At 43.2% G+C, this 1,001,160-nt stretch overlaps 1 protein-coding gene, 1 non-coding gene and 1 pseudogene across 2 annotated transcripts; 2 read left to right on the forward strand and 1 right to left on the reverse strand.

Annotated features, from left to right (window-relative positions):
- The first annotated feature begins 26,183 nt into the window (after positions 1-26,183).
- LOC124552472 lies at positions 26,184-26,300 on the forward strand (annotated as a pseudogene).
- A 172,081-nt stretch (positions 26,301-198,381) lies between these two features.
- On the forward strand, positions 198,382-941,277 carry LOC124545826 (serine proteinase stubble). Its single transcript, XM_047124815.1, has 11 exons — positions 198,382-198,512; positions 247,228-247,331; positions 722,047-722,142; positions 825,082-825,334; positions 846,194-846,260; positions 846,354-846,630; positions 883,632-883,717; positions 891,252-891,358; positions 910,718-911,015; positions 935,584-935,709; positions 940,697-941,277. Exons 3-11 carry the CDS (start codon positions 722,049-722,051, stop codon positions 940,853-940,855), a joined length of 1,467 nt encoding a protein of 488 aa, XP_046980771.1. The 5' UTR covers positions 198,382-198,512; positions 247,228-247,331; positions 722,047-722,048; the 3' UTR covers positions 940,856-941,277.
- On the reverse strand, positions 748,206-748,287 carry Trnas-cga. The gene has a single exon. It is a non-coding gene; the product is annotated as a tRNA-Ser (tRNA).
- Positions 941,278-1,001,160: the final 59,883 nt, after the last annotated feature.

Here is a 1,001,160-nt window from a genome sequence, read left to right on the forward strand (position 1 = left end):
TTCAGTTCAGTCACCGATTCTTTCACCAGCTCAATGTATTTCCGCTAATGATAAAACGAACAAAATTTTTGAAAAAATCTTGTAGCGGAACTGTACTTCAGTTCATTCATTTGAAAAATTTTAGGAATTAGGAGGTATCAAAAAGGTGAGACCCGGAATCCTAGTGGCAAGGTAGAGTAGGAAAGAAACTGACAGGATCCTTCGATGAGAACAGACTGTGCTATAAAAGATGTCTTACAGGGAACATTGAGTATATAAAAGATCAAACGACAGAGAAAAGATCAGGTAATAAATAGCTTGAGAATAAATTAGACGCAATGCAAAAATAAAGGCATGGTGCAGAAGAAGAGAGAATGTAGTATGCTACGCTTGCGCTGATAGCTTTATGTCCAGTACAGAATTTACAATGTAGACGAGATAAGAAAGAATATTTTCATAAAAACTGACTACTGAGTTCTACGTACCATTTCCCAGTACGATGAAAGATCGTTCTATCTAGATAAACGATGAAATATTTGTCAGTTTTATCGAAAACTGCTCAAAAAATTATTTTCCTCACTCTAACTACATTCATAATTATTTTGTGATTCTTTTTTGTCAGAAACTACTTCCTCAGTACTGTCTTTACCTTAGGAAATTGCTAAGTACAGCTAGTTGTGGGATCGAGATAAACCAAAATTTCAATCCTCAGTGCAATTCAATACAACGAACCATCCCTACAATTGGTAACGAGACAATATGTCTTACTTACGCTACTGTTTAGTCTGTCAACGTGTCCTGACAGGACATTTCAAGTATAAACTGTACAAGCTTTGTCTCTTTACCGCTATAAAATTTGTTAGCATGGTAAAGTGCCTGCCAAATTGGAAATGTTATTAGAACATGTAGCCGACATCACGAGAAACAAAACATTTTAATTCTTTCACGCAGCGACGACCCACGGTCAAGAAGAACAGGTCATCACCGCTACTTACAAATTATGGCTCGTAGATACCCTGAGCGTAATGCATGATTCGACGCCGATGTGGATCCAGATAGTGTGCAACGGTCTCCACACGAACGAATTCGCGCATATGTATTGAAAGTTGCTTGTTAAATTGCTCCTTTCAGTGTTCAGCTATATTATTACTGCCTGTCTCGAACCACTTGTGTTGGTGTTGCTAAGTGCTGATGTGTTTCTCTATTCACATGATTTTTGAGTTAATTGTATGGCATGGAACACATGTAATATTTCTTAATTTAACTTCCCTGGTCATTGACATGGTACTCAAGTGCAGTCACCCCAGTACGTGATCGCGTGCAGCCTGTGGGTCTGATAGCTGATGCATTCGGTAATTCTTGACTAATATTTCATACCATAGACGGCATCCACTATTCTAAACGTTACGTACTCCCGTCCTACTGCATTTCACAGCAAATAAGGTAGGTTCCAGTTTGCTGCAACTTGGAAATACGTTGTACATGATCATGCAAGAGTGCATATGTTCAGGTTTTCTTATTTGGCTGTTAAAGTAACAGAGTGGAGTTTACATCTGAAATTCATTGCAACTGCCTGCAAATCGACATGATAAAACGCCTTTGCTGTAGTATTAGAAATGATTCACGTTGATTTGTGTTCAGTTTACTTATGGTATGCCTGCTATTTTACCATTGCATTGTTAACGCAAACTTATTCTATTCAATAAACTTTCATTGACCATGTTAAAGTCAGATTGCATTAATTAATTAATTAATTACGAGGGTTATTACTTTGTCTACTATAAGGTATACCTAGTTCAGATCAAAGCATGTTCGGCTTTAGTTGTCACTAGTAATCCAGATTTGAAACAGAGCAGATACATCTCAGCGTCCATGACGAACAACGGAACAAACTGTTTCCTGATGCACTAATAAGGTGATGAGAGAACATCTGGAATAGAAGTGGGGCAATGACGTCTAGTGTTCTCCACCGACGAGGTAGTTTTTGATAGACCAGGCACCTCGTAATCGACGTAGAAGAGTATCGAGGCAGTGATGTATCATTTGAGACACGCAGTCCGACGCATACGAGTACACCGCTGAGGTGGGTCACTCAAGTATGAGCTGGTACTGCTTTCATAAGTATCCGGACACACCCAAAAACATACGTTTTTCATATTAGATGTATTGTGCTGCCACCTACTGCCAGGTCCTCCATATCATTAGACATCGTGAAAGAGCAAAATGGGGCACTCCGCGGAACTCACGGACTTCGAACGTGGTCAGCTGACAGGGTGTCACTTGTGTCTGTATGCGAGATTTCCACACTCCTAAATATGCCTAGGTCCACTGTTTCCAATGTGATAGTGATGTTGAAACGTTAAGGGACACGCACAGCACAAAACCGTACTGGCCGGCCTCATTTGTTGACTGACAGAGACCGCCGACAGTTGAAGAGGGTCGTAATGTGTAATAAGCAGACATCTATGCAGACCATCACACAGGAATTGAAAACTGCATCAGGATCCACTCAAGTACTATGACAGTTGGGCGGGAGGTGAGAAGACTTGGATTTCATGGTCGGGTGGCTACTCATAAGCCACGCATCACGCCGGTAAATGCAAAACGATGCATCGCTTGGTGTAAGGAGCGTATACATTGGGCGATTGAACCGTGGAAAAACGTTATGTGGAGAGACGAATCACGGTACACAATGTGGCGGTTCGATGAGAGGGTGTGAGTATGGCGAATGCCTGGTGAACGTCATCTGTCAGCGTGTGTAGTGCCAACTGTAAAATTCATAGGCGGTGGTGTTATAGTTTGGTCGTGTTTTTGATGGAGGGGGCTGTCACCCTTTGTTGTTTTGCATGGTACTATCATAGCACAGGCCTACATTGATGTTTTAAGCACCTTCTTGCTTCCCACTGTTGAAGAGCAATTCGGGGATGGCGATTGCATCTTTCAAAACGATAGAGCACGTGTTCAATGCATGGCCTGTGGCGGAGTGGTTCCACGATAATAACATTCCTCTAATGTACGGGCTTGCACAGAGTGCTGACCTGATACCTATAGGACACCTGTGAGATGTTTTGGAACGCCTACTTCGTGCTAGGCCTCACCGACCGACCTCGATACCTCTCCTCAGTGCAGCACTTCATGAAGAATGGGCTGCCATTCTCCAAGAAACCTTGCAGCACCTGACTGAACGTATGCCTGCGAGAGTGGAAGCTTTCATCAAGGCTGAGGGTAGGCCAACAACATATTAAATTCCAGCATTAACAATGGAGGGCGCCACGAACTTGTAAGTCATTTTTAGCCGGGTAGGCAGGAGCTAACCGAGAGGAATGGTCTGAGACTCTGCTGACATAAGCCTCGTGGAGCATGCTTGTTACCAGCTGAATACTACGGTGCTCCTCCACAAGAACCCTCTTCACAAACAAGATGACGAAAGTGTACAAAACGCTCGATAAAAATTGGCTCGACCACCTCGTGGATAGTACATAATATTAATAACAATTTGTCTGAATTAGTTTGAAGTTAAATGAACGTTGTTTACAGTTTGGGCATTGAAATTATGTTCATTATCTTAATTGCAATTTCTCTTTTGAGTGGTTGGTATGTAGCGGTTGGTAGTGCAATGTTCGATTGACTGTGCAGGTAACGGTCGGCATGGATAAAATTTCGAAATGCCAAGTTGTTGTAACAGAACTATCTCGTCGCCGAAATACAGGCTCACTGCATCATTAACTTCCAACATATACCAACCACACAATTTAATTCCGAAAAAACACAGGTAGTAATTAAAATTAAGAATTATTACGTGGGCACTGTAACATTGGTTTAAGTCTCACTAGTAGCAGATGAAGACATTTATTATTGCTGTCTTCAACTTTTCTCCACAGATCTCGATAGTATATTTCAGTAATTAAGATAGCGAACTCCGTGTCCAAAATTACATACACGTCTAGCTGATAGCACGAATCGATACAGACTCCAATATATCATTCATTCATTAGATAATGAATAACGAACAAAAGACTGGCAGCAGAGAGAACAATAAGAGTTCAGTGCAAAAGATCGCTACCGCACAGACAATAGGAATTCTAGTGAATGGAAATTTCTTAACTTAGAAGATGGTATAGTATGACAACGTCTCAAGGATAAACCAAACAAGTTACAACGTACAGATTAAAACACGATACTGAACGTTACCAGGACCACAATCTGGTTTCACTGATGTGCGGAAATGTGTACTTCGAACATACTACCTCCATCTTTTATTTTATTTTTAATTTCACTGCCTCTTCTTCAGTTCCATAATACTCATTCTTTCATTCTCTGCTATCTTTAAGTCCACATATGTTTCCTGATACGAAGCTGATACCCAACGTTTCTGGGCAGTTTGTCAGAGAAATAATTCGATTACGACTAAGTTTTCTTCTTAAATTTTTCTGTTTAGTGCATGTAGCTATGTACAGGATATTCTAAGAGTGACAATACCTATCTAAACATTGTACAATAGGGAAAATACGTAACTGCTTCACTGTTACCGCTGCTTTAAAATTGACGGAAGGTGTTATGACCGGTTTTGTATTGTTTTGTTTTAGAATGCATCGTTCCGAGTTCGAAATCATGACTGATGTTATCAGACAGAATTACACTACTGCCGAGTGATTAGTGGCATGTTAGCGGGCAGACGAACGACCACAAAGAGGTCAAACAATATCTGAGACAGTAAGTGTGTTTATAGTCAGTTTCTAGGACGCACTGTCTGGTAAAGCAATCGTGCTTGATTGAAAGAACATTTTTTGTTTCATGCGGTGTCAAATACAGACCGTGTAGCAGACGTAAAAAAACGCGAGAGAAACTGAATGGTGCCATTGCTCAATCAAACGAGCAGCCTCTAATGAAATTTGTGAGGAAAAGAGCATTTGAATTTCATGTACTATGGTCAGAATGACCACGAATAAATAAATAAAAAATACAGTGATTTTTGACAACGAAGGTGCTATATCATCCTGTTCTACTTCGTTGGCACAAATGCCGTGTCTCGCTCAAGAGCGTTCATTATTGTTGATGAATCCCCTTATTGCAGTTCACGCAGGAAGAGTATTGTTATCTAGTAGAAGGAAAATCCCGTTGTAAACAGCAGCTGGAAGGGAACACGCCTCATGTTGCGTGCGGACATTTTTTTTTTTTTCCACGGTACATGAATCGAAATTCTACTTCGGACAAGTCGCAAACATGGGTATAATCAGAGCGAAAAGACTAGGAAATCACGAATCATTACACAAGAAAAGAAGTCCAGCAGCCTTTGCTATTCAAGTGCGTCAGTTCCTTAATAAACATTTTGCAATCTCTGGGTTAGGCGTGCTCCGGCAACATATTCAGCTCCATTAAAACAGCTACCTCGAAGCTCTGACCATAGCGTTCCATACTAGTCAACTCAGCGTGGGGAATATTTAAGTACCATTTGGTTCAACACATTGGTACAGGAGTTACGAAGAATAGCGCAAAAGTGTCAACAGCACCTACAAGGCTCCGCAACATGTCAAATAGAGAATAGCGCTGGAGGTATGATGTTCCATATGCTGGTCCGCTGGATACATACGTTTTATAAGTAACTATTCCCGTGTACACTGAAGTGACAAAAGTCATGAGAATCTCCTAATATCGCGATGGCTCTCATTTTGCCCGACTTAGTACAATAACTCGATTTGCAATGCACTCTAAAAGTCATTGGAAGTCATTGGAACACTGAGTTATGCTGCCTCTACTTCCGTCCATAATAGCGAAGGTGCTTCTGGTGCGGGATTTTGCGCACAACTGACCTCTCCATTATGTCTCATAAATGTTCGGTGAAATTTATGTCGTAGGTTGAAGGTGTTCAAATAATTCGCTCGAATTCACGATAATGTTTCCAGAATGAGATTTTCACTCTGCAGCGGAGTGTGCGCTGATATGAAACTTCCTGGCAGATTAAAACTGTGTGCCCGACCGAGACTCGAACTCGGGACCTTTGCCTTTCGCGGGCAAGTGCTCTACCAACTGAGCTACCGAAGCACGACTCACGACCGGTATTCACAGCTTTACTTCTGCCAGTACCTCGTCTCCTACCTTCCAAACTTTACAGAAGCTCTCCTGCGAACCTTGCAGAACTAGCACTCCTGAAAGAAAGGATATTGCGGAGACATGGCTTAGCCACAGCCTGGGGGATGTTTCCAGAATGAGATTTTCACTCTGCAGCGGAGTGTGCGCTGATATGAAACTTCCTGGCAGATTAAAACTGTGTGCCCGACCGAGACTCGAACTCGGGACCTTTGCCTTTCGCGGGCAAGTGCTCTACCAACTGAGCTACCGAAGCACGACTCACGACCGGTACTCACAGCTTTACTTCTGCCAGTACCTCGTCTCCTACCTTCCAAACTTTACAGAAGCTCTCCTGCGAACCTTGCAGAACTAGCACTCCTGAAAGAAAGGATATTGCGGAGACATGGCTTAGCCACAGCCTGGGGGATGTTTCCAGAATGAGATTTTCACTCTGCAGCGGAGTGTGCGCTGATATGAAACTTCCTGGCAGATTAAAACTGTGTGCCCGACCGAGACTCGAACTCGGGACCTTTGCCTTTCGCGGGCAAGTGCTCTACCAACTGTTGGTAGAGCACTTGCCCGCGAAAGGCAAAGGTCCCGAGTTCGAGTCTCGGTCGGGCACACAGTTTTAATCTGCCAGGAAGTTTCATATCAGCGCACACTCCGCTGCAGAGTGAAAATCTCATTCTGGAAACATCCCCCAGGCTGTGGCTAAGCCATGTCTCCGCAATATCCTTTCTTTCAGGAGTGCTAGTTCTGCAAGGTTCGCAGGAGAGCTTCTGTAAAGTTTGGAAGGTAGGAGACGAGGTACTGGCAGAAGTAAAGCTGTGAGTACCGGACGTGAGTCGTGCTTCGGTAGCTCAGATGGTAGAGCACTTGCCCGCGAAAGGCAAAGGTCCCGAGTTCGAGTCTCGGTCGGGCACACAGTTTTAATCTGCCAGGAAGTTTCACGATAATGTTGTTCAAACCAATAGTGAAGAATTTTTGCACGGTGATGTGGCGCATTGTCATCCATTAAAATTCCATTGTTTGGGAACATGAAATCCATGTATGTCTGCAAGTGGTCTCCCAAGTAGCGGAACATGACCGTTTACAGTCAATGATAGGATCAGTTGGGCCAGAAGGCCCAGTCCATGTACATTCCAGCTTGTTGACAACTTTGCCACACTCGAACCCTACCATCAGCTCCTATCAACTGAAATCGAGACTCATCTTAACAGGCCACGGTTTTCCAGTCGTCTGGGGACCGAATGATATGGTCACGAACCCAGTAGAGGCACTGCAGGCGACTTTGAACGGTTAGCAAAGGCATTCGCGTCCGTCATCTGCTGCCGCAGCTCATTAACACCAAATTTCATCGCCCTGTCCTAACGGATACGTTCGTAGTACGCCGCACATTGATTTCTGCGATTATTTTACGGAGTGTAGCTCGTCCGTTGGACACCTCTATGCAGAGGCGTCTCCTCTCAGTCGTTACGTGAAGGTCGTTGGCTACTGCATTGTCCGTGATGAGAGGTAATACATGAAATTTGGTATTCTCGGCACTATTATAGTGTCGTGTCCCTTTTGAAATATTCAAGGCGATGTATTTGAAGTAAGTAATAAAAGAACTCTGAATAATATTATATCGACATAAACGACAAATTGATTATGAAAATGTATTACATTAGCGTCAAAGAAAGACTATATCGATTGCAATGTAATAATAAGACATTATTTATATTAGATGAGATCGTAGTCCATAACGTTCTCGAAAATAGCATTATTATCTTTGTTATTATATATAAGAGAAAAAAGATATTTAAAATCACTTCGAGTCAGATCATTTCTTCTGCTGTATGTAAGGTACGCTTGCTATTGTAAAGCGGTAGCTTTTGTTCTATTTGTTCTCGTACGTAGCAAATAATACAAGTGTGTATTCTGTGCTTAGTGGAAATATATTTACAAAAAGTTACTGCATTGTGTTACTTAAAGAACCCATGCAAACAGTTATTCCTGAATTAATAATTGCAAGAAGTTATTTAGAATTTTTTCAGTCTTTGCGAAGCGAGCAGCGGTGATTTTGACTGGCAACAATTGGCCGCCATTACGCGGCGTATTTAATTTTTTTTTGTGTGTAATATATTACCACAGCCGGAGCAGAAAGAATCATTTCAAGTTATTCAATTAACTAAAGCGCAAAGCTTGACTAATTTTATTTCGTCAAAAAATGCATACTTTGAAAGATACGATTTATTCTAGGTCAGTGAAATTAGCCTGCATTACATTTCGCCGAAAGCATTAGAAACAATTTGTAGGGGGCCTGGCGCTCATTTGAAACATACTTCAATATATATCTTTGGCTACCTACAAAGCAATAGATATTTCTTATATTATCCCTTTCTTGTGTTTCACTTAATAATAATAATAATTTACAACCACAGAAAGGAAGGGCTAATGTACCCTCTTGACACTGTAGATCTCAGAATATAGATTTCTCTAACGATTTCCGAAATGGAATGTCCTATGCGTCTAACTTCAACAACCATTCACCGGTCAGTATGTTAGTTCCCATCGTCGGAAACTTTTTCACAAGAATCACCAGAGTACGAATGACACCTCTTCCAATGTATCGCCTTCTTATGCCTTGTGTAAATGATACTGCCGCCATCGGTATATATCGCTGAAGTATGACTTACAAGGGGAGTGCCAGGGTTGGGAAATGAAGTTCGGAGTGGGACGGCGCGTGTTTGCAGCACTACCCCATCGTGTAGTATCTATTTGCGTTTCTTTATTGAAAAAAAAATACAATACGAACGAATATTTGAAGCAAATAATTTGTTTGGAAAAGTTGAAAGAACAAATGTTTTCAATTTGAGCGTCATTGTATTTTTTGTAAAAGGAAAAGCAAATAGATACTTTGAAAATACGATGCACGAATTGTTACCAATATTGCATTGGCCACCGCGCCATTCGGTTCAGTGAGCGGAGGCATGGATAATATATACTATAGGACTGAAAGTTTCGGAGCGTTTATCTCGTGAATGGCTGGCCATCTGGCCGTATGGCTGGGGCATTGTAACTCTATGGGGTAGTGCTGCAAACATGCGCCATCCCACTCCGACCTTCATTTCCCAACCCTGGCACTCCCCTTGTTAGTCACCTCTTTGTACAATATATGGTGTGACCTAGGGATACGGGGAAACGCTATACAGGTACAACTTCGGTTTAGTGTGCAGCAGAAGCGCACCGTGTCTCCCTAGAGACAGTGCCGGCCTATCGAGGCGCGGACCCAGTTGCACAGACAGCTAGCGCACCGTGGCGTCCCCCATGGGCAGGCGGCGTGTCTACGTGGCGTTATCGCTTCCGCCGCAGCGCTGGAGAAAACGCCGCGCCGCTGCGAGCCAAGGTCGCGGACACGGAGTGGCTCGGCGCGGCTCAGCTCAACTCAGCTCCGCACGTCTCCTGACGCTATGGCCAGTACACAGCCGACGGTCGGCCATGCGCTCCAAGCTCCAAGCACCCAGCGGCTCGCACGTCCGCCACAGTACGAGGGATACTTATAAACTTTTTATTGTTACCGCGAAAGAAACCTAGTTATTCACCATTTCGATGTAACATACTTTCCCAACGGTGGACGACTTCGAAGAGACGTTGATTGTAGAAGTCTGTATTATGGCAACACCGGAAACGTTTCATCCCGAAAAGCACCTCCTCGTCATTCTGAAAAAGCGCTCCGCGCAATGATGTCTTCATCCCAGGTTGTTGGAATGTGTCGCCAACTCCCATGTGAGAATAGGGAACTGAGACAAAATGAGATAGCCCAAAGCAGCAGCGGACTTCACTGCGTCTTGCGCAGAAAAATGCGGGTGTTGTTGTGAAGCTACACTACTGGCCTTTAAATTGCTACACCAAGAAGAAATGCAGATGATAAACGGGTATTCATTCGACAAATATATTATACTAGAACTGACATTTGATTACATTTTCACGCAGTTTGGGTGCATAGATCCTGAGAAATCAGTACCCAGAACAACCACCTCTGGCCGTAATAACGGTCTTGATACTCCTGGGCATTGAGTCAATCAGAGCTTGGATGGCGTGTACAGGTACAGCTGCCCACGCAGCTTCAACACGATACCACAGTTCATCAAGAGTAGTGATTGGCGTATTGTGACGAACCAGTTGCTTGGTCACCATTGACTAGACGTTTTCAATTGGTGAGAGATCTGGAGAATGTGCTGGCCAGGGCAGCAGTCGAACATTTTCTGTATCCAGAAAGGCCTGTGCAGGACCTGCAACATGCGGTCGTGCATTATCCTCCTGAAATGTAGGGTTTCGCAGGGATCGAATGGAGGGTAGAACTACAGGTCGTAACACATCTGAAATGTAACATCCACTGTTCAAAGTGCCATCAATGCGAACAAGAGGTTGAAACGTCCCCTTATGAAAAATTTATATAATTATACACGACTGTCCTTAACCTGACACACAATAGTTTTAGCGCAACGCAATCTGACTTTTAAAAAATCCCTACGAAAGAATGGCCCTGACTAACATTAACCTATACCTTTCACAAATCACTTACCTCACAAAAATCTTGGTTACTCGAACTACTGCAATACAGCCAGCGCCACCGCTGCCAGCTAAATAAAAGATTCAAACTACGGAAGGCACTAACTACTGATAGGGATAGTTAGCAAATGAAAGATATTAATAGAGAACAAACAATGTATTTACCTTGATAGTCATAATATATATAGCAGTTCATGACAAATTACAAAACTCCGCCATCTCTCTCTCCACATCCACCACTGCTGGCGGCTCACCTCCAACTGCGCAACGCTACGTGCTGTTCACATCCAGCTGCCGCTGCCCAACACTACAATGGTAGACAACAATGCAAACCAGCCACAGACTGCACACAGCACAGCCAGTGATTCTCACACAGAGCGCTATGTAACGTTGCCAATAAGAAAACATAAACAGCCTACTTACATAGCCCCCAAGCTCCCCACAAAAAATTTTACAAATTGTTTTGGGCAGTGGCCAACAATGATTTGATAAAATTTTTCATAATTACAATAACAAAGATATCAAATGCACACACTTATTGATACATTGTTGGTCAAAAGCTAAAATTTTCTCACAGTCCACGAAGATAGTCCTGATCATTCATCATAATAGTAATTACAGTTTTTTTCACAAAGTCTCATTAGTAAAAGAAATTGCACACAGAAGTAGTGGATTTCCATGCAGTCTTGAAGAAGTAGTGTTGTCCTTAATACGGAAAGACAGTGCTGACTCTTGACTTGCAGACAAGTAATGGGCCACAACAGAGCAAACCCACAGCAGAGTCAATCGAAGTAGGTAGGTCATCACAGAGTAGACCCACTGTAGTCCTTGTAGAGATTACGGTACTGGTGGGCCATCAAAGATGCTGACCCACTGTAGTCCTTGTAGAAATAATGGTATTGGTGGGCCATCGAAGGTGCAGACCCACTGTAGCCCATGTAGAGACGGCCAGCAGCCATCTGTTGCGACTGTGCAGGTGCACAATCACCATCGAAGAGTCTTGCGGAGAATATAGCAAGTCCATAAACCACCACTTGTCCACTCACAAAAAATTTTTTTTTGAAATGTCCTTAGAACCAGCAATGCTGTTATCCAGTCCCTTGCTGCATTTTTTAACACACGTGCAAACACTAACAGTCCCAACTTCTCACATACTGTGCATATATTATGGCCAACAGAAACGTGTGCAGTGAAATGATACTTAATTTGAAGAACTGGTAACAATTACAATTTGATAACATAAAAATAAAATAACAAAGGTACAAAATACATCATTAAAAACATAATAATACAGATAACTCTGTAGTATTACAGGCTTTACAAAGGAATTGAAATAAACAGATACATCAGTGTTACAGGAACTATGACATAACTTCATACATAAAAGATCAGAATAATTATTGAAACATCAACTTCACATATGAGCATTAAAACAGAACAGAATTAATAATGTCTAACATCCTTACAAAGTAAATAACATATTATTAATGCAAATTATATTTGAGGATAACAGTATTCCTCATCATAGTTCATGAGTATTAGAAGAGAAAAAATTCTATGAAACAGTACACAGAGACAGGAAGAAAACAAATACACAAGGGTACACAAACACATAGTGGGATAACACAAGGAAAGGACAGGGTTTCTTTTACTGCAGTATTTTGCAAACAAAACTTTCTTTACTTCTCAGAGATCTCCCTTCGTTCTTCATTATTCCCAAAAGGTCCTATCTATACCTGCTTTCTGTACTTTTTTCGTATAACTTCTCAATGCATTTCTTCCAATTCATCGCAACTCATTCTCTTATATAGTCTACCCCCTCTTAAGCTAACTTAAATCTACTGAGCTCAGATGCTAAACTAAAGGACGAGGCAATTCAGCAGCACAAAACAATTAATACAAACAGCAATGAAAAAAAAATGGAAATTGTCAAAGCAAGCAGCAATATTACAACTAATATAAGGCAATGAGCAGCAAACAAGAAAAATAAATCAGTAGTAAAACTGGCTTAACAGAGTGATGTATAGTGAAATTTAGTAGCACTATGCCTGGCAGACAATAGCAGAAAATGAAATAACTTATACCTAAACATGACATAGCTCAAGCAGAAAAAATAGTACACTAAAGATAACAATGCAGATAAGGGAAATGTATAATCACATCTTAATGTCTAAGTAATTAAAGTGGTGCACCACAACTATTTCTACAAAAATAAATTACCAAGTACTTGAAAAGAAAATTACGAATGCAGTTCCTGTGAACGTAAATGTCTTTTTGTGCTCCCTCATTTTTTTAAAAAAATTATTGTTAATCGATCTGTAGACAGAAAATATTTATATTAGTACATCTATAAAATTTTATTTTAACCAATGCTGCAGTGCAGCTAGAAACTAGATATTAAACGAAATGAGCAAATATATACATAAAGCAAGCCATATGGCATTTCTCTCAGCTAGCAAGACAATAGATGTAAAAATGTTCCTCGTCATCTCATTAGGCAATTTAGTAAATATCATAAATTAAGAGCTCCACAGTGTAATCATATGTTATCAAGTTCGACCGTGTCGTTTTTCCGATGCTTTCTACAAAGTAACGTCAATAGCGAGGATAGTGGCCTCCCTTTTTTTTTCACCTGTGCCTCTGGAAGGCACATGATAATGGCTTTTTTCAAGGCGACTGTCGCCCAGCTGGGTGCCCACGACGCATTAGGTGCAGGTGGTCACTTAACTTTCTTACCGAAATATTTCCAACAGTTTCCGCTACAGTGGCAGTCTCATATATAAAAAAATCACAGGTTGAGAATTTGCGTTATAAATGTGTAGAAACAAAGTCTTATTGATGTAAGTGTCCAAAAAAATTTTCGTCGGCATTGTGATACATTCACGCATTTACACACATTTCATAACTCTTAAAGTATGATTCTTGGTTTCCAACATCCTTTTTCACAAATCAGAGTCCCTAACCACTACTCAGTATTCCTTACCTCATTATACAAATACATATTCGTCGACACTTCTTCAATATTTCATCATAACAGATATGTAGCATAATCAAATAACTCATATAGCATCAGCTTATTAATCATAAACATACCGCAACAGCATAATACACATCATCATCGTAATAATATCATAACACCTCAGTCAACTCTCAAAATCGTCGTAGCTTCCTCCAATAATTTCAAAACCTAAAAAAATTCTCTGCTCATGTCAAAAGTGTCATCTGCCTCAAACGCACTTCAAAAATCATGATCCCATACCAAATGCATCATTCAAAGCTCTCATAGTATCACAATGGTTCCGAAAAAATATGAACAGTTTACAAAGTACAGACAAAATACAATTTCGTAAGTGTGAAGTTATACAACGATGTAATTATGTAAACATCTGTCACTGATGTAGAAAAAAAATGTTTGTTTCTCTGTCAAATAATCAGATAGCTGTGTAATTCTGTGTTAGAGAAATATGGTACCGATGTGTAAAGTTGTATAAGCAAATATCATATTAGCTAGGGCTCCTTGTGCTTGACAAACACATGGTACACAAAGTAGGCGTGTACCCCCCTGAGGATTAATGAATAATACCCCCAGGTGTTACAGATTACAGCAATGGAATGAAATGTGTCACGGAAAACCTTTGTATCATTGTACTTCAAATATCTTTAAAAATAAATAATTTAAGTGCAAGACGAATCACTCAAATACGTGTCCTGTAGCGCTAAATGTGCGTCTTGCTGTAAGATAATCTCTGTGGAAGTGTCGTAGTTATTGTCCTCCGAAAGCTAAGTTCTGCAGAAGTCAATGTACTTACCTCATGACAAACAATAGTGAAATGCTTTGCGTATAGATATCTTAGTTATTACGCTTATTGCCATGATGAAGAAAGTACTGTGCTGTAACATATTGTTCTGCTACGGAAAAGGCTGTCTCATTGTAGCTATACCACAAAAGTTACTACTAAAACATGTCTTACTTTCCAGAATAAAACAGAAAACTGTGCAGATATAAAACAGAAACACTGCAAAAGCAACATTGTAAATTGTCACTCATTAGTAGCGTCGTGATAAAATCGTGTAGCTGTCACATAAACTAACCACTGTGTCATCTGGTATCTCACTGAAAGTACTTTGAATCCAGAATATATTTTCAAGTAAACTAAAATGTTGCATGAAAATCTCATTAGCAGTACTGGTAAATGTTCTAAGTATGTGAGCCTTATAGTCGTTACGTAATCGTTCAACTAACAAGCAAGAATGTACACACACAATAACACTGTGACGTCTGTTCACTATAACAATGCATTCGTAATTTCTGTTTAAAAATGTTCCCTAGGTTATAGACTGGATATTTAACTTCAAACATTGTTGCATGTTAACAGATTCTAAGTCTGACAAAGCATACTGGTAATGTAAAGTGAAAAGTTTTATGGCAAAGACAAAGTTAAAAAGCAGATTATCTTTCAATAAACGGTTTTACATGTGAAATGTGGTGTAAACCTTTACTCTTCCTAGTGCACAGAGTTTCAACTTCAAAGCAATTATCATGTTGTATACATCGGTAAAGAATGCTACAATTTTTCTCAAGCCTAGCGTCTTCTGTTATTTTTCTCGGAGCCAGCGGGCGCACGCGGCTGCCTGCTGTGCGAGTCATTGTCTGTCTCTTTGTTGGCGCGCGCCGTTATTGGGATTAGGAGACCTAACTTCTACAAATTCACTCTGACGAGAAGGCCCTGCCCTGTTTGAAGCTCGCCAGTTCTGATGGAATTCAGGTCTGTCGTTTTGTCGGTAGTGTACATAGTTTCTTGTTTGTCGGTCACGTGGTGGAGAATTTCTCCCTGAATCGTAACTGCACGCTGGACCGTTGCATCTAAAGTTATTCTGTCTCCCTTGATAATAATTATTTTGGTTCCCATATTGTCTGTTTCTCTGATTGTCTCTGTGATAGTCACTACTGCGGAGAGGTGATCTTTCCCTGTAATTATTACTACTCTGCCAACGGTTGTCATACGGGTGGTGTCTGTTTTGGTCACGATATGTGTTGTGAGAATAGCCTTGTCGTGTCCAGTTTTTATTTCTTTCATCGCGAAATTGTGACAGATGTGACCTGTAATTGTTGTGTTCCTGTTTCCGCGTTCCCCGATTGTCAGTGTCAATTTCCAGTTCTTGGAACAGTCCCTGAAAAGCCTCAATGTCTTCTTTGCAACGTCCTGCTAAAATAATATGTCGTAAATGTTCAGGTAATATGATTAAGCAAATGCGGATGAGTTCTGAGGGGCTGTATGGGTTTGACAGGTACTGATTCTTGTGCAACATGTCTTCAAAATATTGCACAAGACTGGAGAATTCAGATTGTTCGAAATGTTTCATCATTATGATGCCATGTTTTACTCGGTCTTGTGTGGCTTGAGACCAATATGCTGAGAGGAAGGCATGGTAAAATTCTCCTTCACTGTGGCAATCGTGAATGACCGATCGCATTCTTACAGCTGGTTCATTCTCTAAGTAGCCACACATAAATTCTAATCTGTGTTCTAACGACCAGTTGGGAGGAAAACAATGAGAGAATTGATGGAGCCATGCTTGTGGATGAATGTCGTTGGCAGAATTCTTAAACGTTTTGAATTTACGTGTAGTAATGAACAGCTTATAGTCAAAATCATCATGTCGGCGAGTCGCATATCGGTCATTGTTACGTCGTTTCGGCGGTTATATTTCAAAATTCGGTGCACCTTGCCAATTTCTTTCATAATTTCCGAAATGCGCTGTGTTATTATTTTGTGGCTGTTCCGTATTTCTATGTCCCTCTTCCCGTATTGGGGCGCGAGTGTCCTCTGAAATACGTAATTCTTGTACTACCTGTGTCAGCTGATCTTGTACTTCGCGGATTTCTCTTTGGTGTTGCGTATTAATTTGATTCTGATTTTGTTTGAATTTCCTAACTTGTTCGCACTCTTCTGTGTCATTAAAGACTACCGGTTTTGTGTCATTCAGATTATCATCTACCTTCGTAGATAAATTATTTAGCTGATCCGAAAGTTCAACTACTTTCTCTGATAAAGTACTAATTTCCTGCATGTGTCTTTCTACTGTGTCCTTTAAGTTTTCCTGAGTTTTTGCAAGTTGCGTAACCGAATCGGTAGACGCAACTGAGTCAATTTTAGCTTGCAAGGTCTCATGATTTTCATGAACAATAATTTGCAGTTCTGCTTCGTGATTCTGTAATGCATTTTCATGCCGCGAAAAAATTGGTTGAAAATGTTCACAAATTTGTGTTTTTACGTCATTACAGACTTTTTGACATTTCGATTCGATGTTATGTAACTCAGTAGTTAAATCTTCACGTGTTTGTTCAAGAGTTTGTTCCAATGAGTCTAAATTTTGAAGCTGTTGCTGTGTTTGTCTCTGATTTTGTTCCATCGTGTCTAACTTTTGAAGCTTTTGTTCCATTGTGTCTAACTTTTGAAGATTTTGTTCCATTGTGTCTAATTTTTTTAGCCTTTGTCCCATTTGTTGCATTAACTGTAATAACAATGCACTGGTGTCTGAAACATGTTCCTCAGTGCTTTTCGGCAGTGAATTTGCACCGGCAATATTCACATTTTGAGAAGCAGAAAATGTGTCTTGACTTATTTGAGAAAACGGTGAGGACGCAAAACCTGAATCTACAGTATTTGCAAAATTGTGTCCTGTCATTTCGGATTCCTGAGGCGAGCTGTTGCCGAGCGATCGATCGATAATGCTTCCCTGTTCACTAATTGTTTCACTGCCTACGCCATTGTTTGCCGCCCGCTCCATTTCCCTATGCGCTATTACCAAATTACTACTTTGAATGTCTGTTACTTCATTACACAGTGGTGCTGATAAGCTACGCTCGTCGTCACTATTATTTCTCAGCTTACTTTGGAGCCTAGTGTTACGTTTTTCACACGCCATTATTGTCACAATATTTCACACGATAACACAGAAAAGCACAATTTGAAGAGCAAAAATAAGAGAACACATTAACATAGCACTGAAAATAATATGTAGTTAATTGCAAGCGCAGCTGCGAAATACTTGGTGCAAATCTACATGCATGCCACAACTGTTTTACTGTACAACAATAAAAGTCTGCAACTATAAAGGAGATTTTCTCTACAATTACGCGCTAGCAATAAACAAAATCTACACTAATTACACAAACTACAAGGAAAAAATCAGAAGATTCCAGTGAGGTATCCTCGGCTAAGGGTCGACATATGAAACGTCCCCTTTTTAAATTGTACAAGACTGTGCTTATCCTGATATGAAACGTCCCCTTTGAACAATTATACAGGACTGTGCTTAACCTGACATACAATATTTTTAGCGCAACGCAATCTGACTTTCAAAAAATCCCTACGAAAGAATGGCCCTGACTAACATTAACCTATACCTTTCACAAATCACTTACCTCACAAAAATCTTGGTTACTCGAACTACTGCAATACAGCCAGCGCCACCACTGCCAGCTAAATAAAAGATTCAAACTACGGAAGGCACTAACTACTGGTAGGGATAGTTAGCAAATGAAAGATATTAATAGAGAACAAACAATGTATTTACCTTGATAGTCATAATATATATAGCAGTTCATGACAAATTACAAAACTCCGCCATCTCTCTCTCCACATCCACCACTGCTGGCGGCTCACCTCCAACTTCGCAACGCTACGCGCTGTTCACATCCAGCTGCCGCTGCCCAACACTACAATGGCAGACAACAATGCAAACCAGCCACAGACTGCACACAGCACAGCCAGTGATTCTCACACAGAGCGCTATGTAACGTTGCCAATAAGAAAACATAAACAGCCTACTTACAAGGTGACCGAGACGTGTAACCAGTGGCACCCCATACCATCACGCCGGTTGATACCCCAGTATGGCGATGACGACTGCACGCTTCCAATGTGCGTTCACCGCGATGACGCCAAACACGGATGCGACCATGATGAAGCTGTAAACAGAACCTGGATTCATCCGAAAAAGTGACGTTTTACCATTCGTGCACCCAGGTTCGTCGTTGAGTAGACCATCGCAGACGCTCCTGTCTTTGATGCAGCGACAAGGGTAACCGCAGCCACGGTCTCCGAGCTGACAGTCCATGCTGCTGCAAACGTCGTCGAACTGTTCGTGCAGATGGTTTCTGTCTTGCAAACGTTCCCATCTGTTGACTCAGGGATAGAGACGTGGCTGCACGACCCGTTACAGCCATGCGGATAAGATGCCTGTCATCTCGACTGCTAGTGATACGAGGCCGTTGGGATCCAGCACGGCGTTCCGTATTACCCTCCTGAACCCACCGATTCCATATTCTGCTAACAGTCATTGGATCACAACCTACGCGAGCAGCAATGTCGCGATACGATAAACCGCAATCGCGATAGGCTACAATCTGACCTTTATCAAAGTCCGAAACTTGATGGAACGCATTTCTGCTCGTTACACGAACATCACAAGCATCACAACAACGTTTCACCAGGCAACGCCGGTCAACTGCTGTTTGTGTATGAGAAATCGGTTGGAAACTTTCCTCATGTCAGCACATTGTATGTGTCACCACCGGCGCCAACCTTGTGTGAATGTTCTGAAAAGCTAATCATTTGCATCACAGCATCTTCTTCCTGTCGGTTAAATTTCGCGTCTGTAGCACGTCATCATGGTGGTGTAGCAATTTTAATGGCCAGTAGTATAAAACACCCTCTCCTACGGCTTGCTGTGACCATACTGACTCCCGTATCCTCGTCCGGATATTTCGGTAGTATGACCTTTCGGCTAATTTGATCTTTACGAATATAATCTGATCTGTTAAACTTTGTATTGTAAATGGCTCTCTGATTTTTTATCCGCGGTGGTAAAGTCATACATCGTCCGTCCCAAGAAAAAGAAAAAAAAAAAAGAATGCGAGACTCATTTTGTTGCTGGCGTACAAGTGATGTCAGCGCAGCAGCTACACTGGCAGCTTGAACTAACAACTTTAAGCAACAGATGTGCAATGGATCAGTCGGTTATGAGCAGGCAGTGTTTAGCGGCCATGCGGCCATAAAGCGTTAACGTTGTTATGTCACAAACCGCAATTGAGGCAATATTTCTAAATCAAGTGTTCATGATATTCTTCAGAATGTATCGAAGAAGACAAATGTGCAAAGTTCATCGCCCATACCTTGAATTCTGATCAATAACTACGACACGTGGACGCCTACAGCTACGTGCTTGACCTCAAAGATTGTAGACAGGTCTTTTCTGGAAAAAAAATCTCGCGGGTGACGAGACCTGTTGTTAGGAATACGAAGCTAACGCAAAACGACAAGGTCCAGAAATTCTCATTATCAACGATCTGACGGCATAACCATCATTCAAACCAAAGTGACGCTCGAGTTAATCGCAGAGAATAACTTTTCTGACAAGTTCTCACCTTGTATGTACTTTTCGTGCGTTGTGCTTAAGTGGGAGGAGGCTATATAGAACACCTGAAGCACTAAAACCACCACCTTCTCTATATTTTTTAATAATACGATTTCGAAACTTTATTGGATTGGCAGGAAATGTTTCCACTGCTTGCTGTCCTCCTTTGTCTCGTGGTCACAATGATGCTTCCAAATCTCGTCCACAGCGATTAGGTGGCTAAAGAAGTGACTTGGACTGGTACGACGCAACACAAGCATTTCGGTAGCTCTTTGGTTCTGCGGGCTCTTTGAGTGGGAGTAAGCAGTCACAGGAGCTGGCAAGCGACGACTTGTGTCAAGTTCAAAACGTCGTCCAATATGTTGAAAACTCAATCATGACTGATTTTCACCTTTTCCATTGTCGCTTCGATTGCAATTTGCTGTTCTGTGAACACGAGAACCTCCACTTCTCTTGCGATTACCGACCCTTCACATAGAGTTGGTTTCCCGCTCTTTGTTCTTCATTCGGACACCTTGCAAGCATCGCTTAAATTGTTTTAATACTCATGTAATGGTGAAGTCAGACGGTAAAGCATGCAAAGCTGAGGAACTGAAAAATGTTGACTGAAAATATCTGAACCTTATTTGAGGAGGAGGAGATTAGTGTTTAACATCCTGTCAACAATGAGGTCGTTAGAGACGGAGCAGAAACTCGGATCAGGGAAGGACGGAGAAGGAAACAGGCCGCCTCCGTTCAAAGGAACAGTCCCGGTATTTGCCTAAAGCAGTGTAGGGAAATCAAGGAAAACCTAAATCAGGATGGCCAGATGCGGGTTTGCACCGTCGTATTCTCGAAGGCGGGACCAGTGCGCTAACTACTGTGCGGCCTCGCTGTGTCTGAACCTAATATGATATGTAAATAAGTTATGTTAAATTCACGCTGCACGATGTGAAATCCAGCGTAACCGGTCGATCAAAGAAAACTATTGCGAGAAAGAAATCTGTTCTCAATAATGTTTAGGTAGCCGTCTGACGCTGCAACAAAATGACTTCGTGCTAAATGTTGGCCCTGAATGTTGCGAATCTTTGTTAGTTTAGAAAAAGATTCCTGTATCAGAACTAATATCGTTATTACACAACAAATGATGACTGAATAAAACACATCTGACGTTAACTACTAAATGTGTTTGAAAGCTTAATGTAGCACTATCATTAAATATTTCACTCGAATTAAACCTCGGAACATATAGTGACATTATTCTCGTTTGCTATGCAACCGTTATTTTTTTAATAAAATAATGGTTTGACTGTCAAAATTAAGTTTCACTTGCCATGCCCGCGATATGCAACGCGACATTGGATTTCGTCAACACTCAAAAATTTTACTGAGTACACAACTCGCAATCTGCAAAGCGGGAGTGCAGTCAAATAAAACCATGAATGCAAACCAAAAATCGGATACTAATCTCACCGACAAAAAAAGAATAATTGAATTGAAACTATAAATTTCATCTGAGCTTTATTAAGTCATAGCAACAATACAGCTTTCCACACTGCTCACACATGAACTAATTCTCAAAATGGCTCTTTAACATTTATCACTGAAGTAAAAGACAGGTTCAAATGGCTCTAAGCACTATGGGACTTAACATCTTAGGTCATCAGTCCCCTATACTTAGAACTACTTAAACATAACTAACCTAAGGACATCACACACATCCATGCCCGAGGCAGGATTCGAACCTGCGACCGTAGCAGCAGCGCGGTTCCGGACTGAAGCTCCTAGAACCGCTCGGCCACAGCGATCGGCTACAAAGCAGGAGCATAAAACTTCATTGCAAAAACTTACAGAAAATCTAAACCGTAAACACTGTTATAACAACCATCGTACCAAGTAATTCCAAATACAACAAACCATGTTACCTTTAAATGTTACTTTTTCTCATTCTTACAGTATTATAATCCTTCTGCTTAAAATCTCTCTTTAGATGTTGTATTAAAAAAATTGTTCCAAATAAATCTCCGCTCCATTTCAGACCAAGTTCATTACCATACAGTTATTATAAGCACACTGTGACACAGCTCTCTTACAAAGAAAAGCTAATTTCTGTGACCAGCATCTCTGGTGTCGAACAAAAGCGATATTACAAGACTTGAGATCATTCATCAAATCTACAAATCAACTCACATTTGTGGCCCATGACATACTCTGAATTATCGGAGCAAATAGGAGAGTCACCTTTCAAGCAAGAGTACCCTGGAAGCGTTGCGTCACCTGATAACTATGCCATGGGATGATGCATCGTCCCGCACTCTTCCATCATCTCGGCATGGACTGTGACAGCCTTGTTCGTTTCAAATGCAGAAAATGAATAACTACCCTATTTATGGTTTGCGACATTTTTCTTTGTTTCCTCTAGCGGCGTGCTATGGTACTGTGGCCAGGAGATTTCTTTGCGTTCCATGACTGCAAACGTGCACCAGCAAACAAACAAAAGACCAATGACATAAATTTATGTTTTCCAGGTCATTGTTAAACCATTACGACTGCCCCTCGTATCACTAAGCAAAGCAAACTGAGGACCTGATGAGGTTGACAACATCCTCGTTTTTACGCAGAGATGAGGTGGTAACAGCGTACACTGCGCTTTACTTGTTAACTTTTTCGTGAAAATGACGAATATTATATCCTTTTTTTGAAACTGCGTTTTACCTTTCGCGCATGATGTCTCGTTTATTGTGACACCATTTAGAACCAAATCTCATGCACAGAATGATTTCTGCTAGAGTTCCCTCGGTAGGTCAGTGTAACAAAAATTATGAAATTTTTGCAAATTTGTCATTTCGTTACACTGTTCCTAACATAGCAGAAACTGCTACCGTACCGTCAAAGGGATACTTGTTGTGAATACTTTATTTCTTCTTCTCACTCCGCTTTGCATCGTATCCTTGCAGCTGTAAGTTGCACAAATTTATCATTTTACATGTTCTTTGCGTCAGCTATCCCAGTCCTTTCTCCTTTTCCTCGTCAAGAGCCTTTCTCCTTGTCATCATCAACAAATTTATTGACGTTAGAAGCAAGTCATCGTGCCTACGCGTAGAGGCATTTTCTTTGCTTGCGCTGCGAGGTATCAACTGTAACGTAACATAGTTCCCTCTAGTGATTGGCCAACAGTCTGCTTTGTCGAGTAGTAACTTTAGTGGCCGCTGCTGGGAGACGACGTTTCGGCCAGAATGGAACACTGCCTGTGAAAGCTAATCCACACCACCAACGGCTCAAAGTCAACTTCATCACACATAGCGCAGGTGATATTGAACAGGTTCGCCAGGAACAATATTTAAACTCACAGAAACCATCGCATTGCTATTTCAAAAGATAATGTGATCTTATAATGGGTTGTCTTGCAGCGTTCTGATGCACTATTTTTTAATGAGAGAACAAATTTTGTTTAATTACGGAACAAGTACCACACAGTCAACTCTAGCCAACGTCACTACTGTATCTATAGTTTAACATGCTAAGCCGGCCGGAGTGGGCGAGCGGTTCTAGGCGCTACAGTCTGGAACGGCGCGACCGCTACGGTCGCAGGTTCGAATCCTGATTCGGGCATGTATGTGTCTGACGTCCTTATGTTAGTTAGGTTTAAGTAGTTCTACGTTCTAGGGGACTGATGACCTGAGCAGTTAAGTCCCATAGTGCTCAGAGCCATTTGAACCATTTTTTTTTAACGTGCTAAACTCAGTAAGACATCGTGAGTATTCCGTGTAACACTGAGGCAGACTGCGCTGTTGTAGCAGACGTGACGGAAAGTAGCTAGAAAATCACTGAGCTGTTTGTTAAGTAACCCGTACGATCTAGTGATCAATACTAGCGTATGTGTGTGAAAGGCGATAGTGAGAGTTAACTACATGCTAGTGTAGGATGTGTTCTAACACAACCACCGGATATCCGAAACTATATTGTCAGTGAACGAAACCAGTTATACTGTGAAAAAGTGAAAAACAATGAACTATGACAAAAACCTTTGTTGTTATACAATGACGTAAAAAAATCACAACACCAGGAAGGGATAATTAATCGAAACCCTCAGCTGCCAACAGGTGTTGTTGATACACCTCAACAGAGCTGAAAATGTGTGCTCCAACCGGGACACGAACCCGGGATCTCCTGCTTACATGGCAGACGCTCTATCCATCTGAGCCACCGAGGGTTCTAAATGGCTCTGAGTACTATGGGACCTAACATCTGAGGTCTACTTAAACCTAACTAACCTAAGGACATCACAAACATCCATGCCCGAGGCAGGATTCGAACCTGCGACCGTAGCAGTCGCGCGGTTCCGGTGCCACCGAGGGCACAGAGAACAGCACGACTGCAGGGACTTGTCCCTTGCACGCTTCCCAACATTCCCAACTGTCCACAACCTTCATTCGTAATGTTCCTAAAGGATATTTGCCCATTCACTCATTACTCGCGCCAAATAATGTAGGTTGTGGAGAGTTAGTAATGTGGGACTCACGGGAAGCGTGCAAGGGGTAAGTCACTGCAGTCGTGCTATCCTCCGTCCTGTCGGTGGCTCAGGTAGATAGAGCGTCCGCCATGTAAGCAGGAGATCCCGGGTTCGAGTCCCGGGCGAGGCACACATTTTCAGTTTTCCTTATTGAGGTATATCAGCAACACCTGTTGGCAGCTGAGGGTTTCAATTAATTATCATTTCTTTCTAGAAAAGCTGCATGGTCATCATTGGTATCTGTTCTTTCGTAACAGTTACTATCTTCATATACGCCAAGGTATTGTCCGACGTCAACGAAAGTTGGTAGGCGTATTTCTACATTTGAAAGGCGATCTCTGTTCAGATTTCGGGGCAGTCGCATAAGTTTGGCGCTAGTAGCACTCACATCAGGTTTGCTTTAAATACAAGCTGTGACGGTCGTGAGCTTTAGTTGCCCTTGGACGTGGTGAGCTGATGTTAATCAAGAATGCCCTTAAGGCGACAAAGACGACACTGTCAACACCTCAGTGAGTTTTAACGAGGTAGCGTAATAGGGTTGCGAAAAGCTGGATGTTCCTTCTGCGATATTGCAGGAAGAGCAGGGAGGAATGTAGCTACTATAAATGGTTGCTGGCAGCGGTGGTCACGAGAATGTATGGTCGCAAGAAGAGCGGTCTCCGGACGGCCGAGACGGAAGAGCTACGTGTTCGGCTTATGGTTGTGGCGCATCGTACTGCGTCTGCAGCAGCAATTTGAGCAGCAGTTCACACCACAGTCACACAAGGAACCGTTACAAATCCATCACTTCAAGAACAGCTCCGAGCTGGATGCCGTGTAGCGTCCATTCCACTGACCCCAAACCACCGTCATTCGCGACTAAGTGGTGTCAAGCGAAAGCTCATTCGAGAGCAGGGTGGAGGTCTCTTATGTTTTCTGATGAAAGCTGCTTCCGCATCGGTGTCAGCGATGGCCGTGTGTTGGTTAGAAGGAGGCCATTTGAGGGCCTGAAACCAACCCGTCTGCGTGTTAGACACGCTGGACGTACACTGGAGTTATGGTGTGGGGTACGATTTCGTGTGACAGCACGAGCAATCTCATATTTGCACGACAGATGCACATTAACCGTCCCTGTGTTGATCGACCAAGTGCAACAGACATGGATCTCTGCCTCACAAACTGGCATCCGGCACGTGTACGACTAAATGTATGCAGGTTTGTATGCTTGCTTTCAACATTCTGTCGGTTACACGTTTACTAGTGTATCAGCATTTCACATTTGGAGTGGCTTACCTCGCACTTACATTAACCTTTGATCTTGCAATGTCAGTCGGTTAAGTATATTACCTAAATAAAAGTATTCCTGAAATTTCATTACTCTACATGAATTATTTTTTGGTGCTGCGATTTTTTTCCGTCAGATACAGTACCACTCTTTCGACTTATTACCAATTACAGCCTTCCGCAGTGTCGGCAGCCGCTCAGACCTGATTGCCTGCAGCTCACTGACACACACACACCGGCCACGTACAGGAGTTGGGTCAAAATGTGGTAACACCGCGAGAAATGAATGCTCGAACATAAATGCAGGTGGCGCTTTTGTAACTGACCTCGCACGGCAGCTGCAGATGATAGTCGTGGTCAGAACGATGTTCTGTGCAATTTTAAGTACATTACGTCACAGCGAGGCAACGGCCTTGCCACAGTGGATACACCGGTTCCCGTGAGATCACCGAAGTTAAGCGCTGTTGGGCGTGACCGGCACTTGGATGGGTGACCATCCAGCCGCCATGCGCTGTTGCCATTTTTCGGGTGCAGTCAGCCTCGTGATGCCAATTGAGGAGCTACTCGACCGAATAGTAGCGACTTCGTTCAAGAATACCATCATCACGACCGGGAGAACGGTGTGCTGACCTCACGCCCCTCCTATCCGCATCCTCCTCTGAGGATGACACGGCGGTCGGATGGTCCCGGTAGGCCACTCGTGGAGTGCTTTTTATGTCACAGCGAAGTGAATTCGAATGAAGGAAAAATGTTGGTACTAATATGACGGTTTCTTCCGTAATCAAGGCAGATGAAGTACTTCAAGAGGATAAAGAGGGGTGGGGTGGGGAGTGGTCGAAGGCGGCGGAGGGGGGGGGGGGGGGAGGGGGGGGGGAGGGAAGGAGTGGGCCCTCGTCGCCCACCCGGTCATGATGGCCAACACAAAAGGTCTACTGATATCTCTGGATATTGGTTAGTTTTCACTAAGAGAGGTCTCGCAAGATGTGGGTACTGCGATGTTTGCATACGTCTCGTTATAATTTACCATTAACACTCGGTGATCTAGAGATAGATCGTGCCGAAAGTTAAAGGAAGGGTAGAGGTTTGAAGGGCAGAGGAAGAAAAATTTGTATGTGAACTCCTATCGGACCAAACTGCTGAGGTCATTGGTCCCTAAACTTACTATTTAACCTAACTTAAACTAACTTATGCTAAGTTCTCGTACAAGACAAACACCCATGCCTGAGAGAGGACTCGAACCTCCGACAGGGGGAGCACTATGAATGCATCGCGATCGTTCGCGTACCAGGTCGCTGCAGGTGCGCCTATCTACCCAACTCCTCTGGGCAGGAAGGCCTCATCTGTGTCGCGGGCTCCGTTTCCACTTGCTGGCTAGCTGGCTACAGTGCCAGTGCTAGGGCCAGAACACCCCGGCACTAGTCTGAACTGAGAGGACTCCCTACGGGCGGCGCCGCGGCGCTACGCGGGGCTCAGGTCCGCACTGTAGCAATCACATGATGCGACATATTTACATATTTATTGACCGGTATACTTCCATATAACGTTTTCAGAAGCGTAGTACAATGTAAAGCCACATAAATATTTTGTTACAGCAGCTTGTTCCATGGACAGACCAACTGCTTGAAAGCATCAATCCTTGGCTGTGTTGACGGTCCTGAGTCTTCTGGACGTTATAACCTCTGAGAGGTAAATATTAGTGAGGATGTAGATAATACAGACGTTATAAGTTTCATTTCATCTGCGTGAGATAAGACAATTAGATACCAACTTGAGAAATCGCTACAAGCAAAACTGCTTTCATGGACGGACCACCTGTTCCTAAAAAGGAATTGCAAAGAAAGAAAGAAAGCTACAGCAGAGTATCTTTATGATACGTTAATCGAGGCAATCAGTCCTCATTTTATGATGGTCAATAATTTTTACAGTTTCCCCTTTTATAACTTAATTGCCAACCGTGTCCCTATTCAGAAGCGCGCAAGTTGTGTATGGTTCTGCAGAATGGTGGATAATGTAGTCAGTTTCTACTATCCGTCAAAACGCAATGCTGTCTAATGTTTTCCCATTTTCAGCGCAGAATTGCAAACGTCCATTCTATTTCACACACACTCCCATGTTTAGCTGAACGTTTCACGCAGTTTTGAATGTACTGGTGTATCCCCATTTGTAATGGGCGACTTATGAAAAACACGCGACAGCTTTAATTTACCCTGTCAACGTATTCTAATTAAAGTGGGAAGCTGACTAGAACTATAAGAGGTAGTAATTAATCATTTAGTGATTCAACGAATAGAAATCAACGGTAACACAGTATAATTTCCCGTGGAGCGGATACAGACGCAAACAATTATACACCTAGTGCATGAAGAGAAATCTAATGTAGAATCGTTCCCAACAGAATCACTCTACAGTCCGAGTTTCAGTACCACAGTAAATAACCAGCAGCCAAATAGCAGTCCAAGAGAAAGCAAGTCCACTGCAACAGCCTGACAACTGATGCAGCCAGGAGTTATAGACGGTATTCTCGGGACAGTCAACACCGGTCGTAAGCTGCAGAACGAGCCGCTTTATGTGCGGAGCACAGCCGTTTAACGAGAGCGTCCCACCTGGCGGCGTGTGCAGTGCCGCACTGCCGGCGAACACAGCTCAGGAAACACCTGCCAGCTCTGTGCCACTGTCTGCCAGTAACACCACAAATGTATTTGACAGTGCTCGTAAAAAATCCATTAAATGAAATTCTACATAGTTATTTACACTACTGGCCATTAAATTTGCTACACCAAGAAGAAAACAGATGATAAACGGGTATTCATTCGACAAATATATTATACTAGAACTGACATGTGATCACATTTTCACGCAATTTGGGTGCATAGATCCTGAGAAATCAGTACCCAGAACAACCACCTATAGCCGTAACAACCGCCTTGATACGCCTGGGCACTGAGTCAAACAGAGCTTCGATGGCGTGTACAGGTACAGCTGCCAGTGCAGCTTCAACACGATACCACAGTTCATCAAGAGCAGTGACTGGCGTATTGTGACGATCCAGTTGCTCGGCCACCATTGACCAAACGTTTTCAATTGGTGAGAGATCTGGATAATGTGTTGGCCAGGGTAGCAGTCGAACATTTTCTGTATCCAGAAAGGCCCGTACAGGATCTGCAATATGCAGTCGTGCGCTATCCTGCTGAAATGTAGGATTTCGTAGGGATCGAAAGAAGGGTAGAGCCACGGGTCGTAACACATCTGAAATGTAACGTCCACTGTTTAAAGTGCCGTCAATGCGAACAAGAGGTGACCGAGACTTGTAACCAACGGCACCCCATACCGTCACGCCGGGTGATACGTCAGTATGACTATGACGAATACACGCTTTCAACGTGCGTTCACCGCGATGTCGCCAAACACGGATGCGACCATCATGATGCTGTAAACAGAACCTGGATTCATCCGAAAAAATGACGTTTTGCCAGTCGTGCACCCGGGTTCGTCGTCGAGTACACCATCGCAGGCGCTCCTATCTGTGACGCAGCATCAAGAGTAACCGCAGCCATGGTCTCCGAGCTGATAGTCCTTGCTACTGCAAACGCCGCCGAACTGTTCGTGCAGATGGTTGTTGTTTTGCAAACGTCCCCATCTGTTGACTCATGGATCGAGACGTGGCTGCACGATCCGTTATAGCCATGCGAATAAGATGCCTGTCATCACGACTGCTAGTGATACGAGGCCGTTGGGATCCAGCACGGCGTTCCGAATTATCCTCCTGAACCCACCGATTCCATATTCTGCTGACAGTCATTGGATCTCGACCAACGCGAGCAGCAATGTCGCGATACGATAAACCGCAACCGCGATAGGCTACAATCCGATCTTTATCAAAGTCGGAATCGTGATGGTACGCATTTCTCCTCCTTACACGAGGCATCGCAACAACATTTCACCAGGCAACGCCGGTCAACTGATGTTTGTGTATGAGAAATCGGTTGAAAACTTTCCTCATGTCAGCACGTTGTAGGTGTCGCCACCGGCGCCAGGCTTGTGTGAATGCTCTGAAAAGCTAATCATTTGTATATCACAGCGTCTTCCTCCTGTCGGTTAAATTTCCCGTCTGTAGCACGTCACCTTCGTGGTGTAGTAATTTTAATGGCCAGTAATGTAACTGAGATGTGAACGAACTGTAGCGTTTGTATCCCACTGACACTCGGGGCGTGTCCAGACACGTCCTCGCTGGTCGTCCGGACTCACTTCGTTGCTGGACTCATCACTGGGGACAATCGTACTTCAATCAGCGAGATTCCAGGCCCCAATAGCCACGGACAGCGGTGTAATATTGACTTGACTGTCGCCCGTCATCCAGACCGATAACCAGAAGCTATGACATGGGGCGGCATTTCATGTCATAGCACATAGAACTTCTGAACGCTGTTCCGTGTCTGTTACATAGTAACTTCCCTGTCTGAGTTTTAGTTATTTGGTTCATGTGTGGCCTCCAGCCGAGTTTTTATATATCCTTAATTATTGCCCTTTAGGCATAAGATTGTTATTCCTTATATGGGGCTTTTAGCCGAATTTTACATCAAATGTTTTAAGGCCTTAAGCCGTTAAATTATTGTGTTGATGTGTGGCCTTCAGCCGAGTTTTACTATGTCTTAAATTAAATTTCTTGTCTTGCCCTTAACGCATAAGATTGTGATGCTTTTGTACAGGCCTTTAGCCAAGTTTTGCATTCAGTGTTAAGGCCTTCTGCCTTTTGATTGAAATTCTTCTTATTGCTTAATATGCGACCTCCAGCCAAGTTCCATTAAAATGAAATTGCTAAGGCTGTCAGCCGATTATATTGAAGATTTAGAAATGTTCTTCGGTGAGAACTCCAGAAGAACCTTGTATTTCAATTTTTGCTGAGGTCTTGTGTCTTCCATTTTAAGTGTGGCATTCAGCCGATCTAAAGTTAATCACGAAGGTCGATTAAAGTTTTGAGTGTTCTGCATTTTTGTTATAATATTGTATGTTGAGTGCAAATGTCTGGAACTTAATTTTGGCCCCTTTCCACAACCTAATCCGCTCTGGCCTGCTAGCCCAGGCATTTCAAATCCATTGTAAAAGCTAATTATATAAGCATGTATATGGAAATTATTTTCACCCCTGGCATTGTTGTTGTGAACTAAACACTTACTCCTGAATTCATTCTAGTTATTAACGAAAAATACCATTAACGAATAAATGTACCGCCACGTGAGTGTAAGAATCCCAGAGTCCTTCAAGAGGCTTTTGCTAGACTGTATAATTTACCCAGTACCCCATCTCCCCTTTTGTGTAGTAAGTACTTTCTTGACCTAGCTAAGGATATTGTTACCTATGTCATCCCGTCTGAAAGACATAGCTGCCATACTTGTCTATAGTCGTAAACAGCTTTTCAGAATGATCGAAGTTATTATTGAAACTAAGTATTGTATATGATCAGACATATTACATAATGACTAAAGATATTTTTCTCTTGGGTCGATCGCCTCTCTCCGACTAGTCACGAGTGCTTAAATCATATACTAATGAAGGACTTTACCATCAGGTTATTCCAGTTCTAAAATCGTACCTGGGGAAATTGCGACAGTATCACCTATGAAATGTTTTACCGCCTTTGGACTGAACACAACCGTGGTTTCTTGTAAGTTCGAAGTGAGTTTTTTGAAACTCAAGGAAAAACAGATGCATGTTCAAATCTTATATTACGATTATTGAGAAACCTCGAAACACGAATGAATTGTCACTTGCATTTCCATTAAATATATTTTTATCAGACCTCTGGAGGACTTTCAGAAAGCCGATTATCACTGACCATACAGAAACATAGCATAAACACTGAAGAGCCAAAGAAACTAGTACACCTGCTTAATATCGTGTAGGATCCCCGCGAGCACGCAGAAGTGCCACAAAACGATGTGGCATAGACTCGACTAATGTGTGAAGTACTGGTGAAGGAAACTGACACCATGAATCCTGGGGACTGTCCATAAATCCGCAAGAGTACGAGAGGGTGGAGATCTCTTCTGAACAGCACGTTACAAGCCATCCCAGATAGGCTCAATAATGACCATGGCTGGGGAGTCTGGTGGCCAGCGGCAGTGTTTAAACCCAGACGAGTGTTCCTGCAACCACTCTGTAGCAATTCTAAACGAGTGGGGTGTCGCATTGTCCTGCTGGAATTGCCCAAGTCCATTGGAATGCACAATGCGCATGAATGGATGCAGGTTACCAGACAGGATACATTCTATGTGTCACCTGTCAGAGTCGTTTCTAGACGTGTCAGGAATGCCATATCACTCCAACTGCACACGTCCCACATCATTACAGAGCCTCCATCAGCTTGAACAGTCCCCTGCTGACAAACGGGTCCATGGATTTATAAGGTTGTCTTCATACCGGTACACGTCCATCCGCTCGATACGATTTAAAACGAGACATGTCCGATCAGGCAACATGTTTCCACTCATCAACAGTGCAATGTCGGTGTTGACGAGCCCAGGCGAGGTATAAAGCTCTGTGTCGTGCAGTCATCAAGGGTACACGAGTGGGCCTTTGGCTCCAAAAGCCCGTATCGATGATGTTTCGTTGAATGGTTCCCACGCTGATACTTGATGATGGCCCAGCATTGAAATCTGCAGCAATTTGTGGGGCGGTTGCAGTCATGTTGAACGATTCTCTTCACACGTCGTTGGTCACGTTCATGCAGGATGTTTTTCCAGTCGCAGTGATGTTGGAGATTAGATGTTCTACCGGATTCCTGACATTCACGGTACACGCGTGAAACTGTTGTTTTGGAAAATCCCCACTTCATCGCTACTGCGGAGATACTGTGCCCCATCGCTCGTGGGCAGACTATAACACCAAGTTCAAACTCACTTAAATCTTGATAACTTGCGATTGTAACAGCAGCAGTAACCGAAATAACAACTGTGCCAGACACCTGTTGTCTTATATAGGCGTTGCTGACCGCAGCGCCGCCTTCTGCCTGTTTACATGTCTCAGTATTTGAATACGCACGCCTATACCAGTTTCTTTAGTGCTTCAGTGTATTATCTCAGCTAGCTAAAGTGCTAACTAAACCGTTAACGTAAATCATTCTTGCTTAATGTGATGTTCCTATCGGTTGTAAATCAGTTGCAATCCTTATTGGGTAGCGATTTACTATCTCTGTTTTGGAAAGTTATGCTTGGTTCATGTTTGAGAGAGACGTCACTCAATGTTATCGAGCACACGTAGAGATTTTATTCACAGGCGATGAAGACAATTTTCTATTTAGCACAGTGGAAAAACACACTCTTTACTAAAAATAAAGCGTCATTTAACAATGAAAATAGCAGCAGATTCTTCAAATTCATAAAAAATAACACTACATCATTATCTATTGTAACCCCAGTGTAACAGAAGTCTTCATTGAAATTTAGTAATTGAAGGATTCTTGCTTAACATCCCAAGGGAACTCATTAAAAATGGTGCTCAAGCTGGGATCGGTCCAGACTGTGGTCAGTGCCCTTTCAGAGGGAACGTCGATGAATTTTTCTTATCTAATGTAGAGAACTCACGGAACTCTGGAAGCTGGGTGGCCGAAAGGGGAGCTGGACCGCCATCCTTGCAAAGTCGAGTTTTGTGGGCCACCTCATCCCGAAATTAATACCTGAACAGTGAAGATAAAAGTTTTTTGGGTGCAGATTCGAGTGATTTTGTAAAATAAAAGTCACTGGAAGAAAGAAATTGTTTTGACCACGACTATAGGGGTCTTTCTCTTGGTCTGGAGAAGTCCGCGTCAACTCTGGCCGTAACGTCGGTTTTAGTACGCCAGTAACAGTTATTTTACCATATATCGAGTCTTTATAACCAAAAAACTTTCATCGTAACTGACTCTGGCAGCGGACGCCTACGCAGTTGTAACATTTAAACAGTTCGCAACTGATTCGCATTCCCTATGTTTACGTTACCTCAAAGATACCAGGTCGTGTTAATCTGGAAAGAAGTACTCATATAACGGAATGAAGTGGCTAATTTCGGCCCCCGTCGAAAGCGGACCTTATGACACTTCCAGGTGTCCTATCTCAAAATCTCGAAGCTCTGAGCTTGCTGTTGTGTCTGTCACACAACGTATAATTCCTACAGCTAATTCGTAGTATGTATGAACGTGTTACAAAACGCAGATTAAAAAGTTGCAGAATAAGTTTCTAATATTATCGACTGTCTCTCAAATAAATAATGCTGAATGGCAATAAATTGATAGCAAATGTTGAAGTACATTTTATTCACTTTTCTTTTTATTCTTTCACTATTATGGCATATTACATAGGTGGACAAAATTATCAACTCATTCCAAAACGTTGTGCATTTGTGTATGAAAGTACTCCCTAGAATTATAAAATAGTACTTTCCAACAGCTAGTTATCCCTTTCCCCATAAGACAACCTACTACTTCTGTTGCCGATAATAATGATTGCTACTATGAACACTGTTGCTACAAGTGCAAAGCCCATAGCTTCGCTTATTCTACCTTAATTCACTCATTAACTCAAAAATTTGTTTGTGAAACTAATGTAGTTAACCTATCCAGGTTTCCTTTTCCAAAACGGGAGCCGCTCTAAAATTGCATCACGAAGAAAATAGAAAAATAAACCATTATGAGAACGAGTAGGTAATGTATGAACATCCGAACGGAGATTATTAAAGTGCTGTGCGGTGCAAGAATTTATATCACATTACAATATGGTGATGCTACTGGCATGTTAAATGTTACTTGCCACCAAATGAAGAGAATAAGTTGGTACTGTTGGAAATTCTCTGTAGACAACTGTATGAAAGTTTTCTTCCAAATATATAATGAAAAAAACAAGCGTATTTATAAAATCGGAATTTTTATTTGAAACGAAGTAAAAATACAAAAAAAAGAACATTCGTGTCACTGGAACCTGTTAAAATAATTGACTGCGTGACGAACATTGGGAAAGTATTAGACAGAATTACGTTTTGAAAAGAACTGAAACTGACTTCATTTCCCCATCAACATGCAGAAACATTTAAAACAGTCTGCTTCTGAGTGCGGCCGAGGATTACAATTAATACCAGCAAAACCAGATACGATATCAGCTAATTACACATCCCATTAACATTCATCACTGTCACAACTCTGACAAGCGAATAAAAATTTGGAGCCAGACTTTCGTTCTCATACAACGGTTTATGGGCCATATGGACGCAGGTACAGCATATTCAACGACTTAGGCTTATGAAGGCTTTTCTGAACGTGTGTTACAAAAGCCTGTCGACGTGACGTAACACTATAACGAAATGCTGTCTCATCATCTTCCCTCAAAAGTGTGGGTCCTGCTACAAGAGGCAAAAAGTTTCTTGACTGACATTAGCTGACGACGTATTCACAACGTGTCACCCGATTCAGATGGTCGACGAAATTTAACATTTCGACGAGTTTCTCATCACACAGTATGAAATTTTTCGTACTCACATGATGCGGCTGTCGGAAATGGGAGAAATGGATGTTTCTTTCGCACGGTTATAACAACATGATCTCCCTGAGACTATCTGCAGATTGTATACAGATCACTTTAAGAAAATCTGTATCGTTAATGTGCCGATATTAACTGACAGAGTCCACAGAAAGGAAACTGTCGATATCAGGCAGTAGTGAAAATAGCAAATTTCGATGAATTAGTATTCGATACCCTAATCTAAAGGTACTTATGGACATCTTTATACCACTATTAGCTACCAGAAGTCTAATAGGGCACCCACTCGTCCTAGGTCTACTAAACAATATCACTCGGAAATGAATCACCGCCGATAGAGACTTTGAGTATTAACATCTAAAACGCAAGCAAAGTGGAACAAAACTGACCGACAGATCAGCTCTTTCCATGGCAATTTATTTTCTGTTGTTTCAACACTACAGTTTGCGTGATAACAATACGATCAATTAAAGTCATCGCTACTGAACCTAATGTTACCGTTAACAACCGATAAGAGATTTCACCTATAATGTTGCAGCGTCAGACGATTGTTTCCATTTGAAACGCGTTGGCGTTAGGCTAGTTGTAAAAATCGTGGAGTACTTCTCCAATGCCTTTTCTGTTTTTAATTATTGTGTGTACTGATGATAATCCATTTATTTACAATGACGTGAAACGTTTTTTGGAAACACGAAGTTTCTGGCACGATGTATGTACAAGGTGTATCAAACTGATAGCAAAAACTTAGAAATAAACGATAACAGATGAAAGTAAACACCACTCCACAAGCGAGCCACCTGCAAAACAATAAGTTTGCGAGCAGCCACTGATATCACTATGATACACTTCACTTTTAGTGTAAATGTTTTTCAAATACAAATTTATCATTGAGGGATGCGGTATATGCATGAAGACACCTAAGGCGCCATTGCGATCAAAATGGGAAGGTTGTGAGATACCGCATTTATTTCTGCATTTAAAATTAAACGGAGAATGCTACAAATTAAATTTGAAACATCTGAAACCAACAGATAAAACATTACAGTTTATCTCAACAACGAGCCAGTGCTGTTTGTAAATGCAAGTTCATTTCGTGTGTGACCACGATGCAGGGAGATGCACAGTGTGTGCACCGTACTTTTTTTCTGCTTTCAAAATGTTTCAGTTTGAGGATCTAGGTTGTATCTGCGTAATATTAGTTTAGTAGTATACGGGGCACGTAATTGGGATAAAGTTCGTGTATCTCACTAGTGTGAAATAAAAGTGAAGTCTATGACGCGTCAATCAGTAGTTTAGTGATCCCCGTAAAAAAAAAAGCATACTAATGTTCTGAGTGAGTTCCGCTGCCACCAAGAAGATAGTGGGGAGCTTACAAATTCGAGGGGTCTCCCACATCGTGTGACCTCAAACTTCTGGATTTTTTTTTTTCTAGAGCCCACTTAAAAGGGAAACGTACAGCACTTCCTTTGATAGCTTGAAGATCTTGAGTAATGAATTGTAAAGTCTTACAAATATTTACGAGATGATTGGGGGGGGGGGGGGCGTGCTTCAAAGATCTCTTAACAAAAAGCGGGGCAATGTTACATCCAAATGAGCGGGCGACGCGTGGAAACACCTACCTTAAGAGGTACGAGTGTACAGAAAATTCTAACATATAACTTGCTGAAGTACAGTGTGTCTGAAAAAGAACTCCCTAGTTTTAATATGTTCTAGAATCTGTAAAAAGTGACATACACTATTCTAGTTTGTGGTGTTTGATACATCAACTCTCCAGGTTTGGCTCCTCTGCAGTTGGCAGGTCTGCTTGACCTTGAGACGGCACCAGTGCTGTTTTTTTCCGTCTGTTCCTTCAGTTCAGTTCAGTCCAGGCATGTGTGCAGTGCAGAGAAACTCAGCAGCAATGCGTATTCCGCAACAGAAAATGCAGTCTGTTATTTGGCTTGTGAAAACTGAGTCAGTTATAACAGTGCAACGTAATTTTAGATGGCAGTATGGTGGTGAAACACTTACAGCAAAAACTAGCCCCCAATGGCTAAAGTCTTTCAAGGAGACCGGTAGTGTTTTAAAACCAAAATCGCCAGGTGAACCGAGAACTTCTGAAGATGTTGTTGAAGAGATCCATGTTTCGTGTGTTAAGAGCCTTAAGAAGCCATTGGCAACATGCAGTCTACAATTATGAGTGCCTAAAGGTACTGTGTATGATGTTGTGCGTAAAAAAACTTAAGTTGCGCGCCCACAAATTGCAACTGTTACATAAAATAAAACCTACTGATAAGATCGAAAGGTATGTCTTTGCTGTTGACTTTCTACAAATAACTGATGATGTCAGTCTTTTAAGAAAGATTCTCTTTTCTGATGAGACTAAATTTCATGTCAGTGGAACAGTTAATCGTCATAACTGCAGAATTTGGGGGGCAGAGCACCCACCTGAAGTTATTCAGCGTCAACGTGACTCTCCTAAAGTTAATTCCTGGTATAGTTTGATGGAAGATCGTATGATTGGTCTTCTCATTTTTGTAGTAAAAACAATGAATGGGGACGTTTACTGTGTCATGTTGACACAGTACATCTTTCCCCAAATGGACGATATTGAGGCGAAAAAGGGGCTAGTATTTATCCAATAAGATGCCGCCCCACCTCATTACAATAACCATGTGCGTATGGCTCTTGACACTAGCTTTCCAAGAAGGTGGGTGGGCAGGGCTGGTCCAATACCTTGGCCATTACGAAACCCAGACTTAACCCCACTGGACTTTCTCTTTTGGGGCCACATAAAAATTCAAGGCAACAAATGGATCCCACGCTGAAGTCTACTAACGTTAAACAAAACCTAAAGGAATTCTCTTCCAAGATATGTACTCATTGATGTAATTTTTCGTTAATTTCTCAATTAAATTTACACCTAAAACTAGGGCGGTCTTTTTCAACCACGCTGTATTATTTTAGGGGAAAGTTTTGTACCCAGAGGATAGTGTAGTTAAGGTACAAGTGTACAGAAAATGGAACATATAGCGTGCTGAAATATTATTGTAAGGGAAAGTGTTCCAGCTAGAGAATAGCGTAGCTAGGAAGACATGGTGTCTTTTAGTCGGTACTTCGGTCCGTTGACTGATCTTAGAATCACATGAAGGAATGTTCGCTAGAGATCGCCATGACCAATTTCCGCCTTGTTGTTAGATATAAGACGTGTATTGCTCAGTTTTTGTGAATATTTCGCGTTCTACACATTTAAACGCTGTATAATATATTAAAGCTATTAAGAATATAATGTTGATTCTTCCGGCATGGAATTTTATGGGCAATAAAACGCTTTTTATTGTTAGAACTATTTATAAAACATGTGGACAGTTAGGCGATACTTAATCGGTTGTGCACCATCTAGTACCTTCAAACATGAGTACGTATTTTGCCAGGCAACGTGTGATATTCATAAGTGAACTGCGTTTTCTTAATGTCTTAACAGTTTTATCTGTCTTAGAAATGGAAATCTGTGTTAGTTCCAACAGCCTCTGTTTAAAAATTTATTTGACTTTTGACTAGTTTTGATAACACTTCTGCTTAATTTGAGTTCAGTTACTGGCGTATGGTAGACTAATAGCGTAACAGATAAGCTACTTAAGATTTTTTCGACTGCAACACTTTTAAATTTCAGTAAATATTTGTTCCTAGGTATGTGACAATGTTGTACCTTGGTACATTTCAGCTTTGAAAAAATCCTCAATTGTCCACAGTAATTTTTGTAATTTCAGAAAAAGGCTGCAGCAAATAAAAACTGAATGCAATCACTTAAATATGGAATAAGAACATATGTTAAACTAGAGGCAAAAATTGAAAAATATACCAAGGTATAACACTCTCCCCTATTTCTTGTATATAGTAAAAATACGAGCTTAGTTAGACAGAAAAGTTCACATTTTTCAACTCAATCATGAAGAAACATTTCCTCACTCACCATCTCAGATTTGAATGAAACATGGCTTATTTGTTGTTATGCTGACAAGTATCTATATCACATTTTGAAATTTTATTTCTTCTTCAATTTAATAACACTTCAAAACTGGGAATTATGGTCATTTTTAATATTGTGATGGAACAAAACAGTATTTGCTAACATTTAGGAAGTAAATTATCGTTTTTTATTTATCATCAGCACAGTGTAAAATTTGAAGGTTCATACCCTGCAGTATAAATTATTAAAAAAATCTCATACATTTAAATAAAGCAATAAAGACAGGAAACGTGTATTTATGTTTTTTAACCATATTTTTCAGAAAAAAAACATGTTTCACCATTACTTCAAATATCACATACAAAGGAAGGGATAATCTATAAATTTGTTTTTGCAAAATAATCCTCAAAGCATTGGATTGTTGTTTGTTGTTGTGGTCTTTAGTCCTGAGACTGGTTTGTTGCAGCTCTACATGCTGCTCTATCCTGTGCGAGTTTCTTCATCTCCCAGTACCTACTGCAACCCACATCCTTCTGAATCTGCTTAGTGTATTCATCTCTTGGTCTCCCTCTACGATTTTTACCCTCCACGCTGCCCCCCAATACTAAATTGGTGATCCCTTGATGCCTCAGAACATATTCTACCAACTGATCCCTTCTTCTGGTCAAGTTGTGCCACAATTTCCCAATTCTATTCAGTACCTCCTCAGTACTTATGTGATCTACCCATCTAATCTTCAGCATTCTTCTGCAGCACCACATTTCGAAAGCTTCTATTCTCTTCTTGTCCAAACTATTTATCATCCATGTTGCACTTCCATACATAGCTACACTCCATACAAATACTTTTAGAAATGACCTCCTGACACTTAAATCTATATTCGATGTTAACAAATTTCTCTTCCTCAGAACCGCTTTCCTTGCCATTGGCAGTCTACATTTTATATCCTCTCTACTTCGACCATCACCAGTTATTTTTCTCCCCAAATAGCAAAACTCCTTTACCACTTTAAGTGTCTCATTTCTTAATCTAGTTCCCTCAGCATCACCCGACTTAATTCGACTACATATCATTATCCTCGTTTTGCTTTTGTTGATGTTCTTCTTATATCCTCCTTTCAAGACCCTGTCCATTCCGTTCAGCTGGTCTTATATTTCCTTAGCTGTCTCTGACAGAATTACAATGTCATCAGTGAACCTCAAAGTTTTTATTTCTTCTCCATGGATTTTAATGCCTACTCCGAATTTTTCTTTTGTTTCCTTTACTACTTGCTCAATATACAGATTGAATAACATAGGGGAGAGGCTACAACCCTCTCACTTCCTTCCCAACCACTGCTTCTCTTTTATAAATCGAAACAGTCAAAACCACCAGTAATTAAAAAGAAAAGCTGTATTTAATTCAATTTTACACAACATTACATAAATTAGGCTTAAATTACAGCAATAACATTTTCTTTTGAATGGAGTGCATACATTTCCTCTGCAAAATTGATAAATTCTTCTAGTTAGTGTCTAAAGACATTCAACAGTAGCAAGAACATTTGGGATGGGAACTTGGCAAATATACTGCCATTTGGGCCAGTGGCACTGAAGGATGCATAAATTGTATGGTCACATCATCTTTGTTAGTATTTAGGTCAATTCCTTTCTAAATCAATACAACCTACATATCTTCATGGAAACAAATTTTCTTCTCTCAAAAAGGATGTCACTTTATTCCATAAATTATATTATAGGTGAGCCATACACCACTACTGATATTTCATGTTTCCAGGTTCCCTACACAGTCCAATGGATTAAAGTTATGTTAGCTTCTTGTTCCAGTAAGCATTTATTCTGCAAAACGTTCTGTAAGTCAGAACGTATCTGAGTTACAGATTGTTCAGAAATATAAGAAAACTTAAATTTTGCATTGTTAACAGTACAAAGCTGAAACAAAGGTATTTGATTGGCTAAGTGTATTTGTAAAACTTACTTTTGCGCATTTTCTTAACTGTTCGCCCTGTGCCATCACATCTAGTTTTTTGGTTGGCAATTACAAGGAATGAACACTTAGCACTGACATTAAAATCATTTTGATGATGATTTAAGTAATTAAATCAAATTTAGTTTTTTATTGGCCTGCACAGCCATCACTAAAATTGTTACCTTAAACACATCTGCAAGATCATAAACATGGCTGTGAAACATCAACTCTGTAATTCAGAATAGATTGAACCAGTTGCAAATAAGGATTTATTTTCCCTTGACCATGGTTTCATTATTTGTAAAAATATCTTCTTCAGAAGTATTGGCCTCACATATCACAACACATGATGCAATAGACGTCACAAGATAAAATATTTATACTAAAATTGTGGATTTTTAAGGCATTTGAGTATGTTCCTTTGATAAACTCAGTCACAGTTTCAGAATTTTGTCGTCAAATAGATATCACATTTCGTATCACCAGATGCAACACAATGATATTTGGCTAACATTCCCCTACAGTACTCTCTGATTAATTAGAATAGGATACACATTGCAAGAGTCACATGTCCAGTGGTATCACTGGGATATATTCTAGTTAGCAAAAGATCAGATTTTATTTAAGTACATTGTTACTGTGCCAGTCTTTATGTCAAGCGAAACTGTAAGTATCTTATAATGTATTGATTGAGATTTCGGAATGTAAAAATGTGGGACTAGTTTTAATTTAGATAAAAGATCCTCTATAAAGTCAGCAGTATTTGCAATACATATGATAGTTTGTGTTCTGTCACTTATACTCTATTGATGAAAATAAGTGGTTTTATTAACATCGAAGCTGAAAAAAAAATTCCTGGGAGCAGTTTTCTTTGGAGGAAATTCGTTACAGTGCCTTAGCATACATACGAAGCTTTCTTCAGATATTAGTGCCTTCATTAGTGATATTATATTCTGAAAAATATTGCAGAGATATAACAACAGGGTACTATTAGCACCTGCTAAAACACACCATTTAGGGTTAAGTGAACTCATTGTACAGAAACGTGGTCTAGTTTCTGGATATTCAATTTCACATTTTAATAAATTTCTTGTAAATTGCCGAAAATAAAATCATTTTCTTTCACAATTCTTTTTCTCTGTGCTTGCAACACCTCTAGACTGTTCATCACTTCAGTAAACACTTACTACTAAATCGTTTACTTCATGTTTCAGTTTCATCCTTTTTTTCAAGTTTTGTTCTCCTAAGAAATCTTCTGATTTAAGAGCATTCTGTGTTAGTCATGAAGAACGTCCAGAAGTATTAAAAGTATTTCCACAGTTTGGCCAGACCAGTCCAGTGAGGCGGGAATAGTCAGGAACTGAACGTTTCTTCCCCATATCTTGGTATAAATTGCTCCTTATCCTACGAACCAGCAAGCCCATATCCCATCCCAATATGCAGCTAATAATTATTCGAGTCTATGGTCCTTTGCTATACTCACTGAACTAAATACAAAAGAGCATGATGTTACCATATAATTAACACATCCTTCAGGACAATCGATGTCACTCCAGTGAGAGGTTATTTCCCCAGTTCCCATTCCTCATGTGCTTGCTGTTGAACATCCTAAGACATCAACTGGAAGAATCAATAAATTTTCAAAAGAGTGTATGTATTCTGTTCAGAAAAAATGTTACTATTATGGATTACAACAGCCATATATAACAGTCTTGTTTTTTTTAAAAAAAATGTATTAACTTGAACTTTTGTAAGTAATGTTGGCTGAGACTGTTTCTTTTATGATATTAATGACTTAGAGTTTCAGTTTGGTCAAGAGTATATTATCCAAGACTCTAGCAAAATTTCAAAGGTTTAATTTTAGTTTCTGAAAAAAATAATCAAAAGCTTCTATTTGTTACACAAACAAACATTATAAAAGGAACAAAACCTCCATTAATTTAATCTCCTAATCTTCAAAGTGATACTCCAACCTACGAGAAATAATTTGGAAAAAAACTGTGGGTATTGCTCCTTACCCTGTACTTTGTATTCGGTCTAATGGTGAACCACATTTTCTTTTTCAAAGAAAGTACAGAAATGTAAGTATACATTTTTCCTGTCTTGGTGGTTTTATTTAAAGATACTGTCTCACAAAAAGGGTAACTCCCAGAAGGAAGTGGAGGAGGAACCAACATGGAAGTTCACGGGTTGAAAGGTTATGTGAAAAGAGAGGGTATGTAACGTTATTTCAGTTACTACAGAACAGAGTCAAACTTACTAAGAATTTGGCAGTATGAGCCCACTTATCAGTATGACGTTAAACATCCTCTGGCCTGGGTGCATGTGCTAGGAAAGTTGAATCCTCTCTTGAGACAAACTGATCCACAACTGTTCTAACTGGTCCTTAACATTCTGCATATTAGCACTGGGACAGGTTGAGGCAGTCCAACACGTGTTCTATCAGTGACGGATTGTTGGAATGGTTTTCGTCATGGGAGTACTTCAACACCACGTAGACAGTTCATATAGAAATGCGCCATCTGTGGAAGACCATTGCCCCTTTGAAATATGCCACCCCTATACAATTGCGTGAGAGGTAATACGTTATGACAGAAGATGTCCGAGACGAACCGTTGTGGCGTTAGGGTTTCCTCAGTCACTACCAACTGTGACCTGAGATCATGCGCGATAGTTCCCCCAACCATGACGCCAGGAGTAACACTGCTGTGCCTCTCCAAAACAATGGAAGAATGGGACCTCTCACCAGATCCCAGCGATACTCGCTAACGATGGTCATCTCTCACTGTGCAAATCCACTATTCGTTGCTGAACGCAATGCAACACCATTAATCAGCAGTCCATGCTTCCCAGTCGCTGTAGCATACGCAGGGGGCGGCAATTCCCTTGTCCGGCTCCTGCTAGTCTCCGACCAGTCGTGCTGCATGACACACTACGTTGCTGTTTTCGGATGGCAGGCGTAGATGTGAAAGGGTACATGTGCTTAGCGCACAATACAGCAATAATTCCTTATGATGATCAGATGTGGTTGGCCAGAATCTTGATGACGAGTTGGCGAGTACACCTGCCCTCAAGTCCTCGTGCAGTCCAACACCGGGCCACGGTCAATCCAAATGGTCAATGAATATTGTACGATTTGGTCAACCAGCCAAATGCAGAGACACAATGCGACCTCTTTCAAACTCCGTTGGGTGCTGCTGCGACTGTTTTACTTGGGTCTGCGGGATCTCCATGTCTCTCACAGTGATCACTCAAATTACGCTGGTGACACAGCCTAGATCTCTTATCAGGACCGGTAACAGTACTAAACTAGAATAACACGAATCGAACAACACAAATGCATTCTGGTGCCCATTGTATCTGTCACATAGAACTGCAACTCTAATCTCGATCATGTTGAGCCCACACCTGACAATAATGTTAATGATTAATAAAAACCACCTCAGCTGTAGTTTTACACATTTCTTGTGTTCCGGCCGGTTTCATTTCTTCAAACATCTCCAGGTCGTCGAGTTGTGGTGAAGTCAAGACATAGATTGCCAGGTTGTGGTACGTAATGTTAATGACCACGTCCAAAATCCCTGACCATAAACATTTGCCAACCGCTTGGCGGAAGTTTGGCAAGCCGACGTGGCACTGTGCGCAGTGTGCCATATCTTTAACATTACGTACGAGAAATATACCATTTATGTCTTGACCTCTGCACTACTCGGCAGCCTGAAGATGTTCAAAGAAACGAAAACGGTCGTAACACAATAAATGTATAATAATACGGTTGAAGTGGTTCTCATTAGTCATTAGCAGCTCTGTCCGCCCCGATAGCTGAGTGGTCAGCGTGACGGATTGCCGTCCTACGGGCCCGGGTTCGATTCCCAGCTGGGTCGGAGATTTTCTCCTCTCAGGGACTGGGTGTTGTTCTGTCTTCATCATCATTTCATCCCCATCCGGCGCGCAGGTTGCCCAATGTGGCATCGAATTAATAAGACCTGCACCAAGGCGGCCGGACCTACTCCGAAGGGGGCCTCCCGGCCAATGACGCCAAACGCTCATTTCAATTAGCAACTCTAGTCATTTAAATACCCACCGATGGTGTATAGGTGTATGAAGTTACCTTGACATTTGACCGTATCTTCTGGGCGATCCACTTTTTTTGTCAGGCATATACTACAATCCTTACGTTGCAGGGTATACAACCGTGAAATTACACACAAAAAAGAAACGAAACCACACCCCACGATCAAGCCCTGAAGACCGCGCAATTGTCGACTGACCGCCATGTCATCCGAAGTTACTCTTCATCGACTGGATACAAGATAAAAATATGGTAAATACACTGACAGAAAAAATTACAAACCAAAAAAAAAAAATTAATGTACCGTAATGAAATTTCGGGAATATATTTGCCTAGGCAACATACACTGGTGTTCAAAATTAAAGCAGCAAAGCAAATTTTGCAAGGATGCTTTTATTTTGCCACAAAACAGTAGAAACAAGTGAGAGTAAAGTAGAAACAAGGTAAAAGTTACAACACGTAAGAACTGCGATTGCATAACGATAGACAAAAATGGTCTTAGGTTCATCCAACTTAACGGATTTGCCTACATATTCCAACGACTGGTTAACGTGCTCAGTACGGTGTGTGACCACCTCTGACAGCAAAACAGGCCTGACAACGACGGGGCATGCTGTAAACGATGTCATCAGTCTCATATTGAGGCAATAATGCCCATTCTTCTTGTAGAGCTGCTCACAAGTCTTTGACAGTGGTTGGTGGATGCTGACGTAATGGTATCCATCTGCCTAGTGCATCTCACATATGCTCTTTAGGGTTCCGATCGGAAGAATGAGCAGGCCACGCCATGCTTGCAATACCTTCCGTTTCCTAGAAAACAACAACCACCAGTGCTTTATGAAGTCGAGTATTATCGTCCGTCTATACGAAGCCTGGGCGCACAGCACCATGCAACAACCGCACATGAGTCCCCAAGATGTCATCATGATACCTGACAGCAGTTTAACATTGCCGATTGACCTTTACAGTTTCATGAAGAAGTTTCCGATTGGTCAACATAATCCCTTCCCACACCATTATGGATCCTCCCCGAAATCGGTCTCTTTCCACAGTGTTTGGATTCCGAAATCGTGCGAATACTTCGAAAACCACTCTCCACACCAAAACGGGACTCAAATGTGAAAAGAACATTGGCTCACTGTTAGACCGTCCAGGTGGCTTATTGACAACTCCACTCTAGAGTTTCTCTTCTGCGAAAACGCATCAGAGGTACACGTAACGAAGGTCTCCGACAACAAAGGCCACTCTGTCAAAGCCTTCTGTATACCGTTCGTGTCTATACAACACGTTCAGTGGACATGCGAGGTCAGATGCCAGTTTGTAAGGTGGCATCATCGTGCTCTTACAGCCAAATAACGGTCCTCTCTTTCTGAAGTCACACGTGGTCGTCCCTGCCCTTGTTTCGGGATGCAGTTCTGTCTATACAAACTGTCGCCACAGCCGAGAAACAACAGAACGATTCACATTAAGCCGTCAGGCTCCTTCAGTTTGCGACTGTCCCGCTTCCATTCTTCCTACGGCCCTCCCCGCAGAGAATCTGGTAGGCATCTCCTCTGTGCAATACTGTACCGTCTGTGATTGCGCACACAGCGAATGTGGATGACGGACTACCTGCCAAACACTACCCTGTTTGATAGGTGCCCTGGCATCATTGTTGGCGTCGTTGTCCATTGAACAAAATGCCGTCTTCCGTACAGAACAGGATCGTATGGACATCTGTTGACAGTCTGCATGATTATATCGTGAATTAAGTACAGGTCGGGAAAATAGCGCTTAGTTGCTTTAATTTTGGACACAAATGTATTTAAGGAATTAACAGCCCCCCCCCCCTCCCACTCACACCTGGAAATTGGCGGGAAATTAGAAAATGGCGATGCCCTTTCTGGGACTCGAACCCTGGTTCTCCTGGACAGAAAGAGTGAGATAAGTCATTGCAAACGTGAAATGCAGCTAAATTAAAAATCGGTGTAACCTCCAGAATGTTGAAAGTAGGCGTGCAGACGTGCATTCATTGTGGCACTGTGTTGTACAGACGCCAGATGTTGTATTGTGCGATGGATTTCCATGCCTGTTTCATTGGTCAATCGAAACTGGAGTGACACTGGAATTGTCGCTCGATGATGCCCCATACATGCGCTACTGGAGGCATACCTGGTGATCGAGCAGGCGGAGGAAACATGTCGATATGATGCAGAGCATGTTGGCTTCCAACTGAGATATGTGGACGAACGGTATCCTGTGGAAAACACCCCCTAAAATGCTGTTCGTGAATGGCAGTACAACAGGTCGAATCACCAAATTTCCATAGAAATTAGCAGTTATGGTGTGTGGGATCACCACGAGAGTGCTCCCGCTGTCATCCAAAATCGCACGCCAGACCATAACTTCAGATGTAGGTTCAGTGCGTCTATCATCCAAACGGGTTGGTTACAGGCCCTCAACTGGCCTTCTCGTAAACAACACTTGGCCATCACTACCACTGGGGCAGTACCCGTTTTTATCAAAAAACACTACACATCCCGCCGTACAATGAACTTTCGCTTGAAGCCACTCAAGTCAAAAATGGCGATCGTTTGGAATCAGTGGAATGCATGCTACAAGGCTTCTGGCTTGAACTGACCCGAAAGTAATCAATTTGTAAGAGTTCTTTGTGACACTGTGGTGACAACTTCTGCTAGGATTGCTGCAGAGATGCAGTATGATGTGCCAGAACCATACGCTGGACACGATCCTCTTCCCTCTCCATAGGGCCCTCTCCGTAGTGTCACACGGTCTCATGACCACCGCTGCCAGCAATCTTCTACAGTGGCTAAATTCCTACCAAGTTCTTCTGCAATATTCTAGAAGGAACACCCAGCTTCTCATACCCTTACTACACGACCTGGTTCAAACTCGATGAGGTGCCGATAATGGCGTCTTTGTCGCCTTAAAAGGGTTCTTCACTAACACCGACTCACATGGCAGGCAGTAGAAGGGAGATTGGGGGGGGGGGGGGCTGGCACAGTTATGATATCAAATTGGTATGAAAATTTATTAACTTAGCCAAGTAATTACCCCCCTCCACGATCATGGCCATCCCTACCACCACCCCCCCCCCTCCCCCGAGATGCCAATATGTATTTTTCTCAGCCTGCACAAGGGTCCCAGTCGCCTCTCCCTCCACCCCCCACCCCATTAGCAGAAATTTCGAATTTTGGCGGGAATTCGAATTCTAGTGTGAATTTCTTTTTCACACTACTATGCTGACGCTCCCTCCGCACCCCGCACCCCCCCCCCCCCCACCCCCGTCCCCCACCCTTCACACCCAGGAATTGGCGGGAAATTAGAAAATTGCGATGCGCTTTCTGGGACTCGAACCCTCGTCCTCCTGAACAGAAAGCCCAAGTCATCCTCCACCCCTCAGCACAATTATACCACCCGAGGCGCTTGGAATTGGCGAGAAATACAAAATGGCGATGCCCTTCCCTTCTCCTTCTGGATAGAAAGCCCAAGTGCACCCCCAACACATGGAAACGCTCTGATGCAGGATAGGAAAGTTGGTTTAGAGTACTCTATTTTTATTGAGAAACTGAAGTAAAGATTGATCATAAATACTTAATTAATCGTACAGATTGGGGCTAATTACACAACTATAATCACAGTGCTACACAAGGACTGCTCCTAAAATCTCAATACATCTCAAAAATTGACGACACCATACAAGAGGTGTTATCCTGCTGGGGAAAACATTACCACTCAAAACCAGTGACAGACGCACTCCAAGTCTATCGTTCATCTAGAAGCTGGTGGGAAAAAGTCTGGAGTGTAAGGTACTATATTTATTCTTTTTGGTGGGAAAAATGTTCAACTGACAAGAGGCTTGTGGTGGACAGAGAGGAGTTTAATAAGTGTATTACCTGTAAGCATACAGCTGAGGACTGTATCTATGCTGTTTGATGTCACAATTTGCTACAGACAGCTGCTTGAAGATCACTCTGCAGCCCAGGTAACTGAGTCCAATACACGTTACCACAGCTGATGGAAAAAATGCATTATTGTTCTAATTAATCTTCGCAATTGTTGTGAAAAAACCAGCACTTTTAATAAATGGTACATAATGCAGCACATGTTCTGGGGATTGGAAATAACACAACTACAGCAAAAACCGACCGCAGCAGATTGTAGAGAGGCAGCAGTTGCATCTGTGTCCTCCTCAATGTGCGCTCACGAACTAACCAACTTGGAGGTAGTCTTACCCCTCCCCCCTCCTCCCCTCACCCTCCCTCCATGGCTTCCTCCCTGGTGGTCCACAGAGGGATCGTTCTGGTGGCATTGTTATACTCCCTCCAGTCTGCGGAAATCGGTCGCAAATAGACAAAAGGCGAGAAGAAAACGCTTCTGGCAATCTGTTAAACGTATTTCTCGGAAAGACTGGACCGCTCTTGAACAACAACGAAATTCTGGAGAAGGTTCCACATCCCTTTTTCAAATGGCCAACTGCGCAGCCGAGCCCTGCTTTGCGCCCTACAGCCATCTCCCCTGGCGGACGAGCTCGCAATCACCTTGGGGTGATGGTCCAAGCATCGGCCCTTCGACAACCAAAAGGGAAATTTAGCATCAGCACGTCCAACCACAGACAGCGACCTGACCGAAGTGCAGCTGCTTTGACGACCCAATGCTTTCAGTAGGCCTGTCGTTCTGCGAAGGAGAACACTTTTATTTAACGTCATCAATTGCTTATAATTGAAGGGCTTATTTCAATAGTGGTACAAGTCCATTACCTCCAATTTTCTGCCTATAATGCTTCTGAAATTAATGATCCAAACAAACAGGAAGGTTCATCTCTAGCAAGAAGCCATATGATTGAATTTTTCTGGTATCTCAACTGTAGATTTTTCAGCGCTCATAACTTTAGGACTCTGTATCTCAAAATGAACAAAAATGGAGTTGTACCACTATTGAAATAAGCCCTTCAATTAAGAATGTATTAAAAAGGAAAACACAATCGCGACGACAATAAATGTTCGCTTTCTACGAAAATATGCGCAGTCTATTTTCTTTTAGTTTTATGAGCAAAGCAAGTAAATATAATAACGTAGGCTTCCGCGGACAGAGTCAGTTATGTCGAAAGCAGGTAAAGTTTTTACGTTCAACTGCAGAATACAGTTCACAGCTCATTATTTTGTGACATCCAACGAAGTGCACCATGACCATTTACAAATGAGTCCTATACCCATCAACCCTGCATAAAATTGGGAAAAATACTTCCACTATTTTGCTGCGAAAACTACCGATCAGTACAGAATGTCCTCATTATTTCGAAACTGTCATCGAAGTAAAGAAAAAGCGATAATTTAAAGTGCGAAGAAAAAACAGCTATGTTAAACAATTTCTTTCAGCTTGATGGACAAATTGCACGAACGTAGAGTCTCTCTCGTGTTCAAATATAAGGCAAGTCCCGTTTTACCAACATGAAGCTACGTCACACCTGCATTTACGAAACAAATCTTGAGAGTCTGTCTTGCAACAGAACGTCCTATAAGTTTTTAAAGCGTCTTTCTCTTCTGATACAGAAATAATCTTCCGTCCGCATGTCGACATCGAGCATATTACATATACCGTATCAGCCCATTGGACCACGTGGTCAGTGCTCGAAGTCTCTTACACATATCTGCGTAAAGTTTTGTCGACTGTACTGGAGAAAGACCATATCCAACAGACTATCAATCACAAGAGAGAGTTCCTGTATTGGTCTTTCATAAGCAGTTTAATACACAGTTTTCTCGGCTGTAACACACCAAAGTAGTGTACACCACAATACGCTTTGTTTTTCTAGCACGACTTCGAGGTCTGTGTCAACTGCTAAACCGACATCAACATCCTTAGTGTCTCACTGAGAGCTGAACGTCGCGTGGTACAAACTATGCAGCTGTCACAACACAAAGGTTAGTAAAAATAAAGCACAGAGGTCATGTTTCTGATTGCCAAAAATGTGGAACTCATCGCAACATATGGAACTGGAAGAGTTTGTGGGATTGTAGAGGATTTCCAACAGTTATCCGAAGGTGATGTCGCATACAGTTAACCTCATCTTCCACAGCGACGGTGTAGCGAATGTCTCTGTGTTCCATTTCAGCGAGCATTGTTTCCTCATTTTGCAGCCATATACATGACTACTGTTCCGGTACCATCGGCGGAAGGTGCCGTTCACAACACGTGGAAGATAGAAAAATGAAAAGAGATATTGTTACCTTATTAGTGAAAAAAGAAAAACATGTGGAGGATATCGCAGCACATAGAGAAAGGACGAGTCTTCAGTATTGAGGAACATTTCCAAACAATTGTCCGCTAGTGATAACCTCTACATTTAATCCCATGCTGCACAGTGACAAGTAGCAGATTTCCAGTGTTCCGAGAAAGCTCCCTCCATCTCAACCATGTGGTGTCAGTCAATCATTATGTGGTAACGAACAGTGTACCAATGGACAGAGGGGATGCGAAAGATAGTGTTGATACGGGGCGATGCGCGGTAATAGCGTGGTCAATTTTAGCAATTTTACCAGATGTTCCGAAATTTCGACGCCAGCCGGTGACACATCAGAATGTTTCCCAATTTCTGCATCATCGCTGAATCACCCCTCCACTAGTTTACAGCTACAATATACTAGATTGCGAGTGCAGCTAGATGACTGTGCAGTAAACACATAACACCAGACACAGTGACTGTTACGCAAGAAAGAGATTTTTACGACTAAGTCAGCTGCTGAAAAAATTTTAATTTACCATTGTATACATTTCGGAACTACAACGGATCAGACTGACTGCTGAACGGCTAGGGGTACCGCAAGTTCGATCGACTCTCAATGCAACTGAAGAGATCAAGGAACATTACTTCTTGAAGAGGAATGTGAAGCCTTCTGAGCTTCAACAGCTGCAGTTAGAAGCACTAAGCTAAGAAACATGGTTGCCTGAAGAAAACAGAAGGGATTTAGCTAGACTGATTTCATTTGTAAAACGGGAGAATAAGTGATTTTACGAGAAGCTTGGAAAATGTGTGAAAATGAGTATAATGATACTTCTATCATTACTTAGGTTAAAGTCATTGCATACAGAACATTTAATTTTCTTTATATTTTGTAATAAGTTGTTCTTAAATCTGTTGATGTACAATAAAAACAGGTACATGACGTTAAAACTGTGTGGTTCTCGTGACTGTGTAGCCATCCGCAACTTTTATACTGCTTTTGTGTAACTGCTACATCGTTTTGCTATCTCTAAATCAGATTTTTTGCGCTTGACGCGGTATTTAGGTACGTGCCATAGTTATCTCCTCCGCGATCTGCTGGCTATATCGCATATAGATAGCACTAAAACACCAACTGTCGCTGCACACGCAGAATAAATTGGAAGTTCAAATGGTTCAAATGGCTCTGAGCACTATGGGACTTAACATCTGAGGTCATCAGTCCCCTAGAACTTAGAACTAATTAAACCTAACTAACCTAAGGACATCACACACATCCATGCCCGAGGCAGGATTCGAACCTGCGACCGTAACGGTCGCGCGGTTCCAGACTGAAGCGCCTAGAACCGCTCGGCCACATCGGCTGGCCAAATTGGAAGTCCCAGACAGCAATTGCAGAAATAATCAAAGCAATACGTTTCATGCTTTGTCATCCTGCCGCCAAGTACAACTTGATGCGCTGCCAATACGATTAATTTAGAGACTCCGGTACTTCCACGAATACAAAATGCCTTGTAACAACACGCGTGTCACTGCAGAGGCGCATTTGCTGTGTACAGAGACGCTGGACGCGCCTGCTTCGCCTTTTTGCCAGCCGCTGCAGCAGCAGCAGCAGCAGTAGCAGCAACAGCAGCAGGTCCTGTGGCGAACATAACGAGACCCTCTGTGCCGCACCAAGCTGCGCAGCTAGCTCATTTGGTCCGCGCCACTTTCTCTCCGTTTAATAGCGAAAAAGGCAAAAGAATCGCCTCTATTGAGGACTGCGTTCCAGAAACCTACTTGATGGCACCAAGGCTCAGTTGTAAATACGAGCACCATGCAAATCATCGGCGTTTTCTCTAGAGCGAACAAGCGACAGCTGAGGTAGGCTGCAGATCAACAACAGCAAATAAGATGGACGTAAAGTGTTTCCGGAATAGTGTTCCTCTGACACGAGAAGCGACGGAAACCTATGTAGGTTGTGTAACCTAACGACATTCCTGTCATATATAGAGACAATTACTGTTGTGTATATTTAGTAAGAAACGTGGTTTTAAGTGTGCTTTTTCACTCGTCACTTCCCTTTGTCCTCCTTATATTTTGTTTGTACTACATCCGATATTTATCTTCATCATACTTTACTCGAAACTGCTATAATCAATATCGATTGATCGATACAAGCACTTAACCACCTCTTAACTTGGTTTACGCCTTTCCCAAGTCAGTTTGCTTTCGGCCAAGGGCCAAAATTTGCGTATTGCAAGTCATTTGGTCATTTCTGTCTGAAAGAGTATTCACCATCACTACTTCACATTCGAGTCTTGTGTGCTGTTTCCTTTGCTTGTCGTAAATCTAAATCACGAATTTGTAGGTTTGAATATCCCTGCAGGGCTGTAAACATGTATTATTGTACTTATTGCCAACATAACTGCTTATCAATCTGCTTCTTTCGGATTTTCTTCGAAATATACCATTTTTGACTTAAGTCACTAGAGCGTTCCATGATGCCTGACCATCGTCTTGTTGAAACCTGTGGCACTGCCTTACGATACACTACCACTCGAGCTGCATTGGAAATCAATCACTGACCTCTGATCTCATATGGCGCATGTCGTCAGTTTTCAGGATCTGATAAAGGTAGGTCGATGAGTGCAGTTTTGCTGACTGCTGAAAGTTTTTGGCAGATTAAAACTGTGTGCTGGACCGAGACTCGAAGTTGGGACCTTTGCCTATAGCAGGCAAGTGTGCTTGGAAGAAACGTGACAGGAAAGACTCAAATAACTACCGCCCAATACAAACGTAGGCTTCCGCGGCCATTGTCACATTCAATAAAATTCTTCTGAGGTTGTGTACGCATTGTCAATACATAAAAAACTACCGACGTTTCGGTCCCAGTTGCAAGTAACCTCCTTCATTGTGCAAACAAAAACACCCTGAAGAAGGTCACTTGCAACAGGGACCGAAACGTCGGTAGTTTTTTTATACATTCACAATGCTGTCACAAACTCAGAAGAACTTTGTTGAACGAAACAACCATCCAGTTTTCTTACTAACATCTTTTTCCAAAATATTCTAAAGAGTAATGCACTCAAAGATGTCCCACATTTAAGCACAAACACACAGTTTGGATTCCAGAACGGGTGCTCGACTAAGAATGCTGTTTATGCAGTCGTGCATCAGATATTACAAGCTTTAAATAAAAAATATCGCGGCTGCTATTTTTGTGCTCTTTCCAGTGAGTTATAGAACTGATGGCTTTAAACACAACTGGTTTGAAGAATACTTAAGAATACAAGAACTTGTGCTGAACACGGAAGGATGGAAAATGTTGGTGAATTGGGAGAAATCGTTATGGGTGACCCACAAGGTTCAATTTTGGGTCCACTCCCATTACTTCTACTTGTGAATGACCTTTCACTTAACATTCAGCAAGGAGAATCGGTACTTTTTGTAGACGATGCCAAAGTGCTAATAAATTCCATTATAGAGAAATCCACAGAAGAGATTGTTGATGATGTTTTTCAAAGAATTATTAAGCTGTTCCCTGCAAATTCGCTCTCTCTACATTTGGAAAAAGAAAGCCCATTATATTCATTTCTGTACAAGAAATAGAGTCGCACCAACAGTCGCTGTAGCTGTTGATGGAAATTTGAAATAGAAGAAGCGTGTAACCCACCACTTGGAAAGAAAGCACTGATTGCACAAAAGCGAGCAGCAAGAATAATAAGTGTTGACCTGCAGTTGTTATGTAAGTACCACTTCAGGGAGCTAGGCAGTTTGACTGCTCTGTTGCAGTACATATATTCGCTAATCAGATTCGTCATAAATAATGCATCGAAGTTTCAGAAGAACAGCGATGTCCATACCTGCAACATTACAGGACAAAATGGTCTTTATTATCCATTACTAAAGCTGTCAATGGTTCAGAAATTAGTTCAAAATACAGCAACAAAAGTTTTGGTCATTCGCCCAATAACATAACGTGTTTGACAGGGAAAAAAGCAAGTTTTAAATCTAACCTAAAGCTATTTCTTCTGGGCAACTCCTTTTATTCCAAGTACGAATTTCTGTTTTAAAACTGGTAACATGAAGGAGAAATAAATAAAAATAAAGGCAAGAAATTAAAAACCCTGTTTTTAAATGTCGTTGCATTAGCAAGAACTAAACAATAACGTATTCAGTAGTGTTAACGCTAATCACGCATACGATGTCTTCTCAAAAAATTCTTCTACTCTTTCTTCTTTTTGCTTTTAGTTGTAGTGCATGGTCTCCGTCGAAGTATTCTCCTCCACAATTCATACACCGCACACAACGCAATTTCCACTTCCGGAAGCGGTCTTGGTACGCCTCTTGCTGGATCGCGCGAAACGGTGTCTGAGAATTTTCTATTATCTCGTCTGTCGTTGCAAATCTTCGTCCTCTCAACGGCGTTTTCAACTTTGGAAATAAAAAAGGATCCACAGGAGCCGGGTCGGGAGACTGGGAAGGATGAGACAGCACAGTGATTTCGTTTGTTGTGCAATAGCCACACACCAAGTGAGACGAAAGTGCGGACGCGTTATCGTAATGCAAGAGCCTTGGATTGCCTCGCCATACTTCTGGACGCTTCCTTCTCACATTTCCTCGCAGGAGTCGCAACACGTCGCGATAGTATCATCGATTAACAGTTTGACCCTGTGGTACGAATTCATGATGAACTAATCCTTCAAGTCAAAAAAAGTTGTCAGCATGGCGCTGGCTTTTCACCTGACCTGTTGAGCTTTTTTTGGCCTTGAAGAACCTTTCCCGAACCCACTATGAAGACTGACATTGTTTCAATATCGTAACAGTAGACAAATGTCTCATGACCACTTATGATTCTCGGCCACCAATCTAACAATCTTTCAGTGCTGAAGTCGGACTTCCAATAACCTTGCAAGGAGTCTGCACAGTTCATAAGATTTCTGCCTGAGTACCATGGAGTGCGCCTGTTTTTATTGCAAGCTTTATGGGTTCTTCCAGAGAAGCAACGCACTTGTGTTTACACATAAAACTGTCAGTCCCTTGTATTCATTGGAGACGAAACAGCAGTGCACCTCATTTACATAAGCACGAGGTTGGAAATCGTCTGATACCAAATGAAATCACGGGAACCTAACTCTGAACTTCCACACTGGGTTTTTAAGCCCATTCCTCCCGATTGAGAGTCCGGAGCCTCAACACGTGTGGCCCATCTGCGATCCATGGTATTCTGACAGACTCCCAAACAAACTATTCAGTTCTGCAAACGTAACTCACTGCTTCCCGTCGACCGTAGCATCTGTATCCTGTCGTCTGTAAATCTTTGTCTTCTTTCCGTTTTGCTCTCTTCCGTTGCTTACTTTTTGTGAAAGTGAATTTTCATTGCACTTTGATTTCTCATTTACAAATAACAGTAGTTCTTTATTTATCTGTGGGACAATCTTTCAAGGATATTGCTCATGACGTCGTATTACAGTTTAAGAAAAAAACGTAATTCATAAAGCATTCATTTACCAGTTTACAGGTTTAAATTAAGAAAGATGGAGTGGGTAGTCGACCGTACTCTTATAGTAGAGACCATATCGGTATTGCCTGGATTAATTGAGGTAAACCACTAAACCCCGAAATCAGGATGGACAGACAGTGATAACAGCTTCCATCCTTCGAAAAACTAGGCCAGCCGCCTCTAAACAGTAAAATCTCACTCCGTTTATTGTTGTGTGCAATATAGTTTTCTTTGTACGTTGTTGCAATGAAGTTATTTGACAAAATAAAAATCCACTACTACACTGTTCGTTCCTTTCTCAGCATTTCTCGTCTGTACAAGCTACACTCACATATTTTCATAATTTAACGCCACAGAGGATGCAAAGGAAGACAAAAATACAAGGAGGCTAACTGCGAAGAAAGAATGGGTAACAGAAGAAATTGGTTGATCGACGAAAGAAGTACAAACATTTTTAGGGAAATTCAGGAATACAGAAATGTAACACTCATAGGAATGAAGTATATGGATGAGCAGAGAAGCTACGGTGAAATGGCTGCGTGAAAAATCCGAAGAAATCGAAAAAGAAATGACTGTTGGAAGGACTAACACAGCATATAGGAAAGTGAAAACAATCTTTGGTGACATTAAAAGCAAGGACGGTAACATTAAGAGTACAATGGGAATTCCATCGTTAAATGCAGAGGAGAGAGGGTATGGCTGCAAAGAGTACATTGAAGACCTCTGTGAGGGGGAGGAGTTGGCTGATGCCGTAATAGAAGAAGAAACGGGAGTCGACAGGAAACAGATAGACGATGCAGTATTAGAATCAGAGTTTAAAACAGCTTTGGAAGACCTAAGATCGAATAAGGCAGAGGAGATAGACAACATTCCATCGGAATTTCTAAAATCATGGAGGGAAGTGGCAATAAGGCAACTATTCACGCTGGTCTGTAGAATATATAAGTCTGGCCACATCCTATCTGACATTCGGAAAAACATCATCCACGCAGTTCCGAGGACTGCAAGAGCCGACAAGAGGGAGAATTTCTCTTAAGCAGCTTAACAGTTTATGCATCCAAGTTGCGAACAAGAATAATATACAGAAGAATGGAACAGAAAATTGAGGATTTATCAGACGACTATCAATTTGTTTTTGGAAAGATCAAGGCACAAACGAGGCAGTTCTGACGTTGCAGTTGATAACGGAAGCAAGACTGAAGAAAAATTAATAGAACTTGTTGACCGGAAAAAGTGTTGGACAATGTAAGATGGTACAGGATGTTCGAAATATTGAGAAAAGTGGGGGTACCCTATAGGGAAAAGAGAGTGATGTACAAAATGTACAAGAACCAAGAGAGAACAATAAAAGTGGACAACAAGAACGAAGTGCTCGGATGAAAAAGGGTTTAAGACAGTATGTAGATTTCGCCCCTGCTGTTCAATATATACATTGAAGAAGCAATGACGAAAATAAAGGAGAAGTTCAAGATACGGATTAAAACTCAAAATTCGCAGATGACATTGTATCGTGAGTGAAAGTGAAGAAGAACTGCAGGACCTGTTGAATTGAATGAACAGTCTAACGAATGCAGAATATAGACTGAGAGTAAATCGAAGAAAGAGGAAAGTAATGAGAAGTTACATAAATGAGAATAGTGAGAAACTTAACGTCAGAATTGGGAATCACGAAGCAGATAAAGTTAAGGAATTCTGCTACCAAGGCAGCAGAATAATCTATAATGAACGGAGCAAGAGGGACATAAAAAGCTAACTAACATCGCCTAAAAGTGCATTGTTGGCCCAGAGAAGTCTGCAACATAGACCATAATTTGAGGAAGAAAATTCTGAGAATGTGCGTTTGAAGAGCAGCATTGTATGGTAATTAAATATAGAGTGTGGGAAAACCAGAACAGAAGAGAATCGAAGCATTTGAGATGTGGTGCTAAAGATGAATGTTGAAAATTAGGTGGACTGATAAGGGAAGGAGTGAGGAGGTTCTTCGCAGAACTGTCGAGAAAAGGAATATGTGGAAAACGCTGACAAGGAGAAGGAACAGGACATAGGACATCTGTTAAGACGCCAGGGAATAACTTTCACGATACTACAGGGAGCTGTAGAGGGTAAAAACTGTAAAGGAAGAAAAAGATTGGGATAAGTCGAGGAAATAGTTGAGGACGCAGGTTGCAATTGCTACTCTGAGATGAAGAGGTTAGAACAGGAAAGGAATTCGTGGCGGGCCACATCAAACCAGTCGCAAGACTGATGATTAAAAAAAAATCAGTAAATAAATATAACATAAAACAAGATAAATTAAAATAAAATGAAAAAGAACTACGAAGTCTATCGCCCGACATCTGGATCGTGACTACAATCTTTGGTTTCCATTTTGTGCACCTCAGTTGCGCATTTGGTTGCCTGAAAATCTAAGTCACTAGTATCCCTTCGTAACGGGTAAAATGGATTCAAATTATAATGGGCACAAATGAGTTAAGGACGCTAGAGGCATATTTCCACCAATAACAATGTACATTACAAATTTACAGAGGTTCCTTCTCTTACATCACCTAAATGTAACGAATTTACTTTTATTTTCTTAACGTAGCAGAAACAAAAGCGAGCTGACTTTATTTTACTTTATTGACGGCAATTTTAGTCACTATAATGTAGTGACTTACTTTTCCAATCCCTTATCACAATCTATCTCTTGCAACTAGCATTTAATTTTGCCCGGATTTTAATATGGTATTACGGCAACGCAGCTAAAGATATTGGCAGCTAAATTCGTGTAAATACATATCTCAATTTGTGAACAGGCATCTACACTGTGCAGACAGTTTTAAGTTACGAAAGGTATAAGCGCACGCTCGAAAGCTTTTCACTGATGACAGCGAGCAATTTTCAGTGACTAAGTAAAATAAATTACTTTGCTTTCTTATTTACAGCAATTTTTACAATACCTTTCATTGGCACGCTACTCTCGGAAAATTGGCAGCTCTGTTGTTTCGATAACTGCAAAATGGAAACCTAACACGTAAGTATCGCTAAAAATGACAATTTAGTTTTTAGAATGCAGACCGAAGCTCCTGGACATCGAAAAGGTAGAAAATCTACAACGCTGGTGTGGTCAATTATTGTTAAACCCTTTTCACTAATTTTAAGCGTTACAGCAGTTCGTGATTCACGCGCATGTATTTAGTGAGCTTTATCTTTCGTTATTAAACATTGTTCTGTCTGGTTTTCGTAAGTTTCATTCCTCATAACACTCTGAAATTAATTAATACATTGACAACATAACTCGTCGCTTTGTTTGCATGATATCGATACCGCCCCTTGTAAGTTTTCACTGACGAGAAATTGTGCAGTATGTAGCGTTCATTATCGTTGAATGTTATAGTGAAACGTCCCCTTTGAAAAATTTATACAAGTGACTGTGCTTAAACTGACACACAATATTTTGTTAGCGCAACGCAATCTGACTTTCAAAATTCCCTACTAAAGAATGGCCCTGACTAACATTAAACTATACCTTTCACAAATCACTTACCTCACAAAAATCTTCGCTGCTCAAGCTACTGCAATACAGCGAGCGCCACTACTGCCAGCTAAATAAAAGATTCAAACTATGGAAGGCACTAACTACTGATAGGGATAGTTAGCAAATGAAAGATATTAATAGAGAACAAACAATGTATTTACCTTGATATCATCATATATAAATATAGCAGTTCATGACAAATTTCAAAACTCCGCCATCTCTCTCCCCACATCCACCACTGCTGGCGGCTCACCTCCAACTGCGCAACGCTACGCGCTGTTCACATCCAGCTGCCGCTGCCCAACACTACAATGACGAGTATTACAACAATGCAAAGCAGCCACAGACTGCACACAGCACAGCCAGTGATTTTCATACAGAGGTGGCGTTACCAATAAAAAAACCTAAACAGCCTACTTACATAGCCCCCATGCTCCCCACAAAAAATTTTACAAATTGGATTGGGCAGTGGCCAATACAGATTTGAAAATTTTTTTTCATAATTACAAGAACAAAGAAATCAAATGCACACACTTATTGATACAATGTTGGTCAAAAGCTAAAAATTTCTCACAGTCCATAAAGACAGTCCAGATTGTTCATCACAGTAAAAATGCAGAGTTTTTCTCAAAGTCTGAGCAGTAAAAGAAAATGCACACAGAAGTAGTGGATTTCCATGCAGTCTTGAAGAAGTAGTGTTGTCCTTCCAACGGAAAGACAGTGCTGACTCTTGACACGCTGACAGGTAATGGGCCACAACATAGCAAACCCACAGCAGAGTCATTCGACGTTTTGAAGAACATTGGTAGGTAGGTCATCACAGAGTAGACCCACTGTAGTCCTGGTAGAGAGTATGGTATTGGTGGGTCACCAGAGGTGCAGACCCACTTCAGTCCTTGTAGAAATAATGGTATTGGTGGGTCAGCAAAGGTGCAGACCCACTGTAGTCCTTGTAGAGACGGCTAGCAGCCATCTGTTGCGACTGTGCAGGTGCACAATCACCATCGAAGAGTCTTGCAGAGAATATAGCAAGTCCATAACCACCACTTGTGCACTCACAAAGTTTTTGGAACTGTCCTTAGAACCAGCAATGCTGTTATCCAGTGCCTTGCTGAATTATTAACACACGTGCAAACACTAACAGTCCCTACTTCTCACATATTGTCCATATACTATGACCAACAGAAACGTGTGCAGTGAAATGTAACTAACAAGTTAATAATATCATGAACTGGTGACAATTACAATTTTATAACATAAGAATACAATAACAAAGGTACAAAATACATCATTAAAGAACATAGCAATACAGATAACATGTGTAGTACAGGATTTACAACAGAATAGAAATAAAGATATACATCAGTGGAATTATGACATGAGTACATACATAAAAGATCACAATAACGTTTGAAACATCAACTTCACACATGAGCATTAAACAGAATTAATAATGTCTAACATCTTTACAAAGGAAATAACATATTATTAATGCCAATTGTATTTGAGGATAACAGTATTCCTCATCATAGTGAATGTAACTTAGTATTAGAAGAGAAAAAAGTTCTATGAAACAGTACACAGAGACAGGAAGAAAACAAATACACAAGGGTACACAAACATATAGTGGGATAACACAAAAGGGAAAGGACAGGGTTTGTTTTACTGCAGTATTTTGCATGGAGATCTCCCTTTGTTCATCATTATTTCCAAAAAGTCCTATCTAAGCCTGCTTTCTGTATTCTGTTCATATTTCTTTCAAAATAATTATTTCTGATTGTACAATACTCATTTGGGCCCAAATCTTTTTCATATAACTTCGCAATGCATTCTTTACCTATTCTCCATAGTCAGTTTCTTATATAGTCTACCCCCTCTTAAGCTAACTTAAATCTACTGAGCTCAGATGCTAAACTAAGGGACGAGGCAATGCAGCAGCACATAAAACAATTAATATAAACAGCAATAAAAAAAATGGAAAATCGCAAAGCAAGCTACAGTAAATCTAAATTACCAAGCAATTCAACATTACAACTAATATGAGGCAATGCACAGCAAACAAAAAAATAAATCTGGCTTAGCAGAGTAACACAAATTAAAGTTCAGTAGCACTATGCCTGGCAAACAGCAGCTTATATCTAAACATGACATAGCTCAAGCAGAAAAAATAGTACACTAAAGATAACAATGCAGATAAGGGAAATGTATAATCACATCTTAATGTCTAAGTAATTAAAGTGGTGCACCACAACAACTTATTGTAAAAGAAATATTACCATGTACTTGAAAAGAAAATTATGTGTCCAGTTACTGTTACTAGTCCCTTCTTATTGTTCTTTCCTTTCCAAGTGCTCCTTTTTTTTAAAGAATGTGGATTACAAAATTATCATTTAATAGATCTGTTGACAGAAAGTGTTCACATTAGCAAATGCATCTAAGTTTATTTTATAAAACTAATGCTGTAACACAGCTGGAAAACAGGTATCAAATGAGATAAGCAATTACGCAAACCAAAGCATAAAAATATCATTCAATAGTCATGTGACATTTCATAAGTTAGTAGAAATTCTCTCAACTCTCGTAGAAAGACACTTGTCGTAATCAGGTGTGCAGATGTAAAAATATTTCTCGTCATTTCATTAGGCATTTCAGTAAATATCATGAATTACAAGCTCCACAGTATGCTTTCAACAAGGAAATGTCAATAGCGAGGATAATGGCCTCCCCTTTTTTTTTTCTACCTGTGCTTCCGGAAAGGCTAATGGCTTTTTTTTCTGGCGGCTGTCGCCCAAGTGGGTGCCCGCGACGCATTACGTGCAGGTGGTCACTTAACTTTCTTACGGAAATATTTACGACAGCAGTTTCCGCTACAGTGATAGTCTCACATAAAAATATTTCACAGGTCAAGAATTAGCGTTGCAAATCTGTAGAAAGAAAATCCTATAAATATAAGTGTCCAAATAAAATATTCGTCAGCATTGTGATACAGTCACGCATTTACGCACATTTCATAACTCTTAAAGTACGATTCTTGGTTTCCAACATACTTCTTATTCCTCATATACGGTAGCATCATCTTATTGATCATAAACATATCTCAACAGCATAGTACACATCGTCGTCGTAATAATATCATAACATCTCAGTCAATTCTCAAAATTGTCGTAGCTTCCTCCAATAATTTCAAAACCTAAAAAGAATTCTCTGCTCATTTAAATAGTGTCATCTACTTCAAACGTACTTTAAAAATCATGATCTCATACCAAATACATCATTCAAAGCTCTCATAGTATCACAATGGGTCCGAAAAAATATGAACAGTTTACAAAGTACAGACAAAATACAGTTTCATAAGTGTGAAGTTACCCAACTGTGTATTGCGTAAACATGTGTCACTGATGTAGAAAAAAAATGTTTATCTCTCAGTTACATGATCAGATAGCTGTGTAATTTGTGTGTTAGAGAAATATGGTACCGATGTGTAAAGTTGTATAAGCAAATACCATATTAGTTAGGGTTCCTTGTGGTTGCCACACACATGGTACACAAAGTAAGCGTGCACCCCCCTGAGGATTAATGTAATTATACCCTCAGGTGTTACAGATTACAGCAATGGAATGAAATGTATCACGGAAAACTTTCTTTGTAATTCAAAAATCTTTGAAAATAAATGTTTTAAGTACAAAATTAATCACTCAAATACGTGTACTGTAGCGCTAAATGTGCGTCTTGTTGCAATATAATCTGTGTGGAACTGTCGTAGTTATCGTCCTCCGAAAGCTAAGTTCTGCAGAAGGCAATGTACTTACCTCATAATACACAAAAGTGAAATGCTTTGCGTATAAATGTCTTAGTTATTACGCTTATTGCCGTGATGAGGAAAGTACTGTGCTGTAACGTATTGTTGTGCTACGGAAAAGGCAGTCTCATTGTAGCTATACCACAAAAGTTACTACTAAAACCTGTTTTGCTTTCCAGAAGAATTCAGAAAAACTGTGCAGATACAAAGCAGATACACCGCAAAAGCAACAATGTAAATTATGTCACACATTAGTAGTGTCATAATATAACCGTGTAGCTGTCAAAGAAACCAAATACTAAGTCATCTTTAATCTCACAGAAAGTACTTTAAATCCCAAATGTATTTTCAAGTAAACCAAAATGTTGCATGAAAATCTCATTAGCAGTACCAGTATGTGTCCTAAGTATGTAAGCCTGATAGTCGTTACGTAATCGTGCAACTAACAAGCAAGAATGTACAAATACAACACTGTGTCGTCTGTTCACTATAACAATGCAATCGTAATTTCTGTTTAAAAATGTTCCCTAGGTTCTAGACTGGATATTTAACTTCAAACATTGTTGCATATTAACAGTTTCTTAAGTCTGACAAAGCATACTAGAAATGTGAAGTGAAAAGTTTTATGGCAATGACAAAGTTAAAAATCTGATTATCTTTCAATAAACGGTTTTACATGTGAAATCTGGTGTAAACCTTCACTCTTCATAGTACTCAGAGTTTGAACTTGAATGCAATTGTCATGCGGTATACGTCGGTAAAGAATACTGGAATTTTTCTCAAGACTAGCGTCTATGTTATTTTTCTCTGAGCCAGCCGGCGCACGTGGGTGCCTGTGGCGCGAGTCATTGTCTGTCTCTTTGTTGGCGCGCGTTGTTATTGGGATTAGGAGACCTAACTTCTACAAATTCACTTTGACGGGAAGGCCCTGCCCTGTTTGAAGCTCGCCAGTTCTGATGGAATTCAGGTCTATCGCTTTGTCGGTAGTTTACACAGTTTCTTTCTTGTCGGTCACGTAGTGGAGAATTTCTCCCTGAATCGTAACTGCGCGCTGAACTGTTTCATCTGAAATAATTCTGCCTCCCTTGACAATAATAGTTCTGGTTACCATATTGTCTATTTCTATGGTTATCTCTGTCATATTCATTACTACGGAAATGCGATCTTTCTCTATAACTATTATTCTGCCAGCGGTTGTCATAAGGGTGGTGTCTGTTTTGGTCACGATTTGTGTTGTGAGAATAGCCTTGTCGTGTCCATTTATTATTTCTGTCATCACGGAAATGTGGCGGATGTGACCTGTAATTGTTGTTTTCATGTTTTCGCGTTCCGCGATTGTCAGTGTCAATTTCTAATTCTTGTAAGAGTCCCTGAAATGCTTCAATGTCGTCTTTGCAACGTCCTTGCCAAAATAATATGTCGTAAATGTTCAGGCAGTTTGATTAAGCAAATGCGGATGAGTTCTGAGGGGCTGTATGGGTTTGAAAGATACTGATTCTTATGCAACATGTCTTCAAAATATTTCATAAGACTGGAAAATTCAGATTGTTCGAAACGTTTCATCATTATGATGCTATGTTTTACTCGGTCTTGTGTGGCTTGAGACCAATATGCTGAGAGGAAGGCATGGTAAAACTCTCCTTCACTGTGGCAATCGTGAATTACCGATCGCATTCTTACAGCTGGTTCATTCTCCAAGTAGCCACACATAAATTCTAATCTGTGTTCTAACGACCAGTTGGGAGGAAAACAATGCGAGAATTGATGGAGCCATGCTTGTGGATGAATGTTGTTGCCAGAATTCTTAAATGTTTTGAATTTACGTGTAGTAATGAACTGCTTATAGTCAAAATCATCATGTCGGCGAGTCGCATATCGGTCATTGTTAGGTCGTGTCGGCCGTTCCATCTCAAAATTCGGTGCACATTGCCAATTTCTTTCATAACTTCCGAAATGCCCTGTGTTATTATTTTGTGGCTGTTCCATATTTCTGTGTCCCTCTTCCCGTATGGGGGCGCGAGTATCCTCTGAAATACGTAATTCTTGTATTACCTGTGTCAGCTGATCTTGTAGTTCCCGGATTTCTCTTTTGTACTGTGTATTGATTTGATTTTGATTCTGTTTGAATTTTCTAATTTGTTCATACTCTTCTGTGTCAGTGAAGGCTACAGGTGTTGTGTTATTCAGATCATCATCTACCTTTGTAGATAAGTTAGTGAGCTGATCCGAAAGTTCGGCTACTTTCTCCGATAGTGAACACATTTCCTCAGTGTGTTTTTCTGAACCAAGTTTCAGAGTGTCCATTTGCGTTGAAATCGAATCTACTGCGTCCTTTAAGTTTTCCTGAGTTTTTGCAAGTTGCGTAACCGAATCGGTAGATGCAACTGAGTCAATTTTAGCCCACAAGGTCTCATGATTTTCATGAACAATGGTTTGCAGTTCTTTCATAGCTGCTTCGTGATTCTGTAATGCATTTTCATGCCGCGAAAAAATAGGTTGAAAATGCTCACAAATTTGTGTTTTTACGTCATTACAGACTTTTTGACATTTCGATTCAATGTTATGTAACTCACTAGTTAAATCTTCACGTGTTTGTTCATCTGTGGTGTCAAACTTTTGAAGATTTTGTCCCATTGCGGCTAACTGTTGCTGTGTTTGTCTCTGATTTTGTTCCATTGTGTCTAACTTTTCAAGCTTTTGTCCCATTTGTCTCTGATTTTGTTCCATTTGTTGTATTAATTGCAATAATAATGTATTAGTGTCTGGAATCTGTTTCTCTACGCTTTTCGGCAGTGCATTTGCATCGGCAACATTCACATTTTGACAAGCAGAAAATGTGTCTTGACTTATTTGAGAAAACGGTGATGACCCAAAACCTGAATCTACAGTATTTGCGAAATTGTGTCCTGTCATTTCGGATTCCTGAGGCGAGCTGTTGCCGACCGATCGATCGATAATGCTTCCCTGTTCACTACCTGTTTCAATGTCTACACCATTGTTTGCAGCCCGCTCCATTTCCCTATGCACAATTACCAAATTACTACTTTGAACATCAGTTAACTCATTACTCGGTTGCGCTAACACACTGCTTTCATTTTCACTGTCATTTCTCAGTTTACTTTGGAGCCTACTATTACGTTTTTCACACGCCATTATTGTCACAGTATTTCACACGACAACACAGAAAAACACAATTTGAAGATCAAAAATAAGAGAACACATTAACATAGCACTGAAAATAATATCTAGTTAATTGCAGCTGCGAAATACTTGGTGCAAATCTACATGCATGCCACAACTGTTTCACTGTACAACAATGAAAGACTGCAACTACAAAGGAGATTTTCTCTACAATTACGCACTAGCAATAAATAAAATCTACACTAATTACACAAACTACAAGAAAAAATCAGAAGATTCCAGGTTCGAATCCTGGCAGGGTCGCCATATGGAACGTCCCCTTTGAAAAATTTATACAAGTGACTGTGCTTAAACTGACACACAATATTTTGTTAGCGCAACGCAATCTGACTTTCAAAATTCCCTACAAAAGAATGGCCCTGACTAACATTAAACTATACCTTTCACAAATCACTTACCTCACAAAAATCTTCGCTGCTCAAGCTACTGCAATACAGCGAGCGCTACTACTGCCAGCTAAATAAAAGATTCAAACTATGGAAGGCACTAACTACTGATAGGGATAGTTAGCAAATGAAAGATATTAATAGAGAACAAACAATGTATTTACCTTGGTATCATCATATATAAATATAGCAGTTCATGACAAATTTCAAAACTCCGCCATCTCTCTCCCCACATCCACCACTGCTGGCGGCTCACCTCCAACTGCGCAACGCTACGCGCTGTTCACATCCAGCTGCCGCTGCCCAACACTACAATGGCGAGTATTACAACAATGCAAAGCAGCCACAGACTGCACACAGCACAGCCAGTGATTTTCATACAGAGGTGGCGTTACCAATAAAAAAAACCTAAACAGCCTACTTACAATAGTAATGTCAACATCATATAAGATGTTACCGAAGTTGGGTGTTATGTACAAATGCCGTTAAGATGGACACTAAAAGCTTGTTCATAAAAACTGACATGCCATATGATTGTCAGAGGTTGTGTAAAACATCAGTTAAACGGCTACGGGTTCCATAAAAGTGAGGCAAATGATATGTAAATTGAGTGTGTTCTACTAGAGTGATGTAATTCTGCACAAAATTATCACACGTAAATCAAGTTAAACGTAGTGTGCCTCGTTCGAATTCTGGATGGAAGCATGACGATGTTTCAAGATAGATATTAGATAAGCTGACATCGTGGCAGAGAATGTCTCACCTAAAATAATTTGTGAGGGAGTTTCCGTTTCCGGCATTTGGCTTACAACCATGGAATAGCTACCGAAAGCAAGACGGCGCTTGGTGCTGTGAGACAGACATAGCAAAGACTGTTAGGCTAGACAAGACACGAGGCAATGTGTCTCCCTCCCCCTCTCTTTGTGTATTTTATATTTGTGCGTGTGCGCGCGTGCGCGCGTTTGTGTGTGTGTGTGTGTGTGTGTGTGTGTGTGTGTGTGTGTGTGTGTGTGTAACTTGTTCTAATGTGATGGTTTGAAGATTAACTTATAGCTTGCATTACTACTGCCTGTGCTCCTTGTAGCGCGAAAGAACTTTTTTATTCTAGAAGAAATGGGAATAAATGAGAACATTTGATATTTGTAAATTTTTCATTTCTTATCACTTATCATTGTCATATGGTATTCTCCTGTATGCAGGACTTTTTCACCGCCTACACTAGAACTTTATTGATAGACATCTCAAGCATATAATTACTTTTTGAAGGTTAAAATCATGGTTGCACAGGGATTCTAACTTTTTTCAAAATTGAAAATTTAGGATAAGTGTGTTGGTGCACATACGCTAAAATGTCTGTTGGCACATAAATATCCCAAAGTGAAAACGTGGTCGGAGCAGAAGTGTTATGCGCATCTATACGCTAGTACCACTACCACAGACTTGAAAATCGAAACAGGCGTATTACGGATGTTAATGAATTTTTATTTTTGCAAGAAAGTGTTCATGCCTTTTGGAAACATGATAATAGCCTCCAATAAAGTCTTAGTGACTGTGGAACAAGAAGTGAAGAATATGTGTAATGTCATTCTTTCATCCATTATGTTTTATGTGAGCCATCCCTCTCCCCTGTGCAAAACGGCTTGTTTCGCCAATACTGCGAAAGAAACGGTAAGTGTAAGAAAAGTAACACACTTTGATATTCTTTAGAACGGCATAGACCTACATGGCCTGCTCACTGTGGTGGCTGCAGATTTTTTAACATTTGTTCTAGTACAGGTCTCGTAGTAGTGAGTTTCCAGCTCTCATAGGTTTCACTTGATGGAGCGCCTTCACACCCTAACACCTGCGTCACCCTTGATGCTCTGCGGCGACCTCCTTCCCTGACAAAACTTCCCGCTGAACTCATCTACATACAGTCACGCCGGATAGCTCTGGGGATGACACTGCCCTTGGAATATGACCTGCCAGTAGTGATTACTGTATTCAGATGCTCAGATGGGATGTCAGCAGGAATGAACGGAGAAAATTACTGTTCGTCTCAGCACGGCGTTAAGGTTGCTCTCACGAGGCGTCCTACAAGGTGTTCTGCTCGCAAGTCTTTTATTAAACGCCTCATTTGAAATGACGTTGTAGCTGCAGAGGCACATTCTGTACAAGGCTGTGGAGTAAGCACTGAACAGGTTAGCAGTTCTCATCTACAGAGACCACGTCAAGTACGAGTCGTAATATCATTTTCTCGATATTTGATTCTGAGTAAATTTATCAGCATTTATGTATCCATTTATCAACATGTTTAAAATATTTCGCACGCTGTCATCAAGTTTTTGCTTTTTGTAAACTTCGTACTTATGTGTACAATGGCATTACTGTATTGGAGAGTGTTACTTCTTGGGACACCTTTCAGACCTGTTCTGGAAGTTTAATAAATTTTCTTACTTCATTTTTAAGAGATGACATTCGCTTTTTATGTGCTGTACTGTAGCTTTTGAAAGTCCAAATGTTTTCCGGTAAAGTAAGGTTTTCCAAATGTAAAAAGATGTTTCAATGTAGGCCTCAATATGGTCTTGAACGTCAAAACAGTTATTCGATTGAAATTTAAAAGTAGTGCACCTGAGATACTCTTGTCAATTCTCCATTTAATAGAACATGTGTTACTTTATTACTCTGCTACACACCAGTAAGCAGTAAGTGAAATCAAACTAACCACAAGTATTATTACAACCAGTTGCAAGTTACATATATTTTGAAATTGAAGCTACTGAAAGGTAACAATTTCCGTTTCCAAGATAGGTAAAGTTGTTGACACACTGACGAAACAAAGTTAATTTGTAAATATCTCATGTTCCGCAGTGAAAGACACTCTTCTGTTTGAAGATACAAGACGGTGCACGACCGACGAGGTATGGCTTTACCTTCGACACGTTATTTAACTAATATTAAAAATATGTTAGTATTTTAACTGACATAAAATTCTGCAACTGAAGAATTAACAAAAATATTCAAAATAGTTGTAATGTATTATACAGTACTCAAATGTGTAGAACTACACACACTTAAAATGCTGCACAAAAAACAATCATATTTCTAGCAACAACAAAAACTGTGGAAAATGTTGGAAATTATCGCGGTCCCTAGTACCTAGTGCACATTCATTCACGCATTGTAAAATCAGTCACCAGACTGAAGTACTGACCAAACAACATGATATTTTCCTGGGTGTACTTTCCACTATGTAAAACTCTCTGCCACTGAAGTGGAACATAGTAAAGACAGTAATTATAATAATAGATTATTTAGATTTTACAATGATATTGCAGTAGTTTGTTGAATCTAATATTGTTAATGATAGTAAAATAACAATACTAACAACAATGAAGAAATCTTCAACAACCTAAGTGATATCACACATGTTGTGTTCTACTTTGAACACAACGTAAAGGAGAGGTGAGTTACATAGCAGAGCAGCAGCTGTCGTCATAGCGAAGCTGGACAGGTGCAGATATGATTACAGAACATGTAAATACCGCAAACTGACGTTTCACTTAGGTTGTAGCTTTCTCCAAGCCTTGTAATGAAACTGGAAACGAACACACAACTATTCAGTCAATCTATTACAAGAAGCAAACTAAAGAACGATGTGCAGTGTGATGCTCCCACTACTAATGCACGAGCGAACTGTTGAAGGTTGACTAGGACTGAAGACTGTCGAAGACTGCTACTGAGAGTGGGCCGTTTAGTTGCCGCCGGCCACCGTATATTGTGGCGGCAGACGGCGTTCGTAGTGGGAGTCGCTAAAGGCATAGATCAGCGGGCGTGCGTCACTGGATCCACCGGGTTTCCACGCGACCGCTGTCAGCATCTGTGGGAAACGCGCGTTTCCGTTGCCTATAGTGCGATGCCAGTGGGGGTGGTATCGATCCATGATACCACAAAACAGGTCTCAGAAACTAGCTCTCTACTGAAATACAAGTTGTTACACGTTCTGTGGGGTCCTGTCCACTCGTCATTTATAGGGTGACTAAAGGATGCTGCTTTCTCGGATAGCTATACAAGTAAATCACATTAATGATTTTTATTGCAATAAAATAGATTGACAATACTTAACATTCGTTTACAAGAACGTGTCGCAAGCGATTGGCGACATACAGTCAGTGTTCTTCTCTACATACAAGGACCATACAAGCTATTAACATAAGGCCCAAGTCTCAGTATAACAGTTAGGATGACGGTTCTGTGCTGTACGGGAAGGTGTCGTCGTTGAGTGACTGTAGGAGGATACAAGATGACTTGGACAGTATTTATGATTGGTGTACAGTATGGCAGCTATCTCTAAATATAGATATATGTAAATTACAGATGAATAGAAAAAAGAATCCCGTAATGTTTGAATACTCCATTAGTAGTGTAGCGCTTGAAACAGTGACGTCGATTAAATATTTGGGCGTAACATTGCAGAGCGATATGAAGTGGGACAAACAAGTAATGGCAGTTGTGGGGGAGGCAGATAGTCGTCATCGGTTCATTGGTAGAATTTTGGGAAGATGTGGTTCATCTGTAAAGGTGACCGCTTATAAAACACTAATACGACCTATTCTTGAGTACTACTCGAGTGTTTGGGATCCCTATCAGGTCGGATTGAGGGAGGACATAGATGTAATTCAGAGGCGGGCTGCTAGATTTGTTACTGGTAGGTTTGATCACCACGCGAGTATTACAGAAATGCTTCAGGAAATCGGGTGGGAGTCTCTGGAGGAAAGGAAGCGTTCTTTTCGTGAATCGCTACTGAGGAAATTTAGAGAACCAGCATTTGAGGCTGACTGCAGTACAATTTTACTGCCGCCAACTTATATTTCGCGGAAAGCCCACAAAGATAAGATAAGAGAGATTAGGGCTCGTACAGAGGCATATAGGCAGTCATTTTTCCCTCGTTCTGTTTGGGAGTGAAACAGGGAGAGAAGATGCTAGTTGTGGTACGAGGTACCCTCCGCCACGCACCGTATGGTGGATTGCGGAGTATGTATGTAGATGTACTAGTATGCGTCTACTACTGTCGGGGTCTGCTATTTCCGGTCTATTGTCCAGCCGAGCGTATTCTTTCCTTTTTCTTTTTTTATGTGGTCGTTTACTATTACACACCGTCACCAGTTCAGATTCGGTCCAACTGTCTCGGTGGACAAGTGAGAGGAGACTCAAAGCAACGGCCGAATAACAGCCGAGCATAGCACTTTGAAGGAGTGGCGGTGGAACTTAAAGTTCCGTGCCACCCTCCGACGGTGGAAGTACAGAGGAGGGGGTGCGGTAATGCTCCAATTCTACGGTGAAGGAAAAAAGTGGCTGGACGAGAACTAGCCACTGCTAGTGATTTTACGAAACGGACATAAAAACGTGGTCGTATGGGTCCGAGGATGGCAGGAGCGCCGCTTATATTTTCTTCTTGTAGAGGCCGCTCCGGTCGTGACATTGTCTCGCAGCCTTCTCTGCTCTTTCGTTCTACATCTTCGTTCTTGCGCTTGTCGTTATATTTTTCACGAGAAAGAATTTTAATTTAGTGTGAATTATTTTGCTTCATAAGTGTTTGTAGGTTGTTAAAAGGCATTTATATGTGGACTATGGTCTGTTTTTCTTCATTTAATTACACGTCTAAATTAATTGTGCTTACCACTAGTGTTGTAGTCATGAACGTCAGTTCAGTTACCTCCTACCTTTCGATTCTAGCCTTCAATCAAATAAAAGTAAAATGTGCTGTGTGGTCTGTCCAATACACCCTCACTTCCTTCATTACACAAAAAATTGCATCATCCACATTAATCATAATTTCAGAAAGCAAGTAGCATCCGACCCCGTCACCACTCACATGCGGTAGAGCGTTTACATAAAGCGAAAACCGATTGTGGACGTCGTCAAACCCGCGTTTTCAGAATCGAAATTGGAATATTTATGTGAACAGTCGGAGGCGTATGGGGAAATCGGTTACGGAAAATCGCATTTCCGATGTGGGGACGCGTGTAAACATAGCGGCAGAGAGCAAACTGTTCCACCACTCTCATTGCCTACATTTGTTTCTAGATTTTCTCGCACAGGATATAACCGCGACAGCTGTGAAGATGCGCTTTGTGTGGGCAGCCATAATTTATGTTAATTTACGACTCACTAGAAGAGCAGCGAGCATCGCGAATGGCCGTGAAGTTGAGCCCCGTGTCGGCAGTAATTGCGCTGTCGCCAGTGACCTGAGTTGTGCATCCCGTCTGCGCTAAGTCCGCCATCTGTCGACAGGCAACGCTCAGGTGCCATCGCGTGCAAAGTGCTAGGAGGGCGCCGTGACCGCTGGTCTCTGCTGCGTACAGCATTATACGACCCACCATGGGATTTCGCACCAGATTCGATTCTCAAAGATCTCAAGACTTACCATTTGTGTGTTGCCTTCTACTCAAGCTGTAGTTCGAGTGTCAGATTTTCTGATATTCGTCATCTCGCAGCTAGATGTGTGATATTGAGGAAGTGTTACGTAGCTGTAGATAATCATACATGTTTTAATACAGTCGATCAATCGATATTGCGAGCGAGAGAGATAAGAGATCAAAAGCGTGGCAACTGTTGTCGCCTGTTGAAGGGGGATGGGGATTTTGCACAATGGCCACTTCATGGCGCAGAAACTTGCGAGATTCTGTCTTATCAATTATAATCCAGACTTTAAAAAAAAGAGAATGTTAATGTTGTGTTGGCAGAAGAGCCAACACCGTGTTACTAGTGGAGGCCGAAATGCACGCGTTTTAGCTCATGCCTGGCGTGAGGAGGGTAGAACTATACTGACGTGAGGTCTGGAACATGACAAGAAATTAGAATTCAGAAAGCGGACGTACTTAGTTTGATACTTAACTTTAATCCATTAATGATGAACGTCGCTCTTGACGGTACATAATTCACAATATTGTCTGTTCAGAATTCATTCTAATTACTGAATATGGCGCCTTGCTAGGTCGTAGCAAATGACGTAGCTGAGGGCTAATGAGAGCGTATGTAGGCAGTGAACCATCGCTAGCAAAATCGGCCGTACAACTGGGGCGAGTGCAATCACTGATAGTGGCGACACGCGGGTCCGACGTATATTAACGGACCGCGTCCGATTTAAAGGCTACCACCTAGCAAGTGTGGTGTCTGGCGGTGACACCTCAGTTAATCAGAACACTGGGAGGAGTTGTGATCTAAATAACAATTGATTTATTCATTCTTAACATCACACGACAAAAGATGGCTAAAGAAACGCCACACAAACCTTTTTTTATTTGACAAACACTTTCAATAATATGCGGTCTGTGGTGAACAAAGTGATCAGCTGGGGATCAATATACGACTCTAACCAGAACTAATCGCTTTACCTGACTTCATACATGTGAATCTGTGGTATGGCCCAAAAACTACGCTACTATCAGGCATCTATACTCTACTATTCCATAAAGAAAAATATGATTCCAAAGAACAGGGCGCTGCGAAGAATATTTTGGAGCCCTACGCCTTAGCAGCGAGTACTTTAACTATCTTCTGGTCAGGGCAGCACACCACGATCCTCTCGGCGTCTGCAGTCGCGGACGACAGCAATCTGTTATTAATGGCACACGCCCAAAAAAATGAGTACACAGTCTGCTGTTCAGCTGATTCGGAACGCAGACACTTCTCTATGAGCCTCTGAAACCCCGGTGGATTCCAGTGTGCAGGTGGACCCATTTGCTGGTCCGCCAAACCAATTTGAGTCCGTGACATGACTATGCATGACAGAACATGTCAAACCTTTAGACGGCCGACTAAAACCAAATAAGTACACCCGTGCATCACTCGATTTGTGCATAATATCAGAAGCAGTATCTCTGATGGTTCAGGTGGTGACTGACTCAGGCTCTCAGTGGCACACTAGCAAAGGACACAAGTCTCATCGTTTAGGTAGAGACCTGCCGTTCTTTACTAGCGAAGTGCCAGTACCAGAGTGAGCTCTTCTCTTTCTGTCCACTTCCTCCTCAGCTTGGTAGCAAAGCACATTTACATCTTAGACTTCTCCCACTTTATCACAAGCCAATCATGAGCTGGAGCCTGGCATTCGAAGCTGGGAGAGCGACCTTTGCTCTTCATACACCAATTTGACCAATCAGCGACTTTAAAGTTAACTGCAAGAAAAGGAAAAAGATTCAGCTTCGCAACCTCTTCCCCACGCGTTGGTCATGTCTTTTGCTAACAACATGACCGGGATGGAAATACATCCCTCCATAAAAGCTTGTTATCTCCCCTGTTGCGTCCATTTCGAACTTTCCAAAGAGCGGCCATAAACTCGCTAAGAGCCTCGTGCCTTCACTAATATGTTTTGTAGCAGAGTCTGGATGTCTGGGCGCCACTGTCCTGTCCCACGGAAATTCGCAGAAACTCACAGCCATCTCATTGGCTTCCTACCTAACAAGGGCCCGCCCTCTGCTTTATTGCCTGTCATCAATGCTCTGCCCATAGCTCCAGCGACTCCTCGGCGCTAATCAGCCTACCTGGGCAGGGCCGATGACCGACCGGCGCCATCGAATGTCTCTGCACAATGATACCGAGGGACTGGGTAGTGTGCAAACGTTTTCACCTAGGTTCTGCAGAAAAATCGCTCTCCTCGGCCCTCAGCAGCCGTACGCTTTTACTGAAGTCAATTAACTCGGCACCCTCTTCCTTTGAATGCAGGCAAAGCTGATCACTATTCCTTCACTACAGCATACAAGCAAGAGCGTTAACTACTGCCAGCCATTGCATCATATGAATGAAGTCAGGTCGTATCCAGTACAGCAACCAAGTAATAAAGATCATCTTCCCTAAGAACATTAAGCAGCATGACACCGTATCAGAAGTGAGAGTGCCCTGCAATCTCTCAAACTAAAGGTGAGCCTGTTAAGTCCAAATTCAGCTAGGAACACAAAGGTAAAATCAGGGGTAAAGGCAACAGAGAGGCAGTTCGGTGCTGATATTGCGGTTGATAATGGAAGCACTTTTAATAAGAATCAAAAGACCTCAACACAAAGAGGGTATGACAATGTAAAATAAAGCAATATGACCGAAATTCTCAAAAAAAACAGATAAAAGCTGTAGAGAAAGGCAGTATGTACAGAAAGCAATAAAGGTGGAATACAAAGAGTACAATATACAGATTAAAAAGGCGTAAGGCAGAGATGAAGTCTTCCTCCCCTCTTGACCGAGCTGTACATCAAAGAAACAATGATGCAAATAAAAGAAAATTACAGGAGTAGGACTGAAATTTGGTGTCCAAGGATATAATTAATAGTTTTTGCTGATGATATTGTTATCCTCGAAGGAAGCGAGGAAGACGTACTAAATGGAGTGGACAGTCTCATAAGTACAGAATATGGATTGAGAGTAAACCGAAGAAAGACGAAAGTAAGGTGGTAACACAAATGAAATTAGCGGTGAACATAAAAGTTAATCAAAATTGGAGTCCAATAAGTAGATGAAGAGAAGGAATTCTGCTAAATTGGAAGGAAAATAATGCAACGTGCATAAAATAAGGGGAACCTAAAAAGCAGACTAGCACAATGAGGGCACTCCTATTTAAAAGTGCCAAACACAGTCCTTAATCTGAGGAAGAAATTTCTGAGAGTGTAAAACCGGAGCACAATGTCCATGGAATTCAATCAAGTATTGTGGAAAACTAAAAAGAATTGAAACGTTTGTGATGTGACATTATAGGATACCTAAAATTAAGTGGACAGTAAGATTAGAAAGGGGAGGTTCTCCATTGAATATGTGAGCAGAAAAAGATGGGGCATAATGATAGGATAAATGTTTAAACAGGAGGGAATAACTTCCATGTTACTAGAGGCAGATTAGAGAGCAAAATTTGTAAGGGGAAGCACACATTGAAATATATTCAACAATTAATTGAGGACTTCTAGCGTTACATGAGAGCGTTGGGTAAGATGCCCACTTCTCTTCCACAAAAATAAAAAACACTGAAACTTGATCTCTCTTTAACAATATCATTGTCAACTTATAATCTGTGCTACATAGTATTTCAGTGTGATTTGTTTCATGTTCTTATTTTGAATTAAGCTACTTTTTTGTTTCTATGTCACGTTAACGACTTACCTCGTTCTCACACATCTCTTTTTGTTCCCTTTTTAGTAATTAATGACTCTGAGGATGGCCTACATCGAGATGAAACCGAAATGAGAAAATGATCAAGATTGTATTTGTTTTTAACTTAGTGTGTTGTACATACACGCACACACACACACACACACACACACACACATACACACACATGCAGTGCATATAGATACAATGAAGAGACAAAGAATCTGATACACCTGCCTAATATTATGTAGGGCCCTCGGGAGCATGCACAAGTGACATGGAGTAGTCAGACTAGTGTTCCTGGAACCACTCTGTAGCACTTCTGGAGGTGAGGAGTGTCGCATTGTCCTGCTGGAATTGCCCAAGTTTATCGGAATGCACAATGGACATGAATGGATGCAGGCGATCAGACAGGATGCTGGCGTATGTGTCACCTGTCAGAGTCGTATCTAGATGTATCAAGGGTCCCATATCACTCCAACTGCACTCCCCCCCCCCCCCCCCCAACACATTATTAACATCCTCCAGCAGCTTCAAATGGTTCAAATGGCTCTGAGCACTATGGGACTTAATTGCTGAGGTCATCAGTCCCCCAGAACTTAGAACTTCTTAAACCTAACTAACCTAAGAACCGTAGCGGTCGCGCGGTTCCAGACTGTAGCGCCTATAACCGCTCGGCCACTCCGTCTGGCAGCAGCTTCAACAGTGCCCTGCTGACATGCAGGGTCTATGGATTCATGAGGTTATCTCCATACCCGTCCACGCCCATCCGCTCGATACAATTTGAAACTTGAAACGAGACTCTTCCCACCAGGCAACATCTTTCCAGTCATCAACAGTCCAATGTCGATGTTGACGGGCTGAGGCGAGGCGTAACGCTTTGTTTCCTGCGGTCATCAAGTGTATACGTGTGGGCCTTCGGCTCCGAAAACCCATATCGATGATGTTTCGTTGAATGGTTCGCACGCAGACACTCGTTGATGGCCCAACATTGAAATGTGCAGCAATATGAGGAAGGATTGCTTTTCTGCCACTTTGGACGATTCTCTTCAATCGTCGTTGTTCCTGTTCTTGACGATCGTTTACCGGCCAAAGCGATGTCCGAGATTTTGATTTTTTACCAGGTTCCTGTTACTCGTGGTACACTCGTGAAATGGTCGTAAGGGAAAATCCCCACTTCATCGCTACCTCAGAGATGCTGTGTCCCATCGCTCGAACGCTGAATATAACACCACGTTCAAACTCACTTAAATCTTGATAACTTGCCATTGTAGCAGCAGCAGCAGTAACCGATGTAACGACTGCGCCAGCCAATTTTTGTCTTATATAGGTGTTGCGTACCGCAGCGCCGTATATATATATATATATATATATATATATATATATATATATATATATATATAAGCAACTCAATCGATATTCTTACAATGTGTTTTTCGTACCAGAAATTAGTGGTCTTGGTTTATTGACCTGTTGAAGTGTTCGACTATTAGTCATCGAGATATGTGTCATCTAAGTGTATATTTCCCATCATAACTCTACAACGCCTGGAGCAATTTAAGCCAAAATTGGAAGAATTTAATTTTAAAAAAAAGTACATACTATTGAGGTTAAAACCTCCGTTTCGTTTTTGGATGAGTGGAGAAGGGCAACATGTAGAACAATTTCAGCAGAACCTAATAAACATATAGCTTGCTAACCAAGAAAAGAGGAAAATGGATTTAAAAGGGTCTCGAATGGGAATGGGATCTGCAACTACTTATTACATAAGGTACCTAATCAAAAGCAACAGTGATTAATCAACACCTCTTTCTGACTCTTCCACAGCGTCGCAAGATTTACAGCTGAAAGTGGCAATTTGAGGACAACTATACTAAGCGCTTGAATAAAATAACCCTTCGTTAACAGATTCTCGCACCGACCTGCAGGAAGTCTGTTAGGCTGTACAAATCCATGCACTGCTCGTGTCAAAAATATCTTTTTGTTCATTTTATTTATTTATTTGCTGACATATTGTCTGTTGTCTTCTGTCTCGGGTTCTTCGGCCAACGAGTGTTTGACGATTTTTGTGACTTTTCACCAGCACGAGTGGCTGGCATTGCCAAAGATCCGCACTCAATTACTTGCGGCGAAATAGAGTTGAGACCGCGGCCGAAGATCACAGTATATGAACCTGTCGCACCAACATCTCAGGACTTTTGCCTGGTTGTTACCGCTGTGGTTCTGCCCATGCTAGCTGCAATGGCCGTTCACTGCAGCACTGGAATCTAGGACCAGTTTAGCCTGAAGCTTTCCTCTTTCTTGTTCAGATGTGTGTGAATTCCTAAGGGACCAAACTGCTGAGGTCCTCGGTCCCTAGACTTACACACTACTTAAACTAACTTAAACTATCTTATGCTAAGAACAACACACACACCCATACCCGAGGGAGGTCTCGAACCTCCGGCGGGAGCGGCCACGCAATCCGTGCATGGCGCCTCAAACCGCGCGGCCACACCGCGCGGCTTTCCTCTTTCTTACTGAAGCTATTGTCATGTTGTAAGGTGTATCATTTTGATTTTTGGAAGTTATCAATGTGCATTTGAGAGATAGAGAGCAGGTTATGTTACTATTAAACAGTATTTGGTCTTGTTGTGGCACCGTCTTTGCCTCTGCGCAATCTGTTATGTTCTTAGTTGAACTGTGGAAGGTGATGAATGTTTTTAGTAGAGATTTGTTGACTTGTGACTGCATCTGTTAGATGAAGAAAGATTTGTTGTATGGGTCAGCAAGGATGAGTATGATGTGCACAAAGTGAAGGGCGAAACATTATTTACGTTTGAAGATAAGATCTCTGTGGTAAGACTGTAGTTCTGCTGAGCTAGTTTGTCGGAATGATTGTTGTCAGTTATTATCTTCGTTCACTTGCTCAGAGCTGAGAGAAACACCACCCCACTTCCCTGAGCCATGCATTTACATATCAACTGATTAAGTTCTTTGGTTTTTATAGAACTTCTCTGTTAACACTGTGCCATTTTTAGATCATTGTTCACTTTGTTAAGCATAATATTGTTCTGGTCAATGTTATGTGTGAAGATCACGAGAAGTTTTACTCTGTCTTCATTCTAAAATCGTTGCCGTGGAATATCATTTCTTAGGAATAGTTGCTCTCCCCATTCCACTGTTTAAAGAAGGTTTATCATTACGCATTACCACATTGCACCATGTGGTACAGAGCAGTTTTGATACTGTTTGGAAATTTTATTTAAAAAATAGAACTCTATCGTAGCCGCTGCTTGCTTGCTTGCTGTTTCCTCTTGTGCTTTCGAGAAATCTGCAACAATGTTGGCAAGACGCGAAGTAAATGCAAATTTTGATTAGGGCCAAACAACTGTTTTACTTCAGTTGTGCACTTAATATAGAGAGAAGTTGTATTCAGACCAGTTACAATTCATTTCAGATTATGTTTTGTTTAGTCAAAGGTTTGCATCCGAGTTTAAGTTGGATAACAAAAAAAAAGTGTGTGAAATCTTATGGGACTTAACTGCTAAGGTCATCAGTCCCTAAGCTTACACACAACTTAACCTAAATTATCCTAACGACAAACACACACACCCATGCCCGAGGGAGGACTCGAACCTCCGCCGGGACCAGCCGCACAGTCCATGACTGCAGCGCCTTAGACCGCTTTTTTTTAAATTCATTTTGTTCGATATAGTTCCTTGTGTTTGTTCTGGGCGGACGTCGGAAGACATCTGTTCAAGTAGATCGTTGATTGCTTGTCTCAGTTTTTTTATTACAGAGAGCGCACAGCCCTCTGACCGAACAAGCGTAACCGCTCGGCTAATCCGGCGCGGCAGTTGGCTAACAGTTTGTAGGTACATAATTCTGGTAATACGTAGACATTTTGTAGAGTGGGAGATAAATTTGGAACGAATTTCATATAGAAACACGTCTGTGTATTTTTATGGCTTCCCTAAAAAAGCGGGTTTGGTAGTCCTTCCGCTCAGAAAGAACTTCCGTGTTGGCGAATTTCATTATGTTGCCGGTCTTATACGGTGAGTGCTCCGCCAGTGCTTATTTCTCCACTTGTCCGTACCTCCAACAGTCAAACAATCCACAGCCAAAAATATTCGCCTTGCCTGACTATTTTATAGCTATATAAAGAATTTGTTATGTTCAGTATTCATCTATGTGGAGACACTGCAGCAGGTGTTTCAAGTCTTACATTTGGGAGCAGTCTGAAGAGAATATCCGCTTTGACCGGAAGAAGGAGCCACTTCCGTCGCAGGACTTGCAGCGTGGCACTTACACGCTTATACTCTCCAGTGTCCGCCACGCCAATCGCTGCCAGGGATAGACTTTTCGTTTGGGAAGACGATGGGGCTCTCTCTTTCTCTCCTCCATATTCCCGAGTGGTGCTCGTGAGGGCGTCTGCCCCTGCCTGCGTTCTTTGCAAGAAGCTCTCGCTGGGCCTCCGAAGTCTCGCAGCGGCTGAGTGGTGCGCTAGGCTCCTGGAATATGTTAAACAGGTTCTATTATTCCTGATCTTAGTCTATTGTTTGTATGCGTCATTCTTGCAATAATTCCTCCTTTAGGCACTATGCTTCATTATATTAGAACAAATAAGCCCTCGGTCACAAATATTAAGTCAAAATTGACCAGGTTTCGACGCTACTATGAGCGTCGTCTTCAGAATTAGACTAACTGTTCTAAATCATATTAAGTATATAATATATTAATAAAATTAAAGTTTGTACTGATGGAAAAAGATGCAGTACTTACAAGTCACATATTAAAAAATATCTAAGCTGGAAAGGCTTGTTCACTAAAGTACGAGCAGCCCTTAGCGGCTCGCCATCTTACTTACAACTATTCATGACGTCGCCTTTCCGGCTTAGATATTTTTTAATATGTTACTTGTAAGTACTGCATCTTTTTCCAGTCAGTACAAACTTTAATTTTATTAATGTATTATATACTTAATATGTTTTAGAACAGTTAGTCTAATTCTGAAGACGACGCTCATAGTAGCGTCGAAACCCGGTCAATTTTGACTTAATATTTGTGACCGACGGCTTATTTATTCTAATATAATTCGGACACGGTCACTGAACCTTAGCAGCTATGTTCAAAGTTTTACATTATGCTTAAATTGAGGTATTCTTTCTGTGGTGTGCGTACTTTAAGACCTTCAGTACACACACCATCAGATTATTTGACTTGTCGCTCTAACGAAGTAGGCGAGTGTCAGCAATATGTCTCGTGGTCTTATCGTGGCGTGTTTATCTTCTGCCGTTAGGTCAGACGATAGAAATGCCACTTGCACGTTTAGAGTAGCAGATTGACGGTGACCAACTTTAAACAGAACTTGATTAATTTTCACACACATTTATTAAAATAATAACAAGCATAAAAAATTACTTGACTTGGTTCTGGATGCTATTTACAATTGAAAATCTGAAGTTCCTTTGGTATTGGTACGTTCATCTTATTCTCACATATGTCTCTGATACTTGACAAAAGTTTCTATGCATTTATCTTCATGGCTATGTACAGGAATATGGTAATCTTATTAGGCGCAGACTGAAACTTGACTATAGACTGGTACAGACAAATGTAGAACTCGTACAGACTGGTACAGACTAATGCAGACTGGTACAGACTGGTGCAGACAAATGCAGACTGACTAATCGGAGGTCTGTACACTCGTTATAATACCTCGCGCGTTCATGTATCACTGCGCGAGTGTGATCCGCGAGGAGAAAAGGTTTTACATTAGCAGCAATCTCATTGGCTGCGTTACATATTAATACGCAGATCGGCGGAAGCAGAATTTGGTCCGTCCCTATGGCAGTGCCATCTCGTAGTGCGGAGACGGACGAGCGCTGCGCGTGCGCTGTTGTGCTTAGCGGGGCGCGCTCTAGTGGGAAAGTTGTGTACGCGCTGTCTACGCGGAACTATGTACACAACACTTTCTTTTATATATGTATTTGATTCCGTATCCCTAATTTCGTGTTTTGTAGGTGGGCAATGAACTTAAAAGGAAAGCTTAACTCAAACCGAGCTTTGCCGTTCTTTTGCCAGATGGGGCGATGTTGGGGGCGATATACACAAAGATCGACTCGCGGAGGAATGGTCTCGGGCGCTCCCGGACACATCTTCGCTGAACATCGGGGCTCAGTTCGAGGCGGGATTCATCACTGAGAAGAATTCTGCTTTAGTCAATGAGATTCCGAGCTGAAGACGTGTCTGGAAACGGCCTGGACAGCGGCTGGATGCCAATCTGACTGTCACCGCCACACAGCCCGACAACGGTGAGTGATGATGAGGAGTGCCACTTCATTTCATAGCAGGACCCCTTTGGTTGTTAACTCAGGCACTCTTACAACATAGGGGTACGTCGACGGTATTCTACTCCCCAGGCTGTGGCCCTTGATGGAAAGCCATCCTCGGCTTACATTGCAGCAAGATAATGTCCGCACACACACGGCGAGAGCTTCCACAGTTGTCTTCATTCTTACCAAACCCTTGCTTGGCCTGCAAGAGCGCCGGATCTCACTCCAATTGAGAACGTTCACAGCATTATGGGCAAGACCCTGCAACCAGCTCTGGATTTTGACGATCTGACGCGTCAGTTGGACAGAATTTGGCACGATATTTCTCAGGAGGACATTCTAAAACTCTATCAATCAATGCCAAGCTGGATAACAGCTTACATAAAGGCCCGAATAGGACCAACACGTTACTGACGTATTTAATTTGTGATGCTCTTTCTCTTGAATAAATCATCCAGATTTCCTGTAAATGGTATCATTTGTTTGTCCGTACATGTACATCATACCTACCGATTTACGTCCAATATTTTTAGTGTGTATGCCCTTCCTTTCCTCCAGCCTCTGAATAGATTTACTCAACCACTTGTCAGGAGACCTACAGTTTATCGTGGATTTCAAAGCGCGGAGCAACTCGGCATTTTTCACATCGAAAAATCTTTACGTGTTATCAGACGCTTACTAAGTAGCCACAGTCACACATATTCAGTTACAATAATTCAGAACACAATTAAATACAGGTGAAATTCGAGATTTTATTGCGTTCCTATAGGGTCAAACGATCCCGTCTGACGATTACTAACAGCGAATGGAATTAAAGAAGCCAATGATTTGGCGAAGAAAAGGAGTGTAAACATTTCAAAAAAGACTTTCCAATTAATGTGAACTACCATGTAGACTATTCACTTAGCACTAAGTAGAAACTAAAACGTGTGACCTCGCTAGCGATAATCATATTTGCCTTCATTGGAAAAACGTTATTGTTCGTCACCATCAATCGTTCTTTTTTTTTCGGCTTCTGCAAGCGATCCTTTGATAAGGCAATGGTGTTACCATCGTCTCAGATTTAATCTTCTCACCACCGTTCCTGGAAATCATCCCATTTTTGGAACAAATTTATGCTATGTTGGCAATAAACCAACCAATTTTCAATTAGAACCAGTTACGTGCAAGAATAGAATTGTTTATTTAAAATAATGTCTAATTGCATTGCTTTTCGCTTCTTCAAATTGTTTGTATTTTCTTGGAACTGCCATCTAACAGCTGTTTCTCCACTTTAAATTATCTCCTGAACAGGTCGAAACTGTAGTTACGCGCAATACTCCGTGCGCTCCCATCTGAGCGCCACGTAGGGAAGCAATTTGTGCCGTTAGCAGTACTTAAGGCATAAAACGTTCGCTGGAAACTTATTCAAACGTTTGAGCTGCAGTTTGCACATTCCGCAGACAACCTCTGAGCAATACCGTAAGAAGATTACCTCATTTCCTCGCGTGACTAATCACAATTCCGAGATCTTCTCCACTATAGCCGTTCACAAGCATGTCCATTGGAAGGATCAACTGACATTCATGTCGTTTATTGAACAGTGTAAACTAGAAACGCAAGCTGTTAATTTGAAATGCATTCGCTACGTGAAAATAAGAAAAAACGCATTCCTTCTGTATACCGTTAGCGGATCTGACTTGCAGTCAACAGCTTCACATTTTCCAGCAGGAGTTCATTCCTAGAGTGACCAACATACATTGGATTTCCCGGCCACCTGTTCGGGGGGATGCGATTATTGTGGAAAATACTTATTTTTGATATATTATTGTTGGCACATTGTTGTTGATTAAACAGTACGTAAATACAAATGTCTTCAGCATGTAATATACAACGGTAATGGGATCAGGTAATACTGAGGGATTTAGTTTACGAAATGATACGCTTAAAGCTGTAGTTGGGTAATGCTATTTGGGCAGAAAAATAACCAACGACTACTGAAGTAGAAAAGATATGAAATGCAGACTGGCAACAGCATGAAAAGCGTCGCGATAAACAGAAATTTGATAATATTCAATTAAAAATTAAGTGTTAAGAAGTGTTTTCCAAATGTATTGTCTTTTACGAAAGTGAAACGTCGATGATAAACAGTTCAGTCAAGAAGAAAGTAGATTTTGAAATTTTATGTTACAAAAGAATGTCGCAAATTATAGGACAACTGATGAGGAGGTACTAAATCGAATGGAGAGAAAGAAATTAAAGACACAAATTGGCTACAAAGGGATCGTTTCATAGGCCACATCCTGAGGCATCAAGGAATTGTCAGCTTGGTGAAGGGGGAATATAGGTGGGTAAAAATTGCAGAGGGATGGCAAGGCCTTATGGCAGAAAGTAAATTCAAATGGATTTGTATTGCACTAGTTATGTAGAGGTGAAGAGGCTTCACGGTATAAACTAGTGCGGAAAGTTATATGAAATCAGATTTAAACTGAAGAACATAACAACACAACAACAGCATAAACGCAATGAAATAATGATATTGCTTTCACAGGAGTGAAGAAAAATTAGAACGCACTCTTACAACTGTGTTTCTCTAAGGTAAGCTATACGATGATAAGGTGTTGGAAAACTCCAGTGTACTCGGCAATAAAGAAAATTCGCGCTCACTGACACTAACATTCGCTATCGTCTGATACTGCGTGACTGGCAGTTAGTGGACTTAGCTCCTGACGGCGGCGCAACACCGCCTTTTGTCCCTATATGTCTGGCAAGATTAAAGCCACTGGGCTCTGTCTGACATCTAACCAGGCACTCTAAATATTTTACAGTACATTCATTTTGACGAACATGTTATAAGTTATGTGTGATTACAAGGTGTTTCCGTGATAGTGTTACAAATTTTCAGTGATGATGGTAAAGGATAAATATGTGAATCTTAAGGTAACGGACCTTGGCCCGGAAACAACCTGGTCGGAATTTATAAGCGAAAATACCCTGACTCCTCTGACAATGGAATACATATACCGGCACTGTTCTTGCTACGATTCTGGAGTAGGCAACTTTCGGAGGGAAATGAGCCAAAACAAGAAAGAAAGGAAAGTAAATATGGGTTCCAAAATTCATGCCTTAAGAGTTATGGTGCCTTGTTCAGTAGAAGAGAAGTGTTTTACAGGATCAGGGACGAACAATTGCTCATAGCTCTTCAGGTATGCATTTTAGTGTCCATGATTATTAAACGTTTTTCCTTGTTTTGGTGCATACTACCATCTATGAAAGCTGCCTAACTTACAGTTTCAGTAACAACAGTATCGTTACAAGTACGAGTGGTATGACTGATTGAAAAATTAAAAGAGAAAGAAACATTCATGGATGAATACGGAAGTATTTGCTTTACTCTTTGACACAGGGAAACTAGCCATCTACGTTAACACTTTTAGGGGGAAAAGCTATGACACTGACAGAAAGAAGAGTTTCCGTTTTCCCTTCAATCCAACAGGACAGGTTGTAGTGGGACGTGAAATTGAAGCGTCACCCATCCACCAGTGTCAGCCCAGTTTGCAGGTGAATTTAAGTTTAATTTAGTTTTTGTTTATGCATTTTTGTAATATTTGTAATGGTTGTGAATTGTCTAAAGTTTATATTTATTTTTTATGTTTCATGTACGGAGAGGGAGGCGCAACGAACGGAGACAGCATCTTCGCTGCCGGGACCAGAGAGAAAATTGCTGGCCACTATACGTCGCGGGTCGACAGCCAAAGAGCAACAGAAGATCCTGAAACCGAGTTGTTGCGTCGTGCTTCTAAAAATCGAAAAAATAGGAATTTGTAATGTTTTGTACAACAATGACGTCATAGAAAGTTTAATCATGTTGTAAATGTTCAGTCCTATCTTGTCAAGGCTAAGGTTCACGTCTATCTGTAGGAAGATAATAAACTAGTGGATGCTACTGAAGTTTAAATACGTGTTCCGAGAATTTATTTAAGAAGAATTATGTTACGTAATTTATTTGACAAGATTATTAATTTTTGACAACGTTCATCGCGAGCTTGAATCTCAAAAGTTTATTCAATGTGGTTCTAATATTTATTAAAGCAGATCACTTGCATTAATATAATTTCTGAGGAGAAACAAACGACATCTAAATTGAAAAAGTGTACGCAAACCAATTGGACTGAGTGACGTAATTCTGCGCATACGACTCAAATGATGATATAATAGGTTTGTTTATAAATAAATAAATCTTCTGCTACCAGTCACGATTTTCTTTATTTTACTATTTGCACGACGCGTTTCGAGAAATAATTCCCATTTTCAAGTGCGTTTTTATGATGTGTGTTAAGCCATTTCTTTTGATGTTGTCAGTGTGTGTGTGAGTCTGCTTCATTTTTGACTTTTACTGTAATACATAAGAAACGCGATTTTTAGTTGGGTATCAATATTTTCTGTGAGGTTAGTGGCTAAAGTTTGAGAACAATTTGTACTTACAATTTTCTAATGGTCCATTTTGTGTAGAGAGTCACACACACTTAACATCACACACAACTTGTACATTTTACACATCGAAAATATCTTATATAAACAAAACAGTTACAAAGATCTTCTTATAGGTAGTTCACAGAGATAACATTATGGGTCTTCATAATCTGTGGAAGTTTGAGAACAATTTGTACTTACAATTTTCTAATGGTCCATTTGTGTAGAAAGTCACACACACTTAACATCACACACAACTTGTACATTTTACAGATCGAAAATATCTTATATAAACAAAACAGTTATAAAGATTTTCTTATAGGTAGTTCACAGAGATAACATTATAGGTCTTCCACAGATTATGAAGACCTATAATGTTATCTCTGTGAACTACCTATAAGAAAATCTTTGTAACTGTTTTGTTTATATAAGATATTTTCGATGTGTAAAATGTACAAGTTGTGTGTGATGTTAAGTGTGTGTGACTCTCTACACAAAATGGACCATTAGAAAATTGTAAGTACAAATTGTTCTCAAACTTTAGGCACTAACCTCACAGAAAATATTGATACCCAACTAAAAATCGCGTTTCTTATGTATTACAGTAAAAGTCAACAAAATGAAGCAGACTCACACACACTGACAACATCAAAAGAAATGGCTAACACACATCATAAAAACGCACTTGAAAATGGGAATTATTTCTCGAAACGCGTCGTGCAAATAGTAAAATAAAGAAAATCGTGACTGGTAGCAGAAGATTTATTTATTTATAAACAAACCTATTGTATCTACAGTCGCAGGCTTTCAAAAACCATTTATAATGGATCAAATCAGATCAAATGATGATGTTTTACAGTTTCGTTCAAGAACCATTCAGAGACAATTTAAAAAAAGAATTTAAATAATTTTGAAGTGTGTTGTAACCGACGTAGGTGACGAAGTCTGCACATGGTCGTATGGCAAAAGAAAATCATTTATCCAAAAACTTACGTCGTTACACTACAAGGTGTCAAGGTAGCCTCCTCCACAGGCGGACACTAGCAACAGAGAAGAACTTTGCGACGGTTTTCATGTTATGGATGGACATAAATGGGATAATAAATAGGAGAGACACGTGTCGCGATTATAATGAGATAACAAGTTCTTTATCCTTTGATGCTGGTACTGGAATGCCCGCATACCGCGGTGTCAATGAAGTGAACGTAACGTATGGTAGTCTCACAAACTGTCTGGCTGCAACTGTCTTCAATGAACATGACAAGTACTGACACGGTCAGGTAGACGGATGTTGCAGATGGAGCGCACACCATCATTCATTGTTAGTCCTAAGCGTCTAAAGTGACGACTACTCCCTGAATCACGTGACAGTAGTGGGTGCTCGTTAGGACGATGATTTGACATTTTTACGTTTCATCCCTGTGTAAATATGTTCTAAAACTGCTAGAGGGCATAGGCGCAAGCGGAAGTTTTCTCTCATGTGACTACAGTATTTTCTGTCCAGTTGAGTTGCGCCTTCAGAGTTACACCCACGTTCTTCATTGTTTCCTGCTACGGTTTTGGGATACCACTGAGAAATATACGAGGCATTTGTTAGCGAAATTCCAAATGTTCAAAAGCGTGTAACATATTCGAACTATTGATAGTTTAAAATTGTTGTAGACAAAAGTCGTTCGATTGGATCATATTAAAATTGAAAACAGAATCACTAATGGTGGAGAATTTCCAACGTACTTCATTTCCCGAAAACACATAAAACGATGCAGATTTTTTTATTTAGCATCCCTTTGACGATGAAATCATTAGACATGGAGATGAAGCTGGAAGTGGGGAATGATGGTGAACGAAGTCGGCCGAGTATTTTTCATTCTGGCATTTAACTTAGCTGATTTAGGAGACTACGGCAACAACTGTCTAGATGGTCAGATAAGGTTTTGAAACACGCCTTCCCGAATTAATGTGTTATAACTACACCACTTTGCTTACTACCTCATCTTCAAAAAGGCTAATATTTTACTTGGTTTTTTTCCAGGCAATTTATGACAGACACGTAAAAATGCATCCTGGCACATTCTGACAGAGGTAAAAAGCCCTATGAGCATAATGACTTTGCCTTCGACGGAAATAAAAAGTAACAAGGAAAAAGGGGTCAAAAATTAAGGCGCCCACAAAATTACCGTCCCGCATCATTGAATCCTATGTGTTGTAGACTCCAAGATTCTGAGCTCCAGCCCACGAGATTTCTCGAACAGGTTGACCTCCTACGCGACACCCTGCATGTTTTCCGGAAACATTGATCATGTGGAACACAAACTTTTGCACATAACATCCTGAAAGCAATCAAGCAGACTCAGTATTTGTTGGCTTCTGAAAAGCATTTCACTCCCTAACACACCAGCGTTTGTTAAAAGAGTTCTATTATATGGGTTATCAGATAAAATGTTTGACTGGATTGAGGATTTCTTGGTAGGGAGAAGCAGCATGTTATCTTAGACGCAGAGCCACCAGCAGAAACAGCAGTAACTTCAGATATGACCGGGGAAATGTGCTGGGATCCCTGCGATTCACATTGCGTATTAATGACCATGAACAGAACATCAGTAGTAAGCTCAGATTTTTCCAGATAATGAAGTAATCTATAACGAAACATTATTTGAAAAAATATACCCAAATATCCAGTCAGATCTTGATAAGACTTCAAAGATCTGCAACTTGTTTCAAATGTTGAAAGCTATCCATTAGAAAATGTCTTTAAGGTCATTATATTTACAAGAGTAATAAATTCCTGGCGAGGTATAAAGACAATCTATGCAAGAATTTCGTCTTTTACAGTCTTTGACTGCATAGAGGACTTATACCAATTTTCTACACTTCGGAGTTGTTGCCTGACCAATCTGGTGTTGGCACGGTATTGCTGGCTGTGCCTTGTCTGATGTTTCATTTTCATGGCCATTTCAATGGTGCAACATGGGGGAATCCGTGTGGAATCGATGCTTGCAAGAGTGCATTGGCGTAATATTCCAAAGTTTTCAGCTTTGTATATGTACCCACTTTGTGCGAAGAGATCAATACTCAGTCCATTGTTCAAAGCGAGAGGTTCGAGGATCAATATCGATATCTAATTTATTCTTATGTGAATGTAGGCATTACCACACGTTATTATCTTACTTTTTTTAACATTGATATGTGAATTGAAGATTGTATGGGATTACATTTAGCTCAGATTGAAATGCTTTAGCAGTTTAACTTCACGCTATCCTTTAGAGGACAGATATATTCTGGCTAATGCAATTCCTCACTTGTTTATCGAATAATTATATTAAGCTATTATAATTGTTTTTTAAATTGATCCCACAGTCATTTCTGAAAATTACTACGTTTTCCTGGGATGTTCACATATACTCAGGTTGTTGTTGTTGTGGTCTTCAGTCCTGAGACTGGTTTGACGCAGCTCTCCATGCTACTCTATCCTGTGCAAGCTTCTTCATCTCCCAGTACCTACTGCAACCTAAGTCTTTCTGAATCTGCTAAGTGTATTCATCTCTTGGTCTCCCTCTACGATTTTTACCCTCCACGCTGCCCTCCAATAGTAAATTGGTGATCCCTTGATGTCTCAGAACATGTCCTACCAACCGATCCCTTCTTCTAGTCAAGTTGTGCCACTAACTCCTCTTCTCCCCAATTCTATTCAATCCCTCCTCATTAGTTATATGATCTACCCATCTAATCTTCAGCATTCTTATGTAGCACCACATTTAGAAAGCTTCTATTCTCTTCTTGTATAAACTATTTATCGTCCACGTTTCACTTCCATACATGGCTACACTCCATACAAATACTTTCAGAAACGACTTCCTGACATTTAAATCTAAACTCGATGTTAACAAATTTTTCTTCTCTAGAAACGCTTTCCTTGCCATTGCCAGTCTACATTTTACACCCTCTCTACTTCGACCATCATCAGTTACTTTTCTCCTCAAATAGCAAAATTCCTTTACTACTTTAAGTGTCTCATTTACTAATCTAATTCCCTCAGCATCACCCGACTTAATTCGACTACATTCCATTATCCTCGTTTTCCTTTTGTTGATGTTCATCTTATACCCTCCTTTCAAGACACTGTCCATTCCGTTCAACTGCTCTTCCAAGTTCTTAGCTGCCTCTGACAGAATTACAATGTCATCGGCGAACCTCGAAGTTTTTATTTCTTCTCCATGGATTTTAATACCTACTCCGAATTTTTCTTTTGTTTCCTTCACTGCTTGTTCAATATACAGATTGAATAACATCGGGGAGAGGCTACAATCCTGTCTCACTCCCTTCCCAACCACTGCTTCCCTTTCATGGCCCTATTCTTATAACTGCCATCTGGTTTCTGTACAAATTGTAAATAGCCTTACGCTCCCTGTATTTTACCCCTGCCACCTTCATAATTTGAAAGAGAGTATTCCAGTCAACATTGTCAAAAGCTTTTTCTAAGTCTACAAATGCTAGAAACGTAGGTTTGCCTTTCCATAATCTTTCTTCTAAGATAAGTCGTAGGGTCAGTATTGCCTCACGTGTTTCAACATTTCTACGGAATCCAAACTGATCTTCCCCGAGGTTTGCTTCTATCAGTTTTTCCATTCGTCTGTAAAGAATTCGCGTTAGTATTTTGCAGCTGTGACTTATTAAACTGATAGTTCGGTAATTTTCACATCTGTCAACACCTGCTTCCTTTGGGATTGGAATTATTATACAGGGTGATTCAAAAAGAATACCACAACTTTAGGAATTTAAAACTCTGCAACGACAAAAGGCAGAGCTAAGCAGTATCTGTCGGCGAATTAAGGGAGCTATAAAGTTTCATTTAGTTGTACATTTGTTCGCTTGAGGTGCTGTTGACTAGGCGTCAGCGTCACCTTTCTTCGAAGGTGCTACTGTAACTGGACTACAGTATCTGGAGATGTTAGAGAATTGGCTGTTCCCTCAGCTCGAACAAGAAGCACAACAATTCATATTTCAGCAGGATGGAGCGCCACCACATTGGCACTTATCTGTCCTGAACGTCAACTACCCGAGGCGATGGATCGGCCGCCAGGCAGCCCGTGACAGAGCACTTCATCACTGGCCTCCAAGAAGCCCTGATCTTACCCCCTGCGATTTTTTCTTATGGGGGTATGTTAAGGATATGGTGTTTCGGCCACTTCTCCCAGCCACCATTGATGATTTGAAACGAGAAATAACAGCAGCTATCCAAACTGTTACGCCTGATATGCTACAGAGAGTGTGGAACGAGTTGGAGTATCGGGTTGATATTGCTCGAGTGTCTGGAGGGGGCCATATGGAACATCTCTGAACTTGTTTTTGAGTGAAAAAAAAACCTTTTTAAATACTCTTTGTAATGATGTATAACAAAAGGTTATATTATGTTTCTTTCATTAAATACACATTTTAAAAGTTGTGGTATTCTTTTTGAATCACCCTGTATTATTATTGAAGTCTGAGGGTATTTCGCCTGTCTCATACATCTTGCTCACCAGATGGTAGAGTTTTGTCAGGACTGGCTCTCCCAAGGCTGTCAGTAGTTCTAATGGAATGTTGTCAACTCCGGGGACCTTGTTTCGACTCAGGTGTTTCAGTGCTCTGTCAAACTCTTCACGCAGTATCATATCTCCCATTTCATCTTCATCTACATCCCCTTCCATTTCCATAATATTGTCCTCAAGAACATCGCCCCTGTATAGACCCTCTATATATTCCTTCCACCTTTCTGCTTCCCTTCTTTGCTTACAATTGGGTTTCCATCGAAGCTCTTGATATTCATGCAAGTGGTTCTCCTTTCTCCAAAGGTCTCTTTAATTTTCCTGTAGGCAGTATCTATCTTACCCCTAGGGAGCTAAGCCTCTATATTCTTACATTTGTCCTCTAGCCATACCTGCTTAGCCGTTTTGGACTGCCTGTCGATATCATTTTTTAGACGTTTGTGTTCCTTTTTGGCTGCTTCATTTACTGCAATTTTATATTTTCTCCTTTCATTAATTAAATTCAATATTTCTTCTGTTACCCAAGGGTTTCTACTAGTCCTCGTCCTTTTACCTATTTGATCCTCTGCTGCCTTCACTATTTCATCCCTCAAAGCTACCCATTGTTATTCTACTGTATTTCTTTCCCCCATTCCTCTCAGTTGTTCCCTTATGCTCTCCCTGAAACTCTGTACAACCTCTAGTTCTTTCAGTTTATCGAGGTCCCATCTCCTTAAATTTCCACCTTTTTGCAGTTTCTTCAGTTTTAATCTACAGTTCATAACGAATAGATTGTGGTCAGAGTCCACATCTTTCCCTGGAAATGTCTTACAATTTAAAACATGGTTCCTGAATCTCTGTCTCACCATTATATAATCTATTGATACCTTTTAGTATCTCCAGGGTTCTTCCATGTATACAACCTTCTTTCATGATTCTCAAACCAAGTGTTAGCTATGATTAAGTTATTCCCTGCGCAAAATTCTACCAGGCAGCTTTCTCTTTCATTTCTTAGCCCCAATCCATATTCACCTACTATGTTTCCTTCTCTCTGTTTCCCTACTCTTCAATTCCAGTCGCCCATGACTATCAAATTTTCGTCTCCCTTCACTACCTGAATAATTTCTGTTATCTCATCATACATTTCATCAATTTCTTCGTCATCTACAGAGCTAGTTGTCATATAACCTTGTACTACTGTAGTAGGCGTGGGCTTCGTGTCTATCTTGGTCACAATAATGCGTTCACTATGCTGTTTGTAGTAGCTTACCCGTACTCCTATTTTCTTTATTCATTATTAAACCTACTCCTGCATTACCCCTATTTGATTTTGTATTTATAACCCTGTATTCACCTGACCAAAAGTCTTGTTCCTCCTGCCACCGAGCTTCACTAATTCCCACCATATCTAACTTTAACCTATCCATTTCCCTTTATAAATTTTCTAACCTACCTGCCCGATTAAGGGATCTGACATTCGACGCTCCGATCCGCAGAATGCCAGTTTCCTTTCTCCTGATAACAACGTCCTCTTGAGTAGTCCCCGCCCGGAGATCCGAATGGGGGACTATTTTACCTCCGGAATATTTTACCCAAGAGGACGCCATCAATCATACAGTAAAGCTGCATGCCCTCGGGAAAAATTATGGCTGTAGTTCCCCTTGCTTTCAGCCGTTCGGAGTACCAGAACAGCAAGGCCATTTTGGTTAGTGTTACAAGGCCAGATCAGTCAATCATCCATACTGTTGCCCCTGCAACTACCGAAAAGGTTGCTGCCCCTCTTCACGAACCACACGTTTGTCTGGCCTCTCAACAGATACCCCTCCGTTGTGGTTGCACCTACGGTACGGCTATCTGTATCGTTGAGGCACGCAAGCCTCCCCACCAACGGCAAGGTCCATGGTTCATGGGGGGAGGTATTCCTACTTAATTTGGTAGCTGATACGACAACAATCTGCTAGACACGTTCTTCCTTTAACAGAATCGTTTTTGAGATAAGGTGTCAGCGGTAGAACTATTTTCAGTTCCTTGCATGCATTTTACAGAAAATGTAAAGTGGACTACAGTTCCTGAGAACTTTGACAATTCCTGCTGGTTCTATATATGTTCAGAGTGATCCTTCACTTGGTTCAAATGGCTCTGAGCACTATGGGACTTAACTTCTATGGTCATCAGTCCCCTAGAATTTAGAACTACTTAAACCTAACTAACCTAAGGACATCACACACATCCATACCCGAGGCAGGATTCGAACCTGCGACCGTAGCGGTCGCACGGTTCCAGACTGTAGCGCCTAGAACCGCATGGCCACCCCGGCCGGCCACACCTCTAGTACTCGTATCTAATATTATACCGTGTGTTTCTGATAACTTTTAGTAAGTTGTCAAATGGTTCAATTGATAACAGTTGATAGTAAAAACCATCAGGACGCGTCGAGAATAGTTAGCCCGAGAATACATTAGCGAGCGCGGCCTACCGATGCCCAATCAATATCGCAACAGTCCACTCACTACCGCAGTGCTACGCGCATTTCGACTGAAGTCACACCAGTTATGTTGTCAGCTTAGTTCAAACATAACCTGACAAGCCCGAGCAGTTCCGTACAAATATGTGTACATGGTGACAATTATTGAGCTGTCCGCCTGCTTAGCTGGGTGATAACGTGCTCGCCTCCCATGCAAGTGGGCTTGGGTTCGATTCCCCGTCGGGTTGCAGATTTTCTCCGCTCTTGGACTTGGTGTTGTGTTGTCCTCGTCATCATTTCATCCTCATCACCGGCGCCCAGGTCGCCCAATGTGGCGTCGAATGAAATAAGACTTGCATTTGGCGACCGAAGTTCCCCGAAGAGTGGCCTCTCGGCCAACGATGCTATACGCTCATTCCATTATTGAGCTATATGAAATAAAATCGGCATAACTTCTGAATGGTGGGCGTTAGCACGTTCAAACTGCACAGTTGGCCCCGGGGCATGATAGGCATTAATATGGTTAGGTTTACTAACGAAACCCACTTTCATTTGGATGGGTTTAATAACCAAAATTGGCGCATATTGGGGACTGAGAATCTCCATTTCGCGATCGAGAAGCCTCTACATCCTCAACGGGTGACTGTGTGGTGTTCAATGTCCAGTCACGGAATAACGAGTGCGTTTTTCCTTGCTAGTACGGTGACTACCGAAGGGTACGTGAAAGTTTTGAGTGATTTCATCCCCATTTTGAGTGATTTCATCCCCATTACCCAAAGTGCCCCTGATTTCGGCAAGTTGTGGTTCATGCAAGACCGATCTCGACCCCATCGAGGCATAAGAGTGTTGCATGTCTCTGGGAGTACTCAGAGGCCACTGACATCGACCTCGATTCGCCGCCGTATTCTGCGGTTCTGAACACATGCGTTTCCTTTTTGAGGGGCTACATGAAAGACAAGGTAAACAGTAATAACCGTAAAGCCATTGCCCAACTGTAAACAGCCATTCATGAGGTCATCGACTTTCTGACACATCAGCGGGTCATGCACAATTTCGGTATTCGTCTGCGCCACATCATCGCCAATGACGGCAAGCATATCGAACACGTCATAACCTAAATCCGGATATCTGTAGTGACGTTTACATGTTTAATGAAGTGTGTGAGCGCCCTAATTTGTGACTAACATACGTTTTTGTCATATAGTTCAATAATTTTCACCCTGTATGTAGATAGCTCGTCTATAGGATTTGATGAGTGAGTATCTTTTGACTGAACTGGCTTTGAAAGTTAAATTTCTTACACCGCCAAGGGACTGTAAATCTTAGTATTTGACACAAATTTCAACTTTATCTGTTCCTGAGAAAAATGGATCTTAACAGACGCATAGACAGACAGACAGACGGATGACAAAGGAAAAAAAAACTTTATGTGATGCAATTTGAAACCGCGCTTCTTAATAAATTTCATCATTCTAGGCCAACGAGAAGTACACTACTGATGTTGATGAGTGATTTTTCAAGCAGCAAAGTATGTGACGTAAATGGCCATATCTTTTGATTGCTATGAATGACAATCTTCATTTTTTTAATGCCGCCAAGGAACCGTTGACCTTAGTAACTCCTTAGGTACCTCTACCAGCTCCTGAGAAAACTAGGTTTTAACAGTGGGACAGACAGACAGACAACAAATTTATCCTATACAAGTTCCGTTTCTACGGATTGAGGTATTAAAAATGAATATGTGGCTTTCAGCGTTTGAAAATGTAAAATTATGCGCTTCACAAAATGCAGAAAAGTAGTATCCGGTGTCTCTGGCAATGACTCTGAATCGGAACCGGTCATGTCATAGAATGAACGGGTTGTAACAATTTGTGGGGATGTTGTTGTTGCTGTGGTCTTCAGTCCAGAGACTGGTTTGATGCAGCTTTCCATGCTACTCTATCGTATGCAAGCCTCTTCATCTCCCAGTACCTACTGCAACCTACATCCTTCTGAATCTGCTTAGTGTATTCATCTCTTGGTCTCCCTCTACGATTTTTACCCTCCACGGTGCCCTCCAATACTAAATTGGTGATCCCTTGATGCCTCAGAATATGTTCTACCAAGTGAACCCTTCTTCTAGTCAAGTTGTGCCACAAATCTCTCTTCTCGCCAATCCTATCCAATACCTCCTCATTAGTTCTGTGATCTACCCATCTAATCTTAAGAATTCTTCTGTAGCACCACATTTCTATTCTCTTCTTGTCTAAAGTAGTTATCGTCCACGTTTCAGTTCCATACATGGCTACACTCCATACAAATACTTTCAGAAATAACTTCCTGACACTTAAATCTATACTTGATGTTAACAACTTTCTCTTCTTCAGAAACGCTTTCCTTGCCATTGCCAGTCTACATTTTATATCCTCTCTACTTCGACCATCATCAGTTACTTTGCTCCCCAAATAGTAAAACTCATTTGCTACTTTAAGCGTCTCATTTACTAATCTAATTCCCTCAGCATCATCCGACTTAATTCGACTACATTCCATTATCCTCGTTTTGCTTTTGTTGAAGTTCATCTTGTATCCTCCTTTCAAGACACTGTCCATTCCGTTCAGCTGCTTTTCCAGGTCCTTTGCTGTCTCTGACAGAATTGCAATGTCGTCGGCAAACCTCAAAGTTTTTGTTTCTTCTCCATGGATTTTAATCCCTACTCCGAATTTTTCTTTTGTGGGGATATGAAATGAAATACTGACACATTGCTCACGTGTGTTGTATCTATACCAAATAGAAACTCCAGCATTGACTCAAAATCGGTTATGTCATAGATACACCAAGTTACAATAAATTGTGGAGATATGTAATGGAATAATCATACAGTGCTCACGTGTGTGAAACTTATACCAAATAGGACTAACACAGGCTATTAAAGGGCAGCAAGAATGTCAGGTTTGTTTGATTCATGGTAGAGCGTAATGGAAATGCTGAAAAAACCTGACATTTGCTTGAAATAGACTCCAGTTATCCAACTTACAAAGTTTCAAGAATCAGTATTAACTGAAGAAACTAGATATCTCCTTGATGACCTTACGTGTCGCTCCGCAGAGAGGTGTTTAACCAGCAATTGGAATGGAAGCAACCCTAACGTGTGATACTTACATTGCTAAGTACTTCCTGCCATGCCCTTCTCAGTGGTCTGTAGCGTAAGCATGTAGGGGAAATTAACGAGAATTTCTGTGGCAAAATGGTCCCGGAACTATCTTTCTCTAATCTTACAGGGTTTAATATACTTGCTTGCTCCGCTTCGTTGGTTAAGGAAAGGAGGCATGAGCGGTGATACACATTCGGATCGGTGCGGATTGAGGGCGCTTAATGTCTGCCGTCGCTTCGGAAGTAAGCCGGCGTTATTATGATTTAAGAGTTCCGGTCGGCCTGCCTTTCTCAGGCGCGTCACGTGGCAGCCGTGTTCATACAGATGAGCGGCGGCAGCCCCCGCGGCGGGGCGCGGACGTGAAACAAATGGAGGCAGGCGCGCGTCTGAAGAGCGGCAGCGGCCGACTGCTGCAGCCTTTGTGACGGAACCAGTTCCACGGCGCCACGTGCACCAAAACGGGAACAAACTCTTTGTCTTCCCGACGATGGAGCCTGCTCAAACGATGCCACCACCTTGGAGACCCACTTCTATACGAAGTAAAATTCTCAATTTTTCTTCTGCTGTTAATGGAACGAACCACGAATGTTGAGCAACAATAATAAATAATATCACTGCTAGCACGAGTTTAAAATAGCTATTAACAGTACAGCAGGTACATTAGGAAATAAAAGGGCTATGCCACGTAATCTGGACATACCAAATATTCCGAAAACGATTAAAAATCTAAAAACTAGACTTTTCAAAAGAAAAAGAAAACAAGCAAAGGACAGAATCTTCCGCTGTGTAGTTAACAACCGTAACAATTTTAATTTTCTTTTTTCTGCATCTACAATTGCTGTAACTTTAATAGTGGCAATTACTTATTTACAGCTCCTACAAAATTGATATAAGTGTCAGGAAGTCGTTTCTGAAAGTATTTGTATGGAGTGTAGCTGTTGTGTACATAGTTCCGCGTAGTCATCGCGTACACAACTTTCCCACTAGAGCGCGCCCCACTAAGCACAACAGCACAGACACAGCGCTCGTCTGTCTCCGCGCTACGAGATGGCGCTGCCTTAAAGACGGACCAAATTCTGCTTCCGCCGATCCGCGTGTTAATATGTAACGCAGCCAATGAGATTGCTGCTAACGTAAAACCTTTTCTCCTCGTGGATCACACTCGCGCAGTGATACCTGAACGCTCGAGGCATTATAACGAGTGTACAGAGCTCCGATTAGTCAGTCTGCATTTGTCTGCACCATTCTGTATCTGTCTGCACCAGTCTGTAGCCAAGTTTCAGTCTGCACCTAAGAAGATTATGATATTCCTGTACATAGCCATGAAGAGAAATGTATAGACACTTTGTCAAGTATCAGAGATATGTGAGAATAACAATAACGTACCAAGACCAAAGGAACTTCAGATTGTCAATTGTAAATAGCATCCACAACGCTTGTTGCTATGTGTGTGAAAATTAATCAAGTTCTGTTTAAAGTTGGTCACCGTCACTCTGCTACTCTAAGCATGCAAGTGGCATTTCTATCGTCTGACCTAGTGGCAGAAGATAAACACGCTACGATAAGACCACGAGATATATTGCTGACACTCGTCTACTGCGTTAGAGCGACAAGTCAAATAACCTGATGGTGAGTGTACCGAAGGTCTTACAGTACGCACACCACAGTAGCCATGCATGGAAGTGAAACATGGACGATAAATAGTTTAGACAAGAAGAGAACAGAATCTTTCAAAATGTGGTGCTACAGAAGAATGCTGAATATTAGATGGGTAGATCACATAACTAATGGTGAGGTATTGAATAGAATTGGGGAGAAGAGGAGTTTGTGGCACAACTTGACTAGAAGAAGGGATCGGTTGGTAGGACATGTTCTGCGGCATCAAGGGATCACCAATTTAGTACTGGAGGGCAGCGTGGAGGGTGAAAATCGTAGAGGGAGACCAAGAGATGAATACACTAAGCAGATTCAGAAGGATGTAGGCTGCAGTAGGTACTGGGAGATGAAGAAGCTTGCACAGGATAGAGTAGCAGTCTCAGGACTGAAGACCACAACAACAACAACAACAAAATAGGTACCTGTTTCAAACTTTTATTGGCCTTCAAAATAGTCACCAGCACTGTGAATAACTCGTTGCCAGCGAGGTTGAAGTCGTAGGATACTCTTAGCAGTGCCAGTTGTGTTGACAGTTCGAACAGCGCGGTCTATTGCCCGACGAATCTGTAGCAGTTTTGAATCGAACGCCGTGAAGTGTTTCCTTCTGTTTAGAAATCGAGTTGAACTTACGAGGGTTTAAGTCAGGGGAGTGCAGTAGGTGGTATAGCACTTAGCAGCCCCATCAGTCAAATCAGTAACAATGATTTTATCTTGGAACACTTCCATCTGGTCCGTGTTTGCCTAGAAAAAACAGTAATATCAGAAACTGAGTACGCCTTATTTTTTTAATATCCCAAATTAGTTTCGGCGACAAATATCAAAACCATCAGTGGGGTATTTTAATCTCATTTATTGTATGTTACAGCATATTTACGCAATTATTGGCGCTGATTGCGACATATTTTCTGTGCTCTTTTTTTCTGTTGCTGTTTTTTTTCTTAGCGAACATCATGTCATGTTCGTTGGATGGTATGTCCCTGCTTTTATACACAGAATAACGAAACTTTCGCACTTTGTTTCTGATTCAGAATATTACGCCATCTTGAACAGCGACTATTTATTTACAACTGTTGAACAGCAAGATGGCCTAATATTCTGAATCAGAAACAAATTGCGAAAGTTTTGTTTTTCTGTGTATAAAAGCACCAACGAACATGACATGATGTTCTCTAAGTAAAAAACGACAACAGGAAAAAAGAGCACACAAAATATGTCACAAACAGCGCCAATAATTGCTTAAAACATGCTGTAACATACAATAAATAAGATTTAAAAAAACCATTGATGATGGTGATATTTGTCGCCGAAATTAGTTTGGGATGATAAAGAAATAAACGAATAACAAGGTGTTTTGCATCAAGGCTGTCTCAATTTCTGATATTACTGTTTTTTAAATCAGTAACAGCTTGCACTGTACGTGCTTGAGCATTCTTCTGTAAAATGATGGTCAGGTCCTGCAGAAAGTGTCACCACTGCTGTCTCTAAACTGTTCATTTTTGGAACATAACCTACGACCAGCTTAGAGACAGAAGTGATGACACTTTCTGCAGGACCTGACCATCATTTCACAGGACAATGCTCAAGCACGTACAGTGCAAGCTGTCACTGATTTGTTTCACTGATGGAGCTGCTAAGTGCTATACCACCTACTGCACTCCGCTGACTTAAGTCCTCGTGAGTTCCACTTGATATCTGAGCTGAAGGAAACACCTCACGGCATTCGCTAAAGAACTCCTACAAATTCATCAGGCAATAGACCGCTCCGCTCGGATTGCCAACACAACTGGCACTGCTAAGATAATCCTACGGCTTCCACATCGGTAGCAACGGGTTATACACAATGCTGGTGACTACTTTGAAGCCGGCCGTGGTGACCGAGCGGTTCTAGGCGCTTCACTCCGGAACCGCGTGACTGCTACGGTCGCAAAAATGTTCAAATGTGTGTGATATCTTATGGAACTTAACTGCTAAGGTCATCAGTCCCTAAGCTTACCCACTACTTAACCTAAACCCATGCCAGAGGGAGGAACCGAACCTCCGCAGGGACCAGCCGCACAGTCCATGACTGCAGCGCTTTAGCTACGGTCGCAGGTTCGAATCCTGCCTCGGGCGTGGATGTGTGTGATGTCCTTAGGTTAGTTAGGTTTAAGTAGTTCTAAGTTCTAGGGGATTGATGATTCAGATGTTAAGTCGCATAGCGCTCAGAGCCATTTGAACCATTTGATTTGACACAAGGATGTTCCGATGGCACTTACGATTTCTTCAACAGATATTCTCTTCGGTGTAGTTGCGAAATTCAGACCTTCGCCTTACTTTGAAGGTCAGTGAAACTTTGAAACACGTATCTATTTTGTACGAGCTGTAAATAAATAGTTGCCACTATTAAAGATCCAACACTCGGTATATAGGACACATCAAGTTTCAAAGTGGAACTTTTTTCAAACACAGCCGGAAAATGTGCTGAATATGAGTCCGGAGCGCGCAGACGGTGCATAGTTACAAATGTACTATCATGGAACCATTATACAGGGTGTGACAAAAAGGTACGGCCAAACTTTCAGGAAACATTCCTCACACACAAAGAAAGAAAATATGATGTGTGGGCATGTGTCCGGAGACGCTTACTTTCCATGTTAGAGCTCATTTTATTATTTCTCTTCAAATCACATTAATCATGGACTGGAAACACATAGCAACAGAACGTACCAGCGTGACTTCAAACACTCTGTTGCAGGAAATGTTCAAAATGTCCTCCGTTAGCGAGGATACATGCATTCACCCTCCGTCGCATGGAATCCCTAATGCGCTGATGCAGCCCTGGAGAATGGCGTATTGTATCACAGCCGTCCACAATACGAACACGAAGAGTCTCTATCTACATTTGGTACCGGGGTTGCGTAGACAAGAGCTTTCAAATGCCCCCATAAATCAAAGTCAAGAGAGTTGAGGTCAGGAGAGCGTGGAGACCATGGAATTGGTCCGCCTCTACCAATCCATCGGTCACCGAATCTGTTTTTGAGAAGCGTACGAACACTTCGACTGAAATGTGCAGGAGCTCCATCGTGCATGAACCACATGTTGTGTCGTACTTGTAAAGGCACATGTTCTAGCAGCACAGGTAGAGTATCCCGTATGAAATCATGATAACGTGCTCCATTGAGCGTAGGTGGAAGAACATGGGGCCCAATCAAGACATCACCAACAATGCCTGGCCAAACGTTCACAGAAAATCTGTGTTGATGACGTGATTGCACAATTGCGTGCGGATTCTCGTCAGCCCACACATGTTGATTGTGAAAATTTACAATTTGATCACTTTGGAATGAAGCCTCATCCGTAAAGAGAACATTTGTACTGAAATGAGGATTGACACTTTGTTGGATGAACCATTCGCAGAAGTGTACCCGTGGAGGCCAATCAGCTGCTGATAGTGCCTGCACACGATGTACATGGCACGGAAACAACTAGTTCTCCCGTAGCACTCTCCATACAGTGGCGTGGTCAACGTTACCTTGAAGAGCAGCAACTTCTCTGACGCTGACATTAGGGTTATCGTCAACTGCACAAAGAATTGCCTCGTCCATTGCAGGTGTCCTCGTCGTTCTAGGTCTTCCCCAGTCGCAAGTCATAGGCTGGAATGTTCCGTGCTCCCTAACACGCCGATCAATTGCTTCGAACGTCTTCCTGTCGGGACACCTTCGTTCTGGAAATCTGTCTCGATACAAACGTACCGCGCCACGGCTATTGCCCCGTGCTAATCCATACATCAAATGGGCATCTGCCAACTCCGCATTTGTAAACATTGCACTGACTGCAAAACCACGTTCATGATGAACACTAACCTGTTGATGCTATGTACTGATGTGCTTGATGCTAGTACTGTAGAGCAATGAGTCGCATGTCAACACAAGCACCGAAGTCAACATTACCTTCCTTCAATTGGGCCAACTGGCGGTGAATCGAGGAAGTACAGTACATACTGACGAAACTAAAATGAGCTCTAACATGGAAATTAAGCGTTTCCGGACACATGTCCACATAACATCTTTTCTTTATTTGTGTGTGAGGAATGTTTCCTGAAAGTTTGGCCGTACCTTTTTGTAACACCCTGTATAGAGTGACTTGTACTGCGTTGTGCTGACAAATTTCGGCCTCACATGCAGCGTACACCGTCATCCATAAAAGTTTCGAAAATGCTTTTATTTCTGGCGAATAAGTGGCGTCAGCGCAGTAACTGCGGTGGCAGCTTGAACTAGCAACTGTAAACAACAGGTGTGCATTCGAGCTATGAGCTGTCCGCAGGCAGTCTTCACCAGTGGCCGTGCAGCCGTAGTGCGTCAACGTTGTTGTTTCACAAATCCTAATAGAGCAACACGTCTAAATCAAGGATTCGAAACGTTGTCCAAAATCTTTTTAAAAAGAGGAAAATGTGTGCAAAGGTTTCCTCGCACACCTTGACTTCGGAACAAAAACCATGATGCGTGAACGCCTGCTGCGACTTGATTGAAATCCAAATCGCTTACAGATCTTTTCTGGCTGGTGGTTCAAATGGCTCTGAGCACTATGGGACTTAACTGCTGTGGTCATCAGTCCCCTAGAACTTAGAACTACTTAAACCTAACTAACCTAAGGACATCACACACATCCATGCCCGAGGCAGGATTCTAACCTGCGACCGTAGCGGTCGTGCTGTTCCAGACTATAGCGCCTAGAAACGCTCGGCCACCCCGGCCGGCTGACGTGCTACTTCCATCTATTTTTATGAAATGATATTCCCGAACTTAGGAGGCGGTATCACTACACTGTTTTTTGACCGCCATATGCAGATCTTCAAGAAACCAGTGTCGTTCTATAATTTAACCCCACCATAAACTTCTCTCCTTTTTTGCAAACTTACAAACCACCACTTGCCGTAACCCCGAATTGTTTATAAAACATCAGAGAGAGCCCGCTTTACATGCAAAGCCCTGTACAATTGTCAATAATTAATTTACGTCTGCCATAGTTTCACCTCCACTCTCATGGAGATATGAAGCTTCACAAGTTACATGGAGATCAAATTTTCTCTTGTTGGCAAAAAAAAAAGCTTTCTAAAGCAAAGACTGCATAAATATTTCTAAGTTTTCAACAACCAGTTTCGACAGACTTTCCGGTCATCTTCAGGTCTTCAAAATTTTTGTTACAAAATTTGTTTATTGTGAGTTGGAACCTCATGCGAAGTAGCCACGTCAGTGGAAAAAATGTAGCACATTATACAAAGGTTTGTCAGAAATAAAACATTTGGAATCATAAAGCACCCTGTGCACATGGCCATGTCCGTACATATAACTCTCACGGATGATCGTTACGTCATAAAAAGCATAATATAGACTCAAATGCACAGTAGCATATCAGTTTCATTGACTTCACATCTTCCATTCATTAATGTTTCACCTTAGACGGCGTATGTGGTACAACAGCAGTGCTTGAAATCGTGGTTTGTGCCGAGGTGTCTTGGTGGGGCGCTCCCTCTGTCTGGATCGCCGGTGTTTACCTCGCGGCCAGCACCTTCGTCTCTGCGAGGTAACGCTCCATTCTGTCTATTTACAGCAAGTAAAAACGTTATTTAATTGTAATTTTCACTACTGGTGCGTTTATTTATTAATCTAAAAAATCAGCTTCATTGAATTTGAGTACTTTTCCTTTGGTTTAGCCCTTGCGGCCCAAAAAGGACTTTGTTGCACGTTCGCATATCACTGTTGTGTTTAAGGAGTCCGTGTTCAATTGGTCATTCGTTTGCTATGTAAATGTAATTTGTAATATGTACGTTCTAGAGTGTATTCTGAATCGAGTAAACTCCTCTGCTCATACAAGTAAACGGTTGTTCATAATTGAAAGGTTTAAGTTCTGTTTGACCATTGTGCTCCGTCCGCTTTATGAACATCCGAAATTAGTTTTTCTTTAAAATATTTTTATTAAAATCCTTGTCTGTCTGCATCACAGACACGTATAGTTTGTTTCTTTTTGGAACTTTTGATTGTATTACCTGTTGTTTTAGTATTGACAGACAATAATAATTTGTTGTTCTTTTCAAACAATGTGCTTTAATAATTTTATTCGTATGCTTTGATAAGTTGTGAATGTGCTGTTTGATCTGCTTCATAGAAAGTTACAATTTATTGCCCTTTAAAAATTATTTTGCATTTGTGAGTTCACTGTCTGTTTCACAGACGTGCATAGCGCTTTAAGTATCAGCTATCTGTTATATTTATTGCAAGAACTGTTCCTGAAATCTTTGTTAAATGCTTGTACATTTATCAAAATCTAAAGATTTGTTTTAAATTTGCTTGTCCTTGTAATCAAATGATTGCTCGTTGTGGCGAGTCAGTTTTATTTGTCTTCATAGTTGAAGAAAAGAACAGACACTACATACAAAATTCAAGTGAGGATGACCAATTGATCTCTTCAGGGTGGATGTACACCATGCTCGAACTCTTGCGGCAACCGGCGATATGGCGAGAAAAATGAGGATATTTACATTAGTAGTACGTGGACAAGCTGAGAATTTGGGTCTCATCGGAGGCGTGCTAGAGTAGTCCGTGGAATGGAGGTGACTACTGTGTCCGGATGGCTTACTGGTCAGAGCATCTGCCTAGTAAGTGGGAGGCCCTGGCTCTTATACCAGTGCGGCACAAATTTTCGACTATTCCTATTGATTTAAATCAATATCGACTGGTAACAAGTGTCATTAATTTCTTTTTGTGTCTATTAAATAAATAATTATTTTATTAAAAGTATTTTGTTTACGCTCAGCATGTTACTAGTCCCAATCCTAGCTCCCTACCAGAAACACTCTTTACAGCATGATTACCAAATTGCAGAACAATCACTGGAAAGAGTTACTTCCATAAAATATCTAAAACTATGCGTTTGAAGGACGTTGAATCAAGAATAAGGCAGATGTCGCACTGAGGCTCATTGGAAGACTCCTCAGCGAATCTAGTCAAACAACAAAGAGAGTATCTTACAAGCCTCTTTTTCGACCAGTTTTTGAATTCTGGGATTCGCACCAGCCTGGACTGACAGAGAAATTAGAGAAAATCCAAACTAAGCGTTTAGTAAGACCGAAATCGTTACTGAGGAGCTCAGCCCACTCCCAGGACAGATGGCACAAGAGAGGTGGTCTGCATGACAGTATGGTCTATTGTTAATGTTCCGAGAACGTATTTTCTTAGAAGAATCAACCAGTACATTGCATCCTCCTAGTCATATCTCGTGAGAAGACCATCAGTATGAAATTAAGAGATTCGAACCCTTCCAGAGGCTTATTGGCAATCGTTCGTCCCAAAAATCAGGTGTAACAGGAACTGGAAAAATAGGCAAGTGAGACTGGTACACAAAGTACCCTCCTCCACACACTTGCGGAGTGTAGATGTAAATACAGACTACATACTGTGAGAACTGTTCCCGTGTTGCCGTGTTTTAAAATCAGGCTGTGCCCTAGTCTGAACTGCTCATGGAACAGATGGTGCGCACCGTGCAAAACACAGCAGACACTAACGCGATCTACGTGCACTGCGTTGGCAATTGCATGTGTGCTTGTTATTGGATTGGCACCCACAGGTTCCATAAAGTTTCTTCCAAATTCAGGGGTTCGTTCCCTTTTCCTTGCACTTGCCTCACGCGTACCAGCTAGCTGACTCAGTTTCTCTCTCTTCCAGACGACGGTCAACATTGGTCAGTAACTGGATGCTATGTTAGGAAGTAATCTGTTTGGGTATCTTCCTGTGTATAACGATGAGATGCACTGGATTCCTGTGCGCTTCACCAAAACACAAATGCACATCAGCAAGTTCTGTAAAGGTGTAATTGCCTTTCGTAAAGTCGGAACTTAACTATAGTCCGAAAAGCAGGGTAAGTAGACAACTGCAAACTGACTCACATTGACTAGCTATGTGTCTGCAGCACAACGTCAGTAAATGGAAGGTATGAACTGAAGGAAGGCAGGCAGAAGTAAACTACTTTCTGTTCACAGGGTCAGGTAGATTACTGCAGCAATAACATAACATCAGTGGATGGAAGGGATAGCTACCCAAGTGATAGTAGATCAAACACCTGCTACTGCCTTAGAAACTTTATTTTACATTTCCGACTAGACGTTCCTTATTGCAAAACGCTCCAAATTTCATCCTCTACGATCTTCCACATTTTAAAATCTCGATCTATGCATTATCAGTAATGGAAATTTATTTTAGTGTAAACTGCTGTCTAATTCGCCCTTTCGACAACAGCTGTAATAAAACTTTACGTTATGAGAGTTTCAGACATTTTCAGGTATGTCTTGCATGAGTAAAAATTTATGTTAGGCGTAGGGTTACTGAAATACTTTTAGGAAAGAGCTTTAAGTTCATAGACACAAAAATTTTATGAAACGTATGCAGCGTATCCACGTCCAAGTATCTACAAACATGTTGCGCTTCACAATGAAGGGACTTTCCAGTAATTAATTCAAACATCGCAGAATTGCATATTCCTGATATGTTGTAGTTAGAACGGCGAAACAGCGATTAACATATTATTGAAAAAGAGCATGTTTTAGTCTGTAGTCCCAATTTATTTATTTTGGCTACTGGGGTTTCTGTACGCAGTATCTTGCGTGCTTCCCAAGTAGGTGTGTCAAATACATACGTGTATACTGACCCATGTTGACTAGCTGTTGAGTCAAATACACAGCTACTTGGGAGGCGACTGCGACGCTGCATGCTAGAGGAGGGCCTGAGAGTGTAAATGTGTACCGAAACCGTTGGCTAGTAGGCGAGACAAATAAATCGCGACTATAGACTAAAACATACACTTTTTTGTCATAGAATTAGACTGCAAAATGTTGGTAAGAGGAACTGAATGGGGCTGATACAGCTGAGTCATGCCTGCATTATCAATATTGCGTGTGATTACGCTCTTTGGCTGTCACCCAGCAACGTCTCCGCATGTGGCTCCGAGCATTTCTACTGGTATGCCGGGCCCGCGGAATGAAAACTTAAGGTGATCAAGAAAGAAACTTCCAGTTGCCAAAAGGAGAGCGGACTCCTTTCCGCGTGGACAAACTGAGTGGCCGAGTGCACATCACCGGCGCACTGCCTTTGCGAGTAGGGGACAGGAGGTAAAATCGGTGGATGTACATCGGGCGAAGGACTCGTCGGGTCGCGGTCCTTGACCACAGGAAGGCTGGCGACCGACACGCTGATCGTCCCTAAGGTGGACTTCTTGTCAGCGCGATGCCACTCTCTGCCGTCTTCGGACACGGAAGTTCGCTTGAGGAAACGACGATCTCCGAAACGTTGCAAGAGAAGGCTCCTAATCGTCTCCCACCAAGGAGAGACGTTGCAGGCCAAAGACGAGGCCGCCGTCGACCCGAACGACGCCCACGAAACCGCCACCGCCGAAGGATATGATGCGAGTTCGGTGACATCTAACGGTGTGCCTGCGCCCGTACTCCTACAGCACCGTGAGGATGCCGAACTATTTAATAGACAGTATAGCAAAAACTACATCACTAACCACTAATCCATCTTCGGAGGACAAAATAGACGATACAACGGTACCCGCGTCCAAGACATGGCGCGAATAGGAGCTCGAAGAGCAAGACCCGATACGGGGCTCTGCGTCGTCGGCGCCGTTCCACTAATTATACTTGCCCCTAAACCCACTGGGGGCGAACGGTATGACGTTCCACAGCGACGCCCACGTCCTCCTGCTCACTTCACAGTTTATCGGCCTCCAATGGTCCACCGTTCGTCACCCAGTCTATCGGTTAGCAACAATGAACACCAACAACATCTGTTCACGGGTGAAAGTCCACGTTGTGTGGGAGATCTTCTGGACTTCTAATATCTGTTTCGCCCTCCTGCAGGAAGATCACGTGGCCATTCTTCCACATGTTGTTGTGGTCTACGGTCCAGAGACTGGTTTGATTGAGCTCTCCATGCTACTCTATCCTGTGCAAGCTTCTTCATCTCCCAGTACCTACTGCAACCTACACCCTTCTGAATCTGTTTAGTGTATTCATCTCTTAGTCTCCCTCTACGATTTTTACTCTCCACGCTGCCCTCCAGTACTAAATTGGTGATCCCCTGATGCTTCAGAATATGTCCTACCATGCGATCCCATCTCCTAGTCCAGTTATGCCACAAATTTCTCTTCTCCCCAATTCTATTCAGTACCTCCTCATTAGTTATGTGATCTACCCATCTAATCTTCAGCATTGTTCTGTAGCACCACATTTCGAAAGCTTCTATACTCTTCTTGTCTAAACTATTTATCGTACACGTTTCACTTCCATACATGGCTACACCCCATACAAATACTTTCAGAAACGACTTCCTGACTTCCACATATCAATGGCGATACTCACCACGCCTCCGCAGACGATCCCATCGAGTGGCCGTTTTCGTTTTTGAAGGGATTCCTGTCACTGATTCACCATCACTGATGTCACATTCCTTCCATCAGCTTGTGGCATGACACTCACTGCCGTGGGAACACGCTTCATTGATGTCTCCGCCCCATCCGGCACTGATCAACGACATGAATGGCCCAGTTTTATTCTGAGGTATCGCCTCCCGCTCTTCCTCCCCCGCCACCGTTTTCTTAGGAAGATATGAACGCTGCCTGATGGGAGGTGGTTTTAGCTGCGTTCTGCACCCAGAGGTCTGGTTCTACACTGTACTACCTGCCAGGAGCTGCGTTTAGTGGTGCAGGACCTCCTGCTCCACGATACCCCCCGAGATCCGACATGGCGACCGTTCTGGCCCTTCGTTTCTTACTAATCATTCTGCAAGTCGTCTAGACAGGATATGAGTGTCACGGAATGTTAATCTACGATACTGGACCACGAACGCTCGCCACTGGCCTTTTCCGACCATTGTGCATATATGTGCCCAGTGGTCATTCCGCGCCAATCTTTATATCGCAGCCACGCGCTTTGGAAACTGATTACTTCTCATCTGTACTGTGACTTGGGCAGAGTATGAACAATGCCTTCCCAGCTACCGCTCGACGTTGACCTAGTGGGTGGACTGCGCCAAACTGGCGATTGGAAGGATATTGATGAGAGTTGGAAACGACCTGACCAAATGGTATTGCAACACGGTCAACTTCTACTATAAAATCATTCAAGATCTGGATGTCCAGCCGCCAACTACAGAATAGTTGTTTGGTTGCCACTTCCCCTCAATGACATTAGAAATTCCGAAGTAATGTTATTTGTTCCTTATCCCGTGTTTAATTTCAAGTGTCCCGAAATATTATTAAACTCTGACTTTAATACTGAGTTCCCAGTGTTTCTCATATTGACGCCTATTTCTTTCTCAACCATGTCATCAGGCAAGTCCTCCCTGTCATAGAACTCTCCAGTGTAGTCTTTCATCTTTCTGGTCTCTGATCTGCGATTAACGGTGGAATATCTATTGCACTCTTAATGTCGCCAGCCTTGCTTTTACATTCACCGAAGGTTGTTTCCACTGTTTTGTATACTGAATCACTCCTTTTGATCATAGTTTCTCTTTCGATTCTTCACATTTCTTCTACAATCATTTCGCCTTGGCTTTTTGCAGTTCCTATTTATTTCATTCCTAATTGATTTATATTACTGTATTCCTGTCCTTCCCTGAACATTTTCATACTTTCTTCTTTCGTCAACTTTAATAACTTACTCTGTTTGTTCTGTTTATCCACAGGTACTTTCCTTGCAGTTGTGTTGAGGGATATCCATCCCTTTTCAACTGAACTTCCTACTGTGGTATTCCTTACCTGAGTACCTAGAGTTTTAGAGAACATCAAATACGGCCCAGAATTCCACAGTACTTCAGTATTCGAAGTCTTTCTACATTGATTCTTCGGGACAACTCTCTTAAACTTCAGTCTTAGTCGTTATTAAATTTTGATATGAGCATATATCTGCTCCTGGGTATGCCTTACAATCCAGTATCTGATTTCGAAATCTCCCTTACCATTATTTAATCCATCTGTAATCTCCCCATCTCTCCATGACTTCTACAAGAGTTCCTCCTCTTCTTTCGAATTTTGAGCAGTCTATTTGCCATTACTGGCTGAAATTTACTGTGGAATTCAATTAGCCTTATTCTTCTCTCATTTCCAGCAGCAAAACCACATTCTTCCGTAAGTCTTATTACAAGGCAGTTTGTGCCCGAACTGTCATGTAACCTACTTCATAATGGAATATGCAGACCCTAATAGTTGGTAAAGTAAAATCATTTATTCTGCATAAATACCGCTAGCAACGTTCATTTCTACCTGTGGTTTCGTTACTAATTATTTATTTTTCCTTTCCTGTTGTTGCAGTAAGGGAATTTTGTTCTTTTGGCAGCCTTGTGGGGGCAGTTAGTTGGTTCGTGGAAGGGAAATGAACAGAAGAGTCGTAATGTTGTCTGGCACTGAAAGCCATTCTTCGCACAGGTATGGAACAGGGGAAAATATTCTGCTGCATCTGCGCACCTGCAGCGTCCATTAGGTCGGGCAGCTCACCATAAAAGAAAACATGAGCCTCTACAGTATGGGAACAGCTGTTGAGCTCTGGCATGCTTTACTGGAATTTTTGTAAAAATTTTCTGATCAGTTCGTAATATTTATTTCAGAAGGAGGGGCGAGTTCCCATGCATAATAATATGCAGGACTTTTTAGCTATGACTGAAAATCTGTCATGTAATGGGAGAGATTTTCTGTCTTCTTCCCCATGCTATAAACGTTGTTGGTTAACCATGACAAAATCCAGAAGAGTAGGAAATTGTTAATTTTATTTCTAAAATTGCCATTGTTCAGAGCTCGAGGTCTGCTGCAAATGCCTAATGAGATTCTGAGACTGGCAGAACCAGCTAAGTTTCACAGAGCAAAGTGAGAAGAGACTTAACTTAAGGACGCCGCAGACGACATTCGTTCTAAGGCCTGAAACAGAGCCACAGAAAGAAATGTCTCCAACATAGTACAGAGCAGACAGACCGATCTGAACTTAGGATTTTCATCCACTACCGCAGCTGCCGTCCACCCTTGGACGGCTTATGAGTGGTGTACACGAGCCAGCGTTGCAGCCACCGAGTCGATAGGACGCAAAGTTAGTTAATTTTCTCCAGGGTTCCATTTTGCAGATCTGACTTTCACAGACAACTAATTGCATCCATCATTTACTTTGGCGAAACTATTAGTGTTAGTTTAGAGGTTTCCAGGGTATTTTCATTAAATCACCAACCTTTTTTGCAATCATTGGCAGTATTTGCGACATAGTTTCATTTTGTTTATTTAAGTGTATACCCACCTGTGCCAAGACTACAGTTTATATTTGCACTCCCTTGTCCTGTAATTACATATTTATGTACTTGACTCAGTGGAAAAATCGTCTTGTTTGGTATCTTATGACAATAAACCGAATTGTTACGGTGATCACTAGTCTCCTTTCGTAGTTGGATGATTCGCTTCACTAATAATTCCATGTGAAGTGTGCTACCCATATTTTCATGCTGGCTTGGGCCACCCCTGGTAAACTCCACTTAGACGTTGTCCGGTTCGTGAACTTGTTTCTTTTAAGTCTGCGAAATCTTATGGAAAGCCTGCTTCCCTGTAGGCCATCGGGGATCGGATCAGTAATATCTTAGGGGTATGCTAAGCAGCTCAATCGCCACCTCACAGTCTGCCTTCTGTTTTTTCTCTTTCTACCGAATCTCAGTCGCAATGATTATTGGGTTATTATCTACCTCTGTGTAGTGATTTATGCGTTTAATATCCCAATTTATTTTTTCTATCATTTCATCTTCTGTGTTCGACGTCATCACACATATCTAAATTAGTACTGTTATCGTACTTCGTTTTCGATTCTGGTGAGAATAATCCTGCCACTGGACTGTTCCCAGTGACTTCTTCTCTGCTTACACTCCGATTCCTTTTTAAATACAGAGTGTCTGGATTAAACATGTAGTAATGTAATATATAATAAATTGAGAAGTCAAGGAGATATTTATTGATGATGTGTTCCTACGAATATAGTAGCTAAAATTGTTTTTCTTACACCTTTAATACTCCTCGACACGTGCACCATTGGTGGCGCGACAGACATCTAATCCGTATTCCGCTTCTCTCCAAGTGTTTTGCAGCACTGCAGGTGCAGCAATTGCGGTGGCTACACGAATGCGACACCGAGCAAGGTGGCACAGTGGTTGGGACACTGGACTCGCATTCGGGAGAACGACGGTTCTATCCCGCGTCCGGCAAACCTGATTTAGGTTTCCCGTGGTTTCCCTAAACCGCTCCAGGCAAATGCCGGGATGGCTCGTTTGAAAGGGCACGGCCGACTTCCTTCCCCGTCCTTTCCTAATCCGTTGAGACCGTTGACCTCGCTGTTTGGTCTCTTCCCCCAAACAACCCAACCCCACGAATGCGACGAAGCACATCTTGCAGATCGTGAACTGGTGTCTGGTACACTTTAATCTTCATAAAACCCAACAGCAAAAAATCAACTGGCATAATGTCTGGGCTTATAGAGGATCAAGCAATCGAAGGAGATCTGGGAACTTACGATTCAAAAAATCCCTCACAATGTTCGCAAAATGGAATGGTAAACCATTTTGTTGAAAGGTCGCGTCACAAAGAAGTTCTGGCACAGAATACAGTTCCAAAATATCTACGTAAGTTGTTGCATTAACTGCAGGCTCCGCTAAGAAGGATAGGCCTGTAGCCCTGTCCTTCAACAATCCACACCACACATTCACTTTCAGAGAGTCATGTTCACTCTCTATCACCGTATAGGGAGTTTAGTTCCGCGTATGCTGCAAGTGTGCTTGTTTATCCGTGGTGGGAGATTGGAACGTAGCCTCGTCCGGGGAAAAGACAAATTCGTGGAAGGCCTCATTTTGATCCAATTCCGGCCGCTGTGGCCGAGTGGTTCTAGGCTTTTCAGTCTGGAACCGCGCTGCTGCCACGGTCGCAGGTCGAATCCTGCCTTGGACATGGATGTATGTGATATCGTTAGGTTAGTTAGGTTTGAGTAGTTCTAAGTCTAGGGGACTGATGACCTCAGATGTTAAGTCCCATAGTGCTTAGAGCCATTTGAACCATTTTTTGATACATTTTTGCTAGAACTGTCCCCGACAACGCTTCCACAATGGCTTATATTCAGGCTTCATTTTGTGCCCGTAGACGCAACCCCTTGCGGACGACATCGTGTACTGTCAACTCCTTACTTGCTTGTCGGAATCCGTTACGAGGGCTCCGCTGCAAGGACGTATGGATTAATTCAACAGCAGCCTCTGGAACTGGGTGCTTGAAGTGGCAGCCCGACATCGAAAGCAAACTCCCACTTGCCCGTAGCCGCTTGTTCCATTTCTTGATTGTTACGTAATTGCTAACTTCGTTAGTTGGCCGCAGTCCATACTAACACCGAAAACGATGTTGTTCCAGTATAACAGACTTAGTCTCGAGGACACTTGCTCTGGAGTCCACATAGCTACTGACGTGCATTCACGTGAACAAAGCAGTTAACGCATTAACGCATGCACACGAGGTACCAACTGTCGCAGGGAAAAAAAGAAAGCGTATTGAGTTACTATCCTCGTAGAAGCATAATGTCAACAAATGTCTTAACTTACGTCTCAAGTTATCATATTTTGTTTTATTGTATGCTTAACAAAGACACCAAAGCTGTTAATTATTACTTGGCTGATGATCCGGGATTGGTCCATTTTCCATTTTCACAGGCCAATTCTTTTGTATCAGCTGTTATCCGGCATTGCCGAGGTATGTATTTCAACTCTACTAGTCAATCTCTTCCTTTCCCCTCTCTCTGTGCATCTCCTTTGCCCCCCCCCCTCCCTCCCCCTCTGTCCATTTCCTTCTCTTCCCTTTGTCCTCCGATTTCCTTACTGCGTCCATTTCTTCCCTCTCCCCCACCCCTTCTATCTGTCCATCTCCTCCTCTTCCCTTTGTCTGTCCATCTCCTCTTCCCCCCCCCCCCTCTCTATGGTGTACAATGATGTAATTTTGTAGATACATTCAGCCGCTATATTTAGATACTGTCTGCTAAATGTGCTGCGAATAGAGTTAGCATCAAAGAAGTAATAAACTCAAACGTCATGAACGATGAGGAAGTTTTTCATGCATCACTGTATTTATTGTTGTATCGTGCCTACTCGTCAAATATGGGGTGCCTAGGAAACCTGCTTCTCGCATCACTAGATAACAATACAAGCAAATTGGATTAATGAGCTTTATTTCAGAAAATTAAATGACAATACTTAACCTGAAGAAATTACAATGAAATGAAATGATCGTATGGCATTGTTGGCCGGGAGGCCCCATGTGGGGCAGTTCGGTCGCCGTACTGCAAGTCCTTTTAGTTGACGCCACTTCGGCTACTTGCGAGTCAATGATGATGGATGAAAGACACACAACACCCAGTCATCACGAGGTAGAGAAAATCCCTGACCCCGCCGGGAATCGAAGCCGGGACCCCGTGCTCAAGAAGCGAGAACGCTACCGCAAGACCACGAATTGGGAGTAATCAAATGGCGACAGACAAATAAGAAGTCTCTTCAGTATACACAATTCGTAATACAGTTCCTAAGTCGCTTCTATACAGGTGCCTATTCTTGATCTCGCTGTGGAAGCCGTATAACTGCTTGTCTTCAACTGGGCCGCTGCCAGGCGGTGCGGCGCTTATGCCCTCTTCGTGTGGAGGGCGCTGCGTCGGTCCGCGTACAACTGGTTGACGTCTTCTTCACAGCCCTCTCTGCGTAACGTTCCTGATTGGCGTTCCGGCGCTTCACTTTAAGCCGGAACTTTCCTCCCCCCCCCCCTCCCCCCCTCCTCCTCCTCCCCCCCCCCCAAGCTTTGAACCGTCGTCGTATAAGGAGCTCGACAACAGGGGGGAAGGCAGGATCGTAGACGCTGCACTGAACCGGAAACTGCTACTGCAGCGGAGGTCAGGCTTCGGGTCGTACTCCACCATCCGGTCTCGCAAAACGTCCCCCGGAAAACTACCTGAAGGGTACGCGTCCACCTCCTGAGGCCCATAGCCACATGTACAAGGCAACGGCTTCTGCGGTGTGGGCGGGTCCAGCTCCACTGGTTGGACGAGAGGCGGCGGAGAAGTCGAAGGCTTCGTCTTCAAGGGGTCGTCTCGCGGTGTCGTGATGACGCCCTCTGATTGTTGCTGTGGCCGCGCTGTCCTCGGGATTCGTGAATCTCGGGGAAGAGACACAGAAGGATCACCGTGCACAAGACACTGGCTAATTTGATTGTGATGTCGGCGCTGCATTCCTTCGGGGCCTGAATTGAGATACATGCATGCGCCAAGCCGACGAAAGATCTCGCCTCACCCCAACCGTCTGCAGCCGCTAAAAACCCTGTAAACCACAATATCATGCGGCGCGGGGCGATACTTGAGGCCTTCCTTCCGCGACGTATGCTGACGACGGGGGGAGCAGGTGGAGCAGTGTCCGATGGCGGTGGCCGTGAAGCAATTCCGCCGGTGATGGTCCATCTCGTGGACGCGAACGGTAGGAGGCGAGAAACAGTTGCAATGCTTGATCCCTGGTGTTTGCGGGGCGAAGTTTGTGCATCTGCTGCTTAAAGGTTCTGAAAAAACGTTCCGCTTCGCCGTTAGTTCAAATGGTTCAAATGGCTCTGAGCACTATGGGACTTAACATCTATGGTCATCAGTCCCCTAGAACTTAGAACTACTTAAACCTAACTAACCTATGGACATCACACAACACTCAGTCATCACGAGGCAGAGAAAATCCCTGACCCCGCCGGGAATCGAACCCGGGCGCGGGAAGCGAGAACGCTACCGCACGACCACGAGCTGCGGACTGCTTCGCCGTTAGTCTGTGGGTGGAACAGTGCACTAGTTAGCTGCTGTATGCCATTGCGTTTACAGAATGTTTCAAATTCATTTGACATGAACTGAGGGCAGTTGTCCGACACTTTGACTTCTGGCAAACCTTCGAGGCACAAAATAGAGGACTTTGACTTCTGGCAAACCTTCGAGGCACAAAATAGAGGACAACACCTGAACTGTGCTACGTGTCTTTGTCGAATTCTTTGGCACAGTAAAAGGAAACTTGCTGTAAGAGTCAACCACAATCAACCAACGAGTGTTCTAAAAAGGTACCGCAAAGTTTATGAGCACACGTTACCATGGTGATTGCGACTTAGGCCAAGCGGAGAACTTTTGTGGTGGACTGGAATGTTTTTCCTCACCTGCATGAGACCGTGACGTCATCTGTTCTATTTTGGCGCCCATACCCTGCCAAATACGGTGTCGACGCGCTAGCTGTTTCGTACGAGCAATCCCCCAGTGTCCTTGGTGAACTAATTGCAACATTTCTTTTTGCAAAGCATTGGGGTGCTACACGCTTGACTGTTCACTGTCATTCTGAACAAGAATCACACCGTGCTGTATAGCGAGACTATGCCGACGGGCAAAGTATCGGCGCATACCAGAGTTCTTTATGCTATGCAAGGGATGAGGCCAAGATGTGCGCATGTATTTTAACAAAATGTTCAAATCTGAATCAGTTTCTGTGGCATGTGTAATTTCCCTATGATTCAGAACAAAGGATTGAAGCTGTTCAGAATCCTGAGTGTCGATGTGAGAACAAGATGCAGCAGATGCGTCGAAGTCTGTATCAGGGTCAATCGGAAGATGTGAAAGTGCGTCCACATTACTATATTGAGCTGTCGGACGATACATAATCGCGTACTGATATTGAAACAACAAAGCCCATGTTTACAATTTTTAAGCAAATAGTACTGGAATCGGCTTCGTCGGATGAAACAAGGACTGCAGTGGCTAGCGATCCGTTCTAAGCAGAATTTTCTTTGGACACCGCTCTTGATGCAAAAGCAATAGGCCTGTGTTTATCACCTACTCTGTGCCAAAGCACGGCATCGATTCTGTAAGAAGAAGTGTCAACTTACAACACAACCGGTTTTTCAGGACCAAAGTGAATCAAGCGTCAATCACTGAGCAATGCATCAAAGCTTTTCGAAAGCTTGTTAGCACTCATCTGTCCAAACAAAGCGGACATTATTACGAAGCAAGCGATGCAATGGAGCTGCGATTTGTTAACGGTGTATAATAGTTCATTTTTCATAAAACTGACTGCAATTCTGTGACATTGCGAGGAACTGGCAGGTCTCGTATGGGTAAGAAATGCGACTAAAGAGGATTTACACCTTGGCTGTTTATGACATGATCAAAATGCTGCAACTCAGGTTCAAAAAATCACACTTGTCCAGCCTACACTTTAGTCCTGCGTCAGACAACACAGGACCTGCTACCACAATATCGTCCAAATAGTTTGAACAGGTTGGTACTTGAGCAGTCAACTGTTCCAAATACCGTTGGAAAATGGCGGTTGCGGAAGCACTGTCAAAAGACAAACGCAAATATTTAAACAAGCCCAAATAAATGTTCACAACACATACTTTTTGAGGTTCTTCATTGAGTGATAGTTGAAGATATGGGTCGCGCAAATCAATTTTTGACAAGTAGCGACCAGCACCTAATCTGTCGATGAGATTCTCTAGGCGTGGCAATGGATAAGTATCAATCAGAGTTTGTGGATTGACTGTAGACCTAAAGTCAACAAAGAGGTGAATGCGGTCTGATGGTTTGGGGAGCAAAACCAGTGGACTTGGTCATTAACTAGCGGATCTGGGCACAATATCTCTGCTATCTTGCAATGCTTGACATTTAGTAACGACTTTGTCCCGTAATTCAATGGAAACAATTCTGGCCCGACAAAATTTCGGCTGAGCATTGTCTTTCATACTAATATGTGCAACAAAATTATTAGCCTTGTCTAAATATTCAGGAAAAAGTTCCAGGAATTCTTTCAGCAACACAATTCTTCAGCAACACAGCATACACTGTCTTCTGCATTGAATGCAGACACTGATAACACATTGTCCTGAATTTGAAAACCAAACAAATCATTTGAATCAAGGCGGGGCATGTTTTCACAATCGCGTGATTGTAGCACAGTAAAAGTTACAGTGCGCTTATGCGCGCGATACATAGCAGGTAAAGTATATTTTCCAAGAACGGGAAAGTCTTGTCCATTGCAAGCCGTCAGGTGCGTGCTAGTCTTAAACAGGCGTGGGGAGCCTAACAGTGCATACGTGTTACGAGTTAGCAATGTAACAGAGGCATCGTGTCCAACTGAAATTACACATCTTTTCCACTAATATGCAAATCTACAAAAAGTTTGTTGGATTAGCGTAGCTCTGGCGAAACTGTCCACTTGCTCCATTTGCTAATGCCTGCGTTAGGCTTTGAATACACTGCATTTATTACATTGGCCTTGTGACTAGATTTTTGTGAGTGGGAAGAATTCTTATGTTTGTTCCGTTGCAAACATACGGGTTGTACGTGACCTTTTTTGCCACAAGCGTAACGCTGTGCTTTTCGGGATGGGCAGTCTTGGCGTTTATGAGGTGAATAGCACCGGGGTCATGACTTTAATTCAGTTTGCCTGTTTAGACAGCTACATGGAGAATTGTTTACACATCGTGGGGTGCACAAGCTACTGCTGCCTAATGGGCTGGTCGCTAGCAAAGGACTCAACTCGTCAAATTGCTGGCTGCTCAAACTTACCGGCCGAACACGACACCTGAATCGTACTGATCTAGTATTTGCACTGCGTGCTGGAACGATGGATCGGATTGTTTCAAAATCTGTTCTCTAAGTTTTATATCAGTTACATTGTACGCGATCACATCACGCAAAATAACATCTGAATACGAGGCGTGTTTTTTAAGCAAGTACCGCTTTGAAATTAAAAAAAAAAGACGTGCTAAGATATCTCAATAATTATATTTTTACATGAAAGCCTGTACCTTAATATACTTTTCTACGTAATTTCCGCCGCGCGGGATTAGCTGCAGTCATGGACTGTGCGGCTGGTCCAGGCGGAGGTTCGAGTCCTCCCTCGGCCATGGGTGTGCGTGTTTGTCCTTCGGATAATTTAGGTTAAGTAGTGTGTAAACTTAGGGACTGATGACCTGATGACCTTAGCAGTTAAGTACCATACAATAAAAAAAAGTAATTTCCGTCAATATTAACGCACGTCATAACGTTGTACCAGTTTTTGAATACCCTCCTCATAGAAGTCTGCCGCCTGACTTGTTAACCACTGCATCACCGTTGTTTTGACTTCGTCACGAAGACGCTGACCGCCCAGGTGTTTCTTCAAGTGCAGGAACAGATGGTAGTCGCTGGGCGCAAGATCGGGGCTGTACGGAGGATGATCTAGAGTTTCCCATCGAAAAGATGTGATGAGATCCTTGGTCTGCTTCGCCAGATGCGGACGGGTATTGTCTTGAAAAACGATGCCCTTGCTCAACTTGCCACGTCTTTTGTTCTGAATTGAACGTCGCAGATTGTGCGATGTCTTACAGTAAGCTGCTGCATTGATTGTCTCATTACGAGGCAGAAATTCCACAAGCAATACTCCTTTTCTGTCCCAAAAAACTGTGCACATGATTTTCGGGCAGAAATTGTTTGCTTTAACTTCACTTTTCTGGGTGAATCTGAATGCCGCCATTCCATGGACTGTTACTTTGATTCTGGTGTGACGTAGGCCACCCATGTTTCACCTTGAAGAAACACCTGGGCGGTCAGCGTCTTCAAGACGATGACGAAGTCAAAACAGTGTTGATGCAGTGGTTAACAAGTCAGGTGGCAGACTTCTATTAGGAGGGTATTCAAAAACTGGTACAAAGTTATGAAAAGTGCCTCAATATTGACGGAAATTGTGTAGAAAAATAGATTAAGGACAGGCTTTCATGTAAAAATAAAATTATTGAAATATCTTGGCACGTCTTTTTTTAATTTCAAAACGGTACTTACTTAAAAAACACGCCTCGTATAAAGCACCACAAGCACATCTGAATTTGCATTTCCTCGTCATACCTTGCAAATCAGTTACCCACTTGCGGTAAGTTTATTCTGACCGTTTCTTGCAATTAAAGAATTGATACCTAGTGCTACACATTCAGTTGTTGGTCATAACAGCTATAAGTGTTCAGATGTGTGTGAAATCTCATGGGACTTAACTGCTAAGGTCATCAGTCCCTAAGCTTACGCACTACTTAACCTAAATTATTCTAAGGACAAACACACACACACACCCATGCCCGGAGAGGACTCGAACCTCCGCTAGTGAGTGAATCTACAACCTGATCATAGGAAAGTTCACTCGGAGTGACGTTAGGGAACAACTTCTGTATGAATCTAAACACTGCACTTCCTATAATGAACAAAAATAAATGGGGTTTCACAGTACCTGGTACGTTGTGTGCAATTACGTGGGCTTCAAACTATTGCAACCACTCGAGCCATTTCTCTTCTCGTTCATGAAACTGGCGAAAGATAGCACAGCATTTGGCGCTGATGAAGGTGTCGTTTGTTGATCTATTGGGTGCGCAGCATTGGGCAGAAGCTGCTGCCCTGTGTTCAGAAGTGTAGATATTTGCTGGCTCTGAAACTGAAACATCTGCATTAGCTGCACTGCATGTATCGCTTGCAGCTGAGGCGCCTGTGCATTGGGTAGGTTAGGTGGGTTTTTCGTATTGGGAGAGAGAAATGTAGTGAACAGACAAGGCAAACAATAAAAATACGAGTAAGTACACAAGCAAAGAAAATTTCTGCAATACCCACCTGAAAACACTATAAGAGACACTATTAAAGCAAGTAAATAAACCCCTGAAACGAAAAAGACAAGGTAGAATGAAGACGGCCCTGACCTTGCTTGGGGGGGTGGGAGGACACTCCGTTGGTACTGAACGTGCGTATGGCCAAACCATGGATATGGGCATTGTCCATGGTGCCCCTGGATTTTGACGGCGTTGGCCTGGAGGGCCGCCGTTGCTGCTTCGAAGAGTGCTGGAATTTGGTGCATAAGCTGGTTGAGTGCTGTAAGAGCGTACTGAGTTCGCTGGCGTCCAGGAGGATGTTATTCCGATGAGCAGTTTGGTTTTTGTAGCGGTCATTCTACCTCTCACCAGCTTGTGAGACTGGTAGAGCCGACGATGAGAACGCTGGAAACAAGAGAATACCTTGGGGCAGTGTTCCTCGACATGCCCAGAGCGTTCGATTGCGCCGGTCTGCATACAAGCTCCCCGTACTCGGGGTACCAACGTAACACGCAATCCTTCTCAGCGGAGCGAATATTCCATCTCCGGGCAGACGATGGTACGTCCACAGACCGACAGGTACGTGCTGGGGCTCCACTGTACACTGCCGACATACCACGGGTGGAGGGCGTCGGATTGGCTCTCTACGCCGATGACTCAGCACTGTACACCCACAGCACGAACGCGCACAGGTTGCAACGCAATCTCCAACTCGGGTGCGGCTGCCTGGGTTCGTGGTTGGCGGTTGAAATTCAACGCAGCCAAGAGCCAGGCAGTGATCTTCACCCGAAGAATGTTGCCGCCAGACCTTTCGCCTGTCTAAATCCTGGGAGCATCCTTCTCATGAAGCGAGACGGCGAAGTATGTAGGTGCTACCATAGACCAAAGGCTCTCCTGGGACCCTCGTATCCGGCACGTCAAAAGCAGAGTCAAGGGGCGCCTTCGCGCTCTTTACCCGCTGCTGAACACGCAGTCGACGCTGCCGCCGCACCTCGACATCACGTCTTACCTAACACTGATCCGACCAGCGTGGGAATACGCAGTTGTGGTGTGGGGAAAGGCCTCAAATTCTCTCATCGCAGCGCTGCAAAGAATCCAACATTGACTTCTGAAGACCGCTCTTCGTTCCACTCGCCTGCTGCACTGGGACACAGGCATCCCGCTCCCTAAGGACAGATTTAGGATCATCGCGAGATGCGTCTACGAGAAGGCGGGGCTATCCCGTAACCGACTCATCCGTGATCTGTGCCACCAACCACACCACAGACTAACAACACTTTATCCTGACCTGCTGCGAGAATAATTTCTCGCAGCAGACACAGGATGTCATCACCACATCACTCAAAGATAATTTGTATAGGTCAGGTTCTTTTCTTTCCTTCCCGACAGGAACAGCAAGAACAGCATTTTATGGTTACACTGTTCCACATGCCGAGCAAGTAAAGCACACCAATGAAGCAATAGCAACAGAACCCGGCACTTTGCCTGAAAATGACAGCTAGGGAACTTGAAACGTTGCCGCAGAATGACCCAGGAAGACTTCAACAGCATCCTTCGAAAATAAACATGTTAGGTTTAAAAGCTGATTATGTTTCTGTAGGATAGTTTTGAACAATTTTGTGTATATGTGTGTGTGTTTAACATGCTATATTTTGCGCCTGTAAATACTCAGCATAGCACGCTGAAGTTTAATTCACACGTGTAAACCCTTTCACTTACGACACATTCATTACCATAATGTTTATTGCATTCATAAATCGAGAAACAAGCAACATAAAACTATTTTTGTTACTCACTTTCCTCTTTTAGTCATACGTCGTATTTCCGATTTAGCCAAATACACCACGTACGTCAAAGAGGTCATGTATATATCTGATTTCACTACTACCGCTGAACAGGTCAGGGCAGCCAAACCCACAACAATTACGCATACTATGAACAAGGACGATATTTATGTATTGTAAAAAAAAAAGTCCAGGGTTGCACAGAAGGCATTGTAGTGTTAAAAAGAAATATTATGTGATTAGTAGAACACGAAAACAAAGAAAGTTAAGTGTTAAATGCAAGAACATAAAATATTGTGTTTTTAGGAGCTAATGACTAATTTACAATCAGTGACAGAAACCTTAATCAGTGAGAGAACTGATGGCACATACGTTTACCACCACAATGGCTGCTGGGACGCTATTCAGTTTCACAGTAGACCACTTACGAGATAGTGAGGCCTTGGCCCATACTTACGTCTGACCAGATGAAGTGCCATGAACAGCTGAAAGTGACTGTCTCTGCCAGTACTACTATTTAAATTACAAAACTGCTAGAGGAATTGGTATCCATTGGTATGGTAGATCTTGGAGTGCATTGGAAACTTCGTCTAATGACCATAAAAGTATAAGAAAATCTAAAATTACTACTGGAAACAAACTGACGTTGTAAAGAATTTTTCCCTGTAATGAGGATATCATTGCCTCAGAAATAGTTGCTTAATATGTGTGTACACAATGGAATGCATAGACAAAACGCTCCTTTTAGGTTGGTGCACACGTTCGTTTTTCCATAAATTTAATAAACGCAGCTTATACACAAAACAGAGGCTTTAGTCATCAATAAGACAGGGCTGCGAAATTTAATTTTCGTTCAAAGCTTTTAATCTTGAAGGGTGATGTTTATTAACTGCTGGTCCCAGTTGGAGACTGCAAAGTTAGATTTTGGCTCTCACACATGAGAAAACTTTAATAATGCTATAAAGAATTGTCGTATTTATACAATATTAAAATATTTTAATATATTATTGAAGACACTTACAGCCTATGCTAGTAATCTGTAAACTGTTTACAAATGTATTCAGTAAACAAAATCAAACAGCACTCTTTTTTTACAGACCCAATCTCAATTTAATTTCAACATGTTCCTACTTTTACGGAGAATCTGCAATTTTTCAGTACCCTTCCTATTTATACTGAAATTTTATCTCCGAGATTTTCTCCTATGGTGTCGCTCCACATTATCTCTTTTTAGAGACCAACACTTGTCAACCATCATCCCTTCATCTCACCTGCCTTAATAATGTGATCCTATTTCTTCCATATCTCGAGGAGCTCTTTCTCCATGATCTTGGCTAACATCTGCAAGTTTTTCAGGGATAAAATCAAGATGGCTATGAAGAAAATTGATTTTAGGGCTCGTATTGCCTCTAAATTTCACAGAGCTATCAACATATTTTTCACCAAGGCTTTGAAATATGTCTGTTTCCTATTCCCTTTGAAATTATCAATCACATTTTTAAATCATGTCTAAGCAAGTCGCTCTTCATGTGTTAGTACGTTTTCAGATACTTCTTCTTTCATCACACTTCTCACGTCTGATCCAACAAATATTCCTTCTTTATACTTAGCCTCAGAAAGAAAAGAAAATTTGCAACTTACATACGTAAAACAACCACCATCTTCAGTCAATGCTTTGACTATCTGTTTCAACATTCCCTGTTTAATATGAAGAGGTGGCAGCATGATTTTCTCTCGTTTCACCAGAGACTCTCTCTTCACATTTTTCTCCCCGGGATTCATTGCTGTTCTGGTAGGCCATTGCATTCTACTCCATTGCGATTCACGGGCACGACTGTCACAGAGGCAAGGGAAACAAGGAAACTTCGAAAAGCCTGACTTTTATCCTAGCAGCTTTCCTATTACTTTCGTCCATATACAATCCATTGGTTTTTCGAGTAGTTTAATTGCTTCAGCAGAATCTCCATATTTTCATAGGTTTGTTGTAAGTGCACAGAACATACTACTGGTATGGCTCACCATATTTATTTCCATTGTGTAGAAGTACGGACTGGAGACTTCTTTTGTTAGTCTCTATAAATAGTCTCCATTCATTCGTGTTGTACGTAACATCATATCTTAATAACACTTCTTCAGTGTTCTTACGATAAACAAGAGAACCTTCAGTAGTGGAATACTCACAAAATTCCGATTCTCTTGATTGAAATCAGTAGTATTTTGTGCCCAGGGTAAATAAATCCTTTCATCGACGCCATCTTTTGAGATACCCGGATCTCTTACCAACTCATTCAGATCTTCTTTTGTAAACTGCTCTTGTTGTCCTTTTGTCAGTGTGGAGTCATAATCAGGATCTGGGTCCACTTGATGTGATGATGACGTTGGTGATTCTGAAGCAGTGGGTAGTTCAGGCACGGGGAATGTTAGTACCATGTGGTATGGGTCTTATGGCCGATTTTAGGTTTGGATAAACAAGTTCTTGCATACTGTTCTAGTTATGACCGCCAATTTTCACCTTACAAAATCAGCAATCATCTACATTGTTTTCTTGTTCTGTCCATACCATTGTAATACCCGATGGTAAAGATTTCTGCTTGAGTTGTGTCCATTTCCTCAACCCTGCAACGCATGTATGGCAAACAGAATGTGCCGCAAAAGTTTTGTTCTGGTCAACTAACTTTTGAGTATTGTGGCATAGCAGCCTGACTGATCACCGTGGAATACGACCAGAAGAAGCCATTATGGAACTCAATCTACAGGTACTGAATGTTTCTCACAACCCGCCAACCTACAAAGGGGTGATCGGAGCAATATCTAATCTTGACGTCACCCTAGAAAATACGGCCACGGCGTGCCGTGTGAAAAGTTAGAAGGTTGCGAGTGGAATGACATCGAATGATCACAATATCTTACACTACACCATCACTGGAAGGGAAATCCAGGACGCCACGGAAAACTTGCGCTTTGAAGTCCCAAATATAAGCTCAAGGATGCTAAATGGGAAGAACTAAGAAGATTGTTTTAGTGTCCAAGAATTCCACAGCTGGATGATAATACAGATGTTAAAGCGCAAGAACTGATAGTGGCTACACATGGGGCAATGGAGGAAACGACAGCACAGCTGTCAGCAGAGGTCATTGCATCTGGACCGAGGTGATACAGAAACTAAGATGCGAAACAAGGAGAGCCAGGTAGCTGTACCAGAGCAGTCTGACCCACGAAGGAAGTCCGAAGATCACGTAGATACCAGATATGACAAACAACGTTTTAAGAAAGAGTTGTGAAAAACATAAATGGAATGATGGAAACAATTCGTAGAGGCTAACTCAGAAACCGATCACTGAGTTGTACAATATAAAATAATCTGCGAGAAAATACTATCTCCAACGGTCTTATCTATGATCCAAAGGAGTAATGGGGCGGTAACAGAAAGTTGGGAGCAGTCAGCTGCCCTCATAATGGAAACACTGCTTCGTGACAGTGGAGAAGAAGGCAAGACGGATGATCAGCATTGGTTACGAGAAATGTTATGAAAAAGAATATAGGAACCATAAACTTCTGTACCCCTTCGCACAAGAAAAAAATAGGCAAACAATTTTAATACAGAAAAAGGAAAAATCTCCAGGAGCGAATTAAATAGTTATTTGTACGAACTGTGCAATTAGTTTCTCTTGCAAGGAAGAACGCTGAAGTGGTAATAATTAGTAAAGAGCAAAATAAGGATCTAGTGACATCCAAACCCTGCAGATCAATTTGTCTTTTGAACAGTCTCGGCAAGATATTTGAAAAACTACTTTGCAAAATATAACAAGATCGCAGAGTGTTACATGGGATGGTCTCTCACCACTACGGGTTTAGAAGAGGCAAGTCAACAACTGAGGACGCAATTAATAAGGCGATTTCGCTAGCGACAGATACTCATTTTACGTACACTCTAGCTTTCGATAACCTGTGGTGGTCGTCTTTCTTTGGGGCCTTAGGGATTTGGAGTGTACCGAAGCCCTGCATAATGACCTGAGAGATTATCACCACGGGCGACAGGCTTGTTTAACATGCTCAGGAAAGATAGTAACGAAATCAATAACTTAAGGCTGTCCGCAGGGATCAGTGAGCGGTCCGGAGTTTTGGGATGCAGCACTGAAGCCCATACAACAGGAAGTTACATGACAGGGGTAATATAAGCGGACTGGTGGCATTTGCAGATGACGTGTTGTTCGTTTTAAGTGGTGGCTCTAAAAGAATTATATAAGACAAACGTAATGTGCCTCTCCATGAACTTCAGAGGTGGTTTCGAAACGTTAAATTGCCACTAGCACCTCAGAAAACAGCGTACCTCCTGCTGAAAGCGAAACTAATAAGAAACCCTAAAATAAAATTAAATGATGTAACGATTAGCAGAAGCGCAGTGACGAGATATTTAGGGGTCTTTCTGGACGAACGGCGTAACCTTGCACATAATGTACAGTAAACAGGCAGAAAAGGTGCAAACGTGATGAATAAAATTATAACCATTGCAAAAAGGCAATTTCGGCTTCCTCTGAAGACAATCAGAGTATACGACCAATCTGCATTAGCACCAGTCGTATGATATGGTGTGAGCGTCTGTGCTCATAGAGTACAGCTAGTGAAGCCAGCCTCAATAGAGGCTCAATAGAGACGAGTTCAGTGAGGCTACTAAGATAACTGGTGCCTACCTCAAGGTGAGCCTTTTACTGGATAAAGAAAGAGAATCAGATGGAAGTACGAAGGGTGCTTGGAACTCAAGCCAATTCGAAAAAGGCAATAAAAGATCGCATATTACAACTGTGGTAAAATGAATGAACCACTTCAGGCAGTGGCAGGAGAACATACGATTTTCTCCCTAACATCAAGGAGAGATTAAAAATTAAATTCCTTAACCCATCAAGCGGAGAGATTCGTTATCTGACTGACCACGGCCCTTATGCCATGTATCTATACAAAATCAGAAGATAGATAAATGATTGCTACGCCAGCGGCAGTGTGGGCATACCAAAACACACATTTTGGGATCGCGCGCTCTGTGAAGATACAGCGCGTAATGGACGTCAGGTTTTAAGGATACTGGATCCCAAAGCAGCGCTAAGGAGCGAGTCGACCTGGAGCAACTTGGACAATACTGCAGCCACAGTATCCAGGAACGCTAAGGAAGACTTCACGAGGCATTCAACCATAAGTAACCATGCTGCCATCAAGGTTAGATAGCATACTCTGCAGATGTAACTGTTATTACTAAAATTCTTCTAAACCAAATGAGCGCAAAGCAGTCTCTTTACCGATACGATGTGTACAATAACTAGATATCGATCAATTCACAAGCATTACGTTTGCTGGCGAGCCTACGTTTACACTTTTCCCTACAACGAAGGTGTTTATTGACATCAGGGGAAGCACGTGCTTGGAAGCATGATGGATGTTCTGCAAACGTTTTGTTGGTCATGGCGTGGTTTCCATTGGTCACATTGAAAGATGGATAACTAGAATGTTTATGAAACCATTTTAGGTGATGTATTTAATGATGCAGATACTCTTTCCGTTGGAGTCTGCATAGTCCACGATGATAATGCCTCCATTCACAATGCTGAAATATTTCTACATTGGTTTTGTGAACAATAGACTTATACAACAATTACATCTTTTGCGACTAATACAAACGCAGTTTTCAAATATTCTGGAAGCATTTGGTTTATATTTGCAAAGCACTTACGTGCTCGGTACCGTTTTGCAAGAAATGGTAACAGTTTATGTGGAACGGAATGATAACCCTTCGATCATCATTGACTTGCAGAAATTTTCTGGATATTGTGGATATCAAAAGCAGCATCGCAGATTACTACATTCATTTCGTGCAACGCCAGTCTTGACATCAACTTCATAATTCTTCAGTATCTAATATTATAAAAAGAGTAAAAGACTATTTTGTTATAGATAATGATGTCATCTTCTAGAAGTCGAAACTCAAAGTGATACTACCCAAAACGCCATTACACGTAAGAGGAACTATAGCAACCCTATCACGTTGCTCTGAGGCCTTTTGTAATTACGTCTGGAAATGTCAAGATTTTAAACATGGCTGCAACAGCAACTGTTGAAATTCTTCACGATAAAGGATGACAGCCAAAAACAGTTGCTGGATAAAATTTTATCAAAATTCTTGACCAAGGTTTCGGTACATATAAATATACCTTCATCAGAAGTAAAAAATCCTGAACAGGAAGACACTTTCATTAGAAAAGCCTTAGCATCGGAAGTGAGAAACACAAAAGTTTAAGTAACAGTGAAATTACCAGAGTAATACAGGCATAAAATCTTTAGTTACTTACTAAAATTACATCATGCAATGGAGATTAATAAAACAATTGTGCCAAAGGCGTCGTCAATAATTAAGACATCTTCTCCATTTGTACAACATGACTATGGGCACAGGGTCAAAGCGAACAGTTTAGCACCATTACTTCGCCTATGAACTATCGAGACAAGAGTGTGAAAGCACTAGGGCAGACAATTTCGCCGAGAGAGGGCACTTGTATGTGCCAGACACTCGCGCATATTAAAATCCATGAATACATACATAAGCGCATCAAAAATTATTATAAGTTGTGTTAATTCATAGTTTCTGTCTTAATAAATAAAACATATCAGACCATTTAAAAACATTTATGTAAAATAGAAAATATAGAACCAATTTACCTGTGTCCTAGAGTCAAACAGATAAAGCTTGCGCTATGGAACATCTAACGAGAGAGGGCACTAGTGTAATGCGCGAGAATCTCGTGTAAAGTAGGCGGTGAAATACATACTAGCGAAAACAACCAAAATGTTATAATAAAACGAAACCATCTGTCGTTGTGAATAAAAACATACTAGTCAATTAACCACACATACACATCGAAAATCAAATTTTTTAGACAGTTTCAAACCCCTCCATGCCTTAATGTAATATAGTCTGGCTGACTAGAAGTTAGTTTTCTTGCTTGTTGATGCCGGTGAAATGCGCTTTTCCTGTCTTGTTGGGATTTTACGTATTTTTGATGTTTGTTGTTTGTGATTTTCGATGTGTATGTGTGGTTAATTGACTAGTATGTTTTTATTCACAACGACAGATGGTTTCGTTTTATTATAACATTTTGGTTGTTTTCGCTAGTATGTATTTCACCGCTTACTTTACACGAGATTCTCGCGCATTACACTAGTGCCCTCTCTCGTTAGATGTTCCATAGGGCAAGCTTTATCTGTTTGACTCTAGGACACAGGTAAATTGGTTCTATGTTTTCTGTTTTACATAAATGTTTTTAAATGGTCTGATATGTTTTATTTATTAAGACAGAAAGTTTGAATTAACACAACTTTTAATAATTTTTGATGCGCTTATGTATGTATTCATGGATTTTAATACGCGCGCGTGTCTGGCACATACAAGTGCCCTCTCTCGGCGAAATTGTCTGCCCTAGTGCTTTCACACTCTTGTCTCGATAGTTCATAGGCGAAGTAATGGTGCTAAATTGTTCGCTTTGACCCTGTGCCCATAGTCATGTTGTACAAATGGAGAAGATGTCTTAATTATTGACGACGCCTTTGGCACAATTGTTTTATTAATCTCCATTGCATGATGTAACTTTAGTAAGTAACTAAAGATTTTATGCCTGTATTACTCTGGTAATTTCACTGTTACTTAAGCTTTTGTGTTTCTCACTTCCGAGTCGTCCTCTCTACTGGCTTCTACCCTGACCTGTGGAAGACCTCCCGCGTCCTCTTATTCCTCAAACCCAACAAACCCCCTTATGCCGCCTCTTCCTATCGTCCCATCTGCCTCACCTCTGTCTTCAGTAAGGTCTTTGAATCCATCCTCTCCCACCGTATCCATCAGCACCTTGCTCAACACCACCTCCTCCCCCTTACCCAGTGTGGCTTCCGACCATCCTTCTCTGCTGATGACTAACTCCTCAACCTTGTTCACCTTCTGTCCCTCCAGCTCAACTCCCGTCGCTCCGCCATTTTTGTTTCCCTTAACCTCCAAAATGCCTATGACCGTGTATGGCATCCCGGTCTCCTCTTTAAACTCCAAACCTACGCCCTGCCTATCAATTTTGTCCGTCTGGTCGCTTCCTTCCTCTCGCACCGTCCTCCCTATTTCACCCTCCACAACACCAACTCCCATATCTTTTATCCCACGACTGGCGTCCCCAAGGGTTCTGTCCTCTCCCCTCTCCTTTATCTCTTGTATACAGCTGATATGCCCAAGCCACCCCCACCAGTCCACCTTCTCCAATATGCTGATGACACCGCCTTCCTGGCTCTCTATCCTACCCTTCAATGGTCTCAACGTACCCTCCAAACCCACCTTAACCAGTTCACCACTTGGTGTAACCAGTGGTTCCTCCATCTCAACCCCTCCAAAACCCAGGCAATCATCATAGGCCGCACCACTCGCTCCTTTTGCCTCCATGATTTCTACCTCACCCTTTATGGTCGTCCTATCCAACTCACACCCACCCTGAAATACCTTGGCCTCACCCTTGACCGACACCTCACCTGGACCCCTCATCTCCTGACCATCCAGCAGAAAGCCCATTCCCACCTCCGCCTGCTGAAACTCCTGTCTGGCCGGACATGGAGATTGCATCCTTCTACCATCCTCCACACCTACAAATCCCTCATCCGTCCTATCCTCTGTTATGCCAGAGTCGCCTGGATCTCCGTCCCCACCCACTTTTACAAGGCCCTCCAAATCCTTGAACGCCATGCACTCCACCTTGCCTTCCGTATCCGCCTTCCTTCCTCCACACTGCTCCTGTATGAACTGATCCCCTTCCCCCACCTCCTCCTGTACCTCCAACATCTCTGCATCCTTTACATTGTTCACAGGCTTGATCCCCCCACCCTCTGGTTTCCTCCTTCCTCTCCACCCCCCGCCCATTGCCGCACCTCTATCGCTGTATCCCTCCCTCTCTCCACCTCCACACCCTCCATCTCCTTCATCAGGGCAATTTCCAACGCCTCCCGGATGACGAACTTCGCCGTGACATCTACCCCTCCTTCCAACTATAACCTGGCCTTGTTCACCCCCCCCCCCCTCCCCAGGGCCCCCTTTTCCTCTTTCCTCCTTCTCCCAGAGCGGATTTTCCTCCGTCCCCCCCTCCCCTGAGACCCTGCACCCCATACTTGCCTCTCTCCTTCCCACATCCCTCCCTACCTGGCCCTCTTCCGCGCGCCCCCCACTCACCTCCCCCATCTCTTCCTCTCCCTCCCTTCTTCAGGTCTCCCTCATCTCCTAGCGCCTGGCAGATCCTCTGTATTGATCATCATCAGTGTGCCACATCAGTGTTGTGTTTAGTGCTGTTTCTCGTGTGCGTCTAGAGGTGTGATTTTAATTGTGTGCTGCCTTGAGGTTCGCCGTCAGTGTTACGTTATGTGCTATGCCATCCGTCGCTACCTTTATGCTCTTGTCGTACTGTACCTTGTGTTCTTTTAACCGTTGCAGTGTGTGGCTTTTTGTGTGTGCTACTTTTAAACAGTTTTTTATCTCCATTTTACAGTCACCCCGTTTTTTGTCTATTGCCTTCCATGATGTTCCCCCTGTTATATATCTATGTTCACCTTACTCTCTCCTTTGCTGTTTTTAAATGTCTTCTATTGTTTTGTTCTATGTCTTTCGGCTGAAGAGCAGCGCCTACGCTGCTGCCAGCCCGCCCCAATGGGGAATTGAAATACAATAAAGAAAAAAAAAAACACTTCCAATGCTAAGGCTTTTCTAATAAAAGTGTCTTCCTGTTCAGGATTTTTTACTTCTGATGAAGGTATATTTATATGTACCGAAACCTTGGTCATAAATTTTTATCCTGCAACTGTTTTTGGCTGTCATCCTTTATCGTGAAGTCTGGAGATGTCTCCCTCCAGTTTCGTTCATCCTGTCAATACTCTCTCGGTCCTAGTAATAATCCTGACTTTATATCCCTCTAAACAGAGGTTCCTTTAGCAGGTGGGGGTGCAGTACCGTACCAGTGGGTTTCATACCCTCTACAAACATCACAATCGTCTGCTTTCTTCGATCCTCGGCTCGTAGGTTGTCATGTGTCTCGAGCATGTTTCAAGTGACTGGTATATACAAAATCCATTCCGGTTGCCCTGAAAGAAGCTTTTTTTAGTATATTACGTTGCGTGATAACCCCTTATTTTAGCGATCAACAAGAAATTGTGTGATCACTGACTTGTGGGAGCGTCAGCACCCTACTGATCAATGTCACTGCTTATTAACTCGATAAGTTATCTTTTGCCTGCAGTAGGCTGAGTTGACCGTGTTTCGATCTTTCCGTTACTAGAGGTCTGCAAGAAAAGAGAATGAGATCAGCATGCGCAAGTCTTTTATCTGCATCCACATCTCCGGATATTAAAATTTTGTAAACCCTTTTTAATCTGTCTGTTGGGAGAGCTCTTGGTTCATGATTGGCCCTTCCTTAAGTTTTCGTCTGCTGAAGTTGGACGTCTCAATTAATTATCTATTGACTATGACCGCATGGCCGATCATGACCACAGTTCAATACAAAAAAATAGTTCAAATGGCTCTGAGCACTATGGGACTTAACAGCTATGGTCATCAGTCCCCTAGAACTTAGAACTACTTAAACCTAACTAACCTAAGGACATCACACAACACCCAGCACAGTTCAATACAACATACCATGTCAAATCCTTGATACGTTCCGTAACTTGGCCCTGAAGTTACTGTGACGGATTTCGTGAAATTTTCTGCGTAAGAATTGTAAGTCTGAGCCGAGCTAAAAGTTGTTGTCAGATACTGTTAAAAGCTGATCATATATTTGGTTTACTAAAAGTACATTGATTCACCGTAGCGTTAAATCACGTTAACTTGTTACGTTACTCCATATAAAAAGCGGTGCATTATGTACTTGTAAATATGTTTAAGAGAAACACTGATAAATCCAATTATAGTATGTATACAGCTACAAAACTGCTGAAATCTGTATTACGTCGCAAGTAGTTTCATCTGACAGACTTAAGAATTTAAAATGGTGTCCATTAATTTAAAATATTTTAAATTATAAACTGTACCAGATGATAATTTATTGTTGAAATTAGTTGCTATCTAAGAAGGATTTTAGCAGCACTGTGATGCGAACATAAGGAAATATTTTATAAGAGCTGTGGAGCACAAACTAAACAAGTTTTTATAATGGTGGATTCACCGATTATCTATCGGACACTATCTATGTTATATGTGACACAGAAACAAGAGACAGACTTCAGGTAAAGGTTCCAATGGATGGTGTCATGTCATGTTGCTTTGTGGCAGATCTGCTAATTATCCAAGCGGCTTCCATTACTGAAAATGAAACAAGACGATCCTTGGTCCTTAAAACATCTGTCCTGTGAAGGACATTGCACTGAAGCTAATAAAGTGGCACTCATCCAGGGTGGGTACCAACTGTGACTCTAAACAATAATAGTTCTTATTATCGCTCCCACATAACGCTGGTACGGTTCTTTAATTTTTAATCACAAATTAATTACTATTGCGAATCTCCATAGGTATAGCCGTTGATATTAGCATCGGTGCAGGACACACGGAGGACATGAAGAGGAAGCAGTAGTCGAGAATGGAGTGGTTGGGGTTGTGTTCTACGCTCAGTGTTACTCAGTGTCTACAGTGGACAAGCAGTCAAAGATAAATTTTGGAAAGAGCATAAAAGTTCAGGAAGAAGGAATTAAGATTCAGAGGTCTGTTAGGGACGGGTTTGACCAGGGAGATCACTTGAACACAACGGATAGTGTCTTGACAAGAAATTATAAGACGAAACCCTTAAAAGAACGCTAAGGTCGGGGTGATCCATAAACCATCCAAAACAACACTTTACTTCCGGCCTTTACATTTTTACATGCAGCATAATAATTCTTAAAAATTTTCGGATAACTTTCGGGGAATGAAGTACCATTAAATCTATAGAATCACGAAAACGGCAAGAAATTCTAGGAAATGAGATATGTTTAACGCAGAGTACTTTTCACGTGGATGGCTTTGGAGCCTGAGACGTTGCAAAGAGAACAATCCAACAAGTAAAGGCGCCCATTAAAAGCCTGACAATAAATGTTTGAGAATAAAATCGACAGACATGCGTTGACACTCGTAGTTGTAAGTGAAACATTGATAATGGTCACTACAAACATTGATTTCATATCGTGGAGTTATGAAGTCACTGTCTGAATCTTTATAGTTATTATCGCTGATAAACCAATTGTACGAGGATGAACTTCTCAAATTTGTTGGGCAAGTTCTTTCGAAATAATGTATTTCTTGAAACTGAAATTTGTTGCCAGTTATGCTAAAGCGACATACTGAGGACTGATATAAACATATTGTTGTAATTATTACATTAAAATATTTTATTGCTGTTATTAAAATTTTACGTATAAGTGGCTCGTTTAAAGTGGTGGAGATAGTAAGTTTATGTGTTTGGGGGTGCTGGACGAGATCGAATTAAACAAGGCGACGCTGAGAGGAAACGAGACACTAAAAGTAGACATGAGTTTTGTTATTTGTACAGAACAATACATTAACAGACAAAGTTTAGCTTCCTGAAGGGGAGGAGGAGACGAAAGGAAACTTCGTAGAGGGAAAGGACATATGATGTTATATCAGTGATTACAGAGCCAAGTCGCGTTCACAAAGTATGTGCCCACTTATGAGTATGATGTTCCACCCTTCCTGGCCTGGCTACAGGCATTGATTCGGTTGCGAGGACTGACATAGAGCCTCTGAATCTTTTCTTAAAGCAATCCGTCGTACAACAGTTGTGACTGGTTCTTGGTATCCTGCTACTGGGACGGAGCTGACGCCCGAGCTGGTCCAACACGTGTTCCATCGGGGATAGATCCGGGGACATCTACATCTACATCTACGTTATTACTCTGCTATTCACAGTAAAGTGCCTGGCAGAGTGTTCAATGAACCACCTTCATGCTGTCTCTCTACCGTTCCACTCTCGAACGGCACGAGGGAGAAACGAGCACTTAAATTTTTCCGTGCGAGCTCTGATTTCTCTTCTTTTATCGTGATGATCATTTCTCCCTACGTAGGTGGGTGCCAACAGAATGTTTACGCAATCGGAGGAGAAAACTGGTGATTGAAATTTCATGAGAAGATCCCGTCGCAACGAAAAACGTCTTTGTTTTAATGGTTGCCACTCCAATTCACGTATCATGTCTGTGACACTATCTCCCCTATTCCGCGATAATACAAAACGAGCTGTCCTCCTTTGTACTTTTTCGATGTCATCCGTTAGTCCCACCTGATACGGATCCCACACCGCACAGCAGTACTCCAGAATAGGGCGGACAAGCGTAGTGTAAGTAGTCTCTTTGGTAGACGTGTTGCACCTTCTAAGTGTTCTGCCAATGAATCGCAGTCTTTGGTTTGCTTTACCCACAATATTATCAATGCGATCGTTCCAATTTAGGTTATTTGTAATTGTAATCCCTAAATAGTTGAATTTACAGCTCTCAGATTTGTGTGAGTTACCACGTAATCGAAATTTAGCTGATTTCTTTTAGTACTCATGTGAATAACTTCGCACTTTTCTTTATTCAGGGTCAATTGCCACTTTTCGCACCGTACAGATATCTTATCTAAATTATTTTGTAAGTCGTTTTGATCATCTGATGACTCAACAAGACGGTAAATGACAGCATCATCTGCAAACAATCTAAGACGGCTACTCAGATTGTCTCCTATGTCTTTAATATAGGTCAGGAACAATAGAGGGCCTATAACACTTCCTTGTTACTCGATGACTTTCCGTCTATTACTACGAACTGTGGCTTTTCTGACAGGAAATCACGAATCCAGTCGCACAACTGAGGCGGTACTCTGTAGGCACGCAGTCTGATTAGAAGACGCTTGTCAGGAACGGTGTGGAAAGCCTTCTGGAAATCTAAAAATATAGAATCAATTTGACATCCCCTGTCGATAGCACTTATTACATCATGAGTATAAAGAGCTAGTTGTGTTTCGCAAGAACGATATTTTCTGAATCCGTGCTGACTATACGTCAATAAATCGTTTTCTTCGAGGTACTTCATAATGTTCGAATACAGCATATCTTCTAAAACCCTACTGCAGATCGACGTTAGTGATACAGGCCTGTAATTCAGCGGATTACTCCTACTTCTCTTTTTGGGTATTGGTGTGACTTGAGCAATTTTCCAGTCTGCTGCCCAGGGCGGTACCTCCCCATCAGTTTATAGACATGTGCCGTGTGTGTATGAGCACTGTCCTGCTGAAAAATGGCACGTCATTACTGCCGTGTGACAGCTGAAACACGAGGAATTAGGATGTCCGTGGTATACCTTTGCGCCATCTAAGTTCCCTCAGCTACAGCCGAATCTGGAGTCACACCTAACAGCTCCCCAGTAGCCTATTCATGAGACGGTAATTCCATAGTCCAACTGCTGATAGTCTCTGATGGATGGGTGGATTTAAGATTGTTGGGCGCTATAAGGCATCGTCATCAGCGCCCTTTCTCAAATCGTGGTACGGAGGTATGAGTACATGTTCTTGTTAAAACGAAAAACAAAGGCCATATAAGTACAGCTGCAGTCATAAAAAATTCATGTTCAGTGTTCATTATATCTATTCACGCCGATGTCATTCGTTAGTAGTATCAGTAAAACAGTGTATGGCATTAAGATAGCTGGTTGACACCGTAATAATATATTAAAACCGTCCATCCGGATAAACCGTGCAGGAGTCCTGTCGCCACACAAAATGTCAACAATTTCTTTAGTATTGTTTCGTCATCGCCAGAAATTGAGGGTAGGTTCCTAGGTAAGCTAAAGGCTTCCGTCTCATCTACGTACAAAACACGCGACATTAAAACCTAATGCACCGTGAGTGTGACGCCGTAAACACTGCATTCCGATGGATCTTCATGCCGCAAGAGATACACTTTCCGGTAGCGACACCGCTCCAGCGCAACCCTCTGTGTTGTTGTGTTAACAGCCGCCTACGTATGGAACGGTGATTCCCCGGTTCGACTGCTTTTGGTCTTCGACCAATGATGCGGGATGGCGTAGAATGTTGCAGAGATCCATTATCGTTCTAGAATGGCAGGCGCTGATGTGAAGGGATCACGATGTGTTTGGCTGCACAACAAAGTAATCAATCCTCCATTGTGTTGGCCAGGCGTAGTCGACTGGAAGTTCGGCGACGAGTACTGCACTTCTGTTCCCACGCAGTTCAACATCGGGCCACTGTCGAGTAGGTCCGGCCGCTGTGACCGAGCGGTTCTAGGCCTCGAATCCGGAACCGTGCTGCTGCTACGGTCGCAGGTTCGAATCCTGCCTCGGGCATGGATGTGTGTGATGTCTTACGTTAGTTAGGTTTAAGTAGTTGTAAGTGTAGGGGACTGACGACCTCAGATGTTAAGTCCCATAGTACTTAGAGCCATTTGAACCATTCGAGTAGGTATGACAGTTATCTCTGAGATGGCCGGTTAACAACCGATTCTAGTTTTTTTATTGCTGTTATTTCCATCAATAATCTGAGACATCAAACAAAGGTTCAAAAACTCGAAAACGCCCTGAAATTTTTGCATTAGATGTTTCTAGATTCTTAGAATCAACATATTAAATAAAGTAGGCAAATTAAAAAGAAAAAAACTTTGTCCGTCCACCTTTCTCTAATTATTTCGAAAAGTAATAATGGGTTCAAATCACCAATATTCTCGTATTGATTCTAATTCTTTTGAAACCTTGTTCAAAACTCATGATGTAATCGAAGATTATACCACTTTTTGGGCGTTACGAATAGACAGTGCTGAAGTGTGAAATCTTAAGTTGGAGAATGTTTTTAGTGTTATGTTGCCCGTTTGCAAGGGCTACAACGAGATAAATGTATATTATGTAGGCACAGCAGCTACTTTCTATTTTTTTAAAAGCTATGAATGAATGAATGAATGACTGTCTTAAGAAATGATAGACCAGGTGTGAACAATTCTTTGGCACTGCGCATGCACGGGGATTTTCTAACTCGCCACGCTGCACGGCAGCAGTTACATTTTTGCTCAGCGAGGCTATACTGAGTCTTACGTAATGTGTTAGTTGCTAGTTTCTGACTGCCGATGTTGTTGTAAAAACAGCAATGATTACTTTTTCCATTTTCGATGATAATTCAATATTTCAAATCACTGGAAATCTTAAGAGAAAATACAAATTATTCTTTTATTTTATTTATAAACCAAAAAATTTTGCACTCTTGCTATGGCAAACTGATACGCTGTTTTTTTATCCGGTTATTATTTAAAAAATACTTGTTATAACCGAATTGAACAAATACCTAAAAAGACAGGTTATTCCGAACTAAAATAACGGTATCGGTTGTAACCGGTCGTTTTTTTCCTATCCCTACATCTGAGCGCCACTCAAGTCTGGATATGAAACGGTTCGACCAGACAGATGGCCACATGGAGATCCACAGTGAGACCCATGTTAGTCCCTGTTAGGTGCTGATAACGCTGTCTCAAGTGAGTACTCGGAACCTCAGCGTCCTTCACGGCGATCACTCAGTACTTGAAGCTGTTCACGCTCCTTACGTATCCTACCAGGCCCGATAACAACATTAAACACGAACAACACTAACTCACTCTGGTACCATACTACCTCTCACATAGAACCCTGCAACTGTAATCGTCTACATATTCACCGATCTTGAGTACGTGTACCTATAATTTGATATCCGATAATGTCTTCTGGGTGCTTCACAAATTTTGGAAGGCAGTTAATATTCTCATCCGCGCAGACCACAACCAGTTGCATAGATCCAAAGCTGCTATCGGCATCGTACAGGGGAACTTCACGACGTTGACCAGTAGCATCTTCTCTGAGACAGGTAATACTGACATCGGGGATAAGGAGAGCCGTGAGGGGGCCAGGAGCACACGTCACTTTCGCTGCGACAACGGATGGCGGAGACGACTTTCGCAGCGGGATTCCGCCGAAGTGCTCGCGCGCAGTGCCGTTACACTGCGTAAGGAAAGGGCTCTCGTCTCCTCGTTTCGCGTCGTCCCGTCCCTTCCCTTCCCTTCCCTGCCCTTGCCTGTCCTGGTCGCACGCACTTTCCCGGCGGCGGGAGGCACGAGTAGCACGGGAGAAACCCCTGTGAGGCCGCTAGTTTCCGCCTGCCAGGTCACAAGCGCGTACACCGCCAGCGACAGTGTCCTTGTGCTACGAGTGTCATTCCTCCGGCTCAAGGCGTGGTCGAGAAAGTGTTCTGTCAAAGGTAGGCGAGGTGCGGATTGTGAACTGACTAGTGATTAAATTTTAGTTCCGTTTCCTTCTTGTCTATCACATTTTTAAACTTACGGAAATATATTTAAAGCACTGTACACATCATAAGTTAATTAATAGGACTACTATGTCGAGGTTCTTTCGGTTAAATGTCTAAATCAGTATTCCAACTAGGTTCCCTCTTTTTCTTTATTGCTGCGTATTTTCAAACACATGTTACATCTTTACGTTGTCCGTTTGTAGTCTCTGAGCGACAGTTTCATGTACGAAGAAGGATACGAAGTGTGCTAGTGTCATCCCCCCCTCCCCCCTCCCACCTCCTCCTCTTTACAATTCTATTCGCTAGAGAAGTCCCTGCTGTTATGCCTCCGTATTAGACGAATTCAGTCTAATTTTACCTTCATCGAAAATGTGTGTAATGCGGGTAAGGAGGAGTACTACCTTTCTTGACTATAATTTGAAATTATAAAAATTATGCGTTTCCCAGTAGCATAATGTCACAGCGTCTCCTTCTGGAGTTAGTTTGATAATTCTAGCGATGCTCTCGTGTGCTTGACAACTCCAATGGCGAATCGTGCAAGTCTTCTCAGAATCTTCTCTATCAGTTGTGTTAATACAATCAGTACGGCGAACATCACTCAAAAGTCTACAGTTTTTAACACGATGTCTTCGTTGATGAATTACGTTTCCCTACTATGCATCCAATGAATCGAAGTTCAGCATCGTTCCTCTCCAGAACAGAGTCGCCAGCCACATTTAACCTCTCTGAAGGGGCACTCAGAGTTGTTTTATGGATGCTAACTGACTCCATTGTGTTTTTTTACCTCTTTACTCACATTAGGTTTAGTTTGTTTACGCCGGTGACAAGTGCGAGTGTTTGCACCAAACAGTTCGAACCTACATGCCTTCCTCGGCTTCACAACAATTTCCTACTCCTATAAATTCCTCGCACACACAACTACAATCTCGGCGAATAGCCTCAGAGAGCAACCGACATCATCTGCCACATCATGTGTGATGTTGCTGTGTCCGCAGACTGGTTTGATGCAGCTCATCACGCAGTCCGTCCTGTGCAAATCTCCTCATCTCTGTACGACTTCTGCAATCCACATGCATTTGAATCTGCTTACTATAGTCAAGCCTTGGTCTCCCTCCACATTTCCCTACATTACCAAATCTACTTTTTCTTAATGCCTGTAGATATGTCCCAACAACCAATCTTTTCTTCTAGTCAAATGTGCCTTGACGTTATTTTCTTTCGACTCCGTTCAGTACCTCTTAATCGGTTTTCTGTCTTATTCAATCCTATCTTATCGTCAGCATCCTTCTGTAAGCCACATTTCAAAAACTTCTATCTTCTTATATATACTGGATATCGTCTACATTTCATTTCTATGTAATGTCACACCCCACATAAACACTTTTCAACACCATTTCCTAACATTTAAATTTGTATTCAATGCTAACTTACATTTCCGCTTTACTCGCTGTTGCCAGTCTGCATCTTTTACACTTCCGTCACTGTTAGTTACTTCGCTGCTGAGATGACGGAACTCATAAACTTTTTTAGTGCCTAATTTCCCATTGTAATTCCATCAGCACCGTCTAATTTAATTCGACCACACTCAATTTCGTCTGTTCCACTTTTGTTGATACTCAAAATCCCTTCTCAAGATACTATCTATTTTGTTCAACTGACCTTCCAAGTTATATTTCGTGTCTGTCACAATTGTACTCGTAATGTCACCGGATATCCAAAACGTTTTTATTTATTCGCGCTGAAATTTGACTTAGTTCCAGATTTCTTCTCGGTTTCTATTACTGCTTGCGCAGTAATAATATAATAACATAAATAACAATTTGTACACGTTACTGATGGTAACGGCTTTACTAGACATACTACTCTCGCTTTACTGTCCATTCAAACTGACATACTGAGTAGTGCATACTAGTTGCCTTCAGTCCAATAATTTTTCATGTTCTGTATTGCAGAAGCATATAAAAAGTTTAATGGGCGATAGGTGGAAAGGTGTGGAAAACATGTAGATCTCCTCCCATAAGCTGTACAGACCCATGCCGTTATATTAATCTTAGTATCCTTTTAAAGCCATATTGACCGTTGGCCAATCGAGACAGATTCAAAAACATGAAAAGGTTCCACAAGATTTCGGGATTGCAGCCGGATCTCATGGACTTCTTTCCACGATATTTCGGCTGACAACCTTACAGTCATCTTCAGGCGAGTGTTTGACACGGGAGATCGCTAGTGGAAGTCGCTCTATTTATACGTAAAAGTGCCGCAGGCGCGCATGCGCAAGTTACCATAGCATGCGCGCCACCTGTCGATTCCAAGGCCCTCTACAACATTACTGCATCTATAGAGCGCAATCGAATGCGTGAAAAAAGTAAAACATGCACGCAGACGTGTCCAAAACAATAAAATGCAAAATTTCAATATTAAAATTACTTGTCGCTCGACGTGTCAGAAGCCATAAAAAGTTTTCTTTTGGTTGAAATTAAAGAAATCAACGGGTCCCAGGCCTTATTCAATAAAAAGCCGCCATCACGATTAATGAGATTATCCGCTAAACGTATTTCCACGGATTCCTTCACAACTGAATCCCAGAAGGATCTCGATGGGGCCAAGATTTTCGTGGCCGAATAATCCATAGTATGTCCTGTGGAAATACAATGTTCGGCTATGGCCGACTTACTTGGCTGTAAAAGGCGAGTGTGGCGCTCATGTTCAACGCAGCGGTCGTGTACTGTGCGTGTGGTTTGACCAATGTAGGCTTTCCCACACTCGCAAGGTATTTTATAAATTCCAGCCTTCCGTAATCCCAGATCATCCTTGGCTGAGCCCAGAAGAGCACGAGTCTTTGTAGGTGGCCGGAAGATTGCTTTCACACGATGTTTCTTTAAAATTCTGCCTACTTTCGATGAAATGTTCCCGACATATGGGAGAAATGCTCTGGACTTAAATACCTCCTTATCCTCTTGATCTTGTTGGTGGTCACGTTTTTTCCTCCTAAAAGCAGTACTGACCTGATGTGCAGAATATCCATTATGTTGAAATACCGATTTCAAGTGCTCTAATTCGTCTGCAAGGCTGTCTTTATCAGACACGACATGTGTCCTATGCACCAACGTTCGAAGGACGCCCATAGTTTGTGACGGGTGATGACAGCTTGACGCCTGCAGGTACAGATCCGTATGCGTGGGTTTTCGATAGACCGAATGCCCCAATGACCCATCCACCCTGCGTTTAACCATGACGTCCAGAAATGGTAGGCAACCATCTTTTTCAACTTCCATCGTAAACTGAATGTTTGTGTGGATGGAATTCAGATGTTGTAAAAACCGTGAAAGCTCTTCTTCACCGTGAGGCCACACTACAAAGGTATCGTCCACGTACCGCCAGAAGACTGTTGGTTTCAACATCGCCGAATCGAGAGCCCTCTCCTCAAAGTCTTGCATATAAAAGTTTGCTACCAGAGGGGACAGAGGACTGCCCATGGCAACACCGTCAAGTTGCTCAAAATATTTATTATTAAATAGAAAGTAAGTAGAGGACAGGGCATGGTGAAACCGCGCCGTTATATCGGCCGTAAACTTATTGCCGATAAGTGACAATGAATCCAATGCTACGGTAACTTGCGCATGCGCGCCTGCGGCACTTTTACGTATAAATAGAGCGACTTGCACTAGCAATCTCCAGTGTCAAACACTCGCCTGAAGATGGCTGTAAGGTTGTCAGCCGAAATATCGTGACAAGAAGATCCGGCTGCAATCCCGAAGTCTTGTGGAATATTCGATACGCCGGGAAAACTTCAAGAGTCACATGAAAAGGTTTTTTGGAGACCGTTTCACTCACAAATTTTGGTGACTGTTCTAAATTATTTAATAAAGCAACATGTTTCGAGGTCCAAACCTCATCTTCAGGCAAAATGGTAGAAAAAAAAAAAAAACGTTTAACAGAAGTGCAGAAGGAGTAAAGTTTTTTTTTTTTTTTTTTTTTTTTTTTTTTTTTTTTTTTTTTTGCAATCTCGGCATGTGCTGTCACCATCCCGTCGAGAAACAGAAGCATAACCCGATGTTATGGAATATCACAATCTGCATCTACACCTCCATACATACTCCGCAAGCGAAGGGTATCTTTACCATCACTAGTCATTTCCTTTCCTGTACCACTCATAAAGAGAGTGACGAATAAATGTCTATATGCCTCGTTGTTGTTGTTGTGGTCTTCAATCCGAAGACTGGTTTTACATACCTCTCCATGCTATTCAATCCTGTGCGAGCCTTTTCATCTCCGAATAATTATGGTAACCTACAGCCCTCTGAATCTGCTTACTGAATATATCTTTTGGTCTCCCTTTATGACTTTTATCCCCCACAATTCTCTCCAATACGAAATTGATGATCCTCTGATGTCTCAGACTGCGTTGTATCAATCTTCATCACCCTTCCGTAGCACTACATTTCAAAAGCTTCTATATGAACTGTTAATTGTACATATTTCACTGATATACATAGCTATACCTTCAGAATATTTCTCCTAACGCTTAAATCTACACTGAAGAGTCAAAGAAACTGGTACACCCGCCTAATGTTGTGTAGGACCCCCGCGAGCACGCAAAAGTGCCGCAACACGACGTGGCATGTACTCAACTTATGTCTGAAATAGTGCTGGAGGGAAATGACATCATGAACCCTGTAGGGCTGTTCATAAATCCGTAAGAGTACGAGGGAGTGGAGATCTCTTCTGAAGAGCACGTTGCAAGGATTCCCATATATACTCAATAATATTTATGTCTGGGGAGCCTCTTTGCCAGCAGAAGTTTGATCTCGGAAGAGTGTTCCTGAAAGCTCTCTGTAGCAGTTATGGATGTGTGGAGTGTCACATTGTCCTGCTCGAATTGTCCTAGTCCGTCGGAATGCACAATGGACATGAATGGATGCAGTTGATCAGACAGAATGCTTACGTACGCGTCACCTGTCAGTGTCGCATCTAGAAGTATCATGGCTCGCATATCACTCCAACTGCACACGCCCCACACCATTATAGAGTCTCCACCATCTTGAACAGTCCCCTGTTGCCATGTAGGGTCCATGGATTCATGAGGTTATTCCATACCCGTACACGTCCATCCGCTCGATACAATTTGAAACGAGACTCGTCCGACCAGGCAACAGGTTTCCAGTTATCCGTAGTCCTATGTCGGTGTTGACGGCCCGAAGCGAGGAGTAAAGCTTTGTGTCGTGCAGTCATCAAGGATACACGAGTGGGCCTTTGGTTCCGAAAACCCATATCGATGGTGTTTCATCGAACTGTTCGCATGCTGACACTTGTTGATGGTCCAGCAGAAGTGTTCTGCAGTCAGCTTCAAATTCCGGTTCTCTAAATTTTCTCAATAGTGTTCCTCACAAATAACATCGTTTTTCCTCCAGTGGATTCCCATCTGAGTTCCCGAAGCGTCTGGGTAATACTTGCACTTTGTTCGAACCTGTCCGTGAAAAATCCAGCAGCCCGCCTCTAAACTACTTCGATGTCTTCGTTCAATCTGACCTGGTGCAGATTCCAAACATTCTATCACTACGTCATACAAGTATAGGCAAACTTGAGGACTACAGTTTCAGGATCTCGTATTATCTTCTCTGACTACAGTGTATTACTTCGAACAGAGGCGATCACAAGTATATCGGATGTCACCTTGAGCATGTATTCGTGTGTTTCCAGTAATAAATCAGAGGCTAGATCCATCCCATTATGTTCAACACTTGTTCACGTGTTGGTACGCGCGCTAGATGATATTCTGTATGTTCTTTGCGCTGTTCGGTATATTCTTATCACACACCTGAGGCATAAGGTTATGTGGAGTACTTCGAGTTCTAAACAGTTTCCCAGCTAGATCTACCGTTTTAGAAGAGTCGTTGGTTCATCAACATTTTTACCAGTGTGTTTTTAAACCGTATTTACGTACAAACCGCCATTTTTAGATTCTTTGCTTCAGATTAGAAACAATAAAGGCGATGAAATTGATTTCATTTGTCGTCCTTGCAGGAAGGAGCAATGTTTTATTTAGAGTTATGGTGACTGTATTTAGTCAATCGATGAACTTCTCCATAGCTAGGTAGTTGATTTGAAGGTGTACTCTTTGTTATTTCTCTCTTGCAACCACTCACCCACAAGCTCACTACATGCAGGGTGAAAGGTAGCGAGCCACGCGTTTTATCATGCAGGCAACCTCGGCAGGCGCATTCGCCTGTTATTCACTAGCAATTCCTAATCTTTTTAGCCTTCAGCAGGGCAACATTTTATTTTAACATATAGAAGCAACACAGAAACTCGCCCGTTATGACTAGGCCAAATGCAGCATTGTGAAGATTATTCATTCATTCATAATATGTTTCCCGAGTTTTTGAAAAGTTGTGGGTTTTATCGTTGTGGTACCTCGAATTGGATCATATTCTTCTTCATGCTTATTCGTCTCCTCTGGACAAATGGGTAGAACTTTATTCTGATTAACACATTAAGTGGAACCGCGCGACCGCTACGGTCACAGGTTCGAATCCTGCCTCGGGCATGGATGTGTGTGATGTCCTTAGGTTAGTTAGGTTTAAGTAGTTCTAAGTTCTAGGGGACTGATGACCTCAGAAGTTAAGTCCCAGAGCGCTCAGAGCCATTTGAACCATTTGAACACGTTAAATAACCCTTGTCATTATGGACTGAACTGCTGTTTCAAATATTTCCTAAAGTAAGTCATTCGTTAAGAATTAGCTTATCACTTTTAGAACCATCCTACAGCCGAGTAGCAAATGGTAAGCCACGATGTACAAAACATAGCCGACAGCTATCCTGGTGTCACGAACTTTCTAGCTAGTTTGTTGAACTTCAGAATGGCTGCTGTCACGGATAAATTAAATGTCTATCAAATGTTCGCTTCTCAAACACTGTGACCTAGGTCTGGAAATGAAACGTGCAGGTCGGGAGATACAACGACTGCTTTGCAGATGAGACATGGGCGTAACTGAAATGGAAAATCTGAGTATTACCGATGCTTCAGAAAACTACAATAGACAACTTGTGTTCAGTTCAGTTACCAGATTTGGGTTTTTTTTAATGCAAAGTAAAATTAGTGATTATAACACTTTTCTTCTTATTTAATTTCAAGTTTGCATCTTCCTTAATGTGTGACGAGAAATAACGAATGCAAGGGATGATTTGAAACCAAAACAAAAATTTTTTTACATCTGCACAAATACTGCGTGCAAGTTACCACCTGGGAAGCTGTCGATACTTCCTTCCTTGCGCAGAAATGATAAATGTGCTTTTCAGATTGTACTCATGTTACAGTCAACGCACGTTGTACTATTTATTTGGCTGCTTTCGCATTCCAACAATGTATAATGATTGCAGTTTCCGAGCACCCTGCGTGTTCATTGCAGCACTTCGACGGGACAGGCTGCGGAATCAACAGTCAATAGCCATCGATTGACTCATGAATGATATTTCTCGCGTGGTGTACATTCAGAGCGAAATGAAAGCGGTGTCGAAGAGTAAGGAAAATAATGAGATTACATGTTTGAAACACAATAAACATATAAATTGAGATGTGTATGTCGCCACAGATATAATTATATATTGCAATCGCTGGAAACAATTGACAACAGCATTTAGTTTCTCTCGAAGCACCAAACAATGTGGCAAAAAATATGCTCGGCTTTCTGCCGTTCGCCAGTTATGTTCAAATGTAATATAAGTAAAATACAGATACTGAGAAGACCAAAGCGGTTAAATATGACGATGCGCTATCGTATCACGAGGTCGCTGTAATAGATAGTGCTTAATTAATGACCTCGAATAGTACTATCGACGATATTTCCAAACCGAGCGATATGTCTACTGGATCGTCATAAACAAGCATCAGAGAGTCCGCGGTGAGTATTGGTTGTTAATTTCTTGCGAAAATTTTTAAATTATTTTTAAGTAAGAGAAAGTTTAAAATGGTCATTCACTTCATTTCCAGAAAACCCATGTTGTAAGTTGGTGCTATCATTAAAGAAATGTTGATTAAGTGATTATACTTCATCCATGGTCAACTTAGAGTTAATGTAAAAAGAGAAATCGCATTTATTGTATATGCTTGTACCTCCAACTGCTTTTGTATGTTTCCGTCTCGATGATTAAAACTCATTTGGAACAGATTCCTGCGTACGTTCCTCGTTTGTCGCTTATACGCTTCAGTAGATTTACTGATTCTTCGTTCTGCTGTTACAGACGTCTGTTTCGTTCATCATCGTGAAGTTATGGTCTCGTCTACCAACAAAGCTTCGATTCCCTGACTTCCTCTACGCTGTAATTTTCAGAATACATTCATAAAACTCAATTTTCGTATGATATCCTTGACTTAACATATCTTAAAAGTTATCTTGCCAATTTTGATATGTTAATGACTGCATAAACAATATCTCACACACGTGAAAAAGCTAATGTTTGATAACAATTTATGGCATTCCCAGGGATTTACAAAAAGTCAGTCTGCTTCTGCATGCTGTATAGGCCATAATTTTACATTTTTAAACGTATTTGCTGCAGTAAATTCATTGGTCAATGTAAAGATAAAAGCGAGAAATCGGGGGCTTTTATTAGCTATTTTTAAAGTTATTTGCTGGAGTACTTCCATTTAAATATATCTGACGTCGTCAGAAGCGAAGGAAGCGGTCGTTCGCAAACAATCACGCGTAAAAGTATAAAAAATTTTAAAAATTCCCATAAAACTTTGTAATACTTTCTGAATTTTCTATAAATTGTCTCAGTCGTATTTAACACTACAAATCTTTTTACAAAGTGATAACCAGTTTCAGTAGCTTTAACTACCATCTTCAGATCTGAGAACAGACAAACTAAAAGAAAAACTACATTATGTAACAAAGTTATATAAAAATTGCTACTGGTTCACTTTTAAAAAATTTACAGAGAATTAACGTACCGCAAGTAGTATTATAAATGCATTTGCATTGTACAACACAGTTGTTTCACCATAACATTCTTATATTAAATCTTCAGGTAACATGTGATATGTAAACCCTAAAGTGAATGTAAGGGAAAATGTATTATGTACTGGCAAATAAATAAAAATAAGAAATAATTGGTCAGAAAGGATTAGGTCGCTGAAAGCACCACGCTAGCTGTGACAGCAACTGAAACATAAAGCCTGCACAGCATCACAAAAATTTTTATACATTGAAACGTCCATATAATCTATACCGTTACAATCGTAACTACAAGCAGAGATTTGCATATGAAAAGGTAGAAGCAAGGCACAAATGTTTGCTTTTAGATAACAGAGCATAAAAGTAATATGATTATTGAAAATAGTAAAATGTTCATAATGAAACACAACATGTAAGCTGTACTTGTAATCGAAAGTAAAACATGAAATATTCATACAATATCGTTTCAATGGGTAACTTCTCCAAACAGTAAAGATATATGCACAATGGGTGACACATGACTTCCACATATTCGTAGTTACAGCAGTACTGACCGTTGTGTCTACATACAGATCGAGACTTAACAGTTACAGACACTATCAATAGTTAGCGTTTTGGTATATAAGCGATAGGCATGAGAAAAGATTTTTTTCTTTCTTCCCTTCTTTTTTTTCAAACAGAAAGTAAATAATTTAAAACTATGTTAATGCATTAATAAAGAGTATGAACCTACATTTAAAAGTTTGCAAGTTAACAAGATTATACGTTTCGAGTGAGTAAGATAGACGAAGCAAACAAATGCTGTAATTTACTGCACGACGTAATTCATCGTCATTCATTACCAAAGCAATATAAGTTAACTAATTTATTCGTCGGTACACAACGTAGAACAATTAATAACGTATATTTAACATTAAATGCAACAACTGAGCACGGCGCGCCATCTCATGGTCCGTGACAGCAGGAGGAATCGTCGTTGAGCTTGCAGGCGCCACTAGACGGAGATATGTTTCACTAAGAATACTTCACTATTTTGAATAATCGTATTACTTTGATGCGCTGTTAACTAAAAGCAAATATTTGTGACTTACTTTTTTGCCTTCATAGGCAAATCTCTGCTTGTTGTTACTGACTGTAATGGAAATAATGATATGAACGTTTAAATGCATAAAAGTGTTTACGACGCTGTACTGGCTTTTGTTTCAACCGGTGTCACAGACAGCATGGTACGTTCAACGAACTCGTCGTTTCTTTAAATAATTATTTCGTACTCTTGTTTGCCAGTACATACTATGTTTATTCTTACGTTCGTTTTAGGCTCCACGTAGTATATTTTACCTGAAGATTTAAAGGAATAATGTTATGGACGATGCGACGGTGTTGTACACTGCGAGTGCATTTATAATACTACATGTGGTATGTTAATTGCCTGTACATTTCTTAAAAGCAAGCCAACATCAATTTTTATATAACTTGATCACTTAAGCCAGGTTTTCTTTTGGTTTGTCTGTCCTCAGATCTGAAGATGGTAGCTAAGCTACCCAAACTGGTTATCACTATGTAAAAAAAATTATGAATGTTAAATGCGACTGACACAATACATAGGAGATTTTGAAAGCTTTAAAAAGTTATATAGAAAGTTTTAAATCATTTTATAACTTAACAGTTGATTATACACTTCCATTTGTTGACTTCTAGATAAATCGAGAATTCTGAAACCGCTATTATAGCATCCTAAATTAAAATCAGCATCTCAGTATCTACGACGTCTGACAAAAATGAAACAGGACTGCTTTCATTACTAAGGAACCACTGGCACAGCGTATCATTGCGCGTGTGTTTTTAAATCTTGAACTATGTATTCGCTTCGTGACCCTTCTATAATTTCAGAGGTAATCGATAAGGAAATTAATACACACTGGAGCTCTTTCCTTTTTATCTCACAGTGGAGCGGAAGACCACTTCTGTAGTAAACTACTCGTCCACTGCCACTTAAACTTGCCACAGCATCAGGACAGACAGGACAAAGCTCTTAAACCAGTCGTGTACTGATACGCTGTTTCAAATAGTTCCTCAGTGATTCCCACTTCAGTTTTCATCAGACCTTGTATTTCTCCGATGTGTTTCTAGGTCGCTGCAACAACGAAGCGAGTCACGTATCTGGAAATAGAAGTTCGTTCCAACCTATACGAAGCGCCTCAGAACAGATGAGTGGAACTCTGGGCATGTCTCACTAACGTGACTGCACATGGTTTGTTAGAGAAAATTCTGTATGTCTCGCACGATCAATCTCATCTCGACCTTTACGTCCTATTGCAAGTGATACTACTGATCTTTCGTCTGTAGGATCATTTCAAAAGGTCAGAAGGAACTGAAATCAGCTGATTGTGTGAAACCTGTAGACTTTTGTATAGTTATCACATCCACACAAATGAAAAACGTCTTCAAGTAATACTTTTATATAGGTTGTGGATTCAATTATCTGCCTCCGCTGAGTGCCCAGTGCGGGAGACTGCAATGCGGAGGATCCGGGTTCGATTCCCAGTGCTTCCAGGGATTTTTTTTCCTTGGTGGCAGCACAGTAACGGGGTGCTCTCTGCTTCATGTTGCCGATTGAGGAGGCACTTCACCAAGTAACAGCAGTTTCAGATCGCGAAATCTGACAACGATTGTGAGAGCAGTGTGCTGACCCCACGCCTCTCCATACCGCATCGAATACCGCCATTGCCGGAGGATGTCAGTCCGGTAGGTTGTTACCCATAGGCTCTCCAGGGCTGTGGATTGGGTTTACGTAGTTCCCTATTGGACTCAATTCGAAGACATTATTATCACTATCTTTTATAACAGTGTTATATGCACACATCTAAAAGAGTTTTGCATCACCCCGGTTCCCAGAACTCCTGAAGATAGATGTATCACTGTACAGTCGCTTTGACTGTTCAGAGACGTCACTAAACCCGCCCAAAGATGTAAACAACTATGCATGAGCAGCGCCTATTACACGGAGGGGGTCCGATAGCCGATCACTTCCAGTCACTCCACCAGTAAGGAGGCACGCGGCTCATGTTGTCTGTAGTTCAACCATGCCTAGACCATCAATACCGCGGTTCGTTCGCGTCCGCATTGTTACTTTGTTCCAGGAAGGGCTCTCAACAAGGAAACTGTCCAGGCGTCTCGCAGTGTACCAAAGCGTTTTTTTTCGGTCATGGAGGAGATACAAAGAGACAGGAAGTGTCGATGACAGCCTCGCTCAGGCCACCTGAAACGTCCCCTTAGAACAATTATACAAGACTGTGCTTAAACTGACACACAATATTTTGTTAGCGCAACGCAATCTGACTTTCAAAATTCCCTACAAAAGAATGGCCCTGACTAACATTAAACTATACCTTTCACAAATCACTTACCTCACAAAAATCTTCGCTGATCAAGCTACTGCAATACAGCGAGCGCCACTACTGCCAGCTAAATAAAAGATTCAAACTATGGAAGGCACTAACTACTGATAGGGATAGTTAGCAAATGAAAGATATTAATAGAGAACAAACAATGAATTTACCTTGATATCATCATATATAAATATAGCAGTTCATGACAAATTTCAAAACTCCGCCATCTCTCTCCCCACATCCACCACTGCTGGCGGCTCACCTCCAACTGCGCAACGCTACGCGCTGTTCACATCCAGCTGCCGCTGCCCAACACTACAATGGCAGACAACAATGCAAACTAGCCACAGACTGCACACAGCACAGCCAGTGATTTTCATATTGAGCGCTACGTAACGTTGCCAATAAGAAAACATAAACAGCCTACTTACATAGAGAAAACATAAACAGCCTACTTACATAGCCCCCATGCTCCCCACAAAAAATTTTACAAATTGTATTGGGCAGTGGCCAATACAGATTTGAAAAAAATTTTTCATAATTACAATAACAAAGAAATCAAATGCACACACTTATTGATACAATGTTGGTCAAAAGCTTAAATTTTCTCACAGTCCATAAAGATAGTCCTGATCATTCATCATAATAGTAGAATAGCAGTGTTTTTCTCAAAGTCTGAGCAGTAAAAGAAAATGCACACAGAAGTAGTGGATTTCCATGCAGTCTTGAAGAAGTAGCGTTGTCCCTCCAACGGAAAGACAGTGCTGACTCTTGACATGCTGACAGGTAATGGGCCACAATGGAGCAAACCCACAGCAGAGTCATTCGAAGTTTTGAAGAATATTGGTAGGTAGGTCATCACAGAGCAGACCCACTGGAGTCCTGGTAGAGATTGTGGTATTGGTGGGCCACCAGAGGTGCAGACCCACTGCAGTCCTTGTAGAAATAATGGCATGGTGGGTCATCATAGATGCAGACCCACTGTAGTCCTTGTAGAGATAATGGTACTGGTGGGTCATCATAGATGCAGACCCACTGTAGTCCTTGGAGAGATAGCCAGCAGCCATCTGTTGTGACTGTGCAGGTGCACAATCACCGTTGAAGAGTCTTGCGGATAATATAGCAAGTCCATAAACCACCACTTGTGCACTCACAAAGTTTTTGAAATTGTCCTTAGAACCAGCAATGCTGTTATCCAGTCCCTTGCTGAATCATTAACACACGTGCAAACACTATCAGTCCCTACTTCTCACATATTGTCCATATACTATGACCAACAGAAACGTGTGCAGTGAAATGTAACTTACAAATTACTTAATTTGATGAACTGGTGTCAATTACAATTTTATAACTTAAGAATACAATTACAAAGGTACAAAATACATCATTAAAGAACATAACAATACAGATAACATTTGTAGTAATATGGGCTTTACAAAAGAATCGAACTAACATATACGTCAGTGTTCCAGGAATTATGACATGAGTACATACATAAAAGATCAGAATAACTTTCGAAACACCAACTTCACACATGAACATTAAGACAGAACAGAATAAATAATGTTTAAACATCTTTACAAAGAAAATAACATAGTATTTGAAAAATTCTACAACATAAATCTTATTAGCTAAACACATAAAGACAGGACAAAGACAAATACACAAGGGTACACAAACACACAGTGGGATAACACAAAAGGAAAGGACAGGGTTTGTTTCATTGGAGTATTTTGCAAACAAAACTTTCTTTGCTTCTTGGAGATCTCCCTTCATTCATCATTATTCCCAAAAGTCCTATCTAAGCCTGCTTTCTGTATTCTGTTCATATTTCTTTCAAATTAATTATTTCTGATTGTACAATACTCATTTGGGCCCTAATCTTTTTCATATAACTTCGCAATGCATTCTTTACCTATTCTCCATAGTCAGTTTCTTATATAGTCTACCCCCTCTTAAGCTAACTTAAATCTACTGAGCTCAGATGCTAAACTATGGGACGAGGCAATGCAGCAGCACAAAACAATTAATACAAACAGCAATGATAAAAAACGCAGATTTGCGAAGCAAGCAGCATTAAGAAATTAGCAAAGCAATTGTAATATGACAATTAATCTAAGGCACTGTGCAGCAAACAGTAAAAATAAATCATTAGTAAAACTGGCTTAACAGAGTAATACAAAGTCAAATTCAACAACACTATGCCTGGCAAACAGCAGTAACTTACCCATATACCTAAACATGACATAGCTCAAGCAGAAAAAATATTACAGTAAAACAACAATGCAGATAAGGGAAATGTATATTCACATCTTAATGTCTAAGTAATTAAAGTGGTGCACCACAACAACTTATTGTAAAAGAAATATTACCATGTACTTGAAAAGAAAATTATGTGTTACTGTTACTAGTCCCTTCTTATTGTTCTTTCCTTTCCAAGTGCTCCTTTTTTTTTTAAAGAATGTGGATTACAAAATTATCATTTAGTAGATCTGTTGACAGAAAGTGTTCACATTAGCAAATGCATCTAAGTTTATTTTATAAAACTAATGCTGTAACACAGCTGGAAAACAGGTATCAAATGAAATAAGCAATTACGCAAATCAAAGCATACAAATATCATTCAATAGTCATGTGACATTTCATAAGTTAGTAGAAATTCTCTCAACTCTCGTAGAAAGACGCTTGTCGTAATCAAGTGTGCAGATGTAAAAATATTTCTCGTCATTTCATTAGGCATTTCAGTAAATATCATAAATTACGAGCTCCACAGTATGCTTTCAACAAGGAAATGTCAATAGCACGGACAATGGCCTCTCCCTTTTTTTTTCTACCTGTGCCGCTGAAAGGCTAATGGCTTTTTTTTTTTTTTTTTTTTTTTTCGGGCGGCTGTCGCCCAGGTGGGTGCCTGCGACGCATTACGTGCAGGTGCAGGTGGTCACTTAACTTTCTTACGGAAAGATTTACGACAGCAGTTTCCGCTACAGTGACAGTCTCACATAAAAATATTTCACAGGTCAAGAATTAGCGTTGCAAATCTGTAGAAACAAAATCCTATAAATATAAGTGTCCAAAAAAATTTTCGCCGGCGTTGTGATACATTCACGCATTTACACACATTTCATAACTCTTAAAGTACGATTCTTGGTTTCCAACATCCTGTTTCACAAGTCAAGAGTCCCTACCCACTATTCATTACTCCTTACCTTATTACACATATACGTATCCATCGACACTCGTCAATATTTCGTCATTATAAATATGAAGCATAATCAAATAACTCATATAGCCTCAGCCTATTAATCATAAACATACCTCAGCAGCATAATACACATCGTCGTCGTAAAAATAACATCATAACACCTCAGTCAAATCTCAGAATCGTCGTAGCTTCCTCCAATAATTAAAAAAATTCTCTGCTCATGTCAAAAGTGTCATCTGCCTCAAACGTACTTTAAAAATCATGAATCCATACCAAATACATCATTCAAAGCTCTCATAGCATCACAATGGTTCCGAAAAAATATGAGCATTTCACAAAGTACAGACAAAATACAATTTCATAAGTGTGAAGTTATCCAACTGTGTAATTGCGTAAACATCTGTCACTGATGTAATAAAAAAAGTTTATCTCTCAGTTACATGATCAAATAGCTGTGTAATTTGTGTGTTAGAGAAATATGGTACCGATGTGTAAAGTTGTATAAGCAAATACCATATTAGCTAGGGTTCCTTGTGGTTGCCAAACACATGGTACACAAAGTACGCGTATACCCCCCTGAGGATTAATTTAATTATACCCTCAGGTGTTACAGATTACAGCAATGGAATGAAATATATCACGGAAAACTTTCTTTGTAATTCAAACATCTTTAAAAATAAATGTTTTAAGTACAAAATTAATCACTCAAATACGTGTACTGTAGCGCTAAATGTGCGTCTTGTTGCAACATAATCTGTGTGGAAGTGTAGTAGTTATCGTCCTCCGAAAGCTAAGTTCTGCAGAAGTCAATGTACTTACCTCATAATACACAAAAGTGAAATGCTTTGCGTATAAATGTCTTAGTTATTACGCTTATTGCTGTGATGAGGAAAGTACTGTGCTGTAACGTATTGTTGTGCTACGGAAAAGACAATCTCATTGTTGCTGTACCACAAAAGTTACTACTAAAACATGTTTTACTTTCCAGAAGAATTCAGAAAAACTGTGCAGATATAAAACAGAAACACTGCAAAAGCAACATTGTAAATTGTCACTCATTAGTAGCGTCGTGATAAAATCGTGTAGCTGTCACATAAACTAACCACTGTGCCATCTGGTATCTCACTGAAAGTACTTTAAATCCAGAATATATTTTCAAGTAAACCAAAATGTTGCATTAAAATCTCATTAGCAGTACTGGTAAATGTTCTAAGTATGTAAGCCTTATAGTCGTTCCATAATCGTGCAACTAACAAGCAAGAATGTACACACACAATAACACTGACGTCTGTTCATTATAACAATGCATTCGTCATTTCTGTTTAAGTAAGTTCTCTTGGTTCTTGATTGGATATTTAACTTCAAACATTGTTGTATGTTAACAGATTCTAAGTCTGACAATGCATATTAGTAATGTGAAGCGAAAAATTTTATGGGAAAGACTAAGTTAAAAAGCAGATTATCTTTCAATAAATGGTTTTACATGTGAAATGTGGTGTAAACCTTTACTCTTCCTAGTACACAGAGTTTCAACTTTAACGCAATTATCATGTGGTATATGTCGGTGAGGAGTGCTAAAATTTTTCTCAAGGTTAGCGTCAATGTTATTTTTCTCTGAGCCAGCCGACGCACGCGGCTGCCTGCGGTGCGAGTCATTGTCTGTTCCTTTGTTGGCGCGCGTCGTTATTGGGATTAGGAGATCTAACTTCTACAAATTCACCGTGACGAGAGGGCCCTGCTCTGTTTGAATCCCGCCAGTTCTGATGCAATTCAGGTCTGTCGTTACGATCACATCGTCTGTCGTCATGTCGGTAGTTCCTGTAGTTTCTTTCTTGTCGGTTAAGTGGTGGAGAATTTCTCCCTGAATCGTAACTGCGCGCTGGACCGTTGCGTCTCAAGTTATTCTGTCTCCCGTAATAATAATTGTTTTGGTTCCCATATTGTCTGTTTCTCTGATTGTCTCTGTGATAGTCATTACCGCGGAGAGGTGATCTTTCCCTGTAATTATTACTACTCTGCCAACGGTTGTCATACGGGTGGTGTCTGTTTTGGTCACGATTTGTGTTGTGAGAATAGCCTTGTCGCGTCCAGTTATTATCGAGGAATTGTGACGGATGTGACCTGTAATTGTTCTGTTCCTGTTTCCGCATTCCGCGATTGTCAGTGTCAATTTCCAATTCTTGTAACAGTCCCTGAAAAGCTTCAATGTCGTCTTTGCAACGTCCTGCCAAAATAATGTGTCGTAAATGTTCAGGCAATTTGATTAAGCAAATGTGGATAAGTTCTGAGGGGCTGTATGGGTTTGACAGGTACTGATTCTTGTGCAACATGTCTTCAAAATATTTCATAAGACTGGAGAATTCAGATTGTTCGAAATGTTTCATCATTATAATGCCATGTTTTACGCGGTCTTGTGTGGCTTGAGACCAATATGCTGAGAGGAAGGCATGGTAAAACTCTCCTTCACTGTGGCAATCGTGAATGACCGACCGCATCCTTACAGCTGGTTCATTCTCTAAGTAGCCACACATAAATTCTAATCTGTGCTCTAATGACCAGTTGGGAGGAAAACAATGAGAGAATTGGTGGAGCCATGCTTGTGGATGAATGTCGTTGCCAGAATTCTTAAATGTTTTGAATTTACGTGTAGTAATGAACAGCTTATAGTCAAAATCATCATGTCGGCGAGTCGCATATCGGTCATTGTTACGTCGTTTTGGCGGTTCCATTTCAAAATTCAGTGCACATTGCCAATTTCTTTCATAACTTCCGAAATGCCCTGTGTTATTATTTTGTGGCTGTTCCGTATTTCTGTGTCCCTCTTCCCGTATTGGGGCGCGAGTATCCTCTGAAATACGTAATTCTTGTATTACCTGTGTCAGCTGATCTTGTACTTCTCGGATTTCTCTTTTGTACTGTGTATTGATTTGATTTTGATTCTGTTTGAATTTTCTAATTTGTTCATACTCTTCTGTGTCAGTGAAGGCTACAGGTCTTGTGTCATTCAGATCATCATCTACCTTTGTAGATAAGTTAGTAACCTGATCCGAAAGTTCGGCTACTTTCTCCGATAGTGAACACATTTCCTCAGTGTGTTTTTCTGAACCAAGTTTCAGAGTGTCCATTTGTGTTGAAATCGAGTCTACTGTGTCCTTTAAGTTTTCCTGAGTTTTTGCAAGTTGCTTAACCGAATCGGTAGATGCAACTGTGTCAATTTTAGCCCACAAGGTCTCATGATTTTCATGAACAATGGTTTGCAGTTCTTTTATGGCTGCATTGTGATTCTGTAATGCATTTTCATGCCGCGAAAAAATAGGTTGAAAATGCTCACAAATTTGTGTTTTTACGTCATTACAGACTTTTTGACATTTCGATTCAATGTTATGTAACTCAGTAGTTAAATCTTCACGTGTTTGTTCAAGTGTGGTGTCTAACTTTTGAAGATTTTGTTCCATTGTGTCTAACTGTTGCTGTGTTTGTCTCTGGTGTTGTTCCATTGTGTCTAACTTTTTAAGATTTTGTTCCACTGTGTCTAACTTTTGAAGCTTTTGCTGTGTTTGTCCCATTTGTTGTATTAATTGTAGTAACAATGCATTGGTGTCTGAAACATGTTCCTCAGTGCTTTTCGGCAGTGAATTTACACCGGAAACATTCACATTTTGACAAGCAGAAAATGTGTCTTGAGTTATTTGAGAAAACGGTGAGGATCCAAAACCTGAATCTACAGTATTTGCGAGATCGTGTCCTGTCATTTCGGCTTCCTGAGGCGAGCTATTGCCGACCGATCGATCGATGATGCTTCCCTCTTCACTAATTGTTTCACTGTCCACGCCATTGTTTGCCGCCCGGTCCATTTCCATATGCACAATTACCAAATTACTACTTTGAACATCAGTTAATTCATTACTCGGTGGCGCTAACACACTGCTTTCATTTTCACTGTCATTTCTCAGTTTACTTTGGAGCCTAGTATTACGTTTTTCACACGCCATTATTGTCACAGTATTTCACACGACAACACAGAAAAACACAATTTGAAGATCAAAAATAAGAGAACACATTAACATAGCACTGAAAATAATATCTAGTTAATTGCAAGCGCAGCTGCGAAATACTTGGTGCAAATCTACATGCATGCCACAACTGTTTTACTGTACAACAATGAAAGGCTACAACTACAAAGGAGATTCTCTCTACAATTACGCGCTAGCAATAAACAAAAGCTACACTAAATACACAAACTACAAGAAAAAATCAGAAGATTCCAGTGAGGTATCCTAGGCTAAGGGTCGACATATGAAACGTCCCCTTAGAACAATTATACAAGACTGTGCTTAAACTGACACACAATATTTTGTTAGCGCAACGCAATCTGACTTTCAAAATTCCCTACAAAAGAATGGCCCTGACTAACATTAAACTATACCTTTCACAAATCACTTACCTCACAAAAATCTTCGCTGATCAAGCTACTGCAATACAGCGAGCGCCACTACTGCCAGCTAAATAAAAGATTCAAACTATGGAAGGCACTAACTACTGATAGGGATAGTTAGCAAATGAAAGATATTAATAGAGAACAAACAATGTATTTACCTTGATATCATCATATATAAATATAGCAGTTCATGACAAATTTCAAAACTCCGCCATCTCTCTCCCCACATCCACCACTGCTGGCGGCTCACCTCCAACTGCGCAACGCTACGCGCTGTTCACATCCAGCTGCCGCTGCCCAACACTACAATGGCAGACAACAATGCAAACTAGCCACAGACTGCACACAGCACAGCCAGTGATTTTCATATTGAGCGCTACGTAACGTTGCCAATAAGAAAACATAAACAGCCTACTTACATAGAGAAAACATAAACAGCCTACTTACACACCCAAAGGCTACTACTGCAGTGGATGACCTCTACCTACGGATTATGGCTCGGAGGAACCCTGACAGCAATGTCAACATGTTGAATAATGCTTTCCGTGCAGCCACAGGACGTCGTGTTACTACTCAAACTGTGCGCAATAGGCTGCATGATGCGCAACTTCACTCCCGACGTCCATGGCGAGGTCAACCTTTACAACCACGATACCATGCAGCGTTGTACAGATGGGCCCAACAACATGCCGAAGGGGCCGCTCAGGATTGGCATCTCGTTCTCTTCACTGATGAGAGTCGCATATGTCTTCAACCAGGCAACCCGGTCAGGATGAACGCCTTAGACACACTGTCCAGCGAGTGCAGCAAGGTGGAGGTTCCCCGCCGTTTTGGGTGGCATTATGTGAGGCCGACGTACGCTGCTGGTGGTCATGGAAGGCGCCCTAACGGCTGTACGATACGTGTATGCCATCCTCCGACCGATAGTGCAACCATATCGGCAGCATATTGGCGAGGCATTCGTCTTCATGGACGACAATTCTCGCCCCCATCGTGCACATCTTGTAAATGACTTCCTTCAGGATAACGACATCGCTCGACTAGAGTAGCCAGCATGTTCTCCAGACATGAACCCTATCGAATATGCCTGGGATAGATTGAAAATGGCTGTTTATGGACGACGTGACCCACCAACCACTCTGAGGATCTACGCCTAATCGCCGTTGAGGAGTGGCACAATCTTGACCAATAGTGCATTGATGAACTTGTGGATAGTATCCCATGACGAATAAAGGCATGCATCATTGCAAGAGGACCTGCTACGGGGTATTAGAGGTACTGGTGTGTACAGTAATCTGGACCACCACGTCTGAAGGTCTCACTGAATGGTGGTACAATATGCAATGTGTGGTTTTCATGAGCAATAAAAAGGACGGAAATTATGTTTATGTTGATCTCTATTCCAATTTTTTGTACAGGTTCTGGAACTCTCGAAACCGAGGTGATGCAAAACTTTTTTGTGTGTATTTTGTGATAATTTATATAGACTTTTCTGGAGACCGAACAATTGCTCTGTACCATTCAATGTGATTTCCACAAGCACCGATGGTGTAAAAACCAATTGCTCTCTTAATGAAATCCAGAAAGCAGAGGGTAGTGACGTTTTGTTTATTGACTTACAAGAGCCTACAATAGAGTTCGATGCCATCCCCTTAAAAAATAAAAAAGCACACGTTCATACGGTATAGCCGAAGAGATATGCCATGCATTTAAAGACTTCTCTCATCATCATCATCAGCAGCAGCAGCAGCAAATCGACTATGCGGATCCTGTTGATCATGCACCAGCCTCACAGTGCTCCTCCGAAGATGGCGCTCTTGTGCAGTTGGGATCCAGTTGTCACGGACTCCTAGCTGGCGAAGATCTTTCTGTAGTCATTCTCCCATCGCTTTCTGCGTCTTCCGATTGGACGGGTACCATCAGGTCTTCCCATAAGTACGGCTTTTGCCCGAGAGGCGTCTGGTCTCCTAGCAATGTGGCCTGCCAAGCTTATTCTCCGCGCTTTCATTTGTTGAACGATGTTCGCTTGCCTCATCAGCTAGTACAATTCTCGTTTTTTTCTACGTCTCGAAGAGATCTCTTCTTGGACACGCCCAAAGAACTTTCTCATAATTTTCCTATCGGAGACCAACAAGTTTTCTTCATCCTTCTTTGTCGTGCTTAGTGTTTCTGTCTCATACAGCAATACTGGCATAATCACGGTATTTTATGCGTTAAGCTGTTCTTAATTGACAGATTTTCGGATGAAATTATCTGCTTTAGACTGAAATCAGTTTTAGACCCATTCACAATGCGTGTGTTTATTTCCTGTTTTAAATTATTTTGCCTGTTGAACCATGTATCAAGGTATTTAAAATCTTCCACTTTAACAAATTTCCATATCCCTACCTGTAATAATGGGATGTCATTATGGTCTTCTTTTGATACCTCCATTACCTTAGTCATTTCCGCATTAATCCGTAACCCGATCTTACCTGCATTTTGCAGTAGTTCCTCTATAGTTTCTGCCATTTCTTCCTCTGATTGAGCTAGAACTGCGATGTCGTCTGCATAACCCAATAAATCTGCCCTATCATTTAGCGTCACCCCTTTGTTTTCTCTTTTCATTTCTCGGATTACTTTCTCTTGGATCAGATTAAATAACAGTAGTGAAATTACATCACCTCGTCTCACCCCCCGTTCTGATATGGAATTCCTTGTACAGCTCCCCTTGGAATTTGACTTTGGATTTCGTCTTCGCTGTGCACACCTTGACCAGATTTATTAACTTCATTGGTATACCAAGCTCTCTCAGAATGTTGTACATACTTCATCTGTGGATACTCTCATAAGCCTTTGAAAAGTCCACGGACGCCAACAGAAACCGATGGTTGAATATCCAGCCCTTTCCCAGATTTGCCTTAAATGGTTCAAATGGCTCTGAGAACTATGGGACTTAACATCTATGGTCATCAGTCCCCTAGAACTTAGAACTATTTAAACCTAACTAACCTAAGGACATCACACAACACCCAGTCATCACGAGGCAGAGAAAATCCCTGACCCCGCCGGGAATCAAACCCGGGAACCCGGGCGCGGGAAGCGAGAACGCCACCGCACGACCACGAGCTTCAGACAGATTTGCCTCATGGTGAAAATTTGATCGATGGGCGATTGTCCTTTCTGTAAGCCTGCCTGGTACTCTCCTACAACATCTTCTACAAATGGCTTAACCGAGCGAGGTGGCGCAGTGGTTAAACACTGGACTCGCCTTCGGGAGGACGACGGTTCAATCCCGCGTCCGGCCGTCCTGATTTAGGTTTTCCGTGATTTCCCTAAATCGCTCCAGGCAAATGCCGGGATGGTTCCTTTCAAAGGGCACGGCCGACTTCCTTCCCCGTCCTTCCCTAATCGGATGAGACCGATGACCTCGCTGTCTGGTCTCCTTCCCGAAAACAAACCAAACCAAATGGCTTAAGTTTTTCAAGTATTATCAAAGGTCGAAGTTTATAAGGCACACTTAAGAGAGAATTGCCTCTGTAGTTTTTACAATTCCTTTTTTATGCACTTGGATGATGACGGCTGAATTCCACGCTTCTGGGATTTCCTCTTTTTTCCCATATTTACTTTATGAGACTGTATAGCTCTTTCTGAAGTGTTTCTCCTCCTGCCTTCAACATCTGTGTCTTTATCATATCTTCTCCTGGTGCCTTATTATTCTTTAGTTTCCTCATTGCTCTTTCTACGCCTTGTCGAGTCACTTCAACGTTTGCGGCTTAAGCAAACAAAATTCAATACAGCGCTCTTAATGGGAAGTCGTCGTGAGAAGCTCAAGCAGCGTCTGGCGTACCTCAAGGTAGTGTGACAGGACTGGTACGCTTCACGATATTATACATGACCTGACAGATAACCTGTCTGGCTTTCTGAAGCTGTTAGCAGACAGGTAGCTTGCATAGGTACACAAAAACCATCGTTTGACTACACGATTAGCCACTATTGTCAAGCTTCTAGGAGCGTGCATGTGGAAAGATGTAACGTGGGACGACGACACAAGTCTGGCAGTGGGGTGGATAGACGCTAGACTCAGGGCCAGCAAGTCCTCTCCGTGTCACCTTTTCCACCTTAGAGCAACACTTGTACCCAACGCTCTCAATTATATGTTGGTCATATTTCAGTCTCCGCCTTCCCCTACAGTTTTTACCCTCTACAGCACTGTCAGGTACCATGGAAGTAATTCCTTGACAACTTAATACGTGTTCTATTATCCTGTCTTTTCTTCTTTTCTGTTTCTTCCACATTTCTTTCCTCGCCGATTCTGTGGAGAGCCTCCTCAATTCTTATCAGTCCATCTAATATTCGACATCCTTCCATAGCACCACATATCAAAAACTTCGATTCTCTTTCTTTCCGGTTTATGCAATTCACTACCATAAAATTCTGTGCTCCTACTATAGCAAAACATATCAAAACTTCGAGTCTCTTCCTTTCCGGTTTTTACAGTTCATTACCATAAAATGCTGTGCTCCAAACGTACATTCTCAGAAATTTTTTCCTCAAATTAAGTCCGATGTTTAATATTAATAGACTTTTTCGACGTAGAATGTCCATGCAACCTGTGCTTGTCTGCTTTCTGTGTCCTCCTTGCCTCGCCTGTCATGTAACTTTCCTTTCAGAGAAGCAAAATTCCTTCAATTTGTCGCCCCACCATTTATGTTAAGTTGATCCCTAATTTCACTTTTTGCTACTCCGCTTCGGTTTACTCCCAGTCCATGTTCTGCGCTCATTAGGCTGTTCATACTAGTCAGTGGGTCCTGCAATTCTTCCTCACTTTCACTGAGGGTAGCACTGTCATCAATGAATCTTGTCGTTGATATCCTTTGACCTTGAATTTTAATCACACTGATGAACCTGTACTTAATTTCCTTCACTACTTCTTCGTCGTACCAACTGAACATTATGGAAAAAGACGGCATTCTTACCTTCGCCCTTTTAATCTGAGCAATTTATCATTGGTCTTCCGTCCTTATTGTTCCCTCTTGGTTCTCATGTACAATGTGTGTTACCCATCTTTCAGTGCAGTTACCCCTATTTTTGTGATAAATTCTAACATCTTGTACCATTTTACGTTGCCGAAGGCTTTCCCTAGTGCGGCAAACCGTCACTGTATATTGATTTTTCTTAAGTATTCCTTCCATTATCAAGCACAACATCAGAACTACCTCTCTTTATCTTTCCTAAAATCAGACTGATCGTCATCTAGGCGGTCCTTAGTTTTCTTTTCCATTCTTTTGTGTATTATTTTTGTCAGAAACATGGATGTTTGAGGTGTTAAGCTGATTCTGCTATATTTCTCTCACTTGACATCTTAGGGATTTCTTCTGGTAAACCGGAGGATAAACACCCCTCTGAAGATGTCCAGCGCAGCTCTGGACGAAACGTTAGAAGCTGAAGAGTTTCATGGACCATGACCTTACATCCCGGAAGGTTTACCAGAAGATATGTCATCCGGTCGTGAAAGCCTTCATACCATGATCTTAGGGATTGCCTCCAGACTCATAAACATACCACCTTTAACAGTCGTTTGGTTGCCATTGTCCCCAGTGATTCCAGAAATTCCAAGAAAATTTTTACGATGCCTCCTGCCTTAACTGACCGCAGATGCCAGACTCAGATTTACTGGAAGAATGCTGCCGAAGTATAATTCACTCAGCCCGCCCGGTAATTCGTGCGACCTAACGCACTGCTCTCCGGGCGGGAAGGCGTGCCGGTCTCCGGCACGAATCCGCCCGGCGGATTAGTGTCGAGGTCTGGCGTGCCGGCCAGTCTGTGGATGGTTTTTAAGGCGGTTTTCCATTTGCCTTTGCGAATGCGGGCTGGTTCCCCTTATTCCGTCTCAGTTACACTATGTCGGCGATTACTGTGCAAACACTTTCTCCACGTAAGCGTACATCATAATTACTCTACCACGCAAACATTGGAGCTACACTTGTCTAGTGTGAGACGTTCCAGGGGGAGGGGAGACGGGGAGTCCACTGGAGGCCGAACCGCCGCACAGTAACACTGGGTTCGGTGTGGGGCGGCGGTGGGGTGGGTGGACTGCTGTAGCCTGCTGTGGGCTTGTGAACTACTGAGGGCTACGGCGGGACGAAGCCTCTCCGTCGTTTCTAGATCCCCAGTTCCATACAATACAATACCAGTACAATAATTCACTTACGACAGATGGTATTCGCAATACCCTCATCAGATATGTTCTTAGGTCATCATGAATGTGTAACAGAAATCAAACGATTGTAGTGTGAGCTGCTGCAAGAAATCCTTTGTGCTTCGCGTAGAGCATTACTTACAAGAACCCATGTTGAAAACCGAGCGAGGTGGCGCAGTGGTTAGCACACTGGACTCGCATTCGGGAGGACGACGGTTCAATCCCGTCTCCAGCCATCCTGATTTAGGTTTTCCGTAATTTCCCTAAATCGTTTCAGGCAAATGCCGGGATGGTACCTTTGAAATGGCACGGCCGATTTCCTTCCCAATCCTTCCCTAACCCGAGCTTGCGCTCCGTCTCTAATGACCTCGTTGTCGACGGGACGTTAAACACTAACCATCACCACCACCCATGTTGAAAAATGAATCAAGAAACAAGTGACTTTATCCAACACACATCCCGCGTAATGTCAATGATGGTAAATTAGAGAAATTCGGTATTATGAAGGCCTGTGTCAATCGTCTTCCGTACCGCCTGCTAGCTTCGAATCTAAGAGGTAGACAGTAAACTGAAATTGTTTCAATACATCGACGCGTGATGTGCAGAGCACAAATGCATATGTGGATAAAGGCTGGAATTTAAAATAAACATAAACAGTCTCGACCGCAGGAAACCTTTATTTTTGTGGTTACCGGTTTCGATAAGTTACTGACCATCTTCAGACCTCCTACAATGTTGGTAGGCGGTTGTGGTGCACGTATCAGGCGTTACGAACTCCACGAACGTTAACTGCTTGAGTTCGTAACACCTGCTCCGTTCACCGCCACATCCTACAAACAGGTCTGAAGATGGTCAGTAACTTACCGAAACCGGTTACCACAAAAATAAAGGCTTCTTGCGGGCGAGACTGTTTACGACCATTTTAAAGTACTGTTCTCCATGAGAAATGCTGTCAAAAATTAAGAGCTGTAATGTCACGTAAAAAATTCGCAGTGTCACTTAAAATTTTGTCTTAGTTGTTTTTACTATTTCATACGAGTGCTCCCCGAAACTTTAGCATTTCAGCACTTTTGTTCGTTTTTTAACTTTGAGTATAGAATGCCAAACCTGAAGTAAATGTCATTACAAATTATAGCTGTTATTTCAGTAAATATTAATGTACTGAAATGAACAAAATAGCTATGTAGTAAGGGTTTCAAAGAACTTTTGACACATAATTAAAACTGCTAAGATGAGACCAAGATACTACCGCAGGGTACCTGTGTTTTACAGCTTTAATTTAAGACTTGTTATTCATAGTTTGCTGTAAATTTGTAACTTTATTTGTTTGTATTTTTTATTTTAGCGATGATTTGAAACATGGGTGCTGTAAATTACACGATCAATCAACGCATCTCAAAATCCGGATCTCACTGCGAGCAGCGAACTACTGATTTAACCATCCGAGCATACTCTACGGGCCGAATTAAAGCTAGAACCTACGACGATCCTCATTTCTCAGTGATAACTCAAATTTCTGCGTCGGTCAACGGGGAGTACAAATGATTACAGTTTAAGTTTGCAGCAGTACAGAGTGCATTTATTTCAACTTTAACCATTCATTAAAGTCGGCTCAACGTTTTCGAAGTAGCCAAACGTACTCTAAAATTGCCAGGATAAACAAAACTGCCCCACATTTTATCGATAAGAACAAGACTAGCGACAGCTCTTGATATTCAAAGGTATCCGGGCAAGAGAAATTCAAGTCAGTAGTAATTTCAAAGTGGGTCGGTTAAGAGAGCTCAGTGACTTCGAACGTGGAATAGTCATTGAATGTCACATAAATAACAAATCCTTCAGCGACATGTCAGCGCTTGTAAAGCTGCCAAATCGATTGCCGATTATGTGATTTTGTAATGTCAACGAGAAGGGCTCGTACAGAGGCATATAGGCAGTCATTTTTCCCTCGTTCTGTTTGGAAGTGGAACAGGGAGAGAAGATGCTAGTTGTGGTACGAGGTACCCTCCGCCACGCACCGTATGGTGGATTACGGAGTATGTATGTAGATGTAGATGTATTGCCAATAGTGAAGTTCAGAGGAAGTACTGTTAACATATGGTTGTATTTTCCGTGGTTAGGATGTGGTCCACTTGATGTCCTAAAGGAAACGCTAATTTGGAAAGATACGAACAAATTTCACACCACTGTGTACTGCGCAGACTCGAAGACGGTGACTGTGTGTATCAGCATGATAATGTAGCCTGCCACAAAATAGAAATTGTGAGGCAATGGCTTTTGGGGTATAATATCGCTGAAATAAACCGCCCAGAGTCGTTATTAACCCAGAGGAACACTTTTGGGATGAGTTACAAGACTTTGCTACAGACCCCAGGGTCCAACATCAATACATTCCCTGGTTTCGCCTCTTGAAAGCCTGAATTGGCTGCCATTCCCCCACAGACATGCAGTCCCTCATTGAAAGTGTCCCCAGCAGAGTTTAAGCTGTCATAAAGGTGAATCGCGGGCACAGCGTATATTAATGTCTACAAGTAGGTGTTCGGATACTTTTGATCAGATAGTGTATTTTCATATTGGTGGGTGCAATTCAGCAATAGAAGTAATCCGTACTTTACAATGTTCATGGGAAGAAATCACGAAGCCTTTGTACGAGGGTTGAATGAAAAGTAATGCCCCAACCTTCGTTAATTGGGTTTGGATGGAAATATTTTTATAAATCAAACGCAGAAATAATCCTTAGAATGTGATCTTTAATTAGCAATATTCACTTTTCCACATTATCACCAAGCAACTGGATACATTTCTGCCAACGAGGAACAAGTTTTCTGAACCCGTCGCGGAAGAACTCGACACTCTGTTTCCGCAACCACAGTCTCACAGTTCTCTCAACGTCTTCATCAGAAGCATAATGATGTCCCCGCAGATCGTCTTTCAATATCGGGAACAGATGGAAGTCAGACGGTGCTAAATCTGGGCTGTATGGAGGATGCCGTACGGTGGTGAGATTCAGTCCCTGAAGTTCTGCTGTGGTGGCACGTGCAGTGTGTGGTTTGGCACTGTCATGCTGCAGGAAAACATTTTCCTTTTCGTTTCGGACCCTTGTTAGCCGTCGTTTTAGAGTCCGCAGCGTTGTCATATAACGCTCTGAATGTATTGTTGTTCCACGATCACGGAAATCAACATGGGTAACACCACCTGCGTCCCAGAACGCTGTGGCCATGATTTTTCTAGCTGAGGGCTGCGTCTTGAATATCTTTTTCTGGGGCGAGTCTTTGTGTCGATATTCCATAGACTGATGTTTCGTCTCTGGGCCGTAATGGTGTACCCACATTTCATCTCGTGTCACAATTGAATGGAGAAAGGCGTCACTTTCGTTCTCGTAACGCGAGAGAAGCTCCTGGCAAATTTCAAATCTGCGCGCTTTCATTTCAGGAGTCAGCATCTGGGGTACCCATGGTGTACAGATATTCCGATGGATAAGAAAAGCAATAACGTATCCCACACGTTCTTGTGAAATGCCGGTTGTGCTTGCAATTTCTCTCTGAGTGATACGACGATCGTCCTGAATCAATTTGTCAACATTTTGCTTGTGAAACTCGGTGGTTGCTGTCACAGGACGTCCAACTACACGTTCTTGTGAAATGCCGGTTGTGCTTACAGTTCCTCTCTGAGTGGCACGACGATCGCCCTGACTCAATCTGTCAACAATTTTTCTTGTGAATCTCGGTAGTTGCTGTCATAGTACGCATCTTTGTTTGTTTGTCACGAATGTCAGGTGTTCCCGCCTCAACGTCTTTAAACATACTCGCCCAACGACGCACAGTACTCAAATCAACACAATCACCATAAACTGCTTTCATTCGCTGATGAATCTCCTTTGGGGTGACACCTTCTGCTGTCAAGAATTCAATGACTGCACGTTGCTTAAATCGCATTGACCGACTGTCTGCGTAGGGTTCCCTACTTTACACTGTAACAACACAACCGTTGAATGCTAAGGCTTCCTGCCAATTGGAGCTGTAGAGAAGAGGCTAAGGAATAAGCCAGTACCTGCCGCATACCAATGCTGCCAACTGTTCAAGAGCTACGAAGGTGGAGGCATTACTTTTCAGTCACCCCTCGCAAAAAACCGAGGTTTGCTAGTAAAATTTTCGGCTGTCACACTGATATCTGGTGGACTAGCCCTATTGCTCATTAATTTTTCAGGACGAGAAAACTACTTTGAGTGGGATTGTTTCGATGGGGTCACGAGTACCTGAATTCAACACCTGATAGCACGTCATCTCTCATCAACATGCACATGCACTTTAATGTTTGTTCAGATGATTGTGAGCATTTTGTTTCGCTTTTTGGGAGTAGGACGGCAGCTTGCTCGAGCCAGTTTATTTCAAATGGACGATCATGCAGCTGCTTCAGTAAGGAAGTAGTGGCTTTGATTGATTAGTTACCCTTGAAGCCGAAACTGCTATTCAAGACAAGACACTCTTATCACAACATATTCGTGTTTACCCCCTTTCCTTTACTTTATAAATCTTTATCACTATCCTTTATTTTATAAATCTTTATCACTAATTGGTAGAAGCCAACCTCGGGGAAGATCAGTTTGGATTCCGTAGAAATATTGGAACACGTGAGGCAATACTGACCCCACGGCTTATCTTAGAAGCTAGATTAAGAAAAGGCAAGCCTACATTTCTAGCATTTGTAGACTTAGAAAGCTTTTGACAATGTTGACTGGAAAACTCTCTTTCAAATACTGAAGGTGGCAGGGGTAAAATACAGGGAATGAAATGCTATTTACAATTTGTACAGAAACCAGATGGCAAATATAAGAGTCGAGGGACATGAAAGAGAAACAGTGGTTGGGAAGAGAGTGAGACAGGGTTGTAGCCTCTCCGCGATGTATATTGAGAAAGCAGTAAAGGAAACAAAAGATTTGTTTGGAGTAGGCATTAAAATCCATGGAAAAGAAATAAAAACTTTAAGGTTTGCCGATGACATTGTAATTCGGTCAGAGATAGCAAAGGACTTGGAAGAGCAATTGAACGGAATGGACAGTGTCTTGAAAGGAGGATATAAGATGAACATCAACAAAAGCAAAACGAGGATAATGGAATGTAGTCGAGTTAACTCGGGTGATGCTGAGGGAATTTGATTAGAAAATGACAATCTTAAAGTAATAAAGGAGATTTGCTATTTGGGGAGCAAAATAACTGATGATGGTCGAAGTAGAGAGGATATAAAATGTAAAATGGCAATGGCAAGGAAAGCGTTTCTGAGGAAGAGCAATTTGTTAACATCGAGTATAGATTTAAGAGTCAGGAAGTCGTTTCTGAAAGTATTTGTATGGAGTGTAGCCATGTATGGAAGTGAAACATGGACGATAAATAGTTTGGACAAGAAGAGAATAGAAGCTTTTGAAATGTGGTGCTACAGAAAAACGCTGAAGATTAGATGGGTAGATTACATAACCAACGAGGAGGTATTGAATAGAATTGGGGAGCAGAGGAGTTTGTGGCACAACTTGACTAGAAGAAGGGATCGGTTGGTAGGAGATGTTTTGAGGCATCAAGGGATCACAAATTTAGCATTGGAGGGCAGCGTGGAGGGTAAAAATCGTAGAGGGAGACCAAGAGATGAATACACTAAGCAGATTCAGAAGGATGTAGGTTACAGTAGGTACTGGGAGATGAAGAAGCTTGCACAGGATAGAGTAGCATGGAGAGCTGCATCAAACCAGTCTCAGGACTGAAGACCACAACAACAACAACATCACTAAAGAAAAATCAATCGCTTTCTGTACATTGCTTACTCTTCTGGTGCCACTGCAATGTGGCTGTGGCGGTCTACCAGGCACAGCAGTGGACTGGTATGACCCCGTGTCCATTCAACATGGTGCCACATTAATACTGGGGTCTTTCCCGGGGCGATGGGCCCGCCATCCACCCTCTCCTAGCGCCGCTGGGTACACAGTACTCTACCTATAGTCACGGTAGCAGCCTGGTCACAGGCTTGCACCACAGCCTTACCTTTACTACCACATTGTTCTTAGCGGTATGGCTAATTTAGAAGTATGAGGAGATTAGTAACGGCAGATAAATACAAATCGCTACAATTTCCTTCCTATGCAAGCGTGAGTTTCGTCTTATTACGTTTCTGAGAACGAAAATCCTCTGAAAGCTTATTATTCGGTCTTGTCTTCCTAGAGTCACATTATTCGTTCAGTATCAGTTTTCACTGCACCTGGGAGTGGGAACGCCAGAAGCATAAATCCTCGCAGTAGCCGGTCGTATCTCATTCCCCGCTGCTGTGAGTACACTGCTGACAGTATCGTATTAAATATGGTCGGTACTTGATTTCGAGAATAGCTAAGTCAGTGTCTGCTGCTTATTTTAGCAATGAATCAGATTCAAACAAAGCTTACAGTATGAATATATGAGGATTAATACAATGATGTCATCATAAATTATAGAGGTCACATTACAGCTGTTTATAGACTTTAATGTTACAATTAAGGTTTAAAAATCAACTCTGCAATAAATGTCTGTTATTCGGCAATACGAACATAAGCAAAGTAATTCACGAGAATGTATATATAACTCTGGTACGCTCAATACTCCGAGAACCTAACATCAGGCGCTAGTAATTTTTTTATCTTTTTTGAATAACTTCGCCACCATTGTTTGGTAAGAACAAGGAGGAGGGGATTAGTGTTCCAATTCCCGTCGATAACGAGGTCACTAGCTCGGGTTATGGAAGGATGGGGACGGAAATCGGCCGGCCCTTTTAAAGGAAACATTCCGACATTTGCCTGAAGCGGTTTAGGGAAATTACGGAAAACCTAAATCCGGTTGGCCGGACGCGGGTTTCAACCATCGTCCTCCAGAATGCGACTCCAGTGTGCTGCGCCATCTCGCTCGGTACCAGTAGCTAGTGATATGAAAAACGTAAGCAAAAAAAAAAAAGGAGAAAGGGAAACAGCCAAGGAACAATAAATAAAAGAAAATTCAAACATACAAAATCAGTGAAAATAAGAACATAGAGAAAGTGTTTCGTAGATTGTGAAAGAAGGTTGCCACAAAACAATACAGATGACTAGTGAAATCGGTCTGGAGGAGAAGTTCAAAATGGCTCAAATGGCTCTGAGCACTATGGGACTCAACTTCTGAGGTCATCAGTCCCCTAGAACTTAGAACTACCTAAACCTAACTAACCTAAGGACATCACACACATCCACACCCGAGGCAGAATTCGAACCTGCGACCGTAGCGGTCACATGGTTCCAGACTGTAGCGCATAGAACCGATCGGCCACCCCGACCGGCGGAAGAGAAGTAGATTATGTCGCACCTACAAGACTATTACTGAGATGCTGACCCTCTCAGCTCAGTCTTTTATGCGTCGCCCATTGGTGAGTTTTTGAATTTATGCTTGTTGAAGGCAATGACTAGATACACGGTGAAATAAATAAACAGAGGAGTAAAATATGGCCTGGAGTGTTAAATATGATCGGGAGTGTTTTGATCAACTAAACAGAGTTTACGAAACTAAGAACCCAATTTGACTGAAACCAAAACTTTACAGTCACTATTTGAGACGAGGATTGCCTTATGGCAGCTAGACACGGACTTATAACCGAGAGATCAATGAGTTCGGCGAGCATTTGGAGAGATGAATATTCGGAATTATGATGAGAGACAGGAAAACATGTAGTTGGAGTAGGAAACAGACTGGAGCGGAAGACGTAATTACTACTGCAATGAAAATGAAATGGAAACTGACGTGACATGGAAGTTGGACAAAGGAAGCTCGTTATTGGATTTTAACACATAAAATCGAAATTATGTACTTGTGAAAGGTGGGTAGATGGCTTCAGAGCATATGCAAGAGCAACATGAATGGTCTGGACATTCTGAAAAGTCCATATACAGATGTGGATATCAAACGGCTGATTTTGATATCAATGATTATGATACACATCGCGGAACTAATATAACTGAAAAGTGGAGAAAGCAATGCATGCAAAAAATGTATTGAAATCCAAGGGCCATCTTCATTTTTTTTTCACTCACCATTTCTCTATGGCAAAGGTAAGGTGCAGGTCAACATTTTCCCAGAAACAGTGCAACTACCGAAACACCTCAAACTCTAAAGGTTTTTAAAAAGTAGCCCATTATCCATTCTGTGAAACTAGCTGATTTCTTATAAGCAAATGTGAACAAGTTTCGATTTCCTGTCTACGAGCGAGATTAGCAACCATTTACTTATGACCTGGATTAGGATTCAGAGAGCACTGATTTACAGTGAAACAATTGAATGTATCTGCTATTGTTAGAATAGGAGAATGCGATCGTCAGCAGATAATCAAATACAAATTTACAAAAAAATTTAAAAAGTTTCTATGTTAAATTTTCAAGATTTTCAAAACTTTTTTATATTTGTCTCAATCACATTTTTTTGATGCCTCTGTGAAATTATTTTCGTTACTTACGTCTTTTAATATCTCCTGGTAAACTCTGTTATCTGTTATGTAATTATTTTCGTTACTTATCTGTTTTAATATCTTCTGATAAAATCATGAGAGAGAAAGAAAGCTCTATGTTTCAATTTCTGTTTCAGTTAGCGTAGCGAATGTTACGGACGATGCAGCAATTTGTACATTACTAGTTGCGTTTGGGATAAATGCCACATGTGATCTGAAGAAATACTCAACCTATCGAAACTGGTCATCACTTTGCAAATGTTTTTATGTTAAATGGGATAGAGAGAGTACATACAAAATTTTTGAAAGATTTAAAAAGTTTCATATAAAGTTGTTAAAAATTTTGTCATTTTATATTTGGATACAAATTAATTTGGTAGCTAACAAGCCTTGATTTTTTAATTTGAAGGCCTCTGTTAATGAAAAGCAGGTACCTAGCTTTCACATTGCATGCGGGACAAAACTTTAACTTCGCAAATTTTCATTGCAGTATATAGCCAAAAAAACATTTAAAAAGAAACACTGTAACTACTCTGTCTACAAATTGCGAATATCTATATCCAAATACTAATAATTTATATTAGCTACATACCAAGTAGCAGAGTTCTTTAAAATGAAGCGTTGTAAACAGGACTTTTTATTTGCAGATGTAGTTAAACAAGTAGATATTAAGGTACTAATAAGAGCCAAAGAGCAGCTATAGCTATTTATGTAATAGAGATTTAACAACTCGTTTCACAGCAGCAGCCTTGTTTGCTGTTTGCTTTGTTCAGTCTAACAGGCGTAAGAACGAATGGTAATTCGTAGCTGAAACATTGCGCAGATTAAGCTTCTATGATTATCTTGTCTTCTGTTATATATTACGTGACTCATACCAGATCCCTAAGTGTTCTGTTTATTGATGGAATTTGCGATGAATGACTGAGTGAATGAATCTACGTATCAGAATGGTTTTTTCCAGAAGAAAAGCTTTCAGCTTGAGTTTGAAACCTTGTATTTTGACACCAACAGTTTTGACTGCAAGTAAATATCAGAGTGGTGCACATTTTTGTAATGATATTCGCGGATATTGTCACATATCGTTCAGCTGTGTTGTATTCAGTGCCTGGGTGCTTTTATAAAACACGTCCATTCTCCTCCATAAATCTCATAAGCCAATAGTGCACAGTAGTGTGAGTGTAAGAATCGCTAACTCACTAAAATGGAACCTATGACGGACAGACAAATTGCTACAACGTGACTTTGCTTTGAGGCTAAGACATTCTCTTTGAGTCTGAGTCCAAGTTGCCTCAAAATAGAAACATGCAAAGTAAACAATTATAATCGCCATTACTAATTATGGACTATATTCTAATCCCAAAGTAGCTGAAATCATCTTTTGCACCTTCCACGAGAGGTTCCCAGACACCAGTCAGTCTCAAAACTCTAGAGTTTTCTGCTGCATTAACCAAGTTACTAATGCAGAAGAGCAAATTAGAAACATTAAGAGAACATTCTGCAAGGAACTAGAAACATTGTGTTCTACTGCAGTGAATTTTGGGAACAGGATTGCCTCCAATTGAAAAAATGGTTCAAATGGAGCTGAGCACTATGGGACTTAACATCTGATGTCATCAGTCCCCTGGAACTTAGAACTACTTAAACCTAACCAACCTAAGGACATCACACACATCCATGCCAGAGTCAGGATTCGAACCTGCGACCGTAGCGTCGCGCGGTTCCAGACTGAAGCGCCTAGAACCGCTCGGCCGCACCGGCCGGCTGCCTCCAGTTCATAAATTTCGAGCGCTAAGACAGATAGCAGCAGGCGGAGGCTGTGAATAATGCATTCCTCTCTCTTTATTTCGCTCTTTCTTGTAGAGGCAACAACATTTCCATACTTAAAATTAGACGTGCTGATAAGCATACTTTGTAACATAAATATATTAGCTGGAGGTTCAGAAAAGCTTAAAGGATTCTCTCTCATAAGGTGACGTTTGCGTACCAGGAAGTAAGCAAGGCATGTATAAAAATCCATCTGAATGCGTGCGTAACCAAGGAGTTGGAGGAACAAAGGTAACGCGGAGAGAAAGCACCCCTCATTGTCGAGTTATCTTATCGTTCAGGGAAGCCATCACACCAGAAAAAGCACCGCAGCAGCAGCAGCAGCAGCAGGCGATAAGCCACGACCCCATTCTCGGGCACGCGGACGCACGCCTGGGACCACAACTGTGGTCAGGAGCGAGCATCTGAAGGACGAGTGCGTTTCTTCCAATTGAAGTGAGTTCAGAAAGGACAAAAGTAAGAGGTACAATGAAAATAAAGCTAGAACTGCCATCTACGTTTAAAGAAAACCCCTCTACAATCTTCAGGGAACAACATTGAGAGACGTAGGTTATAAAACGGAATTATACCAAGTGAATCCCTGGCATGAAATTCCGTCGTGCTTAAAATCGTTTGACGAAACATTCATAACGACAAGATACGTACGCACATGTGAGCTGAGTGGTTAATGAGTACATTGCTAGGAAGTGTCAACGAAACTCTGTCTCTCCATTGCGAAAGTAATTCCCAAAGAGACATTCGCCATATTCTTTTCGCTTGCAAGAAGTGCACACAGAGAACGGGTTACCCATGAACGGAAGAGGACTATCGCCAATCAATCGATTTCCGTCAAGTATCTCCTACGTACCAACAATCCATAAATATACTGTGCTCTTTTGGGGTATATTTTTATAGTGACCATTCAGTTGTGTCCATATAATGCATATGCATATTGTTTTTCACTTATTCGTGATGAACTGTGAGTATTAAATTGTAACGACATCATGCTTATGTGTACCATTCGATATATGTTATGTTTTAAGTGATACTGTGGCTCATCTTAATGTTACACTTTATGTACATCGTTCGTGACTAAGTGATTTATCGGCTGTATCGGCGAGCATGAATGGGTGAAGCTGCGCTCCCGAGCCGTAGGGCACACGGAAAATTTAATCGAGGCTCGCCGCGTGAGTTGTTCTCTGAGCGACTTTTGAGCAGCTCGCTTGCACGTTACTTGCTCCTTTACGCATTTAATTACTTTTGAGTACTCTGAAGGATACAATTTGCTAATTACTCTGGTGTCCAAAATTAAAGCAACCAAGGAAATTTTGCAAGGTTGCTTTTATTTTGCCACAAAACAGTGTAAAAAGGTGATAGCAAAGTAGTAACACTGTAAAGAACACAGAACGTAAACAACAACAACATGCTTAGCTTCAAACAAAAATGTTTTTCGTTTTTTCCAACTTAACAGGTTTGCACACACAGTGCGGCAACTGGTTAATGCGCTCAGCATTGGGTGTTACTACCTCTGGCAGCAGTACAGGCCTGAAACAACGGGGCATGCTGTCAGTGATGTCATTCAGATGTTCAAATATGTGTGATTTCCAAAGGGACCAAACTGCTGAGGTCATCGGTCCCTAGACTTACACACTACTTAAACTAACTTATGCCAAGAACAACACACACACACACCCATGTCCGAGGGAGGACACGAACCTCCGGCGGGAGGGGCCGCGCAATCCGTGACATAGCGCCTCAAACCGTGCAGCCACTTCGCGCGGCAGTGACGTCATCAGTCTCTGCAGAGCTGCTCGCTGATCTTGAAGAGGGGTTGATGGATGCTGACGTGATGCAATCTGTCTCCCTAGCGCATCCCAGACATGTCCTATGGGGTTCAAATCGGGAGAGCGAGCAGGAATGAGGGGGAATGAAGTGGAATGGATCCCATCAATAGAAGCAATGGAGTGATTTCCAGTCACAGATGCGATATGTATCTGGCCACTGAGCTGTATTGTAGCTCAATTAGCAAACTTAACGACTCTCCATTAGTTCTGTTATTTTACTGCAGCTGAACTTAGTAATATTAACCAACCTATATATAATCGTGTACAGAGAATTGTCATTTAAAAATAAACATTTGAAACACTACAGGCAGCATAAAACTGTATCACTGCAACGGGAGTCAATCTTCTCATTGATCCCACAGAAGGTGCGTTATATGCTTAACAAATTATGAGTAAAATATAGGTATAAGTCCCACCAGCTCACATCTCGGCCACTGTCATGGTTTCCAAATATCAGTGAAATACACTGGCGTCCAAAATTAAAGCAATAAACCACTATTTCCCCGTATTGCGTCTAATTCACTGTATAATCACACAAAATGTCAACAGATGTTCGTACAATCATGTTCTGCACGGAAGATGGCATTCCGATCAGTGGTCAACCACATCCACGATGACGTCAGGGCACCTATCAAACTGGTAGTGTTTTCCGGGCAGTCCCACATCCACAATCGTTGTGTATTCAGTCACAGACGGTGCAGTATGGCATATAGAAGACGCCTGCCAGACTGTCTACGGTGGAGGGCCATAAGGAAAATGGTAGCTGGACAGTCGCAAACTGATGTAGTCCGAAGGCTTAATGTGAATCCTTCTGTTGTTTCTCGGATGTGGTGACAATTTATAGAGACCGAAACAGTATTCCATAGACCAGGGCAGGGCCGTCTACGTGTGGTATCAGAAAGAGAGGACCGTTATTTGGCCGTAAGGGCACGACGGTAATGCCTTAGTATTGGACGCCAAGTAGTACCTGACCTCTCAGTATCCACTGGACGTGTTGTATCGAGACAAACGGTGTACAAAAGGCTCCGGCAAAGTAGCCTTTACTGTCGGAGACCTTCTGTACGTGTACCTCTTATGCGTCTTCATAGAAGGGAAAGTCTAGAGTGGAGCCAACAACATGCCATCTGGATGGTAGAACAGTGGGCCAATGTTGTTTTCACAGATGAGTCCCAATTTGGTCTGCAGAGCGATTGTATCTGGAGGGAACGAGGAATACGTTTTCGGGTTCCGAACGTCGAGGAGGATCCTTAATGGTATGGTCAGGGATTATGCTGACCACTCGAACACCTCTTCATAAAACTACATGAGTTAATCGGCAAGATTTAACAGCTGTCAGGTGGTGCGATGAGATCTTTCGGCCTCATGTGAGGGTGTTTCGGGGTGATGTGAACCCAGCGTTCGTAGTAATGGCGATAATACTCGACCTCATAGAGCACGGGTGGTTGGTGTTTTCTTAGAAACAGAAGATACTCATTCCATAACCAAGGTGAAATACATAGGTCGCGAACATAGACTCACGACCCACGAAGAATCGTGAGGGAAGTCACGAATTTGGGTATCGAACTATCTATCGCAATGCGCATAAAATTGGGCTGCTATTGAGGAGTGAACCAGGTTCTGGAGGTCCACCTTAATTGAAATTAGTCATTATTTCCAGTCAATCACGCCGAACTGAAATCCTGTAAAATTAATTCAGTAGCACCAAACCCGACTGTTTTTCGTATCATTATGCATCTGCTTCTAATAGCATCGCTGTCGACAGCACGTTAATCGCTAAATGATAGATAGTAGATCTTCCCCAACAATTTGTACCATTTAATCTCTCCCGAGAGTATCACAGATATGTAGAGCTTCTTTTTTTTGTTAGTATTTTGTATCACATTAAAACACATAATACGTGCTATAAAATAATCACAAGAGACATCCATTCTGTAAGATGTGGTACTAAACATGAGAGTACTTGAAATGTTGAGTAACATATGGATAAGATTTTTCTTGGCTTAAATGACATAATGATTGACAGTCGCTGGTATCAGTATGGATTGCTTACGTTCTGCTTACCAAACGTTTTAAACCTTACTTTTTGTGACTTGTAAATAAGCAAAGTGAAGTATTACTGGCGCAGTTGTCCTCGCAGGGCATTAACCTGTTAATCTTTCGCACATCATCCTGTGCGTACTAATATTTGTATGTTGACACTGGAATAATTTTTAGGTGTTGCAGAGTACTATTTCAGCAGTTAATGTCAGTTCTCGCAACCAAGTTGTCACTATTTCTTCACTAAATTCAGCTGCCACAAAATTTCTCTAAACTTATCATTGTCACTAAATACACCTTAAAAATTGTGTTATTTCTCTCCGAGTACATTGAATTCCTCATTCAGCGTTTAAGAAGTTTCTACATGCTACCTAAAATCGCTTTGCCCGGTGTGCAGAAAATTATTTCATGTCGAATATGGGGGAGGCTCTTCGTTTTGTTCGAGTACGTAGTAGACAAGGCGACTACTGTGGAAATTTTGTTAAGTATTGCACAGGGATAGGGCGAAACAGAATCCAGTTATAAATCACCTAACGTATAGAGGAGAATAATTAGTGCGACGGCCACGGAGCAAATCCACCCGGTGGATTAGCGATGGGGATCAGTGTGCCGGCCAACCAGGATGTTGCTTTTAGACGGTTTCCCAAATCCGACTACGTGAATAACTGGCTGGTACACAAGTCCCGCCTAAGCTGCACAATTCCTAAATATCTAGAAAACGTTCATACACTGTCACATGGATAGCGCGACAGGCGGAGAGTTGGTGTACACATCTTCCTCCAGGAGGGTTGTGGGATGGCGACTGGAAGGGCAACAGGCCACTCTTTAAATTAAGGTTGCCAGTTCTTGTTAAAACAATGCCGACCCCTCGTCGATGCGGGACGAAGGCAAAAGTAAAATATGAGGTATAAAGGAAAATAATTATGTTCTTGCCATCATAGTTGACTAACATCACTGTGCAGACAAATATAGTAAGGGTCGATTTTCAACGATATATTGGATGAGTCGCAGGTAACTGAAATCAATCTGATCACAAAGTGCAAAGACAGAAATGATTCTTTCAGTCAATGAACAGTTTGGTTAAATTGTAAGTAGGCTTTTTAGGCTTTTGTGTTGGTAATGCCACGTAGCACTCTATATGAAAATCACTGGCTGTGCTGTGTGCAGTCTGTGGCTGGTTGGCATTGTTGGAATATTCGCTATTGTAGTGTTGGGCAGTTGGACGTGAACAGCGCGTAGCGTTGCGCAGTTGTAGGTGAGCCGCCGGTGGTGGTGGATGTGGGAAGAGAGATGGCAGAGTTTTGAGAGCGGACTATCTGGACGTGTGTCCGTCAGAGACAGTAAATTTGTAAGACTGGATGTCATGAACTGATATATATATATATATATATATATATATATATATATATATATATATATATAACGACTTTTGAACACTATTAAGATAAATACATTGTTTGTTCTCTATCAAAATCTTTCATTTGCTAACTATGCCTATCAGTAGTTAGTGCCTTCAGTAGTTAGAATCTTTTATGTAGCTGGCAGTATTGGCGCTCGTTGTATTGCAGTAGTTCGAGTAACGAAGATTTTTGTGAGGTAGTGATTCATGAAAGGTATAGGTTATTGTTACTCAGGGCCATTCTTTTGTAGGGATTATTGAAAGTCAGATTGCGTTGCGCTAAAGAAATATTGTGTGTCAGTTTAGTGCTGATCACAATAAGTAAAGAGAGAAATGTCTGAGTACGTTCAGTTCTGCTCAGCTGTTTGAAATTCAAGTAACGTAAGAGGTTTATCAGCACAGTAATTCACTAATATTTCTAATGGGATGTTTCAGGATGACACACTACTATAGATTACCAAAAAATGTTCAAATGTGTGTGAAATCTTATGGGACTTAACTGCGAAGATCATCAGTCCCTAAGCTTACACACTACTTAACCTAAATTATCCTAAGGACAAACACACACCCATGCCCGAGGGAGGACTCGAACCTCCGCCGGGACCAGCCGCACAGTCCATGACTGCAGTGTGTAAGACCGCTCGGCTAATCCCGCGCGGCTATGGATTACCACCGTGATTGATGACGCTCAACGCGCATAGCAGCGCTTTTACTAATAAGTTCTAAACAGCGTTGCCAAATGACGTAAACAATTCTCCTGAGTGTTCAGCCTTGCTCGCCAACGCTAGTACAAACAATCGTTCTAAACCATCTATCCTGTCCGCACTGCACAGGGGCCGCATCACAGCGCTGTAGTAATTTTACTAATGTTGTTAAGTCAGACTTTTCGCGGTCTAATCGCACAAGAAATGGAAAAATATTACAGTTTGCTTGATAAGATGTGGCTATTCAATCAAAGCATTTTGAACATCCTACTACCAACTTTCAGATCCACAATTTAGTAACAGCAGCGTATGTGCATCGTTCCGATATGAATACTACGCGTCACTCTCAAGAGCACGTAGACATTATTACAATTCTGAACTTCTGCCCATGCTACACATCTACATTAACAAATGGTGGCAAGTGAACCCTGAGTTGGTTCTCTGCTGTATGGCATTAGAGAAAGTTAGTGGTTCGGAACACCAATTAGAATTCATCATAACGTTCTTCAATCAAATATAATGGGATTCTGTCTCCGTGACATGAAGAGTCCTCGTTCTGGAATGTACCACGCCTTTGAACAGTCATCACTGACGAAGTTATTGAGCCTAAGAAGGGCTTACAAATGGGTTGACTGTTGTGGAAAGCCAGTAGCAACAACGTGTGATGAATGGTACGCTCCAAGACAACTGTATATTCCCCAGCAGTAAAGTGCACAGTTCGTTGCCTCAAGCGCCCTGTCGTCTAGCTGCCGTTTCACCGACATCGTTCTAGTAGGTGGCAGCACTTGAGCGTCGTCGTCGCAGCTTTCTCTTCTAAACTAACTTAAATAATCTTCTGTACCCATTCTTCTTACACACAGACGACAGAAAAAAATTCTCTTTGAGCTTGATGCCTGTTTTGAAGCTCTCTTAGAACGTCCATGTCTACTAATAACCTAGCACTCATTCCAACGTCAAGGGACTGGTCACAACATTCTGTTTGACTACGGTATGCTGCTCATTCATATCTCCGTCACATTGACAGAGAAAATACAATAGGTCTCTCTGATTAGATGCGACAATTCATAAGAGAGCGCGTGATTCGTCCAGGAAACCAGCTTGTAGGCGTCATGCCAACACATGGAGTATAAGTTGCCCAACGAGCACGCAAAATCTTACAAGTTGTTTATGTGTAATGACCAGATTACGTGATCCTAGTGTGCTATTTAATGCGATGTAGCCGATGGTTCAGACCTTTATTCGTCATGCAATGTTGACTATGAGAAACCGAATGAACGATGGCCTACACCTCAGTTAGGTATTTTACCTAGAGTTTAAACTTACCGTGATCGTGCAGACGTGTGCATCTAGGTCTGTAAAGGCAACAGGTGCAGCATGCAGCTGCAGTCTGATCCATCTCCAAACATTTTTGCTATTGTGTAGTACAGGTTTGCTAAACGGTGCACGACATAATGGACGATTCTCTATATAGCATTTGGGCAGCATGTTTGCTTATAAACAGGTAAACAGCCAGACACACCGTTTAAAGACTCGATGTGCCCAGTTCTATTTGAATGTCATGTACGCTACCTAGATGGGGTCTAACCTGTTGGCCCTCTTGTTCATCTGCAATCAGAATTTCGTCTTGTCATTAGGTCCTCATTCCTTCCTTTGTAGCCGTGCAGTGTGTTCCGTAAACTCAAGAGGTAAAACACTCTCACAAAGAAGACATATACTGATTCGGCATATAGTGTTAATTAGTTGCATACAATAAAGTGACTAATTCGTAAAAAATGAAACTAATGTATTTACAGGTTACGTTCTATGAAATCAAAGTAAAGAATTATTGTTAAAAATTTCTAACTATATCTCTACATAGTAAAAAGTTAAATCTTTATACATGATTTTTCTCCTTAAAAGCAATACTTTGACTCCTACGGTAAAGTATCACGGATTCCGGAGAATGCTGCAATTACTATATCGTACACCACGGCGAAATGTTGACCTATTAGTTCCTGAACGAAGATATTTGTCTCTTTCGTATATATATATATATATATATATATATATATATATATATATATATATATATATATATATATATATATATATATATATATAAAACGTGATCTTCAGTTTTCTTCCACGGTTACTACAGCTAGCTTAACCACTCCCTTCGTTTCCTAAATCTGAGAAACTGACACACAGTATGCAAATGTACATAAGCGCTCGTTAGCTGCAGCCAAATTCAGAAACAAGAAATTAAGTTGTGATATCTGACGTCCTAGTACGTCATAGCTCACCTAACATCATACGCAACTTGGATGAGGTAAGACGTAGACGAGTCACGTTACCAACTCAAACTCCCATGCTACCTTGTTCTCAGTTGCGACGGGAGAGGTGTAATTTGATACTCTGCATGCAAACCGGGTTTGGAGACTGAGTTTGTGTCGTAACTACTGTAATGTTTTAGCACTTTGTTTTCGAAGCAATCACGGATCCCTCGCACGCGGCTAAAGGAACAAGCGATGACTGCTTTCCTAATGAATTCATACCGTTCTGGGCTAGTCACGATTTCCGAATGGCAATCTGCACAGCAGCTCCAACAACTCGTCGAAGGCATCTTGGAGAGAAATAATGCTCTCGCGCTTCAGTCACGACGTGGCGGAACAATAAGCAACCGGCACGCTCTCCCTGCATTTCTAGCAAACGGGCGTTCGTTATTTAACAGAAGTCATTACGACAAACAATTCTAACAAACGCCCGTGTAGCGTTCCGCTGTGCGCACGGAATGGGGCTGCCAGTGGAGAGCAAATTTACTCCTTTCCAAACCACAGGAAACAACGAAGACTGCAGTTCTGTAAAACGGAATTACGTCCAAAGGAGGGAAGTGGTTCGGCTATAGCCAGTCTGCTATACTAGCGTGTGACACACGTAAACTCTATGGTTACAGTAATAGTTCAAAGTTTATTTTAGAAGCCGCTCATTTTGTTTTGGGTCTAATCTGTTTCTGTGACTCTGTTAACGGCAGATAACGTCAACCACTAATCGCTTCCAGACAAAGTCTACAATTTAAGAAAGGATAGTGTATAAATCAATTTCATGGCTACTCTTCTCCACGATCGTAGATCAGCTTCCAAGTGCAACATAGACAGCGAATGGTGCAACTAAGTTTACTCACTTCAATCATTTTCAACATTTGGTACTCCTCATCTTATGCTTAACGTGTGAAGATGGTGATTGTATATCAGTAATAGTTTCTGCAAGGTCTGCTGCTTCATCATACATGAATTGCTCCACCCACTTAAAGTACATGCAGAGCATTAGAAAATTAAAGTGTACGAGTTCCAGAAAAAGCGTCCTGTGAGCGTTCCTAGAACCACCTAATCAACGTGAAATGACAAACATGTATATTGTGGAAAGCCAGTGACCCAACATCTGAGGACTTATGACAACCGCCTGTCCCCAACGAAAATACGTGGTATAGAATAGAAATCAGACGTAAGAACGATCGTTGAATTCGTGTTAAGTAATATATGGAAATTAAAGGAAATATTAATGACTGAATGGCATCAGACTGGAAATTTAGATTAAATTTACCTCTACGTGAGTCCAACTATGTTGCCTGGTACATTGTCGTTGAAGTCTGAACGCGAACATAAATTTATGCTGCACCTCCTAGCGGTGCGAAAATACTTTTCGTAGAAGACGATTTCTAGAGATTCAGATTATATGCGATATTTTTTTTTGTACGAACGGATTTTAATTGTAGCAGAATGGAACAATACACGTCAACCTTAGTGACATGGCAATGATTGGCAACGTCTGGACGAGAAATACAGACATCGAAAGATTAATTGGTTCAAATGGCTCTGAGCACTATGGGACTCAACTGCTGAGGTTATTAGTCCCCTAGAACTTAGAACTAGTTAAACCTAACTAACCTAAGGACATCACAAACATCCATGCCCGAGGCAGGATTCGAACCTGCGACCGTAGCGGTCTTGCGGTTCCAGACTGCAGCGCGAAAGATTAATTGTCAAATGTTTATCCAGTTTAGAACGCCATCCGGTAGAATACCCGACAGCAATTAAAACCATCATACGCCGGAAAAGCCTAATATAATTTTAAATTACCGGTTACGGCCAATTAAGACACTCAACTGATGTCATAATGTATATTAGTCACAAAGCGATTAATTATAAATAAACATTTCTCTGCCTCATTGTGTGAATCTGAATATCACAAATTACACCTATAGTCCTCTCTCATTTTGTTTAGTGTGTTTTACGAAAATCGTTACTTAGGCTTGCGGCGAACCACTAGTGACCCAGATGCATCACAACTTCAGTTAATGGGGCATATTGACAGAAACGGCTAATAGGAAATTATCTTGTTTTCCATATAAAATAAATATTTTTCAGTACTGCATAATTAATACTGGTTGTTTCCAATTTTTTCTTCCTTAGAAGGTAACATCAACATGTGTCACATAGACGAATAGTTACCGGTCAATAAAAATGTATAAGTGATGAAGTACAGCCAGACATCCGTCAAAAATTGCTACAGGAAGTCATCTCGTGGATTCCCTCTATCCTTACGGCATTAAGACGATTTTTGGCCTATCTGCAGCGTTTTTCAGCCTGCGCCCTTTCAAGCAGAGTAAAATCTAAGGGCGACAGGATTTCACAGAAACGGGAACTCGTTCTTTGTGAAGGCATGCGGTGAGTTCTTTGGCCTATGAGTGTTTGTGGTTTGACCGGAGGTCGGCATGCTAAACACGGCAGTGTCATTTCGTGCTTCAGATAAGGATTACTAGAAAGTTTGGTTGTACTGAGAAATTTATGGCTTCCGATAGTTCCCCTTCAAAGCACGCTGCATGAACCGCGCTGTTCCGTGCTAATAAGTACAGTGCATACTAGTAACTTGTGAACTGTGTGTACGTGGGAAACAAGTGTTTACAAACTCCTTGTAGCTCTCTGTTGTGGCACTACGATGTGGAGCCATGAGAAGGATCTCAATATGGCGGCTGTTAGCGCGAGTAAGCTTTCTAGGCCACCCTCAGAAATGAGAGATATGAAAGTATGGTTTTTACTCACTACACCTGTACATTTGAGAACCAAGTGCTGCAGATATCTCTCCACAGAAGATGAATGCCAAGAAAGTGCCGTCAACGAAAACATATCTCTCCGCTCCCCTGTGTCAAAATTGATCTTGATTGCCTCTTGTTTTTTCTCCATGTTTAATAGATTTCTTCTTTTTGGAAACGTTTCAGTGTTATTATAACCTTCTTTTGAAGGGCTCTCGAAAGTCGTTCAAAGGTAAGTTGTACTGTTTGAGTCAAAAACCGTTTCTCTAGATCTGTGTCGACAAAAAACCGACGAGCTTTGTCCGTATAGTATTACATTCTTCCGTTTATTTGCTTTGGTGGAATCCATGTTCCGAGATTTTGAAATTTGATTTGAAAGGCGTATCAAAGAACACATCCGTTACGAGAATGGCTACACCGCTAGACAAAATCGAGTCACCAACTGCTAACGTGAAAACTTGGAGGTCGTCAGAGCATCTAACACCAACCAGAATGCCTGCACAAATATGAGAGAGAATGAAAGTTTTACCAGAATAAAAAGGTACGAGAAATTATTTGTCACGCATTCCCATACTGCAAGATAGTTTTATGGTCGCTCCAAACACACGTACTGAAAACAGACACTCGCCCATTTTACCGAGCTGTCTCGTTTAATTTGTTTTGTCTGTCTATTGTCTTTCGCTACAGTTTCTTTGTGGCTGTGGATGGACTACTTTTTACCCGCGCGTATATTCATCGCCTGCTCCGCGGACGCTCGTCACACCTGATGACATGGCTCTCCGGCGCCACCGTAACATTCACATTCGTTCTGCAGACGTAGGTCTTAATCTTCTGCTATTCTTTACAGTGCTCTGTTAGTTCTAGGGCATTCGTGTTGCTTCTAGCACGCCGACATTTTATTTTGGTTTGCCTTTTCGATACGTGATTTATTTTAGTAATTAATAATTTTAGCTGTTTGGACTTTTGAGTTATCTACTACTATTCGTTTATGTGGAAGCCCCTTTACTTATTTCGGGAATATCTACGCGTTGGGCTGTTGTAGCGATAACACGTCTATATCGCACGGGTTAAAACTGTGTGCTGGGAATCCCGAGATGTAGCGTAACAGCCTAAACGGAAAGGCGTTTTATTCTCAGCGCACATTGGTTGCTTCCTTCGCGGTGTGTAAGCATTGTGTCCATAGTCTATGATGTATTGAAGCGCGTTTATATTTACCCATCATACGTATCTGAATACAGACTGCTGAGAACTATACTCCAGCACGTCACGGCTTAATTTACAGGGTGCTTCAACATCCCACTGTGTTTGAAGATGACAAAGTGTCTAAACTGCAATTTATATACATATTATTAACAGCTATATGAGGCATGAAAACTACAAATTTTAATTGCAATCGCAATAAATATTTGTAACAACCATGTGAGGAAAACCCCCCCGCACTCATTAAACATGGGCTTTGCGAGGTGGGATGGCTTGGGTGCCCCAATGACACGGATAGCCGCAACGTAGATGCAGCCACAATGGAGGGGTATCTATGTAAGTATCAGACAAACTGTGGTCCTTGAAGAGGGACAGCAGCCTTTTCAGTAATTACAGGGGAAATGGACTAGATTATTAATTGATGTGACTTTGCAACATTAGCCGATTGATATGACCATGTAACATTAGCCAACACGTCCTTGCTGTGCTGGTGCTGCAAATTGCTGTGTGCTTAGGAAAACTACAGCTGTCATTTTCTTCCCTAGGGCATGCAGCTCTACTGTGGGGGTTAATGATGACCGCATCCTCTTGGGTAAAATACTCTGGACGTGAAATAATCCTCCACACAGATCTCTGGGCGGGGGCTACTCAGAAGGATGTCTTCGTTAGGGAAAACAAAACTAACATTCAACAGGACTCCTAGTAAGGTCAGTACAGAGTAATCAACACAAGAAAATTAAACTGTGACAGGCGATTAGCATTCGACAGTAAGAAAAGAAAGTGGAGAAAGTTGATAGGAGAATATGGACTGGGAGAAAAGAATGGAAGGGGAAGCCACCTGGGAGAATTTTGCACAGTGCATAACTTAATCTTGGCTAACACTTGGTTTAAGAATCATAAAAGAAGATTGTATACATAGAAGATGCCTCAGGTCACGGGAAGGTTTCAGATTGGCTATATAATGGTAAGACAGAGATTTAGAAATCACGTTTTAAACTGTAGACCATTTCTTAGAGCGAATGGGGACTAACCATAAATTGCTGGTTATGACGGCAGATTAATACTGAAAGAACTGCAAAAATCTAGGACTTAAAGGAGATGGGACCTGGATAAACTGAAAGAACCAGAGGATGTTGGAGGTTTCAGAGGGAACATTAGCCAACGAAGAACTGAAACACGAGAAATGAATACATTAGGGGACAAGTGGTAGCACTGAGAGATGAACTAGAGAAGGCAGCAGAAGATTACAGGTATAAAGACAAAGTTTGGTAGAAATCTTGGATTACACAGGAAATACTGAGTTTAACTTAGGAAAAGAGAAAATATAAAAAATTAGCACACGAAAGAGGTGAAAGGGAATACAGACGTCTGCAAGATGAAACTGACAGAAAATGCAAATTGGCTAAGCGTGAACCGCTAGAGGACAAACGCAAGGCTGTAGAAACATGCTTGAATAGGGGAAAATTATAGAGATCTTTGGAGAAAGGAGAAGCACTTGTATGAATATCAAGAGCTCACGTCGCAAGACAACACAAAACAAAGAAAGGAAAGCTATATGCAGGGTCTACATAATTGAAATAAACTTGAGGTCAAAACTATAGAATGAGAAGGGGAATTAGGTGAAGATGAGATGGGACATTTCGTACTGCGCGAAAAATGAAAAATTTTACAGAGCGATAACTAGAAATAAGGTCACTGGCGTTTACGACAATCCCTCAGAATTACTGAGCGCATTGGGAGAACCAGTCATGACGAAACTTCCCACGTGGTACGCAAGATTTATGGAAGAGGGTAATTATCCTCTGCTTCAGCGAGAATAACGCTCATTCCAAAGAAGGTAGATACTGACAATGATGAATGCAGCCAAACCATCAGTTTAATAAGTCATAGTTGCAAACTATTGACACAAATTATTTCAGCAGAATGGAAATACTGCAGAAAACTGAAATCGGGGAAGGTAAGTTTGTGTTCCGGAGAAATGTAGGATCACGCGAAACAATACTGACCCTACGACTTACCTTCGGAGGTAGGTTGAAAACAGGAAACGCATTTGTAAATTTAGAGAAAACTTTTGACGTTATTCACCGGACTACACTCTTCTAAATTCTCGAGGTATCGGGGATAACATACAAGGAACCAAGGGCTATTCACAACCTGAGCGGAAACCAGACTGCGGTTATAAGAGTCGAAGGACAGGAGAGGAAAGCTGTAATTGAGAAGGCGGTGAGATATGGTTGTAACCTATACTCCATGTTATTTAATATGTACATTGAGAAAGCAGTGAAGGAAATCAAGGCGAAATGTGCAAAGGGAACTGAAGTTCATGGAGAAGAAATGAAAAATTTGAAATTAACAGACGGCAACTTATTCTGTCAGAGATGGTAAAGGGGTTGTAAGAGGAGTTCAATGGAATTGATAGTGTCCTGAAAAGAGATTAAAAGATGAAAATCAACAAAAGTAAAACAAAGGTCATGGAGTATAGACGAATTAAATTAGGTGATGCTGAGGGAATTAGATTACGAAATGAGGCACTGAAAGCAGTGGATGACGGTAGGTTTTTGAGCAGCATGCTAACTGGTGACAGCCGAAAAACAAAGTATATAAAATGTACATTGGCAATAGCACGAAAAGAATTTCTGAAAAAGATGGATTTGTTAATATCTAACAACAATTTAAGTAGTATTAAGTTTTTTCTGGACTGTAGCTTGCAATTTGAGTGAAAGAAGTGATCGGTTGATAGGATACATTCTGAAGTATCAAGGTATTGTAAGTTTCGTAATACAGGGAAGTGAGAGAGTAAAAACTGTAGAGGGAGACCTAGATATGAATGCAGTAAACAGGTACAAATGGACCTGGCTTGCACTAGTTCAAGGGGCATGCACTCTTAGGAAATGAAGACACTTGCTCTGGATAGGGTAGCGTGGAGATCCGTGTCAAACCAATTTTTGGACCGAACACAGCAACAACATGAGGAATGGCTACATAATGTCTATCTGTTAAGCGTATAGCGTTGTGTCATGTTTGCATTGAATAACGGTCACAGAAACAAGAAGGTGAAAGCCGGTGTCAGCGCATAGCCTACTCCTTTCGGATAACAGAAAGAGGAACGCCCAGTTTATCTGCCCCATCTGACGGATCACTGTCAACAGCCTGATATGCTCTCACTCCGAGACACTGAGGGCAGGATGAGAATTTCATCCACAACGTCGGCGCGACGACTGGTGGTCAGAAATTTTCGAAACGAACTCTCGTTCCATAGTAGCCCAAGCACTGGTGAAGAAATTTTCTTCTGCACCAGGGTTCAAACTGGGTACAAATCGAGCGCCACCATAGATGAGTGTCAGCAACCTCGGTTACAAAGATGGAACATGGCTTTGTTACTGAGCTACGACTAATTCTCACTTCGCTCAGGGCGCGAATCGAGTCCCCATTTCGCGAAATCGTCGACAGTTTACACGAGGGCACAAGGCCAGGAACGCAAAGAGAGATAGACCTGTGGTCTGCTAGGAAACTCTGAACAACATTGACGACATGGCATATACGTAAGTTACAACGAGATGAAAGGCGACATTGTGTTTTCACAGCTGTAACAATGCTGAGCGTCTACTGGAGCAAGAATATGAACGTAATCTCTCATTTTTTCTCGGAGACATTGTTACGGTGTGCTTTCCAATGTTCAGTCAAGCTAACGATTTTATTTTTCTGTTCGATGTTTCGATGGCCGACCCAGTCAGATGCTGCGACTGTGTTACTAGGCATATTCACTGCCTGAACTCCAACCAGACTGTGAACGTGGCATATAACACACACATACATTTACTAATCAGCTGTCACCAATAACTGCTGCGAATGAAATCACGAAATAATATATGACGATACCAGTCAGTATCATGAGGCAAAATGACAAGTTTCTGGAACAAGTTTCTATGGAAATATGTTGTTGCAGCTCTCCACGCTACTCTATCCTGTGCTAGCTTCTTCATCTCCCAGTACCTACTGCAATCGACATTCTTCTGAATCTGCTTAGTGTATTCATCTGTTGGTCTCCCTCTACAATTTTTACCCTCCACGCTGCCCTCCAATGCTAAATGTGTGATCCCCCGATGCCTCAGAACATGTTCTACCAACCGGTCCCTTCTTCGTGTCAAGTTGTGCCACAGACTCCTCTTCTCCCCAATTCTATTCAATACCTACTCATTAGTTACGTGATCTACCCAACTAATCTTCAGCATTCTTCTGTAGCACCACATTTCGAAAGCTTCTATTCTCTTCTTGTCCAGACTACTTATCGTCCATGTTTCACTTCCATACATGGCTACACTCCATACAAATACTTTCAGAAACGACTTCCTGACACTTAAATCTATACTCGATGTTAATAAATTTCTCTTCTTCAGAAACGCTTTCTTTGCCATTGCCAGTCTACATTTTATATCCTCTCTGCTTCGGCCATCATCAGTTATTTTGCTCCCCAAATAGCAAAATTCCTTTACTTCTTTAAGGGTCTCATTTCCTAATCTAATTCTTTCAGCATCACCCGACTTAATTCGATTACATTCCATTATCCTCGTTTTGCTTTTGTTGATGTTCATCTTATATCCTCCTTTCAAGACACTGTCCATTCCGTTAAACTGCTCTTCCAAGTCCTTTGCTGTCTCTGACAGAATTACAATGTTATCGACGAACCTCAAAGTTTTTGTTTCTTCAAAATGGTTCAAATGGCTCTGAGCACTATGGGACTCAACTGCTGAGGTCATTAGTCCCCTAGAACTTAGAACTAGTTAAACCTAACTAACCTAAGGACATCACAAACATCCATGCCCGAGGCCGGATTCGAACCTGCGACCGTAGCGGTCTTGCGGTTCCAGACTGCAGCGCCTTTAACCGCATGGCCACTTCAGCCGGCTTTGTTTCTACTCCATGGATTTTAATACCTATTCCAAATTTTTCTTTTGTTTCCTTTACTGCTTGCTCAGTATACAGATTGAATAACATCGGGGAGAGGCTACAACCCTGCCTCACTCCCTTTCCAACCACTGCTTCCCTTTCATGCCCCTCGACTCTTATAACTGCTATCTGGTTTCTGTACAAATTGTAAATAGCCTTTCGCTCCCTGTATTTTACCCCTGCCACCTTCAGAATTTGAAAGAGAGTATTCCAGTCAACATTGTCAAAAGCTTTCTCTAAGTCTACAAATGCTAGAAATGTAGGTTTGCCTTTCCTTAATCTTTCTTCTAAGATAAGTAGTAAGGTCAGTATTGCCTCACGTGTTCCAACATTTCTACGGAATCCAAACTGATCTTCCCCGAGGACGGATTCTACCAGTTTTTCCATTCGTCTGTAAAGAATTCGCGTTAGTATTTTGCAGCTGTGACTTATTAAACTGATAGTTCGGTAATTTTCACATCTGTCAACACCTGCTTTCTTTGGGATTGGAATTATTATATTCTTCTTGAAGTCTAAGGGTATTTCGCCTGTCTCATACAGCTTGCTCACCATATGATAGAGTTTTGTCAGGACTGGCTCTCCCAAGGCTATCAGTAGCTCTAATGGAATGTTGTCTACTCCCGGGGCCTTGTTTCGACTTAGGTCTTTCAGTGCTCTGTCAAACTCTTCACGCAGTATCGTATCTCCACTACTGGGTGATGGCAACGGCGATCGACGGCGACGGACAGCGGCCAATTGCACTGACGTTTTCAAAACACGTGACGTCACGCCGCGGCGTGGGAGCGCGCGGACACGGAATTTAGCGGCAGTCAGTAGCGAGCCAGTGGGTGTGCTGGACCTTCCATTGAGCTACGGACCCCCTTGAAGATGTCTCCCGCAGTGGGAGACGAAACGTTGGGAATCGACACAGAATTCATCAACCGACCACGGCATAACAGCCCGGATAATTATAATGGACATGATATTTCCGGCCGTGAAAGTCTACATTTTTAGTAGTTTTAACACTGCTCGAGTCACTAGCCCTTCAACAAACTCCTTCACCAGCTCTGCCCGGAAGGTGTAGCCCAGCGTGGTTAGTAGCAGAGGTCGCTTCCAGCAGTGTAGAGACAGCGCACAGCGCACTGTGTGGAGCTCTGCCCCCTGAGCAGAGGAACCCGGGCGGTGCCGGCGCGGGGACAGCCCACCGGCCAGGGAGGGAGGCGCGCCGGCGCTCAATGAGACGCTCGGTGGCACCAGAGTCTCGTGATTGGAGGAGCCGGCCACGGGATGAGAGAGAGTGACCCACATCTGGGCGTACGCCGGGGATGGGATGTGGGTCGGCGCGGAGCGGCGCGGCTCCTCTCTCGGCCAGTGTGCCGGCGACAGTGACAGTGCGTGCTTCAGCCTGACATGCAGACCGGCCGACGCAGCTGACGCGAGTGCCTCAGTCCTGACCACCGCGCCACGCCGCACGCCGACCGCGCTAGCGCAGCGCCCGCGCCTGCAACAGCCTCCGCCGGCAGAGTCCGCTACAGACGCCGCGGCCGCAGGTGAGCTCCGCGCATGCGCGCCGCGGCCACCAACAGCTGATCGCTTGCCGCGCTTTTCGACTCGCGCCGATGGTCCGACAAACTCGCTGGAGCGTCGTAGCTGGACGTTCCAGGACCCTACCCCTGCATCTGTGCTCTCCAAACCACAGTGAAGTGCATTGCAGAGAGTATTTCCCTTTGAACCATTTATCACAATTCCTCCCGTTCTACTCACGTGTGAAATTCTGGCCTTAAGTAAAATCGGTAGGCGGGTCGAAGGCTTCCATCCAGTCACTCACTGATCAGTCTGGCCTGGCAATGGAAGACAGCAAAACGAAAGCTGAAATTTTAAATTTAGCAATTGAGAAATCTTTCACGCAGGAGGATCGTACAAACATACCGCCGTTTGAGTCTCGTACAGATTCCCGTATGGAGGACATAGTGATAGACATCCCTGGGGTTGTGAAGCAGCTTAATGGGTTGAAAATAAATAAATCGCCAGGTCATGATGGGATTCCAGTTCGGCTTTACAGAGAATACTCTACTGCATTGGCTCCTTACTTAGCTTGCATTTATCGCGAATCTCTTGCCCAACGTAAAGTCCCGAGCGACTGGAAAAAAGCGCAGGTGACGCCTCTACATAACAAGGGTAGAAGGACGGTTCCTCAAAATTACAGACCAATATCCTTAACATCGGTTTGTTGCAGGATTCTCGAACATATTCTCAGTTCCAATATAATGAATTTCCTTGAGACAGAGAAGTTGCTGTCCATGCATCAGCACGGCTTTAGAAAGCATCGCTCCTGCGAAACGCAACTAGCCCTTTTTTACACGTGATATCTTGCGAACCATGGATGAAGGGTATCAGACGGATGCCATATTCCTTGACTTCCGGAAAGCGTTCGACTCGGTATCCCACTGCAGACTCCTAACTAAGGTACGAGCGTATGGGATTGGTTCCCAAGTATGTGAGTGGCTCGAAGACTTCGTAAGTAATAGAACCCAGTACGTTGTCCTCGATGGTGAGTGTTCATCGGAGGTGAGGGTATCATCTGGAGTGCCCCAGGGAAGTGTGGTAGGTCCGCTGTTGTTTTCTATCTACATAAATGATCTTTTGGATACGGTGGATACCAATGTGCGGCTGTTTGCTGATGATGCTGTGGTGTACGGGAAGCTGTCGTCGTTGAGTGACTGTAGGACGATACAAGATGACTTGGACAGGATTTGTGATTGGTGTAAAGAATGGCAGCTAACGCTAAATATAGATAAATATAAATTAATGCAGATGAATAGGAAAAAGAATCCTGTAATATTTGAATACTCCGTTAGTAGTGTAGCGCTTGACTCAGTCACGTCGATTAAATATTTGGGCGTAACATTGTAGAGCGATATAAAGTGGGACAAGCATATAATGGCAGTTGTGGGGAAGGCGGATAGTCGTCTTCGGTTCATTGGTAGAATTTTGGAAAGATGTGGTTCATCTGTAAAGGAGACCGCTTATGAAACACTAATACGACCTATTCTTGAGTACTGCTCGAGCGTTTGGGATCCCTATCAAGTCGGATTGAGGGAGGACATAGAAGCAATTCATAGGCGGGCTGCTAGATTTGTTACTGGTAGGTTTGATCATCACGCGAGTGTTACGGAAATGCTTCAGGAACTCGGGTGGGAGTCTCTAGAGGAAAGGAGGCGTTCTTTTCGTGAATCGCTACTGAGGGAATTTAGAGAACCAGCATTTGAGGCTGACTGCAGTACTATTTTACTGCCGCCAACTTACATTTCGCGGAAAGACCACAAAGATGAGATAAGAGAGATTAGTGCTCGTACAGAGGCATATAGGCAGTCATTCTTCCCTCGTTCTGTTTGGGAGTGGAACAGAGAGAGAAGATGCCAGTTGTGATACGAGGTACCCTCCGCCACGCACCGTATGGTGGATTGCGGAGTATGTATGTAGATGTAGATGTAAAAGTGCGGGAAAAATGATTGAGCCAAAAGCTTAGGTGCGCGCCAGTAATACAGGGTGGCGCACGAAATGTGTTACCATTTTGTTTTTGAATATAAACTTTATTGTCAATACAACCTGAAAGGAAAATCTACTACAATGAAGAGCCGTCCATGGAGATTTGTTCTAAATCAGCACATGCTCAATATGTCCACCATTTCGTTTCCTAACTTCCTTCAAACGAACACTGAAGTTAGTGATTACCCTAAGGCACATGTCTTCCGTAATTTCACTGCAAGCTTGAAGAATAAGTCTTCTGAGCTCCATTAAATCACGTGAACGTTTCGGAAAAATTTTTTCCTTTAGGTACCCTCAAAGAAAAATGTCACATGGATTGAGGTCTGGACTATTGGGTGGGGGGGGGGGGGGGGAGGGGGGGGGGGAATTTTGTCCGTCATTGAAGCGGCCTGGAAACCTGAGTGAAATGATCCGCTTGTCGAAATGCTCGTGTAAAAACTCCAACACAGTGTTTGCAGTATGTGGCCTTGCTCCATCTTGCATGAACCACTGCATGTTGAAGGCCAAGGCAGTAACAAGAAGCTGTGGAATGAAGCTATTGCGAAGCATGCTCAAATAACGCTCGCTGTTCACAGTTTCTTCAAAGAAAAGGGGTCCAATAAGTCCGCGACTGGAAATTGCTGCCCACGATGTAATCCTCGGAGCATAATGTTGTCGTTCATGAAGCACTTGTGGGTTTTCAGTGGCCCAAAAGTGTAAATTTTGTTTGTTAACCAAACCATCTAAATGAAAATGCGTCTCGTCTAAAAACCAAACGTTGTTGAGAGTTTCTTCCCTATCCTCCGCCCACTGAGCAAACAGCAGTCTCTGCTGCTTGTGTTCTTCAGTGAGCTTCTGTGCACAGGTCATCTTGTATGGGTACATATGGAGGTCACTTTTAAGAATGCGTTGAACGGGGCGTCTGGATATTCCCAATTGCACTGCTGCATTTCTACACGATTTCCCGGGACTTCTTCGTACAGCAACTCGTACCGCTTCAATATTCTCCGGCGAACAAACAGGCTAAGGCCGAAGTAGCTTCGCTTCCAATACTGTTCCTTCCTGTACAAATTTATCCTACAACCTGTGGATGGTCTTCTTGCAAGGGACCCATCGTGTGTTAAACTGTTGTCGAAAACGCCCCTGAGTCACAACAAGGCTTTTCGTTTCATGAAAAAGTAACACAACTGCCGATCGTTGCTGTGTCACCAGTCTTCCAATGTCAGCCATTGCTGCTTCCTAGTCTCCTAGCGGCAGTATTATTAATTACACGTCATTTCATAACTCATCTGTTTTTCCAAGCTCTGCTGGTACTGCTGTAGAGATCCCAGCAGGATATCTAATGTGCGTCGTAAATTGTGAAAGAAACAATTGATAACACGTTTCGTGCGCCACCCTATATATTCCAGACATGGTCAGTCTGGGGGCGATCTGCAGTATATGGTAACCGAAGAAAACTTTACAAGCCAAGATCGGTGAAAAGATATTTTACTGGATGGCCGGTTACGATAGAGCTACGCTGTCATCATGGAATTTATAGCACATAACGTTTCTCCCATGAACGTACTGGGACTGTGTATCTTTTCTAATAATATCAGTCGATTTGGATCTTGGCTTGTGAGTTTTCTTCAGTTATGATACATTTACCGGAACCTTGGCTTTCCGATCAGCACAGGAGCGATGCATTTGGGGTGTAGTTTATTCCTAGATTCCTCGCTTAAAGCTAATTCTTGAAATTTTGTGTGCTTTCACGGGACGGTCTGCCTTCAAGTGCCTGCCAGTAGAGGTATTTCAGCATTCCCGTGACACTCTCCCATGTGTTAAACAAATTTGGGGCTATTCGTGCTGCCCTACTGTGTATACGTTCAATAATGTAATCCTATTTGGTCTGGGTCCTACACAGCTGAGCAGTATTCTAGGAGTGCTTTGTGGACTGAATATTTTCCCACTATCTTGTCAATGAACGAAAATATGCCACTTTCTTTGCTTGCGACTGAGCGTATGAAGTCGTTCCATTTCATATCCTTACAAATTATTTCAACCTGATTTTTGTATGAGTGTATTGTTTACAATTGTGACTCTCTCGTATTGTAGTCATAGGAGCCTATGTTTCTTGTCGTTTCTCCTTCTCTTTTCTCATCATGCCAGGCAGCCTTTGAGGCCCTTATTAGCTTGTGTTTCCTGATTACGATGCTGTACTATCTCCAAGGTTTATGAATAAAATCTCTTCGCAAATACGCGATTCGTCACCTGATCTGAGCGTTCCACGTCACTCCAACAGCCTGTGTATGAGTGAAATGTGAAACCACTCTAATCTCTGTGCTTTTCCATTGCGCTATCTCATGTAGTCTCATAGTGAGTGTCACCATAATTCTGCCGGTCTTGCTTCTACGTAGTCTCAAATCCTGTTTTGATAACAGATCTCATGTGCGATTCTGACCTGGATTTCTGTTCCGTTTGTTCCACCACTCAAATATTCGAGTTTTTGTTTAGATATGGCCCTCGAGTTGTACTAACGACTTGGTACTTTCTTGCTAGGATTTAACGTCAGCCCTCATCGTGATTATCAGAACCGGTCTAAAGCTTCAGATGGACGTGGTTAGTGATAAATTCCGTATTTGTGATTATCGCTTTCTCTGCCCTACGGCCAAACTCTTTCAACGTTTCGTCGAAGGTGAACTGGTACGTTGTTCGAGCATTTTCATTAAATTAGATAAGCATATGCATAAGGAAGTAATTCTGCAGTTTTTTAATTGGCTTTCGGAACGTGCCCATACAACCATCCCAATAGTGGAATGTCATTTATGAGGATACTAACGTAAGGACAACACATCACCCAGTACCCGAGTGAAGAAAATATCCGACCTTTCCGGGAATCGAATCAGGTCCCCTTCGCTTAGCAATCCGCCTCGCTGAGCCATTAGAGACTAAGATGCTGGACAGCTATGGACACTGGAAATCTGCTGTGGTCTTCTTGATGGAAATCTTACCAACAATTAACCTGAAGTGATTTAAGGAAACAAAGACAAACCTAGTTACGATGACTGGAAAAGGAAATTAGTCCCACTACGTCACGTGTCGCAGAACTCAGTTTCTGTTCTAAATAATACTTGACTACAGTTAGCGCAATACCCCTGCATTCACCCCCTTTGTCCTCGGAGTTCTCTTCTTGTTCCGTGATATAATCGTTTGTTTTCTTACCAAACACTACTTCAGAAAAATACGTGGGACAAAACGACGATACCTAGATTAAAGAGATAAAATGACGATGACAGGCCAAACGTAATCAAACGCATTCAATACAGAGAAGTCGCAATTTATGGGAGGCGCTTATATGAGACTTTCATTGTCACTGTAGAGTAGAAGGGGCAGCCTCTTTGAGTTTTCTGATTTAAAGGGTCACGTTTTTAATTGAATTCTGCGCTGCCTGTCTGTCAGTTCTTCCTTAATATGACCTTCTCCTCGCAGGAAAGATCTATCCTTACAAGTAGGGATATGATAGTTATATACCAAAGAATAGAACTCATATTATGACTGTTTCTTTATAACAAAAAGATCATGCTGCTTTACATGGGAAAATAACTACAAATCCTGTTGAGGAAAAACTGTTATTTTCTGTGATACGCTAAGAAATACTCATAGTTACATGCTATAGCACATGGTTTGATTTTCATCTCTAAGTTTCAGAATGAACAGTGTATACTTTCTGTGCTAGTCGCTGAATGAGCATCACTTGAAACACATGATAAACGATTTCTAAATGGACGACAATTTATGAGAGTTCTTTAATGGGTTTTATTTATGATCCCTATTTAATTTCCTTTCTAATGAAGACACAGGGTTTTCATTTGTAGTGTTAGGTCCACGGGTATAACTGAGCCGGACCATAACAGTTCCTTGCTGCTGCTTGTAGACTCGACTCGCTGGGTTGTTGGTGTGTTACGTATTTATTGACTGGACGGACGACGATCAGGCGCTTCGATATTGTTTTTCAATCAGCTCGATGAATGCAGGTTTTTCTCAAAGTTCTCTGCCACTTGTATATGCTAAAAGCATAAGCCAATCGATCGTAACTAATATTATAGATTTAACTATCGGCTGACACCATAACACTACCGGTGGAGTTGAGCATCGATCAACACACTGGACTCGCATTCGGAAGGAAGACGGTTAAAACCCGCGTCAGGCCATCCTGATTCAGATTTTCCGTAATTTCCCTAAATCGCTCCAGGCAAATTCCGGGTTGGTTCATTTGAAAGGGCACGGCCGATTTCCTTCCCCATCGTTCCCTAATCCAATGGGACCGATGACCTCGCTGCTTGATCCCCTCCGCCAAATCAGCCACCCAACCACAACACTGCTCTTATCACACGACCCAGACAACAACATGTCGTAGCAGTCATACGGGTCGGATGAAAATACTTAATGCTTATATTATACGATAAACGAAACTGAACACTATGTTGAGGATGTCCATCATAGTATGTGGAGACGCTATTAAGCACAATTAAGGTTGTAATAGGCGGCCTGTTAAAACTGCTCTAGTATTGTGATTTCAAATGGTGGTTATGTGTTTTCATTTACACCTGATAAACCGCAATAAAAGCTGTTCCCAGTAGAATATTGAGCAACTAGTTATTGCGTGATCAGGTTCACATAATCTACCTAAAGGCTAAGCTCTGAGCACGTACATTAAACAATTTATTCGACTACCGCATAGTTCGTACGGTAAATGTTCAGGTGAATAATTGTGTGTTACAACACAGGTCCTAGCAAGAGGACGAGGATAGTATGTAACCAAATTTTACTTCCATATTTCAGATCATCAGGTCCATGCTCTCACTAGAAAACAACAGTACTTGAATTTTAACAAGAAAAGTATAGAAATTACGTAAGACAGCTCAACATCCTTAGCAACCTAAAACTCAGCATACTTAGCAACCTCATTATGTTCCCATGAAAGAGAGAAAGAATTAGCTGTCATCAGACCAATTGGTTGTCAACCGTCCCAGTAAAGATGCAGGCCGAACAAATTCGGTCAAGTCTTACAATTGTAAAACCACATACACTACTAATACAAGGCAGAAACATTGCTGTCAGGGCAGATCGCCAATAGCTTACTAGGCATGCGGAAACTGAAAGTGACAGGCAGAGGCCTGGCTTTGGATCCCTGCCAAAGCGAGCTAGCAATTCATATGGTAATGCGGGCGTACAGCTATGCACCAAATAACTTAATCGCCAGCTACGCGACATGATGCGATGTGTGGGTGCCGCTTCTCGTTCTGACGGTGGTGCGGTATCAGTGGCCTTTCCGGGATGGAAGAGTCACGTGGGCTCCTGAGTCACACGCCCTGTGTCACGCGACACAGGTTCCGGGGAAGCCGGTGAGTGAAGCGGACATCCCGGAGAAAGTAGCAGTGCTCCAAGGACAAAAGAGACTGTTAGTATACGCCTGTAAAGCTTAAGAAAATAGTTTATAATTGAAATACCAACTCCGGCGTTCACTGCTTCTCATGGTTGATGCAACACTCGAATCAAGGCACAATTATTTAGTAATAGTGTGGCACTCTTAGTAACATATCTGTTCCCGCCCTCTGCTCATAATGACTAAACTGTGTTAGCTGTAGAACGATTAAATATACGGAAGATGTTAGTCAGATCCGTTTCTCGCCACTATCTGGGCCAGACATATACTTCTTTTTCCATGGGATTCTTCTTTTTTTAAAAAAGTATGTGTGACCTTGTTAGAAACTCAGTTTTCAGAAACAGAGTACTTTGTCTGTTACTGTCAGATATAGTGTAACTTATTGAGATGTTCAAAGAGACCACCTTGCATCTGCAAATACTTTGCTGCTCGCTGGAACATACTTTGCTGGACCCTACGCAACACAACTGCATCCGCCATTGCTAGAGCGGCATGCACGTGAGCTATTAGATCGCGTACATCAATGAGTGGACCACTATAAACTTGTTCCTTTAAGTTTCCACACATTTGAAAATCTAGTAGATCAAGCTCTGGGGAATGTAGAGGTCAGAACAATGAACCCCGTCAGCAAACCATATCCATGGAAACATTTTATTTAAGTAGTTACGCGCATTCATTCCAAGGTGTGGCGGTGCACCGTCACACTAAAACCATAGCTGTTACCGAACACCAAGTGAAACGTTTTCTAAAGAGTCAGCCAAAGTGCTGCAAAGAAACGTACAATACATTCAACTTCGAAAAGGCCCAAAATCATTTGCCCCACTATTCCAGCGCACAGGTTTGTGACATGTGGATTGTGCTCCTATCGATAACGGCTTCTGTTGTTGTCAATAACACCTTCACGAGTGAAGCTAGATTCGTCAGCCCATATTCAGTTACTCATAAAATGTTCTTTATCTTCCACTTGATGGAAAATCCATTCACAGAACTGTACTCATAGAATCCTGTCTTCTGGCCGCTGGTGTTGAGTGTAATTATATGGATGAAGTTCTTCGTTGTGCAACACTTCATCAACCAGTTGTTGAGATATCTAAAAATGCCTTTCAATATCACGGATACTTCTTCGAGATGATTGGTGAACGGTTCCAAGAATCGCGTCCGCTGTTTCTGGAGTACGTCTAGCTCTTAGATGACCTCTGTCCGTTACCTGTGGACGAAGATTACTGGTCTCCCGAAAGCGTACCTCCAGGCGGCGAGAAACATTCTTATCGGGATGGCTCCTTTCGTCGTTTGAGAACTCCACCGTGGAGCCACCCTACATGAACTTGTCGGAAGCAGTACTCGATCGTGCATTGCGAGATTAGTAGACATGCATGCAGTTTAACTATGAACGGGCATCTAATAATAATAATAAAAGGAAGCTGAGACAGCTGCTACAGTAGTGTGTGGTGATGTACGCTCCTCTGTACATTCAGAGGCACTGCAAGATGTGACAGCGTTGTCAGCTACGCGTTTTCATAGAAGTGTTTTCAAAATGCACCCCATCTGAATTTCCTAGATAAACTTTCGCGGGCGTGTTCGCGCACGCGTGTGTGTGTTTATATATGTCTGTGAGTATTTTGTAGCACTCCAGTTGCAAAGATGACTATCTAAGCCAACTAAAGCAGGTGTAGGACACAAAATGATTTAGCAACATGCTTTTCCGTGGCAGAATGAGTAAAATTTTTATTTTTATAACTTTTTTGTTATTTTTGAGCTATTAATAGGGTTAGACAGTAATTGTAAGTAGATAATTTGTACAAATAGTAGATAAGAATAAAATTCATGAATTTCCTAATACATGTAGGCAGTTAGTTAAAAGCCCTTTGTCAGTGTTGCAGATCATTATTTTCGTGCCAAGTGTTTAGTTTTAAAAATCACAGCTTTTCATTAGTCACAAATACCATTAAGGGGTAAAGGTGATGCAAGAGTTCCAAGGTACACGTCTGCGCTTAATGTTCTGCCACCTGCTTTTCACAGCATTTTTATTGCCCTTTTGTGAAAGGTTACTTCCACAATTTGAGAGTGATACAATGGAGACACAGCAACCGACAAACAGATCTTTATTGCTAGTAAGTCGCTGAGGGACCTGCACGTGTCTGGTAAGCCGAGTTTCGTTGTGTCAGTGCGACCTTGAGATACCGTTGCGGTAAGGTCAAGTTGACGGAGAACTGCAAGCCCGCCGCGACAATAAGTCCTCTGTCTCGCCGTATAACCGTAGAAGATGGCGAGTGCTCTTAGGCGGGGCCGCACTCGTAAGGCAATAACCGTAAGCGGTGGGGCGACGCTAGGGAAGCAGCAGAGTCAGTGGGCACTGCCTATCAGAGCGGCAACTGGGCGCACGCGATGGGATGGCACTGCTGCGCCTTGCGTTCTGCTTGTCACGCACTGGGGACAACCTCAGGCACAAGACTGAAGGCCCAAGTTCACCGCTCAAAATTCCTATACCAGGAGCGACAGACAATGATGGGATTTAACTTATTGTGCATATAGAATACAGTAGAAAGAATGCATGATTATATTTCTATAGCCGCCACTTCTTACGGCAACAGTGGCTTAAGCAGCGATGCGTATCGAGGCGTTCTTGAATTATGCGATATAATTAGGTCATTCCAAGCTGCTCGAGAAAGTCGGGCCGCGGCGCATACGTCTTACGAAAGAAAGGAAGGAAGGAAATTTGGGTTTAACGTCCCGTCGACGTCGAGGTCATTGGAGACGGATCACAAGCTCGGATTGCGGCAAATTGAAAAGGAAATCGGCAGTGCCCTTTCAGACAACCCGGCATTTACCTTGGCCGAGCTGGCGAAATCACGGAAAACCAAAATCTAGATGGCTGGACGCAAGTTTGAACAGTCGTCCTTCCGAATGCGAGTCGAGTGTGGAATCCACTGCGTCACCTTGCTTGGTGAGGTCTTACAAATAGCAGCAACCGTCTCCGACGGTGAACGAGTAACTACGAGGCGTATTGGGAAGGTAAAATTCCATTAGGCGCTAAATGGAAACCATTATGAAAATCCGATGTGTTGGGCAGTGTGCCTCTCGATCGCTTTACGTCACTCTTTCGAGTTCAGAGTGCAAAGTGTTCACGTAGAAATGCCTAAAACAATAGTGTCTCCCGACACGTATGTGGATCTGGTGAGAGATATCGTTTGAAGCTATGCAGCCCAAATAATATAAATGTCGTGCGTATCTTTCTTCAAGACAATTTTCAGCCGCATTCTGCGAGGTAATGGAGACTCTCCTGCAGCGTTTTCGTTAGGAAGTGTTTGATCACCCACAATACACCCTTTAATTGGTTCGCTCCGTTGTTCATCTCTGCTCACATGAACCGCTGGCTACGAAGACAATGATTTGGCACAAACAACGAAAGGCGGACCAGCGTAGAGAATTGGTGGAGAGCACAGGCGGTTGCTTTCTGTGACGAGGGTAATGGAAAATCGGAGCGGCGACTATTTAGAGAGGTAGCTGGAAGGTGTGGCTAACTGTTGCGAATAAAAAATTTTTGGTTTTCACTGTGGTTTTCATTTCGCGACCGATCGAATCTTTCTTTCCAAACAGCCCTCGTATTTCAGGCTAGTTTAACAATTCCTAACTGCGCGTCTGAATGCATACAACTCTCGATATCACATGACAACGTAAATACCTTTTGTAGGTACCTCTTCACTGACATATTGATTTCCCGTGCGACCTGCTCGGATCTGAGCATTCGCGAAATATGGCTTACAAGATGACTACTATGACGCCTCAAGGACGTTGCGGGGCCCGATTTCTAGTGAGCCCCAGTGCTGGTCCAACTCTTTGCTAGTTTACCAGTCGCAGTGGCCGGCACGTGGTAGCATGCCACTCTCTGAGAAACCAATGACCAGATCTCCTCAGTGGGTACAGGACAAGTCGTCTTGCGTTATCTTGTTGAAAGATAATGCAATAGTAAATCCGGGTCTTCATGAGGCGAATTCCGACATGTGCCATTAGACGTTTCTCCTTCTGAAACAAGGCTTGATAAGATCTTCTCGCAGAAATCCAACATACAAAAGCAATTTCTGAATAAGAAAGCTAGTGCGTAATTTTTCTTATATCCAGGATGTAGATGTTGCTACTCCTACCTATTTGGCGCAATTGCGCTGAAATTCTAATCATTTGCATGCCCAAGCATGCGATATACTTGATGGCAAGTTGACTTATCTTACATGCAGCCTTCGTGGTGCTGCAGTTTTAATGTAGAAATCTGCTGCCTGATGAAGATCACTACATGTTCTACATGGTTTTTACTGCGACCTAATGTACGAGTATATCTGCCCTAGCCGTCGTGGTAGTATCTGTTCTAAAGCTAAACCTGTTCTCACAAAACTTGAATTAACCAAACAATAATTATAAAACGAAAGCTTGGCAACTTACGCTTTCATGATCATTACCTAGCAGATTTTTACTGTTCTATCCCATCAACTTTCACACTAAAATTCCACGAATTAGCACTCTACCATTACTTAGAAACGCCTCTTACTATCAAACAAAACGTACACATTGCACCCATACTACTAAAACTACTAAATCGTTAAAGGGGTTTCCGAGGACTGGCATGTTATTATAATTTACCAGCCACTACGACAGATGAATGTTAGCATAGAGCTGAAGCAGTATGGAATGATACTGTAACTGAGCATAGTAGCTACGTTTCATTATGGTTCAAAATACGGCAAAAATATGACTTTATATTCGCCTAATTGACTACATACTCTGAGAGTCGTCTGTTCGTTACGTCGCAGGTCACATTCGACAGGTAATATCGCAATCCCCAGTTTATCTCAATTCCATTAATTTATCGATAGTAACTTGACAAACGGGAACTTAGCCGTTGGCAGGTAATCTTTAACCGTGACGAGAGAGTGAAGGAAATAACACTGAAAAAAAACTATGAGTCTGTATCCCATGGCTGTAGGAAAGAAAAGTCGCTGTTAGCAATGAAACGAAAACCGTTCACAAGGGGCTCATTTTTAGACGAACTTACAGTTCACTTTGAATTTGCGTGTCGGTAGCGGAATGCCAAGGCTGCACGCAGACACGCAAACTTCACTGCGTTTCAGACACGCAAGCTCTCTACAGAGATGATGTTGGATTCCGGTTATGCTTTTATTCTTCATTTGTAAGTGATAGCCTGGAAGAACCGATTGAAACATTTCAACTTTTATTACTTCCATGATTATTTTTAATATTTACTGATTACTGTATGTTTCCCAGGGGTGACTGCATTATAATCTGGACGAAGGATGTAAACAGCGATGAGAGGAGAAGCAATGTTAGAGGTTGTCAGGACATCTTCGCGTGCCCACGCAGGAGAAGTTCGAAACCCGCTACGGTCGCAGGTCCGAATCCTGCCTCGGGCATGGATGTGTGTGATGTCCTTATATTAGGTTTAATTAGTTCTAAGTTCTAGGCGACTGATGACCTCAGAAGTTAAGTCGCATAGTGCTCAGAGCCAACCAACCAGTTCGAAACCCAGTGTCAAGGATTACACACTAAGCTTCATAGGGGACACATTTCACTCGGGAACACTCAAGTTGCTAAGCAGAGTGTAACATAAACAGGTGGAGAGCTTTTACGTGTCTGTGTCGGTGCTACTGTCGTTAGAGCTACCGCAACAGCGGCGCCGAGGAGGCAGCCCCAGCTGCGTGGGCCTGACGGATACCGCGGCTGTCAGCGGCCCGTTACCGCGGGACGGCTTCAACGGCCAGACCGGTGGCTCGTGCGTCTGTCTGCGTGGCATTCCTGCCTGCCGACTTCTCTCCAGCCTGGGCCCCGTACACTCAGCCGTCTCTCCTTTGTCGTTTCATTCCACGCTGGGCCGATTCAAACGGACAGAAAACGTTACAAAATCTCATTAGTTCTATCACCGCAAGAGAGAGAATCAGCATAAGACTAGCGAACCGCTTTTGACATTTCTTCCCGTAGCTAAACTACACTACTGGCCATTAAAATTGCTACACCAAGAAGATGACGTGCTACAGAGGCGAAATTTAACCGACAGGAAGGAGATGCTGTGATATGCAAATGATTAGCTTTTCAGAGCATTGATATAAGGTTGGCGCCAGTGGCGACACCTACAACGTGCTGACTTGAGGAAAGCTTCCAACCGATTTCTCATACACAAACAGCAGTTGACCGGCGTTGCCTGGTGAAACGTTGTTGTGATGCCTCGAGTAAGGACGTGAAATGCGTACCATCACGTTTCCGACTTTGATAAAGGTCAGATTGTAGCCTATCGCCATTGCGGTTTATCGTATCGCGACATTGCTGCTCGCGTTGGTTCGAGATCCAATGACTGTTAGCAGAATATGGAATCGGTGGGTTCAGGAGGGTAATACGGAACGCCGTGCTTGATCCCAACGGCCTCGTATCGCTAGCACTCGAGATGACAGGCATCTTATCCGCATGGCTGTAACGGATCGTGCAGCCACGTCTCGATCCCTGAGTCAACAGATGGAGACGTTTGCAAGACAACAACCATCTGCACGAACTGTTCGACGACGTTTGCAGCACCAGGGACTATCAGCCCGGAGACCGTGGCTGCGGTTACCCTTGACGCTGCATCACAGATAGGAGCGCCTGCGATGGTGTACTCAACGACGAACCTGGGAGCACGAATGGCAAAACGTCATTTTTTTGGATGAATTCAGGTTCTGTTTACAGCATCACGATGGTCGTATCCGTATTTGGCAACATCGCGGTGAACGCACATTGGAAGCGTGTTTTCGTCATCGCCGTACTGGCGTATCACCCGGCGTGATGGTATGGGGTGCCATTGGTTACACGTCTCGGGCACCTCATGTTTGCATTGACGGCACTTTGAACAGTGGACGTTACATTTCAGATGTGTTACGACCCTTGGCTCTACCCTTCATTCGATCCCTACGAAACCCTACATTTCAGCAGGATAATGCACGATCGCATGTTGCAGGTCCTGTACGGGCCTTTCTGGAAACAGAAAATGTTCGACTTCTGCTCTGGTCAGCACATTCTCCAGATCTCTCACCAATTGAAAACGTCTGGTCAATGGTGGCCGAGCACCTTGCTCGTTACAATACGCCAGTCACTACTCTTGATGAACTGTGGTATCGTGTTGAAGCTGCATAGGCAGCTGTATCTGTACACGCCATTCAAGCTCTGTTTGACTCAATCCCCAGGCGCATCAAGGCCGTTATTACGGTCAGAGTTGGTTGTTCTGGGTACTGGTTTCTCAGGATCTATGCACTCGAATTGCATGAAAATGTAATCACATGTCAGTTCTAGTATAATATATTTGTCCAATGAACACCCGTTTATCATCTGCATTTCTTCTTGGTGTAGCAATTTTTATGGCCAGTAGTGTATTTCAGTGACTCAACATGGCGGGCGGAGGAAACGTTGAGTCAGCTTGCGTCACACGCAGTTCCATTAATGCTGCAGCCAAAACGCACAACTCATAGTGAAAGTAGTTCCACAGGTTAACCATGATTAACTACACGTAGAGTGATGTATAATAACGAACTGAATGTTTGGCGACAACAGTAGAAACAAAAGCAGATAAGCAAAATAGTGTGATAGATATTGCCAACTTAGTTCACTACTCAGTCAGTACTCAGAACAGAAAAAATATTGACATAATGATTCACACAGACATCATACGTCCGCAGTTCGTGATCTAGTGGCTAGCATTGCTGCCTCTGCATCACGGGATCCCCGGTTCGATCCCCGGCCGTGTCGGGGATTTTCTCCGCCCGGGGACTGGGTGTTTGTGTTGTCCTCGTTCTCTCATCATCATTCGGGACGTGCCTAAACTGGAAATGGAAAGATTTGGAACTTGTACGGGCGTTTATGACCACGATGTCGACCGCCCCACAAACCATCATAATGATCATCACAGATGTAACATGACATGTAACGGTCGATTTTTATTATAAAGTATGTAGACTAGAATGGATGAATATACAGCCCAAAATTTCATGGAATATGAAAGGTTGACCAGAGATGGAAGGAGCTGATTAGGACTCTAAATACACTCCTGGAAATTGAAATAAGAACACCGTGAATTCATTGTCCCAGAAAGGGGAAACTTTATTGACACATTCCTGGGGTCAGATACATCACATGATCACACTGACAGAACCACAGGCACATAGACACAGGCAACAGAGCATGCACAATGTCGGCACTAGTACAGTGTATATCCAACTTTCGCAGCAATGCAGGCTGCTATTCTCCCATGGAGACGATCGTAGAGATGCTGGATGTAGTCCTGTGGAACGGCTTGCCATGCCATTTCCACCTGGCGCCTCAGTTGGACCAGCGTTCGTGCTGGACGTGCAGACCGCGTGAGACGACGCTTCATCCAGTCCCAAACATGCTCAATGGGGGACAGATCCGGAGATATTGCTGGCCAGGGTAGTTGACTTACACCTTCTAGAGCACGTTGGGTGGCACGGGATACATGCGGACGTGCGTTGTCCTGTTGGAACAGCAAGTTCCCTTGCCGGTCTAGGAATGGTAGAACGATGTGTTCGATGACGGTTTGGATGTACCGTGCACTATTCAGTGTCCCCTCGACGATCACCAGTGGTGTACGGCCAGTGTAGGAGATCGCTCCCCACACCATGATGCCGGGTGTTGGCCCTGTGTGCCTCGGTCGTATGCAGTCCTGATTGTGGCGCTCACCCGCACGGCGCCAAACACGCATACGACCATCATTGGCACCAAGGCAGAAGCGACTCTCATCGCCGAAGACGACACGTCTCCATTCGTCCCTCCATTCACGCCTGTCGCGACACCACTGGAGGCGGGCTGCACGATGTTGGGGCGTGAGCGGAAGACGGCCTAACGGTGTGCGGGACCGTAGCTCAGCTTCATGGAGACGGTTGCGAATGGTCCTCGCCGATACCCCAGGAGCAACAGTGTCCCTAATTTGCTGGGAAGTGGCGGTGCTGTCCCCTACGGCACTGCGTAGGATCCTACGGTCTTGGCGTGCATCCGTGCGTCGCTGCGGTCCGGTCCCAGGTCGACGGGCACGTGCACCTTCCGCCGACCACTGGCGACAACATCGATGTACTGTGGAGACCTCACGCCCCACGTGTTGAGCAATTCGGCGGTACGTCCACCCGGCCTCCCGCATGCCCACTATACGCCCTCGCTCAAAGTCCGTCAACTGCACATACGGTTCACGTCCACGCTGTCGCGGCATGCTACCAGTGTTAAAGACTGCGATGGAGCTCCGTATGCCACGGCAAACTGGCTGACACTGACGGCGGCGGTGCACAAATGCTGCGCAGCTAGCGCCATTCGACGGCCAACACCGCGGTTCCTGTTGTGTCCGCTGTGCCGTGCGTGTGATCATTGCTTGTACAGCCCTCTCGCAGTGTCCAGAGCATGTGTGGTGGGTCTGACACACCGGTGTCAATGTGTTCTTTTTTCCATTTCCAGGAGTGTACAACTTTGGAAGCAATCCTAAACCAGCGGAAGCTCTGCAGTGTCAGAAAAAGTAAGGACATCAATGCACACTCGCCTTAAGTTCGGCAAAGATAGCGTACTATTTGCTGAACAATGTGGTACATTGCAGAAGGTGTTCAAAGTAGCTACGACCACGTTCAGTACAGGCGCAAAATCTTCGTAGTACTCTATCAAGTACAGCAAGCATCGCACGAACCTCGGCAGAGGCTGCAAGTATCCTGGCGGGAAGTGTTGCTGATGTGGCCTACACGAAACTTCACAAAAATAAAGCTTTATGGCATTGGTGAATTGCTTGTCCTTATGGTTGTTGACAAATTGTTCAAATGGCTCTATGGGACTTCTTAACATCTAAGGTCATCAGTCCCGTAGAACTTAGAACTACTTAAACCTAACCAACCTAAAGACATCACACACATCCATGGCCGAGGCAGGATTCGAACCTGCGACCGTAGCGGTCACGCTGTTCGAGACTGAAGCGCCTATAACCGCATTTAAAGAGGTTTTAAGGCCGTTATTCTCGGTGTGTATCACCTTCATCACTGTCCGCCCCTGGCAGCTGACAAGGGAACCTCCCCATCGCGCCTCCCTCAGATTTAGTTATAAGTTGGCACAGTGGATAGGCCTTGAAAAACTGAACACACATCAATCGAGAAAACAGGAAGAAGTGATGAAAACATAAGAGTTTGTCACATAAACTGAAAATAAAGAATTAAACTCTTTACTTGAGGGGAGACTTGAACCGAGGACCTCTCGTTCCGCAGCTGCTCACGTTAACCACGGGACCATGGCGCTCCTGAGCTCGCACTATCCTTGATGTTGCCTATCTTGCGCATGGGCTACTCAGTTTCTATATTTTGCTTCTTTTTTTCGTAGTTCCACACAACTTCTTCCTGTTTTCTCGATTGATCTGTGTTCAGTTTTTCAAGGCCTATCCACTGTGCCAACTTATAACTAAATCTGAGGGGGGATGCGATGGGGAGGTTCGCTTGTGAGTGGTCAGCGCGACGGAGTGTCATACCGAACGGTCCGGGTTCGAATAACAGGTGGGTCGGAGGTTTTCTTCGCACAGGGACTGGGTTTTGTGTTGTCCTTATCATCATCATTTCATCCTCATCAACTCGCAAGTCGCCGAAATGGCGTCAAGTCGGAGGGCTTGCACCGGGCTAACAGTCTACCCGAGGGGAGGCCCTGGCCACACGGCATTTCCATTACCTTCATAACTGTTACGTCCTCATTTTCCACTGAACATTTAAGCCGGGACACTGGTACACAGATTGATAGCCAGGAAATGTGAGTCACCATTTGTTGTAATCTTACTTGTCGCATATTGGTGACGAAAATTTCTAATACTACCACCATTCGAAATAGAAACACCGGAATAGTACTCCGTTCGCTAGCGACCTCGAGTGCACAACAGAGCGAGGTGCGCAGTGTTTAGCACACTGCACTCGCATTGGAGAGGACGACGGTTCAAATCCGCGTCCGGTCGTGTGATTTAGATTTTCCATAAGTTCTCTGTATCGCTCCAGACAAACGCCGGGATGGTTCCTTTGAGAGGGCACGGACGATTTCCTTCTCCATCTATGTAACAATCCGATCTCATGCTTCGTTTTGTAAATAGGCTATTTAGGTTTTCTTATTGGTAACGCCACGTAGCGCTCTGTATGAAAGTCACTGGCTGTGCTGTGTGCAGTCTGTGGCTAGTTTGCATTGTTGTCTGCCATTGTAGTGTTGGGCAGCTGGATGCGAATAGCGCGTAGCGTTGCGCAGTTGGAGGTGAGCCGCCAGCAGTGGTGGATGTGGGGAGAGAGATGGCGGAGTTTTGAAATTTGTAAGACTGGATGTCATGAACTGCTATATACATTATGACTTTTGGACACTATTGAGGTAAATACATTGTTTGTTCTCTATCAAAATCTTTCATTTGCTAACTATGCCTATCAGTAGTTAGTGCCTTCAGTAGTTTGAATCTTTTATTTAGCTGGCAGTGGTGGCGCTCGCTGTATTGCAGTAGTTGTAACGAAGATTTTTGTGGGGTAAGTGATTTGTGAAAGGTATAGGTTAATGTTAGTCAGGGCCATTCTTTTGTAGGGATTATTGAAAGTCAGATTGCGTTGCGCTAAAAATATTGTGTGTCAGTTTAAGCCCAGTCACGTATATAATTTTTCAAAGGGGACGTTTCATATGGCGACCCTGGGGACGTTTCAGTTTCTAAACGCCTCGATGTCGACGGGACGGTAAACCCCAGTCTTCATTCCTTTCTTCGAGTACACAGGCAGTTGTCCAACAGAGTGAGCGTGGACATTATTCACATACTTCCTGCTATACTAGTACTTGTTACCGTAAGGCCATTAGCGGCCCTACAGCACACTGCTCGAAACGTGAGGCGCCATACACACCAGCAAAGCGACATTGTAGTGAGGGAGAGATGTCTCCGGAAGAGAACGCTGGCTGCGTCCGTGATTGCGTCGGCTCGCTTTGTGACAACACCCATTCAGGCTCGGCGCCGTGTCAGATTCATGGGTGGTCACCTTAGTACTTTGCCGGCCGCGTATGCTATATCACTGTGAAGCTTAAAGCAGGGTCAATTTATTACACCGAGAGAAGTATTCGTTTTACACCAAAATACTAAAAAAAAAAATACGAAACTTCATTTGCCCGACCAGCGCACATTCCATGTCAACGAGTAACTAAAACCACGGATTTATTTCCTGTTGATGGCCTGTCTCGAAGAACGTCTCCTCAGGTTTGGGTAAAAAAAACAGTATTTTTCCGTAAAAGACGGAAGCTATATCCTATAATTTAATTGCAAACATGAATGAAGCTCTCTGATACTAAATTCAAGAATTTTGCTGACAGTGTCCTTATAGACTAAAAACGCACACCTCGATGACAACATACGCAACATACATTAATTACAGTGTTGTAACGTTTCTTCCTGGTCTTTCTGTGTTTTTTGTTTCTTTGCTTTAAAAGCTATTCGTTACGGTGAATCAGGCTATAGTCATAGTCTTGATAAAGCGCAAGACATGCGATCATGTAGGATAAATAACAGATTTTTTGGTAGCTGGATAAGGCTTTGAAAACAGCTCCTAGTCATAGATCCACGCTAATAACGTAACCATTAAAAAACTAAATTAACTCTCTTTATGAAAATAAACTTTACAGAATGTAGAAGGAGACTAACAATATTGTTTTGAAGAATCAGGTGAAATTTTATCAGAATATAATCTTATCCATACTGTAATGTTTCCCATCCACGTCCACGTCAAATGACTGAAGTGTAGGTGACGCAAGGTTGAAATAAACATATTTTAAGACAATTGCTTTGGGGGAGGGAGATGCCATAATGTAATTCGAAGTTAAACGTCTTTAGGAGTGAGTGGCATACATTATGTGCGTGTAAATCGTGGTTATCATCTTAACGGACGTAACGTTTCATACAAAAACTAAATTAAAAGACGGTGAATAGGTTTCCTTTGGAAACACAGCTATTCGTCGTTGCACGCATACATCGTAGTGGCAAACAAATGTTTAACAATAAAAAAAAAGAAAAAAAAACAATGTCTAAGTTTTTATTTTTCACAATACAACCCAAATTTCAAATTTCTGTCATAGCTTGAGGCATATTATATTTTTAAACAATCATAGTTATATCTAAAAATAATGGAGATATCTCTATGCACCATTCCAACCGTTTGAAACGCAAAAAGAAAATTTCCGAAGCTGTATCGATAGGTTCACAGATCTTTAATACTGGAATAAAATACACCATTCATGATATATTGTCATAACTTCATGGTACATTGATTCTTAGTTCACAGTCGAAAGACAAAGTATTAATTACTGTGATATTACGTCTACAGCATGTAATTAAACCATTTTAGAGCGGACAACATAATGTCTGAAAATACCAGTTCCTCTTCTTTCATTACGTATCAGCCTACGTCGCCTGTCATGGCGATGTTGTTCTTCCAATGTTTCTCTTGGCCATCTCAGTGCTCCTAGTCCCTCTGATCGATATGTATTTACTACTCGTATATAGGTGGTGCTCAAGATATTTATTTCTCCATTGTCTGCTAGAGTTCAGTTTTAATACTTTGTTGGACAGTTACCACCCGTACCCTTTTTACTTTTTTGTGTGTAACTACTTACCGCTCTTCCCAGGTACATAATTTCTGCTCGCTTAGGCTTGTTTTCTTTCTCTTTTGTTAGAATCGATGAATTATTTTCACACAGGAGACCAAGAAAACTCATATCTTTAATTCTTAAAATTCCATTATAAACTGTCTTTTTACTTAATTTCTTAAATTTCTGTAGAGTGAACTTTTATTGTAACTGAACCTTCCTATTTTATTTCTAGTATCTACTTCTGCGCGAAAAGACAAGTGGTAAAAATTAAAATAATACAAATTTTCAATTGTTAATTTTTGTCGAACAACTAAACTTCGTGACGGTTGTCAAAAAATGTACTCTGTGCTCTGAAGCTATAAATCAAAACGTGGAGATGCTGTTTGCAACTAACCCTCATCATCACCAGTTATTGGCTATTGATCGGCATATAACTCCGTTATCATATGTTTAATACTATGTATACTTCTTAATCTTATTCATGCACTGCTGTCACGCACCGGCTGGTTTAAAATAAGAAGTGAGGGTCTCATACCGCCCCTTTAACGTACAACGAAACATATTTCCCTCTTAAAATCAACGGTCGTTTCCAGGAATTTCTGAATTTCTGTGTAAGCATTTTACTTCTTTCATCACTTGTGACGCTAACCTCCTTCTCTCCATAACAAATCACAGCTTAACACATTTAGTTCTATCTAATGCTTTCAGCCAGTCTTTAAACAATATGTATGTTTTCATTTAACACTCTTGACGGATCTCAGTTACTAATATAAACTTGGATATATTTTCATGTATTCAAGATTATGTCAGAACAGTTTTAAAGGGCGTAACGTAACAGATGTTCTTATTTCAATCTGCATTGTACGCCCCGCATTGTGGAGCTACGATGCTTACAAGGGGGAAGGTGTAAGACACGGCCAACCTATTCGGCTTTTAGCAGGTGATTTGTAAACAGACTAAAATAAATGCTCTAAGATATTTTGATTCAGTAGCCCCCCGTTTTTAAGAGTTCTACCTCTAAAGTACATGACGGGCTATCTGCATCTACATCTACATCATACTCTGCAACTCACTCAATGGTATGTGGTGGAGGTTGTTTTTTGTACCAGTCAAAATTGTACGAGTCAAAATTGACGATAGATAAATTGAGAATTTTCGTATCATCGTTTATGGAGTCCAGAAACGCACATTTTTCTAGAAATCTAGGAAAGAAACTTCTGCGGCTGCCGCTTAGGCACCCATCAGGTAAAAGCTATTCAACAAAAGCCCCATTGGCGTAACCACCAAGACGTGTGGCTGGGGAGCAGGCAATATTTGTTCGATTCCCAAATGAATTCTGCAAGTTTTTTTTTTAATTTCTATTTTTTCCGAATCCAGATCGGCAGGACTAAGAGGGTTAATATGGCAAGTAAATCAGTAAGGAATACGCGGTTAAATGTCTCAAACGACTTGGATTAGTAAAGAATTCAAATTTTAGTTCTGGTTGCTTTATAATGTCTCTTTCACTCACTCTGTTACATGATCTCTCTTCCCTTCGAACAAATGGATGTATGTTACTTGTCATATAAACATTCGAAGCAAATCCACTTGCAGCGCAAAGAACATCTAATGAACGCAGTCTTCATTCAGTTACATCGTTGCTTTCGAAGATTTGATGGAAAATACACTTAGTTTACATTTAAACATATTTCTTTTTCGGAAATTTATTTTGATGCATACCACATTCCTGGCGCTGTAAGAAAACGTCTGCTGTCCCTCTTTATGAATTTGCAATAGTCTACCCAGAATTATTTTCATACAACGAGGCTTAAAATTTTAATTCTTTGTTATTCCAAGTATCATGAGACATTTATTTGCCTACCTGGCCATTATTCCTGGCGGAGAAACTACAAATTAAAAAAAACTGCAGGATGCATTGGGTAATCGAACACAGGTTCTCTCCTCTCCAGCGAAAGACCTCGCTTGCTACGGCAGCAGTTCTTTCGTTGAACAGAGCTTACCTTGAGGGTATATAAGTGCCAGTCGTGAAAGTTAGTTTTATAGCAAAATATATGTTTTCGGATCCTACATATGACCAGCTTAGCGCCCGCTGGTTTGCTCGCCTAGACCATATGGTCCGAATAGATTTTTACTGTTTTTCTGTAATCGAATTTTTATGTTATTTACAGACTGCAACATCTTCTAAACTTTTCACGCTAATTAAGGCCGTAGAAGCGTGGTCTTTGCCGAATGTTCTTCTGACCAAAAAGCGATTCTGGTAGTTGGAGTCTGCGGTCTTTGTTAATGGTGCCTTCGAGTTCATGCGTTGATATTTCCAAAATAAACTTTCATCACTTGGCAAATATTTCTTTAGAAGTCAAATGCTAATTTTCAAAAGATTTACCTTTAAATAAGTTTTAATGTAACTAAACATTTTCAAAATATTTTTCACCCACTATTTCACCTTCTCAGGTGTTGAATTTCCAGAAAACACTAAAACACATTATTTTTAATGTCTAACTGAGTAGACAAATACAAACTTTCAGAGATTTAGTTTTTAAAAATGCCTTCATAATGCAATATTTCTATAAAAAATGTCATCCCCATTTTACTCCCTTAGGAACTGAATTTCCGAAAACAGTGAAACACTTTTTTTCTGAAACACTTTTTTTCTTAAATCAAACCGAGAAGCCAAATACAAATTTTCTTACATTCAGCTTTAAAAATTCTTTCGTAATGCAACAGTTTCATAAACATTTTCATCCGCTGTTTCATCCCCTTTTATGGTTTAAATTGCCAAAAAGCAATGAAATACGTATTTTTTTTGTTTGTAACTGAGAAATCAAACACCAGTTTTCATAGATGTGTCTTTAGCAGTTCGTTAACGAAGATTTGTTTTCAGAAAACCTTTCACCCATTCTTTCCTTCCCATAGGTGTTGAATTTCCAAAAACTGCTGAAACAAGTGTTTCTTTATTGCTGACTAAGGAACCAAATATCAAATTTCGCATTCTAGCTTCAAAACTGCGTTAATAACGACATAATTTCAAAAACCCTCTCACCACGTATTTCATCCCTTGCGGATGCAGTTTCGATAAATTCCGCCTTAAGCGATGTCTACTGTAATAGATCAACACCCTCTTCAGATTTCAATTTTCTATCCTTAGCAGTTTGGGCTCGACAGTGGTGAATCAGTCAGTCAGTAAATTGCCTTTCATATGATATATACCGATGTTAAATACTCGGTTTTCAATTTCCTGTCGATCACGTCAACTCGGAGTCAGTGTCGCGAACTTCAGAGGTGGCTTTCTCAAGAGACGGGAAGGAATAGTTCCAAAATTTTGTATATTCTTTCGTTTTATATTGTACACAAGTGACTTGCTAAATATGAGCGGAATACGTTGGCCACGTCTAAGGCCTTCCCCTTGTTAGAGCAGAGCTGGAGACGGGGCGCTAGAGGACGCCGAAGCGATAAACAATGGTGAGACGGCAGCGGCGAGGGCCCGCCGAGTTGATGGCTGTAATCAGCAGCGTAACGGATATCGGCGAGCGCCCGGCGCTGGTGGCTGGTGGGCGCCTCCAGTTATGCGCTAAGTGGTCGTTGTTTTTCATTTCAATTGCGCCCCCCTCCTCCCCCCCCCCCCCACCCTCCCCTTCCCAATCTGGGCGCATCGCGCTCCGCAACTCGCCGCGAGACAACCTGTTTACTGAAGGCCAGCCCTTTCCTTTCCCTGGTATTACGGCCCGCCGCGGCCTGTCCTGGAGAACTGAATTCTCGGCGTAATGGCGGCGTTTCTTGCCGAGTATTTGTTCCCGAGCAGGAAAGTGTTTCTTTGCTTATCTGTCGCCATTAGCTCCAAGCGGGCGTACAATCCCATTAGTGTGCCATCTTTACTTAGGGCCCGAGTGTTCCATGCATCTGACCGTCTCCTGAGGTGCGAGCCGCTCAACATCAGGCACTTTCACAAGTAATCGCTTTTGCCTCGCTAGTGATTCCAATACGAGTATCTCATTAATCAACAATGGCTTTTATTAGATCATCATCGAATCAATCCACGCAATCAAGAGTGTGGTACCATGTTTTGACAGTGTTTCCACGTGACACATTCTAAAAATTTCCGGTAAATGCAAGAAAAATAAGAAAGAAGACTCCGACAGTATGAGTATACAAGATCAGGATAAACGTCTGGGACCTGCCACACTATGACACAATACAGGGTGTTACAAAGAGGTACGGCCAAACTTTCAGGAAACATTCCTCACACACAAAGAAAGAAAATACGTTATGTGTACATGTGTCCGGAAAAGCTTACTTTCCATGGTAGAGCTCATTTTATTATTTCTCTTCAAATCACATTAATCATGGAATTTGTTACAGGAAATGTTCAAAATGTCCTCCGTTAGCGAGGATACATGCATCCACCCTCCGTCGCATGGAATCCCTGATGCTCTGATGCAGCCCTGGAGAATGGCGTATTGTATCACAGCCGTCCACAATACGAGCACGAAGAGTCTCTACATTTGGTACCGGGGTTGCGTAGACAAGAGCTTTCAAATGCCACCATAAATGAAAGTCAAGAGGGTTGAGGTCAGCACAGCGTGGAGGCCATGGAGTTGGTCCGCCTCAACCAATCCATCGGTCACCGAATCTGTTGTTGAGAAGCGTACGAACACTTCGACTGAAATGTGCAGGAGCTCCATCGTGCATGAACCACATGTTGTGTCGTACTTGTAAAGGCACATGATCTAGTAGCACAGGTAGAGTATCCCGTATGAAATCATGATAACGTGCTCCATTGAGCGTAGGTGGACGAAACTAAAATGAGCTATAACATGGAAATTAAGCGTTTCCGGACACATGACCACATAATATCTTTTCTTTATTTGTGTGTGGGGAATGTTTCCTGAAAGTTTGGCCGTACATTTTTGTAACACCCCGTATAAAATGGAACGAACGTGTGATATCAGTAGAAAGAAGTCGAATGTCGAAAATCTTGCGACGGTAGTGAGACTTATTCTATAGTACTGGCCTGGAAACGAATGGAACATCAAGTGATGCCCAAAGGGGAAGAGTAAGTTTTGGGAATCGCCTGTATAGCAGACAACTGAGCACATCGTGCGATGCAAGATATGTTGGACTAACAGGGAGGACGTTCTTGATCGGATACAAGTACATTAAGATACCATCACGCTAGGTAATTACGGCATATTAAAAATAGCTAATCACATGAGATGCTCGAACAATTTAACTCACAGCGCACTACTTGGCTAGACGGATGGATGATTGACACGTGAACAGAATCCGCGGGGCGTTTTGTCGGCGTTTTTCCACGCTCATTTAGACAAAATATGGGCCGATCCTCAATCTCCAACTCAAATAATTCGATACACAAATAGTTGAAATATGATGACACACAGAACAAAGTTTGCACGTTTCGCAGACATGTGGCACACACGACTTCCCTCCACCAGATGTCGACAGATCGTGCAACAGTGGACCCAGCACGTCGCACTAAACGCCAGAAAGAGAGAGACGGCAACAGCTAATCAAGTATAGCTTCAGCTTTTCCTGGGCTCCTCGCTTTTCCTTCCGAAATCTGCAGAAATTCTCCTATGGAACTGAGAGGCTACCTCCGTGAGGAGAAAAGATACGGTTGGGATTTTGGTAGCTTCAGGAATTTTGCTGATAGTATTCGGCTTGGAGCAAAATATTTAATTCCAAATTGTAGTGCTTCTTTTTAGTTGGTAGAAAATTGATCATTTCGTCAGTAAAACAGATGGTAATTAGTTCTTAATTGCCACTTGCCACCATAGTGTTATACGGGCCAAGTGGATAATTTCTGCAACTTTTTCAAGGCAATTATTTATTATGGGCATTATTATCTGAACAAGGCGTATCTTCATACGTACTGACCATTTCTTTCTTAAGCAACTTACACAAATTTTCCTTCCCTGCATAGCGTTACTTTAGAGGAATTCGTTTCTTTTGTGTTTCTTTTGAATGTGATTTGTTATATCTCATGAAAAGATCTATGACTCACATATACTAGAGCACATCGATATTTTTTCTGTGCCTGCTGCAAGATTCAGAAAGTTATGTAATCATTCACGAGCCATCTTGCTATCTTATTTACAACATCAGCGTGTCGTGGAATTCACTCTAGCCACCACTCACGAAATTAAATGCAAATATGTTTAGAACATGACTCTTTAACAGGCTTATAAATATATCTACATCTACATGAATACCCTGCAAATCACATTTAAGTGCCTGGCAGAGGGTTCATCGAACCACTTTCACTATTCTATTTTATTCCAATCTCGTACGAGCTCTGATTTCCTTTATTTTATCGTGGTGATCGTTTCTTCCTATGTAGGTCGGTGTCAACAAAATATTTTCGCATTCTGATGAGAGAGCTGGTGATTGGAATTTCGTGAGAAGATTCCACCACAACGAAAAACGCCTTTCTTTGAATGATGTCCAGCCCAAATCCTGTATCATTTCAGTGACACTCTCTCCCATATTTCACGACAGTACAAAACGTGCTGCCCCTTTTTGAACATAGAACATAAACCTCTCTAGTGACACCTCAGAAACTTAACAAAGAGCAAGTAACCACTTGGCAGCATTTTTGCTCAGTCGATTGCGCCAAACACGTTTTTGCTGCGAGATAGGCAGTGTATAATTACTGCCAGCCGGTAGGTGTCTCATCTGGTTAACATGGTCCGTCATATGAAATCATTTTGATGCAGTATGGAGGAACATTGGATAACGTGCATTATCAACTTTCAGATTTTAAAGCTCCTCAATTGGCCTCGCGAGGCGCAGTGGACCCTGTCCTGGTCTTCCTACAACGGAAAAATTCCTGCCAGTACATGGGATAGAACCCAGGTCCTCCGGAAAACATAACACAGGGCGCTCAGCTATGGAGGTGTACACAGCTAGGAATGTACGCCTCTAAACATTACCTAATAAAAGATCTTTAAATAGTTGATGAGCGACCTGACGAATAATCAGAAAACAGCTTGTAGAATTCAAGAAATGGAGAGACCAAGTTGCTTAGTTACAAAACAAGAGTCACTGTCTCTCACAGAAGTGAAAAGTTCCTTAACGCTGAAAATCTAAAGCATTCTGCTGCGATGCTATTATTTCCAGCGTGAAACGTGATGGGGAGAACGCTGGAACCGACGAAGTATCAATTGTACTTTTTCCTTTTTTTTCATAATACAGCAGCAGAAAGTGAAAAACGAGATAAAAGATTAAGGCCTATCGGCCGGGGACCAATGGAAAAATCTCAAAACTGTGTTGGTTCAAATGGCTCTGAGCACTATGGGACTTAACTTCTAAGGTCATCAGTCCCCTAGAACTTAGAACTACTTAAACCTAACCAACCTAAGGACATCACATAAATGCATGCCCGAGGCAGGATTCGAACCTGTGACCGTAGCGGTTGTGCGGTTCCAGACTCCGGCGCCTAGAACCGCTCGGCCACCACGGCCGGCTCAAAACTGTGTGCGCAAGAACGTGATAGTGGTTGGCATGTTGGGTCTGGAACGGAAGGGGTCTGCGGAGAGGAACGTATCGCGAGAGGATTCCGTTTTCTTGCGGCGTTTCGCTGCGGTTGGAACTGTGGATGGGACTGTAGGGAATACTCGCAATTACGGATGTCCGTGGAGCGTGACGGCGAGACGGTGAGTTGTTTACACAGGGGCGCAAGTAGAGCCTGAAGCTGATGTGGGGCAGTGGGTGTCGGGCCGCCACGAGGCGCCGCAGCGCCGCCGACGCCCGAGTCTCGCCGTGTGCGTCGCGGACAGCGTCTAAAAGCCGAGACTAGATCCCTCGTGAACCGGGTAGTACTGGTTCCATAAACTGATCTCTTACCCTAAAGCAGCAAGGTACAAGTCCCCATTCGACCACGTCAATTTAAATTTCTCACGATTTCTCTAAACCATTTGATGCGAATACCGGGGAAGATGTTTTGCTACTTTGCCATAGACACTCCACTCGCCCACTCTTATCCAACAGAGGTAGATATCATTCTCTTACGTTAGCAACGTCTGCGAAATAGGGGCGTCGCAGGTATCTGCATATGTGCTCAGCTTATCACGTTCCAATGATTGGTTGGACGCAAAAGTACGTCTACGTCTTATCGTGCTCTCATTTTTCTCCACAGTGACTGTAAAACACTAATATAAATCATACTTAATCTGCAAATCTTTTCATTACACAGTTAAATACTTGAATGATGGTACATAAAGTAATACTGGGAAAAGAAATCGACATGCCACTTCCATTTCTACAAATGCATAGACAGATATTTGAAGTGTTTGCACTGCCAAGTTTCCAGTAAAGATTAATAAAGTCACATCCTTCGAACTGCGCATCGTCAAAAGATACACACAAAATGTGTGCCTCTAAGGTTTCATTATATTTGAACATGTTTTAAAACAGATCTGCAGATAATAATCGCTGACCACACAAAATGTGTGCCTCTAAGGTTTCATTATATTTGAACATGTTTTAAAACAGATCTGCAGATAACAATCGCTGACCAAAACCGTATGTCTAACGACCTAACGGGCGGAAATAAAAGAAATTTACCCTGCATTATCTGCATCACCGTTCTATTAGCGACCATGTTGCATCTTGTGATATATCGAAAATAACAAACTTACGTAAATGAACAGTTACAAAGATGTTTTTAGATGTAGTTAACTCAAATGACGCTATACCTCTTACACCGAGTATGATATACTTTTGTACAGAGTGTATTTAACTTAACAATGTGTGTGGAAGGCCTACAGCATCATCTCTGTTAACTACGTCTAAAAACATATTCTTAACTGTTTATGTAAGTTCGTCATTCTCGATGTACACTTTGCCAGGAAATTGTGTATGACGTTTAACATGTGTGAGACTGCACAATTGGACCACAAAAAACCTTTAAATACAAGATCTTCCGAATTCCGCCATTAACTATGTATAGAAATCTACTAAAAATTGCGCCTTTTTATACATTGCAGTGAAGGCAACAGAACAATGCAGACCCTCACACATCAAAAACGAAAATGGCATAGCAAATATAAATAAATGTAAATCGCAACTCGTAGCTGAAAAGTTATTTATATACAAAGTTTTCAAAAGTCGCAGGCCTTCACAACCATTTCTGATGGATAAAATCAGATTATTTATGTGATCTAACAAACTAATGTGTTCTTTACCCTGATCTGATAGATTTCTTGCTATATTGCCTTGGAACCGTTTGAAAACCCGCTGTTGTGAATGTAGTATCCTGTGCTATTTGTGCAGATGCATAAGTTATTACAAAGATGTGTCTACTTGTGTTTATATCATCGCCGCTAGACCAATAGTAAAATCGAAACGTTCTAATTTTCGAACTTTGGACTCAGTTGCCCCGGACCATTCTTCCTTGGACCGAGCGAGGTGGCGCAGTGGTTAGACACTGGACTCGCATTCGGAAAGACGACGGTTCAATCCCGCGTCCGGCCATCCTGATTTAGGTTTTCCGTGATTTCCCTAAATCGCTCCAGGCAAATGCCGGGATGGTTCCTTTCAAAGGGCACGGCCGACTTCCTCCCCCGTCCTTCCCTAAACCGATGAGACCGATGACCTCGCTGTCTGGTCTCCTTCCCCGACCAACCAACCAACCACCACCACCACCATTCTTCCTTGGAACAAAATATTTTATATGTCTTCCTTCAACATCCCTGGCAATTCGTTCCATCATCGCGCAAACAATCTGTACGACTGAGAGATAACGGTGGCCATTTTTTGTAGCACAAAATGATAAATTCTGTCAACAATCTCAAAACTGAAAACAAAACTGAATTTGTACAACTCAAAGTTGTAAGAAATATCTATGCTGTTACGCAGTATGCGATGAAACATCGCTTCAGTATCGCATTAAACTTCCATTTTTAGTTGGCTACAAGTCTGACGATGAAGTGTGTATCAAAATGTACGTTCACGGCTAGTGAAAACTCTGTCGTTACGTCCGTTGACGGAATTTATCCTTCAAAATTTCGTTTAACTCATTGCTAGAGATTCTGAACAGAGCACTGTGGACGCCATAAAAAGAGAAAGTACACTATATGATCAAAAGTATCCGGAGACCTGGCTGAAAACGACTCTCAAGTTCGTGACCCCCTCCATCGGTAATGCTGGAATTCAATATGGTCTTGATGACAGCTTCCACTCTCGCAGGCATACGTTCATTTAGTTGCAGGAAGGTTTCTTGGGGAATGACAGCCCATTCTTCACGCAGTGCTGCAATGAGGAGAGGTATCGATGTCGATCGGCGAGGTCTGGCACGAAATCGGCGTTCCAAAACATCACAAAGGTGTTCTATAGCATTCAGGTCAGGACTCTGGGCAGGCCAGTCCATTACTGGGATGTTATTGTAGTGTAACCACCCAGTCACAGGCCGTGCACTATGAGCAGTTGTTCGATCGTGTTGAAAGATGCAATCGCCATCCCCGAATTGCTCTTCAACAGTGGGAAGCAAGAAGGTGATTAAAACATCAATGTAGGCCTGTGCTGTGGTAGAGCCACGCAAAACAGAAGCGGTGCAAGTGCCCTCCATGAAAAACACGACCGCACCATAATGCCACCGGTTCCGAATTTTACTGTTGGCACTACACACGCTGGGAGATGACGTTCACCGGGCATTCGCCATACCCACACCCTGCTATCGGATCGCCATGCTGTGTACCGTGATTCGTCACTCTACACATCGTTTTCCCACAGTTCAAACGCCCAGAGTTTACGCTCCTTACACCAAGAGAGGCATCGTTTGGTATTTACCGGAGTGATGTGTGGCTTATGAGCAGCCACTCGACCGTGGAATCCAAGTTTTCTCCCTCCCGCCTAACTGTCGTAGTACTTGCATTGGATACTGATGCAGTTTGGAATTCCTGTGTGATGGTCTGGATTGATGTCTGCCTATTATACACTACGACCCTCTTCAACTGTCTGCGGTCACTGTCCGTCAACAGACGAGGTCGGCCTGTACGCTTTTGTGCTGTACGTGTCCCTTCACGTTTCCACTTCACTATCACATGGGAATCTGTGGACCTAGGAATGTTTAGCAGTGTGGAAAACTCTCGTACAGACGCATGACACAAGTGACACCCAATCACGTGACCACATTCGAAGTCCGGGAGTTCCACGTAGTGCCCCATTCTGGCCTCCCACGATGTCTAGTGACTACTAAGGTCGCTGATATGGAGTACCTGGCAGCAGGTGGCAGCACAATGCACCTAATATGAAAACCGTATGTTTATGGGGGTGTCCGGATGCTTTTGGTCACATAGTGTATATTCGCCTCTCCTTGTTGTTGTTTCAGAGAGAAAGTAAGGTCTATACAACACCTAAATATAAGACTTCCAACATTGCAGAGAGGTGGTATCTGTATCACTGAACTGATGTTTTTGACACATCGGTACATGTTGCACGAATACGTAAGACAGACGTCAACATCATCTACGAAATAATTTCGTTTACACGGTTTCTTAAAGTTGACCTATAATTCTTTCAGACAAATAAACAAGAATACTCTCTCAAAATACCGGAATTCATCTAAAACTGGTGTGCGCTTATAAGGCGTCTGTTGCTAAGGACGCCGACCGCTGTGACCGAGCGGTTCTAGGGGCTTCAGCCCGGAACTGCGCTGCTGCTACGGACGCATGTTCGAATCGTGCCTCGGGCATGGATGTGTGTGATGTACTTAGGTTAGTTAGGTTTAAGTAGTTCTATGTCTAGGGGACTGATGACCTCCGATGTTAAGTCCCATAGTGCTCAGAGCCATTTTGTTACTAAGGAGATAGCAGTTCAGAAATGAGCGGCTGAAATTAAACGTTATGGTACTTGTCGTCGAGACAGTACACGTGAAGTTCGTCCCAAAAATGCGCTACAGATGAAAACATCGAAAGAATGCACACTGTGCTTGTAGACGACGAGTTTTAAAAATAGTTTTTACGTACTTCATTCGCTGCCCATAAGAGCTGGGCGAGCCATTTTGAAACTTCCTTCTTTGCAGCGAAATTTCCTTGTTGTCTCGGAATGGGGTATAGGGGTTTCCAACTGCGAATATTTAGCTGGGAATTTCGTGATAATCAAGGAAATTTCTCTAAAATCTTGGTGGGAGCTCGGGAATTGGAAATATTTTAATTTATTTCTAGTGTAATGGGCAACAGTCTTCTTAAAAAAATTAAAATTATCTACGTGTACGTGCCTATGTGTGTTGTGTTTGTACTTGCGTGTTACTGTACGATATGTGTGTGTGTCTGATGTTATAGATATATTAGAAGAAGCAGTATTGTCGTGAAGAATTAAACATTAAAAAACTGTGCGACGATTTGAAAAGAATCCAATTTCTTACCATGTGTGTCACTTAAGTCACCTCCTCAGGCCAACAAGATGCAAGCCGGCCGTAGCGGCCGAGCGGTTCTAGGCGCTTCAGTCCGGAACCACGCGGCTACTACGGTCGCAGGTTCTTCGAATCCTGCCTCGGGCATGGATGCGTGTGATGTCCTTAGGTTAGTTAGGTTTAAGTAGTTCTAAGTCTAGGGGACTGATGACCTCAGATGTAAAGTCCCATAGTGCTTAGAGCCATTGGAACCATTTGAACAAGATGCAACAGTCAAAGCACTGGATAGACGCCGGAGGCTCAGCAATAACAAAAAGTTAAGTACATTTCATCTAACGGGGAAGATCAAGGCTAGGGTTTCTAGGTTCAAATGGCTCTGAGCACTGCGGGACTTAACTTCTGAGTTCATCAGTCCTCTAGAACTTAGAACTACTTAAACCTAAGTAACCTACGGAAATCACACACATCCATGCCCGAGGCAGGATTCGAACCTGCGACCGTAGCGGTCGCGTGGTTCTAGACTGTAGTGCCTAGAACCGCTCGGCCACCCCAGCCGGCAGTGTTTTTAGGCATAAAAAAAATTATAAAGGCCAAAACAATAACTGGAGAACAGCGCGCCAGTCTTCTGGATCTTCTGTGTGGAGAAATACACAAAATGAGGCCGAATTGCAAAGGAAAAAGAACTTTATTTCATAACTACAGTATAATGTCTCTCTTAATAGGTATAACCGAGGAATTTTAAATAAGAATTGTTGAAATTTACACCTTGATTTCCGTATCTGGCAACCTTCTATTCCCACCTACTCCCACATCTAAGAAATTTATGCTTGGAGAACGTTTTGAATTCATCATGAGTTCTTAGTTCAAAAATGGCTCTGAGCACTATGGGACTTAACATCTGAGGTCATCAGTCCCCTAGAACTTAGAACTACCTAAACCTAACTAATCTAAGGACATCACACACATCCATGCCCGAGGCGGGATTCGAACCTGCGACTGTAGCGGCCGCGCGGTTCCAGACTGTAGCGCCTAGAACCGCTCGGCCACTTCGGCCAGCTTGTTTGTAGTGGCCTCGATTGGTAATTTGCAAACTTTCCACACTCGAATTCAGTAATGGAACTGACTCATTCGATGAACGTTGGATGAGGTGTATTAAGCTGGAAAAAAAAAATGTCGAAAGTGTAGTATTGAGTCGGCCGCGGTGGTCTAGCGGTTCTAGGCGCTCAGTCCGGAACCGCGCGACTGCTACGGTCGCAGGTTCGAATCCTGCCTCGGGCATGGATGTGTGTGATGTCCTTAGGTTAGTTAGCTTTAAGTAGTTCTAAGTTCTAGGGGACTGATGACCACAGACGTTAAGTCCCATAGTGCTCAGAGCCATTTTTTTGTAGTATCGATCTACAAAACACAGTTCGCAGGGACAAAAACCTATTTTCGCCACGTACTTTCCACTGGGAACAAAGTGCTTACAGTGACGTAACTGCAGACGCGAATGTGCCTGTTGGTGTGCATCTTGCTTTTCCCAGGCAGAGGAAGGCGAGAGTCTGGCGCGGTAGAGGAGCAGTTAACGGGTAGCCGCGATCCCCTCATTAGCCGGCGGCTGCGCGGGCCACTTAGAGCGGGCGATACACGACCGGAGCACCGACAGCTCCTCCTGCGCGACGTCTTATTACGCCGTATGCACAACCATCATTTTGCGGTCGCCTTCCTGCAACCTGTGATCACTACAGTTATGCCACACCTTAATTATTCGCATAATTGTCAAGAGCTCAACCAGTTATGAATTTCAATAAGACTGTTGCATCTTTAGTGGAAGGGAAGGACGTAGTCTTCGGTGGTTAATGAAATGGCGGCATAGGACAAAAGCAGGCAACAAGAAAGCGTCTTTCCTTGAGTGCCCAGCTTAGCAGTATCGCTTACAAGACCATTACATCGTACGAGCCAAAATTTTCATTAGTTACTGGCTTCTTATTTTCAAACTGGTTAATAAGGCTTCACGGTAATTGTCTAGGGTAAGGTATGTTACTCACGTAGTGGCCGGGGAGAACGAAAGACATGTTTTTATCTGCCACTTAAGATATTAGTACTAACAGACTCTACTCTTCATTCTACAATAACAAGGAGTTGTTCATTCAATATGACTTGACATGGTCGCATATGTGGAGTACGCGATCTTAATTTTTAATATGAAATTTATCTTAATCACACATTTATAAACTGATGACCCGCTTCGACTGCTCAAGTAAACATCTTCACATCATTAAAAGATCGTCAGTGACTAACGCCTCACACGTAGTGCAAGCACGAACTTAGTCATCACTCACTGATTTTAATGATCTGAAGACAGTTACTTGAACAATCGAAATCGGCCGTAATTTTATAAATATTCGCTCAAGCGAAATAAATTGTGAATTTAATATATTCCAGATTACATAGATACTGTCCTCTCGATCTTGCTAGGAGACCTCTTGGTCTTGCCAGGAGTCTGCATGTTCTCATCAGATAAACAGAAAACGTATATTAAGCACTGATAAAGGGAGGACAGAGTGCATTAGTATTCCTCAGACCGCTGTGATTTATCACTGTTGTTATTATCATTCCATTTTCATAGCTGTTGCTAATTAGGCGTCTGTCTTTGTATCAGTATTCTTCTCGAAGTTTCTTCCACTTTATATTGTCGAAGTCATCTTGGACTAGACAGAACAAAATGTTTGTAGTTACAACTTCCTCCTCTGAGCGGTACTGTATAAAACATCTTCAGTTACACAACAGCCCAGAGCACATGCAAAACTAGAGCAGATCCATACTTTCAATTACTCGCACTTGTGTCGAAGGCATTTAAACGTTGTAATTTACTGTACTTTAAATAATAAAAAACAGAGTGACTATTCTTTAACCTTTTCCTGTTTCTATAGACAAAATTTGGGAAGGACCACGAAGCTGTATACCACACCACCTGATGGACTCACCTGATTACCGTTATCATCGTATCAGAAATACAACATACAGAATCATCATGGGCTTTTAAAGAGATTGTAGCCCGCATATACGAGGGATAGTCGTAAGTGCTAATTATCTCTTCCTAAAAATAATGTTACATAATTAATTGCTCGTTTGCTGGTACATGTCTGCAGTGCTGGTGTGTAATGAAATCCTAGTGCCACACTTGCATAGCGCACCTTTGGAAGAGTCAAACCCAAATATTACATACCGTTGTAAACAAGGGATATGCTACCGTAGTTTGTTTCTTTTATTTCCGCCCATGATCACAAAACTGTCAACTTCTTAGACGATCGGTTTCGGCCAGTGATGACCATCTTCTAACATCCGTAGTGGTTTGCGGCTTCAGTTTTCAGAGCCTTTCGTCTCTCTAGTAAGCCAGAGATGAGATCCGAAGGTGGTCATCGCTGACCGAATCCGGCAGTTTAAGGACCTCACAATTTTGTGATCATAGACGGAAATAAAAGAAATTTATTCTGCACTATCTAGATCACTGTTCTATTCGCAACCATGTCGCAGTTTGTGAAATGATACTTTGTTCTCGCTCCTCTAGCGGCGTGCTTCGTTACTGTGGTGTGAGGACTTAAATTTATGCCAGAACCGCGAAAGTGTACCTGTAAACGAACCACTAATTACGTAACTTTATTTTTACGAAGAGAAAATTAGCACTTTATTGCTATCCCTAGCACAATTTAATGTATTTCTACGGAGAGCTTGTGTAATAGTGATGTGTGTACTCTTATATATATATATATTTCAATTATCAGATGTGCCATTTGTATAGTATGGTGTTGACTACATGGAGCGTACAAGAGAAACCATTTTTAAAGAGTCCTCTAAATTTTTCCAAGGGTAGGAATGCCACGTCCGGTGGTTTCGTGTCTACACTGTTTCAATAGCCGCGTCACCGGTGCGTGGCGTGGCGCAACGGTAGCTTTGCATATTGTCCAAATATTTGACAAGGTAATGGCTGCCGTGGCGAGGCAGCAGACGCGGCGCTCTCTCCTCGCTCCTTTCCCTGCGCGCCTTTTCCTCCCGCTTAGGCACGTCCGCGTGTGAGCGTGAGCTGCGCGCAGGCCACCGAACCTGTTATTAGTCCTCGGCTGCAGCACGTGTACGCTTGCTGGGACCACGCCTGCCCGACAGGGACTCCACGTGGCTCAACTTTTCTTACTGAGCTCTGCCGTGAGCCAACGCTGTAGCCTGTCCTTCCACATACGGACATACATCATCAAGAGGAGGTTCATTCTGACAGGATACTGTAGCCCGTCACATCCCCAGCCAAAGAAGGATGGAAGACGTGGGCTTAACGCTCAGTCGACGAGGTGATTAGAAATGGAGAAGAGGTTCGGATCGGGCAAGCAAAAAGGCCGTGCTGTTTCATAGAAACCGGCCTTGCTTTCGCCGCCGGCCGGAGTGGCCGAGCGGTTCTAGGCGCTACAGTCTGGAACCGCGCGACCGCAACGATCGCAGGTTCGAAACCTACCTCTGTCATGGATGTGTGTGATGTCCTTAGGTTAGCTAGGTTTAAGTATGAAACGTCCCCTTTGAACAATTTTTACACGACTGTCCTTAAACTGACACACAATATTTTGTTAGCGCAACGCAATCTGACTTTCAATAATTCGTACAAAAGAATGGGCCCTGACTAACATTAACCTATACCTTTCACAAATCACTTACCTCACAAAAATCTTCGCTGCTCAAGCTACTGCAATACAGCGAGCGCCACTACTGCCAGCTAAATAAAAGATTCAAACTATGGAAGGCACTAACTACTGATAGGGATAGTTAGCAAATGAAAGATATTAATAGAGAACGAACAATGTATTTACCTTGATATCATCACAAGTCATAATATATATATCAGTTCATGACACATTACAAACCTCCGCCATCTCTCTCCCCACATCCACCACTGCTGGCGGCTCACCTCCAACTGCGCAACGCTACGCGCTGTTCACATCCAGCTGCCGCTGCCCAACACTACAATGGCAGACAACAATGAAAACTAGCCACAGACTGCACACAGCACAGCCAGTGATTTTCATATTGAGCGCTACATAACGTTGCCAATAAGAAAACATAAACAGCCTACTTACATAGAGAAAACATAAACAGCCTGAGAAAACATAAACAGCCTACTTACATAGAGAAAACATAAACAGCCTGAGAAAACATAAACAGCCTACTTACATAGCCCCCATGCTCCCCACAAAAATTTTTACAAATGGTGTTGGGCACTGGCCAATACAGATTTGACAAAAATTTTTCTTTTCATAATTACAATAACAAAGAAATCAAATGCACACACTTATTGATACAATCTTGGTCAAAAGCTAAAATTGTCTCACAGTCCATAAAGACAGTCCTTATCGTACATAACAGGAGAATAGCAGTGTTTTTCTCAAAGTCTGAGCAGTAAAAGAAAATGCACACAGAAGTAGTGGATTTCCATGCAGTCTTGAAGAAGTAGTGTTGTCCTTCCAATGGAAAGACAGTGCTGACTCTCGACATGCATGCAGGTAATGGGCCACAACAGAGCAAACCCACAGCAGAGTCAGTCGTAGTTTGGAAGAATATTGGTAGGTAGGTCATCACAGAGCAGACCCACTGTAGTCCTGGTAGAGATTGTGGTATTGGTGGGCCACCAGAGGTGCAGACCCACTGCAGTCCTTGTCGAAATGGCCAGCAGCCATCTGTTGCGATTGTGCAGGTGCACATTCACCATCGAAGAGTCTTGCGGAGAATATAGCAAGTCCATAAACCACCACTTGTGCACTCACAAAGTTTTTGAAATTGTCCTTAGAACCAGCAATGCTGTTATCCAGTCCCTTGCTGAGTTATTAACACACGTGCAGACACTATCAGTCCCTACTTCTCACATATTGTCCACATACTATGACCAACAGAAACGTGTGCAGTGAAAAGTTACTTAATTTGAAGAACTGGTAACAATTACAATTTTATAACATGAGAATACAATAACAAAGGTACAAAACACATCATTAAAAACATAACAATACAGAGAACATTTGTAGTACAAGCTTTACAAAAGAATCGAACTATGGAAGGCACTAACTACTGATAGGGATAGTTAGCAAATGAAAGATATTAATAGAGAACGAACAATGTATTTACCTTGATATCATCACAAGTCATAATATATATATCAGTTCATGACACATTACAAACCTCCGCCATCTCTCTCCCCACATCCACCACTGCTGGCGGCTCACCTCCAACTGCGCAACGCTACGCGCTGTTCACATCCAGCTGCCGCTGCCCAACACTACAATGGCAGACAACAATGAAAACTAGCCACAGACTGCACACAGCACAGCCAGTGATTTTCATATTGAGCGCTACATAACGTTGCCAATAAGAAAACATAAACAGCCTACTTACATAGAGAAAACATAAACAGCCTGAGAAAACATAAACAGCCTACTTACATAGAGAAAACATAAACAGCCTGAGAAAACATAAACAGCCTACTTACAAGTAGTTCTAAGTTCTAGGGGACTGATGACCTCAGAAGTTAAGTCCCATAGTGCTCAGAGCCATTTGAACCATTTTTTTGGCCTGTAATTATCGTATGACAACGAATTTTATCCACCAGGTGCAAATGTGGCGATGTGAATGCCAGATACACGTACACAAAAGTTTCCTTATGTGACAGATTAGGAATGGGGCGTGGGCAGAAAAGGCTAAATAAATGATTGTTTGGTTGGTTGATTTGGGGGAAGGAACCAAACAGTGAGGTCATCGGTCCCATCGGATTAGGGAAGGATGGGGAAGGAACTCGGCCCTTTCAAAGAAAACGTCCCGGCATTTGCCTGAACCGACTTAGGGAAATCACAGGAAACCTAAATCAGGATGGCCAGACGCCGGTTTGAACCGTCGTCCTCCCGAATACGAGTCCACTGTGCTAACCACACCGCTATCTCACTCGCTCAAACAAACGAGAAGGGCATAATGTTGATAATATTTTAACAGCCGCTTTCAAAATTTTTTCAATATAATGACCGGAGACGTCGACGAGGTGCTATACAGCGCCAGATTTGCGTCTTGTGACCAAACCTGGAACTATCTTTCTTTTTTTTTTTTTCAGCGCAAATTGGTTCTGCATTGATAGATAAGCATATCTACCAAGTATCGTACAGTTACGGTGATGCCGTCCTACTTCATAAGGTAACGTGAGATGCGTTCCCTTCCTCCTATCATTTATAAAGGAATTTTCCTTCCACTATACCCTGATGCAACAAAAGTTATTGGATAGCGATCTGTACATATACATATGGCGATACTATCGCACACACAAGATATAGAAGGGAAGTATATTGGCGGAGCTATCATTTGCACTCTGATGAGTCATGAAAAATTTCCGACGTGATCGTGGCCGCACGACACGGAATGGCAGTTGAAGCTAGACGCATGGAACATTCTACTTCGTAAATCGTTGGGGAATTCCATATTCCGATATCCACAGTGTCAAGAGTGTAACGAGAGTACGAAGTTTCAGGCATTACCTCTCATCACAGTTAATATAGTGGCCGACGGCTTTCACTTGACTATCAAGGAGAGTGACATTTATGAAAAGTTGGCAGTGCTAATAAAGGAGCAACTCTGCATGAAATAACTGCAGAAAACAATGTGGCGCGTACGACGAACGTATCCATTAGGACAGCGCGGCGAAATTTGGAGTTATTGGACTATGGCAGCAGACGGTCGACACGAATGCTTTTGCTAATAGCACGACATCGTCTGCAGCGCTTCTCCTGGGCTCGTAACCCTATCGGTTGCAACTGGAAAACCGTGACCTGGTCAGACGAGTCCCAATTTCGTTTGGCAAGAGCTAATGATAGGGTTCGAGTGTGTACCCCGAAGCCGTGGACTCAAGTTGTGAACAAGGCGCTGTGCAAGCTGGTGGCGGCTCGGTAATGGTGTGGGCTGTGTTTACGTGGAATGGACTGGGTCATCTAGTCCGATTATTGACTGTAAATGGTTAAGTTCAGCTACATGGAGACCATTTGTAGCCATTCATGGACTTCATCTTCCCAAACAACGATGTCACAGTTGTTCGCGATTCCTTTGAAGAACATTTTGAGCAATTCGAGCGAATGACTCGGCCACACAGATCGCCTGATATGAATCCCATCGAAAATTTATGGTACATAATCGTGAGGTCAGTTCATGCAGAACATCCTGCACCGCAACACTTCCGCAATTGGGGAAGGCTATAGAGGCAGCATGGCACAATAATTCTGTAGGGGGCTTCCAGCGACTTGCTGAGCCCATGCCACGTCGAGCTGCTGAGGAGGTCGGACACGAAATTAGGACGTATTCGTGACTTCTCTCACCTCAGTGTATAACGACCTGGTACCATCACCAAACATAACAAGACAACTGAGAACAGTCTCACACGAAACGGACGACGTAACAGAAAGCAATGCAGTTAGATGTATTGTTTTGTCTAATATTGGACTATTTTTGTCATGAAGACGAAGAAAATAAAATATGATGTATCTCATGTTTTAATTTCATTTCGTGTACAGTTCATTTAATAAACATGGAGACAAATCACTCTCATCTACAACGAATCTGAACAAATCATTCATTTCATAACAAAAGTATCACATGTTAATTTTTCCTACTACTACATGCGAAAATTTTATTTTAGTATAACATATACTCTGCACCAATTGCTGCAATTCTCATTTTTAATTTCACTAATTTATATCTGAAACCAATTCACACAGTATATCAATATAGCACAGAGAAAATATCCAGGGGAAGTTAAAACCAATTCATGTTCTTCAAAAAATATATTCTTGTGGCTAAAAATATACACTGATATATTCATTCTTCAATTTCTAAAAAATTCTTTGTTTAATGTAAATAATTTGAAATATGTGTTGATAAAGATGAAGCTTTGTATCGACATTTGTATCTCATTGTAGTTAAATGTATTTCAATACAATAAAAAGCTTCTACTTCAAAATACTTGGCGTAGTCGTTAAGGACAGATGTAGGGCAAAATTGCGAAAATTCGAATTCTTTTATTGCCTAATTTATTAGATTGATTCTTTGAGAATAACATTGCAAAATTTCATAAGTGAATTCTGGCTAGAAATATGTTTTGGAAAAGTCTATTTGGGCGTCTGCAACTAACACGACCTCTCTTTCGATGCTGTGATCCAAACTTCCTCTACGCTAGAAATGTTTTGCGCGTTAATTTTTCTTTCACACAGTCGGAACGAACTGCAAATGAGTCTAGAAGGCTGTGAGAAAGATTATCTTTGCTTGTTTCTTTATTTACGATGTAGGTTTTTTTTAAATAGTACAGGCTACAAACTAATTTCAGTTTTTAATTTTGCATATCATAACCTGTTCTGCTCGAAATGGGTCGTCCCTATTGACGCATATTCAAAAAAGTGAGGAAATATCGAATTTCACGTGTAAACGGTACAGGTTATTTAAATAACAGTGTTATAGACGCTGCTCATAAGTGTGAAGAGCAACTTTCGACAAAGTCACTGACTTCATCTACGAAGAAAATGAGTGAAAAAACTGATGATGCGGTATACAGTACCAAAGACGAATTTTGCAGTGGATTTAGGTTAGAAATATTTGTCCATATGATTTATGCTTCGTGTGCACGTGGTAAATGTGGTTCATAGCGCCTTCGACTGTATGATGAAAGTAACAGAATTGGCATTGTAAGTAATATACATATCTTGGGAAAAGTTTGTACGTATGATGTTAGTTCAAGACTTCTGCTCTCCATGGGAAGATTTATGAGGTGAACAAAATTATTTTACGCCGTGAGATGCTTAGGTGTAGGCAGAGAATGCGCAAATTTGTTTTGTGGCTTGATGAACATGTCTGCACTAGTTACTAGATTCACTGATTACATCAGAATACTCCTCAGTGCCCTTGAAGGTGAGTACAACGAGCACATGAAAGTAGGTGTTGAGGAAGTTGTAGGTATTAACAATGAAGGGGAAGAAGGACACTGTTTAACGAAGACAGATCTATGTGTCTCTTGTGATGGAGTCTGGATGAAGAGAGGCCATACATCACTTCTCAGTGTATCGTCTGTTATTGGTGTGGGTACAGGGATAATCTGAGACTTACAAGTAATCACCAAAGATTGCTCTCAGTGTGACAGAAGAAAGAACAATAATGGCAGTAAAGAAGAAAGGTGGCAGCAAGAACACAAAAAAGTATGCAGCAAGAATTACCGGGGTTCAAATGGTGGGATGGACACAGGTGGGATGGAACTAATATTTCAAAGTTTAGTTGAACAATATGACGAAGCAGAAAGGGGAAGATATTATTCCAGGAAGACGAGGAAGATAGTGAAGGTTAAGGATGTGAACAGAATTAGTCGCTAGAGGTATAGCAATATTGTCAAAAATTGAAAAAACTTTAAATGTGAACTGCCGTAAAATGACTTACTTTTGAGCTATAATGTACCTTTTCTCAGAAACTATAAAAGGTAACATTCTGAAATCTGGCATAGTTCTTAAGAATTACGTACTGAATTATTCTGTGCGGAACTTCTCCGTTATCTTTTCTCTGAGAAAAGTTCTCCTTTAAAATTTGAGAAAAATAGAGCAGTCTCGGGTAACACAAAACTGTCAAATTAATTCCAAAGCAACTATGAGCTTAAACAAAAGTCTGTTCCATACGTTTTATTAGCCTCTTATGCAAATGTAAACAGTGAAATTCCAGGTTTATTGCTTGATTAGTTTACGAGAAAATGCAAATTATAGAAACAATGACAATTAAAAATTCAAACCCTTATAAAATGTATGTCGATGGGGATTTTCAAACAAAAATTGCGCAAACCATCAAGCATTATGTTGTACATAATAGTCTCAAGTTTTACTGTTTTAGCTGTAAGAATTTTGGAAGTATATATGTTTAAGTACAAGGATGTATTTTGCCCTACATCTGTCCTTCCGACAGTAGAATGACATTCCAGATAACATCAGCATTAATGTTTCACTATGTCTTCTCTAAATCCCTCAACGCAGAGCTGGGACGGATCATTCAATAAAGACACGATTAATTGTATCCTCGTTTTGTTTCTGATTTTATAACACCAGAAATATTTGCAATATATATATATTTTCGGGTGTTAGAACACCAAAAACTAAAACGAAGAAATGATTTTTGTGTGCACATCGTACCGTCCCTGTAACCGCTGTGCCAGGTGGCAGCAACTGTTGCAGCCGGAACAATAATCATCGGAAGAATTCCCGAAACCCTCCTACTGTACCAGTTACTAAATAATTTTTATTAGTCATTTTCAACGAATTGTCCATCGTCATTTATGCTGTTGTTGTTGTGGTCTTTAGTCCTGAGACTGGTTTGATGCAGCTCTCCATGCTGCTCTGTCCTCTGCAAGCTGCTTCATCTCCCAGTAAGTACTGCAGCCTACATCCTTCTGAATCTGCTTAGTGTATTCATCTCTGTCTTCCTCTACGATTTTTACCCTCCACGCTGTCCTCCAATACTAAACTGGTGATCCCTTAATATCTCAGAACATGTTCTACCAACCGACCCCTTCTTCTAGTCAAGGTGTGCCACAAATTTCTCTTCTCCCCAATTCTATTCAATACCTCCTGATTAGTTACGTGATCTACCCATCTAATATTAAGCAATCTTCTGTAGCACCACATTTCGAAAGCTTCCATTCTCTTCTTCTCCAAACTATTTATCATCCACGTTTCACTTCCATCTATGGCCACACTCCAAACAAATACTTTCAGAAACGACTTCCTGACACTTAAATCAATACTCAATGTTAACAAATTTCTCTTCTTCAGAAACACATTCCTTGCCACTGCGAGTCTACATTTTATATCCTCTCTACTTCGACCATCATCAGCTATTTTGCTCCCCAAATAGCAAAACTCATTTGCTACTTTAAGCGTCTCATTTCCTAATCTAATTCCCTCAGCATCACCTGATTTACTTCGACTACATTCCATTATCCTCGTTTTGCTTTTGTTGATGTTCATCTTATATCCTCCTTTCAAGATACTGTCCATTCCGTTCAACTGCTCTTCCAAGTCCTTTGCTGTCTCTGACAGAATTACAATGCCATCGGCGAACCTTAAAGTTTTTATTTCTTCTCCATGGATTTTAATACCTACTTCGAATTTTTCTTTTATTTCCTTTACTGCTAGCTCAATATACAGATTGAATAACATCGGGGAGAGGCTAAAACCCTGTCTTACTCCCTTCCCAACCACTGCTTCCCTTTCATGCCCCTCGACTCTTTTAACTGCCATCTGTTTTCTGTACAAATTGTAAATAGCCTTTCGCTCCCTGTATTTTACCCCTGCCACCTTTAGAATTTGAAAGAGAGTATTCCAGCCAACATTGTCAAAAGCTTTCTCTAAGTCTACAAATGCGAGAAACGTAGGTTTGCCTTTTCTTAATCTAGCTTCTAAGATAAGCTGTAGGGTCAGTATTGCCTCACGTGTTCCAACATTTCTACAGAATCCAAACTGATCTTTCTCGAGGTCGGCTTCTACCAGTTTTATCGTCATATATAGGATAACTGAAAAATATTAATTATACCAAAATGGTGAAACTAATGTCACTTTTTCGCCCACAAAACCAAGACAAAAGCGTGCGATTTTTGACGATATCACAAAACGGTTATATATTCCAAAGGCGATTTCAGTTCAGAGTGCCGGAATTAATTTCCGATCAGAATCGTGTGTACTATTCTCAAGTCACGTTTTCCACAATTTGAAAAAATACGTTTTCGAGAAAAACACGTTTAGAATTTTCGGTTACATGATCTGTAGTTAAGTTAAAATACCTCCAGTCAGCGATCCCTGTATCATACAGCAATCCTTCCGATCCAAAAGGAGGCCCTCCTCCATCTCCTTCGTGATCATGATCACCTCTTTGGCAGCTTTTGTCATCCACTGCTCTTCCCGCTCGATACGCTTTTCATCCGGGTGTTTGCATAATGCAACAGGGTGGTCCATGCTCAAGATCGAGCACGTTCATTATTTACGTAATGACTGTTAGGCCGTTGTTAAAATCACGTGCTGCCACACTGGCCGCAATGTTCACTATTTTTTCCTACTGCTAATCGTTTTCGGAGGCACTTCCTCACAAATGGCCATGTAACTCGATAACATACTTTCTGGCGAGCAGTGCAATAAAATAAACATCCCAATGAACATTTTAAGCGAAAGAAAGAAAAATAATATTTTGAAATTGCCAAAGAGAGCTACACTATTAATTGCTAGTTTGTTAAGCTTGCAGCAACTTCGTTACCTGGTCACACTGTTTGGCACAGTGTATTTCGTTGTTCTTTTTATGTTCCTTTCTTGCATCATCATCATCATCATCATTTAAGACTGATTATGCCTTTTCAGCGTTCAGTCTGGAGCATAGTCCCCCTTATAAAATTCCTCCATGATCCCCTATTCAGTGCTAACATTGGTGCCTCTTCTGATGTTAAGCCGATTACTTCAAAACCATTATTAACCGTATCCAGATACCTTCTCTTTGTTGTTGTTTTTGGGGGAAGGAGACCAGACAGCGAGGTCATCGGTCTCATCAGTCGTACAGATTATTTGCGCGATGATGGAACGAATTGCCAGGGATGTTGAAGGAAGACATATAAAATATTTTGTTCCAAGGAAGAATGGTGGTGGTGGTGGTTGGTTGGTTGGTCGGGGAAGGAGACCAGACAGCGAGGTCATCGGTCTCATCGGTTTAGGGAAGGACGGGGGAGGAAGTCGGCCGTGCCCTTTGAAAAGAACCATCCCGGCATTTGCCTGGAGCGATTTAGGGAAATCACGGAAAACCTAAATCAGGATGGGCGGACGCGGGATTGAACCGTCGTCCTCCCGAATGCGAGTCCAGCGTCTAACCACTGCGCCACCTCGCTCGGTTTCCTTCTCCTTGGTCTATCCCGACTCCTCCTACTTTCTACTTCTACTCTTGGGTAACCTTGCTTCTCCCATGCGTGTTACACGACCCCACAAACTAAGCCTGTTCGCCCTGACTGCTACATCTATAGAGTTCATTCCCAGTTTTTCTTTGATTTCCTCATTGTGGACACCCTCCTGCATTGTTCTCATCTACTAGTACCTGCAATCATCCTCGCTACTTTCATATCCGTAACCTCAACCTTATTGATAAGGTAACCTGAATCCACCCAGATTTCGCTCCCATACAACAAAGTTGGTCGAAAGATTGAGTGGTGAACAGATAAATTAGTCTTGGTACTGACTTCCTTCTTGCAGATGAGAGTAGATCGTAGCTGAGCGCTCACTGCGTTAGCTTTGCTACACCTCTCTTGCAGTTCTTTCACTATGTTCCCATCCTGTGAGAATATGCATCCTAAGTACTTGAAACCGTCCACATGTTCTAACTTTGTTCCTCCTATTTGGCACTCAATCCGTTACATCTCTTTCCCACTGACATTACTTTCGTTTTGGAGATGCTAATCTTCATACCATAGTCCTTACATTTCTGATCTAGCTCTGAAATATTACTTTGCAAACTTTCAATTGAGTGTGCCACCACAACTAAGTCATCCGCATATGCGAGACTGTTTATTTTGTGTTCACATATCTTAATCTCACCCAGCCAGTCTATTGTTTTCAACATATGATCCATAAATAGTATGAACAACAGTGCAGACAGGTTGCAGCCTTGTCTTACCCCTGAAACTACTCTGAACCACGAGCTCAATTTACCGTCAACTCTAACTGCTGCCTGACTATCTATGTAAAGACGTATAATTGCTTGCAAAAGTTTGCCTCCTATTCCATAATCTCGTTGAACAGACAATAACTTCCTCCTAGGAACCCGGTCATATGCCTTTTCTAGATCTATAAAGCACAGACACAATTCCCTGTTCCACCCGTAACACTTCTCCATTATTTGCCGTAAGCTAAAGATCTGGTCCTGACAACCTCTAAAAGGCTAAACCCACACTGCAGATGGACACAAAAAATGTTATTCGTTCGCAACATTAATCAATTCATATATCATTTAGGATTTTGATTTCTCTTCTTTAATACAATGCCATGACACTGTATTTGTTTACGTCTCTTACAGAATCGAATTTTATCCGTAAAAATTTACAGTGATCATTTATTGCGTGCTTTCGCTATTGATATTTCAAACACGTCTGACATTTTCTTGTAGAATCATACATACTTATTTTAGAGTTGCTAAGTTTTCATTTGATGACGCTGTGCATATAAGAAAGGCAGGACTCTTGTTCTTTAAAAATTCGTGTTGTTTTCAGACGATCTGACTGCTGAGACTCAGGAAGAGGATGCATCTTTGACATTTCGACGAGTAAGGAAGAGATATCGACGATTCTGACATCGCTGAACTCAAAACAGGGAGGTAAGCAACAGCTTCACCGTTTGCCTCTCTCTCTCCCTTATTGCAAACATTAACGTCATAATCGTAAGTTTCTAATAGAATATGCGTTTATTAATACATCCTGTCGCCACTGTGGGGTGAAAAATCTTTGGAGTAATTTTTAATTGCATGATGTAATTTGATGGATGTTGAAAGTTTTTATATTTTGAGCCATCATCGATGAATCCGGCTTTCATAGCGTATAGGAAGAATCGGTGTAGAGGAAATGATCCTCTAAATGTATACCTTCTGTGACATATCTTTTTATGGGAGCGCGTTGTACATAATACTTGTCGTACAGTACCTTAACAAAATCTTACGTTAACTTATTCCACTTCTAATACGTTACTGAAAATTTTCAAGCACTCATCACATTGATTATTTCGTGTATGTTAAAATTTTGCTCAAAAACTTTTCTTTTTCTCGTGACGAGGTGCCTATCGTCACATACATCGTTTATATTCACGCAGATTTGTTTTGGCATTTGTTGTCTCCTTGAAGACTTCTCAAGAATTTACTCTTGGCTTTCTCGAGCTACAAAGCATAACAAATATTTCATTATGATTCCGTATAAATTGACTAGTGCGTAATAGTTCGTATCAGGTGCATATCGCAGAAGGTAGTCAGCATGACAAAAGAATAATTTCACTCCTTTGAATAAGTATCGTGAAGACTGTTGTTTCAGAAGGCTTTTTCTAGTTCTAAACTAAACAATACATTTATTTCATACAAATTTGCTGCACAGTTTTAATACACAGTAAGCAACCTTTGTGAACGAAGCATTTAATATTATCATTAACGCCCGTAAATTCTAGTAGTAAGCAAAGTCAGCAGTAAGTGAACTACGAGGCGCGAAGCTTAACCATGAATAACTTCCATTTCTGATATTTGTTCTGCATGATAAAAGTTCGCCAGTAGTGTCTTCTGTCTTGTTTTCTGTGCTGCGGAGGCTGATTCAATGAAAAGGCCAGGTATACCAAATGGAAGGCACTTCACCATAGACATGACCATGTTCCATATTCGCTCTACAAGAAACAGAAAATTCTGCGACTTTTTCCTTTGTCTTCTGTATTTTGATCCCTTTTACGATGTTTCGCAGCTGTTACCCCGTATTTTACTTTGTTTCCCATGCGAAAGAATATAACTTTGTGACGAAGTAAAAAATTCACATAGCTCGACTGGAACGTTAAATGAAGATAATGATTTATATGACTTCTGCCTGTTTCATTGCTCTTAAAGTCCTGATCACTATACTAGGTTATCCGTGTTTCGTGTCTTTAGGCTCTATGGAGCAAGGCGATACAGCTACTGAGATAATGGATCGGCACTCGTCAGGCGTAAAGGTACGAAGCATGTCCTAGCCATCTAGATTTAAGCTTTCTCTGATTTTCCAGTCTGTTGTCTTTTACAGTTACCACGTCCATAGTTATCTAACTGAGATAAATGTTCAGTGCTTGGTAACCGTGATGTCAAACAGTGCCCTTCCTGAATACTTCCAGCTTCCTTTACTTTTTATACATTTCTGGTTAATACCTGACATGACGCCCTTAATATTCTAGATATGATTTAACTGTTCCATCACCACTCTTAGCTGCAGTCGTCCTGTTTATAATCTCGTATTTCGTCCGTACTGATGTGAAACAACGAACTGTACTGACTGCGAAAGATGACCAATATTGTCACTTGGTGAGCACAAACATTCAGAAATTTATCAGCGCAAGAAGAAGGAATACTTCTGGGAAATTGCTTCTGAGAGGTGCATGAAACTTTGAAATCTGGTTCAGTGAAGGGGATAAACTCCTGGCAATGGTGCTTTAGTTAAAGGTCTAAGGTCAAAAGACCGCCGTTCAAAATACTTAGGAAGAGAAGTGCCACACCTTGTATCTGGTGCAAAGATCTACATTTGTCAGCGTAGGAGGAAGTAAATGAAGGTGTCAATTTAATTATATGTGATTTTCCGATTGAATATTCATAATTTTTCGAAGATAAGAAACTGTTGCCAGTGACGTTAGGATACCATAGAATGTGTGTGTGATTGATGTCGAAGATAATAACTAAATCTTTCCAAAAACAAAGATTGATAGACAGTGGCTGCTTTTTTTAACTATAGTAATAGAGGAACTATTTTCCGGGTCATACCTGTTGAGGAAATGTCATGTTGATCAAGAATCCTCGCAGTGACGCCGTATCAGTTAATTACAAACAAAAAAGTTTCAAAGGAATCTAGTGTGATGATAACGTTATGATATCCGATTTTTAAGATCACGATACGTTATTTTCTTTTTCATCAGACTCCTGACTGGATCAATGCGGCCGGTTAGGACGTCCTCTCCTGTGCCAACCTTTTCACCTCTGGGTAGCACTTGCACCCTACGTCCTCAATTATTTGTTGATGTATTCCAAGCTATGTCTTACTCTACAGTTTTTACACCCCAAGCCCCATCTAGTACCATGAAAGTAGTATGTGTTTCGCACACTGATCAAAATAATATTTCATGAAATCAAAAATGGCTCTGAGCACTATGGGACTTAACTGCTGAGGTCGTCAGTCCCCTAGAACTTAGAACTACTTAAACCTAACTAACCTAAGGACATCACACACATCCATGCCCGAGGCAGGATTCGAACCTGCGACCGTAGGGGTCACGCGGTTCCGGACTGTAGCGCCTAGAAGCGCTCGGCCACTCCGGCCGGCCATGAAAACTACAATAACTACTATGTCACAAACGTGGTGCGCATAATTTTTATACTTTAGGAGGTAAGTTAGACGTTACACAACAATTACAATCGGATAAAAAATTACATTGTTCTTCCCTTTAAGGTGGTTGAGCTGCTCATGTCTTTCGCCCCTTCTGACGCTAATAGGGCCACCGCAAGCAATAGTTTCAAAAACAACTATCAGTACAACGATTCGAGGACAGCGAATAAGTGATAATGTAGATACATAGGTGAACGATCTCTCAGGTCGCAGAATTACATCGCTGAGGGTTGTAAAGCCTGTTCCATTACTTTGAAAGTCCGTGCAACGACAATCAGAGAGAACTGGTGTGTAGTTGCCTGAATTAGAAATTACTACAAAATTACTCAATGCCTTACTTTCTCTTTCTACAACTGTGCCTTCTACACTCCTGGAAATTGAAATAAGAACACCGTGAATTCATTGTCCCAGGAAGGGGAAACTTTATTGACACATTCCTGGGGTCAGATACATCACATGATCACACTGACAGAACCACAGGCACATAGACACAGGCAACAGAGCATGCACAATGTCGGCACTAGTACAGTGTATATCAACCTTTCGCAGCAATGCAGGCTGCTATTCTCACATGGAGACGATCGTAGAGATGCTGGATGTAGTCCTGTGGAACGGCTTGCCATGCCATTTCCACCTGGCGCCTCAGTTGGACCAGCGTTCGTGCTGGACGTGCAGACCGCGTGAGACGACGCTTCATCCAGTCCCAAACATGCTCAATGGGGGACAGATCCGGAGATCTTGCTGGCCAGGGTAGTTGACTTACACCTTCTAGAGCACGTTGGGTGGCACGGGATACATGCGGACGTGCATTGTCCTGTTGGAACAGCAAGTTCCCTTGCCGGTCTAGGAATGGTAGAACGATGGGTTCGATGACGGTTTGGATGTACCGTGCACTATTCAGTGTCCCCTCGACGATCACCAGTGGTGTACGGCCAGTGTAGGAGATCGCTCCCCACACCATGATGCCGGGTGTTGGCCCTGTGTGCCTCGGTCGTATGCAGTCCTGATTGTGGCGCTCACCTGCACGGCGCCAAACACGCATACGACCATCATTGGCACCAAGGCAGAAGCGACTCTCATCGCTGAAGACGACACGTCTCCATTCGTCCCTCCATTCACGCCTGTCGCGACTCCACTGGAGGCGGGCTGCACGATGTTGGGGCGTGAGCGGAAGACGGCCTAACGGTGTGCGGGACCGTAGTCCAGCTTCATGGAGACGGTTGCGAATGGTCCTCGCCGATACCCCGGGAGCAACAGTGTCCCTAATTTGCTGGGAAGTGGCGGTGCGGTCCCCTACGGCACTGCGTAGGATCCTACGGTCTTGGCGTGCATCCGTGCGTCGCTGCGGTCCGGTCCCAGGTCGACGGGCACGTGCACCTTCCGCCGACCACTGGCGACAACATCGATGTACTGTGGAGACCTCACGCCCCACGTGTTGAGCAATTCGGCGGTACGTCGACCCGGACTCCCGCATGCCCACTATACGCCCTCGCTCAAAGTCCGTCAACTGCACATACGGTTCACGTCCACGCTGTCGCGGCATGCTACCAGTGTTAAAGACTGCAATGGAGCTCCGTATGCCACGGCAAACTGGCTGACACTGACGGCGACGGTGAACAAATGCTGCGCAGCTAGCGCCATTCGACGGCCAACACCGCGGTTCCTGGTGTGTCCGCTGTGCCGTGCGTGTGATCATTGCTTGTACAGCCCTCTCGCAGTGTCCGGAGCAAGTATGGTGGGTTTGACACACCTTTGTCAATGTGTTCTTTTTTCCATTTCCAGGAGTGTATGTTTGATATACTCGTCATAGATATTAGCTTCAGGCGGCTGTGAACCTTTCTGCGGGTATAAAGAGACTAATGTTCGCGAGATGATAGATCGGCGTGGAATACAGGTATGTGCTGGCCGGTATTTAGAGTCTGTATCGGAGTGAGTAATGGTTAGAGGGTAAGGCAGGATACGGTAAGAGGAGAACGCCATCAGCAGAGTAAGCTATAAGTGGCGTGCCAAATAGCCACTGGAAAGTGAGCGGCCCGGTCGTTAGCATCCAAGGGCAGCGGTTGCCGGCTTCCGTGGCGTGCGCCTGTGTGCGGGGCTTTCTCTAAACACAGTCCCGGCCCGGATATTCTCGAGAGCTCTCCCGAATTCGTTGCTCGAAACTTTGGCGGAAACGCCTTCTGCGTGCGTGCGTGCGTGCGTCAATAAACACCGAGCGCGGCCACATCTCGTAAATTCACTCAGCAGTCACGGCCACTGCATGAGGCAGCTGGGAGAGACGACGCAAAAAATCCAATAACACAAAAATACACAACTGTTGCTTCGCTAGATTGCTGCGGGAATATTTTACGACCAGATTAGAACAGGGCTTTTACCGAAGTTCAAATAGTTATGGAAGTTAGCAGATCAAAAAAATCCAGTTTCTCAGCAATAAAGACACTGATGATTTCATTACATTTTTTATTTTCCTGTCGTAGAATCCTTTTCGATCTTCAACCTCACCTAGGTCGTTCGGATTAAAACAAAATGCAGCGCGAACTCAATCTTGACCGACAAATTGCTGGAAGTTTTTCCAGGAGTATTTTGGTAGAATGGTACTTCGTCCCCTGTGCTCGTTAGAGAGTAATTGCAATTCGACCCCCCCCCCCCCCCATTTATCTCTCTATTTACGTAGTATCACTGTTATACTTAAAGTGCTTGCACAACAGTGAAAATTCGACGACATGCGGTGTACGTCTTGTTTGGTAACAAGTTTGTTCCATTGATTCACGATACTTGCTGCTGACCACAGTAACGTACATTTCATTCTTCACCCTCAAGCTTGCATTGAGTACTATTCGCTTTTGACTCGGGTTTCTTTCCCCGGCGGTGTTAGTTGCACCTTTACAGTGACACTTGTATGAGCAAAATGTTTAGGCTTACTGATGAAGCATTGGCCGATGTGAGTGTACTCTTCAGTGAACACAATACGGCACATCGAAGCTATGCTGAATTGCAACCACGACAACCACATCACAGTACTCTTGCATCTATACAAAGTCACATTTGAGAAAGAGGATCATTGCATGACAGTTATTACGACTTCAGTTCGAAGAATGGTATGAAGCATATCTTCACTTTAACCAAGTTGTTTCATAGCTGCATACCAACGTCAACCTACATCCAATCTAACCTGCTCTGTCCAAGGCTCACAATTCCTTCCCGTACCCAATTAATTTTTGCTTAATGCCCCAGGATGTGTCCAATCAACAGATTCCTTCTTGTAGTCAATCTGTGTAATAAATTTCCTTTTGTCTCGATTTGATTGACTGCCTTATCATTAGTTACACAATCTGTCTACCTTTATCTGCAGTATTCTTCTAAAGCACCACATTTCAAAAGCTTCCATTCTGTTCTGTACTGTGCCGGCCGCTGTGGCCAAGCGGTTCTAGGCGCTTCAGTCCAGAGCCGCGCTGCTGCTACGGTCACCGGTTCGAATTCTGCCTCGGGCATGGATGTGTGTGATGTCCTTAGGTTAGTTAGGTTTAAGTAGTTCTAAGTATAGGGGACTGATGACCTCAGCTGTTAAGTCCGATTGTTCTTAGAGCCATTTGAACCATTTTTTCTATTCTGTATTGTACTGTATTCCATACACATTTCACATCCTTATCAGGCCACATTGCTGGCAAATACTTTCGGAAAAGACGTCCTAACACTTAAATTTGTTTCCAGTAGTAATATATTTCTTTTTATTGGCGAATTGTGTTTCTTGCTATTGACAGTCCACATTTTATATATCCTTTGTTTCTGTCATCACTTATTTTGCTGTCCAAACAGCAGAACTTGTTTACTTTTTTCAGCCTCTCAGTTACTCAGCATCAAATGGTTCAAATGGCTCTAAGCACTATGCGACTTAACATCTGAGGTCGTCAGTACCCTAGACTTGGTACTACTTAAACCTAACTAACCTAAGGACAACACACACAACCATGCCCGAGGCAGGATTCGAACCTGCGAGCGTGACAGCCGTGTGGTTCCAGACTGAAGCGCCTAGAACCGCTCTGTCACAACGGCCGGCCACTCAGCATCACATAATTAATTCAACCACTCAACACTGCCGTTGTTTTACTTACATAATACAACCTCTTTTCAAGGCATTATCCATTCCATTCAGGTCGTGTTCCCAAATCCCTTACCGCAAAAGACATAATTCCGTTTCCAAATCTCTTCTTAATTTCCTTGCAGAACGTACAAAGTGAAGAAAATGGAGGATAGACTACAAATATGCTTCACTCCATTTTATTGCTGAAAGAACAAAATATAAAAATGCAGGAAAGGAAAGAGGTCTTTTTAATGACGTATCATATAATTCCAGAGCTGAATGTTAACATCTACGAACGTAGAGTAAAATAAAGAAGTGTGGTATGAATGCTTGGGAGACCCACAAGGGCAGGTTAACCGCCCAATTCGTAAGGTCTTTCCGATAACCAGCGTTCGCAGGCACCTTTCCTTCGCGGCGTATGAGAGCTGTGTGCGTAACTATATCTGTTAAGTGTAGGTGACTGTGGTGAATGCATGGTAGTGCAGTATCATGTTCGTGCTGGAGGCGATGAGAGAAGGGGGAGGATGAAAGCCGGTGGCGGAACATAGCCTACTCCTCTCAATGATCACAAAGGGGCCGTCGAGCTTAACCTACCCATCCGATGGACGGATCACCATCAACAGTGTCGCGTGCTCTCACTTCATGAGGCACTGTGGAGAGGTTTGGAATTTAATCCAGGCCACTGGTGCAAGGCATGGCAATTAGAGACTTTGCTTCAGCAACCCTCCTGTCCCCTCTGCCGTCAAGGGAGAGTTGTGGACGCCGCGCGTACCCGGGCGGTCGCCTGTCCTGGGGTTGGTTGGGTTGGTTGTGGGAAGAGACCAAACTGCGAAGTCATCGGCCTCATCGGATCAGGGAAGGACGGGGAAGGAAGTCGGCCGTCCCCTTTCAGAGGAACCATCCCGGCATTTGCCTTGAGCGATTTAGGGAAATCACGGAAAACCTAGATCAGGATGGCCGGACGCGGGATTGAACGGCCGACCTCCCGAACGCGAGTCCAGTGGCCTGTCCTGGTAGTGGCCACACCCAACCGTACTTGACTTCGGTGATCTGACGGAGACCTCGGAACCGCCGTTAACTACGCGTACTTCAATACTTCAAATATTGTCCTGTATTCTAATCGGAAGCTGCTAATTATATGAGCATTTACACTCGATACGTAAAATGTTTAATATACGAGTGTAATCCCAAAAGTAAGGTCTCCTATTTCTTTTATAAGTACAGAACTCTGTGTGGCAGTTGGTCACAGTGTTATGAAGAGTGCTTCACGCGCTGTGTGTAAACATGCGCAAGCCGCGCTGAGGCGTTAAGTCTTGGCTTGCCAGCCGTTGAGAATGGAGCTCCTGTTGGATGTTACCGCCAAGTGCGAATTGCGCGCAGTTATTCGGTTTTTGAACGCAAAAGGCACTGCGCCGATTGAAAGCCATCGCCAATTGACGGAAGTGTATGGTGAGTCGTGCATGGATGTCAAAATGTTCGTAAGTGGTGTAGAGGGTTTGCAGCTGGTCGGACCGAAATTCACGACAAACAAAGGAGCGCGAGACAGTCAACTTCTGAGGAGACAGTGTTGAAGGTTGAGCAGAGCATGCATGAAGATCGACGGATCACCCTGGATGATCTCTGCACGTTGGTTCCTGAGGTTTCCCGAAACACCGCTCACAGAATTTTAACGGAAACATTGAACTACCGGAAGGTGTGCGCCAGATGGATGCCACGCATGCTGACTGAGGACCACATGGAGCAACGAGTTGATGCTTCTCGCGCATTTCTTCACCGCCTTGCAGCCGAACAGGACAACTTTCTGGACTCAGTTGCCACGGGTGACGAAACCTGGGTATACCACTTTACACCTGAGACCAAGCAACAATCACGCCAGTGGCGCCATCCTTCTTCACCGAAGACGCGGAAATTCAAACAATCACAGTCTTTCAGTAAAGTCATGACAACCGCTTTTTGGGATCGGAAAGGGGTATTGTTGGTCGACTTTATGCCCACTGGGACCACAATTAACGCTGACAGGTACTGTGAGACTCTGAAAAAATTCAAACGGGCAATTCAGGACCGGAGAAGAGGAATGTTGAGCAAGGGCGTACACATTCTCCATGACAACGCTCGCCCACACATCGCTCGGCAAACCATCGCTCTCCTGCAACAGTTTCAGTGGAACATAATCACCCACCCACCCTATAGTCCTCACTTGGCACCCAGTGACTATCACCTGTTCCCTAGGTTAAAAGAACATTTGGCCGGAAAGTGATTCAGCTCCGACGACTAGGTGAAAGAACATGTTCATAACTTTCTGAACAGCATGGTAGCGAGCTGACATGGGCATACAGAAACTGCTACAGCGTCTATAAAAATCCATCGACATAAATGGTGATTATGTCGAAAAATAGCTAAATTTTCAAGCTGTAAACCGATGTAAACCATTGTAGAAATAAACAGGTCAATGTACTTATAAAAAAATAGGAGACCTTACTTTTGGGATTACTTATGATATGATTTACAGCTATTACGGTTGCTAAGGTGCACTGTAGCACTGAACATTCTCTCAAGCATTACTATAGTCTGTTAGGTGTTACACGACTTGGTGGGTTTCAAACAATATGGCGTAAGAATCGGGGGGCCACTCAGTCTCCAGTCTGTCCTAGGATTCTTGTCACTTGTGGTCTTTTCTAAACTCAGCCAATGACATTTAAGAAATTCCAAGTTGTACATTAGCTCGGAATCCACGGTAACTGTAGGTTCTCCTATAGCTGACTGAGTAACTCGTTTCAAAGTTCGGAAATTGGCAAGGCCATACCACCTAGTAAACCACTGTGCTGTCCGTGTCTGTGTTGTTTGGATCGAAGATAGCTTACTGTTTAAAAGTTGCAACTGCTTACAGCTAGCACTGCTTGACTGGTGCCTTTGCATTTTGTCGTGACAGCCAACATAAATTGTAAGTAGGCTGTTTAGGTTTATATGTTGGTAACGCCACGTAGCGCTCTGTATGAAAATCACTGACTGTGCTGGCCACTGCCCAAAACAATTTGTAAAATTTTTGTGGGGAGCATGGGGGATATGTAAGTAGGCCGTTTAGGTTTTTGTGTTGGTAATGCCACGTAGCGCTCTGTATGAAAATCACTGACTGTGCTGTGTGCAGTCTGTGGCTGGTTTGCATTGTTTGAATATTTGCTATTGTAGTGTTGGGCAGTGGACGTGTGTCCGTTAGAAAAAAGGAAATTTGTAAGACTTGATGTCATGAACTGAATATATATATATATATATAAAGACTTTTGAACATTATTAAGATAAATACATTGTTTGTTCTCTATCAAAATCTTTCATTTGCTGACTATGCCTATCAGTAGTTAGTGCCTTCAGCAGTTAGAATCTTTTATTCAGTGGCAATACTGGCGCACGCTGTATTGCAGTAGTTCGAGTAACGAAGATTTTTGTGAGGTAAGTGATTCATGAAAGGTATAGTTTATTGTCAGTCAGGGCCATTCCTTTGTAGGGATTTTTGAAAGTCAGATTGCGTTGCGCTAAAAATATTGTGTATCTGTTTAGTGTTGATCAGAATAGGTAAAGAGCGAAATGTCTGAATATGCTCAGTTCTGCTCAGCTGTTTGAAAAATCAAATAATGTAAGGGGTTTATCAGCACAGTAATTCATTGATTTTTCTAAGGGAACGTTTCAAAATGAGCTACGTCGCAGCTAGAACCAGTGGATTTGGGTGCGGCGCGGGGAAGGGCGCTGCAGTGCGATATCGAACGCAGGATGCCTTCCTTTCTCTGTTCCGTTAGTCCGGAAAGCAGGCCTACGCCGCTCATAAACACAGCCCCGCATTCCCCTGACCAGCCTAACAGAGCAATAAAAGCCACTAACGGCCGAGCTGGCGCCCAGTGATGGCCTTGTTTTGTTCTAAAGCGTTTAACGTCAGTTTCGAACAGATAAAAAGACACTATCATGCGTTTTTCCTTCCTCTGTTCCTCCAATATTCATCTATGTTTTCGACGCCGCTATAGGATGTATAAACTTTATTCAATAAAAAATAGTAGTATTTTTTATTCTTTGTGCCCATCTAAAAATCGGCTTTGAATTTATAGAGCTGTTCAATTCTACTTTTCTTCGCAACAGCTCTTCATCCGTTCAATGAGTTTCTTTTTCTGTTCTGATGTCCTTCCTGTCGAAGAGGCTTCTAACCATGTTTGTGACTGTTAATTGTGGCTCGAAATGGTGTTCTATCTTGAATGATTTCTTCTTCTACGCCAATATCTTTCATATTTCTCTAATATCCAGGATATAAAATATAGACAGGCAATGGCAAGGAAAGCGTTTCTGAAGAAAAATTTGTTAACATCGAGTATAGATTTAAGTGTCAGGAAGCGGTTTCTGAAAGTATTTGTGTAGACTGTAGACATGGGTGGAAGTGAAACGTGGACGATAAATAGTTTAGACAAGAAGAGAATAGAAGCTTTCGAAATATGGTGCTACAGAAGATTGCTGAAGGATAGATGGATGGATCAAGAAACGAATGAGGAGGTATTGAATAGAATTTGGGAGACGAGAAAATTGTGGCACAACTTGACTAGAAGAAGGAATCGGTTGGTAGGACGTGTTCTGAGGCATCAAGGGATCACCAATTTAGTATTGGAGGTCAGCGTGGAGGGTAAAGAGGGTAAAAATCTTAGAGGGAGACAAAGAGATGAATATACTAAGGAGATTCAGAAGGATGTATGTTGCAGTAGGTACTGGGAGATGAAGAAGCATGCACAGGATAGAGTAGCATGGAGAGCTGCACGAAACCAGTCTCAGGACTGAAGACCACAACAAGCAACATCCACTTATTGCGGTTCTACATGGACAAAGCTAAGTTCAGAATTTTGGGATGAGCTTGTTCCTATTGATTCCATGTAGACGGCCATAGCGTTAAGATCATCGTTTTATGATTGAATATGCTCTCTATTTCCTGTAACCTGATAATTTCCTTATATTTCTTCTTCATGTAAATTCCGTTTTCTCATTTTGAATCTAGAACATTTCTCTGATTTTTCTTTCTTATTTTTCGATGCATTTTCTTTGAAATCTGCCACAAATTATCACAGTTTCAAATGCACAAAGAGTGGTTACGTAATACCGTAAAGCTGTTTTAAAAACCGCCTACTTCACAAGGCGCCGGAAGAATATTAAAGAGCGAGGAAGGTAGGAGACCGTGCTGGAATAACACTTGCAGGAAACAAAGGAGAAGTTATTTCTGGCGTCGAGCTGAACACTTCCCACGCCTCTGAGCGTTCTCTTCCGCCTCGCGTAGTTATTAGACAGAGTGTTACGGTGAGAATGTGAACTGCGTAATGAAGAAAGTCTGCTTCCTAAGAATACGTTCGGCTTACGTCACGCCAATTTCTTGAAGAGTTTAACATTTTTCTTCTCTACTCACGAACGATGATACATCCGAAGTCGTCTGCTGTGGCCGAGCGATTCTAGGCGCTTCAGTCCGGAACCGCGCTGCTGCTACGGTCGCAGGATCGAATCCTGCCTCGGGGATGGATGTGTGTGATGTCCTTAGGTTAGTTACGTTTAAGTAGTTCTAAGTCTACGGGACTGATGACCTCAGATGTTAAGTCCCATAGTGCTTAGAGCCATTTGAAGCATACATCCGAAGATATTCGTCCTGAGTTTGAAGCTCACATTTTGTCCGTGTTAGCTTTCAAATAAACATGTTTTGGGAAAGCGTAAGTTGACCGAAACATGGAAGGATTAAAAATAAGAAAGCTGTATTTGCCCAAGGCAGAATCATTTTCCGAAACATGCATCCTAACGTATGTTGCTGACAAGCTACAATGGTGCGCTAGACGGCATTTCAAAGTTAGAAACTCCGCTCTTACTAAGAGCTCTGTTACCAAGTAAACTGAAGAAGAGACTGCCTGGCGCGTGGGCGTTAACGAGAGAGGAAGCTCTGAGCCGGGCCCGTCAGTCGTCACTTGATTGCTCAGCTGTTAATGGCAAACCCTGTTGTCCTTCACGCAGTTTTAATCTCTCAATACGTTTCATTACAGAGTGCAGTCTGCAGCAGGATGACGGGTAACGTATTAGTTTGCCAACAGCCTGGACACATTAGCTCGAAATGCTTTTAAACTCGGCCAACGACCTTTTTCTTTGAAAGTTCCTGGCAGATTAAAACTGTGTGTGCCGGACCGAGACTCGAACTCGGGATCTTTGCCTTTCGCGGGCAAGTGCTCTAACAACTGAGCTACCCAAGCACGAGTCACACACCCCGTCCTCATAGCTTTACTTCTGCCAGTATCTCGTCTCCTACCTTCCAAACTTTACAGACGCTCTCCTGCGAACCTTGCAGAACTAGCACTCCTGAAAGAAAGGATAATGCAGAGACACGGCTTAGCCACAGCCTAGGGGATGTTTCGAGAGTGAGATTTTCACTCTTTGCGGAAAGAATACTCGAATATGGCTTACCGGTTACATTTACTTCCTCTAGAGCCCTTTATCTGTAACTGTGCCGGTGGATAAAAGGTACATAGACGCTTTTTCCAAATATTGCTAGCATTTCGTCAGTAATTTTTATGGATTACACAATTCACTACACCTGCATTTGACTTACTTAGTACGGTTATTTCTCGTCTGAGTATAGTAAGTACGAAACTACGGTAACATAGGCGTTTGATTACAAATTTGGCGCCAGCCTTCCAAAATTTTCAGTAGAAATCATAATAAAAAGACAGGTGAAGCCGCCGTCAACCTGAGAATTGCGTTGACCACTACATTTTTTAGTAGACGTGGTCCTATAGGAAACGGTATGCATTGTTGTCCTCTGACCTTTAAACTGAATTAGTCACTCAGTTACAGGAGGACTATAGTTTAACGTGGACTCCCAAGCACGGTTTACCTTATATGTAAAGTGAAGGGGATCACTGCTGTCAGCTGCAGCGGGAAATTACGCGGAATCAGCGGTGACGAGTGAAAATGTGTACTAGACCAGTATTCGATCCGCGGATATCCTTCTTACTGCGCAGGTCCGGTAACTGCTGTGCCATCCGGGACACTGCGTTAGTGCAGCTGCGCGGACATGTCCGAAAGGACAAGCACTACGTATTCATGTAACGATACACCTTGCCGTTTGTCGCATTATCAACTAATTGCCAGAGGAGAAACAAGGAGAAACTCAATTGGGTTCCATATGATTTGTGTCGAGCGAATTTGGTCGCCGAGACGTCATCGTGAGTTCATTATAACGCTCCTCAAACCGTTGTAACACGGTTCTGTCTCCGAGACACGGACAATTATACTGCTGAAAGGCCGTCGGGGAAGACATCAAGCATGAAGGGATGCAGGTGGTTCACAGTTGTCTGGCACGATGCACGTTTCGCGTCGCTGTTCATCTCAGTGACGGCGTTCGTGGAGACAATCATCTCCCTAGTGTAGCAAATATGGGATTCTCCCGAAGAGCAGACTCTTTTCCATTGATCACCGGTTGAATTCCAATGATTACGAGCCTACCGCAATCGTAATTGACGATTTCGTTGGGTCAACATGTGAAATGGTTCAAATGTCTCTGAGCACTATGGGACTTAACATCTGTGGTCATCAGTCCCCTAGAACTTAGAACTACTTAAACCTAACTAACCTAAGGACATCACACACATCCATGCCCGAGGCAGGATTCGAACCTGCGACCGTAGCAGTCGCGCGGTTCCGGACTGAGCACCTAGAACCGCTAGACTACCGCGGCCGGCGGTCAACATGTGAACACGTAGGGGTTGTCTGCTGTGGAAATTCGTATTCAACAATTTACGATGAACAGTGTGCTCCGGAACAATTGTGGGTGCACCAGTATCGTGCTCTCTCGGCAGAGTTGTCGCAGATAACCATCACCTACTTTACAGAGCAGACGAGCCTCCGAACATGTTTTGTGAAGAGTCGTGGTCGCCCAAGTACTTTGAGCTTAATGAGAATTCCACTGTCCTTCTACCTCCTTCCGAGGATGCTCACAACAGTGGCGCATGAAAATTCTGTCAGATTCGCCATTTTCAAGATACTCATGCGCGCAACGTAACCAGGTTGCATCCATCGTCGCGGTGGGCAGTGGTTCAAATGGTTCAAATAGCTCTGAGCACTATGGGACTTAGCACCTGAGGTCATCAGTTCCCTAGACTTATAACAAACCCAACTAAGCTAAGGACATCACACACATCCATGCCCGAGGCAGGATTCGAACCTGCGACCGTGGCAGCAGCGCCGTTCCGGGCTGAAGCGCCTAGAACCGCTCAGTCACAGCGGCCGGCTTTGAATCTGTCTGCACAATCTTCAGCAGCATGCTACATTCATCGTAGAAACCACCGCCACGCTATGGCTAACCCATTTCCTCACGATATCCCTTTTCCCATTGGTGCTAATTCAGCAAAGTGCCCAGACGAACTACTGTAGAGTTTGGAAAGTAGAAGTAATGACAGAGCCGATGCTGTGTAGGTCGCGCCTGGGTAACGCAGCCGTTAAGAAAATTTAACAGCCGTGAAAGGCAAACTGCGGAGTACGGATGCTCGTCCGCCACACAGTTTTAATATAGTTCAAAGCTTAAAACGTTTGTGCTATTTCTATCGCTTTTTTTCGTAATCAGTAGCGGGAAGAGTGGAGCGTAGGCAGTGCTCAGAGAACAGTTAATACTTTCATTCCGTTCGCGAATAGAATTTTTGAGGCAATGAAAGATAATGACACGAAATATTCTTTCCCATGCTCTGGCGAATGAGTTGCAGAGTATAGAACAACTTGCCCCAACACACACTCGAGTATGCGACCAAGTGGGACAGAGGTTTAGCGCAATCGTCTCTGTAGCCAAATCGAGGCAGTTGAATGGTCTCGCATTTCTCAAGTTGCATGGCACATCTGTTGCATCCTGGTCAAAAGCAAACGCAAAAACCAATTTTTCCGTAACGTCCATGTCGTTTTAAAAGGAATAAAACCAATGTACTGATTTGTTACTGTAGATGCGACGGCAGTTCACTACTTCACACCAGCAACGAAATAGTAATCAAGGTAATAGGTGTGAGTCTGTGGCTCTTCATCAATGAAGACTAAGTCGGTTTCTTCTGCTGAAAACCTTGGTTTCTAGGACGCTAAAATTATTTCGCTGTTTCATTCTTTGCGGTGCGTGAAACAATAACGGATAATACTAAGCAAGTCTTTCCTTACAAACGGACGAAAAGAAAAATACATATGATAAAAACAGAACCGGGAAAGAATACTTTGTATTAGATCAACGCACCTGCTCAAACTTTTTGCAAAAATGAAGCAAGTGTTTTGTGGTGTCACCGCCAGACACCACACTTGCTAGGTGGTAGCCTTTAAATCGGCCGCGGTCCGTTAGTATAAGTCGGACCCGCTATCAGTGATAGCAGACCGAGCGCTGCCACACGGCAGGTCTAGAGAGACTTCCTAGCACTCGCCCCAGTTGTACACCCGACTTTCCTAGCGATGGTTCACTGACAAATTACGCTCTCATTTGCCGAGACGATGGTTAGCATAGCCTTCAGCTACGTCATTTGCTACGACCTAGCAAGGCGCCATTATCATTTGCTATTTATCTTGTGATGCATGTACCGTCCGACCGATGTTCACCAATTATGGATTAAAAGTTAAGTATTCCAGCAGCTATGTACCTTTTTTACTAGACTCCTTTAACTGTTCCAGACCTCACGCCAGCCTGCGTGAGCTTAAACGCGTGCCTTTCGGCTACCTCGTAGTGGCTTGGCTGTCTCGCCAAGTCACAACATGTTTCTTGCATAAACTGCTGAAACAACCTCCTCATTCACCATATCTGGCACCTAACATCTAAATAAATTTATTGGTAGATATGGATAGATATGGTTTAGGGTCCAATAAAAAATGTATGACAGCCGTACAGGGGTGTTTAGCAGGCCACATACAGTTACGTTTGGCATACTGAACGCATACTAACACGATACACTGAACTAGAAAAGGGACTAAGTCGAAAACTAATATCATTTGTGGCCTAAATATTAACTTCAGTCCGAGGAATTTCTCCTCGCACTTGTGATGACACAAAAAGCCTCAACGACGCTGAAATCAACGTTCAGACAGTTGGTGCTCACATCTCATCGCCATCGTTCGGATTATTTTTTAGTAGCAAATGTGTCAACAAGTTCTCTTTCTCTTATACCTAGCACTGCCATTATGGCTATCTTCTACCAATGTTTGCACTTCTAATTGCACCAGCTACAGATTTTCCCGGAAGGAACCGTGGACAAACACACATTGGAGTCCTCTCGAGAAACGGGACCAGTTCCACACTATTGTGTTCTGAGCCCCTTTATTAGTCGAGAATAATACTCCTGCGATTTGCCGTCTGTTTGTGAGTGGCGTCATAAACGTTCTTTCCCGCACCTGCACCCAGCAAAATCACGACGAGGCAGTTCTGCAATGCCGTGACAAATATCGCAGATTAAACTTCACCGCCGAGCATCATACCAAAGCGACGTGCTAGCGTTAGCGAGTGGAATATACCGTCCCTAGAACGCTCTGAGACCATTTCACAGTCTACGCTTTTTTAATAGGATGGTCATTAAGAGACGAAATGTAATACTTGTAACCTGATATTTCGGTTTTCGGTTAGCGAAATTCAGCCCCCACTAACATTTCGTTTGTACGTTAATTAAAAAAGTAGGCTTTTCCTGAAGTGCTATACGAGGGTAGCCCCAAAAGTAAGGTCTCCTTTATTTCTATAATGGTTTACATCAGTTTACAGCTTCAACATTTAGCTATTTTTCGACATAATCACCATTTCTGTCCTGTCGATGCATTTTTGTAGACGCTGTGGCAATTTTTGTATGCCCATGAAGTATCAGCTCGCCGCCAGCTCCGAGGCTTTATCGAAGAAGGATGCCGCCACTAGCGTGATTGTTGCTTGGTCTCAGATGTAAAGCGGTAGGCCCAGGTTTCGTCACCCGTGACAATTGAGTCTAGAAAGTTGTCCTGTTCGGCTGCAAGGCGGTGAAGAAACGTGCAGGAAGTATCAACTCGTTGCCGCATGTGGTCCTCAGCCAGCATGCGTAGCACCCACTTGCGCACACCTTCCGGTGGTTCAATGCTTCCGTTAAAATTCTGTGAGCGGTGCTGCGGGAAACCTCAGGAACCAACGTGCAGAGATCATCCAGGCTGATCCGTCGATCTTCACGCATGCTTTGCTCAACCTTCAACACTGTCTCCTCAGAAATGGATAGTCTCCCGCTCCTTTGTTCGTCGTGAATTTCGGTCCGACAAGCTGCAAACTCTCTACACCACTTACGAACATGTTTGACATCCATGCACGACTCGCCGTACACTTCCGTCAATTGGCGATGGCTTTCAATTGGCGCAGTGCCCTTTGCGTTCAAAAACCGAATAGCTACGCGCAATTCGCACTTGGCGGTAACATCCAACGGGAGCTCCATTCTCAACGGCTGCCAAGCCAAGACTGAGCGCCTCAGCGCGGCGTGCGCATGTTTACACAAAGCGCGTGAAGCATTCTTCATAACAGTGTGACCAACTGCCACACAAACAGACTTCTGTACTTATAAAAAAATGGAGACCTTACTTTTGGGATTACCCTCGTATACACAACACATCTCATTATGCGCATTTTCTTTTGTCGGGACTCCAGGACTTAGAAGGGAGGTATAACCAAACGGGTCATCCACTTCCTTTTTTTTATCTTATGGGACTTAACTGCTAAGGTCATCAGTCCCTAACCTTACACAATACTTAACCTAAATTATCCTAAGGACAAACACAGACACCCATGCCCCAAGGAGGACTCGAACCTCCGCCGGGACCAGCCGCACCGTCCATGACTATCCACTTTGTTCATCTTTCGCGTGTCTGCAGTACAAATGTAGTCGTACAAATACTGCACTACAGAGGGTAGTAAGAAACAGTGTGAAAAGTTTGTAATGGTGTTTCAGGGTGGGATGTGTTGAAAACTAATTGTTAAGGACAACATTCAATACGTTGAGCAGTTTCCGCGTTAATTAGCATTGCAGTTAGCGAATCTGGGCGTTGCGCATGCAAATTCGAACGGCCCGCCAGAGGCGGAGTCGCCAAACGTGTTCTTTGTTTGGTTTCCCAAAACAGAACAAAAGAGCAATACAAAAATTGCAGATTGGACAGTAGTAATGGTAGAACCTGAGCTCAAAATGGTTCAAATGGCTCTGAGCACTAGGGGATCTAACATCTGAGATCATCAGTCCCCTAGAACTTAGAACTACTTAAACCTAACTAACCTAAGGACATCACACATATCCATGCCCGAGGCAGGATTCGAACTTGCGACCGTAGCAGTCGCCGAACCTGAGGCAAAGGCTGAGCAGTCTCGTGCGCTGTCACCTACGCTATGAGAACAACCGACACTGATTGTATCTGGCAGACCGCTTGAGTTTACCCACGCAACGGCCTGATTGGCTAACTGCAATGTTGATTAACTTAGAAAAGGCGTAATGTATAGAATATTTTATTAACAGTTACTTCTCGGTACAACCTACCTTGCAACATCCTTACAAGATTTTCAGACTGTTTCTGACCATCCTGTATAGTACAATGCGTTTTCCAAGCATTTTCAAGAAATCGAGGTCCAGACTCGTACGAGGCTGTGGGGTATTATACGCAGAGCGCCAGCAGTCGAACAGTGGCACTATCGCATCTGCCGATAGCGACAAACTACGTACTAATCTATTCGTACTGTGTTCAATTGACCCCACCTTTTTTCCTAATCTTCCGCCAAACACCTGTATTGCTACAACGAATCACGTTTCTTCAGAAAAGAAAAATAATAATAATTACAATCATTATGTGCTGTCGTGGTGAAGTATAAAGTGCTGTAATAAGGAGTCGCGGTGAATATTTCTTTGCCAATACATCCATGCACGTATCTCAGTGAAATTGTACCGGGCTATGCCTGCTTTGAATGATGTACACTGTATCTTCAATAAGTGCATGAATGAATAGATAAATAAAGGTTCACTTTATCACGATTCGTTATTATTATAACGTACGCCGCATGTAGGTGTTTCGCAGTGAAACCATACTGGACAATACGAGTGCGATGAGTAATGTACACTATATTTGCAGTACACGCATGATAAATAAATGATCATTTCATCACGATTCCTTTCTATACCTTGTTCCGAATCTAAACCAATACTAAAAAAGTTATAATTATTTCTTTCCGAAGAAACACAAATCGCTGGTGTAAGAGAAGTGTTTGGTGGAAGATTACAAAACCTAGAAGAAAACGCGACTCCAACGAGGTAAGTGCAGAATTTTCGTTTACCGCCTTAGACGGTTGCGCTAATGCCGTTTATCGACGACAAGCGCTCTCGTATAGTATTCAATATTCTCTTCAGACTTCTAACCCTCAGTTCTCAAAAACGCTCAAGAGGCATCGCGTGCAGAAGCAGTACTTGTGACATCTAAGTATTTACTATAACTGTGCGGAAGATAACCAAAAGTATTGACCCGCTGGATATATGCTTCCGTTCTCAATCAGTGAAAAATTACTATCCGCAAAGTCAAATACAGCTGGGCTTCAGTTTAAGATTTTCGATCAGATGTGTGGTGTGTATGTGTGTGTGTGTGTGTCTGTGTGTGTGTGTATGTGTGTGTGTGTGTGTGTGTGAGAGAGTGTGTGTGTGTCACTTGGGGAAAAATGCTCTGCAATTGTCAACTGCGTGGGTAATACTAAGACGAGATAAAAAAGTGGAAAACGACAACATTAGTTGTAGCACTAAGGTAAGCAAAACTCAAACCCTTTCCTCAGTTTCATTCCGGAAAAGTGATGTGCCTGAAGAAGTAATTGTTTCACGCATCACTAAAAACAAATTTAAAAAAAAAGGCTGGCTGACACAGTAAACCTACGGCTACACACATACTACGCAAGACACCGTATGGTGCGTGGCAGAGGGCACCTTGTACCACTACGGCTATTTCCTTTCCTGTTCAAAAAATGGTTTAAATGGCTCTGAGCACTATGGGACTTAACATCTGAGGTCATCAGTCCCCTAGAACTTAGAACTACTTAAAGCTAACTAACCTAAGGACATCAAACACATCCATGCCCGAGGCAGGATTCGAACCTGCGACCGTAGCAGCAGCGCGGTTCCGGACTGAAGCGCCTAGAACCGGGCGACCACACGGCCGGCTAGAAAATCTCTCGAAATAACTTTCGAGGACACAAATGGGCACTTTTGGGGAATGATAGCAAAGCACGTGCTAAAATAGTGTTCAATGCCCTCTAGGCAAGCTGTGTAGACCACAATAGCTTTCCTTATGTCTGCACGAAGTTCCCTTCGCCACTATAGCCGAGTGGCGATCCATCGGGTTGCTTTGCGCGATACATATCGCTGGAATGATGTGTATTACTGTACAGTTCTCATTAAGAAGCTGCACGTGTTCGTGATCTTCGGCATGGTTTTTGAGTTAATCTCACAACACCCAGAAGCGGTTAACTTGCCAGAGAGAAAGATAGGTCGGAGTTCTGTTTGTTTATACGCGCGTAAATTCTATTGCTCCGTTGCCATTACCCAACAAATTTTGTTCGGACACGGCTATTGAGGAACTCGTTCCTGACTGCACTGTATCGTTAACGACTGTGAAATAATGTCTTGAAAGAAAACGAGTTCGCCTTTCCGCTACCTTTTAAAATTGTATCTTGCTTTTTTCTGCAGTATTTACGAGCTGTTGGCTGCAGGCAACTGATATATAGGTGCTACAGCAAGAAAACGCTTTCTACAAAGATAGCTGTTTCGAAATGCTGCGTCACGTTCGATGACTAATGAGTCGCTAAAATTAATTGCATCACTTTCGCAGACATTTCTTGTTTTAGCACCAGTCTAAATCTTTGTGTCTATAGAAAGGTTAGTTTAGCAAATTACAGAAACAGAAACGATGCATAGTTTAGAAGAAACTTTCAAATTTACAGCCGCATACTTGGTCTCTGCGAAATACGAGTATTTACTGTGTCTAGCGCAAAAAAGAAAAAAAAATTGCTATGCGCAGACATGAATGCATAAGAGAAAAAAATCTTTTCGTGTTTTTATAGCTTATTTGGTATTCAGACAAACATTTAATGTAATGTTGAGTTAATAGGAAATATTCATTTCTACAACTTGGCATTTCCGTGTATATATACGCACACACGTTTCACATTCTATCCACAAAGGTAGCAAACTATCGATTTTTCTGTATACATGCTACTTTCTGATTCATTTCACTCTTTGCTGTACAGAAAGCAGACAGATATAAGTGCTGCTATGCGACAGCACAGACTGATTAGGTATTATTATAGAACAGCAAAGTTCCCAGTGCGAATACAGGAGTTTTCCGGACCAAATTCTCAACAAGACTGGGAAAATTCTTCACCCTAGAGAGGACACAACATCCAGATATATTTTATTGTTTTGAAGGTTTGTGAACTGAATAAAATGGTCCAGAAATAACTTTGCACAGAGGCCCAATCTGCTTCGCTGCTCAAGAAAATTATGAAAACCTGGGCACTTAGAACAGCAGTATGCACAGAGTGTTTTCCAGTCATACCACAATTTGATCATAAGCTACAGCAACAGCAACCGTGGCTAGTCTGACAAGGTTCATGTCTACTGTCCTTTATTGTACAGTGATTCCACGCAAGACGCTGTCCTAACAGATGTACTTCATTTGGATTTGAGCTATCTCGCCGAAGCTAAATGACGCCCCACTTTACAACGTCATGAGCATTTGACAGTTTGATCATATTATGGCAATGTCAAGTATGCAGTATGGTTTGTCTTTTGCTACAGATAATTTTGCTATTAGAATTAAAAAGGGTAGAGTCCAATGCGATGAGGTTATTAGTGATGAACCAATATCTGAGTTGTACAGCGACGGTGCAGGGAATCTACAGTGGCATATTTAATGGAAGAGGATAGAGAAACCACGGGAGCAAAATTGTGGATGACTAGTCGGGATTAGAGTCCCGACGATACGGAATACGAGAAAGCCTCATTCTACCATGCACCAATAACACATGTTGTATGAGGACATCTGCAAGAAGCCGAGATTTGGGTGGGAAAATTTCGGATACCCACAAGATATCGCAAATAGAATATTCCATTCTTCAGTCACTATGTAGTATGACCGTTCAAAATTTGTAAGTTAGTTTCGTCGGTGCCATAAAGGGACTCGTGTTGAATCCATCTAAATGCTTGTGAGACAATCAACACCCTTGCAGGAGCATTACATTTTTCCATTGTATCTGTTTCGTATATTGTGCTTATCTGCAGATTTTATATATATTGCATGAGAGATATGATAAATCATTTAAAGTTCCAATTCCAAAATAGAAAAAAAATAGAAAAGATATAATAAGTATTAGAGCACGCAGTATGTAAACGTTAACATAGAAAACAATAGATTGTCATTAGCTACAAAAATAGAATAGGTCCGTCGTTACCAAAGAATATATCGATAAAACTATCAAGGTTACCGATAGTAATATCACCGTCGTATAAGTCATTCGTGTCTTAACAACAAGGACTCTGTATGCACATTAAGGCCTTGAAGCCAACGTAAATAAGTTAATGTCATTAACCAAGCAACGAAATGTTGGTGCGGATTAGGTACCTCTCTCAGATTCGTTTTGTACCGGTTGAAACGTTCCTTTCATCTGTGCTCGAAATTTCCGAGGCTCCACGCGGAATCAGACTCGCAGCCGTGGCTGGAATAATCGCTTTTTGGTGACGTGTGGTACGCAAGGCAGATTACGAGAGCTACTGCTCCTCAGATTTAGCCAGATGTGTTTATTGTCGGATGCGGATTAATGCTATGCACTGATTTACATATAAAAGAAGAGTCGCTAGCCTCGCTTTGACCCTTGAGACAGGGTGAAACTTCTTACCACTCTAAAGTCTATACCAGTTTCAGAAAAATTCCGAGATCCGAACACTGGACTGCAATATGTACATCATAACAGCTCTTAAACCGCCTCCAACTGGCTGACTACAGTTACCAACGAGAAGCTCAAGAACAGTGAAACAGGAGTACAGTTCAACGTCAATAACGGGAAAAGTGGCACAGAAACACAGCACTTACATTTAACCAGAATCAATTACGATTGGTTTACTTTAAATAAACTTCACCATTCCACCTCTATCCATGATCTGATATAAGATGCCTCTTCCTATCAAGCACTCCCATGCTAACTAAAAGGAAACACGCCTAAAAATCCAGAAAAGGAGTAAACAGAATTCGACTCCTACACATGGGACCGTTCTTTCGGTTCTTGAAGTCTTTCCGTATTTGAAAAGTAGTTTTGTAGATGACTAAAGACCCCCTACGCCCGATTAGGAAAACACCACTTGTAGCCCAGAGGGAACCCGACTTCAACATCACACAAAGTCTGCCGGCCGACACCTCGATTTCACGAACTCCCGGCCACTCCTCTCCAGTATTAAACAGTCAAGCCTTTCAGTCAATCAGACTCAGTAAAACCATGCAGACAATTTCACTGGCTATTTCTCAAAAATGTTCAAATGTGTGTGAAATCTTATGGGACTTAACTGCTAAGGTCATCAGTCCCTAAGCTTACACACTACGTATCCTAAATTACCCTAAGGACAAACACACACACCCGTGCCCGAGGGAGGACTCGTACCTCTACCGGGACCAGCCGCACAGTCTACGACTGCAGCGCCAAAGACCGCTCGGCTAATACCGCTCGGTGGCCCTTTCTCTCCCAACACTAATGACACCACTGCAAAACTTTAGTTCCTGCTAGGTGTTTGGAAACACCTTATTTCGTGGGAAGCGCACTCGTTCTCGGACCAGCCCCGTAGGCTTACATATAAAAAGCCATTTGGGAGTTTCAGGGATAAACCAGTCCGTCATCTTCAGGCTGGAGGAATATCCCCCGTCTCCCGGGCACCAGAAGTTAGCCCTGTCGAGCAGAATAGCGAACAGAAATGGTACACAGGACCTGACGGGAAATGGTACATCATGCGGTGCCACTTGACAATGAGTATAACTGGAAACTAATTATGAAAATATAAGCAAAACACTGCCACTTCTTTGACTGCATTATACTGTTTTTCTCTTTGCTAATCGTCGAAGTGCATTACACTTAGTACGTTTTCGGTGTCACAGGTTTCGTTACATGTATTCTGATAATCTGATTAATACTTGGGTATACACAAGGTCACCCCATTTGTTTCTGAAACGTCTACGAACTTTTTGTCCCAGGCCCCAGATTTTTGGTTTCAATCGATAGATCGTGTTGTTATGCCTACATTGAAACTACAGGTCACTAGTTTCAACAACTTCCATGAGCTTAAGTTGCTGCTGTTAGGAGTAAATATTTTATGTCAATGGAAGTCTAAATATATGACCTTTTATGACCATTAGCTCCTTACTTCAAAACGTTCTGTTCAGGATTCTCTTGCAACTGTACAATTTTGACGCTGAAGGTTCCAGGCACCGTGTAGGCAAGAAATACACATGTGCCCACGCACATTATAGTACACTAGACCCCTGCTGGGGTTGGTAGTCTAGTGGTAAACCACATGGCTGAAAATCGAAAGTCTGCGAGGGTGAATCCCGACCGACGCTGAAAATTTTTAGTCTGCCTTTACATTAGCCTTGACCTCTCAGTGATGTGAAGCTGTACAGGAAGGAGACGTGGTTAGGATTCCACGACGTACTCTAGGCCCCCTTTCCCATGTCGGATTACTGGGGACGCCCAGTCGCCGAAGTGGCGTCCAAGTGCTAGACTTGTACCAGATGACATCCCTCTTTGTGATACTTAGCCAGTTATAACATACAACTATTTACATTCCAGCTCAAAAAAATTAAGCACGCAGAAAGGGAGGAAGTAACGAAATGAAACTTCACGGGTTGAAAGAAAATGTGATGTGATTTCAGTGATTACGAAATAGGAAATTAACAAAGAACGCATCAGTATGAGCCCTCATGTTGGTATAACGCTTCTCCCTCTCTCGTCAGGATTCATGCACTAATTCGGTAGGACTGAGTGTAACAAAGCTGTTGTATTCTGCCCTGGAGCAACCTGCCCGACAACTGCAGTAACTAGTCCTTCATACCCTGGGTTCTGGATCTGGGACGCAGTTAACGTCCGTTGAGAACCCACACATGTTCTGTTGGGAAGCGATCTGGGGATCTTGCTCTCTATGGGAGCACCTCAGTGACACACAGACATTTCGTAGAAATGCACTATGTGATCAAAAGTATCCGGACACCCCCAAAAACATACGTTTTTCGTATTAGGTGCCACCTACTGCAAGGTACTCCATATCAGTGTCCTCAGTAGTCATTGGACATCGTGAGAGACCAGAATGGGGCACTACGTGGAACTCACGGACTTCGAACGCGGTCAGGTGATTGGGTGTCACTTGTCTCATACGTCTGTACGCTAGATTTCCACACTCCTGAACATCCCTACGTCCACTGTTTCCGATGTGATAGTGAAGTGGAAACATGAAGGGACACGTACAGCACAAAAGCGTACAGGCCGGACTCGTCTGTTGACGGACAGTGACCGCAGACAGTTGAAGAGGGTCGTAGTGTATAATAGGCAGACATCTATCGAGACCATCACACAGGAATTCCAAACTGCATCAGTATCCAATGCAAGTACTACGACAGTTAGGCGGGAGGGAGAAAACTTGGATTCCACGGTCGAGTGGCTGCTCATAAGCCACACATCACTCCGGTAAATGCCAAACGATGCCTCTCTTGGTGAAAGGAGCGTAAACTCTGGGCGATTGAACTGTGGGAAAACGATGTGTGGAGTGACGAATCACGGTACACAGCATGGCGATCCGATAGCAGGGTGTGGGTATGGCGAATGGCCGGTGAACGTCGACAGTTGAAGACGGTCGTAATGTGTAATAGGCAGACTTCTATCCAGACCATCACGCAGGAATTCCAAACTGCATCAGCATCCACTGAAAGTATTATGACAGTTAGGTGGGAGGTGAGAAAACTCGGATTTCATGGTCCAGCGGCTGTTCATAAACCACACATCCCGCCGGTAAATGCCAAATGACGCATCACTTGGTGTAAGTAGCGTAATCATTGGACAATTGAACAGTGGAAAAATGTTGTATGGAGTGACGAATCACGGTATACAATGTGGCGATCCGGTGGCAGGGTGTGGGTATGGCGAATTCCCGGTGAACGTTATCTGCCAGCGTGTCTATTGCAAACAGTAAAATTCGGAGACGATGGTGTTATGGAGTGGTCGTGTTTCTCGTGGAGGGGGACTTGCACCCCTCGTTGTTTTGCGTGGCACTATCACAGGACAAGCCTACATTGATGTTTTAACTTCCTTCTTGCTTTCCACTGTTGAAGAGCAATTCGAGGATGGCGATTGCATCTTTCAACACGGTCGAACAGGTGTTCATATTGCACGGCCTAGGGCGGAGTGATTACACGACAATAACATCCCTGCAATGGACTGGTCTGCACAGAGTCCTGACCTGAATTCTATAGAACACTTTAGAGATGTTTTCGAACGTCGACTTCGTGCCAGGCCTCACCGACCGACATCGATGCCTCTCTTCAGTGCAACACTCCGTGAAGACTGGGCTCTCATTCCAAAAGAAACCTTCTAGCACCTGATCGAACGTATGCCTGCGAGAGTGGAAGCTGTCATCAAGGCTATGTGTTTGCTAACATCGTATTGAATTCCAGCATTACCGATGCATGTCGTCATGTTCCCTTGCATTCTAACATCGTGCCATGTCACATCTGAATGCTCCACAAGTCTCGATATTGCACGATTCGACAAGTCGACCAATGGAGATCCTCAATGAGGCCTCTTTTAAACTCTGAAAGGCATTCGCAGTCGTGAATACGAACAACCATCACCTGTGAAATGGAATGCCGACAGTGAAAATCTGCGCCGGACTGGGATTCGAAACCGGAGCTCCCGCTTTACACGAACGGTCGCCTTAACCGCTTTGGCTATCCGCTGAACACTCACGGCCACACCTAAACGTCCATATGTTGTCGTTCTTGCGTCACAAACTGTATTCGTACACATATGACGTACGTCCCGTACAGGTGAGAGCATTCTAATTGAAAATCTGTGCCTGGTATCGGCGTATAAATACGATATTGTAATTCCTGTGCTATTAAGAGAAGCGTTGAAACTACGCATTCATGTCAGAGGAAAATTGCACGGTTCTTCTTGGCAATACAGGCGCAGCAATATCGTAATAATCGTCTTTTAAACTCTGTCAGATGCTGGTAATGCTGTCTCATGTAAATGCGCAGTGCCTCCCTGTCCTGGGGATCACATCTGTCGCTTTTCACGCCGCTTACATGCTCTGCTAGGTTTGTAAACAGCATGGTGTAACACGAACAACACTAACACACTGTAGTGGCAGTTCTACCTGTCACGAAGAATTGCAATACTAACCATTCACACACCCACGTGTACGGAGTTACACTACTGGCCATTAAACTTGCTACCCAAGAAAAAATGCAGATGATAAAGGTCCATTCATTGGACAAATATATTATACTAGAACTTACATGTGATTACATTTTCACGCAGTTTGGGTGCACAGATCCTGAGAAATCAGTACCCAGAACAACCACCTCTGGCCGTAATAACGGCCTTGATACGCCTGCGCATTGAGTCAAACAGAGCTTGGATGGCGTTTACAGGTAGCAGATGCTCATGCATTTTCAACACGGTACCACATTTCATCAAGAGTAGTGACTGGCGTATTGTGACGAGCCAGTTGCTCGGCCACCATTGACCAGACGTTTTCAGTTGGTGAGAGATCTTCAGAATGTGCTGGCCATGGCAGCAGTCGAACATTTTCTGTATCCAGAAAGGCCCGTACAGGACCTGCAACATGCGGTCGTGCATTATCCTGCTGAAATGAAGGGTTTCGCAGAGATCGAATGAAGGGTAGAGCCGTGGTCGTAACACATCTGAAATGTTACGTCCATTATTCAAAGTGCCGTCAATGCGAACAAGAGGTAACCGAGACGTGTAACCAGTGGCACCCCATACCATCACGCCGGGTGATACGCCAGTATGGCGATGACGAATACGCGCTTCGAATGTGCGCTCACCGCGATGTCGCGAAATACGGATCCGGCCACCATGTTGCTGTAAACAGAACCTGGATTCATTCCAAAAAATGACGTTTAGCCATTCGTGCACCCAGGTTCGTCGTTGAGTACACCATCACAGGCGCTCCTGTCTGTGATGAAGCGCCAAGGGTAACCGCAGCCATGGTCTCCGAGCTGATAGTCTGTGCTGCTGTAAACGTCTTCGAACTGTTCGTGCAGATGGTTGTTGTCTTGCAAAGGTCCCCATCTGTCATCTCGACTGCTAGTGATACGAGGCCGTTGGGATCCAGCACGGCGTTCCGTATTACCCTCCTGAACCCACCGATTCCATATTCTGCTAACAGTAATTGGATCCCGACCAACGCGAGCAGCAATGTCGCGATACGATAAACCGCAATCACGACAGGCTGCAATCCGACATTTATCAGAGTCGGAAACGTGATGGTGCGCATTTCTCCTGCTTACACGAGGCATCACAACAACGTTTCACCAGGCAACGCCGGTCAACTGCTGTTTGTGTATGAGAAATCGGTTTGAAACTTTCCTCATGTCAGCACGTTGTAGTCTGCCCCCGGTAGCTGAGTGGTCAGCGTGACAGACTGTGAATCCTAATGGCCCGGGTTCGATTCCCGGCTGGGTCGGAGATTTTCAGTCTGCCTTCGGCAGTGACACAGTGCGAACCGTGTTGCCTGCCGGCCGCGCTGTGGTGCGCGCGCCTGTTTGTTTACGCCGGAGCAGCTTCGCGTGTGCGGTGTTGTGAGTCTAGAACGAGATGGCACACTCGTACAGAAAAACGACTTTGAAGTTAAGTTCTGCGAACGACTATACACGACCAAAGACACACGAGATTGAACGTTTCTTCAGAGAAGAGGTAAAAATCGATCCACAGGAAATTGTGGGAATCAATTTATCGCTCGTTTCAAGCGTCGTCTATGTCAAGCTTGTTGACGAGGCTGCTTGCGAAAGACTTCTACAACGATCACCGAACGGGTATCGTTTCTGTCATGCCGACGGGAATGTTGGTGCGGTTACAGTCGATCACGCGGGAATGGGGATCCGCACTATACGAGTCTTCGAACTTCCGTTTGAGGTCCCGTCTGAACTTGTTACCGACGCCTTTCGACCATACGGCACAGTTCTATCCCATGTGGCCGAAAAATGGACGAGTTTTACCACGTACCCCGTTTTAAATGGGGTGAGACAAATACGGATAGAACTGCGCAAGCACGTCTCCTCTTATTTGTACATAGGAGGTTGTCGAGCGATTATAATCTATGATGAACAACCTCGCACTTGCTCGGGGTGCGGGAAAGAAAGTCACGTCCGCTCGGAATGCCTCCAGCGACGTTTAGTACAAACTCCACGGGATGACGTTCAGGCGCCACAACCGACGACTGTCTTACCGTTGACCTTTGTGGAAGCCCTGAGAGGCGACGTGAGGGAGACTTCCGATGGGCACCAGCAGCTGCCCCCTATAGAGAACATGGACACCAACGGACTGGAACTCCGACCACCGGTTCCACCACAGCAGACACAGGACACCACACAAGAGATGCAGCTGACGGCCGCTCCAGGCTCATCCGTGGTGGCTGCCAGTGCTTCCACCGAGAGCGTGATAGGCCAGTCCCAAGACGGAGGATACGCAACCCAAACAGCCGATGCGGAAGCAAGGCAACGGAAACAGCGTTCGCCGAAGAGAAGAAAGAAACGTCGACTGACTTCTGCTGACGATAGCCATAGTCCCGAGGACGACAACGACAGTATCGTCCTGAGACCAGTGGATTCAACAGATACCGAGATGACGATGCAGGAACTACACAGCGACGATAACTTGAACTCTCCTTCTGGTGACCGGAAGGCGGAAGTGGAGATGACAACTGTCCAACATCAGAGCGGTGACAACGTTACCTCCCATCCTTCGGCCAGTTCCGGAAATATGCTGGGGGACTGGGCGCAAGAAATGGACCAACAGGAACAGGATGAAAATACGAACGCGACGATTGAGGACAGTCCTGGCCAGAGGCCGGGAGGGGTCGGGAAATGTTGACCAACTTAGTGTGTTGAGGAGCGCCGGGGGTGCCGATGGACACTTAGTGACACCGCCCTACAACTGATGAACACAAGCCAGGCGTACCGCATTGCCACGATAAACATTAATGGCATACGGACACCGCTTAAAATTCAAATGCTGAAAGATATGTTACGCGCTGCGGACGTGGATATTGTACTCCTACATGAAGTGCGTTTCACATCGCCGCCAGAGTTCTACGGTTACGAGGCACATTATTCAGTGCACGATGAAAGTGGATGCGGTGTGGCGATTCTCACCAGGGAAGGAATAGGAGTGGACGACGTCAGGTCTCTCCCTTCGGCACGCGGCATAGCGATCACTGTCGACGGCGTTCGTTTCATCAATTTATACGCACCATCTGACTCCACAAAACGAAGAGAAACGGAGACTTTTTACACCAAAGAGATAGCACCGTTGTTCGCTGGACGCTTTGATAACTATATAGTGGGCGGCGACTTTAATTGTGTCGTCGACAAAAAGGACCAAGTACCTCATTATGTGCCATGCATGGAACTGCGTGCGTTGATTACCGAAATGGCGCTTCTGGATACCTGGGAACTGCAGCATGGTGACAGACCGGGTTATACGTTTGTCACGGGACACTCGGCGAGTAGACTTGATAGAGTGTACGTGACACGAGCTCTACGGACGACGATACTGGATGCCGAAATCTGGCCAGCGGCTTTTACGGATCATATGGCGTACGTCTGTACGATTTCACTAACGCGTCAGAAGATATGGCGGAGAAAAGGTCACTGGAAAATGAATTGTGCACTTTTACGTGACACTGAATGTCACCGGTCGATAGAGGCGGCCTGGGAGACCTGCGTTCGCCGCCAACGAGCATTCACCTCGGTTCTCCAGTGGTGGATTAAATGCGCAAAACCAACGTTACGGAGAACGTTGATACGATACGGGCAGGACAAATCGCAGTGGAACCGCACAACGGCTGATTTTTATTTTACAGCCCTGAGGGAGCTGATGACCCAATAACCATTGCCGGAAAGGCACACGGCCATGCGCAGGATAAAAGCCAAATTATTACAGCTGACGAGACTAAGAATGGAAGGTATAATGGTCCGGGCGAGATTGGCGGACACAGTTGCTGCCGAAACCCCCTCCATGCACCACGTGGTACGTGAACGCCAACGACGACGCCGGACATTGATCAGGGAACTAATCTCTGAAACTGGCCAGCAAGTTGTGCACCAGCGTGATATTGCGCATGTGTTTACCGACTATTTCCGCCAGTTATATGGACCTGTACATGTGAACCACGAGACACTACATGATGTCATCTCGGAAATGCCAGATAGAGGACCACCACTGGATGCAGCGACTTTCATCACAGCGATAACAGAGGACGAGCTGACAGACGCAATTGCCAGGGGGGCTCCGAACAAGTCCCCAGGACAGGACGGCTTCCCAATTGAATTTTACCGCGCCTTTGCATACCTCATGGGACGGACCTGGATTCAGATGTACAACGAACTCCTGTTACCGCAGACTGAGATACCTGCCGAATTCACGGAGGGTATCATCATCCCAATACCCAAACCACGCGGTGGCAGAAATCCAGGAGATTATAGACCACTCACTCTCTTGAACTGCGACTATAAGATTTTCGCGCGCATCCTTGGGGCTCGCCTGCGGTCTTCACTTTCTGATAGACTCCTCGTAGATGAAACTTGCCTCGGCGGTAAGAGCAACGTACATACGGCGCTCAGTGACTACCGAGATATCATCGCATTAGCAGCGGCATGCCGAGTGCGTGGGGCACTCGTCGCTATTGACTTCGATCATGCGTTCGACAGAGTGGATCATACCTTTTTGCATGCGGTGATGGGCAGATTGGGAATCCCACAGGCCTTCATCCTAGTGATCATGCGACTGTTACACGGCGTACGATCAAAGGTCTCGGTGAATGGGCGGGGCACTGACTACATTGTTATTTCAAGGTCAGTTCGTCAAGGTTGCCCCCTTTCGATATTTTTGTATGCAATGTCTTTGGAACCCTGTCTATATGATCTCCGAAGACGGTTGGAGGGAGTGCCGTTGCCACAACTGACCTTTCATTGCCGCGCTTATGCTGACGATGTGATACTGGTGGCACGGACAGGCGAAGAAGTACGTACGGCGTTGGCATGGATACAGCGATACGGGATGGCGGCAGGAAGCGTGCTTAATCTACAAAAATCACGCTGCATGAATGTCGGTAGAGGATTACAACCGGGGGAGGAAGGCCCGCTCATCTTAGTTAAGACCATAAAATGCCTAGGTATTACGTTCCACACGGATGTGCAGCGGACAGCAGCGGATAACTACCGACGCATATTGAAGCTGATGCAGACAATGGTGCTGTTACAGAAATTAAGAGCGTTGAATATGTTTCAGAGGGTGACCTATGTTAACGTATACCTAGCACCGAGACTCACTCACGTAGCGCATGTCCTGCCTTTAACGCGCACAACGGCATCACGGATACAAGCAACTTTCGGAACCTACGTGAGTGTGGGACACCTGTTTAAGATCCGATACACAACGCTTACGCTACCACCTGGAGAGGGTGGACCTGGTCTAGTGAACGTATATGAAAAGGCACGGGCGTTATTCGTCAGTACGATTTTCCGACAGTGGCGCGGTCAATTTCGCAATATCTCGGGTGCGCTGGTCGATGTACTAGCGCCCACTTCAATGCTGCCGCCAGTCGATGTGGGCCATATTTCACCGAAGCTGTCACATTTCAAGTCTTTTTTCTTTTGGAGCTTAGCTATGTCAGAGATTCCTTCCCAACAACACGACTACCGACGACGCGAGACGCATACCAACTCTTACTGCGTCGGTGCCCCAGGAATACCCTGGAAAAGAAGTACCCAGACAAGAACTGGCGACAGATATGGCGCGTTATACGGAACGTTTACCTCCCAACGTCGGTACGCTCAACATGGTATGTGGTGATAAATAGGAAGTTCGCAACGAATCAACGGCGGCACGGGATTCATTTGGCAGACACTCCACTATGTTTAGGCTGCGCAACAGTGGACACTGATGAACATCGTTTAGCATGTAGTGGGACGGCTCCAGTGTGGCACTTGGCACAACAGATATTGGCGTTCCTGTTACGCTCCGCCCCTCACACAATTTCATCAGACACACTTTTTTTCCCCCAAGAATCTTATTTCTCGGTCCAAAAAACCAATGCAGTGACATGGGTGCGGGGAATGGTGGTGGGCTACGTGTATAACGAATCGGAAAAGGACGAAATTGATTTTTGGCATTTTCTCCTGGATGGACACACGAAGCTGCAACAGCATAAGAAATATAGGCAAGACTTCGCTAATTACTTGCGACTTACATTTACCGACCCGCCGGCCAGATGGGGTGTGACGGGTGAGAGATGAGATAGGCGAAGAAGCCGAGATACACAACGATCACACTTACGGACCCTTAGTTAATTTCGATAAGACGACCCAGTCTTACACCAACGTCTGGAGAACGAGTCGATAGATGGCTCTCTTGCTCTATCGAACGTCGGGTCGTGAGCAGGTGTCCCCCCGACACGAATTTCATTTCATTGCTACAGGAGCATGTTTCTTTTGTATTTGGACTATCCGCAATGTCTTCATGTCTTTCATTTGGGCATTTTCAGTTTTATTAATTTCCTTAATTAATTAATTTTCTAATTAGCCACTATTTGTCAACATATGGACTTTGTAGACACTATTTATGCGATAGTACAACAACATGTATGTCAGCAAAGGTGGTAAGCCTGACATTGTAAAAAAAAAAAAAAAAAAATTAAAAAAAAAAGGAGTGGTCAGCGTGACAGACTGTCAATCCTAAGGGCCCGGGTTCGATTCCCGGCTGGGTCGGAGATTTTCTCCGCTCAGGGACTGGGTGTTGTGTTGTCCTAATCATCATCATTTCATTCCCATCGACGCGCAGGTCGCCGAAGTGGCGTCAAATCGAAAGACCTGCACCAGGCGAACGGTCTACCCGTTGTAAGTGTAGCTACCGGCGCCAACCTTTGTGTGAATGCTCTGAAAAGCTAATCATTTGCATATCGCAGCATCTTCTTCCTGTCGGTTAAATTTCGCGTGTGTAGCACGTCATCTTCGTGGTGTAGCAATTTTAATGGCCAGTAGTGTACTTCCGATCATATCTTCCGGGTGCTTCATATTTTTTGCGAGGCAGTGTATTTTAAAACTCTTCTTCCCTTGTCCGGAGCAGCGCCATGGCAGGAATTACGAGCTAAAAAGAGAGTCTCCTTTTGCAACGACAGTTATCTTTTCGCGCACTGTATTTTGAAACGGAGCAGACTACGAACTCGGCGTTAGGGCAGATACAGTGGAGGTGAGGAGGCAGCGGCGATACGGCGACGCTCTACCCTGCCCGGGTAGACGCAGGCGCTGAGACGGAGGCGGCCACACCTGGTGACCTGCTGACCGCTGCCGCCGTACTCCGAATTCCGATCCCCGGAAGCTGCTCGCTCGCGGCGGCACACCAGCGGAACATCCTTCCCCGTAGCCGCGGGGCATCCGCTGAATCGCCACCAGCGTGCTGCTTCCCAGACGCGACGCGAGAGATATCAGAGCGGACCCGATTTTCTCATCGACCGGAGCTTTCGCAAGATCTCGCCATCTAGAATCGGATTCTACCGTACGTGCGCGGCGAGCGAATTTCCTTTATCTTCGAGAGAAGCAATATCCGTAAAAAGCAGCGAGGAAGCAGAGTTGTGCGAACTTATCTCTCTGCATCAAGAATTGAAATCGTGTCTTTCTTTTAACAATGTTGTGATAGCCGCACGGGAGGAAATGGGGCGGGAAAACAACTACGATGTCTTTCGCTGCGAGCTGAAAACAAAAATAAGGGTATCGGGTCTCCAATCGGTTACAATTCGTAGCGCGACGCTTCGAAGAGTGTCATCCATTGATAAAGTCCAGAATGTGATCTTCGTCAGAAAATACAGTAGTAACACTGGAAACCTTTGAACTTCATATGACTTGACAAAATAGCGAGTTACATTCTCGTGATTTGGCGCTATGAGTGGCTCTACCACTATAGATTGTACCCAGCCGAATGATACGTGTTTGTGAATGAAATGACATCTCGCAATGCTATAAGGGTTTCGGTTGTTATAAAACGTCATGACGGCTAAGTAACAGTCTGAGATAAACTTGTACATCATTTACAACAGCGACAACAATTACAAAAATCCTAATTTATTTTCGTTTCGTGATGCGTTTTGAAACCTAGCGAGTGGTCTACAGTTGGCATTTACAATACATCTACATCTACAGCCATACTTCGGAAACCACATGACGGTGTGTGAGAGAGGGTATTTCGAGTGCCACTCTCATTTCTTCCCTTTCCACTTCCACTCACGAAAGCTGTGCAGGGAGCCCCGTGTGAGCTCTAATCTCTCTCATTTTATCTTCGTGGCTTTTTCGCGAGATGCACACACATGTTACTTGACTCTTCAAGGAAGGCACGTCGTCGGAAATTCAACGCTAAACAACACCGTAATGCATGCGCGATGCGTATCTTGTAGCGACTGCCATGGGAGTTAGATGAGAGTCTCCGACACGGTTTAGCGCTTACTATAAGAAACCGCGACAAAGCACGCTGTTCTGTTTCGGATATTCTCTATTTCCTCTATCAGTCCTATATGACAAGGCTACCAGACTGAGGAGTAATGCTTTAATTTTCTCGTACCGACTGGAGTAAGGTGTTGTAAGCTATCTCCTCTTAACGCTTTTTCCAGTGAAAATCAGTCTGTCATCTGCCTTTCCTGCTGTGTGGTGTTTCACTTTAAATCGTTCCGTGCGCATACTCTATGATGTGACTACTTCTAGAGACTTTTTGCCAATCGCGTGACAAAAAATAACGGGTTTTCCACCTGTTTATGCACAATATATTGTATTTATTGTTAGAATTAGTAGCCGTCATTTCTCTGCAGCCTGGCCGTCCAGATCACCTTACTTCAATCTGTGTGACTTTTGGCTGTGGGGTTATCTGAAAGATGTTGTGTTCAGTGCTCCAGTTAAGAACGTAGCTAAACTGAAGGCATTGTGCAACGCGTTCTGAATGGTATGGTGTGGTATGGTGTGGCATATGCTGTTTCCCGATTTCAACTTGTGGCAGAAAACTATTGACGGTATATTGTACACGTCTTCTGCCAGTCTCAGACAATTAGATACGGATGTGATTTTGCTTTTGATGCGGAGTTTGGCTTCAGAATAATTAAAATCCGATCTTTTCGATCCGATGTTGTAAGACCATGTCGTGGTGGATGGGCTTTCCTAACTCACAGTGCCATAACTGTTGACTGCCGAACTTAGGCAGTCGTGCACATGAAGAGTACGGATGGTGTAATGTGCGACTCAAACCATCCGGCGTTTTGCGATTCATCTGTTATTTGTAGTCGACCAGATTTACGTTAAGGCCGTCTATTCGTAAGATTTTCCTTAAATTTCTTCTTGCTCTATGACGTTTCCCCTGCGTCAATAATATGCTGTTCAAATCTGACTACGGTTATCTTTCCACGACGTACTGAAACCAGAACTTTAATTATGAACACACTTGTTATAACAGGCTTCATTAAAAACGTCCAGTACTCATGTGTGTGTGTGTGTGTGTGTGTGTGTGTGTGTGTGTGTGTGTGTGTGTGTGTGTGTGAGAGAGAGAGAGAGAGAGAGAGAGATACTGTTCTCTAACGCAAAATGAAAGTAAACATTTTTTGTCAGAGAAAGTACCTCGTATTTGTTAAGAGGAAATCATGTGTTATCCTTTTTATAAAATTTATGTCAGTGTCGCATGTTCCTTCTGAAATGAAGCCTGTATTAGTACACTCTACGTAAAAAAGAGGATAAATAAAAAGGGCGAATGGCGAGAAACTTCAGCAGTAGAAGGAGGGAAGAATGGAAGGAAGGTAAGTAAGTGAGAGGTTTTGGACCTGTTGATATCGAGGACATTACGACGAAATATTGGAACAACTGTATAATAAAGCTATGGCTCGAAATCGCCCGTGGCCTTGATGATGGATTAATGCCGTGTGGATCACCAACCTGTTGCAATATTTCAATTGGACACCACTTCGCAGACTTCATGTCCCTAACGCACCCCACAGTGCCTGCCGGAGAAAGTGGACCTACAGTTTAACACGGAATCCAAACCATATAACTTCGCTGGCGAATCTTTACGTCATTGAGAGTTGAAAGCTAGGTTAAAGGATGACAAAAGTATACCATGGTCCGACCGGGATTCGATCACTTAACCTTTCGGTTTCCATGCACTCGTTTCACTACTTCACAGCTAGGACTGACCCCGTTAATTGAACAATGTCAGTATTCGTCCGAAGTGTTTAGTTAAACCGTGGAAATTCTAATCTCGATGAGTGACCTGCAATATGACTACCTCTGCCTGTGGACGCGTACCGAATGCCTTACCACTGTGACACGTCGGCCGATTTCCTGAAAAAGTGTCCTAACTCATACGGTCTCAGTCATGCCCTCCGTATTCAATGTCGGAAAAGCTATACATAATGATCAGAACAACAACTTAAAAGTAATGTACACTATGTGATCAAAAGTATCACGACACCCCCAAAAACATACGTTTTTCATATTAGGTGCATTGTGCTGCCACCTACTGCCAGGTACTCCATATCAGCGGCCTCAGAAGTCATTAGACATCGTGAGCAAGCAGAATGGGGCGCGCCGCGGGACTCATGGACTTCGAATGTGGTCAGGTGATTTGGTGTCGCTTATGCCATTCGTCTGTACGCTAGATTTCCACACTCTTAAACATCCCTAGGTCCACGACGAATCACATTACACAATATGGCGATCCTATGGCAGGTTTTGGGTATGGGGAATGCCCGGTGAACGTCATGTCCCAGCGTGTGGAGTGTCAACAGTAAAATTCGAAACCGGTGACGTTATGGTGTGGTCGTGTTTTTTATGGAGGGGACTTGCAACGCTTGTGTTTTGCGTGACACTATCACAGCACAGGCCTACATTGATGTTTTAAGCACCTTCTTGCTTCCCACTGTTGAAGAGCAATTCGGGGATGGCGATTTCATCTTTCAACAAGATCGAGCACCTGTTCATTATGCACGGCCAGTGGCGGAATGGTTACACGACAGTAACATCCCTGTAATGGAATAGCCTGCACAGAGTCTTGACCTGAATCATATAGAGCACCTTTGGGATGTCTTGGAAAGCCGATTTCGTGCCAGACCTCACCGACCGACATCGATACCTCTCCTCAGTGCAGCAGTCCGTGGAGAATGGGCTGCCGTTCCCCAAGAAACCTTCCAGCACCTGATTGGACGTATGCCTGCGAGAGTGGCTCTGAGCACTATGGGACTTAACTTCTGAGGTCATCAGTCCCCCAGAACGTAGAACTACTTAAACATAACTAACCTAATGACATCACACACATCCATGGCCGAGGCAGGATTCCAACCTGCGACCGTAGCAGTCGCGCGGTTCCAGACTGTAGCGCCTAGAACCGCTCGGCCACCCCGGCCGGCCTGCGAGAGTGGAAGCTGGAATCAAGGCTAAGGGTTTGCCAAAACCACATTGAATTCCAGCACTACCGATGGAGGGCGCCAGGTGTCCGACTACTTTTGATCACATAGTGTAGCTTCTCACGTAATGTTATGTCAGTCGTTCCATTCTCAACGTACCTCATGAACGACTTTCTGAACAGGTCACTACAGTAAGTTCCTAGAAGTGTTCTTTATCTTGAATCCTAACGAACTTGAATTAGAGATTCAAGTGACCGAGATGGGCTCTAGATTATTATTTGACGTGTTACTTACGTAAAAAAAAAAATGGTACTGATGACGACTCGTAAGAGCCGAAACCAGTAAACTGTCCAACAAATACGATCAAGATCATCTGTACTAATAATAAACCTGTAAAACTGTTGTATTTGTCTGTCTGTCTGTTTGAACATGCTTGTCCAAAAGCAGTCGACGAATTTTCATGGGGTTTTCGCAAGTAACTTGAACTTATTTCACCGTTTGGCATTAGGTCCCGGCGGGGGTTCGAGTCCTCCCTCGGGCATTGGTGTGTGTGTTTATCCCTAGGATAATTTAGGTTAAGTGGTGTGTAAGCTTAGGGACTGATGACCTTAGCAGTTAAGTCCCATAAGATTTCACACACATTAGAACATTTTTTGTTTGGCTTTATTTCATCAAAATCTGATAATGAGAAAGGAGTATGTCGTGATGTAGTACGGTTTTCACAGGTAATTCGAGCATAGCTTAGGGCAACGTATAGCCTTAATTTCATCAAAATCGGATCACGAAAAAAAAAAGATATCGTAACTGAAAGTTTTGTCCAGGCTAATATTATTAATGTGAAAGTAGCTCTATCTGTCACGTTTTCACGACCAACCCAATGAACCGATTTCGATGAAATTTGATATGGATATAGCTTGAACTCTGAGGAAGAACATAAGCTGCCTTCGAAAGTGAACAGTACAAAATACTTATTGATTTGAGAAATATTCTGCGAATTAGGAAAAAAATATTTGCTCTTTGAAAAAGTTATTTATCGTCTGACTTTTGATCTTCATCATATTTGTGAAAATGCTTTTATTGGTTGATATGTGCTACGGGATAAGATTTATGGCAATGAATGAACCTTCAGTGTAATTAATGCACATTCCCACACTATTTGTATAATTTACACGTCGTATAACGTATAAGTACTTCAGTTACACCTTGCATAGATGTACTCGCCTGCCCAAGCTCCTCTGTGTGCACTGCGGGGCAGCGACGCAATACATGTCGACGCATCGTACGTTGGGATAGCTTGGGAGTCCGCCCCTGGTGGCTGACTGGTGCCGGCACGGTAGCTCAGTGTGTTCGGTCAGAGGGTTAACTGCCCTCTGTAATAAAAAGAAGCTGAGTTAATGGATCAGCAACGAACTTAAAAGGGTGTCTTACGACGTCCGCCCAGATCAGATGCAACGAACGATAACGAACAAAATGAAATTAAAAAACAAAAAACAAAACAAAAAGTGGTCAGCGCGACGGGATGTCAATCCTAAGGGCCCGGGTTCGATCCCCGGCTGGGTCGGAGGTTTTCTCCGCTCAGGGACTGTGTGTTGTGTTGTCCTAATCATCATCATTTCATCCCCATCGACGCGCAATTCGCCGAAGTGGCGTCAAATCAAAAGACATGCACCCGGAGAACGGTCTACCCGACGGTCGCACATCATGAGCCGTGCTTGCCTGTAAGACAGACAAATGAGGGCAACTGACGTTATTGCACGCACACTAGCTTACTTACTCGTCATCACTCATCATAACAAAATTACTTATATGTGAGCACAGCTGCTGGTAGTAGCCAGTTTTTTAAGAAAAGGAATTTTCAAAATAGATCGCGTCCTCAAATATCATTTTTCATTTCACAAGGAAAACATTGTACAAAGCTAATTCACACAGTAGAGACAATGTTGGCCTAAAAATCAGTCCTTCATTGCAAACCCGAGAACTTTTTAAGCTGGTCCTAATATGAACAACGATCTGATGAGGAGATCATATTTCGTAAAAAGACCTGCCAGAAGAGTAGAATTCATTGTGCGGCGCAGCAAGTAGGGCTGGCCTAGCTGATTGACTTGCGGCAGGTTTCGCTGCCGCGGGCCGGCGGTTCGAAACCGGTCGGCGGCCTCGCCGGCGGCTGCGGCTCCTGCCGGGGCTGTGGGGACGCGAGCGCCGCTTCTGCCAACTTTCCCGCAGCTAACGACACCCCGGGGCGCGGCGGCCGTCATTACGGGCGATCAGATCTGGCGGCCGCTTTCAGTTGGCAGCCGCTGCGCCGCCCTCATACTAATGCGCCAGAACCGGCGAGAGAGTGCGCCAGAGGAAGCAGGGCTGGATGCGGCGCGGTCGGCGGGATGCTTTGCATAGCCGGGGATCACGCCGGCCGGAAAGGCAAACGAGTGCGTTCTCGTCTCAGCATGCATTGTGGCCAGAAACGGGGAAGAGCTAACAAGCACTGCGAGGCTCGTTAGCGGCTAGCGCCAGGGGTAAACAGCTCAGCTCTTCCTGTTGCTCACCTAAGCGATGCATACCGAAACTAGCGGAGACTGTTACGGACTTTTAGAATCGCTCATTGCGAAAACAAATTTCTATCGCTTACAAATTTTTCACTACCTGTCGCGTAAAATAGAAGTTCTCAAGAATTTCCGATAGTGGACTATCTGCCCAGTATCTGTTCCGTTACGTAAAACTGTCTTGAACTTCACGAATCACTGCAGATTTAGAAAACGAAAATTAATGTCTCTTCGCAATCAACTAGCCGCAGGACAGCGGCAGCCTCCACGTAGCCCTAAGGACAAACGGGGTTGCCACATCACGCAAATCTGAAAGCAATGCCGCCAGTAGCAAAGCCACCTGTGGTGAGTGTACTGTAAGTCCTTCAGTACACACACCATCAGATCATTTGACTTGTCGCTCGAACGAAGTAGGCGAGGGTCAGCAATATGTCTCGTGGTCTTATCGTGGTGTGTTTATCTTCTGCCGTTTGATCAGACGATAGAAATGCCACTTGCACGCCAGGAGTAGCAGATTGACAGTGACCAACTTTAAACAGAACTTGATTAATTTTTATACACATTTATTAAAATAATAACAAGCATAAAAAATACTTAACTTGGCTCTGGATGCTATTTACAACTGACAATCTGAAGTTCCTTTGGTATTGTAGAACTCATACAGACTGGTACAGACTAATGCAGACTGGTTCAGACTGGTGCGGACAAATGCAGACTGACTAATCGCTAATCGGAGGTCTGTACACTCGTTATAATACCTCGCGCATTCATGTATTACTGCGCGAGTGTGATCCGCGAGGAGAAAAGATTCTACGTTAGCAGCAATCTCATTGGCTGCGTTACATATTAATACGCCGATCGGCGGAAGCAGAAGTTGGTCCGTCTCTATGGCAGCGCCATCTCGTAGTGCAAAGACGGACGAGCGCTGCGCCCGCGCTGTTGTGCTTAGCGGGGCGCGCTCTAGTGGGAAAGTTGTGTACGCGCTGACTACGCGGAACTATGTACACAACACCACCGGTACGGCTTCCCAAACCGGCCAACTCCTAACAGGCAATGTCTGACCCACTATTGTTTTAAAATCCGGCTTTCATGCCCACTTCAGCTACACTTTCGAATAAATCACCATTCTCTCTTAGCAGCAGATGATTTCTAGTGCAAGAAATTTTCAAACGCTACTCTTAATCATTCTACTCGTTCAGATGGATGACAGGGTTAATATATGATGAATCGAAGAATTACATGATAAAAGCGTGAACATTGTGAGGAGAGTGAATAGGAATAGAATAGAAAGACGAATAGGCCAAGTAAGAACTAATGTGGTTCAATGACATGAAATTGGAAGAGTTTAAGGATTTCAGTCACCGGTATATAGGTTTACAAACCAATATCAACAGCTGATGACGATGAAATAGTACTTCTGAGAGAATAATGGAAGTCATCAAATAAAGAAAGACAAAAATCTAACACATGAGTGAATGTAGTGCAACAGCAGGTGGACTAGATGAAAAAGAGGTGAAAGGCTTCTAGGATAGCTACGCATAGGATAATTAATGCAATTTTGGGGAGAGGAAACGTAAAGTTTTCATAACAATTTTTCATTCTTCAGTGCAATGTGCGCTGACTTGAAAATTCCTGGCGGATTGAAACAGGACGCCGCATTGGAACTCGAACATGAGACCCTCCCCTTTAACGGGCAGATGGTCTGCCGATTTTTGTTTTTTTTCGTCATTGATCTAGTCATTTTACCCGGGTGGATGTCACATGATACCTCTTCAAGTTGACCGAACACGCTGAACTACCGTGCCGGCGCGGACTGAGCTACCCAATCACGATCCACGAATGGCCCTCACAGCCTCATTTTCATCAGAATCTCATTTCCTACATTCTAAACTTCATGGAAGCTCTCCTCTACATTTTGCGCTACTAGAACTCTTGGAAGAAAGGATATTGCGGGGGAATGCTTTAGCCATACCATAGGGAATTTTTCCAGCATGAATTTTGACTCTACAGCGGAAAATTTGGAAGTTATGAGAAGAAGTACCAACGGAAGTGCAGCTGTGAGTGTGGGTCCTGAGTAGTAATTGGATAGCTCAGTCGATGGAGCACTTAGCTGCGAAAAGCAAACGTCCTTTGTTGGAGACCCGGTGAGGCAAGTTTCAGACGGAGAGTTGTTACGCTGCAGTGTGAATATGATAAAACTATGGCAAGTCAACTTCATCGGAACTGTTGATAAGAGACTGTAGCCTTTCTTTGATTTTGGTGTAGTAATTACTTTGGCACGTTTCCACTGACTGGGATCATGCATCAGCGTTTACAGTGCATTGTCTATGGCGACCAACAGTCTTTGGGCACTTGGAAGCAAGCTTTTCACTATCATGTTGCTTGTCCCTTCAGTATCGGGGGATTTACGTGATTTTAGGTCAGACAGTATTTGCTTGATTTCTCGCAGTTTGGTGAAATCAGTGACCTCGTTGTCGTCTCCAATTTGGTTGGTGACAGTGTCATTAACAATAATGATGTTGCGGGGCTCGTTAGGTGTAATGTTTTGGAGTAAATGGTGAGGCAGTTATTTTTGTCGAATCCCGTGCTTTACCTTTTGTTGAAGTAGTGATTAATGGTGGATTAATGGTTGGCTCACGTCGAAGTTTCCGAGTAACGGTCGAGACGCAATTTCAGCCTAGGTTTATCATTCTCAGTCCATAGTGCCATGTGACGTTTAGATATAGCTTTATTTTTTTGAATTCTTTAGTTAGCCTATTTAATTTTGTTTTTACGGGTAGATTACGCATCCGTTGCCTGAATTTTCTTGCTCACTTCTTAGTTTCACTTAACTATAACAATTTGGGAGGAAATTGGGGAGCATAATTTGTACGACGCAAGCGAAGCGTAGTGCTGAGGTTAGCCGCTGTGGTCAAAAGATTTGCAAATAGTGCTACTTGCATTTCTAGCTCTTCAATGGTCTGTTCACAAGCAAGAAAATCGATCATAGTTTCAATCTACTGCTTATACCGTGCCCAGTTAATATTCTTATGAGCCTGAATTTTCTCTCTGACTGTCTATGTATCTCCTATTGATACTGGTACCAATAACGAATTAATTTGAATTTAGATTACAAAGAGCATTAACACTGATAAGGGTCGGTACCCTTTCTAGTACGAAATCCAGACCGTCTGTTAAGAGAGCCGTATTTGTGGGGTAGAAAGTTGGTTCATAGGGTGAATATACAGCTAAATTGGAGTTCTTGTAGTAGTTGAATAGCCGGCCGGAGTGGCCGAGCGGTTAAAGGCGCTACAGTCTGGAACCGCACGACCGCTACGGTCGCAGGTTCGAATCCTGCCTCGGGCATGGATGTGTGTGATGTCCTTAGGTTAGTTAGGTTTAAGTAGTTCTAAGTTCTGGGGGACTTATGACCACAGCGGTTGAGTCCCATAGTGCTCAGAGCCATTTTTAGTAGTTGAATAATACAGGGTGTCCCACGTAAAACTGGTAAGCCTCACGCCCGAGATGCAGATTTCAATGAACTGCAAAAGAACAGATAATAGTAACGTTAAAAACATGTTTATAAGAGATGTTTTTGGTGGCCATTGGCACCCAAGCATCGCTGACTTCGTGTGATAACATAACCAACAGCACGCTGTAATACTGCAAGTGTGGTGTTGTTATTGTGTCTAGTAATATTCCATTTAAGATAGTCTATTTAGCGAGGATTGTCAGCATACACTTTGCTTTTTAGTGTGTTCCATAGATAAAAATTACTCGGTATCAAGTTCGGGTCCTTCGGGGCCAGTGAACACGTTGGTTATGTAAGTCATACTTTGGTTGGATGTGTGAATGGTTGCTGAATCTTGTTGGACTACTCCATATAGCTTCTCTGCGTCTGATAATTGTTCATAGAAAGAATCAAAAATCTCTAGACATCTGGCACTGTTTAAGGTGATTGAAAAACATGGGGCCAATAATGCGCATGCTAGACAATTTATAACAAACACCTATCTCCTCTGAGTGGAGAGTTTTTTAAGCAGAATACGTGGGTTATCCTGACCAGTATGTGCCATTCTGGTATTTTACGTAACCTGACAAATAAAACCGGGTCCTGTCTGGCATGAAATAAAGCAAGGTGTTCAAGTCACTTGGCAACAGCCAATCACAATAATGAACTCTTTTTCTCCTGATGTTCAAATTTCAACTCTTTCACCGCACTGCTGCACCACACTCACACGATAGGATTTTAATTTAATATGTTTTAGCACACGATGACACGATATACGAGCTACACCAATATTCTGCGACAATCTCGTTAGCGACTTGCGGGGAATTCTCGCAATGTTCATGCGAATTCTGTCTATCTGTCAGTGACTTGTTTCTCTGACATTATGAACATATCCCACAGGCCTCCATTTCTTGTACAGATCTTGAGTAGCACTGGTCGTGGGGAGGTTCCTACCAGGATACTTAGCTTGGAACATTTCTTTACGTTCCTTGATTGAGTCTGTCTTCATGTAACACTTCACAATATCAATTCGCTGTTCTAATGCAAACTGTCCCATTGTTGGAATAATTCAACAATACGAACTTCTCACGTCAATTGTTACAGGGATACACAGCTGTACTCAACTTTCCGATAAACTTCAGTGTAGCCAACTTTCGAGATAGTGTTGCCCCATCACAAGCAATTCGACTAGAGAAGATTAACCGGTACGTGAAGCGCACTGGTTTTATGTGGGGCATCCTGCATAATGTCATTTGGGTTGGTTGTCCTTGAATTCTACTTGGGAGTTTTACAATTTATATCACCTGCTACTGTTACTGGTTCGTAAGGTCTAGCCAGAACACCTGTGAAATCAGCCGATAGTTTTCTTTTGAGCTGCTAATATACAGAGTGAAATATTACGTTACCGTGAGACGTTCGAATCTTCATAGCAGTTGCTTCTAGGGTTAACTGTGCGCGGAAAAATAATTTCCCAATGCTGTAAGTTTTGCTGGTCGAGTACGGCAGTGCCGCCGGCCCTTCGAAGTTCTCAGTCAGTGCGGTGGCATTGAAATAGTGATACTCTGAAAGCCTTCGAAAGCCGCAAATTAATTTCACTGTGTAAATTGCCAGATGATATTTCGTTAATGAAAAGTTGTAGTTCGGGAACTTTGTTTCTTTTTTTTATGCCACTTGCATTCCAATAAACGACTTCACAGTTTTCTGCTGCTACAATGTTCGTCATCTAAGGATTATTGGCAAGTAGATGAGATAAGATTTCTGATAATGGCATATTTTGTGGTGGCGACCTCGTAGAACCTATACTGTGGGATGCGCTAATGTTTGTAAGAGGTTTATTGAATTTGGTACACTATCTTAAGCCTTTTAAAGGTGTTGGAGGCTACAACAGTTCCGGAGATCGCAAGTTGGACCGTTGAATTTGCGAGTAGGCTCACGTTCGCTGGAGAGTGCCCTTTGTTATGTCTGCAAGTATTGCATTCTTCCTGAAAAAAAAGGCGTAACGCGGTGTGTATTTGCTTGACGGTGCTGGCGTGAGCGTATTTGTTGCTAAACAACGCAGCCTTTGTATAGCGCAGTATGGCTCCGACTACAGTTAATACAAGAGGCGGGACCTTCTGTGGGTTTTTACATTCTGAAGTTCGGCAGTCCTGATCGTACTTTAGAGTGTGAGGTTCTGCTTTGCACTGTAGTGACGAATATGTGACGCCTATGACAAAGGTTAGAGCCACCTGATCTATCGCAATGCTTTATAATATCAATACGTGACTTATCGAAGTGGAGGAGTGGGGGTGCTCTCTAAGTCTTTTGCTATGTCATTCCTCTTTTTAGTTTCGTTCGTAATTACAGGAGAGATTTTGATTTTTGCAGAGGTTTATTATTTGTGGAAGTTTACTTTCACCGGCACAAGAATTTATCGATTTTAAACTGGTATATTAGATTATACATCCGGATTCCAATGATGTTGCATAAATGCCGAATAGATAGCTGTTGTCTGCTATGGTTGGTGATTTAGCAGTTGGACCAGCTGGATGCCGAGGGCAGGTGACGGCTGACACGGCGTCTCATGTGGTCGGTGGGCGACGGAGGCTGGTTTTCTGGTAGCAGATATTAAACGCGTTGCTGTTGACACTGGGCGCTGTTCGAGCCTTTGACAAAGTATTGCTACTATACGGTCGGCGTTTCCAGGTTGTGTCGTTGTTCCTGAAACACGTACTAGCCTTGATGCTGCTGAGATTGGGACGGTGGTCGTGTACTATGTGACGATGAGTAGTAAATTCTGGGAAGTCTGCCGGAATATTTGCAAAGTCACCATCTTCAGTTCCTTCCACAATTTTTCCGCTCTTTGTTATTTTGTAACGCATGCACCGTCACGTGATTGATTAGGCGTCCTGTGTAGCGTCCGCGAAATAAAATTACTTAATGGCGCATACAAAGACGGATGAGAATAAGAGTGGAAGCTCTGAATAAACTATCAAACCTTGTGTCGCAAATCTCACATTTACCAGCAATCAAGGCGATCTCCGAGGATGAAAATATTTGCACCCGTTGTCTACCTGCTCTCTCGCAGTTGCTTATGATCGTATTGCCGCGGAACGCCACACAAAACTACACATCGACAATGTAGGGAGAGATAGATTCTCTCTTACTGTAAAGACGACACGTTAAGTTGCAGACAGGCGCAATTAACAGACAATTACACTAAGCTTTCGGCCACAGCCTTAGTCAGTAAAGAAGAAACACACAGGATTCGTACACACAAGGAAGCACATCTCATTCACACACGACCGCCAACTCCGGCAGTTCGGACCGGTATCAATACACATCGTGTGCGTTTACGTAAACTTGAACTCACAGAACTGATTATTAACAATGAGTGAGCCCAGGTGCTCAGCTACAAATGGCACACTACGTAATAATTTATCTTAATTTAATAAATCTTCTCTCAGTGGTAACAGTACATGAACGATTCGTTCCTGAGACAGGTTTTAGTATACAATATACATGTACTGAGTCATAAAATGAATGATAATGCGAGCAGTCGAAATTTGCGTCCTGCTCGTTTTCTAATTGGGAGGGGTAAATACTGAGTACGAAACAATTTCACTTAGATTAACAGTAGCGCTGGACGACGTAATATTTACTATACTAGTAGCTTCCGTGTGTCAGCGGTTAATTACTGAGCAAAATTACATTAATGTATCAAGAAAAATAGTGACGGATACTTTACCTGGCGCCGAGTTACAAAACATGGGAATAGTTAGTAGCACAGTTCTTACACTGATATCGTGGATATAGCAAGTAACTTAGTGAACACACTCTCGTGAAAGCACTAGTGATCCAGTAAACACCATTTCAGGGAAGGAGGCTGCACTGGACGGCTACTAGCCTCGGACTGACATCTAAACCCTGAATGACGTTAGCCGTAAAGCAGTACTCTGATGCAAATGGTCCACTTCATTCGTGCAATGCTAGGTTGCCCAGTATCCGTTTAAATCCGACAGTCAACCCTATCAGTTTTTACATGACTACTAGTTCCAGAACGGTAGTTCCCACATATTACAACGAAACACATAGCAGTGGGCATAAGGGCATAAAGAGAGGAGTGACTGAACAAAACGGGCACAACTTCTAAAAAAAGATAAAAAAGGTCAGTATTATTACAATATCTTTAAGGACAAGACATTAAGAACACCGGCGCGGAAAATCAGGGCTTGAAATCGTGACGCTAAAGAAGAAAAAGTTGTGAAAAAAACCTGCCTGTCTGATGGAAGAAATAAATGAAGCAGAGAACGGACGCCGTAGCAGTCATTTGCGACGTGTACCTTATCGGACAAGCAATTAACGCGATATTCATCTTCGTTAATGAAACGCTCAGTCAACTGCTAAGGACGGGCAACAAGTGCTTGAGCTCCATGTTCGGCGAAGCCCGTCCAGCAGCTGGTTAACTGGACCAACCAGTCGCAAACAACATGTGTTCCCCCCAAAGGCTTCGCAACACGCCTAAGACAACTCGTGTCCGTGAAATGAGGCGTCAGCGCACGTGACAGCCGACTGTCAAGATTATGCCGCGCGTTAAGACCCGCCGGCTGCCCGGCCAGCCGCAACAGCGAGGCGAAGCGCCATCAGCAGATTCTCCGCCTTAAGAGGTCGCCCTTCTTTTATTTTATTTATTTTTCTGTAAGGGAAACTCTCTTCCAAAACAAATGGACTATAGTGAAGTGTGAGGCTGCCACGAGAAAGTTTATGTAATCTGAAACCGACGTAAATTAAATGCTCTTGAAAACATTGCAGGGAGTAAAATATGATTATACGGCTAATGGCTTAAGGCACCATCCCGCAGCCATTGTGGAGGGATGAGGGAGGGGTGAGAGGAACTTATGTTCAGCCGTTGGCAGCAATATCAGCCCGCTCGTACTATTGGCGGCTCTTGACAGAATAATAAGTAAGATGTCAAACAGTTTGAAGAGCTCCAATCATGTCTTTCTATGCATTAAAGCGTTGGCAGATTTTTACGTGTGGTTTCCGGCCGCTTGCTCAATATACTGACATAGGATACTCGTGGCCTCTGCGTTCTCTCAGTGCAGTCTGTGTACTGTTGTTTTATCTTAACTATTTCTTTAGTGACAATAATAACGTGAAACCATACCGCAGCGAAAATAGCACAGTATCGCTGTTCAACAGTGACACCTTCGAAATTCTAAACTCGATTGATAGTCATGGCTTACTCTCATCATGAAAGTCTTCCACGACCTCCAGAATAAGTCTGCCGTCAGGCCTGTGGTTACCAGATGGTGTCTGAGGCAAAGTTGAAGTGTTTCTTCCCTGGCTTTTTACGATACTTCACCCTTGTTAGGATGTAACTTTTAATTGGTCAGTTCGGGTTTTGAGCACCACTAATCGAAATACTTGTTCTCTCGTATTGATTATCTCTCTCTCTATTCGCCCACCATACCCAATAAAAGAAAATATTGCGTTAGAAAGCATTACATAGCAGTACTTTGAAGAGATGAACAGACCTGTCTGCAAAATGGGCTTTATTATTTTATATTTTTCTAATAAGGCGTTTCACCTTATTTAAAGCATTTTCAAACTGGCTGGCACAACGGGTGTTAAACACGTTGGCTGCCGTTCCTGCAAATGTCTAACAGGCAAACACCGTTGTCAATATTTTAAGAACACTACCTGGTGTCCTGATACAAAATAGTGTTGAGTACACGGGATGTCACGTTTACGATACATAAAATACATCTTGTCGAGTTTTAAGAGACCTTGCCCTGTCTTCTTGTAGAGTAGGGCCTATATAGCGCTGTCCAAAAGACACCAAAAACGGGATGAGGCCTAGAGAAGTGCATTACGAAATGTAAACACGTAAGAAATGCCGTTGAACATCTTCTGGCCACGCAAATAATACTGGGTATTGGACTACCCAGTATTAGCCAGCAGGCTATACATCTGTTGTACTCCAATTTTCTTCTTCTTCCTCTTCTTCTTTTGCTACTGCCTGTATCCCGCATTGTGCTCAGGGTCGGCAGGGTTAAGTACGGATTTGGCATGGTTAAGGTTAAGGGATATCCGGATGCCCTTCCTGCCCCCACCTGTGTTGTACGCCATTACCCAGTACTATTTGCGTGGCCAGAATATGTACAACGGCATTTCTTACGTGTTTACATTTTGTGATGCATTTCTCTGGGCCTCATCCCGTTTTCGGCGTCTTTTGGATAACGCTACATTCTCTACCAGAAAACAGGGCAAGGTCTCTTAAAACTCGACAAGGGCAACTTTTATGTATCGTAAACGTGACATCCCGTGTACTCAACACTATTTTATGTCAGGGCACTAGGTAATGTTCTTAAAATATTGATAATTATGTTTGCCTGCTAAGGCACTTGCAGGAACGTCAGCCAGTGTGTTTAAGACCTGTTGTACCAGCCAATCTGAAAATGCCTTAGTCGGCCGGGTGGCCGAGCGGTTCTAGGCGCTACAGTCTGGAACCGCGCGACCGCTACGGTCGCAGGTTCGAATCCTGCCTCGGGCATGGATGTGTGTGATGTCCTTAGGTTAGTTAGGTTTAAGTAGATCTAAGTGACTGATGATTTCAGAAGTTAAGTTCCATAGTGCTCACAGCCATTTGGACCAATTTTTTTTTTTTTGAAAATTCCTTAAACAGGATGTAACGTGTTATTGTCAAAATGTAAAATAATAAAGCCTGCTTTGCAGCCAAAACTGTTTAGCTCTTCAAAACATTTATCACTAGATGCGTATCACCCCACTATGAATTAGAGAAAGTTCTTACATATTAATGTTTAATTTCGGAGACGTTTCGCCCAAAAAACTGAGCGTCATATATGTTTTAAAGTTCTGTTATCTCTGATCGGATCTCCGACACATCCATTCTGCACCGGCGGCGTCTATGAACAAAAAAAATGGTTCAAATGGCTCTGAGCACTATGGGACTTAACATCTGTGGTCATCAGTCCCCTAGAACTTAGAACTACTTAAACCTAACTAACCTAAGGACATCACACACATCTACGGCCGAGGCAGGATTCGAACCTGCGACCGTAGTAGTCGCGCGGTTCCGGTCTGAGCGCCTGAACCGCTAGACCACCGCGGCCGGTGTCTATGAACAACAGCAAGTATCAGGCGAATGCTGCAAGTACGACAAACTGTTTAAGCACGCCCAGGGCTTAATTTTTTGGTGAGATATGTGTCTCTGTAATCACCTTTTACTCATGCATAGCACAATCTTCTACCATTGTAGTTTAGAAAGAGTATGTTCGCTGCAACATATTGAAACCTACAGCAAAACTGCAGGTACCGTTCGTGCTCTTGTTTCTCTCCCTGGGCCCATATTTTCCTGTCATTCTGCCTCCATTTCAGTCCCTTGTTGTACCATTCCGATCGTGCAAAACTTTTACTACTTTGTCCCTTCAAATATTTTATCAGTTGTTCTGCCGGCCGGGTTGGCCGAGCGGTTCTAGGCGCTACAGTCTGGAACCGCGCGACCGCTACGGTCGCTGGTTCGAATCCTGCCTCGGGCATGGATGTGTGTGAAGTCCTTAGGTTAGTTAGGTTTAAGTAGTTCTAAGTTCTAGGGGACTGATGACCTTAGAAGTTAAGTTCCATAGTGCTCAGAGCCATTTGAAGCCATTTGTTCTATCACACATTTCATCAGTCCTCAACCAATCTCTGTATTTAGGAACCAGCTTTTGATTGCCATATAAACCAGCATTAATTGTTTTGACAGTGGCTTTATTTCATGCCAAAACAGAACTATCTGTCCGTTCCCCGTAGTAATTTGTTTTACTGTCCTTCTATTCATAAGAGTAATAATTCGTACTGCACCATCAAGCCCTTTAATTCTAACTTAACTATCCGTCTCTATGCTGACTCCCATTTCTCACATCCCGGAAAGCTCGTTCTTTTTCATAAAATTTTAACGTTGTTTGTACACTGATGAGCCAAAAACATTGTGACCACTGTCGATCGCGAGACTGAATGCTTCCTGGTGGTGTTCTGGGCACGTGACACGGTAAGGGAAGTAGGCTGTATAAGCAGAGCAGCGACGAATGGTGAATCAGTCCCGCGACGGCGCGAGCGACAAATGGGGAAATCCACTGACTGATAGTTATGGCCCAGTTCCTGGGAATGAGCGTCTCGGAAACGGTGAAGGTGGTCGGCTGTTCGCATGCTACTGTTTTGAACATCTCTAGAAAGTGGTGAAAGGACGAGAAGGCGACAAGCTGTCGGACGTCCGGTCCCTATCAGGAAACAAGAAGTTTACCCGCTGAGTACAGTGCTGGTGCAGGCACAGGCGTTTCGGAACACAGCACTCAGAACACATTGCTGAAAGTGGGGTTGCACATTAGACTACCCCTATATGTCCCCAAGCTGACGTTCGGTTCCCGGCGGGGTCATGGATTTTCACCTGCCTCGAGATGACTGGGTGTTTGTGATGCCCTCATCATTTCATTATTATTTATGAAAGTGGCGCGATTGGACTGAGTAAGTCGAGCGCCCCACAAACCAAACATCATCACCCAAGCTGATACAACGACAGTGTCTATCACGACTGCAGTGGGCACGAGATCATCGATATTGGACCGCTGATGACTGGGAAACGTGTCACCTGATCGGATGAATCGCGTTTCTTCTTGCGCGAGGGCGATGTTCGCGTCCGAATATGTTGTCATTAAGGGGTGCGATTGAACATTTAGTTATAATCGGAGGCACCATGACACCTGTAGACGACGTGAACATTGTTCCCAAATCACCTGTATTCCTTCATGCTTAATGTCCCCCAACAGAGATGGCATTTTCCAGCAGGAAATCTACTCGTGTCACAACGACAGAACTGTGCTACGAGGTTTCAGAAGCACTATAGTAAACTCACGTCGACGTCTTACCAGCTAATTTGCTACATATGAACCCGACGGATGAGTCCCTAGGGCGCTATCTGGTGTCAGCTCGGCGTCCACAAACCACAGGGCGTAATGTACGGTAACTGCGTGACGCTAGCGTGGACACATGGTGCATCATATCTCCAGATATCTATCAGGGATTTGTTGAATCATTCCTCGCAGAATTGTTCATGAAGTGCGTTCCGAAGGCGGACCGACATGCTTTTAAGCAAGTGATCATGATGTTCCCAACCAGAGATCCGATTGAGAGACTAGTTTGTTACTTCAATATTTTGCTATGAAAGTCATTAGCATAAGATCATCGAATATTCTGTCAAACAGCTTCTGAATCTAGAACAACAGAAATGATCGATTTATTGATAGTGAACTAATGATTCGTTCGTTAAGCAGTGCCTGTCAACAGAACATTACGTCGCAAGAAGAATGAGACATGGTAAAAAATCTTTTGTAGAGCAGCTTGGTGATTTTCATGAATGATACGGAAACCACAGATAATATCCTGTTGTTTCCTTATCCTGTAGTGTGTTCCGATATAGATGTATTTCAGGACTCGTTTAAATTTTTCTCCAAATACTGAGTTCTTGCATAAGTTCGTAACGGTTCTTTGTCAGCTTAATAAAAACAACATATACACTTAACAGAGACTTTAGTAATCAATAACATATTCTGATTCACTATTTACAGTAGTCTGTCAACTCTGGTGTAGCTTCTCGGTTCTGAGACTTTAGAAATTATGTGGTTTTGAGGCGAAGAACTCGTCGATCCATTTTCGGAGCGCATTTTCATCCGGAAACGAGGTTCGTTGAAGGTTGCTCGATGAGAGCGGAAAAGATGAAAAACGGAGGGCACAAGACTAGGCTAACAGTGTGAATGCGAAGCGACTTCCCAACCCAATTCGTGCACAGAGCTTTTTGTCAGTCTGTCAGAATGCTAGCGGGCATTATTGTGAAGTGGCATCACTTCACGCAGTCTTCCTAGTCGTTGTTCTTGGACTGCGTCTCATTTGTTGACAATAAATGTCAGCAGTGGTGATTAAAAAAAAAATGGTTCAAATGGCTCTGAGCACTATGGGACTTAACTTCTGAGGTCATCAGTCCCCTAGAACTTAGAACTACTTAAACCTGAGTAACCTAAGGACATCACACACATCCATGCCCAAGGCAGGATTCGAACCTGTGACCGCAGCGGTCGCGCGGTTCCAGACTCTAGCGCCTAGAACCGTTCGCCCACTCCGGCCGGCAGTTGTGATTACACCTCGGGGAAGCAATTCGTAGTATACCGCACCGTCGCTGTTATATCAGTCATTATCTTTTGCGGATGCGCACTGGTCTTTTTACGGGGAGTTGCTGCTTTGCTTGGGATCAACGATTGATTTCTTTTCCTTATGTTAACAGTAACGATACAAGATACGACTGGTCGGTGTTGTTCACGAGCCAATTCATGACGAGAGAGTAGAGAGGCACATTTGGTCACCCGCTGATTTTTGTGACTTTGGCTTAGAGAATGCGATTTTTGAACCTTCCACATTGCATGCAAATGTCACACGATAGTGGAATGACCACATTTCATCACATTTGCCAGTTCTCGAGAACACTAATATGAATCATTGTGGATTAATGCGTTTAAACAATTTCCATCAAACCCCGAATGTCTTCCCGAACGTGGAGAATCATCGATGTCAAAATTATCCTCCCTAAAACGAGAAAATCATTTTCTTATCGTGCTGTGTCCAGTGACATTACCCCGCGCATGGCGCAAATACTTATGACTGCCTCTGCTGCTGTCACGGCTCTGTTGAACTCAAACAGAAGAATGTGTCGGAAAGGTTCCGATTTATCCACTTGGCACGCCATTTTCTAGCGCGCACAGTCCCACCGACTATCACCAAGTAACAAAATGACAATATGTGAACTCAAACAGCAACAGTGAACTACAAATAAAAAAATGTCAGTCGGCAAATGAACCCATAGCAACGGTAATACCAACTTGCAAGACAAAAACGCTACGCTGCTGTGCATCAAGCTAATACATATGTTGCAATCTGACAAGTACGTGCTAAATCAAAATACGGATCAAGAGTCGAAGAACGGTTTCCGTATCAGCTCTTCTCGACATAGTGATATTGTCAGCCAGTATTAGCGTACACATATTCGCAAAATGAAACTCTGTAGCACAGTTCTAGTCGCTTACCGAATATTAGTTTCTTGCGCCTTCAGGCCATCATTTATGAAACTCGCGTACGTAGTAACTAAGTGGTATAGAGAACAGCGCAGCGTTCTTTGCTGAAATGGAAACGGGGTGTCGATGCAGCCGAAAGGCAGCGTCTCGCATTTACTATGCAGCGGAGATGGTGAAGCACAGCTTTCGCTTTTGCTAACAGTGAATCGTCGGCTGTCGTTTGTAACACCTATGCAAATGCTACTCTGAGGCCCAGTTACAGGTGCCACGAAAAAGCGTGTACTAGTTTTCGTGGGACGGGCCTTGCAGCACGTGTGTTGCATCTGGGAACTGAGCTCTCATTAGGCATTCATCTGGTCCAGCAAGACTGCATCCCGCTCTCAGAATACAAAGTAGCCGGCGTACCACGTTTCATGTTCACGTTCTCTGTCCTGGGCATTTAATGTGGTACTGGACTCTTGCTCCAGTGCAATAGATACCATGTTAAGAAGTCAGCTTTCTATTAACTGTAACGCTTCACTGCTTTTTTTTTTCTTTTTTGTGGCAGAGGCACGGGAATCTGTTATGAATGGCAGAGAAAGCTACCCAAAGTAACAGTTTTAAAATCGCATTGCTCTCAAAGTTTACATCGAGCGAAAGGCATAGTAGTAACGTGTAGGACTCGTATTTTAGAGGATGGTGCCACAAATACCCACTCGTCTTCCTTGATTTACGTTTTTGTTGATTACCCTAAGTCATTAAAGGCGCAAGCTGAGATGATTCTTTTGAACGGTTGAGGCCTATTTCCTTCCCCATACTTCTCCATTTCAAACTGGTGGTTCATCTCTGATGACGATGTTGTCGGCGGGATGTTAAATTCAAAATGTTCTTCCTCCTTTCCTCAGAACTTCCGCAAGGCCCACACAAAAAGGCAGCTCTTTGCTAGTGGAATGATCTGCAAATTATCTATATTGGAAGGTTGCGGATGGGAATGTTGAGGTAGCTGATTGAATGAGAAGTATTAGCTCCATGATAAAAAAAAAGCTGACAACGGTCCAGAGAACAAAATGGTTCAAATGGCTCTGAGCACTATGGGACTTAACATCTGTGGTCATCAGTCCCCTAGAACTTAGAACTACTTAAACCTAACCTAACCTAAGGACATCACACACATCCATGCCCGAGGCAGGATTCGAACCTGCGACCGTAGCGGTCACGCGATTCCAGACTGAAGCGCCTAGAACCGCACAGCCACACCGGCCGGCTCCAGAGGACAGTTTGTTGACCCCACGCCCTCCATACCGCGTCCGATCACGTCGTTGGCAGAGGATGACACGGCCATTGGCCGGTCCCTGCTGAGCCATTTGGGCCAGGACGCCGAATTTTGATTTGCTTTACAGTGAAATAAAAACAAAACAATATCCCAAAAAGTCAGTCTGTTCGATAGTGCACATGTGATAAAGCAAAACATTGCGTGGTAATATTTAATATGGTTCTGCCACACCTCGTCCATTGCAACATGCTTAGAAGCTTCTTGGCATGCTGTTCACAAGGTGGTGGAGCTGTTGCTTACCCACTCTTCCAAGGCGCCCGTCGCGGGGTCGTCCTGTATGGAAAGAACTTTCCGGCGACGATGCACTGCAAATGGCCAATCGGATCGCCAGCAATTAAAGCAGGCCGTTACATACGATTGATTCCTGCCGCGTAGAGAAAGATTTTTACGAAGTATGGTCAATGTACTCGTGTATAATCCTGTGAAACACAAATCCGGGGACTGTAGGGCTGAACGGTACGTAGAACCGTTTCAGATGAGAATAGCTCGAGGTTGTACCGAGACCTTCTCTTACGAAATAGATAGAAGTAGGCCATTACTAATCAACATCCTCTCTCTATATTACAAATTATTCTTAACCACGCTCATTGTTTTACATTTTATTTATTTTTATTTTTTCTTTGATATCTGCATTGTATAAATTATATTGTCATCAACTAGATAGTAACAAATTATGTGGAACCATTTTAACAATTGTTAACCATTCAATTCGCTGTAACCACAGAGAAGTCTTTATACACTCCTGGAAATTGAAATAAGAACACCGTGAATTCATTGTCCCAGGAAGGGGAAACTTTATTGACACATTCCTGGGGTCAGATACATCACATGATCACACTGACAGAACCACAGGCACATAGACACAGGCAACAGAGCATGCACGATGTCGGCACTAGTTCAGTGTATATCCACCTTTTGCAGCAATGCAGGCTGCTATTCTCCCATGGAGACGATCGTAGAGATGCTGGATGTAGTCCTGTGGAACGGCTTGCCATGCCATTTCCACCTGGCGCCTCAGTTGGACCAGCGTTCGTGCTGGACGTGCAGACCGCGTGAGACGACGCTTCATCCAGTCCCAAACATGCTCAATGGGGGACAGATCCGGAGATCTTGCTGGCCAGGGTAGTTGACTTACACCTTCTAGAGCACGTTGGGTGGCACGGGATACATGCGGACGTGCATTGTCCTGTTGGAACAGCAAGTTCCCTTGCCGGTCTAGGAATGGTAGAACGATGGGTTCGATGACGGTTTGGATGTACCGTGCACTATTCAGTGTCCCCTCGACGATCACCAGTGGTGTACGGCCAGTGTAGGAGATCGCTCCCCACACCATGATGCCGGGTGTTGGCCCTGTGTGCCTCGGTCGTATGCAGTCCTGATTGTGGCGCTCACCTGCACGGCGCCAAACACGCATACGACCATCATTGGCACCAAGGCAGAAGCGACTCTCATCGCTGAAGACGACACGTCTCCATTCGTCCCTCCATTCACGCCTGTCGCGACACCACTGGAGGCGGGCTGCACGATGTTGGGGCGTGAGCAGAAGACGGCCTAACGGTGTGCGGGACCGTAGCCCAGCTTCATGGAGACGGTTGCGAATGGTCCTCGCCGATACCCCAGGAGCAACAGTGTCCCTAATTTGCTGGGAAGTGGTGGTGCGGTCCCCTACGGCACTGCGTAGGATCCTACGATCTTGGCGTGCATCCGTGCGTCGCTGCGGTCCGGTCCCAGGTCGACGGGCACGTGCACCTTCCGCCGACCACTGGCGACAACATCGATGTACTGTGGAGACCTCACGCCCCACGTGTTGAGCAATTCGGCGGTACGTCCACCCGGCCTCCCGCATGCCCACTATACGCCCTCGCTCAAAGTCCGTCAACTGCACATACGGTTCACGTCCACGCTGTCGCGGCATGCTACCAGTGTTAAAGACTGCGATGGAGCTCCGTATGCCACGGCAAACTGGCTGACACGGACGGCGGCGGTGCACAAATGCTGCGCAGCTAGCGCCATTCGACGGCCAACACCGCGGTTCCTGGTGTGTCCGCTGTGCCGTGCGTGTGATCATTGCTTGTACAGCCCTCTCGCAGTGTCCGGAGCAAGTATGGTGGGTCTGACACACCGGTGTCAATGTGTTCTTTTTTCCATTTCCAGGAGTGTATATTATGATCTTTATAGTATTTAAAAAAGCATTAACAACCGTATACCAATAAGACTGTAACAATGATAAGTCTTTGCTATTAGATTCAGAGGCATCCGAACCACCTTACGTTTCAAGGCGGTGGGTTCCTCTGAACTGTTAATGAAATAAATAAATGGTACGTAGAAAGATCCTGTCCCAATACTGCACGCCACTCAAGCCACCCGCTGTAGCGATGAAGGCATCCGACATTCTTCCTAGAAACCAGCTCTAGACGTGACTAACGCACTTGCCCGCTAAACCAGTGGATATATAAGGCTGATACGCGAACTGGCTGCCTCCACACCCTTCTACGTCGATGAACAGGTGTCAAACAAACCCTACATCCATCAGTTAAGAGAAATAGACATCACTGGTCCAAGTTCCAATCCAGGTGTTTCCTTGTCCACCTTGCCGCACAGAGTGGCCGCGCAGTTAGAAGCGCCATGTCACGGATTGCGCGGCCGCTCCCGCCGGAGGTTCGAATTCTACCTCGGGCATGGATGTGTGTGTTGTTCTTGTGGTGTCACCGCCAGACACCACACTTGCTAGGTGGTAGCCTTTAAATCGGCCGCGGTCCGTTAGTATACGTCGGACCCGCGTGTCGCCACTATCAGTGATTGCAGACCGAGCGCCGCCACACGGCAGGTCTAGAGAGACTTCCTAGCACTCGCCCCAGTTGTACAGCCGACTTTGCTAGCGATGGTTCACTGACAAATTACGCTCTCATTTGCCGAGACGATAGTTAGCATAGCCTTCAGCTACGTCATTTGCTACGACCTAGCAAGGCGCCATTATCAATTGCTATTTATCTTGTGATGCATATACCGTCAGACCGATGTTCACCAATTATGGATTAAAGTTAAGTATTCCAGAAGCTACGTACTTTTTTTACTAGACTCAACTCCTTTAACTGTTCCAGACCTCATAGTGGCTTGGCTGTCTTGCCAAGTTACAACAGTTCTTAGCATAAGATAGTTTAAGTTAGTTTAAGTAGTGTGTAAGTCTAGGGACCGATGACCGTAGCAGTTTGGGCCCCTAAGAAATCACACACATTTGAAGATTTACATAAAGGCTAAATCAGTCGGGTACTCGAAAATAACCTGTAGGGGAACCTTCAACATTGCAGCGCGTCAGCAGTCGTTGGTTAATAAATTAAAAAACAAGAACCAGCCTCGACTGCGAAAAATGCACCTAGTGTCTACCTAGGTTTCGGCGTAGATAACTACACCTTCTTCAGAACAATAAAACTCACAAGTGCCTAAAAAGACCTTTGTCAATTATTAAAAGAACACCATGGCTATACATCTATAAACGAAAAAAGGGAAACACAAACAGTACATATGTACAAAGTCTAAAACCGTTACTTAACTTAATGGTGTAACCTCCACCTCACACCGGCTTATGTTCGATGGGCCACGACCCGCCATACACTGCTGACCACCTGGTCAGCCCTGAGTGTAAAGGCACCAGCTTACGGGAATGGGACACGTGCTGGCCCCAGTGCGAACCTGCCCCCCAGAGTAACGACGGGGGCCGGTGGCCGGTCTGTTTGGCTGTGGTACTTTGGCGGTTTCCCACGTCCCACTAGACATTTGGAGCACTTACTCATACTCAGAATTTACTCTAGACGCAGATGGATGGAGTACACCGATTCCGTCCTTGGGGGAGGGGGGGGGGGGGGGAAGGGGGTGAATGGGAGACTGATAACCTTAAATGTTAAGTCTCCTCAAACCCAACAGTCACCAACAGCAGAAATAATTCGAACTGCTTACATCTACATCGAGCGACAATAAAGTACGTACTACGATAGCGAAATCGGCTACACGGGAGAATATACACACACCAAAAACAGTTTTGCATCACCCCGGTCCAAGAACTCCTGAAGATAGACGCTGACTGTGGATATTGTATCACAGACACATTCCCTTTGACTGTTCAGAGATGTCACTATACCCATACAAGAGGTAAACAACTATGCATGAGCAGCGCCTATTAGACGGAGGAGATCCGACAGCCGATCAGTTCCAGTCATTCCAGCAGGAAGGAGGTACACGGCTCGTGTTGTCTGTGGTTCAACCATGACTAGACGGTCAATATCGCAGTTCGATCGTGTCCGCATTGTTACTTTGTGGCAGGAAGGGCTCTCAACAAGGGAAGTTTCCAGGCATCTCGGAGTGAACCAAAGCAATGTTGTTCGGACATGGAGGAGATATAGAGAGAAAGGAACTGTCGATGACATGCCTCTAATTTTTTATTGCTACTGCATCAAAAGAAGTTCCCTGTCGTATGAGAAACTGATTCTCGACACATGTTATCACTAAAAACAAATGTGAGACAGTAACGGCATCGGTTTCTGGGACTCAAGTGTAGCGAGAGTCATAAGTTGTAATTTTTATCGAAATGTCTTGGGAAAGTAAAATTGTGCTATGAACCTTTACTACAGCCACGAATCCTGACTTTTTCAGACAATATGTTTACTTCGTTAGCTATCCAGGCATGTCTCATGACCCACACTCACAAAATCAACTGCTATCTTTTATGGATTCACCGTAATTGTCTCTTTCGTTTAAACGGAGATTGAAACCTGTCTGCGAGCGAGAGAAAGCAGTACGACACTCCGATTCGTGCACTTGTCTGAAAGTCTTGCAGCACTTTATCAGTCTAAATGCAAAATTATTTTCTTACGTGTTTCGTAAATCATTAGTTACAGCGAACGTCTCTCTCTTTCCTTCTCTCTCTCCCTCTCTCTCTCTCTCTCTGGCTCTGAGCACTATGCGACTTAACTTCTGAGGTCATCAGCCGCCTAGAACTTAGAACTAATTAAACCGAACTAACCTAAGGACATCACAACATCCATGCCCGAGGCAGGATTCGAACCTGCGACCGTAGCGGTCGCTGGGCTCCAGACTGTAGCGCCTAGAACCGCACGGCCAAGAGAGAGAGCCTGCGCCGAATGACTGTTAATATGAAAGGGTGAAATAAAGAGACGCAAGGGCAGAAAACGTAAATCACCGGTATTCCCCATTCTCCAGAAGTGTGTTGGCAGTCCTGCATCCAAAACGTACACTCATTCGTCGCTTACAGATTGTCAAGGCTGTGGAGAAAGGCGAAAGTGCGACAGGGACGTTGCGTCACAGCAGAGCGGGACAATATGAAGGCGTAGAGGTAGGCCGCAGGCCGCCTCTCTCCTGGGATGGGCCACGCCGGGCTATTGTGCGCGGGCGCTGGAGCGCGCTGATGCGCTTACCCAGCTAACTCGCACACGGTGAGGGTGAAAGCCTGCAGCCAGCGACCATAAATAGAGATATTGTTGCCGCAGTGCACAAAGCTATTACGACGCGTGTGTCCAGCAGGATCGCTCCATCAGCGACACCGAACGAGGTAACGTAGCAAGTTACCCGCATTCGGGAGAACGAGAGCTCCATTTCTCCCCCCGCTCTCCAAATTAGGCTTACTCTCTTTTTCGTAAATCACTTAATGCAAACACATTATGAAAAGGGTACCGCCGGCTTTCTTCTTCATCTTCTCCAATCCGAGCTTGTGCTCCAACTTAACTGACAACATCATGAAAGGGATGCTGAAATCCAATCTTTTCACTTAACTGCTTACAACAATGAGACCGTCGCTGGGGCAGAATATTGTTGGAGATAGAAATTGCGAATTTGCATCGTCATTAAACTATAATACTATTTTACAGTATATCCGTGGAAATATAATTTTTGTCTCACAGTAACAGTGAATCCTAGTCCGTTTAAGTTCCTGCTCTACTAAAAAAAAATTCTTGAGCTGAAGTGACTGTAAATATCCAGCACCTTTGACCTAGTTGAAGCTACCTTCAACATCTGTCCGCCAGTTTTAACAATGGCCAGAGAGTTCTAAAACAACGCCAAAACATTTATACGATTTCGGCATCCCCGAGATACACAGTATTTTTATTTATTTATTTAATTATTTGTTTATTTTTTGCCATATGAGCAGATCTGTAAGGAACAAATGAAGTAACTGTCGCAGGTAATTCTAGAGTAAATGAATATGCTGATTACTATGTTTTTAAGGACACTGGAATAGCGCTCCACCACAAGTTTCCTCCACCCTCCGTGAAGAGTGACTTAAACATCATACACTTCTTGGCTTGTCGGCGCTAGTTTCTGTACACATTAGTATTCTGTCTCTTGTTTGGCTATTTACGATCCGTGTCCATAAACATCGTCTACACCGTGTTGATAGCTTACGTGGCACCCGACTCGCTTGCCATACGTGTCTCACACTGAGCTTCGCGGCCCTTCCGTAACTTTCTCATTCGTTTCACAGACGTGGACCCAAAAAGTTTTAGACTGTGCTACGAGTCCATACCTTTCTCTATTGATAATAGTTCATCTTTTCTTTATGTGTGAGCTTCATAATTTGGCTTGTTGCTAACTGGCATTTTTAATAATTTCAATCACAATCTGTTGTTTATTTATGCTCATGCCGCCTTATTATTGTTGTGGTCTTCAGTTCGAAGACAGGTCTGATGTAGCTTTCCACTCTAATCGAAGCTGCTGAAGTTCATCTCCAAAATATCATTACAACTTAAGTCTATTCGAACCTGACGGTTTTATGTGTTCCTCGATCTTCTTTTTATGCTCCACACAGTTCCCTACATTGCCAAATTGAATCTTTCTTGATCCCTCAAGCCGAACGATGTCGCGCAGTTGTCAGTGCACCGGACACGCGTTCGGAAGGACGACGGTTCAAATCCGTTTCCTACCATCCAGATTTAGATTTTCAGTGATTTTCCTAAATCTCTCATGGCAAATGCAGCGATGGTTCCTTTTAAAGAGCATGGCTAATCTCGTTCCCCACAAGATGTGTCCAATCAAGCGATCCTCTTTTTACACAAGTTGTGCCATAAATTTCTTTCTTTATTCAGTTCATCAGTACTTTCTCATTGGCTACTCAATCTACCCATAAAGTCTTCAGCATTCTACTGTAGCACTATATTTCAAAAATTTCCATTTTCTTCTTGTTTGAACTGTTTATTGCCCGCATTTCAGAAGGCTACAGCTCAAGTCACTTTAGTAGCTTCTAACTGTAGTTATAGGAATCACACTTCTGTTTCATTCAGTTACTGATATATAACTAATACTTCGTTGTGTCAGAGCGTAAATCGACATTCCAATGGATTGGCCCCCACTTGATGTTACAATGGCGCAACATACTGTATTTGTGTTCAGAGAAGTAGTCTATGTTCTTTTGTTAGGTTATAGTGACACGTGAATAAGTGAAAATAGACACCACTGGTGCCATATTCTACAGTTATATCATATAACTAATAAAGAAAACAAATGTGACATAATTTCGACTTTATCGAGACTTGTTTACGAGTGTAACCAATTGCCACGAGCTTACTGTAACGCTGCTTTTTTAAGAGCTGACGGTGGGCGTAAAGCCACACCCGGTTACGTTTCTAAAGCTTAGTTACATAACAGAGTCATTTGCGTCTTTAAAAGATCAAATAGATCTCACTGTACGACTGAAAATGGATCTTAAAATCCATTGCTACAAACTAAAAACAGAAAATGAAATAAATACGCTGTATTCTGATTGGAAACGAGGCAACGAACACATTTGAGATCATTACCCGTAACACATGATGAAGGTGGCCCAGTTCAGACGCCAGAACATTGTACAGAGGCGTGGAATCCTCACCTGTGCTCCACGCCCCGAAATGCATTTTCTATAAACAATACTGTGAATACTTATTCGACTGCACTTCGTGGCTGATACTCAGGCATCCAAACAGGGGCGAAAAGAGAACAGCTGAGTTTGTACGCCCCTGATGCGGGAAAATGAGAATCTACATGGCTGTGCAGAAACTGTGATACGGTCAGACTGAGAGTAATGCCTAGCATATTTCTCCGGCGGTGTTTGCGGTGGCGGGGTTGAGCGGGCAAGTGAGAGCGAAAAGCTGGTAGCCTGTCCGCTATTAGTTCCGGCGGGTGGCCGCAGTTCCGGATGGTTGCCGCCTGATGACGGCTCATTACGGCAGATAAGCCGCCAACACCTGCCGCCCAGGGCCATGTCCAGTAGGCTGGCTCGCCCCCTCACACACCTGTAGCGCGCCGGCCCAACAGTTCTGGTACGGCGTAGTCGCCCCTTCAGATCCTTGATGACAGTCGATTGTCTTCCATAATCCCCAGTGTCTGCGGATGATTCTGCAAGGATGAAGCTTTATTAGGAATGTACTGTGAAACATAGGTAGGTCTACAGACTAGCATAGTTTGGTAGAAATACTGGTTGTCGACGAACTTCCTAAGGAGGCATATTAAAACGCACATAATCATGTGAAAAGGTTGAATATATTTTGATAATACACTACTGGCCATTAGAATTGCTACACCAAGAAGAAATGCACATGATAAACGGGTATTCATTGGACAAATATATTATACTAGAACTGACATGTGATTACATTTTCTCGCAATTTGGGTGCATAGATCCTGAGAAATCAGTAACCTGAACAACCACATCTGGCCGTAATAACGGCATTGATACGCCTGGGCATTGAGTCAACAGAGCTGGGATGACATGTACAGGTACAGCTGCCAACGTAGCTTCAACACGATACCACAGTTCGGCCACCATTGACCAGACGTTTTCAATTGGTGAGAGATCTGGAGAATGTGCTGGCCAGGGCAGCAGTCGAACATTTTCTGTATCCAGAAAGGTCCGTACAGGACCTGCAACATGCTGTCGTGTATTGTCCTGTTGAAATGTAGGGTTTCACAGGGATCGAATGAAGGGTAGAGCCACGGGTCGTAACACATCTGAAATGTAACGTCCACTGTTCAAAGTGCCGTCAAGGCGAACAAGAGGTGACCGAGACGTGTAACCAATGGCAACCCAAACCATCACGCCAGGTGATACGCCAGTGTGACGATGACGAAGACACGCTTCCAATGTGCGTTCACCGCGATGTCGCCAAAAACGGATACGACCATCATGATGCTGTAAACAGAACCTGGATTCATCCAAAAAAATGACGTTTCGCCATTCGTGCATCCAGGTTCGTCTATGAGTACACCATCGCAGGTGCTCCTGTCTGTGATGCAGCGTCAAGGGTAACCGCAGCCATGGTCTCCGAGCTGATAGTCCATGCTGCTGCAAACGTCGTCGAACTGTTCATGCAGATGGTTGTTGTCTTGCAAACGTCCCCATCTGCTGACTCAGGGATCGAGACGAGGCTGCACGATCCGTTACAGCCATGCGGATAAGATGCCTTTCATCTCGACTGATAGTGATACGAGGCCGTTGGGATCCAGCACGGCGTTCCGTATTACCCTCCTGAACCCACCGATTCCATATTCTGCTAACAGTCATTGGGTCTCGACCAACGCGAGCAGCAGTGTCGTGATACGATAAACCGCAATCGCGATAGGCTATAATCCGACCTTTATCAAAGTCGGAAACGTAATGGTACGCATTTCTCCTCCTTACACGAGGCATCACAACAACGTTTCACCAGGCAACGCCGGTCAACTGCTGTTTGTGTACGAGAAATCGGTTAGAAACTTTCCTCATGTCAGCACGTTGTAGGTGTCGCCACTGGCGCCAACCTTGTGTGAATGCTTTGAAAAGCTGATCATTTGCATATGACAGCATCTTCTTCCTGTCGGTTACATTTCGCGTGTGTAGCACGTCGTCTTCGTGGTGTAGCAATTTTAATGGCCTGTGGTGTATCTACTACGACCAATCGTTGCACCCAGTCACAACTGTCCAATGTCTAGGTTTACACGGTGAGACTAATTTACGGTGCAATGGCCGCATGAATTCAAATGTGGAGACGAGAAACACCAGTTTGAGTTTTGCTAAGTAAATCTCGGACAAGGAGATCGCTCTCAGCTATGTCCTCAAATATGTCCTTCGGTATTGTTTGTCAGTCGAGAATGTTACTAGGTTGCTGGATGAATGGCAAATAATCAGAAGAATCATACCACAGTGGAGCCATTCATCGCGGCTACTTGTAGTTTTCACAAGATGTTATAGAAATGGTAAATTGTCACCATGAAAGTTGTTGAAATGTCTCCCAAAAACTGAAAACGGGAGGCACTGTCATTTAACACGTTTATTAACACACAATTTAAAAGGATTTTGAGCCAAATTGATCTTATGCTTAAATCGATAATGGGAACAAAATTCTTCTGAATATTCAACAAAAGGTTGGCTTCTTCCTGAAGTGTTTGGATCCAGAAAACAAGATTTCTCATTTCCTAGCTGCAGACTCAAATAACTTGGAAGAAGAATAGGCAAAATCACTACCCCAGCGTATAATATGTCCTGTCTTAGTTCTGACCTAAAGCTCGTGTCCAGAACCGAACATAAAATTTATCTAAGTTGAGTAGTCACCACTGATGATTTCTCAAGTCCGAAAGTGTCGTGCTGAGGGCCCATCCCCAGAAGCGCGACGTTGAAGGCAGTCGGTGTCGGCGGCGAGCGGCGGACAGGGCGGCAGCCGCTGCAAAGACTCAGGAGGTGAACATCAGTCTTCAGCTGCCTGTCGCGGCCAGAGCGCGCTCCTAAACCCTAGCCGCGAGGAAGACTACAACATTCTTATTGGCTGGTTCCCTTGTTGGTGAATGCATAACGTACTCCGATCGGCGCTGCACACCACTCGCTGCTGCGCGCGCCGAACGACTTTTGGTTGCGGTCCGAAGATGGGCTGCTGGTAATGCGGAGTCACGGGGGACTGAATGCTGTGGATCGCGGACGGTCGGCTGTCGATGCTTTCCGGAGGGTCGGCCGTAGCATTTGTCAATCGCATAATTTAAGGCTACATGTCAAGAAACAACGGAAATAAAATAAAATATGTTACCTTTGCGTTTAACGGTGCGGAGACAACGAGGTCATTATAGATGGAACTGAATCACGGAATGGACAAGTATCAGGAAGAAAATTATCTGTCTCTTCAAAGCGTTACCGAATTCGGCTTACTTGATGAAGGGAACCTACGGAAAACCTTAATGAGGATGCCCGGACTAAACCAAGAATCATTCTTCTCCAAAACGTGAGATGAGTGCCGTAACTACTTGCGCCACGTCATTCGCTCGTATCAAGAAACACTCTACTTCCTCCTATACCAATTCCACACAACGACCATGGCCACAAAATTAGACATCTGCGCTATTACGTACAGGTGTACCAACAGAAGCATCCTCCGCTATTAGAATATGAGTTTCTAAGAAGGTACCTCGCGTATCCGCCACTCCAGGTGGCATACAATGTCTTGCATGGTGGAGATATAGATCTGGATATAAATGTAGTTGTGTAGTGGACATCAGTTACCACGCGTACTCGCTCCAAGCATAAATCAGAAAACTAAATAATGGCTTAATAGCAAACTAACTCTCTATTTCTCGCAGTGAAACCAAACGGGTGGCAGGTGAGGGTTTCATGAACGAGCGCAACATCCAGCGTCATATTTACCACGAGTTATCTCGTCTTAGAAATCTCCAACAGAATCCAGATTCGGAGCAAGTGACAGCATGATGTTTTCTTAAGATTTCTTTTGGATAATGTGGTCATCTAAATTCAATAAACAAAAAGTTTTCCTTATATAGAAAATTCGGCAACGTCGCCAGGAAAAGCATTTTAGTAAACTCTCCGTGTATTGCCTTAATTTTTTTATCTCAATAAAACTAAAACGAAAACATCTTTATCTACATTCACGTGATTACTCTGCTATTCACAATAAAGTGCCTGGCAGAAGGTTCAATGAACGTGTCTCTCTACCGTTACACTCTCGAACGGAGTGTGGGAAAAACAAGCACTTAAATGTTTCTTTGCGAGCCCTGATTTCTCTTATTTTATCGTAATGATTATTTCTCCCTATGTAGGCGGGTGACAACAGAATGATTTCGCAGTAGGTGGAGAAAACTGGTTATTGAAATTTCATTAGAAGATCCTGTCGCAACGAAAAACGCCATTGTTTTAATGATTGCCACTCCAATTCACGTATCATGTCTGTAGTACTATCTCCCCTGTTTCGCGATAATACAAAACGAGCTGCCCTTCTTTGCGCTTTTCCGACGTCATCCGTCAATCCCACCTGATGCGGATCCCACACTGCACAGCAATACTCCAGGAAATGGCGGACAAGCGTGGTGTAAGCAGTCTCTTTAGTAGACCTGTCGCACCTTCTAAGTGTTATGCCAATGAATCGCAGTCTTTGGTTTGCTCTACCCACAACATTGTCTATGTGAGCGTTCCAATTTAGGTTATACGTAATTGTAATCCCTAAGTATTTAGTTGAATTTACAGCCTTAAGATTTGTGTGATTTATCGCGTAATCGAAATTTAGCGGATTTGTTTCAGTACTCATGTGAATAACTTCACACTTTTCTTTATTCTGGGTCAGTAGCCACTTATCGCACCTTACAGATATCTGATCTAAATCATTTTGTAATCCGTTTTGGTCATCTGATGACTTTACAAGACGGTAAATGGCAGCATCATCTGTAAACAATCGGCTACTGAGACCTTCTCCTATGTCGTTTATATAGATCAGGTACAACAGAGGGTCTGTAACACTTTCTTGGGGAACGCCGGATATTACTTTACTCGATGACTTTCCGTCTATTACTACCAACTGTGACGTTCCTGACAGGAAATCACGAGTGCAGTCGTACAACTGAGGCGATATTCCATAGGCACGCAGTTAGGTTAGAAGACGTTTGTGAGGAAGGTGCAGGTGTTCCAGAAGACGCTGATGCCAGTTCCATCTTTGTACATCGAAAATTTCCGCTTGCTTCAGTGAGTTGAATGAAACACAAGACATTATGCGTGTGCTCCATGCGGGACGTGGCAACACTGCTCCGTCCCCCCTCCCCCCCCCCCCCCCCCCCCACGCCTTCATGGCGAAGTTCAAATGGCTCTGAGCACTATGGGACTTAACTTCTAAGGTCATCAGTCCCCTAGAACTTAGAACTACTTAAACCTAACTAACCTAAGGACATCACACACATCCATGCCCGAGGCAGGATTCGAACCTGCGACTGTAGCGGCCGGGCGGTTCCAGACTGCAGCGCCTAGAACCGCTCGGCCACCCCGGCCGGCCTACATGGCGAAGTGCCAGTCACAAAAAAACTTTGAACAGAGTCTAGCATACGTTTCCATGAGATTGACTGTGTACATAGGACTCAGAATTTCATGTTGTTAGCCAAGCAAAATTTTACCTTAGCAGAGTACGCGACCATGAATAACTTGGGCTCTGAAAAGCACAATGATGAGACCTTTGGACTTCTTCACAGGTCGTTAAAACCCGTAATGTGAGATGTCCTCTTGTGGGAGCAGCTTTCGTTGAGAGTTAGTCGCATGGGAAGCGGTGACTGTACTGCGGTCTCACTTCGTGGGAGATGCGGGTTGGCGAATGTCTGTGGCGGTTTACTGCGCAGTATCGGTAATGAATCGACACACGAGCGTTCACATACCCAAGCATTATGTTTTTCTGCCAGTTAAAAGATGATAAAACAGAAGCCCTACTTGAAGTAAGAGTAACAGGACACCAGTATTTGAATTTACGATGAATGGTAGTGGTCATGGAGACACAGTACTAGGACTGGATATGCGACAACGGTCAAAGACGAGTAGCATATTTCCATCCAGGGACGTACGTTCATTTTTCACCTTTTTACACAGGACATGCTCTCTACCTCATTTATACTACTAGCCATTAAAATTGCTACACCACGAAGATGACGCGCTATAGACGAGAAATTTAACCTACAGGAAGAAGACGCTGTGATATGCAAATGATTAGCTTTTCAGAGCATTCACACAAGGTTGGCGCCGGTGGCGACACATACAACGTGCTGACATGAGGAACGTTTCCAACCGATTTCTCATATACAAACAGCAGTTGACCGGCGTTGCCTGGTGAAACGTTGTTGTGATGCCTCGTCTAAGGAGGAGAAATGCGTACCATCACGTTTCCGATTTTGATAAAGGTCGGATTGTAGCCTATCGCGATTGCGGTTTATCGTATCACGACATTGCGGCTCGCGTTGGTCGAGATCCAATGACTGTTAGCAGAATATGGAATCGGTGGGTTCAGGAGGGTAATACGGAACGCCGTGCTGGATCCCAACGGCCTCGTATCACTAGCACTCGAAATGACAGGCATCTTATCCGCATGGCTGTAACGGATCGTGCAGCCTCGTCTCGATCCCTGAGTCAACAGATGGGGGCGTTTGCAAGACAAAAACCATATGCACGAACAGTTCGACGACGTTTGCAACAGCATGGACTATCAGCTCAGAGACCATGGCTGCGGCTCCCCTTAACGCTGCATCACAGACAGGAGCGCCTGCGATGGTGTACTCAACGACGAACCTGGGTGCACGAATTGCAAAACATCATTTTTTCGGATGAATCCAGGTTCTGTTTACAGCATCATGCTGGTCGCATCCGTGTTTGGCGACATCGCGGTGAACGCACATTGGAAGCGTGTATTCGTCATCGCCATACTGGCGTATCACCCGGCGTGTTGGTATGGGGTGCCATTGGTTACACGTCTCGGTCACCTCTTGTTCGCATTGACGGCACTTTGAACAGTGGACGTTACATTTCAGATGTGTTACGACCCGTGGCTCTGCCCTTCATTCGATCCCTGCGAAACACTACATTTCAGCAGGATAATGCACGGCCGCATATTGCACATCCTGTACGGGCCTTTCTGGATACAGAAAATGTTGGTCTGCTGCCCTGGCCAGCACATTCTCCAGATCTCTCACCAATTGAAAACGTCTGGTCAATGGTGGCCGAGCAACTGGATCGTCACAATACGACAGTCACTACTCTTGATGAACTGTGGTATCGTGTTGAAGCTGCATGGGCAGCTGTACCTGTACACGCCATCCAAGCTCTGTTAGACTCAATGCCCAGGCTTATCAAGGCCGTTATTACGGCCAGAGGTGGTTGTTCTGGGTACTGATTTCTCAGGATCTATGCGCCCAAATTGCGTGAAAATGTAATCACATGTCAGTTGTAGTATAATATATTTGTCCAATGAATACCCGTTTATCATCTGCATTTCTTCTTGTTGTAGGAATTTTAATGGCCAGTAGTGTATTTGTGTAACTAGAAACTGGTATGTACACCAGGGCATTGTAGAATTCCACCGGTGAAATAAATTAAATCAATAGAAAGGGAGAAACTGTAATAGGCAACTCAGTTTTCCAGATCTTCAGGAAAACGTAACAGTAGAATGAGCCTCGTAGCAACGTTTTTACTTTGCAGCAGACGTACCCCTCCGCTCCCTCCCGCGCCGAATGCTGAGATAAAGCAGCTGACAGTCCATCAGCTACCGCTGGTGAAGTGCAAAGTGGAACTGCTAAAATAGAGGTCAAGGCTTATTGGAAATGCAAAAATATGGCACTAACATGAACTGATTATCAAAATCGTAGCTTTTGTAATGAGTACTACGTTATTAGTGTTCTGCTGTATCAATAGGCTTTTTCTTTCCCGACTGTAGTATCGCTTAAACATTAGAATGAAAGGAGAACTGTACGATCGTTTTCTGTTTACGTCACATGAAACACCGTTTTCGTTTAAACACAAGCCGGTAGTACATCTAGATTACAGGCTGATTAGAAAAAGGTGCAACCAGGTAAGTAAATTTCGTCATCAATCTTTAACTGACGCACTAGTAGGCAAATGATTCGTGAAATGCAAATGTGCACGGTAGGGAGTGGGTGAATAATGACTCACTTGTTAAGGCCCGTCCACTATAAGCAGAGCGATTATGCAGCGAAGTGCGAGACGTTTCCTCACTGACAAATAAGTCCACAGAGTCCTGTACTAAACTGCTCTGTGTTCAAGAACTACTGTGGGTGGTGGATATCTCGAATGGTGGACGAATACTGTCTATGCATAAGTCTGTCACACTTGCCATTGGCTTTGAGCCTAATTTCGGAACTAAACTGGAATGGATGGTCACGCTCTCCACGTGACTTTCGAACATGTTTATTTTTGGTCTCAAAAGCTGGTCTGCATTGTACACCAAAAACGCCACACAAATCCGTTGCAAGTCGCCGGTACGATAAGTATTTTATAATTTCGTCTTAAATGTGTTATAATATCTTCTAGATGAATAGCGACTCCCATTGGTATCCGGACAGACTGGGAACTTAACTCCTGTATTAAGAAGGTGATATGGAGCCGGATCTTTACTACACACAATAATAAAAAACAACTCTACAGTACATATCGTTTTAATAGCGTTCATATCGTGTGGTAGCCAGCTGTCAACCAGGTATGAAAGATCGTCGGTTAACGATTTCAGTAGGTAACTGTCATGTTTTGGAAAAACGCAAGATGGATTCGTTTTATAGTTAAAACACAACTTTTTTGCTGCAACGTATCTCATTTGTTCCACAAGCGCTTCGCCTTATTCTTCAAGCCATCTTCAGTGAGCTCTAGAATCAAAAAGTTTTGTTTTGATATGCGTCATTTGTAAATTATAAAACAGTTCACTTATTATTTTTTACGTAAATAAGTGATTACTTTCAGTTTTCGAAGTTTTGGCTGGTATCTGCGTTTCCTCTCATCTGGTCACTTGCTGGAGATCGCACAACTTCACTTAAGAAACGTAAGCACACTTTTCAGTTACGAAATTTTTTATTCACAATTTTCATGTTCTTTGCGCAAATTGCTGTGGAGCACTATTATTCTTCTGTCACTAGCTGTAGGTATTTTACTGAAAACTGAGATTTAAAGCCGTAAGTTCAATGCTTATACTTTTCTCTTTCTGTTTGATTTGTTTGTGCACATGTTGTCAGCCTAAGTATACGCGGAAAAGTAACGTATGTTCATTGCTGTTCTCTTTATATCTCTGTGTGTGTGTCTGTTTATGTAAGAGAGCTCTCTTGCGCGCATGCACGCAGACACACACACAGACATACACACACACACACACACACACACACACACACACACACACACACAGATATAAAAAGAACAAACAAGAACGTACGTTAGTTTTCAGCATATACTTCGTTAGGTTCACAACATATACATAAAAAAAACAGAGAGAGAGATAAAGTGTACACACAGTAGTTACGACTTTAAATCATAGTTTTCTGTAAACTATCTACTGCTCAGAGCTTGAAACTGTGCTTACGTCTTGTAAGTGATCTTATAATGCGATCTCCAGCATGTGGCCAGTTGAGAGGAAACGCAGATGCCAACCAAATCTTCAAAAACTGTAAGTGATAGCTTATTTACGTAAAAAATAAATACGTGAGCTGTTTTATTATCTATAAATTGAACATATCAAAATAAAACTGTATCATTCCAGATTTCACTGAAGAAGCCTTATACTAAAAGGCGAAACGCATGTGGAATAAATAAAACACATTGCAGCAAGAAAGGCGCTGCTTTATTTACAAAACGAATATTTCTGTGCTTGCTTCGGATGATGGCCACGCAAACAAACTTGTTAAGTAGAAGATGAATTGCGCAGTCAGAATGAAAAACCTCTCACCTCGGCCACCATGCCATTTCCTTAATTACATCTCCCAACGCAGCTGCGACATCGTTATTACCATGCGTGTGGAGCGGTGGCTGAGGCAATCACCTCGCCTTCCGGAGGAGCGGCGCTCTAATAACTATGTGGCCCTCTAGATTCAGCTTTCCTATCGTTTCCCTAAATCGATTAACACGAATGTCACTACGATTTCTATGAATAGGAGCTTATGCGATGTGTCTCCATTAATTAAGAAAATATAAATACAAACCTATAGAATCTATTTCGACCAATTCATTCGTTCGAGAGTCCAGTGCACGCAAATTAATTTTTACTGAACTATCTGTAGACATGATACCGTCTGAACTTGCTGTGAGTAATTCGAGAAAACTTACAAAAATGTGAGTGACCTTTTTAATGCTTCCTAAGACGCGAAACTTCTCGTTAGTTACTCAGGCGATACTGTGCCAGAGTCTTGTATTCGGAGAGTAACTCGCCGGAAGCTGCACATGCAGATGATACTTTTTTTGCATATTGCTTCAAAATGCTGTCAGTCAGTTGTGGACACCGAGCGGGGTGGCGCAGTGGTTCGCACACTGGACTCGCATTCGGGAGGACGACGGTTCAATCCCGTCTCCGGCCATCCTGATTTAGGTTTTCCGTGATTTCCCTAAATCGTTTCAGGCAAATGCCGGGATGGTTCCTTTGAAAGGGCACGGCCGATTTCCTTCCCCATCCTTCTGTAACCCGAGCTTGCGCTCCGTCTCTAATGACCTCGTTGTCGACGGGACGTTAAACACTAACCACCACCACCATCAGTTGTGGACATAGAGAGCCAGCCTGTCACACCAGTTTCCACCTTGGACGGCGCGCTGAGAAGTAGTTTTTGTGTGAAGACTCTTGATGCTTTATATGTAAAACGAAAAATATTAACATGTCACATCTTCATTCTTCGTGTGTACACCTCGTAGTCACGCTGGCGACGAACACAATTTTCCCAACGAGAGACCAATTTGTTGATACCGTCTCTGAATAATGTTTGACTTCTTTGACGGAAAGACAACCTCACCTCTGTTTGCACCGCTCCATCACTAACAAAGTGAAGTTCTCGAAGGTGTTCTTTAAGTTTTGGAAACTGATGAATATCGGATGGGGGCCAAGTCGGGACGGTATGAGGAATGATCGATGACACCGAACCAAAGGCGTCCGTTTGTTGCAGATGTCTCAGCGCTCGTGGGCTGGCATTGTCACGATCAAGGAGAGATTGTTCCACTTGTGGACGCACTCTTCGAATTCGAAACTCGGTTACAACACTCTGTTTCTCACGCACTGGCAAAGTTACGTTACGCACCGCAGCGATATACGCTACAATTCGCAGTCCTGTAGCCGTAGAGGACTGCAGATATGTAGACATGAAGAATAAAGATGTAGAATGTTAATAACGTTTGTTTTATTTTAAAAGCTGTGAGAGTTTTCACGTAAGAAATTCGGAGGCTTTACCTTTCAGCAAGATCTCGTATAATGAAAGGACGCTGCGGCAAACGCTGACACATACGTTTTCTTTGGACATTATTTCTGCTAGCGGTTTTGTTTCTCAGTTATTTATTATAAGATTCCATGTATACGTCCAAATATATCATGACTAACCCCTCTTTAATCTTTTATAGTACTGTCAAGCTGCTCCGTGCTTCGGAGTCCACATTAAACTTAGTCCTCCCGATCCCTACACAAAGTCGCTTTGAGGAAGTTCGTTTAAAGCTCAGAGGAAGACAAGTTCACACTACCTTCAATGGTACCAAGACTCGTAACGCACTGCGATGCTTAAACAAACCTTCGGATTGAAAACACCATTGCTTTACTTATTTACAATTTTGAACACGGCTGTTTTTCGGCTGTTGTTCTTTGCAAAGTGCACATACAACATGCTGGAACGTTTTTAATTTTCAATTTTTGAGCATATCTGCTCTAAACATTGAGTATTGCCTACTCGCAATCCAACTTTACAGTTTTTTAAATTTTCATTCTGATTAAGACGTCCTTAGAGGTGCAGAAAACCTAGGTAAATGTATTAATCAGTTATTTGCAGCCGGTTGTCTGTGTTCTTATTTATTATGCATCCTGCAGCTATTCTCATAGATGTCATGTACTTCTATATCCGCAGGTGTCCAGAATGTGGCAAATGGTGATTTTGTTTCACAGCTTCGACTTCAGATACGTTACTTTCCGTCCAACATAGCCCCAATCTGTGGTCTTTTAAGTCTGCTGTCGTGTGTACGTATTCTGGTACTCACACATCATCTCTTGTACGTACGCAAAAATTTATTCATCGTTCCCGTGTCGTTTAAGAAACGAACAATCTTAAAAACATTGTGCATGCTCTCAAAAGAAATTTGTATTTCAATATACTGATTTCAGGAACAATACGTATCGTTAATAGTGACGCTTATATTCTTAATATCAGAGTGGTCACATCGAATATTAATGCATTCATTATTCTGTCATGGACAAGAGAACCAATCTGTTAGATACCATCATCTTAACAAACACGTACTAGAGCGAGTTGAAAATTTCCTGATGCAATAGTTATTTAGATCAATGATTCTCTTGTCGACTACGTCCCCTTTTCATACAACGCGCTTTGTACAAAGTTTTACCGGTGTCGACACCGGAAGTTCGGTTGTGCAAGCGCTGAAAAAGCCTACGTACTGCTATCTTCAAACATCCATTGGCTTCATTTTTACTTATATGTTAAGAAAAGTTGGTCATAAGCTGCTAAAATTGACGAATATGGATGGTGTTTCACTAATTAATGCTTCTAAATCCTTAGATTCTTGCTTGTCGGAGGATCTTTGCAAGCAGCTGTATTATCCTATTGGGAGATTATTTTTATTTTCTTTCGCGCTGTAGGCTTCTGTCATTTGGGAATTATTTTCAACCAACTGAGTAGAAGCCTATCATTCCAAAGAAACTAATGTGAGCGTACCTTAAGCATGCCAAAAACACTATCTACAAAATTTACAACAGAAGGAGCCTAATTCTCGTTTTTGGTGCAGAGTCACCGGCTTCGCCCGCTATTTTCTTCGCTGTTACGCTTCTAGAATGATATTGTGGATCTGCGTCTCATTCACGGGTACAATTTTCCTCACAAAATTAGTTTCTTTTATAATGCTGCAAACATTGCTGATAAATTAGAATCTGTATTGCCGGCCGTTGGTGGCCGAGCGGTTCTAGGCGCTTCAGTCTGGAACCGCGCGACCGGTACGGTCGCAGGTTCGAATCCTGCCTCGGGCATGGATGTGGGTGATGTCCTTAGGTTAGTTAGGTTTAAGTAGTTCAAAGTTCTAGGGCACTGATGACCTGAGATGTTAAGACCCATAGTGCTCTGAGCCATTTTTAGAATCTGTATTTCATTTTTATTAGTCTGTAATCAAACTTTCTTGTTGTTAGTTCATTTTGTGAACTGTGTCGTACCCTTCCTACTATAGGCCTATGATGTTAGCAGTTTCATGCAATGTTAATCTGTGTGTTTTTTTTTTTTTTTTTTTTTTTTTTTTTAGTATCAGATATTTTCTCGCCTTTTTTGCTTGTTGTTGTAGTTTTGGGACTTAATTCACGTTAATTATTTTTAAGAGTCATGTGATCACATTTGAATACAGCTACCCTTTTCCTAACTGTGGGAAAGGATGGGACAGAGATCTGACGTTCGCTAACGTCGAATGAATTTCCTGTCCGTGCCACGTGGACGAAACATACACTGCACATCCACTTCAGGGAGCTCTATAAACATGACTATTGCGCAGTAGAAGTTTGCATTTGACGTATGCTATTTCGCAAGTTAACTAAAGTGATAAAACAGAACTGATATCAACACTTATCCATATTAAACCGACGTAATTTGCATACCAACGCACGTTATGAGACAGCCCATTTTTATGACTTCTACAATTTTCAGACCACAGCTCTAGGAAGAGTACATAACAGACAAAGATTCGTACTGAATGAAAGAAATGTATACATATTATGAAAACGGATATATATATATATATATATATATATATATATATATATATATATATGTATGTATGTATGTGTGTGTGTGTGTGTGTGTGTGTGTTCAAGTGGTTCAAATGGCTCTGAGCACTACGGGACTTAACATCTGAGGTCATCAGTCCCCTAGAACTTAGAACTACTTAAACCTAACTAACGTAAGGACATCACACACATCCATGCCCGAGGCAGAATTCGAACCTGTGACCGTAGCAGTCGCGCGGTTCCTGACTAAAGCGCCTAGAACCGCTCGGTCACCTCTGCCGGCGTGTGTGTGTGTGTGTGTGTGTGTGTGTGTGTGTGTGTGTGTGTGTATGTTTTCCACACACCCTCCTAAACCACTGGACCATTTCATCCAAACTTGATACACGTATCCCTTACAGTCAGGCAACAATCGCTGTGGGGGGGAAAGTACCGCCTACCTTACATGTTAAGGAAATATGACGTTATAAAGAAAGAAATGCGTCAACAAATGCCGTATATTGCATGAAGTTTTAATACGTTTATTCTTTACTGCTAAGACACTCCTACAGTAGAGCCATCTTAAGAAAATCCTTGACAACCGGCAACACTTTTAATAGTTTTCAACTGGGAAACGCAAACGTCTTTAGATGAAAACAACAACCGTATATAGTAGTATGAAGAGACGTTGCCGTGGAGACGTCTAAAAAGTAGCGTTGTAAACACGCGAAGCAACTGTGGTTGCACATTTGTACACAATGCATATTTCTATATGCGATATCTTCATAATTTCAGAGGTAATTTCACGAGTACATGGAAAATAATTTTTTTCGATATTGCACTACAAACACAGTTCATTTTTTGCTTCCGTTTCTGATAGAAAACTGGAAAAATGAATACCCGAGCAGCTCCAGGTTTGTCAGCTAATATTCTGATATAATGAGCGCTGCTCATGATGGTTCCACATCAATCGGTCACATTGTAGATCTCCCAAGAAAAAGATTTAAGTGCAAATGAGGGCTAATCTAATTCGCTTTCTCCTACTGCCTTCACGCGCGCGGATAATGTCGGAGCAATTCATCCGCCACAATATCCATATCTCATGTTGCTGAGAGCGCCGTGTGGTCCCGGCATCACGCCCGGCGCGGACAATGGGCGGCTGTGATGGACGATAGCGGCCGCTCGCGCCTAACCGCCACTTTGCGCTGCGCCTGATTTGAATATCGCCGTTTACTGTGCGCCGTCATTACAGCTGGTAGTTCTTTTCGCTGCGGTCAGCGTTCGCTCCGCGCCGCCGGCTGTTATTTGAGCTGGTCCTGACGGGAAAGGTTAGTGTTCGGCTCCGCCGGCGTGCGGTCGACATCCTCGACCTTCGCTGAAAATGTTTCCTTACGTGACCGATCGAGGTGGTGGTGAGTATTATCGCTCACAATGCCAATCGCTCACGTACCAATGAAAAATAATAAAAAAAAAGGCTTTCACATTGGACAGACGCTTCACCAGATGGTACTTCTTGGGAAAGTAGAAACGTCCTGTAATTTATTTTCAGGGCTATTGAGAGTGTTGATCCTCCAGAATTGTTTCCACTTATAACTACTCGTTGTGGTTTGCACGTTATTTCCGAGAACAGTTGACGCAGGAACTTCGAAGTCCCTTTTCTGAAAAGCCTCACAAACCGCTTTTGCCATACAAACAACGACAATCATCCTCTAAAAGACTCATTATTTATCAGCTACCTTCGTGACCACTAGGATAACAGCCTTCAGAGGAGTAAACGTTTGGGTAAATTAGTCAAGTAAGCATAATTCGCCATACTTTGCAGTTAGAAGTGTCTCATTATATTCTCTGATAATTATCGGCTTATTTTGCCACTGCTTTCTTGTCGGTATATCCTGTCGCAATGCGGCGGAAGTAAGGCGAAAATAAGTAAAGCACTTTAAAAGTAATAGCGAACAGCAATATGTAAAGTAGGTACTGCACGTCTCGTAAAGTCATCTTACTGAGTCTTGAGATTCTTACATTCACATCTGAATACATATACTCCTTCATGCTTTCATATGAACTTTAATTTACCCAATCACAATACAACTTACTAAAAGAATTTCTATGTTAACTTTACTGTCTTGCCTCGCATTCTGATTCAGGTCCTTAATAAGCTGCTGGCAGATGCCACATAATCAACTAAGAATCTTACAAGGAAAATTAATAATGTTTTGTATTAGTCACTCCTTACGCAAATTATCTCATGTTCTAGATTCAAGAATTCAAAACTCGGTTGATAACAATGTTCCATTGTGGACTGCCCTCGATTCCTACAGCATGTAGGCAACTGATATTCTTTTATAATTACCAGTATGTACATTTAAATATGAAGCAGTAGTAGTAGATAAACAACAGTTACTTCTCAGGACCAATTTCGACAATGAATCAAAAATGAAACGAAACACTGTCCACTTCTAAGAAAGTACTAATAGTCTGGGGAGATATTCTGGTGAACGCAATGGATTCAAAGATCCCTTTATTCAGAATTTCTTTACTCCCCCTTGTAGAGTTTCCAGAAGTACTAAAACTAACCACCAATGTGAGCAACTTGACTAGTGAACTTACGGGCTGTTTCTTTTAGCTACGTGCTCTATTCCTCGACATACATTGTTTCACCACCCATTGTACGAGTTGCTGCAACGATTAACAGGTGGAACTAAAGGTTTTTTCTGTCGTTTCCTAAAGATCACATTAGACCATGGCACAAACAAATTACTAAACGGAACACATCGTTTTCTCCTTCAAATCAACTCCAACTGAGCATTTTTCTTCGGCTTTGAGAATCCCGAAGTCAGAGACACGTTAAACTCTCAGCTTCCCTCCTTCGTTTTTCACTGGTGCAGAGCGATGCCAGAAGACAACCGGTCTTTCTCCTGGATGAGTAGTGCGTACTGCCATTTAAACACTATACAGAGTAGTGAGGGTTTTACTACACGGTACTCGTCGTTACTTTAGGTAAAACTAGTACACTTCCGTTTAAGAATAACTGTGAAAGGCACGCTTCCAAGCTAGCATTAACCGTGTCACAGAATTGTGATATAACGCAATTTGAAAGCCTTTGTCTCTACCGTTAGCCTGATTCGTCGTCGTCAGTTGTTCCTAATCTGTGCGCTCGCCGTTTTATGTCATACATTTGCCTTATGGACAACCTATTGCTAAAAACTACACTGTCTTGTAAGTAGCCCGCAATTGATCCCTTTGCCACGTGCAGTGGGAATAGTAGACAATCTGCAACTTTCCGTTCCGGCATTTGGAGGTACTCGACTTACGTCATACATAGCCGTGATAGTCCACGCACTATGCCCTGATCAGTGGTTGCAATATTAATCTTTATGTAAAGCTACGTTTACCTTTAACGGAGAGAAAGACTTAGAAATTGTCTTAGAATCATTATGAAATTAACAAGCTTCACGAAAAATGTCATGAATGAACACAGTGACAGAAGGGTATTGGCGTCCTTTTCTAATGCACGAGAACTGCAACTGACAAGGGACCTACAAAGTACTCTCGGACTGAAGCAAAGTAGATTAAATGTCAAATCAAAATCACAATAGAAATTTCTACGTATTCATCTATAACCTACGAGTCACTGCAATGGAAAAAAGGACATGTTGACAACTGTAATAAAACTACCAAAATCAGATGCAGGAAGGATAATGTTAATTAATGCACAGATAAAAGTTAGCTAGTAATCGTTACTAAAATGATCTTAGATAAAAGAAAATAAAAATAAATACGGTACGTGTTATGACTGCAGCCACAGTAATAACACATCACGCTTCAAACTAGATGTGTTGGAGGTGGCCACCCAATAAAACATAGGAATAATGTCACTTTAGAAAGAACTGTCTGAACATCAGATTAACGTAGTGTAATCATAGTGTTGCAATGCTGTGTTAGATTGCAGTTGTACGTTTCTGTGACACATGAAGAGACAAGATGAAAATAAAAACAATTGCTACTGAGGTAAAAAATACGTGAATTAAGAATCTAAACGAATATTTGACCTCATAACAATCATAAATTAGTGTATAAAACTGTTATGCGCTTTATTATATTTTCAGCTCCTATTTGTTCTACATCTACATACATACTCCCCAAACCACCATATGATTCCTGGCGGAAGACAACTTGTACCGCTACTTACCCGATCCTCTCGTGACAGAGCTAGGGAAAAACACTATTTTTATGCCTCTGTACGAACTTTAATTTCTTTTATCTACAAGGTCCTCCAGCGGAGTATACGTTGGCAGCAGAAGAAATTTCTACAGTCGACTTCAAATGCCGGTTCTCTAAATTCAATAGTGTTTCGCGGAAGAACGTCGTCATCTCTCGATGGATTCCCAACTGAGTTCAAGAAACATTTCCGCAACATTCACGTATCCATCGAACCTACCGGTAGCCCGCCTCTGTATTTCTTCGATGTCTCCCCTTTAATGTAACCTGGTAGAGACCCCAAACGCTCGAGCAATACTGAAGAATTGGTCAACTGGTGTTCAGTATGCTGTCTCTTTTATAGATGAGCTGCACTTTCCTAATACACGGAAGTCAACCATTCACCTTCCATACTAGCGCCCTCAAGTGTTCGATCCATTTTATATAGCTTTGCAATGTCACGCCTAAATATTTAATCTACGTTACTGTGTCAAGCAGCACAGTATCAATACTAGATTCCAACATCAAGAGGTTGTTTTTCCTTCTCATTTGCATTAATTTATTTATTTTATTTTATTTTATTTTATTTTTTTTTTACATTTAGACCAAGCTGACATTCATCGCAACAACTAGAAATTTTGTCTAAGTCTTCTTGAATCATCCTACAGTCACTCAACGACCACAGCGTCATCAGCGAACGGCCACTGACTGCTGCTCACCCTATCCGTGACACATTTATGTATATGAAGAATAAGAGCCGTCCTATCACACTGTCCTGGGGGACTTCTGACGATGCCCTCGTCCCTGATAAACACCTACTGTCGAGAAAAACGTACTGAGTTCTTTTATATAAGAAATCTTGGAGCCACTCACATATCTGGCAACCTATTCCGTACGCTCGCACATTTATTAACAGACAGCAGTGGGAGACATTGTCAAACCATTTCTGGAAATCTAGGAATATGGAATCTGCCTTTTGCCCTTCATCCATGGCTCTCAGGATACCGTGCGAGAAAAGAGTAAGCTCAGTTTTACATGAGCGATGGTTTCTAAACCAGTGCTATTCTGTGGACAGAAGCTTTTCCGTCTCAATGAAATTTATTATATTGGAAACGGGAATATGTTCTAGAAAAAAAAACTGAAATCTTAAGCCGTAAATACATGCATCGGTTAAGTCTCTTGTGTAAAACACGGAAAGTGGATAAACATAGTGAAATATTAAAACTAGCAATTAAGAATAAGACAGGTCCAAATATTCAAAACTATGAGCCATAAGTTCTACAGAGCTTTTCACCTAAGGGGTCAGTATTTAGTAGCATTTGAGACCCTTGAAAAGAGAAGGTTAGTGATAGGACGTTTGTTGTAGGTTGTGATGAATGTGCTAAACGTAAAGGACAAGATTGCAGGCACAGTGCACCTTCAACAGGTTATCCACGTAAAGGTAGGAAAACGAGACGGAGTCTGTGCTGTGTTGGCTGTCTTTGAGTTTCACGTTTAGCACATCCCCTTCCTCTTTCTGCAGAAAAATTCGATGCGAAAGTATAGGCGCGTCATACCGATATATTTCTACTTTAAATGGCTACGAAAAGTATTAGTTTAACAGTTAAGGCCAGTCGCAGTGTCTATGCAATTCTTGCTACCAATGGACAACTAACAAACACGAGTGATAGTTCAAATTTTGGGATGTTGCTCTTATGTTTGTTTTGTAGAGTCGCCGCGCGGGGTAGTCGTGCGGTCTCACGCGTCTTGTCACGATTCGCGCGGTTCCCCACGTCTGAGGTTCGAGTCCTCCCTCGGTGTGTGTGTGTCGTCTTTATCGTAGGTTAGCATAAGTTAGATTAATTAGTGCGTAAGCCTAGCGAACGATGACGTCAGCATTGTGGTCTCATAGTCCTTACCACAAATTTCCAAATTTTGTAGAACAACTGCAAGAAAGTGGCTGTGTAAAGAACAACCGTAACTAATCACTTTCGTGTTGTTCCATTATGGTTGGTGTGTACACCTTCCTGCAAGTCTGACAGGGCTGCGCTCACTTTCCGCACTCCTTTAGTTTAATTTATTTAATTGTTCATAGCCGTCTACGTAGTCTCCATATTTAGGCCACTGAGTAGAAAGTAACGTTGGTTTGGGAATGTAAGCCGTAATAAGTTAGAGTTTACTTCTGGCTGTCGCCTTCGTTTGTCCCCCCATCACGCTACTTCCTGTTTGTCCACAGACGTGGCCTTCTTACAAACCTCTGTCCTTCCGAAGCACTTTCTTCGACTTTCCCTTAATAAGACGCTCTTCATAAGTAGTTCGTCGCGCATTATGCTCCTCGGTACGCTTTCCCTTGTTTTTACAGACGCGTTCCTTAAGCTATGCATGTGATATTCTTCTTGAGACTTTCACTCGCTTTGTTCAAACCTTCGGACTGTTTTATTACGTTTTATGCATCCAGTCTTGCATGATCTTTCTCATCTTCATACCATTTTGTAAGCAAAGCTTCATCTACTTTTACATCTACATGAATACTCTGCAATTCACAGTTAAATGCCTGGCAGTGGATTCATCGAACCATCTCCACATTATTTCTCTACCGTTTCACCATTGAACAGCGCGAGGGAAGACCGAATACCAAAATCTTTCAGTGTGACTTCTTATTTTACTACTAAGATCATTCCTCCCAGGTTATGTGGCCCTCAAATAATATTTTGCATTTGCAGGGGAAATTCCGTAAAAAGATTCCGCCGCAATGAAAAGCGCCTTTGATTTTATCATTGTCACCGCAACTCGCATATGACATCCGTCACTCTCTCTCTCTCTCTCCCTCTCTCTCTCTCTCTCTCTCTCTCTCTCTCTCTCTCCTGTTTCGCGATAATACAAAGCGAGTTGCATTCTTTTAACTTTTTCAGCGCTCTCCGCCAAACTGTCTGATACGGATCCAGTACCGCGCAGCAGTACTCCACAAGAGGAAGGACAAGCTTGGTGTAGGCAGTCTTTTTTAGTAGATCTGTTGCATCTTCTATGTGTCCTGACAATAAAACGTAGTCCTTGGTTCCTTTTCCCCACAACATCATCTACGTGATCGCTCCTATACAAGTTACTCGTTACTGTAATCCGTAAGTATTTTGCTGAATTGAGAGCCTTCAGATTTGAGTTGTTTATAGTGTAATAGAAATTTAACGGATTCGTTCTAGTATTCACGTGTCTAACTTAACACTTTTCATTATTCAGAGTCAATTCCGTCTCAAATCGACTGTTACCGCCGACTTTCGTGAATACATCTATCAGGCAGTCATTTCAATGCGAAATTTTATGATGGTTTCTTCATTACACCACTACTGCTAAATTTCTTTGTTTCTGGATGACAGGTTCTATGTTCAACATTTCCAGTGTAATAAGGTATGCGAATACTGGCAAATCTTACTTTTTCTGCTTTAAGGACATCACGTGCCATATGACGGCCTACAAAATTATTAGTACCAGAAACTGTTGAACAGTTATAGTGGTCTTCATATTCTGGTATGCCGGCCGCGATGGCCGTGCGGTTCTAGGCGCTGCAGTCCGAAACCGCGGGATGCTACGGTCGCAGGTTCGTATCCTGCCTCGGGCATGGATGTGTATGATGTCCTTAGGTTAGTTAAATTTAATTAGTTCTAAGTTCTAGGGGACTGATGACCTGAGATGTTAAGTCCCATAGTGCTCAGAGCCATTTGAACCATATTCTGGTATGATTGGTTTTCTTCCTACTCGCGTTTGAGCGGGTTTAGAGTCATCATCAACAACAACAAGCTGCATCTTCAATTACGAACGCTAAGTTCGTTCACCGGAAGCTCGACTTAAGGCTCACCTCCAGTATCTGCAATTCTCAGAGATTCCCAATCGACGGCAGACCTTTAGCACTTCATCTACACAACATTTACTGGGTTTTCGTGTTTAAACACCAAGTCGCTTAATTAGTTATTCCTCCTCTTCGCCGTAACATATATGGCTCATTGGCGAGACCATTTAACGTCTGAGTAAATTGTGAACAAGACATAAAACATACCTTCCGATTGCGACAGCAGTATTCGTAGGATTCAGTCTACGACTTATCAAATTCACAAATCTACAAGTCCAACACTTAAAGCTACAACTGACCGCAACCCTCTTACTCAGCCGATAGCAGTTGCGCCCGTCATTTAGGCAACAGTAGAGATTGTGTATTTGTACTTCTTCCAAAATGTGCTATGTTATCAGATCAGAAATTGCTGCAGCGCAGGGTTATTGCACGTTATTGAAGCAGTTTCACGACTTTGCCGTGGGTATATTTTTGACACGATACTGAAGAATTTGGCTGCCACACTAAGAAAGTCAAAAAGTTTTGCATCGTTGTAGCACTTTCCGCATTCTTCCAGCAGAGTCACACGGTTAGCAATTAATAACATGGCCACCGGATATAAGGAAACTCATATTATACTTATATTTCATTCATATTACTCTTTAACTGAAACGACAATTCTGAACGAGGTTTCTCGATGACGCGCTGGTTGTCTTCGTCATTTCGCAATTGTATTTACTGTTTACAGCCGTAGACTGCCATGGTAAGGAGTAATGGATGGACCGATTGACGACGATGGAAGAGATGACCGAGCGCATGCAAGCGAGTTCCCTTGGATGATCGTATCGAAACAATTGAGACAGAAATTTTTTCGCTCGTGAATTCTGCAAGTTTTGATGTTCGAAGAAGTGAGAAGCTTTCAATTTTCCTATATAAACGTAAGAGTATGTGGAAAAGGGGCGGCTTTTACTGTGGAAAAGTGTTATAATTGTCGACGAAGCAACATTTTTTTAAATTAAAAGTATAGTGACCAGGACTTGAAAAGCAGTTGAACGGAATGGACAGTGTCTTGAAAGGAGGATATAAGATGAACATCAACAAAAGCAAAACAAGGATAATGGAATGTAGTCGAATTAAGTCGGGTGATGCTGAGGGAATTAGATTAGGAAATGAGACACTTAAAGTAGTAAAGGAGTTTTGCTATTTGGGGAGCAAAATAACTGATGACGGTCGAAGTAGAGAGGATATAAAATGTAGACTGGCAATGGCAAGGAAAGCGTTTCTGAAGAAGAGAAATTTGTTAACATCGAGTATAGATTTAAGTGTCAGGATGTCGTTTCTGAAAGAATTTGTATGGAGTGTAGTCATGTACGGAAGTGAAACGTGGACGATAAATAGTTTGGACAAGAAGAGAATAGAAGCTTTCGAAATGTGGTGCTACAGAAGAATGCTGAAGATTAGATGGGTGGATCACATAACTAATGATGAAGTATTGAATAGAATTGGGGAGAAGATGAGTATGTGGCACGACTTGACAAAAAGAAGGGACCTGTTAGTAGGACATGTTCTGAGGCATCAAGGGATCACAAATTTAGCACTGGAGGGCAGCGTGGAGGGTAAAAATCGTAGAGGGAGACCAAGAGATGAATACACTAAGCAGATTCAGAAGGATGTGGGTTGCAGTAAGTACTGGGAGATGAAGAAGCTTGCACAGGATAGGGTAGCATGGAGAGCTGCATCAAACCAGTCTCAGGACTGAAGACAACAACAACAACAACGACCAGACGCAGTGTGTTAATGTGATATACAAGAAAAGTTTGCATTGTGGTGCAGCACATTCGAAACTCAACAAACGCTAATGTCTTCTGTACACAATCTCTTAACAACCACTTTTCCTCAGACAATTAGAACACAAACAGTTATCTTCCAAATTGGATGATGTCACATACAGAGGACGAAAATATGGATTTCATGTAGCAACTAGATGGTATTCCGCCCCATATCTCTCTAAGCTCGTGATGTGTCGTGTAGGGGTTAGTGATAGCAAAATACTATAATGGACTCCATGCTCACCTTGCTTAACCCCATGCGATTTTGCGTAGGGTTGTGTCTGTGTGCTTTATTTATCAACGAACGCTTGAAAACTAGGAGTTCATATCGTAAATTCCTTCAATCAGGCTGATATGAGCTTGTTACTTCGAGTTTAGGGTGTACATGATTGCAGAATTGTATCTGTTGAATAAGTAATTATTGAGCATACATTGAGCACTCGTTACAATAACGTTATGAAATTTCCTGTGAAACTGCAGACACCCAAAGTCTCGTGTAAAAAAAATAAAATAAAATAAAAAAATAAAAATAAAATGAATCCGGTGACTTACGTTAATGAGACCGCTCCCGTCATTTGTAACCTTTCTGTGTAACAAGTGCTACGCAGATGCAGCGTTAAGGTTTCTCTCCATGGTGAGCATCCGTAGCTTCAGGAGCGCAACGCACATGTGAGATTATCAGGTTTGATGAATTCTTGTGAGGCTTTAAAATGGGGAACAATGGCGACGAGTGCGGAGGCCCTCCATCTCTCAGCGGTAATCCCACGCGCTCGTGCCAGCAGCCACTGGGCAGCTGCTGTGGCCCGCTGTGAGCTAATGAAATGCGGGGGCGGTAGCCGAGGCCGACAAGGTAATTTAGCCGTCGCCGTTCGTCTTAATTTTCACTACCGAGGGTGCTGGTTAGATTAACGTGCATTGCGTGTCTTACTCGTACGCAGCCAGCGAATGATAACAGTTACGGCCGGCAGTAAATTACATGCACTTACTATTCAATCCGTCCTGAAGGTATCACACCTAGAATTTACCACAATTTAGTTCAGTTTATTATTTACAATTCAAATTCCACGCAATCTTTATGACTAAAAGGAACGGTCCTGAAAGCCCTGTGGCACATAACGATGTGTTTAGCATATTATGCCTTCTCAGCTTTTGTGTGCTTGCAACAAATTTTGCGCCTTGATTAACACAAGAATAATAACAGTTTCTGCTGGTGCTGGTTAAGTGCTCTAATCTGTTTTTGACGAGCAGCACGTGTTCGTTTCTCCTATATGACGTTGCCATTAGCCTCCGTAGCTAGCCGACCAGCTGCATCTACATTTATTGTTCAAGTGCCTCCTTATGGGCGATATTCTTGCACGACTCTCATTCTTTCCATCTTTCCTCGCTCTCGCCCCCCTCCATTCCCTCCCAACTTCCATTCGCAAATGATGTGCTGTAGGAATGATTATCGGTAGACGTCTCAAAGAGTCAGAGTTTCTGCTATTTTAGAATCACAGCCAGTTTGTATGCCAGTAGGACTGGCTGAACATCTCATGGCGCTTTTGCGCTGTCTAAATGAACCCTAAACTGTAGGTGTACATTTTTTCTTCTTTCTATTACATCGTTCCACCAAATCTGCGCCGTTAGTGTTGCAAACTGACGAAATGTACTCAAAAATCGGTGAAACTAGAGTTTTAGTAGCTAACTCGTCGGTGGACTTCTACCAGGACTCTTTCTCAGAATCGCATCTGCCTTGCTTACAGCTAGTTTAACTGCTCATCCTATCTTAAATCACTCCGAAAGCGTACTCCCAGTCATTTTCCCGTTGTGACTTTTGTTAGTGATTGATCTCCAATGACTTAAACAAGGAATAATGCGCCTTGCTATCTGCGCTTCATAGTTGTATTTTTGTAATTTACGGTCAACCAAAAACCGTTTACCAAGTATCGATACTCTGCAGGCTTTCAATGAATGCGCTCAATTTTCTCGCGTCACGAGTTCCATAAATACAAACGCATCGAACGTATACCACACGGACGACCCACATTCACTACCAGGTATTGCACTGACCAGCGATATTAATGTGAGCACCTCTCAGAAGACTGACTAACCGTCTTTTGCAGCGCAGACCTCTATGAGACGTACACAAAAAAAGTCAGCGAGGTTTTGAAGGTGCCGACATGAACGTGGTGCCCTGCTAACTCCAGTGTCGTGGTCCCCTGCATGAGGTTTCTCGGTTTAAGTTCCATGGTGCGCATAGCCCGATCAAGATGATCCCACAGATTTTAGAGCGGGTTTAAATGTGGGGAATTCAGTGGCAGGTGGAGTGTGGTGAACTCATCCTGCCGCTCTTCCTTCTAACCACGCACGGACACAGCGAGCTGTGTGACCCGCTGTATTGCTCTGCTGGCAGATGTCATCGTGACGAGGAAAAACAAACTCCATGTAGGAGTGTTAACGGTCCCCAAGGATAGATTCATACTTTGTTGATCCATTGTGCCTTCTAGAATGACGAGATCACGCAGGGAATGCCCTCTGCCCTGAACCCTTTCTGCGATTGTTACAGGCTGTTTGTTTTCAGTCGTTTCACGCTGAACATGCCAACGTCGATCTGAAAAGGCGCCTGTTGTCACTTATTGGCGTGCGAATTTTAGCCTTCGTCAACGATGAATGGCAGTCGTCAGGGGTACGTGAAGTAGGACCCTGCTGAGGAGGCTAATACGCCACTATTTTCAGAAAACGGTCGTTGAGGAGACACTGTTAGTAGCCTCAACAGTAGCACGTCTGTTGCCCGTACACATCTCTGCAGCCGTCATTCTTTCCTGTCATCCGTGGTCCGTGGTGCAGCACAGTTGCCCCGGCACCGGTTTTAGATAGCACTGGTTTGCCATGCACGGTGTACTAATACGACAGCGGCACGCCAACAGCTTACATAAATATCCGTTTCGGAAATGCTTACGTCTTTGGCCCATAAGCCAATGATCATGCCCTTTTGGGCCGCAGATAAAATGCCCCGTTTCCGCACTACGACGACGACTGCACTGTTTTCAGTGTCTCCCCTCCCCCCCCCCCCCCTACTCGATTTGTATATCCTCCAATGCTACTGCTACCACATGCCGTCTGTGAGTGGTAATTGCATGTTGGCGTTGAGCATAGGCGACGATCACGTTAATGTTATTGGACCAGGATGCAGACCAGTGGGTCAGTCTGGACCCATTTGAGTTACAGATATTTCTGCAACGTTCACGAAAGCCTACTGGTTACACATGCCTCCTATGCATTCTAGTTTGTAAACTAGATCATTAGATGGCAGCAGCAACAGGATTATGAGTAGTGGGTCCGTATGGACCCATTAGAACAAAAAATCAGTAATAAAAAATGTTGAAATCATGTTTATTGAATTGCAAGAAAAATTTACAAATCAAACACAATGTTTTAACTTTATTTTCAAAAGCCATCGTTGGCGACCGGGAAGCGGCATGCTGCACACTTGACCCTCCAGCAGGATCGACCACTGATGATTTTGCCAGCAAATGATGCGGAATTTGAGCGTCATTATGCGACCTCAACCGTTGACTATGTACGTGACACAGGAAGGCCTTTATATAAATTATTTACTGCTGTATCTAACCATGGCGAACAGCTAAGAAGCATCTAAAGGGTTACCTGTCAAAGTACCTTGGTTTGGCTTCATCTGTCCTTTAAATTCTCGAGGCACAATCACATAACAGCCATTCGCTGTTACCGAATTTGACCTGGGAAGTCGGCCAATTTCGCGTCAGACACTGACTTAGCAGTATTTTAAGCACGTCACTAGGATCTTAGGAAATACGTGCTGACAAACAAATTATATTAGCTGTAAATTGTAGTATCAATTACTTCTGCGACCACCTTGTGGGCTGAATGTTTGTTTTACCATTCTGATGAACGTCTTGCTGTGATAGAAACTATATTCTGCAAGAAGGTACCACAGGCTCTGACTATAGCGCATGGACTAAGCTATGCAACCGCTGGTGCGATGCGAGAGAGATTGGCTACAGCGTCAAATCCTATCATTGGATATGACAGAGTATTTTCCTCAACATACTATCATTTTTGCTAACGGTCGAATTTGGCAATACGTAGGAGTAACTGTCCTTGTTTTTTGTAGGTGAGTAAATCATGGTATCTCCTCCACGACACAATGTATTGTGCAAACGTTTTAAGATCATTGAGAGATTATTTTTGTCCCTGGATAATTGACTAAACCACTAAATAATTCGTCTTTTCCCTGAGCCTATCTGATATTTATTTATTCAACACCATTTTAGCAACTGATCTAGGGAAACATTCTTTTTAGATAGCATGGTCATCAATCAATTTCCGTAGAGTTCTTTTCTACACTATGTGGTCAAAAGTATCCGGACACCTGGCTGAAAATGACTTACAAGTTCGTGGCCCCCTCCATCGGTAATGCTGGAATTCATATGGTGTTGGCCCACCCCTATCCTTGATGATAGTTTCCACTCTCGCAGTAATACGTCCAGGCAGGTGCTGGAAGGTTTCTTGGCGAATGGCAACCCATCCTTCACGGAGTGCTGCACTGAGGAGAGGTATCCATGTCGGTCGGTGGGGCCTGGCACGAAGTCGACGTTCCAAAACGCCCCAAAGGTGTTCTATAGGACTCAGGTCAGGATTCTCTGCAGGCCAGTCCATTGCAGGGATGTTATTGTCGTGTAACCGCTGCGCCACAGGCCGTGCATTATGAACAGGTACTCGATAGTGTTGAAAGATGCAATCGACATCACCGAATTGGTAAGCAAGAATGTGCTTAAAACATCAATGTAGGTTTGTTCTGTGGTAGAGCCACGCAAAATAACAAGGAGCGCAAACCCCTCCATGAATAACACGACCACACCATACCACCACCGGCTCCGAATTTTACTGTTGGCACTACACACGCTGCCAGATGACTTCACCGGGCACTCGCCATACCCACACCCTACTATCCGATCGCCACATTTTGTACCGTGATTCGTCACTCCTCACAACTTTTTCGGCTGTTCAGTCGTCCAATGTTTATGCTCCTTACACCAAGCGAGGCGTCGTGTGGCATTTACCGGAGTGTTGTGTGGCTTATGAGCAGCCACTCGACCATGAAATCCAAGTTTTCTCACCTCCTGCCTAAATGTCATAGTACATGCAGTGGATCCTGATGCAGTTTGAAATTCCTGTGTGGTGGTCTGGTTAGATGTCTGCCTATTACACATTACGACCCTCTTCAACTGTCGGCGGTCACTGTCCGTCAACAGACGAGGTCGGCCTGTACGCTTTTGTGCTGTACGTGTCCCTTCACGTCTCCACTTCACTATCACATGGGAAACAGTGGACCTAGGGATATTTAACAGTGTAGAAATCTTGCGTACGGGCGTATGACACAAGTGAATTCCAATCAGCTGACCACGTGCTAATGACGGGTGGCGCACGCGGTTTCGGCACACGACGTATTTCTCTCACGATCGGCGAAGAAAAGTAAGTATTCGTTGTATCTAGCCCACGTCCTCCACTGCAGTTGTTTAACAAGTTCTTCCAGCTTCGTTGGACAAAGTTAATTAGTCGCAACTCCACTATTAATCTGGCCCTTGTTTCTCTTTTCCTACACTCAGAAAATCCTCAGATACAACTGGAAGTTTAGCCGGCCGCGGTGGTCTAGTGGTTCTAGGCGCGCAGTCCGGAACCGCGGGACTGCTACGGTCGCAGGTTCGAATCCTGCCTCGGGCATGGATGTGTGTGACGTCCTTAGGTTAGTTAGGTTTAAGTAGTTCTAAGTTCTAGGGGACTTATGACCACAGAAGTTAAGTCCCATAGTGCTCAGAGCCATTTGAACCATTTTTGAACAACTGGAAGTTTAAAGCTGTCTCCTGCTCATAATAACGTTGTCGAATTTATGCGAGGAAAACTCTCAGAGTAATCGAAAACCGAGCGAGGTGGCGCAGTGGTAGCACACTGGACTCGCATTCGGGAGGACGACGGTTCAATCCCGCGTCCGGCCATCCTGATTTAGGTTTTCCGTGATTTCCCTAAATCGCTCCAGGCAAATTCTGGGATGGTTCCTTTGAAAGGGCACGGCCGACTTCCTTCCCCATCCTTCCCTAATCCGATGAGACCGATGATCTCGCTGTTTGGTCTCTCCCCTCAAACAAACCAAGTAATCGAAAAGACGACATTTATACTCACTTGAACATAAACATACTACTTTCCACAGTACTTACTTTAATCACCACTAATTGAGTTTGTTAGAATTTATTCCAGTGTTCTTTCATCTCCCTTATGTAATGAACTTTTAAATTTTCAACCCCGCCCCCCAGCAAGATAAAAAATATAAACTATAAATAAAGAATTACAATAAAATAAAAGTAAAAAAAAAACGTCGTCTACGGACGCATAAAACGTTCTCAAACGGAGCAAAAGTTGTGTTCAGATTTTCGCTCATCCATACTAAATTACATTACACGACATTCCCGTACGCCGTTACAGCGTTATATATTGGTTGGTGCTATGGGCTTGAGAAATTAAAATCTCCATCCGACCATCCAGATTTAAATTGTCTATGGTTTGCTGAAACCACTCAAGGCAAATAACGGGACGATTCCTTAATAAAATTAAGAAAATAGAAAAGGAACACGGCCGATTTTCTGCTCCATTCATTCTTAGTTCTAACTCTCTGTGTTGCATCTCTACTTTTTGCTACACTGCAGTCAATGTGTAGTTACTACTGGATCTTTTACTGCCAGAGTTTAGTAAGTCACAAAATGAACAAATTACAATACCGGTAGGAGGAATATATGGGAGGATTCCAGCGGTATACAACTGGAAAACGTTTTCAAAGATTCTATTGCGCTGTCGAATATTGTTGATGTGGAGTAAGTTATCGGCGAAACTACCCCTCACATAAATATAACAGCTGATGGGAGCCGTATAGATTCTAAGGGACACATGGAACACTTTGTCAGCAGTTACATTGTCTTAAGAAGCGTTACAGTCACCTCACTTGGCATAAAGTGTTAACGGTGTAGTAACACACTGTTAGGCGATCTGTCCTTATGGGACATCCGACAGAAAATCTGGTAGCATGTGGAAGTGAATTGTGGTCTACTGCAAACTGACACGTAAAAGAATTTGTAGCGAGTAACTTTATGAAAAAGAATTTAGTTCAGCAGCTGGGGACAGAATCGTCAGGAGACATGAGACATGAAAACATTTGTAACGGAAGGTCAGAGTGGGCTATCTAGAAGCTGTAAGTTACCAGTCACAGTATTTATTCAAGTGCGATGACTGTGCCACCATTTGAAAGCCATTACCAGATGGCCATCTGGGGACTTCATGTTAGCAAACGAGCGAACGCCACGGAGAAGTAAGATGCTTGAAGTTCGCAGCGTGCTACACAAATCGCCAGTCGGAGACTTTCACGAGCCCAATAGAAATTTCATTGCAGGAGGTGCTTGAACTTAATCTTAGTATAATTGAGGGCGGTTGGACAGAGTTTCCCCTCGCCCAGCGGTAACGCTCTCACCATTCTGAGCGCCAGGCTAGGCCACGCCAGCGAGGTGCCGGCAGCCGCTCTCGGAGATCGTGATTCAAGCGGCCTGTGGGTCTGTTGCGGGCAACTCCTCCGTCCGCTTTTCTCGGCATAAACGCTTCTTCGATTTATGTGCCCATTCATTGGCCACAATCGTGGCGTTCCATCTCTGTCGAGGCTTTCACTTGAATTCAGAGAAAGGAAACTTTGTGCGTCATCGCAAGCAGTGGCTTCGTTAAGGGCAGTCCTTGACAGGCGGAGCAAGTAGGATAGTGGGTACTTGCCTAAATACCAGCATCCTTTTCCCAGAGACGGTGTACACCCAGAGAAATTTCCAACCCGTACCGACAAGCGGTTCAGAAAAAGTATATAGATTATTTAAGCAAACAGTGATTGAGGATGTAAGCTTGGTGCACTTGTTATACTTTCTTGTACTGTCGTACGAAGGGGTACTGGACAGTAACGCCTCCCAATTCATTATTTGTAAACTCTTAAAGCTTTTTAAATAAGCAAACTTTATTGACTGTCTACATCTTTAGTCTTCATGTCTACGTATTTATTTCCCAACATAGTAAAATTAGCGGCAAACACATTTTTTCCAACGAGTGACCAGTTCGTTGATATCGTCACTGTAGAATAACTTTTGTTGACGGAGCGTCAATCTCACCTCTTCTTACGGTGCTTCATCACTATCAATGTGAAGTCCTCGAATGTGTCGTTTAAGTTTTGGCAAAGATGAAAATCGGTTCGGGCCAAGTTGGGACTGTTCGAAGGATGGTCGATTATAGTGAACCCAAGAAGTCAGATAGTTGAAAATACCGCAGCACTCGTCTATGGTCTGACACTGTCATGCTCCATCTGCACTCCAGTTCCGGATGAACTCATCGAATTTGTGTTTTCAGTTTCCTGAGTGTCTCTCAGTACCTTGCAGAGTTTACAGTGGTGACTTCAGGCACGAAGTCCAAATTCACCACACCTTGAACATCCCAGAATACTATGAACATGACTGTCTGTCGATGGCATAGTCTCTTACTGTTTCTGGCGTCGATTACGCTTTGTGGCCTAACTCCATTGATGCTAGCTTCATTTCTGGGTCAAAATGACGAACCCAAATTTCATCACGCTTAACAACGATGTTGGAGAACTCGTCATCCACACGCTCTAAACGAAGAAGAAGTGTTCTGACAGATGTCTAACCTCCTTTGTTTCATGTCGTGAGTGATAATTCGTGGCACCAACCGAGCACAGTTTTCTGTACCGCAGTTCTGTAGTGATGGCCTGTACACGCTCTGGTCACGTGCTTCACTTACTTGACTAATGTGTCTTCGTCATCTGACGATTTTCTCTGATGAGTTTATCAGCCCGATTCCGATGAGTCCCTTCGTTTGCCGTAGGCGGACGTCCTCTCCGAGCTCTGTGACACACGCCGACGTTGGCGCCACCGTTTCCTTCATTACGAGCATTGTCAGCCTGAAGTTGCACATTACTGATGTCTTCTGTGGGTTATGACTGGAGGCATGTTTTCTGCAGTTGGAAACTGGATTACAACACACCGTTTCTTACCCACCGACGTAGTTACATTACACATCGCCACGTTACACGCTGCAATTTGGAGCCATTTAGCGCCAGTGGGCTGCAACTTGTGGCAGCGAAGCAGGGAAATCGACCGAATGATACGCAAACCGTGTAACACATCAACCGGTACTGAGAACAGAATAAAAGATTCGGGGCCACTACTTTTCAGCACGCCCTCGTGATTAACAGCATGATAATGTAGACTTAATACTCGTTAATACAACCAATAAACATCTCCACACCACAGTTACTATTTTTTCTCCCTATTGGCAGTACTACTGTGTACGAGTATTATACCAGATGCGTTTCACTTTTATTGGCAGAACATCATCAGTGGGGGTTCTGTAAATATTGCATATGTGAGACGTTTCTGCATATTGATTCTTATGAGCTTAAAACAGGTTTTGATGATAAATGCGATGTACAATTTACTTATAGCGATTATTGCTATTTTTACATATTTGCAAGCAAATAGGTTTTTCTCTAGTTGTTGGCAAAGGGTTTTCTCGGAAAGGCTTGGTGTCACTGTCCCCACTCGCTGTTTTTTTCCGTTCGGTCTCTTTGTACTTCACTTTCCATTCGTAAAATGTCGCAAAAATTGCATTTATATATATTTTACTATGGATTCACTTGTTTAATGTTTACCCACATACCACCCCCTCCCCTCACCATCCCCAAATATAGAAACAACGCCGCCACCGTTTCTCACTCTCTCTCTATGTTTTTAATCTGACGGTTGTCAAAGAACTCAATATCCATTTCGTAAATTAAAAGTACAAACTAATGCCCCTTTCGTGTAGTATATTTCATAGTCATGCATCAGTGTGTATGTTTCGCGGGGGCTAAAATTGTCGTAGCTATTTTGTAGCGATTTGCATCAAGTTAATAGAACGGAATATTTTTAGAGCACGAAAGTATGCTGAGTATTTTCGGAATGAAGCCAGTATTTCAATTTTAAAACTTCGCAATAAGGTAACGCTCTCAGTACGAGAGGAGACAGACGCCTGTACACCTAAGATACCTCTAGGGATATATTCGTGGTTAACATAAGATAAAAGACAATAATGCAATATTGCACATAACTAGGATTTTGTCGAGTTCATCTTACGCTACAAATAGTTTTCACTGCCCAGAGTAGTTGACGGTAAACATGACATGATGTGATCTTGTTTTCACTTCTCCTGTGCAGAAGCATAATCATTGGTTGGAAAATTCCTTGTTGATAGTAAATTTTTCTGTTTGTATTAGTACTGTATGTTCATGAAGTAGTTAGCATTTAATGTAAGTGTGCGGTACCTGATATTAAACCTAAGTTCCACTACCTGTATTATTACACATGACTGCAGGAACATGACAAAATATTTGCAATTCCGGTACATCTAAACATCATTTAACTGGCATGTGCACTCATATCCCTTTTGGAGAACCAGAAATAGGCATTGCACTGTGGTGTCAGTATAAGGAATAAACTGCTCCAAGACAACACGGGAACATGTGTCATACATAGCACATCAGCCTGGAGTCACTTGCCGTGTGCCGCGTGTACTGTGTGTGCGGTCAGGGGCGCCTTGTCACGGTTCGTGCGGCTCCCCCCGTCGGACGTTCGAGCCCTCCCTCAGGCATGGTTGTGTATGTGTTGTCCTTAGCGTAAGTTAATTTACGTTTGCTTAAATAATGCGTAAGTGCAGGGACCGATGACCTCAGCAGTTTGGTCCCCTAGAACCTAACCACCAATCTTTTTCACTTAGCGTGGCTATAAAACCTACATGGCAAGAGGTATTGAATGTACCGGTAAAGACTGACTTGCTGCAGGTGATTGACAGTATTTATACCACGGGGAATCAGAAACAGTTGAGAACATTTCTGGGAGAAACTAGGCTTGGCCGGATCAGTATAGATGAGAATGTTGGCCCCTGAGTGCACGAGGTGGATCGGCAGTACGACGTCGATGCTGTGGTAATACCACCGGTTCGGAAACGTTTCTAGGAGTGAGCAGACATGCACAACATCACGGACAGGGCAGGCAACGTACTACAAACCAGCCTCTGGCGTGTCTGAAAAGAACGAAAAGAACGATATATGGTCTCAGAAAATAAAGGAAACAAGAGCTGCAAACAAAACACTATTACTGGACTTCAAAATAATCACCATTAGCTACAACACACGTCTCGCATCGGTTGTAAGTCTGTTGAAAACAGCAAACGCTTCTTGTGGAATCGCTCGAAGCACCGTTGTTACACGTTGTCAGATGTCCGCATCATTACAGGAGATGGTGCCTGGTGCTACCAATACCATCCGGAAACCAAGCGACAGTCAGTCGCATGCTGCTCATCGTCTTCCACGCCTCTTCAGGAGGAAAAATCACAACGAATCAAACCATTGCTACAAAAAAGGCGATCAACATATTCTAATGTTGTATTTTGCCAACGATTTTTTTTTTTTTTGGAAGGCTGGGAAGACATTGAACACCACGCCACCGACTGTCGCTTGACCTCCGGATCGTAGTGGTAGCACAAGGTACCATCTCCTGTAATGATGCAGGTATCAAACAATCCTTGACCACGGTGCTTTGAGCAATTCCACAAGAACCGTTTGCAGACAGTTTCCAGCAGCTTTACAAGCGATTATAGAAGTGTGTTGTAGCTAATGGTGATTATTTTGAAGGCCAGTAAAAGTATTTTGTTTGTAACTCTTGCTTCCTTTATTTTCTAATACCATTCAACGAACTCTCCAGATGCACCAGATGTACCAAATCTTCAAAAGTGTGTGAATTCCTAAGGGACCAAACTGCTGAGGTCATCGATCCCTAGCCCTATACACTACTTACATTAACTTATGCTAACAGCAACACACACACCCATGCCCGAGGGTGGACTCGAAGCTCCGGCGGGAGGGGCCGCGCAATTCGTGACATGGCGTCTCAAACCGCTCGGCCACTCCGCGCGACTTGTATATAGCATTGGTAATCAATAGAGATTACCATGTATAATAATTGTTTTTCTCCTGATACACTGGTAGAAAAACAATTATTATACTTGGTAGGAGCATGGAGAGCTGCATCAAACCATTCTCAGGACTGAAGACCACAACAACAACAACACTGGTAGGACTATTTATTTTTCTCCTGATTCATTGGTAGGACTGTTTACCACTGATTACCTCATGGCAGACTCAAAAATACGTAATATAATGATCCAAAGGCTGTGGTCGTGTGTGAATGAGTTCCGTTTATGTGTGTGTGTGTGTGTGTGTGTGTGTGTGTGTTGTTGTTGTTTATTTATGACAAAGGCCTTCTTGGCTGAAAACTAACGTTCCAACAGTCTTTTTGTTGTGCCTTTCTGAGACTCAGCATCTCCGTGATATGGTGAGTAGCAACTATCCTGTTCATTATATTGTTAAGTTCTATCCAGGATTTTCCATTGCTTAATACACTGAGCAACTTTATTCATCCCTATTCCCAAAGAACAGAGACTGACACGTATTTCATCGTTCTGCTGAAAAATAAACTTTGTCATTTAAGTACCCTAAGAGTCCTAAGCAGCTGAGTAGCTGCCCTGGCTACAGACCTCACGGCAGCCTGCGGCTCATTTTTCCCGTGGCGCTGTGCTACCTCCCACCTCTAACAGGCTCTGTAGGCTCGGCCATCCGCTAGGTGCATTTCTTTCACAGAAACAAGCCTCTCATCGAGTGCGTTGTCTTTACAACCGTTAAATTAAGTGCAACGGTTTCACGGAGCTTCATCTGGAGCGTCTGTGGAACACGGTACAACATTTCCAACATTACTGAAAGGGACCACAAGGTGTACAAAATGGTAACGACGAAATTCGAGGGGCTGTACAGGCGATCTGAGGCAAAAGAACAGAGACCCGTGTCTGGAAACGTCATCCAACGTCGCGACGGATCGTCGACGTTACAGGGGCCAACCCCTGCCACTAGGCCACCCCCTGTTATTCCGTGTGGTGACAGACCGCAAGCAGACTTGACAGCATTCAGAACGTTGCATGAGTGATGAATGCGTCCGCGTTGGTCATAGCGCCGTACACTACAACGATATGGGGCCCCAAAAACCGGATTTCGTAAACCGATTTCCCCACACCGCTTCCAGTATCGATTCTGGATACGCGGTTCTAGCTCCCGGGTTTCCTCTTCCACAATCGACATCCGCTCCCACGTAAACGTCCAACTTGTTTTTAACAAATTTACGACTTATCAGGACAGAGTGACTTTTTGTGCAGTGGAGGGAAAGTAGAACAGACTTACAGCCATTGTTCTGATTTAATCGTAAACCAGAACATTTGAATTCCTGAGGCTATTTGTGTAAAACAACTGACGATCGGAAAACCGATTTTTGACCTATCTAGCAAAACCGCTTCAGCCCTTAACATGTAAACACGATTCCGAAATGCGGTTGCTGCAATGCGGTTTTCCTCTTCCAGAAGTTGTGTCTCGTATAAACGTAGCAGTGTAGATAGTTAAGCTTAGCGGTGGCAGCGTAAACACTTGTTAAGAAACTTCCTAGCAGATCAAAACTGTGTGCCGAACCGAGACTAGAACTCGGGAGCTTTGCCTTTCGCGGGCAAGAGCTCTAGCATCTGAGCTACCCAAGCACGACTCACGCCCCGTCCCCACAGCTTTACTTCTGCAAGTACCTCGTCTCCTACCTTCCAAACTTTACAGAAGCTCTCCTGCGAACCTTGCAGAACCAGCACTCCTGAAAGAAAGGATATTGCGGTGACATGGCTTAGCCACAGCCTGGGGGATGTTTCCAGAGTGAGATTTTCACTCTGCAGCGGAGTGTGCGCTGATATGAAACTCCCTGGCAGATTAAAACTGTGTATAGGACCAAGACTCGAACTCGGGACTTTCGCCATTTGCGGGACCTTTTTCTTCAAACGGAGCGCAAATTACGCAAACTATATTCATCCAGTGGTTCATAATAAGAGTACTTAGATACTTCCAACAAACTTTAAATATAAATTGAACCTGTTCATATATGGGAGTCGACTCTTTAAGGAATGGGAGGGGGGTTATTGGCTTAGTAGTAACTGATAATGAGGTGGTGCTGACAATGGAACTGTTATACAGGGTGATTCAAAAACAATGCCACAACTTTAAAAATGTGTATTTAATGAAAGAAACATAATATAACCTTCTGTTATACATCATTACAAAGAGTATTTAAAAAGGTTTTTTTTCACTCAAAAACAAGTTCAGAGATGTTCAATATGGCCCCCTCCAGACACACAAGCAATATCAACCCGATACTCCAACTCGTTCCACACTCTCTGTAGCATATCAGGTGTAACAGTTTGGATAGCTGCTGTTATTTCTCGTTTCAAATCATCAATGGTGGCTGGGAGAGGTGGCTGAAACACCATATCCTTAACATACCCCCATAAGAAAAAATCGCAGGGGGTAAGATCAGGGCTTCTTGGAGGCCAGTGATGAAGTGCTCTGTCACGGGCTGCCTGGCGGCCGATCCATCGCCTCGGGTAGTTGACGTTCAGGTTTCATAACTAACCTTTTTCGTAGGACTCTCCATACAGTTGACTGTGGAATTTGCAGCTCTCTGCTAGCTCTGCTAGTCGATTTTCCTGGGCTGCGAACAAATGCTTGCTGGATGCGTGCTACTTTTTCATCACTCGTTCTCGGCCGTCCAGAACTTTTCCCTTTGCACAAACACCCATTCTCTGTAAACTGTTTATACCAACGTTTAATACACCACCTATCAGGAGGTTTAACACCATACTGCGTTCGAAATGCACGCTGAACAACTGTCGTCGATTCACTTCTGCCGTACTCAATAACACAAAAAGCTTTCTGTTGAGCGGTCGCCATCTTAGCATCAACTGACGCTGACGCCTAGTCAACAGCGCCTCAAGCGAACAAATGTACAACTAAATGAAACTTTATAGCTCCCTTAATTCGCCGACAGATAGTGCTTAGCTCTGCCTTTTGTCGTTGCAGAGTTTTAAATTCCTAAAGTTGTGGTATTCTTTTTGAATCACCCTGTATAATCCATTTCCGCCAACAAAAATTAAATAGAATTTCAGCTGTTCTTTCGCGGCCCTCTGAGACCTACCTACCAATCCGAGGTTGTTTAGCGCGCAGACTGACAGGCAAATAGCAGGAGCAGCGCCATTTAAATTACGCAAGCGAGAAGAGCGGTGAGGATAAGATCTGGGCTCAGCCGGCGCTATCTGTTATCGAGTCCTCCGGCGCGGGCGGCTGTGCCCTCCCAGTGCACCGGCCATCTGATAGCACGTGCCAGCACCGGCGTTCACTGAAATCCAGCGCAAACTGCTCCACCTGACCACTTCACACCCAGCACTAGCGACGCTAAGTTACGTTCCAGACATCGCAACTTCTCTTCCGCTAAACTACTGGTAGCTACGCTTGCTCATCTAGACATCTTTCGGCACCAACTACCTGTCTGTGAATCTACACTTACTACTTCTGTTTTTGTTCTGTTCATTCAGTTCTTCTGAAGGGTTAATTTTCCCAAACAATTATTGCTACACTGACTCGAAAAAGAAAATCGCAGCTCCAAGAAGGAATTGTACGACATAAACGAAAGTTGTTAGGCGTGTTTGTGCATCTGAAAGATAACGTCTATTCAAATTTCACGCTAGTCGCATAAGAGCGGTGCTAGTAGCATCATTGTGAGAACTCAAATCAGGTTTGCTTCAAATACGCGCTGCAACGGTCGCGAGCGTTATCTACCTTTCAGATGGGACGTTGTGAGCTAATGTTAGTCATGAATGCCTTTAAGGTGACAGAGACACTATTATCAACACCTCACTGAGCTTGGACGAGATCGGGTAATAGGGCAGCGAGAAATTGGATGTTCGTTCTGCGATATCACAGTAAGACGTGGTACAAATTTAGCCGCTGTGCATGATTGCTGGCAGCGATGATCACGAGAGTGTTCGATCGCAAGGAGACCTGGCTCCGGACGACTACGTGACACTACCGAGAGTGAAGATCATTGTGTTCGGTGTATGGCTCTGGCGCATCTTACCGTATCTGCAGCAGCAATCTGAGCAGCACTTGGCACTACATTGGAACAAGAAACTGTTACAAATCGGTTACTTCAAGGACATCTCCGAGCTAGATAACGTGTAGCGTGCATTCAACTGACCGCAAACCACCACCATTTGCGACTTCAGCGGTGTCAAGCGAGCTCATTGGGGTGGGGGGTGCAGGTCTGTCGTGTTTCCTGTTGAAAGCTGATTCTATCTCGGTGCCAGTAACGGCAATGTATTGGTTAGAAGGAGGCAGGTTAAAGTCTGCAACCAACCTGTCTGCCTGCTAGACACGCTGGACCTATACATGGAGTTATGGTCTGCGGTGCGATTTCGAACGATAGCAGGAGCACTGTTATGGTTATCCCACGCATGCTGATTGCAAATTTGTACGTCAATCTGGTGATTCGGCTTGCTGAGTTGCCATTCGTGAAAATCATCCCAGGGGGTCTTTCCAAAGTGACAACGCTCACCCAAATACCGCCGTTATAAACCAACATACTCTATAAAGCGTTGACTTGTTACTCTGGTCTGCTCGCTCACCAGATCTGTCTCCAAGCGAGCACGTATGGAACATCATTGGACGACTACTCCAGCGTCATCCACAACCAGCATTAACCGTCCTGTACTGACCGACCAAGTGCAACAGGCATGGAACTCCGACTCACAAACTGGCATCCGGCACTCTGCAGGTGTGCATGCTTGCATTCAGCATTCTGGCGATTACACCGGTTATTAATATACCAGCATTTCACATTTGCAATGGCTGTCTCGCACTTACATTAACCTGTCATCTTACAATGTAATTTTTGTGGCGGCGTTCGTAGCGACAAACAATACGCTGTAGAAACGGCTTACGAAGTCACCGCCACACTTTTAATAGCGGGCCGACCGGTCCGCTGGAACAGTGAACAGAAAGATGAAAACCCAAACACTCTGATTAAATAAAAGTCGGTACTTATCTTTATTAACGAAGATACAGAAACACAGTAGTGAACTCCGTGTCTACAGAAATCTGTCTAGTTCGAGTCGGAGCGGCTGGGTCAGCGTCGGCTGACGACAAACAACAACTCTGCTGCGATGAACACACAACTGACTAGCAAGTACACAATTCGGTGGCGAGTGTACAACTGAGCGGCGAATACAGAACTGTCCTAGCGCTCGCGACTCCAGCGCTTAAGAAGCCCGAAGCCAGCGGTGGCGCGCGCAGACTTGCGGCGATTTCCTGTATCGCTGGCGCTGATTATGCGGACGGCGTCCGGACTTTGATGCTGCCAACCTTTTGGCAGCGGGCTCGGTTGGCATTACTGGCTAGGATATAACAGTAATCATTTAAGTATGTTACCTAGATAGATGTATTCCCGAAACTTGATTACTCTACATTAATTATTTTTTTGGTGTTGCGATTTTTTCCTTCAGTGTGTTACAGTATAGCATCAAAGAGCACATTTATATACAAAACGAGAAATTTGTGTACTTAAATTTGACGTCTAGACAGCAACAATGTGTGTCACTTCATGCTAGTCTTTCAGACCTCCTGTAAACCATGCAGTTGGCAGTTCGGCAGTGGTATTGTCCATTCCTCTGAACCATAGTCACACCACAGTCATGCGTAGCACTTTCAAAATAACCCCGCTTCAAGATGTGACCACGCATGCCTTGTCCATTTCATATGTGATTGAGTCTCAACTGTTCGCGATGGGGAAGACCAAACAGTGCAACCTTCGTTGTTGGGTTTTGACTTGGGATCGATGTTAGTTCCAGTATCCTTTCCACTTATCGTTGACATCGAAAACGTATGTGTTCGATTACCGAAAGCGCTACTTAGAAATGAGTCTTCAAGGGACTCTGTCTTATTAAGAATTTTATCTTGACAATTTTTGTTCCAAGATACGGAGGAGCAATATTGAATTCAAGAAAAAACTACTGAATAGAAGTAGACGTGAAAGAGCCAGTAATGGGTCTCATGTTCTCATTCAGACGTACATCTACAGCTGTTTGTGTTTTAATTTTCCTACACTGGGGCACAATACTCAGCAGCTGACTACACAAGTTAAATTACAGCATCCGTAGCGTATTTTCATTTGTTCCCCAGCTATTTCCAGCTGTTTTGTAGAGCAGACTTACTCTTGGGCCAAGCTTCGCTGGCAAGCTATAAGGTTATGTTTGCTTGACTTTTATACTTTAGATTTTATTGTGCTTTTCCAGAAACCAGCTGTATGGAATGTTAATGTCACGAGTAGAGAGACAGAGACTGAGAGGGGTGTTTGAGAGGGACAGACAGAGAGAATGGGAACTGATTCCGTTTGCGACACTAATTTTTTACGGGAAGTTGTGCATATCCATAAAAACCAGATCGTACTTGCAGAATTTCTTGTCGTAATATCGCCTCCATTGTTGTTTCAGTGTTACGGTACGAAAGCTGTGTTATTGTACGTAGCTGAATACACTTCGATATAAATAGACAAATAATGCAAGGTCCATTAAAGTGGCACTAATTTTACTTCAGCTACTTCCGTGGTTACTTGTTCTTCCATCGTCCACCAGTAGGTAATGATTACTAAAACGCTTTTTGGAGAAAGTATTTTTCACAAACGCTATAAACAGCTAATTAAAGTGTGTTAATACCACTGTTTTCTTTACTGATCGTCGTATGTTCGAAAAAGTATTGCAGTACAATTTGATTACGGAATTAATCTCGTTACGTCTAGGCTATACGCAAGAAACATCACAAAAATATAAAGCACACATCTGATGTTACACAGATGATCGACATAATTTATTCTAACGTTATTGACAATGAACGTTAATCCACGTGACATCCACTGTGTTTCATGTTCTTGGCAACAGTTTATCGTTGTTGTTGTGGTCTTCAGTCCTGAGACTGGTTTGATGCAGCTCTCCATGCTCCCCTATCCTGTGCAAGCTTCTTCATCTCCCAGTACTTACTGCAACCTACATACTTCTGAATCTGCTTAGTGTATTCAACTCTTGGTCTCCCTCTACGATTTTTACCCTCCACGCTGCCCTCCAATGCTAAATTTGTGATCCCTTGATGCCTCAGAACATGTCCTACTAACGGGTCCCTTCTTTTTGTCAAGTTGTGCCACAAACTCCTCTTCTCCCCAATTCTATTCAATACTTCATCATTAGTTATGTGATCTAACCGTCTAATCTTCAGCATTCTTCTGTAGCACCACATTTCGAAAGCTTCTATTCTATTTTTGTCCAAACTATTTATCGTCCATGTTTCACTTCCATACATGGCCACACTGCATACAAATACTTTCAGAAACGACTTCCTGACACTTAAATCTATACTTGATGTTAACAAATTTCTCTTCTTCAGAAACGCTTTCCTTGCCATTGCCAGTCTACATTTTATATCCTCTCTACTTCAACCATCATCAGTTATTTTGATCCCCAAATAGCAAAACTCCTTTACTACTTTAAGTGTCTCATTTCCTAATCTAATTCCCTCAGCATCACCAGACTTAATTCGACTACATTCCATTATCCTCGTTTTGCTTTTGTTGATGTTCATCTTATATCCTCCTTTCAAGACGCTGTCCATTCCGTTCAACTGCTCTTCCAAGTCCTTTGCTGTCTCTGATAGAATTACAACGTCATCGGCGAACCTCAAAGTTTTTATTTCTTCTCCATGGATTTTAATACCTACTCCGAATTTTTCTTTTTGTTTCCTTTACTGCTTGCTCAATATACAGATTGAATAACATCGGGGAGAGGCTACAACCCTGTCTCACTCCCTTCCCAAGCACTGCCCTTTCATGCCCCTCGACTCTTATAACTGCCATCTGCTTTCTGTACAAATCGTAAATAGCCTTTCACTCCCTGTATTTTACCCCTGCCACCTTTAGAATTTGTAAGAGAGTATTCCAGTCAACAATGTCAAAAGCTTTCTCTAAGTCTACAAATGCTAGAAACGTAGGTTTGCCTTTCCTTAATCTTTCTTCTAAGATAAGTCTTAAAGTCAGTATTGTCTCACGTGTTCCAACATTTCTACGGATTCCGAACTGATCTTCCCCGAGGTTGGCTTATACCAGTTTTTCCATTCGTCTGTACTGTTAGTATAATTATATGCAGAATATCTGTGTGACATCGTAGCACTTTTCATAGTTTCTCAGCGTCACTCAGTGATAAGAAGACATTGGACTCCTATTCGGGAGAATGGTAGTTCAAATAGCCATGCTTCTATTCAGATTTAGGTTTCCGTACTTTCATCAAATCGCTTAAGGCGGATGCAGGAATGGCTTCCTTGAGAGGGATCGACTGATTTTCTTCCGCCATCCTTTCGCAGTCCGAGCTTGTGTCCCACCTGTATTGACCGCACGGTCGACCACTCTTCTCGTGAATTTCCTTCTATGCTTTCGAAACTGTAATCTAGATTTCACGAGGCGAGTTCCATAAACAGTGTAATGTTCCTGTCACCTATAATTTGATCAGTACAGACTAAAACTATTTGTCATAATAAACAGATTTCAACGTAGCATTTTAAGAAGGTTCACAAAATTATGTTTGTTTAATTTCTGAAATTGTTGACCATTCTTTGTACAAAATAACATTTCTCACTAACGTAGCTAGAGTCCAGTTCGTGTCAGATAAGAATGCCTTTATTAACTTAACTAAATACGAAACAGTGTCCATTTCGTTCGTAATCATACTGGCGCGACCATTGATACGTGTACTGGCACTGGCTCTCATTAAGAAAAATACGAAGAACTGTTTTACTCGTGACACGCGGCCGCGAAAAAGCGGTATCATTGGGTCCTGAGCACTGAATGACTTGCTTCAACACCTTTTCCTATTATTTTATCGAGAATTTCCAGCCGCAGTCATTCATCTGCGGATGCATTTTGATAAACATTTTTGTGTTTAAAGCTTATCGTTTCGAGATATCAACGAAAATTTTTATGAACGAAAGCTCACTTGGAAGTCAATATCACATAGCTTCGTTACCGTATGCCGCTACTACAATCGAACGTCCACAAGGGACCCGGCACACCCTGCCCTTCACCGAAGGCAGCATGCCGGCCGGAGTGGCCGAGCGGTTAAAGGCGCTACAGTCTCGAACCGCACGACCGCTACGGTCGCAGGTTCGAATCCTGTTTCGGGCATGGATGTGTGTGATGTCCTTAGGTTAGTTAGGTTTAAGTAGTTCTAAGTTCTAGGGGACTTATGACCACAGCAGTTGAGTCCCATAGTGCTCAGAGCCATTTGAACCATTTTTGAAGGCAGCATTGCCAGGTGATCAGCTACAGTCAGGCTCGGCAGGTCGCCACGGTCACTGGAAAAACGTGTCATCCTACTTCCGTCATTTCGTGAACTCATGTTAATCTCATATTTTACTGAAATCATGAGAAAATAAAAGCCGGTCGTTGTGCCCTCGTGGTTCTAGGCGCTTCAGTCTGGAACCGAGCGACCGCTACGGTTGCAGGTTCGAATCCTGCCTCGGGTATGGATATGTGCGATGTCCTTAGGTTAGTTAGATTTAAATAGTTCTAAGTTTTAGGGGACTGATGACCTCAGATGTTAAGTCCCATAGTGCTCAGAGCCATTTGAACCATTTTTGAGAAAACAAATTGGTGTAATGGACAACATCTCAACGTCGTAGATCGTCCTTTATTAACAGACATGATCTTGTTGTTAAAAGTGGAGGTAATGGTCTTTTATGAGACCAGTAAAATATTTTTAGATGTTATTTTCTTCTTTTGGTGCATTTAGCTAACATAGCTTTAGATCTCCTCCACAAAATACGTAATGGTGACCATAAGCGTACACCGAAACAAATTTCTCCGCTAGTGTGTCATTTAAATATCATAATGACAAAGACATCGTCGAAGTCATGACAGTGTGTACAATGGTACTGTTCGTATGACGTAACGTAAATGGTGCATAATGCATGGGAACGGAGCTTCGAGGCGGACTGATGGTTACCCTCCTTCCTTTTGTTTGTAACACCGAACTGCATAGCAAGAGTCGTTATCTTGGAAAACACGCAGAAAAATCGCTCGTCGGATAGCAAATGGGCTCCTGTACATGAACGCCAAGACCTCCTCTGATTACGTCTAGGACACGTTAACTAGGGCCGATTGATGCGGTTACGTCACGACGCACTGTCGTTAAGTGAAAAGTGTGCGTTCAGGCTGCAATTACCGGCTAATGGTGAGTGGTTAGGCGGCGAGTTGGCGCCGGACTGACGGCTGTCCGTCTGGAGTCTGCTGCCAGCAGATCCTCAGAGGAACAGGCAGCGCGGCCTACTCACTGGCTCTCGCTGCTTGACTTAAAAGCACACTAGAGGGCAGCTCAGTTGAGACACGTCTACTGTAATGAGCGGCACAGTATTCCATCTTAGTGGTGGACGACGATTCATCGTGAAATAAAATTCACAAGAATTGCTCCTCATCAAGCTACAGCCAACGTAACTCTCAGGTTGTCTGTAGAAACCTACAAAATCGGAAATCCCTCTCGATGCCACGCCACATATTTTATCCTCTCGATACCAAGTCAGATGTGCTACCTCTCGATAGCACGTCACATGTGCTACCCTCTCGATACTACGTCACATGTTCTACCCCCTCGATACCATGTCACATATGCTACCCTCTCCATAACACTTCAGACGTGCTACCTTCTCGATACCACATCACATGTGCTACCGTCTCGATAGGGCGCCATACGCGCTACATTCTCAGTACCACGTCAAGAATGTTACTCTATCGATACGTCACATGTAATATACTCTCATACAAAGTGAAATGTGCTATTCTCTCAGTATCACATCAAATGTCCTACCCTCTCTATACCATAAGCTCTCTATAACATGTCGGATGTGCTACTCCCTCTATACCGTGTCAGTTGTGCTACCCGTTGTATACCACGTCAGATGTACTAACGAATGAGGTGCCGCAGCGTTTAATACACTGGACTCTATTTGTGATCGCAAGGACCGTCTTACCATCCCGATTTATTTTCTGTTGTTTCCCTAAATCACCGGAAGCCCAGGCCAGAACTGCTTCTTAACCAAGTCCACAGCCTATTTGCTCCTGCATCTTAGTAAAATTCGATCTTGGACTCAGTTTCTGGCTACCTCGAAGTCACCAGAACGTCAAATTCCAAACGTAATTTTTTCACGAATATTACATGATCGGTATGACAGGTTGGACAAACACGTGGCCAGACATGTGCTTTCATGACTGCGTTTATTCTACGACAATGCAAGAACAGTATGTAACCTCCCCCTCACTTATCGACCTTAATGACAGTGAAAAATTAAACCGCGTGTACCTAATGGGAATTTGGGAAAAGCATCGTCACCGAAGTTAATCTGTCGGTAAAGAGGGAGGAAAGGGTTACATCTAAATGAAAGGAAAAATGCAAATGAAATTGATGGAAATTAATTTTGAGAAAAGGGTAAAATTAATAAAGAAAGTAAATGTACGGTCGTCACGTTAACAATTAATTGGCGTTAATTAGATATTTGAGATTTGGGGGAAATTACGGTCGCCAGTCCTATGGACAACTACTATAATAACTGAAAAAGAAAGGTTGTTGCACATATAATTAGCAGTAGAAGCGTGGCAACTGAAGGTTGACACATGTTGTGTGAAAACTGAAAGTTTGTCAGAAGTAATAAATTTCGCTACACTCTGACTTAATTTAGCAAAAGAATTAATTAAAACCGGAAAATTGAAAGTTAATTTGGTGATTGAAATTAATAGTGAGATTTGTTTCTGAAGCACTACGAAATTCAGTAAAATAAGGTTAGTCTTGGGCTACCTCAACAATCATTTCAAAAGCTACTTGAATCTACGCAATTTAGAAATAAGAGATTTAACTTTGAAATTGAATTAAATGATTCTGGACAATTAACAATAGTAACATTTAGTACGTACCAAGCTGAGCTGCAGTCACAGCTTTAAAATACGCTAACAAAACTCGCACTCTTCATTTGTGCTTGTGTAATCTAAATATTGTAGCCAGCTATGAATACCTTAACTGAACTTTGAAATTAAAGCAGTGAAATGGAATGATATTACTTTAATGCTGGCGTCTGAATTTCAACGACACTCGGGTTCATTTCGGAAAAGGAAGGGACCCTGCTTGGTAATGCAATTGGGACAATGAGCAACAAAGGTTCATGCTAAGTTGCTGTAATTTTGTGATGCAACAATTTTAAAAGCTGAGGTCTGCCATACAGTTCTAAAACTTTACGTGCTTCCAGTCTTCCTTGTTGGTTGATTGAAAGTTTGCAGTCGTCGGTCGAGCAGATGACGACAGTCACTCATTGTCGGCCGTCGCTGTTGCAGAAGCTGGATGTTGGCGCGCCTTCTTCTCGACACGGTCATCAGGCGAAACGGGCTCTTGATGTGCGCCAGCTAATGCTTCCCGTCCGCGACACCGTGTCAGAAACTATCATAGCAATTCGAGCGCAATTACATGCTGCCAAACCCCGAAAGCGCGGCAACTCGCGGGAGCGTCACACAACACACCTGCTCCACTGCACTACTCCAGCCAGACTCTCCTCTGCCCGCGCTCCACGCGACAGAGTTAACACTACCAAAGATCCCAAACACTTTGGTTCTCCACACGACCTATCGATGTATTCGTAGATGTAGGAGCAAATAGGCTGTGGACTTGCTTAAGAAGCAGTTCTGGCCTGGGCTTCCGGTGATTTAGGGAAACAACATGGCATAGTTTTCCCTACGCCAGACCCAGCGTATAAATACAAATAATATTCACAAAACAGACCAATTATACATCGACATAAATGCATATATATACAAAGAGTAAAACAATTACAATATACAAGGACACAGAAATGTTAGATCTTCAGGTAACAAAATGAGGAAAATATTTGCAGTACAATAGATGGAAATAGGAGGATATGCATTTCCGGCGTTACAAGTAGTTCGATGCACTGTCACTCTGAAAGTATTGGCCCTGCATAGTTCGACTCTGAAGACGCACAAGGGGTCCACCAGTAACGTATAGTCCTTCCCACATGAGGATAGTGTTACTGGAATGAAATTTACCTTGATATCAAGAGACGTCTACTGCTCTACAGCCATTTCGATACATACGTGAGGTAGCAGAGCACCAACGCATGCACCGCGAATCATCATAATAGTTGACTTCTCTTTTTATTTGGTGACGTATATTACATGATCGGTATGACATTCTAAGGTGATGAAACGATACTTGTGAAGGATTGTGGTTTTTTTTACCTCAGTGTGGGGTTTTAGGTACTAACGTTATTGTCGCCCGCCAACGAAATTAGTGTGTTGGTGCACTGTTGCTAATTCTATGCCCAATTATACCCGAGCTAATCAACAGCCAGTCCTTTTTTCCACACATTGTTATCATACCGTAGGTAGTTCATTGCATCCAAGTACTTAATGTGAGCAATTGGCACAGTAGCCCTTGAAGTGCCAAAAGCCTGCGCAACATTGGACACAAGGTGATTCAGACCTCAGGAGTCGATTATCTGATCATACTAAGGTTTAGTTTCGCGCCCTTCGTGTGCACAAACTTTTCAAAAAATTACCTATTTTTTCTATCCTTGAGAGAGACACATTAACGGAGACAGCTTATCATTCCTTGGATAAACTGTCACAATGGATATTAATGATGTTTCTCGAAATTTTGTTGTTTCAGTCCTTCCACTATCAAATGCATCTCTAGTGCATCGTTGCAGCCTATTATAAATTTTATTCGTGAATTCTAAGATACTCCAGATAACGTATTAGAAATAAAATGTTTATCACTGAATGAAAAATCGCAACAGGTACCTTCCAGTATGCACGACGTTTACAATTATTCGAGTAAGCGTATTCATATTTTCAATTGTTGGGTCGCGTGATGCAGCTAAATTATCCTTATAACTTTCACGAACAGAGTTCCTAATTCCATTTAGTTTCAGAAAGTCTTGTCTTCAGTAACCGATGTATGAATAAAGCTGCAATTTGCATGCAGACCCTCAGCAACTCAAGTGAACCAAATTCCAGGCCGGTATCTGGAACCCAGCGTCGGAGAATGAGGCGAAAACGAACAAAAACGTGTAGAAAGCGGCCACTCTTCTTAATTAAAAGCACGGCTGAGATTGCCGACCGGTCTGACTTCCTAAATACAGTGTCGTCCGGTTGGTTAACTGCGCACGCTGCAGGCTCGAAAGATGAAAATGTCCATCTTATACAGTGAAATCCCGACCCGCTTTGTTATGGAAGATCACATCCGCTGGATTGCGATTTTAAGTAGATGATAAAAAAGAAGTGTCAGAGAACAGTGCATGTGAATGTTGACACATCATTCTACAAGTCATGAACTTTAATTAAACATGATTTCTGGAATAAAAGAGAATGATCGTTTCTGTTTTTTGTTTTGTTTTTCTTGTTATCTACTAACGGGATAACGCAGTTCTTACTAAATTCCAGACGCTGGATAGAGTGTAACAATGAAAACGGAGTATAGTGAAACGGCACTGATTAATTGCGATTTGGATGTGTGATACAGATTTTCTGTCTCAGCGTCTTCTTGGTTCTCAAAATAATGCAAACCAAATGCAGGAACAACTTTTAAATGAGTACATGCGTCACTCGTCCCCACACAATAAATCCTCCTGAGAAAGCAGTACGCCTATAATAGAATCCTATAACCTTTCCACAGCTGACTATGCTGTTTCTCCATGGATGCGTCAGTCCACAAAAACCACACTGACGTAGCCCGGAACTTCTCATGACTAGATCTTTCATCCACTTGCTTTCCACAACAAACATCGTCCAGCTAGTACCAAACCTACCCCAGGGAGACAAAAAAAGAAATAAACACAGTCCACAATTACCATCATATGGTCATCGACCAGGCGCACATAGACTCCGGACATGCCGCAGATTCACAACAAGGACAAAAAAAATGGTTCAAATGGCTGTGAGCACTATGGGACTCAACTGCTGAGGTCATTAGTCCCCTAGAACTTAGAACTAGTTAAACCTAACTAACCTAAGGACATCACAAACATCCATGCCCGAGGCAGGATTCGAACCTGCGACCGTAGCGGTCTTGCGGTTCCAGACCGCAGCGCCTTAACCGCACGGCCACTTCGGCCGGCAAGGACAAAATCAATGGATGGAAACAAATAAGTTGAAAGACTAGAATCGAAGGGATGAGAATCTACGTTTTATTTTTGCACTAACGGAAGAATATACTGGCAGATACAAACAATTTAGCAGCTGTCTTACAATATATGGAGAACTCAGAACCGACTTCATACTGGAGTGTCGATGTGAACTGAATATGATGGTAATGCTGTCTCCAGGAGAAAAGGAACAGTGAGTTTCTACTATTACTGATATGAACATCGATGGCGCAATCCTGATCGAAGGTGGGTCTGCTGATGACATATGACAAAGCTATTAATGGCTAATGGCACAAAATACTGAATGGACTAAGGTGACAAAAGAAAATACTTGTGATTAGCGTTCTTTGTATTTACTGTCGTTAACTCATAATGTAATTACGCACACGACATAACGTAGATAGTTCCTGAACCATAATAGCTTACGGTTCCTCTGAGGTAAATACAGCAAACCTTATCAGAATCTTTTACTCCAGACGCAGATTCAGAAGCACCCAATGAATCTCCCATCTCAACGTACGGATTTCTGTTTCAGTACCGTAACACAATGATGAGCCGAAATATTAGGACCACCTACTTAATAGCTTATTTGTCCGCCTTTTGAACGAAATGCATACTGATTCTGTTTATCAGGGATCCGAAAGTCTGTTCGTGGATTTGTTGAGGTATGTAACATTAGTCTACTCACAGGTCACAGTAAATAAGTTGCTGCTGATCTGCGTACGCGGTGATGGCGCCCGATAGCGACCCAGATGGGTTCTATAGGATTTACATCAGTCGAATCTGGTCACCGAGACATCAACGTAATTTCACTATAATGCTCCTAAAACCACTGTTACACGGTTCTGCCTACGAAACACAGACAATATGACGACCCCGTCGGGGAAGACATCAAGCATGAAGGGACGCAGGTGGTTCGCAGCTGTCAGCGTGTCTTCCATTACTATCACAGGTCCCATGCAAGCGCATGGCAATGTCCCCCATAGCATAAAACTGCTCCCACCAGCCTGCGTTCATGGTGCGCTGCACGTTTCGAGTCGCCGTTGACCTCAATGACGACGTTTGTGGAGACGACCATTGAGCTAGTGTAGCAAAAATGTGTTTCACCTGAAGAGCAGATATGTTTCCGATCATCGAATCCCGTAGGTCTCACTCCCACGGCAGTCGTAACTAATAATGCCGTAGGGTCAACATGTGAACACGTAGGGGGGAGGAGGGGGGGGGGCGACTGCTGCTGAGCTCCATGTTTAACGATGTACGATGAACAGTGTGCACCGAAACACTTGTGCGTACACCAGTTTTGTGCTGTTACTGTAGAGATGCCACAGATCACCATCTATCCTACATTACAGAGCAAACAAACCTCCGAACGCCACGAGCTGTTGACGTCCAGCCTTTTAGAGCCTAGTGGTAGTTTCACTGTCCTCCTACGTCTTTCCGTAGGTGCTCACGACAGTGGCATGTGAACATCCGACCAGCGTCGCCGTTTCCGAGATACTGGTTCACAGGCTCTGCATAATAGTAATCTGCCCTTTGTCAAAGTCGCTTATCTCAATGGATTTCCCCATTTTCGGTCCATATCTCCGCAAGGGTGATCCCCCGCCCTTGTCTGCCCCGCTTACATACTTCTGTATCCGCGTCACGTGCCCGCAATGCCACCAGGCGGCGTCCAACGTTGCGGTGGGCAGTGGTCATACTATTTTAGCCTATCAGTGCATATTGCAAACTAGAATCTCAAATACTTGCTTTATGAAGGCAATTCGTTATAGGTTGACGGGAATTTTTGCGTAGAATTCTGTTTTTTTCTCCTTGATTTCGACTAATAGGCCTCGTATCCAACACAAGATAACTAGTTATGCAGTGTTAGGCGAAATCTCGAATCTTGGCTTTTTGGAAAACACAGACGTCCTGGATAATACAGTTATGGCATTCTATGTTTTTGAAGTTCGGTTTGAAGCTTTCGTACTTGCCAGTTTCAACAGAGAGTGAAAATTGCACTGAACCCCCCCCCCCCCCCCCCCCCCTCGCTACGTTACATCAGGTGGTAACTCTCATGTCTGCAATTTCATCACTTATTCCATAATACGCCTGTTCTTTCTCATCTCAAATTTTTCCTAAATAGTACCAACTTTCCAGCAGATACCACGTACGAGCCTCATTAAATATGCATGTCGTTTTACGGCTGTTTGGTTCTCACAATATCTCACTTTACCTTCACACTCCCATGAGATAAGGACTATCGACCCACTAAATTTTTTACAACATCTAACTACTAGAATCTTGAAGAATTGTCGCTCGTTCACTGAATCGAACCAATCTAGGAAGATTATGAACAGGACAAACTCTGTCAAAATATACCACACGGAATCACTGAAAGAAACCACAATGGTACACTGCGCAAAGGAAAGACGTCAACAGGAATTGAACCAAAAGAAAAGCTATTTTTAACTAAACACAACTGGATTCCAGGCCATTGTCGCAAAAATAATAAAATTTTCACCAAACTTATGACTCCACTGCAGCGCAGGAAAATTGTTTAAATTATAACACCTCTCTGTCCAGTTTGTTATCGAACTCTGCTATTCAGTTCTCCATTTCTGCCTCTCTTTCTACGCTAGAATGCCTTACTAATTTTCACCCAATTCCACTCGTCTAACACAGATGAAGTGGTTCAGTGTTTTACCTTTGTGCCACTCGGATGGCTGTTCGCTGTCCAAACCCACACTCGTCCTTGGGTTCCCGATTTCTTCCCTTCTCTCGCCAACCAAACACTCACCTGGCAGCTTCCACTTTCCGTCTGTCGTCGAAGTCCCTCTGCCCTCTCGCGATACGTTGCCCCCATCATTCCGCACTCACCGATTTTCCGTCCCCAACCCATATCTACCTCGGGATTGTTAATAATCATCTTTTACGATTGGTGTATAAATTCTCCTTCTCTGCAATACTTTGAAGACACCAACCTCGTGCCACGGCATGGACATTCCCTTGTTTAAGTACTAGATACTTTGAGATGTTTGCAGTGTCGGGAAGCGTGGTATCGCGGATACTTGTTTTCGTGTGAGAGCTTGCAGGACTTTGTAAGGCACAACATTAATCTTGCCGGAACATCTATCGATCGTCTTGCCCAACTTATCTGCGAGTTTCTAAGGAAACTTCACGGTAGGGGCCACCTGGAGAAAACACCCACGCCGCATTATTTGTATTTCCCGTCGAATTACGTTTTCGAATCCCTGTGCCTCGCTGCTTCGTCTCCCAATGAAGAAAGATAGGTTACTCCTTGGCGATCATTAGAACTGCAACACCATGAAGACAGCACGCAAGAATCTTCAAATTGATATTCTGGGATGTGTAAATGATTGACAATTCAGCGTAACTTCACACATCTATTGGAAGTAATGCCGTATAATTTTTTTTGTACATCAGGAAAGATTAGGAGCGGATTTCTCATTTGTAAATCATATTTGAATATTGTCTGATTTTGAGAAGATCGTGCTACACATCATGTACGACTGAGAAAAATGTACCAGAAAGTGTCGGAATTTGTTAGTGATGGGATCGTAGAAAATCGATTCTGATTAACCGTTCCACGATATTGAATCATGCATTAGTAGGGGTTCAACGACTGTCAGATGGATGTGAAATCTATGGGCTGAGGAGGGCCATACCGTATCTCAGCGACAACGAGTGACTAGCGGCCAAGAGGAGGTATATATTGATCGTCCAAACGTGCAGAATCCTACAGCCACGTCACACACCTTTGAGGCGCAACGTCTCGAGCACTACAGACTGTCAGAAGGTGATCATTGTTGCTTATTACCTTGTCGCGGCGGCAGAGAGAGACGCGCAGTCAGTGGTGCATAGGAATGGCACACGTCTACTTTTCAGACTGGTCCCAGTTTTGTATGCAGCATAACGGTTGACACGTGTTTGGAGACTCTGAAGAGAGCGAACGTTTCCAGACTGCATTCGTCATCGCCATACAAAATCCATAACAAGATCGAGTAGCAGGTAATTCTGACAGCAAGCTTTCCAGTCCGTGTTAAGGCCGTGTTCGTGACGTTATTTTTCAAGATAAAGCTAGGCTGAATGTATCGCCGCTGTCCTGAGCTACCTCGACGCAGAGGGTGCTCGACTGTTGCGCTGACCAGTATATTATCCAGTTGTCTCAGCAATTGAAACCATCTGACCATAGATACTTAGAAAGTGGCACGCCGCCATCGCAAGCCACAGACACTGACGAACTCTTGTGTAGAATTGAAGCAATGAAGTACCCGTATCCGTCACTGAAGTTTGGTTCGATTCTATGCCAAGCTGTGTTACAGCTATTCTTGCTGCCATAAGTGGCAGCTATGTCTACTAAATTTAATATCCTGAATACCCCAAATCACCTAAATATATAATCACTAAATGAGATTTCCTTATTTATTATGTATTATAGTGTTCCATATTTAATGGCTAGCACTGTGCAAATGATGCAACGTTGTTCTGCGCTTCCTCTTGGCTGGAATTTGCTCGCATAACCTTTTATACATATTGCAGCGTTCAAAATTGTCAGTACTTTTACAGTGTTTCAAAGTACTTGCGACCAACGTGTACGTGTGACGGACCACAGTATGGGGAAGAACTTCTGTGAATGTTCACTGACGCTTCCAGGCGACGTAGACATTGTTTATAATTCATTACGCCCTTTATATATGCCAGTGTGTAGGTACCCTGCTGCATTATTATGCAATTTGTGTTGCCTATGGGGCAGCCATGAGCTCAACGTTAAAGGTGGCAGGCTGAGCTTCTAAAATACACTACTGGACATTAAAATTGCTATACCACGAAGATGACGTGCTACAGACGCGAAATTTAACCGACAGGAAGAAGATGCTGTCATATGCAAATGATTAGCTTTTCAAAGCATTCACACAAGGTTGGCGCCGGTGGCGACACATACAACGCGCGGACATGAGGAATGTTTCCAACCGATTTCTCATACACAAACAGCAGTTGACCGACGTTGCCTGGTGAAACGTTGTTGTGATGCCTCGTGTAAGGAGGAGAAATGCGTACCATCACCCTTCCGACTTTGTAAAGGTCGGATTGTAGCCTATCGCGATTGCAGTTTATCATATCGCGACATTGCTGCTCGCGTTGGTCGAAATCCAATGACTGTTGGCAGAATATGGAACCGCTGGGTTCAGGAGGGTAGTACGGAACGCCGTGCTGGATCCCTACTGCCTCGTATCACTAACAGTCGAGATGACAGGCATCTTATCCCCATGGCTGTAACGGATCGTGCAGCCATGTCTCGATCCCTGAGTCAACAGATGGGGACGTTTGCAAGACAACAACAAACTGCACGGACTATTCGAGGTTTGCAGCAGCATGGACTATCAGCTCGGAGACCATGGCTGCGGTTACCCTTGACGCTGCCATTGGTTACAGGTCTCGGTCAGCTCTTGTTCTCATTGGCTGCACTTTGAACAGTTGACGTTACGTTTCAGATGTGTTACGACCCGTGGGTCTACCCTACATTTCAGCAGGATAATGCACGACCATATGTTACAGGTCCTGTACGGGCCTTTCTGGATACAGGAAATGTTCGACTGCTGCCCTGGCCAGCACATTCTCCAGATCTCTCACCAATTGAAAACGTCTAGTCAATGGTGGCCGAGCAACCGGCTCGTCAAAATACGCCAGTCACTACTGTTGATGAACTGTGGTATCGTGTTGAAGCTGCATGCGCAGCTGTACCTGTACACGCCATCCAAGCTCTGTTAGACTCAATGCTCAGGCTTATCAAGGCCGTTATTACGACCAGAGTTGGTTGTTCTGGGTATTGATTTCTTAGGATTTATGCACCCAAATTGCGTGAAAATGTAATCACATGTCAGTTCTAGTATGATATATTTGTCCAATGAATACCCGTTTATCATCTGCATTTCTTCTTGGTGTAGCAATTTTAATGATCAGTAGTGTATTTCTGTCCCCTCTTAGTAGACGTGCTGTTTCGGTGAAAGCTCGTCGTCCCATGGCCGGCGAGTTCAATAAAACTATGCCTAGCGTCGTCGGGAAGCATCAGCGAACATTTTGTCTCTAACAAAAGTTGTTCTGCGTGGCCTGATCTACACTGTCCGGCCATATTAACGTGACCACATGTTAACAGCGAGAATAATCACACTTTTCAAGGGGGACCGCTGTGATGCGCAGAAAAAGGGTCTGCGAGGTTCTGGAATATACCGACAGAGATGTGAAGCTATTCCAAATGCAGCATCGTGACCAGCCGCACTAGATTTCTCGGTTTAGGATCCATGGTGCATAGAGCCCGATCGAGAAGATCCCATAGATTCTCGATTGCGTTTGAATCAGCGGAGTTCGGTGACCAGGGGAGCAGAGTAAACGCTTCTTAGCGCTCTTTGAAGCACGCACGTACACTGCTACCTGCGAGCTCGTTGCAGTGTCCTGCTGATGAATGCCGTAGTGTCGAGGAAAACGCATGTAGGCGTGGACATGGTCCTCAAGGGTAGATGCGTACTTGTGTCCATCCAGAATGGCGAGATAACCAAGAGATTCCATGAAAATGTTCCCTGGACAGTAATGCCCCCTCCTCCGGTCTGGACCCTTTCGGCTTTTGTTGCAGTGTGTTTCTTTCAGACGTTTCACGCCACACACGTCAACGGCCATCCACCACCTGAACAGGCAATCTGTTGACTCCCAATGGACGTCCAGTTGCGGTGCTGCTGTACAAATTCCAGCCTTCGTTGCCGATGAACAGCAGTCACCAAAGGTGCATGAAACAGGTTGCTGATAAGGAAGCTCATACGCAGCAACGTTCCCTGAGGAGACATGTTGGTAGCTCCTTGGTTCATCTCGACTACCAGTTGCTCAACAGTTATATGTATTACTTGCCCGTATACGTCTTCTTAGTTCTCGTTCACTGCTGTCATCTGTGGCCCTTGGGCCGGCCGGAGTGGCCGTGCGGTCCTAGGCGCTGCAGTCTGGAACCGAGCGACCGCTACGGTCGCAGGTTCGAATCCTGCGTCGGGCATAGATGTGTGTGAACTCCTTAGGTTAGTTAGGTTTAATTAGTTCTAAGTTCTAGGCGACTGATGACCTCAGAAGTTAAGTCGCATAGTGCTCAGAACCAGCCTGTGGCTCTTGGTGCACCACACTCTGCTCGCCGCCGGTTTGGGATGGCGCCATTTTGCCATGCAGAGTGGCAGGCGAACAGTTTGGGAACTTATATGTTTCGCAAATGTTTCCACGCTTGGTCCCAAAAGCAATGATCATGCGCGTTTGAACATCAAATAAGTCGCTCCATTCCCGCGTTACGACAACGTCCGCAGTGTTTCTCGCGTCTCCCAGACCGCTTTATGCAGGGTGGTCCATTTACAGTGGCCGGACCAAATATCTCACGAAATAAGCATCAAACAAAAAACTACAAAGAACGAAACTCGTCTAGCTTGAAGGGGAAAACCAGATGGAGCTATGGTTGGCCCGCTAGATGGCGCTGCCATAGGTCAAACGGATATCAACTGCGTTTTTTAAAATAGGAACCCCAATTTTTTATTACATATTCGTGTAGTACGCAAAGAAATATGAATGTATTAGTTGGACCACTTTTTTCGCTTTCTCATAGATGTAATAGCTGTAATAGTCACAAACGTATAAGTACGTGGTATCACGTAACATTCCGCCAGTGCAGGCGGTATTTGCTTCGTGATACATTACCCGTGTTAAAATGGACCGTTTACCCATTGCAGAAACAGTCAATATCGTGTTGATGTATTGCTATTATGATCAAAATGCCCAACGGGCGTGTGCTATGTATGCTGCTCGGTATCCTGGACGATATCATCCAAGTGTCCGGACCGTTCGCCGGATAGTTACGTTATTTAACTAAACAGGAAATGTTCAGCCACATGTGAAACGTCAACCTGTCCGGACCGTTCGCCGGAGAGTTACGTTATTTAACTAAACAGGAAGTGTTCTGCCACATGTGAAACGTCAACCACGACCTGCAACAAATGATGATGCCCAAGTAGGTGTTTAACTGCTGTCGCGGCTAATCCGCACATCTGTAGCAGACAAATTGCGCGAGGATCGGGTATCTCAAAAACGTCGGTGTTGAGAATGCTACATCGATTGCACCCGTACCATATTTCTATGCACCAGGAATTGCATGGCGATGACTTTGAACCTCGTGTACAGTTCCGCCACTGGGCACAAGAGAAATTACGTGACGATGATAGATTTTTTGCACGCGTTCAATTACGGACGAAGCTTCATTCAGCAATAGCGGTAAAGTAAACCGGCGTTATGTGCACTACTGGGCAACGGAAAATCCACGATGGCTGCGACAAGTGGAACATCAGTGACCTTGGCAATGTATGGTGCGGCATTATGGGAGGAAGGATAATTAGCCACCATTTTATCGATGGCAACGTAAATGGTGCAATGTATGCTGATTTCCCACTACAAGTTGTTTCACTGCATGACAGAATGGCGATGTATTTCCCGCATGATGGATGTCCGGCACACAGCTCGCGTGCGGTGGAAGCGTAATTGAATAGCATATTTCATGACAGGTGGTTTGGTCGTCGAAGCACCATACCATGGTCCGCACGTTCACCGGACCTGACACTCCCGGATTTCTTTCTGTGGGGAAGTTGAAGGATATTCGCTATCGTAAATCACCGACAACGCCTGACAACATGCGTCAGCGCATTGTCAATGCATGTGCGAACATTAGGAAGGCGAACTACTCGCTGTTGAGAGGGATGTCGTTACACGTATTGCCAAATGAATTGCGGTTACGGACATCATTTTGATCATTTATTGCATTAATGTGGTATTTACAGGTAATCACGCTGTAACAGCATTCGTTCTCAGATATGATAAGTTTACAAAGGTACATGTATCACATTGGAACAACCGAAATAAAATGTTCTAACGTATCTACGTTCTGTATTTTAATTTAAAAAACCTACCTGTTACCAACTGTTCGTCTAATATTGTGAGCCATATGTTTGTGACTATTACAGCGCCATCTATCACAAAGCGAAAAAAGTGGTCCAACTAAAACATTCATATTTCTTTACGTACTACACGAATTATGTAATAAAAATGGGGATCCTATTTAAAAAAAACGTAATTGATATCCGTTTGACCTTTGGAAGCGCCATCTAGCGGGCCAACCACAGCGCCATCTGGTTTCCACCTTCAAGCTAGACAAGTTTCGTTCTTTGTAGTTTTTTGGTTTGACGCTTCTTTCTTGAGATATTTGGCCCGGTCACGATCAGTGGACCACCCTGTATACCCCCCCACCTGCCGTCCGTGAGGGGTTATTGCGTGTTGACATCGAACACGGTTGGCAGTCACATTAAAGTGACTGGACCGTGTACACCAGTAAACGTTTATCGCAATGTCTTTGAAACTCCCTTTATATTCTGCGACGCCTCCAATAATAGGCTATAAGAAGATAGAACGGATGCACACCACCCGCACGGCCCCCCTCTCTGCGTTGGGAGCAGTCGGCGTTCTCGCTCAACGACGAGCGACGCGAGCTCGTCCCGGGTAGCGGCCGCGCGACACGGCCTGCGCCTTGTAAGGGACCCTCCAACGCAGCGGGGAGCCGTGTCCTGGCCAGCAGCGGCGGCCGGCGGCCGGCGCGGTGCTGCAATTAGCGGCCGAGTTACGACCTGCCACACGGCGCCGCCGCTTCTTGCAGACCCGTGGCGCGCGTCCGTTCCACCGCTCCGGCGCCACAGCCTGCAACAGCTGATGCACCAGCCGCCGTCGCTCACTCACGTCCGTGACTTTACTCTGAGCCAAGGTCTATCAGCTTGTTAGACTATATTCAGCCCTCTGGCTACTTCAGTCTCGGAAACATGCCGATAGTTCACTGGGCCGCACCAATGTCTTAAGACTACCAACTAGACAAGCACGGCAGAAATAAACAACAGCGTAGAAAATACACGATTATACAACTACAAGATGACCTTTCTTTAACAAAACCGTATTCCGAGTACAGTCATCAGTCACTACTCGATATTAAAATTGCTACACCACGAAGATGACGTGCTACACACGCGAAATATAACCGGCAGGAAGAAGATGCTGTCATATGCAAATGATTAGCTTTTCAGAGCATTCACACAAGGTTGGCGCCGGTGGCGACACCTACAACGTGCAGACATGAGGAAAGTTTCCAACCTATTTCTCATACACAAACAGCAGTTGACCGGCGTTGCCTGGTGAAACGTTGTTGTGATGCCTCGTGTAAGGAGGAGAAATGCGTACCGTCACGTTTCCGACTTTGATAAAGGTCGGATTGTAGCCTATCGCGATTGCGGTTTATCGTATCGCGACATTGCTGCTCGCATTGGTCGGGATCCAATGACTGTTAGCAGAACATGGAATCGCTGGGTTCAGGAGGGTAATACGGAACGCCATGCTGGATCCCAACGGCGTCGTATCACTAGCAGTCGAGATGACAGGCATCTTATCCGCATGGCTGTAACGGATCGTGCAGCCACGTCTCGATCTCTGAGTTAACAGATGGGGACGTTTGCAAGACAACAACCATCTGCACGAATAGTTCGACGACGTTTGCAGCAGCACGGATTATCAGCTCGGAGACCATGGCTGCAGTTACCCTTGACGCTGCATCACAGACAGGAGCGCCTGCGATGGTGTACTCAGCGACGAACCTGGGTGCACGAATGGCAAAACGTCATTTTTTCGGATGAATCCAGGTTCTGTTCACAGCATCATGATGGACGCTTGCGTGTTTGGCGACATCGCGGTGAACGCACATTGGAAGCGTGTATTCGTCATCGCCATACCGGCGTATCACCTGGCGTAATGGTATCGGGTGCCATTTGTTACAGGTCTCGATCACCTCTAGTTCGTATTGACGGCACTTTGAACAGTGGGTGCTACATTTCAGATGTGTTACGACCCGTGGCTCTGCCCTTCATTCGATCCCTTCGAAACCCTACATTTCAGCAGGATAATGCACGATCGCATCTTGAAGGTCCTGTACGGGTCTTTCTGATACAGAAAATGTTCGACTGCTGACCTGGCCAGCACATTCTCCAGATCTCTTCAAATTGAAAACGTCTGGTCAATGCAGCCTGAGCAACTGGCTGGTCACAATACGCCAGTCACTACTCTTGGTGAACCGTGTTATCGTGTTGAAGCTGTATGGGCAGCTGTATCTGTACACGCCATCCAAGCTCTGTTTGACTCAATGCCCAGGCCTATCAAGGTCGTTATTACGGCCAGAGGTGGTTGTTCTGGGTACTGATTTCTCAGGATCTATGCACCCAAATTATGTGAAAATATAGTCACTTGTGAGTTGTAGTATATTATATTTGTCCAATGAATACCCGTTTATCATCTGCATTTCTTCTTGGTGTAGCAATTTTAATGGCCAGTAGTGTAATAAGGTTCCAGTGCTCTGGCGCTATAACATGCGACAGCTGAAACAGTACTTGCTGTCAACCATGTCCCTTTAATTTCTAAATCAGCTAAGAGATCTCTTTAACAAATAAAGGAACTTTTTTACTGATTACGGAGCGCCTTAGCGACGAGTCAGCAGCAGAAGTGTTTCCCTCACAGTCTCCAGAATAATCTCATTGTCCACATTGTAGACTTCTCGTTCGGTTTCTGAGGAACTGATAAAGGTGGTACGGAACATGTTCTGCGATTTTTGCAACATTTATGATTTACGGAAGAAACGATACAACAAGAAATTTTGTCTGAAAGAGGGGAACTACAGTTGACGTCGAAGTTTTGAAACAAGCTTATGGAGATGATTCTCTAGTCATACACGGTCCTCTCAATTCGAAAGCTGCCGTCACTCAGTTGAAGATGACTCTCGACCACGCAGCTGCTCACTGATATTGCTCACAGACGGAAAATAAACGATCTGGTGCGCTCCAACCGTCGCCTGTCAGAGAACTTCTGGGTAAGACCGAAATTTTAATTCTCTCTTGTAATTAGCTTTTAACCAACGAAATGAACATGCATCCGTTTCTTTAAAGGCTGTTCTTCGTTTGGTTATCGAAAACTAGAGGGCGCATCGAGTGAATGTTTGAAAGAGTGGAGGTGAATAGCGAAGAAGTAATCATGCAAAGCAGAAAAGTTTTCTGTTGATGGCTGCGACAGTGCGACAAAACTCTTCATCCCAGTGGTTTGACTCGCAATATCCACTCAAAAAAGCATCTCGGTATCAGACCAGTGCCAAAATGATGCTAACGTCCTTTTGATTGTTTTAGATGTCACTGGGATTGTACATGAATTTTCACGTCAGCGTCAAACAGCAATCCACCATTACTATACAAGCTTCCGTAACTTCGCAAAAGAGACCACTTCTGTCCACTCACCTTTGTCAGTTCTCAAACTTTGCGCCAAAACCTAGATGAATGACCTCCCCTAGCTGCATTCCTCTCTAGAACGCATCGATGTTGAGAACACGTCATGTAGGCACGCACCACTTATAATGTTAATTAGAATCTTTGGGCCAGTCCAGGACATTCCAAAAATATTTTGAACGTAACTGCGCTTTGAAGTTGAAACATTTCTAGGAAATGAATGTGAATAGAAGAGGGGACAGTTCTGTAGGAGACATGGTCCTATCAGGATATCATATTTAAACTCGAGACCTGTAGCGTCCCTTTTCTTCATTTAATTGTCAGACTTCCAATAGATCCCTTCAACTCAATCCTTAACAGTTGCATATACAATTGTGACCTTTCGGATGGAACAACGAATTCCGTTAAAACAATAGCTGTAGTATTATAACGACACTACCTCCCCAGGAGACGAAATGATGCAGTGATTAAGACAATAGAGTTGTATTGGTGAGGAGCGGGATCCATTCCTTGTCGGGACATCCAGATTTAGGATTTTTTTCATATCCCTAAACCAATTCATACGAAATCCGCAATGGTTTCTCCGAAAATCCTACCTCCGGTTCATCTCCCCATCTTCGCCCTGCACGAACTTGTGCTCAGTATCTAACAGCCTTGTCATAGGCTGAACGTTTAACTATAACTTTTCTTTCCTTTTCTTTCGTTTCTTTTTTCTTTTTCAACTGGAAGTATTTCTACACACAGGGGTTGAACAAAATATGGAAACACTGCGAAAAATGCACGCTTGAACATATATGAAGATGCTAGCCAAGCCTGCAGATTGCGTTCTGTACTTGACCACGAACCGCTCTTGTGTGACACCCGCAACACATTATAAGTGTCATTCGTGGTCAGAAGAGTGTTCTGTGTAGTTGTAAGTGCATTGTGTCATATTTAAGTGAATTCGAGCGTAGGTAAATGCACACATCAAAAAAAGTTTTGAATCACCCCAGTTCCCAGAACTCTTGAAGATAGACGTTGACTGTGGATACTGTATCACAGACACAGTTCATTTGACTGTTCAGAGATGTCACTAGGCCCACCCAAAGATGTAAACAACCATGCATGAGCATCGCCTATTAGACGGTGGGGGTCCGACAGCCGATAAGTTCCAATCATTCCAGTAGTTAACCATAGCTATACAGTCAATATCGCGGTACGATCGCGTTCGCATTGTGCCAGGAAGGGCTCTCAACAAGGGAAGTGTCCAGGCGTCTCGGAGTGAACCAAAGCGATGTTGTTCTGACATGGAAGAGATACAGAGAGACAGGAATTGTCGATCTGTCGATGAAATGCCTCGCTCAGGCCGCCCAAGGTCTACTACTGCAGTGGATGACCGCTACCTACGGATTATGGCTCGGAGGAACCCTGACAGCAACGCCACCATTTTGAATAACGCTTTTCGAGCAGCCACAGGACGTCGTGCTACGACTCAAACTGTGCGTAGTAGGCTGCATGATGCGCAACTTCACTCCCGACATCCATGACGAGGTCCATCTTTGCAACCGCGACACCATGCAGCACGCTGCAGATGGCCCCAACTACATTTCGAATGGAGAGCTGAGGACTGGCATCACGTTCCCTTCACCGATGAGTCGCATATGCCTTCAACCACACAATCGTCGGAGACGTGATCGGAGGTAACTCGGCCAGGCTGAACTCCTTAGACACACTGTCCAGGGAGTGCAGCAAGGTGCAGGTTCCCTGCTGTTTTGGGGTGGCATTATGTGGGGCCGACGTACGCCGCTGGTGGTCATGGAAGGCGCAGTACCGGCTGTACGATACGTGTATGCCATCCTCCGACTGATAGAGCAACCATATCAGCAGCATATTGGCCAGATATTCGTCTTAATGAACAACAATTTGCTCCACCATCGTGGACATCTTGTGAATGACTTCCTTCAGGAAAACGACGTCGCTCGACTAGAGTGGCCAGCATGTTCTCCAGACATGAACCCTAACGAACATGGTTGGGATAGACTGAAAAGGACTGTTTATGGACGACGTGTTTCACCAACCACTCAGAGATGTACGCCGAACCGCCGTTGAGGAGTGGGATATCTGGAGCAACAGTGCCTTGATGAACTTGTGGATAGTATGTAACGACGAATACAGGGGTGCATCAGTGCAAGAGGACGTGCTACTGGGTATTAGAGGTACCAGTGAGTACAGCAATATCGACCACCACCTTTGAAGGTGGTCGTCGAGACAATTTTTCATGAATAAGCGATATTCCCATGTCTCAAATTGGCAACAGCATTGAGTCGTCCCCTCCATGAAGAGTTTTTTTGATAGTAAAGAGCTAAGGAGAGAGAAGTAAGTTTCGTGGCATCCGTGTTATGGCCGCCCTGTGATTGCTCTCCCAGGTGCCATCTAGTGCTCATGGGCGCATTCTTTGCTGATTTTTGGAGAATATAAATTTCGCCATCTGCAGCCATGTTCTGTACTCTGAGCAGCTGGCTACTTATTTGTTTTGGCACGCAGCTTGAGGTGCCCATTTGATTATATCTTGCGATTTTGTCTCATTGAATTTGCAAACAACCCAGGTAATGGTAATTTCTTGCATTTTCTCCACGCACTTTCCCATATAACTTGGTACCTCCGCACAGTGATAGCATCATTTTTTGTGAATTCAGACCAGACTTTTAGACTACTTTGCTGTGTGTTAACAGATTGTGTATTGCTTCCAATAATTAGAGAATATTATAATCTGTTAACACTGAGACTTAATTTAAATTATAAGATCCTTTAAATGGTCCTACAGCTTTCGACTGTTCGGAGACCCACTAACAATAACCTTGTTGTTCTCATTGTGATGGTGTTATCGTTATGTAGAGTGGCCAAACTAAATGATCATTCTGTTGTTACTAAGTAGAAGCAACAAACATTGTACTCATTTGTCTTGTTTGACTATAAGTCAGTTTATTCATTAGCGAGAGCTCTGTTGAGTTCCCCTAGAATTATAGATTTGTTGACTGTTTTTTCATGACTATTTAGCTAACGATATTGCAGTATTCAGGCGTGAAATGCAACATTTTATAGCAAATTCATTTAGTAGTGCACGTCTACGGTCACTGCCCACGTAAACAGCTTACACTTTCAAATAAGTAAATAAATTAATAAAAAAGCGTCGTATCTCTGGCCTTTATCAACACAGTTCTTGTCAGCACGAAAAAGAATCCTCTTATGTCTTGGGAAGATGGTCATCTTTGTCAAGAAGCAGCTTCGAGGCGCGCTTAATAAAACCCATGGTGAAAAATAGCCAGGAAACGGTGTTTTTGTGTGTGCCTGAAGAATCTGCATACAATGGACTGGCTGTTCGGCAGGCGCCGAAAAACCAACACAACAGGGTACGGTGGCACGAGCTACGTCTTGCCTGATGGCAAAGAGCGATAAATATTTATGCCCAGATGCTTACTCGCCGCGGCGGTAGCTGTAAATTTGAGATGCAGTCGGCAAGCCGGCAGCAGCGGTAGCCAGAGTCGGCCGACCCCGGGTCGTCAACCAAAAGAACCGCACAGCGTCCTTCCGCGAAACAGGCGAATATCGTCTGACCTGTACTTGCCGGCCGTAAAATGTCAGTATTGGCGCAATGTTGCCTTGGTAAAACGCTTGACTGGTCACAGTACAGGGAAAGGAGTGCTGAGCCCTGTGAAGACTTCAGAGGAGACACCGCATATTCCTCACGCTGATTAATTTTGCAACCAGAAACATGTACAGGGTTATTACAAATGATTGAAGCGATTTCACAGCTCTACAATAACTTTATTATTTGAGATATTTTCACAATGCTTTGCACACACATACAAAAACTCAAAAAGTTTTTTTAGGCATTCACAAATGTTCAATATGTGTCCCTTTAGTGATTCGGCAGACATCAAGTCGATAATCAAGTTCCTCCCACACTCGGCGCAGCATGTCCCCATCAATGAGTTCGAAAGTATCGTTGATGCGAGCTCGCAGTTCTGGCACGTTTCTTGGTAGAGGAGGTTTAAACACTGAATCTTTCACATAACCCCACAGAAAGAAATCACATGGGGTTAAGTCGGGAGAGCGTGGAGGCCATGACATGAATTGCTGATCATGATCTCCACCACGACCGATCCATCAGTTTTCCAATCTCCTGTTTAAGAAATGCCGAACATCATGATGGAAGTGCGGTGGAGCACCATCCTGTTGAAAGATGAAGTCGGCGCTATCGGTCTCCAGTTGTGGCATGAGCCAATTTTCCAGCATGTCCAGATACACGTGTCCTGTAACGTTCTTTTCGCAGAAGAAAAAGGGGCCGTAAACTTTAAACCGTGAGATTGCACAAAACACGTTAACTTTTGGTGAACTGCGAATTTGCTGCACAAATGCGTGAAGATTCTCTACCGCCCAGATTCACACATTGTGTCTGTTCACTTCACCATTAAGAAAAAATGGTTCTTCATCACTGAAAACAAGTTTCGCACTGAACGCATCCTCTTCCATGAGCTGTTGCAACCGCGCCGAAAATTCAAAGCGTTTGACTTTGTCATCGCGTGTCAGGACTTGTAGCAATTGTAAACGGTAAGGCTTCTACTTTAACCTTTTCCGTAAGATTTTCCAAACCGTCAGCTGTTGTACGTTTAGCTCCCTGCTTGCTTTATTCGTCGACTTCCGCGGGCTACGCGTGAAACTTGCCCGCACGCGTTCAACCGTTTCTTCGCTCACTGCAGGCCGACCCGTTGATTTCCCCTTACAGAGGCATCCACAAGCTTTAAACTGCTCACACCATCGCCGAATGGAGTTAGCAGTTGGTGGATCTTTGTTGAACTTCGTCTTGAAGTGTCGTTGCACTGTTATGACTGACTGATGTGAGTGCATTTCAAGCACGACATACGCTTTCTCGGCTCCTGTCGCCATTTTGTCTCACTGCGCTCTCGAGCGCTCTGGCGGCAGAAACCTGAAGTGCGGCTTCAGCCGAACAAAACTTTTATGAGTTTTCTTACGTATCTGTAGTGTGTCGTGACCATATGTCAATGAATGGAGCTATAGTGGATTTATGAAATCGCTTCAATCATTTGTAATAGCCCTGTAAGTCGCTGTAAACGCCGTTTCATTGCCACAAACTGATCCAGTAACGATGCTCTCCTACCAAATAATTTTAATATTAAGTGGTTACAATTTCTTATATTTCTTACGCAGTACACATGTAATGATATTCAAGAACTCTCGCACACTTGATCTTTTCTCTTTTACAAGTTCTATTTTCGATGCAATCGTTCGTGTGCATTTCAGATGTAGCGTGCATGTCAGATGACGGTCAGATAATGAGTCTCTTAACGCGTTTTACTGTTCTTCATCGTTGAAAACAGTTGTTCACAGACGTGCGTCTAAATGAGCATCGACATTACGCCAGGAATTCGATCTTGAAGGAAATGCTTGTAGAATACTTCTCTTGTTATTAAACCTACCTTTATATTTCCTGTGGCATAGCAGTTCAGTTACTTCCATCTGCAGATCAGCTGTCAATCTGTAAATCGGAACTGGAAAACTTTTTCCAGATTACATAGAATAGGTAGCGAGCGTTCGAAGTCTGTGTTAATACCGGAGTCCTACAATGAAGATAATTTTGAACACTGAGCAGCATTTTCTTTGTCCAACTGGTTTTCCCAAAATGACTGTTTCATCTTGAATGCTTGTCGCATATGGTCGATGAAATTCGTTGTCAACAGATCCCTACCCAGAAGTGATGTAAAATCGTTCAAATGGCTGGTTATATCAACAAGGAATGCAAGGTCAGTTGTCCATGAAGGGAAAAAAGTTACTCTGAGCACTATGGGACTTAACATCTGAGGTCATCAGTCCCCTAGAACTTAGAACTATTTAAACCGAACTAACCTAAGGACATGACACACATGCATGCCCGAAGCAGGATTCGAACCTGCGACCGTAGCAGTCGCGCGGTTCCGGACTGAAGCGCCTAGAACCGCTCGGCCACCGCGGCCGACTCCATGAAGGGAGTTTCGGTTGAGTGACATATAGGTTACTCATTTCCATGAAAATGTCTGTCTCACTCAAAACTTTTAAAGCGACTTTTTTAGTCTTTTGAATGAGACTAAAAACAGTCTCTTTAAAAGTTGTCCTCCTCTAGTCGATATTTTCAAGGAAGTCATTAAATTGACGGTATTGAACCCCATACTGTTAGTCGTATGAACAGCAACAGTCCCCACATTCTCAGAAATTCTCCTAGTGAATCAAGCAGCGAATCTGATTTAATTGGGTACTGGAAGTTTGTTTTTTCATTTTGTCTATCGGTTGCGCTACAGATCCTGATTTATTTCCCAAAATGACTGGTAATCTGTTTGCGGACCAGAAACTAATAAATTCCACAATAAAGCCATATTTTCTACACATTCTCCAACGCTGTTAACAATGTCACATCCAGTTGTGTTATTCATTGCTACAATCTCCATAAACTCTTCTCTGACCTCAAGTCTACTTTTTACAATTCGTACAAAAATAGCTAGCTGGGCCGTGCCCGTGATATCTACACTTCCATCGAACACGTATATGCAACAAATTTTCTACATATGTTTACAGGCTGACTCTGAACGTAATCTGCCAAATCATGTATGTGACACATGGGTGTCAGATAGCGACACCTCGCTGTTCTATCTGAAGTGGACAAATGAGTTCAGCTACAACTACCAAGCATTCTCTTATTAAAACACCACCCGTGAAAGGGTGAAAAAACTTCGCTAAAAATAGTACACTTTTATAGCTCACCCGATCGATAGACTTACTGCATTTTTCTTGGTCACCTTACTCCTCTTCAGAGAGCTTCCTTTTAAGTTTTGAAACTTCTTCTTTCACGCGCTAAACGATTTGTGAAACCATATTTCTGTGTAAGAAGCTAAGATTCCGTCCACTGCCGATTGAAGTGCGGAGACACCGCTGGTGTAGCACAGCGCTGACTCCCAATGCCCCCCCCCCCCCCCCCGATTCTCAGTTAGAGCTCCCCCGACACTGTCGCGACTACAGTGCGCGCGAGCATTTCCCCACTCCCCGTCATGCCCCTACCGCTCTACTCGTGAGAGCAGAGCCTGAGCAAGCGCGACTGCTCACGCTCAGAATCAGCGATTGTTAAGCTTCGAACTAAGTGACACTGTTCATGAAATAAGTGCCGGCCGCGGTGGTCATGCGGTTCTAGGCGCTCAGTCCGGAACCGCGCGACTGCTACGGTCGCAGGTTCGAACCCTGCCTCGGGCATGGATGTGTGTGATGTCCTTAGGTTAGTTAGGTTTAAGTAGTTCTAAGTTCTAGGGGACTGATGACCACAGATATTAAGTCCCATAGTGCTCCGAGCCATTTGAACCATTTTTTGAAATAAGTACAAGCAAATGTATGCCTAAACTGTCAGTTTATTCCGACGGCCTGAATGGGTCAACATGTATCACTCAAACATTTATCACACAGACCATAAACCAAGCTTAATGAACAGACATCTACAGCGAATTAATAAAAACATAATTTCTGCCCTTGTTGTAGGCAGTAAGGTGTCAACAAGACATATTATGCGGTTATATTGACCAACAACCTACCAACCACATACTAATCTGAAGAGCCAAAGAAACTGGTACACCTGCCTGATGTCGTGTAGAGCCCCCGCGATTACGCAGAGGTGCCGTAACACGACTTGGCATCGACTCGACTAATGTCTGAAGTAGTGCTAGATGGAAATGACACCATGAATCCTGCAGGTCTGTCCATAAATCCGTAAGAGTACGACGAGGTGGTTGCAAGACATCCCAGAGGTAATCAATAATGTTCGTGACTGGGAAGTTTGGTGGCCTGCGAAAGTGTTTAAATACAGGATATTGTTTCTGGATCCAGTCTGTAATAAATCTGGAGGTGTGGAGTGATGCATTCTCCTGCTGGAATTGCCCAAATCCGTCGGAATGCACAATGGACGCGAATGGATGCAGATGATCAGAGGGGATCCTTAAGTACGTATGATGCGTCCCATATCACTCCAACCGCACACGCCCCACACCATTACAGACCCTCCACCAGCTTTAACAGTCTCCTGCTGACGTACAGGGCCGATGGAATCATGAGATTGTCTCCGTACACGTAAACGTTCATCCACTCCATACGATTTGAAGCGATACTCGTCTGATCGGGCAACAGGTTTCCAGTCACCAACAGTCCAATGTCGGTGTTGACCAGCCTAGATGAAGCCTAAAGTTTTGTATCGTGCAGCCATCAAGAATACACTGGTAGACCTTCAGCTCCGAAAGTCCATATCGATGGCGTTTCGTTGAATGTTCCGCACGCTGACACTTGTTGATGGCCCAACACTGAAATATGCAGCAGTTTGCGGAAGGGTTGCACTTCTGTCACGTTGAACGATTCTCTGTAGTCGTCGTTGGTCCCGTTCTTGCAGGACCTTCTTCCGGCAGCAGCGATGTCGGATTTTTGATGATTTGCCGGATTCCTGATATTCGCGGTACACTCGTGAAATGGCCGTACGGGAAAATCCCCACTTCATCGCTACCTCGCAGATGCTGCGTCCCATCGTTCGTGCCCCGACTGTAACACGACGTTCAAACTCACTTAAATCTTGATAACCTACCGTTGTAGCAGCAGTAACCGATCTAACAACTGCGCCAGACACTTGTTGTCTTACATAGGCGTTGCTACTGCAGCGCCGTACTCTGCCTGTTTAAATATCTATGCATCTGAATACACATGCCTGTACTAGTTTCTTTGACACTTTAGAGAATATCACAGCTCACTAAAAGCCAACGTCTGACTCCTCGGCCGATTCTTCACCACGTGAGCGAGCTTGGGTCACCCTGAACGTTTCCTCGCAGTTGTACGGAGTAAAATTGGTCTGACCAGTCCTCAGGCCAGTTCTGTGGCGGTAGTTTAAACTTCCATAATAGTGGACTCCGAGATTAGCACGGAATTCGCACTCTTGGAACGTTGCGTTCGCAGAACGCAACTCAGGTCCCGTTACACCATGAGCTTCCTTGTCTTGGCGGCGTGTGGAAGAGGTTGCTTTGTTCCCGATCAGCATGTAGCGCTAGAAAGCTATGCACTTCTTGCTGGCACAGTGAGTATTCTTACCGCTGCAGTGCAATTAATAAGTTATTTGCAAATTCTTAGCTCTCTTTACTGTAGCGAACCGCTAGCGCGTTTTGCGATTCATCCTCGATGCGCTTCCCCGTCATCTGCTCAGCCCTCACTTTGACTGATTTTGATGTGTCGACAGAAGTGCCGACACAGTGTGATTTGAGGGGACCGCAATGCACGCTATAAACACACGAAGGATGGCGTGAGGTCTGAAACAGGATACATAATGAATGCTATAAAGAAAAGTACGTAGCTTTTGGAATACTTAACTTTAATCCATCCTTGTTGTATACATCGTTCTTGATGAGACATGCTTTATACGATAAGTATCAATTGCTCTGTAAGGCTAATGGCGCCTTGCTAGGTCGTAGCCATGGACTTAGCTGAAGGCTATTCTAACTATCTGCTCGGCAAAGGAGCGAGGCTTCGTCAGTGTAGTCGCTAGCAAAGTCGTCCGTACAACTGGGGCGAGTGCTAGTACGTATCTCGAGACCTGCCTTGTGGTGGCGCTCGGTCTGCGATCACACAGTGGCGACACGCGGGTCCGACATGTACTAATGGACCGCGGCCGATTTAAAGCTACCACCTAGCAAGTGTGGTGTCTGGCGGTGACACCACAGATTTAACAGCCGTCTCTTCTCACCATCTGTTGTCGCAACGATCGCAAAACAAACTGCAGTTTCCCTGCTTTCTTAGACATATTGAAAGCTGTGAAATAACGGTGAAGTGATAGTTGGCATAGCAATCATACACCTTCACTCAATGAGACATTTCAGAGAAGACTGTTTTTTCACACAGGGCTTTCACAAACAGCTTGATAATCAGTGGCGATGCACCACCACACATTCTCCTTCCTCGTCTTTTTCCCGCCACTGGAACTGAAATAGACTATCTCTGACATAAGCCTCACCACATGGTCTTAACTAGCAACAGCGGCTAAGGAAGTAAGTAAGGTCCACTAGTGGCAGCTAATAAATACGCCACATTCGTAAGTGGCTGCATGCTACCATTTCATAAAGTAAATGAACTGAAGGCATTGGAAGTACTACTCTGTAATTGCTGAATTGTTTGAAATCAATCTTATTGGATGTATTAGAAGATTTGTAAAATTTTACCCCAGCTAATGTTGGAAGAAACATCGTGTATGAGGAGAGAATCCTCCACAGATGAATTAAATTATATACAAGTTACCTACATGTCTGGTGTCAAGCGAAAGTCTAGAAAGTGAGTCGCTCGGTGACTCTGTTCTCCTAGAAGATGCAAACAGCACTACGATACCAGTCAAAGAACCATTGCTCTCTGGAAATGAATCATGGACGCAAACGGACGTCGGTTCCTATTCAAAATATTGCGTATTTTGTGTATCCACTCCCCTCTACAAGTCCATGAATGTTCTGTTATTATTCTTATTATTATTATTATTATTATTATTTTCCTGTGCCAACCTTTTCATCGCAGAGGACCAAATGCAGAGTACGTCCTCAGTTAGTTGTTGGATGTACTCTAATTTCTCTCTTCCTGTGCCGTTTTTATCCTCTACAGATCTCTTTACCATCTTGTAAGTCATTCCCTGATATCTGAACATAAATGTTATGATCCTGTCCAATCTTCAGGTCAGTATTTTCCATTTTTTCCTTTCTTCGTCGAGCCTGTGGAGAACCTCCTCATTCCTTGCCTCGTCAGACCACCTAATTTTCGACATTCTTCTATAACCCCACATCTCTTTTCCGGTTTTCTCACTACCCATGGTTCACTACCATACATTCTTGTGCCTCAAACATACATTCTCAGAAATATCTTCCTCAAATTAAGTGTAAGGAAATCTGGGAATAGCTTCTATGCTGCTAAAGGGAACGGTGAAGATAAAAATGTTTTAAGGAGCCGACGTTGATTGGAAGACATCCAACAGACAATGGGGGACGTTAGGTCCAAGAAGGGGACTTAAAAGACTGGCCCTCTTCGATTTTCTTCCCAACTAAATCACCCTGACGAAGTTGTGAAGTGAAACTCGAAAACATCGCCTTTGAAGATATCTGAACTCTGTTGAGTACAATACTATTACAGCTTGTTAACACATTCACCAGTAGCTGAGTGCGGAAAAGGTGCAAGAGAGTGTGTGCTTCACATGCAGAAAGTACTGGGTTTATATGCTGCAGCTGCTCCTTTCTTTTATAAATGTACCATGTTTTAACTTCTGTAAATTGCTTCAGTTATCCCATAATTTTGAATTATTATGTACATATATGAGGAAACAATAATTTAAAAAGTTAACAGAAAAGTCCATTGTGTAATACTTCGGTAATCGTCAAATCCCTTGTTCGAATCTCACTAATAGCAATATTTCTCTTTATTTTTATTTAAATTCCATATTTATTAACAGATGAAAATGTTAACTAACATTTATTTGCACATAATGTTTTAATAGAAATATATTTTTATCTATAAAAATGTTAATTAACATTTATTTGCGCATAACGTTTTAATAGAAATAACATATTTTTATTTTTAATTACTGGTGATATGGAAATGAATTAAATATAATACATTCATACGAAATGCCTTATTTGCAAAATAAAAAATTACCTCAGTAATACCATTAAATCTCTAGAATAAAGGAATATTTTATTTTCTATCTTATTTCTCTCATTTCCGTACTAAATATTTATTTATTGTGAATACTCGCATTTTTATGGCCGTAATAATTAAAATAAAAGATTTTACTCTCATCAAAAAATTATACATTAATATTTGTTTATTAACATCCCATTTGTTATGATATTTAAATAAAAGAAAAAAAGTTAAGTACGAGGGACTTAACACAATTACCAGGCCACAACGCTACGCACTCGACTACCGGCGAAAATATTAATAAGCTTTTTTAATTGTTTTCTGCTTAAGAGTGCTATAAAATCTGAACTTCTCAGATGACTTTTTTAACTATTTTTGATAACTACGTCGTACTGCTTTAGGAAATCGATGTCCAGGCACTGATTTTAAAAAGTGTGAATAAACTCAATAAGAGGCTGCCTGTGAAGTCCCGTGCAAGTGCTATTCGGAGATGAAGTGACTGATGTAAGAGGGCAAATCTTGACGTTGCTCAAGAAACCAGTCACGATATATAGAAAAAGAAAAAGATTGAGCTGCACTATGGTTTCTGTCAGCTACCGAGAAAACGCTCACCAGCAGCTGTTGTCCGAATGGTTCAAATGGCTCTGAGCACTATGGGACTTAACATCTGAGGTCATCAGTCCCCTAGAACTTAGAACTACTTAAACCTAACTAACCTAAGGACATCACACACATCCATGCCCGAGACAGGATTCGAATCTGCGACCCTAGCAGTCGCGGGGTTCTGGACTGAAGCGCCTAGAACCGCACGGCCACCGTGGCCGGCAGCTGTTGTCCAACCAGTATTTTCTACTAGGCACACAGCCTTAATGGGAGGCCGTAGATCCAACATAGCGGTGAGATAATGACAGCGAATAAGCGCAGTGCAAGCTTGTGTAATGATCTGGATACAATGAACCGTGCAACATTCGCCATTTGCAGCTCGCATCTTTTCCCATTTCTGTACTCGTCATAAATTCGCGCCGGAAATGACGAGGTAAAAGTGGTGGATGGCTACGTGACAGGCGAGGAGTCGAGAGGAGGATCTGAGAATCTGGAACAGCTAACAGTTCTGCGGGGACGCAGTTTGCGGTAGGCGGATTAGGCAGGCGCTGGTGCCTTCCGCTGATGCAGCACGGCGCGGCGCGGCCTGCCTGCGCTCAAAAACCACCGCCAGGCACTGCGCTCGTCTAGTCCACGTCCTCGCACTGCTTGGGGGTAATTTGAACGCTGCTACAAACTGCACTTAAGACATCCCGCATCTTACACGTCTAATGCAGTAATTGCGCTTCACTCCTTCTGTAAAAAATTGCAGCGAAATTAGAAGTTATGCTCGAGGGAAATGCAAGCCGTGAATAAGCAAGCGCGACTTTTCTTTCAGACCTAACAGTTCACTAAATACTGCCCATACATATAAAAGGAGAGAACGTGCTGGTACTAATTAATACGCGAATTTCCTTTTGAGTCATCAGTATTCACAGTGGTTTGGTGCAACAAGCCACGATTAACTTTCCTGTGCCAACCTCTTATTATCGCAATAGTACTTCTACACAAATTATTTGTTCGATACCTCTACAGTTTTGTTCCTCTTCAACCCCTTCTAGTACCATGAAGCTTACAGCCTACCGTCTTACAACATCTCCAATCGTCCTATTCCGTCATCTTATCAGTGTTTTCCGCATATTTCTTTCCTCTTCGATTCTGCGGGGAGCCTCCTCGGTTTTGATCTTATCAGTCCATTCACTTTTCAATATCCTTCTTCAGCATCACATCTCAGACATATCAGTTCTCTTCCTTGCTGCTTTCCTCACAATTTATGGTTCATTTCCACACAGAGCTGTGCTCCAGACGTACATTGTCTAAAATTTCTTCCTCAAATTACGGTCAATGTTTGATACTAGTAGAGTTCTTTTGTCCAGAAATGGTCTCTTTGCCTGTACTAGTGGCTTGTTATGTCCTCCTTCCCTCGTTCGTCGCACACTGGACTCACATTCGGGAGGACGACGGCTCAACCCCGCCTCCAGTCATCGTAATTTAGGTATTCCGTGATTTCCCTAAATCGCTTCAGGCAAATGCCGGGATGGATCCTTTGAAAGGGCACGGCCGACTTCCTTCCCCATCCTTCAATAACCCGATGAGACGGATGACCTCGATGTTTGGTCTCTACCACCAAATCACCCCCCGCTCCCATCGTTCGTCATACGTTACTTTGCTGCCAAGGTAGCAGGATTGTTTCATTTCGTCTACTTCGCGGTCTCCTACTTTGATATCAAGTTTATCGCTAATCTCATTTCTGTTACTGGTCACTACTTTAATCTTTCTTCGGTTTACTCTCATACCGTATTCTGTGCTCAGTAGGCTGTTCATTCCATTCAGTATCTCTTGTAATTCTTCCCCGCTTTTGTTGGCGATAGCAATTTAATCAACGAATGGTATCGTTGATATTCTCTTACCCTGAACTGTGGCCCCGCTCTGAATCTATCATTGGTTTCCGAAACTGGCTCTTCGATATTTACATTGAATATTAGGAGATAAGGACTGTATCTCTGTCTTACATCCTTTTTAATCCAAGCACTTTGTTATCATATGTTCAATAACTATCAATAATTCCCTATATTTTATGTGTTTTAAAGCTCTATCTCATTTCTATTATTTGCACTCTCTTTATTCATAAGCTCGACAATCTCTGTATTGTAGTTACTACCATTTGCATTGTAGCTACTGCCATTCTCACTAAATATTATTACGACACTAATTGTTTTCGTCAATAATTACCGTATATTAATAGATTTTTACATGCTTTCAGTTAACACACTTTTTCATTCATTTCCATAAATTCTCTCGCTCGTCTTCCTCCTTCTACTTCTTCAGCTAAACAGCAACCTGAAGCTATGTTACAGCTATAATTTTCCAGGTATTGAAGCAGTCTTCTATCTGGTTTACCAACATTTCTTCTTCCTCCTGGATGGTAGTGAAATATTATTTTCCGCAATGTTTCATTGGGCAAACTGTGTTGCTCACTGCACCATTTCTTTCTATTATCTGCAGCCCTTTCTGCTAAGCTGCAGCTATCCAATTAATTGCAGTTTCTCAAAACGACGCGCAATGCAGTGGTCAACATCGTTTCCTTGATTTGAGTCTGAGCAGGAAAGTCAGCGTAAATTTTCTTGCAGATAATTATGTTCGAAAGTTTCCAGTATTTGGTGAAAATAAATGGCCGAACTCCATGCTCACCACACTTAATTTCTAGTAAGGGTAAATGGCCGAAACTACCGTTTTATATGAAGAATTTAGCAAGGTCAGCGTAGTTTTCTTCCTTAAGAAACCCAGAGCAGTTTGTTTCAAACGTTCACACGTTTCTTTTTCAGTTCAGGAGTCAGCTGGCGTGGTACCAAAACTAATAAAATCTAGAGTACACCGCGCAGAACAACTCATACTAAAGCCTGGCTAGGCCTAAATAAACAGTTGCCCATCACAATTTTCTCTAGGGTCCCAGCGAAATCGGACTACGAGACTGCGCCACTAAAATCAAACCACTCGCGAGCTTTCTTCTCAAGGCGTTCAGTTGCTGCTGAGTAACGTGCACCATAATCTCTAATTGTCGTTTTTGTGGATCTCACTAAGTTTCATATCTATTTCATTCAACAGCCGTCTAACAGAATTCTGCTCTCATGGGGTGCTAGTCTTACTGTTAAGAGAAGCAGCAGTCTTTACTGTACACCGCTCGTGTGACTACACTTCGATGCCATCTGCAGAATGTCCTATACAAATTATTTTTATGCTAACAATGAGATCTCACGCTAGAAACGTTAGGACGGAGTTGCCACGATACAGCATATTGCTGAAGAGGTAATGATAACTATTCTTATTTGTGCACCACGACTTTAGTTTGTAATTGCAATGAAGAAAACTGGTGGGCAGTATATTTCCTCAGGATAACTGATGAGACATAGGTGATGCAAAATAGAAGACGTTCAATACATCCCACGAGAGCAAATTTTTCGTCTTAGGAATATGTTTACTTTGAGCAAGTTTACCAAAAGTAACCATGTCCAAGGTGATGACAGTGGAAGTAACTTTTGCTAAGGCAATATTATCGCAGAATAATGCTGGACGAAATGCAGTTTTCAGAGAGATGGCTCGCCCGTCACTGAAGCAGATACTCACAATAAAATAACAGAGTTAATGAGAATCCAGCAACGTTTGAACCACAACGGCTGCCTGTACACCATGTTTCTGACCTGTTTGTTCTACAGGTGCCCAGTGCTTGGACAAAGTTCCGATTACACATCGCCTGCTCTCTTCTACGTGACGAAGGACTTGCTCTTTAAAATCGAGAATGCTGTGCGTACGTGGAGCTTCACAGTGAATACTGCTGGTTGCTAACGAATCAGCTTCTCGCAGCAGTTGTTATTGTTGGACGAAAGTGGTATTCGATGTCACGATTAAAACAGCGACTGACAACGCCACGCTCCTCTCAGTTCGCGTGCGGACCATGAGGCGGGAGATTTGAAAGTGATTCGATCTTCGATCTTATTCTATATCCAACCGATACATTTTCGGACATTCGGACATGCATTTCTTATTAAAACTCTCCACAACCACTAGTACCCTGTAATAGGATTTGTAAAACACCTTGTAGTTCTTCTACTATGAGTTTATGTAATCAGACTAAGTGATTTGTGGCTGGACATGTACTTCCAATACGGGAAATATCAATACTATTGTTCTTGTCAACGTTTATTTGAGATAGACTGGTCATGACAGTAGCGTCCCGGTGATTCTTAATCGCAGTGGGCGGTGGTGAAAACCGATCATAGCGTCATAATTATCGTTCACATGAAACAGGCGATAATTCAGATGAGATGTCCCTCCCCAACTACGAGGTGATTGTTACAACGCTAAGCGTATCACGTAACATGATTCTAATCACTCACTGACACATTGCCAAAATATGTAATTTCAGTTTCACAAAGACTCGCTGGTTTATAATTCTCATGAAGTATGCTGCAGATTTCTTTCGCAATACAGAATCCTGTTATCTTTCGAACGCTCTAAAAATTGTACACTTTGACCCAGTACAGTGAGTCTTCAATTGCTGTTCACAAAGCTGATGATAGATACACACTGAAGCGCCAAAGAATCTGGTATAGGCATGCGTATTCAAACAAAGATACGTGTAAACAGGCAGAATACGTGCTGCGGTCGGCAACGTCTACATAAGACAAGTGTCTGGAGCAGTTGTTAGAGCTGTTACTGATGCTACAATGGCATGTTATCAAGATTTAAGTGAGTTTGAATGCGGTGTTATAGCCGGCGCACGAGCGATGGGACACAGCATCGGCGAGGTAGCGATGAAGTGGGGATTTTCCCCTACGATCATATCACGAATGTTAGGAATTAAGTAAAACGTCAAATCTCCGACATATCTGCGGCCGGAAAAAGATACTGCAAGAACGGAACCAACGACGTCTGCAAATCATTCAATGTGACAGAAGTGCAACCCTTCCACAAATTGCTGCAGATTTTAATGCTGGGCCATCAACAAGTGTCAGCGTGCGAACCATTCAACGAAACATCATCGACATGGGCTTTCGGCGCCGAAGCCCCACTCGTGTACCCTTCACGACTGCACGACACAAAAGCTTTACGCCTCGCCTGGGCCCGTCAACACCGACATTCGACTGTTGATGACTGGAAACTTGTTGCCTGGTCGGACAACTCTCATCTCAAACTGTATCAAGTGGATGGCCGTGTACGGGTATGGAGCCAACCTCATGAATCCATGGACCCTGAAAGTCAGCAGAGGACTGTTCAATCTGGTGGAGGCTCTGTAATGGTGCGGGACGTGTGCAGTTGGAGTGATATGGGACCCCTGATACGTCTAGATACGACTCTGACAGGTGACACGTACGTAAGCATCCTGTCTGATCACCTGCATCCATTCATGTCCATTGTGCATTACGACGGACTTGGGCAACGCCAGGAGGATAATGCGATACCACACACGCCCATAATCGTCACAGAGTGGATCCAAGAACACTCTTCTGAGTTTAAACACTACTGCTGGCCACCAAACTCCCCAGATATGAACATTATTGAGCATATATGGGATGCCTTGCTACGTACTGCTCAGAAGAGATCTCCATCCCTCTTACTATTACAGACTTACGGACAGCCTTGCAAGATTCAAGGAGTCAGTTCCGTCCAGCACTACTTCAGACATTAGTCGAGTCCATGCCACATCGTGTTGCGGCACTTCTGCTTGCTCGCGGGTCCCTACACTATATTAGGCAGGTGTACCAGTTTCTTTTGGTCTTCAGAGTAGATGTATCACAGTGTTGCACTTCTACAGCCTCCCACAGCAGTTTATATGCTGATGATATTAAGTTCTGTTTTGTTTTTTTCACCGTGATGTAATCTATTGTCAGTGTCCAATCTACGTCACAGTTGAGTGACGTCTCCATTATCTACACCACGCTCATTATCAGGAGCAACTAATTACCTGGCTACTTATGTGGTCTTCTAGTCAGCTAGTAATCGACCAGTATACATCACCCTGTTGCTAAGGATTATGTCAGTAAATGTTTATGTGTATTTGTCGGAATTGTGGGCCATTCTTCCACGTGCCAATAAAAGTATAATCACTGTGCCGATAAAAATTGTTGCTACACAGTTAATTTTCAGTTCCCTTATTGCCGAAATCCCATTAAGCAAATGCTTAGAAAAACAGTAACTTCATCAGACAGAATGCTTTTCTTGTTTGTAACACAGCGCTCAGCCACCGCACATATGTCAGAGTTTCGGTTCCCGATGTGTCAAGGTGTTCTGCACAGCGATCTGACACAACACGTCGACGATGTGGTCACGAGGAACTCTCAGCTGAGACTACATAAGGACGTGGCCGCAAAGGACTTCGTTCTCGTATAGGAGGTCCCACTTATTGCCTTTTTTTGTGCACGGTCGTACCATCTGACATAGTTTCAGAGATTCGCTCCATTGTTAGCCAGCCTCGGGTGATGCTGCAGTATAGACGATGTTAAACTGTAAATGCAAAACCACGTGCTGTCGGCGTGGAGAAGGCAGACCCAGGTCGGCGCTTGTTTTCCGAGAAGGTCGGGCTTCGTGGCCGGGCCAGACCGGCGCGGCTCGCAGTAAAGTTGTCAGCGTTTATCCGCGGTGGGAATGCAGGAAGCCACGCCGCGCCGACCTCTGCAGCCTCTCTTGCCGGGTGACGCCGCTCTGCTGGAATGCCGCATTAGCGCCGGACACCCTCCACGGCCACGGCCGCAGCGCGCTCTGCCTCGTCACACGATGACCAACGGGGGAATTCCGTTTTCCTTCACTGCGGGCCGTCAAACATACGACACCAGCAAAGACAGCAAATAAGGACAGCAAATAACGATGATACATTTCACAGTGTGCCCTAGAAGTGTTGCGACAAACTATGAAGGATTGTTGAGGGTATCTCGAGGAAGCAAGTCGAGGATAGGAACCCGTGTCCGGAAACGTCATCCGAAGACACTACAGAGCGTCTAAATCATAGGCTTCGATCCCAGTGCCTGCCACTAGGTCATCCCTTCGGCAGCAAACGTGACGTTTTACGTTGACGAACCGTAAGCGGAGCATCTCGCAATGTTGCTTGTTATTCAGTGATAGCAACTGATTTCCGCGATCGCCAGTGTATGTCTCCTACCAATTCGATACTCTATTGCCTCAGTGGATAATGATTTCTGACACTGGTTGCCATCTGGTGTTTATTTCTCTCCTGTATAGCGAGAAACATTGGAGATTTTAGACGTTTCCACGAGAAAAATGAACTGCGTTTGGAAATTCGCGTCCGAAACCATCATCCACCAAGACAGAAGAGCAAACATTCATAGAAGAGAAAGCCGTTCAACATAGCACCTAGCTCCATCTTCTCCACTGGCGATCGTGGGAATCCGTTGCCATCACTGAATAACGAACAACATTGCGAGACGTTCCACCTACGGTCATTCAGCGTACAAAGTCACGTTTGCTGCCGATTGGGTTGCCTGGTGACAGATACCGGCGTCTACAGTATCGACACTCTCTAGCGTCGTTGAATAACTTTTCTCGACACGCGTTTCTATCCTCGATTTCTTCCTCAAGACACACTCTACAATCCCTCGAAGTTTGTCGCAACATTCCTGGGAGTCCCTGTGTAATAAAATGAACACCTGATAAAATTTGTAAACCCAGTCTTCCTTCCTTTCCTACCTTCATAAAATTTTTAGGTGATTTGGCGGTACACATGATGCGTAATTCAGTATAGAGCTGCCATCTGTGACAGGAATAATGAATGTAATCCAGCTGGGCATCGATTTGAACGGAGCTTGGCTGACAGATACGGATACGTCGCTTCATTCAGTTTCTACTCCACGCCAGAGTTCGTCAACAGTAATGGATGATTACTGGCAGCGTGCCAGCTTCCGGCAAACCATTACCAGCTGTTGTCAGTCGATGAGATATGTGGAGAATCGGCTGGCCAGGACAAAGTAGATCAGGACAGCATGCGCAACATGCTTTTTTGCGTATCTTGTCGAAAGGTGAAACATCTGTCGTCACACATTATCGGTTGTGGGAGGCAATGGCGCCTCAGATTGTCACATCAGGTGGGCTGTATCACGAAAACGAATGCGATTTGGAATCGTTCGTTCTCCTCTATGTCTCCAGAGAAAGATCTGTACATCGTCATGCTGTACGCAGAACAGAGACGTCTGAAAATACGATATCGAGCAACTCCTGTGTCCAGTAGCTAGTTCACCCATCTTTTGAGAAGTATCACTACACGTGGCGTAAATATTCTCACACTGATTACGGAGCTTTGCTGGTGTTAGTGCTATTGAATTTCCTCTAAAACAAACTACGGCCCTGCGGCCTTAGGGGTGGGCCATACAGTGTTATACATGTACCCTAATAACAGCACCAGATGTCCAAAAAAGGTTTTATCATGCAAGCACCAATCACACACGTAGAGTTAGACATATAAATGGTGTATCAAAGAGAATCATCCGGTTTGGCATGTCTATATTTCTGAAACTAATAAACATATTCAATGAATTTTCTTTTCTGATGAACGGGAAACTCAAAAAGCTTTTTTCATACCTTATCATAGGCGGCGTTCAATATGCCCCCTTGAGATGGACGGTATATGTCACTGAGGCATTCATATTGTTCCCGCACTGCAGCCAGCATGTCTTGAGCTACAGCTTCTGTAGCTGCTGTTACGCGATGTCTCTGTTCATTCATTTTTGTTGGTAACAGAGGCACATAAACAGAGTCTTCTATAACCCCCCCCCCCCAAAGGAAATAATCACATACAGTCAGGTCCGGTGACATTGGAGGCCAGTAATGTAAGGCTGATTCATTTGGTCCAGTGCGACCGATCCATCTTTCAGTAATCCTTTGATTTAAAAATTCCCGCACTTCCATATTCCAGTGTGGCGGTGCGCTATCCTGTTGGTAAATGAAGTCTCCGACTGTGAGAAAAGAAAGTTCTGAAGGGTATCGAGATATGTACTTCCTGTAACAGTGTCCTCGGCAAAGAAAAATGGACCGTACGTCTTTCCCCTCGAAATTACATAAAACACATTAAATTTTTGAGAGTTCCTCTCATGTTGTACGACTTCATGTGTTGGTTCTTTACCCCATACTCTCACATCATGACGGTTCACCTTTCCATTTAAATGTAATGTTGCCTCGTCATTTAACACTAAACGTGGAAGAAAACTGCCAAGAACGAAATTACTGAATTCCTAGAGGGAACCATGTAAAACTCTACAGTTTGCTCTTCCCAACAGCACGTTGCTCACATACATACCTCAAATAACATAGTAATAGTGAGTTTTTAAAATCAGATGGTTCTTTTCTATACGCCCTGTATTTCACTAAAAAGTAAGTAAAAAAATTCCATAAAATACATGGTGAACTAGTGGAAACAAATAATGAATCTAGTCGATACAATGGCGAAGTTAAGGTTGAATTCAATTTGAAACAGAAAACATGTAACGGCCTCGCATCAACTGATTAAAACCGTATAGACTTTCACGTTAAACTGAAAGAAATGAATAATTGTCTTTTCAGTTAAGATTGTGTGAACAGTGAATAATCTTTAGCTGATTTCCCAATTAAATTACCTACCACGGTAGAAGAACCAATAACAAAGCTCTACTCTTTAATATTGATTGAAGTTAATCATTGATGCTACTCCACCACTCACAAAAGTTATTCACGAAATATAACTCTCAAAATTAGTCTTTCAGTGGCAAAAATTTAGACTTGAAAGTAATGGAAAATGCCTAATTTGCCAAGTGCTGCCTAAAATTCTATCAAACACAGAATTTTAAAGTATTGTAACGTTGTGGCTGACTTGCCAAAAGCTGCGAATCGCTGGAGGTGTTCACCGGCACAGACTCAGCACTGACGTCTCGCCGAATGACCGTCAAAACGACCGCCTGGCAAGTGACGGCAGCCTATTTAAAACCTTGGAAGTCCATGCCACGTTAGTCATGTTCACAACCTCTTAAAACTTTACGATAAGGTAACCGTAATTTAAATTGCATTCTTTTTCTTAATACTAAGCGTACTGGAAGGAGTGCATCCCCACAGTGGTCAATTTCTGACAGTAAAAACATTACCATGTACATGTTATGTTGTATATTAATAAAAACATGACGTTGTGCTATCATACACAACTGTCAAGAATGATCAATAAAGGTGTATATTTCCAATATGTAAGTGTTGTTTATCAGATCAGGAAATATTTCCCTGTTGGTTTAAGTGGTGCCATTGGTTTTTACATAGCATTGTCCTCATTTAAATTATGGTTAACGGAGATCTGATTTAATCAGGCTGAATAATGCTTAATTTAACACAGTAAAAGCTTACATGTCTCAACCTAAATACACTCCTGGAAATGGAAAAAAGAACACATTGACACCGGTGTGTCAGACCCACCATACTTGCTCCGGACACTGCGAGAGGGCTGTACAAGCAATGATCACACGCACGGCACAGTGGACACACCAGGAACCGCGGTGTTGGCCGTCGAATGGCGCTAGCTGTGCAGCATTTGTGCACCGCCGCCGTCAGTGTCAGCCAGTTTGCCGTGGCATACGGAGCTCCATCGCAGTCTTTAACACTGGTAGCATGCCGCGACAGCGTGGACGTGAACCGTATGTGCAGTTGACGGACTTTGAGCGAGGGCGTATAGTGGGCATGCGGGAGGCCGGGTGGACGTACCGCCGAATTGCTCAACACGTGGGGCGTGAGGTCTCCACAGTACATAGATGTTGTCGCTAGTGGTCGGCACGTGCCCGTCGACCTGGGACCGGACCGCAGCGACGCACGGATGCACGCCAAGACCGTAGGATCCTACGCAGTGCCGTAGGGGACCGCACCGCCACTTCCCAGCAAATTAGGGACACTGTTGCTCCTGGGGTATCGGCGAGGACCATTCGCAACCGTCTCCATGAAGCTGGGCTACGGTCCCGCACACCGTTAGGCCGTCTTCCGCTCACGCCCCAACATCGTTCAGCCCGCCCCCAGTGGTGTCGCGACAGGCGTGAATGGAGGGACGAATGGAGACGTGTCGTCTTCAGCGATGAGAGTCGCTTCTGCCTTGGTGCCAATGATGGTCGCATGCGTGTTTGGCGCCGTGCAGGTGAGCGCCACAATCAGGACTGCATACGACCGAGGCACGCAGGGCCAACACCCGGCATCATGGTGTGGGGAGCGATCTCCTACACTGGCCGTACACCACTGGTGATCGTCGAGGGGACACTGAATAGTGCACGGTACATCCAAACCGTCATCGAACCCATCGTTCTACCATTCCTAGACCGGCAAGGGAACTTGCTGTTCCAACAGGACAATGCACGTCCGCATGTATCCCGTGCCACCCAACGTGCTCTAGAAGGTGTAAGTCAACTACCCTGGCCAGCAAGATCTCCGGATCTGTCCCCCATTGAGCATGTTTGGGACTGGATGAAGCGTCGTCTCACGCGGTCTGCACGTCCAGCACGAACGCTGGTCCAACTGAGGCGCCAGGTGGAAATGGCATGGCAAGCCGTTCCACAGGACTACATCCAGCATCTCTACGATCGTCTCCATGGGAGAATAGCAGCCTGCATTGCTGCGAAAGGTGGATATACACTGTACTAGTGCCGACATTGTGCATGCTCTGTTGCCTGTGTCTATGTGCCTGTGGTTCTGTCAGTGTGATCATGTGATGTATCTGACCCCAGGAATGTGTCAATAAAGTTTCCCCTTCCTGGGACAATGAATTCACGGTGCTCTTATTTCAATTTCCAGGAGTGTACATTTAGGAAGAAGATGATATAGCGCATCATATATGAGCTTCATAATACGTGTAAGTTTGGAACACTTCTAGTTTTGCTTAATTTCATTGAAACGTTTTAATCGAAGCGTCAGTATTCTGGACCCGTTCAAGTTGCAGTCAATGTCTGTCAGCATGCATTCACTGTACGTTTCAGTTAGTGTTCGACGTATTGTTAATGATTGCATTGCAGCCATTTTAATTAACCAGGAGCGAAATATAAAGCGTTTCTGTAGTCGTTGCTTATGATAATCCATGTCATTTAAAAACCAAGAGTATATACATATTGTACAAAACTTGTTACTTGGAGACTCGATTTGATGTCCTCATCTGTTATGAAAGTTCACTATAATCAGTTTTAGTATTTTCCAGTGTAGTATTTGTGAGTAATATTTCTCCGGCGGAAAAAGACAGCTTGGCAATCGCCCACACGTCCGTTGGTCTTCACTTCCGCAAAATTCCAGCCCGTTACCTGCAGCGTCCTTCTTAATGTTCTCTTTACCCTGCTCTGGTCAATTCCGCAAAAGTCCATTCCGTCGCCTGTACGACCACCTTGATCCAAGCCAGGAAACATCCAGGCATGCAAACACACTCAGTGTTGTCGTTGGACGCCCCAGAGGCAGTGCGCCTGCTTCTGCTGCCGCGCCAAGTGAAGCCGCGCCAGTGGTGGTCATGCTGACAGTCTGTGGCGCTCCAGACATCGTCGCCGGCCGCGGTGGTCTAGCGGCACTAGGCGCTCAGTCCGGAACCGCGAGACTGCTACGGTCGCAGGTTCGAATCCTGCCTCGGGCATGGATGTGTGTGGTGTCCTTAGGTTAGTTAGGTTTAAGTAGTTCTAAGTTCTAGGGGACTGATGACCGCAGATGTTAAGTCCCATAGTGCTCAGAGCCATTTGAACCAGACATCGTCGCATTTTTCGTCTGGACACTTTTCTTGTTGCAAGCTAGCATGCTGCCTGACTCAAGGTACTTGGCGAGGACGTACGACACTTTATGGCCAAGTGAGACAAATGTCTGTCCTCTCAGGTGCTAGTTGCGTGGGGCCGCTGAGATCCTGCGAAGTGTTGAGTAGAGCCACCCTGAACCGGTCGATTCCACATTCGCATGGCGTTTGTGGAATCCCAACCAATGTGAGCAACAATGGCAAGAAGCAACAAACCGTGGTCTCGATAGAGCACAATTCTGCGGCATTTGAATTCAGACACTTGCCGAGAGGTGTTTGTTCTTCTTTTACGAGACGTAACAATCAAAACAAACCACATTCAAATGCCATTTCTGAATGAGAAAGACACTGTGTAATCTTCCCTTGTATGGAGGACGCTGTTGCCGTTACTCCTAGGGGTATTGAAATGCTAAGTTGTTACTTACACAAGCATGCAGTTAATTGTATGCTGTCTGATGTTTTTGCAAGCCACCTTCATGGCAGTTTTGTAGCCAGCAATGCAGATTTACGAAAAGCCTCTGATTCCGAAGTACGCCCATATGGAGGATCTCCTGAAATACGTGACAGAATTTGGGGCTGATAAACTCAGTACACTGTACTAGCTGGTAAACGAATCTAACTTAACCACTGGACCAGTAATCAAATGCAAACTCTCACCTTTCGCTAGAAGGACCCTACCGCTAAGTTTACTTGTTCTGTATTCTAATTACAGTCGTTTTCTACGAAGCTTTCAATATAACACGGCTCATGAGTTTCATAAATTTTTAAGAACTTTCTGTCAGTTACATACCTTCAAAAAAGTAAACGATTTGTGACCATACATTGATAAGCACAGCTCATTGAAAATAGGAACAGTTATCCACGTATGCCTTTGCGACCCACCATTGTAACTTCAATTACGCCAGTGTCTCTCTGCTGCTTTCGAAATTCTACAGAACTCTTCTTGCATATCTTGGTGGATTGCGACCCCTGAGATAAAGGTGTTTTGAACATAGGAGATAAACCGAAAGTCTTTTACTCAGAATAAGGAGCACCCGTGAAACATTCGTACCAACTGATAGAATTTAAACTCTTTTATTCACAATATGGAGACCAAGACGTCTTATAAATTAATGTGAGTAACGTAACTTAACAATATTAGAGAAACTGGTCTATTACGTACCCATAACGAGCACAGACGTCCATGCTTCTCGCCGTTTCATTGCTAAAAAGACATAATCAGTATTAGAATTTTACGTATCGCCGGCACTGAGGTAATATCAGGAGGCGAGCGTCATGTATTTGACATTCACTTCTCGTGAGACATGTTTAACCTAAAAGTGTTGAGTAAAGCCATCCTGAACCGGTCGATTCCACATTCGCATGACGTTTATGGAAACCCAACCCATGTGAGTTTGGAAGGTGGGAGACGAGGTATTGGCAGAAGTGAAGCTGGGGACGGGGCGTGAGTCGTGCTCGGGTAGCTCAGTTGGTAGAGCATTTGCCCGCGAAAGGCAGTCGGCTCTCAGCCGTGGCAGCGTGCGGACGGCCCCGCGCGCCGGCTAGTGCTCCGCTGCAGGCGTTGTTTACTCCCGCGTCGTAGCTTTAAGGTTTGTGTCCGTCCACCGCGAACAACATGTCGAGCGCTTGTCGCCGTGCGACCCTTAAAGTTTCCTTCTCAGCTGAACATGCGCGACCTCGTGCACATGAAGTTGAAACGTTCCTACGTGACGAAGTTCGTTTAGATCCTAACCACGTTCTCGGAATCCATTTCTCGATCACGAGTAGTGTCGTTCCTGTTAAAATGACGAACACCGAGGTGTGTGAAGATGTTATTCGCCGCCATGCCAATGGACTTAAGTTCAAATACTCTGATGGTCACGTCGGAGCTGTAACACTTGAACTCGCAGAGTACGGTCAACGCACGATTAGGGTGTTTGAACTACCTTTTGAAGTGCCGAAGGACGAAGTTGACTCTGCGTTACAACCATACGGTAATGTCATCGGTTACGTAGAGGAAAAATGGCAAACCTTCACGACCTACCATGTCCTTAATGGTGTGCGTCAGGTCAAAATTGAACTGAAAAAACATATACCATCATACCTGACAATTGGCGGGGTGCGAGCCATTGTCATGTACGACGGCCAACCCCGAACATGTGTGGGTTGTGGACAAGAAGGCCACGCCAGATCCGCCTGCATGCGACGCCGCCTGATCCAGACGCCGGTCGGCGAGGAAGCGTCAAAAATGGTTCAAATGGCTCTGAGCACTATGGGACTTAACATCTATGGTCATCAGTCCCCTAGAACTTAGAACTACTTAAACCTAACTAACCTAAGGACATCACACAACACCCAGCCATCACGAGGCAGAGAAAATCCCTGACCCCGCCGGGAATCGAACCCGGGAACCCGGGCGTGGGAAGCGAGAACGCTACCGCACGACCACGAGCTGCGGGCGAGGAAGCGTCCCCAGCGGTGATTACTCAGATCCCTGTCACATATGCCAAGGTTGCCCAGGAAGGTAGCACCTCTACACAGGGTCTTCCTGCTCCGTTGACGTCGTCTGATCAGGTAGATGCAACTGCTACTGAGATTCCTCCTGAGGTGCAACAGGCGCCAGATACTGACCTGCCGAACCATCGCAGCACTGTGACTGAAAATGCTACTGAGATGGACGTTGATCCAGGAGTGGTACCTACTTCTGCTTTCCTTCAGACTGGTCCGGAGTCAGACGAACGCCACCCGCAATCAGACTCTGAACGACCTGTTCGAAAACAAGGGTCGACACGAAAGAGAAAGAAACGTAGCTGTACACCCCCTGATGAATCCATTCTACGGATGGATACCAGGGATGCAGACCCGAAGATGGACGACAAACCGCTCTTTGATGACCAAAAGTCTGATGCGAACGACCCGCCACAGGTGACCAATGCCAACGAACACCCCTCCTTACTGGCGCCGTCGCCCCCACAGGTCGACGTTGAAGAGAGTCTATCCGCTGAGCCGAAAACTACGTCTTCTCTCCACGTGGATGATGTACGCAGCCGGTGCTCTACTGCAGTATCAGTCTCCTGGGCAGACGACGTGGAGATCGAAGGGACTGGGGTGGACGGTACTAATGATGGGGCGCCCCGATCGGTTGCACCCGCGCCCGCAAACTCTCCACAATAGCAGCCTCTTCAGCGGACCGGCAAGATCGACGACCTCTCGCTCCTGAAGAAGGAGCCCCACCTGTGCCTGTGGGACTCCAACACCAGCATTATCGTGTCGCAACGATTAACCTCGCGGCCATTCGTGCGCCCCACAAACTAGCGCTGCTGCGCGATATGATTTATGATGCGGACATAGATATTGCGCTTTTTCAGGAAGTGCGTGTCGCCGATTTTTCACCACCACATGGCTTCACGGCGCATCTTTCTCCCGCTTCGGACACCGGTAGTGGTGTTGTCATCATCTTACGAGAAAGTCTTCCTGCCGAAGATGTCCTATACCTCCCCAACGGCAGAGGTATGGCCCTTACTCTCTTTGGTGTACGCATCGTCAACATTTATGCGCCGTCGGGCTCCAGCTACCGTCGTGAACGCAATGCCTTCTTCGCGACTGAAGTTACACCCCTTTTTATGGGACCACACGATGACTGGGTCATGGGTGGAGACTTCAACTGCACCCAGCGACCTCAGGATCAATTGCCGTGTCACTCACCATGCGCAGCTCTGGAAACAGTAGTCATGCGGCTACAATTTGTCTGCACGTGGAGACATGTTCACGGTGATCGTTTGGGCTTTACGTACTACACTGCGCACTCCTCTAGCCGACTGGATCGCATCTTCATCTCGCGATCCCTAATTCAACACACTCGACAGGCTGAAATCTGGCCTATTGCTTTCTCAGATAATGAGGCTTACTTCTGTGACGTTGTTCTCACAAGACAGGCAGTATGGCACGGACGTGGTTTATGGAAACTGAACACGGCACTTCTTCATTCACCTGACGGTCGACTTCTAATAGAAGACACTTGGATCACATGTAATAGACGCCGTCCCACGTATGCGTCTACCATATCGTGGTGGATCCAGTGTGCAAAACCTGCTCTTCGAAAAACTTTGATCCGGTATGGCAAAGATGTTGTCGCCTGGAGGAAGAGGACTATGGACTTTTACTACAGGATCCTACGAGAATGCTCCACGATGGCAGCCTCCCCTGAGCGCCATACAAGGATGAACCATGCTAAGGCCCAAATCTCCAACCTCATGCGAAGACATTTGGAAGGAGCGATAGTAAGATCTCGTACTGCTGATCGCATGCCTCATGAACATCCTTCGATGTACCATATCATTCAAGAACGCCAACATCGACGCTGAAAATTGATTCACTTCCTAACAGACCAAGAAGGGCGTCGCTGCGTAACCCAATCTGCAATAGGGAATGTGCTTCACGCCCACTACCAGCAGCTCTACGCCGCAATTCCACATTCCCCAGCGTTGATCGAGGAAGTCTCATAGCTCAACTTCGGTGGTATCCCAGGAGATGCGGCGATTGCCTTGATGTCAGAGGCGACTGATGATGAAGTCCGCGATGCGATCCGGTTAGGAACCATCAATCGCTCCCCAGGACCCAACGGTCTTCCCCTCGAATTTTATCGCACCTTCCGTGATTTGTTAGAGTCCACCTTCACCTCCATCTGTCGGGAACTGATGTCTCCGGAAGTACCTGTGCCGGACGCTTTCATAGAAGGAACTATTATTCCTGTACATAAACCGCATGGTGGCAACAATATCAGTGATTATCGGCCCCTCACCCTCCTTAACAGTGATATGAAAATCTTCACTCGCCTTTTGGCGGCACGACTTAAAACGTTGCCCGATATGTTGAGGCGCCAGACCAAGCACCTTTGGGAGGGAATAATAATATCCGCACGGCTTTATGCCGCTACAGGGATATGATCGCAGTTGCCCAGGCACAACGCCTCTCTGGGGCACTTGCGTCTTTGGACTTTAGTCAAGCTTTTGATAGGGTTGACCATTCGTTCCTTACGGCCGTTCTCCACCATATGGGTTTCCCCGTCGCCGTTATCACGGTAGTGATGCGGCTTCTACGGGGTGCCTCTTCCAGGATTATGTACAATGGCAGACTCACTCCTGCGATAAAAATCGGTCGATCCGTACGTCAAGGTTGCCCTCTATCGGCGATTTTGTACGCCTTTTCCTTGGAATCCTTGCTGTGTGGACTCAGACAACGTTTCGTAGGGTTGTCCATAGATCGCTACCGATTCTGTTGCACAGCCTATGCTGACGATGTAGTCATCTGTTTACGTGATGCCGACGAGGTTCGAGCTGTTTTGACGTGGGTAGCGACTTATGGTGAGGCGTCAGTTAGCTCTTTAAACGTACGTAAGTCACAAATTATGTTCATTGGCACGGGACTTCCCGCGGAGTGCGTTACACATCTCACCACCGTTGATACCATTCGCTGTTTGGGAATAGATTTTTCATCTGATCTCCGGCGTTCAGCCACCATCAACTGCCGACGCCTCCTTTTAATGATCAGAGCAGGTCTTATGGACCATCGCCTTCGATTCCTAGATATTCTCCAACGAGCTCGATATGTCAATATATATATAGCATCCCGAATTCCCCATGTAGCAAACGTTCTACCTTTCCCGCTTACTGTGGCACGTCGCATGTTGGCAGCGATGGCATCTTTCGTCAGCTCTGGGCTGTTGTTCAAAGTTAACTTGCAACCCTTACTCTTCCCCGTGAACGAGGTGTGATAGGTCTGTTTCACGTGCCGGATAGAGCTCGCGCCCTCTTTGTCAGCTCCCAGATGACGGTATGGACACGTTGCCCAACGAGCCTCACTGGTCTCCTCCTGTCCGCCTATACGCCAGTCTCACTGTCAGTCCCAGTGATGATATCGGGTGTTCCGGCCCAGTTCCATTATATACGATACTTCTTTCTTGAACTCAGTTATCTACGCCTCACCTTACCAAGACAGCTTTTACTCAAGACAAAGGCAGTATACAATGTCCTCCAATTAGGTCGTCCACCTAACCCGATTGAACTAAAGTTCCCCCAGGTTGACTGGCGTCATGTATGGCGCGCGGTTTTCGCCTGTTCCCTTGACACGAATGTTCAATCTGTCTGGTACCTAACTGTCAATGGTAAGCAAATCAAACAATTTCGCCTTCATCGAATCCACCTCGCCCAATCACCTCTATGTTCCACGTGTGGAGTGCCAGACAATGATGAACATCGGTTTGTTTGCGGACCGGCGGCGGAGGTTTGGCACTTGATTCGTCGTATTGTGGCTTTTCTAACACGGGACATTCCGGATCGGATTACTCCCCTTTCATTATTATTTCCGGAACGTGACAATTTTCCTCGGACAAAGACCAATGCTGTGAATTGGATTCGCGGACATGCCGTTCACTACCTATTTGGACAAACTGTAGACTCTGTACTCGATTTTTGGACATAACTCCATGACCGTCATTATGTCGTTGTCCGTCACCCAAAATACAGACAATTTTTCTTGAACTTCCTTGGGAGTGCTTTCTACGACCCGCCTCGCAGCTGGAATGTGTTAAGCCAAGAGAGAAGCAGGTTTCCTGCTTGAACCAATGAACATTTCTGAACAATTGAACGGAACACATCAATTTCGAGAAGACGTGACTCAACATATTACCAGCGGGGCGCAGAAGGCCTCTGATCAATTACACAACAAAACTGAACAAAACAAAAAATAACATAAAAACAATGAAACTAAAAACAAAATTCAGAAAAAGGACGATTTTGTTTTGTTTGTAAGGATAGCGCTAACCTTTGACTTCCCATTTTTCCCCTGGTATATGGGCAGCTCTCTGGGGTAGGTTTAGTCAGGAGCCAACGCCTGAAGTGGACCAGATTTTTTTTTGTTATAGGATGAAAAGTGGCGGTGGCACTTAGGTTTTTTTTTGTAGTTCCATTTTATTAAGGGGTTTTCAAAAGGAAAAAAATTAAAATACAAAAAGTTAGTAAAAAAAATAATAAAAAGAAAAGGCAAAGGTCTCGAGTTCGAGTCTCGGTCCGGCACACAGTTTTAATCTGCCAGAAAGTTTCATATCAGCGCACACTCCGCTGCAGAGTGAAAATCTCATTATGTTTAACCTATTTCGAAAGCATTAAAAACGTAGTAAACTGGATGCCTTTGAGGTGTGGGAACATATCAGCTTCACGTTTCATTTTTTTTTTTATGCGGGTATATTATCAGAGACAATATACAACAGTGGGCAAAATCAGTATTTTTATTTTGTTTTCGTCAAAGAGTGAAAAAAATGCTTCGACCACACGAACTGACTTATTTGTACATGTTCTTTCTTTATTCCCAAAACCCAATGACAGGTATTATAAATATTTAAGAATACTTCTCCTTCTGTTTCAGGTAAGTTTTCAGCGCTTGACACCTACATCACTATATTGCTCCGGTGCTCTCCAGCCTTTAGAGAATCTCTGGCAAGCGCCACTGATGTGGTATGTAATAATGATCTTACAAATATTTTAACAGCATATTTTAAGCGATATCTTCCTGAACGTGTCAAAATGGAGTTTAACGAACCTGCATAAAGACATTTGGACATGTCTTACAGTTGGTCATTTTATACCTTTACGAAATCATCTGCAGTTCATGAGTGATACGGCACATACACTGATCAACCAGCTCATTACGACCTCCGACCTACTTTCGATATAAACATGTCGAGGCGATCTGGCGAGGAATGACTGATGCTTAGACACACAGGGTACATGTGGTATCAGTGGGCGTGCTGTCCGTGGGTAGAAAGGAGAAGACGCTCGATCTGTCTGAGTTTGACTGAGGACAGACTGTGATGGCACGGAGGCTCGGCACGAGCATTTTGGAAACTACACGACTTGTCGGGTGTTCGAGGAGTGTTGCGGTGAGTTTTTTTTATTTTTTTCAATACGTGGCGAAAGCAAAGTGAAACCACGTCCTGACGTCGTGGGGTTGGGCGGCCACCCCTCATTACAGATGCCGGACGTCGTAGGCTGGGCAGACTGGGAAAACAGGACAGACGGCCTCCGCAGCCTACAACCATGCGTGTGCCAATGTTAACACCACGACATCGAGAACTACTACTTAAATGGGCACGTCGCCTTCAGCACTGTACGTTGGCGCAGTAGCTCAGCGTTGCATGGTCTGATGAATCCCAATACCTTCTTCGTCATGCCGATGGGAGAGAGCGCATCCGTCGTCTTCCAGGAGAACAGCTCCTTGACACCTGTAATGCGGGGCGGAGACAAGCCGGCTAATGGTTTTATTATGATCTGGGAACATCCACGTGGACATTTATGGATTCAGTGGAGCTCGTGCAAGGCACTATGACGGCCGAGGAGTATCACAGACTGGTTTGCAGACGGCGTACACCCCTTCATGACGATCATGTTACCCGACAGCAGTGGCATTTTTCAGCAAGATAATGAGCCGTGTCTCAAGGTCAGGAGAGTGATGGAGTGATTCGAGGAATACAGCACCAAGTTCGAATTGGTGTGCTGGCCCCCCAGTTCATCAGACCTGAACACGATCGAACAGATATGGGATGTGATTCAATGTGGCATCAGAGCTGATCACTCCCCACCCTATAATTTATGGGAATCAGCTGACTTGTGTGTGCAGATGTGCTGCCACTTCCCTCCAGCGACCTACCAAGGCCTCATTGATTCCATGCCACGACACGTCGCCGCTGTTATCCGTGCCAAAGATGGACATATCGGCTATTAGGAAGGTGGTCGTCATGTTCTGCATGAACGGTGTAATTCAGCAGGCATTATTAACATAAACATCACAGCACCTACAAATGGTATACTTAAATTGATATTTGGTGCACTGCACGGAGAAAGTCCTACCAGGTAATGTTTATAACATTATTCACTTTTATTTAACACGTTATAGTGTGTGTATGAAAAACAAACTGATGGTTCCACCACATATAGTAATGAATCAATGAGTAAAATAAAGATTTCAACAAACATGAGCAAGCTCTCATTTAGAGTAAAGGATAACCTCTCCCATCGGGTGTAAGTAACACAATGGTTCTGTCATACAGTCACATACGTTACCATGACTCTCGTTGCCAGGGTTTGACCCCATAACAGCGAGGCTAATACCTGTGCCACCACTTCAAGTTGGCTGGTATCCTCTAACTAAGAATCTAAATGGAACTAAGACTACTCAGATTGTGTTCCCTTCAAGTGAATCGAACTTCAGCACATAAATGAATGAAATATACAGTTATAAAACTCTTTCGTAATCTGTCAATGAAAATAAAACGTCCAACAGACACCAGCAGCGTTTTCAAATGTGGATTAATTTTTTTTTCTCCTTAATAGCTGCCAATAGACTGTATGTAGAGGAATTTTTTAATAGAAGCCGGGAGAGTGGTGTGCTGACCGCATGCCCCTCCATCTCTGCCTTCAGTGACACCTGTGAGGTGAGGATGACACGGCGGCCGGTCGGTGCCGTTGGGCCTTCATGGCCTGTTCGGGTGGAGTTCAGTTTAATTTTAGGCAATTATAAACCTGTAAACAGCCATGTAAGTTTTTTATTTGTTTATGCCGTATATTGTTCAATTCTTACTTTTCACAGCAGAACATTTATGGTGAATATGATCTACAGGATATGTGACTTAAACAAACTATGTGAGTATATTGTTCGTTCGACAACGTCTAAGGGTAATAATCATTTTCCAGTAACAGTGTATGGCATGGATGTCTCATCTTTCGCAAAATGAAGAGCCTATTAATTTGCATTTCGTAAATTGGATGATTTTTCCGAATCCTCCGCCCATAGCTTCCGAAACAGTACCGAGATTTATATCTAAGATCTTAGGTCCTATTTTTCTGTAGTCATGAATGTGTTAACATAATTGTAAATCAAAAGGGATGAGGCTGACCGCTGCATATGCAGACGTTTCCTAGTAAAAAGCAACTTTATAGTGGTCTGTGCAGTGATTTGTTTCTGAATGTACTGAAGCGTGATACGGCGGCATACAGTTATTTAGTTATTTATGGGATTAGTCTACCTCCGAACAGTCCCGAACAGAAGAATAAGGCACTGAAATGTCTTGACATCCATTCTAACACACAGGAATATTTAGTCAAATAATGACGATTTAAAATAAAAATGCCTTCGTGTTATTCAAATTACTGTTCTAATTTACCACACAACTTAATTACTTTAAACTGCAGCAGTAATGAGGCCATGGATTTGGCTCAAATGTTGATAAACATAGAACGATATTAGAAGGCATTGACGTTTCTCCATTTAGTTGTAACTGAACGATCTGTAACTCGCAGCATTCGCATATTGTGTTATCATATAACCGCATTCGACAATGAAACTGTGGAGCTGGACCCACACATTCTTCTTCTGATGGTTCCTGTTGATAGTCAGACCTGTGTGACGGACAAGATAGCGAAAGAGGTGAAACCATCAGTATGTGGTGGAGCCTAGGCGGTAGTCGGTTGTGTCACTAGACCGCGCGCTCACTTACTTGCTTCAGTGAAACGTCTTGATCGATGATGGCACTTCATACAAGATGCCCATGCACGTCATACAAACAAACACAAACACACAGAGAGAGGAAAAGAGAGAGAGAGAGAGAGAGAGAGAGAGAGAGAGAGAGAGAGGGAGAGAGAGAGAAGGGTGAGGGTGAGGGTGGAGAGAGGAGAAGAAGAAGATGATGAAGAAAAGAAGATTAGTGTCTAACGTTGCGTCGATAGCTCGGTCATTGTAGCACAAGCTCTGATTACAAAAGGTTGGGGAAGGAAGTCAGCCACGCCCTTTCCAAAGGAACCATCTCAGCATTTAGCTAGAATATTGTGGTGCTGCCATTCCGGCTTCTGGAGATGTGGAAAAATAAAATCTACGTTTAGAGAGAAGTAACAGTCGTACGAACAAATAGCTTCTCCAATGACTCTCGCGGTAGTTAATTCGTAGATGTTGGCAGCGCATTTCTGTAATTCGTCATGTTTAACAAATTTGAAGATCTTTACCCATTACATTGTAATGCCACACTCCTCGGTAGGGATGGCAGCTATCGCTGAAACAGTCCGCAGCTCGTGGTCGTGCGGTAGCGTTCTCGTTTCCCGCGCCCGGGTTCCCGGGTTCGATTCCCGGAGGGGTCAGGGATTTTCTCTCCCTCGTGATGACTGGGTGTTGTGTGATGTCGTTTGGTTAGGTAGGTTTAAGTAGTTCTAAGTTCTAGGGGACTGATGACCGTAGATGTTAAGTCCCATAGCGCTCAGAGCCATTTTTTTTTAATCGCTGAAACAACTGGTTTTTAGTTACATCTGTTTTTTGAACGTCAGTTTAACCCGAATGTTCAAACGGCACAAAATAATTGGTTTCTCAAATAACCGGTTTCCAGTTCTTTATTTCCTGTAATAAATGTATAAATCGAGCAAAAACTGAAAAATTTCGACCCCTTCAGTTTCAAGATACGTAAACTCACAATAGGAAAAAAAAAAAACAAGAAATTAGTCTGTCAGCCGTACGCTGCTTTTCTTGAAAAGTGACAGGTGCTTGAATGCTACAAAAATTAGCAGTATTCTCCTATTGCTTATAATTTTTTGAAACTCTGCTCACAAATCATATTGTAATCGAGGATCGTATGTTTATTTTGGCACTACAAATAGTTTGTGGAAAAGGGTGAGAACTGAGGTCGAAGAACTATTTATCACGTTAATTTGTTCGTTTTCAAGGCCTACAGTCAGATAAAGGCATATCATTTAGACACAGAGAACAGATCAGCTACCCTCTATTTTTTCTGCAAACTATGAATGGTTATGTTTTATGTTTTCTCATTATGTCATATGCAGTTTCTTGTGGTTCCTTTGATCTTTTAAGGGAAATGGGGCAGTATACTTTACTGATCCCACACTTCGTAAAATGCTTTCAGATTGGGGACGGTGTCATTCTGCAATACAACTAATGTCTGACGATAACAAAGTGAGACGACCGTACAGACCAGAGTCTCGTATACTGCATGTACACGCGTGGGATATAACAGGCCGCGCCACATGCTAACATGTACATTATTGTCGCAGCAATGCTGTACCAATTCGAAAGCCATGTGTTTCTTGCTCGTTTTTGTCGGCATTGTTATTAAAAGAGTAGTGATCGCTTCACAAGTTTTCTGTACTAGCGCAATATTTTAAACCTATGCAAATCTTACAAACAGAAATTACTCATTTTTTAAAGAAAAAGTTTATTTAAACACGAAAAATTTTAGCACTGCTGCTATAGCTAACTGATACTTGCGTTTTTTACCCGGTTACTAGTAAAAAATAAAAAAAAACACTTGTTATAATCAAGACCATACAAATACCGAGAAATATCGGTTATTCTGAACTATAATACCGGTACCGGTTTTCCCATCCCTACTCCTCGGTAGGTGACTACCCACATTCATGATGCTACGTTTAACGTATGGTAGGAAAACGTGATATTGCTAAACGATTTCGGCATTATACATACCTCAGTCTAACGCGCCCCGAGGATCATCACTATTTCAATAACAATGTGCATCTCGGGGGAAAGCTGTATTGGTAAGATCAGCTGATTCGTAGTTCAGTACAATCGTCTGGGCAGATACCAGGCGACTTGGCAGTGGTAAAATGACGTGCACGTCATCTGCTAGGCGCCATGTGTGCATGCCGAAACACGATACGAGCAAACCCACACGCAAACGAACTCGGAAAAATATGATTGAAATTGTAACGATTTATTGGTATATTATAATTGTGCGTGTAGGGCGGGCCTTTTGTTGTCCTTTTAAAGTTTCGAACATTTTGTGGAGTTTTCTTAGTGCCCAAGCGAGTAGTGTTGTTTCATGAACTATATGTACTGCTTTCATACAATGCGTGTAAATGGCTTACGTGATGCTCAACGGTAGTCTCACGTAATAAGCCCCTCTTTTATAACAGCGCTTCTTTTATTCCAGATTTTTCAAATATCATGACCTCAGATAAAAGGGAAACATTTTTTGAATTAAAACGAAGATTTTAGTTAATGTTCACGACAGGAATCGAATAGAAATCGCATCTATGTCATGCCTGTTTAAACTAATTATGTACGTAGGTTTTCGTGAGCTGCATTTCTACAAATGAAATTTTTCAGTTATGAACCGCTTCATAGTTCAGTTTTTTTCCAGTTTTTCTATTTTCAGTTTTTCTAATATTGTGGCCAATGAGGGATAGACTTTTCTGCGATTCCAAAATGAAGTCATAGTTTGACTCATTGAAATTCGAACTCTGATAATCATTTACAGAGAATTTTACGATTTAACTAAAATAAAAACTGCCGGGTTTTACCCCATAAATTGGAGTAAAGCTTTGCAGTGCAAGTGTTTGCCACATTTAAGATAAATATGGATAAAAATGGATAAATGTATAAAAACACTTGAAATAATTGTTTGTAATACTGTTGTTGTGGTGTCACCGCCAGACACCACACTTGCTAGGTGGTAGCCTTTGAATCGGCCGCGGTCCATTAGTATACGTCGGACCCGCGTGTCGCCACTGTCAGTGATTGCAGACCGAGCGCCGCCACAAGGCAGGTCTAGAGAGACTTACTAGCACTCGCCCCAGTTGTACAGCAGAGTTTGCCAGAGATGGATCACTGACAATTACGCTCTCATTTGCCGAGACGATAGTTAGCATAGCCTTCAGCTACGTCATTTGCTACGACCTAGCAAGGCGCCATTACCAGTTAATACTGAAATTATAAAACATGTACCATCAAGAGCGATGTTCTCCAATTATGTATTATAGTTAAGTATTACATCAACTACGTACTTTATTTGCTACTATTAATTCCTTTACCTTGTTCCAGACCTCACGCCAATCTGCGTGAGCTTAAAAGCGTAGATTTCGGCCTCCTTTAGCAACACGGTGTTGGCACTTCTGCCAACACTTCAGTTGTGTTGTAGCGAAGTTGGCCAACACAATACTGAACTGAAACATCTCGTGACTTGGAAAACAACGCTTAAAAATACTTCTACAAAAATAATACTTTCTTCTTCCCGAAAGAAGAAATAGTAGTGTAACCTGGAACAGTTCCTTTGCTGAGGCTAAACTATTCGGGTACCGAATAAGGAGTGTAGATTGTTAGGTTCTCAGACTCTTCCTTTAGTTCCCAGGCCCTTGCTGTTCTTCTTCGGATATTTCTTCGTCGAATACTAAGCCCATATCTTTATATGAGCTCCTCTCATGATTTGAGAAATGTGAAGCTGACTCTGAAGAATAATCAGCTGGCTGTTTGAACTGTTTTCTTCCTTTTTTGTCACTGATGTAATGCAATCTAGGTTACATCCTTTTTTTCTATAGTAAGCCCTTTTCTTTCTTGATACCCCTTCCCGTGTATTCTTCCATTCGTTCTTTATTCGGTGTCGACGTTAGAACCACAGATTTCGATGCTTTGTCAGAAAGTTTCCCCTAAACCTTTGTTTTAGACAACGGAATCATATCTTTAGTGATTTAATTTCACGTACTGTGCACTAAATATCATCTATTGCTGGGATTATCATTACGCCAATTTCTGACAAATACGCCATTGTTAATTTTGGGGACTACCGGGAACAGTTATTTCCATGCGGAAGTGAAGCTTTAATTCAGTAACAACAACGAGTTATGCGTTGGTTATTCTGTTCAAAACTTACGTTATACAACGTCCAAGTAAAACATCAGAAAAGTTATTTGTGTGTGGTAAGACACAGACTTCCGTAAGTTTCTCATCTCTGGAGCAAACTGCCGGAAAACTATCGTGGAACAATAAGTTACAATACGACAAACCTGCCACCTGGTGGTCAAATACTGCAACAACTCGGTGAGGGTTTCTACTCCACGCGGGGCTTTACCCCCAGTTACCCTATTATATAAAAGGCCCGTCGGGGCTCGTTTGCAAAAACCGTTCACGTAATTGTTGACAAACACCAACAGTAGTATGTAGTTACTGTCCTTTTTACGTTAGAATATACATTCCATTAGAATAGTGGGTACACTGCACCCTATTTCCACCAATACGAGGGTCAGTCCCCATTTGGTCAATGTGCTGCGCCATTTTGTTTTGGTCCCTCTAGCGGCGTGATGCGGTACTCTGGAGCGTGGATTTTAATGTGCACCAGGACTGCAGACATACTGCAAACATACTAAAAATTATCTATGTAATTTTTTTTTTTCAAGGTGAAAAATAGAACTATATGGTGCTAGGAATCTTGATAGCACAGTTTTTTCAACAGTATTATGTGAATAGCGAACAAATTGTCATGAATCACTAAAACGTATTAATCGTTTTAATCTTTTCTTTATGAAGCACGCCAATCTGTTCATCTGACATCATCGTTAGTTTTATACAGTGTAGTTATGTAAGGGAAGGAGAAGGTCACTAATGTTTCGTAAGTAACATCGGAACGAAATCATTTTGTGTGCCACAGACAAAGAGAACTGCACTACTCAATACTCAGTTAGACGTCTGAGAGTCCTCTCTGGTTTTAAAACACAGAGAAATAGGTAATTACATAACATTGTTGCAACCGCTGCGCAGAGAGCCATTGTCTCCATCCTGCTGGCTTATCTCTACAAGCAGCGGAGACCATGTAACCGGTTAATTGCTCGGCACGTCCTGCACCTCGGTGGCATTGTCCTATAGCAACCACAACATCCACTGGAATGCTGCTAGTACTTGTAAGGAAGACCACGCTGTAATAATAGCTGCGTCGTTGAAATACCGCCGAGAGGAAATTTTCTTGCAACACAACGAACCCAGAAGTACAGCTGCAGCGGCATTGGAGTATCGTAGCTGTAGATGCACGCTAACATTTGCGCTATTTTCGTAGGCTCCAGATATTCATTCACTGACGAAAAGAGGTACACATGTCTGATATATTTTACTGTGAAACACTGGTCGACTTCTTCTGGGTGGTCACCAAAGCCGCGATAAATTTAAAGAACGACGCTGTCAGGTTAAATGAATACTTTATCAAGGGCTACTAGCTACTTTTAGGCGCACTCATTATCAAGTGCACGATGCATGTGGTGATCTCTGTTTTTTTTTTTCTAGTTACGAAGTATCAAGTGTCGTCGCCTGTTGTGTACCTGGGAATTAGCACATGGTTGAAACTAGCTAGTAGTTCTTAATACAATGCTCATTCAATACTGCTTGAAAGAAACAATGTTGTTCTCTGGTTCGGATAGAAAGCCACTGCCATGTCTGGCGCTGAAAGCAGACAAGTGGTAAATGTGGCAAGCAGCCGTTTTGTATGAATGTGGAGAGTATCCACTGCTGCCTTCAAGTTAGGTTATAGTAGCAAGCTACCAGAGAGTCGAAGGGGAGTGTGGATGTTGTAGCATCGGATGCGTTAACTATTGACTTTACATCCCCAAATTCTGGATATCGCGCAGTATGCAATACTGTATGTTTCCACGAGTTAACATTACTCCACATTTTAGTGTTAATTATTGATTAAAAAGACCCAACTTTTTACAACAATAGGTTAATGCATTAGTAATTACTATACGCTTCGTTCTGTTTAGCAAGAGACACAGAAGGCTGCAAGCGAGAGTACAGTAGGACAGAGTCAGCGCCGACTCTCTCTTTTCTTTGCTTTGTTGCGTCTCTTTCTCTCTCTCTTTTTCCCTTTCCCACCTCTATCCCAGTCCCTAATGTTCTTTGCCACGCATGCAGTCCGGTACATGTCTGTGAATGTGGAAACGGTAGGGGGAGTAATTGTGGAGGGAAATGAATGGAAGATATTTTTTCTCTTAAGTACATGATTTATGACGGTAGCTATTATGCGTTAATTAAGGCTTTAACTTCCGTAAAACCGCTGGCAAGCAGCGTTTGCTAGAGATTAGAAGGGGTGGAAGTGGCTCGTCACTGTACTACACATATAGAGATTTTATTTATTCTTAAGCAAATGATTTATTACGGGAAGCGCTGTGTGGTATTAAGACTTAACCGGCTGTTAGTATTTCTTCCCCCGCGTTTCTCAGCCAGTAATATTCTTTGTGTAATGTGTAGCTATATTTCTTGTAACACATTCGTCATTCGTTCAGATGAAGCACATTATATCACAGCTCCTGTATGTTCGTTGTGCTGGTTATAAATGGTCTTGGATTTCATTTTTTTCTTTTGCAGAACTGACGTTTCCATGACAATTGCAACGGAGGCAAAACATAATTCTACTGCTTAAGAACCGTAATAACAAAAACAAAATTTCGTTTCCATCCCAGTATTAATGAACCAAGAGCACTCATGTGTTGTTTTATAGTCGTCGCATCAGACTTCTAGATGTGATGGATCACATCAAGGGGAAAAACTTTTATCAGGGACAAAATGTTCGCTGACTCTTCCTGGCGACGCTAGACGTCCTTTACTATTCGCCGGCCCTGGGGCAAAGAGTTTCATAGAGCTGTTACTACACTATGTCATCAAAAGTATCAGGACACCCTCAAAAATATACGTTTTTCATGTTAGGTGCATTGTGCTGCCACCTACTGCCAAGTACTCTGTATCAGCGACGTCAGTAGTTATTAGACATGGAGAGAAAGCAGAATGGGGCGCTCCGCGGAACTCAAGGACTTCGAACATGGTCAGGTGATTGGGTGTCACTTGTGTCATACGTCTGTACGAGAGATCTCCGCACTCCTAAACATCCCTAGGTCCACTGTTAACGATGCGACAGTGAAGTGGAGACGTGAAGGAACACGTACAGCACGAAAGCGAACACGCCGACATCGTCTATTGACTGAAAGAAACCGCCGACAATTGAAGAGGGCCATAACGTGTAATAGGCAGACATCTAGCCAGACCACCACACAGGAATTCCAAACTGCATCAGGATCCACTGCAAGTATTATGCCAGTTAGGCGGGAGGTGAGAATACGGATTTTATGGTCGAGCGGCTGCTCATAAGCCACACATCACGCCGGTAAATTTCAAACGACGCCTCGCTTGGTGTAAGGAGCATAAACATCGGACGATTGAGCAGTGGAAAAATGTTGTGTGTAGTGACGAATCACTACACACAACGTGGCGATCCGATGGCAGGGTGTAGATATGGCGAATGCCCGGTGAACGTCATCTGCCACCGTGTGTTGTGACAACAGTAAAATTCGGAGTCGGTGGTGTTATGACGTGGTCGTGTTTTTCATGGAGAGGCTTGCACCCCTTGTTGTTTTGCGTGGCACTGTCATAACACAGACCTACATTGGTGTTTTAAGCACATTCTTGCTTCCCACTGTTGAAGAGCAATTCGGGGTAGGCGATTGTATCTTTCAACACGATCGAGCACCTGTTCATAATGCACGGCCTGTGGCGGAGCGGTTACACGACAGTAACATCCCTGTAATGGACTGGCCTGCATCGAGTCCTGACCTCAAACCTATAGAACGCCTTTGGAATGTTTTCGAACGTCCACTTCGTGCCAGGCCTCACCGACCGACATCGGTACCTTTTCTCAGTGCACCACTCCGTGAAGAATGGGCTGCCATTCACCAAGCAATCTTCCAGCACCTGACTGAACGTATGCCTGTGAGAGTGGAGGCTGTCATCAAGGCTAAGGATGGGTCAACACCATACTGAATTCCAGCATTGCCGATGGAGGGCGCCACGAACTTGTATGTCATTTTCAGCCAGGTATCCGGATACTTTTGATCACATACTGTATGATCACATAGTGTAACAGCTTCTACAAACTAGGTGTCCTTGATGGTAGCTACTCCAGTAAAGTGATAGAATGGTTCTCAACAAATAGAAACATTAAGAATGTGTGTCTCTGTACGGAGAAAGATATTTTAGTAGCGAACCAGGAAGTTTAACTTTTCTCTTGGTCTACCAGCTTTCACGCGGACCAGCAGACTCCATCCTCTCCTTCACCTATATCAGCCTGAATTTATATAGGACGGGTAAAAAAAGCAATGTATTCAAAATTTTAGTCCCTAGTATCATTGCTTGCCTGCACAAGTCTCAATCTTTCACCCTCACTTTAGGAGTAATGATCATTTCCAAGAGATATCGTTAGCTACTCAATGTGGCATCCATAAAAAAAAAGAGTACAGCTCTGCAGTCTCCTCCCGTCATAGTACAGAGCAGAGGGAGTTGCGGGGGTGTGAGCATCAGTTCAGTTAGTGAACGAACTGATTCTTATACTTAAAGTATTTCAAATCCATCTTGGCACTGAACCTATTTACAGTTTGAGTTTTGGATCTAGATCTAAAAACAATTCACTTTGTAAGCTACTGAAGTGTCAGTTTTTCTTACTGCATTTACTTCTGATTTATGCTTACACCACGATGTGTTGTCTGCACTCACATTCTTTATGTATTTCTGTCTTTGGCACCCGCAGTTTTGGCCTAGTTTCACTTAGACTTGCAGAAATACACATTTTATAACTTAACACACGGTTATTTAATGCACCATTAATCTTTATTACCGTTCATTTTATAAAATGTATGTTGTATGTTTTGGGTGTGTAGTGTTTTTCCTTATCGTCACCCTGTAATTGGCAGTTGCACAACTGCAGAATCTCTCTCTCTCTCTCTCTCTCTCTCTCTCTCTCTCTCTCTTTTTATTTTATTTTTTTTATTTCTTATTTGTTTCTGTGAATCGATGCATTTTCGAACGTCATATTGTAACCTAAGTTTGAAAGAGGAATCTCGTGCATACCAGTGTGTAGTGTAAACTCGCTTCTGTGGTTTTGTACCTGCTTGTATGCTGAGTTTCTGAGCGGACATACAGCATTCACGAAAACGCATGTGGGTAGCTGGCTAAGAACTACACCTGTGGAGGCCAGTTTATCACACCAACAGTCGTTATACTGAGCGCAGATTCGATACCGGTCTACCTCACATTCCTGTCTCTCAAGCAACCACTTCATACATTATGCTATACCAATAAATTTCAACAAATCAAATAATCTAAATGACAGCGCCGTCGTGCAACTGAAAGGTTGTATACGTACACAGCACCATTCGAAGTAAGGAGAGAAGAACGATAATTTGTTTTGACAGTACAACTGCGAACACAACCGCCGGGGAAGCATGTCGGAGGCGCATTCCATGTTTTGCGGCTGTAATTTACGCCCGTGATTTCCGCCAGCGGCGATACACGTGTGCGGCGTGCGGGCTGGACGACTAACGGGGACGTCTGCGTCAGTCGCCGCTGTGCAAACTGAGGTAGATCGCGTACCACATGAACGCGGCAACACGAGACGCCATTCAGTACATCTGGCTGTTGGCTTTTGGTTCCAGTTCTTACATGTATCTGTATCAAACAAGTCGGAGTAAAGCTTAACACTAAATTCGTATCCCTATTCACGTTTACATTCATCTGATGGCATATGTACTTCTCATTTAGTAATAGGGCAACAACACTACTGGTCATTAAAACGGCAGCACCAGGAAGGATACAAAATTCTAAAACTTTATTTATTTTGCTTATACAGTAAAATAAGGAAGAATACATGATTAAATTTGTAGGTTTTGTGGGCGTATACGTGGTGTGAAATTTAGTACAAAGAGCTGCAACCTCTGGCAGAAGGAACTTGCCCCCCTTCAATCAGCGGTGTACCGTAGGTCTCTAGAAGAGCGTAGCGTTCCAAACGATTGGAAAAGGGCACAGGTCATCCCCGTTTTCAAGAGGGGACGCCGAACAGATTTGCGGAACTATAGACCTACATCTCTAACGTCGATCAGTTTTAGAATTTTGGAACACGTATTACATTCGAGTATAATGACTTTTCTGGAAACTAGAAATCTACTCTGAAGGAATCAGCATGGGTTTCGAAAAAGACGATCGTGTGAAACCCAGCCCGCGCTATTCGTCCACGAGACTCAGAGGGCCATAGACACGGGTTCCCAGGTAGATGGCCATAGACACGGGTTCCCAGGTAGATGCCGTGTTTCTTGACTTCGCAAGGCGTTCGATACAGTTCCCCACAGTCGTTTAATGAACAAAGTAAGAGCATATGGGCTATCAGACCAATTGTGTGATTGGATTGAAGAGTTCTTAGATAACAGAACGCAGCATGTCATTCTCAATGGAGAGAAGTCTTCTGAAGTAAGAGTGATTTCAGGTGTGCCGCAGGGGAGTGTCGTAGGACCGTTGCTATTCAGAATATACATAAATGACCTTGTGGATGACATCGGAAGTTCACTGAGGCTTTTTGCGGATGATGATGTGGTATATCGAGAGGTTGTAACAATGGAAAATTGTACTGAAATGCAGGAGGATCTGCAGCGAATTGACGCATGGTGCAGGGAATGGCAATTGAATCTCAATGTAGACAAGTGTAATGTGCTGCGAATACATACAAAGAAAGATCCCATATCATTTAGCTACAATATAGCAGGTCAGCAACTGGAAGCAGTTAATTCCATAAATTATCTGAGTGCGCATTAGGAGTGATTTAAAATGGAATGATCACATAAAGTTGATGGTCGGTAAAGCAGATGCCAGACTGAGATTAATTAGAAGAATCCTAAGGAAATGCAATCAGAAAACAAAGGAAGTAGGTTACAGTACGCTTGTTCGCCCACTGCTTGAATACTGCTCAGCAGTGTGGGATCCGTACCAGATAGGGTTGATAGAAGAGATAGAGAAGATCCACCGGAGAGCAGCGCGCTTCGTTACATGATCATTTAGTAATCACGAAAGCGTTACGGAGATGATAGATAAACTCCAGTGGAAGACTCTGCAGGAGAGACGCTCAGTAGCTCGGTACGGGCTTTTGTTGAAGTTTCGAGAACATACCTTCACCGAGGAGTCAAGCAATATATTGCTCCCTCCTACGTATATCTCGCGAAGAGGCCATGAGGATAAAATCAGAGAGATTAGAGCCCACACAGAGGCATACCGACAATCCTTCTTTCCACGAACAATACGAGACTGGAATAGAAGGTAGAATCGATAGAGGTACTCAAGGTACCCTCCGCCACACACCGTCAGGTGACTTGCGGAGTATGGATGTAGATGTAGAAATACTGGCTCTAAAACAGCTGAGCATCGAGTTGTGTAAGACATAAGAATATGTCATTTCATGCTGCTTCAACTCTGCGCCAGAGTTAATAAACTGCAGTGGCTGACGAATGGTGGAGCGCTTGTGTCTCGGTAAATAAACAAATGTCGTGTGACTAGGGTCTCCTCTCGGGTAGACAGTTCGCCGGGTCAAGTCTTTCGATTTGACGCCACTTCAGCGACTTGTGCGTCGATGGGGATGAAATTATGATGATTAGAACAACACAACACCCAGTCCCTGAGCGGAGAAAATCTCCGACCGGGGGCCGGGAATCGAACCCGGGCCCTTAGGATTGACATTCTGTCGCGCTGACCACTTTTTTTGTTCGTTGTTGATCGGTGTGTTTTTGGTCGTTGTGGACGTCACATGACATCCGTTTAAGTTCGTTTGTTGATCCTTCCACTCAGTTTTTTATTACAGAGGCCAACCAGCTCTCTGACCGAACACGCTGATCTACCGCGCCGGCATTTTAATGATGATGATTAGAACAACACAACACCCAGCTGCCAGGGGCTGTGTGTCGGTTACCTACGACTAGTTGTTTTCGTTGGATGAGAGAGCTGGAGAACGTTCTCGCCAGGGCAACCGTCGAAAACCTCTATGTCGAAATAAGTCAGGACAGCACGGTGAACATCCGGTATTGCGTTGTCTTGTTGAAAGATTACGTTATAAGGAATTCTAAAATAAGGCACAGCCACCGGACATAAAACGTAAGAAAATTAAGAAATGCAATCCAATTTACGGGCTATGCGAACCAGAGCTGTTTGTGTAGTGTACCAAATTCTGCCCCATGCCATCACTCGAGATGCTGGGCCTGTATCACGACGACGGATGCCATCTAAGAACGTTTGTTTCTCCTCAGAGCCTTCACACACGGACAGTCCATCGTGCTGCTGTACGCAGAACCGCGATTCGACTTAAAAGATTGCATGATTCCATTTTTCTGTCCCGTGTCGCCACTGGGCGCAGTGTGTTGGACGTTTCTCGCTGTGCTTTCACGTCAAGGGAAGCCACCACAACAATGGTCGCCATGCCGATAGGTCGTGGTGCTCCCGACGTCGTTGCACTGACTGTCTGGATCCTGGTGTTTCTGCAAACAAGCTCGTTTCCTGACGCAAAGTGCATGACGTGGCTGTACATTCATACGCGGTCGAGCGAGCAGTGTGCTTATCCTCTCGGGCGCTAGGCGAATGTAGCTGCTGAAATTCTGCATTGCCTTGAGTAAAGCCCTCCTAAACTCGTCGATTCCATGTTCACATTATAACCTTGGACTCCTGTCCCACCCAGTCAGAACGATAAACACCAGTCTAGATAGGCCTGCAACTGTCGAATTCCGACACGTTCTGGAAGCTGTTTCTGAGACACCTAACGCGATCTTCTGACTTAAAAAAAAAAAAAAATGCGGCTGCTCTTGCTTGTCCTTTTCTTTTGCTCACTTGGTGGTATAGCTCTTAAATTACCAAAGGTGTCGTTTCAACACAATATGAGAAACACTAAGACGTTTGACTAATACAGGAGTCGGTCCCTCCTGGTTAGCCACGAGGGCTGCGCTGTTGAAGAAAACTAATTTCGAAAATATGTGAGGTGCCGAGCAGCACTCGCATCGAATGTCGCGCCTCACTTGTAATGTGATATTCTGTACAAGCATTGTACGTAACGGTGCTAAATGCCCGTTGTAAATCTTACAATTACGCTAGACGCTGTATATTAAATCTTCTTGAATACGCTTTCTTGAGACGAATAATCAACCATTCTCTGCTACCATGTCGGTCAGCGCTCATCCTGGTCGAGACATATCACCTGTGCCGCCGATTTCCTTGTGATGTCTGTACTGTAGCTGTAGAAAACGGTATTGAAATCCCGCTCTTAATCTAGAAAATAGGCTGTAGCTGCTGTTTTAAAGGGTCATTTAAAATCACCTTTTAGCGAAATCACAATCCGACTTTAACCGTCTCACACAAGCGGACACGTAACACTAGGTCTTGAACTTTATCTATCTGCCCTTTGCTAATTGACCTCTCTCACCACTGGTGCGCTTTTATATGTACCATTCCTTAGCGGCACAAATAACTCAAACACGTTCTTCCACTCATAAACCTGTGCTTATTATTGAGTCAACTTCTACTTCCAGATTTTCACGTCCATCTCTCCCTGTAACACGTACTATATCATCATCATTTCCTTTGGGCCTTTGGCCCACTTCAACGCGGTGTTGACCTTGTTACTATGGATTTAGCGATGTTAGTGTCAGAGGGTCGTCGGATGCCCTTCCTGTTGCCACCCCACACCCCGCAGGTCGGAATTAGTGTACCCCAGATGTCTGCGTCTAGTGTAAGCCATGATATAGTGCGAACATTTTCAAATGTCTGAGAGTCATGTAACTGAGGCAGGACGTGGGGACCAGCCCAGTATTCATCTACTGGTATGTGGAAAACCGCCTAAAAACCACATCCAGGCTGGCTGGCACACCTGCCCTCGTCCTCAATCCGCCAGGCGGATTCGATCTGGGGCCGCTCACCTACCCGAGTCCAGGAAGCAGTGCATTAGCGCTCTCGGCTAACCTGGCGGGTTCGTAATACATACTACGTATGACTTAAGAAGTAATAACGCAGTTCTTATAAATGCATTGCTACACCTTTTCGGAAGTCTAGGATCAAAAGTACTTCGCCATTTCGTTGGTCTGCTAACACGCAACTACCAAAAGTCAAATAACACCTCTCGATGACATTTCCTCAAGGCAGTTATTTGACGAGTGGATCCTCTAATGCGCACATATATTTTATATTTTGCGAGCATCTGCACAGTATAAACGTTTAGCATGATATTAGAAACTTCGCAGCTGGCCATGTCCTATTGGGGCCCTCTGAACCAAAGCTTGGATTTTACTTGCGTTATGGGACATGAGGAAGATTTCTTTGTTGGCTTATCGACAAGAAGTCACGACTCTAATCTGATTTCTGTTAAAACCGAAAAACGTCTAAACTCCACGAATGTGAGTAAGCACTGTGGCGAACTTGTATCGGCACGGTGAACAGCGTCTCACACAGTTGAACTGATTAAATTTGTAGTTTGAGATTCTGTCACCAGAAAGGCATCGTCACTGTACATTCACCAGGCTTTCTACAACGTCTAACATGCATTTGTTACTGACCGCTTTGCACTTCGGAAAACAATAATATTAGAAAGGGAGTACTACCAGTCTTACAACATGTATCCACAGGAATGTGACGATAGCTCGATTCGCTCAAAATTTCAGCAGCTGCTAATACCTTGCTGAGTTCCAACTCATCCATCTCTCCGAATATTTCCGAAACCATACAGTTCAAAAACATCTGTTAAGGATGGTCAGTCTCACACGAAATCATTTCTCTTTCTCCAGATGGTCTTTTTCTGTGATGTTCTGGTTTTTACTTTGGAAATATCGGCTGAATTGCAAAAATAGATCGGATTACCATCACTGTACGTCTTGCAGTTACATTGGTAACATCTGCTGCTAAAACATTCATCTGAATTCAAAGTCACTTCATGTAATGCGATTGCTTCTGTCACTCACTCCTTTCCCTTCTGGTAGTGATTTCTTAATGTGCTAAGTATCAAGCTGCACCGTCGATCGAAGTCCAAGTTGAACTGTAGGTCTCCCTAAAACTTGTTTCGTAAGGCAGTTCGAAAGATGGTGGAAGATGCCTGTGTGCCATCTCCAACAGAACCAAGCCTAGGAACGTGCTGTGGTGTTCAACTCAATCTACGGGTTGATAATAGTTTTATCTCATCTTAAACGGAGAAATACTGTTCTTCTGAGGAAATCTGGGCGATTAAGGTTAATTGTCAAAGGTCGGTGAGGTGTTATCTCCCGTGGAATGGCCAGCCGTCTCACATAAAGAAATGCGCCAGGTTAATTGTCAAAGATAGGTGGGCGTGTTATCTCCTCTGGAATGGCCAGCCGTCTCACATAAAGAAATGAGCCATGCCGTGGCTCCCTTACGTGCCACATCAAGTGCTGGGTGCACATGTGTTGCTGTTACGTCCTGCTATCAAATGGCCGTCGAGTCGCAAGGAACAGCGTTATAACGGCAATCCGGCCGCGTTATGGTCCTGTTCTAAAAAAGAAAAAGAAAAGAAAACTTGTCTGTCGGCCTGGCATAAAACGTACTCAGGTGAATTTACTAACATTCAGTAGTTGTTACTTTTAAACTTTAAGGCACACTGGAAGTGATATGTAGATTGGAATTATGACTAAAAGTTATATGAGAATATAAACACACGGTGCTGTATTTGACACGGATTACTGAACGATGATTATAGGTGTGCAAGGATGGAAGCACACTGGGTGGAGAGAGATGAGGGATTAGACCAGATCAGTCGAAGTACTGTGCAAGAGTATACTCAGAATCTGAGGGGTGGGAAGGGAAGGCGCAGTGGGGAGGTCGCAACCGATCTTAATTTCGCAGCGATTGAGGAAACAGTTGCGAGAGTTCACGACATATGGTTCCGGTTACACTTTCTACGAGTCACTATCCATTATACGTCCCGACTTTCTTCGAGCTGAAACCGAACTGATACGTCTGCCCGTCTGTGTAGCCATAGGGGGAAAGCTGCTTTCTTCGCTTGGTACACGCATGGCACCGTAGCCCGCTGTCAGTAGTTAAGCGACTGCTGGTTTAAGAAGTATCACATGATTTCTCGCTTTTTTGTGCAATATCAGATGGTCTTCACGACCGGAAACAGAAATCGCATTGGACTGTTCTTATTGAGTGGAATTTTAAAGATACATGAGAAGGAGATCTGTCCGAAAAGGTACGTGTGAACCACAACTACAGTAGTAAGGTTAAAACACTGGCCTTTCCTTTACAATTCCTTGCCTCGTTTTTTCTCTCCCTCCCACAGCCTATATTGCAAGAGGTCGCTTGTTTTAATCATAAACATATGTCCAAGTAATGAGAAATGTTACTTTCGTTACATAAAGAAAAGTATTATCTCCTCAAGAATCTTCAAATGGTGAGCTACACCCGTAATTTTTATCTATGAAATTAGTGAATTTACTCATGGCACTTTTATTGCCTATATCTGCGGTCACATTCAGAACTCAAATTAATCATCAAATTAACTAATTTAGTACGATTTTATTTTCAATTGCTGGTGTATCCATGTATCATCACAATAAAATAAAAGCAGTGAAATGTTGGAGGAGTGTGAATGAGTACAGTGGCCTATTTAAGTTTACAAAAATATTGACAAGTTTTTTCAGACTTTTATAACTACAATCGAGCTGATAAATCTTACAAAAAAAATGACAGACATGAATCAGGAAAGGGGTGGTGCTTGACTGGCAAAGCATTCATTGGGGTGGAAACTATACAAATTCTCACATGCGTTAGCCCCTTTTACGACGCAATAGCACTTTGCTCACATGAATCCACTGTGAGGCCGAATTCTATTCAAATGGAATCAGCTACGACCAAGGACACCACAGACTATCGTTCATGGAGAACAGGGAGCTGTGAATACCATTTAACAACCCAACGCCGCTGCACCAATACTGTACCCCTTCACCTTGATTCAGGCGGCAGCATAAAATGGCACGCTGTGGGCGAGGAGCCGAGCGCAGGAGCCATTGTAATTTTCTGACGCGTCCACGAAAATTTTCAAACTACGGGGACTGGTGTTCTGATCATTAGACCGCGGAAAATTCCCAATCAGAACCCTAAAATCCCGGCAGATTTCAGTGTAAGATGCACCTGTCTGCTGGTCTGGCCAATCAATTTGACTCACAGGCACGATAGCACATGCTGGCATTGTCAAATGTCAGACGGCCCACTCAGGACGAGTAAGTTCACCACGGCGACACACGATTTATCCGAAATGATATGCAGTTGCACTGTCGGTACAGTTTGTCTTAGTCCACCAGTAGCTGCAGACTGTAAGTCTCACCCACTAGGGAAAGACCTCAAGTTTTCCACCAGGGGAGGACCAGATGTTGAAGAAGGCAAAGAATCACAATCACTTACCAGTAAGACTCAGTATGGGAGCCGAATTAGCAGAAAAAACTGTCTCCACGTTGTACAAACCAATCGAACTGTCCTCCATTCACTGAATTTTCCCTCTTGAACGTTCTGCTGACCTGGTAGGCAATCCAGACATAACACCGGGGTACCAACACAGGGGGAGCAAGCCCCTGCTTTGCATATTCTGAGAGGAGCCAATCAGCGACTCAAAATCTCTCTTGTCTGAGAGAAGAAGATTTTCGACTAGGGAGTCGTCATTCTTATGATAAACATGCATTCTTTCGGCAAAAGACATCTATCTAGAGGGGACCATAGTCCCTTATTTACAGAGAGATCTAATCTTTCCAGGTCGATAATTTCCAATTTATGAAAGAAGAATGTTAAACTCTTCAGACAATCGTGACCATGAAATATATGATTCTGCTGCTCGCTAAAAGAACCAGGCGACTGTCAGGGTAGTTACAGTCTTGCGTCCACTAAACACATGCACCAGCCGCTCTGTCCGTGTTGTCCCAGCTTCTAACATGAGAATGCTTGTAGTTTTATGGCGTCTTGCCATTTGCACAAAAGCTCAGTTTACAGCAGTCTCTCTTAAATGATTTCCTCTACCCACTTTCCGCCAACTGGCCGCCTTCGTGACAGTCTGCCACCTGGCCCAGTTTAAATGTTTTACTCGCTGGCGCCCTCTCTATCCTAAGTGGTAAGAGTGGAATGCCATGGGCCGAAGTCCTTCTGCAGGTACAATTCACAGTGCGCTACTTACCCGAATCACTCGCACGGCCAATCACTGGACACAACATTTGTGGCCCGCAATCCATTTTTCTCCCTGTTCGCCTTTGCCTCCACCATGGACCTTCGGGTACAAGTTCTCTACAGGCTAGGCATGCAGTTACATGAACATTCTGCCCACAGTTCCCTCATTTAAAAAAGTCATAAGCCACATATACCAAATGTAGTACTGGGGAACACAGAGATCATGACCTACAATATGAATATTAATCTGACCGACAGAGTAGTTAAAGCGCGAGAGTGGTGTCCCGTCTTTCAATATGTCTTTTTCGTGTTCGATTCTATCGTCTTTCTACCATTTCTTTCCAGAATACCTTCTACGCAAGATGATCTCATTGTTCTGTTACAGCCTGTCTGTCTTACTTCCTATAATGCTTTCTTCCTACTGTTCTCTCTATTGCAAATTGAATCACCCTGCATTCTGTGAGCTCCCTCTCGCTCATTTCCTTTATAATTACTCCTCTCCTTTTCGATTACGTATTGTTTCTTAATTACCATTATAATAATGATGATTGTTTCGCAAGTGTTCATTAAAAACAGATGACTGGAATGTTACTATTAGTTTATTATAGCCTTTGTTGGAAGCTAGTCGTGAATTATATGTAGTAACAAATTTATGCCACGAGATCCGCGTAAAACTTCAGCTTTCATGCATGTATCAGTCTTAGACGACATTCTGCTTTGCGAATTACTATTATTCCCCATACACGACTCTAAAATTCAGTGCGCTGTCCTGTTAGCATTCAACTACTTCCTCCAAATGTTCGCGACCGACAACTGTAGACTGAGCCTCAACGGCTCTTGCACAGACCTGTGCTCAGAACAAGAAACAGCGAAACTTTTTGTTTATCCGAGAAATGCTTAACAATATCATGTTGTCGCACCTCACAGAAGTTGTAATCTGTCCTCGTATCTATCGCTGGTCTACAATGCCTTCGCAAATGTTCCTTCCTCCACGGTGTCCATTGTTTCCCCTAGTGTTTATTCTTCGATCTGTCTGTCTAAAAAGTTTCCATTTCGCCCTTCTCTAACCTTTAATCCTTCTGCAGAAACATGTTTAAGAATGTTCTTCTTTCCTTTTCTTTCTTGTAGACACGTCTCATTTTTCATTCGTTTGACACACTGCAGACTGTTAACGAAGATCGGACCATATGAAGCAGATTATCAGACTGGATACCTTTAAGTTATAGAATCCAGCACGTCCTCTGTATTGTGAGTGTTCATTAGAGACAACGGGACTGACAGCAGCGCCCCAGAAAATTGTGATAGGACGGTATTTATACTTGACCTGACGAATGTTAGCTTGTCCCAAATGTAGAATAATATAAATTATGGCAGGCGAATAGAAAAAAAAAAACAATTCTGTAGTGTTCGAATGCAATATCAATGGCGTGCTACTTGAAACAGTCACATGGATTATATACATAGGCGTAACTTCATAAAGCGACATGAAATGGAGGAGCAAGTAAGGTCGGTTGCAGAGAAGGCGAATGGTCAACTCCGGTTTGATCGAGAACCAAAGGGGCCGCGTGCAAAACACTCGCGCGACTCATACTCGAGAACTGCTCGTTCGTCTTGGATCTGAGCCAGGTCAGATTAATTGCAGATATCGAAGAACGCGCCGTTACAATAGTTACCGGTAGGTTTGATGAACACTAATGTGGTGTCACCGCCAGACACCACACTTGCTCGGTGGTAGCCTTTAAATCGGCCGCGGTCCGTTAGTATACGTCGGACCCGCGTGTCGCCACTAACAGTGATTGCAGACCGAGCGCCGCCACACGGCAGGTCTAGAGAGACTTCCTAGCAGTCGCCCCAGTTGTACAGCCGACTTTGCTAGCGATGGTTCACTGACAAATTACGCTCTCGTTTGCCGAGACGATAGTTAGCATAGCCTTCAGCTACGTCATTTGCTACGACCTAGCAAAGCGCCATTACCAGTTACTATTGGTGCTGTAAAACATGTACCGTCAAGAGCGATGTTCACCATTTACGGATTAAAGTTAAGTATTCCAACAGCTACGTCCTTTTTGGCTAAAGTCTAACTTCCTTGTCCGGTTCCAGACCTCATGCCAGCCTGCGTGAGCTAAAACGCGTGCCTTTCGGCTTCCTCTCATAGTGGGTTGGCTCTCTTGCCAATCCACAACAACTAAACAGTTACGAAATTGTTCTGTGAAATCATGTTGGTACACCTGGAGAGACGACGACGTTCTTTTTTCGCGAAACACTATTGAGAAATTTTAGAGGACCGGAATTTCCTACAGATCGTAGAACGTTCTACTGTATCTCCCGTAAGTATCACGAGGAAAGATAGATCAGGCCCCCTACGGAAGCATACAGAGAGTCATTTCTTGCTCACTCCATTTGGGTGTGGAAGAGGAAAAACAGTCATTTAATAGTGGAACAAGGTACTCTCCGCCATTAACCATATGGTGGCTTGCTACGTATGTAGGTAAGATAATTATGCTCTCACAGAATGACACGAAAACTATTCCCAAAGCATTTGATAGAGTTTCCGCCAACTCATATATTTACAGCAGACGTTGGACTGTGATCCTTTCCATTCTGATCGCTTCTGTCAGGCAATGCGCAGGACAACGTAGTGGTTAAGAAACATGGTAGATTTGTATGGGGAAGGAACGAGGTTCAAATCCTCGTCCAGCCATTTTCATTTGGGTTGCACCTAATTTTCACAATTCACTGCGGACAGATGCTGGGGTGTTTCCATATAAGGCCATCGCTAATTGCTTTCGTCGTACTTCTTCAACTGAGATTTTGCTGTTTCCATATTGTCTTTGATGCTAACGCAAAATACAACTTTATGTTCCCTTCTTCCTCACAACGCCTGTAATTATCTGCTTGACGAAGCGGAAAATGAGACTCAGAGAAAAAATAAAATTTTATATTTTCTTTGGCTCCTTGCGCTCTATGAACAATATTAATTGATATCTTTACAGAGCCGTGTAACTACGCCACCCTCACAGTTCATCCTCGAGTGTAACTGTCACTTGATAAGCAAAGAAGACGTTTTATTTTCTGACCTGAACAAACGAGTTTCACCCCTGCGTTCCTCAAACAACTTTAATAAAACCCGCCAGCCTTGCCTTGGTCCACGAGTAAGGAGTAATTAACTGAAGCAACAGACTTCATTGTAATTTTAATGAAACCTAGCCAAGTCGATTGCTTTGACAAAAGCTTCCTCCAAATGAGAATTAGTTATAAACATAGAATGAAGCCTTCGTTATAAAATATTGCTTGCGGAAATAAAACATCAAGCGCATCACAAGACTTTCATACAATATTTATTCCACGCTTGGCAAGACACCCATATAGTCGTCCCACACTACTTCGCTGAATTCTATATCGCCATTCCTCTGAACTTCTCTAATTCAGGAAATCTACCAAAAATTATCTTCCAATCAGCAATGTGTTTAGAGACCGCTTCACTGGATGAATGCAAAATTACTCCTCAAATCAAAATTAAGATTCGATGAGTTACTACTAAAAAATTTTGTTCCTTTTAGGCTCAAAAACTATTTGGTAATCCTTTGGCAGTCACTAAGCGAGATGACGCAATGGTTAAGACGTGGGATACGTTTTCGAATGCAGCAAGTTGCTAATTCCCATATAGTCCTCTTAGTTTAGACTTACCACGAATTTCGTAAATCGGCCTAGGCCAATTTTCGGGTAGTTTCTTAAAGAAGAATACTGTAGCTCATTTTCTTTCACAGCTGAGCTCATTCTCGATTTTTAACTATGTGGATGATGAAAAGAGTTTCAACTGTAATCTTTCTTTCTTCACTAATTAATAAGATTCAATTCAGTACCATTACTCAAATTATTTTTTTCCGATTTCACAATTTATTAACTCTGGTACGAGCACCACGTTTCTTTAATACGTAACATACACCTCTGAACCTTCGTTTTACACAGGACAGTAACATGGGCAACTGCATCAAACCATTATTCGAACTTAACACCACAACAAAAATAATGTCAATAACTGCACCCATTGCGAAATGCAGTGCAGTCCACTTAGCAACTTGGTTCGCGCAGAAGAAACACGACAGTGCACATGGAATTGAACTTGGGTCAGCGGCTTTCGTTTCTCTTCAGTGACGAATTCAGGATTTTTCTGGTACTTGCTGATCGTTGTCGAAGAGAGTGGTGGGGACCATTTACCAATGTATAAATATGTCTCGCGCACACAGCCGAAGAGGTTCTGCAGGGAGGCAGGTCAGTCATATTTTGGGCCGGTAGCAAGCTGGAGGCTTGCCATCCCTGCTGAAGGAGATTTGAGGACTGTGCAATATCGTCACAGTTCTTGTCGCCAATTTTCCAGCCATTCAGTGAATATCTCTCCAATGGGTCCGTATTTTAAGACGGTAATCTACAAACACACCACCCGAAGCACGCGAACACCTTCCTCCTGTAGGCAGGGATAAGGGCTTACATTATCTGCTGACATTGACTCGACTGAGCATGACTCAAGCGAGTGGAAACTTAGTTGCGTCGTGGCAGGAACACTGCTCACACATGAAATAACGACTGGAGAGCCATTGTCAAAGAGAGGGACAGCGTGAGCTGAAGCGTCTTGACTACCCCGTGGACATCCAAGGAGGATCCAAGCATGTTACAATGCCTTAGGCGAAGCAGCAAGGTGTTGAACGTTATTAGCAATAGATTTTGGTGTTTATTGCCTGCCAAGTGAGGTCACATTCTTCAGAAGCGCCAAAATACGCTTACGCTCTAGCAGGACAAAAAAAAAGAAAAAAAAGAACGCACCACGAAGGAATTATGCGAATGGGCGGAAATCGATATGAGATGTACATGTACAGACAAACAAATGATTACAATTTCAGAAATAAAGAAAGAGTGATTTATTTAAGAGAAAGGGTTTCCGTATTGAGTAAGTCAATAATACGTTTGTCCACCTCTGTGATTGACTGAGTTGTTGAGTGTCCTCCTGAGGGATATCGTGCCAAATTCTGTCCAACTGGCGTGTTACATGTCAAAATCTCGGACTGGTTGGAAGGGACTTACCGTAACGTTCTAAACAATCTTATTTGGGGAGGGGTTCGGTGACGTTCCTGGCCAAGGTAGGGTTTGGCAAGCATGAATACAAACAGTAGAAACCCTCGACTCAAGCAGGCGAGCATTATCTTGCTGAAATGTAAACCCAGGATGGCTTTCCAATGCAAAATTGAGGGTAGGATATCGTTGACGTATCGCTGTGCTGTGAGGGTGCCGCGATGACAAGGGATCCTGTGATGAACAGAAATGGCAGCTTAGACCATCATTCCTGCCTGAAGGGTCGTATGGCGGTCAGGTTGGTGTTCCACCGCTGTCTGGGGCGACTCCAGACATGTCTTCGCTGGTTCAAATGGTTCAAAAGGCTCTGCGCACTATGGGACTTAACTGCTGAGGTCATCAGTCCCCTAGAACTTAAAACTACTTAAACATAACTAACCTAAGGACATCACACGTAACCCTGCCCGAGGCAGGATTCGAACCTGCGACCGTAGCGGTCGAGCGGATCCAGACTGTAGCTCCTAGAACCGCTCGGCCACTCCGGCCGGCCTCCTCGTTGGTCACCGGGGCTTAATTCGAAGTGGGACTCGTCAATAAAGACGATTCTACCCCAGGCAGTAAGATTCCACGGCGAAGAACCATTTGTTTGCCTGTAAATGTGCATTACATCAACCGATTTCCGTTCCACTCGAATAATTCCTTCATGATGTGTCGAATTCTTTATTTACTTAAGGTGTATTATCGCCACGCATGGATTAGAGTGATTACAGATTAACCAGTTTCTCAGACCACTGGAGACATTTCTATGTAAAGCAATTGTGAACAGTAATTTATCTGTGATGTTATGTGTGTTTAGACGGCAAACAAAAGATATTAAAGAGTGGTGATTTCACAGTACTTAAGTATTATAGGTAAATTTTGCGTTTCGTTGTTGCTGTTCATCCAGAAGTTCAGAAGTTGCTAAAATAATGGTTTTCTACATCTACATCTACATGGACACTCTGCAAATCACATTTAAGTGCATGGCAGAGGGTTCATCGAACCACCTTCACAATTCTCTGTTATTCCCATCTCGTATAGCGCGAATGAACACCTATATCTTTCAGTACGAGCTCTCATTCCCCTTATTTTATTTTTGTGATCGGTCCTCCCTATGTAAGTCGGTGTCAACAAAATATTTTCGAGTTCGGAGGAGAAAGTTCGTGATCGTAATTTCGTGAGAAGATTCCGTCGCAACGAAAAACGCCTTTCTTTTAATGATGTCCATCCCAAATCCTGTATCATTTCTGTGACACTCTCTCCCACATTTCGCGATAATACAAAACGTGCTGCCTTTCTTTGAAGTTTTTCGATGTACTCAGTCAGTCCTATCTGGTAAGGATCCCACACCACGCAACAGTATTCTAAAAGAGGACGGACAAGCGTAGTGTAGGCAATCTCCTTAGTACGTCTGTTACATTTTCTAAGTGTCCTGCCAATGAAACGCAGTCTTTGGTTAGCCTTCCCCACAACATTTTCTGTGTGTTCCTTCCAATTTAAATTGTTCGTGATTGTAATTCCTAGGTATTTAGTTGAATTTACGGCTTTTAGATTAGACTGATTTATCGTGTAACCGAAGTTTAACGCGTTTTCGTTGTAAGGTAGCCCTTTTTGCTTAGTTTGAACGGTCCTTCGTGCACGGATACACCAAAGAGGCCCGAAAAAAAAGCGATCCTAACTGTTAAAGGAAGGCAGTGCTAACTAACTTTGTAGATGGCCCAAAACTGAGCAAATGAGCGGGTTGGCTGCGAAAAGTAGTGTCTTCCGCGGAGTCGGCCGTTTTCTCCGAAACCAGAGGTGTTAAATAAACTGTACAGCAAGAGCTCAGCCTCATTCGGCCCTTCCATTTTGGCAGCGTAGACGCGCTTCCGTGACTAGTGCAGTCAGTCCAGACAACATGGTCCAAACAGTTTAACTCAGGAGGTCGCTCTAATACTACAGGTTAACCGGACAATAAATACATGGTCTTGTCGGCTGCTAGTTGCGACAATAAGACCACCTAAAATTACGATGACCATTCAATTACGATCGCAGCCTGACCACCTGTACATGTGTATCTCACATATCGACTTCCGGCCCATTCGCACAATACCTTCGTGGTGCTTAACTAGCCTTTGAGGCAATGGTGATCTGCCTCGTTGTACTGCAATGTTTTTGATTAGACCACTTCTCTTTCCCGCTCTCGCCTAGCTTACTTCTTCTTCCTGTAAGTGTCGCCGGCTGGAGTGGCCGAGCGGTTCTAGGCGCTTCAATCTGGAACCGCGCGACCGCTACGGTCGCAGGTTCGAATCCTGCCTCGGCCATGGATGTGTGTGATGTCCTTAGGTTAGTTAGGTTTAAGTAGTTCTAAGTTCTAGGGGACTGATGACTTCAGCTGTTAAGTGCTCAGAACCATTTGAACCACTTGTACGTGTTCTCCGATAATTTATGTGTGCAGTTTTTCTTGACTCACCAAGCGATGATTCCCAGTTCTGTAATCCCTGTATCCAAGCACTTTCGCCATCGATTTCAATACCTTTTTACCTTGAGTGAGTGGCATTACTGATGCAATTTTGATACTTTTTTTTGAAATTATGCCGTTTAAAATAGTGGCAATCGACTGTCATTCTAGTAGAGTCACGCTACCCCCTTCTGTCATCACGCCGGTCTACTTCTAAGTGATCGTGCACACAAGATCGAATCAGAGAGGAGGGTAATAGGTGTTGTTTCCAAGCGACACATCTGGGAATGACATTACTTCACAGGTAACCTGAGAAAATTCGAAGAACTGAGGTTGGAAATAAATGCGGCGACGACGATGACGACGAGTAATGATCAACAAACGAACTAACAAACTCGGTTTCGAAGCGGTAAAGACAGAAAACAAACAATGTTGGAGCTAGTATGTGATCGGCTGTCGATATTCGTCCAACGTCCTTTGATGTTCGGTGGAAATACCGACAAGCAACGACGATGACGACGAGTAATGATCAACAAACGAACTAACAAACTCGGTTTCGAAGCGGTAAAGACAGAAAACAAACAATGTTGGAGCTAGTATGTGATCGGCTGTCGATATTGGCCCAACGTCCTTTGATGTTCGGTGGAAATACCGACAAGCAACGGAGTCGTACCATCATTGGGGCCAACTTTGGTTCCAGCGCTATTTCATCGAGCCACACACTGGACGAACACTGTTGCGCGAACATTGGCCCCAATGTGTGGAGCAGGCCTTACTGACTCTGCTTCACTAAAAGGTGACAATAGAAGCTTGTAGGATTGGAAGCGGTAAAGAGAGGAAACAAACAATGTTTGAGCTAGTGTGTGATCGGTTGTCGATATTGGCCCAGCGTTCTTTGATGTTCGGTGGAAATACCGACAAGCAGCGGAGTCTAATCATCATTGGGACCAACTTTGGTTCCAGTGCTATTTCATCGAATCACACATTGGACGAACACTGTTGCGCAAACATTGGCCCCAATGTGTGGAGCAGGCCTTACTGACTGCTTCACTAAAAGTTGACAATAGAAGCTTGTAGGATTGGAAGCGGTAAAGAGAGGAAACAAACAATGTTGGATCTAGTGTGTGATCGGCTGTCGATATTGGCCCAACGTTCTTTGATGTTTAGTGGAAATACCGACAAGTAACGGAGTCGTACCATCATTGGGGCCAATTTCCTCGAGCCACACACAAGACGAACACTGTTGCACGAACATTGGCCCCGATGTGTGGGGCACGCCTTACTGACTCTGCTTCACTAAAAGGTGACAATAGAAGCATGTAGAACCTGTTTATTGCGGCAATTCTGTTCGCCTGTGAAACTCGCAGCCGAGCCCGCCGCCAGTGTTTCCCACGCAGTGGCGCTTCCGGCAGCGTCGTCAGTAGGGTAGCGCGTGGCCGGCGCGCGGCGCGGCTTGCGGCCGTCCTTGAGCGAGAGCACCCAGCGCCGGAGGCTGCGCTGGCGGTCGCGGTCGGCGCCCGGCCGGCCAGCCCTCGCGGACTAACGGCAACTGCAGACGCCGGCTGCCGTTACCCCGGCGACGCGCCGCGAACGCGGGCGCCGCTCGCACCTGCTGCGCGGCAGTCGGACATGCAGCCTGCCAGCGGCCGCGCCGCCGCGACGCGCCTCCTGCCCACGGCCGAGGAACCGCGCTCCCCTCAGCGGCGGGCACAGATCGTCCTTTAATGACGCCCGCCGACGCAGTTTCGTTTCCGGCCGGCAGCCTGTCCGCGTCGCAACGAGATTTTCTGTGACTCAGAGTCGTCTTCTGCCGGATAATCCATCACCCTGAGGATTCTTTCGCGTATTGGGAAGAATGGTGAGTACAAAGAACTTATTTCGAAATTTTTTTGTACTCACCTATTTCGAGCTTTGAAGTTCGTTGAGGGCCATAATACAGACGACATCTTATACACGTTACTTTTACTTTCACACTCTGTGAATTACAATAAAATTTACAGCTAGCACACTTTTTGTACTATGCGTTTGTTTCAGCCACTTTCGTGGGTCAAACGCACGGTCCGATTCCACTCGTCTGCTTCGACCTGTGACGTCTCCTGTGACGTCATGAGTTTACGATGCAATCTGTAGTTGTCTTGATAACTGGTGTAAACTCAGTTGTTTGTTCCAAACATGTAATGATTTACGAGAGTGTCTTAGGTAGGAACCTGGGAGCACACCTTAAACTGTTGCGAGTGAAACGAGTAGTGCTCTTATTTATAATCTCGCTTCTTACAAATATTTGGATTTTTTCTTTTTTTTTCGAAAGCGGAGACGCGGTGCATTTAAAATGGATTGCCATTTTAGGGGCCATGTTGTTGTCAAGTTATATTTGCGAAAACCACTATTATGATTTTGTGGAATGGGTATCTGGTAGCGTTGTCTTCGTTTGAGCTATAGCTGAAGAGAAATATTCGATTTTTGTTGTGTGGCTTTTCTTTTTTTCGCATTTTTTCTGTTAATTGTCTCATTAGTTTCATTTCATTAGGTGACTGAAATATTTCGCAAGCTTTTGTGTTTGTTGTTTGTTGCCGAAATCATTTGTCTTCTTTTCGCCCTGTTGAAGGTTGTAAGAGGCCTCTTATCAAATATTATTTGTAGTTGTTTTACTAACTGGTGTAAACTATTGATTGGCGACTCCATGGAGTGCCGTGTGCACAACGACCATATACATGAGCGCCTTCCTTCCAATTTGGTGTAAACTATGCTGTTTATTACAGATATGACGCCATGGGTCAAAACAGACAGGTGGTATCGGACCGTGCCCTAATCCCACTCTCGTTTACAGATGAAGCGTTGGAGGCTTGATTGCTTATGCATTTCTGCGTTCGCTATTACTGTTCTAATATTAACTTCACGATCGCTACGTAATCTAAAGTAGAAGTCTGGACATTTTTTGTCGATTCTGCCGCATACCTGGATCAGAGTTACAAAGTTGACTGACAGCTACTTGTTTACATACGGCTACCTTAGCAACAACCAATCAGAGCACGAATTTGCTCATAGCTACTGTCACGCCCACAGTTGTCATATCGCTCTACTACCTACGCTCTAGACGACAATTGTAGTCTACCACATTTGTTCTTATGTGCTTTTTTTTTATAGTGCAGTACTTTCCCTTTACGGGGTGTGCGACGGTTAGGTAAGTTATAAGACTATCGTGATCCTGCAAAGCGAAATCGATACGGCACGTTCACGGGGAAAGTATGAGGTGTAAACATACTCGTACGCAGAGCGGAACTGCACAGCTGCTGATACCGGAGTACGAAACGGCGAACCGATGACATCGCCACTTTATATGTTCAACTCTCAATCCCTTCGTTATTCTGATCCAAGTGTAATCAGCAGTACTTTGAGATTTCTAAGTAGGTTTAGAGAAATTCGCGGCCACTCTCTGTATGCGTCTGCCATGGAAAGTTTTTCATTATTTCTCTTTCACGCTCCCCCCATTCAAAGCGATCTGTCGCGAAGCCACTGAAGGCCACCGTTACTCCGGCATTATGTAGATAACCCTATCGGTATTTCAATGTACAATTGTGTCATAAAAAATCGGTTTCGTACGCAAACAGTAGTTTTTCAGTGCCTTACCAAAAAATCGAAACCTGTCGTTTGCTTGCGTTACAGCCGAACACATGTACTCGTTCCATTTTTTTCTTGCTGAATATTGTTGTTCGAAAGCGCTTCCATAAGCGCTTGAAAGACAAAAGGCCACGCAAAGAAAGTTTCAGATCACGTCTGAATTAAAATGACGGACCTTCTAAGTAACTAAATGAATATGAAGGCAAATATTATTACGTTTTACTCTTTACGAAGAGATCCTTCCACATTAACAGATTTAACAGATAAATGTAAGCATTTGGAGGAGACATGTCTCTGAATCCTTTTCAGGGTATTATGAAGGAAAATGGGTTATTTACTTACTTACTAGAAGACTGTATTATTAACTCTTCAGTGAAGTGTAGGCTGCACTGAAACTTCATCACATGTTCAAACTGTGTGCCGGACTGAGATACGACCCCATATCCTATGTTCCCGCAGAACATTGGCTGGCAAAAGTGCGTTAGGTGGTGGCGGATTGAAGCTTTCAGTCTGCTTAAGTTACATACCTGCTGGTTTCATAACTAACAGCATTTCGCTCAAAAGACAAAGGTCCTGCTTTGCAACCCACGTCTATTACATTTCTTAATTACTCCGGAAGTTTCACTTCCCATTTTTCCTAGTAGTTAGTGTAACTTACATTCAGACAATCCATTCGCAATTCTCGCAAGGCACCATATTCTGAATCGGTGATTCTTATGCTTCCGCAATCCTCTGATTCTAAACGTTGTTCAATAAGTGATTTTCATTTGGTGATGCGCTATATTACTTGTGTGATACACAGTTTTCCGTTTCCAGTTTGAGATCTGCATAAATCAGTTGGTTAAGGTTAAGAAATCTTATTCAAAAATGGAAAATATTGGCCGTTCGTAATGTAGGATATTCTTGAAACCATGAAAGTACAAAAATGGAAAAACACAGTATGAAAGTTTCGAAGCATACTGAGCTCCGAACGTTTGATATTCACGTTCGTATTATCGCTTTCAAGAACAACGGTGAAACGCTGTTAATGATATAGCTGTCCTGAAATAAGTAGAAAGAATAGAAAGAAAATATTAATGAAATCGTTGGTTTACGATATCTGTTCTTTAGATGTGACACAAAGCAAACGTAGAGCTTTTAATTGATCTGAACACTACAGTGCTTTCTTTCCCAGACTTAGGGTCATTCCACTGCTCCCTTCGGCTACAATTTAACGTGACACCTGAACATGTCGCAGGTTTGAGCTTTCATTCACACAGAGCACTGTCGTAAGCGACATGTCGCTGGATTCATCAAGGGTAGATTGCTGATACAAGTTCTTTTATTCGTAGGTTTACTTCATGATCCATTTGTAACGTGTGTAAATAGGAATTACTAATCATTACCGTTGCTTACGTTGCGGTTTGAATTCTAACAGAAATATTGCAATACATCGTGTATGTTAATAGGAAGACCTCCGCTTTTGTTCGGATAGCACCAGCTCTATCTCTACCAATGTTATTCTCATTGAATGCAATGAGAAGCCATTTCACCTGATGATGTATGAACTCTCGCCCATACGTACTGAAGCGAATGCTTCCAGTTACGAACGAATCTCTTCTACACGAGGTCCTCGACTCAGTGAATGATACTACCACTTTAAGAACTTAGCAGAGGTGAACTTTGACATACCTTATTTTTCTGAAGAGTATGCCTCTTCAAAAAGCTTAAGTACTTTTGAAGTAATCTTTCCTAACCCCATCACCATTCGTTAAGTCAGAACTCATTAATTAAATGTGGGTAGTTATTAGCTGATAGCATACCTGAACTGATTGGAACTATTAGTGACTCTACTACCGCCAGTGGGAAAAGATGCATATTTCCCGACGAAAGGGCTCGTTACAAATCGGCACGATAAACTCTCCATTGAACAATAGATAACGACATGCTAGGTTTAAAGACCTGGAACATGCAAAAGACGTAAACAAATAAAGAACAGCGATCATCCAAAATTCATTCTCTTCATTTTCATTAACAAAAACTTTTTAGAGAACTGCAAGACTGGTATGAATATACCAGCTAGAAACACAGAAGTGACAATCATTTGCCGTCACTGACAGAATTACAATGACATCGGCAGACTTGAAAGTTTTTGGGTTGGGGTTGTTTTCGGAAGCATCGGTCTCATCGGATTAGGGAAGGATGGGGAAGGAAGTCGGCTGTGCCCTTTCAAAGGAACCATCCCGGCATTTGCCTGGAGCGATTTAGGGAAATAACGGAAAACCTAAATCAGGATGGCCGGACGCGGGATTGAACCGTCGTCCTCCCGAATGCGAGTCCAGTGTCTAACCACTGCGCCACCTCGCTCGGTGAAAGTTTTTATTTCTTCTCCCTGAACTTCAGTCCCGTTTCTCAATTTCTCTCTAGTTTCCTTCACAGCTTGTTCAATGTACAGACTCAATAACATATGGGTAGGATACAACCCCGCCTATTACTTAAAACTGTGGGTGCGACTTACACGCTCCCCATTAGAATCAATACTTTTCTTGAACGAATGCACGCTCTGTGTAACAAATCCATCAGCGACATTTCAACCCTTCTGAAGCAGTACAAGACGACTGCTTGTGACGCAGTTGTGAAGTGGAAACGAGAAGCTACCCCCACAGCTATACCAAGGCCAGAAGGACCTCATGTATTGGCGGACAGGCAGCGTCGAGCCTAACGGAGAGTCGTTATAAAAAATCGCACGAAATCACTAGAATAAAGTGCTATCAGCAGTCCAGGTATCAAAATGACAGTGCGTATGGAGTTAAAAAGGATGAAATGCAACGGTCGAGCAGTTCTGCTTAAACCACACACTTCTGTACTAAGCGACGCTTGGAATCTGCAAAGAGTGGCGCCACGTGAAACGAATGATTTGGAGAGACGAACACGCTATACCGTGTGGTAATCTGATGAGAAGTTTGGCGTTTGGCAATACCGCGTGAAAGTTACCTGCCATCTTACGTAACACCGACGGTGGAGTGAAAAGGGGGTTGTATTACGGTATTGCGGTGTTTTTCGTGGTTAGGATGTGGTCCCCTTGTTCTGCGTGCCTACGGAGCATCGCCTCAGTTGTGCGACTGGATTCGTGATTTCCTGTCAGAAAGGTCACAGTTCGTAGTAATAGAGGGAAAGTCATTGAGTAAAACAGAAGTAATATCCGTCGTTCCACAAGGAAGTGTTTTGGCCCTCTATTGTTCCTGATCTATATTAACGACATAGGAGACACTCTGAGTAGCCGTCTTAGATTGTTTGCAGATGATGCTGTCATTTACCGTCTTTTCAAGTCATCAGATAATCAAAACGATTTGCAAAATGATTTAGATAAGATATCTGTATGGTGCGAAAAGCGGCAGTTGACCCTGAAAAAGAAAAGTGCGAAGTTATTCACTAAAAGAAACCAGCTAAATTTCGATTACGCGATAAGTCACACAAATCTGAGGGCTGTAAATTCAACTACATACTTAGGGATTACAATTACAAATAACCTAACTTGGAACGATCACATAGATAATATTGTGGGTAGAGCAAACCAAAGACTGCGATTCATTGGCAGAACACTTAGAAGGTGCAACAGGTCTACTAAAGAGACTGCCTACACCAAGCTTGTCCGCCCTATTCTGGAGTATTGCTGTGCGGTGTGGGATCCGCATCAGGTGGGACTGATGGATGGCATCGAAAAACTACAAAGAAGGGCAGCTCGTTTTGTATTATCGCGAAGTAGGGGAAATAGTGTCACAGACATGATACGTGAATTGGAGTGGCAATCATTAAAACAAAGGCGTTTTTCGTTGCGACAGGATCTTCTCATGAAATTTCAATCACCAGTTTTCTCCTCCGACTGCGAACACATTCTGTTGGCACCCACCTACATAGGGAGAAATTATCATCACGATAAAATAAGAGAAATCAGGGCTCGCACAGAAAAATTTAAATGCTCGTTTTTCCCGCGTCCCGTTCGAGAGTGGAAAGGTAGAGAGACAGCTTGAAGGTGGTTCATTGAACCCTCTGCCAGGCACTTTATTTTGAATAGCAGAGTAATCACGTAGATTTAGATAGACGTAGATACTTAAGAAAATGCGAAATTCTGAAGGACATGAACACATTTTACAGCATTGTGTTATACGCACAGTATAGGAATGTTTAAGAGTCGATGATGGTATCAGCATGTCGATACACCCTGTCATAAAATATCATCTGTGAGGCAATGGTTTGTGGACAATAACATTCCTGAAATGGTCTGGCCAGCCCAGAATCGCGACCTGAACCCACGGGAACTCATTTGAGATTAGTCAGAACGTCAACTTCACTTCACAAACCGGTGTCCAACATCACTATCTTCACTATCTTCTCTGGTTTCGGCTCTTGAGGAAGACTAGGAAGCGATTCCTCCACAGACATTCAGACACCTGATTGAAGAGTCTAGAGCAGAATTCAAACTGACAAGAAGGCGAAGGGTTGGTACACCCCATATTAATGTTCACTAATATGCGTCCTGATATTTTAATCAGACAGTTGACAAACTATTTTAAATGTCTGACGCCTAAGTATCTGCGTTAATTTTAGATCTATATCATTGTTTATGTTAATTATACTGTGACTGTTTAATGAAAACGTCTTAATTTTACAACAGAATGTACGTGCGTGAGGATGGTTGAACAGCTAACATCGGAAGCCTATGTAAACAAAAAACAATGAACAACACCTGTACGGCAGTTTACCCATATAGGTAAATTATAATAACGTGTCGACAGCTTGCGAAGTGCTGATCCTAACTTTGCACACGGGAGCTAATCATTTGTTACTAATATGCGTAACAATATCGCAAGGAAGTTGTAGCACTTTGACAAATAGAAGACATTGTTCTAACATGGTGCTGAAGTGGTTTTTTGTTCTTTTAACTATCTTAGAAAGACGCTCATGACATATAACGTTGTAATGCCTTGTGAGCTAGAGAAGAAGGAACAATTGCTAGCTCATGAGAGTGCACAATGGAAGAAAGAAGGCATTGTCCTCAGCGCAGTGGCGCGAGAGGCTGTCACGGTCTCAGCTTCCCCACCGGAGAGGATCGCGTGCTTGCTAGACAGGCAACATTCTGAAAGCATCTGTGTGCACCCGCAGGTTAAATTCTAAAGGAATCAACACTTTATTATGAACTCGTGACACAAAAAGGATTCCATCGAGGAACTTCCTTGTTCGCAGTAAGTACTTGATTGTTTTCCAGATCAGCTCTTGCCATTCCAGGTATTATTCTGAGAAGGACCTCACACGGGACTAGTAGCTTCCCTTACAAATAAGGAGACTTGTTCCGGCTTGGCCGAAAATGACGGTAACGAATTGTGCGTAAAATTTTAAATTGGATGCTAATGAAGCTTGTATCTGTTAATGAAGACATACCAGACGCATTACTTAGCATTAAAATGTGATAACTTGCCTTACTTGCAGGGCAGTGTCGTCATTTGATATGATTACGACACAAGTGTTCGTATCAACTTGCTAATAAATTCATATTATAATAATAATCAGCGAAGCAACGACCAAAAATGACACGTCTTAAAATAAAAAATAAAAAAAAACACGCTGACAAGCCGAACCGTTAAAAGGCTCTTAGGAGATTTAAGACGACAGAAAATGTCTCCCATATGAGGACAAAGCGTGGAAGGAAATGGCAAATCCTTATTCTTTTGCCATAATGGACACATTGCTGATAGAACGACAAGATGAGCTACGGTTACCTGCCGTTCAGATAAAGTATCGACTTATGAGAAATGGGACGAGCAGAGTATTTAGCCTTCTAAAATGTGACTCTGTCGGTGTCAGAACTCTAATCGCCCATACCAAGCCGCGACGGAGGAATTATCGGTGCCTTGCAACAAAAAACAAGATTGTAAATAAAAACAAAGTAAATAAGTTTGGAGCTGATGCATCAAAGATATCATCGACTTTGCTGTAAAATCAACACAGATTTCCTGTGTAGCTTCGGGCAGCTGAGACCTCGAGATTTGCATATCTCTACATGTCCACTTATTGCAGCCATTTAATTGCCACGAATGTAACGATTAATTACGTCCAACTGATGGAACAATGAAATTTATCAGTTTATGAAGCAGCTCACTATCATCTAGAAATTAAAAAGTAGGAGACTGCAATGGGCTGGACACGTGGCTAGAATGGAAGACAAAAGAATCATCAAGAAAGCATTTGAAGGAACTCTCCAGGCGACAAGGGCATTGGGCCGACGCCGTACAAGGTGGAAAGATGACATAGAGAAGGACATCGCAGCATTAGGAATTTCCGCATGGTGGAGAGAGGCTGCGAGAGATAGAAGGCGGTGGAAGCTGATTTTTGATGCAGCGCGTGGTCTACAGGGCCTGTGATCGCTGAGAAGAGAGAGAGAGAGAGAGAGACAGAGAGAGATAGTTACGGCCCCTTGCGCTGCAGAGATCTGACGCAGCTTGTAACGTGGCGCCGCAAAGTAGCCAAACGAGACGTTAAATTCCACCCATACTTACTTTCACAGGTAGCCAATTCCAAGCCACAACATTTGCCCATCTAGTGCAGGTGAGGCGATGATTCACCAAACCCCATAGTCTCATGGAGACGGGGAATATCCCATTGTTGGTTGTTAACCTATGGGATAGAGACATTAAATAGTTAAACTTTACGTGCCGGAACCAGGTTTCACTCTCTCTTTTTCTTTTCTCTGAATAGACAAGAGACGCCGTAAAGCAGCGTGCAATAAATCGAGAATTTGAGTCGGACGGTAGGCGTGTCAGGGTGGCCTAGACGGTTAAAGCAACCTTTCTAGAGAAGCGGAGCATCTGGGTTCGAATCCTGGTCCAGCATGGATAGCTGCTACCAGCTGAAGAAGTGCACTCGATCACTCCGCGCCTCTTCTTCCGTGGACCATCCCATCCGTGATGTGGTGTAGGCGGCAGGCGTTGAACCCAGTATGGCCTGGTAGATCTCCGCCAGGAACCCTGGTCGTCGTCTTCCGGCCAACACTCAGGGAGTACAGCACCTGGTACTGCTCTGCTGCTGGTAGTTCATCAACCAGTTGGCCTGACACAGCATGAGGTTCGTCAGTGGAGTCCAGCTCTGCGGCCCTCCACGGCTGGCTGGTATAGCGCTGGTTGATCTGAGACAAGACTTACTAAAACAACATTGTCATGGAAAGGAACGTCGTCGACAAGGACACTATCGTTCCCATAGACCTGAACCGTTCTCCCCTACTTGGAGCAGGGGCTCCGGTATTTAAAGGGCTCTCCGTAGTTCTGTGACTTGCGGTTTACTAGCGATGACTGCATGTGGCCTCGTTGTTCTACTGCCTTTGCTTGAATTCTCTCTTAGAGGCTAGTTAAATTGGTCTATGAGTGTTTTCCCTAATTGTGTCTATTGTTTCTTGCGGCATACCGCCGCGCGAACAAGCGTGCTAGTTATTTTGCTTAGTCGCTGTCATTTTCTGTTTTCCCGCTGCGTCTGCTCTCTCTCACTCAGCTACTGCGGAATTGCACACTGTGCTGCCCCCCACATCTATATCTACATTTATACTCCGCAAGCCACCTAACGATGTGTGGCTGAGGGCACTTTACGTGCCACTGTCTTTACCTCCCTTTCCTGTTCCAGTCGCGTATGGTTCGCGGGAAGAACGACTGCCGGAAAGCCTCCGTGCGCGCTCGAATCTCTCTGATTTTACATTCGTGATCTCCTCGGGAGGTATAAGTAGGGGGAAGCAATATATTCGATACCTCATCCAGAAACGCACCGTCTCGAAACCTGGACAGCAGGCTACACCGCGATGCAGAGCGCCGCTCTTGAAGAGTCTGCCACTTTGCTATACATCTCCGTAACGCTATCACGCTTACCACATAACCCTCTGACGAAACGCGCCGCTCTTCTTTCGATCTTCTCTATCTCCTCTGTCAATCCAACCTGGCACGGATCCCACACTGATGAGCAATACTCAAGTACAGGTCGAACGAGTGTTTTGTAAGCCACCTCATTTGTTGATGGACTACATTTTCTAAGGACTCTCCCAATGAATCTCAACCTGGCACCTGCCTTACCAACAATTAATTTTATATGGTCATTCCACTTCAAATCGTTCCACACGCATACTCCCAGATATTTTACAGAAGGATCTGCTACCAGTGTTTGTTCCGCTATCATATAATCATACAATAAAGGATCCTTCTTTCCATGCATTCGCAATACATTACATTTGTCTATGTTAAGGGTCAATTGCCACTCGCTGCTCCAAGTGCCTATCCGCTGCAGATCTTCCTGCATTTCGCTGCAATTTTCTAATGCTGCAACTTCTCTGTATACTACAGCATCATCCGCGAAAAGCCGCATGGAACTTCCGACACTATCTACTAGGTCACCTCTATCTTGCATCACCGTGTTTCATAGTCCGCCGCTAATCGTGGCATAACCAGCCATCTTACGTCAAGGAGGTCGAACTCCGTTAAAAATTTTATAACTAGGAACCCGTGTTGCTCTGTGCCGTAACAGTACGCAAACGGAGCAGACATGGACGGGGAATCACCCTACCGAAGAAATGGACTCCAAATGGGGAAATCCTCTGAGATGAGCGACTTTGACAAAGGGCATATTATTACTGCGCAGAGCGTGTGAACAAGTAAGTCGAAAACGGCGAAGCTGCTCGAATGTTCTCATGCTACAGTTGTCAGCATCTGTGGAAAGAGGTAGAAGGACAGTGAAGCTACCACTAGACACTAAATTGTTGGACGTCCACGTTTCTTCACAGAACATGGGGTTCGGAGACTTGTCTGCTCTGTAAAGTAAGATAGATGGTGATCTGTGGCAACTCTGCCGTAACAGCACAATGCTGGTGCACGCACAAGTGTTTCGGAGCCCACTGTTCAGCATACATTGTTGAACATGGAGCTCCGCAGCAGACTACTACTACGTGATCACGTGTTGACGCAACGACATCGTTAATAGGGATTGCAGTGGGCACGGGACCATCGCGATTCGGCAGTCTATCGATGGAACCGTGAATCACATTTTTGCTCCGCTAGGTTGACGGTCGTCTCCACGCCGTCATCGAGGCGAACGGCGGCTCGAAACGTGCAGCGCACCAAGGACGCAGGCGGGTGGGAGCAGTGTTATGCTACCCTTGCGTGGGACCTGCTGACAACTGCGAACCACCTACATCCCTTCATCCTTGATGTCGTCCCGGAGGGCGATCTCATCTTTCAGCAGTATAATTGTCCGTGTCTCGGAGCCAGAACCGTAATACATTTGTTTTAGGAGCATATAGTGAATTCACGTTGATTTCTCGGCGACCATATTCGCCTGCACATCCTATGGAATCCATCTGGGTCGCTATCGGACGCCATCATCGCGTACGCAAATCAGCGGCCCATTATTTACGTGAAGAACATGACCTGTGCAATGGGCGTCTGATGCCACGGACCACCACAAACCTACCACCAAACTGTCGGATCCCGAATACCCAAAATCAACGACGAATTTCGATCCAAAGACGCACAAACAAGCCGTTAATCATATGGTCATAATGTTTTGAGTCATCGTTGTACATACACTACTGGCCATTAAAATTGCTACACCTAAAAGAAATGCAGATGATAAACGGGTATTCATTGGACAAATATATTATACTAGAAATGACATGTGATAACATTTTCACACAATTTGGGTGCATAGATCCTGAGAAATTAGTACCCAGAACAACCACCTCTGGCCGTAATAACGGCCTTTGTACGCCTGGGCACTGAGTCAAACAGAGCTTCGATGGCGTGTATAGGTACAGCTGCCCATGCAGCTTCAACACTATACCACAGTTCATCAAGAGTAGTGACTGGCATTTTGTGACGAGCCAGTTACTCGGCCACCGTTGACCAGACGTTTTCAGTTGTTGAGAGATCTGGAGAATGTGCTGGCCAGGGCAGCAGTCGAACATTTTCTGTATCCAGAAAGGACCGTACAGGACCTGCAACATGCGGTCGTGCATTATCCTGCTAAAATATAGGGTTTCGCAGGGGTCGAATGAAGGGTAGAGACACGGGTCGTAACAGATCTGAAATGTGACGTCCACTGTTCAAAGTGCCGTCAATGCGAACAAGAGCTGACCGAGAGGTTTAACCAATGGCACCCCATACCATCACGCCGGGTGATACGCCAGTATGGGGATGACGAATACACGCTTCCAATGTGCGTTCACCGCGACGTCGCCAAACACGGATGCGACCATCATGAGGCTGTAAACAGAACCTGGATTCATCCGAAAAAATGACTTTTTGCCATTCGTGCATCCAGGTTCGTCGTTGAGTACACCATCACAGGCGCTCCTGTGTGTGATGCAGCGTCAAGGGTAACCGCAGCCATGGTCTCCGAGCTGATAGTCCATGCTGCTGCGAACGTCGTCGAACTGTTCGTGCAGATGGTTGTTGTCTTGCAAACATCCCCATCTGTTCACTCAGGGATCGAGACGTGGCTGCACGATCCGTTATAGCCATGCGGATAAGATGCCTGTCATCTCGACTGCTAGTGATACAGGGCCGTTGGGATCCAGCACGGAGTTCCGTGTTACCCTCCTGAACCCACCGATTCCATATTCTGCTCACAGTCATTGAATCTAGACCAGCTCGAGCAGCAATGTCACGGTACGATAAACCGTAATCGCGATAGGCTACAATCCGACCTTTATCGAAGTCGGGAACGTGATGGTACGCATTTCTCCTCCTTACACGAGGCATCACAAGAACGTTTCACCAGGCAACGTCGGTCAACTGCTGTTTGGTACGATAAATCGGTTGGAAACTTTCCTCGTGTCAGCACGTTGAAGGTGTCGCTAATCATTTGCATATCACAACATCTTCTTCCTGTCGGTTAAATTTCGCGTCTGTAGCACATTTTCGTGGTGTAGCAATTTGAATGGCCAGCAGTGTATACAGGGTGTTACAAAAAGGTACGGCCAAACTTTCAGGTAACATTCCTCACACACAAAGAAAGAAAATATGTTATGTGGACATGTGTCCGGAAACGCTTACTTTCCATGTTAGAGCTCATTTTATTACTTCTCTTCAAATCACATTAATCATGGAATGGAAACACACAGCAACAGAACGTACCAGCGTGACTTCAAACACTTTGTTATAGGAAATGTTCAAAATGTCCTCCGTTAGCGAGGATACATGCATCCACCCTCTGTCGCATGGAATCCCTGATGCGCTGATGCAGCCCTGGAGAATGGCGTATTGTATCACAGCAGCCCACAATACGAGCACGAAGAGTCTCTACATTTGGCACCGGGGTTGCGTAGACAAGAGCTTTCAAATGCCCCCATAAATGAAAGTCAAGAGGGTCGAGGTCAGGAGAGCGTGGAGGCCATGGAATTGGTCCGCCTCTACCAATCCATCGGTGACCGAATCTGTTGTTGAGAAGCGTACGAACACTTCGACTGAAATGTGCAAGAGCTCCATCGTTCATGAACCACATGTTGTGTCGTACTTGTAATGGCACATGTTCTTGCAGCACAGGTAGAGTATCCCGTATGAAATCATGATAACGTGCTCCATTGAGCGTAGGTGGAAGAACATGGGGCCCAATCAAGACATCACCAACAATGCCTGCCCAAACGTTCACAGAAAATCTGAGTTGATGACGTGATTGCGCAATTGCGTGCGGATGCTCGTCAGTCCACACATGTTGATTGTGAAAATTTACAATTGGATCACGTTGGAATGAAGCCTCATCCGTAAAGAGAACATTTGCACTGAAATGAGGATTGACGCATTGTTGGATGAACCATTCGTAGAAGTGTCAACACAAGCACCGAAGTCAACATTACCTTCCTTCGATTGGGCCAACTGGCGGTGAATCGAGGACGTACAGTACATACTGACGAAACCAAAATGAGCTCTAACATGGAAATTAAGCGTTTCCGGACACATGTCCACATAACATCTTTCCTTCTTTGTGTGTGAGGAATGTTTCCTGAAAGTTTGGCCGTACCTTTTTGTAACACCATGTATACACCGATTTCTATAATTGTGTGGATGCAACAGTAGCAGCGACCCTGGGGAACGCGACACCGCACAGATTCCGACTTAACGACGACTGAGTGTACGCTACGATGAACGTTCTGAGTCAAATTAAAATTCTACGTCGGACTGAAGCCGAACCAGGGGCACTGCTCACGAAAGGCAGAATCAGTGTCCAAGTTCCGGTCCGGCACACATTTTTAATTTTCTACACGACGTTTAGTACATTCTCTGTTGTTTCGGAACCTTAGGTTTGGTACCCACCACATCCAGGAGGCATGGCGAGATTCAATAGGCCGTCTGATGGAGTGCGGGCCCTTGGCTTGTCAGCTGTAGTTGTTAGCGGATAAACACCTGGTGCGGCCATAGCGAGTGTGTTTGCACAATGCGGCAGGAAACTACCGTTACAACAGGACCAGGTAATTAGCGAATTAAGTGCAGCGCGTGCCGGCCGGCCGGCGCAGGACGAGGTCAGCGCGCGAGCAGCGGTCGCCGGGCAGCCAGGCGGCGCAGCGCAACCTGCTGGGGGGGCCACCGCCTCCCGGCTGTACCGTAACGCCCGCAAAAAGGGAATTAGTCCGCCCGGCTGGCACCGCTCTTCAGGGTCGTTTTGCCTCGGGGTGATGAGCGAACGCACTTTGTCTTTCGTCTGCGGCCCTACGTCCCCTGGCATAATGTTCCGTGGTACGTTGACGGGTACAGAGAAGCACAGAATGAATAGGATTTAATGGCCGTCGACGGAGAGGTTTAGAGACGGAGCACAAGCTCAGATATGTGAAAGGTTGAGAAGGAAATCGGCCGTGTCCTCTCCAAAAGAAGCGTACTGTTTTACCTAAAACCATTTACCGAAAGGAGTGCATACCTTAATCTGGCCAGAGCTTGATCTGAGCACCACTGCGCCACCTCGTTCGTTAACTGAAAGACAAGTGTGGAAATCTTCCTCCCGTGTTGGCGAAAGGTACAGTGATGTCAACTGTTCAATACTCACGAAACACATTCTTCCTTTTTTCTTTTTCCTTCAGCTGTATTTATTGACGTTAGCGGTATAAGCCGGGCAGCTACATCATCAGTCCTCTGGATGTCAATATTAACATCAGTTACATGTATCAAAAATATCGTTTAGGTAATAAAAACGTACAAAAGTAACGCCCATGTAGTTAACTAGCGAACCTGGCAGTGCTCCGCAAATGCTAAATATGTGTGGGAATTAAATATACTCCCTAAACTCCTTCCCCCCCCCCCCACCTCTCCCCCTCTCCGCCCATCTCCTCCTCAAGCTATGTCCAGTTTCTCCCTCCCCCCTCCCCTCTTCTCTCTCTCTCTCTCTCTCTCTCTCTCTCGGCGTCACGTTACCACTCTCTCTGATTTACGGCTCTGTTTATTGTTATTGCAAACTAACTTCAGTGGGAATTGCAGTCGCTTAAAATGAATAAGTATCTGAAATTATATACACTGAGGTCAAAAAAGTCATGAGAAGCCTCCTAATATCGTGTCAGACTTACTTTCGCCGGACATAGTGGAACAACTTGACGTGGCATACACTCAGTAAGTCGTTGAAAGTCCCCTGCAGGAAAATTAAGCCATTCAGCTTCCATAGCCGCCCATAATTGCGAAAGCGTCGCGGGTGAAGAATTTTGTGCCATTATGTCACTTAGATGTTAGATGCGATTCGTACTGAGCGATCTGGTTGGCCAAATCATTCGCTCGAATTGTCCAGAATGTTCTTGAAACCAATCGGGAACAATTGTGGCCCGGTGACATTACAGCAAGTGAAAGAAGAGTGGGTTAGACTGAGAGAGATATATAGGTGCATATCATAAACACCTTCCCCTCGAAAATTTCTCTCCTTCGTAGCTCCTCTGTGTTACCACACATGAACTGTCACTGACCTCATTTGTACTAAGATAACAGGACCTGCGAAGTGCCCATTTTCTTCCACCGCACTGAGTGGAACGCATAAGTTTTGACTTATGTTCACCAACCTGTAGTCTTCTGAGTTGTTGTACCCTGCGCAGGAAACAGTACGTACGTCGTGAATCCGTTATCTTGGGCCATTAATAAACTCTTTACGAGCAACTGATATTGTACAAATAATTAAATATTCTATTAGTTTCTTTATACGGGATGTCATTCGCTTTATATTAGCAGAATACGAGAAACTGCACAGTTGCATTTCACTTTATGAATCACAGATAATTTCCATTATTCAACAAAATAATAAACTGTGTAGTTGTGTAATTACTATCAAATTGTTCTCAGTTATACATCCAAATAATCAGAGCTTGCTAATGAAATCCTTAACCGCCGACCGTGACATACAACATGTCTGTCTTCCGAGGCTACCGAACCACCTCTGATCTTACAGCCGAACCACTTCGCCGGCCATCCACGTTAGGCGCGTTCCAAAGATCTTCGAAGTGCTTCATCTGCCTTTTCGTTTTGTAACTGTTTCCTATTCTACTGGTAATCAACATTTTTGAAATAATGGAATGATAGCCTTCTACTGAGTGATGCTCTTCTTTGAAATGCAAGTAAATTCACTGTTGAGTTTTTCATATATTAATAACAGAAGTTTTATCATTTTGATGCAGCTTCCGAAGGCAGAAGCTAATCGCGGAGAAGGATCACAATTTACGCCGTCTTTCTCACGGTAGCCGTACCGAATAAACCATCTGTCACCGGTATCTCACACGAAATTACGCCATCTTCCTACTGCTGCCTTCTCAACTCCTCTAAGTAGAGCTTCTTGTGGCTGAAGATGATGGCTGTAAAGACAGAAATATCACAACATGTCGTATTGGCATCCATAAGAATTCAGTTGTTGTTTGGGAACATGAAGCCCACGAATGGCAGCAGATGGTCTCCAAGTAGCCGAACATTAGCATTTCCAGTCAATGACCGGTCCAATTGGGCCACAGGATTCAGTATGTTCCACTAAGCGCAGGTCTCATCATTGTGGAGACACCACCAAATTAAATACTACCCTGTTGACGAACTGGGTCCATGGCTTCGTGGGGTCTGCGCCAAACACGAGTCCTACCATTAGCTCTTACCAACTGAAATCGTGACTCATCTTTCCAGGCTATGGTTTTCCAATCGTCTAGGGTCCAACCGACATGGTCACGAGCTCAGGAGATACGCTGCAGTCGATGTCATGCTGTTTGCAAAGCACTCGCGTTATTCGTCTGCTGCAATAACCCAATATCGCAACATTTCGCCACACTGCCCTAACAGATAAGTTCTACGGTCATTTCATACTACGTTGCTTGTCTGTTAGCCTGACAACTCTATGCAAACGCAGCTGCTCTCTGTCTTTAAGTGAAGGCCGTCACCCTCTGCGTTGTCCATGGTGAGAGATAATGCACTAAATTTGCTATTCTCCGCACACTGTTTACATTTTGGATCTCGGAACGCTGAATTCCCTAAAGATTTCCAAAATAGAATGTCCTCCACAAATCATTGCCTTACAAATGCTGCTTTAGACAGAGTGCATTTTCATGCTAATACACACAAGCAATAAAAGACTTCGTAGGGGACGGAAGGTCATTGGGATGCTTAACTCAGTCTTATGGAGCAGGAATGTATTGAGCAGAACTAAAAAATTAATATACAAATCTATATTAGAGATTGTGGTTCTGTATGGAACGGAGACGTGGACAATTAACCTGAAGCACATTAAAAAATTACAAGCTTTAGAGATGGACTTCTGGAGAAGGTCGGCAAGACTCTCCAGGAAAGAGAAGGAACACCAAAATAATAAGGTGAATGGAAATAAAAGAAAGAATATGTGACGCAATGGATTGGAAGAAATTACAGTGGTACGGGCATGTACGACGAATGGAGGAAGCCAGAATACCAAAATTGATACTGGAGTGGGAACCGGAGGGGAGAAGAAGAAGAGGACGCCCTATGACCACCTGGCTCCAAAATGAGGAGAATGGGCGCAGAGGAAGAGGACACACGAGATCGAAACATCTGGAGAAATATTTTGAAAATATAGTTTAAGAACGTTTATTCTTTGTATAGTAATTTCCGAGTAAATTATTATGTTGGAGAAATGCCTCTGTAATGAGGAAAAGCTCAAAATAAAAAAAATACAATCATCAACCTTCTAGTTCCTCTATCACCCACAGACTTCGGCGACATCACCAACTACTGCGACCTTGTCTCAGCTCAGATGATTCAGTGAACGACAATTTTTAACAGCGTTGCTGGATGACCTGCATCAAACGCTTCAACTTCCTTCCCCCCTTCTATTAAAATTTGGTACAGTTCATCTCCATAATGCAGACTTTTGATTTGTTCCTGCAATACGTCAGTCTTTTCTTCAGCCTCTGATAGAAGTTTTCGTCTTACATCTCGAAAGTTAACACCTTTCTTTTTTGCTACCCAGAAGTTAACCTTCCTTTACGCTGTATCGACTTTCTGCTCTATATCTCTCTCAACCACACTGGCGTAGCTTGTTTGGAACTCATTCACAACAGGTCTATACTACTTCTTTTCTATTTCATTCTGAGGTTTCTTATATTTTCTTTTTCCATCCGTAAGTTCGAGTATTTCCTGAGTCGTTGAAGTCTTATTCACCTCTGATTTCGCTATACCCTCTGTGTCCTGTTCTGATTCAGTTCCCTTCCATATTAAATTCCCGTCCTCTTACATTTAATTGCGCTCTGAGCTTTTGCTTAGGCGATTGGCCACTGACACTGAGAATTTTCACTTCATTTCATATTGTCCTAAATTTTTCCTGTTACAAAACATTGTACTCTTCTTTTTTTATCGTCTTGTTTTTCAACCTCCTGTTCACAACCACTAGATTATACGTCACTTTAGTCCAAAAATTTTTCAGTCAAATTCATTCCGTAGAAACAATTATTGAACGTAAAGTGACATCAAGTTCTTGAACGGCAAACACTTATTCAGCATTATCTCTTACGCATAAACTGATATACGAATTTCGCGAGGTCCTTGACGCAATGAATCATGTTGACTCCTTCTCAACTCATTAATGGCAGCAGCATCGGTGTCTGTTCACGAGATTAAAGATCTTCCGGCTCTCTTCGCATCTGCCACTTATACCGTTGTTTACTATTTTCTACATAAGTTCAGTTGTCTTGGCCGGCAGGAGTGACCGAGCGGTTCTAGGCGCTACCGTCTGGAGCCGCGCGACCGCTACGGTCGCAGGTTCGAATCCTGCCTTGGACATGGATGTGTGTGATGTCCTTAGGTTAGTTAGGTTTAAGTAGTTCTAAGTTCTAGGGGACTAATGACCTCAGAAGTTAAGTCCCATAGTGCTCAGAGTCATTTTTTTTTAGTTGTCTTGAGTATAATTTCTAATGAGTCTGCATAATGTCATGCACCTTTTCTGCACGCGTACCACTAGTCTCGAAACGGGCTGCTATATTGTTTAGGTCTCTATACAATTGTTAACATCTGCGCCGTAATTTGTCCACAACATAGGAAAGACGTGTCCTACAATAAAAGTCTAGTGTGAGTAATCACTGTGTTTTAAAGTCACAGTAATATGAAAACAGAGAACGACTTAACTGGATGCCACGTGGGGCATAGAAGGAAAACCTAACGGACGTAAAAGTGAAGAGCAGAAAGCAAAAGACAGTGGCTTACGCATCAAATTGATTAGTTCCTGGAACACTACATCACGGATTACCACTGCTTGAGCTGCTGGCAGCTACTAGTCGGTAGCAGTGTTCGCTGCTGCTGCCGGAGATGTGTATGATGTTCAGTGACCCGCGTCTCGGGCCGCGCTATCAGTTACCGCGCACCACCGGCGCGCACTGCGCAGGCACAGACGCAGCCGGGGAACCCCCCCACGCGGCCGACGGCCGGCTGCGCGAGATGGCGTGCGCAGATGGCGCTGGCGGCGCGGTATCGCACAAATCAGCGTGACTGATGGCGACGCTAATGCCGCCAGCCGCGCCATTACTGGCCGCAGCCACAGAGGAGCTGCCGCTCCCCGCCGGCTGAGTTTTGTCTCGAGACGTAGAACATTCCTTATCGGCGGACCTGCGCCTTTGGGCCAAAGAAACTACGCTGTCGCGTTGTCGACGAGATTACTTACTTCGCATGGATAGAACAGACAAAATCTCTTGTGGTGGGGCGTACACTTCTTTTTATGCTGCGACTATCTGATCCTTTTTGCTAGACACAACGCCGAATAATGTCTGTGACAGGTTCCTCTTCTTTGCTTCACCTGTAAAAGTAATGCTCTGATATTCCTTCCATTGCCAAAATACCTGTCCTTTTGCTTAAGTTTTTGTGCAGGTTTTGGGGAAAAGAGTCATTTAGTTCAGTTTCGTACCTCACAGACGATAATGTTGTACATACTTCAGCAGTTTTATAGTTTATTCCTTCTTACAAGAAGACTTCTTAAATTTCTTCCTTATATATATATATATATATATATATCATACTGCAATACATCTGTAAATCTGCAGGATGGTTATAATCAAACTTTCGCTACTTGGGGAAGAGCAGACGGAAAAATATTTGCCATTTCTATACCCAGCTTTACAGGAATGATGTTCAGACTGCGCGCTTCACGATTTGCGTTGCTAGTAGTGTCAGCGTCATGACTTGCCTCCCCGCCCCCCTTGCCCTCCCCCCCTCCCCCCACCTCGCTCTAGGCTCCGGTATTGGCAGGGCGATGTAGGAGGAAGATGGACCTCAAGGAGCAAGGACATTCGGTGTGAAAGGCATACGTTACTGTGTGATCGCCATCAAGATCACTAGATTTAAGCCCCGTGCCATTTCTGGGTGTGGGGTTACTTCAAGAACAGGGTCTATCAACGGAACAGTAACACACGTTGGAGACTGGAGATGAGCATAGCGAGAGGGGTTGCCAACATCCCACATGGGTTGTTTCGGGCAGCACTACAGTAATCTGTAGCGCAGTTCCGAGCTGTCGTGGATGCAGATGGTCGTAACGTTGAGCAATGTTTGTGACCTGTAACGTAAACATAGCACGCAATTAACAAATGCTCATGTGGAAATTGAAATGTGCTTCTTTCAATGGTGTATTCGTTATTTCTCTTACAAATGTTTCTACAGAGTTTGATTGCCGTACGATCACTCGTTTTTCATATCCGCTACCGTAGCTGGGTGGACAGCGCGCCGGCTTTGTTATGCCCTGGGGCCCGGGTTCAGTTCCCAGCTGATTTGGAGATTTTGTCCACTCAGGGACTGGGTGTTTGTGTCGTCTCCTTCATCATCATTTCATCCTCATCGATGCGCAAGTCGCCGAAGTGGCGTCACCTCAAAACACTTGCACCAGGCGATCAGGTCTACCCACCGGAGGCTCTCGCCACACGACATTTCATTACTCGTTTTTCATGAGGGACCTCTCAAGTAGCAATAGTTTGATCACAACCATCCAGTACGTCAAACTATATGACAGTTTACTCTTGCGGGTTCAAGTAAGTGGCCAGCCTTGACTGTTATGTCGGATGCTCCTGCTTAGCAAACGAATTCCGTGACTACGATCCAGACATACAGTTGATCTGGAGGGCACTGGTGAAAACCAGATAGTCAAGCTACAGTACTGATTGTCTGCTCCAATTCACTTAGTAAGCCTTAAGCCATACGGAGCCCATACCCATAGAAGAAACTAGTCCAGAATACCGAGGATTGCCTCCTCCACTTACGTCAGTTGGGGAAGGAGTGTCTGTGCTATTGGATACCAATGCATGTAAGTATTACAGAAGTAGCAACCAACGGACTGTACACAATATCTGTCTTAGCATTCAGTGGCATCTAGGGCCATCGCTAATGAGACACAAGTTCGCGATGTGCTAGGAGAATGGTGGAAGCGAAGACAAGTTGTAGTCGCTTGAAACTAACTAGTCATCTGCGACCCAGCTCCTTCCAGCCGTGCAGACGAGATGGACCGCTGCTTATTGAAGTCATTCTTTCTACATCATTGAGAAAACCAGCAAGTGCGTGGTATTATGGTGCGGGACTATCTGTGCATCACATTTTGGTAGAGGGCGTCCAGTTTGCGAATTACAGGGTGCTCATTAATTTGACGAGTAACTTGCCATTGGTTTTAGATGACGAGGTACACTATTGGAGTTAAATATGGGATGTGTCCACCCTTCGCCTTTATGATGGCTTGAACAGTCTGGGGATCATTGAGTGAGGTGTTTGAATATTCAGTCTGTGGAGGAATGGAAACCCGTTCTTCCTCAAGAGCTGAAACCAGAGAGAGTATTGATGTTGGACGCTGGAGACTGGAGTAAAGACGACGTTCTAAATCACCCCACAGGTGTTCCATTGGGTTCAGGTCGGGCAGCCGAGTTCATTTCAGGAATATTATTGTACACAGACCACTGCCTCACAGGCGTTGCTTAAGGACAGAGTGTATTGCCACGCTGATAGAGTCATCATCTCCGAACTCTTACCCTACTGTACCCAATACACAATGACGTAAAAGGTGTTCATATCATTCCACATTTAGTGTTGTCTTAAGTTCAGTAAGGTGACCACACACTAACCACGAAAAACACACCCATACCGTAACACAACCTTCTCACTACTTCACTATTGTCACTACACAGGTAACGTTCCCTGCCAGTAGCCAGATCCAAACCTCTCCTTTGGAATGCCGCAGGGTACAGAGTGATTCGTCACTGCGTGTAACTCGTTTCCAGGTATCAACTGTGCACTGGCCTCGCTATTTACACCACATCAAGCGTCGCTTAGCATTGACTACAGGAATGTGTGGTTTATGAGACGTTGCTCGACCATTGTACCGCACAATTTTTTCCAACTCCCTATGTTAGCTGGACTGCTAGTAGCACTTTGGAGCTCACGGGTGCTTTCTTCCACCGATTGCATGCCCTTTTAAACAACCACCCTCTGCGGTGCTCGGCGGCGTCTGTCCCTCAGTACATAATGTCTTCTCAGTCTTTGAAACTTATTGGCAGGTTAAAACTGTGTGCCGGACCGAGACTCGAACTCGGGACCTTTGCCTTTCGCGGGCAAGTGCTGTACCAACTGAGCTACCCAAGCATGACGCACGCCCCGTCCTCACAGCTTTACTTCCGCTAGTACCTCGTCTCCTACTTTCCAAACTTCACAGAAAGCCAGGAAGTTTCATATCAGCGCACACTCCATTGCAGAGTGAAAATCTGATTCTGGAGACATCCCCAAGGCTGTGGCTAAGCCATGTCTCCGCAATATCCTTTCTTCCAAGAGAGCTAGTCCTGTAAGGTTCGCAGGAGAGCTTCTGTGAAGTTTGGAAAGTAGGAGACGAGGTACTGGCAGAAGTAAAGCTGTGAGGACGGGGCGAGCGTCGTTCTTGGGTAGCTCACTTGGTAGAGCACGTGCCCGCTAAAGGCAAAAGTCCCAAGTTCGAGTCTCGGTCCGGCACACAGTTTTAACCTGCCAAGAAGTTTCATATCAGAGCGTACTCATTCTCAGTCTTTGTTTACCTGTGCTTGTTGCTTCGTATTTCCATTCCACAATAACACCACCGATAGCCTGACTAGTCCACGTTCGAAGTCACTGAGCTTTCCTGCTGACCCATTCTGCTGTAACTTTTATGCTGACGAGTCTGCCTCTTGTGGCATCTTGTCGTCAGTTCCGAATTACATGGAGGTGTGTGTGGATATTTTTGATTGGATAGTGTACGTAGTGTCTCTCACAATCTTTCTATTAACAATGAATAAAAGGAAAGAAGAAAGAAAGAAATAAATGTGCGAACGCTTACAGATGTGTCAGTGCCGCATACGGACATTCACCCTGTCGAATTTCAGGCTGGTTGTCACATGCATATTCCTGTTTACAGTCTGTGGCGACGTGCTATGGGACTGCTTTATAGTCACTTCAACAATAACACGTGCTCATGGTGAATAATTTAATTACGAAATAGGCCTACACTGACTGCAGTAACCAAAAACTGTAAAAATTATTACAATTATCACGGGAATACTCTGTGATAAATCGATTCAGCAAATTTTGTGCACTTTATTACAACTACTCCAGTTTCTCATCGGATGAATACAACATACTGAAACATATTTAACATAAAATTTCAGTATTTGTTTGTTTTTGTCTGTTATAGCAACATTCCTGAAAATCGGAACATCAGGAAGGATACGTGATAAACTACACCGCAGATAAGGGACAGTTAGCTAAAAACTACTTGTCCAATATTAAAGAGTTGAAAGTTTTTTTCATTTTATAGTAGTCACAATAGTAATACAATGAATCCTCAATGGCTGCACAAAGTTCATGTTCCCAGCCCTCACACCTTCCACAATGGACCCAGATTTGGCTCAAATGGCTCTGAGCACTATGGGACTCAACATCTGTGGCCATCAGTCCCCTAGAACTTAGAACTAGTTAAACCTAACTAACCTAAGGACATCATACACATCCATGCCCGAGGCAGGATTCGAACCTGCGACCGTAGCAGTCGCGCGGCTCCGGACTGAGCGCCTAGAACCGCTAGACCACCGCGGCCGGCAGATTTCTTCAAAAAATTCACCACAAACGAAGTTGGTTTTAAAAACCACATCTGAGATGCCACATATGTCTGCTTATTCTCTACAACTGATTTAAATCTCGTTCACTGTCTAGTTCGAGGAGCATTAAAACGATTAACTGTAGTTCTTTCGGTCATTTCGCTTTCCAAACCATTTGAAAGTAGCAATAGTTTGATCACAACCATCCAGTACATCAAACTATATGACAGTTTACTCTTGCGGGTTCAAGCAAGTGGCCAGCCTTGACTGTTATGTCGGATGCTCCTGCTTAGCAAACGAATTCCGTGACTACGATCCAGACATACAGTTGATCTGGAGGGCACTGGTGAAAACCAGATAGTCAAGCTACAATATTGATTGTCTGCTCCAGCAGCCTATTTCTTCCGACACTTCTTGAACCTTGTGCTCACGCCCTAAAACAGAAATTAAAAATTAGTTACATGATCCACAATAACTGACACTGCTACGGTCAATACTACCCGACTGACACTGCACATTAAGAAATGTGAGTTGGGGTTTCATCATTACAATACACTCTACGTTAGAATACTTAAATATCAATTTACTTCTTACCTTCAAGAGTATAAACCGATGCAGAAAATGACATGGTTCACAATCTTCGACACTAAAAAAAAAAAAAAAAAAATCTTATGACGGGAACTCACCGGTTATGTCATAAAAGTCGCAGCAAACGGCGGAGTAAAGAATGGCCTTTATTGTAAGCTCTGCCTGAGCACACTTTTAACGGCAAACCGCAGATACGCCGTGTGGCCCATACTTCCCAACGGCCCTTACTAACTACCGTTCCCATAATAACGATAATAAAATATTATTGGCGTAGGCGACAACCGTCTGCAGCACGGAGGGAAAGCAATTTCACCTCGTTTCGCTGCCGAAGCGCCCTCGCTAGTTGAGCGAAAGTACGGCGTAACTGTCTGAGCACCTGCGGCCAGCTTCCCGTCCTCCCACGGAGGCGTCGCAGGCTCGTTCGCTAAAGGAAGCGCCAGCCTCGTGGGAAGCAGCGACCGCCGCTGCGGAAGCAGTCGTTATACACCACGAGTGCTCCCACGAGTTCAACCCATCTCCGTTCTTACGTAACAGACCGGCTTCAAAGGTAAACGATTAACCTGTGGGAATCGTATAGTTTTCTCAGCTTGCTTCTTTGGAATCTTAACTGCTACACTGTATACTGTTATTCAGAACGACTTTCTGCTTATAGTTTTGCATATGTATGGGAATTCTAAAATATATCATCTTTGAAAGACTATAACCGCAAAAAAATGCGTTCTGTGGTGTAACCTGGATACATTTTCAACAGGTCGTCTGATGTCGCCTGTGTGACAGTCTAAGCAAACTATTACCACTGTCTCTCCAAATGCAGCAGCACATATTTTGGTCGTTTACAAAATTATGTATCGATGAATATCGAACAAAATCCTGATTGCTGGTCGGACAACAATAGTTATAAAACACACACTACTGTTTCTGAAAATGGTAACACTTTCTCTGCAGTCGCATCATTTGCACCAGCCTCTCTCCAGGTGGTCATTCGCGCTTACGGTTGGCCGTCTGCTCGCATTTAGCCTTTCAAATTATTCGTACCAACGTGAAGTTTAGATTCAAGTTATATTTTATAGTTGTCCCTTCTACTCTCGCATATTAAGTTATGGTCTCGTTTCCCACGTGATCAATCGCAGCAATGCTGCTCTTTCGCCTACAAAAGTTCAGTTCCACCGTGAGATATCTTTGCATTGTCCCTCGTTCACCATTTAAAATCTTCTATTCCAAAAATCCTAATACTTACTGTTTTGTAGACAATACGTCAGTGTCCGTTGATAAATTTGTACTCCACAGTACAGATTTCAGTTCAGGTGTTGCACACTTACCCTGTTCGATATTACACTTTAAGCCATCCATGCAGCATGCCACGTAACTATTTCAACGATTTGTAGCCTTTAGTCTTCTCTATTTCTGTACTTCAGCTTATCCTAGTTGCACACTTCCTATATTTCTTATTGAATGTTATTTCTTGTTTTACATAGTCTTCTTTTAACTTTCGAAGCACATAATTTACACATTCAGCTATCATTAACTACCTGTCGTCAAGAGGTTATGTGTATCTTCCTCGTATAACCATTTACGATACTTTTTACCAAATCACAATTATTTGATCTAAGTACATCTCGAAAAGAGATCACATTAGATTTGCGACCGAAAATCCTAAAGAATTTTAGTCCCATTGGTACATTGTAGTAGTACAGAATTACTTGATGCCTACCACGTAGCTTTTTCATACAACTATTCCACAAATAGCTCTGCAATTTATTTCACTGTTCTGGTAGAAATCTCTGTATGGTAAGTAGCTACACGGTGCAGTAAGAATATCTCCATGTCATAACGGCATCTCAAAAATATTCTTAAGTTGTTACTGACGAATGGCATTTCAGAGAGCTTACATTCGAATGTAAGGTTTTATGCATTCCGTACTGTTCATGTTTTACAAGTGGGCTATTCACCCACAAAAGAAGGTAGAATCAATAGGTTTTTGCGTCCCAAATACCATAGCACTTTATCACCGCAGCACCATCTCCACATTTTACCGATTATATCTCCAACATGGTCAACGGGTCACACACCAGGGAAATGATCGGAAGCGAGAAGAGGCGTTATGTGTATTGTAAAGGGCCCTACAAATGTCTTGAAACACATAAAGTAGTATTGTATCCTTCGAATAAAGTTCAAAAACGGCGCTCAATGAGTCCCACTTTGAGCTCGACACAATTACTGATCTAACTATCATTGTTGAGAGTGATCTAAAGTAGGGTCGCCCATTAATGAACAATGAAATCCTATACCATACTGCCAAGAACTTCGGAAGCTTCTGCAAAAGTTTTCTAAGATTTTCTTTCGTCTCTGTTAGCTATCATATACACCTGTTCAGCTGTCGTCCAAACTCACAAACAATTCCGAAAGACATTTCGTTGCCATTTGATTGTCCACTGTCTGTTGAAAATTCCATGTACTTGTCTTTGAGCTCTGACAGCAGGAGAACTTTGGGCAAACGAATACGTTCAAGCATCCCACGATGTAGCACAAGTCAAGATAGTTGTTAACTTCTACATCTACATTTATACTCCGCAAGCTACCCAACGGTGTGTGGCGGAGGGCACTTTACGTGCCACTGTCATTACCTCCCTTTTCTGTTCCAGTCGCGTATGGTTCGCGGGAAGAACGACTATCTGAAAGCCTCCGTGCGCGCTCGAATCTCTCTAATTTTACATTCGTGATCTCCTCGGGAGGTATAAGTAGGGGGAAGCAATATATTCGATACCTCATCCAGAAACGCACCCTCTCGAAACCTGGCGAGCAAGCTAAACCGCTATGCAGGGCGCCTCTCTTGCAGAGTCTGCCACTTGAGTTTGCTAAACATGTCCGTAACGCTATCACGGTTACCAAATAACCCTGTGACGAAAAGCGCCGCTCTTCATTGGATCTTCTCTATCTCCTCCGTCAACCCGATCTGGTACGGATCCCACACTGATGAGCAATACTCAAGTATAGGTCGAACGAGTCTTTTATAAGCCACCTCCTTTGTTGATGGACTACTTTTTCTAAGGACTCTCCCAAAGAATCTCAACCTGGTACCCGCCTTACCAACAATTTCTTTTATATGATCATTCCACTTCAAATCGTTCCGCACCCATATTTTACAGAAGTAACTGCTACCAGTGTTTGTTCCGGTATCATATAATCATACAATAAAGGGTCCTTCTTTGTATGTATTCGCAATACATTACATTTGTCTATGTTAAGGGTCAGTTGCCACTCCCTGCTCCAAGTGCCTATCCGCTGCAGATCTTCCTGCATTTCGCTACAATTTTCTAATGAGTGGTTTAACAGCTAAAGGAGCAGTCCATCTCTTTTCAAGCTGCACATCTCCAGTGACAAGTAAAGGCCTGACGGAGGTGATATTTGAACCCCAGGCATAGAACATACGTGCCAAAATATTTGTCCAGGTGGTTGATTGTTTTTACCTGCGCACGATCAGTTATTTCGGACGTTGCAGGACGATTTTTATCTCTAAATACTCTGTGATACTGAATTACATACATTTTATGTGAGGTAAATCAGTTATGAATGGTAAATAGCGTGTCGGTTCACCTTTGGAACTCAAAGCAGCGGCGAGTATTCGTGACGTGGATTCATTAATTCCTTGGTAGTTTTCCGGAGGTGTTCGGCTCCAGACGTGTGCGCACAGGTAACACAGTTCTCTGAAATTACGGGCCGGTGGTTTGTGGACACGAAGTTGGCGTCCGATAGCGCCCCAGGTGTGGTCCACTGGTTTGAGGTCAGGCGAATTTGGTGGCCAAGACACCAACGTGAGTTTGCTGTCATGCTTTCCAAACCACTGCAGTACGAATATGGCCTTGTGAGATGAACATTATTCGACCCGTCGGATAAGACATTAAGCACGAAGGGATTCAGGTGATCCACAACAATCTTCACGTGTTCTACACATGTAATGGTACCTTAGCATACTAACAGATGTCTAGTGGAGAGCAGGTAAATACCCCGCGTAGTGTAATACAGCCTTCACCAGTCTGCGACCGTAGTACGGTGCCTGTTTCGAGCAGTCGTTCGCCTGGATGGCGAATCATCCCGACAGGACCCAGACCTGCTATAACATGAAACTTTTAATCTGACCAGGGACACGTTTACATTGACCCGCGTCCAATCACGATGATCTCCTCTCCAGTACAGCCGTAGCCGACCAAGTCGTTGTATCCACATCGGAACAGGTACGGGCATTCTGCTGCAGGCACACAACAGTGTGTCCTGCACGGTGTACTCTGTAACACTGCTGCCTGCACCATCATTGCTCTCTGTCGTCATATATGCCATAGACCGCAGGGTATTCTGTTTTACAGAACAGGCAGTTCTTCTACCTCCACATTTTGCAATGAGACGTGGACGCTCAAGACTTCTTATCTGCTCGTAGGTTCGTCGTCTTTCGAACACTTTCGATGGATGCTCACAACAGGAGCACGAGTACAGCTAACCACTTCGCAGTGACCGTGATGCTCGTTCCATGGCGCCGAATCAAGACAATCCGCCCAATGTCAAAGTCGCTTATGTCGGTGGATTTATCCATTTGCGGCACGTACCGTCGTTAGATAACTGCAAATCCGTCTCTGCTCCGCTTATACAAGATGAGTCAGGAGGAAAGGTACACGCTTTGAAAGGCGATAGTATTAGTGATTCTGAACAAAAAACGTCATCTGAACACATATACTGTTCGTAATTGTTTCTGAGTAAGCTAATCAAAAGCCCGCCCGGTTGGCCGTGCGGTGTAACGCACAGCTTTCCGGGCGGGAAGGCGCGCCTGGTCTCCGGCATGAATCCGCCCGGCGGATTTGTGTCGAGGTCCGGTGAACCGGCCACTCTGTGGATGGTTTTTAGGTGGTTTTCCATCTGCCTCGGCGAATGCGAGCTGGTTCCCTTTATTCCGCCTCAGTCACACTATGTCGGCGATTGCTGCGCAAACAAGTTCTCCACTTACGCGTGCACCACCATTACTCTACCACGCACACACAGGGGTTACACTCGTCTGGTGTGAGACGTTCCCTGGGGGGGGACCACCGGGGGCCGAACCGCACAATAACCCTGGATTCGGTGTAGGGAGGCGGAGGGTTGAAGTGGATTGAGATAGTCGTCGTGGGGTTGTGAACCACTGCGGCTGCGGCGGGGACGGAACCTCTCCGTCGTTTCTAGGCCTCCGGTTAACATACAATACAATACAAGCTAAATAAAACAGTGGGAAACAAGACAAATACTGGTGATACTAAATGAAATATTGTGATGTAATGTTTTGTTTGTTTACATTTCCTCACAAAAGAGGTCCAAAAAGTCCACTGTCAACTGCAATACTTTTTGCAGCCCTTTCAGACAGCTGCTGTGTTCTTGATTTCATCTCATTCGTACAGTCCTTTACTTGAGGCACGCGTGTGAAATACGAGCGAGAAGTTCCTCCCTCGTGTCCACTTTTCGCTTATAAACGTCGGTCTTAAACCAAATCACAAACAGCAGTCGAGTGGAGTAAGACTGGATGACCTCGATGGCTAGGAAATGACTCCAAGGCGAGCGATCCGACGCCCAGGATACGCCTCTGTGAGATGCAGTGTCACTGGCCGTACGGCGTGTGTAGGATCTCGGACGTGCTGAAAGCAGATACGACGTCGTGTTGCGAAAGGAATATCTACCAAATATTCTGGTAATACAAAAATGGTTCAAATGGCTTTAAGCACTATGGGACTTAACATCTGAGGTCATCAGTCCCCTAGACGTAGAACTACTTAAACCTAACTAACGTAAGCACATCACACACCTCCATCGCCGTGGCAGGATTCGAACCTGCTACCGTAGCAGCCGCGTGGTTCCGGACTGAAGCGCCTACAACCACTCGATCCTGGTAAGAGATTTTGAAGGAAATAAAGACTGGTCGGCACCAACACCGGGTTGAAATCGTCAATAAAGACAGTACTGCAGAGCCCTATTCTCGCTTTGGCCCTATCCTGTTCGCATGTGAGTGTTCGTGAAGGAGCGCATGCGACTGAAGCATGATTTTCAAACAGTTGTACGTAGGATAAGGTTAAGAAGAGGGGATATGTTCATTCGAAGTCTTTTGTTCAGCATCACCAATACTATCACTCCTCAACGCATGTACCTTCCCTCCTGACTCACCCTGTATACTGTCCTTACTGCGTCATATGCTCGCAACAACACCAGATACAATTCGCTGTAGCGGTAAGCAGTGGTCATAAAAAATGTTTTGGCTGGTCAGTGTACATATAGTAAACAATTTTGAAACGTCCCCTTCGAAAAATTAATGAATTACTGTGCTGATAAACCTCTACGTTACTTGATTTTCAAACAGCTGAGTAAAACTGAACGTAGTCAGACATTACTCTCTTTACTTATTCTGATCAACACTAAACTGACACACAATATTTTTACCGCAGCGCAGTCTGACTTTCAAAAATCCCTACAAAAGAATGGCCCTGACTAACAATAACCTATACGTTTGATGAATCACTTACCTCACAAAAATCTTCGTTACTCGAACTATTGCAATACAGCGAGCGCCACTACTGCCAGCTAAATAAACGATTCAAACTACTGAAGGCACTAACTACTGATAGGCATAGTCAGAAAATGAAAGATTGTGACAGAGAACAAACAGTGTATTTACCTCAATAGTGTTCAAAAGTCATAATATATCAGTTCATGATATCCAGTATTACAAATTTACTCTTTCTGGCGGATACACGTCCAGATCGTCCGCTCTTAAAATTCTGCCATCTCTCTCCCCACATCCACCACTGCTGGCGGATCACCTCCAACTGCACAACGCTATGCGCTGTTCACGTCCAACTGCCCAACACTACAATAGCGAATATTTCAACAATGCCAACCAGCCACAGACTGCACACAGCACAGTTAGTGATTTTCATACAGAGCGCTACGTGGTGTTACCAACATAAAAACCTAAACAGCTTACTTACAATTTATCAGTAAGTGCTGCATCATCTGCTGATGAAAAGAAGTTAACGTTAAGCAACATTAAAATACTGTTTCGTATATTAAGCTGCAATGCAGATAATATATTTTGGTTCGCGTGGTATTTCCAGCGCAATGGTGTCTATTTGCGACGTCGAACACAGTTCGTTTAAGCTGCTGCTTATCACTATTGCAACGAGCCTGTCCGCCTGATGAAAATTTTACCTTTGCCAACAACGCCCCGTCCCTATACTTATGTGCACACCCAGACACGGGGTAGTTCACTGCAGCCTAATCTTGCGTCTTAACCGCTTTATCTCCTGGTTCCGCAGTACGCCGAAGCGACACGGGCGGCAAGGCAGTCGTTAATTCGTGGCGTCGGCTGTCGCTAATGTACGCCTCGACCGGCGCGTGCTGGCTCTATCGCGGCATCGTTCTGGGGTCGGACGAGGTGTTCCATAAATATGGCCCGTCCTAACGAGAGGCGGGCCCCCGCTCGCGTCCTGCTCAGTTCCGGATCGCACGGCCAGATAAGATGACGGCGACGCTGCTAAATCTCGGCCCGTGTAACGCCGAAAAGTCCGCCAACAGGTTCTGCCACCGTGTCGTGACCGCAAGACACACCGCTTTATCTCCGTAGGCGCTGCCGTACCCGTGTTCAGCGAACGAGCTGCCGCAGCGCCAAAGCCTGGGCTCGCTGCCAGAGGGATGTACAACGACCTGCGCGATTTGAATTTGCCGTAATTCTTCTAAACCTCTGCAAGACGATGTCGAGACGACGCTTCCAGTACTGACCAACTCATATAATACGAGGGTCGTTCAATATATAATGCTCCAGTTACTTCTTTTTGACAGCCCATAATACATACAAGAAAACATTTTTGCTGTTTCAAATTTGCTATTTCTTCTGCACGTGTGCGAAGTTTCGGGCCATTTCAACATATGGGAGAGCAGTAGTGAACCATCAAAATGGGACCTGCTCAGGACACTCGTTACATGTAGCGTCCTGTAATTGAAATCTGTGGTATGCAGAAAGAAACCGTTGTGAACACCCATAAACATTTTTGTGCAGTTTATGGTAATATATGCTGTTGATTGAAGTACTGTTCGGCGATGAGTAGGCCTAAAGTGCGACAACGCGTCAGGAAGTGCAAATACAGGGATCCACGGCCGGTCACGTTCGGGACGTCCTGTCTGAGCCACTGTTCCCGACATGGTGAATCACACGGATGACACGATTCGTGCATACGTGCACCTCACGACTCTACAGTTCATCTACGTCTACATCTACATGGATTCTCTGCAAATCACACCTGAGTCCTTGGCAAAGGTTTCACGGAACCACCTTCACAATAATTCTCTATCGCCGGTCGGTGAGGCCGAGCGGTTCTAGGTGCTACAGTCTGGAACCGCGCAACCACTACGGTCGCAGGTTCGAATCCTGCCTTAGGCATCGATGTGTGTGATGTCCTTAGGTTAGTCAGGTTTAAGTAGTTCTAAGTTCTAGGGGACTGATGACCTCAGAAGTTAAGTCCCAATGTGCTCAGAGCCATTTGAACCATAATTCTCTATCACTCCACTCGCGAACAGCACCCCGAAAAAGCGAACATCAATATCTTTCTGTGAGACCGCTGATTTCCCTTATTTTATTATAATTATCATATCTCCCTATACAGGTCGAAGTCAACAAAATATTTTAGAATTCGGTGGAGAAGGATGGTGATTGAAATTCCTTGAGAAGATGCCACCGCAACACTAACAGCTTTGTTTTAATGATTTTCATCCCAAATCCAGTATCCCCTATTTCTCGACAATACGAAACGTGCTGCTCTTCTTTGAACTTGCTCGATGTACTCCGCTGATCCTGTCTGATAAGGATCCCACAACGTGCAACAGTACTCCAAAAGAGTACAGACAAGCGTGGTGCAGGCAGTCTCTTCAGTAGATCTGTTGCATCTTCTAAGTGTTCTACCAATAAAATGCATTCATTGGTTCGCCTTCCCCATAACATTTTCTATGTGTTCTTTCCAATTTAAGCTGTTTGTAACTGTAGCTCCTGTCCGTCCCCGGTAGCTGGGTGCTCAGCGCGACAGAATGTCAATCCGAAGGGTCCGGGTTCGATTCCAGACTGGGTCGAAGATTTACTCCGCTCAGGGACTGGGTGTTGTGTTGTCCTAATCATTATCGTTTCATGCCGATCGACGCGCAAGTCACCGAAGTGGCGTCAAATCGAAAGACTTGCACCCAGCGAACGGTCTACCCGACAAGAGGCCCTGGTCACACGACATTACATTTTTTTTATTGCTGCTCCTGGGTTGAATTTACGGCCTTTAGATTAGATTCATTTATCGTGTAGCCGAAGTTCAACGGATTCCGTTTAGCACTCATGTGGATGACCGCACAGTTTTTATTATTTAAGGCAATTGCCAATTTTTGCGCCACACAGATATCTTTTCTAAATCGTTTTGAAAATTGTTTTGAACTTCTGATGAATTTATTAGACGATAAATGACAGCATCATCTGCAATCAACCTAAGACGGTTGCTCAGATTGTCTTCTAAGTCGTTAGCACAGATAAGGAACAGCCGAGGACCCGTTTCACATCTGGAATGACTTCACCCGGTATACACATGGAGTGCTCATTGGCTTTCTTCCCCTTCTTGACAGCCATGTCCACAAGGAGCACCACAACGTGCCTAACATTGGAGCTTCCAACTAGCAATGACCCACTCACTGTGACTACCTGATCTTGTAGGCTGAGAGGTTTCCTCCGAAATACGACAAGCTGGTGCGTCTGGCTGATGGACAGTGTCAGCCACAGGCAGCACCCGGAACCTGTTTGTCACACGGGCAGGCCTTACCTTCGGCCCCTGAAAAGTCTTTCCCCGTCTGCCACGCCCCGAGGCGACCCACTCGACCACAGGTGCGGGGTGAACCTCTGTGGGAGCAGTAACTGGGTTAGCCATCGATGCAGATCGATCCGCGGACACGTGGGTCATGCTGGACGTCTGTTGGATCCCCACGGCCGGTCCACAACAGTGATTTCATCAAGCTGTGTAACGGAAGCCATCACAGCCTGGAGCTGAGATTCAAGTGTCACCAACTCGGCTCACATCCGCACACAGCAATCACAGACCCTATCCATACCAAAGACCGCCGTTTCTAGGTCCCCAATTCCATACAATATGTATAATATGTATAGATTCTGCTGGTCAAGTTTCCCTGCTCTCTGTAGTTGTAGCAGCTGTTCTATGTTTTCCCCACCAGATACCGCCTCTTCTGTAGATGTCCAGCTCCTAACTCCCATGACTGCCACGAGATGTCACTGTGAACACCAATTAAACGTGAAGCAGATAACGATATATTGAACACTCATTACTATGATTATAAATTACTAACAACCAGCCCCAGCTTCGCTCATGTAGAGCTACACGACGGTACAGTATGTCTGGCGTAATGATAAAAAATTACATGCACAAATCTTCCTCTTGAGTCAGTCTATTTATTAGTTTGGTTTGGTTTGTGGGGCTCTCAACTGCGCGGTCATCAGCGCCCGTAGAAAGTCGTAACTTCTACACGGTCCAGTCTAGCCACTGTCACTAATGATGATGAAATAATGAGGACAACACAAACATCCAGTCCCCAGGCAGAGAAAATCTCTGGCCCAGCCAGGAATCGAACCCGGGACCCCATGATCCAGAGGCAGCAACGCTAGCCACTATACCACGAGCTGTGCACGTATTTATTAGTGAAAACTGTTTCAAATTCCTAGAGTAGCTCCTGAGATTCGCTATCACATACAGACAGCAAAACTCAGTGGGGAACTTCAGTTTATAATATATATTGATGTTCGCGTTTTACTGTACATTCACGGTCGGTAAAGTAGTATATAAGGCCACCTACATAATATATCAAAGGTATTAGTAAAGAATTCCATAGAAGTAAAAAGACCGACATTGCGTTACGAGGGCATCGTATAATTACTTACCGTAAGGTGCCCAATATAACACGGGCTTGGGAGGGGTATAAGAGCCTGAATAGCACAACTAACCAATGCTGCCTCTTTGTCGGATTTTTCCGCGGGGTATCTTTCATTTGAGGAATTTCTACTGGAGAAAAATTACTCAAAATTGCAACGCCTTTAGCTGAGCAAGTCACTCCTAGATTTTCCGGGCCAGTTTCATTTTGTCCACGTTTCCACCCTATACCAACTTATCGAATGTTTTCATTCATGACTTTGGCTCCCACTCAAGCTCCTAGAGCTCTCAATAATTACACAATCAATGTCCCAGCTAAGAGCGTTTCGGCCGAAGAGCGAATAGACATCGTCACGTCTGCTTGTGGAGCTCTCCGGCTCTCACTGCATGATTCGCGCGTGATAGGCATTATCTCATTGACATCCGTCATTTATTTATGCGGCAGATGGGCTTGCAGTCGGCACCGTGCCGATCTACAGTCACATTTGCAGTCTGCAAGTCACTGGATAATTTCATCGAGTGTTCGTAATGTACCAGGGTCGCTAGACCTTTTCCTAATCCATTCATGGATGGTGAGTACGAATTTTTCACTTTTCACTCCACAACTCACCATTAAAACTGCAATAACACGACGTCAAATTACGAATTTATATTTTGTTTATACAGTATAGTAGGAAGAATACGTGATTAAACTTGTAGATTATTTTGTGCTGCACAGGATGCGAAATTTAGTACGCTGTACTGATATCCCTGGGAGTAATAATGGCTCTAACCCCGCCACGGATTGGGTCTAACTGAGAGGATGATAGATGAGGTTACGAGGTTTCATGTCGATTCAGCTACATGAAAGGTTGCGTCTATAGTACTGATTTGCGAGTGGTGTCAGTCACTCTTTATCTGGGTAGGTTCAAAATGGTTCAAATGGCTCTGAGCACTATGGGACTTAACATCTGAGGTCATCAGTCCCCTAGAACTTAGAACTACTTAAACCTAGCTAACCTAAGGACATTACACACATCCATGCCCGAGGCAGGATTCGAACCTGCGACCGTAGCGGTCGCGCGGTTCCAGACTGACGCGCCTAGAACCGATTAGCCGCACCGGCCGGCCGGGGTAGGTCAAGTCACCGCTAGCATAATGCGATCTTGAGATTTGTTGTTGAACCGCATCGTCACAGAGTCTCTGAAGATAACGCACAAAGACCGGCCTTCAACACGTCAGAAATTTAACTCCTGCTGCCCAAATTAGGGGCTACGAAAACCAGAGGTGAACGTGTTGTGTGACACCACACACCATCAGGCCTGCTACTGGGACCGTATGACGCAGATGCATACAATCTGGCGACGTGTGTTCTCCTCGGAGACTCCGGACAGGGTACATCCATCGCAATACCGGAAATCATCTGAAAAGATAACGTGGCGCCACTCCTGTACCAAGTATTGCTGTTGGGCGCACCACCATGCGCGCGCCCCTCTCTGCTGCCGCCTCAGAGGACGGCACAACATTGGTCGCATTGATGACAGTCGTTGGAGCTCCTGACGTCGTCGTATTATCAATGTGGATAACTGTCCTGCTGCAATCAAGTCCGTGTCCTGGCTCAGGGTTCGTGACGTGGCTGTATGATCTTGCACGGCCTAGCGAGCAATTCGACTGGTCTCTTGACCGACCGTCTAATGGGGCAGCTGAGATCTAGCACAGCGTTGAGCAGAGCTGTCTACTCCGTGTTTATATGAAAGTGTTGGGTTTCTTACCGTGAGCACCAATACAGGGTGTCTCATACTGGCCTGTCACAAAAGCCACCAAGCGCCGACGCCACACGGCAACACATCGCCGTCGTGTTGGTTGCCAGTTCAGCCCCTGCGACTACACGACATTCCGACTCGCATGGTTTGCAGCGCGACCTGCAGAGGGCCTTCGCACAAGCGGACCACAGTACAGAGGGCGTGTAAATCAGCTCACACCACGAACCGTTTGCTGCATCCGCCAATGTCACGGTCAGCCAATCAGGAAGAAGTGTACCTCCCCCGTGCGGGTATTTAGGACCGCGTCTGCGACGATTTTGGGAATTACGATACAGCCAGCCAAGAGAGGGTGTCTGATCCGGATCCAGCACGGCCGACAGCACGCCGCCGTCGCCGCCAAGGAACTTTGGAACCGGCTCGCGGGCCTGTTGGTATTCTGTCAGACTCACTTTGCAAGACTGTACAAACTGTGAACTCGTACAGACGGTAACTTAAGTGTTAATCTGTTCCAATGTGCGCCACCGTGCCAACCGGAAGTTGAGTCGGTCGCCCTTCCACGACCAGTGTTAGCAGAATATCCTCGGGCGATCTTGGGGGTCCAACGAAGTGTTCCAAGTTCAGGGAAAACACTGGGGCATCCAACGACTGTCCTGCGGTTTCCCGACTGTCGCAAATTGGTTTCAAATAGCCTACTTTTCTGCAGACGTCATACATCGCGTCTACATACGGGCAATATGTCTAATGTGCACCAAACGACAGTCGGACCAGGACCGCCGGCTTGCACATTGAGCAGAAGGAGAGAGACTCCGAGAGGCCGACAAACGTAGCAAGCAGGGATCACGACTCTTCGACTTACCTGTACACGACGAGCTCTCCGCGGATGATGATAATCAATGCGGTGACATCACTGGACGCGAACTGACAATGTTGTCATCACATGACGTCTCAGCAGAAGGCGAGGTCACCTGGCTCACTGCCAGGAGCATTTTTACCATGCATATCTAACTTCGCCAAGTGTTCGCCCCGATAGCTGAGTGGTCGGCGTGACGGATTGCCGTCCTAGGGGCTCGAGTTCGATTCCCGGCTGGGCCGCGGTTTTTTCTCCGCTCAGGGACTGGGTGCTGTGCTGTCTTCATCATCATCATTTCATCCCCATCCGGCACGCAAGTCGCCCATTGTGGCGTCGAATGTAATAAGACCTGCACCAAGGCGGCCGGACCTGCCCCGCAAGGGGCCTCCCGGCCAATGACGCCAAACGCTCACTTCCATTTTACTTCACCAAGTGCCAAGTAAGTCCCTCGGCGCTGGCGTAAGTTCATGTGATTCAGCAGTCTGGGCAACTTTGGTTCAATAAGGGTCGGACAAGGCCACTGCCCGAGTTCTGTTCTCAGAATCGGATGCTAATCGGACGATCACATCCCTAATTAGCGAGTCCTCAACCGAAATACGACACTGGGAACAGTCAAACCGACGCTTGTTCGGGAGACCTAGCAGGTTAGCGATCCGGACCACATAAGATTGGCTGAGGCGCTTGTGGTGCTTGTTCAGCCGCAGCCATACCACCACGACATGGGTCTGAGTACAAAATACTGCGTGAGCAACCAACAGAGTTCCTCAAAGTTTCTGGACAATGAAAAAGTGGATTTATCTGGTGGATTCACGATAAGCCTTACGTGGAAATCCAGCAAGAACCGGTGCACGTAATTATCCCACCTGTACACTCGTCGAAATCGGCGTAGGGTATCGAGGGTGGCGGGGAACAAGACTGCTCTGCAGGCGTCCGGCCCGCCGCCAGCACAGCCTGAGACTGGGTCAATTCCACATTCTGCTCCAGCAGCTCCTACTTCTGTTGGTGCTGTTGTTATTGCTGCTGGAGGCGCTACTGTTCTGCCAGTATTGCAAAATGACGCTCCATGGTGACCACAAATTAACGCTACGAGAACAAAATATTAGTAAGAACGTCCTCCATCGCCACTATTGTACCAGCATTGGCGTGACAACACCGATAAGCGCTCTGTTGACACAGATGTCATTAACCAGCTGCTAGCGTGTGCTCGACCGGGATACTGTGGACGTAATCCCAGAAGATCGAAAAGTTGATGTGCGGGTCAATCAGGGAGGAGTAAAGAGACGAACATGTGTAGAGATAGCACGGAGGAAGCATAAACGCGACCAGCGCGAATGATCGGAACAACTGGTACAAGGAACCAAGAACATACGGGATGCGGATGCCAAGTCAGTGTTAATCTAGGTTAGCGTAAGAACTGACTGGCACGGTCTATCGCCACCGACAAGTTAACATCTAATTCAGTGCTTCTGCCTTCACTATGCTCGCACGTCCTATCCGTGATAGTTATCCGCACTTCTCTCCCATGAGACCTTTGACAGCTCACCTGTGTCCATATTTATGTCCGCTGGCAGGGATATTAAACCTGCATTTGTATTGTCACGAATAAACGGTAATGCCTCAGTATTAATGGCACTTGAGCAAAAATTTTCTTCCTGCTGTTTTGTTGAAATCTGACTTTTTAAGACATTATCTGTGTACAAAATACAAGTTTCTTATTGAAAAGTAGAAAACAGCCACCAACCAAATTTAATGATACAATTTATTTACAAAAACGGCGCCGTTGCCGATTTCGAAAAATGGTTCAAATGGCTCTAAGCACTATGAGACTTAACACCCGAGGTCATCAGTCCCCAAGACTTAGAACTGGTTCAGCCTAACCTAAGGACACCACACACATCCATGCCCGAGGCAGGATTCGAACCTGCGACCCTAACATGAGCGCGGTTCCGGACTGAAGCGCCTAGAACCGCTCTGTTACAACGGCCGGCACCGATATCGAAGTGACAGGTTCATCTTCAGGCAGCTGTTCACATTTGTATAACATTTGCTCTTGTTTCCATTAGTTACCGAAAAAGAAAGTCAACAACTAATGTAAACGTGTTTAGCCCTGTGAAGATGTACCTGTCGGTTCTAAATCGTTAACGGCGCTATTTACGTAAACAAATATCACTGTTAATAGTGGCTTGTTGCTGTTTTCTTCTTCATAAAAATTAACTTGTGAAAACTTCCTTGTTATCACTTAGAACGTGACAGTTTCCTGGTACGGCACTTAGAAAGTTAGTTTATTTTCTAACTTGTCTCACTTTGTTACGAAGATGTGAGCAGCATAATTGTGTAGCATCCGAGTATCATGAGTCTCCTCACCTACACACACGGTTTCGTATTGCAGCCCGTACTTCTTTCCAGTCTGACTGAAGGTATATGCTAGTACACGTTTGGTGTGTTGAAAGATACGACGTTTGCAAGTGCACAAGTGGTATGCAACGCGAGGTGAGGTAATCGCCGCGTCTCGGTCAACAAGAGAAGACGTTTACCTCTGGCACCAACCTGTTCCTGTGAGCCGAGTGATCAGGCCGGAGGCCCATAAACTGTGCCCTCGGGTCGCAGCGGCGTGCCAACCCAACGCCGCCGAAGGCACCTTCTGGCCCCGCGACGCGCCACTGTCTAACGGATAGGCAGCACAGCGAGTCTTCTCTTTATCACTACCGCTTTTCTTCCTACTCTCAACTTCTCTCATCTGCTATTGCAACATCGGAAAATTTTGTAGTATTGTCAACTTAGCTCCGCAATTTGAGACATTAAAAGAAGGCGCCCTATTAACTATTTTCCATGCACCCCTGTCACTATAATTTGTCTTTTTTCTGTCGGCTATTGTTACCTTGTACTGCAGTGAGTAACAAGGAAAACAAAGTCATGTGACTGATCTCAAATGTTTGGTCTCTAAATTTCTGTACGATAAATAATACACATGAGAGACCAAGCTTTACCAGAGAAACTCTAGAGGGAAATTTTGAGTACTCATTGTTCCATTCACCGAGATTCATTCTGCAATAAAACCATGTAAGTCAGCTACATAATTAAAGATATGATAAATAATGGAAATTTTAAACTGAGTTGGCGTATAAACTAGTTCTTTAGACAAAAGTCTTGATACCGTATCTTAATACTGCCTCTCTTTAAAAATTGGTTGAGTCCTAGCTCCTAATAAAATAGCACGCAAGGAGGCCACCTTTTTATAATAATGATTAATATTTCCGTGATTAGAAGCAACGTAAAGTCGTTACTTCTCGCAGCATGGCGTTATTAAAAGTTATGTAAAGTGCATTACGTAAGTGTGAGATACTGTTAATTTGAAACTTCTACTGTGCGAATCTAGTGCCTACAAAAACCAATGGACACACGAAAAGAATAGGAAAAATAAAAGTAAGTTATAAATCACAACCTATAATTGTGAACAGTAATTTAAACGTTCTGCCAGGAAACACTACATGTATCCTAACAAAATGTGTATAGTTAAATAATATTCTTTTGTCGATAAGAGATGAAGCGTAAAATGAATAGGTGAAACATGACTGGTTAAAACAAAATCAACGATGAGTAGCAAAATACGGACAGTATTTGATCTTGCCTGTGTGATAAACAAGTATCAGTTGAAGAAGAATATCTGAAACTATTAAGAATGTAATCATGATGACAGGATAAAACCCACGTCATTTGTTCCACCATATTGGTACTCAGTAGTTCCAGCAAAATTGGACTTAAGATTGCCTACTTTAAAGAGAGCTCTAGTGAATGGATCAACACAAGCTACACTTGTACCCATGCAATAGCGACACACAGATTTCAGTTCGTTTCCGTTACAAACAACTTGAATCCTATTACACAGGGTGGACGAAACTGGCCGGAAGCAATGTTTTCTCGTATTCGAAAACTCTTCGGATAGTTAGAATTTTTATTCTTTACTGAACGATTTTGCGCCATTTCGCCACTAAGTTTTTCATTACAGACTTAGCTGTAGGGTTTGCCGAAATCCTTCCTGTCTTAAACTCTTGCTAAAATAGTTCTGCACACGTTATCCACGAACTGTGCTTTGTATAACATTCGACAATGAACACGCGCTGTTTTATCGAAATCGCCCATTCGTGTTCCACTCAGCTGGTCACTAATGATCACTAAACGTGTGTAGTCCACTCATTCACTCAAACGCTCTGACCTAGCGACGTAATTGGAACAGAACACTTCTGGGTATGTGCACACGCAGACAAGTGTTAGCGATCGACTGGCGCAGCGAAATCGCAGTTTTCGGCATTTACTGTGATGGGCAGTTATCCTGTCCACCAACAAAGCTCAGTTCCGCGTCAGTCTTATAAATTTCTGGGCCAGGAGCACTGCCCTCGCCATATCGCCTACCTGATGGTGCTATTGGCTACCAGCGATCTGGGAGAGAACACACGTGTACCCGACTTCTTTTGATTAACCCACATTGTACCACGCACGTCTGTGCTCATACGTCGCCTGAGCTGGCTTGCCTCCAAAAGGGACCACGATGTTCCGGAAGCAGGCTCGAGTGGCTGCTCCTTAATGGAACTTGTGGCTGCCAGACGCATCCTCTCCGCTCTGGGAACTCTCGCGTGGGACGATCAGTGGAGTCGGACTACAATGTGCTGGCAGTGGCGCTCTGTATAAGGCGGCAGAGCCGCGCCTGCCGTAGAGAGGACACCAGACAAGGCGCGGCGTGGGCTGTGAACAGGATGCGACGCGCGACGCCAACTGTCTCCGCTATTCTCGCTGCAGACTAATTGCACAGGCGCTCCGGGCAATCAGGTCTCGCTGAAATGAACCGTTCTTGCCTACAAGTACACGACACGCTTGGCTGGAAGCGACTACTAAAATGCTACAGAGTGTACCAAAGTAGCGGTCCCGGTCCAAAAAAAAAATTGTAACTTTGAAACCATAAGAAAAGGAGTGACACAGTTGGTTGTCGCAAGGATACACGGCTCTCAAAGTTTTTTTTCTGTAATGCCAGAATACTCGTAGAGCATTAAGGATACTCAAGTTCTGCTCATGTACAGGTCAGCATTGCAGCATCAACAGTCCTGACTACTACACTACTGGCCATTAAAATTGCTACACCACGTAAATGACGTGCTACAGACGCGAAATTTAACCGACAGGAAGAAGATGCTGTGATATGCAAATGATTAGCTTTTCAGAGCATTCGCACAAGGTTGGCGCCGGTGGCGACACCTACAACGTGTTGACATGAAGGAAGTTTCCAACCGATTTCTCATACACAAACAGCAGTTGACAGGCGTTGCCTGCTGAAACGTTGTTGTGATGCCTGGTGTAAGGAGGAGAAATGCGTACCATCACGTTTCCGACTTTGATAAAGAGAGGATTGTAGCCTATCGCGATTTCGATTTATCGTATTGCGACATTGCTGCTCGCGTTGGTCGAGATCCAATGACTGTCAGCAGAATATGGAATCGGTGGGTTCAGGAGGGTAATACGGAACTCCATGCTGGATCCCAACGACCTCGTATCACTAGCAGTCGAGATGACAGGCATCTTATCCGCATGGCTGTAATGGATCGTGCAGCCACGTCTCGATCCCTGAGTCAACAGATGGGGACATTTGCAAGACGACAACCATCTGCACGAACAGTTCGCCAACGTTTGCAGCAGCATGGACTATCAGCTTGGAGACGATGGCTGCGGTTACCCTTGAAGCTCCATCACAGACAGGAGCGCCAGCGATGGTGTACTCAACGACGAACCAGGTGCACGAATGGCAAAACGTCATTTTTTCGGATGAATCCAGGTTCTGTTTGCAGCATCGTGATGGTCGCATCCATGTTTGGCGTCATCGCGGAGAACGCACAGTGGAAGCGTGTATTCGTCATCGTCATACTGGCGTATCACCCGGCATGATGGTATGGGGTACCGTTGGTTACACTTCTCGGTCACCTCTCGTTCGCATTGACGGCACTTTGAACAGTGGACGTTGCATTTCGGATGTGTTACGACCGGTGGCTCTACCCTTCATTCGTTCCGTGCGAAACCCTACATTTCAGCAGGATAATGCACGACCGCATGTTGTAGGTCCAGCACAGGCCTTTCTGGACACAGAAAATGTTCGACTGCTCCCCTGGCCAGCACGTTCTCCAGATCTCTCACCAATTGAAAACGACTGGTCAGTGGTGGGCCGAGCGACTGGCTCGTCACAATACGCCAGTCACTACTCTTGATGAACTGTGGTATCGTGTTGAAGCTACATGGGCAGCTGTACCTGTACATGCCATCCATGCTCTGTTTGACTCAATGCCCAGGCGTATCAAGGCCGTTATTTGGCCAGAGGTGGTTCTGGGTACTGATTTCTCAGGATCTATGCACCCAAATTGCGTGAAAATGTAATCACATGTCAGTTCTAGTATAATATATTTCTCCAATGAATACCCGTTTATCATCTGCATCTCTTCATGGTGTAGCCTATTTAATGGCCAGTAGTGAATATTTCATTCATGCGGGAAGGATACAAGTGTCACTGACTGGTGTTATCTAGACGCCATCATTGACGGAACTCCACCAAAAGAAGACTAATAGAGTGACATCAGGAGAGCGTGGGCTGTTGTCACGGGACCATATACTTCTCCAGCGTGATAGTGCGAGCCGACATTGGAGTTAGAACGGGTGAGATGTGCTGAATGACACATTTGATGTGAAATAGTTGGGTCGTGATGGTCCTTTCGCATGGCACGCACTCTCTCCCGATGTCAAGTCATGAGGCGGTTTTTAATGGATGTCCGTAGCCGAGATCCTGTACTCGGAGACGTTCTTGTTCGAATAATGGTGATGAATACAATTTGCAGTCCCAGTTTTTGGCCAGGAAAGGGGACGGGGGCTGTTGGCGTAAAATTTCTGATCGCCGCTCTTTGCGCCAGTGTCCTGAATTAAATTTCAAACCTCCCCGCAGTGTTTCATGTAGTGATAGCGCGGGACACTGTTGACTGTGATCGGTCCTGTAAGACGCGGGAACGTCGAGCTGAGCAGTCGCCTTTCTTGATCCTATTCGGAAGGAGTACTATTGGCCGGCGCCGGGTTTGACTCTCAACTTTCTCTCAACTTCATCGTTATCACAAACAACAAGCCGGCCGCTGTGGCCGAAGGGTTCCAGGCGCTTCAGTCCGGAACCGCGCTGCTGTTACGGTCGCAGGTTAGAATCCTGCCTCGTGCATAGATGTGTGTGATGTCCCTAGATTAGTTAGGCTTAAGAAGTTCTAAGTCTAGGGGACTGATGACCTCGTTTGTTAAGTTCCATAGTGCTTAGAGCCATTTGAAGTATTTTGGAACAAACTCCAAAGACATAACACTGCATTGTACACACATCCATTACACTCACGAACACTGCACAAATGCACATACGACACAATCCTCACATATCCTCAAGGAAAGGGGTCAGTCAGGGTGCAAGGAGGAGAACACGGTTTTGACAGGTGGCCGAAACCACCCCGTGGGATTTCACAGACAGCAGTGCTCTACAGCATTTACTTTTTCGTCAGGAAGACAGTTCAAACATTTACTCGTACATTTGCCCTTTCGAGTTCCCAATAAATGCGCTCAGCATACAGTTGCTTCTGGCCACGGCTTTTCAAAGTTTATTTTCCACATATGCTGGAAAGCACCAGTCGTCCTGTAGAAATGACTTTTTAATACAACATATTCGGCCCAGATGACCACTAATTTAACGGGATTAACGGAAGTGGACCATATTATCTGTAGGCCGTAGCGTAACCCCCCCACCCCCTATAATACTGGAAAACCGGTTTCGACGTTCTCAATATGGCTAGCACGAACCGAGAGCGCGGCCAGGAGACGATATGTTGCAGACTAAGCTGTTTGAACTTCTGGAAAGAAGACCTCAGTTTGTGACTATTCCTTGAACACTTTAACGGTGCGAATGGACAGAAACGTACACTCGGAACTGGCGAATCTAATGTAATTTTATAGCATAAGTTGACTAGAATGCCTCTTCAAAGCTGCTCAGGAAACTGTGTGATTAATTTAAGCGCGTTTTTCGAGTGAGTGGCCAGCACTGTTCGCAGCTCACCGAGCAGCCGACAAGCAGGGCAGGCTGCGCGACAACAGGCGCAGCGCGCATCCCGTGTAACTTGCCGGAGTCGTAAGCGAGCAGGTAAGGCGATCCGATCCGATCCGCCTGTAACAGTACTCCACGGCTGAGCGCCGTAAGCCGCAGCGCTGCGCCGACAGATCCGGATTCCGGCCCGGAAGGGCATTAAGGACTTCTTCTGAAATACGGCCGCAACCGCGTCTGTCTGCGCCGCAGAGCACACCGACAAACAGCGCTTTAATTTCCAGCCTCGTCTTTTTTCTTCGTTCGTTACTTCCTGGCGTCTCAAAAGACTTCCTAACAAAAGGAGTCGTTAACTCGAAGGCTGATTTGAACACCAGAGTCAGCGCCTAAGAAGGCACGTTTTGTATTAAATGTAGGACATCACTGCCTTCCTTGTAACTAGGAACTGACTAGCCTACTTATAAGGAAATCATAAAAAGTTAAGCATTACCCAGTTTATCTATATTTATTCTCATCTGTATGAATCTCTGATTAGCACAAGGTGACAGTAGAGTTCACCGCCATATTGTTGTTCTTATATTCATCAGTCTAACAATGATCGACGTAGCATTATACACTACTGGCCATTAAAATTGTTGCACCAAGAAGAAATGCAGATGATAAACGGGTATTCATTGGACAAATATATTATACTAGAACTGACATGTGATCACATTTTCACGCAGTTTGGGTGCATAGATCCTGAGAAATCAGTACCCAGAACAACCAACTCTGGCCGTAATAACGGCCTTCATACGCCTGGGCATTGAGTCAAACAGAGCTTGGATGGCGTGTACAGGTACAGCTGCCCATGCAGCTTCAACACGATACCACAGTCCGTCAAGAGTAGTGACTGGCGTATTGTGACGAGCCAGTTGCTCGTGACCAGAAGTTTTCAATTGGTGAGAGATCTGGAGAATGTACTGACCAGGGCATTAGTCGAACATTTTCTGTATCCAGAAAGGCCCGTACAAGACCTGCAACAAACGATCGTGCATTATCCTGCTGAAATGTAGCGTTTCGCACGGATCGAATGAAGGGTAGAGCCACGGGTCGTAACACATCTGAAATGTAGCGTCCACTTTTCAAAGTGCCGTCAATGCAAACAAGAGGTGACCGAAACGTGTAACCAATGGTACCCCCTACCATCACGCCGGGTGATACGCCAGTATAGCGATGACGAATACACGCTTCTAATGTGCTTTCACCACGACGTCGCCAAACACGGATGCGACCATCATCATGCTGTAAACAGAACCTGGATTCATCAGAAAAAATGACGTTTTGCCATTCGTGCACCCAGGTTCGTCGTTGAGTACACCATCGCAGGCGCTCCTGTCTGTGATGCAGCGTCAAAGGTAGCTGCAGCCATGGTCTCCGAGCTGATAGTCCATGTTGCTGCAAACGTCGTCGAATTGTTCGTGCAGATGGTTGTCGTCTTGCAAACGTCCCCATCTGTTGACCCAGGGATCGAGACGTGGCTGCACGATCCGTTACAGTGATGCGGATAAGATGCCTGTCATCTCGATTGCTAGTGATACGAGGCCGTTGGAATCCAGCACGGCGTTCCGTATTACCCTCCTGAACCCACCGATTCCATATTCTGCTAACACTCATTGGATCTCGACCAACGCGAGCAGCAATGTCGCGATACGATAAACCGCAATCGCAGTAGGCTACAATCCTCTCTTTATCAAAGTCGGAAACGTGATGGTACACATTTCTCCTCCTTACACGAGGCATCACAGCAGCGTTTCACCAGGAAACGCCGTTCAACTGCTGTTTATGTATGAGAAATAGGTTGGAAACTTTCCTCATGTCAGCACGATGTAGGTGTCGCCACCGGCGTCAACCTTGTGTGAATGCTCTGAAAAGCTAATCATTTGCATATCACAGCATCTTCTTCCTGTCGGTTAAATTTCGCTTCTGTAGAACATCATCTTCGTAGTGTAGCAATTTTAATGGCCAGTAGTGTAGATTGGATCGCTGTATTTTCTTGTATGGGATATCATTAACACGTAAACTACAGTATATAAACTACAATTTCCGAGAAGCCTTGAAACAGACCTAAATAATTCATTTGCTTTCCTTTCAAATGATTTCACATGTTGGTCCGAAAATCCGATGCAGCTTTGTGCAGATGTGTTGCTTAGTGTCTTTAGTATGTCTGGATATCGAGTCATGTAGCAATTTTCAGTTATGACCGCAAAGTGAGCACGTACAGATGCATAGAGCACTAATGGCTCCCGCCAAATGTGAGTGCACGTTGAGAGGTTTCACCTGATTTCACGTAGCCCACATAACGCAGCCGTAATGAGTTTCCTTCTTCATAACAATCATCGGCTGCACACTGCAGGTGGAATGGAAATGCTCCTGCAGCGTTTTCAATGGAACCTCTTTGATCACCCACCATGCAGCCCGAACTTGGCTCCCTCTGATTTCCATCTCTTCGCTCAAGTGAATCACTGACTATGAGGACAGCATTTTGGTACATGCAGCGAGCTGTAGACGAGCTCAGGGAACTGACGGAAATCACACGCAGCTGCCTTCTGTGACGGCTGTTCCTCGCTGCAACTAATATCTAAGTCGGAGTGGCGGCTGTTAGAGAAGTAGATGGAAAGTGTAGGTAAATGTTGTGAACACAACGCTTTTGATTTTTACTTCGTGAACAATTGAAGGTTCAAAAAATAGCCCTCGTAATACTCCTAGTTATCAGGAGAAAGAAAACTGGCGTTCTACGGATCGGAGCGAGGAATGTCAGATCCCTTAATCGGGCAGGTAGGTTAGAAAATTTAAAAAGGGAAATGGATAGGTTAAAGTTAGATATAGTGGGAATTAGTGACGTTCGGTGGCAGGAGGAACAAGACCTTTGGTCAGGTGAATACAGGGTTATAAATACAAAATCAAATAGGGGTAATGCAGGAGTAGGTTTAATAATGAATAAAAAAATAGGAGTCCGGGTTAGCTACTACAAACAGCATAGTGAACGTATTATTGTGGCCAAGATAGACACGAAGCCCACGCCCACTACAGTAGTACAAGTTTATATGCCAACTAGCTCTGCAGATGATGAAGAAATAGATGAAATGTATGACGAGGTAAAAGAAATTATTCAGGTAGTGAAGGGAGACGAAAATTTAATAGTCATGGGTGACTGGAATTCGTCAGTAGGAAAAGGGAGAGAAGGAAACACAGTAGGTGAATATGGATTGGGGGGAAGAAATGAAAGAGGAAGCCGCCTTGTAGAATTTTGCACAGAGCATAACTTAATCATAACTAACACTTGGTTCAAGAATCATAAAAGAAGGTTGTATACCTGGAAGAATCCTGGAGATACTAAAAGGTATCAGATAGATTATATAATGGTAAGACAGAGATTTAGGAACCAGGTTTTAAATTGCAAGACATTTCCAGGGGCAGATGTGCATTCTGACCACAATCTATTGGTTATGAACTGCAGATTGAAACTGAAGAAACTGCAAAAAAGGTGGGAAATTAAGGAGATGGGACCTGGATAAACTGAAAGTACCAGAGGTTGTAGAGAGTTTCAGGGAGAGCATAAGGGAACAATTGACAGGAATGGGGGAAAGAAATACAGTAGAAGAAGAATGGGTAGCTCTGAGGGATGAAGTAGTGAAGGCAGCAGACGATCAAGTAGGTAAAAAGACGAGGGCTAATAGAAATACTTGGGTAACAGAAGAAATATTGAATTTAATTGATGAAAGGAGAAAATATAAAAATGCAGTAAATGAAGCAGGCAAAAAGGAATACAAACGTCTCAAAAATGAGATTGACAGGAAGTGCAAAATGGCTAAGCAGGGATAGCTAGAGGACAAATGTAAGGATGTAGAGGCTTGTCTCACTAGGGGTAAGACAGATACTGCCTACAGGAAAATTAAAGAGACCTTTGGAGAGAAGAGAACCACTTGTATGAATATCAAGAGCTCAGATGGCAACCCAGTTCTAAGCAAAGAAGGGAAGGCACAAAGATTGAAGGAGTATATAGAGAGTTTATACAAGGGCAATGTACTTGAGGACAATATTATGGAAATGGAAGAGGATGTAGATGAAGACGAAATGGGAGATAAGATACTGCGTGAAGAGTTTGACAGAGCACTGAAAGACCTGAGTCGAAACAAGGCCCCGGGAGTAGACAACATTCCATTAGAACTACTGATGGCCTTGGGAGAGCTAGCCCTGACAAAACTCTACCATCTGGTGAGCAAGATGTATGAGACAGGCGAAATACCCTCAGACTTCAAGAAGAATATAATAATTCCAATCCCAAAGAAAGCAGGTGTTGACAGATGTGAAAATTACCGAACTATCAGTTTAATAAGTCACAGCTGCAAAATACTAACGCGAATTATTTACAGACGAATGGAAAAACTGGTAGAAGCGGACCTCGGGGAAGATCAGTTTGGATTCCGTCGAAATGTTGGAACACGTGAGGCAATACTAACCTTACGACTTATCTTAGAAGAAAGATTAAGAAAAGGCAAACCTACGTTTCTAGCATTTGTAGACTTAGAGAAAGCTTTTGACAATGTTAACTGGAATACTCTCTTTCAAATTCTGAAGGTGGGAGGGGTAAAATACAGGGAGCGAAAGGCTATTTACAATTTGTACAGAAACCAGATGGCAGTTATAAGAGTCGAGGGGCATGAAAGGGAAGCAGTGGTTGGGAAAGGAGTGAGACAGGGTTATAGCCTCTCCCCGATGTTATTCAATCTGTATATTGAGCAAGCAGTAAAGGAAACAAAAGAAAAATTCGGAGTAGGTATTAAAATTCATGGAGAAGAAGAAAAAACTTTGAGTTTCGCCGATGACATTGTAATTGTGTCAGAGACAGCAAAGGACTTGTAAGAGCTGTTGAACGGATTGGACAGTGTCTTGAAAGGAGGATATAAGATGAACATCAACAAAAGCAAAACGAGGATAATGGAATGTAGTCAAATTAAATCGGGTGATGCTGATGGAATTAGATTAGGAAATGAGACACTTAAAGTTGTAAAGGAGTTTTGCTATTTAGGGAGTAAAATAAGTGATGATGGTCGAAGTAGTGAGGATATAAAATGTAGACTGGCAATGGCAAGGAAATCGTTTCTGAAGAAGAAAAATTTGTTAACATCGAGTATAGATTTAAGTGTCAGGAAGCCGTTTCTGAAAGTATTTGTATGGAGTGTAGCCATGTATGGAAGTGAAACATGGACGATAACTGGTTTGGACACGAAGAGAATAGAAGCTTTCGAAATGTGGTGCTACAGAAGAATGCTGAAGATAAGGTGGGTAGATCACGTAACTAATGAGGAGGTATTGAATAGGATTGGGGAGAAGAGAAGTTTGTGGCACAACTTGACTAGAAGAAGGGATCGGTTGGTAGGACATGTTTTGAGGCATCAAGGGATCACAAATTTAGCATTGGAGGGCAGTGTGGAGGGTAAAAATCGTAGAGGGAGACCAAGAGATGAATACACTAAGCAGATTCAGAAGGATGTAGGTTGCAGTAAGTACTGGGAGATGAAGAAGCTTGCACAGGATAGAGTAGCATGGAGAGCTGCATCAAACCAGTCTCAGGACTGAAGACCACAACAACAACAACAAATACTCCTAGGTATTTATAAAGACACCGGACAAAAAAGTAGCCACACTCCAAAGACACATTACGCTAATATCGCGTAACAGCGCCTGTAGGCTTGACAGTGACTTCAGTTCGGCAAGGAAGAGAGTTTACAAGTTCCTGTCAACATGCCGAACAAACCAGCTGAAGACAGTCACTGATGGTTAGATCCCACAGAGCAACAAAATTCCGGGGTCGTGGACCTGCTACGTTCCACACGATCTTCCAAATAGTCTCAGAAATTATCTGTGACATTAAGATCGGTTGATTTAGCGTGGCCGGCCGAAGTGGCCGTGCGGTTCTAGGCGCTGCAGTCTGGAACCGCGAGACCGCTACGGTCGCAGGTTCGAATCCTGCCTCGGGCATGGATGTGTGTGATGTCCTTAGGTTAGTTAGGTTTAACTAGTTCTAAGTTGTAGGGGACTAATGACCTCAGAAGTTGAGTCCCATAGTGCTCAGAGCCATTTGAACCATTTGATTTAGCGTGCCGGCCAAGGCGTGGGAACGTGACTGAATATTCGTCAAACCAGGAACTCTTACATGCAGCACATTACATACGGTTGTTCTTCTGTTGGAACACGGAAGGATTCACGGGGTATTCGTCACGAATTGATAGAACTAAGGGATATTCTAAAGTCACTAATAATTTTAAAATAAACGTTCTATTTCATGTTAACGGTTCCGTAACCTGAATAATTTGGCCTCAATTAAGGTACTAAAATTTCCCCAAAACATTATGGTACTACCTCCGGCTTGATTAACACCCTCGAAGCACTGAGGATAAAGCATCTCATTGGGCAGTCGGTGTCTCGTATCATTCGAAAATAAGAAAATCGTAATTCTTTGGACCACATTGCCGACCTAGAGTCAGCTACTTTGCAATTTCTATATTGTCTTGCCCAATGAAACGAGGTATCGAACTCGAAATGTTCAGTACATGCAATTGTCTCGCAAGGCTCACACGAAAATCGGTCGAAATGGACTTCCATTGGTTGTAGCAGTCCTTATTAGGTTTGAAAGCGACTATCCTTGCGAAAACGTGACACTCGTCTCAGATCTTTGTCAGTTAGGATCTTTTTACAACCATTGTTATTATGTCAAATTATATGGTTGCTACTCGTACGCTGGTGTTGATACACCAACAAATCGGGCAGCTTTATTCGCAGTGTGGTCATGGGCATGTCCGGTAACAATTGCTCATTCCTGCCATTCTGGCACGTCTCCACACCGACCCATTTTACTGCGTTGATTCCGTACAGCCGACTGGCACGCACACATCACTCCACTGTCATGACGTACGTCAGCGATGTGGGGCCACGTTTCCAGCCAGAACCAGTTCTACACCACTTACAGCGTTCCCAAGCGATCGTTTCCATTTTAATGTAATAATACTTTTCCTTGTGAGCTTACGATATGCCATGAGGTCGCTGACAACCTACAACATGCAGTGATTGAGAAGGAATACGCTAGAACATTTATGTTAGTTTCATGAAGAAATTGCGTATCACAGTGATACCATTCAAGATAAGTTATCTATCTTATACCGAAATTTGCATGAATATCAAAGTCCGTTGTAAAACAACTGTTTTTGTTGCTCTTGTATGCTGTCTGAGGTAACTCTGATCAAACACTTGTATTATGGCCGAAAAAATTGTTAGTGGCTTCTAGCAACAATCGTGTAAGAAGAAAACGAAGATGTTAGAGCGTGCAGTGCAAAAAAGGGTAAAAGATAACAAACAAAAGTGAATGAACCAACATAAAAAAGTTAGATGGTTCGAAAATGTAGATCAGAAAAGATGTAGATGGAACAAGTCTATCATGCATGCACAAAAAACAGGAGGCACGACGCTACTAAACAACATTTTAGGCACGTATGGCAAAACGATCAGTTTACACATAGGAATGAAATATAGGAAGAAAAGAAGAACGTGAGTGGTAAGACGGAACAGTAAGTAAGTGAGTAGCAGCTACCTCCAGTATGTACAAATATTCACGTAATACAGAAAACTTCTCTTCGTTTTCTGTAATTACCAGACGTCGGCGCCATAAGACGCAAAGAGTTTCCGTTTGTTGGAACAGACTATGTGGGAGAAAAAAACGTGCCACTTAAAGACTTGCGCTGTATATAAATTAAAGTGTAAAATCAATTCAAATGCTAATATCGCAAGATGTTAATGCCAACTCTTGAGTGACTACCAGTTTTACTATCCGCGGCGGCGGGCAAGCTTTCAAAGTAAATGCCCGCAGCCAGCTGCCTGGCCGTTACATAGAACGTAAAGCGGATTTTCATTCCGCTCATCAGCTTTTGCGGCTAGGAGAAACTCTGCGTTCCTCTGATCTCCCTGAGATATGCAACCTCTTCTCAAAGCCTCAGAAAAAGTAGGTTACGCGTACTAATTACATTGACATTTCAAGCATTCAGCACAAAATGAACTGCGTTGTTTTTTAAACTAACTAAAGAGTTGTTTAGATGCAAATCTTCACACTATTTTTGAATCATCGTACGCCTTTCATCACAAAACCACGTTAAATCAGTACGCTATTAAACAATACGGCATTGAACCACGTTGTTTTTTATGTAAAGTGAGGCAGCGCACCATTCTAGCACTGGTTTTGTTTTTAGGAGGCAAAGAGTTCGAACTCTGGCCCAGTCTTCCTGGTTTAGGTTCCTTAGTTTTCAAGTATAATATACAATGTCTGTGTCTGTCATAGGTACAAACGAAAGGGGGCAAGTAGAGTACAATTAAACAAACAAATAATCCTAATTAACATCGGTTTCCCCGATACGACGTATTACGACTGTGTATGGAACGCCTAACAAAAGAGAATTCAAACTGAAGATATGCATTTGAAGACATGGTCCTATAAGTGATCCATTTGGCTACCATTCATGTGAAGGCACTGGTGCCAACGTCATATATTGGAAACCATTGGCTTCGGGACCTATGTTTGCTGAGATTGTTGTCCCCTACTAACCTGCTAGACACACCGCCTATGAAACATTCCATCGCGTTGTAGTCAGATTTGCGTACAATTAGGACAATGACATTCTTTCCCCAAATTCTACCCAAGTAATACTGAAGGAGCGTCATGACTCACTGATGATACATTAGAACCAAAATTTGCATGAAAATACAAAACCAGCCAAAGCAGAACATCGGTAAAATGTTCAAATGTGTGTGAAATCTTATGGGACTTAACTGCTAAGGTCATCAGTCCCTAAGCTTACACACTACTTAACCTAAATTATCCTAAGGACAAACACACATATCCATGCCCGAAGGAGGACTCGAACCTCCGCCGGGACCAGCCGCACAGTCCAAGACTGCAGCGCCCTAGACCGGAACATCGGTAACACTTTGTATTCGGGTCAGGTGGTTGTACGCTAGAAACTCTGTCCAAACACACAGTTTCAGATTGCTGTCAACGTCCAGCTTCAAAAATTTCTCCTTCAATAAGGTCGAAATCGATTCCTCCGTCCTTGTACACGCAGGCTTTGATACTAGTGGAACCAAAACATGTCATATATCAGAGTGTGTACCATGGTATGACACATTGAAGACGGCTTTTAAACATTATAGTGACTTCAGCTCTCTTATTTACACAATTCATATGATATTTTGGGTCACTGACGTCAGTGCAGTAGCGAATATTAAGACCACATACGTAATTTAAAATGTTTGAGCAACTTGTTATTACCTTGGACTTAAACAAAATTTTCTGTGCCTTAGAGATATGACACCGAAATGTCCCGTTACAGAAATCGCTAGTGTTCAGAAATCCTTTCAGTATGAACGACTGTAGGATTGGTAACAGTCTTCCTTGCCAAAATTAGTTTGTCTCTATGCATCGTTGTTTTATGACATATTCAGGTCTTAAGCTTCTTTCGTTATTATTTTATCCACTGTCTTGTGTTCTTCTTTTAGGACTGATATACAGAACGGATGAATGTGGCAGTTCTTTTCAAATAGATTCAACCGAGCCTAAAACTAAGCAACTATTTTGTTGAACAATTTGTGGCTGACAGTATGTTCCAGATGGGAAGAGGTCAGGCATATACCTCCCATTACTGGACAGGACTGTAGCAACTGCGCTATCCTAACACGGCTCACTGCCCAAGTTCTAAATGTTCTTTAGTTTTTCTCCATAGCGTCAAACTCCGCATGGGCTCTCTGTTAATGCTGTGGAACCACCACTCTTAGGAAAAAAGATATAACTACAGCCTTTGGGATATTACTCAAATTTGCTATTCAGCAGAATATACGAGCTAATGGGCATTTTGTGACACAGTAAAATAGGTTAGTCTTCGGAAACTATGAAGAAAATTAACGAAATTTAAAACTTGCAGTCGATACTCCTATTCGGATATAGAGCCCGTAAAGACACATCTGGGTCGAAGGACCGATTCGGTACTCAATTTTCAGGTGTCACGAATTGTTCATACTCCAGCGAAGAACAAAAATATGTAATTTTGGTAATTTTCTGCAATTTTAGTGACATTGAGAAAATAATTGTGTTTTATGTTATTGCCAACCAAACAGACACGGATTAAAAGTTATGTGATTTTCTGTGGATAAAACGTTCATAGCGACGAGAGCAAGCGTTTCGGTGGTCGTTTTGGAAGGAACACAAGTACACGAAGCGAATGATGAATGTAAACTCTTGGAATCTATTGCCTTCGTATGTTGTGTTCACTGAGTGGACAGAGGGTAAAATACAATTAAAGGGTGACTTTTTCGAAACTCCGTAATTGTCTCCAATTACGACGCAAAAGTTTTTAATTTTGCTGAAAGGTGCCTACAACCTCGCCCTATAATCGTGCAAAACCGTGGCGCCCTGCGACATCAGCCTCAGGCTTCAAACAGCAAGGTGTCGACACGTGCGGGAAAAAAGTAGAGCTCAGAAGTTGACGTAAAGTGTACGTTGGGTTAATGACGCCACAGTGGCATCAAATTTGACCACAGTTCTTCCCAATGCCACCGTGGTGGACGAGTCATGCGTTGGTAGGTCGTCGCACCGCCTCTTATCTACCTAAGTTTCACCACGATGCCCAGTGTTGAAATCACGCATTTTCTTCTGGGTAGCCGACAAAAACATTTCAGACGCACCGTCGCTAAGTATCGACACGAAAAGACCTCAGGGATGGCACAAAGGGCATCACTGAAAACACCACTTCCCTTGGGATGTTGATTCTCACATGCATTTCGGTCGGAAACGACAGCTCGCAAGGCTATGAGCGACAGGACAACCTTTGACACTCGTGACAGCCATTCAGCCTTCCTGTAAGGGCGCCGTACGCTGCAACCCCACTGAAAGTGATCGCACCCCTTTGGAGTGCAGCGAAACCGCAATTTTTGCTCCGATATACAACGTGAAACAATTAGGGACCATTCAAAACCATTCGACGAAACTTGAAATGTGACTGGAAGCAGCAAAGAGTGTATATAGTTTTCCAACCATCATGTTTCGCGCCCTTCTGTGGCGTGATCACAGGGGATTCCGACATTAACACGTGCGTGAATAAAAGGCAAATGGTCCCTTTAAGGCCCCCAGTGCCACATGTGTATCTTTGGTGAACACTTCAAAAATGTACGCATACAGAGAAAGCCAGTCACTGATTACTGGGCGCCGGTGTGACATGCAACCATTCTGACATCCCTGAGCTGAATGGCGCCATATTGCCGAGCTAGCACCTGCTGGCCTCATGCGAAATCTGAGGCCGCTGGGCGCCACTCTTTTGCACCACTACAGAGGAAGGCTGTAGTCACCTTTGAGCCAAATTTCAAACTTATACACTGCAATGGGAGGCAATTCGGTGTTTCAAAAAAGTGATCCTCTAATTCACGTATTTCCATGCAAATATTTTTCGAACCACATTAAAGTCTAATTTAATGCAGCTCCTCTCCCCAGTTGAACTACTGTTTTTGAAAGCCTTAGCGCAATTCCCTTCACATCTGAAACCAAAATGAGTTCACACATACATGACAACTTAGGAGTGGAGATATAACGTCAGAGGTTCTGAATAAAATACATTTGAATTGATATAAGTGTATAATAGTGAGAACTGTTGCTTACAGTCCTAATTCAAAGCAATTTTTAAGGGTCTGACCGTTCAAATGGTTTAAATAGCTCTAAGCGCTATGGGACTTAACGTCTGAGGTCATCAGTCCCCTAGACTTAGAACTACTTAAACCTAACTAACCTAAGGACATCACACACATCCATGCCCGAGGCAGGATTCGAACCTGCGACCGTAGCAGCAGCACGGTTCCGGACTGAAGCGCCTAGAACCCCTCGACCACATCAGCGGGCCCTAACCGTTCACAATAAGTTTATTTTGGAAAGGGGAGGGGATTGAGATATTTTGAGTAAATAATAAAACTGAAGCAAACGCAATAAGAAAGCGTCTGACAGTTACAAAAGTTGAAGGTGTGATGATAAGTGCTTGTAAAATCCTTAGGAGCCGTTGTGAGATGATTCTTATGCGACTAAATCGTGTCGTCTCCATATGAACAGTACATCGTTTCAATGACGCTTCTGAATGTCAATCTAATTCGAAGATTTGAATTACTGTGTTCACGGAAGCATATTCAGTGAAATCATGATAAACTGGCGACTGTCCCTTACGTATAATAAGATGCTAGTTGATAATTATAGTAAAATAGTTTTATTTATAACAAGTGAAGTACAGCTGATCTCCTAGTTCATATGCCGTGTGCCGCAGAGGTGGCAAGGTCATCTCCTATACTTCCCAGTATTAACGCCAACGAAATAGCTATGGATTAAGTGCACTGCACAATTACGCTGAACAAATGAATGTGACTGGTTTTCGTACGCGACTATATACAGACGCGAGCTACACATGCAGATAGCGGAAATATCTTAAAGCTTCTGAGCTCTGTGCGAAACACTAAATGATAAGAATAATGATTGTTTCCACAGATACTGACTTTTACTTCTTCAGTTTATGTTTCTTCGGAAAATGTCCCTCATAAACCCACAGTTTAACGCGATATTTAAAATGAAAATAACGTGACGCTTGTCCTAGACAAAAAAACTCTCCTTCAGAGCCGGAAAATGATATTGTAAATGAAATCAGTTGTCGACTCTCTGTATTACCATTTGGACGGCACCATCACGTTTATTACAGGTAGTTTAAGAAAAAATCCTTTCTGGAGTTTCTGAGAGAGGATATAGTTTCTTCCGGTAACCACATATAGAAGTCACTTTTTCTCTAATCAACAACTTCAATAGAGCTCACTGTTGCACATTGACTGAATTGTTGTTTCATTTACTTTTCACATAAAAATGCAGAAGTATACTTCGAAAGGAATCACGGAGGAGGAGAGATGCTTGAAGAATGGCTGCATGAAACGGCACTGGGGTGCAAACTCTACCCTCTAGTGTACCTCAACACACCAACCCGTGATAATAAGTTTAGATGGCCCGATCCGCCGGTAAGAACAATGCAATGCGGAGGAGTGTACATTAATTTCTTCTTCTACTTTTTCTGCGATCGAAAGTCGTGTCGTTGACTGCCTCATAAAATGAACATAATTAAGCTTGTGCTATGGTACAGAAAATAAAAATAGCAATTCTGAGCCTGTATTCTCCAATACTTCATCTTATCGCTTTTTGGCGTTTTCTAACTGCATTGCTAGGGCGATTTTGTGATGATTTTTAACTATTTCACTATGTGCTTTTTTGTCATAAATGCTTCTTTATCATTTAAAGGGAAGTTCCGCTGTTTCTTGACTCTGGAGTACAGAAAAGGTTAGTTGGATGAAATGTTAAACATTTTTTAACTGCTTATTGGCAGTCTTAAATAACGAAGGGCGTGGTCGTGTAGGGCTAAGCAGCCCCCATAAATTGTGGTTATCGACCACTGACAGACAGAACCAAATCAGAAGGCATGCAACATGGCTGTATAGCTCCTGTCTGCAGTACAGCTATTGGAACTTCCACATTTCAGCATCTTCCACAGGACGAAATGTGTTTGACAAGCCACTTTAAGCTTCTTTATTCACAAAAAGCTACAACAAAAATCAGTTCCGCCTATATTGCCGAAAGGGACAAAAAAAAAAAACCACTGGAAACTCTAACACAACAGATAGCCTTTCTGTTGCTTTCCATCTGTTCTACAATCTCAACAGTTATATAATACGACTGCTTGTAGTGATGAAGAGTGGGAGTTGTTCATGGACCTAGCACGAAGCGACGTTAATTACGCGATGCTTTCGCCCCACGCAACGCACAGTTGCCATTACGCGGCAGATGACAAATGCCCGCTGGGAATATTAATGACCAGAGTGTGACTGCAAGAGGGCCTCGATAATCGTTTAGTAGCGCCTCCTGCTGTTCTCTGTTAATCCGTTTGCAGATAACAGAGTAAGATCCCGATGATTCTCTGCACGCGATCTCAGATCTGTAACCGCGCGGTTAGAGGCACCATTACGCGGCCTCTCCCGCCGGAGGTTCGAGTACTCCCACGGGCAGGGGTGTGTGTGTGTGTTGTTCTTAGCGTAAGTTAGCTTAAGTAGTGTGTAAGTCTAGGGACCGATGACCTCAGCAGTTTGGTCCCTTAGGAATTCACACACATTTGAACATTTTCAGATCTCTAATAAACCCCAAAACGGCATACTGTTCACTCTCTTTTTGAACAAAGCTGTTCCGAAACGCCATGAAAGTATACATGTTCTTGTATAATCGGAACACTTATGGCCTAACTCAAACCTTCATCGTAGCGGAACTCCTGCTTTTTTCAAACTCAGTAATCCCTCACTTGGTTATACACCCTCATATCATTTCTCCCAAATGTGTCATCCAGTTGGGTACACAGAAGAGGGTTGATGGTGTTTCTAAGAATAGGAGGAACCTGGTGGAACTTAACTCTTTTAGTAGGGACGTGAATCGTTCTTGGATAGCCGGCCGGGATGGCCGTTTGGTTCTAGGCGCTACAGTCTGGAGCCGCGCGACCGCTACGGTCGCAGGTTCTAATCCTGCCTCGGGCATGGATGTGTGTGATGTCCTCAGGTTAGTTAGGTTTAAGTAGTTCTAAGTTCTAAGGGATTTATGACCTCAGAAGTTAAGTCCCATAGTTCTCAGAGCCATTTGAACCATTTTGAACGTTATTGGATAGTTAACTGTGACTGACGAAGGGTAAAAACAGGATAGTTGAAAATTTGTGGTATTATCTTATTGGACCAAACTGCTGAGGTCATCGGTCCCTAAGCTTACACACTACTTCATCTATCTTAAATTAACTTACGCGAAGGACAACACTCACACACATGCCCGAGGAGGACTCGAACCTCCGACGGGGGGAGATGCGCGAACCGTGACAGGACGCCCTGTGGCTTTAATCTAAATTTCATTACTGTGTACTCCACTGTAAAGTGACAGTTTCAGTCTGAAATTGCATAAGAATTTTATTCATCTTCAGGGAAAGGTGCTTACGTAAATCAGTTACTTTAAAGATATCATGCGCTACATATTTCAGTGACAATGTTCTTGTGTTGGACGTTTTGCCTGACGTTCTCTTAATATTGATCTCAAAGACTTCTCAGTGCACGCCTTAACGTGATTCTTTATGAATCCATTTTACTGTCGAAAATGAGAGAAAAAAATACAGACTGATTTACAGTTATTGAACAATATCCTGCTGCTACGATTTCGCCAAAACTGAAGGAGACGAACTCTTAACACAATCTCAGACATTGTTGTTTTTACACCGACTTTATACGGTTTCCTTCTAAACTCCGAGTGTAACAGGACAGGCATGAAGTGGGAACGTCATTCTAGAAAAGCTTTCTCATGTACGTCAGATGTGGCTCCGATAGTGCTCAGGAAGTGCAGTAATGGGAACTTCCTTCTTTACAAAGCTACTTTGTAAGGTAAGACACACCAAGAAACCAGACAATGTGAAAAGGCATAAGCAGATATTAGTGGACTATACACGATCAATCCTTTGACCTGGAAGGTGTCAGTTGATGAGTTCGTAGACATTCTTACGCCCGTGTCGTCGTGCTAAATGTTGCTGAAAAAAAAAAAAAAATTTCCCTCCTCCATCCTGTTACCGTTTGTTGAGCGTAAACCAATCTTACAACATGTTCACGTTCATGTATCTGTGATAGTTTCCCGCGAGTGAGGAACGAGTTAATACGCGCCGTTTTTCAACACAAAAAATGCTTGCTTTTGGGTGCTGCTTTCGATCTCAGTGAAAGAACGAAGTATGAACATGAACTACAGCCTTTTCTGGACAAATGAAACGTTCCTTCTTCAGTATTAAGGATTCGTTTACAAATACCCTCAGCTTCTTCGGTAAAGATCACTACTATGATTCAGTTCCGAGAAACTGTATGATTTAAAGTAAGTGTGATGTTTATGATTCTGGTGTGTTTACGCTTACTGTTCATGGTAGCCGTTAAACGTAATTCTTCAGTCTGTGTCTGTGACAGCATTGTGCTCTCCTTTGCTTAACCGTAACCGATACTGCTGTCACTGAAAACGTTACCGCGGAATATCAAAGCAGCGAAACTTTACAAGTGCTGCAGCGTGCACGTGTACTGCAGAGCGTGGATAAAGCACTGCCCTCTCGAGCAGCGTTACTCTTGTGGCGTCGCGAAACACGCCGCCGCCTCGGCCTCACATGAAAGCGTCTTAATACCGCGGAGATTTATGTTAGATACGTTTAAACACGTTCTACATGTATCGTAATGAGGCGCTGCACAGCCGGCCGTGGTGTTGCCATAATGGTATTGCAACGCTCTCGGTTATACAGTCGTGCACGTAAAATCGCGTTCTCGCATGCTGACGCGTTTTCGCTGCAATGACTATATCACGATGTTGCTGACTAGCGCATTTTGGTACTGGTGTAGTATCGTCGTTTCGATGTGACTCTTACGGTCATTTGTTGTCTTTTGCGCTTTTTCCCAAAAAGTTGACATGTACTGTGTTTCCTATTCGTTGTTTTGTTGTGAAACTTCCTGGCAGATTAAAACTGTGTGCCCAACCGAGACTCGAACTCGGGACCTTTGCCTTTCGCGGGCAAGTGCTCTACCATCTGAGCTACCGAAGCACGACTCACGCCCGGTCCTCACAGCTCTACTTCTGCCAGTATCTCGTCTCCTACCTTCGTTGTTTTCTTCATAAAGAGAATGAGCCTATCAGATCACACCCTCATAAGACAATACTTCTTTCTTGTTTGCAAATTAATTCATTTTATCCCCAGTCAATTATTCGTACGACTGTGCTTATCCAGGCAATTCAGTACGTAACAAAAATTTTCCTTCAGTCTCAGAAATATATTCTTATGCTGAAAATATTGTCCTGAAGGTGAAGGAATTCTGTGAGTATGCTGAAATATAGATTCTGTTGATTTAATAACAGCCATTCACATGTTATGAAGAACTATATTCCATTAGACAAAGAAGTTTTCCGGACATTTTCTGTTCATCTACTGATTTGGACGATACACACTTTAGCCGCTGTACATCCTTACCTAGACTGTCGGCAGGAAAAGTTCTGACTAAAGATGGTAAAATTAGGGTTGGCCTTACTGAGAATAGTGACCGTAAGTTTGCTTGAGCTTCCTTGGAATACTTCGTTAGTAATATATAACCCTAACGAAGCAAGAGCTGCATCTCATTTTCGTCGGCTATAAATGAACATAGAATGTTACTCATGTAAAAGGCATCGCTATGACGTCAAAAAGTACGTTCTTCAGCATTTGAAGGGCGTCGTGTTCCAAAGAGTTTACTGCTAAAAATAGCTCTACTTGTACCAAAACATGGTGGAAATTACGCATCAAATATGTTCTGCTATGTATGAAATTAATGAAATTATTAGCTGTCAGAATGCCAAGTGGGGTCTAGTGGCAAGCTGTTATAAATATAAGTGCTTAGGTACATTGTTCTTTATTATACCTTTCCATAAATTAAATTGTATTAGTAAAGTTCCCATACTCATTCTCCAGCTGAAAAAATCGTTCCGTAAACTTAGTAAGCTGTTCATCTAACATCTGTTGCATGAATGTAAAATTTTTAAATTTGTGGAAAATTCTATGGGACCAAACTGCTAAGGTCATCGGTCCCTAGGCTTGCACATTACTTAATGTAACTTAAATTAACTGATGCTAACGACAAAACACACACCAGTGCCGAAGGGAGGACTCGAACTTCCGACGGGGGGAGCCTGCATGAATGTCACTTTGTCTCTTATGAATTAAGCATTACTTCAGTCAATAGATAAGTACCCATGTCTGTTATTACTCTCACTTGATAATGTGACGTCAAAGTTCTCTCAGTTTTGCTATTGTATGGTTACGTCGAAAGAATTTTACTGGTTGATCCACAAACTTATGGTCTGCTGAAGGTAACTCGTGGAAGTTAGGCAAACATCAAGCAGCCAAGAGCTTAAGGTAAAGCGAACTTCCTCCTTATCATTGACAACAGTCTTCGTAACGAACATGGTACTGATGCGAAATCCAAGCGTGTTTTGAATAATTATGGGCATCATGTTGTGAAGTACAGAATGCCTGATTAATCTTTCTCGCTGAGCAGTGAGCTCACTGTTTTAGGGACGTAAAATTTTCGCGACACTATTGCGGGTACAATTCAGTTGAAAACATTATTAACACTGAGATACCAGCATATTTATAGGTTTCTTTGAAGGCTGCTTTTACCAGAGTACTAAGTCACAGTAATTCTTATACGTGAACACTGCACCCTCTACTAAATTATACAGGAAATTATACTTGGTTATTCAAATAGCTGAACCCAGTTTAATCACTGTTTACTCAAGCCAGTATAAACTGGAAATGGGCAATCTACAGACCATTGGAAAGAAGAAGATTTTAAGTTTCTATTACGACCACTAGAAATTGATAGTTTCATAAACGATAGTTAGAGTGCGCACGCTAACAGACAGCCAGTTCACGTCTGTTCTGAGGAAGATGGCTATCATGCAGCGTAAGGTTTTTTTGCGTTCTTCAGCGCGGAAGGAGTGGATCGGTTGTATTAATGTAGAATGCATTTCGTCTCCGATTCGGCACTAGCTGTGTTAAGGAGTTTAAGTAGTTTCACCAAAGTGCATGTCTTTGAAAACAGATAAGCATTTCGTATTCTCATTTCATTTCATACTTTCTTCTTGCGCGGCTTGGTGGTGGTTCAAATGGCTCTGAGTACTATGGGACTTAACTTCTGAGGTCATCAGTCCCATAGAACTTAGAACTACTTAAACCTAACTAACCTAAGGACATCACACACATCCATGCCCGAGGTAGGATTGCCGGCCGCGGTGGCCGTGCGGTTCTGGCGCTGCAGTCCGGAACCGCGGGACTGCTACGGTCGCAGGTTCGAATCCTGCCTCTGGCATGGGTGTGTGTGATGTCCTTAGGTTAGTTAGGTTTAAGTAGTTCTAAGTTCTAGGGGACTTATGACCTAAGATGTTGAGTCCCATAGTGCTCAGAGCCAATTGAACCATTTTTTTCGAGGTGGAATTCGAACCTACGACAGCAGCGGCAATGTGGTTCCGGACTGAAGCGCCTAGAACCACTCTGCCACAGCGGCCGGCTGGGCTTTGTGAAATAGAGAGTTTACGTTCCATCTCTACCAACAGCTCGGGCCGACCTGCTGAACTGTATCATAGCTGCTGTGAACTCATTAACTCAAAAGGCGATCCTTTTCGTATGAGATGGGTTCGACTACTGCTTAGATGTTTGCCATGCAGTTTAAACATTTTAAACCGGTGTTTCTAACCATTCAAACTTGACGAGTCTATCTGCATACAGATTTCTTAGATCCGGATTTATATTTCAAGGAAAAAATTCTATTAAATAGTCTATTCTCTTTGAAGAACTTAGTAATTACGCTGTAAACAGCGACGTTGGTGTGCCAGCGCAGTACGTGTCAGCCGCACTTGTCGCTCTCGGTACATGACTGCCGGCCTCTCCTGCTGTCTGCAACTTTTACTGCTAGTCTCATCACTGCCACCCGTAATGTTCTGTCAGACAGGCTGCGATCGCATCTACATCACACCACATTTGTGTCGATGAGAAACGGTTACTTTACTAACAGCATTTAATAACATTCATGTAAACACACTCTAAGAGAAGGGAAAAACGACGCACCACCAAGGAATTATCGGAATGGGACAGAAATCGGTAGGTATGATGTACGTGTACAGACAGACAAATGATTACAATTTCTGAAGAGTTGGATGATTTATTAAAGAGAGGAAGCTTTGTAAATTTATACAGGGTGAAAAGTATTTAAACCGACAATCTCGGGCAGGTTGTAGGGGACATCAAAGCAAATATTTTCCCCTAATGTCTTTTTTATGGATGTGTGTGATGTCGTTAGGTTAGTTAGGTTTAAGTCGTTCTAAGTTCTAGGGGACTGATGACCTCAGATGTTAAGTCCCATAGTGCTTAGAGCCATTTGAACCATTTTTGGTCCTTTTTTTCCTATCAGGATTATTTAAACCGGTGGAGGCCGTATTACGCTCTTCAGTTGTAGGCAACTGCTGCCCACCAGTGTAGTAGTGCATTGTCTCTGTTTACTAATGGAGGGATACACCTGGAGTGAGTACACTAATACGGTTGGTGCGTACTACGTAGCGCACCACAACGGACGAGCTGCACAGCGGATTTATCAACAACAATATCCTAATCGCCGTATCCCGCATCATACGACCTTTGCTGCTGTGTACCAGCGTCTGTGTGAGACTGGGTCATTTAGCAGATTACCTGGATAGGGACGCCGTCACGCGGTAAGAACGCTGCAATTTGAGGAAGCTGTCATGCAGCATTTGGAGCGGGATCCTTCAGTCAGCACTCGTGCAATTGCACGTAACATGGGGACGAATCAGACGAATGTAAGAACAGTCCTTCGAGAGCAATTGTTACGTCCATTTCACTTACAGCGTGTCCACAACCTGGAACCAGTTGATTATCCACCCAGACCACAGTTTTCGCAGTGGTACCTGGAACAGTGTGAAATGCATCCTACATTTCCATCCTCTGTGTTGTTTACCGATGAAGCAACGTTCGGGCATGATGGAGTCTTCAACATTTCACATGTATGGAGTGAGGGTAACCCACATGTCACAGTTACTAGCGCTCATCAAGTGCATGTGTGGGTCAGTGTTGTTGGGGAGTGTTTAATTGGGCAGTATCTGCTACCTAGATGGTAGGCAGGCACTATTACAATTTTCTCGCCAGAGCATTGCCAGAATTGCTGGAAGACGTCCCGCTCCCTACAAGATAACGCATATGGTTCCAACATGACGGGGCGCCGGCACATTTCATTCGCCGTGTGGTCGATTCCTGGACCGGCGGTTCCCAGAAACGTGGACTGGCAGAGGAGTCCTGTACCATGGCCTGCTCGAACCCCGGTTATGTCGCCTCTGGACTTTTTTGTGTGGGGAGAGATGCGCAACCTTGTTTACGCAACTCCTGTGGCATCAGAAGAGGATCTGGTTGCCTGGATAGTAGCAGCAGTAGGAACAATTCAGGATACTCCTGGAGTTTTTGCCCGTATCAGACAGAACATGATCCGACGGTGTAACCTTTGGCATTTTTGAAAATCTACTGTAATTGAAATTGGGTTGTGTTAATGTGTTGTCTCCTGGTCATAAAAAAAATGGAAAAGCGTTTGTTGGTTTAATTAATTTGCCGCCAGAGAAGTCTTCCTCTGCCGGTTTAAATACTCCTCATAGGAAAAAATGATATTAGGGAAAAATATTTGTTTTGATGTCCCCTACAACCTTACAGAGTTTGTCGGTTTAAATACCTTTCACCCTGTATAATAAAAGGATGATGCACCACTAAGGAATCATCCAAATGAGACAGAGAAGTCGGTAGGTGTAATGTACAAGTACACACAAACAAATGATTCCAATTTCAGAAAAATTGGGTGATTAATTGAAGAAAAATAGCTTCGCAAACAGAGCAAGTCAATAACGCATTTGGCCACTTATGGCCCTTATGCAAGCAGTTCTTGGGCTTGGCACTGATTGATAGAGTTATGAGTAATTGCTGTAGCCACAGTTCGCATCCCTAATTCACACTTTCGCTATGGTTCTTTGTAATCCTCCTGTCATGGGGATATGCCGTTCCACTTAAACTCTGGTGAGTTCGGGTCGTATCCCTCGGCCTTTTTCCTCGTCCGCTGTGTGCGCTGAGACCGACGTGATAGGATGTAAGGCAGGTGCCACTCCGGCCGCCCCTCCCGTCGCGGGGGCGGCTGCTGCTGCTCCGTTGACTCAGTGCGGAGTTACCGACCGCAGGTGCGGGCGCCACGGGCTGCCAGCCGCTCCCACCTTCCGCTCTACTCCCCATTTTCCACCCCGCCGACAACTTTGCACTTCGACCGCCGTCTCCGCTTATAGCGAGCAAACCAACACAGGCTGTGGCTCCGCCTCCCAGGTGTGAGAAAAGTTACGTTCGTACAGCAGCACTGTGCTTTGCAGCTCAAGTTAACGACCACGGGAAGTGGCAAATAGATCCTCTAGTGCAGGCAACTTCTAGGACGGGCGCACACATCCGTGAGTATTCATCTTCGACGCGGCCGCGTCCCCTGTGTGCGGTTCCAAATAGGAGGGCCATGCAAAAATTAAAGAGACAAATTGGTCTAAGGAAAAATCTGTTAGTAGGGCTAGTACTTTTATAGCTTTAAGCTGGTATCACTTGGATGAGCCCTGTGGTCTGAGGAGAAATCTGTTAGTAGGGCAAGTTTGGTACTTTTATGGCTTTAAGTTGGTATCACTGGGATGAGCCCTGATCAGCTGACGCATCAACGTTGTTTTGTTTATAACCTCAAAAATACATTTCAAGATGGCGCGTCCGCTTGAAACGATCACATTAGTTGAACAACGGTCTGTTACTCGTTTTTTACTTGCTGAAGGCGAGAAACCAGTGAATATATACAGTAGAATGTCTAAAGTTTATGTCGAAGGTTGTATGAATCGTACAAATTTTTACAAGTGGGTAGAGCAGTTCAAAAATGGTCGCGACTCAGGGGCTGACGAACACCGTTCTGGCCGACCAGTTGCAGTTTCAATTCCCTCACTGGAAAGTCGAATTGATGACATTATTCGTGCCGGACGCCGTGATACTGTGGAAATGATAGTTGATAAGGTTCAAGTTAGTACTGGTAAAATTCATAACATTACCTGTAACAAGCTGAAGTACCGCAAAACAGGTGCAAGATGGGTCCCAAAAGAGTTGACGCGGCTACACCAGGAAAAAAGATTGAGAGTGTGCACAGAACTGAAGGAATGTTGTGAATGAGAAGGTGAGCACTTCCTCAACAAAATTTTAACTTGTGATGAAACTTGTGTCCGCTATTACGAGCCAGAATCAAAAATTTAAAGTATGGAGTAGGAACACACCAACTCACATGTCATCAGCAGGAAAAGTCATGTTGACGGTGTTTTGGGATGCTTAAGGTCAGTTTTTTTTGTGCGTATCTCAAAGGGTAGCATACATTCAACAGCCAATACTACTTAGATTTGCTTTTAAACAAGGTGACGCCAGCCATGAGAGAGAGGCGTGGTGGATCTCAGAGGAGAGGTGTGATTCTCCAGCAAGACAACGCACGTCCTCATATTGCTCAACTAATCCGTGAAACAATCGACATAATGGGCTCGGAAATACTGCCTTATCCTCCTTACAGTCCTGCTTTAGCACCTAATGATTTCCATTTGTTTGGAGCACTGAAGGAGGCATTACGTGGGAAGAGGTTCCAGGACAACGAGGACGTGAAAAGTTTGTGGGAAATTGCTTCAGACATCAAGATAAAGAGTTCATTGCAGCCGGAGTAAAAAGCTTGTAGGCCGTTGGAACATGCGCATAAATGTTCAAAGGGATTATGTTGAAAAATAGAAAAAGTATTGTTTTTTAAAAATAAACACTTTTTTCTCCAGACCAATTTGTCTGTTTAATTATTGAATGACCCTCGTAGATTGGAGAAGTGATTACTATTACACCATTTGTTTTGGACCCATCCAGTATACTGGAATTTGGCAGTTTTTTATCCATGACATACCGTCTTTTAGCGGTGTTTTGTATTTGACAGACAAAGAATGCTCGGATAAAATATTCCAAGCTTTTCCGCTCTAATGTTTTAATCATATGTCATCTGAAGATGTGCCTTTAACGCCACGAAACCGGCAGTGGTACAGTAATAAAGGACCAAAATACAGCAGAAACGATATTAATATCCAAGATCCTCTAGTGTTTCGGATAGTGACGGCACGTAGAGAACTAAAAAGAATCGGGTACAATGATCGAGCAGCTCCTCATAAGCCACGTATTTCTGTAGTCAGCACCAAGCGGTGCTCGACATGGTGAAAAGAGCAACGTCACGGGACAGTGGATGACCGGTAACGAGTGGAATGGAGTGATGAGTCACGCTACACCGTCTGCGAATCCGGATGGATTTGGGTTTGGGTTTGGCGATTAGTGAATACATGGAGAATGTTACCTGCCATTGCGTGTAGTGCCAACAGTGAAGGATGCAGAAAGTGGTGTTACGGAATGTGGGTGGTTTTCACTGTTAGAATGTGGTCAATATATTGCACTTAACAAATGGCTAAATGAGGAAGCGCATGGACGCATTTTGCAGCATACTGGGTACAGTAGAGAAACACTTAGGAGATGATGATTGTACCAACATGAAATTGCATTGTCATAAAGCAGCATCTGTGAAGCAATAACATTTATAACATTTCTGAAATGGACTCCCCTGCCCCCTAGTTCCATCCTGCACCCAGTGGTACATCTTCGCTCCCGAACTCAGCGTCCATTATGACTACCTCCTCTGGTTTCGGCTCTTGAGAAAGATTGGGCTGCCGTTCGCCCACAGACATTCAGACGCCTCATTAAAAATGTCCCCAACAGAGTTCAAGCCGCCACAAAGCTGAAGGGTGCACCCACCGCACATTATTGTTCACTAATAGGTGTCCGGATACTTTTTATTATGTAGTGTATGTCGATGTCACGTCAAAACTATACCACACCATTCGTTTAAAATGTATATTTGTTACTATATTTGTTTTCTTAACAGACTTCCGTTGCCATTCAGAAATCTCGCCATTACAACCATTTCATAAAATTTGAAACGCCTGCCTTTTATATAGCACCAAAACCTTCAGCCTCATAAAATGAAAAAGGGTATGTTTTTCAGTAGTGGTGGACCCACAACATATCCTTCGGTTTCTAACTAACGTCACATCAACACTAGACTTAGACTCGCTACGACAACAATAATGGCGTTATAGATCCCTTGCTGAAACGGACGTACAAGCGAAATGCGTTATAAATAGAAAATTGATAAACGGCCACTGAAGATTCTACAACTGCTGTGAAAAATATACGGGTAAACTCAAGTAAATACCTGTTTTATGATATATTTTATACAAGGATGGGCACAGAGCTTAAATAATGATGTGCAAATGAGAAAGACTCACGGTTTTTAATCCACGTGGTAGCCCATAATGATGATAATGGTGTGACGAACGTGACTACAAGGACTGATTAGAACAGAAGAGACGTTTCGAAATCCAGCCCTCCTAAACCATGACTTGAAATTAATTAGCGCCTCTCTCCCTGACCCCACAAACTAAGAACGAAGCATACTTATGAAGCCGTCAGTTTATTACACAGCGTGACTCGCCAAACCTGCTCACAGCGAAAATCTTCTGACCTGCAGAGGAGATCAACATTCCACTATCACGCAGATAAATATCAATACACTCATCTATAAGTGTCGTACAACATTTTAACATATTTTGTAATAGTTAATTACCATCATCTCAATATCAGCTTTCATTCACCGAGAGAATTTTCTAACAGTGCTTTCTATCATCGTGCTTAAAGACCCGAAATCTTACCCCAATCGCAACACTCAGTTGCTAAAAATGAAACAGTACGCAAATTAAGGCTTCTTTTCCTCAGTATTTATCTGACATAAACAACATAATACATAAATCAAAATTTTGCGTCTTTCGGGTGTGTTATTGCATATTTATAAAGCCAAGTCCAGTAGTAAGAGTTTTCATATTATTTCCCTACAGCAATATGAATTTTTCTTTTTTCTTTCTTAACTATGTAAGAATACAGCAGATCAACTGCATTTTACATCTCCTGAGTCCTACAGAAACCAGCGTGTAATAATATTCATGTTTATACACTACTGGCCATTAAAATTGCTACACCAAGAAGAAATGCAGATGATGAACGGGTATTCATTGGACAAATATACTATACTAGAACTGAAATGTGATTACGTTTTCACGCAGTTTGGGTGCATAGATCCTGAGAAATCAGTACCCAGAACAACCACCTCTGGCCGTAACAACGGCCATGATACGCCTGGGCATTGAGTCAAACAACTTGAATGGCGCGTACAGGTACAGCTGCCCATGCAGCTTCAACAGGATACCACAGTTCATCAAGAGTAGTAACTGGCGTATTGTGACGAGCCAGTTGCTCGGCCACCATTGACCAGACGTTTTCAGTTGGTGAGATATCTGGAGAATGTGTTGGCCAGGGCAGCAGTCGAACATCTTCTGTATCCAGAAAGGTCCGTACAGGACCTGCAACATGCGGACGTGCATTATCCTGCTGAAATGTAGGGTTTCGCAGGTATCGAATGAAGGGTAGAGCCACGGGTCGTAACACATTTGAAATGTAACGTCCACTGTTCAAAGTGCCGTCAATGCGAACAAGAGGTGACCGGGTCGTGTAAGCAACGGAACCCCATACCAGCACGCCGGGTGATACGCGAGTATGGCGATGACGAATACACGCTTCCAATGTGCGTTCACCGCGATGTCTCCAAACACGGACGTGACCATCATGATGCTGTAAACAGAACCTGGATTCATCCGAAAAAATGACGTTTTGCCATACGTGCACCCAGGTTCGTCGTCGAGTACACCGTCGCAGGCGCTCCTGTCTGTGATGCAGCGTCTAGGGTAACCGCAGCCATGGTCTCCGAGCTGATAGTCCATGCTGTTGCAAATGTCGTCGAACTGTTCGTGCAGATGGTTGTTGTCTTGCAAACGACCCCATCTGTTGACTCAGGGATCGAGACGCGGCTGCACGATCCGTCACAGCCATGAGGATAAGATGCCTGGCATCTCAACTGCTAGTGATGCGAGGCCGTTGGTATCCAGCACGGCGTTCCGTATTACCCTCCTGAACCCACCGATTCCATATTCTGCTAAAAGTCATTGGATCTCGACCAACGCGAGCAGCAATGTCGCGATAAGATAAACCGCAATCGCGATAGGATACAATCCGACCTTTATCAAAGTCGGAAAAGTAATGGTACGCATTTCTCATCCTTACACGAGGCATCACAACAACGTTTCACCCGGCAACGCCGGTCAGCTGCTGTTTGTGTATGAGAAATCGGTTGGAAACTTTCCTCATGTCAGCACGTTGTAGGTGTCGCTACCGTCGCCAATCTTGTGTGAATGCTCTGAAAAGTTAATCATTTGCGTATCACAGCATTTTCTTCCTGTCGGTTAAATTTCGCGTCTGTAGCACGTCATCTTCGTGGTGTAGCAATTTTAATGGCCAGTAGTGTATATTCAAACAGACTTATCATAACTTTTAATCATTGTCTTGCTTCAAAAGACTTGTCATACTGCCAAGAGCGGGACGTTTCTCAGTTTTTCTAGTTGATGAACCTACCATCGAGGAAGAAATAACTTCAGTTCCATTGCAAGAACGAAAACACATCGAGGTATGATTGTAAGATACATGTTGTTTGTGAAGACTAAAGCACAAAATAACTAGCAAATGTAGAGTAGCAAAGATGTAAACCACTCGAAAGGCATTTTAAAGAAACTAGTTAATTGTTGTCCAGTATAAACCAAATAGCTCACAGAACTAAAAGAATCTCACAGGGCAGCAATCACCGTAAAAATTATGACATTGTTTATGTCCACTATGAATTACCTTTAGCACAGCTGCAATAACTGCCTTTGCAAACAAAGTTAGACTTTATTCTCGACCGTTAAGTAGGTAAAAGGCAACTTCTCAGTCAAGATCGAAATATGTTTGCACGAAGCAATTTTGTAACAGAATCTTGGCAATTTATGTGTTTATCGTGTTCAGAGTAAACTGTTATATACCGGAGCGGTAATTAGAGTCTCGTTATTTCCCCGTCTCCCTGTATATCAAGAAACAGTAGCCATCGTGAAATTAATACAGATACTAACGCCGTTAGTCGAACGTTAAGATAGTAAATCGAGTATCAAAAAGTCCGTAGACTACTTGAGAAATTTTCGAAGTCTCTAAAGTCAGTTGCGACTGCTGTGATTCTGAAAGAATGTAACACTTTTTACCGAAATCGGCCTTCCAGTATCTTTTGAGTGAGTTAGTGGGAACGCCGCCAAGTTTCACGGTTTTTATATTGTTAACAAACACTATAGGTACGTTTCATCTCTGTTAACAAGGAATGGTATTGATTCCCGCCTATAGAAGTCTTTGGTTGTTAGGAACATATGGTCAGCGAGACTCCACGTGGATAGACTGTAAAAAAATCTGTTACCTGATGCGCGTGTTTGTTGGGTTAGTAAATTCTACAGCCTGATGGTAGGGTTCGAGGTTGGCGCAGACTACACGAAACCATAGACCCAAGTTGTCAACAAGGCACTGTGCCAACTGTTGGTGGCTCCATAATGGTGTGGGCTGTGTTTAAATGGAATGGACTGGGTCTCTGTCCAACTGAACCAGACTGGAAATGATTATGTTCGCCTACTTCGAGACCACTTGCAGTCATCCAAGAACTTCATTTATATCGATGACAATGCGCAATGTTTCCGGGCCGCAATTGTTCGCAATTGGTTTACAGAACGTTCTGGACAATTCGAAGAAATGATTTGGCCACCGACATCGCCCAACATGAATCCTATCGAACGTTTATGGGACATAATCGAGATGTAATTTCATGCACAAAATCGTGCACGGGCAACACCTTCGCACTATAGACGGCTAAAGAGGCAGCAAAGCTCAATATTTCTCCAGGGGACGACGAGTGAGGTATTGAGTCCATGCCACGTCCATTTGGTGCACTACGCCGGGCGAAGGGAGGACCGACAGGATGTCAGCAGGTATTCCAGGAGTTTTGTCACTTCAGTGTACTATTTTTTGTCTAACTTTCATTACCGCGTAACATGTGGATGCTATTATTCCCGCACACCGTGTATTGTGCACACTGGACGCTTAATAGTCTCACTAAAAGCAATTTGGACATCAAAATAGAAAAACACAACTGAAACTTCCACTATATCAGTTCACCGCTCTAGGCAGAAAAAGCGCCGGAAACATAACGCTGCGCCATTTAGCTTCAGGCGACTGCATTGTGTGGGATCGGCGTGGCTACAGCGAAAATTGTTATTCTATTGTCCAGGCTCGTCAATAGCAGAGGGCGATCAATCGAGAGAAATCTCCTCTCTCCTTCTATTAGAGGAAATGCGCGAATGAAAGCGTGTCTGTAATATGTATTAGCGACGATAATAACGGCACATCAGACGCCATTAGGACTCGTCTCTGCCCAGCCGGACGCGCAAGTCAAAAGCTGTCACGCACAAAGAGATGCGAGCTTTGTTAAGCGAGGTGAGCGTGGCGTCTGTGGGTGAATGAAGGCGGGAGTGAATGAGAGTGGCGGCGAGGTCGTCGTCCGGCGTCTTTGGGGATATTTCGATGGCGGGAAGCGCGCAGACATCCGCTGGACGGACAGCCACTTTGGTTCAACAACCGCGTCCTGCGAGCGGCCCGAGCGGCCAGCGCCGCGGCAGTAGCGCCGTCGCGGGGTGCCACGGCAGGTCGCGCCCTCCAGGTCAGTGCTAGCGGGTGACGCTCTTATTAGATGCTAAGTGCTTCTCGTGACTCCACTCGCGACACGGGGCACTCCGGCCGTGGCCTGCATTAGCAAACAGTCGCCGCCTCCGTGTCCGCTCACTTATCGAGTCCATCGTCAGCGCCGGGAAGCGGCCCTCTACGCTGACGGTGCGTCTTTCCGTTTGGATACGTGTGTCCAGTCCCACTGCAATTACCGTAAAACTGAAAGGGTGAAAAGGGAGCTCTCGAGGGGTCGTTGACCTGCAGCAGTCTGAAATGGTCTTTCTAACACATGCAGTTTCTCGTCCAGCTTGGGGAATACACTGTTGACCATTAAAATTGCAATATCGTAGAGACGTCGTCCGATAAACGTCAAATTAACGTGCAGCGTACTCCGAGCTTGGCAACGGCCTTGCCGCAGTGGATACACTGGTTCCCGTCAGATCACCGAAGTTAAGCGCTGTCGGGCGTGGCCGACACTTGGATGAGTGACCATCCGGGCCGCCATTCGCATTTTTCGGGCTGCACTCAGCCTCGTGATGCCAATCGAGGAGCTACTCGACCGAATAGTAGCGGCTACAGTCAAAGAAAACCATCATAATGACCGGCAGAGCGGTGTGCTAACCACACGCCCCTCCTATCCGCATCCTCAACTGAGGATGACACGGCGGTCGGATGGTACCGGTGGGCCACATGTGGCCTGATGACGGAGTGCTACTACTACTCCGGGCTTGCATACGTAAATATTCATCACTTCGGTGCAACTGCATAAAGTAGTTAGGAGTAACACCATCTCCATACTCTACAGGGTGTTCTGGAACTCAAAATGGTTCAAATGGCTCTGCGCACTATGGGACTTAAGATCTGAGTTCATCAGTCCCCTAGACTTAGAACTACTTAAACCTAACTAACCTAAGGACATCACACACATCCATGCCCGAGGCAGGATTCGAACCTGCGACCGTAGCAGGCGCGCGGTTCCGGACTGAAGCGCCTAGAACCGCTCGGCCACAGCGGCAGGTCGTTCCGAAACTATTCGTTCAGATTAATACAGGAGGTAGAGAACATCAAAGCAAATATATTTCGATAAGGAACATATGGTCTCTCACATGACTTATAATATTGGGGAACATTTTGTTAGGGATACTGACGTAACCTGTAGTGACATTGTCGCTGACTGGGAATGTGAACTGACAACCAAAACTGCTTGTTTGGCCACATGTGAATCCACGAGGGACTCGACGACGAGTTAATCAGCAGCGATGCGTTGTTATTGTGTGGGACGACATTGTCGGTGATATGTTAACTGGACCATTCTGCCTCAGTGGATGGAGATATCCCATCTTTACAGAACATGTATCGCCAGAACTTCTCGAGAATGTACGAGATATGTAAGAAAGTAGCGACGCTGACTTTTTTTGTCAGTCGAAGAATTCATTTACTTTTTTTTTCAAACAACAATATTGTCCCCTTCAAAGTAGTTCCCTCCGGCAGCTACGTACGGCGGGGTCGTTGTTCCCAGTTGGTAACAGCGCTGAAATGTTTCAACTATTATGATCTTTAAAATGACGGTCACGTTCTTCTGAATGTTCTCCAGAGTCTGCAAAAAACATTTTTCATTTTTGGAAAAAGAAAAAATTCACAAGGACTCAGATCAGGTGAAGGCCTTTTGCGGTCAAATATTCTATGATGGAAGTGGCCGTGGTACAGGGGGCGTTGTCGTGATGCAGCAGCCATTTGAGTGCAGTGTGCAAAACTTCGGTCAAAATTTGACGTACTCTGAAAGTGTTTACGTTTGACACGTTAATCATCATCATTATTGTTAAACATCGGTCTGTCTCATAACAGCACTCACATGTTCGACGCTCTCGCCGGTTTTTGAAGCTGAAGGTCTCCCTCAGTGACGTTCATCTTCAGCGTGTTCTCGGGATTCCAAAAAATTATTTGTGCCAGCGAAAAACGTATCCTCTTGAGAAGGAACATTCCCCCTAGCACTGTTTCAACTTTTCAAATGTCACACTCGCGAATTCCCCACATTAAAAACAAAACGTTGCTCTAAATTCCGCTGTTCCATTTTCGTAACACACAACAATAACGCAACTTCACTGAAGGCGCTCTCAAAAATCACATGACGGCTGTACGGGGCTGATACTCGGGAGTGAGCATCTAGAACGGATGAACACAGCGGTCTACACAAGGAGAACAACACGGCTTTGCCAGCTCGCTTACAGTGTTGTCAGCATCATTATTTTTCTCGCGCATCTTGTATCTCTGAATGTTATACAAAGATGTAGTTCTAGTACGATGTGGAGCCGGCCCATTTCAGCATTTTCGTCAGGAATCATTTGAGAGCCACCTTCGGGGTCCGATGGATCGGTCGATGTAGCTGTGTGGCCTGGCTACACAGGACACCTGAACTTACGTGCTTGGAGTTCTTCCGCTGGGGGACATATGAAGCATCTGGTGTATGAAAACGTTGTGTAACAGAAGAATACCTCGTCGCTAGAACTGCTGTGGCTGCTGGTACCATTGTCGATAAGTCAGGAATCTTCGAACGGACATGACAATCAACGGTCCAATGATGTGCTGCGTTCATACAGGCCAATAGTCGCTCATTCGAGCAGTTACTGGGACTCCCGCTGCTGTAATTATCATGCTGATCTACCTTCTGTGTAAATCGTCTCTACGTCCGCACAGTGACCATTGCTACGGCTTGCTTTGACACGGCAAGGAGACGTGTGCCGACAATGGTGAGCCCAACAACAATTCTGGGCACTAAAGTGGCATCACGTGGTCTTTTCAGACGCTAACCACTTCTGCGTACAGCATCATGTAGAACCTATCCGTGTGCAAATGCTCTGAAGGGAAAGAACGTTGCCTGATACCATTCATCATCATCATAAGGGGCCAGTAATAGGCGTGATCGTATGGGGTGGCAATGGGTACAAAACAAGATCGCCTCAGATGATTTGGACACCAGAAGTTACTTTCAGACGTATTAAGGCTACTGGAAATGTGGTTTTGAAGTCTCCATGACGTTATGTTCCAACAAGATAACACCATACTGCGACTGCATGCTGCCCGCTCAGCCCTCACCTAGCCCGATACAGAGAGCGTTCGGCTGTTGTGCTGGATAATATGTTCACCAGATCCCTTACTTCAAAACTTGTGACCATGAGTGGCCAAGGGATTGGAATACCACCACTACCCATCCACAACTATTGATGAGCTCTATCACAGAACAGAAGCAGTAGGAAATGCGGTACCTGTCTGTCACTCAAGCTTCGTTTGTCTCGATACCCAGTTGGGTAAGATCCTAAGTTGGAGCCAGAGTAGTAGCTCATGCTCTTTGTACTAAGTTACACTCTATTTGTACACCAAAATCACCTAGAAATTGTATGCCATTGTGGAACGTTTTATTTTCTTTTATGCGGAAGTGTGTGTGTGTGTGTGTGTGTGTGTGTGTGTGTGTGTGTGTGTGTGCGTGCATGTGTTTGTGTTGCTTTGTGCATTTCACTGCTGTGCTGTATATGTGTAGTTTTTGCTCTGTCTTTTAGTTTTATTTGTGTAATTCAGCTTGTATTTTAGTTTTATTTCTGTAACTCAGCTTGTTTTCGATATGTGTGTCACACCCACTGTAGAGTGATGATTGATTTATTGTTTGCACCTGTTGTTATGTGGGACCCTATTTTCTCCACAAAACATGTGCCAGAACAGCTTGCTTTAGATAATGAGGATTATTGTAGTGTAATATTGTGTATTGGCTGTAGATTTTCTGTGCATGTTGAATGAGTGTTTATCATTTTCCGTTGTTATTTTCGTCTCAAGAAAGTTTAGTTGTTTGTCCTTTTCTAATGCGAGTTTTATGTGTATCTGCACCTTGTTTAGTTATTTATGAAATTTGTCTATTCTTTCTTGTGTATAATATAGCAGACATATTATGCAGTCCCCGTATTTATGCCTATATATGATTTTGAATTTTTCCTTGTGTGGCTATTTTCTCAAAGATTTCAGTTTCTGACTGATTTATGAAAATATTTGCTAACATTTCTGATGCCTGGGAATCTATTAGGACAGCATGTCTTTGCAGTTCATATCCGTAATCGAAATGGAAGTAATTAGGTCGTGTTGTCATTCTGATCATATTAATCATTACATATATTATTTAACAAGTCATCATCCCTATTCCTCAACACATACTAGTCGCACAAGGACGAATGAGGTACCGTCAGAAACGTTTTTTAACTGGCTTCTGACTTTTCATATCGATTTTGCGCTTAAACTATTTGTGAAAACATTAACGTAAAATAGACTTCCGTGTGTCACAGGCAGGAGTGTATCATAGATTCACAGCTTCATAGCAATATTTCACGAAGCTAACGAATTAATCAAGGATAAAAAGCTCGCTTTTCATTTTATCTTATTACAAATATCATTTTATTTCTTTTAATGTATTTATTAACTGAATGATTTGTATGCTGCATTGCCATAGATAACAACCATGACTACTGCCGTAGTCCATTATCTCTGCCCCATGTACTAGATGACTTTTCTGAACAGACATACCTTCCAAAACGACAAACGTATTCGTCGTTGTCGCCTTCAGTTATGATATAGCTGTTGCTACTACGGCCTAATGTGCTTTCCATAACTGCAAATGTTTGTCGAGTTACAATCATAGGTTATGTGGTTCTTCTGACGGCCGAGATCGCTGCATGTCGTACGAGCCGAGACAAACATTCGGAATGCGAATCTCATTTTTGGACACATGGAACTGTATATACAAGCATGTAGAGGAATTTCACGATTATTATTTCAAGTCGTTCGATTCATTTTTAAATATGTTTCTTTTTCGTTCCCATAACTACCCTTATCCCAAAGACCGCACCTAGTGCGAAAATTCCACACGGGTCTTCTGGTTATTTTTATTACTGTTTCTAATTTGTGCTCTTTGATTTTTAACTTTATTCCAGCTTTCCTGCATTCTTCTTCGTTGGATTGCCTTGTAATTTTTTCGTTGCACCATCAATTTGGCTATTATTAGCTATGATCCATTTAAAATAATAGTCTACAACAGTTCAATGGTGCCTAAGCTTTCTTTTGAATACAGGTATACTGGTTGTCGTGATTCGTATAGAAGATGAAAGACGCCATCTATGCCAACTAACTTGTCGATTGCCACCAACAGTTCAAATGGCTACAGGACGTACGTCGCTCGAGTAATCAACTTGCCCCGTTCTAGGCTTAAATATTAAATGAAGCTTTATTTTAAAAGTGATTCCTAGGAGTAAACTGAATATGTGTGAGTCAGTAAGAAGGCCCTTTATCAAAATATCTAGTTCTCGTAATTTATTATTACCTTAACACAACAGAGTACGTTTCAGAGTGCGCAGTAGTACTTTTTAGGTAGTTCTTCTTGTTTCTGCGTTTAACTTCCTGTCGTCACTTCCGTGGCCAGTATCATTCACCTACAAGGACACGACGATATCCAACTGAAATAACCATGCCGGAAGAAATTTTCGTCGTCGAAAGTTAACTGGCGAAAAGAGGAAAGGAAAAGGAAGTAAGGATGAGTTTACAAATCGATGACGTGGAGATTACTAGACGAACTGATTTTTTTTAAGAGGTGGAGCCCCTCCACGCCCACGCCGGCTTGATGGCCAACTCAATAGGTGTACTGCCATATCTGCATAAAGATTAGTTTTCACTAAAGTGAGGTGTCTCAGGATGTGGGTACTGCGATGTTTGCGTACGTCTGGTTAAGGTTAACCATTAATTCGCAACTCATCTGGAGATAGATTGGGTCGGAGTCGAACGAAGGGTAGCGGTTTGAAGGGCAGAGGGGAAAAAAGTGCCAAGGCAAGAGTCAAGGGGAAAAAACCTCGGCGATAGTTAGGTCGGGTGGTAAGAGCAGTAGCAGATGTCTTGCTGCCTGCGATAGGTCGTGCAAGAGTAGGCTTTGTTATTAGTGGGTATCATGCATGCCGATACCTTTGACGTTGTGCGGTGGTGTTGCTCGGAGGCTGCCGCTGGCTGCCGATGTAGAGCTCTCGTTCAGCGTCAGCTCCTATAGGTCATATATCGAATGCACAGTGTAGGGTGAAGTTGGCGGATTGTTTGTTCGTCAGTGGGCGAGCTCGTCGGTGTCCCTGCTGTGGCCTGTTGGTCGGCTCTAATAGCAGCTGGTAAGTACCAGTCAGTGTTGCAAATATGCAGGGGCTTGCCGACGTTTGTCGCTTGTTAGTCTATGTTAGTTTACCATAGGTGGCTATGCCCAAGCTAGTAGTGTCTTTGGCCGCTTGTGCTTCCACCTATGGTTGTGATCTTAGTTTCCCAGAGTGAGGATGAAAGGATTGTTCGAGTGTCTCTAGTTCCTGTATAGTCGTGTTTTTTGAATACTCCCTTGAGGGTATCAAGGCGGGAATCTTGGTGAAGATCCACGGTGCGTGTGTAGCGTGGAGCGTTGCTAATGATTCGTAGCACTTTGTTCTGTATGATCTGCAGGCGATGCAGTCGTGTAGGAGCTGCATATCCCCAGACGGGAGCTGCGTACGTCATCAGAGGTCTAATAGTGCCATGTATATGGGCCTCGACACCCTCCTATTCAGCTATTCAGTGTGCTTTCCCTGTTGAGCATTGGGTAGAGCTGTTTGAGCCTCGCGTGCACACTGTTGGCAACGTACTCGATGTGGTCCCCCATGTAAGTTTCCGGTCCAGCCAGACACCTGGGTATCTGACTTTCTCTCGGAAACGTATTGGGCGTGTATGTAGTGTTATCGGTCTATTGTGTTGATGTTTGTGCAGTAGTTTCGGTCTACGTGTGAACAGAACTGCTTCACACTTGTCGACGCGCTGATGCGTTCCTATGCTTTTTTATGGAATGAGACCGCAAGGTGATGTTGTTGGTATATCAGGGTAACGGCCAGCGTTGATTTTCCGCTCCTCCTTTCTTAGTACAGTCATCTACTTCAAATACTTTAAAGTGTGTAATACGCATGAACAACTTGGACATAAAATACAGCTGAAGAACGTGAAACGGCGCCAGTAATTGAGGAAAGACACTGTGTCACTGTTATAACACGTTCCCGGTATTATTGTCTCTATTTGAAGACAATAGAGAAGAAATCATGAAACGTAATTAAATTTCAAAAGAAAAAAAGAAAAACTTTGTGACTGTCGATGACACTGTAATTATGTCGTAGAGAGCAAAAGACTTGGAAGAGCACTTGGACAGAGTTGATACTGTCTCGAAAAGAGGATGTGAGATAAACATAAAAATGTTAAACAAGATTAAATAGAATATACACGAATTAAATTAGGCAGTGCTGAGGGATTAGAATGGGAAATGAGTTTTATAACTTGGGCAACAAAATAACTCATGATTATAGAAGTAGACAGAGCGTAGAAATGCAGTCTGGCAACAGCGAGAAATTCTTTTTAGAGAAACAGAAATGTGTTAGCATCATATACAAAGTAAGTTTTAAGAAGACTTTTCTGGATATGTTTATCTGGTGTCTAGCCTTATATGAAACTGAAATAAACAGTAAAGACAAGGAGAGTAGCTAATAGAATCTTTTGACACATGATGTTACGTCAAAGTGCTGGATTTGTTGGGTAGATCGAATCAGTAATGAGGAAGTACTGAATCGAACTGGGACGAAAAGAAATTTATGACATAACTTCACTAAAAAAAACGATATCTTAACATGTCACTTCCTGGAAGTATTAAGGAGCCCTTAGTTTGGTAATGGAGTGAACTATGAGGAGGGGGGGGGGGGGTAGGGGAGGAGAGGAGAGGGTAAACACAGTAGTGGGAGATCAGGCTTTGCTATAGAAAGCTGGTTCAAATGGATGTAGGTTGTGGTGGCTATACAGACAGGAGAGGCTTGGACAGGTTGGACTAGAGTGGAGAGCTGCGCAAAAGCAATCTTCGGATGAAGACCGCAGCAACAATTACCTCCCTGTAGTGAATTAATACCAGTGGAGTGAGTCGTTTTTGTTAGGAGTGGCAACAAAAAATTATTCAAATGGCTCTAAGCACTATGGGACTTAACATCTGAGGTCATCAGTCCGATAGACTTGGCGCTACTTAAACCTGACCTAAGGACATCACACACATCCATGCCCGAGGCAGGATTCGAACCTGCGACCATAGCAGCAGCGCGGTTCCGGACTGAAGCACCTCCGAAATTCCTTCACCAAAGAAGACGAAGTGAATATTCCAGAATTGGAAGCGAGAACAGCTGCCAACATGAGTAACTTAGAAGTAGATATTGTCGGGGTAACGAAGCAACTTAAGCCACTTATTAAAAGCAAGTCTTCTGGTCCAGACTGTACACCAGTTAGGTTCCTTTCAGTGCATACTGATGCAATAGCTCCATACGTAACAATCAAATACACCCGCTCGCTCGACAAAATATCCACACCCAAAGACTGGAAAGTTGCACAGGTGACACCAGGTGTTCAAGAAAGGCAATAGGAGGAATACACTAAATTACAGGCCCATATCATTAACGTCGATGTGATGCAGGATTTTGGATCATATATTACTTTCGAACATTATGAATTATCTCGAAGAGAACAGTCTATTCGCATACAGTCAACAAGGATTTAGAAAATATCGTTCCTGTGAAACAGAGCTAGCTCTTTATACATACCAAATTGATTCCGTATTTCAAGATTTCGAAAAGGCTTTTGATATCGTACCACACAAGTGGCTTGCAGTGAAATCGCGCGCTTATGGATCATCATCTCAGTTATGTGACTGGATTCATGATTTCCTGTTAGAGAGGTCACTGATCGGAGTAACTGAAGGAAAGTCATGGAGTAAAACAGGAGTGAAATCTGACGTTCCCCAATGTTATGTTAAAGGCCCTCTGCTTTTTCTTATTTATATAAACGGTTTAGAAGACAATCTGAGCAGCCGTCTTATGTTGTTTGCCGATGATGCTACATTTATCGTCTATTAATCTCAATAGAAGATCAAAATAAACTACGAAATGACTTTGAAAACGTATCTGAATGGTTCGTAACTTGGTAATTGAACCTAAATAATGAAAAGTGTAAGGACATCCATGTGAATACTAAAAGGAATCACCTAAACTTCGGTTACACGATAAATCAGTCAAATCTAAAGGCTGTAAAATCAACTAAATACCTAGGAATTACAATCAGGAACATTTTAAATTGGAAATAACACATAGAAAATGTTGTGAGGAAGGCAAAACAAAGACTGTTTTATTGGCAGAACACTTAGAAAATATAACAGGTCTACTAAAGAGACTGCCTATACTACACTTGTCCGTCCTCTTTTGGAGTACTGCTGGGCGGTCAAAGACCCCTGCCGGACAGGATTAACGGAGTAAATAGAGAAAGTTCAAATAAGAGCAGCACGTTTTGTACCCCTTTTCCCGAAATAGGGGAAAGAGTGCCACAGACATGATACATAATTTGGATTGGACAACATTAAAACATGGGCGTCTTTTGTTACGACTGAATATTCTTGCAAAATTTCAGTCACCAACTTTCTCTCCGAATACGAAAACAATTTGTTGATGCCGACCTCCTTAGAGAGAAACGATCATCGTAATAATATAAGGTAAATCAGAGCTCGTACAGGAAGATATATGTGTTCGTTTTTTCCGAGCGCTGCTCGAGAGTGGAATAATAGAAAAATTACTGTGAAGATGGTTCGATGGTCCCTATGCCAGGCACTTAAGTGTGATTTGCAGAATATCCATGTAGACGCAGAGAATTCTATAATACTCGTCGTTGTTGTGTCATGACTGATTCTTAACTGTTGCTGTTTACGCATGAAACAGCTATATAAATCACAGCCTACGTCAGTAGTCTGCTTACAAAAAACAGAAACAATATTGAAATATGTTTGACCGACGTCGATACATTTACTGCAGCGTTCTTGGCTATCAAGACAACACGGGTAACTCTTCAACGTGTCGCACGTTCTGGTAACACGCCATCCCGCTGTCTGCGTCCATCTTGCTACGTGCAGCTGATTTATAGTACCGGCAACATAAATGCTGGACGAACACTGTTATCTACTTATCTACCAAATAGGAGTGTCTAATCTCTCCAGAGTCTAGCGCCGAAAAGAGTTGGTATCATATTGACAGCAAGCGCGCAGTCTCTTCGTCAGCTTCTTTTATCACTTCAGCGTTACACGTAGTTGTATAATCTGCCCCTACTGTCCTGTTGCTGGCTGTCCCGATTCAGTGTGACACAAACCAGCATGCCGTCTGTCCATCCTCTTCTACAGCCTGTGCTGTATGCGAGACACGCTGATCCACTAACTTCTTACGGCAACTAGTAGTGATGCCACATAAAGCGACATGTATTGGTGTTGTACACGCGATGGAAAAAAGAAAAACAACGCCACCGAGTGAAAACCTCACTTCCCGAGAGTGTTTTCCGGAACGCACTATCTTTCTGCACCGCATTGCACAGTGACTTCTGTGGAAGCACTCTAAGCCATCAGTACATTGCCGTCCTGCGTCTCATTGAAGTCTGAACCGGACGAGGATAAAGCAGAAAATCTGCCGAGGCCTATCCAAAGGAATCATTCCAACCGTCACCTTAACTTATCTTAGGAAACCACAGAGCCGGCCGCAGTGGCCGAGCGGTTCTAGGCGCTTCAGTCCGGAACCGCGCGACTGCTACGGTCGCAGGTTCGAATCCTGCCTCGGGCATGGATGTGTGTGGTGTCCTTAGGTTAGTTAGGTTTAAGCAGTTCTACGTTCTAGGGGACTGATGACCTCAGATGTTAAGTCCCATAGTGCTCAGAGCCATTTGAACCATTTGAAACCACAGGAGCGCAAATGAGAATGGTAGATATGGTATTTGAGGACCAGTCATCTCGAATGCGAGTCCAACACCTGTAAACATTCCTTCAGCTCACTTGGTCCGTTGTAAAAACATGTATGAGAATTATCCTCTATGAAAATTTTTTGTCCATGAATTTAGGATGTATCTTTATAATGAATATTTTGACAATCGGAACTAAAATTGGTTTGATCCCGTACCAAATTTATGTCGCCTTTCAGCTATCCTCTTCAGATACGCAAAACTACTGCGTCCATAAAGATCAACGATCGCCCTTGAGATTCTCGTTCCATTTTCTCCTCTCCTCTGTCTGTTCCTCTCCTATTCCTAATCCCTCTCTCTGACTATCTCTTCCTCCCCCTGTCTCTGTTCATCTCCTCCTCTTTCATTTCTCTATCCATCTCTTCGTCTGCTCTCTCTCTCTGTCTGTTTCCTCCTCTACCTAACTGTGTCCATCTCTTCATTCCCCTCGCTGCCTTTCCAGTTCCTCCTACTCACTTCTCTCCCCACGTTATCATGCACGCCGCAATAGGAGGCTCGTGTTTCTTACGTCATAGTATTACTTTCCTCATTGTAACTAATATGTGCATCAAATTTCGTTGAATTCGTTCCAGGGGTTCAGGATGAGCTTTTTAGCCGTGTTTTTGCTCACGTGTGCGGTAGTCAGATACACTTCATATATATTTAACATATTTCAAAAGTATTTGTACACATATTTCAACTGTATCTATAGCAACTTCCGTCCTGCAGTTTCATTTTCAAACAGATCAATGCTTTTCACATCGTTTCTTCTGGTCTGTATGCTGTATAATGATATAATTGTGTAGGTAAATCAAATGGTTTATGTCCCTACTATCTGCAAAATGTGTCGTGGATAGAATTAGAAGTAAAGAAGTAACAAATCAAAACGTCCTGCAGGATTCGGTAGTTATTCATGCATCACAGTATTTGACATTGTCTCTCATGAACTGTGTGTCGTAAAGTGATGTATTTTTGTAGGTACCGTCAACGGCAGGTATGGAAAACGTCTGCGAAAGTGCGAAGCAACGAAGCAATAAACTGAAACGTCATGCATGACTTGGCAGGTTTTCACGCATCTCAATGCTTATGACGTTGTATCTCCTGTACTATGTGTCGTACAATGATATAATATTTCTGGTACATTCAATAGTATGTGTGAATACTGTCTGCAAGATGTGTTGCGAATACAGTTAGCAGTAAAAAAAAGTAATAAATTAAAACGTCATATTTCAGCGGCAGTTTTACTGCATGAACGATAAGAATGTAGCAAAAGATAAAATTTTTTTCGTTTCATCCATTTTTGAGGGTTGTCAGCGAGAAAAAAATTCGTGGAGGTTTGAAATTATGTGTAATGTTTGTTGCAAATCTCTAAGTACTATCATCCTCAAATGCTGGATTACTCGTCGTGAGCTACTCAGCTTTTTCACCCCCACCGCTTTGACAGGTAGGTTGTGCTTATCACCGCAAGGACGATTTCCATACAGTGAGTGATATGTGTACCAAATTCGTTTGAAATCGGTCCAGTGGTTTAGGGGGGAATGTGGTACAAATGTACATAAATACATAGATACATATATACATACATCCCATTTTGTAATATGCACGGATATCGGTCCTGTTACATTTAATATACTATGAATACTGACTTCCTTCAGTTTTCCACGCTATTGTTCTACTGGAGAGACGACGGAAAGAACTTGTCGAGGTAACGTCGTGTTTCGCACAAAGGGATGCTGGGAATGGGAACAAAAAATGGTACGTCACAGGGAGAATGTACGCGTTTCATGCAAGAATGGTTTTTAACGCTCACTAAGCGGAGATCATAAATTGTAATCTAGTGGAGACTAGCCATTATATGACGAGAAGACTCGATCTTGTATCGCAGCTTCCAGGGAGGATCGTTAATCATTGGCCAGTAAGTTAAATAATGCATGAAGGCGGATGGAAAAGCAAGCCAGCTAACTGGTCGCGGAGGGTATTTGCAGGGCTGAGGCGTCTGGCGCACATGTCAGGCCGGGAGACGAACAGCGGCGGCGAGTACATCCAGCAGCTGCTCGCCGGTTATCAGCGCGTGGCCGGCTACAAATGGCCTCGCCGCGCCACACGTCACGCCGCCCCGCTCGGAAGCAGCCGGCCTCCACAATGAGCACACGCCCGTATCCGGCGGCCGCGGCCGCGCGTCTCGCCCGCCCAGGCGACGCTGCTTTGACAGCCCGACCATTGGAGCTACCAGGCACACGCACTCTGCAGGGTGCTCCCGGTGGCAACACGTAAACATGAGCTCTGCTCCAATTATCATCTTTAAAAACAAACAAAGAGGGATAATACACTACGGCCATTAAAATTGCTAGACCAAGAAGAAATGCAGATGATAAACGGGTATTCATTGGACAAATATATTATACTAGAACTGACACGTGATTACATTTTCACGCAATTTGGGTGCATAGATCCTGAGAAATCAGTACCCAGAAAAACCACCTCTTGCCGTAATAACGGCCTTGATACGCCTGGGCATTGAGTCAAACAGAGCTTGGTTGGCGTGTACAGGTACAGCTGCCCATGCAGCTTCAACACGATACCACAGTTCATCAACAGTAGTGACTGGCGTATTGTGACGAGCCAGTTGCTCAGCCACTAGACGTTTTCGTTTGGTGAGAGATCTGGAGAATGTGCTGGCCACGGCAGCAGTCCATCACTTAATGTATCCAGAAAGGCCCGTAAAGGACCTGCAACATGTGGTCGTGATTTTCCTGCTGAAATGTAGAGTTTTGCAGGGATCGAATGTAGGGTAGAGCCACGGGTCGTAACACATCTGAAATGTAACGTCAACTGTTTAAAGTGCCGTCAATGCGAACAAGAGGTGACCGAGACGCGTAACCAATGTCAGCGTCAAGGGTAACCGCAGCCATGGTCTCCAAGCTGATAGTCCATGCTGCTGCAAACGTCGTCGAACTGTTCGTGCAGGTGGTTGTTGTCTTGCAAACATCCCCATTTGTTGACTCAGGGATCGAGACGTGGCTGCAAGATCCGTTACAGCCATGCGGATAAGATGCCTGTCATCTCGACTGCTAGTGATACGACGCCGTTGGGATCCGGCACGGCGTTCCGTATTACCCTCCTGAACCCACTGATTCCATATTCTGCTAACAGTCATTGGATCCCGACCAACGAGAGCAGCAATGTCGCGATACGATAAACCGCAATCGCGATAGGCTACAATCCGAACTTTATCAAAGTCGGAAACGTGATGGTACGCATTTCTCCTCCCTACACGAGGCATCACAACAACGTTTCACCAGGCAACGCCGATCAACTGCTGTTTGTGTATGATAAATCGGTTGGAAACTTTCCTCATGTCAGCACATTGTAGGTGTCGCCACCGGCGCCAACCTTGTGTGAATGCTCTGAAAAGCTAATCATTTGCATATCACAGCATCTTCTTCCTGTCGGTTAAATTTCACGTCTGTAGCACGTCACCTTCGTGGTGTAGCAATTTTAATGCTTAGTAGTGTAACATTATACTGCTTGACTTAAAAAGTGAAGCAGCTGTAAGGCGAGGACGAAAGGAAACATGAGTGGTTGAGGGGGTATGAGATGTTGCTGAAGTGACTGTATGAGACTATGAATCTACTTGTCGGTATGATGTTGACCGTCCTTTGGCCTGGACAGTGGGATGGAATTGGCACTGCAACAAGACAGCACCGCATGTCGTCAGTTTTCCTCCTTCACTCTCGTGCTATGTGTTGAATATACGAGGGTTGGAACTTACATAGTGGCAACTATTAATTCATAACCGATACAAAAAAGTTACATGTTTTCACCTGTTACTGTCCTTCAAAGTAGTCATCACCGTTGTGCAGTATCCGTTGCCAGCGATGTGGAAGGCGTAGTATACCGTTAGCAGAGCCTGTTCTGTTGATGGCGCGAATGGAGCGGTCTCCTGCCTGTCGAATCTCTGGAACAGTTCTGAAGCGAATGCCACGGAGTGGTTCCTTCATCTTCGGAATCCAATCAAAGTCACATGGACTTAAGTCCGGGGAGTATGGTGGATGGTACAGTATTTCTCAGTCCCATTGACCGAACAGAGCAGCCACAGCTTGCGCTGTATGCGGCCACGCACTGTCGTGCAAAACGATGGGTCAGTTGCGCAGGAAGTGTCGCCGCTTCTTTCGCAAAGCTGGTGGCAGGCGATGCTCCAAAAACGAACAGTAATACTGTGCATTGACCGTCTGCCGTGGAGGAGCGTAATGCGTTAGGATAACACCATCACAGTCGTACACGAGAATCACCATAACTTTAGACCGCTCCATTCGCAAAATCAACAGAACGAGCTCTGCTAACGGTATACTACCCTTTTCACATCACTGGCAAAGGGTTCTACACAACGCTGGTGACTACTTCGAAGGACAGTAAACAGGTCCAAACATGTAACTGTTTTGTATCGATAGTGAGTAAATAGTTGCCACTACTTAAGTTCCAACCCTCCTATTATCGGCTGCAAGTTTAGATTACGCAATCGGAATTTATTCACCTTGTGGTGAATAAATCGCATACAGATAAACAAAGCAAGGCTAAGAGCTGTGACAGTGTACGTAGTGTCTGTCCCGTGGATATTGCACATTAAACATGATTGTTCCAAAGATTCGACAGGCAGTAGACCACTCCATTCGCACCATCAACAGAATAGGCTCTGCTAACGGTAAACTGCGCCTTATTTCATACAGTCAAAAGTACGTGAATGATTTATATTCAGAAATTCAGGATGAGCAAAATGTATAAATATTGTCAATGTTGATCATTGATGAGAAACAGCATGAAATAACATCTATCGTAAAATATGTAGGAGTAATTATCCAGAGAGACCTGAAGCGGAATTGCCACATAAAACAAACAGTAGGAAGAGGCTGAGAAGATCAGCCGAAGAGCAGCACGTTTTGTCACGTGATCATTTACAGAGGTGTTCAACAGCTTTAGTGATAGACGCTAGAAGAGGAACATCGCGCAACACGGAGAGGGTTACTACTGAAATTTCGAGAGAGCACTTTGCGGAGTAAGTCGAACAACATATTACATCCTCCTGCATGCATCTCTCGAAATTGATACGACGAGAAAATTCGATAAATTAGAGCCAATACAAATGCTTACCGATAATTATTCTGACCAAGCGCCATTCGCGAGTGGAACAGTTATGGCACCAGGTGTACCCTCCGTTAGGTGTCTTGATGCAGATATAGGTACAAATGTGGACGTAGAAGGATTTCAATCTCAGCAGTTCCATTTTGTGATTGCACTCGGTACAACTGTTATGATACCGTACTACAGTTAGTGTCACTGTGGACTTTACCCCATGAAAACCACGGAAATGTAGTTGAAACATCGTAAATAACGATTATTGGTTCTTATTATCAACACTCAACTGTTGATCCAGTTGAGCCACTCTCAAACGGAGCACTACTTCATTAGTGACTTCCCCGTATTACTAAATATGTTGATGCTCTCACCATGCTTCCCTTGCTTCACTCATAAGTTACATTAATCGTATTTAATATCGGTTACTGTTCCACTTAACAGACAACTCTTCCACCTCTGATCAACTGAGAATTCTGACTGCCTCAGCCCGGCTCAAACTACTCACTGCTAAATAGAGACGGACACGTGCTCGATTGAAAACCCACCGATTGTCGACACTACAATGCCCGACAGCCTTAGCAGATACGGAACGCCTGCAAAACTTAGGCGTGTGTATGAAAATGTTAACCTTTGCTTTAAACAGTGGGCGGTTAAGGGGAGTGGGCGCCTGGTTCCCATGAGGACAAAAAAATGGTTCAAAATGGCTCTGAGCACTATGGGACTTAACTTCGGAGGTCATCAGTCCCCTAGAGTTTAGAACTACTTAAACCTAACGAACCTAAGGACATCACACACATCCATGCCCGGGGCAGGATTCGAACCTGCGACCGTAGCGGTCGCGCGGTTCCAGACTGTAGCGTCCAGAACCGCTCGGCCACCCCGGCCGGCCGATGAGAACAATCATTCATCACTGCACCCTCTCATAATGGTATGATTGAACTAGACACGTTTCATTGAGAGTTCGGTTCAGTAGTATCTGAATGTCTGAAAGCAAGAATGATGTCTCAGCCAAACCCAGTCGCCACCTCTTCACGCTTACTAACTGTCATCTCTTCCTCGATGATTCGCACATCTGCTCGTCCACTGCTTCCTACATCATTCTGTCGGACCATATCTACAGCTCAAATGCTACGTCTTGCACCGGCTTTCAGAGTGATTCAGCTTTTGACTTAATGCAGCGAAAGATACGTGGCCAGTAATGATAGATCGAAAGTCGTACTTTTTAAACTTCAAAAGGCATTACCTCACCCCTTGGCTCTTTTACAGTACGATTCACGGCTAGCATTGCTACTGATTGAAACTTCCTGGCAGATTAAAACAGTGTGACAGACGGAGACTCGAACTCGGGACCTTTGCCTTTTGCGGGCAAGTGCTCTACCAACTGAGCTATCCAAGCACGAATCACGCCCCGTCCTCACAGCTGGCGGAGGTAAAGCTGTGGGACGGGGCGTGAGTCGTGATTGGGTAGCTTAGTTGGTAGAGCAAAAGGCAAAGGTCGCGAGTTCGAGTCTCGGTCCATCACACAGGTTTAATCTGCCAGGAAGCTTCATATCAGCGCACACTCCGCTGCAGAGTGAAAATCTCATTCTGGATTGCCACTAATTCATTAGAACGTCCTCCCATGTGGAACCTTACGTCAAGATGGAAACAATTTCATCGACTACGTGAAGGGTGTTTTAAATTAGGGAGAGGACGGATACCGGTGCAGCATTTTCCAAACATGTGGACCCGCACGTGGAGGAACGGATGTCCACACTGGACGCGTCTGTGACGGCTGCCAGACCGGTTCCTTGCAGTCGCTGCGGTTGTGACGTCTGCAGTGGTCGGCGCCGCTCGACGTAGCACACGCACGTGTTTGTAAGCTTCGAGGTGCTCTTCCCAGCGTCTGGTGAAAGTAGGTTGGGAGAGCTAGAGCAGATTATCCTCAACCTGGAACGCAACTCAATATGAAGGCAAAATGTTTAGTTTAGCGAATCGAGGACAATGAGCTGACGTGTAACAAAAGAAATTGTAATTCATTCTACGAATTTGAGTAGCTTTTGTTTGCCGTTGAATGTCTCATTACTTGGTTAACCATGACTGTGATGCTATTATCTCTCGGTGAGGACCTGGGGTTGAAACTGGTATACGCATGTTTCTTATCTGCACCGTTTACAGCTTGTCAAACGGTTGATCTACATTTGTTGACCGTCACAAGGAAAAATTATAAAAATACGTAAGCTGTATTTTGTGTCAATTTTTCCGAAAACACAATTTAAAAAAAGATGATATCCAAAAAAGTTAATAGTGAAAGATACTTGACCAACAACTAACAGAATCATCTATTGTGTAAGATGGGCCTAACATCCAAACAACTGTTCTACACTGATGAAAGATTCACACACACACTGACAACGGCTCCACATGACGGACTTCTATGTGTCTATTTTACAAGTTGCACACTGTGTACACCTCTGGGCAGACTGTCTAGTACAGTTTCTGTTTATTGTACAGCCTCCACAACTACAACTTGTCATTCCTACTCAGAGGATGACACGCCTGGTGATAGTGTGCACGTGAATTGACGAACTTGTTTGTGAGCGAGTTTGGTACAGCATAAGGGTCTCTTAAAAAAGAACCTTTCCCTGACGCTGTAGGAACGACAATGGGGTGCGCTCGAGAATGTTCTGAATGTGAAGTAATTTCTCAAAATATTCCACAGCCATAATGTATTATAGGCTGTGTCTCCCTACATCATTTGATGCCCAGAATCGCCCCTGTAGGTGGCATTCTTGATGCACTCCCTTAGTAGCCGCTGTCCGGGTTGGTACTGCGATTGCAAACGATGAGTGACAAGGCAGAATCTGCACTAGTAAAAAAGAGACATTTCAGTCCTGCTGGAGAAGAGAGTGATTGATGGTTTTGAAAATAATTTATTGTGTAGCACAATCACAAATTATAGTACGAAATTACCTATTTCGGCCTTCAATGCAATGAAAATTGGGCTTTCGCAGTGGTTGAAGTGAAACGCGGAATCTGTCTTATAATCTCAGGATGGCCAGCGACCACCGAAACAAGTAACTTCATATCGAAATTGTTGTGATTCTGCCGAATAATAAATTATTTTCAGAATTTGCTCTCACCATTTGCGCTACACGCACGGCTATAGCATTGTGCCTTTGCAGCAGCGCAGCTTCCAACACTCTGAATGGGACTTTGTTCCCTGTTGATGTTGTAGTGTTGTTGACCAGCAGTGGCTCCTAGTCTGTTGAGGCGGTACTGATGGTAACCTGCAAGCATCAGCCCTCCAGATCCAGCACTACAGACATGAACATCATGCTTGAACCATCGGTACCAATATCGACACACAGCTGATAACTAACTTGGAACGCGGTGGGCCATTCTTCGGTCCAGTCTCCTGGCTGCTTTGATGTGGTCTCTCAGGAATTCTTCTCCTGTGCCAGCCTCTTCGTCTTGCACTAAGACTTGCATCCAACGTCTTAAATTGTTCGTTGAATGTGTCCCAATCTGTGTCATCCTCTGCAGTTTTCACCCTCTAGTACCAAGGAAGTTATTCCCTGATGTCTTAACACATGTCCTATTACCCTGTCCTTTCTGCTTTCAGTGTTTTCACATGTTCCTCTCCTCGCCTCTGTGGAGAGCCTCATCATTTACTATCAGTCCACCTACTTTTCAACATTATTCTATAGCAGCACATATTAAAAGCATCAATTCTCATATTTTCCCTTTTTCGCACTGTCCATGTTCCACCACGACACAGTATTGTGCTCCAAACGTACATTCTCAGAGTTTTCTTCCCCAAATTGAAACGTATGTGTGATACTAGCAGACTTCTTTTGGCCAGCAGTGTTCTCATTGGTAGTGCATGTCTTCTTTTTATGTCCTTATGTCCGTCCATCATAGGCTATTTTGCTTCCAACGTAGCAGAATTCCATAACCTCGTTTACTTTGTGGTCTCCAATTTTGATGTTAAGTAGCTAATCTCATTTCTGCTACTCTTCATTACTTTAGTCTTTCTTTCGTTTACTCTGCATCCATATCAGTGCTCAGTAAGATTTTCATTCCATTCAACCGATCTTGTAATTCTTCTTCGCTTTCACTGTGGACAGCAACGTCATCGGAAAGTCTTATCGTTGGCGCCCTTTCAACTTGAGTTTTAATTCCACTCTTGAACGTTTCTTTCATTTCCGTCATTGCTTCTTCGATGTATAGATTCAACAATAGTGGCGAATGACTGCATCCCTGTCTTTTCACTACGAATGCTCTTTTTGCCAGTGCTAGCCAGCTTTTTACGTAATCCGAGCACTTCGGTGTTTGTTTTCCATTGTTATTGCTCTCTTTGGATTCTTGTTTATACTGTATATTACTCATCTTTCCTTGTCGGTTACTCCTATTACTCTTGTAACTGCGAACATCTTGCACTGTTCTACATTTTCGAATGCTTTTTCTATGTCGATAAATCCTATGAACAAGTCTTGATTTATGTTAAGTTTTGCTTCCATTATCATGCGTTAGGCCAGGATTGCCTCTTTCGTGCCTTTACCTTCCCGAAATCGAAACTTATCGTCAGCTAATACATTTTTAGTTTTCTTTTCCATTCATCTGTATATTACTTTTGTCAGCAACTTGGATTAGGAGTCCACTGTGCGATAAATCTCGTTGTCAGTATGTTCAGGATGGTGTACATAATACTTTTGCGAAAGTCTGATGCCGTGTTTTCTGACTCACGGATTCTACACAGCAACTTCGATAGTCATTGGGTTTCCACATCCCCCAATAATTTTAGTAATTCCGAAGAAGTATTATCTTCCCCTTCCCCCTTATTTGACCGAGAACTTCCAAAATTCTATTAAACTCTGCCTCTATTACTGGATCCCCTTTGCCTTCCATATTCACTTCCATTTCTTCTATCACGTCATGAGACAAGTCCTCGCCCTCGTAGAGGTCTTCAATCTACTTTTTCGACGTACCCGCTCTCTTCTCTGAGTTTAACAGTGGAATTGTTGTTGCACTTTTGATGTAGCCGCACTTACTTTCAGTTTCACCTAAGATTATCTCAGTTAATTACGCGAATGGTCTAGCTGCATACCGTCCTGGAGTTTTCACAATATTTACTGCTACAATAAAATGATTGAAACAATCTCTATTTATATAAAAGACAGTGTCCTGACCAACTGACTCGTCATCATCGCCAAGTCTAAAACGCTAAGGATGGAAACTTGAAATTCAGAGAAGGTGTGGATCATTCACCATAGGTATCGTTTAAGAAGGGATTTCCCGAAATTCCAACCCTAAGGGAGTGAAATAGGGGATGCAAGGTTTCTCTGAAAAATGTTCCTATTAAGACAATTTTGAAGCTAAACCTACGCAAATTGGTATTTGGTTTCTCGTTCAGAAATAAAGAGATGAGTGTTTCAGTATTTTTGGAGATTCAACCCTATGGGGGAGAAATAGTGGGTGAAATCGTTTCTTGAAAATATGTCACTACTAAAGTATTTTAAAGCTAAATTTATGAACACTGGAATTTTACTTCTCCGGTACAAATAAAAAAATACGTGTTTCAGTGTTTTTGGAAAATGGACCCCTAAGGGGGCGGGGGGAAATAAGAGATGAGATTTTTATGAAAATTTTTGTTATAAAAGCATTTTTAAAGCTAAATCAATGACATTTTTAATTTGCCTTTTCAGTTAGAAGTAAAAGAATACGTATTTCACAGTTTTTGGAAATTCAGTCCCCACGGGGGTGAAACGGGGGATGAGAATTTTTATAGAAATATTCAATTGTGCAATCATTTTTGAAGCTAAATCTATGAAATTTTGTATTTCGCTTCTGTGTTAGAAATAAATCATACGGATGTCACTGTTTTTTTTTTTTTAATTCAACTCCTAAGGGGGGTGAAAAGTTTTATAAAAATATTTCATTGCGAAAGCATTCTTAAAACTAAATCTTCAAAAATTGGTGTTTGGCTTCTTGGTTAGAGAAGAAAAAATAGGTGTTTCACTATTTTTGGAAATGAAACCCCTAAGGAGGTTAAGTAGGGTCAGACTAATTTAAAGGGAATTTTGAAACTGGAACTATCAAAACTGTTATTTGTTCTCTCAGTCAGAAAATAAAAAGAATGTGTTTCAGCATTTATGGAAATTCAATCACTAAGGGGGTAAAATTGTGCGTGAAAGTCTTTTTGAAAATGAGTAGTTACTAAAGAACTGCTAAAGGATTTTAAGACAACAAATGTGAAACTGATACTTCACTTCTCGGTTAGAAATAAAAAAAAATCCTGGTTCAACCTCTAAGGGAGTGGAATAGAGGATGAAAATTTTTAAGAAAATATTTCGGCACATTCAAAAATTTTTAATGCTAAATTTACGAAAATTGATTTTTCACTTCTCGGTTAGATATAAAGAAATAGTTGTTAGGGGATGTAAGTTGCTATAGAAATGGCTCCACAAGAACGCAAGAGACGTGATTAATAAATACTTCTGATTCCAGCTACCAGAATCGGTTTTTGGTTAGAAGTACATCGGAAAAATTCATGCTTATATGGCCTTAATTAACGTGAAAAGCGTATAAGGTGTTGGAATTTGTGAACAACATAAGAATTCGATTAAATAGAAACACAAAAATCTCTGCAGGCCACGTAGCCTACTCGAACGAAGCAGCGAGCGCGAAACTAGTAGATCACATTTTCAGGAAGTCAGATTCAGGAGGCAAGGAGTCAACAGCATTCTATTTAGAGCGTGGTTTATATCCAGTGTACAGCAGGGAATTTAACTGCCCGCTATTATTTCTCCAGGAACTTAGTATTTCAGCGTCATACAATATGGGATAGGACTGCAGACATATGGCTCCAAACAAAGTTTGCAATACATAGTACTAACGTTGCTGAATTATACCGATTTAATATTTTGTTGTGAATCAGCTTTCTGCATTCTAGGCCTTTTTCACAAGAATGAACCGAGAGTCGTGTGGAGCTTCTAGCTATACGAAGACTGCTGTTTGCAAAAATAAGTGATATTTAAAGATTATGCATACATATGAGAAGCACAAAATTAGAGCGCTTCAGCACGATATGGGGACAAAACAATAAATATTATGTAATGATACACTTACACTGAGGCGACAAAAGTCATGGGATACCTCCTAATAGGGTGCCGGTCCTCCTTTCGTCCGGCGTAGTGCACCAGTTCAACATGGCGTGGACTCAACAAGTTGTTGGAAGTTCCCTGCAGACGTACTGAGCCATGCTGCCCCTATAGCCGACTATAAATGTGTAAGTGTTGACGGTGCAGGATTTTGTGCACGAACTGGCATCTCGGTTACGTCCCACATATCCTCGATTGTATTCATGTCGGCCCATCTGGGTACCAAATCCTTCGCTCGAATTTTACGGAATGTTCCACAAACCAATCGCGAACACTTGTGGCTCAGTGACATGGCGCATTGTCACGAAGTCCATGAATGGCTGCAAGTGATCTAAAAGGAGCCAAACATAACCGAGGACCGTGTCCATTTCATGGAAAAAAAAAACAGCCCACACCGTAATGGAACCACCACCAGCTTGCACAGCGTCTTGTTGACAACCTGGGTCCACGGCTTCGTGGAGCCTCCGCCAAACTCGAAACTTACCATCAGCTCTTACGATCTGCAATTGGGACTCATCTGACCAGGCCATGGATTTCCATCGTCAAGGGTCCAACCGATATGGTCAAGGGGCCGGGAGAGGAGCCGTAGGCTATGTCGTGCTGTTAGCGAAGGCACTCGTGTCGGTCGTCTGCTGCCACAGCCCATTAACGTGAAATTTCACCGCACTGTCGTATCGGATACATTCGTTGTACTTTCCAAATCGATTTCTGAAGTTCATTCACGCATTGCTGCTTCTCTGTTAGCACTGACAAATCTACGCAAACACCGCTGCTCTCTGTCGTTAAGTAAAGGCCGTCGGCCAGTGCGTGATGAGAGGTTCAAAATGGTTCAAATGGCTCTGACCACTATGGGACTTAACGTCTGTGGTCATCAGTCCCCTAGAACTTAGAACTACTTAAACCTAACTAACCTAAGGACGTCACACACATCCGTGCCCGAGGCAGGATTCGAACCTGCGACCGTAGCGGTCGCACTGTTCCAGACTGAAGCGCCTAGAACCGCTCGGCCACGATGAGAGGTAATGATTGAAATGTGCTACTAGCGGCACATTCCTTACACTGTGGATCTCGGAACCCTGAATTCCTTACTGATTTCCGAAATGGAATGTCCTATGTGTCTAGCTCCAACTACCATTCCGCGTTCAAAGTCTGTTAATTGCCGTCATGTGGTTATAATCATGTCGGAAACCTTTTGACATGAATCACCTTAGTACAAATGACACCTCCGCCAATGCACTGCCCTTTTATACATTGTGTAAGCGATACTTCCGCCATCTGTAGATGTGCTTACCACTTTCCCGTGACTTTTGGCACCTCTGTGTAATGTTTTAGGCTCTGAGGATGGAAGTATAAACCCACAAACGCATTGTTTAAGTGACCTAAACATATTGAGCTATACATGTTATACAGATATTAGTTAAAATCGCTAAAGTATGATAAACTGATAAATGTGAGTAAGGCCTCCCGTCGGGTAGACCGTTCGCCAGGTGCAAGTCTTTCGATTTGACGCCACTTCGGCGACTTGCACGCCGATAGGGATGAAATGATGATGATTAGGACAACACAACACCCAGTCCCTGAGCGGAAAAAATCTCCGACCCAGCCGGGAATCGAACCCGGGCCATTCTTTTCTATTTTTATTTCTTTATTTATTTTGGTTGATCGTTGGGTTTGGTAATGGCATCCGTTAAAGTACGTCTGTTGATCCTTCCATTCAGTTTTTTATTACAGAGTCCAACCAATTATCTGACCGAACACGCTGAGCTACCGTGCCGGCAGTCCCTTACAATTACATTCTGTCGCGCTGCCCAATCAGCTACCGGGGGCGGACGATAAACTGGTATTCAAATATGCATAAAGAAGATGTGTGCAAATAAACTATATATTACATTGTAATCCAAGATTAAAGGCATGTGAATGTAAAGTGCAGAACAGTATACCAAGCGATTTCTGACACAGATTGTTAATACGTTGGGGATTTTGTTGACCCTTAAGAGTGAGTGGGAGGGAGGGAGGGAGGCGGGAGTTTAGGGGGGGGGGGGACGGAGGACACATTGGAATGACACACTGGAATGTGAGAAGGAAAGGTTACGTGTTTTATAACAAGCGTAACACCATAGTATGAGAACAATGTTAAACGGCTGCAGTTTCCTTGGCAAGGTGAAAATCTTGAAACTGTATTTGATCATTAAATTTTAAGTCATGATTCTGTGACGTTTATTGACTGCTACTGTTTCCATCAACCGTTGAATCAATCACTTCTGTGTGTTCTGTGCCTTTCTTTTCGCCCAGTACTGCTTCATTCTTTCTGATCTTGCTTTTCTTTCCTCATCAGAGATGACAATCGTTCTTTTCTTTCTATTTTGGAGCTGGAATCCCTCTTTTCTGTCTTTGCTTATCATTTTTGCGGTCCTGTCTGTGAGCATTTTTTCTGTGATGTGTAGTTCTCGTAAGTCTTTCTCTGTTTGGATAAACCAATTTGGTTTGGATTTTTTATTCCTGAAGTAGTCAAACATTCTTTTTGTAAGTCTATTTGGGTTCATTCTGAGAATGTGCCCATAAAACTCAATTCTTCTTTTCCTCATTGTATCCGAAAGTTTTTCTGTGGTTTTGTAGAGTGTTTCATTTTTGGTATGAATTAGTTTGTCGTTATGAAATTTGGGGCCTAAAATTTTTCTCAATATTTTTCTTTCTTTGATCTCTAGCCTTTCAATTGGGCCATGGTTAGTGATAGATAATGTCTCAGCTGCATATAGTGCTTCTGGTTTAATGACAGTGTTGTAATGTTTTATTTTTGAATTCCATGAGAGGGACTTTTTATTATAAGTATTTTTAGTAAGCTGAAAGGCTAGTTCAACTTTGTTTCTTCTTAATTCTATTGCTTTTTTCTCAAGGGCGTTCCAGCTAATCCATTCACCAAGATATTTGAATTCTTCAACAATTTCGATCTTTTGGTCTCTTACTTTAAGATATTTCATTGGCTTTTTTATATTTGTGATTATTTTGGTTTTTTCAAAAGAAATTTTAAGGCCTATTTTCTCTGCTTGTTTCTGTAATTCGAGGATCTGTTCTTTGGCTTCTTCCCATGTTTCAGCTAGTCTGGTTTAATATAAAACAAATATTATTTTGGAACATAATACTGTGTATTCCAGTCTTTAATGTCTATGGTCCTCCAAGCACCGATTGAATATTGCATTAAAAGACAGAAATTAAACAGTAGCTCTATTCACAAACTGCGACACCGTCGCGAAAAAACAATGACCCGTATATGTAATAAGTTTCCTTTAATTTGCGTCTTTAAGTTTCCTTTAATTTACGTCTATGGTCACAAACTTTTTGTTAACGGATTACCTGTTTCAGCCTTTAATGACCATCATCAGATTTGTTTCTGTTAGGACTTTGTTTTTATGAAACAGATCTGAAGATGGTTATTAGGGACCGGAACCGGTAATCTGTTAACAAAAAGTTTGTGACCATAGACATAAATTAAAGGAAACTTAGTAGCTTTATTTTTTGGAATTAATAATTGAAACGTTATGACAACCACTCTTAGAGCTCCTGTACTATAGTTGCAGAGTTCTCCGCGCAAGACCACCTTCCCCACCGCAAGCACTGCTCGCTCTTTACTGAACAGAGGGGTACAAATGATTCGAGACAGCTTTGCTATCTGCTAACAATCGAATCTTCTGCGCCTTGTTAATGTCGGCACTGTACACGGCGGTTACTCAGTACATTAGGCGGTACACGGTGTCAGAGCAGCGGCCGCAGCTGAGTGGTCACACCCACGGTCGGTGGGTGAGACCACCGGCGCGGCTGCGTGTGACCCTGTAGCGCGGACGGCGACAGCTGCCGGCTCGGTGCGGTGAGGTTTCCCTCCGCCTGCAGGCACCTCCTAAGTGATAAAGCTGTCGTTACCGTAATGCCCTTCAATTTGGACCCGCGGCTCTTGGTGGCAACGCCCTCATGCATTATTCACGGCCCGTAGCACCTCTAGAGGAAGCAGCACGAATCCGGCGAAACGCTCATGAAAATTAAACAGCGACCAGCCGGCTATTAAACATTTCGCGCACGTAATAATCGATAGCTCCGTCGACGCTTTATGTTGTCTTTAATTTATGTGCACAGCAATTACTTAAAATAAATAAAAATTACATAATTCGTTTAGCACGACAAAGCACCTGCAGGATTAGTCGGAGCTGGAAGGAAAGTTGGAAACGGAGCACGCGCATCAGACAGAGTGCTGAGTGAACCGTTGTTATTCGTTAATGATATCCCAGAGTTGCCTCTGAAAGGAAATTCGCGGAAACTTGACTACAAGTTCTAAGCGCCCGCACTGTCTTCTTCTGCTAATCCCCTTATTAATCAATCATAAAATGGCCACTGAGATTTATTGTGCACACTGTGGTAACTAAAGTGCACGTCATTTATGACGGCGGCCGAGTTTAGGATCGTTACAAAACACAGTCAGCCAACGAACAGAAAACGACATTGCCAGAGCTCGACTGCAGTGCAAAGCATAGGCGAGTCTCTTCAGTTTTAGAAACGTTCAGTCATAAATAAAGTAATAGAACAAAAGCAATGTCTTGATAGCAGACTTTCTTTTATAGAACGTTTGGAAAAAGCATTCTTTATACCAATTGCTTCATATTCTATTAATTAAACCAAACAAGCAATGCGGCTCCAAATTCAGGCGATAGCAAGGAAAGGTGTTTGTATCATTCTCACGAACCACTGTTTCGCAATAAAGAACAGCGGTAATTGTTTATTTCCTATTGTACTTCGACGAAGCGTGAGTAATTCATAATCATACCAACAGTTTTTTGTCGGTATTTTGCGTGACGTGTTAAAATCCGCTAGGAGTTGAACTGAACAATGAGTTACGCTAGCGTAATGGTTAAGGTGTTGGGCTGCTAAGGGAAAGGTTCTGAGTTCGAACCTTCTGCGGTGCTTTCAATATTTCCTTCACTTAAAAACAATATCGAAGTGTCTTAATTCATGAATTTTATTCGTTTGAATGTAATTTTTTGAAATTTCTAGTGCTTTATCTCTTCATTATCCCTTTCGCTGCTACAGAGACGTGCTCCCCGCATTCCGCGCTGTGCGTCATTTTGTCATCACTGCACTGCTCGCCTGTGCAGACTCACGGTGTTCCGACTGCTATGACACACTTATTCGATTTCACGAAAACTATTTGGCCCAAAAATTTGATTTTTACACATCTTCTTGACTGATAACTACCCCCATAAATGACTTAATTTTGTCTCGATGTTCAACGCAGTTTTTGTGTAGCGTTAAATGTAGTAAACCATTGCAAGAAATTTTGAAGAGTTTGCAGAGGTAAAAGTCCGTAGCGTATACTTTCCGTATGGTCGATTTTAGTTGACACAATGTTGAGAATGAAATGTGGACAAGATACCTAAATTTCATATAAAATTTACTGTATAACAATATCTCATTTAAGTTCCAGATAGGTGTCGTATGTAATATTGAGAAATATTCCGTATTTCGGGACTGTAATAAAAGTTCTATTTACAACGGGCGCGTTTGTCTTTATTTTAAAGCACTTCAATCAATGAAAGGTAAGGCACATACACAATGGTACTCATGTTTTCTTTCTTGTTTTTGTTCCACAGTCGCAGTTTTACCAGTGGTATTGAAATATATTTCTCTTCTGCAACTATATTGAGCGTCTTATTTAGACCGGACGCGTTTTTCTCTTTTCAAAAATGGCTCTGAGCGCTATGGGACTTAACATCTACGGTCATCAGTCCCCTAGAACTTAGAACTACTTAAACCTAACTAACCTAAGGACATCACACAACATTTTCTCTTTTGAAGCATCTTCAGTGGACAGTATTTTGTCTCCTCCATAGCCAAGTTTTGTGCTGCGGTAACACAATATTCAACGTTTGTGTCGGCTGATCAGTGTTTTAGGAAATAAATGCGGTTTGTGTGTGCCACACACAAAAATTATATTTGACATAGCTCAGAGAACTTCACTGATACACAGTATATTCAAGTCCTAATGTTTTTGTAAGTCCACAGTTTTGTTTAATGTATTTTGTCTATTTCCTTTTGATTGATTGAAGTGCTTTAAAATAAAGCCAACCGCGCCCGGTGTAAATAAAACTTTTTTTATAGTCGCGAAAGATGGAATATTTCTCATCATTACATACGACACCTATCTGGTACTTAAATTAAATGAGATACTGTTATACAGTAAGTTTTATATGAAATGTAGGTATCTTGTCCACATTTCATTCTCAACATTGTGGCAACTAAAATACGGAAAGTATACGCTATGGACTTTTACCTCTGCAAACCCTTCAACATTTCGTGCAATGGTTTACTACATTTAATGCTGCTCAATAACTGCGTTGAACATCGAAACAAAATTAAGTCATTTATGGGGGAAAGGTATCAGTCAAGAAGATGTGTAAAAATCAAATTTTTGGGCCAAATAGTTTTTGTGAAATCGAATGATAAGTGTGTCAAAGCATTCGAACACATGTCTCTGCACAGGCGAGTAGTGCAATGATGACAAAATCGCGCAGAGCGCGTAATGCGGGGAGCACGTCACTGTAGCAGCGAAAGGGTTAACGGGGACGTGGTGGCTTTATCTCATAAACTGCGCGCTCCCCCCTAAACGTAAGTTTGCGAACTATACTATACTATGGCGCTGCTTCTCTTGGCGCGTGCGTCGTTTGCAATCTCCCGCGTCTGGGCGGGCATGCGCGAGCCGCCAAGATAAATAAATTGAACTATAGGAACTACACTCCTGGAAATTGAAATAAGAACACCGTGAATTCATTGTCCCAGGAAGGGGAAACTTTATTGACACATTCCTGGGGTCAGATACATCACATGATCACACTGACAGAACCACAGGCACATAGACACAGGCAACAGAGCATGCACAATGTCGGCACTAGTACAGTGTATATCCACCTTTCGCAGCAATGCAGGCTGCTATTCTCCCATGGAGACGATCGTAGAGATGCTGGATGTAGTCCTGTGGAACGGCTTGCCATGCCATTTCCACCTGCCGCCTCAGTTGGACCAGCGTTCGTGCTGGACGTGCAGACCGCGTGAGACGACGCTTCATCCAGTCCCAAACATGCTCAATGGGGGACAGATCCGGAGATCTTGCTGGCCAGGGTAGTTGACTTACACCTTCTAGAGCACGTTGGGTGGCACGGGATACATGCGGACGTGCATTGTCCTGTTGGAACAGCAAGTTCCCTTGCCGGTCTAGGAATGGTAGAACGATGGGTTCGATGACGGTTTGGATGTACCGTGCACTATTCAGTGTCCCCTCGACGATCACCAGTGGTGTACGGCCAGTGTAGGAGATCGCTCCCCACACCATGATGCCGGGTGTTGGCCCTGTGTGCCTCGGTCGTATGCAGTCCTGATTGTGGCGCTCACCTGCACGGCGTCAAACACGCATACGACCATCATTGGCACCAAGGCAGAAGCGACTCTCATCGCTGAAGACGACACGTCTCCATTCGTCCCTCCATTCACGCCTGTCGCGACGCCACTGGAGGCGGGCTGCACGATGTTGGGGCGTGAGCGGAAGACGGCCTAACGGTGTGCGGGACCGTAGCCCAGCTTCATGGAGACGGTTGCGAATGGTCCTCGCCGATACCCCAGGAGCAACAGTGTCCCTAATTTGCTGGGAAGTGGCGGTGCGGTCCCCTACGGCACTGCGTAGGATCCTACGGTCTTGGCGTGCATCCGTGCGTCGCTGCGGTCCGGTCCCAGGTCGACGGGCACGTGCACCTTCCGCCGACCACTGGCAACAACATCGATGTACAGTGGAGACCTCACGCCCCACGTGTTGAGCAATTCGGCGGTACGTCCACCCGGCCTCCCGCATGCCCACTATACGCCCTCGCTCAAAGTCCGTCAACTGCACATACGGTTCACGTCCACGCTGTCGCGGCATGCTACCAGTGTTAAAGACTGCGATGGAGCTCCGTATGCCACGGCAAACTGGCTGACACTGACGGCGGCGGTGCACAAATGCTGCGCAGCTAGCGCCATTCGACGGCCAACACCGCGGTTCCTGGTGTGTCCGCTGTGCCGTGCGTGTGATCATTGCTTGTACAGCCCTCTCGCAGTGTCCGGAGCAAGTATGGTGGGTCTGACACACCGATGTCAATGTGTTCTTTTTTCCATTTCCAGGAGTGTAGTTATTACATCTGTAAGTAGGCTGTTTAGGTTTTTATGTTGGTAATGCCACGTAGCGCTCTATATGAAAATCACTGACTGTGCTGTTTGCAATCTGTGGCTGGTTGGCATTGTTGGAATATTCGCTATTGTAGTGTTGGGCAGTTGGATGTGAACAGCGCGCAGCGTTACGCAGTTGGAGGTGATCCGCCAGCAGTGGTGGATGTGGGAAGAGAGAGAGCAGAGTTTTGAGAGCGGACGATCTGGACGTGTGTCCGTCAGAAAAACGGATTTTCTAAGACTGGATGTCATGAACTGATGTATATATTATGACTTTTGAACACTATTAAGGTAAATACATTGTTTGTTCTCTATAAAAAAAATCTTTCATTTGCTAAGTATGCCTCTCAGTAGTTAATACCTTCAGTAGTTAGAATCCTTTATTTAGCTGGCGCTCGCTGTATTGCAGTAACGAAGATTTTTGTGAGGTAAGAGATTCATGAAAGGTATAGGATATTGTTAGTCAGGTCCATTCTTTTGTAGGGATTAATGAAAGTCAGATTGCGTTGCGCTAAAAATATTGTGTTTCAGTTTACTGATGATCAGAATAAGTAAAGAGAGATATGTCTGAGCACGTTCAGTTTTGCTCAGCTGTTTGAAAATCAAATAACGTAAGGGGTTTACCAGCACAGTAATTCATAATTTTTTCTAAGGGGAGGTTTCACATCTTAGTGTGTCTAACATCCATAATTTCACATTTCCCACTATGGCCACGTCAATAATGATACCACTCGAACTTCGTGTCCATACCCCATTTCACTCTTATTTATTTTTGCTACACATTAGTTCAGAATATCATGCACTTGTGATCTGAGGCGATGCGTTGTTTAACAAGCTACGCTCATTTCAGATTTCAAAACTAAATATTGTTTCAATAGACCACGTGACCTTTCCACATCAGAGTTGTTAGTTAATTCTTTACTTGCTCTCTGCATGTCTTACTTCGTAGTGTAAGGCTTTTAATTCAACATCTTTTCAGCAGCTTGAGCATTCGACGTTGTAAATATGTCTCTAAGCACACCAGTCAACGAATTAGCTATCCCGCTAGACAGGATACCGTCGCCGTGTGTTACCGCCTTGCACGAGGCAAGATATTTTCTAGTACAAGATGACGCTAGCGGGCTCCACCCAACGGGTTGGGCCCTGTAGGACCGAGCGAGGCGGCGCAGTAGTTAGCACCCTGGACACGCATTCGCTAGGACGACGGTTCAAACCCGAGTCCGGCCAGACAGATTTAAGTTTTCCGTGATTTCCCTAAACTGCTCCATGATAATGCCGGGACGGTTCCTTTTGGCCAATTTCCTTCCCCATCCTTGTGCTCCATCTCTAATGACCTCGATCCCGACGGGACGTTCAACCCAATCTTACTTCAGCGTAGAACGAGTGGGAGAAATGCCGGTTTGTTCCAGTCATGGCATTGTCACACCGTGAAGCAGCCACACAAATGCAGATCCTGCTGTTCCATCGACGTCTGCACAGCCCTGAGAACTTATCAATGGCATCCGCCGACGCTTTCCTTGGCTATCAGGGCTGTAGGCATTCTACAAGATGCAGAACCTACAGAACAGGAGAACAGAGACTTCAGCTAAGAACACTCACCGAATAATCCTGAGATGTATGAGAGTTAACTTACTTCATGTATTTATTATTAACTCGGTAATCTGTATATATTCTATCAATGCAAAAACTGAAAGTATCACGCTTAAATGTAATTTTCTTTGCGACCACTTATTAATAGAAAGTGATATTTCAAATAGTAGTGAGTTGTATGTATAATACTACATACAGTGGTACTAGAACCAATGGACTCTACTAGACTTTGATAATACGGCTCTGAGGCAGCAACTTAGGAATAGTTAGTAGTTTGGCTGTAGAAGTGGTAAGACTCGAGTCATACTGAGACCGCCACTGGCTTGTAGCAGTACACAGTGTGTTAGAGTTATAACTGCAGATATTTCTAATGATGACTGAGGACAGCGTGCTGAACAACATCAACATAAGAATTTACTTAATTTGCAGAGTAGAAATTATAGCTATTACGAGTAGTATGTTTTTAGGTTGGTCAGTACCTCCAAGTACTCATGGCACAAGCAAGACATTTATGTTTATTTTCCCCGGGGCAGCAGGACAGGCACTGAAGTGTGGACACAAACTGGATAGTCTATACTGACAGGTGTAGTCCACTACGTGGCACAGTAATGTCAGTGCAGAAAACATCAGGCAATAAATCAGAAATTTGCAGAAAGACTGTTAGATGTAGAGAAGAAAGACTGACACGCTGATGTTGGTACACATTAAGGTACCATTTATCAAACTATCTGTACGTATATCGCTAATACCCTGTATATTGTTAGTATATTGTAATTAAGTTTTAACAGTTTTCTTTAAATTATATGTTAAACATTTTTGAGTTAGGTTCCAATGTTATTTAATCTGTTTTGTACTTGGTATATTTGTGTATTTGGTGGTGGACAACGTTTGATATATGTATAATCATTTTCACTACCTGCTGTTGAAAACTAGACACCAGCTCATTGCTCCACTCCACATAGTTATCTTTGCAGAATTAAGCAGTGCCGGTTGATGTGCAACCTCATTTTCCGTTGCCCATATTCTGCAGTGCTGTATATTGGCATGCCCTTGGAGGTGGGAATGGGATTTTTCTGCCTACAGACTGTTCCATGACCATTATTGTCCTCTTCCAAGTGAGTAAGAAATTCTAGACCAAACGTTTTTATTACTGGCAGATCAACATGAAGTAGCTCCTGAAAATTGGTAATTTTGTATGGATAACATTGGAGAACGTTTCGTAGAATTTTATGCACCTTGCTCAGAGAAATATTCGAAGTTCAGGCAGGTCTCCTTGCACTGCATTTTTACACGCCACTATTCGACCCTCCTGCAACGCTGTGGCCATATCTTTTACAGATGTCTGGTCAGTCGTTTTCCTCCCATTGCCAAACTGCACTTCAAAAGAACCTGTCACTTAGAATTTAGGATCTGCTGGGAACACTTTCAATGAGGTGTGTGACTGTGGATCAATGGTAGTCCTTTCTCCCTCAGTTGCTGGCACCAGAGAATACAGTGATGTACGACGCTGAGGTCTGGATCGAATTTGGCGTTCTAACTCGTCCCAAAGATGTTCCACTGCTTACAGGTCGGGACAGTCAATTTGAGGAATTTTAGTGTCCACAGGCCATTGCCTCCCAGATGCTGCATTATGACAGGGTGCATTATAAAACTGGTACAAAGAATCACCTACATCTACATGGATACTCCGCAAATCACACTTAAGTGCGTGGCAGAGGGTTCATCGAACCACCTTCACAGTAATTCCCTTTTATTCCAGTGCCTAACAGCGCGCGGAAAAAAGGAACTCCTATATCTTTCCGTGCGAGTTCTGATTTACCTTGTTTTATTATGATGGTCTCTCTCCTTATGTATGTCGGCGTCAACTATGTATTTTCGCATTCGGAGAAGACAATTGGTGATTGAAATTTCGTGAGAAGATACCGCCGCTGCGAAAAACGCCTTTGTTTTAATAATGTCCACCCCAAATCCTGTATTCCCCCTGATAGGTATCATACAAAATATGCCACGCTTCTTTGAACTCCGTCGATGTACTCCGTCAGTCGTCGTTGGTAAGGACCCCAGACTGCGCATCAGTACTCTAAGAGGACGGGCAAGCGTAGTGTAGGAAGTCTCTTTAGTAGATCTGTTTCATTGTTTAAGTGTTCTGCAAATAAAACGCTGTCTTTGGTTTGCCTTCCCCACAACATTTTCTATGTGCTCTTACCAACTTAAATTGTTCCTAATTGTAATTCTCGGGAATTTAGCTGAATTTACGGCCTTTAGAAATGACTGATTTATCGTGTAACCTAAGTTTAACGGATTCCTTTTAGCACTCATGTGGATGATCTCATATTTTCGTTTTTCAGGGTCAGTTGCCAATTTTGGCACCATACATATATATCTTTTCTAAATCTTTTTGCACTTTATTTTGATCTTCTAATGACTTTATAGACGATTAACAACAGCGTCATCTGCAAACAGCCTAAGACGGCGGCTCGGATTGTCTCTTAAACCATTAATATAGATAAGGAACAGCAGAGTGCCTACAACGCTATCTTGGGGAACTCCAGAAATCACTTCTGTTTTACTCGATGACTTTCCGTCAGTTACTATGATCTGTGACCTCTCTGACAGGAAATTACCAATCCAGTCACATAACTGAGACGACATTCCGTATGCATTCAGTTTCACTACAAGTAGCTTGTGTTGTCCAGTGTCAGAGTCCTTTTGGGAATCTAGAAATGCGGAATCAATTTGAGATCTCTTGTCAGCAGCACTCGATACTTCGTCTCTGTACGCACAACACAATGCTTTAAAATGTTGTCATGTCGTTTCACATATAGCGTTGTTTAAGCTTAACAAGGGAACCACAGGATAACCTCGAAAACACCCCAACAGCGTAACACAACCTCTTCCATAACTCATTGTTGTCATTTTACACATGACGGCAGGTAACCTTCACCATGTATTCGCCAAACCCAAACCCTTTCATCGGACTGCCATAGGGTTGTTGGACAGCTTCTGGCGCTTTGGAGGTCACGAGTGATTCCAACCGCTAATTTCATGCCTTTTTTCACAACCACCCTCCGCAGTCTGCCTGCTCCTTGTTTGGCTGTGTTTGTTGTTTCGCGTTTCCATTTCACAATACTATCAGCGACAGTGGATCCGGACAGCTTTAGAGGGACTGAAATATACTGATGGGTTTGTTACTACAGTGGCATCCAGTGACTAGTCCACGTTCGAAGTCAGAGAGCTCTCCTGGCCACACCATTCTTCTGTTACTGCTTCTCGATTCACAGTACAATACTTCGCTCTTCCTTTTATACTGGTGAGTCGGCCTCTCGTGAGACATCTGGTGATCAGTTCCTCATTACATAGAGACATCCGGATAGTTTTGATCAGATAGTATAATAGTTCCTGACGCTCTAGGGAAGGATCGTGGGCAATATTTAACTAAATTGTCTTGTAATATAGATCAATGACGGCATTCGGCTTTGGAGCAGATGAAAACTTGATTTATTCTTAAGATTTCGTTTGCATAAAATTTGTACCTATCTTGAATAACATGAAAGTTTCCCACTCGACGAAAAATGTGCAGCCTCATTACAAATGTCTTCTCCTGCACTTTCCATCGACAAGTTCTCAGGATCGTAAAGATGTCGTTGGCACAGCAGGATCTGCATTTGCGTGTCTGCTTCATGGGCTGGAAGTACGACGACTGGAACTACTCGGCATTTAAACTAAATCGAAAAACTAATTCAACTTCGAAAAAGCACTGATGCCCGTTCTATCTTTGTACACTGAATAATAAACGATTACGCGTATGTTCAGTGCCATGTCTGCAAAGCTGATTCGCGCATCCAGTTGCTCCGTATCATTCCTAAAGCAATTGAGAACAGGATATCCACTCGCTGGTGAGTTTCCAGCAGTAATGGGTAAACACTGGTTTACCTCACTCTTCGACAGTTCAATGAAGCTCGATATTATCATATTGGAGCACGTCTTGTATTTAAACACACTGTTTCGTTCATAAATCTATGGATCGCTTTTGGCAGATATTTACAGTTAACGGTTTCGCCTCTAATGAGTCACCATCAGAAACAAACACTCATTGTGATCACTTACAATCTGCTAATGTTTAGCCACCCCTATGATTGCTTGATTGTGCCTTCCGTAACGAAAAAGAAAAAATGGATATTTAGTTCAGACAGAGACTCATTGGAGTCGAAACAGCCAGCCGACTGTAATTGCCAAATCCGATCCAGAGACTTATGAATGGAAGAGTTTCCAATTAATGTCGCTGTAACTCCAATGCCTGTTCAGCCTGTTTTCTTTGCTTCACAGCCGACGGCTGGTCAATTTTAAGCCATCTGTGAAATACGGAAGCGTTTCCTTCTCAAAAAAAAAGAAGAGTTGTTTAAAAACTTTCGCGACAAAGATGCCATACAGTTTAGCGGAGTACGGCAGATGGTACCGACTGCGCTCCTGGTTTGTAGGCCAGGGAACAGAGCGTATCGGCGCAGACTCGCCTCGAACAGGTTCTCAGACGACGGAACCAATCGGCGGCTGGAGAAACGCTAAGCGGCGGCGGTGGCGCGATCGCATCGCAGATAGTATCGGCCGCTCGTCTAATATACCTGTGGGTTCTCCGCCGTGCACACACGGCTGCCCCGCCGTCCCATCCACGGCTCCGTGAGCACACCACTCAACAGGCCTACTGGTATGCGCCTGCCGCGCTCGTGCATATTTAAGCCTTAATTGTCACCAGCGTCAGGCTGCTAGATCCATCTCGTTGGCTGATGTTGCTGAGCGACCGCGGCACGAACCAGGCCTTCGACAGTCCATAGAGCGCTTCCATACTCTAGTCGAGCAACTTCTTCCAGTTTTTATTCTGATAGCTGGATACGTATCATTTAACACTGATTTCTATCTCCTATAGGGAAATATTTAAACGTAGCTCGAAACACAAATACTGCTAGATTTTACTTAAGTCTTACACACACCAACTCGAGTATTTGACAAATGAAGGGTCAGAACAATATGTTTACGAAGAAACTGAAACCGCACCGTTGAAACCTTCAGTGAAATTAAAACTAGTTTTTATACTAATATTTCGCCTGTTTAGGTGCCTTGCGTTTATTGTGATGTGACTGTTGGATGTATGTGGTTATTAGAACCGCAAATCATCGAGACAATTACAGCTACATTGACGAAGATGGCAGGAGTTGCACAATGAACGTCTTGATCTAACGCTGCCAAACTAACATTCCAGTGTTACCATAACTGTGCAATATAACGATTAAAATTTCATGCTTATGTGAGCTTATTTTCATCATTTGTACAAATGGAGACTGGCGTGAGTACGTAATGGCTGCTAGGTGTGCCTAACGTTACTAGAACACCTTGATGATCCCAACGTAACATGCCAACATGCAGCTTATCGTCAACCGTCAGACTCTGAGAAAGGTCCACTCACTGGTACGAGGAACGTCGCAGCGTCATACCGCAGGCTATAGGATGACGACAGAACGAGTGTCGACGACATGCATTCAAGGTAACCGAGTATATCAGGAGAGACGTTACAGACAAAGTATCGCCATAAACAGTTGTGAACAGATACGCTACGTCATCAAAAGTATCCGGACGCCTGGCTGAAAATGACTTACAAGTCCGAGGCGCCCTCCATCGGTAATGCTGGAATTCAATATGGTGTTGGCCCACCCTTAGTCTTGATGACAGCTTCCACTCTCACAGGCATACGTTCAATCAGCTGCTGGAAGGTTCAAAATTGCTCTAAGCACTATGGGACTTAACATCGGAGGTCATCAGTCCCCTAGACTTAGAACTACTTAAACCTAACTAACCTCAGGACATAACACACATCCATGCCCGAGGCAGGATTCGAACCTGCGACCGTAGCAGCAGCGCGGTCTCGGACTGAAGGTGCTGGAAAGTTTCTTGGGGAATGGTGGCCCGTTATTCACAGAATGCTGCACTGAAAAGAGGTAGCGATGTCGGTCAGTGAGGCCTGGCACGAAGTCGGCGTTCCAAAACATCCCAAAGATGTTCCATAGGATTCAGGACAGGACTCTGTGCAGGCCAGTCCATCATAGGGATGTTATTATCGTGTAACCACTCTGCCACAGGCCGTGTATTATGAACAGGTGCTCGATCGTGTTGGAAGATTCAATCGCTATCCTCGAATTGCTCTTCAACAGTGTGAAGCAAGAAAGTACATAAAACATTAATGTAGGCCTGTGCTGTGATAGTGCCACGCAAAACAACTAGAGGTGCAAGCCCCATCCATGAAAAACACGACCACACCAGAACACCACCGCCTCCGAATTTTACTGTTGGCGCTACACTCGCTGGCAAGTGACGTTCACCGGGTATTCGCCATGCCCACACCCTGCCATAGGATCGCCACATTGTGTACCGTGTTTCGGAGGCGTGATGTGTGGCTTATGAACAGCCGCTCGACCATGAAATCCAATTTTTCTCACTTCCCGCCTAACTGTCATAGTACTCGCAGTGGATCGTAATGCAGTTTGGCATTCCAGTGTGATGTTCTGGATAGATGTCTGCCTATTACACATTACGACCCTCTTCAACTGTCGGCGGTCTCTGCCAGTCAACAGACGAGGTCGGCCTGTACGCTTGTGTGCTGTACGTGTCCCTTCACGTTTCCACTTCACTATCACATCGGAAACAGTGGACCTAGCGGTGTTTAGGAGCGTGGAAATCTCGAGTACAGACATGCGACACAAGTGACACCCAATCACCTGACCACCTTCGAAGTCCGTGAGGTCCATGGAGCACCCCATTCTGTGCTTTCGCGATGCCTTATGACTACTGAGCTCTCTGATATGGAGTACCTGCCAGTAGGTGGCAGCACATTGCACCTAATAGGAAAAACGTATGTTTTTGGGGGTGTCCGGATACTTTTGATCACATAGTTAACTATTAGCTAGAAAATTTATCCACATCTTCCCGTCTCGCCTTATAGTTATCCAAAGTCTACACTTTTCCAAACAGTACCGTGTCATCAGCAGTCTCAGATTCTTGCCTACACCATCCGTCAAATCGTTTATGTAATGGATAATAACAGCCGTCGCATTACCCCGCCCTGGACCACTCCTGACGATACCTTCATCTCTGATGAACACTCGACCCCCTGGACTACGCCCTGTGTTCTATTACTAAAAATTCTTCGAGGAATTTGCATATCTGAGAACCAATTCCGTATTCTCAGACCGTCATTAACAGTGGGCAGTGTGTACTGTGTCAGGTGTTTTCCGAAAATCGAGGAATATGGAATTTGCGTGTTGCCCTACAACAATGGTTCGAAGAATATTGTACGAGAAGAGGATAAGCTGAGTTTCGTACGAGCAACGTACTCTAAATTCGTGTTGATTGGAATATGCTCAAAAGTTCTGCAGCGAAACGATGTTATGAATATTGAGCTATAATTTTGCCAGTCCGTTCTTTTAACCTCATTTACAGGAGTCACCTGTGCTCTTTCCCAGTCGCTTGCTACTTTGCATTGGGAGACAAATTCGCGATAAATTCAAGCTAAGTGTGGGGCAAAAGCTGAAAAGTTCGCTCTGAAACACCAGATTGGGATTTCATACTTACCTGGTGCACTGCTTGTTTCCAACTCTATCTTTATGGGAAGTTAATTTTTCGCGGAACAGTAAGGAAGTTCAACGCTTTACTCAGCTTAGAGGATGTACGAGTAGAGTTAAGCACCACACTCAGACACATACCTAAATACTTCATTATTGAAAAGATTGACACGTACTGAACGGCTCTGCAAATCCTGGCGAACTGCTGCTAATATTTATTATTTTGAATCAACAGGGATCGCAGAAGATGCTGAAGTCAAAATTCATTCGCTCCAACAACAAGCAGCAGTGTATGGCTACGTTGCGGATAACGCAATAATAATGAAATTAAACTTTTTCGACAATACAATGCACACTTTCTAAACTATACGACCTGAGCAAATAGTTTAGGAAGCAATACGTACTGCCATTTCACGAATTCTGCCTCCAGTAAGATCAACAAAAATGTTGCAACAAGTACGAGGTACACGGAACCATGCCGTTCATATATTTCGTGTCCCATTAAATTAACATTGTTACTGTGATAACTTGTCTTCTGTAAAATTACTATTATATAAGGGGCGACCAGAAAGTTTCTGTTCGAATGGTGGGTCGGTGGTGCTCTTATAGGCTCGTCGGATTTGCGCTGGGTTGCATATACGCCGCAGAAATGCCCGCAAACGGAAGATTTTTGATCGCCCCTTACACAAATTGTGATTCGGCTGCCTGTACCTATGTCCTTTTACGCAAGCCGCAACGTTATTTCTTGCTTTCAGAAATCACGTGCGAGATTTTCATATTCTCTCTCTCACTAAACACAGAGCATTAGTCCTACAGAAAAAAATGAACAGGGCCTTTAGTAGGAAATTTAATGTAGCTAAATTTTTTATTGGGATATGTTTTCGCTGGAGGCCAGAGTTTTCGAGTTATTCAAGAAAAATGTGCAAAAGAGGCCTCCAAACGCAACTCCACCCCCACACTCAGCCCTTACCAGTCAGGATTTCTTGTATATTGTTCGTGGCCCTCTCCCGCCACTGTACAAAAACTTCCATCTACTCGAGCTATTCCCGATATTGCATCGTTTTTGGTCTCAATTGTTTGGGCTATTACGCCCCACCATATTTAACATTATTTATTTCAATGTGCCTGTGAAGGTAATGAAAAAAAGACGACTTTTGTAAACGTTATGTTAAAGCTAATTAAGTTGACAATTCGATCCTACTAGCATTGTAGTTTCGTAGACAGAATGCCTGACGAGTACATCGAAGTAACTGTTATTTTATACTGTTAAAGTTCAAAAAATTGTTGTGTAAAATTTGCGCAAACGTCAATTTTACTATTTCTAAGTCCTCGACTAAGCCAGTGGCGTAATAAGACCAGTCAGTGAAGACCAAAAAGGTCGAATTTGGGAAATAATTGATGCAGACGGAAATTTTTGTGCAGTGATAGGAAAGAGTGCCATGAATAACATGCTAGAAATCCTGACTGGTGGGGGCTGAGTGTAGGAGTGCGGCTGTACTTGAAGTACTGCCGTCTCTAGCAAAAACGTATCCCAGTACAAAATTTAACTCCATTGAACTTCCCACGAAAAGGTCCTGTTCATTTTCCCGTACGACTAATAATAGGCGCGTAGCGGACGAGAGAATATGAAAACCTCGCGCGTGGTTATTAACTGCCATTGCGAGATGCATAACACGACATCGGTAAGGGCAGCTTGACTACCCTGTATACACTTATGTAAAAATAACAAAATCAGTCTTCTCTTTTCTAACAGAAATTGCAGAGAAAATGAGAGTTAAAAATATCTTGCCGTATATTATGCTGTTAAAATTCACTAAATTGTTTGCTAAAATTATTGTTATTGGTACTTGCTGCTGCCATTACTCTTAGAAATATTGTAGTCTTCCGTTCTCCAAAGTGTATGAAACTGGAAGTTGCAGAAGGGGCGTCTATTTCTGGACTCGCCCTATAGTTACCATTTTGGTAGCGCCAGAAAAAGCTTAGGATAAACACGAAAAGTATGACTCAGGATGAATAATGTCAAATCCATCACACACCGCTCTGTGTCTCAGTGGCATATTAAATCATACCCACATAAAGTCCACTTGCTGTTTTTTCTCACTGTCTCTTCCAGCGTCCAACAGATCTAATCGCTCATTCTTCACACACATGAGGGAATTTTATCTTTTCCTTCAGGGAATGTAATTAACTTTTGTAACATTAGATTATGTCGCCTTTGACGACCATTATCTGGGAACGCTACGTGTAATGTCTGTCGTAAATTTCATTACCATCCCGAGCGAGATGTTGTGGGCGCTTGTGTTCGACATGCGTTTATTTCTCCGCTCTACAGGCTGGATAATTTGACACGACTAGGGCAAGATTGGCTTTCGTGTAATATGCAATCACGTTTTTTTCTATCGTAGAACGCATGGTGGTCAGAAGATCAATACACGGCATTGGTCACTGTGGCAGTTAATGTACGGAATTCATTATAGTTTGTCCCGTCGGAGAAAAGGATCATGGACGACACAACCACTCATGTATAGTTCAATTACCGCTTAAGTATCGAACATTAGAGGTGTCTCCAGTAGGATGATAGCCAGCAGGATAATGACGCAATCGAAATGTAGAATTACTTATTGCGTAATTATCGTCCCAGTCATTTTCCATAATAGTCGTAGGGATACCCTCAGTCTATTTCACATTAAGAAATTCATCCCTTTGTTTCAAGGACTTACCTATTCCTTGACAGACAGAACGTTTCTGCATTTTGGAAAGTACTTTGCTAACCGGACGTGTTTTGTATGCTGTAGACATCCAAGCTTAGTACATATCGAATACACAGTTGTCGAGCAGATGAAATATTTTTGTTTTACATCACAGTGTGCCACCAGAAAGTGCAATAAGAGTCTCTGTGATATTACTTCATTTCTATAAACTCTGGACTTTAATCCAGTAAAGATTCGTTGTCGGACGAACGTAAAACTCAACTCCGTAAAACAAATTATTAGATTCAATGCTCTAATTATATGAGTATAGATTTGAATCGAAATTATCGTGGTCTGGTGAAGCAGGAATACCTAAATTCTGGGACAATCTACTTCTTGAAATCCCTGAAGATGTAGTTTTACCTCCTAAATACTGCTATATTATTTTATTTGTCTTGGTGTTTTATGTTGTGTTGTAATATTATTTGGACGAGATTTTTGTTTGTACTGTTGGCTTTCGAGTGATGTATTGTTAACTAAACTCATCGTTTGCGTAATATGTTGACTGACGAAATCTTGGTAACACTGTTAATGCGATGTAACTGCGAGTTCTTGAGTCTGTAAAGAATCGCCGTGTGATTGCAGCTTCGTTCGCCACGTCTCCAACGTCTCTCCAAATGCACGTCAACGTAGATATCTGGAACTCTCTAGATGTTTATGAGAATGTAATTTTAGAAGAATAATTAATTTCGAGCCTCACCTATTAATCAATTGAGATGAGCTCTTTTATTTCTTCTAATACAACAAAATATATCTATAGAGCTGTAGTAGTTGCAAGACAATCGTAACTAGAACAATAATCCGAACCATTAGTCAGAATAAATAATACTCCAGACAACAAGAAAAATTATATATAAATCAGAAATTATGGTAGTGTTCATATATCTCTGAATATTATAGAGTCTTTGATTCCTGCAAAAACGCACAGTGTCAAATAGTCATTTAAGTAATAAAATTGCTCATATTAAATTGTGACATTACAATACGTAGACAAAAAGCGAAATATGGACAATTGGCGGAAATTATTTATTAAAAAAACTGAACTTCCGTAAAAAAAGATAAGACAAAATATTTATTTCTCATCGCTTAAATGCATTATCGGCTTTAAGTTTTCTACTTTAACTCACGAACGGATCAAATAGGTCTATTGCATGACTTTCAGAGAAATAGACAGACAGAAAATTGGTCTTTCAGATCCACATATTACTGTAACAAGTCCATGTGCCAGATTGCAATCGCATGTATATCAGTACATTATCCACCCATTCGTGGTCATTCAAGTGTCAGTGCTGTGCTGAATAACAATCACGACCAGACGAAATTTTTATAAAATGATTTCCCCATTTCAGGTATAGTTGTAACGGACTCTTCTATCCAGTACGAACCTGGGATTTCCTTGGCGTGTAAAGCCAAGAATTTACCTGACATTCTTCTCCTGCGGAAAATTAATATATCATTCCTTATCGCAAATTACTCTTCAATAAGTTGCTTGGCAACTGATTGCATAGCGAAATTTGTAGCCACTCAGCTGGTGAGTACGCTGTGATATAATTTTTTAATGTGCTGCCGGTGACAGAATCTATATCTAAGACTAAATTAGTATATTAAGCATACTTTTATTCAATTCTGGTTGAATATGGAACATTCCTAATAGGATTGCTAGTAAAAAATACAACTCTTTTCTCTATAAGAACCGTATATCAGCAGATACAGCGATGCTCTAAGTACAAGATAGATGATTCTAAAATGTGCCATTAGCGTGACTACAGGTGCGGAACGACTACGCTTCGACGAAGAAGGCGTGCTCCATAAATCAGTTATAGCGGAGAAGCACGGGAGGAAGTTGCAGACCAACTATTTAATACTGGTAGAATATGGTTGTTTGTACTTGTAATAAAAATTATAAAAATATCACCCAAAATGATCAGTGAGATGTACTATTGGGAAGTTATCAGTTCAGAAGTAGCGACCACGCCTTACGTTGCCCAAAAGAAATGATAAATAACCTATAGGTGCTGCCAGTATGGTGAAAGCTGCCTTTTGTAATGACGTGCTGCTTGCTAGATCTTGTCACGGATCTGCACAGTTCCGAATAAATGGGCTCTGCAGGTGAAGTAGGCGTGCGGAATACGCCACCAGCAGTCATCGCAAAGCCAGAAAGTAGAGTACTGCTGACCGCTAGGCACCTTACTTAGCGTCAGTCTATGCCGAGTCGAACTCTGGAGTGCTTTCACGATTCGAGTGCATATTATGAGAAAGAGCTGAAATAAATTTGACACCAGAGAACTGATTGTTTTGAGGACAACTGGATACAAAATCACAATCATTTAGTAAGACAACGCCTATTTGATGCAGCCCGTCTTCCTGCGTTGTGTTGCAGCTCATCAGCTCATTTCACTAAACTCTCCTCGCAGCATACAAGTTGAGTACCTACGTCTGTATTTTCTTCCAATGATTTTTTTCTCCAGGGATTCTCTTTGCATAATGTGAGTAAAAAATTAGGTTCCCAATTTTTAATCCTTGTACTGAGCAACTGCGATCACATAACAACTTCTGTTACTCTTCTTTATTTGTTCCTCCCTCATTTTCCAGTACTCTTTCATTTACTCTCTCTGATGTCCTTTCCTTTGTTCTGTCCGTATTGTTTGTAATTTCTTACTTTTCTGCCTAGAAAGCATCCTAATATTAGTATTTTATTCTCAAACATTCCAAGTATTATTTTTAATAGAGCCTGTTAATGAGCTGTGCGATTTTCACATTGATCCTTATCAGTTACTGATTTGACACACTTCTCGATTTTAGTCACGCCGTAAGATGTGATTACAGTGTAGCAAGAACACTCCACTATTCCTTCTTTGATTGTGTTCTAAAAACGCTTAATAATACTGAATTTTCCACACTTAACCTATTTATTTTGCTGTTATCTGACACACACTTGCAGAGAAGAAGTGTGGCCAAAGTAACGACATAATACAATACAAGAGACTCAGTTTGACGCAGATATCAGCACCTCAGTTCCATCTTGCGGAGGCAATTGCAATCACTGGCACCGACTGATAACTACTGGAGGCCAGGATGGCTGATCGTGTGGTTGACATGGCAGCAAAGTGATGGCTGATGCAAATAATGGGACAAGACCCTTTCGTGACGAGAACGCTCAATTGACATTCCACGAAACTGAAGATTGTGTCCGTCAGATTTCTTACGTTATTCGACGGATTACAAATAGCAGGACAAGGAGTAGAGCCTACTATTAGTATCAGTATGATACATTTGTCAGTACTGAAACACGAGAATCCCAGTACATTCCAGTCGGAATAGTATCGAATAAGTAGGCAAATTTTGGCTCGCACACGTTTCCAAAATTAGTCATCAGACTGAGGTGGCTCCTTCAGACTTCTAATTTTCAAACCTTCTGTTTGTGCTGTACTTCCCGTTCACGTTTATGTGAAACTGGTATCGTTCTGCTGCTGCTGCCGTCGACCAGCACAGCCTGGAAGCCTCTTATTATGGTATCAGTTAACACTTCGCATTATTAAATAATATTATTCAACACCTTGGATTTGCTTTAATTTTCGTGTGGTGAGAACAACAAGTAATTAGCTTCCTTGCCATAAAAAGTTCAAATGTGTGTGAAATATTATGGGACTTAACAGCTAAGGTCATCAGTCCCTAAGCTTACACAGTACTTAACCTAAATTATCCTAAGGACAAACATACACACCCATGCCCGAGGGAGGACTCGAACCTACGCCGGGATCAGCCGCACAGTCCATACACATTTGGAGAATTAAGCGTCATTCATGTCTGATGACACTGGGAGGAACGTTGACAATAACGTCCCGTCGTCATCATTAGGGACATCATTAGGGATGTAAACTTTGTTAGGTGGGCAGTCAAACTGTAAGGAAACAGCGTAGTCTAGCAGAAGAAACCTCGACGATAATCACCTAAAGTCATTTAGGGAAGCCGAAACAACCAAATTCAAGACAAATGTTGTAATTTTCCTGCAGAGGCTGTCTCTGTATTAAGAAATGTGGTAACGGCCGGTTGCGACAGCTATATCCTTCTCAAGCTGGTAATGATATATTTTTCAATAAAGAGGCGGTTACTAAAAAACAGGCGACTACAAAAAAATGGTTCAAATGGCTCTGAGCACTATGGGACTCAACGTCTGAGGTCATCAGTCCCCTAGAACTTAGAACTACTTAAACCTAACTAACCTAAGGACATCACACACATCCATGCCAGAGGCAGCATTCGAACCTGCGACCGTAGCGGTCTCGCGGTTCCAGACTGTAGCGCCTAGAACCGCACGGCCACTCCGGCCGGCTCAGGCGACTGCAAGCAAACACTTTGGAGAGACCTTGAGCCTCTGACTGTTGAACACGCTTTGTACTTCACTCCCCTCGAATATGAATTGCGCGTCTTACCCTAAATCACCCTTATAAAATGACCCAATTCGAGGAGGAAATAATCCGACACTGTTAAGACAAGTTTCTGGGATGGCGACCCACCTCCGTAAGAAGACAGAAGTCTGTACCACATTCTGTGGCTGCAGTTCATTCGTCGATATTGATGTGCACATGAAATACTTACCCTTGCTTCTTCAGATCAGTTTCAGTTACTGATGTTCTCGTCATATGTAATTACACTATAAGCCACTGAAAGATTCTTCCTCTGCGTATCTACTTTTCTTTTAGCACACAGTTGCAACTTCACACCTTCACATTCTAATTATTAAATTTTCAGTTAACTGTTCTTATTCAAAAATGGTTCAAATGGCTCTGAGCACTATGGGACTTAATATCTATGGTCATCAGTCGCCTAGAACTTAGAACTACTTAAACTTAACTAACCTAAGGACATCACACAACACCCAGTCATCACGAGGCAGAGAAAATCCCTGACCCCGCCGGGAATCGAACCCGGGAACCCGGGCGCGGGAAGCGAGAACCCTACCGAACGACCACGAGCTGCAGACCCGTTCTTATTCGCATGAAGCTTCATATATACGAGGGTCACCTTCCTGTCATTATTTGTTCAGGCGTCAAAAACGTCGCCATCGAGATATGTTCAGTAGTCCCATTTCCGACATACATCCTCCATGGCATCCAGACACCACAAGGCACAATACCGTACCTTCTGTGGGGCAGCCTCTCCGGTACATCGCCAGTGGGTGGGTGCACTCGCGTAGCCTGCTGGCTGCACCTTATAATTACGGAGGTTAATTAAAAATCATTACGTAGGCAGCGCTTCCCTGCCCTCCCGGTAATAGCGCTTGGCCCCCCAGGACCCTCACTGCACCCTGCTCTATCACGTATCAACCCACTTCTCTTCTGTTCTCCTGCGCACAACGGTACGGTCTTCTTCAACGTCATTTCTTACGAGGGAAAGGTGAAAATTTCTCTGTGTATCTAGGAAAGGCTGTTTGTTTAAGGATACAGGGTACTTTTCCGGCTCAATATTATATAAAGATCAACACCTATTTCTTTCAGGCACTGTTTATAATGTACATATTTTACAGATTTTTTGTTGATATCAGGTAATGCAGCACACTTTTTAAACAAATTAGAAGTATTTTGAATATTTTTTTAACTTGCTTAGGGTTATTAAAAAATAACAAAGAAATTGATGCAATTTTTTTCCAAAATGCTTCCTCAATTAGAGGTAGCACTTAATCCAGTGTTATTCATTTGATGGAGACCAAATTTTTACCTGATATGCATGACATGATGACTGAGGTATTAAACCTATTTAAGTCTATCTTTTATGTATATTACAAGGATAAAAAATACCACATCTTACATTTTAATTTTTATAATTTTTTTCCTAAAAATGTTATTTTTTCTATAATTTAGTTGATTCTGCAATAAAGCTTAGATCTGCTACACAAGTATGGACAACTGCAAATTACAGAAAAAATGAGAGCAATGCTTTATAAACTTTAGGAAATATTTGTACCTGAATTCTGAAAAATACAACTTGCGGGAAATTGCGAATGAAGATATGATTTCAATTAAACTGTGCCTCAGAACATTCCTGAAGCATAGTCTTCATCCTGCCGCACTTCTTCATTTTCAAGCTTCCTCTTGGCATTCCCTTTAGCACTTTTTCCTTCTTTGGTAACTTGAAGAGCGAATCTTTCAGCTTCATGCACCCGTTGTCTGTCACACGCAAGAAATTGATCTTCCATATTAGAGCCACATTTTATGCCTAAATTCCTCAGGACTTTGTAGAATTTCAACAAGGCGCCATTACACAACCACAAAAATTTCTGTTAAACTGATAATGATTGCGGAAGCACACGCTTGGCTACACAATATTACTAACTTTTCGAACAGAAAACGACAAAGACGCTGTTATATATCCATATGAGAGAATAATTTCCTTTTGTTTCTCAGATTAAATTAACTGCAGCAGACGTTGTCCACCTGGTAAGGATGGAGTTTCTAACATTCTCAGTTAGATATACAGCTAAAATTTTTTAACGATTAGGTAAACTTGCCAACGCATTCGCCGTGATGTGGCATGATTACAGTATTCATCGCTTTACCAGGCGCCTTACAAGCGCTTCTAGTCTCGCAAACGATGCTGAAATATTGTACCTTTACCTGTCAGACAAGTTTTTCTTATGGCGTAATTATTAAATCCCCCAGACAAATACCATTACTAATCATAATCCAGTCTTTGTTTTCTTTTTTCATTTTCATTAACGACCTTCCGTGAAGTGTCTGACTACAGAAATCGGAGTTTAGAGACTTGATCCCACAGATGTTCTAAGCCGAACATGCTCGTTCCGTGTGGCTATTAGGCCGCGCCATTTTGCTACACAAAAACGAACTACTTAAAAAGCCTTTGCAACGGACCCGTTCCTCTTCGTCGCCCTGATGAGGACGGCTACAAAGACTTCTGAAACGTCTGTTTTGTTGTGCATTTCATTTTTATGCTAAAAAATGAGGCAGCCTGACACCCTAATGCATTTAAGTTTGTAAACTTTCTGCGTTCTTGGCAATAACAGTCAACATTTCGAAGCTAACGCAGCTTCATAATGTTCTTATGTCGAGATCTAGGTAAGGTTCCACTACACTCCCTACCCCCACCCACCTCCATCCCTCGAGAAAGTTGAAGCTGAATATTCTCTGGGACGTATATACGGCTTCAGGCGGGGCCGCAGTTTTGTCTGGGAACGAGACTGGTCTGTGTCTCACTAATTGGACGCGGGTTTCAAGCGGCGGCTGACAGCTGACAGGCGTGCGACACGCGAGTAACGTGATCGTGATCGTGGCCACGGGTCACGACTGGAACGGAGGCGCTACACAAGGCCTCTGATCGATTCGTGGCTCGGTGAAGCATGACGCTCCTGTCTGCTTCCTGTTTTTATCGTCCTCAAAACACTTGCTCTCTTATGCGCCCTTACTTAAACTTATTCACTGCTGAATACAGATCAACAGTGTGGTTCAACAGTTGACACATCCACTTAGTGGATGTCCAGCTTCATCAGGCCACCATACTCATTGTACCGAGTGATTATACAGGGTGTTACAAAAAGGTACGGCCAAACTTTCAGGAAACATTCCTCACACACAAATAAAGAAAAGATGTTATGTGGACATGTGTCCGGAAACGCTTAATTTCCATGTTAGAGCTCATTTTAGTTTCGTCAGTATGTACTGTACTTCCTCGATCACCGCCAGTTGGCCCAATTGAAGGAAGGTAATGTTGACTTCGGTGCTTGTGTTCACATGCGACTCATTGCTCTACAGTACTACCATCAAGCACATCAGTACGTAGCATCAATAGGTCAGTGTTCATCGCCAACGTGGTTTTGCTGTCAGTGCAATGTTTACAAATGCGGAGTTGGCAGATGCCCAATTGATGTATGGATTCCAGAACGAAGGTGTCCCGACAGGAAGACGTTCGAAGCAATTGACCGACGTCTTAGGGAGCACGGAACATTCCAGCCTATGACTCGCGACTGCGGAAGACCTAAAACGACGAGGACACCTGCAATGGACGAGGCAATTCTTCGTGCAGTTGACGATAACCCTAATGTCAGCGTCAAAGAAGTTGCTGCTGTACAAGGTAACGTTGACCACGTCACAGTATGGAGAGTGCTACGGGAGAACCAGTTGTTTCCGAACCATGTACAGCGTGTCCAGGCACTATCAGCAGCTGATTGGCCTCCACGGGTACACTTCTGCGAATGGTTCATCCAACAATGTGTCAATCCTCATTTCAGTGCAAATGTTCTCTTTACGGATGAGGCTTCATTCCAACGTGATCAAATTGTAAATTTTCACTATCAACATGTGTGGGCTGCCGAGAATTCGCACGCAATTGTGCAATCACGTCATCAACTCAGATTTTCTGTGAACGTTTGGGCAGGCATTGTTGGTGATGTCTTGATTGGGCCCCATGTTCTTCCACCTACGCTCAATGGAGCACGTTATCATGATTTCATACGGGATACTCTACCTGTGCTGCAAGAACATGTGCCTTTACAAGTACGACACAACATGTGGTTCATGCACGATGGAGCTCCTGTACATTTCAGTCGAAGTGTTCGTACGCTTCTCAACAACAGATTCGGTGACCGATGGATCGGTAGAGGCGGACCAATTCCATGGCCTCCACGCTCTCCTGACCTCAACCCTCTTGACTTTCATTTATGGGGACATTTGAAAGCTCTTGTCTACGCAACCCCGGTGCCAAATGTAGAGACTCTTCGTGCTCGTATTGTGGACGGCTGTGATACAATACGCCATTCTCCAGGGCTGCATCAGCGCATCAGGGATTCCATGCGACGGAGGGTGGATGCATGTATCCTCGCTAACGGAGGACGGTTTCCTGTAGCAAAGTGTTTGAAGTCACGCTGGTACGTTCTGTTGTTGTGTGTTTCCATTCCATGATTAATGTGATTTGAAGAGAAGTAATAAAATGAGCTCTAACATGGAAAGTAAGCGTTTCTGGACACGTGTCCACATAACATATTTTCTTCCTTTGAGTGTGAGGAATGTTTCCTGAAAGTTTGGCCGTACCTTTTTGTAAAACCCTGTATAATCAAAGTGCAGCTGTTCATGAAGGTCCAGTGTGATCTATAATTATCGTACGGCGGCGAAACCTGGCAGATATGATAATGCAGAACCGAGTTACGCTGGCAAAAATAGTTCCAATTTTGGCCACCAGGTGCAAATCTGACGCTGTGCATTGTTTCTGTGACGGTATCACATCCATTCTGTCATTTGATAAGCCATAACTTGAGTAGACAGCGTGGCTATCGAGAAGAGAGAGAGTGTGAAACTGTTGTGTGTGAACGGCGGCGATATTGAGGGAGTATCGCCGAGTGAAAGATCTGAGGAGAGGCCTGACGTCATTAAATGTTTTAAAGGTGATGATGATGATAAAATCTGAACACAGGGGCATGTTAGTTTGGTACCTGGAAGAGGAAGGCGTCCTATCCCGATGTAAGCTGTTTACGAGGTTGCTGTTGCTGTAACTGAACACTGATGTGCAGCAACGTTCTGAATTTGCTCTTCTCATTCCGGCACGGATCGAAGTTGATGACAGGTGGTCAGGCAAAATTTTATGGAGTGACGCAGCAAATTTTACAGTACGTACGGGGTGCAGTGAATACACAAATCAGTAAAATCTGGAGTACTGATATACCGCATGTTGTACACGAAGAGCCACTGCACACACCGTATTTGACTGCGTAGTGGGGATTCGCAAGCACCTTTATTCTCGGCCCTTTCTTGTTTGAAGATAATACATACAGACGGCCTGTCAGGTGTACCGTGACGGCTGCACGTTATTGAGACGTCCATGTGCAGCATGTTATTCCTGCTTTGGAAGAGCGCAACTGTTTGAAAACCACTGATTTCATGAAACATGGGGAACACCTCATTTCTCTCGCCCAGTGAAAGGCCTGCTTAATGAAACTTTCCACGAACGTGTTCTCCTCAAAGGATTTCCAGATGCATGGCCTGCAAGGTCATCTGTTCTGAATCCATGTGACTTTTGGCTCTGGGGATATCTAAAACAACACGATTGCCAGGGACATGCTTGCTATGAAGACCATTATGCAGGAACACATTGCTCAGATTGCACCGGAACTCCTGCGAAAATCTGATGATCACGTAGTTTTCGAATGCATGCTGCCAGCGCTCATACTGAACAAACTGTGTAAACGTCGGTTAATAGTAAAATCATCATTTCGCATTTCTCACTTATGTGATGTGTCCTTCACACGTCTCGCTTCTAATCAATTGCATATGGAAACATTTCTATATGTCTTTCATTGCATTCACTGTGCCAACTTTGCACCTGGTGGCCAAAATTGGAACAATTTTCTTTTAGCGTAGATCTGTTCCGTATTAACGCATTGCCGGCGGCTGTTCAAATGGTTCAAATGGCTCTGAGCACTATGGGACTTAACTGCTGAGGTCATCAGTCCCCTAGAACTTAGAACTACTTAAACCTAACTAACCTAAGGACATCACAAACCTATGCCCGAGGCAGGATTCGAACCTGCGACCGTAGCGGTCGCGCGGTTCCAGACTGTAGCGCCTAGAGCCGCTCGGCCACCCCGGCCGGCTGCCGGCGGCTGTGACCGAGTGGTTCTAGGCGCTTCAGTCCGGAACAGCGCTGCTGCTACGGCCGCAGGTTCGAATCCTGCCTCGGGTAGGGATGTGTGTGATGTCCTTAGGTTAGTTAGGTTTACGTAGTTCTAAGTCTAGGGGACTGATGACCTCAGATGTTAAGTCCCATAGTGCTTAGAGCCATCTGATTTGAACCTCGGTTCCGCGAGTTCCGGAACCTGTACAGAAAATTGGAATAGATGTTAACATAAGCATCATTTCCGCCGTTCTTATTGCTCATGAAAACAACACATTGCTTGTTGTACCATCATACAGTGGGACCTTCAGAGGTAGTGGTCCAGATTGCTGTACACACGGTCATCTAATACCCAGTAGCACGTCCTCTTGCACTGATGCGTGACTGTATTCGTCGTGGTATACTATCCACAAGTTCCTCAAGGCACTGTTGGTCCAGATTGTCCCACTCCTCAACGGCGATTCGGCGTAGATCCCTCGTCCAAAAACAGTCCTTTTCAATCTATCCCAGGCATGTTCTATAGGGTCATTGTCTGGAGAACATGCTTGTCACTCTAGTCGAGTGATGTCCTTATCCTGAAGAAAGTCATTCACAAGTTGTGCGCGATGGGTGCGCGATATGTCGTCCATGCAGAATGCTTGGTTCAAATGGCTCTAAGCACTATGGGACTTAACATCTGAGGTCATCAGTGCCCTAGAACTTAGAACTACTTAAACCTAACTAACCTAAGTACATCACACACATCCATACTCGAGGCAGGATTCGAACCTGCGACCGTAGCGCATGCAGAATGCCTCGCCAATATGGTGCCGATACGGTTGCTCTGTCGGTTGGGTGATGGCATTCGCGTAGCGTACAGCCGTTACAGAAACAATGCGGACGCGATCGAACCGCGGCATTGACGGTCTAGGCATGTTTGAACTACAGACAACACGAACCATGTAGCTCCTTCCTGGTGGAATGACTGGAACTGATCGGTAGTCGGACCCCCTCCGTCTAATAGGCGCTGCTCATGCGTGGTTGTTTACGTTTTTGGGCGGCTTTAGTGACATCTCTGAACAGTCAAAGGGACTGTGTCTATGACGCAATATCCACGTAATAAAAAAGACTTTTATGGCTTGTATGGCTCTCTTACGTCATTCACTAATATCTCTCTTGGCTCGATGTCTATGCAACAGTTGCATACAGCATATTCTTCCCCTCAATGCTTTTTTAGTAGACTTCTCAGCTTTGTTCGCGTTCCTGATTACTGCACAATTGTTTATTTGAGTCAATGATTTATTTCAGGTTCTATAAAATGGTTCAAATGGCTCTGAGCACTATGGGACTTAACATCTGTGGTCATCAGTCCCCTAGAACTTAGAACTACTTAAACCTACCTAACGACATCACACAACACTCAGTTATCACGAGGCAGAGAAAATCCCTGACCCCGCCGGGAATCGAACCCGGGACCCCGCGCGCGGAAAGCGAGAACGCTAATGCACGACCACGAGCTGCGGACTCAGGTTCTATAGTCTCAATCTATTATTCTACTTCTTTCCTCTTTACGCATAATTCCGAATGCACGACAGTGATCCTGTCTCGAGCTTCGAGTGCCGGCCCAAAAGCAGTTATGATCGGTCAAGAAGGTTCGTTTACTTGCTCTTCTGCGCTAAATACGCACGTATGGTAAGTACAGTCACTCTTAACCGTCATCTACGCCAGAAAAAGGCAATCTCTTCGTGATATACGTCGACCAGCTTGTGTACGCCCTAGACCTCAGAGGCCATTATTTAAAATGCAAAAACAATTACACTTCTTGTTGCACGTCGAAATCTCGGACACGCTACTGACTTTCACCCATTAAGTGCCTTCTTCTTAAACGACGCAACCCATTATTTGCATTATTTATGGACGCAGATTTGATCAGTACTTAATGACTTAATCGTACGTGTCTTCGACGTTCACGTCTGTGAGCAAATGCAATTAATAACCGCAGTTAGTCATTGGTCCGGGTATTCGCCAGACCGTTTTCTCGAGATGCGTGCCGCATAAGGAGCTTCCTAATTGCTTGGTAACTTTTATGTTTTATTTGGCTGGCTCCATATTTACAGACTCTTTCTCACAACCGCAACAGGAGAGTGTTGCAAACTTTTCAGAATTAGCGTCTCCATGTTTAAGATGGTTCATTGCGAGAGCCCGGTTTTGGGCTTTACTTTTTAAGCACGTGTTTAAGCCCCGTCGACACTTACTTATTTCTTTACCGTTAGCTCGATTTAAGTTTTTTTTCCATTCATTCTTAACAAAAATTTGCTAATTTCTAAACATAATAGATATTTATAACAAGATTTACTGCTTAGGAACTAAATTAACTCCTTGTTAAATCGATGCTACTTGTAAAATGACATACACAACGTTTGTTTTTCTCTCGCTACTGCTTCTCAAGCCTCAACTTGTTTCTTTCCTATGCTGCTTTGCTGAAATGCGCTGTTGTCAAACTTTATTACTGGCTGCTGGTGAAATTTTGTAGCTGCACTGGATTTGCGCACAAGTACACACAAGGTAATAAGTCCGGTCTACATGCTTGTATTGCAGTTGCAGGCCTGAGACACACCCTCTAGCCCATATGTAGTAACGCTTTCGGAACTGGAGAAACACACACTACGCAAAAGTGCCCATTTTCTTTACAGAGTTACCTTAATTCTCCATCATTGACAACGCCATACTAATTTTGTTTCTTTCTTTTCCACTCCTGATCCTCTGCTCCCATTCCTGCTGCTCTGCCCTTTGAACTCGGAAACCGTCCTCGTAACAAAACTCAGAACGTCGATTAAGAGGATGTGACTTCGTCAGTATTTCGATTTAAAACGATTTGTTAGTTTATTTCTCCTGTTTTAAGAGGAATTCCCGAAATTTCTGCCTTAAGTAGCTGTTCAGTGTGACTGCTTTGCCAGAATGGCAAATACGAGCTCTTCCATTTAAATTTTTGCCGTATGGCATGCTCGCTAAATTGGTTTGTACTGATTTTGTACAGCAAAGGGTCCTCTGTTTGCTTCCCTTTGGCTTTCATTTTCATATTATGTCTATGTAGCCTTATTTATGAGGCACTCTGAATATCATGCATTTACGACTGCTCGTAGTAAAACGGTCTCTGACAGGCCATCACATTATACCAGCATTAAACCATTACCGGTGGCAATTTGTTATACTAATATTTCTGATCGCATCGGCTCGACTGTAGTACGTAGCTGCACTGAACAGCACCTTCACTACAAGTAAACCAAATTCTTCTGTTCCGTGACGGGCATAAAGCCACTTCAGCTGACTGCCCGCTATGACACAACACGGTCGTTCACAAGGAATCTCAAACCACAGGTCATTGGCGAGCCACTGTTCTCCTGCGTATGCTTGATACAGATATTTCTTGTCGACACACAGATGCTTCATCCCAGAAATGTTGTTCCAGTTTCTTCACTGTTTAAAACGAAGATTTTCTTGCTGCCACATCGTAGTATATCCGCTATATTTAACTGTTGCAAAAAGTGAAAGTAGTCGTATAATGTGATTGCATTGAATGTATACATTCGTGATGTTACAACAAACAATTTACTTTCAAATTACTGTGGTTGAAGAATGTCCACCAATCGCTAATTTTCAATCTTTGTACAGTAAAGAGTCAAAGAAACTGTTACACCTGCCTAACATCGTGAAGGACACCCGCGAGCACGCAGAAGTGCTGCAAAACGTCGTGGCATGCACTAGACGAATGTCTGAAGTAGTGCTGGAGGGAACTGACACTATGAATCCTGCAGGGCTGCCCATATATCCATAAGAGTACGAGAGGGTGGAGATCTCTTCTGAATAGCACGTTGCAAGGCATCCCAATTATGCTCAATAATGTTCATTTCTGTGGAATCTGGTGGCCAGCAGAAGTGTTTAAACTCAGAAGAGTGTTCCTGAACCATTCTGTAGCAATTATGGGCGTTTGGGGTGTCGCATTGTCCTGCTGGAATTGTCCAGGTCCGTCGGAATGCACAATGGACATGAATGGTTGCTGGGATCAGACAGGATGCTAACGTACGTGTCGCCTGCCAGAGTCGTATCTAGACGTATCAGGGGTCCCATATCACTCCAGTACACACGCCCCACACTGTTACAGGGCCTCCACCAGCTTGAACAGTCCGCTGCCAATGGTCCATGGATCCATGAGGCTGTCTTCATACCCGTACACGTCCATTCGCTTGATACAATTTGAAGCGAGACCATCCGACCAGGTAACATGTTTCCAGTCATCAATAGTCCAGTGTCGATACTGACAGGTCCTGGCGAGGCGAAAAGCATTGTGTCGTTCCGTTATCAAGGGTACACCAGTGGGCCTTCGACTCCGCAAGGCCATATCGATGATGTTGCGTTGAATGGTTCGCACGCTGACACTTGTTGATGGCCCAACACTTAAATCTGCAGCAATTAGCGGAAGGATTTCACTTCTGTCACGTTTAACGAGTCTCTTCAGTCGTCGTTGGTCCCGTTCTTGCAGGATCTTTTTTCGGCCTTAACGATGTCGGAGATTTGATGTTTTACCGGATTCCTGATATTCACGTTACACTGGCAAAATGGTCGTACGGGAAAATCCCCACTTCATCACTACCTCGGAGATGCTGTGTCTAATCGCTCGTGCGCCGACTATAACACCACGTTCAAACTCACTTAAAGCTTGATAACCCGCCATTGTAGTAGCAGTAACTGATCTAACAACTGCGCCAGACACTTGACTCATATAGGCGTTGCCGACTGCAGCGCCCTATTCTGCCTGTTTTCAAATCTCTGTATTTGGATACGCATGCCTATACCAGTTTCTTTAGCGCTTCAGTGTATAACGATCTCATTCAAACTACGTGTGCTGCTACGGTAGGTATCCCACGGCTATTATCAGCTTCTCAGCTGCATACCATATTTATTAGTTCCCGAGAGCTGGTTGCGTGAGAAGAGAATGTTACCAAAGAAATAAAAAGGAAATTATTTGAAATTATTGTGCTGACGAGGCAGCTTGTAAGCATGTATCGAGTAGCACTGATATCGATTATGATGACATCGCTATGGTCGCTTCTTTGTTTTTCGCGCCAGAACGAGCGAAGGAGTCACATTGAGGTGTTTAACCGTGTGCTTGGTATGAAGATGTTAAGGAATCAGGCTAAGAGAATAAGTAAATTTTGTGACCATAAATGTGTTTGATGCTATGTAATCATTCATGTACCACACGAGACGTAATCCGCGGTTCGCGAAGTCAAAAACCACGAGAACAATCGCGAGAACATGATTAGATGCCCGCGAGCGATAAATGAAACTTGGATTACCTATATCGCCACGAACGCCGCATCTGGATTGCAGTGTGGGATGATGTATTGTGGTGTAGTGTTACTGTATGTAGCAGTGTGTCAACATATTTGTTACTTTGTGACGCATGTAACAGTGCAGCCCTGTGTAGTGGAAATGTTAAAAAATACATCAATGGATTATACTAGGCTGAAACTTAAATTTCTGTAATTGGCACTCCTTCATTCCCCTTGTTAGTTATCATTTATTACAGCAATACTCAAACTGCTGCTCTTAGACTGCAAGGGAAGAAGCGACTGACTATTGGATTTACGAGGTGAGTGGGTGCAATTAGCAAACACAGACGAAACTATAACCCCACCCTCCCCCATTCGCTTACAAGCTTTTAATCTTTTCTCATGTGTCCTGGCCATCTAGATCTCTTTGGCGGTTGGGAGCCACACAGCTGACACCCGTGACCCTCTTATTAGTTGAATCTAATTTCATCTTCTTTACAATGGCCGCATGTTCTATAAATGGCGCATTGCTTAGATAGCATATGCACGCTGTTAAGATTTATACATTTTGGACAGTCTTCCTCGTGCTCCACTTCTTCTGATTTCGCATACTGTTTTATGCTCACTTCATTTCAAGAGCGTCTGAATCGTGAAAAAGATCAAGTGGGTCTATAGGAGTAGGAAGAAAGTCTATTACGTTATGCTGACCGAAAAAGTATGTTTTATTTCGTTTCCATGAGGAATATTTTCCTTATCCTGTTGAGTGTGGTGCGCAATCCTGGTCTGTCTTCTCTGCGCCTTCATAGGATTGACAACTGAAGGCAGTTTTTATGAATTTTCTTTCATAAATTTCAGCGATGGCTGTTTCGTTTATCACATCTTCTTGCGGATACTGTTCAGTGCTGATTTATTTAAGACCGTGTTCTTTGTATTATGTGGGCAATTTTGCCCAACACCTCATAATCTATTAAGTACACGTAGTTGGCCGTTCTGATCTCGGAAGTAGTAGACGATACTTTCCAGGTAGGCTTCATGTTCGACACTGAATCAATGAAAATTGAAAGGTGAGCAACTTCGGAAGAGGAGTTTCTCAGGCGTTCGGCTTCAGCTGACGTGTAATATACGTCATTCACTCTTCACCACATTAAAACATGTTCTGTAACACGTGGGAGATTCCAAATGAAGTAAATATTATGCACTACTTGTTTATATAGCCTCGTCCCGGTTTCAACGGAATATTCTCATTTCCGTGTTACCATGCTATAGATATTGGCAGCTCGGCTTAGACTCTGCTTACGTTTTGAATTTTTTTTTAATAGATATAATTCTTTCGACACGTTTTATTGCAACCCCTAACTTTAAATAAAATTAGAATTGTATTAATACCTTCAGCTGCTAACGGGCATTGATATATATCAACGGGGACAGGTGAAAATGTGTGCCCCGACTGGGACTCGAACCCGGGATCTCCTGCCATGTAAGCAGGACATGTCCGAAAGAACAGACAGCATATCCATATAAATATAAAACTTCCTGGCAGATTAAGACTGTGTGCCCGATCGAGACTCGAACTCGGGACCTTTGCCTTTCGCGGGCAAGTGCTCTACCATCTGAGCTACCGAAGCACGATTCACGCCCGGTCCTCACAGCTTTACTTCTGCCAGTATCTCGTCTCCTACCTTTCAAACTTTACAGAAGCTCTCTTGCGAACCTTGCAGAACTAGCACTCCTGAAAGAAAGGATACTGCGGAGACATGGCTTAGCCACAGCCTGGGGGATGTTTCGAGAATGAGATTTTCACTCTGCAGCGAAGTGTGCGCTGATATGAAACTTCCTGGCAGATTAAAACTGTGTGCCCGACCGAGAGTGGAACTCGGGACCTGTGGCTAAGCCATGTCTCCGCAGTATCCTTTCTTTTAGGAGTGCTAGTTCTGCAAGGTTCGCAGGAGAGCTTCTGTAAAGTTTGGAAGGTACGTGACGAGATACTGGCAGAAGTAAAGCTATGAGGACCGGGCATGAGTCGTGCTTCGGTAGCTCAGATGGTAGGTCCCGAGTTCGAGTCTAGGTTGGGCACACAGTTTTAATCTGCCAGGAAGTTTCATATCAGCGCACACTCCGCTACAGAGTGAAAATCTCATTCCATAAAAGTATAGCTTTAAATAATCTTTCATACTGTACGTTTTTGAACCTCACACGGCGAAAAATCTGTTACCAATTCTACCCCAAACGGTTTTTACCTTCTGTTCCACTTACCTTCAGTTTTTTAAACAATAATATCTTTAACAATATAGGTTAATAACGCATCAAGTATGGCTGAACAGTGAAACAAATCTATGGAGGAAAAATTCTGTTTTTGCGATTTCTTCCATCTAAGACTGAAAAATTAATCAGGTTTATCTATAAGAAGACGAAATCTAGTTTTTTTTATTTACAAAAAGACATAAAACCTAAATTTTATTTAGCGTGCTAGTTGTAGATTACACGTCATTTATCCATATCAACTAGACATTTCGGCAGATCGTCACTGTTTGTTCCTGTTATGAAAACACGAAGAGGTGCTACCCTAAAATATTTGAAGATTTTCTTAAAAAGAAAACAGCCGAAACGCATGATTTACAGTTGATGTGGATAAATAATGTGTGACTTAGACACTTCTTTTCACGTATACAGGTATCTTTAGAAAGTATTCTGCGAAACTCTATAAGAAACTGACAGTTGTTGGTGCAGAAAAAATAAAACTTTGCCCATGAGCTCTCTGTAATTTATGTATAGTAATAACTACACGTTGCGACTTCGAAATAGCTTTCCGGCAAGCGGCCATAAATTCGGCAACTGTGGCCCTACACGTCGGTGACGGCGGTGACTGTCGTCCGGCGCACAAGCGCGGCAGATGGAAACGTTTATTCAGCTGGCCTCAACGGGACAGCTTATTAACCCAGCGTAAACACGTGCGCCCCTAAAAGGCGTGGACGCGCCTGTCAACAAACACGCGCAGCGCGACGAGACACACAAATGCAAATGCCGGCCGCGCCGAACTGTGATGTATGGTTCGCGCCACCAGAGAAAAGCCGCCAGCGGGCCCGGATCTCTCGTTCACTACAACACAGCATGGTGTCACTGGCCTAGACGCTGTGAAGATGAATAGTTTAGGTTTAACTGGCGTACAAAATAGAAAAAAAGAAAGAGAAATCGCTCCCGACTCCACAGTTCGTCGGCATATTTCACTCCATATAGTCAGTTGTTAACCTTAGGTATTGTGTGTATTGTGTGTTGAACCGGAGACCTAGAAATGACGGAGAGGCTTCGCCGCGCCGTAGCCCTCTGTGGTTCACAACCCAACAGGCAACAGCAGTCCACCCACCCCACCGCCGACCCACACCAAACCCAAAGTGCAGTTCGGCTGCCAGTGCCCCCACCCCCCTGGTACGCCTCATGCCAGACGAGTGTAGCCCCCAAATGCTTGCGTGGTAGAGTAATTATGGTGTACGCGTACGTATAGACAGTGTTTGAGCAGCAATCGCCGACATAGTGTAACTGAGGCGGAAAAAGGGGAACCAGCCCGCATTTGCCGAGGCAGATGGAAACCCGCCTTAAAAACCATCCACAGGCTGGACCTCGAGACTAATGCGCCGGGCGGATTCCTGCCGGGGACCGACACGTCAATCCCGCTCGGGAAGCAGCGCGTTAGCCGCGCGGCTAGCCGGGCGGGCAACCTTAGGTACGATTCTGGACTATCTTCCTGCGACAGCACTTGTAACACAGATTGCGTTTGCACCTGCTTTGCTTTTCTACTCTTCCTTAGCGTCTGTCCGTCCACATTAGAGTCCTTATTTTTCAGAATTTGGCAAATACTGTTGTTTAATTTCGTGGACAGATGCCCATTCTGACGCTGCAGGTGTCAAGGTAAACTAACAAAGGGAAGTCATATTCGCCGTCTGTGAACAGTGTAAACTTAGTTCGCTACATTATTGTATGAGGGTAATCCCAAAAGTAAAGTCTCCTATTTTTTTATAAGTACATAGACCTGTCTATTTCCACAGTGGTTTACATCAGTTTTCACCTTGAACATCTAGCTATTTTTCGACATAATCACCATTTCTGTCGATGCATTTTTGTAGACGCTGTGGCAGTTTTTGTATACCCATGTCATACCAGCTCGCCGCCATGCTGTTCAGGAAGTTATGAACCTCTTCTTTCACCTCGTCATCGGAGCTGAAGCGCTGGGACCACAATTAACGCTGACAGGTACTGTGAGACTCTGAAAAAACTCAAACGGGCAATTCAGAACCGGAGAAGAGGAATGTTGAGCAATGGCGTACACATTCTACATGACAACGATCGCCGACACATCCCTCGGCAAACCGTTGCTCTCCTGCAACAGTTTCAGTGGAACATAATCACCCACCCACTCTAAGGTCTGACTTGGCCCCCAGGTTAAAAGAACATTTGGCCGGAAAGCGATTCAGCTCCGACGACGAGATGAAAGAAGAGGTTCATAACTTTCTGAACAGCATGGCGGCGAGCTGGTATGACATGGGCATACAAAAACTGCCACAGCGTCTACAAAAATGGATCAACAGAAATGGTGATTATGTCGAAAAATAGCTAAATGTTCAAGCTGTAAACTGATGTAACCCTTGTAGAAATAAACAGGTCTATGTACTTATAAAAAAATAGAAGACTTTACTTTTGGGATTACCCTCGTATTTCAGCTGTTTGTGTATGTATTCTCCGCGGCGGAATTTGGGGATCAGCCCAGCATTTATCTAAACAAGCGTAGGAAACCGCATGAAAACCACATCCGGTCTGGTCGCTGTACCAGCCACTGGTCGCTACTCCGCCGCGCGGACACGATCTTGGACTATCTCCCCTCCTAGTCTCACAAGCTGAACGTTGCAAGTTACGGTATACGAGCACGTTATTATGTTAATACAAATGCGTTAGTAATAGCAGTAATAGCGACACCATTTAGCCTAAGAAGACGATGATTGTCTAACAAGTATTTCCTGTCATTATGGTCAATTATTGAACATCCAGCTCATCTAAAATCAGTTGCACTTGGGTCCACACAGTTGAATCGAACATACAAAAAAGTTACAGCATTATCTTACAGCTACATGGCGTGGATTCATCTGTTAGACACTAAGGTAACAAAGGTCGTGGGATAACTCCTGATATCGTGACGGACCTCGTTTTGCCAAGGTTAGCGCACCAGCTCGACATGGTATGGACTCAACAAGTCATTGGTTCCCCGCAGAAATAGTGAGCCATACCGCCTCTGCAGCCGTCCATAAATGCGAACGTGTTGCCGGTGCATGACTTTATGCACTAACTGACCTTTCGGTTATGTCCTATAAATGTTCGATGGGATTCGTGTCGGACGATCTGACTGGTCTAACCATTCGCGAAATGTCCACAATGTTCTTCAAACCAATCGCGAACAGATGGGTCGCCTGGTGACATGGCACTTTGTCATCCATTAAAAGTCCATCGTTGTTTGGGAACATTCCTTTAAAAGAATACACTGGGTGATTTGGAGGGCTATAGACAATCGTGGACAGGCGGCCCTCCACCGCTGACGTAAATGAGGTGGTGTGTATGTACCAGTCAGTTTTATGGAATTAGTGTAGTAAGATGGGTTGACTTGAAGGTGTGGCACAATAGCTGAAAGGAACTATGGTGTCTGGACGTATCCATGGCTACTCCGTGCATGTAGTTGTCCCATTCGCTGATTTACCAATGCAGGCTGTCCGAGGTATCTACAAGAAGTGATGTATCATTCATATCCCAGTTATCCCACTGTGGAAAGGGAACCTACAGTTTCACATAGAACTCGAAACACTTGTCGTTCCCGGAAAATCTTCACCTTGAGAGGTGAAGATTAGGTTAAGTGCAGACTGATAAAATTTCCGTGTATCGACCATGGTCGATCCCGCGACCTCTCAGTTTAGAGTCACGCTCTTCGCCACTCAAAAAAAGTGGCGGCAGCCTGGGAGCGGAGAAGAGCGCCACACCTTGTCAAATCCGAAATAAATGCCTTTGTCAATAAATGCATTCCATTTCAACCATTTTCACAGCAAAAATTCGGAAGAGAAATGCATACAACAGACATTTGGAGGTGAGTACCTTATAAAACTCATACTTCACATCGGACGTAAAAATGCAAGTCCTTAATGGGCCACACCACGCTAGAACTGGGCAGTAGCTGGATGGAGGTGCGTTGTGCGGTCCAACAAGTCGCCGTTTTACCTCGATTCGAATGATGCAAAGTGTTGAGTGCAACGACGGACCGAAAGTCTCTTTTAGCCCGCAGTCTGCCGAGAGTATCATTCAGATCGGGGTGTTTCTCATCCCATGACTTGGATGCACTCAATCATCAGTGACTAACATAACGGAAGAAACATTTTGATCCTTTTTCCTCAATGAATTGTGGCCACTATGCAGAGTGCTTAAAAAAGTTTTCCATGTTTCGAGAGATGATATTATGGATGAAAAAAGACAAAACTGTCCAGAAAATATGGACTATAAAATGCATACCTTAAGAGCTATGAGGACTTGTTCATCTTTCTTACTGTAAAACATCTCGCCTACTGCAGGCTCTTTGCTATTTCGAACGACCGACGGTATGCAGTAAATAAATGAGGACACATTCCTCTGCCATTATCCAAGGATACAGCATGCAGTACACATTTGTTAGTGTTACTACTGTACATCGTATTCACGTATCTAGGTAAGTGGAATGCATACATTTATTCTAGTGGTACCAGTACGTGTTCTGATAAGTTTTTGAAACGCTTTTATGTTGTAGTTTTACCTTCGCTCCTAGCCTCATAATGGAAATCTGTTATTCCACACGGTGTATACATGATCTCCTGTTATGGTCTGACAAATGCATCTACCCAGAACTGTGAATACGGTTCACAACAACCCTAACAGATGTTTGCTGCATGCGCTGTGCATGGACGATAACAGAAGAATGTGTCTTCGTCTGTTTACAACATTTCAAAGAGCTTTCAGTGGGAGAGAAGTGTTTCACAGTTACCACGATGAACAACTGCTCATAATTCTTAATGTTTGCCTGTGTTTTCTGGACTTATTTTCTTGTTTTGGTCCATACTATCAACTCACAAAACATGGACTTTTTTAACACAGTGTATGGACGCTATTATCTAGAGACGGTGTTAACACGGTATCAGCGTGGCATCTCTGGTAGGGGAGAAGGTGGGGGGCAAATTTTTTGTTTGGTGTGTTTCGATATCATCAGTATAGTTATAGAAATTAACGTAATTGGTTTAGGGCAGGCATGGGCTACCTTTGATGAAAGGAGGACATTATTCACCTCAAAAAACCTGTTTTAGAAGGTATATTCAATTTGTGTATAGTCTATCTTCGGACGTTAACATTCATTTTCGTGTCGTGAACACTGTTTCTTTACGTACGACATTTACAATCGCTACCTTAAAGTCTTCTGTTGCAAAATTCTGCAACGCCGTTAGCAAAGAAACAAAGCTCACGACATGTAAATAAACGAAACACTGAATATGGGGTGTCAGGCATCTTGAAACGTCGTCATGAAAAACGACTATAAAATAAACACAGGCAGGTCATTAGAGTGTTTGAAATTTAGTATGTTAATATCCAGAAACACTATTAGCGTCAGTCAGTCAGCAGCAGTCGGCCGAGACACAAGCAGCTACAGGGAAGTACCTGATTTTGTGATTTTTACGAGTTCCTAACCAGGAGCGAATTGTGTTGTTCCGTCTGTGTGCTTTGGTAGTTTAGTTTCTTGAGTTTCTGCGTGTTGATTTAAGGGGAGTTAGAACGGAATTTTTTTTCACATTTTCGGATTTTTATCTCATTATAAGATCTGCAATTTTCCGAATAAAAAGATATATGTATATATCACTTATAAACTCCCATGGGAAGTATTTTATTTTTTAAAAAAAAAATATGGTTATTTCCAAGAATGATTGCCTATCGAAGTTGCTGTGTCCAAACGATACATATCGAACGTACGATCGTAAATCGAACATGCGACTCTGGTGGCGGGCGTTGCGATCGATTATTTGTGATCGTAATTTTTATCTGTATTCCGTCGTTCCCTTAGTTGCTCTAAATTACATACCTCCGCGAATTGTTTGTGAGTTGCTAGGGAATCTCAGACGATTTATGTCGATAGTGAGTGGGATGTCTGGTGTTCTTTGCGTATCTTCGCCGGATTCTCTCACATGAAAAAATCTAATTCCATGTTTATCCATTATAGGAAATTGTTCGACTTTTTGTCGCAAATATGTATTACCACCAGACGAGGAAATAAGGGACTATGTAGACTGTGGTGGCGCGACGTGTGTAAAATTTCGTAAGAACAGTTTCGAAGCTGAAGTAACATTTTCAATTTCATTGCGGACAATGCGGAAAACTAACGATGATAAGGAAGAATACATTGTTCGACTCCCCAAATTATCCATCCAGACCACCGTAATGAACTTTCACATGATGACAACACCGACGATGAGTAAGGTAAGTCGTCTCCTTTGCAATTACAAGCATTTTAACAACGCTCTTCTTTTGTCGTTGCTGTAGTGACCACCGCAAACATACTCGTAACGCCCGCCACCATAGTCGCATGATCGATTTACGATCGTACATTCGATATGTATCGTTTGGACACCGCGACTTCGATAGGCAATCATTCGTGGAAATTACCAAAAATATAATCTACACCGGTTCAAAATGTTAAAATTTTTACGTGCATTACTTCAAGACGTAATAAAATCGGTAATTTATTATATAGAAGGCTGTGGATTGCTGTGTTACAAAGGTTAAATTACGTGTTTGTATTGGTAGCACTGTCAAAAACAGTATCGTATCGTATCATAATATAAACACGCGTTGTATGTCGAAATTCTAACCGTTCTCCGAGGAAAAGTGACAAATAGATTGGTAAATCTCTCAAAAAGTGATGTATGATGACAAAGCGAAATGTTTTTAAGAAACGTGGGTTTCATGCTAATAAATTTTGGTATAATGGAAACATAGTGTTCAGCATGTGGTGCGTGAAGTTACAGACAATGAAATGCAGGCCAACTAGTCAGTATCTAGAGAAACATCCATTAGTGCTTAGAAGATTAAAATAAAATGTTGTGATATTTAGTATAAAACGTTGTGATACACAGTTTTCTCAAAACTAAAGTGATGTAAATGATAGGTTAGGTTATATTCTGATAAATTTACACATCTTAACAAGGGTGTTAGGTGAATGTGTGTGTTGTAAAATATGTGGAGGGCCAGTTAGTTTACATGAAGACAGTAAGGTATCAAATGGACTAGCCACGAAAGTTATTAACTGTGCCAGCTGTAAATATGCTCTTTCATTTTGGAATTCTGGTAAGTGTAAAGATAATTATTTTTAAGTAAATGTTAGGTGGTTTTAGGGATTGAGAGGTATTGGCAGTTGGCGGTGGCGTGTTTGTTGCTGTTAGAAGTAGTTTATCTTGGAGGGAAACAGAAGCAGATACTTCCTGTGAGTTAGTGTCGGCAGAGGTGATTCTTGGCTATCGGAATAGAATGATAATTGGATCCTTTTACCGACCTCTTAACTCAGATGATACAATTTCTGAAAAGTTCAAAGATAACTTGAGTTTAATTTCAAATACGTACCCGATTCATACAGTTACAGTTGTTGGTGACTGTAATTTACCCTCTATATGTCGGCCAAAATATATATTTAAACCCGGTGGCACGCATAAAACATCATCCGAAATTGTGTTAAATGTATTATATGAAAATTATTTCGAGCAGTTTGTTCATGAGCCACTCGAATAGCAAACGGTTGTGAAAACACACTTGACCTCTTAGCAACAAATATTCCCCAGTTAATAAAAACCATAAAAATGAATACAGAGATTAGTGAACACAGGATTGTCGTAGCGAGACTGTATATTGTAAACCCCAGATCCTCCGAAAATAAACAAAAAACATACCTATTCAAAAAAGTAGATAAAAATTCGCTTGACGCCTTCTTGAGAGACAATCTCCACCCTTTACAAATAAACAATGTAAGTGTAGATCAGATGTGACTTGAATTTAAAGAAATAGTATCGACAGCAATTGAGAGATTTATATCAAATAATTAACAGAAGACGGAGTTGACCCTCCTTGTTACACATAACGTATCTGAACATTGTTGCAGAAACAACGAAAAAAGCATGCTAAATCCAAAAGAATGCAAAATCTCAAAGATTGGCCATCTTTTACAGAAGTTCTAAATTTAGCGTGGACATCTATGCGAGATGCTTACAATAGTTCCCACAACGAAACTTGTCTCAAAACCTGTCATAAAATCCAAAGAGAATCTGGTCCTAGGTAAGGTATGCTACCGGCAAGGCACAGTCAATGCCTTCTCTACGTGACAGTAATGGAAATACGTCGACGACATTGCTGCGAAAGCAGATTTACTAAACACGACCTTTCGAAATTCTTTCACCAAAGAAGATGAAGAAAATATTCTAGAACTCGAACCAAGAACAGCTGCCAACATGAGTAACTTAGAGATGCAATTTAAATCACTTAATAAAAGCAAATCTTCTGGAACAGACTGCATGCCAATTAGGTTCCTTTCAGAGAATGCTGATCCAATACCTCCTTACTTAACAATCATATACACCCGCTCGCTCGACGAAAGATCAATACCTAAATACTAGAAAGTTGCACATACCACAACAATATTCAAGAAAGGTATTAGGAGTAATCCACTAAATTACATGCCCGTATCTTTAAAGTCGATATGCAGAAGGATTTTGGAAGATACATTGTGTTCGAACATTATTCATTACCTCGAAGAGAACGGTCTATTGACACACAGTCAATATGGATTTAAAAAACATCGTTCTTGTGAAACACAACTAGCTCTTTGCGCACAGGTAGTGTTGAGTGCTACTGACAAAAGATTTCAAATTCATTCCGTATTTCAAGATTTCCAAACGCTTTTCATACTGTATCACACGAGTGGCTTGAAGCGAAATTTCATGCTTATGGAATTTCGTCTCTGTCATGTGACTGGATTCATGATTTCCTGTCAGAGAGGTCACAGTTCGTAGTAATTGACGTAAAGTCATCGAGTAAAGCAGATGTGATTTCTGGGGTTCCCCAAAGTAGTGTTATAGGCCCTTTCCTGTTCCTTATGTATATAAATGATTTTGGAGGCAATCTGAGCAGCCGTCTTAAGTTGTTTGCAGATGATGCTGTCATTTATCGTCTAATAAACTCATCAGAAGATCAAAGTAAATTGCAAAACGGTTTAAAAAAGATATCTGAATAGCGGAAATTGGCAACTGACCATAAATAATGAAAAGGGTGAGGTGCTCCACATGTGTGCTAAAACGAATACATTAAACTTCGGTTACGCGATTAATCAGTCAAATCTAAAGCCCATAAATTCAACTGAATACCTAGGAATTACAATAACGAACAGTTTAAACTGCAAAGCACATATCGAAAATATTGTGAGGAAGGCGACGAAAGACTGCGTTTTATTGGCAGGATACTTAGAAAATGTAACAGATCTACTACAGAGACTCCCTACACTATGCTTGTGCGTCTTCTTTTGGAGCACTGTTGCACAGTTTAGGATCCCTACCTGGTAGGACTGACGGAGTACATCGAGGAAGTTCAAAGAAGAGCAGCACGTTTTGTATTATTATGAAATAGGGGAGATAGAGTCACGGACATGATACGAGATTTGGAAAGGACACCATTAAAACAAAGACTTTTTCGTTGCGGCGGGATCTTCTCAGAAATTTAAGTCACCAACTCTCTCCCTCGAATGCGAAAACATTTTACTGACGCCGACCTACAGAGGGAGAAACGATGTTCTTAATAAAATAAGGGAAGTCAGAGCTCGTACGGAAAAATGTAGGTGTTATTTATTTCCTCGCGCTGTTAGAGAGTGGAATAATAGAGAATTATTGTAAAGGTGGTTCGATGAACCCTCTGCCAGGCACTTAAGCGTGATTTGCAGAGTATCCATGCAAATGTATATCATTCACTTTTTTTTTATGTTTGCCCGAAAATACTTTTAATGAGTGAACGCGCGGGCATAAGTTATTTCGGTAGCGCTACATAAATTAAGCCCTGATTCCTATGTTAATTTCAAAAAATTTAAAAGTCTCAGTCGCTTGAACTTTTCCATTACACAGAAGCCAAACTGGAAAAATAGGAAAAGCGAAAATATGTAAATACATCCTGGTCGGAACACACTGTGAGTACCTAGCTCTCCCTCGTAAGAATTTTTTTTCCGCGGGCCGGATAACTTCGTTGAATGAGGAGGATGGGGAGTACACAGGAAAACATGTCAACCAATAGGCGCATTGTGTGACAGAGTAGAATAATTTGTAACATTTTCAGTTCCATATCGAGAAGCCAGTGTACCGTGATCATTATCTACAGTTCGAGCACATTCGTAGAATGTTTCACATTACGCGCACCTTGCAGCAGAGTCGACGTTGTCTAATCGCCATTGACGCAGGGGACTGCTGGAGACGCGTGGTGAGCCAGCCGGCCAGCCGGACCTGTGTGGGCACGCACTTTCGCTAGCCATAACGCTCTTACCCAACCGCCGGCCCGCCCACACGTCGTCTGCAGAGCCGCCAGCTGACAGACGCCACGTCATGCCCGCTGGGAAGTCCCGCAGCGGCTTTTCTTGTCCGAACGCCTCTCTCTTCCATTCCATCATCCGAAGTCTGCTCCTACAACTGACAGCAAAGCAATCTTTGTCTCCAGGAGAAAAAGGAAGGTTAGTGTCCGATGTCTCCTCCGGCCTGCAGCCTGTTGTACAAACATTCGTCGTATTTCGTAGGGCCATGTCTTCCAGATGAATGAGGATAGATAGTTCGGCTTTTTGTTTTCTTTCTCAAAAGGGCCATCCGATTTTGCAAGAGTATACCCTTTGCATGCTTGAACATACAACCTTGGGGTATTTTTTACAGTTATTTTTAGGATCAAAGATTTCATTTACCCGCATTGTACAAAAAAAGAGACGCCTATTTCTTGCTGCAGTATATTTTATTTTTTCCAGGCCCGTTTCACCGTCCACTCTAAGGCAACATCAATGGAATGATACAGTTTTGATACGCGACATTTGTAGATTATAAAATAGTTCACGTCTTCTTTTTCCGGTAAATGCGTGTTTGCTTACAGTTATTCCAGTTTTGGGCTGGCGTTTCTTCTTATGTGGTCACAAATAACCTCACTTACGGAACATAACCACATTTTCACGCTACGGACTTTTTTCTTCGCAGTTTTCATGTTCTTTGAGCAAATTGCTGTAAAGCACTATTACTATGCTCTCGTCCACAGAATATTTAAACCAAAATAGAAATCAGCCGAACACAAGAACTTTCAGCCACAGTTATTACATTAACACTCATATTTCTACAACTCGTCCTAACTAACCACCCCCCCCCCCCCCTACACACACACACACACACACACACACACACACATAGGGATAAAAAGAACAGAAATGAACAGACCTTAGTTTTCAGCATAGACTTAGTTAGGTTGGCAACATGAAGGCAAACAAACTAAATGAGAAGATACAAAATAAACACACAGTACTGACGACTTTTAATCACAGTTTTCAGTAAAATATCTACAGCTAGTACAGAAGAATAATAGTGCTCCGCAGCAACTAGCGCAATGAACATGAAAATTGCAACGTGAAAATTCGCTTATCTTTCGTAAGCGAAGTTGTAGCGCCACCTCCAGCCTGTGACCAGACGAGGAGAAACGCCAACCAAAAACTCGACTAACTGTAAGCAGTCACCAATTTACCAAAAAATGAGACGCGAACTATTTTATAATCTACAAATATGGCATATCAAACGAAAACTATCAATCTAAATACCACATGAGTTGTCTTAAAGTAAAAGGTAAAACGTACTAGGAACATGTAAAATGCATTGCAGCAAAAAAAGGCGTTTTTATTTATAAAACGAATATTCCTGCCCTTACTGCGGATGACTGACAAGCAGACAAACTTGTTTTAATTTGTCTTTCACAAATGTTCACTGCACCCGCTAGTGAACACAGGACAAGCGTCCAAGCGACAGTCAAACTCGTCCCATAGTTTGAGAGCGTGGAGTTAGTGAATTTATTGAGGCTGCTATTCAGTGTCTCTGTTTATCAAAATTGTTGGGCAGGGAGGCACACAGACGCACTCATTCACAACCCCTCATGAGGTCACGAGATGTTTATGGTCAATGGTGCAATGCGAGATCCATCCACCCGTCAAGGCCTAACCGTCGTAGGCGACGGAGTGCCCTTCTACACACACCAAAATAAGTTTTACATCACCCCGGTTCCCAGAACTCCTGGAGACAGAGATTGACTGTGGATATTGTATCACAGGCACAGTCCCTTTGACTGTTCAGAGATATCACTAAACCCGCCTAAAGATGTAAATAACCATACATGAGCAGCGCCTATTAGATGGAGGGGGTCCGACAGCCGGCAAGTTCCAGTCATTCCACCAGGAAAGAGGTAGACGGTTCATGTTGTCTGTAGTTCAACCATGCCTAGACGGTCAATACAGCGTTTCGATCGTGCCAGGAAGGGCTCTCGTCAAGGGAAGTGTCCAGTCGTCTCGGAGTGAACCAAAGCGATGTTGTTCGGACATGGAGGAGATACAGAGAGAGAGGAACTGTCGATGGCATACCTCGCTCAGGCCGCCCAAGGGCTACTACTGCAGTGGATGATCACTACCTACGGATTATGGCTCGGAGGAACCCTGACAGCAACGCCACCACGTTGAATAATGCTTTTCATCCTGCCACAGAACGTCATGTTACGACTCAAACTGTACGCAATAAGCTTCATGATGCGCAACTTCACTCCCGACGTACAGGGCGAGGTCCATCTTTGCAACCATGCAGTGCGCTATAGATGCGCCCAACAACATGCCGAATGGACCGATGAGTGTCGCTTATGCCTTCAACCAGACAAGCGTCCGAGACGTGTTTGCAGGCAACCTGGTTAGGCTGAACGCCTTAGATACACTGTCCAGCGAGTGCAGCAACGTGGAGGTTCCCTGCTGTTTTGGGGTGTCATTATGTGGGGCCGACGTACTCCGCTGGTGGTGCTGGAAGGCACCGTAATGGCTGTACGATTGAATGCCACCTCCGACCGATAGTGCAGCCACATCGGCAGCATACTGGCGAGGCATTCGTCTTCATGGACGACCATTCGCGTCCCCATCGTGCACATCTTGTGAATGACTTCCTTCGGGATAACTACATCGCTCAACCAAAGTGGCCAGCATGTTTCCAGACATGAACCCTATCGAACAAGCCTGGGATAGATTCAAAAGGGCTGTTTATGGACGACGTGAACCACCAATCACTCTGAGGGATCTACGCTGAATCACCGTTGAGGAGTGGGACAATCTGGACCAACAGTGCCTTGATGAAGTCGAGGACAGTGTGCGACGACGAATACAGTCATGCATCAATGCAAGAGGACGTGCTATTGGGTTTAGAGGTACCAGTGTATACAGCAATCTGGACCACCAACTCTGAAGGTCTCCCTATAAGATGGTACAACGTGCACTGTGTTGGTTTCATGAGCAATAAAAAGTGCGGAAATGATGTTTATGTTGATCTGTGTAATTTTCTGTACAGGTTCCGGAATTCTCGGAACCGAGGTGATATAAATTTTTTTATGTATGTATAATCAGGCCGCACAGTTGTACCTATAATTGCATGTGTTGAGACGCAGAAGGCGAAACGCCTTTTGTTACTGCATGATCTCCATATCAACTCTCTCATCAGGTGATGGACGACCGATCGGGAGAGGAAGAAATGGACAGACGTTAGTTCTCAGCATATAATTCGTTTGGTTTCCAACGTGAATATAAACAAACTAGCAAGCTGCATCAACGAGACGGCTGCCTGTAACAACATGAATCGTGAACTTATAACTGTCGCAAAGATAGTTTCGATGCGTCAGTTAAAATTTAACGAAGTTTCTATCTTTATGCGTATAGAGCATAGACTTGTGAAATAGGACGAGTGTTTTTAAAAACTACCTATTCATTTGTATTGTACACGCTACATCATGGTTATGTGGCAGCGGGTACGTATTGTACCAAATTCATTTCCCCTCCCTTCCCTGTTCCATTCGTATTTGTTTTATGTATCTCCATTGCAGGATGTGATTTTAGTGTACTTTTGCTTCTGATGAAGGTATATTTAGATAAACCGAAACCGTGGTGAAGGATTTCAAAAATGGCTCTGAGCACTATGGGACTCAACATCTGAGGTCATCAGTCCCCTAGAACTTAGAACTACTTAAACCTAACTAACCTAAGGACATCACACACATCCATGCTCGATGCAGGATTCGAACCTGCGACCTTAGCGGTCGCGCGGTTCCAGACTGAAGCGCCTAGATGTTATCATTTACCGTGAAGAAGAGAAATATTTTCTGCAAAGCTCTGCATAAACCTAAACTCCTCTCATTTTAGCGTTGTGGCCTGTAAGCAAGATGTATGTTGAAGGAAGTAATTTGTTTTTCGTGGAGTTTTGTGATTAATGTTCTCAGCGAGGCATGAAAACTTCCTTGTCATGACTCCCACTGCCCTTCGTGCAGCGTGTTCTTTGGCTTTCTTACGCTGACTAAGCGAACACGTTTCATGTTTCTCTCCTCCGTTAATCCAGCCTGGTGACACTCCCAGACGGGTGAATAGTATTAAAGAACTGGATGAAACAGGATTTTGAAAGAAAGCTTGTTCGCCAGTGAATTTCACTTACTTAGGATACTGCCAATAAATCTGAGTCTAGCAATAACAACAATAACTCATTTATTAAATATTCTTCTTCAGAACTCACAGACTCTCAGGCTCACTGTAAAATGTCTTGCTTAACGAGATACTCTTATCTAATGATGCTTACAATAATTATGTCAGGGTTCTGTTCTTCCGGAATTCATAGAAGTTCCCTACGTACCAAAATAAGTATAAAGAAATAGCAATATAATAATGATAACTGCAGATAAATTGTAATGATTACAGGCGGAAGGAAAATGGGAACCACAGTTTTGCTTCGCACGATTATATTGTTTACGGAAGGCATTTTAAACACTTTCAGTTTTACATGATTTTCACCGTACCGTGGCAAATTGATTTTACAATACGATATACATTGATCAGACAAAACATTATGACCACTGCTCACCGTGACGTTGAATGTCGCCTGGTGGCATTGAGGACACGTGACGCGGTAACAAAAGTATGTAAGCGGAGCAGACACGGAAGGGGAATCACCCTAGCGAAGATATGTACTGCATAAGGGGGAATACATTGAGATATGTGACTCCGACAAGGGGTAGATTATTATTACGCAGAGCCTGTGAACTAGAATCTCGAAAACTTCAAAGTTGGGCGAATGTACACGTACTGTTGTCGTGAGCATCTACGCAAAGAGGTGGAAGTAGCACTGCACACAAAATGGTTGGACGTCCACGGCTCTTCACAGAACGTGAGGTCCGGAGGCTTATCTGCTCTGGAAAGTAGGAGAGATGGTGATCTGTGGCTTCCCTGGCCAAAGAGCACAATGCTGGTGCAGGCACAAGTGTTTCGGAGCACACCGTTCATCGTACATTGCTGAAATGGGGCTCCGCAGCAGACCACTCCCACCGTTCACATGTTGACCCAGCTACATCTCCAGTTACGATTACAATGGACTGACCATCGGGATTCGACCGTCGATCAACGAGAACGTTTCGGCTATTCGGGTGAATCACATTTTTGCTACACTAGCTCGCTGGTCGTCTTCACGAACGCCGTCATCGAGGTGAACGGCGGGTCGAAAACCGCAGCGCGCCTCGGACGCAGGCTGATGGAAGCAGTATTGTTCTATTGGAGACATTCTCCTGCACTTTCCTGGAACCTGTGATAGAGATCGAAGACACACTGACAGTTGCAAACCACCTGAGTCCGTTCGTGTTTGATGTCTTCTCCGACGGCCATGTCATCTTTCAGCAGTATAATTGTTCGTGTTTCGGAGCCATAAACGTGCAACAGTGGTTTGAAGAGCATTATAGTCAACTCACGTTGTTGTCTCGGTGACCACATTCCCCTGATGTAAATCCTACGTAAGCTATAAGGGTCGCCATCGGGCGCCATCATCGTGTACACACCTCAGCGGCTCGTTATTTACGTGAATTACACGACCTGTGCGTAAACGTCTAATGCCACACCACTGCCAACCTGCAAACAAAAACTGTCTGATCCCTGATACGATGTGATGTATTTCATTCCAAAGAAGGACAAACAAGCTGTTAAGCCGGTGGTCATAATGATTTGGCTCATCATTGAATACCGAAACGCGAATGCAGTGAGCTGAAGTGACTGAAAGTTATGGTAACACAGTAGTGAATATCGTTAACGTACTTAGGATATCTGAGTCTACAAACATACTAGAGTATTCTACTAGACCAAGTCGACAAACTGTATAATAGAACCTCTGCGGATAGCAAAAATATTGCGTCAGTCCAAAATCTTTCGAGACTGGCTTAGTACAAAACACAGAACGTTCATACAGCTATGTGAAACAGAGAAGTGCTTCTTTGGGATATTATTCAACTCGCGAGTCACATTGTGTTGAACGTCAGTGATGTCAAAGCAAATATCTTTCGCATGAATTTCTGCACCTTGTCGTTTTGTGTTGGGGTGATAACATCAAATCATGTCACCAGTGAGTATGTTTTCTAGAAAAGAACTGTCCGTGTTTTGAATTTCAATAAAGTCACTGCAGGCGTCCACGCATCGTTGTTTTTGTTCGGGAGGCAAGGTGAGCAGGACAAACTTTACACACACTTCTCTCTTCATCAAAACATTCTAGAGAATGCCTTGAGCACTTGATTTACAGATCTTGCTACGGCCGCACGTCCATTACTTAACACTGCCTGCTCACAATTTACTGTAGAATGAACATCTGTTATTAGATTGGTTAGTTAAGCTTACACCGTAAGTACTGCGCTGACATCGCTCATGCGCCAGGAATAAAATCAGTCTCGGAGTCGTTTGGACGGAAGGTATATTTTACGAACACGCAGTGGATAGCGATATAGTACATTGCAGAAATAGCAGAGCTTTAAAGTGCTATGCTTTTGTTTCGTACAGTGTACTCTCTGACTGCAGGCGGCGATTTCTTGCAATCTTAATGGACGTCATCGACGCTTTCCCCTCCGTCTGGCAGAACATGGGAATCTGAACTTTACCATGCACTTACACTTGCCTGGAGACTCGGAGATAACTCTGAAGGAGCAGAAGAACAGAGAAAGCTGGAAAAATTCCAAAGCTGGATGCAGACTTTGATTCCAGGACTCACAGGAGAAATTCTTCAAGAAAGATTTTGACTTCATATATTTACACTCCTGGAGAGTGCCATCAAAATTCAAACTCGTAGTAGCAAGAGGGTGCAACGAAAGCTTTACACGTTGCAAGCGGGGTGAATAGAGTCGCCTACACAGTGAACGGCAGCCGGCGCTGCTAGCCTTCACCTAGGCTGGGTGACATTCACCATTCCACAACTATATCTATGCTCTACAGGTCACTATAAAGCACAGAATGATTTTTTTGAAGGAATATAACAATTGTTATTTATGGTGGATGGCAGCTTCTTTCAAATGTGAATAGATGCAACTTAATGCGGAGGGGCAGGAGAAACAGTCCTGAAATCTTCTAACATAGAATTGACGGCGATTAATTATATAAGTGTAGCACTGTAAAACGTCTTGATATGAAAAGATCACATAAAGGTCTCTTACGGAGAAAGTACATGTCCGACTACGATTTACTGGTAGAGTTCTGGGAATGTGTAGCACACCTATAGAAAGCTCTAGCGCTACGATTCTTGAGTACTGTTAGAGTGTTTGGGATCCCAGACAGGTCTAATTAAGAGAGATATGGAAGAAAATCGCAGATTTGCTACTAGATTTGTTACCAGTCGGTTCGAATGGTAAGAGAGTTTGTCTAAATTCCCCGTGAGCTTAGATGGGAATTTTTCGAGAGAAAAAGATGATCTTTTAACTAGACGCTGTTGATGAATTTCAGAGGCTCAAAATTTGTGACACATTGCAGAACGATTCCAGAGCCTTCAACATCCATACCGCAAAAGAATTTTCAAGGATATATCACATACAGAAATTTACAGATATAAATTGTATCCTCAGGAAAGAGAACGAATGAATCAGCAAAGTTCATTATTAGCAATTGTACAAAGCATATCGTGCTTCACTGCTGTACAAAGGATTCTTGATTATGGAGAGGTTTATTCATTTGTAGGCTAAGATTTCAGAAGACGACACGCGAAAACTACAAAATATACAGCAAAACGACACATATCAGTGGACAGAGCATCATTCCAAGTTTTTATTCGTAATACGTACCATGGCGGAATAGCACTAGACAGTGGGCGTTTCAGAACGCGTACGTAAATCATTCGTTCCATGTTGTCGCAGCGAATTAGTTCGCCCCTGCAGGTAGACAACTCAGTGAACACGCATCCAAAGCGTGCTGCAGTTGCATCTTCCTGGGCAATTCGTTTTATTGACTTCAATGAACTGCATGCACATGATGACATTTGCCATGTCACAAATGGTACCTATACTGAGTACCTGTACTATAAGTTAAACCTTGTAGAGATGGCCTGTCAACTTGTATGTATCTATTTTATGTGTGTTTTGTAGTTGTGGACAGCCCTCTTCTGAAACCCCATATGTACTTACGAGTAACTCTGTATGTAGATGCAGATGGATTATATGTATAAGTCATTTTTCACCCCTGTCCAAGTAATCTGAATTATTAAATTTTGAAATAAATAGCTACCAGAATGTGAAAGCGTAGGTGTTTGTTGCTATAGCAAAATGTAGCGCACCTGCTTCTGAAGTAGTAGCGCCACTAGATGCAGAGGGTGGGCTAGAAGTCCCCATACCCCCTGGTATCGAATGCTAATTGATTTTATTTGTTTTGGCACAAGTATTACTTACATTTTTAACTGTCCAATGTGTATGTATGTTCCCCATCATGTTGGCCGGCCGGTGTGGCCGTGCGGTTCTAGGCGCTTCAGTCTGGAACCGCATGGCCGCTACGGTCGCAGGTTCGAATCCTGCTTCGGGCATGGATGTGTGTGATGTCCTTAAGTTACACTCCTGGAAATTGAAATAAGAACACCGTGAATTCATTGTCCCAGGAAGGGGAAACTTTATTGACACATTCCTGGGGTCAGATACATCACATGATCACACTGACAGAACCACAGGCACATAGACACAGGCAACAGAGCATGCACAATGTCGGCATTAGTACAGTGTATATCCACCTTTCGCAGCAATGCAGGCTGCTATTCTCCCATGGAGACGATCGTAGAGATGCTGGATGTAGTCCTGTGGAACGGCTTTCCATGCCATTTCCACCTGGCGCCTCAGTTGGACCAGCGTTCGTGCTGGACGTGCAGACCGCGTGAGACGACGCTTCATCCAGTCCCAAACATGCTCAATGGGGGACAGATCCGAAGATCTTGCTGGCCAGGGTAGTTGACTTACACCTTCTAGAGCACGTTGGGTGGCACGGGATACATGCGGACGTGCATTGTCCTGTTGGAACAGCAAGTTCCCTTGCCGGTCTAGGAATGGTAGAACGATGGGTTCGATGACGGTTTGGATGTACCGTGCACTATTCAGTGTCCCCTCGACGATCACCAGTGGTGTACGGCCAGTGTAGGAGATCGCTCCCCACACCATGATGCCGGGTGTTGGCCCTGTGTGGCTCGGTCGTATGCAGTCCTGATTGTGGCGCTCACCTGCACGGCGCCAAACACGCATACGACCATCATTGGCACCAAGGCAGAAGCGACTCTCATCGCTGAAGACGACACGTCTCCATTCGTCCCTCCATTCACGCCTGTCGCGACACCACTGGAGGCGGGCTGCACGATGTTGGGGCGTGAGCGGAAGACGGCCTAACGGTGTGCGGGACCGTAGCCCAGCTTCATGGAGACGGTTGCGAATGGTCCTCGCCGATACCCCAGGAGCAACAGTGTCCCTAATTTGCTGGGAAGTGGCGGTGCGGTCCCCTACGGCACTGCGTAGGATCCTACGGTCTTGGCGTGCATCCGTGCGTCGCTGCGGTCCGGTCCCAGGTCGACGGGCACTTGCACCTTCCGCCGACCACTGCCGACAACATCGATGTACTGTGGAGACCTCACGCCCCACGTGTTGAGCAATTCGGCGGTACGTCCACCCGGCCTCCCGCATGCCCACTATACGCCCTCGCTCAAAGTCCGTCAACTGCACATACGGTTCACGTGCACGCTGTCGTGGCATGCTACCAGTGTTAAAGACTGCGATGGAGCTCCGCATGCCACGGCAAACTGGCTGACACTGACGGCGGCGGTGTACAAATGCTGCGCAGCTAGCGCCATTCGACGGCCAACACCGCGGTTCCTGGTGTGTCCGCTGTGCCGTGCGTGTGATCATTGCTTGTACAGCCCTCTCGCAGTGTCCGGAGCAAGTATGGTGGGTCTGACACACCGGTGTCAATGTGTTCTTTTTTCCATTTCCAGGAGTGTAGTTAGCTTTAAGTAGTTCTAAGTTCTAGGGGACTGATGACCACAGATGTTGAGTCCCATAGTGCTCAGAGCCATTTGAATCATCATGTTGAAAACAGCTTTTCCCTACGTCTCCGTGTTCTTGACATATTTTTGAATGTGTCTGGTGTTGCAGAGCAAGTAGAGCAGAATGTATCCTCAACACCATTGCGCAGTTCTTCGTTTGTAGCGCAGCGATGTGCAAGTACATACGCTTTAATGACTCCCATAACGTGATGTCAGGTGTGGTGAGGTCAGGACTTCTTCATGGCCATTTCAAGGGAAATGATGTTGCTGATGAACCATGACCTATCCACCGCTCTGGAAAGTCTTCGTTTAGGAAATCATATCATGGTGCAAAAATATGCGTTCTGTGAGGACCTTTTCCTTCAAGCTGAGATATTAACCAGGTTTGTAGCATGAGTAAATAATCTGCGTCATTCAAAGCCCCTTCAAAAAAGTGCGATCCAAGCAGATGTTAGGATGTCATCACTGCGCATATCATTACGTGAGGTGGGTTCCTTCCTAACTCGATTGTGTAAAGAGGGTTTTCTTTGGCCCAAACGACAGTATTTCTAGCACTTGATCTGCGATAAATGGCACATTCGTATGAAAACATAACCTTGACATGGTTCACTACTCTTCGAAACCCAGTTAACAAAGTACGGCACGCTAAAACGTGCTTATTCCGGTCTGTATCTGATAACGCTTGAAAGGTCAGACCTTAACGCGCGCACTGTTGCCCTCAGCATACCGAGTTCCGAAGCACTTTTACGTGTCGACTTCATAGGAAATTGTTCAATCGAAGCATAGAATCCAGCACAATTTTCTTCTCATGTGTTCTTCCTTCCATTCTGTACCCTATCTTTCAAACTGCCGAAGGCGAAAGCACGTCCTTCCCAATTCAGGAGCGTTGCCTTTCGCGGTAGGGCCTCGTTAGATCTTTCCTGGATTGCTCCCATAATCTGTCTCTGGGGCATCAAGTATCGATATCACCCTCGATATCATCCTGCCAGTGTTTTACGCTTGGTGACAGAACTGCAAGTTTCCTCTGATGCCTATAGCGGTCACGTGGAATCTCGTGGACCCAATGGTTGGCGCCTGAACTAAGGGCGCCTTCTGCAGCCGCAATGTAGGATTGCCGGTGGCAGCCACTCAACCAACTCGGGCTCAGAGCCGTTCTTGCTGTAGTCCTGTGAGCCTCTGCCTAATTGACACTGTTATAGCTGGATGCTGTTTCTTCCTGCATTATTTTTAGTGTGTCTTTGTACGAGAGAACTACAAGTTAAGTAAATCTTCGGTTTTCTGTGATAGCTTGTTCGCTAATCATTTCTGCTCCTGTCCAGCTTTCCTCAGACGGCAGTTGTAGCACCACTCTGTAACCCACATCTCCTTACAGTTGTGTAAGAAGTCTTACAGAATACTCTCATTGTCTGCCCTGTGTGCTGCCGTTCGTGCACACCCACACACTTGTCACTAAGCTCCATAGTAGCGTAACTATGACCACTCACATCCGTCGCGGCTACAAATTAAAACTGACTGCGACTGTGAAAAAATGTAAACGTGAATTCCAATAATTGGTCAGACGTAACATAGCTACCAGCCTGCATATTAATACGAGGGTAATCCCAAAAGTAAGGTCTCCTATTTTTTATAAGTACATAGACCTGTTTATTTCTACAATGGTTTACATCAGTTTACAGCTTTAACATTTAGCTATTTTTCGACATAATCATCATTTCTGTCGATGCAGTTTTGTAGACGCTGTGGCAGTTTTTGTATGCCCATGTTATACCGGCTCGCCGCCAAGCTGTTCAGAAAGTTATTAACTGGCGTGATTGTTGCTTGGTCTCAGGTGTAAAGTGGTATGCCCAGGTTTCGTCATCGCGACAATTGGGTCCAGAAAGTTGTCCGGCTGCAAGGCGGTGAAGAAATGCACGGGAAGCATCAGCTCGTTGCCGCATGTGGTCCTCAGTCAGCATGCGTGGCACCCATCTTCCGCACACCCTCCGGTATTTCAATGTGAAATGTCCCCTTAGAAAAATTTATGAATGGATTACTGTGCTGGTAAACCTCTTACGTTATCTGATTTTCAAACAGTTGAGCAAAACTGAACCTACTCAGACATTTCTCTCTTTACTTATTCTGATCATCACTAAAGTGACAAACAATATTTTTTTTTAGCGCAACGCAATCTGACTTTCAATAATCCCTACAAAAGAATAGTCCTGATTAACAATAACCTATACCTTTCATGAATCACTTACCTCACAAAAATCTTCGTTACTCAAACTACTGCAATACAGCGTGCGCCAATACTGCCAGCTGAATAAAAGATTCTACCTACTGAAGGCCTAACTACTGATAGGTATAGTTAGCAAATGAAAGAATTTGATAGAGAACAAAGAATGTATTTACCTTAATAAAGTTCAAAAGTCATCACATATATATCAGTTCATGATATCCAGTATTACAAATTTACTCTTTTTGATGGACACGCGTCCAGATCGTCCGCTCTCAAAATTCTGCCATCTCTCTCCCCACATCCACCACTGCTGGCGGCTCACCTCCAACTGCGCAACGCTACGCGCTGTTCACATTCAGCTGCCGAACACTACAGTAGCAAATGTTCCAACAATGCAAACCAGCCACAGACTTCACACAGCACAGTCAGTGATTTTCATATACAGCCTACGTGTCGTTACCAACATAAACATATAAACAGCCTACTTACAAATGTTTCCGTTAAAATTCTGTGAGCGGTGCTTCGGGAAACCTCGAGAACGAACGAGCAGAGATCATCCTGGGTGATCCGCCGATCTTCATGCATGCTTTGCACAACCTTCAGCACTGTCTCCTCGGAAACTAACGGCCTCCCGCTCCTTTGTTCGTCGTGAATTTCGGTCCGAGCACCTGCAAACTCTCTACACCACTTACCAAAATTTTTGATATCCATGCACGACTCACCATTCACTTCCGTCAATTGACGATGGATTTCAATCGGCGCAGTGCCCTTTGCGTTCAAAAACCGAATAAGAGCGCGCAATTCGCACTTGGCGGTAACATCCAACGGCAGCTCCATTCTTAACGGCTGTCAAGCCAAGACTGCGCGCGTGCGCATGTTTACACACAGCGCGTGAAGCACTCTTCATAACAGTGTGACCAATTGCCACACAAACAGAGTTCTGTACTCATAAAAAAATAGGAGACACTTTTGGGATTACCCTCGTATTTGATATTAAACGTGGGTTACAGAGATACGGGGACTTCTCGCTCACCTTGTAGGAGACCTTGTAACCGCCCCCTCACTTACCGACCGCGTGCACTTAATGGAAATTTGGGAAAAGCAATCGTCACCGAAGTTAATTTGTCGGTAAAGAGGGAGGAAAGGGTTACATCTAAATGAAAGGGAAAATGCAAATGAAATTGGTGGAAATTAATTTTGAGAAAAGGGTAAAATTAATAAAGAAAGTAAATGTGCGGTCGTTACGTTAACAATTAATTGGCGTTAATTAGATATTTGAGATATGGGGAAAATTACGATCGCCACTCCTATGGACAACTACTATAATAACTGAAAATTAAAGATTAATGCACATATAATTAGTACTAAAAGCGTGGCAACTGAAGGTTGACAGGTGTTGTGTGAAAACAGAATGTTTTTGAGAAGTAATAAATTTTGCTACACTCTGACGTAATTTAGCAAAAGAATTAATAAAACCGGAAAATTGAAAGTTAATTTAGTGACTGAAATTAATAGTGAACTTTGTTTCTGAAGCACTACGAAATTCAAAAAAATAAGGTTAGTCTTGGGCTACCTCAACAATCATTTCAAAAGCTACTAGAATCTACGCAATTTAGAAATAAGAGATTTAACTTTGAACTTGAGTTAAATGATTCTGAAGAATTAACAATAGTAAAATTTAGTACGTACCAAGCTGAGCTGCAGTCACAGCTAACCTAAAATATGGTAGCAAATCTCGCACTCTTAATTTGTGCTTGTGTAATCTAAATATTGTAGCCAGCTATGAATACTTTAACTGAACTTTGAAATTAAAGCAGTGAAATGGAATAATATTACTTTAATGCTGGCGTTTGAATTTCAACGACACTGGGGTTCATTCCGGAAAAGGAAGGGACCCTGCTTGGTAATGCAATTGGGACAATGAGCAACAAAGGTTCATGCTACGTTGCTGTAATTTTGTGAGACAAATCGAAAAGTTTGAAAAGCTGAGGTCTGCCATACAGTTCTAAAACTTTACGTGCTTCCAGTCTTCCTTGTTGGTTGATTGAAGGTTTGAAATCGTCGATCGAGGAGGTGGCGACAGTCACTCATTGTCGGCCGTCGCTGTTGCAGAAGCTGGATGTTGGCGCGCCTTCTTCTCGATACGGTCACCAGTCGAAACGGGCTCTTGATGTGCGCCAGCTAAAGCTTCCCGTCCGCAACACCGTGTCAGAAACTATCATAGCAAGTCGAGCGCAATTACATGGTGCCAAACCCCGAAAGCGCGGCAACTCGCGGCAGCGTCACTCAACACACCTGCTCCACCGGCCTACTCCAGCCAGACTCCCCCTGCCCGCCCTCTATGCGGCGGAGTTAACACTACCAAAGATCCTAAACACTTCGGTTCTCCACACGACCAATCGATGTAATCGTTCGATTACGGCCAAACTTTCAGGAAACATTCCTCACACACAAATAAAGGAAAGATGTTATGTGGACATGTGTCCGGAAACGCTTAATTTCCATGTTAGAGTTAATTTTAGTTTCGTCAGTATGTACTGTACTGCCTCGATTCACCGCCAGTTGGCCCAATTGAAGGAAGGTAATGTTGACTTCGGTGCTTATGTTGACATGCGACTTATTGTCTACAGTACTACCATCAAGCACATCAGTACGTAGCATCAACAGGTTAGTGTTCATCACGAATGTGGTTTTCCAGTCAGTGCAATGTTTACAAATGCGGAGTTGGCAGATGCCCATTTGACGTATGGATTAGCACGGGGCAATAGCCGTGGCGCGGTACGTTTGTATCTAGACAGATTTCCAGAACGAAGGTGTCCCGACAGGACGACGTCCGAAGCAATTGATCGGCGTCTTAGGAAGCACGGAACATTCCAGCCTATGACTCGCGACTGGGGAAGACCTAGAACGACGAGGACACCTGCAATGGACGAGGCAATTCTTCGTACAGTTGACGATAACCCTAATGTCAGCGTCAGAGAAGTTGCTGCTGTACAAGGTAACGTTGACCACGTCACTGTATGGAGAGTGCTACGGGAGAACCAGTTGTTTCCGTACCATGTACAGCGTGTGCAGGCACTATCAGCAGCTGATTGGCCTCCACGGGTACACTTCTGCGAATGGTTCATCCAACAATGTGTCAATCCTCATTTCAGTGCAAATGTTCTCTTTACGGATGAGGCTTCATTCCAACGTGATCAAATTGTAAATTTTCACAATCAGCGTGTGTGGGGTGACAAGAATCCGCACGCAATTGTGCAATCACGTCATCGACACAGATTTTCTGTGAACGTTTGGGCAGGCATTGTTGGTGATGTCTTGATTGGGCCCCATGTTCTTCCACCTACGCTCAATGGAGCACGTTATCATGATTTCATACGGGATACTCTACCTGTGATGCTAGAACATGTGTCTTTACAAGTACGACACAATATGTGGTCCATGCACGATGGAGCTCCTGCACATTTCAGTCGAAGTGTTCGTACGCTTCTCAACAACAGATTCGGTGACCGATGGATCGGTAGAGGGGGACCAATTCCATGGCCTCCACGCTCTCCTGACCTCAACCCTCTTGACTTTCATTTATGGGGGCATTTGAAAGCTCTTGTCTACACAGCCCCGGCACCAAATGTAGAGACTCTTCGTGCTCGTATTGTGGACGGCTGTGATACAATATGCCATTCTCAAGGGCTGCATCAGCGCATCAGGGAGTCCATGCGACGGAGGGTGGATGCATGTATCCTCGCTAACGGAGGACATTTTGAACATTTCCTGTAACAAAGTGTTTGAAGTCACGCTAGTACGTTCTGTTGCTGTGTGTTTCCATTCCATGATTAATGTGATTTGAAGAGAAGTAATAAAATGAGCTCTAACATGGAAAGTAAGCGCTTCTGGACAAATGTTCACATAACATATTGTCTTTCTTTGTGTGTGAGGGATGTTTCCTGAGAGTTTGGTCGTACCTTTTTGTAACACCCTATATATACAGGGTGAGTCACCTAACGTTACCGCTGGATATATTTCGTAAACCACATCAAATACTGACGAACCGATTACACACACCGAACGTGAGGAGAGGGGCTAGTGTAATTGTGTAATACAAACCATACAAAAATGCACGGAAGTATGTTTTTTAACACAAAGCTACGTTTTTTTAAATGGAACCACGTTAGTTTTGTTAGCACGTCTGAACATATTATCAAATACGTAATCAGTGCCGTTTGTTGCATTGTAAAATGTTTTTACATCCGGAGATATTGTAACCTAAAGTTGACGCTTGAAACCTCCGACGTTTAGTTGCGTGTTGTAACAAACACGGGCCACGGTCGGCGAGCAGCATCTGCAGGGACATGTTTACGATGACGACCGTGTTTACGAGTGTGGCTCTAGTGCACTGTTGTGGTCTGGTCTAGCTGTCGCAGTGTCCGCATGTAGCGCTTGCTGCTATTGTTATTCTGCATTCGTCTCCGAACGCAGACCAACTGTAGTACACCGTGTTACCAGACGTCTGTGATAATGTAGTGTTGTAGGAACTGTGACCATGGTGTATTCGAACTCTGAAAAGGCGGAGATGATACTCATCTATGGCGAGTGTCGACGAAATGCAGCTGAAGCCTGCAGGGTGTATGCAGAACGGTACCCGGACAGAGAGCATCCAACGTGCCGCACATTGCAAAACAGCTACCGCCAACTGTATGCAACAGGTATGGTCGTAGCACGCAAACGGGTCCGTAACAGGCGCGGCACAGGAGAAGCGGGTGCAGTTGGTGTGTTAGCTGCTGTTGCCATGAACCCACACATGAGTACACGGGACATTGCGAGAGCCGGTGGACTGAGTCAAAGTAGTGTCATGCGCATACTGCATCGTCACCGCTTTCACCCGTTTCATGTGTCGCTACATCAGCAATTACATGGTGATGACTTTAATCATCGAGTGCAATTCTGTCAATGGGCATTAACAGAGAATGCGTTGCAGTTCTACCTGATAACCGATGAAGCGGGTTTCACAAACCACGGGGCAGTAAATCTACGGAACATGCATTACTGGTCCGTGGACAATCCTCACTGGCTCAGACAGGTAGAGCGACAGCGACCGTGGACTGTAAATGTACGGTGCGGAATCATTGGCGACCACCTCATTGGTCCTCATTTCATTGCAGGGGCCCAAACAGCTGCAACATACATCGCGTTCCTACAGAATGATCTGCCAACGTTGCTCGAAAATGTCCCACTGGAAACGCGTCGACGTATGTGGTATCAGCATGATGGTGTACCTGCACATTCCGCAATTAACACTAGGCTGACCCTTGACAGGATGTTCGACGGGCGTTTCATAGGACGTGGAAGATGCATAAATTGGCCAGCCCGTTCTCCTGATCTTACACCTCTGGACTTCCTTCTGTGGGGTACGTTAAAGGACAATGTGTACCGCGATGTGCCTACAACCCCAGAGGATATGAAACAACGTATTGTGGCAGCCTGCGGCGACATTACACCAGATGTACTGCGGCGTGTACGACATTCATTACGCCAGAGATTGCAATTGTGTGCAGCAAATGATGACCACCAAATTGAACATCTATTGGCCTGACATGTCAGGACACACTCTATTCCACTCCGGAATTGAAAACGGAAACCACGTGTGTACGTGTACCTCACCCCTCATGGTAATGTACATGTGCGTCAGTGAAAAAGACCAATAAAAAAGTGTTAGCATGTGGACGTAATGTGCTGTTCCAGTCTCTTCTGTACCTAAGGTCCATCACCGTTCCCTTTGGATCCCTACGTAATTCGGTGCTCTCCGATGCACACGATGCGGAGGAGTGGTACTGAAGCGTCAACTTTTGGTTACAATATCTCCGGATGTAATTAACATTGTACAATGCAACAAACGGCACTGATTACGTATTTGTTTATATGTTCAGATGTGCTAACAAAACTAACGGGGTTCAATTTTAAAAAACGAAGATTTGTGTTAAAAAACATACTTCCGTGCATTTTTTTATGGTTTGTATTAACCAATTACACTAGCCCCTCTCCTCACGTTCGGTCTGTGGAATCGATTCGTCAGTATTTGATGTGGTTTACGAAATATATCCAGCGGTAATGTTAGGTGACTCACCCTGTATATATATATATATATATATATATATATATATATATATATATATATATATATATATATAAACAATTACAATATATAAAGACACAGAAATGTCATATCTCCAGGTAACAAAATAAGGAACAAAAATTATAGTACAATAGATGGAAATAGGAGGATATGCATTTCCGGCGTTACAACCTGCAGAAATAGAAGCAGGAGGAAGCAATGCGCGGGTGGAGGCGAAGGTGGAGCCGCGAGTGGCGGGCGCATCCGGCCCCGGCAGCGGGACTTTCACTGGCTGGCGCTGCCGTCGCTTAATTACGCGGCGGTGCGCGGCCGCAGCCGCAGCGCAGCCGCCCATCCGGGACGAGGCGCGCGCCTTTGATCGCCGCCGCCCGCCGCCCGCCGCCCTCCGCGCTGTCCCAGATACAGCCGGCCCCGCCTTATCGCGGCCCCATCGCCCAGCTCCAGACACTCCTTTCGCTCGGCCCACAATGACGTTTTCTCCAGAATCGCCGGTCCAGTACCTACCTGCTCGCGTTCCGCCAGACAATGACGTCTCTGGGTGCCGCTACCTGTGCCGGGTGTATCCCGTTCCGGGAGGCCGACTCGACCGGTTTATCCGTTTCAGACACGCGTTGCGCCTCTAAACGTCTGCTCCCGATGTGGGCGGAGCACGCATTTGTCAGCACCAGCCCCAGATTTCCTCTCGCCTCGTCACCTCCGCGCTGCTCGTTACAGATGCGAACTATTTATCTCGTGACTTATCCCTCACTTGTGTTCTCTAGTAGCTTTTAAAGCTCCCACGCCTTTCCATGTATCACGAATACCTTCACCTACCGTAAAATCAAATTCTGTTTTCCAAATGGATTCCCTATCCTTTCAGAACCAAGGCCTGGTACCCCCACTTCGGTCCCCACGTTCCCTTTTCCTCACGTCTGCGTACACTCCAAATCCTTTGCTTGGGTAATTTCAACTGGCTTTGCCTACCATACCGTAAAATCTTTCGTGAAATCTACCCTTTCTATCAACTACAACCTACACTGCCTTTTCCTGTTCGAATTGATGGCTCCATCCAACACTTTGCCTCCATAATTGCAATACTACCAGCCTCTTACCACCTACATTACACCTTTTCGCCGTGTCCAATACCCATTGCACATCCTTTCTCATTTTACTTCTTAATATTTACATAAAAATATAATAAATGTTGCCAGGAGTCCAAACATCCTAATTATTTCAAAAAAATGGTTCAAATGACTCTGAGAACTATGGGACTTAACTTCTGAGGTCATCAGTCCCCTAGAACTTAGAACTACTTGAACCTAACTAACCCAAGGACTTCACACACATCCATGCCCGAGGCAGGATTCGAACCAGCGACCGTAGCGGTCGTGCGGTTCCAGACTCTAGAGCCTAGAACCGCTCGGGCACTCCTGCCGGCCATTATTTCAAGTTCCGCGTCATATTGTACTTTAATCTATGTATCGCCTTCTCAACACGAAGAGAATTTTGTCGAATGGTGCCGCCACGGAAAAATCCGGTGCCAAAAAAATGGTTCAAATGGCTCTAAGCACTATGGGACTTAACATATGAGGTCATCAGTCCCGTAGACTTAGAGCTACTGAAATCTGACTGACCTAAGAACACCACACACATTCATGTCCGAGGCAGGATTCGAAACTGCGATCGTAGCAGCAGCGCGGTTCCGGACTGAAGCGTCTAGAACCGCTCATCCAAAGCGGCCGGCTACTTTGGCACCACTTTAATCTAATGCTACACATCGGACGTTTAAAAAAAAAAAGCGTCACATATTCCTGCAGGAAGTAGTATTGGCTAAAACAAAAAAGTTCGTATAATTGTATGTCTGGAAACTAGTTCCTCCTCAGATACAGGTGAATTTTTCCTCTCATTCCCATCTCTTTGTTACATAAAAGTAGACACCATAGACAGCGCATGTTGTTACCACGCATCCTGAAACATTATTTAGCCCTTCCCCCCAGTAAATTACTCACTCTTTCAAATATACCTGCCTCCATTCTGATTGCATCATATGTGTTACTCCGGGGCCCCTCGAAGAACTTGTGACGTCACACTAGTCGCCTTGTCCGCCATACTTTGCGAACGCTCGCCTCCGTGCAGGGCCAAAGGGATATCACTACGTCAATGATTTAACTCTGTTGTGTGCTATGGACGGTATGGTTGCATTTAATGGCGCAGTTAAGGATTATTTAACTAGTCTAAAATAGTTTATCGCACCCTACTGAAGATGCTTGCTGCCACTTGTAAAACCTGCAGTGTCACGTGCTCTGACGTAAGCGCCAGGTCCAGTCTTCTTCCTGGGCTTTATATTGGTCACACGCTATTGTAACATCTGCACATTGCCGGTGTGCTAGGCATACACCAATGCCTTTAAAGTGAAATGATAATTAAATCAAGAACTTTAGCTGCCGACAGGCTTTGATATAGTTCAACGCGGACAGTTGATAACATGTGCCCCGACAGGGACACGAAACCGGGATCTCCTGCTTACATGGCAGACGCTCTATCCATCTGAGCCACCGAGAGCACAGAGGTTAGTGCGCTCCCCATGAGACCCATATTCCTAACTTAATGTCCACACACTACATTCGTAGTGCCCCTGCACATTACACTCATTACTCGCGGCAGACAATCTTACCGAGTCCCGTAAGAGTTCGGGCAATGACACATTGTTGATGTCGCTCGCCATATAGATCAAGGACCTGGCGGTTACTGCCATAGTCTAACCCACAGCCAGCAACAGCTTGCAAAACCGGATGCGAGCTGGATTTGCAAGTCGAGGATCGACCTGTTTCGGCTTTTCTCGGACCTTCTCAGAAGTACCCGCTACAGGGCGACATTTCAATTAGTATCACGGTGTGGCTTATTTCAGTAACACAACTCTCTTCACTTCAGCAGAATCGTGGTGTCAGCTCCGTTTACCCTTCGCTGTTTGTTTGTGGTATTAAAGACGTTCACAGGTCCAGTGGCTATTTGCACAAAAAGAGACATTCTAGCGATCTATCGTCACAATCCTTTAAAAGTGAATGGGATTTACAGAGGAGAGGGATGAGATATCTCAGTACGGATTATGAAGTCGCATAAGCGACGTGTACTCCAAATTTACGATGAAACTACTTTGTTAAACAATGCATAAAGAATTTATAGATTTAGTTCACAATCGAACAGCAAAAATTACAACGATCGACAGACGGAATTCATTGTTTTGCTCAACAAGAAAAATTTGCAGGCATGGAACACGTGAAGAAATTGGTGGTACGAATAATAAAATTTCTGAAGTCACACTCATTATTACACTGTCAGTTCCAGCAGTTTTCTATGGAACTGAACAAAGATTGTAGAGACTTTATATATCGCTGCGAATTACGTTGGTGAAGACAAGGGGCATACCTGGAACGATTTTTCAAATTAAATGTCAATATTGCTGAATTTATTAAGGGAAAAGGAATGCAAGAACGCAAATTAGAACGTCCGGAATGGATTTGCAGACATTTTAAGTGGACCTGACTGCACATAATGCAGGTTGAGAAAACAACTTATTTCTGATTTAATGGGGATGCAAATGGTTCAAATGGCTCTGAGCACTATGGGACTCAACTGCTGAGGTCATTAGTCCCCTAGTACTTAGAACTAGTTAAACCTAACTAACCTAAGGACATCACAAACATCCATGCCCGAGGCAGGATTCGAACCTGCGACCGTAGCGGTTCCAGACTGCAGCGCCTTTAACCGCACGGCCACTTCGGCCGGCAATGGGGATGCATATAAAAAGAAAATCGCACTGTGGGAGTCACAAATTCTGATAAACATAGTCCAGCTCCGGAAGCTAATTGGCATTAAAGAAAACGCGACGTTTGAAGAATTCGTTTTCTCCTTGAAACAATTACAAGGGTGGTTTGCTAAACATTTTGCTAATCTTACATCTGTTTTCGAACTGTTTTCGAGACCGTTTGCCTGTTTAGTTGAAAGCGCCTCCGTACATCTGAAGCCGTAACTGATAAATCTGCAAAGCAGTTTTTAACAAAATTCTTTTGCGTAAAAACTCTCCAAGACGTCTACATTCTTTTCATCAGATGGTGTTCCACGTCTCGATAACGAGGTTGCAAACGTGATAAAATATGTCGATCAATAAGTGCGTGTGAAAGGCTTTTATCGAATATGAAACTAAGTCAGTCACGATTACGTGGCAACCTGAGTGCGAAAATCTGTGACATTGTCTTTGTCTGTCTGTATGCCGACAGTTCTACCAGATAAAAATTATATTATCCCTACAGCATGCAAAAAGTAAATAATACTGAAAGTTTGTTTTGTTTGTTTTGCACATTGGTGAGAAATGTCAAATATGGAACCATGTCGTAAGCAGTGCGACTACATTGCCATCAAAGTTTTCTCCCGTTCCCCCTCCTCCCATTCAGAAATCGTGGTTTGGCGATTGGGTAAGCGTGCTGTCAGGCTGACCCATCACAGAATACTATGTCTGCCGTTTTCCTCGTGTAATAGTACTCCTCCACTGCCCTGTTTACAGAACAGCTTGGTCACACTGCACAGAATGACTAATCTTGTTCTGCTAATATAATGCATGAGCAGCACAACACATACTGATTGATGTAGCAGATCGTTGCAGTGCCATTGACAGGTATCAGCGCCACCACCCGTGTCCCGGAAATCAGAATCATTCAGACATGAGCAATGAACAGCAACAATAAGACAGCCTACACCTGCAAATAATACACTTTAATCTTCAGAAATAAAACGGCCCACATTCGAAAAAATATTGGGTTCTGGACATATAGTTGTAGGAAATTGTCTTCTAACTTTGATCAGTACTATTTCCTATAGGTACACGAGACATTTCTTTTAAACGTCTTGTATAAAAGCAGTTACGTATTAGATCAAATCCTTAGTTACACCCTGCTCAAATTATCAACTCATCCTATATGAATCCTCTGATTTTCTGTACCGAAGACTTCGAAAGCTCGCCAGACAGTATGGAATTCTATTTCGACCTCTAGGTGGAGCTGTTAGCACTGAGAGCGCTAGCGCCGCCTGCTGCGGAGCCACACACTATTCCGCTGGCCAATTACAGTTCCCGACCGTCCTATAAATTCTGCACACAACGATACAGGACTCACTCCTTTCCAAACAGCTTAATTCCCGTCGCTCCGCAATCTTCCTCTCCCTGGACCTCGAACGTGCATATGACCGCGTATGGCATTCCGGTCTCCTCTTCGAGCTCCAAACCTTCGCCCTTCCCATCAACTACGTCCGTCTGATCGGCTCCTTTCTCTCCCGCCGTCCTTCCTATGTCACCATCCATAACACCGATTCCTACACCTTTTTCCCCTCCGCCGGTGTGCCCCAAGGCTCCGTCCTCTCCCCCCTTCTGTACCTGTTGTACACGGCGGACATGCCGCCGCCGTCACCCCCCGTCCACCTTCTCCAGTTTGCCGATGACACCGCCTTCCTTGCCCTTGCCCCACCCTACAGCGCTCCCAACGCCTTCTCCAATCCCATCTTGACCGGTTCACCGCTTGGTGCAACCAGTGGTTGCTCAAGGTCAATCCTTCCAAAACCCAGGCGATCATTGTAGGCAAAACCACCCCTTCCTTCCGCCTCCTTGATTTCTATCTCACCGTCTATGGCCGTCCCATCGCCCTCACTCCCACCCTTAAGTACCTTGGCGTCACCCTCGACCGTCGCCTCTCCTGGACTCCCCATCTCCAGACAATCCAAGCCAAGGCACGTTCCCGCCTCCGTCTCCTCAAGCTCCTTTCCGGCCATACGTGGGGTCTGGACCCCTCCACCATCCTCCACACCTATAAATCCCTCATCCGCCCCATCCTTTGTTATGCCCATCCAGCATGGATCTCCGCTCCCCCTACCTTTTATAAATCCCTCCAAATCCTTGAACGCCATGCTCTCCGCCTCGCCTATCGCATCCGTCTCCCCTCCCCCACGCGGATCCTCTACGATCTCATCCCCTTCCCCCACCTCCTCCTTTTCCTTGAGAGGATACGGATCCTGTACACCTCCCGCAAACTCGATCCTCCTCACCCGCTCATCTCCCCGATCCTCTCCCACCCCCGCCCGCTGCCGCGCCTGTATTCGCACGTCCCACCCGGTCTCCATCTCTCCACCCTCCTTACCCTCTCCCAAGGTGGCTTCCGCCAGCTCCCCCTCCCTGATGATGCCCTCCTACCTTCCATCTACCCCTCCTACCAACTTTGATCCTCCCGCCCTCCTCCTGTACTTATTTCTCCGGGCACCCTCCCTCCCTCCTCTCCCTTTTCCCTCCCTCCTCCTTTTCTCCCCCCCTCCTCCCCCGGGCCTCCCCTCCCCTGTTCCTCTCCTCCTGCCCCCGACTCCTCAGCCATTGGCATCCTTTTTCTCCCCTCTCCCCCACCTCCCCCTTCTACCCCTCTTGGCAGGTCCCCGGACTCGCACACGTTACGTGGACATTCGCGCGCCGGAGGTCGCCGCCATCAGTGTTTTGTGTGTTAAGTGTTTAGTGTTTAGTGTTCACCGTCCCCTCCATCGTTCACCAGTGCCATCATCATCTTCAGTGGCTGTGCGTCGTCTCATCAGCTAGCAGTGTGGATTATCGACGAGTGTGAACGGCTCCGTGATTGTCTCTATGTGTCTCCTGTTTTCTTGCCCACCGCTCTGTGACTTGTGTGTCTTCTCCCTGTTTTTGCTGCTTGTGTCTTCTATGGCTGAAGAGCAGCGTAGTGTGCTGCTGACAGCCTGCCTGTTGTACAGGTTTTAAAATAACAATAAAGTAAAAAAAAAAAAAAAAAAAAAAAAAAAAAAATTACAGGACTCAGTCGTGTACGCATCGCTATCGTCTCGTTGTCGTAAAAGCACCGTTGGTTCTTGGTCTCCGCTTTCGCTGAGTCTCAGATTTTCTCTCTCCGGATCACTCGCTGGACTTTATTTATCTGTAGTGCTGTCTCCATATGTCAGTTTCCTCGTTGTCTTTTACATTCCCATTTGGCGATCGGTTTTTGACACACCCAGACCAGCCAACCCAACCTTATCGAGCCTCTTAAGAGTCGTCTCTGACGTTTCGTCGATCATAATAAATTCTTCCACTGGATTACAGCATTTCAGTGACAGAATGTCTTGAAGCTGCCTTTGTAGGAATATAATTTCCTATTAAGCATGGCTTGCTTTTTAATGTATTACAGTACTTTTTTCCCTCCTTTTCGGTATCCCCACTCACAATTTCAACTTCGCATGGGAAACATAAAGTTTACTTTGTTTATTAAGTCTTAAACGTGGGGAAGCGTTTTTTTTATTATTATTATTTCCCATTGCTATCAAGCGTAAATTAAAAGGTGCACACAATACTTAAAATTCTGACAAACTTCAGCGTCATGGAAACTGAGGAATAATTTCAACAGACGCTTCAGCACACTATTTTGTGGCACTTAAAAACGTAAATATCTGCCACAACACACGTAAGCCCTCAAACTTATAATTTTTAGAATTTTGTAAGAAAAATCCGTACATTATATATTTCAAGATTACTAGAAAATGACAAACTGCCGAAAAGAGATTGTCGTATGTAAACACCGAGCTAATAAAATAAGTGTGCAGCCAAAACCAAGAAAATACTTAATATGTCATACCATTTCAATGACATATTTCAAATAACTATAATGTCGTACTTTTCGTCTATTGATGTCAGTAGCATTTCATAATGTTTCAATTGCAGAAGTATATTTGACTGATTCACATATAAGTGTCTCTTTTTCCTAATTCAATCCAAGGAAACAGTATTTCTGTGGCGGTGTCTTTCATTGAAACAAGATCATCAACCGCCCATGTACCCTAGGGTGTTACTGCGCCGCTTCCGGGGTGCGGGCAAGCGCAACGACCCGTTTCGAATCCATCCGGCGGATTAACGACGAGTGACGGAGCACCAGGCAGCGTGGATGTGATTTTTAAGGTTTCCCTCATCTGAACAGGCGAATACCGGGCTGATACCCAAGTCCCGCCTCAGTTAGGCGGTTCATAACGTATCCAAAACATTCTCACACTTTCACATGGGATAACACTAGACGCAGACATATATGCAAATTCCGTCCCAATGTGGGAAGGGGTGGCGCGAGGAAGTGCATCCAGCCACCCTCTGCGACTAACATTGCCGAATACAGAATAACACGTCGACCCTGAGAAGATATAGGAGAAATATCGATTGAAACAAGATAGTCATAAAAAAAAAGAGCGCTCGCAGCTTACTGCCAGTATATTATCATCTGTCATATAAGAATCGATGTATGTTTATGTGTCTAACAGTGTAATTACTATAGATCAAAGATAAGACAACTATATCACGCCTATAACTACGTAATGTCTGTGTATATGAATTACATCAGATTTGCTGCTCTTAAATTGTAATACCACTACATGTCCAATATCCTTGTAAAAGTGATCTAAGAATGAATAAAACTACGGCCGGCCAGAGTGGCGCTTCAATCTGGAACCACGCGACTACTACGGTCGCAGGTTCGAATCCTGCATCGGGCATGGATGTGTGTGATGTCCTTAGGTTAGTTAGGTTTAAGTAGTTCTAAGTGCTATGGGACTGATGACCTCAGAAGTTAAGTCCCATAGTGCTCAGAGCCATCTGATTTGAACCAATAAAACTACTACTACATTTAACTGTCTCAAGAAGAACGGACGCGTCGTGCATGTTTTCTAGACACCGACCCAGTGGTTGGTTTTGATGCTTCGTAATCAATACAAATCTATGACACATTCCTTAGTTTCCCCCTCTTCAGTCCATGCCTTTTCTGTTACATCTTCATGACTGTTCTGTGCGCTACGTATCAGTTTGTATAGGAAGGAAGTTGGAAGTGATGCTGAATGGTTGTTTTAATAGCAGAATGTTACTAAATGGTGCGAGAGCACATCTATTTAGTCACAAGGAATTATTTCTGCGAATTCGAATTCAGCCTCTATTAATCGTGACGAAAGTCCATGCTGGCCGGGATGGCCGAGCGGTTCTAGGCGCTACGGTCTGGAGCTGCGTGACCGCTACGGTCGCAGGTTCGAATCCTGCCTCGAGCATGGATGTGTGTGATGTCCTTAGGTTAGTTAGGTTTAAGTAGTTCTAAGTTCTAGGGGACTGATGACCTTAGAAGTTAAATCCCATAGTGCTCAGAGCCATTTGAACCATTTGAACGAAAGTCCATAGGATTTCTTGAAAGACGCCATCTGTACCTGTATAAGCTGGTGTTAAATTTTCCGTGTTGGTTTTGTTAGCTGTTAGTTTTACTGGTTGTCAGAATAGATAGAGACAAATGTACCACCGTGTATAAAATTTAATGGTAGGACTTTGCATGTTGCTCATGGTGTGACGTAACTGATAATCTGCGTGAAGTTCTATTTTAATTGTTGCTACCCACAATTAGTTTCGAGTGTTAAACACTCGCCATGAAGTGTATTGCCTCGTTCATTCCTCGGCTCCTGGATCTACTGTCTCATTTGTTTGTATTAAGTTTTCTCTCCGCGTGCAGTTCCTCAGCGTTAATTTAATTACATTCGCAAAAACTATGTATGGTGGGCACATGGTGTATTTTTTTAATTGCTCTAAGTGAATGATACCGTCGCCTCCTGTGGATACTCAAAATGGAAATTATGTGGGTAAAATAAACATAAAAAGGAAACTTAACGAAAGTGTCAAAATACGTCGTAAAGCCATTCGCCATTTAATTAAATTTAAACTGGAGAGCATTTGCATCGCAATCGTATTTTGAGCAGCTAACAGTTCGAGACAAGTGAAAATACGCAACAGTTTAGTGTAATAAACATCACATGATAACTATTTCGCCATGAAAACATGTTACTGCAAGTTTTATGAAACAGTTGACTGCGAGCATGCATTTCAAATATGCCTGGAAAAATTATACGGTGAGGAGAAAAGTGGTCGAAGCGAGGAACTGGTCCCAGTCGTAAGAGGATGAGTGACGAACCCTGCAAATACGTACCCCGAGCCCCTGCTGTTAAAATTGTTACAAGTCACGTAAAGTTCGTAATCGTGCGCCCGGTCCATAACTTCGGAAATGTGCTATTGCGTTTGTTCTTGCACGCAAAACGAGTCTGCTGCTCTGTGTCGGTGCTGGAAGAGGATTTACGACAGCTACAGAAAAGCTGATTTTGTTCTCAGAATGGAATCGCAAGAATGGAGATGTTGCTCCGAGTTCCATATCTTTTCACAAGATCCTCTCTACCGCATTATGTCCGTACCAACGTGAAATGGAATGATAGTGATGCAGTACCGTTTTTTATTCTTGGACGGAACACTACAGCATTCGTAAAAGTTGTATTTCGAAGGTCAAAGGGCCTGACATTTCTGAGATCGAAAGCATTTCTCATTTGTGCAGACTTCTTTCATTGGAATACAGACACTAAGATAAATACGAGGGCAGTCCAGAAAGTAAGTTACGATTGATCTCGAAATGAAAATCACAGTGAAAATCAGAAATGTTTCATTTCTAACAGTTAGCTACACCTTTCAGCTACTTCTCTACGTAGTCGCCGTTCTGACTCAAACATTCGTCGTAGCGTTGTACCAACTTTCCAATACCCTCATCATAGAAGGCAGCCGCCAGTGCTTTCAGCCAATCCTCTGCGCTGGCCTAAAGCTCGTTGTCTGTGCCAAAATGTTGTCTTCATAGCCAGCGGTTCGTTTGAGCAGAGATGAAACTCAGTGAGAGACAATTACGGGCTGTATTGTGGGTAACCAAACATTTCCAATTGAAACGATGCAGGAACATCTTCATTGCCCCTGCAGAATGAGGCAGAGAATTGTCTTGAAGAAGAAACCGCACGACAGTTATGTAATGTTGGTTGCATAGCTTCAGGGGAAAATTCTCACCAGGCCCTCGTACTTGGCGGGAGACACTATTTTCTATAACATCTTCACGCGTTCACTAAAAGCTCGGGAATGAAAAGGGCGACATAATTCTACCTAGAGTCATACTAGAGACACTGCCCAACACATCTTTACAAAGCTTTGTCGGATTTTCATAGTCGTTTCCATTTCGCGACCGATCGTAACTTACTTTTTGGACAGCCCTCGTGTAAGAAATCAAACGAAATAAACTGTAATGAGTCTGTTATCAGCCACTGGAGATCATCGGAAAATATCCCTGTACAACCTTCGAAATTTTGTCAGTGGAGTTCCGGTTCACCTTGCATAAATTTCAGTAAATAATTAATACCGCTCCCGTAGGGCAGCTTATTCTTGATGGCAGCCTGAAATGTAGAAGCTGCTTTTTCTTTTATAACCCGAGTCCTACTCAGAATTAGGCGTCCAAGTATTTTGAAGCTGACTTCCGCAGTGCGATTGGTCGACAGCTACAAACATCGCCGGCCGCTGTGGACGAGCGGTTCTAGGCGCTTCAATCCGGAACCGTGCTCCTGCTACGGTCGCAGGTTCGAATCCTGCCTCGGGCATGGATATGCGTGATGTCCTTAAGTTAGTTAGTTAGTTAGTTAGGTTTAAGTAGTTCTAAGTCTAGGGGACTGATAACCTCAGATGTTAAGTCCCATAGTGCTTGGAGCCATTTGAACCATTAGAAACATCTTCCGGATACTTCCCGGGTTTAAGGATTGACAAAGTGTGTGCAATTTTAAATTGAGGAGGGATTTATCCGATGTTCAGTGCATCTTTATAAAATTATTTATTTCACTCAAGATCTTCCCTGTTCCCCTATGTGTTTTATAAATTCTGTGAATATCTCATTAAACCCTGCTGCTTTTCCAATTTTGAAAGTTTTCATTGCCTCTTTTATCTCCTGTTCGCCGAAGAGATGTGATGGGGTGATGGTATTCTGTAGGTCGTTATCGATTTGTTTCGCTCCTGATTTGTTTGTATTTTGGTACTGCGGTCCAAGCGAACTTGTGTTTATTTGCAGAGGGTTTGGGAATAATATTTCTTATTCCCCTTGAGATATTCCGATTAGCTACTTCTACAATGATCACCAAGTATCTTTCGTAATGCTGGGTGTACTGTTAGCTTCCTCAAAGCTCCGTCTGGGGTTATTGATGGATTTTGTAACTGGTATTTTAACACCAATGTTTATTATTTGAGAGGTGCTGTGAGCTTCCTGGAAAATGTTTTAGTTCTTTTCTTGAATGATCCAGTGGTAGTTTGTTCTCGTCGGTGGAGAATATGGATAGGTCAGGGTTTGTATCCGTTTCCCATCTGCCTCTTCGTAATATTTTAAATACCTGGGTATCATAATATATAGTTATTATACGTCGATCCGTTTCGACCGTTTTTCTTCGTTTCCGTCTGCATCCTCAGGTTGTGTTTCGATTGTTAAAATCTCCCTCATACACTCAAGTCATAGTCGCTGCGGAAAAGACTAGTGTTTACCAATTTTCGTTTGGTGGTTTCGGCTGATTTAATAGACAGATCTTTAAGTTCTATCATAATTATCGGTATGGCATTAATTTTCTGGCTGGTAACCTCAGAAATGAACAGATCAAATGAGATGCGAAAGGTTTTCCTGATCGTTCATCAAACCAGGGTCGTATACGTGCAGCCCTATGTACAAGCACGTTGTCATCTTGGAAAACGTGGGTGTCCGCAGCACCATAAACATTTCGCAGAACGAGCAGCACTTGACAACCGAGAATGTTGAAATTAATCATCCTAGTTCAATTGCAAGGTAAAACGGCCGAGTTTACCTGAGTATAATTCGAAATGCTATTGTGGATCTATTGATAGATAAGAGGAACATTGAAAGCGTTTTGTACCTTGCATCTATCCGCTGAGTTGCTATCACGTAACAGAACTATAACGTCGATGTCACTATCATCAGCCAATTTACTCAGGCAGTCGAAATTGTCTTTTGTGGGGGACGCTTCGTCCAACATTTTTTACATGTGGACTCCGAGGAGAGCTATTATCTACTTCTGTTTGCTGCTGCTTTCGTTGTCCGTCAGATATCTAGTTCGGCCACCTTTTGTGTAAATCTTTTGCCGTCCTGCTATTGCAGTCTGTTGCCCGCGGCGCACCATCTTGGAAGTTCTACACACATGTGTTGCTATTTTATGAGCATGAAGTTGAAATTATATGTGAACGGTCACGTCCATAAGCCCCATTTCCCTCCATGCAGATAGCTTATAACTATTTCAGGATACCTACCGCCATTCATGCATTATATGAGACTTATACATCCATTAGAACACTTATCAACTGCCTCTACAATATTATGAAGGCTGCTCGGAAAGTGAGGTCCGATTGGTCGCGAAATGGAAACACAGTGCAAATCAAAAATGTTTTATTTGCGACAATTTGTTACACCTTCCAGCAATTGCTGTACACAATCACCGCTCAGGCTTAGATATTTGTCGTTGTATTGTACCAACTTTCCAATACACTCGTGATGCAAGGCAGCCGCATCTGTATTCCGCCACTTCTCTACGCTGGTCTGAATTTCGTTGTCAGTGCCAAAATGTTGTCTTCATAACCAGCGGTTCATTTGAGCATAGATGGACATCAGAGGGAGCCAAGTCCAGGCTGTTTGGTGATCACACACTTCCCATCGAAAACGCTGCAGGAGCTTCCGCATTCCATTTCGCTACCTACTGGAGTTTGCTTTCCGAATGGACCTCATAAACACTTTGAACTTGTCTCTGGCTTCTTCATTCCTTACGTTTCGCTATAGGAAGTCGCAATTTCACTGCTTGAACTCTGCTATCTTTGCACGCCATACCCGTGTAACTTTGTAGGCTCTCAAGATCGGTAGCAACTTCCATAAAAATGTTGTAGTATTAAATACCCAGATGAAGAACAGTGACCGAAACGTTGGTACATCAATATGTGACAGGTAAATTATGTAGAAAAACTCAGTGCCTCTACTACGGCTGCCGGCCGAGGTGGCCGTGCGGTTCTAGGCGCTTCAGTCCGGAACCGCGCTGCTGCTACGGTCGCAGGTTCGAATCCTGCCTGGGGCATGTATGTGTGTGCTGTCCTTAGGTTAGTTAGGTTTAACTAGTTCTAAGTTCTAGGGGACTGATGACCTCCGATATTAAGTCCCATAGTGCTCGGAGCCATTTGAATCATTCATTTAAAAAATTTCCTTATGGGAGAAAACTGCTAACAACAAATCGTGCCTGATCAGAGGCAGCCAAATGGGAGCCCCACGCCTTGGCTAACATCGAGCAAAGGCCATGAGGCAGCCAGATGACATCCTAAAAAGAAATAGCCAGAAAAAAGCCGGATTTGCGATCCGTACCGAAACGACTTTTAAGGACTCGCTATTCTTCTTCTCATTTTTCGAAGAACTGGTGCAGTTCCTTACCCAGAAGAGCTATAAACCCCAACTGTCTTTCAGTATTTAGGTGTAACGACTCCTAGGACGATACAGGGTAGTTTAACGACCAAAGATGGCCTTCACCGTATTAGGTGGGACCTTGTTTTACTCTGCCCATGCCTTAGATGTGACCAAAAGTTGTCTCAGACAAGCGAGAGGCCAGCTCACCTGTTGGGGAGACAGTTGAATGACGGGTGCGACAAGAGCAGCTGATTGGGTCGTCAGGGCAGGGCCCCCGCTGCGATAAGTGCGCGCGCAGGCTGCATTATTCACCAGCCAGGTGGCAACTACCTGACAAGTCGCGTCGTACGCAAAAAGGACGCCCGCCGACAACAAACGGACGCGACGCGCCGCTGCGCCTAATTGGCAGAGTGCCGCCGCCTTAGAGCCGCGTCACCGGGCGTAAAAAGTGACGGCAGCACCGGGTGGACGCCAGGAATTTTCATGAGAGGTGCCACGTTGGATACAATTCTGCTCTAGAAACTCGCGGTGCCACAAACGCGCTGTGTGTTTCCCTATCTGGAAGCAAGCGGGCAGTTAATCTGACAACTCTCAGTGTCGAGTACATAAATTCTTCCGGTGGCGTCGATTCGAACGGTGTAGGATTCAAACAGGTGCTTTAAAGAACATAGATTTAGCGTCAAGAATAGCTGTTGCTGCATCGCTGCTTTTTCCAGCCGTACGCATTCTACTCGACACGCCGTGTCACTTTCGAGCTGTGCTTTCCATTCCTACAGGCAGCCTGTATCGGATAGCTTAATCCCACTATCTGCTGTCGACAGTTATGTGCCGCGACAGAATTACAGTCACATATTTATCCTCCAAGCCGTATTAGAAAGCTTCACTAGACAGCAAACCTTTTCTGAAATCGTTGTGTAGGCTTAAAACACTGGGAAACCTTGGTCATCCGTTGCCCATATATGAGCCACCCTTCATAGCCAAATAGGATCACAGAATTTACCAAGCGTTCTTCGGATGCTTATTCGTTCCAGATATCAACATTTAACAGCCAATTAACAAGATAAAAACGGTTCGAAGAATTTTAATGGACATTAACAGTCCCATGACAGCATTGTTTCGGCAGTATTAAATTTGAGATGTCTTAAACACTGAAGTCGCAAGAGTATTGGATAGCGATATGCTCATACATACACTGATAACGATAGTGTAGCGGACACAAGGTATAAAAGAATAGTGTATTGCCTGAGCTGCCATTTGTACTCAGGTGATTCATGTGAAACGGTTTCCGAAGTTATTACGGCCGCATTACGGTAATTTAAACAGACTTTGAACGTGGAGTCGTAGTTGGAGCAAGACGCATGGGATATTTCATTTCGGAGATCCACAGTCTGAAGAGTGTGCCGAGAATACCAAATGTCATGCATTACCTCTCACCACGGACAACGCAGTGGCTGACGACCTTCACTCAGCGACCGAGGGCAGTGGCGTTTACGTGGAGTTGTCGGTGCTAGCAGACAAGCAACGCAGCGTGAAATACCCTCAGGTATCAATGTGGGGCGTCCTAAGAACGTATCCGTTGGACAGCGCTGCGAAATTTTGTATTAAAGGGCTATAGCGGTTCCGACCGATGAGAACGTCTTTGCTAACTGTCTTCGGCGCCCCTCCTGGGCTCGTGACCGTATCAATTGGACCCCAGACGAGTGCAAAATCGTGGTCTGGTCAGATGAGTCCCTATTTCCTATTTTAGTTGGTAAGAGTTCATGGTAGGGTTCTGGTGTGGCTCAGACACTACGTAGCCATGGACCCGAGTTGTCAACACTGTGTAAGCTGGTGGTGGCTCTATAATGTTGCGGGCTGTCTGTACATGGAATGGATTGCGCCCTCTGGTCCAACTGAACCGATCATTGAATGGAAATGGCAATTTTTGGCTATTTGGAGACCACTGAAGATCATTTACAGCCAGACAACCATGGGATTTTTATGGATGACAATGGGCAACTTCACTGGGCCTCAATATTTTTCGCAATTGTTTTGAAGAACAGTTTGGACAATTCGAGCGAATGATTTGCCCACCCAGATCGGTGAATCCATCGAATATTTATGAGGCACATCGAGAGGTCAGTTCGTGCACTAAATCTTGCACCGGAAACACCTTCGCAGTGGAGGCAGCATAGTTAAATACTTCTGCTGGAGATTTACAAGGACTGGAGTCCATGCCACGTCGAGTTCCTGCAGTAAGCCCGGCAAAAAGATTTCCGAAATGGTCCTGGGAGATATCCCACGACTTTTGATACCTCATTGTGTAGTGTCAGTCATTTATAACCTTTTCTGAATAAAGGCCACTTCCAGATTTCCCAATTCCTTAATCGAAACGCATCACTGTAGTAGATCTTCCATGCCATACAATGTCATTTACCCATCTGTCATGAACTGGGCGTTACAGTCTTTTCTTATCCCATGGAATCCAGCAAAGTACTTTTTCGATCCATCCATCATCCATTAGCGCGGATATACATTCTGGCGAACTTCACTTTTATTACGGTCATAATTACTCTTGGAGATAAGTATATGAACACCGAGGACGCAGGTATGCCACCGTCTGATAACGTCAGTGACTGTTATTCAAAAATGTCTTATACCGACTTTTAAAAAAAAGAAATAAAACTGGAAACGTTCTAACACTACCCTTCCTTTTGAGCATTAATGGAAATCATGGAACTATATGTTAACATTAATATACATAAATTAGCATTTTATGCGGGATCGCACATTAAAGGCGGAAGGTATCTTGCGCCACCAAGAGTCTTTATAGAGCAATTTAGTAGTACAAGAAAGGTTATAGCCTATAGAATCACCAGTGAAACATGGACTGTGGGAGAACTGGAACAGAAGAGAATTAAGACATTTGATGTTTGGTGTTACAGAAGAATGTAGAAAATTAGGTGGAGTGATAAGACATGCAATGAGGAGGTTCTCCGTAGAAAAGGCGAGGAAAGGAACGTATGGAAAAAACTAACGAGAAGGGACGTGTAAGACACCATCGGATACCTTCCATGGTACTGTAGGGAGCTGTAGAGGGTGAAAACTATAGCGGAAGACAGGTATTGGAACACATCCAGCAAATAATGAGGAAGTAGGCTGCAAGTGCTCAATTGCTATTCGCAAAACTGATGACACCAAAAATAAATAAAAAAATAAAAATATGGCATTTCAGTCTTTGATCGCTATTTTTTATTTTCAACGACCGGTTTCACGCTGGCTGCCCATCTTCAGATCATATACTGCAGTTACAGAGTGACTTGTCAGTACAGAACTATCGGTTCACTGAAGTGGTCATGACAGTGAACCGATAGTTCTGTACTGACAAGTCACTCTGTAACTGCAGTATATGATCTGAAGATGGGCAGCCAGCCTGCAACCGGTCATTGAAAATAAAAAATAGCGATCAAAGACTGAAATGCCATATTTTTATTTAAAGAACGATCGCGGAAATCCCATTAAGACAATCATGTCTAGTTTTTCTAAAAAAATAGTGTCAGAATTGTCGTTTTTGTTGTAGTCGGAAGACTGGTTTGACGCCAGTTCATCCTATACACGCCTTTTACGCTTCTCCATCTCCGAATAACATTCTCCCCTCTTTGGCGTTACCATTGTAATATTTTGCTAGTTCTTCGCTGTGACAGATTTGTTTTTGTGTAGCTGAGCTGACCTGTGGACATCGGTAAAAGTTTTGTGAAGGCTACCTATGACGAAGTATTTCGTGTAGCTTGCTATTTATGTATCATGTTTCGTATTTTGACAGTGTTTGTTCACGTTTTCTCACACTCTTTTGTAAACACTGCTCTAGCTTTCACACACGTTTCACGGCACAAATTTACGTCTCTGGTGCACTTCCAACTGTCATTTATGTACTTTTTTTTGTTTTGATTGGGTCTCTTCCGTTTGTTCCTTCCACCCCCCCCCCCTCCCTCCCTCTCTCTCTCTCTCTCTCTCTCTCTCTCTCTCTCTCTCTCTCTCTCTCTCTCTTTGTGTGGGTGTTTGTGTTTGTGTGTGTGTGTGTGTGTGTGTGTGTGTACTTGTCTATTTTATTTTATGTTGTCCGATAAATCGTTGAGAGTGCTGTATATTGTTTTCTTATTGTTTGGTCATTGATAACTTTGTTCCCTGTGTGACAGCTTTTTGGATGTGGTAATTTCCTCCGGTTGTTAAAATTGGTCCAGATGGTTATTGTGTTTTAGGATTTGGATGTCTGTTTCTATTCCATTGGGGGGATGGCTATTTTTGATGAGGTGCTCTGCAAATGTGGAATGTGTGTTATCACTTTTCAACGCTCTTAGATGATCCGAGTATCTTATCCTGAAAAGTCTGTCCGATGTATAATGAATCATAGTCTATGCACGTTAGTTGGCGTATACCTGCTTTGTTGAATTTACCTACTGCGGTGTAATTACACAGTTAACGTTCTTCCCTTGTTGTCTAAGCTCCAGACTCACCGTATTGAAGAATTCGAAGCCAGTGTCGTTCACTGGAGTTGAAGTGGAGGCTGGGCGAGAGCTGGGAGATGTGGGTTAATGGCAGCCCAGAGCGCTGCTAATGAGGCGGCGTGTTCACAGGCCACATGAGATACCGTCGCCGGGCGGCTGGCGGCCATCGGCAGAGGTCGCGACCCGCGTCGCCTTCCCAGTGCGGGCTTAACCGGCACACGCCGCGGCCGGGAATCGGAAGGCGCCGGAACGCGAACACCACGGTGCTGCAGCCCGGTTTCCGTCCACATATTTACTGCCGGTGGCTCGCGGTAACCAAAAGTGCAGACGCCGCCTTTCTTGCTCCTCCATGTGAGGTCATTAGGGTCGAATTTCTCTCCGGCATCTCACGGAATTTCGTTTTGCTCTCTGTGCCGGGAGGACAGAGATTTCAAGCGACGTAAGTCTTCCACCCGAACATTCTGAGAATCAGAAGGTAGATGGTGCATATAAGTTTCGATGTACGAGGGGTGCTGAGTAAGTAATGCAACACCTTTTTTTCTGAAAGCAAGGTGGTTTCATTCAGGATTTTTCGAAGTATATTTCAAATGCATGCTCTCAGTCTGTAGTTCCATAATGATTGCAGCAATGTGTTTTCAGCGTGAAATGTTTGCCGTCTGATATTTACTACACTAAACTGTTGTGTATTGTCACTTGCCTCGAGCAATTAGTTAAAATGCGAGTGTGCTGCAAATGGCCCAGATCTTAAATTTAATTAAAGGACTTTACGTTGTATTATGACCCTTCGTGAAGTTTCCTTTTTATGTTCACTGTCACCCATGAAATTTCCATTCCGAGCATCCACCGGAGATCATATTAATTTTTTGCGAGTGCAATTAAATTAAGACTAAACAGTTGCGCCTGGAGAGAAAATGTAAAACAAAGAAATGGGACAATAGTTCCACGAGTGGTGAAGTAATCGAGACAATATATTTCATGGCGAATACTCGAAAATAACTGTGGATAGCAACAATTAAAATAAAATTTCAGAAAATTTATTGGTAATGTCACTGTGCGTGGTATCATACAGAAAGACTTGTACCAGGTGGCCGAACATCTCCAGATGTGGTCTCCTGCCAATAATGCCACTTGATTATTGTTATTATTTTTTCCACGTTCAACTTGGCTCGCGGCAGTGACCGTCATAGTTGGTTTCAGGTTACGACACAAAAGGTACCAAGTTTGCCGGCCGGTGTGGTCGAGCGGTTGTAGGCGCTTCAGTCTGGAACCGCTCAACCGCTGCGGTTGCAGGTTCGAATCCTGCCTCGAGCATGGATGTGTGTGATGTCCTTAGGTTAGTTAGGTTTAAGTAGTTCTAAGTTCTAGGGGACTGATGACCTCAGAAGTTAAGTCCCATAGTGCTCACAGCCATTAGAACCATTTGGTACCAAGTTTGAACAGATGCGCATGGTCGCCGCTCTTTATTATCGTACCCAAAATCACATGCTGATTGCAATTGTGCTAGAATTAAGGATGGCAGTTAGACGTAAGTCAATGGGAATGGAATGCATCGCGGAATACGATGCACCATATTTTGCAAATTTTTCTTTCCTTTGTGAGGGAGCAATATCGACTGTTTATAAGATGTTGCAGTATCTTTCCAATGACCCTAGCTTCAGCACAAACTGCTGTGACGGCCGAGTTGCGTAACATGCAGTAGATGCGAACGCTAACCTACAAAGTGGATGATTCGGCGTCATACTCAGTGTAGTACCTTCCGCCGCAGAAGTCGAACACGCGCCTGAACAAATGGACGTGGTCAGCCCATAGAGGGCTCCGTCCCCGCGGCGGCTATTCCGCGCAGCAAGGGCGCCACCGCTACGCCACGTGCAGACAGCGGCCAATAGCCGCTCCCTCCGGTTTCGAATATAGGGACCCGCTCTGCCCTAGTCCAGTGGTTGCTCAAGGTCAATCCCTCCAAAACCCAGCCGATCATTGTAGGCAAAACCACCCCTTCCTTCCGTCTCCTTGATTTCTATCTCACCATCTATGGCCGTCCTATCGCCCTCACTCCCACCCTTAAGTACCTTGGCGTCACCCTCGACCGTCGCCTCTCCTGGACTCCCCATCTCCGGACAATCTAAGCCAAGGCACGCTCCCGACTCCGTCTCCTCAAGCTCCTTTCCGGCCGTACGTGGGGTCTGGACCCCTCCAGCATCCTCCACACCTATAAATCCCTCATCCGCCCTATCCTTTGTTACGCCCATCCGGCCTGGATCTCCCCCCCCCCCCCTACCTTTTATAAATCCCTACAAATCCTTGAACGCCATGCTCTCTGCCTCGCCTATCGCATCCGTCTCCCCTCCCCCACGCGGATCCCGTATGATCTCATCCCTTTCCCCCACCTCCTCCTTTTCCTTGAAAGGATACAGATCCTGTACACCTCCCGCAAACTCGATCCTCCTCATCCGCTTGTCTCACCCATCCTCTCCCACCCCCGCCCACTGCCGCGCCTGTATTCCCACGTCCCACCCAGTCTCCATCTTTCCACCCTCCTTACCCTCTCCCAAGGTGGCTTCCGCCAGCTCCCCCTCCCTGATGATGTCCTCCTCCCCTCCATCTACCCCTCCTACCAACTTTGATCCTCCCTCCCTCTTCCTGTGTCTGTTCCTTTGGGCACCCTCCCTCCCTCCTCCCTTTCTCCCCACTCCTCCCCCGGGCCTCCCCTTCCCTGTCCCTCTACTCCTCCTCCCATCTCCTCAGCCATTGGCATCTTTTTTCTCCCCTCTCCACCCTCTCCATCCCCCCCTCACCCTTCTTCCCCTCTTGGCAGGTCCCTGGACTCGAACACGCTATGTGGACTTTCGCGCGCCCGAGATCATCGCCATCAGTGTCTCGTGTGTGTGACTCGTTTTGTGTTTTTAGTGTCCGCCGTCACGCTTCTACGTTCACTTGTGCCGTCAGATTCATCAGTGTTATGTGCGCCGTGTCAACGCGTTTTCAATGTCGTTATCGTCGAGTGTGAACGGCTCCGTGTTTTTTGTGTATCTGTGACCACTATTTTTTGCCCGGCACTATGTTCATTCTAATTCTCCATTCTGTGTACTGTTATTGTCAACACTATGGCTGAACAGCGGTGTAGCATGCCGCTGACAGCCTACCTGATTGTTCAGGTATTAAAATAACAATAAAGGAAAAAAAAACCCTAGTCCAGTCAGTCTGGTACTCGCTCTGGATTTCGTTTCTATCTCGGCGGTACTGCGTTCTGGTCGTTGCTCGTTGTTGACATTTGCCTGGCTCTGGTTCTGAGTGGATTTACTGTTGGTGTTTGGTTTCCACAAGCCTTCGTTCCTTATCTCTTCCTTGTTGTGTTGGTCATAGTCGGTCGTGGTCGGTTGTTGTCAGTTGTCGTTGGTCTGTCGCCCGACTCGTCCTGTGTTTACCCGGTGGTGCGTGCTCCACCGCCGCCGGCTCCCCTGCCTGGCGGCTCCGATCCGCAGCCCGAGGCTTTCCCGCCGTTGGTTTCGGCTACTACACTCAGTCGAGTCACATTAGTGTGACCACCTGCCAGAAGCGTGAATAACTCACTTTTGCACCATGCACCGGTGTGACATGTGCAGGAAAAGAGTCAGTGATGTGCTGGAAGGTACTGACAGGAACGTGGAGACTTGACGACTCAAGTGCTGTGGCCAGCTGCGGTAGGTTTCTCGGGTGAGGATCCATGGTACGAACAACTCAATCGAGGTGCTCCCACAGATTCTTACTTGGTTTACATACGGGGACTTTGGCGACCAGGGTCGTACGGTAAACTCATTCTGTTGCTCTTCGAACCACGCACGTGCTCTGCGAGCCGCATGACACATTGCATCGTCCTGCTGGTAGATGCAGTCGTGCCGAGGAAGAACAAACTGTGCGTGCGGGTGGACGTGTTCCCCAAGGATAGGTGATAATTGTATTGATCCATTGTGCCTTTCAAAATGGCGAGATCACCACGGAACGTCACGAAAGCATTCCCAACATCTTAACTCTTCCTCCTCTGGCGTGGACCCTTCCGACGATTGTTTCAGGGTGTTGGCCATCTGTCCGATAGAGCATAAAACGTGATTAATCTGTAAAGGCCACCTGCCGGCACTCAGTGAACGTCAGGTATTGGCTTGCAAATCCCAGTGTTCGTCGCCGATGGAGAGCAGTCAGCATGGATGCATGAACCAGATACCTACTGCGGTGGTCCATACAAAGCACCTTTCGCTGAACGGTCGTTGCGGGGACACTGTTCGTAGCTCCTTGGTTCATCTGTGCGGTCAGCTACTGAACAGTTGCACGTCTATTCGCCGATATACATCGCTGCCAAACAGAGGTCGTCCACACCTGTCATGTATGGGACATAGTGCACCCCAGCTACCTTGGCGCCGGATTTGGATAGTGCCGCTTTGCCATGTACGGTGTGCTCCAATTACAATGGTACGCGATCAGTTTACAAACTTAGCCGCTTCGGAAATGCTTCCACCAATGATCATGCACGTCTGGACGTCAGGTAAAGCGCTCATTTTCCGCATTGACATTGTGACAACGACTGCACTGTTTTCCGCGTCTCCCCGACACCCTCCACTGCAAATGGTGCCACCTGCCGTCTGTGAGTGGTTATTGCACGTCGACGTCGAACGTACGCGGTGGTCAAATGGTTCAAATGGTTCAAATGGCTCTAGGCACTATGGGACTTAACTTCTGAGGTCATCAATCCCCTAGAACTTAGAACTACTTAAACCTAACTAACCGAAGGACAACACACATATCCATGCCCGAGGCAGGATTCTAACCTGCGACCGTAGTGGTCGCGCGGTTCCAGACTGTAGCACCTAGAACCGCTCGGCCACCCCGGCCGGCACGGTGGTCACATTAATGTGAGTGGACAGTGTATTAAATAAACTTCTAGAGTGAACCATCGTCTGGAGCGATCGCTGTAACAGGGAAGCTTTCCGGACCGGAATGGTGGTCTTCCTTCTACGAAAACCTGGAACAACATTCTAAGAGGACAATGATCGTCCATAGGTTCGGTATAGTCATTACTGCTTGAAAGTATATAGCACTTTATCTCTTGCCTACATATTCGCAAGACATGTTGCCCACGGAACATTTTTGGATTTCGTTGAAAGTGATCCGTTCGCGATGCTCGTCAGATGTACAATTCAGCTGATCTTCAGGCCCAGATGACGGCTATCCAGAATTTTGTTTGTCAGTGAAATCTGTTTTACTCAGATGTCACGACATGTAGAGGCTTTTATTGCGGAGCAGGGCTACCTCATCAATGCTCTGTATATTTAACTGTTTTCTTCTAATACTCTATCATTATAGGTTTCGCTTTTTAAGGTTTTCAAGTTATTGCATAGAAAGGAAGGAAGCGTGGGATTAATCTCTCGGCGACGAGAAGATTATTGGAGGCGGAGCCTTACTCGAGCGATAAAGAAACCTAAATGCGATTCGCTGGGTGGTAGTCTGATCTCCGTTTCTCCCGCAAAAGAAAAGTGTCCAACCGCTGCGCCTGTACCACTGTTTCTTTTATTATTTTTGTAGCTAGAACGCTATCCTTAGGTTACTACGTCAATGCGTGTGTCAAATGAAGGAAAACCTAACTCACAACATTCAATAATTATAAATTCATGTGTTTTGTGTTTTTTTTTTTTTTTTTTTTTTTTTTTACTGTTCAGTAACGGAACATAACTTGTTAACAAATGAAAAGCATTGTATTGCTTATGTTCTACAGGATTAATTTATTCAGGTTAACCAGTTTCCTGCTTGTAAGTCCATCACCAGGCTTTAACTATCATCGGCAAAGAAGCTACAGTATTGGTAAAAAACGTTAGAAAAGATTTCACTCATCTACACGAAGGTACAAACAAACAGAAAATGTCATCGTCGGCAGTGCGGTGGTAATGCAATTTAAAAGGTAAAAAGTTCAATAATAAATGAATATAAAGGGAGCAAACAGGATAAACGTTAGCAGTTAACTCGAAAAGCAGTGCCTGCATAACAATTTACATTTAATAAACAAACCCAATAAAAAAAATTAAAATACAACAAAATTATAAAAACAAGAAATGTAGTAAAATTATTTGTATTATATTGGGTCTGTTTATTTAATGTAAAACGTTATACAGGCACTGATTTTCGAGTTAATTGTTAATGTTTTTCCTGTTTGCTCCCTTTATATTTATTAATTGTTCAACTTCTAACCTGCTTTACCACCGCACTGTCAAATGGCGTCTACGGTATGTTTGTACCTCGGTCATGATGAGTAACACCTTTCCCAACATTGTCTACGAACATTGCAACTTCTTTGGCTACGATAATCGGTTAGTCTGATAATGGACTTGCAAGCAGAAAACCGGTTAACCTGAATAAATTAATCTTACAGACTATAGAACCTAAGCAATATATTGCTTTGCATGTGTTGTTGCGTAAGTCTATCAAGAAGAGATGGAAGAATCAATCAAAATAACATTTTTTTTAGTACATGGACTCTTAAATTCTACTGGAAGGCATGCGATCTATTTCTGCAGTTAACAAATATATGGTTTAATTTTGTGCACCACTTTCCCTAAACGATTTGGTGACGTCAACGTTCATCCATTCTCAATACAGTCGTTCGCATACAGTTTATTTTCTGGTGGGTAATCAACCAGTCAGTGATGTCGGCCAGATGTAGAACTAGTTAATTAACTGCTGAATATTCATCAGGACGCTGGATCAGTCCGGCAAAGATATTTCGGCCTGTATTCTGTTTTAGGGACATTGTAATTACCACACTGCTCAGATTTATACGAAATAATTTTTAACCCTTGCAACCTTCAAGTGATTATAAAAACCTTCAGACTCTTACATTTTCCCCACGCGTACAAATTGATAATGTGTACGTCAAAAAGCGATGTCGTTGTGCTCTATAAGATAAAAAATCGAATGGCCTCAGCTTCTCGCGGGATTAAAGGTCAGAATTCTACGTCTTCTCACTTGTCTGCTGCAAGGCCGTAGCAAATGCTCAAATATGGAAGGACTAGGCGATTAGACGACCGACATTTTTTCAAATAATTTTTCCTGGTAACTGCTTCGTAAGACTTCATGGGAACTGAAATCGTGAGGAGTATATGGAGATTAGAAGCCAAAATTTGCCGACTGCGGATCCATTTTCTGAACCACTACACTGGCTCTGTTAGCAAATTCTTAGTTCACGCCAAACACGAGGCTGTACCTCAAGGTCAGTTGAGCCATTCAAATAAGACAATCGTTAGGAAGAGATAATTTAGTAGCTACTGACTGTGATCGACACGGTTTTATTTGCTTATTTTCTTAGGAGTAAAAGGAAATGCAGTCCTATTCTGGCTTTATAAGTGGTCAGAAAGAACAAAGGACAATACAAGGCAATCATTTTGCTACATAAGTCTCTCCAAGTTTTTCTTTTAAAAAGGAATAATATTATTATTAATATCGGTTTTTCAGTGGTATTCGTATGTTGAATTTGTTACGTAAATGACCAGTGAGAGTGGATGTTGAATGTTGTTATCGACGGATGGAACGAGTACAGTCACATTTAGAAGCTTCGTTCTTTCTTTCACAGTAAGCAGATTTTTCAAAAATAATTACAAAAATAAGTGTTTCGACTTCATTCAAAAATGCAGTTTTGGTCGCGATGGTTCCACGATGATTTCTTCACCCAGGAGAAATAAAAGGAGGAATATCGACAGCTGTATCAGTGCAACACGGCGAACTCTCGACAAATGACATTTTCCAGGTCCTGAGTTGATGCTAGAGATCTCGTTCTATCTAATCGTGCCCGTTTTGAAGAATATTTAACGGGTGTCAATTACTGAGGAAACATCATAGTTTTTCAACTGGCTACCGTTCTCAGAGCAAGTACCAGGTGACCAAAATAAATTCTGACAGCAAAATGTTTAAAGTCTGCTACGGAATGAGTTACTCTAGTTCATGCACAGGAGGACAGCTATTTAAATAAAAGTCTCACCCAACCGTTTCTCTCCGAATTTAAAATGATCTCTTCGCTTTACGTTGTCATCAAACACTTAAGTACTTTTCGGGCCAGGTTTGCTTCGGTCTTGTGCGATAGGCTTGTCTTCGACAGTGCGTACTTAGTACCTCGCGGTTGCTAGTGTGAGAATGAAGGGAGATGAGGTTCAAATGGCTCTGCGCACTATGGGACTTAACATCTGAGGTCATCAGTCCCGTAGAACTTAGAACTACTTAAACGTAACTAACCTAAGGACATCACACACATCCATGCCTGAGGCAGGATTCGAACCTGCGACCGCAGCGGTCGCGCGGTTCCTGACTGAAGCGCCCAGAACCGCTCAAGGGAGATCAGCCGCTTATGGTTTCGTCGACAAAGAAGTCAATATAGACAGTTAATAAGCTCTGGTTGGACAACACTGAGGAAAGAACTCAGAATCGGCTGTTAAAAAAACTGAAACAGCCCTAACAGATTTAAGAAAATAATCGTTCATGATACCACTAGAGATTCCTGAACGTCCGTAAGTATTAAGCAATGTCTTTAAGAACGAGCTATTTGAAATACTGCTGAGTACAATTAATTACTTATTGTTCATCGAAACAACAGAGTATCGCTATTTTCTCGTCTCTGACAAGGGAACCTCCCCATCGCACCCCCTCAGATTTAGTTATAAGTTGGCACAGTGGATAGGCCTTGAAAAGCTGAACACAGATCAATCGAGAAAACAGGAAGAAGTTGTGTGGAACTACGAAAAAAATAAGCAAAATATACAAACTGAGCAGTCCATGCGCAAGATAGGCAACATCAAGGACAGTGTCCGCTCGGGAGCGCCGTGGTCCCGTGGTTAGCGTGAGCAGCTGTGGAACGAGAGGTCCTTGATACAAATCTTCCCTCGAGTGAAAAGTTTAATTTTTTATTTTCAGACAATTATCAAAGTTCAGGCACTCACACATAATCAACTTCGCTCTTCAAAATTCCAGGACATGTTCAGATTTGCTTGGACATATGTAGGATTTGACGGTCTACACACGGAAAAATTTGAAAACGTTAAAAACATGTTTTGACAGAGCACAGGGAAAACTGTGCGACTGTGAAATTGTTGCAGTCATTTGTTGCATTTTATGTGACAAACTCTTATGTTTTCATCACTTTTTTGGGAGTGATTATCACATCCACAAGAAAACCTAAATCGGGCAAGGTAGAAGAATCTTTTTACCCATACGCCAAGTGTACAAGTTAGGTGGGTCGACAACAAGTTCCTGTCATGTGAGGCACATGCCGTCACCAGTGTCGTATAGAATATATGAGACGTGTTCTCCTGTGGAGGAATCGGTTGACCTATGACCTTGCGATCAAATGTTTTCGGTTCCCACTGGAGAGTCACGTCCTTTCGTCTACTAATCGCACGGTTTTGCGGTGCGGTCGCAAAACACAGACACTAAACTTATTACAGTGAACAGAGACGTCAATGAACGAACGAACAGATCATAACTTTGCGAAAATAAAGAAAGTAAACTTTTTACTCGAGGGAAGACTTGAACTACGGAACTCTCGTTCCATAGCTGCTCACGCTAACCACTGGACTACCGCGTTCCTGAGCGCAGACTCTCCTTGATGTTGCCTATCTTGCGCATGGACTACTCAGTTTGCATCTTTTGCTTATTTTTTTTCATAGTTCCACACAACTTCTTCCTGTTTTCTCGATTGATCTGTGTTCAGTTTTTCAAGGCCTATCCACTGTGCCAATTTATAACTAAATCTGAGAGGGGTGCGATGGGGAGGTTTCCTTGTGAGTTCTATTGTATTTTGCCCGCATCTCGTGGTCGTGAGGTAGCGTTCTCGCTTCCCACGCCCGGGTTCCCGGGTTCGATTCACGGCGGGGTCAGGGATTTTCTCTGCCTCGTGATGGCTGGGTGTTGTGTGCTGTCCTTAGGTTAGTTAGGTTTAAGTAGTTCTAAGTTCTAGGGGACTTATGACCACAGCAGTTGAGTCCCATAGTGCTCAGAGCCATTTGAACCATTTTTTCTATTGTATTTGTCAAGTTTGTCTTGTGGCCCATGCGCCGAGTCGGTGAGGCGTCTCAATCTCACATGCAGTACCCGTGCGCCGAACTCTGCTGACACAAGTGTTAGCCAAGCTGTCGGTTTCGCCTGCCTTGACGAGCCAGACAGCGATTGTAGAGATAAGCCATCACGCTGGCTGTCAGGCATAGGCGCACCACGTCGGCTGCCCCGTTCGATAACCCGGCAGCTGATTCGGCTGCTGACGCGTGGATGAAGAGCTCACCTTCCACCACGCAAAATGGAAAGAGGCAGTCGCCTTTCATGAATCGCCGTTACCTTTTAAGCTTAAGGTGAGGCATCTGACGTCCCGTCAACGTCGAAAATAAACGCAAGCTTGGACTGTAGGGAGTAGGTAATCGACCGTGGACTTGGATATGTTACACGCCGTTATTAGCCTGAAGTGTTCTAGAGAAACAAAGGAACACCTGTGTGGGAATAAGATTTGAACATGTCACTTCCTAATACAAGTACATTGTCATAATCACAGTGCCTCCCGCTGCACTCATGGACTGTAACGCTGGTCCCGGCGGAGGTTCGAGTCCTCCCTCGGGCATTTGTGTGTGTGTGTGTGTGTGTGTGTGTGTTTGGCCTTAGAATAATTTAAGTTAAGCAGTGTGTAAGCTTAGGGACTGATGACCTTAGCAGTTAAGTCCCATAAGATTTCACACAAATTCGAACATTTTGAACAGTGCCTCCTGACTCGGCTCGCAGCTGGCTTTTCGGCCAAACGTATTGCAACACAGAATCTACATGTTAAAACAAGAAAAAAATGTGATTACTCACTTCTTACCCTACCTCTTTCCGCCCTCCCCTGCCACCCCTCCCCCCCCTCTCTCTCTCTCTCTCTCTCTCTCCCTCTCTCTCTCTCACACACACACACACACACACACAAACACACACAGTATATATATATATATATATATATATATATATATATATATATATATATATATATATATATATAAAGATTTCCTTATCTGTCAAAACAATGCCGTAATTCATAGACGCCTCCCTAATTCTCCCAGCTGGGAACAATTTTCGGTGGTATTTGGTTTTAAAAAACCTAATTCCACAACAGCTCATTCTGTGCTCTTGAGTAATGTGTGAAAGATACAAAAAAAGGAGGAAAACCTTACGCTACTAATAAATTATAAATTTGTCATTTCGTTTCGTCGTCTGCAAACAACGTCAACGCATTTCCTTTTTTTCCGTAGGCATTTCAATTTACAAGACAGAACGCACCAATCAGCTACGAGTTAGCCCTTTGAATTTTAATTGCTGTTGACAGAGAGATTATTTTCGTTATTCTAGTTCATTTTGGACAAAAAAAAAAGACGGATGGATCATGGCGTTGCCGACAAAACCATCACAGAGCAAATGTAAGATGACGCACAGAAACGCCGAAAATAAACTTTGTTATCGATGGATTACAAGATGAGCCCTGCTTTTTTTACGTTCCTAAGTCAAGCGAATGACAGACGCATCCCCTGAATCCGTATTTTAATAACGTTGCTTAAGGAATGGTTATCCATTTGCCACTATAGGAGAACATATGTCAATCACATTTAAAACATGATTAACTTTTACTGACGTACATATAACCTTTCTTTTCTCTTATAACGGCTTCGTCAGTAACAAGCACTTCGCATGTAACTGACAGTGGGTTCTCTACGAGTGAAATGTTTTCACTGTTAACAGTTGCGTGTATACATATGACAGAAAACTTCTGTAGTAGTAGATATTATAATTTGTTTCGAATAAGCTACTATCTGTGTATATGCTGTAACTTAAAGCCGTGTTTCTTTCTTTTTCAGGTAAGTCTGGATAAACCGGCACTAAGCACCGCAGCTTCTTATCCTCGATGAAATTTCAGCTGTGGAAGGCAGTGGAGGAATTCAAGGAGGTGATTAATTCCTACCAGACTCTGTATTTTAATACGTTTCTTAAAATAAAAGAAATAAAAAATCCTGTCCAATTTCATCTGCAGGAGAAGGTACGGAAAATATATTTGAGACATGCTTCTATTTTACGTCGTATATATCACTTTTCTTTTGTTTTTTAAAGATTTCGACGGAAACTAGCACTTCGTACGTAACAGCCAGTGGCTTTTCTTGTTTGAAAGTTTGAGTCAAGATCTGTGGGTATACATAGGTCCACAGAAGCAACCTCCACGCTTATCTCTTTACAGCAAAGAGAACACCGGTTAAATATACCTGTTAAACGACAATGACGTTCTTTACAGGTGATCATTGACAATTCTGTTTTTCAGAAGACTTTTAAAATTGTAAGGCATATAACTGCAGATAGATTTAAACAGAATCTCATGAACATACCAATAAATGAAATTAGTAGATGTACAAATCAACATTAACAATTCGATCGCTTACAACAAGTAACAATAACCATTTTCAAGTTGGCTCGGTTTTGTCTGGTATTGTTCCGTGGTTTATATTCAATGTATTATTTATAATAATCTGTTCAAAGTCCTCCTCCTGTTATAAAAAGAGAATTCCACTTTTCAACGATCAGTGGCGTAATGCCTGTATTCACAAGCGATTTCTGTCTCCGTATACAGTTTGGGATCACGAAAAAAATTCATAGAAGAATGTGTCACTCAGTTTACGAAGCGTACTTGGTTGATTTACGTGGTACGAGGATAGCGATGACCTTCAGGAATCACACTTCTAATCTGGAGAAAATATCAATTAGCCGGAAGTCTCTCCACAAGAAATTCAATCGCTGATTTTATAACATAACGTGATATTTGCCACTGAAAAAGGAAGGATAATTGGATAAAATGTTTCACCCTGAAGTTTATTTAACCGCAAAGTGATTGTAATCTATTGACTCCAACATTATCACAGATAGTTGCGCCACTCAGAGTGTCGGTACAGATACCAGGTGCCTGGTTTCTGTGGACATGGAATAAATACTTGCACTGATGCATAGGTAGCATTGTTGTACTATTAACTACTCACTTCCAGCATTAAAATAAGCGAAAGCAAAAACTGAAGACTACTGACACTATATCGTTTCTCTGAAGTCCCGGTAAGGTGCATATTTATAATTCGCCAGGAAGTTTCAAATCAGCGCACACTTCGATGCAAATAATCTATTTTAACGAGCACAGCATACAGAGAGTATAATGAAAGTTAATTTTGTATGATCTCCCACTGGCAGTTTAAAACTGTGCACTAAACTTTGACTCGAAACCTTAAGCTTTGACTTTCGCGGACAAGTGATCTGAGCTATCCATGCACACACAACCCATGATCTACCCTCTCACAGCTTTCTTCTGCCAGTAGCTCTTTTTTACTATCTAAACTTCACAGAACTCCTCCTGCATGTCTTGCGGGCCTTGCACTGCCGGAAGAAAAGATATTGTGGAGGAACAGCTTAGCCACAGCCTTGGAGATTCTTTAAAGAATGAGTGGTTACTTTGCAGCAGAGTATGCGTTGAACTGGAACTGCCTGGCAAATTAAAACTGTGTGCCGCAACCGAAGTGCGTATCGAGAGTCGTAGTTGGATACCTCACAGTCTATAGAGCATTTTTTTTTTTTTTTTTTTTTGCGTAGAACATTTTCCCGGGTTCAAGTCCCAGTCCAGCACACTTATTTAACCTACCAGGAAGTTTCAAATTAGCGCATACTCTGAAGCAGAGTTGAAATACATTCTGGCTCTTGTACTGGGTAATCTTCAACTAAGTATGTTACTAGCCCACCACTAGATCAACTGCGCTCAACGGAATTAGACACCTACGTACGACAGTGCAGCACCCCTTCTCCCACTGACAATGGTGGTGATACGTCGTGGTGTAGTCTTCATGGGACACCGAAAGCGTTGGGGAACCATCCTGATCCACGGTCGCTCAACCACTGCCCGTAGTTCACGAAGATAGGCCGGTGCTGTAACAAAGATGCATATCTAGCTCAGTAGCGACACAGATTTGCTCAACGGAGTAAGTTGAGGTGACACGTGGGACAAGAATCCTCTAATCTGTGGCTATTCCGACACAGTTCGGAAGCGATGAAGTGGTAGGGCCTTTTTTTTGCCTTGTTGATGGTACAGGTCACTTGCGAGTTGCTGTAAACGCACAAGTGGATTCACATAATCGGACGGGAGGTACCTATACTATTCCATAGGAGATTGTTCTGGAACCTCACTTCACCCAGTGTAAACATCGTCTCCCACACGACAATACCTTCACTACGTGCCACATTAGTACTAGCAGAGCCTCTTGGTCTTTCGACATACTCGTACCCTCGCATTTGCTACTAACAAAGGCAGCAGTAACATATTCTCTCTCTCTCTCTCTCTCTCTCTCTCTCTCTCTCTCTCTCTCTCCCTCCCTCCCCCTCACGCCTCTCTCTTTCCCTCTCTATGTCCGTCTCTCGCCTGTTTCTCATTCTCTCATTCGCTCACTCAAGCACACTCACATTATCACAACAGTCACCTCTAATAGAATTCTCATGTGTTTACAGTAGATCTATAGCTCCATTACACATGACTCCCACCGATGCAAAGTGTTTGCTTAATTTGCTTAATGGCTAGCGTAGGTCATGTCAAGACTCGTTTCGGCTTATAGCTGGGCGGGAAGGCTGCATTTTCTTTTCTTTTTTCTTTTTTAATCATCAGTCTTTTGAGTGCTTTGATGCTGCCCGCCACGAAATCCTCTCCTGTGGCAACCTCTTCAGTTTTTGCCCTCAACACAGCTCCCTCTAGTACCAAGGAAGTTACTCCTTGGCGTCTTAACACATGCCCTATCATCCTTTCCCTCTCCTTGTCAGTGTTTTCCACATACTCATTTCCTCTCCGATTCCGCGCAGAACCTCCTCATTCCTTACCTTATCAGCCCACCTAATTTTCAACACTCGTCTGTAGCACCACATCTCAAATGCTTCGATTCTCTCCTGTTCCGGTTTTCCCACGGTCCATGTTTCACTTCCATACAATGCTGTGTTCCAAACGTACATTCTCAGAAATTTCTTTCTTAAATCGAAGCCTATTTATGATACTAGTAGACTCCTCTTGGGCAGGAATATCCTTTTTGCCAGTGCTAGTCTGGTCCGTCCGCTACTGATTATTTGCCTGCGTAGGTAGCAGAATTCGTTAACTTCATCTACTTCGTGACCATCAGTACCGATGTCAAGTTTCTCGCTGCTATCATTTCTGCTACTTCTTATTACTTTAGTCTTTCTTCGATTTTCTGTCAGTCCATATTCTGTACTCATTAGACTGTTCCCTCTATTCAGCAGATCCTGTAACTACTCTTCACTTTCACTCAGGATGGCCTACACGTCCAGTACGACCATGCCTAGTATAGCATGACGGACTGTAATGCAGTATTCACTGCCATCTGATTCCGGTTGCTGGGAAAGAGCGTGAGGCGCGATAATTGAATCGTTAATAATCTCTCCCGTGGCTCCTGTCAGCGCGGCTTAGCCCTGCCGATCACGCCTCATATCTGATCGTAGGATGGACTCGTGACCATTCGAGGCAGAACTGGTGAAGGTGCCTGTTCTTCGGGCTATGGCGACGTACTGGAAGTGACCGTGCCTGTGCAACGAGTCAGCAGAGAGGTGAGTGAGTGCTGGTGTCGATGACATTTCCATGATGCCTGTGACGTCGAACTAGAGGGCAGCGTGGTCTTCATCGGCAGTGCTCACTCCGCTGCAGCTTTGTGCGTCAGACTGCACCGTTCTGGCGGCACGCGCAGGTCCGGGTGCATGATTACTAGCAAGATCTTGCCCCGCACGACGTCTACTATGCGAGCAACGGACAGAGCTAGAATTGGATAATGCGCTGGAATCTTGATACAGCTGCGCCTTCTATAGTTAGTGTAACACTTGTGATTCTTTGTTTTGTTTTTCTTTAGGGCGCAAAAAACAACTGGGGTCATACGCGCTCGAGTCAAAACTATAGAACACGAAGACAGAGAGGAGTTAAAAACCGACTATACGTCAATCCCAATTGACATAATAGAAGTCAGCTACAAACAGGCACGGGGAAAAAGGGCTAAAAAAGGCACTTATGACGTGTACTACTGTCGGCAGCTCGAGAGTACTGCGATGTAGTCAGTTGCACTCTTTACGTATCGCTGGTTGTCTAGAACATTGGGGGCTGAGCGCGCCTTTTCTGTTAGGAGGCACAGTCTTACTGTTTCGTTCAGCAACTCCCAAGCGCTCTCCTTTAAGCGAAGCGATGGCATTCTTTCTTTATGTTTAGCATGGAACGGTCGTAGGCAGTCGAGTCACACAAAAACTTATGAACGGTTTGCAAATGTTAATGAAATATGAGTTAAGAGTTTTCCGTCGAATAGTAGAGCAACAATCAGAGATTAATCGGTTTATTCGTGGAGTGAGTGTGTGTGTGTGTGTGTGTGTGTGTGTGTGTGTGTGTGTGTGTGTGTGTGTGTATTTACACATGAAACCAGCGGACAAATCAGCATCGTCATTCTTAGGCAGTACCATCCGTTGGCAAGCTTTATTACTACCCGAACAGTTTTCAAGATTACCATGAGCTTTTATAACGTTTAAATTACGGAAGCAATACAGCAATGATAAAAGTAACGGCGAAAATGGAACTAAATTTAAGCTACTAGCATGAGCATGGTTGGATCTAATGATTGTGAGGCAGTGTGTTACTTGTGAACTCAATAAGTGACGTAAACTATAAGAATTACAAGTTTGTGTGGCCACCATCCGCAGCAATCATATAAATACTTGTTTTGTAAATAAAACTGCCTTTTCCTGCTGGTGGTTACTTTATTTATCCCATACGCGTTTCGCCTTCTCCTGTTCTAAGGCATCATCAGTGGGATGATTTGCTGATCTGCGTTTCCTCACATCTGAATTGTTCTATTTCATACCAACCATTTGACTTAAACTTTAGAACTGATGACTTTTAATATTCGTAACAGAAAGAGTCACATTTTTGTTTTAGATGATACGGTCGGGTTTCGTTCGAAGAATATTCTCTTTGCTAACCATCCTTTACCCATGTCCGTTCGAGGCAAAGAAAATAGTTTCATTTAAAAATCAGCAATAACAGTAACAACAGCAACAAACAGCGAAGTGAAGCTACATACTCATGTCCAGTTAGTCTTGGGCTTCCTCTCTCCTGTGTTTTGTGAACTTACATATATTATTTTGTGGTGTAGCTTTTTATTCTGTTTGATCTTCCATAGACGGTAATCACTGGAGTACAGAGAGTTTGTTGATGACAATTTGAGTAATATATTAACGCTGGACATGCTACAGCAAGAGGTAAACTTGGCAAAAAGTAGTATTCTACTATCAGGTTTGTGCAGCACCTAAAACAGGACACTGCGTTCTCAACTGGATGGTTTGATCTTTTATCAAATATCCATTAACATGAAGCGAAGTCATTTCCAAAAATCACCTCGCTATAGGTTGTAAAAATTTGAAAAAGTGTGTGAGGGAGGACACATTCATAGTTTTTATGGTTAGACTAATGTCAGTCGGCTTTGAAGCCGTACGCAGGGTGAGAGAAGACTTAACACACTGTTTGGCTGAGTATTGACGACACCGCGAACTTGGGCAGAGGTCAGTGGCACAAGTGCACCGAGGTGGGTCGTAAATCACAGGCTGGTTTCACGCGGCGCTCACTGGGCAATATTTCACACCGCCCGTGGCACGAGCTAAGCGCTACCCAGCGGGTTCGGCGCAGCGCGCAATGGGCAAGAGGCAGGTGAAGGCAGGCGCCGGTACAAAGGCACGGGGCCCGGCCTCTCCACAAATCAACTCCCTCGCCCGCCACTCTCTCCTCTTCTTCGTTTTCGACTCTTCACTGCCACTGCTCGCTTCGTCCGTTACAGCTGTCGGGAGGACTGCGTGAGGCGGCAACCACCGAGCAGACAGAAAACACACAGGGACACTATTTCAAATATCACTTGTACACTGACGACCTCTAGTTATAGCAAATTTGAAGTCTAACAGATGTACATACTCATCCAGCATGTAAGTACTGACTTACGTGCCTTATCAGAGTGGTGCAGAACATAGGTTTGAAACTTAAACCATTGAAACAGACGTTATCTTACTCTCTCACAAGAGTTGTTACTCCTCAGATCAGGAAATCTCTTCCACCCGTAGTTCTAAATGGCAAAGAAGTAACGTTCTCTCTCTCTGCAAAGAACTTGGGGATGCTTCTGGACCATCATGCAGATGCAGTCTGTAAGAAAGTATCAGCATCAGTTCATTCAGTACAGAAAAATACAACAACAAAAAATAAGGATTTCCTCTGAAGCTCGAAAATAAACTCTTAGAATCACTAATACTGCCCACAATTGGCTATGGTGATCCTATTCTACAGGTTCTTACGTATGAGCTCACGCAGGCTGGAACTGGCATTGACTGCTTGTGTATGATACATGTGTGAAGTTAGTTACTTCTACCATACCGCTCCTGCCTATGAACAGTTATCATGGATATGCATTGTTAAGCATAGAGACTGTCATTCTCTGTGTTTGCTCTATCGCCTTCTCAGTCATCGCACTCTCTCTTAGCTACCTTCAGCCCTTACACTACAACCTGAACAACACAGCAGAAATAATCGTTCTCAACAAATTAAACTCCTCTCTACACCACTACATAACACAGACAGCCAAAACTGTTGGTGTCAAAAATTCTGTTCGGTGCAGCTAAAAGCTCACTCCATTGATATTCCTATCCTTACGTTGACACCAATGAAATTTGCTCCTAGAAGCACACATGGCCCAGAAAAAGGTGTTGCAGCGGACAGTATGGGTCGCCGATTTGGTTGACGCGCTAGTTTCACAGCATGTGTGCACCACCTGGCAGGAATCGCAGTTTCCTGCAGATTTTTCTGACACCGCCCTTCCATTCTCATCGATTCAGTGAATGGTCCAAAGGCAAGCCGTCGCCGGTGCACAGTTTCCTTAGATCAGGCTTACCCGTTTGCGTTCTCCAGTCCGTTCATCCATTCCACAAGTGAAGCTCAGCTTGTGTTCTCTCGAGTATTTTATCCTGTGCTTGAAAATAAAGTTGAACCCAGCTGAGTGCTGGACTGGGACTCGAACTTGGAATCTTGCTATACGAGGGAAATTCTGTTACCGACTCTCTGCTATTCGGACATGACACGTCCCCACAGCTTCAGTTCTGCCGTGAGCGCGGTTCGCGAGTCGTTCCTAGGCGATGGAAATAGTATGTGTTGTATTTCTTGTCTTAATTCCACGTGTATAAATTTCACGATTTGTTTCTGTGCGGGATCACAGGTTATTACTTTAGAAGTATAATATTGATCAATTGTTCAGCTACGTTCTTGACAGACTGGAAGTGTGTACCGGAACGATACGAAAATACGAAACATCACTTTTCGCAGGCAACGCTCTTAAATGAAGCATAACTTGTCTGCATAAGTCCTTAGCACATCGTACTTCAGTATTAAGTCCATATTGCGATTGTTAAGAGTGCAGCATCTGCAGTGCATTCGTCCGAAACTTTGAGACATTTGTCACGCAATTAATTGAACACTAATAACACCATCAAGCTCACAACCTTGGCAACACGGTAACGTGCACAATATTACGCCAAAACGTGCCTCACCACTATCAGTGTTTCACTAAACGCTACGACTGCGAGATCACGTGTGCAGACTGCGGATCTCCAAGGGACATGCTGCTCCTTTCAATTGTTGCCTTAAGTTTGAGAAGTTAGGCTTACTACCTTTTTTTAGGGTCTTGTATCTCAAGCGATGAAAGCGGAAACCTTTAGGATCACTTCGTTGTCCGTCTGTTAAGACTCTTTTTTCAAAAGAACACATAGGGGTATCAGGTTTAAATTCACATCAAATACTAAGTTGTACGGTCCCATGACAATGTAAAAAATTTAAGCTTCTAAATCAATGCAATCAAAAGATATGGCCGTTTATGCCACATATTTTATTACTCGTGAGCTCACTCATCAAAACCTGTAGATGGACTATCTGTAGGCTTCTACATAAACAAGTTTGTGCGGGACCGTCAGACCACGAGTCTTACTAGCACTTGTCCGGTTTTTTTTCTTTCTTACTAGCGGTACTTTCTTTTCTGTATCCTCTCATTAGAGTGTTTTGTCGGTTTCGCCTGTTGAGTCACGAACTGTGTCGGATTTGTTGTTGACTGTTGACAGCCGGTGCGGTCAGCGTATGAATGCGCACCTTTACCTGCATGAATGTTACTGGTCAGGCTGCAAGACAATGCACGGGATCAGACCATAACGTAAGCAACTGAAAAGTATCATATCATAGAAGTTCCGATCCTAATCGAGACTCATGACTCCTCCCACCCCTTTCTTGGATCCGCTCCTGCTCCCTCCACTGCAGGGTGAAAGCTATTGTTTACAAGATTCCATCTGTAGCAACACAAGACGATATCTCTGATGCAGTCGGAACTTGTTATGGTGATATAAGGATAAAAATAGTGGAACACCTGTTTCGGCTTACGTACTAACATGGAGAAGAAATAAAAATGTTGAGGTTCGCCGATGACATTGTGATTCTGTCAGGGACAGCAAAGGACTTGGAAGAGCAGTTGAACGGAATGGACAGTGTCTTGAAAGGAGAATATAAGATGAACATCAACAAAAGCAAAACGGGGTTAATGGGATGTAGTCGAATTAAGTCGGGTGATGCTGAGGGAATTAGATTAGGAAATGAGACACTTAAAGTAGCAAAGGAGTTTTGCTATTTGGGGAGCAAAATAACTGATGATGGTCGAAGTAGAGAGGATATAAAATGTAGATTGGCAATGGCAAGGAAAGCGTTTCTGAAGAAGAGAAATTTGTTAACATCGAGTATAGATTTAAGTGTGAGGATGTCATTTCTGAAAGTATTTGTATGGAGTGTAGCCACGTATGGAAGTGAAACATGGACGATAAATAGTTTGCACAAGAAGAGAATAGAAGCATTCGAAATGTGGTGCTACAGAAGAATGCTGAAGATTAGATGGGTAGAGCACATAACTAATGAGGAGGTATTGAATAGAATTGGGGAGAAGAGGAGTTTGTGGCACAACTTGACAAGAAGAAGGGACCGGTGGGTACGACATGTTCTGAGGCATGAGGGGATCACAAATTTAGCATTGGTGGGCAGCGTGGAGGGTAAAAATCGTAGAGGGAGACCAAGAGATGAATACACTAAGCAGATTCAGAAGGATATAGGTTGCAGTAAGTACTGGGAGATGAAGAAGCTTGCACAGGATAGAGTAGCATGGAGAGCTGTATCCAACCAGTCTCAGGACTGAAGACAACAACAACAACAACAACAACAACTAACATTGAATAGTTTTCGATGTTCAAAATGGTTCAAATGGCTCTGAGCACTATTGGACTTAACTTCTAAAGTCATCAGTCGCCTAGAACTTAGAACTACTTAAACCTAACTAACCTAAGGACATCACACACATCCATGCCTAAGGCAGGATTCGAACCTGCGACCGTAGCGGTCGCGTGATTCCAGACTGTAGCGCCTAGAACCGCTCGGCCACTCCGGCCGGCGTTTGCGAGGAAATGACGGTGAAACTTCCAACGCGCATCGTAGAACCAAATGAGTTGCTAGTGCAGTGGCTAAGAGCACAGTTTCGAAATTTCGCACCCGTGTTCAGAACCAAGCTTATGTTTGCTTTTTCTTTTGGTGTCGCGAATGTGTGTGATATTAATATTTTTCATGACATATAATGGAGTCAATGACGAAAGAAATAGTGATTTTAAATCTTGCTATAAATAGATTTTATCATAATATTTGCCACTGATTAACACTTTCCAGAAAACTACTACCAACAGTTTTCGTCTGTCTCCAAGAAGTTAATGATAAATTTGGCCCTCGAGTCCATCAAGACGTAAAGCAGTTAACGGAACGAGATCACATTGCCCAAGCAACAGCTAAAAAATCTAGGAAGTTCTCGAGAGAAACCTATCACCGGTTTCTGAACGACGTTTTGCCAACTTACGTAAATATGGAGCCGTTACTGTACATTATTGACTCTTGGGGTGGGCAAAACGATACCTGCTTATACGATGGGCTGTTTGTCGATGAAATATCGACAGGATCATTAAACGCAGTTCTGTCAAAGTTTACTTCATTAGGTAAACTGTGCGACGTTAACTTTTACTGAACATGTGACACGAAACTTAGAAACTTCGCTGTTAGCCATTGCGCTAGCAACTCGTTTGGTCTTAGATACGCGAGTCGACTGATGAAGTCGCGTTGGGAGTATAACCGTTATTTTCTCGAAAGCTATTGAGTGTTGGTCCGTAACGCAAGACAGGTGTTCCTTTACTTTCAGTCTTCTTTCACCATACCAAATTTCAGTTGTATCAGAGCGCGATCTATGGAAGGTTTCCCTTATCAGCCTAAATATTGTTCAGTATTTATTTAGATGACCAGTCCATCGTTTTATTTTTGCGATCTCTTATATAAAAGGTGTGGTAGAATCAACACAGTGCAATATTCAACGATTTTCAATGGTGACTGACATAAATCTGCAGTTACAAGTTCAAGCTCTCCTGTTTTTCTCCGTTACCCTTCCCCTGCGATTTCAATTATTCTAGCGTATATATGTACGTTGTAAGGGATGTCTTTGAAGTGCCTTCTGATATACACTACGTCGTTAGGGGTGGCTTCCGTGGTGCGCTACTGTCCTCTTTGAGGTGGTGTGTCGAGTTGTGTAAGAGTATAAATGAAGCAAATGCCGATTAACAGCCACTCAGTTGCACTAACGTTTCCTGTCATTTTGAATTGGTTACATTTCCTCCTGGATGCAACCTGCTAATTGACCTCTTGGCATGTTTTGGCAGTGACAGTTATGCAGAATTCAGTGCCTGGCATTCCACAAAGTAGTTAACGCTTAAGGCGGAACGAAGCAACCACGAACTACGACGCCATGGTGCCCTAGCGCTTCAGCTGTTTGTATTTCGAATATCTGTTCGCACAGGAGACTACACTGCTAACAATTGGACTGCGACTACTCGACATCATCGATTTCGACCAAATTTATAATACAGTATATGTAGGACTTGGCCAGAAATGAAAGTGACAGGCGTGAGAGCTCCAGATGAGCAATTTTTTTCTTTTTTTTTTTTTAAAAAAAAAAAGACAGGACATTTGACTTGGGTCGGGCGAGGCCTGAGCCGTATATTTTAGCGTAGTTCGCAGGTAGCGGTTGGTGCAGCGGAAAAAGTAAAACGGTAATCCGAGGGTCGTGATGTCGAATCCCTACTCTGAAATATTTTTTTAATTTCTATTTTTACGCTATTTACACTGCAAATAAACTGAAATAATGCTCACCACATTGTATTTATTAATATTTTCATGAAACGCATGAAAAGGAAAGATAAAGGAAAATTTGATATTGAACATACAACTATATGCTTTAAACTTTCTGTAGCAAAACAAACTTGGTTTACATTCATCAAAGGTTCTCTCACATCGCACAGTTTGCCAACAAACAAAGCGTAACCCAGCATTTCACCAAATGTTTGCGAGGGTAGTTGGTAATGCGCAATGAAATGTATTTTAATGCAGTGTTCCGGGGCACGATTTCGTTTTCTTTCTCGATAGGCGATTTTTTTCTCTATTGGGAACTTATTGTTTACGTATAGTTGCCGAGGGCTGCTAGAAGCTCAAAATGAAGCTAATGGAATGCGAAGTCTTTTACGCCTTACTTACAATCCTTTGTTTGAACGTTATTTGCAGAGTCCTTGTAGACGCCTTAAGAACAATCTTTGTTAGAAATTTGTTTGAAATCCGAAATTTTCCTTCCCTTTCATGCCTTTTATGAAAATTTTAATAAATGCACTATACTGAGCATTATTTCGGGTTATTTGCAATCCAAATAACACAAAAATTGAGACTGAAACAATAAAAAAGTTTCTACGTAGAGACTCGACCCCTCAAACCTCTGATTGCCGTTGTTGCTCTTTCCGTTGTGCCAAACGCTACTTGAAACTAATGCTATCATAAACGGCTCATCCTCATCCGAAAGCCTATTTTTTTCTAGCGCTTGGCCACCTGGAGTTCTCACTTCTGTCACTTTTATTTCTGACCAAGTACTGCGTAGATCACAAATTTGAATAAAATCGCTGATGGCGAGGAGGCGCTTCCCCTTGTAGGTTCTCCTGGCAACCTCAGGCGACTGTGTTTTTCAGGCCGTTTTAATTCGCGGATCTGTTAGGTTAGGTTAGGTTAGTGTTGTTTAACGTCCTGTCGACAGCGAGGTCATTACAGACGGAGCGCAAGCTCGAGTTAGGGAAGGATGAGGAAGGAAATCGGCCGTGTCCTTTCAAAGGAACCATCCTGGCATTCGCCTGAAACGATTTAGGGAAATCACGGAAAATCTAAATCAGGATGGCTGGAGACGGGATTGAACCGTCGTCCTCCCGAATGCGAGTCCAGTGTGCTAACCACTGCGCCACCTCGCTCGGTCCGCGGATCTGTCCCCAGGCCCTTACCACGTCCACTTTCTATCTCCGGCATGCATGTAACGATTCGTAGCAATCTCTCGCCATGTGGTAATACCCATGTGGCTGCGTTCCAAACATCGAAGTCGACATCAGAACACAAAATACAGGTGCCACAATACTGTCAACAGGCCTTCCAATCATCGTCTGCCTGCAGTTAAGAACAAAACAACTGGCGCACGAAGAACTGTGCTTAATAACAGATGCGAAATATAAACGTGTTTCATGACAGTCATGTAATATTTCTCAATGAACCGTCTCTTCTCATGTACAGGTTTTACAATGAAACTTTTTACTTTTGGTATTTTTGTCTGATACAGAATTAATTTTATACTTATAACGTTCGTTTTATTATCTACATACTTCAATAAGACTACACATTTCAGATCATTTTTTAGTCTTTTTTACCACTTTCGTCATTGCTTCCTTTTTACTTCGATGCAATGTTGTGATGTAAATAGACAGTTTCGAGGACGACTTTCTCTGTACAACGCCGATTTCTTCTCCTACAACTGCCTGCTTGTTATAACTTAATTGCCCGCATCTCGTGGTCGTGCGGTAGCGTTCTCGCTTCCCGCGCCCGGGTTCCCGGGTTCGATTCCCGGCGGGGTCAGGGATTTTCTCTGCCTCGTGATGGCTGGGTGTTGTGTGCTGTCCTTAGGTTAGTTAGGTTTAAGTAGTTCTAAGTTCTAGGGGACTGATGACCATAGATGTTAAGTCCCATAGTGCTCAGAGCCATTTGAACCATTTTTTTATAACTTAATTGTTTTATCTCACAAGTCTTGTTTACTCGACAGCAGAACATGGAAATCTTGTATGCTCGGTGCTCTGCAGCTTGCAGGTATTCATTAGAAGTCATCTAGCTTCACACCATGAACTGTACCTGCGAGTGAAACAGGAAGGGAACCGAATAGTAGTGGTACAGGGTACCCTCCGCCAGGCACCGTACTGTGGCTTGCGGATATGTATGTAACTGTGGAACACGCAGGAGGATTCGATGTTTACCTGCAGTTGTTCCTGCCTGACAAACATAATTAATTTTCACTTTGATACCATCTCATGCTTAGAAATTTGTCCATTAAATTTCATAGCTCTTATTGTAATTTTTATTTGCAGTCAGAATATCAATACCATGTGGTGTTAGAAAACTAATGGCCATAGTTGAACACTCAGATTGCCATAGCAAATTTGCCACAAATAGCTAGCACTGTGGCTCCTTTAGATCAGAAATACACCATTTCGTATAAATTCAGAGTAGTCTGACAAAATTATTATGAAATAAATGAAATCTCATGGCCGGCCGATGTGGCCGAGCGGTTCTAGGCGCTTCAGTCGGGAACCGCGCGACTTCTGCGGTCACAGGTTCGAATCCTGCCTTGGGCATGGATGCGTGTGATGTCCTTAGGTTAGTTAGGCTTAAATAGTTCTAAGTTCTAGGGGACTGATGGCCTCAGATGTTAAGTCCCATAGTGCTCAGAGCCATTTGTACCATTTTGAAACCTCATGCGTCGACCAGACACAGCTGGCTTCAACGGTATCAGCGGGTTTCATCGAGAAAGGTATGTTTCTAGTGTGTGTGTGTGTGTGTGTGTGTGTGTGTGTGTGTGTGTGTGTGTGTGTGTGTTTTTACCAGCGTGTCCGTATGCGAATATGGTCGCTCTGTTTTGATGCATGTTCTTCTTATGTAGCTGCTTTCATGTCAAGTAAACCAAAAACGGTGTACGTGCGCTGTATCTCGTTGGCAATTCGACAGACGATCAATCTTTAAAGTGTCGACCCTAGCTTGTTTAGTTCAACAGACCGACCGCGGAGACAAATTCAGATCAACTATGATAAGTGTTCTCTCCCCACTCACCACATGATTTACTTTACTGCAGGTTTTTCTCTGTTTCTGTATGACCAACAGTTTCTGTTTCTTGCGTATCCCAGATAACTCTCTGCTGCTTTTCCTCTTCTGTGACAATCGATTGTGGAACTCTTAACATTGTCGTCCTCAGCCCACGAGGCTTCCTTTTTCGTGTCTGGAATAACCTGAGTAAATGTGCCTCCACCTGTAATGACATATTTTTGGTTTTAACTCACTTCTTTTAATTTCGAATACATCTCTCTTCAGTTCCCCAGTGTGTTCCAACCGGTTTCTTAGTGTCATTGTAATAAACCCACGTTACATGATTTGATCAAACTTCTGTCTCGACATCACAAAGAAGTGCCATGAACTACTGCAGTCTAATGTTCCATATTATCATTCAGCGAAAAATTACTGGGTGTCCCTAAAATGAAGGCTGCACGAGAACACCACTAAGTTACATATGTATTCACTTGTTCTTAAAACACGAGTGTAAAACCTAAATTGAAGGACATATCGGATAGAGAGCTTTAGCTTTTGTAAGACCAAAGTCAAGAGTTTGTCACACATTGTTCTAAGCCTGCATGATGTCAACGATATCAGTTTCAAGATACGAGTTTCAAATTACTGTGTACTATGTTGCTCTGGGAAGGCCTGACTGAGCGATAAATACACAACTTATTCATACAGAAAACACCGTTTTATTTTCATTTTATGTGGACTGAATGGCACCTTTGGATTCACGGAAGAGTCCCCTCTTTTAGTAAAAAGCAGTGTACGAAATAGAAGCAGTAGCACTGATTCTTTGTCGATTTCACGAGCGGAGCGAATGGCTCTCACCATATGGGAAAAAAGCCAGCGGGGACCACTTGTGGTTGGCCGCAGTGAGCGCTCTAATTTTACCGTTAGGGGCTTGGAGTAGCTTTCGACTGAAAGAGAAACCGTACGTCGCTATGAAAGAGTAGCAGCTCGAATTGTTTCCGGCTGAGCTACTGCAACAAAACGAACTACTCCTTCTTGCTGCCACACACACAAAAGAATCGCTGCCCGTTTTTTAGTTCTGAATGTTCAGAGCTATTAAAAAAGCGACGCCCTTTGAACTGCGTTACAGGACGCGGAGTACTTTTATAGCAAAACGTGGCACCCACTGAGATGGGTTTTGACGCGAACAGCGTAGTCAGCAAGTGCACTGGATTGCACGACTCGTACAAAACGGCGGAAGAGAAGTACATTCTTAGGTTTTCACACAACAACAGAATTTGCCGAGTCGACTTCACTTTCACGGTAATATATTTAAAACACTTGAGTCCCAGCGCCGAATCGCCTAGCCTGAACACTACTTCATCAAAATCGTGCATCTGAAACGAATGAAAAAAACTGATTTCAGATTAATGCCTCATTTTATCATTCAGTTGATTCAGACCCTCAGTATATAAAGCAGTACGTGCAGAAGTGTGTAAAACTCATCAAAATGGCTCTAAGCACTGTGGGACTTAACATCTGAGGTCATCAGTCCCCTAGACGTAGAACTACTTAAACCTAACCTAAGGACATCACACACACACACAAACCCAAGCCCGAGGCAGGCTTCGAACCTGCGACCGTAGCAGCAGCACGGTTCCGGATTGAAGCGCCTAGAACCGCTCGGCCACACCGGTTCATCATCATCATCAAAAAAAATCTGCAATTTATAAAGGATGCTCGGAAAATCCCGTAACAGACTTCTAGGACCTGTGGAGTGGAGTGAGTACATAATATTTCGAATTGGAACTCACGTCCGGAAAGGTATCGTTTTTGTTCTGCGACGATTTAAAAAAAAATGGTTCAAATGGCTCTGAGCACTATGGGACTCAACTGCTGAGGTCATTAGTCCCCTAGAACTTAGAACTAGTTAAACCTAACTAACCTAAGGACATCACAAACATCCATGCCCGAGGCAGGATTCGAACCTGCGACCGTAGCGGTCTTGCGGTTCCAGACTGCAGCGCCTTTAACCGCACGGCCACTTCGGCCGGCTGCGACGATTTCAATTCAGATGTTTAACTTATCTTCTTCTGCGCAAGGAAACAGGAAAGTCTCAGAGTTGCTTGTCCTGGTACGCAGTAGGGCAGGCAGGATGACGCGTATTACGTCAGACGGTCACCTGAAGTCACTTAACGTTTGCTTTGCAGTGAGACTCGAGTAGAGACAGAGGAGAATCTGCTGGTAGGAGTTGTTGGCGCTGCCCTAGTAATTGAAGGGAAACCAGGAGGAATGGAGAGTGTGTATCAGAAAATGCTTCGTAGATACAATGTCTGTAACGATGTTGGTAGTCGCCACATCGAGCCGCCGTTGTAACGCATCAGTACTGTTTTGTAGGCACAATGTGCTGGATTCTTTTTTGTTTTGGAGTAATGAAACACGTAATGTTTAAGTTTTAATACAAACAAATGTGCTTGAGTGATAAATGGATGTTTTGCTATGTATCCTTTCGAACTGCTACCTAAAAGTTGTGCTGCGTCGCGCCTAATTCAGTTCCTCAAGTAGAAGTGGATGTGTTAAACATCTGAATTAAAACTGTCGTAGAACGGAAACAGCACTTTCCGGACGTAGGTTGATATTTAAAATATTGTGTACACACTCCCCTACACAAGTCCTAGAAGTCTGCAGTGCTAATTTCTAAACACCCTGTACAATATATTAAATTTTCAAGGTGTGTAAAGGTATCCGACAATGGGACAGTCATACCCTTCTTCTATAAAACTTAAAGTAAAACCACACGGGCATTGGAATATTGTATTTTTTTATCTGTACGGTACATGAAGTTTAGGATTCAAATATCATTCTTTCAAAACAGACACAACTTTCAACAATTTTAAAGAAGATGGACTTTGAAGTTTTCCGAGAGTCCTTAATTGACTAAAGGACGGACGATTTTTCAACGGGTTACGTGGTTGTGCGGTGGAATACTCGCTTGTCCTGTGGTTGGCCTGGATTCGATTCTTGGCGAATGCAAATTCTTAAACAAAGGAGAACGTGAATGAGGTTTGCTTTCCAATAGATACATTGAAAAAGAAATGCATGATTTTCCCCGGTGTGCTCGATGCCGTGAAAATCATTGTTTTCCACGTTTTTACGATGCTTAATACTGTGATTCGTGAGAGTTGATTTTGCGGTATGAAATGATGGACACAATCCAAATAATGACTGAGTTTTTATTTTTGCCCAGGTATTCATATGAGTTGACTAGTTCATTTTACGCACTACTCACTGATGTTGTAGTCGTAGGATACTATGTCTTTCATTTTCTGATGCGCGTAATTTTATATATTTGTAGATATAAAGCAAGTTGCCAATTTTAGCAACACTTTGAAACCTTACGAAGATCTGGCTGAATATTCATGTAGCTTCGTTTACACGGTACTTCATTACAGATAAGTGCGTCGGCTGCAAGAAGTATAAGGTTACTAATAATACTGTCTGCTGTGGGGTACACCTGAAATCATTAGCACTTCTGTCTTCACCCCCCCCCCCCCCCCCGCACCTCCACCACCACCTAAAAAATCCTGTTTAGTCGCACATGTAGACTGATGCTCCATCTGATCATACTTTCGTTAATAAAAAGTCAGTAATTATTGTATCCACCTGTTTACCTTGAACAATGGCTATCTTCTTTCTTTCTTTTGCTACTGCCTTTATCCCGCATTGTGCCCAGGGTCGGCGGGGTTAAATACGTATTTGGCATGGTGCATTTTGAGGGATGGCCGGATGGCCTTCCTGCCGCCCTCCCATACCCCCCCGGGACGGAAGTAGTGTACCCCAGCTGTCTGCGTCTAGTGTAAATCGTGAAATAGTGTGAATGTGTTTCAAATGTCTGCGAGCCGCGTAACTGAGGCGGGACGTGGGGACCAGCCTGGTATTCAGCTAGTGGGATGTGGAAAACCGCCTAAATCCACATCCAGGCTGGCCGGCACACCGGCCGTCGTCATTATTCCGCCGGTCGGATTCGATCCGGGGCCGGCGCGCCTACCCGAGTCCAGGAAGCAGCGCATTAGCGCTCTCGACTATCCTGGCGGGTCGAACAATGGCTATCAGAAACGATAAAAATTTGACGGGTCTGGGGGGAAGAATGATAGTGTGCAGTTTCTTCGTCATCTATGTCATGATCCAGCACACTGGTTTAAAGGGACAAAGCTTGGCGTTTTCTTGGTGTTTCGTAAGAGAAATAAACTATTGTATTTTTCTCTACAGTGTCTTTCTATAGCTAAAAATAACTAATAATTCAAAATAGCCATATTGTAAATACGTTCAGTATGTTAGACATTCGCTCCACTAAATACAGGGCTATTACAAATGATTGAAGCGATTTCATAAATTCACTGTAGCCTCATTCATTGACATATGGTCACGACACACTACAGATACGTAGAAAAACTCATAAAGTTTTGTCCGGCTGAAGCCGCACTTCAGGTTTCTGCCGCCAGAGCTCTCGAGAGCGCAGTGAGACAAAATGGCGACAGGGGCCGAGAAAGCGTATGTCGTGCTTGAAATGCACTCACATCAGTCAGTCATAACAGTGCAACGACACTTCAGGACGAAGTTCAACAAAGATCCACCAACTGCTAACTCCATTCGGCGATGGTATGCGCAGTTTAAAGCTTCTGGATGCCTCTGTAAGGGGAAATCAACGGGTCGGCCTGCAGTGAGCGAAGAAACGGTTGAACGCGTGCGGGCAAGTTTCAAGTGTAGCCCGCGGAAGTCGACGAATAAAGCAAGCAGGGAGCTAAACGTACCACAGCCGACGGTTTGGAAAATCTTACGGAAAAGGCTAAAGCAGAAGCCTTACCGTTTACAATTGCTACAAGCCCTGACACCCGATTACAAAGTCAAACGCTTTGAATTTTCGGCGCAGTTGCAACAGCTCATGGAAGAGGATGCGTTCAGTGCGAAACTTCTTTTCAGTGATGAAGCAACATTTTCTCTTAATGGTTAAGTGAACAGACACAATGTGCGAATCTGGGCGGTAGAGAATCCTCACGCATTCGTGCAGCAAATTCGCAATTCACCAAAAGTTAACGTGTTTTGTGCAATCTCACGGTTTAATGTTTACAGCCCCTTTTTCTTCTGCGAAAAAAACGTTACTGGACACGTGTATCTGGACATGCTGGAAAATTGGCTCATGCCACAACTGGAGACCGACAGCGCCGACTTCATCTTTCAACAGGATGGTGCTCCACCGCACTTCCATCATGATGTTCGGCATTTCTTAAACAGGAGATTGGAAAACGGATGGATCGGTCGTGGTGGAGATCATGATCAGCAATTCATGTCATGGCCTCCACACTCTCCCGACTTAACCCCATGCGATTTCTTTCTGTGGGGTTATGTGAAAGATTCAGTGTTTAAACCTCCTCTACCAAGAAACGTGCCAGAACTGCGAGCTCGCATCAACGATGCTTTCGAACTCATTGATGGGGACATGCTGCGCCGAGTGTGGGAGGAACTTGATAATCGGCTTGATGTCTGCCGAATCACTAAATGGGCACATATAGAACATTTGTGAATGCCTAAAAAAACTTTTTGAGTTTTTTTATGTGTGTGCAAAGCATTGTGAAAATATCTCAAATAATAAAGTTATTGTAGAGCTGTGAAATCGCTTCAATCATTTGTACTAACCCTGTACTTCTCAAGAAGTGAAACAGCTGGATGGATAACAACTCTGAGGTAGTAGCGTGGAAACTCTCTAAGTCAGCTAGCACTGTGCTGTTACACCTCCATTGCCAGGTAAACATCAACTGTGGTAGCTGGAACTGTACTGTGGCAACTACTTTGGCTTCACTTTTTCTATGTCTCCCAGATATGTTAGCAACACGTTTCACTACGCATATTTTATGTTGTGTTGGCAGAAGAGCCAACACAGTGTTACTAGAGGAGGCCGAAATGCACGCGTTTTATCTCACGCAGGCTGGCGTGAGGTCTGGAACATGACAAGGAATTAGAATTCAGAAAGCGGACGTAATCAGTGTGATACTCAACTTTAATCCATTAATGACGAACGTCGCTCTTGACGGTACATGATTCACAATATTATCTGTTCAGAATAGTAACTGAATATGGCGCCTTGCTAGGTCGTGGCAAATGACGTAGCTGAAGGCTATGCTAAACTGTCGTCTCTGCAAATGAGAGCGTATGTAGACAGTGAACCATCGCTAGCAAAGTCGGCTGTACAACTGGGGCGAGTGCTAGGGAGTCTCTCTAGACTAGACCTGCTGTGTGGCGGTGCTCGGTCTGCAATCACTGATAGTGGCGACACGCGGGTCCGACGTATACTAACGGACCGCAACCGATTTAAAGGCTACCACATTTTATTTCTCTGCAATGAACGCCATTGAAAACTGAAGTCGACCAATTTATACACCATAATTCTTTCAATATTTTGCAAGATAAAAAGGTGATTACACAGCAAAATACCCTCTGTGTGCTATCATCTGGTAACAGTCTTGTGTGTGTGTGTGTGTGTGTGTGTGTGTGTGTGTGTGTGTGTGTGTGTGTGCGGATAATATACACACAGTCCTCATTTCAGTCCATTATCGATGGAAGTGATGTTGTAGTACAGGTTATGTATTAGGGAGCATCAGATTACAACCATGCGTGGTCTTTACTGCTAGTATCTACAGTTTCATTAACGCAATTCAGACACCTGCTGGTATGATTTCTTAGGCGAAAACTCTAGTAATACCTATTACGACCCATATCAAAGTCTTCTACTGTTCCGCTGGTAATGAGCTCGCTGCCGTGAGAACGTAGCAGTAAAACCTTCCTAGTTTAGACCTCGCTTGGACTGGCTAAATCCTCCCTATAAACATTCGCTACGTTAAAAGAAAACGAAGAATATAGTAAAAATCCCCAGCTGGAAATCTCAATTGCAGCTAAAGAACTGGTCTCTAAATAGCGAGACTGCGAGTACATGGCCCCTAATTAGCAGCAGCGTGAAATTTTTGATACCATCTCGCGTTACCGCGTGTAAGCAGCTTCCAGCGGTCACCGGCGGCTACGAGCCCGTGGCCCGCCAATCAGCGGCGGTGTGTCAGTGTCTGCATCACCAGACACCGGGCGACCGCCTGAGGACGGCCACCGCCAGCTCCGCCTGCCCTGTGATCGCCCGCCAGTCGCCGGCGCGCGATTGTGGGTCAGCGATTTGCAATGTTCCGCTGTTCCCGAGCCGTCCGGCGACTGGCCTCGGACACGATTATCCTCTAATTTTCTGCGCACCGCCGTTCATTGACTCCTCCGGTCTCGCCCGGAACGTTAATTTTCTACGAAGCGGGCGACTGCCACCCGACCTCTGCCGCTCGTAACTCATGCCAGCTCCAGGCTGTCCAGCCCGGAGAGGACCGCAGCAGAGCACTGTCCTGTTATTGCGCCAGTTTCCTATGTAGCTATTAATTTAATAACAAGTAAAAATAAGAAGTTACACAGCCTCTTTCATTAACCAGGTTTTCATTCACGATTTAAGTTTTACTGCCGAGAGCTAAGCACATTGGTAAAAAATTAGGCATCACATTGTCTTCGACCGTGAGTGTTCATCAGAGACAAGGATATCATCAGGAGAGCCCCAAGTCAATGTGATAGGGCCGCTCCCATTCTCTATGCACAGGATGTTTCAGAAAGAATGACCTTATTTTGGACGGTAACAATTACGAAACATGAGGAGTGCCGGGAGGAAATGTGTCTTCTTCGAAAGGGCTTGGTCTCGAGTTTCAGAAAATCGCCGTTGGATTTCAGGTAGTCTGTCTTCTCAGTTTGAATCCGGTCAGAAGCAAAATGGTGCCCGCTCAGTAGAAAGTATTTTGACTGCTGCCGTTTGGAAAAAGTGAATCAGGGATTTCCGTCCTGCATCCTTTTCGTCGGCGATTTGGCATTGATCCACTTGCGCCCAAAAACATTCGTCGTTCGTAACGCCAGTTTGAAGAGACAGGGCGCATGTGACACTTCTACACCTACATCTACATCCATACTCCGCAAGCCATCTGACGGTGTGTGGCGGAGGGTACCTTGAGTACCTCTATCGGTTCTCGTTTCTATTCCAGTCTCGTATTGTTCGTGGAAAGAAGGATTGTCGGTATGCCTCTGTGTGGGCTCGCCAGCCGGAGTCGCCGAGCGGTTCTAGGCGCTACAATCCGGAACCGCGCGACCGCTACGGTCGCAGGTTCGAATCCTGCCTCGGGAATGGATGTGTGTGATGTCCTTAGGTTAGTTAGGTTGAAGAGTTCCTAGATTGGATTGTTGGAATGATCATATAAAGTTCATCGTCGGTAAAGCAGATGCCAGACTGAGATTCATTGCAAGAATCCTAAGGAAATGCAATCCGAAAACAAAGGAAGTAGGTTACAGATGTTCTACGTTCTAGGGGACTGATGACCTAAGAAGTTAAGTCCCATAGTGCTCAGAGCCATTTGAACCTTTTTTGTGTGGGCGCTAATCTCTCTGATTTTATCCTCATAGTCTCTTCGCGAGATATACGTTGGAGGGAGCAACCTCCTCGGTGAAGGTATGTTCTCGAAACTTCAACAAAAGCCCGTACCGAGCTACTGAGCGTCTCTCCTGCAGAGTCTTCCACTGGAGTTTATCTATCATCTCCGTAACGCTTTCGCGATCACTAAATGATCCTGTAACGAAGCGCGCTGCTCTCCGTTGGATCTTCTCTATCTCTTCTATCAACCCTATCTGGTACGGATCCCACACTGCTGAGCAGTATTCAAGCAGTGGGCGAACAAGCGTACTGTAACCTACTTCCTTTGTTTTCGGATTGCATTTCCTTAGGATTCTTCCAATAAATCTCAGTCTGGCATCTGCTTTACCGACGATGAACTTTATATGATCATTCCATTTTAAATCACTCCTAATGCGTACTCCCAGATAATTTATGGAATTAACTGCTTCCAGTTGCTGACCTGCTATATTGTAGCTAAATGATATGGGATCTTTCTATGTATTCGCAGCAAATTACACTTGTCTATATTGAGATTCAATTGCCATTCCCTGCACCATGCGTCAATTCGCTGCAGATCTTCCTGCATTTCAGTACAATTTTCCATTGTTACAACCTCTCGATATACTACAGCATCATCCGCAAAAAGCCTCAGTGAACTTCCGATGTCATCCACAAGGTCATTTATGTATATTGTGAATAGCAACGGTCCTACGACACTCCCCTGCGGCACACCTGAAATCACTCTTACTTCGGAAGACTTCTCTCCATTGAGAATAACATACTCCGTTCTGTTATCTAGGAACTCTTCAATCCAATCACACAATTGGTCTGATACTCCATATGCTCTTACTTTGTTCATTAAACGACTGTGAGGAACTGTATCGAACGCCTTGCGGAAGTCAAGAAACACGGCATCTACCTGGGAACCTGTGTCTATGACCCTCTGAGTCTCGTGGACGAATTGCGCGAGCTGGGTTTCACATTTTCTCGTGAAAATGTCTGCGGTCGCTTCTTTTTTGAGGAAAACACTGACTGGAATGAGCTATTTGAAATGCTGCAGAACTGACTCTTCCCGCAAGTTAAAAAAAAAAAAATGGTTCAGATGGCTCTGAGCACTATGGGACTTAACTTCTGAGGTCATCAGTCCTCTAGAACTTAGAACTACTTAAACCTAACTAACCTAAGGACATCACACGCATACATGCCCGAGGCAGGATTCGAACCTGCGACTGTAGCGGTCGCGCGGTTCCAGGCTGTAGCACCTAGAACCGCTCGGCCACCACGGCCGGCATCCCGCAAGTTCAGGAGGACTTCACTGACTTCATTTTCCAACAGAGTGGAACTCCACTACCCTGCCACAGCAATGTATATCTGTTTCTCAATGATACTCTGCCTTAACAGTGGATAGGGTTCACGGAACCCCGAGACGCTGCACTGCATTCTTGACCTACGAGATCGCTAGACATGACCCCCACTTGATTTTTTATTTATTTTGGAGATATGTGAAGGGAAGTGTGTTCATATCCCCTTACCTCGTGACACAGAAAAAGTGAACAACCGAATAACCACCACCATAACTTCTGAAAAAATAGATATATTGTATAAAGGTTATGAAGAACTTAGCTATCGTCTAGAAGTTGTTTGTGCTTCTGCTGGTGGACCACATAGAGTATTTGTAATAGTGTAGCTAAAACTTTGGGATTTTTTGAGTACTTTGCAATTCACCCCATGTTTGTAGCTCTTTTTTTTTCAATAAATATGAAATAAGATCACTCTTTTTGAAACACTCTGTACATAAATGTTCTGAAGGACAGGGTGAGCAGCAATCCGCGACTGATTCCTGATGACGTTGTAGTATATGGGAAAGTGCCTTCTTTTAATGTCTGCAGAACGATACAGGATGGGTTCCACAGGATTTGTATCTAGCGTCGTATGTGGGAGCTTGTTCCAAAGATAGAAAAATGTCAGTTAATGCAGATGAGAAGGAGCAATAATCCCGTAATGTTCCAAAACAGCTTTGTTACAGAAAAGCTTGCCACAGTCACGTCAGTTAAATACCTAGACGTAACCTTGGAAAGCTATATGAAATGGAATTAGCACGTAAGGACGGCAGCAGGGAAGGGGAATGTTCGACTTTAGTTTATTGAGATAATTTAGGAAAGTGTAGCTCATCTACAAAGGAGACGGTGTATACAACCAATTCTTGTGTACTGCTCGAGTGTTTGGGATCGCCACCAGGTCGGATTGAAGAAAGACATCAAGCTATTCAGAAGCGGGCTGCTAGACTACCTTCACATTCGATCAACGCACGAATGTTACGGAGATGTTTGGACAAGTTAAAAGAGTGGGACAAGAAAGACTTTCAGAAAGAGCTCTAGAAGGTACAGAAGATGGAAGACGGCGAACTGTAAGTCCATCCGCAAGAAATAGAAGGAGAAGAAGAAGAGATCGAGGTGCGATAGAATGCCTGAGTGTTCATCAAACCACGAAGGTAAGTGTGCGTGAACTGGGTTGTTCTCATGTTGCAAGATTGGAGTGCCCACCGCATACCAATCACGAAGTTATAAAATAAATGGCAACAATTTGTCACGAAGAATGTTGAATTAAACATCATGTATTACATTCACTGTAACCTGAATGGGTGAGCCCAAGGTGTGGAGAGAAAAACCACCCCGCAGACCTGATCTTCATCCACCTCACACTGCTGGTTAAACTCTCCGTGGGCAGTTGGTGCACTCTACGCCTTGCATCATTTGAAAAGACGCTGAAACGTGGTAGTTATTTCCCTGGACACGTTTTTCTCTGAACGTAATATTAAGCAATCTATTAAGTTAAGGAAAAGTATAACTTTTTGTAGAAAACATCGCAAAAATGCTGCCGGAATTTTGCAATTTATTAGTGTAGCCCACATCTAAATCCGACGTTTGGTTCGAGTATCATGTTATTTTTAAATGAAAAGCGCATCAGAAATCTGGGAGGAGGGCGGGAACCGTGTTTAGCCATTGTCACGCAAGGTGACGAGGCTCAGCAACGGGAGACGCGAGTCTGTTGATGCGAACGGAAGCCAGGCCACTGAGAGAGGAGAAGGAGGCGTCTCGAATGGCTCAGAAGTTTGGCGTAGGAACACTTCCGTCGAAACTAAAATGTAGGGCACAGTTTGAGCGGGGAGACACCCCTTGGTAACAGCAAGATGTAATCATCACATTCCTTACTGGGTGGGAGAAAAGAAATAGTCTGTACATTAAAAAAAACCTTTTGTATCCAACAGATTGATCCTAAAAAATATTCTCGGACGTGAAGAATGGTTGAGCTATGCAATACTTGCTTTGGAGCAAACGGTGCAAATTTCGAACTCCTTCTCTAAATGCGATCCGTTGTAACCACAGAAGTTACAAAATTACTGTCCTCGCTGCAAGCAAGTAAAAGTCATTCTTCTTCTATGTTTCTTTTCCTATCTCCTTTTCTTCGTTACAGACATTACTTAGTAAACAAAACATAGATGGTGTACTAGTAACGACGCATTTCGGAAGCTTATACTTACTTACTTGTGACGCAATACGGTAGGTTTTTGTTGCGCTGTACCAGCGGAGACCGCGAGCCCGGTAAATAAAACAATGAACTTACCTCCGTCTCAACACATAAATGTCTAACCCAGTGAAAAGAATGCTGCCTCCCAGGTACAAGACTCGAACTCTGGGTTCCACGCTCTGAAGTCGCCCTAGTAGCCCCGGAGCGACACCGACGTGAATACTTGCGATGATCAGGTGCCACAGACCGATAGGTTCAACCGCTGCAAATGTGGCGAGGTATTTCACATGCTGATGGTCACATATTCAACATTTATCCTCCACTTTTGGCGTATTTCCCGGCATTTGTGACCCCATGTGTCTTATGTTAAATTACTTGTCTCATCGTCATCTACGGCGCTTCGAAGCTTTTTAACGGTTAATAAAAATCAACCTGTACAATATGAGCAATATTTTGTTCGTTGAGCATGTGGACGGTCTCCATACGTTAATCCCTAACAAGGCGTTTTGATTACTTCAATCAGTATCAGAATTACGAAACGTTGTTCACATATATTTTCCCTCACAGCGTAAGCACAGAATCAGAAATTGTTTTCTTTTGTTATTGGGACTCGTATAACTGTTGCCAATTTCAGTTTTGTAGAGGACAAACATTGAAGTTTGCTGATGGTTTTGTGAATGTGTCAGAGACGTCGAAAGTCTTGGAAGAGCAGTTGAAGGGAATGAATAGTGTCTCGAAAACAGGATATAGGACGAACATCAACAAAAGTAAAGCACGGGTAGTGGAATGTAGTCTAATTAAATCATCCGATACTGGGGAATTACTTCAGGGAATGAGACACTAAAAATATTAGAGTGGACCAATTTGGACAGCAAAATAACTGCCGGTGGTCGAAGCAGAGTGTACATAAAGTGCATCCTATATACAGCAAAAAAAAAAAAATTCTCAAAAAAAAGTTGTTAACACCGAATAAAAATCTAAAAGGTAGGAAGTCTTTTCTTACAGTCTTTCTCTTGAGTGTAGCCTTGTGTGAAGTTAAATCGCAAACAACAAAAAGTTCAGAATGGAAACTTTTGAAATGTGCTGCTACAGAATAATGTTTGTGATTACATGGCTATATCAAGTAACTAATGAAGCGGCACTGAATAGAATTGTGGAAGAAAATAAATTTATGCCACACCATAAGAGAAGGGACTGGTTGATAGGACACTTTCTGAGGCATCAAGTAGTCGCACTTTGGTGATGGAGGGAAGTGTGGATGGTAAAAATTATAGAGAGAGGCCTCTGCCCGAATTCAGCAAGCAGCTAAAATGGATGTGGGTTGCATTAGTTATGTAGATATGAGAGACTTGCATAGGATATACTAGTGCTGACAGCTGCATCTAAATGGCTCTCAGCACTATGGGACTTAACATCTGAGGTCATCAGTCCCCTGGAACTCAGAACTACTTAAACCTAACTAACGTAAGGACATCACACACATCCATACCCGAGGCAGGATTCGAACCTGCGACCGTAGCGGTCGCGCGGCTCCAGACTGAAGCACCTAGAACCGCTCGGCCACACCGGCCGGCCAGCTGCATCTAAACTCGGACTGAAAATCCTCACAACAACAAAAATAAAGACAGCAACAGCAGAGATGGAACAGATGTAGTAGCTATTCATAGCAGCGAAGTGGAGTGAAATAGTTGAAGTTCATTGTGCCGATAAGAACTATCCTCGATTCGAACTCCACGCGGGTTCATAGCGATATTGTGTCGGTTAAACTGCGGCGGAAGAACACAGATCTATGTTACATACATGACACGTCACTCGAGACCGCCTTTTATTCCACCAACAATGCATCTGTGAGCGGAGCTTTGGGTTATATTGGTTCCGACTATGCCTTGCGTGTATTTCGCCCACATTAGTCTAGTCGTGGAGAATACGTACGGCGTATTAAAGGCTTTTCATCGACTGTGGCGGTAAGGTGAATCTCATGCTTTAACCCAAAGCGAGAAGTGTTTTCTTGCCTTAATTGTCCGATGACGTCCTTCCAATATAGCACTTGTCTGACATCAGCTACTGAATGAAACGTCTACGTCACCGATGCTGTGTGTGTGTGTGTGTGGGTGTGTGTGTGTGTGTTGTGTGTGTGCTCTGCTCTGTCGGCCAGCCGGTAGATGCGATAGTCTCAGATCTAAGGGAGGCGGGGCTCGGCGAAAGCGACATGTCCTTCAGTGTGACTATCTCCAAGTCCAGTACCATCGCAATAGCGACTTTAAGGGCCCTCGACTTCGTAGATGGGTATGCAAATAGGACAGCCAATTCTCAGGATAAAATTAAATCCACGTGGTCATTTGTGAAGGAAGTGTCTAGTCAGCAGCAGCAGGTTGAGGATGCAAAGTTAAAGTCAGTGCGTAGTAGAAATATTTCAGTAACTGAAAAGCCAGATATATGTAATTAATAATCACTGTCTGAATATAGCAGGTGAACTAAACAGAAGCTTAGTCCCTACAGGAAATCATATAGCTCTCTTAAGAAATAGCTTTCCGAGACTTATTTGAAATACTCCTCCATAGTACTGACAAAGGAAGGGGGGGGGGGGGGACTGAGTCAATAATTAAATCACTAAAGACTAAGGACTCTCATGGATATGAGGGGTATCTAGCAGAATACTGAAGTACGGTTCTGCATGCATTAACACAGTACTTCGCCACATCTGTAACTTTTCCTTTCATAACCCCCAGTTTCCTTACCGATTAAAGTACTCCGTAGTGAAGCAACTTCAGAAAAAAAGTAGAAAGGGGTAATGCACACAATTTAGACCTTTTTCTATGCCACCGGTGTTTGCTAATGTAACTGGAAAAGCAGCATATTCAAAGATAATTGATCATTTTAATTCACGTAATTTGCTGTCAAATGTACGGATGGTTTTAGAACTGGTTTTACAACTGCAAGTGCTATATTCTCTTTTCTCTGTGAGCCTACTGACCGATTAAATAAAAAGTTGTGAACGCTAGGCTTTTCTTTGATCTAATTAAGGCGTTTGATTGTGCTCATTACAAAATATTTCTGCCATTATGGAATAATGGGAGTAGCTCACAACTGGATCACCTCTTCTTTAAGAGCAGACAGCAGGTCATTCTCCGCAGTACTGAGAATGGCTACGACGTGCAGTCCCAATGGGGCACAGCGAAGTGGGGGGTGCCACAGGGGTAGCTGCTGGGGCCGCTACTGTTTCTTATGCTTTCTAGTATTACAGGTAACTCTGAAATATTTCTGTTTGCTGATGACACCAGCATGGTAGTGAAGCATGTTGTGTGAAATGTTCATACAGTATCAAACAATGCAGTTCAGTACATAAATTCAAGGCTTGTAGATAATACACTGATGTTAAATCACATTAAGACTCAGTTTTTACAGTCTCTGACACACAATTCAACAAAAACTGACTTTTTGATTACACAGAATGGGTATATTATTAGTGAGACTGAACAGCTCAAATTCCTAGGCGTTCTGTTAGATAGTAAGCTGTCATGAAAAGCCAATGCTCAGGGTGTTGGTCAAAAATTAAACGCTGCTTTATATATCATTAGAACAATATGTCAAATAAGTGATAGCTCATCACGAAAAGAAGTCTACGAGTACTTTGCTTATTTACATTCGAGTATGACGAATGGTATTAGTTTTTTGGGCAACTCTTCTGATTCGACAAGAGTAACAGAAAGGGGTACTTCGAGCAGTATGTGGTGTAAGTTCGCGAACCTCTTGTCGATCCCCGTTCAGTAGTCTGGGAATTCTGGTACTGGCTTCTCAATAGATATTTTCTTTAATGTCCATTGTTGTTAATACTATCAGCTTATTCCCAAGAGTTACCAGCTTAATACTAGGCAGAAATCCATTATGCATTTGGACCGCACCTCCTTGACTCTTGTGAATAAAGGCGTGTATTCTGCTGCATTCATTTTCAGGAAGCTGTCACAAGAACCCAAAAATCTTAGCAGTAATCCACGCACTTTCAGGTCTAAACTGAAGAGTTTACTCATGGCTCACTCTTCCTGTTCTGTCGAGAAACTCCAGGAAACATTAAAAAATTAAGCTAATTCCTGTGTTACGTTGTTGATAATGTTTATTGAAACTTATGGATTGTCGTCTGCAAGAAATCATATACGTTACATTTGAACTATTGTTACTCCTCTGTCATAATTTCACATACTGACTCGTCCCATGACAACGGAGATTTGCTCCTTAATTTTATTCTACGGAACGTGGCATACCAAATTTTACTGAAGTAAGTTACTGGCGAGGTTGAACATTACCAATCACAGTATTTAATTTAAAGTATGAATAATACGATGATCTCCGAGCAACAAACTTTTTCTTCATTCGAGTTCAGTTAGTCTGTGGTATCACTATACTGCACTGAAGGGTGGAGGAGGAGGGAGAAAAAAATTGAAATTCTGGAAATTTTGTACGTTACAAATGATTTACTCGTTATCGATAGTTCTGTGTCCGGTATTCACTTAACTTTTGATTTAAGTTTCGTTCCTAAGTTATCTCGCTAGTATTCCAAATTTATTTGTTCCGTGCACATATCGGTATTTCTGGATGGAAACAGGTAACAGAGCCAATGTAATGAATGTATAAGGACATTGCTAATTAATGCTTCATTATAAACTGAGAAAGGTACTCAGTTAAAGTAGATACAGCACGGACAGGAAATTTCTTGGCAGGTGCGATCCAGAAATAAGGTTCAAGAAATTTTAGAAGCGTAAAAAAATGTACGTCTGTAGAATAAAATTATTCCTTCTAATCTTTTTACATTCCGTAGCCTGTGATGGAAACGACCATTTTCCTAACAGCGAAGTTAAGGTATTGACCCATGGCTCACAGTGTAATCGAAAGAGCGTTTCTCACTATCTTTGGTCTTGAACGATCCTGGGACATATTACAACCCTACCAATATCGTAGAAACTTGGTCATCACGTGGACGTCTGGGGTTAACATCATATTTCTAGTACGTATTCCACTTCACTTATTTACTGGGGATATTCAAAAGCCTTCGGTCTACAGCATCGGCATCCATCTAAGACAGATGCACCCTTTTCATGCTGGCTATGACCTGTGTTGCACTTGTTCGATGACAACGACCAACCACGGAGGGCTGTCCTGGTGGATGAGTACTCCTGTCAGGACTACGTGATGCGGCAACTGCCTCCTCACTCTGCAGAGCTGAACCTGGTTAAACTAGCTTGGGACGATCTATAGTCTACACAGAAGATTTGCAGCCATAGTGCAGCTATCAGAGCCATTTCTTATCATCAGATCTCTTTTATCTAAATAATAGAGGCGTCACCACAGGCCGTATTGGGTGGCCTGCGATCTGATCTTTAGTACTGGAAGTAATTATTGATTCTGTATTGACATGAAAGGGCATCAAGCCCTTCCTTGATTAATATTAATGTACACATAATAATGTATGTATAATAATGTATGTGTAATGTGTAGTGTTGGCAGAAGAGCCAACACTGTTTTTCTAGAGGAGGCCGAAATGCACGCGTTTAATTACACGCTGACTGGCGTTAGGTCTGGAACAGGTCAGAGAAATAAGACTAGCAAAACAAGAGGTAACTGGTAGAATACTTAACTTTAATCCACAATTGTAGAACATCTCTCGTTACGGTACATGCTTCATAATATTAATTATCAATTGAATACGGCGCCTTGCTAGGTCGTAGCAAATGTAGCTGAAGGCTATGCTAACTATCGTCTCGGCAAATGAGAGCGTATTTGTCAGTGAACCATTGCTATGAACGTCGGCTGTACAACTGGAGCGAGTGCTAGTAAGTCTCTCTAGACCTGCCGTGTGGTGGCGCTCGGTCTGCAATCACTGACAGTGGCGACACGCGGGTCCGACGTATACTACCGGACCGCGGCCGATTTAAAGGCTACCACCTAGCAAGTGTGGTGTCTGGCGGTGACACCACATAATGTATATGTAATACCAATGTATGACATTGCCCGCCAGGCTAGCCGCGCAGTCTAACGCGCTGCTTCCCGAGAGGTTCGGTGTGCTGGCCAGCCTGTGGATGGTTTTAAGGCGATTTTCCATCTACTTAGGCAGCTACACTATGTCGGTGATTGCTGCGCAAACACTGTCTCCATGCATGCATACAGCATAATTACTCTACCACGTAAACATTTGGGGTACACTCGTCTGGTATGAGACGTTCCCGGTGGGGGAGGGGGGCAGGAGGGGGTGTGTCCACGGGGGGTCGAACCGCACGATAACCTTGGGTTCGGTGTGGGGCGGCGGTGGGGTGGGTGGACTGCTGTGGCCGTCGTTTCTAGGTCCCCAGTTTCATACAATACAATACAATGTATTACACTGGCGTGTTTGCCTCAGGTACCATTTGGGAATTCCAGCGATTTCGCAGAACATGTCGAGGACACAGTGGATGTGGTCACTGCTACTACTAGTAGGAGGGGGCTCTTACTGGGTTCTGAGCTAGACCTGGAAATCTTTCCAGGACACTCACCTAACCAGAGAACGCGTGGAGGAATTCGTGGAAGTCGTGATGTCCAGGCTGGCGTTATGGTTGCTAGTCCTACGTTCCCATGCGTTTGTTTGACGTGTATGTGATCCCCCATGACAGACTGGCCCGAGCGCCACGCATTTTATGTTCCCATTATTATTTGGTGGGCGCTGAAGGCGAATGTTTAAGCTTGAAAACCGCTTGTGGAATAAATTAAGAAAATCACTGGCAGCTGAAGCAATTATTTCAAGGACAGTGTGTTGCTTGCAACTAATTTTAGGAAAAAATTAAATTGTTTTAATAAATTCAGTAATAAATAGTGACATGAGCGTAGAGACACGGCAAAGTGCTAAGCATACCCAATGCATATACCTATACTATAGATGGGTATCACTGCTGCAAGTGCCATAATTTTGACACTACACCTTTTCTACACAATCTATCGTTGTCTATTTGTGCGTCTCTTGGACCTTCACATGAGTGTATTTGCTACCAACGAAAAAAAAAAAAAAAAAAAGTTAAGATAGAGAACACAAGAAGCTCGCAGTAGAAGTGTTGATTTGTAGATACCGTATACAAAGGCAAGAAAAGTTTCCTTCAGCTTCGAAAGCCATATCACCAAGACTATAAATCTCTACACGAATTTCTCGGTTGCTAAGCTTATACTTCAGTTTAATAAATGCGTTTCACAACCTTGAACGCCGTCCAGCACGCTAGTGAATGGCCGTCGCGTCTATCGAACCCCAGAAAATACTGTATACCCACTTGTTCACGCACACTTTCCAGTGCTTGCACTGGGCCAAAAAGAGAGAGAAAAAGAACAAAAACACAGAGAGAGAGGCTACAGACAAACGTAAGTATACGATTTTGCTTGTTTCTAAAATTCTGTACTATATCTGTGGATTTCAGATACTGACATGGAAACAGAAAAGAGCTTGACAAGAAAGAGAATGAGAAGGTGGGGCTCATCAGTCTGTGAAAGTTGACATGTTAGTAGACAGCCCTTGTAAGTATGTCGCTACGCACTAATTTACTTCCGTGAAGATTTAATTAGGAGAACATTCATTTAATGAGATGAAAGTAGCGAAAAGGGAAATAAAATTTTGGAAGTACGAATGGAAATTCCTTTTAAACATATGCTACAGTCTGCTACAAGCTTCCATTATTTCAAAAGTTGCAGCAATGATTGCTTTACGCGACGTCTAAACATTATCTCATGAGTAAATAGGTCACAGTTATTAAGTGGCTCTTAATTATTCCTGAGATAAATCATGCAGATGCCGCGGCCAAGAACTAATTACAATGAGGGGATGACTGCGCTAAATACTCCCATTAGACTGTCAGCTGGCATTTAGAAAAATATCCTGTGACTTTATCACACAGAAAACGGGAGCTACTTTCAGACCGTGGCAGTTCCTTATTACACTGAGACGCGGAGACTGAATTATAATTACCTAAGACGAGTTCGTGTCATAGTGAAACAAAAAGTCTTATTTCTGAGGGATTTTCAATTGATTTCATCACAGAACTGAAAGAACCAACTACCGAGTTCGGTTCTAGAAACAACACTCAAAGAGAGTATGAAAATGACTTTTATATTCTCTACTACATACCAATAAATGAAATATGTGGCAATTTTATCTAAGTACTAATTTGTACAACTGTTTCTCTATTACACGTCGCTGACTGCCTTCTGTTGGCCCTTTATATCGTCATCTACTTCAAGAATCAAATTAAAAATCAAGAAATACGATGCATTTTCAGGAATTCGTCAGAAACTGCGTTTCTCTGTTTAGAGAATTTGACTGTCTGACACTATTATCGCCATAATCTGTTTAATTTTTGCGGGATTCGACTTGCACAAAAACGAAATGCATCTATGTACTACCACACACCTTTTACCACACATTGATCAAAAACCATTATGCACATATATGATTACATTAACAATTACACAAAGAAATACAGTCACCATCACTTTATTAATTTTGTTTACCTGTCTCAAACATATGTCGATAGCGATGTATTCTAATTTAACTGTCCTGTTAGTATATTATGCAGATGGTTGTATCCTCCAACTACTACAAAACGTAAGAAAAGTGGGAGGAATAATTTTACAATAAACTTGTTTCATATTTGTTGAACACATCTAACATTTATTGTGTCATACTTGCGGACAGCACCAGTCAAGAAGTTTAGAGGCTGTGCTCTGCTAAATTCTATCACGATCCCCTACATTTCTCAGTTTGTAACAATTCTTTAATTAGCAAGGTCCTATCACATTCATTACATTGCCTCGGATGTTAGTTCATCTGAAGTGTATTCCATGCAGAAACGCTTATATCTAGGAAAACACTTTAAACGAAACGCAAGGTGAAATTTGTTCACAGACCAGCATTTTGACTGAAATCTCCTGTCATAGTCGCACACTGCAACTTCGTTTTGAGAAAGTGGTGTTTAATTGCAGATTATAATAAATGATATATACTTAACGATACTTCATTTCGAATATACGCACAGTTCTCTCCAAATATATCCATTATCGCTGGACAGCGAAAGAACGAGCATTTTATTTGTAAAGACTGAATCTATTGATTAACATACAAGGCTTCTGTAATTCCGGTTTCAAACTTCTAGGTCTTGTAGAGGGGAGTGAGTACACAATATTTTGAATAGGAACCCATGTCCGGAAATGTACCGTTTCTGTTCTACGAGATTTCAATTCAGGTGTTTAATTCATCTACTTCTTTTTGAGGAGTTGAATTTGTCTTCACGCATACAGCTATTAACCAATAGTTCGAAAGTAAACAAACGAAACATATATTTGTCACTAAGCACATTTGTTTGTATTAACGCTTAAACACAACGTGTTTACATAATTCCCAAACAAAAAAAGAACTCGGCATATTGTACATACAGAACGTAATGTTCAAGTGTTAAATGGGTGTTTCGTTTTGGTTCCTTTCGAATTGTTACCTAATAATTCCTGAAGCGGAAGTGGCTGTGTAAAACATCTGAACTGAAACCGTCATAGAACGGAAACAGTGCATTTCCGGACATGGGTTCATATTCAAAATGTTGTGTACTGACTCCCCTCTACAAGTCCTAGAAGTTTGTAACGGGAACTCCCAAACACTATGCATATCGAAAGATTACAATCGGAAGACTAACGACAGAATTTGTATGACTAAGAAACGAAACGCAAATCAACAGGAAAGTAAAAAATGGTACTTGTGTTCATCGATAGTGGATAAATCATTCCTAATGTGCAATGCTGATAAACTCCCAAATGCTTCTTTTTTTGCATTAAACGATGCTTCATTGTGCAGCTCGCTGGATTTTTCCTATGAATGTAATCTGCTTCCCACGTACACTGCTACGGGCGCAATCGGTCGCTATTCAGATACGCCAGACTCGAAGGCAGATGACTCGTATCTTAATTCTCACCACTGTCAATAGAGTGACGATGAGGACTGGCTTGTGGAAGATGTTCAGCAGGCTGCGCGCCTATGTCTTAGATAAATTCCAAACCTGTTCGTACTGAATCGTGGACTGAGGACATGGGAAGTCCATTATGATGGTGTGCCGTCACACGGAACACAGTTGGTGCTATTGTATAAGAGTAATCTACATGACGGCATCATAATTGAACCACTTCGATTTCCCGCACCTTCATTAACAACATGGGCTCAACAACAAGCTGTGCTAATATTCGACTCAAATTTCTGCACTAAAAAGCTCAATTTAAGTTTCTTTGCTATGGGAACTGTAGCATACATCATGTCGCAGTAGCACATTATGCAGAGAATTAGTAAACAATATGTTGCTTGATATTTTATTGCCGGCCGTTGTGAGCGAGAGGTTCTAGGCGCTTCAGTCTGGAACCGCGCGACCGCTACGGTCGCAGGTTCCAATCCTGGTCCCGTTATAAGAGCTATGACCTTTCCTTACTTCGACCTGTCCAGTGACATATCCAGCCACCCACAGGTGACCTTCAGTTTAATGTTGCTCCGGGAAACGGAGCAGCTTGACGTTTCTCACATAAAAAATCATTGTTGAGGTGAATGGAACAACAAGAGGCAGAAAAAAACTTGGAACGACTGGAAATTGAAACCCGGATTTTCAAAGTGGTAGTGTGTGATGTCCTTAGGTTAGTTAGGTTTAAGTAGTTCTAAGTTCTAGGGGACTGATGACCTCAGATGTTAAGTCCCATTGTGCTCAGAGCCATTTGAACCATTTGATATTTTATTTTTATATATAGGCTTATTTCGGCATTATTGTCTTAATCAGCACATCTTCTGACGCTGTAAACGGTTGTATGTCAACTAGAGCATACTTGATGGATATAAAACGTTTTCAGTTAAGTTTTAAAGTAAACAACAAGCTGTCAAACTTGAATTTCTGCGACTGTCAAAATAATAAAATATGAATTATGATATACGTGCAGCAGTAGATCATCAAACGTTTCCAAACGTAATTGAAAAAATATTACATTCATCAACTACAGACAGCAGCAATTATTTACTCAAAGTTCACGCATGTCCTAACTTCAGGATATGTAGATGAACGCAATAAATCTGAAATAAGCTTATACACAACAATAAAATCTCAAGCAGCATATCGTTCACTAATTCTGTGCAGCTGAACTTACTTCATAATACTAATTTTCGCTAAAGTATCCGCGCCCACAAAGGCAGAAAATGTACCCACCGCGTCTGTGCTTACCCCTCGTTGACATGATCAGGTCAGACTACTTCTGCCACTGACACAAACATTCCTATGATTCCATTCTACCTTCAACGCATCAGTCAACGCGTTGGTGGAAAAAATAAACGAAGGATGATTAGTGTTTATCGCCCCGTCGACGACGATGTTACTAGAGATGGCGCATAAGCGTCAACTGGAAAGGCGGTAAGGTGTTCATAAACCCGAGAGTTGGTTTGAGAATCAAAGGACATTACTGGGCGTGGTCCCGTTATAAGAGCTATGACCTTTCCTTACTTCGACCTGTCCAGTGACATATCCAGCCACCCACAGGTGACCTACAGTTTAATGTTGCTCCGGGAAACGGAGCAGCTTGACGTTTCTCACATAAAAAATCATTGTTGAGGTGAATGGAACAACAAGAGGCAGAAAAAATCTTGGAACGACTGGAAGTTGAAACCCGGATTTTCAAAGTGGTAGTCTGACACTTGACCTACTGAGACACTGAGCCACACTAAAAAACGGAATGAAGGAAGAAACCAGCAGTCCACATTACGAAGGAACCATTCCGGAATCTGACGTAATCTGTTTAGGGAATCACGGGAAATCGAAATATGGGTGGCCATACGGGGCTTTGAAACAGGATTCTCCCGAACGCGGGCCCAGTTTCTTAACCAGTGTATCTCACAGGTAGGTACGCTTGTGCAGCCTTCTTCTTTTGTCGTCTTTCAGCCGATAGCAAAACTTTTGGTACTCGTGAGTTTATATTTTCACCCTTTCATACGATTTAATACCTCTCGATAGAAATGTCACAAAACACTTCGTTGCGTTGATTCCAAAAAACAAGTTGTTTGTACTGCTATAACGTTGACTCACTTATGATTGTAAACAGTGGTCTTTCAAGTAACTGCCACATAAAAGCTCTATGCATGGTTTGATGGTAGATTACGAAATATTATGTTTGCCAGGTTTCAGAATATAATATGCAAATCATTTAAAGGGCATGTTAATCGGTTAAAATGTTCTCTAGTATTACGTATAAAAGTGTACTTTTTAAAGAACCATAAATATTTGCTATAATTCTGAAGTAAATTTCCTTATCATTCATATTCGCCAGAAAGTTCCTGCTAGAATTTGTTCTGACAGCAATGACCTCAATATGATAGTATGGTCTCTTTTCGCTTCTATGCATTCCAAACAGAAACAAATTTTTTTTAGACTTGTTTGTGTTTGTATTTGGTAGACAGCTGTGCATTATCGGCTAGCATAATTGAACTCAACCACCTTCCATGTGAAAGTAATATGAGATGCAGAAAATAGAGCAGGTACGGCAAGCTTGTTGGCTTATTTGATTCACTGCGCAAATTTTATGCAGCATTCTGGCTGTTTCCACATTATTTTACTTAAATGCACAAATGGCTCATCAACTACGTCCTACGCAAAGGAATTATCATAAAATGGCACAGAACACATTCTTACAACGTTCTTGATATCGTAACTAGTATCACGAGCAGTGCCTAGCGTAGGAAACCAGTGCAATAACTAGCAACTCCTTGAGGGCTAACAGCGACAGTACTGGAGAACGCAAGTTGGACAAAAGACGCTACAGCGTATCTCAATACTTGACGCGTAGAATTTTAAAAGCAGATATATTTAAGGTTAGCGCTGACGTAACTGTTTATGACGGTAGTTTAAAAACAACGAACTGAACATCGTAAACAGTCACGACTTACTGCCACAATTTTGTAAAACGCGTTTTACTGTTTAGTATACATTTTCTGATACATATACCCTACACTCAACTTCATAGCTCTCTGAGCTATGTTATTGAAAGTAAGGAGATATTTGGAACTAGCTTTAAACTTCAAGGAGAGAGTGAACAAGGACTCAAAGTTTCCCGATAAAATTGTGATACTGGTGGAGATTACAAAGGACTTGTAAGTTCATTTGGATGGAATGTATATTGTCTTGAAAAACGCTTGTGACGTGAAAATCAATAAAAGTAAAACAGGGGATAATGAAGTTTATTCGAATTGTATCAGGTAATCCAGAGGAAATTAGACTGAGAAATGAGACAATAAAAACAGTAAATGAGTTGTGCTATTCGTACGATGGCCGAAGTGGAGAGGGTATAAAATGTATAGACTGGCAATAAGAAGGAATGTCTTCTGAAAAACAGAAATCTGTATCATCAAATATAAATTTAATTGATAGGATCTTTTCTGAAATTATTTGTCTGGAATGTGGCCTTCTATGTAGGTGAAATGTGGTCGATAGGCATTACAGACAAGAAGAGAACAGAAGATTTTGGGATATGGTATTCAAAAAAAGGGTAGTTAACATTACGTGGGCACATAGGATAACCAATGAGTATGTACCGAATCGACCGCAGCAGAAGATGTATTTACGGTACAACGTGACTAAACTAAGGAACAGTTCTATAGGTCACACTGTGAGACGTCAAGGAGTATTTAATCTTGTGGAGGGAAATCAGAGAAGGTGGAGGGGATCTCCACTGTAGTACGTAGATTGTTGTGGGTGTAGGCTGCAAGAGTTGTGCAGCAATAAAAATAGTTATGCGAGGCCTTGTGGAGTTGAATCAAAGCAGTCTTCAAAACGAACAACAAGTGATTGTGATGTTTTCTCGAAATGCACTGTTTCCTACTGATAGGCGAAGACACACGATATATAATATCACTCCAATCATTCACTCGTATGTCACAGCTAAGTTTTCTTTTACGTTGTGCGCCACAGCTCTTATAAAAGACATTTTTATGTATAACCACCAAACGGCGCTAATTTTTTTAAAATTATTATTATGCAACCAATTTCAATACTATGTGATCATCTGGCACCATTTTAAAAGTCTAATTGTGCTAGGTGACGACACACTAATTGGCTAATTGCAGAAGAGTAAAGATATTGGCGGCTTCGTGGTGGTTACACATAAAAATGTCGCATGTAAGTGCTATGACATTACCTGAAGATGAAAAAGTAGCATTGGAACCGCTGTCTATGAGATTATCGCGTCGAATTGTGACCGCTTACGTTGCACAATTTGTTGTTTTTGCTCTACTTGCCACATGGTTAATCCAGAGTAACGCGAGTTTCCGCACTAGAAAGCCAACACCGGAGCTAGGGCCAGAGGTAGACACGCGCACCGTTTCCAGGGTTGTTTCGCATTCTTCCGTTCGAGCGGACGAGTCACGCGTGACGGTATCCACAAGCGCCCGCGGCGGCGCGTCGTGGGCGTGGGGAGAGCAGGGAGCACAGAGCAGGGAGCACACATCAGCCCCGGCGATAGCATCGGCTGTTGGCGGCAGGTGCCGGCGCGCAAGTAGGTCGCCCTCGTTCCTCCGCGCGCACTCTGCAACAATCGGCGGCGTGAGGGCCTTTTTGTCGCGTCCTCAGTGGCGGACACACTGACCTCCATCGCGTGCGCTCATTGGTCCCCCACCACAGACGGCCGGGTACTCTGGCGGAGGAAAGTGCGCAAACACAGTGCCCGCCGTTCTTCTGGCCTGCCCCCTGGGAACCGCCGTCTGGATCTGGACATGCACGCCGTCCCGTATCCCCGTTTCTCCAGACGCGCGCACTTTCGAACCGCCCTTCCGTCGGGCTTATTAGCGCCATAAAATATCGAGGCTGTCCAGCGGCCGGGCTAGGAGAGACTGAACGAGGCGCCGCAGTGGCCAATATATTGGTCTCGCACCTGGGAAGACCGAAATTCACGTTCCTGTCTGCAAATCCACTTTTAGAAACTAACTGAAAAATTAAAGCTGTGTGCCGGGCCAGGATTAACGTCAACTTTCTGCGTACACTTGCTACTAGACAGCATATATTTCATGCTCGTCCCGTTTTCAAACTGTTACTGAATTGATACGCACAGTATGTATGTATGGCGGGCACGATACGTTCTCGGTTCCTGAAGATCATTCTTATCTGACGATGGAGGAGGAAGGATAGGACGAGGACGGGGCTATCCAGCTGCGACTACGACCCGCCCAATCTCCCATTTCGACACTTCACAGAAGTTCTGCTACACACCTTGCGGAAACAGCACCCTCAGAAGAAAAGGCTCAGTTACACCCTAGGAGCCGCGCGGGATTAGCCGATCGGTTTAAGGCGCTGCAGTCATGGACTGTGCGGCTGGTCCCGGCGGAGGTTTGAGTCCTCCCTCGGGCATGGGTGTGTGTGTGTGTTTGTCCTTAGGATAATTTAGGTTAAGTAGTGTGTAAGCTTAGGGACTGATGACCTTAGCAGTTAAGTCCCATAAGATTTCACATACATTTTTTTGACGTGGCTGATACGGAGTACCTGACAGTAGGTGCCAGGACAACGCGCCTAATATGGAAAAGTATGTTTTTGGTGGTGTCCGGATACTTTTTATCACATAGTGCACTATGTATTTTATCCTAATCTGAATTGAAGATAATATACTGACTTACGTAAAATTTTTCTGTACAGTCATGGTTTTCTTTATGATGAAGAAGCATTAAAACGGAAACAATGTACAACTAAGTATCACTTCAGGTTCAACTGATTTTATTCTCCACCGTTTCCTTCATTAATATGAACTAGATTCGCACAGCGTGTATGCATTTATCGTTGCATTTTTCCCTCTTTTTAACTACCGAGTTCCAAGAAGAATTTTGTTCTTTACATACATAACGAATTTCAACACAACAGCTTTAAAATTTCTGTATTTTCAACAGCAGATCCTCTGTTTAACGAGCAAGTTCGCATTAAATCTAGGTCCAAGAGCAGCGAGTTCCGTCCGTAATATTCTCTCTTTCAGCTAAAAGTTAAACTTCTACAAAAGGAAACAACGGCATAATTAGTAATAACGGAAATTGAGAATGCTGGGGGAAAATTGTCATGCAGAACCGTTTAATGAGCTGTGATATATGCAGAAAGTGAAGTGTAAGGCTTAATATACCAACGGTATCTCAATATTCCTGTGGATGTCACAAAGGGAAATTGCATATTCCTTGTGTCATTATGTAAACTTCCTTTGAATTAACCTTCTTTTACAAAATTATTCACTATTAAAATTCGTGGGCGGTGACCTCCTTCCACTTCCGAGACGGGGTGCAGGCACTCTCCTGGCATTCTCTAAGCGAGGTGACGAAATATGTACGCGTCGAAAGACGGATACGTTTTCCAAACGATCCGACACTGAAGAAGCCTGGCACGACTGTCTTATGCGTGATTTAATAGGTACATACTTGTGACTTTTTTTTTACTTTCTTTATTATCAAGGCTTTAGTTAATCTTTCGTCTAATCCACGCATTTTCAAATGAGTACACTATTTGATCAAAAGAATCAGTATATCTGTTAGTTGACAGTAATACGGCGTGTATCCACCACTTGCCTTTATGACAGCTTGAGCTCTGCTTTCAATGAGGTGCCTAATTGTCTGTGGAGGAATGGTATCGCATTGTTTCTCAAGCGCCGGAACCAGACAAGAAAGTTCAAATGGCTCTGAGCACTGTGGGACTTAATATCTCAGGTCATCAGTCCCCTAGAACTTAGAACTACTTAAACGTAACTAACCTAAGGACATCACACACATCCATGCCCGAGGCAGGATTCGAACCTGCGACCGTAGCAGTCACGCGGTTCTGAACTGAAGCGCCTAGAACCGCTCGGCCACCGCGGCCGGCAGACAAGGGTCCGGAGTGAAGTCGACGTCGTAACTCTTCCCAACGATGTTCCGTTGACTTCAGGTCGGGACTCTGGGCAGACCAGTCCATTTCAGGAATGTTATTGCCCACAAACCATTGCCTCACTGATTTTGTTTTATGACAAGGTACACAGTCATGCTTATACGAACAATCATCGTCTCCGAACTGTTTCTCTTCTGTATGCAGTCTGTAGTGCTGTAAAATATGTTCAGATCCTTCGGAATTTAGCGTTCACTTAAGCTCAGTAAGGGATCACTGCCTAACCAACGAGAAACACCCCTACACGGTTACTTCACTATTAACGGTACACATGATGGCAGGTAATGTTCTCCAGGCGTTCGTCAAACCCAAACCCCTTCATAGGATTGCCGCAGGGTATGGCGAGATTCCTCACTCCAAATCACTCATTTACAGTCATCCACCGTCCTATGGCGTCGCTCGTCAGACCACCTTAAGCGTCGCTTCGCACTGAGTACAGACATTTGTTGCGTATGAGGAGGTACTCTAAAATTGTATCCCACTCTTTTTAATCCCCTATGCACAGTCGTACTGCTAGCTGGAGTGCTGACAGCACTTTGGAACTCATGACTGATTCCTTCAGCTGATTTAAGCCGATTTTTTACAGCCACCTTCCACAGTGATCAACAGTTCCTGTCCATCAGTACACGATGTCTACCTGGTGTTGGTATACGAGTAGCTGTGGTTGTTCCTTGAGTTTCCACTTGACAATGAGATCACCAAAAGTCAGGCTTGGGCAGTTTTAGAAGAGATGAAATGTGCGTGATGGACTTGTTACTCCAATGACAAGAAACATTTTCATACTCTAAGTATCGACTGCGATGGAACTATTTAACGCAATTAATGACTAGATATAGCCTTTTTCGTGAGACTGTTGTTGTAGAAGACTGCCTTGTTTATTAAGTTCTGTTTGTATTCAAAAGTTTAATCTACGTATCAAGACAAATACACAAGAACAGTGACGATATGTGATGTACACAAACAAGCGTAAGAAGTGAAGAAAAACTCAAATGTGCAGACAATGCAACTGAGAAAGAAGGAAGACCAATATAAAAGTGTTGTCGATCAAACGCAGAGCGCGGCGGTCTTACCCCATACTTCATACCTGGCGTCAGCTAAGATTAGCAGGAAATGATGATGAAATACAGCTTCCATGAATATTCCTCTGGCGTCTGTTCTAAATTACTGGTAATTCTACCCATCAAAGAGTGTGATGGGTGGAAAGATAAATTAAGTGCAATTAAATTAATGAGAAAAATTCCCGAAAATTATAGTAATTAATTATTCTATGCTTTCAGGCAGTAGCTCAGTTACGCCTCTCTCTCTCTCTCTCTCTCTCTCTCTCTCTCTCTCCCTCCCTCCCTGTGTGTGTGTGTGTGTGTGTGTGTGTGTGTGTGTGTGTGTCTGTGTCTGTGTATCTGTGTGTCTCTTGCCTTCTCGTCCTTCTATAAACAGGTAGAATCACCGCAAATGAAGGAAACGGTATCACTCAAAAATTGCGCTTTTCTGAAAATTTCTCAAGCTTTCTTTTTTCAAAAAAATGGCTCTGAGCACTATGGGACTCAACTGCTGAGGTCATTAGTCCCCTAGAACTTAGAACTAGTTAAACCTAACTAACCTAAGGACATCACAAACATCCATGCCCGAGGCAGGATTCGAACCTGCGACCGTAGCGGTCTTGCGGTTCCAGACTGCAGCGCCTTTAACCGCACGGCTACTTCGGCCGGCTTTCTTTTTTCAAATGCTGTCCATTTTTCGGACGTCAGACACTTTTGTCGGCTAAACCGTTCTCGTACAACCAACGAACTCTACGAAAGATGGTAAGCACTTATGTTGGTGGTGCTAATTCAATAGCCGCATATGGAACAATAGGATCCTTTTCTTTGCTAATGAAAAAAACCACTACGACTGTTATGTTCCAAAGACCTCCGTCCTCAGAAGACAGACTTCCACAACACAGAAATGCAGAAGTTGACTCCACCATGCGACAAGTACCTCAATTCCGACGGCTATTACGCCAAACAATAGATCAAACAGTGCTGTATCTGCTGCCAGGAAAGTTTTCATGTAACTATACTTCCTTCTTTAAAAGAATTAGTAATCTAGATGACTAGATAACCCTCGTATATTTTTAATTATGATTGCAGTCGTTCATTCGTGACAAATCTGCTGCGACAGTACTAGCAGCTTGAGATCTACTTCACGAAATTTATCTCACTATAAGCCAGAACGTAATGGCACAGTTATGGTCCATGGTTCTGAATTATGGTTTTAAGTTTGAATAGGAAATGGAATATTACATTCTAAAACAGAAGAATTCCAGTTTGAATTACTTTGACAACTCAGTGGAAGCGAGATCGCGATTGTAATTTAACAATTTAAGCGAATACTTTAGGTAATTCACATGTACCCCCTCAGTCCAAAAAGTTTCAGGACTGGATTAATAAAAGAAAATAGAGAAAAGTTATGATGGTGGTTTTAATGCTATAGGTGTTCTACATGGTCTCTCCCCACTTCAGTGCAACGCACAGAATATTCATACAACCATTGTGAAACTGTCAAAACATCTCTCTTTTGTTGTTCAGTTCGAGATCGCAGTGACTCGAAAGTGAATTTCTGCTCTGTGTTGTTTTGTGGTGAATTTGTTTTGGTAACACCATGGCTCGTCACCTGCAACAATTTTTACCAGATAAGAATTCTCCGCGTTTCGCATTTCAGTCAAGTCGCGGCATGCGTCCACGTGCCGTTGTTTCTGTTCAGGAGCCTAGGTGCGCGGGATAAATTTTACATACATTTTTCTCTTCTTCAAAACATTCAGGGGAATGTCTTGAACACTTGATTGGGAGGTGTTGGTCCAGTGCAATTTGTAACACAACGACGGTAACGTACTTACGGCCCCTCGGCCGCTACTTAACGGTACCTACTCACAACTGACTGGTCGAATGCATATCTATTGTTTGCGGTGGACAGTTCAAGCAGCCACCGTAATTAACGTGCTGACGTTGCTTATACGGCAGGAAGAAAATCAATCTCGCAATATTTTGGGCGGGCCGAGTACACTCTCAATCAAACTAAAATGTGATCACATTAAAAGTTAATGACTAATTTGTCGACCGCGTGGGATTAACCGAGCGGTCTAAGGCGCTGCAGTCACGGAATGTGCGGCTGGTCCCGGCGGAGGTTCGAGTCCTCCCTCGAGAATGGGTGTGTGTGTTTGTCCTTAGGATAATTTAGGTTAAGTAGTGTGTAAGATTAGGGACTGATGACCTTAGCAGTTAAGTCCCATAAGATTTCACACACACTAATTTGTGGTTTTATTCATTCAGATATTCTGGTACTTGCGCCGGTGTATATGAACATGGAAGCTTGTTCGTCCGAAACTTGCCAGTTTTAATGTGGTCAGATTTTAAGGGGGCTAATATTATAGGAATGACTGAGTGAGTTATTTTTATAAATTGTTCGGTTTGGAATGTTTTAAACTATGTAGTGGAAAAGAGAACTACTTACAGGGAGTCATATGACATCGGCTATGTCAGCAGTATTTGACATATGAATAAATCTATGGAAATTATGATACTACTTTATTATAGCTAATGCACATTTCAGCTGATATGTTTCAACTTTAAAGCTGCAGTGATTATTAAAGAGAATCCAATGTTATATTAATGTGTGTGTTGTGTTTCGTCCCCACAAAACTGCAGTTTATGACTGTACCATAAAACTCCCAACGTATTCACTCGTTGCACCTTCATGAACGTTATTAAAAGTCTGTTAGAAATGATTACGATTAATTGAAAAAGAGGTAGCATATTAGAATGATACTCTTTCTCCACGAATCTGCTCGGCGTCTTCATTGAAACCAATAAAAAATACTGCACTGTTACATAAATCTCCATTAGTAGTAATGTCAGTGATAATAAAACCGTAGGTGCCTTTTCTAATGCTCACCAGAACATAAGACTTTTTCATTGTCTTTAATCTCTGTACAACAAATGGCGACTTAATCGCACGTAATGAATATTTCTGTCTTGCAAGGAGAATATCTGAAGATATTTGATAATTTCCGTCCTCCTGTATGAGATCGAAGTCAGCGAGCAAATGTACATACAATGGCAGAAATTAAAACAACCCATACAATGTCTCAAGTGTAGCAGGCATACACTACTAGACCTGACACATACTTCGCTTTCTCTTAAAGTATCGTACTTTTAATACTGTTTAACACAGACACTACAAGCTGACAGATAAAGGGGCTCAGTATATATTTCCTAACGATCACGTTCACAAAATAAAGATTTTTCAGCTTCATTTCGGTTTCAGTATTACACGAGTAGATTAGTCAAAGTGTGGTCTTCTCGGGCACAGCTCTACACTGACGGCAGTATATAAGCTTACCATCCCTTCTGTATCAATAACTGATGATGGTAACTATTCAGTGTACCACAGTAGCACGTAGTGATGCTAAGGAAGAGTAGTTTGCAACCGAATGAGTACTCTTTAGAGCGACTATTCATCTGATTTAATTCACTACTTTATAACGTCAACCCCTGTCCGCGATTTGTTCATGTTAATGTTAGCAACTTGACAACTCTTCCCGACATTATGAATATGCAGAATCTTTGTTTGTCTCTGCTACAGTGACACCGTTTGCATAATTACTGTCATTACCTGTTCAGCGTGTGAACGTAGACAGTTATCGCGATGAAGCATAAACATGTTGAGGCAGGTAGGAGATAAATTTGTACACATTCCGTATCATACTAGTGGTATATACTTAATGAATATTTATGAGTAAGAACTTGCGAGAATAAGTTTTCTTGGACTAGAGGTAATGGGATATCAATCTGTGTATAACGTTTGGTTGTCTAATTAGTTTTTGTCACTTACTGCATATATCGACTTGTAAAGATATCGTTCGCGTACCAGTTCCTTTGCTGCTGTATTATGCAAATATATCATGTTTTTGACACTGTGGGTGTTTAAATATTCAAAAAGACATGAAAAAAAGTTCGTTGGTAAGCCAAGTGTACATGTATGAGGAAGTCAGCAAGTTAAATGTCGCTTATCTCACCCGCTCCTGCCCCTCACCATTCTCCCTCTCTGTTTCTCTGTCTATGAAGCACTCGTTTATAAACACGTATCATGTCTTCCTATATTTTAGCTCAGTTCCAAATTTCAGATTATTTTTCCTATGGTACGACATCCACTGAAGATAGAGATTTGTGAGCTTGCGGCAAATCAGTATTGTGGGTACTTGTCGCTATCTGTGCAGCTTTTAAATTATGCAACTTTTCACAATCATTATAATACTCTCATCTATGGGCTTCTATTTTAGAAATATTTGCAGCTGCTTCCATTGATGTAGCCTTAAGAAAACAGTAGTTTGGTATGATAATAAAAGATAATGATTCACGTCAAACACTCTGCATTTTCCTTCTGCGAGTATTTAGATAAGTCTTGTAGATTACAGGTGATTAATTGGCACAGCATTCAAGTATAGTAAGTGACAATCTGACAAACTGCAGCAACTGTGTTGGCGCATATTCACGATATTTGAGTCAAATAACATGTATAAACATTACTTATGTAGAGAAAATTCTAATGTTCAACTATGTGTGAATTACTAAGGGACCAAACTGCTGAGGTCATCTTAGTCTTCGACACTACTTAAATTTATGCTAAGAACGACACATACACCCATGCTCTAAGGAGGACTCGAACCTCCGGCGGAAGGGGCCGTGCAGTCCGTGACATGACGCCTCAAACCGCGCGGAAACTCCGCGCGGCTAGAGCAAACTAATATCTAGTCATCGTTAGTTTCACATCAAATAATTTGAGTTGATTCTCGGAAAGACAAAAAGCGAAGGAAGTTAAGGCACATTCCTTTGTCAGAAATTGCTCCATGTTTTATAGGTGCTACAAATCTGAATGAAACTGTGTGAGTTAGTGAATATGGACGGCACACCAAAAACAACTGTGCCGAGACTAAGTCATCATTTATTAGGGAACTTTGTTGCCGTTATTGCATTAACCTATATTCATTTAACTTTAAATCTGATAATTTTCTGTTTTAAAGTACTTTGAATAATTTGATTTCTTCCGTTTCGTAACTGAAAAGGAGATGACCTGTTAGATGGCATACGCGTAATGCTTTTATTTACATGAAATATTGTTAGCAGGCACAGTTTGCGAATTCATATATTTGCTTACTTGTCCGTAGTTCTGCCATAATCAACCACAGTTACTTAACTTTATCCGCAATGGCTAGTGTTGCAGCCGTGACAACGAGATAGCATAAATGTAAAGCAGCCGTGAGTAGGTCTTCAGGGCTTGGCTGACACTAGGTAGCACATGTTTCCTTGCAGTTTGCCTAAAAAAAATGATATATCTTACTCTGCTAGTGTTATTTGAAATGCCGAATCACACGGGATGATGGACAGTCTGCAGCCAGTTCGCCGCCGATTTGAATTTGGGGTGCTAGGAACCATTTCTACCACGTGTGTACAGAGACAAATGGATAGGCTTTAGCAGCTGACGACTGAACATGTTATGCCTTCCTGTACACAGAGGGTGTTAAAAGAAAGTACTTCATGTTTTGAGAGATGGTAGTATGGACCAAAACTGCTGCATCGGGGCTTAGCGCCTGCAGTATCAGCAACCAACATGACACGTTGCTTGGAAGAGGCCTAACACAGTAAGGACGATTTTCCGGAAGACATAAGGCCATACTGACCTTACACCAGGAGACGACTCAAGCGCTGCTAGAGGCCGAAGACCGCACGGACCTACACTTTTCTGCACCTGATCGAAAATAGGGTCGGCTCTGTATCCTAGCGCCGAATGGCATTTAGGGTACAGCAAGGGTCAGTTCGCTCTGAGTGAGTTTCCTGGGGCAGGTATAGATTCCGCAAGGATTCCATCAATTAGGATTCTCAATCGAGAGCTCCCCCATTTCTCAACCCAGTAGCTACCAGCTATCGACTTCGCAGTGTTCGTCGCCTCCTCGACGAAGAAAATAGAAGGATTGTCGTCATGGCAGACCTGTGGACTTGTAAATTCAGTCCTACTAAAGTTTCAAATGGCTACATTCTGGTCTTAGAACTGCTCCTTATGGGATTTAAACTTTGTTCATGCAGTTTATAGTTTAACACTGAGCGTCCCACGGTACATTTACTTTTTAAAAAATGCATGTTTAATGAACTTAGTGACAATCTAACCGTCTCCGGCCGGCAGAAGTACTATTGTTCTACTTCAGTATTGACTTATTTTATGTTTGGTTTCAAACCACGTAGGAGTAAATGTGTTATTAATCTTTGGTAAATAAAATCCTTCACTCATTGCTACCTGGAAATCTTTTGTCCATCGGCGGACAAATCAAAAACAAGACGAAAATGTCCAATAAATATGGGCTGCAAAATGCATGCCTCAGGAGCTACGAGCGCTAGTTCATCTTCGCCACTGTGAAAGATAGCTCTTCTACCGCAGGCGTTTTGCTATTACGAACGACGCACAGAATGCAGTAAAAAATAGGAACACGTTTTAGTACCGTGCGTCTCGTATATATTTCAGCACAGAGAACATGAGCTCGACGGTCGCTTCTACTTGCCTACTTGCCAGACCATTATAAAGATGTCTGCCATATATATTGTGGAATAATAGGCTTCCGTTATGTTGGTAAGCGCAGAGATAAAACTGCATCGTAAAAGCATTTCTCGGACTTATCAAAACAAAAACTGGTTCCATTAGGACTAATGCATAGACTGCATGTATCCAGAACTGTGAATATGGCTTACAGCAACAATACAACAGATGTTTACTGCATGCTGTATCCATGGACAATAACAGAAGTGTGTCCTCATTAGAAGAGCTGAAATGAAAAACGTTTTAGTGCCAAATCTAACACTGGACAGGAGAATGAAGAAACAATTATCTCTGTTTGTATATGACGATTTGTGTCCAAAAAATTGAGAAAGTATACTGTTACCACAGAATTTGATGCTCACAAAAATAATTAGACAAATTAGAAAATAAATACTTACTTTAATAACAATGTTCTAGGTCCATACCAGGAAACTGACTGCTGACAACATTCGCACCACTCACCGCCACCGCCTACCGTCATGGTGTGAGTGTCTGATTATGCTCAAAAACTGACCGAAACCAGTTCCCACCAAAATAAATGTTCTTGCGGTCGAGACTGCCTGTGTCCATTTGTAAAGTACTTTTTGCCAGACCGCTGTCCTCCACGAGAAAAGTTCTTAAAAATTGCTAAACGACGGGCTGGTTGTTGAAGAGGCACGACCGATTTTCTCCCCCATCCTTCCCTCAATCCGGGCCTGTGTTTAGAGTGTAATGACCTCGTCGTCGACAGGACGTAAAACTCCAATACTGATTTCTCTTACATGATATTTCACGCCAGAAAGGAAATGCCAATCATATTAGTGGACGGGAGCCGGATGCCCAACTCCATAAAGAAGACGAAGTGCAGTTCATCTGTTGGAAAGTAGCCGGCCGCTGTGGCCGAGCGGTTCTAGGCGCTTCAGTCCGGAGCCGCGCGACTGCTACGGTCGCAGATTCGAATCCTGTCTCGGGAATGGATGTGTGTGATGTCCTTAGGTTAGTTAGGTTTAAGTAGTTCTAAGTTCTAGGGGACTGATGACCTAAGATGTTAAGTCCCATAGTGCTCAGAGCCATTTGAATCATTTGTTGCTAAGTATATGGCCAGTGGTTTCTACCATCAGTCTTAATCACTACTTTAGGAAGGGTATAGCAATAATTGATGAATATTGTGCAGCTGTACTGTAGAAACTGAGTTAAAAAAATAACAAAGACGCCTGGGTTACATAAGAAGAAAATTATCTTTCATCGGACCGATGTTCTTGGCCATAATCGTGCTTTACTAATTGGAAAAATTTAGGGACTGGAATACGCGTTGTTAGAGCCTCTACCAGAGTCACCAGCATTCTTCTTTATTCAACTGTTCTTGCATATTTAAAAATAATGCGACTATAGAACGTTTCGAGTACAACAAAGGTGTCATTGTAACACCAGGATTGAATCTACTCACAGATAAACGCAGAACGAAATGCATTAACTGTAAAGAGAACTAAACCTAAATTCTACTGTATTGTTTTTTACCTACAAAAAGCCTTATCTCCTTGGAAAATACTTTTAACTTCACTCTCATACTATCATTCATGGTTAAGGACAGCTATATAGGAAGAAAACGCTAAGCAGTCATATCGTCATCGATTGCAAGCACTTCAGCATTTAGCGGTACTGAAGTGACTGTAAAGAACACGCAACTGTTAAGAATCAACATGTGGTTGAGCGGCGGTAATGGAGAAAGGCGGAAAGGAGCCAGGTGAAACTGAAGGTAAGGAGGAAATAAAAATGGCGAACCTATCCACAAGTTAAGCCCCTTCCTCTTGGCACTCAATTTGCATCGACTTAAAAGCGAAACGAGGCGTATCATTAGGCGAAATCTCCAGCTAGTAAAACTGAGCTGTTACCAGGTAATGAGTGCGATGTTTCCCGGGGAGGGACTCGTTTCCTGCTCGTTACTCTGTGCCGCTGCTCAGCGGCAGTGGCATGATCCTAACGCTCTCTGTACACAGAGGAATCGCTCCGCAGATGTGTTTAGCGCCACCTGTCCGGGGCACTAAGTGGCGAGCAAACTCAATGGCAGCGTCAAACTGTATGCCATTCCAAAGTGCAGGTAGCGGAAGCCGCACCTATTCCCGTCTTGCGAGGGTCACTAATGACAGTGGACGCCAGTCAGTACGGTGGAACTTCGAGAACAGCCAAGGTGGAATGATTTAGACTTGGCAGTGAAAGACTGTGATTTTTAGATAAACATACACTTATTTACCGACACAATCCCTTTTCTGGATTAATCTACTTCGTTAAAATTTTTCCCACTCAGTAAAGTTCTCGCTTGAAGTGCAATTCTAGGGAAGTCAGTAACATATCAATCTGCTGCTGTCACAGCCTCTTAGCTGAATTCTAAAAGTTACCTTGGATATACGCATTTTTAACTTATATTTACCCCTATTACCTGGAAATCGATCAGATCTGCGGCTGGTTTATGTATTTTACAAATAACACATTTTGCTATTTCAGTCATTTTTAATAGCAGTAACTACTATTATTTGTCAAGGACTTTTCTGCGTTACTAATGGTCACCTGCAGTTACTTGAGAGGCGGTTTTACGGTGCCGTGGAAAGGTGCGTTTCGGCAGCATGTTTCAACTATCAGGAACCCGCCTACCATTATAAGTTGTTTTGTATGATTGCGTTTATCACATGCGTGATGTTTTGGTGATTGTTGTATGTGCTGCTGCAGTTAGGTGGCGAGGTTTCTGCTAAGAGCTTTTCTGTGAATTACAGTCCGAAAAATAGTACCTCTAAATGAGGTTTACACAGCATAGGGAATTAAACGACGTACACATACACATCAAAAACAAGTTTTGCATCACCTCGGTTCCGAGAGTTCTGGGACCTGTACTGAAAATTGGTATAGAGATCAACATAAACATCATTTCCGCCCTTTTTATTGCTCATGAGAACCACACATTGCATGTTGTACCACCCTACAGCGAGACCTTAAGGGGGCGGTCTAGATTTATGCACACGCCGGTACCTTTAATACACAGTAGCACGTCCTGTTGTATTGGTGCATGCCTGTATTCGTCGTGACATACAATCCACAAGTTCATCAAGGCAGCGTTGGTCCAGATTGTACCACTCCTCAGCGGCGATTCGGCGTAGATCCCTCAGAGTGATTTGTGGGCCACGTCGTCCATAAACAGCCCTTCTCAGTCTATCCCAGGTATTTTCGATAGCGTTCATGTCTAGAGAACATTCTGACCACTCTAGTCGAGTGATGTCGTTATCCTGCAAGAAGGCATTCACATGATGTGCGTGATGGGGGCTCGAATTGTTGTCCATGAAAACGAATGCTTCGCCAGTATGCTGCCGATACGGTTGCACTATCGGTCGGAGAATGGCATTCACGTATCGAACAGCCGTTACGGCGCCTTCCATGACCACTAGCGTCGTACGTCTGCCCCACATAATGCCACCACAAAACAGCAGAGAACCTTCACATTGCTGAACTTGCGGGTCAGTGTGTCTAAGGCGTTCAGCCTGACCGGGTTGCCTCCAAACACGTCTCCGACGATTGTTTGATTGAAGGCGTATGCGACACAGCTTGAGTCGTAACACGACGTCCTGTGGCTGCACGAAAAGCATTATTGATCATGGTGGCGTTGCTGTCAGGGTTCCTCCGAGCCTTGATCCGTAGGTAGCGGTCATCCACTGCAGTAGTAGCCCTTGGGCGGCCTGAGCGAGGCACGTCATCGACAGTTCATGTCTCTCTGTATCTCCTCCATGTCCAAACAACATCGCTATGGTTCACTCCGAGACACCTGGACACTTCCCTTGCTGAGAGCCCTTACTGGCACGCGATCGAACCGCGGTATTGACCGTCTAGGCATGGTTGAACTACAGACAACACGAGCCCTGTACCTTCTTCCTGGTGGAATGACTGGAACTGATCGGCTGTCAGACCCCCTCCGTCTAATAGGTGCTGCTCATGCATGGTTGTTTACATCTTTCTGCAGGTTTAGTGGCATCACTGAACAGTCAGAGGGACTGTCTCTGTGATACAATACCCACAGTCAACGTCTCTCTTCAGGAAGTCTGGGAACCGAGGTGGTCCGCAGGTCGTGGTCGTGCGGTAGCGTTCTCGCTTCCCACGCCCGGGTTCCCGGGTTCGATTCCCGGCGGGGTCAGGGATTTTATCTGCCTCGTGATGACTGGGTGTTGTGTGCTGTCCTTAGGTTATTTAGGTTTAAGTAGTTATGAGTTCTAGGGGGCTGATGACCATAGATGTTAAGTCCCATAGTGCTCAGGGCCATTTGAACCGAGGTGATGCAAAACATTTTTGAAGTTTGTATAATTCTGAAAGAAATCGAAAATCCATCTTCTTACTTATTTTGACCGCAAACCTATATACACAGTACTATCGCTATATTTCTGTGTCTCACAAATGACATGGAATTACATTAAACTGATTCATATGTGGAATGATCACATTATAAAGGTACCTTGGAGTTGCTTCGTCTAAACGAAGCACGTTGGTCGCTAAATACGCACAAGGTTCCAGTAGGGAACCAAGCGAAAGAGAAACACTGTATCTTTTCCAGGCATGGTTGGAAGCGCTATTCAGGAATACCGTCGAGGGAAAATGGTATATTTTCCTTGTAAGCGACCGCAGCACGTTGTCAGTTCGAACCATGAATTCATTTTTACGATGTATGGCAGCTCAGTAGGAATTTAATTCTTACGAAAATCCTACATTTAAATCTGTCTAACAAATATTCAATTTCTTTTGGAGGTCAACCTGATTACTTTTTTTCTATTTTTGCTTCATCATGAAAGTATGCTTCGCTATATACCTATTTATCGCACTTCTTTAAAAGTAATTATCTCGATTGGCAGCCTCCTGTTGTTGGGCCCTCAGCTTGATAAATAAAGCTGAATATTACTTTCATTTTTGTTTCACTAACTTCTAATTTAATTTTTCTCTTTATTATTAATTCATTTGATTATTGTTTATTAATACCAAAAGGCAGGGAAAGGCGGAACATTCACACATGATTCTCTAGATATCGATTAATGTCCTACTTGAAATAAATATACTAAACATTAAACTTTTTAATCAGCTTTCACGAAATGCTCAAATGACCATGTTGCTGCTGATGTGTCACAAAAGGCTAGTAATTTAATTTACTGGTGTTACACAGAAAATATCATATACTTCAATGGACAAATCTAAATATAGTGTAATGTTATGGAATATGTAACTTACCTTCCGTTTTTATTGCATTACATTATTATACGTTCATTTGCTCCTTCAGTACGAACGTTAATAAAAAGGAATTGTTACTACATCGCTTCTTCAGTATAAATGTTAATTAAAAGCAATTCTTATTACATGATTAAATAATTAAATTGTGATTTTTACGTAAGTAGATACTCCCGGAGGATCCGAATACACAGAACAAAACTGTTTTACGTGAAAGACGCGCTACAATCTAGCTTGCCTGGTGCGTCGTGAAGAGATAGATCAGTAGGTTGCACCTTGAAAGAGAGTGGCAGGTCGCACGTTGGAAGGTGCTTGTTACCCCAGCACTTTCATTTCCTCGCATCTTGCTCTAACGAGTTTCGAAATATCAATACAGGCTCTTTAACAACGTCTTTGAGTGATCACTGTAAAGCCTTTGCCGAGTCGGTTTGCTCTCGACCTACGAGGTACAATATCCGTTCGCGCATGTAGGAGAGTTGGCCTTTCTCGTTTCAAAGTGGTTCGCCATTACTCTTGGCCACTGTTTTTTCGGACTTGAAATGGTAAAGTCCAAGAGGCACTTTTTGCTGTGTTTCTGGTGTTGAGAAAGAAGCTGCTTTAGTCTGGCTGACGTCCACGCTGTTGAGCAAACATAGCAATGCCTAAGGATCGGTTGAGACTAACCCAATTTCTTTGCTGCTATGATTTCAAGTTTATGTTTGGAAACTGGTTTAGAAATGTTCACGTGTATTATTCTCGCGTAGATATCCGAAAACGCGTTTTCGCACTATGTGATAAATAGTCAAAGGTTGCTATCACGAACTGTTTGAAGGCTGGTTGTTTCATCAGATATGGCTTTACTTCATTCTGTGCTGTTATGAATACAAAGATATAAACTTTTCCCGAAGTGTAAAGATTTAATTTTCAAAGAATCAGAATCACGTATTCTAAGCGATGTTAAAGATTAATCATAGAACTGTAAGTGAAAATATCCCTACTGAGCAGTAAAATTTTCCATAAATTGCTTGCTAAATTAACGTCCTATGATTTCATTTCCCAGAACCATACCATTATTGATATATAATCTGTTTGAAAGTGCTGCTCTGCCACGCCGCTGTCTTGTTCTGTTGTTGTTGTTGTTGTTGTTGTTGTTGTCTTCAGTCCTGAGACTGGTTTGATGCAGCTCTCCATGCTACTCTATCCTGTGCAAGCTGCTTCATCTCCCAGTACCTACTGCAACCTACATCCTTCTGAATCTGCTTGGTGTATTCATCTCTTGGTCTCCCTCTACGATTTTTACCCTCCACGCTGCCCTCCAATACTAAATTGGTGATCCCTTGATGCCTCAGAACATGTCCTATCAACCGATCCCTTCTTATAGTCAAGTTGTGCCACAAAATTCTCTTCTCCCCAATCCTATTCAACACTTCCTCATTAGTTATTCAACACCTCCTCACTAGTTATGTGATCTACCCATCTAACCTTCAGCATTCTTCTGTAGCACCACATTTCGAAAGCTTCTATTCTCTTCTTGTCTAAACTACTTATCGTCCATGTTTCACTTCCATACATGGCTACACTCCATACAAATACTTTCAGAAACGACTTTCTGACACTTAAATCTATACTCGATGTTAACAAATTTCTCTTCTTCAGAAACGCTTTCCTTGCCATTGCCAGTCTACATTTTATATCCTCTCTACTTCGACCATCATCAGTTATTTTGCTCCCCAAATAGCAAAATTCCTTTACTACTTTAAGTGTCTCATTTCCTAATCTAATACCCTCAACGTCACCCGACTTAATTCGACTACATTCAATTATCATCGTTATCCTTTTGTTGTTGTTCATCTTATATCCTCCTTTCAAGACACTATCCATTCCGTTCAACTGCTCTCCCAAGCCTTTTGGTGTCTCTGACAAAATTACAATGTCATCGACTACATTCAATTATCATCGTTTTCCTTTTGTTGTCGTTCATCTTATATCCTCCTTTCAAGACACTATCCATTCCGTTCAACTGCTCTTCCAAGCCTTTTGGTGTCTCTGACAAAATTACAATGTCATCGGTGAGCCTCAAAGTTTTTATTTCTTCTCCATGGATTTTAATACCTACTCCGATTTCTTCTTTTGTTTCCTTTACTGCTTGCTCAATATACAGATTGAACAACATCAGGGAGAGGCTACAACCCTGCCTCACTCCCTTCCCAACCACTGCTTCCCTTTCATGTCCCTCAACTCTTATAACTGCCGTTTGGTTTCTATACAAATTGTAAATAGCCTTTCGCTCCCTATATTTTACCCCTGCCACCTTCAGAATTTGAAAGAGAGTATTCCAGTCAACATTGTCAAAAGTTTTCTCTAAGTCTACAAATGCTAGAAACGTAGGTTTGCCTTTCCTTAATCTAGCTTCTAAGATAAGCCGCAGGGTCAGTATTGCCTCACGTGTTCCAATAGTTCTACGGAATCCAAACTGATCTTCCCCAAGGTCGGCTTCTACTAGTTTTTCCATTCGTCTGTAAAGAATTCGTGTTAGTATTTTGCAGCCGTGACTTGTTAAACTGATAGTTCGATAATTTTCACATCTGTCAACACCTACTTTCTTTGGGATTGGAATTATTATATTCTTCTTGAAGTCCGAGGGAATTTCGCCTGTCTCATACATCTTGCTCACCAGATGGTAGAGTTTTGTCAGGACTGGCTCTCCCAAGGCCGTCAGTAGTTCTAATGGAATGCTGTCTACTCCGGGGGCCTTGTTTCGACTCAGGTCTTTCAGTGCATTTTTATATTTTCTCCTTTCATCAATTAAATTCAATATTTCTTCTGTTACCCAAGGATTTCTACTAGCCCTCGTCTTTTTACCTACTTGATCCTCGGCTGCCTTCACTACTTCATCCCTCAAAGCTAGCCATTCTTCTTCTACTGTATTTCTTTCCCCCGTTCCTGCCATTTGTTCCCTTATGCTCTCCCTGAAACTCTGTACAACCTCTGGTTCTTTCAGTTTATCCAGGTCCCATCCCCTTAAATTCCCACCTTTTTGCAGTTTCTTCAGTTTCAATCTACAGTTCATAACCAATAGATTGTGGTCAGAGTCCACGTCTGCCCCTGGAAAAGTCTTACAATTTAAAACCTGGTTCCTAAATCTCTGTCTTACTATTATATAATCTATCTGAAATCTGCCAGTATCTCCAGGCTTCTTCCATGTATACAACCTTCTTTTATGATTCTTGAACCAAGTGTTAGCAATGATTAAGTTGTGCTCTGTGCAAAATTCTACCAGGCGGCTTCCTCTTTCATTTCTTACCCCCAATCCATCTTCACCTACTATGTTTCCTTCTCTCCCTTTTCCTACTACCGAATTCCAGTCACCCATGACTATTAAATTTTCGTCTCCCTTCACTATCTGAATAATTTCTTTTATTTCATCATACATTTCTTCAATTTCTTCGTCATCTGCAGAGCTAGCTGGCATATAAACTTGTACTACTGTAGTAGGCGTGGGCTTCGTGTCTATCTTGGCCGCAATAATGCGTTCACTATGCTGTTTGTAGTAGCTTACCAGCATTCCTATTTTTATTCATTATTAAACCTACTCCTGCATTACCCCTATTTGACTTTGTATTTATAACCCTGTATTCGCCTGACCAAAGGTCTTGTTCCTCCTGCCACCGAACTTCACTAATTCCCACTATATCAAACTTTAACCTATCCATTTCCTTTTTTAAATTTTCTAACCTACCTGCCCGATTAAGGGATCTGACATTCCACACTCCGACCCGTAGAACGCCAGTTTTCTTTCTCCTGATAACAACGTCCTCTTGAGTAGTCGCCGCCCGGAGATCCGAATGGGGGACCATTTTACGTCCGGAATATTTTACCCAAGAGGACTTCATCATCATTAACCATACAGTAAAGCTGCATGCCCTCGGGAAAAATTACGGCTGTAGTTTCCCCTTGCTTTCAACCGATCGCAGTACCAGCACAGCATGGCAGTTTTGGTTAGTGTTATAAGGCCAGGTCAGTCAATCATCCAGACTGTTGCCCCTGCAACTACTGAAAAGGCTGCTGCCCCTCTTCAGGAACCACACGTTTGTCTGGCCTCTCAACAGATACCCCTCCGTTGTGGTTGCACCTTCGGTACGGCTATCTGTATCGCTGAGGCACGCAAGCCTCCCCGCCAAGGTCCATGGTTCTTGGGGGAGCTTGTTCTGTTATGAAAGTTGAATGCCTGAGTCATAGTCACTCTGACGACTAGCCGCTCGACTACTGAGTAGGAAGTTACCAGATGCTAATGAAAGTATCATCGTGTGCTGGACATCTGATTGCCACTATGAGACATCGTGTTGTGCCTTACGTAATACGATGATTCCAATAATCAACTACTTTCTGCAATCTGAATTCATGTACACCCAAAACTAGAAACAGTTCCATTGCACAGCTGGATGGTGTAAGTGGAAAGATAACACATGTTGAAAGTAATTTATTGCCTTTTGTAACCTGTCTATTTGTGTGCTATTAGATATGCAGCCCCTTATTTCTTTTCGTTGCACTGATTTTTTAAATTGGGAGCTATGTTATTACTCTCTACTTATTTTCGAATCAAATCGCTTTACAAGTTTTGTTATCTTGGGCATAATAAAATTACATTTAGTTTATCTTCATCGTATCAGTGGTCATTTGTCATTGACTATGAGAGTTTCCTTTGCTTCTGCGCGCGCACGCGCACGCACACACACACACACACACACACACACACACACACACACACACACCTGCTTGTCCTCTTTCACCAATCTGCACAGTCTTAAGACGTCTGACATCTGCAACGAGGAGCGATCGCCCAACCCCACAACGTGTGCACGTGTTTCCACCTGGGTTCGCCGCGTGTTGAAGACACTGACCACAGCACTCCTCGAACACCCGACAAGTCGTGTAGTTTCCGGAATTCTCGTGCCGAGCCTCCGTACCATCATAATCTGCTGTCAGTCAAACTCAGATATATCGCGCGCCTTCCCATCCCACACAGGGACAGCACGCTCACCGATACTACATATACCCTGTGTGGCTGACTAGCCGTCATTCCTCGCCAGGTGACGCTGCTATCGCCTGGATGGGTTTATATCGATATTAGGGCAGTGGTCATCATGTTCTGGCTATAAATGTGCAGTTACTTGTTTAGCTAGAACTCCACAGCTTGGCTAAGACGCATTTTCTATGTATACCATCAAAAAACTGGTAACATCTTTACGAGGGGTCTTCAGCAAGTAATGCAACAAATTTTTTTCTCGCTTAATTTCAGTTGAAAAAATGCTGAAACTGTTGTGGGACATCGCGGAATATTCCCACTTCATACCCTGTACTTCCATGAAGTTCCAATAAGTGGCGTCGCTGTACGTAGCCTTGAAAGTGATATCTATAACGGAGGTGATTTTCTTTTGGCGGAAAACCAGAGCATAGGCGGTTGCAGAGTATCTACGGGGACCTATCAGTGGACAAAACCACGACGAGTCGTTGAGCGAGGGCTCTGTCATCAATCCAACGTGGTCGCGCAAACTTGTCTGATCTCCCTGTCTGATCACACTGCTACCACATCTACGATGCTGGAACGTGTGGACTATCTCGTTCGAGGTGACAGACGGATGCAAACGATCTTCTCGTTCTCCACGATAACGCCAGTCTCAGACAAGTTTGTGCACCCGAGAGGAGCTCAGAAAATTTCATGGGACTGTTCTTCTTCAGCCACCCGACAGCTCGGTTCTCTCACATTTTACGACTTCCATATGTTTGGCCCAACAAAGTATTCAGTCTACGGGAACCAGTTTGTAAAAGACGAGGAGGTTATTGAAGCAGCAAGATGTTGGCTTCGACGTCGAGCAGTTGAGTGGTACCATGCGGGCACACAGTAAGCTAGCGTAAGGCCATCACAATGAACGGAGATTACGTTGAAAAACAGGATTTTGTGGTCAAAAAGAATGGAAAATAATACGGTGAACTGCAATCCTGAATAAAACCAACCTGCTTTTAGAAAAAAGCGTTGCATTACTTACTGAAAGCCCCATGTATTATGTTGCAACTGGTTTGTGCAATTTATATCACCATCTGGTAGTTTTTAAAGTATAAAATGGTATAAACTACGGGATGGATGATGTATTGCCAGATTTCAGGCTCACCTTATTTCACGGCGCCAACTAGATACGTAACATATTTGCAAAAAATGGAAATGTGGTATACACGACAGATCTGAACCCGATCGAACTCATCTGGCATGTGATGGACCGTGGCGTCAGGGCTCATGTACGACGAACGCATCCCTTAGAAGAGAGAGGCTAAATGTGCCGTTAATGGCCGAGCGGTTCTAGGCGCTACAGTCTGGAACCGCGCGACTGCTACGGTCGCAGGTTCGAATCCTGCCTCGGGCATGGATGTGTGTGGTGTCCTTAGGTTAGTTAGGTTTAAGTAGTTATAAGTTCTAGGGGACTGATGACGTAAGGTGTTAAGTCCCATAGTGCTCAGAGCCATTTGAACCAAGATCTATGCCAAGATGCCTCGCCGCTGTTATCCGTGCCAAAGGTGGACATCCCGGCCGTTACGTAGGTAATCATAATGTTCTGGCTGGTCACGTTCTTGCATCAAAGAGAAGCACACATAGAGTCTAAATGTAATGTAGACGCCAACGAATTGGGCGGATGAGATCAAACACATGGAGTTCAAACGCAGTCGCTCCTATACAATTGGAACAGAAGTGTGTAAACGCTAACTAGATGGGTTATTTTTCCGTCTGGTGCAAATATTTCTTTTTGACGTTAATTCGGGAAATTGCGCCTCGATGAAGACGAAATAAAATGAAATAAAAAACACATGCATCCAGTCCCCAATCGAAGAACACTTCCAACAAGCCCTGGAATCAAATCCAGGTTACCTCGATCTAGGGGCAGCGGCACTCACCACGAGGCCACGACCTGTAGGTATCACACCCGTAGTAATGTCAGAAAAATTAGAACTCACGCGGAAAGATTTAGGTGTCTATTTTTATGACGTGTGATTTGGAAAGTACCGGCCGAGAAATAGTCGGAAAGTGGTTCTCTGACTGCCAAGAAGTTAGCTGCGAATTGCAAAGTCGTCTTGTCGCCCTCGAAATTAGCAGCCATACCACCATCACCTCCACGTTCGTCGTAACGCGAGAAAAGCGCACCGTAAGTCACAGCTGAATTCGAACCATCCGGGCAGGAAATAGCGAGGTTACGCGAAAGCAGCAGCGGGCGGCAGCAGCGGAAGGTCGTTAGACGTGGAAGAAGCAGGCAATAACCACGCTTACACGTGTGCGTTTGCGCGAGTGGGCTGCCATTAGAGGCGAGCGGAGTGAAGCAGGCGACGACGCGCGGCTCGGCTAATGACGGCCCGCAGTTGGCGCCATTACGGCCGCAGCCGCTGCCGCAGCCGCTGCCGGATGAGGCTCCGGAGCCTGCGCCCCCCAAATTATCACCAGGCGCGGGGGTTTCATGCCGAGAGCTCGCGCGCTTAGCTGGGAAAGCGCGGTAAACGCCAGCGACACGCCTCTACTCCTCTGCGCTCAAACGTCCTGCACATGGCAGCAGTCTAGGGACCTGATCCACAAAGGAGCCTGTTCCAAAGTGACGACGGGTTTGGCTAATTTACGGTTGTCATCTATCTTATTACTAGTGACTTCCAACTTTTGAAAGAGGCAGTAGTTGCCTCGTGTTCGTCGTCATCACTGTTGTAGATGTCTTCATCGACGAAGTTCGTCGAGCTCCTCCGAAGTTGGTCATGTTTATTTCCTTCCAATCTAGGAACAAAATTAACCCTTAGCGAGCCGATCACATACCGCTTGGGGACGATGCTGTGAGCAAGCAAAAATTCGGCTAAAAGTGGGTATCCTCAAGGAGGCTGGGCGTTTCCAGGGGGTCGACTTCCGCATCCTCCTAGGGAAATCTTCGTGGAGACCCTCACTAAAGCGGGTCTGCCGCATCGCCGTGACAAGAAAATGATCGCGACGGGTTCTCGACTCAGCCAGATACGTAAAAAGAGGTGGTAGGGCTTCTGTGTTGTGCAGGTTTCTCTGTATGTCCCCCGGCAGAGAAGACGCCTTGATTAATCGATTCGTATTCCGAGTGATACGCTGCGTCGGATCTGCGCTTAGTTTTCGGTACGTCGTCGGATCTAATAGGTCTCGGATCTTTTGCTCATAATCTTCGGTCTTCATTACGACGGTCGCATTCCCCTTATCGGCAGGCAGTACCAATATACTCTTGTCGGCGTTGAGATTCTTAATGGTATGATTAGTACGCTCGTAACGAGAGCAGGACGAATATGTGAGCCGCAACACCTCAAACGAGAAATGCAACACCTGGAAACTGTTCTGAGGAGCAATGGGTACTCCACAAATTACATTAGAAGTGTAACAGGACCAAACACTCGGCGAAGTAAGGAACCAGAAAAAGAAATGTCGGGTACGGCCTTTCTGCCATACATTCCCAGAGTGACGGACAGAATCGGCCGTATATTGCGCAAACATGGCGTAAAGACGATTTTCAAACCGACAAGGAAGATCAAAGAGTGTCTTAGATCGGCGAAGGAGAAAAGAGACCCACTTGCAATGTCGGGAATATACCGTATACCATGCACATGCGGAAAAGTTTATGCCGGAACGACTGGACGATCAATTAACACCAGGATCAAAGATCATAAGCGACATTGCAGGTTGGGGTAGGTGGAGAAATCGGCCGTGGCAGAGCAAGCACTGAATGAGACCGACCACATAATAAAATTCGCCGACACGGATGTTCTGGCTGTAGAGAAGCACTATCACACGCGCTTGTTCAGAGAAGCTGTAGAAATAAAAAAACACGCGAACAGTTTCAACAAGAAAGAGGAAAGCCTTAAGGTAAACGGATCCTGGCTTCACGTACTGCAGCGAACGACCGTCGCAGGTAGCAAGAGGAAAACCGCACCGGAAATGACCGTGGAGAAGCCCTCGGACGTTGGCGCGCCAGGTACATATAGTCTGCGGCCGCGAGCTCGGCTCCAGTTCACCACCGGCAATGGAGGGTGAAGCTTTGACAATGCCAGCCACTCGTACTGGCGAAACGTCAGAAAAATCATTAGATGAACGTCGGCCGAAGAACCCGAGGCAGAAGCCAATAGGCAGTTTGTCAATGTTGACTACACTAGCATCTTTTAATCCTGGAGGTAGCAGGGCTAAAGTAAAAAGGAACGAAAGGTTATCCACAACCTGAACAGGACCAAGATTGCAGTTGTAGGAATCGACAGTCATGAAAGGGAAGTGCAGGCCGGTGTGGCCGAGAGGTTCTAGGCGCTTCAGTCTGGAACCACGTGACCGCTACGGTCGCAGGTTTGAATCCTGCCTCAGGCATGGATGTGTGTGATGTCCTTAGGTTAGTTAGGTTTACTCATTTCTAAGTTCTAGGCGACTGATGACCTCAGAAGTTAAGTCGCATAGTGCTCAGAGCCCAACAGCTGAGAAGCAGGACTTCGCTTGTATCCGATATAAATTTGAACGCTAGGCAGTCTTTTCTGGAGATATTTTTCTTGAGTGTAGCGTTGAACAGAGGAGGAACACATACGAAAATGTGTTGAGACAAGAAGAGAATAGGTTTCGAAACGTGATGCTTCAAAAATGATGAAGACTAGACGGACATATACAATAATTGAGGATGTTCTGCTTCATATTGGGAAAAAAAAATTATGGCACAGCTTGACTGAAAGTAGGAATCGGTTGACAGACACATCCTAAGGCATCAGGGAAACGTCAATTTGGTAATGGTGTGGATAGGGGTAGAGGGGTAAGGAGTAGAAATTGTAAAGGGATACGTAGGCATGAATACCGCAAGTAGATTCAAATGTATGTGGATCAAGTAGTTAGAGAAGAAGAAGTTTACACAGGATATATAAGAGCAGAGAGCTGCATCAAACCAGTCTTCGTACTAACTACGACAGTACAATTTTTGCTCCCTAAGAGAAGTAGCCTTTGTCTGAAATGATTATGACTTTTGGCTCCCTTAAAACTCTCATAGTTGCTCACAAACTGAAAAGCCATTTGGATATCTTAATAGAGGTATAGTTACTGCCAAAGTGACAAGACATCGTTAGCCCCAAGTGACAAGCCATTTGGCTGCCTTGAGAGAGTCATAGTGATGTCTTAATTGTAAAAAGTATACGTATATCTTGGCTTATGAGGGTGAAGTTTTCAATGGACAGCTGTTATGAATTAAGTCAACACTCACTTCGTAAAGCACGCACTCCCTCGTGTAAAATTCACAAGGTACTCAGTCAGTCTAACACGTTGCACTTCGGTGGAAAAATATTTTGGACTTTTGAAAGAACGGATAAGGGAATTTTGTAGATTTAAAGAGACTTACATTTATCCGAAAGTTGATTCCTTTCATACCTCATTTCATCCAAACCAGAACCTATAAACCTTTTTACTTCCTGTCTCCACTTGCGGATTCTAGAACGCTTGAAGCTGCGGAAAACCATTTCCATGTAACTTTGTTTGTCAACCATATGTTGTGGTAAAGGACTGTATATGAATTTAATGTAAGTAAAATTATCTTAGTTCTTAAATTTCTTTTATCTGGCGTATGTCTAATAAAATACTTATGATTATAGTTACGTCATTTTTAACACGGAAGCTCAAATTTTTGCATGAATCTGAATCTCAAATTTCTGTTCTTTTTCAAAAAAAGTAGTTATTCACTGCGACGTTAATAAATCTTTCTGTGTGTCCATAATGATTTCAATTCTTTTCGTCTTTAATGTCATCAATTCATTAAATTATAATTTTTACTGCAAACTTTTATTCAATTAATTAAGCTTTTTATTTGGAAACTGTTCTAAAATGCTGTTTTATCGGACTATCGCTAAAGTTTCCCTAGCAGTGGGACCTCAACCAGAGGCTCAGCCTTAGGATCTATTTTACGAGTAAATTCCATGTACGGTCCTGGTCCCGGACGCTCTCTGATCGGTACACAGTATCTCTTTTTCCAGGTAGCTTCGTACCTCTCAAGTTGTTCGTTTCATGAACTTACTCTAAAAACAACTCTGAAGAAATGCAGCAGGAAGTCAGTTTGTAAAGACAACGTTTGTTCTGCTCAATAGGTACATGAAAGAAACTGCGCCTCTTCTAGAAGCAGTCTATTGTAGGTAAGAAGATGAGCGATCTGTTCCAACGCTCAGGTTATTCCCGTTTCCCAGAAGATTCGTCGAACGGGCAAACACAAATATCACTGACGCGTCTCTTGAAGAATTTTGGAAGGCGTGTTATGCTTATGTATTAAGACCTTTCTGCAGGCTGAAAAATCTCCTCTCTTGGAACCGACATGGATTCTACGAACGACAGTCGCGTGAAACCCAGCTAGCTCACAACACCCAGAAGAAGCCCTACTTAATGCCGTATTCGTTGACTTCGGGGAGACATTCGATATAGTTTCGCACATAACCTAATGAAAAAAATGCGACCGCACGAAATATCACTTCAGGTTTGTGACTGGTTTAAACAGTTCCCAGCAAACAGAATGCAGCATGTCATTTTTGACAGAGTGAAATCTTCAGACAAGTAATTTTAGACATATATCAAGAGCGTATCTAGGACCATTGTTTCAAGGCTACAGGGATCTCTCCTAACAATCGTCAGGCTCATTTTTTCTGGAATTTCGGCAGATATTTGCAAGTTTCACTTTTGAAATTTATAGATGAAGTCGACCCGAACAAACGATTCCCTTCATATGTTTCATGTGATGCCCAATGTCAACGCAAAGTGTCGATTTATTTCCCGCTACAGAGAAGATCATTTTTAAAGCGGAAATTTACGTGCCACTTCGATTGAGCGATCTCAGATTACTCTAGTGCGATATTCGTTTTACAGACATGTATTAACAGGGATAGTAAAACAGAAAGAATAACCGGTACTCCATTATTCTCTAAAAATCACCTTGTTTGTAACGGGAAACAAACCGACATGTTTGTGATTTGATTCGCTTCATGCGAGGCTGATTCATCTGGATTCAAAAGAAAGAGAAAATGTCATAACGCTCCAAAATAAAAATGTCACTCTGTCCTAAAGAACTTCAAGGAGGTCCCGAGACTATTAAAGCCAAGGAGCGAAAAAGAAATTTTTGTAACCAGGTTATTTTATTTTCGCCTTATAATTTTTGTACTTTTTTCCTTGAAGCAAAGGCTTTTACTCGACTTTAAATTACGATTGGGACGTGTAATAGGTTTCATGTTTTCGTTGCAAGTTTCGAATGGAGTACGCGCTGTTGTAAAGCTTCCTGGCAAATTGTACTGTGTTTTTATTTTATTATTTGGGTTCTTAGTGTGCAGTGCGCACCTTAATGCAGAGGCGGTACATATATCTGTCCAATTAAAACCTGGTGTTCGGCTATCACTCCTTGACTCATGCACGACTTCTGACCCCTCCCCTCCCCCCTCTCCATCCTCACCCATCGGGACTTTAATTCTGGCAATGCTTCGAATACCTGTTCCCTACTCTCCAATAAAACAAGCTCTCCCGTTTATCTCGCTGAAAAAGCACTCTCTTTACGAAGGCCATCACGGAAAAATCGCTTAGCCACAGCCCAGAAGTTGTTTCTGGGACGATTTTTTCACTCTGTAGCAGACTGTGCGCTGTTGTTAGCCCGTCGATGGCAGTTACTTATTTTTAGCACCGTGCTATACAAGTGTTCAAAGCTACAGAGTAATGGTCTTAAGTATACTCACTCTTTGTATTGCAACTATAGAGTGACCAGCAGGACTCTAGGTTTCGATTCCTGGCACCAATCTAACTCTTCCTTTTATATGCAACTATGTTTCACAGTGCAAGTCAGTTTCCAGTATCAATATTATCTCCCTTAAAATATTTTATTCAACTCGTTACATTGCTTAATCATACATTGCTTATCATACATTTTCTGCAGTCATTAATAAATATGAGACGCGAAGTGGCGGAATTTACAACTGTCTAAGTGATATTATACGGTTCGTATTTTATTTGTTTTCTTGAATGTTGTGTGGAAGTCGGCCGCTGTGACCGAGCAGTTCTAGGCGCTTCAGTCTGGAACCCCGCTTCTGCTACGGTCGCAGGTTCGAATCCTGGCTGGGGCATGGATGTGTGTGATGTCTTTAGGTTAGTTAGGTTTAAGTAGTTCTAAGTCTAGGGGACTGATGACCTCAGATGTTAAGTCCCATAGTGCTTACATCCATTTGAACCATTTATCGTTGTGTGTAGTATAGAAAAACAGTAAGTCGTTCGTAGGATATTAGAACTAGTTAAATACCATTCGTATTACAGTTTCCAATACTTTTTAATCCAAGCATGTTCCGTATAATATTTACGTTCACTGTAATAAATGATGAAAATCTTTTCGAGTTACCTGCTGTTGTACTATGCGAACGTACTAGTCATCTCCACAAACCAGTGTGACTGAACTGGCACACTATGTTTCTTTCTTCCAGCTCCCTTTAAATTGTCTGCAAGCAATGATTGTGCCACAATTCCGGAATAAGACAGTCGTAATTCGATTATCTTTTGTTCTGATGCATCCGCTGGTGGCTGTGATATCACAATGTATTTCATGCATATTGTACGTACGAACTTAAGTACGTACCCAATGCAACAGTACCTCTGTTGTTTGTAGGACAGTGCCCTCTTTTCTAACTAAATCGCTTATCTGGAATTACAGCTCTCAGTTGATGCCAAGTATAAACATGTTTCACCACGAAACCGTACGAGGTCCACCTTGAATAGAACTCGGAACATCCGTCTGAGAAGCCACTAACGCTAACCACTAGCCCACTAACAAGCCAATTTGTACACACACCCACAGATAACCTACAAAACCACTGAAACTGAATTTACATTGCTTACAACCGAAAATTTACAACTCCCTCAAATCAAGCATAATACTACACCAATAGTTTTTGACCAGAAAATAGTTTTTACTGAAACAAAGAGAGCTAGTGCAACTCGATTCTCGGGAAAAAATTATGAGCGATATGTGATACTGTTAAGTCATAACGTCTGGTGCTATAGGAAGTAGGCACTCTGACGCTTGTGCAAATCTACGGAGAGATGACACTCTGTATCACTAGAAGTGTAAATATTGAAGTGTGAGTAACTGCTTGCAGTTTTAACACAAATCTACATGCTCGATGGCACGAAAACGCAGTGCGAATTGCAGCAGCTTTTAACATGTCATTTCTGAGCAATACTGTTTTCGCTCCTAGTTGTCCACACGTACTGTTCCATGCTGAACGTCGCTACTGTTAAATTTCTTGAGGTGTTTGTGCCTTAAAACATATCGAGTGGTCGCTTCATGCATTGAACAGTTTGCATCCAAAGATTATTCCGTCCAAAGGTTGCAGCTTACTCTTTCGGTGCGCATGACATCAGTTGCTGTGTAAGTCGCGATAAATGACCACTAAACAATACTCTGCAATGACACAGTTTAGTTTTCTCTTTGCCGCTACACAATCCAGAAAAGTAGTTAAAGCAAAACTTTCCATTAACGTATTTCCTAACTTCACAACAATTGCAAAACCGAATTTTTGTGGCGTGCTGTAAAATCGAAAGCAATGAAATGAATTCAGTGCGTTCTTTTAGAATTACGTTCATTATAAACAATCCAAGTGATCAACACGTATACAAATTACACCCTAGTGACATTAGGAAAACGTTCAATAGCAAAACCTGGAATGCAAGTACCTGCGCTCTTCGTCTAAAGACGTGCTAGAATTGCGATAGATATCACGAGACGAGGATACACGCCTTTTGATTCTCGCCTCAGCAGTGAAAAAGTGAGTTTCTGCAGCTGATTGTTGTAATAGTTTCTCACACGAGTGTGTGTCAGGTCATTATTCGACCACGGTCAGCTGTTACTAACAAAATATTTTACGCGACTTTAGAACTACATAAAATGTGTATGACAACAGAACAAATCAAACTTGGGATCCACTGTACAGTTCCCGGACTTTTTGTACTGTCTTCCCCTGAATGCCCTAAAGAATGTGATTGTGTATGCACTTTTCCTTTTTAACGCGTGTTTTCGTCTCTTTGCAAGCATAGAACGACGGCAACTAGCAGTCTTCGTTGAAAAGACTTATTCTAACGAAAGCAACGAAGGATAACCACAAAAAATTTCTCTTTTCGCAGCGGTAATCTTTTAACTCACTGTAACGTGATTCGTGGTATATTACACCTATATATACAGGAAAGTACAATAGGACACATAGACGCCCTGTAATCGCATCTGTACGACTCAATATACGAGAGGCAAATTCAGCTAAGAAGCAGCTGCAGTTAATACTTCATAATACGATGTATTGTTGCCAGGAACTTTCAGCATTACCTCGCGTCTGAGCGACAGTGTTTACAAGACTGTTGATGAGCACCGAACAGACCTTTTGCCACTACTAAAAAGAAATGTTACCCTGCTCTGGCATAGAGCACTGATTTAGGGGAAACTTAAGTCAATTTAAAAAATATTAAAGAAATGATGTGTACACATTAACCTCAGTAACGTCACACAAAACCTGAAGGGACGATGATCAGCATTTAACATCCCGTAGTTGAGGACGTCGTTGGTGATGGTGCACGTGCTCGAGTTGGGAAAGGACGGAGAAGGAAATAGCCAGTTCCCTGCAGTTGTCTCAACTGATGTACTGAACCAGGACGAACATAAAATTGAATGGTCGAGTGGTGTTTGACCCCGTCTTCTGTCGGAGATAACGACAAATAGAAACTGATGTTTTAACATCTTGTGTGACACTAAGGCACGGGAGCTTGTCTCATAAGTCGACAGACTGATAATTACAGCAAAAATGGTCTTGTTTAGCAGACGTAGAAGTATATTAGAGCAGGAGCCGGGAGAAGAGCTTTTACTTGTATCTCCTTTTGCTGCATAGCGTCAATCAAGAATAGCTGTGCTGTGTAATGATATTAGAGCAATTTATCAGTGATCAGTATCTCCGTGGAGTTGTTGAAAAGTTTGTTTACATTAATAACATAAATTTTATTTTATTTTTTATTTCTTTTGAGAAACTTCATTTCCAGGAAGTAATTTGTTTCCATTGTCATACGTGATCCGCATAGTACACGATAGTAACGAAATACCTTCCTTAAATAAGGTGCGGTGTAATTTCGAGGACCATGAGCGAATTCATCCATCAGCTTGAATTAGTACTTCCACTCTCGAACTGAAGTATAAATTCTTTTTTAGCTAGGGATTGAAAACTAATTCGAACTTTGAGAACGTTACTGTAAGAATTGACGCCAGCAGCAACGGCTTTTTTTTTTTTTTTTTTTTTCATCAGTCTTCTAACTGATTTGATTCAGCTCATTACGATTTCCTGTCCTATGTCAATCTGTTCATCTCGGAACAGCATTTAACCAGCGCCATTAATTGTCTGATGTATATTTTTCCATACCTGTATAGTCCTATGATTTTTGTCCTCCACTGCTCTTTCTAGTGCCATGGAAATCTGTCTTAATATATGCCATACCGTACTGTCCCTTCTTCACAGTAGTTTGCAAAGTCAGCAAATGTAGATTCTACAGAAACCTCGTTGCATATGTAGGGTGATCCATTGATAGCGTACGGGCCAAATATCTCACGAAATAAGCGTCAAACGAAAAAACTACAAAGATCGAACTTGTCTAGCTTGAAGGGGGAAACCAGATGGCCTAACGGTTGGCCCGCTAGATGGCGCTGCCATAGGTCAAACGGATATCAACTGCGTTCTCTTAAATAGGAACCCCCATTTATTATTACATATTCGTGTAGTACGTAAAGAAATACGAATGTTTTAGGTTGGACCACTTTTTTCGCTTTGTGATAGATGGCGCTGTAATAGTCACAAACGTATGGCTCACAATTTTAGACGGACAGTTGGTAAAAAGGAGGTTTCTTAAATTAAAATTCAGAACGTAGATACGTTTGAACATTTTATTTAGGTTGTTCCAATGTGATACATGTACCTTTGTGAACTTATCATTTCTGAGAACGCATGCTGTTACAGCGTGATTACCTATAAATACCACATTAATGCAATAAATGCTCAAAATGATGTCCGTCAACCTGAACGCATTTGGCAATACGTGTAACGACATTCCTCTCAACAGTGAGTAGTTCGCCTTCCGTAATGTTCGCACATGCATTGACAGAGCGCTGACTCATGTTGTCAGGCGTTGTCGGTAGATCACGACAGCAAATATCCTTCAACTTTCCCCACAGAAAGAAATCCGGGGACGTCAGATCTGGTGAACGTGCGGGCCATGGTATGGTGCTTCGACGACCAATCCACCTGTCATGAAATATGCTATTCAATACCGCTTCAACCGCACGCGAGCTATATGCCGGACATCCATCATGTTGGAAGTACATCGCCAATCTGTCATGCAGTGAAACATCTTGTAGTAACATCGGTAGAACATTACGTAGGAAATCTGCATACATTGCACCATTTAGATTGCCATCGATAAAATGGGGGCCAATTGTCGTTCCTCCCATAATGCCTCAACATACAGTAACCCACCAAGGTGCCTGATGTTCCACTTGTCGCAGCCATCGTGGATTTTCCGTTGCCCAATAGTGCATATTATGCAGGTTTACGTTACCGCTGTTGGTGAATGACGCCACGTCGCTAAATAGAACGCGTGCAAAAAATCTCATTGTCCCGTAATTTCTCTTGTGCCCAGTGGCAGAACTGTACACGACTTTCAAAGCCGTCGCCAAGCAAATACTGGTGCATAGAAATATGGTACGGGAGCAGTCGATGTTGATGTAGCATTCTCAACACCGACGTTTTTGAGATTCCCGATTCTCGCGCAATTTGTCTGCTACTGATGTGCGGATTAGCCGCGACAGCAGCTAAAATACCTACTTGGGCATCATCATTTGTTGCAGGTCGTGGTTGACGTTTCACATGTGGCTGAACACTTCCTGTTTCCTTAAATAACCTAACTATCCGGCGAACGGTCCGGACACTTGGATGATGTCGTCCAGGATACCGAGCAGCATACAAAGCACACGCCCGTTGGGCATTTTGATCACAATAGCCATACATCAACATGATATCGACCTTTTCCGCAATTAGTAAACGGTCCATTTTAACACGGGTAATGTATCACGAAGCAAATACCGTCCGCACTGGCGGAATGTTACGTGATACCACGTACGACTACTACAGCGCCATCTATCACAAACCGAAAAAAGTGGTCCAACTAAAACTTTCATATTTCTTTAATTACTACACGAATATGTAATAAAAAATGAGGATTTATATTTTTAAAAAAACCGCAGTTGATATCCGTTTGACCTACGGCAGCGCCATCTAGCGGGCCTACCATAGCGCCATCTGGTTTCCCCCTTCAAACTAGACGAGTTTCGTTCTTTGTACTTTTTTCGTTTGATGCTTATTTCGTGAGATATTTGGCCCGGTCGCTATCAATGGACCACGCTGTATCATAAGTTCTTTTAATTTTCAATGTTCTCTGACACCACGTCTCAAACGCTTACATTACCTCCTTTCCCAGACGCAAGTTCTCGGAAATGCTTTCCTTAAATAAAGGCCAATGTCTGATGCTGCTAGACTTCTCTTAGCTTTGACACTATTAGACTTCTTTTAGCGAGGAGTAGCCCCGTTACCTGTGCTAGTCTGCTTCTCATGTCATGCTTCCTTCGTCTACCGTGCCGTATTTTAACTTTAAAGCAGTAGAATTTCTTCTATTCGTCCATTTTCTGGTCACCATTTTGATGTTAAGTCTGTCGTAAATCTCATTTCCACTTCTCCCCAGTGCTTCTGTCCTTTTTTGGTTTACTCTCTAACCATATACTGAGCTCATTTGATTTTTCGTTCTGTTCAAAAGATCCTATAATTCCTCCTCAATTTCACTCAGGATTTCAGTGTCATCAGCGAGCCTCATCAGTGATATCCATTCGCCATGAATTCTAATCCTACGACGAACTTACCTTGGCTTTCGCGATTGTAGAGTTCAAAGTGTCTTGACCGTACATTCTCAGTTCAGGAAAGGAGCGTTCGCGCACAACAGCTTTCTGGAAGGTAGGTACACTTACCTCTACGAAGAGAGACGATGGCGTGCACGAGAAATATCCCATTTACGTGTCAGTAGGCCGCGGAAAGGTACGCGACGGGCGCAGGCTTTACGGTGGGGTTCAAGCAATCAGTGGAGGATGTGGGAACTTTCTTCCCTCCCGCGAAGAGTCGCTATTTGCGCGGATGACCGCAGCCGGCGCCTCCATTGGCCGGTACTGTTGGAGAATAGGCAGCCGCCGTGGCGCCGGGGAGATCGCCGGCCGCGATGCCGCTAATGGGGAGCGCCGCAAACGGGCCGTTTACTGCTGCAGCGCGCTCCTCGTTTTGCACGGCGGCTACTGCGTTTCCATCAGCGGGCGGCGTTCTATCAACTCCAGAAGCACCTCGTCCTCATATTTACGCCGGCACTGACTTCTCGAGTAAGTGAAAGTGCTGCAGAAGTCTGACATACACCGTCGCAACACTCACAGCTGTGTGTTATTATTGCGAGACAGCTGGAGAAACACTTCATTGTCAGTTAACGTCTTATGCGCCGTAACATTATCGTTTTATTTAATTCTTATTCTACTTTATCTACGGAAGAGTTATAATATCTTTGCGTCCCACACATTAGTAAAAAATAAACAATTTGATTTTTCTTCCACTTCACGACTTTCAAACACAATTTTTTTTTCAAAGAAATAATTACTTATTCTTCAAAAGAAGACTGTACTGAAAAATTCTGACGATTATGACCCCGACGCAGCAACAACAGCGGAACTGGATTGTTTTGAGCCGGAAAACTGTTTTGTCGATTTTCACGCCTGGGTGGTAGCTTTCTCAAAAAATGGTTCAAATGGCTCTGAGCACTATGGGACTTAACTGCTGTGGTCATCAGTCCCCTAGAACTTAGAACTACTTAAACCTAACTAACCTAAGGACATCACACACATCCATGCCCGAGGCAGGATTCGAACCTGCGACCGTAGTGGTCCCGCGGTTCCAGATTGTAGCGCCTAGAACCGCTCGGCCAAACCGGTCGGCGGTAGCTTTCTCAAAAGTGGTTCAAATGGCTCTAAGCACTATGGAACTTAACATCTGAGGTCATCAGTCTCCTAGACTTAGAACTACTTAACTAACCTAAGGACATCACACACATCCATGCCCGAAGCAGGATTAGAACCTGCGACTGCAGCAGCAGCGCGGCTCTGGAATGAACCGCCCAGAACCGCTCGGCCACAGAGGCCGGCGGTAGTTTTCTCTTCAGTTACAGTTGTCGTCGTATACACAATGCATTAAATAATACAATGAGGCATTCCATGCATATTTCCTGTTTTATACCTCCACAAACTGGTTTTGTCCGAAGGGTAGCGAACAAAAGTTGATTTTAATGTGTAGATCTACCAGCCTTTCCTGCAACAGATCGTATCGTCTGGTATTTACTATCAACCAGCTGTTCTGAAAACGAAACGTTATTCTTCAGTAAAATGTCCGTGGATTACAAGAGAATCTCAGTTAAATAGATGTGTAAGGTGTTGTTCATACCTCTCATGATCCTTATGCAACCTAAAGAACGACAAATGCGGTGTCTTCGTTTCATACCTACTGTATGTGGGTCCGCCTTGATGCAAAACACTTTTGTTATTTGTTTATTTACTCCCAAATTAGTTCAAAAATGTTCAAATGTGTGTGAAATCTTATGGGACTTAACTGCTAAGGTCATCAGTCCCAAAGGATACACACTACTTAACCTAAACTATCCGAAGGACGAACACACACACACACACACACACACACACACACACACACACACACACACACACACACACACACACCCATGCCCGAGGGAGGATTCGAACCTCCGCGGGGGACCAGCCGCACATTAACATGACTGCTGTACATGACCGCTCGGCTAATCCCGCACGGCCCCAAATTAGTTTCAGCGACAATATCGACATCATAAACGGATTCTTTGATTCTAAAGAATGCAAAAATAGCATAATTATAAACATTGTAAAACATTATTACATATTCACTATTTGGTTCCAAACATTCTTTTCTGCGAATAATTTCATAATACTTTATTTACTGTACGTCACAGTATGGTTTTTACGATTGTTGTCGCTGTTTCCGATCGTTTTCTTGTCGTGTTTCTCGGCATACATCATGTTATGTGCAACTGTATTAGTAGATGTCAGTTAATAAATACGATAACTTGAATTTATGTATGTCTGCGTTGTACAATTGTGGTTGCGGTAGAGTTTTGGATACAGTTTTGGTGTGTACTAGATTGTTACATAGCTTATCATGTACTCACGTTTGTTGGACGGCTTGCAGCTTCTTTTAGACACAGACAAACAGTAGCTACAAGCCGTCCAACGAACGTGACTACATGACAAACTACGTAATAACCTAGTACACACCAAAACTTTATCGACAACACTACCGCAATCTCTCGTTGCGGATGGCTACCGACCTTAGCTCAGCAAGCAGTACTGTCTACAGTGGAACTGTTTTCTTCATTATCTATAGTCTTTGTTGTGCAGAGTTTTGTTTCGTGTGGCGCTAACTTTTGTATACAGAAGCAGACGTCGTGCTAACCTCAGTCCTGTCCTCTAATGAGTCACGCTAGATTGACGGGAAGCTGTCAGCCGCCGTCGGGTAAATGCGATTTGTATCGATTGACATGGCCCCCATCACAGAAAGCCTCGAGTGTCTTCAAGCACTGCGGGAATATATTTATTTTGTGTGACAGCATTGTAAGCGACAAGGCTGCAATTTTTGTTACCGAGCGAGGTGGCGCACAACGTTCTCTCATTCCGGAGGACGTGGGTTCAAACCCGCGCCTGGCCATCCAGATTTAGGTTTTCCGTGAATTCCCTAAATCGCTCCAAACAAATGCCGGGATGGTTCCTTTGAGCGGCCACGGCCGATTTCTACATCCGTGACACAATTTACTTAAATGGTGACGGGACGTTAAACCCAATCTTTCTTCCTTTTTCCTTTTTTGCAACTTTTATTATTGCTTTTTTTTAATAGCGTTGAATAAAATATTTGTCTCGTAATTATGTGTGTCTTAATTTGTTTTAGTACTTGTACTGCATTTATTCTATGTTATTTTTTTATAATTGCAAGTCTAAATATATGCATTGCCTAGCATCTAGTACAATAACCAGCCACAAACTATCCTACATACTCTGTTCGCGGGTTTCTACTTTTACATTTGCATGATTGCTCTGCATTTCACACATAGCGGCTGCCAGAGGGTACTTCGAACCACCTTACGACTATTTCACTACCGCTTACCACTCTCGAACAGCGCGTGGGAAAAATGAACACTTAAATCTTTCTGTAGGTGTTCTGATTTCTCTTCTTTATTAGATTTATCTTATTTTATTGTGATGATCATTTCTCTCTACGTAGGTTGACAACAGTAAAATATTTTGACATTCAGGGGAGAAAGTTGGTGATTGAAATTGCTTGGAGAGATCCCACCGCAACGAAAAACGTCTTTGTTTCAGTTATTGCCGTCCCATCTCGCGTATCATATCCGTGATAGTGTCTCTCCCATTTCGCGATAGCACAAAACGAGCTGCTCTCTTTTGAAATTTTTCGACGTCCTCCGATAATCCTATCGGGTAAGGATCCGATACAGCATAGCAAAACTTCAGGAGAAAACGAACAAGTGAAGTGTAAGCAGTCTCTTTACTAGACCTGTTGCACAGTCTAAATGTTCTGCCAATAAAACGTAGTCTTTCGTTTGTCTTCCCAGAACATGCGATCGTTCCAACGCGTCGGCACGGTAGCTCAGCGTGTTCGTTCGGGGAGCTGGCTGATCTCTGTAATAAAAAAACTGAGTGAAGAGGTCAATAAGGGATTTCAAGGGATGTCATGTGATGTCCATCACTGTCAAATACAAAAGAAAACTTATAAATTGTTCCTAACTGTAGCTCCTAGGTATTCAGCCGAATTGACAGTGTTTAGATTTGTGTGATTTGTCGTTTAATCGAAATTTAACGGATTTCTTTTTGTACTCGTGTGGATGACATCACAGATTTCCTTATTGAAAGACAATTGTCAATTTTCGCACCATTCAGACATCGTGTCTAAGTCATTTTGCAGTTGGTTTTGATCTTCTGATGACTTTACTAGAAGATAGATGACAGCATCATCCGCAAAAAATTTAAGAAAGTTGCTCCTAAATCGTTTATGTAGATTAGGAAAAGCAGTGGGCCTATAACACTTCTTGGAGGACGCCGGATATCACTTCTGTTTCATACGAGGGTTGGAACTTTAATAGTGGCAACTACTTAATTACAGCTCGTACAAAATGGATATGTGTTTCAAAGTTTTTCTAACCTTCAAAGTAGTCACCAGCATTGTGTATAACCCTTTGTCAGCGATGTGGAAGTCGTATGATACTCTTAGCAGTGCCAGTTGTGTTGACAGTGCCAGTTGTCTATTGCCCGACGAATTTGTAGCAGTTTTGAAGTGAATGCCGTGAAGTGTTCCCTTCACTTTAGAAATCGAGTTGAACTGACGAGGGCTTGAGCCAGGGGAGTGCATTAGGTGGTACAGCACTTAGCACCTCATCAGTCAAACAAATCAGTAACAGCTTGCACTGTACGTGCTTGAGCATTGTCCTGCAAAATGATGGTCAGGTCCTGCAGAAAGTGACATCACTTCTGTCTCTGAGCTGGTCGTAGGTTATGTTCCAAAAATGAAATTGGTCGTTTTGGGCAATGGCATTTTTGCGCCTTCTAGAGATGTCCATCGCATGTAGTTCCCTTAACAAAGCTCGCTCGGAAACTGGTTGAGATGGCTCAGCGTTTACTAACAGCAACAGTTCAGGTCAGGTTTGAATCCTATTGCCACTGACAAGGCGTGGCATCCGCCTTTGCGCTCTGTGGGTTATGACATTTCTACGATCTCCGTTCTCAGTTCGTGTTACTCGGCTGCGAGTGACACACCGTACCTTACAGACAGTCGTCGTTGTTACTCTAATACCTGATAACTTCATGCACGGTATGAGACTTGTCAAAAAAGGTAGCTCATTCCTACCACTGTGTCACGTCTTCGCATCAAGCCATGTTATGGCGCTGATTCTTTCGCGCACACACCACTTCACTGTCGCGAATGGCGGCGGAGACTCCTATGACTGCCTGGAGCAGTTCTGCACCACCTATAACGCTCCAGAGCGACCAGTTATTACAGACTGGCGGAAAAAACACCAAGAAGGAGTTGTGTGATATGAAAGTCTATTCAGATTTCGTGCCAGTCGCCAGTGGCGCGACTGTGTGGACGCAAATGATGTTTGCTCTAAATACAGACTGGTGACGGTCGTGAACGTTATTGATCTTTGGGATTGGACGCGGTGCATTAGAATGCCTTTAACGCGACAAAGTCGCCATTATCAACACCTCACTGACTTTGAACAAGGTTGTGTAATAGGACTACGAAAAGCTGGATGTTCCCTCTGACATACTGCAGGAAGATCTGGCAGGAATGTAGCCACTGTGCAACATTACTGGCAGCGGTAGTCACGAAAATGTATGGTCGCAAGAAGACCGGGCTCCACGCGGCCACATGGCACTACCTAGAGGGAACAACATCGAGTTCGGTATGCGGCTCTGGCGCATCGTACTGCGTCTGCAGCAGCTTTTGGGCAGCAGTTGGCACCACAGTGACACAACGAATTGTTACAAATCTGTTACATCAGGGACAGCTCCGAGTCACATGCCCTGTAGCGTGCATTCCACTGGCCGCAAACCATCGCCATTTTCGACTTAATTGGTGTCAAGCGCGAGTTCATTGGAAGGCTGACGTTGCGGACAGCTCAGGTTCTGCTTCGGTGGCAGTGATGGCCGTGTGGTGGTTAGAAGGAGGCCACTTGAGGGCCTGTAACCAACCTGTCTGCGTGCTACACCACTGGATCTACAGCTGGAATTGTCGCCTGGGATGCGATTTCGTATGACAGCAGGAGCAATGTTGTGGCTATCCCACACCCTCTAACTACAAATCTGTATGTTAGTTGGGTGATTCGCCTTGCTGTGGTGTCATTTATGCAAAGGATCTTAGGGGGTGTTTTCCAACAGGATAACGCTCTATATGTACATCTACAGATATACTCCGCTAGCCACCAAGCGGTGTGTGGCAAGAGGGCACAATTCGCGCCAAAGTTTTAATTTACCCCCTTTGTTCCACTCGCGGAAAGCGCGGGGAAAAACGACTGTCTGAACCCCTCAGTACGAGCTCTAATTTCCCTTATCTTTGAATGGTGATCATTGCGCGATTTGAAAGTTGGTGGTAATAATGTTGCTCTACATCCTCGGTGAAGATCGGATTTTGGAATTTAGTGAGTAGCCCTTTCCGTTTAGCACGCCGTCTATATGCAAGTGTGTCCCACTTCAAACTTTCTATGAGATTTGCAACGCTCTCGCGATGGCTAAATGTACCAGTCACGAACCTTGCCGCTCTTCGTTGGACCTTCTCAATCTCTTGAATCAGACCCAACTGGTAAGGGTCCCATACAGAGGAACAATAAGGCTGGACGAACTAGCGTAATGTAAGCTTTGTTGAAGGACTGCATCGCTTCAGCATTCTACCAGTAAACCGCAATCTAGAGTTCGCCTTACCCGTTACACAAGTAACTTGTGTAATCTGATCATTCCATTTGAGATCATTTCGAATAGTCACACCAATATACTTGACGGATGTTACCGCTTCCAAATACTGGGCATTTATTTTGTATTCGTACATTAATGGGGATTTTCGCCTTGTTATACGCAGTAGGTTACACTTACTAATATTGAGAGATAACTGCCAGTCATTACACCACGCATTTATTTTCTGCAAATCCTCATTGACTTGTTCACAACTTTCGTGTGATACTACTTTCCTGTAGACTACAGCATCATCGGCAAACAGTCTAAGGCCGCTGTCAGTACCATCAACCAGATCGTTTATGTAAATCGTGAAAAGCAGTGGACCTATTACGCTGCCCTGGGGCACACCTGAAGTTACGCTTGTTTCTGTTGAAGCTCACATACCGCAGTTGTAACCCAACACTCTCTACAGGGCGTCGACATGTTGCCTTGGCCTGCTCGATCACCAGAACTGTCTCCAATCGAGAACATATGGGACATCATCGGACGACAAGTTCAGCATGAGCCACAAACAGCATTAACCGCCTCGTATTGAGCGACCAATTGCAACAGGCATGGAACTCCATCTCACAAACTGACATCCGGCACCTGTACAACATAGTGCATGCCGTTTTGCATGCTTGCATTCAACATTCTCGCGGCTACATGTGTTATTAATGTACCAGCATTTCACATTTGCAGTGACTTGACTCGTGGTTACATTAACATGTGACTGAGCGAGGTGGCCCAGTGGCTAGCACACTGGACTCGCATTCGGGAGGACGACTGTTCAGTCCCACGTCCGGTCATCCTGATTTACGTTTTCCGTGATTTCCCTAAATCTCTCCAGGCAAATATCGATATGTTTCCTTTGAAAGGGCACGGCTGACTTCCTTCCCCGTCCTTCCCTAATCCGATGAGAACAATCACCTCGCTGTTTGGTCTCCTTCCCCTAACAACCCAACCCAACATTAACATGTGATCTTGCGATGTTAATCACTTAAATGTGTTACCTATGTACAAATGTATCGCCGAAATATGATGACATTTTAATTCCAGCTGTCCATACTTTTACAAATAAATTCGTATAACTTTGTCAGCATGACTAGCAGGGATTCAGGATTCACACTCATAGTAGTGGAAGTTCAAAAACATAACAAAATAATTTTTTTTACAAGTGAAATATCATCATTTTTTTTCATTTACTACTGGCTGCATTAGTTGCTATAGGTACACTTTTCTTCGTAAGTAAGAGAGATTCTTCGATGAATTTTGCACAGCACACAAACCATATTTACAGGTATATGAAACTCTAGAATTTATTTAAGTTATGAAAAAATGAATGAGCTGTTGCATTTTAAACTCCATGTTTAGAAAAAAAACTCAACTCTTATAGTTAATTACCTCAATTTTTACGACAGTTTTTTATAGATTTGGAAAATTCTAGATTTTCATGCACCTGTAAGTATGGTTTGTATGCTGCGCAAAATTCATCGAACAATCTCTGTTACTTATGAAGAAAAGTGTACCTATATCAACAAATGCAGCCAACAATAAGTGAAAAAACCTGAAATTTCACAAGCATAAAAAAATTTATTCTGTTATGTGTTTGAACTTCCACTGCTATGAGTGTGAATCCTGAATCCTTCCTGGTCATGCTGACAAAGTTTTATGAATTTATTTGTAAAAGTATGGACAGCTGGAATTAAAATGTCCTCTGGTGCCTCTCCTGCTCCAAGTCGGCCCGTTTGGCGTCCTACGCCCCTTAACTAATTTTTGGTGCTCCGCTTTTTTCGTCCGTGTATTGTAATACACAGGGTGCGTCAAAAAATGTTTACACTCTTTGAAGCGTCATAGAAAATTTATTTCCCGTTCTACAATGTTAAATTTCTGGAAATGGAAAGCTTAAAGTCCAATTGGCAAAATAAATGTACTTTGCAAATGTGATTAATGTTCAAACTGGTGGCCTTCAGCATCAATACATTTCTGAGTACGAGTCACCACTGATTCCGTACATCGTAGCAAAGTGTCCAATGAGATTTCTGCGCACACCGCCTGAATCTCATTCCAAAGTGTGTCCAGGTTACGTGGTTTACGTTTGTACACCTCATCTTTTACTGTGCCCCATAAGAAGAAATCCAGTGGCGTGAGGTCTGGAGAGCATGCAGGAAACTCGATTGGTCCTCTGCGTCCTATCCACTGGCCTGGCACATTGTGATCCAGAAATGCTCGTACGTCCCTATGATAGTGCGGCGGGGCGCTATCTTGTTGGAAATAAAACGCATCATTACCGTATAATGCACGAATGGCAGGGAATATGAAGTCAGCAAGCATTGTTAGGTGCGTTTCTCCAGTAACAGTACCTTCAAAGCGGAAAGGCCCAATGAGTCCCCTTGCAGACAAACCACACCACACATTTACACCAGGCAAATTCACAGCCTTTTCAACTGTAATGTGAGGATTATCTTCAGCCCAGTACACTCAATTGTGCCTATTGACAGTTCCATTGAGTTTGAATTGGGCATCATCCGACCAAATTATGCTACCCATTCGATCTAGATCGTCGTCACTTAGCTGTTGCACCAGCCTTGGAATGTACACACGAAACTTGCCTTTCTTCAGAATGCGTAGCACACTACTAGTACTTACATTACTCTCACGTGCCGCTTGCCTTGAAGATTTTTGAGGCGAACGCTGAAACAGTTCCAAGACCGCAGTTGTGGAATCATCACTTGTAGCTGTACGAGGTCGCTCGGATCGACCTTTATGCACATCACACACTGTTTCACGAATTTCGAATTTGTCTCGCAGAAGTGTAATTGTTAACCTTGAAGGTACCATACTCACTTCTCCACTGTCTTCGAACCGCAGCTACATTCTCAAACTGCCAGTACCACTTAATTATCTGCTTCCGCGCTACAAAGCTCAAACGCACGTCCGCCATGTTGCAGTTACTTCCTTGCCACTGCTGCCACCTGTTGAAGAAACATAACATTACTTTCGCACAGATATTTAACCTTGTAGAACGGGAAATAAATTGTCTATGACAGTTCAAAGTGCGTATAATTTTTTTTGACGCACCCTGTATTATGTTACGTTGTACATTAAATTACTCAATAGTCTATAAATTTTAACAATGCAGTCCCAAAATGTCACAAACTGTTTATGCGCTATTGCGTAAGTTGGCACACATAATTTTTACAGGAAAACTGAGCCGGACGTAGTGTCAGCCTTACAGGTGAGAGTGACTGCTGCGTGTGTGTTGCAGGCATGAGGATGCGGTGGGTGCTGGTGGTGGGCGCCGTGTCGCTGCTCGTGCCGCCGCCCGCCGCCTGCGCGCTCAGGTCGCTGCAGCGAGGACACAGTGAGTACTCTGAAGGGCACCACTTCCCACTCCACCAGTGGCACTCACACGGTTTTAATTTTATGTTTATAGACTGAAGCGCCGAGTGAATACTTGTACCAAGGCCGGGATTCGAACACGGGTCTCCTGTTTATTAGGCACGTACTTTAGCCACTAAGCTACCTTGGCACAGTAGTTCACGCAACTGGACGTATCACCCTGGCACGTCTCCCTCCTCGATCCAAATTCTCACTCTCACCCCAGTCTACTTTAAATTCCCCCTTACACACGAACAGAATTGTCGAGGCTCTGGACTAGCACCTCATCATCGAACGTAAATGGGGGATCCAGCCTGAAACCCATGTGCAGGTACTTGTTGTTGTTGTGGTCTTCAGTCCTGAGACTGGTTTGATGCAGCTCTCCATGTTACTCTATCCTGTGCAAGCTGCTTCGTCTCCCAGTACCTACTGCAGCCTACATCCTTCTGAATCTGCTTAGTGTATTCCTCTCTTGGTCTCCCTCTACGATTTTTAACCTCCACGCTGCCCTCCAATACTAAATTGGTGATCCCTTGATGCCTCAGAACATGTCCTACCAACCGGTCCCTTCTTCTTGTCAAGTTGTGCCACAAACTCCTCTTCTCCCCAATTCTATTCAATACCTCCTCATTAGTTATGTGATCTACCCATCTAATCTTCAGCATTCTTCTGTAGCACCACATTTCGAAAGCTTCTATTCTCTTCTTGTCTAAACTATTTATCGTCCACATTTCACTTCCATACATGGCTACACTCCATACAAATACTTTCAGAAACGACTTCCCGACACTGAAATCAATACTCGATGTTAACAAATTTCTCTTCTTCAGAAACGATTTCCTTGCCATTGCCAGTCTACATTTTATATCCTCTCTACTCCGACCATCATCAGTTATTTTTCTCCCCAAATAGCAAAACTCCTTTACTATTTTAAGTGTCTCATTTCCTAATCTAATTCCCTCAGCATCACCCGATTTAATTCGACTACATTCCATTATCCACGTTTTGCTTTTGTTGATGTTCATCTTATTTCCTCCTTTCAAGACACTGTCCATTCCGTTCAACTGCTCTTCCAAGTCCTTTGGTGTCTCTGACAGAACTACAATGTCATCGGCGAACCTCAAATTTTTTATTTCTTCTCCATGGATTTTAATACCTTCTCCGAATTTTTCTTTTGTTTCCTTTACTGCTTGCTCAATAAGCAGATTGAATAACATCGCGGAGAGGCTACAACCCTGTCTTACTCCCTTCCCAACACTGCTTCCATTTCGTGCCCCTTGACTCTTATAACTGCCATCTGGTTTCCGTCCTCGGTAGCTGAGTGGTAAGCGCGACAGAATGTCAACCCTAAGGGTCCGGGTTCGATTCCTGCCAGGGTCGGAGATTTTCTCCGCTCAGGGACTGGGTGTTGCGTTGTCCTAATCATCATCATTTCATCCCCATCGTCGCGCAAGTCGCCGAAGTGGCGACTAATGCAAAGACCTGCACCCGTCGAACGGTCTACCCGACGGGAGGCCCTCGTCACACGACCAGTGTTATTTCGTGTGTATAGTTTTAATTAACACCTGACGCGCAGGATTTAAAAACGGTTCAAATGCCTCTGAGCACTATGCGACTTAACTTCTGCGGTCATCAGTCGCCTAGAACTTAGAACTTATTAAACCTAACTAACCTAAGGACATCACAAACATCCATGCCCGAGGCAGGATTCTAACCTGCGACCGTAGAGGTTGCCCGGTTCCAGACTGTAGCGCCTAGAACCGCACGGCCACTCCGGCCGGCGCACGGGATTAGCTGAGCGGTCTCGGGCGCTGAGGGTCATGGACTGTGCGGCTGGTCCCGGCGGACGTTCGAGACCTCCCTCAGGCATGGGTGTGTGTGTTTGTCCTTAGGATAATTTAGGTTAAGTAGTGTGTAGGCTTAGGGACTGATGACCTAAGCAGTTAAGTCCCATAAGGTTTCACACACATTTGATCATTTTTTGAATTAACACCTCACAAAAATAAAATTACGCTACAGGAGTGCAAACAAAACAAAATTACGGAGCGTATTCCACCTTATCGATGGTCCGCGTCGTTTTGTTTCGTTTTGGATCCTGCAGCGGCATACTGCCGTATTGTGGGGCGGCAATTTCAGTGTATACCAGGAATGCTGACGAGCTCCTTTTTAGCTCTCTACCAGCAAGTTGTTATCAAAATTGAATTCAAAATCTTCAAATGTATGTGAATTCCTATGGGACCAAACCGCTGAGGCCATTGGTCCCTAGACCTACACACTACTTAAACCAACTTGCGCTAAAGACAACCCACACACCCATGCCCGAGGGAGGACTCGAACCTCCGGCGGGAGTGGCCGCCCGATTCGTGACATGGCGGCTCTAACCGCGCGGTCACTAGGTGCGGGCATAATTTAATAATGCCGGTAGTCGGACGCATTCATTGGTTGTAGAATTAACACCCGTTGTTCGTATTTGCTTCTAATAATAATCGCGTGTCGTAATCAAATGGTTCAAATGGCTCTGAGCACTATGGGATTTAACAGCTGTGGTCATCAGTCCCCTAGAACTTAGAGCTACTTAAACCTAACTAACCTAAGGTCATCACACACATCCATGCCCGAGGCAGGATTCGAACATGCGACCGTAGCGGTCACGCGGTTCCAGACTGAAGAGCCTAGAACCGCACGGCCACACCGGCCGGCCGTGTCGTTATCAGTACGACCCTAGTTAACGTCACTGCTGTAAGTATGTACCCCTCACGAAACTCGTCTCCGTAGCCACAACTAAAGTTTTGGAACCCAAATGGAAATGTTACTCGTCCAGAAATAGTAACAGTTATTCATGGCTCATGGGACAGTTTGTGCTTTACGTGCTAAGAAACAAAACGTCGAACTTAGAAGAACACATGTTTTACATTGCAGAAGAGCATTTTAAGTTGCAGAAGAATAACAAACATAAGGATTAGTTTTACAATTTATTACGTGCTCTTTATGTGGGCTACCATAAGGAGTACAGTTATGCTATTTAGAACGAGAATACTCATTCTTTTCTCTTCCGTTATTACTCGAGAAACACTGTTATGTTGTTACTAAAATGAAAGCTGATCTAATATGGCAAAATGCCTCCCACTACGAATTTTGTTTCACTTGACGAAAGCTTGCTTACAAGCATCACATTGTATCCAGTGCCTCGTACCTTAAGTTGCGGTAATGTTTTCGAATGAATATTTGTGTAGTAATTTTATAAGTCATTAATTTGACTGTTTCTGAGCTACGTCGATAGGAAGAACCCACGTCGTAGGAAATGACAATATTATTAATTTCTCCTCCTTCAATCTGGTTTTACAATTTAAGGCACATAGGGAAACAAACACCCGACAATGCCTAACGTCGAATTTTATTTTCCCTGCGAGTGATAATTCGGGAAATTATGGCTTATGTGCCAGCGCCGACTAAGGCGACAAAAAAATTTAAAAAATTTAAATAAAAAATAGCCGAAATGGCTAAGACAACAGAAAAAAATGAAGTGAGCTCGCTAACGCACGCCTGTTTGTTGGCGCTAGACTTGGATTTAAGCCGTTCGAATCCTGGAGTTGGATAAAATTTTAACTACCAGTACTTGGCCGGCAGAGAAGGAGAGGTGATGACGTAAGGCTCCTCGTCTCCAGTCTTTTCGTCAGTGTTCTGCTTTAAATTCCAAATCTCCCCAGTGTTTCATGACGTGATGCCAACTGACACTGTTGACGATAATCTCAGCAGGCCCCTTGGTGCTATTCGAGAGGAGTACTATTTGCCAACACCGGCTTGCACTCTCCCCATTCTCACCATCATAGTCATCATCATCATCACGCAACACACATATAACATTACACTATACGCGCATTCTTTACGCTTACCTACACAAATACGCATACGGCAAAGTTTTTAAATAAACGCAAGGAAAGGGCCAATTTGCGTGAAGGAAGAACACGTCCAGGTGGTTGAACCCACCCCGTGGGTATCCGAGCCGATAACGCCATACGACACCGACATGCGTTGCTATTTACGACGGAATAAAACAAGGGTGTTTACCCAACTAGGTACACGGAGCACATGTGAGCTCTAAAGAGTGACAGCACACATTCAACTTTACCAGAACACCTAATGAACCAAATCCATAACCACACTAACATCGAAAGCTATGTACACATCATGAAACACAGAAAAAGTCTTTACCGACAACTAACAATAGAAGAAAATTACTACATGCAAAAGGCTATAGTGGAAGGTAAATACGTAAAAAATGAAAACACAACACTTGGCAACAACACACTACCGCTCTGAGAGAACTGACCCGGTGTACAGAACAGAAAACACACACACCCAAAAGAACCACTCCCCCATCACACACATAGACACAAATAAGGAACAGAAGTCGTCGGGACTCCCGCTACAGTTTTCACAGCATTGTCGCAACATGCAATACACTTCTCGCGACACACGGGAACAGCAAGATGACGTAATGTTTTCGATCATAAACAAAGTGCGAAAGTTTGGCTTTTCTGTCTATAAAAATAGCTGCAAGCCGTCCAAAGGACGCCAATACACGACTAACTAAGCAACAGCCTAGTACACACCAAAACTGTATCCACAACGCTACCGCAATCCAACTTGCTTAACGCTTGCATACGTAAGTTCACGTTTTAGTATTTGTTTACTAATCACCGTTCACACAGCTGCAGATGACATGATGTATGCCGGAAAGAAACGGGAACAAGAAATATATCGCAAACAGCGACAAGTCCTAAAACATGCTATAACGTAAAATGAGAAAGGTAGTATGAAAGTATCCACAGAAAAGTATATTCAAAAAACAGACAGTACAAATGCAGTAATGTGTTTGTCCGTGCCATTTTCTGCATGTTGTACATTTAAATAACCCACTGATGATGGCGATATTTGTCGTTGAAACTATTTTTGGGAATAAATAAGATAATGCCGGCCGTTGTGACCGAGCGGTTCTAGGAGCTTCAGTCTGGAACCGCGCTGCTGCTACGGTCGCAGGTTGGAATCCTGCCTCAGACATGGATGTGTGTGACGTCCTTAGGTTAGTTAGGTTTCAGTAGTTCTAAGTCTAGGGGACTGATGACCTCAGATGTTAAGTCCCATAGTGCTCAGAGCCATTTGAAGCATTTTGAAATAAACAAATAAATAACAAAAAGTTTTTTGCATCAATTTGGACTCACAATTCCCATTTTTTTCTATGCAATCACGGACCAAATGGAAGAGTTTCAAGATAAAGTTATTGTAGGCTAGGTAGTTTTACAACTCTAATCCTCAAGCACCTCGGCATCAGACTAATACTCTTGACTCCTGTCAAAGAAAATCAGGTAAAATATTTTGGTCGCATTGCCAGAAGGCAAAAGACAAATTGAAAGGACGAGGACAGAGGGAAAAGTCGACGACCGAAGACCTAGAGGACGCTCATCTTTATGGTGGACAGACCAGATTAAGAGCTCAACCGGGATGGGCAAGCAAGTCAGTACGCCTAAGACAGAGCTCCGAGCAGACAGGTCCTCAAGGAAATTACCATGTTCTGCCACTACACCCTTGCGCAGGGGTATTGCGTGTAGCCACTTAGCATATTTGCGGATACGTTCACACAGTAATTAGACAGCCATCTGTGTGCTGAAATCAGCATCAGTAAATTACTGCCACGGGTCAAAAGAGCCTGGCGTGTAGTGTTTCACCTACCTGTCAAACTAGTCGCAGGCCTGATTCTGCGACGTAAACAATAGCTCCAGATGGCCTCACAAAATACCTGTTTCGTTTAGTAGTAATGTAGTTGTATTAATCCCAAGTTTTGACATTTAACTATACCGCTATTAGATATTTTATGCTTCTTCTGAAAAATTATTTACGGTGTCGCAATCTTTCTGTCCCGGAGTGTGTATAAAAAAGATAATGTCCTCGATATCTCCATAAAAAGAAGCCCTCCGAATACGGGAAGTTAGAATTACTGCTCCTTTGTATCAACGTAAGGAATGGAATGTTCGTGAAAAAGAAAATAAAAGACCAGTAGCGGACTAAAACGTCCGACTCTGCGGCGAAACAAACGACCGGGTAGCGCAAACTACCACGTCCAGATTCCGGCCGGAATGTAAAGCGGCTGTGGACCCGTCCGGCGCCTGCCTCGGCGGCGGCCGCCGCAAAGGCAGCGATCGCCACGTTCCTGCACGCGCCGCGCGCATTATGCGTGAAGGTGACGGCAGAGTTACCGGGGAGTCCGCCTGCCGCGTCACCCGCCGGAGACTTAACGCCAAACGTCCGCCAGCTCCATCACTGTCCCCCGCACCTTACCCACTCATACGTTTCAACAGCACACCTACTTCTCGTGCTTTTCCATCTTTTCTTACGCGGAAAGCAGATTAACTCCTACTGAATTTTCCATTTGCGTATACTAATTCATGCACAAGGTTCTCAGAGTTGATTTCCACTTTCGCATCGGCTAACGGTGTCTCTGAATGCTAACTTTCCAAACGTTTCCAGAGTGAAAACAGGTAAAAAAAAAAAGATGCACCACGAAGAAATTATCCAAACGAAACGTAAATCGGTAGATATTATGTACATGTACAGGCAAGCAAATGATTACAGTTTCAGAAAAAAATGATGATTTATTGAAGAGAATGAGCTTCACAGATAGATCAAGTCAATAATGAGTTGGTCCACGTCTGACCCTTATGCAAGCAGTTATTCGACTTGGCACTCACTCACAGATTTGTTCGGTGTCCTCCTGATGGATGTCGTGCCCAGTTCTTTCCAATTGGTGCGTTAGATCGTCAAAATCCCGAGTTCCATGGGAAGCCTTGCTCATTATGCTCCGAATCTTCTCAACAGGGGAGAGATCCGGCGACCTTTCTGACTGAGGTAGGGTTTGGCAGTAAAAACCCTCGCCGGAAACTACACACACATCAAAAAATGTTTTGCATCACCTCGGTTCCTTTGGTTCAAAAACCTTTAAATGGTTCAAATGGCTCTGAGCACTATGGGACTTAACATCTATGGTCATAACTCCCCTTGAACTTAGGGCTACTTAAACCTAACTAACCTAAGGACATCATACAACACCCAGTCATCACGAGGCAGAGAAAATCCCTGACCCCGCCGGGAATCGAACCCGGGAACCCGGGCGCGGGAAGCGAGAACGCTACCGCACGACCACGAGCTGCGGACACCTCGGTTCCGACAGTTCCGGAACCTATACAGAAAATTGGTATAGAGATCAACATAAACATTTCCATCCCTTCTATTGCTCATGAAAACTACACATTGCATGTTGTACCACCATACAGAGAGACCTTCAAAAGTGGTGGTCCAGATTGCTGTACACCCCGGTACCTCCAATACCCAGAAGCATGTCCTCTTGCATTGATGCATGCCTGTATTCGTCGTGGCATACTACCCACAAGTTCATCAAAGCACTGTTGGTCCAGATTGACCCACACGTCAACGGCGATTCGGCGTAGATCCCTCAGAGTGATTCGTGGAACACGTCGTCCATAAACAGCCCTTCTCAGTCTATCCCAGCCATGTTCGATAGGGTTCATATGTGGAGAAGATGTTGGCCACTAGTACAGCGGCGTCGTTATCCTGAAGGAAGTCATTCACAAGATGTATACGGTGGGAGCGCGAATTGTCGTCCTTGAAGACAAATGCCTCACCAATATGCTGCCGATAAGGCTGCTCTATCGGTCTGAGGATGGCATTCACGTATCGTACAGCCGCTACGGCGCCTTCCATGACCACCAGAGACGTATGTCGGTCCCACATAATGCCACCCCAAAACTCCAGGGAAGCTCCACCTTGCCGCGCTCGCTGGACTGTGTCTAAGGCGTTCAGCCAGAGCGGGTTGCCTCCAAACACGTCTCCGAAGATTGTCTGGTTGAAGGCATCAGTGAAGAGAACGTGATGCCAACCCTGAGTGTTTATTTGGCATGTTGTTGGGTCCATCTGTACCGCGCTGCATGGTGTCGTGGTTGCAAAGATGGTCCTTGCCATGGACGTCGGGCGTGAAATTGGGCATCATGCAGCCTGTTGCGCATAGTTTGAGTCGTAGCATGACATCCTGTGGCTGCACGAAAAGCATTATTCAACATGGTGGCGTTGCTGTCAGGGTTCCTCCGAGCCATAACCCGCAGGTAGTGGTCATCCACCGCAGCAGTAGCCCTTGGGCGGCCTGAGCGAGGCATATCATCGACAGTTCCTGTCTCTCTGTATCTCCTCCATGTCCGAACAACATCGCTTTGGTTCACTCCGAGACATCTGGACACTTCCCTTGTTGAGAGCCCTTCCTGGTACAAAGTAACGATGCGGACGCGATCGAACCGCGGTATTGACCGTCTTGGCATGGTTGAACAACAGACAACACGAGCCGTGTACCTCGTTCCTGGTGGAATGATTGGAACTGATCGGCCGTCGGACCCCCTCCGTCTAATAGGGAGTGCTCATGCATGGTTGTTTACATCTTTGGGCGAGTTTAGTGACATCTCTGAACAGTCAAAGGGACTGCGTCTGTGATACAATATACACAGTCAACGTCGATCTTCAAGAGTTCTGGGAACCGAAGTGATGCAAAACTTTTTTTGCTGTGTGTATTATTGAAATATAAGCCCAAGACGGCTTGCAATGAAGGGCAACAAAACGGGGCGTAGAATATCGTCGACATGCCGCTGTGCTATTATGATGCCGCGGATGACAACCAAAGGGGTCCTGCTATGAAGTAAAATGGCACCCGAGACCGTCACTCCTGACTGTCGGGCAATATGGCAGTCGATAGTCAGGTTGGTATCCCACCGCTGTCCAGGGCGTCTCCAGACATGTCCTCGGCCTGGAATCTCACTGACTGGACTAGAATTGCTGCAACTTATGGGCCACACTTCGAAGTGAGCCTCGATGACCAGTGAAGACGTTTCTGGATAGGCTCCAGACAGCGGTGGGATACCAATCTGAACGCCTCTCGCCATATAGCCCGACAACCAGGAGTCACTGTCTGGGGTGCCATTTCATTTCATAGCAGGACCTTTTCGGTTGTCAACCGCGGCACCCTTACAACACAGCGGTATGTCGCGATATTCCATGCCCCGTTATGTTGCCCTTCATGACAAGCCGTCCTGGACTTACATTTCGGCGAGCTAATTCCGCCCGCACTTGGCGAGGGATTCAACTGCTTATCTTCGTGCTTGCCGGCCAGCAAGGTTTACGGATCTCTCCACACCTGAGATCGTTTGGAGCATTATGGGCAGGGCCCTGCAACCAGTTGGGGATTTTGACGATATAAATCTCTAATTGGACAGAATTTGGCACGATAACCCTCTCACGGCAAGCAACAAATCTATCGATCAATGCTAAGCCGAATAACTGCTTGAGTAAGGGTTATATGTGGATCAACACTTTATTGACATACTCTATCTCATGAATAAATCACCCAGTTTTTCTGAAATTATCATTTGTTTGTCTGTACATGTACATCACATCTAGCAATTTCTGTCCTATTCGGAGAAATCCTTCGTGGTGCGTCGTTTTTTATGTTTTCGAGTGCTGCAGCTCTTGAAGGTACAGATGTCTAATGTCTGCACTACGTAAACACCAAGGGCTTAATTTATTGTCCAAATGGATCTGCTCAAATATGGAGATATATATCAGCAGTAATATTAAATTTGCGGATGTAAGCCTAAAGCCCCAAAGGGCAGATTGAGGCAACTAATCGCAAGGGTTTTTCTTGTCCTTCGTGCAAGTTGGCACCTTTCCTTCCCCAAAGAGTGAGTATATTATGTATAAGAGTATATGATAAGTGAAACCTAGTGCTGGCACATGGCCTACTCCTCTCGAATAGCACCAAGGGTGCAACAGAGCTAAACATCCACATCCGAAGGACAGATCCCGATCAAAAGTGTCACATGCCGTCACTTCATGAGACTCTGCGGAGAGGTTCGGAATTCATTCCAAGCCATTGACGCTAAGACTGGTGAACAGGGACTTCACGTCACCACCCTTTCTCCCAATCGCCGTACAGGCAAAGGGTAATCAGCCAACAGAACGCGGTACTGGTCACGCCCGGAGGGCTTAACTTCAGTGAGGATATAAGCCTGTACCGATGTAAATATCCACAATGATAATTACTTTGTGGTTAAAAGCGAAGAACAGTGTACTATTACGATTTTCCACTATTTAAATTCAAAGCAGAATGAGACTATCAGTCTGCAGCGGAGTGTGCGTTGATATGAAACTTCCTGACAGATTAAAACTGTATGCCGGACCGAGACTCGAACTCGGGACCTTTGCCTTTCGCGGGCAAGTGCTCTACCAAATGAGCTACCCAAGCCAAAACAAACTAGTCAGAAGATTAATAAATTCAATCATTCATACATTGTTCATTTTGTATCAGTGGATATTAATAATAGCCGCAGGAGATTTGACACGGCTTCGGACTTCCTCTTGCGGCAGACGTCCGAGTACCAGGTGATAATTTACCCCGGCGGTGAAATTACCGTGCCGCGCGAAGAACAACCCCCAGCTCTCGCCCGATCTCATTAACGTTCGTATATAACATATTGTGTAGCATACTTTATCATGAATCGTGGATGCGGGAAAATCCGCAGTGGTACAGCACAAAATCTGTACCACTACGCATTACAAAAAAGGGATCTAGGACTGAGTTTTCGTTTTCCTTTTTTTTTTTTTTTTTTTTTTTTACCTGAACAATCTTTCTTATAGGTCAAAAGAGTATTTAAGTAAGAGATTGAACAACTCGTAAAAGTACTAACACTACAATGATAATGAGTGCTAAGCTGCACACCGAGTGATGTAGCGCAGAGGCTGATATGAGGAAAGTATTGCTGAGGAATGAGATTCGGTCAAATTGATTAAAGTTTTCCGTGGTTTACTTAAATAAATTCATGGGACTGGTTACCACGAGATTTCCTTCTCTATTGAACACAGACTGAGTACCTACTCAGATGACTTTGGCATTACTGGATATTAAACTTTACCTTAATATATTGCGTTGTATAAAGAATGAACACAGTTGAGATGAAGAGATCGGTACACGACAGAACGATGAAGTAAGTGAGATGAAACTAGTCAAAAGACCGTACTCTCAACCAAAAACTGGAAACGTGTGAGGTGCACTAAGGAGCTTACAGCAGCGTCAGGTTAGTGTTTTGTATGCCCTTCGAAACTGCGCCTCAGAGACGAGATGTACTGGCTACTCTTAGGCCTAGTGCGTTTACTTAAAGGGGGTCATTGTGAAAAACGTGTACATTTCTGACCTAAATAAACAGTCCCTAAATCTTAGGCTGAGAAATTTTCCCAAAGCCGCTCGTATACAGTACTGTAAAGGTAATTGGGGATATTTTTTATGGGTGGCGCTCTGTAGCAGGAGACAGTTGAATGTGCAGCCGGCGGCCGGCGGCGGTGCGTTAGGGCGTGTTTGGCGGCGACATTACGGCCGCTAATGACTAGTGGGCCTGGCGCCAGACCGTAAACCGGGGACGAGCCGGCGGGCGGTTTTCAGCAGCCCGCCCACTAGGCCGATGAATAATAATTTGCGCAGCGACGGGGACGATGGACACCAGGAGCATTGGTACCCAAACCAGGAGAGAAAAAGGAAACCTAAGACAAGGCACAGCGCGCAGTAAAAACGCAATAATGGTTCTTTAGGAGTGTAAATTTAATTTAGGCTTTTGTGGGTACATTTTAATGTAGATTTTTCTTTCATGCTGTAAAGATGTATTATTAATTTTTTTTTAAAGAAAAGATGCCACTTTTCGTCCCGGAAATATGATCGAATTACACTGTAAGACAAAAAAGAACTATACACCACAAAGGAATTATCCGTATGACACGTAAATCGGTAGACGCGATATGCATGTACAGACAAATAAGTGATTACAATTTGAGAAAAATCTAATTATCGATTCAAGAGAAAGAGCTTCACGAACTGATCAAGTCAGTAACGTGTTTGTCCACCCCTGGCCCTTATGCAAGCAGTTATTAGACTTGGCATTGATTTACACAGTTGTTGCATGTCCTTCTGGCGGATATCGTGCCAAATCCTGGCCAACTGGCGCGTTAGGTGTCTAAATCCCGAGCTTGTTGGAAGGCCCTGCGCATAACACTCCAAACATTATCATTTATGGAGAGATCCGGCGAGCTTGCTGGCCAAGGTAGGGTTTGGCAAGCATGAAGATAAGCAGTCGAAACTCTCGTCATGTGCGGATGTGCATTATCTTGCTGAACTGTGATTCGAAGATGGCTTGCCGTGAAGGGTAACAAAATGGGGCGTAGAATATCGTCGACGTACCGCTGTGCTGTAAGGGTGCCGCGAAAGACAGCCAAACGGGTCTGTTATGAAAAGAAATGACGCCCCGGACAGCGGTGTAATTTTAGCGATGTAAAACGACGATTGGACAGAATCTGGCACGATACCCCTTCGGAGGTCATGCAACAGCTGTTCAATCAATTCCAGCTGAATAACTTCTTTTATAAGGACTAGGGAGCGACCAAAGCGTTATTGGCTTGCTCAAGCCCTTTCTTTGAACCAAACATCCAATTTTCCTGAAACTGAAATCATTTGTTTTTCTGTACATTTCCATTGCACCTACTGATTTCCGTCCCAGTCAGATAATTCCTTCGTGGTGCGTCACCGTTTTTTGTCTTCGAATGTATTTACCATGAAAAAACGCAAAACAGCTATCCTCTGCACGCCTAATAGATGCCCACTCGTGTTTTTTATTGATTGATTAATTTTATTTAACCTTAATTCTGAACTTTAGCTGTGTTCCAAATGTGAGATACACGCTTATTGGTTTTTTACAAGGAACCTATATTGGGAAACGCAGGCTTGGGCGCTGGGGAATGTCGAAATCTGGGAACGAACACATGTAACGATTTGTTCCCATCCTCCCGGTGCATCAATACGAGAGATATGCAACCCTTCAGCCATCTGTGTACTGCAGATCGACGATCTAAGACGCCTAATAACATTCTCCTGCGTGCACTACATTCCTCCACATAGTCCTTATGTGCATCCTACTGCGAACCTTGTGTTACTGTCAGTCCAGTATTGTTGCTGAAAGCAGTGCAACATATACCAGTACACAGCTGCGGACATGATGTACATGGTGCCTGTATACGGCAAAGCCTATTGCAATGGGTGAACTGCTGCGATATTGTGTGCGGAACGTTTTCCCAACAGACGTATCCCACACCATTCCACGTTCGCGGTCATCGAAAGACGCCTCATGGAAGCCGGGAAGTTGCACGCAGATGCTGCACTATTGGATGTAATACTCCTAGATATTCGGATGGACATGTGGCTGCAACACGACGGAGCTCCAGCACACTGTGACGTCGATGTGCGAAATCACTTCATTGTCACATATCTCAATCGATGATTTGGTGGGGGTGGACCTGTTCCATGGCCAACACGGTCGCCAGGCTTGACACCTCTCAATCATTTTTTGTGGGGCAGTATGAAGATTCTGGGTTATGGCATACCTGTAATGTCAGCGAAGGACCGTGTTGCTGGAGTCCACGAAGCGACTGAAATACTTCAAAGACAACCGCACGTATTGGCTCATGTGCGTGAGGCTCAGTACCGCTGTGGCTGCACAACATAGCTTTATGCCTCGCTTGGGCCTGTCAACACCGACATTGGGCTATTGATGACTGAAAACATGTTTCCTGGTCGGACGAGTCTCGTTTCAAATTATATCGGGCGGATGGAGACAATCTCATCAATCCATGGACCCCGCATGTCAGCCGGGGACTGTTCAAGCTAGTGAAGGCTCTGTAATGGTGTGGAGCGTGTGTAGTTGGAGTGATATGGGACCCCTGGCACGTCTGACAGGTGACACGTACGTAAGGATCCTGTCTGATCACCTGCATCCATTCATGTCCATTGTGCACTCCGACGGATTTGCGAAATTCCAACAGGACAATGAGATATCCCACACGTCCAGAATTGCTAAACTCTTCTGAGTTTAAACACTTCCGCTGGCTACCAAACTCCCCAGACATGGACATTATTGAGCATATCTGCGATACCTTCCAACATGCTGTTCAGAAGAGGACACCACCCCCTAGTATCTTACGGATTTATGGACAGCGCTGCATAATTCATGTCAGTTCCCTCCAGCACTACGTGAAACATTAGTCAAGTCCATGCCACGTCGTGTTGCGGCACTTCTACGTGCTCTCGGGGGTCCTACACGATATTAGGCAGGTATACCAGTTTCGTTGGCTCTTCGGTGTACCACAATACGCTATTGCAATAATGACTCACATCGCTGGGGCATTCGATAATCTCTGGTGGCCCAGAATGTTTCAAAGGTTAGACTAGGACATTTGGATGTATCTCAATTACCGCACAACAGTTTCCTAGACTACTGCAAAGACCAAGTAGTTGAATGGCGGCCAGAAAGTAATTGAAAAGATTACCAAAGGCGGTCCTCAAGGGTCGATCTGCGGTCCCATTTTCTGGGATAAAGCAAGGGAACCCCTCTTACAACTTCTATATGGGGATAACTGGTTAGACGGAATTGCCGCCTCCTCAATGATCTATTAGTTGTAGTCGCTGCAAACAACAGAGCCCAGCTAGAAGAGGAAGCCAGAGGAACACTACAAACAATTACACAATAGCGTCACAACATCAAACTCACGAGACCCGAAAACAAAACAATATACACATTACTGAAAGTATCACTCCAAAGGAATCTTTAGGTTAAAACAGGGGACTCAAACATCAAACGAGCACCTGTTATACTCTATCTTGGGGTACATATAGATGAAAAATTGAATTTTCACGAACATATAAGGCTAACAGCAGACAAAGCAGAAAAAATACGACATAAACCAGTGAGCATACATTCAAAGCAATACAAGCTATCTCTATCAGTCATATGGCCATACCATTGTGAACTCTTCGAATTAGTACTCAGCTCCGCATCTAGCACAAGGGCACGCACACTGAACCTGGTCTCCAGAAAGCACCAGTCAGACAAGTTCAGAGTCGTATCCTGGCTATCTGGAGCCGTCGGCACCACCTCACTGGATGCACTGTGTGTGGTGCCTGGAATATGCCCTATAGATATCACAAATACAGAGCTAGGTACTCGTCAAAGATGGAGAAACTAGATAAGGTACACACAATAACCAGTGTATCGATACAGACTGCACATGCTACATTTCTTAATTGGGTACAGACCTTACCCCACGCACTTATACCGCGTTAGTCTGAGGCAGATACACACATGAACATTCGGGGAAGAACACACTGCCTTCTGCGGGCAATACGCGAACAATAGACATAACACCACACTTAGACTACATACACGCACAGCACTAAGAGACGAAGGGCAATGGACGCACCTTGGTGCATTAACAAACAGTATTTCAAAAACAAGATATGAACAGTACCTGCGGGCACGACAAAACAGGTAGACCTACATCCAACGTAACAATAATCTCCAGGGGGTGGACAACGACGCATGCATAGAGTGACAGTGGAGCAGGAGGAAGGGGAAGACGTAAATAAGACACGTACAACTATGAATCAGAACGAACTACACATTTTTGTTGTGACTGCTGGTCAACAGCTCGATGAAACCATTCACAATCGGTAACGCCACTAACAAATCCCTCTTCCCTATTATCATCTTTTCACATCCTTCTTAAAACAACAAAATTTTACTTATATTTGTCAAATACTGCAATAAAACTAGACAAACCTACAAAAAAGGTGACAGATGAAAATTGTAAGATGTACGACCTGTTTTAAAACACTAGGTAACAGGTCTATAAATTTGCAATAAATATTACCACATTCAGTGTTCCTTGTTCCCTGCTGAATCCTTCACCAGGTGACGCTGTCACTCGGCGGTAGGTCCCAACTGGAACGGCCGCTCGCTGCTCCCGATGTATGTGCGACATATGCTGTCCGCAATAATTAGATTGCAGACGTGGCGTCAAAGCTACATTTGGAGGTGAGGGGGGCGCGGTCAGGTAGTGGAAACAGTCGGAAGTTCTTGCATCCGAAACTGAGAATATCATAAAATGGCATTAGACATGGGGTAAATGGAAGAATCAGACTCAGAATACGAAAACGGAGTACAGAACAGGCTGCCATGCCTCAAGAATGCCTTACGTGAAACTACTCACAAATCACTTGACCTCGTATGAAAATCTTCCGAAGACATCTCCAAGATGAACCTCTCATTGTTTCTCTAAATGACTCTTAGTGACTTCAAAACTTGTTTCTCAGTACTCTCCGAATGATCTCTTTAATGAGCCAGCTCATGAATTGTGTTCTTCTTTCCCCTCTCTTGCCCTCTGGGTGCTGAATTTCCCACCGTACCGACTTGTTATTGGAGGACTCAGTTTGCAATGCCATTCAGTGAACGATCGATTCTGGATAACTCCACCCTCTCAGGGTGCTGGTCTTTTCGATCTCACTTCAGATAGTCCCTGGTTGGCGGCTGGCATGCAGCACATGGCGTTCTGACCAACTTCTGTCGCAGCACCATCCATTCACTGCAGCCAGTTCCCTAACGGATTACACGCCAGATTTTCTTGGTAAAACAGCTGTCAATCCTCTAGGTGCTTCTCTGCGTGCCTGGAGCGCCAGAAAGGCTGCAGCTCATCAGCAGCTGTTTGTTTATGATGGGATAGCCTTTGCTGATATGTCTTAGGTCTTTTAGAAATTGACGGCTCCCATCAGCTTCCATCAGCTGTCAGTCAGTTTTTGAATGAGAAACCCCATTCAGAGTGAAGTATGCCTCACCTGTCCGCCTGCTGTGGCTTTGGGGAAAGTATCACTATACCAAGGCATGGATTAACTGGAACCAGTTTATCTAGTGTCATTCTGCAACGCATTACAATAGGTATGGCCACCTGTCCAGTGAGAATGAAATGCAGCACCGTGTAAGGTGATAGATGTTACACATATTAGTCTATCAATGTATTTCCCACTATTCATCAAGTGAACTATAGGGAGCAAGCAAAGCTGGCTTATTTTATTTGAATTTCACAAATTTGGGGTACTCTAAGTCATTTCAGTCCACTGTTTTGAACACTGAAATTCTACGAAGACGTCATCAAAACAGGCACGCTTAAAGTGCAGTTTCCAAGCGATAGTAATGGAAGAAAGTATGTTGTGGCCCACTCTGCACTGCTGCCTTGTCCGTCCCGTAGATCAAAATCAAAGGTCACCTCTTCCCCTCTTTCCCTTCTCCTAAAACATAAGACAATTGTGTAAGATATAAATAGTGGGAAATCCAGAAATGGGAGAAGGGACGTTGCCCTATTGGCTGAGGCATCCTGGCCCAGCATGCATGGTTGCAGTCTCTTTTAAGATGGCGGATCCAGTATGTCCAACACAATGTTCATTTTTTTCTGTTGGCCTAATAGTTTTAATGTAGCAAGAGAATATGAAAATCTCCCGTGTGTTTTTTGAAGGACAGATATAACTTTGCGGGTTGCATAAAGCGACAGCGGTAGGGCAGGTGAACCAGCCTGTATGTACCTGTAGATGAGATTGAAAGTGAATTTTAACACTCTTGTTTCTTCAGGGTCTGCCCCTAATCTACATCGCTTGATGATGTTACATAGAACAACGAGGTTATCACATTCGTAATCCATTCTGTACAGAGTTGGATTTTCGTTTAATCATCTTGCTGAAATCTACTTTCGGCGATGCGCGGTAGAACACGGGGAACATTCTTCCAGCTGGGAGAAATTGCCATCAGTGACATACTGTCGCAAGGTTCGTCAGTAGCGTAGAACAAACCAATTAAACTGCAGGCAAAATCATTAAGGCTCCATTCATATGACAAGGCACCTCAAGGCAGCTGGAAAATAATCTGGATGTGTGTGCGAATGGAACTACTTGTTTGCATGTTGAGTGTGGTAGAATCACTAAGTTTGGTTAAGGGGTCATTAGTTGCTAATTTAGACTTGCTAGACGAAAATGATCTAGGCACGCCAAATAAACACAGCCAGAAGCAAACCATCAGTACATCTGAATTGTGTGCAAAAGTGGATCATTTGAGGGTGTCGCGAGAGTAGGTTTGGAGAAGTTGTTGTAGGAACTCGAGGATATGTTTAATACTCACGGCCATTTGAAGACAATACCCATAACACAGCACAAAGTTCCGATTGGAGATGAACCAATTGTGTGTCGAAAACTATATGGAGTCCCCCTACTCTTACAACCGTTTATGAAAGAATTGACAACTGGCAATTGAACGGTTGTGTAACAGAGGAAAGCAATTGTACGTAAGGAGCTCCTGCCATCATTGTGCCAAAGAGGTCATCAGACTGAGCGAAGAAGCTTGGGTTTTATCGTGGATACCACTACAGAATAGTGAGAGAAGTATATCATTTCCCTAACATTATAGAAACTCCGTATAATTTTGGATAGTGTAAGCACTTCCGCGCGGTAGACGTAAAGAGTTATTATCATCAAGTGCCAGAGGTTCTAAATACAGTACGCCTTTTCGAACAGTATACACACCCATATTAATGTCGTCTAGTCGATCACCATATACTTTTGGATCAGATGGTGTATGCAAGATTCACATAACACATCATGCTATGAGCGGCTAACAGGGAAAAGAGTTCATCTCCGCTGGAGTACTCAGTTTTCTTCACAATTTAATGTCCGTGTTAATACACATCAGTTAAATGAATATTACATTAGAATAATGTGAGACCACTCTATCGAATGTGCACGTAAAGTTCCGCTTTAAAAATTATTTCGGTCGTAATGGGAAACGAAAGCAGTACATTTCGTAGACATCGGGAATCGCTCGAAAAACGAGATGAGCTGTATCGTGTAACATCGGCGCGATCACTGAGGCAGAATGAGTGAAGAAAGTAGACTGCTTTAAGCAGTACAATTTAAAAAAATTTTAATCACTTATTTTACACCTCTGTTTAGAGGATCCTTACGAGAAAAACAGGTACATTTTACAAAGTACCCTCTGTACAAGGTAGTTGGTTCAAAATGTTGGAGACTTAGTTACAAATTCAACAGTATAAGGAAAAAACGTCACACCGCATTAAATAGAATATTCTGAGCAAATGCACGTTATATTTAGAAACAAAGTGGAAAATAAAACTTTAAGAGAACGCTGTCCCTAATAATCTCTGGAAATACCTTTTTTCCTTTCCAATGGCTAAAGAAATTTTTTTGTAAAAATTTAACTCATATACAGTACTAGTGACAACAGACCCCTCCCCCCCCCCCCTCCTCCCACTTGCCCCCTTGCCCCCCAGCTTCTCAAGACTAGCGCTAAGTATGTACCGCCTGCTGACATGTCCCGTGTAGCAGAAGCCGTATCAAAATTCCTACAGCAGTTTCTGAGATAAATTATCACATACAGATAGAAAAAGTGGGTTTAAATTTATAACTCGTATGTATGAAAGATTCTAAGGAGTCTGCCATTCAGTGGTCGATGGCACTGGTATTGTTTCCACAGCGGCTGAATCAGTTTGTATGTTAGTGAAACCGTAACAAAAATCCTAGAGCAGTTCCTGAATGAGTCCTTAATACACAGTCAGAACTGTTGGTGGGGCAGATGATCTGCACGTGTGAGTTATTTATATCAGAATAGATTATGTTAGTCAGTTCTTCACAATGATGGGCGAAGTAGAAAGTCTCTATGAAATGGACAGCTGCACAAATGGTTTCTTGACTAGCTCAAGCGTATGGAATGTACCTATAGAGAAGACGATTAATGGTTGTGCTATGTAGGAACGTATTGCAGCAGAACTATTTATTGAATTGCGACCCTGACTACAGTCTTAAAGAACGGAAAAGCTGCTGTCAAAAATAAATACATAACTCACTCACGTTTTTATTGTAGGAGTGAGTCTTGAACTATGGATCACTTTTCAGCCTTTCGCCTCTAGTCAGCACTGTAACAGTAGTTTAATATACATACATATTCAATTTTTTAAAGATAGCATTCACAGTCTGTGCACTACTGCGTTTTTCTGAAATTATAAAAAATTACTGCAGGTAAAGTAAGGCATTTCCAAAACATGAATAACTGTTCAAACGTATTGCATTATCATTTCCCTAGAAACAAATATTATATTGAAATTTAAAAGTGCTGCAATCGAGAAAACCAAGTCAGTATTGTATTCAGTAGTGTGCCTCCTACATATCAAAACACTACACGTCAATGATCAGTAAGTAAAACGAAATTAAGTAAAAATAGTGTAAAAACCGGTTACAACTTAAGTAGATTTAGCAGAGGTTGAAAATACCGATTCAGTTGTAAATTTCTTTATTTTCACACGACCGGTTTCGGACTGTTATAAACCCATCCTCAGGTGTCGTAGCTGTGGTCCCCGAGCGCCGCGTGTTCCAGGCGCGATTTGTTGCCTATGAGCGCAGAACAGGAGCAGCGAGGGAGAAATAATAATAAATGGAAATACGCACTGATTAGAAAAAAGACTCATTTAAACTTACACTAAAAACTTCCGAATAACGTTAATAATCACCCGAACAGCTTTTGGTCCGGGTTAAACAATTTACAAATTTAGGCACTAAAAATTTTACTTAGTACCGTTCTACCTGTTAAAACAGCAACCTTTTCCAACATGATTTCTGGTGTTATTTTATGAATGAAAGCGCACATTAGATGCAGTAATTTGTCTCAGCTCTGTTACAATCATTAAAACTGATATTAAATTCTGAACGCTAAACGGGTGTAGAGTCATTTAAGCAATATATATACAGGGTGGCCAGAAACAGTCTGAAAGCTCGTAAGGGTACTGCTGAAGAGTTTCTGCTGAGAAATACACTCCTGGAAGTTGAAATAAGAACACCGTGAATTCATTGTCCCAGGAAGGGGAAACTTTATTGACACATTCCTGGGGTCAGATACATCACATGATCACACTGACAGAACCACAGGCACATAGACACAGGCAACAGAGCATGCACAATGTCGGCACTAGTACAGTGTATATCCACCTTTCGCAGCAATGCAGGCTGCTATTCTCCCATGGAGACGATCGTAGAGATGCTGGATGTAGTCCTGTGGAACGGCTTGCCATGCCATTTCCACCTGGCGCCTCAGTTGGACCAGCGTTCGTGCTGGACGTGCAGACCGCGTGAGACGACGCTTCATCCAGTCCCAAACATGCTCAATGGGGGACAGATCCGGAGATCTTGCTGGCCAGGGTAGTTGACTTACACCTTCTAGAACACGTTGGGTGGCACGGGATACATGCGGACGTGCATTGTCCTGTTGGAACAGCAAGTTCCCTTGCCGGTCTAGGAATGGTAGAACGATGGGTTCGATGACGGTTTGGATGTACCGTGCACTATTCAGTGTCCCCTCGACGATCACCAGTGGTGTACGGCCAGTGTAGGAGATCGCTCCCCACACCATGATGCCGGGTGTTGGCCCTGTGTGCCTCGGTCGTATGCAGTCCTGATTGTGGCGCTCACCTGCACGGCGCCAAACACGCATACGACCATCATTGGCACCAAGGCAGAAGCGACTCTCATCGCTGAAGACGACACGTCTCCATTCGTCCCTCCATTCACGCCTGTCGCGACACCACTGGAGGCGGGCTGCACGATGTTGGGGTGTGAGCGGAAGACGGCCTAACGGTGTGCGGGACTGTAGCCCAGCTTCATGGAGACGGTTGCGAATGGTCCTCGCCGATACCCGAGGAGCAACAGTGTCCCTAATTTGCTGGGAAGTGGCGGTGCGGTCCCCTACGGCACTGCGTAGGATCCTACGGTCTTGGCGTGCATCCGTGCGTCGCTGCGGTCCGGTCCCAGGTCGACGGGCACGTGCACCTTCCGCCGACCACTGGCGACAACATCGATGTACTGTGGAGACCTCACGCCCCACGTGTTGAGCAATTCGGCGGTACGTCCACCCGGCCTCCCGCATGCCCACTATACGCCCTCGCTCAAAGTCCGTCAACTGCACATACGGTTCACGTCCACGCTGTCGCGGCATGCTACCAGTGTTAAAGACTGCGATGGAGCTCCGTATGCCACGGCAAACTGGCTGACACTGACGGCGGCGGTGCACAAATGCTGCGCAGCTAGCGCCATTCGACGGCCAACACCGCGGTTCCTGGTGTGTCCGCTGTGCCGTGCGTGTGATCATTGCTTGTACAGCCCTCTCTCAGTGTCCGGAGCAAGTATGGTGGGTCTGACACACCGGTGTCAATGTGTTCTTTTTTCCATTTCCAGGAGTGTAATTCTTGAGAAAAAATTCAATACGTTGTGCCGTTTCCAGGTTAATTAGCGTTGAAGTTAGTCACTCGTGCCGTTGCGTACACACATTTAAGCGGCCCTGCATGTACAGTGAGTTTCAATTGTTCTCATAGCATAGATAATAGCACACAAGACTGCTTAGCCTCTGGCTCTGGTTCCATCCTTACTACCGTCCCCGTGCCCAGTTTTGCCTATCGCTCTCTTGTTCGGTTTTACAAAAACCAAACGAAGAACACATGTTGAGACACCGTCACTGGCAGGCCGCTTGAATTTGAGCGGGAAGCTACCTAACTGGCTAATTACAATGCTAATTAACTCGGGAACAGCGCAACTTAACGAATTTTTTCTTAACAGTTACTCAGAAAAATCTACCTTGCAACATCCTTATCTGCTATTCAGACTGTTTCTGACCACCCTTTATATACACTTTGTAGTTTCTGTAGCAACGACTATGCTCCTTAAACAGTATTTCAGTACATCGGCGGCTTACACACTGAAGTGGTAAAAGTCATGAGATACCTCGTAATATCTCAGACCTGCTTTTGCCAGCCCTCGTACAACGTCTCGACGTGTCATGGACACAACAAGTCGTTGAAAGGCCCTGCAGAAGTACTCAGCCATACTACCTGTAGAGACATCCATAACTCAAAAATGGCTCTAAGCACTATGGGACGGTCATCAGTCCCCTAGACTTACAACTACTTAAACATAACTAACCGAAGGACGTCACACACGTCCATGCCCGAGGCAGGATTCGAACCTGCGAGCGTAGCAGCCGCACGGTTCCGGGCTGAAGCCCCTGAACCGCTCGGCCACAGCTGCCGGCCCGTCCACAACTGTGAAAGTGTTGCCGGTGCAGGATTTTTGTGCACGAACTTAACCTCTCGACTATATCCCGTAAATGTTCTATGGGATTCATGTCGAGCGGTCCGGGTGGCCAAATCATTCGCTCGAATTGTCCAGAATGTCTTCAAACCAGTCGCGAACAACAGAGTCCCAGAGAGAGACATGTCATCCATAAAAATTCTATCGTCGAGTGGCAACAAATGGTTTCCAAGTAGCCAAACATAACCATTTCCAGTCAATGATCCGTTCAATTGGACCAGAGTATACAGTCCATTAAATACAAACACAGCCCACACCATTATGGAGTCACCACCAGCTTGCACAGTTTCTTGTTGACAGCCTGGGTCCACGATTTCGTGTGGTCTGCACTACACTCGAACCCTGTCGTCATCTCTTACCAAATGAAGTCGGGACTCGTCTGACCAGGCCACGGTTTTCCTAGTTTTCCTATCATCTAGGGTCCAAACGATATGGTCACTAACCCAGGAAGGCGCTGCAGGGTATGTCGTGCCGGTAGCGAATGTACTCGCGTCGGTCGTCTGCTGTGGTATTTGTCTGTTAGCACTGACACCTCTACGCAAACGCTGCTGCCGTCGGTCGTTAAGTGAAGGCCATCGGTCACTGTGTTGTACATGGTGAAAGGCAATGCATGAAATTTGGTGTTCTCGGCACACTTGAAAGTGTGGATCTCGGAATATTGAATTCCCGAATTATTTTCGAAACGGAATGTCACATGCGTCTAGCTCCAACTTCCATTCCACGTTCTTACCCTATTAATGACGGCTCCATCAATGCACTGTCCTTTTACATCTTGTGTACACCATCTACATAAGTGCATATCGCTACCCCATGGCTATCGTCACCTCAATGTAAGTATGAGCACAAGTACGGACTAGAAGGGAAGTCAGGCGTGCCCTTCCAAAAGAACCGTCCCAGCATCACGTAAAACCTACATCTGGATGGCCAGACGAGTTTTTGAAACGCTTTCCTGCTGAATACGACATTATGACTGTGCCACCTCTGTCTGTTTTTCTCGGCTCTAGAAGACTAGACCCATTATATACAGAACATTACAAAGAAATGAAACCGCGTTGCTCCTGCAATAAACAGGAACTATGTCTGAAGACTCATATATAATAATTCCTCACCTGTATCTTCAGTAATAGATGTGTAATTTCCCTAAGCAAGCACTAATTTTAATTTTGTTACCCAGTTTTGTTGAATAAAATCTGAAAAATGCATACATGTATTCTTTACCATAAAATAACGCTTCATTTCTTAGTAAATAGCTTTCATTGAAGTAGGCCAACGGTATTTCTTATGAAAAGTAGTACATGAGATTCGTACGAGGGTTGTCCAGAAAGTAAGTTCCAATCTGTCGCTAAATGGAAACCACAGTGAAAATCAAAAACATTTTGTTTGCAAGAGTTAGCTACACTTTCCAGATACTTCTCTACTTAGTCGCCGCTCCGACTTAGACATTTGTCGGAGCGTTAAACCAAATTCCCAACACCATCGTCATGGAAGGCAGCCCCCTGTGTCTTCCAACAATTCTCTACACTGGTCTGTAGCGCGTAGCTTGCGCCCAAGTGTTGTCTTCGTATCCAGCGTTTCATGTGAACAGAGATGATACCCAGGACTAGCCAATTACGGCTGTGTTGTGGGTGATCGAACATTTCCCATCGAAAAGGCTGCAGGAGCGTCTTCACTGCCCCTGCAGATTGCAGCTGAGAATTGCCTTGAAGAAGGAAGTGCGTGGCAGTTGTGTTAGGTGGGCTGCATTCACTAAGGCAAAGCCTCTTAGCGGGCCCTCGTACTTGGCGGGAAACATCTTTGTTTTAGGCACCTTTACTCGCTCACAGTGCGCTCACAACTGAAAAGAGCGTCTTGATGCGATCGACGGTCATACCAGAGACACTACCCAACACATCTGTGCAAAGCTTCGTCGGGTTTTCACTGTGGTGTCCATTTTGGGACCGACCGGAACTTGCTTTCTGGACAACGATCGTGTTTCGGGGAAGATACGGTAAAAAAAGTGCCCACTCAGAAATGATGCGGTGAACTTAATTAGCGCCAATACTGTGAAAGAGAAGGCAACAATGTTTTGCATTCACATCTAGCACACTGAAATTATGCATTTTTTCTTGGTTATTTTAAGGAAGAAGAAAGGTTAGAGTGTAATATCCCATCGTAATCGAACATCGAGATTGTTGGAGCAACAGATAAGTTTGATAAAGGGGAGTGGAGAAGAAGAGGGAGGCAGCTGTAAGTTGTTTTGAAGGAATCATTTCAGGATTCGTATACGAAGACTTACCGAAATCGTAGAAGAACTAAAACAGAATACCAGTACTGGAATTTGAACGCCTCCCCGGTATCACAACCTGTTCTCCATCTAGCTGGGTAAAACAATTTTTCAAAATCATTGACAATGCTGATGCTTGCAACCGTAGATTACATTAAAACAATTATCACAGGCTGCTTATGGTGCGCTAGTTCGGTTACAGTAAATATTATCGATACTTCCTATACATTTACTGCTAAGTGATCGGTAGCAGGTCTTATAATGCTGGAGTTGGTAGTATGAGCTTATTATTGATACGTAGGAAACTGCAAAGATTTTTTAGTATGCAAATACGATTACGGCAAACTTTATCATCTCGTGAATGCTCTAATTTTTACCTTCTTTAAATCCTCGCTGCGTTACTAGTTAATTCTATGGTGAGCTACATTAAGTATTTTACAATTCTGAGTTATTTAACAGATTTTGAAGCTGGATTATGAACGTCCAATATGTTGTATTACGTTTTCGATATTTCTAATTGATTTACAACTACAACAGAATGTACCACCACGTACAATGTTTGGATTATGTAATAGACGTGGAGTCGTGTCCCTTATAACGTGTGAAAAATATTCGCTGCGGACAGGATTCGAACCTGTGCGGGGCGACCCCATTGGATTTCGAGTCCAACTCCTTAACCACTCGGACACCGCAGCTACCACCTCTGAGTATCAACTAATGCCATAGAACGAAGGGGTATTATGTGCGGCTATCAATAACCGGTTTTCTAGCGGAAATATTCTGCAACAAGTCTGTGGTGGGGTGCCACGGTAAAGTAACTGCCGTCTACGGCCACTCCACTGCTCTGGCTTTGGTACATCTCAGTGAAATTGTAAATGAAGTTAGTTAAATTTCAAAAGTGGACCCACCGTTCTTCGTTTTAGCAACAAATAGCAGCGAGAATTTGCTAACAGGAATTACAGTTATCTAGATACACTGTGGCATACGAATGTTGATACTGAAGAGCCTTGATCTTATAAATCTTATGGAAGATCGTCAGTCGCTTCGGGTAAACAAATGCACAATGAAATATAACACTGACTGAAGTTTAAATAACTTGGCCCCCTAGAGAGCCTGAGCCATTAACTGAAACTGGTCTTTTCTCTCACCGGCACATCAGCTTTTAAGCTGTTCATCAAGGGGAGAATGTGGACGTTTCTTTTGCTGTTTTCTTGCGAATTTCATCGATGTTAATGCCGGACATTACATAATCTATCTCCTCGTTCTATACTCGATCGTTTTTCACTGCAGTGTGGTGAATTTTGTTGACCTTCACATACATTTAACTTCCAGTCACATGACTCACTCGTGCTGGTATGACTACGATAAAATTCAGCGAAGTACATGGCTAGCATATCGTGTGATGGAGAAGAGTCTCCACAATTCTTTTAAAAAAACATTCTATTTTCTTGGTTGCCTTTTTTTTTTTCAAATAGTAACTACTGTTTCACCGACACTAGGCATCAGACATAGTGTGTGATATTTCTGCAGTGCTGCAGAAGTCCCAATAACTATACACCTATTGGTCGACTTTCCTTCTAAAATTTTAATACAATGAGCCTAAATTCTCGTAAAATATTTAAAAATCAACCACGTTTCGTCGTTCAGCGGCCCGATTCTTCCTAATGGACCAATAAACTCTGGCGGGTTTGAATCAAAATCGGAGGTTGCTTTCCCATTGAAGCTCCCCAGCGAACAGCGCACCAAAATGTAGTTTCAGCAGGGGCGAGCGTGAGCCTGTAGCACCCACACCAGTACCTGACCATGGGTGTTGAGGCGCGGCATCAAACCCTCTATGAGGAAACAGTTCCGAATGTGCCTATTAGGATCCACCTGTCTGCGGAGATGATTTCACCCGTGCATCCTCGTCTCTCGCTATGACCAGCTTCTTTCCACACGTCTTACCGCCCCCGTCCCCCCTGTATTACCATCATTGGTATTTCATCAGCAGTCATTACATTTTGGCCGGCCGAGCTGGCCGAGCGGTTCTAGGCGCTACAGTCTCGAACCGCGCGACCGCTACGGTCGCAGGTTCGAATCCTGCCTCTGGCATGGGTGTGTGTGATGTCCTTAGGTTGGTTAGATTAAGTAGTTCTAAGTTCTAGGGGAAATCAGAAGTTAAGTCCCATAGAACTCAGAGCCATTAACATTTTGGTTCATGCATAAATTTGTTATAAGTATAGAGTTTCTTAGGAACTGTTTTCTCACCAGCATAATTTCGTTTTATATTTTTGTCAACTGTAAATCGAGCTTAGTGTCAACATTATCACATGTGGTAAGCTGCATGGTATTGTAGGTGTTACTGTGGGCGTTATGTTTCGTTTACCACATATTAAAAGTTGCGGTTTTTCGAGGTGATTGAGTGTTTTGATTTCAGATATGTCTGACTTTCCTGTAGTCCTGGATGATGACAGAAATATGCGTGTCCTAGGTGTTGAATTTAACTCAAGTCATCGTATTTCATACATTTTTAATTTGTACTGTACTGTTCTTTTGAAAACCAAATTATATGACAAGATCGCTGTGTTAACATAGTTATTGGATTACTAGTTTCGACAATGTGTATTGCCATCCTGAGATCCATAAAACCATGCAGTGGTAGTTACATCATACAATGCTTGCACCACTCTGTCGCATTATAACTGTACAACATTCATAAACAATTCATAAAAATTGTCATTTCTCGAATTTTTATGAATATTGTGCAGTCATCATGTGGCAGAGTGGTGTAATCATTGCACGATGTAACTACCACCTGCACGGTCTTAGGTTTTAAATGGCTAACGAAACTAGTAATCCAGTATTTCTGTTAACGTAGCGATCTTGACAAATAAATTGGTTCTCCTCCTGCACTGAATGATCATGTCACGTATCCATAACATTTTTCTTTCTTGTACTTCGGTGTGTGAACTAATGTCTCTACGTGTGATAATCTGCACATGCTCTCTTAAAGGAATATTTTGAAGTATAATTTGCTGGGATGGTGTTGCGGGAAGGAAGCTGCCGAGTTAAAAAGTCAGGCCCTTCTGATCTACTCGTATGAAAATTGGATATTCGAAAGTTTGGTGCAACCCCTAACTTCAAATAACTCCAGCCGCCACTGCTAGACAGTCACCAACAAAGTACACATTATCTTAGTTTTCGATGCTCTTTGTAAAGAACGAATCGAGTTGCCTCTCTCATGTGCCCTTGCCGCTGGCTATCACACTTATAAACAAAGTAAATCTATCCTGTTAGCGGTTATTTTAACCCATTCTGCTGCTTCGCAACTCATCATTTCTTTATAAATTATACAGCGCAGCAATCATTCGTCTTTTTTTTGGGGGTTTTATTTGGCAAATCCAGATTTCGGCTAGTGCCTAGCAATATTCAAAGACTGACGCCCAAACAACAGGGGACTGGCATGCATTGAAACTAGAAAATAGTGCATTCATAATGGCTAGGCACTAGCCGAAATCGGGATTTGCCAAATAAAACCTGAAAAAAAACAAGAAAACAAAAAAAAAACGGACGACTAATTGCTGCGCTGTATAATTTATAAATCAGATCACAGTTGCTGAGTGCACCCACGTTCCTAATGGAAGGTAACCTGATCAGAATTCCTTTCTACGTGACATTTATACTGCAGTTATGAGATGAGCAGCTGTGGTCATCAGTGAAAAAGAGCAGGTGCCAAAGAGTATTAGTGTTCCGAATTGACCATGACAAGCTATACATAAAGCATAACGTTAATCTGTGACAGACAGTATACGGACTTGAGCATTTAGTTTCGATAGGTATTGGCTGTGGTGTGATTCTGTAGGCTCTTGTTTGGAAACCGAATGACCTCTGGCCGGCCGCTGTGGCCGAGCGATTCGAGGCGCTTAAGTCCGGAACCGCGCTGCTACTACGGTCACGGGTTCGAATCCTGCCTCGGTCATGGGTGTGTGTTATGTCCTTAGGTTAGTTAGGTTTAAGTACTTGTATGTCTAGGCGACTGATGACGTCAGATGTTAAGTCCCATAGTGCTTAGAGCCCCTTGAACTTGAACTTGACAACATCTGGCAGCAGAGGTGGTGTGCGATGCGCTAGCCTTGACCGTCTGGATGAATTTCCTTTATTGCACCGGAGCCCCCTCTCCAATATCACCTTCCAGTGGAAGCCTCGGCCAGCTACGTTGCGTGCTTAGGGAAAACCCGTTATTAGGATTTCCGCAACACAAGACGCTAATATGACAGAGAAAACGATTTACAACCCGAACTCTAATGGCCCCCTACGCCATCTGGTACGACCTGCTCTTTTTGCTTGAGCCCACGATCTCCACTACTGTGTTGGTAGTTGCTTCTACTTTGTGGAACACCTTCGTGACGGCAGTTCTTCAGCTGCGCCCAGCAGCAAGAGGCAACAGTCTACTCACTTTAAAGGTAGTACTACTTCTATCTGATGGTTTTAACAGTACCCAATCGTAAAATAATATTGCTCGAGAAATTTACTACAAGGACTATGTAAACGCAGGACAATAATGCCAATAGCTCTTATTCACGCGGAGCTTCTCCGGGAGTCGTTTGAATGACTTTTCAGTCACAAATACCTTGCTAAAACAGAGTATTAGTTCACAGTGTTCTGAAAACAAAGGTAATCGAGCTGTAACCGACAAACAAATAGGTTTCGGGATTGTGGCCCCGGATGAGAACGTAGCGCTACACATTGAAAAAAAATTTACAAACTTAAGACTACTGTAGCAAGGCCTTTATCATCAGTGGCACGGCTGAATAAATAGCAGTTGGTTTTCCCTTCACGTCAGATGAGCTAAACTCTCAAACGTACGACAGCTACTCGTCGTTGAGTTCACGAATTAAAAATGCTGACTGCTGGGAATCACAACGTGTGTGCAGAATCTTCTAGAGGCTCCTCTAACAGTGCGTGCATAAACTCGGCCGACATCTTTCCACTCTGTCGTTTCGCGAATATAAGGAGAACCCCTTGCCGTATCCAGTATTCAGTGTTTTTAATTCCCTAAGGCGAAGGTGGCGACAGATTTCGAGTGTTGTAGGATTCAAACTCAATTGACGCGGCTTGAAGATCGAAAAGATTTTATTAAAGAAATGCCTGAGGAAAGAGAATTAATCAGAAAATATATTTACGTTTACAAGAGACTTGACTAGGGAAGCATTGTTATCTTACTTGTTCAACGTCGTCTCTATAATTTAACTCTAAATTAACTCTAAGTAGTCGTCCGGTGGTGATAACTACATAGTACAAGATCAAACTGAACTGCTACTGAGCAACGCCGTAAATCACGTAATGGCAGTTTGCTTGGTTTGGCGAATAATACCATAGCGTTTTGTAGTTTTAATGAAGGAATTTATATGGGATCAGCGGATTATAGAAGCTAATCACTACTTTGCCCTTGCTCAGTATCCGTGACCCACTCCCACCGATGACGTACTGTTGCTTTCGAGCTGAAGAAACCGCCAAGTCAACTTCGAAAAGTAACTTCCACATCAAAGGGACTGTGTCGAAGGTTATTGACGGAGATCGGAAAAGTGAAAGTATAAGGATGCAAAATCAAGGTAGTTTGAAGGAGTGAATCATATTACAAACAACGTCCTTTGTAGCTGTTTTTAACATATTAGTGGCATACGAATATACACAAATAACGGGCATGTTGCAGTGATGTAAGTTCCTGAGTATTTTTCTTCAGTTGGGTTTTAAGACCTCTTGTTTAGTGGTGATCAATGTTAGTCTATATTTCTGGTTACATTCCCAGGAAACGAAAATTAGCACAGCATGTTTTGTTCTTACGACGACGCACGTGATATTCCGTTAATGGGCAGTAACTTACGTACTGCGTGAGTTCTTCCCGTCATCAATACTAGTCATTTTAATATTATCCATTGTTTTTCAGTGTATCGTCCGCGACTGTTTTATTTTCATAAAATGAAGAACAAACCGCCTTCAGTCACAAGTTGCGTTTATTTACTGCACTATGCATTTCGAGCCCTGGAGGCTCATCTTCAGGTGCTTTTTAGTGATTTACATCAGGTTTTTTAGTTGTTTGCAGTTTAACATTGTATGATGTCTGCTTCTTTTGTGCGGTTGGTATACACAACAGAAGCAGACATCATACAATGTATAACTGCAAACAACTAAAAAACCTGATGTAAGTCACTAAAACGCACCTGAAGATGATCCTCCAGGGCTCGAAATGCATAGTGCAGTAAATAAACGCAACTTGTGACTGAAGGCGGTTTGTTAATATTAGTCATGCTTGAGAGACTCATACCAAATAGGTCTGGCAGTAGATACTGAATGTATACAAAGGCTCCGACGGTCATAGGTTTATTGGACCGACGCAAGAACGTCAAAAAATGTTTAAAAACCTGCATTGGATGACGCTTTAAGAAATACATTAGTTATCCTGTGAAAATCTACTTACAAAATTTCAGGAACCACTGTTAAGAGAAGAAAAGAGATGTTCTTCAGCTCCATAACTTGGAGACAATATGAGATTAACTACAGCACGTAGAAAGGCATTTAAGCAGTCGTTCTTCCATGTGCGGTTTATTGTAACGGGAAGAAGCCCTGACATGTGGTACCGTGCTAAGTAACCTTTGCCAAGCGTTCTGTTGTGGTTATCTGATTATATGCGTAGATGCAAGTACGCTACAACGCACTGCCGTCACCCTCCGGTAATGGCGGACTCGGATCTAACGCATAGATCCTGGTGGATTATGCGGCAGTCATGCTGTGTGCAAGATCCGTGACGGCATTCGCGACCATTAATCACTTTACAGAGCAGATGTCAGATGCCATTGTACATGGCTCAAGTGTATCTCGATTCGAAGCATCTACATCTACATTCTGTAATCCGCTGTGAAATATATGGCAGAGGGTACATCCCGTTGTAATAATTCCAATCCCATCCCAAAGAAAGCAGGTGCTGACAGATGTGAAAATTACCGAACAGTCAGTTTAAAAAGTCACGGATGCAAAATACTAACGCGAATTCTTTACAGACGAATGGAAAAACTGGTAGAAGCCGACCTCGGGGAAGATCAATATGGATTCCGCAGAAATATTGGTACACGTGAGGCAATACTGGCCCTACGACTTATCTTAGAAGCTAGATTAAGGAAAGGCAAACCTACGTTTCTAGCATTTGTAGACTTAGAGAAAGCTTTTGGCAATGTTGACTGGAATACTCTCTTTCAAATTCTGAAGGTGGCAGGGGTGAAATACAGGGAGCGAAAGGCTATTTACAATTTGTACAGAAACCAGATGGCAGCTATAAGAGTCGAGGGCCATGAAAGGGAAGCAGTGGTTGGGAAGGGAGTAAGACAGGGTTGTAACCTGTCCCCGATGTTATTCAATCTGTATATTGAGCAAGCAGTGAAGGAAACAAAAGAAAAATTCGGAATAGGTATTAAAATACATGGAGAAGAAATAAAAACTTTGAGGTTCGCCGATGACCTTGCAATTCTGTCAGAGACAGCAAAGGACTTAGAAGAACAGTTGAACGGAATGGATATTGTCTTGAAAGGAGGATATAAGATGAACATCAACAAAAGCAAAACGACGATAATGGAATGTAGTCGAATTAAGTCGGGTGATGCTGAGGGAATTAGATTAGGAAATGAGACACTTAAAGTAGTAAAGGAGTTTTGCTATTTGGGGAGCAAAATAACTGATGATGGTCGAAGTAGAGAGGATATAAAATGTAGACTGGCAATGGCAAGGAAAGCGTTTCTGAAGAAGAGAAATTTGTTAACATCGAGTACAGATTTAAGTGTCAGGAAGCCGTTTCTGAGAGTATTTGTATGGAGTGTAGCCATGTATGGAAGTGAAACATGGACGATAACTAGATTGGACAAGAAGAGAATAGAAGCTTTCGAAATGTGGTGCTACAGAAGAATGCTGAAGATTAGATGGGTAGATCATATAACTAATGAGCAGGTATTGAATAAGATTGGGGAGAAGAGAAGTTTGTGGCACAACTTGAAGAAGGGATCGGTTGGTAGGACATGTGTTTTGGCATCAAGGGATCACCAATTTAGTATTGGAGGGCAGCGTGGAGGGTAAAAATCGTAGAGGGAGAGCAAGAGATGAATACACTATACAGATACAGAAGGATGTAGGTTGCAGTAGGTACTGGGAGATGAAGAAATGAAGAAGCTTGTACAGAATACAGTAGCATGGAGAGCTGCATCAAACCAGTCTCAGGACTGAAGATCACAACAACAACAACAACAACAACATCCCATTACCAAATGTCAGGGGTTTCCTGTTCCATTCACCTATGGAGGCGCGGGGAAATGTTTGTTTACATGCCTTCGCACGTGCTGATCTTTTCCTCATGATCTCTGCGGGATGGAGATGTACGGGGTTGTAGTATATTCATAGAGTCATCATTTAAAGCCGGTTCTTGAAACTGTGGTAGTACACTGCCTCAGAATTTTTCACATCTTCAAGAGTCTGCCAGTTCAGTCTTTTCAACATCGCTGTGACATTCGTATCAAACAAACCTGTTACCATTCGTGCTGCCCTTGTCTGTATACTTTCAATATCCACTGTTAGCCTATTTAATACCAGACCCACACACTTGAATATTATTCTGATTTGTAAGCAATGATTACAATATGACTGGGGAACTCACAAACAATCGAACTGTTCTCCAAAGCTTTCGATTACATCAGGAGGAAAGTCTGGTGGTCGATAGAAGGATCTCAGTACTGTTCTACACTCGCCGCCGATACTGAGTCTCGGCCAAACAATCTCGTATGCAGCTTCAATTTCTATCTTCGTGGATTTGAGTTTCTTGTCTACTGCGACCAATAAACCACCTCCATTTCCCATTTTAGCCTGTCCTTTCGATACACACTTAGATTTTCCCTAAAGATCACACTCCTATCAGCTTCATGTTTTAACCACCTTCCTCTGCCTGTTATTATGTGAGCTTGACTGCTTTACAGCAGTGCTTCGAACTCGGGCACTCTACTGCGAATACTTTGACAGTTAACTACAAGGATTTTAATACTCTCGCCTTTGGGGGGCATTCCTTTGGATGTTACATTAATACTTACGGGTCTCCTACAGCTGTCGTTATCTGGACTGGATGGAGAGCTACCTAATCTGAAAAGCCCTTGTGCGCACCCCACATACAGTTCGTTACATAGGTAGCATCTGGTGTATAGCGCGCACCTGATTCGTTTGAGGGGACCCTAAAGTTCTCTGTGACGCAAATCCAAGGGGTCGCAGCTTAGCCTGTCACAGAACCTTCGAATTCCTTGTTAAATCCTTCCACTTGACTCAGAACCAGGTGGCGACGATCGGTTCTGGGACAACGCTGCAAATTGTGAGCTTCGCTGAAACTCCATGCACAAGGTTGGTCCTCTCAAATTTCTCTGCCAGACTAGAACGATCCAAGTATGACCTCAGAGCCCAGAGGACAGGTAGCGTTCGTTCCAACATGCACCACTGTTCTGTTACTGACAATCCTGTCGGTCAGTGTTGGTTGACTGTTGCGATTATTCGTATTGATACTACTACTAAGTCTACTGCAACGTCTTTGGAGCAGATTCCTCCTCGTGATGTTCTCGGTTATCGAACGTTCATGGTAACCATGTCTCAAGTTCGTGGTGTTGGTGAAACATCGACTAATTTTTTAATTGATAAACCATTGTGTGTTGGAACCCGTAGATCTTGTAAACTGTCTCATGATGACAATATCTGTGTCTTTTTCCGTGGTAGAGGTGTTGATATGAAATGTAAAATAGTTAGCGATATGACTGTATATAATAGTTTGTAATAAAGAGGTGGTACATCCTCTGAACTGTTGACATAGAGCTGTATCCCTGTTCCCTCAATGGCTACCCTAATAGCCTCTTCAACATGGTGAATGAGATCCCAAAGCACATAAATTGAGGATGCCCAACGTTCCTTCCTGTCCCTTAGTGCCTTTTCCCCAAGTGATACCATTATTCGTACTACATTTGAACTGTCAACGATTAATAGACCCCCTACTATTCTGCGTTTGTCTCCTCTTGACCCAGGACAAAGTAGGTTTCCCAACAGAAGATGTAAGTCTCACTGGCTGAATGGCGGTTTCAGTGGCAGGCAGTACCTCGATCCTCTGCCCTCCACAGTCCTTGGCTACCGTGAACAGGATGCCTATACCTACCACTGACATTCCACCCGCAGTCAAGCAATGTCAGAATCCTCAAAGAAAGCTTATTACTTTAGCTGACAAAGAAGGACGTTTTTGTGATTTGCAAGTAAGTTTAATTTAGAAAGTCAGACGGGTGGTTTTAGTATCTTGTGTGCCAGTTAACAAGCCACATAAAGCAACTGGGTTGGAATAAATTTAAAACTCTTATATGTGTCCAAATATTCGTCTTAAATATTCGGATTAAGTGATCGAACTGGTAACTGGTAACCGAGAGCTCCCGTCTTTTACAGTCACCAATTCATGTGGGGTCTAGTCTTCACGAACAGTCATGTAGATTCAAGCGTCCTCTGTGTCTTCCATTGTCAAAAGTATTTCATAAAGAGTATTACTTTTATGCACTTGCTTGCGTGCGAGGGACTCGAGACCTTTTTCACAATACGCGTCTGCTATATTTCTTCTGCTGTCAAGCACGAGACTCGCGGTTAATTATAGGTGTACCGATCAGCGCCTTGGGGGCTGTCATCTCATTTACTTCCATCGCTTTAATGATTTACTGGTCTGCACGGAACGCATCGTTAACGGCGCGCGTTCTGCCGATAGCGGAAAAATTCATCATTTTTTTATCTCGGCCTAAAGAGACCGTAATGCGATTATTAAGCTGGGTATAAATCTCCAGCGGTGCTATCAGCAGGAGATCTGGGAGCCTGACACGAAAGTAAAAGACGACCTCGTGCCGGGAGCGAGTGGCTGGGGTCACCTGGAGAGCTGGAGAGCCGCGCTGGAGTTCGGAGGTCAAGGCAGGCAAGGGTCCTGCCTGCAGGCGACCGCTACCCGCGGGAGCTGAACCCGGCCCAGCTTAACGATACGGTTCGCTGTGACTCGTCCCATAAAATGGTGGCACTGTATTTCTCGCCAGACTACAAGCCACATATCTTGTGAACTGCCTAACTTCTCGAGTCAATTTATGACTGTCATATACGGTAAATCAAGTCAGAAGAAAATGGCTGAGTTAACTTTAGAATGTTCGGAACATTACTGATAGTTATATAATTTTTAATAAGAGAAATGCAGGAGAATAAAACAGTCTTCCACCTTACTTGACGTTTTCGTATCCGGAGACCGAAGATTTTCTGCTCAAAATTGGGCTACGTTCACTGCTTCCTTGTTTCCCTGCCACAGTTCGTTCAGGATGTATTTGCTGGGACAGTATACGTAAGGAGATGTTCCATATCTTGATATTCGCTACAATCACATATGTCGTCATGTTCAACTTCAAGCCCCTTTGGATCTGGTTTGCGTTCACTGGTGTTACATCCATTCTGATGTGGTTCACGCTCCTTCAGAGCTTCCACTCAACTCGCAACTGGGTGTCTCCTGTATATGAGGTTAATCGTTTGGAAGCTTGTAAGGTCTTTGTTCACGAATCTCTTGCTTTATTTACGTCTCCCAGGTCCTGGTGTCGTCAAAGGTATGACTAAGCTTCTCATTGTGTTCATAACCAAGTCTGTATAAAATCAGTCGGGGTGGGTTTCACATTTTTTACTTAAGGTTATATTGATCTTTTTGGGTGAAAAGCGTCAAGCCATCCTCAGCCTGATATTTTTCATTTTATTCTATATGAGAATATCATCTGACACTGATTAAAGTCATATGTAGACCAGTCAAGCCATTATTTTTTTATCCAAATGATGAGCATTATGACAGTAATTGTGAGAGTCAAGGCATCTTTATTAATCTCCTTTTTATTTGGTAACTGGGAATTGGTTCATGTATGTAGAAAATTTGCTTGCAAACCAAAGCCAAGAACAGTCAGCGCTAAAGCCACCCATTCACAGGCTGACAAGTCAGCAAACACCTCCACTGACTGTGTTGCCGATCTGTCCGACTGGGTGTGGGCACATTGCGATTGGGTGGCGGACCCTAACTGCGCCCTCTTGTATGGCAGCTTTCACCATCCCGAAACAGGAGGCAAAATGGCGGAGTGTGGGATGGCAGGGCTAGAGGTAGCATTGTACCAGTGCAGGTGGCGTGTCCAGACCATAGACCCACTCACTATACAATCGCCTAATGGGTCAAACCCACACGACAGTGGGAGGTTGAAGGTTGGCTGAACCTACACCCCCCCCCCCCCCCACCCTGCTGAGCCGATCGCCAACCCCTCTGACTGTGAGTGGACACACTGCAAGTGCATGGCAGACCTCACCTATCTTCACTAATGGAGAGTGGGATGGCAGGTAGCGGTTGGGGGGGGGGGGGGAGGGGGCAAGCAGGTAGTGGTCTGCCAGCAAACTGATTCACCCAGACCATGGACCTGACCGCTATAAATCCGTCCACACATAGGTGAATGGGTCAGGGCAGACACACTTGGCAGACCAGGTGAGCTGACTGGTTGGCCTGTGTATGAGGGACTTAATATAGAGTGAAGGGCAATGACTGGCACACGCTGCCATGCTACTCCCAGAGGACTCTTGGGGCAACTTAAAATTGGGTTGCCAACCGAGTGTAGAAGTGATCCTAGCCGCTCACAAGGCAGACATGTGGGAAATGTATTGTTCTGCTGGCCCTGCATTAGCAGACAAAGCAGTCGATTACTGCGAAATCTGGAAGTTGAAGAGCTGCCCTTGTCCTAGTGAACACAAGAGAGTCGTGGCGACAGGCCTTCTGCATAGTGGACGTTTTATAATATATCCCTTCCAACAATGTGTTTTCCACACAGGGTACTGCGCTTTGATCAGCGAGATCATAGAAGGCAGGTCAAGTGAGAGAAAACTTTCCCGTGGTCGTAAAATCTAAAGCTCGGTTGTGCGCGTGGGCTCTTCTTCCCGTGGTGGCACATTGGAGTGTGAATGTATAGTGCGTTGCTGCGGATCATGTATATATTCTGTGGACCACCTCTTCCAAATGGACTGATGCAACTGCTGCACAAGTTGCCATCTGTGCAACCTGTTGGCGGGAACCTCAAGGACAGAGGGTTCAGTATGAGCACAAAGAGGCTGTCCTCCCCTTGTTTCCACTCACAATAACTAGACGGAACAAGTTGTCTGTTATAATTGTTTATTACATTAAACGTTACAACTTGCACAGGCAGCGCGCCAACTGCGGCTCCTGGCTTAGCTGGAAGACATACACGCCCGTCCGCTACGGGGTCTCGCAGCTACCTGCTCGGCCGTTACAACGGCTAATCCTACCTGCGCACACAAAGGACCTGGGAGGTCCACTTCCGCACATAGGTTGCAAATTCTTCAGACAGAGAGCAGACTATACTGGACAGTCTGACCTGGCCAGTCTGAAGCTGCCACTAGATGGCAGTTGGAGTGAGTAGCAGAGTCCAAACATACTCCCACTCTAAAATGAGTTTCCTCATTTTACAAATACCAAAATTTTAACAAACAACAAAACCAAAACAAGTAAACAATAAAAAATATAACTAGGTACAAGATCAATGCACATAAAACATGAATACACTAACATTTTTTACAAATAACCAACATTTTAACAAATATCAACACAAAAACAAGTAAACAATAAAAATATAACTAGACACAATATCAATGCACATAAAACATGAATATACTAACATTTGGGATGCCCACATCACCAAAAACCATTGTCATGCTGCATGTGAAACACGATGGGTACTAACATGCAGGACACAAAACAATAGAGTATTAATATTATACTGCATAAAAACATGAAATCAATACTAACAGCAGTTAGTCCACAAGAAACATCCACAGCCTCCCAAGCTGATTTTATGAATTATGAGGTTATTCCAGTAAATGACAATTTGGCAGTGGCTCTGTATCATATATCACTACACAGACCTGAGGGAACACTTAACTGATTCACTGTTTAGGTAGGGGACACAATTTTGCTATAGGCCTCTTAATATGCCAATTAGCAGTTTTTACCATTACCACACGCACACACTTATCAGGACCGGGAAACAGCTGGTCAATGACACTCAGCCTCCACACCAAGGGAGGCAAATTATCCTCCTTGACCAGCACATGATCGCCGATCTGGGGTTGCCATGCTCCTTCCAATGTCCATTTTTTGCGTTGCTGCGGATCATGTATATATTCTGTGGACCACCTCTTCCAAAAGGACTGATGCAACTGCTGCACAAGTTGCCATCTGTGCAACCTGTTGGTGGGAACCTCAAGGACAGAGGGTTCAGGATGAGCACAAAGAGGCTGTCCGATTAGGAAATGACCAGGAGTGAGAGCAGCAGGAGAATCTAGGTCATCAGAGAGAAGACACAACGGCCTTGAATTCAAGCATGCTTCTATCTGAATTAGCACAGTAGTCAGTTCTTCAAATGTCAGCACTGCATTGCCGACGACATGTTTGAGATGCGACTTCATGCATTTGATTCCTGCCTCCCAGAGTCCACCAAAGTGAGGGGCATGAGGTGGAGTGAACCTCCAACTGATTCCCTCTGAGGTCGAATAATTCACCACACCTTCAACAGTAACATCGTTGGAGAGAAAACGTTTAAGCTCATTGTCTGCACCTATAAATGTGGTACCATTGTCACTGTACATGTGAGAAGGTTTCCCTCTTCTTGCAATGAATCTCCTGAGGGCGGCCAAAAATGAACTTGTTTTCAAGTCACTAACTAATTCTAAGTGGATGGCCTTGGTTGCCATGCAAATGACTAAAGCAATATAAGCCTTGGTGGTAACTTTACTCCGCCTTCCACCATGCTTTACAGCAATAGGGCCTGCATAATCTACTCCACAGTGCTGGAATGGATGAGACTGGTTTACTCTAGCTGCAGGTAGCAGACCCATGAGTTGAACTGCTGTCTTGGACTTAAGCCTAAAGCATTTTAAACATTTTGTGATAACTCCCTTGACTGTGTTACGCCCATTGGGGATCCAAAACCTCCTACGCAACATAGCCAACAAAATTTGTGACCCAGCATGCAACAGATTTTCATGTTCACGTATTATGAGAGTTTTTGTCAAATGATGCATAGGCGGTACGATAATAGGATGGCGCTCATCATATGGTACACTAGCATTCATTAATCTCCCTCCCACTCGTAAAATACCTTCGGCATCAACAAACGGGTGCAAATCCCTTAATTTGCTATTATGTGGAATAGGGGAACTGTCCATCAGCAAAGCGATCTCATTACCATATTCATGCATGAATGCAGTGTATTCCTTCTGCAGATTCGGTTGCCTTTTAAACCTCCTCTCAAGATGCGCCAATCTCCGAGATGCTTGTTGTCGTGATTCGCCTAATGCTTTACAGTCAGGTTTCACTGGTAGTCGAACCACAAATCTCCCTTCTTCATCTCGTGCCGTGTGGCGCTGAAAGTGAGCCTCACATATTTTACCCTGCTTACTAATCGTTTTCGTAGACAGTTCCTCTAACTCCCAAAATCTTTGCAGTTTGGCATCTAAATTGTCACCTCTAACAAAGCACGAGGTCATTGTAGAACGAGGCATGTTGCATGAAACTGAAGGCATCCTACCAGACAAAATCCAGCCAAATTTTGTTTCGACCAGTGAGGGATGACCTGGTTTCACCAGCCTTTCCTTACAAACAACGTCAAAGAAAACGTCAGCACCAAGAATTAAAACTACTGTGGCAAGCTTGTAGAATTCTGGATCAGCGAGCGGAAGATTACACGGGACACTCCAGGACCTTGTGTCTATCTTGCTCGCTGGTGGGTCACTGGTGACATGATCTACGACAGCACAAGTGGTTCTGACACGAAAGTCGTTGACCCTAGACGACAGTTCAACATCACAAGTGTAAGACACTGAGGCTGCAAAGGCATTGTTTATACCCTTCACAGGAAACGAATGTTTACTTCGTTTCAGTTTTAATTTCTCTGCCATGCCCTTAGATATAAAGGATAGCTTACTCGCACTATCTAGCAGAACTCTGCAAACCTGCTGTCTACCCATGCTGTCTTTAATTTTGACAACAGCTGTTGCTAACAAAACATTACAATGGATGTTTGCCTTCCCGTTCGTAGTTTGATGGGCCAGGGAATGGCCTCCTGGTTCACTATTCTGCCCATTCCTTGGTTCAGCAGGCTTGTGGAGCAGTATGTTGTGCCTTCCTTTACAGGTCTTACAAGGAGAAATCCTGCGTTTAGTCGAGAAATGACCAGAGCGGATGCACAAAAAACAAAGCTTATTTTTTGTCACATATGCCCGCCGCTCATCGACATTTAGTGCTTGAAACCCTTTGCATTTAGTGATACTATGAGGTTCACTATAAAAATTACATGATTCCTCAGCATCAGCATTAGCGAGATGAGCCCTCCTCACATGTCTCGTTTGATTTAAATTATTAACATTTTCTTGCAAAACCCTTGAGGTGTTATCCCTGAACCTGATCAACTCAAGGGCCTGACATTTTGTTTCCAAAAAATCTATTAGTTGATTTAATGTGGTGAATGTTGACCCAGACATCTTTACCTCCCACTCATGATGATCTGTGGGTCGCACACTGGACAGAATCTCTTCCGAAAGAATAACTTCATGAAGTGAAACATCAGGTTTGAGAGCTTCTAAGGCCTTCAAATGCCTGCATACGTGATTAATTAGTTGCCTATAATCGCTTGCTGCGCCATGGCCGACTGTAGGCAAGGCCAACAAAGCCTTAGCATGTCTGGCTGCAATTATTTTTGGGTTATTATACCTCTGCGTAATAAGTCCCCAGGCTATCGCTAGATTTCCTGCTGTGGCAGGTATATGTTTCAAAAGGTCCTTAGCTTCATCTCGCAAAGACGAATTAAGGTAATGAAGTTTTTGAACGTCATCAATTGAATTGTTATTCATAATGAGACTCAAAAACGTATCCCTGTATGATGACCACTTAAGGTAGTCACATTCAAAATTTGGCAAGTTAATAGCGGGTAGTTTCAAAGAACTGACACTGCCTGATGGATTCGAGCCCAAAGGTTGCGGAATCTGGGTGTACCTCTTCATGAACCCTTGAGAGTGGATTCAACAAAGTCCCACGAATCCTCGAATTCTGCCCTGTCCTTACTGTAATCTGCTGATTCGTCTTCAATTTCCAGCCGTGTTTGAGACGACTCAAAATCAGTCTGAATCCGAGTCAATCGATTTAATTTTGATTCCAACATTTCGATGCTGGCACTGTCTGCAGACTGCACAAAGCTCGCTAAGCGCGCGAGAGCGGCCTTTGCTACACCTCGATGCTTGACTAATTTTGTTTTCTCTGAGGGCTCCATTTTAGGACCAGGAAGATGGTAGTAGGAAGCCAACAGTTGCACTTACCAGGCTGCAGCGGCAGTAGGAGTCAGTACGGACTGGAACGGCAGCGGCGTCACGGGCACTGGCAGCTGGCGTGGTAGGCGCTGCAGTCTCCGACTGCGCGAAGTTTCGGCGGGAGCGGGAGGTGACGTCGCCGATGATGCTGGCACCGACGCGTTTCTGTGCCTCTCCGTTTGAATTAGAGATACATTAAATGTTCACAAATATGTCCCCGATCGCCGTTGTTGAGGCTGTTATTGTCGAAGTGCCGAACTGGCCTTGGGACACTCGATAGCAGTCAACAACGAAACCGATAACGTGCGCAGCTCACACGTGGTTTTTTAGAAGTTCACAAATACCGGAAAACAAATCCGCGCGAACGTAAATTCCGCGTGGTCACTGTATCCGGCCCGGAGGACCAAAAAATGTGCGCGCGGGCTCTTCTTCCCGTGGTGGCACATTGGAGTGTGAATGTATAGTGCGAGAGAACTTACTGTCCTCCCCTTGTTTCCACTCACAATAACTAGACGGAACAAGTTGTCTGTTATAATTGTTTATTACATTAAACGTTACAACTTGCACAGGCAGCGCGCCAACTGCGGCTCCTGGCTTAGCTGGAAGACATACACGCCCGTCCGCTACGGGGTCTCGCAGCTACCTGCTCGGCCGTTACAACGGCTAATCCTACCTGCGCACACAAAGGACCTGGGAGGTCCACTTCCGCACATAGGTTGCAAATTCTTCAGACAGGGAGCAGACTATACTGGACAGTCTGACCTGGCCAGTCTGAAGCTGCCACTAGATGGCAGTTGGAGTGAGTAGCAGAGTCCAAACATCGGTTGTTCTGAAAAAGGCAGTTAAGAATCAGAGATCACTGACTACTTTGCAGTTCTTTTTAGAGGAGACTGAGGATTGGTAGTTAAAGATAAATGGCTCTGGAGTAGGCCCGCTTCCCTGTGATTGTCGGAATGGTGTGAGCAGGGGGACGGATGGTTCAGGGACGATTTTCGGGAGCTTGTAGAGGACGAATTTAAAGACCTAAAACTCAGTGCTCTGTCTTTTCGACAGAAGGCTCTCACCAAAGCAAGCAGAGGAGACGGTTTTCTTAGAATTCTGGAGACAGATTTCATCGTGTAACAGCTGTTCTCTCTGGCGACAGACTCCAAATCTGGCAACAGATGGCTCTTGGACGGCAGACTTAGAAATACATACCAAAAAAAAAAAAAAGGTTCAGATGGCTCTGAGCACCATGGGACTTAACTTCTGAGGTCATCAGTCCCCTAGAACTTAGAACTACTTAAACCTAACTAACCTAGGGACATCACACACATCGATGCCCGAGGCAGTATTCGAACCTGCGACCGTAGCGGTCGCGCGGTTCCGGACTGAAGCGCCCAGAACCGCTCGGCCACACCGGCCGGCAAATACATACAAGTCTGCATCATTCTCACTAGCTTCTCAGGGATTCTGAATTCACGCAGAGCATTGTGTAGGTTATTCCTGTGGGTGCTATCGCATGCACATTGAAAATCGACGAACAGAATTTATATATATCTGTGTCATATTTCCAGTTTCTCAAATAACCCGCCAGGTTAGCCGAGCGCGCTAATGCGCTGCTTCCTGGACTCGGGTAGGCGCTCTGGCCCCAGTTCTAAACCGCCCAGCGGATTAACGACGCGGGCCGGTGTGCCAGCCAGCCTGGATGTGGTTTTAGGCGGTTTTCCACATCCCCCTAGGTGAATACCGGGCTGGTCTCCACGTCCCGCCTCAGTTACACGGCTCGCAGACATCTGAACACTTTCGCACTATTCCATGGATTACACCAGTCGCAGACATTTGGGGTACACTACTTCCTTCCCGGGGGACACGGGGTGGCGGCAGGAAGGGCATCCGGCCACCCCTTCAACTAACATTGCCACATCCGACTAACCATGCCAACCCCGCGTATCCTCAGGAAAAACGGCACAAGCAAAAGAAAGAAAGAAAAGATTCCCAGTTTCTCAAACAACTTCCTAGACAGAAAATGTGATCTACTGTCGATTGGTTTGGTCTGAAGGCAGCTTGTTATTCCTGTAATTTGTTCTCTATGAATGGTGGTTATTTTCTGAATATAATGATTTACTTTACTGTAAAACAAAAATTAAATGATAAAATGAAGGCAGCCTGTTGTAAAATCCTTTTCTCTGCACCTCTGTGAGATCAAAATCGATTGCTGGGTAACGTTCAGCGATGCAGTTCTCCTTGCCTCATATAGTGTTTGAAGAGAGCCACTACAACGACGCATTGGAAGTTTCAACTGGTGTCACGCATGCTCATTCGGCTTCATGCCAGCAGATACTGTAGGCCTCTCCATTCGATTGATTCTTGGATTCTAAACCAAGCTTTTCACGAGGTAAACCACGTGTACTCTTGTATGATCGTCTTAAAAGTGAATCCGTCGGGAAAATGTTGACTGTAGCGCTGTATAGTTGATTGGAGGATCCTGCACCGAAACTATGTAGCCCTCAAATCATTACCACTGACAGCGATGAGAGACATCCGACATCCATATGTGACACCGCCCCAAAACATGGCTCACCTCCTACTCTGCTGACTCCGTGGGACTGCATGCCTGTGACGTGCAGTGGAATCTAACTGCTTCCACACTCTTGTGCAAGTACGACGATCGTCACGCGATATACAAATCACCACTCATCGGTGAGGCGAACCCGACCCATTTATCCAGATTCCGTCCTAGATGTTCCCCTGTCCACCCTCGTCGCACACCACGATCCTATGGGTTTTGTACGGTTAGTACAGAAAGCCCACAGAACACACTGATGCTTGCGTACTGTCGGAGTCCACATACACCTACCCCTTCCCTGTAAAACGGCAGCGATTTAGCCCTTTCAAGCTTAAATTTTATTTTGCATATATTTGAAAAATAAAAGATCAAAAACTGTCTTCCTTTAAGGTAGGTAATACGCTTTCACTACCAAAAATTTTTGAAACTGATTGGTTTTGAAAGCGGGTTAAGTGGGACATGTGTCCGATGAACCCAATAGACCCAAGGTTTCATATCAACATAGAATTTTCAGAGCTAAATTTTTAATTTTAGAACGATTTTATGAGGATAGCAATTATGGAAAAAAGTATAAAAAATCATTACCAAAACGCCTTTATTCCTATGACAATTAAAAACATGAAACACCATACACAAGTTTTCAACATAACATTTGAAGATGGCTTTGACACACCAAACATCAATATGAAGTTTTATAGGACATATACGTCACATTACATAAAAATTATGTAAAATCTAGCAGAACTACTGAGATGTGTAGTAGTTTTCAAAACAATCCCTATGACGTATAAGAAAACACAATTAGTTACATTCTTGGAATGGAGAAGACGGTGATCTGATATGATTTTCATGAAACAGACACTATAAACACACGCCTCCCCAACCGATCGCTCACAGCCTTCTGTATATCCACCTCTTGGTCCGTAATATTTTTCTCCAGTTTCAGAAAGCATATGGCTACATTCTAGTACTAGACAGATATGAGATATAAACTTCCCAATCCCCAAAACTGCATATTACTTTATTGGGACATACGTATCCGATCAACCACGAAACTTTTAACTCGAGGCATTTACGAGCCGTAATTTTGAGCACATCTTCAATGTTTCCTGTCTCTCAATAACTGCTCCGTGTTCCAATAACGTCGCTGTAGTGTGTGCCAATTCGGCTGGCACCTACCTTCCCTTCCATAAAGTGGCACAGTCTAAGCTTTAAATTACCCTTCGCACACTGGATTGTCCCGTACACAGGTAGAGATACAGAACTACATTCAGAATACAGATTTAATTCTACCTTCATTATACAGGCATGTAGTGATTTGCTGTGGCCAAACGAGTATTGGCAAAGATGTTCCGATCAATAAAACATGATCTATTCATTAAAAGCACTTTAAGCACTCCGTCTTCAGGCCACGAGTCTACCGGGGCCATCCGACCGCCGTATCATCCTCAGTGGAGGATGCCGACAGGAGGGGCGTGGGGTCAGCACACCGCTCTCCCGGTCGTTATGATGTTATTCTTGACCGAAGCCGCTACTATTCGGTCGAGTAGCTCCTCAATTGGCATCACGATGCTGAGTGCACCCCGAAAAATGGCAACAGTGCATGGCGGCCTGGATGGTCACCCATCCAAGTGCCGCCCACGCCCGACAGCGCTTAACTTCGGTGATCTATTCATTAAGGTTACGTAAAACTTTTTCAATAAGTTTGGATGTATTATAGTACCTCATCCGCTAGTTAACATGATGTAAATGTATTGTCCAATAGCTGAACGAACAGTTACAGTCATACGCATCCTAATAAAAAAAATGTAAACGTAATTTCGTATACGTACACACCACCTGCGGGTACGTAAATGTTTAGGTTTGCAATTCTCTGTGACAGAACGGCCACCACAGTACATTATTGTTCATGTTTAGTGCTGTTACCAGGGGTGATAGAGTCATAAGTGACTTCAAAGCGACAGATGTTGAGCGATCGTCGTAAGGGATTCTGAAATGCATTCTCCTATGGCACGGCGTTATCGGCACATGACGAGAGTCTAAAAGCGGCCTCATTGTGGTCTCCATTTAGCCGGCTAGTCGAATCGTGCAATAACCAGATTTGCAGGTGTATGAGGGCGTGACACTTGCCCGCTGTTGAGCTGCATGGGAACGTAATGGCGGACATGCTCATCATCGTGGTTCCAGTCGACCACATCGGACCAGCACAAGGGGGGTTCGCCGTATTCTACACCAACTATATCTTAACCACTTCACAACAGCGACTGCCATCCGAGTAAAAGTAATCAACTCCAAAAAAATGGTTCAAATGGCTCTGAGCACTATGGGACTCAACTGCTGAGGTCATTAGTCCCCTAGAACTTAGAACTAGTTAAACCTAAGGACATCACAAACATCCATGCCCGAGGCAGGATTCGAACCTGCGACCGTAGCGGTCTTGCGGTTCCAGACTGCAGCGCCTTTAACCGCACGGCCACTTCGGCCGGCTAATCAACTCCCTGTAAAATTTAATGTCATCTCACATCATTGGTCGGAGACTAGCAGCGCCCGGACTGGGGAATTAGCGTCCCTCCCGTAGGCCGACCTTAACGCCACAAAACTAACGGCTGCGTTTGGAGTGGATCTGTGATCGCGAAGAAAGGACTGCTGATGAATGGTGTCGCACTATGTTCATCGATGAACCGCGGTTCTGCACTACCCGTCAACATCCGACCATTATAGGTGAGTATAGCAGCAACGTCTGCCTAGCAATCCACAGCTCGTGGTCTCGCGGTCGCGTTCTCGCTTCCCGAGCATGGGGTCCCGGGTTCGATTCCCGGCCGGGTCAGGGATTTTCACCTGCCTCGAGATATCTGGGTGTTTGTGTTGTCCTCATCATTCATGGAAGTGGTGAGATTGGACTGAACAAAGATTAGAAATTTGTACGGGCGCCCAACAAACCAGACATCATTATCTCTGCCCAGCAGGTATCCCATTCTTCCAATGTTTGGAGAGACACAGCGATGTTACGTCATGGAGTAAGGAGCCATCGGGTATGACTTCATGTCACGGCTGGACATGATTAAGGGAAATCTGATGGCACAACGGTACGACGCCGACATCCTGCATTCCTTTGTGTTACTTCTCATGCGACAGTATCTAGGGGCTATTTTTCAACAGGACAAACCTCGTCCACACTTTGTACGTCTCTCATGTGGGGGATCAGTTCAGACGACAACTCCATACCAATGCCAGCATCCAGGATATCAAGGATGAGTAACAGCTTGTCTGAGGAGAGAGTACAACGGCTTTATGACACCCTTCCCAACAGAATCAGTGCGTGCATTCGAGCTAGAGGGATGCAACGTCATGTTGATAAATTGACTCATATTGCCAAGTTCTTTGTAAATTAAATTCGGTGTTGTAGGCATTGTAATACCATTACACACCCTCTTAACTGGTGAAGTTTCGTTCCGTTTTCTCCTGACCTTGTGGATGCTTCAGTTCCTTTGTCAGCCAGTGTAATAAATTGAACACGACTGAAACGTTAAGCGTTCACATCCCATCCTGTCATTCTTACTTAGATTCGTGTTTCATATATACGTACACGTTAATAAAGTATTGCTTTCATTATGTAGCAACAGTTCCTTACCGTTACTGACGATTCATCTGTCTGTATTGCATTATTAGCGATCAAAAACAGAATACTAACATGGAGCCATCAATACGGAATGCAATGCGTCCGCAATTGACCACCAAATTCTAGCTGTGGTCAGGACCATATAACTCGTAAACGGTAGGAATTCAAGGGTACGAACCAGTCGAGGTGGCGCAGTGTTTAAGTCACCGGTACTCTGAAAGAGAAAGGTTGAAATCCCCGCTGACAGCCAGGTAAGCACTTTTCCTTGATTTCCCTAAATCTCCAAGGCTTTATCCTCCTGGCGGGGAGCCAGCGACGATTGAAGCTTTGAGGCTGTCAGGGAGACGTGGTTAGATGATGTAAATGCTAGCCCGCTGCTTGTGAAAGGTAAGGGGCTGGTTGAAATTTCGGCCAGGATGCAGATTTAACTTGTCGAATAGAATCATTATAGAAAATACGCTGCTTAGACCGAAAGAACTATTCTTCCGCTTGTTATGACTCATTTCTTCGTAACGCTCAGACGTCTTCTCCGATGTAAAGCTCAACTGATCAGCAGAGACAAAGCTGAGGTAAATAATAAGCCGGCCGTTGTGGCCGAGCGGTTCTAGGCACTTCAGTCCGGAGCCACGCTGCTGCTACGGTCGCAGGTTCGAATCCTGCCTCGGCCATGGATGCGTGTGCTGTCTTTAGGTTAGTTTGGTTTAAGTAGTTCTAAGTCTAGGGGACTGATGACCTCAGATGTTAAGTCCCATAGTGCTCAGACCCATTTAGTAAATAATAATGCAGAATGTGAACATGATATGTAACAGAAGAAACGTACACCTGAGGCGTGACATTAAACACAGTTCTTACATCAGTGGTTGCGGTTATCCCGCAGTGACAACGAAAATTTCTATTTTGTCCGTTTCAATGCCAATAGGTAGCGCGTTTACTGGAACTGTGACTAGAGGAACTTAGTAATCTTAATCAGATTATAGTTACAATCACTAGCACTTCTTCTCACGTATTTTCTTTACATCTAGTGAGACTGCAGAGAATATTTAGATTACAGGGAATGTGTCAACAGGAAGGTTCAATATATTTATAAAAAAGGTAGCAGCGGGTGTTTTATTTTCTTTGCCCTTACGAAATACGGCCTTTTATCTTATAGCGTCTAAGTTTCGCGCGACTACTGCAAATAACTTAAGTCACCATTTCCGTTTCAAATTATTTCTGCAAGCTGCACTGTAATTTCCTCCATTGTCATGTTTTATATTATATTTAATAATATTGTTTTCTATATTAATTCCCTCGTGAAGTTTGTTGTAAATAATCGACAGCAGTTCAAAATAAACGATCATGTACATGATTACAATACTGGAAGGGAAAATGACATTCATTGCTCCACGTTAATGTTGTCTTTAGCACAAAAAGAAGGTCACAACGTCGCAAGAACAATTTCTTTTTGCTTACCCAACGATAGAAAATGGCAAACAGCAAAGTAAAGTTTGAAAAAGAACTGAAAAAAGTTTGGCTCTGACATTTCCCTCTATTCTGTAGGAGTTTTTCTGTTACTCTAATGGGTAAAAGGTGGAGGGTAGGAACTACTAACTCACATCTATATACCCTGTGGTTGTAATAAAACTTTTCCTATTTAACACATTATAACACGGAAACTAATTACCGTACGGGTGGCAAACTTGGTAGCATTAATGTCAGGGGATGTGGAAGAGAAATACCATAATGTAGAATCAGTTCAGTTGAAATACTTTTAACGTGCTGCTACGATAAATCATGCCGGTAACATTACTGCTACAAAAGCGCCTCAATAGGGCGCCCGTTAGTGTCCAGAAGAGTCTCTATGCGCAGGGTTGCCTTCTGCACAGCGGAGCGAAGCATGAGCGTAGGTATGCTGGCTATCTCTCTTGATCTGCTGCGCTTCAGATCAGCGCACGTTCCCCTGGTAAATCCTGTACTTCAGTTAGCCCCACAACCAGAAATCACAGGGAGTGAGATCAGGTCATCGTGCAAACCACGCAATTGGAAACGATCGGCTGATAATTCGATCGTTTCCTGACGTGTTTCGGAGAAGCAGGTGAACTTCACGAGCGATGTGCGGTGGAACCCCATCTTGCATAAAAACTGTTGAGTTCAGTGCGTCTCTCTCCTGTAGGACAGGTATGACATGCTGGCGGAGCATATCGCAGTAACGCTGACCTGTCACACTGCATCTCTTTGATTCTTGAACGCCAGCCTGCTCAAAAAGGACCAATGATGAATGTAGCCGTGAAGCCACACCATACGGTGACACGTTCACCATACAGAGGAACTTCACGCACAGTAACTGGAAGTGAATATCTCCACACTCGGCAATTCTGTGTGTTACGTCACCCGACAGAGAAAAATGAGCTTCGTCAACTTCAGTCCTTGCGAGAAAGTGGAGAGCGAAGTCAACACGTCGATATGCGTTCTGTGTTGCAAGCTGCTGTACAATATGGATCTTGCACGGATACCATTTGAGAATGATTCGAAGCACCTTCTGTACAGTGGACCACGGGGTGTTCAAATGTCGTAAGACAGCACGCGCACTGCCTGACTGCGCGCAGCGTTGTCAGCCATAGAAACAGCGATTTCATCAACCACCTGTGGTGCAACCGGTCGTCTGCCTATTCCCGGAGCGACGCCCAGTTCTCTAGTTGATTCGAACTTCTTCATCACGCTCTACACAGCAGGTGGAGAAAGAGAACCCTTCCGTAATTCTTTCAGCCGGCTAAACTCTCGAAGCGCAGCTGCCGCATTACTGTTGTTTTGTCCGCAGCTCGGGGTCTAGTGGTTAGCGCTGTTGCCTCTGGATCACGGGGTACTGTTTTCGATTCCCGACGGGGTTGGAGATTTTCCCTGCACGGGGACTGGGTGTTTGTGTAGCCCTGATCGTTTCATCATCATCATTCGTGACAGTGCCTACATTGGACTGCGTAAAAACTGGAAATTTGAAAGGGCGCTGATGACAGCGGACTTGAGCGCCCCACAAAACAAACATCATCAACATCATTACTGCTGTGTTCATAATAGAGCTTCACCAATAAAGCCGTGCTGCTTTTGTCCAAGCTCATGTTGACACGTCAAGTGCGCTGCGACTGGTCAGGTGTGTGAGACCATGAATCTCGATGACTGATCATGGAACTTGGTGGCCATAGTTGGAACTGGACGATGGCGCTGTGGGGCATGGAAATCATGCACCCCGTAGTCTGGACATTAATGCTACCAAGTTTGGTGCTCGTACGGTAGGTACTTAATTTCCGTGTTATAACGTGTTAAATAGGGAAAGTTTAATTATAACCATCCCGTATTTATTAATTAAAATAAACAAATAAAGAAAATAAAGCTTATAAATATTCAGCGTACAGACATATTTGCTAACTAATTTGCCGTGTGAATGTAATATGACTCGTTCCTCATCATTAAGATTTATGGTGAAAATGAACCATGGAACATGAAACTAACTAGCTTGAAACTAACTAGCTAACTAACAGAAACACGCCTTCTTGTTCGACTTTCTTTCTCCAACAATGCATCCCTATTTCTCATCCCATATTTCATCGTAAACAATAAAAGTGTGGAACAGCAGCAGAACTGCAGTTTCCCTTCGTACCGTCACCCCCCACCCCTACGGGCTGAGTGTCACCTAAACTGCCACTAATCGGTAATTAACCCCGAGAACTAGAGATCTGAAACTAACACATTTCGTTCGCGACTAATTTTACTGGTTATCCGTTCCCAACCGTACCCTAACCAAAGGAGAGTTACAGGTGTCTTACCCAACACCATAATTTACGAGATAGAAGGTTTCCTTGAAATTATCCCAAATATTACAGAGTTGGATGAATACATGAGGTGCGGCCTGTATTTTTAAATAACTATTATTGTGAAACTGCACCAGCTCACAAACGTGCTTTACCAGTAGATACTTTTAGAATTTAAAAGCAAGAACTGTTGGATCGTCTACACCATTCACGCACCCTCCGCCCTCCAATTTCCTTATCTCACTACGTCTAAGGAAATGTGCAACTAGATATAGTTCGTGTTCAGTGATACTGTACGAGATATTTTGCAGGCCATCCAGAATTGCGATAAAACTACTCGTTAGAAAAACGTTGTCTAGAAGTGGACAGCGTCTACGAGTAAGTGCGTTTTTACCTAAAAATCTTTCATTGTCGTACCGGTAACTTTTACGACGACATCTCGCTGGTTCAGAAACGAAATTTCGGGGCAGCACCTTTCATGAGGAGTCAAATAACGTAGTACTTTCCCCCACATATATCTCGAGTACTGACCACGTAGAGAAAATTCGAGAAATTAGAGCCAATACAGAGGCTTACCGGCAATCATTCTTCCCACACACTATTCGCGAGTGGAACAGGGTTGGAGGGATCAGATAGTGGTACCGAAAGTACCCTCCGCCGCACACCATTCGGTGGCTTGCGGAGTATGATGAAGATGTAGGTGCAGTCACCACTCTTCTGCAATGTGGGGCACGGGGACAGCGGACATCCGCCCCTGTTACAAGAAAAACTCGGACTGTGTGGCACTGCGAAATTATTTGCTAGCGACCTCGCTAATCCCGTCGTTTCGCAGCGTGGATTTGCACGGCGGGCCCTCCTCCGGCCGAAAGCTGCGGATGGGCCGACGAGCCGCAGACTGGGCCGACCGACCGCAACAGAAATGGAATTCTGCGGCGAGGCGCTTCCCGTTCTGCTCCATGGGAACGAAAGCGCCCCTCAGCCGGCGGAATTGGTCTTCGACGGCGCTGCACGGACGTGTCCTTCACGTTCCACGCCTTGGTACGATTCTGCGTTGTTATCCTGGCACAGTCTGCCCAGTCTATCGTAGCTGTGGCATTTTGCGTGTTCACGGAACAAGTAACTCCTAATAACGAAAATATCAGGACTGTGTAAAGGATTGGGGAGAACAGGGAGTACATCAATGTAAATTACGTCAGCGCAGGGAAGAACAGCGAGTTCAAGCAGTTGGTCCACATGGAATGTTCCGCTCATATTACAAGCGACGGTTAACACGATATATATATACAGACAGTTCTTAACAATTGCAGACACAGTAGTTTAAAAGTCTATATCTTCTGCCAAGTCACCATTCTTATCACTGCAGCTAATAATTTCTGATGCCTTGAATGTGGAATTTGTTTCTGCGCTTCCCAAAGTGTGGTGAACAGTCATCGCCAAATTTTTGGGCAAATTCATCTAACTTGCACGTAACTCTCACGCTCACTGCAATGATGGTCACTAAAGTGTTGCTCGGGTCCTTGAGAAAACTATTAAAAAAACTATCTCATTTTATTTAAATCGAGTTAAAATGTTTCTCACTTTGTAAAAGGGGTATTATTGTGCGGATATAGAAAACGTACGATTTCAGGCTCTTGACTAAAATGATTTCTTTAATTCTGCGGTCAGTTTTGTACCAGTGAAAACTAATTCTCTGGGGCTAAATCGGAAAAAGATGGCTGGCCCAATCTACTTCCTCTGCTCCACAGATCAAAGAAGGTGTTGTTTGAACCACTCAATTTGTCCTTGTACATGGCGGTGTCTGGGGCAAGACCATGGTGACAGCCTAGTCCTATTGCCTCACGAAGGATCGCCCCGCCACTCGCTTCAGTATCTGACCTGCAGTGATGTTCTCTGCAATAGCTCAGAAGTTCATGACAATTGCTTCGTAGAGATAGTTAATAATGTTAACACGAGCTTTTCTTCTTAACAGCACTATGTCGCTACAGCACATCTTTATTAAAATATACTTGCCCCTGTTTCTTGCAACATACACAAACGCGCTAGACGGTAAAAATGCACCACGGTCGGTGAAGTAACTGTTAATCGACGGACCCGCAATAACTCATTGTACAGCTATATATTTGAGAAATAGTTTAGACAAATGTCGCCAACCTCGCTTTAACCCACGATACGAGAGTAAAGAATCACAGCTCTGACGAAATTGGTAACTGTGTGATAGGATTCCGATTGCACTCATTAGGGTAGCAATTAAGCTCGAATAGCTAAAGCCGAATAAAAATGAGTTTAAAATGCCATCCATCATGTCTTTCATCTTTAACTTTCCGTTAGTCACGCCTCTTTTCCTCCCGTACATAGTCGCGCTGCACCTGCGAGGTGTTTAATTAATTTTTACCAGTAAATAAAATTTACAAGCGCCTGTGCTCTTTTTAATAGCTACTGACTGAGATTGTGCTATGACATAACAGAATGAAAACAACCAAAAAAAGTTTTTAGACTTTCACCTGTGAGGTTCACGCGAGTAACGGAAAGATAAGACTCCTCGTTTATGTCCAACAGTTGTTTGATTATTAACCAATATGGAGACTGTGGGCTCAAGAAACAATGCTTTAATAGACAGTTATGACCAAAGGACTTGCAAGAGTCATAAATGAGATATTTGGCAAAAATTAAATATTTACTTGAAAAAATATGGTTAACCAAGCCTGCACTCCCAATCAGATGTTCCAAAACAGATACTGCTGTGATCTCGTACATTTTTATTTTATTCGCTATCAAAGTTCACATGTTGAGTTTCAATGAAGCCATTAAAATACAGTGGAATGCAACAAGGGTAGCATTGGACAGCATTTTCGATGTATCCGCGCTGCAATTGCCCAATATCAAAAGCCACCAGTAGCATATTACCAAATGACTAAACACGAATATCATCTTTATAACTACATCTCTGTATCTCGATGCAGAAAGTTGATTATAGGCGACAGAGGAAAGACGGATCACGAACTACCGATCATGTAACGTGATATGCGGTTTGTCTATCTGCAAGGGCACAATATCAACAACAGATCTGGCATAGAGCTTGTACTGTCTAAAACACACTGACATCCAGATGTTCGGTATATTTGGTGGTCTTTGGTGGAAGATCCTTTAACGTAATGTCCTTATTGGAAACCTATTCTTCAGTTAGACAGCAGTCTCTATCTCCCGATCAAGTATCGCAAGGTAATGAAACCTTGCCATGCATATATTCACCGAGGACCAATTGTAAATTGGTTCTCATGCGCTATTTAGCCATTTTTCCATTTTTACTCCATTCAACGTTGAGTTTCCGTGTGTACATTGCGGCTAGTTACTTTCTAACCTGCGTTGCGGCTAGTTACTTTGTAACCTGCGAACCAAAGCCATCGAGCATAAAAGTCCTCTTAAAATTGCAGTACATCCTCTGAAACACCGCGCAGTGACTGGATGCAAGGGTGCCACACTATTCTCGGGTTTCGGGAAAATCATCCGATTCCCGCAATGACTGCTTGCAACTTGCATATTCCAGCCCATCAACAGTCCGAATTTCTTTCGAAAATTCTGCTGAAATTCGTGACTGTGTCCACGTATGCGGGTATCTGTTGCGCAGTAAATATAAAGTTGCTCCCCGCATTGTAATTTCTCCGTTGATAATATATCCAGATCGGAATGGGAAAGATACATTACAGTTTCTAACGTTTCAAAGCAATGGGTGGAGGGAGTACTTTTCTGATAACTTAACTTTGAAATACGATTGTTATCGGTGAACCTAGCGCAATACCCAATACACAGTCGTACATGTGATACTGGCCTGCACTTTACTCCTTTTGTTTATACAGCATAACAACAATAGAATGATTGCAATGCTAGTCCAGTGTATTTACTCGTTTCAGAAATGTAATGACAGGGATCGAGAAAGAATGCCAAAAGACAAGAAACCGGATCTGTGGGTTATCTACAAGTGAATTGAACAATGAGTCTCAATAACTGTTGATTCGAAGCTATAGATTTTTTCAGCTCAGAGCTACATGGAGCAACTGAAGTTATATTGTTTCCTGTATGGGTAATGGCTCCTCCTATTGGATGACTGGTAAAAAAAAAAAGATGATGAACATCTCACTTTTCAGTCAGTACTTGTTATATTACTCTGTCAGCGTGATGTGATGTATTGTGTTGCCCGAGAGATGATTACCTCCGCCATAGAATTATACAACTACGAGCGCTGTACCACACGCCAGATCATTAATCCACTTCCTACCAAAGTTCACGATGCTATGAAAAAGGCTTTCGGAAATAAAGTTCGTTTTAGTTTATATTTCCGTCAATTTTAAATTAATGAAGACTCAGTATTCCTTACACAGAAATCGGATGGCAAAAACCGGATTCCGTGTGATACTTGCTCACACAGAGTTGTTAGTGCTGACATGAATGCGAATCAACATGCGGACCTTCCTTTATTCCCCTATAATCTAAGTTACAATCTTTGCCTACAGTGACTTCTCTCTTTCAGCACCTCACACAGTTCCAGTTTAGAAAGCACCTGTTGTCTTAGCAAACAACTGTTCTTAACATTCACTTCCAAATTTGTAATTCAAGCACTGCCAATAATTAGGGAAATTAATTATAAATGAAACAGAAAATTTATAAAATATTAAATGAATAGGAAAAAACACCCAAAACCTTTAAACAGTGTCAGTCCCCACAGCATGCATTAATCACCTCCATTACAAGCGCAACAGATGTCTTATTGGCATTTCTTAAACTTAACCACTGGGAAATTTCAGGACTAAGGAAGATACATTCTCCAGGAAACCTGTTTTGCGGAATTTTACATCCATGATCCATGTTACCATTACTTACCTCCATGCGAGTAAATCCCTGATTGCTGGGGACAGCATGCTAAATCTCTGTAACCGGATATCCAGCAAACCATTACCCGCCCCAAACCAGTCCGTCCCCAACGCGTGTGTGTCGTGAGCTGGAACCACAGGTAAGGTAGCGCCGGCGCCCGCAGTCCCAGAGGAGTCAGTTAATGAAACCTAACGGATTCACTACACCAGTCCCTGCACAGCCTGTTCTTTCTGGGTCACCTATAAGTTCCCATTCATTCTGCCGGTTGTGCCATAGCCGCAACGTTTTTGGTGACGTATCCACTGCTTCTGGTCGTCCTCTGTGTAGAAAATAGCTCTGGCGTCGGTGAATCCTCGTGATATTTATTCACTCACTACCAGTATTCATTCACTACTGTCACTTAGAAGTGGGTTCCTCTTATACTCTAAATATTTTCTAAGTTCCTCGTTCACCAAGTGCCGTTCCTCTTTGTCTCTAACAGTGTCATTTAGTGAACCAACGCCAATCATCTTTTAACAAGATAATAATAAGTTGTCGTCTCTTTCTCTATGAATAGATGATGAATGCAGCTAGCCGCTAACTTTGTGTAATGTCTTGTCTGTATAGACGTGTATCTGTTGCCTTTAAGATCCCTTTCACCTTCACACATAAATCTATACAGTAATGTAAGGGCCTCCCGTGTCTTGGCTGATCCGTGATAAGACAGGCGAAAAGTTAGACTAATGGAGGATTATTAGTATTATCTCTATTTTCATTCGCTCTCTCTCTTTCTCTCCTTTATCTATGTACAGTTTTTATTATAATATTTCATTACGTGAAATCAGCCAAATAGGATCTTTGGTGGAGTCCTTCGTCTTGGTAATCAGCGGCTGGCTTGCTGTAAGAGATCTTTACATTTATTATTACTGTTAAACACTGTATTCAGTCGGGAGAATCAATCGTGTGGACAATTTGTTCCTTTTACGAAAGATTGCGAATTCCAGATGTGTACGAAGCCTTTTTGGACGATTTAACACAGACTCAGTGATTGCAGGCTCTCTTCGACACAGCTGAAACTTCCCCACTAATTACAGGGCCAACGTGATCATCAAATGGTTCAGAAAAAACTCATTCGTTCATTCACTCCGGAACAAAAAGTCACAAACCTTATTTATGAAGGAAATTGTGTATTAAATCCATCTCCATTACATGTCCAGATCTCCGGTGATTCCACGTCTTAATTATTTTCCGTTTACACTCTCTTTCTATTCAAACAAACCGCTAGTGGCACAAAAGTTATTCGCTCGATTTAGCGAGAAGAAAATCAGAATATGTAATTCTCAGAAATACGTCAATCCCTCATTCCCTACTCCAGAAGCTGTCCTAGTTACCACTCTAACAACCATGGAGAATGCATATATGCATCTCTGTTATTTCAAAGAATAAACGCGCTAGAAAATACTTTGGCGTCGTCTAGCTATCGCCACATATGCTACGAGAAAATCAGATCAGATACTTTTCCAAAGTGAATGAATGTGGATGGTTTGATTGACAATGATTAATTGGTGCGTGGCAGAGGGTATTTTCTGTGGGGACATTACAATCTGAGACCACAAATATTCGTACGCTGGGAATTCTAATAAAATATAGTCTGGTGTACCAATGCCGCCACATGCACACATATTTGCCTGGCGTTTCTTTATCCTGTATAATTATTCAGGGTATGATCCATGGTCTGTCAGTCAGTGAAACATGCCGCTAGATAGATTTGCATGGCTCATAAGCAGCCTCTATTTGATGTTTGGAAATGTGCCATATAGCCTACCACCTCCTGTGATGTTGTCCCAGTCCCTTTGTCATTTATGCACCTTCCCTAACTGTAGCTCTTGTTTGGTTGTTATATCATAACCAGTAATTTCTCTCACCTTGGGAAAATACCCTCGAAGAAGCCAGCAGAGAGCTTCTGAATCTGACAGTAATGTCAACTGAGCATACTCTTAATATGATTAGTAACGCTTGCACCGTTGTTATTCTGATAGACTCCTGTGAGCCTCAGCAGCACATTCCTCTGTGTACGTCTTAGGACTGACGTGTATTGACTGTATTGCAGTTTGTGTACCCAGACAGTGGCGGACAAATCCTACGATAGCATGATAGAACCTAAGCTGCAGCAAATGTGTCTTAAAACCAATTACGCCTAATCTTGCCAATTTGTGCATACCTTTAGTAGCTGTCTGGCATATCTGAGAGATATGTCTGTGGAAGTTACGGCTCTCATACATGAGTATACTCAAATACTTGGAAGGAACACATAGAAAATGTTGTGGGGAAGGCTAATCAAAGACTGCATGTTATTGACAGGACACTTAGAAAATGTAACCGACCTACTAAGGAGACTGCGTGTACTACGCTTGTCCGTCCTCTTTTAGAATACTGCTGCGCGGTGTGGGATCCTTACCAGATAGGACTGACGGAGTACATCGAAAAAGTTCAAAGAAAGGCAGCACGTTTCGTATTATCGCGAAATATGGGAGAGTGTCACAGAAATGATACAGGATTTGGGCTGGAAATCATTAAAAGAAAGGCGTTTTTCGTTACGACGGAATCTTCTCACGAAATTCCAATCACCAACTTTCTCCACCGAATGCGAAAATATTTTGTTGACACCTACCTACATAGGGGGAAATCAGAGCTCGTACGGAAAGATATAGGTGTTCATTCTATCCGCGCGCTATACGGGATTGGAATAATAGAGAATTGTGAAGGTGGTTCGATGAACCCTCTGCCAGGCACTTAAATGTGATTTGCAGAGTATCCATGTAGATGTAGATGTACTTACATACCTCATAGCGCCGCACCAAAGTTTCCGATATTGTCAGTTCTCAGAATAGGACTCCGGAAACAGTGGAGTCAGCCTTTGAGCAGATGGTAGCTGCAGCGCTATTTCCTGTGATTTCTAATTTATTATCTGAGCAATCGCACCATACACTTTTCTTCCAGCCTGGCTTTTGAGTCCGGCCGCACAAGCACTACGTCATCGACACAGGCTAAAACTCTAACATTTGAGAGTTTTCATTTAGAGTTGTTAGCAACTGCTGAAGAAAGTGATGACAGAAAATTGGTCCACATATAGATCCCTGTGGACAACTATTGGTAATTCACCTCATTACTTTTCTGGATGTTGTGCCCACTCCACAGTGCGCCCTTCACAGTAATCTAGGTAGCTCTGGTACAAACATTCTGGGACTTATAATTGTCGTAGGCAAGCTAACGCTGCGAGCCACCACAGACTGTCGAATGTCAACCATGATACTTACCATCTACTTGCTGCTACAGTTGTCCACAACGGTGAGAGTGAATTTAATTTCGTCGTCTACGGTTCTGCCCCGTCTGAAGCCGCGCTGGCTCCGGCTGAGGCCGTGTAGTTACCAGTAGAACTGTGATCTTCTGCGCAACAAGCTGTATCCAAGGTGTTGTGAAGACAGACTGACCTGTATTCTTAGGGAGCATTGTATCTCTATGCACGCTATCCAGGAGCAATAAAACTTGTGCATTTTTCTAGAATACAGAAATTTTTACTTGTCTTGACGATTCATTCAGTAAGTGTGTGAAGAATGGAACAATTTCGTTCTTTGCTGCTTTCAATGTTTCGATATGAATGTAATCAGGAGCGGGAATTTTCCACTTTTAGCTGAGCCATAGCAACTACATTTTCTTCCTGTGCAAATGATACAAATGTTCAAATGTGTGTGAAATCTTATGGGACTTAACTGCTAAGGTCATCAGTCCCTAAGCTTACACTCTACTTAACCTAAATTATCCTAAGGACAAACACACACACCCATGCCCGAGGGAGGACTCGAACCTCCGCCGGGATCAGCCGCACAGCCCACGACTGCAGCACCCAAGACCGCTCGGCTTATCCCACGCAGCAGATCATACAGCTACAGACCGACTTTCATATGGTGCATACCCACTTCCTCGTGTCTCTCTCCGAAGATCATCATCATTTCCGCTGTTATCTAGTGGAAGAAAAGGCCTCAGCAGGTATTCAACTGAGTCTCCCCAAACTCTGGTAATAGTCCCACCCTGGTTACGCAGCGCAGAGGGCACAGTTGGTGTTTTTGCTTTCTCTGTTACTATTATACATAGGGAGTATCCCACGCTTCTCTTACAGTTTTCTTTGAAAGTATTGCTTCCAACGCCTTTTTCGTGGTATCTGCGAGAACTCTGTACTCGGTTCACTGATATAAACCTCTCTGATAAAGTTGTGGTTTTCAGATTTGCAAGTTCTTCACTCGAAGACTTACCGCAATATGTAGTAATTTTATGTATTGGAATGGCAACATTGTGTGATAAACTTGTCCACTTAGTTTTTTCCCAGTTAGCCTTTTTAAAATTATGTCGAAGGTGATTGTGTTCCTCTCCCATAATCCTTCGTTGTAAACCAGTATCCACAAAACCTGTGAGCGCTTCTAGTAGCATGCCGAAAGACTCTCTAAGGCTTGATTTTGTTAGCTGCAGACTCATTTGCCAACGTGATGTCAATGTTGGTTGCGACGCCAGCACTGTTTTTATGTGTCTGGACAGCCCGCCCCGTTCGGCAAGGAATACAGTTAAGGAATACAGGAACTTATCGCCACCCATTCTGAAGAAATGTATCTGCACGGAGTGCAGCTCCTGATCCGCTCGATAAACCGTTAATTGCAAGTAGATGATGAATAGGAGTTTAATGAACAGCCAGACGCAGCGCAAGGCGCAGGCCTTGCGGTCCAAATTCTTAATGAGTCATGATTAAGCGTTACCCGCCAGCTCCTGATTGTAGGGCGTTGCAAGAAAGTCAATTTAAGTGTTAGAGTAGTAATTACTTAAGTTTCTATCGGTATTTCTCATCTAAAGCCGGAACCAGTCGGTTCAAAAATGTAACGACTTCGTTAGAAGTTGTCAGGACTTCAGTGACACCAGAAGTTGCGAAGAAGTCTTTCTCTAGTGCTTTTTAGAATTTGTTCTGGCTTCTGCAGCTGCAGAACGCAGCAACTGTCAAATCTTACAACAAATAAACCATTTAACTTTATTAAGAAGTGGTATTCAGTTAAATACACTGATTACAGTAGGTGATATACGACAATCACGACAAAGAACGTACTAAATTATGGTTTTGTGATGATCATATCACTCCTATTCACTTTGTGTCAATACTACCTTCCCTAGATTTTAAGAGGAAATGTCTTAACACTGTTCCACTACAGGTCCCTAAGAAGTTACGATTATGATAAAATTATAAGTTATAAAGTTACAAGTTCTATGTTTTCGTTATACTTTAAGTATGAGTGGTTCATGCTGTAATGACAGACCTTATGCTGCTTCTCTTCTCTGGGTCCAGCGAGCTTTCGAACGAAGGAGATTAGTGTTTAACGTCCCGTGAACAACGAGGTCATAAGAGACGGAGCACAAGCTCGTATTAGGGAAGGATGGGGAAGGAAATCGGCGGTGCCCTTTCAGAGGAACCATCCCGCCATTTGCCTGAAGTGATTTACGAAATCATGGAAAACCTAAATCAGGATGGCCGGACGCGGATTTGAACCGTAGTCCTCTCGAATGCGAGTCCAGTGTGCTAACCATTGCGCCACCTCGCTCGGTTCTCTCGCACGTTTATCGACGAGAGGAAAACGGGGTGAGAGCGGTACTGATTGGCAGTCTTGTCGACGAAAAAGTCGGTGGTAGTTCAGCAATGGATAGGGAGGGTCTCGTGATAGTTATACAGTCTCTAACTCAAACGTTATAAGAAACGAAGATCAACATTATTAAATATTTTCGGCAGGTCGTTACCGGCAGCTTGCAGATGCATACTAAAAACCATCCTGTGCCGCCATCAGCTGCCGTGAAAACTTGTATTATTGCTACCAGTTTCGATTTTCACAGATCATCATCAGGCACAGTAAGTTTGTCAGTCGTATTATCTCAACGGATACACGCATGACGTTCAGTCCCACTCTACATCCCAAAAACGCAAACTGAACTCCAGAACGTAATACATAAAATTTAAGCATTGTACCACAACGATGCGTCGTTAAGGCGTCTAGGATGGATGTTGTCCAAACACTTCCATTTCCAGTGGTTGAATCCACTGTACTTCTGAACTGCTTCGACGTAGTATATTCTGAGCATTGTTTTGTACAGAAAGTTCTGATGTTCGATTTGTGTTTTTGACGTTACATAGAGAGGGAATGTATGTAATGTACGAATCCCCACAGATACTATGGTTGTACCTAGTTATTCTATGTGACAGTCCACACTGGTAACAATAACAAACATTTTTCATAGCAGCTGATGGTGCTACAACATTATTTTCGATCAGAAATCGTAATTATAGAAAAATATAAATCGAGCAACGAAGCACAAATACAAGAGCAAGGTGCACCAAAATGTATGAATATAGTGACGACTAGCTAGTAGTTCTCAGGTAGTCAAACGGAAACTGACAACAAGGCTCTTGAAACGAGCTTGTCGACGGTCCTGTAACAGTATTTCCGAAGACGATCGAACCCGATTCATAGAATATCTGCATAAACATTGCACTTCTATACAGCTAAAACATAGCCATCTGCAGTAGTAACGATATTTAGAAATACATAACGCATTTGTAAGCCTTTTATAGCTACTCAGTTTTCAACATGACCACTTTCTGGTTCACACGATAAAGCTTTTATAGATCATTACTTTCGTTATCTGTATTACAAGTAAAGTCAGATACATATGAAGTTTCATTCCTTCTCGCATTTTAATACGCATATAAAAAGATCTGTAGTGTCCCTAAGTCTATCCACCGCATTATTTTGGTTATTCGGATATTATTTTAAAGTACACAATGAATGCTGATCGAGAGTTTGCTGCAGTATTTCTCTTTGAAACTTCCCTTTTAAATAAAGTATGTCGTTATCTTAGTTCCACACCATGGAAGGAAATGGGTAAAATTCTGTCAATAACTTCAGTAAAAGCAGGCTACATCTGCGTCAACTATCGACATGTTAAAATTTTGAAGATTTGACAATCCTTTTTTCCCTCAAAAAAGACTGAAGTACAAAATTCAATTTGTTCGAAAGGAAATGGGTTTCGTATGCTAACTAGCAACGTCGTGTAGCGACAATGCAGTTGCTCCTCTGTTTATGTTCAGTAAATGAACAAAAAATTCTCAGTCCGTTAAAATGGATGGAAAATGGTCGACAACACTGAAGCCGTCAGGTGTAGGCCAAGAAAGCATTATCGGACCCGCTAATGCTATCAAGCTACACAAATGATATGTCTGATGTTAGTAGCTCTCACACACTATTAGTTGACAATGACGTTCTCCACAGGAAGGTATTATCGCTCAGTTATTCTAGGGGCAGAGCGACGAATGCAATTTAATGGAGTTTTAGAAGACTTGCGATAAAACAAGGTAGAATAGACAGACAATACCTGTAAGATAAAAAAAAAGGACGCACCATGAACGAATTATGCGAACGGGACGAAAATCGATGGATGTGATGGTCAATTACAAACAAACAAATGATTACAATATCCGAAATATTGGATGATTTATTCAAGAAAACAACTTCACAAATTGATCAAATCAGTAGTGCGTTGGTCCACCTCTATTCCATATGCAAGCAGTTATTGGTCTTGTACTGAACGATAGAGCTGTTGCATGCCAAGTGCCAAATTCTGTCCGATTGCCAAGTGCCAAATTTTGTCCAATTGGAGCATCAGGTCGTCAAACTGCCGAGATGACTCGACGCCCGGTCCATAATGCTCCAAATGCTCTTAATCTGAGAGCAACCCGGCGCTGCTACTGGCCAATATGGAGTTTGGCAAGTATGAACACAAGCAGTAAAAACTGTCGCCGTATGCGCCGGACGTTATCTTGCTGAAATATAAGCCCAAGATGGCTTGCCATGAAGGGAGACAAAAGGGACATAGAATATCACCGACGTACCGCTGTGTTAAACAGTAAAATGGAAATGAGCGTACTGCATTGTGGGCCCCCATTCGGGGAAGTTCGGCCGCCGAGGGCAAGTACTTATTGCATTCGACGCCCAAAAAAAAATGGTTCAAATGGCTCTGAGCACTATGGGATTCAACTGCTGAGGTCATAAGTCCCCTAGAACTTAGAACTACTTAAACCTAACTAACCTAAGGACAACACACACACACCCATGCCCGAGGCAGGATTCTAACCTGCGACCGTAGCGGTCGTGCGGTTCCAGACTGTAGCGCCAGAACCGCTCGGCCACCAACGGCCGATTCGACGCCACAGTGGGCGACTCGCGCGTCGGAGATGGGGATGAAATGATGATGAGGACAACGCAACACCCAGTGAGGACAACGCAACACCCAGTCCCTGAGCGAAGAAAATCTCCTTCCCCAGCCGGGAATCGAACCCGGGCCCCTTGGCGTGGCATTCCGCCACGCTGACCACTCAGCTAACGGGGGCGGACTGTGTTAAACGGTACTGCGGATGACAACCAAAGGGGTCCTGCTATGAAGAGAAATGGCGCCCCAGACCATCACTCCTGGGTGTCGGGCCGTATGCTGGTGACAGTCAGGTCGGCGTCTCCAGGCAAATCTTCGGCACGGAATCTCATTAAGTCTGCCAGAGTTGTTTTGAGTGGTGAGCCCCGCCTCGAACTGAGACCCGATGATCAGCGATGACGTGTCTGCAAACACCCTAGACGGCGGTGGGATACCAACCTGAGTGTCGCCCGTCATACGGCCCGAAAACCAGTGATAATGGGGTGCCATTTCATTTCGTAGCCTTTGGTTCTCATCCGCAGCAACCCCACAGCACAGCAACTGATGGCAACTGAAAATCCTCTAAGATGTAGGAACTAACAAATGTATTTCAGTAAACACAACCCCGTCAGTTACATATCTCGTCAAGATTATTTGTTCTGCTGCACTGGACTCAGCAGTACTTGAATCATTTTTGTTCTTTCTCTTTGGACTCGGCAATCCTTGCACATTTATAAATATAGAGTGCAGGAGTGGTGTGTCTTCTATATCGTGCGCGTATCTTTCTGTTTCATTTCCATATAGTTACACAGTCAGAGCAAAAGTCAATCGTTTCACCTATTTCTCGCGTTTGAAAACATTTTATGATCTTTGAAAGGAGTGGGTTACACGGATTAAATAAAATATTTCTGCCTAATCAGTCGAGACGAGACTCGTTTCTGTCACTCTAAGCTTGTTCAGAAGTTACGTCTGAATCACGTGTCTCCTATAAAGCTCAATGCGACCGCGAAACTCGATAGAAGTAGAAAACTGAAGGAATTTGGAGACACCATATTAGATTTTGTTGTGTTTTGTTGTTATAACTTGCACGTTTTGACAGTATCCAGTTTCAATGCAATGGCGCATTGTAGATTTATCACAGACACATCAGTCTTAGTACGACTTTCCATAATTAAATGTAGTTTGTGAAACGTCGGCAGTAAAAGTCTTCTGGATATCCTAAAATGATAGATACTCTTGTTAAAATTTATATGTGGTCACTGTGGCTCGTTTCGTATTATCGCGAAGTAGAGGTGAGAGTGTCACGGATATTATACACGAGTTGGGGTGGCAATCACAAACGCGTTTTTCGTTGCGGTGAGATCTTTTCACGAAGTTTCAATCTCCATCATTCTGCTCTGAATGTGAAAATATTTCGTTGACACTATCTGCTTAGGTAGAAATTATCACTGCAGTAAAGTATGAGAAGTCAGAGCTTACACAGTAAGACTGAAGTGCTCCCGCGAGCGGTTCGAGAGTGGAATGGTCAAGAAATGAGTGAAAGTGGTCCTATGAACCCTTTTCCTGCCATTTAACTGTGAATTTCAGAGTAGTCAAGTAGATGTAGATGTTCACAATCTGCTGTATTATAATTTTGTTTTTATCTTCAAGTTTGTAACAAGTCTGGGGCTTTCTTATTAATGTAATAGAAGTTCGTTCTCAAGTCTAATATCCTGTGTTAATTACATATAAGAGCGGTCTATTTCAGGAGTGAGTTTATTCGATTTTGTAACTGTAGTCTGATTAAAAAACAAAAGGATGAATTACTGCAATAATAATAACGTGCATGTTCTCCCTTGTCACAAATATTTAGCTGCTTTTTTTCCGAATATGTCACGATTTCCGAGTGTCTACTCACACACGGGAGAAGCTAGTGTAACCCGCAGGTTACTGAATCCGCTGTTTTCGACTTTCGTGGTCACATCCAGTAAAATTAATGTACCAAAAAGAAAAGGTGCAACTACGACTTGCGCAATGAAGGCTCGGTACAAACTTAAAAATACATATAAGCATTTCATCCATCCTGGGAATCGAGAATCTCAACGATTTTTGCATGTTATCCGCATCGATACTGGTAAGGTGTTGGTCCCCGGAATTCCAAGACAGTTATCAAAACTTCTACAGTAGTTCCTCAAATTACGCCGGAAAGTCAAAGGCACTTTAGTTTATTTGTGTAGAAAGAGAAGATTTAATCAACCATTTTTATTTACTTACTAAAACGTAACTACAACTTATGTTTTACGTTTGCGAGCAGCAGTGTTTATCTATTATGTTTTTGAAGGATGATGCATGCAATGTGTGTCCAAATGGCAAAAAGATATATTTATAAGACAGAATTATTACAATTTAATAAGTTTCAGATTTTTTTGCTTTACTTGTACTGCTAAATCTTGCTTTCTGCCGAATTTCATGATTCTAGGTCAACGGGAAATACACTACAGGTATTGATGAGTGAGTTTGCGAGTACCAAAATATGTGACGTTAATGACTGCATCTTTCGCTTTCTTCAACTTAGAGGGGTTTAGTATTGACGTCAATTTGAACTTGATACGTCAACCTATTGTAGATAAAAAGTATCTTAACACACGTACAGACAAACGCAGAGACGGATAAAGAATGACACAAATTTTTGTGTTTATGACACAAATTTTTGTGTTATATAATTACAAATTTACAATTTTCGGATTTTTTTCCTTTACGTGTACTCTGAAACCAAACTTATTGCCAAATTTCATGATTCTGTGTCAACGGGAAGCACTCTATAGTTTTTGATGAGTGAGTTTTCGAATATCAAAATATGTGACAATTGGCCGTTTTTTTTTTTTTTTGTTGCATTGAGTTAGAAGCTTAAAATTTTTACACGGCCAACGAACTATAGGCCTTAGGGTGTGACATAAGTTTGAACTTGATACGTCTACCAGTTCCAGAGAAAGGGTTCTTGACAGTCTGACAGACAGAGAGACAGATAGACACACAACGAAGCGATCATATAAGTGTTCCGTTTTTACAACTGAAGCTTGGAACCGTAAAAAGAAAGTGTGACGAACACAGATGCTCAGGCGACGTTATTTTTGCGACACTAGACTGGACTGGACAACCTTTCTAGTGCCTCTATCACATAGTTCTCGGAGAGACCACGAGAATAAGACAAGTGGGATTAGGAAGAGGGTAGAGATATACAGATTATTTTTCCTTTGTTCACGTTTTCAATAGATCAGGGATCTCAAGGACCATCTGCTGCGCAGTTTAAATGCTTTGCGAAATGTATATACAGGGTGTTCGGTTTACAAGTGCAGACGTTGTGATCATTAGTACCTTAATATGTACCCCACTCAGGGTGTTACTTGTTTTTCCTCTGCCTGTTAACAGTCTTCCCGCAAACGCGTCACATAATTTACTGCCTGATGTCTACTGCACGGCCATAGCTCCACTATGCCTGTCAGTATAGACTAACCGTTTTCCGTCCAAGTATCCACACTTCAACACCAGTCCTATTGACAAGTGCTCTTACCACTAGAATCCACTACGTGTTATTATCACACTTTCTTTCATTTTTCTTTCCATGTTATGAATGCGTGTGTGTTGTGTACGTGCATGTGTTAGTGCATTTGTATCAGTGTATGTAACGTTGATAACAGTTAAGAAGAAATTATTATTGTACAGGAACGTAATGGCACTTGAATGAGAGAGAGAGAGAGGGAGAGAGAGAGAGAAGCTGACTTAGGATGTTAGAATGTCAGGTGAAAATACATTTCACCCTCAATCTGGTATAAAGAATTTTAGGCGTCTTTGTTTGATGGAGAAGGTAGAGTAGCTGGCAGTGCACAAATGCAAATTATAAATTTTGAGGTAGCTGTCAGACCTTATTCTCCTCAAAAGCCACACACAGGTAACACAACGCAGCATACACCCACACGGTGTCTCCATTACACGATTAACGACGAGTATAAAGGTCAGAGGCAGGCGGCGGCAACAGCCTGCAACTAGGATTTTACTAAAGACTAATACGATGTTTTCTTCACAGTTCCCGCCCACCATTCATTTCCGAGAACGGTGTATGATTTCTTGGTGTATTTTCATTGAATTTCTTGCCGCATTTCGCAGAAATAGGTCCGATTTTCCGAAATATAATTTTTGTCTGTGCTTGATAGCGAATAAAAAGAGTGAACCGTTTCCGAATGAGGAGAACAGCCTAAGACAAACATAGGCTGGATGAAACCCTCCTCTGTCACTTATCCAGTCTGAATCATTTGATTCGTCAAAGTTGTTTAAAATCTGTATTTGTTACGCACTGCAATGTGAGTTTCTTGACAGAGAACCACCACAGTAAGATATTTACCTTCCAGAAGTGGAGCCTTGGAACAGCCCGTTAATAGGAAAGATATTATTCTAATGACAAATGCTGTAACACCTAACAAAACGTTCCTGGATTCGTAATCACAGAAATTATGTTGAAATAGCGTTCTGATTCTAATGCAATCACCTTATGGTGTCTCTAAGACTTTTTGGTTACAGGTAGAGCGCAGTACTTTGCTCTGTTTGGGCTACTAGGCGTTGAGGTCAGAGGGTATGGAAAGAACTTCTGGGCTTTCAGAGAAACGCAAATCTTAGTCCGTAGTTGTTCAATAATGTAGAGTAAGAAATCTAAGACTTTGCACGCTGAACTACAAATGTTAAGTTTACCGCTGCCGAGAGACACTGCGAAAAACAATTGGTAATGTCAGAAGCAAGGAAATTCAATAAAATTTCAAATATTAGAAGTCGAGACTAAATCGTGACACTCTAAAACCATCTTATGTTAGTACGTGACATGTAGTGAAGACGTTGTTGCAAGTATCGGCCGTCAAAATGCCATTCTTCAGTTATTTACTGACACTTAGTGCTTATCTCTACATAAACATACTGAAATCGCTATAGCTTCTCCAGCAATTCAAATATGTTAACAATCACTCTTCTTGATCGTTTCAGTTATTAATTTTATATAAATAACTCATTACGTACGCACATTTTTATCTATTTTTATCTAGTTTTTACCGTAATTTCAGCTATTATGTCGAATTTTTTGCAAGCCAATCAGTAGAGGGTCAGTAAGTGAAAGGAATAACTTGAAAAAATCTAAAATTTGATGTGAATTTTGATCTGACACCGAATCCTTCTCAACATTTACCATTCGTTAAGCCTTTTATTAAGAATTCCTGTAGAAAATATATGACCGTTGTGTAGTTAATGCTGCATGTTCGGCTCTTAGTATACTGAGTTTTTTTTCCCAGCTCTATTTTAGTGTCATGCCAAAACGCCAGTATTCAAATATACACACACCAAAAAAAACGTTTGCATCACCACAATTCCCAGAGCCCTTGAAGGTAGACGTTGACTGCGGATACTGTATCACACACACAGTCCCTTTGACTGTTCAGAGATGTCACTAAACCCGCCCAAAGATGTAAACAGCCAAGCATGAGCAGCGCCTATTAGACGAAGGGGGTCCCACAGCCGATTAGTTCGCCATTCCACCAGGAAGGAGGTACACGACTCGTGTTGTCTGTAGTTCAACCATGCCTAGATGGTCAATACCGCAGTTCGATCGCGTCCGTAGGAAGGTCTATAAGCAAGGAAATTGTCCAGGCGTCTCCCGAGTGAATCAAAGCGATGTTGTTTGGGCATGGAGTAGATACAGAGAGACGGGAACTGTCGATGACATGCCTCGTTCAGGCCGCCCAAGGCCCACTACTGCAGTGGATGACCGCTACCTATGGATTATGGCACAGAGGAACCCTGACAGCAACGCCACCTTGTTGAACAATGCTTTTCGTGCAGCCATAGGACGTCGTGTTACAACTCAAACTGCGCGCAATAAGCTGCACGATGCGCAAATTCACTCTCGATGTCCATGGCGAGGTCCATCTTTGCAACCACGACACTATGCAGCGCGGTACAGATGGGCCCAACAACATGCCGAATGGACCACTCAGGATTGGCATCACGTTCTCATCACCGATGTGTGACGCATAGGTCTTCAACCAGACAATTGTCTCAGACGTGTTTGGAGGCAACCCGGTCAGGCTGAACGCCTTAGGCACATTGTCCAGCGAGTGCAGCAATGTGAAGGTTTCCTGCTAATTTGGGCGGAATTATGTGGGGCCGACGTACGCTGCTGGTGGTCATGGAAGGTGCCGTAACGGCTGTACGATACATGAATCCCATCCTCCGACTGACAGTGCAACCATATCGGCAGCGTATTGACGAGGCATTCGTCTTCATGGACGACGATTCACGCCCCCATCGTGCACATCTTGTGAATGACTTCCTTCAGGATAACGACATCGCTCGACTAGAGTGGTAAGCATGTTCTCCAGACATGAGCCCAATGGAACATGCCTGGGATAGATTGAAAAGGTCTGTTTCTCGACGACGTGACCCACCAACCACTCTGAGGGATCTACGCCGATTAGCCGTTTGGGAGTTGGACAATCTGGACCAACAGTGCCTTGATGAACTTGTGGATAGTATGCCACGACGAATTTCTGTCGATTTTGTCTTTCTGATGGCAATGAATAGATGGCACTATTTTACAATAATGTTCTTTTAACAAATATCGTAGCATATATCATGTCGCAGTAGCACATTATGCAGAGAATTAGTAAACAATATGTTGCTCAGTCTGGAACCGCGCGACCACTACGGTCGCAGGTTCCAATCCTGTCTCCGGCATGGATGTGTGTGATGTCCTTAGGTTAGTTAGGGTTAAGTAGTTCTAAGTTATAGGGGACTGATGACCTCAGATGTTAAGTCCCACAGTGCTCAGAGAAATCTGAATAATTTTTTTGACGATATCCTTAAAAGAGTTTCGCACTTCCTCTCTCCACGAGACACGGCGGCAACGTTTCTGAATCTACCCAAGAAATCGGTCCATAGTCTTGGAAGAAATACTCAACACCGGATTAATCATTTTTCGTTGGGAATCTTTCAGTGGATCTCAGCCTTCCATCTGCCCTCCCTACATTTAATTTTAGGTGATTATTTCGTCTTAGTACGCCCCCAGACGGACACTACTGGATATTTTACATTGCTGTTTTCTGTGATTTACAGCTAATGGTATGATCGAACAACATCTTACCATCCATTTACGTGGAGTATGTTACATTTGTTTATGCTGACGCCCAACGGTTCCTGCATACGCGTGTATTCTTTGCGAGTCTTTCTGGATTCAGCTTTATTTTCCTGGCGTTACAACTTTTCTATGTACAAGAACATCATTCGTGAAAAGACTCACCGAGCTTCTGACGTTATCCAACAGATGATTCAAACATATCGTGAACACTGACGCATCTGTAGCGCCCTTTTCGAGTAGGGCCGAGATTACTCTAGCGTCTGACTGTTAATACTGAAAAGGAGAAGCTGGCTACGAAGAGCAGATTTTGCGCAAGGAAAAGCACAGTTCGAAGAAGTATAGGAAAGTACTCAAGCAAACCCTGGGGAGAGCAAAGAGAATGTACAGGAAGAGAAAGAGGAAATGATACATCTCCCATTTGCCGATGTTGTAGGCCTGCTGTCCAGATATAAAGGATAACTGATGCAGATGAGCGACAGAGTAAATGCGGCAACGAGCATAATCGGTCTCCTTGTGAATGAATCAAGGACCCACTATCTCGTGATGAGCATAACTCATGCTTATTCAAGACAATCTCTCCAACTTCTTGTATTCGGAATCAGATTATACGAAAAGATCCATATGCTTAAATATCTGTGGGTAATCTTTACAGAGGATGCACCGTCTGAGACAGAAATCAAAGCGAGGATCCAAGGCGTCAACCGATCGCACCTCAGACTGAGTCCGCTTTTAAACCGCGCAGTCTTTCAAGGAATTTGAAACTTCAGCTGTACAAAACACTGATCCAACCCTTAGGTCTGTATGGTTGCGAAACTTAAATAACGTTCTCGTTTTCGAGCGAAGAGTCTTAAGCAGATCTATGCTCCGGTACAAAACGAGATCGCTGGAGAACGGGGGAACCGGCGTAATCTTGAGCTCGATGATATCTACAACAGACCAAACATTGCAGGCCTGATGAGAAGCAAGCAGCTCGTATGGGCGGAACATGTCGCACCCACCTATAAACACCGCCGGCCTTTGAGATTCACAGATGTGGAAGAAGACCACTAGGGAGAGCAAAGAGAAATTGTTGTTGTTGTTGTGGTCTTCAGTCCTGAGACTGGTTTGATGCAGCTCTCCATGCTACTGTATCCTGTGCAAGCCTCTACATCTCCCAGTACCTACTGCAACCTACATCCTTTTGAATCTGCTTAGTGTATTCATCTCTTTGTCTCCCTCTACGATTTTTACCCTACACGCTGCCCTCCAGTACTAAATTGGGGATCCCTTGATGCCTCATAACATGTCCTACCAACCGACCCCTTTTTCTAGTAAAGTTGTGCCACAAACTTCTCTTCTGGCCGCGTGGCTCTGGCGCTGCAGTCCGGAACCGCGGGACTGCTACGGTCGCAGGTTCGAATCCTGCCTCGGGCATGGGTGTGTGTGATGTCCTTAGGTTAGTTAGGTTTAAGTAGTTCTAAGTTCTAGGGGACTTATGACCTAAGATGTTGAGTCCCATAGTGCTCAGAGCCATTTGAAACTCCTCCCCAATTCTATTCAATACTCCTCATTAGTTATGTGATCTACCCATCTAATCTTCATCATTCTTCTGTAGCACCACATTTCGAAAGCTTCTACTCTCTTCTTCTCCGAACTATTTATCGTCCATGTTTCACTTAAATACATGGCTATACTGCATACATATACTCTCAGGAACGACTTCCGGACACTTAAATCTATACTCGATGTTAACAAATTCCTCTTCTTCAGAGACGCTTTCCTTGCCATTGCCAGTCTACATTTTATATCCTCTCTACTTCGACCATCATCAGTTATTTTGCTCCCCAAATAGCAAAACTCCTTCACTACTTTAAGTGTCTCATTTCCTATTCTAATTCCCTCAACATCACCCGAAATTAGAGAGATGAAATAGACGAGAACTTGTTGTAGATCGTCACAGATCATGATTGGTGACAGAACGCACAAAACAGAATCCGAACAGAACCCGGTGGAAGAGGAGTCTTCTAGCTGTGGCTGTGTGTTGCTTAAAGTAAATAAGTAAGGATATCAATTCGAACTTAAGCTCGTGATGGAACTGTTCCAGATCCTTGAGAAATAGCGGAAGAGAACCTTAATAGGTTTTCTAATTCAGACCGCAAGTGAGGCAAGAACCTATATGGGAAAGGTACGGCAGACGGGAACATATAGTTCGTTATTAGCAGGCTTTGACTGCTACCTCCATGTTGAAGGGAAAACGCTGCCGAGCTTTGATAACCTCAGCCATGGGGACGTAACCATATTAATGCAAGAGAATCATTAAGGTGGCGCCGCACCTGAAAGACACGCGTTCAGCGTCAGGCTTGAAGTTGGCTCCAGGCCGGAATTTGCCTCTCAGATTATCGCCCTCCACCGCCGGCTGCCTGGCGCAAACTCGCTGTGATGTATACGCCGCGCTCAAAGTGGCCAGCCACGCCCTCATGTCGCGACTCGACGCGCCGCAGTGCTCCCGCTGCCGTCCTTATCGCCAGCCTATCGCAGGACCGGTCGCTGCGGCCCCAGACCTGGCAAAGCCAAGTCCGGCTGGCCGCACTGATCCTCAAGTCCTACCTACAGGCAGAAGTTCAGAGTCTAACGTTATAGGTTGACACTGTATATAGCTGAATTCGCACGCTGCTGGTAATAATTATACTTAGTCTCAACTGCCGACTGTAACGAAGAAAAAATCACTAAACTTTTATGAAGGTATGAAGTTCTGGAGGTATGATATTCTGAATCATCCTCTTTTTAGTGCCTGCTTCCCTAGTTTGTGGCCTCGGAGAGAACAGAATGTTTTCTTCGCCCTCCTAACGCCACCCACTAACAAAATTCCAATAAACACACCGGAAAAAAAATTAGTTACCCCAAGGGTTCCGCGAGTAGCCGTGCGATCTGGGGCGCCTTCCCACGGTTCACGCGGCTGCCCCCCTCCCCCCACCTCCCCCCTCAGAGGTTCGAGTAATCCCTTGGGCATGATGGGTGTGTGTGTTGTCCTTACCGTAAGTTAGTTTAAGTTAGATTAAGTAGTGTGGAAGCCTAGGGACCGATGACCTCAGCAGTTTTGGTCCCATAGAACTTACCACAAATTGCCAAATATTTTTTCCCAAGGGTTCATCATGCTAATACCGCCTAACACCACCTTAAGCCTCGATAATGCTATCAATTCTTCGAATCAGAGATCCTCTACCTTTCGCCAGAGACGCCACACCAAGCTGACCCTCTGAAGCTATTATACAGGATGTTACAAAAAGGTACGGCCAAACTTTCAGGAAACATTCCTCACACACAAAGAAAGAAAATACGTTATGTGGACATGTGTCCGGAAACGCTTATTTTCCATGTTAGAGCTCATTTTATTACTTCTCTTCAAATCACATTAATCATGGAATGGAAACACACAGCAACAAAACGTAGCAGCTTTACTTCAAACACTTTGTTACAGGAAATGTTCAAAATGTCCTCCGTTAGTGAGGATACATGCATCCACTCTCCGTCGCATGGAATCCCTGATCCGCTGATGCAGCCCTGGAGAATGGCGTATTGTATCAGAGCCGTCCACAATACGAGCACGAAGAGTCTCTACATTTGGTACGTGGGTTGCGTAGACAAGAGCTTTCAAATGCCCCCATAAATGAAAGTCAAGAGGGTTGAGCTCAGGAGAGCGTGGAGGCCATGGAATTGGTCCGCCTCTACCAATCCATCGGTCAACGTATCTGTGGTTGAGAAGCGTACGAACACTTCGACTGAAATGTGCAGGAGCTCCATCGTGCTTGAACCACATGTTGTGTCGTACTTGTAAAGGCACATGTTCTAGCAGCACAGGTAGAGTATCCCGTATGAAATCATGGTAACGTGCTCCATTGAGTGTAGGTGACTGACGAAACTAAAATGAGCTCTAACATGGAAATTAAGCGTTTCCGGACACATGTCCACATAACATCTTTTCTTTATTTGTGTGTGAGGAATGTTTCCTGAAAGTTTGGCCGTACCTTTTTGTAACACCCTGCATAACGAGGGTGTTGACGTTACGTTTTACCTGCTGTGATAGATAGTCCCACAAGTTTTGTATGAGATTAAGATCAGATGGTTCAGCGGGCCAGTCGATGTGATAGCCTGCCTGAGTGTTTGTCAAACCAGTTGCAGCAATGTGATGACGGGTGTTGTCGAGAATGTTACAATAACTGAATGCGTGGAACCGAATCATGGTACGACTTCTTTCCAAGACCAACTTTCGTAAGTTCGACTAAAACCGATACTTCACTTGTCAGAATTCGAGGAACATGACGGAGCATATTTTGGCGATCGGAGATAGGCTCTTCGGAATTCCTTTCTGCGCACAGTGGAACATTTGGCTTGCGCTGTACATGAAACACTCCGTACATCTTGTGTAGCACAGTACGATGCTTGCATGGATTTTACGAGGCCGTGGAGTCCACACTGCCTGCTCACATCATATTCTTACACGCAGTACCTGATGAAGGCGGATACATTAGCCATTGAAATATTGTACATACAAATGAATTCTTAAGTTCGGCCGTATATCAGAGAATATACTGTCTAATTACATTACCTTTTTCATACGCGACCCGTCTAGGAGACACTTAGAAGTAAATAATTTCGTTAAGAGAGATCACACTGAGAAAGTAGACATAAAAATCGTTAACGTTTGTTTTGTCGGAACTAGTGTTATAAGCATTCTGAACACGGAGGTCGTCACAGAATATCTGGCGCTCATCACTTCGACCCCTTTCTTAGTAAAAGCCGCTGACAGACCCGTTGTGCTTGATTGTTTTCTGTAGTTTTGTTTGTCTTCGTATGTGTTAACGGGTTTTACTTCATCATCCCTAAAGAATCATCTGGTCTGTCTGCTTGCTTTATTCATTTATGCGGCAGAAGAGATGAGTAACGGAGCCTTCAATATCTTTCTTAATATGTTGACAGTCACCTTCAGCCTTCCTTCTTTTGACAAGTAACCATTAAGTGGTTTGAATTTCAAAAGAAACAGACGAAAGGATTACAGATTGTGTAGGAACTGAATAAACGTAGACTAGAATTCAGATTTTTTAAAGCGTTTACATATCGCTATGCACCCAAATGGCTGCTTCGAGGATCTGTGTTTGCATAAACAGGGGTCATTTGGATGCGGAATCACCGAGCATTTGCGTCGCTTTAGCTAAGTGTATTGATAGCCACCGCTACTGCTACGCTAAATGATATAACTCTATCTTTTAAGCCATCTTACATTATCAATCCAGTAACTGTATCGAATACTAACCACTCACAATGCAGATGATAACGATTTTAATTTTTGTCTTCATTCTTTTCCTCTCCGTCACAAGTTCGACCGCTCGAACTTTTGGAAGAAGCTAGTTTCTTTTTCTACGGTTGATTTTTTTAAAATTTAGGAATGAAAAATAAACTGTGTGTGTTCTAACGTATTTATGTTTCTCATTAAACGGTTTTCGACTTACAAAGCCATCATCAGATATCGACCATCGTCGAGTGCGACAGAACATCGTGAAAAAATTTCCCATTAGTTTTCATTTGATGGCAGAGCGTCAACTATTATCAATTCTGTCCGCTAAAGCGACTTCATTTACAGTCTCAGCCCTGTAACAGGTTTAACAGCTATCAACGGTTTCAACAGTTACATCATTCTGAGATATCACGTGCTTACATTCGTCTCTTGTAACCCACGATCTGTCTGGATGTCGTCTTTATTAACGTTCGGCAACCTGAAAATACAGCTACTGATCAACTTCTCTTGACCAACATCTCCCTTAGATAAGGACAGACTGTCTGATGAAGCTGTAACTGTAGAAACTGGCCATAGTTGTTAAAATTTTGACAAATGTGATTGCAGATAAAATTGTTTTTTAAGTACTGGTAAACAATGTCAGACGCAAACATACTGTTGAAAGGTTTGTTAGTTGACTCGCGGAGTGAAAGCTATTTTTATTGTAATGTCTCACGCTTTAATTTTTGCCTGAGCTTCAGGTGAGTTGTTTGTTAGCCGACTTGTAAAACTAACAATGGTCGCCTTGAACAAATCTTCTTATACTTCACAATTTACGTCCAAAATGTATCCAGAAGACAAAACGTGAGATCTTGATACATAGACACTGACGTGACAAAAGTCATTGCATATTGATAGGCACACATATAGATGGCGGTAGTATCACATACACAAGATATTAAAATGCAGTGCATTGGCGGAGCTGTCATTTGGACTCAGGTGATTCATCTGAAAAGGTTTCCGACGTGATTATAGCCGGCCGACGAGAATAAACAGACTTTGGACGTAGAATGGTTCAAAATGGTTCAAATGGCTCTGAGCACTATGGGACTTAACATCTGAGGTCATCAGTCCGATAGACTTAGAACTACTTAAACCTAACGACATCACACACATCCATGCCCGAGGCAGGATTCGAACCTGCGACCGTAGCAGCAGCGCGGTTCCGGACTGAAGCGCCTAGAACCGCTCGTCCACAGCGGCCGGCCGTAGAATGCTAGTTGGAGCTAGACGCACAGGGGACACCAATTCGGAAAATCGAGATCCACACTGTAAAGAGTGTGCCGAGAATACTAGATTTCACCGGAGAGCAGCGGCGTTTGCGTAGAGCTGTCAATGCTAACAGACAAGCAACACTGCATAAAATAACCGCAGAAATCAATGTGGGACGTACGACGAATTTATCCGTTAGGAGAGCTGCGAAATTTGGCGTTAATGGTCTTTGGCCACAAGCGAGAGACGGGAGTACCTTTGCTAACAGAACGACATCGCCTGCAGCGCCTCTCCTGGGCTCGTGCCATACTGGTTGGATACCAGATGACTGGAAAACCATGGTCTGGTCAGATAAGTCACGATTTCTGTTGGTAAGAGCCAATGGTAGGACTCGAGAATGGCTCTGACTCCACGAAGCCATGGACCCCAGTTGTCGCCGGCCGCGGTGGTCTAGCGGTTCTAGGCGCTCAGTCCGGAGCCGCGCGACTGCTACGGTCGCAGGTTCGAATCCTGCCTCGTGCATGGATGTGTGTGATGTCCTTAGGTTAGTTAGGTTTAAGTAGTTCTAAGTTCTAGGGGATTGATGACCATAGATGTTAAGTCCCATAGTGCTCAGAGCCATTTTTGAACCCCAGTTGTCAACAAGACACTGTGCTGTGTTTGCATGGAATAGACTACATTCTCTGGTCCAACTGGACCGATCATTCACTGAAAATGGTTATGATCGGCTAGTTGGAAATCATATGCATACATTCTTCTACTTCATGTTCCCAAACAACCATGGAATTTTTATGGATGTCAGTGCACCATGTCACCGGTTCACAATTGTTCGCGAGTAATTTGAAGAACATTCTGGACAGTTCGAGCGAATGATATGGGCACCCAGATCGCCCGACATGAATCCCGTAGAACATTTAAGGGACACATTCGAGATGTCAGTTCGTGAACAAAATCCTGCACAGCAATACTTTCGCAGCTATAGAGGCAGCATAGCCTCCGTATTTCTGCAGGGGACTTCCAACGTCTTGTTGAGTCCATGCCTGGTCGAGGTGTTGCACTACGCCAGGAAAAAGAAGGTCCGACACGATATTAGGAGGCGTCTTACGACCTTTGTCACCTCAGCGTAAAATGTGAACCTTATCTCCATCGACAAAATATCGGAATTTTTTTAGGGATTTTTCTGTGTCTTTGTGTAAGACTCGCTGGTTACATATTTAATGCGTTTTGTTTTATTTCTTACTATTATTTATCTTTGTATAAGTATCGTACTGAAAATACTTGCACAAGAGTGCAGATGTCCACTGTATGCGCCGTGTGTTTCATTTGTCAACAAACTTGTTCCATTCACATACGGTACTTGCTGTCGACAACGGTGTTGTCCACTTTATTCTTCGCCCTCCAGCTTTCATTCAGTACTATTCCGTTCTGTCACGCTACTCCATTTCTCAGTCGCTGTTGATTCGACGTCAACAGTGATACACATCAGTATGGATAGGTTTACTGATGAGATGCCCGACATGCACCACGTTTGCAGGTTAACCGAATTCAAAACGAATGGTTCTCGTGTCAATTGACAGTTGATGGTTGGAGTGCTGGCACATTATCTGCGAATCCAGTAATGCTGGCAACTGATGGGTTATGCAAGTAGATCGTATCAACCTGTACCGCATCAAAGCAGCCTGAAGATGACGCAATGAAGCGTCGAAACTGGTAGCGACAAAATAAAATAAAATCGTAAGGACGGCTGTAGGTGTTTTTATTTTTTGTCACGATAGTAAACGGCAGTCGTCCCAGAGACGTCCTGCTAAAAGGATGGACATACAAAAGAATAGTGGAGATTTCTGTGGCGTCAGCGTCAGCCACGCCTATGCAATCTTTTTTGGGTAAAATTGAAGTACATGTTACTGTGTCCACAACCGATTACACTGAGATAGGGAGCCAGTGGTCGGAAATGCATATTTATTGTGACAATGGATATAACACAGTGTACATTACATAACAACAGCATAGCTCATAGAAATTGTTCAAAATGATGACCACCAATCTCAGTGCATGTATTGCAACAGTACATGGAGTTCTGCAGCACTCTCGGAAATACCCAGAGTGTTTGTATTGTTCACAGATGAGGCCTCGTTCACCCATGATGGTGCTTTCAACAGCCACAACAGCCATGTCTGGAGTGGAGACAGTCCCTATGCTACCAACATCAGTGGCCACCAGCAACCATTCTCTGTCAATATATGGGTGGCCATTGTCCAAGACCTCCTAGGAGGACTTGTTTACGTTACTGTGTGCTCCTGCGAGAAGTGCTGCCACAGTTCTTGGAGACTGCAGCCCTTGTTGGTTTCAACACGACGGTGCTGCAGTTCACCTCGATGATGATGTTGGTGAGAGCCTGAACAACATGTACCCTTATCGTTGGATTGGAAGGGGAGGTCCTGTCCCTTGGCCAGTGTCACTGTCAGATGTGACACCTCTGGACTTTTTCTTGTGCGGTTACGTCAAGGCGTTGGTGTACGAAACCCTCGTAGAAACGGATGGAGGACCCTCGCTAGGGTCCAAGCTGCCTGTCTCGTGGTACAACAGACACCAGGGATCTTTGAGAGAATGCGGCAGAACTTCAAACTTCAGACTGGCAATCCTCACTTTGAACAATTTATTATGAGCTACGTTGTTGTTATGTGATGTACGTCGTGTATGTGCATAACACAATAAATATTCTTTTACCACGATTGCTTCCCTGTCTCAATATAATCAGTTGTGGGCCCATTATCACCTGTTTCAGTTTGACCAAAATGGTTTGAGACACCCTGTATTACGTCTGTTTATTGGGGGATACTCGAGCCACGTCCCGCTGGTAGCAACGCTTCCTGCAGGTTGCTGTCTACGAGCGCCACTCCGTTGAGCCGCCATAATCGATAGCGATATGAAGTGAGACAAGCACGTAATGGCAGTTGTGGGGAAGGCGGATAGTCGTCTTCGGTTCATTAGTAGAATTTTGGGAAGATGTGGTTCATTTGTAAAGGAGACCGCTTGTAAAACACTAATACGTCCTATTCTTGAGTACTGCTCGAGCGTTTGGGATCCCTATCAGGTCGGATTGCTGGAGGACATAGAATCAATTCAGAGGTGGGCTGCTAGATTTGTTACTGGTAGGTTTGATCATCACGCGAGTGTTACGGAAATGCTTCAGGAACTCGGATGGGAGTCTCTGGAGGAAAGGAGGCTTTCTTTTCGTTAATCGCTACTGAGGAAATTTAGAGAACCAGCATTTGAGGCTGACTGCAGTACAATTTTACTGCCGCCAACTTACATTTCGCGGAAAGACCACAAAGATAAGATAAGAGAGATTAGGACTCGTACAGAGGCATATAGGCAGTCATTTTTCCCTCGTTCTGTTTGAGAGCGGAACAGTGAGCGAAGATGCTACTTGTGGTACGAGGTACCCTCCGCCACGCACCGTATGGTGGATTGCGGAGTATGTATGTAGATGATGTAGATGTAGATAGCGTAGCTAGGCTATTCATCTCTGTATCTGTCGGATGTAGCAGTTTCTATTTCCTGCCAGGACCTTCAGAAATTTCTATCCATCAGGTGCTGGAAAACACTTAGCATCCTGGGGAAGTCGCAAACGCTTGAGCTAGAGTAGGATGTCTTGACCACAACCCGTGTAGGAGGATTAAGACAAGGCTGGGCCATCATCTCGATGCTGGACAAGAAACCTCGTACCTTGGATGTATCGGAGACCAGCACTGGCGTCCACGAAAGTGAACAGGACAAGTACACAGGAACGGCCAAAAAGTAATGTGTTACAAAGTATCAACTAGTAAGCAAATTTAATGAGACTAAGGGCACTTACACCTGAGGTATCACTCCGATATATGTCGTGACACGTCGCGCTGGTGCAGAGGCGAGAGGAGCAGCGCGCTTCGCGTGACGGAGCCGGCGCTCCACTTGCTGCTGCGGCCGCTGGTTAATTACGCGATCCGCGCCGTAAATCCCGAGCTACCTGCCGCTCCCACGGGACGCCCCGCATCCCGGGCACACCGGCCAATTAAGTGGCGCGCCACCGCTAGCGCCTGCTTTCGGACTTCTCTCCTACGTCTTGTCTGCTCTAATAGGGCAGCCAGCTCGTCCAGCATTCAGACAGATTGCTACGCTCGCCTCACGCTTTCCCTGTTATAAACGGGGAGGGAGGAGGGGGGAGGTGTTCACATTTCCCGCTCCACTCGTCTTCCGCTCGCGTCTCAGCAGCAGGTGGGTGAAGTGCGTAATACAGAGGAACACGATGGTCTAGTATCTGTGTCATGAGATGCAGCCATCCCAGATGAATCACCACATGATTTCCTTCACCATCCTTCCTAAGAAAAAGATTTGAATTCTTCTACACAGCAGTGAGTATCAATAACGGTGTAAACCAACCATATTACATTACTGGCCATTAAAATTCCTACACCACGAAGATGACGTGATACAGACGCGAAATTTCACCGACAGGAAGAAGATGCTGTGATATGCAAATGATTAGCTTTTCAGAGCAATCACACAAGGTTGGCGCCGGTGGCGATACCTACGACGTGCTGACGTGACAACGGTTTCCAACCGATTTCACATATACAAACAGCAGTTGAACGGCGTTGCCTGGTGAAACGTTGTGATGCCTCGTGTAAGGAGGAGAAATGCGTACCATCGCGTTTCCGACTTTGATAAAGGTCGGATTGTAACCTATCGCGATTGCTGTTTATCGTATCGTGGCACCGCTGCTCTCGTTGGTCGAGATCCAATGACTGTTAGCAGATTATGGAATCGTTGTGTTCAGGAGGACAATACGGAACGCCGTGCTGGATCCCAACGGCCTCGTATCACTAGCAGTCGACATGACAGGCATCTCATCCGCATGGCTGTAACGGATCGTGCAGCCACGTCTCGATCCCTGAGTCAACAGGTGGGGACGTTTGCAAGACAACAACCATCTGCACGAACAGTTCGACGACGTTTGCAGCAGCATGGACTATCAGCTCGGAGACAATGGCTGCGGTTACCCTTGACGCTGCATCACAGACAGGAGCGCCTGCGATGGTGTACTCAACGACGAACCTCGGTGCACGAATGGCAAAACGTCAATTTTTCGGATGAATCCAGGTTCTGTTTACAGCATCATGATGGTCGCATCCGTGTTCGTCGACATCGCAGTGAACGCACATTGGAAGCGTGTATTCGTCATCGCCATACTGACGCTGGTTTACACGTCTCGGTCACCTCTTGTTCGCATTGACGGCACTTTGAAGAGTGGACGTTACATTTCAGATGTGTTGCGACTCGTGGCTCTACCCTTCACTCAATCCCTGCGAAACCCTACATTTCAGCAGGATAATGCACGACCGCATGTTGCAGGTCCTGTACGGGCCTTTCTGGATACAGAAATTGTTCGACTGCTGCCCTGGCTAGCACATTCTCCAGATCCCTCACCAATTGAGAACGTCTGGTCAATAGTGGCCGAGCAACTGGCTCGTCACAATACGCCAGTCAGTACTCTTGATGAACTGTGGTATCGTGTTGAAGCTGCATGGGCAGTTGTACCTGTACACGCCATCCAAACTCTGTTTGACTCAATGCCCAGGTGTATCAAGGCCGTTATTACAGCCAGAGGTGGTTGTTCTGGGTACTGATTTCTCTGGACCTGTGCACCCAAATTGCGTGAAAATGTAATCACATGTCAGTTCTAGTATAATATATTTGTGCAATGAATGTACGTTTATCATCTGCATTTCTTCTTGGTGTTGAAACTGTGTGCTGGACCGACACTCGAACTCGGGACCTTTTGCCTTTCGCGGGTAAGTGCTCTACCAACTGAGCTACCCAAGCACGACTCACGCCCCGTCCTCACATCTTTACTTCTGCCAGTACCTCGTCTCCTACCTTCCAAGCTTTACAGAAGCTCTCCTGCCAACTCTCGGTCCGGCACACAATTTTAATCTGCCAGGAAGTTTCATATCAGCGCACCGTCTGCTGCAGAGCGAAAATCTCATACTGGAAACATACCTCAGCCTGTGTCTCCGCAATATCCTTTCTTTCAGGAGTGCTAATTCTGCAAGTTTCGCAGTAGAGCTTATTTTAGGTTTGGAAGGTAGGAGACGTGGTACTGGTAGAAGTAAAGCTATGAGGACGGGGCGTGAGTCGTGTTTGGGTAGCTCAGATGTTTGGGCACTTGCCCGCGGAAAGCAAAATCCCCGAGTTCGAGTCTCCGTCAGCCACACAGTTTTAATCTGCCAGGAAGTTTCATATCAGCGCACTCTCCGCTGCAGAGTGAAAATCTCATTCTGAGTGCTGTGCTGTCCAAAGCTCCCTATTGCGTTATCACTCTTTTGCCACCGCAGCCGTTAGGTGTATAAACTCATGTACACAGCTCTCAAGGAATTAAGAGTGTCCATACAATCAGCCACGTCAAAATCTAGATCCTACGAGTGCGGCAAGGAGGAGGAGGAAACCGCTAACACAACGCTATTAGTTGAGAACGGCCACTCTGAGGGGCAGAGCAGAAACGAAAAACTGCATTATTAAACTTTTAAACATGGCTGCGTGGTCAGTGACCGTTTACAAATTAAAATTAAAGCAATTACAGCCCTCGGTCGCAAAAATTAAGTCTTTTGATCTGGTTTAGGCACTTCTATGAGTGCCTTCATCAGAAATTAAACACTGAAACTGGCCTATAACATCAGTACAAAATTTATGGGGAGATATTTTTATAAAAGTGTAAGTATTTACTAACAGTACAAGAAAGAAACAGTACTTACATGTCAAGCATAAAATAAATATCAAGTGACAAATATCGCTTCATATTTATTTTATAAAGCGATAAAGCTTTAGTGACTAAATATCACTTGATATTTATTTTATACATGACGTGTAAGTACTGTTTCTTTCTTGTACTGTTAGTAAATACTTACACTTTTATAAAAATATTTCCCCGTAATTTTTGTACGTCTATTATAGGCCAGTTTGAATGTTTAGTTTCTGATGAAGGCAGTCATAGAAGTGCCGAAACCAGGTCAAAAGAATTAATTTTTGCCACCGAGGGCTGTAATTGCTTTAATTTTAAAAACTGCATTGCTTAGAGGGCGGATCCCAGTAAGCCAGTATATCGAAAGACAAATCGGACACATAAACTGAAGTGTTGTTTTCATCATGGCAGCAACACCAGCAACCGTTACGAAATTGTCTCGAATGAAAAACAGCCCACAGTTGCACTAATTATGTTAATTAACATAATTAGTGCAACTGTGGGCTGTTTTTCATTCGAGATAAATTGAAGTGCATTTGTATACAGTTATTTAGTTAAAGTAATACACTTTTGTTATAACTTACTTTAAATCAAATTTTGCTATAAATAAACGTAGTGTATGCATACCAGTGTTGTAAAATTTATACTTCCATTGCTATAAATGAATTGAAATGTGTACAGAGATAGTTATCAAAACTGACAGTTCTTACCGAAGTGTTTAAATTATGGTTGGTTGAATGGTCATGAAACCAAAAGCCAATATAAATAAGAAAAAAGAACATCTCTGTCCTTTTTTGTTTTAGAGCTCTCTCTTCCGCAGTCGCAGTTTCACAAGTAATGTGGCACTTATTCCGTCTTTTGCGACTGTAAGAAGAGTCTTATTTGGGTGAGATACGTTTCGCTTTTATTTACAATATCTTCAGTGGTCGCTGTAATAATTGCGATTTTGCTTACAAATCTGTTTATCGAGATCACAAATAGTTCCTGTGATTAAATTACAAATTAATCGCGTTTTTGCTTCTAGTGGTAGTATTAGTGGTAGTTGTAGGAGTTCTGTTCATCCGTAGATGTTATTTCATGTATCAATCAGGTGCACTATGCTATAAATCGCACGTTTGTGCGTGAAGGAACCCATGAAATATGAAGGAGCCAAAAATGTGACTAGTAAAAATAATTTTAAACATGAGAACTGTTTATGATCTCGATAAAATGATTTGTAAACAAAATTACAATCTTATAGAGACCACTGAAGCTACTTTAAATGAAAGCGAAATGAATTTGTTCCAAACTAGATTTTATTACAGTTCCAAAAGACGGAATAACCCCATGTTACTTATCTGTCATTACGACTAATTGTAGTCTGACGTGAAGTAGAAAGGGCTGTAAGCCTTTTTCGTGAAGAAACGCTACTTAATTGAAGTACTTTGGAAAAAAAGAAAAGGAAGATAAAAGTTTAACGCTCCATCGACAACAAGACCATTAGAGACGGAGAACAAGCCCTCATTAGGAAAAGTGGAGAAAGAAATCTCCCGTGCCCTTTCGAAGGACCCATCCCTGCATTTGCCTTAACCGGGAAATCAAGGAAAATGTCAGTCTGAATGATCGGACGGGAATTTGAACAGGAGTTCTCCCAAATGCGAGTCCAATGCGCTGACAACTCCATCACATCAAATGTTCAAATGTGTGTGAATTCCTAAGGGATCAAACTGCTAAGGTCATCGGTCCCTAGACTTACACACTAATTAAACTAACTTATGCTAACAACAACACAAACACCCATGCCCCAGGTAGGACTCGAACCTCCGACGGGAGGTCCATCACATCACTCGGTTGAAGTTCCTTGAATAGTATTAATTGGTGTGGCGCCGGCGAGCCTGTTGATGTTTTTAAAAATACTTACGTGCAACTGATTACTACTCATAAATTGAAAACCAACGATCAACCGCTAAGGTAGCGAGGAGGGACTCGAAAGGAAGCACACCGAGACTCAGGCATTTCTAAATAAAGTACGTTTTTTGAAGGATTTGCATTGCGAGTGTGAACACATGGCGCAACACACGCCTGTACTTCGTCACCAAAAAAAGAAATTACGCAGTAGACAGTTAATACACGGCCCCTTTATAGCCACAGCCTGTCTCTTACAATCCGTATTACCCCAATTAAGAAGCATAACCCCGTAAATGAAAAAGGATTTTCAAATGGTCGCTGACCACTTGGCTCTTCACCGTCTATATCACGCCAGTGAGTGACTGACCCACATGCACTTATGAAGCCCACAGAGCTTCCGCACTTCGACATAAAGATACATGCTTGAGTCTTACCTGTCTCGGATTATATCGATAACTCCACTTAACGATCCTGAGTTAAATAATTATATGGCGAGGCGATGATGACACAATTAATATGCAAACAGAAATAGCTCCAAGCACGTCGACAAGCACACCTTTCAAGGAGTGGGGTCAAAGCACTGCTGAGCTGAGATATGCAGTGAACTTCTGTGGCTTTGGTTCCAGAAAAAGCTCCAGATATCAAGGGAACTTGTACATTTACTATTTCCTATATACAAAGAATGGTCCAAAACTCTTATCCTTGTTCATACCTAGCAGTAGGGTTCCTTCAGAGCTCGCATGGTTAAGATTTAAGTGTTCTTTTTCCCGCGCCCTATTCGAGAATGCAACGGTAAAGCAATAGCTTGAAGGTGATCCGACGAACCCTCTTTCAGGTATTTAAATGTGAATTTCAGAGTAGTCGTGTAGCTGTAGGTCCCTTGTAAACGTATGTACGTCACGAGAATCGTTGCCAAAATAGTAAGCATGCAGTGATACACTATGAATCATGACTTTCTTTTACTTGAAAACAGTGCATAGCCATTGAAGACTTAATGAGTGATGTTGATTGATATTTTCTCGACATTCCGCCGCCGAAGGCCTGGATGACTTGAAGGCTTGAGGGCTAATATAGGTTAGTTTGTCTCACCAACGAAGGGGTGTCACTGGAGACGGGTCACTAGCTTAGTTGCACGTGGCTAGAGGAAGTCATTTGCTGCCACCGTAATAGAAACAAGTCCCATCTTTAGCCTCTTATTTTAACATCATATAAATCTATATCAGAATGACCAAAGGAAATAAAACGTCCCTCTTTTGGGATAGGAGTCATGGCCCATCACTGTCACTGTCAACTACAGAAAAAGAAGGTTAGAAGTGAACATCCCTTCCACATACAAGTAATCAGAGTCCTAATTCAATTGTGCAAGCATACAACAATCTCTTTAAAGACACCTAGTCGACATTCAGTTCACGTACTTCAAGGAAAACGCGGGAAACGTAACTCTGCAAATCCGGGATACGAATCCAGTATCATAATTTTGCTCCATCCTGTTAGGTTAAACTCAGGAAACTCAACATATATTTCTGTACTTGTAAGTGGAGACGAGCAACCAAATTTCTTTATTTCGCTTTTCACACAAAGAAAAGTAAAGTTATGGTATATCCAATTAGAAACGTGCGACAAAAATTTCTTCTTATGCACATGTAGGACAAGAAGTAACAAAGTTCTAACAAACCAAATCAGCCGCAGTCAGTATATTCATTATGCCACTACCAGTTTCAAAATTCCTTCTTACTCTTGAAAAGTGTGGATTCTTTGATATAACATTCAGTGCGTGTGTCCAGTATTGTTGTACAGGTAATAAAATCCGTCAAACCAAATAACAAAAAGACACCGATAGACAGGGAGTGGGAGCGGCAATTCATCACATCTGAACGATCAGCATGCTGTAAAGCCTTGTACGCCGCGTTCCCACGCGAATCACGTTGCAATAAAAGCAATTCATGAACTATAGATGTATTATCCTTGGTGATAAATCTTTAGAAACACTGACGACGCATAATGGGGCTTAAGAAAGAATCGATATACCGTCCTCAAGCAATATTTTATATTTAAAGAAGAAAAGAACAGATATAAGCCAAATAAGAAGAAACGCTGAAAAATTAACGCAAAGCTCTTGTAACTGAAGTGCGCTATACTGATAAAACATTTGGATTTTTGCTGTTTGGTGTGGGTGGATATGAAGTGGTACTATCTTTAAAGAGGAAGAAACAGAGGGAGACAGTATTAGTACTAACAAAATTAAATCACCACGTATGTCCATCTAAAGACAGTCAACAAATATCGAGGCGCTTGAAGCTCTGCACAGGAAAACGGTTAACTTCACAAAATGATTGATATTACCGGTTCTTCACGACATCAATAATGTCTCGCACCCATACACTAGAGTCATATATAAGGTAGTTGGATGAAGCTTGTCGTTTTCTGCAATTGTACCGGTGCAAGTAGTTGTAAATCGGAATACACGCGAGATTTTTATTGATAGTATTTGCAGTCCAAAATGTGGAGACGAAGCTACAGTTTTTCGAGATACGTCTATCACATTTTATCTAGGCATAAAGAGGTTGCAGTAAAATGAGTCTTCTTTTCCGCAAAAATGTAGTGTTTCTCAGAGATTTTAATTGTTAGGCACTTCACTTCTCATATTCTAATGTTGCAGTCATCGCGGTTCAGTCTAGATATGGAGGTGATGGAGTGGCAATCGTAAGACTTTCCAGAATTCTTAATGAAAACTCATGCCTGCCAACAGGGCGTCACAAACATGACGGCCGCCCGCGGTGGCCGAGCGGTTCTAGGCGTTTCAGTCCGGAACCGCGCGACTGCTACGGCCGCAGGTTCGAATCCTGCCTCAGGCATGGATGCGTGTGATGTCCTTAGGTTAGTTAGGTTTAAGCAGTTCTAAGTTCTAGGGGACTGATGACCTTAGATGTTTAGTCCCATAGTGGTCAGAGCGATTGAACAAACATGACGTTTCATTAATGATAAACACATTTTTACGTTTTTTAAAACAGTGCACACAACAGCGAACTCCAGATTTCTGTGTCATCTGCACGTTTATTGTCGTCCCCAAGGGTCTTAAATAATTTCGGTTTGCTTCAGTTAATGAAAGTGACCCGCCGGCCGCGGTGGCCATGCGGTTCTAGGCGCTCAGTCCGGAACCGCGCGACTGCTACGGTCGCAGGTTCGAATCCTGCCTCGGGCATGGATGTGTGTGTGATGTCCTTGGGTTAGTTAGTTTTAAGTAGTTCTAAGTTCTAGGGGACTGATGACCACAAATGTTAAGTCCCATAGTGCTCAGAGCCATCTTTTTTTTTAAAGTGACCCATTTACTAAAATTCTGGAAAATCTCACAGCGATGTGACTGGGAAGGTTCAAAATCTAACGACCTTATTTTTTCTTATGAAGGGGAAGCTAGTGGGGATCATATTTGGGGCTGCGCAATGTGTTTATCAAATACATATTTCATCTCTGTTAACAGTGAAGATCATAAATGTATTCAAACACCACATTCAGAATGGCTGATCTGCCAGGATCTCTTCAGTTCGGAACCGAGCTGCTGATACGGTCGCAGGTTCGAAACCTGCCTAGGGCATGGACGTGTGTCATGTCCTTAGGTTAGTTAGGTTTAAGTAGTTCTAAGTCTAGGGGACTGATGACCTCAGATGTTAAGTCCCTTAGTGCTTAGAGTCATTTGAACCATTTTTTTTTTTTTTTTTTTTTTTTTTTGTCAGGGCCTTTCACGACACCAGTAGAATTGTTTGAGATTCTAACAATTAGTTGCCCACAAGAACTTTGCATTTGGAACGAAATCCATCACATTTCCGCCACTATTTCCTCATAAGTGCACTAGACAAAATATTAGACATACCATTAAAACAGCACACTTGTTGCTATGGAGCTCTGGTACCAGGCGAGCTTGTGATCCTCCAAACTTGCTGTTAAGTAAGAGCAGTGGAGTGGTGTGAATGTACCAGTCTGCTTCGTGGAATCGACGGAATAAGATGGATGGACGTGGAGTCGTGACAGACACGTCGTGAATGAAGCAACCTGATTTGTAGGTGCATCAGAGTGGACGATACGACGAGAGTACGAGGGATGGTGTAGCACTCGCAGCTATGTAACCCGACGTAAGAACAGTGGCTGCAGAAAGTTCCTAACCGTCTGGGACGGAAAGCAAGTGTCATGCCATGTCAATGACTACAAATTGCTGCTGTCGCAAAATACAATTCCATTGCAGCCAGCTTCCGAGTGAGCATTGCGATAGGATATGTGTGCAATGGACTCTTGAAGTCGAGAACCTCGCTACATGTAGTTGCTGACACTTGCGCATGAATCTACGTGTCTTTAGTTGGGCCAAACACCACAGAAACTGGTCATTAGTGATTCTGCTTCTTTTCAAATTATGCACATACGTCGACTGCACGAATGGACCAATGAAACGCTTAACCCACAGTGTGCGAATACTGTAGCTCATGCCGGAGAGTATTTTTTGTTTTTTGGAGGGGGGGGGGGGGGCGTTCTGCACCACAATTTGGGCCCGCTAGTTCAGGCACCTCGACTGCCTCACCAAATCATCCGATCTGAATCCCATACAAAACCTCTGGGACTGTTTGGAAGAGCGGCTGAAACATAGCAGTCAGTATCTCCATAACTTGGTACCTCTTCTGGATCTAATCATCAACCAGTGGGTTCAGCTGGATATGGCATACCTGAAGAAACTTGTGGAGTCTCTTCTTCGATGTACTGAGACCTTTATCGAGGATAGTGGCAGTGTAATACGGCATTAACGGTACGTCACGTACAGGTAATTAAATTTTTATGCGATGTGCGTATGTCTGCATTTCATTGTGAATTTTTGTTCTAGAATTCAGCACAAATCGCAATTCTCACCATAAGCTGTAAGTTACAGTATCATCAACTGTTGTATCAAAGAACGTAAGAGCTCAGAATTCAGTGAAAACAAAATGTGTCTATCAATTGATACATGATTGGTGAGAACGCTGCCTGCCTATCGGCAAGTAACACTTGTTCTGCCGACCCCGGAAGTAGTATTCGGCCGATACGGGGCACGGCCCGGGGCTGATGGCCCCCAGTCTCTCCTCCTAATTAGGATCGCATTTCTTCACAACCCGAGGCGCTGGCTGTGGACGAACACCTGTGGCGCACATTTCCACCACGGAAGCGACCTCGCCGGCCTCCTGGCTAGTATAATTTTTCAAAGCGGTTTATTGCTCCCAAAAGTATCTAATTGCAGCAAGTCTGGAATGTTGGCTCAAATGAAAGTTTAGTGAAACCTGAATCATGCCGAAAATTTAATGAACCTGACTGACCGCCTGCGGTTACATACATTCGTGATTTTAGTTTTCACCTACCTATTTTGACGATATTTCCTGTTTTATGTTGTCACAGCAATATTTATTTCAGAATCTAATAGAACATAAATTACGATTACTTTAAGTAGTGTGACTAAGGAACCGTATTACGTATCTTGCAAGTCAAAGCAAATGAATGAGAGGGCAACATCCAACTAGACTAGCTAACGAAAACACAGAATGTAAAAATTGTATTTGAAATAATGACATAAGTAAAAGATTTCCAAACCTGTAGGAATCGAAACAATATTAGGCGTCCGTGAGGATTTTATATTACCTATTTAATTACCACAGCGTTCTTGATTAGCTAGAACTCCAAGGACATTTGTTAGTACAACAAACCCCCACACAATCGGTTCTCGTATTGCCGTAGTTCTGTTCTGCCCCTTTTCAGACTTCATCTACATAGCGTTTTCTCAGATTAACTGAACTGTTTTTTAAAAGCAAAACCGGCAGAATTATTGGTCGTGTAACAATGTCCGCCTTTAACGAGTGCGGTTAGTGCTTAATGTGTTTGTGGTTTTACTTTATTGCCATAAAATCTGTTAGTTTTTTAAGCTTAAATACACTACTGGCCATTAAAATTGCTACATCACGCAGATAACGTGATACAGACGCGAAATTTCACCGACAGGAAGAAGATGCTGTGATATGCAAATGATTAGCTTTTCAGAGCATTCACACAAGGTCGGCGCCGGTGGCGACACCTACGACGTGCTGACATGAGGAAAGTTTCCAACCGATTTCTCATACACAAATAGAAGTTGACCGGCGTTGCCTGGTGAAACGTTGTTGTGATGCCTCGTGTAAGGAGGAGAAATGCGGATCATCACGTTTCCGACTTTGATGAAGGTCGGATTTTAGCCTATCGCAATTGCGGTTTATCGTACCGCGACATTGCTGTTCGCGTTGGTCGAGATCCAATGACTGTTTGCAGAATATGGAATCGGTGGGTTCAGGAGGGTAATAAGGACCGCCGTGCTTGATCCCAACGACCTCGTATCACTAACAGTCGAGATGAGAGGCATCTTATCCGCATGGCTGTAACGGATCGTGCAGCCACGTCTCGACCCCTGAGTCAACAAATGGGGACGTTTGCAAGACAACAACCATCTGCACGAACAGTTCGACGACGTTTGCAGCAGCGTGGACTATCACCTCGGAGACCATGGTTGCGGTTACCCTTGACGCTGCATCACAGACACGAGCGCCTGCAATATTGTACTCAACGACGAACCTGGGTGCACGAACGGCAAAACGTCATTTTCTCGGGTGAATACTGGTTCTGTTTACAGCATGATGATGGTCGCATCCGTGTTTGGCGACAACGCGGTGATTGCGCTTTGGAAGCGTGTATTCGTCATCGCCATACTGGCGTATCACCCGGTATTGGGTGCCATTGGTTACTCGTCTCGGTCACCTCTTGTTCGCATTGACGGCACTTTGAACAGTGGACGTTACATTTCAGATGTGTTACGACTCGTGGCTCTACCCTTCATTCGATCCCTGCGAAACCCTACATTTCAGCAGGATAATGCACGACCGCATGTTGCAGGTCCTGTGCGGGCCTTTCTGGATACAGAAAATGTTCGACTGCTGCCTAGGACAGCACATTCTCCAGATCTCTCACCAATTGAAAACGTCTGGTCAACGGTGCCCGAGCAAGTGGCTCGTCACAATACGCCAGACACTACTCTTGAACTGTGGTATCGTGTTGAAGCTGCATGGGCAGCTGTACCTGTACACGCCATCCAAGCTCTGTTTGACTCAATGCTTAGGCTTATCAAGGCCGTTATTACGGCCAGAGGTGGTTGTTCTGAGTACTGGTTTCTCAGGATCTATGCACCCAAATTGCGTGAAAATGTAATCACATGTCGGTTCTAGTATAATATATTTGTCCAATGAATACCCATTTTGTAGCAATTTTAATGGCCAGTAGTGTATCTTATGGTAGAAAATCATGTTCAGTAATGGTCTGAGTGCAGTCCTTTTAATGATAGAAAACAAGTAACCACAGTTACTTTGCGTCCTACATTTCGTAATTCCGGCTTCACCTCGTAGTGAGCAGAGAGAACGATGACACACTTTTAGACGTGGATGGTAAAATCTTTGCAAGAGTAAAAGAGCTCAAATGTCAAGGGGCAATACTCAGTGAAAGAAAAGAGACGAATCAGGAAATAATGGCAAGAATTCCAGCAGGAAACAGGTCAAGGTTAACATTCGGAAAGCTGTTCAAGACTCACCTTCTATCGATATCGGCGAAGATTAGGATCTACAGGACTGTAATACAACTCGTGGTCCTGTACGGATCAGAGACCTGAACTCTCACCCAACAGAGAGAAAGGAAACTCCTGACATTTGAGAATGTTGTTCTGAGACATACTTTGGTCAAATGAAAAATGGAGGCGACTGAAGAAAAAGGAAATAACCGCGAACTGCAGGAGTTGTACAAAGCACTGGACGTTGTGGTAGTGATTAAAGAGAGGGGACTGAAGTGGTGCGGGCACGTAATGCGCCGAGAGAGCCAGATCACCAGGTAGGTAGTGGAAGAAGACGTCAGAGGAAGGGAAAGTCCTCTGCTTAGCTGGGTGTTAACGTGCTTGCCTCCCGTGCAAACGAGCCCGGGTTCGATTCCCGGCCGGGTTGGAGATTTGCTCCGCTCGTGGACTGGGTGTTGTGTTGTCCTCATAATCATTTCATCCCAATTACCGGCGCACAAGTCACCCATGTGGCGCCTACTCCAATAAGACTTGCACGTGGCGGCCGAACTCACCCGAATGGGGCCTCCCGGCCAACGATGCCATACGCTCATTTCCATTTTTACCGAGGGAAAGACAACGGCTGAGATGGACTGATGCCATCAGAGACGATATGATTAAGATGGGACTAGCTGGAAAAGTACGCATGAACCGAAGAAGTGGGAGGAGACTAACTGTCGAGGCCAAACACCGGCTGCGGCTTGTGTAGCCAACATATTAAGTTCACAACTTCAGCTGTGTCACTTAGAATTTCGGTTGCCTCTGAGACGATTGTTTTTGGACTGACACCTCGCCGCTGATTTTTTTGTATTGTTTCCATTGCTGACTTTAATTTCTTTTTATTGCTACATTTTCTACTTTTGTAGCACTGTTATGATCGATCTCCTCCTTAATCTTATGCTGTTGCTTTCACTTACTTTTTCTGCCAGTGTATTGGTGGTATCATTGAATGTCTTGCTAGCAGACTTGCTGCATGTTTTCCTCAGGAGTTAGCGCACGTTGGTCGGTCTTGTAGCTGCTTTGGGAATGTGGTAGTCTCGTACACGAAGGCAAATTTAAAAGTGACACTTGCAACATTTCTCAACGCGCCTCGTGAATTCAGTTTGGTATGATGAGAGTTTCGCTGTGTAATGCATCAGATCCTTATACTCAAAGCCTAGTTGATCCTTTTCGTTCCTGGCGTAATGAGGGACTTCCCGTTGCATGTCATGGTCTTAAACGAAGTGGATAGAACTATTATTTTGTCAGAGCTTATCGCCTTACTTTTGAAAACCAAGGACTTAATCTGAGATTTGCTGTTGGTGGCCGGCCGGAGTGGCCGAGCGGTTAAAGGCGCTACAGTCTGGAACCGCACGACCGCTACGGTCGCAGGTTCGAATCCTGCCTCGGGCATGGATGTGTGTGATGTCCTTAGGTTAGTTAGGTTTAATTAGTTCTAAGTTCTAGGGGACTTATGACCACAGCAGTTGAGTCCCATAGTGCTCAGAGCCATTTGAACCATTGGTGTTGGTGGTCGTGTGGTCACCGCGTTGAACTGGGAAGGAGGAGATCATTTTGTAACATGAAACGCTCTCATGGACTACGACATGAAAATGGGCTATTAATCCTATCCACATGTAGGATAAAATGTGGTTGTGTGGTCACCGCGTTGGACTGGGAAGGAGGAGATTCGTGTTTAAATCTCCATCGTTCCCCATATTTGCTTCACGAAATTATGAACTGAACGCCCGTCCACTGCCGAGTCTGTTCGCTGTATTCAAATTTGTGTCTGTTTCGTGGTGTAAGTCCGTTTGCAGCAGCGAGGTGTAAGGAAGGGACCTCCAGACGTTCGTACCTCCTATTTGTTCTACACAAGTACCACAGGTTATGAATCTTGCGTTCCGTTTTGGAAGCCTTGCCTCCTGAATTCCTCTGTTCTAACATAGTTCACACCCGTTTATATGTTGTTTTCATCTCTGTCAGAGGACTATGCGGCATCTCGCACTATTCGTCTCATTTACTTGCCACGGTAATATGTTTTTATTACTGGACTCATATTCCATAATCAATGTATAGTACGACAATTGCCAAGACTACAGAAGGAGAGCAGACACGCAATGACCGGCCGGAAAGTTCATTATTTTGTGAAAAAAAAGTGGCACGAGGGAGGTCTGAACACGGATCTCCCGTTTCACTGACCATCACCATGACCACACAACTGCGACGACGTGACTTTTATAATTCAGTCATGTTGCACTTCATGAGCTTGCATCGTTTATTTTACTTATTTTTGCACAGCTCAGTACATCTTCTTCCAGTTTTCATGCTTGAACTGTGTTCACTTTTTGACGGGCTATCCACTGGATCATTTTACTACTATATCTGAGCGGGGTGCGACACTTAGTTTCCCTACTAAGCATTATCTTGCTCCGTCGTCGTGCATCATGTATCTCGAAGTAATTATAGCTAATGGCGATCCGTAACTTTTCCGAATTCGATCTTTCGTTTCATTTTGCATAATAACAGTTTTGATGCTCTGTGCCTTCGACGAGTTCCCAGCAAAATAAAGGCGCGTCAGGTGCGTTCCATCCCCCTCTCTCAATCCATCAACGAGTTTTCAGCTGGGACTGGGCACAAAAAAATATGAATCTAACACCGAAGAAAAAACAGCCAACTATATTCTTATGTAATAATGTTTAGGTAGCACGATTTTGTGATTTAAGAAGTGTATGTTTTGCTGCTTGAGCTGTAATGTTAATTAAACGTAGAATAATTAAGAAATTTCTCACATCACCATATTTTAAATAGTTCTAAACACATTTGTTGCCCTCCAATGTTTCTTGTCTTAAGCGGTTGTTGAGCTCATGAGGTCCAGCAAGACTGTTATGTGATGTTGTCGAACTGACACAGCGTAGCAAAAAGATAGGAATGTTTGAGTCTGAAAGGTGTCTTCATGATACAGCATAATATAGATCACAAAATTTCAAAATTGATTCGATTCGTTCTGTTTCCAGTGGATTCTTGGCAATTTGAGTTTTACTATTATTATTAATTTGCTCTTAACATTTTGCGTAAAAGACACCCGAATCATAATCGGATTTACATTTTTCGAAGAAAAGAAATCTTCGATAGGTCTCCATAGCTGTGGTCGCTAACACACGCGACTGAGTTTGTGTCTGAATTACGTAAAGCGCGAGGCGCCTAACTTACTTACCACAAACTATTTTTGTCTCATTAAAGGTATTTGTAATCTCTTTTAATCCAGAGCCTTAGGGAGGAGAGATTCATAATATGAATATATTGTGTTCGAACCTCGAAGAAAACGGTCTATTGACACACAGTAACATGGTTTAGAAAACATCGTTCTTGTGAAACGCAACTAGCTCTTTCTTCGCATGAAGTGTTGAGTGCTATTGACAAGGGATTTCAGATCTATTCCGTATTTCTGGATTTCCGGAAGGCTTTTGACACCGTACCACACAAGAAGCTTGTAGCGAAATCGTGTGCTTATGGAATATCGTCTCAGTTAAGTGACTGGATTTGTGACTTCCTGTCAGAGAGGTCACAGTTCGTAGTAACTGACAGAGAGCCATCGAGTAAAACAGAAGTGATTTCTGGCGTTCCCCAAGGTAGTGTTATAGGCCATTTGCTGTTCTTTATCTATATAAACGATTTGGGATACAATCTGAGCAGCCGTCTTAGGTTGTTTGCAGATGACGCTGTTGTTTATCGACTAATAAAGTCATCAGAAGATCAAAACAAATTGCAAAACGATTTAGAAAAGACATCGGAATGATGCGAAAATTGGCAATTGACCCTAAATAACGAAAAGTGTAAGGTCATCCACATGAGTGCTAAAAGGAATTCGTTAAACTTCGGTTACACGATAAATCAGACTAATCTAAAAGCCGTAAATTCAACTAAATACCTAGGTATTACAATTACGAACAACTTAAATTGGAAGGAACACATAGAACACGTTGTGGGGAAGGCTAACCAAAGACCGTGTTTTATTGGCAGGACACTTAGAAAATGTAACAGATCTGCTAAGGAGACTGCCTACACTACGCTTGTCCGTCCTCTTTTAGAATACTACTGGGCAGTGTGAGGTCCTTACCAGATAGGACTGACGGAGTACATCGAAAAAGTTGAAAGAAGGGCAGCACGTTTCGTATTATTGAGAAATATGGGAGAGTGTGTCACTGAAATGATACAGGATTTGGGCTGTACATCATTAAAAGAATGGCGTTTTTTGTTGCGACGGAATCTTCTCACGAAATTTCAATCACCAACTTTCTTCTCCGAATGTGAAAATATTTTGTTGACACTGACCTACATAGGAAGAAACGATCAGCACGATAAAATGGGGAAATTAGAGCTCGTACGGATATAGGTGTTCGTTCTTTCCGCGCGCTATACGAGATTAGAATAATAGAGAATTAAGAAGGTGGTTCGATGAACCCCTTTGCCAGGTATTTAAATGTGATTTGCAGAGTATCCATGTAGACGTAGATGAATTCCAATACTTTCTCGCAGTTTCAATGGTCATCGAGATACATGTATCAATTTTTTTTAATGCAATTACGGCATTTTTGGGCGAAAACACCGTATATGTTTGAGAGAGACTCAGTGATATCTTTTTATGTATGATGTAAATTTCAAAGCAAAAATACATTGATTTGAGGATTTTTGTGCTGTTCTTGTGGCCTTATTAACGGCATGCTGGCCAAAAGATTCCTTCCACTCCCTGTCGAAGGTGGTGTAAACAACAAGTATCGCTTGCCTCGATGGTGACAGATACCATGGCTAATGGTGTAACCTGCCCACCATTGAAACGGGCACAACACAACAATACAAAAATCACCATATTCAAAATATTTTTACTCCGTATTTTCTTTTCATTATACACTAAAGGATCGACTGACCGGTAGAAGTCGATCTGTCAGAAGCGCAATTTGAGTTCCGGAAAAGTGTAAAAACACGTATGGCAATATTGGCTCTGGGGCTTTGATTATACGTTGAATAACGGCAAATCTGTATTTTAGAAAATACTTTCGATAATGTTCGATGGAACACTCTCTTTGAAACAGTGATATTGTCTAGGATAAAATATTGGAAGCGAAAAGCTATCTACAACTTTAACAGAAATCAGACAGCAGTTATAAGAGTCAAAGGGCTTGGAATGGGGACAATAACAGAGACGGAAGTAAGACTGTGTAGTAGCCTATCCCCACTGCTATTAAGTTCATAGACCAAGCAATGCAGGAGACCAACGAGAAATTTGGGAAGAGGATTAAAGTTCAGAAATAAGAAAAAAACTTAACTTTAAGAATTGCCGATGACATTGTAATTCTGTCAGAGACTGCAAAGGACTTGCAAAAGTAGTTTAACGGAATGGTTGTCATTAAAAGCTGTCATAAAATGAATATCGATGTGATGGTGTACATTCTAATTAAATGAAGTAACTATAGGGATAAGATAAGGAAATGAGGCGTTGATACTAGTAAGCAAGTTATTCTATTTGAGCACAAAGATAAGAAACGATGGCCGAAATAACGGCGATATAAAATGCTAACTTGCAATATCAAGGAAAGTGTTTACGAAAAATAGAAATTTTCTTAACAATGATTATAAATTTCGGGGATTTCTTGAAGTATTTGTTCGGATTGCAATGTTATGTGGCAGTGAAAAGTGTCCGGTAAGCAGTAAAGATAAGAAGCGAATAGAAATGCTGTGCATTAGAAGAATGCTAAAAATCGGAATGAAATATCAGTAAGTAATGAAGAGGTTACTTGAAGAAATGCGGCAAAGAGCCAGTTTTTATACAGCATTGCGATTTGTTGTTTTGCACACATCACGTTATATCGATGAAGATATAAATTTTGTTTCGCCAATTGAAGATAGGTGGAAGACCGAAACGCTTCTTGACACAGATAAAAGTGTACAAAAGTGGTTGGTTCAAATGGCTCTGAGCACTATGGGACTCAACTGCTGAGGTCATTAGTCCCCTAGAACTTAGAACTAGTTAAACCTAACTAACCTAAGGACATCACAAACATCCATGCCCGAGGCAGGATTCGAACCTGCGACCGTAGCGGTCTTGCGGTTCCAGACTGCAGCGCCTTTAACCGCACGGCCACTTCGGCCGGCGTACAAAAGTGGATCGTTGCGGTAGTTCTTCGAGTAACGAGACAGAGCTAAATCACCATTAACATGGATAAATTAATGATGTAATAGGAGAGACAAGGGCTTTGTGGTAAATCTTGACTAAAAGAAGGTATCGGTTGAGAGAACACATCCTGAGCCGTCAAAGAATTGTTAATTTGGTAATGGAAGGAAGTGGTAGGGAGATAAAAAAATCGTATAGGAAGACCAATTTCAAGTAGATGTAGGATGCAGCAAGCATGCAGAGATGAAGATTCGTAGGATAGACTTGCGTAGAGAACTACATGAAAGCCGTCATCGATCTGATTTTCAAATGTGTTTGAAATTTTATGGGACTTAACTGCTAAGTTCATCAGTCCCTAAGCTTACACACTATTTAATCTAAATCATCCTAAGGACAAACACACACACCCATGCCCGAGGGAGGACTCGAACCTCCGCCGGGACCAGCCGCACAGTCCATGACTGCAGCGCCTGAGACCGCACGGCTAATCCCACGCGGGTCATCGATCTGAGGATCACAGCACAATTTCTCGTCAGGCCTACCGCACTGTTGTATCATTGAATTTCTGTCAGAAGTGTCAGTCATTCTGGCCCAAAAATGTCGATTAGAAAACGAAGTTGATGCCTATATCACAGTTATTAATGATTTACGTCAATGCTTTACTTTTTGTTTCATGAGCCAGTTTGTCTAGGTGACAAGAGATTACAATTAATATCTTTAACGAGCCAAAAGTAATTTAAGAGGTGTATTCCGCCGTACACGAGGTCACTGTTAAGTCCGAAGAGGAAGAATACAGAGACGATACCACGGGAGCTCCGAAGCTGAAACCTACATGGGACGCGGTTGCTGTGTTGCAGGCTACAAGATCAGCCCGAAGCCGTGCTCGGTGAACAGCGTGGAGGGCACGTGCATGTTCGTGTGGGAGTGCATCAAGAGCGAGGGCCGGCACGTGGGCATGTGCGTGGACACGTTCATGTTCGGCAGCTGCTGCGCGCACAATGACTCCAGCAACGAGGCGCTGCCGCCGCCGCTGCCGCCGGGCCCGCCGGGAACCCCGGCCGTGCTCTACGTGCCCCCGGATCCTCCCGTCACCTCGGCCAGCGGCATCCAGTGAGTACGCTGCACCTGCCGCCGTGAGCAAACACCTGTTTTGAGGCCGCTGTAAACGCTCACCGGGACGTCACACAACTGCGCTATAAACGTCACATTAGTTAAAGGCGTCACACACATTCCAGTTTACCTGGTAGGGGGACTTGTGCAGATTACCTGCGTGCTTTTACCTGTGCATTTTTTACCGGTACAAGTTTACCTGCACAATAGTATCTGCACAGAAGAGGCTTACACTGGAGTCGTTTTCAAGTTCATTTGTGATAATGTCTTCGACTGCTGGAAACACTTTGCCCTTAGCAATCTTATCAGATCCTCCTTTTTACTAATTTTGTGCAAGTAAGTTCCCATTTCCTCGAGGGTGGTAATTTTTTATTTATTTATTTATTTATTGTTCCGTGGGACCAAATTAAGGAGAAGTCTCCATGGTCATGGAACGAGTCAATACATGAAATTATAACACGATATTAGAAACAGATAAAATGAAATATAAGAAACGTATTCAGGCGACAATTCGTAAGTTTAAATAAAGAAAATCAACAATGTAACAATATATGAAACGTATTCAGGCGACAATTCGTAAGTTTAAATAAAGAAAATCAACAATGTAACACTGGAATTTGCTTAATTTTTCAGCTCTTCCAGGAGCTCCTCGACAGAATAGAAGGAGTGAGCCATGAGGAAACTCTTCAGTTTTGACTTAAAAGTGTTTGGGCTACTGCTAAGATTTTTGAGTTCTTGTGGTAGCTTATTGAAAATGGATGCAGCAGAATAGTGCACTCCTTTCTGCACAAGAGTCAAGGAAGTGCATTCCACATGCAGATTTGATTTCTGCCTACTATTACCTGAGTGAAAGCTGCTAACTCTTGGGAATAAGCTAATAGAAAATATATACTGTGAGGGCAATGTCAGAATTTCCAGACTATTGAATAGGGGTCGAAAAGAGGTTCTCGAACTTACACCACATATAGCTCGAACAGCCCGGTTTTGAGCCAAAAATACCCTTTTTGAATCAGAAGAATTACCCCAAAAAATAATACCATATGACATAAGCGTATGAAAATTTGCGAAGTAGACTACTTTTCGTGTTGAACTGTCACTTATTTCAGATACTGTTCTTGATTTTTGCTTTCGATAAATCTGGTTACTACTTATATCAGTGAGTTCAGTGGTGTTCTTCGCTTTATAATTCTCCATGTTGGCAAAGGAACACAATACCATATTAAGGGCACCACTAATTACTCGGAAACCACAACACAACTAATCAGAAATAGTACAAATTATAAATTGTATTATAAGCGCCCTGCCGAGGAAATAATTTGTCACCTGTCGAAGTGCAGTATGGAGTTAGATGAAGGTGGCAGGTGCTGCTCTCATCCTGTGTGTTGAAATAAAACCACAAGTTACGACCCTTCTTGCTAATCAGAAACAATGCACAGTCCAATTTATTATTTGGGGACTCACCTGACAATTTCTATCTTCATAATAATCGTACACAAGGTTAATGGTGCCGAACGAATTTGTCAGAAGGTACAGCTGTCAACACGTGAAAAGCGAGACTACCAAATAAACGTCAAAATTTTAAACTTGCATAAATGTCACGATTAATATCCACCAAACGCAGTGGTTTGAAGTATGGACAGCAGTGTCTCAGAACAAACGAACATGAATAATTTAACATGGCTTACAGAACAGATGCCATATTCGAAGTCTATTCGAGGTATTCATACAATGTAGGCTTTCATGACCGACATATTCTTCAGTTAAAACTTCCGGACTGAGATGCCGCGTCGATGTGTAAAACTACTTCCTAACGCTATTTTGTCGAAAGTCGACATGTTGAGAAACGTGGCTGTTGTATTTAAGGTTTATAATTTATATAAAAAAACAGCTACCAGCCACATGTGGCTGGTAGCTGTTTTTTATATAAATTATAAACCTCTACTTCCTAACGTTTCGTCTCCCGTGGGAGGCATCTTCCGAAGTAAAATGGCTACTGCTTCTGAGGTCTGAGGGGCTCTCGCATTTATAGACGCCTAGAGGGTATCACCATATCTCACGTGATACTGACTGTATGACTATCTCTGAATGGTGTCATCATTCTCGATTAAAAATAATCGATTGCCATTCTGTTGGCACAAAGTTGACATCCATATTTTATCTAACTTCAAACCTTCTTCTTTTCCATTAAAGTTATTATGATGTTTATGAATCTCTCTTGCTTCTCTATGTATGGGTGCATGTTAATGCGATGGCCTTGTTAAAACGTTCGTCTCATTGAATTTTATTTCGTAGTTCCCACGTCGAAAAACATATTCTCCTATGGCCCATTTTTCGTTATGTCCCAGACAACAGTTCCTTTGCTGTTTGGCTGTGCGTGTGTCGACACTTTTTTCTCAGTTCCAGTATATTACTCGCGCAAACAAAGTTGACACTCGGCGCGCTGGCTGATGGGAGTGACTGAATGGGAAATACCTTTACAGTCGCTCCCATAAGGCAACGCGCCGAGTGTCAACTTCGTTTGCGCGAGTAATACACTTGCCCGCAACTGCATGGAATTTTATGTACCCTGTGCTGCTAGCTGGTGCCGCGCATCTTTTGCTGTTTTCAAATATTCCTTAATCTTTTTGGTGGGTCTAAAGATCGTTTAGACCCCATATTTGGCCAAAACTTCCCCGAAACGATCCGTAATTTTATTAAAGAATGGGAGAAAAGATCGTAATTAATTTAATTCATCCTGCGAACAAACCGGCTCGCAGATTTTGTTGGCTCTGGCCATCAAGGTTTTAATGACACCTCTTTTTTCTCCTGGATGATGGTTTGATTCCTTACGGAGGTATCATGCAGTGATTGTGTCCTTTCTGGATAGCTTATGACCCAGAGTCTCGTCCACCTATGGATGTACCTGTAGTTAGACGGGTGAGCGAGACTCTTATTTTAAAAAAGGCATGCATGTGTATGTAACTGTACAAACTACAGTAGGTCTCTCAAATTACCGATAACATGGAATTACACAAAAAGTACTCATCGGAACTACTTGCTATAATAAAGAGATGTTTTCATAACCCTTTGAGGCATTCTCAAAATTAATTTCTTTGATGACATATATTTTAAGGCGATAAGGGGCAAACGAACGACTCAAAAGGACTTCTAAACCGTTTCAAACATTTGTTTATTCTGCCGAGTAACGAAACAAGAAATGACGTACGAATGAACTCTTTTTCGCTAGAGGAGTTTGCGTCGACGAGAAATTTCGGCACTGTTCTACTGTAATATTCTAGTTGAACTTCAACTCTTCGGAAGACAATAAAAGGAAAAGTAACGTGGAGACTGATTTTATGAGTCAGACCACGAAGCTTACTAGGGGAAACTGACAGAAGGAACGCAGTTCAAATCATAGGTGATAGAATCTCGAGTTCTAGTGCGGTACACAATTTGTACAAACTACTGAAACTTCCACAAAAGGTTGTCAAAAAGAAGCAAGGTGCACTTCAAAACATTGAAAACGTTACACACTCGTAAAGTTTTATTAAGTCATTTTAAGGTAATGCAATTTATTTCGGAAGTGTTTCTGAGGACACTAGTCTTATGTAAGGAGGCTGTTTAGGTTTTTATATTGGTAACGCCACGTAGCGCTCTGTATGAAAAGCACTGGCTGTGCTGTGTCTATTCTGTGGCTGGTTGGCATTGCTGTTGGCAACGCGTAGCGTTGCGCAGTTGGAGGTGAGCCGCCAGCATTGGTGGACGTGGGGAGAGAAATGGCGGAGTTTTGAGAGCGGATGATCTGGACGTGAGTCCATCAGAAAGAGTAAATTTATAAAGATGGATGTCATGAATTGATAGATATATACATATGATGACTTTTGAAGATTATTAAGGTAAATACATTGTTTGCTCTCTATCAAGATCTCTCTTTGGTAACTATGCCTATCAGTAGTTAGTGCCTTCAGTAGTTAGAATCCTTTATTTAGCTGGCAGTATTGGCGCTCGCTGTATTGCAGTAGTTCGAGTAATGAAGATTTTTGTGAGGTAAGTGATTCATGAAAGTTATAGGTTATTGTTAGTCAGGACCATTCTTTTGTAAGGATTTTTGAAAGTCAGATTGCGTTGCGCTAAAAATATTGTGTACCAGTTTAGTGATGATCACAATAAGTAAAGAGAGAAATGGCTTAGTACGTTCAGTTCTGCTCAGCTGTTTGAAAATCAAATAATGTAAGAGGTTTACCAGCACAGTAATTCATAAATTTTTCCAAGGGGACGTTTCAAAGGTAATGAAATTTATTTCGAAAGTGTTTCTGAGGACACGAGTTTTGTCCTTCAACCATCATCGAAGAACTTCTTAGCACATCCTAAAACTTGGTTCAAAAATGGCTCTGAGCACTATGGGACTCAACTGCTGAGGTCATTAGTCCCCTAGAACTTAGAACTAGTTAAACCTAACTAACCTAAGGACATCACAAGCATCCATGCCCGAGGCAGGATTCGAACCTGCGACCTCCTAAAACTTGATTTCCTATTTACACGTATTCTGACACTGAACAGTGCTGCTGCTTAAACAGGGATTACTGAATTTTTGCAGGTAACTGATGATAGAAAAGATCAAGTCACCTGCCAAAATAGATCCTGTATGTGTCAAAGCATATGAGACAGCAAGTGAGTAAATGATTCACCAAACATTAAGTCTTTCCGGTGGTGTCCTATTATCGATGCGAGAAGTATAAACCACCATATGCTATTCGCATATTCTTTTGTCGCTTTGTTTCTTTAGTCAACTAAAGTTCTTCAGGAGGCATAACTGACATCACTCTGATCTATGTAGCACTTAGAGTCTAGGACATAAGGTGAACACTGGAATGGTAGTTGTTTTACTCAAATGTGTCGAATTAGGCCTACAGATCAAGATGATTTATACTAATACTGAATCACAATTCACAAAGTAATTTATTGGTATTCTTGCAACAAACCAAAATGTTATTTATACCACTGACGACAGGACAGACTCATGTGGCGCGGATGGTGCTCTGCTTGTAGATTTCAGTCGTTGAGACAGCCACGAACCGTTGAAGTCAACAACAGTAACGGAGGACCATCATACTATAGGGTCCTAAATATGGTTACTTTCAGCAGGTCTGGTGAAATCAATACTGGCTGTGATGTCATTCCTCCCGTAAGGATCCTTTGCTGCATAAATGGTGGCACGGGGGTGACCACATGGCCACTATCACTGACCGTAATGCAGTCTGACCAACAAGTGTTTCATTATTAGAATACTGCTCCGTACACATCAGTCTAAAATATTATACCCTATTCGTATACGATCTTATATTCTACTGACTCTTTAAAGATCAATTTCTGGCCTTCCATTCAATGTATAGGTCACTTACTCAACATGTGCTGTCAATTACTATTCATAAAAGGCTATAAATATTTTAAGGTACAACCACTAATATTAGAAACATTATCCTCAGCGACGCATTTGGGGAGTCAAGTTCCAATCATCTGGCTGCCTAAGTTAATCCTACATAAAACGCACTTAAAAAGTAATCAAGGTCAAAATATTCCGACGTGACAACCTCGTCTTATTGCATAAATGCTGTTTTTAAATAACTTTATTTGTTTTTGTATTTTGACCTTGAGTGCTTTTGAAGTGTATTTTATGTAAGGTTAACTCAGACTGCCAGATGATTGGAACTTCACTACCGAAACGCGTTGCTGTGGATTACGTTCCTAATATTAGTGCTTTTATGATAAAATATTTACAACGATTACCTTAACAACCGCTACCTCTGGTCCTTAACATGAAAAATATTAGAACACATAAAAATGTTGCAGTGTCGACTGTTATTTATTTACAGTTAACATTAGTAGCATCTTAAGTCAACAGTTTTCGTGCAGCTGCATCCCGTAGTAAATATCATTTCCTTGGAACAAAGTATATAAAGTAAAATTTTTAACGTATCCCGCAGTAATATTCTACAAATGATCTCTCCATTAACTCTTTGTGATTTGGATGATTCAGTTCTTAATAACCGAACAAATACTGGAACACGTGAGGCAATACTGACCCTACGACTTATCTTAGAAGCTAGATTAAGGAAAGGCAAACCTCCGTTTCTAGCATTTGTAGACTTAGAGAAAAGGTTTGACAATGTTGACTGGAATACTCTCTTTCAAATTCTGAAGGTGGCAGGGGTAAAATACAGAGAGCGAAAGGCTATTTACAATTTGTACAGAAACCAGATGGCAGTCATAAGAGTCGAGGGGTATGAAAGGGAAGCAGTGGTTGGGAAGGGAGTGAGACAGGGTTGTAGCCTCTCCCCGATGTTATTTAATCTCTATATTGAGCAAGCAATAAAAGAAACAAAAGAAATGTTCAGAGTAAGAATTAAAATCCATGGAGAAGAAATAAAAACTTTGAGGTTCGCCGATGACATTGTAATTCTGTCAGAGACAGCAAAGGACTTGGAAGAGCAGTTGAACGGAATGGATAGTGTTTTGAAAGGAGGATATAAGATGAACATCAACAGAAGCAAAACGAGGATAATGGAATGTAGTCGAATTAAGTCGGGTGATGCTGAGGGAATTAGATTAGGAAATGAGACACTTAAAGTAGTAAAGGAGTTTTGCTATTTGGGGAGCAAAATAACTGATGATGGTCGAAGTAGAGACGATATAAAATGTAGACCGGCAATGACAAGGAAAGCGTTTCTGAAGAAGAGAAATTTGTTAACATCGAATATACATTTAAGTGTCAGGAAGTCATTTCTGAAAGTATTTTTATGGAGTGTGGCCATGTATGGAAGTGAAACATGGACGATAAATAGTTTGGACAAGGAGAGAATAGACGCTTTCGAAATGTGGTGCTACAGAAGAATGTTGATGATTAGGTGGGTAGATCACATAACTAATGAGGAGGTATTGAATAGGATTGGGGAGAAGAGAAGTTTGTGGCACAGCTTGACTAGAAGAAGGGATCGGTTGGTAGGACATGTTCTGAGGCATCGAGGTATCACCAGTTTAGTATTGGAGGGCAGCGTGGAAGGTAAAAATCGTAGAGGGAGACCAAGAGATGAATGCACTAAGCAGATTCAAAAGGATGTAGGTTGCAGTAGGTACTGGGAGATGAAGAAGCTTGCACAGGATAGAGTAGCATGGAGAGCTGCATCAAACCAGTCTCAGGACTGAAGACCACAACAACAATAATAACCGAACCGCATTGTTCTTTCAAATGTGTACATTAGTTTCATTTCTTAGGATGCTAATTAAATTTTAATGCCAAGTAGCTGTACCGTTTAACAGTCTTATGATAAGTACTGCATAAAATAAGTTTCAATTTTTGTTTCCATTGCAGTGTTTTCGTAAGACATTATTTACCCTGTGACCTCTCAGTCGATACTTGGAAGGTTATGCTTGTAAATAAGTCTCTAACATGATTGGTATGAAGGAAGTTTGTGGTATCTGCGAGCTGAAGCAGGTGCATCGCGTGTCAAATAAACAAAATCGAGCTGTTCCAACTACTAGATTCCTTTTTCAGGTTACTAAAGTAGAAAATGAAGTGAAGGCGGGTCGGGGGACCGGTACTGTCGTGGGATAGAGTGTCATGGCGAAAATGGTTTATCAGAGGAAGTGTTTCAACAGAATGATTGGAAGAGTTCAGGAAGAGCGTTTGGCTTTGAAGTACGCCTTGTCACGATTGTAATCCATGGCGATACACGTGTGATAAACTATGACAAATCTACCATCGCACGAATTTATCGCTCTCTGCACACTGTCAGAAAAGTGTAACGGAAAAGCATAAAAAAGATTAGCAGACGGTCATTTGTACATCTCTGCCAGTTTACCGTAACTTAATTATTGAAAAAAATATACTAGTCGCTTCTAAGATTGTCACTGGTAATTTAGCAAAAAAATTAAAGTAATCGAACAGCTGAGTCCTAAAACAAAAGTAACACTCCTCACAAATGTTCTGTTGTTCTACTGGATGTCAGAAGTGTAGCTACAGGGGCTGACGCGATATTTAACGTTAATAGCTTAAATGCCTCGCGATTCCAGATGAATAAGTATGTCCTACTGTACCACGTGTATGCCCGTCAGGAGGACTTTAACGTAACAAAGGCAACCACTAAGGCCTCCTTTGGGAAGTAATTCCATGTTCCTATATTCTCCCACTCTTACCCTCGCGAGCCTCCCTACGTCCCTTTGCTTATTCGAAGAATTAAAAAAAAAATGGCTCTGAGCACTATGGGACTTAACTTATGAGGTCATCAGTCCCCTAGAACTTAGAACCTAAGGACATCACACACATCCATGTCCGAGGCAGGATTCGAACCTGCGACCGTAGCGGTCGCGTGGTTCCAGACTGTAGCGCCAAGAACCGCTCGGCCACTTTGTCCGGCGCAGAGTCTTCGATAGACCTTCTCCTATAGCAAAAATATACTTTTCAACCATCACTTGATGCCTTGTTCAACTCCAGACAAGAGAATTCCTTCAACTGTGCAGGAAAGAGAGAAAGCAATAGAAGAGAAAATGTTTCTGACCCGTTTATGTATATTATTTCCCCGATATATATTGCTTTTCCTTATAACGGCCAAATACCATTAAGAGCTTTTGAATCACTCGAATGTTTCATATCTGAATTTTATTCTAGAAAATATTAACATTTCGTTTCGTACTGAACTGAGTAATGGGTTTGTGACTTTATTTTTTTCAGAATTGAGATTTCATAACAAGAATTCTAGAAGAATTATCGAAAATTTATATAAGCAGGCGTACTGTTCATCACATCTAATTCCTAGCAACTTATCGGCAAACACAAAAGAATTTCTTGGCAGGAAAAATAAGTCCAATTTCCACCACAAAAGGGTAAAAAGCGTTGTGCATTCCATAGCGCCCTTAACTGTAACAGCTTCTCCTTAGTGACGAAGGAGACCGTAAATATTAGAATGGCGTCTAGTGACACGAGTGGTCCACAGAAGTGATGAGGGGTTTATCGTATAGTATTTTGGAGAAGCTGAACTCGTCATATGTTAAACAAATCTCCACCTGCGGCCACTGAATGAATGTCCTCGACAAAGCTGTTAACTTTATGTTGACTGGCAGCTGTCTTTGATCTTAAAATACCGGCAATTCAGGATGAAGTGCTGCCAAGACAATTGCAAAACCTAATGATAGATGTAATCTGCTCTAGTGAAAGACTTCTAGATTTGAAATAAATATTTGATGGGTGTTCCCCTATGAACACACGCCTATGATCGACATCATATTGTCTTCTTCGCACTCACGATATTAATGACAGAGTATTATCCCCCTCTTAAATGCACGCTGCCATGATGTAACATACAAATGCAAAGTTCTAGACACAGTCGTTTGTTCGGCGAATGGATGTCCTGTACGGCATGTCGTTGAGCAATATCTTGCATGTAATCTAGAGCTAGCTATTGTAGTCGATATAAACATTGACAGCCCCGCCTTATCTCCTAACACGCCAAGTGAAGTTGTCGTAGGTGAGTATAATACGTTCATGAATAATTCCATGACAGGCGACGCCTGAAGGGAACAAGTCGGCAACCAGCTTTACAACGAAGCTTTGTGGAAAGAAAGTGTCTAAGGCGCAAGAAATCACTGCCACTTCCATAACCAGTATAAAGTTGTGCACGTACTATATGCGTCTACAGTCTCCTTATAAACTCTAGTTGCATATGAATGGTCCAGTTTTACAGTGATTGGGATAGGAATATATCTGCAGACGAAACATGTGTATGCTACGACAGCAAACTTACGAAACAAAATGTTCCACTACCTTGCATCTGCTGGATGAAAACAAGATAGTACTTTCCTGTCACTCTGTTAATTACTAGATCTGTTAGCATCTAACTAATTTAGGAATTCAGCCCATTACTAATGATTACACTAAACCAGCTAAACTCAAGTGCCACTCTACACAGTCGGTGTCTCTTCTTCAGTCGCTATTCCTCATTCCCTCCCACCACAGTAACATTAGACATCATTGCCGCATTACTTGTTACCCACAGATGTAATAATTACCGGAGCCACAGCAATTTTTGTCTGTCTTTCAGTCAGCAGACACAACACAGTGGACCACTTTGTTTTCCATGTTTCTCTGCAGCACGAAAACAAGGGTTTCTCTTCAGATCATTAACCACTAAACAATTTTAAGGAGTATTAAAAAACACTCCATATACGTCGTTTGAACTATTATTGGCATACGATTCCTAGAAATTGGGTGGTTTTTCTTTTCCTGAGAGATGAAATGAGTCGGAAGCAATAAACTGCGTACTCTGTCTTCACTGGTTCAGTCCTGTTCAGGTTCAAGTACCGAATCTATTCTAGTCAGTTTCGGTGCCTGTGATACCAAGAAGTCCGCATAATTCTCTCTCTCCATTGTCATCTGAACTACATGTCGCAGATTTAAGCTTTGCGCACTAGAGAGAACAACGTATACCACTTTGATGTTATATTCTTTTATTCCTTCAAGTTTCGGAACGACTGCGGTAGAAAATTCGAGTTTCTGGGACTACATCATACATTTACAATGCGATTTAAATATGGTATTTAACAGCCATTCCCTAATTTTTGTCTATGTACAGTGTAGATATTGAATTGCCACAAAATGTTGTAATTGTATGGCTCTCTTTGCTGTCACTGAGAATAGGAAGCAAAAAAATTAAAGCCTACTTCTGACGTCACTAAATTACAGAATTACATTCGGATTGATAAAGCAGTGTGCGTGGAAGTAAACAATGACCGCCCCATCTGAAAATAGAACGTAAGGTGACTGGCAATCAAATCGAGCTGAGCTCAGAAACCGAAAGCTGCAGCTGGCTGAATCCTTTCTGTAAAAGGCTGCGTATGTAAGATGCCAACCGCACGTACACAAACTTAGAATCATTGAAGTGGAACAAGTAAGTCACGCAGAAGACGGAGCACAGAGAAAGGTAGCAGGAAAAGTTTAGTAGGTGGTGGAATCTTATAAACGCTGGGTGTGAGAATCGCAACGAACTAGAAAAGCAACCACCCGAATGCTGCGCTCTGTTTTGCAAGGTAATCAGGATCTATGTATACGTCACACTGCGACAGCAACGACCTTGCCACAGTGGTGAACACCTAGAATTACGTATGAAAAGCTGTGTTGCTGCTGATGGAGACCGTCTTCGCACATTTATCACGATTGAGGATTTGTCTTTGATCGTGATTATGAAACAGATAGAACAGAGTACAGTGGGTCTGATGGATAAATCATGCTGTCACATGTGGCCGGCTTTCTGTGGTAAAATGTCGCTGGTAGCGGACTATATCACGTTGCAGTGGCTGATGTTTTTCTCTGGAGGCAACATGAGACTGTTCTATTGTGTAGTAGAATCCTGCGAGGATTTCTAGAAGAGTTTCAGCAACCCGATTACTGTGATGTTGCTTGTCGCTGGGCGCGGAGTGGATCGTCTTACTAAAGGACCGGCGTTTGGTGTGCCAGTCCACGTCAACAAAATCCAAGTTTTTCAAAAGCATGAGAAACAAATATGATCACGTACAATTCATTACGAAAATTGCGAGGCACCGGCTTGTTAAAGATCCGACGGAAAACTTGGACATAGCATTTAGAAGTAATCGACCCATTCAGTCGCCCTTGAATGCCAGCGCTACAGACATAACAGTAGCACAAGAACAATGCTCACTGAACTAATTTGACATGGCCAATCAAATACAGTGCCAAACGTCGCTTACTCTCGATAACTATTTCTCGAACAAACTGAGCGGATATCCAGGAAGTCTCATAAGTGTTCTATATGGTTGAGAACTGCTGAACTTACGTGCTTTCAAGGGCGATAGTTGTCCTCTCCATGTTCTTCAGTCTATTACATCACGGATTGTAGATGATACAAGCATTATAATCCTAGAACCTCCCATCGCTATTACACATCGACCCGACTCGCAAGAGATCGCGTCGTCAAAAACTAGTACTACAGTCTTCTGGTAACATTAGCCCTCAAAGATGAATATAAGCTGGCTCATTGGCTTACACTGTGTTAATCGTGTATGACGACAGACACGCTCATACCCATCGATCAATTCGAGTATCAACTACGGCTGTTCCAACAGACTCTGTGACTATCCCGCTGGCAACTTTGTTGAAAAAGGCATTTCACTTTCATTGAGACTGCATGTGAGAAGAAAGTGACAGTAGATTCCTATTTGAACAGACGGCACACGTGAAATTGTGAAAAATAATCTTCATAGACGTTGTCGGATTGACCAATAGCAGTGTTTCACTATGGTTCCAAATCGCTTCGCCTGTAGTAGATACGGCTTACAAAAACCGGCACGTGACTCAGTAACAGCGGTCCACTATCGTTACCATGCGATAGACCAGACCTTACGTAGTTATTCTGTGTCTAGAACGATATCATAAGGAAGTAATAAGGACCCAAGGGTAGCCTCTCAATCAACGAACTCTACTTTCACACCACGCATAAAAAGTCGTTACCTATGAAATGGAATGTACCATCGCTAATGGCCGCAGACCTGGACAATGATTCATAACAGACATTATTTGATCAGATGGCTGAAACTGCAGACTAAGGAGGCAGTAGTAATTCGGTCATAATTCACTGCATAAGGGCAGTGACTTATCACAGGAGAACTTTACCAATGTTTTGATACTATGTGTTGCATCGATAATGTTTCAGCCGTATGACGTAGTAATGACAATCTGTTTCACACAGAACAGGCATACGAATCTGATTGATCTAATTTGAAAATCCTGTTACACTGAAACTGTGCTGGAGCGAGACTTTAATCTTGAACTTCGCCATTTTCGCACAGTTCTCTTACCCATTAAGACATCTAGGCACCAATCGTAGTCCTCCCTGAAAGCTTCACGTCTACTAGGAACCCTCCCCTGGCTTCCAAACTTCACAAAACGTCTCCTGCATAGCCAGCTGAACTGACACTGACACTCATGGAAGAAAAATATGTGCTGAGAAATGGCTTAGACATAGCTAAATGGATTGTTTCCACAACGAATCTTTCACTCTTTTGAAACAGTGAGCATTGCTTCCAAAATTGCGGGTTCGAGCGCTGATCCGGCTTAGTGTTTTTATGCTCCAAGAAGTTTCAAAACAGCAAAAACTACGTTGCAGGATGAAAGATCAAGTGTCGTGCTTGTTTCACTGCAATAAAACTAGAAGCTACTGAGAACTTTGGGAGAGAACGCAATACGTAAGCACAGCGGACAAAGAAACCCCAGGAGACAGTGTACCAGTACAGTGTTACATCGTCTGTAGCCCTAACGGCTATCTCAGTTTGGTGAGAAAGAGGGTCTACAAGTTCCAGCTAAAACCATTCATTAATAATCAGTTTCAGTAGAGCTACCAAATTGCGGAGATGCCACATTTCACCCGCTGCTCCAAGTAGTCGCAGACGTTTTCTGTGAGATAACCATCGGGTGAGTTAGCGTAGCAGTAGAGGTGCAAAAGGGTGCATGAGTATTAGTCAAACCAGGAAGGAATGTGTGGAGCCATATGAATGCGGCTGTTGTCGTCTTGGAAGATGGGAGTGTCCACAGCGCACTCATCTCGAAGACATAGAGGAAAGGGCGAGACTTGATTGATTGATTTATTTATTTATTTATTTATTTATAGTTCCGTGGGACCACATTAAGGAGAAGTCTCCATGGTCATGGAACGAGTCAACACATGAAATTATAAGACGATTGTAGAAACAGATAAAATGAAATATAAGAAACATATTCAGCTGACACGTCGTTAGTTTAAATAAAGAAAATCAAGAATGTAACACTGGAATTTGCTTAATTTTTTAGCTCTTCCAGGAGCTCCTCGACAGAATAGAAGGAGTGAGCCATGAGGAAACTCTTCAGTTTAGACTTAAAAGCGTTTGGGCAACTGCTAAGATTTTTAAGTTCTTGTGGTAGCTTATTGAAAATGGATGCAGCAGAATAGTGCACTCCTTTCTGCACAAGAGTCAAGGCAGTGCATTCCACATGCAGATTTAATTTCTGCCTAGTATTAACTGAGTGAAAGCTGCTAACTCTTGGGAATAAGCTAATATTGCTAACAACAAACGACATTATAGAAAATATATACTGTGAGGGCAATGTCAAAATTCCCAGGCTATTGAATAGGGGTCGACAAGAGGTTTTCGAACTTACACCACACATAGCTCGAACAGCCCGTTTTTGAGCCGAAAATACCCTTTTTGAATCAGAAGAATTACCCCAAAAAATAATACCATATGAAAATATGCGAAGTAGACTACTTTTCGTGTTGAAATGTCACTTATTTCAGATACTGTTCTAATGGTAAATAAAGCGGCATTTAGTTTCTGAACAAGATCTTGAACATGGGCTTTCCATAACAGCTTACTATCTATCTGTACGCCTAGGAACTTGAACTGTTCCGTCTCGCTTATAACATGACCATTCTGTCTGATTAAAATATCAGTTCTTGTTGATTTGTGAGTTAGAAACTGTAAAAACTGAGTCTTACTGTGATTTAGCATCAAATTATTTTCCACAAGCCACGAACTTATTTCATGAACTACATTATTTGATAATGTTTCAATATTACACACAAGATCCTTCACTACCAAGCTGGTGTCATCAGCAAACAGAAATATTTTTGAATCACCTGTAATACTAGAAGGCATATCATTTATATAAATAAGAAACAGCAGTGGCCCCAGCACCGATCCTTGGGGAACGCCCCATTTAACAGTGCCCCATTGGGACTGAACATCATTACCACTCTCAATATTGCGGAGAATTACCTTCTGCTTTCAGTTCTTAAAGTAAGAGGCGAACCAGTTGTAAGCTACTCCCCTTACTCCATAATGTTCCAACTTCTGCAGTAATATTTTGTGGTCAACACAGACAAAAGCCTTCGTTAAATCAAAGAAAACACCTAACGTTCGCAACCTTTTATTTAATTCATCCAAAACCTCACAGAGAAAAGAGACTATAGCATTTTCAGTTGTTAAGCCATTTCTAAAACCAAACTGTACATTTGACAGCAAATTATGTGAATTTAAATGCTCCAGTAACCTTGTATATACAACCCTCTCGATAACTTTAGCAAACTCCGATGGCATAGAAATAGGTCTATAATTATCAACATTATCCCTGTCTCCCTTTTTATAAAGTGGCTTCACTACCGAGTACTTTAATCGGTCAGGAAACCGACCACTCCTAAAGGAAAAGTTACAGATATGGCTAAGTACTGGGCTAACATACTTGGAACAATACTTCAGTATTCTGCTAGATACCCCGTCATATCCATGAGAGTTCTTGGTCTTTAGTGATTTAATTATTAACTCAATCTCCCTCTTGTCAGTATCATGGAGGAGCATTTCAGGTAACAGTCTCAGAACACTTTTTTCTAAGAGCGCTATGTGATTCCCTGTTGGGACTAGGTTTCCATTTAGTTCACCTGCCATATTCAGAAATTGCTTATTAAATACTGTACATACAGGGTGTTTCAAAAATGACCAGTATATTTGAAACGGTAATAAAAACTAAACGAGCAGCGATAGAAATACACCGTTTGTTGCAATATGCTTGGGACAACAGTACATTTTCAGGCAGACAAACTTTCGAAATTACAGTAGTTACAATTGTCAACAACAGATGGCGCTGCGGTCTGGGAAACTCTATAGTACGATATTTTCCACATATCCACCATGCGTAGCAATAATATGGCGTAGTCTCTGAATGAAATTACACGAAACCTTTGACAACGTGTCTGGCGGAATGGCTTCACATGCAGATGAGATGTACTGCTTCAGCTGTTCAATTGTTTCTGGATTCTGGCGGTACACCTGGTCTTTCAAATGTCCCCACAGAAAGAAGTCACAGGGGTTCATGTCTGGCGAATAGGGAGGCCAATCCACGCCGCCTCCTGTATGTTTCGGATAGCCCAAAGCAATCACACGATCATCGAAATATTCATTCAGGAAATTAAAGACGTCGGCCGTGCGATGTGGCCGGGCACCATCTTGCATAAACCACGAGGTGTTCGCAGTGTCGTCTAAGGCAGTTTGTACCGCCACAAATTATCGAAGAATGTCCAGATAGCGTGATGCAGTAATCGTTTCGGATCTGAAAAATGGGCCAATGATTCCTTTGGAAGAAATGGCGGCCCAGACCAGTACTTTTTGAGGATGCAGGGACGATGGGACTGCAACATGGGGCTTTTCGGTTCCCCATATGCGCCAGTTCTGTTTATTGACGAAGCCGTCCAGGTAAAAATAAGCTTCGTCAGTAAACCAAATGCTGCCCACATGCATATCGCCGTCATCAATCCTGTGCACTATATCGTTAGCGAATGTCTCTCGTGCAGCAATGGTAGCGGCGCTGAGGGGTTGCTGCATTTGAATTTTGTATGGATAGAGGTGTAAACTCTGGCGCATGAGACGATACGTGGACGTTGGCGTCATTTGGACCGCAGCTGCAACACGGCGAACGGAAACCCGAGGCCGCTGTTGGATCACCTGCTGCACTAGCTGCGCGTTGCCCTCTGTGGTTGCCGTACGCGGTCGCCCTACCTTTCCAGCACGTTCATCCGTCACGTTCCCAGTCCGTTGAAATTTTTCAAACAGATCCTTTATTGTATCGCTTTTCGGTCCTTTGGTTACATTAAACCTCCGTTGAAAACTTCGTCTTGTTGCAACAACACTGTGTTCTAGGCGGCGGAATTCCAACACCAGAAAAATCCTCTGTTCTAAGGAATAAACCATGTTGTCCACATCACACTTGCACGTTGTGAACAGCACACACTTACAGCAGAAAGACGACGTACAGAATGGCGCACCAACAGACTGCGTTGTCTTCTATATCTTTTACATCACTTGCAGCGCCATCTGTTGTTGAAAATTGTAACTACTGTAATTTCGAAAGTTTGTCCGTCTGAAAATGTACTGTTGTCCCAAGCATATTGCAACAAACGGTGTATTTCTATCACTGCTCGTTTAGTTTTTATTGCCGTTTCAAATATACCGGTCATTTTTGAAACACCCTGTATATGCGATTTATCAGTAACACGGACATTCCCACTACGCACTGATTCTATATCCTCGACCTGTCTCTGCAGACCAGCCACTTCCTTTACGACTGACCATATGGTTTTAATTCTATCCTGAGACTTAGCTATTCTATCTGCATACCACAAAATTTTTACCTTCCTAATAACTTTTTTAAGCACCTTAAAATATTGTTTGTAATGGACTACTGCATTTAGATTGCGACTGTTTCTAACGTTTTGATATAATTGCCACTTTGTTCTACAAGATATTCTTATACCTTTAGTCAGCCACCCAGGCTGCGTGTTTGTGCTAGTACCCTGTTTTGAACGTTCTAACGGAAAGCAACTTGCAAAGAGCACGAGAAAAGTCTTGAGGAGAATGTTGAAATAAACATCCTGGTTCGTATTAATTGTAACCTGAAAGAGTGCGCTCAAGTCATGTTACGGAAAACACTCCCAAAAATATCACAGAACCACTTGCGCCTGAACTACGGCCCCCACACTTTCCGGGTTGGACCCCTCGTTGGGTCGTCGATGCGATCGACACCTTACCTCATTTGAAAAGAGACAAAGCAGCGACTTGTCGGATCACACTACACGCCTCCAGTCCGCTACCCGCAAATTTCTGTGCAGTTTGGTCCGCTGAAGACGAACAGCTTTACATATCCCTGAGAGCGAGGTACCGATGTACAAATGTCGGTTGCATGCAGATCTCTTTACAATGTGAACCGTAATTTTAGCTTTCAAAATCTTTTCTTAAAGAATTTATTTTATTTACTCGCGATTCACCAAGAACATTAGCACATTTAATCACACTAGGTGAGCGTGAAAGTAATTGCGAGGAAGTAACTGATGGAAAATAAAATAACGTTTAATAAATGTGAATTTTATTTTTAAAAGCCTTTTCAACAACAGATTTAAAACTAAAACCAGAAAGCACCCTCTAAATATCAATTTACAATTATTCAGAGGCAGAATAACAAATTTTTTTTATTTTTTTCTGCAACAACCAGATTACTTTAAACTAAAAATTTTAACAACTCACACAAACACATTAACTATGCACCCCGTAAGAGGGATGGAAAAATTTTAACAACTCACACAAACACATTAACTATGCATCCCGTAAGAGGGATGGAAATGGTAAAAACACTCAGACTAAGAAATTATTTGCCACCAAAAGTGCAATTTGTTTTTGAAAGGGCTCTTACGGTGGAAGGGTGTCAACTTTATAGAAATGACTATTCAAATAAAACCCATGAAATTCAGACTTACAAAAAGTGTACAACATGCTCTTCATTACACATATACCGCCTCGCAAGATGATAGGCAAGATAAAAAGATATTTCATGAATTCGGCCTTTACCTTAATTCTATAAATTCTTTAACACCGAATCCGACAAACATGACACAGGCAGCTATTAACGTACGGCAGACCGACAGACAGACAGACAATAACTGCCTAACAAATGCGGACGAAAGACAAACGAGCAAAAACAAGTAGAATTTAACAAGTAACTGAAACAACATATCACAGATCACTTAACTTCAAATGACTGCGATTTCTGGCGAAGACAGCACCCCAACGCTCTCCCGAACCATCCGCTGCCAGCCGCTTCAACGGACGCAGGAACGCGCGCCGATCTCCAGTCTCACGGCGTCGCACCTCGCCCTGGCCAGCCCGTTGTCGTGGTTTCGCTCCTGTTGCTCTCGTGTGAACCGCAAAGCCACTACCCCTTTCTATACGGCGCTGCCCACTGCACTCACGTGGGGAGCTCACATGCGCCGACGCTCAAGGCGGACAAGTCATCTCGTGTCTCCGTGCGCGACCGACCAACCGACCGATGCAAACGCCAATGACAGTTGCCCGAGCAACTCGAGCAGACTAGCGGCCTAACGCGCAGACTCAGATGCAGGAACTAAGCCCCGACCGGGCGACCACTAGATGAGTTCTGTTACTGGCAGAGTGGGAAGACTCTCATTTTCTGGCTTTAAAGTTTCATCCAAACGATAGACATACCAGCACTCCGACGACAGACAGCCACTAACTGCCGCACAAATGCAAACGAGAAACAGACTGGTGACGCGAGACTGACCTAGCCTCACTCCGACTCATTCCCTTAATGTACAGCAGACCGACAGACAGACACTGACTGCCCGACTACCCGACACTGAGCCGGCGGACCAACTGACTAGACTCAGACTGACAGACTGACCCTCTGCGGAGCTTTTTTTTTTTCTTTATTGTGATTTTAAACACCTTATACAAAGGCGGGCTGTCAGCAGCATAGTACGCCGCTCTTCAGCCTTGAGTTTCACAATAAGTATTACATGTAGGTGGCACAGAGAATACAATCAAAACGGCGGGCAAAAAATGTAGACACTAAAAAACAAAAAAACATAGAGCCGTCCACGCTGGACGAGAAACATCACTAACACTAATTGACACGGTGCACATAACATGGATGATGGCGACGGCACACGTGAACAGTGGTGGCGTGACGGCGAACAAACACTAAACACAAACGAAGGCACACACACGAGACACTGATGGCGATGATCTCCGACGCGCGAATGTTCACTGAGCGTGTGCGAGTCCGGGGACCTGCCAAGAGAGGAGGAGGAGGAGGAAGGGGAGTAGGAGAGGGAGAGGGAAGAGCAGAGATGCCATGGGCAGGGAAGATATGTGGAGGGAGGAAGGGGGAAGAGGGGCGGAGAAAGGGGGATGGGGGAAAAGGAAAGAGAAGGGAGGGAGGGTGCCTAAAGGAAAGGACACAGGAAGTGGGGGGGAGGATCAAAGTTGATAGGAGGGGTAGATGGGGGGAGGAGGACATCATCAGGGAGGGGGAGCTGGCGGAAGCCACCTTGGGAGAGGGTAAGGAGGGTGGAGAGATGGAGACAGGGTGGGACGTGGGAATACAGGCACGGCACTGGGCGGGGGTGGGAGAGGATGGGTGAGACAAGTGGGTGAGGAGGATCGAGTTTGCGGGAGGTGTACAGGATCCGTATCCTTTCAAGGAAAAGTAGGAGGTGGGGGAAGGGGATGAGATCGTACAGGATCCGCGTGGGGGAGGGAGACGGATGCGATAGGCGAGGCGGAGAGCATGGCGTTCGAGGATTTGGAGGGATTTATAAAAGGTAGGGGGGGCAGAGATCCAGGCCGGATGGGCGTAACAAAGGATAGGGCGGATGAGGGATTTATAGGTGTGGAGGATGGTGGAGGGGTCTAGACCCCACGTACGGCCGGAGAGGAGCTTGAGGAGACGGAGTCGGGAGCGTGCCTTGGCTTGGATTGTCTGGAGATGGGGAGTCTAGGAGAGGCGACGGTCGAGGGTGACGCCAAGGTACTTAAGGGTGGGAGTGAGGGCGATAGGACGGCCATAGCCCTCTGCGGAGCTCATAGCGCCCCTTAAATTCACGTGAACAGACAACTTTTGCCCTTTCCCACCAGAGGGAGACACCAAGGCTGCGATTGCCACAGCGGCGCCACCGCCAAAAACGGAAAGCGACTGCTTTACACTGCGCGCTGTCGTTAACCAAGTGATCTTGTGTACATACAAAAGCGATAGCGTATCTATTTTCTGAATTCTGTCTCCGCGTCAATGCATGTTACTGTGTTGATTCCATACAGCCTACTGGCACGCACACACCATTTAATATCCTTAGTCAACAGCAGTAGAGGCTCACACGTCCGCCTGGTACCAGCTATACACGATGTACAGCCCTCTGAAGCGACCAGTGTGCTCTGATATTTTTTCGGATGAGCGCACGTTTGGTGCGGACGGCTACTGAGCCGGCGATGGCGGTGTTGCAGCTGGAGCTCGAAGCCGGCGAGCACGTGGGGCGTGTGGCAGCAGCCCAGCAGCACGGAGCCGCCGTTCGTGACGCGGCCCAGGCCCAGGCCGCGCCCGCCGCGTCCGACTCGCCGCCCCACACCGCCGCCCCCACCCACTCCGCCGCCCACGCGCCGCCCCACGCCGCCGCCTCCAACCACGCCGCCGCCCACTCGACGCCCCCCGTCGACTCACTACACTGCTGGAGCTACTGCCACCACCGTCACGCGCCGTCGCCCGAGCACCACGACCACCAGCACGACAACAACCACCACAACGACCACTACCACCACGACGACCACGACTACCCCGCGGCCGACGACAACCACCACTACGACGACGACGACGACGCCGCGGCCAACGAGCCCCGCGCAGCCTTCCGTGTCGACCGTGTCGGCCACTGGCGAAGGCGGCGTCCGTAAGTACTCCCTCTGATATGACTGCAGAGAGGCCTGTTTTGGTCGATTCACACTCTATGTCAGTGGGGTGGGACGGAAGGGAACGTCGCCGTCAAACGGACACGAAACTACGACACAACGTCGGTTGACTTAGCCCTGTTCCGAACGATGAAACGGTTTCTGAGATAACATGCGTGATACTAAATGCCCGAATGTTGTTGTTGTTGTGGTCTTCAGTCCTGAGACTGGTTTGATGCAGTTCTCCATGCTACTCTATCCTGTCCAAGCTTCTTCATCTCCCAGTACCTACTGCAACCTACATCCTTCTAAATCTGCTTAGTGTATTCATCTCTTGGTCTCCCTCTACGATTTTTACCTTGCACGCTGCCCTCCAATGCTAAATTGGTGATCCCTTGATGCCTCAGAACATGTCCTACCAACCGATGCTTTCTTCTAGTCAAGTTGTGCCACAAACTTCTCTTCTCCCCAATCCTGTTCAATACCTCCTCATTAAGTTATGTGATCTACCCTTCTAATCTTCAGCATTCTTCTGTAGCACCACATTTCGAAAGCTTCTATTCTCTTCTTGTCCAAACTATTTATCGTCCATGTTTCACTTCCATACGTCGCTACACTCCATACAAATACTTTCAGAAACGACTTCCTGACACTTAAATCTATACTCGATGTTAACAAATTTCTCTTCTTCAGAAACGCTTTCCTTGCCATTGCCAGTCTACATTTTACATCGTCTCTACGTCGACCATCATCAGTTATTTTGCTTCCCCAAATAGCAAAACTCCTTTACTACTTTAAGCGTCTCATTTCCTAATCTAATTCCGTCAGCATCACCCGACTTAATTCAACTACATTCCATTATCCTCGTTTTGCTTTTGTTGATGTTTATCTTATATCCTCCTTTCAAGACACTGCCCATTCCTTTCAACTGCTCTTCCAGGTCCTTTGCTGTCTCTGATAGAATTACAATGTCATCGGCGAACCTCAAAGTTTTTATTTCTTCTCCATGGATTTTAATACCTACTCCGAATTTTTCTTTTGTTTCCTTTACTGCTTGCTCGATATACAGATTGAATAACATCGGGGATAGGCTACAACCCTGTCTCACTCCCTTCCCAACCACTGCTTCCCTTTCATGCCGCTCGACTCTTACAACTGCCATCTGGTTGCTGTACAAATTGTAAATAGCCTTTCGCTCCCTGTATTTTACCCCTGCCTAATATTACAGTGAAATATTAAGTTCCTCAGATCTTCAAATCTCCGTTGCATTTTCTTGTGTACACTGAGTGGGGACACTCCGTGTACGGCATCCAGCAGCAGTGAGCTATCATGATGACATCCAATCGATCATTCATTTAATGTGTTGTTGAAACCATACTCACTTTACCTCACTCACAGCATCTGGAAATTTTCAAATGTGTGGTAAGTTCTATGGGACCACTGAGGAGGTCATCGGTCCCTAGCCTTACACACTAATTAGTCTAACTTAAACTAACTTATACTAACAACAACACACACACCCATGCCCGAGGGAGGGCTCGAACCTCCGACGGAGGGAGCGTGCGAACCGTGGCAAGACGCTCGAGACCGCGCGGCTACTCCGCGCGGTAGCATATGGATTTTCGAGAAAATAGCCTATGCGGGAGTCCAGAAAGTGCAGCTTCAATCTCATTAAAGCATCCAACACTTTGAAGCTATCCAGCGTTTGTTTTACTAATTACAAAGGCCCGAGCACAGAGACCTCTGCGTGAACTTAGGGTAGCTGTTGGGAATCTGTGAAGCGTCAACAACGGCAGTAAAACATTATTCGAGTTCAGTTGTTTATACACAATGTTTACAAGTCATCGTTCTTCTGCAGTAGCCTCGGTTATTGCTAATTCAGCTGCTTGTTGGATTGTAGCTGACTTCCGTCGAGTCAGCTCAGCGTTTGCACGCCCGTAATTCTCTCTCTCTCTTTTTTTTTTTTTTTTTTTTTAGGCGAGCGTCCGATGATACCCGTTCAGTTTGTTCTTTGATCCGTTCACTCAGTTTTTTTGTTTTTTTATTACAGAGGGTAGCTAAACCCTCTGACCGAACACGCAGGGCTACCGTGCCGGCTGGCAGGTGATGTCAGCGACCCTGGCGGCGCGACGGCTGCAACCGAGTGGGGCAGCGGCTGCGCGGCGTGATGCGGTTCTCGCCCCGGCTGCGGAGCGTACTCAGTTCCACTCCGAATTCAACGATGAGGAGATCAACCTACCTCAAGACTACCGACACCAGATTCGTAGCGGGCCTGCTGTCGGTAGTCTTGTGGTTGGATGATCTCTTCCGTACCCCTGGTAGGTTTCCGTACCCGAAGGCGCCTGCGTGCTGAATAGGAACGTCTTCGCCAAGATCCCCCGTTGTTGGCTTCTGTGATGGAGTCCGGGTATCGGCAGCACAATGCGAAGTGGTGTTGTCGGAAGACAATCAATTTCTCCAGTAGATGGTAGGCGGCGAGCAGCATGAAGTTCATTCGGTGAAGGCCATCATTATCGGTACATCTTCGCCTAGTCCATAGACAGTGCTGGAGCATATATGACATAGACTCACTACAGAAACGTAATCATGGAATCGAGTGCGATTACTGTGAATGCGTTCGATCCCAATGATCATCTCAAGGTAAGAGCTGAAGTATGTAAAGGGGGCTAGCGTGAAGCTATGACGCAAAGCTCGGTTCGTAATGACCGAATGTGTCCTCCTCATTCTCCTTCATTCACTTAACAGGCTGTTAACTGGTGTATCAGTCCCTCGCTACATGCTCCCGTGAAATAGCTACAGTTTCTTGCTACATGGGCAACGGTCTTGCCGCAATGGATACACCGGTTCCCATGAGATCACCGAAGTTAAGCGTCGTCAGGCGTGGTCGGCACTTGGATGGATGACCATCTAGGCCGCCATGAGCTGTTACAATTTTTCGGGGTGCACTCAGCCTCGTGATGCCAATTGAGGAGCTACTCGACCGAATAGTAGCGGCTTCGGTCAAGAATACCATCATGACGACCGGGAGAACGGTGTGCTGACCCCACGCCCCTCCTATCCGCATCCTCCACTGAGGATGACATGGCGGTCGGACGGCCCAGTAGGCCACTCGTGGCCTGAAGACGGAGTGGTTTCTTGCTACATGCCTTACGAGATAATGAATATGCTTGTCTCTCTTTCTTTGGTTTTCCGTCCTCTTTTCTGCCGAATGCTTATTCCTTACTCGGCGGGCAAGGTTGTCTACCTGACTTACTTGCGACATAATGGCTCACTTCTTGCTTGCACCTCTGCCTCTGCCATGACTTGAATTTGCTTGAGGCAATGTGAATGATTTTAATTTTAAAAAAATTCTAATTTCTGCCCCTTTCTATTCTATACAGTAACATAATCCTCGTACTCAAGTTTTTTGCAGTTGTCAACAGACTCGTTGACATTTTGATTAAAGTATATCCATGATGATCCTTAAATTTCATTCATTTTGTCTTCAAGTGTTTCGTCTTTAATTAGTTTCCGGACGTCAGAGCTGACAACAACTCCCTTCTTTCATCTCAGCCTCTGACAGCCACTGTAACTTGCTTGCCACATACTTGAAACTGTCAGCATCTTTGAGTAGGGCTTTAATTAATTGTTTTATAATGACAAGTTTCATACGAAAAGCAGACAGAAGCTCTTTTTGGGTGCACCTTTGAATCGAATAGTACGCTCTTTCCTCCAACTTTTGGCGTTCACATTGGCCAGATTTTTTGAGACCAGTGCTTGTCTTTTGCATAACTGCCCCATTCGCATAGGATCACGGGTCCTCCCTCACAACTTGAACATACTCGATATGGACCCACGACTTGTCCTGGCCCGTCCAACTACGTAAAATACACTTACCTGATAACTACAAGTTTGCCACAGATGTATCAGAAGTAGTCAGCAGGACAAACATAACCTCTTGAAACTAATAAATTCACAAAATCAGGCAGCAGTCGATATTTAAAACAGACTTATGAGCCTCAACATTACAGTATCACCGAAGTACATAGGTAATGGTATTATAGACTATAAAAATAAACATATTTTTGTAACATGTGACATTGAAAATCTTTACAAAAAATACTGGTATTTACACAACGATTAAACAGCAGCATTTTGCAGACCTAGCGAATTCCTCTCCTGTACCAACCTCTTCATCACAGAGTAGCACTTGCAACCTACGTCGTCAGTAATACTTCATATACCTCAAATAAATTCTGAATGTGTGTCAAAACTGTACGTGACTGAAATATTCTAAGTACTTTACCTGAAATCAGCACCTAAAAATACACCAGCAAACCCTTTAGCTTCGAGAAAAAAATTGCATTGCCGAACATAATATTTTATATACAGTATAAGCTTAGGAACGGCATCACTCTTGTTCTCATTTGCTGTTTTTTATTTGAACTAGGCGTTTCTGTCGGTTCTTCATGCCCAGCATGGAGTTCATGCGATCCTTTTGCAACAGTTTTCCTTTCCTCACCCAGCGTCAAAACAAATGTTCTGAATATGTTTCGTAAACATTTTTCAGGAAGTGTATCCTACGCATTGGCTTCAGACCATTGTCCCATACACTTAAAGCCATTCACACGTTTTATGATCCCATTTCTGGCGTTTAGGTGGATAGTAATGTCCTTGTTGTTTGAAATCACATTTCTAACAAATAAAATATATTTTTCTGCTATGCTTTCTTTATAGTCACACTTCTTTCATTTTTTCTCTCTTCCTATCCTCAATCGAGGTGTTCTGGTTTTTGGCTTTTTATCGTGATCAGTTGTCAGTATGTTTTGATTTCTGTTTCTTATGGTGTTATTGTGGGGTGTCCGTTGTGCGTTTAGCATACCCCTGAGATGCTATGAGACCAAATGCTCCCCTTGAGATCATGTGGAATGAAAAACCAAAGTCACACAACGGATAACTAATTGCCTACCGGAATTAAATAGGGTTGACCAACTGAACATGAAATATGGGTGTCAGAACTCACATAGAATTATTAATAAAGGTTTCTAAAGTAGCTGCGGAAGATGCCACAAGGAGAAACAGCCAGGCAGAATAGATTTAAGAGGTTTATTAAATTTAAACAATCTGGTCTGACAGGAGGACGGATGGAACACACTGACTTCAACAAAGCTAACTCTTTGAATATTTCACCGACAAGAATGCGTAGGAGGCAAAATGTAAGTCGAAAACAACCGTTGTGGAATGCAAATTGCGCCAAGGGGTGCTGCTGCTTCATAATGACTCACGTCCACATATTGCAACTCTCGTAACGCAGAAGCTACGCCAAATGAAGAGGGAAACACTCGAGCACCCGCCCTTTAATCTTAATCTCTCCCAATGCGATTATCACGGCTTCTGTCGGTTAAAGACGGTCTTGAAGGACCGATGATTCTTTTGGACGAGGATGTGCAGCAGGTAGTTACGGACTTCTTCACGTAGCAGGACTACTTCTAGATAAGCTCAAGTACTGTGATATGAATGAGACAGCGCTCAAATGGTTTAAATCGTACCTAACTGGAAGAGCGCAAAATTGTTGAAATAAGCAGTTCACATAATATGCAAAAAACTGTTGATTCCTCAAACTGGGGAACAATCAAGAATGAGGTTCGGTCTTGGATCCTCGGCTGTTCTTAATATATATTAATGACTTGCCATTCTATATTCACGAAGATGCAAAGCTGGTACTTTTTGCCGATGATACAAATATAGCTATCACACCCAACAGACAAAAATTAACTGATGAAATTGTAAACGACGTTTTTCAGAAAATCATTAAGTGGCTCTCTGCAAATGGGCTCTCATTAAACTTTGACAAAACACAGTATATACAGTTCCACACAGTAAATGGAATGACACCATTAATAAATATAGACTTCGATCAGAAATCGGTAGCTAAGGTAGAATATTCAAAATTTCTGGGTGTATTCATTGATGAGGGTTTGAACTGGAAAAAACACACTGAAGATCTGCTGAAACGTTTGAGTTCAGCTACTTATGCTATTAGGGTTATTGCACATTTTGGCGATATACATCTCAGTAAAATAGCTTACTACGCCTATTTTCATTCTCTGCTTTCGTAAGGCATCACATTCTGGGGTAACTCATCACTGAGTAAAAGAGTGTTCATTGCACAAAAGCGTGTAATCAGAATAATTGCTGGTGCTCATCCAAGATCATCCTGCAGACACTTATTTAAAGAGTTAGGGATCTTCACTGTAGCCTCACAATATATATATATATATATATATATATATATATATATATATATATATATATATATATTCACTTATGAAATTTGTTATTAACAATCCAGACGAATTCAAAAGTAATAGCAGTGTACATGGCTACAACACTAGGAGAAAGGAAGATCTTCACTACTCAAGGTTAAATCTAATGTTGGCTCAGAAGGGGTAAATAATGCTGCCACAAAAGTCTCGGTCGCAGGTTCGAATCCTGCCTCGGGCATGGATGTGTGTGATGTCCTTAGGTTAGTTAGGTTTAAGTAGTTCTAAGTCTAGGGGACTGATGACCTCAGATGTTAAGTGCCATAGTGCTCAGAGCCATTTGAACCTTTTGTTTTTAACAAAAGTCTTTGGTCACTTACCTATTAGCATCAAAAGTCTGACAGATAGCCTTATAGCATTTGAAAGGAAATTAAAAGAATTTCTGAATGGCAACTCCTTCTACTCATTAGATAAATTTTTGGATATAGTAAGTGGGTAATTTCCTCACTCCACACCCAAAAAAAAATTAAAAATATTAAGTGTCCTGTAATATTTTGTTTAATGTAATATCTTGTATAGACGCCTTTTATTAACCTGATACGTTCCACATCATTACGAAGTGTCGTATTCATGATCTAAGGAACAAATACTAATCTCGTCTAATCTAATCCTCAATGCTCAAGGCGATTCTGCCGGATTGGCATACCGATTCTGGACTGTAATGTCTTCGAACGGAAACGTTTTGCTCGTGCCTTGTAATTACGATTCGGAAAAAGAGTGGAAGGGTAGAAAATCGAGCATGTGCACAAGACTTCTGTTGTCTTAAACTTACGCAGTAACGAGCAGAGAGAGCAGAACGTCCACGCAGAGCCTGCAGGGTTCCGCGGTCTACGATTTCTCTTCGGATGTGCTGCATCGTCTGCCGCAGTACTTTCCCGTGTGCGAGATCGCCGCAGCCCAAGACACGCGCACGAGCTCTCCTGCGTGAGCCATTCATCAGCATCCAGCCGCGCCGCGCGGTCTACACGTCGTCGTGCAGCCGCAGGGGAAATCGCATGCCTTCAGAGCAGAGCATTTCGACCTTCTGCATCGTGGAAAATTACACGTCGAGTCTTCTCTTCCTATATTCTCCCCTACTCCTGGGAGATCTCTTAATCTGACGCCAGATACCGAAGGTTCAGTAACAGTACAAGCAGGCAGAGACATTACTTCCGCGGAGGACATGAACTGGTTACTGTCTGTATCGGTATTTCAATGTCGAAGCGATACAAATTATATGCTACAGAGATCTTAATTTGTCAGGAATAAGCTAGTAGTAGTACTGCATCGTAGACGACATAGGCGTTATGCTGGATTGTTTTGTGAAAATGTTGTCCGAAGAGTATTCTCCTTTAATGCTTTGTACATCGCGACGTCCAGGCTTCAGTCGTGACAAATGAGTTTCTGAAAAAAGCGCGGAATAATATTTCTATTGACTGTCCTGTCAAACTGAATATCACACCAGTGAGTAAATCATCTCACAGCATACTCGGAAACTGCCGTCAGCTCTGCTCCCTGTAAACAATGGAAATAAAGCATTTATTGTCAGACTGGGCCTTAAAAATTTAGTTGTTGGATGCTATATCGCGCCTGTTACCTGATTTTTGTGTCAGTATTAACTAAGGCCAGCTGCTTAGTAGCAAATGTAGCTATCTAGTGATATATGTACTTGAGATGTGCGTGAAGTTAACGTAGTGTGTGCTAGACTAAAAATTTCCCAGCTTGGCACACCGACAGCGCTAATAAAAAAGATATTTCTGTTTTATTGATTAATGTTACGTAATAACGCAAATCAAACATTAACTAATTCTGCGAAATGCTTTTCTTTATACGGATTTTCAAAGCCGTATTGTGAGCATCTCGTTTACATGGATAACTGCAGTACAGTGCTGCAAAAAGACTATGTTCTGTACAGTTTATCTCCTGTAGAAATTCACTTCAATTGGTGAAAGTTCATAATAAATTTCCTCCTACGTTTACAGCATTTAAGGCGCGCATGACTCATTTCGAAAGTGCTGTGATTCCTTTGAACATGGTCCATGCTACGTACGTCTCGAAACGTTGGAAAAGTGCACTACACCGAAGGCCCTACATGATAATGCTTTGGAAAATATCGGTGTCTCATTTGTTTAATTCTGGCCAAAAGTAAACCCAAAAACGTATTTTCCGCCGAAGTTATGATCGATCTGAAATTAAACCAATTGATTCGTTACTGTGTATGAGAACTGAAAAGCTATTGCTTGGACAATAAATTATTTAATTGATGATTCATTTATCATAATATTTTTATTTCTTGTTAGAAGTGGAATAAATGAAAGTAAGTTGATCTCAAGTCCTATTCAAACCCCAAATCAGGAATTTGATGAAACTGGACACCTCGGAATGGTGTTTTGTTACAGAATGGTAAAATTATTAAGATTCTAATTGATAATTCATGGGCAGTATTTTTGTTACTTTGCTTAAGGTAGAACAATATCTAATGAACACTACGTACGTATTACAGATCACCTGTGCGAGAGCATGCGTGAAAAGAGACTTGAGCCGGCCGAAGTGGCCGAGCGGTTCTAGGCGCTACAGTCTGGAACCGCGCGACCGCTACGGTCGCAGGTTCGAATCCTGCCTCGGGCATGGATGTGTGTGATGTCTTTATGTTAGTTAGGTTTAAGTAGTTCTAAGTTCTAGGGGACTGATGACCTCAGAAGTTAAGTCCCATAGTGCTCAGAGCCATTTGAACCATTTGAAAAGAGACTTGAAGCAAAGCAAATGTCATATTTCATCAGAATAACGCTCCTCTCCGCAAAAGTGTTTTGACAATAGGAAAAAAGAGGAAACCAACGCATGAATAGTTGCATAACCCACTCTGTACGTAAAACATGGTAGTCTCTGACTTTCACGTAACCTCACATCCAAAGAAATTTATTTTATCGAAATGAATTTTAATCCATCTTTCGTCTGTTTTAGTCCAGCCTTAGGTGACTATTTTATGGGCCGTACAGAATAGCATCCTACGAATGTAGTCTACCCACTGGAAAAATTCTAGACAAAGTGCTTTGACCTAAAACGCGACTACTTTACTGTAAAAAATGTGTTTTCTGTCCTTAAAAATCTCATTGTGTCATTGATATACCGAAAAGTTTATATTGTTTCCGTCCAGACAAAGGAAGTGAAAGAATTCTAACATACTTTCTTCGAAAACTATGAACAGTACAGTCTTGTTATTAGTACGACTAACAACATGATGAAGCACTGTAGGTCAAAGCGTGCATTCTTGTTACGCTAAGAGATAGAAATGCAGGCGCCTGATAGACCTATTGGCGCTCCTGACCTTATCGACCCATTCCGTATATACACTATCTGATCCAGACGCCTATTAAAGGCACATGTTGTTTTAGTAAACAGGAGCAAATGAAAAACAACAAAATTCATATAACCCTTTGTAACATACAATAAGTTGGCTACATTGCTCACCGATGCTCACATTGTTGACAGGGAACTAGCAGCTTTATTAAATTTCTTAAAGCTTTTATAAAAGATTCTGTCAACAGTTGCAGCATTTATATTAGGCGACCAGTTTCGAACCTCACAAGTTTATTTTCGAACCTGGCCTACTGAGGCTCACTGGCAGTGCGTGATCCTAATAATAAACATCAACGTGGCAACACATGCTTTCCATGTGTTTGCATAACGAATGCCACAAACCAGACGTGCCTCTTACCAAGTCAAAATGAAACTCATGTTTGTGACTTGATAAGAGTCGTGTGTGGATAGTGGCATTCATCTTGCAAACATTTGTAAAGCATATGCTGCCAGTTTGATATACATTATGATCGGACACTGCCAGTGTGGTCTCAATAGGACAGGCTTGAAAACAAATCTGTAATGTTCGAAACTAGTCGCCTAATATAAATACTGCAACTGTTGACAGAATCGTTATTAAACGCTTTAAGGAAACGGAGCTTGGTGTACATTAAGGTATGAACACTTTTAGCATATATGCCAATCCTGTTTAATTCATTCACTGGCCTCATTGGAAAGATGACAGTGCCACCAAGTTCATTCAGTTTGTCCTTGCATTAGGTAATGATCGCAGATATTGTTTATAGCTACCAATCGTAGACAATTATGTTTTTAACTGTGGTGAATTTTTAAACAACTATTGCTCCAGTTCATCAGTCTGAAAGTCCTTTACATTAACACTGTAAAGACAGCTGCAAAAAAGTGTTTTCTTGTTTTGTCACTGTAATCAATGTCGAGGACTTGAGGCGTCCTTTAGAAATCACAATGGTCCATTCATGACCCACAATTCGTTTTTCAACAGGCTAACAAGATATTATTGCTTTCCCAGTGAACTGTCAATGTTCTTGCCTTTGAAGGCAAGTAATATGCTACTTCATTGAATCAGGAAATGTGAACCGCCGAAATCAGTATTCAGAAGCAAATTCCCTTCTACCACAGGCATTCTAAAATATGAATTATCGCTTTAACTGATACCTACTTTGATAAGTAGCTAACTTTTGACGGTTTTAAAACTTCTACAAAAGCACAATGAGAAGTGTGACTTCCTCAGTAACTACAGCACCTGCAACTGAAGGAATAGCGTTTATGTTTACAGTGAAGTTTTTTTGCTTCAAAAGGAATGAGATGTCTGTAACATGCATCAGGCTAAATAATTCTCTAGACAGTCTTGGTTCCACCTAGGGACCAATCTGCAAGGCTCTCCTGTGTATCTGATATCGATAAAGGGGTGAACAAGGAAGTTCACCAACGTCCAAATACCTTTCTGAAGTAGGAGACATGTTCGCTCCATATCCGCAACCGAATTAATTTCCAAAACTCTTCTTCACATGTATGAGCTTCTCCCAAGAGACTTCTCATCTTTGGGGCCTATCAAATTTCCTAACAGGATAAAATTTCGTTCTCCTTTTTTTTCAGCGTGTATTTCGAAGTTTGTGGAGTACTGCGCGAAAGGAAATATGTAGCCTTTTCACTTTTTGGTGTGCACGTACTGTAAGACTCAAGCGTGCGTCTAAAAGACCGCCTTCTCATGATCGATCACATTTCGCATTAACTTGTCCATCACCGTCGTTTCGTCATGCCTTTATCTAGAATTGGATACAAAGCAATTACAACAAATGAGGTACGTTGCATAATAACCATGCTCTCCCATAACAGTCCGAAGGTTTGAAATACAGATTCTTCTGCAGATAACCCAATCCCGAATTTTTCATCTGTGCGTCGCTACTAGCAACTAAATGCGAAGTCGTTTCTTCTGGAATTTTTATTATTATTTTCACTAGTAAATTTATTCACGTGTCACTCCAACGTCGAAATCGTGGTACATTATCTGCTTACACGTGAAATTGAGCTGCAGGCCATCAACACATTAAATTTTTGGGCGCAAGACCGAGTATCAGATCGATATTTCGTAACTTATTCAACATAGATTTTGTACAGTGTAAGAACAAACACCTTCTCAAAGGCTTCAAACAGTTTCAGTCTAGCTATAATTTCCTGTTTTACCTTTTTATAAATTCCCGAATTACAGCATGATATTTCGCAGATATTATGAGCGTTGAACGACAGAACAACGGATACTTCTGTCTTCTTAAAAACGTGTATGTTTGAGGAGAAAATTCTCTTCATGTGGCAGCATTTTTGAGTACCTCCTGTGTCCAAAGCAACAGGCTTCACCTTTCTTAACAAACATCGAATCTGTACTGGTGTAAAATGACAAAACAAATCTGCGTGTACAACATTACTGACAGCCTTACATCTCATTCTATAATATATTGTGACACATCTGTTACGTATCATACAGTTCTCAGCCACAGAGGACAGAGTCGTACCTAGGTGATGATCGGATTTACCAAATTAATATTTCGTGAATAGATTTAATGAAAACGAAGCAGTATTGAAAAATATTATTTTAATAAATTATTTTGATGTAGAATATTGCATCATCTATCTCTTCTATCAGTCCTGCCTTATTATAGCGCTAGACTAATGAACAACATCGAAGAATCGGTCCAAGAAGTGTCTTAGAAACTATTTCTTTAGCGGATAAATTTTAATTCCTTAAGATTCTTCCTATGAATCTCAGTCTCGCATTTGCTATTCTTACTCTTTGTTTTACGTGGTTTTTCGACTTAAGATCGCTGCGGATATATACTCCAAGACATTTCCAGAAATTTGTCATGAACAGTGTAGTTGAACATTAGTGGATTTATTTCCTATACTTGCGCAATATGTTACATTTATTTACGCTCTGGGTCAACTGCCAGAGACTGCAAACTTCTGTAGATCATTCTGCAGATTGTTACTGTATTCTGCCACTGCTGCTTCTTATAGACAACCGCGTCTTCTGTGAACAGCCTTAAAGAGCTTCCGAGCCGGCCGCGGTGGTCTCGCGGTTCTAGGCGCGCAGTCCGGAACCGTGCGACTGCTACGGTCGCAGGTTCGAATCCTGCCTCGGGCATGGATGTGTGTGATGTCCTTAGGTTAGTTAGGTTTAAGTAGTTCTAAGTTCTAGGGGACTGATGACCACAGCTGTTAAGTGCCATAGTGCTCAGAGCCATTTGAACAATTTTGAGCCAGAGCTTCCGACGCATTCTACTAGATCATTTATAAACATTGCACTCAGCAACGGTCCTATCGACTTCCTTGAGATACCTCCGATATTATATTTGCATTTGCTGATTTTGTTCTGTTAACAACGACGTGTTGAATTCTAGCTGCAAGTCAGTCTTGAATCTAACCGCATATCTAGTCCAGTACTCCAAAACCTCGTATTTTTTCGCTAGACGTCAATGCGGGTCGTGTCAAATACCTTCCTCACTCAAGAAACACGGCATCAACCTAAGCACCGATGTTTACAGCACTGTGGATCTCATAGAGGAACAGGATGATTTGAGTTTCGTAAGATCTCAGTTAGCGGAATCCATGCCATTTTTACAGGGGAGACTTTAGTTCTCCAAAAACGTCATAATTATTGAGCATAGAAAAATGTTCCATAATTCTGCAACGCATCGACATCAACGATATAGGCCTCTAAGTACGTGCATCTGCACTACGATTCTTCTTCTAAACGGGACTGAGCCGTCATATTATCCTGTCGCTTCGGAAGGTCGCGTCCCAGCTTGTCGCCACTTCGAAGTTCATACGATGATTGAAATGAGGAACCGTGTTACGATCTTACGCCTTGAAACAGTTTCGGATGACCGAACTCAATATTTCTGCCTTCCCTTTGTCATTTTCCGTTTTGGTTCCATTATGGTCACTGAGTGATTGAATAATTGACTTCAAACTTCATAAATTATTTAACCTAAGACCAGAATCTCTTAGGGGTTTTAGTCACATTGGTTGAAAAAGTTTTACTTTCAAAATCATTTAACGCTTCTCTCACCGCTCTCTTTACGCTCATTTTCGTTTCGTTCAGCTTTTGTCTGTCAGCTAGGTTTTGACGTCTCTTGAATCTACACTACTGGCCATTAAAATTGCTACACCACGAAGATGACATGCTACAGACGCGAAATTTAACCTATAGGAAGCAGATGCTGTGATATGCAAATGATTAGCTTTTCAGAGCATTCACACAAGGTTGGCGCCGGTGGCGACACCTACAACGTGCTGACATGAGTAAAGTTTCCTACCGATTTCTCATACACAAACAGCAGTTGACCGGCGTTGCCTGGTGAAACGTTGTTGTGATGCCTCGTGTAAGGAGGAGAAATGCGTACCATCACGTTTCCGACTTTGATAAAGGTCGGCTTGTAGCGTATCGCGATTGCGGTTTATCGTATCGCGACATTGCTGCTCGCGTTGGTCGAGATCCAATGACTGTTGGCAGAATATAGAACCGGTGGGTTCAGGAGGGTAATACGGAACGTCGTGCTGGATCCCCAACGGCCTCGTATCACTAGCAATCGAGATGACAGGCATTTTATCCGCATGGCTGTGACGGATCGTGCAGCCACGTTTCGATCCCTAGGTCAACAGATGGGGACGTTTGCAAGACGACAACCATCTGCACGAACAGTTCGACGACGTTTGCAGCAGCATGGACTATCAGCTCGTAGATCATGGCTGCGGTTACCCTTGACGCTGCATCACAGTCAGGAGCGCCTGCGATGGAGTACTCAACGACGAACCTGGGTGCACGAATGGCAAAACGTCATTGTTTCGAATGAATCCAAGTTCTGTTTACAGCATTTAGTATTGAATCGCAACAGTCGTTCCTAACATTCTTCCTGGATTTCCTCTTATACATTGTTTGAAGGATTATTTACTTTTACAGTGTGGCATTCTCCAACTCGAGCGCGTGGCATACTATTTGCTTCAGATCATCTTGGGGTTGAAGCTCTTTTTTCCCTGTTTGCTTTAACAATCCGCCTTTAGCAAAACACAATTTTGTTTTTTAACCCAAACATGTTTCGCTGCAGTTGCAGCATCTTCAGTGGGCTTTTATTTTACGGCTTTTTACGACATGGTGTGGTTTTTCTGACGTAAGTGTTTTTCTACAGTGAGTGTTTTGTTTCCCAGTTTGTCATCTGTGCAACCATCTACACGTTTTCTTTTTCCTCAAATTCATCACTGTCAAACACTATATACTGAGTTGTAACTGTCACTGTCACTGTGACAGTGAAGATGCTGCAACTGCAGTGAAACATGTTTGGGTTTTGCTAAAGGCGGACCCTGCCCAAAAACATATGTATTATTTGCTTCTGGACTTCAATGAAAGCTTCCTCATCGGGCACCTGATAGCTACTGATGGTCCCCACCAGAGGACAGGGAGGCAGCAAGTGGGAAACGTCCGCCTGCGGCCGGTGCAGCGTCTGCGGAACAGCTTTCCCTCGGGAGCGCCAGCCGACCGCGACGGGTTCGCAAATCAAGTGGTGCACACTCTTCCGCCAGCACGTAGTTATTAGGATCACGGCCACTGCGCCGCACTTATTTTTTTCTTTGGCCGGGACATCGTTTGCGGTTTGCAGCTCTGGCCTGAGTCCAGGTCCGGAGGAAACTTGCTGCTGCGGAGACGCCCTGGCCTACAAAATTGACGGGGACACCGCTGATGTGAAGATACAGCCCGCCATTCCTCCCATGGCTTTCCATCACCGATAGCGAAAGGGTGACTAGATCTCTAAATTTTCATCCCGAAAAGCCAGTCAGAATGAAGTGAAAGCGTGTAGCATTCTGCATTTGCACACTGGAAGCCACCATTGATGTGTGATAGTCCATATACAGTGTACCACAACGATCGCACCAGTCTCCATGTTGTGTGATTGAAAATAAATATGTGTTCTTCGCTAAATTTTTTATGCTGATTTCAAAACGATTCTTAGTTATTTTCTATCACGTGTAGTTTCTTCATAATACACTGAACGAAAAAAATCGCAACACCAAGAAATAATGAGTGTACAGTAATGAAATTTCGGGAATCCATTTGTCCAGGTAGCATATTGATAAACGTTGCAAGATCACAGGTTAATGTAAGCGCGAAAAAAGTCATTTGCAAATGTGAAATGCTGGTACGTTTATAACCGGTATAATCGCCAGAATGTTGAATGCAAGCATGCGAACGTGCATGTCTTGTGTCGTATAGGTGTCGAATGTCAGTTTGTGGGATGAAATTCCACGCCTATTACACATAGCCGGTAATACAGGAGCAGTTAATGCTGGTTGTGGATGACACTGTATTTGTCGTCTAATGATGTCCCACGTGCTCTTTACTGGAAGCAGATCTGGTGGTCCAGCAGGCTAAGGCAACATGTACACTCTGTAGAGCATGTTGGGTTACAACAACTGCATGTGAGTGGACGCCATCCTGTTGGGAAACACACCCTGGAATGTTGTTCATGAATGGCAGCACAGCAAGTCGAATCACCATAATGACGTCCAGATTTGCGGTAACGGTACGTGGCATAACCTCAAGAGTATTCCTGCTGTCATACGAAATCGCACCCCACACTATAGCTCTACGTCTAGGTCTAGTGTTTCTAGGCCGCAGATAAGTTGTCTGCAGGCGTTCACCTGGCCCCCTTCTAACCAACCGGCTTACGTCGGAAAGCACAACACACCTTCAATCCGCCCTCCGATGAGCTCTCGCTTGACACCACTGAAGTCGCAGACAGCACTGGTTAGGGGTCAATGGAAAGCACACTACAGAGCGTCTGGCTCAAAGCTGACCTTGAAACAGCCGATTTGTAAGAGTTCGTGGTTTCGCTGTGGTGCTACCTGCCGCTCGAATTGATGTTGCAGACTCAATGGGGTGCACCACAGCCGAACTCGAAAAACTACGGTCTTCCCTCTCGGTAGTGCTACGAGGCCGTCCGGATCCCGGTCTTCTTGCGACCATACATTCTCGTACATTACAAAAACAATATTGTTTCCACTATTAAATAGCAAACTGTGAATAATGAAACAAGTTATAAGGTAACTTCACAACATGGATTCTGATTTAAATACATTGCTACGAAATCTCCCTTCATCAGTCACGAAAACTTAAAAGATATAAATTTTGTTTCTCCTCAAATTCACAGTTGATGAAGAATCAAGAATTTGAGAATATAATGAATGTTAGAAAAAAAAGATGCATGCGCAGCCTTCAGATCTTTAACTCAAAATTTTCAATGGAATAAAAACAAATATAAGTTACAAGACCATTACACTTAATTCACCGTGATTTATGATGGTCCGCTGGACATTAGAAAACGCGGTATTTTTTTGTGCTAAGTTCCTATGGGACCCAACTACTGAGGTTATCGGTCCCTAGGCTTACATACTACTTAAGCTAACTTTATACCAACTTGCTCTAAGGACAACACACACACCCATGCCCGAGGAAGGACTCAAATCTCCGACGGGGGGAGCCGGGCGAACCGTAGCAAGGCGCCCCAGACAGCGCGGTTAGAAAACGCGGGGCATGTACCTTAATAGCGTATGTGATCACCATGAACAGCAACGTACACTATGAAACGAGTTCTTGTGTTGTCGACAAGGCTGTTAAGGATGTGTTGTGGTAGGGCAGGGCCGGCCACGGCGTGCCAAACTTCACGTGTGGGGCTGTGCAGACCGAGGGCAGGTCAAGTTCCGGCCTGTCCTTATTGGAAGTACTCCGCACAGCGCGACATTTCATCAAGTGCTACACTGTGGCGTTTTTCGGTCGGCACAACTCACTTCAGTTCGGCAGAATACCATAGTGGTGTCAGTGCTGTTTACCTTTCGCTATTTGTTGGTGGTATGTAGCACATTCACAGGGGCAAATTGCAAATTTGTGGTAAGTTCTATGGGGGCAAATTACTGAGGTCATCGGTCCCTAGGCTTACACACTACTTAATCTAACTTAAACTAACTTACGCTAAGGACAACACACACACCCATGCCCAAGTGAGGACTCGAGCCTAGGGCAGGGGGGGGGGGGGGGGGGGGAGCAGCGCGAACCGCGGCAAGGCGCCTTACACCGCACGGCTACCCCGCGCGGTTTCACATGGGCAGAGGCTGTTTACACGAAGAAAGGCAGTCTAGCGATCTCTCGTCACAATCTTTAGAAATGAATCAGAATGATAGAGAAGAGGGGTGAGAATACTTAGCACGTACTATGCAGTCGCATAAGCGACGGTACTACAAGTTTGCTACGAAACGATCTTGCAATACGACGCTGAAAGATGGTTTAAGTGGCTTTGAGCACAATGGGACTTAACAACTGTGGTCATCAGTCCCCTAGAACTTAGAACTACTTAAACCTAACAAACCTAAGAACATCACACATATCCATGCCCGAGAGAGGATTCGAACCTGCAACCGTAGCAGTCGCGCGGTTCCGGACTGAGCGCCTAGAACCGCTCGGCCACCGCGGCCGGCGGCGCTGAAAGAACTTAAAGATTTAGTTGGCAATGAAAAAGCCAGAACTTGCAACGATTGCTAGACAGGATTCGTTGTTCTGCAGATCTGAAAGTACCTCGTGGTAAGTTTGCAAGCATGGAGCACGGTGGAACAGAACGAAGAGTATGGTGACTTTGTACCGTATTACTGAAAAGTACGTTGATCAAGTCAAGGGGAATGCCTGGAACGATTTTTCGATTTAAAACTCGCTGTTGATGAATTTGTGATGGAAAAAAGGATGCAGGAACGAAAATTACAACATCCGGAATGGATTGCAGACCTCGCATTTAAGTGGACTTGACTGCACACTGCTCACAATAGGAAATTACAAGGAGAGAGACAACTTCTTTCTAATTTCTTGCGTATGGATTTAAAGAGAGAATCACGTTAGGAGGGTGACTTTCTGGCAAACACTGTCCAGTTTCCTAAGCTCATCGATATCAAAGAGAACGCTAGGTCTGAAGAATTCATTGTGACATTCAAAGAATTACAGGTATAGTTTTCTAAACGTTTGGAGGGCACTGTCAGTCTTTCACATGTTTTCGAGTTTTTTCGATACCGTTTGCCGTTTCAGTCGAAAGCGCCCCGGATGTAACTAACTGATCTGCAAGGTGATTTAAGTTTCAAAGACAAACCCCATTTAACGTTAACACTCTTCAGGAAGTCTACATTGCTTTCCTGAGGTAGAGTTTCCACGTCTCCACAATGAGATTGTAAAAGCGATACAATATTTCGACCAACATGTGTACGTGAATGACTTATTCTCGATTATGAAACTAAATAAATAATAGAGGAAAGGCCGCTGGACCTGATGGGTTACCAGTTCGATTTTACACAGAGTACGCGAAGGAACTTGCCCCCTTTCTTGCAGTGGTGTACCGTAGGTCTCTAGAAGAGCATAGCGTTCCAAAATATTGGAAAAGGGCACAGGTCATCCCCCTTTTCAAGAAGGTACGTCGAACAGATGTGCAGAACTGTAGGCCTACATCTCTAACGTCGATCAGTTGTAGAATTTTGTAACACGTATTATGTTAGAGTATAATGACTATTCTGGAGACTATAAATCTACTCTGTAGGAATCAGCATGGGTTTCGAAATAGACGATCGTGTGAAACCCAGCTCGCGCTATTCGTCCAAGAGACTCAGAGGGCCATAGACACGGGTTCCCATGTAGATGCCGTGTTTCTTGACTTCCGCAAGGCGTTTGATACAGTTCCTCACAGTCGTTTAGTGAACAAAGTAAGAGCATATGGACTATCAGCCCAATTGTGTGATTGGATTGAAGAGTTCCTAGATAACGGAACGCAGCATGTCGTTCTCAGTGGAGAGAGGTCTTCCGAAGTAAGAGTGATTTCAGGTGTGCCGCAGGGGAATGTCGTAGGACCGTTGCTATTCACAATATATATGCAAATGACCTTGTGGGTAACATAAGAAGTTCACTGAGGCTTTTTGCGGATGATGCTGTAGTATATCGAGCGGTTATAACAATGGAAAATTGTTCTGAAATGCAGGACGATTTGCAGCGAATTGACGCATGGTGCAGGGAATGGCAATTCAATCTCAATGTAGACAAGTGTAATGTGCTGCGAATACATAGAAAGAAAGGTCCTTTATCATTTAGCTACAATATAGCAGGTCAGCAACTGGAAGCAGATAAGTTCCATACATTATCTGGGAGTAGGCATTAGGAGTGATTTAAAATGGAATGACCATATAAAATTAATCGTCGGTAAAGCAGATGCCAGACTGAGCTTCATTGGAAGAATCCTGAGGAAATGCAATCCAAAAACAAAGGAAGCAGGTTACAGTACACTTGTTCGCCCACTGCTTGAATACTGCTCACCGGTGTGGGATCTGTAACAGATTGAGTTGATAGAAGAGATAGAGAATATCCAACGGAGAGCAGCGCGCTTCGTTACAGGATCATTTAGTAATCGCGAAAGCGTTACGGAGATGATAGATAAACTCCAGTGGAAGACTCTGCAAGAGAGACGCTCAGTATCTCGGTACGGGCTATTGTTGAAGTTTCGAGAACATACCTTCACCCAGGAGTCAAGCGTATATTGCTCCCTCCTACGTATATCTCGCGAAGAGACCATGAGGATAAAATCAGAGAGATTAGAGCCCACACAGAGGCATACCGACAATCCTTCTTTCCACGAACAATACGAGACTGGAATAGAAGGGAGAACCGATAAAGGCACTCAAAGTACCCTCCGCCACACACCGTCAGGTGGCTTGCGGAGTATGGATGTAGATGTAGATGTAGATTACATGGGAACTTGAGTACGAAAATCTGGGAAATTATCTGCGTCTGTTTATGCGTCGACAGTTTGTATCATATAAAAATTATATATCTTCAGGGCACTAAAAATAATTAAATAATATCGAAATTTTGTTTTGTTTTTGATATACGTTGTTGAGAAACGTGAAATATAAAACTAAGTCTTACGTAGTGCAACTGCATTTGCCATTTAAATGTGGCACGTTCGTAGTTTCGCCCTCCTTTCGGTCTCACAGCGTGACGTGGCGGTGAGACAAACGTTACAGCCAGGCTGAGCTCTACGGCACTCGTGCCAGGGCGCAATTCACGGATCGAGTTCTTGGCCACCCCTATGGCAAGACGATCAATTTCCCCATCGCGGTTGACAACTGGGGGATGGTCGTCGGTGCATGTGAACGTGCTGCCATACGTCTCCCTCAACATATCATACAGGTGCTCGATGGAATTTAAGTTGCCGTGCGGTTAAAGGCGCTGCAGTCTGGAACCGCAAGACCGCTACGGTCGCAGGTTCGAATCCTGCCTCGGGCATGGATGTTTGTGATGTCCTTAGGTTAGTTAGGTTTCACTAGTTCTAAGTTCTAGGGGACTAATGACCTCAGCAGTTGAGTCCCATAGTGCTCAGAGCCATTTGAACCATTTTTGAATTTAAGTTGGAAAACAAGCAGGCCAGTACATTCACCAGCAGTTGAGTCCCATAGTGCTCAGAGCCATTTGAACCATTTTTGAATTTAAGTTGGAAAACAAGCAGGCCAGTACATTCACCGTATATTCTCTCGTTCAGAGAGCTCTTCCGTCTGCACTTTTCGATGCGATCGCGCAATGTCATCCATAAAAATGAATTCAGAATCGATTGCACCCTTGAAAAGATGCAGGTGAGAAAGGATTTGCAGTATCACAACAACGTTGACGGGTGAGTGCATCGTGTTAAAGATTTGGAGATCAGCACGCCCATGTAACATTATGCCTCCCCATACCATAACATCCGAACTAGCAAAACGATCATGTTCGGCAATGTTCCTGGCTACGTTACATGTTCCCACCTTTCGCCGTATGAAGGTGCATCCAGAATTTCTCAGACTGAATTTGCTCTCATCCGAGAAGAGCATCCGACTCCAATCTTCGTTGGTCAAGTCCGTATGCTCTTGGCACCACGGCAAGTTGTGCCGCCTGTGTTCAGATGTCAACGGAACACAACGCACTGGTAGTGGGGCAAAGGGACCTCCCCTATGTAGTCGCTGAGCCACTGTGGAGTGTGTGATTGTGTGCCTTACAATCCTGTTAAACGTGGTTGCAATTGCACACGCTCTTCGACGTGGGTCCCTTCTTGCCTGTTGCACAAAGTAGCGGTCATCTGCTGCTGCAGCTGTTCCACATCTCGACAGCACAACAGCAAACAGCGAGCACGCAGCCGCAAAGCTAGATTCCTGTTTCTAGATAATTATTCAAATTATTACATGTGATAATGCGTAATGATAAACAGTGGGGTGGGTACAGTAACTATTCCTATGAAATGATATTGCAAGACAACGATTTTAGAATCAAATATATATTCAAAACACAGAGTAAAATTTCGCGTAACCTTCACACATAACAATGATCTGAAGAACACTATGCTTAAAAAGTGGATAATGACTTAACAAGAAATGTACAAAGTTAACAGAGAATTTCTATAAAAATCAAATTGCTTAATCGATTACTATGCAACTCCATGACTCAGGGAAGTGAGGTTGTCTTTCTCTCAGGTCCGATGATGATGATAATGTTTGGTGTGTGGGGCGTTCAACTGCACAGTCATCAGCGTCCGTACAAAGTCCCAATTTTTTCACAATCCAGTCTAGCCACTGTCACGAATGATGATGATGACAACATAAACACCGAATCCCCAGGGGCAATCGAACCCGTGACCCCCTCACCCAGAGGAAGCAACTTTAGCCACTAGACCACAGACTACAGACACCTCTCAACCTCAGACTTCTTCTCTTCAAAAATAATGACATTATTCAAAATATATACTGCTTTCACTTTTCAATGATTACATGATTTACATCCTTGCTGTGCTTCCTTCATCTAACATATACGATCACAATACATAGCACTACTAAATACGTCCATCAGCTACCACACTTCAACTAAGAATGTACCAGAATGCGCAGAGGCAGAGACTGTGCCACGACAAGACCAAAGATTGTTTAACAGCAACGTAACTGCTCTCTCTCTGTCGTGCACATCGATGACATACAAAAACCAAGACGTCATGACCCCTTTACGACCTGACCTAAACCCCCTGGACTTCTTCCTGTGGGGACACTAGAAGGAGTACGTGTTTTCTACATCGCCGATACATGTAGAAGAAATGATAGCGCTTGTTCAAGCTGCTCTTGCATCTGAGGATGCAGCCACGTTGCGAAGAATCCAGAGCTGTATGATCCAGCGGGTCGCGCTATGTTTCGACATGCTGGAGGTCGCTTTGAGCATCTGACCTAAGGACAACGCATTCGTTTGCAAAAGTCATGCGGTCATTAATATGGATATTATTATTCTCACTGGTTGCTAATGTTACACCTGAGAGGATGTACCGCACGTACTATAAATTACTAGTAGATGTTGAGTTATTTAACTATGCAGTCTTCTTTAGGATCTCGAAATTGATAATGCTTCTGTAGTTATTCTATGCTATGACAGGTTGTTTGTTTCAAATGTCTGTTTCTGGCTTGTCTGGCCATGTTTTTGTTATGTTCACCGTTACAAAACACTGTACTATGTAAATGGCGGATAACTATGGCCTAAGAAACGGTGTATACTGCAGTATTATAAGGCAGAATGAAATTGGTAAATAAAAACAAATAGGCCTCGACTCAGAATCGAACCCCAGAGCTCCTGCATTCTAATTCAAAACGCTATCCACTGTACCAGCTCCACAGCACAGCACGTATACGCTGACAGAGATAGTTACCGTGCATGGGATTACAGTGTTGCCACATTGCCGGTCTGTAACGTCCATTTACTACCGGAAATACGCACAGGACGAAATTTTGTGACAGACATTTTGGTATTGCTAGTACGTGAGGAATCGCGCTGCAAAGTCCGAGTGCGCGAATTTTTCTTCGCCCCGTATAGATGGTGGTAGTATCGCGTACACAAAGTACAAAAGTATGCTCCGTTGGCAAAGCTGTGTTTTGTACTCAGGCGATTCATGTGAAAAGGTTTCCAGCGTGATTATGGCCGGAAGACGGGAGTTAATAGACTTTGAACGCAGGGGACATTCCACTTAGAAAATCCTTAGGGAATTCAATATTCATAGATCCATAGTGTCCAGAGCGTGCGAATACCAAATATCAGGCATTAACTCTCACCACACACAACGCAGTGGCCGACGTCCTTCACTTCACAAACGAGAGCAGTGGCGTTTTAACAGCGTTGTCAGTGCTAACAGACAAGCAACACTGCTCGAAATAACCGCAGAAATCAATGTGGAGCGTAAGGCCATCGTATCAGTTAGAACAGTGAGGCGTAATTTGGCGTTAATGGACTATGGCAGCAGACAACCGTCGCGAGTGCCTTTGCTAACAGCACGACATCGCCTGCGGCGCCTCTCCTGGACTTGGATCCCACAAGAAAGGAAAACCCCGTGGCCTGTTCAGATGAGTCCCGGTTTCAGTTTGTAGGCGCTGATGCTAGGGTGGAGTGTCGCGCATATCCCACGGAGCCATGGACTCAGGTTGTCAACAAGGCACTGAGAAAGCTGGTGGTGGTTCCATAACGGCGTGGGCTGTGTTTACATGGAATGGACTGGGTCCTCTGGTCCAGCTGACCTGATCATTGACTGAAAATGGATTTGTTCGGCCACGTGGAAACCATTTGCTGCCATTCATGGGCTTAGTGTTCCCAAACAATGGTGGAATTTTTGTGGATGAAAATACTCCGTGTCACCGAGCCAGAGTTGTTCGCGATTGGTTTGAAGAACATTCGGGACAACTCGAGCGACCGATTTAGCCATCCAGATCGACCATTATGAATCCCTTGAAGCAATAATTTACCAACAGCCGTATGTATTGTAGAAATTTATTTTATAAACTTCTTATGTGCTGCCAGTTTCGGCATTACATTCATCTTCAGGCCCCTGTACAATGAGTAGAACAAAGGTACTATTATAAAAAATATAGAACACTCATTAACAATTGACAGGTATCATGTTAACTATGTAAGTGGTTCAAAAATACATATTGTATATCATTAAAACTATTTGTAACATTAGGGCAAATATGCTTCTGCCTATGTCATGCTGTTGTTAATAGTTTTCACTGTCTTACACGAATATAGCATGATAGACAAACATATGTATACGCTATTATTCATAAATCCGTACGACACAGTTGTAATAGGTCACGCAACACATCAAATGTACTGCATACAATCATATGTCCAGTGAAGAATACTTCTTTTTTTAAATTTTTAATTTTTTATGTCACATTTTCTTGCATTTTAGTTTATTTTATTATTTATTTATATTAGTCAATTATTTAAAAAATATTCTTCACTGGACATACGATTGTATGCAGTACATTTGATGTGTTACATGGGCTATTACAACTGTGTGGTACCGATTTATGAAAAATAGCGTACACATATGTACATCTGTCATGTTATATTCGAGTAAAAGAGTGCAAACTATTAACAACACCATGACACAGGCAGAAGCATATTGCCCTAATGTTTCATATAGTTTCAATGATATACAATATGTCTTTTTGAGACACTTACATAGTTAACATGATACCTGTCAATTGTTAATGTATGTTCTATATTTTTTATAATAGTAAATTTGTTCTACTCATTGTACAGAGGCCTGAAGATGGCATCAATGTAATGCCGAAACTGGTAGCACATAAGAAGTTTATAAAATGAATTTCTACAATACATACAGCTGTTGGTAAATTATTGCATCAAGAACTACATGCCAGCCGTTGTCCCACCTCGGTCCATAATGGATCAACGAAGATTATGAATCCCAATCAACATTTATGGGACATAATCGAGAGGTCAGTTTGTACTCAAAATGATGAACCAGTAACACTTTAGCAATTGTGGACGACTATAGAGGCAATGTTGCTCAATATTTTTGCAAGATACTTCCAACTACTTGTCGGGTCCATGCATGCCCCTTCGAGTTGGTTCAAATGGCTCTGAGCACTATAGTACTTAACATCTTAGGTCATCAGTCCCCTAGAACTACTTAAACCTAAGGACATCACACACATCCATGCCCGAGGCAGGATTCGAACCTGCGACCGTAGCAGTCGCGCGGTTCCTGACTGAAGCGCCTAGAACCGCTCGGCCACCCTTACGAATTGCTGCACTTCAGTGTAGACGTCGAAGGTAACTGATCCCTACATTGTTCAAAATATATTTTGGTGCATTGAGAATCTGCTCATCAGCACGTCTCTGAATGTTTGATTTGTACTGAGAGCCGTATCGCCTTTACACACAACGTTTTCCCCGCACACGCAGTTCTCCTGCTTCCCGTGGAGCTGGCAGCGGTGGGACAGGAAGGAGAAATGCGCGCACCTGAGAGCCCTCGTCTCAGCGGACACATCCGGCTGCTCGCGAAGCGGCTCAGGCGTCACGTGCCGCAGCGCTGGTACAGGTTCCGCGAGACGCGCTGTCCAGGGCAGAAGAGTGCGCGGCGCGGGGTTCGATCGCCGGCAGCGCGTGTCGTTACGCGCTCCGCCGCCCCCTATAGCGAGTAGTTTTAATTCCCACTTCCGTATCGGCCCGTCCCATCGCGGGGCGCTAGACCGTGGCAGTCGCGGCACACATTCCATTTCGGTTATACCGCTGCTGTGCGCAAGACAGACTCGTTGCCTCTCTTTCCTCTTCTTTCTTTACTTTCTCTCTGTTCCAGAGTTTTAAAACGACCATACACTACCGTAAGTAAACGTGGTTTTCCTAAATACACAACTGGCCATTAAAATTGCTACACGAAGAAGAAATGCAGGTGATAAACGGGCAATCATTGGACAAATATATTATACTAGAACTGACATGTGATTACATTTTCACGCAATTTCAGTGCATAGATCCTGAGAAATCAGTACCACCTCTGGCCGTAATAACGACCTTGATACGCCTGGGCATTGAGTCAAACAGAGTTTGGATGGCGTCTACAGGCACAGCTGCCCATGCAGCTTCAACACGATACCACATTTCATCAAGTGTAGTGACTTGCACATTGTGACGAGCCAGTTGCTCGGCCACCATTGACCAGACATTTTCAATTGGTGAGAGAGCTGGAGAATGTGCTGGCCAGGGCAGCGGTCGAACATTTTCTGTATCCAGAAAGGCCCGTACAGGACCTGCAACATGCGGTCTACATTGTCCTGCTGAAACGTATGGTTTCGCAGGGATCGAATGAAGGGTAGAGCCACGGGTCGTAACACATCTGAAATGTAACGTCCACTGTTCAAAGTGCCGTCAATGCGAACAAGAGGTGACCGAGACGTGTAACCAGTGGCACCCCATACATTCACGCCGAGTGATACGCCAGTATGGCGATGACGAATACACTCTTCCAATGTGCGTTCACCGCGATGTCGCCAAAAACGGATTCGACTATCATGATGCTGTAAACAGAACTTGGATTCATCCGAAAACATGACTTTTTGCCATTCGTGAACCCAGGTTCGTCGTTGAGTACACCATCGCAGGCGCTCCTATCTGTGATGCAGCGTCAAGTGTAACCGCAACCATGGTCTCTGAGCTGATAGTCCATGCTGCTGCTAACGTCGTCGAAGTGTTCGTGCAACTGGTTGTTGCCCTGCAAACGTCCCCATCTGTTGACTCAGGGATCGAGACGTGGCTGCACGATCCGTTACAGCCATGCGGATGTCTGTCATCTCGACTGCTAGTGATACGAGGCCGTTGGGATCCAGCACGGCGTTCCGTATTACCCTCCTGAACCCACCGATCCTATATTCTGCTAACAGTAATTGGATCTCGACCAACGCGAGTAGCAATGTCGCGATACGATAAACCGCAATGGCGATAGGCTATTATCCGACCTTTATCAAAGTCGGAAACGTGATGGTACGCATTTCTCCTTCTTACACGAGGCATCACAACAACGTTTCACCAGGCAACGCCGGTCAACTGCTTGTGTATGAGAAATCGGTAGGAAACTTTACTCATGTCAGCACGTTGTAGGTGTCGCCACCGGCGCCAACCTTGTGTGAATGCTCTGAAAAGCTAATCGTTTGCATATCACAGCACCTTCTTCCTATAGGTTAAATTTCGCGTCTGTAGCACGTCATCTTCATGATGTAGCAATTTTAATGGCCAGTAGTGTAGCTTTGGTCAGTTACGGTCGTACCCGCGTTGCCTGTACGTTAAGTATGTTGCATACTTTTGTGAACTGGCAAGAGCGCCAATCCACTATGAGAGGAAGCCGAAAGGCACGCGTTTAAGCTCACGCAGGCTGGCGTGAGGTCTGGAAAATGACAAGGAATTGAGACTAGCAAAAAAGGTACGTAGCTTCTGGAATACTTAACTTTAATCCATAATTGGTGAACATCGGTCTGACGGTACATGCATCACAAGATAAATAGCAAATGATAATGGCGCCTTGCTGGGTCGTAGCAAATGACGTAGCTGAAGGCTATGCTAACTATCGTCTCGGCAAATGAGAGCGTAATTTGTCAGTGAACCATCGCTAGCAAAGTCGGCTGTACAACTGGGGCGAGTGCTAGGACGTCTCTCTAGACCTGCCGTGTGGCGGCGCTCGGTCTGCAATCACTGACAGTGGCGACACGCGGGTCCGACGTATACTAACGGACCGCGGCCGATTTAAAGGCTACCACCTAGCAAGTGTGGTGTCTGGCGATGACACCACACATACCACTCGGCTGTTACCTCATAAAGATCGCTTCCCTTGCATATGCGATCAGTATCTCACTACATTGCCCTAAAAACCGTCTAGAAACTGAGTGACGATATGCAGGGTGTTCCCGTAAGAGTGTACATAAATTTAACAGGACATAGATGTCGCTCCACTGGACAAGTTGGGATAGGGAACCTGGGGTCGAAGACGCTAGCTTAAGGACAGAATAGGAATAAAATGACATTCCTGTGTCCTTTTTTATTTGCATTAGTTAATTTCAAATACTATCATTGACAGAATGAACATACCATTTGTACTGTATCTTACAAAACGTACGAAACTGACGGCCATCAACCTCAACGCAAGCATGACATTGGCGAACAACATTCTGAGGCACTCTGGCAAATATCCCTGGGTTGTTTCGAATCACATCACAGGCACCTACAATTCTGGCAACTAATTCCATTTCCGTATCCACAGGGTCTCATACACGAGTGACTATAGATATCGGCATAGATAATAATCAAGGGGCTTCAGGCCGTGGAATAGGACTTCCCCTTCTGAATAGCACTGAGTGACGAATGGGTGTGTCGTTGATTCGTGTTTACTTTGTTATAGGGCAAAGTAAATATGACACAACAGAGCCACCTTATGGACAAGTAAAGTAAACAAAACCTGCATCACCTGGTAATCTGGCTCGTCCTCCTTGTTTCCTTGCAGGAAATAAAGAATGTACTTGTAAATAAATAATGTAATCCGTGTACGCATATTAGTTGTAAACAAGCTGGAAAACAGTAATGCTGAATCAAGGGGTAGACAAGTTTACTTCCATATCTCCTTAAGCTGGTTTCTCCGACCCCAAGTTCCCTATCTCAAATTGTTCAGTGGAGCATTCTCTACATCCTGCTACATTTTTGCACGCTCTTACGGAAACACCCTGTATAAAAGGCCGGGTAGCGTATGGACTAATTTAGTTCTATATAGTTATTCTCCTGTCTGTTACATAATAATAAAGAGCATTTATAGCAAAACTGAAATTGTCAATGTTTAATTCAGGTTTTATACGAATAACTGTTGATTTGTAACGTGAAACACATATGTTGTAGTAAAAATGCAGGAAACAACCCAGATTTATCATGTAGCGCTAGAAAATGCAATTCCTGAACAAAAAGGAAAATAAAAAACTGCAAAACAAAAAAAACTTCGCTTCAGTACTTTGCCGAACTTACATACAACGTGTTTCTGTTATTTATAAACTGCTTTCGCATTTATCAATAATAAAAGGAAACTCTTGCCTTTGATGATGAGGAAGAACTTTCTACAGCGTACAAAATAACAACAATAATTATTTATATTTTTTATGTTTGTATTTGTAAACTGCACCTGCATCAAAAGTAGTTGGGTTGGTTACATGAAAGCGGAGAAGTTACGCGATTAACTAATATCCATTACTTACAAAATGCAATTTATATTCTGTAAGGCTATAAAATACAAAATTACGAGCTAAACAAACAGCCAAACAAAAGGAAAGACGGGTCATCGGCTTCCAGTTTATCTCTTAGACATTCATTTATATCACCTTCCCTATCATTGCTACCAATAACGTGTGTGTGTTTGTGGCGTGTGTGTGTGTATCTGGATCTTAAGGGCGCCCAACGGCGAGGCCATCAGCGCCCTCTACCAATACTGCAGGTAATCCTGCAGTTTGCTACATCATTTATGTAGAGTACCAAAACTATCGAACTGTAGTTTTGGTAAAGCACAACTCTACTCATAGTATCAATAGCGTGCGAATAGCAAATTTCACGCATTAGCTCTCACCACGAATAACGCAGTGGCCGACGGCCTTGCCGCGCTAGGTAGCCGTGCGGTCTAGGGAATCTTGTCACGGTTCACGTGGCTCCCCCCGTCGGAGGCTCGAGTCCTCCCTCGGGCATGGGGGTGTATGTTGTCCTTAGCGTAAGTTAGTTTGATTAAGTAGTGCGTAAGCCTAGGAACTGATGACCTCAGCAGTTTGGTCCCATAGTCCTAACGACGAATTTCCAAATTTTGCCGACGGCCTTCACTTCACAACCGGGAGCAGTGGCGACATCGCAGAGTTGTCAGTGTTCGCAGACAAACCATACTGCTTGAGATGACCGCCTAAATCAGTGTGGGACGCACTAGAGCTTAAGAGGCCAAGATCACAAGATCATTAATCCTGAGACTCTCTGTTCAGACGTACGTTGAATCAGGGTCCGAACCAGCGCTTGTCGCAATCCACGCCGCTAAGTCCTCTGTTGTGTCGATGTCCCATCGATCTCTGCTCCCGAAAAATTTAGCGCTCTCTCCAAAACATCGAAAGCCACGCACTCTGTTTCGCCTTTCCGTCTATTATCCCCCATTAGGATCGCGTACGAAGTACAGAATTTCCCTTCTTTCCACTTCCACACTGAACATCTTCTGGTTTCCTACACTTTCGACAGACTTGTTCTAATCACCCAATCGTGTCATCGTTAATTATGGACCCTTATATTCTGGCGCACTTGAACCAGCTCATACCCCAACCTTACACCTACACTATGTGATCAATATCCGGACACCTGGCTGAAAATGACTTAAAAGTTCGTGGCGCTCCCCATCGGTAATGCTGGAATTCAATAAGGTGTTGACCCACCCTTAGCTTTGATGACAGCTTCCACTCTCACAGGCATACGTTCATTAAGGTGCTGGAAGGTTTCTTGGGGAATGGCAGCCCTTTCTTCACGGAGTGCTGCACTGAGGAGAGGTATCGATGTCGGCCAGTGAGACCTGGCACGAAGCCGGGGTTCCAAAATATCCCAAAGGTGTTCTGTAGGATTCAGGTCAGGACTCTGTGCAGGCCAGTCCATTACAGGGATGTTACTGATGTGCGACCACTCCGCCACAGGCCATGCATTTTGAACAGGTGACGATCGTGTTGAAAGATGCAATCGCCATCCCTGAATTGCTGTTCAACAGTAGGAAGCAAGAAGGTGCTTAAAACATCAATCTAGGCCAATGCAGTGATAGTGCCACGCAAAACAACAAGGTGTGCAATCCTTGTCCATGAAAAACACGACCACACCATAACACCATCACCTCATAATTTTACTGTTGCCACTACACACGCTAGCAGATGACGTTCACGGGGCATTCGCCAAACCCACACCTCGCCATCGGATCGCCCCATTGTGTACCGTGATTCGTCACTCCACACAACGTTTTTCCACTGTTCAGTCGTCCAATGTTTACGCTCCTTACACCAAGCGAGGCGTCGTTTGGCATTTACCGTCGTGATGTGTGGCTTATGAGCAGCCGCTCGACCATGAAATCCAAGTTTTCTCACCTCCCACCTAACTGTCACAGTACTTGCAGTGGATCCTGATGCGGTTTGGAATTCCTGTGTGATGGTCTGGATACATGTCTGCCTATTACGCATTACGACCCTCTTCAACTGTAGTCGGTCTCTGTCAGTCAACAGGCGAGGTCGGCCTTGTACGCTTTTGTGCTGTACGTGTCCCTTCACGTTTCCACTTCACTATCATATCGGAACAGTCGTCATATCGGAACAGTCGACCTAGGGACGTTTAGGCTTGTGGAAATCTCGCGTATAGACGCATGACATAAGTGACACCCAATCACCTGACCACGTTCGAAGTCCGTGACTTGTGCGGAGCGCCACATTCTGCTCTCTCGCGATGTCTAGTGACTACTGAGACCGCTGATATGGAGTACCTGGCAGTAGGTGGCAGCACAGTATATGAAAAATGTATGTTTTTGGGGATGTCCGGACACTTTCGATCACATAGTGTACATACTCTTCACATCCTGCCCGAACGAAACCATCTCCCCTTACTTGATCACGACGTCTGCCCTGAGGTCCACCCAACTTTCCAGCTTTAACAAACACTCTTATTCCTCTCCTTTTCAGCGCTCCTCTTTGCCCCCTCCTACCACCTCTCCACTTCCCTTCCTCTTTTTCCAAATGCTTGGTTCGAGAGCCTCCTCCGTCCATTCCATGAACTTTCCTAACACTCTTCCTCCAACATTCTTCACCTACGTTGCTCTGTTTTCGTGGATACTGCCGTAAATTCGCTCCGTTTTAAAAAATACAATAATATTTTCTTAATGTCTTCAACGTACAATAGCCTACTTAAATAATTTTAAACATATATATATATATATATATATATATATATATATATATATATATATTATAGATTTATTTTTTTAAGAACTATATTCGTTTATTTTATTAATTCCACCAGCCAATGCTGTAACAATAAAGTTAGGAAATGATTCCACCCATTATGAAATCTACATTGCCTACAAAAAAGCTGAAGCACTCAGAAGGTAGAAGACAATGAAATGAAACTTCGCTCGTTGAGTGAACATGTAATGTTATTTCAATGAATACAAAATCGAGTCGCATTTACAAAGCACTTAGCACTATGAACCCAAATATCAGTATGACATTGCACCCCCTCTGGCCTGGATTCATGCACTGATTCGTTCGGGAGGGAAGCTCTACGGCCGTTGTTTCCTCCCCTCAGACAAGCTGGCCCATAACAGTTGTAACTGGTCCTTGGTATCGTAGACTCTGGCACTGGGACCAAGTTGACCTCCGAGATGTCTGGGCACATCTTCTATCAGGGGCAGATTTTGGAACCTTGCTGAGCGCGGGAGTACTTCAACATCTTGCAAATACTTCATAGAGACACCTTCCATATCTGAAAGAGCATTGTCCTGCTGAAAAATGGCACTACTATACTGTCGCATGAGAGGTAACACATGAGGAAGCAGGACGTCCGTGACGTACCGTGGAGCCATCGCAGCCCCTCAATGACTACCAGCCACGAGTTGCCCTTATCCTCGATACCTCCCCACACCATGACGCCAAGAGTAACCCTGCTGTATCTCTCCGAAACACCGGAAGAATGGCTCGTCTCCCAAGGTCGCCACCATACTCGCCGACCATAGTAATCTGGGGTAGCAGAGATCGATATGAACATATGGAGACACCATTCATCAGCAGGACATGCTGATCGGTCACGGAAGCAATCCAAACATAGCCGTTTGTGTTGTGCCGTTAACGACAGCATGCGAAGGACGGTAGTTCCCTAGTCCGGCTGCGCCAGTCTCCTACCAATGGTGGGGAATGACACAGAACGTTGCAGGTAGTCCATTACGTGTTCTCGGGTGGCAGGCGCAGATGTGAAGCGGTAACGACGGGCTTGGTGCACAATGAGGCGGTCCTCCCTTGCGATGGTTAGATGTGGTAGACTCGAACCTCGGCGACGAGTACGCCTGCGCTCACTTGCCCGTGCAGTCCAACATCAGGCCATGTCATATTCGAATGCCCCACAAATTTGGATGTTGCACGATACGACCAGCCTGCCAAATGGCGATCCAGAATAAAGTCTCTTACAAACCCTGTCGGATGCTGATAACGCTGTCTCGCACGACTGTGTGGCACCTCTGTATACAGTGATCACCCAACATCTGACGCTGTTCACGCCCCTTGTATACCTACCATGCTTGGTAACAACACTAAACACGAATACCACTAATACACCTGGTAGTGGTTCTACCTGTCACATAGAACTGCAACTCTAAGCATTTACATACCTGCCGGTGGTGAGACGCGTACCAGGCTACACTGACAGCCGACCATGACTTCTTAGTGCTTTACTTCTTTTGTCAGGCGGAGTAATTGAAATAGCGGTTTCCATCTACCTCGGTGAATGCAGGCTGGTTCCCCTAAAGTGCGAGGAACCTGCTGCACGTTATTTCCCATCTAAGAAATAAAAGATGTAACAAAGATGTACAGTCATACCATCATGACCAACCGTAACACCCTGAAAAATAAAGTACATAGTATGAAGAAGGGTCCGGAGACGCTTCATTTTCATGTGAGAACTCATTATCTTCAACTCTTCACAGCACATTAACTATCGGAAACAGACAGTGTACCAGCGTAACATGTGAAACTATTTGTTACATAAAATGTTCAACATGCCGTCATTTAACACTTATACATGCATCAATGTACCGTCGCAATGGATCCCAGATGTGCTGGTGTATCTCTGGAATAATGGAAAGATTTCTGAGCCTTTCACAATATGGTAATGAAGACTCTCCGTATTTTGCGTCGAGATTCGACAGATAAGAGCTTGCAAATAAAAAGCTAGTGCTTTTAGGTCCTTCGAACGTGGAGCCAAGGAACTGGCCCACTTCTTCCTACCTATCCGTCATGAAATCTGTTATTCACAAAAAAGCACGTGACGATACAGGGCATTTTTAACATTTTATGAAAGAAAGTCTGTTGCTACTCTCTGTTTCTTCATGTTTTTTCTTCATTAATATAGTAAGAAAAGTTGAGTAAAACTATTTCTAAAATTTTCGCCGTAAATTCAGAAAATTGGAACATATTCGGTTTTGTGCCTGTTTAAGTTGTGTATTGTGGCTACTCAAGCACCAGCGACTTGCAGTCCCACTAGAAAATGACGCTAGATGGCCACCGACAATTGATACTCCTGCGCTCCGATCGCCACCAAGCTGAATGCGAGTCATAAAGGTAAAAAAGTGCTAACTCAAGTGTGAGAAGAGACAACATTTCCTCCTGTCCCCAACCCCCAGCCCCACGCCGCACCTTCTCACCTCATCCTTCATGCCATATCTGTTCCGCATCATACAAGCACTCTTGTTCTCATAACACACGTGAATTGTGTTCATTCCAATGACTCTTTTACCGTAGTTTACTTTAGACATTCCTTGACAAGAACGTATGATTTCCAGTCTGCAAGTAATATAATTGAATTTCATACGAAAAATTCGTAATAATTTTATATCATTTATTTTACGATAAATCTCGTAACTCAAGAGCTATAGTTTTCAGTAGCAGCAGAGTAATTACATCCTGTATTTCATTATCAGATTTGATTGGAGGGCAAGGGCACCGGTTCAATTACCTGGAAAAAATTTGGAGCTATTTACGATTTTTCCTGCTTTCAGAAACATTTTTCAGTATAATGGGCACCAAATAATACGGCGAAAGCTCCGGAGCGGTGTCTATATTATTTAAAATAATGACTTTAGTACTGAGGCTAGGTCACATCTTACATAATAAGTTAATAATTATTTAATAAGTCTATTTTCAACTATCATAATATTAGTAAACTTTTTGCAAAACTGGGCATTTTTAAAACAAGCGAAAATATTGTGAAGTATATCTATGTACATGTTCTTTAATTGTGACAGTCTGTTAAATTTCTGATGTTCAGGTTATCCTTTTTTTCTACTTAAATCTCGCAAATTATTTTCAAACAACTTCTAGCATGTTCTAGGATTTGTACTATCAATATCATGTGATAATATTCATCCGTTTTTTTTTTTTCTGGTGACGGGGACAAGATCTGAAGATGGTTGTCAAAAGAGATCATGAGGAAATGTACAGTTCCTATATAAAAAGGAAAGTAATTAACTCCAAAGAGCCGGCCGCGGTGGTCTCGCGGTTCTAGGCGCGCAGTCCGGAACCGCGCGACTGCTACGGTCGCAGGTTCGAATCCTGCCTCGGGCATGGATGTGTGTGATGTCCTTAGGTTAGTTAGGTTTAAGTAGTTCTAAGTTCTAGGGGACTGATGACCACAGCTGTTAAGTCCCATAGTGCTCAGAGCCATTTGAACAATTTTTTTTGAACTCTAAAGAGTAATAAGTGGTCACCGAAGTCTTTGCAGACCCTATATTAACATGTAGGGGTTTCTTCCCTCGATATCCGTGGGACTCTACAAGTGAACGCCGAGGCAGCGAAGGACGCTTGGTGAGAGACTTGTCACGGTCACTCAGCTGACTTCTTCCCTCGTCTTAGCTACATTGCATCAGAGCTGCATCTTGTTTTCGTCCTTGGAATGGTCGTAGTAACTGGCTGACAAAGAAAATGAAGCAGCCAGAAGACATGTGTCATTAAGCACCATTCGTCGGAGATTATTCCGGGCGTCAAGGTGTGGGGAGCCATCGGGTATGATTTCAGGTCACGGCTGGTAGCGACTGAGGGAGTTCTGATGGCTCAACGGAACGTCGCGGACATCCTGCGTCGTTATGTGTTTCTTCTTAAGGTGCAGTGGCGTGGTGACGTTTTTCTACAGGAAAATGCTCGTCCTAACATGGCACGTGTCTCCACGAACTGTCTGCATGATGTTGAGGCGCTCCCGTCGCCACCACCGAGGTCCCCAGATCTGCCTCGTTTAGGACCAGTTAGGACTTCAACTCCGTCCCAGTGCCATGGCGTGCAACGTCCCACTAATAAAGAGGACTCATACTACCACGTTTCTTGTAAATATGATTCTATTTTGTAATCACATAACATCAAACAGCCCCTCAATCCATGAAGCTTCTTTCCTCTTCCTCCTCCGCTTTTTCTGTGGTCAAGCGGTTCTAGGCGCTATAGTCCGGAACCGCGCTGCTGCTACGGTCGCAGGTTCGAATCCTGCATCGGTCATGGATGCGTGTGATGTCGTTAGGTTAGTTAGGTTTAAGTAGTTCTAAGTCTAGGGGACTGGCGACCTCAGATGTTAAGTCCCATAGTGCTCAGAGCCATTTGAACTCCCGCTTCTTGGCGCTTCACTCTCTTTGCCAGGCAGTGTGATAATGCTACGCGACCCGTGACCACGTGTTGGCCGTATGTTTCAGAGTGTGGCGTGCCCCCGCTGTTCCCGCGGCCCGAGATGCGCATCGTGGGCGGCAAGAACGCGCCTTTCGGCGGCTGGCCGTGGCAGGTAAGCTAAGCTCTCTTCAGCCGTTTCCTGTAGTTTCCGATTTTGTCGATTGTCTTTATACGGGCAATGTGTTGCCACTTGCATCGTGTTTTCAAACGGAAATCTAGGAAAGGGAAAGGAAGGGATAGATGGGAAATCGTGACGGCTAGCCGCGTCATCAGGAGTGACGTTTGTTTTATCGGACATGTTCAACAAAACAGACACTTCTCAGATATATACATTTCGGAATTACCTTAATCAGCTGTCACCGTTGAATTAACAGCGCCTTCACAACTGCACCGCCCTCAGCCACTGGTTAGAGTCTATTGCACGCTTCAGAAAAGTGAGAGGAAGCACATGCACTATTTATCTGCGAAAATTATACTTCTACAAAACATCTTTATCTGCTTGGAGAATAGCCTTAAACTATTCTACGAGGGCTTGGTGAAGAGTAATGCCGCTGATTTTTTATGTGAACACACTTATTGTGCTGTCGTTGCAACTATAAAAATGCGCGATTTTTATCACCAGACGCGTTTCGTTTTATTGACGTAAAGCGTCATCATTGGTCTGTAATTTAGTTATTTACATCTTGATTCGCTTTAAGATCGAAAAACAGTTCGTTAAGAATATGTTGATAAGTACTTACGGTGATTTTCGCTTCTTTTCTTGCTTGCACACAGTGTGCTGGGAAAAACATAAGAAATGCATAGTGCTGCAGAACAATTAAACTTTAGACCAAAATTGTCAGTGTCTAACGCAGAAAAATATCAACGATGTGCTAGCAGACTGCATTTCCCGGTGTTTGTGCGGAATCGAGCGAAAATCACTGTAACTATAAATCAACATACTCTTAATGAACTGTTTTTCGATCTTAAAGCAAATCAAAATGTAAATAACTTATAACTGGAAGGAGAAACAGCATTGGTCGTAGTTTTTTGTTTTATAATCCCCAAAATCGATTTTCGGTCACTTAGTGACCATCCTCAGTGCTGTAATATACAATTATATCCATTATCTGCTCGTGGTGCACAGAACACTCCATGGAGTCGCCAATCAGTAAATAACTTAATTACAGACCACCGAAGATGCTTTACCTCAATAAATCGAAACGCGTCTGGTGAATAAAACCACTCATTTCTGTAGTTGCAACGACAGAACAAAAATACCCTCAAGAGTTGTCAAGAAACTACTGACATTATGGTCACACAAATGAAGAATTTTATACATTTTTAAATAAAACGATGGTTATTAACATTCTACTTCTTTATTAATAAAAAATTCTCGTGTCTCAATCCGCGTCACGTGGTTAAATGCCCACGAGCTTTCGGCAGACGTCTCCTCTGCCACTGTCAAGTGGTTGACTGTTGTATGAATGCCGCTGCCGTACTTACACAGCCGCGCCGCAGCCAGTGACGTCACTAGTGCCCACTCAGGGCCAACGAGTTATAGTGGCCCTGCAACGAATTTGTGACGTCACCCCAGTCGTCTTGTCCACCATACTTCGTGAACGCTCGGCTCCGTGTAAGGCCTACGGGAAATCAATATTAAGTTGAATAAAGGTCTTAATTTTGTCGTGTGCTACTGAGAACTTCAAAGCATTTGAACACGCGGCTAAGAATTACTAAATTCGTTTGAAATAGTTACTCGCTCCCTGCCGGAGATGGCTGCTGGCACTCGTAAGACCTGCAGTGCCCCATGCTGTGACGTACGCACCCTGGCCCGTCTTTCTCGTGTGTCTAGTGCCCATCCCCACCATATTTGGGAATGTTTTGGTGGCGCGGTCGCCGCGCCTGCTTCAACTTCCCAATCACAGGATCCCAGGCCGTACTCAGCTGCAATACACCGTGTTTACCCGATATTTTGACCTCTATTGCCTCACTTATTACGCTATCTCCGAAGCCGTTGGTCCGTTTGATAACAGAAATACCATCTACTGAAATTAGTGTCCGTTATCAAATACATGCTGCGCTACAGTTGACGTCTCGGGATTGCGTAGGCGGAAACACCTTTCATATTCTATGCGGAGCTGTTCAATAGTGCGGACAGTCCGACCGACATAAAACATCCCACATTCACGCTGTATTTTGTGAATTCCACGTGCTCTGAGGTCTTTAACAGGCTTCACTAGGTGCCGATCTTTGCTGCGGACCTGAAGACAGTGTCGATTTCATGTTTCTTCAGGAGCCGGCTAATCTCCCCTGTTATTAAGCCACGAAATGGTAAAAACGCAATCGTCTTCGTGTCTTCTTCGGAGGCCTTGTGCTTTCGCGGCTTAGATGAAACTCCTTGCGAAATTAATCTGTTGCTGAAAGCCTTTTCCTCGTAAACTTCACGGAAGTGGCTCAGTTCCCTCGGCTGTTTTTTTTTCCCTTTATTGCTCATGTCTATGGATGTCTTTGACTAGACGGCTCCGAGCTGTAGAGTGCAACATGGCCGTGTGTAACTTAACTATGTCGATGCGTGAGAAACAGCGTGCTGTAATCGAGTTTAGATTTCGAAGAGTTTTTCCACACGTGCAGCACCCTCTCCTTCAGTGCGACAATGTCACACCACACACGATCGCTGAGATATCTGCAACAATCCAACGCTTTGGCGTCACTGTCATCAACCATCCTCCATTAAGTCCCGTCCTTCCCCCATTCGATTTTCAGCTGTTTTCAGATGCTAAGCAACATCTTCGAGGACTTTAGTTTGACAGTGATGAAGCGGTACAAACAGAGGTGAGGTTGTGGCTCCAACATTCTACTATAACGGTACCAACAAACTAGTCTCTCGTTGAGAGAATTGTGTTTGTCGCCAGGGTGACGATGTTGAGAGACAAGTAAGTAGACGTGGAGAATAAAGATGTAGAATGATAATTACGTTTGTTTTATTTAAAAATCTTTAAGAGTTTTCGCATAAAAAACTCGGAGACATTACTGTTTAGCACGCCCTGTACATCCATTGGTCACACTCTTTCACTTTCAGTACCGTCATAAAAACATAAAGTTCAGCACAAAACTATACATCATCAGCTTTTTTAAAATGAAGCTTCAGTCATATTTGGAAAGCGTACGTCTATCTTTTTTTTATATATAGTGGACGTCAATTTGACGTTCAGTACGCCTCAACAGGTCGAAACGTACGAAATGACGATATCATAACGTTATTCGGAAAGGTGACAACGTATTTATAGTCTCGGGTAGAGAAAAGTACTTACTATGTAGTTCCTTCTGCAAGAAAATCGACGTTTTGGAGCACCGTCTTTAACGAAGGCGATAGTTTACAACCTATTCTCCAGGGTTCTTTGTCACTTATGATCATTACTAAGTTTAACAGAGAAGAAAGAGAATTTGCCAAAGTCAGAGTGTCACAAAATCATCAGTAAACTCAAATGCAAGGCGTCACAGAAAAGGCGTTACACATTACGGGAAATTTTCTCCTGAAATGTCGATAGTGAATTTTCCCAAATGAGTTACTTAACACGTTGATTCCTATCACGTATTTTTACTTGTGTGGTTGCCTCCCTAGTGGATATTCTCTCGCACCATCCATAAGTGGAAAAGAAGGAAGAAAGGGCTCACGTGAAGAGAGTACCTTATGGTACACTGCTATTTCTATTACCCGCAACGCACCGCTTGCTTGTGGTCCACAGACGTAGATGTAGATATGTGTCATGCTTCCCTGTCTATCACTACAATCGGTATATTATCAAAACTGTCGTCAGATTCCATTGCGCCTTCGTTTCACGCCCAGTTAGAATCAATGTTGACGTGACTGCTTTTGTCTAGTATATCATTCACGGACTGTGCAAATTCTTTATAAAGTGCAATGACTAGAACTGTAACTAGTCTAGCTCCTTTCCCAGTAGGTAAATACCGAATAAATTACATTCCATTCAAAACGTTTACATTCTACTGAAAAGAGCTCGTCTATCACAGTGCGGGTAACACGTCGCCACGATTTCGTATGATTTCTTACCATTTTCATGCAGAAAAGTCACAGTTGTTTTAGATTTTCCAGCAATGCAATTTCTTTTGTTTTGAGGCATTTCCATTAGAGGCGAATGTTTCTTGGCTTCCTCCGATCTGAAAATCTGATAAACCAGCTACTTGTAGGAAACCTTATAGGTTAGCGCGTAATGAGAACTGCTGTCGAAATAGGAATGTCTTACATACACAGCATATTTCCGGAGGTGGAACCTACGTTGGGAGTAACGGAAAATCCTACGAGGAAGGGGGTGAGGGGGTCGAACCACTGAATTGGCCCGCGAAAACCCATACTATAATAACTATCTGGCGTATACTACAATGATCTTGCGAAATTCTGATGATATAAAGTCCGATTAAAATATTAATAAAATTCTGGCGTTATTCCGTATTTTCGAAGAGAGTAATTTCTTGGAAATGGTGATTAGACTATCAGTTACCTGGAAAAGATGGAAACACACGTGAATCATATGATGTCTGCATATAGACACTACAGCCTACAGACAAAAGAAAACCAGCATATATATATTTCACAATAAAGTACATCCTGTATGTAGGCATAAAAGCTATCAGCAATTCGCTACAGCGCTTCCTTGCCACAACCGTAGTATGAACCCACGTTTTGTAACGTTATAAGTTATCCGTAAGTTACAAGGAAATCTGCAAGTTGCAACACATAAATGTTAAAACGTTTTCCTATAGAGGTGTATGGATGTCTTTTTGAAGAATCCTGCTTCAATACGTCTTTTTCTTGAGGTAAAGTCGATCTTCCTCTTAAGCCAGAATTTCTATAAGTTTTTCCATTCCTGTCGTTATATTGGTGTATTTCTTCTTAGTTAATGAGAAAATATTGTTGGTTGATGAGACCTGATTGTTCACCAAATGCAAGACCCATAATAATAGCAGGGTCGTCGTTAGCCGAGTTCGATAACCCCTCAGCGAAGCAGATAACAGAAGCAATTACAACCAATCGGGTAGGACTCATCACGGTTGATTGTCTTGCCTAGGATATAAATGAAGTACCTGAAAGAATAACGCATGAAGCAGAGAAAAACACGGGTGTTTGGCACTGAAAGGTTAGCATGTTTATAGCCATAGGAAGCTCCACGAGTATAAGAAGATATGACTAAGTAGCAGCTGACATATCAGAGGTTTATATTATTGTTCTACGTTATAGCTAGACAGTTCCACATATGGGCGTACTTCCTGAACAGAGCTATCTCAGGGGCTTCTAGGAAGGTGCTCTTCTCGACCACTTTTCAGGCACTTCTGTGAAGCGATCCTTAAATTAGGAATGGACAGCTTCAACATTTTTCTTAGAATATCTGTCAATCATCCGGAGTAAACTGTGCTTTAGGTTAAAGAACAGAGCTATTTCAGCAGTGACACTTGAGCAATCCTGGACATTATAATTAGTGAATCCCGGGTATTAAACACTCCAAATTTAAACTGCAGGAAATAAATCTGGGAGAGTGATCGTCGGAGAAGCTTACTACTGACATTTGCAAAGATCTAGCTCCAAAACTCTCAATACGGGAGTTCGGAATTCCGTACTATACACCATCCATGTTCATTTGCCGAATGGTCGTGGTAATGGTGGCGGCAAGTTTTTCCAGAATAGACAAACGACGTCCATGTATGAGTTGATTCAATCTTGAGAGTAAGTGTGAGGGTGGCAGACTCATGCCCGGACTGTAGGGAGCAGGGCTAAGGTAAGTGCAAGAAGCTTTTTATGGAAAAGAAAAACTATTTTCTTACTACACTACTGGCCATTAAAATTGCTACACCAACAAGAAATGCAGGTGATAAACGGGTATTCATTGGACAAATATATTATACTAGAACTGACATATGATTACATTTTCACGCAATTTGGGTGCATAGATCCTGAGAAATCAGTACCCAGAAAAACCACCTCTGTCCGTAATAACGGCCTTGGTACGCCTGGGCATTGAGTCGAACAGAGGTCGGATGCCGTGTTCAGGTGCAGCTGCCCATGCAGCTTCAACACGATACCACAGTTCATCAAGAGTAGTGACTGGCGCATTGTGACGAGCCAGTTGCTCGGCCACCATTGACCAAACGTTTTCAATTGGTGAGATATCTGGCGAATGCGCAGGCCAGGGCAGCAGTCGAACATTTTCTGCATCCAGAAAGGCCCGTACACGACCTGCAACTGGCGGTCGTGCATTATCCTGCTGAAATGTATGGTTTCGCAGGGATCGAATAAAGGGTAGAGCCACGGGTCGTAACACATCTGAAATGTAACGTCCGCTGTTCAAAGTGCCGTCGATGCGAACAAGAGGTGACCGAGACGTGTAACCAATGGCACCCCGTACCATCTCGCCGAGTGATAGGCCAGTATGGCGATGGCGAATACACGCATCCCATGTGCGTTCACAGCGATGTCGCCAAACACGGATGCGACCATCATCATGCTGTAAACAGAACCTGGATTCATCCGAAAAAATGACTTTTTGCCATTCGTGCACCCAGGTTCGTCGTTGAGTACACCATCGCAGGCGCTCCTGTCTGTGATGCAGCGTCAAGGGTAACCGCAGCCATGGTCTCCGAGCTGATAGTCCATGCTGCTGCAAACGTCGTCGAACTGTTCGTGCAGAGCCGGCCGGGGTGGCCAAGCGGTTAAAGGCGCTACAGTCTGGAACCGCGCGACCGCTGCGGTCGCAGGTTCGAATCCTGCCTCGGGCATGGATGTGTGTGATGTCCTTAGGTTAGTTAGGTTTAAGTAGTTCTAAGTTCTATGGGACTGATGACCATAGAAGTTAAGTCCCATAGTGCTCAGAGCCATTTGAACCATTTGTTCGTGCAGATGGTTGTTGTCTTGCAAACGTCCCCATCTGTTGACTCAGGGATCAAGACGTGGCTGTACGATCCGTTACAGCCAAGCGGATAAGAAGCCTGTCATCTCGACTGCTAGTGATACGAGGCCGTTGCGATCCATTACGGCGTTCCGTATTACCCTCCTGAACCCACCGATTCTATATTCTGCTAACAGTCATTGGATCTCGACCAACGCGAGCAGCAATGTCGCGATACGATAAACCGCAATCGCGATCGGCTACAATCCGACCTTTATCAAAGTCGGAAACGTGATGGTACGCATTTCTCCTCCTTACACGAGGCATCACAACAACGTTTCAGCAGGCAACGCCTGTCAACTGCTGTTCGTGTATGAGAAATCGGTTGGAAACTTAGCTCGTGTCAGCACGTTGTAGGTGTCGCCACCGGCGCCGACCTTGTGTGAATGTTCTGAAACGCTAATCATTTGCATCACAGTATCTTCTTTCTGTCGGTTAAATTTCGCGTCTGTAGCACCTCATCTTCATGGTGTAGCAATTTTAATGGCCAATAGTGTTGTTTTCTTCCAGTCAGCTACGTTAATTGTTTTAATTTATGAGCAATCGATTTTGAAGTAACTACCGCTCCATGTTCAGTCACTTACGCACTGTTGTCGATGTGATATAAACCCTAAATATGTCCTATTAACGTACCGCAGTATCTTCTAGCGTGGTAGCTATGAGCAAATCGTGGTCTCAACTCTTTCATACCGGCCTCTTTCGCAGGTGTCGGTGCGCCGGACGTCGTTCTTCGGCTTCTCGAGTACCCACCGCTGCGGCGGCGCGCTGCTCAACGAGAACTGGATCGCCACCGCTGGCCACTGCGTCGATGAGTGAGTACGCCACTTGGTTTCCTTCAGCTCTGCAATCTTAAAAACCCCGTTCTTCTTTCCCCGGATCTCTGCAGCTTCACAATCGTAACACAGTAAGACACTTCCCCCCCAGATACCAATTACACCCGAGCGACATAAGCATTCTCTAGATCTAGTTTCTCTCACCCAATGTGCTCCCTGACAAAAACCATCATGTCTGACACCAGTGATCCCTAGTGCACGAGTCCCCTGCTTACGGCACAAACTATTTCTGACAGCTTCTGACAAAACGTAAAGGAAACTCGCCACGATTGTTTGGCCCTTCCCCCCTTCTGAGCCGCCCCCCCCCCCCCAAAATCCCTCCGACAAAAAAAGAAAAAGGTAAAATTAACGAATAATGGCAAGGAGATCAATCCATATTGACAGCCAAAAAGAAAGAATCAATAGTTTTTTCTACACATGAGCGCAAGGCCGCTGCGAATTTCTTTTCCTGAGTCGGTTGTTTTATGTTCTAAATAAACAATTTGTCGTGCTCTTTCCATTAGCTCACTTCGCCCCCTTCGACATTTTCAAACTATCATGTAGTAAAACAATATCAAAAGCTTCAGGAACTTCAAGAATAGATAAAATAACACCAGAAATTAACATAAAAAATTTTTGCAAGCCTCTGCTGCTTGTGTCACGGTGAAAAGCAGTTGTCCCGTACCGTCTTAGCTCGCACACATAAGCGGGGAGGAAGCTCCAGCTAATCGTGTCCTTAATAAACGTTTCCATGATCATGGCTGTAACGGGCACAACTCGCGTTACAGCACGTAACTATCTAGCACAGCTCACTTTAAAGACGTAAAACAATTTAAATTGGTATTTCCATCAAATGATGTTACAAATTACTATCACAGACGTGAATTCCGTTAGCAAAATGCGAAAAATGCAACGCTGAACTTGGTTTTCTCCCTGTATCAGCGTATACCGCATTGAAATCCGTTAGTTTCCCTTTTCAAATAAAACTACACACGACATGGTCAACTTCTTAAAATCAAAATAAACTGTACTCCTATACTATAGCAAAATATCTGTTGGAATTGCTCGTTTGTTCCGCAATGTAGGAGTCCACGTCTGTTCGTGATCCAGCAACAGGACAGACAGTCCGACACGCCACACAGAAACGTATCGCATTTACTCAGTCGGGGATTTACTAAATCAACTGTCGCACGTGTGGCAACTTCTACATTGGAGAGACAGGCAGATGATTTAGCAGGAGATTCATGAAACACGTTCTTATTAACTATAGCAACACTTCGTCATTTAAGTCTCACCTGTATAGCATGAGCCTTGTCCCTGAAGACGCTGACGCCGCTCTGCATATATTACATCAAATGGATAGGAGGAAATTTTTGGAAAAGATCGATATTTAATAAATATTTAGAAAATATTTTAAACCAATAGACAGAGTGAAAAATAGACGGTTTTCAGATAATTTTTGTACAACATAGAAACATGCAGCTTTTTCCCTTCTGTTTGGAATGAATTTTCTTACCTAATATTTTATAACACACAATTTTCTCCTTTTTTAATCGACCGTCCTGCCACAAAAAGCATAAGATATAGTTATTATAACTTTTATAATGGACATTCTAGCCACAAACAGTATATGATTCTTAGACATATGAGACGATTCTCATTCGATTCTCAGACGATACTTGTTTCAGTATATTCCTTGTTATTTTCAACACAATTTTAAGAGATCCTAATTTGCAAGATATCACGCAGCAGTTACATGAAATGGTCTCGCTGGTTGTGGGAATATGGCACGCATTCGCTCTTCGAGCTTGCAGAAGACTTGAAAGACACTTTCGGTATACACGTGTATTGAAACGCTCTAGTACGTAATTGAATGATTGCGTTTATTGTATTTTGGCTGGTTCTTTGCCTCCCCCACCCTCTTCCCCCCTTATACGTAGTAAAGTATCTGTGCATTCCTCAGCCTCCCTAACGTTTTAAAACTTCATTTGTCTCTGGTATAACCATGTTGCTTAACGAGATTTTGGGCAAAATTTTTAGATATAGTATAATATGTGATATGTAGTAATGTCTTTTTTTTATATCGCTGACGACGCAGTCGCTCCGGCTGGAGTGGCCGAGCGGTTCTAGGCGCTACAGTCTGGAACTGCGTGACTGCTACGGTCACAGGTTCGAATCCTGCCTCGGGCATGGATGTGTGTGGTGTCCTTGGGTCTGATGACCTCAGATGTTAAGTCCCATAGTGCTCGGAGCGATTTGAACCATTTGACGCAGTCGTGCAGTTAAATTCGCTGACATGTATGCAATTTCACTGTAAGACTTCGACCATGTCATATCTAGTTTTATTTAAAATGTGAAAATAATGGATTGTAAAGCGGTGCACACTGAGACAATGAAAAAACCAGCATAAGGGCTGCATGTTTCTCATTTTGCATGCGACATTCACATCTATGATAGCAACTGTAACGTCAGTTGACGGTAATACCAAGTGAAATTCTTATTGTTACGTTTTTAAAGTAAACTGCGCTAAATAGTGATAGGTTGTGATCGCTACCACCATGATCATAGGAGATATTTATTAAGGATGCCGTTTGATGGATCTTCCTCCTCACAAATGTGTGGAAGATGCCATGTGACCACAGTTTTTCACTGTGACGCATGTAAGGGGTCCGTAGGCCCTTATCATAAGTTTGCACTCGGCACAGGTCGATAGGGCAAACAATCGATAGTGTGTCGTGTTGCGAGAGCAAGAGTAGAGTTGAGTTAGTTCCCAGGTTGCGGGCCGAGCCGTGTGGAGGCCGGTTGATGTAATGCAAGTTTTACCGACAAAGGGAGTGGCCATCGCCGCGGTTTAACCCCTTTGTGTTAGAATAATACGGGAAAGTGAAGAAGTATAATTACGGTAGTTGATCAGTGATATTTCTGTGCCGATATTTTTGGTTTCGCGTCTACCGCGCCGGCATCATTTTGGATTGCAGTGTTGGATTGCAGTGTTGAATTGCAGTGATTGTATTTAGCGTGTGACGATGATGAATAACGAAGAAGCCTGTGCTGAGATTAGCCGTTATTAAATATCTATGACGAAGGCAGTGGCTGTCTCCTTCTCTTTGTGTTTTTTGAGACGAATATAGGTTCTTGATTAGTGAAGCTGTGTTGGTGTTCTTCTTGTTACCAGACATTTCATTATTACAGCGTTTGAGAAGAACAAACTGGGAAGTAACAACTCCGTAGCAGTCAATTCCGATTGCCAGCCCCATTAGGTACACGGTCACATTAATTAACAATTATTTGAGCTGCTATCAGATCCCGATCGAGCGGGATACATAAATCGGACTTGTTACACACAAATAGCGGAGGAGTGTATAAATATTAGGTACATTTTTATTTTATTCTTTCTGTTCTTCAAGCTGCTTTAATCTGTGATACTGTTTTATCACCAGGTAGCTTAAAAGTAGCCAAGGGGGTGAAATTAGCTAATAACAAAAGCATGAAGTAAAATAAAAACATCCTACACTTGGAAATGACTTCAATCGAGAAATAAAAAATCGTAAGGGGCTGTTGGCTAGAAGACACAGACCCTGTCGAAACGTTTTCTTTCTCTGCGCACAAAGGCCCCTTTCATCACGGTGTGTGACAGTCGTGTGTTAACTATATCTTTTCCGTGTAGGTTGCTGCAATGCGCTTGTGTGTAGTGTGATGTAATGTGTCATGTTTGTGTTGCTCGATGATGAGAGAAGGGAGAGGGTGCATCTCGATGCCGTCACATAGTCTACTCCTTTCGAATAGTGCCGAGCTTAACGTCCCTATCCGATGGGCAGGTCAACGTCAACTGGGTCTATGTGTCACCAGTAAGAGATTTGTAATTTAATCAAGGACACTGGTACAAAATCTGGTGGCCAGTAACTTCAGCCTACCACATTTCCTTCATCTGATGGCCAAACACTGGCGGTGGAAGTTTTTCTCACCTCCATAATTCGAACCGTCTACTCTCGAGTCGAGCTCCGCTGCACAGATTCGTGTTACCGACCTCGCTACAGAAAGGGGTCACTGGTAGACCGATATATCTGTGAAAGGTGTCGTGTCCGGCCCAGTCGTCTATTATAGGGTGCCTAGGAGGCTGTTTTCTCTGCTAGCTAGACAACAATTCAAGCAAATCATATTAATGGAGCTTATTGTAGTAAATTGAACTGACAACCTTAACTTTGCCTTTTTTACAAAGAGACATCGCAAACAATTGGTGATATGCAAACAATCGATTTCCATGCAAGCAATTAACAGAGATCACAAGTCACGGCTAAATCGTTTGGATCATGGCCTGTCCTCTAGTGCAGCTCTTCTACTGCCCATCTTCTAGTAAAACTACAGCTAGTTTTTTTTTCCTTTATTGTCATTTTGATACCTTATACAGGTAGGCCGGCAGCGGCAACACTACGCCGCTCTTCGGGCACAGAAAATCCAAGTAGGACATAAGAAGACATAGAAAAACAAACAAAACGGCGGATAAAAAGCAGTAGACACACAAAGTAAAATACAGGGAGCCGTCCACAGGCACAGTGAAATAAAAAAACGTTCAGCACTAGCGCACGAACATAGACGACAGAAATGACACATGGGAACGATGGAGCACAAATGACGAAACACTGAATCGCTATCACGAAGGCTCACATAAACACTGGCGACGATCTCCGGCGCGCGAATGTTTACTTTCGTGTACAAGTCCCGAGGACCTGCCAAAGGGGAAAAGGTGGGGGAGGAGGGAGAGGGGAGGGTGGTGATGCCATTTGCATAGGAGTGGGGAGGGGGAGGAAAGAAGGTTGGGGCGGTAGTGGAAGCCCGGGGGGAGAGGAGGGAGGGAGGGAGGAAGAGAGGAGAGAAGGGAGAGAGGGTGCCCTTGGGAAAAACACAGGGGGTGGAAGGAGAGGATCAAAGGTGGTAGGAGGGGTAGATGGAGGGGATGAGGGCATCATCAGGGAGGGGGAGTTGGCGGAAGCCGCCTTGGGCAAGGGTATGGAGAGTGGAGAGATGGAGAGCCGGTGGGATGTGGAAGTACAGGCTCAGCAGCGGACGGGGGTGGGAAAGGATGGGAGAGACAAGAGGGTGAGGGGGATCAAGTTTGCAGGAGGTATAGATGATACTACAGCTAGCGCGGAGGGGCTCTTATATTCTCTTCGTATAGGGGATGCTCCTGTCGTGGTGCCATCCTAGTCAGTTAACTATTGGCCTAGTCAGTTAACTATTGGCTGACGTCATCTCACTGCCTTCTCTGTTGTTACGTTCAGGCCGACGTGCCGGCAGTTGATGTTACGCCGGAACAGAAGGTGCTTACTCCTTGCTGAAATTCATTAATGTGACAGATTTCTAACCAAAAGTAGTCTTACGATCAGACGTTACACCATGCAGTGCTTCGTTGGCGCTACTTACAGTGACAGTTCTGCCTCGCGCGTAGACTGCCGTGGGCAGAAGAGCAGGCCATGAGAGGAAAGGTTCACCTCTCTTATGCATTGCAGACGCGGTATACACTGCCTGACAAAGATAGTGAAGCACCCAGAAGACATGATGGATTGTCAATGTAATTTTGCTCATGTACGTACAGACCATCGGCGGGTATGTAAATGATTATAGGTAGATCGACCACCAGATTACATCAGCGCTGTTCGTGTTCACCGTTGTTACCAGGCCTAGTACGGTATATAGGAAGCCTGAACACCATCAGATACCGAGGGTTCACTGCGAAGAAATCTTTTCTGTAGGAACCAACATGGCTTCTACAAACAACGATGGTGCGAAACCCAGCTCGCTCAGTTCTTCCACGAAACACAAAATGCAGTAGATACAGACGCCAAGGTAGTTGCCGTGTTGCTTGATTTGCGGAAGACATTCGATATAGTTTCGCACTGCCGTCTAATAAAGAAAATGCCAGCATACAGAACATTAGACCAACTGTATGATTGGATTGAACAGTTTCTGGCAAACAGAACACAGCACGTCACTCTGAATGGAGAGAATTCTTCAGACGTAAAAGTAACTTCGAGCGTGTCCCAGAGGAGTGTTCTACGACAATTAATTTTCACAGTATATGTAAATAGCCTAGCAGATAACGTCGAAAGTTCCATAAGGTTTTTCGTTGATGATGCTGTTGTAAACGAAAAGTCGTGACAGTAGAAGATTGTAGCGACATGCATGAAGACCTGCAGAGTATCGACGCTTGGTGCAGGGATCAGTATTGAATCGCAACATAAATATAACGTGTTACAAGTACATAGACAGAAAGTCCCTTTGCTGTATGATTACACAACTGCAGAACAATTACTGGAAGCAGTTCCTCCCATAAGATATATAGAAGTATGCTTTCGGACGATTTGAAGCGGAACGACAACATAAAATTAATCGCGAGTAATATAGATGCCAGACTGAGATTAATTAGAAGAATGCCCAGGAAACGAGTCCATCGACAAAGCAGTAGCTTAAAAACATTCGTTCGACCAATATTTGAATACTGCTCGTCAGTATGGGACCCATACCGAACAGGACTGATAGAGCAGATAGAGAAGATCCAAGGAAGAGCAGCGCGTTTCGTTATCGGTTCATTTAGAAAGCACAAAAGCGTCACAGAGATGATGAACCAACTGCAGTGGCAGACACTGCAAGACGGGCGTTCTGCGTCACGGAGTGGTTTACTGTTACAGTTCAGGGAGCGTACATTCCTACAACAGTCAACAAGTATATTGCTTCCTCCTACGCATGTACCTCGAAAAGGCCATGAAGATAAAATTAGAGAGATTCGAGCTCACACGGATACTCACCAACAATTGTTTCTCCCACGAACTATTCGGTAGTAGAACAGGAAATTGGGAAGTGACAGTGATACACAAAGCACCCTCCACCACACATCGCAAGGTGGCTTGCAGAGTATAAATGTAGATGGACAGAGAGAGGCTGCGTACTCGTGAGACACTGTGATATCATCAAATGACTAAGTCTGAAAGGGGTTTCATTTGGCCGGCTAGTCAAATGGTGAAGTATCCAGATTTGGTGGGGGGGGGGGGGGGGGGGGGCACTCGGATTTGACACTAGCCCGATATGGAACTGCAAGGGAAAGTGAGTACAGACATATTCGTCGTCCCGGTGCTGGCCGACCACCGTGTGACCGTCCCAAGTGAGGGAAGTCGTGTTGTGCACCAATGACATTGTAACCCTTTCACAACAAGTAATTATTTATCATACGATATTATGGCCTTTTTTTTGGTCATCAGTCTACTGACTGGTTTGATGCGGCCCGCCACGAATTCCTTTCCTGTGCTAACCTCTTCATCTCAGAGTAGCACTTGCAACCTACGTCCTCAATTATTTGCTTGACGTATTCCTCTACAGTTTTTGCCCTCTAAGCTCCCTCTAGTACCATGGAAGTCATTCCCTCATGTCTTAGCAGATGTCCTATCATCCTGTCCCTTCTCCTTATCAGTGTTTTCCACATATTCCTTTCCTCTCCGATTCTGCGTAGAACCTCCTCATTCCTTACCTTATCAGTCCACCTAATTTTCAACATTCGTCTATAGCCCCACGTCTCAAATGCTTCAATTCTCTTCTGTTCCGGTTTTCCCACAGTCCATGTTCCACTAACATACAATGCTGTACTCCAGACGTACATCCTCAGAAATTTCTTCCTCAAATTAAGGCCGGTATTTGATATTAGTAGACTTCTCTTGGCCAGAAATGCCTTTTTTGCCATAGCGAGTGTGCTTTTGATGTCCTCCTTGCTCCGTCCGTCATTGGTTACTTTACTGCCTAGGTAGCAGAATTCCTTAACTTCATTGACTTCGTGACCATCAATCCTGATGTTAAGTTTCTCGCTGTTCTCATTTCTACTACTTCTCATTACCTTCGTCTTTCTCCGATTTACTCTCAAACCATACTGTGTACTCATAGACTGTTCATTCCGCTCAGCAGATCATTTAATTCTTCTTCACTTTCACTCAGGATAGCAATGTCATCAGCGAATCGTATCATTGATATCCTTTCACCTTTTATTTTAATTCCACTCCTGAACCTTTCTTTTATTTCCATCATTGCTTCCTCGATGTACAGATTGAAGAGTAGGGGTGAAAGGCTACAGCCTTGTCTTACACCCTTCTTAATACGAGCACTTCGTTCTTGATCGTCCACTCTTATTATTCCCTCTTGGTTGTTGTACATATTGTATATGACCCGTCTCTCCCTATAGCTTACCCCTACTTTTTTCAGAATCTCGAACAGCTTGCACCATTTTATATTGTCGAACGCTTTTTCCAGGTCGACAAATTCTATGAAAGTGTCCTGATTTTTCTTTAGCCTTGCTTCCATTATTTGCCGTAACGTCAGAATTGCCTCTCTCGTCCCTTTACTTTTCCTAAAGCCAAACTGATCGTCACGTAGCGCATTCTCAATTTTCTTTTCCATTCTTCTGTATATTATTCTTGTAAGCAGCTTCGATGCATGAGCTGTTAAGCTGATTGTGCGATAATTCTCGCACTTGTCAGCTCTTGCCGTCTTCGGAATTGTGTGGATGATGCTTTTCCGAAAGTCAGATGGTATGTCGCCAGACTCATATATTCTACACACCAACGTGAATAGTCGTTTTGTTGCCACTTCCCCCAATGATTCTAGAAATTCTGATGGAATGTTATCTATCCCTTCTGCCTTATTTGACCGTAAGTCCTCCAAAGCTCTTTTAAAATCCGATTCGAATACTGGATCCCCTATCTCTTCTAAATCGACTCTTGTTTCTTCTCCTATTACATCAGACAAATCTTCACCCTCATGGAGGCTTTCAATGTATTCTTTCCACCTATCTGCTCTCTCCTCTGCATTTAACAGTGGAATTCCCGTTGCACTCTTAATGTTACCACCGTTGCTCTTAATGTCACCAAAGGTTGTTTTGACTTTCCTGTATGCTGAGTCTGTCCTTCCGACAATCATATCTTTTTCGATGTCTTCACATTTTTCCTGCAGCCATTTCGTCTTAGCTTCCCTGCACTTCCTATTTATTTCATTCCTCAGCGACTTGTATTTCTGTATTCCTGATTTTCCCGGAACATGTTTGTACTTCCTCCTTTCATCAATCAACTGAAGTATTTCTTCTGTTATCCATGGTTTCTTCGCAGCTACCTTCTTTGTACCTATGTTTTCCTTCCCAACTTCTGTGATGGCCCTTTTTAGAGATGTCGATTCCTCTTAAATTGTACTGCCTACTGCGCTATTCCTTATTGCTGTATCTATAGCGTTAGAGAACTTCAAACGTATCTCGTCATTCCTTAGTACTTCCGTATCCCACTTCTTTGCGTATTGATTCTTCCTGACTAATGTCTTGAACTTCAGCCTACTCTTCATCACTACTATATTGTGATCTGAGTCTTATATCTGTTCCTGGGTACGCCTTACAATCCAGTATCTGATTTCGGAATCTCTGTCTGGCCATGACGTAATCTAATTGAAATCTTCCCGTATCTCCCGGCCTTTTCCAAGTATACCTCCTCCTCTTGTGATTCTTGAACAGGGTATTCGCTATTACTAGCTGAAACTTGTTACAGAACTCAATTAGTCTTTCTCCTCTTTCATTCCTTGTCCCAAGCCCATATTCTCCTGTAACCTTTTCTTCTATTCCTTCCCCTACAACTGCATTCCAGTCGCCCATGACTATTAGATTTTCGTCCCCCTTTACATACTGCATTACCCTTTCAGTATCCTCATACACTTTCTCTATCTGTTCATCTTCAGCTTGCGACGTCGGCATGTATACCTGAACTATCGTTGTCGGTGTTGGTCTGCTGTCGATTCTGATTAGAACAACCTGGTCACTGAACTGTTCACAGTAACACACCCTCTGCCCTACCTTCATATTCGTAACGAATCCTACACCTGTTATACCATTTTCTGCTGCTGTTGATATTACCCGATACTCATCTGACCAGAAATCCTTGTCTTCCTTCCACTTCACTTCACTGATCCCTACTATATCTAGATTGAGCCTTTGCATTTCCCTTTTCAGATTTTCTAGTTTCCCTACCACGTTCAAGCTTCTGACATTCCACGCCCCGACTCGTAGAACGTTATCCTTTCGTAGATTATTCAATCTTTTTCTCATGGTAACCTCCCCCTTGGCAGTCCCCTACCGGAGACCCGCATGGGGGACTATTCCGGAATCTTTTGCCAATGGAGAGATCATCATGACACTTCTTCAAATACAGGCCACATGTCCCGTGGATATACGTTACGTGTCTTTAATGCAGTGGTTTCCATTGCCTTCTGCATCCTCATGTCGTTGATCATTGCTGATTCTTCCGCCTTTAGGGGGAATTTCCCACCCCTAGGACAAGAGAGTGCCCTGAAACTCTATCCGCTCCTCCGCCCTCTTTGACAAGGCCGTTGGCAGAATGAGGCTGACTTCTTATGCCGGAAGTCTTCGGCCGCCAATGCTGATTATTTATCAAAATTTAGGCAGTGGCGGGGATCGAATCCGGGACCGACGACGTTTTGATTATGAATCAAAGACGCTACCCCTAAACCACGGGTCTAGGCCTACCTGTCTGTAATGCGTGTTTTCTAATGTGAAACCTTTCATTATGTACAATTCCTAGAAAGCGACAAAAACAATTCTATTTGAAGTAATGCCTATTGCAACTGTCAAAAACTGAATCACTTACTTTATAATAACCGTAGAAAAAAGACATAATTCAACGTACCTCACATCCAGCAACTGTGTGTTCCATCACATCAAGAAATTTTGCTCTTGTGCTCCTGACGTTTCGAAAATGTTACAAAGTACAATGCAAGTCTCTTTCAAGCTTCTTCACCATCACAAAATTCTCGGAATATGATATGGCTTAAGTAACATGCCATGGAGAACTTGGCTGAAACAAGCTTCATTACACGTTTAAACAAATACATCAATGTACACAAAATATGAGTACAGTGTAGTTACTGATGGCACACTTTTACTTGGCCCCTGAGCGAAGGCCGCTGGAAGTGGAAGCTTGCAATCGGTTCCTAGCACAGGAGACAGCTAACAGCTTATAAAAAGAAAGAATATCTAACAGGTTAACACATCGTAGAAGTGACATAAAAGTTGATGGCTAGTCACTACAAGTACCAGTTACAGCCTCTTTGCTCATTTCTGTAAAGTATACACATCAAAAAAAGTTCTGCACCTCGGTTCCGAGAGTTCCGAAACCTGTACAGAAAATGGAATAGAGATCAACATAAACGTCATTTCCGCCCTTTTTATTGCTCATGAAAACTACACATTGCATGTTGTATCACCATACAGCGAGACCTTCAGAGGTGGTGGTCCAGACTGCTCTACACACCGGCACTTCTAATACCCAGTAGCACGTCCTCTTGCATTGATGCATGCCTGTATTCGTCGTGGCATACTATCCACAAGTTCATCAAGGTGCTATTAGTCCATATTGTCCCACTCCTCAACTGCGATTCGGCGTAGATCCCTCAGAGTGGTTGGAGGGTCATGTTGTCCACAAACAACAATTTTCGATTTGTCCCAGGCATGTTCGACAGGGTTCATGTCTGGAGAACATGCTGGCCACCCTAGTCAAGCGATGTAGTTATCCTGAAGGAAGTCATTCACGAGATGTGCACGATGGGAGCGTGAATTGTCATCCATGAAGACGAATGTCAGGCCGATACGCTGCCGATATGGTTGCACTATCGGTCGGAGGATGACATTCACGTATCGCACAGCCGTTATGGCGCCTTCAATGACCACCAAGGGCGTACAACGGCCCCACATAATGCCACCCCAAAACAGCAGGGAACCTCCACCTTGCTGCACACGCTGGACAGTGTGTCTAAGGCCATCAGCCTGACCGGGTTGCCTCCAAACACATCTCTGACGATTGTCTGGTTGAAGGCATATGCGACACTCATCGGTGAAGAGAAAATGATGCCAATCCTGGGCGGTCCACTCGGCATGTTTTTGGGCCCATCTGTACAGCGCTTCATGGTGTCGTGGTTGCAAAGATGGACCTCGCCATGACGTCGCGCATCATGCAGCCTATTGCGCACAGTTTGAGTCGTAACACGACGTCCTGCGGCTGCACGGAAAGCATTATTCAACATGGTGGCGTTCCTGTCAGGGTTCCTCCGAGCCATAATCCGTAGGTAGCGGTCATCCACTGCAGTAGTACCCCTTGAGCGGCCTGAATGAGGCATGTCATCGACAGTTCCTGTCTCTCTGTATCTCCTCCATGCGCGAACAACATCGCTTTGGTTCACTCTGAGACGCCTGGACACTTCCCTTATTGAGAGCTCTTCCTGGCGCATCAGGCATCCACTGCGTCGGCTGCTGCTGTGCAGAAACAATATGCCTCAGGCTGCAATGAGCACGAGATCGTCATCTCTGATGCGATGAGCGGAAAACGTAGCATACTGAGTTCGACGCACATTACTATCTTTCAACCTGCATTTTTAAGTTATATAGTGGATAAGCGCCAAATTTGAGACATCATGGGATACAATCATATGACCTCGAGTCTCACGTTCTGGGGATAATCTAAACGATGATTGCTACATTATGGGCTTACAGAGCCCAATGTACTGCCGTCCCATTCAGGCAACTCCACAAGCCATATTTCAGTAAGACAATGCCATATCACATATGGCGAAATGTTTTCAAGCCTTCCGTGGCAAGTGCCACAGGTTCTCCTGCCTGACGTGTCTCCCATGTAACATCTTTGGGATACAGTTGATCAACAATTTACTCATCTCGATCCTCCAGCAGCCACTGTTGATGCTTAGCGGACTCCTGTGCAAACGGTGAGAAAGACAGTTCTCCATGATCTTTGCTACGATGAAACATGTTCACATTGCAGCCTCTGAGGGCTGATTTCTCGAAGACATAATCACATACAGTTCTGTAATCTGTGGAAGCTATGGTATAGTGTTCATTTCAGTCACTTATATTCTTACCGATGTTGCAATTTCGATTATCGTCAATATACGAGGGGTCGGTGGGGGCATGAGGTGGACGGGGGTGATAGGGGGAGCTTCCTGCCATTATGCAGATAGAAAAGTCCGTGTTTTTACATTACACTTACACTGATGAGAAAATAAGTTATGACCACATGCTTAATGGCGTGTTGGTCCGCCTTTGGGACACAATACAACAGCGATTCTGCGTGGCATGGATTCTACAAGTCTTCACTAGATTCCTGGAGGTCTGTGGCCCAGATACCTGCGCAGATATTAATTTACTGTAAGTTCCCTATAAAGCTCCTAAAAACACCGTAGAACAATTCTGCCTTTGTGAGGTCGACGTTTACCCTGTTCGAAGATGTCATCGCCATGAGGGAAAACATCTAGCATGAAGGGATACAGATGATCCACAGTAAGGATCACATGGCCCACAGGTGTTATGGTGCCTTCAGTTACTACCATAGATCCCACTAACGTCCAGCTGAATGTCACACCCCCACAGTATAATATTGCCCCCACCGGCCTATGTCTATGGCACGTTGCGTGTTGTGAGCAGTTGTTCTCCTGGATGATGACGTATCCAGCCACGCCCATATATCTGGTGTAATAATAAACGTGATTCATCCGACCTGGTGACACGTTTCATTGATCAACGGTCCAACATCGATGATCCCGTGCTCACTGATTATGTCATTGGGCCAACACGGCATCGCATAGGGATCGCCAATTGCGGAGCATCGGGCAGGTTGGCGCAGTACTTAGCAGACTAGATTCCCATTCCGGAGGACGACGGTACAAATCCGCATCTGGGCATCCTGATCCAGGTTTTCCGTGATTTCCCTAAATCGAGCACTTCCTTCGAAAGGGCACCGCCGCTTTCTCTCTTCATCTCCCTCTAAATCGAGCTTGTGCTCCGTCGCTAATGAGCTCGTTGTCAACGGAAGGTTAAACACTAATCTCGTCCTCCTCCTCCTGTCGCAGAGCATTGCATTCAACAATGTGTGGTGAACGCTGTGCTCTGAAACAGGGGCATTGTACTCCGTCGTCAGATCTGTACAGATCGCACCCTATCCTGCTTTAGAACTGCAGGCCTCCGACCTCCATGTTCTGTGATGAGGCGTGTACGTCCAACAGTACAACGTAATTGTGATTTCACAGACCTTAAATCACTTTTCAGAGAGCCTCACAACAGTAGCACGCAAACATCCGAATTGCTCAATCGTTTCCAAGACGCTCCTTCCCAGGCACCGGGCCAAAATAATCTGCTCTTTGTCGAAGTTGCTTGTATCAGTAGATTTCCCCATTTGTGTCGTATTTCGTTGTCAGAATGATTAAGCATTCGTTCCTTGCCACGTAAGGTACAGGCAGCACCACTGGGAGCCACAGTCTCGAGGTAGCCAGTGGTCACAATATTTAGCCTTATTCCCCAAGAGAGACATCACTGACGAGCCAAAGAAACTGGTACATCTGCCTAATATCATGTACGGCCCCCACGAGCAAGCAGAAGTGCCGCAACACGACGTTGAATGGACTCGACTAATGTCTAAAGTAGTGCTGGCCACCATGAATCCTGCAAGGCTGTCCCTTTAAGAGTACGAGGGTGCAAGGCATATGCCCAATAAGGTTCATGCCTGGAGAGTTTTCTGGCCAGCAGAAGTGTTTGAACACACGAGACTGTTCCTGGAGCCACTCTGTAACAATTCTGGGCGTGTGGGGTGTCGCATGGTTCTGCTGGAATTGCCGAAGACCGTCGAATGCACGATGGACATGAATGGATGCAGGTCTATTTCTTTGTGTGGAACTTCTTAAGTCGCGACTCTTTAACTGTTCCCTGGTTTAGGGATCGCCAGCTTTCATCCTTAGTCACTGATGTAGCCAAGAACCGTTTACACAATCAAAATGGGCCAAACCAGCTTTAGATAATTCAGCTCCTACCGTCTTCTGTTCTCTGTTCAAACATCGTAGCACTCAATTCGCTAAAAGTTTCCTCATGCCCATGACATCATCAAAAATGAAACCAACATGCCCTGGGAGATGTGCAGTACCTCGACTAACTTTCTGGTGGAACATTCGTGAAATCTGGCTGCACTTCTGCCATCTCACGTTCTATCTGAAATTACAAATTGTTGTAATATTAGAACACCTGTGATATATTAATAGTTACATAATAAGGCATCAGCCATTGATGTGGTACCAAATTTATTTTTAAATTTCAAATAGAGAAGACCAAAGACAGCAAATCTTCAGGCACCCCTCATTTGAATGTAGATATGCAGTGGTGTAACTATGTAACACCCATATATATATTTTGTTGTTTAGATTACAGAAACCGAGACCCCATAAACAGATTCATAAAAAGTCGTGGATATATGTATCTTGTGGTCTTTGGTTGTCCAGGGTTGCAGGTCGATCGATCTATTTTATCAATGAGGTGATCTTGGTTTTATAGATAACAAACAGAAGTTTGAGAAATGTTTTTTATACTATTGTACAGTTCAAAAACAAAGGCGCCTTGCACCTGGCTTCGTCAGTGTTGCCAACATATTATTTGTTAATATTGAAAAATCAGTATCTATGGTCTAACTAACTCAATGCTCCGCAATACTTTCCACATAACTGCCCCACCTTCAGCTGAGGTAAATTATTTCATTTTGGTGGCTTGTGATGTCATTCCCATGGTATCAAATAAGCCATACGTCACAATTACGATATGTATTATGAATCAAATTGAGTTTCATATAATTTGAAGCTATGCTGATGGCCTATAAATGGATAGCTCAGTGCATCTAAGTAACATCGGGAGTCCTTCGTAAATTCCTGATTCTGTTAGCGTGCAAATCGTGTACATTGATTGAACTAGGTTGAAAGGGGCGAGGGAGGATTATAAACACAGAAAACCAAAAACCAATAGAAAAATGTCAAAATAAAAATCAAACAGAACGCTATTGTGATGTATATTAAACGATTTCGTTTGGTCAAAGGGGGTCGATATGGACAGGGACGGATAATTTCAATCAGTTTTATGCAGCAGCCAAAAGTGTTTGTTATGTTACAGGTCCTAAGTGTTCTCAAATTTATGAAAATAGCGGCGAGTTTAATAGAATTATGTCACTCAGGATAACTGGCCCCTTGCCGCCATCCCCTCATTTTCCTCATTTTTTGATTAGGCCTCATCGCTGGTTAACATATTTATTCGTTTACTAAGATCGACACGACTTTACAATAAAGTAAAAGGGCTGCATTTTAATAACACCTTTTTGTTTGCTACAGTTCTAAACATGGAGAACACCGAGTCTTAAGTCGAATTCTTACAACAGTAACACGATTCATTTTCATTATTTCATTACCGATCAACACAAAGCCGTAACAATCAAAACAACTTATGTCTTATGATCAGTAGTCTAATGCGAAGTTCCTCTTTTTATTTCTTTTAAAAATTTGCGCCCCCTTTCCATTTTAATGCCCTACAATGCTTTCACTTACTCTTCTTCGCATAATTTATCTTCCCGTTCCTACTTTGTCCTCCGTCTTTCCCTTTTTTAGCCATCCTCCTGCCATAGATATGCGCCCCTGCCTATGACACTCCCCTTTGCTGACATGCCCAGATACTCCACTGTAGGTAGTTCCATGACTATAGAAGCACGAACCCTGAAGAAATCTGTAAATTAAAACAATGAATGACTTTGGTAAATGAGGACATAATGCAGGAAAGAAACCATGAAGGAATAAGGTGCGAAAAAGGTCATATGGACGATCGACTGGAACGTACATCCACTTGAAGGTGGAGATAAAAGATCTTTGGCAGTACAGGTTTCGATGACTGAAAATGGGAGTGTTTGTCCGTACCAGTGTTTCAGCTCCACATTCAAGAGAGCAGTGAGCGGGAGGACCATCATGTAGCTGACACCTTACCCTTCGTACCACCAAAGGCACGTCTCTAGCAGAGAGAGTGCAGGTATACCTCGCCAGTGACATTTTGTGGATGGATGACGATGAGTCCCGGATGCAGTCGAAAGTCATTCCCGCGCGGACACACTGCCGAGCTGTCTAAGGCGCTGCAGTCATGGACTGAGCGGCTGGTCCCGGCGGAGGTTCGAGTCCTCCCTCGGGCATGGGTGTGTGTGTTTGTCGTTAGAATAATTTAGGTTCAGTAGAGTGAAAGCTTAGGAACTGATGACCTTAGCAGTCAAGTCCCATAAGATTTCACACACATTTGAACATTTGGACACACTGCACTGAGTCTAAACCAGTTTTGACGGTTCGCTTCCACAGTACCGTGGAGTGAGTTCTGTGAAGATTGAAGACACTGCCCCTAGTCAACGTACATTCGTCTGTTATTAGGACGGATGACAGAAATCCCATCACTGTAGTAGCCTGTGCATCAAACCGGCGACAAAATTTTCGCCTTGGAGGAAGTCCCTAAGTAATGGATGGCTACAATTAAAGCGTAGTTACCCACGGAGGCGCAGAGTGGGCTGTAATTATCGTATGGCACCGTGGTAAATATGCTAATACGTTAATGCGCAACAGATTTACGCTGCAAAAACAATTAGTTCCAATTGTGGGGCCCAGATGCAAATCTGGCGCTGTACACTGTTTGTATAACGGTATGACATCCACGCTATCATTTGACAAGATATAACATAAGTGAACAGTATGGCTATTGAGAAGAGAGACCGTGCACTGTTAGGAAACTGTTTTATGTGAGCGGCAGCAATTACAGCGCTGTATTGATAGAGTATCGTCTACTGTAAGGTGTGAGGAAAGACATGATGTCATTAAATGGTTTAAAGATGATGATGATAATGAAACTCGAAAACACGGGTGAGTTTGGTGTGGCACGTGGAAGAGAAGGCGTCCTACCACAGAGGAAGTTATTGACGAGGTTGCAGTTGCTGTAACCGATAATGCAGTAAGTGCTGCGGGTAATACCAGTGCTCGTGCAGTATCACGAGAATTGTCCATCCCACAGTCAGCAGCACGGAAAATCTTGCAGTCTGTTTTACACTGATCTGCTTAATGCAACCTCCGACAAACGTATTATCTTCAAACCTTTCCCATATGCATAGCCTGTAAGATCACCTGATTTGAATCCATGTGACTTTTGGCTCAGGGGACATCTAAAAGAATGGGTTCACCAGGGACATGTTCGGCCTCTGCCTGATCTGAAGGCCAGTGCACAGGAGCACGTGGCTGATGTTCCACCGCAGCTGCCCTGGGTAACTGCTAACAACGTCGTTTCATGGATGCAGCATCCCGTCGACGTCTGGAGTGCTCATATAGAACAAATTGTATAAGCGAAGGTTAATAATAACATCAATACTGTGCCTTTCTCACTTGTTTGATCTTTTCTGCCGACGATCCGTTCCTAATCCAGTACATATGGAAACATTTCTGTACCCTTTATTGCATTCACAGCGCCAGATTTGCACCTGGTAGCCAAAACTGGAACTATTTTTTCCAGTGTCAATCGGGCCCGGGTTAACACATTAGAATATCTACCAAGTTTCCTACCATACGATAATTGCAACCCACACTGAACCTCTACGAGTAGCTGCACTTAAACTATAATTAGCCAGCCTAGGGGATATTTCTAGAATGAGTGCTAGTTCTGCAAGGTTCGCAGGAGAGCTTCTGTAAAGTTTGGAAGGTAGGAGACGAGGTACTGGCAGAAGTAAAGCTGTGAGGACGGGGCGTGAGTCGTGCTTGGGTAGCTCACTCGGTAGAACACTTGCCCGCGAAAGGAAAAGGTCCCGAGTTCGAGTCTCGGTCCGGCACACAGTTTTAATCTGCCAGGAAGTTTCATCAACTTTCTCACTTGTTTGATCTTTTCCGCCCACATCCCGTTCCTAATCCAGTACATATGGAAACATTTCTATACATCCCTTTCTTGCGTTCACAGCGCCAGATTTGCACCTGGTGGCCAAAACTGTTTGAACTGTTTTTTCCAGTGTAAATCAGGCCCACGTTAACACATTAGAATATCTACCAAGTTTAGCTGCCGTACGACAGTTACAACCAATAGCTGCACTTAAACTATAATCAGCCAGTAGTAAGGTCTGTGCGCTTATAAGTGATACAGATCGGGCAGCTGTCGTCTAGAATGTTCCACATTGTCGTCTGGCGTATTCCATGATGGTGGCCATATACCTAGTACTGATATTGCACGCACTTCCAAAAGTGTTTTATCTCCACTATCAAGTGATGTTCCTCCCTTGAATCGCATTTCTGGCCGTAAGTCTATTATAAACTTTCTTGCTCCTCATCCTCTCACAAACCGTTTCCTGCAGTTTGTCCTTATTCAGCAAACTCACGATGAATATCGCTCTGAGTGCCGTAGCAGGCGGACCCGTACGTGGTCGAATGAGACCGTGTGCTCTTGTGTGCGCACAGCCTGCTGACGTCGCAGATCCGCGTGCGCGTGGGCGAGTACGACTTCTCGAGCGTGCAGGAGCCACTGCCGTTCGTGGAGCGCGGCGTGGCGCGCAAGGTGGTGCACCCGCGCTACAACTTCTTCACGTACGAGCACGACCTGGCGCTCGTGCAGCTGGAGCGGGCGCTCGAGTTCGCGCCGCACATCGCGCCCATCTGCCTGCCCGCCACGGACGACCTGCTCGTCGGCGAGAACGCCACCGTCACCGGCTGGGGCCGCCTTAGCGAGGGCGGCACGCTGCCCTCCGTCCTCCAGGAGGTACGCTGCTCGCGCTTCCCGCCTAATATTGCACACTGTACACTAGTGTAAAGAAATAAAAGTGCCATATCCATGTCCTCATATTCGCTACGCCACCGTACAGTGTATGGCAGGTAATCTCTACCATTCACTTCTCACAATGGAACCTCCCCATCGCACCCCCCCTCAGATTTACACTACTGGCCATTAAAATTGCTACACCACGAAGATGACGTGATAAAGACGCGAAATTTAACCGACAGGGAGAAGATGATGTGATATTCAAATGATTAGCTTTTCAGAGCATTCACATAAGGGTGGCGCCTGTGGCACGTCAACAACTACAACGTGCTGACATGAGGGAAGTTTCCAACCGATTTCTCATACACAAACAGCAGTTGACCGGAGTTGCATGGTGAAACGTTGTTGTGATGCCTCGTGTAAGGAGGAGAAATGCGTACCATCACGTTTCCGACTTTGATAAGGGTCTGATTGTAGCCTATCGCGATTGCGGTTTATCGTATCGCGACATTGCTGCTCGCGTTGGTCGAGATCCAATGACCGTTAGCACAATATGCAATCGGTGGGTTCAGGAGGGTTATACGGAACGCCGTGCTGGATCCCAACGGTCTCGTATCACTACCAGTCGAGATGACAGGCATCTTATCCGCATGGCTGTAACGGATCGTGCAGCCACGTCTCGATCCCTGAGTCAACAGATGGGGACGTTTACAAGACAACAACCATCTGCACGAACAGTTCGACGACGTTTGCAGCAGCATGGACTACGAGCTCGGAGACCATGGCTGCGGTTATCCTTGACGCTGCATCACAGACACGAGCGCCTGCGACAGTGTACTCAACGACGAACCTGGGTGCACGAATGGCAAAACGTCATTTTTTCGGATGAATCCAGGTTCTGTTTACAGCATCATGATGGTCGCATCCGTGTTTGGCGACATCGAGGTGAACGCACATTGGAAGCGTGTATTCGTCATCGCCATATTGGCGTATCACCCGGCGTGATGATATAGGGTGCCATTGGTTACACGTCTCGGTCATCTCTTGTTCGCATTGACGTCACTTTGAACAGTGGACGTTACATCTCAGATGTGTTACGACCAGTGACTCTACCCTTCATTCTATCCCTGATAAAGCCTACATTTCAGCAGGATAATGCACGACCGCATGTTGCAGGTCCTGTACAGGCCTTTCTGGATACAGAAAATGTTCGATTGCTGCCCTGGCCAGCACATTCTCCAGATCTCTCACCAATTGAAAACGTCTGGTCAATGGTGGCCGAGCAACGGGCTCGTCACAATACGCCAGTCACTACTCTTGATGAACTGTGTTATCGTTTTGAAGCTGCATGGGCAGCTGTACCTGTACTCGCCATCCAAGCTCTGTTTGACTCACTGCCCTGGCGTATCAAGGCCGTTATTACGGCCGGAGGTCGTTGTTCTGTGTACTGATTTCTCAGGATCTATGCACCGAAATTGCGTGAAAATGTAATCACATGTCAGTTCTAGTATAATATATTTGTCCAATCAATACTCGTTTATCATCTGCATTTCTTCTTGGTGTAGCAATTTTAATGGCCAGTAGTGCAGTTATAAGTTGGCAGAGTGGATAGGCCTTGTAAAACTGAACACAGATCAATCGAGAAAACAAGAAAAAGTTGTGTGGAACTATGAAAAAAATAAGCAAAATATACAAACTGAGTAGTCCATGCGCAAGATAGGTAACATCAAAGATAGTGTGAGCTCAGGAGCACCGTGGTCCCGTGGTTAGCGTGAGCAGCTGCGGAACGAGAGAATATGTGGTTCAAGTCTTCCCTCGAGTGAAAAGTTTACTTTCTTTATTTTCGCAAAGTTCTGATCTGTCTGGTCACTCATTGACGTCTCTGTTCACTGTAATAAGTTTAGTGTCTGTGTTTTGCGACTGCACCGCAAAACCGTGCGATTAGTAGACGAAAGGACGTGCCTCTCCAATGGGAACCGAAAACATCTGATCGTAAGGTCATAGGTCAGCCGATTCCTCCACAGGAAAACACGTCTGATATATTCTATACGACACAGGTGACGGCACGTGCGTCACATGGCAGGAATATGTGTCGACCCACCTAACTTGTACACTTAGTGAATGAGTAAAAAGATTCTTCTACCTTGCCCGATTTAGGTTTTCTTGTGGATGTGATAATCACTCCCAAAAAAGTGATGATAACGTAAGAGTTTGTCACATAAACTGCAACAAATGAATGCAACAGTTTCACAGTCGAACAGTTTTCCCTTTGCTCTGTCAAAACATACGTTTCTACCTCGCACCGGATGGATGGACGGACAGATAATGATTGTCTGAAAATAAATAATTAAACTTTTCACTCGAGGGAAGACTTGAACCAAGGACCTCTCGTTCCGCAGCTGCTCACGCTAACAACGGGACCACGGCGCTTCTGAGCTCACAGTATACTTGATGTTGCATATCTTGCGCATGGACTACTCAGTTTGAAAATTAGGTTATTTTTTCATAGTTCCACACTACTTTTTCCTGTTTTCTCGATTGATCTGTGTTCAGTTTCTCAAGGCGTATCCACTGTGCAAACTTATAACTAAATCTGAGGGGGTGCGATGGGGAGGTTCCCTTGTCAGTGGTTCACAGAATATGTATGAAGACAGTTTTCACTACTATCAACTCTTGCATAGTTTTGTTTGTGTGTGCGTGTGTGTGTGTGTGTGTGTGAGAGAGAGAGAGAGAGAGAGAGAGAGAGAGAGAGAGAGAGAGAGAGAGAGAGAGGAAGAGGGAGAAACAAACATCGAAAACTTGCAACCCTTTTACACTGTCAGAGAAAGAATAATTAGTGCACCCTTTTAGTGGTTTCCTACTCACTCGAGATTTATGTTGCAACAGTGCATGTGGAGTACATGAAATGACTGTATATACAGATCAGTAGCACAAGCAGTTCTGAGGTACCGGGTATCGACCCATGCTGAAACATCCGTATTCGTATGCGGTGTAGCCTCCACAGGCGGCAATGTAGGCACTGACTCTGGCATCCAATCGACTTTACAGATATTGAATGATGTCCAGGGATACGTTATGCCACGCCTCTTCGTCCTGTTCATCTAGTTCTGTAAGAATTATCGGCTGACGAGTTGTCCAAGTCGCTTCTCGTCCCCTTCGTATCCCACACGGGCTCTACTGGAGACAAATCTGGAGATTGTGCTGGCCAGGGAAGTTGCTGGGCGGTTTGCAGAGCACACTGAGTTTCAGCAAAAGAACAGGTATAGTAACATTCTGCACGTAGCGAGCACTGGTTACCGTCTCCTCCAGAAACATCATAGCTGAACGAGAGTTGTAGCTTATCGCACCCGAGGCCATTAGGCCTGGTCTGGGACCAGTGTGTCTTGGAGCACTCACCAGAGAGCACTCACCAGGTCTACATAGTACATGCAAACGACCATCTCTCCCACACAGGCAGAATCTGCTTTCATTGCTAAAGACCACAGTGTGTCATTCCAGCTAATCCTCTGACAACACCAATCGAGCCATGCACATCAAAGCTCTGGCTCCAGTGGACGATGGGCTAGATGCGTGCTTGTAGGTCCACTACTAACAACCGGTTCACAACAGTTCATGTTGAACATTTGGGCTCATAATCCCCCTCATCTGTACTGTGGTAGCTGTATGATCTGCCACTGCTTCCCTTACAATACAACGATCCTGGCGGGCATCTGTTCTGCGTGGATGTCCAGAACCTCGTCTACTAATGTGAGAATGTTCACGTGAACACTGATGCCAGCATCGCTGCTCAGGATGCAGCACGTCCAACTTGCGTGGCAATTCTCCGAAAGGGCCGCCCCACCACTCGAAACGCTGCTATTTTCCAAACCGGCTCAGTTGGCCGTAGGAAGCACCAGTGCGTCTCCGTGACATGGTTGCCTGCTTGGTTCACACGTTTGCACCACACTGAACCCTCTGGCTGTAGGCATTCCCTATTAGGGTGTAGATATTGATGGTGTTCTGGTAGCTATGCCACTACGCTAACTGTTGGTGCACGACATTGAAGCCATTGTCAGTACATCTACTATCCCCCAGGAGGTGTTTGCCGTCATCTGATGAAAATCGACGTCGTCTTTCCATGCGTATTAATTTTTTTTCCGGCAGTGTATTTCGCTAACTGTTGAAACACCAGAGGAATACTTTTGGGAGATACTCCCAGTGCATACACAGTGTCCCATTTTTATTATTGGATACAGAGATATAGCTGATTACATACGTAAGTTTTTGTTTCGCATGGGTTTATTTATCGACCGTCATTTTGTTTTGAAGTACAAGTTGCGAAGTTGGACTTGAGCTTTCATTAGTGAATATGAAAACTGTTATTGTGATTGGGATTGTTCGCCAATTCTGCTGTACCGATTGGGCATGCTGCATTTACTTACAAACTCTGAGTATACCAGTGTGGTGTTTGTGTACGGTTTTGCAATGGAAAGGATGCTGGTGCTGGTAGAGAATACAGAAGCGATTTTCTATGTGCAAAGTACCAGATTCTAGAGTGTTTATACACGTTTTCACAAATTTGTTACTTGTAGATTCAAAAGTGGTTCAAATGGCTCTGAGCACTATGCGACTTAACTTATGAGGTCCTCAGTCGCCTAGAACTTAGAACTAATTAAACCTAACTAACCTAAGGACATCACACACATCTATGCCCGAGGCAGGATTCGAACCTGCGACCGTTGCGGTCGCTCGGTTCCAGACTGTAGCGCCCAGAACCGCACGGCAACTCCGGCCGGCTGTTACTTGTAGAGAATACAGTATATAATTCCCTAACCGCAGATTCAAGGATGTTACGTATTTTCACTAAACTGCTTGAGATTGGTACAGTGACCAGCAGTCTAATTTAATTTCAACGTGAAAATGGACAATGTATGGTTCAGGTAGATGACATTATTCAGTTGGTAGAACATGCCTTTTAACAAGCACGTGCACAATTTCTTCACGTACCGGTGTTCCGCATGTAAGAATATAGCGGACATTACGTATGCACCGCCTGTATCCTTATCACTTAGAGCGGACTGAACACCTTCGAGATGAAGACGAAATCATACAACTGGCTAGTTGCAAATCCGCTAGTAATTCCGTTAATAAAGTTTACTGATGAAGCCACTTTCCCTAGGGACGGAATCAATGACCCCTGTAAATAACATCGGTCGTCCAACGAAAACCTACACCCCTTTGTGGCGACACATTTTCAAGAACGGTTCTCTGTCAGTTTCTCGTGTGATATGAAACACAATTGGTTGACTGACTCTGTTCTGTTGCAGTATCGCCGTATAGTGACCCATTATCTAGACTTTCTTCAAAATGAGCTCCCAGTATTATTGAAAGACGTCTCTTTAGCCACAATGATAGATAAGATCTTCCAGTACGACGAGTGCTGCCACATTCTAGTTGTCAGGTGACACATCATCTGAACCTAATTTTATGGCTGCCCGGGCGTGGCAACCATAATTTGGATATGGAGTAGGACGTGACCAGGTTGTGACTAAAATCTGGTGGCAGGAAAACGATTAGTGACAAATAAGCGCCAGCTAGTATAAAACAGTTACTTAGCTTTACTGACAGCGAAGAGTGTACCGTAGATACAGTTCCAATTAGTGTCCAAAGAATATTCCTGATTCGTGGCGTAAGTCGTTGTACATTACTGAATCACACAGCGAGCTAGCTACCCAGACAACGAACGACGGCACTGACGACTGCAACGAGCTGTCTGCAAGACTGCCTGACTCGGGGCCAGCGCTCCTGTTATATCGTGTAGCCAGAGGGCGCTGTAGGCCCCCAGCTCAGCAATGGCGCGACGTCTTCGGTTGGCGGCAACGCCATCCGCCGCCGGCGGTCGCGACGGGAAACTGTGGCAAGCGATGCGATGGCAAGGACGCGCGCGCTATTCGTTTGGGTCCGCGGATACAAAACCTAATGTTTGCCAGAAGACGAATCGACAGAAATGGTCACATTTCCTAGGCACCAAGGTCCCCTGACGTTACCCCTTTTGTTTTTTGCTCTTGGGAATGGCTGAAAGGTGAAGTCTACAAAGAAAAGGTAGACACAAGAGACGCACTGGTCGTTCGAATTTTGAAAACTGCTGCAGTCATGAAAGAATTCCAAGACAACATCAGAGGAGCTATATGGCATGTAGTTTTATCACGAGAATTCGAAAGTGCAATGAAGACAGAGCTAGAATTCATGAAAATCAACTTTAAACTTAATCATTTGCCTTTGCTGTGAGTATTTGTCTGGGTTGCATTCTAATCGCTGTATCTCAGTATTCAATACAAATTGGACATACAGGGTGGTCCATTGATAGTGACCGGGCCAAATATCTCACGAAATAAGCATCAAACGAAAAAAAATACAAAGAACGAAACTTGTCTAGCTTGAAGGGGGAAACCAGATGGCGCTATGGGCTATGGTTGGCCCGCTAGATGGCGTTGTCATAGGTCAAACGGATATCAACTGCGTTTTTTTTAATAGGAACCCCCATTTTTATTACATATTCGTGTAGTACGTAAAGGAATATGAATGTTTTAGTTGGATCACTTTTTTCGCTTTGTGATAGATGGCGCTGTAAAGTCACAAACGTATAAGTACGTGGAATCAAGTAACATTCCGCCAGTGCGGACGGTATTTGCTTCGTGATACATTACCCCTGTTAAAATGAACCGTTTACCAATTGCGGAAAAGGTCGATATCGTGTTGATGTATGGCTATTGGGATCAAAATGCCCAAAAGGGGGGGGGGGGGGGGATGCTGCTCTGTATCCTGGACGACATCAACCAAGTGTCCGGACCTTTCGCCGAATAGTTATGTTATTTAAGGAAACAGGAAGTGTTCAGCCACATGTATAACGTCAGCCATGACCTGCAACAAATGATGATTCCCAGGTAGGTGTTTTTGCTGCTGTCGCGGCTAATCCGCACATCAGTAGCAGACAAATTGCGCGATAATCGGGAATCTCAGATACGTCGGTATTGTGAATGCTACATCAACATCGGTTGCACCCGTACCATATTTCTATGCACCAGGAATTGCATGGCGACGACTTTGAACGTCGTGTACAGGTCTGCCACTGGGCACAAGAGAAATTACGGGACAATGACAGATTTTTTACACGCTTTCTATTTAGCGACGAAGCGTCATTCACCAACAGCGATAACGTAAACCGGCAAAATATGCACTACTGGGCAACGGAAAATCCACGATGGCTGCGACAAGTGGAACATCAGCGACCTTGGCAGGTTAATGTATGGTGCGGCATTATGGGAGGAAGGATATTTGGCCCCCATATTATCGATGGCAATCTAAATGGTGTAATGTATGCTGATTTCCTACGTAATGTTCTACCGATGTTACTACAAGATGTTTCACTGCATGACAGAATGGCGTTGTACTTCCAACATGACGGACGTCCGGCACATAGCTCGCGTGCGGTTGAAGCGGTATTGAATAGCATATTTCATGACAGGTGGATTGGTCGTCGAAGCACCATACCATGGCCCGCACGTTCAGCGGGTCTGACGTCCCCGTATGTCTTTTTGTGGGGAAAGTTGAAGGATATTTGCTGTCGCGATCCACCGACAACGCCTGACGACATGCGTCAGCGCATTGGCAATGCATGTGCGAACATTGCGGAAGGCAAACCACTCGCTGTTGGGAGGAATGTCGTTACACGTATTGCCAAATGCATTGAGATTGACCGACATCATTTTGAGCATTTATTGCATTAATGTGGTATTTACAGGTTATCACGCTGTAACAGCATGCGTTCTCAGAAATAAAATGTTCAAACGTACCTACGTTCTGTATTTTAATTTAAAAAAGCTACCTGTTACCAACTGTTCGTCTAAAATTGTGAGCCATATGTTTGTGACTATTACAGCGGTATCTGTCACAAAGCGAAAAAAGTGGTCAAACTAAAACATTCATATTTCTTTATGCACTACACGAATATGTAATAAAAAATGGGGTTTCTTATTTTAAAAAAGCGCAGTTGATATCCGTTTGACCTATGGCAGCGCCATCTCGCGGGCCAACCATAGCGCCATCTGGTTTCCCCCTTCAAGCTAGACAAGTTTCGTCTTTGTAGTTTTTTCGTTTGACGCTTATTTCTTGAGATATTTGGCCCGGTCACGATCAATGGACCACCCTGTATATTATAAGGATTCGATTTACTCTATTCTACCACATCCAGAAATATTAACTAATCCTTCTGAAACACCCTGCAGACGTAATCTTCAACAGTAACGATCTCATCACTTTTCTTTGGGGTACATCAAATGCTGCCTTCGTTTCGGACAATGTCTCCCTATTCAGAAAGATGTACTTGCACTGGTACCAAGCAAGTTCTTTTCGTTGAAAACAACATTTATATTCACTGTAGCCTATTCTGAGACGAAGAGCTTGCCACATGAAAGAAATTCGTGGTGGGCTGCATCGAACTATTTAGAAGACTGAGGAGTCCTGCCCTCCACCATCATCACAAAAAAAGGCAACGTTGTGGAACTGTGGTCTAGGCGTAGCGTCTTTGACCGTAACCAAAATGTCATGGGTCCCCGGTTCTAATCCAACCATTGCTTATATTCTGAATAAAAACCATCAGCAATGGCAGTCGAAGATTCCCGGCGTAAGGAGTCACCCTCGTTCCTTTGATGGCCTTGTCAAAGATGGCAGAGGAGCGGACAGAGCTTCAGGACGACCTCTTGTCTACTGTCTTCGGTGCAGAAGACAATGGAAACATACATTAAAGCCACATAATGTTTATCCACAGGATATGTAGCTTGTAATTAAAAAATTGTCTGATAATTTCTCCATTGGCAAAAGTTTCCAGATTAATCCCTTATTCAGACCTCTGGAAGAAAAAGATTGCATCAAAAACAAAAGTATAACGCACGGTACTAAGACTTGGCGTGTCGAATGTCAGAAGTTTGAAAAAGATAGATAAGTCAGCAAATCTGAAAAGACAAATTTAAAGGCTAAGTATTGATAAAATGAGCGGCAGTGAAGTGATACAAAAAGACTATAAGGATTTCTGGTCAGGTGAATACAGGATAATTTGAACAACAGAAGAAAATGGTATAACGGGAGTGGAGTTCGTTAAAAATAAGAAAGGAATGCAGAAAATGAGTTATTGCAAACAGTTCAATGATAGGTTTGTTCTCATCAGAATTGACAGCAAACCAAGGCCAACAACAATAAACCACGTATACATGTCGACGTCACAAGCAGATGATGAAGAGATGGAGAAAATATGTTAAATTGTAACGATCACATAAATAATGTTCTGGGGAAGGCAAAGCAAAGACTGAGTTTTATTGGCAGAACATCTGTCAGTGGAGGCAACAGGTCTACTAAAGGGACTGCTTACACTATGCTTGTCAGTCTTCTGCTTGAGTACTGCTGTGCAATATGGGACCCTTATCAGATAGAATTTAAGGAGGACGTTCGAAAAGTCCAAAGAAGGGTAGCTCGTTTTCTATTATTGCGAAAGGGGAGAGAGTGTCACGGATATGCTAAGCGAGTTGGGGTGGCAATCACTGAACAAAAGCGTTTTCTGTTTCGGCGAGAGTTCTTCACGAAATTTCGAAATTTGAGTCACTAACTTTCACCTCTGAATGCGAAAATCCACACTAAGACACAAAAAGGCACACCACGAAAGAATTATTCTAATTGGACGGAAACCGGTACAGGTGATGTACACGTACAATCAAACAAATGATTACAGTTTCAGGAAAAGTGTATGATTTATTCAAAAGAAAGAGCATCACAAACTGAATAATTCAAGAACGCATTCGTCCACCTCTGGCCCTTATGCAAGCAGTTATTCGGCTGGACGTCCTCCTGAGGGATATAGTACCAAATTCTGTCCAATTGGCGCTTCAGATCGTCATAATCGCAAGCTGGTTGGAGGGTCCTGCCCATAATGCTTCAAACATTCTCAGTTGTGGTGAGATACAGCGATCTTGCTGGCCAAAACAGAGTTTGCCAAGCACGAAGATAGGCAGCAAAAACCCTCGCAGTGTGTGAGTGGGCATTATCTTCCCGCAATGTAAACCCAGGATGGTTCGCCATGAAGGGCAATAAAACGTAGCATATAATATCGTCGACGTTCCGCTGTTTTGTAATAGTGCCACGGATGACAGCTAAAGCGGTCCTCCTGTGAAAAGAAATGGCGCCACAGACCATCACACCTGGTTGTCGGGCCATAAAGTGTGCGACAGTCAGGTTGGTATCCCACTGTTGTCTGGGTATCTCCACACACATGCTCAGTTCGAAGCAGTGTTCATCACTGAAGACAGTTCAGTTCTAGTCAGTGAGATTCCCAGCCAAAGACACGTCCACAGTCGCCCCAGACAGCGGTAGGGCACCAACCTGTCAACCACAATAAGGCACTACAGTCAAATGTGATGGTCTGGGGTGCCATTTCTTTTCATAGCAGGCGCCCTCAACAACACAGCGGTTTGCCTATGGTATTTTACAGCCCATTTTGTTGCCCTTTATGGCAAGGCACCCTGGGTTTACATTTCAGCAAGATAATGTCCGCTTGCACACGGTGAGAGTTACTGCTGTTAATCTTTGTGCGTGCCAAGCCCTACCTTGGTCAGCAAGGTCGCCGGATCTCTCTCCAATTGAGAACGTTCGGTGTATTATGGGCACGGCCCTCCATCCAGATCTGGATTTCGACGATCTAACGCACCTATTGGACAGAATTTGGCACGATATCTCTCAGGAGGACATCCAACACCTCTGTCAATCAGTGTCAAGCCAAAGAACTGCTAGCAAAAGGACCAGATGTGGATGAAGGCATTAATGACTTGCTCAATTTCTGATACTCTTTCTTCTGAATAAATAAACCAATTTTTCTGAAATTGTAATCATTTGTTCGTCTGTACATGTATATCAGATCTGTCCCATTCAGATAATTCTTTTGTGGTGCTTTGTCTTCTTTTTTTTTTCTTTTTTTGCGAGTCTACATAGAGAAAATTTATCAATGGAATAAAATGAGAGAAATCAGAGGACATTAAACGAGTAATTCATTAAGTGAAAGGACATGATACTCTAATAACCATGGCGGATTGGAACAGGTAGTACGGTAAGGAATAGAAGAAAAAGTTATGAGAGAATATGGACTTTGTAGGAGTAATGTGAGAAGAGAAAGCCTATTGAGCTTTCTGATAAATTTTAGCTCTTAGTGGCAAATACGGTGTTCAAAAATCACAAGAGGAGGAGGTATACTTGGAAAAAGCCTGGAGACATGGGAAAATTCCAGTTGGATTACTTCAGAATCAGGGATTCGAAATCAGGTACTGGATTGAGTGGATATGTATTCACATTGCAATTTAGTAATGATGAAGAGTAGTCTGAAGTTTCTAAATCTACATCCATACCTACTCAGCACACCACTGTGAAGAGTATGGTAGAAGGTATGTGCCACTGTACAATTTGTTGGGGCTTATTCTCTGTTCTATTCGCATATGGAGCTTGGGCAAAATGATTGTTTAAATTCCTCTTTGTGTGCTGTAATTACTATGATCTTGTCCTGAGAATCCCTGTGGCAGTGATCCCCTTTTACTCCAGTGTACCAAAGATAAACACTGCAACTTCAGTATATCACATAAAAGCAATGTGAAATGTAGATTAAAACACATGAAGTTTAAGAGACTCATTGGAAATATTAATGTGGAAATAAGTGGGAAACTGGAGAACTGAGGACTGACAAGAGGCATTTGAAGTTCTCTAAGGCTATAGATCTGCAATTCCAAATACAGGAACCACAGTATATAATTTGATAAGACAAATATAGTTACAAGTAATGTAATTATGAAGAAACCTTTGCTTACAGAAGAAATAGTTCAATTGATCAACGAAACAATGAGGTACAAAAATGGTCAAGGAAAGGCAGGAATACAATATGATAAGTCACTTAGGATTGAAATAAATAGGAAGTGTAAGGAGAAATGCCACAATACCGGAAAGCAAATGATCATCAGAAAGATTGATTAAACAACTAGAAACGTCAAAACAACCATCATTAAAATTAAAAACAAGGGTGTTAACATCAAAAGTGGAATGGGAATTACTCTGCTACATGCAGAGCAGAGAATGGTTAAGTGGAAAGACTACATTGATGGCCTCTACAAGACAGAAGACTTGTTTGGTGTCATGCCTGAGGAATAAGTCAGAATCAATACAGAAGACATGGTGAATCTAGTATTAGAGTCAGTTTAATAGAGCTTTGGAAGACTTGCAGTCAAATAATAAGGAGGGACAGATGACATTACTTTGGGATTTCTGTGATCATTGGGTTGGGGGGGGAGGGGGGGGGAGGGGAGGGGGGGGGGGAGTGGCAACCAAGCAACTATTCAAGATGGAGTGTAGAATCTATGAGTCTGGAGATATTTCATCAGATGTTCAGGAAAACGTCACCCACTCACCCATACCATCTCAAAGATAGTAAAAACAGATAAGTGTGAGAACTATAGTACAATATCAGCTGAATGGATCATGCATTGATATTGCTGAAAGAATAGTATATAGAAAAATGGAAAAGAAAATTGAGGATATGTTAGATGACGATTGGTTTGGCTTTCAGAATGGTACAGATACCAGAGAGCAGTTTTGAAGCTGTTTTTGTTAATGGTAGCAAGACTTAAGAACAATCGAGACACATTTACAGGATCTTTTGTATCTAGAAAAAGTGTCTGACAGTTTAAAATGGAGCATGATGTTCACAATTTTAAGAAAAACAAGAGCAAACTATAGGGAAAGATGGATAATATACAACATATACAAGAACAAAGAGGGAACAATAAGAATGGAAGACCAAGAATGAAGGGCTCAGTTTAAAAATGGTGTAAGACTGGGTTGCAGTCTTTCACCCCTATTGTTTAATCTATATTTCAAAAAAGCAATGACAGAAATAAAAGAAAGGTTCAAGATTGAGATTAAAATTTAACGTAAAAAGTTATGAACAATAAGATTCACTGATGACACTGCTATCCTGAAACTGAAGAAGAAACACAGGACATGTATGGAAGGACATGTATGGAATGAACAGTGTAATGAAGATAACCTGAAGAAAGATGAGAGTAATGAGGGGTGGCAGAAATGAGATTAGCAATACACTTAACATCAAAATTGAGGACCACTAAGTAGATCAAGTTAAGGAATTCCTTTACCTAGGAAGCAAAATGACATATGATGGGTTGAGCAAGGAAGACATGAAAAAGTAGCTTAGTGTAGGCAAAGAGGACATTCATGACCATGAGAAGTCTGCTAGTATCAAACACTGGCCTTATGCTCAAGAAGAAATTTCTGAGAATGTATGTTTGGGGCACAGTACTGTATTGTAGTGAATGATGAACTGTGGGAAAATTGGAAAAGAAGAGAAACAAAGCAGTTTAGATGTAGTATTATAGAATCATGCTGAAAATTAGATGGACTGATAAAATAAGCAATGTGGAGGTTCTCTGCAGAACTGGATAAGAAAGGAACATACAGAAAACACTGATAAGAAGGAGAGACAGGATTATAGGATATGTGTTAAGACATTAAGGAATAACTTCCATCATACTAGAGGCAACTGCAGAGGGCAGAAACTGTAGGGGAAGACAGATGTTGAAATACAGCTAACAAATAACTGAGGACATAGTGTGTAAATACTTCTCTGAGATGAAGGGGTTAGCACAAATGAGGCATTTGTGGTGGGCTGCAACAAGCCAGTCAGAAGACTGATGACTCAAAAAAAAAGAAAATCAATATCATTGTCCAAATCAAACCGAGCAGGTGGTGCTGTGATAAGACACTAGATTCATATTTGGGAGGACTGTTATTCAAATCCCCAATCAGCCACCCTGATTTAAGTTTTCTGTGGTTTCCATACATCACTTACAGTGAATTCCAGGATGGTCCTCTAAAAGGACAAGGCTCATTTCCTTGCCCATTCTGAATTTGTACTCCATCTGTAATGATTTTCATACAAGCAATGCTTACAGAATCATATAAAGTCTGGAATAAATTGATATAATGAAATATTTCAGATCAACCTATTATCTGCAATATCTGGTTTTTATTAGCCAAATATTTCATTCCTTCTTTAAAATCATGTTTTTGTAAATCAAGAAATTTGTGCTTGTCTCATGATACCAACAAAAGATGTTAAATTTTAGCCTGAGATAGTCAACAATTATCACAATCACTTATTATAAATATGTAACTATCACTTTTGTGTCTGCTGAAACTATACAATGGTCATTCTTTCATTGTTGTAGTTCAAATACTATGCAGGGTGTTCATTTTAACTGAAGATATTGAAAAGTCTCAAAAACTACACATTGGATCAAAAAAAGTTATAATTACAACTTGTTTGTATTGGAGGGGAACATCCAATGATACCATACTCCTTTTGTAGGTTGTGGTGAGGTGGGGGGGGGGGGGGGCAACTTTAACTTCGAAATCTTCAATGGGAAGCCCTGTTTTTTATTACAACTTATGATTCCAAGGCAAATCTACATATGTTTTGTCTGAAGCATTTCTTCATTTTGCCACAGATACCATCATAATTTATGAAACATTACTCAATGGCCATTGAATATCCAATAGCACATAGGACTCCACCTACACATCTTTCATTGAAAGATCTCAAAAACTCACTTTGGATAAAAAAAAATTATAATTCCAACTTGCTTGTCTCAGAGGGGGATACGCCACCCCACCATGTGCATGGGTGGTTGTGGGACAACTTTGAAATCTTCAATGGGAGCCCCATTTTTAACTGCAGATTACAGTTCTATGGTAAAATCTACATACACTACTGGCCATTAAAATTGCTATACCACTTAGATGATGTGCTACAGACATGAAATTTAACCGACAGGAAGAAGATGCTGTGATATGCAAATGATTAGCTTTTCAGAGCATTCACACAAGGTTGACGCTGGTGGCAACAACTACAACGTGCTGACATGAGGAAAATTTCCAACTGATTTCTCATACACAAATAGCAGTTGACCGGCATTGCCTGGTGAAGCATTGTTGTGATGCCTTGTGTATCATTCTTTCCAGTTAAACCATCAAGAATCATATGTAAAGTCTAAATATTTTGGTTTGAACATTCACACAACATTGAATACTAACTTAAATAACATATTCACTGGGATCTGATGATAATGCTTAACAGTTACAAGTAAAATTAAGTTGCAAATTCAAGAAACAGTACATCCTGAAAGAAGCATTATCATAGCTGATGACTACTGTGAAGTACATATATAAATCAAAACAAGAAAAAAGAGTACACTGATGAAAGATAGTGCCATGAAATATTGAAGACACTGATTTGGCAAGGGGAAGCTTCATCATGACATCATATGGCTGCATATGCCTACAGCTGTCATGATTATTTTTGTTCCAGTATTACATCTTTTTCTCTCTCCTCCAAACCCACCACCACCTGCCCCCCATCCCTGCCCTAGACAGTAATCTTAAACCATGTGATTTTTTCCCAACGGGGAGGACAATCATAAAAGGACATTTCTTTCAGGGAATATTGTGGCAAATGTATGCTAAAACTAGATTTGGTGGCAACTTTTGAAATTGTACGAAAAGATTGGAGAAGTATGTTACTCTTAATGTTCCCTATATCAATGGGAAAATGACTGATTATACAATAAAAGTCTTGTCTTGTAAGCTTTAAATCTAGCTAACAACCGACAGAAGCTAGTAAATTTTCTGAATTTGCAATTCCTTTATTTCCAATCAATAATGCTTATGTGATGACAGTAGTTAATTATTATGAAGTGAACAGCCCAATTTATACAGAAACCGTGGTAGGCTGTTGAACTGTTGACGAAGATGAAATCATCTGTTCAAATCTATAGCAAATGTGCTTAGCTGGAGACACAATAGTAAGACAGTGTAATTGGCACAGTTCAGTATTTAATATAGAAAGTAAAAAAAAAGTAGGAAATACAAGAGTCAAATTGTAAGATGAACACATTTTAAGACAGTCCTCTTGCAGAATCAGCAGAAGAATCCACCCTGCCCCACAAACTTCTTTGTTTTTGGAAACTACAAAACCAAGTAATGCTTATATAAACATTCACCTGTCACTGTTCCAGTGAAGGGTTGTGTAACTAGCTTTTAGTACTGAATGAGGTGAAAAACACACCCAAACATTGTCATTTGTAAGGTATTACAAAAATAATTTTGCATTAGGCAAATTGCCACATAGTGTGTAATGAAGTGAAATGTGATGCTCGTGTACAAATTTAATGGAATATATACTAAAATAATAAATTAACATAAAAATAGAGAGTGATGATGGTCGAAGTAGAGAGGATATAAAATGTAGACTGACAATAGGAAGGAAAGCGTTTCTGAAGAAGAGAAATTTGTTAACATCGAGTATGGATTTAAGTGTCAGGAAGTCGTTCCTGAAAGTATTTGTATGGAGTGTTGCCATGTATGGAAGTTAAACATGGACGATAAATAGTTTAGACAAGAAGAGAATAGAAGCTTTCGAAATGTGGTGCTACAGAAGAATGCTGAAGATTAGATGGGTAGGTCACATAACTAATGAGGAGGTGTTGAATAGGATTGGGGAGAAGAGCAGTTTGTGGCAAAACTTGACTAGAAGAAGGGATCAGTTGGTAGGACATGTTCTGAGGCATCAAGGGATCACCAATTTAGTATTGGAGGGCAGTGTGGAGGGTAAAAATCGTAGAGGGAGACCAAGAGATGAATACACCAAGCAGATTCAGAAGGATGTAGGTTGCAGTAGGTACTGGGAGATGAAGAAGTTTTTGCACAGGATAGAGTAGCATGGAGAGCTGCATCAAACCAGTCTCAGGACTGAAGACCACAACAACAACAGAGAGTTATATAAAACATTGACCCAATGGAAAGGATAAAAGGCTGAGTCAGATGTAGGAGGATGACAGAGGAAGGAAATTAGTTGTTGTTGTTGCTGCTGCTGCTGTTGCTGTACAAAATAAGTGTTATGAAGTGTGACTGGTTGGTGATTGTAGTTTGTGTTGTAAAAGTCTTTCTTGAGACTGAGAAGCGTAAGTCCATAACTCACCATGGTTTTAGAAATCATCACTCATGCAAGACTCAGCTTGCCCTTTTCTCACATGATGTACTGTGAACTATGGATGAAGGACAACAGACATATTTTGTATGTTATGGAATAAGTTCACAGATATGTGAGTTGCTTGAAGCCTTCTTAAGTAAGAGAATCCAGTATCTTATCCTCAATGACAAGTGTTCACCAGAGATGAGGGTATTGTCAGGAGCCCCAGGGAAGTATGATAAGACTGCTGTTGTTCTCTATATACATAAATGATTTGGTAAACAGGGTGGACAGCAATCTGCAATTGTTTGGTGATGATGCTGTGGTGTGCAGTAAGATGCCAAAGTTGACTTACGGTAGGAAGATACAAGACAACTTGGACAAAATTTCTTTTTGGTGTGACGAATGGCAGCTAACTCTAAATGTGGTAAAACGGAAGTTAATGCATTTTATCCATAGTGCATACTGTCGAACTCTATGACTGTTCCTTTATAGGGTGTAGAAAAATAAGTTCTTCGACCACAGCTCACATGTTTGTATGTATAGTGTATTTCACGAGTGCGCATCGTAAAAGTGAAGTATGAAGCTAATCTTGGTAAAACTGAAATATGGACGTGAAATGATAATAAGTGTGTAACTAAGTGGCAAAACTGTCACCACAGCATAACTGTAATAATGGTGCTTCATCTTTATTGATCTCCAACAGTATGAACATGAACATGAATGTATAAACACCTGAGGATTGGCGCAAGGCCGAAACCAGTCGTCTGACAAATAAACAACCTTTTATTGTGACTGGTAGCGGATATTTTTCTACACCCTAGTGAGTTAATGCATATGTGTAGGAAGAACAAATCTGTAGTGTTCAGATGCACTATTACTAGTGTCTTCCTTGAGACATGCAAGTTGTTTAAATATCTGTGTATAGCACTGCAAAATGATATGAAATGGAGCGAACATGTGAGGACTGTGGTAGGGAAGGTGAATGATCAGCTGTAGTTTACTGGGAGAATTTCAGGGAAGAGTGGTTCACCTTTATAGGAGACTGTATACAGGATGCTGGTGTGACATATTCTTGAGTACTGCTTGAGTATTTGGGATCCGTACTAGGTTGGAATGAAGGAAGACAATGAAGCAATTAACAGACAGGCTGCTGGATTTGTTACCAGTAGGTTTGAACAACATATAAGGGTTACAAAGATGCTTTGAGTATTCAAATGGGAATCCCTGGAGGGAAGGCAACATTCTTTTCGAGAAAAACTATTCAGAAAATTTAGAGAACTAGCATTTGAAGCTGACTGCCAAAGGAATCTACTGATGCCAACATACATTGTGCTTAAGGACCATGAAGGTAAGACATGAGAAATAAGGGCTCATATGCAGGCAGAGAGATGGTCATTTTTCCCGTGTTCTATTTGTGAGTAGAACAGGAAAGGAAATGACTAGTAATGGTTCAGGGCACCCTCTGCCATGCTTTGTACAGTGGCTTGTGAGTATGTTTGTAGATGTAGATGTAGAAGTACATGCCTAAATACAAGCTTACTGCCTGACAAAAAAGTGAAGCCCATATGAGACATGGGTGGATGTCAGTGTAACTTCCTACGTGTACACACTGTTGGTGGGTATGTATATTATTAGAGAAGCAATTCCCTGTGACAGGTAGTACAGCCACCAGAGTGTATTACTGTTGTTTGTATTTAGTCTTGTTCCCAGACGTGGTAGGTTATATGAGGAATATGAACGGTCTCAGATGTTCGATGGTCACTGTGAAGGAGACAGAGGTGCCGCGTGCATGCATGAAGTAGCATTATCAGCACATGAGAGAGTTTGAAAGTGGCCTCATCATGGATTTCCATTTGGCTAACTGGTCGAACTGTGCAGTATCCAGATTTGTGAGGTATTCAGATGTGACAATGGCCTAATGTATGGCTCCATGGGTATGTGAGGTCAGACACATTCATCACCAAGATTCTGGGTGACCATGTCTGACCACTACAAGTGAGGATCAATATATTTTGCACCAAGCACAGTGCATCCCCTTCACATATGTGCCTGCCACCTGAGAACAAGTAATAGACGTCCTGCAACATGTTGTGTCATCCAGCTTCAGTGGTCGAAGACTAGAAGCGGCCAGACTAGGGAATTATTGTCCCATACAGAGCCTGCTGTTAACACCACAACACAAACGGCTGTGTTTGGAGTGGTGGTGTGTCCAGGAAGCATGAACTGATGAGTGGCTTTGCGCTATGTTGAGAGATGGCCTGCAGTTTTGCATTACCCCAGATGATCATCGTCAGTGAGTATGGAAGCGACATGGTTAGAGATTCTGTTCTTCCAATCGTTAGGAGAGGCACAGAAGTAATTCTCCTAGGGCTGATTGTTACAACACATGCTCCATGGGCAGGAGCATTTATAAGTACTCAGGGCCTCATCTCAGAGAGGTGGTGGTGAGGGGAGCTGATGTCATGCACACTAGTACTCTGGAGGCAGAAGCAAACAGATTTGCCTCTGCCTGTTTAGATATTGTGGATGTGTAAATGTGACAGCAATAAAAAGCTCATTACAAGAAACATATCTGTTCAGTGACAGAGATGGACGCCCACAGTGCCTGATGTGTCACAAAATGCTTGTTTCTGCAAAGAAATACAATTTACAGCATCATTACAACTGCCTTCATGCAATAGGCTATGACTGAATAGAAGGGTGTGCTTGCAAGTAATTTGATTTCCAATTTGAAGGTCAACATACAGGAAGATTTTTAAGTTAAAACATATTGTGACTGAGGAGTATTTTTACTCATTTTAGGTAATACTGCTGAAGGAAACCTAAATGAAGCTGTAATTCATGCAAATTAGAAAGTAGCTCCCACTGTAGCACTGAGTGGCAAACCATTCTCTTTGAGATCTTGCATTAAATCATGTCTGGCAGCATTAGCAGAATGCATAGTTCCAAGGAAATTAGGAACTTCAAAGGCATTTGTCTCTCAAAACAAATGGTGTCCCATTGAATCCTTGACATGGGAGCTGATTTGGAGGCACAACTCAGGAATAACACCCAGAGTTTCACAGTTTTTCCTCTCACACTCTATGAGAGCACAGATATATCTGAATGTGCTCAATCTGCTTTCTTTTATGTAGTGTGGATGTGCAACTGCATGTAATGGAGGAGTTGCTAGATATGGTACCACTGGATTACATGACAACAGGGCTCAAAATTTTTGAAGCTGTGTGTGACTCAGCAGACAGCATGAATTTGCTGTGGGAAAGCCTTCATTTTGTGGCCACAGCCAGTGTTCCACAAATGGCTGGCAAGATTTCGTCTCTCACTTAAAAAATAAATTTAAGAGTGACTTCGGAAAGGGCATCTACAGTGTACAGTGTTTATTTCATCTGGAGGCATTGTGTGCTGAGACTGAGGAACTTTGTGATGTAATGGAAATTGTGGTGACCTGTGTGAATTCTGTACAAAGGTACAGTGTCAGCCATCATCAGTTCAAAGGGTCTGTTCATGATAATGAATCTGTATGTGGAGTTATGCCTTACCAGTGCATAGTTCAGAGTATAAGCATAAGTAAGGTTCTTCAAGGTTCTTTTTTGCTTTGTGGTTGATATAAAAATGAACTTAAATGCACTAAATGCATCGTTACAGAGGGAAGATTTTTGATAGTACAAATGCAAGACAAACTCAGGACATTCAAAGATAAGTTCTGTTTATATTAAAGACAAATGAGGAACGGAAACCTTGATTCTATACCTTTACCTGCCCTGTTCCCATTTAAAACTACAAATGCATAATTAATCAGCTAATAGCTAGTTGTGGTTCCAAAAACTGAACTTTTAAGAGAAGGAATATCAGTTGTTTGGTACTCCTTTTTCAGGTTGCCTGATTCTGTGACATCTAAAACTAGCTTGCAAAATTCAACATTTTTAAAGGACATGTACTACAGTTGTTTAAATGTGCCTTAAAATTTAAAGACAGAAACATACAAAGTAACACAGGAATACAACTGTGATTATGTGCATGTTAAGATCAACATATGTATTATGAGGAGTTATTTTCTGAAATGACGAGAATTAAAAACAAATACAGATAATTGCTTCAGGACCCTACAGTGAAGAGTATGCTGTGCATCATTGCAGTAAATCAGGTATCACCTGACAAAAGTGCACTTGTCTCGCAAAGGATCTGTAAATCAATCAATTTGTTGTTAGATGTGCAATGGATACTCATTAATTTGCTCTGCTCACCATTTCCACACAGCCAGTTCATCCCTTACCAGCTGTTACATGTCCATGGCCCTCAGTTTTTTACTCTGACTAATTTCATGGAGATTAAATTAGAGGGAGTTCACATACAGCCATGCCTGAGGCAGGATTTTGAGTGCAGCTGCAGTTTCTCATCACATCAGGCCCCAGTCTGCCCCTTCACTTGTACACATGTTTGCTGCAGCCCAGGGCTGAGAGGTAGTGCCTCACAGGCAAGTGAACACTCTCCCCAGCTCACTGGCAAGTGCTCGAGTTGGAACAGCCTGTCCTGGGATCATTGGTGTGGGGAACCATTGTATATGATTTCAGGTCACAGATAGTAATTTATTGAAGGAACTCTGGCAGTACAACAATATGTCATGGACATCCTGTGTTCTAATGTGTTACCTCTATTGCAACATTCACAGGATACTGCTCATCCACATATGGCACATGTACCTGCGAACTGGTCCTAATAGAATGTGTGGAAAACTATCTTTGATGTCAACTCTGTTCCATTGCCAGTACCAAGGATATCAATACCAGCTGAAATATCTGTGGACCAACCTACCACAGGAGAAAATACAACAGTTTTATGACAACTTCCCAACTGAAGCAGTGCATGCACCCAGATCAGAGGGGGTGCAATCTCATACTGGAAAGTGGGCTCATACTGCTAAGTTCTTCGTTAACTCTGCTTGATATTGTAATTGCTGAAATAGCATCACATGCCTCTCAGGTCATGAAGTTTGATTATGTTTTCTCCTTCTCTTCTCGGCACTTCATATAATATAATCAGTACATACTCATTTCATAAATAATATTTACATAAGGCACCCAGTTTCACAAAAATCCTGGGCCCCACACTGTACATGGCTGCTGAAAATAAACACCTATCAATATAACCACTGTTTCGCTATACACACTAGCATAAATTTGCCCTCTCCCTCACAATTTCTCTCGCCCATCCTGACAAAAAAGTGGCCCATAATAAGACAGTTCATTACAAAAACAAGAATAACTTGTGAATCTGAAGTTTAGATTACAATTTGTACAGTATTTAACACCTTTCTCACATCACTTTTTGCTGTGTAGCTAACAAGGCAAAAAAATTAAAAGATTCTTTTGACAATATTTTACTGCGCATATAAGAAAGACATGTGAGGCAATTCTGACCCTATGGCTTATCTTAGAAGCTATATTAAGAAAAGGCAAACCTACATTTCTAGCATTTGTAGACTTAGAGAAAGTTTTTGACAATGTTGACTGGAATACTCTCTTTCAAATTCTGAAGGTGACAGGGGTAAAATAAAGGAAGCAAAAGGCTATTTACAATTTGTACAGAAACCAGATGGCAGTTATAAGAGTCAAGGGACATGAAGGAGAAGCAGTGGTTGGGAAGGGAGTGAGACAGGGGTGTAGCCTCTCCCTGATGTTATTCAATCTGCAAGCAGTGAAGGAAACAAAAGAAAAATTCGGAGTAGATATTAAAATCCATGGAGAAAAAATAAAAACTTTAAGGTTCGCCAATGACATTGTAATTCTGTCAGAGACAGCAAAGGACTTGGAATAACAGTTGAACAGAATGGACAGTGTCTTGAAAGGAGGGTATAAGATGAACATTAACAAATGCAAAACGAGGATAATGGAATGTAGTTGAGTTAACTCAGGTGATGCAGAGAGAATTAGATTAGGAAATGAGATGCTTAAATTAGTAAAGGAGTTTTGCTATTTGGGGAGAAAAATAACTGATGATGGTCGAAGTAGGGAGGATATAAAATGTAGACTGCCAATGACAAAGAAAGCGTTTCTGAAGAAGAGAAATTTGTTAACATCGAGTATAGATTTACGTGTCAGGAAGCCGTTTCTGAAAGTATTTGTGTGGAGTGTAGCCATGTACGGAAGTGAAACATGGACGATAAATAGTTTGGACAAGAAGAGAATAGAAGTTTTTGAAATGTGGTGCTGCAGAAGAATGCTGAAGATTAGATGGGTAGATCACATAACTAATGAGGAGTATTGAATAGAATTGGGGAGAAGAGAAATTTGTGGCACAATTTGACTAGAAGAAGGGATCGGTTGGTAGGACATGTTCTGAGGCATCAAGGGATCACCAATTTAGTATTGGAGGTCAGTGTGGAGGGTAAAAATCGTAGAGGGAGACCAAGAGATCAATACACTAAGCAGATTCAGAAGGATGTAGGCTGCAGAATGCACTGGGAGATGAAGCAGCTTGCACTGGATAGAGTAGCATGGAGAGCTGCATCAAACCAGTCTCAGGACTGAAGACCACAACAAGAGCAACAACATAAAAAAGACATGAAACTGGGATGTTGTTGTTGGTTGTTGGTATGTTTAAGGGGGACTAAACAGCGAAGGTCATCAGTCCCAAACTGGGATGCATGAAAAGTGTAATCTGTAGTAAACACAATAATGTCCTTATCTACGACATTAAGAAGTGCAAGATTTCTCATGCACGGAATAAAAAGTTAACACTTTGGTCCACTTGCAGTAAATTTCTACATAAAAAAATCTATATACTCTATTGAAGGTTAAGATTTCTATTCTTGCCTGTTCATTCCTGTGGATTAATTTCATTTTTATGTGGTACATCATGCAGCCCCTCAAAACTCTTCAGTTTGGTTCTGTTTCTCATAGTTATATTTCCAGATTGTGTCCTATCTTCATCGGATTAAGGCAGCATTTTTAGTTTTTATTCAATTTGTCCTTGCATTTATATCTCTTCCAAAACACTTCTGCTTCAGCTTTAACTGTTGGCATGAATTTTCACCCTCTCTCTCAGTCTACACCATTTCTATTGCTGTACAATTCATGACAGCGCTGGATCATACAAGTCAAGAAGAATTTCTCATGTCAGTTCTGTTCTTCTCAATCAAATGGACCTCGTGCTCTTGTTCCATTTTTCATGTTTCCTTCTCAGATGATCCTCATCCTTGGATTCACTTGATGTAAACATTTACCCTTCATAAAGGGCTATTTATTTTTGTTGAATTTTCTTACAACATGGATTACCTTTATCTGATGCTAGAAATGTTAGAAATCAACGTTCAGAATACACAAAAGTATTAGGCTATTGGGGCAAGCAGCTCTCATGAAATATTAGCATTTATACTTAAATTTTTCTTTAGCAATAGATAGAATAATATTGAAAGCAACATGTTGCAAATGTAATTACTATAATCAGATTTGTTTGTCACAGGTCTCAGTTCCAATTGTAAGCAACGACAAATGCAAGTCAATGTTTCTCCGTGCTGGTAGACATGAGTTCATTCCAGAAATATTCTTGTGTGCAGGCTATGAAAATGGAGGACAGGACTCCTGCCAGGTCAGTATACCATCCAACACTGTTACTGACATGAAGAACAAGGAAACAGGAATAAGCACCATATATGAATTATTAACTGTACTATAGTGGTTTCATTTCTTGTTTTTTTTTCATATCTACCCCATAAGAGTCATCTTTCTACCATTTTTGTTCCAATATTTACATTATAAGCTAATGGGATTTATTTACTTTATTATCAGACAATAATCAAATGATGCCTCATCTTCATACATGTGGAGATGTTTCAGTATGATCAGAAACCTTCATTTGTGAAGAATGCAACCCTTTATTGAATTTTGTTACTTCTAAAAATAACAGTAAAAGTGTGTTGACAGTGAATGTACTATGTTTAGAAACATTAATAATGTAGTATGTTTAGAAACATTAATAGTAAATCTTCATTTTTGTTCATTACAATATATTAGTACTTCTAAGGGCATCATATGAACAACACACTCTTCACTAACACAGTCTATTGTGTTTTCCTAGATCATGTTTACTTTGTAGTTGTAGGTCAAATACATCTGTACTGATAATTTCATTATAATAATATGTAATATTTGTAATTGAAGAAACATATCCATTTCCACAGGCTCAGTTGCGATATGATAGGGGATAGTGAGAAGTGACGATGGGTTAAAAGGAAAAACAATGAGAAGTGCAAGTAGGAACTGAAAGGAATGTGTGAAAGGAGATAGGGAAAAATTAAAGAGATAGGAAAAGATGAAAATACAATATACATAAGTTGAGGGAATTCTTGGTGAGGATGTCCATTGCAAAATGTAAGGAGCAGATGAGTGGGATTAATACACACTTCATCGCCTAATATGGATATACAACAACACACATGTAAACAGTATGACAGCATACAGATGACTGACAACATCAAAGATTCTCCCCTTATGCAAACTCAACCACTGATCAAAGAGTTTAATTATCTTGCATTTGCATTACCAATGATGAGGTCCCAACGTAGTCCACCACTTTACATCCCCAGTGGGCAAGTAGAGCACCGGGGGAGGAGGTGGCCAGAGGTCACATCTGTGTATACCATGTTGCATAGGAGCACATGACCAAATGTGCCATAGCTGGCTGCTATGCAGATCACAACTGGACTGTATATTGGCAAGAGAGAAGAAAAAAGTCTGATGTTGTGAGTTTTTCCCCATCTCCATACAGGTGATACAGGCTGAGGTGGGGCAGAAGCTGGTGAGGATGGTCATAGCAGCATTCCCAGTCTGCATTGAGATCACCATGTTGCTGTGGGGGAATGCTGGGTTGCAGAAGTGATAGGGTAGTGGGTGCAGTTCCATCAGGCTCTGCTTGTTTGCTTAGAGGCAAGTGTTTTGTCCTGTGAGCCATGATGGTTAGGAACCTGTCAACTGATAATCTTGATGTAAAAGTGGCCAGTCTGATGCCACTGAGTAGATTGCAGCTGTGCAAAAACTGTCTGGAAAGAAAACTGTTGTCAAACTTTCATTTCTCATGCTGTGCATTGACCAAGCAACTTGTTGTAGAAGGGATTCTATGTGCAGTTTCGTATTGAATACTACTCTGTTGAATCATCACATGTGAGTGCCAAAGGACAGGGGGATCACACCAGAAGGATACATGCACACTGCCAGAAGTACTCACCATACTGGCCTATGTCTGCAATGGAATAGATATTACATCCTGTCTCATCTGTATGTGAGTGTCTGCTGCTGACTCTATGATGGTTTCTGTCTCATATCTGTGGATCATGCAGGAAGCTGCCTGTAGACTAGTGTCCTCTACAGGCAGCTGCATATAAAGTGGTGAACTACTGATGATGGAGTGTTCAGATTCTCTGCTACTAGTTTGTATAAGGGTTCCTCATGACAAATCTGGGGAGATGTGAGCAACAAAGGAAACACGTGATGAAGAGCTGTTCTCAAACATCAGTGAACGAAAACTGCCATGAAAATTTTTCACATAGACGAAGATCTATGGCTTTGTACACTGCAGGTGACAACATGAAAATCTTCTCACTTGGTTCAGCTGCCTGGGTCCTTCGTGAGCTTATGAATGCATTGACTGGGCTGTAATCAATGTGGAAAGAGTGGTAAAATTACATGGGTTGCTGCTGTGTAGACATACAGTAGGTATGCGGAATATTGACACATTTAAGTTAGCACTAAAATCAATGAGAAGGTCAGAAGTCCACACACACTGTTCATGTACATGTGCATCATTACTGTAGTCCATGCAATGGCATGACAGAATGTCATTTTGTGTTTCGCATATACTGCAGGCCGATCTGGGTACTGAAAAACATTATACAAAGCACCATGAGAGTCTCTTTCTTGTACCTGTTGTTCACAAGAGTACCAGTTGTGGGATGGCTCCATAGTCATAGTGAAGACAGTCAATCAGTGTACACTGATTAAGATGGAGTAGCTGTTGTTGTTCACTGCAGGATCACCACTGTATTCCTGGTGGAAATGCTCATAGTGAAATTCAGAGAGCAGATGGATGGAATTCACTGGCACTTCATTGCTTAATATGTAGATACAACAAGATGCATGTACACGATACAATAACATACAGCAGACTGACATCATCAAAAATATTCTCCTTGCAGAAACTCAACCACTGAGCAAAGATTCTTATTGATCTGCACTTTCTTTATCAATGGTAAGGTCCCCACAAAGTAGCAGAGAAACTAATGAAACCCTATTATTGAAAAAAAATCCAACAGTTGGGAAAATAGGGGGGAGAATGTATTTTTAACACTTGAGTGGGTGCGCCATTTTTTATAAGATGAGCACGCATGTGGCGCATTTTGTACACATGTAATGAATAGTTGTCTTTATGTTACCAAGGTAAACATGTAAGAGCAAAATCACAGTTTAATCTTAGTTTAACTAAAGAATGGTAAAACGGCATACATTATAAGAGCTAAATCACTGTTACTTAAACAATAATCAAATAAATCTTATATCATTCTGATGCCACATACAAGTGTTACCCCACAGTGACGACCCACTTGAAGCATTTAACTGCAGAGCTGAAATAGATCCCTGCCAACTGCATATTTAATTACTAATTATCTCATAGATAACTGCCTCAATATGGGATTTTCTTGCATGGATCGCAAATTTTTTTCTGACTTAGGTTGCTGTTTATTCTAAGTTAATGCTGCTCATTTAAACTTATGACAGCACAACTTATTACCCTGTTAACTGAAGCAATACTGAAGGAATAGGTATGGATTCACAATCGTAAAACAACAGTGGAACAGAACAAGAAAATGTTATTTGTGATTGGCACATTTTATACACAGGTGCACCCATTTAAGGGTTAATGGAGAGGAGTCCAGAATTATGTCAGGATGTGAGGAATTTTGAAGGGTAAATTATTGAATTTGATATTGAGGGAAACTAATAGAGGGCAGAGGATCTAAATGGCTCATTTGGCTTTGCAGTTACTCAGATCCCTTGAATCATGTTGTGGAGTATACTCAGCAAACTGGGTACTGGGTTTCTCAACTGTACATACTTCTATGTATACCCGTGTGCTCAGCCACTTTGGGTGCGCTCATTCCTATATGAAAAGCCCTGCAATGAATGCAAGTTAGTTATGAAACAACTTGTTTGGTTTCCCATCTCACTCTACCTTTGATATTGTAGAAAATACCAGTGGTGGGACTAGAGTAAGTAGTAGTCAGTGGGAGCATGGGGGCAGGTTTCATAGTGAGAATGATTGCAGGGGTAAGAATTTTGGGGCAAATATAATTATCATATACTTTCATAAGGATCTGATAGAGGTTAGGAGGGCAACACACAAAGCATCCATTGGGTAGTGCCTATCAGTCAGCATCTATGTCACGGATGTGGCTAATGCCTATAAGGCAGTATCCATGCCATGGATGTAACCAGCTTCTATACATCATACACTAAAATTAGATCAATATGACCTAACACCACTTCCACTGCCACCAGAGTGGGCTTCCACTAGCAATCAAATCTTACCCCCAGCTTTCAACTCTGCAATGCTTTATTGCAAAAACTTGTAATCCAAACCTTGACTGTATCTAACATTCCAGCCTCACTACAGTGTAAATATTTTGTTGGTCCAGAACGGATTGACTGTGAGAACACACCCAAGTACCACCAATTAGCTTGTATGTTTTGTCCAATATTCTATTACTGATACCAAGCTTGCCCTTTTCTTTACCCTCCTTTATCCCAATTTTATATTCAGTTTCTTGTAGTGTAGATTTAATCTTTGACTTATGCATTACCAACAGATTATTATTATGGGTCCTCTGATATTTAAATCATGGATAGTTACTGTCTATTCATTTCCTGTAATTTATGTCTTTCCATGTCTGGGATAGGGGCCATTTTTTCCTTCTCTTTAGAAGCTGTGCCTATACCTTCAGCCTGATGAAAAAAATTAGAAAATTCTTAAATATTGACAGCCAGTCATAGTTCAATATTTGTGTGTGGCTTTTTATCCACTTATCCAGATTACTCTACTTAGGAGCCTTATCAGTGGATACTTCTTGGTCACAAATTACATAATACTCACTCTTTCTTATCACTTTAAAAGTAGGCTGTTAACATATTGAAAATATAAACTTTTTTTCTAATTAAAGGAATTACATTTATCTGTTACTACCAAATAAGCAAACTGTCTTCATAATTTCCAAGCTACAGCTATGTGATAGAGACTCACTAATGTGTCTAATATGCACAATATTTTATTATGAACAATAACAAATTTTTATTGCAAGTAATGTGTTAACTGATTTTGTGAATCTTTGAAATGACACATAACATTAATGTGTAAGCACTTTGCAAAGATTATAAGCCATAAAAAATTGTGCTTTCTTCTCAAGTAGAAAACATAAGTCTGAAAAATTATTACTTGACTATTAGCAAACCACAATTATTTTGTATGCTCTGCTCACTTTTTTTATCACAATGAAACCCAGACAAGCCAAAACAATTTCTGTTGACAGGGTGATTCTGGTGGCCCACTACAAGTTCGTGGTAAAGATGGGCATTACTTTCTAGCAGGAATCATCAGTTGGGGCATTGGATGTGCTGAAGCCAACCTGCCTGGAGTTTGCACACGGATATCAAAATTTGTACCATGGATACTTGAAAATGTGACATAGTTCCTCATACTTGTTATTGAGCCAGCTTTCTTGAAAAATAACTCTGCCAGTACTGTGAAAGTTCCAGAAATATCATTGAATCACGGTCAGAACAGTAGACCATCAACGCAAAGGAAATCTGACACAACAACTATGATTAGGTTTAATGATGCAATTTACTTTTCATGGACTCATTGGACATTACCAAAAGTGATGAAGCATCATGCCACATGAACTGTCAATTTGTGTTTTTGCTTTACACTGTTGGAAATGTGTCAACCACATAATGTGAATGTTGTAACAAATGAGCTCAGAGTAATTTGTGCTATGAATGTTTTGTGTAATGTCTTATCTTTGAGTTAACACACAAAGGATTCAAATCAAATGATGGTCAAAACATAAAAGGAGAGAGACCATACTTGCTGCCCTAGGGAGAAAATATTTTTTAAAGCCAAAGACATAGCTTTTATTTACTTCTATTTATAAAAATAAAGTTTATTATACAATTTTTTTATTGTTATTAATGTTTAATAACCCATAAAACACTATTCCTTTCATTTGCTTTTAACTGCTGACATTGAGCAATACAGACGGAGAGAAAACAAAAATGATATAAAATAAAAATACAAAAACCGAAGTGTAGCTAAAAGTGTATATTGTGGATACAAAATCAAAACAAGACATTACAAGCTTCAGACTAAAATGCAGCTGTAGCATTCAAAATGCAATCAACAAAAGATTACTATTTATGAAGATATACATGTATTACACCAGCTGAAAATGGGTGAAAATATAAATTCTTCTTGGTATTTTGTTGGACTTATTCAAGTAATTTAATATGTAGCCACAGCACTCAACCATTATTATCATCAAAAGACTACTCTAGAAAAAGCTGTTTTCAACTTTCAGAATTGTTAATCCCTTTCTCAGGGAATTAAGAAGGCACTCACTAGAAAGGAGAGGTAGGTCCCTCACATAGGTCCCTCACCCTGCTGAGACAAAGCAGGGAGGAAAAGACAAAAGAGCTCGCTGGACACAGAAAAAAAGATTTCCAGCACAGGAAAGAACATTAAAACAAGCACACACAAAACAAAAAACTTCTGGGTAAGTATAAAACATCAAACTAGCTATCTTTATAAAGCAGACCCAACAAGCACTGCATTCCATAGTTAACAGCAACATAAATAGGGAAATTCTAACAAATTCAGCCTCTGGAGTGAGCAGGGAGCAGAAAGCCAAAAAGCAAAAAGAAAACATATACAACACTAAAATGTAAAAAGTAAAAGATTCATGACTAAGTGTGCTTTGGAAAAGGATATTTAGAGACAATCACTGTTTTGTAAACTCATGATTGTACACTCATCCACAAAAGGACAAAAGAAACTTTCTGTGATGTGGCACTGCCAAGTAACATAGTTCAATGAAACTTGGACGATACATAGAAAGTACTGCTACAGTGTAGTACAGAAGGTAAATGAAAGAAATACACAGTGAGACAAACAGAAATGTCACATTTTTATTCAAAGACAATAATTACACTGAAGTCACTGTGACTTATGTTAGTCCCCTATTACACTGAACTTACTGCAACTATGATGGTCCCCCAGACATTACAAAAGGATGGACTTGGTTCTCAATAGTGTGTGTGATACCCACAAATGGCACTGCATACTCTGAAATGTGCTTTCATGCTGGCTCAAGGCTGGTAAGGAATTCTCAGAGTTGGATGTTCCATTCCTCCACCAGCCCATATGACAACTCCTGGATGATAGTTTGTGCATTTGGATGTGGTGCAGTATGTCTCCCCTACACATCCCACACACAATGGAATTTAAGTTGGCAGATTAGCAAGCCAGTCCATTCACTGAATGTCCTCTCATTCCAAGAGACCCTACACCTGCACTGTTCAATGCAGCTGCACCTTGTCATCTATAACAATGAAGTCAGGGCCGATGCCCATGCAACATTATGCCTCCACACACTATAACACTTCAACCACCAAAACAACTATGTTTGTCGGCTAGCCGATGTGGCCAAGCGGTTCTAGGGGCTACAGTCTGGAACCATGCGACCGCTACGGTCACAGGTTAGAATCCTGCCTCGGGCATGGGTGTGTGTGCTGCCCTTAGGTTAGTGAGGTTTAAGTAATTCTAAGTTCTATGGGACTGATGACCTTAGATGTTAAGTCGCATAGTGCTCAGAGTCATTTGAACCATTTTTTAATTATGTTTGTCGATGTTCCTGGACAAATTACATGTTCCCACCTATAGCCATATGATAGTACATCCAGCATTGTTGAGCATGACCATTTTGATGGTCCTTGTGTTACAGTGTGGGGAGCACAATGACCTTTCCTACTATTATTACAAAAAACCATCTGGAATTGTTCATATTCAAAAATTGTCAAATCAAGTGTACATTTTTAGCTATTTTAACACTATTGTAGTGCAGCTAATAATTGTGTAAGAAGGAAGATTATGTGATGATAAACCATAGTTTACTCTCTTTCCTTTAGCTCAATGTCAAAAATGTGGCTTGATGAAAAATATGGCTTGCTGGAAAAATAACTGTTCATCTAGAAAGTATGGTCTAGGCTTTTCTTTGAAATAAGAATGTGGTAGAATTTCATCCATGCATTTCCTATATTTCATATTTAGTAATTTCATGTCTCAACATGAATAACATTACAGTGGTTCATCATGACAACTTCATCTTACAATAGCACAAGCAGGTTCCAGGCTAAAAAAAGATAACAACTAACACATGCAAAAACATGATGACTGAAGAAGATCAAAGTTATAAGAACTAGTAGCACAGTAGTCTAATGAAGTATTGATTTTTTCCAAAGAAATTTGTACATGATTAATTCTTTCTTTTCTAATTATTACTCAGAACAAATTATAGAAACAACAATAATGACTATAATAATTATTAATTTTAAATACCTTTTTAAAATGTAGAAAAACATAATAACTATAAACTGAAAATAAATATCATATTATCTGGTTATTTTATAGTTTTGAGTATTCTGAGTACTCGTACGTATTAAGTACTCCACAATATAAAGAAGTGATTTGCTGATCAGTTCCACTGCAGGAAGCATAATGTTGCATGGGTACACTAACCTCCACATCTTTGAAAACTATACACACACTGATCAACATTATTGTGAAACTGCACTCCTTCCCCAGATACAGCTTCTCTGGCTGCATTTGGCTCTGACTCAATTTTTATGGACGATAATTCACAACTGCATCAAATAGCACATGTAAAGAAGCTCTTCAAATAAGAAGATATTTAACGAATAGATTGGCCATCCCATTTCCTTGACTTAAATTGGATCGAGCACATGTTTGACGCATCAGGGAGATGTATTGCAGCACATCCACATGCACCAATAACCCTCCAGAAGTTGTCAACCACACTGGGGGAAGAATGGAATGCCTTACCACAAGAGCTACTGATCAACCCTGTGGTCTCCCATCCAAGGTGATCACTCACCCATTAAGAACCATACCCATCCTTCTGTAATGTCCAGGGAACCATCATAAATCATGGCGACTTTGGTGTGGTTATTATTTATGAGTAAAAGTTTCACTTCTTTTTGTCTCATAGTGTATTTCTTTTGGATACCTTCCATACCATATTATAGTAATTGTTTCTCTGTGTGGTCCAAGTTCCATCGAAGTACGTTACTTAGCAGTGAAAGTTCATGTGACAGTTACTTTCATCTTTAACCCATACCCCATAACGTGTGGTCCATCAGACCAAGCAAAAATTTTTGAACTCGCTCTCCAAGATCAGTAATGGCAGACTGCTTCTATATCCCTGTCCAGTTGCCCTCGTGGTACAAGAAAGATCAGGAGAATGAGGACAGGCAAAAGTTAGTAGAGATTCGTGCTGCTGTGAAAATAGTGATGTGCAAAGCATACAACCACCACCACTGTCATACCTTAGCAAGAGATCTTGCTGAAAACCCAAGGAAATTCTGGTCTTACGTAAAATAATTTGAGAAATCTTTCATGCAGGAGAATCATACAAACATACCGCTGTTTTAGTCTTGTACAGATTCCCGTATAGAGGACGTAGTTATAGACATCCCTGGGGTTGTGAAGCAGCTGAATGGGTTGAAAATAAATATACCGCCAGGTCCTGATAGGATTCCAATTCGGTTTTAAAGAGAGTACTCCACTGCACTGGCTCCTTACTCAGCTTGAATTTATCATGAATCTCTTGCCCAACATAAAGTCCCGAGCGACTGGAAAAAAGCGCAGGTGACGCCTGTATATAAGAAGGGTAGAAGGACGGATGCTCAAAATTACAGACCAATATCCTTAACATTGGTTTGTTGCAGGATTCTTGAACATATTCTCAGTTCAAATATAATGAATTTCCTTGAGACAGAGAAGTTGCTGTCCATGCATCAGCACGGCTTTAGAAAGCATCGCTCCTGCGAAACGCAACTCGCCCTTTTTTCACATGATATCTTGCAAACCATGGATGAAGGGTATCAGACGGATGCCATATTCCTTGACTTCCAGCAAGCGTTTGACTTGGTGCCCCACTGCAGACTCCTAACTAAGGTACGAGCATATGGGATTGGTTCCCAAATATGTGAGTGGCTCGAAGACTTCTTAAGTAATAGAACCCAGTACGTTGTCCTCGATGGTGAGTGTTCATCGGAGGTGAGGATATCATCTGGAGTGCCCCAGGGGAGTGTGGTAGGTCCGTTGTTGTTTTCTGTCTACATAAATGATCTTTTTGATAGGGTGGATAGCAATGTGCGGCTGTTTGCTGATGATGCTGTGGTGTATGGGAAGGTGTCATCGTTGAGTGACTGTAGGAGGATACAAGATGACTTGGACAGGATTTGTGATTGGTGTAAAGAATTGCAGCTAACTCTAAATATAGATAAATGTAAATTAATGCAGATGAATAGGAAAAATAATCCCGTAATGTTTTAATACTCCATTAGTAGTGTAGCGCTTCACACAGTCACGTCGATTAAATATTTGGGCATAACATCGCAGAGCGATATGAAGTGGGACAAGCATGTAATGGCAGTTGTGGGGAAGGCAGATAGTCATATTTGGTTCATTGGTAGAATTTTGGGAAGATGTGGTTCATCTGTAAAGGAGACCGCTTAAAAAACACTGATACAAACTAGTCTTGAGTACTGCTCGAGCGTATGGGATCTCTATCAGGTCAGATTGAGGGAGGACATGGAAGCAATTCAGAGGCGGGCTGCTAGATTTGTTACTGGTAGGTTTGATCATCATGCGAGTGTTACGGAAATGCTTCAGGAACTCAGGTGGGAGTCTCTGGAGGAAAGGAGGCATTCTTTTCGTGAATGGCTACTGAGGAAATTTAGAGACCCATCATTTGAGGCTGACTGCAGTACAATTTTACTGCCGCCAACTCATATTTCGTGGAAAGACCACAAAGATAAGATAAGAGAGATTAGGGCTCATACAGAGGCATATAGGCGGTCATTTTTCCCTCGTTCTGTTTGGGAGTGAAACAGGAAGAGAAGATGCTAGTTGTGGTATGAGGTATCCTCCACCATGCACCGTATGGTGGATTGCGGAGTATGTATGTAGATGTAGATGTAGAGTAATGAAATTTCAGAAATGTATTTGTTTAGGTAACATATTTAAGTGATTAACTTTGTAAGATCACAGGTTAACGCAAGCATGAGATAAGAAATTGGAAATGTGAAATGTTTATAAATTAATAATCAGTGTAACTGCCAAAATGTTGAATGCAAACATGCAAATGTGCATACATTGTGTTGTATGGGACGTGGATGTCAGTTTGTGAGATGGAGTTCCGTGCCTGTTGCATGTGATTGGTCAGTACAGGGATAGTTGAAACAGTTTGTGGATGACACTGCAGTTGTCGCCCAATGATGTCCCACATGTCCACGACTGGAGAGGGATCTGGTGGCAAAGCAACGACACTTTAGAGCATGTTCGGTTACAATAGTGATATGTGGGCAAGTCTTATCTGGCTGGAAAACACCCCAGGAATGCTGTTCATTAATTGTGGCACAAGAGGTCAAATCACCAGACTGATGTACAAATTTGCAGTCAAGGTGCATGGGATAACCATAAAAGTGCTCCTGCTGTCATATGAATTGCATTCCACAGCATAACCGTAGGTTATCAAGCATGCAGACAGGCTGTTTGCAGGCTCTCAACTGGCCTCCTCCTAAACCAACACAAAGTCATCACTTGTACCAAGGCAGTACCAGCTTTCATGTGAAAACACAACATACCTCCACCCTGCCATCCAATGAGCTCTCGCTTGACACCATTGAAATCGCAAATAGCAGTGGTTTGAGATCAGTGGAATGCACACTACAGGGCATCTGTCTCAGAGCTACCCTTGAAGTAACTGATTTGTGAGAGTTTTTTGCATCACTAGTGTCCAATGGCTGCTCATTTTGCTGCTGCAGATGCACTATGATATGCCAGAGTCATACACCAAACATGATGGTCTTCCTTCTCAGCAGTGCCACATGACCATCTGGAGCTTCATCTTGCAACCATACATTCTCATGACCACCTCTGCCTGCAAGCATGTACAGCAGCTAAATTTTTGCAAAGTCTTTATGCACTATTGCAGAAAGAACATCCAATTTCTTGTAGCCCTATTACACAGCCTCAATCAAACTCATTGAGGTATTGATAGTGGTGTCCTTGTTGCCTTAAAGGCATTCTTGAATAACATCAACCCACCATATGCAATCTCAAAGGTGTGTAATGCTCAAGACTGTTGAAGTGTGTATTTAAAGTAAACGAGATTTGCACCCTCATAATGGTGCTACTAGTGACATTCTTATGTGACTCACATGAAATTTGAGTAGACATCATCCTTCAGACGTAGAAACATGCCTAAGAACATTCTTATTTGTCATGTAACTCCTTCTTGGAGTTGCAATTTTGTTTCATCAGTGTATAAGTGAAATTGTGGAATGGAGGAGAATTACTGCTATCTTTAATGAAAGTTAAGGTATGTATTTTTTATTGTAAGGTAATAACCTAATGTATATAATTTTAAGAATAGTTAGGGCAGTAACTGATTTAAAAAAAAAAAAAAAAAAAAAGAGGTTCCAGAACTGTGACCTTCTGATAGTGGGGGAGGGGTGGGGGTGGAACTGCTTATGAAATTTTGACTTCTTAAAATGTAATTTTAAGATGTATTAAAAGCTTGGATACAACATTTGTATTAGTAAAAAACAAAATTCTATTGCACCCCATCTAAAGATCAGCGGTTCCAATTTTTTTCCCAGAGGTACCAATACAGAAGATGACACGGCGGTCAGGTGGTCCCTAGGGGCCACTTGTGGCCTGTAGACAGAGTGCCTCCTCTGAGGTACCAGTATAGAGTAATAGTGTGTACCATCACAAACCAAGCTTTGCTTACAAGAATACTTAATGCATATTTAAATAGGGCATAATTTAAAATATTGCTTGTACATCATGAGGAAAAATTACCAGGATACATTGGATCAGCGGGTCCTTGAACCTGACCTTGCATGTAAGGAATATGATAAAGGTTTTGGTCTTGCTGAACAGGCAAAAAAACACTTCAAACATGTATTTGTTCCCCAAGACAGGATGGAAGCAGCAGAGCAGGTCAGCAGAAAGTTTTCTGTACTGGAAATGAAAACAGAAAACTTTCTTTCAATTAATGCCAAGGAAGCCATGGCAAAGAATAAAGTTGCTGGAGACACAGAAGGATACAAAATAGAATGGAAGAATACCAGGTGGGTCTAAATCAGCAAAGAAAATCCTCTAACACTGCAGTTCAAGCATTCATTAAACTGTGTTCTGGAATTTATAGAAGCAGATTTTAGAAGGCGTAATATTGATCCCCCATCAATACCTCTTGGCACCAAGATGAGTTTGAATTAAAATTTGTGAAACAGAAAATTCTTCGGGACACAAAGAACTATATCCCTCCACTTGAGCATGAGTTCTATAAAAAAAATCCCATACCCAGACAGCAGTTACCATGGGTGTAAGACGAAGGAGTGAAGAAAGAAGAAGATGCAGTCAAAGAAGGAGATGAGGAAGATTGAAAAATGCACAACATAATGGCACAGAATCACAAGTGTTGCCCGATCATGACATTCTTCAAGAGGTACCATAGAAGGAAATGATTATCATTCAGTGTCTGCCCCTGGTAGCTGAGTGGTCAGCACAACAGAATGTCAATCCTAAGGGCCCGAATGCGATTCTCGGCTGGGTCGGCAATTTTCTCTGCTCAGGGTCTGGGTGTTGTGTTGTCCTAATCATTGTTATTTCATCCCCATCGATGCCCAAGTTGCCGAAGTGGCGTCAAATTGAAAGACTTGCACCCGATGAATGGTCTACCCGACGGGAGGCCCTAGTCACACAACATTTACATTTTTATTATCATTCAGTAGGCACTGATGGTGAGGGGACTATAGAATGTGACTATGAATAATCTCTTGTATGTGTTGGAACTACACTAATATATTTTCATATTTTGCTGTCAGGACCAAAGACACTGCTGTGTTTGATGATATTGTTTCTTACAATAGTCCTATGTTGGCATGATTGCCATCTTCAGGTTATCTGTGAAAAGCACACAGTTTGATAAAATATTTCTAATTTTTAAGCACATAATTTAACCTATTATATAAGGGGTGTTCAAAAAGAAATTAGCCAGAGGCATAATTTCAGAAACCAGTATGTTAGAAGTATTGACGCTGGCTGTTGAGACACTTGTCCCACTGTGACAAGGCGGTGAATGGTTATCTAATAAAATTCCTGAGGCTGCGATGTTAACCAGTTCTGCATGTACAGCTGGAAGTCATCATAAGAGGTGAATTGTTTGCTCCTCAGAGCCTTTTTAAGGGGACCAAAAATGTCGTAATCACAGGGAGAGAGGTCCGGGCTGTATGGAAGGTGGTCAAGAACTTCCCATTTGAATTTCTGCAGGAGTGCTGTTACAGTGTTGGCCATATGATACTTTGCATTGTCATGGAGCAGAATGACCCCACAGGTGAGATTGCCTGGTCATTTTGATTTGATTGCTTGGTGAAGGGTGGTCAAGGCTTGCAAGTAATGCTCGGCATTGACTGTTGTCCTGTGTTGTAGGAAGTGAATCAGAAGGGGATCATCTAGGTCAAAGAAGAATGTCAGCATAACCTTTCCTGCAATCATGTGAATGGCCTTGGCTTTTTTGGTGGTACTGACCCCGGGTACTTCCTCTGAGGACTTTGTTGTTTCGATTCTGGTCCAGCCACCATCGTGCCAGGAACAAATTCCCTTCCCGAGCATAGCACTGCAGATGAGCAAGACAGTGGGGCATTCGACATGCTTCCTGGTGTGGTTGAAGACCGTGGGGAATTGGGCACACACTTTGCACATGTGCAGTCATTCCTTCATGATGGTATGAACACTTCCAACACTTAATCTGACAGTTATGGCTTTCACTGTCACTCGGTGGCCCTGGGAAATGAGTGCATCCACCAGCTGGAATATGTCATCAGTAATGCAGTGTGGTGCTCCAGACCAACCAGCATTGGCTAATGACACCCATCCTTCCATGAAGCACTTGTGCCATGCCTTGACCCTTGCAAGGGACATGCAGTGTTCGCCATAAACTTGTGACATTCTTTGATGAATGTATGTTCCTCCTACTCCTTCCACTGTCAGAAAACAAACAACACTTCTTTGCTCTTCTGTTGATGCCTCCATGCCACTGTTTGCAATGCAACTGGAAGTGTTGGATGATTGATGCATGCTGCTGCTAGCTCTGTATAGTCACATGATATGTATGCATGCTCTCTAGAGATGGGCTTTTAACTTCCACACTCTGGTCGGAACCACATCTCATTACACATGCCACGATATTACACTCCTGTCACCGGTTTGTGCATTCCACACTCTGGCTAGTTTATTTTTGAATGTCACTTATAGAATTATGGCTTGCTATGTACATCAGATGGTCTTCATATCCATGTGACATTGATGTCTCAGGTGCTGCAATGCTATTTTATGAGTTTGCTCCTTTGATGATGCTGGGGCTACAGTAGATGTAAATTTTTTTTGGGATAGTTATTTATGTAACTGTCAAATTATGAAAGTTTATTTCATAAAGGTGTTTCAAGACAGCTATAACAGTTGAGTCAGCAATGTTACATGGTTACAGGCAGTTTGCTTCTTTGGTATTCAATCTGTATATTGAGCAAGCAGTACAGGAAACGAAAGAAAAATTTGAATTAGGAATTAAAATCCATGGAGAAGAAATAAAAACTTGATGATGACATTGTAATTCTGTCAGAGACAGTAAAGGACTTGGAAGAGCAGTTGAACGGAATGGACAGTGTCTTGAAAGGAGGATATAAGATGAACATCAACAAGAGTAAAATGAGGAAAATGGAATGTAGTCAAATTAAATCAGGTGATGCAGAGAGAATTAGATTAGGAAATGAGATTAAAGTAGTAGATGAGGTTTGTAATTGGGAAGCAAAATAACTGATGATGATCAAAGTAGAGAGGATACAAAATGTAGACTGGCTACGGCAAGGAAAGAGTTTCTGAAGAAGAGAAACTTGTTGACATCGAGTATAGATTTAAGTGTCAGGAAGTCCTTTCTGAAAGTATTTGTATGGAGTGTAGCCATGTATGGAAGTGAAACATGGATGATAAATAGTTTAGACAAGAAGAGAATAGAAGCTTTTGAAATGTGGTGCTATAGAATAATGCTGAAGATTAGATGGGTAGATCACATAACTAATGAGGAGTTACTGAATATAACTGAGGAGAAGAGGAATTTGTGCATCACTTGACTAGAAGAAGGGATCAGTTGATAGGACATGTTCTGAGGCCCCGAGGGATCACTAATTTAGTTCTGGAGGGAAGCGCGAAGGGTTAAAATTGTAGAGGGAGAACAAGAGATGAATGCTTTAAGCAGTGTTGGAAGAATGTAGATTGCAGCAGTTACTTGGATGTGAAGAAGCATGCACGGAATAGAGAAGCATGGAGAGCTGCATCAAACCAGTCTCTGGACTGAAGACAACAACAATAACTTAGAATTTTGTGCAGTTCTCCGCTAAGTAAATACATGGAACTGTTTATACTATCAACAACTGGATGGGTCTGGACAATAATATATGAATTTTCAGATGTCCATGTAATTTAGGTGTTCTAGGATTCACTACCAAACATGCTCCTTTTTCACAATTGGGTAGAGTAGTTTACACTGTTTGATGATTATCTTTGTTTGTGCTGTATATTTATTTGTAAGATCTCTATAATTTGTAAATAGTAATTTCATTTTAGCTGACTGAATTATTATAGTTGCCTGATTTTATTGTTGTTGTGTTATTAGCTCTATTCTATTCTTTTAGATTATCATTAATATGATGTAATATCATGTAGTCTTTGTAGTGCTTTTTGTAATTATTGGTGCCTTCTTTTTCTCTTCCTTTCAATGTCCCAATACCAATTTAGGTCTGTTGTGTCTTGTGTAATCTATATGCATCAATTGCTTTTTTAGTTGTTAATATATCTCGTTTCTTGATAGTGCTGTGGAATATGGGTTCTAGATTAACAGACTTTACTCATCCTTTGTGGATACTATGTCATCCAGGTTTTCTGTTCTTTTATATAATAGTGTGATTGATTTTGTCCTTATCAATGAATTTGCCATGAATTGGTTGGTATTATTGCAGGTATTGTGACAATATTGATGCTGACATAAGTATGATTAATTTTCTTCTTTATGCATAACATGTTGAATTTTAAGTCTTCAAGTAATTCAACAATTTTTATCTTCAATCAGAGAAATTGTAAGTGTTTTCCCATTCTATTATACGACACTAACATCAACAATTTGTTCTCATCTTGGCCATTTGAACCCTATATGTCATATAAGGAGATTACTATATTATGTTGTGAGATCAAACATGCTGCTGTGTTTATTATATTGTTTATTACAATAGGCCCATAATATATATCATGCAGTGGGCCCAGATGAGTACAAATTGTTAACCTTAACGTCATACAATATAATGGTTAAATTCTTACAATTTATCCAGTTGAATATAAAACTGGTTAAATTACTTGAAAGCATAAAATTCAACAAGCAGAAAATATGAGTTCATTCAATTAATAAACTTAATACTGAACCAAAATTTCTTTCATTAAGATAGTAAATTTTATATTCAACTAGATCGTGTAGCCATGGCATGTAGCATCGCAAGCTGAATAGCGTACATTTTCTTAAATAATGTAGAAGAGAATTACTTCATGCCACAAACACAAAATTTCCAAAATCGTATATTACAATAGATACTGGTATGTTGTTGGCATCTTAAAAATGATGGAAATAATGAAGACAAACAACTAGTACATCTGCACTACAAAATAAAATTACCATAGAACTAATAAACATCAATTACGCACACAATTTTGAGATTTATCCGAAACTGCGCAGAAATACACCATTATTAATGCACATTCCTGTCACCCAAAACTGTAAAGTATGGTATGTGTATTTCCATGTTTTGATTAACTGGTAGAGACCGGATTATATGCTCCTGCATGTTGCATATGCATTTACATGTTTGGCTCCTTTTCACTGATTATTGTGCATTTTATCTAAAAACTAGTGACGATGCATACCTTCACTCTATGTTTACAATATTTTAAAAATTTAGATGGGTGGTCTCTAGCTCGATCTAGTTTTGATGTCTCACAGATTGACCAGGGCCTAGAACTGCATGCAGTCACTAACCGCGAGGCCATTGCCAATCAAAATCATTACAGATGAGGAACAGGAACGGAAACAGGCAGACGCAGACAATGCTCCTGCACCCGCGCCCCCAGATAATCCCCTCCATTGTCACACTGTACGCATCGGCAACAATTAAATTAAACGATGCAAGCTTTTAGTTGCACATCCACTGTTTCAATTTAGCTTTCTATTTACTTGTACACAGTTAAATGTGTTTACGACATTTAGTGTGTAACATGTTGTGCGCCATGCCACCCAAAAAAAGGAATGTTGTTTCATGGATAGGTGACCATCCTGGAACTTTTACATATGACGGAATTGTTTCATACTATTGAGTTTGCGAGAAATACATTTCATGCAAAAAAAAGTTTCAAAAAGACCAGGCTGTCAAGACAAGTCTTCATTTCACAGGAATGGAGAAGAAAGGAGCCCAACAACTACTTCTGACAACAGCAAATTGTAGTACCAGGGATTTGTCCAAAGGTAACCAAAAAAGTCAGTTTAGCATGGATCTGTGTAAAGCATTCATTGCAAGCAATATTCCTCTTCACAAATCGTACCCTCAAAGGCTTCCTGCACAAATATTGCTTAAATCAAAATATAGCTGATGAATCAACATCATGTAAAAATTACATACCAACAATTTACGTAAATGTTCTGGAAGAAATACGAAATGAACTCAAGAACAGCATTATCTGGATTCCAGATGATGAAATTACAGACACTTGTGGCCATTACATTGCAATTTTAAATGTTGGTGCTATGAAAGAAGAACCTTTCTTCCTATTTAGTGGCCTGCAAATAACTTGAAAAAGGAAATCAGTCTACGATCACCAGATTTGTGAATGAGGGTATAAGAAAAATATTTCCAGAACCTGCTGCAGATGAAAGGGTGTTTGTGTTTATTTCAGATGCTGCTCCCTATATCAGTAAAAGCTCTCTGAGTATTTTATCCCAATTTGAGTCACGTGAATTGCTTTGCTCATGGAGTACATTGCCTTGTTGAAGAAGTACATTCCACATTTGTGAAAGTAAATAAATTAATTTCACCCACAAAGAGAGTGTTTCTAAAGGCTCCTGCTCACATCAAGACCTACAAAGAAAAACCACCAAATGGGCTTTTTTAACTCCCGAACCAATGGTATCTTGTTGGGGTACATGGGTCAAAGCTGTGTTGTTTCAGTGAACATTTTGAGGCCATTAGAGGGGTAGTAAATGACTCCGAGAGGCTTTGGCAGTTTGTCAGTGTGAGGAAGCCTTCAATGATTCTGGTATTAAAAAAGACATTGCTGTGCTTAGTACACATTTTCCCCATATACCTGCGAATATTAAAAAGCTTGAAACTCAAGATTTGGCATTGAAAGAAGGTATTCAGTTAATGAATAAAATTATTCTAGTGAACTCCTCATTGCTGGAGGTATTCCCCAAAAAAACTTGAAGAGAAGTCTGAAAACATCTTAAACAATAACCCAGGCTTTGAACCCTTGTGCCAAATTGATTATCAATGGGATGGGTGCACTTTTACCAGAAAGAGTAAATTCCAATATAGCACCCAAATTCAAATACTGCCCAGTAATCTCAGTTGATGGTGAACAATCCTTTTCTGCTTATGGGTTGTTGTGGGGGCAGGTTGGGAGGGAAAGGGGGGGGGGGGGGTTGAGGAGACAAGACAGGCAGGTCATCGGTCTCATTGGAGAAGGGAAGGACGGGGAGGGATGTTGGCATGCCTTTTCAAAGGAACCATCCCGGCATTTGCCTGGAGTGATTTATAGAAATCACGGAAAACCTAAATCAGGATGGCCAGACGCAGTATTTTCTGCTTATCAAAATGTTTTGAGTGATCGGAGACACAATCTTACTACCGAACTTTTGAACAGTAATTGGTCGTTTATGTTTAGAATAGTAGAAAAATGTAAAATAAATTGTAAATGATGCATTGGTCTAGTAGTATTAAATAAAAGTTCATGCTGTTCAAAAAAATTCATGATTGTATGTTGTTTTTTAAATAAAATATTGTGGAGTTTTTGAGCGTGGCCCTCTGCGTGCCATATATCTCAAAGTTGGTCCTAAACGTATTGATTGTTTTGCTGTGACTCTCTCGTATCACATCCGCTTGTTATCGACAACAATAGAAAAGAAGGAACAGTTCTTGAAACATGGCAAACATTGCCAATTTGCAATTTTTTAGAAAATAATCCCAGAAAGAACCCCTCCCCAGTCTCTACTATCAAGTATTCAGAAAATGATATCAGCATTCTAAATGTACCGATTTTTTGTATGGCCAGTGCTCTTCCTCATAATTGATATGCACAGGTTTGACTTTGAGATATAATGCACACAATATATACTATGTTTTTTTATTGCTTGAATTTTCATATTTCGACACTTTCCATGCATTTTTAAGCATTTTTTCATGCACATTTTAAGGTTTTAATTATGCGTAACATCCGGTCTCTACTGGTTACTAAACCTGCCTTTGGAGGATGACACCATACAAAAAGATATACAAGTCCTAAAATATGTTGCACAACAAAATGATTTTGAACCTAAAATTGTCACATACCTATACAATAAATGCATTATGTTTAGTCAAGATATAATGCACACAGTATATACTATGTTTTTTTATTACTTGAATTTTCATATTTCGACACTTTCCATGCATTTTTAAGCATTTTTCATGCACATTTTAAGGTTTTAATGATGCGTAACATCCGGTCTCTACTGGTTACTAAACCTGCCTTTGGAGGATGACACCATACAAAAAGAGATGCAAGTCCTAAAATATGTTGCACAACAAAATGATTTTGAACCTAAAATTGTCACATACCTACACAATAAATGCATTACGTTTAGTCAATCCATCATACATAAGGAAACAATGCTGACAAGAGAATCAACAGCAAAACAAAAGTTTAAACATGTACTTACTAGATACCTAGCAATGATACTGCATGGAATCAACACACTACCAAAACCCACTAATGCCAGATCTGCATAGCAGACATGACACTATCATCTAAAACTACTACACTCCAGACAAACGAAACCAACCATATATTTAAATCCAGGTACAGCATACATAAAATTCAATGTAAAGTATGTGATTGCTGATTTAAATAGTATTTGCTATGTACCTACTGTTTTTCAGATTGTTGTATTAATTATCATTTTAACTACTCACATATCTTTGTTTTATAATGTACGTCCATGTGTGATGTGGCTGGTTTTATTCTAAGAAGTTTTAAAATGAAATTTTAATATACTAGTTTTATAAAAGAAATAATGGTGGGGACCTACAATTTCTAACAATACCTCCAACTATACACAAGCTTGCACAGGATAGAGTAGCATTGAGAGCTGCAGCAAACCAGTCTCAGGACTGAAGACCACAACAACAACATACACAGACTAACTGACCATAAGAAAAAAATATCTGATCTTTCGATAGTCACGCTCGTATTTTATAAATAGCCATTTAATGTTGGCAGTAATGTACTCAGTTTGCTTCAGCAAGCGCTTGCACCATATCTACCCTCAGCCCCTCAATTATCTAATACTGCCCACAAACATGCCAGACACCAATTGATGGAGCAGCTTCATAATTGATTAAATGTAGCTACTATTGTTTTGTATCAAGAGTGTATTTGAAAAACAGCAACAGGAGAACAGTTGAATGACTTTTCCAACTTTATTAACAAATGTTGCCATAGCCATTCAGTGTGGAATTGTAACATATTAACTCTCTCTCAAAATCAGAGATTAAATTGTACCCTGTACCGATACAAATATATGCCATTTTTAAATAATTTTGTTTTTCACTTTTTTAAATAATTGAGGCACAAAATGCCTTGTGTTCTTCACTGTGTTCTTACATCTTGTATCATGCAAGCCTGCCACTTTTCTTGCTTTCTTTAATATTTCTATGATAAGAAGATTAATTAGGACATTATATGTTTTATTTCTTAGAATAGTACCAATGTCCTTTAATAATAATAATCTGTAAATTATTTGTTCATGTTTCAGATTTCAATAACATTGGGAAGTAACTGGTTTTGCAAAATGTTGATTATGTGCCATCCACAAACAATTATAGTATGTACATTTGCATTCTTTATATGCCAAGTAGTCCTATCTAACTTTCTTGGCATGTAGTCTCATTACTGTTTTTGTGTAATGCAGAATATTCTGTTGTATCAAACAACATATGGCAATGGTCTGCCATCACAAAGCCTTTCCACTACCCAATGATAACCCTGCACCTGAATCCAAGAAAAAATTATAACAGCAGGTAACAGAGACATTTTGGCCAAGTAGAACAATTGACATTAATAATGACTATTGATATTCTAATGATGCATACTTCTTTATTCTACTCCTGGAGAGGTCACTATGATGTAACCTGACTCCAAAAAATTCGGTTTTGGAGGATTGAATTTTAATCATTTTCTTTCACAAGAACTAATCTTTTTGAGGGATACATCACCAATTATCCACAAAGAAATATTGAAGAGTTTTGTCATTGCTTACTGGATTGGTAGTTACAGTCAATGTGATCTGCCACCCTGATGTGTGTGTATCAATTTAACCTGACAAATAATTTCTGGTCACTGTTCTTGAAGTTAATTACTTTCTTTCACAGCCCTGCTATGCAGTACGACAGTGCCACGCTGCCGGACTTTTCCTTGTTACGAGGTGTGGTTGCTGGATGGGAGCATTAATCTGTCAAAACCACTAAATAACACAAACAGCTTAGCATAGCTATTGTCTATTTTATATTCATTGTTTTTGGTGTATATATATTCAGTTACAATGATGGGTGAACAGGTATTGTAGCTTATGACAGCCTATTGCAACACACATGCATTTTGCTTGAACATTAGGAACCGAAAGAGGCAGTTCTTATAATGATTTTTCAGTTCATTATGATTGTTTACATTCTTGTGCTCACCCTCTTTGCTCCTTGACCTCCAAGACACTGGCAAGCCATGATATCATAAGAACAAGTGCTCTGCCACAGCAGGTAGAGAAGTTTATTCATTGGCACGCCTTGCCAATGTCCAGAGCTGGCTTGAATTACACTTTATCTGCACAGATATAAACCAATAGCAGGCACATTGGGATGTTTTCTACTTTACATGTACCTAAACTATGTTTTCAGCTCTCACAAATACCATTTGTTGGCCAAAGAGGATCAGAGTGGAACGTGTTATTCCAAAGAATCCCATGTTACACCACAGGTTCCCTCACATAGATAGAACATGTGTAATGTAATTTACATGACCAGTTACAGTCATTTTATAATCTAAACTTTTGTTAACATGCGTTCATTATTAAAATTACAGTCTTACAAAACCAAATTCAATTTTATTCCTTCACAACGTGAAACACGTGTGGGCATATTTCTTAGCTCAGTCTCTTCAGTTTATTATCACTCAATCTACCAAGAATTGCACTTCCCTTCTGGGGAACACTTACTCAGTTGAAAACTTTATTGTGTTTTTAATAACCTTGTGGGAAATGGCGTACTTGCAGTGTAATAGCTGAAAAGTGACATAACGTAGAGACATGATTTCCATGCTATTTATTAGTGAGCACATATAACAACAAATGTTAGCATTAACAAATGTTAGCATACCCTTTTCCTATTGCTTTGCAGGGCAGCAATCCTCATTTACAGAGTCAGAGATGTTACGCTGCCAGAGAGGCACTCCTCACAGTGTGGAGCACGTGCGGGTGCAATGGAAGACACATAGTCACCGAGGTGTGCTGGGGGAGGGGGTACAGGGCCTGCCCAAAGCACTACATCAGCGGTGAGACTAACGGTTTGCCACCGCCAGCATTAACAGACAAGGAAGTAGTCTCAGTGGCACCTATAATTGTTGCTGGCTCAAGCTGCCGAATTTGAGGAGAGAGGCACATTGGTGGCATGGCCTCGCATTGTTGTGACCACAAGAAGTGTTGCAGGGCTTGTGGCATTTAAAGCCAGTGTGGCGAGTGTGCCACCTGCTGAAAACAGGAGGTGAGTCCTGCCATATCAACTTACGGTGAGACATGAGTGGTGTACGCAAAACTGTGTGTGACAGTGCTTACACCCAAGTGTCGGTCCATGCAGGTAGCAGTAATCAAGAGGTCAGTATCATGCAACATGATGCATATGTCATCAGGCAGAAAATTGTAGAGATTCACACACACTTTGATTAGCAGATGAGTAGGAGGTGGTGGGGTGGGAAGTATCTGTTGTGACCTGCTAAAATCCATATCAGCTTAAGCTGGTTCACTAACACTGTTGTTTGTTTTCCAGTGATTACTATATCAAAAATGTTTGTATCACAATTCAGCTCTTAGTATTGTCCTGTAAATGGTCGTTGTAGGGTGGATTTCACTGTGTCTGTATGTAGCATCACATGAGAACACATGGCCAGGTCTTTATGAATAAAAATTTATTGTGTCATGTGATGGAAGGGTGTGGCACACAGATGCTTTGTATGTGTGCACACGCATGCAATTAAGTCTGGTAAGTCCTGGTCTGTGGGGATCTTTTCTTGTGCTACAAATTCAGTGGGTAGAGTGAGGAGCATGTTGTATAATATTTTGGCAAGCCATGCATGGCCATCGTTATGAGCCATGTAAATGCCCAAGAGAACCCATGGAAGTGCTTCCAACCAAGGTTCTGAGAGGCACATGAGAGCAGCTTTCATCATCTGATGCCACTATTCCATGAGTCACTGGATTGGGAATAGTAGAGGGTTGTGTGGAACCAGTGGCATCTGCAGAGGTGGCATAAGTTATTGAACAGTTGAGAATCCAACTGCTGACCCTAGTCTGATGTTAAAGAGGCCAGTCAGCCAAATCTCACAATCCAACTGTGATGAAAGTTTTTGTTACTGTTTCTAATTGTGTGTCATAAATTGGTGTGGCTTCTGCCCATCATGCCAAACAATCTGTCATTGACAGAATGTAATGGTAACCCTGCGATTCGGGGAGTGGCCCTATAGTGTCAATGTAAACATGCTTGAACAGCCCATTTGGAATCAGGAATTTACCAAAAGGGGGCTGCGCATGGTGGTCAGTTTTGCCTGTTGGCTAGGATGCTAGTCCTGGTCTACATGAAATAATCCTTTTAAATGTTACGCCAGACAAATCATTCCATGATGAGGTGTGTGGTAGGGTGCATGCCCAGATGTGCAAGGTTGTGGAGAAGCTCAAAAACTGTCCTGCAATATGGCTCCAGAACAACTGCCCAAACCTGTTCATTCAAAGCATCACAACAAACTTGTTTGGTTGTGCTGAGTAGCGTGCATTGTTGCAATTGGGGCCCGGTGTCTGGTTTGTTGAACAAGCTATGGGTATCAGCACCTGTCACTTATGCATCGAAGCCCAACAGTGTGGAGGCAGCTGCGATACAGGAAAAACAGTCCACCACAATATTATTGGCACCTTCAAAGTATCGCAGGTTGATAGTGACTGGTGCTACAAAATGTAGGCAGCGGAATCTCTTTGGCACAGAATCTGCCAAAGGGTTGCGGAATGCATCTGCCAACGAGCAATAATCTGTAAATATAGTAAGGGGTCTCCTCTCAACATCATCTTGGAAGTGACAAACTGCTTTATATATGGCTAGCAGTTTACAGTCAAATGTAGACCTTTTTCTTTGGGGGGGGGGGGGGGGGGGGAGGTAGGTAAGTTTGCACAAGAAAAACATGAACAGCTGAGTGATTTCAACTACCTCTTCCTGTAAAGCAACCCTGATTGGATAATCGCTAGCATCAGATGAGATAATTAGATGTGTGTCAGATGATGGCTGGGTGAGGACTGTGGCCTGTAACATGTGTTCTTTTATTTTCTCAAAGATTGCTTGAATTTTTTGCATCCAACCAAGGCATCATTTGCCAGATGTATTTTTGCTACACAGTGCTTGGGTGAGTGGTAGGAAAGTCTCAGCAATGTGTGGCAATTGGTTCCTGTAGATGACACCGCCCCCCCCCCCCCCCCCCCCCCCCCCGGCCCAAAAAAAAAAAACCCTAAGCATTTCTTGGCAGTTTTTGGGAGGCAGATGGAGGCATATTTGGTCATTTTGCTCTGGATTAGGGTGCATCCCAGACACATCAACAGTGTCCGACAAAGGTAATGGAGGGTTGCCAAAGTTAGCACTTGTTATTTTTTATGATAACCCCACGAGAGGGCAGCTTATCAAGGGCAATATGCAGGTGGTCATCGTGGTCTTGCGTGTTTTGCAAAAAGATTATTATGTCATCTAGATAGGTACAACAAAAAGACAAATTGAACAGTAAATCTTTGCCACATAGAGACAGTGTATTATTGCCCAAAGTAGTATTGCTGATGGCAAGAGTAGCTTCTGGTCAGGTGTGCATGTTAGTTATTGTAGCAGTAGGGTCTTGGCTGTTTTGTATTTGTAAGAAGTCGGAATGCCCAAAAGCGAGTCGATAATATGGTCTGCACTGTCTCTGAGGTGGTTAAGACAGGTAATGAGCTTCCAATTGTCCCCAATGGTACCACTCATTGATGTCAAACACTCACTAAGGACAAACCACATTGAAGGAGAATCCACATGGAGCAATGGTAGTTTTGGATGGTAATGGTCGGTATGATGGTTGTCAGTAGTGTAATTGTAAGGCACCATCACGATGTGGGTGTGGCACCGCATGGGTGATGCAGGAGGCACGGGAGCATTGGTTTGCAAAATGGGCAGGAAATGCAGCTCTATGTGGGGTAGTGCATGTCACACCTTGGGTGATGTCAGCATCACACAGTAATGTACATAGAACTCGGTGGCTGTTCAAAGAACGGTTGCACGTGAGAGTGAAGTTCCAGGACCAACAAGATAGGTACGGCTTTGCCAATGTCAGATGCCTGAGACACCGGAAAATGCATGTGAGAGTGTGCATGGGGTCCTGGCTCCATAAAGAAGGAAGGCATAGTCCATTTATTATCCAGCAGCACTGTCTGTGGCTCATGGATTTTGTGCACATGTGCAGTCATTTGTAGCATGGCTGATGCCGGTGTAGTGTCACTGAAACTGGGAGGCAGGGGTATCTGAAATTGCTGGTGAGGCTGGGATGTGAGTGACGCCGTAGTCTGTCTTGTGGAACTTGAATTTAGGCACAATAGTCAGAAAAGGTTTTGGAAAATCTGAAGGCACAGGCACTGAAAGGTAATTTAAACCTTGATCTGCAGTCTGTTGGCAGATGGATGATGAAGCGGAACAATGTTCTGCAACTCTGTGAACTGTCTGACCTATATAGATGCTGCCACATTCACAAGAGCTATGTTGTCTTTATCAGGGCACAGCATATCTCTTATCTTGGGGTGGCCTACAACACTGGTCTCAATCCATGTCTCTGCAATACACATTGTAACTTGCTTCTGATTGCCCAGGAAAGCCATCGGCTAGGCTTCTTCTGCTGATTCACAAGGCATCTTTCTTCAGTGACACCTGAAAACATTTGCAATTTCTCTCTTCCTATAACCATTCTTTCTAAAAATGTGTCTCAAGTGCTGCAATTCGGACTGTAGATGTTCATTGTGAGAAATAACTTTTGCTCTGTGTATTAACGTGTGCAGGACCACTTTCTTGTGCACAGGGTGGTGGAAACTATCAGCATTCAAATATCAGTTAGTGTGCATTGGTTTACTGCATACTGAATTTCCAAGCCAGCCTCCTGCCTTCTGCTTGATTAAAACATCCAAGAATGGTAGCTTGCAATCCTTCTCCATCTGTATGGTAAATTTAAAGTTGGGATGGACACCATACTTGTGATCCATGAACTGGTATAGTGTGCTTTCACTGTGAGGCCATATCAGGAAGGTGTCACTGACGAACCTTAGGAAGCAAGATGGACCCAAAATGCAGAGTTCAGAGACTACTCCTCAAAGCGCTCTGTGAAGAAATTTGCGACTGCAGGAGACAGTGGTGCGTCCATCACTGTGCCATTGATCATTTCATAATATTCATCATGTTAGAAGAAGTATGTTGTCATTAGAACATGACAGTACAACTTGAGAATTCCAGATAGAAACACGTTGGGCCAAAAGATCCAGTGTGTCTTGTACTGTCACCCTCATAAAAGTTACACTATGTCCAGACTAATCATTATGTTATTTCGATGTTATTGAGTGTTTCCATAAAAGTCTGCAATTTTACAATGTGGTGTTCACAATGCCCCAGTTTTGGTGCTAATAATCCTGCAAGATGTTGTGCCAGTCTGTAGGTGCATGAGCTAATTGCACTAACAATTGGCCTAAAAGGGACATTTCCCTTATGTATCTTCGGCAGTCCATAAAGTCTGAGACGTCTGGTGGCATAAGGCATTAATTTCACCACCACTTCATCTGGTAAAACAGAGTTCTTTAATAACTTCCCTGTCTTCCTGACTATGGCCCATTTCAGATCATGACTAAGCTTCTGGTACGCATCATCTTGTAATAAATGTGGCTCCTTCAGGTGGTTGTCTTCAGTGTTCAAAACCACAGTGGAATTTCCTATGCTGACTAGCAAGATAACTAAGTCCTTGTTCTCATGCTGTAAGTGTAAGCCATGTCATTCCTCCTGGCTAATACTATATTTTGATGGCTTAGCTTTCGCCAGTATATGGCTGGCGATTAGGCTGACATCCTCAGCTGCATTGTGTGAGAGGTGCAAATTGCCAAGCTCTATTCCACTAATAATATCCAAAATTGGCAGACATAGTGAGATTGGTGAAAAATTGAGGCCTTTATTCAGTGCTGGCACAGAGCCGTTGTTCAGTTCTTGTTTGGAGAGATTAACAACTGTTGCTATGTCATTTGGCACTGTAGTATTGTCCAAGCCTAGGCGGATATTTAACAGTTTTCACATGGGAGTTCATGGAATTCATGAGCACTTGTTGAGAGATGTTGTTGTCATTGCTGAAGAAACAGTGAGGTTGTACTGTCTGTAACAGCAGCATTCTCAATGGTGTAACCAGCACAGTAGATTTTCAACTCAACAGCAGAACTGTGATACAATGTAAAAATCTGGGGTCACCATTGTGGGAAATGGGATACCAATGGTGTGATAGCAGAATAGTGAGTGACACAATATAGTCATACCAGTTCCACACTATTTATTAGTAAGCACATATACATAACATGCATATGTGTTACAAGCATACAGAGCATACTCCTTTCCTACTGCCTCCTGGGGCAGTGATCCTCCTTCACAGAATCAAAGATGTTACGCTGCCACCTCATTTCTTTCTTAATATAATTACTACTGAATATCTATTGAACTATTATGTTGTTTCTTATATTGTATTCTAATAAATTACTTTCATCTTGCACACTTTATTGTACTATTATCACTATCCAACTATTTTGTACATAAACTAATAGATTTTTGTAGTTAAAGAAATCCCAAGGGAGGTATTGGTCCTATTTGACCAGACTTCATGATTATCTTGTTACTTTTACTCATATGTTATTTGCTTTACACTGTTTCTAAATCATGGTCTGTAGCAGTACAATATTCCCAAATTTATTGAGGCAAGCAAATTTTAAGTCTTTATATACCACAAGGAGATATGTACTGACATATTAATCTACACCTCTGTCCAGTATTTCAAATCTCAAATGTATGGTACATCAAACATTTATGGAAATGAAAATTCTGAGTAATATCATTATCAAGGTAAGACTGTTAATGCTTGACTACTTTGGAGAACCTTTCAACAGTATGGTTAACTATCACTGTACAGCTTCATACCCCATTAAGAGCTGCACACACTCCTTATCCTATAGATGATGCTGTGTACATATTTTTTTTAGTATTTTCGATGTGAGTTTCTCTCTCCTGATATCTCTACATAAAGGGAATGGTATAGATAATTCCTTCAATGGATTCAATTGACCTAGATGCAGGCCATCCCTTCTATAATTTTGCCTACCGTTTACTCTCCAATATCTGCCCAAAATCAGGCACACTCCTTCTTAAATCTTTAACAGTATGCACAGGATGAAATCACTTTTCCCTCTACATTCTAATGATGAAGTTATTCTGCAGCACAGTACTTTATCCATTTATTCCAAACATGTGTTTCCTAACTACTCCTTTTATAGTTTTTATCCACTTCTCTTTCAATGTTATAAGTTACATATAAGCAAGTAACTAATAAGAGGTCTGGTCTCAAAGTATTCTTCCAATGTTTGTTGCTTTTCTTGTTACCGACAACATTCCTGCACTTTTCTACATGGTCTTCACCTACTCCTAAACGTTTGATACAAATGAATGGGACCAAAAGTACCAGACATACTTTTTCAGCCTTTCACACCATCACTCACAATATATTAAATGATAATTTCTCGGGTTCTATTGAGTATAATCCTATATTTGCTTTTATGCTATATTTACTCTTCTCTGTAAGTAGAAAGCATTTGCTCAATGATTTGAAATCTCCAGAATGCTTATATGTTAATATGTCATAACTGATGTCATCTAGAAAAAGCTCCTGTTTCTGTTCACCCTGTTTTTGTGATGTGGCTGCAACATTGTAAGGGAAGTAGGAAACACACATTTGGAATGAAAAGGTGAAGTTACTATTCTGCAGAGAAACTTCATCATTAGAATGCAGAAGGAAAAGGGGTTTGAGGCTGTGCATACTGTGTCAGTTAACCGTGTGTGCCTTGCCATTGTACACTTGTTACTGTCCCATACTGTGCTACATTAGTAGGTTGAAATTACCATGATGTGGTCTGCAGAAAAGATTGGTTCCTGTGGTAGAAATGCACAAATGTAGAAAGAGGGATAACATAACAGGTACTCCAGTCAGAGACATATGGAAAAGAAAATTAAGAATTAGTTGTTGAGAATCAAAGGGAGGAAGAAGACATGAAACATGATCAGCATACCCTACAGAATGAACTTGTATCAGCTTCCCCTATACAGGCCCTGAAAATTTATTCTAACACATCCCTATTGTAAGTATGATGATATGGAGTAACAAAATGATTGCAATTCATCAAGCAGTCAATGTTACAAGTTAATTAGTGTGTTGTCACTGGCTCCCCAAGTTGCTACTGGCTTATGGTATGTCACCTCTCATATAAAAAAGTCGTAGAAACACAACTATAATGTGTCATAGTATAGAAAAAGTATTAAATAAATCTCATTATACCTAAGTTATGTTGTTCATTCAGCATTTTGATCCTGAGAGCAAACAGCAAAGCTGAGTATGGAAATCTCCTTCATCACCAACCCACAAAAAAGCAAAAGTGGTTGCTTCTGTTGGGAAAGTTATGGTCATCTCATTCTTTGATATTCATGGCATGGTTTATCAGCATGTTGTACTTGCACACACATCAGTAACTGGCCAATACTACAGGGATATCCTGATAAAAATTGTTCAAATGGCTCTGAGCACTATGGGACTTAATTTCTGAGGTCATCAGTCCCCTAGAACTTAGAACTACTTTAACCTAACTAACCTAAGGACATCACACACATCCATACCCGAGGCAGGATTTCAAACTGCGACCGTAGCAGACGTGCAGTTCCTGACTGTAGTGCCTAGAACTGCTTAACCGCCCCGGCCGGCAATATCCTGAAAACATTGCGAGTCTATATCAGGTGCAAAAGACCACATTTCTGTGAAGCAGGCAGGATGCTGCACCACGATAATGTGAAGCATCATATTGCCAATGTTGTTGTTGCATATCTTACAAAAATCAATGTGAAGCCCATCCCTCACCCTCCCTGTAGTCTATTCCCTAACATGAAGAAACGCCTTCGTGGGAGGCATTATCAATCATCAGAAGCAGTGGTGAAGGCTGCAGAGGCGATTTTGAAGGACCTCTCAAAAAATGGTTTTCAGCATGCATTTGAAGATGCAGAAATGCTGGGACTAGTGCATCACATTCATGGGAGACTACTTTCAGAAGGACCATCAAAATTATGAGGATGAGTAATGGTATGTTGTCAAAAAAAATTATGATCATTCTTTATTGAATAGCCCTCATAATTAATATGCTCTATTTCACTTGCAACAAAAAATACAATTCAGAAAAAAAATTTGAAACCAAAAGCTGTGGTTTGCACATCAAAATGTTCCCAAAAGATCTGTTAAAGGATGGCAAGCATTACATGGGTTTATAACTCTTTTCTTTGAGCTATATTATTTAGAAAACTTAAAATTTTTCAAGATTTCACCTTGTGTTCACAAACCACTCACCTTGAGTTCACACTGAGTGCTTTCTGTGGCTGCCCACAACTTCTGCAATTCCTGCTGACATGTTATCATACAGTCCATAGAATTTATGGCAGCACTAGATCTGACAGGTTCAGCATTCTCTTGTATTTTTTGTTTGACTAACTCTTGTAGTATCTCCTCCAAACTTGCCAAAGGATTTGAGGCACCAATCACTTTGAAACAAAAGCAATTTTGTTCTAGTTCCTCTACCTGGTCTCAAATCTTTAACAATTGACTAAGTATGCCTTCAAGTTCCTGATTTGAAGATTCCTCCAATTGTTTCATTTTATAATTTATTAAACTGTTCCTTAAATTTTTTTTATACCAAATCACACTGATTCTCTACTTCGAGATGTAGCTCCTCAGATAAGTTTAATAGGGTTTCCTCTATCTTAAAAATTTTATTCACTGTACTGGCTACTTCCCACTCTTCTGCTTTTAAACTTTTAAAACTATTTGATAATTCTTTTTTGGTGGCTTTAACACCATTTGTCAGTTTGTCTAGTTCTTCTAATTTCTTTAATTTCTCTACTTGAGCTTTACTACTTTTTGACAATTCTTTTAGTTTCCTTGAGGTTTCTTACATATTGCATTCCATTCTGTGAGCAGTAATAGGCACTGGCATCCAGTAAAAAAAATACTTAATTACATTGAAACATATTTCTACAACTCTTCACAACAGATTACTAAAATAAATTAAGCTTGAGGCTGTTTACAATTCACCTAATCGAGTGCACAGCAAGATGCACTGCACTGACAATGTGCTTTATGTGGGCTTAGTGAGTCCGAGATGAGCCTCTGTGTACTATTTGCATCATCAGCTGATTGCTGCAAGAGCAGCACTTTTGTGGTGATGACTCTAGTTCAGAGTCAAACGGCGAATGATGGCCAATGAAGGTGGCTGCTCAAATTCGAGAAGTATCCTAAAATTCAGGTTGTATTGTTATGTGTGCATAAACTGAAGAGTCATTACAATGCAAGAGCCAGAGATATATGTTTGTTTAAATTAGTATAGCCCCAGTTCTCTTGTTTAATACAAATTATGTGTCCAGCAAACGCAAATCATATTTAGTTGCAAAACACCGGTTTCAGTGTCTATGGTAGTTGGCAATACTGAACAAGGGAATAAAGTCTTTCATGATGGTACTGATGTGTAAAACATTCTTGGTTTTCTTGCCATGTCAATTCGGGATAAAATCTAAAGCTTTCAACGACAGCCTCCATTGTCATCGCCAGGAGCAACTGACTGTCTGCACTGCTGCTGTGGTGGCCTTATATAGCCCGTGGATGACTTGTGATTGGTCAGTGATCACATACTGCTGTCGCAGACAGTGTCAATGTCTGTGCTGGTGACACACCCCCTTCCATGTGAATGTAAACCCTGCAAGGAATGTCTCTGCTGCTTCTCTGCATCGAGTGCTCATTTCCACGCACTGCTCAATTAGTATCTGCTATCACGGTTACAGTTGTTCTCGCTCATCCTTATTTCAACAGCCTCCTTGATAACAGAATCCCAGTATGTGGAGGCATGTGACAAAATTTTTGTTTCATCAAACAGTATTTTATGTTTGTTCATGAGGCTGTGCTCTGCAATTGTCGATTTCTCCTGTTCTCTATTTTTAATATGCTGTTGGATTCTGCACAGTGGTATGAATGGTTTGACCTATATAACTGCTTCCACACTAACATGGATGATATAAATTCCAAGGACTCTGAGGCCAAGATTGTCCTTAACAGAGAGCATCATCTCCTTAATTTTCTCAGGAGGACGAAAAATCGGTCCTATATCCCATCTACACAGGACTCCTCCTATTTTGCTGTTTATAGCACCACAAAAAGGAAGAACCACAATCAGTGTTTCATCCTGTGAGTGTGCAGCATTTTCACATTCCCTTTTCTTGGTGAATGCTGCCTTCATATTGCATGCACCATAGTCATTCTTTCGGAACACATACTTCAGATGGTTAATTTTGGACTTCAAGTGGTCCTCATCAGAAACAGTGTTTGCCTTATGTACCAATGTGTTCAAGATGACTCCCTTCTGAACAAGATGATGGAAACTCTGTGCATTAAGGTATAAATCAGTATGCATTGTTTTGCGGTACACGGAGTGGCCGGGTTTCCCGTCTGCCTGTCATTGTACTAAAATGTCTAAGAATGGCAGCCTTCCTTCCTTCTCCATCTTGACAGTGAACCAGATGTTCTGGTATATGCTGTTCATGTGTTCCATGAAATGTTCAAGAGCTTCTGCACCATGTGGCCAGACCATAAATGTATCATCAACATAATGAGAAAATAAGGATGGACGGATGGGATATAAGACCGATTTTACGTCCTCCTAACAAAATTAAAGAGATGATGCACCCTGTTAAGAACAGTCTCAGCCTCAGGGTCCCTGGAATTTACAATATCCCTTGTGAGTGTGGAAGCAATTATATAGGTCAGACCATTCATATCATTTCTGTTCGCTGTGCAGAACACCAACAGCATTTTAAAAATAGAGAACTGGAGAAATCGACAATTGCATAGCACAGCCTCACAAACGAACATAAAATACTGTTTGATGAAACAAAAATTGTCTCATGCCTCCACATACTGGGATTCTGTTATTAAGAAGGCTGTTGAAATAAGAATGAGCGAGAAGAACTTTAATCATGATAGCAGATACTATATGAGCAGTGCATGGAAACGAGTGCTCAATGCAGAGAAGCAGCAGAGACATTCCTTGCAGGGTTTACATTTCCACGGAAGCGGTGGTGCCACCAGCACAGACTTTGACACTGTCTGTGACAGCAGAACGTAATCGCGGAGCAATCACAAGCTGATCAATCAGAAGCAGACCACGGGCTATATAAGGCCACCACAGCAGCAGTGAAGACAGTCAGTTGCTCCTGACGATGATGATGGAGGCTATGATCAAAAGCTTGAGATTTTATCTTGAATTGAAGAAAACCACAAATGTTTTACATAATACTGTTCTACTTTCATGTTATCTTATGTTAACAGTAGGTACCATGAGTGCTGAAAGAGTATTATCTCCACCTCATAGAAGAGAAAGTGGAAATAGGGGTGTCACACAGAATAGCAATATTTCTGTGGCCACCCTTCTGACTAGTAAAAATGACATCCACTGCTGATAGGAATGAGACGTTCAATGAAATGTGTCAAATCTGTGATGAAATATCAGTTCCCGGAAAGGCAGAGTAAAAAAATAAATAAAAAATTAAGTGTCTGTTTTCAGAGTGGCTTGACTGTGGGTCAAGTGATACTCAATCTACTGATGAGTTTGATCTGTATTTATTCAGAATGGATGGTGGTGGTGATGATGACAATCCACTTGAGAGGTGGAAGCACAACAGTATTCCCAAGCTTGCTATTCAAGTGAAAAGAGCATGTGTGTTCCAGCCTTAAATACAGCCAGTGAAACAAATTTCAGTGTGCCGAGGAACATTATCTTGCACAGAAAAGCAGACATGATTTTTGAAATGCATCTATGATGTCTTGACTACTCATTGTAACTACAATGCTAACTGATAATAGTTTGCAGACCATTTTATTTCTATTATATTTCTAATTTATTATATAGTAACATGCATGTATGTAAATTTGGATCAATACAGCAGATGGCGTTATAAAAAACGGCAATATGATTTTTCATTATGCAAATTGGTAGTTGCTTAGTTTTTCTGTAAAACTGCTCCCATGTTTTCTTTGTCACCAAATATATTAGATGCTACAATGCAGAAATATAAATGTATGTCATAACTAAAGTGATCCAAGTGTAGTTCCATCAGCTGATGGGAATGTAACAAAAGCAACACCAGCCTGCATATACACAGAGCTGCTATGACGGCCACAACAACAGAGCAATACGTCTGCTGGGCCAGGTGGCAGTCCTCCACTCCTCATGGTTCCTTGTTCAAACACACTATGCCTCCTGCCCGCTCTGGGTATTCATACTCAAACACTCCATTCCTCAAGCATTGTGCACTTGAGGAAACATAGGCAAGCAAAATCCCCAATCTTCAGACCCCTGCTATGTGTCAACTGAAACATCAGTCACTGCCAATCCAATGTTTAATTGGCCCACTTCTGGCCCACCCTGCTCGTCCTTTAACTGATAGTGCTTCCTCAGTAGTCCTAATACACAAGGGTATCGGCATTCCAAGAGGAAGATCTACCTAGTGTCTTGTTCCTATTGCTATTGGATGCAGTAACTTGGGTCTCTATCTTAGAGACAAGTGTAATTACTACCACCTGTCCTGTTTCATATTAAATCAACAAGTTGCCTGGCTTGCTTCAGAGGTGTAGAGATGACAGACACTTGTGACACCACTTGTTGGTGTCAGGGGTGGATGACATCTACAGTGGGTTGTGGAGCTGAGCTGCTGACGGTCAGGAGGTCTGCATTTCACCAGCCAGTGCATGGTTGCAGTGGGTTGGTGCCAGGTGGTTGCACATGTCCCATCATAGAAACAGCATTGTTAAATATTCTTTTTATTCCGTATAACAAACAACAACGGTCATGGGGGCACTGGGCAGAGGCCAATGCTCACAGGACACAGGATGTGGCTAGACCAGTGAAGCATGCCCATTAGCCAGTGGGGGCATGGCAAGGGTGTGAGGACAGCACTCTGGTTGTGCTGACTCTGGTTCAGGGTCAGGCAGTGAATGAATGGTGGTCAGTGAAGGCGGCTGTGCTGGCAGTCTCAACATGTGATAGAGTGTATAAACCTATTACTAAACATCACACAAAAATGGATTAGAGACACTATTTCCTATGCCCCATCAGTAGACTATAGCACAATGAATGCCCAAAGAATCTATAACGTTAATATGTTAAACATCACAACCATGGAAAAACATACACCTACCATTAACCTCAACAAATGTTCACACAAAATACAATAACAAACCCTCTCTTACCATTGCCAACAAAAGTTCACACACATGAAAATAAAACACCATTAGATTCAACTCTGCATAAAAAAGGACCCTCTCACTATCCACAATTATGGTGATGCTGCTTGGGTGGAAGGGAAGCTGCAATCACTCTTCCTACCTCTTCTCAAAAGATCCAATGTTTGTGATCCACATTCATTGATACACTATCAATTACATAACATCTCCCATATGTTATAACACTCTTGCCTTACTTAGTAAGTTAGCACGATGAACCTCAGGAATAGCACTAACAGAATAAATGAAAAAGGATAAACCTCAAACTCTTTACCTTAGCAAAGCAATATTGCAAGAAAAAGTTACTCAATAAAGACACAACCCTTAGCTTTGATTCCCTATGAATCTTATACACAAACCCTAATTCAACAATTCAAGCAAAATTCCTACAAGCAAAAATATAATAAAAACTCCTTCAACAAGAAAACACACTTAAAATAAAACATGTTACTTTACCCATCTACTTTTACAGTCTTAATGCATATGGTATTTTGAGTGTAGGTTACGCAAGTGTTCCTGGCTCTCTAGACTTTCTTTCACTACCTACTCGCTTGTTAAGGAGTGATGCTGCTACTTTTCACAAAGTGTGTATTGGCAGTTTTAATTTTATACAATGTCATTTTAATCACTTTAAATGAATCAACTGTGGATTCTTGGTGAAATCTTGTAACTTTAACTAAACAAACACTGTTTTTTGCCTTGTTTCATAAATTTTATTATTAATGTTACTGCACTACTAAGTTTCGGGTTATAAGCCCATTTTCAGGTACATTACTAATTCCCAAAGATGATAATGTACAGATAAACATGATGACAGGGCAAGGATAATCATCTCAACATCTTCAAGTATCAATCCACAGCTGAATGTAAAACTATATTAATGACCATTTTTTAACAAATTACATATGTCATTACACAATTCAGCAATTACACTAACATGACAGGGCTAAAGTTATGCATCAGCCAATAACTTTTTATCTACTAATGGACTTAGGTCCAATGTTTTGCTTTTATCCTGGGGCTGTGATCTCATCTAATGTTGTTGTTGTGGTCCTCAGTCCTGAGACTGGTCTGATGCAGCTCTCCATGCTACTCTATCCTGTGCAAGCTTCTCCATCTCCCAGTACCTACTGCAACCTAAATCCTTCTGACTCTGTTTAGCGTGTTCATCTCTTGGTCTCCCTCTACAATTTTTACCCTCCACACTGCCCTCCAATAATAAATTGGTGATCCCTTGATGCCTCAGAACATGTCCTACCAACCGATCCCTTCTTCTTGTCAAGTTGTGCCACAAACTTCTCTTCTCCCCAATCCTATTCAATACCTCATCATTAGTTATATGATCTACCCATCTAATCTTCAGCATTCTTCTGTAGCACCACATTTCGAAAGCTTCTATTCTCTTCTTGTCCAAACTAGTTATCGTCCATGTTTCACTTCCATACATGGCTACACTCCATACAAATACTTTGAGAAATGACTTGCTGACACTTAAATCAATAATCGATGTTAACAAATTTCTCTTCTTCAGAAACGCTTTCCTTGCCATTGCCAGTCTACATTTTATATCCTCTCTACTTCGACCATCATCAGTTATTTTGCTCCCCAAATAGCAAAACTCCTTTACTACTGTAAGTGTCTCATTTCCTAATCTAATTCCCTCAGCATCACCCGACTTAATTCGACTACATTCCATTATCCTCATTTTGCTTTTGTTGATGTTCATCTCATACCCTCCTTTCAAGACACTGTCCATTCCGTTCAACTACTCTTCCAAGTCCTTTGCTGTCTCTGACAGAATTACAATGTCATTGGCGAACCTCAAAGTTTTTATTTCTTCTCCATGGATTTTAATACCTATTCCGAATTTTTCTTTTGTTTCCTTCACTGCTTGCTCAATATACAGATTGAATAACATTGGGGATAGGCTACAACCCTGTCTCACTCCCTTCCCAACCACTGCTTCCCTTTCATGCCCCTCAACTCTTATAACTGCCATCTGGTTTCTGTACAAATTGTAAATATCCTTTCGCTCCCTGTATTTTACTCCTGCCACCTTCAGAATTTGAAAGAGAGTATTCCAGTCAGCATTGTCAAAAGCTTTCTCTAAGTCTACAAATGCTAGAAACGTAGGTTTGGCTTTCCTTAATCTAGCTTCTAAGATAAGTCGTAGGGTCAGTAGTGCCTCACGTGTTCCAATACTTTTACGGAATCCAAACTGATCTTCCCCGAGGTCAGCTTCTATCAGTTTTTCCATTCGTTTGTAGAGAATACGCGTTAGTATTTTGCATCCATGACTTATTAGACTGATTGTTCGGAAATTTTCACATCTGTCAGCCCCTGCTTTCTTTGGGATCAGAATTATTATATTCTTCTTGAAGTCTGAGGGTATTTCGCCTGTCTTATACATCTTGCTCACCAGATGGTAGAGTTTTGTCAGGACTGGCTCTCCCAAGGCCATCAGTAATTCTAATGGAATGTTGTCTACTCCCAGGGCCTTGTTTTAACTTAAGTCTTTCAGTGCTCTGTCAAACTCTTCACGCAGTATCACATCTCCCATTTCATCTTCATCTACATCCTCTTCCATTTCCATAATATTGTCCTCAAGTACATTGCCCTTGTATAGGCCCTCTATATACTCCCTCCAACTTTCTGCTTTCCCTTCTTTGCTTAGAACTGGGTTTCCATCTGAGCTCTTGATATTCATACATGTGGTTCTCTTTTCTCCAAAGGTCTCTTTAATTTTCCTGTAGGCAGTATCTATCTTACCCTTCGTGAGATAACCCTCTACATCCTTACATTTGTCCTCTAGCCATCCCTGCTTAGCCATTTTGCACTTCCTGTCGATCTTGTTTTTGAGACGTTTGAATTCCTTTTTGCCTGCTTCATTTACTGCATTTTTATATTTTCTCCTTTCATCAATTACATTCAGTATTTCTTCTGTTACCCAAGGATTTCTACTAGCCCTCGTCTTTTTACCTACTAGGTCCTCTGCTGCCTTCACTGCTTCATCTCCCAAAGCTACCCATTTTTCTTCTACTGTATTTCTTTCCCCCATTCCTGTCAATTGTTCCGTTATGCTCTCCCTGAAACTCTCTACAACCTCAGGTTCTTTCAGTTTATGCAGGTCCCATCTCCATAAATTCCCACCTTTTTACAGTTTCTTCAGTTTTAATCTACAGTTCATAACCAATAGATTGTGATCAGAGTCCACATCTGCCCCTGGAAATGTCTTACAATTTAAAACCTGGTTCCTAAATCTCTGTCTTACCATTATGTAATCTATCTGAAACCTGTCAGTATCTCCACGCTTCTTCCATGTATACAACCTTCTTTTATGGTTCTTGAACCAAGTGTTAGCTATGACTAAGCTGTGCTCTGTGCAAAATTCTATCAGGCGGCTTCCTCCTTAATTTCTTAGCCTCAATCCATATTTACCTACTACGTTTCCTGCTCTCCCTTTTCCTACTACCGAATTCCAGTCACCCATGACTATTAAATTTTCGTCTCCCTTCACTATCTGAATAATTTCCTTTATTTCATCATACATTTCTTCAATTTCTTCATCTGCAGAGCTAGATGGCATATAAACTTGTACTACTGTAGTAGGCATGGGCTTCGTGTCTATCTTGGCCACAATAATGCGTTCGCTATGCTGTTTGTAGTAGCTTACCCGCACTCCTATTTTTTTATTCATTATTAAACCTACTCCTGCATTACCCCTATTTGATTTTGTATTTATAACCCTGTATTCACCTGACCAGAAGTCTTGTTCCTCCTGCCACCGAACTTCACTAATTTCCACTATATCTAACTTTAACCTATCCATTTCCCTTTTTAAATTTTCTATCCTACCTGCCCAATTAAGGGATCTGACATTCCATGCTCCGATTCGTAGAACACCAGTTTTCTTTCTCCTGATAACGACGTCCTTCTGAGTAGTCCCCACCCGGAGATCCAAATGGGGGACTCTTTTACCTCCAGAATATTTTACCCAAGAGGACGCCATCATCATTTAATCATACGGTACAGCTGCATGCCCTCGGGAAAAATTACAGCCATAGTTTCCCCTTGCTTTCAGCCGTTCGCAGTACCAGCACAGCAAGGCTGCTTTGGTTAGTGTTACAAGGCCAGGTCAGTCAATCATCCAGACTGTTGCCCCTGCAACTACTGAAAAGGCTCCTGCCTCTCTTCAGGAACCACACGTTTGTCTGGCCTCTCAACAGATACCCCTCCGTTGTGGTTGCACCTACGGTACGGCTATCTGTATCATTGAGGCACGCAAGCCTCCCCACCAACGGCAAGGTCCATGGTTCTTGGGAGCGATCTCATCTAAAAGAGGTAAATAATTAAATTGGTTTGATTGTTTAATGATAGGTGTGGGGATGTACACACCTGTCTTTTAATTTCTAAAATTTATAATTGGTTGAGTTTAGCCCCCTTCTCCTCTGCGTGTAAGATTTGTACATCTATTATGTATTTGCGGTTATTGTTCAGGCAATGTTCTGCAAAGGCTGAATCGAGCTTTTTCAATCTACAGCTTTTGGCCTGGTGCAGATTGACCTCCCATCTGTCCAATGTAGCAAGACTGACACTCACAACATGTGATTTTATAAACCCCCCTTTTTATTTTGGCTGATTGTTTGTCTTTTGCATTGAACAAGCAACTAACTGTTGTCTGAGGGACATAGAAAAACAGAGAGAAAACCTTTGCCTTCAAAATGTTACTTATTGCTTTTCATATCACATGCCATGAGTGTCAGTCTTGCTACCTTTCATCCAAAACATTCTCCCCTCCTGAATTGTCTGTATTATCCAGTGGTCTCAGTTTTAGCCATAAACCTGCATTTAATCATGTTGCTTTGGTGAAGTACCTATTTTCCTTCACATGTAATGTCAACTGGAAATATCACTTTACAGCTTAATCCCAAAACCATTCCAACAGCAATCCTGACATTGAACCCTGCCTCAAACAGTTCTGACCATGATCCCAACTTTATCCACAACCACTACCTCAAAATCATCCCTTACAAGCCTTCCAAGGATTCCTCACATGCAGCATAGCTTCACAAGCATTCCTCAGGTCCCTGCAACATGACGCTAACCTGTCCTCTGTAGAACTCCAGGTTCTTCATTTACTAGAAGCTGAATACTCTGTTACTATCCTCCCAGCAGTCAATGGATCTACCACTGTGGTACTTGACTGATGGGAGTACATAAGCAAAGGTCTATGCTAGCTGTCTGACACCTCTATGTACAGCATCTGCCATCAAGATCCCAATGCTCCTTAAAACCTCAGGCCCCTCACAGTGACCAATATCTCAATCCATAGAACTTCTTACCCCCCCCCCCCCCAAAACATGCACCCCATCTTTTATGTTCCTCCTAAGAGACACAACCCAATCACCCTGGTCGTCTCATAGTTGTTGGTCTCAAAGCAACCACCCATCAAATGTATATCTGCCTTAGCCCTATGCACCCTCCTACTTCCACCTATATCAGCACTGTAACTGGCAAAACATATACTATCAAAGTGAGAGACACATGTGAAATGACACATCATATACAAGTTGTTATGTAAACACTCTTCAGCCTTTCACATCAGCATGACTAGCGCCAAGTTATCAGTTAAGATGAATGGGCATAGGCAGAGGGTGTATACTGACACCACACAAGATCCTACTGCAGGCATGTTGTACAACATGATAGTCATGACCTTGGTGCCTTTTTCACCACATGTGCCATTTGAATTCTTCCCCAAGACACCAGTTTCTCAGAACTCCATAAGTAGGAATTGGCATTACAACATGTCCTTGTTTCTCGCCATCCACCTTACCTTCATTTACGTTAATTTCTTCAGTAGCTATTTGTTTCCTCACAACCTTTTAGTGTTCTATATCTTTCATTTACTGATCTGTCTACTTTTCACTGCCCCCCCTCCCCCCCCACCTCTGTCACATAAATTTCGCCTAGCTCACCACTCTTATTAACTCTTGCATGTTGTTTTGGTGGTAATCTCTGTCTTGCATATTACCCTATCTTCCACTTTTAAGCTCTCAGATTTTCAAATCTTGTCCAGTGCAGACCCCAACAATCAGTCTTTCCTTCTCATCCCTTATGATAAATTTGCCCTTACCCATGGTGGTGTGGCCAGCTTTTCTGAACTCTACCCATTTTCCTAGACCTCACCAGTCTTTTTCTTTCAGCTGTCCTCCTTCCTCTTCAACCCTTCTGCCAGGAGGAGGAGCCACTGGCTCTGAAAGTTTGTGAACTTTAATACCTTTACAAGTGTGTTATCCTACTGCTAGTTGGAGAGCAGATTTTTTTATCTGTCCAGCTACATTATAAATATTAGGTGAGAAGGATAAGTGTTCAATACCCGTTCATTGCTGCTCCTTGATAAATATCTTGCTCGTAAGATACTGTGAGTCACTCTAAAAAACAATGTTCATATCTACTGAACTTGATTTGGTTCAGTATATAATTCAGATACTGATTCCATCTGTTTCTTCATCAGCTGTTTTATTTTCTTCATTTCCCCAAAATTAAACTTTTATTGTAAGGTACACATCAATCAAGTTTATAGCCCAACAACTCATGCCATAACATACCAACCAACTCACTACTCCATAACTGAGTCCATGCTACTTGCTACACAGTTATCAACTACTGCAGCAAGACATGAAGTCACAGTTCAGTGGTCGAAGATGAATAAATCTTTCACATCAAAAACGTTTCTTGCACATTCAAATACTTCTTGTTAAATGTTTTCAGAATAAGTCATACAAACATGAATAATGACAGTTTTAAATTACAGTTTTAATTTATAATTACAATTTCAAATTATTTGGTAATAAATCTTACATCATTTTTTATATTTTAATTCAATCCATGAAAAAGTATGAGAATAATTTTGGTTTTTAAATTTACCGTTTTGATTCTGCTGGATCATGCCAGAACTTAAATGTGAGTATCATATTCAATGATAAGAAAGAGAGATAGGAGCACCACTACTACACAAAGCTCTGTCTGTTTGGGGGCGCAAGGCGTTTGTATATTCTTTATTCTTAATAATTTACACACTCTCTTAAATACTTTCATTAAAAAACTAGAGTCTTTATTCATTAAAAAAACACCATACCTTAATATAATCTCCTGCCACTGTAGCTGCATCTTGTCTTTCTAGTGGAATAGCTACTGCAAACTTGTGTAAATTATCCTGAAATGTCAAAATATATCTACAGCTCTGTTTCTAAGTCTAATGGACCTGCTATGTCAGAATTACATTAGTCAAAAATGGTTTCTGCAGTGTGCTGTGTTGTCCGAACAAGACGCAGTGAGGGCAAAAGCACCACAGGTGCAAACATGCAAGCTGGTGCCAGTACCATGGAGACTTACCACTTGCACGAGTTCCACCAGTGCCAAAGGTGGCACTGAGGATGAAGATATCAACTTTGCCTTGGCCAATTATTGGCCGAGTACAATTTTCCAATGACCAGACAATGATGAACAAAAGCCTGCTCAGAAGACAGAGCAGCAGCTCTCACCCACTTCGTTATAGATCATTACCCGTGGCTGACTTAGACAGGGAATGTCATTTAGTGAGCTCTTAGAAGTGACCAGACAGTTGTTGTAAATTGCATGTGCTATACACTGTGAAGTTTACCAACGATTATTTGCTCTTAGCCACTGAGGGCCTTTTTTGTGTTATATTACTTACAGTGTTGCAAACTTCATTATTTAAAAGGTCACAAAGATAAGTAAACCTTTTTAACTCATTTGTGTGACTTTGTTAATAATTTGTTGGAGTGTTGTAGAACTTCCTTCTCAGATCCTGTTACCTAACCCTGGGGCATAGCTGTGTAATAGTGTCAGGGAGAAATTGTCTTAGTGGTGCACTGCACCAGAAGCTGTTTCATGAACTCACAAACTTGGCCTACCGTAACAACAGTGGAAACTCTGCCTCCACAGCAGAAGTGACAAGGTCTTTACGCAACTGGTGATGAGGGTTTACAAAATCACTAACGGCATCTTTGTCGTACTTTGCGTGTACTTATTCTTTCAGCATTGGTCCCACGCTGTAATATATTTCCCTGGATTCCTTTTCATTCTTTTCCATGTGCAATATTTCTGTAGTCAATCCCGCACTCTGTGGATCCCTTGGTGACTACCTAATAGGCTGTTGCATACTGCTTTCACGATTTCTGCTTTCTCCTTATTGGTAACTTCTAGTGTGTCCTCATACAGTTCTTCATGATTGGTTACTATTTTTATTTGCCCCTCCATCTCCCTTCTTGTTGCATCATCATGTGCTTATCTCATTCCACTAAATGCATCTGCACTAGTGTTTAAGTGACCTGGCTTGAATGCAACTACATATGAATATGTTTCGAGTTTCAGTCTCCATTTCAAAAAATGGGAGGATGGATCTTTTATACTGATGATCCAAGTTAGCGGTTTATGATCATGAATTTCCTTCTATACCTGAAGTTGCTTCATTGCTCAATCCATTACCAAACACTCCATCTCAGGTGCTGAGTAGTCTTTTTCTGCTTTCTTTAGCAATCACGAAGCACGCTTTATCGGTAGATCACCTGCAATATTTCCTTATGATAGAACTGCTCTTACTTCTTCACCACTTGCATTGTCTCTTCCCTGTACATATCTTTCCATTTTGTCTTTCCTTCAGACATGTTGCGGGCACCCACTCTCTTGAATCAAAGTCAGGTCACCAGGATGGGTGTCACTACATCTTGTAGATGGGCCTCTAACTTTGTGAAAGCTCCTAAGCTCCATGAGATGTTCCTTGGTCCATCTTTTCTAGAAGTTGATTGCTAGTTTCTGACATAGTTTAAATTTTTTGATCAGGTAGGCTTGGAGTTTCCTGCAGCATCCATACTAACCAAGGGGGTATAGAGTTGTTCTGCAGTTAGTCTTGATCGTCCCAACACTTTCTGTAAGCATTGCTTGACAGTTTCCACTATTCACTCCCACCAACACAGGCCCGGTGCAATGAATTTCCAAGTAATTTCATTTATGATGAGGAAGCAGTGGGTCTGCAAGTTTGTCAGGAAGTTCCATAGTTCCAACAATTCTGTGTTGGCAGCGTGAAAGGACTTTGTGTTGTCCGTGTAGATGGTGCTCACCAATCCATTACTATTGGCAAATCTCCATAAAGCCACAAAAATGTGTCGCTATTAATGTTGGAGCAGAGTTCTAATGCTTTAACCTTACTGTGTGTCTTGTTGCACACGTGAAGAGCGTTTCACTGGCCTTTTCTATAGCCATGTCCATATTGGCAGAGAGAGGGCTTGCAAAGTCTATGATGGTGGTGGTGGTGGTGGTGGTGGTGGTGGTAGAGGAGGAGGGGGTCATAGTTGTTCTTTCCACCAACATACATATATTGTATGTGACTGCCAAGAAGTCCCCATGTTAAGGAGTTCACTGGAGTATCATGTCCAGGACAATGTCTCTACTGACTAGGTGATGTATATGTATGAATTTCTGTCACTCTGTCTTGGATGAAAGTCTTCCATCGATTAGCATCACTAAGTATCCAACCTAAGATCACTGTAGCATCCATCCACAACATTGCATAAGTAATACTGTTATCTTAGAAATCCTGCGCCAACAATTGCACCTAGCAGTGTCATTCTTTTACTAGATGCCAGCCCGCTCTTGCTGCAGGCCAAGTGAATCAAAGTGTTGCTCTGTGAAACACTGTGGATGTATAGAGCTGCTGCATAAACTCATTCTGAAGCATCACAAAATATGTGAATCTGAACATTGTGACTTAGTAATTGATAACCATTATGAGACATGAATGCAAGACAACTAAGTGTTGTGAGGTTGTTGGGTAGCATTGCATTCCAGTAAATTCCCCTACACCAAGTTTCTTGGAATAATAGTTTTGCCATGATTGACTTTGGCTAGAATAGTGCTAGTGTGTGTCAAAATTTAACTACAGTCTGTAATAGTTTCCTTTTGGTAGTAGGTGCATCATGTGATTTTTCTGTGACACCATTTGTGTAAATGAACAAACTGTCCATTGCCGCATTCCACTACACACGTCCTTCTTGACTATATGTATTAATCTCTCGCCCTTAGGTTCTTCATTTGTCTTGGAACTGGCCCATTTCATTTATTTAAGGCTCAATAATTTCATGAGAGCCATTAGTTGATAACACACAGCAATAGTTTCAGTGTCATTATCTGCACTATATGTGAAGTCATCGACACATTGTTGGCTTGTATCTGTGTGGTGATGGAAAATGTAGTCTCATGCCTAGCACTGCAAAAAGCAAGAATGGTCTCCCACAAGATGCAACCATACTGAAGGCACCTTCAGTGCCAGGTGGGAGGGTTTGCACACTCCAGCATGTCGACGGTAGCATAGCTGCAGGCAGGGTCACCCAAGCCGGACAGGACTCAACAGAGGTGCCAGACAAATTGTGTCTCACTTAGGGCAGGGGAATGTCTTCTACAGGTTAAAGGAAGTCAACCTATCTATGAGAGTAAACTCCAAAGGAAAATACTGGTACTCCAGGTTGGGGGTTGGGTGCGGGGCTAACACGTCACATTGTAAGATGAAATTGTTACAGATAACACACATTGGTCACGTGATCTGAAGACAAACACTTGGAAAAGTAGTAGTCTGTAGAAACATAAAGGAAAAGAAACCCTGCATGAAGTCAGTAATGGTAAAGGACTGAGGCTGACAGACTTTGCTAGTGGCAAGGAGTTGTTGATAAAAAGCAAATGGAATCCAAGAAAGTACATGGGAATTGCCAGACAGAATTACAAGAAACAAGATAGACCATGTGATTATAGATAAATGCATTCATCACACATTATGGAAGTTAGTAGCTGTAGATGGGCAGGAGGAGACACAGAATTATCAATAGATAGATGTGCCACGAAAAAAATGAGTAGGGGAAAAGTGAATCACAATACAGAAAGTCTACAAATTAAAGAAAAACAGGAAGAATATGAGAAGAGATTACAGATTACCAAGACAAGAGAGAGCACATGAAATGAATGGGATGTGGAAACTAAATGGGCATACTGAAAACAGCCATCAGTGTAGCCATGGAAGAAATGCTAGGGAAGTGAAAATACCAAAGAACGGAGAAGTCATTCAGTGGGAAATACTTAGTGGTAATCCAACAGAGAAGTGAAAATGAGGCTAACAGTGGAAGACTTGAGAGAGAAGAGGGAAAGACTGGGTAAGTTACTAGAGTGAAGAAAAGGCAAAAAGAAAGGAGGAAGATAGAGCAGTTGGACAAAATTATGGATATTAATAAGATATGAAAGTTCTATAAGAGACCTAGAGAAATCATGAGAGAGTTTGAACTGTGAGCAGTCTTCTATAAGGGTAAAGATTGAAACCTAATATGGCAAGGGCATTTTGTTGAGTTACTTAATGGAAATTGGAGAGGGAACACAGAGGAGAAACCTTGAATGACAAAGAAGAGGAACTGCATTTGGAATTGGAATTAGAAACAGAAGCGGAGGAGCACGAAGTCAAATCACCAGACTTAGGGGAAGTGAAGAATGCAATTAAAAACTAAAAGAATAATTTAACAGCAGGGGAAGATGGCATAGAGGCCAAATTATTACAATTTGAGTAAAAGAAGGTGGAAATGGCTGTTCATCAACTAATAAAGTTTGTATGGATAAAGGAAAAAATGCCTGATGAGAATAACCTGCCCATCACATAAGAAAGTTGATAAGGCAGAGTGTAGCAATTACCATGCAATCACTCCCTCAGATACAGCATATAAGGTGTTTAATAACATTTCAATTATTAATCCTTGCAGAATACATTTAAGTTCAGAAATGTTAGTAGGAACACAAAAACTCAAATATATTTGACTACATTAAGACCTATAGTAACGTATGTGTCAGAAGGTTGGGTGATGATACAAAGAAGGAAGGTTGGTTCTTAAGATGGGAAAGAAAGACTTTGAGAAAGATATTTGGCAAAGTAAGAGAGGAAGGAAGTTGGAGAATAAGTACGAATGCAGGACCACAGACACTTTTTGGACACATGAATATTATAGTGAAAATCAAGCAAGGAAGAATAAAATGGGCTGGTCAAGTACACAGAAAGACAGAAACTTAGCGCTAAGGGAGTGTTTATAGGAATTCCCGAAGGAGAAGAGAAAGATGCAAGAAAAGGTGGCTTGATAATATGGAGGAGGACCTCAAAGCAACAGAGAAGGAAGGCAATGGACAGAGAAGAATGGAGGCAGGCAACAAAGGAGGCCGTTCTATGAGGACAGTAGCACCAGCCAGTAATTAAGTACATGAGAAAGCAAGAATGGATGGCATGTCAGGCTGAATGTAATTCAAGTGAAACCATAAGTCGTTACTTTGATCGTGGTATGATAATTTCTGTGACTACCTCGAAAAATGTTGTGTGATAGAAAACATGTAAAATCCTTGATGTTCTTGTGCAAGACAAGTTGCAGAAGTCCTTCCATAATATCATTAATAGTAGTCATGCGATGTGCTTGGAACCATAACAGAACAGCAATTATTTCTGACAGAAGATTTGTTCCCACCTATAACATGTTGTTGTGAGATGTTGAGCTTATGATAAGACACATTGAATACAATCCTCCACTTTATTTTATCAAGTTTTTCCTTCTTAACTGCTGATAAACATTCAGTTACAATGTTCCAGCAATCATCATTATAAGCTTGATGGGCATATCTTCTTGGGAATCTGTTTGTGGATGAGCTAACTGCAGTGATTTGGGTTTGGAAAGTGTTTGGCCTTAATATATTCCACTAATCCAGATGAGTTTGCGTAATTCTACTAGGTGGTTATAATTAAACTTTCCTTATTTAACACACTATAACATGGATACTAATTACCATACAAGTGCCAAATTTGGTAGCATTAATGTCCACAGTATGGGGGGCATGATTTCCATGTGTTACAGTGCCACCATCCAGTTCCAACTATGGCCACCAGGTACAGGGAGCAGCCATCGTAATTCATAGCTTCATACATCTGACCAATCGCAGTGCAAAGGAGCAGGGCATTATTGGTAAAGCTCTATTATCGAAACAACGGTAATGCTGCAGCTGCACTTCAACAATATTGCCGGCTGAAAGGATTGTGGAATGGTCCTCTTTCTCCACCTGTTGTGCGGAGCATGATGAAGAAGTTTGAATCAACTGGAGAACTGGGTGTCACACTGGGAAGAGGCTGACAACCGGTTGCACCACAAGTGGTTGATGAAATCGTTGTTACTATAGCAGAAAACACTGTGTACAATTCCCGTTCATCAGGCAGATTGCGTGCTGTCACGACAGTTGAACATCCCATGGTCCACTGTACAGAAGGTGCTTCAAACCATTCTCAAATGGTATCAGTACACGATCCATATCATACAGAAGTTTGCACCAAAGGGCACACAACAATGTGTTGCCTTCAGTCTCCACTTTCTCGCGAGGACTGAAGTTGACGAGCGCTGGCCCTGGACCATCTTATGGTCAGACAAAGCTCATGTTTTCTCTGAGGGGTGAGGTAAACACACAGAATTGTTGAGTGTGAGGATCTTCACCTTCTGTCACTGTGCATGAGCTCTTCTGCATGGTGCTGTGGCTTCATGGCTATGTTTGTCATTGGCCCATTCTACCTTAAACAGGCTGGAGCTCAAAGACCAAAGACGTGGCCAGTGTTACTGCGATATGCTTTGCCAGCATGTCATACCCACCCTGCAGGAATGAGATGCATTGAACTCAACAGTTTTCATACAAGATGGGGCAACACCACACATCGTTCATGAAGTTCACCTGCTTCTCAGAAATATATTTGGAAACAATTGAATTATTAGCCAATCTTTTCCAAATGCTGGGCCAGCACAATCACATGATCTCACTCCCTGTGATTTCTGGTTGAGAGGCTACTTGAAGAACAGGGACCATTCATACATGTGCTGATCTGAAGCGTAGCATATCAAGAGAGATAGCCAGAATACCTACAGATAGGTTTCATTCTGCTGTGCAGAATGCAATCTTGCACTTTCAGACTCTTCTTGACTCTTATAGATGCCTTACTAAGCCCCTTTGGTAACAGTAATGGTATCAGTATGTAATGGTATGATGTACCATAGCAGCACATTAAAAGTGTTTTAATTGAATTGAGTCTGCATTATTTTTCTTCCACATGTCCTTGACATTAATGGGGCACATTCGGTACTTGGACGGTAATTAGTTTCTGTGTTATAATGTGTTAAATAGGGAAAGTTTAGTAATAACCTTATGGTATTTTTATCGTCCTAGCATGCTGTGATGATTCTTTCACTTTTTTAGTAGGTTGGAGATGCTGCCAGAAAAATACTTTGGTTCCCCTTATAAGCAACCATGGAAAAATGTGAATTTATGAATGGTGGTATCATGGGATCCTAATCAGTTGATTGCTGGAACTGTTGCCAAAAACAAGATCAGGTCTCAAGCACTATAACTGATTGTTGGTTGACTTGGAATGAGGGGACCAAACAGTGAGGTCATCCATCCCATCGGGTAAGGGGAGGATGGGGAAGGAAGTCAGCTGTGCCCTTTTAAAGGAACCATTCTGGCATTTGCCTGAAACAATTTACAGAAATCATGGAAAACCTAAATCAGGATGGCTGGACACAGGTGGACTGATTTTTGCTATCACCATTTTCTGTGTCCAACTTTCTGAACTGACTGCAATTGTCTAAGCGGGCAATGCAGTACACAGTTTGATAAACAAATATAAGCCATAAGCAAGCTACAGGCTTACTGTAAGATCTGACACTATTAAAGTGTCCACCAAGCAGCCACAATAACAGTATAGAACACAACAGAGAATCAACTGTTTACAAGTGGCACTACAAAACATGAGCCATGAAAATTCAGTTAAACTTAGCTACCTATGCAGTCGGTCATCATCAGATGAGTTTGGTGCCTGGCTTGACAAATTACTGCAGTGGGCCATCACAGCATCATCACATGATGTGCATTCTAAAAATCATGGTGACTCAGCAACTATTATGGAAATCTTCCCAGGTTTTGGCAGCAGTTTTTATGCTGTGAGTGATAGTAGGAGGCAGCAATTTGCAGTCTGTCACAACTCTTTATGTCCAAGTCACAGAACACATGTAACAAAAGAGTTTACAAGCCACAGAAGACATTTAATGAAAGAGTTTACAAGTCATACACTATAAATCAGCACTACCAATCAGAGATATAAATATTTTAATGTTGATTACATCAATTTCCAACAACTAGGAACTTCTTCACTTTCTCTACATTTTGCTCATCTGACTGTAGTCTAACATCCACATCTTATGTCCAAAGAATAAGACCCTTCACAGAAGCTCACACTTGTCTGATTGTAGCTTCAGCATATGTTCCATTAGTCTGTCAAAAATCTCTCATAATTTCTCCCACAGAATTTCCATAGTGAATAATATAATCGAGATATACTAAAAATTTTGTTTCCTGCAACTCTGCTAATACAACATTCATTAACCTTTGGAATGTACTTAAGTGCACCTTTCAATCCCACTGGCATCCTCTTGGATTCATAGTGCTAGCAGTTAGCACTAAAAGCAGTTTTCTCTCTGCCCAGTGGAGTCCATTAATATCTGGTGATACTCACTTGCAAAACCCAAAGTGGGAAAATATTTGGTCTTTCCTAACAGGACCTGTATTTCAGGTATGTTTGGAACTGGGAATGCCTCCTCTACCAAAACGTCAATCGATTTATAGTAGTCCACCACTAACCTACACAGTGAAACCTCATTTATATGTTCCTCAGCTCTGCGTTTTTTGCACTTGTACATTTTATAATGTGCACTTTTTTCGATTTTGCATGCAAAGTTATCCCACCTTCATTTTTTCCATTTATATGTTTTTGTACTTTTACACTATTATTTTTACTCTGCAGTCATTTTTGTTTCACTTATACATTATAAAGACCAAGAAATTGTTTTGAAATGTTTCGTGTATGGTGTGATCAGTGATTGTAGATTTGTTGTCTGCATGCAAAGCCACAGTTGCTATTGCAGGCCTTTGGTACAATAGACATGGCGACACTGTTGTTGACCTTGTGGCAGTCGGTTTCAGATTGTGTAACTTGGTGGGAACACTGTTCCCAATAACGGTCTCCACACGACGCCACACAGGGGGCTGTTGATTAGCCACGTAGCGGGTAGTTGCTTATGAACAATCGGCACAAGACGTCAGCAAATATAGCAGCAGTTGCGGCAGCATCAAAGTTGCTCGCAGCAACAGCTGCACCTGTTCTCAGTAGTGGCATGACATGCTGCACCATGTGAATTCATGAGTGCTGCAGAGTGGTGTCACGTAATGGGGACCTAAGGACGGGTCCCGCAGTCCAACAATCACACAACACAGTACATACAAGTGGCACTTGATGGTAGTGTAAGCAGGTGGAAAGGCACAATGAGTAAAACTAGGACTGTTTTTGTAAGGGGTGAACTTAATTTTTTTACTGTAGTTTTCAATTTTTATGCATGTGAAAATGATAGAGTTTGTCACAAAATTAGAGGTGTCTTCCCATGATGGAGAAAATAAACAAAATTGAAGAAGTGCAAAGACGTCCTAGTGAACCTAAAGTGAGCATTGCAAAGCATCCCATATTCTACCTTAACTACCATACTGGCTAATGAAACGCAGATAAGATCTAGTGCTTCGAAAGCCAGGCCAAGTGGTGAGAAACACACACGTATCGAAGGTGGAAAGATGGAAAAATACCTACAGACTTTGTTTCAGTTACAGCGTGCAGCTAATGTACCTATCTCAAGCACAAAACTGAAAGAAAAGGCTGTAGAATTTGCAAAAAAGTTAAATGTTGGAAACTTTCGTTCTTCTTCTGGTTCGTTACACTGATTCAAAGTAAGATGTGGCATTACTGGCAGAAGAGTTTGTGGGGAGGCTAACAGTGTGGATAATGTCACCATAGGATATTGGAAAGAGCATCATCTCCCAAGTACAATTGCAAAATACGGTCTGAAAGATATTTACAACACAGACGAAACGGAACTTTTTTTAAACTTGTTGCTGGACAAAACATTGGCATTTATGGGCAGTCCCTGCTTTGGAGGAAAGAGAAGCAACAAAAGAGTGATGGTACTCCTTACTGTACACACAGATGGCTCTGATAAACTCCATCCACTAGTGAAAGGGAAGTCAGCAAAGCCCCGATGTTTCAAGGGCACAAAATCATATCCCACCTAGTATGAGTCAAACAAGAAGCTAAGGATGACTGCAAACCTCTTCAAAAGTCACCTCAATAAGCTTAGTGCCCACATGCATTATGAGAAGAGGAAAATACATTTGCTTCTAGACAATTGTTGGCTCATTCTTCAGCACTACAGCTTAGCAACATAGAACTTCTTTGCAGCAAGTTGCACAAGCTATGTTCAGTCTAGACTTGAGCATCCCTACTGCCAAAAAAGCAAAATACAGGAAAATGCTCGTTCGATGTGTTATCACACATCTCAACAGCTGGAAGGAAGATCCTAAACTGGACATGTTGCAGGTAAACCAAAGAATTGTATTGTCGGTTACAACACTCTTTGCAGATACACTACATATATATAGCATACCCTGTTAGATGCCTCTGAACTTCACTAAAATTTTTAGAATAGATTTATAAATTAAATTAAATTCGGCACAGATATGTATATGTAGCATTTTAATTTATTTTTCTTATATAGGCAGTGCAGTGTATAAGGACTGCTTGGGATCAATTGAATCCAAACACAAAACTCAAGTGCTTTCCAAAAGTTGGCCTCACGAAAGATGAAATTCAAGCTGACCCTGAAAATGCTGAACATTTTGATGTAGATTTCAATATACCGGAAGATAATGACTGGACTTGTATTTGACATGGAATTGATTTTGATGGTTTTGTTGATTGTGATGCCGATACTGTTGTGTGTTGCGAATGAAATAAGAATGAAATAATTAAAAAAGCAGTGTCAGTCTAAGTTAAAATAAATAGTTCTGAGGAAGCCAAAGAATCAGATGGTGAATCTGTGGAACCTCCCAATCTGTCAGAAGCACTTACTGCATTGGACATAACATAACGTTACATAAGATCAAGAAACATTAGTGATGACAAGATGTGTCCAGTGGTTGCATAAGAAAACTTGATTTATGAATGCAGTATTGCTTCCAAAAAGAAAACTACAACTGATTCATTCTTTAGCTCTAAATAACTTTAGCTCTAAATAACTTTGAACTACTGTATTATTACTGTACAGTATATGTATCATCTGTTTGCGTGCACTTGAGTTTAATAGAAATATATTAAAGAGTTTCATTTTAATGTTAATTGCACTTAATACATTTATTTTATCATCCCCCTTCAAAAATGTATACACAAAGTTTTACTGTATATAATTTGTCCACTAGTATCTACCTTTTTAAAGAACAGTAATACTGATGTGTTCCACAAGCTTTGACTCTCCACAGTATCATCAGGGAGCATTTTTTCTGGATGTTCTTTTAATTCTTTCTTCTGTGCCTCTGGGATCTTGATCATTTATAACCCAGCTTTTATGTTCCAGCAGTAAAGGAAGTATATGCCTCACAGTTTTGGCAGATGACAATCTGTCACCCTTCAAATGGAAATACCTCAACAAGCATTGCACAATTTTCCTAATTTATTCTTTTCTTAACCATTTAGATGCCCTGTTTGCAGAGCATCAAGCACCTGCAAAATGTGGTTCTCACATTGATGTGCCTGTTCCAGCATATTTTGAACCCTTCTTACTGTTGCTGCTTTGCATAGAGCTCCAGCAATTTCCTATACTGAACTTACATCACACACTTCCTCATTTGTATTCACGGCATTGATAATGCACTCTCCTTGTATAGTTCATCCTAGAACTTCTGAAATGAAACCTCATTTTGTACTACTTGCTTTGTTACTATAATTTCTTTACCTTCTGAAACAATCTTGTTGTGATAGTGCTCTTACTTTGGACAACATTTTACATGCTAATTTTAACACTGTATTAGGACACTGTAATTAACAGCAGTAGTTTGATTTCTTGAGCAACAGCGTAGAAAGCTATAGCAATGAATAACAAGCAGTTCCTACATTTGGAACATAAGAAGTGAGGCTGGCTACATCATACGGGACTGAAGTATGAAGTATGCCACTGCCACTGGCATGAGAGTGGCTCTGATCCAGTGACTGAATGATGGGGACCATCAACATACAGGAACAAAATTAAGTCATTTTCTGTATCAAATGTTAATTGTTAGAACCCGCTTTTGGCATATTAAATGCTGGGAGGAGCAAAAGTGTCATTCAAGCCTTGCTTCTATCGTGTTAATGTGCACTAAACTATTTACTTCAGGGAACAAATGACAATTATTAATTTCCCAGCAATGTATGAGTAGCTCCAAAGTTCTATGAACTTAACTAAAGATTTCTTTTGTGCATCAAGTTCTTCCGTTGGCATTAGGAAGCAATCCAGACATGATCCCAATGCAAAACTTGCTCTTGATTTTAAGCAATTTTGAAGTTATTTATGTTTAAGGGTGTATGATTGTTAACTACTTTATGGTGTTTGTCAATAAACTCACTATAATTGAATCCTGGAAGTTAGTTAAAGTAGATTAGCTACCCACATTTCCATTCATAGTAATGGAAGCAGACTTCTTGGAGCTATGAATGAATCCAATAGTGCTAGGATAAATGCTTCAAGGGACTATGTCAGTGGAGGAATGGTATAGAACTGGTAGGGAGGAGTTCAAAGCATCAGTTCACTAAGTTGATCCAGGAATGTGTTTACATTTGCAGTCTCGGGTGGGACGGGCGGTTTTTTTGGTTAGATGGCCTGGAGGCAAGTACAGAAAGGGCAACAGCCTAAAAGGATGTGGGGCAAAGTCAGGACATGCGGGGACCATGCAGCAATCGGTATTGTAATTGTAAACTGTCAAAGTTGCATTGGTAAAGTACCAGAACTTCAAGCACTGATAGAAAGCACCGAAGCTGAAATCGTTATAGGTACGGAAAGCTGGCTGAAGCCAGAGATAAGTTCTGCCGACATTTTTACAAAGGCACAGACGGTGTTTAGAAAGGATAGATTGCATGCAACCAGTGGTGGTAGTAGTAGTTTATCCTGTAGTGAAATAGAAGTGGGTAGTTCCTGTGAATTATTATGGGTGGAGGTTACACTCAACAACCGAGCTAGGTTAATAATTGGCTCCTTTTACTGCCCTCCCGGCTCAGCAGCATTAGTGGCAGAACAACTGAGAGAAAATCTGGACTACACTTCACATAAATTTTCTCAGCATGTTATAGTCTTAGGTGGAGATTTTAATTTACCAGATATAGACTGGGAGACTCAGATGTTTAGGACGGGTGGTAGGGGCAGAGCATCGAGTGACATTATACTGAGTGCACAATCCGAAAATTACCTTGAGCAATTAAACAGAGAACCGACTCGTGGAGATAATTTCTTGGACCTACTGATAACAAACAGACCTGAACTTTTTGACTCTGTAAGCGCAGAACAGGGAATCAGTGATCATGAGGCCGTTGCAGCATCCCTGAATATGGAAATAAATAGGAATATAAAAAAAGGGAGGAAGGTTTATCTGTTTAGCAAGAGTAACAGAAGGCAGATTTCAGACTACCTAACAGTTAAAAACAAAAATTTCTGTTCCGACACTGACAATGTTGAGTGTATATGGAAAAAGTTCAAGGCAATGGTAAAATGCGTTTTAGACAGGTACATGCCGAATAAAACTATATAAAACTATGAGGGATGGGAAAAACCCACCGTGGTTCAACAACAAAGTTAGGAAACTACTGTGAAAGTAAAGAAAGCTTCACTGCAAGTTTAAATGCAGCCAAAACCTCTCAGACAAACAGAAGCTAAACGATGTCAAAGATAGCGTAAGGAGGGCTATGCGGGAAGCGTTCAGTGAATTCGACACTAAAATTCTATGTACCGACTTGACAGAAAATCCTAGGAAGTTCTGGTCTTACGTTAAATCAGTAAGTGGCTCAAAACAGCATATCCAGTCACTCCGGGATGATGATGGCATTGAAACAGAGGGTGACACACGTAAAGCTGAAATACTAAACACCTTTTTCCAAAGCTGTTTCACAGAGGAAGACCGCACTGCAGTTCCTTCTCTAAATCCTCGCACAAACGAAAAAATGGCTGACATCGAAATAAAGTGTCCAAGGAGTAGAAAAGCAACTGGAATCACTCAATCGAGGAAAGTCCACTGAACCTGACGGGATAGCAATTCGATTTACACAGAGTACGCGAAAGAGCTTGCCCCCTTTTAACAGCTGTGTACCGCAAGTCTCTAGAGGAACAGAAGGTTCCAAATGATTGGAAAAGAGCACAGGTAGTACCAGTCTTCAAGAAAGGTCGTCGAGCAGATGCACAAAACTATAGACATATATCTCTGATGTCGATCTGTTGTAGAATTTTAGAACATGGTTATTGCTCGCGAATCATGTCGTTTCTGGAAACACAGAATCTACTCTGTAGGAATCAACATGGATTCCAGAAACAGCGATCGTGTGAGACCCAACTCACTTTATTTGTTCATGAGACCCAGAAAATATTAGATACAGGCTCCCAGGTAGATGCCATTTTCATTGACTTCCGGAAGGCGTTCGATACAGTTCCGCACTGTCACCTGATAAACAAAGTAAGAGCCTACAGAATATCAGACCAGCTGTGTGGCTGGATTGAAGAGTTTTTAGCAAACAGAACACAGCACGTTGTTCTCAATGGAGAGACGTCTACAGACGTTAAAGTAGCCTCTGGTGTGCCACAGGGGAGTGTTATGGGACCATTGCTTTTCATAATATATATAAATGACCTAGTAGATAGTGTCGGGAGTTCCATGCGGCTTTTCGTGGATGATGCTGTAGTATACAGAGAAGTTGCAGTATTAGAAAATTGCAGCGAAATGCAGGAAGATCTGCAGCGGATAGGCACTTGGTGCAGGGAGTGGCAACTGACCCTTAACATAGACAAATGTAATGTATTGTGAATACATAGAAAGAAGGATCCTTTATTGTATGATTATACGATAGTGGAACAAACACTGGTAGCAGTTACTTCTGTAAAATATCTGGGAGTATGCGTGCGGAACGATCTGATGTGGAATGATCATATAAAATTAATTGTTGGTAAGGCGGGTACCAGGTTGAGAATCATTGGGAGAGTCCTTAGAAAATGTAGTCCATCAACAAAGGAGGTGGCTTACAAACACTCATTCGACCTATACTTGAGTATTGCTCATCAGTGTGGGATCCGTACCAGGTCGGGTTGACGGAGGAGATAGAGAAGACCCAAAGAAGAGTGGCGCGTTTCGTCACAGGGTTATTTGGTAAGCGTGATAGCGTTACAGAGATGTTTAGCAAACTCAAGTGGCAGACTCTGCAAGAGGGGCGCTCTGCATCATGGTTTAGCTTGCTGTCCAGGTTTCGAGAGGGTGCATTTCTGGATGAGGTATTGAATATATTGCTTCCCCCTACTTATGCCTCCCGAGGAGATCACGAACATAAAATTAGTGAGATTTGAGCGTGCACGGAGGCTTTCCGGCAGTCGTTCTTCCCACGAACCATACGCGACTGGAACAGGAAACGGAGGTAATGACAGTGGCACATAAAGTGCCCTCCGCCACACACCGTTGGGTGGCTTGCGGAGTATAAACGTAGATAGGTTTTCAGTTGTACCACTTTCTATGGACTCAAGGCTAGACCAAGAAACTTTTATGGTGGCTCAGTATCAAAGAGAGATCTTGCACTGTGTATCTTTATTTGCATCTTCATGACCTTCTCTTCCTTTGGCCTGATATTTGCCTCCCAACCGTGTAGTTCACTTCCCCTTTATTTAGGGAGAGAATCCAATTTACTTGGAGCATTAAATAAATATTAACAATGGAAAATTGAGGATGGAATGTAATAATATTATGGAAAGGATAATTGATACTCACCATACAGTGGAGATGCTGAGTCGCAGATAGAACAACAAAAAGACAGTCAGAAAATAAGCTCTGAGCCTTTATCAAAATAAAACATCCACACACATTCGTGCAAATGCAACTCACTCACTCACACACACACACACACACACACACACACACACACACACACACACACACGACCACAGTCTCTGGCTGCTGAGACCACATTGCAAGCAGCAGTGCATGATTGGAGACACAACGGGATGGTGGAGTTAGGCAGGAGCTTGGGGCCAGAAGCGGGAGAGCTAGCAGGATAGGGATGGGGAATGGTGATGTGCCATTTGTGGGAGCATATAGCAACACCTCCACTTCGACAGCTGCAACCCATTCCATATCACAAAGTCCCTTCCATACTACCTTGTCACTTGTGCCTGACACATCTGTAGTGATGAGCGGTCCCTCTTGAACTTCATCGCGGGTCTCACTGAGACCTTCACAGACCATAATTATCCTCCCAACCTTGTACAAAAACAGGTCTCCTGTGCCTTATCTCTCCAGTCACCCACCACCTCCCATTGACCTATCATCCAGTCTCAGAGGAGCATTCCCTCATGATTCAGTACCATCCTAGACTGGAGCAAGTGAATCACATTTTCCACCAGGGTTTCGACTACCTCTCACTGTGCCCTAAAATGAGGAATGTCTTACGCTCTATCCTTCCCACCCCTCCCACAGTGGTATTCGGTTGCCAACTGAACCTACACAATATCCTTGTCCATCCCTACACAACTTTTTCACCCAACCCCTCACCTCATGGTTCATATACCTGTAATAGACCTAATTGCAAGACCTGTACCATTACACCGCCCCACTGCCACCTACTCCAATCTGGTCACAAGCATCACCTAACCCATCAAAGTTAGGGCTACCTGTGAACCAGTCATGTGATCTACAAGCTAAACTGCAATCACTGTGCTGCATTCTGCATGGACATAACAACCAACAAGCTGTCTGTCCGCATGAATGGCCACCAACAAACTGTGCCCAAAAAACAGCAGGACCACCCACTGCTGAGCACACCTACACAACGCTCTTCACTTCAATGACTGTTTCCCAGCCTGTGCCATCTGGATCCTTCTCACCAACATCAGCTTTTCTGAATAATGCATCTGGGAATTCTCCCTGCAATATATCCTATGTTTCCATAACTCTCCTGGCCTCATCCCTCATTAGTCTTTGTCATTACCTTTTAGCCCCTTTCACTTTTCATTCCTGCAGTACACTGTCCTCTAGTCCACCAATGCACCCACAGTCTTTTCACCTCTCCTTTTCTGCTAACCCTTCCTCACCTTCCATCTAATCTCCCTACTGATCCTAGCTGCCCTACCCTCTCTCCATGCTGTTCCTATATGCTCCCACAAGCAGCACTTTACTGTCCCCCACCTGTATCCTGCTATCACTCCCCTCCCTGCCCCAGCCTCCTCCCTACACCTACCACCTGGTTGCATCTCCCATCATATGCTGCTGCTCGCAGTGTGGCTTCAGCAACCAGAGACTGCAGTCATGTGTGTATGAGCTGCATTTGCGTGCATGTACATTTGGATGTTTTATCTCCAACGAAGGTCTTGTTGACCGAAAGCTCATTTTTTGACAGTCTTTTTGTTGTGCCTATCTGTGACTCTGCTGTATGGTTAGCAGCAAGTATCCTTTTCATAATATCATAGAAATAAATATTAAGTCATAGTTCTTTCTGGTAAGAAGTAAACATGACAGTTTGGTACTGTATGGTGCTAACAGAAATCTGTGCTTCATCCCATGTGACTCACTCATAACCCACAGCTGTTTTGGTTGGTCCCTTGTATGTCTTTGGTGTCCCATTAATCACACCCTTCTCTTCCTTCTCCTAATAGCCTCTCATAGTTCCATTGATCCTTTTGGTGTCTTGCCTTTGGGGTACTCTAAACAACAGTGTATCCCAGTAATTGAATTCTAGCTGTCTAGTCCTATAGCTAATCATCACTATCTGTCCTTTTTGGAAATAATTTCCTACGAAACCACTATTAGGGATGTCAGATCCCTTTCTCAAAAAGTGCAATTTGTGCTCTTCTAAAAACATGCTGTTTATCCTTGAATTCAGCATTCCCATCAAAAGAGTGCTCACTTTCAATCTTCGAACCTAACGACTATCAACAGAAAGGAGCTAATACACCAAAGAGAAGGCTGTCAGTTGGGAGCAATTACTGATTTCAAGAAACAGGAAATAGATCCAGGACAGTGATTGAGTCTTGGAAGGTGCTAAAATAGAAAAAAATAAGTAAATAAAGTAAAAAATTTAAAAAAAAGTTGAGGGAGAAAAAACAAAAAAGTAAGAATAAATCCTAAAATGAAAGGGAGTGATACAAAAACATGAAGAAAGTGAAGTTATCCTCACATTTACGAAAAGAGTTGGAAAAGGTAAGAAAGAGAAAATAGTATAGACTTTAAAGGAGAAGGAGGTAAAAAAAGGTGGAGAAGGGTAGGAAAGATAGTAGTACAATAAATAAGAAAAAGTTACACCCTTGCAGACGGCAGGAAGCCATCACGTACCTCTAGGAGGAATAGTTCTGACCTATAATTATTTAGGAGAGCAATAAAATTTACTCGAGGCTTCAAATAAAAATTAAGCCACAGTTTTTTCTAAGAAATAGACAGGGCAGTTGGGGATTATACAAAGCATATAAAAATCCATGTATCATGCCATGTGACTCTCTCTTACCTCACAACTGCTTCAGTCTGTCACTTTCACTGACAATCTTCTGCACCTTCAAATTCCTTTGACCTGACTTGTTTCTTTGTCTCTTCCCCTTGTAAAAGTTTGGTATCTCATTTTTCACATCCTACCAATAGCCTGTTGTGGTTCTGTTAGCTCTTTCTGTGCCTCACCTTTGTGTACCATCAACAACAGGGAGTCCCAACCATTGACTTCTAGCTGTCTGCTCTTATAGGTAATGACAGATCTTTTCTTTTTAGGAAATTCTTTCCTATCAAACCATTACAAGGGACCCCTTCTTCAAAACATGGAATTTGTGCTTTACAACTAATTGCTGATTATCCATAAATTCAGGATCACCATCGCAAACATGCTCACTGTTCCACGTGTGACACCTTTGAATCTCCAAACCTCATAACTATTAACCAGCACATGCATGTTCATAGCTTCTTCTGCAATTAAACTGATATGTGCAGCTGAGTCTATCAGAAAATTCATTTCTTTACCTAATTCTTTGCAATTGGCCTTCATTACACCACTCTCTGCCTTGCAGTCTACAACCACAACTTCAGGCCATTTAACTCTGGTGACACATTACTGCTGCATGTACTTCCTGTTTATTTTCCCATCTTTTTGCCGGGGGCCTTTCCCAGCTTTTCTTTACACTGAGGCCCTATGTGTTCACACTTATTACATTTATAACATCTGGGAGTCCGACAGTCCTGTGCTTTATGTCCACACCTCTGACATCACTATGGTAACAGAAATTGTGACATGTCCTACCTTATTCTGTTCTGGTGGGTGCCTGCAACCATTTTACCATGGTGTTCTTTGGGACTTGGCACAGTATCTAGCTACATGCCGGATTTTAATACAATTGTAACACTTCGCACTAGATGTCTGCTTGTTCTTAACCTTCTAGCATGTTCTTATAGAAATTGTTCATGGAAATCTTAGTGCTTTCTTCTTGCAGTGCTGTCGTAACTGCATCTCTCAGACTCATACCCTCGCCCCTACTGAGCACAATGGTCGGTATCTGATCATTTGCTGGCACCTGAATAAAACATGCATGTCCAATGCATAAAATAATTCTGCCACACCTTTCAACTGAGTCTTTTCCATTACCCGAGTTATGGCTTTCCCAAATGATACGGATAGTTCATCTATCCAATTTTCCCATGAAGTTACCTATTCCTCTGTATATTGTCTGACTTAAAATCAATCATCTGCTTATTCGAATAGTTTTTTTGTATGTTTTTGTATGTCTGGTCAATTATTCACTTTACTTGTAACTGTCAGCTCGGTCCTTGCATTTCCCATAATTTTTGACTTCACATATTGAAATAATAGTTCCTTATTCTCACTTTTAACAACACTGAAATCCATGTTCACCTTCTGAATGACCATCTGTAGTTCTCTTGTCACCCTTGAAAGTGTTTGTGATTAATACTAATGCACTACTTGCACTAACACTACGTCTATCACTACTGGAGGACAAAATTCTACATAATTACAATGAACCTTACATTTATTTGTCATGCTGTCTTGCCTGTTCTGTCCTGATGTTGTCATTTGCTTTATCCAACCTGCTGTGCTCTTCTGTTTCTTGCTGGGCTTGTCTTCTATTCTCAGGCACTGCTTCTTTTTAAAGCAATAATTCACAAAATTTCTGATAGATCTGCTAGTTTCTCCTGTGTTCCCTGATCTACTTTTTAGATATTAAGAAATCAGATTTTTATCCCACAATCCCGACATCTGGCCCCTAATTTTTTTGTTCTGTCACAGCACAGGTCCAGTCTACCAATATATAGTTAGTGTGGTATGCATAGCACAGTCAAAATGTTGATGACAGTTTCATTCTGTAGTGAGGGGGGTTCACCTAATTAACCTTTACAGTGGGGTTGAGAGACGGCTCCTTGGTTGCTCAGGGTTGTTTCAGGGGCATAGATAAGGGTACACAATAGGAATGATGATCTGTCAAGGTAGCAAGGTGACACAAATTCTTAATTACTTCTAAATAAGTTTATTCACTGCCAAATATATTTACACGTGAGACATCTGACAAACAACCCCATGAACGGTGTGTCAAATGAAACATCTTTCAGTACCTTTCCACTGGTTAATTGCCCTGCTGTGTGTGTCCTTAAACTGATAGTGTCCTCAACAGTCATATTATGCAAAGGTATCACCCTTTCATCCTTCCACGAAACAGAGATATATAGTGTCTTGTTCTAATTATGGCTGAAAGACAGAATCACAGATATTAAGCACGGGTATCACCCTTTCACCCTTCCAAGAACCAGAGGTATATAGTGTCTTGTTCTTACTATGGCTGAAAGACAGAATCGCGGGTAAGTGCAACAAAAAGACTTCTACACATTTTAGCTTTTGACCAAAAACTGCCTTCTAAAGTTGGCCAAAAGCTAAAATGTGTACAAGTATTTTCATTGCACCTGTCTTCGCAGACACGTGCAATGAAACTACTAGACATTTTAGCTTTTGGCCAACTTTAGAAGGCAGGTTTATGGTCACAAGCTAAAATGTGTAGAAGTCTTTTCGTTGCACTTATCTGCGATTCTGTCTCCTCTATGTGGGGAGTAGCAATCTATTCTTTTCAATATTATTGTTATTCCATCCTGACCTTTTCACTGTTT

The sequence above is a fragment of the Schistocerca americana genome, chromosome 1 (genome assembly GCF_021461395.2).
Source record: "Schistocerca americana isolate TAMUIC-IGC-003095 chromosome 1, iqSchAmer2.1, whole genome shotgun sequence".
Lineage (NCBI taxonomy): Eukaryota > Metazoa > Arthropoda > Insecta > Orthoptera > Acrididae > Schistocerca > Schistocerca americana.

Excerpts from the sequence above, each read along its gene's own strand:
- LOC124545826 (XM_047124815.1), top strand. The coding sequence starts at position 722,049 with ATGAGGATGCGGTGGGTGCTGGTGGTGGGCGCCGTGTCGCTGCTCGTG. Across the intron at positions 846,261-846,353 it reads GCAGCACGGAGCCGCCGTTC|ACGCCGCCGCCTCCAACCAC; the intron begins GTGACGCGGCCC and ends ACGCGCCGCCCC. Across the intron at positions 935,710-940,696 it reads GAGGACAGGACTCCTGCCAG|GGTGATTCTGGTGGCCCACT; the intron begins GTCAGTATACCA and ends TTCTGTTGACAG.